Source organism: Dermacentor albipictus, chromosome 4 (assembly GCF_038994185.2).
Source record: "Dermacentor albipictus isolate Rhodes 1998 colony chromosome 4, USDA_Dalb.pri_finalv2, whole genome shotgun sequence".
NCBI lineage: Eukaryota > Metazoa > Arthropoda > Arachnida > Ixodida > Ixodidae > Dermacentor > Dermacentor albipictus.
The window spans coordinates 139,292,511-140,445,943 of NC_091824.1; the positions used below are offsets into that span (position 1 = coordinate 139,292,511).

General features: G+C 46.9%; 30 protein-coding genes and 2 pseudogenes across 55 annotated transcripts in view; 22 read left to right on the forward strand and 10 right to left on the reverse strand.

Annotated features, from left to right (window-relative positions):
- Nucleotides 1-3,673: 3,673 nt before the first annotated feature.
- LOC139059346 (methyl-CpG-binding domain protein 5-like) lies at nt 3,674-68,842 on the reverse strand. 4 transcript variants are annotated; one of them, XM_070537632.1, is made up of 10 exons: nt 68,441-68,842; nt 57,722-57,745; nt 54,345-54,613; nt 50,636-50,828; nt 48,365-48,711; nt 35,283-37,138; nt 17,620-19,213; nt 13,165-13,325; nt 12,190-12,302; nt 3,674-11,633 (listed from the first exon to the last, which is right to left on the reverse strand). In XM_070537632.1, the coding sequence occupies exons 3-10, from the start codon at nt 54,514-54,516 to the stop codon at nt 11,546-11,548; spliced, it is 4,524 nt and encodes a 1,507-aa protein (XP_070393733.1). In that variant the 5' UTR covers nt 54,517-54,613; nt 57,722-57,745; nt 68,441-68,842; the 3' UTR covers nt 3,674-11,545. The 4 variants fall into 4 exon arrangements, with proteins under 4 accessions (XP_070393733.1, XP_070393735.1, XP_070393732.1 ...); XM_070537634.1 differs by lacking the exon at nt 57,722-57,745 and having other exon boundaries at nt 13,165-13,322; XM_070537631.1 differs by lacking the exon at nt 57,722-57,745.
- A 9,471-nt stretch (nt 68,843-78,313) lies between these two features.
- Nucleotides 78,314-320,624, reverse strand: LOC139059348 (synaptic vesicle glycoprotein 2C-like). Of its 4 annotated transcripts, XM_070537636.1 has the most exons (16): nt 312,297-312,563; nt 304,927-305,053; nt 218,547-218,655; nt 138,258-138,353; nt 117,196-117,534; nt 116,244-116,391; nt 105,250-105,430; nt 103,018-103,169; nt 101,468-101,601; nt 96,622-96,705; nt 94,101-94,199; nt 92,792-92,880; nt 89,730-89,951; nt 85,684-85,967; nt 83,675-83,834; nt 78,314-83,068 (listed from the first exon to the last, which is right to left on the reverse strand). In XM_070537636.1, the coding sequence occupies exons 5-16, from the start codon at nt 117,355-117,357 to the stop codon at nt 82,888-82,890; spliced, it is 1,896 nt and encodes a 631-aa protein (XP_070393737.1). In that variant the 5' UTR covers nt 117,358-117,534; nt 138,258-138,353; nt 218,547-218,655; nt 304,927-305,053; nt 312,297-312,563; the 3' UTR covers nt 78,314-82,887. The 4 variants fall into 4 exon arrangements, with proteins under 4 accessions (XP_070393737.1, XP_070393738.1, XP_070393736.1 ...); XM_070537637.1 differs by lacking the exons at nt 304,927-305,053; nt 312,297-312,563 and adding an exon at nt 320,560-320,624; XM_070537635.1 differs by lacking the exon at nt 304,927-305,053.
- Nucleotides 320,625-353,281: 32,657 nt separating this feature from the next.
- On the reverse strand, nt 353,282-404,885 carry LOC139059349 (methanethiol oxidase-like). Its single transcript, XM_070537639.1, has 11 exons — nt 404,684-404,885; nt 393,477-393,643; nt 390,144-390,329; nt 384,189-384,306; nt 380,039-380,221; nt 378,087-378,268; nt 375,291-375,369; nt 370,292-370,413; nt 367,793-367,858; nt 361,548-361,693; nt 353,282-354,353 (listed from the first exon to the last, which is right to left on the reverse strand). Exons 1-11 carry the CDS (start codon nt 404,688-404,690, stop codon nt 354,191-354,193), a joined length of 1,419 nt encoding a protein of 472 aa, XP_070393740.1. The 5' UTR covers nt 404,691-404,885; the 3' UTR covers nt 353,282-354,190.
- Nucleotides 404,886-416,896: 12,011 nt separating this feature from the next.
- LOC139059352 (uncharacterized) lies at nt 416,897-499,642 on the forward strand. 5 transcript variants are annotated; one of them, XM_070537644.1, is made up of 4 exons: nt 428,716-428,767; nt 432,076-432,141; nt 432,751-432,932; nt 497,716-499,642. In XM_070537644.1, the coding sequence occupies exon 4, from the start codon at nt 497,743-497,745 to the stop codon at nt 499,363-499,365; it is 1,623 nt and encodes a 540-aa protein (XP_070393745.1). In that variant the 5' UTR covers nt 428,716-428,767; nt 432,076-432,141; nt 432,751-432,932; nt 497,716-497,742; the 3' UTR covers nt 499,366-499,642. The 5 variants fall into 5 exon arrangements, 4 of the variants coding, with proteins under 4 accessions (XP_070393746.1, XP_070393744.1, XP_070393745.1 ...); XM_070537645.1 differs by lacking the exons at nt 428,716-428,767; nt 432,076-432,141 and adding an exon at nt 416,897-416,990; XR_011514107.1 differs by lacking the exons at nt 432,076-432,141; nt 497,716-499,642 and adding an exon at nt 473,480-473,615 and having other exon boundaries at nt 428,682-428,767.
- LOC139059353 (methanethiol oxidase-like) lies at nt 421,568-844,713 on the reverse strand. Of its 3 annotated transcripts, none has more exons than XM_070537646.1 (11): nt 844,387-844,710; nt 473,488-473,693; nt 460,646-460,831; nt 459,137-459,254; nt 458,006-458,188; nt 448,053-448,234; nt 444,053-444,137; nt 442,509-442,630; nt 437,471-437,536; nt 422,480-422,625; nt 421,568-421,931 (listed from the first exon to the last, which is right to left on the reverse strand). In XM_070537646.1, exons 1-11 carry the CDS (start codon nt 844,418-844,420, stop codon nt 421,769-421,771), a joined length of 1,491 nt encoding a protein of 496 aa, XP_070393747.1. In that variant the 5' UTR covers nt 844,421-844,710; the 3' UTR covers nt 421,568-421,768. The 3 variants fall into 3 exon arrangements, with proteins under 3 accessions (XP_070393747.1, XP_070393748.1, XP_070393749.1); XM_070537647.1 differs by lacking the exon at nt 844,387-844,710 and adding an exon at nt 512,614-512,662; XM_070537648.1 differs by lacking the exon at nt 460,646-460,831 and having other exon boundaries at nt 844,387-844,713.
- Nucleotides 483,010-488,241, forward strand: LOC139059709 (uncharacterized). The gene is made up of 2 exons (XM_070538145.1): nt 483,010-483,386; nt 485,142-488,241. Exons 1-2 carry the CDS (start codon nt 483,036-483,038, stop codon nt 486,774-486,776), a joined length of 1,986 nt encoding a protein of 661 aa, XP_070394246.1. The 5' UTR covers nt 483,010-483,035; the 3' UTR covers nt 486,777-488,241.
- LOC139059710 (uncharacterized) lies at nt 525,563-529,694 on the forward strand. The gene is made up of 2 exons (XM_070538146.1): nt 525,563-525,602; nt 527,586-529,694. Exon 2 carries the CDS (start codon nt 527,721-527,723, stop codon nt 529,218-529,220), a length of 1,500 nt encoding a protein of 499 aa, XP_070394247.1. The 5' UTR covers nt 525,563-525,602; nt 527,586-527,720; the 3' UTR covers nt 529,221-529,694.
- Nucleotides 539,146-544,674, forward strand: LOC139059712 (uncharacterized). Its single transcript, XM_070538147.1, has 2 exons — nt 539,146-539,561; nt 541,537-544,674. The coding sequence occupies exons 1-2, from the start codon at nt 539,211-539,213 to the stop codon at nt 543,169-543,171; spliced, it is 1,986 nt and encodes a 661-aa protein (XP_070394248.1). The 5' UTR covers nt 539,146-539,210; the 3' UTR covers nt 543,172-544,674.
- On the forward strand, nt 549,130-554,169 carry LOC139059713 (uncharacterized). Its single transcript, XM_070538148.1, has 2 exons — nt 549,130-549,575; nt 552,265-554,169. Exons 1-2 carry the CDS (start codon nt 549,237-549,239, stop codon nt 553,912-553,914), a joined length of 1,989 nt encoding a protein of 662 aa, XP_070394249.1. The 5' UTR covers nt 549,130-549,236; the 3' UTR covers nt 553,915-554,169.
- LOC135914827 (uncharacterized) lies at nt 556,232-559,771 on the reverse strand (annotated as a pseudogene).
- On the forward strand, nt 562,791-566,889 carry LOC139059714 (uncharacterized). Its single transcript, XM_070538149.1, has 2 exons — nt 562,791-563,199; nt 565,148-566,889. The coding sequence occupies exons 1-2, from the start codon at nt 562,849-562,851 to the stop codon at nt 566,780-566,782; spliced, it is 1,986 nt and encodes a 661-aa protein (XP_070394250.1). The 5' UTR covers nt 562,791-562,848; the 3' UTR covers nt 566,783-566,889.
- On the forward strand, nt 577,961-585,470 carry LOC139059458 (uncharacterized). Its single transcript, XM_070537887.1, has 2 exons — nt 577,961-578,311; nt 583,779-585,470. The coding sequence occupies exons 1-2, from the start codon at nt 577,961-577,963 to the stop codon at nt 585,411-585,413; spliced, it is 1,986 nt and encodes a 661-aa protein (XP_070393988.1). The 3' UTR covers nt 585,414-585,470.
- Nucleotides 589,033-600,275, forward strand: LOC139059350 (uncharacterized). Its single transcript, XM_070537640.1, has 2 exons — nt 589,033-590,283; nt 598,038-600,275. The coding sequence occupies exons 1-2, from the start codon at nt 589,693-589,695 to the stop codon at nt 599,685-599,687; spliced, it is 2,241 nt and encodes a 746-aa protein (XP_070393741.1). The 5' UTR covers nt 589,033-589,692; the 3' UTR covers nt 599,688-600,275.
- LOC139059715 (uncharacterized) lies at nt 617,495-621,506 on the forward strand. The gene is made up of 2 exons (XM_070538151.1): nt 617,495-618,307; nt 620,986-621,506. Exons 1-2 carry the CDS (start codon nt 617,840-617,842, stop codon nt 621,433-621,435), a joined length of 918 nt encoding a protein of 305 aa, XP_070394252.1. The 5' UTR covers nt 617,495-617,839; the 3' UTR covers nt 621,436-621,506.
- On the forward strand, nt 644,150-649,074 carry LOC139059459 (uncharacterized). The gene is made up of 2 exons (XM_070537888.1): nt 644,150-644,500; nt 646,484-649,074. The coding sequence occupies exons 1-2, from the start codon at nt 644,150-644,152 to the stop codon at nt 648,116-648,118; spliced, it is 1,986 nt and encodes a 661-aa protein (XP_070393989.1). The 3' UTR covers nt 648,119-649,074.
- On the forward strand, nt 655,427-659,505 carry LOC139059716 (uncharacterized). The gene is made up of 2 exons (XM_070538152.1): nt 655,427-655,859; nt 658,553-659,505. The coding sequence occupies exons 1-2, from the start codon at nt 655,521-655,523 to the stop codon at nt 658,661-658,663; spliced, it is 450 nt and encodes a 149-aa protein (XP_070394253.1). The 5' UTR covers nt 655,427-655,520; the 3' UTR covers nt 658,664-659,505.
- Nucleotides 665,979-669,957, forward strand: LOC139059460 (uncharacterized). Its single transcript, XM_070537889.1, has 2 exons — nt 665,979-666,353; nt 668,332-669,957. Exons 1-2 carry the CDS (start codon nt 666,003-666,005, stop codon nt 669,955-669,957), a joined length of 1,977 nt encoding a protein of 658 aa, XP_070393990.1. The 5' UTR covers nt 665,979-666,002.
- LOC139059351 (uncharacterized) lies at nt 673,658-684,446 on the forward strand. Its single transcript, XM_070537641.1, has 2 exons — nt 673,658-674,811; nt 682,574-684,446. The coding sequence occupies exons 1-2, from the start codon at nt 674,221-674,223 to the stop codon at nt 684,221-684,223; spliced, it is 2,241 nt and encodes a 746-aa protein (XP_070393742.1). The 5' UTR covers nt 673,658-674,220; the 3' UTR covers nt 684,224-684,446.
- Nucleotides 689,752-694,019, forward strand: LOC139059461 (uncharacterized). The gene is made up of 3 exons (XM_070537890.1): nt 689,752-690,102; nt 692,072-693,377; nt 693,973-694,019. Exons 1-3 carry the CDS (start codon nt 689,752-689,754, stop codon nt 694,017-694,019), a joined length of 1,704 nt encoding a protein of 567 aa, XP_070393991.1.
- LOC139059717 (uncharacterized) lies at nt 707,968-711,510 on the forward strand. Its single transcript, XM_070538153.1, has 2 exons — nt 707,968-708,313; nt 710,990-711,510. The coding sequence occupies exons 1-2, from the start codon at nt 707,975-707,977 to the stop codon at nt 711,437-711,439; spliced, it is 789 nt and encodes a 262-aa protein (XP_070394254.1). The 5' UTR covers nt 707,968-707,974; the 3' UTR covers nt 711,440-711,510.
- Nucleotides 734,130-738,093, forward strand: LOC139059463 (uncharacterized). Its single transcript, XM_070537891.1, has 2 exons — nt 734,130-734,480; nt 736,459-738,093. The coding sequence occupies exons 1-2, from the start codon at nt 734,130-734,132 to the stop codon at nt 738,091-738,093; spliced, it is 1,986 nt and encodes a 661-aa protein (XP_070393992.1).
- On the forward strand, nt 745,412-749,161 carry LOC139059718 (uncharacterized). Its single transcript, XM_070538154.1, has 2 exons — nt 745,412-745,844; nt 748,536-749,161. Exons 1-2 carry the CDS (start codon nt 745,506-745,508, stop codon nt 748,644-748,646), a joined length of 450 nt encoding a protein of 149 aa, XP_070394255.1. The 5' UTR covers nt 745,412-745,505; the 3' UTR covers nt 748,647-749,161.
- On the forward strand, nt 749,994-774,382 carry LOC139059719 (uncharacterized). Of its 3 annotated transcripts, none has more exons than XM_070538157.1 (2): nt 749,994-750,028; nt 772,512-774,382. In XM_070538157.1, exon 2 carries the CDS (start codon nt 772,545-772,547, stop codon nt 774,159-774,161), a length of 1,617 nt encoding a protein of 538 aa, XP_070394258.1. In that variant the 5' UTR covers nt 749,994-750,028; nt 772,512-772,544; the 3' UTR covers nt 774,162-774,382. The 3 variants fall into 3 exon arrangements, with proteins under 3 accessions (XP_070394258.1, XP_070394257.1, XP_070394256.1); XM_070538156.1 differs by lacking the exon at nt 749,994-750,028 and adding an exon at nt 755,932-756,315; XM_070538155.1 differs by lacking the exon at nt 749,994-750,028 and adding an exon at nt 763,389-764,758.
- LOC139059720 (uncharacterized) lies at nt 806,237-810,606 on the forward strand. Its single transcript, XM_070538158.1, has 2 exons — nt 806,237-806,663; nt 808,865-810,606. Exons 1-2 carry the CDS (start codon nt 806,313-806,315, stop codon nt 810,497-810,499), a joined length of 1,986 nt encoding a protein of 661 aa, XP_070394259.1. The 5' UTR covers nt 806,237-806,312; the 3' UTR covers nt 810,500-810,606.
- A 3,027-nt stretch (nt 844,714-847,740) lies between the features above and the next one.
- LOC139059356 (FAST kinase domain-containing protein 4) lies at nt 847,741-875,345 on the reverse strand. Of its 2 annotated transcripts, none has more exons than XM_070537659.1 (11): nt 875,207-875,345; nt 870,260-870,401; nt 869,638-869,928; nt 864,983-865,285; nt 863,336-863,516; nt 861,008-861,286; nt 857,253-857,371; nt 854,851-854,971; nt 850,186-850,258; nt 849,956-850,070; nt 847,741-847,897 (listed from the first exon to the last, which is right to left on the reverse strand). In XM_070537659.1, the coding sequence occupies exons 2-11, from the start codon at nt 870,368-870,370 to the stop codon at nt 847,805-847,807; spliced, it is 1,686 nt and encodes a 561-aa protein (XP_070393760.1). In that variant the 5' UTR covers nt 870,371-870,401; nt 875,207-875,345; the 3' UTR covers nt 847,741-847,804. The 2 variants fall into 2 exon arrangements, with proteins under 2 accessions (XP_070393760.1, XP_070393759.1); XM_070537658.1 differs by having other exon boundaries at nt 854,851-854,974.
- On the reverse strand, nt 873,188-875,200 carry LOC139059357 (unconventional prefoldin RPB5 interactor-like). Its single transcript, XM_070537660.1, has one exon. It carries the CDS (start codon nt 874,675-874,677, stop codon nt 873,649-873,651), a length of 1,029 nt encoding a protein of 342 aa, XP_070393761.1. The 5' UTR covers nt 874,678-875,200; the 3' UTR covers nt 873,188-873,648.
- A 37-nt stretch (nt 875,346-875,382) lies between the features above and the next one.
- LOC139059360 (uncharacterized) lies at nt 875,383-884,229 on the forward strand. Of its 4 annotated transcripts, none has more exons than XR_011514108.1 (4): nt 875,425-875,513; nt 875,652-877,076; nt 877,618-881,020; nt 884,117-884,220. XR_011514108.1 is itself a non-coding variant. In XM_070537664.1 (4 exons), exons 3-4 carry the CDS (start codon nt 876,916-876,918, stop codon nt 878,120-878,122), a joined length of 666 nt encoding a protein of 221 aa, XP_070393765.1. In that variant the 5' UTR covers nt 875,425-875,513; nt 875,652-876,649; nt 876,781-876,915; the 3' UTR covers nt 878,123-884,096. The 4 variants fall into 4 exon arrangements, 2 of the variants coding, with proteins under 2 accessions (XP_070393764.1, XP_070393765.1); XM_070537664.1 differs by lacking the exon at nt 884,117-884,220 and having other exon boundaries at nt 875,652-876,649; nt 876,781-877,076; nt 877,618-884,096; XM_070537663.1 differs by lacking the exon at nt 884,117-884,220 and having other exon boundaries at nt 875,383-875,513; nt 876,305-877,076; nt 877,618-884,096.
- A 12,558-nt stretch (nt 884,230-896,787) lies between these two features.
- Nucleotides 896,788-919,593, forward strand: Naxe (NAD(P)HX epimerase). Its single transcript, XM_070537662.1, has 4 exons — nt 896,788-897,127; nt 907,089-907,305; nt 908,121-908,379; nt 909,858-919,593. The coding sequence occupies exons 1-4, from the start codon at nt 897,003-897,005 to the stop codon at nt 910,076-910,078; spliced, it is 822 nt and encodes a 273-aa protein (XP_070393763.1). The 5' UTR covers nt 896,788-897,002; the 3' UTR covers nt 910,079-919,593.
- Nucleotides 919,594-919,977: 384 nt separating this feature from the next.
- On the reverse strand, nt 919,978-1,027,962 carry LOC139059354 (condensin-2 complex subunit G2-like). Of its 3 annotated transcripts, XM_070537649.1 has the most exons (23): nt 1,027,687-1,027,962; nt 1,025,989-1,026,123; nt 1,015,072-1,015,168; nt 1,012,726-1,012,877; nt 1,002,642-1,002,806; nt 997,847-997,941; nt 995,604-995,676; nt 989,485-989,568; nt 982,824-982,916; nt 975,861-975,983; nt 975,231-975,326; nt 975,032-975,115; nt 972,554-972,703; nt 967,654-967,879; nt 964,563-964,792; nt 956,667-956,741; nt 952,589-952,681; nt 942,980-943,213; nt 938,828-939,010; nt 938,077-938,196; nt 934,752-934,880; nt 925,485-925,584; nt 919,978-920,637 (listed from the first exon to the last, which is right to left on the reverse strand). In XM_070537649.1, the coding sequence occupies exons 1-23, from the start codon at nt 1,027,738-1,027,740 to the stop codon at nt 920,390-920,392; spliced, it is 3,039 nt and encodes a 1,012-aa protein (XP_070393750.1). In that variant the 5' UTR covers nt 1,027,741-1,027,962; the 3' UTR covers nt 919,978-920,389. The 3 variants fall into 3 exon arrangements, with proteins under 3 accessions (XP_070393750.1, XP_070393751.1, XP_070393752.1); XM_070537650.1 differs by lacking the exon at nt 952,589-952,681 and having other exon boundaries at nt 1,027,687-1,027,961; XM_070537651.1 differs by lacking the exons at nt 952,589-952,681; nt 956,667-956,741 and having other exon boundaries at nt 1,027,687-1,027,961.
- Nucleotides 1,027,963-1,028,178: 216 nt separating this feature from the next.
- On the forward strand, nt 1,028,179-1,044,630 carry LOC139059358 (uncharacterized). Its single transcript, XM_070537661.1, has 7 exons — nt 1,028,179-1,028,366; nt 1,029,364-1,029,477; nt 1,032,232-1,032,428; nt 1,034,339-1,034,479; nt 1,040,583-1,040,744; nt 1,041,721-1,041,947; nt 1,044,419-1,044,630. Exons 1-7 carry the CDS (start codon nt 1,028,297-1,028,299, stop codon nt 1,044,501-1,044,503), a joined length of 996 nt encoding a protein of 331 aa, XP_070393762.1. The 5' UTR covers nt 1,028,179-1,028,296; the 3' UTR covers nt 1,044,504-1,044,630.
- LOC139059464 (uncharacterized) lies at nt 1,037,689-1,040,132 on the reverse strand (annotated as a pseudogene).
- Nucleotides 1,044,631-1,050,944: 6,314 nt separating the features above from the next.
- Nucleotides 1,050,945-1,153,433, reverse strand: part of mnb (minibrain) — a 121,010-nt gene continuing 18,521 nt past the window's right edge. The window contains exons 2-10 of one of the 6 annotated variants that reach the window (XM_070537655.1): nt 1,126,264-1,126,379; nt 1,059,628-1,059,842; nt 1,058,171-1,058,359; nt 1,057,079-1,057,244; nt 1,055,368-1,055,801; nt 1,053,951-1,054,091; nt 1,053,227-1,053,379; nt 1,052,307-1,052,517; nt 1,050,945-1,051,615 (exon numbers count right to left, since the gene is read on the reverse strand). In XM_070537655.1, the coding sequence (XP_070393756.1) occupies nt 1,051,287-1,051,615; nt 1,052,307-1,052,517; nt 1,053,227-1,053,379; nt 1,053,951-1,054,091; nt 1,055,368-1,055,801; nt 1,057,079-1,057,244; nt 1,058,171-1,058,359; nt 1,059,628-1,059,842; nt 1,126,264-1,126,357 (1,932 nt within the window). In that variant the 5' untranslated portion in view covers nt 1,126,358-1,126,379 and the 3' untranslated portion in view covers nt 1,050,945-1,051,286. Of the gene's footprint in view, nt 1,051,616-1,052,306; nt 1,052,518-1,053,226; nt 1,053,380-1,053,950; nt 1,054,092-1,055,367; nt 1,055,802-1,057,078; nt 1,057,245-1,058,170; nt 1,058,360-1,059,627; nt 1,059,843-1,065,608; nt 1,065,974-1,093,374; nt 1,093,466-1,126,263; nt 1,126,701-1,153,433 lie in introns of those variants that run through there. The other 5 variants (XM_070537653.1, XM_070537652.1, XM_070537656.1 and 2 more) reach the window with 5 other exon arrangements.

Sequence of the window (1,153,433 nt, forward strand, 5' to 3'; positions counted from 1 at the left end):
GCCCTTCCTTCCCGCTTCCTTCTCTTGCATGCACGAGATTGATCCGCGATCGCCGGCTCACCCTCACCCGCTTTCACTCGCACATACAGCACACGGTGACATTTTATCGCTTTTGGACTTCATACGGCGATGGCGACGCTGACTGCAGAAATACGCCTGGCGTGTCCATATAATTATTATCGCAATACAAAGAGAAATGGATTAGAAAATGTCTACTGAATGGGTCACTTTGCAACACCACTTCAAATTTTATAGAGGGAATGAGGGAAGGATGAGCACAGCACAACACACAGAAGAGTGCTACACATGAGAGTCACTTGGATGGGACTTGTTCCGGTTAGTTTATGAGGCCTATATCAACTTGAAGCTCAATCTCATGTGGAATGAGTAGTGAAGACGATGGAAGACCAAGCTGATGTTGCTCAGTAGCAGACTGCTGAAAGGCGGGCATTGCAAACTATTTCTAGCAGTTTCCACAATCCAGGCATGGAGGTCGAAGCTCTTATCCTTACCGATGCAGACAATCAGCCGCATTAACGTGCCTGATGAGGAACTTGAACAATGGGGATTTTGCACAAGGAGTTAAACCATGACCAGACAAATTGGTGGAAGGCGTAACCCCCAGGGCCACTAGTGATGACAAGATTCCACAAAACGACAGACACGTACTCATTTCTATTCGCAAGAGCCAACCGTCCTCTTTCAGTTGAAACCGCCATTGGATATACTGTACTTAGTTGAGACAGCTAACACACATAAAGGACAGCTTTCTTTGTGACCACATTCAGATATGCTAAGTTTGTAGTCTCCATATCTGAACAAATAGCTCCAGCGCGCATGTTTTAATGATGTAACAAGCTTACACTTACAAGCGAGAATGTTTAGCAGTCTTATTTTTGTGGTTGTAACATTTCGTAGAGGTTTCATGCTAACTGCAATATGGCAGGTAAATGTAACGCACAAATATAAAAGTGCGAGGTCGTGGTGAAACAGCCTCACCAGGCACGTACTCAGGATTCTTTTTTCAGGGGAGAGGGGCAACCCAAGGTAACTTTTTCTATGCAAATGAGGGAGGGGGGGTTACCTTTACTAGTACAAATGTGAAGAATTCCCAATATTTGCCACAAGGACGCATAAACACGAAAAAGAGAAGCAAAATAAAGTGTATTTCACAGGTACGCCTATGAGATACACCTCTCCTTTACTTGACAAACTAGGAAACACATCAAATGGACTGACGCAGGAAAGAAGCGCAGGAAGAACACTGCCAAGGACAAGTAAACAAGCGAAAGTGTAAAATAAAGATTCCTAGTAGCGTTTTCTTCAAATTAGTCCTGGAAGAATTACAGAGAAATATATATATATATATTTGCCATACAATCAAAGTTCTTTCGGATCCCTAACAATACGGGTCGTATTATTATTTGGGAAGTTTCATAACGATGCTTGGACGCCAGCCCGTACAACAACGTAGAGTGCAGGACGCTGCGGTTCTATAGGCGTACTGCGTACACCGCGTAAGGTTGGGAAAACACCCATAGAAGGAACACCTACATAAGTACAGCAGAGAAGTGGCTACGTCAGGCGGCTCGGCTGATAACTGTAGAAGCGTCATTCAAAACACACGGAATCATTCTCCACTTCCGCCGGCGTTTTCTCTACTTCCTTTTAAAATAAAAAGATGCTGATCCATAAACATTTTCACAAACAACGGTTAAATTCGTTAGTTTTCATTTTTCCTTCCTGTTGGGCTGTTGCCTCGGCTCTCACCCTTAGTAGATCACTTATGTTGAATTCCAATGGCGGAGTCGGAGCAGCCGACGTACTCCTTGCGACTCTTGTTTCCAGTTGCCAATTTTGCATGAGAAGTGCTGCACAATTAAGAAAAACCAAGACGAGGTAACGGGCGACAGTCATATTGGTTACGGGTTTAAGGGTTATATAGCAGGGTTTCACATGATTTTCTACCTTATATATATCTAACCCATATCAGGGGTATATAGTCCTGAGGATATGCCAGCGTCGCGGCGAACCATCACTCCAGGAAGTAATGAAGCAAACGGAAAACTTAAACGCAATTTTCTCCGTAACTCGTTCCACGTGCATACAGACCAGTTGACTACAGACTGAATGCCTTTCCCCCCTGGATCAGTCTAAACAAGGAAGGTTGAACTGACAAAGCAACAACGATGCGCGTGACCGTTGCTATAGATGGTGACAACTGGGCATCTCGAGTTAATGGCGCGGGCACCGAATCGATGAGATAACTGGCATTCACACCCCAGATCAGAACTACCGCCATCCAAGGGGAGTAAGAAATGCAGCAAAATTTTGACAACCAAATAGCTGCCAAGTTTCAAGATTGATTCGGCGGCGCTTTAGAAATGTGTGAGAGGAGTGGTGGCGTGGGCGGGGGGAGGGTGTGCCGCTTAACCTGAGGGGGGGGGGGGGGGCACGCCCCCCTCTTGCAGCTGGTACGTACCTAGCTGGCTCTCACAATGCAGTGTCTCCTTCACCACGTTCAATATAAGCTGCAACACAGCAACCGCGGTGATAGGTGCTCCAAGGCTCACGGCGGCGCCAACAGACGAGAAATTGGTTTAATAAATACCGTACCAGTCAACGTCCGATTTTCTGACTCCCTCGTGGCCGCGAAAACGTGCGAAAAAAAAAAGGCAGTCCGAAAAAAAAATGAGTGCATGCCTTTTACTGCCCCAAAGGGCTCAAATCGCCACAGGTATGTCCGGAAAAGCCCCGAAGGCCGGCCAGTACTTACTAGGCATATCGGTGATCGCAGTGTGACAGGAAACGGCGGGTGCATGCGTGTATGCTTCACCGCAATACTTTGTGTAAGCTTCAACGCGTAACACTGCTGTATTGAGGCGAAGCTGAATTTCGGAAACCGGCATTATGCAACGCTTTGTGCTTTCCAAGCTTCGAAGCCAATGGCGAGGATTACAAAGACGGAATCGGCGTCATTGCTGACAGCGGTGAATTCTTTCAATGAAAAAACACGCCCCGAACGGCAAGAAGCTTAATAGCGAACGTCGAAGTAGCTAGGCCTAGCGCTGCCGCGGTGGTAGCTACGGCTGCCAGCGGATCTGCGTGCGAGAGTTCCGGTTCGAGGCGGCAAAATAATCAAAATAGTGGCGGTGGTGGCTTTGATTAATGCCGTTTCGGACTTGCGGTCAGGGCAAATGTTCGGAAAATAGAACGACGAAGGGTTCTTGCGTCCAAAATTTCAGACGTTCTTATATACATCGACTCTATGAGGTACATGGTGGTGCCACGAAGCCGTCCGAATTATCGGGCGTCCAGAAAATCTGTCACTGACTGTAATTGGAATGGTGTTCTCCAGCCTTTTGCATGACGCCTCTGCCGAGCCTTCTTGAGGCTCCTTCAACCACAGAAATTGTGTTGTAGCTCATATTGAACGTGACTGTAGATCCATACAGGTTGAATGTGAAAAATATGACAAACCTAATAAAAAGATCACCCCATTTCACATTCCTAAGCACACGAGCTAATGTTGGCAATACAGATCTCAAGAGTTATGCTGCTGTAATCATTGCATAACCGTCAGGTGCCCTGTTTTGTATTGTAGTCACAGCACACAGTAGATACCTTTGACGAGGTTGACACCAGCCAGTGCATGCCAGTGAAGACGAGAATGTTTGCTTTCCATCTCTTTTTATTGTTGTACTGTGTAAAACAATATAGCATCTCACTTCCAACATTCCTGCCAGAGAAAGAAAAGAACAGAAAAAAAAGATTTGAAAAAAAAGTAACCTTTTCAAAACATGGTATGTGTGCACAGTGTGTGCGCACACAGCGGCATGTGCAGAGCTGGGAAGCCCTATTGTGCAGTTCAATTGCAGTCCATGTGTAAAATTCACAAACAAACAAGCATAAACAGCTGGTTACAAAAACAAAACCACATGCCAGGAGGCTCGACAACCAAGTTCCAACCGACCCATCCCTCAGTTAAAAAAATGCCTCAGAAAGGTCAAACATACGACTACGTACTCGCACATCTCCCAACAACATGCTTTCCTACAGGTTCTTCATCAGTCCTGATGTCAAGTTTTAGGAGTCAGTGAAGAAAGCCGCACAGAGGGTAACCACCTGTTTTGGTGAAGAGCAGAGATTGACTAAAACGAAGCACTGTCAGGACTTGGTTACAAATGGCAATTCATGGCACTCGGGACAGCACTGGTAAAGCAGATGTTAAAAAAGAAGTTATGATAAAAATAAAGCAAGATGACAGTAACTTCTCGCATTTCTGACTCTTGCAGCTTCTATGATCATCACTCAGTAAAACCTTGGTAACAAAACTAAGACACGCGCCTGTAAAAAAAAAAAAAAGAAACATCTCACTACCAGCTGCACTCAAACTTCATGAAAACATGAATGTACTTAGCTGAGTGAAGTGAGATTAGTTTGTTTCAAAGATTGTTTTGATAATTTTGTTTCAAAGATGTGGAATCTGAGCTGGCTCAAACTGGAGAGCCTGCCAATAGCGTAGTAACTGCATCATCATTTCAAGGTGTGAAATAATATGAAGTGGCATGACCCCACATGGAGATGAGCAGACAACAGGGTTGTCCACAGTCAGAGTTGTGTCAACTCATATTGCTTCTGTCTAATGTCCCATACCTACAAAAGATGTTATGGTTTACTCCTTGCCATCACAAACCAATGCTAAATTTTAGGGTAGAAATCATTTCAGGCCACCGGTGCATAGAATATTTACTGCTCTGCCTAAAGAGAGTGAATTCATTATTCAATAAAAGATAAAGCAGATATCACAATGTGAAAATTTCGCATCACTACCACGTTAAAGGCAAGACAAAGTCATTTTCAACAAACCTTTAGCAAGGCAGAAACCTTGTCAGAAATTGAGATTCAAGTTCTCTAAGCAGCTACTACAACAAATGCATTTCCAGCGCCTTTTTTTCACCGGTAGCAGCATGTAACACATTTTAGCAGAAATCACTGTACGTTCACTGCACAGCGTAAAATGGAAGCACCAACACCGAAAATGTGGATGTGGTGAAGAAGTGGTTGCCACTCAAGTGCAGCAACACTGAATGCCAGTGCAACATGTGCGCATTGGTGCTTGTGTCCAACATGTGATTTCCAAATAAGAAAGCCAATACTGAAAAGTGACAGCGAGTTATTTCTCTCTGATGTAGCTGCGAGACACGCAATTTAAAAAATTTGCCGCCAGTGGTGTTGTACAAGGCCTGCTCACTGTGCAGCATGCTGTGTGGCTAACAACTTTACAGCAAATCTAAGACGAAACCATTCATTCAAAACTGATCGCACCACTGGTGTGCTAAGAAGACTACCTTCGACACAGGTCATTTACTAGCAACACTCATTTTCAACAACATTTGCCTAAAGATAATTCGATCTTAATTAAGTACCAAACTTGCAAAATGATGAGCATCAGAGTATTTTTGCTTGAAGGGCAACTCCGGTGATTTTTCAATGTACACTAACCTTAGCATAACTTTGAATATATATTCTCTTTTGCACTCTGATTATCTGTGCCACACGATATGACTGCAAGTAATTTAGCTTTCCTGAAAATAGATTTTTAAAATTTGTTACATGTTCCCGACTCATGCCACGAATGTATGATTTTTTACCGCCACCATGTATTTGTGACATCAGAGTATAGTACATCACCAACTGGGCCAGAAACCATAAAGCTGACTCCTTTTTCTACAACATGACCACCGACAATCATCATTTTGACAGACGAGATAACTGGTGCTTCTTTTCATCATGCCGTAGCACTAAGCATGGAATTTGGGGCTCAACAGCTGCCTTGCACGGCGGTGACAGGTGAAAAGCAAATGGCGATTCCTCAAAGTTCATATCGTCGCTGAAATCGCTGCCGTCTTGTTGAAAATATCAGGAAAAGCTCCCCGTGTAATCAGAAGACATTGTCATCGTTACTTTTTTGGCATTAGCACCACCTGTATTGCATGCTTAGCCCACATTCTGTGTGGTTACATTACGGCAGCGTAGAATCTGATGTCATCGACTCGTCGAAGACGTCACATAAAGCAGCTACCCGTCTCGGTTACAGTACCTCGTTTATTGGTTATTTAAAATTATTCATGAGTTTTTAAGCAAACTGAACTACCCCACTGGTAACAGGACTGCCAATGCCATTTGAAAAGTGACAATATCCTACTATGGTTAAAGGAACACTAAAGGTTACTATTAAGTCAACGTGGACTGTTGAAATACCATCACAGAAACCTCGAAACGCTTGTTTCGTGCCAAGGAGAGACTTATTTTAAGAGAAAATGCGTTCTGAAGCGTCCGCGTACCTCCAGCGCAGTTCAAATCGCCCGCCCTCCGATCGAGGAGTACTGACATCATGGTCTCATAGTGACGTTGCGCCATCGGTGAGTAGAATGGCGTCCGCAGACGGCGCTATGGCTTTTCTGCGCAGAACGCAAACGCGCGCCCAGAAACAGAGCCAAGACAGAGCCGACAGCAGAGCGAAAGCGGGAGTATGGTGGCTAGCGGAAGGAGAAACGAATTACGTCCCACATTACGTCCCACGGCACACGGAGAGTCCGTTTTCGTTAAACTATAGGCTGCGGCGAGCTCGCAGCGTGTTCTGTGAGAAGTGACGAGCCTTTTCGCACTCGCAACAGGGCATAAAAAAGTGCGAATCGACGCAAAACTCGGCCTAGAAACGTGCTTCGCCACAGCCAGGGCTCAATACGACCCAAGCTGGCATGACCCAGATGTCGTTTCCCGCACCGCCACCAGGCGCCGCTACTATACCTCAAACTCCAGCGCAAGACACCCATAAGCTGGTACCTCATTCTATGACGCAAACTTCGACGCTCGTCGCAATGGACCCTGACACCAGAGATTGGCTCGCGATGGTGGGCTCAACTTCAGTGATTTGAGCACCGACGAGCGCGACCTGCTGCTGAGGGCTCGCACTGCCGGCGTCGTTGCGTACTACGACGGCGGTCTCAAGACCGGCTCTCCGGAGTGGGAAAGCAACGAGGGCTTCCCACGACATCACATGGACGTGGCATTCTCGCTGCTTGTTCCAAATGAAAGTTTCGCGAGCCAGCAGAACCCTCACAGCATGACGCAATAACGAAACTACTGAAACTCCAAAGCGGGCGCGGCGCAGAGTCGAGCGCGCAGAGTCGAGCGAAAACGAAACCTTTTGAACACCCATATTACTGAAGGGTAACGTCAAAATGTTATTTTTTCTTAGAATCGAATAGACGTAGACAAGTAACATTTTTTTCCGTCTTATGATCGAATGAAATGATATTTTTAATACGAGTAGTTGAGTACTGTATTAGTAACACAAATTATGAGGAGTCCTTTCGTCATCGGGCTAGCACCGGAATGTCGCTGGGGGGTCTCAAATCGTGTCATGCATTTACCTCAATTTCTTGGTTACTAAAGCTCTGTTCGCGATTATATTGACGCCTTAGACGTTCTAGAACATTGCTCAACCACTTTAACTTCAGTTTCTGGTAACCTTTAGTGTCCCTTTAAAAAGAAACGCCGGAGTTGCCCTTTAAGAGGCTGGTGTTATTAGATGAAAATTTACATTGTAATGCAAAAATGGCTAAACACTAAAGTGACCATACCTTTTGAAAATGGTGCCATGTGGGATAGCAGCGACAGTTTTTACTGTGTGTGGGGACCCTAGGCTCTTGAACACCTCGACGTTTGTGACGCGTCCTGGTGATCGAGTTCCCCACATGACACAAACGACAACAGGAGCCGGTGTCGTTATTTAGCTACAACATGATATGGTTCGAGTCTAGCACCCTCACATGTGTAGCCTTAATGTATTTCATTACTAAGATGTTATTTCAGTAACAAAATGAATTTGTCAGCATCAAAAACAAAGCTGTATATACTACTTTGGCATCCCAATGCCATCACCCTATTCGTAACATGAAGCTGAGCTCTTCAGCTCCTGATACTGAGCTTCACTTATCCTTGCAGTTCATATCAATAACGCCAGAGGTGAGGACTATACATCAATGCTGCGGTCACATATGCCTTATTTTGCTGGCTAAAAATAAACCACACTTTTATGCCTTCTTTTTTTTATGAGACGATGTGCCTTCTATTCAATATATTGGAGTGATGCAAAAGTGAACCATATATGAGACAACAAACGCTCAGTCAGCATATTACGTGCAAAAATTCAGTGCAAGATAAAAGTGGGAAATTTCATACATTTTCGGGAACCGTACGATTCAATTGGTTTTTCAGCTGTATTCACCTACTGTAAAGCTGGTATGAAAAGTTTATGGAGTGCGCATTTTCCAAAAGAAGGCTTTATTACCATGTAGTTTTTGCTTGCAGCTAATGAAAAAGCACATAACTCTGCTAGCTGTATGCGCAAGTCATGACCGCAGACCTAATTTCCACACTGTTTGTCCACACCTTGAAAACATTCAGCTTCTTCCAAGATATCATGCCCCATTAAAATCAGACACCAAATGAACCTCCATGAGAAATATATCTGACAAGGAACATTCCAATTTTCATTCAACAGCTAACAATGATTCAACGTCTGAGCCAAACATACAGATGTTCTACGCAGAAAAATGTCCAAATGTAAAAGCTATTTGCTACATGTTTACATACCAGGCTTGAACCCCTACATTGTGAGCAACTGCTGATTCAAAACAATTTCATTGCTCCCTCTTATATTGATCATGGCTGCAAGCCTCTAAAGTTCACTTGCCCTCAGCTACTTTTCTTTGCCCATGCAAATAAAATTACTTTTATCCCAAGCAGCCGGTAGTGTTTTACTTGAGAACATGCTGCAATTTAGGGAAATTTCAAGGGCAACGTAGAAATGCTGCCAACACCACATTTAAATATCCGCATAACGGCAGAGCTCAAGTACAACTTCTGGCTGCCCCTCTCTGTCACTTTCTTTGGCAAGCCTCCGTAACAAAAAAGAAACAGAAAGAAAGAACACAGGGAGAATCAACCATCTCAAGATTAGTATACGTCTACACAAAAAGCTAAACCAAAAAACAAGCAAAATCCATCACTGAGCATCACTCTGACCACCTTCAAACATCATTCAATCTCACAGCTGGAAAAATGTAAAATGTGAAAACAATTTTTAGGACTAACTGTCCTCAACAGGCAGGAAGTTTATGTGGGGGGGGGGAGGGGATTGAAACAGGGAAAGTGGGTGTCCTGCGATAAAAAAAAAAGCTTAAAAAGAATGACTGAACAAACGACGAACAGCAAACGTCAACAGCAACGCTGTCATATATAATATATATATAATATTTATAATATTTATATATTTATATGTATATATATATATATATATTTATATAGCATCTGTATAAAAAGATCTCCACTCTTCATAGTTTTCTCTAACTCCTTCTCTGTATTCAACCTATCATTCTCTCCAAATCTCTACTGTACAGATGTGTAGCAAGCTCAACCTGTTCTCTACAAGCTACATGTCGAAAGCAAAGGGATGTGGGATTGGAGGTGGGGGATGAACACAGAGTCTTCAATAATGTCTTGGGGAGAACCTACAGCTATGATCGGCTGATACTGATATGCACCAGCTACAAAATATTTTTCTTTTTACACCAGAATTCAAATGAAGTTGAAACACAGCAGCTTGCAACAATGACTAAAATGAAACAAGAAATCCAACTTTGATAAATGGAATAAATTAAGACAATATTAAGCAGGGGTGGCACTTAATAGAGTGGCGCTTATGCAGTTTAAACTCCCTACTACCCTACAACGTTGTTTAATAAAAATAAATAAATGGGAAAACATTTTTAAGTGTTCTTCACAGGCACATCACAAAAATTGAGAAAGACTTCGATGTTCAACAAGAGTACTGAAACAATTTGTCTGATGGCCTGGTAGATGTGCTCATAAGTCACCACAATAAAGAAGTTATGGTAGAACACTCCAACATCAAGAAGACATTTTGCTTGTTGATGCATCTACATAAAAGTTTGCACGAGAAATCCCCTTCATGCCTATGTGATGCCAGAGTAGACACCCTCGACCATCTTAGAGGAGTGACACTACGCACCCTTTCTTATGGTTTGACTCTTGTAGGAGGAATTACTACAGTCCCTGACAAATCTTTAAGACCTGCTCGATCATTCAGGCATCCCTGAGGCACCATACTTTTGCCACTGATCCAGTGCAAAAAGAGAGTGAAATTTTGAGTGCTGCTCGGTGTGGTGCTGAATTTTTTAGTCACAGTATGTGCGCATACAATGTCACAAGCATGCCAGCCGTGATCAAAGTTGTTGCCATTCAGGTTGCTGCCCGTACTTTCATTTTTGTTGGCGAGATTACTTGCCAGCTTTCCCAGTTAAAAACAGCTGCTGCAAAGAGATTTTCATCGATTCGGCAGCAAACAGTAACCTTGGTCATCGACTCTTGTGATGACCGAAGTTTATTATTATTATTTGCAACAAGCACAAGACTGAGCAAAATTCGTTAAATAAATATGCCACAATGCTTGTAATGTACAAACCAAGAAAATAATTTTACTGTCAAAATCCTGCGTTTTCTTACTGCCCCATTATAAGGACATTTTGGTAGACCCCTACGTGTCGGAAAAATCACTCGGCAACTGTATATGCTTTATCACATATGCCACATGGGCAACTCAATTGACTGAGAGCGCCTCAACTCATTTTTCCATAACTTACAGCCACAATGAGCGAGTGCCTGCCCGTGTTTCAATCAATATATGTAGATCAATATATATAAATATATGCAGACGTTCTGATGCCATGTCACCAGCCTCAAAGCACTGCAGTTCTTCTCCCAAGACATTAACGAATACTCCTTGAGGCAGACAACAAATGCAGTTAAGCAGGTGGGGGAACAATGAATGGCTCGGAGCTAAATAGCTAGAACAAGAGGCAATTATACTTCTGGGGAACGAAGCTGCACAAGTATGTCTGTGAACCATCACACTCTGCATGAACTTGAATGCCACAAGCACGAGCCAGAGAGCATGCTTCCTGCTTGGACAGTGGCACCAAACAGCACATTGCAATGCGCTATTGTAATAAGGGGCAAGAGTTTCAACATTCTAACATGGCCCCTCATTTTTTTTTTGTCCTTGCTGTCTTACTCTCTTTCTTAGTTCTAAGAGCATATGAATTTTGACATCTTGTTCTTATCTAGGCTATTGTGTCTCAGTATGCACAGTCCTCAAAACACACTGCCAAGCTCTGTCACCTTTTGTTTGTGGCCAGATGCTGGTTTGACGTTAATCAGTCCATAATGAGCATCAAACACATCAAGGGTAGAACAACTAGACCAAGTACAAAGGCGGCTCTTAGTGTTATTAGAATAATGAAAGAATCCTTACAATTAGGCAAGAGCAATGCCCATGTGGTGCCAGTGTACTATCACCAAGCATGACCTAGCATATGCTTGGGCACAGCAGCTCATTGTGAATGCAGTACATGAAAGGCGATGACAGCAGCAGTAAAAAGTGGAGGTGTGATGGTCAGGGAAGCACGGTGCCAGTCTGTCGGTCCAGTTCCATCATGGCTTCCTGAATGGCATTTTCCAGGTTGCCATTCAGCTTGCGACCCCTGGGCAAAAGGTGGCGAAAATGCTGTTTCATAATAAATCAAGAACTGTGAGGAAAAAAGAAGGAAAGACCCAGCAAGTTAGTAGAGTAAGCACTACAACTACAATGGCACATTGGAATGGTCACATAAGGTTACACAGAGGAAAAAGGAAAAGAAGAAGAAGAAAAAATATGTTAGTCTTTTCTTGTGGGAGGTACAGCCTTTAATAGTATGCTCTTCAACCATTCAATTGTCTGATATCATGACTTTTGTGTTTGATGTTTTTAAACACTTCTCGGCTAAAAATAGCTATCACACTGTTTGCATCTTCTGCCCTCGGGTATGCAACCACTATTCTTGTGTGCAGATCTACTGCAATTAGGAATGGCGGTGTTGTCTTATTTCTGTAGCCCTGTTCCTCTGCCGCTTCGTCGTCTTCCTTGCGTCCACACCTAACTTACATCTTCGGGGTGACTACCTACAACATACATTATGTTTTATTTTTTTTTACCAATATTTGTGGCAGCTGTAGGTTTGGATTAACCGAACATAGAAAGACTTTTCCACACATACGCACCTGCGGTGCTTCTTGCGGGCCCGGTGGTGAGCCTCAAGCCCCTCAGACAATGTCTTCAGCTTCTCTGGCTCCACTTGGGTGAAGGTGTGGTCACCAAACCATTGAACCCAGAGCTGTCCACACATACATGTTAGAGAAAAAATATGGCATGCAGAACATTACTGACCAGATGACAAGATGCTTGAACACACGATGACTGGTTCGGCCAGTGCAATATTACACAAGGATGACAGAAAATAAACAATAAGATTGATTCTTTCTTTTTTCAGTTTCTTTTCCTGGTATCATCGTGTAACCTTATGCTGACTGAACCAGTCAATATGCGTAACTGGCCCAGCAAAATACCGTGTTAACACAATAAATCCAACCAATGCATTATATTCCTCATTGGAGAGTTCTAACATACTAACATACTGACAGACAGCAACTACGATCTGGACCCACTGCTAGGCATTGCATTACATGGAACAGTGAAAGAAAAAGAAATGCATAAGCATGCATAAGACAGTGAACAATTTTAGTCAATATTGTTATGGCGAGATTCTTTTTGGGGCTTTTTCTTTTGACATTGTGTGAAGAAAGTCAGCTGCAACTACAATGATGGTCTTATGGTGAATTGCTATACATCTGTTCTAAAGCCACGACACACAATAAAGAATTGATAACAGCAAAGTTTATTCACTGTCCAAATAACTTTGATATTATAAATCAAAAAGGATGTCTTGGGCTGGAGACGCCAGGCTGAGACACCTTTTCTATGACTGCTGTTCACAGTTCTAATCTCCTTTTTCTTTTGAACCTCCGCCTCATTTTATTTGTTGCGATAAATGTTTGTTGCACAGTGCACTGAATTAAAAAAAAATGAAAGGGTGCTGCAAGAAAGCACAGAGAGCAACAACTTTAACACTTCATGAAAAAAAAAAAGAAAAACAGACACACATAGATGTCACGGTAAACAAAACACAAGTTGCCAACCTTGCCATCTTCGGAGATGATGTGGTGGCCCCGTACTTGGTCTGGTCGCACCAGTTTGCCCGGCCAAGAGGGAAAGCCCTTGCTCTGGCCCCACACCAAGTCCCCAATGTCAAATGTGCGTGGCTGTGGAGGCAGGGGAGGAGATTCTCGTTCGTCCTCTGCTTGTAAGGAGAAACCAGGCAGAGATTCCAGCAACAGAAATGCCAGGAAAGGGTGCAAGCAAGAAACATGCGAGGCTGCATGCTTTTCTACGCATCAGGGCAGTTACCTTTTCCCCAGTGAGCATTTGTTAAGCATGATGAAATGAGATTGCTGCAGTTAGATAACTTTGCAATGAATAATTCATAGTACTTGAACAGTTAGTAACAGAACACAGTACAAAGATCACATGAATACAGCACAAGCCCACATATAACAATACCATCTGGAGCTAACCTTTAGCTGCTATTTCTCAGCGCCCACAAAGCTTTGCAAGAAGTCTATGAGACAGCTATCCACTTATAATGACATGATGACCATCTCAATTTGGTTTTAGCAAATACAATTTGCCATAGCATGGCAGCGTCGACTAGCCCCTTGTCTCACCATTGACTGCCTTAGGCTTCATATTCGCAGACTGACTGAAGCATCTTCTACCAGCCAGAGGCTTGTCCTACGACCACATCGACAGCTTGACAACTTAGAGAGTCCCAATCGGGTCAAGACAACCGAAATACACCTAAATCACCAATTTAAGCCCATAAGTGCAGTGCACATCATTGTTGGGAATACGGTGTCTGTTCTGCACTATATTCATCTCTTTTATCGGTAATATCTAGGGAAAATCAAATTATAACAATCTTGTGCTGTAGCAAACACATTCTGTGCAACGCTGGTGTTTGTTGTATCCACTACATGTACGTGTATGTGGAGGACAACTCTTGAAGACCCAGGAAATACTAAGAAAGCTAATTCATTCTACTTATGTTAATTCAACCCTGATGAGATCAACAAAGGTGATCTAATTATCCGGTAGGTCGAATTAAACCCGATGAAGAAAAAATTCCGAGACACACTGGCCATACATCTGACGGTATTTAGCCAATACTGACACACTCTTGAATCAAACACGTGCCCACTTTCTATGTGTCTAACTAACGTTATAACTCTTTACCCTTTGGAAACATGTATTGGGCCCGTGCCGCTATGTGAAGACATTGGCTCTGGTCAAATGTTGGGAAGTGCCTGACATGCACACTTGTTTGCATTCTCCGGTTATTAGCGTTGGTTACACCATCTCTCGGCAGTGTTTTTCAACTACAAATTGTAGTTTTTGTTGTCTCCAGATGAGGGCAACCCTTTTTCAAACACACTTGAACGGATTTTCGCGAGCAACTGTGGTGCGTATTTCTGACCAGATAGCCACGTTTTCTGCCCGGCCATTTTATGGACTGAACTTGCGCAAGTTTAGTGAATCCAATGATGATTTTAGTGCCAAGGAGGACTATGCACCGCCTTCAGATGTCATCAAATATCGTCAGATGACAGCATGTCAGGATACACAGACTGTGACGACCCGGGAAGTAACGGTTCATGCAATGATCCCCTTCATGTGGTGTGAGTGGCTGGAGACTACACATTCAGTGTTGCCAACCTCCAAAGCCAGCTTTTCCCTAACTTGAGTCTAAAAATTCCCTACATTTCCTTAGATTTTTTGCTAGGTGCAGTTGTTCAGTTTGCCAATGTGTATTCTGCATACAAAAATATTCTGTTATGTAAATAGACTTCGAAGTTCATGTTTATTTCTAATCTCAATTTGAAATATTTAAATAAAATTTTATTGGACTAAAGCAGAAATTATGTTGCAGTGCAAGTTAGTTGAAGAACACAGCCTAGTCTTAAGTAATTCACCAGAGAATATGTCAACAAACTTATAGTTTTCTCAACATGCAAAACAAGACTTTCACAGAACCTTTTGGGGATTCTATTGAAGATGGACACTCGACCTCTCTTACAGAATGTAACAGTGCCAGTGCAGTGTGCCACTTCAAGAAACCAACTTAAAAGATGCGGGATAAATTTTGCTTCTTTGTCATGTACTAGTCTGCTGCTCAGTGCCAAAACCACCTTGTCGTTCTCGGCAGTATAGTATGTATCTGTCAGCTTACACCGATATTTGCCTTGCTGCTTTCTTCGGTGTTGCGGCATACGAAAGTTTCGCAGGTGACAAATCAAAATTTCTTTCAAAGTGCTCGGATATCCACAGCACAAGAGCAATAGTGCAAATCAGTGCTTTGGTAAACAGCCCAGGACATCCACACCCTGTAGTTTGCTTGGTGTGATGCGTTAACTAAACTGCAGTGCGATAAGTCATGCTTCGCATGGTAATGTGATGGTAGCTTGTGGTTACTGAAAACACGCCTTTACAGCAGTGGCTCCAGATATTGGTTGTTATGGGGTCGCAGCAGTGCTTCCCTCTTAGTTAATTGTTTCCCTAGATTTAGCCGAAATTCCCTATTTCATGAATAACACAAGAGTCCTAAATTCAGAGAAATTTTCCTAGAGTTGGCAGTACTGCGTACACATCTTTTCAAAGCGTCAAGAATATACCCTTCACAGTTACTAGTAATCCTGGCTCAAAAGTTGTTTTTTCCAATCTTCACGGTGAGCTTGGTTATTTTCAGTTGTCTTTTACCAATGAGCGTATAGAAGAACCATAAAGAAGTGAATCGGTGAGCGATAAAAAAAATCGCAAGAGTGGATTCAATGCAAGAACAGTTGCTTACCACACTGTGCTCAAGTACCGCTGACAGCCAAAGGTACCGAGACATCTTCCTCAAATAAATCCCCTAACATGTTTGTGTACCAGAGCATTTTCTTTCTGCATGGCACGCGAAATATGCAGAATGACTTTTGACTGGAAATACTGCAAATTGGGCAAAGGCTTTGACTGCAAAGGGCTAAACAAAGCAGAAATCCAAATGTGCACCTGATTTATTAGCAGGAAAATGGCCAAGGGTTTAATAATGTGATGTACAATGGCAGTGGTCAGTTCTCTAAAGTCAGCTTCGCTGCAAAACGTGATAGAGCATATGAATACCGTTAAAGTAGTTTCGGTTTTGTATCTGATTTCACTGCACTAGCAATTCTTGGCCCAACTTTTCTGACAAAAGGAAACAGAAGAAAAAAGAAAAAGCACGTGTTAGAATCGGGCAAATACTGTTATCAGACATTGTGAGCTATGGTTATTGCTTGAAACATTTCTGACAGCAGCCTGAAAAAGGGCGTTTTCTATGGGAGATAACGTGCTCAATGCATTCACTGCCCCAAAGCTCCACCGAGACAAACGCTACCACTTAAGGGGTCGCTATTAGTCAGGCAGGTGCATGCTGACTGCTCATGTTTGAATTATCTGGCAAAGACCAATTTTAAGATTGAAATAACGAAAGTTTGGGCTTGTAAAGATGCACGGGTGCTGGTCGGGATCTTCAGGCAGAATTGAATAATAAAAAAAAAATCGAACTAATCAGAGTTGAATTAACGGAAGTCTAGTGTATTACAACTGCATAATGTGAATCATAATGTGAATCAACAATGTGGATTACATCCATATTCGTCGACTAGGAAAATAGTTCATAAGCACAATGAGTTGAAAGAACATTTACTACAATCAGGTGTACCTGTCCAGGTAAACTAGTAGCTACAATAGAGGCTGACACCGCCGTGTTGCTACAACTAAAAATTACACAGATAACTAATTTTTGAAATAAATAAAGTTAGAGTTATATGCCTAATGGAGGAAGCTATGTCGGTGAGTAGAAGCGCTAGAGCTCGGGCTTGTTGGTAATACATTATAAGTATTCCAACAGCACACACACACACACAAAAGATGAAGATGAGAAACATGCAAACAAAGAACCATTAAACATGAAGTTCATTGAAACTCATATCTTGCGATGACATAATGACAAACTCACATGGGAGTCACTATAGAAGCAAGAGAGAGAGAGTTCATGCGGGTTCACAATGTGTTAGTCCGGAATCAGTGAGTGGTGTTGCGACATGGCTAGTCAAGGTACCTTAAAATGCATGTTAGTTCTTGAATACTTTGCAATATTTTTGAAGTATTCTTTTTTCTTATAGTTTCCCTTGCAAAACGATATACAGCAGGGAAAAATTATTGTGTGAAGTCAGCACTATGTTTCTCTCACCTACCTTCCCCCCCTTTTTTTTCGTTGTTAATGCAATCACAGCCCTCCATTCCACATGAAACATTACACTGTATGTGGAGATGGGCTGAATTCACCACATTACTAAAAGGGACGAGAAACCCCTTGTAATCTCCTTAAGTGACATTTTAAAACTGGTAAAACTGAAAACTACACAGCTGTCTAACTGTATGAAGAGGAATTTTGATTACTAGAGGCATTAAAAAAATGCACATTGTGCAGTCACCTACACCACTTGTCAACTCACCAGCCGAGTCATCTCTAAACTCATCCTGGGTAAGGAAAAGCAGTTCCCGCCTTCTACGCTTCGGGTCCTTCTTGGCCTTCTGCTTAGTAACACTGCTGACATCACTCTCTAATGACTCCACACAGGTCATGTTTGTCCGCTGCAACTCATGACTGGACTCCACTCCTGAATCCCCACTACTGCTCGTCCCCCCCATTGAAGGCTGTCCTTCCCCCACCAGGGTCTCTTCACCGGCACACTCATGCTGCCTCGGCTGCAGCTGGCTTGAGTCCACTGAAGCAGCACAGCCGGGGTCGTCACCTGTCCCTGTGCTGGACGATATGTGGCCTTCCTGTTCAGTTCCATAAGCAGCCCACTCAAAATGTGCCCGACTCACTTCATGGGTCGGTCCTGCTTGGATGGGAACGGTGGATGACACTGATGGGCTGCTTTCGCCTGCTTCCACAGAGAGGCTCTGCACCCCAACACTGTGCGCATGTGTACAGTCATTTTCTGAAGACACTGGCACATCCACATTTGCAAACGCTGGCACATCCATGTCCATGTGTGCTGGAAAGCCCAGACTGCCAGGCCTTCGCAACTGCTCATCTGCCTCATCTTCGCTGGCCGATAGATTGGCCTCGGCTGTTGTTGCTGTTGTAAATTCCACTTCGTCATTGAGGAACCCTGTCTTGCACTCCTCCGCTGACAGTTCTCTTTCAGCCTCAAAACACATTACTGGAGCATCAAGCTCTACATCTGAGCTATCTTCAGCATTTGTTGTACCACCATGCTGCATTACCATTGATTGTTGTGAAGGTTCTATGGGTGCCATAGCTGTAATGAGCTTGTGGTGGTCTGACGCCATCTGTCGTGGTGATGGTAGTGGTGGAGATGGCTGTGATGTTAGCCGTGAATCAACCTGTGGATGCAACTGTGATTGCAACTGGGGCTGTGTCTGCGGCTGTAAATGTGGCTGTAACTGTGGCTGAAGCTGGAGTTGAAAGTGCGACTGCACTTGAGGCTGTAGTTGGAACTGAGGCTGTAGCTGAGGCTGCGACTGCAGCTGAGGCTGTGGCTGCAGCTGAGGTTGTGGCTGCAGCTGAGGCTGTGGCTGTAGTTGAGGTTGCGGCTGTAGTTGACGCTGTGGCTGCAGCTGAAGTTGACGCTGCAGTTGAGGCTGTGGCTGCAGTTGAGGCTGTGGCTGCAATTGAGGCTGTGGCTGCCGTTGAGGCTGTGGCTGCAGTTGAGGCTGCAGCTGAGGCTGTGGCTGCAGCTGAGGTTGCAGATGCTGCTGGGTTTGTTGTATGGTTGGACATCGTTCCTGCAGCACAGTGATGGGCTGTGGCTGCGCTGTGACAACATTGTGCATGGGCATGCCCAGCAGACCCAGGGATGGCATCATGCCCATGACCAGCTGTGGGGGGCTCACAGAGGGCAGGGTTCCATAGTTGAGCAGGGGCGCCGACTGGACGACGGGGCCTTGCCCGGCCGGGAACACTGTCACTGTGGGCAGGCCTGCCTGTTGCAGACTTGACACTGTCAGGCTCAGCATATTCACTGGCCCCTGGCCCACTTCTGCCACTCCACACTTGGCTTTGGAAGTGCCATCATCCTGAAAGACGAGACATGAAATCACTAGTCAGTGTGTGAGTTACAACTTGTAGATCATGAAAAGCAAGCTAACATGCAAGGTACAGCAGCAACCACACATTATTTTGTAAGAAAGAAAGGTATTATTATATATATACAACCAAATGACAACTAGACAGTGCCTATAGCCTTGCATAACAAACATGTCATATGAACACAATTGTCTATTAAATACACTCTCTTCATGAATGCCAAGTGTACTTGCACATCAATCTCGGTGTGCTATATCTTCACAAGACCGAAAATGAATCACAAGGTATGTGTTACATCTGTGTAGAGTGTGGCAGAAAACAAACTGATGTGTTTGTTTACCATCCCTCAAGTGGTACATTGCTGTGTCGATCAAAGTGTTGACAAGTAAGTACAAGAAACAAGATTGCTGCCATGAGCGAAATAACCATAAGGAGAAAGTGTCTTTCCATGAACTATCACTGCAATTGAATCAATGCGATAATTATTCCCACCACATTACTCAGGATGGCACTTAATCTGAGTAGAACTCATTGAAAGTACTGTGGAAATGCGTTATCTGTACAAATTTAAATGCAAGCAAGCAGAACCCTGATCAAAACTCCAGTTATGCATAACTACACAAACTGTGGCTTGCAGTCACTCTGTTGCCAGTTTCTAAGCATGGTGAAGTTCCAAATGTATGTACTAGGGCTTGAATTAAGCCATGGCTACAAATCCAGGCAAACATAAAAACTCAACAATGCATTATGGCGGTTTCTGACTAGCTGATATCTGAATGTATGCTAACAGTACATGCCAGCAACATGGAAAGAGGTTTTAAAATCTGAAATACTATAAATTTCATGCCTATTGTCTGATCTCAGTTCTAAATTACTCCATTTCTGTCTAAGGCAAATAAATGCCATGTGTGGCACACAAAAAATTTTTAAAATAGAATGGCATTTTAAAGCATCTGCTGAGTGTGAGAGACAGCACGTGTGAAGAGCCAGAATGAGTACAAGCAAATCGCACAGTCCTAAAGGGGCTTGAAGCACTTTTTAAATTAATTACAGAATAACATCACTATTATGTCGCTTCACGAGTCTTTTGCTGTAAATATGTTTCAAATCCTTCAAGCGCAAGTGAAGTTAGACATGGTTATCAGACTGATGAGCAGCTATCTTTCTCGTTTCATTTCCAGTAGTGCGCTTTACACAGAGGAGACGGAAAAGGGACACAACGTAGCAATGACCCACTGGCCCCTCCCAAAAGTTGAACATCTTGGTGGTAAGATGGCTTGAGCAGCCGCAGTAGCTACGGTACACTTTAATTTCTCGGAGGCCATGCAAAACAGGCACAGCAACGTGCACCTATTGTGTGTACACAAGCAGTGCAAAGATGGAATAGTTCTGTTGTTTTGAGATTGCAGACATGTATAGTTTTCAGTTATTTACCTTAAATGGGCAATAACTGCATTACTAAGAATGTTCTCAGGGTCACGAAATCAGCGAATAGATGTGGGTCCAGCTGCTTGCAATGACGCTGCATGATGATATAGTGGAAGCAAGAGCAAGCGAATTCACTGCTTTTGATAAGAGACTGTAAATTCCTTGCTGAATGCAATGCAGTATTATTTGGTTCACAGGTTCACAGAAGCATCATTAACAGATTGCCAATATCTTCTTTTATTTTGTTCAAAATGTGTTTCAGGGCCACTTTAAGCCATTTGGTTGAACACAGCTGGTGCTCTTCATCATTTCCTTTCCTACATAATGTACTAGAGCACTTGAGATAGAAGCAAGAGTGTTTGTATTGTGAAATATAATGCATTAAACAGAGTTAGCCATCAAATGTATGTCAGTGTAGCTTTGTATCACCTCTTTCAACCATGTGCAGCTCACACTTTCACATTAAAAAAGCAGCTGCCAGGAAAGCCAGTAAACCTTGTGGAGGGCCATCTCCAAGTCACTTCTATGTATTTCAGTATTCAAACAATTTTCCTAAATGTTACCGTATATACTCGTGTAAGGGCCGCACTTTTTCTTCGAAAATTTTGCTAGGTGCGGCCCTTACACGAATCAGGCCGATTTAGTACAGGCAGTACAGGCCAAAGGTCTGTACTGTTTATGCAACAGTAGCAGAGTGCAAGAGTCACAAATGACATGCCAGAAATGTTTTTATTCGGATTCCATTTCGCTGTCCTCGTTCTCGGAGGAGCTCGCCTCGGCGTCCGCGTCTTCCCAGAGACGGTCATCTTCGGTGCCGTTCATGGAGTTCGAAATTCCCGTTACCTTGAAGCTTTTAGCAACTACTTCTACTGACATGGCACGCCACGCATTCAAAATCCATTCACACACCTGTTGGAGCGACGCCCGCTTCAGCCGTCCTGTAGGGGTCTTCTCGTGGACGCCTCCAGCCATCCATTCAGAGTAACATCGGCGAAATTCCACTTTGAATGGTCTGTTGACGCATACGTCGAGCGGCTGCAGCACACTCGTCAGGCCACCGGGAATGACGGCCAAGTCCGTACGAGTTGCGGCAACTCGGTTCTTGACGCGGTCGGTCAAGTGGCCCCTAAAGCTGTCCAAAACAAGGAGGGCTTTCCGTTGTAACAGCCCTCCAGGTCTGTTTGCCCAGACGGTCTTAATCCAGTCAACGACCAGTTCCTCGGACATCCAGCCCTTCTCTTGCGCACGTACGACGATTCCCTGAGGGAACTTCTCTTTTGGGAGAGTCTTCCTTTTAAATACGACGTACGGCGGAAGCCTCCTGCCGTCTGCCGTGATGCACAACATCACAGTGCACCTTTGGCGTTCTGCACCAGTCGTGCGCACAGACACACTTTTCGCACCTTTTAAATCCACTGTGGTGCTTTCCGGTGCATCGAACCACACAGGTGTCTGGTCCGCATTCCCAATTTGGGACAGGTCGTATTCATGCTCCCTCCTGAGAGCATTCACGAAGCGATGAAACTTAATGACGTGGTCTTCGTACTCGCGCGGCAGTTTTTGGCAAATCGTCGTTCGGCGCCGAATAGAAAGCTGGTTACGGTTCATAAACCGCGTAGCCCAGCCCCGACTTGCCTTGAATTGTGCCGGGGGTATTTCCATGTGGCGAGCGATGCTGAGGGCTTTGACGCGTATCATGTCAGTCGATACGGCGTAGCCGTCCCTTCGTGTGTCGACGACGTAGTTGACGAGCTCGCTTTCGAGTTGCGGGTACTTGCACTTTTTCCCGCGAAACGCCTTTCGGCTCCTGTTAGTAGCGGCGAGGGCATCTTTCTGATTCATCCAGTAACGCACGCGCTTCTCATCGACGTCGTACTTTCGTCCAGCTTCCCGCTTCCCGTGCTCCTCGGCATAGTCAATCACTTGCAGCTTAAATGCTGCAGTGAATGATCTCAGATGCCGGCCCATCGTCCGTCACGTGCGCTGGCTTCTGCAGGGTTCACTACAACCAACAAAGTGACACCGACGACACCGATCTGAAGTCGCGCTGCCAACGTATCGACACGATGCTAGGAACGATGCCAACAAAGAGGCCGCACAAGGCAAATATGGCGGCGCGCTGTCAACAGCGTGGTCGGCGCGTCGGCGGAAGTAGAATAAAAGCGGAAAAGCGTGCAGCGCCATCTGGCTGTAAATGAACTAACTACACTTTTCTGGCGGGACATTTTGAACTTTTGTTTTTTTTTTTTCGAAATATCCGCTTTCAAAGTTGGGGTGCGGCCCTTACACGAGGGCGGCCCTTACACGAGTATATACGGTATTTAAACCTTCACTGGTTTCCAAATAAAAAAAGAATGTTTTTTTTTCTTGTACCATTAAATAAACCACATGCAACTTTAATGCCACAGGCTATTACAATGCCCAATTCCTACTTTGCCAATGAAAGCTGCTGAAACAAGCTTCATTAAAGGTGAATTCTTTCCAGAGTTTCGAACAACTATGAAACAGGGGTAAACAGCAGAGCATGTCCAGGTGGGTGCGTAACCAATATGAAACATGCGCATCCAGTCAATTTCCAATGAAGAAATCCATAATGTGTTGCATGATACACGTTTTTGTATTTTCTGAGCATCAAGGAACTATGAAGTGTGCGGTTTGTGTAACATGGACTAGCCTTCATTTCAAGATATTTCGGAGCATACACGAGGAGTCAAGAACATGCCGCCATATAGAAAACCCTTTTCAAGGAAGCATTCTTGAGGTAAAGTGGTAAGATGATAGCACGGCGCCAACTCTAAATATCACTTAAGATTGAATTTCTCAACCAACAAAGTTTTGGTAAGCTTTCAAAATTACAGTCGCTTAATTGGCAGCACTATTGCAAAGTCAATTTTGCAATGAATAATTGACAGTGAAACAAATTTTTTTTTTCATTGCAGATAACAAACCAAGTGTAAAAAAAACTTATTTGGGCCAGCTTTCCATCAAGACCTAGCGTAAAATACAATAGAGCCTACTTTCCATCAGTCTGAACCATCACCCTGAAACATGAACACTGAGCACCCTTTCTTTTTTTGTTGAAAGGTGCGAGGAATTCCAAAATATGTCTTTCCCTGTAATGTCTATATGGATACACTGAAAATTGTGTCAACACTTTTCCAAGCCAGCCATCTCCAGCACGAGTGTTTATGTAAACTAATGTAGCAATCAAGGAGTGATGAACCTAGGACCCCACATCACGAGACCGATGCTTTTCTACGGCACCATGGAACCAGACGGAAAAGTTTGCTACTATACAGGTTCTGTATCGGCTGCTGTTACCCGTCAATACAGTGTTATGGCTACAGTGAAGGGCCCCCTCACTACAGTCACTTCCTGAACATTATGTACACCTCATGCACTGTAAGAATTAATGTTATGCGAAACACTTTGCAGGTAGCTATCCTATCCTCATTTGGGGTTCTGCAAAGTCTTACTAGATGGCACAAAATATCTGTGCAAGGCAGGGTGCCTCAATAGTACCGCTTCTTGGCATTAATGGTGGTGATACGTTTGCCATTGTGGTACACCCAAGGTACACCCACCGTATATCTGTGCCGTTGCAGAAATTGCAAGCAGTTGAAATTAGCTCTACTTGACCCTTGAATGTATGCCATGCTAGCTGAAATCCACTCACAGTTCACCTGCTTTTGCTCTGTCAAATTAGTCTAGGCTTCTTGAAAAATGGAAATTCATTGTTCCAGGCTGAAGTACTATCTCTGGCAGAACTATGACATCCCGATATCCCATAGCATTTGCCCAGATGTAGAAGTTTTATTCTAAAACCAGTTACATTAAGAGACACGTTGAGCCGTATCTGGGTCGCCATCGTTGTCGTCGCGGGGCTGCTCACAGGGTGTCACCACCTTGAATGGCAGGGCTGCTATCGAGGCGCTCTAGTGTAAGGCAAGCAATTGTGTGCAACGACAGCAAGATGATGGCGTCAAGAAAGTCTTGATGAGGATGGTATGATGGAAATAATAGCATAATGATGACAGTCCGATATTGATGACAATTGCACAATGACAATGCCATGTCGCCCCATTGGTTGTACTCTGACATCACTGATATCCTGGACTGATCCCAAAGGTAACGTACCGTGTAAACCAGACCCACCTAAAAGGTAGTGCTATGTCACATTCACACAGCATCTCATAGCACTAGCTGCCACGAAGGAAGGAAAGAAACTGGCATGCTCTTTCTACAAGAAGGTTGTTGCTATGTGACATGACGCATACACCAATCATCTGAAAATGTTAGCTGGCATGAGAAAAACAGTGGCAAGCTTCACTAGACCCATGCATCTATCTGTGGCTTAATGGACAGAGCATCAGGCTATTGCACTGTATTGCACTGGAGGGCTCTGGTTCAAATCCCGCCATAGGACAGCACACTTTCTTTATTTAAGGCCCAAAACAAAGCGAGACGGGAACCTATCATAAAGTGCCGAAGTGCCTGACAAGGGGCAAGGAATGTAATAAACACACTGAGATGAGAACATAGCTATACAGATGTCAGACAGCACGATTATGATACACTAGGCAATAAAAGGGCATGGAAGCCTGCTACGTACTCCACCAGGTAAAGTGCATACCACATGACAAGAGTATCCTAGTTGTCCAATGTGTGATACGAGACTTTCAGCTCGGGGACAGAAGCGTTGCACACAACACAAACACTTTGAGCATGCACTACACAGCTAGCAGTGCCTTTTGTCATGCCCATGCTGTAGATGTGAGTAGATGCAATGGAAATCGTTTGGCACTCCTTAGTGTAGGGTCTTGACATCGATAAGCCTGCATTGGTTGTGCTGATAATTCTCCAAGCTCTGCACTGTCCACATGAATAAAGGAACCATGGAGGGAATTTTATTTACTGCTTACTTTGCAGTTCTCTGATAGCAGGGCCTCCCTCCAGCTATACTACATCTAATTTTGTATCAGTAGCGTTGCATAACTATGCACAAACAGATTTGATGTCCTGAAAAGATAGTGCACAAAATTGCTCAGTACCTGTACAATTTTGAACATTCAGGTGTCCTATGAAATAGCTTGCACCCTAAACAGTACAGAATACAGTGTCTGTCAGATGTTACTAACCCACTGCACATGTGACTGAACCTAGCAACGTGTGAATTGGGACCCCTGAAAAGCAGGAGACAGATGATATGTATGGAAAGGTGGCTGCTAAGCCTATTTTAACATGGAAACTGAATGTGCTCGCTGGTTAGTCATTCGTTCGGTCACATGCGCTATTGTGCAGCGTGTCTCCAACTTTTGTCACTTCAAGGCCTCAAGAGGCTGAAAGGGGCAGCAGCTCTTGATCATTTGAACTCTGGAGTACGAGGCTTGCTACAGGAGCCTTGCCACAAGGCCCGAGAGCGGATCTCATCAATCAGCAAAGTGGCTTTGATACTTTTCGTAAAAACTGTGCTGTACAAAAACTTGGGCGCATGAGTGAACTTACAATAGACATGGGGACGTATTCAGCGATGATCACTTTGGTGATAGTATCGCCGTCAGGCATGCGCTAATTGGCTGGTCTAGCACTATGTCATGCGAAGGTGATAGTATCGCTGAAGTGATTGTCATAGAATACATCCCATGTACCATTTCACTCAATATGAATTGTGACGTGAGCATACACCTGCCAGTTCTATCGATAATAAAAAATGACAAATGCCTTTTTTTTTTTTTTTGTAAACAGGGTGCTACCAGTAATCGCAACAGTGTTGAGCATTATTGAGTGCTATAGTACATCTTTAGGAACACTGCTCTACTTTGTTTTGGCATTACATACGCCTTGAAATATACATTCTCTTGTACATGAAATGGTGTTCCAATTTTTCAAAGTTTCTTCAACATTCAGTCTTTTAAAAAGTGCATTAGGCTATGTCTTGTCCTTTATGCACTCAAATAAGATAATTTGTTGCAGAATATATTAGGAACCTTAATACATACGAACAATGAATGCAGTAACTTCAAGAGCAGCTTCTGCTGTGGTACCACTGGATTACCACAGTGGTAGTGAAGAATTTGTAAAGTTACCTATATCCTTGGCATTATGTAATGCAACATTTATGAAAAAATAAAATAAAATGAAGCCTTCTCAGAAGTTCCACAGCCAAGCAATAACTGAAATCAGAAGCCGAGGTATGTCTCGCAGGATAGAATGTAGTAATAAATTTAGCCTTGTTTTCCTAGCAAGTGTATCTATTGCATATTACCATTGTACAGTACCTTGCAACCAATACTTGACCATACTAACACAAATAAGGCATTCACTAATTTTATTTCTCCAACTACACGTTCCTCCTATATAGCAGTATGCAATTCTTGTTGGTTTTGTTCAGCTAAACAAACCTAACCAAGTAGCAAGACATACTCCAAAAATGAGAAAACAAGATTCGTTACTCTTGACATTTGGCCCAACTTTACATGCCTGCTTCTCCACCTGCTCATTATACAGGGTGTTCCAGCAACAGTTGTATCCAACTATTTATAATATAGGACTAGAACCAATACGGTAATCCTTGTTGCCGAAAATTCATAGCAGTGAAAGAACTCAGAAGTATTGCGACAATAGCACAATTTTCAATGCCTACCAAAGCTATGCATACTGACTGGAAAAAGAAAGCACAAAAAAAAAATTAAAAATAAAGAAAGAAACCAAAGGTACTTCATCTTGTGTCCCCATGTTTAAATCTGAGGAAGTGTCATTGACACACCCTCTGTTTGCCTCTAAACTATAGTAGCCAGGACAAAATTGTTGCTTATGCCTCGTATACACAATGAAATAAGATGATGCGATATGCTTTTTACATGATGGAGCATGCCAAGACATGCTACAGAGAAAAACATGTTGTGCACACACATTGTCCACCATGTCTTGAGCATGCATCAGGACAGAGAAAAAAATCCAAAATGCAGTGGTGACAATTTTATTTTAGCTTGGGACAACATGAGCAGCAAAAAAGCAGCAACTTCTAAAGTTCTCTTGCAGGGGTGACACCGTTTGATTTAGGCAGTAGGACATCATGAATGCTTTGCGCAACGTGCATGTCTTACAGCGCTCCTTTCAAGCAAAGAGCTGCATGCCATTATTACTAGAGGGAAACCTGGTGCTGCAATAACTGTGGGAATCGAAGGCAATACATGATTTTTTTACACACTGAAATGGCTTTGTTGGGAAAACACTGCGGCTTATTTGTTTCTTGATGCCCAAATGCATCATGCCCTCGGCCCAAACTATTAAATTGGAGCTGCTAACTGGTTTGTACAGACAGGTTAATCATTTTTTTCTTTCTTTAATGTAATCAAAGCAAGTGAACAAATTGAGCATAAGCCTAACAAAACGGCCACAAGAACACTCCACCAGACTCACTAACCAGAAAAATTTGCATACAACCCATGATTCGAGTGCTGGCTTTACCACCACATCCGACACTTCATGGAGGCACTAGCACCAGATTTGCCTCTGGTGATTTCAGAGTGAAACTCTATAAAACCTACAGAACTAACATACAGTGCTCACAATGAGGATCTAGGCCATGCAAGTGTAAAAATGTTGATACTTTGTAAATCAAACTTGTACAGCAGTTTTCGCAGCATGCGTTTGTACAGTTAAAGCAACTATAGCACAGCACAGAAAAATCTGTTCATGCAAAAGATAAATTTAACCTTATTGCAGTGCATTATACAATACAGTGTTATATATAAAATCAATTTATTAAAGGTACCGAGTTCTCCCAAGTTTTTGTAGTCCCAACTGCTGTGAATGCATTCTAGACTCAAGTTATTCAAAGTGGAGTGGTGAACGCATCCACTTAGTACAGAGAGGCAAATCTGCGCGAGACCACCCGGTGAAAAACATACAGTAACCTTTTCATTTTTTCTATCATGTTCTGGGCCAAAGAATTCTGTGAAAGTCACTTTGGCACATTATGGCAGCTCCTCGGGACAGACTATTTTCATGCAACGATAATTGACAAATGAGGCAACTGATCAGACATCAGCAGAGTTTTGCAACTGTCATGCCACTGCCACTGAGTGTGGCTTTGATTCAATATAAGTGTTGCAAGCTCCTGCACTGCTGGAGTGTACATACCATGCTACCATGACTCTTTTAGGGCCTCTCTGCATTTAACAAAATTCTAGTAAGTTAGTTTCCTGTACTTCGCTATAACAAATGGCTACTGTGTTATGGGCCACATTTTAAAAACAAGCTTTATACACTATGTAAAATAAAACATTTTATAAGCAACAGTACTCAAGCTTTAATGAACTGATAAAAGCCCCATGAGTAAGAAAAATAACAACAAAGGACCACAATTTAAATTTCTCTCTTTTTTTCTTGAATTTCAAGATATCTTCTGAAATGCCATGACTTTTCTGTTTATTTTTTTTAGTTGTCTATGAAGCCATGCTGGTACTGTACAAGTTACTTTGGCAGTGATACTGAGAAGCAACATTTTTGACAAGCAAATGGCTAATCATTGTAGGGCGACACTTCCACAAGTTTAGGGGCACTGCAATATCACAGAGACATGGCTCAAAGCATCATGTGTGTATTTGTGGTCACAGGTATAGAAGAGTACTATACAACCTTCTCGGATTAGAATCTACACCCTGTGTTATAGAGAAATCGCAAGGGATATGCCAAAACCCTGCCTTGGACAGCATTTTGTAGCAATGCGTTTTCCCAATGCTAACGCCTTTCTGCGCTTTTCACGATCCTGAGTGGTCAAAACAATGCTCCGATCCAGGCGGAGCATAGCTTTGGCCGCTCACAAACACGAAAAGCACCGAAAGGCCTTAGCATTTAGAAAAGGCATTACAACAATATAGCGGCCTTGTTCTTGCCTCATCATAAGCGCAAGCACCTTACTTTTTTCAACACGTCAAGCATTAAAGATGAAAAGCAGCTGATTACTGCACTACACGTAGGATGTTTGCCAAAAGGCCTCCAAAGTCAATCAAGGGCATGGAGTACTGGCAGAATGGTGAAGCCCAACAGTGCACCACACTTTTGTGCAAATGTGATTGTAAGCATTCTCCAAGCAACTCATTTTCATCAATGTCATTGACTGTCTCAGATTGCTATGTTTGACTGTCATATCAGGACATGGTGAAAATGCTTGCCTAAACATACATATACTAGTGTGTCTTATCCATGACCAAGTCAATGTGAAGTTTGAACAACATAGCAGGTTGAAATGGCAACTGGTGCCGAGTGAATGGTCTGACTAATAAGTAAATCAATTCCTGAGATATAAATTGTGCATAAACGATGGTTCTTTAATGCCTGCTACAATAAAAGCAAGAATTAATAAAGGCAGTTTATAGTGCCATGCTATACTACACATTGAATGTTAAATGTTTCTTGGAAAGTGCAACAAAACATGAAATATGGCAACAGCAGCAAACTCCAATGATATGCTGATGATACCCTGACCAGTTAGCGGATAAATGCAGTACACCATGTCAGTACTACTAGAAAATTATGTTAAGTCCAGTTCTAGTGCTCAGCTCTTTGGAATGTTGCAGTGATAATCAACTTTTGTCCAGGTCCGTATTACCTTTTCCATACTACAAAGTTGTGACATGCCACTACTTCTCTCATTTCCCTTTCTGGTATTGCCTTCTGTAAATGCATCACAAGTTAACATTCTCACTGCCTTGTGAAAGTATTATCCATTAGCTGTGCACATCACACACACCGAGTATGTATGACCACAAGGCACTATCCAGTCTAATGATCATGAAAATTAGTATTCTTAGATAGCCACTTGTGCTTGCAGCATGTGCGTCAAATGTTTTGCAAAAATCACTGTGTCGATAAGCAAGTTCTGAGAACTAGTTGCCAATAAGAAAGTTCACAGGACCGGCTGCGATTCTGGCTGAACTTGAGATGTTACATGAAGACAGCATTCAATAACTAAAAGAATGTGACAACACCACAATGCTGTTTTATGTAGAAATGCACAAACTTGATGCTAACAAGTATACAAGGCGATTCAGAAGTAACACAAAAAATGAAAATATTGTAACTGCTAAAGTATGGTCTGCAGCAAGATGAGAGTCTCATAAAAACACACTGAAGAACAACACTTATTTCCCTTTATTTTAAGAAAACTTTTATAGCCAAAGTATTTACACTTGTCACCATGCGGTGGCACAGCTGCGGCCAAGCTAATGTGCCACCTGCAAGTAATAAACAAAACCACTCTGACTACGGCTTTTCTAAAAACCTTTTTTTTGTGCATTTCTGTGGAAATTGCACCTTGCTATGGTCTGTACTCTTCAAATGTTAAATGTTTACTTTCTCTGTTACTTCTGGATCAGCCTGTATATGTGGATGCACTGTAAGGCTTCAATACTTCACACATTCTTTTATTCCAACAAATACTCTGCACTTGAGCAGCCTTCTTCGGAAATCCCCCCATTACACTAAACAGACAACGAATTCTAGCAATGATTGCTGGAATCAAAACACATGCCGAAATCACAGTACTAGCACTAATGTGCAGCTAAGATTTCAAACACAAAAACCAGAAAAGTAAGAAAACAGCATGGGAGGCACAGAGGATGCATGCTCAAAACATGTGGGACAAACGTTATAAACAGTGCTCACACTTGCACAACAAAAACAAATTTGTCTCAGTAAAGTTTCAAATTTGGGTATTGTAGGAAGCCCACAGAAAACAACTTCGAAAATCAGGCAGCGCACAACCCTTCATTAATCCTTACATCACTTTGAACCTCTTTCATTAGAATAAAGGAAAAGGAAGTACAGATACGACTGGTGGACAATACACAACACTAACCATGGCAAGCACATGTCAGTAACGGTAATGAAATGTACATGACCAAAGTGAAGTGCAATAGGTGTAAACTTGTTGTATATTTATATATATATATATATATATTAATGTACACATATACGTCAGTGCTTAATTAAGCTAAATAATTAATGGCCTTGAGCTTCACAAAATGATGCTGCATAATGCAACAGTGACAAGAAGTTTACTTGTCACAGAAAATTCAACATAGACGAACCACGAAAGGAAAGCCGGCCGCATTTTTCAAAGAATCCTCAAGCTCGGTGTTGTCAATAGTTTAATTTCCCATTTTTCAACCTACTTTGTACCACAGATATTACAATAAAAAACTTACTTTCGCTCTCGTTTTTAATCCGTGTTTGTATATATTTATTGCATATCTACTCACACTGCAGCAAAACATATTAGGACAGACATATCACCATGCTGCTATTGTAGCAGCTTTTACCTTCCACCCTTGCATTCTTGTTTCTCTTCTGCTAGATTTCATTATGTTCAGCGGGAATAATGCATTCTGTTAAAACAGTACTAAAAAAAAAAGGAAGAAAGCAAGGAAGAAGGAAAGAAGAAAGAAAGCTACTTTAATGTATGTGAACTAGGCTTATCAACAACAGTTAACCTATAAGCAATTCTAAACTGTAGCCACTTGCTCACAGGCTTAAAATGCCTACTACTCAACACTGTTGCTTTGCGCGGAGGCACTTTCTCTGATGGAACAAACGCAGTGAAGTGACAACATTGTTTATGAAACTATCAAAGCCATCAAAGCATCAAGCTTGGTTTAAATCCAATGTAGTACGCACTGCATCTGCAAAACCTTCTACACGACTGACCAGAACATTCTTCCTGAGCCATTTACCTGAATGTGGCCAGCAAGAAAGAACCACAATCCAGTTTAAATAAAATTTGAAAGTAAATCAAACCACTAGTGACATTCATAGTAGACATCAGTGCAAGCTAACACTCTGTACCATGTAATGCTACTATGTCGTCTCCATGACAACAGTGCAAAATAAATGGAGCTTACTATTTCCTCAGAACAAGCACTGACGGCCTGTTTTGAGCAATCTTGACTAAATGAAAAAGAAAAGAATAAAGAAGCTGCAAAACGCACACATCATCTGTCATGATTAGTATAAGTGTTTGTGGTACCTAACATTATCGGGAGTGTACATGCAATTTTCAGGACTGTGAGCATAGAGAGTAGCGCAGATATACCTTGTATAACTAAGAAAACAAAACAAAACCACTCAACATAGACTTTTCTCGTAAAAATGGTACTAGTGATAAAAGTAAATAAACAGACAGTGCACAGTTGTGCAGTTAAAAGCACACTGCAAGACTCACCCTTACGCTCAGTATGTTTTATTCCTGTAGCTAGTTGGCGCAAAGCATATTGCCTTTGAAGTTCACACAAACAATAACATGCCTAGCCTGGTTCTGGGTAGCATGCATTACTTTCAGCAACCGAGGAAGAATCTGGCTTGCCAGCATTATAATTAAAGGCCACTTCTCAGAGCATAGCACCATCAAATGGATCAAGAAAGCATCATTTTGACTTCTGATTAGGGCTGCTCAAACAGCTAAACTTTGTAATTGAATTGCATACAAATTGAATCAAATACAAATTGAATAGAACTCAATAGGAGGTTGGGCTAGGTTAGGGAATGTTCGAGAAAAATGACCTTCAAATACTGAATCAAGACCAAACATTTTCTCATTTCTAAACAAAGTAAATTAGGTTGCATGGAGTTTATATAGTAAACAAAAATGCTTACTCATTACTCAATACATGTAAAGCAGTTCACAACTGGCCTGAACAACTTGTAAATGAAAAATGGCTGAGAGGTGGTCATACCTGCTGAACAATGACAATAACGAAATGCAGGATCAGCACCGTCAGATGTAGAGTGTTGTATTCACTGAAGGAGCTAAGCGTTTTCTGCAACACTGCACATTAGCAGGGATGCAAATGTGTTGGGAAAAAGCTGGGAAGGCAAGGAATTTTGCCACTGTGCTTCTGACGGCTGACAAGCTGCTCAGCACGTGGCGAGATTGGCCAAATCAGCTGGTTTCCTTAACTAGCCACAACAAGCCTGCAGGCTACCTAAAGGCAATGCATCCCTAACAATTGACTGAAAATTACTGTGCAGAGCTTCACTGCTCCATATGTGCTTCAGAACTGGTACCTGTGCACAGAAACTGCAGCTTTCCTGCTGCAGCAGAGCAATCGCGAACAGTCACTACCTGCATCAGTCTTCCTCCCTGTAGACTCCTATAAACACTGTTATTCCTTATATTAGAGCACAAATGAGTACTCAAGAATTTTCAGTAGTAAATTTTTGAATTGTACGTAATTAAACAAACCGTAAAGACTATTTGATTTATATTTGAAATCTCGAGCATTCACAAGCCCCTACTTTGATATTTCATCAGGCAGCAAGAACTATTACGAAATTATAGCACTGATGTGAAGCTGCAATTCTAGGAGTTGGGGATGTTATGCTCTCTGATAGCAAGTTCTTACAGTGAATTAAAAAAATTTCTAAGGACACTTGTTTTACACATAATTATGACTCAGGCAACAAATTCGATGCCGTTAGCTCCTTTATTAGCACCTAAAAGAGCAGTGATTAACACTTCCATCATCGCAGTCCTATATATGTTTGTCCTGTGCTAAATACTAATCAGCACTTCATTCTCTTATTGCTATGTTTTAATATATATAAATATTTTTCTTTGCATCACTTCTGAACATGTGACTTGTGCAAGCCCCAAGAAGAAACCTCTGACAGCAACTTTACCTCTAAATTTCTTAGGTAGGAAGCGAGTGAGTACCAATGGAATCCGTTGTAAAAATCTGGGCTAACAAAAATTGGTGCTTTCTCCACATAACTTGAGAGCTACAGGTTTCGACAACAACAAATTGTGCAACCCTTTTTGTCCATTTTCCTCATGTAATGCCACAGATGGCCCGAGAAAGTCAATAAATATATTATTAAAGCAGGCTGTTTGAGAATACCCCAGCCATTTTACAGTGCACTTAGCTAACCATATGCAGCATCTACCAAAAGGCTTGGAACTGGAGATTACTTCAAATGAGGCGTGCAGTAGTGCTTGATGAGAGCAGCACATGCTTTAACTGCAGTAAAACGGCACATGTTACCATAGCTGCATAACCACGTAAGCTCTGACAATGCCAGAGATGCTGCTGTTTTGTTTCTTTTTCCGATTCACAAAGTATGACAATAGCTACCTACCATAGATTTCATATGGTGATCACGTTTGCAGGCATGCACCACTACGACGCTCATGCACATGGGTGCTCCTCACATTCCACTTCAATATGCACTAAGCACTACTTCTTAGCAAAGACAAGCCCTTTGAACAAAACACAGCTTCAACAGAAACCAATGAGTTGTGCAACAACAATAAAAACATGCTCTGCATTCTTCTTCAATGTCCAAAGTCGGTATTCGCTGCAGAAGAGAGTACACTAAGGGAAGAGCACATAAACACTGGCAAAAAAAAAAAAAAATGTGTGTCTATACAAGCTCTCTAAGGTGTACACTCATCCCATCCACACACACACACGTGCACCCACGCACACACACAAGACAAGCGCTCAGAATCCAATTCCCCCGGCACCACCACAACCAGAAAAAAGTCAGCTCGTGCGGTTAGCAGCAGCAGCAACCACTCCCCGCTCTCCTTCCTCAGCAAGCAGGTCCCCAGAGGGCCATGGCACTCACCCCATTGGCCAGGCCCAGACGACAGGAGGCACTGTCGCACACAGACTCAGTCACTGGAGCCGGTCCACAGGACATGCAAGGCGCACCAGCCAGAGCAGCACCGCCGCTGTGATGAACCGCACCGGTCTGCACCATGCCACTGACTGCATCCGTGGTGTAGAAGGACTGCTGCTGCGGTGGATGAGGGGTGGCCGACAAGGCATGCATGGTACCGGGTGTGAAATTGGCTGTCACCAACGTCCGAGACGCAGCCACCGTTGCATCGCGTGATCGCGCCTGTCCCGCTGAATCGACATAGGAGGACGGCTGCAGTGTGGCATGACCCAGCAGGGACGAACCAGGGGATGTGTCCGAACCCACGGGCGAGCCAAGAACCGGGATCGGTGAAGATGACAGGAATGTGCTGCCGGGACTGAACAGCCCTGCAGGGCCTCCGAACGTGGGCAGGGTGTCTAGCCGCAGGGTTGGAAGCTGCGGGATGAGCAGCGCATTCTGCACCGGGTTCAGTGGTAGAGGGTTGATGAGCTGCACCACTGTGGGCATCATCTGTGCCACAGAGGTTGTCACCGTCGTTACACTGGGAACCGACAGGGGAGGGTTTGAAGGTGGTAGCACGATGCTGGAGCTGGGGTTGCCGCTGAGCAGAACCTGTGGAGCTGACAGTGAGGACGTGCACAGGGTTGTGGAGGTCACCGGGCATTCTGCACAACTACGAGGCACTTCTGAAAACCTCTGCTGCTGGGGTGAAAAGTGACCGGGAGTGTGATGTGCTTGCCCCAGAATCCCCTGACCAAGCTGGGAGATGAAAGGCCCACTGGAGACAATCGTCGGTGAAGATTCCATGATCAAGGGTTGTGCGGAGAGGCCTCCAGTACCAGGAGGAAGAACTACGCTGCTCATGTGTTGAAGCACCTGGCTACCCTTCGCAGCCTCATTTGGTGAGTAGCTGCCCATTTTCTGGCTGTAGACCTGCTGCACCATGATGGTGCTCCTTCCCTGATTCATGACACCACCACTGGGCGCACTTGTGAAGACAAATGGAGCAGTTGTCATGGCAGTGCTGCAAGGAATCGATGCCATGGACAAGCCTCCGTTCAAGACTGGCAGCCTCCCAACCTGTGGCACCTGCATAGGAATTTCTTTTGATGAGGTCCTACAGGTGGTGAGCTGGCCAGTACTACCCATGTGCACAGTGTTACACTGGCCAATCGAAGGCCTGCCCATCGCATTTGGTGTGGAAGCAGGGGAAGAAGCATCATGGGTGGAGCAGCTATGCTGGCGAGCCCCGTGACATGTGTTCGTTGTTGAGTGACCAGTAGCTGCCACCATCTGGCCAACATCCACATTCGGACACACTGCACGGCTGGATATGATGGCACTCAGCTTCGGCATTCTAGTGCGGGGCAGTTTCTTCTGTCCTCTCGATCGACCAGAGGAGGAGGAATTGCCAGAAGGCTTGGTTGGGCAACAGGGGAAGTTTGCACACTGGTAATTTGTACCGGTACTTGTTTGCAGTGCCGAAGGGGCAGGTGAACAGATCGCCTGAGCAACTATTCTCCTCATCCCTCCGGACACTGGAGGGAAGCTGTTACTTCCCTGTGCATTTGTATTGCTGCACTGGATGGTTATAGCGTCCTGGCGAGGCTGGTAGTATCCAGTAGCCTGCCAGGGCATAGCACCGGTGATGGTGTTGCTGTTAGCGTAATGCACCGGGGTGTTGGTGTTTGCAGGAGCACCAGTGCTGACAGCCTGCTTCCGTAGGGCATTCTGGTCACGCTGTGCCAACAACTGAGACACCAGGACACCGTCAAAAGGGCCACGCTGTTTCGCACGAGAGCTCCGCTTGCGGACAGGTTCTGTGAAAGGCAGATGCATGGACACAATGAAGGTGATCTGATGTGTGTGGCCCAGAATGGATAGTTTTGGGCTACCTTTGCAAATTTCATGACTGCATTGAATTTCAAACCTAGAGTGAGATCGTGCAAGCACCTTTATAGGCCATCTTTATTATCAAATGAAAATGCACTAAAATCCAAGCAGTTTGAAATCTTTCAATTTGAATTGACAGTTTAATTGAACAGATTGTATAGTCCTGGCAGAGCCACACATACCATAAAAATCGAATTATAGGTCAACGCAGAATGTTCTTCAATGCAGTGAACTAGAACATATTTTATTCGATCGATAAGGTTATTCACCGTCAGAGACAGAAATCGCACGTTAACTGTAGGATTCTCGTCCAGGGATGGCTGCTAGTCATGCATGACATTACACATCACATTCACTGATGATGTCCAAGGTATTTTTTATTTTATTTTATTTTGATTAGCATGTGACCACAAACAGCTTGGTGCCTTTAGTGTGGTGCACTACAGTATAAATTGAATGGTGTATGCAGCAGCAAAAAGGCATAATAAGCACAATGCATGGAGCAAAACAAAGGGAAAGGCAAAGGCATTTAAATGGCACGGGCCCTATTCACAAACTATACATATGCACATCGACACATACAAATATAGAAAAGAGAGGTAAATGAAAGGACTGAGAAAATAATGGTAGAAAAAAGATGTATACATATATGTTGAACATGGCTCAACGCAGGTCTCAACCGTGTTACTCAACACAGGGATGAATGACAGGAAAGGGAGTTAACCAAAAGGCCCGATTTTTGTTATTCATATCATAAGAAGCCCACAAACAAAGACACCAAGGACAACACAGGTGAAATTACTTGTACTTACTAACTGAAATAACGAAATTATAAATTACCAGAATGGAAGGTGGATGAAAAAACAACTTGCCGCAAGGTGGGGAACGATCCCACGTCTTCGCGTTATGCGTGCGATGCTCTACCAATTAAGCCACTGCGGTGCTGTCTTTCCATCCACCTTCTGGGGTATTTATGTGCTACTACTAGAACTAACCCTGGGAGTGTTAGCCAGCGCCACCACTCCAAAACCTTGGCGGCGGATGTGGAACATCCTTTCTGCCGCAGGCGTCACGATTACGTGATCTTTTTGGGTGAAGGCAACTGGTCAATAAACCCGCAGATGCTACACATACGTGCTTTTCATCCACTTTAAATTCCATTCATTTATAATTTCTTTATTTCAATTAGTAAGTACAAGTAATTTTCCCTGTGTTGTCCTTGGTGTCTTTGTTGGCTTCTTGTGATATGATCAACGCAGGAATGAGACACATTGTTCATATCTACATTGCCCATGTCAAGGAGGTTGTACATGATTTGCCAGCAGTTCAATAGACTCCTAAAGAGGCTGTAGGATGTATAAAACGGGGAAGTCTTGTGAACGCGAATAGGGCAGACGGCAGTACCGTGCCAAGACAGAGCGGTTGATTTGCCGCTGCAGCTGCTTTTTGGTCAAGTGGAATAGACCGTTCGGGCATACTGAGACTTCAAACAGAAGTTGAATTCTCTGCCACTTGCAGTTTGTGCGAGTTTCGTGAGCCAGCAAAACCAATGCGGCACTATGTGATAACAAAACTACAGGAACACGAAAGCATGGGCAGTGCAGAATCGAGCGAAAACTAGACCTTTCGACCACCCGTGTCATTGTCAAGGGTAACTTCAATGAGTTCTTTGTTTCTAAAAATGAAACAGAACTGGACAAGTAGCCTCTTATTATTATAATACAAGTATGTTTTTGTTTTTGCAACAAGTGGTTGAGTAATAGCTACACAATTTAACTTAGGAGTGTTTTCTTCATCTGGCAAGTACTCTGTAATCTGTAATCACGTCCCTGCATTTACCTCAATTTCTTGATTATTAACGTTCTGTTCATGATAATATTGACGTCTTAGGAATTCTCGAGCACTAATCTATCAGTTTATCTTGACTTAATATTTGCCTTTAATGCCCCGTTAAGCCCAGCATCTTCAGAGCACCATTGGTAATGTCTTCAACTTGCCGTTTAAAGCTTAGTGGGTCATCCGTATACCTCCCCAGTTCGTGGATCACTGAAATTCCGGCAGTACTCAGGCCCTTTAGCATATATAAATGATAAAGTGGGCTGTGACAGCGACTGAATGATATGAAATGGGACTTTGACAGATTGCTTAGTAGCTTGTTACAGTGGACTTCCGTTAATTCAACTGCAGTTAATTCGACCTTGACCGAAGGTACCTGCTGGCACCTAGACATCTCTATGGGCCCAAACGTCCATTATTTCGGTCTCAACATTGGTCTTCGACGTATAATTTGAATGTGTCAGCTTCACCGCAAAACATTCGCAATACCAAGGCTGTAAAGGGGCCATTGTCACTGGACATGGTATGCGTTTCTTAATTATACATGTGAGCACGTACCTCCAGTAATAGCAAGGGCACCTAGACGCCTAATAAGCCTACTGGCAACCATTCAGGGATGTTTTCGACATTGCTATGGTGATTTGAGCACATGTTTCATCCACCAAGCATGTCTCGTATACGAGACTATTAACAGGGCCTAGTACGCGTTTCATAATTATAGTACAGAAGCGCACACGCAGTGCACCGAGAAGCGGAGAAAGAACATACGAGTTTTGGGAAAGCGAGCGAAAAGGAAGGCAATAAGATGGCAAAATTATGCAGATCCCACACACTGTGGGAATCGATGTAAGCAAGGCATTCCGTGCTGGATGCTTTGATTGACGATCATTAGCGGTGATGCTGACGGCTAAAGCTTAATTTCTTAAACGTTTAGTATAACACAAGAGTGGTGAGTTTATGTTACACGTTACCTTGCGGGCACCACTGCTGTTTGTCTGCGTACTACACAGAACATACAGGGAGCGATGTTTGCTTGAGGCGTTGTTGCGCGCCATATTTCCTAACCTCTGAGAGGGTCGAGCATAGTCATTGCCTCACATGGCACATCGCATTGTGGCAGAAGTATTAACAAGGTGTCCACCAAGTTGACATTTCCAAATTCCCCGAGTTTTCCAGGTTTTCCCTGAGTGCCTTTGCGAAATTCCCTGAGTCATGCAGAACTGTGTTTTATGTCAAGACGGGCTGAAACCATATTGCCCGATGCTGTCACTCTCTAGTAAGCATACAAAAAAATAAAAAAAATGACTTAGTCCAATTTGAATACTAATGAGTAGTGTTTATGTTATTCAAAAAGAGAATAGAACGGAGGGGTTAGTAAAATGCACAGCAAATAAAATGTATTAAAAAAAAATTGCAAATCGAGTTGGACATTCTCAAATATGAATAAAAAGGAGATGCATACAGAAGCAAATATTTCCGAATATGTGTTATTTCTATCAATTGATAGCAAGCTCAGTGGTATGAGGCACGAACTTTGTCGCAATTTAGATTCTCTCTCAACAGCTCGTAAGTCAACCTCAACTGTCCTGACGTACTCTCAGCCCGCACACGACACCTCAGTGTTGTGTTTCACTGCTTTAAAGAGTTTCTTTTGGTTTGGATGAGGGACACCTGCATCTCAGCATCAGCCAACACTTCGTTTCTTGAGCTCAAGCACCTTCAAAACGGCGGCAGCATGCTTCCTTTCCCGTTTATTCCTCAAATGGTAGGTCTTTTCTGTTCTTGTCCTCCTTTCGCCACTCATTTGTCCCACAGACCACTTGAAGTGTCTTTTTGGTCAGTTGCACAGTCCACGTCCGATTTTTCGAACTCCCTAGGGGCCGCGAAAACGTAAGAAAAATCGACCAGTTGGAAAAAATAAATGCATGTCATTTACTGCCCTTAAGGGCTCAAACCGCCACAGGCGCATTCGAAAACGCCCTGAAGGCCTGCCGGTACATGTATTAGGCATATCGGTGCTCGTACTGCGACAGGAAATACCGGATGCATGCGTTATAATTAAGCAATACATACTGTGTCCCATGGCAATTGCCCCTTCCCACGCTTGTTATGCTTCACTGCAGTACTTTTCCGTATGCATCACCTAGCAACACTTTTGTACGGAGGCGAAGCTGACTTTTGGGAACCGGCCCTATGCAACGCACCGCGCTTTCCAAGCTTCTAAGCCAATTGCGAGGACCACAAAGGCAGAGTCCGTGCCATTGCTGACAGCAGTGAATTCCTTCAATAAAACACGGCATCCAACGGCAAGAAGCTTCATAGCGAACGTCGAAGCAGCTAGGCCTAGCGCTGACGCAGCGGTGGCTACGGCTGCCAGCGGATCTGCGTGCGAGAGCGCCCGTTCGAGGCGGCAAGGTAATCAAAATGGCAGCGGTGGTGGCTTTGATTATTTTGTTTCGGACCTGCGGTCGCGGCAAAACCTCCGGAAAATCGGACGGCGAAGAGTTCTTATGTTTGAAATTTCAGACGTTCTGATACATTGACTCTACAGGGTACGTGGTGGTGCCTCGAAGCCGTCCAAATTATCGATAATCCGGAGAGCCGGTCGTTGACTGCGCACTGGGAACTCCTCCAGCCGATGACAGGGCGTCAAAGACGATTAATTATGATTCCCGTCTCTTACTCGAGCCAGCATTACCTCGACTTTTGACCCTTTCAATAAAATTAGCTAATTTTCCCTGATAGAAGCACAAATTCCCCGAGTTTTCCCTGAGTTTTTCCAGACTACTCAAAATCCCTGATAATACCGGATTTCCCGGTTTTCCCAGGTGGAAGACACCTTGATTAAACTTGAATTGGATTATGGGGCTGTATGTGCCAAAGCCACAACCGGATTATGAGGCACGCCATAGTGGTGGACTCCAGATTAATTTTGACATTATGACATTCTTTACAGGTCCCAAAATGTAAGTGCATGTGCGTTTTCTATTTCGTCGCCGTTGAAATGGGGCTGCCGCAATTGGGATCAAATCCACGGCCTCTAGCCATGCCATAGCCGCAACGCTAATGCGGCGGGCACAGTAGTGTTGATTTGACAGTCCAGTGCTTCTGTAGTGTCGCCTGGACCCTCAGTGCGCTATAATTCTTTCAGGCTCAATGACGTAAATATACAGCGCCACGAACAAGTCCAAAATGGCCGATGCCGTATATTTATGGAGCCTTCTGTACATTTAAAAAGTGCGCCAATTTCCTAACCTTTTCTTTTCTGTCATGCTGCCACTATGTGGGAATACAGGGAAATTTTTTTTTTCCCCTCCCTCTCTCGGTTTTCGTTACACGATTTTAGAGCCAGTTTGCTCCCATGCGTCTATATACTACCGCTCGCGCATTGGCATGCACGCAGGCGGGTGGCGGCTTGGGTTTTGTTCCGGGGGGGTTTCAGCTTCTTGTGCTTGCAAAACTGATGGCTACCTCATTGCTAACCGCTCAAACGGCGACCGCTTGTTCCTCGCTCGTTTAGTGCTCACAGGGGTGCGCATAGGAAGGATGCCTCCGTGCATGCGTTTCTGTTGCTTTCTTTTTCTGAGACTCGCAAAAACTAATTGCCTCTGGTTGGCGATAAGATGAAGATTAGCGGAAGTTCGTCACACATTTTGCTTTCTTGACGGGCACACAACCACAGTTTTCTTGAGTGCACGCACCTACGCAGTTCGATTACACTATGGATGTACATATTAGTGTAAGAGCAGAAACATTTGAGTCTTGCGAAATGTTCTCGTGTGCACACTTTCAAAGCCTTGAACTATGTGTACAAAAATGCATCAAATTTTTATTTCTTATAAGTTCCTTTTTTATTATTATTATTCATAAATGAAGAGTACATATATACCAATGCAAAATATTTTTTTCTCACTTTAGTCACAATAGCAAAATTACGGTAATTTTTTTTTTGAAATAAATCCCCTAAGAAGAATTGTAATCAGCAATAAAAAAATTGACTCTGGGCTGTCGCATATGGCAAAAAAAATCGACCCTCAGAGGGTTAATTAATGCGGCTCTGCTTCTGCATGACCTGTGTAGTTTGCCTGCTTGACATATTTGCACGGTGTTTATTTTTCAGAAATAGCAGCAATGTACTGTACTGTACCTTGAACTTAAGCTTATCCTGTTTCCCCACAACCGTGGTTGTATAGTAGTAGGGTTTGCTTGCTTCTCACGTCACCTCCTCGCCCCTCCTCCCCTTGTATGGGAACTGCCCCTTCTCCTCCCTCCTCTCTACTGTTCTATCAATGTCCCCACTATACTGGCACCATAGTAGAAAGGGAAGCCCACTTTAGTAAAAAGGAAGCGGTGCAGTTTCTGCAGTGCTTCTGAGGGGAGTCACGACCAAGAGGTTAATGTGGCGACCCCCAGAAGCTCCAGAGGACATTGTGCACATTCGACACGGTGCACAGTGCCAACCAGAACTGCCTCTGGTTAATCTCCCTGCCTTTCTATGCATCCTTCTCTCTCTTTCTCTCTAGACACCGTGGAGTGAAACCTAATTTCTAGGGTAGCCTTTCACCTCTGACTCGCTCCTGTAATGTGGTGACCACACCCCTCCCCCTCCAACACGGTGTGCTTGACAGCAGCCACAGCAGCAGCAGAAGCAGCAGTGGGAAAGTCGAAGGAAGACGAAAATAAAACTTCACTTTAAAAATGTAGGAAGTCGCGGGGATGCTCAAAGCCAAAAAAAGAGCTGAAGGGGGGGGGGGGGGGTCGAACTAAATCTTTGAAGGCCTGCCAGTAACCATATTAGGCACCTCAGGGCTCATCCTGTGACCAAAGAGGGCACAAGTGCGTGTGTTAATTAAGGAACATGTGCTATGCCCTGTAACTGCAGCACCAGTATCCACCTGGTGAGTTTCACCCCCCCCCCCCCCCCGTTCAATTTGGCCCGCCGCATAAATTCAACCAGTTTCATCAGTCTGTTTAAGATTGAATAAACGGATGTCGGCTGTATAGGACTAGGCATCAGGAAATGAACAGCATGCACTGGGCACCCAAGGTGCAACGCTGGTGGTCACTGCGGCTCACTAGCGGCGCTCTCGCCTGACTGCCGGCCACTCACTTGTTTTGAAGGTCTAGCTCGTGTTGATAACAGCGCCAGGTTTTCGCGCCCTGTTCGCAGACTGTGGTGGCCGATGAGACCTCCCTTCCGTGCCACTGATATGTCCTAGCGGGCAGTCGTTCTCACAGACGAAGTCTTCGAGTTCAGTATGAACAGCATGACAGCAGCAGAACGAAGTTTGCAGTGAAAGACAACCATTGCAACCACCAATGGTCGCGCAGTTTCCCTTTCTATTTGCGGAAACAAAATCGTGCAGTGCCACCATGCTCCTGTTCACTTTCGCATATTCTATCACATAATTTTTTTTACGCAGCACGAAAATGAAGCCGAGACCGGCTAATTTAGCACCCCGAGACAGCAGTAACACAAGTTCGCAGATTGTTTCCAAAGTTCGAGCCTCCGTGATGGGAAGAAAAATAACAGCACTTTCTTTGCTTGCTTTTTCTTTGTCCCATACTGGCCAGGTGACAGCAATAATTATGCAAAAGACCACGACATAGACGTGGGGTTAAATCGTTCACTTTTACTAAAAAAAAATTCCTGCAATTTTGAACTCTTGGAACCGTGCAACGGTTATTTTGTAAAAAATTTCTCGCTCTTGTAACAGACAAAACCAAGCCAAATGCGAAAGTCCAATGCATCGCTAGTTACCATAATGATGCATACCACAGAAATTGGGCCGTTTATATTTGTGCAATATGTTAAGCCCACAACACATGCATGCACTGCCTCTCCACAGCAATTGAGTAAGTGCAGCTTGAGCAGCGTTTTAGCATACTGTCAAGCGTACTCCGCTACATTGAATAAGTAAATTAACAATGCACTAAAAAATTAGGCTTTAACGGCGTTCTACATCGCCAATGAATAACCACTGCTAAATGCAGCAGCATGTAGCCCACAGGGAAATGATTCTTCTCTTTTCATTCCCGGGTGGAATTGCCACACTGGCTCAGTGATCCCTCATTTCTAAGGCGGCAAAGCAATGCACTATACCTCGGTGATAAAGTGCAGTCACCGACCGGTTATTCAGGGGAGCTTTGAGGAAATTTTTACACCTCACAGTGTGCTGTCCCTCTATGCCTGCACAACCACACGGCAATATGGCAACCAAGTTGACCGATTTGAGCGGGAAAACAGTGATATTTTAATACGTTGCCGGCACCACCTCAAAACCAAATATTCAGCAGAAACAATCTCACAATGAATGTTGATGAAATCAACAAAGCGCCGCCGCCGTAGGAACGAGTTACAAGGTGTGTACTGCAGCGGGACTCCTCTTTCGCACTTCCCTAAGAACACGTGCCGTCCAGTGGCGGCACTGAGAAGCCTGCGCACGGCCTCCGAAATGCATGGCATGCCGGTGCATGCAAATGCCAAGAAACGTATTGTGAAAATTATAAAGGTTGAGCATCACTCACACTTTCATGTGGAATGTATATCGGACCATGAAGCCTTTCGTGTAAAGGTAGCGTGGTGGCCTGTTCTAACCAATAACGAATGGCTGCAGTTTGCATGAGCCATATCCACATTTGCAGCGAGCAAAACTGAGACACAGACGCAAATTTTTCCGTCATAGTATGTACTGCCCTTCAGACACAATGCCTTGGTTGGCAGCATCTGCCAAAACCACACTGCCGATGCTGTGTGATAACACTGACCGCATGGCTATGTATTCGTGGTGATGCAGAGTGCATGTATGTTAATACATTGATGCACTCGTGCCATGTATTTTCACAACAAACTACATTTCAGCCTCGCTATAATGAAATTGGATATAACGAAACAATAGACATAACAAAGTAAATAAAATTCTCCTTGAGATACCCATAGAGATTGATGTATCTTAAACCTCATTTTAACAAAGTAAAAGTGTTTTGCCAATGGATATAACGAACTAGAATCATCTCCATAACCAACAGTGCTGGCTGTTGCGCACCAACCATACTGCATTCTGCCGGGTTCCACATTCATTCGGCACAGCAGTTCAAAATTCCCAAGTCAAATGTGCCGTCGAGCAACGCAGGTCTTTTTTCACTGCTGCACGTAGCCACACACAGGAAAGCCATGCACAGCACCACTTCTTTCTAACCTTATCGCACCTCTCCTTCAGTGTGCAAAGCTAGACGCACCCTCCGATACTGTATAGGAGGCCATGCGTAGCGATGCTGCGCCACATGTCGATGATGATGCTTGCATGTGATGTGCTGAAAATCAGTGCCTCCACTTCTCTCTCTCACTGCAGCGCGCTGCTCTGTGCTGATGCAGCTAGGCACGGCCACTGAGACAGCGTGAAACCAGCAAAAGCCAGCCAAGCTAACCCGGCGTGCTCACACAGCAGAGACAAGGTGTCACTAGAAAGCAGCAGACCATATAGTTTCACTTTCGAGGGCCGAATGCATCCACACATGCATCTGCATTTCCAGTGCTGTGACAAGCTCTGTCAGCCACATACTTCAACGGGTTTCATAAAAATAATATGGCCGAGCCAAGTGACAAGTGGAAGCGAAAGACCATCACATTGGAACATATAAGGACACCATCGTAACTGCTGTCGCATGAGGTGCTAAAAAGTCACGTGTTGCACACGCTGGAGAGTTGGTATTTACTGTTCTTTTATTGAATTTTCACCGCATATGCAGTGCGTAGCAGCTGAGTGGGCCGCGGAGCCATAGACTTTTTTGCATGCTTAAAGTAGTCCATATCATTGCTAATATACTGCAGTAAACAGCAATACTAGTCGGTATAATGAAGTAATGGATATACAGTCAACGACTGAACTTTCGGACGCCCAAATTTTCGGACATGCCTGATATTTCGGACGTCTACGCGGCACCGCCACGAGCCCCATAGAATCAATGTACAAGGACATCTGAAGTTTCGGACGCTCGAACCTCTCGCCGTCCAATTTTCCGGACTTTTTGACGCGACGGAAGGTCCTTTGGCTCCTTGCACAGCGCCCTTGCGCAGGAGATCGACTTGCAGCCGAAGCATATCACCGCTTTGAACCACAACTAGCTAAATCTAGCCGTCACACACCGATTTGGTCTGGCCACGCTGGCTCTGTTCATCGCCGCACTTCGTCTTCGTCGTCCTCGCCAATGGCATCGAAGCGCGTAAAGCAGTACCGTCAGTTAACAATGGAGAAGAAAGCCGCCATTATTACGCAAGTCGTGAGCGGCCGGCCATCGCAGGCCGACGTGAGCAAGGAGTTCAGCATGGAGCAAGGAGTCAGGTTGTGGGGGATTCAGAAGACTCCGATGTTTGAAATGAGGAGCCAATGCCTGTGCCGCCTACAAGCGCCGAGTTGACGCGAGCACTGCTGACTCTTTCATCGGTGTACAGTGCTGACATGACCCTTGCTCAGATCGAGGTGAATATGATCGCATGTAACCGGAACGCTGTCCAAACAACAATCAACAAGTTCTTCAAGCCACTGCAGCAATAAAACCGGCTGCCCGACGATGCACATGTACATAATAAACTGGCAGTCGGCTGCATACAGAGTTTTTGAATGCGTTTTTTTATAGCCACTTCACTGATGCTTTGGCAGGGTTTCGGAAAACTGGTACTTTGCCCTCTACCTCTAAATCCGAGAAAGAAGGAGAAAAAAAGTGCGTTTTCTTGCATGCATTCATTTTTTCGGACTGCCTGAATTTTCGGACGTTCTTATGTTCCCTAGAGGGTCCGAAAAATCGGTCGTTGACTGTACCGAAGTAATTTCGGCTTCCCCTTCAACTTTGTTATAACAAGGTTCAATGTACTAATGGGCAATCAAAATCTGCAGCAGACCCTTTGCTGGCCCGTTGGAGGCATATCACCTGCGTCTCTTTTTCAAACCTGATCAAAAATGCATGTTTTTTTATTTTTTCACTACAACCTGCATATGTGTTCACAACGAATATTTAATATAATGAACACATTTTCATGTCCAGTGCAACTTCCGCAATAATGATGTTTGACTTTATAGAATGTGCCAGAGAATGACAGTTTGACACATGCGTCCTGGTGCAGTACAAGCCTTTGCATAAGGTATCCAAGAGAATGTCACGGCTGTTCAACATAGACAATAATTTGACATGTCAGGGTTTTATACAAGCGAGATCGACTGCATGTGTCAGTACTCCTGTTAGTTCCACAGGACCACATGTTGAGAAACAATGCCCACGAAAGTAGAGTTCGGAAATTCTAAAAAAGTTGACTAAAGCACCTTTTCTCGCAGGCCTGGCCAATGGAGATGCCACCGTGGCTGTTGCCGTTTGCAAAGGGGGCCTGAACGTGGGCAAACTTGGGCAGGCAGCGCTGCTTGTGCTGGTGGTGCTGGTGGTGGTTGTGGTGGTGGTGAGGGCGGCAATCGCTGATGCAGCTCTGCCATGGAGAGGCACCCTGCAGCCGCTGCCGTTAGCAGTGGGTGACCAGGGCCGGGAGAGAACCGCTGCATCAAAGCTGAACGTTTTCTCAAGGCTGAGAGGGCAGTCCAGGCCACACTTGCACACGCCATCCGTCTGCAGGTACCTGGCCACCTCGTCCAGGCTCCGCAGCTGGTGGTTGCTTGGGCTGTTCGGGCAAGAAGACACCGGGCATGACATAAAGCAGTGACCCTTTCTTATGCTGAAGAAAAACTACGCCATGTTATCTATTCTGATGAAAACAGACATATTAAATAGTTTAAAAGGGTACTGACATGACACTTTCTTACTTTTCCTTTTTTTTTTCCGGAAGTTTAGAAGCTCACCCCTGCCTTTGCTCGTCTTCAACGTTTTTTGGCAGCCCCATTATATAACAGCTATTTCACCTCGCATGGCTGCTCTATAAGCAGCATGCATACACAGAAACTCTTGCTCTCTAACACGAACTCTGACATCTCTAAATGTCAGTTACGTTGAAATGTTTTCCTTCTGTGGTGTGAACATGTATTTCTAACCCCTTATCTCCAAAATTTCATGTGCCTGTCTCCAGATATCTTGAAATACGGACTGTGAAAATACCACCTCAAACCAACGCTTATGGGGCAGCTAACCTGCCCTTCTTCACTCGGAGCCGAGCACACCTCTGCACTTGGCGCCGCTCCGGGTAAATCTTGTGAGAGTTAAAGTCGGTGCGATCAGCACCCAATCGCGGTGTCCAAATCCCATTCTGCAATGGCTCCCTGAAACAAACACTGATCTTGCAGGCTATGCTCTTGCTGGCAGCATGCGCCAGAAGCAATTGCATAAGCTGAGAATACGTCATGGCCGTCATGTTTGGGCGGCGCCTACTTGCCTCATGAATGAGGAGAGAAAATGGCACGAGACTTCCACCAGATTTTGAAGTGCATTTGTGATTTTCGAAGCATGTTATCTATTACCGCGCTTACTCGGCTAATGATCACACTCGCGTAATGATTGCACCCCAGAATTTTGTCGTCAAAATTTGACTTTTTTTCCCCGTGTAACGATTGCACCCTGAACTTGTCGCAGCGATATGCCGTGTGCCAAGTCTAGCTAATGATGACCATGCTTACCATCTGTCGAATGCTACGCGAACGACTCTTGAAGACGTACCAAGCGGTCTGCACATACCCAACATGCTTAAGCAGATGCCTCATTTCATTCCTTTTATCACTTTGCGCACTTCCATGAGAAAAAAAGCTACAATCAAACTTGCCTCGGCTTTATTATTTGTAGGCTTCATAATGGTTTTGGTCAACAACAACAACACAAAGGGCGCCTTTCGGTTCTTCTCGTCTCCACTCGTAGGCACGCACCAAATCGCGAGCAGCAACGATAGTGGCCACGTTTACACTGATACGTTAGAAGTGTACCCTATTCATACACCGACGCTTGTAACACAGCGAAGATATTCGCCCACCCTTAGCGGAAACGTGTCGTATTAGGATGGCACTGCAAACAAATGCTGCAGTTTCCGCAGCATGCCCGCCATGTGTTTCTATGTCACTGGCACCTAAGCGCGCCCATCTCTGTTTCCATCCCCTCAAAGTGGACATTGCTACATTATTGTCGCAAACTTGCCAATATTAACGATATTATTCATTACTGATATGGAAGAAACTGCTTCAATGTGCGTAATGTACTCAGGAAGTGACAAAGGGCCTGAAATGGGGCATCTGCTTAAGAATCTGTTTGGTGTGTGCAGACCACTTGGTAAGCACCATCATCATCAGCTATACTTGGCACACGACACATCGCTGTAGCAAGTTTGGGGTGCGATCATAACGCAGAAAAAATTTTGCCGGCAAAATCTAGGGGTACGATCATTGTGCGAGTGCCACCATTATGCAAGTAAATACGGTAATCACTATTCGTTTTGACATCAATTTGAGTAAAGAAAAATTTATACTCGCACATGCCTAGATATTACATCTTTCCTGGCTTACTTGCAGTAAGAGTGGCTTCTTTCGTATTGCAAAAAGGGTAAATTAGCAATACAGCCCAACTTATCCATTTCTATATTGTCCCATTAAGGTTACTGCTATATTTACCTATAGTAGACAATTTTGCCTTCGACAAGACAGCGACGCCAGCCAGGGGGCACAAGTACAGCAGCGGGGATGTAACCAGGTTTCCCACTGCCCCGAGCACCTGCTTCCATTGTAGAAGCACTGCCGCCAAAATTTGCACCCGTTTCATCCTTGGAGCGCTGCAGCAGCACTGGTGCTGGATCACGTGTTGGGCCTGCAACAGCAAACAGTGAAAAGCTTGTCTCAGTTGAGGCCGCCATTTTGCAAAAGCAAAAGAGTGAATGCTATGCGGTGCAGTTGGCATCAAAAGGCTACAGACCATGGTTTCCACAAGAAAACATTGAATTTGCAAGCGCTTTATGACTGCAGCTAGTATAACCCTGCAAAACTATGTTGTTTGCAAGCTGTTAAATGCCTCTAGAACAAACAATACTGCTGGTCCTGGCGAAACTGTTATCTTTCATATGTGTGCAATGCTTCTACAATAAAGACTGCTTCAACAAGTTTGCCTAAACAATGAAGTAATTCGGGTAACTCCGAAAGCTGATTTGTGGCTCTACCACAAGCATACAATGCCTTGGATGGTCCGAACTCTGCCATAGTTGTGGTACCCATCGCCCCCACACTGGACAGAAACTCCAGTGGGTGGAGTGGCTAAGCATGGCGAAGGCACTAACAGCCTCAATGTAACAAGGTTGGCTGCAATCGCACATTCCATCAGATGAAGTATGTGCGCAGAAGAAAATTAGCAGCTCCTTTCACTAATAACCTCTCGAATTTATTCTAAATAAGGGTCTTGTTTTTCTGAATGTGCTTAGCCTGCTCTATTGAGAGTGGTACAGAGTGCTACCTTTACAATGAATTGACCTATCTGACGAGGAATTTTCGATGGCCTAAGCTCTTGACTATACAGGCATTTAACTGCACTAGTATAAGCTAAAAATTCTAATACTGTGGAACCCCATTGATATGTTCCTTGCTGTTGCATCTTCCAGGCTGCTATAGCGTTTTTATAATCCCAACCTGAAGACGATTGATTCCTATGTATTATGTTCCGATTTCATATGTTGCATTCTGTAATGTTCTTGCATCTTACTTGGCATTTGAATGTGGCAGTTATGTAAATTTAGCAATGCAGGGGCAAATTCGCTCTTGCATGTTGCTACAAAGGCGATAAATGTTATGCTGCAGAAATCCCGGCCACGGCGGCTGCATTTTGATGGGGGCGAAATGCGAAAACACCAGTGTACTTAGATTTAGGTGCACGTTGAAGAACCCTGGGTGGTTGAAATTTCTGGAGTCCTCCACTGCGGCGTGCCTCATAATCAGAAAGTAGTTTTGGCACGTAAAACCCCATAATTTAATTTTTATGCTGCAAAAAAAAAACACACACAAGAACAAATAAAGTTGCACAGACAGAGCGGTTGACAAAGCATCCAAAGAAGTGCACATCGATTAAAACCTACCAGGAACCAAGCACGCCGAGCCAAATCCGTCGTGAGTAGGGTCACATGCTGGGGGTACTTGAAGGAGAAAGAACAAAGGGGAAGGCTTCCCAGACCCTTGCCTTGAGAAGGCTGAATGTGTGATGTAATGCTCCTGCCAATCATCATCGCAGTCACATGGTTAAGCCTGTCAAGCCCTACTGGTAGCACCACTCCAAGAAGCATGTCTTAGTGTGGTTGTAGTTTCTGCTGGTTCCCCAAGGTGAGCTTGGCCACAATACAGTGGTGTTATGCACTGAAGCATACGTAAAGTATTGCGGTAAGTCATACATGACATGTGTGCATGGGTCGTCTCCTATCAGAGTACAAGCGCCGAGATGTCTGATAACTGTACTGGTAGCCATTCAGAGCTCTTTCTGATGTTGCTGTGGCAATTTATGGCCTTCCTCACTGTTACATTTATTTCCCTGGTCCCTTGAAAAACGTTCTAACAGGGCTCATCTGTACGAGTAAAAATATTCAGTTCTTTATCAGATCTCGTAGATCGGGAACTCTGCGTGCCGACTGTACCTAAGGTAGCCGGCTGACCACAACTCCTTTTCAAACAGACATATTGAAAATGGCAGGCATACACAAACAGGGACAAAAAAGAAAAACCTGAACAGGTGCTAAGCCTCAATTGTACTCTGGTATGTAAGAACAGGTCACATTACATTACACATGTGCAGATATGACCAGGAAGACACTGCCACACTCTTATTAGCAACAGAGAACAAGGAATAAATTCGCACAGGCCTGCTGGCAAGCACTTGGACAGAAATGTCAGCAACGGCAAGTCAAACAGAGAACATTCCACCTGTTTCAGTACTGTTGATTGTCGATATGCCTTGCATGCCTAAACCATTCCGTGGTGATGCTTTTGAGGATGTCAAAGACTGTTGAGACCATTTCGAATTGATTGCCACATTTAACGAGCAGGATGACCGTTGCAAGCTCAAGAATGTTTATTTGTCCCTCAAGAACTCCGCATGAGTGTGGTATGACAACCGCAAAACGTGAACAACATGAGAAAAGAAACACGAATGATTTAAATTACTTCCATTCACAACATGCCCACTGCAGAAATGCAAGTAATCCTCAATTCCAAATTTTTTTTTTTCCTTCGGAATATAATGACAACCGCAGACAGAGCATGCATATATACTGCAGAAACAAAAACTATTCTGTTTCAAGAGAGATATTACAAGCAACAAGACAAAAAAAAAAGTAATAATAATCTTGGCTCTGAGTAGTACACATAATCCTGTTCAATTTGGTCTTTTTCGAGCGGTGTCCTGTACTTACTATCAGAGCTTACCAGCGATATGTTGCAAAACTGCAATAGGCTAAAAACAGTTTTCGCTCACAGGTCAAGAAACTAACTCATTGATCTGTCACGTGCACATCACAGCCAATGCTGCCTGGTGACATTAAACCTTCCAATGCTTTGCTAATGTCTGCTCAGCACTTCATAGATGGTTGTCTCTAATGCGACTAACAGGCCAAGGATACTGAATTTTACTAAATGCTTCTTAAACCTGAATGTCAGGTGTACAGGATTCTTCCAGCTATACACTGCTGGATTGTGCGCCCTTATTTTGCCCAGAGGCAGCATTTCCTAGTGGATTTAGTGTAACCTTTTCAATACAGCAGGAATTGACGAAAATTGTACCAAGGTTTACAAAATTGTGGTGCACTGGCAGTCATGTTTCCAATGCAGAGGTTCAAGCGTAGAGAGAAAAAAACTACACATGATGTGACTGATGATGATGGTTGTGACCACTCCTTTTATAGCCACTAACAAACACTGCCAACTAATGTAGGAAACTGCAACTATAGAGAAGCTGACAGATATACTTATCATTGGCAAAGGAAGGGTTACTTGCCTGTTTGGTATAACATAAGTTCAAAATGCACATAATCTACAATGATACCACTGAAACAACATCAATTTCACTGTTACGGTGAATGCCATATTTCATCACAGAGGTGACAGATGACACCACTGTTCCGCGACAGCCAATCAACATTTTGGGTTGCAACTGCAAAAAATTGTGCACTTGGTATTCATTGTGGACAAAACAGGCAAGCAACACCCCCAAACATAATACTAAACTAAACCTACTGTGCGAATACCATTTCTGTCTGAACAAATCAGCAGTTTGGCCGAGAGAGTCAATTACACCTGAAGCTCCTATTTACAGAACGCTCGGTGCACTCTGCTAGGGGCATGCCAGTACACACACCTGTACTGGTGTTGCTGTGGCCAGCTGCTGCTGCATGACTATAGTGCTGCTGCTGCTGCTGCTGCTGTGGCCAGACGGCAGCGTTCTCCTCCGTGGCGCTGGGGGTTCCCTCCTCGAGGGGGCAGGGGGGCAGAGATGCCGCTCTCAACTGTGGGGGGCCGTCTGCCGCCATCGAGGGGGCCACTGGGCCATGCTGCCTGCTCGGGGCCTCGTTAGCCCCCACGAGCTCCCGTGCCCCGCAGGGCCATTACCCCCGGCCAACTCTCCCCCTGCACATGCCAGCACAAGGCAACACAAGTGAGCTCGCACACTCAATGATGAACATGGCTTACAGTCTGCCAACTTCCTTGCTATACTATGGATTCAACTTACTGTCTCCACAAGTCAAACTTTCTTTGAATTAATGCACTCACATTTAACTATCAAACAGTTAGTCATTTGGAGGCACCAGGCCTGCACAGAGGTCTAGACATGCTCCAACTTCGTTTCCTTCCTGTTTTCAGAACAGGTGTACAGCACTTCAGGTGTTCCGCTGCTGGCATGAGCACTGTGTGCACGCACATTGGTGCTCCTGCTTGAGCAGCTGTGTTCAAACAATAGACAGTAAACATCAGGCTAAATCTAATACTTTTGCTAGCCGCTGACAAATGTGTGCCAAGACTAACCATTGTCATGTAAGCAGACAATTGAAGAGCAAGAACTTGCAGAAATTAAACTGTGCAGAGCTATATGTCCTCCACAAAATTTCTAGTAATAGGTTTCATGCAGAGAGAACGCTTGGCATTAAACTGATACATTTGCAGCCCCACTGGCAAAATAACATTTACGTCGACACAGTTGCCTTGGATCGTTACCACGGAGACAATTATGATGTCTTCCAATCATTCCTGTGCCGTTAATGCCACTACTGCAGATGCTTTATACACAGACACTTTTACCACATTTTCCCCCTAAGCAGTGAAGGTCACACATAACTGGCAGAATTGATGCTATAGGCAGTGATTAAGACTATCAGTCAGTTCCCTGCTCCTTACATCAATTGCCATCCACATTGTGCCCATAGTTTAAAAATGCCTTACAGTGATGGTCATGAATCGCATAGGCTACCTTCCTTTACCCCTTCGGGCACCAATTATACCCAAAGAATATTTAGTTACTCCACATTTCTTGTATTTTCAGAATAATGAAAAGCGTACAGCTCCAAAACGAATTAATTTCACCAAGTTTAATCAGATTTACAGAAAGTGGACTTCATGCAAGAACTCAACATTAGATATGAGAACTTCCACTCTTTCACGTCTAGCATACTCGGAAGTAACTATCTAGTAATTTGAAAAGATGATGCCCGATGTAAAACATTGTGAAAAACAATGAAAGAAGTGAAGCCACCTCATGGTGGTGTAGCGACACCATGAGCAAACAACCTCTGGCCTTCTACCTTTCAACTCACTTTTACTAAAACACTCTAAAAATATCATTCAAACTTGTAGTGCAGCTTCACTCAAAAAAGGTCGTCAAGATTTATGCTATATGTTTTAAATACCCGTATTTCCATCAGTGTTGTCACTTTTGATGCAATGAATCGGCATGCACAACTGAGCACATGGTGCCTGAAAGTGTTATGTGCACAGTCATCATCACCACCATCAGCCTTCTTGTACACTGCAGGGTAGAGTTCTGTATGACCACTGCCTTGCAATGACCAAACTCATCCTAACAATGTAAATTTCCTAATCTTATCGTTCTACCACACTCAATTCCATATTATTTCACTTGGCACACACCATTACTCCAATAGACCACCAGTTACCACTTCTACCGCTTAAATGCCAAATGCAACAAAATTCTATTTGGGTAAAACTGGTTACAAGTTAGTAGCACTTAATATTGAAGAAATCTCGATGAAGCTGTGGGGATAATAATTGTCCAATTACTTTTATTAACAGCCTTTAAATAGGATATTAACAGATGATAGAGACATTCGGTGGTTAGCAGATATGATGCATTTTCTAGACCATGACTAGCAAAATTTTCACTTTGATGCAAGCACCACTCAATGTCGAAGTCCTACCCACTCACTGTGCTAACTCTCAACGTTTCGGGTACTGTGTGATTTCCAGCAAGCAGGAATGGTGATAAAAATGTATATTTTTGCACATTGTCTCATATTTTAAAAAGATTTACTGCATGAAGGCCTACTCTATACCGCCACTATATGAAACTAATCATTTTACAAGCCCAAAAATTTTGTTTATAACTATTTTGTAATCCACCGTTAAGCCTATCGATAACTTTCTGATCCTTACCTTCATTTGAAATTTATGTCACTGAAGGACACTGGACACTGAAGGCAAACGTATACCATCGGACTTCACTAAATGCACTCAGCAGAAAAATTTGGGTTTTGTTCCAACTTTCTGCTGCCAGAATAAGAATAGGGTGCATGTGTGCTAGCATAGCTGTTGGGCAGATGTGTACAACTTGCTAGGGCATGCTGAGCTGAGCTAAGTGGATTATAAATGCTGAGCTAAGTCTGTCCATGGCCTTGATGCCACAAGGTAAAACTGTCCAATGTCTTGATGATACAATCAAGTGGAGGACCAATTTCCAGAAGCGCTAGTTTCAATGCTAGTTCAGGGAGCAGAATTTACGCCATAAACATGATTAGTATCCAGTTAGACCAGCGGACTTCCCTATCACAACCAAGCCATCAGTGTACCTCTAAATGGCTTTCTCAGGGATACTGTGCCAGATAAATAACCTAGTTCCAAGAAAATGCTTAGGAAGATCTAGGTAGCATTAAATGCTAAAAAAATATGAACAGAATGATGGCACTTTTATCGTAAAATTATGTTAATCTGTTTAACAGCCTGAGCTCCGCCACGGCCAAATCGAGCGAATATTCTCGCACACAGATCCAGTGGCTAAGATGCGAGGTTAAGTTTAAAAGAAATTCTTCCCGAAAATTGTGTTGCACCTACTAAATGTACTTAAGCACTTAATACACAAATGGTGCTATATTGCAGATTTAGCATACTGCTGCATATGCAAGACATGCAGATGCAGCTTAACAACTATCATGTATGTACATGTAGAGATACGACTTTGTGTACTAAAACATTGTTCTGAATGTTGACTTCTGTTTATCAGATTTAGCATTCTAATACAGTTTATGAATGTGATGCAAAACATATCCATTATAAATGCTGCTTATAGATGCACAATAATTACTTCAGGCTTACAGCAGCTGCATATACTAGCATCATAGGCTATGGAGAAAGCCAAATACCAGATTATCTAGCCTTGTTGCAAGCTTGAGATAGGAGGAGGCCTAAATGATGGCTCAGAGTTTCAGAATGATGAAAGAGGAATCTCACCTTCTTTGCATTAAAGGAAAGCACCTGCAGATTGACAAAACAATGGCACAAAATATCAGAAGCAGCCAATGCAGCTGTTTTGATGTGTCGATATTACGCAGTGCACTGTAGATATTACTACATTTGTGGAAACATTTCTATGTCGATGCGTCCTTAAAACCTTCCACTTTTCATCTTTGCCACAACACAATGGCTCCCATAAATCTAGTGAACTAAAACATCCACAAAAATAAGGAATGGCGTTTTCAGTGCTCAGAGGCATTTTTATTTTATTAGGTTTGGATTTTCGGAGCAAACTGCAACAAAATTGTGTTTATAGCCAGTAACACCTTTGGGCACACCAACACCAATTTATTTTGTGAAATTAATTAAACATCACACTTTCAAGCAAAGCATTCAGTAAACTAGACAAATTTTTCCTACATTTATTCTGTCCGAAATAAATGTCATTATAGCATTTGTCAGAGCTTCTCGTATCTTAAAGCTAGCTTTCACTCCAGGCTGTTAGCTAAACTCTACTCCATTTTGTACATAGCAGGCAACGCTATGAAGGACAGATTTCTATCATTACCTGCATTCGTAATTAAAAAATAAGTTGGGAGCACATGTGAAAGATATGGGTTAGCATCATGCAATTCCATGTAACACTAAGCCTCACACTTTTATGTTGTAAAATATGCGTAATTATTACATGGATGGTGTAACAAGTCTGAACCCATTTACCACCGAATGAGCAAAGTGACATGTTTCCGTGGCCTAGAAGCTGCAGCAAACTGCTTGCACTCGCGATCAAACATAGTATGATGAATGCCCGAAGCACAAAGTTCAGGAAATAATAAAAAATATGTGGTGTGATGCGACTTTGCCCGGGATGAATTAACGATACTTTTCCTATGTAATACTTTTTCACATTTAGTCAGCGGTCCGAACAGCGCTCCACTCAGGTTATCACCAGGATCACCCGGTGCTGAATTGTGGGTGATAAGAAACGAAAAGAATCGAGCAAATGGAATCCATATATCATACCGTTCCTTATGCCCGCAAGTTGTAGTTGTAATACGTGAAGTACTTAAGCTGCTCAAGGTGTCAAAGATCAATAAAGAACTGCACTACAAAATGTGCAGAGCGAGGCTTTTATGACTGCACTGCCTGCATTGCTTCGGCAGTGTTGCATGCTATGAAATGGAGTACAGTGTAGGCACAGCCAATTTTTAAATCTGCACTTCATGTTATGTAAGTAAGCATGGCTCCTACATTGAAACAGCATGTGGGAGCCAAGTATGCCTTGTTTTGTATGATAACTGGTGATCAGTAGTGGAGTCAAAGTTGCCAAAGAGGTGCAGTTGCGGAAGATTCTGTCTGCTGCTAGTCCAGGCTAGAGTTGTGCAGTGTTCCCATTTTCCTATCTTGCTGTCCATAAGCATTCACTAATTATTGCGCCAGAGTAGCCAATTTCTGGAGAAAAAGAATTAAATTCTGGTGCTTTATGCGCCAGAACCAGGATCTGACTATGCGGCACACCGTAGTGGGGGACTCTGGATCGATTTTGACCACCTCGGATTCTTTAATGTGAACCCAATTCATGGTACACAGGCGCTTTTGTCTTTTGCCCCCATCAAAATGTTGCCACCACCACCGAAGGGATTAGACCCTACACCCTTGGGCATAGTAAATCAAAGCCATAGCCACTACGCCTCCATGGTGAGTGCCAATTTCTGTTCAGATGAGGTTGTGCCTTTTGTTGCTCAGTAAGCCTTGCTATTGTTTGTTGCACTTTGACAAGTAGAGCCTCATTGTCTCTCAATAGGTCTGCACTCAATCAGATTACTCTTATGGCAGTACAGGGATAAAGAGGCCTTCATCAAGCAGTGAAATTAAAATCAACTGATGATCTGTACTGAATGTTCGAACAATTATAGTTAAAGAGCCCAACAACTTATGTTTATGGTACCCACCTATCTTTTCTTTAGAGCAACTGGGAGTTTACTATCCAGACTGCCCAACCCTGTAACAATTGAATGAAAAAACATAGTGGAATGCTTTTTATAGGAATTTTTAAACCTGTCATCAGAATGGTGTTTATATAGTTCATGTAGAACCTCTCCATAAACACTTTTTCTAACCAGGTTAAGTACCACTAGCCCACCCTCCTCCTCCACATTCCTCTCCCGCTTATTGATAACTCTCAGCTCCTGAAGTCACTTGGAAAGTTAGTCATCTCAGCTTCTCGCTCCGAATGGAAGCGATGCCATAATTCCTAATATTGTCAAGATTGCTCTTTACTGCATAGTGGTGCAGAGGGCCGGCAAAGAGTGCTGGTTCATTATATGCAGGCAAAAAAAATGGGCAGATGTTTATAGATACTGCTTTGTGCGCTGCACCACCTGATACGGCTGTGTAGAGATGCAAATATGCAACAGCAAGTGGCAACTAAAGCTAAAATTTAAGAAGTGGAAATCTTAGAAGCAAAACTCATGAGCAAAGAATCAAGGAATAGCGGCACCTGCTGGATCGCTGATGCTACTTAGCAATAGCGGCAGCACCACTAGGATGGAGGAGGTTTAGCTCTATGCTGGAAACAGTGAAAAGCGAGCTTGATGGCAAATCTATACCAGCATGAGAGACAAGTCTACAACAAGGGTGACCCTGTCCATAATCAAAGCGACTGTCATCACACTCCTGCTTTTGGAAGCTGAGCGCATTGGTTAGCTAAGGTATGCCATGCTATGTAGCCAAAATTTGACAATGGAAAGATACGTATTGTATTTCACCATAAAATACCGCAAAATCACTCCACCTTGTGCAAGTACCCTTCCCCTTTTCCATGAATCTTGCATTTCTGTACACCACCAACTAAGTGCCCTAGCTTCTCCGCTGCTGGTCCAGAAAAAAATAGTGATATCAAAATACGAAATTCAGACATGCGACACTGACACCGTGTACGTTGGGTGCAACAGCCTTCACATTGCTGGCATCTACTGGAACAAGCCATCAGACTAGTTTTCAGACGACCTGAATGGCCTTCGTGCGAAACAGCAAAACACCGAAAGGAAACCTACTTAGGCTGTCCTGGAAGGACATGGTGGACTTTGCAGCTGCAGCATGGGCTGCAGTCCCAGAAGAAACCACAGGATACTCATTCAAGTAGTAGCAGTAGCAGGGTTCGTACACAATTTTTGGCTGAAAATTCAAGGACATTTCAAGGATTTCAAGGATGCAAAAAGGCAGAATTCAAGGAGTGTTAGCGTAATTTTATTTCCTCACATGACTTAGGAAAGGAGCCCTATTTTCGCATTAATTTCTCTTTCAAGAGCTGTTATCTCCGCTTCTTTTTCTTTGGCTGTTCGGCGGAAACTGTTGGCCTTGACAAGACAAGTCAGGTCATATTTTGCTTCGGCGTCTTCCGAAAAGCGCTCCGCTGACTCCTGCAAGCACTTAAGAGTTTTTTGGAGCTTTGTCTTCTTCTCCTGCATGCTCTGCAGCTCTAGCTCTAGTTATTTTATCTTCAAGGTTACCTGCTGTGCTACAGCTTGCTTCTTCTGTTCGTCCATGTATAACGCATACCTATGCCTGGCTTGGCGCACTGATGACTTCAGTTCTTTCGACAGCGGAACGTTAAGCAGCCCACCATGGGTTTTCACGGCCTCGCAGATGACTCGTTGTGAGATATACGAGAGCTCTGGCACATTTTCGACCGCGATTTGCTTGTTTACACTGAAACGTCTTTCTGCTGACGCCTGCCCATGGCTAAGCAAGAGAAGGACCTTCAGTACTTCCCATAACATCAAGAACGCCGGGTCATGCTTCAAAAGGCGCACGAAGAGAACGTCAAGGCGTTCCTGGTCTCTTTCATAGTTTTGCAGTTCATGCCGTTTTTCTTGGCAGAACTGAATGTACTGTGCACACACAATATCACTCTTGTGCTCAGAAAGAAGCTTGCTGTCAATTAAACAGTTAAGAAAACTTTCAGCTTTCCAAAGCACATTTCTGTCTTTGACATCTCTCTGGGGTCAAAACATGACAACCCTCGAACCAGAGGGTACCTAATAGGACTTCTCTCTATGATTTTCAGGATCATGTCACGCAATGAACTTCCGACACTCACCCCTAAATTCAAGAACACACTTGGTACTCGCTTTTCCGCTCTTTAAGGTCTTCTCAGCCACTCGTCCAACGTCCACCTTCTCAAGTGACGTGTAATTGGCAGTATCATGAACATCAATTCGCAGCAGTTTCGTGATGCTCGTGGCCTCTGTGAACACCGAGCGCTTCATGAACCTTGCAAGGAGGCTCCTCAAGACAGTTTCAAGCTCTTTCGCCAAAAAAAAAATGTCTTTGGAGAATCACTCTGAAAAACAGTCAAGAAAGGCTGCACAACCATTGCAACGTTTAGGGGAAAATTCAGTTTCGCAAGTGCAAGCTGGTCCTTTAGAAAATCACTGACGTTCTCATACGCTCTACATTTCGGCAAGGGTAGCCTATGGTCGCTCATTGCTTCGGGGTAGTGCCTCAAATGCTCCCATATAGCCAGGGCTCTCTCCAGTACTGGCACGTTCTCGACCCAACGGTGGGGTACGAAAGGAAGTGGAAAGAGCTTGCTCCTTGTTTCTTCAACAAAATCTTCACGGCGGGGCGGTGCATCATGGAAGAGTGAGAATAACCTCGACAGGAAGGTGTGAACTGGCCAGCTCGTCACATGCATTCCTGCTTTGTAAGCATTATGCACTGTGTGCAAGCGACATGAGCCAATATCCAAGCACTGAACTTGAAAGTCATTCTTCATGTGCTGCTGCAACTTGTTGAAAAGACTTCAGTTGACATTCGGGCCGTCCATCGAGAGCTGCACAATCCTGCTCAGGGGAAAGGACGCGAGTGTTTCCGCCAACTTCTGCATAACGTCGTCCACTGTGCTGTGACCCATGAATGTCGAAGTCAGGTATCTGGTTGTCACCTCACAGTTGTTCCACAATCTGACGTCAACATCAAGTCGTTTTCTTTGCAGGTATTCATCAAAAAGCACAACAAAATTGTCAGACTTCTCCATCATTTGTTGTACCTGCGAAGTGAAAAATGGGCGCAGACCGTGGCACGCGACATACGCGCTGTTACGTTTCGCCTACGACGCGCGGTATAGCCGGCGCGGATGCAACAGACGCCGGGGCTTCATTCAAAGCGGCGGACATTTTGGCCCGTTCCGCGCCGCCGCAACGCCTCCCCGCCAAGCGCGTCCAGGCATGTTTCAGTGCCACGTGTCTTCAAGTGTGCGTGTGTGTGTGTGTGCATGTTGGTGCCCACGCTTGTCAAAGCGCGGCAGCCGGGGAGAGGAGCTCCCCAAGTGTGAAGCGAGGAGGTCTGACCGGCGCCGGCCCGGCTGATGCGTCACTACACTCGTCTCAACATGTCTCTCAGCTTGTCCGTGCCCCGCCGTCACGTGGCCTCATCCCGTGACGTTCCTTCTTGCCCTCAACTCCGAGAGTATAAAAGCAGCTGCCCCCGGACGCCAGGAGAGAGGCTCCGAATTCTTCCGTCGAGAAGTGTGCTCTTCCATCTTTCCACTTCGGTCGACCTGACCGGCCGCTCTTTTGCAATGCTAGAATAAACAAGTTGTTCTGTTAGCAGTCGACTCATGCTTTGCCAGGACCTTCGGATGCTTCCAGTTGTGCCCCAGGCCACCAGGCCAACGCTACCCTTGGGGCTTGCGACCGATTTGCAACAACTCGTGCCAGCGGTGCGATATCAACAACGGGCGTCAGGGCTGTGATTACAATAGCGCATTTTTTTCTCACAGCAAGTGAAGCTTCTCGCGACCTCGCTATCCGGAAACATCTTTTGGAATATCTGGGAAATGGATCCACTGGAGCTGTAGAAGTAGTGTGACGACACAACTTTCATCGTCCACAAAATCTCGGCTTCGATCACGGAATCATGCTTTCTGCAGTATTCGTCGCAGCCCGAGAGGAAGTTGCCGTGGTTTCACGCTTACATGGAGCCGCGGACGTCAGATTTCCCACTTGCTTGAAACTTGCGACGGATGAGCAGCCCTCACCTGCTGCAGTTTTGGATCGGTGCTTCGCGCCTTTCTGGTGGCTTTCAAGGCAGATTTCCCCATCGTTGCAATGTCGACCGTCTTCTGACATATTGCGCACTTTGCTCGATAAGGATCGCTTGGTTCCGGTCTCACCCAGTGACCATAGTCCGTATGTTGCAGCCACGCAGGCTGAAACTTGCACTTCCCGCCTGGCATCTTGTCAAAGCAAACACACAACGCCAACGCAAACTTCACTGAAATGGCGCGCACGAGGCCAAGAGACGGTCCAACTATAGTGCATAAAAGAGCACTCACTAGTGCAGCGAGCGCGGGTGTCGCGGTAGCACCGAGAGTGATGCCTTCCGCCGCCGGCCGCTTGGTGCACTGCACTACGAGACTGTGCCGGACCATGCTGAGGCATGGGCGGACTTCAGGCGAGACACGACGCGAGCCTCCCCATTTGCCCGGCGATCTGCCTCTGTTATGTTCTTGTCTCCATCCGCGATACATTCCGGGTCTGCGGACGCGCTGGGTAATGAGAGGAGCCGTTTCATTCCAAGTCTCTGTCTGGGAAATCGCAGTTTCGCGGCCTGTTTAAGGTTTCTTTAGACAGACGAGCGCACACATAGACGCAACACACCCACTCACAAGAAGAAAAGACTGCAACGAAAGCGGCAGCAAGGCGCGAACTGAACTACGCATTGCAATCAATGCATCGCAAACGAACGCGAGCCGAACTCCCCACGGTTTAGCATGGTGCCGACAGGCATCGCCGTCTGGTGGCCCACGGTGGCAGGCATCACTGCCCGTGCCAACGTCGCCCGTTGCAGATGCTCGGTGAACGGTACACTAGAGTATATTCTAGGCACTATAACCGACCGAGCGATATGCCTCGCATTGGATTGGATTTGATTTCCGATCCATATTAGTAGTCAGACGACGCAGGGGCTGCGGGATTTAAAACCGAGACTTCTTGATGTTGCCCTTTAGTCAACACAGCTTGTTTTCATGGGCATTCGTAAGCGAAAGGGCCTTTAAAATCAGCGTGACTTGCGGAGGTACGTCGTTAATTTTCTCTATCGGAACAAATCCCACGGGATTTTCAAGGATTACAAGGAGCTCACGGGTATTCAAGTAGTTTCAAGGGCCCTTGAACTTATGCTGTCAATATCAAGGATATTCAAGGGTTTCAAGGGGCTGTGCGAACCCTGCAGTAGTAAGGATTATGGCATCAAGAACACGCTCGATGGGTATGAGGACGACAAGCTGCATGATCGGCTCGCCGACATCTGTGCTATGATCCCGAATAACTGCGTCGAGCTGAGGGATGAATGTACTGACCTTGTTTTTGTGTCGGATTTCAAGGAATTTTTCAACGGTTTTGACAGTGATAAAAAAACGATCACAAGGAAACAATGTTCAGAAATCAGTTCTGCTAAAACAGTACAGACTGGATTGCATAATTTTGGTGCCTTCCAATATATTTATCTGCCATCTGGAATATTAGTGTGGAATCGAGGAAGAGCCCCCTCATATTTTGGTTGTTATATTTTGAGTAGGGGGGGCAGAGGGCTTAGGGCATTTTACGGTAGTAGACATTGTCCCCTACTTGCTGTCATGGGCAATGAAATATCTAGGAAGTGCCATTTTTCCTCAACAAATCACAGGAATATTTAATCACAACAATAAACATGTAAAAATTCATAGCATTGTATCATCATGTGCCTTAACAAAGTTACAACATTGTGTCCTTGTAGATGCTAACGTTGATTTGCTATCACATTGATGCAGATAATCATGATGCCTTCTGTGCAAATTATGCAGATTATGTATTTAAGTGCTTCACATAACACAGATTCTAACAGTTCATGAGAGCTCCATAATTATTATTATTATTTTTACATATCCACTTATAGAAAGTGAGCTGTTATAAGGTACCCACAGAGAATTTACTGAATGAATGAATTCTGTGGTACTACGTGTCAAAACCACAATTAGATTATGAGGCATGCTGTAGTGGGGGACTCGGGATTAATTTTGACCACCAGGGGATTTTTAACAGAGTATTTAATATTCTCACGCAGAAGTAACTAGGACAGCTAATGATGACATCGAATAACTTTCTGAAGCAGTGGCAACAAAATGCAGTAGTACAGATATCAGTGATCATTATTTTATTCAGCACTTCGCAACCAAGCTACCAATAACAATGTAATGAAGTGGCTTTTGGAGTCCACAGCAAGTTGTGAGACGCAAGCAATGTTTACAGCAGTAACGCCACCACCAGCAGAGGTCTCAATGCATGCTACTGTTTATAACAGCGATCAGGCTTGTGAAAAGCCAGTTCCAAGGAACAGTGAAAAAGAGATAAAGCCTGGCTTCACAAAGACAGGAAAATTGATATACTTCCAACACAGACATTTTTAGCATTCAGATGGAACAAAGATAAAGTTACTCACTGCCCAAGTGAAGATGTTCTAACTAAATTATTACCCCACTCTAAATTGTAACTAGTTAAAGACTACCAGAAGCCAGCAAAATAACAGCCGCACAAATAGCATCCTTGTGCTACCAGTAGGATAATTGGGTGAGGAAGCTAATGCAGTGGGAATTAGAGGTGAAGTGCAACCTAAGAGCTGGTTAAGGGAAGGCAGAGAGAAAGATTATGCAAGGGTGAGAGCTGTAGCAAAAACATTATTACAATAACATCGGCTGTCTTCAGTACACACAAAAGAGTATGCACTGATTTTACAACTTAGTTTGTGCATCACTTATTCCGTGCCCTTGTTCTGCTGCTTTGCGGTCAGTGCAAGAATTATAGAAGTTCAGTGGCCAGCCCTCTGCCAAGCATTCTTTTTTTCCTTTTTTTGCTGTTATACACTTGGGTTCATTGTATAGGGGAATGCCTAATGAGCACTGAAGCAATTTATACTGCAGGAGCATTACCTAAAATATTACTACCCAGTAGTTCTCCCTTTGTAGCTTTAGCTTTGTGCAGAAACACAAATCAGGTGCCTTTATATTAGTCCCTGCTGCACATGTGGGGTAGGCAATAAACTACTTACATGCACAGTGTAAGTGGTTTGTTAAATGTGTAAATGGTTTATCACTTACATGCATTCTCATGGGTAACAGTAACATTGATTGGTTTATTGCGTTTGTGAGCACCATTCCAACATGCTCAAATACGAGAAAGATATTCAGAGATGTTCAAGTGCCTTAAATTCCCACAAATGTCTCACTGTCATATATTTCATGTCACGAGCACATAAGAGGCATTGAGCGCAATATTCTAGCACCCACACAAGAAGGAGAAATACAAGTTACCAACAAACACACATACTAAAAAAATTACGTGGTGTAATTGACACCTACAGTTATACCGGTGACACACGGCGCGCTTTTGATCGCTATCAAGCCCGATTAGGATCGAATTTCTCGGTCGTCATTGGCTCCTTTGCGCAAGCTGCGCGAAGGAGCCAATCGCAATAGGGAGTTTCGATCCGGATTGGGCTTGATCGCGATCAAAAGTGCGCCGTGTGACAGGTATTACGCACCGTCTGTATGGAACTGATTGGGCATGCATCTGCAACGCTCAAAGCAACAGATCGTAGGCTTCTAAAGAATAGGTGACCGCTATCTTCTGGCAAAACGCTTTCAGTTCTCTAAAAAACCCGCCTACCAGGAAGGTTAGCAAATTGTCGAAAAGGCAAAGTTGACGTCAGCCCGGCGCAAAGGCGGTGCGCGCAGTATACTCCCTTCGCAATTGTATTCGCGTCACCAAGGCTCCCAAACCAAACTTAAAATGCGATGTGCCAACACAGCTGTATGGCAGAAAAAAGAACGCACTTCCGCCGCTGACGGCCCTAACAATACAGTAAAAGAAAACGTAAGAAAAAAGAACGCGCACATATAAAACCTTAAGCACACAATAATTCAATGGCGGAAAATGTATGAGTGGATATTACGCACCGTCCAGTCGCCGCTGGTGCACCGAAAGTAAAAACAAAAACAAGGCAGCCCGCACGCACGCACGCGCAGCGCGACGAAACTAAAACCGCAGAAGCGAAAATGCGCTCAGTTCGGACAGCGTCGCGAGCACCACATGTCGGCATGAGTGTGCCCATCCAAGCGGCAAACCAGCTCCACGCTACCCGCGAATGAGTCAGGCAGCGGAGTGGTAATGTCAAACGGTCGCAGTTGGCAGCAGCCAAACAAGCACGCAACCCCCACCTCCCCTTCCTCTTCTCTCGATAAGGTTACTATGTGCTACCATCGTTCGCGTCGCGCGCACTACCAACATCACACACGGTCTCTAACACTCCGCGTTTATCGCCACCACAGCAATCAATAAACGGACCGAGAACAAGCTCGGCGCCGACAGTCCAGTCCGCGTTGATACTTCGATGCACTTAAGCGATTACGCGTTCGCACTCTTACATTAACGCCAAATCACTGTTTACGTTTTAGCGGACCCCCAAAACACAAAGCAGACACCCCGTGCAACGCGCTCAAGACGAAGCCTGGTGCTGTCACTGCAACTCGGCTCGACGAAATTTGAGAAGCAGGCCGCGGAGGTAATCTCCATTAATACGTAATATAGGCCTACTTATAAATGCTTCGCTTAAACAGCTTAAGCCTATTCATACGTAGACGTAGAAATGAAGCAAGGTTTCACTCGTGTCTCGTACCTCGGACATAGCTGGGCTTCTGGTCTCATCGGATTCACGTCGGAGTTCAGCCAAGGCGCCTGGATGAGCAGCGAATCGCGCACTTCACATGAAGGTGAAATTAATCGGTGTCAAATTAACACACAACACCTGGGCCTAAAGTGATACTACTACGAGGTCAAAATCTGCGGATCAAAAGCAAAAGCGCGATCGCCAAGCACAGCACGCAGAGGGCCAAACATAGCGTAGAAAATTCCTCTCGTTGGTGTCTGGACGACTTGTTTGACACTCGTCACAGATCCCACCGAACTGTCTTCACACGGGAAAACAAATGGATTAAACAGAATCTTGTTTGCTACTCTTTCGCGTACATCATATTCAACCGCAAAAACATGGCTCGTTTACCCACAATGCCCTGCGGTTTTACTCTCGAATGAAGGGTTGTTTTTGGTCTCCCATAATGCATTGCATTGTCGGCAGCCAACGCGGAGCTGCTGACGAGAGTAGGTAACTCGTGGCACCAACGCAACAGGCCGTGTAGGATCCTGAAGCATATTTTGCGAGCCCTTTCCAGTGCAGTAGTTGGGGACGGTGCAGTTGACGTTGCTTGTCGTCCTGTGCAGATCTACTTGAGGTCCGTGTAGCGCCCTCATACAAAGGTAAAATGCTGTCAGAGTTGTTTCATGGTTTGAATTGTTGAAAAATTGCCGAAACTTTTGTTGTCGATTAGCTAAACTTTGCGTCAATTTTGAGTTCAACTCGCCCTTTAAGGGAAAGATGATAAGGTCACCCACATTCGACGACCGACTGTTTTCAACGACTGCGGTTCCTTACGTTATACTTGTGTTTTGTCGTTCTTTACCTTCTTGGGTTTCCTTGCTTTTGCCCATCACTGGTCGATTTCTCTTGCAGAAAGCCATGGATCAGGTTATGGCATTCATCGACCCGTTCAAGCAACTGTCAAAGGACTCCATCAGGCTCATCAAGCGCTGCACGAAGCCGGACCGCAAAGGTAAATCGCGCCTTCTACAAACTTGGATCTACCCGGTAACTTCAGAATAATGTGGGGCACTGAAAATAAAATCGTCTTGTTGAATGTGTTTTGCAAAGAAGAAAATCCTAAATCCCCTGTAGCTGCAGCGAACAGTCATTGAGATATAACTATGACCCTCGTGTAGGACGTGGTAACATCCGTTACAGCTAACAGCTGGCATCAACATGACAATTCTCCACACTGTCGAGGCTCTTGCTCTAGATAAGCTGCACTTGTTCGATTGAGGTCCGGTTCCAGGAAGTCGCTGCGGTGGCCCAGTGGCCATGGCGTTTTGCTGCTGAGCACGAGGTAGCGGGTTTGTATCCCGACCATGGCCACCACATTATCCCAGAAATATGTATTAAATGAAGTAATTTTGCGTGTCTTAGCGTGTGTTTTGTTTGCATCGATTAACTTGCATTACATTTTTTTTCCACCGCAGAGTTCCAGAAAATCGCCATGGCTACTGCCATTGGCTTTGCCATCATGGGATTTATTGGATTTTTCGTCAAGCTAATACACATCCCCATCAACAACATCATCGTGTAAGTAACACATTACCGCAAGCATAGTTCGTTATTGATAAGCATGTAAAAACCAAAAAGTTTCCCTATGTCTGAACTATGCATGCTGTTCAATACTGAGGGCATGCTATGAACATCCATAGTGTTTCTGGCAGAAGTACTGATCACACAGCTATGGTGGCTAGAGGGGGAATTGTCAGCATAAGAGTGCTGGTGAGGCAACATTTGTTCAGGATGATGCAGCTGGCTCGCCTCTGCCACATGCCGGAATGCAGAAAGGGGTAACAATTCCCGAATTCTCACTCAAACTGCAGGATAATCATATCCAGATGAGTCTCCAGAGCCTAGCATGCAGAAGAACAATACACCCCAGGCAAGCAAGGTGCAGGTCATAGACACTTGTATGAACTGGGTGCAACTACGCTCGGTGCTCGCACATTGAGCCAGAGGGTGTCTGCTTAAGGCATTTCGGAGGCGACAAGTGCACCACCTATCCTCGTGAAAAAAATGGCACACCCTTGTACACAATGCAGCCTGATGCTGACACCTCCCTCTCTAGCCACCATAACACAGCTTTGCAGGAAATAAACTGAATATAGAGGGAAAATTGTTGCCGGACAAAACTACCAAAACTACCTCTGTAACGGGCTTAAGAGCAGTTGTGTAAAAGCAAAGCCTCATGTAGTAAAAGTGTTCTAGAATACTGGAAAGTATGCCTTGCATGGGTGGAGAGCGGACCTTTTCTTTAATAACTCTGCAAGGCGGCGCTGTCCGCAGCAGCTGTGCTCAAAATACTTCATTGGCATCTTTTGCGCATTACTTGAAGACGAAATAAATGTTTGGCTGCGAGACGTGGGTGTCCTCTTACAAGTTTATTCTGCGATGCGTACATTCACATGGTACTTCGTAGGTGAATCGTGCTGCACGGTGTTGTGTTATATGGAACTTGCGCTTCACATTCGAAGCAAGATACACATGGCACATGGGGAAATAGGGATTGTGTAGTGTGTTTATGAAACATTTTTATGTAACAATTAATATCAGTGCTTCATAATATGGAAATTGAGGAATAAGCTGGAGAAACAAAAATGTTCGTACACTTGTACGTGAAACTTGAGACAAAGCTCAAGCAGGACTGTCCGCAGTAGCAGAAAAAACACGAACGTGGGAATGTTGCCAAAATTAGCATTTAGACATTTACCTCGTATGCACAAATGTGTATAATGAATGAAGAAAGATGTGAGCAAAGATTATAGAACATGATCTAAACAGATCAGATGGTGCATTGCTATACCTCTTGTTAACTTTGTTGTTTGTTTCCTGCCAACCTCCTTATGATTTCTTCTCTCACTGTAATTGAGCTTCATCTGGCCCATTAAAACAAGTTGGTTATAGGTGTTCTCAGGTTAAAACACTACAAATGAACCTGACACTTGGCCTGTCACATGCAGCCATGTGGTGATGAAACTGGTGCAAGTAAACAGACATGCCAATTATGCCTTTCAAATTTATAAATGTTGTGATAATCTGCACTAAAGCACGGGGGAATCATATAGACCTGAAACTTGTATGACGGGTGAGAGGGAGAGACAGGAAATTTTCAAGGCCTTTGAAGCACATCCAGATAAAGTTACCTTCCTCACATACACACACAAAAAAAAAAAGAAAAACAAATGAAAGGGCGCATAAACCTTTCCATTAACGGGAGTGAGTTTTTTGTATTGTGCGTAGCTTGCATGTTTTAACACTTCTATGCTTTATAAAAAAATCTTCAAAGTCGGACATACTTATTGCATTGATCTTTCTTTTGATAAAAATGCTATGTAAATACTACAATCGCACTTAGCAGTTCTAAAGGTTATGTGATGGATAGCAATGGCCGCTATAGTCAAACTCCTGGGACTGCAGGAGCAGCAAGCCTATGGGAGAGCAGACATGATGTAGCACACCTGTTGCGAACAGCACCCTCTGGGATTGTCACCACCATGACTCTGACTGTCATCTTGGCTCCGTTCAGTTGCGTCGAAAATGGAGTACCTCCCGTTATTGTAGTACAGTTGACTCCCATTAATTCTAGTTGACCAGATTCCTCAGGCGCTAAAGTTGGAAGAGGGCGGGGGGTGCACCTGAGATGAAAACAATATTCAACATTTATTCCATGTTTCATTTACATGAATGGGAAGCTCTTTCCCAAGCTCTAGAGTTAATTTTCGCTTGCCTTTTGGCATTATTTCATGTGCTTTCAAGAACACATGTGGCAAGCAAAACAGCATGAAGACAGCTTGATCAGAGTGCTTTGGCTTGACTGCGGCTGGTTAGCCAGTGCGTTGAGAAGTCCACTCTAACTATGTGGAGAAAACTTGGGAGCCGTATGTGGTCCTCCGTGCAACCTTCAGAAAGAGCCATTCACTTGCCCTTGCATGATTGATCAGAACAGTGTTTTTGCTGACAAAAGCGCCGTTCTGATCGATTGCACGAAGACAGTCAAATGGTTCACTTTCAAAACTGTTATAAGACCGTACCATAGGTGCTGCTGCCTCACTTCAGGTGGTGTTTTGCTTTGCTGCCTGCCTCTCGAATCTCATTGGAGGCAGTGCCACAATGTCCAACAACACAAACAGCCAATTTGGCACCACAGGTAGGCAGGCATTTTGGGACCACCCAGAGTGCGGAGAGGTAAAAGAGGGACAAAACACCATTCCAAATGTAAGCTGTGGGACAGTGGAACCACTGCAGTAAAAAAGTGGAACGAGTCTCGCCTAAATAAGGGTGTCTGGTCGAATTAACAGACGGCGCCAAGGACTACTTTGGTAGAGTATTACAATAGCTATACATGTCATCATCAATTAGTAGCCCACAAGCCTCAACACTTGTCGGCACTGACAAAATCCTCAGAAGAGGCATTACTCAGGCAACAGTACAAGTTCTCGTCGTTGCAGGAGATGTTGCTGTTGTCACCTAGAGAAGCAGTCACACGCCGTCTGCTGAATTTTTTGCATTTGCAAGTTTTTAGTAAACCATGTGCGCATGAGGGGGTGTAGGTAAACATCATTCAGGGTGATCGTAGCCGCACGCTTTTGAATACAAACTAAATGAGTTTTTGTTCTGTGGCAATGTTGGGTCCTTGCTGGGAGCAAAAAAGATGAACTTACTGATGTCAAATTAATGAGAGTCGACTTTACACTATAGTAAAGGTAAATCTTATAATTATTGGATGTCAAGGTATATAGATTCACTGCCAGTTACTGCGATGATGATGAAGTGACACCTTTTCCTTTGAAGCGGGTGGTAGTGTCTGATTTGCATGACAATAAAAATAAATACAATTGACGTTTATTACAGTGCAATCTGTGATAGTTTGTATGCTGAGGAGGCCAACAGCATCATTTGTCTGTTCTTGACATTGCATATTTGTCTCAATGTAAATAAGGAAACTTAATGAATATATAATTTCTTGCTGTGTCTACAAAGTGAATTCGATCAGAATGAATTGGCTTGGTGTCAATTTTGTCTGGATTAATTATATTTAGAGAATCCGCCCATTTCATAATAGCAGCATTGCTAGGCTTTCAGCATGCTTTATTCACACTAAGGTCCGTATTTCGAGTGTCTGAAACAATTTTCATTGCTTTTTTTCAGGGGTTCCTAAGAAGTTGGAAGATCTGCACCTACCTCGACCCCTTGTATAAAAATGTCCCACAGTGCCCTTCTAATAAATGAGAACGCATTTTCCTTTTTAAATTGTATGAAAGCAGTGCTCTTACATTTGACGATGGTCGCCGCATGCTGATTGGGTAAGGATGCAAAAACTTAGAGACGTATATGTTTGGGATAGTTGGTGGTTCATTCTAAGTGTGTGTACAGCACAAGACTAAATGCAGACAGGCTGTGTTGTTTCTTCTCACGGTCTGTTGAGCCTTTCCCTCTTAAGCATATTCAGGATGCCAGAACACTTCTGTGCTACTGCCGTATTACTATTACCCAAGAAAGTGAAGGCTACTCGCTGTGGTGGCGCAGTGGCTACGGCATTGTAGGGCTAAATATGATGTTGCAAGTTTTATTCCCAGTTTCATTTTGATGGGAGTGAAACGCAAAAATTCTTCTGTGTTTAGGTTCAGGTGCACATTGAAGAACCCCAGGTGATCAAAATTAATCCAGAGCTCTGCACTACAGTGTCTTATAGTCTATGTGCTGCTTTTGGGTGTTAAACACCGTACTTTGGATTTTGATAGGAGACCAAACTTGGAATTCAAAATTTTGTGTTCAAACCGGAATGCCAATGGGATGGTGCAATCTACTAATTCTTGTTTACTCTCAAACACCCAATTAGCTCTGGACACTGCTAAAAGTTCATGACATAGGAAACTGGTGTGGGTATTCGAAGGCAGCATTGCAACTTGTCTTGTTTGTGCCCTTTCTATCTTGCTAATGTGCTGCTTACTATATAGCTGACTTGTTTAGTATTATAGAAGTTTACCAGTCTGACACTCCTTTAGTGTCCTCATTAAGAACCCATCAATTATCACCAATACATCGCAGTTTTTTGTTAATAATGGTAGCCTTATTGTGCATTCAGTGCAATACATTCTCTTAATATAGAAATGTGCAATAATTAAGTATTTGAACCTACAGTTGTACAATACAGAGCAGTTGTGAATTAACAGAGCTGAATGATGCCTGATGGGGCATTGAAGAGTAACACTAAATAAATGTGTTATGCATCAAATGGCCCTGACAACAGGTTATTGCACAAGGGGTGGGTTTTTAAATTTCACATGCGACATTTTCAAGGACTGTCGGGGAATGAGGCAGGCTGAAGTGGTACGTAACGTTGGCAGGAAGGCCATCACAGTCTTATGTCTACATGCTGAAGGTAGGTAGGTTACTTTAGGATGACTGATGTGCAATGTCGTGTGTCAGTTTGATGATGGAATTGTGCTCAGAAAGGTTGAACTTATGAAAGATGCATCATCATCAGCCTGGTTGTGCCCACTGCAGGGCAAAGGCCTCCCATACTTCTCCATCTACCCCGGTCATGTACTAATTGTGGCCATGTCGTCCCTGCAAACTTCTTAATCTCATCCGCCCACCTAACTTTCTGCCGCCCCGTGCTACGCTTCCCTTCCCTTGGAATCGAGTCCGTAACCCTTAATGACCATTGGTTATCTTGCCTCCTCATTACATGTCCTGCCCATGCCCATTTCTTTTTCTTGATTTCAACTAAGATGTGTTAACTCGCATTTGTTCCCTCACCCACTCTGCTCTTTTCTTATCCCTTAACGTTACACCCATCATTCTTCTTTCCATAGCCCGTTGTGTCATCCTCAATTTAAGTAGAAACATTTTCATTAGTCTTCCGGTTTCTGCCCCGTACGTGAGTACTGGTAAGACACAGCTGTTATACACTTTTCTCTTGAGGGATAATGGTAACCTGCTGTTCATGATCTGAGAATGCCTGCCAAACGCACCCCAGCCCATTCTTATTCTGATTATTTCAGTCTCATGATCCGGATCCGCGGTCACTACCTGTCCTAAGTAGATGTATTCCCTTATCACTTCCAGTCCCTCGCTACCTATCCTAAACTGCTGTTCTCTTCTTAGTCTGTTAAACATTACTTGTTTTCTGCAGATTAATTTTTAGACCCACCCTTCTGCTTTGCCTGTCCAGGTCAGTGAGCATGCATTGCAATTGATACCCTGAGTTGCTAAGCAAGGCAATATCATCAGCAAGTTACTAAGGTATTCTCCGTTGACTCTTATCCCCAATTCTTCCCAATGCAGGTATCTGAATACCTCCTGTAAGTACGCTGTGAATAGTACTATTGGAGAGATCATATGTCCCTGCCTGACGCCTTTCTTTATTGGGATTTTGTTGCTTTCTTTATGGAGGACTACGGTGGCTGTGGAGTTGCTATAAATATCTTTCACTGTTTTTACATACGGCACATCTACACCCCGATTCCGTAATAACTGCTGAGGTTTCAACTGAATCAAACGCTTTCTCGTAATCATCATAATGCATAGTCGGCCGAATTCCAGTGGCCTGCATAGGCTAGATGGGAAGGGTTCCACACTATGAACACATATGCTAATTTTTTCCTAGGTGGTGTCATATGCCAATATTTAAAGTTGAGCCAGTTGCAGGTTTCGTATAAAGTGGGCATTTACATGGTTGGATTGATTGGATTGTTGTCGTTGGTAACGTTACATGTGCGAGTGGTCCAGGTGAGATTGCATGATGACAGAAGTACTTGAGTGAAGTTACAGAGCTGCTTATTCTATATTTAACGTAAACTTCTTAAGCAATATATCAAAGCGTTCTCTTCATTAATTTTTATTGAAAAAGGTTATTACTAGAAAAAATTGAAGTCAAGCTTCCTCTGTGTTGTATAGATGGCCGTGGATGTTTTAATCTCTGTAGGCAATACTAAGACGCCACAACACAAATGCACCAACTTGCCTGTGCCAGGGGGCGATGGGTATGCACATATCGAGGGCTTCTGGCATTTGAGTTCGCAAGCCTCCCAGTTGGTTAAAATGTGTGGCGGCAAATCTTTTTCCAAGCTTGTCAAGTTACAGTGCAGTAGTCATAATCTGAACATACCACAACATAAAAGGTGCTTTTGTCCTTTTTTCGTTTGCTATGAATCGGGTACGTTTCGTATTTCTGTCAGCCTACGAGCGCACTTTATCATTTTCACATGGAAAGATTTTGCTGTGCGGTTGACTGAAGTTCCAGAGACCATAGCAATGCCCCTTTCTCACGTGTATAAAATCATGTACACAATGTGAAACGTTTAGTTTCAGTTTAGTCATCGGGTTCAGGCTCACAACAAAGGGCTTTAGACCTGGTATATGTATATTCGTCTGTTTGCGCAAACATCAGTTGTAAAATCCACAGGAGAGCGTACTCCCCATTATAGCAATGGCTGCTGAAATGTCATGCCAAAAGCCAGTTCCTTGCAGTTTAAATAGTGCATCTCTGTAGCATGTGCACAAAGCAGGTGATGAACTTGACTCGGTGAAAAAGTAGTATCTAGTGGTTTATAGCAAATATGAAGGGGGAAAGATTGAAAATGTTATGGGCATTGTGAATGCCTCATTTTTCAGAGTACACCTGAACTGTCGCACATGAAGTAACAGTGTAGGACATAGCTATATGTAAAAATGCAAGAAAGAAGCAAAATGAATACGACCAGATGTAAATTTAACTGTCATGGTGGGGGCAGTGAATTTTGGTCAATGTAATGATCCCTTATTAAGGAGGCAGAGTAATGCCTTGTGAAGAAACAGAGGCCATATTAATTAATACTACTCAGCTCGCAATTGGTAGACCGTGTTGATGAAAGGCAATAGGTTGGCTTGAGGAGGAGAAGGGTTGTAGGATGAAGGCAGTGACAACGATGCTGATGTGTGGCGTAGATGGGGACTCCTTCAATATGCGAGACTTGAAGTTGTCAACATAAATGGGTAAAATTGTCACTCACCTGATACCAGCACAAAGCTTGTCTTCCCTGCTGACGAGAACATCTTGTCGTCAAGGGTTGAAGACTGGTCCCCTTGTTAATAATGTTAGATCCAGCATAAAGCTTCTCCTGTTTGGCAACTCTTGGATCACTTCGTATAGATTTGAGCAATTCTGGCTCTTTTCATTTTCATAACTTATAGAAAAGTATTGGTATTTGGTTATTCTACAGATATCATCGTCATGAGCAGCCCATTTTATGTCCACTGCAGGATGAAGGCCTCTCCCTGCGAGGGAGAAGGTTTCTTCCCCCTGTCCTGTGCCAACTGATTCCAACTAGAGCCCGCAAACTTCCTAATTTCATCGCCCCACCTAGTCTTCTGCTGTCCTCGACTGCGCTTCTCTTCTCTTGGTAGCCATTCTGTAACCCTAATGGTCCAACAGATATTGTCAAGCTTTTTCTCCTGTTATTTAGGGCATGATTTCTTTGTTAAAGATAACTAGTCTACCTTTATAAAGTGGAGCTACTGTGTCGGCTTGCATAGCCTGAGGTACACTGTACAAGCAATTAAAAAAAAACACTGAATTACCGCTATGTTGATAGTTAGACAAAGCTAAGCTGGCTTTTTTGCTTTGGTGTAAGGAAGTGACCTTTTTCACCTTGTGCAGTAATGATTTGGAATTACAAAATGTAGATGTGAACCTTTTTGGGGGGTAGGGGGCAGATTTTTAGGTGGATCATGAGGCTGCAGTCATTGCAAAGATCTATGCAGTACATTGTGATGTACTGATGTTACAGAATATCCAAAGCCCAATTTATGTGCTGTAACAGGCAGCGGCAAGAGAAGAGTAAATGAGACAAACGCAGCGCATCTGTCCTAAATAATATGCAATCATTTCTTTTAATACACTAACCATGTACAGCAGGATATGTACGGATGTGCGTATACACACATGTGCAGCAAATGTCAAAGGTGTGCGTGATCCTTTGATTTCCTTTCTTTTTTCTGGTTCTTTGTTTCTGTGCAAAGACAATGTTGCAATTATGGAAACTATACGTTACAGCAACAGTCACAAAACATGGTACGGGAACCAACTAAGCACTACTCAACAACTTTGCACCACGAACCAGGACAGATGCAGAGGGACACCATTGGGGTAGCTTTTTTGTTTTTCTCTTTGGTAATTACATCAGAACCTTCACGAACAATGTGGCCAAAAATTCATGTTGGTGATGGGAAATGACATTAACATGCAATGCTCAGCCATGCCGAATGCTTTGCCTCCGGGCATCAACACCACGAACACCAAGCATAATCAACGCATGAAAATATACGTGTCTTATTTACATACCGGAGACAGAACATTTACGCACAAGACCGAGCTGTGAGAGCAAACACACGAGTCCTGTGGGGTTGAAATAGCATTGTATGCTATAGAGTGAGCAGTATTTTGGAGAGATTTTGTACAACACCCCAAAGCAGGAACATCTATTAAAGGCCAGGTAATGCTTGTTACTTAGTTTCTTCAATATATCTTACCATCTTCCCTTTAATGCATTAGAAGCTATGCTGGTTAGTGAGGAAAGGAATACTGGACCTACTAGAGAAGTGGCTTCCAAATCTCCTGTTTACTGGGCCTATTTGCTACTCGTGGCTTGGTTGTGCTGCATTCATCTACTTGATGCTATGAGAACTGTCTTTCGCTGCAGTAAAGTGGAATTCGAAACTCGACCGGTTGAGATGCTTTCACTAAAGTAGATGTCTTTTTTTCTGTCTTCAACATGACTTGCCAAGAGAAAGGTATTGCCTTCTGTGCACTTGATTAAGAATATTGTTGATGTGTTGAGCATGTGCGGCCATGAATGAGTGTCAAACATGAATAAAAATCATTGTTGCTCACTGCTGTAATAACTAGAGCTCGCTTCTTTGACGCAAGAAGAGCTTCGAAGGCTGCTTCACCGAGTGTTCAAAAAGCACAATACATTGTTCATGTAGCCTATGTGTTGCACTCTGTCAAGTTGCAGGGCTTGTAGGTCAAACATGATGATCGTCCTGCCCGTGCCGTTAACATAAGAATGTCAACTGCCCTACGCTTTGATTTCAGTGACCCCGCGGAGCTCAGCAGGTGGTTGGAGCAGATATCAGTTTTGCTAAGTTATTGGCATGGCCGCATCATTATGTGCCCCCCTCGAAGAGCGCAGTGTAGTCATACTTTCAGCAGCAGTGCGAAAAAGCAGAGACTCATGAGGCGCACATTGTCATATTAAAGGTATGCCTTATCAGCTGATGAGATGTCACCTAAAGATCTGTATGCCCGTGGTATACCTGCGACTTAAAACGCCACATGAGCATTAAATTCTGGGTATTTTTCTTTTTCCCAGATCACTATCTGCTGGCTCAGTGCCTATTTAGAACAGCCAACCATGAAAGTTAAATGTGACGTATGCTTGTAAATGCGTGGAAACAGACAACAGAAGGGAAGGAGGACAAAGGGTCGTTCGGCAGTATAGCAAGACTATTTGAAGCACAGTGTATCCGTATATGTTCAAACTGGGTAGGACAACAGTATGTCAACAACTTTGATATTCAACAGCGTTTGTAATAACATTACAGCTCATATTGCCATACTCAGACCTAGCGGTTGCTGTCGCAAACTTCGGTGACAGCTTGTACTGAGGAGAGGATTCTCACGGGTGGGACAACAGCTGGAGGATGAGTTCCATCAAGCAGTCCGCCCGTCAGGGTGTGTTCAGGGGGAACCGTTAGAAAACTTGGGTAGAAAGAAAGTTATGCTCGGATTTGCAGTTCCTATATAGCGTCACTCTTAAGGTAAACATTATCATTGTTGGCGATTCAATAGGTACCAAAGCATTTCAACTTATCTCAGCTGTAGATCTTAAGTAGTTGCAGAAGGATCGCCAACAGGACGAGTTAATTAAGGTGTAATAGGAAAAAAAGTGTGAACGAGACAACGGACATAAAAAAAAGGACGAAGGAAGCGCGTTTGTGTCATTATCCTTTCTTTATCTCTGTCACACTCGTACTCTTTTACGTTGAGACTAACTTATGTTGGAGAATGGTAGCCTTAATCCGTTAAAAAAAACAGTCACTAGAGTAGACGATACGAGGTATCCCCAGGTGCAAGAGGCTAAGCTTGAGACAGGGGTTAGACTTTGTTATATAACGGGGACACACAGCAATGTCATGCGTCTTCGCATTATCATGCATCTGATTCACTGACGCCAGCTGTGCCTTTACTCTATTGTCACGCTGCTGCGGAGCAGGGCGTAGGCAATTGAATTGAGAGCTTTCAGGGTAAGTTAATCGAAATAAGAAGTGCGTCAAGAGGTTCTCGACTAAGCTAAACGTGACTCACGCAGTCGTATACGTCGCTATGATATGTAACTTCCTTCAAAGATATGTTGTCTTATTCGACATCGTCGCATTTTCTGCAGGGTCTTGTGGCTACCCACTGAACGCATATTATTTGCCTAGCCATACTCCATCTCTTTCGCAAATATCTTAATTCAGCACTTTGTGACAATATGGGCAGCCCAATAGAATTAAAAATCTTAACACATCACGCGCACTTCTTTTTTTTTTTTGTCATGAAGATTGGCCCAAGTTCGTGCTATAACGCCTCTCGGATCTGTTACCAAGGTGACGTAAGTGTAGCATCTCTAAACAGCAAGACATGACACCTTTCTTAGTGCATCTCGAGTCGCGTTCATAACGAGCACTTCTCAAAGACAAATATCTCAACAAACATTCTGCTACTGCCACTTGTATCTACGGGAAGAGCAATGAGGGCATGCGTCAACACCTGCCTGTAGAATCTTGTCATCACCGGCGGACTTGTATTACACAAGCAAATGTTGCATTTATTGTGTCATTCGTTCCTAAGTTCGCTAAGTCGAGGCCGTAGATTTGCTTACAGACTGTGCAGCGGACGCGCTGGGATAGAGCTTCAGTCAACATCAATAAAGTGCAGCTTAGCGAACATCGCACAAGCGGACATCGCGCCATATTCAGCGCCATCATCGTTATCTGTTGTCGCGACCGCAGTTCCACCCGTGATCACAGCTTAGCGGCTGAGAACACCTTCTCTGTCATCAGCGTGAACGTGCGCATGATAAGATAGCAAGAATAGGCAGCCATTCAAGCGCCGTAATTCACACTCTTTCCGTATGAGTCCTTCGTGCGCTATGCGTAACGAAAAGGTGCCGCACAGCGCCGAACTCGATTCCTCTTAGAAAGTGTGAGAATTAGTGTACACAAGGCGGCCAGTGTACACTACATTCGCTCATTCAAGAAACAGCGTCGCTGGACTGTTCGCACACAAAACCCAAACTAAGCATGGGCCATTAAAAAAAAAAAGGAAAGGAAGGCTTCGGTTCTCTTAAACGCAAATCCGAGTGATTCCGCAAAGTCCGCTGTTCATAAACCTTCCTATTGTCACGAAAGACACATGATGCATAAGTGAGTGCTACGAAATTCAGAAACTGCTTTTAGCCATTGACTTTAATATAAGTTCTAGATGGACCAGTGCCGTGCGCTGACGTGATGCCATGCGCAGGTCCAAGTGCGTCCATTATTAGAAAGCATCCTGCGATCGTCACCTGTCATAGGGCGGTGCACCGGTTTAAGCTCAAAGAACAGCACCTTATATATTGTCTGGTTTCAGCCTAGAAGGCAAAGACACACGTAATGGGTAGCGCTGTCGCCACCGCAACGTGAAGAAAGCGGCTGCTAATCGTGCTCCAGCAGCGCTGAGACCAAACCCTCCACGTCTAGTTGACTGGCACTGCGCCTTACATTTTGTGCTGGAGAAAACCTACCGTCTCGGTTCAAGGATGTACCCGCCCGAGGATCACAGACTAAATCGCGCGAATCTGCGCTTCATCACAACACACTGCCGATCGCTGCGGTCTACGCAACCACGCAGCGTTGAGCATACATGCCGGACCGCTTCTTCAGCCATTCGTGCTATTCACCCGGACTTGCTGCAGACGGAGCTTCCGGTGTGGTCGGAAAATGTTCATTGCTGTTACCTTCTCTTGACGTCAGATAGGTATAGTCCGAGAGCAAACCGGAACGCGCAAATAAGGTCACAGAAGTGAGTAAATAAATAAATAAATAATAGTACGAAAGAAGGCTAACTGAATGTGCCTTTCTTCAACACGCTTTGTCACGGCCGGGGGCACTGTCCTTGCAAGAACCGCGTCACCTCAGGCTTCTCGGCTATGCCGCACGAACCTCCACTCCTGGTCAGATCGTAGGCCAGGTTCATGTGTCGATTGCACGGTCGTTAGTGGACGCTGCTTGGCTGCTGCATGACCTCGTCCTCTTGCACGAGCGGGGAGGAAGGCGCTGCAGGCATTTACTTTGACTTCTCATCGTCGTGGGCGGTGGCCCGGCACGGTCTCGAAGGTGCATCAGGGCGCTCACATGAGCACGTCCCTGGTCTCGGGCAAGCGCAACGATGCCAGACAACCGACTAGCAGCACTGCTGCTGTGGTCAGGATGGGCACTGAGCGGTTCATGCTGATGAAATAGCCGAAGGTCAGGCTGCCCAGGAGCGCCGCCAGGCGGCTGGCCGCACTCAGGAAGCCGTACGCCGTGCTTCTGCAAATGGGCAGCAGGACAGACACCAGTGTATTAGGAAGAGTGTATACCGCGAGATTTTTAGCGCACGCTCTTTATCCACATCCGACAAACAAGTCGAGAACCACCTTTGATTGAATCAAGACAGCTGGCAGCATTTTGTGTGGTGGCGGCCCTTGCGGTATGTGGAGCTCCCTGAGACTCGACGAAACTTTCCGACAATTGCAAGACTGTGTAGTATGACAAGACGTTGAAGGAGGGATATTCATTGTGTATAAAACAACATTAAGAAAACATGGGGCTAGCAAAAGGACGCCAAGTAACCGTCAGTGTGGTGGTAGGGGTGTGGGTGACGAACACGTGGAGGATGAGTGCAGTGAGCTAAAGGCGAACAAAAGCAGCAAACACTTCTATGAGAATTAGTTTACATTGCGCGTAAATGGTGGATAAGGGAAGTCCCTAAAGTAAATGCTCAGGACTGACACGATGCGTAACAAAATGTCAAACAAAATGCTGTATGATTCATTTCCCAAGCAGAAAGCAGCAAATATACTCGTTTGCTATGTAGGGAAGCGGACGTTTTCGCACGTCTAATGTTCAAGCGCTTCGAAAAGTGTGTATTTTTACCTGAGTGTGGCTGGATAGGATTCTGTGGTTGCGACGTCTACTGCGTTCCACGCAGAAATGGAAACGAAGTTGAAGATGGCTTGAAATGTGATCACAGAGGACCGCGCCATTGACAGCCACACAAGCAGAATGCTCGCACTTGAGAGAAAGAGAGAGATTCCTACAGAAGTAGAGAGGAGAACACAGAGAGAGTGAATTAGATGACAGGACTACAATTATTTTAACAAGGAAGAAGTGCACCAATAATTAAACAGACAGGCAAAAACTCGCTGTTGTTCAATTTAAAAAAAAAGAAAACAAGAGAAGAAGCTTTTCTCTGCTGCTTCAGAATGCAAAACTAACAGAAGAAATAGTTAACAGCTGGAGCATTTCTCTGAATTCATCTGTTATGTGTAATCATTGGACGCCCGTGCAGTGGCAAAAGGCACGGGTCTAAACATGACGAAATACGTGGTTCTTCGAGCCGCCAAGGTGTCATGAGACACATTTTTTCACATAGTTCTAACTGAAACGTTACTGTGGCTTTCTTTATTTGCGATAGCGTTATAGTCGAGGCATCGTTTCACTAGAACTAGAAATGACTCTTCTTTTTACAAAGCTGTAATCTTTCGCCCCACATTTCCATGCTAACGCACCCAAAAAGTGAACTGTATTGTAAACGAACCCGAAGCCAAAATAATAAGAGGAGAGGGGGGTGTGGGGGTACATGAGGCGCCTTGCATTGCCACGTGTGCCTGCGAATTATTTTAACTCTAAAAGTGGTGTTGATGCCGTCCGATAGCACACGAATGAAAAAAGAAGAAGAAAAAAAGAAAACCAAAGCCCGACTTGGATACTAGGCGCCAATGAGAATCTGTATGCCAGCTAGAACGAATGACATGCGCTTATCATGACGTGACCTTTTCTCTCAGTCTTTCACCTCACGCACGTGTGACGCGTATCCTTTTCCCGACACCAGTGGCGCTTAATATGTGAACCCTATGAATTGCTAGGTACTAAGCGTAGGAAGTTGTGGCAGGGAAACCTGTCACATGGCGAGCTTCAACACAGATGACGTTCATGCGTTACGACTTCTGTGGAGGGCTGCTGTGTCGCGGTCAAGTATATGGCCCGCTGGGCCTGTATAGAATACCAAATTATCCAAGAGGGGCTCAACATATTAAACTGCAAGGTCAGAAAACTTCAGAAAATGGGTGTTTTGTAAAGTATACTTCACCGTAAACACATTTGCCACAGGAGAAGCCGCACTACGGCGAAGTTCGTACACTTACGATTGTACAGTCTATCACCGATATCTCAAGGCCTGTCAGCTGTTGTCGGCAATGGCCAGCTGGCCTTTACTTTTCTTGCGACATGGTGTACAGTCAACCGCAAAAATTTACGGACCGCGGAATCAGAGAAAAAAAAAAAAGCCTAATATCTCCGCAGCCTCGGAACTAAGCCTGGTGTACGTATTTCCAGCCTGTACTAGCACATCAAACAACGTGGTGTTGCACATTTTTAATGGTTACGGTCACAAAATGCTCGGAAATTTTTGTGATCGAATGAGCGCATGTACATATTCCGTTCAGGAAGAGATCCATACTTTCTATCTAAAAACGTGTTTGCGATGCGCGACATTGTTTTTATTCCTGCTACAATGCACAAAGTGCTGCTGGTAAATGTTTCCCCAAAACACAAGATGTTTTCCATGCCATGTCAATGAAAATAAAAATAAGCACGGAAAGGGTTGGTGTAAGTTGTTTTGGACTTTGGCGCGTGCGTGCCACATGTATGTATGCATGCGTGTGCGTGCGTGCGCGACTACTTGCATGAGAATGATATTTATTTTGTGGTTTAAGTTGCACTGGCTAACTACTCGGACCACCAGGACGAACTTTCGAATTTAAAAAGACAATTATAACCTTCTGTTATTGATCCAAGCCAACCTATGCAGGCACTGTTTCAGATTATAATACAAAATTCAAGGTCGTGCGTTAAACGTTTAGAGAGGGCGTGGGATACCATACCTAAGGTGCGTACGCGACCGATCCTGTCGATGACGCATGAGGATATGATGTTTCCCGGAATGATGGCCAGCTGTGCGAACAGGTTCTCGACGAACACGTCCGACAGGCGGAAGTTGACGTCGAAGTCGATGGGGCAGCCCGTGCGCCGGTTAAGAAACGTGGTACTGTTGTGGAAGGCGCAGTCGCGGAACCGGAAGTCGTAGAAGTCCGTGTCCACGAAGCGCACGCGCCGGAAGTCGCACTGCTCGAAGAAGCTGCGGCTCGAACGCACGTCGCTAAACGTGCTGCGAGGATAAAAATAAGCAAAAATTAATCTTATAAAAACGCTTACTATTGTTCTACACGATGCTGACATTTAAATGTAGTATATTGACGTGTGCAGGCAATTTTTAGCATGATAGCTTATATCAACAGGGAAAGGCAGGGAAGTTAACCGGAAAAGTGCCCGCTTCTCTACCACACACGGGGAACAGGTAGGAGAGAAAGATTAGAGCGAAAGCAACAGGTGAATTTAATCTGGCGATCGAGGCCGGAAATTTCTCGACCTGGGCGTTTCTTGCACCGTCATTGGAATACGTCACCACACTTCTAGCAAACAATATTAGGAATGCAAGAAGTGAAGCTTCCTTGCGGGCTGTAAACGATCCTTTTTTGAAGCACAAGGTGTTGCAGACATGCATGCGTAAGGTAAAGGCAAGTGTTAATTGCGCATCTCTCGTGGTAACTTACTCTCAAAGGCCTCTCAATACGCAATCCACGTGTAATCTACCTTGAGACATGCGCAATCGTTTACATGTACAACAACTTTAACGAGTGTTTTCAGTAAAATTGTTGCCAGTTAGTGCCCTGTGTCTTTAGTGCGTTTCTTGCTGCGTTACTTCTTCCGTTACGCGATACATAGTCGATACTAATGACATGCCAGCAGGCCCAAGCGGCAACCTTAGTCAAAAGCCGAAGGCCTCTTAATTCTCAAGAAGAGCGTCTCCTTCATGACGGCACCTTGGGCACAATCGATCGCGCAAAGTGTTCGATGTCTCCTATCTCGTCGCATGAAGTACAGTTTAGAGAACTAGCACGCCTCGCCTAAAATAACCATGCTGCTGTACGGACAGGTCCTGTTCTTACCGATGCAGTAGCGAAGCTTCGTCTCGACTAAACCGCTTGGTTACGCAGGGTGCATTTGGCGGGACACAGTGTCCGACAGCGTGTGTGGATATCTGATTTCGTCACTCGATTAGTCGTTGTGGCATTGACTTATAAGAGGGATGCAATCGCGCTGCGTATGCAACAGCATCAGCTGCTTCATAGCTAAGTATATCGATTTCGGAGAGAACCCCTGAAACTTCAGCGTAAAGCCTTTGTTGCTGAGGTGCTTCAGGAGCACTAGCGGTTTTTGCGGGAACTTGCAGGACTCTAGACCGTGACTAAGTTGTTGCAACACAGGCTTCGAGTCCGTAAGGAGTCCGCAAACTAAAGATTGTAGCAATAGGCAAAGGTCTTGTCCTTATTCACTCAGTCTACTCTCAACTGTCCTTTACCAGCCACGGTGTTCTATAGTATATGGCGCTGCGTTGCTGGAGGTCACAGATTCAATCCCGGCTGCGGCAGCCGCATTTCGATGTGGACGAAGTGCAATAATGCACGTGTACTTATATTTAAGTGCACGTCAAAGGACCCCAGACGGCCAAAATTAAACCGGAGTCCCTCGGTACGGTGTGCCTTGTAATCATGTAGTCGTTCTGGCACGGAAAGCCCTGTAGTTAAGTTTTTAGTGCTCCTGTGCACTCCCATGCATGGCCACCGATGACTGCCGTTCAGGTATTGGCAGACGGTTACAGTGGAGTCACTAGCAATTTTCTTCACCTTTTATTTATTTATTTATATGACCAACCAATTGCTACTACTATATACACAGTTAAGGTTGGCATGTGATAAACGTGCCCGATAGCGATAAAGGAGCGGTGACAGGACGATCGGGAGGCGTCGACAACCGCAGATTCTCCGTTTGCTAGAAGAGGGAAGGAGAAGGCATGCGAGGGCACGAGCCTTTCGCCCGGGGTAATTCATAGTCGCGAACAATCGCTTAATGGCTGGCGTCTATGGGCTGTCGCGTCGGCTCTGACGGTATTGATGGCGGAAAAGGAAGGGAGACCCCGAAAGCAGCAAGAAAGAGCAAGGGATTTTATTGTTGGCGGCTCTCTGATGCGTGTAGCGGAATTATATCTGGCTCGCATGTTCGCCAGCAGCATTCCCAATAAATAAATTTGCATGCTCAAGCGTGTTTTATTCAATATATAACTGACCTCCCTACACCTCTAGAAAAGGGCGTTTTAGTGGACTAACACACCCTTACTAGAACTTGTTTTGTTGGAATTACACCTTTTCCCCCAACGGCCGCCAGAATAGCACGCTATGTTTACCTTCTTTACAGCGATACCTATTGTATCATAGAAGAATTGTTTCTTGGACTAGTTGGTCTTGAAGTGGTGTTGAGGAAAATTAGCACTATTATGCTCTCACTTCCCTAGTCCACCGGGTACGCTGTGCGGTGTGTACACATGAAGCAATAGGATGACATCCGTAGCCTTTGACTTTATGGCCTGCTCAAACAATGACTTGGTGCGAACAACTGGGAAAGACGGTCGTACGAGTTTTTACTTGCTTCAAAAGTTGAAGTGCCACAGCAGCCTGAAACTCTGAAAGGTTTATATTTCGCACGTATCCCCTTTTTGCACCCCTAAATAATGTAAGGGTGCAGTAAGGGGTAATCTGCTAACGAATACAACCATTATAAGAAATTGCTTGATAAATGAGGACGCAGTGAGGGTGTTTTGACATCCAACACAGCCACAAGGGCGCACATTTTTTTTTGTGTGTTGCCTGCAGATCGCGAAGGCTTTCTTACTATGCTCAAAAGAAGTGTGGCAATGCCCATTCAAGGCCCGTCTATGAAACACTTGTTACGCTGTAAACTACATGCTGCTTAGGATTGTTCAGGCGCATTGACAACGGGCTAGGACAAGCAAAGAGACACAGGCAAGCGCTTGTGTGTGTCCACTTACTTGTGCCGCGTTGTCAATGCGCTTCAACAATCTTATAGGGCATGCCTTACCAACAATTTAAGGTAGAACGTCCACGCTTATACAGTTGAACCCCGGTATCACGAAACCCAATTTTACGATTTTCTCGATCTTACGGAGAAAATAAATTTCCCGAAATGTTTCCCACACGGTTTGATGTATTTATCATGTCGATCATAAGAAGAAAAAATTCTCTCGATTTTACAAAGCCGGCCCGCAGAAAAAGGCGAAAGAACAACTAAAAATGCAGCAAGGAGATCTGAGCGCGCATGGCAAGATGAAACGAAACAGGTGTAGCCGCAGCCTGGAGTGAAGCAAAGCCAATCTATAATCGTCAGTTGCTTCAGGCATGTCGGTTTCGGAATGGTCCGCGAAAAAGCTATGTACCACGGCTATGCGAGCACCGAGCAGCAGGTCGAACGATCGGCTTCCAGTTCCTGGGAACAGCTCAACCGGTTCGACGCTATCCCGCCAGGCGTGGACTTTGCCAACTGCATGAGTGCTGACGACAGCGCAGCCATGGACGCAACAGAAAATTTGGATGACTAGGACCTTGAGAAGCTTGCTGACGACGCAGTGCATAACTGCCAGGCGAGGACGACACGGACGTAAACGCAGAGCGCGTGCCGACAGCTAGCGACGGCGTGGACGCCGTCGACTTCCTCGGGTGACATGCTGGGTCTCAAGAATAAAGGGGAACAAACTGCCATCATTCTCACGAGCTACGGGAGCTGCGGGACGCGCTCTTACTGAGTTTTGACGCTCTAAGTGAAAAACCGCAGGCAAGCCAAAATAACTGACTTTTTCGCTAGGAATAAATTGGTCGTTTAATGTCGGTATTCTCGCATTTTCCGACCGTGCGAAGGTTTGACCATTCCCCGTCGACTTCGGGAGATCGGGGATCAACTGTACAAGCTGCTGTTAGAAATCTACACGGACAATTCAGCGAGCGTGTTTATATTATACCTGTTTATGAAAGAGCAGTTCGTGAAGAGCACGTGGTTGAGCACGATGCCCGTGAAGCGGACATTGTGAAAGACGCATCCTTCGAAGTTGGTGTTGTCGAGCGAGTAGTTGAAGATGTAGTCGCGGATGAAGTGGTTCGCCTCGATGGTCGCCTCGGCGCTGTAGCTTTCCGACTGGAGCTTGCGCAGGTACTCCGGAAACCAGATGCCCACGCCGTAGAACCTGCGGTAGAAAAAAATTTTGGGGTTTTACGTGCCGAAACCACTTTCTGATTATGAGGCACGCTGTAGTGGAGGACTTCGGAAATTTCAACCACCTGGGGTTCTTTAACGTGCACCTAAATTTAAGTACACGGGTGTTTTCGCATTTCGCCCCCATCGAAATGCGGCCGCCGTAGCCGGGATTCGATCCCGTGACCTCGTGCTCAGCAGCCTAACACCATAGCCACTGAACCACCACGGCGGGTGACCTGCGGTAGAAAACAGGTGCGCCGCCATACCGATAAATACGTGCCACTCTCGACAAGACGTGCTGATGGGTAGGTTTGAATCATTATGCTGGAGAAGTTGAACAACGCAAACTGAGAGAGAGAGAGACAGAGACGGGCAAGACGGCAACAACATTAGCCCTTAATTATATGGCAACTTATTTATTTGGGGAAGAGGTTGAAGGAAAAAAACCATTAGTTGTCTGCATATGCGCGGGGAAAGCACCACAAGGGGTTAAAAATAAACTTAGCAGGCTCTTTACGAGAAGTACGGAACTCACTACGTAGATCTCTCGAGCAACCCATTCTCGCCCTTCCTCAAGTTGACAGGCATGGTCGTGTCACTCTCGCAACATGACGGGCAGATGAATAACGCGCCATTTCTGTCGTCTGTCCTGTCCGTGTGATTTCTTGCGCTCCTTTAATTCTTTAAGTGCACATATCATCCGAAGGCCTATCATCATCAAAACTAAGCGTGCTGTACGAGAAATGCCTTGCCACGGGTGTGCAATTCGGTAAAGTCGAATTCCGCCATGTAGTGCCAAGTTCGCCATCTTGCCAGCTCTGAGTGGCTCTGAGAAATGCTACGTCGCCCCCTGATTGGCTAAAAAAGTAGCGGTGGGCAAATATCCGAAGTTTCGAATTTGAATCTAATATTACACAATAACTACCTTTATTTGCATTCGCAAGAAAAAACTATTCAGTATTTTCGAATATTTGAATATAACCAAATATTTCGCAACAACCGACTGTCAAAGTATTGTTATTGTTATTTGTCTGCGAAACAAAGTATAGGGAGTATAGGGAATAAACAGGAGTGATAGAATGACCAATGTGTTTGACGCAAGGGAGAATTAAATACACAATGGAAGCTTTATTTTTGGTTTTGCGGTAGAAGACCACTTGTCAATCTGCGATTTTTGCTTGTAGTCAGTGTTTGTTTAGTGTTTTTGGCAGTTTAGTTAATTAGCAGATTTATCTATTACGCTGAAACCAGCCATCTTTTCCGTCTAACGAGTCACGTCTGTCTACGGCACACAAGTCCTTTAGCAGCATTTAAAAAAAAATTTTCCCTCCAGCTGATTTCTTTTTATTCGGGAACGAATTATTTAGCGTTTTCTGAGAGCGAGTGATGCATTAGGCATTAATTCTTTAAAGAAATCGTTCACAACCAGGCTTTAAAGACGTTGAGAGGCTATTCGTACAGTTGTTTTATTGAGAATTAGTTATCTTGTGTTTAAAACTGGTCCTTTGTCTTTGATAATTCGCTGTCTTTTTTGAACTAGTCAGTACAAACGTGATACCTAAATATACCGAAATAAGTATTCCCGCTGTAAATATACGCATCTGCATGTGACTGTTCGATATTCAACTCGGTACTTATTCGCGTTCTGTTTGTATTTGAAAAAAGTTTATATGCGCCCAGCTATACTAGCGCTCAGGATAGCAACCCAGGATATTTCCAATTACCGTTGTGCTACGTCAAAAGAACGAACCCTACCTATGCCCGTGCACCCCAAGTTACAAAAGCGCAGAAGCAGGAGGATATAATTTATTCGGGCAGCCAGAGCGTATTCGTACAAATACGAGCCGAGGGACCTTCGCAGGTGGCAGAAATTAATCTGCAGCCTACCTTTTCTTTGCTGCCAAGACGTAACATATGTAAGGACTCATTTGTAATTCGAGCTTCGAAATTCGTGCTTTGTATATTTATTTGTTCTGGCTTTCAATGTGGTTCTTTTTTTCTTGCAGAAGTAAATGTTCTGTGCCTGTCATCAAATATCACTCCACTTCCACTTCCCCCAATGCCCATTCGGCCAATGCTCCCGGGCTTCAATAACTTGCTGTCGGAATTCACCAATGCGTTCAATATTCGGAAGTTTTTGCTTTTATCTTCCTTCTTTAATCGTTCTCAATGTACTGAGGTTCCTTTGCATTCGTAATTCACGAGCTTGCAGTGCAGTCACGCTAAGAGTACCTTGATGTTCACCCGTAATATATATATATATATATATATATATATATATATATATATATATATATATATATATATATATATATATATATATATATATATATATATATATATATATATATATATATATATATATATTGAAACGAACCTATATCAAGCTATCGATGGACAGTATAGAAAAACTGGTGCTGCCGATGGGACAACGATGGCGTCGTCGGCGTCGCCAAAGGCAACGCTCAAATTTTGATTCTGCTTCTTCCTGGTACACCTTGTCACTAATTCCCCGCAACAATAATAATCGCCGTTACAATACTTGCCAGCGTACAGTGTTAGGACAAGATTATCGAAGATCTCCTTTTACCTCGTTTGTGGGCATGTCAATGTGAATGAGGCGCTCCAGCAGAAACTGCGAATGCGCAATGCTTTGTCTTGCATACAGACACAATAAGTAGCAAGTAGCGGAAAACAGAACGGGGCGCGTTGATCGGCGGATCTGCTAGCTTAGAATCAGGAACACTGAACAATCAGCGAGTGGTTGACTGTGACTTCGTGCGGGTTATCATGATTGGAAACAGCCGAAGATGTGCGTCAGGTACTCACCCAAACGACGTTGTGAGCCAGATAACAAGAAGAACCAGAGTGACCTTGGTGAATGGGGTGCAGATCATCTGAAAAAACGAACTCCAAAACTGCAAAAAAAAAAGAAAGGTAAGAGAAAATACGCCTTAGTGTTGTACTGATATTAGGCGGAATAACATCTCATGCCGTCGTTTCATAGTATGCTTCGCTAAAAGCACGAACTTTATTTAACATTTTTAACACAAGCAACAGCAACAGAAACAGGCACCCGCCTTTGCATGCGTTGGTCCAATGGGGACCAACACATGCAAATGCGAGTGCACACATATATATATATATATATATATATATATATATATATATATATATATATATATATATATATATATATATATATATATGTGAAGAGGGGGGAGGGCTGCCTGCATGCGCTCCGGAGTAGCTAATGCTTAAGCTTAGCTTAAGCTAGCTAAGATTTGCCGACATCGATGCATTGGCTTGCGCGCATTCAATAAATGTGTCAGTGTGGTATTTATGAAAGAAAATGTTTTAACTGAAACGAATGACCGAAACGGTGGGCTTCAGGCCAACCGGTTTCCCAAGTAGGTTTCGAGGATATTTTGGCGTTATCGCATAATCGATATAGGAGGAGGCTGTTTTTGGCTGCAGGCGCCGATCGATGTATTGCGGTTCTGTGGCATTTGAATCGAGCATAGCTGAACTCTTTTCCCGCTTTGTACACCACAATTTTATGGGGCAAATTCGATATATCTGAAATTTGCTGCAACCGAGTTATGGTGACATGCCGAGCTTGTTTTACCGGATCTTCACTGCACAGCTTTCATGTGTAAGCGAAAACACAACGTTACCGTTTGGCTTCACGTACGCCCGTGAGCAAAAGTATACGGACCAGGGATTGCTCGATACAAGCCGACCTTTTCCTCTGGCTGTGAATGCAACTTGAAATTGAGCACTGCAGTCCAAGCTTGGCACTGTGACCTTTCCAGTGTACTCGTCAATTTCAGTATGTGCATGTTAATTACAAAGAAATTTAGTTTTTTTTTCGGCGACCCTGTGGTCCTCATACTTTTGCTCACGGGTGTACAGATTGATTATAAGCATAGAACATTTACGAGAAATAAAACAGAAGAAATAGCTATCTATTAAATAAGGAATAACATGCATACAGCCATTGACACGAAACGAGGTGGGCGTAGCGTGCGAAAAATTTACTCAGTAACGAATATCAGTTTTTTGCGGTCAAATCTGCATCATTCGTGTGGCCCCAATCGGAAACTGTGAGTACAACAATAGTCCTGCAAGCGCTTACGCTTTCCAAGGAGAAACAGAGGTCGGACAGCATGGTTCTGTTGACAGCGGGGGGAATTCCGTGAAACGCCCTGCGGCCTGGCAGCTCCAGCTCGGAGAGCTGAAATGGCGACAACGAAGTATCGAAAAACCACTGTTAGTTTTGACGAACGCCATCTCGTACTTCTCCAAGACGCCGTGTGCTTTTTCCGCCCACATAAGAGCGCCACTTCCACGGCCTCAAAGTAAACCTGTGGAGGTTTGCCTGGAGGCACGCCTATGACACGAAATTCGAAATGAATGCGATGGAATGAAAATGATACACACAGGACATAAGACACTTGAGCCAGACATAACACTGCACATACATAGTTAAGGCATATTCTACAGACCAGTATCTCGCAGGAAAGTTGGACGTGCCCTCGTATACGTGTACGTGGCCTCTCAGCACTCAGGGGATACCGTCTAACCACTCTGCTTTTGCTTAACTGTAAGTATCACTCTTCTTCCCCTGAAGGTTACCGACGAACCTACCTTCAGCAAACTGGCCTGTTTGCTCCTGACAATTTTACGTTACTTCTTTCCGCGACATACACTAAAGCACATGATGTGCACCAATAAATCGCCTCTTACAATGTTCGTTCAGAGCGTTGACCCGTTCCGGCCCAAATTCTTGCAGGAATCATAATGATTTGCAACAAACATTCTACGCGCAGAAAAAACAAAGCTAATCTCAGAAATCTGATTGTCGGAGGCTTTCATTACAGAATTTGTCTTACATGGTGTCGCAGAAAGACATATTTCGCCCGGATATTTCGCAAATGGCCGTGCGCCTCATCACGCTGAGGTTTGGTCCCTGCATGGTGTCACTGGATCCTTCTGCCTACAGCATAATACTCGTCTTCAGTAGAGCAAAAAATGGTGTCCAAATAATTCGTAGCCGCACTTCCCATTATTATGATGGCGACAGAAGAGGCCTAAAGAACTATCCGCTGCTTCCAACCACCTGTGTTGCTGGCAGTACACGAGAAAATACTTCGATATGTTGCCAAGAGCTAGCTCCACTAGGAGTTTTCTTGTTGCTTCATTTATTTTTACATTTGCATGCATTTTGTCATTCCGAGGCACAGGAATGATACATTTTCCGCTTCCATGATGAAATAAGGGTTAAATATTGGACCTAATAATGTCTTATAAACTGTCAGCGGGGTCGCCTTGAGCAACTAGACCACTCTTAACTTGCCTGGGACTCAGGTAACTTTCGCCGAGTTGCTCCATCGCTCCAGAAGGCGACAATTAGACTTCCCGGAACCTGGGTACGTTTTGGCGCGTTGCCTGACCTGATTTTTAGATCCTTGAAAACACTACACATATGGAAATGTTCGCACGGTGGGAGAACCTTAATAGTTTTAATGAAAAACAGCTGTTAGTGTGTACTCGCCTTAGATATTGAAACAAGAAAAGGCGAAGTGCTTAAAAAATTATTGGCCATTACTACTAATGGATGAGTCACAGAAGGGTAGGCGTCACCACCGACTGCTGAAATTTAAACAAGCTGATTCTACAAGTGCATTCAAACACGCGGTACAGTCAATATAGTTGGTTTTTGATGTGTGAATATTAGTTCTAGCCTGAACCCTAGGCTAGTTTTCTGCTGAAATGTTACGCTATTTATTTCCCCTCTAATCATTTATCTGCCATTTCCCATATGTCACAGTTGATACTTTTTGTTTGGTGATATGACTTTTCTTTAGAATGTGTGGACATTCGCTTCTCCGTATAAGACAAGAATCCATAAACCTTGTCTTTGTGACCTTCAACACGTGGCCTTCAAACGGAAGAGCATGACTAACAGAATAGTAAATGCGCTTTTTGACTTGAGCTCATGATCCACTTTGAACTAAATCAATCAATCAATCAATCAATCAATCAATCAATCAATCAATCAATCAATCAATCAATCAATCAATCAATCAATCAATCAATCAATCAATCAATCAATCAACACGACATACATACATACATACATACATACATACATACATACATACATACATACATACATACATACATACATACATACATACATACATACATACATACATACATACATACATACATACATACATACATACATACTTACATACATACATACATACATACATACATACATACTTCAATTTCCGCATCCATCACATTTGGAGGGTGATGACAAAAAGCCATCTGTCAGGCTTGACATGGGCTGTACTCCCGAATATTGGCAAAGAGGGCGCGTGATACTACAATGCATGAGCAAAATAAACTGAGAAGTATACAGACGTTTGATATCTTCATTGGAAAGATCACATATCAAATAACAATTTCTGAAATAAGAGTCAGAAAGGGAACATACTAACAAGACATTGTGTAGGAAACGCTTACACATTGAAACAAGTTCATTGAGTACGCGTGTCATTATTGAATTGCACATCGTTTCTAGATGCAAAAAAATAATAATAAAGCGTTATATTTATTGGGAAACATATTATGAGTCTGTCACGTACCTGATATTCCACTCCGGGCTTGTTGCTGTGGTTCATTTTAAATATTTGCTGGTAAACACACATGGCCTCCACGTCACGACCCATCTGCGAAGCGGAAAAGTAAAGCTTAAAAGGACCCTGCATTCGCGTTAAGCGTTACCATTTCCAACAGGAACCAAGACACTTCAGTAAATGATTTGCGCGACTATATTGGCGATTTGAGCAATTAGTCGTGGAGTGCCTAAATATAGCGCAATGCCAAAAAACAGACAATCAATTGCTGAAAAACTAAATTGACATTCAAAAATTTCATCTTCGCATCTTTACAGAATCTGTCTGTTTGTCTCAAGCAAGTAAGGCTCTCTAACTATACAATGAGTCTTATGTTATTTTTTTTCTTGCCAACCTTATCCGTCCATCGGCATATCTCACGACTCGCTGACCATTACTATAAGATAAAGATAACGCAACATTACACTAAAGCTTCTACCCCGTCGTTTCTTCTGCAAACATTAAATAAGAAACAAAAAACGATCACGTTGCCGGCGGGGTCATTGGTATGCTAGATGACTCCGAGACTGATAAAAAAATGGGCCGATTTACCTGCCCACGACTCGCATTACAAGGATAGTTCCTCCGGAATTCATTTCTATGTTTGCCATTTTAGTATCGTAATATTACTTCTCCGTCCTCCCCTCAGGTAGTATATCACGAATTGAAGGTATATACGTAGGCCGAACTAAACGATTAAAAACAAAACGCGAGCTCACTTCTGCAGTTCCCAGACTTTCGAGGTGGAGTAAATCGGCGTCGGTTTTGAGTGGGTCCTCATAGAGACTTGCTGCGCTCTGTTATTAGGGACTCGGCAAACTCAAACTCTATTCAACGTGGCGGTCTAGTCATCGTAAAGCTTTTGGAGCCCTTCTCAAAATTTGAAAATCATCGTTTGCGAAACAGACATCGTTTTCAAATGACAGGGTTTCGTGAGGCCGTCTCCAAGTCGTTTGCGTTTAGGATCCAGAGATTCCAGACAGAAGAGAGCTCGTCTTATTTTTTTTTTTCAGCGGCGCAGACAAATCTTTCTGGAACTCAGCCAATGAAAGTTGATGAAATCCTTGCGGTGACTATAATACTCTGCCCCAGCTTATGTGTGGTACGCAAAAAGCACTCTCAGTGTTATATGCCGCTAACGCAGAAAAAAGTTTAGTGAGAGATTGAAAACAGCAGCAACGTTTTCTTCTATATCCTAGTAGAGGTATATTGTTCCTTTATAACGCAGCATGACCCATACACCAACCAATTTTCTGTCTCGCACAAAGAACAAGGTAAAAAATAAAACCCTTCTGCGCTCTTTTTCTTCATTTCGGTTAAAATTATGATTTGGCTCACATTCCCAAGAACCAATAATTTAGAAGCAGTGGGGGGCAACTTAAGTTTTCTCCTCGACTTTTTGAGTCGACTCGATATTTTTTTTAAGTCCTCGTTTGTGTTTCACGTAGATTTCGACATGAGAAGGCTCGCGCTAAAATACAGCCGTGTTATTGGTTTGACGAAAAGAGACAACGGTTGGCAGTGGGCACAATCGACACGAAGTAAAAAAAAAGTGTGTATGTGTGTTTAACCATTGGTGATGTATGATTTAAGTGCTCTTAAGCACACTAAGCAAAAAATGAGTCTCCGATAAAAGGAAATATGAGCAAGAACTAAGGTACAAGCAATTAACTATACGAGTTATTAGAGAACTTGGACGAGCAATTGTAGCGATGAAGCGAACTGCTGAACTGAACAGCTAAACAAGATTAGACTGGTCTTCACAATTACCTAATGTCAAACATGTTATTAGGTTTGACAAACATACGAGCGCTATAAAAAATATACTAGAGCTTACAGGCCCCACATCTCTTACACCCAATGCCCTATATTATATGCTTCTGCAGGATGTATATCGTATCCAATTAATATGCCTAACATCACGTTTGACAGCCGTCTTTACACTTACGAATGACTCGTTCTGTTCCGTTACAAATTTATTGCGAAAAGATAGAGTTATTCAGGTTGAAACTAACTCAACTACTTTATTAATATGTGTTCTATGTGCTACACCATTGTGGCATGTACTTTCGAATCTTTAACACCATTGGTAGAGGTGTCCTACATGTACTGACATGGATGGCAAATCCTCAACTCAGCTCAAGATCCGTCCACATTACAGAACCCTTAGTTAAATCGAGTTCATTGACGTAAAAGCGACTTAGGCCATGCTGCACCAGCCACAAGGTGTTAACAAATCAAATGTAAATGCAGCAAAGTTGCACTGCTTTACACTTTATGTAAAAGGCATGTTTATCTAAAGAGCTGAGCACGTCAGTATGTCCCACCTGTGCATCGTCTCCTGAAATTAAAGCGGGGTGCCAAGGTATGTGTAGGCTATATAATTTGAGCAAATGTTTTCGTCTCTGTGTTTCAATATGTGTACATGTGGTCAAAATGTGCTTCACTGTTAATGCTTCGTGGCACTTCTCGCATGCTGATTGTTCTTCCTTCATAAGTAAAAAAGAAATGTGTGTGAGGTGTGTGTGCCCAATCCGAAGTCGACATAAGATTGCCTCAATGAACCGTCCCGTGTGGTGACACTGCTTCCACTCTACGTCTGAAAATGTGAGTGTGAGCCCCTGATAGGAGATACCTTAAACATGGTGGCGCCTAACAAATACGGGAGATCAATTCGTTCCTGCTGGGTCCCAAGAAATGTTGGGATACCGAGTGATAAAGCAGCTGACAGATGTGCGTCGATGGCAGCCGTACAAGGGCATAACAAGCACAATACTTCCATATAAAGGTAGTATCCGCGCAATTAGGAGTGCCTTAACGTCAAAATGGCAACACGAATGGGACCATTGTGCATACAACAAGCTACATCTCACTAAACCCATACTTGGTGAGTGGAGGTCATGTTACTACCAGCAACGATTCTTTGAAGTAGTTTTATGCCGACTACGAATTGGGCACACACACCTCACGCACAACTATTTACTTACGAAGGAAGACGCAAGAACATGCGAGAAATGCCAAGAACCACTAACAGTTATGCATATATTACTGACATGCACACATATTGAAGTACACAGATGAAACGTTTTGCACAATTGATATAAATTACACATAACTTTACACCCTGCTTTAATTTTAGAAGATGATGCGATAAGTTCCATTACCTGAAGTGCGTAAATTTCTAGATGACACTGGCTTTCTACAGAAAATATAGATGAACACAGTATTTTTCTTTTTAAAGCAGATTTTAAAACACCTTGTGTATGGTGCAGCATAGCCTTAGCCGCTTTTGCGCCACTAAAGCACATTTAATTAACTAACTACTTCCACTCGTCAAGCACGGTTTTATAGTTAGATGTAGCTTGTTACTCGTGCAAGAGTCTCATTCGCGTTGCAATTTTGACCCCAATGCCTTCCATATCGCTCAGGGGCTATACTTAAATGGTTTTGTTGTATTCGTTATGTTTCTGTGTGCTGCCATGGATGGACATTCCTCTATCGTTTCGTTCCCTGGTATCTCTACATGGCTTGGGACCCGGCAGAAGCGGGTGGATTTCTCGAGTTTGTTAGAAACCAGCATGCTTAATATATCGCATAGCAGGGGTTCCCACTCGGATTTTAGATTTAGAGCTTTTAGTGCACTCAACGAATCAGTATACAGGGTGTCCCAGTTGACTTTAGCCCCAGATTAAGAATATGGGAATGCCACGTAGCTGGACAGAACCAAGGTAATGTTGTTTGCCGTCGCTTGAAAATACTCAAATTCTTTTTCTTTCATTCCGCCTAATTAGATAGTTAGTCTTAATTAGTGAATGAACTTCTCAAATATTTTAAATAAATTAGAAGTGTCAATGAAAAAATTGTAAAGCGACATCAAGAACTCCCGGTACAACTTTCTGTTGCTCAATACGTGCTACATAAAAATGTTTTTCCGAGCGTGAAAGAAGCCCGCAAATGCACGCAAAATTGCCACGCGACTGGCCACTGGAAGTACTTTGCATATATTCATGGACTTCGTTCACACTCGTTTATGTAGCACATATTGAGCAACAGAAAGCTGTGTCGGGACTTTTTCATGTTGCTCTACAATTTCTCATGATACTTTTCCTTCAAGTATATGACAAGCTGATTAATTAATTAGGACTAATTATGCAATTAGGTAAAATGAAAGAAAAAGGTAATCTCAGTATCTCCAAGTGACGGCAAACCGCATTACCTTGGTTATGTCCAGCTACGTGACATTTGCATATTTTAAAACTCTGGCTAAAGTTAGCTGGGACACCCTGTAGATGACTCCATTGCTGTGCTTATCAGCAATGTCTTTTTTTTCTACTACCGTCCATATGGCACAAAATTCAGCTGTGAAGACAGAAGCAAAATGAAGTAATTGAATACTTGATACCGAATTTTGCACCACGGCCACTACGCCTCCCCCCCCCCCCCCTCCAAATTCCTTCTTACATCCATCCGCGCAAAAATCTGTGTAATTCTTACATTTCTTCTGAAGAGTGCGGGACACTTGTATGATGTGCGCTTGTGCATGCGTGTTTCTTTTGTTTTTTGTATATGTGTCAATGTCCAATCGCATTACTGTCTATGTGCCAATTTAGCAACAGAGCACAAGTGCGCCACTTCACTCAGTCGTGAAAGAAGGCAAGTAAGAAGCGAGCCAACCAAGACAAAAGAAAGAAAACTGCGCGAGAAGCATGCAATATATAGAGCACCTGTAAAACAGCGAACAAACAGCAAGTAAGCAAGCAAGCAAGCCCACCAAAGGCGAGAGAGAGAGAGAGAGAGACAATTACGGCCGACCGACCTCTAGGAGGAAGCGCGGGCTCTCGGGCAGGAAGGCGAGTCCCAGCACGGACACGACGGCCGGGAACGAGCAGATCAGCAGAAAGACCCGCCAGCTGCTGAAGTGAAGCCTTCCCAGCCCGAGCAGGTTAGCCCCTGCAGCGGTGCGAGGGGATATAGACGTGTCTACGCGCGGGTCCATCGGCACGAACACGGGATACATTATGCAACGGGGGCAGGGCTGACGGCAAAGGAAGCCTGCGCGCGACGAGGGACACGAGCTGGGGAAATCAATGAAACGCGCGTGGCCTTCGTCGAGGTGGGAAACCGTCGGATAAGGTTTCCCGGTGTTTCCTTTCATAACGGGCTTATCTGATTAGGATAAGGTCAAGCAGGAGACGGGCTCGATCTTCTGAGACGGGCAAAGGCGGCTTTCAATGAAAGCGAGAAGACGGGTGTTGGTGAAGCTTCTGAAGGACACGCTGCAGCCGGCTGGTAGGTTCGGCATGTTACACTCATCGTACGCTCTTTGTTCTTACGCGATGTTTGATATACGCAATGATAACGATGGGGTTACCGACGAAGGTGCCGGACAGACGAAATGCATTATCGTCGCTGTACTCATTGTGTCATCGCAGTAAGCGCATTTTGTGTTACACGTGAAGGAAATGCCGACAGATGCCGAATATTAACTTGTTCGGTACTGCACCCGCCCCTGCAACCTACCAGTGTACTAAGATAGCAGTTTGTGGAAACGATAAACACAAATGATTTATATTGAATTCTTTATTTTAGAATTTTTTCAGGTTCTCCTGCATCTCCCTTTGCGCTATTCATCTATACAAATAATCTTGAAGAGAAAGGCTCGATCTCTGAAAGGTTGCGGGAAACTGGCTGATACCGACGAAACAGTCCTCAGAGCATACTAAGTCGGCACTCGTGCACGCCTATTTTGGCACACTGTATCCTCGTATTCGGTCATCATACCGCACACATTTGCGATTCGATTAGAAACCAAGCTGACGGGACTGCATCCATTTACACTCTTATAATGTCTGAAAGTTACACGAGTGTCAGTACGGTATGCAAAAAAATAAAATAAAGTAAGATCCCAGGCACGCTTTGGAATCCACGTGAAACGGCAAATAAATGCTATAGAACTAAGTGCCCCGCGCAGAATTCTTTATATTTTTCACTTTTGCAACGTCTAACCTCACACAATGTTTAGGTGTATGTACCCGACTGGCCACAACCTTATTATCATGTAATATTTATCTTCATGCACTGCAACTTTCACAAGCGATGCCGAAATGCGAACACCAATCTAAACGAACGCACACTGTGAGTCGTTGAAGCAGGAAGGTCACAATTTATCATGACCCGATGTCTGCGGAAAAACGATTAGAGGAGTTTTCCCGTCGTTTCCTTTTTAAGAAGGCTGGTTAACCTGATTATGATAGGGTAAAGGGGGAGACGAGCTTTTCTTGGACATGTAGCGGTTGCTTTCAATAGAGGCCAGAAGAATTATTATGGTGATGATTATGATGGAACGTAGCGGACGTGGCGATATACCTGTTCTGGGTATGAGTCCCCAGGCCATCACGGACGCGAAGACGCCACCGATGGCCCAGAAGAGAAGCAGCCAGCAGAGATTGCGGCCACGGTGTTTCTTCAGCAGGAACTCGGCGTAGTACGTAAACACGATGGGAATAGAACCACCCACGCTATGGCACAAAAAAGGAAATTAAGGGCAGCGGGGAAGGGGGTGGTAAAGACATAGTAGGAGACAAGAACAAAAGAAGTCAGTTCGATCGTGATCGATACCGCTGAAACATGATGACATACTTGTATGAATCAGCAAAATTGTCTATCAACTTCATGTTCACGGGGAATTTGGCTTTCTTTCGTGTTATTCATCATAACAATTTATCATTTAAGCACAATATCTTTCGTTTTAAGCCATTGCGCGTATAAAATAGCGCTGATCACCAAGATTAAGCACATATTACATTTTATATTGTAAGTTATTTGGGCCATTTATTCCAAAATCATACAAGGAAGTGAAAAGAATATTCGGCAGCATATTACATTCCTGTAACCCGTTAAGGCGAAAGCCTGCCGCACACGTGGTAATGCGTTAAGTTATAGGATCGGAGGGGCCAGACTTCACGCAATACATAACGAGCCGCAGTGTGGAGTAAACGTATGACGCTATAGGTCGACCTCGATCCCCAACGACACACGCGAGCACCTAATGCTCTACCTAAAGTCTCGTTCTTTCTTTCTTTCTTTCTTTCTTTCTTTCTTTCTTTCTTTCTTTCTTTCTTTCTTTCTTTCTTTCTTTCTTTCTTTCTTTCTTTCTTTCTTTCTTTCTTTCTTTCTTTCTTTCTTTCTTTCTTTCTTTCTTTCTTTCTTTCTTTTTCATTCGTTCCTTCTTTCGTCCTTTCTTTGTTTCGATTCTTCGTTCATATTCGGTCATTGCATCTTTGCTTGCTTACTGGGGTATATGGGCCATTCCTGATGGATGGATGGATGGATGCGAAACTTTAATAAGGTCCTGAGGTACGCGACTCAGCGCGCTGCGGGCCGCTCCCACGTTGGGACAGTCAGGCCTTGCCCGACCGCCGCATCGTGGGCCCTCTGGACAGCCCATAGTTGCGCCCCGGCATCGGGGCTCTTGATAGCGGAGAGCCACTTGTCCTCGTTGATTTGTTCTGTGCCTCGTAACGAGGGGCAACGCCAGAGCATATGATCTAGGCTAGCGATGTCATTGCAATGCCTGCAAGAACTAATGATATTTTTTACATCACTGGTTTTTTTCCATCACTGGACTAGACGCTGCTTTTTTCGGGTATGAGCCATTGCAACGAGCTACTTAAGGATTTCACCTTAATACGTGCCAGCCTCCTATATCTCCCATTCTTGCGTGTTTGTATACTTCAACTAAGCGTTCACGTTAATGCCTGTATATGTTATACGATCCGCTGTCTTCTGTAATGTCATACGACATCGATAAATAATAAACGAAGGAACGAACGAATGAGCGAACAGAGAGACAAACAAAGAAACAAATTAATAAATAAGCAAGCAAACAAACAAACAAACACTCTATAAACACAAATGGCTAAGCGAATTCTCATTATACAATCTGCTATTCTATACGCATAGCAGATCGGGTAACATTATTGAGTAGCACTGGGATAAAACAACCTACTGTTCTGAGCAGGTCTCCATTTTCCGTTGAGTTTCCGAGTCTCGTAACAAATATAGACCACAACTAGAACATCAGGAACGTCTCGTGTACAAACCACTTTCAAGGAACTTCAATTTTGGAGAGCCAATTCTTTCAAATTTTCCGTAGAGCTTAAACGGGCCGCGAACGATGTCAAAACACAACAGTGACACAGACACAACGCACACAAGCGTCGTGTGTAAGTTGTGTCTGCGTCGCTGTTGTGTCTTGTTGGTGTCGTTTGCGCTACGCTTATGCTTGTTAGCATGCATGACGTACGAACATGCCCAAAGAGCAACTATAGTCAACTTCTATGCATGCAATCACTGCGTCACATGTTTTCTCTTGAGGAACAAAATTGAAACAATATTTTCTCCGATCATATTGTAGAACCGAATGGCATCATCTTAGTTTTACACAGGAAAGGGGTCGGCAGGTTTTAAACAATTTAGTCGCGCCTGCAAAAATCCGGACGCCTCACCCTTGTAAGAACCCTTTTCAGTGACCATAGGGGCACAGCCCTAAACTGCATGGATCTTGTAATACGCTTTCTGAAGGGTACAGGGACTCACCCGATGCCCGAGCAAAGCCTGGTGACGGTGAAGAGTCCGTAGGTGGGCATAAAGGTGGTGATGACCGAGAACAACGCGTTGGTAAGCAGCGCTGATAGCAGCGTGCGCCGACGACCCATCTTGTCGGCCAGATTGCCCCACAGCAAGCCGCCGATCATCATGCCTATGAAGGAGACGCCTCCTGTAAAGGGAAGTCGATTTAATGCCTGGTTTCAGTTGATTGATTTTTAGTACTGATCGATCCATTTTATTTGTTGATCGATCGACTGTCTCACTCTGAAAGAGAGAAAGAAGAAGGGAAAGGCAGGGAGGCTAATCAGGCGCACGTCCGGTTTGCGTCCCTGCACTGGGGGAGGGGATAATGGGGTGTAAAGAGGGAGAGAGAAAGTCGGAGAGGGCGTACTAGTCAAAAGGCGCACGTGAAAGCGCTCGGGTGAAGGCGTACACGTGATATTGCACACCGACTCTATAGACGGCCACAGGGACCTGTCTGTCGACTATAGAAACTGCAGTAATGTTCTCATCGCTTTCTGCTCTAGCGATGCGCATGACCATTAATTAGTTAATTTTGGGACCTTACGTGCTATAGCTACGACCTCATTATGAAGCACGCCACAGTGGGAGATTCCGGATATGACCACCTGGAGTTCTTTAACGCGCACCAAATGCACTGTACACGGGCGCTCTTGCATTTCGACCCCATCGAGATGCGGCCGTCGTATAGCCGGTATTAGATCACGTGACTTCGTGCCTAGCAGCGCAACGCCGTAGCCGCTAAGCTAGGTGGGCGCGCACGGCCATGGCCCAAAGCCCTTCTCAAAACGGTCTCGAGTCCAGCCGCTTTAATCGCGTCCGGAGAGTGCGGCGCTGGGTGTCGTGGCGAGAACAATGGCACAGAAGGTAATCAAGAGTCTCTTCGATATCGCCAGCGTCGCACATTAGGCGCCTTTCCAATTCAAATGAAGAATGACTGAGCTTTTGCAAATGAAGCTCGGAGCCAAAGGCGACGCAACAATGGCGCATCAGAGTGGGAAATTCGCGATGGCAGTTGTAGCTCCGAGAAAGGATCCAGTGTGCGCGGGAGATCCACTGAGAAATGAGAAGACCATTAACCCTACGTCGTGGTTCGAGCCGGTAAATGAAGTCTCCTTGCAACGTTCGTTCTGCAAAGAGGCATGAGAAATGTTCGGGTTCCTTCATGATCGGGAAGCCTCTTCAGCGAAGTCATCAAGAGCAATGCCAATATATCGAGGCAGGCAGAGTAATATGGCATGCCCTTTACTGCGAGCTTGATGGTAGTTTTCTCTTTATTACACTCTTAACAGCCGCTCGTGAGTCCTGCGACGTGGGGTGAATTGTGAACTCTCAACGGCTGCCTAGAAGTTGCAAAGCATTATCTGCTTAATATGTCCATTTCAACTCCACCTTACCTCTTATAACAAAAGAAAGGAAATAAACTGTGGCGGGCTTCAGAGGCACCTTTACCTTCAAGCGTTCTGCCATAAAATGCACATAAACTGACAAAGAAAGCTTGCGCATAAATTGAAATTACATTATAGGCCAACTCGTGACCAACTACCCGATACATCAATGAAAGAAAAAAGCTAATTAGGCGCTCTCAGTACTCGGTAATTGTTGGATACGATAAATGTAATATCAATCAATTCATTCGATCCTCGACCAGTGGAAGCTTCGTGATATCTTCAGCCCCTTTAATGTATGCATAGAATTTTTCGTACTGGAGCGTCACTCTCAGGCAAGCAGTCAGGCAAAAAACGTTTATACAGATTTCAGGCTAGGCGATCTGATTAAAACGCCCTCAGCTTAAAAGAGGAGGTCGCGTCTTTTCGCAAACAGTGGCTGAACTTGCTTTTACGCCCATGCAGCTTCTGCCTTTAGTGCACTCTGCAACGTTATCAGTCCTTAGATGTTCGCACCACAAGCTTTTTCGTCGCGTCAGTACCTTTAATACACATAGCAGCCGCGGCTTACGAAGAGATGAAACCAATAATTAAGTCATGTTAGCGCTGGCGTCGCCGTCCATGCTCGCCTTTCATCTTGTTCAAATGTCCGCGAAATTAAAGGGAGCCATGAAACTTATTTCCGCTTGGTTGGTTCACCGAAACAGTGAGAGGTTGAGAGAAAGCAAGACACGTTGAAAGGAGGCCGTGGTGGAATCTTAGCGGTGCTAGACAATTTATTTCTTTTGTTACCGTGATACGTAGAATAAAGACAAAATATATATTCTTCCCAGCGGACCTTGTCGAAGGCACTGCGCACACAATGCTGACTTTTGTTCTGCGTGCCAGCTTGTTCACTCGTAAGGTGCCGCTATTTTTTCCGCCTAACTTGAGCTCCTCCGTTACGATACGTGCACTGCATGAACATGGTCAAGGGCTTCTTATGAACAAACTTAGCTGGGTAATGAAAGTTAAATTAGTAAACACGTGATATCTGCACACGGTTCCTTGATAAAGCAAAGCACACAGAGGACGAGCACGACGACGCCCGCAGCAACAGCGCGTACGAATGACTGCGCAGTCATAGTTTACGTAAAAACTACCGGGCAGCACTTTGCGAGAGAAAGGGGTTTAACTAAGGAGGACGCCACTCTTTTTCATACCGTGCGTCTATCACAACTTTTAAACTTCTTTTATGCGAAGCATATTACGAGGGCTCAACCCAGCTCCTCAGGCGCGGCGGTGACCATGAAATCACGTGACACCGTGACGTCACGACAGAGGAGAAGTGGCTTTGGCTCAACTCTTGCAAGACGGGCTGGGTGGGAATCGAACCAGGGTCTCCGGAGTGTGGGACGGAGACGCTACCACTGAGCCACGAGTACAACGCTTCAAAGCGGTACAAAAGCGCCTCTAGTGAATGCGGTGTTGCCTTAGAAACGCGCTGTTTCTAAGGCGTGCGTCTCTTGCTCAGGCGCACATTTCGTTGCCGTGCCGAACGCTGCTTTGCTCGACGCTCACCGCGTCCAATGCGGGACGCGTAGTCGCTGCCCTGTAGCCCATTGTCTTACACCCCTTGGCGGGTCGACGGGAACGCTGTCGCGTTCCACTCTTGAAGGCGAAGAAGTAATGCATGAGTTGTTTCTTCGTCTAGCCGAACCAAATATAGCCAAGCAACAGCAGTTCACCAGGCTAAACAGTGGTTCAACAACTAAAATAAAGGCTAGTATGCTTCGCATCCTGGGCTTAACCTTACCTAAGCCACAGCCATTTTTTTGAACGAAAACACGGCGGACCTAAGTATACCAACTGCTGTTTTAGGAATGAAAGAGTATTAGTATGGTACTATTACGCGGGAGTGCCTTTTATGCGAAGCATATTACGAGGGCTCAACCCAGCTCCTCAGGCGCGGCGGTGACCATGAAATCACGTGACACCGTGACGTCACGACAGAGGAGAAGTGGCTTTGGCTCAACTCTTGCAAGACGGGCTGGGTGGGAATCGAACCAGGGTCTCCGGAGTGTGGGACGGAGACGCTACCACTGAGCCACGAGTACAACGCTTCAAAGCGGTACAAAAGCGCCTCTAGTGAATGCGGTGTTGCCTTAGAAACGCGCTGTTTCTAAGGCGTGCGTCTCTTGCTCAGGCGCACATTTCGTTGCCGCGCCGAACGCTGCTTTGCTCGACGCTCACCGCGTCCAATGCGAGGCGCGTAGTCGCTGCCCTGTAGCCCATTGTCTTACACCCCTTGGCGGGTCGACGGGAACGCTGTCGCGTTCCACTCTTGAAGGCGAAGAAGTAATGCATGAGTTGTTTCTTCGTCTAGCCGAACCAAATATAGCCAAGCAACAGCAGTTCACCAGGCTAAACAGTGGTTCAACAACTAAAATAAAGGCTAGTATGCTTCGCATCCTGGGCTTAACCTTACCTAAGCCACAGCCATTTTTTTACTCAGTAGAATGCTTTCGTTTACTTGTGCGTGTAACTTCGCGAATGTTAGTGATTTTTTATGGCGTTCAGTGATTTTCGGCGTTTATTGACTGTGCTTTTAGCTTTGCTTGCCCTGCGAAGAGCAGTAGCTGACGCCGATAAAGGCGGCAACCCCTTCTTTAGGTTCACTAAAGAAATACTCTGCACCTATTATCGGTCCGTGACAACAACTAGAATTAGGGAAAACACACCTGATGACTGCGATACAAACGAGGACATACCTTTGGCGTGAAGCTAGTTCAGGTAAACCAAGACTCAGCTCTATCAATGATATGCTGGTGACAAAAGGTATATAGGATGAAGCCAGCTGCTAAATTCTCAGTTAAATTGAGTACATCTGTAATTTGACCTCTGACCGACTTTCCAAATTAAGCACTCATGCTTAAGTTTAGGCCTAGTTTAAACAATAAAGCTGAAGGTTTGCGGGGCAGTAGCACATGAATCGTTGCCATGATATGTCACATATTTTGAAAGAGAATAAAATTTTATGCAAATAAAAAGGTCTCTTTCTCTGATGATAATAAGTTAGAGAGGCTGCTGTACTATCCAATAGATAAACGTGTTTGAACAACCTTTCTCGAACAAAAAAATTCTAATTCACGTGAATGCTGCACGAAGCTACAAATGAAACAACAAAGGGTTCCCTCTGTTGCTTCGTCCTAGCATCGGGTGGATTATAAAATTTCCCTTTCATGAACTATCCTCCACCTCGCGGGCTTCCCGAGAAAGGACGAATTTTTATTCAACTGCGAAGCTTTCTATATGAGAAGCGCGTATGGGTTTCCTTTGTAGCTTCATGTTATAAGCCGGGTGGATGTCAGCGTTTCCATTTCGAGAAGCTTTTGTAGTGAGCCCCAATTAGCCTAATTTCTCTTCCTATTACCCACTTCCCCAAAATAGGCCTCCAGATACCATTTAAATATAACATTCTTTCCCTCTCTACTCAGATAAAGGATTTGCTAAATCAGTAGAAATTTTCCAATGTTATTTTGAAGTAAGTATTACAAGTAGGAGAAGTGTAGCGAAGCATCGTGCTAGAGGCAAAATCCCGGCATTTGATGCGTGACAATGTCGCAGCAGTAAATTTTGCTCAAAAAGGCTTCGTAAAGTAAAAAAAAGACAAAAATGTACCAGAAGAAGTAAAAAATACCATTGCACGCAGTGCTAGTAGTATAAAAGCAGTTGAACGAAACGAAAAAGGGAAAAGGAAGACCTACGCAAGAACAACCCATAAAGAACTTCAGGCCTTTTTCAGGCCTGAAGTTCTTTATGGGTTGTTCTTGCCTACGTCTCTCTTTTTTTTTCTTTTTCGTTTCGTTCAACTTCGGCCTGTACTCGTCCTTTAGCCTGTCTCACACAGCAGAAGCGTGCGATAAACTTTTTATTTGCATACTTAGAAAACATCGGTCAACTCGACGAACTTCCACTCTGTCACTCTCATGCACCTTTCACGCGGCGAATTCTGTCACCTCATTGTAGGACGGTGCATACATTGAAGGACTTTACCATTGCCCATGAGTGAGAAAAGTCAGTGCCCAATTATTATTTTTTAGCTTATTCCCTTTTTTGCGCCTCACTCCTTCTCTCTTTCTCTCCCCAAATCCCTTCCCCACGCAGAGTAGCATGTCAGCGATGTATATGCGCCGGCTAAAATCTCTGCCTTTCATTAGAGGGTTCTCTCTCTTTTTCTCCCTCAGGTCTGTACTCACATATGAGGCCGTACGTTAGACTGAGTGCCGGCGAATCGTGAGAGAGAGCGCACTGGGGAACGTACCCGATTTAGGGAAGAAAAATCTCGTGATTTTTAGCTCAGATTAGTGCAAACAGGTGAGTGATAACAGAAGGTGCACAGCTCCGTGGTGCCCTTCGTTGTGCCCGAAGTACCTTGTAAGAAAAAAAAAATGGAATAGATGATGCGAGGCAATTTTACGCAGGCGCGGACGCAGAGAGCGAAGCAGGCGCGTTATAAGCTCGAATGGAGCACATCGTCCATTTTTTTTTTTAGCTTTCGAGGAATTACGCTGAGCGCGCCAGGACAGGTGCGCGCATGAACGCTTCGTCAGCGCTTGAGCGGGTTTGCGAAATAGGGCAAGCACAAAAATAAAATTATCAGTGGAAAGTGAAACCGGTAGGCAGTGAACAGCAAAATCATTTAAGCCTTGGCGCACGTGTGGCCATAAATATGAAAGAAACAAGAAGGATAACCTTGGAGTTGTCGAGCTTACTTTTCAAGTAGGGCGTGCATTCAGATGTGCGCCTGCACGTTCCCTTACTCAGGGTTTTCGGGAAGCGTGCATGAGTGATAAAATCTTTCGTTTTCTTTTTTGTTAACGTATAATGTCAACGCGTGCCTTAATATTATTTCCTCTTGACTACCCATCGGCGCTGTCCCCCCCCCCCTCAACTACCTCCTTCATCTCCATATTCAATCACCTCACCCCCTTTTTCCTCTTTGTACCCAGGAGTCAGATGTTGAGTATTTGCTTTATCTTAGGAAGGCCGGCGGCATACAGGCGTCCACGCAATACAATATTTCGTCTTCCTTATACACTATACGCATGTTGTCATGGATCTGTCAACTTAATTTTTCCCGCTTTCCTTTATTTGTTTTCTTTCCCGCTCTCTTTCTGCAGGTTGTCTTTCGACGACACGCTTCCTGGTCGAAGAGGGCGACCCTTATCGTCAACAACCAATTTGCTCAGTGATTGCGAATGTTACTCAAAGAAACATTTAACGGAAGAAGTAAGTCAGTCTGGATCGCCACGTAACACATTTATTTTACCCTCTATCCATTGATTCAGAGTGAATATACTCCTTATTGGCGCTAGAAAGCGAAGGCCAAACTTGCAACGCGGTGATCTTGACATCCTTGTGACGTCACGTGGCACGTCTTCTCCCACAAAGCTCTTCCCCCCCTGGCCCCACCACTTTCCTCAATTCTTAAACAAGACGCGTGGTTGTCCAAAGAAGTGTGTTGGCGTGCCAGGTTGCGAATGTTTTCTGAAATCATAAAGAGAGACAGAAGAAAAGAAAAAAAGCGTGGAGGTTATTGCTTTGAACGGTGTAAGTTTTACTGCGAGTAAGGATGCATTAGCCAACGCTGTCCCTGCTTCGCACACCTTGAACGAAACTGCAACCATTTTGCCTGTACAATAAGCCACATCGCAGCACCCGATCCGTTTCCAACTAAGCAGTTCGTGTGCTGACTCTTCCGTGCAAACGACATGGTTAGCACAGAAAAAGAAGAGAGAGAGACAGAGAAAGAGAGATAATGATGAATAGCGAGCGGGTCTAGACTATACTGCTTTGACATTCTGAAAGTCTGTTGAGCGAGAGCGAACGCTCGGCCTAGCTCCATGGGAAAGCTCGAAACCTTTCCGGTGCCTCCGCCTACGACCAGTGCTGCAGCGCGAGAAGCCCTTGGCATGTCTGTTCGGCAGGGATTAGAAGAGCCACTGCATCCGGGACTCTCAGTTGAATCGCGGCGCAGTGAGCAGGAACTAAGAGAAAAAAAATTTAAAAAATAAGGGGGGGGGGAACGCAGCAATACGAGTCAATATAATATCGCCAGCGAAACGAAATCCGGAGAACAAGAATCATCGTCAGAAATGAAGCCGCATCGTGAAACAAGGTGGAATACGGGTAGAAATAAAAATGGGCAGGAAAAACATTCGGGTCGGATGAGTAGCTCGAGGACAGAGTGACACGAAGAACACAAAGAGAGTACGATATCCGATGCGCATCGAGCAGAAAATGAGATTGTTCCGAGCGTATCCTCATCGCCCATGTACACCGACCGAGCTAAAGCATGGATCTAGGAAGAGGGAGGACAAAGAAGCATGTGCAAAGGCAGAAGTTAGAGAGCGAGAGAGAAAGGAGCATGTGATGCACACGTAGTGGGATCCATGCGGACTAGAAAATGATCAAAGCAGTTGAGACCGGCAGAAGAAACAGAGCATCACCGGAGCAGCGTTCGAGACCATGAATCCGGAGTAGTGCGCGCGACTCGAACTCGGGAAATAAGAACAGAAAAAAAAGGGGGGGGGGGGAGCAACTAGGGCAGCGAATGCAGTCAGATCCACGGGATACAAGCAATAGCGGAGCAGCGGTTCAATCGGAGAAGGCGTTTCCGGTTGACTAGAAGGCCTGAGAGCGATGGCAGAGTCGGTCCTGTCCTTTGGTGCTGAAGGTAAGAAAAGAGTGAAGAGCTAATTCCAGCCTGTGCTGCTGCGTGCAGAGTGGCCAGCCGGCCGTCCGGTATAATTATGGCTCGCGTGACTCCCCCCGACGTCCTCCCCATTTCCACTCCTATTGCGCCAGAACCCTCCCAGGGGCTCATACTGGCGCAGCTGTAATCAGCGGTAAGGTCAACCTCGTCGTATCCATCAAGGAACTGCCGCAGAACGACGCATCATAGGAAAAGAAAAGTAACAAGCAAGCAAGAAAAGGTACGTTTGTACGTTTGTGTGCGAAAGTAGAGGCTTGGGGCGGGAAGTGAGGACGAGTAGTGGGGAAGGGGGGGGGGGGAAGACTTAGTTTTGAGCGGGAAATATGAAAGGACGGTCCGCTGATCACAGATATAAAACTGGCGATCGGCGGTGCGATCACGCGTAAATCACGCCTGCTCAGGCTGCAAAAGATGGCGCGCGCTTACGTGGGCCTCGCGTGCGCACTAACGAAGTGATACGAAGAGCAGGAAACACAGAAAAAATAAAGAAAATTCGAACGGAGGTGGATGCAGAAGTGTCCGTTCAAAGGAAAATTAGCAAAAGAAACTAAAGGTAACCGTATGAAAAGCGATAGTATAGATATAAAAGCAGTGAAGACGGATATCTCTCGTTTCGTCCTGGGCTGTTTTCAGACCCTGGCTGATCGTTTGGGAAGGCGAACTTGTGAGTAGAGGTCGTGAAAAAAGGGAACGAGAAGGAAAGAGGGGAGGCTTACGCCAGACGAGCTCTTAAGGCTTGTGTGTGGCTGGCAATGTTTCCTGGGCTCGGGCAGATTTATGTAACGGCAGGGCCCGGGTCCGAAGAGCTCTCCTTTGAGCTGTTGCTGATGCTGGTGCTTATTTTGCTTTCTTTTTTCTGGTGCTTAGAGAATTCGAAGCACCAGTAAAGACAGCAGCTCAGCTGATGTCTTTACGTTACAAAACAAAAGCAGAAAAGTCAGTGAAGAAAGTTCGCGTACAGGGACAGACTCCTTTCGGGTCTACACAAGAGGACAGGAACTTAGCGCCGAAATGGCTCATTGACTAGCAGGGTTAGTTAGCTGGCTTCGATTTAAGGATAAATTGAACAACGAAATAGTTTCTGGAAGCTTCGCCATTCGAAGCTCAAAGCTGACCGGTGTGTTACAAGCTTGCGATCCAAGCCAGAAAGAGAAAGGCGCGTGATAGAAGTACAAGTGACTTGCTCACTTCCAGAATTAGTCTTTCGTTTACATATCATGAGAAGCCAACGAACAAAGACACGAGTCCTTCATGTTTTTGTTTGTTGACGTCTCATGATATGACTAATAAAGATCGGCCCCCATGGTTAACTCGTTCTTCTCGTTCTTACATAACGAGGATCTCGAATCCGGCAACATTGATGCCTTCAGGTAGCATGTGCGGGTTTATTGACCAGTTGCCTTCACCCAGAAAGATCACGTACTCGCGACGCCTGCGGCAGAAAGGGTGTTCCACACCCGCCGGCAAGTTTTGTGGGTGGTGGTGCTGGTTAACAGTCCCAAGGTTAGTTCTAGTAGTAACACATAAATACCCAAGAAAGTGGATTTGGTAACCGCGCTGCGGTAGCTCAATTGGTTCACACGTAATGCGAAAACGCTGGTTCGTTCCCCACCTTCGGCAAGTTGTTTTTTCATCCACTTTCATAGGTATCAATTTATCATTTCTTTAATTCAATTAGTAATTACAAGTAATTTCCCCTATGTTTTCCTTCGTGCCTTTGTTTGTTTGCTTCTCATGATATGGTTAATAAAAATCGGGCCCCTGGGTTAACCCCCTTTCTTCTTGTTCTTTCATTTACATGACCGATATTCACCCTGCAGCGTGTGCTTTCTTATTATCTTTCTGACATCAGTAGTTGCTTTGCCACGTGGGAAGAACGAAGGAAACACGATTCAAGCGAAGTCGCAGTAGTGTTTCACCGGCAGTTCTGACGGCAAAAGTTTTTTATTCCTTTTTGGGACTTCTGATAATATTAAGCAAGCTGTCGTAAGCTGAATCATTTATCAGAGGTGCTAAGCACATCTAAACGATCGTGCAGAAAAATTGTGCAGATGTAGTCTTGAAAGGCTGCGACAGTTCATACACTGAGCGCCGTTCTTGTGCGGTCATATATGATGCCAGGTCATGCACGGGTAATTGGGAACAACGTTGCCCACGACGCTGCCCGAGCGAAGTACCAGCAGGGAGAGCCACTTGCGTCACACATCTCTCTCCGACAACAAATCCCCGAAGAGACCGAAATAAAACTACGCCCCCCGAAACCAGAACCAGGTCAAGAAAGAAGTTTCCCCATACGAGCAAACGGGAGATCGAATGATTACTCACGGAAAAATCGCTGCTACTGACAAATCATTAAACAAACATCACGAAACCGCATGGAGACTTCTACAAACAAGCAACTTTTCCTACACCACTACTCATGCACCGAATACACCTAGAAGTATGCTCATCACACTGTAAGACATGCAATGTACCACGTACAGACCTTCATCGCATTACATAGGCATGCCCATCAGCTCCAAATAATATCAGACACAGCATAAATAACAATGCTAAAATAAAAACCGCTGAGCAGTGGAAGGCTATACTGCTCAGTGAATGCCCAGAAGATCAGCTCCGGGTTGTCCGGCTGGCAGAGGACGCCACTACGGTTCAAGGCCTGGCCTGCGTCTGACAGTATACGAGGCTAGCCTACCGGCCCCTCTGTTCCTTTTTCGAATAAAGCAGGGGGCTTTTCAATAAAGATGTTTTATCTCCCTCTCTCTCTCCCTCTGTGATGCCACCAAAGTTGTCACGTAGTCATAGATGACGTTTACCGAGCCATCCTTTACGTGCGTCGTCCATGCAGAGCTCGCGTTCGGCCGACGGGAGCACGTATGCGATGACCATTATCTCGATGGAGTCCGCGGCCAGCGCCAGTCCACAGACCAAGAACACCAGCCATTGGAACAGGCCTTCACCAGCCTGTGAGTGAAGCAGGTGAACAATTTGATTTCTTCGTAATCTTTAGAGATTCTATTAAAATCATTGTGCCACCTATTCCTGTTAACATAAGCTGGACGCTAAAGAGTCTGTTCACATGGGAAGCTTATCAGTTCATAGATGTACTGAACGTAGTACATAATACAACAATTTTTTGAACACCCGAAAATACAGCAAGAACTAATAGTTAAATTCGAACTGGGAGTAAAGAGCACTCAGATTAAACAGTAGCTCACCGGCTATCACGTATACACGCGCTGCGACAATAACAACACACATAAATTACTAAAAAAAGTAACACTTGTATTCCCAGCAAAAAAAAAAAACTATATATATGGAAGCCTGCACATGCCTAAAAGCCACAGTGAAACAATGTTATCAGAAGCACAACTGACTGTAGTCCATCACAGACGGGGCCACTAGCAAGCGAAACCTCGGAGAGGTAATTCTGTACATATACATATATAGCGTGCATCGATGCACGCGCTACCTACAAGTGCTGTGGGGTGCCCCTCACCGGCTGCTGGGCAAACTACTGTCCGTGGAGTGGCTCAGCCCAAGATGTGGTGTGCGCGCTCGGTAAGCCCAACGGTCAGAGCTGGCCTGGCTTCGCTGGGAGGAAGATTCAACTTTGACTGTTTATGATCCCGCCGTCTTTATTTAGGGGTCACAGTCGTGTTCGGGAACCCGCAGTCCCCAAAACTGGCTCAAACGTGGGGCCTTCCTGCGCCTCGGGTACTAACTGGTTCTTCCAGCAGTCGGCGAGAGGTTCCCCACAGTGCTCACCTGCGCAATGGCATCCTCGTGGAACTGCGACAGGAGCGGTACGTCTGTGTCGACGTAGTCGGTCTCCCGGATGGCCGGTGTCGGCCTGGCGTCCTCGGTGTACGATCCGGGGTTCTCGCGGCCGACCAGGGACGCGGACTCGGAGTCCTCGTCCCTCTTCATGGCGGCCGCAACCAGCGCGACGGCTTAACCCCCGCAGGGACGGGACGCCGCTCCGGCCCCCTTCGACAGGGGCCAAGCGGCACGCCCGCGCGCTGTCCCTTCACGAGACCCTCCGAGGAGACCTCTGATCAGCTGATTGTTGAAGAACGGTTTCAAAGCAGGAATCCCTCATCGAACCTGTGGAACAAGCAGAGAAACAAATTTAGTGATCGTCATCACCATCACGATCACTTTTATCCCCGATTGATTTATAGAGCTAGATTTGTTTGGCACTCTGAATTTTTAAGACATCAGCTTTTCTGAGCTCGTTCCTCAATTCCACGCCATCATCGTCAGCGTCGCCATCCGCTGTGTCCGCGTTATAACCTCTTTAACCATTAGTACTATCACTTGAGTCATGTCTGTGTGCATAACACGACCAGCTCGTTAGGTAGCCGACAGTCATTGACTGTCGATAGTAATACGTTAGCACTGAATCAATATAGAGACAACGTATTGACACCGTCGAAACGAGTTATGTAAGATGCGCGTGCTGCAGTTAGACTACTCGCAGACAACTTTCTGTGGCAATGAAGAAAAAGCTACGGAGGCAAAGTGCGCGCATGTGAGAGCGCTTCTGAAAAGAGTCCCATGCTTTCATCCACGTTAGGTTAAGCTGGGGAAGAGAAAACATAAACACCTTATTAGCAACAGTTAAATAAGATAAAACACACGACTGAATGTAAATACTTATTTTGCGGCTTTCCCATCCGCGTCTAGGCAAACGCGAAACCGTCGCACGTGAAGCTGCGTCGATTCAGCGTCTGTTTCGAGCAAACAAAAGCACTCTAAACGCTGGCGGACTACCTGGCGCTATAACACTTGCGCAGAAGCTCAGGCCCCGTAGCTCTCCCTTCATTGACACAGGAAGGTGTCTACGAGTACACTCTTTCTCCCTTCCCTAAGAATACTCAGCGCCATCTAGCGTCGCCACCGCGAAGCCTGCGCATGGACTCCGAAATTCATGGCACACCGACGGGTGCGAACGCTGAGAAACGCGTCATGCGGTCAACCATTCTCCTCTCTCGCGCTTCTTTCTGTACATGCTGCGCCATTTAGTAGCGCTGCCGAGAAGTCCGCGCGCGGTCTCCGCGCGGACTTCTCCCCGAAGTTCACCGCGAGTATCTGTGAAGCACTAAAATGGACCGAAACCATGCTAATTTTTTTTCTGCACCACGATACTCTGCCGAGGTTATACATAGCAACCAGAGACGAGCGAAATGCGCCAATCTCAAAGGTAACGTGCTGTACACAAAAAAAAGATAAGGAAAAAAAAGAGGAAAAAAATTCGCAGAGCTGCTTTAAGCCGGGCGGGTAAGTCCTGACTTCGTACCGCAGATACGAAGTTGTGCTTAGGCGTCTCCTCACCGCCGCTGAGAAAGACCTTGTTCGCGCCGCGCCTTGTGTTTCACGACTCGGTGTTTGCTAACCGCCCGCTAGCGCTGAACCGTTCCCGTGTTAACGGACGCGCACCAGGCGCGCAAGGGTATAGCTAACTGCTTTTGTCAAGTTTTACTCACATGCAGCCTTTTCGTAGCCAACTGAGGCTTCGGCTATGGACGTAGACGACTTCCGCCTCGCTTGCTCGCGTGCATACAAGCGCACTTGCCCACGCGTGTGGACTCGACGACGCGCACGGAGTGTAAAGTCTGCGATTACAGTTCTGTTTACAATGCCCACACGCTTAAGTTACCTGTACACCGCTGGCATAACTACGCAAAAACGACACGGTCGAGAAAATAAAAGAAGAGAGAGAGAGAGAGAGAAAATGGAAAGAGGTAGGTGAATTGAAAGCGATGGCTTCGGTAAGCCCGGGTTGGCTTCGAAGCCTCAACGGTTCTCAACGGCCCGTCAAAAGAAAGTGCGCGGTGGCGTCAAAGCGGTTTGCTTGCGCAAATAAATGCACGCGCGTGGCACGATGGGCCACTCACGCGCCAGTCGTAAAAAGGCGGCGCTGTTATAGCATAACGCTGGACCATGACGATCGGCGCGGCCCCCTTTAGGCAAAAGAGGGAGGTGCCTTTCTTTTTTTTCGTAAGCACATAAAACACAACATCGCCTTTCCCCTCTTCCAGTTTTTTTTATAGCACTCGTACACAGGAGTCATAAAACGTGGTTCCTCCGACCAGCAGCAGCGGACGGGGAAGTGAAAACAAGAGAGCGGAATTGGGACGATAAGAGAACGTACAGAGAGAAATGTAAAAAGGAGAAAAGGGAAAAAAGGAGTAGGGGATAGATAGGGTATGGAAGGATGGAGGTGATAAGAAAACAGAATGCAGTGACGAATCAAAAGGCCACTGCAAAAAAAGAAAAAAAAACTCTTAAACAACCATCCTGTGCACGACTAGGGATAAACAGAGCGTTCTGTCCCTGCCAACGTTTCTATTTGCACTGCTGCTTTTCTTGCTCTCAAATGTGGTTATGTCTGCTGAACAAAAGGGCGCTCTTATTCGTTGTATCAAAGTTCCTATTTACATTATTGCTTTGCACTTTTACATTATATTATTTCTAGAAAGGCGGTGTGCTGGAAGAGCTCGTTTTCTATTCTTTTAACGGTATCCCTTTGTGGGTAACATTCACGCTTCCTTACAAAAGCTGCCTGTTTATTTCAAAGTGCGCAAGAGTATGTAGGACGTTCAAGTGTATATTGCTCGCATAAAGCGAGGCAAGGAGCAGCTGGTACCACATCATTGCGCCATCTTTTTTTTAATATTATATGAATAAAACAGGAACAAATCATATCTGGGGAAGAAATTGGGGAAATGAGAAGGGTTATGAAATTAAGGAGAATGGGAACGCTAAATAGGGGCGAGATGAGTGACAGTGACAGGAAATAGGAGAGACAAAGTTAGTTGAAGGGAAGATGAAGGAAGAAAGGGAAGTCAGAACATATGAGACGTAAAGGAAACAAATAATAAGTGAAGGAAAGGAAAGGTTAGAAAGATTGCGTGCAGAAAAGGCAGTGACGACAACGGGCCGCTGTTCTGTTGGCCGCTCACCAGGGCTGTGCATTTCCCGCACACTTCCGTCGAAGCTTGCGGCAATCGCAGAGACTGGTTGCTAGCAGGAAATATTAGGGGTCCTGCTAGATGCTTCCCAAAGAGCAATATTTGTAGTCTTAATCGAGCTTCTAGACCTTCCTCGTTACAACAAAAGCTTTTTTCGCTTGCTGCGTCGACGAAATTTCCTGTTTGGGATTGTGAAGATGCTACGAAAACGAGAGTTATACGCGGTGGTGTTCTCCTGCACAAATATGTATGAGTATCCGCCTAAGGCTGTAATAATAAAGGAGAAAAAGAAAAAGAAAAAGAAGAAATCTGGCAGAGTTCGATGTTGTCCACGTACGAATACTGAGTGTCCCTATTAACTCTCTCACAAGACAGGCAGGGATATTTACATAGAGAAATAGAGAAATAAATAGATTGAAAGCAAGAGTTTGAACTATTAAATAGGAATTTTAAAAAAAGAAACCCGAATTCATTCACAACGATCTGGAAGCAACGAAGAAAAAAGAAACATTTTGCGAAAGCTGCCTGAACTTTATTATCGAGAATACAAGCCCTTGTGAACACTGACAAAATTGTTAGACGCCAATTTCTTTGCACGAATAAACATGCTTGCTGCTTTTCTAATAATGCTCGCGCCAGAGTGAATATCTCTTTTCGTTTGATGGAAAATATCGGACTGAACCAAATGTGCCACAAACATTCATATTTGCCATTAACTAGAACAAAAAATGGGAATTTTTTACTTGGACATGAACGACGTTTATCTTTTAAGCAAGCACGATTTGAACTGAATTTTTTTCTACTTCGTGACGACTTAATGTATGCAGCAAATAACGCCAATGTGTCTGTCTTCGCTAGTGCTGTGTGTGGTGGTACACTTAAAATACATAGAAAATAGGTAGGAAAATATTCCGCTGCATCCAAGAAGGTGATAATTTACTCTCTCGCTTCTTGTTATTACGCGACATTTAGCCCACAAGTGCAGTTTAATAATTGAGTGAAACTTACCGCAACAATGTATTTGAGCTCCTGCCTGAATACCATTTATAAAAATATTTCTGGGCTACTGAGTTACCTACAACAGCATTTTAATATCAAGAGCATCTTCAAACTATATAACTCTAAATTGTGAGCATCATTTGAGTTACATGAAATTTCGTTGCAGTTTGATTAGTTGCCTTGCAACATATTGTAGTATATCAAAGAGGTGCGAGCAGGCAAGGGATACTTATTGGGATACTTATTTCTAGAATAAGCACTCCATGGTATCATTCTGTGTCTTTGAAACCTTTCTGGAGTCCATAGATATAACTATGGCCCCCGATAAATCTGAAATTATCAAAATTTTATAGCATACAAAATACGGTCAGTGTGCACCACAACCGGTCGTATTACCGTAAGGTTGTTACCCTTTCGAGTTTGAAATAGAAAATTGGTTTTGCTTCTCTCCGCAAGAAGATTCTTGTTGGCAATTTTTGTTTTCTTTCTCTGCTTTATAGCGTCACCATCATTCCGTGTGAGCGACGGCCTTCCCCCTCTCTCCCTGCTTGAGCCACAAGTAATTTTCCTCGATGAAAAAAATTGAATAACAATTTTCCGGGTCACTGCAGTAAGGTCTCATTACTTGTGCGTCAGTACCGGTTATAGAAGCAATTCGAACCACGCGCAGCAACCCAGCATTTCTTTTTTCTTTACATGTACACAAAAGCTTTATTGCCTAAGCCTAAACTGCTCACAGAAGGCATGCAACGCGCTTTCATGTGCCACTTATTCCTTGCAATCTTATTCGTTTTATCTTTCGTTGCCCACTGACATGCATATAACTAAGGAGATCCCATCCTCATAAAAACGAGCTCAGCGATCCCTTTATGCACGAACACAAGTTGTAGTTGGCGTATACTCCGAATGCAAATAACTCTCAACGCACGTGGCATTGACAACGTCGCTGTTATTCAAGAAGGCTACCTCTCGTAGCCATACGAGACACCGCCTAGCACACTTTATCTTGTTTCACTTTTACTTGCCTTCCCTTCATTCCTTTTTTTTCTGGCCGTGACGCAGGCAATTGCTGTGTCTCAGCGGCACTGGACGTCACTAGAGATCCGGGCACGGTCGCCTAAATAGACGAACTACGCAAGCCGGAGTTGCGTAAGCTGTCTGCTGCACGGTCGCGAAGAATCGATTGACCCGCGCTGCTTCTGCTCCGAGGGAAGCCGTTTTATTGAATCTCGCCTCGGCCCCGCGCTACGCAATTGTCGCGCTTAACGTGGGATTTCCCGTTTCTCCTACGCAAGGTTTGAGTACGGGCTAGTTGGTATTCCATGGTATAAATCGTCACTTACAGCGCATGCATAGACGGAGGACAAAAAAGGACGACGTAGACAAGCGCTGACGGCAGACGGCACGCAGACGCAGACGCAGACGGCACGCGAAGTTTCGTATACATACTACCAGAACACTCGTCAAAATTGTAGCTAAAATTGACAAAGTTATACATACAGATGAAAAACAAAAGAAAGGAAAGGTGGATATGCCTCGAAGAGCCGTAAAATGAAGTCATATAAGGGTGAGTGAGAGTAGACGCACAGGCCAGAACGTGTAGACAGACGAATAGAGGAAAAGAGCAACGATTCCTCGATTGCCTTGGGATGTGTAATCGCACCCACCGTGGTTGCTTCGTGGCTTCGGTGTGGCGCTGCTAAGCACAAGGTCGCAGGAACACCCGTGGTACTTAGATTTAGGTGCACGTCAAAGAACCCCAAGTGGTCAAAATCAATCGGGAGTCTCCCACTACGGCGTGCCTCATAATCATATCGTGGTGTTGGTACGTAAAAACTTCTAATTGAATTGATGTGCAATAGCGAGCAAAATTATACGAACCAGTGTTTCGGCGACAAAACCAATTTCGTTCACTGCTTACGCAGGTATCACGACATTTCGGACTGCCGTCCAAACTCGGCATTGCGAAATGGAAAGTGCGCAATGCGAAGTTTCAGTTTTTGTGCTTGAGTTACGAATAAATTAAGTTTTTCTGACGAGTATTTTTTTTTCGATGGATAGCCAAAATATAACAATTACACATGAGCGGAATGACGCAAATACAAGCGTGAACAGAAGTGTAACAGGTCCAAGCAAAAATCGATACGTCAATCGGAAACTCAGTATGGTTACGCAACTGAGAAGGAAGAAAAAGAACTGGAATTCGAAGATCAAAGTGATGAACCACGTATATAGCTGCGACTGATCCACGACTGCGACCAATGATGAAACTTCTCAAACAGAAGACGAGAAAACGTGACTTAAGATGTGGTGCAATATTCTACGTTTTCTTTACTACCATGCTATGACCTCTATATCCCTGGAGCTAGCAGTACAGAAACAGAAAGTGACGTAGCACAAGTCTTGATCATAATGGCTCTGCATACGGTTGTGAGTTACCTGCGGAGTGCGTGGGGCCGGAGGAATTTCTTTTTCGCCTGTTTTAATGCTGAATGCGGCAATAGTGACATCGTAAAGCACATTTGTATTTTGCTTATGTCACGGAGGGAAAAGTTTAGCACTGCCTGTGTAATCTCAACACAGTGGTCTGCCAAGAACGACACCTTAAAAATCGATTAAGAGACTTAGATGGGCTAGTTGGTTGCTGCCTCGACGGAACATGGTTATAACGGTGTGATTTAAGGACAGGACACAGAAAGAATGCACACGGGACAGTCGCCGACTTCAATTGAGCTTTACTGCGGAAAAATTACACGGATATCAGTTGCTGCGCAGAAACAATACAAACAATATTACCACAGTTCATTTTGTCAGCACAAAAGCACATCATCCTGTCTCACTTCCCTACTTAAAGTCCTGATCTGCGCAAGATTAAAGACGCATTTCGGACCACGCTATAACACATTCTACGCTCTTCACATCCGTGGACTTCGATACTTCTTGTGCAAATATATCTCTTGTTTTCTCGCTAAATTAAGTGACGCGCCGAATGCAACCTTCTTTTTTTTGATACAAAATGCATCAAACAATTCCCCTGTCTTTTCTAACCTTGAAACTTCCGAGCACACAGGTCGGTGACTGTCCTGTGTGCATTCTTTCTGTGTCCTGTCCTCAAATCGTGCCGTTATAACTATGCTCCATCAAACCTTTAAAAGCATGTCATCTGCATCTTTTATGTCGAAAAGGTCCTCGCAATATTTCTCCTTTGGCACTGGAATTGCGCTGCAGGGAATACTGAAGCAGAAATTATTGGCTGTTTTCTATGAAAACGGGTTTATAACCCGGTAATATACGAGATTATAAACACGGCTGCTATTTAGTAGTGCCGTAATGGAGAGGACTCCCGATGATGTGTGACTACCCGAAATTATTTAACGTGCACAGAAAGCACGGTTTATGGGGCTGCCCCCATCGGACGATACAATGCATTCACTCTTTTCTATTAACAGTGCAGATCGTTTACTAAATGTTTTTGGACGATACATTTTTTTTTCGACTGCTGCAGGGTGGCACGAGACACCTGATTTCATGACAAGTTTCTTCTTATGCGCTGTGCACAAAGGTGAATATACAGAAAACCTTAGTTATAACAAATTCATTGGGACAGGAAATGGTGTTTTTTTTTTTATAGGCAGTAGTTCAATAAGCGCAGATCCATTAAAAGAGCCAAAGTAGCGTGAGCCGTACGGCGACGGCGTGGTAGCTCGCAAATGTATATTGAAATAAAAGTCGCGCTCAGTAGAGAGCCGACACGCCAGTGGCGAAATTCTTCTGACGTCCATGAACAGCTATCTTGTGCGTTGGCTATCATGACGTAACAGCAGTTAGACCCGAGGAGCACTGCTTGTAGGCACGAAAGAAACCGCAAAACCTTATTGTTGATTCTGCACCGAGTGGCCTCCTGCAGATTTCCCGCTTAGCACGAAGTGCGAATAGACCGGTCGCCGCAGCGCTCCGAAGAATATTTTCTAAAACGCGTGCCCTACCGCGCGGACCACGAGAAACTTCGAATCACACGATAGTTCGAATAAAGCGATATTGCTATAACGCGGGCTGAGTGTATGTTAATAAATTAAGAAAAATAACGCCTCTTGTGTAACACACTGCAGGGGCCCTCGAGGAAATAAAACTAAAACACACTCTCCGTTCGGGTCTCTATGTTCAGTCGCTTCGTGCGTTCTTGCACTTAATGGCTAACTCGCTCGCATCGCGCAAATATACGGTCATCTCTCCAGTCCGCGCTGGAATATAAAGGCGCAGCAGTATCGCGAGCGGGTCGAGCTCTCCAACAGAGCCGCAATTGCTCGCACGAGCCGTGGAGCGCTCCCTAATTTCCCCACGAGGAATGGGAATGCACGTCATGCGCGCGCAGAATGCAGACGGTCATCCGCGTATAACATTAGTTTCGTTCGAACGAGGCGGCGGCGGGCGCGGGAAGGGGACGACCGTCTTTTTCGCTGCAGCTCCCTCGGCCGAACGGTGATACGGCCCGGCAGGAGAGCCCATCGGGCGCGCGATCGACGTCGTTTCTCGCTGGGCTCCCGTCTCTAATGGTTTCTGGCCAGAGTCGGGCGCGCCGCCGTTTACGTCGACGATAACGTCCAGCCCGAAGCAATCCAGCTAAGCCAGCGGCGGCAAAGCGTTGCGTAAGCTGAATGCGCCAGGACAGGACGACTCGGGCTGGAGGGGGGCGCGCTCGTCGCCGTATCGTGTATCGTGAAAGATCATGGCGTAAAAGACACCCAGAGATGATCTCAGAAAAAGAAAAAAGCTAGGCTGTTACATTTTAGAAGCAAAGTAAGCGAACCGAGAAAAACCGTGCGCATAATGACTATGCGCACGTAACCTCGGGATAAATCGAGCGTATCGAGCTAAACGTTAACATTGATTTCAATGGGCACTGCTGGTGAGCTTGCGTTCCGTTACAGCCTCGTGGAAGAGCTTGCCGTAAAGCGCTTTTGCGATAAAAATGTCTTGTCACTTCTTGTCCCCTCGGTTTTGCCATTGTTTCAGCTGAGAAACTGAACCATTGCAGCGGCAGTCCATGGGCCAAGTACGCGCTGTAACACGTGGGCCTGCGCGTCTCAGGCAACTAAGACACCTCTATCCTTCTTGCTAGACACTGCGTATCATTTCATTTCTTATTATTCCCTGCCGAAGTGGCATGTTAGGCGTGCCTATAGCTCTTCAGGATGCAACAAAGGTGTCCCTATGTATGTATATATACAAGGTGTCCCACTGCAGCTAAATTTAGCAAGAGTTTAAAAGTATGTAAATGCCACGTAGCTGGACAGAACAAAGGCAATGTTGCTTGCCGTCGCTTAGAGACACTCAACTCAAATTATCTTTGTTCATTCCATCTAACTAGATAATTAGACTTAATCAATTAACCAACTTCTCAGATATCATAATTAGATTAAAAGTGTCACTGAGAAAATTGTAGAGCGACACGAAAAATTCCGAAACAGCTTTCTGTTGCTCAATACGTGCTATATATATAAGCGTTCTTTCGAGCGTGAAAAAGGCCCACAAACACAGGCAAAATTGCCACGCGACTGGCCGCTCGAGGCACTTTGCGTGTATTCGCGGGCTTCTTTCAATCTCGGAAAAACACGTTATGTGGCTCGTATTGAGGAACAAAAGGCTGTATCGCGAGTTTTTCGCGTCGCTCTACAATTTTCTCAGTGACACTTTTAATCAAATTATGACATTTGAGAAGCTGGTTAATTAGTTAAGACGAATAGACGAATAGTCTAGTATCTCCAAGCGACGGCAGACAATATTACCTTTGTTCTGTCCAGATACATGGCATTCGCATATTTTTAAACTCTGGTTGAAATATATATATACATATATATATATATATATATATATATATATATATATATATATATATATATATATATATATATATATATATATATATATATATATATATATATATATATATATATGGACACCTTTATTGCGTGCTTCTACTTCGTCCTCATCAATTTGTGAGAGCTGCACAACAATACATCACGAATTAAAACGTTACTTCAGGGCGCACGGACATCCAATTTTACAAGATTGAAGAAAGAATATAAACTAAACATAATGACAAAGGCGATTCGCTGCAAACGAAGAAATAAAGGCAAGAAAAGAAGAGAAAGAAAATTAAGAAATGGTCAATCGTATTTCGCGTACACGTCCATACTTATAAAATATTAGTTTACTGTACTCAAAACTGTTCTTTCAAGGCGACTAACTGGCCATGGTCAAAATATTGTCCCAAGGCACAATGGACAATTTCCTAAACCCCAAAGATTAAAGTACATATGTTGCCTCTCCTTTCCAGAGGAGCGCTCAATACACGGCAACCCTCCCTGAGCGGCAACTTTCTGCAGCTGCTGGCAGGCGGTGAGACAAGTTTATGCTATAGCGCCGTCGTGGCAGCAGCCTGCATACCCACAAACAAACGCAACCTTACATTTATTTTTTCTTTAAATCTAGGCAATGCACTGTGCCAAGTTTTACACTGAACGACGCAGACTGAAAAACCCGATCTTTCTGCGAAATTTGGCCAACAACAGTACAGCGTTATAAGCGCAAAATCTTTTTTCAAACATTTCAAGCGATATATACACGTCTGTGTATTACTTGGAACTTACGCGTTAAAGACAACCAGAATGCTAGTTCGCTTCCCGAGGTCTACGGGCCTGAGAGAGCGACTGGGATAATGATGTCCGTTGCGTCAGAATTTTGTTCGCAGACATATCCTTCGCCATTCGTCTTTACACCTTCCTATATATAGCGAAGTTTGCCTTGACTGTTCCTCCCACCATGCGATTTTGGGCCGCTGTCTGGTTATGTGTGGCGCGGGTTATATTCCCGAACAGACAACTTAGGTGAGCGGCCATGTGACACCGGGTATGATCCCGGACAAACCACGTGGGAGACACTTATTATGTGAACATTACTTGGCCAATCCCCCAGAACGGCGGCAGGCTTTTGCGCACAAGTTAGAGAATGAAGACAAGGGACTCAAGGAACACAAGCGCACAATGGGTTAGTGTCACGTGATAGGTGTCCGAATCGAGTATACGTACGAGAGGCAAGAAGTGTAGTTGGCAACAGTGAAGTGAAAAAAGTCGGCAAACAGAAGCCGCTGAGAGAGGGAGAGAGGGAGAGCAAGGACAGGAAAGGCAGGGAGGTCAACCAGAAGAGTATCCGGTTAGCTACCCTACACTGGGGGTGGGGGAAAGGGGAATAGAAAGAAGAAGAAAGGGAGGAAGCCGCTGAGTGGGGAGCAAGAAGTGAACGGAACAAAAGCGGGACGAAGGCATGCACTGAGGGAGGGGCGTTGAGCTAGATAAAAGTGAAAATGAAAGAGAGGTACAGTCATTTCAACAAACATCAAAGATAGCTTCGCTTATCACCGATGCCGATTTTTTTTTTGAAATTCTCTTTTCGTTGTCCCCCTCCCCCCTCCTTATAGGGTAGCAATCTGGCCTTTACTATTACTATTTTTTTGTCAACCTCCTGTTTTTTTCATACGTTTGCATCTCTCTAAGTAAAGGTTTACGTTCTTTCAAGGACAACCAGTTTTTTTTTATGAGAGAAGCTTCTTTTATTTTCTGAGATGCCATCCACGTCAAAGTAAGGTGGTATCAAACTAGACGTCCCCTGTTTACCGACAGCAATCTGAGAGAAGCGCGTGTCATTCATGCGGCTAAGACGCCATCTATACCCAGAAATGAGCAGCATATCGTATATACGAGCCCACAGAGCCTTATTGCATACTCTACAAGGTTACACTTGCAGCCGCGAATCGGTCATTTTGGAAAGTCAGAGATGCGAAAGCGCATAGCCTTTTACGCACCTACGCGGCTAAAGAAAAAATGAAAAAAAAAATCAAACTAAAGTACCACTATAGCATCTTCTCCGAACTGCGAGATACTGCACAGTACTGTACGTGGCGCGTTTAATAACCGGCAACGTCGCTTCGGGGCGTGTTACCGCTAAACGCATAGAAAGAGCAAAAAAAGAAGGCGGCACCAAGTGTCAAAACTTGTTTCTCCTCGGCAGCCCGATCGCTTCCCGTTCGTTATTACTCGCGGTACATATCACACGCCGGCTGTTCCGCGAAAGGCGCTACTATCGATTGGGCGCGTCCCTGTCAGAGGAAGCGGTGCGCACTGTATGACCGGCCTTGACGACGCGCCCCACACGGGAATAGACGAATCGAGGGAGAGGGCGATGTAGAAAGTCGTGCAGGAGTAACAAAGAACGACAGGTGGCTTCGCTGAAATGTGGGAGGCCAATTAGAGCCCGTACCTTGAATTTTGCGCAATGTTAGCGGAAGCTACATGGACCTGCCGCGAGATCGCACCCGCCAACACGGAGACGTTCACAGGGGAAGTCAGCCCGAATATGCGCAGCTGCTCTGCGGGGGAGCGACTTACCACTTGAGCGGTCGTCACAAACTGCACACATTTCGAAATGGAGAAGCGTTGTTGATGCAGTCAGTTTAACCAGCGAAGTACAGTGGAAGGCACAGAGAATTGAAATCGGCCGGCGATGAATATATAGCGATGAATTGGGCTATGTTGATGTTCTCGTTCATCTTGTGACGGGTTGAGTGAGACTGCGTGATGATTTCATAACTTTATGATCTCGGTTTCTGACCTCGGTTTGAGTCATGGCGTCAGATCGCCAGTCGTTATTCAGAAGGACACCTCAATCTGCCCATAGTTCTTCCATAGAGGAGGCCGGACAGATACCAGAAGTACCAGCCGGCGCAGACCAACTCCTTGACGTTAGAAACATGTGAATACCTCGCCAAGAGCTAGCCTGACCACCTCTCGTCCCTGCGAAGACCGGAATGTCTTCGCGCCAATCGTAAATTTTTTAATGTGTGGGGGCTGCTGCGACCAACGAAGGAAGACACCATCGTCGGACATGCATCACCACCATCAGCTGTTTTTAAATGATGTCTCCTACCATGGTTGTTAGTATCTCGACGAATGTTACCACGTTGGTTTGTTGGTGTCAGGTACACGGACAGAAGGAGAAACAAATAGCGCCATGTGTGTCATTTGTGTGTTCGTTTGTACGTCTTCCTACTAACACCACTTGAGTACCTCACGTTGTTAGTAGCAATCTGCGTATTACAAAACAAACGACAATTTGGCGAGATGGAAGAAACCGATCAAAAGTCACCCTGCAAGATTACGAACCTCATGCCTATTCTCACTGGCCAAAGTAAAGCAAAAGCCCATATTCGTGTTTGAGCTAAAGCGTGAAGGCGAAGATAGGGAATATCATAGAATGAGTACTCCTTTCTACCACTGAGGGCAAAGAATGAACTGAGGCCTGTTTGCTAGTGCGATGGCTACCCTGAATGGTGGGGGGTTGGGGACGGGGGCGACACTACTAATGTTACTTTGGGAACAACAAAAGAAGAGGCAAAAAGAAAGTTTTAAATCATGTTGCAAACGCGATCCAGTTTTGATGACCACATCCGAATTCAATAGAAAGGCATTCTGTGCGTTATTCGGAACGTACATAATCTACACACATCACATCTATATGGAACGAAATGCACTTTAGCCATGCCCGACTATATCAGATTGGTCCTACCATTTGTATTGTTTCCACGTCACCGAGCTCTGTAAACAAGGCGGTGATAAGGAAACAATACGTCAATACGTCATATTCTGTTCCATTGCACGTGGTACAGTGCACAAAGTTCGCTATTCTGGCGCTCAATCACTCGAAAGACCGGCCTGTGTGAAAGCCTATCATGGGAACGCCCTTCTCATATATATATATATATATATATATATATATATATATATATATATATATATATATATATATATATATATATATATGCCAGTTCAGGGTAGCAAACCGGAAACTCATCTGGCTAACCTCCTTGACTTTCCTCTCTATCTCTATGTAATCTACACCCACAGTCGTATTATAATGCTACCTAACGGATCAGGATGGGTAACATGTCTAACATCACCTACAGATGAACAACGCTACTGCACAATTGCTGAATTATATCAAATAAGCTTTGTAAAGCCTTTTGGGTCGGGTCGCATTGACGAGGACGAAACGAGAAATAAACCATTCACTAATACAGCATGTGAATGTATGCCGCATCTCTAGCAAGCTGGTATTAGGGCCGATTTACGCTCGAGCCACCCATCGCCGCAAGCCGCACCGCACGCTTGCGCTCGCGCGAAATATTGCACGTATCCAGCACTTGTGAACAAATTACCATTTACACTGTGTGCACAGTGTATACCTTACAAATTGTAAACCGAAATTTGTGCACAAGTGCTTGATACGTGCAATCTTTCGCGCGACCGCACGCGTGCGGTGCGGCTTGCGGTGATGGGCGGCTCGAGCGTAAATCGGCCCTTAACCCTGTCGCATGCGGCGCCGAACTTGCCGTTGCGGGATGGCTCAGTATAGAAAGGAAGCATGGGCGGGAAGTTGTTTGCAGGTAGCAGTTTGCAGTTGCAGGTAAAGTTTACAGCTGCACAACCTTTTAATTATTCCTTCAAGGAAGGGCGTGCTCGACGAAGCGACTGGCAGAGGAGGGGGCCTGATCCATGCCGCGAGTACTCGAGCTGTTTTCTTACTATGCGGTTCTGGACACCTCGACTTCGTTAACAATGCGCGGGCGTCCAAGTAGCAGCTGGAAAACAACGCAACCCATAAGCACTGTAGGAACCATGCATTCGCGCGTTCTGTATAGTGCGGCTAAGTGAATGTTCACCCTCAGTTTCACGAAACGCGCAGCGCAGACACAAAGGAGCTCTCGACTCACGCGTGTAAATTGGGACAGACCCGGCGCAAAACTTCACCGTGTCGGAACCGAAGGAGAACGGGAGGGGAATGAAGGGTGGGCAACAGTAAGAGGGGGGGGGGGGTGGCGCAGTGAATATGGGTCGCTAATGAAGCGAGTGCAGACAGACGGGGCCACTTGCGCTCAAGGACTCTTGTGCGCGCCACGTGGAGGATGTGCCGGCTTGTCGAGACACGCTGCAGTGATCAGAGTTCGCGATTTCGCCTCGTGTTTATTTGTTCATTTTTTCTGGCTAACAACGCCACTTATCGATTACTCTTTCATCTTCTTGGAAGCGGCGAGCTGGTGCCGTCCTCTTCGCGGAGGACGCTGTTGCTAGTTGCTCGTGATTATTATCGTGAAAACTATAAGTAGAGCATGGCATACTGCCGGCGATCATCGTGCATAACAATATGGTATAATAGGCCCACTGATGCATTGAAGTGGTCCACAAAGGCGCAAGTGGCGTCCGTAGCGTGAAAGAATAAGAAAGTAGGATAAAAGAAAGAGCATGCGGTGATGCCAATGCGATGGACGGCAGTGTTCTTGCTTTGAATAGCGATGGCTCACTAGATATAGTTCCATAGGCGATTGCACTTTCTATGTCATACCAACTCTATGTCTACGCAAGACACAGAGGCCGTGCGCATTTGAATTCTACTTTTGCACCTATCGCTTTGGCTTTGTGTAAGTGCATGTGCGCGAGTAAAAGGTATTTGATGTGCAGCGATATTTATCGGTGTCCTTGCCTTTCCTCCATGTCCTCTTTGGATGATCGACTCTTAAATATGTAGCACAATATATTAACAACGTGCATCAGTTCAGTACCTCTTTGATGTTTGGCTCCCTCACATCCTTCCTTCATGCCTTTGCTGATGACTCCATCAAATAACTATTGAAATATCTCAAACAAACCCTTCACTAACAACCAATTAGTGAATGCTATGTCACATCGCAAGCAGTATGACATTCATTCATTCACCGCGTCTTTTCTCTCTCTCTCCATCTCTCTATTTCTCTTTTTCCTACCCCCTGCGCGAGGTAACCAACCAGACACTTTTCTGGTTAACATCTCTGCATTCTTTCTTCTTTCTCTCTCCTTTTCTCTTTGCTGATTGGTGAACGTTATCACCATACGATCTGCTCCATAGAAATTGGCCTTTACGGAGGTCGTCAAGGAGCACTGGCACAGCTCACATATGGCCACAGTGTAAATCCTAGGTGAAGACCTCGTTAGTAACGTTGTCACGGGGTCGTTAACGACACTGGAGTGAAGCATTCCTTCGTAGAGCGGGAAACACAGCCCAAGTGAAGCTGAAAATGCCAGCTCTGCTATACGCAGGCCTAGCTACTTCAGGTGAGGCGTTTGAAGTGACGTGTAGAGAACAAGGAAATAAACAAAGGAACAAAACAAAAAGCATTCCGTCACGCATTGTCATGTAGCCTATGGAATCTTCAAACTGGTACAGCGCCACATAGAAAGGAAGAAACAAGCCTCTTTCTTTATCTGACCGGCTCGGCTTGTTCCTTCCTTTTTATGTTGCGTCGTACCAGTTTGAGAATGTAATACCAACTCGCTCAATCCTCAACCCTATGGAATATTGTTGCGGTGGCGTTGCGAAGAAGGTCTGAAAGCCGCGAAGGTACATTTTACCTTCTCGCGCTCTGCCTCCACTCCCTGGTGTCGCGACAACAAGCGTACTCACAGGGGCGTCTTGCGACTCCACTCTTGCACCTATTTCGACATGAGCTAGCCAGGAGGCGGAGCCCCTTAAGGCTTTAGACGACAATATTTATTGGTGGAGATTATGCTTACTACGAGGGGCCATAGCTTCATTAGTGAAAAAGATAGATGTAGTCTGTACAATTCGCTAAAATCGTCCTTTCCCTCGCACTCTCACGCGAAAAAAAAATTTAAAACTATGTCGAGTGTCATCGTGTCATGGAGTTGACAATGTTTCATTAGGTTACAATATTTACTGAGAAAATGGACGTGCGATTGGGGGAAAAAAGGAATAAAACCATGCGTCTTTGTATAGAGTCGCTACAAATCTAAAATATGGCGGGAACCCTCAATAGAAACGGTGGTAATTTGCAACCATTAAGCGCTCGATGTGTCTGCCACGTTACATGACGTGCGTAAGTGGCTGTTTTGTCGCATTTAACTAAATTGTGAACAAGGCTGTCGTATGGGGAGCTGAAAACGTTCACATAACAAAATATTTTGTTGGGTGTTTCGTCCCCGTATTTTGTTATAAAATAGAGAGTACGTTGAAAGTAGTTTCTTGTTTACCGCAAAACTAATGACAGCAACACGCTACACCTTAGTGACGTCACTCTACCGCTTGTATTATGTATGCTGCATAGAACACGGTTCATCCTATATGCGTGCTTTAAAGTGGAGTGGAAAATCAGTGCTGCTACAGACAAAAAAAAAAAAGAGAGGACGAGAGCAGTATTGCAAAACGATCTCGCCCCTTTTGTGTTCGTCGAGTGGGCGGGACTTGACAAAAAAAAGTAGGACGAAATACACGTTAAGAATCGAAAGTGAAGAGCGAAGGAGGCCCTCGTGCGCAAGCAAGCGACAGCGACTCATTGATTATTTACCAGGCAGGCGCATGCATTATTCGCGTCCGGCTTTCAATACCAACTCTTATCAACAGCGATGCTGCTCTCGCATTTATTTCAGCGCACTTTTATACTTTGCATCAAGCGCGACCCGGAAGTTTCTTTCTTTCTTTCTTTCTTTCTTTCTTTCTTTCTTTCTTTCTTTCTTTCTTTCTTTCTTTCTTTCTTTCTTTCTTTCTTTCTTTCTTTCTTTCTTTCTTTCTTTCTTTCTTTCTTTCTTTCTTTCTTTCTTTCTTTCTTTCTTTTTCATTCTTTCTTTTCCTTTCTTTCTTTCGTTCTTTCTTTTTGTGGAAGAGGTGGGAGGCGTTGTCTTCCCCCTTTCGCATATTTTTAGCCGTAGAGCGAGCTGCTTCGAAATCAGCAGCGCTTCCCTATTGCATAGCACGAGACTGCGGGCCCTTTAACGCAGGTTCCCGCCCGCGGTCCCCGTAGTTCGGCTGTTCCTAAACACCAGCACGGGGCTGTTTATCATGATTGATGAGAGCTTCACGCGGTTAAAGGAGGAAGAACGAGGGGAAGACGGGCGGAGCATAGCGTAAGTGATTCGTGCGTAGCCTACTGGCCGCACAGCAGGGCCTACCTCTGAGGCGCTTCTATTAAAGGACCAATTTGCTCATAAGTTATTCTGCACGCTTGCTGGTTTCGAAAATTTCGGGCGAGATGGCCTTTCCCACCTTGCGAAATTTGCTCTTACGAAGTAAGAGAAGACGCAGACACACACCTGCGCAGTGATTTGGAGTTAGGTACATTATCAACTCCTACCCCTGTCCAACATGTTTTTCTTAAAGAAGGAATGAAGGAAAATATTGTCAGTCCATACAGAATAATAATTTAAAGGTCCATGACTCAAAGTTAAGCTTCACGTGGATTATTCCCAAGACTGGCACTCCTCACTATGCATCGAAACATTTGTGGTTATGAGGAATTTTGTAGAACAGAATATTAAAATATTACGAATGGAGCGCACGAGGTTTCAGGAAATGCAAAGACATGACACCTTGACCTCGTGCTTCTTGCCTTGCGTTCCCCCTTTGCGACACATTTCATAAGTAATGTCATATCTAAAAGCCCATCAGCCTGCTCGTTCTCGCATGTTAAGTTCAATCACAATGGGTGCTCGTCCACACAGAATCGAAGCTTTGAGAACTTTTACCGCCGAAGCATCTTGATAAGAACTTTCTCAGCTCCATCAAGCAGGCATGGTTAATGAAGGTTCTGACCACTCCACAACTTTTCCTTTGTTAGCCACAGTCGCATACCTTCCTAAATAACACTGTGCCTAAAGTTAACACAGGGCGCGGTGGCTGAGTGGTTATGTTGTTTTGCTGGCGAGCACGAAGTCGTGGGTTCAATTTTCGCCGGCGACTAAGTTATTATGGAGGTGGAATGTAAAAAAAAAAACAAGGTCAAATGCATTTTTAACGTATTCTCGGCGCGGAATCGCCGCGTCTACTTTTCGGCGTGCACAGCTACTTACACGTAATTGCAGCTTCAATAGGCAACAACGCGGAACGCCTTTCATTTACGATTACGTTGTAGGTACCGCGCAGAGTGGGAGAGATGCGCGGATGCCTCCACAGAACACGCATTGAATATGTCCCCCCGTGGTCACCATTTGAGACGTCGGCCCACTATTGTTTCCTACTGGCCCCATGTCGCAGAATATCCGGTGTCAGTGTCGGGGTCAACGGACCCCGATAACGCTATCGCGTTCCACTCTTAGAGGCAACTTTTTTTCTCCAAGTTTTTTCTCAACAACCTCATGGTGCAAGGTTACGAAGTGCTGCTCTCAAGGTCACGAGGGTACAAGCTTGAGCCTTGCTGAAACATCGATATTCCTCTGTAACAACGCTGACCAGTTGCCACTACACATTTCTCGGTCAGGCAGGCACATAAAAACATCTATCAATTGGGCAGGCAGTCGCCAGTAAACAAGTGCAATCACTGAAGTGGGCTTTTCCCCATATATATTCTTATAATGGAGAAGCCCGCTTACAAGGATGGTTTTGAAGCAGTTAAGAGGTTCTGACACACGCTGTCGCCCATATTCATGCGCGAAACTCCTTACGACTCCTCTCCTCTTACAGGTAATAGCTACAACAAAACAACCAAACAAAAAAAGTAACACGTGCTTTTGTTAGAAAACAAGTAAAAAAAAAAATGTGAGAGTGTCCATATTTTCGCACTGCTCGAAAAATGTAACTTCTCCAGAAACGTTACAAATCCAAGATCTTTTGAAGACGAGATGTGATGCAAATGCTTCCAATTTTTTTAATTAATGCGCATGGGTGTATAATTATTTCTGATTTTCTTCCTTTTTTGTGAAGTGATCATTCATCAAAAATTGCAGATAATCCTACTATGTACGAGCCATTTAGACTGCCTTGTGTTGTGAAGGCGGCGCTGCAAGTGTGATGTCATGAGGCAGGATAAACCACAGTGGCTCAGAAGCTGATGTGTTCTGTTGCTATGCACCAGACTGATGATTTGATACCTTCTTCGGTGACCACAACCGGGGTGGGGGGTGGGGGGGTGAATTGTAGCAACAGGCCGGTTTGGGGGCGGGGGGGTGTACTGCAGAAACGTATGTTTAGTCCGACACGCGTGCAAATTGAAGAACCATTGGTTGTAAGAGAAAGTAAACCGGTGTTCCCCTAATTCATTGTCTCTTCTAAGCCAGGTGTTGCTATAGGATATTCAAGCCGACTGATTAAGCAAAATACGTGAGTATGTGGCACTGCTGGTATGAACGCGTGATTTTTTGTGGCTAGAGCAGCTAAGACAAGGACCACACTCAAAGGTTACTGAAAATAGAATGTGCATGCATTTTTGCGGCTCCTTGTGTACGAACAAATTCACCATTAATTATCACGTTCGCTCTAAAACGACAAACTTGTTTTCTTCACAGAAGTGCCCTTGATTGTACCTCCGGGTACACGGCCTGTTCTCGTTGTTATTACCAGAGGGCGAAAAACAGCACTCCATCAACTGGCTACACGCGCGCGGTAACGTGTTCATAGATGCACTTAGTCATCACGCAAGCTTGGCCTTCCTTGCGAAGAGCATACCACCTAAGCTAAAAGCCAGATGAGGCGGCTTGCTTCGGTTCTAAAACAGCTTAAATCTCCATTACAGAGAAGGAAAATGATGTCTTATGGGACAGTATTTCTTCATTCACAGTGTCAGCGAGTTTACTCGAACGGTCCTTTCCCCAAGGCGCAAAAAAAAATATGTTCGTTAGTTCTTCAAAAAATGGTCTTACGCTTTCTGTCGACACACTTAATCTGAGTCGACGCAGTTTTTTTTTTTCATAGCGCAATTTTTCTTGCCTGGCATGCTGAAGTATTTGGGAAACAGTGAAAGAAAGAGCGTCGGCTACTCACGGGCTCGTCAGTTTTCCGGAACCATTATGCACCTTGTTCAGTATGCTAGCGTTCCACTTTGCTCCGAAAGCTGCTTCTGTCCAAGACAGGCTGTTCCTGCAAAATGTCAGACGGTTCAGCACGTCAGCCACACGCTTGCACGTTGCTTTTCATGCATCATCTCGTTTACGCTAATAAAAACTGGAATCGTAAATCACCACAAGAGACAAGAAAAAAAAATAAAGTAACTAAACAGTGCTAATGGCTTTCTTGTTCATCGTCTATCTCTGGGCGAGTACTCTCTGGGCGACGTGATCTCATAGATGCGTAAATGCTCCGAGATTCACACAGATATATTTCATCGAAGAATTGAACTCTTCAATACATTGATAACAATGCTACTTACATTCCATTAAAGTAATGGACAACAAACAAATAAAATGATTACAGTTTCGCCATAAATGCAAAGCAATGAATACGATAACGACGTGTTAGAATATTACACAAACTGTAAGACTCGTAGCTGTAGTGGCTAAGTGAAAACGAGCTGTTGTGCTAGGGTACCTTGGAATCCTGCTATTGGACAACTTCATTTATGTTTATTAGTAAAAGACAACGTCTTTCTTAGTGACTTTACCACCACGTTTCCGTATCGGGTACGTTTGAAACCAATTTTCTTAGCCGATCCCGAAGGAAGTGGCCAGCCGCGCCAATAAAATTACATCAATTTCAGTTTTGAAACCGTGTTATTGTTTCGCACTTTTAATATTCAAACCTGAGAAGATTTAAGATAAAAGGCATGCGCTGTCAGTGTTTTGTTTGATGACATTAATTTTGTTTATAGGCTGCCATTCTCAAATTCCCGAGGACAGAAAGAGAGAGAGAGAACAAGGATGGGAAAGGCAGGGAGGTCAACCAGAACAGCATCCGGTTTGCTACCATACACTGGGGGTGGGGAAAAGGGGAATAATTTGTCAAGAATTTAAGACGTGGTATGAGCAACTTTAGTGATAGAATGATCTGGCGACATAACCCGCATATACTGTATGTCATATAGCATGACATCATATAGCTCACATGCATCTAAATATATACGGAACTTCATGGCAGCGTAGACGGCGACGACGACCTCAATATTTTTCTGGAAGTGTCCATAGAATTGTTATCGCAATAAAAGGAATGCCTTTCTTCTCAAGTATTAGGTCATCACGGAGCTGAACACACTGATGCGATTTTTTCAAACACTGTCCTTTGTACATGTCGATAGCTGTCAATCATGTATGTTTATCTCTTTTCCTGCATGCACCCATATTATTTACCCTAGCGTTGCTCTACTTTCTTTCATCTAATACACCTTCTCGTTAACGTAGCAAGCCAGAGCCTTTTGTTTTATTGAGATGAAAATGAAAGAATTATACGTAGTCATTTTATAATGTCATATAAGGTGACTTACAACATTATATATAAGGTTATAAGCCACCATACTTATAAATGGAGTCACCCCCTTTGTCAACTCCTTTTCACATACTCGACAATGGTCAATCTTCAGCAATTCAAAGGCAGCCCTACAATCTGTACTATCAGCTCTGCATCGCGGGCCATTCGAACAGCTCGTATTCGATATTAGATGCCTACTCCATACATCACAGGAGAAAGGACACCACGTGACGTTTCAGTGGCTGCCAAGTCACTGCGGCGTCAGTGGAAATGAAGACGCCGATAATGCCGCTCGGGTAGCTCTTGAAGACGCACAAGAAGAGGCCATACCGCTTTCACGATCCGACGCAGCTAGCAGACTTCGAGTGCTTGCACATGAGATCACGCTACCTCTATGGTGCACACCAAACAGCCAGACCACCCAGAGCAACCGTCAATACCACCTGCCCTCTTTGATGCATCTCTATATGCCAACTGGACTGCGTCGAAGAGAGGCGACTCTGCTTTATCGCTTATGGCTGGGGGTGGCTTTCACTAAATCTTACTCCTTCCGCATTGGAATGGCCGACAACGATCTCTGTAATGCCTGTCTTTGCGAGGAGACGCTGGAACATGTGCTGTGCGACTGTCCTGAATATAATGTTCAGCGACAGTCCCTGGCATCTGTTCTAGCGCACCTTGACAGTAGACCATTGTCCCTCGACACGATTTTCACATGCCGCCGACAGAAGATATCGCAGGTGAAGGCGACAAAGGGACTACTTCGGTTTTTGAAAGAGACGGGATTGGACAAGCGGCTGTGAGAGTGACGTCGCGTACCATGCCAGATTGATGGACTCCAACGGACGATGTGTGTGTGCTGTGCTATGTGCTCTCTCTCCCTCTCCCCCTTCCCCATCTTTAATCTCCCCCATCCCTCTCCCATGTGTAGGGTACCGAACCGGTTAAGCCAAACTGGTTAACCTCCCTACCTTTCCTTCTCCACTTTTTCCTTCCTCCTCCTCCTCCTTTTCACATAGCGGAACAATAAAGAAATATGTAGAAAAATGAAAGGAAACCACGTCATAGGGCCAGAAATCGACAGCACACAGTCCTATACACCCATGAACACATAAATATAAAAGGCAAATGCCAATACACCCATGAACACAGGATATTGGCTATGGTCATTTAAAAGCTGCGTCGTATGCCTGTTGAGGCAGATCACCAGTATGAATACCTGCTAAAACAAATATGAAATACAGCTAGCAGTTTCTATTTAACTACTCGTCTATCATGATCGTTGCAAAACTGTAGCGAAGTTTGGCAAACTGTCATCGCTCCTTCTACATAGTTTGCTTTTGTAAAACCTTATTTCGACATTCCGATATTTTTAGACCAGCAAACTAGGTGCGTTGAATGAAGTATTGTGCGTAACTATTGAACTCGGCGAACTAGGTGCCTTGAAAGAACTGTTGGAATCAGTGAACTCAGTCTCTTGAATGAAGATTGATGCAGAACTATCGAACTAAATATGAGCCGCTATGAGCGATATCTTGATTACACTTTTCACTGCGCTTGCAACCTTTTTATTCCCTCTGCAGCCTTATGCTTCTGCAAATGAGTAAGAAAGGCGGATTTCTGTTAAGGGGTCATTTTGTGCTTGAGTGAGAATTTCACTTTTCACGCTGCGTTCACATAGGGTGCACGATGACTAAAAAAGCGAAGATAAGCACCCAACAATACGTAGTAAAAGTAATGAGATTTCGGCTCCCATGTGCGATCCTAGTTGTTAGTAAAGAAACAGAAAAACAAGCTATGTAAATGGAACAGCGTATTTAAGTACGCTTCAGTAAGCATGACGCAAGCAGCGAGCACACATCGTCGGAAATGCCCCGTCGTTTCTATTCAACTGCGCATTATGGTCTGCATACGCAGAGTATCATTAAACGTCGTTAAATTTATATCACGTCCGGTAGGCGCTTATCTTCGCCTCTTTGGAGAACATGCATTTTCCTGGTCAATCGATCGGGTTGCCGTCGAACTATAGATTTCATCAGCATGCATGAATCATAAAGGGCACGCTTTGCCGGAGTGCACTCTTCTCATCCGGGTCGAGACCAAATAAGCGCCAACTGAACGCAAACAGAATTCATTGTCTCGACAAAACAACTGCATTATCTGGTAAATCAGCACCGCGGAAACCAGCAATGTGGAGGAAGGTACACGACAGGAAAAATTTTCCTCCCCCCCCCACGGTAGCGCGAAGCTACACGGGGAGCCCCATAGGAATTTACGGCAAAGAAAGTTTCTCAGCTGAAGAAAAATTCGTCCTAGCCCGGGAAGCATTGTGTACATTATCCGCAAGCGAGCGGCGATCCAGGTGAGTATATTTAAGAAAAAAAAACAGCCAAAAAAGACGCATGCAAGAAACATACAAGAAGACAGGAAAGAAGCTTGTTTCCTGTCGTTTTGTATGTTTCCTGTGTGCGTCTGTTTTTTTTGCTTGTTTGTTCTTAAATACAAGAACCAAGTACCAAGCACCAAGTAGCCCAACAACGTGTTTTACCAGGCGAGCATCCCAGCTTCGATTGAACTGGTCAGCAACGTGTGGCTGAACTTAACGTGCTACTGCATTACCGCAATGAAGACTCGCGCGCATACAAGGGTGTTTGTCGTGCAAATGGAAACAGCCCCAGCGAACGACTTTTCATTACGGCGCAAGCAACCACTACGCGCATAAGATGGTCGAGGACGCCTGTCATAATAAACCATGCCTTCGGTTTCCACGATCACATGGGCATCGGTATCTTGCATGCGGACTTAGGGAAACACACAAACGAATATTTTGACAAAGATAAAAAAAAAGAAACGGGACAGGAAATATTTGTATTCCGATATTTGGTAGTACACGCAAAGAAGCAATCACGGCCTCAGATCTCACAAGATGGAAAAGGGCATCGCAGTTTCATGCGTGGATGACCTAATCGTGTTTGGCTGCGACGCGATAAGCATACCTTTGCGTGACTGGATACGGGGCTCGTTTAGGACGATATTGCCTCGTGTCACGCTATACGTCCGCGTTGGCGTCTCGTGACAGCCTTTCTCTCACCGTCGTCATAATGAGCACTGCGAAGCGAACCTGCAAAGTGGTAGCCCACGACTGCGAGCAATGCATGTGACCAGTGTTCGCTGTTATGCTTCTCCTTGGTTGTTCTTTCCCAATTTCAGAAACGTCTCTGAATGAACACAAACTAGTCCCAACTATGCGTCATATGCCATTACGCGGCTATCAAGAATACGTGTGCGTTAGTATTATATAGGGACTGCAATTGAGATGTTTACCGCAGAAGAGCTTCTTTGCATGGATCTTCTCCAACAACCTTCTGTGAAAACTTGTAACAAAGCCTGCGTCACCCCTAGTTCACATTCAATTTGTTGGGCAACTTTAGATTGGCAGACACCAAGTGCCACAAAGTGTGCTAAGCGTCGCGTTTAATGCATTTTCTTATGTAATCAAAATCACGCTTGCATGTTTCTTCGGGTCACTGCGCATTCAGGGACTAAATGGGTGTCAAACAATTAAACTGAAAATTAGCTATATAAGTTATACTATTCTAGTGTGGGTGAGAAAGAGTGAGCTTCACATATTGCGCAACCTAAGGCAATAAAACTAAGGGTGGTTTCATTGCCGAAGAAACGAGGAGAAAGGAACTAGAGATCACCGTGCAGAACGCTAGTCTCCGTCGCGTGTCAACATTTATGTTTGTTATTTAGCCCAGAATCTGACACCTACTAAGTTTCTAAGGTGATCTCTTGTTTAGCATTGCATATGCATTCAATTCTGCGCAGAAATAAAAGAGAACCTCAACGTGGCTTTGCTTGCAGCTGGCTTTACAACCCGAAAAACCTGGTCAGGTTCAGCAATCAATGCTTATGACGGCTTAGACAATGGAGCGGTCACGGTATAACACCACACAGAATCATATGACTAGGAAACAGGTAGGTGTTTTTTTTCCACCCCATCGAAGCATGTGCACCCCTTTAGCCAGAGTTCATCTTAAATTGCCTCCTTCGTAAGCCACCAGCAATTGCGAAAACATAATTTATTCATCCATTCCGCTCGAGATCGACACATACCCTGCGCAGATGTGCAACTGCAATATATATATTTTTGTCGCACTCGTGAAAACACATTGTTTACCTCGAGGCACCAAACAACAACGTAGTAACGTGCTTACGAAGTGTTGACCACACGGAAAATCTTAAAGCCCTTGACTACTGTGTGTTTTGATGGCATGTAAGCTGATATTTTGGGCCCAAGCCACGTGCTGATGTTAACTCAATTTGGCGGCCCATTTACTGGTTGCCACAGAAATCAGCAGTTTGCGGCAAAGGCGTCCGCCTGTGCACCACAATGACAAAGAACTTTAGTTGATCTAAGCTCTCCAGGCAACAAAGGCCTCTCGCCACGTCAGCGCAAACATACTCGCTTAACCTGTACTAAGGACGACGCGGCAGGAACGAGTAATTAGGTTGGCGATGCAAGCGCCGCTTCTGTACTGCTCACGCGCACAGGAAGCTGCGTTATAAAGGCCGTGGAAAGAGGCAGGAAGAGAGAAGCAGGGATAAACGTAAGGACAGAGTTAACCATATGGCGACTCCTGTTGACAACCTTGTACGTTCTGGTGAAAGAGACAAAGGGGTACCAAAGAGGAGGAAAAAGAAAGGACACATAGGCAGTGGTGGCAATGCTGACAAAACCAGTTTCGACGATTAAACCGATCGTCAAAATGAATGGTTGGACGGAGGCCCGTAACCAGTGCATATATCATCGCTGTTTGATAAGCGGTTACTTTTGCGTGCGCTTGACTGTTGCAGTCTGCGTATCCTAGCTGTGGTACACACTTGGGTATGCGTACGCAATTGCAATCACGCTCACAGAATAGCGCCACAAATGTCTAGTCGGTTCAGAGGACTGTGAAGCACTGTATTTTGAGTCCCGTTTCCGACGGACATGCGCACGCCCGTGTTCACGTGCACAGCGCAGATACGCACTCTAAACACGTCTGCTAGCTCAAACACTCACAGGGTGGCATTTTCACTCGAGAGCAAGCGGGGCGAAGTAAACGGCGCGCAGAGAGTCGACAGGGCCACCGAAAACGTTGCCTACGTCCCACTGACAGGTCGAACCCAAATAGGTCCCAAACGAATCAGAGGTCAGCCTAAATCAGAACATCACATTCAAATAACAAATATCAAGCATTTTACGGCCGTGTGCAGAGCGCCGAACGCGGGCTTCAATATGGCGGCGACGTTAATTAAAACACGCGCCGGTGTTTCCTTCACCTTTAGCATCGCGTGTATAGAGGGAAAGGAGCTGGACTTCCTTTCAGACACGATGACAATATCGCAGAGCCGGGTGGAACTCCGAAATTGCAATTACCTGTCGCAATATAGCGCAGATGTCCTTGAGATTAAATAAGCGATTTCATAACCAAACCAAACGCGCAGGACGGTTGTGACCCTTCGGCGCGATATGAACCAAAAATTAATTACATTGGATGAGCGCTCAGTATGGAAAATGGCTGGATGTTTATTATAATGAAATAAAAAGAGAAATGGAATTGGGTGAAACTAATGCAGAAAAATAGAACTCAAGTGTGTTCACGTGACAAATTCATTCGCATGGTGTTTATTACGCGAAATTTTTGAGATAAGAAGGCCGGTGCAGCGGTCGTGATGTACTATTCTACACGCGACCTACTTCGGGAATTGTCCATGTGGAAACATGTTTGTTTAAAAAGGGATAAGACGAAACCTCAGCGACGGTGTTAAGAGATATTTTCTGCAGTCTACGAGGAGTCGAATGTAGGTATGCTAGTTGGTTGCCTCACTTCCACATATGCAGTTACCTGATATTGGAGTGTCCGGCATTCCTTGAGCAGCGAACGTCGCCACGGAGCGACTATCGTCTTGGTCTACGGTGTGCGGCCCTTAATGAATGCTTGCGTCGGAGAGGTGCGTCTCGATGTGACCAGGCTGATCGTATCCTCCTTACTTTCGTAGACAAGACTGACTTGGCAAACCCTCTGTAGCGTACGTTCTTTTCTTTCTTTTTTGGAAATAACGGTACTTCCGACGTTTTTTTTTATTTTTACCATTCTTCTGTAACAAGTGCGATCGACGGTAATACGCTTTTTGTGTTTACTGCAGTACTCAGACCTTTGCCATTGTCTTGCTTATGTGTCTGTGATTTGTTATGTTGTTCTTCCTTGCCTCTTTCCTCCCTTCTTCCTATCTTCTATATTTCTCTTTCTTGTATACCTCCTACTTGAGGAGTAGACCTACGTCGTGCCACATCCGGTGACAGTTGCCAGCTTGCTCAATGCTTTGTTTTCCTTTGTTAATTGCATATAGTAGCAGTAGCAGTAGTAGTAGCAGTTGTTATTGTTGTTGTTGTTGTTGTTGTTGTTGTTGTTGTTGTCATTGTCATCGTCGTTGTTGTTGTTGTCTGTCGCTGAACAGACTTGCATGCCGATGCCGAGCAAAGACAAATAGTAAATATTCAAGCTATTGCAGCGCCAGTGCAAGCCTCAAAACGCGCGTCTTAAACTAGGCATTTACAGAGCTATTTATGTAATTTTCAATCTTTGTTGTATCGTGGTGGTGAGCAAAAATGTCTTAATCACAATAGATTTCCTCAACATCAGTTAAAAGTGCTTTCTCCGCAGATCTAAAGCTTCCTAATAGTAGCACCTCCTTTCTGAGCATTACTTTCAGTTATTCAATATTCGTAAGCCGCTTAGTTGCCTAATTACGAGCAGTAAAGCAGTCATGCTTGTAGAGCTTAGCGTGACTGATACTGTATCAATGCCGGTCGATATCACCGTCGGCGAATGGATCATCGTTGTTCTAAAAGCGGCTCTATACTGTTTGCAAAATCGTGCAAGATCTCTAGCGCACACTTTAGCCATGCATGCCTTTGTTCATTCTTGTGCAACAGAAAGTTAACTTTTATCCCGGAAGCGGCAAAAAATATATATAATAAAAACAATGATGAATGAGTTTCGCAAAGTCGTGCTCAAAACTTCAACTTTTGTTCCACGTGCAAGAAGAAAAAGGACAGGAAAATAATTAAGAGCAAGTTGTAAAGTTCGTAGGCGCTTAAACGCCCATCGTTTTCGCATGCTCGAAGAGTTTCGGTTACCACGTTTTCCGCAGAGAATGAATACCACAGACTCGCGCACGCGTCTTATTCGCGGCGCAGAGCCACTGATGCCTGTGAAACCGGTCAACCTGAAAATACGCGGTTTCGAAGCTGCGGTTTTTCATACGCCTCACTGAGTTCAGGTCCATGGCGCAACTCCAGACCGCAGGACGCCAAACATCCAAGCGCTATCTATCTATCTATCTATCTATCTATCTATCTATCTATCTATCTATCTATCTATCTATCTATCTATCTATCTATCTATCTATCTATCTATCTATCTATCTATCTATCTATCTATCTATCTATCTATCTATCTATCTATCTATCTATCTATCTATCTATCTATCTATCTATCTATCTATCTATCTATCTATCTATCTATCTATCTATCTATCTATCTATCTATCTATCTATCTATCTATCTATCTATCTATCTATCTATCTATCTATCTATCTATCTATCTATCTATCTATCTATCTATCTATCTATCTATCTATCTATCTATCTATCTATCTATCTATCTATCTATCTATCTATCTATCTATCTATCTATCTATCTATCTATCTATCTATCTATCTATCTATCTATCTATCTATCTATCCGTCCGTCCGTCCGTCCGTCCGTCCGTCCGTCCGTCCGTCCGTCCGTCCGTCCATGCGTCCATCGAGGTCGTGGGATTTGATCTTGCGACCTCGTGCTTAGAAGTGCAGCACTAAAGCCGCTAATAAACCACAGCGGGTAAGTACACAGAGTCATCCTAGGGAAACCGCTGTGGCATCACAGAGTAATCACCACGCAGTAGATGCAGGTCATAGTCGGTGTACACTGCGCGTGTACTGGAGGGCCGTCACTGTTGTGTAGCTCCAGAGTGTACGAGTGATTGGGTGTGTGGCTACACGCGTCTTTCAGTTAAGGCACGTGGTCTGCGACAGGTAGGCAGAGAAGCCACAAAAGGTCGATAAAGGTTGGAGGCTAACTTGGGTGAATTATAGGTCCACTTCATTTGTTTGCTAGGCGTGTCCGTGGATGACGTCGCATGCGCTTCCGCAAGGCACCTGTTGCGCAATGCCTAGGCAGTCCTCAATGATGACACATAAGTGGTTATCGCTTTCCGTTGTTGGTGTCGTTTATCAGATCCTTGAAAGATAGAGGACTGAAGTGCCAGCTATTCGACTATTTAAGGACACACTCCAGTGACTAAGGGACATATGAATAATAATTACAAAAGAAGAAAGAAACAAAGCATTTTATCACCCGCTGTTTTCTATGCGCTACACAAAGAACACCATCGTTTTACTTTACCGTTTAATTTCTGTTGCGCTGGTCCGTCAAGCCTCTTTCCTGAAGCCTTTTGCGTGTCCTGTAAGACTCCGATATGTGTAAACTGCGAGGACTATTAGTCGTCAATAATAATAATAATAATAATAATAATAATAATCCGACTGTTCTATGTCCACCGCAGGACGGAGGCCTCTCCCTGCGATCTCCAACTAACCCTGTCCTGCACCAACCGATTCCAACTGGCGCCCGCGAATTTCCTAATTTCATTGCTACACCTAGTCTTTTGTCGTCCTCGATTGCGTTTTCCTTCTCTTGGAACCCATTCTGTAACCCTAATGGTCCAACGGTTATCTATCCGGCGCATTACATGACCTGCCCAGCTCCATTTATTCCTCTTGATATAAATTAGGATATCGTCTATACCCGTTTGCTCTCTGATCCAAACCGCTCTCTTTGTCTCTTAACGTTATGCCTAGCAATCTTCGTTTCATTGCTCTTTGCGCGGTCCTTAACTTGTTCTCAAGCTTCTTTGTCAGTCTCCAAGTCTCTGCCCCATATGTCAGCATGATAAAATGCACTGATTGTACACCCACCTTTTCAATGATAATGGTAAGCTTCCAGTCAGGAGCTGGCAATGTCTGCCGCATGCGATCCAACCAATTTTTATTCTGTGAATTTCCTTCTCATGATCAGGGTTCCCTGTGATTAATTGACCTAGGTAAACGTACTCCTTCACAGACTCTAGAGGCCTGCTGGCGATCTTGAACTCTTGTTCCTTTGTCCGGCTATTTATCATTATCTTTGTCTTCTGCATATTAATGAAATCGAGGGTTCGACGGAAGCCCGTCTGGTCGGGATGAAGCATTGAAGAAGTAAAACCAAGGACACCGACCAACATAGAAGTGCATATTAATCTTCAACCCCACTCTTGCACTCTCTCTGTTAAGGTCATCAATCATATGTTGTAACTAGTCTGCAAATTGTTGCTGAATAGAACAATGTCATCGGCAAACCGAAGGTTGCTGAGATATTCGCCGTCGATATTTACTCCTAAGCCTTCCCAGTTTAATAGCTTGAATAATTCTTCTAAGCATGCAGTGAATAACATTGGAGAGGTTGTGCCTCCCTGTCTGACCCCCTTTTTTATGGGTATCTTCCTGCTTTTCTTATGTAGAATTAAGGTAGCTGTAGAACCTCTGTAGATATTCTCCAAGGTATTTACGTAAGCGTTCTGTATTACTTGATTATGTAATGCCTCTATGACTGCTATTATCTCTACTGAATCAAATGCCTTTTCGTTATCTATGAAAGCCACATAGAGAGGCTTATTGTGCTCTGCGTATTTCTCGACAACCTGATTGATGACATGGATGTGATCCAGTGTAGAGTATCCCTTCCTGAAGCCAGCCTGTTCCCTTGGTTGACTAAAGTCCAGCGTCGCCCTTATTCTATTGGAGAACTCGGCATATACATAGCAACTCTTGCTTTTTATTTGCACCGGTTCGTGACAGCTTACATGAAACCTCTCGCGTGTCAGTTATCTAACCAAAATAAAAAACAAACATAAAGGAAACGAAAGGTTGGATGAGATGCAAAGGTGAGCAGTGACATATTATAGTAAATAGTCGTCTTTCGCTGAGTACGTGCTAGGTGGCGCCACAAGCGCCACCTAGCACGTACTCGCGTACACCTAGCAAGCGCAGAGGCCTCATAAAGTGGCGTATTACCTGCGCCTCGCAAGCGCAGGTTCACCAACGTGCTCTTAAAACGGCCACCAATGAGCAAGAACGCGAACAAAGTCAGCGGCACCATGTGCAAAGAGAGACCCAAACTTGCCACTTTAAGTCCATTCAGTCGTACTTTCATGCGAAGAACATGTAGTTTATCGTATCGAGTCCACGCTTGGTTGAGAAGAAACTGTAACAGCGCTTCTTGCTCCGCTGTCGCCTGCTAAACTCATTTTGCCGCGACGGTCCTGTTTTCTTTGATGGTAAAGGCGCCTGTAGGGGAAACACCTTACAGAAGGGAGGACCGGACGTTAATTAAATCTCACTCCAGCAAGAGCTGAAACCAGCAAGAAAGCAACACAACCAGGTGACCAAAAAGTACGAGCACGAGCACGAGCGCTAATTAGCCTGAACTGTCCTAGACGTATTGTTCCGAAGGAGCGATGCGTGGAGTGTCCTCGAGTGCTTTCAGTCCGACGATGTCCCGGGGGCTTCGGCTCTCCGCATAGTTCTCGCATAATTTTTCAAATTTTTCTTATTATTTACTGCGTTTATTACTAAATTGTCACTTTAAAACACGCCCGATATACCGATAAGAATTTTGAGAGCATAAAGCGTCCTCCTTCACGCTGTGACCACATTTTGAAGAACTTCATTACCAAAAAAAAAAAAAAAGACGTTACACATTCGTGCTTCAGCATCTGTATGGCGTTGTCTTTCTAGCAAAGGATCCTTTGTGATGTATCTTTCATACACACTGTTCTTTTATTATAGGATTTCATCGTTAGTGATAGTCAAATAAGCTTAGATAGATAGATAGATAGATAGATAGATAGATAGATAGATAGATAGATAGATAGATAGATAGATAGATAGATAGATAGATAGATAGATAGATAGATAGATAGATAGATAGATAGATAGATAGATAGATAGATAGATAGATAGATAGATAGATAGATAGATAGATAGATAGATAGATAGATAGATAGATAGATAGATAGATGAACAATGACCTTTCTTGGTGTTATAGCACAGATGGCGCATTGCCATTGTATCTCATTGCTGCAGTGAATTAGGCATGTTCTGAAGTGTGCAAAACGAAATGCGCACCTTCGACCTTCATAATAACTTTTCTATGTGCAAGTTGGCCTATACTTGAAGCCGTAGCATCGAAAAAAAAAGCGAAAAGTAAGATTCTGATTAGAAGAAAAGCAACTGTAGTGCAAGCGAACTTTTGGAGGCTTTTCATATCGGGAGGAAAGGCACGGATTACGTCGGCGACCCTTCTGTATGTCTATTTAAAGGCGGGATTTGATTTTCTTTTGTTCTTCCTTTGCCATGTTGAAGCTGTACGCACGCACCTTATTTTGTATGTTTCCTTTTGGTATTTTTTTGTCACCTACGGGACTCTAATAAATCATTTGACCTCCATGTATTTTTTTCTTTCTTGTGTGCATTACCTTCCCGAAAAGCGAACCATATTATTTCGCCGAAAAACTAGCCGTAAAGCTGCTCGAAAACCTCTCCAACGAATTTTCGTGACCAGGTTGTATGTGGAAGCAAGTTCGACTTAGGAGGTGGAGAGAAAGAAAGTAAAACTTTATTTGGAGAATAAGCGTGAGAGAGTTCTTTCTTCGCCCAAGGCGGGCGGTTCCCTTAGTCAGAGGTGAACAGGTAGTTTCCTTAATGAGGCTAGAAAAAAAAGGCATCTACGTGCGTCGTACTGCTATTGAAAAAGTCAATTTCATTAAAAAATTGCAACGACTTTAGACGTGCTCACGTTAAAAAAAAACTCAATTGTGGTGTTTTATGAGCCAAAAGTACAACCCAGTTATGAGGCACGCAGTATATGGGGGCTTTCCAATAATTTTGACCACCTGGGGTTCTTGAATGTGCACGATGTGTGCCCGGTACACGAGCACTCTTGCATCGGGCGCCCATCCTAATGCGACCGCCACGTGTATGTTATTCTGACATTTTATGTCTATAGGACGTTCTATTTATAACATATGAGCTTATAAGACCATGTATATTTTAACAAAGCACTGCAGCGAGCGTTGGTCGCTAAAGTATTGATGCAGTCATGCAGATCACGTTTTTTATTGATCAGAAAATCGTTGAAGTCAGCGCATTATAAGAAAAACGTGCGCTGAAACGTGGTTATGTGAAAACAAAAATTGTCTCGGGCCATAAACCTGTGAAAACGCGATCTCGGCAGTCTTCGTTTGATTGCCATTTTTATAAAACTAAAACGTATTACTTCAAGTGACTTTCGTCTGATCTCTGGTTGTTCTCAACTCTGCTAGTTCAATATATCCTTCCACCAAGCTTTTGCTAAAGATTGAGGCTTTTGTTTAACTTGTGTAATATAATAAATGTATGTTCCGTAGTTGTCTGGGCTCCGCTCCTATTTGATCTAAAAAAAACATTGACATAAACGAAGTGCAGCTGAACCTTTCTTTCACCGAGGACGTTAACATCAGACATCTACGAGCGGTCGTTGATTCGGCGACGCGACGCAGTAACGATTCAATTTCAGCACCAGTTTAATTCTTTATTAAGTCTCTATCAGCGTTAGCTATACCGTTCGGAGGTCATCCAGATGATACTGGCAGCCTTCAACACCAAGATCGCATTTACTTGCACTGTTTTCTTTTTGATGAAGTTTTCAATAAAGGCCACGCTTTAAACCACTCTGTAACCCAGCTTCAAACTGTTAGACGACTGAACAAGAAGGCACACTGAAGCGAAATGGCAGCAATGCATTACATCGGTAGCAAAGCTACGCAGCGAAAGTGTCACTTCAAACCGTCTGCTGCCAACAGGATATGCCGAGTAGAACACAATATACAGGAGGGAAAAATAGAGAAGTCATAGCCAAAGAAAACGTCAAAAGAATTTGTAGGTGCGCAGTAGCGATGTGGGTAAGGAGCGGATTATAGCGAGACCTTTCGACAGTTCTGCGAGGAACAAATGGCCGGCCAGGATACATAAAGAAAAAAGAAGTTTAATCCACCTAGCCGCTGTTGGATGCCTACGCACACTTGCCGATTAACTAACAACTCCGTTCCCTTTTTCCCCTTCACGCATGCACATCAAGTTAACAAAAAATGTTTGCTATAAGAGAACCTTTCAGTATTACAACTATCCGTCAGTGCATTCACCCAGTCGCTAATGATAGAAGCCGAAATAGACAGTTCATTAATAGTCCACCGCAAATGAACTCTTGGCCAGCTTAGAGGGTAGCGAATCCCCACGTTTACCCAACTAACAAAACAAGGAGGGATAAGAAAGACAACATCAACTTCTAAGTGGGTATACCTAAAGGCACCTGCGCCACTCCAGCGTATGCAATGCACCTTGCCCTAAAGACTTCTTCACATTTTCACGACATTCTGCTTTTAGTATGCCAGGTAACAGGACTATGCGCTTACGGCAAGCTGTACTCGTAAAATTGCGCGATGAATGTAGGGTTTCATGTACGCGGTTTCACTTTCGTGAGAAGCTCGGTGGGTGAACCGTTTTCCCTGTATGGATGCGTAAGGTTCACCGTTGGCATTTTGGCGCCACTGACACAGCTTCACCACTGACAGATGAAGCGATTTCTAACGCAACAAAAAAGTCGAGAAAAAGTAGGCCAGAATAAGACGCACGAGACGAAATAACGACTTCGCACTTCACGCATAGGTCCGCCGTGACGAAAAACGCGTGTTCGTAAGGGACGACATTTATCAAGATCCGCACGCGTACTTTGCGTCATTTTCAACGGCGCTCTCAACGCGACAGACCAGTGTTGTAACAGACTCGACTGTCATCTAATTAAGATCCTGCAGTTTATGGAGCCTACATTCAAGCAAGAAGGCTCCACACTACAGTCTTCTGCACGCTGTAATCGCCGTGTCAGTCACCAGAAATAAAGAGAGAAAAGCTATTGGCTTGCAAAAATAGTATTACTTGCAAATGAGCAAGGTAGCAAGGTAGGGCTAGTTGGGTACATGGTTCCATTGCCATATTACAGCGCGACAGACGGAACAGAAAAGTAGAGCACAAGATGAGGGCTGACTTCCAGCTGAAATGACAGCGCGATGCCTCAGGGCAATCATATAACCGTAGCGGTCGCGATCGATCAGCGAGCGGCCGTGAGATGATCATAAGTACTTCTTAAGCTAGTGATGTCGCTAGCTGTACTGTTTTATAATGCTAGCAAACTAACGAGCAAAAAATATAATTATGGGCGTAATATGTCGCATCGCACGCCAGTCATAGTTCTTATTCCTGCTTAGTTTCCCAGTGTGACAGACCGACTAGACCGAGTTACTACCTTTTTTTATTCGCGTCAATTAAGCAGTTATAAGTTCGTTTAAACCGCATGAGCTTGAGATCTGTGCATAGTACTGACAACATTGTTAGGCCAAACGGCTAAAATGCGGCTTGGACGGCCTGGCTAGATGGGCGGGGCGCTTCTCGTCCTGTGCTTCTCTTACGGGTTGGTCCCATAAGAGAAGCACAGAATGAGCGCGAACACTGCATCAATACGCTTCGCACAACCCCGTTGTATAGTTTCCTTAAGAGACAGTGTTCATTGCCTCATTAAACCCTGCTCACCATCATCAGATAGTGTTGAAAAAGTTATTTACAAATGAAACCTTCCCGCATGTCGCCTGGATAAGGTTTCTCTAATCCCCCAAAGCCGTGCAAATGATTTGCGTGAGCAAATAAGCCTCTGGTTTGCTGAAGCCACTTTTACCACCGCAGCGCCACACACATTCGTCGAGACAATGCATAGGCAGAGAAACGGCATGCCGTTAATCACAGCTTACCATGTAGCCTGAAAAGACGAAAAAAAATGGGGGGGGGGGTGCAGGTGGAGGGGCGGGGAGTGCTTTTCACTGCATGTGTAAACGGTTCAGAGATGAGTGATAATTAAAATAAAATTAAAATTAAAATTCAAACAGCGAAGGAACGATAGAAATCTCAACCCACGTGTATTTCCGCTTGAGGAAAAGAGAAATGTGACATTTCCGACTGCCGGCAACCTTGAGTCGACGCTCAATACGACGGGCAGCGTATAATGAAGAAAGCCGTAAGCGATAAGTCATGTTTCCCTGGAGGGTGATATCGGAGCGGCCTGGTGATCGATTTCGATTTCGTGGGCAACGGCGGCGACGGGGCGAGTGCTGCCAGGGGAAAAAAAAAAGAATATTGTCTCGCCATTCCTGCCCTGCGGAAGTGGGTGCCCCGCGAAGCTGCTGCAAAACCACCACTACAACTGCTGCGGTGGGTATGCAGTGCTTTTACTGATGGTTAGGATGCTTTTTTTGAGCTTGTTGTTTATTGAAACATATGCTATTCAGTATGTTGTATGGGTGATGCATGCATACGTTGCTCGCTTCACATTGATGAGCTCTTGTAGCCTCTACCTTACGGTGGTATGAGCAATCGCATTTATTTTGCTTACTTACGCGGGTACGAGCCATTGCTGATGATGATAATTTGTGTCCATGGACGGAATGAAAAATGCCGTTCACCGAGAGGCTAACAGCTTCGCTGTAAAAGAAAAAAAAACAGAAAACAAAATAAAAAACAGCAGCGGTTAGCCACGAGAAAGCGAAGGTAAGAGCCAGGGGGTGAAACGCACCGTTCAGCTCATCCATATATTTGCCACCCCTCCCCTCACCCAACGTAGCCACACGTGCGAGGCACAAATTGAGTGCTATACAGGGGCTTCACACTACGAATACCAAAAAGAACTTTGACACTCGTGTTAGCATGGAAGCTCTGAATGACGCAGTGGGGCCTTGTATGAATATTTCTGAAGATAATTGACCTATGAATGCATACTGTATGGCAACGAGTAGTCTATCAGCCTCTAGCTTAAGCAGTAAAGTGTTTTCAAAACCATGCAGGAATCAGAAACAACAAATAAGCTGTTGCAAACTGCATCGTGATTGTCCTCAAGGGGCTTCACTGAGTAGTTTTTATGAACTATACTTTATAAAGGTAGTGTGGAATATATAATCAGTCAGCAAACCAGCCAAAAGCAAAACTTTTTGGTTTTATTCATTCGCAAAACAAATGCTGTGACAAAAACCAAATAACAAATAAAAGTGTGTGCTTTCTTAAGAGCTTGACATGCATTTTTTCTGCCTCTGCATGCGACAGCGAACATAGAAATAGCGGCACACATCACAGATGGTCGGCATACACTTATGGCTGTGTGTAAGCCGGCAACTAAGAACAGAATACATGCCTGAACGGTTGGGATACATAAACAATAGACATCCATGGTTTATTTCTTGGTGTAAACATTAAAGGCTAATACACCGATGAGTCCGTTTCATGCAAGTAAAGATATTACAGGCGATTTATAATATCGGTATTCCTCGTTTCGATCTTACCTGACGTATCCCCATATTTATTTGGAGTCCCGGTTCTGCATTAGTTTTCCCACCCCGTCCAGTTTGGCTGCCGTTTCTTCTTCGTCTTGTTGAAGGTCAAAACATCTTTGGTGACGTTTTCTTCTCACGCATGTCGACAGGCTCTCTCATTCACTCTCGTACAATTGCAGTCTTCATTTCCTTTTTGCCAATGTAGACCCCTTCGCATGACGTAGAGACGCCCTTTTTTCTTGAAGCAATATTTCGAAATCGCTGCAGCAAGCTCCTAACATCGCTCGAACGCCGCCAGCAAGATTTCGATGCTAGCGCCCCCTTCGAAGAATAATAGAAGCTTGATCACACGAATAGCGAGCGATATCGCACCACTGTGCTTCGCCTACATTTGCCTTTCAGCGCATGGATTTTCGAAGGCAAAGCGCGTCTCTTCAAGGCATAACTTCATTTGCACTTTCTTCCTGCATTTAAGTTGCGTGGATGTGACGGTTGCTTTTTAACATTTTATATCAGAGTACTGTCGTTAGACAAAAAGTAAGCGGTGATGCATAAAGGCAAAAGTTTCTTTATGGTCACCTATAGCTACGGCAACCGCAAACAAAATGTATTTACAGTAACAACCGGTCAGATGGTACTTAATAAGAATACTGGTAACAAAGCCCCTATCAGAGTGCTAGCACTGTAACGAGAACCGTGAGACAACATATATATTACGAAAATACGGGCCCCAACCCTACTAAGAAGCCTCTATTTTCTATGAGACTAACAGAGAAGTACAAAAAAAAATATTCAGGACAATATAGTTTCAAGTGCCGACGTAGACAACCAGCGTGAATGTCAGTTACTATTCCTGGATGCGGAAGGCGTTCATTTCCTCAATGCAAATACAAAATCCACTAGCGGTCCACCGAGTACTCCAGAGCTATCTGTAGTACCCGATTTCTTCTCCTTTGACATCGATGTGCAGATGAATGTGTCCGTACTCCCGAACTGGGCCTCTGCGGTATGCCCAAACATTCTCTCTCTCTCTCTTTCTCTTATTGTTTTTTTTTAATACTTTCTTTTCGCTACGCTATATATCTCATCCCTTCTGATTAAGCCGCGCATACGCAAACAAATGCAGCGGACCGACTCATCGGCAGGCTCTGTGCGTGCGGCATTGAGATAAGCCTCCGGAATGAGAATTTATCGAACTTCCGCGCACTCTGCGCACAGCGCTCATATTAAGGCATGCACACCGGACCCGTGGCCCGTGGTGGAGGCACTGAACACGGCAACCGTTTTCGTACGTCTCTGCCTCGTCTTTCGAGCCGTCGATCTGCAGCCTCGTGCTCCGTCGCATAATGATGCTTGTGAATTGCGCTGCTCGTTTCCTCTCTGTTGCTATTTCCGTCTTTTCCTCTTTTCTACATTCCTGTTTCCGTTCGTCCTTCAAGCTCCATCAAAGAAACTATCTATGCCGGGTCAAACAAATTAATTTTGTGGACACCGACCGACCACCTGGTTGCGTCTTTGCGGAGCCAGAGGACACGTTGTTTGAATTTCAAACGAAGGGAGCGTCAAGCGTTGGCTCTCTCCTCTTTCATCGGAGACGAAACTCGGCAGTACGGGGAAAGAGAGTTCGGTGATGGTGGAAAGGGGAAATGGGAGAGAATGCAAAAACCCCTGCAGTCGCTGTTCAGGTTCTATCCTTGAGCGCTGTCGCACGTCTAAGCAACTCGGTGCTTGATACTGCATGCGATTCCTTGCCACTGGTTAATTATGCGGGAGGCGCTTCTGTGTTTGGGAAAAGGCGTGGGTCATGCGTGCGGAACAAGCCATTGTGCCTGCACAATTCGCGTAGTCAGGGTCGATACGTCCCATGCAAGCATGTTGGACGCAACACCTTTAATGCAGCTCGTGCATTTGCAGGAGTTAGATGGCGCGGCTTGTTGGAATAACCACGTTGATGTATGTATGTATGTATGTATGTATGTATGTATGTATGTATGTATGTATGTATGTATGTATGTATGTATGTATGTATGTATGTATGTATGTATGTATGTATGTATGTATGTATGTATGTATGTATGTATGTATGTATGTATGTATGTATGTATGTATGTATGTATGTATGTATGTATGTATGTATGTATGTATGTATGTATGTATGTATGTATGTATGTATGTATGTATGTATGTATGTATGTATGTATGTATGTATGTATGTATGTATGTATGTATGTATGTATGTATGTATGTATGTATGTATGTATGTATGTATGTATGTATGTATGTATGTATGTATGTATGTATGTATGTATGTATGTATGTATGTATGTATGTATGTATGTATGTATGTATGTATGCATGCATGCATGCATGCATGCATGCATGCATGTATGTATGTATGTATGTATGTATGTATGTATGTATGTATGTATGTATGTATGTATGTATGTATGTATGTATGTATGTATGTATGTATGTATGTATGTATGTATGTATGTATGTATGTATGTATGTATGCATGCATGCATGTATGTATGTATGTATGTATGTATGTATGTATGTATGTATGTATGTATGATGGTCTCATTTTAGCGCTACGGCTAAAATGAGACCATCAATTTCTCCGTGATTGAAAGAGTTAATAAATCATAACTTGAGAAATTTGCCACGGTACGCGCACAGGAGTCAGTTCTGAGCCCTGTAGGCAACAAAATTTCGCGTCGTATAATAGGTGCACGCTGTAGTGATTGCCTGCAAAAGTATATGCTAGGACAGAACACCAGAGCGCTATGGTGTTCAGCCACGCCTCTTTGTCTCTGTTTCTAGCGCTTTCAGATTTAGCAACGTGTTTGCTCCATTCACTGGAAGGGCGCAAACTTCCATCAGAGCACAAGTCCACTTGGCCGCTAGGCCGTGTTTTCCTTGCGCCTCAGTACCGTTAATCTCGCTCGGAGTGTTCGCTCAACTGTCGTAAATTTCGTGTTAAGTTATATACCTGCGTGTCACCGAACGAACCAGTCCTTTACCACACGCCAGGAAACAGCTGGGACTTCGCACACCAGGCGCACGAGTAACGAGGAATGTCTATAGTGCCTCGTGTACATTAGCGCTTCCGGGAGGCGCCTAGTACGGTTCCACTTCCTAATTTAGAGTTCTTTATTAGCCGCGAGAACCGCGTGGCCATCCACTTGTTCACGTGCCGTCAGCCTTTCTACATTTGGCGAGGCATTGCGTAGCACCGAAGGTAAAAGGAAAGAAGGGACTATGCCGGGAACGTATCCCGGAGAAGTCCCCAAACTCGCTCAAAATGAATTACCTCACCGTCTAGACGTCCCATATAATACGAGCCCGACGCCCGTCCTGGCGCGCTCAAATGCGCACGTCCAGCGCAGCTGGCGCCGGCGTCCTCGCAAGACCCCCCCAGAATCCTCATAAGCGCGAGGCAAGGTCTGTCTCTCACGAAGTTGCTGGCGTGTCTTGACGGGGCCCAGCGTCAGCGGGCTGGCGTGCTCTAGTTGGGCGACGGGAACCCGTCGACGTCGACCGGTGGCGCCCCTTTATGAAGGCGAAACACCACCGCGTCTTGTTCAAGCACGCATAACCGATTAGGTGTCTCCGGCACGGACGGGTTATGCGAAGTGTGCTGTCCATGAACGCGCGCACGTTGCAGCGAACTACAACGTACGCAGCTATCGCTGTGATGTGGCTGTGCGGAGCGGAACCCCTATGCTTAAGCGCTGTTCTGTGCAGTGCAATGCAAAAGGCTCGTTCACATCGGCGATTGACAGAGGTCGCGCGCCTGACCGCGTGTGGCGACCGAGAAGCCGCTCAAGATCACCGATGTTCACAGATTTTGTCGTGAGCGGAAGGCAAAAATGCTCGTGTACTTATAGTAGGATACAACTTTAAAAAAAAAATCAGCAGTTGGCAACCAAGGCACACGGACCGCACGACACTGTGTTACTCCGCTAGCCAATCACAGAAGCAAACGAAGTCATCGTCATGCAAAGTTTTCAATATGGCTTCGCACGGAGCGTCTGTTGTCCTTGAAGAGTCTTTTCATAGGCGGAAGCGACGAGATGTGCAACAGACATGGACAGATTGTATGGGGCCTGAGCATTGCACTCTTCAAAAGTCCACGGTATACAGTTCATTTCACTGCTGAGTCCGTTTTACTTATGAAACTTCAATGTCAGCTGAAGTGAAACTGGACAGTAAACAGTTGCAGCGAAGCAAGCTTTTTATTTCAGTTCAATAAAAAATTAGGTTTTCACCTTCCCATTATAATAGACGAGCGAAAACGTATATAATTACGCGATTATAATATTATTTTTGTGATTACCGCCTTATTTATGTAACAGGGAAAGCTTGAAGTATGAACTATTTGCAGCCTCGCGGAGGAACAGTGGCTGGCAGTTATGAGGGCGTGGGCGGGGCTTCACTGCAGACTTAAGTTGTATCCGATTATAGTTTAATGAAAGCTAAGGAGCCTTACGTGCCAAAAAAGGAATCCGAAGCCCTCAATTACGGTGTCTCTCATAGCCCCAGTGACAACCTGAAACGTTAAATTCAAATAAAAAAAAGTCAAAATATATGTCGTAATGTTAAAAACGCAAGAAAAACAACGTCACTGGGCGCTGTGCTCAATTCATGATGGTTCGCAAAACTTTAGGCGTGGCCCTTGTGCTCATGCTGGGTCACTTTTCTCGATAGCTGTCGGCCAGATCCCGCTAAATACTTCGGTTTTCGTTGGATTATGCTCGGTACTGACCCCTGGAGGGTGATCATCTGGGATAACCAAGCACTCAGGGCTCAACCTCTACCACAGAAAAGTCAATGTTTTTTAGCCTTGAATGACAAAGTTGGGGTATCCGAGGTTGGGGTTGCAGGGCGAAAACAATAGCAAATGAAGGTCGAAACAAGACAGGGTGCGTTCAAGATAATAAAACCAACACTCCCAAATTTCCACCATTTTCAAGATAATGGTGCCACGGAGTCAGCGGCAAGACATGTCCCCTAGATATACCTTTTGTTTCTTCCTTTAACAACTACTCTTCTCATTTCATGGCTGTACTCGGGAACGTAGATTTTTGCGGTTTTCCTGTAGCCTGACTGAGTAATCCGTCACCTATATCCACTCTTTGTGCTACTTTAGCTATTTCCAGAAGTTTGCCGTGGATCACTCATTTCAGCACCAAACTCGACATAAAGCTGGGCTAGACCTTCGTAATCCACCGCCACCCTATTATGAAAGCGTGGGTCCCGGAATTAAATAGGCCCGGGAATAATGCATAAAAGTAGACAGGCGGAATGTAATAACGCCGCCCTAATTGCGCTCGCAGTCTTCGAAATTGCGGACGTTGGTCCTGGTTGGATGCGCTTCCCTCAGCGCACAGAACTCGCACATCGCGTCCTTTCTGGCACTGAGGAAATGACCTTCCCGAGAATATCACGCGTTCGCGAGGACTCAGGTGGAGTCTAACGAGCAGTGGTGCGACGGAAAAAATGACCCTGTCCTGTGGAGTATTCACAGTGTTCTGCATGTTGCCTCAGAAGTTGGAGACAACTATACTTTTAACTATGGTGGAACGGGCTGATAAAATAACTTAACCGCAGAGATAGATAGATAGATAGATAGATAGATAGATAGATAGATAGATAGATAGATAGATAGATAGATAGATAGATAGATAGATAGATAGATAGATAGATAGATAGATAGATAGATAGATAGATAGATAGATAGTGGTAAACTGACAAAGGAAACGCTGGGAGGTTAACTCGGCAGGGCCCGGTTCGCTACCCTGTACTGGAGTCAAGGAAAGATGAGAAGAAACTGAGAACAAAAGTTCGCAGCATGCATGCACAAGTACGCTGAAGCTTACAGCAGGAAATAAATTTTACCGAGGTTCCAAGTTCTATCACGTTCCGTACGGTTGCTTTAATTTTCTTTTTTACGCAACAGAAGGTAACTATAGGCGTGAGAAAATCGCAGGCGCTTCCTTATTGTGGTCGCTAGTGCGCTGTAAAAAATGAATGAATGAATTATTAACTAATGAACCATTGATTGTGTGTTCCAATAGTACGGCAGTGGAGTCGCTTCTCGTGCGAGGCCCCTAGCTAGCTGGTGCAGCATCTTAACAGTGATGGCCTGCCTATCAGTAAAGGTAATTTTGCCTCGAGCACTAATCTAATAACTCAATCAATGTTTATCTTGCGAGCAAATTTCTGCTTAGCCACCCTCACACTGTGCTCCATCTATTTATGAATGTACGTTATTCCTTTCTACGTGTCTTTTTCTGTTTCTGCGGCTGTGGTGTCCCAGTGCGCGAGTGTTGTGCTAGGAATGTGGCACTCAAGATAACCTTGCAAATTGCGTGCAGGAAACTTATATTTCATGAATATTAATGTTGCGTGAACATTTATATTTTTGTACGCCAACTGTGTTTACGCGTATGTCCTTTGTTATTTTTTCTTATTGTTTTTGTTATAAACATTATGAGTACAACTATCGTGATAGAGAAGAGGACTAACTACATATACATATATACGCCACATGCAGGTAGCAACCTCTCGTTAAATAGAATTACTTCTACTACTTCTTCTTCTTCTACTACTACTACTACTACTACTACTACTACTACTACTACTACTACTACTACTACTACTACTACTACTACTACTACTACTACTACTACTACTACTACTACTACTACTACTAATAATAATAATAATAATAATAATAATAATAATAAATCGACAACGTTTACGGAGCCGCCACTTCTGTTGGTTCTTTGTAGGCAAGCGGCTTCATTTCATGGGTCCTTAATCAGTGGCAGTACGAACTTCTGGCTGGCCTAACGACCACGACGAGTGACATCACCATGCGGCGACATCGTGTGCTGTACATGCCGGGGTTGCATACAGTGAACGAGTCGTTAAATTGTGCAACCGCTTAGCGCTCCCTAATGCCCAGTCGTTAGGAAGCATTATATAAACGCTACCAAAAAAAAAAGAACGAGAATGATTCTGATTCTGATTCTGAGAAGAGAGGGCGAGAGAGGGAAGACGGTGAGGCCTTCATAGTTTGTCTTTCGTCCGAGCACGGAATGCCCCATCTATCAAGCACACACGCACGGAGGCCCCATTTTACTCTGCACCCTTTTATCGCTAGGCCGCACTAAAGGAACTGAGCATTTTTATTTATTTACGGTATTTTCGCTGTACCTTCTCCTGGCTAGAGGAAACGTCGGTTAGCGTGGGCCGGGCTCGATCGACCCGCCATCTTGCGGGCATAATGGAATGCCCCGGCCTTTATTAAAGACAGGGGCGCCGTATATATGCGAAGAATTCGGGTGGGCGTGCGGGCGTTCATCAATGCCACGTGGACTGCTGCTCGCCGGGGACACCCGGCAGAAGGAGCCCGTCTGTCTTCATCGCCGTTAGGTGAAGGCATCGGCCATCGATCGCGCCTGCTCCGCACCCCTAACGATGGCCCGTTTCAGGGCGCCGGTGGGGGTGGCCCGCTGCGCCGCCGTATGACTTCGACCGAGCGTAACGGCGTCGTCTTGCGATTAGCTCGGCAGCTCGTTTGTTTTGCCGCTCGGCGCCGTGCGGCTGTGGAGGGCGGCGAAAGCGAGCCAGACAAGCGGCACAGTGGTGGAGTAACGCAGTAACGGAAAAAAAAACTAAAGAACACTGGGGGCTCAGATTCATTACGCGGGGTCTTCAAATTGGCCCAGGGCAGTTACAGTTGCCTAGCGACAAATATTTCGGGGTGTACGAAAACGCAATAAGAAACGGCAGGAGTCAAACGTGGGGTCACATTATGTAAAGAGACACAGAAAATTAGCTCTGACCGTAAGGCAGAGGTAAAGATCTGCAGCATAAAAAAAAGTTAGTAAATTGACGGAGAGTCAGTGAGCTGCGGCCAATTAAGCGTTGTCCGGATTCGTGATGACCTTTCTTTTTGAAACCCGAGGCCAGACGGCCTTTCTGCGTCGGCTGAATTTTAATTGGCACCACCGATCCGAAAGCCGACTCCGTTCTGAGATTTTTTTTTAGCTTCGAGATTTATGAGGTTAATGCACTAAGATTTATTTAATGCACGTCGGTCTTTAGGAGACGGAACCTCGCGTTTAGAGCGCTCATTCTATTAAGGCGTAATCTATCCGAGGAAATTAATCGTATGGTTTGTGCCTGCAGCCGCTATTCTTTTTTGTGGACAGTCTCGGAAAGCCCTATGTCTGCTTGTCTAAATGGGCTTGTGCTGAAGGATGTTCTTAGATTTTGTGTTGTGTGTAACGACAGCTCCTCTGGCTTTGCCTGAGGTATACTAGGTCTACGGAATACTTTGTGAATGGCTTTATGTAGTTCATGCGTGCGTGTTCGTTTGAGGAAGAGAGAGAGCGAAACAGAGACAGAGAGAAACACGACTGTCGTGCAATAATTATCACTTCTTCGTGATAGTGAGGTCTCGAAATTTATGAGCAGAAACTTAAACTTAAAAAAAGAAACTTAAAAAAAACTATACACTATGGTGTTTCACGTGCCAATACCACGATATGATCATGACGCACGCCGCAGCAAGGGACTCCGGATTAATTTTCACCACCTAGGGTTCTTTAACGTGCGTATAATACATCGTGCACGGGTGCATTTGCATCGCGTCCCGATCGAAATGCAACCGCCGTGGCCGGGATTTCATTCCACGGCCTCTGGCTTAGCAGCGCAACACCAGCACGACTGCGCCACTGCGGCGAGTGAGAAAAACCTTCAAGCTAATACAATGTTGATATGAGCACGGCAACGAACTCATTTCAGGGCAAAGCCCTCTGCCCTCTCTGTTTTGCACTTCCTTTCAGTCGCTGGCCGCAACAACGTCGGTGCGTGTCCACATCACGTGGGCGACATCGATTATCGATTGTTTATGTATTCCGCTTCCTGAGAGAGGGAGAAAAAAAGAGAAGGAGCGTTGCCACTGTGTACAGCAGAGCCCCGAAAAAAAAAAGCAACACGCTGTTTCTTCACAAAAGCAGAAGTATGTGATTTAGTCACCAACATTGATTTGTTCTTCATCACAGCCATTGTATAAGCAGAGTCGAGTACCGACAGCGTTGTTCGATCATGGCTGTGGTGGTTCTCATGACCTTGAAAGCATATGCGACAATGCGGGTTTCAAAGGGGCGGTGCAACTGGCCGTTAAATGATGAAGCAGAAGTACAGTGGTGCACTACAGAAGGTGTGAAGTCAGGCCAATCATTGTAACGAGTTGACGTCACCGAGAGTCTAGGAAAGACGGCGTGGTGCGCGAATTTTCTTTCATCAGGTGGGTTGACGCCGCCGATAAAGATTACGAAAGCGCAAGAGATCGGTGTGAAAAAAAATTATGAATGAATTCTGTGGTCCAATCTACTCACCGAGCAGAAATAAAGCCATGGGAGGCATACAGGCTTAGTACGCGAGCTTTTAGCAAGCACATGAAGCGAAGAATACGAGACTTAGCTTAAAGAAGCAGAACGCACCAGAGATATATGATTGCGTCGGGATTTTGTTAAAGGTGACAGAGCATACTTGGAACATCTTGTGGAACAGATCGCAGCAAGCCACATTGATTGTAATTGTCGGCGCCTATGTGAAAAGTGGAGGCCGAATGCCCAAACAAATATTTTGTTTTTCGTTTTACTTTCACATTTTTTTTTATAATTGACTGCGGTATACTTACGAAAAGCAATAAATCTTCGGGCTGTGCTCGAGCTAGTAATAGACGCCAATGAGATACGTCGTGCGGCCACGCCACCGAAGCTGGTCGGCGCTTACACCGAAAATGCATCGGAAAAATTTGTGCCTTGCGGTCAGAGCTTATACGAACGCTCTTTCCTGTCGTTTCACCTGTCTTTGTAGGTGGCTGCGGGAACTCGAAGCGTAAATATTTGAAGCGGCAATTTTCCTCGGCTCTCTCGCGTAATTCCATGGTCGTTCGCGGTTCGTTCGTCTTCTGATACGCATCTCACAGCACAGATCAACATGCACGCAACGAAACAATAAACGTTACCCGCAGATATTCTGACTGCAACAAATGTACTCCATCAAGCGCGCAATTGTTATATATATAAACGAGAAGAGAGGGGTGTTAACCCTCTCTTCTCGAGAGAGGGGTCCCGGCCTTTATTAGTCATATCATAGGAAGCCAACAAACACTGACACCAAGGACAACATAGGAGAAATTACTTGTGCGTAATAAATCAAATAAAGAAACGACAAATTAATGGAAATTAAAGTGGATGAAAAAACAACTTACCGCAGGTGGGAACCGAACTCACAACCTTCGCATTTCGCGTGCGATGCTCTACCAATTGAGCTACCGCGGCGCTGTTTTCCCCATCCACTTTAGTGGGTATTTTATGTGTCCTAGTAGAACCGTGGGAGCGTTAGCCAGCGCTACCACTCACATACCTTGGCGGCGGACGTGGAACGTCCTTGCTGCCGCAGGCGTCACGATAACGTGATCTTTTTGGGTGAAGGCAACTGGTCAATAAACCCACACATGCTACCTGAAGGCATCAATGTTGCCGGATTCGAGACCATCGTTATGTAATAAACGAGAAGAGAGGGGGTTAACCCAGGGTACCGGTTTTTATTAGTCATATCATAGGAAGCCAACAAACACTGACACCAAGGACAACATAGGGGAAATTACTTGTGCTTAACAACAATCCGGGGGTAATACTAGGGCACATAAAATACCCAAGAAAGTGGATGGGGAAACAGAGCCGCGGTAGCTCAATTGGTAGAGCATCGCACGCGAAATGCGAAGGTTGTGGGTTCGGTTCCCACCTGCGGCAAGTTCTTTCTTCATCCAATTTAATTTCGGTTCATTTATCGTTTCTTTATTTCATTTATTACGCACAAGTAATTTCCCCTATGTTGTCCTTGGTGTCAGTGTTTGTTGGCTTCCTATGATATACATATACATATATATATATATATATATATATATATATATATATATATATATATATATATTGTGAGCATTATTCATACGCTTCATATTCTCACCTGTACATACTCATCATCACCGTTTTGGGGCCTGGTGGTGGGGCTCTGTCTCGGGAGAATAAAGAAGAGACTGGCTGCCTAAACCTCGTCTCACAAGTGGTGGAGTGTGCTGTCCGGCCCCTTCGCCCTCTCGCTCCCGGTCTCTCTCCAGCTTCACCTACGCTACATCCCTGGAGCTCCGCTCGGGTCGCCGCCTCTACCAACTGCACTCGACCATGTCGAAAGACCAGCAGACCAGTACCACGACATCCACCTTGCCGACTCCTGCGGGAACCCCTTCTTGGACAGTCACCACCCCTCAGAAGGATCCACCGGTATTTGCTGGGCTTGCAGGTGACGACGTTGAAGACTGGTTGGAGCTCTACGAGCGCGTGAGTGACTTTAACCACTGGAACGAATCAGCAAAACTTGCTCACGTCGCCTTCTACCTAACCGGAGTTGCGAAAACATGGTTTTACAATCATGAGCTCGATTTGGTCAACTGGAGCATCTTTAAACACCAGCTACGCCAGATTTTCGCGAACTCGTCTGTCCGCTCCGATATCGCTAAGAAGAAGCTTGCTGAGCGTGTACAGCACTCAGGCGAGTCCTACACTTCGTACATAGAGGACGTCCTCGCCCTCTGCCGCCGCGTGAACACCTCGATGGCAGAGAGTGACCGTGTACGCCACCTGCTCAAGGGTATTGGGACTGCGGCATTCAATGCTCTTGTCGTGCTGAATCCCACTACCGTCGCCGACATCATCAGTACGTGTCAGCGTCTCGATGACCTTCATATGCTCCGCTTACACCCTGACACATCTGATTTCAAGGCGTCCAACGACAGCGAGCTACGTGCTTTGATTCGCTCCATCATCCGCGAAGAACTGCACGCCGAAGCTTCGTCAAACCCTCCTGAGGTCCATCTGACGCCTCCTGGTGGCGGCCTACGCCATATTGTGAGGGAAGAGCTAGCTGCCGTGACCTGCCCGCAAATCACGCGCCCGCAACCTATCCATACGCCAACGTACGCTCAGGTTGCCTCTATAGCGCCACCCCCCCAGCAGCCACCACAACAAGCACCTACACCGCACATGTCCCTGAATCCTATCACTGCAAGACCATCGCCTGTTCCGTCTTATAACGCATGGAGCCCACCTCGACCGGTTTGTTACTACTGCGGCATCCGTGGCCACATTTCCAGGTTTTGCCGACGCCGTCAGCAAGATGAAAGACGTGGCTATGACGGCTTTGAAAGGGATCAGTTTTCTGGCCCTGTACCACGACGTTGGCGTTCTGACTACGCTTATTATCCACCACGTTCCCCATCTCCACAGGACTTCAACCCTGCCAGTTCATCGCGTTTCCCACGTCGTCGCTCTCCATCACCGATGCGGCGCTCTTCTTCCCCTCTACGACCGGCTACTTCGTCCTCCGATCACCGCCCGGAAAACTAAATGGTGCAGCTTCAGGAGGGAAAGCTGCATCTTTTCGACAACGTGAAACGCCTCCGGAGCGCCCGTCAAATGTACTTTTGGTGTTTGTTGAAGGTGTCCGAATCGAAGCCTTGGTTGACACAGGTGCATCGCTGTCCGTTATTAGTGCTGACTTGTGTTCTCGATTGCGAAAAGTGAAGACACCGTATAATGGACCTCCCCTTCGTTGTGCTAATGCAGTTCTTGTTCAGCCCTCCAGTGTTTGCACTGCGCGCGTTTTCATTGATGGCATCCTCCACCACATTCAGTTCGTCGTGCTGTCTTCGTGCACTTACGCGATGATTTTGGGATGGGACTTCCTGTCCTCCGCCTCAGCCTTAATCTCTTGCCGTCAGCGAACTATTCATATGACAGACACTGACTCTTCGTCCTCTGTCAATGATCACAGCCTGCGTTTTGTCACGTCTACCGACTGTTTCATTCCCGCGGGCACTGAGCATATTCTGACGCTGACTTCCGACACTATTATTAATGGTGATGTGTTCCTTGCACCGAGTGGTTACTGCATTTCTGGTGGGCTTAGCCTTTCTCCTAGCCTAGTACGGTTTCAGGACGGTAGAGCCTCAGTCGCTGTTCATAACCCTACTTCTTCGCCAGTTGTGCTCTCCCAGGGCTCTACTGTGACATGCTTTACTGACACCGAACCTCTTTCGCTGGTACCGCTTCACACCGAATCACCACCTTTGTCTACCACAACTGATTACCACACTGCTGCCGCTGCTTTAACGGCCGCGATAAATCCTGATTTGACCACTGCGCAGCAAGAAGACCTTCTGGCACTCCTGCACAAACACAGAGCCTTATTTGACGTCCACTCCAAGCTCCTGGGGCGCACTTCCGTCGCAGTACATCGCATCGAAACCGAAGGCAGTTCGGTTGTACGCCGCCGCCCGTATCGCGTGTCTTCCGCAGAACGGAAAATCATTGCGGATAACGTTGATGACATGCTCCAAAAAGACATCATTCGGCCATCCTCCAGTTCTTGGTCGTCTCCTGTCGTGCTGGTTCGCAAGAAAGACGGCTCCGTACGATTCTGCGTCGATTATCGAGCCCTTAATAAGATCACGCGCAAAGACGTATATCCGATGCCAAGAATTGACGATGCCATTGACTCCCTCCAGGGTGCAGAATATTTCTCTAGTTTAGACCTCCGATCCGGATACTGGCAAATCCCCATGCACGAAGCGGACAAGGACAAGACAGCCTTTGCAACGCCAGACGGACTTTACGAGTTCAACGTAATGCCATTCGGTTTATGTAATGCCCCTGCAACATTTGAACGCATGATCGATACAGTTTTACGTGGCCTTAAGTGGAAGACCTGTCTGTGCTATTTAGATGACATCGTTATTTTTTCTACAACTTTTAGTCAGCACCTTCAACGCTTGGACGAAGTTTTCACTTGCATTTCCAACGCTGGACTTCAACTCAACACAAAGAAATGCCATTTTGCCAGAAAGAACATCAAAGTATTGGGCCATCTTATCAGCAAAGATGGCGTTCGACCAGATCCCGAAAAGGTTGCTGCCGTGCATCGCTTCCCTCGCCCTGAAAATCAAAAGCAATTAAGAAGTTTCTTAGGCCTGGCATCCTACTTCCGCCGCTTCATCAGTCATTTTGCAGCCATGGCGTCGCCGCTACACAAGTTGCTTACGTCGGGCACTGCTTTCCCTTGGACAGATGAATGCGAACTTTCTTTCCAAGCCCTCAAGCAGGCATTAACCAGCGACCCTGTCCTCTGTCACTTCGATGAGAACGCACCAACTTGCTTGCACACCGACGCTAGTGGCCATGGGATCGGTGCTGTACTTTTACAGCGTGATACCACCTCGCGAGAGAGAGTTGTTGCCTATGCCAGTCGCGCACTAACACCTGCCGAAATGAATTACTCCATCACAGAACAGGAATGTCTCGCAGTAGTTTGGGCAATCCAAAAATTTCGACCATATCTTTACGGACGCCATTTCATGGTCATAACCGACCACCACGCCTTATGCTGGTTGTCGTCAATCAAAAATTTGTCCGGACGACTTGGTCGCTGGGTGGTACGCTTACAAGAGTACGACTTTGACGTTGTCTACAAGTCTGGGAAAAAGCATCAAGATGCCGACGCTCTCTCTCGCTGCCCGCTGCCATTATTAGCTTCGAGTACTTCTCTCCATTGCTCGCCCCTTGATGATGAGACTAAGTCGTCACTCCCGTTATTACCGTTACTACCTCTCTCGGTTACTGACACGTTATCTTCCAATCGCCTCACTCACCTCGCCTCGTGTCAACGTTCTGACCCCTACTGCGACAGCATCATCCAACGCCTGTGCGGAACTACATATGCACCAAATGCCAGATTACGTCGACAACTGCGACTTTTTAAGCTTGACAACGATGTGCTGTACCGCTACATATACAACGCCGACGGACACAGCTGGGTACCTATTCTTCCACGCTCGATGCGCACGCAAGTCCTTGAAGCCTTGCACGACGACCCATCTGCTGGCCATTTGGGATTCCACAAAACATACCACCGCGTTAGGAGCCGTTTCTTTTGGCCAGGCATGTCTACCTTTGTGGCCAAGTACGTCGCTTCTTGCGTTCAGTGTCAACGGCGGAAACGACCGACTTCGCCTCCTGCTGGGCTTTTACAGCCCATCCCATGTCCCGAGACACCGTTTGCTATCGTTGGGATAGACCTAGTCGGCCCTCTGCCCATAACGCCAGCGGGTCATCGATGGGTCGTGACAGCTGTTGACCAGCTCACACGTTACGTAGAGACCGCTCCTCTACGCTCTAGTTCAGCCTCCGACGTCGCCACCTTCTTTCTAGATGCCATTGTGCTGCGCCATGGTGCCCCTCGTGTACTGTTAAGCGACCGCGGCAAGACTTTCATGTCAACAATGCTCGCAGAAGTACTCGGAGCTTGTGGCACAATTCATAAGACGACATCCGCATATCACCCACAAACAAATGGCTTAACCGAGCGATTTCATCGCACACTAATAGATATGATATCCATGTATATCGGGCCAAACCACGACAATTGGGACAAACTTTTACCTTTCGTGACTTTTGCTCACAACACCGCTATACAACGAACTACGGGATACTCACCTTTCTACCTAGTTTTCGGCCGTTCACCGACATTCACCATCGACGCCGCTTTCTTCAATGCTCCAACTAACACCTCAGACAGTACACCCGAACAGTTCGTTTCGAGACTGGAGGAATGCCGTCAACGTGCTCGCTTCAACACAGAAGTCAGCCAGCAAGATCGCAAGCAACGTTACGACATCTCTCGTCGCGACGTCTCCTTTCGTCCCGGAGAGGAAGTGCTTCTTTGGACGCCCATTCGTGCACCCGGTTTGTGCGAGAAGTTTGAATCCCGCTTTCTTGGACCCTATATTATTAACGAACAAACATCCCCCGTGAACTATCGCGTTACTCCCGTAGACGTTTCTTCCGACCATCGTTGTCGCGGTTCGGAGATCGTTCACGTTTCGCGCCTAAAACGATTCGTTCGGCGTTCCCCTCCTGGCTAAGTCGCGGCCTGGCTGGCCGCTTGCGCGTGCGGGGAAATTAGTGTGAGCATTATTCATACGCTTCATATTCTCACCTGTACATACTCATCATCACCGTTTTGGGGCCTGGTGGTGGGGCTCTGTCTCGGGAGAATAAAGAAGAGACTGGCTGCCTAAACCTCGTCTCACAATATATATATATATATATATATATATATATATATATATATATATATATATATATATATATATATATATATATATATATATATATATATATATATATGTAACAGCTTCAGCGTACTTTCGAAATTTGTTAGACAAGACAAGACACATAAAGCCGGAGTCGCGCTTTGTCGAGACGACAAGCTAGCACGTTTGAGCCCCTGCAATCTGCCCCTACTTGTCTGAGGGCATTAGAACACGTATAGAGGTGTTTACGTTCGCAACTACACGTGGTGACGTCTTCACGCGCTCCACACCGTTCAGCGACGTTCCGTGCGCGTGGGAGCAGCCCGCGCACGTTTGTCATCGTGTAGCTGCTGGTGTGCGGCGGCAACCCACTCCCAGGAGAGGCGTGTGGGCGAGCGCGACAGGCAACGCATGCTTGTCACGGCATGCTCGGAAATACGCGTCCATATGGGTCCCGCGTATGTCCTCGCATTACCAATGTTGCTAGCCATGTTGCTCTTTTGTGTTCCCTTGACGCGCTCTGGCAGTTTAACTTCAATATCGCAGCCTCCTTCCCTCTACAATGCTTCATAACGAAACCCTGAGGGTATCAGCTATAAATATGGTTTCCGCTTTATTATTCTTCCGCGTTACACTGTTGAGCATGCACTGGCTGTAGTTGGCCAAGGGAATGCATGGATATTAATGATTTTCTATTTTTTTGCGATTGTGTATTTGGGCGTGGTTAGCAAATAACGAAAGAGAACGTTAGTTTTCTAATGTGCAGGTGTATGCAATAAAGAAGCCACAGGATACATTTCAAGGACTTTCGCAACACTCCTACGCAAAGCCAATAGGTTTTCTGAAAAGGGAGGACATTCTTTTTTCCTTTCGTGAAATTACGTCTTCCTAGCGGATTTACGCGATATTTATTTGTCATAGTCCATGCCCCTGCACATCCAATTGGCCGTCTATCGCTCAGCTAGCCTATTGGTTAATCCGTGTGATGATGAGACCACTCTGAAAAAGCCTGGGCCCCAACTTCAATTCGAGCAATAGCTGTTATGCACCCACTTCTCTCGTCGTTGTGATAAACGCCACTGGCACCGGCGGACACCGGTGTCAGCGACAGCGCTATAGCTAATCTCTTCTAGCAGCACACCGACAGGTCCAAATAGAAACTTTAATCATAAAGTGCTTTGGGAAAAGCTTACAGAGAAAAATCTGCGCAATTCCCCGAGTGTATTCAAACTTCGCTTCTACAGTCTAGCCGTCAGAAGTTTTACCTCTCAGCCACCGCAGGGAAGAATACTGCGCCAAGAAAGCGTGGTCACGCCGGTAGTTGCTATTAATAGCTGATGCCACTCTATGCAGCTACCTTGCAAACCAGCAACGAGGTGAAAGAACTTAGACGAAACCCGTGGTAAAATGCGAAAGGGAAGATAAGGAAGCAAGAGAAGAAATACCCGTGTCTCTCCACCGGGAAGCATCATTTCCGCAATGAATAGTCTAATGCATCAAGTCTGCATTACGTCACAGAACTTACGAGCAGATGACATCTGACATCAGGGAACTGCACCACCATGCTCTGGAAAGAGGACACCACATTATATTTCAGTGGATTCCTGCTCACTGTGGCACCGGATGCTGTTCTGGTTGACCTCCCTGCCTTTCCTACCCTTGTTTTTTCTCTCTCTCTCTCTTGTTCTTGTTCTCCACATGAGATTGCTCCGCATGCACAAGCCAACTCAAACCAACATCGCACAAAAATGTGCAAGACGTAGGGCGCATAACATCGCGCTTCTCCCGTGGCTACAACATAAAAGGTTAGTGAACCCGGTGCACTGTGATTGGCTGGCACCGCGCTCTGCATTTGATCTCTAAACGAGGCCCGAGCTGAAATATTTCAAATGAAGCCTTTTAAGAATTTTGAGAAGGAAGACGTAGAGAAGGATAAGAAATAGACAGTGAAGTCGCGTCTATCCACTTTTCCAGCAGCGACACCTCCATACACGAAGACAACACGGGCTAAAGCAGTCGCCGCATTGAAGATATTTTTGTTCTGGAAAGGCAAGCTGATCACGCACATTTGCGAATGCTTAATCCAATAGACAGCAGACGAAGCAGTGCAGGACTTTCTGAGCATAATACAGCGCTGGTAATCACGTCATAGATTTGCATTACAGAAACCAATTGGCTTTTCTTTGGAGCTTTGTGCTGCGACATGGTTGACGACAATTCCTTTCCGTTTGATGAAACAAATACCGTCTTACCGATTTCCCCAAAACTGATCTGCTGAACCGGCTCTCTTCGCATTCTATTTATGTTGTTTTTGAGTGTATACCCTGCGCCACAATAAACGAAGGTACGGGAAACCCCGCTTCTTGGCACATCGAATAATATAGTTGTGGGCTTTAACACCCCAAAACAGTTCAGTGGGTTATGAGGGACGCCGTAATGGAGGACTCCGTATTGAACCTTTCAGTGTCGGTTTGTTTTTGGTTGTGAAGAAATGAAATAATGACACATATAATCCCAAATTCTCTCTTGGTGGTGTGCTATAGCACACCACCAAGGAATGCGAGTATACTCGCATTCCTGTCTGACAAAAAGAATGTCAGAAGGCTATCACGGTGGCATAGAAACGTGGATACCCACCGGTATGTCAGGGACGCTAAAAGGATTCAACCGTCTCGGTTTTTTTAACGCGCACACAAAGGACGGTACATGAGCACGTTCTTTTTTCCACCCATTCCTCCTCCATGCGAATGTGGGCGCCGCTACCGTGAATCGAACCTGCAACCTGGCGTTCGGTAACGGAATTTCATGGAGACAGATCCCTCACACCGGGTGGCTGGCATATCTGATGTTCCAGTTTCGAGGAAGCTAAACATGCCGACAGCAACGGCACCGGGAACCGAGCGTCGGATTCCATTTCCGTGGCAGCGCTTTCCTACGAATCAAAACATTGACTTTGCGCCTCTCTGGAAAAAGAAAGAAAAAAAAACGAAGGAGAGGAAAAAAGGAAACAAGATTTACGCGTCATGAGCTCATGTTTATTTTTATACCGTCGTTTTATTACGACTCTTCTCTCTCGGCGGACCAATCCCTAGTCCAAAAATGACGTGTGGGCAAACAAACTTTAAGAGCTTGCAAGGTTTGCTTCATCAAACGGATGTCTTTGTCTTGTTTTTATCACTCGCTGTACTGCCGTTGCTTTTCTTTCTTGTCTCTTACAGACAAGAAATCACTCCAACATCAATCCTCCAACTTCATCACTCCAACAATCAATAGATAAAACATTGGACATTCACTTAAAAGAGTGAAAAATGCTTCCATACTCTTCTCGTGGTTGTAATTCTTCGGGTGGGCCCTCCTTTTCTAATTGTTAGCAGTTATTCGTGATATGTAGGTCTGATAATTTTCGTATGATATATACAATGTGTAAACAACCTTATTCGCTGATGACATCTCCTTAAATAGGTATGTCAAAAAATAAACGAAAGAAGAATACGTGTCTGAAAGAACGTTTTCTCGCGAGGTTTCGATATCACAGTTTTAATGCAGGACACCCGCAATCCCTGGAATGTGCAGTAGAAAAGCGAATCGCAAGCAAATATTCGCAGGAAGCACCGGGAAACTGCGTTCTGCGAACACCAAACGTACGCTTGCCTTTGTATTGAACGTTGCAGGCTTTGCGGTCCTCGCGTAGCTATGTGTGGCGACAACATGGTGACGTGTATATATATATATATATATGTATATATACTAATAAAGTCGTAACGCCAGATCTTACATACTTAAATTCATGTCATACTTCAAGCATGAACAAACAATTACCATGGTGTTCTCGCTGTTTCTTTAGATAAGTTGTATATTTTAATGGCGCCACTGCTTTCCCACAAGTTATTTGACTTCCGTTTTCTAGATGACGCCACAGAATTTAGCGTGAGTCGTGCATGGGCGATCTCGAATGCTCCACCGAAAGCATATACACGTAGCGCAGAGATGCTAAAGCAATGTCAAGCATGTCTCTGTAAACGGCCGAAAGGGGCTACTAAAGAAAGTTACTTATCATTACGTAACACGCGGTAATGGCGATGGAGGGTGGACAGACGGTAATCGTAGAATCATATAGAAACACGTGCGTGCAATGCAAGGCAGAAGAGTGAAACGTAGAGAGGCCAAGTGATGATAACAAGCAAAGTAGAGATACGAGCGCGTTCGTTGCGGCAGTGGCGACAGAACATTGCAGATGACAAGAAATTGGGAGATTATACTTTACACTATCGACATGCCCGCAGGAAAGGAAAGGCGACAACTTGAAGAACATGTGAAACAAGGTATTCACGTACTCGTCTTGACTATAGCAGCGCTTTCACTTCTTCGACGTTGTATTGAATTCCATAGATGCTCTCGTCTCACGCGTCGGACAACAAGAAAGTAACAGCCGATGTAACGGCTGACGTATGGGATAACATTCACTTTCCAATATCAGCGTGTCGCGAAAAGGGCAGCTCGTCTGCTCTGCGTGCTTGTTTGCTTGGTGCTCGCGTCGATGTTGTATTCCTACTCTCCCGTTTCAGAAACGGATACGAAAGAACATCGAAGAGAGAGACACGAACACACTCTCCTTCACGTCGACAGTTCTTTTGAGTTTACCTGAAATATATAGAGAAAACTGCACTACTTCGCCAAGTATTCAGTGCTTCTATCCATTTCTGAGTATATTTGTCCCCTTTCGCTTTCAAAAACATTGCCGAAACTCAAATAACGTATTGTGGGCCTGCCGCAGAGTCTCTATATTTGAAGACACATTCCCGCGAAACATGTACGGAAGCAACCTCGAAATGGATTGGAGCAGCTTTCTGTTGATATTCCTCGAAATACCGAGACTGAAGTGCAACCGTTCCACGAACGCGTATCTTTTTCCCAGGAACAGTGCATTCGCGCATATTCGCTTTGTTTTTTTTTTATCTTTTGAGTAATTTGACAAAGGGATCCACAAAATGCGACTAGAGATACATCAAGTTCAAATACATTTCCCGGTGCCACAAATGCAATGCGAAACGAGGGGAACAAATGCGTCATAAAGATATCCCTTATAGAGAAAAACAAAAACGGAATTCGCACGCCACATATCTTTACTATATCCGGTAATCTCATACGGTCCACGCGATCGCATACAATGCATGTTTAATCAAACAAATCAGTAGGCACACGGGATTCTTTTTATAGAAATATATATAACCGCATCAGATATTTGCAGCGACAATGGAGCGCTTCACGCTTTTCATGGTTCGTTGTTTTGCTTTTACCACAGTACAGCACGCGTAACATTCGCTAAGCAGATTATAATGAGCGCACGCCGCTCTTCTTATTTCGGCTAAAACGACGAATCACAGTCGCACAGTGAACGACGCTGTCCCGAAATTTGCCTCAGCAGCGACGTGGATAAAGCAATTGGAATTCCGAACTGCTGCGTCTTCTTGTTGAACGCCGGTGGGCGCAGAACGAGTTTCCTGCCGTTTTTGCGTGGCAACAACTCAATCTCCTCTTCATCAGACTGCGTATTCAAAATCGCCCCCTGCCTGTCTCACTCTGCGATTGTGTAGGGAAGTTTCGTTCTATTCTTGGTGTCGGGAAAACTGTACTCCCACTTCGCGTAACGAAAAAGAATAATAAAAGAAAACGAAAATCAAGGAGGAAAGGAAAACGCGAATCACGGCAGGCAAAAAAAAAAAAGAGAAAACTTTCGTAGCAGCCTCTACGTGCACTCTTGTGCGCGGGCGCTGTATAGATGCAGCTTTGGTTTTCGTGCGGTTTGCAGGGTCGATGGTTGGCGAATGCTCGGAACATCGCATTCTCCCCACAGACAGCCTTGGCGCCATTTTTTTTTCTTTTCTGTTCACAAGCACAAGGCTATAATACACGACGCGTGGCATAGTTTAGGTGTTTGCGTCATTCATTTCAGCCCAACCCAACCCCGTTTCCATAAAATGGTAGTAGTTATCCAATACTTTGGCTCGCGGTACCTTTGTGCCGGAAGATGTAGATATTGCCATCGTATAGTCACATCAGTAATCGGAGGCGAGAGCGATATTTTATATACTTTAACGTTTTCGCTTAAATAGTCATGTACAGCTTACGCTTTAGAAGAAATTAACATTGATTTTGCTGTGAACATAACCAAGTGAAAAAAAATGACGGTGATAAAGGCTGTCTTAAATACACAACGTAAAATATATGCCCCATAAAGACAGGAATTTGTTGTACAGTCTGTCATTCGGACGGCGAAAATAAATGCGATTTTTCATACCTAAAGTCACTTCTCTGGTAAGCCTGATGGCTTTTTCTTACGAACGGCAGGATTATCATATTTACTACTGTCGTTACGACAGGAATATTTATCGTCACATCTAGGCGACAGGCTTACGATAAAATTTTAACGCATTCGTTTTTTAAACATTATCTCTAGTCTCTTCCTTTAACGCGGAACCTTTAAGCTTTACTGAGTAAATTGAATTTAATGTTGTGCGATTAATTCTCAACTTCTACTCCACGGTTCATCTTTCACATACCGTGTTCAGCGTCCTCGCGCCTTCCACAAACTCCAACGCGGCATCAGGCGCTCATACTCTCCTACTCGCTGATGACTACCATTAACACTTCCAGCGCCGGCGCGTTCGCCCCTACGCAAAACGTTGTAACTCAGTAGTCAGCGCGAGAGAGATTTAGCGGTAGCGCAGACAGCTGCCAGCCCATCCCGTGGCCCCCTTTTTCTGCGTCCCGGATGTCTGGCGTTCTTAATTCGCTCCGTGCCTTGACTGCTAATTAAGTGGCACACAATGCGGCCCGTGTTTGCTGCCGCGTCCCTCTGATTCCCATACCGGCTCAGCTAAGTAATGCTAATCATCCCTTCTAAACGGTGCCGAGGTGACGCTGTACGCCAACAAACCCGGTCTTCGTCCTCCCCGTCACCACCCCCTCTTCCTGCATCATCTTCCTGTACGAAGGTGAAGAAGAACAGAAAAATGCTTTCGCGTTGCTTTTTTCTTGTCCTGGAACATGCGAAGGTTACAGGCTCGCGCAAGCGCTGAGGGGTTGAGCAACGTTATAACATTGCGTAAGCGTCGAATATAAGAAGGCGTAAATACACTCACAGCGATATACTTTTGTGCGCAGCGGGAAGGCAATTACGTAGCAGGCGCTGTGCCATAAGCGCTGCACCGCAGGCTCACATTTCCCCAAAGAAGAGGCGATGACGACGTGTCCCGTTTCTCGTTTATCTTGCTGCTTTCCACGTGACGTACTCGTTTTAAATTTCGCTTATTCAATAACGGCTGTGTTCACAAACAGGCTACGCGGTAAGGCGCTTCAGCAGCTGCGTCTCTTTTGTAGCATTTTTTTTCAGCCTCGCTTCAGGAATTCGGCTCGGCTCAAGCGGGTGGCAAAGCCGTTGAACAGGAGCGCGCTGTCGGAATGCGAGCGCGGAAATTTGAAACGTTAAAGCTCGAGTAAAGGCAGCAGGCAGGCTTAATTACGGAGGAACCCGGAAGCCTGAGTATATCGTTCTTGCGGAGCTATTTCCTGTGACCGAGAAAAGGCAGTTGCGTTAGTAAGACCTTGCTAAAAGTTACTATCAGTCGTCCCTGGTACATGCGTATACTGTCATTTTGTGAGCAGTTTTTTTGGAACCATGCCGTTTACATGGCTTTGCATGCTGCCCTTTGTAGAGCGAGAGACAATTTTGAATCAGGGCTGGAAAAGTTTTCGTGGCCATATACGCCTATCGTGCTACTGCATATGAGATTGAAGATGCATGAAATGACCCTCTGTCCACCCACCCCCACACCACCACACTCACACACACTCACACACACACACATACACACGCGCGCGCATGCAAGTTAACAAGCATCTACAGCGTCTAGTTCAATATCGGCAAAAGGGCTGAACGACCGCCATAACGGTACTGCTGTCGTGAATGACTGATTTTGCGCATGTGCACCCTTTACTGAAGAGAAAGAACGCGAAAAAAGTGGTAGAATGGAAGCTGAGCTCACAGAATTCGGCATAAAAGAAATTAAGAAATTAATTAGGCATACTATGTGGCCATCGCTGAAACGAGTCAAAAACACCCATTGCATAGCTGTTTATCAGTCGTAACCAGGTGTAGTGACGTGTACTGGCTCAGGGTGTCCAACGCTTGGTAGCCTGTTAATGGCGTCTAAGCGCAAGGAGTGTATGATAGCAATGTCCCTATGATGTACACAAGTAAACACAAGCAAGCAAGTAAACTGGTTTAAGCGGGCGATCATGATCCCGAAGATACGATCACGTGCAAAGTGACTCGTGAGGTCAGTCATTTGCGTGCGCCCCTTTTATTTTAGAACATGGTTCCTGTGTTCGCGCGGTGAACATGCATATCACTATATAGATTATCGTTGTGGGAAATGCCGTGTAATAGGGCCGCGTAAAGAGTCATGTGTAGGAATATGCGGACTGCTCACTAGGTCTCTGCTTAGTCACGCCCTGCTGATACGCGATTCGCATGACAAGAGTGCAGCTATTCATGAAGAGAGCAGCTACATCATTGCCAGTCTGCAAACAAAGGTGTTTGCTTCAATGCCAAAGGGAAGACCATGTATCCAAAAAGTCTGACCTAAGTCAAGTGAATCATCAGTGAATGAGTCAAGTGAAAAACAGCACATAATGCTTGAAGGCGTGTGCGTGACCCCATTTCTTCTTTTCCCTTCTTCACATCGCTCTTCCACCAAGACTTCCCCGAAGAGATGCGACCAGTTTGTGTAAGGATCGCCTCCCCTATTCTCTAAAGCGAAAGCTTTACTGGCCGCGAACTTGCGATTTCGCCGTGGCCGTGCTTCGAGGAGGCACATGACGTCAAACCGCGTTCCTCGTCACATCGCCTTCCTCGTCGTTGCGTTCGCCTCCGCTAGCTTCGCCAGCAGGGTCGCATGCCTGATAACATGTCGGAGGATGGAAAAGGAGAGCTCGCGTGCGCCGCAACCACACTTGAGGTGGCCGTATGGACGGTGACAATTCTGATAAGCAGAAGGAGGATAAGCAGGAGGAGGCCTGGAATCAACATCGGAACGAGATGAAGAGGAAACGAATCGCCCAGGAAACAGACGAACAGCGCGCCGAACGACTGGCTAAACGCCGCAACAACCAGACTAACCTGGACTTGCAATCAATATTAACCAAGGCTAACCATGCTATGCCTTAGCTTTCGTTACGTATATCCTGGCATAGCCGAGCTAAGCCACTGCCAATTTTTCAATGCCAGCGCAATCACTCGCTCCCCGATGGGAGCCGTTGGTGTGGCTTAGTTCAGTGAGTTGCCGCGATACGAAGCTACCAAGATGGTACGGCTAAGGCCCCTTTAGGCACGGCTGCTTGCGTCATATGCGCTGCCGTTCCGGTGGAAAAGCGCTAGACGCTCCGACCCTGCATCTGTGAAGTTATCGCTTGCTTGCGCGAGCATGCACGTGGGGCTGCCGAAACGGCATGCAAAATAAAGAACAATGAAAAGCAAATTGATATAAAACAGCGTGTTAGCAGCCGAATGAGCGCGTGGTTTGTCTGCTTCTGAGGGTAAATTCTTGTTTTCATTCAGAACGGACCTTTCATAAAGAACATTTTCACAAGAATCGGTCAAAAGACACCGAACTCTTTCTGAGTGCGAACGCAGCCAATGCAAACAGTATCTCTAGCCTCCCCAGCGTTGCACCTGATGTATGAAACGGGGTATCGTCTGTCGGGCTTCCTCCTACTTCCGTTCGTGAGGAGCTGCCCAGATTGTACTCTCCCCCGTTACCGTAAAGCCCGTGCGAACGCTAGTTGATGGAGGATAGTAGAAAGGATGATAGGAGAGGTTGGTGAACGGTCGCATCGGCCGCATCTGGCTAGAATTGAAAGAAATAGAGCAGGCGCTAATGTAGGCTATGGTTGGGCGTCGCGTTTACCAATGCCTACGCGTTCGGTATAGGATTGGCCGACACGGCAGAATGTCGCGATTGTGGCGACGAGGAAACATTTCCTCATGTTCTGTGCCAGTGCTCGCAGTACAGTGTGCCGAGACAATCGCTTTCCGTCGTGCTCAACCAGTTGGGCGACCAGCCTCTGTCGGAAAAAAGAACTTTGGAACATCGATGTGACTTCACATTGCATCAGAAGGTCGCACAAGCGCTACTGCGCTCCTTAATATCGATTGGCCTGTGTGAACGCCTGTAATCTGTTACCTGGCCCTCTTCTTAGTTTCCCTCCCTCCCTCCCTCCCTCCCTCCCTCCCTCCCTCCCTTTATCCTCTTTCCAACCTTTATATCGCCCACCTTAGTGAAGGGCACCAAAACGGAAACTCGCCTCTAGTTAACCTTCTTGCCTTTCCTCGCTCTCTCTCGCTCTATTCATATTTCTTCATTTCCCCGAAGTGTGACGTATCAAACTTGTCGTGGGCCTGGTTGGCGTCTCTGCGCTTTCTTCTGCCCGATTCCTTTGCTTTTCTTGCAAGTAACAGCCGAATGCCCAAGTATCTTCCGCAACTATGTCGTTGCACAATCTATTTATCTGGTGGCACCAAGAAGGTTTTAATGTTTTTTTAGGCCTCCTTGAGTGGCACAGTAGTAGGATTTAAGAAAGAAGTACGTGAAATTAAGCGTAAGCTTAGCTACAGTGATGTAGGCAACGTTTATTTATTTATTTCACAAGTTAGCAAAACAACCAAACAACCAAAATGGCGTAGACATTGAAGTATAATCTAACTCAATTAAAGAGAGAGAGAGAAGACTGGGTAAATTATCGGCACAGATACACCTGTGAGGAAGGAAAAACTGCATGTCTTGATCTGATTCATATTAACATAAGAAGCATACACAAAAATTTGGATCTAGTAGAGCTTTATTTGGAGCCATAGAAAGACTCCTTAGATGTGGTTATCCTGACTGAAGTGAATGTAGATGAAACCAATGCTAAGTTATATCAAATAAAAAATTTTGAACAATTGTCGGTATGCCATCACGACAGAAAAGGAGGAGGTGTTATAATATACGTTAGAAACAATTTACTATGCGAAATAGTGACCATAACTATCAAAGAAGCAGAGATACTGCTGTTATCAGTCGAATATGCCCATGTATCATTCATAATCAGCGCGATCTACAGGCCACCAGACAGAAATATAAGCGCATTTTTGGGTGAATTTTAGCATCTCTTAACGACACTAGAGAAAAAAGATAACATAATTCTGGTAGGTGACCTCAACATAGATACCTCTTCTACTACTAAAAATTATATCAGTTACTATTTGACTGTAATTTCAAGTTCTGGCCTAGAAAATAACATCACAGGACTTACCCGAGAATAATTTTGGGGAACAAACGACGTCATGCATTGACCACACACTAACGCGTGCTTCTAGCATGCAACCTGTAACAAGTATTGTAAAATAAAAGGTTGCTGACCATTATTTCATTGCTCTCACAATGTTCAGTGAAGACTTAACCAACTCACGTGGAGAAACTGAACAAGAATTCCATATCTTCGATAATCAGGACATTGATAGATTAATTAAGGAATACCATTGGGATACCTTATTAACACTAAATAATTTACAAGCATACGAGAAGCTAACCGGCACATTTGAATCAGTTTATGATAAAATCCGAATGACAATTACTATAAAAAAAGGAAAATCGAAAAACCATGGATAACAAATCAACTCAAACAGTTAAGTTACATCAAAGAAAAGCTGTGGCGCCGAAGTAGGGCTAATCAATCCGACGTACGCTTAAGAGAAGAATTTAGGCAAGCATGAAATAAGCTAACAGCTTCGCTAAGGCTAACAAGGAATAAATACTATAGTAAGAAGCTAAATGAGTGTACATTTAATTTGAGAAAATCGTGTAACATTGTAAACTCGCTAACAGGCAGACAAACGAAACGCAAGATAGGCGAAAGCATAAGAAATAGTTGCCCCAGAAGACAAATGGATGAAATAACAAACGAATTTAATACCTTCTTTGCAGATACTGTTAAGAAACTTCAGTGAAATTCCCTTAGGGCTGCATATGACATAACAATCCAATCAAACGTCAACTCTGCATATTTGAGCGAGGTAACTGATCTCAATGTTTGGTATATAATAAGGTCATTTTTCATTACTGAGAATGCCAGGATAAGATGGGGATTCGATTTCATGAGATATTCTTCAACTTTGCTTGTTTGAAGAGTGTGCTGCTATATATTTACTGAGAGGTATTTAGGACGGGTCAGATTTCCAACGCAATGGAAATAGCTTTAGTTAGGCCAATTTACAAAAACGGTAAAAGGCAATAGTGCGATAACTATAGACCTGTAGCAATCTTGTCCGCATTATCGTGTGTTCTAGAAAAGCTTATGCACAAGAAAATGGTTTCCTTTTGCGAAAAGTTTCTTCTATTGTCTAATTCACGGTATGGGTTTCGTTGCAAGAGAAGCACAATCACACTACTAGAAGACTTTGCAGATGTAGTTAATAGTAAAATAGATAAAAATAAGATAGTAATTGGGCTTTTTTTTAGACCTGAAGAAAGCGTTCGACATATTAGATCATGAAATACTCCTAGGAAAATTAGCTCAAATAGGAATCCGCGGGCCTTTCATAGAGGTTTCTGAAGACTACTTCAAAAATCGATATCAGGTCGTTCGAATTTAATATATAGACAGCGAGTTAATATACATAAAGCATGGAGTGCCACAAGGATCCGTACTAGGCCCACTGATTTTTAATTTGTATGTGAACGATTTACCCCATCTAGCGCTGCACTCAAGGTTATACCGATTTACTGATGATACGGCTTCAATATTACCCCAAGAAAATTTTAATGAATGCATTACTTTGTTACAGGGAGATATACACAAAATAAACGCAGGGTTTTCCAACAACCACATATTTGTGAACAAAAAAAAACAATTAATCTGCTTTCACCGCCCGTAGAAAAAAGTGCAGCTAACTGAACATCTATACTTGCACAGTGAATGCTGTATTGGGTGCTCTTGCCAAAGTATGCAGTACGCCACAAACATAAAGTACCTTAATGTTATTTTCGATGAATATTTCTCATTCGTCCGTCGCATACATTATGTAGCTAAAGGACTCCGAGCAGTATGGGTAGTCATGCACAAAATCGGATCAGTATGTTACGTTTGGTTTAGAAAACGCACATATAAGGCTCTAGGTGAAACCGTATTACGGTATGGCATATATATATATATATATATATATATATATATATATATATATATATATATATATATATATATATATATATATCCGCGTGTGTTTTAAGGCCCAACCACACGCGGTGAATCGTGCGCGCCTGGCTGCGCGTCACGCGTCTGCGAGGCCGTACGCGTCTGTCCTACGCGTTGTCAGGATTGGGGGCTCAATCCCATCGTCCGTGGTCCTTTGCCAAGATTGGAGTACGGCATGAATTCGAAGGTAGCTGGCCCATGCCGTCGTCCAACTTATTTACGCTGAGATCGTTGATGAAGTGAAGAACTGCTTCTCATCGAGAACGAGGAAAAAGGGTTTATTTACAGAAATTAAATCAGTCTAACATGACTGCTTGAGAAAAAGAGTAACAGTCCAACATGACTGCATGAGAGAAGTGACTCAGTCTAACATGACTGCTCAAGAGAAGTCCTCAGCATTCGCACAACCACAGTTTTTATACACTCGATCCGCCGGTCATACGACGCGGCGACTGTTCGTTTACTCATCACCAACTCGCCGCTGCACTGCAGATCAGTTTACGTACACAAAGGCAACCGCGCTCTGTACACAGAGGCAACCGCGCGGGGTGCCGTTCCGGGAACTATCGGAGCCGATCGAGGGTCGCTCGTTGTTCTGCGCCACTCCGAAGCGTGAGAAGCACAAAAATACGTAGTTCCCGCGGCAGCTTGTCCATGCGCGTCAAATCAGCTCCGCGTTGGGGAACTCCGGAATCATTGTTCACGCACCCCGAACTAGTTCCGTCACAATGTCGATGGGGCGGGTGGAAGGCGGCGGATTCCAGCGCAAAGGCCGCTTCTTTGAACGCCTCCCAGCTGCAGCGACGGAGAGGGAGAGGTGCGCGTCGTGTCGCCCTGTCGTAACTGTGTGGCAATCTTGTTTCGCAGCTCGCCGTTCTTGACAGCGTCTAGAGAGGGCAGACGCGCAGGAAACGCGCGCGTCAAGGAGGTCTTGATCTTGGGCGTCATTTTGAGCGTACTTTGAGCGTACGCGACGGAAGTGGCAGCTTGTGCACCGACGTCACGTGGGCCGCATGTACACTTCCGGCGGTTCGGAAAGGTTGTTGAAGTTGCAGAATCGTGTGGAGACGCCGGGAGTCGCCGCTGGTTTCGTGTCGATAGATCACAGAGGCTATGGAGACGATCAACAACGAAGCGCTGATCGCCTGCGTTGAGGCTCGACCTGCGCTTTGGTAGCAGGCGAAACACAAGCGCCACTAGAACAAGCACTTGACGAGGTGGTCGTGGATCGTCATACCCAACGCTGCCGAACAGGCGAGTGCTCGGAATTTTATACGGGCGTCATAGCGGAGCAGTTTCAATCGCGATCGAGCCCGATCGGGGTCGGATTTGATGATCACGATTGCCTGTACCGCGCAATATGCGTAGAACTGATCGTGATCGAGAAATTTGATCACGCTCGATCGCCATCGAAAGCCTAGCTGTGTGGCACTGGTATAAGCTGCCTCTCTCATCAGCAGACTCGCAGATGTCGAAAACGCGTTTCATCTGTGCAGATGACGTTATCACAGTGCTGCAGAAGTGATGGAAGTCCCTGGGGAATAAATTTCGGCGCCTGGGAAGACGTTGTCAGAAAGGAAAGAGCCGCGCCGTGCCAGTCGACGTTCACAACGACGTCATCTGGCTGTTTTTCGACCAGATGATGTTTCTGCGCTACACAATGGAGTGTAGACCGTAAGTGATCTTGAAATTTCCATCTTAGCCGGCGTGTTAAAAATGAAACACGGGATTTTAGTGCTTTCCCTTTACCACGTTGACCGGCGATGCCGTATGTTTGTATTATAGCTGGCAATGCACCGCACTTATGGGAATCGACTCAAAATAGTGCTCACACAAGCAAGTCGACGCACAGTATGCATTATATTCAGCTTTGTCTAATTGGCGATAAAATATTTGTGCTGCATCGCCACTCCGATTATCGCATATTTCGTTAAATGTGATCCGGTAAGGGGACATACAAGCAGTACAAGAATAGCTTTGTATATTTATTTATTTAGGTACCCACAAAGCCAGTTTGGCTTTGCAGTGGGGAGCAGAGAAAGCAGAAAAACAGGTACAAAATAACCAGTAACATAGCACTTAAAAACCTAACAATAAAGCATAAGACAGAAGTACAGAGAATATCACATACAAATTAGCAGGATGAATAAAAAGAAAAGGGCTTGCGTGATGCACACACAAAAAGAAAACACAAAACATGCAAGTAGTTTTTTTTTATTCTGTGCACTGATCCTAGAAGGCAGCGTGCAAGTCAATGGCCAGTATTTAACTGAGTATTGAATGTTGCTATATTCACGTGTACCTTGGGCACTTCAATGCACAGTTTTAATTTTGCATTTTGTTGCTTGCCAGCAGTGTGCAAATCGGTGCATCATCACAGACCCTCAAATATTACCTAGCTTGCTTAGGGATTCATTCAGTGTCATCATGCTGTAGGAATAAATGTGCCATAGTATTGACAACATTGTCAGCTGTGTAATTGATAATTCTTTTTGTGTTTGCTCAGCAGTGTCCTTGCTTATTATCAGCCTGTGGTTATTCTGCAGATCTCAGGTGCTGTGGTTATTGGTTTAAGCGAAGCTTTCACGATGTTTGTGGAGAACGCTGTTCCTGCTTAGCAAAATTTCCGAGGAAGGACTAGATGATCCAGTTTAACACATTCGCACTGTGCAAAAAATGATTATTGAAATTTTACATGCCAAAACCACGATCTAGTTACATTATTTTAATTGGTATTTGCATTACATCCAGTACTGGTCACTCGTGCAACACAGTAGCCAGTAGTCAGCTGGGATGACAATGGTTCAATGTCTACATTAATATCCGTATGAGGCGAGCTATTTGGCAAGACAGTAGGAGCAGCGGTAGGGAAGTCCAGAGAAGAGGCAAAAAAAGCTTGGCTGTAAGAAACCTTCTGGAAGGGTTTGCTCGCTAAGGTCAGCTTTGCTGGGCCAAAACACCCTTTACAAGGCAGATGGCAAGAAGACAAACATTATTAGACGTAATTTCCTAAATACAAACAACAAATGCACTGACTACTACGTACACAGCTTCACACTGTTTAGACGTACATTCAGTTAAGAAAAAGTTTAGAATGAGATGAAGTTTACAAACAAGTGAAAGGAAAACAAAGTTACAAGCCAAGAACGTTTCAAGTAGAAAAACTAGAACAGGAGAGAGCCTTATGCTAAAGCAAGACCTAACAGTACTACTACTCTATGTTTAGAAAGTGCAAGCATAGGTCTTTCAACATGAAATTTATTAAGTGGTTTTACTGAGTAAATGTAGTGGAATGCTTCCTGCTAATTATTTCAAAACTGAAAACATTCCAAATATCATGCACTGTTTTGAGTAGAAGTAATCACTAGGCTTTAGGCATGCAGATCTCGTAAGAACTGCTTAAATGCATCACAAGCAAAAACAGAAAAAGATACAAAAGCTACACTTACGCGCATGCAGAAACTGTTCATTCTGGTTGTGTAGGCAAGCCACTTTTGTCCCTACAAAACTGATTCAGAGCTTCAGTGTACTCTAATAAAATCACACACTAAAACAAATGTGGACAGATTTGAGCCTTCATATATTTTTTCATCCAGAGTGGCACATTATTTACACATTGACAGTATGTGCAAACCACACATTTTGACAGTATGTGCAAACCTTATTACGCTCACATGCAGGATGTCCGCCAACCTTCCACCAGTGCCCCCATCGAGTGAGGAGGGAAGTGCTGCAGACATCTTAACAAAAAATGTGCCAGTTTTCCGATCTGGCAACACTTGAAGTGCCATCACCGTCAAGTGAAGAGTCACAAGCGACAACATCGACTCTGTCTTCGGCGTCGCATGAGTCTGTAGAGTCTCAGGACATTTTGGAATCTCTTGAATCACCGATGTTTCAAGAAGTTCTGGTTCCTGAGGATTCTGAGGCACACCACAGCAGTCCGCAGTCAGAAGCATCGCTGGCTTCAGCAGGCAGTCGTAGGCTAGATACGTTAGGAAGCATTGCTTCTGAAGCAAAGTCAAGGGGGAGGAAAAGGAAAAATAAAGATTAGAGTCAGTTAATATTGGAGGAATTAGGCAATGTTTCAAGTGCAATCAAAAGATGCAAACCGCAGGACGACCTTGAACTTTTGCCGTCTCTCTGCTCAAACACGTTAGAGAGGTCAGTGAGGATACGCATCTCGACTTGAAAATTAAATTGATGCAAGTAGGAGAGTAATTCAAAGATTAATGTTTTTTAATGTATACTTTTTGTATAATAAAGCCAAGAGACAACGAAACAAAAGGAAATCATTGATGAATTTAATTGCTTTATATCGAAATGGAAAAATAAGAAGGAAAATGAAAGTATATGAAAAGGTAGCTTCCCACTAATGGGAGACGAACCCACAACCTTTGAATTATGCTTGCACTGCTTTACCAGTAGAGCTGCAGCAATGGCTATCCCTCTGCGAACTTTCTTGGGCCTGTATGTGGATGTACTAGATCTCACCCCGGTAGTGTTAGCCAGTGCTACTCGTGCAAGAACACTCCAAGAGCCTAATCTAGTACACATAAACATTCTATGAAATTGATGGTGGAATAGCCTCCAGCTCAATTGGTTTTGGTTTTAGCTTCCACCAGTGGCAAGTTATATTTTCTCCACTTTCATTTCCCTTCTCCTTGTGATGTTGACATTACAAATAAGATGACAGTTATTTTCCTTTATGCTTTATATACGTTTCCTTGTCTGTTGTTGTCATGTCAAAGCCCCTCAGCTCTTCTTTTTTGTTCATTTTACATTGTGTTGTATCCATATTTTTGTGCGGTATTCAAGAATTTCATAAAGTTGATATCTGTGGGCCTGGTTGGCTGGCCATTGATGCTGTAGAGATGTGTGAACATGTTTTAGCAACACACCTACGATAAAAAAGCACCGACTTGCAACTAAAGGTTTGTTGTTGCAAGACAGACGTTTATCGCTTTCATCTGTGTTTACTCATTCAGCCTGTCTTGCAGCAATGAACCTTTTTGAGTTCACCACCTGTGCATGTAGAGTTTGTGCATGTATGTAGAGATGCCTGTACATGCCTGTAGATAAAAAGAAATGTAATGAACCTTCAACCAGACCCCATTGAAAATTTCGGTTATATGCTGCAAGTTGTAAAGCCTGTCCAGGCGTTCTAGCAGCGCAAGCATTTTTCAAATTGTTTTATTATTATTAGAAGAGGTAGCAGAAAGGGAAAATTCTTGCCACCACATAGCCAGGAGGCGAGGTTCACTGCCAACATAGACAACCTCTACCTCTCCCACAACTATCATCCACAAGCCACATTCCTTGCATTTTTTTTCTTTGTGTTCTGTGGCTCAGTTCCAGAGTTGGTTTTGCATGTTCTGCATTGGATGTTTGGCCAAAGTCTTTGTACGTAATCAGTGACACTGAAGGCAGTGTGTAAATGAGACACTTATACGTATGACCCTGCTTCTCTGGCAGGAAGCAGGGCTACCTGACGGGAGCCGTGAACAACATGTGAGCTTTAAAAAATTTCTTAAGCTGAAAAAAATGTGAGAGTTATGCGGCTGTCATGCTGTTCTGCAGTTAATACTTTGCAGGCACGATTGCCACTATATGACTTACACACCACTGCAGAGTCTAGCCGCCTCAATCCCCACACAGTAAGTCAAGGCAACATCTTTTATGTCTTACCGGGATGCCAAGTAGCTTGAATGCAAGTTGAAAAAAAAATTAGTACGCATGTCTTGATTGTTTGAATACTAATTATGATGACATTATTTTTCTTGACAATGATCTACATGGCTGTAGGGGCCCTTTTCGGGTGACATACGATCAAAATTCATTTGTGTAGGTTAGCTACCACCTTTGTTTGATACTACATGTGCAAGCATACCTCAGTGCATGTTTTACAGGTTACGCAAGGTCAAAAGCACTGAGGTAGCTTTTGTGCGATGCCAGTCGATGGCAGTTTTTTTTAGAGTTAGCCGTAACTGTTACACTGGTGATGCAGTAAGTGGAAACTTTCAGTCTCTGTGATCATGCGATCATTTTTTTCTTGTATTTCTTTTCACGCGCATTGTCAGTACCATCATTACTATTCATCATTACTATTTCTCGTTTTGTATCAGCATTTCGTGTCCCATTTTTTTATTTGTTTATGAGTTAATAAATGGTTTGTTGTGTATAATTCTGTATTCTGTGGAAAGAGAGAAATAAAGATGATTATTAATATATGATTATTATTATGTATTAGTATTTTTTATGCACGCTCATTGTCAGTCGTTTCCTTCTTTCTTTTGTTTTGCTTCAATGTTTTGTGACTCCTTCCTGATTTGGCTTCCAAAAGGCGGTGGGCAGTAATATGTAAATAAAATAAAATAAATGATACATTAAATGACAAAGAAACGGTGTTATGTATTCCTCCAATCGCACATTATTACTCTAGGGGCAACTGTCCTTTACCAACCTCAATGCTACAGCAAGTCATTCTCCAGGCTCCAGGGGTTTCCCGAATGTGGTGCTGCCGTGTGAGGTCCTCTGCTAAAAAGCTCAATAGCTTGTCCAAGAGCTGCGGCGCCTTGCGAAAGAACTTGTAGAAAAATCCGTGGTCATCCTGACGTATCCGTTGCATCTGTAAAAAATGGTGCATTATTGCCTGGCAGCAAGACCATGCCCTGCCCACATACACGCGCAGGTATCAGGAGCTGTACACTTTTCACTGACACACACGTACAGCCACTAGCCATCATTAATTTTACCCCCTGCTTTGTTTATGTGCTTGAATACAAACAGTGGTGCGGCAAAACAGGAGAGCCAGTCAACAATATATTAAAATGGTGAGGCCACTGCCAAGAAACTTCGAAATTAGTCTCACAGAATTTTAACCTGCCCCCCAGGTCACAATTTAATTACATAACACTTCATATTCTACAGTCATACTTCTGAGAGACAGAAAATATAGGAAATCGCATCTCGTCCACAAGCTTCATATAAGACAACCAACACGTGTAAAAATGTGTTCTTGAATCTATGTGCTATACTAATGGCACAAATATAATTAGCAGTCCTAAGCTTTTTGTAGGGGTGTGCTAATACCGAAAAGTAGATTTAGAATCGAATCAAATGAAGCTAGAAGAAATAATCTGGATATCAAATAAAATATCGAATAGCAGAAAATGTGTTACAAAACTTTACCCTTACAAATTTTGTGCAAGAAAAGAGGGTGCTACACAAGCTCTGTGTAAACAGTATGGTCTACTGTTAATAATGAAGGGAGCTCCAAATTAGTATTACAGATTGTCTGTTAAATAGAATCAAGCGCTTCTTCCCCTGTGAAACTGAACAGTTAATGACCGTATGTCGTAAGGCATACACGGGTTAGACAGACGGCGGTTGAAACGTCGTGAGGTGTCGTCACCACGTATCCAATATACTATCTGTATGCTTCCGGCGGCTAATCAGCCCGATCTTCGCCTATGCTTTCGCGCTTTCCGAACTACACCCTGCTCTTGTCGTTCCCCCTGTTCGCGTACGTCACGTTATCGTTTCGATCGGTGCTGTCAACCTGGACGAACCTTGCACCGACGACGCGATGCTGTTCTGCGAATTCGGCGTTCGCGCGTTGCGAGTACGATCCCCGCATTACTACTTTAACCCTTTCACTTATGCGCGCACTTAAAAACGCTGATAAGTAATTGCTGTCCTAACGAAGATAAGTCCCCATGTCCAAACACTGGCTCCTAGTTCTACCACTGTAGATCATCGAAAGGAAAGAAGTTACTCACAGCCGTAAAGTCCTTCTTCTTTACGCAGTTGAAAGACTGGCCGGACCCACCAACGTCGCCGCAGAGGCCGCAGACGCTTTCTGCGCTCCCCCCGCCTTTGCAAGAGCAGCAGCAGCAAAAGCTTCTTTCTCATGTGGTGTACAGTACATTGCGGGGAGAGAACGCTGATGCCGGCGAAGCAAGCGGCTAAGCAAGAGCTCGGCAGCAACGTCGGGCGTGGTCGCGCGCAGATGTCAGCTGCTGTTGTGAGCAAGCACACGCTATCGCGCGTGATGTTGATAATTCACGTAGCTTTTCTTGCCATAAGGATGTATATATAGGGACAGCGTGATTTATCAAATTAAAAACAATGTACTAGCTCTAACATTGAAAGGTAAATAAAAATGGCTAGCCATAATGAAATTAAAGATAAACTTTTCTCAACGCCAAAGACGACCGTTTCCGCCATCGCTGGGCCACTGGTCTGTCAGCCCTGTGCTACGCGCAGCGAAGCGCCCACGTGTGCGCGTATCGTGTGGCTGGACGCCCTTCCCTTCATCACCCGCGTACGCGCACGCAGACGCGTACGCTTACGTGTACGCGTAGCGAGACGCGTATCCCGGGCTGCGTGTGGTTGGGCCCTTACGAGGCTCCGCTGCAAATGGAAGTTGTCAAAAGTAACGCAACAGTAACGTTTCAGTAACGTTTCAGTAACGTTGTGAGCAGCAGTCGCTGGGAATCATTGCGTTTATACCGCGATATTTTGGTAAAAAATGACCAATCGGCAAAGCCACAAAGCCACAAAGCCGTTTGAACTGAAAACTCGCGGATGCTGCGGAACTAAAATAACTTTCTTGCTAAATAGCCTTCTCTTTTTTCATTTACGTGGTGTCGCATGCTACTGACATGTTCTATTTTTGTTTTTCTAATAAAATAAAAAGTGGTTTAGTTTTCTTTCTTCCATCTTTCCGCAAGCACTGGGTTGCGCGGGAACAATTCATCGCATGGCATTAGAGTGAAAGAGATGCCATCTAGGTGAATGAAAAACGAGAGATAGAGAGAGAGAGAGAAAATGGTCTGCTGATTGAGAAAGCGGACTTCTTGCACTGCTACATAATGAAATTTACACAAGGTCGTAAAACTCTCCACAATACGTGCAAATTGGTGCGCTTAGAGGCTATAGCGCGGAGAAGAGCGCGTCCATTTTGGCTGCAACCACCATAAGAGTTTTCAGCGAAAATTACTGGAGCAAACTATGGCGCTACGATTGTTTAGCTACGACGACAATGGCGATTAGTAAGTCGGTCTGTTTCATCTTCGTGCTCGTGCCCTCACACAAGCTCGCGCGATCGCTTATTATGCGGTTCATCTTCCTAAATTTCCTAGCACTCACATATAGCTTTACAAGCACTGCACATATATGCACAGTCGTTGGGAATCATTGCGTTTATACCGCAATATTTTGCTAAATATGACCAATCGGCAAAGCCACGAAGCCGTTTGAGGGAGGGAAGAGAAAAGTAGAAGGCAGGGAGGTTAACCAGAATAACGTCCGGTTGGCTACCCTACACCGGGGGAATGGGCAAGGGGAAAGCAAAGATCACAGGGAGAGAGAGGAGGGAAGGAAAGAAGGAAATTGCGGCGAGTTTGCTGACGCGTGTGGTCTTACAGAAATTGCATTAAAAGTCACAGATGGTCGCACAAACCCGTCGTCCTTAAGAAACACAAAAGCGCCTTCACCGCTTTATGGGCCGACGGGCGATAGGGGCGGTGTTCCAGCAGCACTTGCACAGAAAGTGGTCGATTGTCCAGTTTTTGGAGAGCTTTGACAAGTTCTTGTTTCTCTGGGGCATATCTAAGCCGTTTGAGGAGCCAGAAGAGTGAAGGAAGCCGAGGCAAATACCGTGCACTCCGACTGCTCACGTTCCGCGACTGAACCGCCGTTCTTACAGCTCTCGCGTATGTGCGCCGTATAGCAGCACAGTTCCCTCCAGTCACTTCTGTAAGAAACTGGATGGCTTCGCGTGCAGTTACATGCAGTGTCTGTGGCTGCAGGGGCTATCAGCGGTCACGAAAGACGCCGCGATTGCTACAACGCGAAGAGGCAACTGCGCAACGACACAACACAACACGCGCGGCCACAGCGCGTCCTTTTTCGGACGCGACAAGAACTTCGGCAAAAAAAAAATAATAAGAAAGGAAGAGTCGGGAAAGCGCCCGAGCATCTCCTCCCATCTAGGAGGCATGCACGCTGCAAGAGCTCGAGGCAGCGAGAGTTCTGGCACTCCCGCTCGGCCAGATTGTATTAGCATAATCGCTGCAGACGCACGCTCGTCCGCGCGCTCCTGCGCTTCGCGATAAGCTCTCAGCGCCGGGAGATCGCGCGTGCTCGCGCCGCCGAATTCTCGCTTTCATGCTCGGCCACGGACGGTCGGTCCTGATTCCGCGGGTTCCCAAGGACGTACTGGTGCGAGCTGTGAGTGCACGAACTGTAGTGCCTGCTGACTGCACTCCGGCGCCCGCCTGCGGGCGCCTGGGATAAACAAACAACCAAACCTAACCTGACACCCCGAACGCTGACGCCGCGAAAACGTTGGGAGCCCTTGGCGAAACGAATTGCGCAGAACCGTCTGCAGCGCTAGTTTTATATGTGGCAAAGAGGCTCCTTGTACGGAGTTGGGGAGAAATAATTATCTGCCTAGGATTTCAGCGTGGCGTTTGCGCAGAGTGTTAACTGCGCGTTTTAAATCGCTTTACCGGCACTGTAAAACGCAAATAGTCGTCCGCGCATATATATTAAATAGCGGGATTAGAGGAGCAAGATCGTTCGTCAGGGTGATTCCAATAATTTCCATATCCAACAAGAGAGATAGTGAAAATTTTCAACGGTTTAAGTGGGAGCAACGAAATTATATTTTAGACGGCAACACAAGCTAAAATAGCCACATTACTCACTCGACAATAGAAGCATCAACAGAGGTCATGACGTCCATTGCCAGCACAAACGAGAAAATTACAGTAGTTAAAGCAATGCTATAGCACCGGGCCGAGGTAGTACGTATACGTACTTACACATACTCTGCTCTTTTCTCCGCATTCATTTATTGGTACTCATCAAATCTATCTTATTTGCACTTCCATGATTTACTACGTTGTCAGAAATATATACAATTCAAGATGTTCTGCGCGTTCTGCTTGCCCCCCTGCTGACAGCCTTCTTACAGGGCGTTTTAGGGAGAGTCAAGCCACTTGACAGGGACATTTCAGCTAAATGTCGCAGTTGTTAAGCTCGCGTGATGCCTGCGGTTAAAATGATGTTCCACATCATTCGGTGTGGCCGTGAGTGGCGCTGGCTACCAGGGATGTACTTTTCTACGCATGCGCAAATTCCCGCGAAAGTGGAAGGGCCTCCGCGGTAGCGTAAATGGTAAAGCAGCGCCCGCGTTATGCGGAATATGTGGCAATAAAATTATTATTGTTGTTAGTGTTGCTATTGTTATAGTTGCTATTGTTATCATTGCTATTGTTGTTATTGTTATTGTTGCTATCGTTGTTGTCGTAGTCATCGTTGTCGTCATCGTTGTCGTTGTTGGGAGATGTCGCCTTTAATTTGCGCCGACTACTCCTTTTCACGTAAGGATTAAAAAAACGATTAAATCGTTAGAAAAATAGTGAAATCATAACACTAATTCCGGTAACATATATATAAGTACACTAATGTCTATTATTATTATTATTATTATTATTATTATTATTATTATTATTATTATTATTATTATTATTATTATTATTATTCAATGTTGGCTTCTCCCGGCAGCAAGTTGCCCTTTTTCCACTTTATATTTCTATTAATATTAATATGAACTGAAAGGAGATATTTGCGCATTATTGGTGCTGGCTACTCCTTTTTTCTGGGCAACCAAAGAAAAGCTCAAAGAAAGTGATATGCACTGGAGATAGTCACATAGTATTCACGCTTGCAGAGTTCTGCCCAGAGTAGAACGTAAAAAGGGCACTAAAGGATATACACAATTCCGTAGACGAATGAAAGCGTACAAAAGGGTATGAAACCACGCACACAAGGTCACTTCATATCTTCACAGCGAGACACATACACATAAAAACAAATAACGCCATGAAGTACGCACATACAACCTACTATGCAGCCTCTGGTATTCTAAGAAAATGTAATAATAGGGTCAACTACGATGAATTTAGTAAAGACCTAGTATATTTGCTTAAGTTCCCTTTAGCTTATTATATATAAGTTTCAATTAAACATAACTTCCTCTGCGCTTTCTCTGCCTTCAATGTTTATTTTCTTCATATGCTTGTGTCCCCTTGCATCTGTCTGTTCAAATAACAGCCTAGGGTCCACGTTGCACCTGTGGTCTTCAGCGCTTCAGCGCTTTGAAAACTGCGAAAAAAATGTGTACAAATTAATTCATACACAGGTTCTAAGGAAGGCTGGGGCGCAAAAAGCTGCAGCTATCGTTCAAATGATGTTTCTTTTATCATTATTTTTATTTCTCTATACACGCCCGCACGCACACACAGCTAGACCTTGGTTTTCTGATTGCCAACAATGGTTTGTCTCCTTTGTGCAGTGACACAGCACACGATGATTTACTACACTGTACAGGAAGACTATGAGGAGGAGCCTCGGAGAAATAACATGCAAAAAAATGTCTGTGGCTTAGGCAAGGTTAAGCCCAGGATGCGAAGCATACTAGCCTTTATTTTAGTTGTTGAACCACTGTTTAGCTTGGTGAACTGCTGTTGCTTGGCTATATTTGGTTCGGCTAGACGAAGAAACAACTCATGCGTTACTCTGCTTCGCCTTGGACGCCCCGCATTGGACGCGGTGAGCGTCGAGCAACGCAGCGTTCGGCTCGGCAACGAAATGTGCGCCTGAGCAAGCGACGCACGCCTGAGCCTTAGAAACAGCTCGTTTCTAAGGCAACACCGCATTCACTAGAGGCGCTTTTGTACCGCTTTGAAGCATCGTACTCGTGGCTCAGTGGTAGCGTCTCCATCTCACACTCCTGAGACCCTGGTTCGATTCCCACCCAGCCCATCTTGCAAGAGTTGAGCCAAAGCCACTTCTCCTCTGTCGTGACGTCACGGTGTCACGTGGTATTCAAGGCGACACCGCCGCGCCTGAGGAGCTGGGTTGAGCTCTCGTAATATGCTTCGCATAAAAAAAGAAATGGTAAGAGATATGAGCAGTGCAAGAACCAGCGGTGAACTGAAACACGTGGCCTGACAATAGGGCATGGTCGCATGATAGACGAAACGTTCGCGAGTAACCATTAAAAGATGAACCAAGATCATGATACACGCGAACCAACGTCATTATTTCGCCTTATTTAATTACACTTCCTTCATGTAATGTAATACAGAAAGTGTGTTCTGCGGGAGCATCCAGTGACACGTCGGAAGTCCACAACGACGCTGGCGAGCATTTCCGGACTGACAAATTGACAAACGCAACGTTCCACCCAAGAACGCTGCGGTCAGCTGGCGTTCTTGGGTGACCGGGACGGGTTTGGACACCGGAGACGCGCAGTCATTCAATCAGCAGCGTTGTTTGGAGAAAACATGGTTAAATACATCTTGACCGCACACTGGCGGCGCCAGGGGTCAGAATGAAAGCATCGATCGGGCATTTGTCGTTAAGTGCACACGTATAACAGTGCCACTTGTGAAGAAAAATAATTAAACGCGCTAGTTACGCAAGAATACACGCCCGCCAAGACCACCTCTAATTTTTGGGCGTTGCATTCAGGGACAAATGAGCAGTGCGGTCAGTTTGAGTTTGTAGGTTTAGGTTAGAGTGGATGGGAACCCAGTCAGGCTGCTGCTCTACAGCGGTTATTCTTGCCACCCATCATGCTGTATACCAAACTTGTAATAAACTTGTTTCCCTCAAATATGGAAGAGAGTGTGGTAACAAATAGACGGAAAAGCGAAGCACTGTAATTGGACCTCTTGATGTATTCTTTCTCACGGCATAAACGTAATGGCCGCTGGCAACTCGAAGCAACTGGCAGGAGACCTGGCACAGTCGGGGTGACAAAAAATTATTAGGCTTAACACCATTGAACTGCACAGCGGGTAATGAGGGACATCGCAGTGGAAGGCCATCGATTAATTTTGACCAGCCGAGGTTCTTTCATGTGCACCCAAAGCACGGTATGCGCGGTTCTTGCATTCCGCCTCCATATGAATGCGGCCACCGCGGCTGGGTATCGAACCCTCCGACCTCGCGCTATGCGCCGCAATGCCACAGCTACGGCAAGGTAACTGCACCTGGTAGCGAAGCTGCCATAGAAGCCCATACGGTTCAAACATGGCGACTCATCGGCGATTCGTGAGGCCTATAGCCAACGCCTCCTAGATAGCACAAAAGCTGTGCACTTCGTTCTATGGCGTCATGCTACCTTGCCCGACTGCCATAGTATGTGATGGGGATGCTCCCGAGCAAGGTGTGGTGATTTTGACGTCACCGCTTTCATCCCGTCGGGCTTTGCAATGGAAATTTTGGTCAGAGTAGCATGACGTCATCAAGCTGAGCGCACAGGCCAGCTGTCTAGGAGGCGATGGCTTAGCGCCATCTATGTGACGAGGGAACACTTCAAAAAATAATGAGGCACCATTTCCGTTAAAAACAAAGTGGCGTCATTTTTGTTGTCAAAGGCGCGAAGTTTGTTTTGGTGCCCTGGCAGTGTAGCTGTATTTTCATATGACTGGTAATTCGACTCAACTGGCGTTTCGGGCTTTTAGCGCGAAAAGCGATGCAGCAAAACGCTAGCCGTACGGGTGTTAAATGCTGTCGTAGGACGTCTAAACCGCGCACATGCACAGAGTATAATTTCTTCGCAGGCTGGGGAAAGCTATGGGTGTTGAGTGCTGGTCCCATCGTTAGACTGCAGGCCCGTCGGACAGAACAGCCAAGCGAAGGCAGATAAAGTAAACAGTTATCTAGTGGCCGTAACTTACTACTTCTCACTGAACACGTTGAACAATGACGAAACACCTTGCAAACACCACGCAACCAGAATTCAGACAAACGTTGGCAATCAAAACAACACAAGGTGTGAGGGGGTGTACAGTAGCAGGCGAACTTTACGAGCTTGCCTTCCTGCCCGCTTCAATAGCTACGTTCTATTGCAATCGATAGAGCTGTGAACACGCCCCCACCCCTTCTTCAGCGGGAACTCAAATATAGATGTTTATTGTTAACGGTAAAGTAAAAAATGATTGTGTTTTCTGTCCTTGCCATACAAATATAACAATGATTACGAGTTTTATTTTCGTCGAAATAGATCAACCAGTGTCTTGTTCTACATTAAAAAAACAGTTCTTTTCTTAATATTTCTTTTCTCCTCGCATAGTTGCGCTTCAATCGCTACTCTTATAACAGCCCTTGCTGTTGTCGGTGATAATTGGTTCTAGCACGCTTTTCGCCTGAAGCTTCGCGACTCATTGACCTTGGCCACTGAGTCACTGTGGTGGGTACTCGGAGTGACAATGTCACTTGGTTTCAAAGCCAGCCGTGAAATTACTGAACCCTCCTAGCAATATATATATATATATATATATATATATTGTGAGCATTATTCATACGCTTCATATTCTCACCTGTACATACTCATCATCACCGTTTTGGGGCCTGGTGGTGGGGCTCTGTCTCGGGAGAATAAAGAAGAGACTGGCTGCCTAAACCTCGTCTCACAAGTGGTGGAGTGTGCTGTCTGGTCCCTTCGCCCTCTCGCTCCCGGTCTCTCTCCAGGTTCACCTACGCTACATCCCTGGAGCTCCGCTCGGGTCGCCGCCTCTACCTCCTGCACTCGACCATGTCGCAAGACCAGCAGACCAGTACCTCGACATCCACCTTGCCGACTCCTGCGGGAACCCCTTCTTGGACAGTCACCACCCCTCAGAAGGATCCACCGGTATTTGCTGGGCTTCCAGGTGACGACGTTGAAGACTGGTTGGAGCTATACGAGCGCGTGAGTGACTTCAACCACTGGAACGAATCAGCAAAACTTGCTCACGTCACCTTCTACCTAACCGGAGTTGCGAAAACATGGTTTTACAATCATGAGCTCGATTTGGTCAACTGGAGCATCTTTAAACACCAGCTACGCCAGATTTTCGCGAACTCGTCTGTCCGCTCCGATATCGCTAAGAAGAAGCTTGCTGAGCGTGTACAGCACTCAGGCGAGTCCTACACTTCGTACATAGAGGATGTCCTCGCCCTCTGCCGCCGCGTGAACACCTCGATGGCAGAGAGTGACCGTGTACGCCACCTGCTCAAGGGTATTGGGACTGCGGCATTCAATGCTCTTGTAGTGCTGAATCCCACTACCGTCGCCGACATCATCAGTACGTGTCAGCGTCTCGATGACCTTCATATGCTCCGCTTGCACCCTGACACATCTGATTTCAAGGCGTCCAACGACAGCGAGCTACGTGCTTTGATTCGCTCCATCATCCGTGAGGAACTGCACGCCCAAGCTTCGTCCAACCCTCCTGAGGTCCATCTGACGCCTCCTGGTGGCGGCCTACGCCATATCGTGAGGGAAGAGCTAGCTGCAGTGACCTGCCCGCAAATCACGAGCCCGCACCCTATCCATACGCCAACGTACGCTCAGGTTGCCTCTATAGCGCCACCCCCCCAGCAGCCACCACAACACGCACCTGCACCGCACATGTCCCTGAATCCTCTCACTGCAAGACCATCGCCTGTTCCGCCTTATAACACATGGAGCCCACCTCGACCGGTTTGTTACTACTGCGGCATCCGTGGCCACATTTCCAGGTTTTGCCGACGCCGTCAGCAAGATGAAAGACGTGGCTATGACGGCTTTGAAAGGGATCAGTTTTCTGGCCCTGTACCACGACGTCGGCGTACTGACTACGTTTATTATCCACCACGTTCCCCATCTCCACAGGACTTCAACACTGCCAGTTCATCGCGTTTCCCGCGTCGTCGCTCTCCATCACCGCTGCGGCGCTCTTCTTCCCCTCTACGACCGGCTACTTCGTCCTCCGATCACCGCCCGGAAAACTAAATGGTGCAGCTTCAGGAGGGGAAGCTGCATCTTTTGGACAACGTGAAATGCCTCCGGAGCGCCCGTCCAATGTACTTTTGGTGTTTGTTGAAGGTGTCCGAATCGAAGCCTTGGTTGACACAGGTGCATCGCTTTCCGTTATTAGTGCTGACTTGTGTTCTCGATTGCGAAAAGTGAAGACACCGTATAATGGCCCTCCCCTTCGTTGTGCTAATGCAGTTCTTGTTCAGCCCTCCAGTGTTTGCACTGCGCGCGTTTTCATTGATGGCATCCTCCACCACATTCAGTTCGTCGTGCTGTCTTCGTGCACTTCCGCGATGATTTTGGGATGGGACTTCCTGTCCTCCGCCTCAGCTTTAATCTCTTGCCGTCAGCGAACTATTCATATGACAGACACTGAATCTTCGTCCTCTGTCAATGATCACAGCCTGCGTTTTGTCACGTCTACCGACTGTTTCATTCCCGCGGGCACTGAGCATATTCTGACGCTGACTTCCGACACTATTATTAATGGTGATGTGTTCCTTGCACCGAGTGGTTACTGCATTTCTGGTGGGCTTAGCCTTACTCCTAGCCTAGTACGGTTTCAGGACGGTAGAGCCTCAGTCGCTGTTCATAACCCTACTTCTTCGCCAGTTGTGCTCTCCCAGGGCTCTACTGTGACATGCTTTACTGACACCGAACCTCTTTCGCTGGTACCGCTTCACACCGAATCACCACCTTTGTCTACCACAACTGATTATCACACTGCTGCCGCTGCTTTAACGGCCGCGATAAATCCCGATTTGACCACTGCGCAGAAAGAAGACCTTCTGGCACTCCTGCACAAACACAGAGCCTTATTTGACGTCCACTCCAAGCTTCTGGGGCGCACTTCCGTCGCAGTACATCGCATCGAAACCGAAGGCAGTTCGGTTGTACGCCGCCGCCCGTATCGCGTGTCTTCCGCAGAACGGAAAATCATTGCGGATAACGTTGATGACATGCTCAAAAGAGACATCATTCGGCCATCCTCCAGTTCTTGGTCGTCTCCTGTCGTGCTGGTTCGCAAGAAAGACGGCTCCGTACGATTCTGCGTCGATTATCGAGCCCTTAATAAGATCACGCGCAAAGACGTATATCCGATGCCAAGAATTGACGATGCCATTGACTCCCTCCAGGGTGCAGAATATTTCTCTAGTCTAGACCTCCGATCCGGATACTGGCAAATCCCCATGCACGAAGCGGACAAGGACAAGACAGCCTTTGCAACGCCAAACGGACTTTACGAGTTTAACGTCATGCCATTCGGTTTATGTAATGCCCCTGCAACATTTGAACGCATGATCGACACAGTTTTACGTGGCCTTAAGTGGAAGACCTGTCTGTGCTATTTAGATGACATCGTTATCTTTTCTACAACTTTTAGTCAGCACCTTGAGCGCTTGGACGAAGTTTTCACTTGCATTTCCAACGCTGGACTCCAACTCAACACAACGAAATGCCATTTTGCCAGAAAGCACATCAAAGTATTGGGCCATCTTATCAGCAAAGATGGCATTCGACCGGATCCCGAAAAGGTTGCTGCCGTGCATCGCTTCCCTCGCCCTGAAAATCAAAAGCAATTACGAAGTTTCTTAGGCCTGGCATCCTACTTCCGCCGCTTCATCAGTCATTTTGCAGCCATGGCGTCGCCGCTACACAAGTTGCTCACGTCGGGCTCTGCTTTCCCTTGGACAGATGAATGCGAACTTTCTTTCCAAGCCCTCAAGCAGGCATTAACCAGCGACCCTGTCCTCTGTCACTTCGATGACAACGCACCGACTTCCTTGCACACCGACGCTAGTGGCCATGGGATCGGTGCTGTACTTTTACAGCGTGATACCACCTCACGAGAGAGAGTTGTTGCCTATGCCAGTCGCGCACTAACACCTGCCGAAACGAATTACTCGATCACAGAACAGGAATGTCTCGCAGTAGTTTGGGCGGTCCAAAAATTTCGACCATATCTTTACGGACGCCATTTCACGGTCATAACCGACCACCACGCCTTATGCTGGTTGTCGTCAATCAAAAATTTGTCCGGACGACTTGGTCGCTGGGTGATACGATTACAAGAGTACGACTTTGACGTTGTCTACAAGTCTGGGAAAAAGCATCAAGATGCCGACGCTCTCTCTCGCTGCCCGCTGCCATTATTAGCTTCGAGTACACCTCTCCATTGCTCGCCAATTGATGATGAGACTAAGTCGTCACTCCCGTTATTACCTCTCATGGTTACTGACACGTTATCTTCCAATCACCTCACTCACCTCGCCTCGTGTCAACGTTCTGACCCCTACTGCGACAGCATCATCCAACGCCTGTGCGGAACTACATCTGCACCAAATGCCAGATTACGTCGACAACTGCGACTATTTAAGCTTGACAACGATGTGCTGTACCGCTACATATACAACTCCGACGGACACAGCTGGGTACCTATTCTTCCACGCTCGATGCGCACACAAGTGCTTGAAGCCTTGCACGACGACCCATCTGCTGGCCATTTGGGATTCCACAAAACATACCACCGCGTTAGGAGCCGTTTCTTTTGGCCAGGCATGTCTACCTTTGTGGCCAAGTACGTCGCTTCTTGCGTTCAGTGCCAACGGCGGAAACGACCGACTTCGCCTCCTGCTGGGCTTTTACAGCCCATCCCATGTCCCGAGACACCGTTTGCCACCGTTGGGATAGACCTAGTCGGCCCTCTGCCCATAACGCCAGCGGGTCATCGATGGGTCGTGACAGCTGTTGACCAGCTCACACGTTACGCAGAGACCGCTCCTCTACGCTCTAGTTCAGCCTCCGACATCGCCACCTTCTTTCTAGATGCCATTGTGCTGCGCCATGGTGCCCCTCGTGTACTGTTAAGCGACCGCGGCAAGACTTTCATGTCAGCAATGCTCGCAGAAGTACTCGGAGCTTGTGGCACACTTCATAAGACGACATCCGCATATCACCCACAAACAAATGGCTTAACCGAGCGATTTCATCGCACACTGATAGACATGATATCGATGTATATCGGGCCAAACCACGATAATTGGGACAAACTTTTACCTTTCGTGACTTTTGCTCACAACACCGCTATCCAACGAACTACGGGATACTCACCTTTCTACCTAGTTTTCGGCCGTTCACCGACATTCACCATCGACGCCGCTTTCTTCAATGCTCCACCTAACACCTCAGACAGTACGCCCGAACAGTTCGTTTCGAGACTTGAGGAATGCCGTCAACGTGCTCGTTTCAACACAGAAGTCAGCCAGCAAGATCGCAAGCAACGTTACGACATCTCTCGTCGCGACGTCTCCTTTCGTCCCGGAGAAGAAGTGCTTCTTTGGACGCCCATTCGTGCACCCGGTTTGTGCGAGAAGTTTGAATCCCGCTTTCTTGGACCCTATATTATTAACGAACAAACATCCCCCGTGAACTATCGCGTTACTCCCGTAGACGTTTCTGCCGACCATCGTTGTCGTGGTTCGGAGATCGTTCACGTTTCGCGCCTAAAACGATTCGTTCGGCGTTCCCCTCCTGGCTAAGTCGCGGCCTGGCTGGCCGCTTGCGCGTGCGGGGCAATTAGTGTGAGCATTATTCATACGCTTCATATTCTCACCTGTACATACTCATCATCACCGTTTTGGGGCCTGGTGGTGGGGCTCTGTCTCGGGAGAATAAAGAAGAGACTGGCTGCCTAAACCTCGTCTCACAAGATATATATATATATATATATATATATATATATATATATATATATATATATACAGAGAGAGAGAGAGAATGGTATGTAGATAATGGTAGAATTGGTAATGGTAATGGTAATTTGGTAGAAAGAAGGCGAAAAGCCATTAGCGCATTGGTCGCTAGACTGAACTGCAGCCTGTTGCTGCTCACTAGGCCATTTGCGGAGATCCAACAAAAAGTCACAGCTTCACCCGATAGGCGAAGCATCGATTGCGATATTAAATTATTAGACAGCTATAAGAAATAATGATGGTAGTTGTTTTATCGGCCATATAAATTTGAGCACATCTCACTCGATGACCGGGGAAACTCGCTGTCAAGAACGCCGAAGCGAGGAAGTGCGGCAGCAGCAGCGAGCGAACTGACCTTCGTGCTGCCGCTCGATTCGAAGCGAACTAAGCGGCGAAGGCACAGCACACTAAGCGATCAGCACTCGGCGTACTTTGTCACCATTGCAGATCGCTTTGAGATATGGCCCACTAAGCCGCGCCATACGCAGCCGCCGCCGGAGCAGAACGAAGCGCACGATGGAAGACGGCGCGCATCCCCTCCGCCTTCCCCCCTTGCGCGCGCGAGACCGAGCCACCATTGTCGGATCACCCTTGTACGCTTTCACTCGCACATACAGCACACTGCGCGCGGCCACGTTGTTTACGCCCTTGGATTTTACACGGATCACCACAGCAACGCCGACGATGACGACGACGATGGCGGAAATACGCATGGGGTGTCCATATATTTGCCATTGCAATAAATAGATCGGACTGCATGCAATACTTTGCTGTTACATGGCGTAACGGATATTCGAAAACAAGGAAAATAAGACAAAGATAAGCTCACAGGGCAGCTGCGAGTGTGCAGCGCGAATGTTCAAGCGTTAGGCTGCAGGTCTGGGCTAAGGCGTTCTCGCTCCCTATCTCGAAGTCGCCGAATCGTTTGGCGATTTGTAAATCACGTTTATTCCTGACATTTTCGCGTAAAGGGTGCTTTATAGCTTTCTCGCTTAAACTACTACGCTGCTCTTAGGTGCTCACGCGTTCACCGGCTTTCTAATCATACACTGACACCGCCTAAAGCGCTATGATGAAAACGGTGGGACAATAGGATGGCGATTCTGAAATGATAAAGATGATATAACGAAGACAGCGCCACGGCATGTTGAAGACAATGGGATGATAACGGGTGTATGCCGACGAGTGTATGATGATGATGGCTGGACGACGATGGTATGACGAGCATCGGATGACGAAGCTGGAGTGACAGTGTATCATGACGATGCAATGGCAACGATGACGTGACAACGCCGGCATAATACAGGTTCAATGACGACAGCATGAATATTTTTCAATGACGAAAAAGGAATGACGGTGACAGAATTACAAAAGTGGTATGACGACGATGGCAGGACGACGATGGCACATATCCACTGGCATGACGACAAACACAGTGGCACATACACAGCGGCACGTAGACTTAAATCAGAACCTACGGACTTCCCCCCCCACCCCCCCCCACCCTTCCTAGCTAGAAAGCGTGGCTTCGAAGGTAATCTCCGCTTGTCCGCCTGGCGAGGAACAATGTAATAAAAGCCCGTTGTGCAGCCTGGACCTTTTCAAAAGACATTCTATCAAGACCTTCGGCATGAAGAGCGCCAGCATTTGGTGTAAGAACTACGCAGACGTTCCTCGTGTCGGACCACCGTGCATAATGCAGGGCGGAGAGCAAAAGAGAGAGAGAGAGAGAGAGAGAGAGAGAGGAAATGATCAATGAAAGGTAGGGAGGTTAACCAGGACTGAGCCCGGTTGGCTACCCTACACTGAGGAAAAGGAAATGGGGACGGAAAGACGGAGACTAAAGTGTAGAAACATGCAAGTGGCGTAATGCGTACCCATATGTCCACGGTAAACGCAAGTTTGCACGTTCTTTAGTGCTCTATTTGAGCAATATTTCAGACTGCACAACGTTTTTCTTCTTGCAGATGAACCGCATACATAGTGATTCATGCTAGACGTTTCTGTGGCGACGCTATATCCATGTACTTCAGCGGTACGCCAGCAAAGGCCTCGTGCTACCTATTTCCGCTTCTATGATTGCACGGTGAGCGACGCACGAGTCGCTGCAATTTTGAGATTAACCCGGCGGACCGTGTCTTAAACTGCCGCAAAGAGCGGGGTTCTCGTTTTGCCGCATGCCGCAAGTACCGATTCTCCCTCGAATGACGCTCAATAACGCGAATTCTCGTCATTCCTTCAGCTTTCGTTGGAGGCCCAGGTTTCGAGCTATCATACTCATTCGGTGAAGCAAGCCACCACAGTATGCGTTACAATTTTTTTTCTTTTTTTTTACACAAGTTCGTACCATCTGCATTGCCTCTTTTTCTTCCTTTCTTCTTCCTTTTTTCTTCCTTTTTTTGGTAACCTTGATTAAAATGTTTTAGATAAGCGCAAGCAAGGGTTCTCTCGGCTACCACATTGCGCATCCCGGCAAAAAAAAAAGAAAGAAAGAAAGAAAGGGACGTAGAACTCGGTACTTCTGCATAGAAGCTGCAGAAGCTCGACGCTACCGAAATGGTGCGGTGCTGCCGTTCTATTCGTGATGACAACAACAACCAAAAAAAGCAATACGCCAAACTGGCATGAACTTCCTGCAAAGAAGAACGAGACTAGCTCTTGAGTATGTGTTTGAAAGCTTCCTTCCTGGTCGAGAATTTCGCTCAAAAGAAGGAGTAGCATGGAGAAAGGAATGCCGTGGCAATTCATTCATGTGCGGTCCTCTCGTTTTCTTTAATCTTTCTTTCGTTTACGCGCCACGGCACCATGTTGTTGTTATTTAGAAACATCTTTTTCTGTTTACTCTCCTTTCAGCCTATGGCAATAACTGGTTCTGTCCAGCGCCGCACGTATATTTTAAGCCAGGGAAGGGACATTAACGATTGTCGTTGCAACAGCACGCATTGACAGCACAAGCTTAGCTGTACGCGTTGCTTACGCCGCGCATGAATAACGTCGCGGTTCAGTTTAAACGGAGCAACCAAGAGCCCTGTAACCGCTAGCTTCTTGCCCATAGTGGGTAAGAATCCGTAGTGTGTAAGGCATTTTTTTTAAAAGAAGGAAAAGCAGGGAGGCAAAAATAAAATGGTGGTATGCACACTGGGCGCAGGTTGCTGTCGCAGTGAACCAGTTCAGAGCCGAAGGAATGACTAAAGTCTGCTGTCAATTATTGATTGTCATGGAAATACTAAGAAAGAGAAAGAAGTTAACGTCAATCACAAAGCAAATGTCACAATGCGGCCTAGCGCGAGCTGACCGTTATACTGCTAGCGCTTTCATGCGCAGTTATCCCTTTCGACGTTATCACTCGATTGATATAGGCGCAGCGTTAGAAATTACCTCTCATTCTATTGCGAATGAATGGACATCAGAGTAGTCACAAAATGTAATCCGGGCTCCTCCACCGCAACAGCGATTTTCATTGCCCTGGTGCTAGGTTGGGGCAGAAAACTCGACGAGTTATATAAACTCCATCCGGCAATCATTACCGAGGAAAGCGTGTGAGAAAGATGACAAGAGGTAACAAAAAAAAACAAGAAAAAAAAGGAAACCATTCGCGTCACGCGGCGTCATCATTTCTCCCTCATCTCCTCATCAACCTTCAATCGCGTCGGGAACAACATCACGCTTATTGTGCTCCGGAGTCGCCTTCTCGCTGCCCAGCTCTTACAATCGACCTGCTTGTTATTTCGGGCTGCAAGTTGTTCTGCTATTTCTGAAGTGGATCGATTTTTTTCTACGTCAAAGGCGAGTTCGGTCTCACGCAGAGCAAGAGAAACCCCAACATCGCCGCCCCACCTGAACGCTTTGGATCAAGTCAAACGGCCGGAGGAAAGGGAAGGGCGTGTGCAGACGGTAAGAAGGCGAGTGAGAGAGGAGCTCCGGTCTGCCATTTCTTTTGTTTCCCTTTCGTCTTGCGTCACATTTGTTCCCAGTGGAAGGGAACGCGCGCCTCGACGCCCGATCGAGACTCGACGCAGCGAACGCCGGGCCGGAAACTCGACTAAATTGGTTTCTCCCGCGCGTTTTTTGTCACTGACCGCGAAGCCGTCGCCAACCGCGCACCCGCCGGCAGCCTTTGCGTCTCCTCGGCGCTTTTGTTACCTTCTCTTTTCGTCGCTGTTGCACGCCCCGTTTGAAATCCGATACTGTGTCGTTGAAATTGAATGAGTGAGATTCCTTTGCTCGACGGCAGGGGGCCAGGTTCTTTTCTCTATGTGGGCGCATGCAGGGCGCATGCTCATTGTCGCCGCCATGTGACCTCTGTGTTTGACGCGGTTACACGGACGGGTCGAGTGCGCTCCCACTTGTCATGTTGTCGCTCGCTGGAATGTTGCTCGTTCGTTTCTTGATCGCCGGGTGACGTGTGGCGGCGCTGAATAACCCAGTGCACTTTCGGTGCTTGTGGAAAAAAATTTCAGCGTGGTGATGATTGCTGAAAGCACGCACGCACGCACTCACTCACTCACTCACTCACTCACTCACTCACTCACTCACTCACTCACTCACTCACTCACTCACTCACTCACTCACTCACTCACTCACTCACTCACTCACTCACTCACTCACTCACTCACTCACTCACTCACACACACACACACACACTCACTCACTCACACACTCACACACTCACACACTCACTCACACACTCACACACTCACACACTCACACACTCACACACTCACACGCTCACACACACACACACACACGCTCACACACACACACACACACGCTCACACACACACACACACACACACACACACACACACACACACACACACACTCACTCACTCACTCACTCACACACACACACACACACACACACACACACACACACACACACACACACACACACACACACACACACACACACACACACTCACTCACTCACTCACTCACTCACTCACTCACTCACTCACTCACTCACTCACTCACTCACTCACTCACTCACTCACTCACTCGCTCACTCACTCACTCACTCACTCATGCACCAGAGTCATATACAGACGTTCGGTTGTTTCTTCTCCGTTCACGGCTTTGAACTATAATCTTTGGTAGAACGACAGAAAGCTGAGTTAGTTGGTAAGGATCCATTATGCAAAAAAGGGGTGAGGCGTGCAGACAGGACACAAGAGTAGAGAAGTGGACAACAGGAAAGCCGACTATCGACTGAAGGGAGCACTGAGGCGAAAAAAGAAAGAAGACACAAAACTCATCTGCGCAAGCTCAGGAATGTGTCACCACGTGTCAGATACCATTCCTGAGCTTGCGCAGCTGAGTTTTGTGTCTTCTTTCTTTTTTCGCCTCAGTGCTCCCTTCAGTCGATAGTCGGCGTTCGCGTTGTCCACTTCTCTACTCTTGTGTCCTGTCTGCACGTCTCACCCCTTTTTTGCATAGTGAATCTTTGGTAGGCCACTCTGAACACGATCTCCAGCTGGTTCACTTTCGATAACACTGCTCGTCATACCAGAGTGCCAGCTCACCCACGTCAGAGGCAGCCGCGTCTCCACCACCCCAAGTGCAAACAGCAACATCCACGCATTTTCGCGCAGCCACGCTCTCCAGCTCGTGCATAAATTCGCCGAGGGCGGATTACCGTGGGCCGTGCAAGCTTCGTGCTACGGTTGCCACAACAAAAAGGCTTTCTCCGCCGCGTGTCCTCCTGCATGTCTCTATTGAATTAGGAAACAAAGGCCCGACAGACAATCCTTACCGCTGACTGCACTCGAATGGCGAAGCAAACGCATCCGACGATCTGCGAGCAACCGTGCTGGAATTGAACGAAACTTAAATGGAGCAATGAGATCAATACTAGACCGCGAAAAAGAACGACAATTGCAAAACCAAGCGAGGCGAAGGCACCCTTCCCCGTAGCGGCTTCCGCGCCATTTAAAGACCCGGAGAGCCTCACGTTGAAAGCGTTTAGAAACTTCTACATATCTATTTACTCAAGATGATTTCAGGCCTAAAGTTTAACAAAAATATATGGCTACAATTTGGCACGCCAGCTTGTATTAAAGCGTGTAGAACGGATATATAGTGCTCTCTGCATTCGAATTCTTAAGTTCTATAAACAACGACACCGAAATAGATTTAGAGCAAACGAATCGCAAAAAACAACAACAAGAAACGTTTCGATTTATTTTCAGTGAAGTGCGCTATATTGGACTCAATGCTGCCGCTTTTTGTAAGCGCAGTGTTATCGATGTTCGTACGCACGAGTAAATTTTTATTTTATTGATGTCTTTCGACAAGTTCTTTTTACTTTCGTTCTTTCTTTTAGGAATATACCGGTTCTTTCTTTCTTAAGTTTTAAGGTCTTTCTTTCGTTTCTTTCTTTAAAATTTTTCAAGATTACCTGTGGCAAAGAGCACAGTTCTAGTTCATAAGCTGGTCTACTCGAAGAGGCTGAGATTGCTTGCAAGAAAAATTTGAAATATATAATCGACTAATTAACAAAAATCACTCGTGTTTCTAACTAATCATCGTACGGCCCGTAGTGCAAATTACAAATGATAGCCGTGAAGTTTCGTGGAGCTTCGAACGAATTCTTAGGATGACACCAGCTTCGCTATATTAATTCCCGAATTTTGCGGATAAATGCATAAAACGACATTGTTGTGAAGAATATATATATATATATATATATATATATATATATATATATATATATATATATATATATATATATATATATATATATATATATATATATATATATATATCCATTATCCATAAATTCGAACTTCAATAATTCGAATTTATGGATAATTCGAACTGTACGATTTGGTCCGGCCAAGCTCCACAGAAGTCTATGTATAAAAAAGTCCGTTAATTCGAACGCGAGAAGGTTCCCTCACGGATAATTCGAACTACGCTCGCCTGGCACACGGCCAGAGAAATGCGCCTATTGCCTACATACAAGGCTGTATTGCCTCCTAAACGGAGAGAACGGCGAGAGAAGGCAAAATCGGAAAAAAATCTAACAGACGCGGGGTCAGCCAGAAGGCAGCGGCGGCTGCCGCCTCTCCGTTCTACGTAACCTCCGATACTTCTTGCCCGTTGCGAATCTCGGAGGCTTTGCAAATCATGTGCAGCTGCTAATTTTGTGCGGAGATGGCACGGCAAGCGCCAAAACACAGCGAATCAAGTATGTCGCAGCTGCGCTTGCAATCAAGAACCAACGAATCAGGGCCTTCGCCACCTTCACATGTTCGGCGTCTTTGTCTCGGCAGCCTTCATCGGTTGTGTACCTCTGTTTTCAGCTTAGGAGGTATCGGCCATCGCGATTCATTGTGATGGTGTTATGCCTCGGCTAACGTTCGTTTCGGTGGACATCGGTGGTGTGGCACAGTCGGACCCAGAGCTTCGACTTGAAGATGGCGTGTGGCCGCGGCACACGCCATCACTTTCTGACACACCAAATTTCTGACATTCCCTACTGCTTCCAAATCGCAGTGTACTGTTGCTTTCCTTCACTTTCGTTAGTTCGAACTTTCGTTAATTCGAACTGAAGCGGCTTCCCCTTGCGGTTCGAATTAACGAGCTTTTACTGTATATTGTTACGGGGTTTAGAAAAGACGCTTGACAATATATTTACACTATATCTACAACGGGCAGAAGACGGGCATACAAGATGGAGCCGGTGCGCACGACTACGGGCGATCGTCGTCTTCATCAGTCCTCTCCTCATCGTTTTCTCCTGCAGCCCCTCGTAGTCTGACTCCCGGCGGCGAAGACGCTATCCCGGCGCTTGGTAGGTTTGAGTGATATCGCTTCAGTCGAGCGACGTGAACGATATCAGAGGAGGATCGCGGTGTGGATGCATTGAGAGGCAGTAACTCGTAGGTCCCGTCTGCCACTTGACGCAAGACACGGTATGGGCCTGAGTAGGGTGAAATCAGCTTCTCACAATAACCAACTCGCCGTGCTGGTTCCCAAAGAAGTACGATGTCCCCAGGGTTAAAGGGGGCAGAGTGGTGGCGAGTGCTTGGTCAGGTACAATGACATCACCAAGCACTACCAGCTGGGCAGGAGGTTACTGCCCTCCCCCCTCACCCCAAACTGAAACTTCGCCAGGCAGTCGTCTGGCGACAACTGCAGATACAAACCTTCCCCACTCGGCTGCGATTTCGGCACATTTTCCCCGCGCAATACCCGAGTGCTCATTGCAAATTATGTCAGGAAACTAAAGCGATGCTCTCACACATGTTGAGTGTGGTGTTACATCAGCTACAACGGCAGTAGCTCCGGAGGCTCTTGCGTCGAAGTGGGCCGCCAGTCTGCGCAGCTCCAACTTCAAGACGCAAGAGTGGGCTGTCCAGCAGGCCCGAGAGGCGGCGACGAGGCAAGGCCTCGAAGTCCCCTCATGGGAGACCTGAGCCAGGGTCGTCCAACTTTGCCGAATTTAAAATAAAGTTGTTTCCATCCATATGCGTCGTTGCTTTTCTTGAAGAATGGTCAGACGCAGGCGGGCAGTTTCACGCTCCTCGGTCGCTCTAGATATGGCATCTCGGACCTGTTTACGCTCGAGCCGCCCATCGCCGCAAGCCGTACCGCACGCGCGCGGCCACGTGAAAGATGGCACGTATCAAACACTTGTGCACAAATTTCGGTTTACAATGTGTAAGGTGTACCCTGTGTACACAATGTAAACGGTAATTTGTGCACAAGTGCTGTATATGTGCAATTTTTCGCGCAACCGCAAGCGTACGGTGCGGCTTGCGACGATGGGCGGCTCGAGCGTAAACAGGCCCTTAAGCCCCGTTGACAAAGAGTGAGGACGCCAGAAAAGCCACGCTAGACCGTACGTGTAACGAGTGACGGGCGTTATATACGAGATGCCGCTGAAATGTAGGAAGTCATACGCGGGAGAAATGGGGAGATGTGTCAATGACAGGGCCCGGGAGCATGAATCATCTACAATTAACAAAGGTAATGCACATTTACCTGCGCATTGGGTGGTTCACTTGGCAGGTAGATGCCAGCAACTACTGCGTAAGATTAAGATAATTGGCAGGGGTGGTGATACGTTAGCAGGAGAACTTTTGGCAGGCATATTACATAAAAGAGAGAGGCACGAGTTGGACTAGTGATACGTCTGTTTTTCTGTTTGACAACGAGATGCAGCCGTTAAAAACGTCACTGTAATCGCTCTAGGAACCACTGATGTACGCATGCGCATTCGTTGATTCTCCCTGCTCTGCTGTAAGAATAAAATCAGTTAAAGTTCAGCGCACGACCTCTTGTTTCTTACTTGCCCTCACGCGCACTGAGAGCTCCAACATGCGTGGCCCCATTGTATTACAAAGCCATCGCGGCTGTCGCCATGGGCAGCCAAGACACCAACTCGGGGAAGTCATGTGGACGATAACGACTCTTTATTTCATTGAACAAGGTGTGTAACAAATGAGAAATATTTCTTATGTTACAATTCCTGCACGCTTAATCTCGTTTCAGTTAGGTGAAAACCTTTTGCAAAACCTTTTCTACTGACTTGTTTGGAATGGCGATTAACATAACATCATTAAATAAAAGCAACGGCGGTACGTATACATTCTCTCTTTTATTTTTTTAAAAGAAACGTCACATAACAATAAATATCTGAAACGATGTCACAGTGAAATAGCCACTGCTATCAGGAACGGTGTTCCGCGATATTTGCACCTAATTTCTTGAACATCATTCTTCAACGCACCGTTAACTGGAATCATGCTTAAGTATGGGTAAAAGTACCATGTTTAGGTACCAATCATGCTTGTGTATTAAGCTCGGACAGGCGGAACACTGTTACGGGAAACACAGGCTATTTAATTGTTTTGTTATCTGGATTTAAAGAGTAAGAGATTCAATTATACAAAAAGGCATTCGACGTACGCTTTGCGATATTATGTGGGATGCGGTTCAACTTAAGCGATAAGTATTTGAAAACATTTTGCCAGCTTGTCGAACCTCAAGTGAAAGACACTAAGAGTGTAGTTACTGTATATCTGTGCGTATACACACGTAAGAACAAAAAGAAAATGCTCGTACATTGCAAAACGCCTCCTTTTCCACGCGTCTCGCTGCACGAGCATATGAAGCCCAGCAAGCAAAAGAGAGAACAACATCGGCATGCTTTCGTGGTCCCATAAGCGTACAACACGCCCTGGGGAACACATAACGCGCATACGTAGTAACAACGCACAACGCCCTCCACTAAAGGAGTTAAGCGTGACGGGGAGGGAACAATGACACAAAGAAACGCTTACGCGCGTAGCACCTCCGTTCGGAAGCAGCCTCTCAGCGCCAGCACTCAGCCGTGGCCCAGTCCGGCTCTGCTTCCATCTCGCAGCAAGACCAGGGCCCTTAACTAGATGTGGGCAGCTAAGCACTTGGCGTGCGGCTCTGGCAGAAACTTCGTTACGGGGTCTTTGACTCTTTCTTTCTTTTTTTCTGTACGGTGTAGATGCTTGGCTGGGCGGTTGGAACGGCTGGCCGGCAAGTCTGCGCTAACGGGCAACGCTCAGCAGCATTAGGGGGAGGGGGGGGGGGGGACTTCGTACTTCGTCTTACATTTCTTTCGTGTTTGTTTCTAGGTTCCTGCTCCCCTCTCGAACCGTTCGTTGTTGCAGAGAAGAAAAGTTGCTCGGCCCTCAAAACGGGGTGACCACAATTACAGGAGGCCGGGGACACCGTGGAAGAGGCCGGAGAGAACGATGTTTAGAGATTTGCTTCATGCTCTCAGGCTCTCAGTTGAGAGCGCCCGGCAGGAGTGGTCATCATTGAGAGCTAGGAAACGCTGTCTTTCATATTTTGTACTTTTTTTTTCAGGGCGGCGTCAACGTTCTGTTGTCACCTTTATTTATAGGGCTTACGGGACAGTAGCAATCTTCACGGGGTCGCAAAAAGGTTTAAAGACGAGACAAACGCGTAAGCCATCGCCATCGGCGCAGGTTGGCTGACGTGATTGCTCCAATATATCCGATGAACTTTGTTGGGTGACTCATTTATTTGAGCTGTTTTCGACGTTCGTTCAGCCTTGCGCGCTTGTAAGTGTAATCTTACCCCTAACGACGTACATGTATGGCACAAGTAAGCGCTAAAGAAGTTCAGAACATCGTCGAATCATGATGTATATTGCACTGGGCCTCGTCGACAGTACCAATGGTTAGGCTGATGAAACTGGAGAGAGAGAGAGAGAGCGAGAGAGAGAGAGAGAGAGAGAGAGAGAGAGAGCATAGAATTTATTGATAGGAAAGAGAGAGAGGTCGACCTGGGCTAGTGCCCTCTAGTCTGCTACTCTGCACTGGGGAAGAAGGAAGGGGAGTGAAAGTACTGGGATGGATGATGATGATAAGAGAAGTGGTGAGTGCTTATGTAGAAGAGACAGTTGTCTTGCTAGAGCCGCTCGTTGAGCTTGGTGTCCTGCAGAAACTTCAACAACACTTTAGTTGCAAGCATTGAAGTCGCAGTGTCAGGCAATGGGCCGAGGATAGCTTCCTCCGATAGTGGTTGCCTGCCAACGCTGGCTACGATACTTTCTGACGTCCTTCGCTCCAGCATATATGCTGGGCAATCGCACAGTATGTGTTCCAGTGTTTCAGGCATCTGGTAGTGTTTACAATCAGGGCTGTTCGATTGGCCGATGAGGTGCGCGTAGCGACGGGTGAAAGCAACGCCGAGCCGAATCCTGTGTAGCAATGACGTTTTGCTCCATGTAAGCTTCGGGGGCAAACAGAATTTACCGTCTGGGCCGATCACATGTAGGCGTCTGTGAATGTTGTCATCGTGGGCTCTGTATGCCTTTGTAAGGTGCTGCATGAGTGCCTTGATGATGGAGTTGGTGTCAGGTCACGAGTAGGCAATCCGTACTTCATCAGAGGAAAAGAAGGCCGATCTTGCCTCACTGTCAGCGAGTTCATTGCCAATCACACCACAATGACTAGGCACCCATTGAAAGGTGATCACGTGGCCACTTAACTGGGCACTGTGATGAAGTTCGGCGACAGCCATTACAAAAGCATACGGCAGGTACACATGCGATTGAAATGTAGCAGTTCTTCTAGGATTTGGATAGACAGAAAGTAAACAGCACATGCAAAAAAACACTTACTGTTCGCCGATTATAAGCTGAAAGAATCGCTGTGTTGCTCTGGCAGTAGATTGCGTAGCAAACTTGAGTAGCTGGGATTCACGGTGTGGTGCTGCATTCAGCTCTTGACCTACAAAAATTGAGCAAGGAGAACGTAAATTTGAGCATGTCTTCAGGAACATTCACTGCGCATGTCCTCAGTTTGCTTAAACATGCGTTCAGTTTTCGTTTGTACAACGGTTATCCCCCTCCTCCACCTCTTTATTTTTTGCGTAGGGGTCGTTCGCGCTGGATAATTTTGTGAAATGGTTCTCATCTCTTAGATTTAAAACCACAACGATTTCGTCCATATGTTTCTAGCAAATGGAAGCTCATGTCTTATGTCCCTTGGCAAAAACAACTGATCGTTCCAAGCTGTTTCACTGCTCTAAAGTACTGTATAGCTGATCCAATGAAGCAATTTAAAAAATTTGAACTGAGGATTTTTGGGCTCTTGTCGCAGCATCCTGTAATGTGTGTGCTCTCGAAGACAGCTACGACATAAACTTCGACGCACGAGGTTAAATCACATCAATTCACTGTAAGACAAAGAATTTCGCAACCCTCGCTTGGCCTTGGTAGGGAAACAGCCCAGTAATGCTCTGATGCCCACTGCACTAACACACAATTGAAGCCAATGAGTGAAATATAAATTCAATTGTGTGCAGCCCCACTTCCGTCGTTGTGTATCCACAAATAGGTCGAAGGCTCGAGCCATAGTTGTGACCTACTGGAGTCCCTTTATAGGTGCGCACTTGCCAACTGTACCGGAGTTTTCGTAAAATTTATTAATGCGGGTTTTTTAAGACTTTATAAATGTTGCATCACGTTGTCTTTCTTTTTTTTTGAATATACATTCAGTTCGCGAAGATGCTTAAAGGTGCTAAAGGATGCAGAGGTGCAAGATTGAAAAAAAAATGCACACAAAAAGCAAATTGCGACGGCACCTGAGCCACCCCGTTGTGGCTGCGCAAGACACCATACACGAGAGGGCTATCTCTGCATATCGAGCAAGCTTATTCAGACAAGTCGCTGAAAAGAAATCTGTGTTGCTTTTGTCTCTGCTGCTTCTAGTTTGCTATTGCTTTTCTGCTGCGTCGAAAGGTATATAATCGCAAATCAAGTGTGTACGTATTTCACAAAATGTTTGCACTATGGACAAACTTTTAAAATGTGTACATTACCTCTGTCTCATCTTTTTCAATATCCGCGTTTTTTTTTTACATATACTCAGTTTCACAGGATGGCAGATATGCAAGTTCGACACGACGTCCGTGAATTACACGTCGATTCGTTATTGCGTGAGGTGTCGGGGAGGCGCAGTGCTTTCTTTTTTTTTTCTTTCTCCACACTTATGTCGAGGCAAAATCTTGGAGGAAACGTGAGAAGCAACGCGGGACGGGGCTTCCAGAATGTGCCGCTTGACGTTGCGCAAGAAAATGTCAGGGCGCCAGAAGGAGACGCTCTCTTACGCATTCCTCGCGCTTCGTTTACGTTATTTTTGTAGGGGCGACTTGAACAACGCTGAAGAAAAAAACCGTGAAGAAGAAAGAGATTTGCGTGTCTCTATCCTTTTACTGCCCTTACTTTCACGTCGTTCATGGTGCGCGTCGAAGAAAAAAAATATACAGCAAACGTACACACCAACTTGCGCAAGAAGTAGTTCTCGTGTGCATTCCTTTTCGACTGTTTATATTTAATCAGCGGGGCTAAAGATAACTTGTGCACTAGGTTGCGAAATGTTAATGGAAAGGTTCCTAATCTTTGAAGAAAAAGAAAAGCGAAAGCACAGCGACAGAATGTATAGAACGAATGCCGCTGTCGTCCAAGCCACGTCGCCATCTCAGAGAAGCTGTCCTTGCAGAACGATAAAAGCCAAGTCGTGGCAAGTACAATTTATTGTAACCATCTTTGCGCAAAAAATGTTTCACTCACTTGGGCTACTTGATGAGCACTAACGTTTCTTTCTCTTGGGAGAAAATGAACGTTTCTCTTTTAAATTATATTTTTGCGCAATAGTTATATTCGGCAAACAAAAAAAAAATATTTGTAATAGTCATGCGGGCTGCGAATTTCTACTGAAACTCTTGTATCGCTCAAGAAGGTACATTTCGTAATGTGTCGTTTCGCCATAGCAGAGTCCTCCTGGCCGTAGGTGAGATGTGACTCATAGTGAGCACGAGGATTCAGCATCATTCTCGTCCATTCAATGGAAGCCTAATAGCTTCGCGTGGGCAAACATGCTTTCTAAATCTTTCTTTCACATATGTGAACTCGTAAAGCTTCATCGACCAAAACGGCAGTAGACAACTTGTATGTTGTGACGCGAAACAGACTTCTTACGACTTCTTTTTCTTTTTGTCTGATCCACCACCATCCTGAAGTGCCTCCTTGAACAAACTCTCTGTTCAGTATACTCCTCAGGCGGCCAAAGGCCCGACCACTCCAGTGCACGCACGAGGTACGAACTTCTTTCGCTGGTCACTAAAGCCAGGATGAACAAAAGGCACGTGCACTACTACTGGCAGCGTCCGAAGAGACTCAAGTAGCGGTACTTTCTTCTCGGAGAACGCGTCGTCCTTAGAGCCTCAGCTCTCAAAAGACCCGCGTCCAGCCATAACGCCCCATACAGACGCACGCACACACACACACACGCACGATTGGCCCGCAGCATCGTTTCAACGAAAACTTTCAAGTTGGTCACGGAGAAGTGGAACGACGACAACGATGCTGGCGCGCGAGGCTCTGGCCCGTTAAGAAAGTCGGCCAAGTTCACGCCGTCCTTTTGTGGCCGCACACAGGACGCACTCCAGAGCGAATTAAATACTCGAATAATAATACTAAAGAAAAGAACTGGGACGGCGTCGTGCGTCCTACACCGGAGAGGTCAAGGACGGCACCAGGCCGCCGACAACGAAGACGACGAAGATGGCGCGTCCACCTTCCCTGTTTACGTGTCCTACAGCAGCATCGTTTGGGAGCGGGAAAAGTCATCGGGCTAAGTGAAAAGGAGCTCCCCAACCGCGTCCTTCTGCCCGGTGATTGGCTGCTTCTGTAAAGGGAGCTCGAAGGGAGGAAAAGTGTCCGCTGCCGGCAAAGAAAGGTGCGCAGTTAATGAACTCCGCTTTCTCTCTCCCTCTATCTCTCTCTCCCTTCCTCTCTCCCTGGCTCTGTTAGAAAGGAGCGCCATGAAAGCTACACAAAGACACATAAAGGCGTCAGCGAGTACGAAGGGGCAAGAAAGACGGACATTTGCGGCGCTTGCTGTGGCGATACGCTGCGCCCTGGAATTTTATTTTGCGTACTTTTGCGTCCCACCTATCATCCAGAAAGCTTAAAAGAAGTCAGCTCGTTCTACACGAATAAGACCAAGCGCATGTTGTCCGGGGAGCGTGATGCCACACCGCTGGTAATTTTTTAGCCCCTGGCATCCGATCAGTAAGTTAAATGTAATAGGCTAAATTTAAATTGTTGATTTAATTGTTAAGATGCTGAATTGAGGAGTTGTAGAAAATCGAAAGAGACCTCTCAAGAGATGTTTCTAGCAATGGATGCTTACACCGTGTGTTTATTTCTTCTGGCGAGGAGAGAAAGCCCGTGAGGTACGAAAAATAATATGCGGCTACGCGCCAGCGCTCGTTAAAGCGCCCGTGGGATAACATCGTCATCACGCGATCTCAGTGGGAAAGCAAGGTGTTGAGCATAATATTGTGTCAGCAATTCAGCTGTCATGTCACTGCTTCAACGCTGTTGCTATTGCTGTAACATTACCATTTCGCCCATAATGTGAAGCAGTGATGTGACTCTTGGTGTAATAACGCCGTAAGTCTTGCACCGTCTTGTCTGGCATCGGGTGCTCGCAACGCCTTTACTGTTACCTGTGCTCTTCTTTTCTTTCTCTTCTTTTTTCCTGTTACTGTTGGTCCTTTTCTCACTCTTTGTCGTCTTTGCAACCCCTAAATCCCCCACCCCAGTGCAGGTATAGCAAACCGGAATCACACCCCCTTCTTAATCTCCCTGCCTTTCCTCTCTCTCTCCCTCTCTGGTATCGGATGGAGCACCCATACGCTTTGTATTGTGCGTAAACGTAATATAGAAGTTAGATACTGCACTGCATTGTGTTGTATAGATGCACAAGTAGCAATCTCCTACGGAAAATAAATCTTCATTCTTTGCGGATGTGGCGCACCCCAATGGCGAAGGGGAGAAAGTTAAAGAGAAATTTAAAGATGTTGAGCAGAAATGACGACTGCGGCTGTGCCTTTACAATACTCCTTCTTCGGAAGGCAAAAAAAAATGGCCATGACGCTGCAGACCGCATCACGAACACTCCTGCGGTAGTCCTATATCAAGCTCGGAATTCTCCTTGAAGCTTATAAGGAACGGATCTTTGTCCCGAAAAAGAAAGATGGCACAAATTTTCGAAAATATATTTTCTTTTTTTTGCCCGTCTACAAGCTTCCTGAAATTACAGCTACATGCTGGTTTCTTTCAAAACAATAATAGGCTCCATTTTAAGCTTGAAATATGGCACATAGAGAAAGGCCCAATCAGCGAAATAGTGTTTGCGCACCCCTGTGAAATGGATTTCGCAGAGAGCTAGACAAACGAGTGGAACTCTGCACTCAAGCACACTTATACAGGAAAAAGAACCTCGCAAGGGAAGAGTATCTCATGCTCAATTTTACTGAAACCCATAACGTCCCAAAACAAGTATAAAAAATAAGCCTGCGGCTGGAGACACTACATAAGAAATAAGGAGGCCAAGATTTGCTTAGGAAAGTTTTTTTATAGAATCGTTCTAGAGATTGGGGCCAGTAAATCTTTCCGCATGCCTGTTTATATGAGGCGCCTCGGGGCAGCGTTTTCCGAAAGAAGCTTGCCGTTGCCTGAGCGCCTTGAACGAATGAACCAGCGATTGTGCGATTCCAAAACGGTTTGAAAACAATAAAAGAAGAGAGAGAAATCTGGAGTTTTATGCGATAAAACCGCGTCATTACAAGGCATGTCGTTGTGGGGGTCTCCCCGCTTAAACTCTGACCACTTGGAGTTCTTCATCGTGCACCCAATGCACGGTGCACGGGCGTTTTTGCATTTTGCTTCCATCGAAATGCGACCGCATCGGCCAGCATTCGATTCCGGCCGTGGCGGATGGGAAGGGTTTACTATTTCTTTCTTGGATCGCTATATGTTAACCAATGAATACCCTCCAGATGCCGCTGTCACCAAGGCAGCGCTATATTTATCATCGCTGCTAGCCTTTGGTCTCGTGACATTACAACTTTTTATTCTTCTAGCGGTAGTACGTTTGTCGCGTCTTCTACGTCACTTCGCCTCCGTGACGGAGGATGGTTTTGGCTAAATGAATAAAGAGATGTTTGAAAGCAGTGCTATTTTGGGCACAGGCTTTTGAGTTTTTCGTTGTCATGGGCTCACACAATGTTGTCGAAGGAGTTTTTTTTATTGTACTTCTTGATGACGGAACTTCGCACAAAGAGGCAAGAAAGATGGAAAGCTGCAATTTATAAAAAAAATCATACTGACGGAAAATACAAGCTGCGCGTGGGTGTTTTGTGCAGTCCGCTTGTTTACTCTATAGCGCGTCTCCGTGTGCATGGGCAAGAGAATGCTTTGCCTCGATGTTTTTTCTCTTTCTTTCACTATGACGCAAGCTCCAAGGAAACGTAAACATACCATAGTAATGTGCGCTATATTTAAAGGTGTTGAACTGAAATGACTACCGTGGCTGTACCATTACAATGCGTAATTTAAATGCTCAAACTTGCTATCGAATAATCTTTAATATTCACTTTAGGGCCGAGTGCATTTTGTTGTGTTGTAGAAGGGATTCGACCGAACAAATTTTTTTGTGGCAACGTGCATTCTGCTTGGCGATTTTTTTCGGCGTTTAAAGAAAGTCCGCCCATTATGAAATAAAATCACGTGATTACGCTCATGCGCTATCGTGTTGCAGAGCTCAGCGCAGTGACATGGCAGTCACAACCCCCTCTATACAACGTAACGAAACTCAGTTGGCTCTAAAACGAATATATAAAAATTGCGTAATTGATCTTAGTTAATTAAATATTTAGGCGGTATATAAACATACTCTAAGGAGCGTCACATGACCGCAAACCATATGCCATTGTTTTCATTCAGCTGCAGTTCAGCATTTTTTCTAACTCCTTGGTTCAAGTTAGGTGAAACACCCTGTATATAAAGACAACGTGGCCGCGACATCAGCACGTTAAAAATGAAGCATAATGTAGAGGAGGCAAAACACATAATGCCACTCATTGGTGGTGCATACAGATTATAGCGTTCACAAAAAAGAAAACGAAGGGCGCTCATGGCAAGCCTCTGTTTATCATGGCATGTTCACGGTCCAAGTACTTCGTTCAAATGTCAGAAGACCTTTCTCAAAGAGGTTCAAACGGTCACGCAGACGAACCCGCTGTACTCTTCATTGAAGCGTCGCGGTTATAACAGAATATACAATGTGGGAATATTATTGTTTTAATGCGACACCAAGAAGTGTAGGCGTGTAGGCTACGTCCAAGCGTAAACGATGGATGGGCGTTTCGACAGTGCCGTCAATCTTTTGGTTTCTGTACGGGACTGACGACTTTGCCTGTTCGTAGAACCCCGCGCTCTTCCAAATATTGTGCCACAGTGTGCGATAAAAGAACACCTTATCAACGCGGTCTACGTAGTTAAAATGACAAGCTTGGTAGCGCTGGTGATAAGGAATGCGCTTGAATGCGTGCATGTTCGGTTGGTCATTGCGCATGCGACTATAATACGGCTGGAGTCATTTTCACACGACTATGCGAGGACAGTCTAGGTGTCTCGCGCTGCGCGGTGGATGTTTGTTGCCTTTTTCAATAGCAACAAATGGAGCGTGATTGTCTTAAATTTGCCAAGTGCGCAGTTTCAGAATGACGCATCCGTCTTATCAGTAGACCTTATATAGCCACATTAACGCGATAATTAACACAGATACCACAAAAATTAACACACATCAGCGAATAAGACAGATTACTAAACGAAGCAACTATAAGAAAACGGAATCTGAATTGTAGGGCATTATGGCACGGCTAAGTAGCGCTCATCTTATGCTGCACGCAGCTGTATAGCACTGTATATGCATGGGCGTGAAAAATGACGACATACTAAGTGATCAACTCTATAATGGCAGAAAGTGAAAAACTCCCCTTGAGTGTCATATTCCGGAAACGTATAAAAAAAGGATGATGCCAAGAAATCCTGCCACGGAGGTGACGTCAGTGAGTGGGCACAGAACTAGATATTATTTGACCGAGCTGTCATTGTTTATTTGAGCTGGTCGTGAGGGAGATTGTACAATCATCATTTTCAATATTTCTTACTGTTGTGCTAGGCATTGTTGTGTAAGATACCAACAAGTAACGGCCTGTGTTGTGTTTCTTTGGTGGTTTTCTTTCTAAAAGCGAAAACAATCCGCAATGAAACAGAAAATTTTGCAGCTGGGAAGAAGTTTTAAAACGAGAAGAAAAGAAACACGATCAATTAGGAATGGCGAGCAGACTGACGATTAGGCTAAAAGCAAAATGAAATTCTTTCACCGCGCCGCCGATCACTAAAGGTTAGAAAGATGAAAGAAAGGAAATTTGAGCATCCGAGTGAGGAAGGTTAGCGCGGTAAAGGGCGGGTTAGATGGGAGTGTCTGGGGTGGAGGGGGGGGAGGCAAATAAGGAAGAAACCAGCGCTGGCAAAACGCAGTGGTTGGTAGTTTAGACAAAAGCAAGATGAAAACAGGGGAAAAATATATTCTAGAGCTGATATACGCGAAGAGTCGTGAAACAAAGAAGAAAGTAGTCAGAGAGGAAAACTTTCATAGATGTTCAAGTTCACCATTAAGGCACCGCAGGAGAGACGAATTTATTAAAGTGGACGAATTCAAGGCCGAGACAGTTTCGTACAACTTGAGAGCGGGAGAAACGCAAGGAAAGAGCAACGACGGGGAAATATAGAAAAAAAGGGCTGAAATGACCCGAACAAGTAGTGATGCTACGAGAGAGAGAGAGAGAGAGAGAGAGAGAGAGAGAGAGAGAGAGAGGGGGGGGGGAAGTAACGTGAGCTTTCAGCACCGAAAACACGGTCATGGTTTATCCAGAGAAAGAGGGGAGAGATCGGCGGCGCGATGAGCTCGTTCTTTAGAAAGAACGAGGGGCACGCAATAGCCTTTCCCTCGTCCCTGGCACCAATTCGGGACGGGAGAGCATAAAGGGAGAAACGCCTTTCAGCAGCCGCATGTACGACGGGGCAGCCGCCTGCCGTCGGAGCACGTCCCACGCGGCTTGTGGCTCGAGGAGGCCTGGCTAGTGCCCGCCTATGCATTTCCTTTCCTTGTTTTCTTTTTTTTTTGTTCCCTAGATATGTCGCTTTCTTTTTATTAATACACGGGCGAGAGAAATGAGCTTGGAAAGCCATAAAAGAGATGTGTGTCGTCCTGACTTTCTCCGGCGCAAATAACAAGTATAAGAGAGATTGAGAGAGTGAAAGATAGAGAGAGGAAGACAGCGAGGGATATCATGAGATAAACACAGAAAAATAGAGATAGATTGCGAGGAAGAGATTGTGAAAGAGAAATTGAGAGAGATATGGCAAGGAGAAATGGTGTGAAAGATTGAGGGAAATAAATGAGAGAGAGCGTAAGAGAAATTGCGCTACAAAAATTGAGAGAGAGGTTCAAAGGGAGAGAATCCATTCACTTCTGCGAAGCGCAGTGGTCTGCCGAGGGAGAGAAAGAAGAGAGAGAGAGAGAAAGCAAGGACAGGAAAGGCAGGGAGGTCAACCAGAAGAGTATCCGGTTTGCTACCCTACACTGGGGGTGGGGGAAAGGGGAATATAAAGAAGAAGAGAAAGAAAAACTTTAATGTGTGAACAGCCTAGAAATCGGCTGGAGGAGGTTTGTGTGTAGCCTGCTACTCTACGCAAGATAAACGAAGAAGGGAAAGGAAAAGTAAGGAAAGGGAGTGCAAATGACGATGATGTTGTGCAGTGAACTATGTACAGTATGAAGCGCAAATATGCTCTGCACATAGCACGTTGCAATGCGCAGGCGCCTGTCATGAAAAGGCGCCTGTCAGAAATGACTTTTTTTTTATTAGCATGGTTAGTATATGTCTTAATGGGGTTAGTCGTAACTGCTCCTTCGTATATGTACGTTTCAGGTGCTCTACTTTGCGAACTTAAGTATCCGATAACGTGCATAATTTCTGTTCCGAAACGATATGCATTAAATGAAACAGTAAATTCTATGTTATCGCTTAGTTTTTCAGCCTCCTAATTGCCTTCTACGAGAAACTAGAGATTTAGTTCTCTGAGTATTGGAAGTGTGCTTCTAGACGGGAGTAGTCGCAGCAATGGCTTCGTACACCTTTTCGGATGTGCTGCTCGGTGATGTTTAGAATTCAGTAAATATGTAACTGTCCGGTGTGAGCTAGAACTTAGGTTTCACATAATGCGTATAGGGTTGTTAAATCTTCGGAAGATGAAAGAGACGAGAGAGATCTTGAGGAAGCAAGCAAAAACGGGAAAAAAGGCGACATGCGTGTCATGTGTTAAATGTAGGTAAAAACAACATAGCCAGCAAGCTGTGTCTCTATTTTTCCTGGAAGCATCAAGCTTGCTTTTGCTTATTGCGGCACCGCTTTGTACAGTGGTTTTGTTCTTCGGTTTTATTGAATTCATTATTTTAACTAATTTCATGAAGTCTGCGCTATTTTTTCAGTTGCATATTTTTTCCAGCTTTTCCAAATTTGCATCATGTTTTCAATTCATTTACTTGCTTTTACTTTTGTACTATTCGTTTCCCCTAGCTTTGCTGTTAATATTTGTTGCTCATGTATTCTTCTTATATTATGCTGCAATCTATACTTCATATGTATAGTATTAAGCGGCCCCCCTGACAGTCTCATACTCTGGGACCACCGAATATATTAACGTCACTAATGTTATCATGTGTGCGAAAAAAGAAAAAGAAAAGCGAATAGCCTTAAATTTTAACGTGAAGCCGTGGGATGCTACAACTTGTTAGATACATACGCAATAATTCGATGGTCTGAAAGAAAACAAAAACCAGCAAACTGCGCGTCTGCTTGTCACTGTGCGGTCTCTGTAATTGTGCTTGCACGTATTTGCCGAGCATGACTGCCTTGCTAAAAGTTCGAGTGAGCGACTGAATTGTCTAACCAGCTTGTTCACAAAAATTGAGGTTAGGTAAACTCATGTTATAAGCGCCGAGGGCCAGAACGTCGAGTGGCTCTCAAGAGAGTATATACCTCACAGTGCCATCGAGACGATGTAGTGTGTCCCTGGGGCGAACATCTGTGCAGGCAAAAGATCGTCTCTGAAGGGTGCTCCATGTTGGCCGAAAGCGAACTCATTCGAGAGCAGAAATCTCTAGGTTTTACCTCAGGCACGTACTTTAGGCGGGCGGACCTGTTTTACCAGCAATTCAGAATTTCAAAAAAATGCACGCTAAGCAGCCGAATGCATTCAACATTGTCGATAACGGTTGTTAAAGTGCGCGGGGCACTATAGAGACCTTATAGGCAATATACTGACTCGTTTTATCCGGTATAGATATTTTGTACCAACAACACCTACACACGGTCAGGGGACAATTGTTAATTAAAAACCGTAACTCTGTAGAGAACGAAGTCACATTCAATGAACTTCCTTTTATTGTTCTTCACATAGCATTGGCAGAAGGGTGAGGAAAAAGCCACAGAGATACGGCTTGAGAAACCCTCGGTCCCAAAGGCCAATGTGTGCAACTTACGACCTTACGCGCAAGTTGGCCACGAGTGTTTATGGGACGTAGGATTTTAGGATAAACCTTAACTATCGGGGCACATCCGCACCAGGCCTCGGATACGAAGTTTCAGTCTGTAGTGCTCTTCGTGCCAACCAAATACACAGCGGTTCGTCGAATCGGAAGCGTCATGTCTTAACAGAGCACGAATTCACATTTGCCGTGCAACCCCGCGTCTCGCAAATTTTTGCGGCTGACTCTTTTGCATAGGTTCTCAGGCTTTTCTCTAGGCAGCGTAGCGAACATACGTAGACGCAAAACAGCAACCACGTGAAACTTATTCCCGGCGCAATTTAATCTAGGCGCGGTGTCTCTGGGCGTCAACGCGACTTCTTGTCTGTCTTAATCCATTATCGCGGCTGAAATCAGTAGTTGAGCGCGTTCATCCATAACCCTATAGGGAACACGTATCGACCGCGTTTGCAGCGCGGCTATCGCGTCGAACGAACCTGGCGCGCCGACGGCGAGCTGCGCTGCGCAGATAATACGTGGAGCATATATTCCATGTGCTCGCCACTTGAGGTCACTGACAGAGAAATATTAAATAAAGAAAGGAAACACATATGCTCTACATCCAATAATTACTATAATATATATATATTCTATATAATATATTATATATATTATATATATTCTATATATTAATAATATCTATATCCAATAATTTAAAGCCGCCGCGATAGCTTAGTGGCTGTGTCGTAGCGCTGACGAGCTCGAGGTATCGGGCTCGACTCTACAGCCGCGGCGGCCGCATTTCTAACGTGGGTGAACTGCAAAAATGCACTTTGATTTGGGCGCATGTTAAGAACTCCGGGTCGTCAGAAATCCTCCTGAGCCCCTTACTACGGTGTGCCTTATAATCACGTCGTGGTTACGGCACTTAAAACTCCAGAACATAATTATTTCTTGAATAACATACTCTTATATAAACATATCGCCATTCCATGTAAAAATCAGTATGTTCCATTATATCACATGGGAGGCCCTTTGACAAAAAAAGAAGAATGTGTACTTATAACCCCCATATCCAATATACAAACTTATGGGGACATCATGGTTACAGCCACAGTTGCATAGAGGGATCGAGCGAATGCAAGCGATGGTGAGTGAATTCAGATGTGTGCCACTTCTCCAATGTCAAAGAGTGCGCTAGCTTGCCTAAGTGTTGGGCTGCGTCGGTCCGCGATAAAGGTATTTAAACAAGGGTTGCTCCTTCGTGTGCTTTTCTAGCAGCTTCGTCAGCGAGGTCGTTGCCGGAGATACCGCAATGACCAGGCAGCCACTGAAACACGACGTCGTGTCCTTTCGCGATCATGTGATGGTGCATTTCTCGTATCTCCGACACGAGTTGTTCACATGACCCGCGACGAAGAGATGCCAGAAGACATTGTAAGGCCGCCTTCGAATCGCAGAATATAGTCTTCCGCGAAATGAGTAAACAGTGCTGTGCCGCTTACGTTTGGGAGTCGCATACACAAATGCTTATGCATTTCTGATTGAAATGGCTGATAGCGCCGAGTGCAATGCCTGCGGTGTCGAGGAAACCATAGAACACCTACTGTGCTACTGCCCATCTTATGAAAATGAAAGGCAAGACCTCTGCACTGCTCTCAATCAGCTAGATGGAAAGCCGTTCACCTTGAAGAAGATCTTGGGATCATGGCCTCGCATATCACAGCTACAAAAGGCCACAAAAGCGCTGCTGCGATATTTGAAAGCGACCGGATTGAGTCAGCGCCTGTGATCCGGACTGAGTGACCGACTGATATCTCCAATGGACTTTCTCTTCTTTTCATCTTTCCGTCCCCATTTCCCTTTCCCCAGTGTAGGGTAGCCAACCAGGCTCAGTCCTGGTTAACCTCCCTACCTTTAATTTATCATTCTCTCTCTCTCTCTATGGGGACATCATATAATGCCCTGTATATTTCCGCCTATCAGAATCGGAATATTATTATTACCTGTTCAATAAGTTGGCAGGTACTTAGTATACAGAAGGAGCTCCCATATATAGTCAAAGAAAGTGTGGAGACGTCCTGTACAAAAACAATTATACTAGAAAGCAAGTCAAAGCAACAGTAGCAGAGCAATATTATGTCGTACGCAGAAATGCAAACACCTAACAGAACAAAAATCAACATTTATTACAAGTAAAAAGCTTTTTGCACCTCTCACTGCGGGAAGGTGAAAGGCCACAATAGCAAAAAATGCAGCCATGAATGAATGAACAAACAAACTATTTATTTCAAAACTGAATTTGTTATTTATTTATTTGCCACCCTTTTCCCTAAGTAGGGAAATGGTGAGAAATAAGGAATAGCTCGTTTTACTAGCAATATTCCAAGAGCACTACCTCAAAACAATATATATATATATATATATATATATATATATATATATATATATATATATATATATATATATATATATATATTCTTGGTGCTGTTACGGTTTCTTTAGCTCATGAGTAGTCGCCTTTATTTATTTTAAAGATTAAATGCTCAACGTATGCTCCCCATACCGTAGTCACTGAAGCCGGAAACCTTCAGCCTCAGGCAAGAGATGCCTTTATAGAACTGTGCACTTTTCTCTTACCGCTAATGCTCCTCAGAACAAAGACATGAATGTTATGGCACACAAATAAGTGCGGCTATACGGGAAGAGCCCCGTGTCGGAATACAAAGCCCTTTGTTTGCCCTTAGAGCGGAATTGTAATGTTCCTGGGGAAGACTGAATTCCATACAGACTTTTAGCCGACTACGATGTCCTCTGGTATTTTCGTTCCACGCAGCGAAAGAGCACGCTCCCGTATTATTTAGGTAATGCTCCCGTTGCCCTCTATATGGTTCGTGACAACAAAGAACGTACCGCTTCCACGTAAGTTTCGACAACCTAAAGGCAAACAAGGATCGGCGTCAGACCTGTGACATATAGAGTAGAAGAATGAGCTCCTTTGAAATATCTGTCTTTCTTTAAAACTCTGAGTGCCCACGGAAAGCCTGATGCAAGAGCTTTCTACACGTATATGTCGCAGGGGAAAAATATGCAGCTACTTAAGTAAGGCGGCTTCCTCTAGAAACACCGCCAGCCTCCAGTTCTCATGACTTGCATTTTGGAACCAAGAACACTCGCCCGCCCTTAAGACGACAGAGGATTTGGCGCAGTTCGTCAAATTCAAGGCCTTGCGCAAAAACTTGTGGCAGGAAGGTATAGCGCAGAACATTTACTCGCGCAAGGCGCGCATAAGGCACTCCTTCACATCGCATCGCCCTTTTATGACTTTTCTTTTTTCTTGATGTTCAAGCGAAGCTTTAAAGCTTTCTGACTTCCTTAATTTTCTTGACATTTAGGCCAGCCAATTCACGGGCGATTCTGAATGTGCTGCTGGGCATGCGCTCATTAGGAGCAATAAAGTTGTGACCTTTTTTTGCGGATAAACACTACATGAGAGCTCGCACGCTCCATAACATCAAAGCAAACCCAGCTGCACCCATTGTCCTAATTTTTATAGGATTTAATTCGAACAGTTTGACGGAAGCTTCGCGTCTCAGAGAGTCCATACATGTGCGCTAGGTCTCCATGATTTGTTTCACTCCTTCGTCTCTTTCTTTTGCATGACGAGCAAAACTACTGCCTGTATTCCCAAAGCAGCTCTCATTAAATGTGAAACCTAGCGTATAACCAAATGCAAACACTCAGGTTGCAGGTAAGGGGGACGCCCGCGCCTTTGCGCCGGTGCTGAAGAGACAGTTAAAATTAAATTATGGGGTTTTACGTGCCAAAACCACTTTCTGATTATGAGGCACGCCGTAGTGGAGGACTCCGGAAATTTTGACCACCTGGGGTTCTTTAACGTGCACCTAAATCTAAGCACACGGGTGTTTTCGCATTTCGCCCCCATCGAAATGCGGCCGCCGTGGCCGGGATTCGATCCCGCGACCTCGTGCTCATCAGCCCAACACCATAGCCACTGAGCAACCACGGCGGGTGAAGAGACAGTTGTTCACTGAAGTGGTTGCTATCCAGAACGGAACCACTATTGTTTTCTGCTGTCTCTCTCCGAGTCGACATTGAAATGATTCACTTCTTTACAAATCGTTTGTTAAACCTCAGGTCACCGCGCCCCTATTATTGCTGCGATCGACAACGCCTGGAGTGAAAGGTCACAACGATAGGCGAAGTCGAAGATCGAGATTCGCCCCGAATTCAGACCCCCGGCTGCTTATTTATTGCGATGGAAATCGTATGGACACTCCAGGTGTATTTCTACCGTCGGCGTCGGCGTCGCCGTGATGTTTTGTATAATGTCCAAGGGCTAAAACATCGTCGCCGTGCGCCGTAAGCTGTATGTGCGAGTGAAGGCGTGCGAGGGTGAGCCGATGATGGCGGCTCAATCCCAAGCGCACAAGGGAGGAATGCGGGGAGGAAGCGCGCTGCCTTCCGTAGGACGCAAGGCGCCGAGAGAGTGGGAGGAAGTGGGGGAGGGCCGCTCTACTCTGGCGGCTACGCGGGCCCCGCATCTTGGAGAGGGAGAGAGAGAAACAACTTTATTGAGCCGAGCTCGACATCTTCTTAGACGCCGTCGATGGAAGTGGTTCCCTCTTCACGGGACCCATATGCTTCCCTAGCCGCCTGGCCCCTGGAGATCAGGACGAGCTGGTCTTCCAGGGCGGTGCTGGTTAGCAAGGTCTCCCATCGCTCGGTAAGGGTGGATGAGGCATGGGGTAGGGTAGTGGGGCAGTTAAGAGGTGGGGGGATCGCCTTGATGAAATTGCATACTCCAATGACGTGTTGGAGCGTGCCTAAATGAGTTTTCTTGGAAGCGGTCTGCGATGGGGACAGTGCGCCCAGGGCTGATAGCTTCGTGTCCGCAGTGTTCTTGCCGCTTAGTTCGCCTTGAAGCGAGAGGCAGCGCGAAGGTCAATTCGCTCACTGCTGCTGCCGCACTTCCTCCCTCTAGAGTTTTTGACAGCGAGTTTCCGTGGTCATCGAGTGAGAAGTGTTCATGTTTGCTTGTGCGCGCGTGATACCATGCTTGTTAACTTATATAGCGAATGTTTGTACAAGTTTATACGGCCAAATATCTACTATCGTTACTAAGTATAGATGTCTACCAATTTGCTATCGCAATCGATCTTCGCCTTCGGGCGAAACTGCGACTTTCTTTTACTTCTATAGACGCTTTGTGTCTCTTCTTGCGTGCAACCAACTGCGCAGAAATCCACTATGAGTCGACGAAATTTTTCATTTTGTTTTCTTAAGTTGACACGAGGGAGCAATAACTTTTTTCTATGCGTTTTACTTATTGTCAATAAGATCGGGACAAAATGATTATTTCAGTAGATAATTACCGTCCTCTAGCTTGAGACGCAGGGATAAACAAAAAGCTTCGTTAGTGAGGATAGAAGGAAACGTTACAAATATATATCGGGAAATAAAACAGTAATCGGACGCGATGTTGTGCATCTCCCTTCGCCTTTCGCCTCTTTGTCGCAGTGCAAATACGACAAGCTTTAGTAACGTGTTGTGAAATAAAGGTTGCTATTTGCGCATCTATCCCTCTTCGTGTGTAATGCGGAGCAATGTGTATCGCGACGCATACGATAAGCGCCTGCGAGATCAGAGGGGCTCGTACGAGTGCTCCGCTTTCAAGCGCACCTTTTTCTCGAGCGGCGACGTGCAAAAGAACAAATTCGTTCGCAGAGGCCGCGGTATAACGGTCTATTCACGAAACAAAGATATGACAAAAGGCAAGAATACGCAAGGAGAAAACAGAGGAAGCACCCCAAAAAAAAAAAGAAAGAAACGTAACAGGGCTCGTATAAGCCGAAAGTGCGCCCTCTACGCCCGCGCGAAGGTCAAATGTGACCTGCGCGCCCGCGCAGGTCGTTTAGCCCTGGCGGCGAAGCGAACAGAAAGTTTAACCGTGGATCACGCTGGCGCGCCAAGAACAAACGAGGCCTCTTAGGAAACGCGGAGATGGCGCGGCGGCGAGGGTTTTGCGGCGGGTGATATTTATATAGGAAGCAAGAGTGCCGCTCACCTTATACGCAGCGCACGAAATAAAAAAAATAAAATAGAAATAAAACATCGCCATGCGAAGCATGGTGTAGGGTTGTACGTTACGACGCGTGAACGACGACCACAAAGTAGCTGTAAGGCTCGAGAACGCCACCGAGGCTAACGACAACAAACCGCGTGCGGCGCCTACACACACGCCTGCATTGCAGCCAGATTGTCTAGCCTGGTTGGTAAACCCAAATTTCTTTCTTTCTTTCTTTCTTTCTTTCTTTCTTTCTTTCTTTCTTTCTTTCTTTCTTTCTTTCTTTCTTTCTTTCTTTCTTTCTTTCTTTCTTTCTTTCTTTCTTTCTTTCTTTCTTTCTTTCTTTCTTTTGATTTCGCCGGCTTGTCGTACGAGCACGCAGGCGGCCACCGCGGGCCCGTTCTCTCGACGGGGAATAATTGCGTCCCAGCGGGAAAGCGAGGCCGGCGGCGTTGCGCTGTTCCCCTAATCTCAGCGCCGTCGAGCGTCGGCAGCGATGAACGCTATTAGGAAGCGAGTAGGAACAAAGCAGGAACAAAGCAGGAACAAAACGGCGCACGCGAGCAAATGGGAAGAGGCCGAGTTTAACGGTGAGAGGGAACACCGCGGAGTGGCCAGGGCACTCATGAACTCAGTTTGCGCTATAGCCTCAGAAAAGAGAAAGAGAGAAAAAAAAATGTACGAAGCAATAGATATGTTTGCGTGTTAGCTTTTACGCGCGCTGTTGTGGCCGGGTTTACGCAGGGAGGAGAAGCGCGATTTGTTTTCTTCTCTCGCCCAAGTGTTAACATCGCCGTGGTTTCTATGGAAATTAAAATAAAATCAGGAGGCATAGGCCACTTGAGGTTTTGTCGAGTAATCGTTGTCACTGAGAGGTGAGAGAAAGACTAAGAAAGATAACGCAAATAACGAAAATTCGAGTACACCTATACACTTCCTTTGACTTGTGAATGCGAAAGAATTAAGGTCCACTTGAACCCCGCTGAGCGCTCCTTCGAGTTATGAACTCCTCGCGGGCAAGCGAGCGCGTTGAGTTGCTTTGCACGTTTTAACGCGACAGCGTTAAGGAACCGTGTCGAAGATATACGGCATCCAGCGTCAGACGTCACTTCGACAAAAAAAAAAAATTCGAACCAGCCATATCTATAGGCCATCCATGTGACCCAAGGAATTAACTGAATTCATGGAATTTCTCAAGATAAAATACGTGGAAGAATCGCAAACTACGACATGCACACCACATACAGACATGATAGCTCTCGGACTGTAATTTGACTATACGAGAAAGCATAATTCTGTCACGCGAAAACTCGAAGAAACCCCTTTTCCAGCGCTTCTACAATTCACAGACCGCCCGCGGCGTCCTCCATTTGCGCACGCCGGTGCGTGGGTGCCTCAGTGGCCACGGAGCAGCGCGCCCGATTCCTTGCAACACCTCCAGGTGGCGCTCGCCTCCGCCGCATTGCGGCCCACGGAAGAGGCCACGTTTCTACCACAATGCTCACCTTCGTGCATAGCGTTCGCGGCCAGCGTTTCTCGGTAAACGTTACGGTTACATACGCACCAGTTGCCGGGAGGCGTGAGAAGCAGTCAGAGATTTTTGAATGCTATCGCATTCCACTATCAAAGGCGAAGCTTAAGCCTCCCCGAGAGAGAGAGAGAGAGAGAGAGAGAGAGAATGAAGAGGAAAGGCAGGGAGGTTAACCAGATATGAGTCTCCGGTTTGCTACCCTACACTGGGGATGGGGGATAGGGGTTAGAAAGATGACAGAGAGGAAAAGACAAAAAAAAAACGAACGCGCACGCATGGAGACACACACACAAAAGGCGTTCCAGTTAAAGTCGTTCACACAGGCCGGTAGATCGCAAGAAGCGCAAAAGCGCTTGCACGGCCTTCTTCTGTGACGGTAGGTCCTTTCGATGTTGCAGAATTCTTTTTTCGGACAGCGGTTGGTCGTCCAGTTGGTCAAGTTCGTGGCTAAGGCATGCCCTCTGTGGACTGTACTGCGGGCAGGTGCACAAAATATGGCCAATTGATTCTTCATGGCCGCAGTGGTCACAGGTTGGGGTGTCGGTCATCCCTATGCGGAAGGCATAGGCTTTAGTAAAGGCCACGCCCAACCAAAGTCGATATAAAAGCGTAGCGTCTCTACGGCGAAGCGGTGATGGCGCTCGAAGACTTAATGTTCGATCAAGTGAGTACAGTCGCGGATTTCTTAAATGTGGCTCATTCCATTGCGACGCGGTGCACTGCCGAGCAAGTAGGCGGAGCTTCCGTGCCGCGTCAGTTCTCGAAAGAGGAATTGGGACGTGGCGCTCCTCAGTATGGGCTGAGCGGGCATCGTGATCCGCCCGTTCATTGCCGATACTCCCGCAGTGACTTGGAAGCCACTGAAAGGTTATTTCGTGGCCTGCATCACTTATATGGTGTAATGCCTCTGTAATATGGAAAATTAGTTGTTCGTGTGGTCCGCGTCGTAAAGGTGGCAGTAGAGCCTGCAGTGCCGCCTTCGAATCGCAGAACATTGTCCATTTGTGTGGCGGTTCATCACCAATGTGATGAAGAGCAGTAAAGAGCGCTGCGAGCTCTGCTGCCGTCGATGTTGTCGCGTGGGCCGTTTTAAATTTGATTGTTGTAGCTTTCGCTGGTATGACGACTGCCGCCGCGGAGCTGCTTGGAAGGACAGATCCATCAGTGTAAATATGCGTAGAGTCACGGTAATTCTCGTACAAATATAGTAGCGTGAGCTGTCTAAGGGCTGGTGATGACAGATCAGCTTTTTTCGAGATACCAGGTATTGCGAGGTTGATTTTTGGCTGAGCGAGGCACCATGGAGGGATCGAAGGTCTCGCAGCCGGAGTGAAACAAGCTGGCAATGATTCATCATATGCAGTTATCGTTTGGCTGAAAGATGTGTGTGGCCTGTCCGCTGGTAGAGAGGCTAAATGGTGATGAGGAGTCCTGGCTAGATGCCTTATACGTATAGAAGCCTCCTCGAAATTTTGATTTGGCCTTACCGAGGTGACAGTGTACTATTCAATTCTTTATTTGCAGACATAACTGTACTGACACTATAACACACTATAGCTGTACTATAACTAAACAAACAAATAGAAAAAACAACATTGGAGCGCACGCACACAGATGGACGTAAAAAAAGCATTTTATCATTTAGTAAATCTGGATAAGATTGCATCCTTCGTGCGCTTCCTGCTTGATTCCTACGTTGTTTTCAATTATTTTTATTTCAATCTGCAATAGCTGAGGCAAACCTCTCTGCATTTATGTACATAAACTAAATTACCATTTTTCTGCAATTCAAGCCACCGAAGAAGGCTCCTCAAGAGGCAAAAAGAGAAATGAAGAAGACAATCTTAAGCCACTTCGGTTCACTGTAGTCTCCACCTCATCAACCTTGTGTGATTAAATGAATGAATAGAATTTATTGATAGGAAAGACAGAGAGGTCGACCTCTCTGTCTCTCTCTGATGCCGCCCTCCTATATCGCATTCGCACTGGGTCAGCGCGAACTCAAGCTTAGCGTTGCAAGACAGAACTTAGTCCATCGTCGCTGTGTGCATTGTCAAGCTCTTGGTCAATTGAATAATACGTACTAATGTGTCCCGAGTTTGAGGAAGAACGTAAGATTTTAATGCAGAAATGAACGCACAAGACGGCACTGCACTGACATGAAAGCGATATTTTGTTCTCGCAAGAACACTGGCTATTTAGGAGGGAAGTGCTTCGGCTTCTCTTAAAGTTCTTCCGGGATACAAGGGTTGTAAAGTGTGTGGTGAATAGTATGGGTCACCGTGGTTAGGAAAACGCGCAACGTACTTGGTTCCGTGTCAACTTGCTTTTGACACCTGCTGTTGTTATTTGTAGGGCGAAGTGTTTCAGGCCGTATCGTGGTTAATAAGCGACCTTCAAGCGGAGAAATTGCAAGCAACTTTTGCAAAGCTAGGTGCGCCTGCAGCAAGCAACACTCCTCCTCCTCCTCCTCCTCCTCCTCCTCCTCCTCCTCCTCCTCCTCCTCCTTTAACTCTTTGACTTCCCTCGCCCCTCTTTAGCGCGGAGCGTGTGCCTTGTTGCAAAGCCAGATGACATTGTAGGTTTGTTTTTTGCATGTTAGTTACGTGTGGCTTCACATAACTTTTCAGTTAGTGTGACTTGTACTTTGCCATTTTCTTTTTTTCTTGTCAGCCCACGTTTCCTCGCGCTGTTCACCATCAAAGTCATAAATACGTACCAACCCGCCCAACTTCCTGTGCTTTTAAAGATACACTATGCAAACTGAGCAATATACAGACAGAAATTGGTCTTTGTTGAAAATCAGATTGCTTTGCCCGCGTGTATTTGCCTACATCTCCTTCACATTAATTTTAATCGACCGCTAAAAAATATGGAACGCTTTCAGTATATAGAGTTTCACTCCAGAGTTTCTCGGAAAAGAGAGAGGTCCTAGAAGGAGACGAGGTGGTCAGAAAATACGCGACGGGCCACTGAGGGGTTAAAGGACCCTTAAACCACCTTCGCCATTTAGAACACATCAAAAAACAAAACGCGTGACGTGTACATAACACAGTGACGTTCACGTTTGGCGAAAAGTGAAGCGCTATGCGCTGCGGTGAACATAATAATAAAAAAAGAAGAAACAAGTCCATATGCCTCATTGTGCTTTTCTAGGCACTTCTTTCCACGTCGTGACGCCAGCAAGGTCAGGCGCATGACGCAATCAGACTGGTGCACCGCAGCCACTGTAAAATTAACTTGTGGCTCAGAATAGTTTAGGAGCCTTTAACGTAGCGGCACGGAAATAAGGATACAACAGACTGTCACTGCACTCACCAATCGCTATTTTCTCCTTTTGAAGTCGTATTCTAATTGGCACACAAAGACAATCAATGTCCAATGCACTGCGGTGACTAGACAATCGTCAACTAAGCCGTAGAGACGCTGCTGAGACAACGTCCCCTCCGATCATTGGCCCAAATGGCAGTGAAAGCAGTTTTGTGCTTTTTGAATAAGACGAACTTCTTTGAACGCGTGGAGTTGTCCGCGCATGCGCATTCTCTAACCATTTTCCTCTCTCTTTCTTCTTTAGATTCCTCTTTTTCCTTCCCCCAGCGCAGGCTAGCTAACCAGACGCTTCTCTAGTTAACATCCTTGCCTTCTTTCTTGCGTTTCCTCCTCTCTTTCCTTTATAGAACGCTTTGCTTTCTCTCGTTGATTCGTTCTACGCCGTGCTTCACTAAAAGCTTTGTCGTCACTAATATGCGCAGAAATTTTGTGTTCATTTCAGGCAAAAAAAACTAAGTTCGCCTTTGCTTTCTTCCCAAAGGATCGCACAGCAAGCCAACGTCCTTATATTCCTTACCTGGAGGTTACCTTTCATCTCGTGGTATTGCACTATACTAATTAAAGAACGGCTGTAGTGTGGCTTAAACAAAGCGGCCGACTTTCATTTGAATTTAATCCGTGCTTTCTTATGTGCCCTGACTTAATGTAACTATGTGACCCGAGTTTGCGTTTACTTTAGTGCACCTATTTGCCTGTACTCTGTTTTCTGTGTTTCTGAGTTAACTTTCAGTTTCAGTGTAGAATTAGTGTACTTATGTGCAGGACTTTGTGCTTTTATGATTTGGAGTTGACTTTCAGGTTTAGTGTGGACTTTCAGCTTTTGTGTTGTTGCGACGCTGGGTTATGTCGAACCCGGCTCCTTATGGTAACATTGCAGACGTATCGGGTTGAAGAAATCAGAAGCTCGGAAAAGTTGGGAAAAACGAAAACCAACAGGTTTACTGGCACTAGTACAAAAACTCGCTTACATCGTCCAATAGGTAAAACAGTAAAAGGTCAAGTGTTTAGCAACGAGAGCCTGGATGAGCCTCGTTTCCACGGCCCAGAGCGGCTTTCTTTTTCAGCACACTGTCATTATAACATCACTGTTTCAATCCCCGCTCCTGGCGATAGCCAATCACACGCAAGTCACAACCCACCAGGACGACAGCCAATCATGAAGCGCAAACAACACTGTCCCTGACAGAACACCGGATCGGCGACACCACAAAGTTCCAATGGGCGCAAAGGCGGAGGGAGGGTCTGGCCGTGGAAATGGGAGAGGATACTTTTTACTACGAACAGGTTTACTCCGCTGCTTCTCTGTATGGGGCAGGCACCAATTCGTGGCGGCTTTCTTACACGGACGTCCATGAGCCCTTCACGTCGTCTCTGCCTACACTGAACGGCAGCTCTTTCTTCCCTTTGTGGCACTTCTTCCCTGACGAAGGGAGCTTATTATGGGTATATTAGTAGCGCCCAGCATCGCGTAAGAACTGTCTTCATCTAACTCTTGCGCGTGACAAACAGCATGTTGTCTGCGGCAGTCATAACAGCGTACTAATATATAGAAGTACGCTGGACTAGACTTTGTGCTTTATGATTTGCAGTTGAGTTTTAGTTTTAATGCGTTTATAGTTATTTATTATTTTAGAAAATCTCAATGCGAATAGGAGCAGCCGGTGCCAACAAAAGGCGCCAACATCTCCTAAGTACAACAACAACAACATAATAATAATAAGAAGAAGTAGAAAAAGAAGAGAAATAATAATAATAATAATAATAATAATAATAATAATAATAATAATAATAATAATAATAATAATAATAATAATAATAATAAGAAGAGGAAGAAGAAGAAGAAGAAGAAGAAGAAGAAGAAGAAGAAGAGGAAGAAGAAGAAGAAGAAGAAGAGGAAGCAACAACGCTTGCGATAATCCTTCAGGCAGCGCCCGGGATAGAATAACACCAGTTCGCCTGAGTATCCGGTTTCTATTACCGCCGCCACCGTCTCCTTCGTAGCAATGTTATTGCAGACCGCATTGAATACACTCGCTCTCGAGAAGCTATGCGCTATGTTATGCAAAGCCAACATAACAGGCGAATAAAGCCTCTCTAATGTCTTTCTTATCAGAGCGGCTGCTGGAGCGGCACGCCTGAAATGAGGAGATATCGAGTTCCTGGGAATTCGAACAAAACAATAGCAAACTGTAAGAAACGTTGTCGCGGCACTGACTGCACGACCATAATAATCGGTGGAGCCACATCGACATATTCACGTTACGAGGGGAGGGAAAAGCTTATCTGATGCACTGCGGTGTGCCCGGTTAATTGGCGAGAAAGTATCACGGGATCTAATTTACCGCAGTCCAATAACCATAGGCTTTATCTCTGAGGAAGCCTCCGGGAACGCTAATTTTTTCGCGCCTTTCCTGCGCAGGGTTGAGTATGATTAAGGGTAAGTTAGTACCTTGTTCGAGATAGGATAATGAGAGTTATTAAGGCTGCTCTGCCCTAACGGAATTGGAGCTCGAAAGCACTTGTCTACGAAAGATGTAGGTGCGCGTGATTCAAACTTGCACATTTAAAGAAAAAATCGGTTTTCCTCGGCATACTCAACCAAGACAGTCTGACTTTCGACAAACTGAAACAACCAGCAGCTTGTTTCTATATTTTTTACATGGCTTTCACACACAGGCCATGGTGTTACTACATGATACATAAAGCACTTCGCCCTTTTTATTCCTGCAGAACCACGAAATAAGGGGAATAAAAGAAAATACGATAATAAACCCAGGTACCAGCCGCAACCGAAAAGAAGCAATTCGTGGAAGAATGGTGGGTTTTCTAGATTTGCGAAGGGCGTTGTTTTTTCATTGCATACGTTGCACAAAAAATCGAAAGAAAGTGATCGAAAACGGAATAGATTATGAAGTTCAGGTCAGGTACAGCGGAGAATCGATACGTCAGGGGGACGAGACACTGCTTATGCTTTGTAAGGCGTGAAACCAGCTCGAAGCATTGACGAAAAGCGGTGAAGAATTGCTCCTAAATCATTGTACGCACATCACCTGCTGCTAAGAAACAACGGTAATAGCATTTCGTCTGCTCGTATTGTATCCGACGGGGGACGCAGAGACAATACAGGTTTCCATTGTACGCCACTAAGTGGAAAGCCATTTGATGGACCATTTGTTGGACCATTTGTTCGAGTGTTTTGCACTTGCTGTATGCACTGCGCAAGTCTTTTATTCAGGCATTTGAGCATCGATGCGCTCGACACCTTACTGTGCACGGCATGGCGCTTCGGCTAGGATAATGGACACACAGGAGAAAGCTGCTGCGGCTCTTCTTATAGTACTTTACGTGCTCTAGACTTCGCTTGGGATTTGTAACGCTTAGCGGACCTAGACTTAACGTTTAGGCGGCGCGGCGTCATGCGGTGCGGGTGTTTCACAAACTACAGGCTTGCATCTTGTTCCACTGTCCTCGCTGTGTGCGTCGTCTTGTTCGACCATCTCGAACTAAGTTTCTGAATTGCGACGAGTTGAACGATATTCCTATAGCTGTTGCGTTTCTTAAGCTTTCCTCAAAGGTGGCTTTGGGACGGACCGATTGCGTGTAAGTCTTGTTACGAGGCTAGATACGCCTACAGCCATCCTCCTCCTCGTCTAAGGGTGTAAGCAAAATTATCACGATTACAAAAAAAAAGAAACAAGAACACGCCTAAACTTTGAAAAGTGGGTCAAGAGGCAGAATAAAATCGCCAGTCACTCAAAAAATAAATATAAGATAGACGAGAAAAGACAGAAAGTCCTAACCATTCCTCTAATTCGCAAGGCTGACCACGCGGCATGAAACATGCGTATGTGTTCCGGCGCTTCTATACGTCGCAACTGGTATCTGCTGCGCAAGAAAAGCGTAAACCAAAAGCTCCAAGGAAAATTACCTCAACGAGAACGAAACGAACAGAGCCCTGACGTTTCACAAAATGATCCCGCTGATAAGAGGTGGGAAACATAACTTAGCGTCGATGCATACATCTTCATTACTGCGCCTGAGAGACGCATTTTACATATCAGAAAAAGAAAACGCTGGAATCATTTGAGATCGCCCCCAAGGAGGAACAGTGCGAATGATATCGGTAGCTAAAATACAAATAAAAATGTGATTGAAACAATAAAAACAAAGTCAATACAGCTCCACTGACATGTTCTTCACACGACCGCAAGGAGTATGCGTATTAGCTTGCGGAAAAGTACTAAGATGAGCGTCCCGCTGAACATCATAGTAGACAACACCAAACCCCAACTGTATTTATTTATCGTCTATTTGAATGAAACTTTTCCTCAGAGCCTATATTAATTGCTGGGGCAGCTGGTGTCATGGATTAGAACGCGTGGCGCGATCGATGGCGGTGAAATCAAATCTTTATTGGACATTGTGGGCACCCCTGTCAACAATATGGGAATCTCGCACGAACCAAGCTTCCTCAACGCAATATTCATAAAAACGTAAGGGCAGATAAGGTATTAGGAAGTGCCGCTTTGTTAAGCTCCATATAAGCAGAGCTTTCCACACCATACATGGTATCGCACTTAATCTCAACGTTCCGATGAAATCAGTGTGCGCTTACAAACTACGGAATCATATATAGGCACGCTGATATACATCCCCCTTCGACTCCGTTTCTCTTTTTTATCTCCCTTAACCCTTCCCCCTGCGCAGGGTAGCCAACCAGAATTACCTCTGGTTAACCTCCCTGCCTTTCTCTGCATTATCTTCTCTCTCTCTCTACACTCGAGAAATCTTTAAAATCCCCTAGACGTAGCGGAACACCTACAACCTACAGTGAAAAACTCAAGGCAGTAAATTATCTTATTAAGATATTGGAAAACGCGAACGGCGCCTGGATAAGGTAATTAGGTCAATTAATTCAAATATTTCACAGTAAAACTTTACTTCCATCTTTTTTTTATGTTAGTGAGGTTCTGGCAGTTCTCGTCGACATAAAGCTATTCCATAGACACCGGGCCGTTATCCCCCAGGTAAATTGTTTTTTTTTTGTGCTTTTTAAACCTTTGTCTAGTTCAGCGGTCAGGTTAGTTTTCTGCCAGGTTTAGTCACATTTTCTGCCTAATATGTGACTAAATACTGCCTTTCTGAAGAACCCGCTACCTGTATATTAAAATAATAAAAAAGAAGAAACATTAATATGTGAGCTTTGGTTGTGTACTGCTACTGTCGTGAGAAAACCATTAGTAAATGGGCTGCCCGTAGATTCAATGGGCAGCTTAGCAAGCCTCCCGTCGCGATTCAGGATTTCGTGCTCTAAATGGAGGCATCAATATCGATGCTTTGTGCACTTACGTTGCGAAAACGCGCCCTTTGGTCAGAATTAATGAATTCTTATCCTCCACAAAACGTGGCACGCTTTCACGGTTCCACTCTTAAGCCCCTCACAATGCTCGAAATCCGTTTTCCAATGCCTACTTAAACGCTGGATTGAGCAATAAAGTGTGCCATGTCGTATATATGTGTTTCCTTCTAAAGAAAAAAAGCAAAGACAAACAATTCGTACCGTACGCAGAGTTAGCGGAAAGAGAAATGAAACCGTCTAAACGCATACAAGTTTGAATTCAGGCGCCATCGCATCATGAGAAGTGTCTAGCTTTTCCCGCGGCAAAACAACCTTGCTATGCCGCTTGTGGCTGGGAGTGGCGTTCACGAACGCATACTTCTATCGTTTGGGAATGGCCGAGAACCCGATGTGCGACTCCTGTGGGTGCGAGGAGACCATCGAGCACCTATTGTGTACCTGCCCTCGCTACGATGTCCAACGCCTCTCACTGCGGGCAACTTTACACCGACTGGACTCGAGACCTTTCACCGGGTCAAAGATACTCGGACCGTGGCCACACACGTCACTGGCTCGAAAAGCGATTCGTGCTCTAGCGCAGTACTTGAAGTGCACCGGTTTAAGAGATCGTTTATAGTGTCCTTCTGTATGGTGTCCGTCCTACACGCAATCAGTGCTTACTCTCTCCCTTTCTTCCCTCTTTCTATTCCGCTTTCCCCCACCCCCAGTGTAGGGTAGCAAACCGGATGCTGTTCTGGTTGACCTCCCTGCCTTTCCCATTCTTGTTTTCTCTCTCTCAGCCAAGGTACTATAGACATCCCTTGGATTCACTCCATAGAATCTAGCGCGAGCATGGATTTGACTTTAAACACGCACAAAAAAAAAGAAAAAGAAGAAAAAAGTAAAAAGATAAACAGAAATCGCTCCTTGCTATTCACATCTAGTGTGTGTCAAACAAGACATCTAGAGAAACTGGGCCTGCGCGTGCTCATTTAGTGTGACGATGATTTTAGATTTTTTTCGCCTTGGGCGCATCTCATTCAGGCACTTACGTATATTTACATCTGTTGCGTTTTAGGCATTTGCATCAAAAGAGAAAATTCGCGCATATCGTGGAATAGATATATAAGACCGAACCCACACCCATGAGCACGCACACAGGCAGGCGTCATACGCCCACCACGAACGCACACATTCCACTGAAAGAGCCGGCAGTCAGTTCTCCGCAGGGCCTGCGTGTTACTTTTGACGCCTACGACCAAAGCACAAGGGGGACGCGCAGCAATTTAATCGCGAATGTTGCGGTGCCGGAACGACAAAATAAGCACCTGCAGACGGGTGTCGAAAAGATGGAAATCTCTCCGAAACGACGTCGCGAATTCGCGAGAAAGAGGAGGGAGAGAGAAATAAAGAAGGGGAAGATGATGAAGCGAAGGGAGCTTGAGGAGAAGCGAACGGAAAGCAACGATTTTCGCTGTCGAGCTACCGAGCGTCGAGTACTCGGAGAAGCGAGGCGACGAACCGGCGATACCGCGGCCTTCACCATTTGCATGCGAAAATGGAAGGGGGAGGTGCTTTCTACGTCCTGACTGTGGTACACATGTAACGTTGCCCCCGACTTGGCGACAGGCTCCCGAGACGACGCGAGGAGACATCGCTCCGGTCTCTACAAGTTTCGCAACGGAATTGAGTTCCTGACATCCCCGCTATGCATCCCGCCGCGTCGATTGGTCGTTTAGGTGCGAGTATGTATACATTCATACACACAATCTTATTGTTTTGATTTTCCCGGTAATGCGGCAAAATCAAAGCTACAAGCGCGAGTTGTAGTTTTGTGAACGATATTAAAGGCTGGAGAGTGAGTGCGAATTCATTGTTACGAACTTGTCCACACACTGGAGCCAATAGAAAGAAATAGAACTGATGAGCGCAAATATATACATTTGCGTGACCATTCACTAGTTGACGTCACCTTGAAAACATAGACCACCAAAGAGTCGGCGGCTATCGTACAATAACATAATGTAAAACCAAGAGAAACAGAGAGAGAGAGAAAGAGAGAGAGAGAGAGAGAGAGACTTACGGAACAGCAGGGAGGTCGAGCTAAGGTTCTCTAAATCCTACCATTCTGCATCCAGATAAATGGAAGGGGAAAGAAAGAAGTACTAGGAAATAAGTAGAATAGACCCAACAATAAAGGAATCTGTATGTTCCTTTTTTTTATATAGAAAATATCTATACGAAATTCTGGAGGAAGTTATTCATAGACTTTTCCAACGAGAGCTCCCTAGTCGTCGACGTAATGCCCTCATGGACTGTCATGCCCCCTATCGAAAGCGCTGCAGGCAGAAGTGCAAGTTGCGCAGGCTTTGTACTCCTGGCCAGCAGTTTAGAGAGGAGGTACTCCCTCCTACCCGATAGAAAGATCTTATATGCTGCACGGCAAGCCCTCACGGCGCATAGAAAGCACCATGGTAGGCACATACAGCAGTCACCGCCTTCTAAGGCTAAGTAGATTTCCCTGAGTCGTCTAGCACACACTCCCACAGTCCTGTATAATTAGAGTTGAGGATTGGGCGAGTTGGTATTGCAGTCTAAAACTGGTACAGCGCAACATAGAAATGAATAAGCAGGCCGAGCCGGCCAAATAAAAGAACAGAGCGCTGCGAACAGAGTTCTGGCCGGCTCGGCCTGTTTCTTCCTTTCTATGTTGCGCTGTACCAGTTTTAGCCTGTATCAATATTTCTCTCTCTCTCGCTCTCTCTCTCTCTCTCTCTCTCTCTATCTCGCTGACGTTGCACGTCTTGACCTATTAGCAGCAACCTCACCTGCTTTCGGGTTCCCTGACGCACCGCACGCGTTTCAGTTTCAGAAGAACCTGACCAGCCTTGACCTTCGCCGTGATCAACTGGGAAAAGAATACCAAGCGTAAGGAATGGGCCTCGGTGTATCGCTGCGACGCAACGCGTCTGCGAGATATGTTGCGCAATGGCGCACGGCTCACACAATCAGCCCTAGATCCCAATCGGTGAGAAAGGCGCTTTGAGTCCTATCGCCCCGGAAACAGACGCATAAGTGACGGCTGCGGTTGTCTCGAGCGCGTTCGAGTGCGCCCTCGAAACCGAAATCCTCCCTCTCGGCTGCATATCAGTCAGTACGGGTTGCGCCGTCACTAGCGGCAAGTAACTGGCATGGTGACCAAGACCGCGGGCTTAAGGTGAAGTCAGCAAGTTTCTTTAACGACACAGGGAAGCTGAATAAGGGCCGTACGTGGTACGGAACATGCACCTTGTCCTAATATGCAGAGGGTCGTTTTTTTTTTTTAGGGCAACTTTAACGTACAAAACAACACCTGGTTTTTGAGAGACGCCATATAGTCTAGGACTCTTTGCAGATTGGTTTTAATAAAGTGGGATCTTTTTAACCGCCAGTTAAATGTAAAACCGCGCAGAACCTAACGTATAATTTTTGACACTGTGAGCTTTTTTGGCTTACAATGCTCATTTAAACGCTGAAAACTTATCGCAAGAGCGATATCACCATCTTTAACAAGCTTTAGTCAAGATTCAGCGGCGCTATAACGTAAACCTGTTCTGAACTTTTCTATTCCGATTCTGCAATCAACCCTCCAAGATTGGTCAAAATATCTTCGCCCCCCCCCCCCCCCCATCAGTCTGTCACGCGGCAGCACAAAAACCGCGATAGCTCCGGATCTGATGTGACGTGTACACAATGATTATGCGTGATTAGACCGAGTAAAATTAAGATATTTGTTGCTGATTCGACACCTTCTCGTCATTAGCCTGCTGTTATTGGTCATAGTGCGACGTCACAAAACCGCGAAAACTCACCGCGTCAATGTGCCATGTACGCGTGAAAGATGTATTATTATGCCGAAGAAAACTGACTTTTTTTTCTGAATAGTCGTCGACTGTCCTTTTCTGAAAGGAATAGAAGATGGTTGCCCGCCGATCGCTCAGGCACTGGCTGCACGCACCTGCCGGAGAGCATAAGTTTATTTGCGTGAAATAAGACTTTTCGCGTGGTAGTATACCGTTATCAAGCCCTAAAAACTTTAAAATTTAATTATGGTGTTTTACGCTCCAAAACCACCATTTGATTATGAAGCACGCCGCAGTGGAAAACTCCGGAAATTTGGACCACCTGGGGTTTTTTAACATGCACCTAAATATAAGTACACGGGTGTTTTCGCATTTCGGCCCCATCGAAATGTGGCCGCCGTGGCCGGGACTCGATCCCGCAACCTCGTGCTTAGTGGCCCAACGCTATAGCAGCCAAGCGACCACGGCGGGTTATCGAGCCTTATCGCCACGTGTGCGACATCGCTATGCCAAATTTTCTTTGTTGAGGACCCGTTTTAGTGGCATTCTTAGCCTTCCGGTGGACGCCGCCGCGATTTTCGACCAACCATCACAATCTGAGTAAGGGGAAGAGGACCCATCGTATACGCCGTCACCACCCTTTTCATCCGGTTATCTATTTTCACTGCTCTGGCTTGGCCCCATCATAACCATCTCCACTTGAGCGCCCTCCTGACCTCTTGTCAGCCAATTAAATAAGAAAAACCACCCGATGTAGGCAAGGTAATTCATTGTAAGGAAATAAAAGTGACCTACTATAAAGGAGGATAGCGTTTGATTGGAATGATCAGACAATGCTGCGGGTCACCGCCCGATGCTAGCGTCGGCGGTCACGTAAATTTGACGTCACGCGATTGGAATAGTTTTATGCTATAGGGCCCCAGTTGTAGATAGCTAACCAAATCGATCACTAATGGCGCAGTTCACTGAGCGAACAGGAGCACTCTAAAGCGTCCCCAAAGGGCTCTCTCAAGAGCAGCTGCGTTTCAATGGGTGAAGAAGTGCTGGAGCACTGCGATCCAATGGCGAAACAGGGGTAGTTTGTCGACGCCGAGTGCAGCCGAGAGCAGTTCGAGCTGCTCCCGCGCGAAAAGGGGAGTGCGAAGAAAGTCACGTGACGTAAACGCGTCATATCCTATTATTTTGCTCTTGTTTCCATAGTTTTGGTTCAGCGTGCGACAGCAACGGTGGCTGAAAAGCAAAGTTCGCGTGATTATCATCGCGGATTTGGCGTCACGAGATACATATTCCCGCCTGTTCTTGGAGCGCATTGAACGTTTAAATGGAGGAGGAGCAAGCAATCGCACTATCACTGCACTACTGGACTGCTCCTCTCTGCTCTTTGCCTCCGCTGCTATTCTGCCATGGAATGCGGCATTAATTTCACCACTAATAACAGTTTATGGCGTTTTTTGACAGGAATGTACTTCGCATGTTCTAATTTTCCTCGATGTGGAATGGTGTTTGGGCTTTACGGTGTTAAGTGCACAGGTATGGTTACATTACATCTTAACCATAGAACCGCCTGAACGCCCTGAAACCGAATCACGGATTCCGGACTCAGGGTATAAGGTGGCGGACGCTGAACCAATGAGGAAGGTCTGATATGGGAAAGCACCGAATATATGTTTACGCAATCATTATTAAAAATAAACGTGCAGGACACATCCCTGACGTCCGCGTAAGTAACTGAAGCTGTCTCGGTATTGGAGAACGGTGCACTGAAACACAACGCATGGTTTACGCAATCTTACTAATTTATACTTCACTAACCAATGCTATCGGCGTTCTCAATATAATCGTCTTTTACGGACGTTCGTGGTAGCATGCATAAGTAATCGAGAATCTCCTGTGGCCGCTGGTTCTGGTGCTTACATGCAAAAGAAAAAAAAAGCCTTAATGTTGTAGCTGCACACGGAGAAAAGCCAGCGCTCATCCTCTAGTCTTTTCACCACGTGCCCATGTCCTCTCTCTCTCTCTCTGTGTGTGCAGCTATAACATAAAGTATTCTTTCTTTTCTTGCCTACAAGCATGACAGTGACTGTGCATGCTCGATTATTTATTCATGCTAGCATACGTCCATGAAAGCCGAGTATGTCGGGGAAACCTGTAGTATAAGTTAGTAACACCTATGGAGCTGATGCCAAAGCCGTAAATAACTTAGTCCAGAAGGGAACACATCGGAAGCTAACCTTGACGTACGTGCATGTATTGCGTATTAATTCGCCTGTGGATATTAATTTTTTTTCTCCGTCAAATTAAAGGGGGTTTCCCTCAGTGCTCGTCCTGTCATTTCTTCCCCTCGCGTCCATGTTTTTCCTCGCGTTGTGCAGCTAGAATATGATGTCGTACAAGCTCGCCCAAGCTTCCACGGGTTTACGCGTTTTCACATTAGTGCGCACCTGCCCAATCAATAGCCCGGATTTATTATAGATACCTAATAAAGCTTCGCTTTAGAAGTATACGCACTGAATCAGTTATTTATATCTAATACGCTGTTCTCTTGTTGAAGGGCGACCTTCCTCGAACCTTGGGCTTAAAGAACAAAAAAATGTGCTCTCGAATGTTGCCACCTTTCGTTTTTAAAGTAGACGTGCTGCGCGGGGTATTCAGAAATTAGACATTTTCCCTGTGGCTCGTTGAATTTTTAATATGTGCCCGTGTGAGTCTCTGTCGACAAGATGAAGTAAGGTAAGACGAGATGAAGCGCACTCATGTTCGAGATATGTCAAGTCAGCTTGATACATTTACAGTGAACGTAGTTCAGCACATTTTTCTTTTTTTTTACATCTTTCCTTGCATTTATACAAAATGAGCGCTATCACCTTAATCTAATTAACTTCTTTTGTTTCAGGTTGCGAGCCGAAAGAACGGGGAATTAACAAAAGACAGGTGACGGGGTATAAACAAAGCACAGAACTTGCAATATTGCACTGTAATCTACTCAATCTAACCCGTCCTGGACTCAACGTTCTAAACTAGAACTGACCAATGTTCAAGGTTTCATAGTCCTTAATAAGAGATAGGACCTCGCTTTATTGGCAAGCAATCTCTTCGTGTCCTTCATCAAAATTAAAGGACAAAATCGGTCAACACATCCGTCCTTGCCCTCAGACTCACTGAACCCACTACGAAACTCTGACAAAAAGACGAGAGAAAACGAAAGATTGAGAGCGACCGGTCTGACAAGTGCACCCAATATTTCACCTCCGCGAGTATTTTCACTCTCTGCGCCCAATTTATTTGGACAGCCCTATTCTTTTGGAGGGCTTCCACGCGACCTCGCATGTTTTCCTTTAATTTTTTGTATTGTCTCGCTCGAGCCCGTCTCATATAACTCAAGTTCTCCCCTCGCCTCTTTTCCCGCGAACTTGCTATTTTCAAACGTCCATCCAGAGGAGCGGACAACACGAGTACTGACGCTTCACCCTCCGTCTACACCTCAACTCCATTCCCGCAGGGCACAGATATGAGGAGCGATGGAGAGAAGGGGAAGGCGACGGCGTCAACCGAGCGAGAGCGAACGCAGGGACACAGAAGAAGAATAAGAGGGGAGGAGGGGTGGTGGGGGAGAGGGACGATGTTGATGGAGATGGAAGCGAGCGGGGCCACAAAAGAACACGAACAGCGATCGGGCCAGCTCACAGAGAGCAAAGCGCGTAAAGGGCCGTGTAAGTGAGTTTCCGCGCCCCGCGCCTTGTGTTCGGTCGTATTTATGGCGTCTCGCAGCCGGGGGCCCGGATTGATCAGGCAGCGCGCTGTGGCATGATCACACCGGCAAACGGGCAAGCGGCTGCGGACCGGCTGAAGGAACCAACCGAATCGATTCCCGAAGGGGAACCGTCGCAGTGACGCTCGAGGCAGAAGCATCAATGACGCCGAAGGCGCGGCCATCCCCAGCTAGCTTTGCCGAGGGGAGCGAGTGCGAGGCAGTATACGTTCGACTGAGGGATGGCTGGTTGAAAGGGGTTCCAGGTCTTCTTTTCCTTTCCATCCTTTCCTTTCCATCCTTTCCTTTCTCTCCCAACTTCTCCCCAAAACCCCTCTTTCCTCGTCGCTCTCTCGGTTTCCGTCGGCCAACTAACGTCCCTCCCCCTCACCGGTTCGCTGCGACTCGGTTCAGATAGCACCTGCTTCCAGCTGACCCGGTTCCTGAACGCCCTTGCGTTTCGCTTCTACGTCTTCCCCGCTGGATGCGCGATAATGGAAGAAGCGCCGAAGACGTAAAGACGGAACGACGCCCCTAGCTCGCCGCCCTTCCCTTGCGCTTCGACATAGCGGCGCGTTATGAAACGTCTCTTTGTTCTATTACTGTTACTATTTTTCTGCGCGCAGGAACAACAAGGAATGAACAGTGGATTTGCGAACAATGCCGTTGGCTTCGGCCTAAAAGGGGTCTCTTACAACTCTCCTGACGCTCCGTGATGAGTACAGCGCCAGCGAATCATGATTGAGAAAGGAACAATGTTACCAAACGCGAACTTCCGCCTTGTTTGTTGATTCTCGCAGCGGCACCTCAAATGTCAATGTTTTCGCACCTTGTTGAAAAGGAAGGAACCATGCGAATCAATGTACAAAAACGAAGCAATCAGCGAGGAAATGAGACCGCCCGATGGGGCCATCAGAGTATCTCATAATGAATGTGTCTCCGTGCTGGGGTTACAAGGTTCAATATTTTTGTTATACCGTTGTCTATTGAGGAAGGGTAATAACGTCGTTGTCTTGGTAAACACAGTATTAGGCTCCTGCGCGCTGTCATATCGTTCTGACCTTCTATTAAGGTGGCCAACGTCATGCTTCAGTCTTCCGAAAGTGCAGTGTAAGCAGTATATTCACATTGCGCGAAAGTTTCTTTTCTCAGATGATCGCATAACGGTCACCGGTGATACATATGTGCAGTGTAGCACTTTTGTTGTGCCATTGACTTGCGTTATCCGCTCAGCTGCTAAAAGCTAAGGCGTTTTGTTCGCGACCGTATGTACTATAGTGTCCTTTTTTTTTAAAATATACTTGAACTTTGTTATTGAAGTTACTTCAGTATAATAGCTGCAATATTAATTTTGTTTGATTAACGTTGCCCGACCCGAAAACACATGAAAAGAACGTGCGTTACCCTAATGCGAAATTGCCTGCGGTGGAGTGTGTTGTCCTGCAGGAGACAGCACTTACAAACTGAGCATGCCGCCTTAATGCTGAAGTTACTGCCTCTGGCCTTAGCTTGTACTATGTTCTTTCCGTGCAACGTGTATATTTGTTTTGAGCTTGCCAAAATGCACCCGGCAGTGACGCATGTACGTGAGTACACTTGCCTGCAATAATTATTGGGCGTGGACAGCTTAAAAACAAGTATATCCGATCGCATAACATACATCGTGCCCGCGCTCTCAAAACCATTAGCGCACTTGCGACGTACGCAAACCCCACGAATGTGTTTCTCCTCGTGCGTGAAAAATATTGTCACGCGTTTATTGTTTTGCTGACTGCCGGTGACCGTTTTTTCCCATGATAACTGCTATCAAGTCATCGCTCGGCGCAAAACGCGCCTACTGTACCTGAAATTTCTTTTAGGTTGTCTTCCTTTAGGTTGTTGCCGATTCTGTCACAAAATGTGCTTGTTTAATCCCGTCGGCCGACGGGAATACTACAGTAGGTACGGTATCGAATGTTCGCGAACACCTAGGATGTAGTATACTGCGACACACGTATAAGCAGCGAGCGAACTTGATCCGTCAGTGCAGATTCTACGACCGACAACTGTGCTCGTCGCTATCGTTGTCTCTTCGAGCGCATCGTCTCTCTGGGCACAGGTTCGTGCAGTTTACCCAACTCACAGCCTTCGCAGTGTTCTTCACCGTTCCTACAAGGCGACAATACAACAAGGCATCCGCCAATCAATGACCGAAGAGCTGCAAGGACAGCAGACTGTGGGGGGTAGCAGTGCGCCAGTCAAAGTGAAGCTTTATAAACGCTGAGGAATTTTACGCAACTGCTTACAGCCACTTGTGCCACTTCGATTTGTTTGTACACGTTATGAACTCGTGACCTCCGGCTTGTCCTAATTTTTCTCAGGGTGAAGATGGTGGCGAGGCAACGTCATTACCCCATTGAATAAAAAAAAGGAAGCAGGTAACGCGCAGCGTCTTTCGATTAACAGTTTAAACAGGGCACTGTTCGTGCAAGCATCATGAAAAATTAAGCGCGCTCGCTGCAGAATTGAGGTCGCCATTAACGTACGTCGCAGCAACTGCTCCTTGATGGCGTCCGGCGCACATTAAACCCCGGGGCTTCGCAAGACTCTTAAACGCCCGCGAACTTTGCGCTGCAGTAAGGCTGCGCACGTCCCACGGGAGCTCCTGAAACGAACATTTCGTCCACGCGGAATTACTGCGTGGGAGTTTTGGTGCGAAAAGAATTTCTGCTCCCATTTGCGACATCGGAACCGGCGGCCACTGCACCCTTACCAGCCGGACAAAGGCAGTAAAGATTTTTCGCGTCATTAAGTGTGCCGAGCTGATGAACGCGCATACCCCAAAGGCTGTAAAAAGTTACTGTGCACCGGACGAAGTATGGACAGTAAACATTTTTTTGTTTTACATCATTAAGTGTGCCGAGCTGATGAACACGCATACCTTTAAGGCTGTAAAAAAAAACTGCTGCGCACGATAGCGAACTCAAATTACAGTTGCACTGAGTGAAACCGCACTTGAATACTGCACTTTATTTCCGAACAACTGATGCGGGGCGAAATTTCAGGCATGATAGTTTGGCAGCGATAGCTGTTAAAATTTATTTTGCGCAACTTTTGTGTCATCTTCCCCACCTGTCACCACGATTATTTGTCACATTAAAATTCTACCGTAAGGAAAATCTAAACTGTTGCCATCAAGGATTAGTCATATCTCACCCTTCAACTCCTTCAGTCATGAATTGCTATGGGACGTCCGTAAATGTATCAAAATGATATATTATTTATTACAAGGTGGTGCAGATTCTATTCTAAGCAATTCAAGGTGATATATCTATAGTTTTTGCTTGTTCTAGTGGGTGTTCGTAATTACAAAGTAGTAAAACCTTGATTTATTGCGTTGCGATTCATGTAAATTTTTCTCACAATATGAATTGCATCACCGTCTGAAAGCAGATGCACAAGTATTAGCTGCTGCCATTATGAGAAAGAAAAAGAAACAGCAACATTGTTCTTTCAATTATTGGCAAAACGTGAACCATCGAACATCCCGTCAAACACTGTATATCGGTTTTAATAAATTGCTCGCATGGAGCAATATTCTGAAGAATAAATTGAAATGGAGCCACGTTGAGTAAGCAAAGGGCTCAAATTACCGACATCTTAAGGTCCATATTTTATTTTCCTTGGCCCACATGACGTGTATCTGCTTCCTTCCCCGTAACCTTATGCGGGCATGGGAAGTATCTGTTCGGAGGCTTCGGACAGTAGTGGCCCTTACATCGTCCGTTCTTGGAGATCGACAAAATTCTACCGAGGAACGTACCCCAAGTGCTCAGATGCTCGACACCTCCTTTGGCTGGTGCCCTGAAACGCGGGCTACAAACTATGACAAGAGATCTGAAGAAAGGCCAGACTGAAGATAGACTGAAGATATGTGCTACCTGAAAGCAACACCCGTTAGGTGATGGGCGATAAGCTTGAGGAGACATTGCTGCAGTTCGAGCACAATGCAGATCTAAAAAAAAAATTATTTCATTTTCTTTTATTTACGTGTTCCTTGCGGCAAATCCTTCCAAAAAGACGTGTTCACGATTGTTTACACCGTGACTGAACGGATGATGGGCAAGGGTAGTCGCCGTGATGAAGAAACAAGCACCCTTAAAGGTGTAAATATTTTGACGGAGAATCCCACGCAGCGCGGAAACGTTCACGCCCATAGAGAGAGAGATAGAGAGAGAGAGAGGTAGAGAGAAAGGCAAAGGAAAGACAGGGAGGTTAACCAGAGATTATCTCCGGTTGGCTACCCTGTACTGGGGGAGCACGCCCATTATGCAGCCCAGAACAGTTCGGGACTGCCTCTATCATGAAGAGGCACGAATAGGAATCTTTAGAGCGACGGCCTAACTACAGTACAACCTACTATTGGTTGAAAAGCAAGGCAATGTTGTTACAAAGCAACAGATTTGAATAAACTTGCTGCATTTAAGTAAAGGTGCCCATAAAGAGAAACGAACTTCAAGCTATTGTAAATTTGAAAAACCGTCATTCACGTGGAGGTTGCAAAGCCACAACATTCGTTTATAAGACATCTCTCCAGAAACCTACCCACGCGACTTGATTAGCTTTTCTGCATGCACTTTTTTTTTTACCTATATCCTATTGAAGAGTGTAAGTGAGCAAGCCGAACCAGATATGATAACACCTGTCTACTCTTTTATTTCGCTATGAGAGGGGGAGGCAGGGGAGGAGGCGGCAAAGTGAAGTGACGTTGCAAGTTCCCTTTATACCTACTTGCGGTAGGTATCAAAATACACATAACACGAAAGCCAAGCTCGTGTCTACAGCGTCTGTCTTCTAGGCCAACCAGTTTTTGTTGCTTACAAACTACGTTGAAATGTCGGAAAGCAGGTTACTGAAAAGCCAGCTGTGCCACCAACAATGTTGTTCGCCCTAAACTCGTTTTAGCACTAGGTTGTCACGCGGAACACGCGGGGTTCTGTGCCACAAATGAAATCAAAACTTGGAGAGGAAAGAACGGCTCGTGCGCGCGACTACCCATGATACTGTCAAATCCAGACAGCACGTGTTTGATGCGGGGCAAAATGTACCGCGTGGTAGGCGCTAAGCGAAAAATAACTTGAGAACAAGGAGAAAACGCCCGCCGTGGTACAGAAATAAAACAGCAAGAGGCTGCTCGCGGGCAAAAAAACAAACTCAAGCAATCTGTGCTCGGCAGGCCATGACAAACGAATCGACATGGTTTGGCAAGAGCAAACAACTCTGCGCGCTGTGGGACGTCGCATCGCGGAGAGGTAAAAGGAGCGAACGAAAGAGCCGGTACAGCGAACACATGCTTCGATTGGGGCACAGCCCCGGGCGAGGCACTGCGACTGACTGCCTGGGCGAGTGAGTGCGCCGCGGCTGCGTTCAGAAAGACAAGGGCCTCGGCGCGCGGTGGTCGGTAAGAGGCCGACAGGTTTGGCAATGCTTGCGCGGTGTCTGACACGCGCTTTGTGAAATGAACGAATATGGCAGCCAAACAATGGCGTTCCTGCGATAGTGTAGTTGTCTCTTTGTGTGTCGAAAAGCGGATTCGGATCGACCAGTTTTCCAACAGCGACAGCTGTTCATGACACTATGTGCAGCATTTCTGTCTTTCTCTTCCACTCTCTTCCTCTTGGTTTTAATGCGATTAACATTTTTTGGGAACTTTGCCGAGTATGCAGTCGGTCGGTCGGTCGGTTGGCTTCTAACCTTTGAAGGAAAAAAAACCAGTCACAAAACACAAAGGACAAGAGGAGAGGTTCACACCACAACGACTAGATTATCAAATGGGCTTTCTTAGAAACGGCATAGTCCCAGCAATGGCAGCAGAGCATCCGCAACCACAGCATCGCTAATCACAGAGCATGAAAAGTGAAGATATCGCATCTACCGCGACCGACCTAGAAATGCAAATTCTTTTTCAAGTAAGCGCACCGAGGTTGTGCTAATGCAGTCGTGACCTAATCAACTGATGTAGTTCGCTTCCAGGATTTCTCGCTCCTCTTTGCCCTTGCCTCTACCAAAAATCGTTACATTGCTGAACAAAGGGTAACGGCCACATTCATTCATATGGCGAGGCAAGTTTGCACCGTTATCTGACCGCACGGTGGAGTGGTGCTCACGCAGGTGGTCATAAATACATCGACCGGTTTGGCCTATGTAAAATCTTTCGTATGTGAGAGGGAATTTATGCACAACCCCTGTGACACATGCCGTAAAACGGTTTTCATGCTGCGTTGTGCAAACGTGGTTCCTTGCCCTGCCTCGAGAAATGCGCGAGCACAGACCCGAAAGCTTGCAAGGGGCAGAAAACACAACACTTACTCCCTGCTTGGCGGTAACCTCTTTGATGTTGTGGCTCACTTTATGCACATATGGCATGACTTCGAGTTTCCTACGTTCAGTTGCCCCAACATCTGCCAGCTTCGTACGATCCTTCTTTAGCCTCTGAACCAGCGATTCAGCCACCGCTTTCAAAAGGGGCTGAGGGAACCCTGTGGCTTCCAAACATTGGAATTGTGCGTCAAAGCTATATTTAATAGCATGGTGGCAGCTTCCTTCGAGTGCATTGCGGAAACAACTCATTGCAACCGCTCTTTTTACAATCTTCGAATGTGCAGACCCAAATGGTAAAAAAGCTTTCTTGCCTCTTGCACCGACACAACAACGTCAATTAGCGAGATATCTTCGAGACTAACAGCGAAGCGAAAAAGAAGACACATGAGGGTGATGATGATAGGGATAAATAAAAGTGAACTTAAGACAACAAGAGTCATAAGTATAGTCCACTTTTCCAGTACTATTGAGATAGCGAATTATTGTAGTGCAAGTCGTTTGAATACCCGCCAAACCGCGGTTTTTCGTGCTGTTTTTCGTAAACCCTCCTTTGCACACGTATATGATGCGTAAACCCTTCGGAGGCGTGTCTTTTCAACCGGTATTCAGTTTATGTGAGAAAATGTGGTGTGCCAAAATTTCTAGCAGTCAAGCCATACAGAATAATAATACGGTGAGAAAGTTGCTGCTGACGTCCACCAATCAGGGCGCAATAACACCTTGCATGAGTCCGTTCGCCGCGTAGCCATCCGTGAACGTCGTTCAGTGCTGCCAAACCTAGGGATATTTTCCTATATCTAGGGATTTGAAGTATAGTTTATGAAATACCTTTTACGTCTAGCGAAAGTTTGTGAAGGAAGGAAAAGCGTTTGTACTGCAAGAATTTGCACTGCAACACCCCTGTTGCTTTAGCGCTGCGACGTCATTACCTAAATTTATAAATAAGGAACTTATAAAAAATTTGAACCATGTTTTCGCAGTCTATGTGCGTAAGAAACAAGTTTATCTCTACGGAAAATATATTGTCAACGTTTGTCAACGTTTGTCAACGTTTCCGGGGCGTGCAGCGACCATTCATGTGCATTGGTCGATTGCCCTAGAAATGACTGTGTTTGGCGCACACCTTCAGCTCTTCTTTTTCAACTCGGCTATGTCACATACACTACTTTGAAAGGTGCGTCAGAGCGACCATGGCCGGTACTTTGATTTATTGACCTGGCACAAGTGGCATGACGGAACATAGTTCTCTACATCTCTCTTCATATTTTTCCACGTGAGCCTCTGTAGAAGCTTATTATAGGTTCGCCAGAAACCATCACGACCACCAGAGTCGGGAGTGTCATGGTACATGTGGAGCACTTTGGGAACGAGAATCTCCGGCCCCACGAACATTTCATTGGCAAACTGAAACGTTCGCATCCTTCCCATAGTTTCGTCACGTTTAACAATTCATGTGTAACTTCAACCTCCACTCTACATAACGCATCTCCATTCATCAACCCGCTGCCTGCTCGGTGGACAACCTCAAGATCATACTGCTGCAGTTCGTTTATCCAGTGCGCCAGCTTTCCTCTTGCCTCCCACTAACTGAGGAGGATAGGTAAGAGACTGATTGTCCGTATACAGCTTGAATTTTCTGCCATCTGCGTACGATCTAAGGTATCGCACTGCCATGAGGACGGCAAGTACCTCTTTCTCCGTCATAGTGTAGCTGAGCCGTGAAGAGTTACAGGTGTAGGAATAGTACCTTACTATTTCTAGAAGTTAATAACGTAGGTTCACTTTTGCAGCTTATTTCTATATTCAAATGAGAAGACTTCAGACACTATGTCTCCTATTTTAACATTATTTGGTAGCGCGACCTGCAGTGACTGAACCTACTGTGCGTGGCCTGTACTGTGTGTTCTGCTTTGTTCTTTGAGATTTGCTCTCTTGCTCTTTCTTTCCTCTTCCTTCCCATCCTTCCTATCTTCCTTTACTATGTTCCTATCTCCTCCTTTCTGGAGAGTAGTACGACGTTGCACCCCTTCCGGTGGCAGGTGCAAGCCTGCTGCTCACTTTCCCTTTCCTGTCAAGCGCATGTATCTTCTGAAAGTAAATAATTCTCACGTTATTTTGACGGAAAGTGTCACTGAACTTTCTTATGCCTTTTCGTTTGCTTCGATGCTGACTTCAAATCTCCTTCAACGCAAGTAATTTTTGCTGTTGCCCGCAGAGACGTCGTTACATCGGCAAAGCAGATTACTGGGCGAAATAACGCTGGCGCGTACACCCAGAGCATACCTCACGTCTTCCATGTTCTGCTGACTGCGCTCCTTGCTGATTCGACAAAGAAGCGATTCATGGAGCTAGATAGGATTTGACTTCGTTTCGAAGACAGCCCTGGTATCTTTACTCGCCTTTGTTATACAGCGATGAGTATCTTCGCCGTGTTATACACGGCAATGAGAAAGAATCACCAAATCGGCTTATACCTCGCCACAGCCTTTTTTTGTCTCGCGTAATATTGATTGCTCTCTTTACCAGCCGCGAAATTGTATTGGGCACTGTAATCCCGCTACTTCCTATATAGCAATTCGTGGAGTGTTACTGAGTCGTGGACTCCGTGCTAGCATCTTGACGGTGGGCGGAGAGTCGTAGGAAAATCCGGCCATGTGTCCGTTGCCTCAATTGCGTGCAGCCTACCGGAAAGCTGACGCTGCGCTCCCGTGCCTGTCAGCGCTGACGGCAGGCATTGTGAGCCGTGAAAGGCGCATAGCGTACCTCTAGCTATTTGCACATTCTTCTCGAATCACCCGCATCCTGTTTTGTTTGTTTGTTTGTTTGTTTTTTGTTTTAGTGGTCCGGTATAATCAGATTTCGGAACACGAAGAAGTCATCGCAATAGGAGGGTATGATTGCGGGGCAACTCTGTCTCCCGTCTCGTAGCGCGCACGTTCACATACAGTGCAAGCTCGCCGAGTGCAATTAAAATCTACACTCACGAAACTCGATCCACGGGCTACGGAAAGCCGGCGCCAGAAAAGTAGACACCTGCATAGCGCGCGTGCTGACTCGGGATGTAAGGGAAAATGAGGCTTCGGGGAAACGGGGAAAGGAATTGAGGTCCGCGTCGACGGGCTTTATGGCACTGCGTATCGGACGGATGCGCAGGGCGGCCGTCACGGGCGGTAGAGAACGTGAGGGCGTCGCAGCAGGAGGAAGGCATAGGAGAGTCCGCGGTTACGATTCCAATTTCCGCCACCCGCCGGCACATTACCACGGAATGCGAGTCTGAGAACGCAAGTAAAAATCAGGAAACACAAAGGCACGATGTAGAGAGAGAGAGAGCTAAGCGAGATTGTGAAGTAGAGAGTTGTGCGCCAGCTGCGGGGGAAGCGAAAGGTGATAAAGGAATTCCTCTATGCCGTGTCAAGACGCAAGAGGTTGGGTGCTTGCAGGGCCTCGTGTCTCACTTCGTGACGAACGCTTTCTATATCCATTTTCTCTGGCACTCATCTCCTTCAGTATTCGCACAGGGGTGCGGCTGATGTCATAAGATCGCAACTTTTCTTTCTTCTGTTTCGAATTTATTTATTTATTTATTTATTTATTTATTAAAAAGACATCGAAGACCCTAAGGAATTACAGGAAGGAGTGGCGAGAAACATTATGCAGAACAAAAATTTAAAGAAAAACACACAACAGTGAGCAGTAGGCATGGTGTGCGGCAGTCTTAAAATGCTTGCTGTCAGCGATGGCGACGACGTATTTCGATAGTGGTGTATTCGACCCCGTAAATGGCCCGACAGAAAAGTCCTGGCTCCTACAATTACTTTTATCTTCATAATTACGCCTACGCATCACATAAAACGTCTTCAGGGCATCTGCAACGTTTTTTTTTTCAGCAATCTGACTTTTAGTTTATTTGCTCCACCCTTCTTTGCGCGTACTTTTCTTTGTACATGTTTATTACTGACTATAATACTCGCGGCAGCGTCGAGGCATCTCGAATGGCTGCAATCGTTTTCACTGGGTTTTACTGCGGTAGCCACTTATAACATACTAAACTCGGTGGTCCGCACTCGAAATGCCAGTCTGTCGGTTTGTTTGTCGCCGAAGATGTTCTTGCCATCAAAATACCATAAAAATTATTGCCTCTCAAGGCTTCAAATTTATGACTTTGCGCTTGCCAGAGAGAGAGAGAGAGTTCTATGAAAACTGGAGATGCTTCCTTGGCAGCGCGCCTGGTGTGCTTCTCCGGTTGAACGCGACAATAAATGAAATGATGCACAGAGGACACACGATAGAGACATAATGAGTGAGTGGGCACGGAGGAGCAGCCAAAATGCGCTCGCCGCTCAATGTCTCCTTCTTCTATGTGCAGATTTTCTTCTTTGGCGGATTGCTAGGCTCGGTACCACAAGCTGCTGATTACCAGTTATCGTCAGCACGAGTGCTTCCATCTTCGACATCAGCCGAGCAGTGTGGGTTCTGCTGTCGTCATCGCCATGAGACCTGCCATGCCTCCCTCTTCAACACGTCACACGCAACGTCACAACGGTGCCACTACTTAAAGGACTGGCACGGCCTAGCCGCCTTCAGTGGGCACGGAGGAGCAGCCAAAATGCGCTCGCCGCTCAATGTCTCCTTCTTCTATGTGCAGATTTTCTTCTTTGGCGGATTGCTAGGCTCGGTACCACAAGCTGCTGATTACCAGATATCGTCAGCACGAGTGCTTCCATCTTCGACATCAGCCGAGCAGTGTGGGTTCTGCTGTCGTCATCGCCATGAGACCTGCCACGCCTCCCTCTTCAGCACGTCACACGCAACGTCACAACGGTGCCACTACTTAAAGGACTGGCACGGCCTAGCCGCCTTCAGTGGGCACGGAGGAGCAGCCAAAATGCGCTCGCCGCTCAATGTCTCCTTCTTCTATGTGCAGGTTAGTGGCAGTCCGTCACTGCATTGCAAGCGTTCAAATAACGTCTTTTTGCTGCTCCTGCCGTGCCCGAGTGTGTTATATACCACTTTTTGTGATTGTGTGCACGTTTCTAAACTGCTCGTTCTCTGCGGGGATGTAGAGATGAATCCTGGGCCTGATGATGTAACTAGCCCAGTCCTTGCTGCCATTGCTGCTTTATCCGCTTTAGCTGAGTCCCGTCATGAAGACGTGATGCGTTCCTTTTCGGAACTTAAAGCAACCCAAGAAGCCCTCACTCACAAAGTGTCGGACCTGTCAAGCAGATTGCTAACCCTTGAAACAGTTGTGGAAACACTTCAATCTTCCACGCCTCCCACGGACATATCCAAAATAGTTACTACTGCCATTAGTACCGAAAACTCTGAATTAAAATCAAGGCTTGACGACTTAGAGGATCGATCCCGGAGGGACAACCTTTTGTTCTATGGGGTTGTTGATAACGCTTCGGAAACATGGGCACAAACTGAAATCCTCGTGCGCGATCTTATTAAAAACCATCTAAAATTAGAAATATCTGATGAAGCGATTGCTAGGGCACATCGTCTTGGCTCTTTTGTGGTCGGCAAGACTCGCCCCATAATTATCAAGTTTTCATCATTCAAAACAAGAGAAAAGATCCTGTCACTGAAAGGCCTACTAAAGGCCACAAAAATATCGGTGGGAGAAGATTTCTGCAGGGCTACACGCCAATCTCGAAAGAAACTAATTGAATTCGGAAAAGCTAGCGGGCAATCGTTTTCTTTGCGGACAAATAAATTAGTCATGAACAAGAAAACCTATGTATATTCTTCTGTCACCGATACTATCTGCGAACTCCATTCTTCCGATTTCGCCACTGAAGTAAATAACGATGCCACAGGTCCTATAAATCCTTCCTCTCAGTCTGCATAGCTATCGTCGAGTCGACCTTGTCAAAATAGCGTGTCTGTTCTTTTCACTAATGTGCGTAGCGTTTCCAACAAGCGAACAGCTTTATCTTCAACTATCGATTCTTGCTCCGCTGACGTCATTGTCCTTACTGAAACTTGGCTTTCCGCGAAAATAAAGAACAGTAAAATATTCGACTGCGAAAGTGCTTATAACATCTATAGGTGTGACCGCGATATCCGGTCAGGAGGGGGCGTTTTGATTGCCATCAAAGACAACCTAAATTCATCTGTTATTGACATTACATCACCCCTAGAATTAGTCTGTGTGCGCGTGAGCATTTCAGACCGTCCCTTTATATTCTGTGCATGTTATAGACCACCAACTTCGTCCTCTACATTTTCTGCAGATTTCCATGATGTCCTTAACAAACTGATTGTTAGGTTTCCCAACTCTCCGTTATTCATTTTGGGGGACTTTAATTTTCCAGGTATAATATGGGAGACTGACTGTGTTAATTTTAAACGTACTTCAGCCGAGTCCATTGCATTCTTAAATTTGTGCTTTGACTTCAACTTAACACAGCTGGTCCACAAACCAACCCGAGTCACTCCAACATCTTCTAACACACTTGACCTAGTGCTGTCTACTACCCCCGACCTAGTTTCCTCCTTAACTTATCTTCCTGGGATAAGTGATCATTCATTGCTGCAGTTTGATTTAAAAACACGCTTTTCTTACACAAAGAAGGTCAAGACAATTCGCGATTATTCCAAAGCTGATATTCCCGCAATTACGCAAGAAATGGAGCATTTTATGGATGCAGTGATGCCCGATTTCGACCAACGAACACTTGAAGAAAACTGGTCCCTTTATAAATGCAAACTGTTATTCCTAATTCGAAAATATGTTCCACAACGAAAAGTACACTGTAATCCCCAGTCGCCTTGGTTTACGGCCGCCTTGCGCCGTCTTCGGAACAAGAAAAAACGGTTATTTCGTTCCGCAAAAAACTCTAACAACCCGATTCGTTGGTCCGAATATCACCGCATCAACAATGAATATTGTAGCGCCATTTCCCAAGCTAAGCAAACCTTTTTCAACATTACATTACCATCATACTTACATGTCAACCCACGTAAATTCTGGAATGTTGTTCGTGGTAATACACCAGCCGCAATACAATTGTCCCAGTCTAATACCCCTGTTCAAAGTGATCAGTGTTGCACAATTTTTAACAATATCTTTGCTTCCTTTTTTCATGACGCTGCACCTATGCTTTTGCCACCTTCTACGACAGTTTATGATACCCCAATGGATTCAATTCTTATAGACTGGGTGGGCATTAGAAAACTAATCGGTAATTTGAAAATATCTTCTTCGGCGGGTTCAGATGAAATTAATTCAAAAATACTAAAGTGTACTGAACTGTATTCATCAATTATTCTTTCTAGGGTATTCCAACAATCATTACACTGCTCATCACTACCAAGCGACTGGAAGGTGGGGAAGGTGGTTCCTGTTCACAAATCAGGTAACACACATTGTCCCGAAAACTACCGTCCCATATCACTAACCAGCATTCCCTGTAAGATTCTGGAGCACATAATATATTCCCACATAGTTGATTTTCTTGAGACGAACTCTTTTTTTAACAACAGTCAGCATGGCTTTAGGAAATCCTTCTCCTGCGAAACGCAACTAGCTTGCTTTACTAACGACCTCTTTTCTAACACCGACTTAGGATTTGACACCGATTGCATCTTTATCGATTTTGCTAAAGCCTTCGATACCGTATCCCATAACCTACTAATCTATAAACTTAGCCTTCTTAACATTGACCCGCTAGTACTGGACTGGATTAAAAACTTTCTTGCTGATAGAACACAATATGTAATCGCTAACAATTCGTCGTCTGCGCCCCTCGCGGTAACGTCAGGCGTGCCGCAAGGGCCGGTTCTCGGTCCTCTACTTTTTCTAATCTATATTAATGATCTTGCTTCCTGTGTGAAATTTTCAACTATTAGACTTTTTGCTGATGACTGCGTTATATATAATAAAATTACTAACCTCAATGATTATCGTAAACTCCAAGACGACATTAATAACGTTCTGTTATGGTGTAACAAGTGGTCTATGAAGCTTAACCTAAGCAAATGTAAATGCATGCGGGTATCACAGCGTACTAATACTACTAATCTGCATACATATTTCTTGAATAATAGCCCTCTCTCAGTTGTCTCGTCGTACAAATACCTTGGACTAAACATCACCAGCAACCTTTCCTGGCACATGCATGTGGACATTATATGCAGCAATGCCAATCGCATGTTGGGCTATTTGTGCCGAAACTTCTCATCCGCACCATCGTCACTGAAACTAACTCTGTACAAAACATTAGTTCGCTCCAAACTAGAATACGCATGCGCCATTTGGGACCCAGCTAACATTACACTCATAAACAGCATAGAAGCCATTCAAAATCGTGCAGCACGTTTCATCTTATCAAACTACTCCCGACATGCTAGCGTTACCTCAATGAAGATAACACTTAACTTGCCAGAACTTTCTTTCCGTCGTAGATGCTTCCGCCTTTCGCTATTCCATAAAATATACCACCACAACCCTTTGTTGAAAGAACAGCTCATCACCCAACCGTCATACATATCATCTCGCTCTGACCATAGTTTCAAAGTTGGTGTGCCGTCTTCACGTACTAAACTTTGCAGTAGTGCATTCATCCCTAGCACAAGCAAAGATTGGAACCACCTTCCCGCCACCGTTGCAGCCATCCTGGATACCGACACCTTCAAAACCAGCATTCATGAAACGCCACATTGAATCTGTCTTTGTATATTGCACAAATGTTTTGTTATGTTCACCCACTCCTTTCTGTAATGCCTTCGGGCCCTGAAAGTATCTTAAATAAAAATAAAATAAAATAAAAATACACACAAAACAGACATGAAGAATCATAGTATCTCGTGGATAAATTGATTCAAGAGCTGTAATCATCGTGCTGTAGGGACGGAAAAGCATCTCTTTTGTGCACTTTCACTCATTTATGTTCCTGTGTGAGTACCTGAGTGCCTTTCTACTTTATTCTGCGTTCTCCTTTACTCGGGTGCCGAACGTCCCAAATGTTCGAGCTTTTAGATGGTCTTCAGTGTTTGACAGCGCTTTTCGTGCTTTTAGCTTTGCTTGTCCTGTGCTTAAGAGTGGCCGGCGCCAATAAACGCGCCAACCTCTCATTTATATTTATATCAATGTAAAGTTTAAAAAGTGACAGTGTGGCGTGCAGCTCCATGCAGGAGCGGCAGAGGCAATAAACAGCGCCACTTTTCTAGTGCTTCGGGAAGGACTCGAGCCTGGAGTGGCAAGCATTCGAATTCTCTGTGTGACAGGGAAAAGGCACATTTCGTTACGTTGGCAGCCAAAGTTCTCTAGTGATAATAATAATCTTGAAACATTTGTCAAAGAGAATATCAGTGAATGAACAGTCCACATGAAGTAAAGTAATACGATGTCAACATTGTATAGCAACCGGTGGCGTTGTGCAAACGCGCCTATCGGAGGAAGCGTGGGTTCCCATCTTCAGAGAGAGAGAGGGGGGGGAAGGAAGGGAAGTTAACCAGAGGCCAATTTCCGGTTTGCTACCCTGCACTGGGGTGAGGGATATAGGGGTTCTAACGACGAGAAAGAGCGAGAGGAGAAAGAAAAGTAACAAGAAAAAGAAAAGAGAACAGGTAACAGAAAAGACTTGCAGGCACATCATGGGGCGGATCAGTATCGTCCATGCTGACTGTTTACAATGCATTAATACGACGAAAAATTGCATATTCCGCGCCCATCTTACACGGACTTTCCCGCACGTCAGAAGAGAGACTTCAAAGACATTTAGCTAGAGGACTACGCCTATGCCTAGGAGTTCCACGAGTTACTTCGAGTTCTCTTGTAATAGCTGAGGCTCGCCAATCACCAGTTCCAGTTATGCGAACTACAGAAACATGCCGGCATTATTTACGTCTTCAAACCCAGCATAAAAACCACCCATTGGCTCTAGACATAATGAAACGAGATACAAGTTATGTTCATATAGAAATTCAAAAAAATCTTCACATATTGCCAGGAAATGAATTTTGGAACTCAGACATTGAATATCCTCCATGGCTGCTTACAGCTCCAAGAATCGAATTGTCAGTAGAAGGGATATTCAGCAAAGGAGACAAGTTCATTGAAGCTGCTCAACAACTAGCACTATACCAGATATATATGCGGTATTCAGAATACACACACGTCCATGCAGAAGGCTCCAGTACAACAACCTCTTCAACTTCATTCATTATACCGCACCTCAACAAACAAGAATCATTTAAGTTATCTGGTGTGACTTCGTCCACAACGGCTGAACTGTTCGCAATCCTATGTGCGGTAAAATTTATATTGTCAGTAACAGAAGCGCAAAAATGGGTAATTTTAAGCGATTCACAGGCGGCTCTAACATCACTCTGCAGCACAAAGGGGAAAACATTCAGCGACGGTATAATATACGAAACACCTAAAAACCTCACAAAGGCAAGCGAAGCGAAACATACAATAGCATTCCAGTGGATACCAGGGTATCGCAACATTCCTGGCAACACAGCAGCCGATGAAGCAGCACGACAAGCGCACCTGAAAGATGATACCGCTCCGCTCCCAATATCAAAGAATGAATTACGCTGCATTATAAGGACAACGTCTTTCAACATGTCTAGAAACACTTGGTTTGACCAGAATTCTAAGAGCTCTGACTTATATCATATTGATCCATTTATAGAATTCAAATTTTCATTGTCATTAGATAGAACTATGGAAACGCTTATTTATCGATTAAGGCTAGGCACTGCCTACACAAAGCATTTCTTACACAGAATTGGCCGAGCAGAAACCCCCGAATGTGATTGTGGATTTGTAGATGAAGATATATATCACCTCCTTCTAGATTGCCCACATCACGACACACCAAGATGCCGACTTAAATCAGCGCTAAGTAAATTAGACCGCAGACCTTTCAGTTTAAGGAAACTTTTGGGCCCTTGGCCAACAACGGCCTTGCAGAAGAGCGCTTTAAAAGCACTAAAGATTTTTCTTGAAGACAGCGGCATCGTTGGACGTTATTAGTGCTTTCATTGTTCTGTTCATTTCAATGTCACTCTATATATGCATCTGTTTGGGAATTATGTTGACTGTTCTCTTGTGACTGTATGGGCTAATATATTTACACGATGTATATACCATCCGCTGACTAGACAATGTGTTATTACGCGACAGTATCGTTTGTACTTTTGAGACTTTCGACTTCATAGGTGTGGAGACATTTGCCATGTATATTGTATGTACCCGCTGACCCACTGACTAGAAAATGTGTTATTAGGCGACAGTATCGTTTGTACTTTTGAGACTTTCGACTACATAAGTGTGGAGACATTTGCCATGTATATTGTATGTACCATGTGTTCCTTACGTCATAGTCTTACTGTGCGTTGTAAGTCCTGGTGCTTGTGCGAAAAGGTTATTTGATATGTAACCGTGAACCCTGAATGATGTATGACGGAACCACCCAAAAGATAAGGAGTAGCCGGCGCCTTAAATTGCGCGCCAACGTCTCCTTATATCACATCAATAAAACAAAAGGCGTTCCAATCATAGGCGCTCACAAAGGCCAGTCAATTCCCATTTTCTATTGCCTGCATCTCTCAAAAGCAGAGCGTCTCGTAACTTCTTTTTTTTTTCGTTTTCTCTTGGTTTCTTTCTCTCCTTTACTGAGAAGTGAAAATTGGCTGTAGAGCAAGTTAGCTCAATGTTATCCTTTGACCACCGTAGCAGGATACTAAACAAAACTTAGCTAAGAACCTCGAGGCAAAAGCATATCATGGTTGTTTATAAGCCCGACGATATAACTTATTCCAAGATATTTTCGTATATGGAGCTAATATATGGAGATTTATTTAAACCTGTGCCGGTGCTCGTTAAGATAAAAGATAGGAACAAAGGATAAGCTAATGTCGCTAACCACGTCCTTGCCTAAATCATGCTCATTTAACTAACGAGCACCGTGTGCGAACTGCACGTACATAGCTGGCTAATAATTATCAAATGGGCTAGAGAAAGCGCATAAGAAGTGAACATTGCTTTATAACTCCGCGCTTAACGTTATCTAGCAAAACACCCTTGCGTATGTGCGTGTGTGCGTGCGTGTGTGCGTGCGTGCGTGTGTGTGTGCGCGCGTTAATAATGTCAGCACGTAGAACAGCGCACATCAACGGGTTGCATTGAAAAAATTAGGTAGACGCGTCGACGCCACTTTTTTATTCTCTAACTATAGCAAGAGCGAGGGAATAATAAGGTACATAGAACAAAGGCCAATGGTACCGCAAGCTGCAACAGACAGGGAAGGGTTGTGGGGAGGCGGCTTTGTGACACAGAATACCAAGATATTCTCTAGTTTTTGGAGAAGCGAACAATGTACGCATATCCCCAGCCCTTGTACTCCCTCGCTGTCTGGATAAAAGCTGCGATTCCTCGCTGCATTTGTTTCTATCTTTCACGCTATAGCTATATGGGGCCTCGAAAACGCATTAGTACTGAAGCGTACACAAAAGGTCCAGGAATTTGTCTGTAGGTTTCGCTTGCTTTTTTTTTCTTTCTTTGGATGCTTTTTGAAAAAAAAATGAAACAACAGAACGAGCTCTATTGTCGAAGCAGCTGTCGCGCTTTCTGAAAACAAAATATTTAAAAAGGAGAGAGCGATGCTTTTATTAAAGGTGGCGTACTAAAGTGAGCCCGGTACTTTCTTTTTTTAAACCTAAATTCTCGGTCTAGATTGCATTTGCGTACATTCTGTACGGTATTTATATTTCAATTTTCCTGCTTGTAGTGGAAGAAGTGCAGCTGGCCCGTCTGCTCAACTTCGAAGGTTGTGCTAATCTCTTCTCCCCTTGGACAGAATCAGTGCCTGGTGTTTAATACAATTTCTTACCTGCATGACAAACAAGAAAAAAAAACATGGTGTTTTTTTATATTCTGTATTTTTGCCGCTTTTGTGGTTAGCAGTGCTCAGATAAATAGGAAGTGCATATGGGGTGGGGGAAGGTTGGGAGGGAAGGGAAGATGAGGAATGCCTGTGAAATTAGGTTAGATTTTGTTCGTTGTCTTTTGGGGAACATAGTTCTTTTGACAGCTGTGCAAATGAATCACTCAGTAAACAAAATTGAGACATTCGTTTACGCGAATTCACCTTCAGCGTTCTTCGCGAAATTGCTTTAGTATCTCCATGTTCGACCGATATCCTGTAGAAAGAACATTCAAATTAGCCCGTCATCTACATATTCCAACAAACACCGGCAAATTGCTACGAATTTCCTGGTATGGGCGCAACGCGTGCATTCTTTTCATCTTACTGGCTAATCCTTTTCATCCGCACCATTGGTAGTGCTCCGACTTTGCTTGTGATGTGCTTTTTCGTGCTTTCCTCTTCTCCCTTTTCTATTCCCTTTGTCCCCATGTTTTCCAAACCGGCGGGAGTGGTGTTTCCCAGTGGTTATGCGGCTCCTTTTTCTAAATGATGTTCACACTTACTCAAGAAAAAGAAAGGATATGTAAGATAAAATTATTTTTTAGTACTTGTTCTGGTTGACCTTTCAAACATTTATTAAGCAAATATGAAGCCAGAGATATTATGTCAATGCATCAGGTTTCTTGGGAAGAGGAAAGGAAAATGGTTACGGTGCATTATGGGAAGGAAAGTAGAGCACTTCTATGTACGATACTGAAAGAAATGAACCGCTCTAAAGGGAGCGCACAATATTCGGTATATTTTGTTCATTTACCATTTGCTGGAAAATATTTTACCTTTTTTAATCGACCGATGTGAAGGTGACTGCGAAAGCCACAAGCAATCCATTGCATCCGCATGCATCCTTGAGCACGTACCCTTCACGGCGTGGCAAGATGCAACGTAGGCAAACCATTCGGAATATTACGTTTGATTTAGTGAGGGCAGTGCCTATGTACGCAAAGAAAAAAAAACTACGCTTCGCGATATCTATTGTCAGTGTTGCTCGGTAGCAGCAAGACGATGAGCAAAACGAGAACAAGGCGAAAGCAGGCGCCAATGTTTCTACAAGTGGACTTGTCTACTTCAAGGCGACGTATGCTTTCCTCGCCATGGTATGTATAGGAAAGCATACGTCGCCTTGAAGAAGACAAGTCCACTTGTCGAAACGTTGGCTCCTGCTTTCACCTTCTTCTCGTTTTGCTCATCGTCTTGAATTTCCATCTTCCGTGCTCCCCGTGTTTTCCCTCGGTAGCAGCAAGTAGTTTGCGCCCTTTTATCAAGACAAGCTGTTTCTGCGTTACGCTTTCCCATTTCTGTGACCTGTGAGAGCAGTTGCGATCTCTTCTATCCTGTCATTTCCTCGTGTCGTTTCACGTATTTTACACCTTAACAAGGATGAACCTAGCCGAGTAACGAACAGGGGTAAGTTACGCGCAATACTTGTTTCGAAGGAATATAAATTAAGGTATATGGTTTAGCAGCGCGAACCTGCACAGCGAGTTACGATGGAGGCTGCAGTGGAGGGCTCCGAGGTAACTTTAACTACCTGCGTTTTTTTTTCTTCTTCATTAGGCCTTTATGGAAATGAGACCGTCCCGGCCGGCAATTGAGATCACGACCTCGTGGTCAGTAGATCAACGCCATAGCCACAAAGCCACCACGGCGGGCACGATAAGAGAGTCACGATAACAGAGAATGGCAAATAAAGGAGCGAAAAAACGTCTTCAAATAACAAAGGGCGCAAGCAGTGCCCGAGAGAAAAATGCGAAGGTCGCTTTGAGTAATGGACTCCATTCTCATTAAATGACACGAAGTTTAAGATAAAGGTGCCTGATTCCTGCTCAGAAATACCCAAAAAGTGGCGTACGAGGCCTGCAAAGGTAAAAATGACTCAAATTGAGATAAGTGGCGACGCCACTTTTTTAAATTTATCGTAATGCCTTCCCTTGACGTCAAGGGTATTGAAAGTGCCTGCTTGGGGTCGGTTAACTGTTTGTCAACGACGTAACATCACCTTGCATCCAAAAGCGAGCACACACTAAACTTGGCGAGCCTAGGAAATTTTTCTGAGCAGTCAAGCGGTCGAAGTGGAGAAAATGTGTGCAGTGAAATTTGTTACTTCACGCTGATGTCATCGGCGCACCCATTTGGACCCCAAATTCTATAAAGGAAAGGCTGACGTTACGCGCACTGTTTCGAACACTTTTAGGGTAATGATCAGGCCACAAGAGTAACTGGTACTGCATCTTAGCGCAGCTATTGCGAAAGAAAGTGTGGCATTCATTGTCTAGCCGCTATGTAAACCTTATCCACAAAGTAAATGTGATTGTAATATTTAAGCAGACGCTTACTAGTATAAATTGATTTAATGTCATTCTTCAACATGCGCTTAAGCAAAGAGTCATCCTACGTCGACATCCTTGTTGATTTTTTTATTGAATAATCTTGTATACGTTGAATGGCAATCCTGAGAAATAGTGTCAGTTGGAGTTTCAAAAGAGAAATGTCACCCAGGAAACACACTGGTCATGGTAAGTGTGCATCACGGCATTGCAATACTGCTACGAAAAAAAAGCAGTCTCCAGAGAGTAACGTTTACAGCATTGCGCGCCGAGCGGCATGTGCTGCAACTGTCGTAAACCAATAGTTATGTACAGCGAGGTGAGGATAAATCCAAAAGACTCGTGTTATACAATGTGTGTTAAATACAGCGAGGTCTACAACAGACTAGACCCATTTTTGCTTTCGCGGAACAAAACGCAATGTGCCATCGGAGCTCTACTCCCATCGCGGCACGTTTTTCACCACCATGAAGTTGACTGCGTCCTTCTCACTGCACGACGAAAACAAGCGTGACTTTCAACTCAAGATGAAGCTTTCAATTTATTTCACTGCACTTAAACTTTGTGAGAAAAATGACAGAGGGAGAGGAAAGAATGTTAACCAGATTAGAGTGTCATATTTGCTTCCCTGCATGGGCGTAAGACAAGAAGGAGATGGGTGGGGGGGGGGGGAATGTTGAAAGAGAGGAAACAAAGAAAGCTTAAATTCTCGCTGTTTCTGACACTTTAGAGTGGATTCTTTTATATATACGCCATGAATATTAGGGCCGGATAATTAAAAAATAATAGTGAAGTTTCTGCAAGTATACTGTAAAATAAAGTTTCTGCTACTGATTCCTCTTAAATTATGCATATTGCAAACATACGGTAGATAAGTTGAACTTATAAGTACATGTACATACCATGGAGGGTTTTTGAATAGAAATTTCGTACTCTCGAAGGTGAGCAACAGTTTTCGGCTTCCAGTTTCACACAAACTACAAACTGACATTAGGATTGTGTCCACTGTAAATAATGGACGAACTTTTTACGTGCGAAAGGCATACTTTAGCCATGGGAGCGCGCCATTTCTTGTGGGTTTAAGATTAAAGTTAACCACTTGGGATACATTAACGTATGCCTGAAGCTCGGTAATAGTACATATAGGCACACTGTGGATAAAACACTGGAAGCATTGTTGAATGCATTAGGCAGCGACAAATGTTTCTAGCTCATTCAGCCACAATAGGCACGTTTCACTGCATTTCGACTACGTATCACATCGGCGATTATTTTACGTGACGCGAAGAAATAAAAAAATAAAAGTAAAAGACGAGGCAGGACATTGTATTGTGAATATCTTTTTTGCGCCGTTCAATCATAAAGCCGAGATGTCCGGCGGCATTTAGGAAAACATGGTAAATGGCAGCGCGGCGACGGTTGTCCCTACTTCGCGCCGTTTTCAGGAAGACTTCTATGTGGACCTAATACACGACCAGCGCGATAACATCACAACAGTTGAAACTATCCGAAAAAGAAAGAAAAAGGAATGAGATTGCGACGCTCCTGCAGTTTCAGTTTGCCTACCTACGCTCGACATCCGCGCAAACAACAGCCACTCGTGCTTTAAATAGATCGCAAGCAAACATTTAGAAAGGAAAAATAAGCCGCGCTCCTAGCACTCGGTCTTTCCCCCCGGCCCGTCAGCACACAGAAGAAGCCCACTTTGAAGGGGCACCCGCATCAAGCCACACTCTAAACATATGTTTCTCTTGGGTCGCGTGCGCTGCAGAACGCCTCCGTCCACGGGAGCGAGGTCACCTCCGGCGCATGAACGAAGGCTCGTAGCCGATCCCGCTAATCTTTTTCAAATTTTGTAAATAAAGGTTGTACTCTCTCTCTCTCTCCATCTCTCTCTCTCTCTCTCTCTCTTGGGTCAGGCACCTGGATATTCAGGGGGCCGCAATGTAGTATCGACTAACAGCACGTCGTCGCGTAGAAAAGTGCCCTATGATTGCGTTCGGCTGTGAGCTCCTATAGGCGGGAGTGTTATTCCCGCGCTCAAGAAGAAGGCCTGTCAAAGCGCGAGAGATACGATATGGGACGAACCCGTCAGAACAGAGAATATAAGGCCGCGAGGACAACGCCACAGAGAAGAAAAAGAGAACAACAGACAAACAAATAACAGTAAGGGCAACGATCCAAATGCCACGAGCAAAAAGAAAATCTTTTTGCTCGTGGCATTTGGTATTGAGAAACGCGATGAGACGTGATAGTCTCTTTGATCAAGGACAAGCCGCGCAGCTCCTCAGGGGCTTAGCGCTCGGGGCTATTGGCACGTCGGCATCGGGAATCCATCGCGTCACACGTCGAAAAGAAGGCTCCAGAAATAGCATCCGCGGATCCTCCATGCACGTTCATACACACCGCTTCGTGTGCGTGGCAGCGGCACATATACGTAGCATATAAGAAAACACATATGTGATGGAGTCGATGAAGCAGTGCGGAGTTTTCCTAATGCATTTTTCTGTGATAATGGTTGCGAAACAAGAAGTGTCACAGTGCCGTTCTCAGGATAAACAAAGAGCAGCGTCCGCGGACAGGAGAAAAGAAAGCAGTGGGGAAACCAGGCCAGCTGACATCCTCTGATCAAAGGTTGCCGCTGACGCCATGCTCTGATCCTTCACATCGTCTTTGTTACCTGAGCCTTCTTGAAGACGCGGTTTTCTTCATTCCTTTCTGTGTTCCCCATACGAGTTCCTTTTTCCTTGATACCACGCGTTCGTTCGTATTATTGATTGAACTTCTTGTTTGGCGCTGTTCAGATCAAACACTCTTGTCCTAGATCTGTTGTTAACCCGGCTTGTGTCATTCACAGATGAAATCCTTTTACATGTGACTAGCGGTTCTTCCTCAGCATGAGGGTATTGAACTTTGAATTCATTGTAGAAGATTACTCCCGCATCTAATCATTCCAAAACAGTAACAAGAGCGGTGATAACGGAAATAATTAATTCTGCGATGTTCACTGCGTATGAAGACGCCAGGTAATTTGCGCCGAAACGTTTACATGCTTGTTTAAAGTGTCATCAAGAAAACCGGGTTTATTGGCTTTTAGCGTTCACTTAATTTACTTGCGGGCAATTGCTGTCTTCAGGAGTTTGTGCGGCGGATGACTCCCACAAAGCTATCGCGTTCCCAAATATTGAAAGCAAGTTCTCCAAGATGTAGAGCAAGAAAAGTTCATGTCATCACCAGATACGTCCAACTTCAATCTAACTCATCACTCAGTGAATTCTGCCGGTGTAAATGATATGTCAAGTGGTTAGAAAAACTCAAAGAACGTCTAACGTTGAACTTCTAAGCCAAAATTGAGCGGTGCTTCTCCCGCATTTCTTGCTGTTTCCAGTGGGTCATTCTTTGACGGAATGCCCTTGCTTAAAGCCAAATTTTTGTTGCTTTTTTTTCTGTGCGAATCATTAAGCACTTGGGTGCGAACGAAGCACGGCCAGAACTCGCGGGGCAGTGTAATGGGAGCGTGGGAGTGACCTTCAAGACATGGCAGATTACTTCAGTGACGGCCGGTGCACACCCCACTTCAATACACGTTGCCCTCGAGCGCAGCAACGTCCCTGTCTACGTTAATCTAAGTGGAAGCGTGACCTTTACTTTGGGATTAAGTTTCCTAATTCCCTGCATACACGTGTTGCTCCTCTCTAAGGGCTTCATCTCCTCTTGACGCCCTCGAATTCCAACCAGTGCTCTATAGGGTGACATCTGAAGCTTGTGTAACAGCTCCATTTTCTTGTTTTACAATCTCACTTTCTTAGTATTTTCCATTTCTTATTCTTTTTCAAAACTTCAACTAGTTTTATGTTTTTCCCCCCTCTCGTGCCGCGAACTTTTTCAGCAGCCATTACACGGACCCCTCGTAAAATTTGCTTTGCCGCATAAAGACTAAAATTGAGAGAAAGCCCGCTTTCAAGTGCATATGAGAAAAGCGATTCGGCGGGAATGCAAAAGAGGAAAAAAAAAATGAAATGCGAGACACGGTGAAATGCCGGATGCTATTTCTTAAAGCGGCTTAAGTAGTGCAATGTTTCCTTACTGGCTGAAGGCAGAAAGAGTGAAACTGCAGACAAGAAGTAAGTATCGGCGCGAGATGCAGTGTTCGTTCATTCGCCAGGGAAAATAGACCTAGATTTTAATGCCGTTTCGCGATGCTTCATTCTCCACTATAGGCAATGTTCATTCATTACGCCTAGAAATATGTTCCGCTCTTGTGCCTAGAATTATTCATTCCACAGAACATGGAAGCTGCCGCAGACATAACTCATTTAAATGTAGGAGTTCGCGAAGACATAGAACTGCAATTTCCTGAGCTAAAGCGAACGCAGGGCCTTCGTTTCTTTTCATCACTTTATAATTATTTGTTGTGGATTACAAACGCAAAGTTGGTTCTATTCGCAAGACCTACGATTGAATATTGAGGTAATACTGTTCTTTTTAGCGCTGCCTTCATGTAGCTAGGGCGATTTTCAATTCAAAATGGGTTGCATGCTGAATAAATGAGAAGTTCTCGCGGCTTCCTCAACTACGCGAAGAATGTGGAGCAGATTTTCTCGGATGTTTCTTTTGCACTTGTTGACTCAACTAGCCGAAATTTTGTTCACACAGTCAGGTAGCGTGAGCCTGTTCACACGGCCGTGTTCGCATGTGAGAACCTTTCTTGCGAGAGATTTTCAATTTCTTGTTAACGTACATTGCAGGAAGGTAATGGTGATGCCGACATGGAGATAAATATTTTATAGGCGCAGATACTTAGGGCTTCTAAAGCTTCCTGTAGAAACAGACAGATAAAAGTTGTACATACAGCTTGAGAGGCAATATAGCGTGAAGTAGTGTTACTAAACTGTGTGAGGTCTTCGTGTTTCACAGGAGTACCGACCACCACGGGTTCGAATCTAGCGAGTCACAGGGCCGCGTCAGTCGTCGCCTCTAGCACCGCTGCGCGCGAGCTCAGGCCGAAAGGCGCTACTGAGCGACGCACGCAAGAACACAGTATTGCCCTGAGTTGACGGAAACCATTTATTGGCCGGCTGCAACCGACACTCCACAAATGCCCGGCCCCGGGGCCACCGGGAACCAAAGGAGCATTGCACCAAGAGCGAAAATACAGCCAGGAGCGCCTGTAGCACGTCTCTGCGAGAACACAGGCTCAAGCTGGGACACACCGCTAGAAAAATTGCGGCGCATATGCTAGTTGTTCTCGCGATAACCAATGGGCCAACTCGCGAGAGCTCGGTCAATCTCCTTCGGCTTGGGCCTCCGATGAGTGCGGCTCGGCATAGTACGACCTTGCGCGAGCACTAGGCACCCATTCTTCGGCTTCTGAAAAGTCTGAAAAGGATCAACACAAGGTACGCGCTCTCGCAAGCTTGGCGCAAGCTGGTTCTCTCGCCTTGCGTCTCTAGCGGGCCTGCTACTGCCTATGTACGCACAAGAAATAGTCTGTGTTTCTGCACACGTGACAATAGTAACTAGGCAACCACGGGAACGTATATCAGTGCAGCCCTCTAGTAGGGCTTGCTTGGTTGCTTGCTTTCCTGCTTACTAAGGCTTGGGAAAACTGAAGGGGATGGTGCCGAGCGGCATATTTCGTGCCAGAGATACCTGAACTGCCTCACTCCAGGTAGACGCCTGAATTATCCAAAGCCCACTAGCTCAGGTCAACCTCTGCGCCTTTTTTCGAATAAAATCTCCTTGTCTCTCTTTAAAACAAAATGCCGTTTAGCAAGGCAATGAATTTCTTCCAGTGAATGGACAATGAATTTGCTTTCCAAATGCAGTTATCGCGGCGCTGCTTACCGACTACAGCCTCTACCACTGCCAAGTTGTTTGCGATAGCGCGTGCGTAGGCCTCATTTAGAGGATGCTAGAACGACATCATCACGGCATATTGAACGCATCAGTGCACTCCACAGCTTCCAGAGTGCTCAACGTAACGTCGTTCTTACTACGCGTGTGTGCGTGTGTGCGTGCGCGTGCGTGTGCGTAAGCGCAAGCATGTGCGTAAGCGTGTGCGTAAGCGTGTGCGTAGGCGTGTGCGTAAGCGTGTGCGTGTCTGTGTGTACGCTGCTTCTTTGGGAAATGATGACTTCGAAACGCGAGCACGCGTCGTGACAAATGGAACGCGCAACACTTCTCGGCGTGCCTTCGCCGAGCCTGGATCGAGCGTGGGCGATGCTGCTGCCTCGTGGCATGATGCACGACAGGGCGTGCGATATCGTTTCTTTTTTTTTTTCTTGTACGCACGCGTGTCCATTTCTACGTGCGTGTGTGTTTTTATTGTACGTTCGAGAGCGTGTTCGTATGCGCGCACGCGCCACACGTGTGTGGTGTAGGAGGAGAGGTCGGAAAGATATTCGGCTAGCGCAGTGATAGACGTCGGTAGGCAATATCGTAGAGTGGTTTTCAACCTGTTTGTCTGTCAGCTGCAATAGTCTTGCGAGATGAAATAAAAGCAACCTTGCGTGATTAGGATTGAAGAACTGAACTGAAAAAAGATGACTAAGGAAGACAGACAATAGGACGTCGCTGTTCCTCAATCTTGCATTTCTTCTGTTCGGTTGTTCGAAACTCGTCTTAGCTATGAACCAAGCGGCTTAGTTAAATACTGTTCATGCGTGATTGTTTGCTTTTTCATGACATTACATCTGAGCACTCGCTTCTTCTAATAGCGCGTCTACTTGCCGTTGTGTTGTTTCTCCTGATAAAAAGCGAGAAAATTACCAAAAATTAAAATCTAGGGTTTCACGTGCCAAAACCACGATTTAATTATAATGCACACTGTACTGGGAGACTTCGAAATAATTAACCACTTGGGGCTACTCAACGTGCACCCAATGAGCGGGTGTTTTTTGCATTTCTCCCTCATCGAAACGTGGCTGCCACTGCCGGGATTTCACCCCACACCCTCGTGCTTAGCAGCGCACCGCCAAGAGAGAGAGAGAATGAAGAGGAAAGGCAGGGAGGTTAACCAGATATGAGTCTCCGGTTTGCTACCCTACACTGGGGATGGGGGATAGGGGTTAGAAAGATGACAGAGAGGAAAAGCCATTGCACCACTACAGTGGGTGCGAATGTGACAAAGTCAATTTAAGTAGCAGAGCATGACACAGCAATCACAGCCAATATCAACAAGCAAATGGAAAAAAATAGCTGTAGAACTCCTGTGTGCCTCGAGAATTCGCTATATGTAGTTAAGATCCAGCTTTTGCCTCAAAGTCTTTTTTTTTTTCACCGCTTACGTCAATGTTTCGTCACGCAAACCCGGTTTTAGTGACGAGTTCGCTGAACTTGGTTGTTGTTTGGCTATCGAAGCATCCAAACACCAGCGGAAGATTTAAAGTAGATGGAGAGAAAACAAGAATATATAGTTCAGCTTGCGCCAGAGTTAACCCGCACAATTCGCCGTCGAGAAAACCGCGTATAAGCCAACTCTGACGGTGCAGTTTCCTATCGCGATTGTTCGACATGGAATAACAAAGTGTGAACGTCGCTGAAAAAAAAATACTGTTTGAAAATGGATGACTACTTGATAAATATGGGATATATTTCTCGCGCGGCCATGCATGACACCTACAGTTTTCGCGCAAAAAGAACGGTGTGCTCAGGACCTGACATTGAGGGGTGTTTCTTTACATGTCAGCTCGCGGGAGTTTTGAAATAGCGTCTGTCGGTCCAGAAGCTGAACGTGTCACGTATACGAAACTAAGAAGATGAAAAGGGTCCTCCTGCCGCAGCTCTGAATCCGCAACAACACGCAGCAGACCTAGAGCGTTGAAGTCGGAAAGAAATTCGTGCAGTTCATTTACCCGTAGGATGTAGAAAAGAAAAACAAAAGAAGAGCTAAACGTGACCCAAGCAGCCTGAGAAAACTTGCGAACATTGCCGTCTAGAAGTTTAGGAGTAACAGTTTAGGAGTATAGGAATATCAGTAACGTATATGAGTAAAACGCGCGCAGCTGCCTCTTTTGGTAAAGTACGGATGCAGCGTCGATGAAGTGTGAGGTTAGGTTTTGTCACCTTAACACAGGTTGGATCAGATTAGGTTGAGCGAGGTTGGGTCAAGTTTGAGAAAAGTACGTTTCGAAAGTATGAGAGAGACAGGAAAGATGTCCGTGGTGACACTACTTGCATGCTTGCGAGTTGTGTTTTCGTGTGTGGTGTTTGCTGTTATTCGAAACCTTGGTCTTCCTTATATTTTAATGCGTTTGGCATCTTTTGGGGTAGATTTAGGCGCACGTTAAACAATCCCAGGTGGTCGAAATTTCCAGAGTCCTCCACTACGGCGTGCATCATAATCAGGAAGTGGTTTTGGCACGTAAAACCCCATAATTTAATTTTAATCTTTTGGGAGCTATAACCACGATTTCTTGTGGCTGTGTCACCATTTTGCTGAACCGATCCTGAAGATAGTGCAATCTAGCACAGCGGCCACTTGAACTGTGCGGTACCGAACGGTGGTGCATAGGTAAGGGGAGCGTTCTCGCATTCTTCTCGGGTGACACCTAGCCCTTTGAGACGCCGTCCTTGAGACGCTGCACCTCTCGTCGAAGACGCAGATGCTACCGTTTGAAGCACTAGGTCTCTGGTGGCAGGTTCTTTACGGGGTTCCGAATTGGCTCGCGCGTACGGTGATAAGCCCAGTGCCACCCATAACAGAAAGTGCATCATCGTGCCACAAATAGCCATCTTCCAATGCATGGCGAACGCACTCTTGGATTGCAACCATGGCTGATTCTTTATACATTTCATTTTCTGAGCAGCGTATACTTGAGATGTCGAAGCGAAGCTTTCTTTGCCTCTTGTCCCGACTTTCGGGGCACTGCTGCTGTGGTCTTGCTCGTTCGCGCCGCTGGGCTTCTTGCAACACCACCCGCTCGCCTCCGCGCATCTCGGCCAGTGCTGCCGCGGCAGCGTTTCACAGTTTGTGCGTATGGCACGCGTTGTGCTTGCGTTCTTATGCGACAAAAATTGCAGGTGCTGGGCTGGGGAGGAAGTGTGCTGGGCTGTGATAGTGTGAACATTACAATCGCTCATAGCCATAAGAGAGCGCTTGAAGCTGGCGTCCAAACAGCGTGCGCGACATGTATGCAGAAAAAGCAATGATAATGCTGAGCCCTCTCAGAGATTATGAACAACGACGCACAACGACGCTTCAAGCAAGCACGTCTCTGTGTGTGTTCTGTGGACTACGCAGACAAATAGCAGTTGTGCACGCAAGGTAACGTGTAACATCGGCCCACCACTCTCGTATTGGACTAAACGCTGAAGAAATTAAACATCCGCCTCCAACGTTACCGCTAATTATCGTCAATCAGAGCAAGCAGCATACAAAGCTTCGCTTACATCGATGCCCACACTGCGTGGGATCCACAGATTTATTGCGATAGCTGGCCCTGAAGAAGCCCGCCTTCGCAATTTCTCCCTTTAATTAAAGAAGCACGGGAAAGGAATGACAGAAACCTTAACCAGACGTACATACGGTTTTCTACCATACGCTGAGGGAAGGGAAGGAAGCAACAAAATTGACATTGCGAGTAGGCGTGAAGTTAGTTGCTTGATAGCCCTCCATTATAAGATGAGTTGCCTCGAAAGCCGCCTGCGACCGATAAGTCAATTCTATTGGCACGCTGTTGCAACCGTTGTGATAAGTTGGCTACCATAAACCTCCCCAACTTTCAACGTCGCCCACAGTTCGAACAATCAATATTATAAGCATTATTAATTGAAAAGATGTAAGCACTTGTCGTACTTGCTTGTCCTCCGGCTATTGTTGGACATGCTCCCTAATTATGATCTCAAACACTTCCTGGGCGTTTCGTGCAACTGTGAAGAGTCAATCTAACATGTGTTGTGCTTTTGTACTGATTAGGGAGTCAAGTACGACATCGTTCGACTGGTCTAGAGACCACTTCCAGAGGCAAACTTTCCTAGGTCATGGCCTCATGCATCTCAGACTCAAAAGGCAACGCGAGAATTATTACTTCTGCAATCGACTGTCCTCAGTGAGTGATTGCAGGCGTGACGGGCAGCACCACGTGGGCATAATCATTCCAATCACGCAATACTTTCTACGCTCTGCACTATTTACCTAGAAAATTAGCAAATCTGTAAAGGCCTTGCAAAGTATGTGTGTATGAGTTATCAATAGACTGTTTGAAGACACCGCAACAATATGTACCAGAGAGCTATAAATTACTCTTTCAGAACGAACGTCATACACGTGTAAATGAATTTAGGAAAGAAAGAACTGCCTCGAAACCAAATATAAGGCTTACCTGCTCCCTTTTTAAAATTACTTTCTTAGCATTGACATTGACATTGACTTTTTTTAGTAGGATAGGTCACTGAACCTAACACGTAACCGAAATCGCAAAGGAAAGCTATAGAATTGCTCTCGTTTGAAGAACTTGATAATGGTTGGCATGGCCCGGCGGAGCGTTTTAAGCCCTCCACTTAACTTCGAAACAAGCCGCGCGTAACAGATAAGGCTTTCTTTTCTTCTTTATTATTCCCTCGTGGTGTGCCCAACAACATATGGCGCATAGCGACAGCAAATAGGCATGACCTGTATAATAAATTAATTATGCCGGCGAAAACTCACCTTGGCGAATCCCTGCTTAAACGAAAGCAAAGAAAAAAAGAAGAAGAGAGAAATGCAGAGACTGGAAGCACACTTCTCGCAGCTAACGCGAGCGTGCGAAGGATCAAGTACGCCCGCAGAGACTCCGGTTGCAAAAACGAGAAAAACCATGACCGCACTCGTTTCCGCTCGCCGAAGACAGAGGCACGCGAAGGAGAGACTATTCAAACGGCAAACACGAGATGAAAGGAGATTTAATTTGCTGCCTCTTAAAGGCGAAGGAGCGGATACGGAGTGCCTCTGTATAAACAGCTCGGGAAAATTAGCCGCTGAACTTTGCGGGTCACGCTCTCGCGCAAGCACAAAACAATAATGTGACGGCCGGGACCGTACGTCCTGCGGAATACTCGTTTCTAAGGAGATATTTTGGCCGCCTTAAAGGACTTAAGTTTCGCGTAAGTTTGCATACGAAGGAAAATAACAACTACCTTAATTACCAGGGCACAACAAAATGAAGATTATGGTTGATTTGCTTGTGTAATTGGTTATCTATCGATTGAATAAATGATTATGTAAACGATTGATTGAATAAATTATGTAAGCGATTGATTGATTGATTGATTGATTGATTGATTGATTGATTGATTGATTTTAACCTCCTAGACCAACACTAACTGGGAGGAACGTCTTGGCGTAGAAATCGAGACCAATTTTGACTGCCTTGAGTTATTTACTGTGCAATTAAGTGAGCGTTATTGTACTTCCCGCCTACAGAAATGTGGCCTCCGCAGCCGGCAACGGAACCAGTGACTTCGAGCTCACCAGTAGAAGGGCGTAGTCGCTAAGCCACTACGTTCGTTGGCTAGGATGCGTTTCTCTCAATTGCTTGCCAGCTAAATACCTCCGTTGCAGCTTTATTCATTGTTACACTTATATATCGTGGGATTGTGTTCACCGACGGATGTGAACGAGTTACCGTAATTATTCACAAGGTGGACAAATGCGGTATCGATAGACGCGAAAGAGCATAGACAAACGCGTACCCAAATTTATTAAACATTTCAGAGAGCGGAGGTCAATCACGATATTTGGCGTCTTATATTTGTCGACCTCACACGAAGGTCGAAGCGAGAGGCGAGTACAATCAGCTGTGCGTTTCCGCGCACTTTTTAGCGACATATGCTAAGCCAACGCCTGCTGAAACTCGCTTTGCAAATCAGTATTTCGTATTGATTCGGATAAAAGACGAAGTTATACACTTTGAGAAATAGGCAAATTATGAAGTGTTAATGACAATATGTGTGATTATTGTCGGGTTGATTATAAGGGCAGCTATGAATTCACATCTAAACTTGTACATGCAAACAACGCCGTCAATACTTTCATATCGCAATCACTTTTTTTTTCTTTTTAACTCTCTTTTCGAATTAAGTCTGGGGTCAAACTTCTGTCTAGAGTGCTCGTAGTGGATTATGCTTTTTTAGTGTTAGTAAATAACCTAACGCATTGCTCGTGCCTGTCAGGAGCGGGGCATACTCCCTTCTTATGCCGCGTGTAAAAAGAAAGGAAGACTCTTAAAGCTTATCGGTACTACAGGCTCACAAGGACCCTTAAAAACCAAGAAGCAATACTGAAAGCCAAGCTCATGTAGCGCCGCCGATCACCGCGTATTATTTCAATGTCAGTCGCTAAAATGTAATCCGTATTTAAGTTATAAGTTGCAGGCTCAATACCAAAAAAACGGCTTAAGAAAAAAATTACTCATAACGTCTTAAGGCAAGAGATTAACCGTCCTAGCATGATGAAGTTCTGGCGGAATTTCCTAATGACTTGCCGCTCGTGAGGATTGCTTGTGCCACTTGCCCATATTTCGTACGTAATCTTTTCCTCTAACAGCCAACGTGGGGAGCGACTTTTTTTGTTTCCAATGTGTAATCTGGCTATACGCCGAGCACTCGGTTCGTGAACGTTTTGTCGATGTGAGCGAGGCTTTTATCCCTTGAGTACGGCGGTGAGTGTCTACCCATTCATTTCTTCTTGTTTTCCTTGCAGGCCACATCGACATCTGTGGAGGGAACAGTTCCTATTGTTCCCTGACACGCGTCAATTTGACTAGACGCCGATACAATGCAATCGAACGTCACAAGTAATTCCATTGTTCGCTGGGTCTGCAGAACGGCGAAGGACGCTGACGTCGCGGAGTACGATAACATCTGGATGTAGCACGCCCGCAATCGCCCCCACACCCTTGTCCCACGTTTTAGAAGGTGAGCGCATACGAACAAATCACGTGTACTGAGTGTTTGATACCGAAGTGCCAATCACACAAGAGGCGCACTTTCAATACAGCACGTTAACGCAAAATTAGGTATCGTGAAGTCGTAAGCACTCCCACCTCTTTTGACAACCGTATATAAGAAGAAAAAAGTACACGGCGGGTTGTAAAAACTATTATGTTCAATGGACCTTACGTAGTTCTAGTGCTCAAAAAATGGGGAAAAGGCTGTCCTTAGACAGAGTGTCAACATAGTAGCAAAGTAACAATTGGGGCTTGTCGTCAAAGCGGCGGATGAGGACAACAAAAACGTACGTACTTAACAGACACAGCTTCTGTAAATAATACGTTTCCCGCATTCGCGTTATTAAATGTCACTTTAGAATAGTCTATATACTTCTATATTATGCCCTTCCCACCTTCTCCTGTCTTATCTTCCCTTAAGGATCTGTTTCTTGGCCAATCCCCCGTAGTGGGTAAGCGACATGGTTTAAGCTGCTAGCAAGCACAGACAAAAAATTGACGAGGCATCGTCACGGGACAATACTGAAGTCTTACCATAAAAATAAAAATTTGAAATTTAGAAAAAAGCACCCAAGCCCGTATTCAGAAAACGCTCTTATGCTTGTATTTGTTCTTAGGAGCAGCAAATTAAAGGCAATGCTGATTGTGGCCATATTAAAAAAAATGGCTGTGGCTTAGGTAAGGTTAAGCCCAGGATGCGAAGCATACTAGCGTTTATTTTAGTTGTTGAACCACTGTTTAGCCTGGTGAACTGCTGTTGATTGGCTATATTTGGTTCGGCTAGACGAAGAAACAACTCATGCATTACTGCTTCGCCTTCAAGAGTGGAACGCGACAGCGTTCCCGTCGACCCGCCAAGGGGTGTAAGACAATGGGCTACAGGGCAGCGACTACGCGCCCCGCATTGGACGCGGTGAGCGTCGAGCAAAGCAGCGTTCGGCGCGGCAACGAAATGTGCGCCTGAGCAAGAGACGCACGCCTTAGAAACAGCTCGTTTCTAAGGCAACACCGCATTCACTAGAGGCGCTTTTGTACCGCTTTGAAGCATCGTACTCGTGGCTCAGTGGTAGCGTCTCCGTCCCACACTCCGGAGACCCTGGTTCGATTCCCACCCAGCCCGTCTTGCAAGAGTTGAGCCAAAGCCACTTCTCCTCTGTCGTGACGTCACGGTGTCACGTGGTTTCATGGCGACACCGCCGCGCCTGAGGAGCTGGGTCGAGCTCTCGTAATATGCTTCGCATAAAAAATCAGCTAATGCGGCAGGCCAATACCAAAGAACAGTTACGTGCGAGAAGCTTCGTAAGTTCGGCGACTGTTTGTTAACGGTCGTTTCTAGTCACTCCACATGGCTGCACTGTTTTCCTCGCCTCCTCCTCTGCTAACCTGCATGGATATGATATAACGCAGAGCTAATCGTGCTGACGCTCTGATGCCATAGTAATGCCGTTGAAACGGCGACAGTTTCCGGATGACGAGGCCGAGAACTAAAGGCCTCATATGTGGTGAGCAGAAATTGGGCGGCATGGCCTGGAGGAAACTTCGGCCAGCGATACTCAAACCTATACCACGAACCGAACAACGTACGGCGTGCTGTCCCCAGGGTTCAGTGAGCGATGTGTGCATTAGCTGAATGAAAGCAGGGTGAAAACGTCAGAGGAGGTTGCCTGGCGATTGAAGACTGCATGACGTCATGCTCCCTCGTATTTCTTTTTCTTTCCTCTATGCGAGCAAGCAAGCGCTTGCGTCTGTAACACTCTTGTTCGTCCTCTTCCTCGACTTGTGGGCTGTTGTCGTCAAAGTAATACGATGCTTTCAACATGGCGACTGTGGGCTTATACCACGTCGCGCAATCACCACATCACAATAAGCAGCGGTATTTTATAATGATCCATTTCAATTTTAATGCTTCGAACAGGGCGCGGCAGTTTTGATGTTATTGGAATCGACCTCTTGCAGCAGCGAATGGTCGAGAAAGGAGAAGGCAACATGAAGGGAATCGTTTCAAAACGCCACCGCTAAATCGAAAGCCACGTTTGCAGCGCAAGGACTTCGCGGCAAGAAGAGTGGTCAGAAACGTTGTTGCCACATTAGATAGCAGTATTTGCGCAATTGCAAGAGATAAAACTGCGCGCTTTAGGCAACTGGCAATTAAATTTCTGCGTCAATCACTGGAAACAGTCCTTCTATCATCTATTTAGAAACACCCTCTTTAATACACTGTGCGGTAGCCAGATGAAGGTAAACGGGAAGGCTATATGTGAAATGGACCGAAACAGCAGAAGGAAGCCACAAAAGGAATGGCACTACTGAGACAGATTGTTCAGCAGAATTTCGATACAGAATGGGTACACTTACGGGACGGATTTAATACTGTCCTCTCAGAATGTTCAAAGAGCCAGTATCTTGAACCATTTTGTTACTGCTGCCCTCTTGTATGCGCTTAAGTATACTTACGCGCACCAAATTGCGTTGGCAATAGTATTTAATGCACGTTAGAGAAACCAGATGGTAAAAATTTATCCGGAGGCCTCCACTACCGCGTACCTTGTAACCCACTGTGATGTTTTGGAAAGTTAAGCAGCATAAGTTAAGTTCTACGTCTATAAACCCCAATCTACAAAATACGTCGTAGAAGGTGACTTAGGAATAATTTTTGACCATCTGAGGTTCTGATCTGAAGGAATTCTTCAAGTTCGGCACATCATCACAAATGGCGCCCACTCTAACGTAGGCGCCACGCTAGGGTATCGCACACACACACACAGCACGCTAGGGAACCAGGCAAGCACCATCATAATGGCGCACAGGATTTGCCCTTGGCCGGTTCCTCGTGTTCCTGCACCTACGTCCACATACGCTGTTGGTCGTTTTCCTATCCCCGACTCTATACTGAGTATTGCTCCCAAATTTTATTCCCTTTATCTCTCTCCATCTCTCTCTCTCTCTCTCTCTCTCTTCATTCTTGTAGTCGTTCTTCCTGTTTTCTTTTTTTAAGCTGCCTGTTTTACGGGTTCAGCGAGCAAAGTGAGAGCGACGTTCGGCACTACACTCGTATATTCGCGGCACGAGACACACAAGCTATCGATTTCTCTTTTTCTGGCTTTCGACATGTCTGTCCTCTAACACTGCGCCAGGCATTATAGAGCACGTGAGAGAAAGGGGGAAATGCGATTCGTTCTTTAAGGTACATTTGACACTCTCTATTACGCTTTTTTTCCCCTCTATAATATATTCTGCAATTTCGTTGTGTATTTACCCTCTCGAAGTGCTTTATTGGCCTTTATTTTTCTTTCTATTTCTGTAGATCTCGCCTGTAGTGCTCCGCCGCCACCGGAGAAAATGCCGTCTAGAATGGATATCGCTGACTTCGGCAACAATTGACAGCGATCCCGGCAGGCAGTGGGCAAAAAAAAAAATTAAAGACAGGAAAGAAATATTGCTCCTTCTGGTTGCAACGAGAAACGAATTCGTTTTGGGCTATACCGTATTTATATATATTTTTTGCTCAGTATTCACCCGCGTGCTTTCGTGCGGACTTCTAGAGACGCATTTGGCGCGGTCTCCAACGCACGCAGAGTGTCAGGTTCTCGAACGGATTGCCAGCTCAGGCTGCCGTTAGAGCATATCACGTGGCTTGAGAAGAACGGGTTTACTTTCTATGCTGCAACCGGCCCCTTTATGCTTCCCCCTTCAGACTCTCCGCCCCCCCCCCTCTTCCTCTGTCCCGCTCCGCTTTCATCTGTATAAGGGGAATAGAAGAACAACGCGAAAGCGAGGTGACAGGGGTGCGGCCACGACGGCTGGAATGAATTCGGGTGGTTTGTCACTAACGCCGAATGCACTCGCACTTGTTGTTTTACCCTAGATGCTGGAATACAAAAAAAATGAATAATTTTTCAAGACAATTTTGCTTATGCTTGGTGTTTCCGCTAGTATGAAAAGCCTCTTGTCTGAAGCCACTTGCGTGTCATACGTGCCTCCGAGACGTCTACTCACGTTCAATTTTATTTGCCATAGAAAGCGATGCTTAATGTTTTTTTATGATGAAGCTATGCCTAATGTATTTTTTTTTGTTTAGCTCCACAGTATATCGGTGACATCGCTGTTGCTTCAGTCACACCCTCTCCATGTACTCTAAAGGAAGTTTCCTTTCAGCTTTGAGCTATGGGACTATTTTTGTATGGTCCACTCCGTATGTAACACATTTTGCAAACAATAAGCACTGTGATTGATTGATTGATCGATTGATTGATTGCTTGATTGATTGATTGATTGATTGATTGATTGATTGATTGATTGATTGATTGATTGATTGATTGATTGGGCTGCTTTATTTTTTTCCGAAGCCTTTTGTATGCCGTATGTTTAACTCGAAAAAGAAGAAAGCAAGGTGGAATAAGACTCGGAGATATCCACTGTAATATCTGAGGTCATAACGCTTATTCGTGGAATATGTGTTAGATTGCTCCAGATCTCGAAAGGAAATAGAGTTACCCTAAATGATCCCACAGCTACGGGAGCAATATTCAGTAACTCTAGAAGGAAAAAAAAGCTTTGCCGAGGTGAGTAGTGCCCGCACATTGCTAGCGTAACTTCGACAACGTTCACCTGAAGCGCTGGTAGATGAGCAAGAGCGTACTTCAGGAGACCCCATGCGGAAAAAATACCCGAACATTTCTTTGGACGAGTTTAATCGGCCGCGCAGTTATGCGAAGCGCTCTTAGTTTATTTTTATTTTTTTCAGAAATACAAGTGCAAGAATGAGAAGGTTGTTTACGGAGGTTACTACTGTCGGATTTCGTATTTTATCGCAAGAATATTTCCTTAGCTTTATTAGAAATACGCGCGGAAGTACACACTTCTCTGAGCGGTAAGTTTAGTTTAACAACTTCAAGCTAGACGACACCTCCATTTGGTGCGAATTACATATACCCTTCTCAACAAGACTTAAAACAATATAAACACGAACGGCACCGTCTACGACAGTTAATGTGATGCTAAAAAAGAGAATTTCAGAGACCCACGCAATCTGTCTACACAAAAGAAAACATGAAAAGCTTTGGAGCCACACTAGTAATGCCCATCATGACGTGTACCGCAAATACGGGTCATTGCGTGAGACGCATACATAGCTATACATGTGGATACAGACAACTTATGTAGACACAACGCTTGATATTTCCGGTCTTCACAAAATCTTTAAGAGTATACGTGTTTTCTTTAGTTACTTTCTTCCAAAGTGATTTAATCTATCGTATATCATGCTTAAGCGCAAGAACAACCCATCCGAAGAATAAGGGAAAAGTCGTTTGAAGAGCGCCGCGAACTTTACTGTAACTTTACGTTGCCAAGAAATTCGAAAGTTCGGAATAAAACTTTATTGTAATAGCAATTATACGGACACTCCAAGCGAATTTTTTCCGTCGGCGTGGCATATATATTTCGTATATATTTTGGCATATGTATGAATCAGCCGCATAGCGAACTAGCCATGGACGTGGTTGATAATTGTGGAGGCTGTTCGACGCGGCGTCACTTTAATTCCGGCTGCAGAGTTCTACTTTAGTCTTTAGATTTGTCCTGTTGCAGTGTTCTACTTTGGTCTTTAGATTTGTCCTGTTGCTCTCCTTTCCTTTTTCCTTTTTCCTCCCCTCCTTCCTATCTTCCATTTCTGTGTTGCTGTCGCCTCCCTTCAGAAGAGTAGGCAGGCTGTTGTGCCATTACCACAAGCCCGGATTCCGAATCTGCAAGATGCAGAATTTATCCTGCGAGCGCCCAAATTCTCCCTTGAAAAGGCAAGATGCTGAGCCGTCAGGCAGCGGTGTCCTGCGGGAGAAGCCTCGGCGAGCAGCGTGTTCGGACGTGTCAGCGTGTGCCAGACAGCCCGGCGCCGCACCTCCCTTTGCATGGAGGTCACCGCGCGCGCGAACTTTGAACCGGGTGGCCAGCGCGTTCGCTGGTTGGACCTCTCGGACGACCGCCGAGTGGTGACTTTGTATTGGGCCGTTTGCGTGACAATGGTTCCTCGGGGATTATAAAAGAAGCGACGCGCCACCTGAAAAACAGGATCCGCCGACCCACCGGGAGACAGTGTCGCTCCCGACTGGGGTGAGATGTGTCACGCGTTTTCGCCGGACGTCGCCGTGCGGGAACAGTCGCGTTTGTGTGAGCTCTCGGCCCCAGTGCCGATCCGATCTTGTCCTGTACAATGACCTGTATATAATGTATAAAATCCCTTTCGTTATTCTCATCGACGCCTGGCTCGGAGTCTTCGCTACCAACGCTCCGTCACGAAACGGGTGACGAGCGCTACGGGACCACAAAGTCGTAATCGTGGTGCAGCGGTGCAAAGTCGTAACAAGGCGTTGTGCCCCTTCCGGTGGCAGTTGCCAGCCTGCTCCTCGCTTTCTCTTTCCTGTTACCTGTGTATATGTGTGCAAAACAAATAATAATAATAATAATAATAATAATAATAATAATAATAATAATAATAATAATAATAATAATAATAATAATAATAATAATAATAATGTTGCACCACATGACACTCAGTTTATGCGGGTTCTATGGTCACACCACTCTATCATTAAAATTGCTCATACCAGGTTTCACATTTATGGCCGAATTATACCTCAGAATTTCTAGAATGGTGGCCCCACAAACAAACGTCATGAAACAAAACACCGATAGCGCATGCCTGTTATCTTAAATCTTCTCAGACTTAAACATTTAAAGTGCGAAACAATAACAGAGTTCAAGCCTGAAAATGATGTTACTTTATTGGCGGGGCTGTGCCCTGCCTCCGGGATTGCCCCAGGAAAGAGGTTTGAAATATACTCGATACAAAAAAGTGGAGTTAAAGTCGCTGAGAAAAGCGTTGGCGTTAAGTAATAAACATTGATAAAATTGTCCGATGGCAGGATTCAAGCAGCGGACCCCTAGCACAACAGCTAGTTTTTACTTAGTCGGCTTACGTTTACTTCAGTTCATATGGCCACTACAGCTACGAGTCTTAAACTTCGTGTAATATTCCAACATGTTGCTATATCCCATTAATTGCTTCGCCTTTATGGCGAAACTGTGATTTTTTTTTAGCGTTTCATTTTTCATTTTATTTGCCGTTCGTCATCGGCTCGACCGAAAGCGCGCCAACCATGTCGCCGGGATCGGAGAATACGGGAAAGACGGTTGATAACAGAGTAACGCGTAGAACTCGACGAAAATAACCCTACGAACCTTGCTTTCTTTATCACTTTCTTTCTTCGGTCGTCTACTTTTATTTTCCTTTTTTTTCCTTATCAGTTCACTCTGCAGTTGAGCCACTTCACTGCATTGCATCATTGAGCCCATCATCACTGTGGGTGAAGCGTCAACATTTGGACAAGCTGGCACACTGGTGCTCGCAGCGAATACAATCGCCTTTCGTTTACATTTCAGACCAGGCGTATCGCGCGCGCGCGCACACACACACACACACACACACACACACACACACACACACACACACACACACACACACACACACACACACACACACACACACACACACACACACACATATATATATATATATATATATATCTGTGTTATGCAGAAATATGGTAGCTTGGCTGGCGCGTCACTGCCATATCGCGGTAGTGGAACAGCATTCATTTCGCCCCCAGACCTCCCTGCTACTCCTTGCTACACCTTACTCTTGCTACTCCTTGCTACACCTTACTCCTTGCTCCACCTACTCCTTGCTACACCTACTCCTACTCCTACACCTACTCCTACCTACCTACACCTACTCCTTGCTACACCTTACACCTTGCTACTCCTTGCTACACCTTACCTACCTACACTACTCCTACCTACACCTACTCCTTGCTACACCTTACACCTTGCTACTCCTTGCTACACCTTACTCTTTCCTTATCGGAATGGCCAACAGCCCACTGTGTGACTTCTGCGGGTGCAACGAAACGATCGAGCATCTTCTTTGTCAGTGCTCTCGTTTTAACCCACAAAGAACTGTCCTCTCAGCCACCTTAGACAAACTGGACAAGCGCCCTATGACAGAAGACAAGATCCTTGGAACCTGGCCTACGCGAACATCAGCGCGATCCGCTATGAAGGGAAAGACACGGGACTTTCTGACAAATTGTGACAGTACACTGTGTGGCGCAGGACTGTACGGTGACACTGCGTAAGACTAGGAATGCCTTTGCGGGTTGCGTGACAGTGCCCACAGAAATAGTTCGTGTGTACGTGCGTGTGTGTGCTTAGGTTTTTTTTTCCTTTTTTTTATCCTTCTTTCTTTCTCACCTATTGCATCCCCTTTCCCTTCCCCCAGAACAGGGTAGCCAACCGGAGATAATCTCTGGTTAACCTCCCTGTCTTTCTTTTGCCTTTCTCTCTCTCTCTCTCTTTGCTACACCTAACCGCCTGGAAAGCAGCCGTACAGATCTCGTCTTATGCATTCAGCGACGGTGTGTACCTGCAGCCGCTTTAATTGGAAATGCATGAGCTTCACTGCTATAGCTTGCTTACACTGATTGCTTCCAACTGTCGCATCACTCGCTCTAGTTCGCGTAATCTAAGAACAGGAAATTACATCCGTAGACACACATTTGGTTAGCTAGGGCGCGTCGCCTCGGTGTGTGTGCGCGACTGATACTGTAAAGATCTTGCACCGACAGTCGAGCAGCGTGAAAGTGGCTCCCAGAGCGTACACTCTTGTGAAAAAGAAAATATGGAGAGGCAGGGTTATTAAATAACTTTTGGTATCGTTGTTTTTAGCTAGCAACACAAGCTTTCTTTCAATATTCCAGTTACTGTTTGCATATTGAACTAAACGGCTAATATTTCGAGTGGCAAACGCAAAAGCATGATTGCGATGTCGTAGACGGGCGTGGTACTGCTCATACATGGGCTGCCTAAGCAATTGCTGGTGTTACAGTGATGAAAAAAAAAAATTCGCATTACCAGCCCAACTTGTTGAAAGTTTCGTCGACCATTTCCTAAACGTAAATAATAAGGCCTGTTGCCGCTGTGGCATTGACGCGTTTGACGCTCCTTGTGAAGCAGGGGCGTTTCCGAAACAAAGATCCATCCGCTTGGTTTTCTTCCTCCTCCTCGACCAAGAGCGTTTCTCTCCCGTTAAAAGCATCCACTTGCAGTTACATCACTGTCGATACGCGACGCCATGTGACCTCTACCACGGGCACTCGTCTCAAGAACGAGCTCCAACCGGGGCGCGAGGGTGCGATAGAGACGGTCGATGGGGAGAATCATTTTGCCGGCACGCGATGCGAAGATAATCTTTCTCGCCACTTTGAGCGGAAGGACGCCCGTTGCGCAAACGGGGCTGACGGTGCTCTCGCTAGATAGCTTCTCGCTTTCCATTCAGCGAGTTGCTTCATTAGAGAGAGAGAGGGGGGGGGAAGAAGGAAGGGCAGAGGGCTTAACAAGACTGAGTCCTGTTTGCTACCCTACACGTGGGGAGGGTAATTGAGAGAGAGAGCATGAGTCTATGCTGCACTTTCACATGCACTAAGTTAGGCGGCTGTAGCCAGGTGCCCCGAGCGGCGACGAGATCCGCCTGGAGCGTCTCCTGCAGCATTTCCCGCTCGGCAAGAGTCCTCCTCGGCGTCTACGCTATCGACAAGAAAGCGCGGCAACCACGGGCGGCCCTCCCCGTGGCTTGTAAGAGCAACTGAGTGAACCTAATCTTCTGATGGCTGGCGCTCATTAAATTGCTGCGTAAACAAGAACCTGCTTTTCTTGCGTGTGGTCGTCGTTGCTTCCGTTTTCGTATGTGTTCGAACGCACGGCGAGAAAATCGGAGAACACGTAATTTGCGCTCGCGCTTAATTATATTTTTTTTCTCTTCTTCTGATCCAGCCGTTTCCTTGCCTGCGCGGAGGCCAGCGGGAAGCGGCGCACGTACGACAGCAAATTATGTTCTTGAGCAGCTCTCGGCTCTTTTCTCCTGTAATGAGGTCGTACCACGCTCGTTGTGGGACCATCAATTATGCATTTCTGGCGCAGGTCTAAAGCTTTTCTTTTAGTCGTTTTCTGGTTTTGGAAAAAAAATATTCTCGCATTTTCGTAGACGTCCGGCCCAGTATTGATTTTAAGAAACTCGAATTCTGGACGACACTTATGGTTAGAGAGAAAGAGAAACGCTGCTTTTAATGAAAGCAGTAGTCGTGTACTTAGCCAGAGACATTTCGTGCTACGTGCACTGAACGCGCTGCCCGATAGAGCGACGCACTCGGCAACAAAGACAAGCAATCAATTTCTAAGCGAGTTACAAACTCACAGGGTGGACCGTCGCGCTGCAATTAAAAAACATTTGTTAACGTCGATTAATATCTCGCTCAATTTATTATGCCTTCAACAGACTATGTGTAGCCACTAAACATTACACATGTTGTACTCGGGAAAGGAACGCCAGATCTCCTTTGTTGTCTGCGCAGGTGATGTCCTTCATCAACCAGGGTCCTTTATTTGTTAGTATTATACATTCCTTGTGATGCATACTTGTAACCAACCACACGGCGAGTTTCAGCGCACCAACGCTGTCACTTAAGTACACTGTGTCGATGTGCTAATGTGTTTCTTTAGCTGCATTTTTACAGACTCGTCAACGTGCAGGGCTTTTCATATGCTTGTCATATGCCAGCATGACGGGATGTCTGCCCACTCTAGATGCAGGCATGTAGGTTCATGAACACAAAAATACGAGCATGAAACAATACTATAAGACGAGACGACAGAAGAAGCACTGTCGTCCTCCCCTATTCCTGCCGTTTTCATCATTTTCCTCTCTCTCTCTCTCAATCGTTATTTTTTTTTTTATTGTGATCAAGATTTGAGGTAACGTATAACGTAGGGTTTGTATTATATGTACGCCGTGAGACTAGCTCCTCTTTTAACATTAGTGAATATGTATACCAAGTCTCCTAACCTCTTGCTAAGTCGCAACTGGTCATACCGCATTCAGTGGTTCAATTTAAGGATGCTGTTCATAGTTCTCTATTGTCACCTTTCCTGTTCTTGTTTGTTTTGATTGCATTTTTCCACTCCTCCCTGTAACGCCTGACCGGCCCTGAGAGTAATAAATGAAGTGAAACAAAATGCATGTACACGGTGTACACCGTATAAGCACACAACATGTGCGTGTCCGTGGATATATGTGACCGTATACGTGTTGTCATCACTGCAGCATAGGTCATATTTTTCAACCAACCCCTGGAGCTGCATGGCAGGCCGTGCACTAGGCAAACATCTCGAGCTGTTTATTAACGTAAACATCTCTCTCTCTCTCACTCTCTCTCTCACTGGCTATATGTTTGCTTAAGCTATCGTCAGTCTATCCGAAACACAAACAGAAGAATTCAAACTGGAGCACAGAAGATGCAAAGCTTTCAACCACAAACCTGCATGAGAAGAACACTGTGCCGCACATGACCTTCGAGATAATATGGGTATTCCCTATACTTCAAGCATTAACATTGAAGACTCGCTTATATATAAAGCCCTATTTTTGAGCTTCCTGCGGTACAGCTTACTATGTACTAGGAAATACCTGCACTACAGATATCCGCAGGCGTGGAAGTCTAAGTCCAAGCCCAAGCACTGAGAATTTGTCTTCGTCACCCAAAAGCTACGTCATCAATTGTGAGCGTGGCCATTGCAAGAGACGCTCCTTTGACAGTCCTACACTACTACAGATGTCCTGAGAGCACACATCCGACACCTGACTCGGATACGCTCATACCATCTTGCTTGCTTGCCAGCGAAGAGGCCACATTCAGCCTTTGCCAAAAGCATTGAAAGGCGTCACCAATGCTTGGCAGCACAATTCACGCCTGCTACAGTATTATCAGCCCCATTGTGGTGTCTGCACCGGCCGCAGGTAACACTGACAATTCCAGGCATCAAAACGAAAGTTGGAGCGCCATTGCACGCTTTGAAGCAAGCAACTTTGGAACACATTTACAACGTCCACAGATTCCGACAACATGGCTACACAGATGGTACAGTAAAACTCAACAACTCTGCTGCTGCGGCCATCATCCCGGCAAAATCTGCAGAAATCAAGTTAAAGACTTTATGTGTTAGCACCTCGACGGGTGCAGAACTTGCGGCACACCGTGCTGCACGTGATTTCATTAAGCAGGAACTAATGCAACAATGGACAGTTTATAGTGATTCCAAGGCAGCCCTTCAGTGCATGCAAAGCCTAATGCGTTGCGGACCCAGTGAACAACTGGCCTGAGAAATTCGACAGATATATAATCGCAGCCATGACAAGAGACAAAGCATAATCTTTCAATGGCTTCCAGGACATTATAACATCTGTGGGAATGACCACGCCGACTGTAGGGGTTGAGGGACGGACTCCGGGATGAAAACCAACTTGGGAGGTTTATTTTACATTATATACAGAGAGGTGAGAGACAAGTAACAGTTGTACAGTCATTACGGGCCGGCAGCAACTCGGACGCTGCGGCCCGCGGCAAGAAGTTCGAGAGAGGTCAATCAAGGGAATCAGGGAATGCTCTGGTCTCTCTGGAATGCTTCTTTTAAACCGTTCGAGCACTGGAAGTCGCGTCATGTTTGGCCAATGGGAGAGTCCGCTCAGATGACGCCATTTTCAGCCAATGGTTGGCGCCCGTATCGTGTTGTCACACCCGGCGGCTCTCTGCGGTCTTGCCTCGCAGACTTGCAATGCGCTTCTTCCAAGGCGGAGAATGGGGGGGGGGGTGCTCATGCTCCATTGTCCTAGGACCCACCGGCTCCCGGTGCTACGGCCGCGCAGCGGTAGCAAATGTCTTCTTCAAAGGCGAAGAGGGGTGACGATTGGGCTCTATTGTCCGAGGGCCCCTTCTAATCCCGGCGGCGTACGAACTTGTTTGCAAGTGTCCTGCCTCAGGAATGAGGCACCCCTGCTTCTGCATTCCTCAATTAGCTGTGCTGCGATTCGAAGTGGTTTGGGGAACTCGAAGTAGCCTCAGGAAACGGCACCATATCTAACACGACGAAGCCGCCTGATCTGTGCATGAAAGTGGTCAATGTGTCTGGGTTCCGCTTTCGCGAACAGACGCTGCAGCTGGGCTACGACTTTTGTCCAGTGAACGCACTTTGCCCTGTGGGAGTCGAACGTTTTCACCATGTGTCATTTGCGTTCGTTGTCTTTTTTCGTTCGTTCTTTTTTTTTTGTTTTGCACAGTTATTCGCTCGGGAAGTTAGAAAACGACTAGCATGGAACGCCATTTCGTATTTGTGTTCCAGCTCTGCAGCTAAATATGCAAGCGAAATACATATTTCTCACCTCATATACCGTGTATGAATGAGCTGATCTGAAAATTAACACAAAACAAAAGAAAACAAGAAAAAGAAAGCTTAGTCTGCGCGTTGCCGCAAAGTCTGCTGAAAACAACAGCGGCATGCGGAGGACGCCGGGAGTCTCAATTTGGATTGAATGAATGAGCTTAAACTATTGTAAACCACTCAGCAAACAAGCAGGATCAGCCTAAACACTCAAGCCGTTATGTTCAAAACTGAACGAGGTTATGCTTTTCGTTATGTAAAAGAAGTCGAGGTATTGGTGATGCGGAAAACTTCATTCGGTCTTGTCAGCATTTCAATATCGGAAGGAAGACTCTGCTTGACAACTTGCAGATACGCGAGTGTGCAAGAGAACATCTTTTCTGAAAGAACTTGGACAGCGCAAGCAATTTGAACTCACGGACCCGTGGCAATGTATTTCCAAACAGCTGAATAGACGGAGAGGTGGAGCAATCGCTGTTGAGACTGCCAGGCTAACCCCGCCTGTAGCAAACAGCTTGCACGGCAGGCAAAATATAAATAGCGCGAAAAGAAAGAAAAAGCGCACACAGAGGTGCAGAGGAAAAGACAAGGCAAGCTCTGCAAGACAAGTCCTTTTCTCTGCCCCTTTGTCTCCGTCTTATTGGAGCTGCTTCCCCCGTTTCATCCATGAATTTGTACCAGCTTGCTCAACCTTCACTGCTTTTTGAAAACTTTAACGAACTTGCTCACCAAGCAGAATGAGAGAGACGAAAGAAAGGCCGGAATCTCGATCAGAACAGAAAATCTGCTTTGAATGTTTTTATCCTGCTCCACGGAACGGGGGATGTATAAAGACAAGAAAGAAGCAAATAGCTGTACCGTGCATGCACACACACACGATCACAGCCATCGACACACGTTAGCACTAGTCAACACTCCCTTGAGCGCTAAATAATAACACTTGTTCGTGTAAGATACGTTTGCAAGAGCACTAAGTTTCCTCACGGTTGCGTGAATGAGACAGGTGCTTGCGGAGCTCTCTGTACAGGCCTATAAATTCCGTGCGCCGTTGGCGAAGAATTCGATGTAGAACGCGATCGATACCGCTGCCCACTAGAGTATATAGACCGTTTTTTCGTAGGCGCCGCCATATTGTGAGCGCAGTGGCGCCGCCTATGAGCAGCGCCATACTGGCTTGGGTGAAAGCGGCCTTTTGCATGGCAGGTATACGCTCGGCGGCAGGTTCTGGTGTTTGTTTTCGCCGTCGTGCGGCCTGTTTAGTATGACGTGCGTCTTCTACATGGTAAACGGTTCTGTGAGACGTGCTGAAGTGGGTTAAGGCGTCATGGCCGGAATTTCTGCTGGCGTTGAGGTGGACGGAACACGCAGCGCGATGTGTGTGCGCCTATTCGAGTCTACAATCAGCCTCGGAGATGAATTGTGTATTTCTGAATGTTCCAGTCACTAATGTGACCTTATTGCAGCATTATCCTCTATTTCTAAGCTGCGGTTTAGGAGCCATGAAAAATACGCGACGATCGCAACAGCGTGAGCGTAGGTACCGTTCTGCTACGATAGGAGCTGTGATGTTGTACTTTGACAAGCGTTCAAACTGTTCGCTGCAGGTTACATTGCGTGACTACTTGGTTCGATGGATGAGGTTTGCGCCCCTGAATAAAATAGCTTTGGCAAGTGATAGCAGCATACCTTACAGTCTGAACTACGCTTGTCCAGCAAAGGGACTGTTTACGAACTGCGCGAGCGTCCTAAGCAGTGGTAGGTGCTGGATTACATACATCTTTGTTCTATATACCGAATGGTCTAAGCATACCGCATCAGCGGTATATATTTATAAACGTTGTGCGGCGTGACTATGCGAGGCCCTGTTGCGGCGTTAGCCCGTTTTCTCTTGCTTTTTTTAGAAAGAGGATGATAACCGAATTTCTTTTTCGGTTGTGTTCGTTCCGTTCTCTACAACGCACTCACACGGATTACGGAAATTTTGTCCTCAAAAATAGGCATCGCGTTCTTTTTATGCAATCCCTCATATATCATGGCTGTATGCAGGCCAAAAAGGCAATGCCGAAGCGCACAGCTTACATATGTACCGTGCTGGATCACCAACCGCAGTGATCGCTGTGTTGAGCAGCGTCATCGGCCTCATGCAGGAAGGCTAGCGTAGACATATTGTAGTTTCAAGCCTACCAGACTTGAAATGCGCGAGAACGATGCCGGTGCATCACAAATATTTGATTGCGCCTGCCGCTTAGATGTTTCGTGGTTGCTTTAGGTTGGCCGTGCACGAGCATGAGCTCTTGTGCTTTATGTTTTACTCCCTACGCCAAGCGGTCAGATATTGAGCAGATTTACCATTTCATGCTGCTAATACAGAGACACCGATTTTCTTTGCTGAATTAAAACCGATATAAGCAAAATAGTTCACAACACATACACACACCGCGACTGATAATGCGCGTACACCGCGGCTGATAAAACGCGTCACATTTTCGCGCCCCCAAAAGATATTTCCGCCTATTTTAGTTACCGATGCACCGAAAGGCTTCCCTGACGACCTTATATGAACGGGCAGGGCGTAAATTTCACAGAGTACGATTTAAAACATCAAGAAATCGTTCCGCAGCACGCGACAGCAATACTTTCAAGCAGCGCCGCGCCGGATCGCCCAAGCCAGAGAGGAGGAAAGGCTCTCCGCGCGCCCTATCCTCCTCGCCCGATGAAACGGTCTATATAGACTGTCCGCTATCGATTGTTATATTCCCTGTTCTGGCATTGTTTAGCTTGCGCTTTGTCGTATGCTTGTATACTCACCGTAAAACTTCAACTGTGTTCGCGTGGTGTACAACCTTTATATCAGCATGTGGACACAATTCTTCAGGGATCTACAATGGTATGAAATGCTGCATTTCTCAAAAGAATATTTTTTTTGCTGGTGTTTGTCTTTTGTGAAAGTATCTGTCCTGCATAGCACTCAGCCAAACATCAAGTGATGAGGTTTAACGCCCTAGTGTGTCTCCGTAGCTACGAAAAACGCTTTTGGGTGTAGCGGGGCGTGGTATGTATTGTTTCATTGCGTTCACTTAGCGTTGTTCTACAGTGCTCCTAAATCTAAGCCCACGAGCGTGTTTGCATTCAGTTTCCATCGAAAAAGCGACAGCCATGGCCGATAAACAAGCACGTGATTCCGCACTCATACGCTGAACTCCACAGTTAGGAATGTACTCCAACGGATCTGCTATAACACTTTCTGACAATATCTGAGTTACTTGCGCTGCGCAGGTTAGCAGAAAACAACATAGATGGAAGACCGAACGAGACTCAAACCTCTAGGTGCGCAGTTCGCTTCGTCTTTTATTTCGTCTTTCCTGCGTCTTATTTTATAGCAGGGTGCAGTGTAGCGTGACTTACTCAGATGTGGAAGACCTATTCTCTCTATGAGCCATACTAACTGGCTGAAGAGTCTGGCAGTACCTAAGGAGCCACGAAGCGAGGGCAAATTCCAGAAAAACCGCCGCCGTGATATAGCTCCTGCCCGCGCATCTCGCAAACCCACACGTTACACTAGGTAACAAGACGTGTAAGCAGCAGGCCGCGCTCACATTCTTATGCAGCACTGAACACGCTTCGAGGCTTAGGATTACGCTGCTTGAAACAGACGGAAAAGGTAGACCCACCCTGGACATTCGGGGATATAAGATGCAACATAAATGTACTACGACTACAGTAAAATAGCTGCATTCCAGCTGCACAAGCCAAGTCACTATAGTTCTGGATCATTCGAGCACGACTTACCCGAATCACCTCCAAGTATACACAGATAGCTCTGTCAAAGTAGACGAATATCGCTGCGCAGCTGCATTCTATGTTCCCTTTCTGAGATATGCGTGGTCTGGCCGTCTGGACTGTGTAGGTTCGTCGCCTGTTGTGGAAAACAACCAAATAGAGGCTGCTCTGCGCAAACTCTACAGCGGCCTACCGTACATCAAGTTCTCACGCAAATCACTAGCCCTCGTGCAAGAGCTCGCCAACAAAGGTTTCAAGGCAAAGTTTCAGTGGTTTCCTTCCCACATCAGCATTGCTGGCAACGAAAAAGCATATGCTCTTGCATACTCAGCGCACCATCATTCTCCCGAAGTCAAGGGCCCAAAGAACAATCAAGTTAAGTAAGCTGACATTCAACATCACTTTGGGTAACTTTAGGTTCCACCACATATGTGCCATGCGCAACTAAGATTTCGCCGAGAAGAAACATCACTTCTACATCAACTAAGGACAGGATCTGCTAATAAACCAGCATGGTTATGTAAGATGGGGCGCATTAATTCTCCGAACTACGACATGCGATGAGACAGGAGAGACTGAACCATTCCTTTGGTCGTGCTCTAAATTCTGAAATGAAATGGACACTCTCCTGGAAAAAAATCTGCCACAGAAGGACCTTTCGCACACGTTCCTGTAACACCTTGTGTTCCCCGAAGGACCAGTTATAACGCGCAGAGAAACTTCATGTCTTCTTACTGCATTCTTAAGAGAGGCTGGCTTGATGGACATGTGGTGAAACACCACAGTGATATTATAAGAGACCCTCGGGCGGAGCAGTTGCCTGTCTTGATTGTCAGGCTAAACCCGAATGTTGCTAAACCATTCACCCTCACCATCACCATCATTGAAGTTTTTTTTTTTCAATGCCCGTAACAAGGAACAAAAAAAAAAAGCTGAGCTATCTGACGCGGCTTTGGGGTTAGAAGCGACCTTACCGCGCGCGATTCACTTCTCGGCTCTTTTCGTTGCTCGCTCTGTCGCGTTCTGTAAACGAAAAAAAAAAGGTCTCGCTGTGTGCAGCGGTAAACAGGGTGTCTCGCTCTTCGCGCCACGGTTTCGTGGCCTGCCGAGCTGTGGGTCATCAATCTTGACCGCACGGTTGAGACGGGACCCGGGCGGTTGATAGCCGTGATCGATGGACGTCTGCCCAGCATCGAAATTCCATCATCGCGAAGCCGTACTATTTCCTTGCGCTCCCGCGCTCGTTACCCGAGACGCGGTTATTGCACATGAATACGCCCGTACTGGATTCTGAAAATAGGAAAAATTATGCACGTACTCCAAAGAAACCTATGTGGCATATTGTTTCTTCCCTCAACCATCTACTGAAGATGACCAAGAAAATGATGTTAGCCAAAGGGAGGGGCCGTACCTGTCGAAGCAGTGTACACACACGCTGCGCGAATATGCGAAATGTTGCGTCGAACAGTCTCTCCTATACGATTAGTTAAAAGTAAATTGCCGAATTAAATTACCACACTGTTCGATCAAAATCTGGAACTTCTCGAAACTGCCCAGTGGGTTTATGATGGATGCCGTTGTAGAGGGCTCAGTGTTAGCTTTCAACCACCTGGGGTTTTCTACATGCACTCAAGGCATGGTACACAAGCGTTTTTGCATTCAGCCTTCGTCGGACCGAAGCCGTAACCTCGCGAGGAGCAACGCTGCTCCATAGCAAGTGAGCCACCGCGGTGGTTATATACACGTTTAGTGTTCGATTACAGAATTGCATATCAACACTGCCAAATGTTCGCGTGCGCCCAATCAATCAATCAATCAATCAATCAATCAATCAATCAATCAATCAATCAATCAATCAATCAATCAATCAATCAATCAATCAATCAATCAATCAATCAATCAATCAATCAATCTTTAGTTGCAGCAGAGATATTTCGAAGAAAGCCAGGCGAAAAGCTGCGCTAGCAGCTCAAGGGATCCGGGCAGTGGCCGCGAAATGACCGCCACACTTATACAGATTACAGTAATACAAGAAAACATTGCATTATACACAAACACTATAAAACACGTACACGCGCACTAACGAAAAAGTTCGAAGTTAGAAATTACAGATGTGTTGCTAAGCTCTTTGAGACACCGAAGAAAGGCCTTTGAAAATTCAAGTATTAAGATCCAAATGTCTTTCATCAGAATATTTGTTCTATATTACTAACGGAATATATCATACATTCTTCTCGCTGTCACGTGGTAAAGATCAACTGTCACCGCCTTATGATGGCTAAACATTCATTTACGGTCATCTCAATGCTAAGAGAAAGAGAGAGAGAGAGTACGACAATCGACGATTGAACACGTGATGATGCAAGCGAGCAGCAGCAAAGCGAGTTTCCGAAGAATTCTCTGAGCATCGGGTTAGGTTTTGCAACGCCTAAAATGCAAGGAAGAAAATGTACGAGTGTAGAGAGGACAAAGTTGGCTTCGCACGCAGATAACTGGATTTTCACCGCCCGCTGGAGCATATATACGCCGATCATCTAAAACTCATTCCCGCACAATTTTTCTATGCGTTCTTTCACAGCATGCCGGTCTTTTCTCGGCTCGAAGTGTCAATCGCTTTGTCATCAAATCTGTACTGTTCCGTACTTTGTACGAGTGTCTGGAAGTTTACCACTCGTCTTCGGGACGTCATTAGCTTCTTCGAACAAGTTGTATACGCTACAAGCCTGTGCCATCCCGTTCGGCGCGTTCTGCTTCTGAGCGTGGAAACAACGCTGTTGCTGACGGGCACGCTGTCTGCATCTGTGTACGTGAATGGGCACTGAAAGGAGGCACAGACAGAAGCAAATGGTGCTCTTGTTCTGGACATTTGAATTCCGCAATATTTCGGCATTTGCCGTGCGTTGCGGTTTGGACGAATTCGACTGGGCGTTTACAAAACGGATAGTATATTACAACGTTCAGAACAGGATTCCGCGAGTGTTATAGAGTTCCCTACAAAAGCACTAGAAAAAGCTGTGGTAATAATTGTCTACGAAAGCTGGAAATGTATGCCAGATGAGCCAGCACAGAAATAACGGGTACTACATGAGTTTTTCCAGACTTCGTACTTATGGCTTAAAACGGCTTTGTGAGCCTGTATCTACAATCATATTCAACAACATAGCGCTTTATAAAGGCAACAATTCGCAATGACTGTGCATGTGCGCAGACATATTTTTTTTATTTCACCCTCAGGGCCATGCTGGCATTACAGAGGGGACTGGACAGAAGCAAAACTAAAGTAGACAATGTGAAAAATGGAGGTAAGTGAATGCTTGCTCCGATGCATACAATGCTAGCTAAGAAAAAAACAGTAAATTTAATAATAAATACGAATTTGAAACCATCGGTGTTCATACAATGCCAACTAAAACTTTGCTAAAATGATTGTTGTCAGTAATAGATACAATTCCATTGGGAAGATCGTTCCATTCTTTAGAAATGCGAGGAACAAAAGAGCATAGAACGGAGGCTGTTCTGCTTAAGAGGATGGTTACTTTGCGGGGATGATAGGTGCAACGCGATATGTAATTTGGCCAATGGAGGAAGATATTGTGCAAGGTGGAATGATAATATAAGTTGTGGAACAGTTAGAGTCGACAAATCTTTCGTCGCGGAGTCAACGATGGGAAATTCAAATTAGTTTTCATTGCTGTCATGCTTGCTCCTCCGCTAAAGTTCGAGAAAATGAAACGAACTTTTCCTTGCTTGTGTTCAGAAAACTATGATTACCTGGTAATTTAGAAAGTTATGGCGTGATAATTGAAGTGACAAGAACATAGGCACAAGCACGGTGATTAGACAAATTCGTGCGCTACCCTTAATTGGCGTACCAGCTGAACAATCGACAGTGCCAGAGAGCCGTCTAGTAATTTTCGCAGGACACACTGCATCGTCTTACCCTTGTGCGTCTACTTGGGATACCACATTAGGAGAGGCGTCGTGCGCCAGCTTTCAGTATACGTACAAATGTATCTCACTGTTGCGAAGATGAGGCCCACATTCAACTTTTTGCTAAGTTAACGCGCAAGTGGGAGACGTTGAAACGCTGTCGGGACAGGGCATACTTCCTGAGCGAAACATATCGGGCATCCGTATGGCTACGACTTTCATATCCGCTTCCCGCGACCTTATCGTATTGTCCGGGTGGCTTACCGCTTCCCGACAGTCACGGTCTCACTGGCCCGTGAAGCCGGGTCACAAGCGTGCGCGTCTGCGTCGCGATGATTGACGGTCCCGCGAGAGCCATTTCGTCGGACCGTCCCCGAGAGGCGAGTGATAATCGCGAAGCCAAGCACCGGACGCGAGTCACCGGCCAGGCTATTACAAACGCAGCCGACCAAGCGACGCCTGCTTCGAGGCAGCGACAATGCAGCGGCAAGCTCGACAGACGTACAACAATCGCCCGCAAAAACACCGAGCAAGCCAACCTTCCTGACTTCTCCCACTGGGCTGAATAGATAAATAAACAAAAAGATTAGAGACCTCTCAGAAATCCAGAGAACCGGCAAAGTATAGTAGCAGCAAAAGGTAACCAGGGTTTGCGATTTGTGCCTACTGTGTGCTTTTGCCGCAATTACTGCCAGCTACATCGAAGCGTGAAAGAAAGAAAGAAAGAAAGAAAGAAAGAAAGAAAGAAAGAAAGAAAGAAAGAAAGAAAGAAAGAAAGAAAGAAAGAAAGAAAGAAAGGAAGAAACCACGTTGACCGAAGTACAAGTTTCATGCCTTTTGCTATTACTCTCGCAGTGGCCTGCGTTAGCAAGAGCATCGCAGTGAAGTAACAACGCACAGCCTGCGTTCCGTTGTTGGATGTCTGCATACATCCAGTCCTCTTCTTGGCGAGACGACACGGTAAAGTAAGCGCAGCGTATGCAGACCAATGTGAGGCGTGCTTCCCACTCAGTACTCTTTGGGGTATTGTGGTATAAGCTGTGCCTGTGAGGTTTGCTAACGCGCGGATGTCTATAGGGAGTACAAGAAAGATGCATTACGGTGTTATTGCGCAAACGCATAAAGTAGCCGCTCAACACAATCTGGAGCGAAAGCACGATGCACTCGGTCTTTCTTTTGGGCTAGTCTATATATAGGCCGGCGTTCGATGGGCTCATCCAAACCTCTCCTACATAAATACTTGGTGGACCAGTTGGTACTTATAAATTTAAACCATATCCAGCCAAACTAACACGAAAAAACGTGCGCAGCTTGCACTAGTGGTGCAAGGCTGGAGTCAACAGCGGAACTTGTGACACTTAGCTTTTGCGTGGCTTGCCTAAGTTGTGTGCAGGTTTTCCGAGGTTATGCTAGGTTTTGCTAAGTTGTTGGTAGGCTTGGCTAAGTCGTGTCTAGGTTTTGTGAGGTTATGCTAGGTTTTGCTAAGTTGTTGTCTGGGCGTGCTTGATGCTGGAAGTTTTCGAGCAGTCGCAGGCCGGGATCGCTTTCTCGGCGACGTCGAGCGTACAGGCGCTGACTTTCGGGTTCCTTGGACTGAAGCTCGAGATCCTCGACTCGGCGTCGGCTTTTCCCAGCCGCAGCTTCGGCGCGGTGTTCCGGATCAGTCCGGTGGCGACGCACCACTTCTCGCTTGGCAGTACGGCGCCCTTCCTGGTAAGTCGCTTCTTCGGGCGTCCGGACTTTCTTCGGTCTTCCCATGGCAGCAGCACGTACGCACGGAGTAGAGGAGGCGAGAGGTGTGTCGCACCCGCGGCTGTTTCGAGCTTTTACTCGCCTGTGACGTCACGGCTCCGTCCTACGCGCGAGGGGTGTGAGTAGGTTACGTGGCTCGGTGCTCTCGCAGGTGTTGCTAGGCAACGCAAGGCGGCACACAGCTGAGCTCAGTTTTCTGGTAACACTCCACGGCGGAACTAAAAGCTTAAAGAGCTTCGCTGTTAAAAAGTGTTGTCGGTTGAGTTGTTGCTGTTCTGACCTTTGTCTTTGTCATTTTCCTTTTGCTAAATTCTAATCAACTTGTAACTTTCAAGAGTTTGACTTTGCATCCCTTGAAGTCGGCCACGCTATGGCACGCCGTTTGACTTCTTTCGCCACACTTACGCTCATAAGACTCATAATGCGTATTCTCCTCTTACGTTTACGGCTCCAAGCCACGACTCGGCAAGGATGGACGCTGTACTGCGCTTTAGTGGGGAGAGTCTATTTTACCACGACGGTAAGATATGATAATACGTGTAAGGCAGCGCGCGAGCGCATGATCTAGCATGCTTAGTTTGGAACACATTTTCCCCCTGCACATCACTTACAGCCGGGAGGCAGGGGCTGATCTATACACGGCAAACAAAAAAATTATGAAAGCGTACATTTCTTTCGGCCAAGGCGCTAGCCACGTCACACAATGCACAATGTATGATGGTAGATATCAGTGACACGCATTACGCCATAGATGTCTCGATTTAAACGCTTGGAAATTCATGTAAAGGCGACGGAGCGTTAAAGATATCGCATAGCGCGCACGTACGCAATACTGAACGTAGGAACGACAAAAGATTATCTTTCAGCAACTGGCCTCGCCTTGCTCTTGTGAGCCGTGTTCGTCCCTCTCGAAATGTGCAAGGTTGCTTTACTGATTTTACTGTTTTACCTAATTGGTTACTTTCACAACATATTTAGTCAAAATTCGCGCATTAAGACCACCGTAAATCCATGCGTCGACCATTCTCCAACTATGGATAGTTCTACGAAACCAAGCAGATGAGTTCTAATTGGTCATCCAACAAGTGTTGCTTGATTCGTCACTCTGAAAATACCTGCAGTTTGCTGCAATAAGTTTTCTTTGACTCGAGACCACCTTGCGAGCGGATCTTCTCCACAGCTAATTTCCTGGTAGCCGGCTTGATGTACGTCAGCGTCACCATAAATCTTCCCAATCCTGCTGACGAACTAACGAGCAAGCACCATAGCGCAGCGTGGCATCAACTCTATCAACTACAAAGACATATCTGGAGCAAGTACACTTCGGTGCTCCTAAACTGGCGTGGGCACGATGGATGTGCACAGTATGTATGTGACTGCAGGAAAAGTAGCTCAGTGAATCATGGCAAATATCTCAGGAACACGCCCTGTCCTCAAATCAGGGTAGGATGTTTTCTTTCTTTTTTCTTTTTCAGAACATGATTGTCTAAAATGAGTGGCGTACTACATCCGCACAAGTGCCAAACCTGCGATCGTGCAAGTAAGCCGCCGCCTAACACCACTGACATCGCCGTTACGCCTTTTACGACGCGTCCACGCTTGCGTTTTCAAAAGCCTAGATTAAAACATTATGTTAAGAACGGCGAACGCGAGGAAGATTGCTAGCGGAAGAACTTGCCGGTAGAAATCAGGCTTACCTTTCGTGTGCGACGCAACGTAAGCGCTGAATACGCTTCCGAAGAATGGCGCGGATTCATTTGCGGCGCATTCCACGTTAGCTGATGTCCAAAACGGCCTAACGCACAAGACTTGTTCGACGCGGCACGTTTAACGTTCCTTAGCACGCGTCGACCGCATGTCAGACGTGCGACTGATGGCAAAACGATTTCGGAAACAAAGGCGTAAGGCGGCAGCCGCAAAGTGCCGGCGCTCTCAGTCGGTACGAGATGACGCCAACATTGTACGTACTTACATACGTTCCGGCATGAAATGCTATCTAGAGTCGCTTGACGAGGAACGATCTACGTGACGCTTGGCGGCATCAGATAACATGCTTCGAGCCAGCCGGTGCAGAAAATACAAACCCTGTCACCGCTGGTAGCCCAACTCATGATTTCCGCACGACAAATGCGGTGTCCTACAAAGTGAGCGACACTTTTTTTTGTTTTCTCTCCTACTTTCAATTCCTTCTTCCACGGCTATAGATAATCACGTTATGACGAAAGCCAACCACGAGGTATAATTACACCTGGACTGTTTGAAAGAAGGGGTACATTTCTTCTCAGCCTTGCTTAGCTTCGTTGCCTCCAGGCATCGTGTAGTTGACTAAACTTATCGGTCCTTTTGGTCGTTCTGATTATTCTAGTTTATTAATTACTCGTGGGCGCGAACCGCAGGGATTAACGTTTTTAGCAGTTGAGAGGGGTTTATCCATACATATATTTCCCGACCGAACGTATTTTCGGATGATCAAATCTGATCGCATGTGAAAACGTTTTGTAAGCGCCGGAGTAAGTCTTTGCACCACTTTTGAGACCTGTATCGATTCAATATCACAAGCAACTCTTTCAGTTCACGTTAAGTCAGGTTCGAAACATATGATCATTATATAACTATTGCTGAGCTGCAGCATTTATTTAAGAGTTCACACGTGTGTGTGTGTGTGTGTGTGTGTGTGTGTGTGTGTGTGTGTGTGTGTGTGTGTGTTCTACATTTATCACAATATTCCAATAAGATAAAGTTGTTAATTTGCAATTAAATTATCAATACAATAATTATAGAAGAAAGAAAAAAATATTCCAGTGACTGAGGGGTGCAGAAAAAAATAAAACAAAAGAAACAAATGGATAATAGCAGTAAGGAAATATAGTAGAATAGAGCATTGCTTAACTCCTGCACAGTCTGGTGAGTAACACATGGAAACTGGCACTACTGCACAGCGAGCTTAAAAGGGAGGTTTCGAAACTGAGCTAACGCAGTGTGAACTGTAGTCTTACGGATTGGTCGTGCCGAACCACGAAGCGACCAGCGGCGGTCTCTTAAGCGGAGCCTAGACGAAAATGTCCGGCCATTCAGAAGCAAGTCCGCCGCGCCGCTTCCTGAAGGGGCGAGGGTATGTGTAGGGAGCACCCGTCCACTAATGACACGCCGTTGCTAAGCAGCCGTGAACGCACCGGTAGCGTCCCCACCCCACCTCTTCGGAAAAGGCCGCATCCGTCGACCCCGGAGCCGTGACCTAGGCACGCAGCGTGCCTGGTTGCTCCCTTTGCTGCCACAAAGCGTGTGAGAGTGAAAAGGGCGTGGTACACGAATAGTACTTTTAGCAGTGGTGACAGCCTTGAAGTAAGCACCGCTTTATCGCTATGACAAAAAATATTTATGCTCAATGTGTGTGCTCCTTCAATGTGAAGGGAGACAGACACAAAAAATGAGAGAGAGAGAGAGAGAGACTGAGTCACAGCTGTTTACGGCAAAGGACAACTAATAACGCTATACAGTGCTAAACTCGCTTGTGCAGGTTTGTCGCCTTCAAGAATTGGCACAACGCCCATTTAGTTGCCCTCCGTTACTTTGGCTCGTGAGGTCGGTATGGTAGCTAGCGCAGTCGCGAGCAGTTTTCTTGGCCTGCACACTTTATCGAGGGCAGTCACATGAAACGTGTCCGAGCGTCTCCTCGTGACCACAGCGATCACAAAAGCTGTGTCAAAGTCACAAATGAGACTATAGGTGTGGGCCATGGCTTGGAGAGCCGCAAATATGGGGAAGGAGCAGAGATACTAGGAGACACTTCTTTTATTAAATAGAAAAAGGGGACAGACGTTGCCGCACGTAGATAGATAGATAGATAGATAGATAGATAGATAGATAGATAGATAGATAGATAGATAGATAGATAGATAGATAGATAGATAGATAGATAGATAGATAGATAGATAGATAGATAGATAGATAGATAGATAGATAGATAGATAGATAGATAGATAGATAGATAGATAGATAGATAGATAGATAGATAGATAGATAATTTATTTATTTATTCATTTATTTGTTTAGCTGGGGAATCAGGTGGAAGGCTGGAATAGAATAATATAATAGAAAAGAATAAAAGCATGAATATAGATAATTACACTCACGAAGGAATTGTATAACTACTACAGGAACCAGAGCGAAAGTATACCCGCCTCACAGCATCCAATATGTGCGCATGGCGTGCAGTTCTACCCAGGTGCGCTAACATGACAGAGAGCTCTCAAGGCGATCGGTGTGATCGTTAGGGAACGCTTCCCAACGCGTCATTGCACGACGTTTGTCTAACCAAATGAGAGGGACGTTCATCTGGCGTTCATCTTCGCTCCACTCCATTTTTAATCAGCGTTAACCCGTCACAGGAACTAAATTGCGATGTTTACCGTTCCGGAACTGCACTGTGAGTAATGGGGGAAGCCACTGTGGAAGGCTCCGGGTTAATTTTGACCCCCAGGTTCTTCGACGTGCGCCTAAGTCGATGACCAAAACGTCGGTGACCAGAAACACGTCTCTCCGTGAGCACCCGCTGTGGGAAAACAGGAGAGCGGATAAATCACAGCGGCATTTTGAAGTTGCGTAGCGCTATTATCACAAAAAGTGTGTTCGTGAATTGAACGTGGTGGATTGTACGCTTACTCACGTAAGACTATAGGTACAAGGGGGTTCTATCTGCCACGGTGCTGTGAGTGACGGTGCGCTGCTGAGCCCTAACTCTCGGGTTCGACTCCCGACAACCGCGGCCGAATTTTCATGACGTTGGAATGCAAGATTGCTCGTGTACTGTGCATTTGGTGCGCGTTAAAGAAATCCCAGGGGGTCAAAAGTAATCCCGATCACTCCACTACGATGTCCCTAGTAACCCACTCTGCAGTTGCGGGACGCAGATGCCCCACAATTTTTTTTCATAAGTCGTTCTCTGTGTCCTCACTTGCAGTTTCAGGAGGCTTCGCCCGTGGCTCATCGACAGCACTGCGTGGTTCGAAGCTTAGCAAGAAAATTGGCAGGAGCGAACCGAGCTCGCAGCTAAAGGAAGTATCAAATAAGACGCCCCTCGTGCTCCACGGGTCGTCACGCAAAACCATAGTATCGTTATTAAACAGTTGTCGCAGCATGTTAGTCCCCACGCCATATCGCCGTCGCGTCGCAACACGTCTCGGCTAATACCGGTCGTCTTCACTCACTATGCAACAGCATACAGACAACGCCGCAATTTTTCGTGGAACACCTCGCAACCCACCGTGGTGGCTTAGGGGCTATGGCGTTTCCCTGCTAAGCGCGAGGTCGCGGGATCAAATCCCGGCCACGGCGGCAGCTTTTCGATGGGGGCGGAATGCAAAAACGCTCGTGTGCCACGCATTGTATGCACGTTGAAGATCCCCAGGGGGTCTAATTTTCCGGAGTACCTGTCCATGGCAGCCGTCATATTTATGTCGGGGTTAGCGCACGAATTTTTTTTAACATTATGCCTGCGTGCAGACTAATGCATCGTCTCTGTCGAAGGCCGTGCTTAGCGAGTTTTCGTAAATGAGAAAGACACTCGCTTTTAAGGCATGCTCGTGCTATAGAAGATCAAAGCGCGTTTCACGATTACGTGCTTGTTTTGCATCGAGGACGCAAGAGAAAACTATACGTGCACGTGAAAATTGTGATTTCTTTTGCAGAATCTTCCACATAGCAAGTCTGCGCGCTCTTAGCGGTGATATCCGGCTGGAACAGCGAGAGCACATATTTTTGTGGGCAATACAAGTAAACATCACTTTCTGCATACAGGGAGCGCCAACCATCCTATAAGGAACGTCATATTGCAAACTCGGAAGCTGGAGAACATCCCTGCCTTTCCGTCTATCCCTTCCTCCTCCACATCGGAAGCCGTTTTTGACGTAGGAAATTTTTTTATTAACGTCTGCTGCCGGGCGAGTTGGTACATGGATTTTAGAAACGGTTTTAGGCGCAAAATATAGGACACGGAGAACAGAATAAATGCACCTGTTCGTTGTCTTTTATTTTGTTTTCCGTGTCCTACTTTTTGTGCCTTCAACCGTTTCTAAAAGACGTAGGAGATGTTTACATGACGCGCTTGCGAATCAAGTAGCCGGGTAAACCTAAGAAGTTGAAACGAAGCCACGGCAAATGTGCTCTCAGTGTTTGTCGCTCGGCCGGGAATAGAAAGAGCGCCTCCAGTTCTAGAGATGTGTGCACATGTCCCTGGGGTCACCGTCTCTGCATCTAAGGTAACAGGAGGAAACATGCTTTGTTCATCCCAAATGTTGGAATTCGATGACGGGCTCGATGTTTTTCTGCGTGAGAATTTCGCGCGTTCATATTCAGTGTTTGTCCGTTCTAAAGTGTCATCACTGCCCCGATGATTAATTTACCAACGACTGTGGGGGCTGTCTTGAAAAAGGTTGAAAAATTCGCTGTCGTCTGCGGAAACGGGAAATGATGCACTCGGGAGTCAGTCGAGGCAGCAAGACGTGCTTCTGCCTAGCATTTATTCCTAGAAAGCAAGATTTAGGATGCGACGTTTATTAGTAAAGTGGGCAACTTCGCATCTGGTAAATTCAATGGCGTATTCCACATATACCACTGCAACTTAGAGTCAAGGTCCCTTTATAACTGAACGCCATCATTTTAGCCATTAATTTCACGGTGGAGACAGCAATCATCAGCACAACGCGCTGACAACTCGGCAAGCGTATAAAATCATGTACTTTTTCTTAATGTAGGATACTTAGAAGATGCTGGCACCTTTAGGCAGCGCTGGCTACTCGTTATCACATAGAACAAATATCTAGTAAAATTAAATAATAAGCCGACACCGAACAAATCAAAGGTAACAAGAACAAAGGATCAGACAGTTCAGGTGCCGTAAATGCACTGAAAAAAGTTCGCCACAGAAATCATATAAAACATACTGGAACATAAATCCAGCTTACATAAATGCAGAAAAGACGACTCATAAAACGGGTCTCATAAAACACACTAGAACGTAAATTGAGACCACATAGATGCTCCAAGTAGAGAAAATACGCAGTCGGGTCGCAGGAATGCACAATAATTCGGCACAGAAAGGAATACAAGCTGTAATCAATTATTTTTGACAATATTACTCTGTTCTTTAATTTTCTTGGCACTTCGCGCAATGTCGATGGGTGAAAATGCATCTGTGCTGGACGATTTCTGGTTTTTTCCTTCCTGTAATTATTTTTCTTGTTTCAATGGAACAGTATAAACAAGTTCGAACTAAAGCTTCAGTGGGTAGTTTGCAGTCGTGTGTAGTCTCGGTCTGTTTGTTTTTCACCCTGTTATTGATGTTATTGGGACAGGGTCATGCCAAGGTTATAACTTGATATAAGTAAAGTACTACTAAAGCACTTCGCTATTGATCTTAATACTTGAGGGGTGTGTCAACAATATTTTCATTTTCGAGCACCAGTGCTACTTCTAGCGCTTGAAAGTCAAAATATTTGTTTTCTAATTACTGATTTCATTTTTACATCCGTAAACCTGCAATTCTTTGTCTCTGTCCTACTCAACCATACTTACCGTATACAGTGACGCCATAATCAGCTTCATTTTTACTTCATGTCATTATTCATCTTCAATCTTTTGAGACAGCAGCTTAGATGCTGTATTCTTTGTAGTTCAGAGAGTGCTTGCACTAAGATCTGCATTCTGACGAGCTCACGGCAAAGTGAATATGCAAATGAGTGAAACTGTCTTTAAGTTCCGTATTCAACGATGCGATCCCTTAAGCCTCCGCCAATACGCCTTCGGTTCCACGCAGACCATATTTCATTTGGTGTGTAAAGGTGACCACGTTCTTATAACAAGTGCAACAGAAGTTCTAACTAAGAATCCTAACAAATGCCGAGTCATTATGTCCGAAACGGAACATGCCGCTTTTTAGTTATGCTACACATAACTGCTAAATGTAGTTATGCTACATTTAGTAGTTTCCTGAAAGGAAGCTGTGACTCTCATCTGATTTATGATTTGATCGTAATGATTGCGTATTCCATTGAGCACCCAGCAAACTTCCAAGACTGCCAATTTTTACATACTGTGGTCTTCGTGCACACCACATTGGTACACTGACTCCAAACAGCGCCTGGTATTATGCCACGTGGCAAGCCAAGCGAATAATAATTAAGAAAATACTAAAGCCCGCTTCCCATCACATACTTCAAGCATGTGTAGGAAACGAACGTGCGTTCCCAAATAAAGCAAGTGTTATTCCCGTCACACGGTGACCTTGAAATAGGCAAACGGAGTTGGAGTGTTTAGTTGCATCGACGAACACTGCATCTGATGTCATCGCAACGTCCGCAAACACGCCCATGCTTTGCGTCAACTGTCGTAACTATCGCTGTCTGACGGTTGTTTTCACGGGATAACTAAGTGCACGGCCAGACGCGATATCAGAACTGTCAGTTAACGCGAGCACACCGCTTATATTTTGTTAACTGCACGACGCTGACAGAAGGAAGACTATTAGCGCTTTACGCAGAAGAACGTCCTTTCCTGCAAACCGTTCTTTCGTGCATCGCATGCAAAAGAAACGTCCGGCCTCAGCAGTTCCTTTGGCCGAAGGTTTGGAAAACATTCATTTATCTACAACAGCATACTGTTGAAATCGTTGCAATTACCGGCTAGCTGTCCAACCTTACTTGACGTGCACTTCATGCCCATTTATCACACCTAAGCAAGAGCACAGACTTCATTAGCAACACGTGCCATTAGACTAACGGCGCTCGATGTTTTCTTCTCTCAGGCTAATGGAAGCATCATAATCAAGACACGCTACGCGCTAACGAAATTTTTACACTCGTTGGGGCTAATCTTGTCCTCAAACAATAGTCGTAGTGAATCTTGCGTGCGCTTCTTTTGTTTAGCGCTGCGCGCCTAATACTTTCCCGACAGGAACACTATGTCACGCCGATACGCGTGAAAAGTTGGTGACTTGGAAGTGCTGATAGCGCTGCGTTAAGTAAAGGAAGTGCATTAAGATAGATTGCGATTATTCTTCGGGAACAGAATAAGCTACAAAGGCGGCATATTTTGTTTATATCTATATAACCTGATCTGCCAAAGTGCATATATATTTTAAGCTTTTTGCATAGACGAGCGGCTTAGCTAACCACTCTTTTCTCTCGCGCGGAAGAAACACGGAAATTTTCTCACGCGCGCGATTCCAATTTTCATGTAATAAATCAGCGCACAATGTTACAACCCGACATTCATGGTTACTTCATTGAACAGCGCACGTAGCAGACATGATAGTGATTGCTCAATAAAGAAAAAATCCCCTGAGCGTGGTGTTTGCAGTAAAAGTGACGTGCGGTCGAAAGGTGTTTCGGTGGTCCCGTCGCAGTAAGTCTCGCCAAAATGACTGGCGTCGACGTAACAGATTAGCACAGTGATTAGCAGTAAGATTGAAGACCACGTGATCAGCGAGAGGCAAAAAAAAATATTTTTTCAGCCCAGATCCACAACGTGAAATTGTTTCAACACATTGCGCCGACCGAACACCACGCTCGTATAAGCTGCATAACTTGATTTCAGCCGGCATACCCAGTTGCGATATTTATTTTTTTTTCTCGTGGTTGCATTGGTCTCCAAACTTTTGCTCGCGACTGGATGTTCAAACTCGTCCACGCGTAGAAAAGAACACAAAGAAAACCGTGCACGACATTGGGGATATTTCCTTCTTGTCATTATTTCCAACCGTATTTCGATCGCGACGCGTCAGACAACTGTAGAGAGTATTAGGGCGGTAGTATCACAACACGCGCGCTCGTAGGGCAACCGTGTTTCGATCGCTGCGACAGTGCGTGGCGAGGCAACTACTACGCAGAGTTACTACGGCCGGGCGCTTCCGGCGTCTACAGCGCTCCACGGCACGCGCCGAGCGCACGCGCCAGAGTGACTCACCTGCTCGTCCCGGGAGGAGACGGGTCGAATGGGACGTGCGGCGAACCCACTACGCCATATTGCGAGCGCACGACTGAAACGCTGCTGCCGACGTCGGCGCGATCTTGGGGCGCGTGGCCGCCGCTCGCGGCGCTGTCGGCGTGGGGCCCCGGGCTCTCCAGATGGCGCCCCGCGTCGAAAGCACGAGGCGGCGGGGCTCGGCCCTGAACAAGGGAACCCCGGGGTCCGGACCAGCAAAAAGTATTGATTGGGCCTTCCCACCCCCGATGCTGCTGCATCGGTGCCGGAGATGGGGGAGGACTGGGCGGCACAGGACCAAGGTGTACTGCGTCGCCGCTGGGACGGGCGAGCTGGCACGAGGAGCGCGCACAAAAGTAAAAGAAAAATGAAATTGAAGGGGACTTCTAGGTCAGCCGCCAGAGCACGAAGACCAGAGGTGTCGACCACGCTCAAGAAAGTGTCAGAACCCTGGAGGCAATAAAAATTGTCTATTCTTCTGAAGTGTGCACTTAACTCGCCAGTTGATGCAAACACGTATCTTGTGTAGCGCGGGGCCCGTCTGCTTCGTGGAGGTCACGGCCATCCGACACCGTGTAGCTTGTCTGCAGCTGCCACTGGCTATTTCTGGTGAATGTCAGTGTTAGGCAACTGAATATGCTTGCGCTTGCTCTGAGACTTGACGTAAGTACTTTTCCAAGCATTTCGCAAATGTAATTCTTAATAGCTGAAGACCTGGCAAGCGCGTTAGTACGAAGCCCAGCAGAAGGTCCAATACAACATGTATCGATTCTGCGGTAGCAGATTTTTGATATCTTGTCAAACATGAATGCTTCTTGTTGATTCCATTCGTGAATCGCTCATTGCCATTCGTGAATCGCTTAGTTTCAACAAATTTCTTTTGAAATTTCGCCCATATCGTAACACTGCATTATTGGTCTTGATGTCATGCGCCGAAGAAAAATCATCGTGACATTGGCTTCAGTCGACCATCTCATGGTTCAAGATCAGGTTTTCACTTACTCATCTTTAAGGTATATTAGCTATATCATTATGTGGTAAGAGATGTTGGAGTTTCAGGTGAGTACGCGATGCAAGTTTGAAGAACGAAGAATATGCGTAGACTTTATAGAAAATGTTAGCGATCGGTAACAATGTATCCCAGATGTGCCTAATAGGGGCGCCACGCCGATAGTCACGAAATACCGAAAGCAACTTTACGAAGAAGAAAATAGACCAATCAGAAGAGGGTGGTGTGAAAAATACGACCTAACAACGATAAAAACGCAATACCGTCATGCTCGTCTGGAAGTTGATCGCATTATTTTGGCGGAAGTACTACATGTATCTGGGCTTCAGGCAATTAAGAAGAGATTTTTGTTAAAGTGTAACTAGAGGGTTAATTCTTCACGTATTTCAAGGAGCTTGACAGCGACAGTGACAATGAGAATATTGAAGCGTTCGTCTGAAAGAATAAAGCGATGTCTACGATACGAATGTTTCATAAACATGATGCCTTTTAGCGCAAAAAACTCGAAAAAAGAGAAAACAGAGAGATGCAAAAGGAAAGGGAAGATGAGCGCTTCACCAACTTCACCAACTCACCCAAGAGAAAGTCATCCTCAAGTTTAATAAAAAATTTCAGCCCGTTGAACTGTGGTCGGTACGCTTCACCGCTTCATGTGCTTTCAATATGCCCAGGAGCATGAACATATTTTTTTCACATACAGTCTCACTTTCGGAGTCAACATTTGTAAAAAAAATAATTCCGAACTCAATCGTTAACGAATAAAGAAGTTTCAAATGAGCCGTCGTTGAGAGAGTTCAGCTCAGTGCAAATACAGCTGTAAGAGCAACGCCCACGTTGCCATGCAAAGCTTTCATAGCAATGCTGCATAAGAGGGAAGGCTAGCACCCGCTCGGAAATATAGCCCGAAGCTACAAAGGAAACACACATTGGTTTTTCAGAAAGAAAGCTCCACATTTGAATAAGAATGCATCCTGCTCGGTGCATTGAATCCACCATGACGGGATTAGAACGAATTAGGCGACGACTCTAAGTACAAGAACAATTATTACGCAAATTACGCAGTTAGGTGGAAATCAGCAAGTTGGGGAAGAGGCCATGAATAGGGAAGTTGGCACCCAGCCAAACGTATCACTCAGCTACAAAGGAGACAACCTGTTTATTTGCATTTTGTGCTAATTTCGCATGCGAAAGCCTGCATGCTCGAAACTTGGCGATGTTAAGAAACCCGCATGGCGCAAAATTATGGATCTTCTTTAAATCAGGCTTCTCCACAACAACATGCTCAATGAGGTGAAACAAACTTGCACTCCTTCGCTCCAATTTACAAGTCCACTTATTCGAATTAAACGTATGTATCCCAGATTGCCAACGTCAGCGATCACCATCAAGGGACAGGTAACAGTAAAATTTAAAATACAAATGAACTAATCTTCGATCGGCCCCGGGCTTTCTTCATTCAGAGGCAAGCGCTCAACCGTTAGCTGCGAGAATGCGTTGCGCACGGGCTTGTACAAGCTAACGCAACGTGGCTCAGCATTTGGAGTGTCTGCCTCATGCCGAGTGCTGATGACTGCAGCATCCTTTATCCAGGTAAAAAAATGGTGCGTGTCGAAGACAGCAGAGGCGGCGCGAACAGATGGCGTAGAGCTGATGCCGTCGTAACGGCTTTTCCTAGTGCACAGGATATTATCACGCATATCAATGCTGATGCGAAGGGTCATCAATGTTGCCTTCAAAGCATAAGTTTACTGTTCAAGCTTAGCACAGCTTATTAAAACGTGTTCTACGGTCTCTCGTGAACGGTTACACGTGTAACAAGGCATAGCTGAACGACGTATACGATACAAAAAGCTACTTGTATACGTAACTTCTAACCTGATATGATGAACGAGAGAGTCTATGTCATGATCATCACCAGCATATATCGGAAACTGTAGATGGGGTCAACTTTATGTCCAAGACTGTCAATAGAATTGGCGGCAAATCGCTAAACTTGTGTTATCGAGTTGAAAAATTGATTTGTTTTAGTTTTAGCACCAGCTGCCGTGAATTGAGTTAGTGTGGTTGGAGCGGAATCATGTGCCTCTCTAGCCATTTTGTCGACTTCGGTGTTTCCTGCTGTACCGACATGTCCAAGAATCCACTGCATCTTCCTTTGGTCGCTTGACTACGCAGCTGCAGACATTTCAAGACAAAGGTGATAAATCATCATTGCGTTTGGATCACGCAGGCAAAAGCACCACGCGAATTGAACAGCCGACTTTGAGTCTGTGAGGGTAAGTCACACCGCAGGTTTCTCCTGCGCTTGAATAAATTCAGCAGTCAATAGTACCGCATTGACGTCTCCTACAGTTGATGATGTCCCATGTGAACGACGACAACTTAGACGTATTCCGTGTGACGGTGGAGTGTGTTGCCGGCCCTGAGCGCCGGTAATGTGTTGTGAAAGGGTTAGTTACGTTGACGTCATTGTGGCGTACGTCATAGTGAGCGCGCGTTTGATATCGCTCAGACAGACGCGGCTGTAAGACCCGTGAAGACTGAACATTGGGAATATGATCATTCCTGATCACTGATATGAAACGAACAATGCGCTGTACATATATAACATAAAATAAGGCATTCCAAAATTTCGTGCTTACGAAGCCTAAGACGAACTGGCAAAGTATCTTGTTGGGAATAAGTACTTCTGAATATGCATTATGCGAATGAAGTATACTTAGAATTTAATTCGGAATAATGCTCAACATCCAGAATCTCGCAGCTTAAGGTGCTGAGCACTGCTGCGAGCTGATCGACAATCAAAAACATCTCAATAAGTCGTTTGCCACCTGAAAATTATGAATATAATATCCGAACAACCAGCATAAAGTTTAACCGCACGTCATCATGGTTTAAAGTGACGAACTTTTTGTCACATTCGAGCTGAAAAAGTATACGAAGGCAGTTTGCCTGCTGGAATTTTTGTATAACTTTTGCAGGCTGCATGCTGGACGCATTTGAGAAATCTTAATGCTTGGCTGCAAAAAAGGCGATACCGGGTAGAGGTGGTGTTTGCGGAATTGGACCAGCTCAGGCCTTCTGATCGAATGTGCCTATATGGAAGAGCTCTCAATTGTGCCTCACCTTAAGCTGGTGTCCCGGGTTAACGTGCGCCGTGCTAATTAATCTTGGGGCTCGAACTACACCCAGTGGCGTGACCCGAGAAAACCGACGACGCCAAAATGCCAAAAAAGCAGCCACAGTAAGGGCACGTAATGTACGACTCTCGGTGGAAGGTGGCCATAATTTTTCAAAGAGAAAACTTCTTTTCTTTTTTTTTCTAATTTCCAGATGTTCTTTGACCAAAAGAAGCATGGTATTTTGAGACTTTTTAGTCAATGCATTCAGACCATGTGTTTTAGAATAACCGATGTGGTTGCTCACTAGATGGCCGAATGGTAGAAAATGTAGCTAGAGCCAGGCTGTCGCCGAATCATCAAAAACGCCAGTTGATAATTACCCTAATGGCATTAAACTTCAGGCATTTGTACCACAACAAATCTTGCTGACTCACCTGTAGTTGACAACTACGTAATGCCAGGCATTCATGGATTTTTAGAGAATGGTTGTAGGAGTAACTTAACTGTTGTGCAGCGAACGATCGTGTAGAGGTTATATGCTGGAGTGTTTACATTTCTAATAATTCAGAGAAGATATTTCTGATTGCAACATATACGGCTGAAAGCAAACTCAAACCCAGCGGCGCATACCTAATCGCCCCTGCGGCACATAATTTTAGACTACACTATCACCGGGATCGGCTCACCAAAACTGTGAGATGTCTCGCCCGCCTATAAAAAAAGTGGCTAGACTTGCAGAAGAATGCGTTGCGTGATAATATTAATCGTACTGCAAGTGCGAGTGCTCAATTTCTTGAAAGGTTTGTTAGACGAATCTTGTAAAATATTGCCACGGTGCCTTTTAGGTCGGTTGAATGAAGAAGCTGGAGGCGCGCGCGTGATATCTGCCACGGCCCGCTTCGTACTTTGTGCTGTATGACTTGTAGTTTTCGGTGAACTTCTGGTACTCGAGATGATATTATTTTCTTGTGTTTGTATGTGTGCGTGTTCATTCAGTTTGTTATCGTTTCAGTGTGGCTTCGCGCAATGCATCTTAATCCATTCCTTTCTTCTTTGACGTTATTTTGTATTATTTCACGTCACCAAAAGGTGCCGGCACTAATCAAAGGCACTGTCATCTTCTAGAAATCGAGTAAAGACCAACTTCATTCATTTCAGGACTATGGAATGCTATAACGCAACACTGCAGCCCTACTGCCGTACTTGGCTGATGAGTAAATTGATTGATTGATTGATTGATTGATTGATTGATTGATTGATTGATTGATTGATTGATTGATTGATTGATTGAGTGAGTGAGTGAGTGAGTGAGTGAGTGAGTGAGTGAGTGAGTGAGTGAGTGAGTGAGTGAGTGAGATATTTGCAATGGAAAGAAAAAAAATGTTTTGAACAGTCAGCAACAACCTCTGTCCCTGTGTGGAAGGGTGCGAGTGGCATGACGTGGTAACGAGAAAAATGGAATTCAGGTTAAGTGAGAATTCACCTAACAGGAAGAAGCTGCGAAAGAAGCCATGAAGTTGGAGCTCGGTAGATGATGCAAAATATTCCTCACCATTTTCTGACTCTATACTTATCTTGAAGTTTCCAGTTCTCTTCGCTCTTGACTACCTGAGCTTCTGATGTTGCAGCTTATCTCATATCATTTGTTTTATTTACTAATACATGGATAGGAGCAACAGTCACTATTATAGTGTGTCTAAATCTCCTTCTGTTATCTTCGCATCAGAAGAGAAGCAGAGAGAAAGACGTCCGCAGAGCCTGTAGCGGCCACTCTTCCATCCACGAATCCGCTTCCCCCGTTACAAGTTTCCACATAATTAGTTTCGCAAGCTCTAGATCCCTTGAAACTCGCAAAGCGCTCCTCAACGGTCAGTGACGCGACAACGTGCAACAAGCCAGTGGGACCTACTGTTACAGCTTTTATAACAACGTTGCAGCGCTTTCTTTTTTCGCGGCAAATGCTGGCGCGAGTTCGCCAATCGCCCTTCCATATTTCCTTCTTATTTACTGCCGCAACGACGTCGCCTCAGGAAAAACATGGACAGTGTGTGCCACCCTGAGCGACCGGTCCGTGTAGGGTCGTGGCGCCGTTGCCTACACAATGACCTGATAATGCGTCCCCCACCCTTGTCTTCGATTTGCCGACAGTAGTCGTCACACATTGCAGAAGCGAGAGAGGAACTCGATAGATCCGCACGGCTCGCGCGACACCCACGCTACGAGAGCCGATAATGCTTGCGGCGCGTTTACTTAGCAAGCCTGGAGCAGGCACGCTACTACGACGCCGCGATGACACGAAATAACAAGATATTCGTGCTACCTGCCCGTGTATTGTGCTTCGTTTCGACATCCTGTTGTAGTAGGATACGTATGGAGTGTGCACAATACGGGTACTGCGAAAGCTCGCTGCGGAACCGGGAAAACTAGCGTTGCTTGTACGCACATTGTATGACATCATATATCCACATTCTTTTCTGCGCGGTTGCTTTCCTGCGACTTGCAACACAGCTTCATTGGTTTTATGTGCCCTTTCTTAGAATGCGAACTGCTTGTTTGCGTGAGCGTATTGGGTTCTCTAAGTGAGTTGCAGATCTATCTATCTGATTACTTCCCTAAGGGATTTGGAGAGATCTAACTGATAAGACGCGTTGGCTTGTTGATGATGCGGTCATATTTTAGTGCATATTTTCCTGTGACAAGCAGTAGTAGTCAAGGTTTCGTGGCCCTAACGTTATGTTTGTTTCTCATTCGTTTCAATAAAAAGACAAGAAATAGATATATAATGGGGAAAATGCATCTCCCAGGAGTAGAATGGCCACCCGAAGTCGCAGCATTCAAGTAGTGCCATAACTTATCTAGCTATATCGTGTCTGCGAACGATCTTTGGGTCGCTTACCACAGCACAGAATGAAACGATCATTTGCAAGAGGAAAAAAAAGAAGCAAACGCAGAATCCCAATTAAAACGGATCATGAAATTTGCATGAATCACATAAAATGGCTCAGAAAATATAGATTTACGAACGCGTCTTGCTTGGCGTAATAAATTAATGTATTGACGAAAGAGACCTTCACCGGGGTAAAATATTCTTCCTTAACCTAGAGAAGATCATGGTTCAAGGCCACGGTGTAACAAAGGGGCTCTTTAGAAAACGCGGTTGAGAAAAAAGACCTGCAATGATAAAAATACGCAAGAAAGGAAGCAGGTAACAAGAGCACAGACTGCCAGCTAAAATATATTCTTTACTGTTACAAAGTAAACATTAGGTTGAAAGTTGCCACTAATTTCGTCGACCAGTCCGCTTTTGTTTATCTGCTTTTTGCGGGATTTCCCCCTTAGAATCTCACTTAATACACAATGTGGACTGACGTCTAGCGTTGGAAGTTTGCGTTTACGAGAATGTTATTGTGGTCTGCTGTTGATACGGCTGCGCACTTTTTATTGAATAAAGCTCGCAAGATTGTTGTGCCCCTTACAGGGTGCCGTCTTCATCTCTGCTACAACCAGCAATGAAAGAAACAATCAGCAAAGAGTAATGTCATGGCGGCAATGAAAAAAAAAACAGTTAAGAATTAGTTCATGAGAACGGTTCACAAACACTCTCTATGAAAAAAAAAATGAGTCTCGACACAAGTTCAGCTATGGGACGCGCTCCTGCGAAGTCCCGTCTTTGAGGACCAAATCCTGGCCGTCCAGCGCGCCCGCGATCGGGCCGGCAGGCTAGATATGTCAGTCCCGTCGTGGGATTAGCCGGGTGCGCGTTTCATCGCGCTTTACTGGAACAAATAAATGTTTATTCATTCACTCACTCACAAGCTCAGCTATGCGACCCTGAGAGAAAAATGAGGCAGAATGCACCGAGACAGCTTGACCCGACAAACAGCGTCGTCCACCCAACACTCGTCACAGTAGTAACACCATGCACCAAATGAACACGCATGAAAGCATCCATGAAATTATGGGTTTTGTGTAGTTGCTACAAGCGGAGAAAACATAGACACGCACGCTTGAATGTATGTTAAAGAAAAAAAAGGAATAAATTATCGCGTTTTATGTCATGATATGTCGGTACCCTAAAACAATATAGCTGGACCCCGAAGGATTCATTGCTGTCTCCCGGTTGAGCGTTATGTGCAAGCACGGTTCGAACTTGAGCGGTATACAAAAAGCAGCTAAATTGTGCTACACTGCTGCATTCATTACTCAGGGTAACGGAAATAAATGAATGAAGGCATGAAGGGCAAATGAATGCTGACAAGGGATGGTGAAGCCACGTACGACAAAAGGTGTGTTACACGTCGCTCCGAATCGGGAATTCTTAGCGAAAATTGAGCAAGCGGAGTTGTTCTACTGTTGCATTCTTCGATTATGGCCTATAGCTGACTGTTGCATCTACTACAGTGACTGTCACCGCACAGCACTTTACCACTTTACCACTTTACCTCCCCCTCCCCTCTCTCCCCAGCGTAGGGTAGCCAACCGGATTTTTTTTTCTCTGGTTAACCTCCCTGCCTTTCCCCTTCCCTCTCTATCTCGCTCTCTACTACAGTGACGTTGAGGGGGCGTCCGTTCGAATCGCGACCAGGACAATGACAGCGCAGGTGTTCCATTCTCACTCGGTATAGCGACGAGCGTGGCGCGTAGCTCACAGTCGTCTTTCTTTGGGAAGGAATGACAGTGACGTTTGTTTGTTTGTTTGTTTGTTTGTTTGTTTGTTTGTTTGTTTGTTTGCTTGTTTGTTTGCTTGCTTGCTTGTTTGTTTGTTTGTTTGTGCGCGCGTGCGTGCGTGCGAGCGTGCGTGCGTGCGTGCACGCAAAAGATACAGCCTTCTACATAATGCAATGCGTTTACTCACGCTCACATTTGCAAGCCTCAAGTGCGACTCCAACTTTACGCGGGAAACTTAAAACTGCTTGTTTTCCGCCACAGTACAAATCTCGTTTCCTTTTATTTTTGTCAAGAAAAGAAACAAATTTGAAGTGTATTGCGTCGAGAAAATATGAATAGTAAGCAACGCTTGAGCGATGCAACCATGCTTATTGGTCTGCGCAATGCCATGCTTTTACGATTAGAGGCTCTGAGAGTGCGCAAAAAAAAAAAGACATGTATTCGCTGCAAGGGTTTGGGAATGCGCAGCGATTAATTCTAGCTACTGCTCACTTTGCAGTTTTGTATCCTACCTGCAGCCTTCGTGCGGTGTTTGTTTTGTCTTGTTGGCTTGAAGCAGAGATGGTAGACAGCGCTGTAAAGCTTCTCAGAGGGCGAAACGGCGGTATGAGAAATGTAAACGAGTAGGCGGCAGCAGCCTAGATACAAACATCCCCATTCAAGCGTCGGTTAAGCCTAACGCGGTGAGGTTAGGCCTTGTAGCAAATGCATTCTCAGTAAGCCAGCCAGTTTGAGAAAACTGTCACCTGCGCAGTGAACAGTGTGTGTCAGTTAAGGATGTACTACGCAGCCCGCCTACGCGCGATGTTTGTTTTGCTTGCTTTATTCGCAGTCGCTTTGAAAAAGTTGCCGCCCACGTTTTCCTTCGTTGGCCTTCCAGGGTGATTTTGACAGGCTCCCCTGTTTACATTGAAGCTAAAGGTCTAGTGCTCATATTTTCTAACCCCCATAACAGTGCTTGACAATGGTGCTGTTTTAAGCTTTTATTCTTTCCTCGCAGGTGTTTTCAGGCATGTCTGTTGCGGCGAATTTTACGATGGAAATTTCTGTACTCCAAGCATTGCTGAGGCGCTTCAAATTGAAACGGGCGCCTTACTGTATGGCGCAGATGTGCTGGTGCATTTTGACAGCTGGGAAAACGTAAACGAATCTGCGGTGAGGACTAGTAAGGGGTGGCTGGAGGTTTGTTTGAAAGCCAAAAGGAAGGGAAAACAAGCAAACAGGGTTAAATTTATGTTTTGTATCATATAACTTAATGTAGAAAGAAAGAGAGAACACAGGAATGGCAGGTAGTTTAACCAGACGCATGTCCGGTTTGCTACACTTCACTGGGGGAGAGAGGATAGGGGAATTAAATTAGGAGAAAAAAAAGTGGAGAGACAGCGTTAGTTGCAGGTGCACGTTACGCTGAGCAGGAAGTGTATAAACAAAAACAAAAATGTTAGGCTCGTGCCAACCGTTTGTGGCTGACATGTATCTGTGTATGTATCAGACGTGTGTAGCTAAGGTCTGATTTTGTTACATGTGTCTTAATTATGTAGATATGCGCAGATACGTCAGCCGTCTGCGAAACTGAACTTAGGTGCGCGTTTTCAGACTGTTTAGCGCACTTTCGCTTGTTTATGAAAGTATGTGGCTCCCTGAGAGTCATTGTACTCTCTTCCATGCCTTTCTTTACTCGTGCACCGAACTTCGCAAATGTTAGTGCTATATGTACGTCTCCAGTTCGATCACTATTTTTGTGTTTTAGTTAGCTTTAGTGAGGCTTACATACACACACACACACATACACACACACACACATACACACACACACATACACACGCACATATACCTATATATGCAGCTACTCTGATACGTGCACGTAATGCCGTCCGAAACTGGACGTCCGGTCAACCGAGCAACTTACTAATGAGCAAGGCTTGATCTAATTATTTGGCAAAACCAGTACAATGACAGCAATGACACGAGAACAGAACGCCGTTGGAGTGCTGGGATTATTGAAGAACATAACTGCGAAACTATGTATACTATAGCACCAAGCTAAAAGGACAGAGATATGCTGCGAGTGATTAAATAATAAATTGCTTTCACCAAAACACAGAGCTAATTCGAGTATAGGCTGCCTAAGAGCGATGCATTCGTATTGAATGACTACAAAATTTTCGGCACACGTTATCTGCCCCACGCACTCGCTCGGGAAGTGGTGCGTTTACGCTACAACCGCGGCCCTCCCGCAGCGACATGTTCATTCGGAATGATTCGGAATCATTTGGAATGTTCCTCACTTGCACCAACCCCTCTCTCCCTCGAAACTCCGATAAGCGCTGTTATCCCTTACGTTTGAACACACACGATTACTTGACAATTTCGAATACTGAGTTCTCGAATCGAACATTAATGTTTCAAATTAGGATGCCTAAAGTATCTCCGTCGTTATCACTTTTGTTTTAACCCTCTTCAACGTTGCATACGATATATGTCACGCTGAACCTGATACCCTAAAATTCTCAATTTCTGCGTTACACACTGGAAACTTAACGCAAAGCCTTCAGTACTATATCCTCGACACGCTGTATCGTTAAGGGTCGGGCGGCGAAACAATTACTAAATATTTGATTACTAATTAACGCGTTAGAGTTAAGCGCCCCGTGTCGCAGAAGATGCGGTGTCGGTGTCGGCGGAGTTGTCCATGAGAGAAAATTTCCGTATATTTTTAGGTATATGTATATGCCACGCCTTGCTATATAGCATGCGGTATATGCGGGTTATATTGCCACATCATTCTATTGCTAAAGTTGCTCATACTTTGTCTTACATTCTTGACAAAGTTATTTCTCGGAATTTTGAGAATAACAGCGCACAAACAACTATCATGAAACAAAGCACCGAAAGTACATGCTTTTTGTAGTAAAGCTTCTCAGACTTAATTATTAAAAGTGCGAAACAATAACAGAAACCTGAAAACGACGCAATTTTTTTGACGAGGCTGTGCACTACCTCCGGGATCTGCCCACGCAAGAGGGCGTGTTTCTTCCAGAAAGCTCGCCTACGTGCACAGTGTTCGCCACCAGCGTTTCCCGGGAAACGTTACGATTACATAAGCCGAAGTTGCCGGGAGGCACGAGAAGCAGTTAGGAATATTTGAATGCTACCGCGTTCTACTCTTAAAGGCGATGCGCACCTGTCCACAAAATGTTAGTCATATTCTCACTAAAAAAACGTTTTTTTGTTCAAATGTACTTTTTGTGGCTACAAATAACTACAGGGTCACCGCCTAAAATGAGAAATGACAAAGATATTCCTGTCCTTCCCCCCTCACACCAGCTCAGGGGAAAAAATCCCGCAAAAGATCATCAACAAGATTTTATATAATGCGAAGAGGGAGGAAACAGCAGATGACGGCCGGTAAGAATTCTGCCATGGTGTTTTCTTCTAGAGCAAGCAGCATTACCTGGTTACTCAGCAACATATTCGACAACGCAATCGCTCCTGGTTCTTTCTTTCTTTCTTTCTTTCTTTCTTTCTTTCTTTCTTTCTTTCTTTCTTTCTTTCTTTCTTTCTTTCTTTCTTTCTTTCTTTCTTTCTTCGCGTTTTTGGTACACCCATCAAATAATCTTTCTTTCTTTTTGCCTGAATTTTCCGACCTTTTTTCTTTCAGGCGCCCTTCTCCAAACGTATTACCTGCGCGCTTCTCAATATCAAAGTATTATCTGCGCTCCGACTGCGGTTTGTGCCCCTGCATTCGGTTAAACAGCAATCTGCTTTCATATGGGAAGATGGCAAGTTGGTGTTCGTAGGAGCACATGGAAATCACCAAATTTTTCGTGGGAGAGAACTTTTGCGAATAAAGTATCGGCGTGCACTGCAACTGCCGAGTGTCCATATAACAGTTAATGGCATTTATTCTCATTTCCATTAAACGACAAGCTTCTAAAATCCATTATCGAACTTCGCCGCCTCTTGAATAATGGTCGCGTCTTGTAACAGGAAGGGAATTTTTGGTTTTTGTTTTTTAGATTCCGCTGCATTTTCTACTTTGCGCGCATTGTTCTCTTGCTGCCGATGTTTAGTTTTCGCAAGTGCATCGATTTACCCAGAGTTTTCGATGAGTCCACTTCACGCTTCTTAAACAAATGTACCGCACTCTGTAGAGAGAGGCACAGTGGTTTGCAAATCGCGATTGCAGTGGGAGCAGTGAACTTTGTTACAGCCTCGGCACACAGCAAGAAATCCACAAGTGCATTGCGCTGTACGGCAGAACAGAGCTTGTGACATAACTTGGCTTTATGTGGAAACCACGAAGAAACGAGGGTTCCTGCAGCAGCTTCAGTCAACGATATGGTGCACTGATTGTACGTAATATTATAATACTTTAAGTTCCGTATTACTAATAATGCTCTTGAATAACAATAAAGGCATCGAGAAAGCCCTCACTACAGCATCTTGCCTTTCGCAACATTCGTCAGGCTCAGTTCAGTGACAGAAAATAACTTCTCAGAAAACCGGGGCGGTGGCCTTCCCAAAAGACCCCCAGAGTCTCTAAAGCGTTTAATTCGATTCGGTACACCCGTTTCACAGTCTCAAAGTGCGTCTCAAGACACCTGCATCATTCGTGGCTGAGCACACCAAACGCCGGTGAAAAGGACTGGCCTTTTCCCACGGCTGTAGTTATACAGCGCGTCTTTGAAATCAGAAGTCGTTGCCCTCTAGATTCAGCCTCGCTCACGCTGTGCGGACGCCGCCTTTGCTCCGGCTAAAGGCGTTTCAAAACGAAACCCTGCACCCTGTGATCGAATTCCACGTCTGGTTAGGTTCCGTCCAACGCAAGATGAAAAAAAAAAGAAACGCAGGGGACCGCTAGTTCGTATCGACTGCACTCGCCTGATCGACCGCGTCGTTGGGCGCGAGGCAACGAAATATTGAACCCTCCCTGCCATTTCCGCCCCCTTTTCCTCCCCGTTTCGCTCTGTGCTGCGCCTTGTGGCGTCTCGAGTGTCCTAGGTGAAGCCAAACGTACAGGATGGGAACGGAGAAGCCACCCTTACGGCGGAGTCAACGAGCTGCAGACGCAAATGCGACCTGTGTTTGGTCCCGGCACGCCTGCTTACTCCATTTTCCTTTTTCCTCGTGTTCTTCCTTTTCTTCTTCCTATATGGTCACGCTGGAAGCTCCCGGTGCTAGGCGACTTTCTTTTGTCGGCTATGGTTAGGAATAGTTAGAAATACTCTTTGCAAATTAGCTTTCCTTACGTCTCGAGACGGCTGACAACGCTGTGTATGATGGCTTTGGTTAAAAAAGAGGCCATGAAGCAAATTATAAACAGAGAGCGGCGAAGATGAAAGCGAGAGAGAGAAGAAACAGTCTCAAGTAAGAAATTCGGGCAGCGCTTATCTGCGAAGCGAGCGAATAGCCGAAACGCGTCATGTATGACGAGTATACAGTTTCAGCCGGGCACCTCTCTAGCGCTCGTGATTGATGATGACTTATTGGCATCCCCTTTGAAATGGGGCAATGACACACAGTCTCTAAGTATGCTTGAGTTAATCAGGTATACTATACGTGTTTCTTATTCTAGCATTTTGTATACATCTCCTTAATCTTTTTCCCCTTCCTCAGAACTTATCCTTCTACCTTCTATATATCACCTATTCCTGGAACAAATCCGCTCATATTTTTCCCCACCAATATTCTAAATGTATTTTGCTTATCTCGACAGCTAACTCATTGATGCTTCCATCCACTTTGAATTCAAGCGCTTCTGGTAGGTCTATGTTGTTTTTCATCCGTGTTCCCGAGTCTTTCTTCAAAACTAATTTTGCTCTGTGCTTTCGTGACGTCAAAAGAGGCCCAACCCATGTCAGTCTGCACTGCTTCATTTGTGGTCTTACCGTGGACTCCCAAAGTACCGATCTTTGGTTGACTTCCAACCCCGACAAAATATCCGATTTTAAGCACAAAAGGGCATTTGCGAACATTAGCGTTGCCAACGTTATAGTCCTTTCCAGATTCCATGCTACGCCTCATACTTCAGCCATTGTCAGCATATTTCTCTGCGTTGCATCGCAGAGGTCCGTTCAAACCGATATTTTTTCAGTGCAAAGAACGAAGACAAACAAAACGCCAAGACTCCTCCACAAAGCAATCTGGCGGTCTCATGCTTCGAACTTTCGAATTAGTTGGTGTCCTTCGAAGCGTTTGGAGCTCACGTAGTGGCCGAGCACCAGGCTAGATGCGCACGTGTGCCTATTTTGCCAGTAGTTAACCGGCATTAGCACTCGTCAGCCTCGACCATTTCGCCAAAGCTGTGGCGGTGGGTACAAGGACCGCCCAGCGACCTTCGCAAAGCTATGTAGGGCCCCCTTCCGGGAAGAGAACCCACACAAACACCCGAGCGCCAGGTCGTGGTACGTCTCTGTCTATTAGCAAAAAATCCGGTGGGTTTTCGATGGCACCAGGATTTGAACCCAGTGCCTCCCGCATACGAGGCTGACGCTCTACTATTTCACCAGCGCTACTTTTGAAAAAGGAGCCTGCCGGTGCCGTGCCGCCAACTTCTTAATAAGTAGGTGCCCTTCCAAGCGTCTGGCACTTCCGTATAGTTGCCGGTCACCTGGCCGAAAGTGCACTTTTACCTATTCTTGCGATAGGTTTACGGCGACAGCCCTCGCCTACCTGAAGCATAGGTGGCGGACGTTCTACCATTTCTACCTATTTCTTTGAATAGCTTAGGCCGACGGCCAAGCCGCAACGTTACTAAAGAAAATAGTTTTTTTTAATACCTAGCTGTGAACGTTTCTTTCATGATCCCTTCTTCGGGTTGAGAGAACACTTAATTTGACTATATATCAGTGAGGCGTTGACTCGCAGGATCCAGTGAAATAGTTCACGAAATAGAAACACGTAGGGAAAAAAATAACGGCTTCACTGACGTTTCGGCTGCGGGACCGTTCGGAATATCAGTAAAGTCGTGGAATTTTACAATATCGTGTAATTTTTACTTGTAATCTTGTATCTTGTAATCTTCTAATCTTGTAAAAAAAAGAAAACCTCATTAAGTAAATAAATAAACAATGACGTTCGCTTTTCTTTTATTTTTTAACAAGACATGTAAAAATGCAATAGGCATCGCTGGCATAATATTTCTTTAAAATATTAGTGCAAAATATCAGGTCTAGAAAAAATTTAGCACTTTACAGTCTTGTTTAATTTGTCATTAAGGTGTGCCCATTAACTGCCGGTGACAAAGTAAGTCATCCTCCCAACGATCGCCCTCTAGTGCCGACGGCAAGTTAACTCCTCGTGAACTTCCTCCAATTGTCGCACCTTTGTATATGCGAAGCCTCTCGTAATTTTGACAAACAAGCTATAGACAAATGACTCTTGCTCTTTTTTTTCAGCAAGACCAGTAAAAATGCAGTAAGCATTCTTGGTAACATATTTTTTAGAAAAGATTGGCACAAGATATTGATGTCCAAAAAATTCCGCACTTCTAAAGGTTGTATCGAATTTCATTACGGTAGTTAAGGGTTTAATGGCTGAAATTAGTTGAACGTATGAAAAGAACTGGGACTTTCTAGGACTTTACAGAACTGTCAGGAATTGAAGTGAGTGGGTTTCAACTTTTTCTTTTTTTTTCACTTGTGACACTCACTTAAGAAATAGCGAACGCGAGGCTGAGTGAGTGTAAGAGCAATGAAAAAATGAAAAGAGGAAGTGCGAGAAAGTTCTGTACAATGTTAAGAACGACGCAGCTCTGCAACTGCAAATGTATCGAGCAGCGAGACAGGTATTTCGCAATCATAATTCTACGAACGAGGTTACAAGACACGTGCCGTGCCAACAGTCTGAAGAATTACAAATGCGCCCATTAAGCTAACATTTATTCCTTTCATCGTCGTTCGACCGTTTTGCAAGAAAGCGCGAGCATCTTCTTGCAAGCGCTCCAACTTGAAAAAAAATAAAGTTGTACTGAAACTGGTACTGCCATCTCCAACCTGGGAGTCCCTTTGCCTGGAAGAATTATGTATTCGGGAACTAAGAGCGTGAGAACGCTTAGGTACTTTTCTTTCACGTCGTTCTGTACGAGGATTTTGTACGGCCTTGTCGGTCACGTGATAACATTCGTATTTGAATAAGCCAATAAAGAGGTGCTGCATAACGACACGGGCCGGCACCGACTGAGAAATGCAGGAACGACGTAAACTAGAGTGGGAACAAATTGTTTCGTACTAAATGCATTACAGTATGCACGGCCAGCAAAATAGAATGTACGTGTTTTTAAGAGTTTATCCAAGGTAGCATTCTGTAAATTTCGCTGTGGAAGCGTTACTCAGAATTAAGAGAGAACAGATGGCAACGAAGCTGCGAATATGTGCTTGCATTTTGCCAGTGTTTGCTACTTCTTGCGCAAACTTTGAGCTGGAGGGCGGAGTCTTGCGAGACCACGACTTAGTCGCAGTCTCACCTCATTTGCAGAAAGTGTACTCACCGGCTCCAATTCTACAACAGCAATTTGTACGCAAACTCAACAATAAACAAACAAAATCTAATTATTTATCGATCATTGTGTGTGATTATCGCTAAGCTTCTGATCTCTGCGAATATCATGTTTCATGGCCAGCAAAAATTATTTTCTCCAGGTTCCCTGGCTTATTATCATTATTGTTCTTTTTTTTTCGGAGCTGTCACCTGTGAAATGTTTCCTATTATGCATTGATCCCATGTAGTGAAACAGATCGCACAACGACCTATGGCACTATTGCCACACAATGGTATGTGGGAGGGGGGTAAGGAAAGAAAGAAAAAATGAAAAGCAAATCACTTCAAAAATGGCTTCTCTGTCATGCAGATCATTGCAGGATGGGGCCTACTTTTTGAGAGGGGTGATTCGGGAATGTAAATGTTTGGTCCTCTTGCTCTGCAAGCCATTGCACTCCCAAAAGAGATGCTGGACGGTTGGGCTCAACCCAAAGCCTCATTTACTCCAGACAACCTGCGTCGCTGTTGTAGACGTTTCTTCCTATTCTGCCACCTCTACATATATGCATGATATGCTCGTTGTAACGCCAGAGTCTCCAGTGCCCTGTCCTTGAGTGAACGGGACGATCGGCCTTTTACCGAAGCGAACGTCCTGGAAGCCTGGCCTCGCATGTCGCTAGCCAAGAGAGCCACGGGAGTTCTTCCACACAGCCTGACGGCGATAGACTTCACTGCCTGACTATGATACACCTTACTTAGTGCGAGTGAATGAGCTAGACTCCTCTAGTCTCTCTCTCTCATTCACTCCCCCATCCTCTCTCCACGTGTAGGGTAGCAAACTAGGCAAAATCTAGTTAACCAGCGTGTCTTTCCTTCTTCCCTATCTCTAAACACCGCGCCTGCTCTCTCTCACTCTCTCTCCTGCCTTTACTCCAGTATGACCCCGCGTGCCAGGTATAACTTCTAGACCATCTTTCACCCATAATAGACATTGCATGTTTTTCTGCTTCTCTCACGTGTTTACTTTTCTTTTTATTCTGTTCCTGCCTGTTTTTTGTTTATGTTTCTGTTGTGTTCTTACCGGCGCACTCTATTCTTTGTCGTTGCTCTGCTTTAACCTCTGTGGCCTGTCATCTGTATGATTCTTTTCTCTTTACTTCCCTTCTTCCTATCTTGAACTTCTGTTTCTATCCCCTCCTTTCTAAAGAGATAGTAGGCATTGTGCCCCTCTTAGTATAGGTTGTCCACCTGGTCTCTCCGTATTTCCCTCTTTTTCGATTGTGTAAGTGTGTTTTTAGAAACTCTGGAATTTCTTGATTGTAATGCTGCCGGCTAACGCTTCCTTAGCGACACTACATATTCAACTTCAGGCTTATTGGCAATAAGACAGACTGTGTGAACGATAACAATCCTGGCGCAAAGTGATGTGCAAACGGCTATTGTGCAAACGGCGCGAAACACAGTGCCGATCACGTATACCTGACCAGCGTACTCTTTTCGGGTGCCGTGCTTTCATCACAACGATGAAATAGAGAATTCAGATGCAGACTCACGCAGGTGTAGGAAAAAGCCCGTCTAAACATTCTTGCTCTCTCTCATCGGCTCCATATTTATGTGTAAAATAATTTTATGTGTAAAATAATTGAGAAACATCAAGAAACGTGTCAGTGTTGAACGGCGCAAAAGAACATGGAGTTTCGAGAACTCCTCTCAAGGCTCCCAAAAACTGTGACCTTGGGAAGTCTAACATTCACGTTGCCGTCTGCGCTAGCCTGACCGGCCAGCACAGAGCTCTATACTATTTTACGATTGCGTGCCCGCACAAACAGAGCGAGTGTTTTTTTGTGGAACAGGCGTCCCGTAAACCTTTAGTATCAGTGTCAGTTTCAGTATCAGTTCAGTATCAGTATCAGTTTTTCTGCTTTAGGTTCTTTATCACGTTAGTCTACGGAACTAAATCATAAGTCCTTACTGCGACAGCATTCAGAATGCTTTGCCTATCTCGTTTACAGATTTGTGTGACAACACAAAAATACTGCGGCATGAGCGGAAAGTTAGTCGCCACGTACGGCAACAAATGCGGATTCAAGTCGGTGAGACTGAGTACCAAACAGGAGCATTTCTGAGCCACAACCTGTTGAAACAGAGCGCCCAGAAAAGGTCCCGTGCATTACTTTGTCCTTCTTTTCTTGCGATACGATGTTATATTGGGTATTCGCACTGGTTCGTGAATCCTTTTTTCCGAAGCCTCCTGAATGTCATACGTCCCTTCGAGATCTCTAATCACGCAACATTTTACATGCGATTTCATGTTATGCGCAGTGTTTTTATTCGCAGTTTTAGGCGTAGCGGTTCGCGTTATCTTGCCTTAAGCCATTTGTGTGTCACATGATAAGTCACGCAAAAGTGAAGGTGGAGACAGATCCCAGTGTGCTCGCGGGAATCACGGACGCAACAGCCGCCGTTCTCCGAGTGCATGCTAGATGGCGTCACAATAGCAAAGTGCAGCAAACTCTGGGGCCTTCTCCAAGAAACGTAGTACCTGCGTCTTGTTACCGCAATTTCATTACAGTGCACCTGAAGTGGCGATCAGTGAGCCAGAGCATGTACGTACGCCATGTGCCGAATAGAGATCTGAACTCGCCATTGCAGGTCCCTCCAGTTGCACTCTTATGCCAATATGACTGATTCTTATCTTCTTCTTTCTTTCTGTGTTCGTCACATCTTCCCATTCAGCAAGCTGCCCTAAGTCAATGAATAAGTGAACGCAAGCACCATCTGGGCGTCAGTAGAAAGGGGGTCACGTAACGCACAGAAGAAAACCACGTCGTGAGACTTCCTATAGATAAACTCGATCGCGAAGACATTCGATGCATTGTCTTGTACGCGAGCAAAAGACGTTGACTAGTTTTCGTCGAAACACGATCCTACCGCTCGCATTCGCTGCCTACGCCGCTAATTTTTCTTCGGGAAGGACGGCACGGAAATGACTCGCGGAGCTTTCGGCTGGAGGGGATGTTGCTGTAGGTACAAGGGCCACGGCCCCCGGAAGGCAGAGGAAGACAAAGAAGAGACGTTGAGGCGCTCCTCGTTATTCATGTCACGTTCTCGGATCGAGAGCGCCCAGCGCTTGCTCGCTTTTTTTTCCCGATCTCCTCCTAGCCTCGCGCGTGTCCCGAAGGCACGTCGTCTACTCCCACTACCGGTGCCTCGTACGGGAGAAGGAGCGATCCGTCGGCGACAACCGTTCGTCACCGAGCGCACATCGGCCGTCAAGATTCCGGAGCATTCCTGGCACGTCCCGGTTGTACTCCTCCCTCCCCTCTGCGCTCACCTCCGAGCAGATCCTTCGCTCTCGTTTGGGCGGCCGGGGTGGATCGCGATCGAGTTATGTGCGCGCCACCGTACTCGTGGCAGCGCCAAATGCACGCTGGAACCGTAGTGACCCCGTCACGTCGTTTGTGCTCGCCGTCGGCGTGAGCGCGATCATCGCTTTTCCGTTTGACTTGCAAGTGGGCGTCCACCGAGATGTCATGCAATCGCGAGAAGTTGTTGCTCGCTGGGCGAAGCATGCACTGCCCCGAGCGACTGTCGAGTCGCAAGAGCGCTGAAGGCGTTTTGTTTGCTGAATGTCGAATCCGCGGGACAGTTTTAGGCTTGCGTTGTAACGGCCGAGCTTGGACCGGGTGGCTTGAGCAGACCGCGTTACAAAGGACCGGCGGCAGTGCATGAACAAGCTTGTCCACTGCGTGAAACGTCAAAGAACCGCAACACTTATTATCGTTCGCGTGCATCGCCGACAGAAGAGACACATCAGGACTTCAGAGAAGAAACAAAATACCCATCTTGCAGAGACACACTCAAATACTAATTTATCAGGTGTGTTTCTTAGTTTGAATATTAATGCATATTTCTGTTTGAGAACTAGATACTGCAAGTACTTCCTAACAACATTCGCGGGTCGCTGTCTGCGCCGCTGTAGCATTTTGCGTATGACAGCCATCGTCATCACGCCATCCTGAACCGAATAAGAAATAAGAGTGAAGAAAAAGAGTGAAAAAACGGATACACCTCGGCCGGTTTCGCGCGTGGGGGCCGTCATATTACACAATGGCAGTGTGAAAAGCAGCGCTGCTGGGTCATTGTATATAGGATGCGGGCTTAAAAGGAGCAACGTGTTACGAGGCAGCCGCTGCGGTATGCGTTGCGGTGCACGAGAGACGCATAAGCCAGCACCAAGTTGAAATAAGTTAAGCGAAGCCGGCAGCACGAAGGGACAGGTAAGACCTGAAACACGAAGTAGCAAAAAACGGTAGTTCTCTATGGCTGTAGCAGGCAGCGCGGTTAGATATCCACGCAACTAGGGGTAAGAAAGTAAAGTGAGAGGGGAACGCTAATGTAACTGGCAGGGCCCACGTGCCTTGTATAAGGGCAGCCAAATTACTCCATTTTCTCGCGGGCTCTTGGAAGTCAAATATGTATAGACCAGATCTGAGCAAGATACAGCCCGCGGGCGGCGTGTGGCCCTCCAACTGAATGAATCCGGCTCGCCTAGCCTACCCGCTGCCCCGCAACTTATCCACGCCCTGCGATAAAATAGCGTATTCCACGATTTCATATCCGGAGCGTAACGGACTCGATCGTGCCTGTACCACTAACACAAGAAAAAAACGCAGTTTCTTGCCATTGGTAGAGAGAAGGCGAGAAAAAGAGAAAGGCAGGATAGCGACGTAATGAAATGCAAATTTCCGGCCTGCTACCTTTTACGGAGGCGTGCCAGATGGAGGGCCGCATACGACCCGCGGGCTGTATCTTGCCTCCATTTGCCTTATGATGTGCTTGACTTTCTTCAGTAGATACGCCTTGCCCCGTACAATGGGCCGTTTGTAAATTGAAGTTGATCTCATTCTCGATCTTTCTCCAGAACAGCCCTGCTTCATGTGACCCATGAAAAAAAAGATATTTACCTACCCCTGCTATGGAGCATATAGACCTAACGATCATGTTCTTTACACCAAATGCACACAGAGCAATAGTGTACAAAAAACACTTTCTTATAAGTAGAAAATTTAGCGTAGATATTCATGGACTGAGGCTGCAGAAACGCTATATCTCTACTAAACGTACGTAGTGACGTCGATGTAACTATGGTGTTTATATTAAATGGATCTCACCAGTAACAACGTTTGGTAAGTAATTGTGATGAGCTAAAGTAGCTTAAATCAATTTGGATTCGAAATGGATCCGACTGAAGATACGCAAACAAATGAAACTCTAATCAGACTCGATTCACAGCCAGCAACTCTATTGTCGCTTCTCTATCAATCTAGACGTTTCCCTGAGCTGAGGCCATTCACGCTTTTAAGTACGTGACGAGGAAACTGCAAGCATCCTGTTCGGTCTAGGTGTCTCGCTTCAAACGGTACCGAATTACTTGTTCAGCGTAAACCCCACTACCGAGATGCAAGACAGTTTACTGGTGCAGCCTGACTCGCAGTAAAATAGCAAACTACAGTTTTCATTTCACGGCGAGCAGGAGCTTACGCGACATTCGAATTCTTTGAAGCACTATAACGTATGGTAAGTGACATTGACGAGGACCAACATGGCGGCAATAAATAACGTTTCGATGTATCAAACAAAAAAGGAGGAAATAAGAAAGTCACTCCGGAATTTCTCGTTCTGCACTCGGCTAAGACACATGAAAAAGCACTGCACCATTATTCGTACAGTTGTACTGAGAACAAAGTGTAAAGAAAATGGAGATTCGATGGAAGATTAAAAATGACTGCAGAGTATCCTGCACCCAAAAAAAGTACAAGAAAGCCGGGAGACTGATAACCAGTGGCAGAAAAAAAAACACGTGAGGCAAAATAGACACTCGACTGTGGAAGCGGACGAAAGGTACACTTCATGATAGCAAAGTGAAAGGGAAAGAAAGGGAGGTTTCACAGGGAACCGAGGAATGCTGAAAGTCAAAGCAGATCGTCCACGGGGAATTCTTCGTCTGAGATCAATGAAAGGAAAAGAGGCACGGAGGCAAAATAGAGGCGATGAACACCGGCGGCGGAGCCGAAAGGGAGGGCACAAGAAGTGAGCGAGAGATAGAGTGAGAGAGTGAGCGAGCGAGCGAGTCAGGCGAGCGAGAGAAAGGCCGGCGAAGCACCATTACGCGCCTTATCAGGAGAATGTTCAATGGCGCGAGCACGGTACAGCGGGTTCTGCGTCTATCATTTGGCGCGCCTCGTTGGACCCGTTTTATTGCGTTCGAGCGCCGCGTGTGTAGGAGCGCCGCTGCGCACAGGATTGTTCGGAGGAGGAAGGACGACATTGCCGGGAATGGTTTTTTCTTGCGATGTTTACATAGAAGTCCCCAGATAGCGGCTGATGTTCATTCTAGCGGCAGTGCGTTATAAGGAGGTTCCCTTCGTCAAGGAAGGCATGAAAAGGCTGAAAGAAGGCGCAGTCCAGCTCACTGTTCAGATTAGCACGCTGTAGTTTCCCAATTCAAACTCATTGATTGAGGAAGGACGGCGCATCACCGTCCGCTGTGGTCCTGTGTGTATGGAACTGCGCTGCTTATTACGCGGTCACGCGTTCGATACCCGAAGGTGGAGACCGCACTTAGATGGGAGCGAAATGCGAGAGACGCTCGTGTTCTTAGATTTCAGTGCAGGTTGAAGAACCTCAGGTGGGGAAGCTAATCCAGAGCGCTCGACTACGGCGCCTCTCATACACAGCCCCATTGTCCCTCCCTTTAGGACACTAATGCACACGAAGCTATCTATAAACAATAAACAATAAACGCGTTAAATCTGTTGTCGAATGCTTGCGTACCAGAGGGGTAATTCCCTAATGCAGAGTACAGATTTAATTCATAGACTACAATAGAGTTTTCCCTGTGTTTTGTGTATTCCATTGTCTCCGCTTCGACAAATAACGTCAGCCTCTCCGGTGTGCCTGAAGCAAACCGGACGATCGGCCTTATACCGAAGCCAAGGTCCTGGCGTCGCCATTCATAGGCCCAGAAAGTCACACGCGCACTTCGGCAGTATCCGAAGGAAGCCGACCTGAGGGCCCGACTGTAGATATGCTGAGCCTCTATCTATCCCTCTTCCCGCTTACCTAAGGCTAAAAGGTGCTTAGCTAACCGCCACTTCTGAAGTGGCCATCAGCCATGTCCCGCCTAAAATATGCCGCTTATCGTTGATTCGCCGAGGATCAACAATGTTGGGCTCAATATCTCCATTGAAAGAAGACCATCCGAGCGGGGCGTGAACCAAGAAAGGCACCGCTTTAATTTGTGTTCAGGTTCAAGATGCATTGATCTTGCTGCGGTTCAGTCCCGGTGCAGAAAACAAAGAACTAAAATTGCGCGAACCGGTTGCACGTCGGCTCTTCGTTTTGTTGTCACGCGACGAAGTGCACACACAAGTTGTCATCAGCAAGGATCGGAGATGAGCTCTCCGAAGGTCGGAGACAGGACTGCATCTTGTGTTGTTTCAAGCATGGCGATTTAATGTTTTAGAGAGACTTATACGTTTTCCTCTACCTGCAACCAGTCGAATTGCGTGGTTTCATGTATGTTAAATTTAGTACATACACGTATAAACGAGCGCGACTAAGACAACATAGCCAGTGTGAGCGATGCGGTAGTATTATGTGGCGAAGCATATGTTTGCGTACAGTTTCTGTCGAAAAGGCGCATGAGGCCGACAGTGGCAACACTCCAACCTGTTCGCAACAAACATCTTTAAGAGAACGTACGGAGTCACTATAAGCACTGCTGGGAAATGCTTGCAAATCCAAGCGCTGTGTGGCCGGAAATGCACATTCTCCGGAGCGCACAAGTTCAATTAGTCAGTGTTTGACGCTTGATTGGTGCGAGAACCTACGCCACCGGGATGTGTAAAGACACGGCATGGTACAGGCGTTCCGTGGTGTTTCTCCCGACTGCCGGTTCATTCTCTCTCCTTTTTTTTTTGCTTAGTTTGTTCTGGACGATCTATTCCCACCGCCGCTGATTAAAAACAGTTTATCCACGCCAGCGTACGTGGCACCCGTAGCGAGCCTCGAATTGTGTTTTGGATTATGGCTGCATTCAAAGAACGCAGGAGTGTTCACTTTCATTTAGTTCTCTGGTGCGACTGGGTGACCCGAAAGCGCGTTCAACAGTGAAATTGTTCGTGGGCGAACTGTTGTTTAAATAAGCGGGATAGTGCGCAATCAATAAGGGAGCGCGCCGAGCGACATTGTGCTTCGACTTGAACATTTCGCCAATTGTATAGGCGCTCAGAATGCAGAGTCTCTATGCAGAACTAAACAATTCTTGTTGTATATTGCTGCCCTTATCCCCTTTCTCTTTTATTTCCGGTGAAAGACGAAATGGCAAAATGTTATAGAAGCAAGTCATCGGTTTACGAAGATAACAGAGAAAAAGGTTGTAAGGACGCAAGGACAGCACAAATACAATGAAGCGATGTGAATACAAAAAAGAACCTGCTCATCACAAGGGAGTTCTGCCTGGCCACGACAATTCATCCACGCGTGTGAGAACTTAAATTGCTTAATTGCTTTTTTTTCCCTGGAACACGAAGATAACAAGAATTCACTCAGACGAACATACGAATAAGTGCAGCAACGCTATTAAAAGCTTTCGTGCAAGACAGTTTTCACCTTGTTCTAATCATCCCTTGGTTTTATTTATTTATTATTTTCGTGGAACTTGAAAACTACTGTCCTCTGTTGTGTCCACCTCGATGATACCTTATGCTGGAGGAAAATAAGGGATGGGTAAGATCAGCGCTGGCCTGTGTAATTTATTTGTTTATTTATTTGTTTATTTGTTTGTTTATTTATGTATTTATGTATTCATTCATTCATTCATTCATTCATTCATTCATTCATTCATTCATTTATTTATTTATTTATTTTGCCTTTTTCCTCTGAAACGGTGCCTTCGAACTGCAAGAGAATTAAAATAACGTTCAATTATAATCTATCCCCCTCATTGCATACCACCTGCAGGGCAGCGAGTAGTGAAAGGGTCTATTCGGCTAAGCCCTGAAATTCGCAAGTTCGCCGACGAATATACTATCTCCTCCTCTTCGTAATTCAAGGACCCTGGCTTCCTACGACTCGCGAAACGTTTATGTTTGTAAGTGTCGCACAGAATACGAGCAGTACCGGTGGCAGCCATGCTGCTAAAACCATTCGACCATCATGACCACATCGCGCGCTGAGAAATGTTTCATACTGAAGAACGTGCATAACGAGGCATCTGGCAGCAAACTCGAAAGCACAAAAATCGTGCCGAAGCCATCGACGATGGTTGCCAATGTAATCGAATAACCGAACGCCTCTACGAAGTCATTCCCGTTGTTAAATTATTAAAGGGATGATGCTCTTGGAGGCATATATTTGTTTGCCAATGGTTATATATACGTAGCGTTTGTTGTTTTATTGCGCAATTCCGTAGAGAAGACCGGTTAGCCCAGCAAATGCGTAGTGGTGGTACAAGTGGCTACACATACAGGCCAATTCGTCATCTCTGTTGTCTTCAGCGGCGCGAGCGCCGGTGTGGAAGGCGACTGTCTCCTCCTCTCCTGAAGCTGCCACGGAATGAGAGGGCGGCTGGAGAAGAGGAAGCTGTCCTCTCCAGGCATTCCATCACAGCACCTAAGCCTTCAGACGCATTGAAGAGAGCGCCAATAGTAGGACGGTTCGGGAACTAACGCGCCACTCAACTCAGTTGAGCGAGAGGACGTATCCTTTGCATCGGCGCCTTTCTATTGGTGGTGACCATATTACCATTATTAACCAACCACCGATCACACCGAAAACGGGCGAAAGAGCCAAAGAAAATTATGCGTTCTAAAACACAAAAAAATTAAAGGAAAACACAGAATTCCAAGCGATGAAAAGCTGGAACAAAAATTACAATCCGTCGTTGAGCCTCAAATCTAATAATTTATACGGAAGAAATCATAACGGAAATCATCACTTTAATAAAACACCATTGGTGTGTACATAGCTAATGTATTAAGTGTATACCAGGTCTTTTTTCAGCTGCACCAAACTTTTAAAGTTGCTTGTGACAGACAGCATAATTCTAAACCTTGAGCTAAATTAATTGATGAGGCCGCCATTACTTCTGCGAGAAATCGAAGTGTTTAATTGAAGAATCACGATAATTACAGTAAGTGACTTTTTTTAACTAATTGCTGCACGTCAAATATGTCACTTCACGAATTGTATCCGGCAAGTTCGCAAGCCGAATTCACTTCGAACGAATTCACGGGACAATATATATACACCAGTTTTCTGTGCAAGTGCAAGCACAATGCATTTTTACCGCAAGTTTGACGACGCATATCCCGAAACCGGTGCCATTCTCCGAATTCGTTCTAAGTCGATATGCCATGCGAAATCAACGGCTACTATTCGTAGATCGTAATACACGCCGTAAAGTAATTAGCAAGAATATAATTTCAATTACGTTAATTATTCAATTCGACATTTCAATTTCTCGTAGATGCAATGGCCGCTACATCGAGTAATTAAGCTGAAGGGTTAGAATTGTGCTATTTACCACAGGCAACTTTTAAAATTTTGGTGCAGCTAAAAAACAACACCGCTTGGAGCAACTGAACGGATTTAGTAGTTTCAATATTTATGCGATTTCTAAATAAATGCAACATTGGCGTCTCTCATGTCTTTAAATGACAGTATTATTTTTCAAGGATTTATTGCGTTGCCTTAAATAATTAACTGAAGGGCTATAGGTCAACTTTTTTTTGTATTGCTATGTGCCAAGTGAACCAGCCTTATTAAGACCAATAAATTTTCCTCCATATACACGGCAACACAATAATATCCGTAAGGTCGCTTATAGTGCATTTTCCATCGGACGTTTGGTGAGGGGCTTTCTATGCTCCAAGTAGAAGTTGTAAATTACCGCTTCCTTCTATCTGATCATAATTTTGTCGACGGCTATCGAGTCGTAACAGCGCCAAACATTCAAAGAGGCCAGTCGGAGCCAGATTGAGTATGTTAATTTACAGACACCCAGGGGAAGCTATTGATGAGAACTGCTGGCATTGGATAGCTTTGTGCTAGGGCATTCGTTCGGCCTTAACCTTAATTATGCTGTGGCAAGAATAACGATGCTTGTACCAATGGGATTTCGTGCAGATTTTTGTATCCCGGGAACTTTCGTGACACACCTTATCATACCAGCCTCTGAACAGCTGACAAGGCGGTTCACCGCGGCCCATCCGTCAGCTGGAGGTGTTCAAGTGACTGTTTTATATTTCATTCTTAACTATAAGATCGAGCGTCATCACAAGCGAATAAAAGTGACAGAAGGCCATCTTTATCAACACCGTGCGCACTACTGTACCAATAGCTATTGCTTGTCGTTTGCAGCAGTTGCCACTCTAGAAGAACGTCTCTTGATTCACTGTCACTGCCACCTGGCAGGCCCAATGTAATTGTCATAAGTTCCCGACATTTCTAAGTGCCAATTTATCTCAAATTAAAGTGCGAGGAAGGTTTTCCCTCGTGATTTACCCATTTATACTGAATACAGTACGTGCTTAGCATTTGTGCGAGCGTGGCTTCGGCAAGTGAAACTTCGGCTGTGCAAACACTCAATTTCAGCTCCTTGAACAAACGCAAGCCACCATTGATTATCTCCAGCTAGCGTAGTTCTCAGACGAGAATCCCATTTCTTTTCCTTTCTTCCCCTTTATCTTCGCGCAGATTGTTCCCGCTCCCCAAACCGGAAGGCCCAACCTTGGGTCTTCGTAATGAGAGAGGGAGCGCACAGGCACGAAATGCTGAGTAGACAGACGATGGCTTCTCCAAGCTTTCCAACGGAACGTCTCTCTCTCCTTGGCAAACACGTACGCCGACAAAGAGGACCAAGAAAGAAAAGAAGAGGAGCCGCTCTCCACGCTTTAGCATTGTGCAAGCGCTCGCACAAAGGCATCATCGTGTCCCCCGAAGCGTGACACCAAATCTTCTTAATGGACGGCGTATGCTTACACAGGTCTCGCAAGCCCACATACGCGCAGGGATGCCTTAGGAACCCGCCAATGCCACGTCCTACTACCATCCTTTTTTTTTTCTTTGCGTATCGTGCGTTTCGAGTCTTTTTCTCTTTCCTTCCGTTGTTTTTGCTAAGAAACACGGAGAAGAAAAAAAAAAGCATCTTGTATACGGCTTTCCGGTTCCAGGAAACGCCGCGGACGTGTACGCTGTAACTGGAACGTGCTGCCATGCTCTACTTCCTCGTTTACCCTGCATCTCCTGCTATAAATTTTTGGCTAGCATTATTAGTTAATTCTGGAGTCCTTGCGGAAAAAAAAGGAAAAAAAATTAGAAAACGGCGCATTTTACCGAAATTCGCTGCGCCCTAACGGAAGAACTAAGCTATCACGGGAAACAAGCACACGTCCTCAGCATTTATAAAGCTTGTTCCTCCTCATAGCTTTCTTTATCTCTTAGGATTTTAACATTAAGGAAGGTGCGCAAACCGGATTCCAGAGTGCCTTATTTGCTGCTTCCTTACAAAACGACTGCATTTACAAGAAACGCCGCAGCTGGTGGGACGGTGGGTGGGCGTGCGAGTGAGTGAGTGAGTGAGTGAGTGAGTGAGTGAGTGAGTGAGTGAGTGAGTGAGTGAGTGAGTGAGTGAGTGAGTGAGTGAGTGAGTGAGTGAGTGAGTGAGTGAGTGAGTGAGTGAGTGAGTGAGTGAGTGAGTGAGTGAGTGAGTGAGTGAGTGAGTGAGTGAGTGAGTGAGTGAGTGTGAGTGTGATAGGCAGAGAATCATATAGCCACTGACCTACCGCGATGGGTGAGGTGGAACATCGTCTTGCTCAAGTGATATAGCTGAAAAGCAAAATTCCATTCTTTGTCACAAGTGACAGCGTTAGCATCTTCGACTTCCTATATAAAAAAGAACAATACACGCTACGTAGCTAAACACAGCAGACGGCAGTTTGCATATTTAGCCGCATTCGTTTAACTATACAAGAAGATTTAGCCAGGCTGACATCTTCACCATATCCTTAACGGTTGTGTCGTGCCACCTATAGCTGGCTTTTCGTTCGGTCATAAATCATAAATATTTTAAACGTTAGATTTACTGCAAGATTTCAGACCCAGCAATATGAATAAACCATTGAAGTTTTTTTTTTTTTATTGTTAATCTGCACATTTCTCAACTCTGCCTCACTAGCTCAGGATCGGGCGTACTACAGCGTCACTGGTATACCGTTTGCCGAATATTCAGAATAGTCATTTATTTATACATGGAACATGCCGAAGTTGAGCTTTATTAATTGAGGAAAATCAAAGAGATTAACGTTAGTTCTTAACGCTAACACACCGATAACTATAAAAGGCCTTTACGATACATATATATATTTTCAAGACATCGCAACACAAAAAGAAATACTTGAACTAGGCAATTCCGAAAGTCGCATCTTTCCCTAATTGAAAACACTTTTGTTACAACGAAGTATCAGAACAGTTTTTTTTTTCTTTTCTTCTGATCGTCTGCGTCTCCAATTCGAATCTTTGTCGAACATACTAAAGAACTTAACGGAAAACGGCGAATTACCCGCTTCGAAGAGTTCCAGTAGAGCCACGCCCCTCTTGAACAAGTCCTGCTGCTGCGACAAGCACCCCACCGTCATGGAAATCGATACACCGATGCCGTGCAATTCCTTAAACTCTGAAGTTGTACTAAACACCACTTGCGCAACTTATTCCGGGGCGATTTCACGTTACGGTGTTAGCCGTTACATTGTCAGCGTGCTTACTTGCACTGGAGGTTTACATGGCAGAGAAATGAAGTCGATGGCGTGATAAGACCACAAGAAAAGTCTGATTAATAAAGAAGCAGTCCCTCAAAACTTATTTCGACTGTGTCGCTCGCTTTATGCCGTATCAAAACACCAAAGCAAAAGACTAATGCCACCTTGCATGTTTGCGGATGCCAATAATGCGTACATATATCTTTGAAAATGTATAGGCAAAACGACGTCTAATCATTTCAAAGTACGTGCTTGCGTTGTTTATTTTATTACGCATTACCTCACACAAGCTCGTTTACTAGCATTCTAGGGGGGGGGGGGCGCAAAAGTAATGAGAATGACCTTTTATTTGGCATTATTCTAAACATTTTAAACTGTCACCCTGAGAGTACAATCTCTTGGGCACAATGTAATTGTCCCAGTGCTTTACTCGTTTTTTAATACTTCTCCCTTGTCTGACGAGAACTTATCTGAATAGTCACGGTTTCTCGGGTACTGCTACGGAGCTTGCTGCACTTCGCAGCACTTCGCATGATTCGTGAAGATCTAACACGAAGATTGAACATACTTACCCATTTCAAGTCAGCGCAGCAATTTCTGCTATCTGCTTTATAGAGGTGGGGGACTACAAGGAAATAAGATAGCTGTATCACCAACTAGCGGAGAAAGGACATGACGTCACCTTTCAGTGGCTCTCAGGCCACGGTGGCATCGTAGACAATACGAACATGCAATGAAGCTAGTAGGAGGGTTCCCGAAGACGCCGTGAAGGAACCCATCCCGCTATCAAAGACCGATGTAGCAACAAAGCTCCGCATACCCGTGCGTGATGCCACACGATTTATGTAGAACAGGCCAGGTTTCCGGCATACACTTCTGCACCGCCTGAACCCATCCCTCCCACTACGCATTCCATCTGGATATATCTCGAACCAATACCAAGTGTTCTCTGCCGACTCTCTGCCGGGCTGAGCACCCTGCCTTGGAGTTCATCTGCAGCGGGTGCAAAGCACAGGCAAGTCGAGAATGCACGCGCGCCCTAGCCTCGGAGGACACGTAATCTCAAGTTTCGGAGAATCGTTGAAGATAGAGGCAGCATGAACCGTTCTCTTTTGCGCTGTTGATCTCACTAGCTTTGTGACAGCGTGTATTCACAGTCATCGAGTGCGATCTGTTCATGTTCGCCTGTGCGCGCGTGACATCATGCTTACTAATTAGCGAGCGAATGTTCACCGCAGTTTGTACGACCAATAAACTAAGACCCTTACTTCGTGTAGTTTCCCAATAATTTGCCATAGCCATCAATGTTTCACCCTTCTAGCGAAACTGCGAGAACGGAGCAACGCAGAGAGGGAAGTAGACGCAGCGATGTTGAGTGCGCCGAGTACTGTCACATTCCACATTGCGAGCGGCCATTCTTCCGCGACGCTAAATACAGATGTTTTAGTAGTTCGCGCGTTTAAAGCTTATGTTTCCTTTAAAAGGAAGCTATTGGTGTACAATAAACAAACAATAGTGTTTTCCTTTCGGCGAGGTGCCGCTAACCTGTACGTGAAGTTCCTTGTCTTTTATTGAACGGAAGTAAATAAGCAACATGAGAATCAATCGTAACAGTTTAATTCTCCGGGCACGCACAACAATACCTGCAATAAGCAGAACTCCAAAGAAACTCACTCAAAAAGAATTCAATGCTACCCTGCCGGAGAAGTCCGGAAATTGAACCTAATGCACAAGTATGTAGTACAGTATATAGTACCTCACCAACTGAACCACCTGGTAACAACCGTGTATGCAGAAAACCATGTCTAAACGGCAACGTCAATTTGTTTATTGGCACCTTTAAATAAAAATTTGCAAATTCGGCTTCAACAGATAAGAGATTTCATAGGAGAGTACTAATGGCTTGCGTGAACGTTTGTGAATAACGAAACCGTCGCAAGCGACGCAATGTACAACATGCTCAAATTTTGGAGAACACGGTACTCCAGAGCTCATTTTAACAGCCATAATAAACCTTCAAAAGATGCAAGTTAGCTTTCTCGCAACGCACACTCACAAAAATTTTGACGGCTCTGACACTGTTCAAGACGCTGAATTTCCGGCAAGAACGTGCTTACAATTGCACTTCCAAACGATATCCCATAGCACAAGAACACTAGCAATACACCGGATGCCCCATAATGAAAGTACTGGTCGTCACATCAGAGTTGCGCATTGCGAGAAAGCCAGCTTTTCACTTTTCGAAAGGTCCGACAGAATTGCTGCTTTACTAAAAGGGATCTGCGTTGCGAGTCATATCAGTGGTTGTTTTAGCCACGATGTAGAACAAATGTCCAGGAAGTATCGGAATGTATATAAACGAGTTATTTCTTGAAACAACTACTTTTGTATGTAACTGTCCACGCTAAGCAATGCCGCCGGTGGCTTCAATCGAAACAAACGGATCGAAGTCGCGCGGGCGAAAGGACTGGATCGAAGGGTTCGGCCGCTTGCCAGCGTCATCCGCATCCTCAGAGCCAGATGTCCGAGGTGGAGTCTCCGCCCGGGAAGCGCATCTCGTGGGCCAACACGGGTCCTTCGGGCTCTTCGCCAAAATCGACCAGGAACTCGCGGTCGATGCAGAGGCCTCCATTTTTGTTGTCCACGTCCACGCGTAGCATCATGGCTCCCTTCCTGCGCACCGTTGCAGAAAAGCAGGCTTGACCCGAGTACGAGCATCCCGAGTTAGTAAACCCGACAATGCTCAACGTATCATTTCTCGCTACACTTTTATATACCGAAATTATGCAGATTTTTTTTTTTATACGCCGGGGCTGGTTTTCCCATTTAATGACTGGTTCGCCGAACTATTCTCAAGTATTTACCACATTTTTTCTTGGAAACCGTTTCGTTATTTTCGGTATAAATGCACTCTGACAATTGAGGAAGGTGAATAAGTTGCTTTAATATTCCTTAGTGGGAAACTAGGCTTCACGGCGTTAAAAAGGCCAGCTGTGAAGGCACAACTGTTACGGCTCTTGCTCAGTGGCACAGCTCGTCGTCTACACTCTGCAAATGGCGGAACAGTATCTTCCCAAGCGTCAGCATTCGGCAGCTTCTTTTTTTCGCGAAGTCGACAAAAAAAAGAACAGCGTGTTTGGGAGCTCTTCGTTGATTAATGAACGAAATCAACGCATTTCAGCTCCGCCGCTACAGGCGGCAGACCGGAACGTTGACAGTTAGGCACGGTCTTGTGCGAATTGGAAATACTACCAAATAGCTGTGATGCCTGGAATAAATCAGTCGATGGTTTAGAAGCGAGAAAGCAAGAAGAAAGCCTAAAAAGCAGCCTTTCTTCAGTAAGCCAACGCAGAAATAAATTGAGTTTTAGATCGCGGGAAATTATCACAAGTATTCGCGCGTGCACTTTATTAAATCTATTTGAGGATAGGTTGGTGCCTATGTGTGGCGCCGGCTACTCTTCTCTTACCTGATAGTTATAGTCGTAAAGTTAACAATCACCAAACTGGACAAAAAAAAAGGACATGAACGAACATTCACGCACTAAGTCTCAGTATTGCAATATAACTGTTCGCGCAACAGAAGAGTTCACGTGGCATAGACACTAAAGCCGCAATGTTCACACGCAACACATGAATTTGCACAGCTTAAATTTTCACAAGATCAAGATGTTCAAATAGATGTTGAGCACTTGAATGCCGCACTCTAAATGCAATACACATGCTGCATGAACGCGAAGACAGAATTAACATGTAATTAATGGTGCTTGTTAACAATGCGAGCGATAACTATTGTACGACTTATTTTTGTGATATTTTTGATTCATCAAAAAATTGTACTAAGGCGCGAGCAGCAATGGTTCGACGTTTTTCTGCTGGCCATGGACCTAAAATTTTTCCCAAGGATAGCGGCCGTCTAACCAAGTCGTGCAGTTTTTTCTAGAGGTTCTTGCGGGGAGCGTTGTTATTTTTAGAGGAAGAAGAAGTTGTTCTATGTTTTCTTCAGCCTCTTCACATGATCCTGTAGCACTTGGTTTTTTCCTATCCTATATAGGAAGCTTTTAGTATAGGCAGTGCCTAATCGAAGCCTATGAACTATGTGCACTTCTCGCTGTTTGTGTCTGAATAGCACTAGCTACATTCAGCACAGGCATTCGCTTAAGAAGCGATCGAGACGTTGCATTAATGTTGCAATAACGTAAGGAATTCAAACATGTTTAGGAAACCTACAATTGAAGCAGGTTGCTTGATGTTTCTGTAGCACTGAGACTAATGTGGAAGATTATTGTCTCGTTGGCAAAAGACTTGTCTTACTCCAGTTGATTTCATGCGAGTCTTCTGCTTTACGAATAAAATCGTGTTTGGAAGGAAAGGGCGCCGAGCAGAGTGGGGAGGGGGATGCAACTGTCTGAATGACCGTGATGTAAGGAAAAAAAGAAACGCGAGCGCTTCCGTAGAAGCACGTTGTACTAAAAACTCGGAACAGACACGCCACTTTGAGAAAGCCAGGAGAGGCGCGAACATCCAGTGTCAAATGAACGGGCGAAGTATTCATCCCGCAGAAAGCCCTCGGGGCTTGGTGAGCGGACGGACCACTAGCCGACGAATTCTCTCGCCCCGTTTGACTGGGCGTCGTTTGCTGCACGCATTGAATTACCTTACGGGACGGCGGGTTTCACGCAAAGCTCGGCCGATCGGGCTCACTTCAAACGACCGCGGAGTGAAGCCGTAGTTCTTAGCAACAAATATGACGGCCCGAAGGTATGTATAAGCAAACACAGTACGAGGCCACCCCTCCGGGATATCAGCGCCTCGTATGGATAGCAACCATATACTCTCAGGGGCCTTGTGCTGCGGGCTGGCACTACTCACGCTGTTTACACGGCCTTGCGATAAGGATGCAGTTGTAGAAACCGGTGTCGGAATGCTGGTAATATCTGGATACTGAGACTCGCTTAGGTAATGCGCAGGGAAAGAGGAACGTGAAGCAAGAAATGAAGCAAACTGGAGGCAGAGAAAACGCTGTTGCTGGTTGCACAAACAAAAAAACGCAAAGAAAGAACAGGAAATGAAAGCGAGAAATGAAAGACGGATAAACATGAAGGAAAGGAAACAGGCGGACAGGCGAAACAAGACGGATTTAAAAGTTAATCGAAAGCGCCAAATAGTTGGAATAATGTTAGCTATTCACAAGCAACTGCAGGACTTCAATAAAGTTTTACCATACCATTCACAAGAAAAATGAACTCTCCACAAATCCAGCGAATGTCGTGCCATTTCTAGCGACTTTTAGAACAAAGTACACTAGCTGCTTCGGTGCTAAAGCTCCATTTGCTCATGAGTTTCCACAAACTATGCGTTTGCGGAAACTATACCCAAACGCAAAATATATGTTTGTAACACACGTGGCATACTTATGAGTGCAGATATTCATAATAGCGTCGAGGTACGTCGACCACCCAACTGCCGAAACAGTATACTGGCCTGATCACCACCTAATGCGTGAGTCGCGCGATTTAGAAAGGGATCAAGATCGGAACCGGTCGCTCTCAATTGTGGAGACACCGCAACAAGACTATTTACGATGCTGGTGACCTTAAAAAATGAGGGAACCTAGGACCTCAATTTTGTTATGGTTACAGCTATGAAGCAAACCGACAATGTAGCCTATAGGAAAGCTTATAGCGGAGGTTACTCGTCTTTAATTGAAATGCACAAATAACGAACAGACCACTTCCACTTGCTTGCTGCTAATCGCACCCACTGTAAGCGACTCCTGCGATTGAATGGAAGCATGTTCCACGTCTGCACCGAGGGCCATTATCAGCGCTGTGCAATACTCCCACAGTCATAGATATATGACACACGTACACAAATATCCAAACATTTTGACAAGGGGTCTACCACCGCGGTAGCTGAATGTGGTAAAGCGGTGCACGTGCAATGCGAAAGATTCGGATTCGGCGTCCACAAGAACGAAGTTGCCTTTTCGTGCACTTTTATTTATCTTTTTCCTCAAGTACATTCCTATAAAAAATAGCAGGAAATGTTCTGCGTTTTTCCGGTCCTTATCGTCCTTTCCTCGATATGGTTGTGACGATGCTTGTTGGCAGCTTTTCACACTCGATGCTTTTCACGGGACCACAGTCCGCGCTCTTATAGCAAAAGGTTCTCTGATCGATGTCGAATCTAACGGTGCACAAAGAATAAAGGCACTTGGCTAAGCGACACTTGCCAAATAACCTTTCTTAGAAGTTTTTGGTGTTGGTTTCTTATGAAAAGGGATTCATTCACGAAACGAAACCTATTCGTAGTTCCTTAGCGAGACTTCGGCTTTATTTGATCCGAGTAAAAGGTCATAATGCAAGAGCTATAACGCCATCACGAACTTCCAGAGGCTTCAGCGAAACTATACCGCCGCCGGCGCAAAACGCAGAGCCCTTCTCCCACTCAGTAGGAAATAAGCGAACGCAGAAACAAAAAATCATAAGTTTCCGCTTCAACTTTCCACAGTAAGAGCTGTGCGTAGGCGCACGGACTCGAACGAGGAGCGTAGAGCTTCAGTGTCGTGAGCGGTGGGACAGTGAGTAAGAGCCCGGATTAGTTGTCGCTGAAAGACCTCCTTTGCGCCGAAGTTCCTGGTCGCGAAAGGATTTTTCTAAGCAACCATCTTTCGCGACGCTGAAAGGCGTAGTAGCCCCTATGCGAGAGGAATTGCAAAGCACAGTCATTTCTCCGCGGCGATTCAGACTTGCATACCGCGAGCCGAAAGGTAGACAAAATCCGAAGCAAAGTCTGTACTTCCGCAAAGCCACTCTATAAAGTTTGTTCCAGTAGACTGCGGATGTGCAGGACATCAGTAAAGGTAGCAGTAAAAGAGAAAAGACGTGGGCAGTGGCTTGATAGTTGGCCGAGCTGCACAAAGCGAGTGGGAAGAAGGGTTGAGAGAAGAACCTATGTGAGTAGGCTATTCTCAACGTTCATGCGTCCCAGTATGTAGTTAAGAAGAGAAAACTTCGGGTACATTTGCGCTAGTGTTGCGGAATTCTTGAAAGAGCATCTGCTCTCAGTATAGTGCGCCTTTAGGTGAATAGTTTCGCGCAAGATGAAGTTGGGTGGTTGAGGTTCTTAGAGGGCCTCCTATTACATTCCTGGGCCATTCGGCAGCATAAATTAGGAAGCGAAAGTTTGAACATGCAAGAATGTTGATTACAGGCTGACTACATCACATATTTATTTTAGCGCGGAAGAAGTAACTTTCTTTCGCAGCTGTCCTGTCTTATCTTCGCCCTTGTTTCTACGAATTCTGCCAAACGTATTTTTGGCGAGTGGCTATCTTGGGGGCGTTAGCGATACCCACAAGCCATAAACGGCAACTGGGACGAACGCATATATTCGTCAATTCTGAGCTGCATTTAAGCTGCACGTTGCGCGGTTGTTACATCCGCATGGAAGCCCATTTAGGCGGGATGGCGTCGCGGTAATCCCGCGACGGCAAGTGATGCATCGCAACTGCTACATGTGGTTATATTTTTGCTTTATCCGTAAGCAAAACTCGCCAGTTTCAACCGGCGGTAGGTTGCCACCGCAGGGTTTCACTTACATACGCAATGGGCAACGTCGGAAATTTGAGAAACGCGGTGCGGTGCATGGCAATCTCTCCTTTCCGCAAATAGTTCGGCGCGCAATATGATAAATCGCGGGGACAAGTACGTGCCTAGAGATAAAAATGGCTTTGTATCTTGAGCTATGCACCTTTTCTGGGCCTATACGCCAGATTTGAGCACTTATTGGAATGCATCATGTAACCGCACAAAAACAAGGGACAAAGAAGAAACATACAAGACAGGCACGCCTGTCTTGTATGTTCCTTCTTTGTCCCTTGTTTTTGTGCCGTTACATGATGCATTCCAATAACGACCACCAACTAGCCCGCTTATCCCTGTTAAATTGAGCACTCAGCAAGCGTATTGGGCTAATTGACGTAAGTGCCTTTCGAGGGCGACCGATGTGACCAGTTTTATTTTTTTGACTTAATAGCAGTTTATGCTATTAAGTTATGCAATCACTTATGCACCTCCATGCACTTATTTCTGTGGCAAATGTTTGGCGACCCATTTTCCACCATGCTGCAGTCCGCTGAATTTCCAGCACAGGTAATTAAAGACGAGACCCCGTTATACCTGCCAACGCGACATGTCGTGACACAGCCAACGCAAGGCCAAATATAAGGCAAATTCAAAACATCACTTGGCCGCCAGAAGCAGAGATTAAGGCTGCGTTCTTTATTGGGCAATAAGTGCAGAAAACGGAGGATCACGGCGTGGGCTATGCATTTGTATACTGCAGCAGCAGCAAGCGCTGCAGTGGTTCCGGAACTCGCCGTTTCAAGATTAACCGAGAAAAGCATGTTTGATTCCTCGTCACCTCATTGCGAGAACGTTCTGCCACTCATTAGCTACGCTTCAGGAGGATAGCGTCAACTTTATAAACCCAAGGGGTTTTCAAACGTGTCCACATGCTTTCAATGTGATTCCTAAGCCAAGTTTAAGGGACAATGAAGAAACAAATTTCTTCTGCATCAGTAAATTACCGTTCTAAAACACCAAAAACACCACTGTTACCCCGATAAGGCTCTTGGTAAGCCATAAAAAGCGCAAGAACGAAAGCGACGCCTCCTTGAAGTTCCCACAGCTGGTCGCTGTGACGTCACGAATTTCGATAGCATATTCTTGGGCCTACTTAAATATATAGCGGTACAGACTGACTACATTGTGTTCTAAAGGAACTGAATACTAAACATGGCAAGTTTCGGGAACGTTTACTGAGCCAACGTGGCCCAAATGCGAAAAAAATAAATACTTTGGAATCCCTGACGTCACACCGACATTCCGGCTTCGGGGTTGCCGCGCGAAATTCAAATACTGATACTTCGACCTTGATTTTCCCATCTAATAATCACTATTATTTTTAGACGACTTCCTGCGAGATTCTCAATGTTTTATTAGTCTAAACTGATTTACTGTTTCGCTTTAGCGTCCCTTTAAGGATGATTTCACGCGAAATCAGCAATTAGCATGTGGTCAGTTTTACGAGACTCAAAATTTCCGCGGGGGCTCCAGTCCACAGAGAGGCTGCAGCTACGGTAACGTACAAAGTGACTTTAAAACTTTCTGCTATATATATATGCATACACAGGCGCCGTATGAAGCTTTAGAAACAGGAAAATCGCGACAATGCCTTACTGTCCTTGCATCAGGTTCGGCGCACATTTTGCTGCTCAGAACTAAGCTTCATAGAATCGACACATTGGTGCAGAGTGAGCACTATTCAGTACCTCCCGCAAGCTTATGTTAGAAGGCTTTATGACTGCAACGCGTAAAAAGTATTTAGGCTAATTTATGCATCAAAGGAGCCCTACTGAAAACTCGAAGCTGCTCAAGCCTTTCAGGAGACTTCATTGCAGCTCAAAGTTGCAAGCAAGGAAATATGTGCAATTTTTTCCAAAGGATTTTTACAGTTAGACCGACGTGTAACAGTACATTTACAATTCAATCAGTCGCAAGCATGTCTGCTGGAGAGGCCCAGGAAAACCTACCTATTATGATGCATCAAGAAAATCCAAGAGCAGGGTAAGAATTTTCAACTTAGACACGCAATACCTTATAAGCCCTCCTTTAACCCACAGGCAGTAGTCATTTTTCTACAGAAACTTCATTCGTCTTATGTCTGCGCGCAGCTCGAGCCACATATGTATAACAGGTGCAAGCAATACTAAAAGCGATGCAGCGATTTTACAACAAAATAACCTCATTTTCTCCGCAATAAAGCCACAGAAAAAAACGCCGCGATACGTAGCCAGTCTTACTCGTATAGCTCCGGGTAGAACTGCTTGTCCCAGGCGCTGTACAGTGACGTTGTGGCGTACAGCCTCTTGCCGTCCAAGCTGAGTTGCAACATCTGGGCGGCACCTCGAACAGCCTTGCCCTTGATCACGCACCGCTCGGGCTGTTCCTGTCACGGGATAACAGGCAGGAAATGCGTGTTGGATCCAGAACGCTTGTTCGCCGCGGCCAATCGTGAGACTCAAACCAAGGACAGGAAAACAGTTTCAGTACCGTTCAAGGACATCACAATGTCAAGGGCGGTATACCCAGTCGATCACTTCCAGGGATACGACTGCTTTCACGAGATCTCGCATGGGTCGGCCCAGGACACGCGTCGGCGTCTACGGGCAACGATGTTCCTGGTACTGTGCCTAGGCTGCTGCATGCTAAGGCATTGTGCGAGAGACGCTCTCGGCCGCAGATGTTGACACGTTCACTGGCGATCGAGTCATGCGAAATCTCGCGACACTGATCGTGTCTTCGAAATTGATCAACTGGGAATATAAACGACCCCAGGCCTCCCCACGAAAATTCCACACTGGTCCTCAGAAGATGGACACTAAAGTAGAAAGCACGCCGTATCTCGTGCCATGTTGCTGCTAGATATAGATCACAGTGAGGACAATGCATACCGATTGAACCCTCACGGCTCAAGAATTAGGCACGCGGCTGACACTCGCGCAGTCGTTTTCGTATGATGCTAAGGCTTAGTAATCGCCGCGAGCGCACATTTAAAGCTACGCAAATACCACTTTTACGAAGCAGCGAACCAGAGATGGAGACATTGACATCAAATTTAGCACCAGCAAACTAGGACAGAAGGGAGGCGACACCACACTGCGCTAGCCTCAACTTTATTTTCGGGAAACAAGTACCTATTTCACCCATGCACAGCGGCGCCACATCCAAATTTTAACCATTCAGAAAAGCCGTCTCCTTATCTAACAAGTCGACCGAAGGGGCGCTAACAAGGCATGTTAGCGCCCCTTCGCTAGTCGAGCTTCGATCACAGGTCCGTCTGAAATTGACCGCATGCTCTTTCTTGTGTACGTGAAAACACCACACGACTTGGAAGGAATGATCGTAATAATTTGTACATACGCTATCGAAACGCTGATGGACGAAGGCAACCCACGTAGGAAAAAAATAAAGTTGCACTTGATATTAGCTGAACACAATTATCAAAATAATGCGCACACATGAGCATCTACGATTGTTTGAGACATCGTTAAATTGGTTAAACGTCCGATCGGAAAATGGGACAGCCTGACAGAAGCTTGCGTCTTGACTGCTGCTGTCCTTTAAAAATTATGATACAAAGTTGACCAAAACGCAAATATTGCGGTATTTTATTGAGGAAGTTCTCGGAGTACTGGAAGCTAGCTTCGAAGATACTTCCCGTCGAAGTTTCATTTTCCAGACTCCTACTTCTGCCAAAATTGGTCAAACCTGACAAGTAGTTCCAGTTCAGTCGTCATTTCAGACGGCGCATGACGTTGCTAATATGAGAATTCCAACAGAAATGTTCGATCGACGCGTTTCACAACGCGTTGTGAAACGCGTCGATAGAACCGATTTATATAAGTACGGCAACGAAAAGTTTATGAGATCTCAATCCAGGCTACACGATCGCTTTAGACCGGCCTGCAAACAGCACAAACTCGCCCCCTACGTTGGTGCCTCCCATGCCTTCAGCCAAATGAAAGAACGGCCCTACATACCACTCTTTACAGGACGCGATAACCATAGCACTTGTTTCCTCTGTTCCGGTATAACGCATTGACACGGTCCTGTCACTGACAGGGCAATTACACGGAGCAGTGCAAGAGCCCTGGTCTGCGAGACCCCGAACACTGGGCGGGACTCGTCAACACGTGTCCAGCAAACCGACAAGAACATGAGCGCCGAAACCAGTGCGCTCTTACCTCTCCACCCCTGGTTCCCTCCACCAGATCTTTTTTCGCATAGCCCTGCCTTTCGTTTCTATCTTGCCATGCTTCCACCAATTGCACACTGGCCGTGAAAGCGTTCTTACCCATCTTGAGTTTTTCGCAGAAGGGTGCCGCAGCGTGGCTCCGTATCGCCCAACGGCGTTCTGGAATATCTGCATTCTTTTCCTCGACATTTGTTAATCGCTTAATTTATTTTTATGTTCGCGTGGCAGCTGGTCTCCGGCAGCCTATTTTTTTTTCGACTCGCATGAGTCTTATTGAAGGAATGAAACTACACGTTGCACAGACTCAGTGGACTGCAATGAAATCACTTAGTCAATCGATGGGTATCAGCGTCTCAGAAACGCTTGCTCGTTATCGCAGAGAATAGGCGTGTTCACACGTGTGCGTCCTGCTCTGCTTATCATTTCAGCTTCAATGAACTCTCGAGTACCCACCCTGCCTTTGCTTCTTCCTATGACAACACATTTATCAGTGAACGGCTTCCACGTTTTTTTTTTTAAACGCAGGAAATGTGATAAGCTAGTGTTGCCCCTCACTCGTATCTGATATCGCGAGCATGTTGCTTAAGGCGTTCGTTTAAGCTTCTGCCGCTCCGACCGATATAGTGGTTCCCGCATGATAAGAAAATCTGGTACACGACACCATCACAAGTGACGTAATGCTTCTGATGTGTCCATGCATCCTCGCACTTTGCTGTTGTCAGCCTTTCTTATCTTGCACAATGTGGCAAGTTTCTTCAGGGCCGAGAATACGATGGTTGCATGTCCATCTGCGATGTCCATCTTACCAGGCGTTGCAGGCAAAACATAGTGGCAATATCATTCGAGTGGTACTAAATAGGAAGTAACCGGTATCTGCGACATTTTAGCCGAATGCGGTGCAGAAGTGCCCGATCGCGCCTGTTAAGGCCGCACGGCATTCGAAATTCGCAGATGGGATCGTAAGTGTAATTACGTCCCTGCACCGAGTTGGTCCGGAGTTCAATCCGCAGCAAACCCACTTGCGCTATGCCAACTACGTCTATTCATTTCATCATGGCGTATAGCTGTTATGTCGCGTACAGTTCGGAGGCTTTTTTTCTATGTTGTTATCGGCCAAAGGTATTCTTTTTTTTTTCTCATTGCGATAAAGACTAGCCCTTAAGTCATAATTTTTGGTGCGTATATGTGTATTATGTGTGTGCTGTGAGGCCTGTGTTGCGTATGAATTGAAGCAGTGTTTTGTGGAATCTTGTCATGCATCATGTATTCTTGCGTATGTGGACAATGCACGTTTCCCGGGTTTTACAACAAACGTTTCTGCTGCGGGGAAGAATTGTGCGATACACGGTTTGCAATGTTCTTGAACTTAGGAGTGACTTCTCTGTTAACACCGAAACATCAAAATGGCTTGTGTTGCAGCCGATCTGGATATTTGGCATTTAGTGTAAAGTAGAATTTATGGAAAGGTAAACAGGTAGAGCAGAGTTCGTGTGCCTTAATCTGCCACTATAGGCACTGGAGAAAATATTAAGTAAAAAAGAAAGGGATGGAGAGACATGAGAATACCGACGCGATGTTGGTCGTGAACAGCGGGAACATATTTAATGTCTTGAAGCTATAGCCATGTGGCCGTAAAAATTTTACAACCTGTACTAATATTTAGGGTGGCAAAAAGGACCCGGAAATGAAGTCTTAGAATGGCCTGGCGTCAGTTTCTCAGAGAAAGGGCTCAGTCCGTTGCTGCTTTATTGTATGTCGGTCAGATAAAATATGTGCAATAGGATACCTGGCACATTGCGCGGGTTGCAATCAGCGTTCTTCTCACAGCTGATAAAGCGTTACATTTAGAGTTACGTGCATTAGGTTAACGTAATTTATGAAACGCACTCTAATATTCACATGTCATTTAGGCTTCGACGCCTATTCGAAATCAGTGGGGCTCACGCAGTATCATCAAGTCTAATTGGCTCTGAGGAACTTGTGACAACAAGCAGTCCTACGGAATAAAACATGCCTGTAAGTGATTTAAAATTGAATTCGCGGAAATTAACACGATGAAAGTCAGAAACTAACAGTGATACACGCATCGATTCAGCTTAGATAGACCTAACTAACTCGCAATTATGGGTCAGTATAAGTGAGTTCCGAGTGACTCACCAGCGAGGTTGGGGAACTATACAAGGCTCCAATTAGCCAAGTTCGAGTTATAAGTCATGCGCGCTGGTACGTGGCTGTCGCTTCCCAGCTGCACCGAGAAATTCATCGCTTTATCTCAGTAGTGTACATACACTATTTTCCTGAAGCCTATATGAAAACACTTCTAATATCGATACTTGGACGGCCGCTCACCCACTGGATGAACGACTTCTATTAGAGGGGCCTACAACGCTCCCGCAAATTGATCTGCCCATAATGAAGCGGCCACAAACGTCCCCCGGATATTTGCTGCACGATGCATCGACCCAATAAGCCGTCGCGGTGTTTTTTTCAGCGCGCTAAGAGGCTGAGAAGTTTACGACGGGGCGCTCGGTAAACTTGCTCGGCCATTCGTTGTTGAGCCCGATTTTGTTGCTAAGCTTCGCCAGGAATAATTGGAAAGCACGAACAGTGGCACTACTCAAGCCGCTATGTTAAAGCTGTTGTCATTCTGGTGTTTTAGTACGATTCCGAACAACGTACTGCATGGAAAGGAAGCATGTTCTTCAAAGCGGTGAAGTACCTATTGCCTCAATACGAGGACTGATGGCTGTTGCTGGAGAAGTTCCTGGAAGGAATTGCATCTTCGGCAATTAAGGAACGGAATTGATACACATTCTAGGTTCTAGTATTTTGTGTCAGCTGCGCATAAAATGCATCAGTTAACGAGTCAATGAAGCGCTGTTCCACTTGGTATAGCATTAGCTCTTATCATGGCACTGATAGGGAAATGTGCAATCGCCCACAGAAGTTCAAAGGAGATATGTTCCAAAGCAAGTATGAATTTCTGATCTATTACCGCGTGCCGCTTCTAATTCAAAGTGTATACTGCGCGAGTCGCAAAAGGAGCTAGACTCAATGCGAGGTTGTGCGCTCAGGAAATGGAAACTTCTGTAATTATTTCGAACGCCTGATTCCGCAACGTACGACGTCACCTTCGAATAGCTACCGGCACGCGTGAGACATCACATTCAATTCGACCGCGACGAACTATGCTGATCATCGTCGACAACGAATCCTTCCTGCAACGACAAACGTTTTAATAAACAGAATAGCTCATTAAAGAATACCATGCTTAACGTATTGTGTTGTTTGTTGCAACGTTAAGGTCACGGCGTGCGTCATTTCCCGGCTCAGATCAGCACTCACGAAGGTAGCAGGTATGCCGAATGGTTTAACTTGCTTACGAAACATTTCCTGGTGCAAGCTAGAACTTGAAACAGGGGAGCAGCAAAAAAGAGGAAGAGATGAGCCAGAGCGACAGATGGCTTTGCTCCTTTATCATGTTTCATGTTTGACTTCACAACAGGAACAATACATTTAGTAAGCCTAAGCTCCAACTTTTTTTTTCCCACTTACAGCACCACCAATGGCTTGACACTTTCAACGCGAAGCCATTCTAAGCGGAAAGCGGTATCTCACGGAGAACACGCGCAAAGGTAACGCGATGAATCGGAGAGAGCGAGCGGTCAACCTAGCAGGTACACTCTTAAGCAAATGTGCACCCTTTGTGGTGTATATTTGCCACAGCGATAATTATCTGTCTTGCTTGTGTTTCCTTCCTTGAAAACGCTGCGCTGGCTAATTTCTCGTAGAGAATGCTCTGTCATGCTGATAACGGGCATGCCGTTCGTGACTGGGAAGTACCGGGCTCGCCGCGTTAACGAAAGGAAATGCGGACAAGAGAGGTGAGGATTATTTTCGTGGCAAAAGGGTGTAACGTTGCTTAAGAGTAGTATGGGAAGAGCATACACAAACTAGCATGGGTCTTGGCGACAGGCGAGCTCACGTGACAGCACGCCAGGCGACGCAATGATTAAATTCGGCACGTGTGCGCTGGGGCCTTTTGCTTACGGTCACGGCTGTACTACACGTGTACTCTAGCTCTGAATGCTGTCATGCAGTTATGGCAATTATGTTCACTAATCATGCTTGCTCTCCACCCAATATCACAGTTGACCTTTCCCAGATACATTTATCAATTTCCTTCAGACCATTATATACTGGGCACGATATTGATCAGGAACTTGAACGCTAGGTCTTGCCACCCTTGCTATCAATGCAAAATAATTACTCAGTGAATACCGGACTTACTTTGAGTTCCTCGTCGTGAAGTACAGTCACTGGACCGCCTCTGTAGATAGATCCACCGGCGAAAACCTGGGCAAGAACGGTGACTATCAGACTTACGAAGTTATTCAAGCTTGCTCATTGTACATCCCTCTCCAATTATACGGTCCTGGGTTAGGTACAATGTGCCACACATACGCAGCTAATTTTCTTTTATCCACCCAAGAAAAAGTACGCGACAACGAAATGAATCCCTCGTTTTTCAAAATATGGCTTCGATGCAAGTACAATAAGTACATCAGGACTTCAAGAAAAAGATAACACTAAAAAAACTGAATATAAACTACATTTACAAACTAGATTTCTGTTTTGCTCATGCGAAATTAAGTGATGGAGGAAAATAAGTTGCTTTGGATTAGTGCCCCGCTCTAAGTACAGTGGGAATCACTTGTCATAGTGGTCAAACAAACGAGTTCGCCGCCATATCTTGGAGAAAAAAAAGCACAGGCCGTCATCGCAATGAGACCAAGCATGCTAGTTGATAGATTTTATAGGACAAACATTTACAGCCCTGCAACTACCGCCATGCAGCAGCTGCGGACGCTGGCGCAGTCCGCAGCCGGTCACTCGAACACTCTGGACAAGTGCGATTTCGACTGTACAAGCACGCAAGTCGTGAGCAAGAACGGAGATCAATGGTACCGCAAAATAAACTTTCTTCGCACCTTGGTCATGCCGGCTGTGATCAAACGGTGCATTCTACGCGCGTTTTTCAATAATATTTCCGCAAACGCAGTGCATTGGAACCATTCCACATTTCGTTAGTGAACTATACTACACTAAATATTTTACAGCAATAGCTTTAGCAATACCCACGTTGCAGTTCGTATATTTCTCGTAGTTTAAGGCCAACTTGGGAGAAAACTATATGTAACTAGTTGACCTATAAATAAAATTTACCTCCAATGGTCGGTTTCAGCAAAACCCTGGTCCCCAGCATAGCTCTAACCACTAGATCACGGACGCATTTTGCCGATTACGACGTCTCAATCCATTTCACGCGAGTGCACTTTCCGAAGTGCATGCAATTTCTATACGTTAAATGTTTCTGCTACGTTCATGGGAGAGCAACGGAAAGAAAGGAACAGAGGTTAACTAAGGGTGTGCTGGGTTGGCTACCGACGCCTGGGAAGGGGGAAAGGGGAATAGGCAAGGAAAGAGAAGTAATAGTCGTTGTGGACACATTCGCAGAGGAACATTTGCTGCCGCAAGCGTTCGTAGTCCCGTAGCCTTCAAGTGCGGAAGCGCTTTTGTGGCCTTTTGCATGACGTAATGCACAAGCCATTGTCCCACGATTTTTTCCTCCGAGAGCGCTCTATTATCTAACACGCTGGCTCTACCTTGTAGAGCACATCGTTGTTTGTCAAAGGACATGCAGTGACACCACTGCTCTAGAGTCATCCCACCCGCACAAGTTGCACGCCGCACAGTTGGCCATGCCTATTAGGAATGAATAGGCATCTGTAAATGCGAAGCCCAACCACATGCGATACTAAAGGCCTTTCGCGACGGGAGAGTCTGCTGCGTTAATGAGTTCGCAAGCTCATTACGGCGTCCATTCACCCACCTTTACACTTCTGTAAAAACATTGCTTCTTGCCACTACAAACGCAACCACACTGTGATTCAGTGTGTAGACCGAAATCTACATCTGTGGTTCCAGCGCATCGCCTACATCAGACCTAAATTAAGGCAAAGCAATGCGCTAGAACATCGCACTGACATTATAAACCAAGATAACATGCATTTAAAAGCACCATTTATTACTTTGAAGCAATTATAAAGTTTTGCTGGTTTTTTCCGCATTTGTTTTCTCTAGTACGTCACCTAAAATTTTGTACATACTGCTATATTGGGGTGCACAGATTTTTCTATTATGCTAAGCTTACTTTTTTTCGTATGCTCATCTTATGCGGTAATTGTGCAATGGCACAGCTTACAGACATCAGTTCTGCGGAAATCCGCAACGTTGAAGCCGCGCGAAAAAAAAAAAATGTCCGCCCGAGAAGGCGTTGGTCCAGGGTTCGATTGCATTAGCTGCACGAATTTTTCCTTTGTCTATAGTACGAGGCTTTCAACTGCGCAACAACTGAAGTCCAGTACGTCCAAAATACTGTGGCCCGAAACTATGCGAGAAAAGCATGTACATAATTGGGATTCCACCTCAGGTGCCCCGGAATACCTACCGAAGGTGATCCCACGGAATGACAAGCCAACATTTCTGAACACCGCCGCTTTTAGAGGCACAATTTGGCGTGTAGTTATAGCACAACATGGATGTTTTCGACATTTATTGTCGCATTTGCCAGAAGTTCGCAATGTTTCTGCTTTGTGAGTAAAGCTCTACATGCAAGCCTGTGTATCGACTTCTAAAAATGCTTGGTTGTCACGCTTGGTTTTTGAGCACTAGAAATCTGGATTGAGTGCTGAAGAAATGTGCTGAAGAAATGTGGGTAGTCCTCACCTGACCAACAAGCTTCGGGTGGCGGGTGTCCGTGATGTCATATTGGCGGATGTCCCCGTGAATCCAGCAGACGATGTAGAGGTAGCGGTCATCCAGGGATATGAGTATGTCCGTTATTACCGCTGCAAACACCAAAACAGAAGCAGTTAACAGATACGCCACTTCCAGATGACTTGGCCACTCCGAGCTCTTGTTTCGGATGGCCGATTAGGTTTTAGCCCAAGTTCAAGAATAATGCTCTAATATTTTGCTCTCTAGAAAAAAAGAAACTGCAGCGGCTTATTTCACTAAAGTAAGAAAACGTGAGAGGGGACCGTTCATGTTTTAAAATAATTCGCACTAAATATGAACGGCCTAAATGATTAGCGCGCTGCTTTGCGCCATTCTCTTGTTCTTACGCGTACACGCGGTGCGCCGGCCAGAAAGCTCGCAGCTTCTGGCCTGCAGTTTAGAGTGCAGTAAATAGTTCGAAGCCATAAGTGGCAGTTCTGCCTTTGGTATTGTTAAATCACTGCAACTACAGAAAGATGCATCAGGTGTGAATTTGGACGAAGTGCACAAAACCACAAAGCGCAAAAACCAGAGTGGTCAGGTTGTTCCAGACACAGCGCCAAACCTTTCATTTTGTCTGCTTCATCGGTTCATAGTTCTAAACGTCAAAATTTTGCACCCTCCTGCTTTCGCTTGTTGAAACGAAAGGCCGTTATTTCACTTTACTTTAAAAGACTTAACTCAGTTTCAGCCACTGACGCAGCACTCCGCCAGAAATATGTAATAGGTGAGCCAAGCGCGCTGCGAAACTCCCGTTTGTCGGGATCAGCACGAAGCAGCTGCTCTGTCTACCGGGATGATTAAAAATCGCTCCGCACCCTAGTCCAGCGATGACGGCCCAATTTGACAATTTGCATATCAAGGCACTCGCTTCCGGCTCGTGCTATCGGTTCTAGCTCTAGCTTCTCTGCGATCGTCGGCAGCCTCTTAGCATATCGTGGAAATAGGCACCAGCGCCCTTTCATCCTATACGCTTGCAAAGATCTGCGTTACATTAGCACCTATCCCGAAAAAGAATATAAATACCGTCTGCCGCAGTTGATTGTAGTCCCATTGTTGCTCACCTCGCTAGATCCGACTGGCCAGTACCGATTCCCAGATCCGAATTGGTTGATGTTACTTTATAGAAAGTATTGATGTACAAGTTAAGACTATTCCTTCCCAACGTGTTAGTTCACAGATGCATTGATCCGTTGCATCCCTGTATAAAATAAACTTTAAGGATAGTGTCAACGGTAGCATCCCATTGCGCATGACTACGACCCACATGACTAAAAATAAAAGTGGCCATCGGATGTGCACGACAGCGGGAACTTCACTATCCTATATTTTAAAAAAATATCCCTTACATTTCACCTAGTCGATGTTTTCCCAGTGCATTAGACGTGGCAATAGAATAGACAGCTGTCGGCGGCGAATGCGCTAGTAAAATAAATTATGCAGCACCTATTCGCCCAACCTTGGTGAATGTCACCTAATATTGAAAAATGTCGAGTGGGTTTGAATTATGACAGACGTGAATTTCCCCTGAAACGCACATTCTGGAGATATCGCAGGACTGGAACAGTCTTCCAAAATCAACGACCCTGACTTATTAATTTCTAGTTTATTCTTTAGCAAACACTTTCTTATCATGAATCCAACAAATTCTGTAATCAGTTAGATTTGTTGCTCCATCGATTAAATTATAATGCCTCAAAGCAACACAGGATCTATGCGGACAAACTTTCACCACGTGAATTTTTTTTTTTAATTGTCCACCCAATGTTCCATACACGCACATTTTCGCATCGGGTCCCTATCGGCATGCGGCCCCTGCTGCTGGGAATCGAACACAGCCGCTCTGAGTCATCGCGGCGGGTATCATACTTTTTGCAGTGACGACAGTTGCTGGCCGCTGGAATCTGTACAAACAAACTTAAAGATCTGAAACACTCAGTCACGCTTGTAACAAATGACTGCGGTAGGCTCTGATAAGCACATCGTTATATCTTTCGGAAGTGAGCTTGACATTTAAATTTACGCATTCGACCCCAACATTCGGTTTATCAACGCAATTTTCTGGCATAATTTTGTGTGTACACCACAATGACGACAATGATGTAGCTCCTATACCTAAGTTGTCTTGCCTACAGCACGCAATGCGAGAGTCAGCAGATCTTACATTAAAAAACACCCCTTCACGACACATTTCTGCTCAGCCAATCAATCTGCTCCCTTACAACGGGTCATTTCGTCAAATGTATGGTTCTTAAAGGCCACTCGAAGCCTCTTCGGTTCGTGATACGTGGGGATGGAACCTTCGCTCAAAGAGAGCTGAATGTACTGAAGAAAATACGCAGAAGAGCTCAACTGCGGGAACAAATATCTGCTTCGGGAAGCAGTACGCTCAATGCGTTGTCAGCAGACGTGAGGCATGTCGATGCTTCGATGAACTACACTATGTTCAGATTGTTCAGAGAAAGCCCGGTGCGAGTTCCGAAAGCAAAAAAAAATGATCGCACGAACTTCGCCAACGAAAGCACGGAGGAGTGAGAAAACAGGAGGCTCGTTACTTCATCGCCAAAGTTACTGTCGTGCTCTGCACTGGAGCATGAGGGAGGGAAAGATGAAGACAGTAACACAAACGCAGCAGCAGAAAGACACCGAGGGTAAACAAAGGCCCGGCTTCAACTATAGAGACTGGATAATGAAGAGCCTCGTCTAGGGCCAGTATTACCTGGTGTATTTTCTTTTATATCTCTGGAGCCTTGTGAGTGCGGTTTACGCTCGCGTTTCTCATAAAGAGGACTATTAGGAGCTCCCTCGGCATCGTTATGGCGAGAGCACGCTTTCCTAAAAGTTCCCTCGGCACCTGTGTTTAATTAGGCGGTCGCAAAAAGGCACTAACGTATGTGCCTCCACATTAAAGCAAGAAATGATGGCATCTAGCCACAGCACCAGCTTCCGTTTCCATTAGCCGTCGAAAATCAGGATAAACATACGAAGGTTGCAGAATTCTGCACACTTGCGACAACACTCAGTGGTAGCCGAGTAATGAGTTTTCATTCTACGTTCCAAGGGAAAACGAACTGCATTAAAGCTTCCTCTGGAGAAAAGCTCAACCACAAAAATAATGTTAGTCCTGTGAAAGGTTTGGCATGCCACTGAAGGCAGAGGTGGAAATATGTACAAGGCACACGTAACGGATGCATTCGCGCACACGAGAGCGCAAACGACCGAAAACGTTGCTTGGCAAATTGCCCCTGGCTATAGGAGCTTCTCCAAGCGCATTCATTGCAAACAGTACGCAGAATGCACTTACCCATGGACCAAAGTATTACAGCTAGCTCAGTTCGCTGCGGGAATAATCGGAAACCTTATAGACCGGAAGTCGCTACAAAAGACGTGGTCAAACAAGGCCGGAACCTTGCACATTCCGTAAGTTGAGATAACCAACCCCGCATTCAACCGACGTACGCCTCCACGTTAAGCGAAAAAAAAAAGCGATGAGAAGTGTATCGACTCTCAGTTAGCGCCAGAAGCAAAGCATAAAGCCCGCACGAGAAGCCCCAAGCTAGACATTTCAGTGGAGCTTGAAGTATAGGCTGAAACACGACGCGACTGTAGAGAGCTTCCGTGTCACAGTAACCCGACTTGCAAGATGTTAACTAGAGAGGCTTCGTACCCACACGTGCGCAAGCTGCATAGGCCTGCGTAGTAAGGATCCCTGATGTCAGTGAGCACCGCGTTGATCTTTTCTACACCTTGAAATACTCGCCAACGCGACATTCCTTTACCTGCGGTTCTGCGCTATTCAGCAACACTGGGTAATGCAGCAAACTGAACCCGCACGGGTGTTGACGCAAACACCGCTGTTAACTCGAGCGCGAAACCGCGCGTGCATGCATAGTTCATTTGAGGCGAAACTTTTAAAAAGGCGTTATGAAGCAGATTCACAAACGACTGGCCCTGCACGCAGAGCACACAGAGCCCACGCGCTTTACTGTGGAGCGCGTACGTTTGAAGTGAATCAGCAAGTTTCTTTTACTTTGACTTCATCGTTAGCATTGTCTTACGTCAACCGAGCTGAAAGAATTCGAAGGCTAGGCAACTGCAGTGTAGACAATGTCTTGCAGCGGCACCATCTAGATGAAATGAGGGTTTGATCCACAGATGACCGAGGTCATACTTCGAAACAGTACATGCCCTCCTCGAACGGAGACGCTGACAAGAGGCTACGCTGGACGCGTCCATATTCTCTCGCACTTTGCAATGGGAACGCCGACGTCCTAAAGTAACGTGAGGAAGAGAAAAAGCAAGGAAAGGAAAGGTAGGGAGCTCAATCAGACGAGCGTCAGGTTTGCTACCCTAGACTGGGGGGGGGGGTAGTGGTGGCGTAAGGGAAAGGGGAACTGGAAGAGGAAAAGCGAGCGCGGAGTTCACGTAGGGGGACGCATCATAAGAGGTATCTCAGGCTGATACACCTGCACGAATCACTTCTTGTGCAAGTGACAAATGTGGCCACCGTCTGGGTCTCAGACTAAAAGATCGCGAGTCCAGTCGGTTTAAAGCTTTCCGGAGACAAAGGCGTTTGAAGTCGCAGAGCGGACAGATACAAGGCACGATAGGTTCTCGATGGTTTCCTTGCACCTACAGGAGTCGTGTGTCGGACTGTCCGCCATTCCAATATGATAAGAGTAAGCGTACGGCTTTTTTGGAGTTTTAAGGCCCTGCTTTATATAAGCAACTTAGAGACAACCTAATGTGGTCCTTCACATCATTTCGGTAATCTCCGCCCAAGCTAACCGCTTTAGCCAGAATCTAACCAGAAGATGCGTAAGGGCGTGCTGTTTTATATGCAATACATTTATGAATCTTGAACAGTTACTCTTTTCTTGTTTGAATTTTATGGGGAAGGACGCGCGCAACCAGCGAAAAAGAAGATTTGTAACGAATGAGGTTTTACCTGGCATGTCTTCTAGAACCCACCCCTTCACCTTCTTCGTTGGGATCGTGATGACTTTTTCAACACTCCAGGAACCTTGCTGCAAAATGAGATAGGAACAGTAGAGTATTTTTTACTTGAAATAGATATCAAAGTAGGCCAGAAATGTTGTAGACAGGCGCATCCACTATGTTATCAGCACAATAAGCTGTAAACCTGCTCATCCTTGTCAGGTAAAAGGTGGAAGTAACTTGAAGAAAAAATACACAGCACTTGCCCGTATTCGCCAAAAGGATGATTCAGTTAACGCACATTTTCGTTACAAACGTCAACGAGCTATGAAACACGAACATAAAATAACGAAGCAGTGTGCACTACGAGTGGTAAACTACTGAAAAACTGCAACCAATTACTCATAGAGAAGTTAAAAATATTACTGTATTGCGCGCGAGTTTCTTCTAAATGTACTCCTAATCATAAACCATTGCTTAATGTGTCGCAGGCGCAGAAGGCAAATCAATCATTGTTGCCCTCTCTGAAGTAGACTGGACTTCCGAAGCGTTTGTAGGCAATGCGCAGTCCCACGTTCCCATACAGCTAGTGTCCTTTCTCCGTCCATCTCCCTTCACCCGGCGTAGGTTAACACACGTGTCGTGCTGCCAACGCTGCTTTTCTTTTTGCATTCTTTTTAGTGCCATTAAACCAAGTGCCTTGCAGCTGCGACCAGGATTACCAGAGGTGGAAGAATTGGGCCCACGTTTACATTAAAATATTCTTGCCTCAGAACTGTTCGTAAGAGCCAATCGTCGTAGTGCAGATTACTAACTGAGGCAGCCGGGCAATGGTGTCAAGCTCATACGAACGAAAGAGCTTTGCGACTTCAGGCCCTGGTTTTGTTATGACCTGAAGTTAGACTTGCGACTTGCCTATGTCACAATCGACCGTCACGAAGATAGGGCGCCAGATCGTAGTACATAATTTCTGTATCGTATTACTGTTGCAAAGACGAGTTATTCTAACCTTTATCAGAAATGCATTTTCCGGCTAGGTGATCTGTGATTAGCACTGTCAGTAAACATGTTTGTACAAACGAACTGCGGGGCTGGTAGCCTACAAAAAGAAAAGCATGCGCTGCGTTCCTACCTTGTTAAGACGTTATGATCGCGCTTTATTCCACCGGTACAATCTCACTAAACGTTCTGTACGTCTACTTCAAGAAAGAGTGCTGGCACGTCATCAGTCAGAAAAGACATAATGATCCGCGTAGTCAGCTCATACGTTCGCGCTATAATCAAAGCTGCATTCACAGCAACAGGTTACTGCCTCTGCCACGCGCCTTATCGTAATCACTAATGATCCGCGCTTAGAATACGTAAGGAGAAAGTGACATGCTTAAATTATAGATGCCGGATGAATGGGCTCTTCGGCGATTAATTGTTAAGCATGGAATCCGAGGGCAAGATAACCCTACACAGAAAACATGCGTGCATGCACTCATGTTACCGTAGACATGTTTGATAGAAAAAGCTTTGTGTTCCTGCCTCACTACATCAATTTTGCTTTTGTCGACTTCATTAAATATTGCACATAAGAGGATGAGCGCCAAGAAAAACACTCATTGACGTATATTCCAGTGCATGAAAACAAAAAGTGTTCACAATGTGACCAAATGCAAAATTATTCGTAGCTCTTTCTCTGAGTGTGTGCGTGCGTGCGTGCGTGCGTGCGGGGGACTTGCTGCGAGGCTTCCATAGAGTTGAACAAAATTATAAAACTTGTTAGTTTCAACACTTTAGATCGACCTCTGCAGAAAGCGCGCGAACCCTAGTCGTGTCCTAGTAGGTACGCTAGGAGTCCATGAAATTTTTTCATGTATGATGACTTCACCCATTGTGAAAAAAAAAAATGGCGTGTTTCGACGAGTGTGATTCGACGTCAGTTCCAGCTAAAGCACACTTCTGCTTTTACTAATACACGGTGGCGACAACCACAGTGGGTGCCAACTCAGGCGTCCCTGCTTTAGTGCTCGCGCTTCGTAGATTTTGCGGCACAGCTGGCTGGGGGTCGGTTACCAAATTTGAAGGTCACACCAGAAAATGCCATCATGACGACACGGTGAATTTTCTTGCAGTAGGTGGAGAGGCGAGGAGATTAACTTGACGGGCGTCCGATTTTCTACCCTTCACAAGGGAAAGGGAGATAATCGATGCAAATGAAGGGGAGAAGCATTAACAGTCGTAACATGCAAGGTCGCCCATCACGTGTGCAGGCGGTAAGTGACGTCCATGTTACATGCCGCAGATACTGAAGCCTATAAAGAGACCCACAGTTTTGCATGCACGTATAGTACGGCTGGTGGGTATACTCTCAACACAACTGCGGCCATCGCCTACCAGCCTATACACCAACCCAACCAAAAGGATTAGGGTTGTTAACTAGAAGTAGGTTGCTACATTGGTCTGGTACACCGCAGTGGAGGAGGGATTGGACTGACTGACCGCCCCGGAAGCTCTGAGCAGCGGTTTGAGTAACAATTTATGCACTTTACTAGGACTTTATACGCCAAGTTAGTGTTTCTGAATGGTGCGTTTGCTGCTAAAGTTACACGAAAAAAAAAATGTAAAAACACAAGGTAGCTGTTTTCTTTAATGTTTCTACCTTTCCGTCTTTCACAATTTGCGACCCAAGCATTCCTCGGCGTTTTAATCATTGTCGTCCCGCTGCGGCAAGCTAGAAGGTTAAAGCTCACTTGTGCGCCAGTGTGCAACGGCTTTATGGCTGCATTGCACCCGCATACAGGAACCACCAAATCTATACCTGGTCCTTGAAGAACCTCCAGACAGTGCTTCCCAGAGCGCAGCCGACGTAGCCCTCGCTGGCGTCCGGATTATGCAGGAATCGCACTTCCAGGGGCATCAATCCTTCAGGGCCCAGGTCTAGGCTCTTCTGAAGAACCACTCCCGGCCACTCCCAGACGTCAATGTGAGTACCATACTTTCCTGAGAACAAACGATGCAGCAATAACGTGTCAACTCAATGTTCAGTAGAGTAGAACGAGACATAAGGCAGATCTGTTGACTGGAAGTATACTGGACCGCACATACTAATTAGATATTTCCTGGAAGAGCGAGTGACCCTGCCGTAGGCAATTTCCTACGGGTTCTGTCACGCGATAATGTGGCAAACAAGATAGCCTTGAGGTTACTGAATTGATTTCTTAAATTTTGCATCAGCCCTGTAATCTTACTTTGTGCAGGAATGCATTCCATGGGGTAAAAATAAAGTAAGAACGATCGCCTGTCCGGACTGCTAACTTTGGAGAGCGGCGCTGAGAACGGCGCCTACAAGAGCAACCCTGCAGTTACTTAAACTATAAAACTTGCCCGCTCCTAGGGCAGAAATGTTAGACGTATCTACGGCAAGCGCTTCTACGTCCACGATTTTCTATATAGCGGGAAAAAACAGACTCCACGTCGTACACGGCATGCTGCTTTCCCATCAGTCATAATGCGAGGGCGGAGATGCTCGTCAGGGAAATATGGCGCCGGTATTGCAGTCACGCGCACCATTGCAAGTGATAAACAAGCTGAGCCATGCGCACGACCAACGTTTGAACATTTCGAGGCTGGGCAACGCAATAGTTCCCCGTGCTCGCACGCAGAAGGACAAGGCGATTAGAACAATCCGTTTACTCCCTGGTCAGATTGGTAGGACGCAGGCTCTAACGTACGAGGGCATAAAATTGCCGCAAGCCACTTCCGTGGAGATCGTACTAACCTTAACTTAACCAGCCATATCCTTCCTTTTACCGAAAATGACTTGGCCTGATCATTCCCTAGCGGGGGGGGGGGGGGGGACGCGTCAGACGCTGCATTGGCTGCCTGCTCCCATATAGAAGCGACGTGCTACGCCACTTAGAGCAACGTACACGTACAGCACGCCAACGCATCCCCTGCCCAGCACGTCGAAATACACGAGCACAAAGATGACGTTGAGCTATTTTTAAGGCTTCCTGTCATAGCTGGGGATCATTCTTTATTATTATTATTCTGCCCTTTATTCTTTTCATACGCTTATTCCCTTCCAAGCATGACGACCATTAGATAACACCCTAACTAACCACGTAAGCTTAACTTTTTTTTTTCCGGAGCAAGCACGCAGGCCAATTGGCTGTGAACGCAGATTTATTGACAGTGCGGTCTTTGAAAGAAGCAACCGCGTAATCAGTGAAGGTGCAAGAAAACCCGTCTCTGAGCTGGTTCCGCATAGCTGCACTATGCGGTCAGTCAACCAAGTTCTCGGGGGGAACGAAGGCTCAAGTGACGCTCGTCCTCATGCTCAATAACAAACTTAAGTACACGCCGCTACTACAGGGAAGCAAGATGCGAAAGGCAGGCAGGTTAACCGGAAGACAAGCATCCAGTTTAACACCTTACACAGCAGGGGAAATGCGAGACAAATATGGAAGGTAAAGAGGAGAAGCACATGTACAAACACTACGTGCGACCTAGGTTGTAAGCGGCTGTCGCTTATTCTGTAATGGGCGCGTCATTTTAGCTCATTGTTGTGGTGGCGTCAACACGTACTCAGTAAGAACGACAGACAAGAAATACATTGACTAACTTTATTCCCAGTAAAAAAGAAAGCGAAAACAACTCAGCCTGAAATGCGCGCCTGAGAAGTCCGATCAAAAGGTTTCTTACAAAGCACACGTTTTGGAAGTTGAAAGAGTAAAACAACTCAACATTTTGGATGCAAGCCGTACTCACCATCTTCCACGTCTTTCATGTCAAAGCCCTTCTTGAAGGCAGACGGGGCTCCCCACTGACTGCTAATCATTACGTTGTGCCGAGGCTGGTACCAGTAGTCGTAGCCGAAGGCCGCACATTTGCACGGCGTCGAGCACACATTGCGAAGTGTCAGCGTAGTGCCGTCAAGCACGAAGAAGCAGCCTGTAAAGGTTAGCGTTCGAGAAGATGTGAGTAACGAAACGAGGCGGCAACGTGGAGAGTTGGTTAAGATTCACGATGAAAAACTGCGCAGCTGTCAGCTACACGTGCACAGAGGTGACGAAGCACTGACATAAACACAGAATGATTAATGTGCAAGCATAAAATATTCGAGGCCAGCAAGGCAACGTGCAAGCCGGTAAGGACGTTGAGGTTCGCAAGAATAACTACGCAAATAAGGTTGACTGAAGTGCAATGGAAAGAACAAAAGTTCAGCACGCATACCTTATCGAAATATGCACATTTATATACCGGGCGGAAGCCAACATTCAGGTACCAAAGTGACAGCGACGAGGATAAATGAGCAGAGAAACTAAAATATCAGCCGAGAGATGTTCATAAATGTCGCTTGTCTGGCTCTTTCCAGCTTTTCTTGCTCCACTCTTATTGCACTTTTAGAGTGATATGCGTATGCTTGGGAAGTGCAGCTTTCGCCTTCCCAAAGACAGGCGCGCATCGTGGCTTTTCCAGCTATTTTTCACGCTGCGCAAAGTTTTGTACGACGTATCTGGCGCTTTGACCTGATTACGTCTCCCGTCCTTTCGTGGCCCGTTGGTGACTGAGAAAGGGGGTGCATTTTTTTATACTTTGAAGAATCTTTAACCACCTGTGGAGGATAGCGTGAGGTGGATTACTGGAAGCGACGGACATTACTCACGAGAAAGTAAAATGCGTAATAAACGAAGAAAAATCGCTAATTAGCTTAATCTCTTTACGGCACGTATTGCTGTTTACGAATATTAGCTGGCGAGTTTGCAAAGCACACCTACTTGAAACAACGTCTAAGGATCCCACGCGTTTCAATATATGAGCCGTGAAACTTGCGGTAGAAATCCACTACTGTTGTACTTTTGTTTTCTTTAAGAAACAAGTTTTACGCACTGAAACACGTAAATAACTGGAGCGCCCATGTACTTCGTCACAGACATTGGGAATTGATCTCAAAACTGGTGTCATCCCGAAAATTCGTTCCAAGGGCTTACGTCTCACGAACTCACCGGCTACAATTCTTAAATAGCAATCTGTGTGGTAATGTAACTAGAAAGGCAACTAGTGAGTGTGTTTATTAGTTGATAATGCATTTCGATTTCTCGTGCAAGTGAAGTGCACCTCTGAGTAATCTAGCTCGATGACTAGAATTACGATATCTACCACAGGTGAATTAAAAATTATGCACAGCCGCAGAAAAGAAACAACCTGGTGTATGGCGCATCCGTGTTCCTACTACAGCACCTTCAAGTCAAACTAAGCTTATAACGCCCGAATCATGCCATTCTTGGCGCGGCCTAACAATAGCCCATAACGAAAGGGGTACGATTCCTCAGTGCTCCAAGGTTAACACGCAGCTCTTGCTACTCCTGGCCACAAAACTGGTAAAGAAGAAATGCGTGCGAGCATGTCAGCATCTAGCTCAAATCAAATTCAGCGCGCCTAGTATTAAGTCGTTGGCAAAAACAAAGCCTAGCCAAAGTCGATGCGGGGCCTCGCACGTCATGTGGTGCGCAAACAGTCTTACTTCTGTGTTAAAGAGGAGGTCCTTTCATTGATGTAAGCGAGTATAGCCTAAGAACACTTACCGGCACTTGCTGTGCCCGAGCGCTGCCTCAGGCAGAGGTGAAACTCAAAATTTTCCGAGCATTCCGCTCAGCGCGTTATCATTCAGACGCGCCCGCCGCATGAGACAGGCAAACAAGAGGCGCAAAGCTATGCCTAAGGGCATGCTTTCGAATTAAAAAAAAAGCAAAAACAAAAGAGGCGCAAATCGAGGTTAAAGGATGGAAGCCGGCAGCTTGCGAACCAGTGAACGCGCGATGTCGTGCCAGCCAGACCACCACCCTGATGCAACGCCTTAAATCGTCCCTGCTCAGCATCAGCACACAGGCAAAGTCCATGCCAATTAAAAAATACGTCTCCATTACACCTTGTGAAAGCGGACGTACAGCGAAGCTGGTGCGGATGTTAGACCGCGTTACGGAAGAACCACCACGTGTGCGGAAGTGCAGCATGCATCCTCATTCTTCCAGGCCGTCCGCCAAGCGCAAGTGCCTTATTGAACTAAAGTAATGTTTAAAAGTCAATTGCGTCAGAAAATGTGCAAAGTAGGACTTGCACACAGGCTGCAGATATGGTAGCTGCAGATTGTTATTCGAATATACGAGAAAATAATTATGTTACGCGGGAACGCGAGCACAAACCCCTTATATACAGCTGCCTTTTTTTTTTGTAGAGTCCGCGAGACGTCTGTCTTGAATACACAGTGCTCTGCGATTCCAACGTGATGTGGGGCCGCATGGCGGTCAGCACTTTGTTGCGCCCCCGTTGGTCGAGCGCTGGGTGACCAAATGCAATCACAATGCGCGACGCAGGTTCTCGCCTCTATATTAGACCACAGTGAATCGGTTCACCCTAGCGTCCACCAATGGCACAAAAAGAGCCAGCCAGTACGCGCTCCGAGTATCGCGCTTGCATCGTTGTGCACTGTACGATGTCCTATATGCAACAACGTCGCCCGCACTACGTGTGGAGCACCGGGACACTGGATGGCCGCACCCAGACAGCCCAGCTGTGTAGCGAGTGCAGAACACGGCGAGTAGCAGTGTTCTGCATCATTCCGATTTCTAAGGAAGGAAAAAGTGGAGTAGGAAAGGCAGGGAGGTTAACCAGTTTAGCTTAACCGATTTACTACCCTACGCAAGGGAGCGGGATGGGGGGATGAAAGATGGGGAAGGGTGAGAGAGAGCACATAGCACAGCACACACATCGTCAGTTAGTGTCCATCCCTCTTGCGTGGTACGCGATATCACTGTCACAGCCGCTTGTTCAATCCGGTCTATCAAAACCCGAAGTAGCCGATTTCTAAGGTTACACACAATGACTACTACTCGGCTAGTCCAACCCTGTACAGCCATGCCGGAGCATTCGCTGACTCGATGCAAGGAGGGGCGGGGGGGGGGGGGGACGTGATAGATTCAGTCTTTGTGGTCGCCAGATATTGTAATCTGTGGTTACCACATCGGCAGCCCTGCCTGGCTAAAGGACCAAGGCGGCCGGAGGCCTCCCTGATGCAGTTTAGGTTCAGGGTGCGCTGCATGGAACATTAATCATTTGACATATAATCTTGGAAATAAGTCATAGAATAATCTTTCCATGGAACTATATCCAAGATGTGCTGCAAGTCGTGGCCACACACAGCAATGTTGCCCAATGCCTGTGCTGCCGCAACGTAAAAAGCAGTCGTTCTCTATAAGGAAACTTACCTTGCAATACCCCATTTCATTTTCTTGTGTTACTTTTCCCGCAGAAACGCACTGACCAAATACCTTCATGAAGACATTGAAAGAATGGCGTTTCATTGGCGTCGTACAATATATCCGAAGCGGTTTGCATGTCTGATGTGTTGCTGCTAACGACGCGTGCTACGTGCACTCCCAAAAAGCCATGGCTTGTTATATACGTAACGTCCTGAAATTCTGCGTAAAACAGCAATTACATGGTCTTTGTGTGCGGGTGCGAGCGCACATATCTGAAGGGGGCTGATATTCGACATCAACCCAGCACAGACGCGGCGTAGATTACGTACCTCTTGGACCATGCGGCTCAAATGTACTGCACTGTACAGGTGTTGTCAACAACGTTAAGCGTTATCTAAGCGCGCGCGCGAGAGAGAGAGAGAGAGAGAGAGAGAGAGAGAAAGAGAGAGAGGGGGGGCAGGGAGGTTAACCAGAGGGGAAGATCCGGTTTGCTACCCTACGCTGGAGAAAGAGGGGAGGGGGAGGTAAAGTGATAACAAAGTAGAGATAAAGAAATGAGCATAGACACACAACCACAATCGGTCACTGTCACCGCATACTGTCACCATATGGCACAGTAACACTTGCAGCACTAGTCTTCTAAGCGAGGTTGCGCTTACCTTTGGCGCTGCCGTCAGGATTGCCCATGGTGCTGACCATGACGTTGCCATCGGCAAGGCAGTGAGGCGTGTGAGGCGTAGCTAGGCCAAGAGCGTGCATCTCTTCAGGTTCCACAACCTGAGAACGAACTTTCGCTCTAGAAGGCTCGTCGCAGCTGGCAACATCTGGCAAGCTTTCCGCAACCGAGCGTGCAAGTAACTATAAAGCCTCGAATGTGCTGCAGGAATAAAGTAATGTGGCAGACAAGCTTGGAAAGAGGAGCATGGGACAACACTTTGTAATACCGCAGTAGGCGTCGTCATAGAAAAACGTACTTCGTTTTCTTGCGGTTAATTATGGCGTATGCGCTCGGTGAATCGGTGTAGTTGCCTGAACTATGAATAGATACGAACAGAATAAAGCGTACTGGCCTCCCGCCTTTCGCCTCGCTTACAAACCACGATATACCAGCGAACTTTTTCCTGTTACTTTAGCGTGGGTTCATCTTTTCCCTTAACCATCTTATGAATGGACATTCAAATAGTTCCACACTACCTAGAGAAGCAATGTCGCTCGTTTGAAAGCATGTAAGCATGATTTACCCAGATAACCCAAGAATCACACAAAGATGAATCCGTCAAAGCGCCAAACTCTTACACTATACAGTTACTGGCTTCTCTTGAGCGGTAAGGCTACTAGCATTATAGGGAGTAGACGAAAGCTTCAAGCGGAGTTCAATCTTTTTAGCACTAAAGGAAGGTGCTGTCTCGGCACCAGCTCCGTGTCCGACGCATTTGCGGATGATTGAGCAAAATTCACTCTGCTCATGAAAACACGCTTGTAGGTAATGGAAGAGCTAAATGAATTGCGCTTGGAGACACACACGCATTGACCTCACAGCCGCAGCACCCCGGCAGGTCTTCGACCGCTCAAATTAAAGTCCCTTGATAATTTGAAAGTACCGCCACTCTTTGAACTCTGCCGCCGCCGCGCGACCTCCTCGCCTCCTCCTCGCCCCTTGCGCGTCCCCCCCACGGCAACCAGTTTTGCCCCCGTTTTCCTGCACGACGATTGGTCTCCCTGCCGTTGCCCTTGGAAACGCGCGGATCTTGAGTTTTGCTTGTGTTTTTCTTTTTCGTTCGCGCCATTTTCCTCCTCAGCACGGCTTGCTCGGCGCTTTAGCTCGGCGTAGCGAACGTTGAAAGCTGTGTTTCCTGCTGTATAAGCTAGCGCTATGCCTTGCTGTTGCGCATATAACTGCAACAAGAAGCCTGAGCATGGTTATGCCGTTTTTGTGATACCGCAAGGAAAGCGTGACGGCTTGCGCAAGAAGCAGTGGCTGCATAACATCGGCCGAAAGAACTTTGTTCCGACAAAGAACAGCGTTGTTTGACAGGTGAGGCGTCTCTCATTGCTCGTAGCAAATCATATCGTAATGCATCTAGTAATTCTTCCGGCCTGCTCACCAGCGTTTTTGTTGCGGCAATTTGTACGTTGCATAAAAATGCGGTTGCCCTCAGTAACGTATTATTATAAATGTATGAAGACGTTTTACTCATCCTGCCTGAGTGACTAACTCTTCTCTAATTGTTCTAGCTACATTTCACTGAAGACCAATTTGAGCCGCGCATATTACAAAGACTCGGGAAAAAAAAAAGCTGAAGCTGAAAAAAGTTTGCTTTCGCTGACTTTCATTGCCATTAATTTATCATTTGTTTAATTCAATCGGTAAGCACTAGTAATTTCCCCTATGTTGTCCTTCGCGTCTTTGTTGGCTTCTCATGATATCTTACCACTGCTGTGTTCTCTTGAGCGTCTCTTTCTCATAATTCTACACTAGCATTGATTCTGATGTTGAATATTATATTCAGTACTATTATTATTGTTGTCGAATATTCTATTTTATGTTCTCGGTTACGTGTACCTTGTCAACCAACGTTAGTGCGTGTACATAAAAATAAAACATTCTGCTGACAATGCTGTTTGATTTTCGTTGCTATAAATGTTTTGTCATGCTTAATTCAAATCAAATTTAAATATGCTACTACATAATGTAACAAAATTTCATTGTGAACTATTACAATACGTTATCCAAAGGCGTTTCTCTTGCCTAAAGATATAGAATGTCTTCTCCTATAGATATACCGAGTATTTCTTAACGCTTCCTTGACGGAGACCCCTAAAGAATATTCATTAGATGCCCTCCCTCGGCTTCTACTACTGTAGTCAATGAGCGGTTGCCGGCACCGCTTTTTCACACTGAAATTCCGCAATCGTCCTATTCAGTTTACAGACCACAGCAAAAAAGCTATAACTTTCACATTGTGAAGACAAAGGCATGAACAGTCGATGCACTCGCGACTAATTAAGGCATGCTGAATATATTAACTGCGGTGCACATACGCGCACAGGCAAGAAAAAAGGGTGCCAGGTGTTCTTATTTATCGCCCAAGAGAAGCGAGCGTGAAAGCCTTCTAAAGCCTACTGCGGTAAGACATCCTTCATCCAACTTAATCGGCCTTAATCCCCTCTAATGTACCTTAATCCCTCCTAATTCACCCTAATCCACCTTCATCCACCTTAATCCAGCCTAGTCCTTTATACACCTTTATATTTACTAATGCACCTTCATTCACCATCATTCACCCTAATCCACTTTCATCGACTTTAACCCTCCTTAATACACCCGAATTAATCTTAATCCAATCACTAATCAATCATAACTTTGCTAATCAATAATCATGTCTTATACACGGGTGCACATGCTTTGGTTCGCTTCCCGCCTTCTTTCGGTCACGCGATATTTTCTGTAGGTGACAACACGACCTTGAAACAGAGGTCTAAGACTTTTGCTTAATATGCCGCACACAAAGGGATGTGTCACAAGCAATACTAGATCAGACGCACAAAGTAAAGCATCTCATCATGCGGCAGAAAAACTGTCTGGAGTTTAAACTCGCCTCAAAAGCTCCCTTTACATCGGTATACACCGTTCATACGGCTTTAGGAAAAAACCAACCCCGTCATAAATGTTGCCTCTAGCATTATCGATGCTGTTATTAACATTTCTCAAAATTTTCAACCCCACTGGGGCGCGCAACTGGCCCAAAATAACACGCCTCCATAGAATCCTGCGGCCCGTCCGCGGGAGCCAGGGAGGAATAGCGTGCCGTGCGCAGCCGGCGGGCGAGGAGAATCGAGGAGGAAAGCGCCGTGAGGAGGAGAGTGTCGCTACTTTCAAACATCAAGGGGCTTTAGCTCAAATGAAGCAGCAGCGCCGCGAAGCGGCCCAGTCGACAGTCTCGTGGATGATCTGTGCTATCGGAAAAGCGATCGAGACCGAAGAGAGCTATAGCAGCGTGCAAGGCGCAGCCATTCGAGAAACTAGGCCACCCGGTGCAAACCATGCTGCTGAAGCCATTCAATGATTCGGGCTCACTGGCAGAAGCACTTGAAAAGATTTATGGACAGCTCAGTAATAAAGATATACCTTCCCTCCCGAAACGATTTCTCCGACACACGCACAAGACGGCCTTTGCAGAAGGCAGCAAATCCTACGGAGAGGAAAAGGTACCGTGCATTGATCGCGCCCAGAAAGCTGTACTTGATCAGTGTGGCTCCGCGCGAAGCTTGGCTTTGCGAGCTGTTTCGCGATTCATTGTAGCAGCCATGAATTGAGAGCCCAATGTTAAAGGGACCCTGAAACGCTTTTGACGATTTTCTACAAACGTACTGAGTCGTTAGAGTAGGTCCTTCTGATCATTAATTGACACATCTAAGTTATCTGCGTAAAGCGTGTAATTTATTATAAGGTTTTAAAAAATGCACATCGCTGCCGATCGCAGCGCACTGCTCGGCGGAATTTTAAGCCGCCCCTACCCATATGACCGAAATCACCCATATGACGTCAGTGGGGCGAGCTATCCGATTGGCTGAACAGGGCGCGTGATCGATAATTTTTCCAACTTTATGGTAAACAAATGATCTTTGTAATAGTTGGAATGTTAGTTAATTTGTTTTTATGAAAAGAAAGTAACACAAACAGAATGCACAAGAACAATTTTTCAGTACACTTAAGCACTTCCGACACACAGCAAGTGTCGTCTGCTTGTGTTAAAACGTACTCCATTTTGACGAGAGCTCCGCGGTCAGAGTTGGTCTCAGTCTTTTCGCGAGCACTATGATTCGACTTTGTTGCCTTGTGGACTGCAAACGTAGCGACTGGTAATGTGTCAAGCTGCGACATCGTGTCCCTCTGCAAGGCAGCGTACGAGCGAACTGGCTGCTGCGCATCGGACTGCCGCTATCCGATCGGCGCCAGGATTTGCGCGTTTGTGGCCGCCACTTTACACCGAAAGATTACTAACGCAATAGCGTTTCGCGAGTCCCGTATTAGGGCAAACGTAAGCGCAAGGGGACAGGGTCTGGCCGCTTGACTGTGCCGTAACGGGATGAGCAGAGATGAGCAGAAGGGCAAATGGGAATGGTCTGCATGGTGCAGCCACCTGGAGGCATAGAGCTCAACAATACACAATAGCAGCAACGAAGCGTATTCTTCTTTGCTGCTGGTGCGTATTTTTCGCAGGAGTGTAATCATCAACACGTTGTTTTTATAAATGTTTAAAATTTTTTACACTTGGTTAGAGCAATATTAGTGCTTTGTTTGGCTGGTGAAGCGCTGCGTCAACAAGTGTCTGGACCGTGCAGACCGATCAGACGTCTACGCCAAAGTTCCTTCATCAGCTTGAGTTTATGCCTCCAGTCATTTGCCGAAATGACCAGCTTGCCTGTGGTTAACGGAATACCAGACACGTTCGGCGCTACGACAGAATACTCGCAACGCACGCTGCTTCGATAGCTCTCGCTTGGGGTCGACAGCCAAGCGGCTAGCGGAGAGGTTTCGCGCGGGCGGGCTCCAAAACAACCGGAAGTGGACGATGTGACGTCGCATCGTGACGCAGGACCAGTGAAGGCGGAGCTTAGCCCCGCTCGCTCGGCGAACGAGTTGAGGAGGAAAAGCATGGCTGGGGAGGAGGGTAACTTCTAATCGCTTGTAGCTCCATTAATACGCAACGCTTCACTTAAATTGCGGTGCGAATGTTCTACTTAAGCTGTACCCTACGCGTCTACAAAATTTGTCCGAACCGTTTCAGGGGCCCTTTAAGGATTCTGAAAAGGCGGAAAGTTCCACAACAAAAAGCAGGTTTATCACGCAAACACGCAATTTTCGCATAATTTTCCCAAACAACAACTGCTTTCTCTAACCAACTGCTTAGCTTGCGATAACACAACTGTTAGCCAAGGCAGTCGCAAAGCGTTACTCACCAACAGCTGTACTAAAGACTCCATTGCGGGAGGCACGAACGGCGCCTCTAGCTCTGCCTGTACCCCAGGCAGAGCACACGCTCACACGAAACCCGCTTTCAACCAGCGGGCGTCAGTAACCGGTGCAAGCATGTTTACAAGTGTTGCGCTTCTGAGCGATAGATGTGTTGACGAAATAAAATTCTAGCGGTTCTTTCCCGAAACCGAAAGGTACTTAAAACGCATGCCTGATGAGCCTCCTATGAGCGATGGATAGCTTGATTGTTCAATCGATCGATCGCGTGATTGAATTTGGCATCGCAAAGCAGCATTTTGGCTACTAGACGCCATACTACAGAAGTCTGAATATTGGTAGCCTGAGCTGGAGTTCCTTAAAGAGCTCTTCAATCAAAGTACACGAACGCTTTAGCTAGAATCGATGGTCGTACACAGGCAGAGCGCTGACAGTGCTTTGTCTTCTGTGTGCTCCTTGTGTCCCGCCTGGTAGCGCTGCTTTCATTTAGTCATGAACGGTTTAGCATTTCGCCCCCCCCCCCCCCTCATGAAACGAGGCCGTAGTGACCAGGAAACGAATCCACGACCTTAAGCCCACCATCACAATGCGATATTTCACCACCGCGGCGGGTGGGTGAGCCACACGCTGTACACACCTTGAGCAGAGTGGGCTTCCTGATGTTGTGGCTGAGGTCCACGACGTAGACGCGATCGCTGTTCAGGCACGGCAGGATGAGCCGGTTGCGCCGCTTGTTGGGCTTGCCGTAGCAGCTGCTGCACGTGTTCCAGTTCATGTGGTGCAGCTCGTCTCCCTTGTTCGGCATCGACAGCCGGTAAGTCACCTGCGCACGCGACGTGAAGGCGAGGTTCTGCTTGAGCACTTCGCGATGAACTTTATGGAAGCCCACGACCAACGATAATCAGGAGCCGTGCCGCGTACGACTACTAATGACCGTGATATATCAAAGGTCAATTACGCACACGAGGTGTGCGTTCTTCGGTGTGTGCATTGTTACATTCATTAGGATCAGCTTCAATATACATCCATTTATTGTTTTGTAGACAGTTTTCATGGTTTTACGTGCCAGAACTGCGATCTCCGGAGGAACGCCGAAGAATGAATTTAGACCAGCTGGATTTTAACGTACGCCCAAAGCACGTGAAATAAGCGTTTTATTAATTTTTTTTCTATGCATCCACATTGATATGTGGTCGCCGTGGCTGGGAGTCGAAAAACATATGTGGTTTTACATGCCAAAACTACGACCTAACTCGAGGTGCGCCGTCGTGGGGGACTCCGAAAATTTCGACCACCTGGGGTTTCATAACATGCACCTAAATCTATGTACACGGGTGTTTTCGTATTTCGCTCCGATCGAAATGCGGCCGCCATGGGCGGCATTGGATCCCGCGATCTCCATCGTGCGTAGCAGCACAGCACCATATAGCCACTAAGCAACCACGACGGGTGGCTGGGAGCCGAACCCGCAAGCCAGTGTTCAACAGCTCTACGCCGTACCACTGCGCCCATGCGGCGCGTATAAACATGATCATACCAGTAGTCCCAAACAGTGATGAGAGTTGGTAGAAATGCGACTTTAATAGGCTATCATCGTAATAATAACGCCACACCGATCACTTGACGTACACAGAACAGTGGCGAAGTAAAAATTGGGGCACGTTCATCAAGTACTAATATAAAGCTGCATATCTGCGGAATCTAATTTGCGCAGAGCTTACACTCGCGCTTTTTTGCTTAGCAAAACGGGAACTTCATTTACATGCACACGCAAAACGCCTCGAAGCCAGGAGCACGAACCAACCGCCGACAAATTGCGCCCGTGCGGCGAATTAGCCGAGGTCCGTGTAGGCAGGGCCATGCATGCGGAAAAGCCCGAGGAAGATGCCGTATGGCCAGCCGACTCGCCTTCCTAGTAAGTTGTGCGCACGCTTGCTGAAATCTCCAGATTCAATTAGATTAATTTCTCTCTGCTCTCTCTCTCTCTCTCTCTCTCTCTCTCTCTCAAGAGTGTGGAAAGCCGGAAGCCATTCTGAAGAGAAAACTGATGGCTCAGTTTAGGAAATGACTACACGCGCTCGGTGGCCTGCGTTTAACCAGGGCCCGCCCACAACTTTCCTGGAACCTCCTTTTGCCGGTTAAAAGCTACAGCCCGCGTCGTCTAGTCAAGTGTGATGTGCAGAAAGGAATAGCCAATTGCTTAAAACGAAAACAACTCCGCGATATTTGACATATGTGCTTCTTGCCATTCCTGTATCATGGCTCTTGTTTAGTGTAGAAATGTATGCCATGGGAGATATCGCTTGTGTGACGGCGCGCTTGTCGGTGAGTGAGAATTAAATGTTCGCCATGTTTTTGGCCCAAGGCGAGCTATTTCTAGCTTAAGTACGGAGAAGTGGCGTCCGCGGGAACGCACTTAAGGTGGGAGGAAGTCTTACAGCAACTCAAACGTCACTTTTTAACTTGTTAGAACGTACGAAAAATCCAGATTTCTGGAATCATATTCCGACATGCACAGGACTTGCACTAACGGTCCCTATAGAAACCTCTGTCCGTTCATGCATCGACCAAGAGCGCTGTGAAAGCTTTTACGTTGATGAGCAGTGTCAGTGAATGCCCGGGTCAAAGATCATCCCTTAGAAAAAAAAGTCGTCAGTCACTAAGTAAAAGCTAGTAACTACTGGTCACAAGGTTAACGAACATTCCAGTAAGGGCAATTAGTATCGGCGCCGATAGTTTTATTTGCTACTCAACAGTTAGATTGCTTCTGTTCGAAAGGTATAAATATGTATGCGGAAAAAACTCAAGAAAGACAAAGACCGCATTGCCACCCAATTTAGTGGTATTTATAAAATCATAAAGTAATTGCAGGTAAGTGTCACGATGTCACGATGGCATGATGTAAGAGAATAAAAATTTTACAACTAAAGCTTCGAGATGGCTGGCGTTTGCATCACGTCACAAAGCAACTTATGAAAGAGAGAGTGCCAGTTTTTTTCTTGTGGCAGTATAGCGCTTGGAACCAATATCGGGCATTACACAGCATTCGGAATGGACAGCCATTTATACTGGTGGCGTCGACTCAGGTCGTTACGCTTTGTCACCGTACGACAATAAATCTGTAATGCCCTCGCAACACACGCACACATTATATATTATGTTGTGCCTTCTGCTAACATATTGCGGAACCTCATCCAAAGCTATAGATGCAGAATACTTTGCACCTTTGATGTTTGAGGTTTATTGATTTCTTTCTGTACATGAACATAAATCGAAGCAAAAGCAAAAGGCTATACAGCCTGACAGAGGCTTTTGCTCCGAGATACAGTTCAGCAAGCAGGCATAAGCAGACATAAGAATCATTGAACAATCTAAATTGTCTCTAGTTATAAAAAAACAAGAAAATATAACAGAGTAAAGAAAACAAGCAGATCGACATGCATTTATTGTAACAAGCAGCAAAAAAGAAAAAGAAAGTGTGTGCTAAGAAATAAAACACAGTGTACATTGAGTAAGATAAAAAAATCAATACACATGGAGGTTGTAATCAACACTTAAACAGTAATTAAACATATTCAATGCAATTTTTAAGAAGAATTTGTTTAGACCTATTTTTGGAAATTAGTTTATTTAGGTCTAAAATGTTGCGAAGTTTATTAAGCAGACTATGTATTTGATGCGGAATATCCTGCCGACCATAGGCAGTTCTAATTTTTGGTGTTCTTATACTTTGTGACCGGAGGCAATATTGAACACATCTAGAAGAACTGTACGTGGGGTATAGCTAACTGTCGGAGCCCTATCCGACAGTCTAACCCCTATCCCCCATCCCTAGTGCAGGGTAGCAAACCGGAGACTCGTATCTGGTTAACGTCCCTGCCTTTCCTCTTCATTCTCTCTCTCCCTCTCTCCGACAATTCGTGGAATGCGCTTAATTTTTTTACAATACGCGAAGCGGGATCCAACTTACCTTGCAAAAGTCGGGCGAGTGGTGGTCGACGCACACGACCGCCAGGTAGTCTGGTTTCTCCTTGGAGGGCACGATACAAGGCACGTAGACAATCTTCTCACGATGCCCCTTGGTAGCGGCCTCCAGAGGAGTGGCGTAGCCCACAGGGCACTCATCGTCGCAGCAGCCTGCATTTGTGTCCAACTCGTTAGTCGGCACTGGTGTCGAAATTCTGGCTTTCGACAGTTAACGATATTGAAGCTCAGGGGGCGGGAAAACAAGGCGAACCATTTGGCCACACGCTAGGAAAAGCGAGATGAGTGTCCAATACGAAAAAAAACGTGCTGAAGGTCAGCTACAAACATCGTCCTAACCAGCACTAGCTGACTATTTGCTTCTTGCATGATTTTAATATTCACTGTGTACAAAGGTTAGAATTCTAGGTGCAGCAGATGTGGGCCTACTTTTTAAGTGATACGGCAGCTCAAACATGAATTCCTCGACTTTCGTTGGTCCTTTCTTTCGCGCCTTTGACCACCCCACATTTTTTATAAATATTTAGAGACTTATTTTATAACTTGTGGCACAGCTGGATCTTTGGTACGCTATTTCAGAAGTTTTAGTTCACTTAGCATAACTTACGCGCACTCTGAAAGTGATCAATTCCTCGATTTAAGGGTTATGTCAATGTATGCTCCTAACTTAAGTGCTTGTTTCAAACGCACTCGTGCTATTCTTTGCCGAATTCACCGCCAGCCTTAAGTATGTCTTCAAAGCATACCCGAAACCTTAGAGAAATAATTTGCAAGAATTAGCTTCATAGGTTAACAACGAAAAAGTATGAACACAACTCATTCTTGTCTATCATACAGGTCGCACGTTACCCCTGTTAACCACGTAACATTTGATCCGTTAATTTTCAACGACGAGCGCAATAAGAGCTGCGATGCAGCGATGAAAGTTTATTGAACCGGTATATTACATAGCAGCTGCAGCCTTCCTACGGCATATTATTTTAGCTGAACCATATCTACGGCAATCAACCAAACATGTTTAGTGCTCACCAGTGTTCCGGCATTCATGGTCGAACAGTTATTTTTACCATTTCGATTTTGCGCAAAAATGTGTGTGCCCTCTTTAAGTTGGCAAAAAGTGCATTCAAGTAGCTAACATTGATTTCATGTAGTCAATAACTTATTCTTGAATTTTAATATGTCGAAAACGTTCGCAGCATTTGTTGTCGGATGTTTCTCATTTACATGAGGAAATGAGCACATGCAAATGAGCTCTTAGCGTTGATGAGTAACGTAGTGGGCTCGACAAAGAGTTAGCCGCACAGAAGCCACCCTCCAACACAAAAAGAACTGGATTGGTCTATACACTCCTGCATGGATGTTTAGGATTGGCCGTGCTCCATCTGGTACCATCTGCGATGAACTCGGCGATATAATAGTTTCTCATCCTGCAAGCGCTCATGTTTGGTAGAAAACATGCTGCTGGATTGCATGAGAAAACATGGTTTCCTCGAAAACGTGCGCAGTTATCTTCCCAGAATTACGGCACACAGTTCTCAAGAGGGTGTCAGAATGCGGGTCACATTTCTGCGAGAGGTTGGACTGATCGACTTGCGACATATCCAACGCGGAAAGATGCTCAGGCGGAGAAATTGCCGCGAAGTACGATAGGCTAACTCTACCTGTAGCATCAGCACCGCGTGGCACAATGTGGCCATAAACGTTCATGAACATATAGTTCTGAAGTATCTTCACACGCGAGAGGTTCGTTTTATCTGACGGCTACGAAGTTCTGCAGAACACGTCGGCGAAATCTAGGCCTGGCGCAGTGCAACGAGCCGAGGACAGAATAGAGCTATTTTCTCAATAGCTGTATTTAATACGCCTCGTAAATTCTCCGCTCTTTTACACTCCCATGCCAATGAGCCGTCAGCCCAAGTAAACCTTTAATCACCATAAAGCCCTCGCGAGACGACGTTCTCCTTTGAGGCTACAGGTGGCAGTACGAGGGGAGATCAAGCCAATAAACAGCCCGCCATCAACACGTTTATCCCATAACTCTTCACTATAGGAATGTTGGCGCAGCATGTCACGCTGCCCAAAGCAAACAATTGTCCTGAATTTCTGTCTGGTGCGCAAGTTGCAAAAAAACATAATAATAATAATAAGCGCGATGAAACAAGACAATACGCTGCGCTATCTAGCTGCTGACTGCGAAAGCACGATGCACGTGCTACAGCGCTGGACAATGGGCCCCCTTGCATGAAAACCGTCGTGATAACCAGCGTGGTTCACGTCTCTGACGTCGTGGTCGGGCTTAGTCTGCAACATATTGTTTACCACTTTTGGTCCGAGGCTCGTGCTTGCTGCGCAGCCCAGGCCACCCGTCACTCAGGCTTTGCCAAGATGCGCAGTTCCTCACGAGCACGTGGAACATATTTTTCTCTTACCCCTCAGAGTGGCAAACCAGACGCAATCCAGTTCAGCCTTGCTATCTTTCAGTTAACTTCAAAGCCGCTTTCTCTCTCTCTCTCTCTCTCTCTCTCTCTCTCTCTCTCTCTCTCTCTCTCTCTCTCTCTCTCTCTCTCTCTCTCTCATGTTACTGCGACACGCGCGCTGCTGATTTCAACGAAGAGAAGCGGAACATTAACTCAGCTCGACTGGTAAACAACACTTGCGGAATAGAAACAAGTTTACCCAATCTATTCTCATCAGTGTTTGTTCGCCTCAAAGAACAATGCAGAGGAAGGCACAGGCTTGATAAGCCTTTAAGAAAAATTGAAGGAAGGTTGCAACGTCGCAGTACACCGAAATGTGCTGCGACGTATATTATAAATTCCTACATCGTTTGTGCGAAACTAGATTACTAGTATGCAAGCAGTAAATTACATCCTAGAAAATGCGGAGGCCCATCCTATAGCGAGTCTTCCAGAACTTTTTTTCTGTTCAACAAGGGCCGAAACACGCGCGAATACTTTTGACTTTCATTACTTCAAGCTAGTACTGCGCCTGAGATTTCACCGCGAGATTCGTAGAGGGCTACTTCGGACTCCATTCTGCCTTTAGTAATCAGTGATTTTTTGAGAATGAAAATTCCTGCAGTCATGAAAATGTACCGCGCCAATGGGATTTAGCGTCACTCTTCAGATTCGTGAAATCTACCGCCACGCGTAGGCGGTGTAAAGGTCTTGCTGCGTTATTAATGGTATGTCGATTTCACGCCGCTTTGTATCCACGCTTTACATGGTTCAATTAGACTTTTCTATGAGCGGAAACGGCATCTATGTGAATCTTTTTTGGGGGGACTACCGCTGACCTCATGGATGAAGCAAAGATGTGGTGTATAGTGCGGAAATGATTGAAAACCAAGTTGGTAAACAGGCTATATGTTTTGAGCCGCCAGAATATATGCCGACAATTAAAATCGCTGTTAGCGCCAGTCAAGTTCTTGGCCGCGCTTAGTATGGTATTTAAAAAGGCATTTGTGCAGACATGTCTCGTGCAAAATATGCTACGCGGAAAATCGTTTCACACCACTGCTGCAAGGTGGCACTGCCGATTAGAAAAGGCTTTGTTCGCTGTACAGTAGTCACCTAGTATATTAGAGCATATGGAACACATTTTAGTGTTGCGCACAGTGGGGCATACTAAAAAAAGAAAAGCTTAGTCATCCAACAATCCGTCATAGCATAACGCATGCTGAATTCACGTTATCATGGGACATTATATATAATAAGGCGTTAACGGGATTTTACGGCATTGAGGGATGGTACTGCGTCATGTTAAAAACAGGCGGAGGCACCACTCTCAAGCTACGTGGGACCCCGGCTCCAACTAACTCCTGCTTCGCCATTCAACCTATTCAGTGCTCGGATAGTCGAGCAAGACGCGCCAAGCAGCGTTCCATGCGCCTCACGTGACCAGATTAACAAATGCAAACTAAGCAGTTGGCGTGCCGCCAACTCATCAGCCTTGTTCTGTCCCGTCATCCATCAGACAGTTCTCAGTGAAGCTCTCCATAAATAGCAAGCGGGCAAGCTCTCCATAAATTAGGCAATACATAATTTCAGCGAAGAGCAGTTCATCGCACGCTACTTACTAAAATAATGGATAATGTATTGTGCTTTGCATTTCCATGAGGCAAACGTTTCAGTGGAATCACTTGAAAAGTCCCTAGAGATATCGAAGGAAGTTCTTGCATCAGGCTTGGTTCTTGCGTTCGCTGTAGTTCGCTCTCTGCGATGCGACTCGTAATGAGCTCGAAAACAAAAGGTCGGCTACAAGTATCCCTATTCCGCTTCTCTCCTATTAATTCTCCCGTGCCGTACTTGCTTGGTTTCCTTTAGTGGTACATCACTCGTGCTCGCTGTCATCACGATTTTTGGTAGACCACACAGTCCCTCTAGGGAAACTCGCGACGTCACTGCAATAATTGAGTTCAGGGTGGCCCATAGCAGGCCGGGCTTTTAGTGATACTTTGCACATATACCACTGTGCCACTAGCGTTGTTTGTGCCTCTAAGCATTTTCCTCCCGAGTAGTGGCTATTGTAGCGAAGTTCAGGTCAGCGTGTTTTCTTTAATACCTACGTCTCCTTTAGTGTCACATCTTAGGGCGCTACATTGTCAAGGACCAGCTTATATTGATCTAATATTTGCATGTGCATTGATCCCGTAACAACAAAAATGAAGGTTTCGATCTTTTCGTTACGGGCTTTTAAATTTATATCGGTGGTGTTTTACTGGCTTCTCTCCAGCCATAGAAACACGTGCTCTTTAAGTGCTACATTTTGTTTCTTTGATCGAATTACAGTCCACGTAAACAGCGGCTCACTGTTAAAGGGAACATTTGAGTGTGCCGCATGTCCTGGTTTTTCGTTCTGTCAAGAGTACAATCGCCTAGATTTGCAGAAGAAAACTTGCGGTTGATATCTCTGACTCATGATGTGCGCGAAATCGCCGTGGAGCGATCATCAAGGACCGTTGAGAGTTCACGGCGACCCGTCGTGGTTGTTTAGTGACTATGGTGTTGGGCTGCTGGGCGGGATAGAATCCCAACCACGGCGTCCACATTTCGATGGCGGCGAAATGCGAAACATGCATGTTTTAGATCTAGGTGCCCGTTAATGAACACCAGGTGGCCCACATTCCGGAGTCCCCCTCAATGGCGTGCCTCAATTGGATCGTGGTTTTGTCACGTAAAATCCACAATTTTATGAGAGTTCACGGCGCCGCGCGAGCTTTGTGCACAATGAAGACAACGACGACGCACTGCGTGATTGTGGCACGAGCGTGCCGAGAGTTGCAATGAAAGAAAATGTAAACAAAGATATTCAATTTCAGAAGTCTACGGGTCAGTAGAGAGAAGAAAATAAGAATTGAAGGTACAAGCCATCCAACACGATCCGAACGATTTGAATTGTAAGATCATAACGTAAGGGTTAGTTATATTTCTACAAAATCAATTAGATTGATGGCATTTCTGCTTTAGTTTATTCCTCTATTCTACGAAAATCATGCTAGAATCAATTCCATTATGTCTACTCACAAATTTTGTTTACATTTGTAGTTGATGTTTCTTATTGTTATACTGAACTACCCTGTTCTCGGCCAATCCCCCAGAACGGATATCTGCCGCTAACATCTAAGCTCTACATCTCGATACAAGTCGGCGGGCAGAGTGGATTGCGCCATTTCACTGTGGGACAATGGTCGGCGGGGGTGACCGGAGGAAGACGGCTTGGGGTGCGGAGGTTTACGCTATACAGGGCCAGAACGACCCCAGCGTACAAGGCCTCCATTCAGCCGCGTCGAAGCTTCCCCGGTGGCCAAAGGTCTATACGGAGCACGACGAAAGCAGGGGCCGTTCGAGGAAGGCTGGTGGGGTGCAGAGCTTGACAGGCTCCTGGACCCGGGCTCGCAGAGGCTTCCACCCAGAGCATCACGTCTCCCCGACGATCTGTAGTCTTCTACCATGGGAAGATGCGGGCGGCGTTTCGACAACCGGACAGCTGCACGACTTGGCCGTTTACGAGCGTCGCCGCTCTACCTTCGTCATCCAGACCTCTTACAGCAGGAACTTTAAACCAGCGAACTTTCGTAATTTCGTGGAGCACAACCACTACTGTATACATTTACCATTCTTTTCCACTGTGTTGAGCTTTGAAGAGCTGTGTGTTGCTCCTCGCGCTGTCTGATGCGTGCACAGTGTTGCACTTGGACTTTTTTATAACATCAGTCAACTGACGTTGAGGCTCAGTGAATTAATGCCATGTCTCTCCTCGCTAGTGTAATTTTTGTTGAATATAAACTGTTCTGTGTCAATTTTCAGCTGGATTGGATCATTGCTGGCACCGAAGCAACACCTTCGCCTATTAGAAAGGGAAAAAATTTCGCTTAACGTGGAAATAATTGCTATTGCATTAATAACACGAACCAATTCGTTCCAGGCTCTTTCGGACACGCTTGCGCCTCATCGTATTGCCGTTCTAAGAGTTCCGGCAACGCTTCGTGAGACAGCGCATATCTCGTGCACGAGACAGCGCTCGAATCCCTCGCCCAATGAGAAGACATGGCGTGTTTCCTGATCACCAGGGCGCAAGGGAAGTGTGTTCTGGCAGAAGACTCATTCGTCGGTCACAAAGGCTCTAACCGACTCCTTGCTAATCGTATAGAAGCGCATAACCTTTAGTTTCCGGGCACTGAGCTCACTCACAATAAACCAGTTTTACGTCGTTAAATAGTGCCACAATATCACCACTATTTCATTGAACGGCATCGTTTGTGTAGAATGCAAACATCCCACTTAGGTTGGAATGCTTCCAATAAATCAATGTTAAAAATCATGGCTAGTGGAATTTTGTTCGTGCTAAGCTCTCCACAGCTGCTGAACCGCAATATATCTGCAGCTTCCGTGGATAACAGCGCCAAAAGCTCCCTCTGGTAATTTTTATAAGAAAAACGCAAGCCAAGAGCACAAGAGGTGAAAGTTATTCTGGTCGGTATCTAGAGGCAGCGAAGAGTTAGGTTGCGCCGGCAGGCGCTCTGGAGAACATCGGAATAATTAGAACCGACTGCAACATGCCGAAATTTAGCGACTGTAGTAATCAATGCTCCGGTGTCCCTAGAGCTGCGGCTCGCCGGCGCACCCACGTCGATAGCCCAAACAAACTACGTGTGGCGGCCACGGGTTCCTGTCGGGGCTCATCTTTTCGCCGTAATACCCGGCTATTATGATCGCCCTTCCTTTGAACGCGCTTCGCTTAACGAGCCGTTGATGACCCTTGTGCAATGCCACGTGCTTTCGCTGCGGGAAAAAAAAAATTTGCAGGCGCAGACAGTGCGCACCAATGCATGTCGGCGTGCATGGAAGACGAGGCTATTTGGAAACCAGACTTGCGCCATCAATCTACTATGAAATCGGTAATTCTAACTGTCTCTGCATGCTAGTTACGGTTGATAATCAGTTCGTATAGTCAGCTCCGCATAGGAGCAAATCATGTCCCCAGCCTGCCTGTTTAGAAACAGCTTATATCTGAAAAAAAAAGGAAGTGTCAATGTACTAATTGAGCGCAGTACGGTGACAGGTAAAGAGCATACAAAAAAAGGATAATATCTGAACCTAACCCAACCAGTTTTGCAGCGTAAAGAATACCAAAGCTGTCTAGCGGTGTTCCTCCCGCAACAGGAAACCCATCACGTTGCCTAGATTACAGTACATAAATTCAAAAAACGCATTTTACTACATCGGACTTTTCTGGAAATTGACGCTCTAGCCAACTGTGCCACGACATCATGTTTCTTTCTTTAAATTGCATTAGCGATTGTATAGACAATACCGGCAGGTTCTCGCCATCGCCGCGATATTACGTGTAAGGCCCAAGTGCGATAATATCATGCGTAGGTGAGCCGCAAAGTATGGCGGCTTGATGTCCGCCCAATGTTGGAGGTCACGAGACAAAGCGCGCGCTTTAGGGGAGGATAGCGCGCGGGCAGTGGCTGCGCATGGCTGTCCGCGCGCCTTATCTTGGTAGGATTGTGGTGAAAACTTCTTTTAACAATCCAATACTGGCATTCGGGCCTACGTGGGTCTCGCATCTCTTATCAGTGAATACATGATATAGGAGGGGTGAATTAATGTACAGGCCATGAACACAAGCCCGGAGGCCATCCGGGTAAGTAAATAATATTAGTCTTCGAGGAAGGTGCCTTCTTCGAATGTCTTCTGTGGAAGTGCACTTCCAAAGGAGATGTGCCGCAGCGACCGCTCCTTTGCTGTTGCACTTTGGCCAGGATAGCCTTCCATCTTTTTCCTCGGAGTCTTGGAGGCGCTGTCGCCAACGTTCCACAATGTGCTGCGTGAGTGCGACGCAATGTCGAAGGGGCCGTAAAATCACTTCAGTTTTTGGCAGGCGGCCGGTGAGATGGCGGTGACGGAGGACGATAGAATTGGGGAATATGCTTCTCGTCCCCGCGCTACTTGAAGGGACAATGTGGCATCATTTGTCATCGCTCTAGCTTGTCACATCAGTATTGAGTCATTTTTTTAACGTAAACTCTGCTTTTTGAGAGTTCAGCGAGCGTGTGCATGCTTGGAGGTAATATGCGGGGCGGACGCAAAGGTTAAGCGCGGCCGGTGGCTGTAGACATGCGTGCTGTTTGCACGTGCCCATAATGTTTGAGGTCGCGTAACATGAACTTTCGGAGACGCGATGAAGCGAGAGGTAGCAGAAAGCGTTCGCTTCCTGTTCCCGGCGCTCTTCAACAGGCCAGTGTTACGACAGCGAGTGCTCAGTGCCATTTGGTGAAACCTGATCATGTTTGACTGAGGGTGCGTGACGCGAGGTTCAATTAGTAAGGGTACGTTTACTGGAAGGTATATCCGGCAATTAAAACTACGAACCATACTTTGTGATAGTGTGATCGCTATTCATGATTTGGGCAAAACTGCCATTTTTTTTATTTTACGGGAAACGAAACGCTACGCTTACTACCACTAAGTCGCGAAAACTACCCGGAGTCGACGAAAATATCCAGTTAGAAGGTCGATTTTGCACCGCATATACACAACGCACATGTGACAGCTTCACGAAGCAATAAACCTTGCCTACAACGGGCTCTGCACGTCGGGGACACATCGTGGTGTGCCTAAAAGCCCGATCTCCTCTAGAACAGTGAAATATAGCAAGCTGCTGACGTTCTTAAGCAATAGACTCCCAATCGTGCATCCGGTTCATCTGCTTTCTTATTGACCCTTGCTAGATGTACTCCCCAGAGCACCGCGCCTCTGCAGTCAAATATTGACCCACTGTCTCACCACGTGAATATAGGCTACGCCTGGTTGACCATGACGCAAAATGGTTCTTGCAAGCTGGTTTGCGCAGGAACAGCTGTCCTGAATGTAACGCAGGAACGTTCAAGATGGACGAACACACAGCGAAGCCAAAGAAGCACATCATATTTACTGCAACCCAAATGGAGCGCAATGTATAACATAATCACTAAGCAGAAGTTTAAGCAGCTGAAGCACTAGTACGAAAAGCAGGAATAGCTGAATGGGCACCCGTTGTGGTTCGTGGAAAAGGGAAACTAGTATATTAAAACTCCGTACTCTACGGGATTATCTCGTCCGCCGACAACCATATTGCATGTATTTCTATTAACGCTACGCGCCCGGTAGTAATTTAGTTCGTGAACGGCATGCGCGTATCAGCGTGACAGTCCTGGACCTTGACAGGAAAGTAGCGAGTGCACTAAAGTGTTGAGGAAATTAAACGCACGCAACACAGGGTACGTTGATATTGAACAAGACAAGCCCCAAAGAGAATGGATATTTTTGAAGTGCAGTGTAGGCCACATCGCAATGCGTCGCGTTCTATCAAGGTCAACAGTCCCTGCAGTGTAGCTGTAGCTACTTCCATCACCGCGCCACGGTGCACGAGCGAGTCGTGTATATCAGGTAACGACGGCCATTCTAAACGGAGGCCGCCGCGTTCCCTTTCAGCAGCTGCGCTAAGCAAACACTCAAGCAAACACGCTAAGGAAACAAGCGCTCGCGTTGCAGTCGTACAAAGGAATATAGTCGGAGACGAAAGCTGAAGACATGCAAGGAAGCAAAGCGAGCTATCATTATGCGGCACGGTGAAATTATTGTACACGGGAGGAGGCTCGTACAGATTTGATATTCGGAGGGGGCGGTCATACGATGTCGAAAGAATGTCACGAATCAGTGGTAGGTGACGCTCCATGCCGGTTATCCTTGGAGTCCTTAACTACTTGTCAATTTAAGGCAGTCGAAGCTAACAAGGCTCTAAAAGTTTCAGTGCATCCGTTGCTAAAACATCCAGAAGAACTCCGCACCTGACAGAATATCATCCCGTGCACCCTACTCTGTAGATAGTATATACGTTCCGCGGAAGCGCACCGAAGAGAAAGCGGCTCGTTGGAGGATGCTGCCAAAGCAGCAACCGACGCAACCACCCCATTATGTGCGTTAACCATGAAAAGACCAGATGAAGAAATAGAAACATTGATCACATGTTCCCGTTCCAGGGCTACTTGTAGCTTCGAATCGCAAACCTCGATGTGGACAAAACACGCAAACTGCCATGCACGGGCTCTACCAGGAAACCTTTACTCAGCCGCGGCTGTAAGGAAAATGCGTTCGCTTAAGGGAATACGCCCTCAATGTCTGTGCAGCCATGCCGCTTAAGCAGCAAGACTTTCGCTTCCAACCCTCGTTCTAAGCATTTCAGTTAACTGGAGCCCTCAGGTGTTCAAGGAACAGCACTCTAACGCAGCAGTTCTTTCTCTAACGGTGCAGGCGACTGGGTTCCACACCGCGAGTGAATTCGTACTGTTTAATTTATTAACTGAAGAACTAAAGCGCGAGAAATTTCGCAACGGGTTCCTGGAGACCACGGCAAGAGCATTTCCCAGAACGCGCGCACGCCGAATAGCCGCACTGCTCACGGCAGAAAAGGGGCGTGGCTCCTACATCTTGTTCGTAAGCGCCTACCCCACCATGCACGACACAGTGACACGCTAGCACGAAGGAAAGCACGAAGAGCACGAAGACGACGTCGGGTTTCGCAGTCTACGTATATATATTACCTCTCGAAGTTTAATTGCGCTAGTCGTTGCCCAGCAGTTTAGAAAGCAGCAGGTTTTGCCATCGCAAAGAAAAGAACAACAGTAGTTCGGAAACCCCCTCTCACCTGCCATAATGCTCCCGTGCCAGGTGCTGTTGAAGTCTTCAAGTGGCAGCGTCCGAATGCCTCACACACGCCTGTCGAGTCTAACGGGAGCGCGCAGGAATAAATATTGCCTGCAGCACGCTTTCTATGGGCGTCAGCGTTTGCCACAAGAGCGCGGCAAAATTCAGCTGCGGCGCCGCTACTTTGATTGCGCCCAGCCACGTGGCTTGGCCGTTGCCCTTTCTCGCTTGCGCGAGTACGAAGGTCGGGCGGAAAGGGAGATAAAAGAGCGAGATGTGGCCCGGCAGCTGCACTCGCAGTCCTGCCGTGTCCGCTTCGCGGTACGGTGAAGAGAGCCGCACTCACGTTCCGTTATTTCCGTGCAGTAGGCCTCCAACAACGCCTTCGAGAGAGCAGAATGTGATTGAGCGTAGCAAAACTTCTCAAGCATGATCTGCACTTACGGGAGCGCGAGAGGCTTCTCATCTTTCTACGCGACACGAGGAAAAATCTCGCGGGGCCTTAAACTCGGCCATGCCATAGACCATACGGTTCCTATTCCTGCCCGGGTATTTCATCCTATGAGGCAGTACTTTGAATATTAAGCGTTTGTATTTTCTGACAGCAAACGGGCCACAGTCACCGACAGAACTCGCCCAAAAAGCAGCTGTTGTTTCGTACGAGTACGTGCTCACCCGTCACACTTAACCCGAACATTCCTTATGAAAAACAAAACTGTGTCATTGCACCGGAAAAGGATAATAAAACTTGTTTCAAAGCTCGAAGATAGCGTTAGCGAAGTAGCTTTTTGCTCCTCCTGTGGGTGGTGTTGGATGTTTCAGATTGGCCTGTCTCGCCTGATGCTAGCTTAATGCGTCTTTCCTTCAAAGCATCCCATGTTTTCTCTTTAGTGTTTGACGGTGGCTGTACTACCCAACCAATACGCTGCCCAGAATTGCATAGAAAGCGTGCAGTAAAATTGCGTAGCGACGATACTGCGTTGCCACATTCCTTCGCAGACAGGAAAGGGGAATTATGTTCGCCGCCGCTCTCCTCGCCAGTCGAGCGGCTTGGCGGCCGCTCTGGGACGTCTGTAGGAGAGGGAGCGACCGGCATTGTGCTGTGGTCGTGGCGTCGCCTCTTTCCTTCCTGATCACGCTTCTCAAGTGAACGAGATTGGCTTCACGACGACACAGCTTCGACTTCGGTGGCTGGGAGGTTAAAGGCGCGCGTCTATCTCTCTGAGCGTGTGCGGGTGTTAGGTTTGTGTAACATCCAAGATACCTGCAGTCAAACCTGGTTAACAAAACCCCTTAAAGTGAATTACGCTCTATATCGAACGTGCAAAACTTACTTGGCGTTATTCAGCGCAAAAGCAATTCCTTTAGACCAGAGTGTCGCACCGAAACAAATAGCGGTTCGGTTCGAATTCGGGTTCAGCGCGCTCCGATTTCGTCCCGTTTCGGTTCGGGTTTGGAGAGATAAAAATTTATAACGGTTCGTGAACCGGTATCCAACACTGAACCTGTTCGCGTACCGGTCCGGCACAGTAGACGTTATCCTGCCCTATGGCGACATGCTGCACAGTGCTGTTGACTTCTCCGCAAGGCGCACGCACATGCTTTGTCAGGAGCCGGGAGGAACTGACTCCCTGGCACATGGGAGACAGAAATTGATGGTTTTATGTGAATGTCAATGAACTTTAGTACTGTACAGCTATAGCAGCCGTACATACAAAGACGGTCATCTTTGGTAGTGTCGCAACAGTGCACGGTACGTTGTGCGGTGCCTCGACGCCTCCTCCCTCTTTTCCGCGTTTGCTTTCCTTCTAACTTACATTGATTACAGTTGACAAAAGAGAGAAAAGGCAAAAATTTATCGGGGTGTTTGAATGGCAAAATCTTCAAATCAAGTTGAATGCGAGTAGTCGAGGAAAATGGCCGTCCAATACCGAATAGATTATTAAGTATTTTACGAGAGTGGCTTGTTGGGCTAGTTGGTACATGGTTGTTCCAGGAGAATGCCAGCAAACTTGAAAGCAGAAAAAATCGAGAAGCAGACATAGACAAAGAGACACCAGCCACATTACTGTCTCTTTGTCTATGTCTACCTCTCGATTTTTTCTACTTTCAAGTTTGCTGCAATTCTCCTAGTATAAGTATTTTATATTTCTAAAAAAAAAGTAAAACGAGATTTTCGAAAAGCCGAAAGATTCGTTTACGTTATTTGATACATGTATACCATAAAACACCACATCACAGTATTGGACAAGCGACTGTAGCCTGAATAGATGTTTAGAGTGCTGCAAGTGCTACTGTGCAGGGCGGTGACAGTATGCGGCGACAGTGACCCACTGTGATTGTATGTCTGTGCTTCTTTCTTTCTTTATCTTTACTTTGTTATCACTTTGCCTCCCCCTCTCTCCCCAGAGTAGGGTAGCAAACCGGATCTTCCCCTCTGGTTAACCTCCCTGCCTTTCCCCTTTCCTCTGTCTCTCTCTCTATCACATCTGGTGCATGACGTCATTGAAAGTAATGAAAACAAGAAACAGGACATCCCAAATGCATGCACGTAGAAGAGTGTAGTGCTCATTGAAAAAGCAAAGAGTAATTCTACAGTGTCGCGCATCTTGTTGGAGTACTCCAAAGATAATGCGATTGAGGAAATAATACATTTGTTTGCCTATATCGAAACAGCGGATTCGTATGCCGCCTAAGACGAGACATGCTTACTGAACGGCTACTAACTATTGTGTATGTGACCTCCTCCGGCTGTTTCGTAAGGAACACGATCGTCTGCACAACAACTGCGACCATGCTAAACAAGAGTCATCGAGGAGACTCTCCGTTCTCATAATTCTTTCTCGCGTGCAGAGTGCAGGAACTGCTGTTGTCCCTTATAGTATTTAAACGAAACGAGTACAGTGAAAGCTCGTTAATTCGAACTTCAATAATTCGAATTTATGTATAATTCGAACTGTACGATTTGGTCCGGCCAAGCTCCACAGAAGTCTATGTATAAAAAAGTCCGTTAATTCGAACGCGAGAAGGTTCCCTCACGGATAATTCGAACTACGCTCGCCTGGCACACGGCCAGAGAAACGCGCCTACTGCCTACACGCAAGGCTGTATTGCCTCCGAAACGGAGAGAATGGCGAGAGAAGGCAAAATCGGAAAAAAATCTAACCGGCGTGGGGTCAACCAGAATGCAGCGGCGGCTGCCGCCTCTCCGTTCTACGTAACCTCCGAGACGTCTTGCCCGTTGCGAATCTCGGAGGCTTTGCAAATCTTGTACACCTGCTAATGTTGTGTGCAGATGGCACGGCAAGCGCCAAAACACAGCTAATCAAGTACGTCGCAGCTGCGCTTGCAATCAAGAGCCAACGAATCAGGGCCTTCGCCACCTTCACATGTTCAGCATCTTTGTCTCGGCAGTCTTCATCGGTTGTGCACCACTGTTTTCAGCTTAGGAGGTATCGGCCGTCGTGATTCATTGTGATGGTGTTAAGCCTCGGCTAACGTTCGTTTCGGTGGACATCGGTGGTGTGGCACAGTCGGACCCAGAGCTTCGACTTGAAGGTGGCGTGTGCCCGTGGCACACGCCATCACTTTCTGACACGCCAAATTTCTGACACGCCCTCCTGCTTCCAAATCGCAGTGTACTGTTGCCCTCCTTCACTTTCGTTAGTTCGAACTTTCGTTAATTCGAACTGAAGCGGCTTTCCCTTGCGGTTCGAATTAACGAGCTTTTACTGTATTTGACAACTTCGAGTAGTGAATTCTCGAATCGGGTACGAATAGTAGAGCGAAGACTACTCCATCCGTATTCAAAATTTCGAACATTCGAACATTCGCACGCGTCAAGTAGCATATACTAGTCTTCCAAAACCTATAAGTGCACAGAGCTCTAAAAACAGATTCTCACGGTCACAACTTAATTATCCTGGTTTTCTGGTTTTTTTTTTTTTTGTAACTGGGCACTGCAATTTAGCGATATAACATTGCAGACTTAAAAAAAAACAATGTCGTGAACACAGCGAAAAATAAAAGACATTATTAAGTCTAATATACTAGTACAACACATGCTCAGAGATTAGAAGTGACAGCCTTGTAGCAAAATGATGCAAACTAGACTCAGACAACAAATCACCCTATTTTCTTTGCATCAAAATGAATACAAATCAACTATACAAATGAGCATATAGTTAGGATGCAGTGCACAGCTGAAAGTACCTCGCAGAAGGATCAAATTTGTCGCAAAGAATAAAAGTAAAGAAAGAAGCACCATAGGAATAATTGCTTTGACTCCTTTTTGCAAATATCTTGCTTGCGGCACGCTCGCCAAGTTTGCCTCGCTGGGCGAATTAGGGTGCGGCTTAATTTCGCGTAAAGGAAAGCCTTAAGTAGCACGACGCCTAAGTTGACTACGATAGAAGAAAGCACTAATGAATATTTGGCTTCCCTCGCCGTTCTAGAAGGTAACGCTGGACACTGAGCAGTTCGAAGGACAGGATGCTTCGCAGATGCAAAATGGGTACCCATCACGATACAAATGGCGGCGTAGATACGCACCGCGACTGCAGTGCACAGCCCTGAAATCGAAGTGAAAGCAACGGCCCCGATCAGTCAGCACGCGCGCGGTGGAGAAACAATAGAAGGGAAAGGAGGACTGACCGAGTGCTGAGCAGAAGCGAATTGTCCACATGATGCACATTGTGCCCCGAAATTGATTTGTTGAAATCGAAGAGCCTTGCATTCCGCTTGGGGGAGTCAAACGTGAGTCGAACCGTGGCACGCAACAAAAGCAAATTTCCTGTGCCGTCTATAGCTGATGTCACTGTGCACTGAGAAGAGGACGACATTCATTAGCGACCGCAAGTGTTATTGTTACAAGCATCTGAGCTGACCGAACTAGATAGACCCTCCTATTCTCCATTATTGAGATCACCGTCTTTACTTTATTTATTTAATTATTTTTGCTCTCTGTGCCCTGGCATGTGTGTCTTACGCTTTGTCTAGCAACAGTAGCGAGCTGGACCTGACGGCTGAAGTGAGAACTTCGACAGAAACGGCGATTCTGCGATGCCCCTGAAACAACTTTTCGACCACAGAACACATCTGGCATGGCCGAGTTCGGAAGTGCAAGCGTCTCTGATGAGTGTCGCCGTATGGTTGGTTATCAGCACATACATGTCGTCTATCCCCATTCTATAGCGCATAACGCAACTCGTGAGTCGCAGCGACATTCTCGTGGGGTGCGCCGATTGAAAAGTAATCATTTCGAACAATGGCTTGCGTATTGAGCACGCGTTTTCATTCTATATGCTGGAACCATCTCGTGTCGAGCCGGTAACCGTTATCATTGTTTTCGGTTCAGGTTCAGTTCGGGTTCAGACGCGTTCTAAATATATCGGTTCGGGTTCGGCTTCAGGTTCGGTTAGAATTAAGTCTGGTTCGGGTACAATTTTTCGGTTCGGGTTCAGGTTTGGTTGGACGACCTACCTCAAACGAACTCTACACTGCATATGTCGAACTCCGAGCGAAAACAACCTGTGCAATTTAACTAACCGAAACGGCTGTTTTCTTTTTCTTTTTTCCGAACGTTTTAGCTCGTAACCAGAGAAGGTGCGATACGACGCATAGCACGAGAGAGAGCCAAAGGTCGCGCTGTGCTGTGCTGCTGCGTTTCTTATACGTGCTGCTACGTATAATGTAACGTATATTCTGCATGCACTGCTGCAAGAATCAGTATAGTCATGGGGTGTTAGCGCTGTCTTGGGCAGATTTGTTTTGTCGCGTATAATGAATGCATCGTAAATGTTCATAAAAGTTCGTTACAGCCGGGTTAGGATACATCGAATTACTTCATATATCGAAATATTTTAGTGCCCTAACCATTTATTTATAAATGGTCGATTGTGTAGATGTGTTTAGAAGAATATTTCCTTTTTTTTTCCGCTCCGCTCTTGCTCAGCCGCACGGGCGCAGCAGCGGAAGTATCGGATTTATTTGAGGATTTTGTGTGCGCGTGTGGGGTAAAAAGTTGCGGTCGCTCAACGCGCCACCTAGGGGAAAAGTTGTGACTACAGAAAAAAGAAATGTGTGTGTGAAATGTTTAGCGGTTTTCTGCGAGAAATTATCTTTTATTTTTTTCTCTTATTCCTTGTGTGCTTCGGAGCATCACTTACCTATACATGGCAATACAATACAATATATATACAATACAATACAATATATATATATTACAATATATATATATATACAATATACAATACAATACAATATATATATATATATATATATATATATATATATATATATATATATATATATATATATATATATATATATATATATATATATATATATATATATATATATATATATATACAATATATATATACGGAAGACGAAGAAGTGGCTCTTGTGTGGAACCCCGTTTTCTACTGCTCTCATTTTGCGAGTATTTTTGCGTATTTTCGGGAGGCGCCGCTTCCGAGACCTTCGGCGATGGAAGCGGAGTCAGCTAGACGTCCGGAGGAGACCGACGGCACAGCGTCGAGCGCTCCGAGGAAGCGCAATCACCTGATGAGCGACACAGGCAGCGAGGACACTTTGCTGTACTACTCTGCTTCCGAAGAAGATCTGTCGGATGACGGCGACTACCTGACCGTTGTGAGGCAAAAAGGAAAAAGGAGAATCGTCACTGCCTCCTCGTCTTCAACAAGGACGACGGCGGCAGCAAAGGCCCATGACGCGGCTCATACCATCCTCTTCCTACCCGAGACGCCCACCGACAACCTGAATCGGCTAAACAGGCAAGCCGTATCTGTAACACTAGAGGCTCTTGTTCCAAATGAGATCACGGATATGAGAATTAACACCCGTAAGAACATTCTCGCGGTTGACGTAAAGAACAGAGCAACATTGGATATCTTGAATACAGTGAAAATGCTGGGCAAGATAAATGTTCGCACCATAATACCACAGGACAGCAATACTATATCAGGTGTGATTTATGATGTCGACGAGTCAATCGACGACAACGATCTGCCTATTTTGGTCAAGCCCGCCACAGCAGATGTGCCTATTATTGAAATCCGTCGCCTAGGAGATTCACGCTGTGTGAGGATAACTTTCAAGGGAGGTAGCTTGCCGTCCCACGTGAAAGTTGGATTTTTTCGTCATCAAGTGCGACCGTTCGTTCCAAGACCACTTCAATGTCGCAATTGTTTGAAGATCGGGCATGCCAGCGGCATATGCAAAAATGCGACCGTGTGCGCAAGATGCTCTGAGCAGCACAGCGCAGATGCTTGCCGTGCGACTCACTTCAAATGTGCCAATTGCTCTGGTCCCCATGAAGCGTCGTCGAAAGACTGCCCGAGACACAAGACAGAGCGGAAAGTCCTAAAACAAATGGTGAGAGACAACTCAACTCACAGAGAGGCCGCCGCCAAAGTACGACGGCGTAGTGTCCACCGTCGCCGTAGACGATCTTCGTCTAGAAATACTGATACCGTCGCAAGACAGACGATACTTCCTGAGGCTGGTGCTCCCAAGGCGCTCACCCACACTACCAACACGGTGTCTGATGACGCAGTGAATACCTCTACTGCAAACGACTGGCCTGCACTTCCGACATTAAGTCCTCCAGCCCAGCAAAGGTCGACGGTGGACTACCGACGAACCAATGAGGGCTCCGATCACGTGCGCAGTCAAGACAAACAAGTTATCGCCTTAATAAAATCTCTAATGAAAGTCATTCGCGTGTTGATAAACGACATGCAGACGCCATCTGCTCGAGGTGCACTACAAGTGCTGGACGGCCTGGATCCGGTTCTTGCGAGCCTCGAGTAGCAAGCACAATGGCTCTACCGCGTCAGCCGTTCTTCAGACAAGTCAAGGAAGCATCTATTATGCAATGGAATGCCCGCGGCCTGAAATCTCGGAGTGATTTTCGCCAGTACGTTTTCACCAATCGATTCCCCATCGTTGTCATCTGTGAACCGAAGCTACAGAAACCCGTCCGGATCTCAGGCTACGAACCTCATGTGTCATCGACTTCTACTGACATTAGCAAAGTGACCATCTACATACGGTGTGAACTGACTTATGTTGTTCATCCAGTGCGGCCACATGACACTAATCAGTATGTGTGTTTGACCGTGAAAAAACAAAAACTTGCGTTTACTTTAGTGGGCGCTTACCTTTCTCCATCAAGTCGTTTCGATATGCAGAGACTGAGTGACATTATAGATACGACACCTGGTCCATGGATTGTTGTTGGGGACTTCAACGCGCATCATTCACTTTGGGGAAGCAACAAGATCAATTCCAAAGGAAGAAACCTCGTGTCCTTTGCTTGCGACCATGAACTTTGTTGTCTAAATGATGGCAGTCCCACGTTTCTGCGCGGACAGACATACAGTAGTTGTTTAGACTTAGCGTTTGTTTCGCGGTGCCTCACTCGCTGCGTCCATTGGTTCGCAGATATAGAAACGCACGGCAGCGACCACATTCCTACCTACCTGAAGATAAAAGGCCTCACCAAATCCGTTCCATCAAATTTTATACGAACAATAGATTGGCCCGTGTTTAAATCACTTATGGAAGACGCATGCCACGAAGGCATTTCATCCACACTAGAATTTGAGATCGCCAAGGCTATGCAGGATGCCATGCGCTCATATCGGCCATTAGAGAAATACACAGATTTTGATTCGGAAATACAGAGCCTCCGTGCAATCCGCCGGCGAGCGGAGCGACGGTACAGGCGGACTAAATCATTATACGACCTTAGAGAGGCCAGACGCATTCAAAAGAAAATTCGGCGTCGCCTTGCTGCACTGCAAAATCAACGCTGGAAATCGTTTTGTGAGTCTCTCGACCCGCGTAAACCTCTGTCGGTTGTCTGGAGAACAATCCGTGGACTTCGCAGTGCTCCTCAACAGCGTCGTCCATTTAAGTCTTTAGCCCTACATCAAGGACGCCGAGAAGTCGAGGTAGCCGAAGATTACTGCGCAAGGATCGCGGGTCCGGCGTTCACGCACTCACCTTGCGCACCTATTCCCATAGTGCCCCCTTGCTCCCGAGATCCTCGTATGGACGCTGCTTTCTCCATCGAAGAACTTGAGGCCGCACTTGCTGGGTGCCGGCGATCTTCGTCACCAGGACACGACGGCATCACATACTCTGCACTTGCAAACCTTGGTCAGGAGGCCAGAGATGCCCTTCTTGGCCTATACAACTCATCATGGCGTGACGGCCTGGTCCCTACAACGTGGAAATCCAGTCGGCTTGTTCCTCTCCTCAAGGCTGGCAAATCCCCGTTGGAATTGTCATCTTACCGTCCAATAGCACTGGCCAGCTGTGTCGGCAAGGTAATGGAGAGAATGATCCTTACACGGTTAGAATGGTACCTGGAATTTTACAACGTCTATCCATAGGTAATGGCTGGTTTTCGACGTGGCCGCTCGTCAATAGATAGCGTTATCGACCTGGTAACATACGTACAACACCAGAAACACCTGAAACGCATCACTGCGGCCTTATTCCTTGATGTTAAAGGTGCGTACGACAATGTAGATCATCATGCAATTCTGGACGCCTTAGAAGCTGTAGGGATTGGTGGACGCACCTTTTGCTGGATATGCAACTATTTGAATGGAAGATCTTTCTTTATTTTGACTGAAGATGGACCAACGCCATCTAGCTATACCAGTCGTGGTGTACCGCAAGGCGGAGTACTCAGCCCTACCCTTTTCAACCTGGTGCTCGTTGGTCTCGCTGATTCGTTACCGCGAACCGTACAACTCTCCGTATATGCAGACGACATTTGCATATGGGCTTCAGGCGTGACACGTGTACAAGTTCGCGCACGACTTCAGAAAGCCTCAACAGTTGTGTCAAGATACCTAAGAAGACAAGGCCTGGAGCTTTCCGCTGAGAAATGTGCACTGGTTGCTTTTACTCGCAAATCGATGGCCCCGTATGCTTTGCGGATTAATGACCAAATTATACAATATAGACGAACGCACCGCTTTCTTGGCGTCATCATTGATAGAGACTTGTCTTGGAGCCCTCACATCTCGTACATGGCAAAGCGTTTGGCCGCCATTGTGGACCTTCTTGCGTTTCTCGGCGGCAAGTCCTGGGGCGCAACAGTACCATCAATGTTGCAACTATATAAAGCACTGTTTTTGGGCTTCCTGCGGTACAGCTTACCTGTAATAGGAAATACTTGCACCACGAATATTCGCAAACTACAGAGCGTGCAAGCCCAAGCACTCAGGACTTGTCTCGGTCTTCCCAAAACTACGTCATCGATTGCGACAGTGGCCATAGCCAGAGACGCTCCTTTGACAGTATACATTGATACAGATGTCCTGAGAGCGCACATCCGACACCTGACTCGGATTCCCTCACACCATCTTGCTTGCTTGCCAGCAAAGAGGCCACTTTCAACCTTTGCTAAAACTATTCAAAGACATCAATCGTACTTGCCATCAGGATTTACGCCCGCTGCACGATTGTCAGATCCATTGTGGTGTCTGCACCGGCCGCAAGTTGAACTGACAATTCCAGGAATCAGAAAGAAAGCTGGAGCGCCATTGCAAGCTTTGAAACAAGGAACTTTGGAGCACATTCACAACGTGCACAGATTCCGGCAACATGTATACACGGACGGTTCAGTAAAACTCAACAGCTCTGCTGCTGCAGTCATATTCCCAGCACAATCTGAGGAAATCAAATTAAGAACTTCATGTGTGACCACATCGACGGGTGCAGAACTCGCGGCGCTCCGTGCTGCACTTGATTTCATTAAGCAGAAGCCACCGCAACAATGGACAGTCTTTAGTGACTCCAAGGCAGCCCTTCAGTGCATACGAAGCCCAATGCGCCACGGACCCAATGAACAACTGGCCTCAGAAATTCGGCACATATATCACCAAAGCTATGACAAGGGACACAACATAATCTTTCAGTGGCTTCCAGGACATTGTAACATCAGCGGGAATGACCACGCCGACGAAGCCGCCCGTTCTGCACATGAAAGTGGTCAACGAGTCTTCATTCCGCTTTCGCGAACAGACGCTGCGGCTCAGCTGCGATTGATGTCCCGTGAGTGTACTTTGCCCCTGTGGGACTCGAATGTTTTCACAATGTGTCGGTTGCGTTCGTTGTCTCCGGACATACGGATGCACCTCCCGCCTGGATTACCCCGACGTGACCAGACTATGCTCTACCGTCTGTGGCTAGGCGTTGCCTTTACAAACGCCTATGCTTTCCTCATAGGAATGGCCAACAGCCCCACGTGCGACACATGTAACATCGACGAGACGCTCGCACACATTATCTGTGTCTGCCCGCGATACAGTGCTGAGAGACAAGTGATGTGCAGAGTGCTGGACCAGTTGGACAATCGTCCAATTTCAGAACTAAAAGCTTTAGGCCAATGCTCCGAAAGAACATCCGCGTTGAAGGCCCTACTCGCGCTAGTAAGGTTCTTGCGGTCCACGGGGCTTCACGACAGACTCTAAGAATGCCGCCCCCTACCGCTCTGTAGTGTACGCGCTTTGTTCGTGCTTGTCTCCCTTTCTTTCTATCTCCCCCTTCTACTCTGTTTCTCTTTTTATCCCTCTTAACCCTTCCCCCTGCGCAGGGTAGCCAACCGGAACTACCTCTGGTTAACCTCCCTGCCTTTCTCTACATTATTTTCTCTCTCTCTCTCTATACATGGCGGCTGCGACATTTTCCGGGACACGCTTCCACATGTAGGGTACTCGAAGCGACGCGTTGCCACTACCTCGAGAAGAACAGCCAAATTTCATTTTATCTTGAAGTACTTGCGCGGCTTGCAGCTTGATTTCATCATGACTGCTAGGCCTCTATAATATAGCTTAGAGTTTAGGAGAATCTCCAACCAAAAAAAAAAAAATATGGATTTATTGGAGACTCTCCTATACACTTCGTTAATTATCCCAACTAGGCAAGTGATGCCAAAGAGCTTAGGTTGCGTCATCGAGAGTTGACTGATTCGTGGGTTTTAAAGTCCCAAATCGACAATGGGGCTATGAGAGACACCGTATGTGTAGTAGAGGACTCCGGATTAATTGGGACTACCTGGCCAGGTTCTTTGAGCTGCACGTAAATCGAAGTACACGAGCGTCTTTTTTTTTTTCATTTCGCTTTCATCAAAATCGCTTTGGGCGGGAATCGAACTCGGGACCTCGTGCTTGGCAGCAGAACCCAGCAGCCACTGCGCCATTGCGACGTGTTCTCTGGAGTTTGTTGACCTACTTCCGACCAAACTCCCAACCATGGAGGAAGTAAACAAACTTTCTCTTCTTTCCTGCTTTCACACTCCCAACAACCAAGGAGCAGAAAATATGCTTTTTTTTTCTTCTTTTTTCTTTTCTTCTCGCGCCGCGCAGCGCGCCGCTGGCTGAGCTTGCGAGTGAAACTGCAAGGCTCGCTCGCAAGTTCATGGCTCAACGTATTGCGCATGCGCTGTCACGCCCCCGTACGCAGACTGAGCGGAGCAGACGCGAAAAAAAAAAAAGAGGCTCACCCGGCAATGTCTAATACCTTAAATTTTCGTAAGTTTCTCTCTACTACGGCAACTTGATGCATTCGGAGGGGACAGTTAGAATGACCGAAATCACCACTACCGCGTCTCAAACACGAAATGCAATACTAAACCGGAGTCTCTCATTACGACGTGCCTCATAAATAGATTGGTTTTCTTTTTTGGCACGTAACACCCCAGAATACAACTCTATTCTATTTATATTTTAGAATCTGTAGTCAACGCAGTGCATTGCAAAGCCTTCATTCCTTGTGAACCAACGTACGCAGGTATCCAAAAAATGTGTGTGTGTGTGTGTTTTTTATTGATATGATATAAGGAGATGTTGGCGCACAATTTAATGTGTTCCTTGCTTAAACATGCATTTACATTCGCTGTAGGGCTTCTCTTTTGTCCATGTCTGCGTGTCTTCATTTTAGTTTTTTCCGTTTTCTGAATCTGCCATTCTAGCTTGCTCGGTTGGTTTTATGTAAATATGCTTTTTCACCAATGCTTTCTACTCTGCATTGCCAACTTCTAGAATCACATTTTCTATGAGGCATCAGAATAAATAAATAAATAAATAAATAAGTGAATAAATAAATAAGCCTTCTTTTACGATGAAAACAGCCAAACGTTCGTTGAGTTGTGTACCAACCGTGAACTCCTGTCACAGGGAGCGACCGAATCAGCATGGGGGTTGTCGTAACCGATAGAACGCGTCAGACAGCTGCCTTTCAGCTACAGCCACATGGGCGCAGTCAATCGAACGTTCATTACTCCTTATGCGAAATAATAGATTACATTTCGAGGCAAGCGAGGTCACATATCGACCACGCGTGTTATAGCAGCAGTTCAAGCACTGGGCCGGGCCCGTTTTATTAGTTATTCACATCGTTTGTCCGATTGGCCCCGATGAACCTGCAGACATCTAACCGGAATGTTTGGAATATTTACGTTCAGTGGAACCGGAATATGGAACCGGCCTTTGGAATATTTACGTTCAGTGCAGAGTTCTCCCTGTCAGCAAATGCCTAACCCTATTTTTTATGGACATGTGCGAGCAGGCATTGCTTTCGACGAAGGAAACTAGAATATATCAGTGGTCACGCGGCAAAGCCCTGCTATGCTCACCTAAGGATGACCTCGTTCACTGCAGACTAAGCTTACAAATCAAGCAATAAAGACAAGCTGTCGAGCTTGCTGCTTAGTGCGATTGTAATAGTTAAGAGATCAGAGCTCGGGCGAGCAATTTTCGAGAACATCGCGTTCCAATAAAAAAAAAGTAATCTGTTTACTTTCTTTAATAATTGATGTTATTTCTTCAGGACAAACTTATTCATCTAGTAAAATTGATATTTAGAAACTTCGCTCGGCAGTGCCCGCTGTAAGCGTTCCATGCTCAATCGTTCTTCCACACGTAGTTATTTATCGATGATAAAGCTAAGAACACGAATGTCACAAAATGAAAAGCAGCGCAGTGAGTAAAACAAGACAAAACAAAGCAAAGAACTGCTGTTTCTTGCCGGAACACCACAATCCCTTACCCAAGCTATCGCACTCTAAAGTTCTAAACAAGCACCGAAGTGCATAGCGACGTTTGCAACGAGCTAAACCTTTCAGGAAAAGTGGGAAATGGTAGCGCGTAATTTCACAGCACTCAGCTTAGGGTGCCCAGATTAACAAGATGCGACCTGCCTAGCATACTGCTCCGGCATGCTGTGCCTCTTAGAGCTTCGCCTCTTTGTACCTCAGTTCGCAAATTGCAGCGAAAAAACGTAGCCATTTTTGTAAATACGACTTTGGCTCAGACGTTGGTGACAGACAAATCGTTATGGCACTAACAAGTGCCGCACCGGACAAGCTGTCCTAGCCTAACGTTTTCGTATTACCGTTAGCGTACTGCCATGGTACTGGAGCCGCAGTGGAGACAGCAACGCTATTGTCGACATTTTTGTAACCTTAGGCTCGGCAAAGATTTGCACGAAACTCTTACTGCAATGAGCGACTCGGTTGAAATTTGCCTCCGACCACCAACTCAGCATCACTAACGACGACAGTCGGGCGCACTTACGCGGTTTGTGTTACAATAGCTGCTTAAATTCGGATTTTGTGCCACACTGCCTTGACCAACGCTCGCGTCCGATTGTTTCCTGATGCTAAGACTAAGCAGCAACGGCCACATTACGACCTACTTGAGGATCATCGTGTTTGACAGCTGTTCTTTTTCTACATTCTGCCCAGTAAATTAGTCAACGCTTAAGATAAAGCAAAAGGAAAGCAGGCCAGGAAAAGAGACAGGAGTGAAAAGTGATATAGGCAGGGACGTTAACCAGGCTGAGCCCGCTTGGCTGCCCTGCATTCGGAAGTTCGGGGAAAAGGCACCGAAAGATAAGGAAAGAAGTTCACGATGTGCACGCATACACACGCACTGAAGTGTTGGTCGTCATGTTTGTCGCAAGCTGTTATATAGACTGGCGTATCTCAAGAAAGGCCACAGACCTTTTGTGGCTTTTTACGGCGCGGACAGTCCCAAGACCTTCTCCTGTCATCGCATTTTTCTATAGCTGTCCGCAGGGCAAGCCTCTAACCTTATTTATGAGGAGATGATTTAGTTTATTATATGCCACATGTGATACAATTGTTCGGAATTCTAATTCTAATTCGGAATTAATAGGTGTTAACAGAAGAAACGCCTACTCGCAGGCGACACAGTAAGGTTTCTTCACGTCGAGTTAGACCGTGTAAAAGCTGTAAATTTATATTGGGGAATAAATGCGGGTAGGTGCCGGTAGGGGAACTCTGCTTCTTTCCGTGCCGGGAAGTTCTCGCCTGCATTCTTGAGGACATGCTCCCAGATGTGGTGGAAGCGTGAACGCACTCCCATGCATACACAACCAAATATATATATATATTATGGGGTTTTACGTGCCAAAACCACTTTCTGATTATGAGGCACGCCGTAGTGGGGGACTCCGGAAATTCCGACCACCTGGGGTTCTTTAACGTGCACCTAAATCTAAGTACACGGGTGTTTTCGCATTTCGCCCCCATCGAAATGCGGCCGCCGTGGCCGGGATTCGATCCCGCGACCTCGTGATCAGCAGCCTAACACCATAGCCACTGAGCAACCACGGCGGGTAAACAACCAAATGTACTAAGTACACAACCTCGATCTGTCATAAAGGTTACAATCATCGTCAAATCGCTCAGTATGTGACACAACATCGCTTCGCTGCGTGGACAGTGCGACGGAGTAACTTGCACTAATACATGCAGCTATCGAATAAAAAATTTTATTGCGTACTTTTTGTATCGCTCTAGCTTTGTTCTTCTCGGGGTTTCCCTCTTTTTAATGCACGTCGTAGCGAATGAGTAATCGGCGTCTCTGCGAGGCCCCAAGATCTCCTTACAAACATGGCGTACCCCTCCTATAGGAGGGGTACGCCATGCGTACATATATGTGCCATGGCGTACATATAGCGCACATATATGTGCGCTCAGTGCGGAGGTGAAGTGAAACCAGAGCACAATCTCTGCAACTATTTTAGACTGTGCGAACAGCGCCAGAATCTCCGGCTTACTTTGAGCTGACTGGACCATAACCCAAATGCTGAAGTCCTGAAGACTGACGCCGCAAATCACACGAGGGCTTCTTGGGTATCTGAAGGCAACTGACTTAGATGTCCACCTATTGACACGGTACTTCTTGACTAGTGCGTGCGACTAGTGACAAATTTGAACTCCTCTCGCTTGTCCTTTACTCTTTATTCTACCTCGTCACCTACTCCTGCCGGCGAAATGTCAAAGAAGTGATGCTCATGAGGGTATTTCCGCTATACCGTTTCTTTTTGAGGAGAACATTCGTGCAACCGAACGTTTCCGGCACACTGCTGTTAAGAAGAGTGTCACAAGGTGCATTCAGCAGCGGAACCATTTCCTTCCAAATCTGCAGGGTAGCAGTGATTATGCCTTCGGTTCTATCCACTTCACCGCTGTGCTCAAGGTCAAACGTAACGTGCAATGCAGGGCAGAAGACAGCCATGTTGTGGTCCGCGACTGCGGATCTGCAGATGCGTTTGGCGGTATATGTTTGGCGCACCTGCCGTACGGGTCAAAGTTATAATCGTCGACCTCTCTGTGTTGTGAAGAAGGAATCTAAGGAAAGATTCGAGTTTGTGATTCGGCAGGTGGCGTAGCAAAACTTGCGGCAAAATCAGTGTATCTGTAAGTATAATGAGTGCTATTCCACATTCCGCTCGATCTCAAATAAAGGCGTGCCAATATCGCGCCAATTCTGGACTACTCACACGCTCAGATCATTTCATATGATAGAACTCCAGAGTGAAAATACTTCTTTATTTTTTGCTGCCCTAAACGCGCAGTCATATGGTGATATTTTTTCAGCGGAAACCAAGTTTCTGAAAGCGCCTACATTCGGCGTGTTCTTTATATCTGCATTTCTGTTGTAAGGGGGAAATGGCGAAACCCTATCTATAATGTCTTCACAAGGGCCGGATACTGTGTACGCATAGCCTGTCACGTCCATATGTCGGACGTTGAATCGCCCCCAGGCAACCGTATCTCGTGGCCCAGCGACGGTCCGTCGGGCTCGTCGGCGAAGTCTACCAGGAAGCTTTGGTCGATGGTCAGGCCTCCCTTGACTGTGTCCGCATGCATGCGTATTACCATGCCGCCTTCCCTGCGCGAAGAAGGCGAATGCTTAAGTCAGACAAACTCAAATTCATTTCCCGGTGGCACAAACTCGGGGTAGTGGTGAATCTAAACATAATTTCTCGCGTGACACTCAAGCATCGTGAAGTGGTTGTCAAACTTATCATACGTTCGACTGGCCGCACTTTCAAGCGCCGCTCTCGTCCTTCCAACTGGGAGCGCGAACGAGATCAGACAGAATTCTCGTTATCTGTCTCCTCCGATTGCTTTGAGAGCAACTGAATGTTAACCTTGGGTATTCTGTGGCTCCGATGTCGAGAGGCCTCAGCATCGCCGCAAACCGAGGCGGAGTGCAATAGGAACCAGTAACTTTTGTCCTTGCCCCTCACCCCCCCCTCCACCCACTTCTATACTGAATTGCGAGTCAAAGACAACTTAAGCTAAAATTACATTAAATATATATGCGCTCTGAATCCACATATTGTAAAGAGAAAGAACAGGCACCAGATACAAAAGCAAGGAAGATTAATGTTTCAGCTCTAAACGGTGGCGCTTAGAGCACCGCCGTTTACTTACTCCCACATCTCGGGGTAGAACTGTTTGTCCCACGGCCCGTAAAGGGTCGTGCTGGCGTACAAACGCTTGCCGTCCAAGCTCAGTTGCAGCATCTGAGCGGCTCCCCGCACAGGCTTGCCCTGTATCGTGCACCGGGCGGGCTGGCCCTGCGCCAATATGAGAGGCAAAAAAGAATTGGAGGACGCTTAAGCTTCGCCTTTAAGAGTGGAATGCGATAGCATTCGGAGATCCCTGACTGCATCTCATGCTTCCGGGCAACTGCAGCGTATGTAACCGTAATGCTTACAGAGAAACGCTATCGGCAAAATCTACGGACGAAGGCGAGCATTCTGGTAGAAATGCGGCCTCTAGCGTGAGCCAATCGTTATTGTTTCGCACTTTCGATATTTCAGTCTCAGAAAATTTAACATAAAAGGCGCGCGCTGTCGGTGTTTTGTTTCATAATATTTGTTTGTTGGCTGTCATTCTCACAATACCGAGGAATAACTTTTTAAAGAATGAAAGACAATGTATGAGCAACTTTGGTGATAAGAGAGTGGTTGGGTACGCGTGGTTCGGACGCCGACGCCGGATTTTGTACGACGCGGGGCCCTTAACGCTCTCGCGTCAAAACTCTATTACAGGGAGAGTAAAGGTCTACTTATTGTTGCTGTCGAAGCGACTAAACGTTGAACGCATAGCGATAGTTGTAGTGATGGTGCTCGAGATGGCGAGAGAGGCTCATTATGTGGGCAACGGCGTGGTAACATCTTTTTCAAAACAAATGGCGATGTTGTTCGAGAAGGACGACGCCGGGTATTGAAGGAATCAAGAGTAACGGAGGTTTTGGGGTCGGCCGATACAACGTCGAGCACAATTTAATCACTGAAGGCATGGAAAGAGAATTGTACGCTGTCTTATCAGCTGTATCTCAAGCTAGCGTTATATATATATATATATATATATATATATATATATATATATATATATATATATATATATATATATATATATATATATATATATATATATATATATATATGCAGCCATTAACACGAGAGCCATCAGCCATTACCATGGCGTATGCGTAGTTTCAAAAAAACATACCTAGGCGCCATTGAAGGGTGACAGTTCTCACTCTTATTTTTGCTTCGCGCAGACAACGCAGCTTCATTTGTTGCCCCGTCGTTTGTGCCTGCCGTCATCGCTGGTGCAGGCGCCTGTGTCGACCGCTCTGTTCCACCGCGACGCGCCGTCGAAATGCTGCTTCGCGCACGCGCCGAGGGCTGGCCGCTCGATTAATTGGGAGTCACCGGAGGCGACGACACTAATGGAAGCACTGCCCTCACTGCAGGACTGAGAGTGCCGGGCGAGAAGAAAATGGCGCCGGCCAAACTCGCGCATAAGCGCGGAGTGGGCAGTGGCACCTCGGGGAGCCATCGGTGACGTGCGCTTCGTCGAGCAAGACGATGACTACGAGGACGCGCCGCTCGGCGCCACAACTCGGAGCTCTGTATAGCTTCGGGTGAACTCGGACGCCTTAGTCCCTATGGTCGCAAAATGTGCGCTTCGGGAGTAATCGTTTTGAGATGGCACGACCGCTATGATGCCGGCCTCTATATGGCCCGACGCATTCCGATAACCATGCATGCAGGGCGAACGAGGTCTCTTGTGGCCGAGGGTTGCGTTAAAGAAAGAAAAAAGGAAGAACTGCCAGAATTGTGTGCAAGTGTTTGTGCTTAGTGTCAATTACAGCGAACGAGATAGACCAAAAAGGAAGTTCGTTGAATCAGCGAAATTTGCACACACACAACAACTTTTAACCCTGACGATGCCCAGACACAACCCCACATCAAGAAAAATAAGACCAACATGCTTATCTTCATTTCTGACCACGGAAGCGCATTCATGCAAAAAAAATATGCAAAATTAAATGAGTAATAAATTTACCATTGTAATTCATTTAGTCATTCGTTTGCTCAACTACTTGCCATTAAACCTCTGTCCAGCGCATCAAAAACGCTACTGGGGGCTTAGCACTAAATTTGCCGCGTTCTAATAAGAATTTTTACGTATAAAATGCGCATTAAGAAAAATCATACCATGGATGTACTGGGGCTAGGCAGGAAGAAGAGAAGAGTGACGTTAACTGTAGGCGCAGCTATATAACCTTGCAGAGGCATGCCGACAACTGCTCCACCGAGCATCTCCTTTCAACGTGGGTTGGCAAAACCTGCCACAATGTTATATGTGGCGTGAACAAGTCAGGAATCGCCTGATGTTGCCAAGAGAAATCAGTAAGGGAAGGAGCACTGAAGTAGACCAGACGAAGCATAAGTAGGACGCCTCCACTCCACCAAATCCGCTTGGTAACAACTGAGCCCTACAACTATATCGAGTCACTAGTGACGTTTAGCAACTGCAATGCCAAGCGTCAGCACTTGCTGAGCATATTGCCGCCACTAAAAAACTTCAGGTGGAAACAGAAAATCTCTTTTAGGAAAAATGTTGCATCCCTGCGCGAAGGCTAAGTCGTCCATATTAGGGCACGCATGCAGCCGCTCTGTTATCTGAATTGAATTTTGAATGAATTTATTTTCATAAATATACAAGTTTATGGAGGATATAAGGGAAAAAGCGAGTATATACACCCTTGCGATTAAATTGGAGCAATCTTGAGAGTATGGTCACAGAAACGAGCAGCGCAGCTGCGGAACGCCTCGAGAACGCTGATGCAATTCCTCAAACGACTGCCTGTGACACAGTGCTGGTAATTTGCATACGTCGGTGATTCAGTGCACAACGAGTCCCGACTTTGTCGTTCTCTTAGTCCATTTCCTACGCTTTTCCATTTCGCAGTGCTGGGTAGGCAACCGGGATAAGTCCTATAGTTAACCTCCGTGTCTACCATTTAGCCCCCAGCATTTTTTTTTCTCTCTCTCTCTCTCTGTATCTCTCTCTCTCTCTCTCTCTCTCTCTCTCTCTCTTTGAGAGATCTAACTATCTATGTTTTACATCGGTGCGAGCGTGACATAATGAACATTTTTGGTGATGTGGCCAGTCGCATTTTTTTTTTCCGCCAAGCTGTAGCTTGCGCTGACAGCGTGAGAATACGATGATGTATAGGGCGGCTTCTGGTTGGCTGAGCACCACGGTCCTGCCGCATGCGCGGTTGTTCATATTTTAATGCAATTAACATTCTTGAAACACTTCGCCCACTTTCCGGTCGGCGTGTTCGTGTCTGTTTAACCAATGCCTAACCGTTTTGCCCGACCCCCTCGTTAAAAAAAAGGTCCTTAGTGTTTCGGTGAGGGCGAAATCAAACCAGCATCACACGGGCACGTGTTCCTTAAGCATAACAACCCAACGCTTTAGCGCAATGCGCCGCGAATACCCACCTGCAAGAACGGATGGCTTAATTGTATCAGCCTTTCTAACCTATATTCACTTTCTGTGAGCGCACTGCACACGTGCACGTTCGATTGACAAAATTTAGCACGCCGGCTCTTCTGGCTCACAACGAATAAGGTTTACACCTGGTATGGACGCCTGTATAATCGCGCCGTACAGTTCATTCGAAGTCAGATATACGCTGAGCCCTAATTATACAGCGCCAACGGGACATAACTGGCTCCGGTTCGGAGGCCGCAGTTGTAAAGTTTTCTTTATAGCACCCGAAGGTGTATACGCGTTGTCTGTTTTGGTGCATGTGACTCATATGCGCGTACTAATGCGATTACCGTAGCCTATACTTCCCCTACTACCGATTCGAAATTAAAGTTGCTTTTAGCAACACAGTTTGTCGCTGCATTGCCTCAATGCTAATCGCATTAACGTCGACAGTCATCCCGAGATGGGTTCTGCGAGTTGGGCGAAAAAGCGTGACTAAAGTCGAAACGTTCTTGCGAAAGAGAACTCTCGCGATCAAAAATAACTTACAGCGCGAAAGACAAGGACAGCGATAGACGACATACACAGCGCTGAATGTCGTCTATCGCTGTCCTTGTCTTTCGCGCTGTACGTTATTTTTGTTCATGAGTTACCAACTAGCCCAAGCAACCACCCTAGAACTCTCGCGCTTGCGAGCCACCACGGTTTGTTGCGCAAGTCGGACGCATACATCCTCGCATGCCTCGCACAACCACCGGCATGCGTTGGCGGATAACACAAACGACTGTCAAATGACGACGGCAAAACAGGGCGGGCTCTTAGCTGCAACGCTTCCTCTCCGTCGTTTCGCGTAGCGTTCTCTTCGGAAAGATGGCGGTTTCTTTTTTTTCCGCATTTATTGCTCGATATTCACGTGCAAAACGTGCGCGGCAGCGGCGGTTTCTGCCAAGGAAAGCTTTTTCGCAACAGTGGTAGCCGCGTCGACGAGCAGCAATGCGTTGGTTTCAAACAGTAGCGGGCCGATTAAGCTTGCGTATCTAGGAAAGCGCGCGCGCGGGAAGGACTCGCGGTCGTTAGAGGACCACTGCCTAGCGGAACTCGCTGCTTTCGGTGGGGAAAAGTTTGCGGGAGGAAGGGTCGACCGCACGAGAACTATATCTGTCCATCGTGTTTCCTTCCTCCGAGCTCGTGTGGCTTTGTTACTCATTTATTTATTTCGCGCACAATAAGATTGATGCGTCTGCCGCAAGAGTTTGAATGCGGGCAGGCCACAAGCGGGGGAAAACAAATGGCCGGAATTTACATCTGCGGATGCAGTGGAGTGAGACGCGTTCAATGGGGCGAGGAGACCTCGGAGGGGGGGGGGGGGGGTTGAGTTAAGCGCATGTAGCTTAGTGTATGGCGTAACTCTAATCGACGCTCCCCCCCCCCCCCCCCCCGCCCTAAACCCCCACCCCGCCTCTCTCCTCTGCTCCTAGCCATCACTGTTTCATTTCACGTGCACAGTAAGCAGCTGCCGAAGCAGTTGCGCCTGTTATAATGCGCTAATCACGCACGGCGGGACCCTCGCACGACTTGCTCGGAGTCTGGCGCATAAACGACGTAGGCGGAGCGCACGGGAACTCGCGACATGAAGCTGGCTCGTGTCGCTGCCTTTTCTATAGCTCAGCCAGCGTTTCTTTATGAATTTACGCGCTACGCGCTGTCAGAATGCCTGTACCTTTTGTACCCTTTGCCTCTTAGATAGACTCGGTTGACAAAGTATTCAATTGATTTCATGGCCTTTTAAGTTTCAGGACACTTTTTCGTGCATAGTGAAATGTGAAGTGCACACTGAAATTACGTCTTATCTCCGAATTTCGACATATGCACTGCGTTCGCTATTGCGGCAATGCATGAGAAGTTGGAGTGTCACGTACTCGCGTGTCACGTGTCACGTGTCACGCGCGGGAAGGCTCGCATCTCTTCAACAACGTAAGTACTGAAAAAAAGAACACGCTGTGGACCACGAAAATTGAAGCTAGGTTGGGATCAAATATTAATAAATACCGTGTTCTATTTTTATATTTTTTCATATGCACAAGTGTTCTCACATATTTCTTTTACAACCCAAGGAATGTCTTATTCCGAGAAGGCCTCATTTTTTAATTGAAACGCGCTTGTCAACAACGTTTTATTTAGTTTTAGAATCACTTCTCCTGCATCTATTTTTCGGCCTTGCATGTAATAAATTTTTTGGTGGCCAGGATTTACCGAGGGTGAAAGCCTCAAAAATGGTCAATTAAGCATTGCTCGCACGAGTTCTGCCCCCTGTAAGCACAGCCCTGCGAAGTATGACCACATGGTCTTTGTTCAGTCCTAAGAAGTCGGTTTGCAAAAACGTGTGCCCTCTCATGACAAGTACCTGTAAACGGTAGAAATTACCTGCATTTCGCTGTTGTTGGAATTACTGTCACGGCTGCTCTTTAGGGCGCGATCGGTTAAGAAGCTGGTTTGTTATTTCTTATTAATACGAATTTACTTTCTCAATGCGGCCCATATAACGAATTCGAATGTGCAGGCTAAACTCCCTGCATGCAACAGGCCACAATCACTGTGTTGCACTTAGAGCCTCTTCAATGTTCAATAAATAAAACTACGTACGTAATGCGGAACTACGCGGCGCCACCGATGCTATTTAGCGAACGTCGCCACAGCTTCAGTTCGGAGCCGTTTCCGTATGCGCCAAGTCATGCTGCAGTAGGGCCAGATGTTCGGCCTTTTGAACGCAATTGTGCACAGGCCGTAAATATATTACAGCTGTTACGCATTCACCCTTCTTCACCTGCTTCATGTTTTACTGTTATGGACGTCAGACAGTAAACATGCGTTGAACGCAACTAATTATCGGTCCCAAAGCGAATCGTGCAAATGTGAAAGGTACGTAAAGACAACAGCACGTTTCTTTTTCTGCTTTTTTTTAACATAGCGATAGCGATCCATTGGTTTCATTATTCACACAAGGGCCAGCTGCGTTCTTTTATCGCTGTTAAAAAAGTGGAGCGTCCTGTCGCCTGAAGATAGCCTATGCAGAGAAGGGATTCTCTTTCCGGCATTTCTAGATTAGTCCAGCCTTCATATGACGCGTACGCTATTTTCCGTAAGTTTTCTTTTCTAAGTTTTCTCTTTTTTTGTTTTTTTTTTTGCGATACACTGTTGGTTCTCCATGCTTCGCCGCTATAGAGAGCAAGCGGTAGCCAGGAGGCATTGTGGTAGTTTGAGTATGAAAGTAAATATGCTGCCACCGACTGATAGAGAGAGAGAGAGAAGGGGGGGGGGGGGGAGTCATGACATTGGCATGACACTTTGAGTGATATCAGACGCGCGTCTGTGTCAGCGCTTGCCTGAGACAGATGCGTGCAGCCTATGCACCCATGGCCATAGCCGTGGGTGCATAGGCCTAAGCACTGCGCTCCAAAATTAGTTCCTTATTAAGGCAGTATGTGCCATACCGTAAGGTGCCAGTAGCTCGGCCCAGAGAAAAATTTTACTGCAGTACGCATGGAGGCATTTCACATAACACGCGTCCATGTGCCCGGCAATCAAAACTGGAAGTGAAACCGAAAAGGGACCACCAGCCACGGCTTTCCTGAATGCAACATCACGACTGCCACTAAAGTGCAAACCAATCACACCGAGAACCAGTGGCCAGAAGAGCATCCGCCGTGGTAGTTTAGTGTCTATGGCGTAGCGCTACTGAGCTCGAGGTCATAGGTTCCATCCCGGCCGTGGCGGTCGCATTCCGATGGGGTGAAATGCAAAAAAAAAAAGAGACGCATCGTAGACTTATATTTAAACAACCGCTAAGGAACCCCAGGTGGTCAAAAATAATCCGGAGTCCCCCGCTACGGCGTGCCTCATAATCAAATCGTGGTCTGGGCACTCGAAACCGCCAGATTTAATTAATTTTCTAGGAGCAACGTCCCAGTATAAACAAGGCGTTAACTCACCGGCACGCATGACGTAAACCTTTCGTTGCTTCTGAAAATAACAGCGCAGTCAATTAGCACTGTCACGCGATTCCGGTATAGCCTCGATCCCGCGGCAAACACTTGGTAAAATACTCATACAATTACCTCGTTCCACCTTTCTTCCGCCTTTTATTGCAATAGCAATTATATGGACACTCCAGCTGCACTTCTGCCGTCGGCGTCACCATGATGTTCCATATAAAATTCAAGGGCCATAACACAGTGCGCGAGGGGAATCGACGATCGTGGCTCAATCTCACCCGCGCGAAGGGGAGGAAAGCGGGGAGGAAGCGCACAGTCTTCCGTCGCACGCGAGGCATCCGACGTTGCGAGGCACTGGGGGGTCGGCGCTCTAACCGGGCTGCAATACGGCAAGCAAGCACAGCCACCATGTACGCACCCACACGAGGTTTACGCGAAAGCCTAATTTCGCCCCTACGGATGGGCGGTGTTTCACCATCGCGTCGGCGCGAGCAGTGATTCATTTTCCAGGTTCTCACGCTTAGGGCCTAATTCCGTCTTCGCTGTCCCCGCCTACACTCGCCCTGCCGAAAGAAGCGATGCAATGTGGCAACCCACCCGTAGCGAGAGCACGTTTCTCTCGTTCTGCGTTAGCTGTAATCTGGGTAAGCAGCAGTCGGCTCCTCTCCGAGCATAAGCTGCAACCTCGTCGACACCCGACACGAGCCCGTCTCTCTGGAGGCCAGCAGTGCCTGCCAGCACTGCGGAGGGAGCTCACGCTGGCAAGCATGACGGCACTCTCTGCCTGCTTCTACCGTCGGCTGGGGAGACGGTGCACAAGAAATTGCTTCCTCGGCCAACTCACTCAGCACCCCTCTGGAGACGTGGCCTCTATCCACTCCGCGGTGCTCTTTTTTCTTCTTCTGCTTCTTCTTTCTAGTCTGTCTCGCCTTTCCATTCCCGATCTCATTGAAACAGTCCCAGGGCTTTCGCTTGGTCTGCTCACTGTTGTGTTTTTCTCCTCTCGCGCTTCGTCCTTGTCTGCGGTGGCAGGGGCAGTTGGGTTACTTGCACTAGCACGTCTGGTCTCTTCGCCGTTTCGCCGGGTTCTCGTGTCAGTACACTGCGTGCTCAAAGTTCTGAACCTCTAAGCATTCACGCAGCATGCCTGCCTGTAGGAGCTCCGATGGTGACGGGAGGACAGAAAAACGCACAACGACAAATAGAGAAACGCGCACGCGCATTCATGCCACACGCACTCGCGTCGTCTGAGCTTCATTTGTGAGAGTTGCGCGCTCACGGTATGTCTGCTGATACGAAGTTTTTGCCCGGTTCCTGGCTGCAGCTGTGCGTTCTCCGTTCACGTGCAATCACTGCCTCCGGGTTACTTTCCGGATGCCCTCCAGGCCACTCTCAAGGTATAGATTAAAGCAAAACAAAAAGATGTATGACGGTTCGATATATGATGGAGATACATGAACGGCGGACACTAGATGCCTCTTGAGCCTTTTCAGTGCACCTCGTTGTATATCTCTAGTATATGAACATAACATAAGGGTTTTGCTCAAATGTGCGTGGGCGCTCATGTAGATCCTTTGACAGAACAAACGAAGCAACCGCTGCACATCATTGCAGTTGGCCCTGACAAATCTGATCGGCGTTCTGTTGCATCCCTACTCAGGAGAGAGAAGCGAACGCTCTTCCCCAGATGGCGCAACTTGTGAGTTTCAATCGCCTGATGCGATTCAGGCAGCGACCCACCAACAGTCGTTGAATGTTGTTGCCTTTAATGCATGGCACGTACCCACGATACCGTACCCACGAGGAAGGATTGGCCAACGTCCGCTACGAAAACATAACGGTATTCCTTCTTTCCCGCTAGCTTAATGGTTTGCATAGCTAGATTTAGCTAATATTGATTGAAATAGTAAAAATATTTAAGTACGCTCATGCCAATTTTCGATGAAGTCACTGGAGTACAAAAAAACTGGAAATCAAATGTCAATAATGAGGTTCATAATGAGGAAAACAGTGTTACCATGTATGCCTCCCTGTAGAAATGAAGCAGCTTATGCACATTAACCAACGGAGTTTACAGCAATAGATGGAGTTCACATCAAGTACTGGAAGAGGAAGACCAATGCGCGATAGAGGTTGTTTTACAGTCACGCTCACAATAATTTGCTTCTTTTTATAAAAACTATGTTTTCTTAGGTATACGTCTCACGGAAAGTTGTAATTTTATCCTTCACATAGACTCAACCAAAGCTGGCTTCGAAAGCAGAGTTTGACGCCACACACCGTGTCTGTATGGGCGTTTTGGTAGGTACACAGAGCGTGATTTGTTTGTTCTCTTTTCCTCCCTACTCATAGCTCTTACACAAAAGGGCAATTGGTCAGTAATCAGGTGGATCAAGCTAATGGATGGATGGAATGAAGAATCTTATTGACAGTCCTGAGATATGCGATTATCGCATATCTCGAATAGCTCCCATGGCTCCATCGCATAGCTTCCACCTTGGGATGGGCAGGCCGAGCCTCGTCGCCACATCGTGGGCTCTCTGGACGGCCCAGATTTGGATGGCCAGATAGATTAAATTTCCCTTGCAAACTGCGAGAAAGGATAAATTCGAAGTTGCAGATGCAAGGAAATGAATCACGTAGCATGACTTTAAAATAATCCACGAAGGAACAAAAGAAAAGGAGTAAAAAGCAAATAACTATAATAGGACAATGTCGTTTATTTGTCGTCCTTCTCAGCGAAACGCGGGGGCGGTCGCCGCTGTGGCGACAGTCCCTTCGGGGCCGATGCATGAAGCAAGTGCATCGGATCAGTTCGCATTTTTTCGGGATCCAAACGAACGATAACTAATGGTCTAGTTTATTAATCTACAACTAGGATATTTCCGTTTTCTTGCTTCATGGCAACAGGGCAAAGAAGAAGCCTGCGGAAGCACGGAGAAGAACCAGATCCAGGGAAGCCGAAGCAGCAAAGCAAGTCAGCCCGCCGAACTTAGTTTCGACGGCGAGGCAGATGTGCCTGCGGCCTCTCTGGCAACGCTTCCGGGAATGCGCCTGTTTTCGATCAAAGTGGATGGGGCCTGTACCATTCGGTAATTAGTTGCACGCTCTCGATTTAATCTTCCGTAAAACTGTTTTCACCTGAGAGCTCCGGTGCTTTGCCGCTCTCTCGAAAAGGGCGGAACAGGAGCAGACGCACGGTGGCGGCTTCGACGTTGCCATGGCAGCGTCGCGAAGCCGCTGGAGACCAGCGTCATCCGCTCTAGTTGCTGCTTTTCCTGCTACTCTCGTCGCCGCTTGCATACAACCCGCGAAGTTAGCAGTTTGTTTACGCTGCCGAGTCACTGATTCCTCCCACGCCTACCTCGTCCTCTTTCTTTTCTTTACCATTCTCTTTCTTTTTATGCGAAGCATATTACGAGGGCTCAACCCAGCTCCTCAGGCGCGGCGGTGACCATGAAATCACGTGACACCGTGACGTCACGACAGAGGAGAAGTGGCTTTGGCTCAACCCTTGCAAGACGGGCTGGGTGGGAATCGAACCAGGGTCTCCGGAGTGTGGGACGGAGACGCTACCACTGAGCCACGAGTACAACGCTTCAAAGCGGTACAAAAGCGCCTCTAGTGAATGCGGTGTTGCCTTAGAAACGCGCTGTTTCTAAGGCGTGCGTCTCTTGCTCAGGCGCACATTTCGTTGCCGCGCCGAACGCTGCTTTGCTCGACGCTCACCGCGTCCAATGCGGGGCGCGTAGTCGCTGCCCTGTAGCCCATTGTCTTACACCCCTTGGCGGGTCGACGGGAACGCTGTCGCGTTCCACTCTTGAAGGCGAAGAAGTAATGCATGAGTTGTTTCTTCGTCTAGCCGAACCAAATATAGCCAAGCAACAGCAGTTCACCAGGCTAAACAGTGGTTCAACAACTAAAATAAAGGCTAGTATGCTTCGCATCCTGGGCTTAACCTTACCTAAGCCACAGCCATTTTTTTTTTATCGCAGCTCGCAGAAGTACGTTTATACGACGAAATACACTTCCGGTACTGTTGCCGGCCGCGTCGTGTTTCCTACATTTCGCATAAACAGTCCGTATTGACCGGAAAATTGAATATTGATCTCAGTTCGTTCGTGCCTGCTAGTGCCTACGCTTCCTGAATACTCGCCATCGCGCTTCGGACGAAGGCCGCCTATATTCTGCCTTGCTGCGGTTTTGACAGCGCTGTAACTTTGCTTTTCTGTCTTCTTGCTGTCGTACTCTGTAGCTCGCACGAGGAACCAATCGGTGCGTTCCCTTTCCCCCCTCCCCCCACTCTTCAACATCTTGTTTTCAGAGACAGTACCGCCCGCGCATTTAACAGCCACCGAAAATTACTTGCAAATCGCCAACCTTAATCATAGCATGCATTTTATCCGACAGTGTTTTTTTTGTGTGTGTGGAGCTATCGATTTTATGAACTCTTTTATTTAGATTTTATTTTTTGAGGGGAGTGCCAGCTGATAGGTCTCAATGGCGGCGCTCATCTTGCTTCCAGAACAACGACACTTCTTTAATGCGTTAGCATTAAGAAAGACAAAGAGGGGAAAGAATGCATGCGTGTGAAGTGTGGGATACCGGTCCGTGTTAGAGGTAGGGTAGTGGTGAGCAAGCTGCCAAGCTTAAAAGAGCGTTGGCGGGCTAGAAACCAGTCGGAGCTTGGAAGCAGGGAGAGGGAACAGCGTAGCAGTGCATTTGTGCTCGAGAGAGAGAAATGGTAGCGGCGCTGAAGCGGCCGTGACCTCATTCTGCTCCGATCCCCCATGGCACCACCGTCAGTTGCACTTCGCTCCTCGAATAGGCAGCACGTGTGGCGAGTGAGGTCCTGAGCGTTTTGCAGTGTAGTGAACGCGGTTCAAATCCGGGACTTCGCTGAGGTGGGGCGTAATGCTAACGCATTTCTCTCGCATTTAGTACGAGCGAACGCTGGTGAACGTATATGCCTCCTTTTGTATCTTGGTAACAGCGAGCACTTGTACGCTAACGAAGCAAAGCAAAAAAAGAAAAAGACCTCCCCGGTAACTGCATACCGAATTTTTTTTCTTCTTCTTTGCAAGAGGGCTCTGGTTACTGAGTCATAATATCAGGACGTGAACTCGATCCTATGTGTGACGTCATCGAGTAGGCTGCTCGTGCCGCCTCTAGTTCAGCGTTGCGAGTGCGTTGCCATAGCAGCTTCGCCGAACCATGCCGCGTGTAAGAAGACACCGCCGTTGATGACAGCGTACATGGAAGTCATCGTCTTTGCACGACACACGCGTGCCCAGTTCGAAGTAGTGGTATCCTGCTTCGCACTTTTTCTCAGAAGAGGAACTCGACTCTTGCTCTGTAGTGAACGCGTTTGAAAGGCCGAGAACCTAAACGGCTCCAGGGTCTGTTGAAAGGAACGCTTAGGTCTTAGTATTCCCTCTGGCACTTTTTCATGTAGTTATCATTTTCTCTTCACGAAAGGGGATACTTTTCAATGCATGTAAATCAAAGGCGTCCTTTTCAATGATAACCATTAAACGCACTACCACGTAATTAGGAGTTCGCGTCCAAAATAGGTGAACGTGGCCTTTGTGTCGCTTCGGGGAAAACAGGCGTTCCTCTGTGATGGATTACGTTACGTGCCGTGCGGTGCAGTGTTAAGAAGAACACCAATTTTCTATTTTTCTAGCACTCACAGCTTCAGACAGGCAAGCATGCTATTCACACGCGTACTCGTTTATCGGGTGACTGCGTTTCGTCGTCTAACAAACGTTATCGCTCAGCGCAGGACGCGCCTGCATGTATCGGAAGTTTCTCGAATGTTATCGACGGTTCTATCCGCTGTCTGTTGTCATTGAACCTTGTGTAATATGATTGCTTGTATGCGCGACGCGAATTGTGTAGAACTTTCTGGAAGACACGGGTACACCCACGATTATTCTGGAACCTTCGATGAGCGACGTACAAAAGCCGACGCGCTTGAACCGCAGGTCAGATTTCGATTATCACTGACTGTGCTCGCCGCTATCGCTGTGCTTTGACTATAAGTGGCTTTGTGGGCACAAGTTCGCCCAGAAAAATTAGTTTCATCATTCACAGTTTGCCGATGTATTAATCGCCGTCACTACCACGTGACACTATATTTTAACGCATAGATATTATCCTAACGCGTCCTATCAGCCTTTTTTTTTGTTTTTTTCCTCTCGATATAGCATTTACTTTATACCGGCTTTATTCCCAACTATACGTTCACTTTAAAAGTTAACCATACCATACATCGCAACAACTGCACGTCAAAATAACGAGAAACTTGACAGCCTGTAGAGTTTCCGGGCTCCAGAACTTATTCTGTAGTTTGCTGCGCCTGATATCAGAAAAATGTACGTTAATCAAGAGAAATACGTTAAGGAGACGTCGTCATTGTCCGCCTCTGAACAGATTCGAAAATTTCGCGTAATAGATTCTATATATGATCACGGTGTCATAGCCGTAGCGAAATCGTATTACTATCCCCATCCCGGCCACCTGCCAACTCATGAGCATGCTAGCTAATCCAAGAAGCGCATGCATCTGGCAGTGGTTTATTTATTTATTTATTTATTTATTTATTTATTTATTTATTTATTTATTTATTTATTTATCATACCCTCGAGGTACGGTTGTACATTGCAGAGGGGAGGGGCAAAGTGCGCGGATGTGCTAAGTTGGCAGATGGTTGGGATAGTAATGGTAATACATTTAGTTTCGAAAGAAATTGTATCAAAACTTCAATGCATTATCCTTTGTTGAGTTTATATTGAAACTGTCTCTAACGTTTACAGGAACTCAACGGCAACCCACCAGCATTTTATTAAATGTCGGCACATTAAAATAAATAAATAAAGTAAGCATCAAATTGAATAGAGGACTATGAAAGTGACAAGAGTTGTGCAGCCCTTGTGAAAGTATACACTAAAATTTTGGGGTTTCTAAAGAATGTTCTGGGTAGGCTGTGGAAATTCAGTAGAAAGTCTTTAAAATGAGGTTTGCATGGGAGCACAAATCGTGCCACCTTATTCATCTACGTTTTTTTCTTTTTGCTCGATTTCTTTTTATATACGTGAGGATGTACAAGGTGATTCACCAGTTCACTTTTAGCACACTTTGGTGAGGGCTAGCACGTTTCAAAGGCTCATTAACGGCTCATTGGCGGAGAACTGAAATGTGCGTTAAAATCGTCTACACAAAATGAATTTCTTGGATCCTTGAGCGGGGCCAGCTGTTTATCTTGTCACCGTGTACAAATATAAACAACGAATGAATCAAATAATTCCGCGTAAAAAAAAAATCAAGCGGCACTTAGTTATCCCTAAGCGGATGAACGCGCAAGCATTGCGACCACTGTGCAATGCTTAGACGTTATGTCACAAGGCAAAATCGCTAGTTCGACTGCCACCAAGTGACGTGGGTTCGAGTGTCTTAATTATCTCTGCCCTAATTCACTGTGCCTCAACTTCGCCTTAATTAACACCAAAGGTTGTGGGTTCGACGTCTGCAGAGGTAACTGTGACGTCCCGAGGCTGCCGTAACGAATGCTTGGAAACATCACGGACGCGATGCCTTCGGCAGAATTCAAACGCCTTGGAATACACACCTTCAGCTCTTCGTCGTGGAGCACCTTGACAGGTCCGCTCCTGTAAATGGAGCCTCCCGTGAAGACCTGCACAGTTGCGTCGAATTTGTTACACGAGCGGGCCGGCGAAGTTATATGACTGACTTAATTAAGTGACGAAGCCTGGGAGTCATCAGTACAAAACGCCAAGAAAGAGTTGGCATACTATGTGACGGCAACATGACACGCAGGAAGATGTGCGTAACAATGAGCTCAGAAATTATGCAAGTTACGTTTCATTGTGATTTTCAAATCAATGGCGAGCATTAAATACTTAAAGTATGGGAAGATACACTTTTTTCTTGTTACAATCACCACGTCGTTGTCGGGAACAATGAAGATTATTTTCCTGGGATAAGCTAGCTTTTAGAACTTGTCGTATTGTTTAGGGCCACTGTATTTTACTCTTCTAATGTAATAATTTAGCCTCCGTACTGCTTATACGTAAACCGTTCTTAAATGCTGTTACCTGCCGTATTTGAGCACATAGGCTCCGTTTCATACGGCTTTAAGACGCCGATAATGGCAACACTCAGCGGCAGGACCTGAAATCACTTAACAAACGTGCGTGCGTGCGTGCCTGCGTGCGTTTCAACGTTGCCTCGGCCCTGTCAACATCAGGAGCGCCCTCTTCTATGTGCGCTTGCACGCAGTGCTCTCGACTCTCCCAAAGAAAACTAGGAGAAACGTTAAGCCTGTGCATACACCACGCTTCAGCAGCCGATGCCCGGCCTAAAATGCGATGGCGCTCTCTCCCGCGTTCTCCTGGCTTCTAAAGGATGAAAAATTTCCAGCTAAAGCGAGCGAAATTTTTCTCCCCGGAGTATCGTTCGCGTCTTCTTGAGTTTAACAAACGACGTCGCTTGGGGCCGGCGAGTAGCTGCAGCCGGAGCGCCGTGTATAACGGGGCCAGTGCACCTCGAGAAGCAAAGTACACCTTAACGACACTGCGTTTCCGCGCATGCACCCTCGTGGGAAAGTTTACTCGCGTTTAATGATAACTAACGATGCAAGAGTGCCGTCGACATCAGAACAAATAGCTCGAATGCCCGCGGGGGGGGGGGGGGGGGGGGGGGAGTTCCCGGCTTTCTCGTGCTGCTGCTTGCTCAATACTTGCGGTCCCTTCGAGTCGGGGCCAAGAGTCAACGGACACGCCCGTGGAGGCAGCCAGGGGTGCGTCTTCCCGTTAGTGTACCCGGCATCGTCGAGCTAAGTCTTCCGAGAACAGTCGAAAACGCGCGTCGCGGTGTAAATCTTCGCTTTAAAATAGCTTGGTAACCAATAGCGAATTTAGCGTCAGTGGAAAAAACTGTTTGCTTTTAGTGGCGTACTTCGAATTTCAGGGTGTCTACCAAGATGACATTTCCAAATTCCCTGAGTTTTCCAGGTTTTCCCTGAGCACCTTTGCGAAATTCCCTGAATGAGCCAGATCTTTGTTTTATGTCAAGACAGGCTGACACCACGTTGCCCGATGCTGTCACTCTCTAGTAAGCATGCTGAAACAAAAAAATGACTTAATCCAGTTTGAATAGTAGGGAGTAATATATATTTTATTTAAAAAGAAAACAGAAGGAAGGTGTTAGTAAAATGCACTGCGAAAGAAATGGTAAAGCCCATTCCAAATTGAGTCGAACATTTTCAAATACGGATGAAAAGGAGATGCATACATAAGTAAATATTTTTTTAATATCAGCTATTTCTATCAACTGATAGCAAGCTCATCTGTATGAGGTCCTGAACTTTGTCACAACTAAGGTTCTCTCTCAGCAGCTGGGAAGTCAACCTCAACTGTCCTGATATACTCTCAGCCCGTACACAACATCTCAGTGTTGGGTTTCACTGCGTAAACAATTTATTTTGGTTTGGATGAGGGACACCTGTGTCTCAGCATCAGCCATCACTTAGTTTTTTTAGCTCAAGCTCCTTCAAAAAGGTGGCGGCACCCTTCCTTTCCCGTTAATTCCTCAGTGCATCGGTCCTTTCTGTTCTCATCCTCCTTCTACCACGCTTTCACCACATGGATCATCTGAAGCATCCTCTTGGTCAGTTGTACAGTCAACATTTGATCTCTTGGACTTCCAAGGGGCCGCAAAAAAAAAAGTTGAAAAAACGGGCAGTCTGAAAAAAATTAATGCATGTCTTTAACTGCGTTCAAGGGCTAAAATTACCACAGGCACGTCTCAAAAAGCTCTGAAGGCCTGCCAGTACGCTTTTAAGGCATATCAGGGCTTGTACTGTGACAGAAGACGACGTGCACGCATGTGTAATTAAGTAATGTATACTGTGTCCCGCGACAATTGCCCCCTTCCCACGCTTGTTATGCTTCACCGCCTAACACTACTGTACCGAGGCGAAGCTAACTTTCGCAGACTGGCATTACGCAACGCGCTGTGCTCTGCGAGCTTCAAAGCCAATCGCTAGGATTACAAAGGCGGAGTCGGTGCCATTGGCGATAGCGGCGAATTCTTTCAATGAAAAACACGGCACCGCACGGCAAGGAGCTTAATAGCGAACATAGAAGCAGCTAGGTCTGACGGTGCCGCGGTGGTGGTTACGGATTTGCGGATTTGCCTGCGAGAGTGCCGGTTCGAGGCGGCGAGATAATCAAAATAGCGGCGGTGACGGCTTTGATTAATGCCATTTCAGACCTGCAGTCGGGGCAATATACATTGACTATATGGAGTACGTGGTGGTGCCGCAAAACCGTGCAAATTATCGGGCATGTCCGAAAAATCGGGCGTCTAGAAAATCGGTCGTTAACTACTCTGGCAATACATCGTGCCGATGACACGGCGTCAATGACGATTCGTTGCGATTCCTCTGTTACTGGAGCCAGCATTAACACGACTTTCGTTCCCTTTCAATAAAGTTACAGCTAATTTTCCCTGATGGAAGCACAAATTCCCTGAGTTTTCCCTGAGTTTTTCCAGACTGTTCAAATTCCCTGAGAATTCCCGGTTTTCCCGGTTTTCCCGGTTGGTAGACACCCTGAATTTCCGACCCTTGCTAAAGTTCGTTTGCTCAGCGTGCAATGCGTGTACGGGCGGCATTAGCCGAGCTTCTGGATAAAGCTCGCAAAGTGTTGTACACTGCTGCCGATGTCACAAGGTTCTAGCGAGGTCTCGCCTTCATCACCAACAGTAAAGATATTAGCCCCAAAAGCACGATCACAGCAAGGAAGGACACAAAGACAGGACGGGCGCTAGTCCTGTCCGTGTGTCCTTCCTTTTCTATGATACTGTCTTTTTAGCGCTTATATCTTTAATGTTCGGCATGCATCAACTAGCGTAACATCGAGCACTGCTAATGCTGTCGCCGAACTTGTTCCGTCTCCTGTCACCAGCAAACGATGGTAAGTGAAAAAAATAAAAAAAATAACATGCGCCTTTGGTTACCCACCCTTTAATCGAACCCAAGACCTGTCTTTTAAGAGTGGCGCAAAGTTTATTTGCCATCAGGTTCGTGGGACTACGCCAGGGCATCACCTCCTTTGTAAATAACATGTGCAAGTCTAATGCCATACGCGTCTAATGGCAAACTCTCTGTTAATGCTTCATCGGAATAAAACGCAACTCGGTGCACCACGGAGGCTTTTACGTGCGGCGAACACGGCAATATTTAATCCAACCTGTAGCGCAGTTTTAAGAAGCGCATTAGGCGAAGAAAAAAACGAAATTTGACACCACTGTTGATCCGTGAACTGTAGCCATCAAATGTACTTGAGAAAATGTCAACCCAATTATGCTAGCCTCGATCGCTGTGCTGTTTCAGTGTGTCACGTTAATGTGTACATTTTTGCATTTGTTGTGCCGTACCTGAGCCAATTAAAACAGCCCTAAATTTATTCAGGGTAGTGCATGCCAGTTTCACAGTTACACGTGGGCCTTGCAGCATGAGTTTGATGTACACTTGAGCCGGTTAGCGTGGCTATGCTTAGCGTGTCTCCGGTTTTACAGACAGATATCGAACACTGGTTGCCGACCGACACTGGACAAATCCACCACTGAACGATCCCATAACAGCTAACGATGTCGAATGGAAGAGAGTAAAAAAAGTGCATGTATTCGCACACACAGCGAAGCGCGTAATGACGAGTAGATTTCGCCCAGCAATGAAATTTGATATTTACCATGCCAAAGTCGCGCCTGTACTGTACTGTGAGACTAATAATAATCTTTCGGGCGTTTCTTAACCTCCGTTCAAATATAACTAACTCGTCATGGCTCACATTTCTGTATTTCACACCGGTTGATATATGGCATCTGTTAGTTTACCAGTCCATGCTTTCCCCCTGTCATCGAGCTGACCATGCACAGCACTCTACGCTTTCCGCTCTTTTCTTTCTCTCCTACATTTTTTTTCACTTACTTCGTCTGAAATCGAGGTTGAGGAGGTTTCACCATTGAGCGATTCAGCTACCGTGCTTTTTATCTCGCGATAATCATACTTCCTCATCCTGCTTCCCGCAATCGTGTCACTTTGGCCCACATCAGTGTCTGAAACTTTCCGTATCTTACTGTGGGCTGTTGGACGTCGGGTGTTGTCGATAGTGTCGGAGGGCGCACGAATAGGTGACCTGAATTCTGTGGCATCAAATTGCGTTCACATTTTTTTTTTTGGCACTGAGAAGCCGCGTGATGTTTAAAACAACACCGTAAGCACCATTTAACGCATTGAGACAACTGGACGATCGGCCAGTGTCAAGGAAGGTGCTACTCCAACACCGTCCCCATTGCTCGTGAGCCCACATGTCAGTGAAGGCCCTTTTGTACTTGAGGGCGACTGGCTTGCGTGAACGCCTGTGATTGAGTTGCACCGTCTGCGCACGTGCACGAATTCCTTTCCATCCCCTCTTTCTCTCTCATTTTTCTATACCACCTTTCCTTTGCCCCAGCGCAGGGGAGCTAACCAGACGCTTTTCTGCATTTCCTGCCTTCTCCCTTTCATTTTTTTCCTTCTTAAAACACGAGGACCAGTAAACTCGTGACATCGCTGAAGAGCGGCATCTTCGATTGCCCACCTGTCCCACCAACTTCGGATGGCTGGTGTCGGTGATGTCGTACTGGCGCACGTCGCCGTGGACCCAGCAGGCGACGTAGAGGAACCGGTCGTCCAGAGATATCAGTATGTCCGTGATGATCGCTGAAGAAGGCGTGCGTGAAAAGAGGTCGAATTGAGATCTCGGCACATGCACGACGAGCAGCGTACACACAACCGCACGCAAACAATGCTTGTGAATTAACGGTGCAGTGCAGTCGTGAGCTGAGCGGTGCAGAAACAAACGTTGCACGTGATTGCACGTTGCATATGATAACAATTAATGCAATTGCATGCAGTGCATTTAGTTTCATAACATCTACAGTTAAATGCTTCAAACAAGCTTCCCTTCGCGCAGAATCAAACGTGTGCGTTACATTACATATATCTTGGGTGTCCCAACTATCATGCACAAATATTTTAAAAATATGCAACTGCCACGTATAGCTGGACTGAACCAAGATAGTTATGCTTGCCGTCGCTTGGAGAAACTCGAATTACTTTTTGCATTCCGCCTAATGACATAATTAGGCTTAACTAATTAATAAAACATTCGCATCAATATCATTTCTAAAATATTATAATTATATGAAAAGTGTCACTGAGAACAGTGTACAGCAACGTGAAGAACTCCCGATACAGCTTTATGTTGCTCAATACGTGTCACATAAAAGTGCTTTTCCGAGCGTGAAAGATGCCAGAGAACGCACGCAAAGCACCTGGAGCGGACAGTCGCACGGCAATATTGCGTGTATTGGCGGGCTCTTTCACGCTCCGAAAAACACTTTCATGCAGCACGTATTGAGCAACAGAAAGCTGTACCGGAAGTTTTTCATGTCGCCCTACAATTTCCTCATAGACACTTTTAGTATAATTATAATATTTGAGAGGTTGATTAATTACTTATGACAAATTATGTAATTAGGCGGAATGCAAGCACAATCTGAGTATCTCCAAGCGACGACAAACAACACTACCTTGGTTCTGTGCAGCTACCTGGCATTTACATATATTTAAATTTTGGTGAATGATAGTTGGCACACTTTGTATGGCGATGCGCTAGCGCGGGCTTCTTTATACTTTATATCTAAAGACCTGCGTATAAAGACGCATCACTTCGGTGGCGAAGTCAAGTAGTTATATTTTCTTTACTATTCGCTGCCCTAGCGTTCAAGCCACGTGGTCCCAATGACTACATACTTTTGCATTTTTAATTAAAGCCACGTGACGATCTCCGTTACGTCCATGCAACGTAACATCGCCGTAGACCTCGTTAATGCGTCGGCTCCGCAAATGCATGGGCATGGTAACATCTACAGGCTATACATCAAGATTAGTTGTCGCAGTTGCAAATGTGCGTACACTTGAAATCATTCAATTTCACGCACACGTCCTGTCTATGAACAGAGCCGTTTCTCAACCTTTCTTGCAAATATTTACAGACCCTTCTGGCAAATATTGGAAGCAAAACAAAAGTCTATATAACAGTAGTAAAAAGAAGGAAAGAAATAAAAGACGTTTACATACCTGGCATCACGTCCATGGCCCAGCCTTTCACTTTCTTGGCGGGAACCGAGATAACTTTCTCGGCTGCCCAGCTCTCGTCCTTCGCCTGCGATTCGGTGGAAAGTGAGAGCGTCAGAGACTACGGCAAAAGGGGGCTTAGCCACCTAAGTCCGAGCTCGTAACGAACAAAAAGCGAGAACTTTGTTACAGCGCTGTAGTTCTTATCGCAAAGAACACCAATCAAGGTAAATTAAATCAAATTGTGAGATTTAGCATCCCGAAGCTGCATATTCCCAGCGGTTTATGAGGGTCGCAGGAATGAAGGACTTCGGGTGGATTTTACCACCTGGGATTCTTTCCCGTTGTACAAAACCACGGCATACGAGCGTTTCTTTTCTTCTTTTTCGCCTTTTTTTTTGTTGCCGTTGCTGCGTGAATCGAACGCATGACCTCGGAGTAATACAGTACTATGTCATAGCCACTTGTCTACAACGGCCTGTGCATAATAATAAACGGTATTTTTGATCAATAATGTTCCAAGCAACACTGAAACACATGCCAAAAGTAACGCAAGCCGCAGACAAGGGCTCATGATTAATTTCGAGCACTTTAGCGTGCACCTAAATCAAAGTATGCACGGGCGTTTGTTCTCTGTTTTCTTTGTCTCCATTCCGCCTCCATAAGTATGCTGCCGTCGTAGTCGGGACTCGATGCCGCGACCTCACGAGCAACGTCTCTGCATAGCCCCTGCGACACCGTGCATATGGTCGAGAAACCAGCATTCGTCACGATATACCGTCTAATACATTTATACACAGTAGCATAAAGACGGGACACCATGGAAAATACAAGGACAAATCAGAGTCCTTTATTCCTGTAATTTGTGATAGTTTTGTTCTTCGCGAACGAGCTATTGGCTACCTTCCAACCATTCTCGCGCAACGTTGCGAGGTACTTGGTCTTTTACGGCGGGAGCTGCTACGTTTTCATTCCAGGGTGTTCTGTCCGTGCGGCGTGGGAAGTTCGAAGTGAAGCGAGGTTTGGAATGTTTAAACACTCACTACAAAACAACAATAGAAAATACCGCGATGTGCATTGTTGCGGCTCGAGAAAATGGAAATGTGCTGCTGCTGGTAAAAAATCAGAAAGGCTGCCTGGGTAAGAGCTTAAAGTCACGATCAGCTCCTATCGTCTGGCCTGCTGCCGCGATTTCTTCACATGCCGAGTCTGAGTTAATATATTCTAACGGGACTTTTAAGCGAGAAAAGTCGTGATTTCATGCGTCATGTGTATGTCATCAAACCAAACATGTCGCCGTCTCCGGCACAGTAAACGATGTTCTGCACGTATTGTTTCCAACGAGGGCGAACTTTTCAAGAGAGTCATGCGTAGCATCCATTCACGAGCACAAATTACAGTCATCTTCCCTGTAGTTCTCTGCAAAGTAGCATGTAGCCGAATATACGACGGCTAACCAATTGGCTTTTCAATAAAGACCTCTCTCTGTCTCTCTAATCTTTTTAGGTTGCCACAAAATGCGAGGGGGTTCACCTGCGAAGTCAGAGCTTGTAGAGTGTGTAAACGCGCGAATATGAAAGCTTTCGTTCGGCGCGCGTTCAAGCTTCTTATTCTTTCCTTTTTCTTAACGACTCCACGAATTCCGCTCAGAAATAGCAAATAGCATGAGACTAATTCAGCATCTTCTTACCTTACATACAAGTATTAATCATTGCAATTAAAGTGTTTTTTTTCCTTTAGAAAAAGAACAGTTCGGGTAATAAATAAGAAACAATCGCGCAGTACCCTCAGCGAGCTCCAGGCAATGTGCTTTCTAAAATTGAAAACGACACCTGCGAGTAAACGGTAAAAACTAGCAGTCTGAAACTCCACAGGGACAGAGCGAACCATTCAGATTGGATTGGACAAACTTTAATAAAGGTCCTGCAGGACCCATGTCAGCGCGCAGTGGGCGTCTCCCACGCAGGGACCGACAGGGAGTACCTGGCGGCCGCTGCGCGAGCCTGCTAAACGGCCCATTGCTGATTTTGTAGGAGCGCGGGCTTCGTATGGTCTTCTCCCACTTGTCGCAGGTAGAGTCGGGCGGAGCGTTTCTGCACTCCCAGAGCACGTGTGCGAGTGTCGCCGTGACCCCGCACGAGGGGCACGCATCGTCGGGGTAGACGTCCGGGTAGATTATGTGTAAGGTGGCCGGGTTTGGATAGGTATCTGTCTGTAATAAGCGTAGCGTTAGCGCTTGCGGCCTGTTTAGTTTGGGGTTCGGGGGCGGAAAGAGGCGTCGTCCCAAGTAAAAGTGTTTGGTGATTTCGTTGCACGTTACTGCACGTTAGCATTCAGATGTTCAGGGTGGTTTAATGTGTCGCTAGAGCAATTGTGCACTATACTTGGAAGAGGTGCGAGCAGGTCGTGGTAGCACGTCAGGGCTCGAGGCGCAGGGGCGTGAGGTGTCATGACGTCATGAGGGCCTAAGTGTTGTTTAAAACCAGACGCTCTCCTTGGTATGTGCTTATACTAATGGTTTCAACACTCGGTTAGCATTTCTTTTTACAAAAGTTTGTCAACCGCAAACGCCACAGCGACGTAATCTTGCTTTCCTGCTACATTTACTCTTCGTTATATGTTGCATAGAAAGTCGCAAAATTGTTGCTTGAAAAGAACTTTTCTTTGAATAACTTATCAAGCATACATTTGGTGAATGGGGCCAGCTTAATTAGGAAAACCTCTATTATAATTATCCGAATCATAAACATTTAATAAGTCCAGCATCGTATCCCTAGGAGTAATAATGTGCGGCTGGCGGTTCTCGTTTTTCTATAAAGCTTGTATAGTAGCGCCTGATGGTGGCATTCTTTTAACATTAATGTGCATTCATATACATGGTCAAAGCGCACCCCTCTGGTAATACATCAGATTCTACGCTACCAAAAATAGATATGCGTGCTGGCGATTGCCTATCAGAAACATTTCATTTTACTTCGCGTTTTGTGAAATATACCTTCATGAGGTAGGCTGCGACTGCTTTTGCACCGTTCGCTTGATGCAGATCTGACAAAGTAAAATAAATGCACACGAAAGCACCAAGAACTACGTTGTCGATCTGATTCAGCGCGATTCAACGGGTGTTGCAGAGTTGAGCTAAACTGACGCACGCTGAGCGATTCGGTCCTCAGATGTTGGCATTGATGTCTTTGAGATGCACCGGCACGAATGAAGCCTTCCTTTCGAAGATCGCGAGCTGCTTCGAGAGAGAACGTGTCACGTCTTTTGCAAAGCATTTTACGTTGCACTTCTTTCGGCATGGTCAGCTTTTGTGCGCAATGATATTTAATGGAATTCCTAAATATAATTAAATTCGGAACTCTCGCTTTCAACTAAGCGCGTCCTCCAGCAGCAACGTACCTCCTTTAACAATGGCAAACTGCAAGTGTTCCAAGCAACAATTGCTGTACCGGACCCGCTTTCCAAAAGGGAATGTTCTGTCATAACGGTGGAAACATCGCATGACTCCGTGAATAAAAAGTAAATTTTGTTACAGCAACAAATATTTCCTTAACGGAACATAACGTGCTCTCTTCGTGTAAAAAAAAAGAAAAATGAAAGAATACAAGAAGATTAGGGCTTGCATTAACAAAAAGCTTCTTATGCTGGAACGCTTCGTATAAGAGCAGCTGCCGACCGGTCGTCGGATTGTACATATTAGTGGCGAAGGCGACCGGCCAATGGCAATTAGAACCAGTTTATACGAACGAAAATCTTCCTGAATTGGGCCCCACTTTACCGCAGCCAGAACAATCCCTGTCGTTGTGAAAGTAATGCAAAGGTACACTTAGCAGCGTCCATACCTCCTATCCCACACTCTTGCCCTATATTCCCTTCCTCAGGCGACGATCTCAATGTGCGGGGACTTAAGTTACTCACTCCGGGTAATGAAAACACATCCGCGGTTACTTTACGCTCTGCGAGGTACCTAAATGTCTGCACAACGTAAGCGAGCTACACTCGCCTCTGTCTTGAAGAATCGGAACACGGTGCCCCCCAAGGCGCAGCCAACGTAACCTTCCGAGGCGTCGGGGTTGTGGAGGAACCGTACTTCTAGCGGCATGGTACCTTCGGGACCGAGGTCGATTGTCTGCAGTTTGCGGCGGTACGTCCAATCCCACACCACTAGGCTGCTGCCGTAAAGACCTGGATGAACACAACGAAATGCAAGTTGACCGAACATCCTTTGAACGAACTTCCTCCGTGAACAAACCGCTAAGTCCCCTCACCGATGGTAACCCAAGGTATTTGCGTTTCACTCGAATAAACGTTTAAGCATAAAGATGAGATCTATACAGTGAAAATACTAGTAATTAATGCAGGTGTTTCACGGAATCATGTCGGAACTCAACGAAGCGTTGTACAGTGTGACTCACCTTTGTCTAGAGTGGTCGAGCGATCTACAGCAAACTGTGTGACCACCCGCGCGCAGCAGCTACCAAGCTGTAGCTGCTGGCTTTCAGACTAGTTTATATTCTATAGCGCATGTACCTAGCACGCGCGATGATCAAGCGTGGTCTTATGTATATTGCGTCGGCCTGCTTTTTTTTTTTCTCCCAAAATGTGACTACCAAATCAACCAACTGAGCACTCCAGACAATTGGTGCTTCACACAGCACACTCCCAGGTAAATTTCAACCGCAATAAATATTTGAAGCAAGAAGTCGCAAGTGATCTCTCGCGAAATGTCCTTTCAAAAAAATCGCAATTCGGCTTAGTCCCGAAGCAGGTGCTCTTGCAAAACACGTGCGCAGGGCACAGAGGTGAAATGCCTTCCTTATGCATGCATGCTCACGCACACGCTACATCCATACAACGTACGCATGCCAACTACTGGTTCCGAAATTTTCCCTCATATCTCGAGCAACGCAATCCTCGCGTTCCCTTCTTGTGCTGTCAGAGGGTAGCTTGCGAACTTAGCCACGCCTGAGAAAGCAGCCTTTGGGGGAGGTAAAAGTGAAACCTGGCAAGCGCTGGCGATGTGGAAATATCGCTCATCGACAGCGGAACAATGGAACTGTGTTGTAACATCACTGCCTTCTTAAAAGCGTTGAGGCTACAGACTGCACCCTTCGTAAGTGCTTTCCACGCCGAAAAAAAATTTTTCACGCAGGGATCACGTAAGATTGTGATGTTATACTGGGTGAACGTCTGTGATACAGTGCTGGTAAATCTCATTACCTCGGCTACATCAACAGTGGACTCTCTCTTCTACTCTTAGTCTTTTCCTCCCCTTTCCCGCCTTGCAGGATGAACAATCGGGCTGTTGTCCTGGTTAACCTCCCTGCCTTTTATTTATCCGTCTCTGTCTCTCGCTCACTCAAAAAAAATTGCTATATATATATATATATATATATATATATATATATATATATATATATATATATATATATATATATATATATATATATATATATATATATATATATATATATATATATATATATATATATATACAGTGAAGTAGACGCGCGTATGAAGCGGTTTATTAACGTTTCGGCCGGGGTCCGGCCTTCATCAGAAACCTTCTGATGATGAACCTTCTGATGAAGGCCTGATGAAGGTTCTGATGATGAACAGCAGAACCTTCTGCCTTCTGATGAAGGCCGGACCCCGGCCGAATTAATAAACCGCTTCATACGCGCGTCTACTTCACTGTGAATATTTACCCGGACCCAGAACTGCTTTTTTTCTGGTATATATATATATATATATATATATATATATATATATATATATATATATATATATATATATATATATATATACAAGAGCGTGGCACTTTTGCCAGCGATTCTTTTCACAAAAACTTTTGTCGCGCTTAGCGTTTTGCTGCATTTTCGGAGGACACTTATTTGAAAGAAAAGTTTTTTAACTCATCACAAATGCATGCCTCTTTTATATAGGGTGCGCCGTGCCACGTGAAGCACAACGCGGTCTGCGCGCGTACTTCTTCTTTATTCGTTTTTTTTTCTTGAAACTGTCTTTCAGCAACATTTCGTAGCTATGAGACGCATAAGTGAAATCGCTTATATAATGCACCAGCAGCCTGTTGATGACAGATCTTTTGAAAAGAACTCGGTCACCGCAAGTTCAGCACTTACCTGTAAAGCACTCTTGCGATATGATGTCACGGTAAATGATTGAGAGCATACTTAGAATGAGTCAAGGCACCCAGAAACTGCCCAGTCGCAGTCACTTCGACACACAACAACACGACGTAACGACATTAGGAAATAGGGGGAGGGCAGGCCTTGCTCAAAAAAAGAAGAAAACGAAACTATCATGTTTAGAACTCCATAACTCAGCAACGAATACGATATCACAATTCCGTACACTGTACCTAACAATACATCTACACTGGACAAACCGTTTTCGCTGAACTGAAATGACAAAAAGTTTCAGTGCGACGCTCTGAAACAAAAAGGACAAATTGCCTCCGGTGTGAACAGACCCCAGCGAAGGCAGTGAAAATGGAACCATGCCTACCCTTGTTCACTCTTACTTATACAGTTTTCTTTTCTCTTTATTGAAAACAGTTAATTTTCCCTGTGCTTTCCTTGGCATCAATTCGTCTTGGATTGAGTTGTCTCGCATAACATAGCCATTTAGCATCAAGTAACTACGACTGAACATTAAATTCGGCGTTTTTATTGAGAACAGTGGTATGCAGTTTGAAGGATTCTCAAAGAAAGTGTCGTACAATGTTCCCGAGGGAACGATTGCACCGGTAAGATGCTGACTGCTGTTCTTCCTTAAGTCATGCGCATCTTCCTTGAAGCAAATTACCTTTAAAAAAGGGGTAATATGCTCATTTCAACTCTAATTAACTTCTCTGCCTTAAATTTTTTATAGTTATACGATCGTTACCACAGCTACTTCTCTGCACTAAAGAAAGAAAAAAAAAGAAATTTAGCATGCCTGTTGATGGCACCATGACACCTGCTACAATAGCCATGCGCATAAACAGATTTACGAATCAAATCTGTTCGGCTAATTACCACAGCAAATATACCTTCATTCATGCATTCTGTTGACTTGTATAACATATAAGTCTCGTAATACGATAAGCCTATTTTAGCCTGCTGATTCAACAAGCTCCACCTCAAAAATGTGTTAGGAAAAGAAAGAAAGAAAGAAAGAAAGAAAGAAAGAAAGAAAGAAAGAAAGAAAGAAAGAAAGAAAGAAAGAAAGAAAGAAAGAAAGAAAGAAAGAAAGAAAGAAAGAAAGAAAGAAAGAAAGAAAGAAAGAAAACCAATCGCTCGGCCGTGTGTGTCTTTCTTCTGTGTGCCCCGTCAAAATTCTGCGCAATCCAACATCTAGTGTGCTATACCAACACGCCCAGTCCTCAAACTTACAGTAAAAAGACATTTTTCGCTATCACTTATGTGAATTATTTGCAGTGAACCACTGCACATTCCCGCTGTATAGGGTGTCCTAGCTAACGTTAGCCAAGGTGCTAACAAAAAAGAAAAAGAAAGGAAGAAAAGAAAGAAAGACCTACAGTGCTCGGTGATCAGACCTGTGACAACCGGACACCAAAAGTATCTTGCATCGTGTTTTTTAAATCGTTTTTTTTTTCGTTGAACAGCTTGGATAATGTTAGCTGGGACACACGGTATAAAAAGACCTCTGTATGCACGATTCAATCGAGCTAACTTTCGCTTGAGCGGGCACTATCTCGAGGCCCCTTCGAGTTTGTTCAAGCGAAATTTCACTCAACTGAGCTTTACGCTATTATTTATATGTGAGACCTCTGCACTAAGCTTTGTATTTCCTAAAATATAGGCATTATTATTATATTTTACCAACATATTTTCAGTCCTTGCTTACTTGCATGCACTAACACTAACATACTTAGGTGAGCAGGAAAGGCAGCTTTATACCAACCAGCAATTAAATATCAGGTACTACTAACATCATCAGCCTAATAGGTAATCGTATATAGTGCTATAACTCGTAGCTTCGTTTTTTTTTACCCGTCGTGGTTGCTTAGTGGCTGTGGTGTTGGTCTACTAATCACGAGGTCACGGGATCGAATCCCGGCCACGGCGGCCACATTTCGACGGGGGCGAAATGCGAAAACACCCGTGTACTTAGATTTAGGTGCGTGTTAAAGAACCGCGGGTGGTCTAAACTTCCTGAGTCCCCCACTAAGGCGTGCCTCGTAATGAGATCGTGGTTCTGGCACGTAAAACCCCATAATTTTCTGTTACTTGTTAATCCCGTCACTGGTGTTCGCACAGCAGTACAGCACATCACTTAGCCTTCATAGCCCTCCACTGCGCATTCAAGCACAATCGACGATTGCCTCGAGGTACGTGAACCAATCTCGTTACTGCAGCGTCGTAAAGCAACAGCAGCACTGCTTTTCAGTTCCCAGATTAGGTTCGCCCGACTGCTGCTCCGGGCAGGCCAAGTCGGCCCAACTGCCAGCGCTCGCACGAGGCCGATCGTTTAGGCGCTGCAACAGCAAATTTTAGTGACACTTCCCGTGGAAGCGCCGCTTTCGCAATCTGAATCTCGCATACCCTGCAGCTTGCAATGCGCACGAATAAACAAGCACTCCAGCACGAAGCCGGCGCACTGGAATGAGAACAGAGTGCGGATCCGGAAAGAGGCGTGGACGGATTTCACCACCACCAACGGGCCGCTTAGTTCGCGCCCCATCGCCTAATGGAGACGGGCCGCCGCAGACACTGGGCTTAGGTCTCTCATCTCCTCTTCTCCTTCTCCTTCTCCTTCTCCTCTTCTCTTCTCCTTTTTCTCCTCTTCTTCTTCTTTCTCCTTTTATTCCCTTTACCCCTTTCCCCAGCACAGGGTAGCCAGCCGGTACTTACACTGGCTAACCTCCCTGTCTTTCCTCCTCTTTGTCTCTCTCTCTCTCATCTAGTGCAAGAAACTTTACTGACGCTCTGTTGTGTAGACTGCAAAAAGAAAAAGTCAGCTCTGGCAGGCAGTGATTCTCCGTTTTCCCCCAAGGTCCTCTGCAACTGCGCTGGCACGAATTCGCTTCGTTGGGGCGTGAGGAGGAAAGTGAATTAGACGAAGAGACTTCAACAAAGGAGAGCCTATGTGCTCGCGCACGGCCAGACACCGGGATACGACGTCCCGCGACACCTGGCGGCATCAACACCTCAAAACCTGATGCGGAAGCTGCGAGGCTTCTTTGCCAAGCGAAGTGCTTATGGCTGTACTGGAGAAGCTGCGGGCCCGTTTAATTTCTTTCGCTTGTTTTTTTTTAACAAAGGGGAGAAGATAAATCGAAAAAGGAGGAGGGGAGACGGGAATAGAGGTGAGAGGAGTCGCAGTCGTGATTTATGGCCATTTTCCCGGAGTGCTCCCCTGGGTCCAACGAAGGCTTGCCTGCGAATGGGGTACGCGTCGACGAGGTAGTTACGCGCAGTACTGCCTACGCCGAACACGTTAGGGAACGCGCCTATCTATGGAGGTGACGTGTAATTGCACCGACCAACTGACGCCCTGAGTAGCTCCCAGCAGGACGCGTACAGGGCGTGTTCTCAGCACTCCCGTACATATTGTATGGTGCTGCTGAGTTGTTTTCAGCTTACGCACATCTTTCTTTCTGCCCGAAGAAGATTGTGTGTTTGCCATCACATAACACCCTGCTGAAATGTCCTGCAGGAGTAGGACGTTGGCAGGATACCAGGCACGCTGAAAGCGTCAGCCAATGATATCGCTGTCGATGTTCTTTTGAAAGAGGAAGACTTCCCTACACATCCGTTAGAAGCAGTCATGAAACAACACACGCTGCTGTCTAGGGCAACATAACCATCAAAGGAAACTGCAAATGCAAAAATTTGCGTGGATGTCCATATCAGCCGGACACCGTGTAGAATCGAGAAAGGTGGATCGGTAACAACCGACGTCTCCTAAAAGCCCACTCTGACGCGGCGGAGAAATGTTTAGGCTGAACCGATCCACCCGGCAATTCCTAAATCCGAAGCAGGTATGGCAGCCTGGGCCACAGGTCTCAGCGATGGCTATGGCTATCGATATCGTTACTGCTCGTTTCGCATTGCATCTAGTACAAGGTGTAGTTCCCAAGCAAAGGAGGAATGTGCAGTGAAAAGTGAGTTTCTGGAGAACGGAAACCTTAAAATAAAGGTAAATTCTCTAGCGGCATGCATGGGGGCCCGTCTGGTTTTCTCTCGATCTGGTTTGACCCACTGACGAAGACGGTGAGTCTCTTGCACGATGGTCATGTACTACGCGATGTTCTGGGACAATACGGCTCGCTGCTGCTTCTGCATATTTCACCCTAGACGCAGGCTTCAATCTAACTAAACTTTATGCACAGATACCTTGATTGCTGACCCTCTGTAAAGTTCTTCAAATTCGGCTATGTGCGCGTGTATCGCGGTTTTCTCGTGCGTTTTTTGTGTACATATCTGCGCACATTATGTAAACTTGCTCTTCATTACTTTTTTTAATATTGTATCCAAACAGAGGACAAGTAGCGTGCCACTCACGGAAAGATCAACGTTTCGAGTTATTTACTGCATATTTTTTGACTGTGCACAAGTAAGGCAACACGCTCGCGGTAGCATCGACGTCAATGTCAATTGCCTTGTTTCGATGTTTCATTTTCTCCGGTACGCGACTCTCCCCTTCCACAGCGTTACGTGCTCAAGGTCGGCCATCTTTATTAGAGCAACTTAACTAAAATTTTCGCGATTCCGCCCGGAAGTCCGCGCTTGTTGTGCGCTGAAGTACATCTGTTACACACGATACAGTAAAGTAAACCAAAGGCACAAAGATTCGTCTAAATGCACGGGATGTAACGGCGTAGCAAACGTCGCGGCTACCGCGCACCGTCAAGGTTGCAGCCCACTTGCGTCATGCACGTATTTAAGAAGCGCGAGTTAAGAGGCTGTCTGCTTCATTCGCACCCTTTTTTCACGCGCTCACTTCCTGCCGGGAAATAAATGGCGCTCTCTAGTCGCTGCCAGGAAATCGCGTACGTCGCACAGTTTGCCGTGTAACACAAGGGTCGTAGGAATCGCGCCTCGCTGCTCGCTGTGACAGCACGACGACTGTGTGTCTTCGCAGACGGTCGGGCCGCGTGTTTCATTCATTGCGCTGGCGTGATTCATCTTGCGTAGCCTCTCGACTTGCAGGCCACTTGGGTCGAGGGCCGTGGAGTGCGGAAAAGAGGGCGCTGCCGAAATGTAGGACGGTACAACTGCACGCTGCTTTTCTTGACGTATACGGGTGTACCATCCTCGCGAAATGAATAGTGGAGGGATATCGAGATTTAGATATTTATGCACACATCTTCGTTCGCGTGTGGTGGCACGTTTTCACGCCTTGATTCGATGACTCCGTACGCGGGCTGTTTCCCAAATGCGAAGTTACAGAAACTTCGTTTCGTCGTTGTGTAGCAATTATAGGTTTTAATCTTATTATATGTGTGCAGCGCTCACGAAAAACATGGGGAACACACGCTGAGTTTTCGATCCTATAATGTTTTCTGCCTTAAGTTTTGCGACGCTCACTGTCACGCGAGATTTCAGACTGTGAACGTTTGCTCATAAGCCATCTGAAGTATATTTATGCTACGTTTACTCATGCGATAGTGTTTAACTCTCAAATGATCCCCTAATTATTGTTAATCTTGCTTTAATTTTCTCTGTGTGGGTTTATTATCGGCTGTGTTAAAAGACACATAGTTGAGTAAGGCAGAATATGAGGTGGTGGGATGAAATTAGGAAATTAGCAAGTATACAAATGGAGTAAGCTGATTCAGGACAAGGATACCTGAGAGCTATGAGAGAGAGGGCCTTCGACCTGCACGAAACTATGATTATTATTGTTGTTATTTCTTATTTCTGTTGTTGTTATTGGGATGGTGGTGGCATGATGATCATGATGGGGATGTGATGATGATTAAAAACCAGCTGCTTAGTTGCAGCTTTTTTTTTTCGCTTTTGTAACGTAATAAAGAAAAACTGCAAACAAAGCGCTAAGGGTTCTCCGTGGCACAGCGAGGGGCTTACACGGTAATTATTTGTTGAAGGCGTTCAGTCAGAAGTTTTATGAGTGACAGTATAACCCCATGGCTTGCAGAGAATGCCGCAGCATCCTTGTCTTAAGACGTGCTGCGTCATTTCCCCATGCTGCGCACTGCGATGCGCACTTAACCCCAACGCCAATATAATAAACAGCCTCTGTGCGTTCGGGCGAGGGGCAGGTTGGCGACAACGGCCTGAGATGACGGACAGCTGTTATGTTTGTGAGCGACGGCGTTGCGCTCATTATTTGTTTCGTCGTGCAAGTTTTAATACACAGTTCCTCTTTGTGTTAATGTAACTTCGATCTCACAAATGCATTACGTAGCTCGATACTCCCATATCAAACCACGAAAGACTCCAGGGCTAAGTCTACAAGTAAAGGCACACAACGCTGGGCCTTATTTCCATCCCAGCAGCGTGACCGCTCTGCGCCCAGCACCGTGACCAGTATCCCATCTCGGTGATGTTCCCATTGCCGTCCTAGCCTCTCTCCTTCCTGGCGAGGGGGACGATGCTCTTCCAAAAAGCATTAGTGAAATTTAAGAAAGTGGCCTCTAAACGCACAGCTGGCACGGACTCGATGGCTGGGTCACTGCGCCAGTCAGGTATGCCGTACGAATTATTCTAACGGCATTGTGAGAAGAGAAAGAAAGCAAGGAGATGAACAGAAAGGAGGTCAATCAGACGAGCGTTCGCTCTGCTACCCTACATAGACACTTGGAATAAGAAAAAAGTGAAATAAAAAAATAAAAGTGGGAGAGAGTGAACTTTGCGTTCATGCAAGACAATGCCCAGGACTATATGTAAGAGGTGCTACTGAGGTCGCTGCACCTCAAAAGAGCAGCGCACAAATAGCCTTTGGCGCCAGTGGCAGATGCGGCCACGGTCTAACAACTTTCGCTCCGGATAATTCCATTGAGTCTAGCCGGTTTAAAGCGCCTTTAGATGCGCCTGACGTAGCATTAAGATAAGATTCACGGCAAACGCTTGATGGTTATTTAAGAACCGCAAAAGTCCCACGCTCGCTTAAAGTCCATACAAACACGGCAAGAATAAGCGTTCGTAAATAGGTACTGACCTGCTTTGTTAACTTGCCAGGACAAGAGTGCATGCAATATTCAATATTATCAACGCAGGCCAGTGACGGTAACCGGAGCTCACACCACCTCGCGCCAGTGTAGGCCAGTGTCTAATAGGGCTACCCTCCTCTTTTAACAGACGGTACGTTAAATAAATGTCTACAGTTTTCTAAATGCATTTACGTCGCCACTACAACTTACAGACGACTCCTCAATCTTTCAAGCGCTCGGCTGAAATTCGGCTTCGCGGAGATAGTGCTGAGGGGAAATTCTCGATGATCGACGCTATCGATATGGAAGTTGACGATACGCGCAACTGCAACAAAAATTAGCATATAGACGAGTTGCAAGAAAGTCCAGACAGCTTGCCCGGTTGTGAAATCGGCACAAGATGGCATGGCGACCTAGTTTTGCAAATGGGTTCGTCGCACTCCACGCGTGCACTTTGATGGGAGGCGCATGCTCGCACGAAGCTGTTTTCACACAAATGTCGAAAGAAACAAACAAGGACAAGTGACGCACGCTGCGACAAGCGACTGCGGTCCACTCCTCTTGCAGTTTAAGATTTTTCAAAGCGACTTACTCTTACTTGAATTTTGCGATATGCTTGCGCCCTATAGCGCGTTCGAATATGACAGTCACCTTTTACTACTTCCGGCTGCACATTGAAATACCTGCAACATTAATGCGAGTAATTTAATTTAATGTAGTGTAGTCAGTAATTCAACAACGTGCGCATAACGTATATGAAAAGAATATGAACAGCATTCTAGCTCTCGTTTTACTGCAGCCGGACAACCCACCTTGTTCAACGTCCGCCATGTTGAATCCCTTGCGGAAGGCCGATGGGGCCCCCCACTGGCTGCTGACCATAACGTTGTGCCGGGGCTGGTACCAGAAGTCGTAGCCGAAGTCGGAGACGTCAAGCTGTGGCTGCCACGTGCCGCGAACGTTGAATGTGCGCTCCTCCAGCAGAAGAAAGCTTCCTGCGAGATGTAAGGACTTGGGATGCAAGGGTGGCAGACGAGAAAAAAATCGGTGTACTGTATTACTTGCTAGGACGCACCGTTTGCGTTCACTATTATCATGCAATAATGAATCACGCATGTCTTTTTGAAGCAGCGCTACTCTCTTTCGCTCTGCCGAACAGTGCGCGGTCGTCTTGTCAATGCAGTGCGCATCCATGTTACATTGCGAGTGCTTGAGATCTGATGGTGTCTGAGACTGTGCATCACCGGCAAGCGCGTACAAACTCAATCGCTCAGGCCAGTCGTACTGCTTAGCTTACTCGTGTTTTACGCACCAAAAATATGTTTGAACGAAAACATTAAGGAAGTGTTGACATATAACGCATGTCCTCTGTTCGGTGCTTTAAGTCATGAATCATTATGACGAGTTCAGGTCAAGTCTGGACGCTATGCTATGTTTTTTTTCTCATCTTTCGCAAACGCCGTCTCAGCTGATTCATGACACTTCACGCCAAACGCAATGCCTGGTTTACGCGACGCACCGGAACAAAGGGCTACGCGACGTACCGGAACAAAGGGCTCCGGAAGCATTTACCCCGTGCGGACATCTCAACACGGGAACGCTTTCGATTACTCGGAAATATACCAGAACGAAGGCATATAAAGCGTAATAAACAAAGCCACAAGAACGTCTGAATCCACAAGCACGAAGATAAGACAGATCCACGTACTTCCCGTCATTCGCATGATGGCTGAACGACGGCAGCGCTAGGGTTCCCTGTCGTGATTATTGTAGTAAACTCCATGCTTCTTTTTTTTTCTTCGTACACGTGGCGGGCAACCAAACCGCAACCTTCTACTTATCAGCGGAACGTCACTGTCGGTTGTCAACTGCCACAGGTGTTGCTAGCTAGCCAACAAAACGCGCCGTGCGAAGGGTGAAAAAGCACGAGTATGGCGTCGCACCTTTGGCGTTCTCGTTCTCGTCGCCCATGGTGCTGATCATGACCTCGCCGCTGGTCAGGCAGTGGGGCGTGTGCGGCGCCGACAGCCCTTCCCGGTGCAGCTCGTCACCCTCGATTACCTGTCGCGAAAAAAAAACATCGTTGGGCTCTTGTACTAGCGCATCATGCTACAGGTCGTGAAAGTTACCGACGGAGGCAAAGCCTGAGCGAAAGTAAACAGCACGGTGCGACAGCGTTTGCCTCTCAATTCGTAACGGTTGAAGGCCCTACTCGCGCTATTAAGGTTCTTGCGGTCTACGGGGCTTCACGACAGACTCTAAGAATGCCGCCCCCTACCGCTCTGTAGTGTACGCGCTTTGTTCGTGCTTGCCTCCCTTTCTTTCTATCTCCCCCTTCCACTCTGTTTCTCTTTTTATCCCTCTTAACCCTTCCCCCTGTGCAAGGTAGCCAACCGGAACTACCTCTGGTTAACCTCCCTGCCTTTCTCTGCATTATTTTCTCTCTCTCTCCACTGCGTACCCGCTGCGGTAGCTCAATGACTACGGCTTGGGGCTGCATGAGCACGATGTCATGGATTCGATTCCAATAGAAGCGGAATGCAGAAGAGAGAGAGAGAGAGAGAGCGAGAAAAGGCGCTCGTGCATCGTGCATTTGTGCACGTTAAGTAACCCCAGGTGGTCAAAATTAATCCAGAATTAATCCGAGGCTCGTCACCATGTGCCCTGTAATGCTGGGCAATCGTGCGAGAGCAATTATTTATTCCCATGCAGGTCGCACGCAAACAAAATTGTGCATCCTCATCGTCCCTTTGCGCTCCAAGAGTGGTTGAAATGGCGTGGCCGTTCGTGTACCGGACATTTCCCATGGGAGAGCCTCAAGCCCGACCTATAGCACGCCCTCGCGTGACCCGAAACAGTTGTCCAACATGGGTGAAGCGCGGCTCACGCGGCTGTTTTACTAGAGTGCTCGAGCGCTCAAGTATAGGAGGTGGCCACACTGTTCTTTTTGCTAGCCGAACCGCCAACCTGCGTGGCTTCAGTTTATTGTTCCCCGTTACAATATCCCCGGCGCTTAAAATTCCATGCACTGTTATACGTTGTACGGTGCCTGAGGTCGATACCAACTGCGGCGCTTAGGGCTTCCTATGAACACACGGGATGGTGCAGTGCTTGTTGACAAGACTTTGTTCTCTTTTATCGGGCCTTGAATTTGTTTACCCCATAGGCTCAAAACAGACATCCCCGCGGGAAATAAGTGACGACGTCGTTTTACAATGCCCCTTTGCACGCGGCATCCGGGAACCCTAATTACAGGAACCCTAATTACAGCAGGCTTGAACCTGAAAGTTCGAGTAAACCATAAAAAAAAGAAACGAAATGAAAAAGAAAAAGGACGTCGAAACCAGGTGTCGTTGTTCTGTCATTAGCCCGAAAAGAGATCGCTCGTTTGGTTTATTCATTTCAGCGCCTTGCGAAACGCAAGCTACGCGGGCTCGGGCACGTGCGCTTACCTTGTACAGGGTCGGCGCCCTGGGATTGTGCGCCAAGTCGATCACGTAGACGCGGTCGCTGTCGAGGCAGGGAAGCACCAGCTTGTCGCGTCGCTTGCTCGGGTTGCCGTAGCAGCTGCTGCACGTGTTCCAGTTCATGTGGTGCAGGCTGTCACCGCAGTACGGCATCTCCAGCCGGTGGACCACCTGCTTACACACGTCGCGCGTTGTTGTGGCGGGAAACGAGTATCAGGTGACACTCGAAGCCGGCTGTTCCCTGTATACCCCTTCGATGAGGCCTAAGTTAGGACCCTAAATCGTGCTTGCGAGAACGCGCAACAAGTTCTTACTCCTCTACGCACGACTGTCACAATGGTGGCGTCTATACCGGTACAATGAACACAATGAAATACATGCGCGCCACAGATTACATCGGTGCTTGAAATTTCCTACAGTACGAAACAATTGAATATAAGATAAAGCAAGATATGAAAACACACCTCGTCATTTACATTGGCGGAAAACAGCAGCGAGAAAACAGCTGCATTTGAAAATAGAGAGACAATGAAAAAAATAAATATAAAAAATTTTTGCTGTACGGAATGTGCAAGAGAAAAAAATAAAAGAGTATGGCGCCATTTAGAATCTCACCTGACATTGTACAGGGGTGAAAGCGTTGAGGAGCCTTATAGCGTTTATGTCTGTGGTCTCTTGGTCAGCGAAAACAAAATTCGTGCAATACTTCTGAGAAGTTATCTTCATTAACTATATCAGCTACTGACAATCGGCAGACTCCACTCGAGAATTGCCAAGTAAATGAAAGAAACACGGAGCAGGGTCCGGATATACAAACTGTTGGTGAACTTTGTTAGAACTGTCAAAACGAGGAAGAGCTGCAACTCCTGCTCTTATTTTCTTTCAACTGCAGAGGTAGAGTTGTGCTTTCCGTCTGGCTTCTAGTGATGCAAGGCCATGGCTGTATTTAATTTTAAGTACATATTGAATAAGAATAGTCCTATACAATGAGTGTAGTGACATTATATTGTAGTGATTCTAATCTCTTCACAAGGTACGTGTGTTGAGCGCACCAAAACACGGGCGCATATTGTAGTTCTTATCGCGCAACATACTTGCAAACAAAGCAGATGGCGAACGCACTAACAAGAACAGAAGAACGGCGGAGTTTTCTTTTTTTTTTCAAGCTCATGAGAGTTACCCGTTGTTTCAGCCACGTGTGTCTGCGGGATAGCTACTCTTCTCGCTTCGATAAGGAAAGCCAGACTCTCCAGTGTGCCTTGAATAGGTTGAATGATAGGCCATTTACAGACACAAAGGCTTTTGGAGCCTGGCCTCACAGCTTATCAGCCCAGAAAGCCACTCGAGCTCTGTTACCGTACCTGAAGGTGACAGATTTGAGTGCCCGATTTCAGATACGCCACAGCTGGCTTAGGGCATGTGAAAGTGCAATCAAGACTCATGTATTCTCTCTTTCTCTCTTTCTTTCACTCCTCCATCCCCCTCCCTATCTTTCCTACCCCTTCAATTCTCTCTCTCTGTAGGTTTACTATGCCTATTGTTATACTATACCGCCATTGTTAATATTCTCAATAAACCGCACACCTCGCAAGCCCAGAAGCTAAAATGCAACTAGTGAGCTCTAGTTAAAATCTTTCTTTCCAAGGAAAAAGAAATCTGAGGTAAACGACGCAGGTTTTTAGGATATTTAAAGTAAATGCCTTCGTCGCTTTCACAGAAACACTCTCAGGGGCTTTAATTTAGTAGGCACGTGACGTTCGTGCAAAATTACTTGCGCCCAGACGGCCCATAGAATATGACAAGGCCTTGCAACGCAAGAACCAATGACACCTTTAAAAATAAAAGCATTCGCGCGCTCACTCACTTTTAAATAATATGTCAAAAACGACGTCCTTTACTGTGCATTAAGCCGATTAAATGCGCCAGCTGGCCTACACCTGCGCTTTCTGAAAGTGCCTCAACTGCGCCGCTGTTCCTTAGGCCTTGCCGAGTTAGACCGGGATATTACGGGATAGCATTCATTTTTATCCTTCTGGATGGCATGTCCCGCTTCGCAGGCCCCGTCAGTCGGGTTGTTTTGCTCGTTGTTTTCATTCAAACATGGTTGTGGTCATGCTGATTGCGCAGTCACTAAAATAATCTCGAATTGCGCGTTCTTTCTTTTTTTGTGTGTGAAAGTAGCTTCCCCTCAGCACTGCCTACTCTGCGGTAGTGAATGCTTTACAGGGAAAAACAACATGTGGAAAGGTGAAAAAGAAAAAAAAATCGCGCGGCTCATTGCACCGTGAGGGCATGGTTTCAAGCAATAACAACAATAAGAACAAATCAAGAGAACTTGTGCAAGTCCAGGGTGTTATGGCAGTGGGCAGACATTGCCGGAACATTCGTCAAACGCTGGAAACCTCTTTTTGCATGAAAATGCTTAAGACTGGCCAAAGTATATCTCGCCGCCTTTCTATATACGTACGTGCAGTCGACGCTCACGTACATGACAAACTGCTCTCTGAACAAACACTATGCTTTGGTCTGTGCGCACGTTTCATATATTATAAAATATGCAGTAATGCCGCATTTATTTTACTCATTCATTCATTCATTCATTCCTTCATTCATCCTGATATTCGAAACACTAATAGCAAACAAGTCGCCAACGCCTCAGAGGAGTTCAGCGTTGTTTGTGCGGGTGGCTGCATGTAAGGGTCACGCGGGGTGGTCAAAAGAGACGCGTGGTTCGACAACAAAACGGCGGCACAAAGTTATAGCCATAGGGGGTGGTGGAGCCATGGTTTACGAAGAGCGCGTAAGTGAGTTGACTGTGAGTTGCGGCTTCCGCCAGTCGGTTCGCAGAAGCAGTGCCGTGACCTTGAAGTCAACCCCTCGCCGCTAAACCGCCTATGCCGAGACATTCTGCAAACGGGCCAGAAGCCCCAACGGGGCGTGGAAGCCTTTTCTTCGTGGAAGTGTGTCTTGCGAGGTTGTGAGACAAGAGACTCGTTGCACTGCAAAGGGCTTGTGGCAACGGCCTTGAAGCATTCTAACTCCGGATAGTGTCACCCTGGAGCCCCGTTGTGTGCACACTGCGCGCACCGTAGTGTGATTGGACGAACGATGGGGAGAGGAGGGTGTTTGGGGACAATCTTAGGTTGGAAGGGGATTCGGTGGAGATTTGGCTGAACGAAAGAAGACCAAAATTGTAACATGGTTGTAACTTTTGACTCGTAGTCTGATGTCTGTGTAAATTGTTTCCATTCTATCGCTTGCCTATTCTATCTTAATAAACAGTTAACTTCTTGCAATCAGCGTCACAGCCTTGCCTATTGTAATGTGACTTCGCGACATCCCCAATGACTTCAAGTTTCCCTCACCGACATCGAGGCGAACATCAACTGTCTCCAAGATAAATAAATTGTTGTATAGGTGAAAGCATGGTGTGACGTGAAATAAATCCTTATAGCTATTAAGCAGCTTGGTATACCACGCGCTGAGTATTCGTTCGCATAAAATAAAGTAATAAAAGACCGCACAAGAAAAGAAATATAGCCACTTCTGCGTATTTTGCGGGGGCGCACAAAAAAAAAAAGCGATCTTCTAACATACACGGAGCAGTCACTATCAACAAAGAAAAGAAAAAAATATATCTAGCAGGTTCCATATAGCTGTGCGATAGCATCAAAGCCAAACACACACCATCAAAAAGATTCCTGTCTCAAATGACAAAAAAGGAACGACAATTCGCAACCTACTTTCGCTAGAGAGTAAGGAATTCAAGAAATGGCGGGATCATTAGTGCAGTGATTTGGACACAACAATCATGATTTCGTGCACAGAAGATGGCAACACAAAAGCGACTCAACAAAGAAACTGGAGCGCTTCATTCGACAGCTGGCCTGTGTGAACGACTACAGCCTTCAGCGTGATTTCCGTTTCGCGCCTGTGCTGCGCTCACCCCGATGGTAGACTTTCTCTTTTCCTTAGCACTTTATCCTCCCCTCTTTTTTTTCCTTAGTCCAGGATAGTAAACCAAATATTCTCATCTAGTTTACTTCCTTGCCTTTCCCTTTATTCCTCTTTTTTTCCTCGTCAGGAAGGTGGTAAACTACTGTATAACCTACTGTCGGTGCCATGTAACCCAAACCATTTTTTCTCTTTTCTTTTGAAATTACATTATCTTTAACCAACATTTGTTGAATGTGGAACTGCTTCTACCAAAAAGAAAAAAAATGTTTACATGCAGCACTTAATTGATTGGCACTTCTCTCAATATGTTCCGCAAATTGATGAATGTTAGGGAAGTTCATGATTTCTCAGCCGACACACTTGTAGCCTGAAATGAGTAAAAAGAGTTCCCGCGTCAATAATCGGCCTTTCCCCCCAAGAGCGCATCACGTCATTCCAGCTGCCTGACAGGCAAATATTCTGCAAGTTTATTTTTCAAGAGTGTAAGTGCTAACAGGATCACCGGAGATCTGCCCAGCCTGCTCTACCTGAAGGCACCAAGAATTACAGGTTCTCACTGTTTCGAATGAAACTTACTGCGGTCCTGCATTCAACTCGATACGCGGCTCGCAAAGCTGCGCTACAATTCTCAACCACGGGACACGACTTTCCTCTGTATCGCGCCCGTACTCTGCGTATGACGTGATACGTTGTGGTGTGCCTTCCTCTTTCTTTTCTTTTTCCACTCCTTCCTGTTCCTTTTTCCTTTTTTTTTCTCTCTTCTCGAGTGGGTGGGCGCGGTGCCTGTTGCAGGAAACAATCACTAGGCCGCTTCTCTTTCTCTCTATGTAGCGCTTGCACATGTTTAACACGAATAATAGACAAGTTAGGGTACACACAATAACATCACGCATCACCTAACACCGCTGCTCTTACACGGGAAAAAAATTCGATCTAGACAACAGAAGCTTATGGCAGGACGATAAGCGTACTTGCTCCTCCTATCTCTCCGTCCCGGTTACATGTACGAACGGCGCCTTTCGTCTGTTTACGTTTGCTTGTCTCGGTGAAAGTAAATCAACACTGCCATAACGATAGGCATGTGGCTACGCTATCAAACTCGCTGAGAGTAAAAAGAAACGATATAGCTTCGGAAATCGATTTGGCCTGCGCGACAGCTCGCGGTAGAGTGATGAACGATCGCTTATGTGTGTGCACGTGATGCTTTCGTGTGGCTTCTCTTTCTCGCCTTGCTTACCTCCACATCACCTTTGCATAGTGAATGAAAAATAGAACTTCACATTCCGCATCGGAGCACTTTCCGGCTTTCTACAAGCAAAACAGACCATTTCCCTCAGTCTTCTCGCTTGAAAAAGGTTTAGTAGTGCTCTGTAAAATGTCTGTACTTTTTTGTGAGCTCCGCAAGCCTTGAAGAAAATTTATATAATAATAAAAAAAAACATGACCACATCCGTGTAACCAATATACTTAATTTCACAGGTAGTGCATTAACTTGCATTAATTACAATATCTGGTGCTTCGCGAAAGATAGCCTCAGCTGCTTTTTCTCGAGAAAACCCGACCTCATTAATTCACAGTGAAGAGTAACCAAACCACGCTGTTCAGTTTTTGTCACCTATGCATTTTCGGCGCCACTTTACCTGGATAGCTTTTGATGCATCACCGACAGCGGCAGCTTAGTGGATATGGCGTTCTGCTGCTGGGCATAAGGTCACCGTTACCATTATAGGCGGTGGTGACTACAATCTGGTGGAAGGACCCAGTTCAAAAAAAGAAAAAGCGAGAGAGAGGGGCAGGAGGAATGTGACTAAAGATAAGTAAAATTTGGCTCGTAAGCTTAAACTAGTGGCGAATACACGTTTTTTATAGTCGTCACGACGGAAGTAACTCTTACAGTAACACGGCGGTAATCTCACGACAAAAATCGTTGACGATAAATGATTACCGGTATTGGTGTAAAGACGGGAGGTCAGAACGTATACTGCGGAAACCTGTCACCTATATTTGCCAAAACCTGACGAAAATTTCAGGATGAAACATTTGTTTTTATTCTCTTGCGCTTTCGGACTGAACAATAGGCAAAAAAGGGCAGTTGTACCTAGATTTCAATGCAAGCGAAAACATAATAAGCAAGGAGACCGAAGTGCTATCGAAATCAATCAGCCAGTCATCCACTATGACACAATCTTCATAACCCGGCCATTTCATTGGAATGATAAAACTCCCGCATAACTTTCAGTTCTTGCCTTTAATTTGTTCTTTTTAGCGCCAATCAACTTTCACCGATCAGAGTTTGTTGTCCCCCTGGAACCAGGAACCGAAACCGGGAAAGGTCGAAAGAGACAGAGAGACGCGCCGGGTCAAAAATGCTCGAAGCCATTCAAACTTCCTCACAACGCTGACATGACAAGCGTGCACTCCGCGATCTCAGAAAGACCGCGGAAAAGCTCGCCGGAAAGCCTCATTTGCCTACAAAAGCAACAACAGCAGCCGAAAGTGCGGCGGTGCGACGTGAACCCCGGACCCGAGCCGATAAGCCCCGAGCGTTCGGTGAAAGCCCAGAAGCAAACAGAAGCGGGAAGCTGCGCGGAAGCCAAACACCGAACGCGAGAGTCGGCATTCTCCGTGCGCTTCACTTATTTACGAACTGATCTTCGACGAAATAACAAACAAAAGATCCACCGCCACCTCGCATCACCGTGGAAATGCTCGCAACGAGCGCTTCTCCCAAGAGCAAAGCATTAGTTCGGGCTCGTTGGCAGTTCATACTTACTGGTGTTTTAGCGCAGAATCTACAAAGAAGCAGACGGAGAGTTCAGTTCGTGTCTCTGTCCGCTTCTTTGCAGATTCGGTGCTAAAACGCTAACAACTCTCCCCAGAGATTCCGTTTGCGGCAAAAGACGTTTTCACGTTTCCTTGTCTAATGTCAGTTATAACAAGAGAAAGCGTAATTACGTCCGTTTTCTCATCATTCATCATTCCTCCCATCTATTTTTTTGTGCAGAGTACAGAGCAAACTATAGTTCAGACCAACCTCTCGTCCGTTCTGTAAATATGCATGTCCACCACGTTGCGGCACGGCTAAAACGGCAGCTGCTTGTAAAAAGGCAAGAGATGCCGTTATATCGAGACTGTGCTGTTTACTTCAGGCCAAGGACGCAAAACAAAGTCATCAGATAGTGGTCTGCTACACTGATGTGTGCGATCGAAGAGGCCAGCTTCTGTCGGTGTCTCGCGTGCACGTCAAACAGTCAAACAAACACAAAACATGAGTGCAAGTAGCACTTGACCGTGCGAGCTTCTCGACCTCGCGCAAGTAAATGGGCACAAGATAACCTTCAATAGATACCTGCACACTCTAGCCTTGTCAGGAATGGGCCGGAAGACGGCTGTGTGCGTGTGCGTGTGTGTGTGTGTGTGTGTGTGTGTGTGTGTGTGTGTGTGTGTGTGTGTGTGAGTGAGTGAGTGAGTGAGTGAGTGAGTGAGTGAGTGAGTGAGTGAGTGAGTGAGTGAGTGAGTGAGTGAGTGAGTGAGTGAGTGAGTGAGTGAGTGAGTGAGTGAGTGAGTGAGTGAGTGAGTGAGTGAGTGAGTGAGTGAGTGAGTGAGTGAGTGAGTGAGTGAGTGAGTGAGTGAGTGAGTGAGTGAGTGAGTGAGTGTGCGTGTGCGTGTGCGTGTGCGTGCGTGTGCGTGTGCGTGTGTGTGTGTGCGTGTGTGTCGAAATGATTTCGTCTCGTAACATCAGATGGATTATTAAAATTATTGCGTTAATATTTAAGAAATTATAATGGTATTCCAGAAAAGAGCACATACACGACTGCTGATACCTTCTTAAGCTAATTGTTATACCTCTATTTTACGTAGAAGTGTTGCAAATAATTACTTGAACCGCATATTCTTTTTACTACTTTCATGTTATTGTTTGTTAGCTGTAACAATATAGAATGTTCGGCTACTGAAGAGCCAGCTATATCCCAAAACTGCAGCTACACACCACACACATATTACAAAACGACACCCTACACTGGAGAAAAGTATAAGTAGAAAAAGAAAAGGAAATAATTCAGGCTTTCACAATCGCATGGAGTTAAGTTCCTTAAATAGACTTTATAAATGTACCAAGAAGTTGACATGAACTGTAAATCTGAACATGCACATTGCAGAGTCAGCGCATGAGCTGTGACAAGCACAAGTACTCTGCTCATGATTAAATGCATCACTTCAATGCAAAGCGCATAAAAAGTCAGTGACGGGAAAGCAATATCACAATAATAAAATGAAGTAAAGTAAAGGAAAGCACACCAAAGATACAAAATTTCAGTGGTACGACAAAGCCTTTATGCCATTATTGCGAGGCATAATTTACGTCACCCGAAAAGCACTATTCACAAGGAACTAATCAGACAAAGAAATCATGCAAGGCTTTCACAGTCTCACTTTGTTTATAGGGACAGGACCAGGGAACGAGCAATCTTTTTACAGCTGAGGGACGCCTATCATACGTCATATGGGGGTCCGTACTTGATTTCTTTAGTGTCCTCGGCGACATAAACAAGGCAGCCTGTTCATATGTGGCGAAAATAAGGGATACGTTATGAGTTGTATTTAGGCAGAATATACAAGTGCTCTGCGGCGTTACGAGCGGCGTGACATTGGGCACGCTGCCCAGGCGTAACTACAAGTGCCATTATAATAAAGGTTCGCGAAATAAGTCATGCCACTATAGGCGAATATGTGTGCGACGATAAATGTCTGTGGATAAAATACAGCTCTTGCAAAAAAGGAAATTCTCTTTAAGCAAGTTTGGGGAAGTGTCCCGCGGCCGTTATCAGCGCTACGTTTCCCGATGTCCCGCGATAACTCTGCGTTACAAAAAAAAAAAAAAACCTTATATTCGGTAGACATGGGGTTTATCTGAACTGCAATCTGACTCAATATGTTAAAGTTTCTGGCTCAGTTAGGAGCGTTACAAATAATTATGGAACCTTGCTTTTTCCGTGGAAGGCTACAGCGCGAAAACCGACGGAGGCAAAGGAGGCACACAAAGTACACAGACACTTTGTGTGCCTCCTTTGTCTCCATCGGTTCTCACGCTGTAGCCTTCCACTGCGTTCAACCAACAAGCCCAACTAGTTACTCAGCTCGTTTTTCCGGTTTATTTTTTATGATTATATTTGGTGAATGTCAATTCGAAGTAACAGGTGATGTGCAGGCAAAATTCCAAAGTGGAGTGGATTGATTGCTGACTTTGAAATCAATTACGTATGCAAGGGCTCCAGAGCGCTACGAATGTGCCTTACGCGGAGCGTACAACTTATCTAATTGCCTTGGAAGAACAACGAATGCCACCGAGATCACAATTAGCGAAATTAGGGGACTGCTACGGCAAATCTCTGTGCGAAGTTAAATGCGTGTGCATCAGCTGCAGCCTTTACCAAACAATTCTTAATCAAGTGTTCGAAAGTTTCTCACAGACGTTTTCAGCAATGCTTGCCAATCTCCCGGGACGCGTTATACCAGGTTTATCATTAGCATAAATTAGAAGCGTTGTAGGTAACTACTGAACCCTCTTTTTTTATGCATTATACGAGGCTGGTAGCAGGTTGTTTTCCGGTGTCCTCGGTGAAGTAAACAAGGTACATTGTTTGTATTTCTGTAAAATTACGAGCATATTAGGGATTATGTGTTGGCAAAGTTCGAAGACTGTATACTCGTTTCAGCCTTTGCAGCAAATTACGGAGGCAAGCAATCTGCAGCGCTTTAAGTATGTTTTACAGCAACGCAGAATTTATTCCACCCACCCTGGGACAATTGTGTTCCCAACCAAGATCACATTTTTCGAAAAGTGGGAACTGGAGATGACTCTATAGCCACTGTCCTTCACTGTAAAACTACACTGTAAAACGTGTGTAGAGGAATTCTAATACCTACCTTCGTAAAAAAAAATTAAGTGCTAACAATTAAGTGCTCGAAGGCTTTGTATGCGGTCAAGGTTTCAAACAGATCGGTCATATAGGGGCAACGTTTTAAAGTATATGGTTTCTTTACAGGCAAATGAAATTATTATTGCAACTGCTCGAAAGAAGCAGCTTCGCTGGAAATTGGGTTGTGATTCTGCAAGGTCGCACAAGGCTGCTGTTCTTTTTTCTTTTGTCCCTCTAGAGTTACGTTCAATGAGCACGTTTCTCTCGCCAAAGACTGCCACGTGAAGCCAAAAAAAATGAAGAAAAAGAAAAACGGTGACCGTTATTCCTTAAAGCAATAGTGAAACATTGGTGTTTTCTGCATGGCGTCTCTGTAACTGACGGTATTTCTCTAGGCGTCTTTCTTTCCGGCATGAAGCCAGGAATTATTACTCTGTTCCCACAGATAAACGTACTTTTTCAAACATCTGACGTATTTCACTTCCTTCGCTGTTGCTTCCTAGAAAAAGCGATCCGTAAAAAAAAAAAAAAAGCTCGTAGCCGATACATACTGCGCCTTCCCTCGCCAACAGATAAATCTTCTCGTCGCCACGACGAACGCCTCTTGACGCGTCTTTCGAAGCGAACACATCTCTTATTGCGGCGAGAAGCGACCACCACCGTTCGTTCGCAGGAGGCGCAAACAACTGCATTACTCACGCCAAAGGCAAACGGAGATATCCGAAAAGGCTTGACGTGTCTCAATTTTTGTTTCGCCTCGCAGAAACCCGCTTACATAAAGAATGTGCTTACGGCAGCACCACGCGCGGGAGCAAAAAGTAAATGCACGAAAAAAAGAAATGAAGGCATCGTATAGAGTGGGCAGCCAAGGACACCGCCTCGAGACAACAGAAAGAGAAGCGAGAATTCGAAGCTTTCGAAACAGAACGCACGTACACGTTGAACAGCCGACTCACGTTGATCCAATTTTCGCTCGGTTCAATATCATTTCTAACGTTATGGAATCCGGCGGCGCTGACGTCACTAAACCGCCGGCTTGCGTTTTTTGAAATTCTAACCTCTCGCCGTTTTCGTCTCGCATTGCCCCAATCGCTTATACCCAGTGTCCTCTGCGACGTTTTCGCGACAGTGTCTTGAATTTTCTGAAATGCTGAAATGTGTAACTACACTTCGAACAATTATCAGAAGTTGTGTGAGAAACGATAACGCTGTTTGTCCACGCGTACCAATTCCTCAGCTTCCGAAGAAATTGGGACGAAGACGCAACGAAATTAAATACATGCAATAAATTTTTGCGAGTCGAAACTAGAAAGCTTGAATGTATTTGGTAGTAAAATAATTCACTTAAGTGGACTTAGCTGTTGAAGAGAAGAAATTCTAATTTTATGAGTAAGCAGACTTCTTTTTTTAACAGCGTGAAGACGAACCATACGATGCCGCAAGGAGCAGGCACATTCCACCGTAGCAGTGGTTCCCCGTGTTTAGTTGGCGCGTGGCAAGTGCCATGTTCCACGTTGCCACGCAACGCATGTCATAATTTGCTCAAGTTGATGGTTCGGACATCTATAAAATCGCTGGAAGTTTACGCCATTCCACGCCCATCTCGTCCTTCATCTATTTCTATGCTGCGCTGCTTCTTTTGTTCAGCTGTCTATAAGAATCACAAATTCATCAAACACATGCACTACACATATGCAGGGTATGCACATATAAGAATATGCGAATGCCACATAGCAAGGCGGAGCCAAGGCAATGTTGCTTGCCATCGCTTGGAGATATTCAGAATATCTTTCGCATTCCAACTATCCATAATTAATCCTAATTAATAAACTTCTCAGATGTTATAGTTAGGTGAAAAGTGTCAATGAGAAAATTGTAGAGAGACATGAAAAACTCCCGATACACCTTTCTGTTGCTCAATACATTCTACATAAATTTGTTTTCCCAATCTTGAAAGAAGCCCGCGAATACATGCAAAATTGTCGCGCGACTGGCCGCTTGAGGCACTCAAGAGGGACGCACTGAATTAGCGACACCTCTGCTTATCGTTTGGGAATGATTACAACGAATACGCCAAATAAAACAACGCACGTTGTTTTAATTTGGCGCCTTCATTGTAATCACGCATAACCAACTCACCCACCAGCACGTGCCCAGTTTGGGAATGACTGATAGCCCGATGTGCGACTCCGGTAGCTGCGAGAGAACGATCGAGCAGCTATTGTGTACCTGCTCTCGCTACGATGTCCAACGTCTCTCTCTGCGGGCTGGACTGACCGGACTCGAGACCGTTCACCGAGTCAAAGATACTCGGACCGTGGCCACACCCGTGACTAGGTCGAAAAGCGATTCGTGCACTAGTGCAATACTTGAAGTGCACCGGCTTAAGAGACCATTCATAGTGTTTCTCTGTATAGAGTCCCTCCCACACGCACTCGGTGCTTACTCTCTCCTTTTTTTCTCTTTCTATCCCCTTTTCCCCACCCTCAGTGTAGGGTAATAAACCGGATGCTCTTCTGGTTGACCTCCCTGCCTTTCCTATTCTTGTTCTCTCTCTCTCTCTCTCTCTCTCTCTCTCTCTCTCTATTTTACTCTCACTCTCTCGCTCTCTCTGCTTATCTTTGGGAGGGGTCCAGCTACAGCTGCATGACACGTTTCTGTAATTTCTTAAGTGACCATCGCAAGCATGCGCACTTGTATTCTTTGAACACCGAACTCAGAATAAACAGTTGAAGTTTAGCGCCCACTATGCTCCTGTTTTCTCCCTCCCTCTAAAGTTTTTTGTTTCCGCTATCGCACTATTATGCATTCCTAAGTCCGTATAGGCTTTCTTCGCAGCTTCGCGAGCTTCGTGCTATTCTCGGGCGGATAAGTTCTACGGCTACTGTTGCTACTACAGAGTGGCTATACCCCATTCAGAATAGCCACTTATTGCCTGCAGGGTCCCACCTTGCAGTAGTCGGGGGAGTCCTGATCCACGCACACGGTGGCCAAGTAGTCGGGCCTGTCCTTCTGCGGCACCGAGCATGGTAGCCAGAGCATCTTCTCGTGTCCACCCTCGGTCATGGCCTCGAGTGGGGTGCGATAGCCGACCGAGTCCGGGCACCGCTCCACTCCCACGCGGTTGGCGCCGCGGTTGGCGGTGCTAGCGCACCCTGCATGTAGGGGCCAAAAGTGACATCGAACGGGACAAAGGAGAGAGTCACGACAATCTAGCCTCGAAATCAAAGTGGACGAACGCAGAATCAGTCATTTATATTACGAAGAAGGAGAAAAAAAGGCGCGCACTAACAAACGAAGCGCTGGATGAAGTCAGCGAGGTGTCTTTTTACTTTTCTGGACCCATTATTAGCGCTGTTTTCGTTCTAGAGGACTATGTTGTACAGGTGGGGACAAAGGCAATTGGAAAATAGTGGCCCGCGGGGCCTCGAGCACCTGAAGACCTGGGAGGACTGGGAGACCCTGCTGCGCTCTGGAGACCCGGTCGTGCAGACTATGGCTACTGATCGGGCGGCCAGCGTCATGGAGCGAAGCAACATAAACGCTTGAGTGCAGTGGGGTCGTGCTGGGGCCCAAGAGCCTGCGTGCTCCAAACTCCTCAGTCTTACCATAAAGTTTTTATGATGATGATGATGGCTGAGGCCAAACTGCTATCCCGCTGCTCTCTAGAAATTCAGTCACGCATGCGCGCAAGCCGACCCAGGTAGTCAGTTCACACCTTTTGAACGGTTTCTTTACCCGTGGATCGGACCTCGGAGTGTCATTTCCAGGCCCCCTTGAGACTCGCCTGTGTCGCGGGGGCGTGTCGAGGGTGTCCTAAGTGAAGAAGCAGCTATGCTATCAGCGCCATCGCGCTATAGTAGCTGTTCAGCCACGGTATGTGCGAAAGACGCTGTACAACCACAGGCAAAGAAACACATCGGCAAGTGGGAACTGGCTATTGGCTTCGGCCTCGTGCATGTGTGATCCAATGCCTTGCTTGCCCCGGGGCTGCTAGAAGGCACTGGGATGCAGTTCTGCCTAGGATGCCTACATAGGCTTGCATTCAAGGGGCACTAAATATCAATGTCAGAATAAAGTTTATGAGAAAACAAAGCTTTCTGGACATCATATAACGATATTAAGGCGAAAAGCACGTGGCGATGCCCCGTTGAAGCTTTCTTGTGACCTCATGACTTTTCGTAGCGTCTGCTTCGGGCTATAGTTATTCGCGTTAAAGAGCAAGTGAGAACTACAGCTAACAAGCTTTGACAACCTTGAGAAACAAGCAAGAGTACTCTGATAATCTGACACCACAGCGGCGTACCTGCGCTATGATTTGGGCACAAAATTCGAGAACAAAAACTGATGCCTTTAGCTTTTTTCCCTTTTTTCTCCGAATGATTCAGACTAGAACGATAACCTGATCAGGATAACTTGATTCATTGCTTCTATGAACTGTTCCTTTGAAACTTATTCTCCGGGCGCAGAATGTCCTGTCCCATCAACAATAAAAAAGGCGCTTTAAAATTTGCTATTACTTAAAATTAAATTTTGCTATTAAATAGTCCATACTGTGCAGTTTCTACTTATTTTATCGAGTAGTGGTCCGTAGGTAATGCAACCGCCTTTACAATTTAAAATACAAATATTTTTTACAACTACCATCGCGCACTGGCAGGTCAATGGAAGAGACACGATAGAGTATATCAAATAAAGAATAATTTTTTTACTAACTTTAAGGTCGTTAAAATCGCCCGTAGCATGAGAACAAACATACTTATTGAGCGAGATTGCTCGAAAAGGCGGACGCTGCACACCAAATTAAAATGCATATTCGAAAATGAACATTACAGTAATAATCTTTTAACACGTTACGTTACGACACATACTGCAGTTTACAATATTAAATTCAGTCAGGTCTCAAGGCACTACCATTTGAAACTAATTTTCAAACTAGTACCAGTTTTGAGATAGCCACCGTCAAGCTTGCGGTAAACATGCAGTTTTCCCACTTGCTTCTTCTTTTTTTTTTTTGCAAGACACTTTTTGATGCATTGAAGCACAAAAATAACTGGAACACCAATACAAGTATTTCGGCGCACATATTGGAAATTCATATCTCAACAGTGCTGACATCCTCAGCATTCATTCCAAGTGGATATACATGGAGGCGCACCGACTGCAATTAGTAAATCAAAATATGTGTCATAAAGCAATTAGTTTAGAAGTGTCTTAGTGAAACTTTGATGCTTAGTCTATTATGGATTTTGAATTATTGCGCAAATAATGTCCGCGTCTAACAATAATCTAACTGAAGCAGTAGAATTGCGCTACATGTCACGAGCGATTTTTTTTTAATTATGTCATCTCTTTAAAAAGCACCACATATATAAAGCAGAAGCAATAATTATGCCCGAGAGATGTTTGACAAGGTAAGAGAAAAATGAAGTTAGTACAGTCACTTCTTTGACGGACCGCCTGGTCATGCACACATATGCAGGCTTCAGCGTCTTCATACTGTTCGTGTCAAAAGTCTCAGTACACACAAAAACGTCCTCGTGTTTGTCCTTTTCTGTTTCGGTCAGACGTTTCACGTGTGAGAAAAACTGCTCCGTCACATAAAAGTAAGTTAATCGCATAGGTAGAACGTTCATTTGTGCGTATGTTAGATAGATGGCTATCATTAAGCTTCACTACCGAGTCCCGTCGAGACGATCCAAATTCAAACACGGAACTAAGCAATCACATGTAGACATGCGTTCTCTGCGTTCTCTTCAAGATGTAAAAAGGAAAAAAATTATGGGGTTTTACGTGCTAAAACCACTTTCTGATTATGAGGCACGCCGTAGTGGAGGACTCCGGAAATTTCGACCACCTGGGGTTCTTTAACGTGCTCCTAAATCTAAGCACACGGGTGTTTTCGCCCCCATCGAAATGCGGCCGCCGAGGCCGGGCTTCGATCCCGCGACCTCGTGCTCAGCAGCCCAACACCATAGCCACTGAGCAACCACGGCGGGTAAGATGTAAAGAGGAAAGACAGACGGCCTTCTTTTCGAAATTACTTCCACCTTCTTCATTGCGCAAATCTCAAGCGCTCGCGCAAGCGCACGTAAGCGCACTAGTCTGGGTCTAGTCTGCTTTTCTCCGTCTACAGACCGACTTCAAAAAGCACGCACTTCTAAAACGATCCCCTCTCGTGACTCGCTCAGGTAAACTAGAGAGAGCAAGTATTGCCAGCTGAAAGTGAGAAAGGTCCATACAGCTCAGAAAAGCAAGTTCCTTTAGTTCGAGAAGCCGATTCGAGAACGAGGTCGCGAGATTTGTCTTAACTTACCTTTATTTTTTCTCTCTGTTTCTACTCCGCGGATATGTCGTCTCTGGTAGCATTGACTGGGATTTTAGACGGCCACTCAGACAGAGCGCCCAAGTGCTATTTTCCCGCTCGTGCAAAGATAAGACGGTTCCCGAAGGACGTGACGCGTCCTTCACGTAACTCTGGAGTTTTCTCCGTTTTCTCTCTTTTCTTTCTTTTTCCTTTCTTTCTTATATTTCCCTATTTTATAGAAACTCCTCAGGCACGTTCGAAAGCTTCCTCGAGCAATCTAGTATTTTGTACTTAAGAGGAAGCTTTAGCTCGGGTGCTCCTATCTAAATACGTGTAAAAGGAGAATTCGTTTTTCTCGGCAACCACTGCACCAAATTTGACGAAGGTTTGTTGCAGTTAAAAGAAAAACTTAAAATCTAGTGACTGTTGGTTTTGAAATTTCGAGTTAGGTTGTAAATTTTTTATAAAAACATGGCAAAAATCGCAAATTTTCAGAAAACGAAACTATCAAGCTTACAACTCCGTAACTCAGTAAGAAAAAACGATATCGCAATTCTGTGAATTGTACCTGATAGCACGTCTAAAGCGGACAAAATTGGTGTGTTACACATGAATCTCAAAAAATGGAGTAATGTGTAATTACAACTTTTGCAGAACCCTTGTAAACAACGTAACAAATTCACGTAAAATGTAAACTGACATATCAAATTTGTCCGCTTTCAATGATCTAATGGATGCCGTTTACAGAATCGCGATATTTGTTCTTGATGTAGAGCTGTTAGTTTGTAAACTTTATGCTTCTATTTTTTTCATACGTCTCAATTTTTGAAAATGCTTTTAACAAAATTCAAGCCCTAAATCAAAATTCCGCTTCCAACGGCCACTAGAATTTAACTTTCTCTCTCAAATACAACAAATTTCACTAAAATCTGTTCAGGGGTTATCTCAGAAAAAACGTTTTTGCGTTTTTACATGTATTTGAATAGGCCGCGTCGGAGTTGGGCCCGAGCTAAAGCTTCCTCTTAACGCGAACTTGTATGTGCGGCGGTGCGTACTGCCTCTTATGCGGGCAACCAAGAGAGTAGCAGGTTCCATTATTATTATTATTATTATTATTATTATTATTATTATTATTATTATTATTATTATTATTATTATTATTATTATTATTATTATTATTATTATTATTATTATTATTATTATTATTATTATTATTATTATTATTTGGTACTTAGATTCGATATCATTTGCGTGAGTGGGCGCTCGGAAATTCTTGTACTTGTAGATGCATGCGTGACAGTTCCTGCCGCTTCTTCGCAAATCCAGAGGGGATGAGGGGCAAAAAAATTACTAAATACAAGTACAGGAAAACTCTTCTTGCTTGATTGTTTGTTTGCTTGCTTGCTTGTTTGTTTGATCTTGTTTTGTCCTCAAAAACTTGGTGGCATGGTCTCGTCACGTAATCTGTCCATTTTTTGCCAGATGTAAGAAGACCTTGAGGGATTATATCGGCACGAGACGTATGCTGGCCTCAAGCGGAGAACAGACCAGACCAAATGTGATGAAGCCGGTATAAAATAAGCACAAACTGCCGAAACGCCTGGTACACCGTCCCCGGTTATATTACAGCGTCTGCTTTTACTAGCCTCTATGCCCTTATCTGTCTTATCGATCTTCTAGAACTTTAATGTGAAATGCGAACGTGTGCCCCTCGCAGCATGGTTGCGAGAAGTAGACGTTCCGTTCTCTTCCATCGCCATTGGAAGGAGTGAGTTTTGATAATAAGGCCAGGCACGTAAAAATTGTTGCTGAACTCAGGCACCCTTTCCTTCATACCAAACACATAAGGTAAATGGTGTCGCGAGCCTTCCAACGTTTATCGGTTCGTACGAAACAATTCACTTTCTACATCAAACAGTGTCACTTTCTTTGTTCGTAGTATGACTACGTGCTACAGGCTCAACGTTTCACACACCGCACAAATTTAATCACATCACCGACCTCCTGATCAGCCATTATGATTCCAGTGTCGTGAGCTTTAACGTGGCTCTATACACATTTCTCATTGACATATATCTACTTTCCATGTTAGCGCAATTCCATTTTTCCCAATTTAGTGCACAACGCATTGCGCAATCCTTGGCGCCATTTGGCACTGGATGGCCTCGTGTAATGAAAACTTGTGAATCGACATCATTGTTTTAAAAGGTGTACAGCGCAACTTTATTTAAGCGTTCAATGACGAAGAACCCCCCACGCGACCGCTCATCGCCACGAAATAAGCACAAAGTACTTACAGTATTGCTCCGAGGGCACACTTTCACGTGATTTCAGTGGTAATTAAGACCTTGACCAAACGTCGATTTCGTCAAATTTTTAATGCATTGAAAAAAAATGAAAGAAAGTCTCTTGTCAGTCATTTAAGGCGATCTTAGGGAATGCGGATAACAAACAGTTGAATTTAAGACTAACACATGGAAGAAGAAATAAAACTGCGCTACGCGTAAATTCAAGACTATTTTCGTATATATGCAGTTCAGAAAAAAAAAGTTTTTGTTACAGAAGTAAACACCACCAAAACCTATATGGAAAAGGAAATTTCGTGCTACACTGAAGCAGGTGATTAAAAAAAATGTAAAGATTACGCCGACTTGGCGAACAAGTCTGAGCCGTTTCGAACACAGATGTGAGAATTATTCAGAGGTAAATGCACGGTCAACACGTGAAAACTTTCACTAACCTAAAGGCAGCCAAATATTTGGGAAAAGAAGCCAAGACCCTCATTGCGTAAGGCAGGGAATGCAAGTAAGCTAAAAGAAAAGTAGCGTGCTATGCTGCAACTAGGCAGCGGATAAATAACCGAAGTTTCGCATTACTCGGACATTTCGTGAGCGTAGTCGGATGCAGGCATATCTGGTGGAGATCTCTAGCTCGCCAAATCGACGTACACGTTACAAGCAAAACAGACGCTTTAGCTCGGGCTCTTGCGCTGTGGTCATTACGACCCCTCTATACGTAGAGAAGGTGCACCGCATACCAGAGAAATAGAAAGGAGAAAATTCACCTCCCATCAGCGATCGCGTCCACCCAGTACGGCCGATAGCGAAGGGGAGTCCTGAGAAGGTCGCTGCCGATGATTATATGGCCGGAGGATGCGGCCTGTGCCTGGCCGCCGTATGGAGACATCTGAACCCGGTCGGCTGTGCAAATCGGCGCACCTTCTTCCAGTCTGTTTGCCTTCGCGTGCCTTATACGGGCGACGAACGACGTACGCAAGCGTTACCGCCAGAGACACGTTCGATTGGCCCTTTTTTGCCGGGGCTCTTCGAGCGAGCAACGCCCACTTAAGCTGGGAGACTGTTAGACGTCGCTCTCGTAGCGCCTTATTGGTAGACCACGCGCAGAGAACGAAGCTTTACATGTGATGCTAAATTCAGTGCGTGCGTACGTACGTGCGTACGTGCGTGCATGCGTGGACGCGTATGGTGTGGATTTCCATGTGTCTGAGTGATAGGGTTTGCGTGTGTGTGTGTTTGTGTGTGTGTGTGTTTGTAAAAGGAGGGTAATTGCCATCCGGAATAGCCCCTGCACGCCCTCGCGTGTAATTACCGGCGTGATTCAATGTCTTTAGGGAGGCGGACATGTGACATAGTCTAGACGAAATACCAAATATTAAAAAGATAGGATAAAGAAAGAATGAGCGCGCTGCGACGAAGTGAGAGTGTCGCGACCGACTGCGAATCGAAGGAGGTTCAACGGAACAGCCGTGATTCGTCGAAGATCCTGCCTTCAGTTCAAGTACCGAATCAGATCGATGGCGATCGTGAATACGCCTTCTCCATAGTATCACCGAAGGGTTGGGCTCGAGCCATTAGCTTCGCAGAAGCATTAGTTTCGCAGCGGGTGCGTTTCAGCCAATCAATGCGTGCTTCCCACTTCTTCGCCGTTCGTACCTTCGGTACCCATCCTGAAAGTGCCTGCGCGGTCTCGCCTTCATAAAGACGTCGCGTAAACGAAAACACAAACTCAACAAGCGGCGACCCTCGCTCCCCTATACCCCACGTTCAGGTTTCTAGGACGCCGTCGCTCAAGCAAACCCTCGAAGAGAGAGGATCACTGGTAACTACTGGGCGCTATACGTTAGTGTTTGTCGGGTCAGGGTATCGGGATATTTATAACCGAGCGCTGTAGAACGCGCAGAACTAACCCTTCTGGCACGACACGTGGCGCGGTCCCTTCTCTTGTCACCCGGCGAAGCACAAACGGGAACACGGCAAGTACGGAGCACATTGTGGTGAAGGCAGGGTTAACGCATGCTACACAGCGTACCTGTGCGATGTGACCTGTAGATAAACGTACGTCGCCCATTCTACGGCGGTCCCGTGTGCTTTGCAAATCCTGTCGGGATTTTTAAGCACGTTTACACACGAGAGCCAGGATAGTGTAACGGTTATATTCCAATCCTTTTTTTTCTAGCGCTTCTACGGTGGTTTGAACTCCGCTTTGCCAGCATTGTCATAACGATCCGCCAGTCGTAGGCGCAGGTTGATAACAAATTCATAGAACCTAGCTAAAGGAATCGTTACGCTCACAGGCGCCGGTAAATCGCGATGACGACATGCATTACAAGAGCCAAGGCGGCCAGCGAATTAAAATTATGCAGATCCAACTCGCATGTTGGAACCCGTGTGAAGCGAAGCCTTCACGAAGCCGTTAACAAAATGCTACAAGTCTGGCCATTTCATTCGCTCGTCTTTGGCGTAAAGGAACCTGGCACGTACGTGTGCTTTCGCTCACCCGTGCTATATACACGCAATGTGACAGGTATAGGTTTACATTTCCTCGTTTCTTCTCATTTATTTTGAATGCAGCGTCCGGTTCTTCTGCCGATCGTCCGTTGTGCGGCATGGGCCATTGGATGAAAATCGCGCCACTGCCATGATCAACATGCGGATGCGCTTCGTGCTTGATTCCCCGGTGTTCGGTATGTGCAATAGTATAGAAATCATATAACCATCAACGCGCAGCGATCGTCTCAGAGAGCTGGAGGGTGGCACGAAATGTATATACCGCTCGATCAGTCACTCGTCACGGGCATGTGGCATAGTATGGAAATCATCATCGCAGTGAACACATGGACACGTTCCTTGGCTGATCCTTCACTGTGGGTATGTGTGTCACAGTATGGGAAACCACAAACATCAACACGGGGCGATCATCTCAAGGAGAGAGAGCTCGCATTGTAACAATATGTGAACCGCCCACTTCACGGCAAATACCCCGTTGTCGGTGTGTGCCAGTATGGAAATCTTTATCATAAACAACACGTGGCGAGCTAGTTGATGTTAGCACGAAAGAAGTATGCGTGAGAAGTATGCGTGAGAAGTATACGCGAGTTTGTTGGCCTAATCATGAAAGAAAGAAAAAAAAAGGCGCTCGTGGCCTAATTGTAAGAGTATGGGACTGCAGCGATGGCTGGCCGAGCATCGAGACATGGCCCCAAAGGCGTTCTTTTTTTAACTGAGGTTGAATCTACTCGCCGAAAATCCGATGGACCCGACCGTATTCATGGGTATGCACTGAACTGCATCCCGGCTATTATTATTTATCGCGACAATAGGATGTCGTGGGCATCCTGAAGCGGCAGGCCTAAGCGACGAAGCCATTTGTTAGTAGTTTTGTCCTTTCGGCGTAGTTGGTGCGATGCCACAGCATATGCAGTGGGTCGCTTTACCGAGCTATTCAGCACAGTCTGAGGCGACAGGGCGGGGAGATTCTGAACTTCAATTTATTCAACTTCAAGCAACCCTGTATGATTTATCGTCTTTTGCTTCCATAACAATTTATGAACTCTTATTTATTTATATATTTATTTTATATATATCGCCGCTTCTCGGTTGAAGTTGAAGTTTATTCATATGCAAAACATAGGTATATAAATGTAATATACACACTAGGGTCCAAAATTAATTATACTGAAAACGGGACCCTCGAAAACTGATCACTCCTATTTGTGGTTATGCGCCATAGCCTGAAAATCATCATAATCATCATCATCATTAACAACAACATCGTCATCATCAACAACATCGTAAATTTTTCTGTCAAACGAGCCGCAAGAAGAAGCGACCACGAGCTGCTCTCGCGAATAGCGCCACGAGCGATTCTCTCGCAAGGACGGCGCCGAGGGATGACCGACACCGACCCTGGACCAGCGCTGCGGACACAGGCCCACGCTGAACACCCACGCGGCGGCTACAAGACGCTATTCGGTCCCGTTCCGCCGCACTTCGTGTGCTGGGCGGCGATCCTGGCCACCGCGCTAGGCCTAACCGTGTGGGCGCTGCGCCACGCGCTCCACCGCGAAACGGACGAGCCACCTCCGCTGCCGTCGACGCCGGGTTTCTGCTGCGAGAAGCTCGTCGTCGAGATGTACCGGCGCGCCAACCGCACCGTGGACGCATGCAACAACTTCCTGGACCACGCCTGCTATCACCGAGATGGGCTCGCTGAAGCCAACGCTGAGCTATTCCATGCGGAGGTATGCGTGCGCTGCATAATATTAGAGAAGGTCAGCCGGCACAATAGGTCGAAAAAAAGAAAGTTGCAGTTTCGAAGCACTGATTACGAGGATAGTAGTTTTATTGGCCGTTAGACTTGTAAACGTTCGCTTACTAACTAAATTAACAAAGATTGAATATGTAAGCGTGACCGACCGAGGACCGCGAACGAAACGTCGAAAGCACAGCGCATACGAAGCTACCGGCACTACGCGCACTCTGCAAACATCGCAGATCGTTTTGAAGATGAGGCCCTTGCAGACGCGCACTTTGGCCACGTCGCAGATTGCTTTCAAGACACACGAGCGCCGGCAAGGCGTCCCTACGACGTCCGTCAAAGGCGTCTACTACGGCGTCCGCCATTCGCGTGCCCAACGCCGTAGTAGACGCCGCGGCTGTCTTCGCTCTGTACGAAACGGCGGGCGAGGAGGACATCGAGGCACCCTAGCAGTCGCCCGAGACGCTTCCGGCCGGCGTTTCTTGCTCCCGCACGCGAGATTGAACCGCGTTTGCCGGGTCACCATCGAACACTTTCGCTCGCACATACAGCATACGGAGCACGGCGGTGGTCTTATCGCCCTTGGACTTTATACGGAACATCAACGGCGGCGGCCGCGGTGGCAGAAATGCGCCTGGGGTGTCCATTTAATTTCTATCGCAAGAAAATGTGCCCGAAATGTGAAAGTGCCCGAAGTTCACCGAAATTATCAAGGCATGCGCGCGTAGTTTCTTGACACTGAGGCCACAAAGTTCGAGAAAATCGGGACAAGTAATGCAAGCAGCGTGGCATTATTTAGTATATTTTGGCAGCGACTCAAGCACCAAAGCAAGAATCCAAACTACTCCGTGCATTGGGGATTCGTCGAGGCCTCCGCGTGCCGACGGTTCACGCCGATCTTGTATACGTACACCCCGCGGCACGCTCCGGGTTCGGTGGCCCGAACCATCGGAACGCCCTGGATCCGGCTGTGGTTCCAGCACTGGTTCCCCGCTGCCCCTGTGCAGATACTGCGCCACCCGCTTTACTGTAAACATTAGCTGCTCTCCAGAGGCTTGCGTGTGCCGGTATTTTTATTTTCACATGCCAAATGATCTAATAGGATCAAATCACACTAGGTAAAAAGCACATCGGTTAGACCTAGGGGCACTTAGAAACAAGCTGATCGGTACTTGCCCAGCCCTTCTTGGCGGCCGGCAGAGTAACTGCACCGTAATAATAGTGCCTTGCCTGTGTGCGCGACCGACGTTTGCCGGAGAAATATAAAATATGACGTCTCTATAAAATACATTCACATCGCATATTTCGGACGCGTATTCACGTGTCTGAGATACCTTTTACGTGTGTCTAACGCTTCGCTGCTCTCAGGGTGTTGATAGATGCGCTATGACTTTGTTGCTATGCGATAATGTTTGGAAATAACAAACTGCTGTCGCTTTAAACAAAGGCAGTCCAATATACGTTATGGCTCCACGGAAGACTCTTTCGCATGGCACTCCACCGTGTATCTTTCTCCCGAAAGGAGTAATTTTGCGGCTTTCATTTCGGCTGCTTAACCATGCTGGAAAGTGAAATGCGTCCACAGGGTTCAGTTCCGAATTCTCCTTGTGTTGCAACTAAGGCTGTACTAATTTCCTGATAACTGTGCAACTCCAATGTCATATGACAAGCGCTTCTACCCGAATTCGCTTAAGATTGCTCCGCAGCGACTCAGTGATAGCATTCGCTCTGCTTGCAGGTCTTGTATCCGACACTGCAGGGAACCTTACGAACGCCTGCAAGCGACGTCCTACACGCTTACTACCTCAGCTGCTTATTTGTTCTCGTAAAGGGACTGTCACCCACAAAGGAAGCCGTCAACGATGTCGCCGACATGTTCTCCAGATGGAGTGGCAGAAACGATTTTCCAGTAGTCGACACCGCCGGTATACTGGAGATCAAGTACGCAATATCACTCACTTTCCGCCTAAAAGTGAACCTTAAGACTAACAAAAGGCCCTTCAACGCGGTAGTCTCCCAAACGCCTCATTTTGGACAGTTTGGGAACATCGGGTGGAAACCGACTAGCACCCTCATCGACCACTCGATATCGGTCGTCAGCCAGCGCCTTGGAGTTAACGTGACGCGCAAAAGCTTCTCGGATTTACGACTCCGGCTGTACCACGCGAGCCTGGTGACCGATAAAAGAGAACCGTTACATGGCGGGTTTGACGTGCTCGGCCAGCTATTCCCGAGAGCATCACTCGATGAGTGGCGGCTTCACATCAACGACGTCTGCTCGTACCGCTGCAGCGACACCATGATGGTCACGGTAAATCACGCGAGTGTCATCCGGACGGTCTTCGACATACTCGGCTCACCATATTTCCACGCGACATCACTAGCCTTCCTTATCGCCGGAACCGCGGCTGCCCTTTTCAAAACAGGGTTCCTGTTAGACAGCACAGCGGAAAAAGGCACCACACTATGGACCGAGTTCTGTGACACCGACACCAGTCACCTCTTCGAATTGTGGGACCTGGTATCAGTGCACCAGTTCACGAACCAAGAGAGAGACGACACACTGCGCTCCCTCTACGACTCCATCTCCGCGGCAGTCATCGCGGACGCCACCGACATATTCGCGAGTCCCGAAGACGCCAAGGAGGCGCATGCCTTGATCTCGCGGCTGCGGCTGCTCTTGCCCACGCAGCTGTCGCACTGGTACCAGATTTTCCTGCCGAACCTGACGGAAGACTATTGCGCCAACGTCATCGCCGTCCGAGCTTTTCAGCGGAAGACGCTGCTGCACGCCGACGCCCGCGGTCTCGGTGTTCTGAGTTGGACGCGCTTAAGGGGCTTCGATGCGTACGCCTTACTACTGGAGGACGCTATCGTGTTATCGCCCTTCCTGTACGCAGATATCAGGGCCGAAGCCCGCCGCGAAACGTACATCACTGCGGCGCTGGTGGGTGTCCAGCTGGCCTCTACTCTCTGGCAGGCCATCTTCGAGAACCCAGGCAGGAGCAAGGCGGTGTCGAAAGTGCTTAACGGTCACGTGGACTGTATACAGGGTCAAGTCGGCCGCGAGGATCCCACCGAGCTTCCCTACCCGGCGCTGTCGCTGCGCTCAACGGTGCGCGCCGTGGCGGGCGCCGGGTGGCACAGGGCGGTCCGAATGTGGAGCTTGTTGTACATTTCGCCCAGCCAATTCTTCTACATGCTATTCTACGTGCGATACGTGTGCTTCAGGCACGAGGAGCTCAAGCAGCTGTCCCGCAGCACGAACTTTATGCGGCGCTTGCCCGACTTCTGCGCAGCGTTTCACTGCCAGACGCTGCCGCGGGTGGCGAATTGCATACACGATGTGAGGGTCGCACCTGTCGCCGTCTGATGGCGGCATTTGTCGCCTTCGTCCACCATACACTTGCGCAGTTTGTCAGTTAGTACAGGCTACCATACTGACTTCACACACAATAGAATATTCCGGACTCCGCTAAAGTTATCAGGTCATCTTGTCTTTTCCGCTCTGCTCTGCCAATGTTTTCAGAACAACGCTACTCAATATAGTTACGAAGCATCATCGCAACCTTTCCTGCGAGACGTTCTCCCTGAAGTACTCGCAGTCTCATAGAGTACGCGTCATGATTGGCGAACGCTGTCAAGGTTCTCCAAATGCTGCGAAAGCTCAATTGACGGACTATACCTTATCAGATTAAATGCGAGCCAACCACTGGAAAAGTACACGCGTGCAAGCGTTGTAGCGTTAATCCCGTTTCAGTTCTTCGCAGGAGCATATCGGAAGAGCATACGTTATTATATGATTATATTACATGATGAACGCATTCTAGAGCGCGTTCTCCACTCCGGCTTACTGCTAAATGTGCGACCAGTATCCCTGAGGCGTCTTCATCTAGAACTATTGATCGGCAACACACCTGCGTGTCGCAATAAATCGGCTGGGTTCAGAAATTCCTCTGGCGCTGAACTCCTTACAGCACGGCAGCAGCAGGCTCTCGTAAGATTGACCACCATCTTTTGAAGAAGTGCACATGGCATCGGCTTCACCCTCTGTGGTGTCGTTTGTTGTCGATCGCAAAATGAATGAGCAGACGCTGCCATGCTGTTTGCGTGAGGCGCAACACCTAGCAAAAAATGCCAAGCGCGAATATTACGCGAAAGTGCTGTGGCGCTACGACGCGAGCACTACCGCACACTTAATGGATTAAATTGAACTAATGAGACCGGAGAAGATGTCACGCGCCTTAGAAGCGCGAAAAACATTTTACCTTATGCTTGTGCTCGCTGCAAAACTGCACAGGGCCTGGCATTGAAAGTCTTGCCCGCATTTGCACGAAATCGGCCTTGATAAGCACGTTCAGATGCTAGCAATTCTGGATTCCCTGTTTTATTTGGACAGCGAAGCTGTCTATGGCTATGATCTGGAAAAAAAACTTGCGCCCGAGATGTTGACAAAAAAATCATGCTGGCAGATCATGGTGATAGTGTATAAAGGGTCCAAGATCAATGGCACATATTCCTGTGGGATCGGGGACCTATAACACGCCCTTGAACTATCCTTGTCACACGTGGGACACAATGAGGTCCCAGGCAAAAGGGTAAGAACAGATGTTGATAAAAAAATTCATGACCCCAACCATGATCACGCGCTAGTGCCACTCCTCGCGCGTTCGTTGTCGTCGTCTTCCACAGCTGGCTCCGTTTCCGCTCATCAGTCCAGCGTTAAACTTCACTTCTGTTTTGTCGTCGTATAGTGCAGGTCGCGCTTACGGGGGGATGAGCCATTCACTGTGTTACGTAACGGACACATTTAATATCAGAGGTGATACGCGAATATGTGTGCGTGGCTATGTTGCTATGATGGCCAATGATTAGGACAATAAATACCTTCGTACCTTTGTTCAATATTTTAGGTCACCTGTGTTTCATGCGCTAAACAGCTCCGCAGGTCTTCAATCTTCACATAGTGGAAGTGCTCGGAATTATTTCATCTATCTCTTTTGTCTTCTTCTTAATGTGTAAGCATTCTTAGGATACTTCTCTCACTTTCCGGAGAGTAACTTTATACCTATTTATGTCTCCAATTGTTTTTCCGCCTAGTTGGGTGACCGGGTAGTCCATCGTCGAATCGATAGCGCATCGGGCTGCTGGGCTGAGGGAACAGGAATGGAGGACAACCGTCGGACGGACAAACTTCGACCCCTGAGTATGTGACAACGTGCACGCATGTAAGCCTCTTCAACGAGCCTTTTCACGCCGACATGGGTGACTGTAGATGCGGAATGTGGTAGGCACCGCTGTTCGAAGAAACTCTCTGGCACCTGTAACGTGCGCGACGCTTGTCTGATAAAAATCGAGGCAAATACACGATGGTAGGAACAAGAGGCCGCCAAGGGCTTATTGGCACGCTCTTAAATGGTCAAGCGCACGCGTGATATCAGTGCTGCCTTGATAAGGTAGCGCAGACAGCGCATGCCCGATACATCGCCCAGTGGCCTTTCTCTTCTTTGATTCTTTCCTCGCCTTTTCCCCTTCCCTGGTGTAGGGTAGCCAACCGGGCTCAGTCCTGGGCTCAGTCTTTATCGGCACAGGAATCGTGCCGATGAGTTAAAATTGCAAGTGAGGACTGAAAGGCGTATAGTGAATAAAGTTCCACATGCAGTTTCAGATCTTAGAGCGATTGCTTATCGCACAGCACTCGATAGCGAGATGCTCGTGATTCTCATACGATGTTCGAGCTCATGACGGCCAGTTCCAACTAATCAAGGAACTATGCAGAAACCGTCACAAACCTCAGCAACCCAATCCAGGTTGCCTGAACGACATTTATTCACGAAATAGAGGACTTCTTGGCAACACAAATCAAAAAGAAATTGCACATAACAAACTAAAAGTCATTAATAGAAAATAGGTTTGTAGGAAGGTTCTCAAGGCACAATTCAGAGCACTCGAGATACTTTCAGCACCTTCATTCGCTCCCGCGTTTAGTCCCGTTTCACGTTCTGAGATTCGACGGAGAAATGGAGCCTTGTGAGGACATAGAACTTTATGATTCTACTCGTTAGTGCAATTCCGTGTGCAGGGCAGCCAACGAGGTTCAACTTGGTAAGCTGGAGAAGAGATACCATATCCATAAAGCTGTCGCTTCTTACTTGCTTCGCACTGAAGCAGTGGGTGAGGGTTTTCCAGTGATGTCACCTGAGCATTCAGCTGATCTGACGGATATAAAAGTCCTCCTCTCTCAACAGCAGTGGCGAGGGCTGCTTTCTTGGACAGGTGCGACGGAGAATTTGCGTACATTGTTGGCACTGCGTCGCTTGTAAGCACGGGCTGATCACGGGGATAAAAGTTAATGGAGAATACCTAAGTAACTTGCGATTCGCTGATGATATTGCCTTGCTTAGTAACTCAGGGGACCAACTGCAATGCATGCTCACTGACCTGGAGAGGCAAAGCAGAAGAGTGGGTCTAAAGATTAATCTGCAGAAAACTAAAGTAATGTTTAACAGTCTCGGAAGAGAACAGCAGTTTACAATAGGCAGCGAGGCACTGGAAGTCGTAAGGGAATACATCTACTTAGGGCAGGTAGTGACTGCGGATCCGGATCATGAGACAGAAAGAATCAGAAGAATAAGAATGGGCTGGGGTGCGTTTGGCAGGCATTCTCAGATCATGAACAGCAGGTTGCCATTATCCCTCAAGAGAAAAGTGTATAATAGCTGTGTCTTACCAGTACTCACCTACGGGGCAGAAACCTGGAGGCTTACGAAAAGGGTTCTACTCAAATTGAGGACGACGCAACGAGCTATGGAAAGAAGAATGATAGGTGTAACGTTAAAGGATAAGAAAAGAGCAGATTGGGTGAGGGAACAAACGCGAATTAATGACATCTTAGTTGAAATCAAGAAAAAGAAATGGGCATGGGCAGGACATGTAATGAGGAGGGAAGATAACCGATGGTCATTAAGGGTTACGGACTGGATTCCAAAGGAAGGGAAGCGTAGCAGGGGACGCCAGAAAGTTAGGTGGGCGGATGAGATTAAGAAATTTGCAGGGACGGCATGGCCACAATTAGTACATGACCGGGGTTGTTGGAGAAATATGGGAGAGGCCTTTGCCCTGCAGTGGGCGTACCCAGGCTTATGATGATGATGATGATGATGATGATGATGATGATGATGATGATGATGATGGTGGTGGTGGTGGTGGTGGTGGTGGTGGTGGTGGTGGTGGTGGTGGTGGTGGTGGTGGTGGTGGTGGTGGTGGTGGTGGTGGTGGTGGTGGTGGTGGTGCTGGTGGTGGTGATCACGGGGAATCGACTGTTCCACCATTGACCACGTCCGTGAAGTGCCGCACAATGTATTCTTCGTGAAAGTGAAGCTCACAGGGGACTGACTTCTCGTCGAGAAATTCGTCAGCCCGGGGAACAGCCCGCCGCCACGTTTCAAAACGTTCGGCGTCCTTTGGCACAGAAAACAAAGTCACACGTTTCCCGTCTTCCTTGAGGATACGTAACCGGATGTGCAGATTGGTACAAATGAGTGCGTTTACTTCGCTTTCTTTACGCGATGATTCATTTGGTTGAAACAGGGCGCGGAAGTAAAGCCTACATGCTAACGAGCAATCTGTCACCGCAAAGGAAACACCGCGAAAATTACATGCGCGCAACGTCGAACCGAGAAGACGCCAATCACACGTACTCATGCCCAGATAGCGAGGGAGAGAGGCGAAGGGGCCAGGAGAGACATCGCAATGCTGACCGCAGCGCCACCACGGCCACTGTGGCGGCGGCATGAATCGAAGGAGCGTGCTTTTGCCGCAAAAATGCGGGCGTTGGCGCCACCTCTGCTTCTAGCCACAGTATCTCCACTTCGCCCGCGATCCTCCTCCGGATAGCCATCTTGGTTTAGCGCGCGCGCCACTTATAGGTCGCAGGCATCGCGAACAATGTCAGTTTCTTTTTTTTTCAGCTGCTTGTGAGTGGCCAAGAATTTGGTCCGTAATGAGCAAGCGCGAGAAAACTTACCTTCCTAATAAAGTCGGGATACTATACACCGAGTACAAGAAACGAGCCGAAACAAATCTCCTCCAGGATGATGAGATTAACTCTTTCTGTGCGGTAATGTTTAGTTGGACGTGGAAGTGATGGTTGTTAAATGCGTATGTATAAAAGTCGCACTTGCTGTTTCAATAAACCCACGGCTGGAAATAGCGCAACGTCCTTCGTGTTAATGTTGCCTAATTTTCGCGCCAAATAAAACAAGTTTCATAAAAATAAGAAAAGCTACCGCGCAGACTTGCAAAGGCAGTTCAGGGAAACATTCCTGCATAGTGCTTATAAACACGGCTACATTAGATCTCCTTCAATATGTTTTTAAGTATGCTGGGAGACACTTGCCTACACGAGATTCCGTTATTAGCTTTGAACGTGCGCAACTGTGAACGATGTGCAAATGTTTATCATTTGTAAACGTACATAATTATTATTTACAAACCGTGAATGGTGTGCAAAATCATAATTGTCATGTTAGGTCATCAGCCATCACTTTCAACGCGCGCGGAGTTGTAATCTATCCATCTCTCCGTCCGCCCGGTCCCGCTTTGTCCTGTCCAATCCCATCCATCCATCCATCCATCCATCCATCCATCCATCCATCCATCCATCCGTCCGTCCGTCCGTCCGTCCATCCATCCGTCCGTCCATCCATCCATCGCCTTAATCTCTCTTTTTTTTCCTTTTTCTTAACTGGTTTTGCCCACTTCGTCTGACTCCCAGACTAGTTAATTTCTTTTAACAATACTTACTTATTAATGGTGTGCGAATATTCGAAAAGTTCGAATATTATGTTTTTAATATTCGTATTCTATTCGAAAATATATCTTCGAAAATGTGCGAATATCCGGTTGTATACGAATATCCGATTCAAATCAAACATAATGGTGGCTGTGCGGGAGCAGCCACGGTCCATAGGATTTGTTTCTATCTATTCTAAGGATATTTGGGCGATCTCATGCTGAATTTTGTGATAATTTCGTGCTGTTAGCGAAATTTCGCCTGTAAAGCGCACTTAGCCATTGGAGGGCTAACGTTGCGGAAAAGCAGGTTTCCCAGTAGCAAGGAGCACGGGTTTGCGAACATCAAGGGTGCACTTCTTTCTTTCTTTCTTTCTTTATTTCTTTCTTTCTTTCTTTCTTTCTTTCTTTCTTTCTTTCTTTCTTTCTTTCTTTCTTTCTTTCTTTCTTTCTTTCTTTCATTGTCGCTGTCAACTCTGATCTTATTGCTTGACAGCAAGTGTGGCGACTGACGCCTTGCTGAGGGTCAAGCCCCTCCGAGTTTACGGGCATTTGACGCGTTATAATAAGGAACAGGCTGGCGAGGACAGCTAGTGGGAATTACCAAGTATCCTAAGTTAACATGAGCCAAATACACAATGCTTTAGTATACCAGCGTACTAGGGCAGGTTTTTTAACGTTGAAAATGGCAATTGCAATGTTCCAACCTAACAAATTAACACAACATACTAATGAATGCATGTGCGTATGATTATTCGATATTCAATTCGATATTCAAAGCAGAGTATTCGTATTCGATTATTTTTTTATTCGCATTCGCAAATTTTGGTTTTCACAACTTCATGTTACATATGCAGTTAACCTTCTGTGAATGAAAACCGTTAAGAGGCCACGAAATAAATGGGTGATCTTGTTTTTTTGGGAGCGCTGTAGCTGATTTGCGACACATTATTTGAAGTCATCATCGCCGTCGTGGGCACAGCTCAGCACGCCCAGCCAGGTGCGATTTCATTTTGAACAAAAGAAGACTCAAACACAAATCTGACTTTCGCTTTCTTTTGTTTTAACTCTAATGCAAATCTCAGTTCTATTTCGTTTATCACGTAGCCCTGATTTCTCTTTCTTTTATTTACCTCGTCCCTTTCCAGCTTTGAATCACTTCTCTCTTTCCTTATAGTAGACTGACTGTTAAACAACACGGACTTCCCCGTCCCATTTCGCACCCGCAGACTAGCAGGCTAGAATAATGTACCCCAGGCCGACTTCTTTGCACTCCATATCGTTAAAGTAGCTTTTTTCTTTCTTTCTCAACACGTTCTTCCTCATAGTCCTATATGCTTAAGTCAACATTAAATAAATAATCATATTATCAAGAATTTCTAGCTTCAATTGTTTTATTATTACTCCTACTATTACCCTGCATCTTATTTCTCTACCAACCGCTTCTTGGCCAATCAATCCCTGGTAGCAAATGTGTGCCATTGTCTGGGGTCATTTTCATCTACAACAACAACAACAACAACAACAACAACAACAACAACAACAACAACAACAACAACACCAAGACGAGCCAGTGACCACGAGCCCGTCTCGCGATTCGTGGCCCGAGCGTTCCAATCCTGGAGCGGGGCACAACAATGGCCGACGCCGTTCGCGAGACGGCAGCGGCGACCGACCGGCGACCACCTCTCGGCTGCGGCACGGCGTCCTTCGGCCCCGTCCCCCTGGACTACGTGTGCTTATCGGCGCTGCTGGGCACCGCGGTCGGCGTGACCGTGTGGGTGCTGCGACACACGCGCGACCTCGGCTCGGGCGACGCGTCTCTGCCGCCGGACGCTTTCTGCTGCGGCCAGCTCGTGTTCGAGCTGTCCCTGCGCGCCAACCGCACCGTTGACCCGTGCAGCAACTTCCTGGACTACACCTGCTATGACCGAGACGCACTCGAAGGCGCCAAGCAAGAGCAGCTCCTCACACAGGTAACGCCGCGGGCCTCCCAAAGAAAAAGAAATCAATACACGTAGATACAACGCAACGTTGGAATCTGAATGACGCGAAACTTGTTTGATTTAGCAAGGTAGCATCAGCGGCGGACGAGACGACCTCGTCGCCTGTTGCTATTAGCTGTCTGCATCGCGAGGACAATGTCGATGTATGACGCGCCTTGACGGGAGGAAATTAAGAAAATTAAGAAGAAAATAAATGTGTGCCGAGCCCGTTGAAATCGCTGTGCCTTGTGCTGGAGCTACAGTCTCCCGCAAGCAGCGCATTCTTTCAGACCAACTGTCTCCAAACTCCATGATGCGAAATAAAATGAATAAATGAATTAGAGGTGTACCCATAGGGAAGCACGACACGTACCTAAATTACGTTTGAGACTTTACGTTCCTCAAGTCACAGTGTCACGTCCATTCTGGAGGATTGGCCAAGAATGGGTGCATGTTCAGTCACACATTCCCATTGCCGAAGTTGTCCGTTCAGGCACATAGTCAGTGGCACATACGCAGTGACCCAAACAATCTACTCAGCCAGACCATACAGCGGCAGGTTGTCTACTCGGGCACATGCATACCCAGTGCCCCAAGTTGCTTATTTGTATGCACGAATGTAGCAAAGCCAAAGAAAGGTTTGCTTAATAAAAATATGAACAAAGGAAATCGCAGTTCTGCACATTGTGAGAAACGGCGATAGCGATCATTTGCTTACTTAAAGAGACGCGCAGCTGTCAATCCGCAGTTTCAAACAATTACTACAGGGTACCCTGGCGCTAGTGTCCGTGGGAGCTGCAAGGGAAGTGGTTGAGCCAGAATATGCTTGATGGGCAGTACGTCGGTTCGTCTGAACTTTGTCTTTCTGGCTACAAACGCCCCTTCTGGGCTTTCAAACACCTTTCAATCACTTTAATATGATTTTCATATCAATATCGCTTTCAATAGCTGCTCATTTTCTTGGTTGACTGAAGTTAAGTGTTACTCTGATGGCTCTAAAGATTACTTTCGTACATATTTTGAACGCTGCCGTAAGCAAGCTACTAGACCTATAATTATTCGATTCTGTAACCTCTCCATTCTCGGGAATTATTATTCTAGCATTCTTCCAAGTTTCTTTACTCAAAACACACCAAATATGAATTATTGTCAACATAATATCAGTCGATAAGAATGAAGACGCCATACATAGATGTACGAATTCGAGAGGATCGGTGCGCGTTTGATTTCACATGAGAAACGCTTCCGTGTATCATTTAATGCTCGAGTTGCAAAGCACGCATAAGCAAAGCGGTTTTAAGTATATGGCGAAGAGCAAAGGCGAGAGCGGCTAAATGCGAGAGTAAATGCGAGAGTAAAGGCGAGAGTAAATAAAGCTTTTGATCGTGTCAGTCACTCCTACTTATTTTCTCTTCTGGAGCATGGCAATGTTTGCTCCGTTGTGCATAAAGACCTTAGGCTTTGCTACACATGTTGTACTACTCGTTTAGTTATTAATGGCCATTTCTCCGAACCCGTTTCTATTTACTCATCCGTAAAACAAGGATGCCCGATGTCGCCACTGCTATTCGCCCTTTACCTGGAACCGCTATGCTTAAGCGTAATTCAGTCGAGTTACATCCTTGGCTTCAATATACTGGGTAATGATGTAAAAGTCTTAGCTTATGCAGATGATCTAGCGCTCTTCTGCAAGGATAAGACCAGTGTTCAAAAGGTAGCATCGACAATAAAGGAATTCGGCAGCGTATCAGGAGCACCAATGAACTCCTCGAAAAGTTTAGGCTTGTGGTTTGGCTCACGGTGCCATACACCAGAGCAGTTTGCAGGCGTTAAGTGGACTGATGTCACGCCAAAGTATCTTGGCGTGCGGCTAGACGCATATAAATTAAGCGCACACTATTGGAAAGAACGGGTTTCGGCTCTGCAAAGTTACGCCCAGACATTCGCTCCACACCGACTTTCCATTTTGAAAAAGGCCGAAGCCTGCAATAAGTTCTTGGCAACAAAAATTTACTATGTATTGCAAGGTTTTGATTGTGCCAGGCTGTACATCCAACGCTTTCACCAAACATTTGCTACCTTCGTATGGTCTTCAACTTTTGAGCCCATGAGGCGAGACAATATTTTTAGGCCTGTTAGTGAAGATGGGCTAGGCTTAGTACATATTTATGTGCGGCAAATAGTGTCTCATTACTTCTTTTATCGCGATACTTTACATCCCATAATTCAGTAATTCATGCAAATCGCACCTGTTAATGCGTTAACTGATTTAGTTGTTTCTTCAAATCTTTCTTCGCGTTTATGCTTGTGGGGAGTTCATGCAAGAAGCTTATTTGGCGGTTCGTTTCCTGACAGTTCGGATTTCCACTGAATACTTGTACTCCGTGTCGCGTAAAGCGTTATACAAAGATTTACTGTGGATGCTATTTCCGCCTCCATTTTACCCATCACTATACATTGAATGGCCAGGCCACGATGTACTAAACCGAATTCGCAAAATGTATTTATCCCCTTGCTGCAAAACATTCTTGTATAAACTTCATAGTGAAAATCCCGGTAAAACATGGCTACAAAAGAAGGGTATCTTTGTCTCTTCTGTTAACTGTCGATTTTGTGATATGCCAGAGACAATTGAACATTCTTTTTTTAGCTGCACCGACGCCATTCTATTTTGCGATGTCCTGAACCACGGCCGATCCTTTGATGAAACAGGATATTGAGGCAGGTTAAGCATCGAAACGCAGGTGCGGCAGTATAAAAGCGACTCGGCATTTTGTGTACGCTGCGCGGGGAGAGTCTAACATTGAGTGTACTGGCAACCATAAGCGAGTGCGAAAAGAAATCAGCCCGCGAATTCCTAGGGTGATTTGAACTGAGGCAATACGCGACGTATACGTGTAGCGAGCTCAAACGGGGCACCCAAGACGACAGAGAAGGAAAATTTCTCTGTCGCTTAGCGCGTCCCGTTTGAGCTACACATCGCCTCAGTTAAGTTCGTAATCTCATCGGAACAGGAAGGAACTTAGGTGCTATTGACCAGCAAAATCTGGCAGTCTATCAATGACTTGCACGTTTAATTTGTATCGCTCGCATCGGGCACGCGCACGCAGACCATGGCTCTTCACAATGCAACTTTTAAATTTCACGCAATATTCTCACGAAGATGCAAAATGCTGCTTTGCATGTAGTTCAACAGACAGTGCACGAACTTCGAACTATTCACAATTTATAGACAATGCTGTTTTTGCCGAAACACTCCACGACACGGACGAAAACAGCGGAGCGCATGGGGAGTAACTGTTGTCGTTCGTCCTCCCGTTGCACTCTTTCCGACCAGGGACTAAACACTTACTCTCCAAAATTTGCACACGACACGCACATTCATGCAGCTACTATCTTGATGGACGAAAGCGCCCTTTCTAGGACTAATAAACTGCCCAGTTACTCCAGTTTTCCCTGGGATTTTTATTAGAGTGTATACCAGTCCGCTTGCGATCCGCAGCGACTCAGCGATTGCATTTTCTCCGCTTGCAGGTCGTGCATCCGACTCTACAAGGTATTATGCAAATGCCGGCAAGCGATGTGCTACGTGTCTACTACCTCAGCTGCCTAAAGGTTTTTTTGAAGGGAGCGTCGAACACTGAGGGAGCCGTCAACGCTGTCGCCGACATGTTCTTTAGCTGGGACGGCGGAGCCGAGCTTCGAGTAGTCGACATCGCCGGTATATTAGAGATCAAGTTCGGAGTGTCGCTCGCTTTCACCCTCCTACTCGACCTTAAAGCCGATGGGTGCGCCTGCGTGGCCGAGCTTCACCGAGGGAGTGAAATCGCGGGGGAATTTTGGAACGCCGAAGACGAAGAAACGCGTGCCTCCGTCGAGCGTTCGCTTCTGACCCTCGGCGAACGCTTCGGAGTAAAACTGACGCGCAGAGATATTGTAGAGTTCCAACTGCTGCTGTCTCAGGCGAACCAGAACAACGATGAGACAGAGCCGCTGACCGGTGGATTCGACGTGCTCGGCCAGCTCTTCCCGAGAGCATCGCTCGATAAGTGGCGGCTTCACGTGGACGACGTCTGCTCATGCCGCTGCAGCGACAACATGGCCGTCACGGTCAACGACGCGAGTGTCATCCGGACACTCTTCGACATACTGGAGTCACCGCGCTTTCACGCACATTCAGCAACGCACCTCATCGTCGAAACCGCGGTTGCCCTGTTCGAAAGAGAGTTCCTGGTGGACAGCGTCCCGGGCAGAGGCACCGCGCTATGGACTGATTTCTGCGACTCCTCCACCGGTGGTCTCTTCGAGCTGTGGGAGCTGGTGTTCCAGCAGCAGCTCACCAACAAGGAAAAGGACAACGCACTCCGCTCCCTCTACGACTACATCTCCGGAGCGGTCATCGCGGACGCCACCGACATATTCGCGAGTCCTGAAGACGCCAAGGAAGCAAGCGCCTTGATCTCACGACTGCGGTTGCTCTTGCCCACGCAAGCGTCGCACTGGTACCAGATTTTCCTGCCGAACCTGACGGAAGACTATTGCGCAAACGTCATCGCCATCGGAGCGTTCCGGCGAAAGATCGCCCTACATGACTTCGACCACGTTGTCCGCTGGATGTGGTTGTCGCACACGGTAGACGACATGCAAGCGAACCGTCGGGGCGACCTCATCGCAGTCTCGCCCGCCGTGTACGCAAATATGAGGTTCGAAGCTCTCCAAGAAACCTATGTCAACGCGGCTCTTGTGGGCGTCCAGATTGCCAGTATCCTATGGCAGGCCCTGTTCAGGCACCGCGGTTGGAGCGACGCGGTTTCTCAACAGCTCGACCGACACGCTCACTGCATCGGCGATCACGTGGAACACGAGGACCCCACCTATGTCCAGTACCCGCTGCTGTCGCTGCGGTCGACACTGCGTGCAGTGGCGGGCGCAGGATGGCACCGGCCGGTCAAAATGTGGGGCTTCTGGAAGCTGTCGCCCAGCCAGCTCTTCTACATGCTGTTCTACAGGCAGTACGTGTGTATCAACAGTGTCCACGACAAGCTTTACGAGGAGCGGGCCCGGAGCACACATTTAATGCGGCGGGTGCTGGACTTCTGCAAAGCGTTTCAGTGTCATCCACTGCCGATAGATGCCGCGGCAGGGTGCATGCACGACCGGCCGATCTCAATCCTGCCCGCGTGACGATGTGTAAGCTCACCCCGCAATATGGGACACGGCGCTGTATGGACAGTCGCAGGTACCCTATACTCGCGTCAATTGAACGCTTCGGTACCAATTCATTCTTTGCGGCTTGAGCATATGGTTCAGGTGGAAATACAAGACTTGAAAAAAAGTGCTAGACCAAAACGAGGAAGTTATAATGTAGGTCACTGCTTGAGGCAAATGACATCGCGATTATTGAGCTTTCCCCGCACATTTCCTATGAGACTGGAGAGGATCTGAAACCGTATGCGATTACAAGTCCGTAATCTATATATATATCTTTAAAAAAAAATATATATATATATATATATATATATATGTATGTATAAAATATGCCACATATATACCGCAGGTAACCACGACTCTTTGGCTACGTGAAAAGCGAAGACCTGCATCGACCCAGCTTCAAATGCGCACAGATTTTCTCTTTATTGCTTTTAATTGCTTTTTTCATTCGCGATAACCACTGGCTATGCTTAAAGTAAACTGGAGCGAACAAGATCGACTCGGTACGTAGACAGGCTAGAGATTTATTAGCTTAGCTAATTGCGTGGCACAACTTATCACCGACTTCTTTTCTGAGTCCATCATGTTTCCTCGGGGGCACGCCGGAAGTCTTCTTTCGCGCACAGTTTAGTGCACGAAACTTTACGTGCAGATATCTCGTGTTTGTAAACGAAAGCACTATCACGTCTCAAGTGCGCATGGACAGAACTCGCCTCCAGCTCTTTATTCTGAAGCCTTTTGAACTGGCGACATCGATTCCCTACTTAGGCAGTGCGCTTTCACAAAGAGTACGACTAGCAAAATGCACCACAACCACCGGACAAAAAAAGTAAGCAATGGTAGTGCACGGGAACGATAGGCAAATTATTGTGGATGATGCCAATAACCCCTCATCTTGGCGCAGACGTTCAGTACGAGATTAGAAGATCGGTTACGTTCTTGACTACTACTTTCGGCAGTTGAGGCTGGATCCCCCATTGACAACTGCATGGTTATGTATATTGGATTTACTTTCCCTTTTCATTTTTTTTTGTACCTTCCTGCCTACGGTATAAGACGCCCTATATGTTGGCCGGGAATGCAGAGGCGGCTGCAGTATGGTCGCACAAACATGCCACTACTCCTTCCGTCCTGCCTCTGTCGTATGATCTGCAGTGTTTTTAAAATTTTGTATGAATAGCGTTTAATGATTTGTTTTAGGCTTTTCTGATTTTTATTCGTGCATAACTAGTGGTACCTTGCAATGCGATGTCTGCAAGGGAGCGCAGAACACCAATTTAATATATCATAGATGTGGGCTGACAGCACATTTACTTGTCAATTTTGTTTGTTTGTTTTCACCTGCTTCACGCAGCAGCACGTATTGAATAGAGCACTCGCAAGGCACAGTGGCAATGTGCAGCTTAACCGTGTTTTAGCTTACCGAAGTACTGCACGTTTACTGCATCAGGTCGGTTAAGTCTTGCACGGGAATTGCAAGAGTGGGCTGGTTTTACGCAAGACTGTGCTCTTAAGTGTATAAAAGAATTACATATTGCTGTACATACTTGGCGTGACTGTAAAGCAATACGATATTATAGTAAAATGCCCCATTTTGAGAGCTTGTTTACGATTGTTGTATACACACCGATAAATCTAAAGACGAAACATTTCTTTGCCGACAGCGACGGCAAGAATTCGCTTGCAGTGTCTATACAATTTCTATCGCAGTATAATATGAAACACGTGCTCCAGATCTCTCATGTTCGATATAATGCATGGGAACATAAGGGCGATGGGTTACAGTGGCCTCATTGTGCGTGCATAGCAAACATAGCAAACAATGCATATACGAAATGATTCGGCACCTACACCTTGTGGGGACCCCTTTTGGGACCCCTGTCTCCTGTTCACGTGCGACTTGGGCCATTCGGCCGCGCGATCGCTGGGGACACGCAGTTCCAAGACTTATTTTGGATAGCGTACATTCCCCGCGGCCGCGGGCGCCGGCGCGACGCGGAGCCTGCTGCTTGCGCGCGCGGCTCACGTTACGCCGTGCGCCGCGCGTAAGAACAGTGCCTGAGGAGCGGGCGCCTCTCGCCCTCTCTTCGGCTTCTCTCTCCTTCAGCATCGGAGGTGCGCGGGCGCTTTCGCCCGGACAGATTGACTTTCGGTGCTCTTGGCTGTCGGACGTGCGGACCCTCTTGGTCCCGCGCCCCTCTGAGCAAGGCGGCCCCCTTTGGTGTGGCGAACCTGCTCGGAAGAGCCAGCGTGGCGGAGCAGACTTCCCGGGGGCTTTCACCCGTAGTCTGCGGCTGCCACCCCAGTGCCGTATTCCTGTATTGTACTCGCATATTGTACATAGCAGGGAATAAACCCCCATTCGTTGGTGCCACGGCTGGAGTCGTCTCTACGCCTTGCCGGTGAGTCAGCGAACCCGCCGCGGCGCCCCTTTGCGTGCGCTGCGGAGTGGGGACGAGCTACGTGTCTCCTTAGACCTTAGCTAGCCGGGTCCGGGCACGTTAGCCCGAAGCCCCACAACCTTGAAACACTGGACACATTCCAATCCCTTTTCAATACCATGTGGGCGGCGGGGTATATTCCACCGTCCTGGAAAGAAGCTATAGTCATCGCTGTTCTTAAACAAGGGAAAGCCCCAGCAGCTACAGGCCAAAAGCGCTTGCAAGCTGTCTGTGCAAATTTTTCGAAGAAATGCTCATTCATTATTAAAATGATAATGATTATTATGACAAAATGCTTATTCAGCTTCCTAAATAGTGAGTGAGTGAGTGACGAAACTTTGTTCTGAACGCCTGCAGAACGGTTAGCCTTCCCCTGTTAGGGAGGCGTTACCGTGACGCGGCCATGACGTCTTCGCAGCGTGTGGCGCCTCTACTTCGGCCGCGGCCGCACTATTCCCTTTGGTCGACCGCGCCTGCGCCTCTTTTGGGGTGGCAGCCTCCCTCGGGTTTCGCTTCGGTCGTTGCCTTTCGAGGGCCGCTGAGATCTGCTGGACCGCCTGGGTTTGGACATCTTGGTCATAGCATATCGTTGCGGCCTCGAGCCGCGGCGGGATCGTTGTTATTGTTGCAGCTTCATGCGGATTCTTAACACAGTCCCAAAGGATGTGAGCTGCAGTGGCTCTTTCCTTTCGGCACACACAACACAGATCACTTTCCTAAACACTTGGACACACGTGCCTCATCAGCACCGGGGTGAATAACGACCCCGTTTGAAGTTGTCGGTATAAAACCGCCTCCTTACGGGTCAAGCCCGGATGAGGTGGCGGCATAGTCCTTCGCTCTAGTCGGTACCATTTCACAATTTCATTGTAGGAAGTCATTTTGTCCTTGGTTTCCCACCACCACGACGGGTCGGCTGCAGTAGCAGCGGCACGGCTGGTTAGTCCTCGCGCCGCCGCGTTCGCCGTTTCGTTGTGGTTAGCGTTGCCGCAATCCGACACATCACTGCCCATGTGGGCCGGAAACCACTTTATCACCACACACCGACTTTCAGTCGCGAGATCGACCACACGCAACACACGCGCGGCTTCACCACACACCCTTGCTCTGGCGTAATTTTTCACTGCCGTCCTAGAATCACAGAGCACAGTCGTGCACTCGGGGTCGGCGATGGCCAAAGCAATGGCCACCTCCTCGGCTTGATGCGCCCCTCGAGTCCGCATACTCGCCGCTGTTCTAGCTGCACCGGTCGATGCCTCGACGACTGCAGCGGCGAATGCCTTTCTGTCATGTGGATACTCTGCCGCGTCCACAAACATGGCACCCCTGTCTTTGGCATGGAGATCGATGAGCGCCTCGGCCCTCGCCGCCCGCCGCTCTTTGTGGAACTCAGGGTTCATATTTCTTGGTACCGGACATAAACGTAGCCGTCTACTAATTGCGTCCGGTACAGGCTCCTCTGTATTTTCGGGTCCCATTTCCTTTGGTCCCAGGCGTAGGTCACGCAGCACTTGTCTGCCCGTTCTTGCTTCTGATAGCCGCGCGAGCTGAGCGGTCCTCTGCGCCTCGGCGATTTCCTCCAGGGTGTTATGCACTCCCAAGGCCAGGAACTTGTCGGTGCTTGTGCAGTCGAGAAGTCCGAGTGCAGCCTTGTACGCTTTGCGTATGAGCGCATTGATCTTATTGCGTTCGCACTGCCTCCAGTTGTGGAAAGCAGCAACGTATCTAATGTGGCTTATAGCGAAGGATTCCACTAGCCGGGTGAGGCTTTCTTCCTTCATGCCTGCTGTTCTGTGCGACACCCTCTTTATGAGGCGGATGGCCGTGGTGACTTTGGCCGCCAGACGGTTGACCGTCTCGCCGTTGACTCGTTTGCGCTCAATCAGCATCCCCAGCACTCGGATCTTCTCGACAGCCGGGATCATGTGACCACCGCTCGTATTGATCTTTATTGTGTCTTGCTCTCTCGCGGGCTCGTTGCCTTTCGTCTTCCTAGCTGTCCTTTTCGGAGGAACCACCAACAGCTCAGACTTGCTTGGGGAGCAGACGAGCCCAGACCCGTCCAGCTGCTCCTCGATAGCGTCAACCGCCTCTTGCAATGTATTCTCGATGTGTCCGTCGCTTCCTCCTGGGACCCAGAGCGTTATGTCGTCGGCGTAGATGGTGTGTCGGACCCGCGCGACTCGTGAGAGGCGCTCGGCCACCCCTATCATTACAAGGTTGAAAAGCAATGGCGAGATGACTGAGCCCTGGGGGGTCCCGACACTGCCGAGCTTCTTCTTTTGGAGCCGCAGGTCACCGGCGATGATTTCAGTAGTCCGCTCCGTCAAAAAATCCTTGATGTACGCATAAGTTCTCTTGCCCATGTTTAGCCGTGACACCTGGGCCAGAATCGCAGAGTGTCTTACTTTGTCAAAAGCGCTCTGCAGGTCCAAACCCAAGATGGCTCGCTTGTCTTTCGTGTTGGTAGTGTAATCGAGGATGTCATTTTTCAGTTGTATCATGGCGTCCTGAGTTCCGAGCTTGTTTCGGAACCCGATGATGGTGTTTGGGTAGAGCCCCGAATCTTCCAGGTACCTCTGCCACCTGTTCATGAGTACATGCTCCAACGCTTTGCCCACACAGTACGTAAGCGATATCGGCCGGAGGTTCTCAATGTTGGGTGGCTTGCCCGGCTTGGGGATCAAGATGGTCTTGGCTACTTTCCACTGCCGAGGTAATGATCCGCCTCGCCAGCAAGTGTTGAAGTATGCCGTGAGGTTCTCTATCGCCGCTTCGTTAAGATTTTTCAGCGCTCTGTTCGTAACGCGGTCGGGACCAGCGGCGGAGTAGCTGTTGAGATCGTGCAGGGCAACCCGTACTTCCCATACTTCAATGTCTCGATCTAGCCGCTCGTTTGCTTCGCCTAGGTAGTCCGGGTGCGTGCCTGTGGGAGTGACCGGGAGGTACTTGTCGTCGAGGCGTTTCTTCACTTCGTCTTCCCCGTGCTCGGTCACGGCCCTGTGGATGATCTTGGCCATGTTGTGGTGCTGGTGAGACTTGGTCGTGGTCGCATCCAAAAGATGCCTCAGCATACTCCACGTCTTGCCGCAGTGCATCTGGCCGTCCGCTGCGTTACAAACCTCATTCCATTGCTGTGTGCATAGCACTCGGCTGTGGGACTCGATCTCGCGGTTGAGTTCGGCGACCTTCTTGCGTAGCTTTCTGTTTGTCCTCTGCGTCTTCCACCTTGACAGGATGGACTGCTTGGCTTCGATGAGGTGGGCGAGGCGGCTGTCGACCCTGTGGACACGCTCGTCCGTCTCGACTTCCTTGGTGGCCTTTTCTACCTTGTTTAAAATCTCGGTGGACCACTTCTCAATGTCCGTAATTTCGGTTTGCTCCTCGGGTAACAATCCTCGAAACACGTCCCAGTCAGTAAATCTATGTTTCCGAAGGCTTCTGCCAACTTCGTCGGTACCACCGAGCGGGACAGCGACCTCCACAATGTAATGGTCACTTCCCAATTCGTGGCCCGTGTTGCGCCATTCGAAGTCCGCCATACCACCGCCATTACTCCTGACGAAAGTCAGATCGGGCGTTGTGTCTCGGGTGATCGAGTTGCCGATTCAAGTAAGGTATGCTGGGTCGGTAATTAGATTTAGTCCCAAGTCGGTAGCATCTTGCATTAGGTCCCTGCCCTTTGCCAATGTTTTGGGGTAACCCCAGGCTCAAGCCTGGCGCGTTGAAGTCCCTGCAGATTACCAGCCTGTTGTCGGGCCACGCGACGTTGCACGCTTTGTGTAACAGTGCCTTGAATTTCTGCTTTCCGTGTGAAGGGCTACTGTACACGTTTACCAGAAAAGAGCTTTCCTTCTGCTTTTTCCCGGTAACCACCTCTACCATGGTGTGCTCGATTGGGCTTTTGCTCAATAACTCGTGCTCGACGTACGTGATGCCTTTTCTCACCAAGGTGCAAACTCCCCTGCCGCTACTGCCGGCCGCGGTCCGGAAGCTTGGTGGGCTGGCGTGGGACCGGTAACCTGAGAGCTTTACTTCCTCAATGAGGGTCTCTTGCAACATGATATCTGGCTTTCTTGATACTTGTTCTATGTGTTGCTGAAGTGCAGCCTTTTTCCCAGCAAAACCGTTGCAATTCCAATGCCAGACCAGGAGGCCTTTCACTGCTGTTGTGGTTGCGATGGTTGATGTCCTATCCATGTTTGCTGAAAGTTAGCCATTTGCGTTGCCAAATTCTGTACTGTCGTCGTTAATTGCTGGCACGTCTGTTCAATTGCTATGAAACGGTCGGTAATTGTCTTGGTGAATGTCGTGCGAATATACTCTTCAAAATGGGTGAGCCTATCTTAAAGAGCGGAGACTCAGCGATAGGGTAGACCTAGAGCTAGAGAAAGCGTACCACACGACATGACGATTTGGGATCCTCCGCGATCTTTCCGCCATGAGTGTCCGTGGGAACATGTTAAACGCAATTGAAAGCTACCTGTCTAACCGCACTTCTCTCGTAAAATTTGGTAACCCTTTATCTAAATAATTCACCCAAGAAACTGGTGTTCCGCAACGGGGCGTACTTGGCTGCACACTATTTATTGTAAAAATGAACAGCCTGCATACAGTCGTTCCACGCGCAATGTCTTATTCCGTTTATGTTGAAGATATACAAGTAAGTTTCAAATCATGCAATATTGCTATTTGCGAACAAGTACAGCTTGGTATAAACAAATTATTTAAATGAGCGGATGAGAACGGCTTCAAAATAAACACCCAAAAAGGTACCTGCGTGCTATTCTCAAACAAGAGACGGGTAGCACCACTGCATAGTATTAGCATCAAAGGGACACCAACTCTCTGTGAGCAGCCAACATAAAGTCCTGGGAATCACTTTAGACTCAAAGCTCACATTTATTCCCCATATTCAAAACCTGAAAATAAAATGTCTGAAAACAATGAACTTTTTAAAGCTGCTGTCACACGCTACATGGGGTAGTGATCGAAAGTGCCTTCTGAACTTATACAACAGTCTTTTCCGCTCCCGCCTGTATATTTTTGTAATCCCCTAAGTCCGCGAAAGACATAACAAGGGGGGGGGGGGGGAGGGGGGTATACAATTCACACATGATATGCCAGCACAATAAAAACAGCTGGAGACAACAATCAAGCACGGAGCAATACTTTATAATTCTGCAACACCAAGTGCGTTAAAAATTCTACAAGCTAGGCCTCGGAGAAGATAACCTCGTGAGATTGGTACATGCGTCCGTAATGTGTCGGTTCACTTACGTCGCGGCCATGCACAACTGGCAAAGATCGGAGCGAATAACCTCAATGCAGCGAGATTTCCACCTCCCCATATACACTCCCACGGAACGCTTACTTCAACTTGGCATGCATAACACACTAGAGGAAATAGCGGAAGCACAGGAGGGGGCCCAGTTCGTCAGGCTATCTACCACACAAGCTGGAAGACACATCTTCCACGAGCTGGGCGTTCCCCTCCCCCCCCCCCCCCCAGAGTAATCAAAACAAAGTTCCGCAGCATCCCTCGAGAGCAGCGGGACCGCATCACTGTCGGCCGATCCCACGAAACGTCCATCCTGAACACAACGTGGGAAGACGTCTCCTCCTCCTCTCGTGGAGGAGGAGGCGGAGGAGGAGGAGGAGGAGGAGGAACTTTATTATTGCAGAAACCATTGCGCGGTTTATTCCTGGGTGGTTCCATCTGACAGGGCTCCACTGGCGATCGCGGCTCGCCGGGCTGGTCAAGGGTCGCCAGTTGGCTTCCCAGGTCCAGTTCGGAGAGTCTCGCCTCAAAGACCACGTAGTGAGTGTGTGTGTTGTGACTCGTGGTGAAATTACGACGCCCGGACGGTCGGTACATTCGTGTGTTATGTGCGCGAGTGTCGCTGTGTGGTTGCTACACCAGGGATACGTCCGGGACGTATAACTGTCTGGGGAGATTGCGTGTACACGAGACAAGTGTGGGTATGTGTTAGTTTGCAGGCGGCGCCAGTCCCTTGCCTGGAGTTTATTGAGAGCTTTGTGTGGGGAAGCGTATTGCGTTCTTCCGAGACGTTGGTCCTGTAGTATTTGTTGACCTGTCGTTAATAACTCGTGGGTCGCTCGTCCGTCTGTCGGGGGTTGAAGAACGGTGTGGTCTCCTGGAAAACGCTCGTGAACGGGCTTCGAACAGTTTCGTAGACGCAGAGCGCTACGCCGACGGACAGGCCTTCGCTGTAGTTAGCACAAATCATGAAAGATAAATAACGAAGCAATCTCGATTCGGACGACGTCCTCTGAAATCGCAGTGCAGGCTGCAATAGCGATGGCCTCATGTGACGACAAGAGGACATCAATCTACAGTGACTCGATATGCGCTGTTAGGGCGTTTGTCGAAGGAACCAGATCCGAGCTGGCCCTAGGGACATTAGAAATCAAAGAGATCAAGCCACACACATTGATCTGGTTTCCAGCACACATGGGACAGATCGAGGGTGCCCCGCCCAACCTCAACGAGTTAGCACACGGAGCTGCGCGAGGGATCATCGACCGCGTAGCTACCGGGCAGCGTGACGCCGGGGGTACTGACAATCGGGACTCTCCTTCCTCGTACATCGAAATTACTAAGCACTTTTACTTGGCTCGGAGGATCTACCCCCTCCCACATTGCAAACTCCATAGACCTCAGGCTTTGACACTAAGGCTTCTACAGACGGGGGCATACCCAAACCCCCTACTTCTTCACAAGATGTACCCCGAAATTCAGACGACAAATGCATGTGCACTATGCAATGACTTAGCGAACTTACCTCACATGCTCTGGCGATGTCCCGCGTTAGGCGGCGATGAAAGCAACACTTCTTCATGCTGGGATGCTGCCCTAAACAGCCCCAACCTCGAAGAACAGTTATGGGCTGTCCAACGGGCCCGCGACACGGCGGAGAGGCTCGGCCTCTCTGTCCCGACGTGGGAGCGGTCCGCTGCGCGCTGGGGCGCGCCCTAAAGGACCCTAATAAAGTTTTTCATCAATCCATCCATCCGTCCACCCTCTGGGCATCCGTCTCGCTACCAGTACCTTCAAGACAAGTCCAATCCAGACCCTCTACGTAAACACAAATCGGTGGTCACTGCATCTGCAGCGCGCATATAGCAGTTCTACGTATGTTCTGCTCGTATGTTACTCGCCGAAAATCCGACCGACCTAACTGTATTCACGGGTATGCACTTAACTGCATCGCGGTTATTCATATTTATCGCGAGAATAGGATATCGTGGGCATCCTCAAGCGGCAGGCCTAAGGGACGAAGCCGTTTGTTCGTAGTTTTGTCCTTTCGGCGTACTTGGAGCGATACCACAGCACATACGGTGGGTCGCCTTTAACGAGCCATTCAACACAGTACGAGGCGACCGGGCGGGAAGATTCTGAGCTTCATTACGTTCATCTTCGAGCAACCCTGCATGACTTGTCCTCTTTTTCTTCCATTACCATTTATGAACTCTTATCTATTTCTATATATATATATATATATATATATATATATATATATATATATATATATATATATATATATATATATATATATATATATATATATGTGTATGTATGTATATATATATATATATATATATATATATATATATATATATATATATATATATCGCCGCTTCTCGGTTCACTCCCTATTTATCGGTATGCTCAATAGCCTGACAATCATCATCATCATTATTACTGACATCGTAAATTTTTCTGTCAAGCGAGCCGCAAGAAGAAGCGACCACGAGCTGCTCTCGCGAATAGCGCCACGAGCGATTCTCTCGCAAGGACGGCGCCGAGGGATGACCGACACCGACCCTGGACCAGCGCTGCGGACGCAGGCCCACGCTGAACACCCACGCGGCGGCTACAAGACGCTATTCGGCCCCGTTCCGCCGGAGTTCGTGTGCTGGGCGGCGATCCTGGCCACCGCGCTAGGCCTAACCGTGTGGGCGCTGCGCCACGCGCTCCACCGCGAAACGGACGAGCCACCTCCGCTGCCGTCGACGCCGGGTTTCTGCTGCGAGAAGCTCGTCGTCGAGATGTACCGGCGCGCCAACCGCACCGTGAACGCATGCAACAATTTCCTGGACCACGCCTGCTATCACCCAGATGGACTCGCTGAAGCCAACACTGAGCTATTCCATGCGGAGGTATGCGAGCGCTGCATAACATTAGAGAAAGTCAGCCGGCACAATAGCTCGAAAGAAAAAGAGTTGCAGTTTGGAAGAACCGATTGCGAGCATAGGAGTTGTCCTGGCCGTTAGACTTGTAAACATTCGCTTACTCACTAAATTAACAAAGATTGAATATGTAAGCGTGAGCGACCGAGGACGCAGGAAGCAACAGGCACAGCGCTGTCTTTGTGTGTCTGCTTCTTTCTACGTCCTCGTTCAGTCGCTCTTGCACACTCTATCGTGGATTCAGACCAACTAGCCCGTCAACGTGTTTTAACTAAATTAGCAAGCGCGGTGTCACGCGCACGCAGTTAAACATGAACAGATCTCCCTTGATGAGCACGGAAACTCGGTGTCGAAATGCTGGACTGAGGAATCACGGAAGCAGCAAACGAATTGACCTTCGAGCAGCTCCCGCTTCAACGCGAACGAAACGTCGAAAGCACAGCGCATACGAAGCTACCGGCACTACGCGCACTCTGCAAACATCGCAGATCGTTTTGAAGATGAGGCCCTTGTGGGCGCGCACTTTGGCCACGTCGCAGATTGCTTTCAAGACACATGAAGGCCGGCAAGGCGTCCCTATATACGACGTCCGTCAAAGGCGTCTACTACGGCGTCCGCCATTCGCGTGCCCAACGCCGTAGTAGACGCCGCGGCTGTCTTCGCTCTGTACGAAACAGCGGGCGAGGAGGACATCGAGGCACCCTAGCAGTCGCCCGAGACGCTTCTGGCCGGCGTTTCTTGCTCCCGCACGCGAGATTGAACCGCGTTTGCCGGGTCACCATCGAAGATTTTCGCTCGCACATACAGCATACGGAGCAGGGCGGTGGTTTTATCGCTCATGGACTTTATACGGAACATCACGGCGGCGGCGGCGGCAGAAATGCGCCTGGAGTGTCCATATAAATTCTATCGCAAGAAGATGTGGCCGGCAGTTCACAGAAATTATCTAGGCATGCGCGCGTAGTTTCTTGCAACTGAGGCCGCGAAGTTCGTGAAAATCGGCACAAGTAAATTCAAACATCGTGGCATTATTTAGTATACATTGGCAGCATTGGCCTCCGCGTGCCGACGGTTTACGCCGATCTTGTATACGTACACCCCGCGGCACACTCCGGGTTCGGTGGCCCGAACCATCGGAACACCCTGGATCCGGCTGTGGTTCCAGCACTGGCTCCCGCTGCCCCTGTGCAGATACTGCGCCGCCCGCTTTACTGTAACATCAGGTGCTTTCCAGAGGCTTCCGTGGGCAGGTATTTTTATTTTCACATGCCAAATGATCTAATAGGATCAAATCACACTTGGTAAAAAGCAGGTCGGTTAGACCTAGGGGCATTTAGAAATAAGCTGGTCGGTACCAGCCCAGCCCTCCTTGGCGGCCGGCGGAATAACTGCGTCTTAATAAAAGTGCCTTGCCTGTCTGCGTGACCGACATTTGGCGGAGAAAAATAAAATATGACATCTTTATCAAATCCATTTACATCGCATATTTCGGACGCGTATTCACGTGTCTGAGACACCTTTTACGTGTGTCTAACGCTTCGCTGCTCTCAGGGTGTTGATAGATGCGCTATGACTTTGTTGCTATGCGATAATGTTTGGAAATAACAAACTGCTGTCGCTTTAAACAAAGGCAGTCCAATATACGTTATGGCTCCACGGAAGACTCTTTCGCATGGCACTCCACCGTGTATCATTGTCCAAAAAGGAGTACTTTTCCTGCTTTCATTTCGGCTGCTTAACAATGCTGGAAAGCATCTATAGTGTTATTCGTAGTGAAATGCGTCCTCAAGGTACATTTTCGAATTCTGCTTGTGTTGCAACTATAAGGCTGCACAAATTTCGTACTAACTGTGCAACTCCAATGTCACATGACGAACGCTTCCACCAGCATTTGCTTAAGATTGTTTCGCAGCGACTCAGCGATAGCATTCGCTCTGCTTGCAGGTCTTGTATCCAACACTGCAGGGAACCTTACGAACGCCTGCAAGCGACGTCCTACACGCTTACTACCTCAGCTGCTTATTTGTACTCGTAAAGGGACTGTCACCCACAAAGGAAGCCGTCAACGATGTCGCCGACATGTTCTCCAGGTGGAGTGGTGGAACCGATTTTCCAGTAGTCGACACCGCCGGTATACTGGAGATCAAGTACGGAATATCGCTCACTTTCCGCCTAAAAGTGAACCTTAAGACTAACAAAGGGCCCTTCAACACGACAGTCTACCAAACGCCTGAATATGGAAAGTTTGGGAACATCCGGTGGAAACCGACTAGCACCCTCATCGACCACTCGATATCGGTCGTCAGCCAGCGCTTTGGAGTTAACGTGACGAGCAAAAGCTTCTCAGATTTACGACTCCGGCTGTACCACGCGAGCGTGGGGACTGATAAAACAGAACCGTTACATGGCGGGTTTGACGTACTCGGCCAGCTATTCCCGAGAGCATCACTCGATGAGTGGCGGCTTCACATCAACGACGTCTGCTCGTACCGCTGCAGCGACACCATGATGGTCACGGTAAATCACGCGAGTGTCATCCGGACGGTATTCGACGTACTCGACTCACCATATTTCCATGCGACATCACTAGCCTTCCTCATCACCGGAACCACGGCTGCCCTTTTCGAAACAGGGTTCCTGTTAGACAGCACAGCGGAAAAAGGCACCGCGCTATGGACCGAGTTCTGTGACACCGACACCAGTCACCTCTTCGAATTGTGGGACCTGGTATCAGTGCACCAGTTCACGAACCAAGAGAGAGACGACACACTCCGCTCCCTCTACGACTCCATCTCCGCGGCAGTCATCGCGGACGCCACCGACATATTCGCGAGTCCCGAAGACGCCAAGGAGGCGCATGCCTTGATCTCGCGGCTGCGGTTGCTCTTGCCCACGCAGCTGTCGCACTGGTACCAGATTTTCCTGCCGAACCTGACGGAAGACTATTGCGCCAACGTCATCGCCGTCCGAGCTTTTCAGCGCAAGACGCTGCTGCACGCCGACGCCCGCGGTCTCGGTGTTCAGAGTTGGACTCGCTTAAGGGGCTTGGATGCGTACGCCTTACTCCTGGAGGACGCCATCGTGGTATCACCCATCCTGTACGCAGATATCAGGGTCGAAGCCCGCCGCGAAACATACATCACTGCGGCGCTGGTGGGTGTCCAGCTGGCGTCTACTCTCTGGCAGGCCATCTTCGAGCACCCAGGCTGGAGCAAGGCGGTTTTGCAAGTGCTTAACGGTCACATGGACTGTATACAGGGTCAAGTCGGCCGCGAGGATCCCACCGAGTTACCGTACCCGGCGCTGTCGCTGCGCTCAACGGTGCGCGCCGTGGCGGGAGCCGGGTGGCACAGGGCGGTCAGAATGTGGAGCTTGTTGTACATTTCGCCGAGCCAATTCTTCTACATGCTATTCTACGTGCGATACGTGTGCTTCAGGCACGAGCAGCTCAAGCAGCTGTCCCGCAGCACGAACTTTATGCGGCGCTTGCCCGACTTCTGCGCAGCGTTTCAATGCCAGATGCTGCCGCGGGTGGCGAATTGCATACACGATGTGAGGGTCGCGCCTGTTGCCGTCTGATGGCGGCATTTGTCGCCTTCGTCCACCATACACTTGCGCAGTTCGTCAGTTAGTACGGGCTACCGTACTGACTTCACACACAATAGAATATTCACCTCACTTCTTTATTGTTTGTTTCACGGGTTCTCTCCATGTAGGGGGCAGAGGTAAAGGCAATATGCCTGACAGAACCTCTGCGCCCCTACAGTTAGAGGCAGCATGACATGTCATTCACAAGCATATTTGCTAAACAAATCTTTAACACACGGCACACAGCAACGAAAAATTCAATTATTCAGAATACTTGTCAACAAAGGATTACTTTTGCTTCAACGTGATAGATTTCGAGAAACCAGAAGATACATAAGCAATAAGTAATATATAACAATAAAATTGGCTTACATCAGAAATCAACAAAGAAAAGAAAACCATAGAAACACTGGCCCGAAAATAAATAGCATATACAGTAAATAGATCAGCACATAGAAACATTTCAGAAAAAAAAACGAAGGTTTAGATTGATGCACAATGTAAATGCCGAAACAATGGCAAATATTATTTACAAGTGCTGACCAGGTTAACGTTTTCTCTTCCTCGGTAGCGCTCTGAGTAAGCTGCTGGGTTCGTGTCCCCGAAACACTTAACGCGCACCTTCTCCAGGAGTTCCGAGTCTGGTCCCTCGAACTGGTGGGTGAGCCGGTAAATGGTTTTGTTTTCTGCCTTGGTCGGATCTATGAGAGCCTTGAGGTTATGCCACGTCCTCGCTGTGTTCAAAGTTCCGTTGAGGGAGTCGCTGAATTGCTGCCAATTTTGCCTTGCCAATTGCGCCGCGTACTTCTCTGCTTTCGCTGTGACTTCTGCGATCTTTATCTTTAGCTTCCTGTTGTATTTTTGTTTCTTCCACTTCTTGGTGAGCCCGCGTTTAGCTTCCCACAGCTTGAGCAGTCTGGCGTCTACCTCGGGCGTCTGCGTCGTTCGCGCGATTTGTTTGGTGTACTTGCGCTGTTTTTCATTGAGCATCTTTCCCACTCTTCTATCGATTAGATCTCGTCCTTGGCGAGATTCTTATCGCATGCCTCTCGAAAAGCGCTACAGTCCGTAATTTTTGCCGATCCCAGCTGACGCCTTAGCCTGTCAGAAGTTACTGGCGCCTTGAGTATGTAGTGGTCACTACCCAGGTTCTCTCACGCGAGAAGAGGTCTACGCAGAGATTCGAAACACAACCAGAAACACGGCCGCGGGTGCAGACAAAATCAATAACGCACTAACCCGCAAACTCAGCTAAGAGTTAGTCGCAGAATTAACCGACTTTCTCAACAAACACTGGGAAGCTGAGACCGTCCCCGAGGAGTGGGAGCATGCGGAGGTAGTCGTGATCCCTAACCCGGGCAAGAAACTGCAAATTGAGAACCTCAGCGCGATCTCGCTCACATCGTGCCTGGCAAAACTGTACGAACGAGTGGTGACGCTGAGACTACAACAGTACATGGAGGACAACGAACTGTATCGCCACAACATGTTCGGCTTCAGAGCAAAATTATCGACCCAAGACGTACTGCTTCAAATCAAAGAAGAAGTACTCGGGAACGTCCCCAGGAGCGGGGAGAATATAATAATGGCATTGGATATCAAACGGGCTTTTGACAATGTAAGCCACGAGGCTATCCCCACGGGCATGAACGACCTGAACTGCGGGAGGAGAGTCTACGGCCACGTCAAAACCTTCCTTTCAAACAGAACAGCAACGACTGGCATGGGAGAGCTACGATCAGAGAAGTTCCTTGCTCAAAACAATGGGACGCCTCAAGGGTCGGTCATCTCCCCCCCCCCCCCCCGCTTTTCAACATAGCCATGATTGGCTTGGCAAGACAGTTAAAAGAATTCGACGACATAAACAATGCCATGTATGCCAACGACATCACCATCTGGGTTAACACAGGCTCGCTCAGAGAGAAACAAGAGAAGTTAAAAGAGGCAGCCACCTGTGTAGAGGAGTACGTCAGAGCAAGAGGGCTAGCCTGCTCCACTGAGAAGTGCAAGCTCCTGAGAGTTTGGAGAGGAAAGCAAAACCGCACAGTCCCCACCAGCGACGAGTTAAAGCTCAAAGTCTACCTCAAGGGGAAGCCGATACCGGAAACGACGCTCATCAGAATCCTGGGGATGTGGATACAGTCAAACCAACGCTGCACCCACACCCTCCCCCTACTCAAGGCATCCACCCTACAAGTGGCCCACATGATCACGCGCATCTCACACAGACGCCACGGAATGCAATCGAAGGAGCGCGCTTTTGTCGCGAACATGCGGGCGTTGGCGCCACCTCAACTTCTAGCCACCGTACCTCCGCTTCGCCCGCGATCCTCCTCTGGACCGCCGTCTTGGTTTACCGCGCACGCCACCTATAGATCGCAGGCATCGCGAATAATGTCAGTTCTTTCTTTTTTTCAGCCTCTTGTGAGCAGCCAAGAATTTGCTCCATGATGAGAAAGCCGGAGAAAACTTACTTTCCTAAGAAAGTCGGGATACTATACACCGATTACAAGATAGGAACAGTATACCAAATTCCTCCGGTTTCCAAATGAGTATACGTAAGGCAAATGGACCGTTGTTATAATGAAACGCACGTGAACAACACTTGATTATGAACAATCGATCCGCTGGGCATCCGACCGACCACTGTAAGAGGTGCCAGTGACACTGCCTCTCAAGCTAACAAAGTCCTGAGAAAATCGCACGATAAACTGGAGAGGAAAATACATCTATACTAGAAGCGTAACTTATCAATCACGCAGGGGACACATGCGTCAAAGTAGCTTTAGTTGTCCTCCAGGATGAGGGGATTATACCTTTCTGTGCGGTAATGTTTAGTTGGAGGTGGAAGTGATGGTTGTGAAATGCGTACGTATAAAAGTCGCACTAGCTGTTTCAATAAGCCCACGGCTGGAAGTAGCGCAACGTCATTCGTGTTCATGGTGCGTCATTTTCGCGGTAAATAAAGAAGTTTCTATAAAATAAAAAAGCAACGGCGCAGAGTTGCAGAGGAAGTTCAGGGAAACATTCCAGCATAGCGCTTATAAAAATGGCTACATTAGATCTCCTTCAAGACGTTTTTACATATCCTGGGAGACACTTTCCTAAACGAGATTCCGTGATTAGCTTTCAATATGCCCGACTGTGGACGATGTGCAAACGTTTATCATTTGTGAACGCTCACAATTATGATTTACACACCGCGATGGTGTGCAAAATCATAATTGTCATGTTAGGTGATCATGCCATCCCATTCAACAACCGGGGAGTTGCAATCCATCCATCTGTCCGTCCGTCCGGTCCCTTTTCGTCAGGTCCAATCCCATCCATCCATCCATTCATGGCCTTATTCTTTCTTTTTTCCATTTTTTCAACTGTATTTGCCCAGTTCGTCTGAGTTCTGACTAGTTAATTTATATCAACAATACTTACTTGTTAACGATGTGTGAATGTTCGAAAAGTTCGAATATTATATTTTTAATATTCGTATTCTATTCGAAAAATATATCTTCGAAAATGGTCGAATACTGGGTTGGATACGAATATCCGAATCTAATCGAGTATAGTGCTGGCTGTGCAGGAACAAACATGGTTCATAGCATTTGTTTTTATCTATTCTAAAGATTTTTGGCGCTTTTGTGCTGAACTTTGTGATAATTCCGCGCTGCTGGCGAAATTTCGCCTGTAAAGCGCGCTTAGCCATTAAACGGCTCCCTTTGCGGAAAAGCAGGTTTCCCAGTAGCAAGGGGCACGGGTTTGCTGACACCCAGGGTGTACTTTTCTTTCTTTCTTTCTTTCTTTCTTTCTTTCTTTCTTTCTTTCTTTCTTTCTTTCTTTCTTTCTTTCTTTCTTTCCTCCTTTCTTTCTTTCTTTGTTTCTTTCTTTTTTTTCAGTGTAACTTTCAACTCTGAGCTTATTGCTTGACAGCAAGTGTGGCGACTGACTACTTGCTCAGGGTCAAGCACCTCCGAGCTTACGGGCATTTGATGCGGTATAATAAGGAACAGGCTGGCGAGGACAGCTAGTGGGAATTACTAAGTTTGCTAAGTTAACATGAGCCAAATACACAATGGTTTAGTATAACAGCGTACTAGTGTAGTTTCTTTAACGCTGATAATGTAATTGCAATGTTCCAACATAACAATTTAACACAACTTGCTAATAAATGCATGCGCATACGATTATTCGCTATTCGATTCGGTATTCAAAGAAGAGTATTCGTATTCGATTCCCATTCGATTCGTATTCGAAACTTTTGATATTCGCAACTCCCTATTACATATGCAGTCATCCTTCCGTGTATTAAAACCGTTGAAGAGGCCACGAAATAAATGGGTGACTTTGCTTTTCTGGGAGCGATCCAGCTCATTTGCGAGACAATCCTTGAAGTCATCATCATCATCACCATCGTGGGCGCAACTTAGCAGGCCTAGTCACGTGCGACTTCATTTTCAACAAAAGAAGAGTGCAACACAAATTTGAGTTTTGCTTTCATTTTTTTTTTGAAGCTCTAATGCAAATCTCAGTTCTATTTCCTGCTCGTGTGGGGTACCACATCACATACGAATCTAGAAAAGATACATATACTTCAGAAAAAATTTTTGCGAATACTATTTAACCTGCCTTACAATGCCCACACATCAGACTTATTTCAGATAGCAAATGTAATACCCGTTTTTAACCTTTATAATTACAAGTTAAGTCAAGCTTTCAAACGGGAGGTAAAAGAGAATTTAAAGTTTCTTCACGAATTATCTAATCTCACCATGAACACACATTCTTACATTACAAGGTGTACGGAACAGTGGAAGGTGGTCACTCCGCGTGCCAATTATTCTACACAAAAAATATCATACACACTACCAACACTTTTAAATTTGTTTCTGCAATCAGGTCTTGACATTTATAAAACTGGTGTACGAACTTTACGTGAACATTTTGTCATTCAATCTTTCCTAAATAATTGAAGAGCGTTTTTCAGATAAGTTGTGTTTATTGCGTTTATATTTGTGCATATTTCACATATAGTCAATTGTTATGTATATATATGCCTCCTGTGCAATCGCTGTTTGCCTTGTAAAGGAGGCTGCGGGCTCTAGTCAAGTCGCTTGCCCAAAGCGACTTTTACCCGCAGTCTCCTCCATCACTGATGGAAAATAAAGAAGATATTATTATTATTATTATTTCGTTTATCACGTAGCCCTGGTTTCTCTTTCGTTTCTTTACCTCGCCCCTTTCCAGCTTTGAATAGCTTCTCTCTTTCCTTATAGTAGACAGACTGTTAGACAACACGGTCTTCCCTGTTTCCTTTCGCCCGCGCTGACAGATTTTTTTTCATTCTTCCGCTCACCACGCCCACCACGCTCACCACGCTCATAAACGCTCACCAGCGTTTATGTTGCGGTTGTCCTCAGTATGCTTAATATTCCCCTCATACGTCGCGAACTGTTCTTATTCACTCGGAAGTGCAGCCTTATAGATTGTGCTTTGCACCCTGAAAAAATTAGTGGCAAGTATACCCGTGTTATTGCAGGTGATGAGCGTTAGCTAGTCAACATTGAGTTTTTTTGAAGTTTTAAGGCGAAAGCCTTGAGATCTCTGTTTCAAGTCGCCTTGTAAACTGGAGGTATCACGTGACCCAAGGAAGGCCAAAGGTGACCCAAATCACGTCCGCGCCTGCATAAGAGAATGATTGCCCAAGTTAATTAATGAATCATTAGTGATTGACATAAAATGGATTAGGGAGGATTAATGATTAGCGTGTATTAAAGAAGATTAAGGTGTATTAGAGTGCCTTAAGAAGGATTAAGATGCATGAATAAGGATTAAGATGGGTGGAGGAGGATTAAGGCCGATTAATGTGGATTAAGGTGAATAATGGTTGCTAAAGGAGAATTAAGACGGATTAAGGTGGATTAGGGACCATAGAGCTGGATTAGGTTTGATAGAGGTGGATTAGGGTGTATTAAGGTAGATTGGGACTATTAAGCAGGATTAGGGTGGATTATGGAGGATTAAGACGGATTTTAATGGATCGCGGTTGATAAAGGAGGATTAAGAACGTATATGGTAGGTAAGGTGCATTAGGGGCGATGTAGATTGATTAGGTTGTATTAAGGTGGATTGGGAGTATTAAGCTGGATTAAGGTGGATGAAGGAGCATTAAGGTGAATTAGGGTGGACTAAGGTGAATAAGGGTTCATTGAGTATTAAGCCCGATTAGTCTACCATAATCCCCCTAATGCACATTAATCCACCGAACCCACATTCATCGACCTTAATCCTCCTTCATTCACTTTAATCCACCATAATCCACGAGGGTCCGCCTTAATGAACCCTAATCCAACGTCATCGACCTTAATCTGCTCTAACTCTCCTTATTGCACTTTAATCCTCCTTAACCAACGCTACTACTTCCTCATCCACTTTAATCCACCCTAATCCGCTATAATCGTCCTTAATTTACCTTAATCCATATTCATCTACTTTAGTCCACCCTTATCCCCCTTCATTCACTTTAATTCACTTGAGCCCACCATAATCCTCCTTATTGCACCTTAATCCTTCTAATCCATCCTCATCCTTCTTCATGCACTTTAATTCACCCTAATCCACTATAATCGTCCTTAATGCACCTCAACACATCTTCATCCACCCTAACCCACCTTCATCGAACTTAATCCAACCTTGTCCTCCTTTATGGACCGTAATCCACTTTCATCAACTTTAATCCACCTTAACCCTCCTTAATACACCCGAATTCATCTTAATCCAATCCTAATCAATCATTACTTTGCTAATCATTAATCATCTCCTATGCGCGGCTGCACATGCTTTGGTTCGCTTCCCGCCTTCCTTCAGTCCCGTGATATTTTCTGTAGCCCACAACGGGACCTTGATACAGAGGTCTAAGGCTTTCGCTTAATAAGCCACACACAAAGGGATGTGTCACAAGCAATACTATATCAGACGCACGAAATAAAGCATCTCATCATGCGGCAGAAAAATTGTCTGGAGTATAGAACTTGCCTCAAAAGCTCCTTTTACATTGGTATACTCCGTTCACACGGCTTTAGGAAAAAACCAACCTCGTCATAAATGTTGCCTCTAGCATTATCGATGCTGCTGTTAGCATTTCTCAAAATTTTCAACCCCACTGGGGCGCGCAACTGGCCCAAAATAACACGCCTCCATAGAATCCTGCGGCCCGTCCGCGGTAGCCAAGGAGGAATAGCGTGCCGTGCGCAGTCGGCGGGCGAGGAGAATCGAGGAGGAAAGCGCCGTGAGGAGGAGAGTGTCACTACTTTCAAACATCAAGGGGCTTTACATACACGACCGGTCGATCTCAATCCTGCCCGCGTGACGACGTGTAATCTCAGCCCATAATATAGGACACGGCGCTGTATGGACAGTCGCAGGTACCCTATACTCGCGTCATTCGAACGCTTCGATGCCAGTTCATTGTTTGCGGCTTGAGCATGTGGTTCAGGTGGAAATACAAAACTTGAAAGAAAGTGCTAGGCCATGGCGAGGAAGTGATAATTTATGTCATTTCTTGAGGCAAATGATATAACGATTATTGATTTTTCCCTGCACTTTTCCTATGACATGGGAGGGGACCTGAAACCGTATGCCATGACAAGCCCTTAAATTTTTATACATGTATATAAAATGTTCCACATGCCGCACGTCACCAAAACTTTTTGGCGGCGTGAAAAGCGAAGACCTGCATCGAACCAGCAGCAATGCGCACAGACTTTCTTGTCATTGTTTTTAATTTCAGTTGTCGCCAGCCCAAATTCGCGATAACCACTAGATATGCTTAAACCGAATTGGAGCGAAAAAGATCGACTGGGTACGTAGAGAGGCTAGAGATTTATGAGCCTAGCTAATTGCGTGGCACACCTTATCACAGATTTCCTTTTCCGAGTAAATCATGTTTCCTCGGGGGCACGTCGGAAGTCTTCTTTCACGCACAGTTTAGTGCACTAAACTTTACGTGCAAATATCTCGTGTTTGAAAACGAGAGCACTATCACCTCTCAAGTGCGCATGCGCATGGACAGAACTCGCCTGCAGCTCTTTATTCTGAAGCCTTTTGAACTGGCGACATAAATTCACTGCTTAGGCAGTGTGCTTTCACAAAGAGTACGACCAGCAAAAGGCACCATAACCACCGGAAACAAAAGTAGGCCATGGTAGTGCCCGGGAACGGTAGGCAAATTATTGTGGATGAGGCCAGTAACCCCTCATCTTGGCACAGACTTTCAATATGAGATTAGAAGATCGGTTAAGTTCTTGACTACTACTATCGGCAGTTGAGGCTGGATGTCCTTTGACAATTGTATGCTTATGTATATTTGATTTCCTTTTCTTTTCTTTTCGTTTTCATTTTTTATACCCTTCTGCCTACGGTGTCAGATGCTTTATATTTTGGCCGGGAATGCAGAGGCGGCTCCAGTATGGTCGAACAAACATGTCACTACTCCTTCCGTGCTGCCTCTGACGTAAGATCTGCAGCATTCTCAAAATTTTGTATAAATAGCGTATAATGATTTGTTTTAGGCTTTTCGGATTTTTATTCATGCATAACAAGTACCGTGCAATGCGATATCTGCAAGACAGCACAAAATACCAATTTAATATATCATAAGAGTGGGCTGACAGCACATTTCCTTGTCAATTTGGTTTGTGTGTTTTCAACTGCTTCACGTAGCCGCACGTGTGAAAAAATCATTCGCAAGGCATAGGGTCACTGTACAGCTTAACCGTGTTTTAGCTTACCGAAGTACTGCGCGTTTAGTGCATCAGGTCGGCTAAGTCTTGCACGGGAATTGCAAGACTGGGCTGGTTTTACGCAAGACTGTGCTCTTAAGTGTACAACAGATTACCATAATGCTGTACATACACGCACGCCTGTCAACCAATACGACGTTATAGTAAAATGCCCCACTTTTAGAGCCTGCTTACCATTGTTGTATATACACCGACAACTCTAAAGACGAAACATTTTTTTGCCGACAGCGACGGCGAAAATTCGCTTGCAATGTCCACATAATTTCTATCGCAATAAAAATGAAACACGTGCTCCATATTTCTCATATTCGATATAATACATGGGAACATAGGGGTGATGGGTTACAGTGGCCTCATTGTGCGTGCATAGCAAACATAGCAAACAATGCATATACGAAATGATTCGGCACCTACACCCTGAAACACTGGACAAACTCCAATCCCTTTTCAATACCATGTGGGCGGCGGGGTAATTTCCACCGTCCTGGAAAGAAGCTATAGTCATCCCCGTTCTTAAACAAGGGAAAGACCCGGCCTTAGCCAGCAGCTAGAGGCCAATAGCACTAGCAAGCTGTCTGTTTTTGAAAAAATTCTTATTCATCATTAAAATGATAAAAAATATTATTATGAAAAAACGCGTATTCGGCTTCCTAAATAGTAATAGCAAAATAGACCCCCTTCAGTGTGGTTCCCGAGAGGGATGGTCGGCAATAGACCACCTTGTGCGCATTGAGGCAAACATTAGAGATGCATTCATTCATAAGCAGTTTTCACTTTCAGTATCTCTAGGCCTAGAGAAAGCGTACGACACGACGTGGCGATTCGGAATCCTCCGTGATCTTTCCGCGATGGGTGTCCGCGGGAACATGCTAAACACAATTGAAAGCTATCTGTCTATACCGCACTTTTCGCGTAAAAGTTGGTAACGCAATATCTAAATCTTTCACCCAAGAAATTGGTGTTCGGCAAGGGGGCGTACTTAGTTGCACACTATTTATTGTAAACATGAACAGCCTGCATAAAGTCGTTCCACGCGCAATGTCTTATTTCGTTCTTGTTGACGATGTTCAAGTAAGTTTCAAAGTGTGTGGTGAGGCTGTGCGCGTTTTGTGCTCGGCTGACATGCAACGACAGAATCGGTGTGTTAGAATCAAGTGGTTCCCGGCGCACGCGGGCAACGATGCGTCCGAGAAGCACGATAACCACAACGAGACGGCAAACGCAGTGGCGCGAGCGCTAACCAACCGCGCCGCTGCAACCGACCGTCCAACCTGGTGTAGTGCCAAGGACCGCATGACGACGTTCAACGAACTTACCCAGTTCCACCGCCTGGCTCGAAGGACTTTCCCACCCCCGCACCCGGGGCTGAGCCGAGCGGAGGCGGTGCGGTTCAGACAATTGCAAACTGGTTCTTTACCCACCCCAGTATTAATGAATCATCTATACCCTAAATTATATGTGAGTGATGTGTGCCGCGTGTGCCAGCGGGAGAGGGCCACCCTGACGCACATCCTATGGGATTGCACCAAGTTCCCCAATGAGGCTTCGACAAGTACAACGATTCCTCCGCGACTCGCGGCTGCGGCGGAATGCTACGACCACGAAAGCCAAACCTGGGCCGTCCAGCAGGTCTCGGCGGCTCTTGAAAGACAAAGGCCGAGCGAAACCGACGGAACGTTGCCCCACAGGGCGACCAACCGCGGGAGTGACACGCGCTGGAGTTGAATAGAGACCACCCGCTGAGAAGACGTCAGGGCCCGCGTCACGGCGCCATTTAGTCATGGTGTCGTTCTGCAGGCGACTACATGAAGTGTTCTCTCTCTCTCTCTCTCTCTCTCTCTCTCTCTCTCTCTCTCTCTCTCTCTCTCTCAAATCATGCAATACTGATTTCTGCGAATGACAAGTGTAGCTTGGTATAAACAAATTATCTAAATGAGCGGATGAGAACGGCTTCAAAACACACACAAATAAGTACCTGCGTACTCTTCTCAAGCACAAGAGGAGTAGCACCACTGCATAGTATTACAATCAAGGGAGACACACTCTCTGTGAGCAGCCAACATAAATTCCAGGGAATCACTTTAGACTCACAGCTCACATTTATTCCCCATATTGAAAATCTGAAAATAAAATGTCTCAAAACAACGAAGCTTCTCAAGCTTCTGTCAGAAACTACATGACGTAGTGACCGAAAGTGCCTTCTGAACTCATATGACAGTCACGTCCGATTCCGCCTTAATTTTTTTAATACCCTTAATGTCCCGAAAGACATTACATAGGGGGGAATACAATTCGCACATGATATGCCAACACAATAAAAGCAGCTGGAGAAAACAATCTAGCACGAAGCAATAATTTATAATTCTGCAACGCCAAGTGCGCTAAAGATTCTAGACCCCGTCCACCATCTGGGCATCCGTCTCTCGACCGGTGCTTTCAGGACAAGTCCAATCCAGAGCCTCTACGTAGAGTCCAATCAGTGGTCACTTCATCTGCAGCGGTCATATAGCAGTTTTACATATGTCCTGCTCGTATGTTACTCGCCAAAAATCCGACCGACCTGACCGTATTCACGCGTATGCACTGAACTGCATCGCGGTTATTAATATTTATTGCGAGAATAGGATCTCGTGGGCACCCTGAAGCGGCAGGCCTAAGCGACGAAGCCGTTTGTTAGTAGTTTTGTCCTTTCGGCGTATTTGGAGCGATCCAACAGCCCATGCGGTGGGTCGCCTTTGACGAGCCATTCGGCACAGTTTGAGGCGACAGAGCGGGAAGATTCTGAGCTTCATTTCGTTCAACTTCGAGCAACAATGCCAGATTTATCCTCCTGTTCTTCCATAGCTATTTATGAACCCTTATTTATTTATATATTTATTATAAATATATCCCCGCTTCTCGGTTCACTCCCTATTTGTGGGTATGCGGCACAGCCTGAAAATCATCATCATCCTCATTAACAACAACATCATCATTAACAACATCGTAAATTTTACTGTCAACCGAGCCGCAAGAAGAAGCGACCACGAGCTGCTCTCGCGAATAGCGCCACGAGCGATTCTCTCGCAAGGACGGCGCCGAGGGATGACCGACACCGACCCTGGACCAGTGCCACGCCTGCTATCACCCAGATGGACTCGCTGAAGCCAACACTGAGCTATTCCATGCGGAGGTATGCGAGCGCTGCATAATGTTAAACAAAGTCGGCCGGCAGAGTACCTCGAAAGAAAAACAGTTGCAGTTTCGAAGCACCTACTATGAGGATAGTAGTTTTATTGGCCGTTAGACTTGTAAACATTCGCTTACTAACTGAATTAACAAATATTGAATATGTAAGCGTGACCGACTGAGGATGCAGGAAGAAACCGACACAGCGCTGTCTTTGTGTGTCTGCTTCTTTCTACGTCCTCGTTCAGTAGCGCTTGCACACTCTATTGTGGATTCAGACCAACTAGCCCATTAACGTGTTTTAACTAAATTAACAAGCGTGGTGTCACGCGCACGCAGTTAAACATGAACACATCTCCCTCGATGAGCGCTGAAACTCGCTGTCGAAATGCTGGACTGAGGAATCACGGAAGCAGCAAACGCCTTGACCTTCGAGCAGCTCTCGCTTCAACGCGCATACGAGCTACCTACCAGCGCATACGAGCTACCGGCACTACGCGCACTCTGCAAACATCGCAGATCGTTTTTAAGATGAGGGCCTTGCGGGCGCGCACTTTCGCCACGTCGCAGATTGCTTTCAAGACACACGAGCGCCGGCAAGGCGTCCCTACGACGTCCGTCAAAGGCGTCTACTACGGCGTCCGCCATTCGCGTGCCCAACTCCGTAGCAGACGCCGCGGCTGCCTTCGCTCTGTACGAAACAGCGGGCGAGGAGGACATCGAGGCACCCTAGCAGTCGCCCGAGACGCTTCCGGCCGGCGTTTCTTGCTCCCGCACGCGAGATTGAACCGCGTTCGCCGGGTCACCATCGAACACTTTCGCTCGCACATACAGCATACGACGCACGGCGACGGTTTTAGAGCCCATGTACTTTATACGGAACATCACGGCGGCGGCGGCGGCAGAAATGCGCCTGCAGTGTCCATATAATTTCTATCGCAAGAAAATGTGCCCGGCAGTTCACAGAGATTCTCTAGGCATGCGCGCGTAGATTCTTGCAATTGAGGCCGCGAAGTTCGTAAAAATCGGCACAATTAAATGCAAACAACGTGGCATTATTTAGTATACTTTGGCAGCGACTCAGGCACCAAAGCAAGAATCCAAACAAGTCCGTGCGTTGGGGATTCGTCGAGGCCTCCGCGCGCCGACGGTGTACGCCGATCTTGAATGCGTACACCCAGCGGCACGCTCCGGGTTCGGTGGCCCGAACCATCGGAACGCCCTGGATCCGGCTGTGGTACTGCGCCGCCCACTTTATTGTAACATTAGGTGCTCTCCAGAGGCTTGCGTGTGCCGGTATTTTTATTTTCACATGCCAAATAATCTAATAGGATCAAATCACACTAGGTAAAAAGCACATCGGTTAGACCTAGGGGCACTTAGAAACAAGCTGATCGGTGCCTCCCAGCCCTTCTTGGAGGCCCGCAGAATAACTGCACCGTAACAAAAGTGCCTTGCCTGTCTGCGTGACCGACATTTGGCGGAGAAAAATAAAATATGACATCTTTATCAAATCCATTCACATCGCATATTCCGGACGCGTATTCACGTGTCTGAGATACCTTTTACGTGTGTCTAACGCTTCGCTGCTCTCAGGGTGTTGATAGATGCACTATGACTTTGTTGCTATGCGATAATGTTTGGAAATAACAAGCTGCTGTCGCTTTAAACAAAGGCAGTCCAATATACGTTATGGTTCCACGGAAGACTCTCTCGCATGACACTCCACCGTGTATCGTTCTCCCGAAAGTAGTACTTCTGCTGCTTTCATTTTGGCTGCTTAACAATGCTGGAAAGCATTTATGGTGTTATTCGAAGTGAAATGCGTCCACAGGGTACAGTTCCGAATTCTCCTTGTGTTGCAACTAAGGCTGTACAAATTTCGTACTAACTGTGCAAGTCCAATGTCATATGACAAACGCTTCTACCCGCATTTGCTTAAGATTGTTCCGCAGCGACTCAGCGATAGCATTCGCTCTGCTTGCAGGTCTTGTATCCGACACTGCAGGGAACCTTACGAACGCCTGCAAGCGACGTCCTACACGCTTACTACCTCAGCTGCTTATTTGTTCTCGTAAAGGGACTGTCACCCACAAAGGAAGCCGTCAACGATGTCGCCGACATGTTCTCCAGGTGGAGTGGCGGAACCGATTTTCCAGTAGTCGACACCGCCGGTATACTGGAGATCAAGTACGGAATATCGCTCACTTTCCGCCTAAAAGTGAACCTTAAGACTAACAAAAGGCCCTTCAACGCGGTAGTTGACCAAACGCCTCATTTTGGACAGTTTGGGAACATCCGGTGGAAACCGACTCGCACCCTCATCGACCACTCGATATCGGTCGTCAGCCAGCGTCTTGGAGTAAACGTGACGCGCAAAAGCTTCTCGGATTTACGACTCCGGCTGTACCACGCGAGCCTGGTGACCGATAAAAGAGAACCGTTACATGGCGGGTTTGACGTTCTCGGCCAGCTATTCCCGAGAGCATCACTCGATGAGTGGCGGCTTCACATGAACGACGTCTGCTCGTACCACTGCAGCGACACCATGATGGTCACGGTAAATCACGCGAGTGTCATCCGGACGGTCTTCGACGTACTCGACTCACCATATTTCCATGCGACATCACTAGCCTTCCTCATCGCCGGAACCACGAATGCCCTTTTCGAAACAGGGTTCCTGTCAGACAGCACAGCGGAAAAAGGCACCGCGCTATGGACCGAGTTCTGTGACACCGACACCAGTCACCTCTTCGAATTGTGGGACCTGGTATCAGTGCACCAGTTCACGAACCAAGAGAGAGACGACACACTCCGCTCCCTCTACGACTCCATCTCCGCGGCAGTCATCGCGGACGCCACCGACATATTCGCGAGTCCCGAAGACGCCAAGGAGGCGCATGCCTTGATCTCGCGGCTGCGGTTGCTCTTGCCCGCGCAGCTGTCGCACTGGTACCAGATTTTCCTGCCGAACCTTACGGAAGACTATTACGCCAACGTCATCGCCGTCCGAGCTTTTCAGCGGAAGACGCTGCTGCACGCCGACGCCCGCGGTCTCGGTGTTCTGAGTTGGACGCGCTTAAGGGGCTTGGATGCGTACGCCTTACTCCTGGAGGACGCTATCGTGTTATCGCCCTTCCTGTACGCAGATATCAGGGCCGAAGCCCGCCGCGAAACGTACATCACTGCGGCGCTGGTGGGTGTCCAGCTGGCCTCTACTCTCTGGCAGGCCATCTTCGAGCACCCAGGCTGGAGCAAGGCGGTTTTGAATGTGCTTAACTGTCACTTTGACTGTATAGTGGGGCAAGTTTTCCACGAGTATCCCACCGGGCTGGCCTACCCGGCGCTGGCGCTGCGCTCAACGGTGCGCGCCGTGGCGGGAGCCGGGTGGCACAGGGCGGTCAGAATGTGGAGCTTGTTGTACATTTCGCCCAGCCAATTCTTCTACATGCTATTCTACGTGCGATACGTGTGCTTCAGGCACGAGCAGCTCAAGCAGCTGTCCCGCAGCACGAACTTTATGCGGCGCTTGCCCGACTTCTGCGCAGCGTTTCAATGCCAGACGCTGCCGCAGCCGCCGAATTGCATACACGATGTGAGGGTCGCGCCTGTCGCCGTCTGATGGCGGCATTTGTCGCCTTCGTCCAGCATACACATGCGCAGTTCGTCAGTTAGTACGGGCTACCGTACTGACTTCACACACAATAGAATATTCACTTCACTTCTTTATTGTTTGTTTCACGGATTCTCTCCATGTAGGGGGCAGAGGTAAAGGCAATATGCATGACAGAGCCTCTGCGGCCCTACAGTTCAAGGCAGCATGACATGTCATTCACAAGTATATTTGCTAAACATATCTTTAACACACGGCACACAGCAACGAAAAATTCGATTATTCATAATACATGTCAACAAAGCATTACTTTTGCTTCAACGTGACAGATATCGAGAAACCAGAAGATACATAAGCAATAAGTATTATATAACAATAAAATTGGCTTACATCAGAAGTCAACAAAGAAAAGAAGACCATAGAAACACTGGCCCGAAAATAAATAGCATATACAGTAAATAGATCAGTACATAGAAACATTTCAGAAAAAACGAAGGTTTAGATTGATGCACAATGTAAATGCCGAAACAATGGCAAATATTATTTACAAGTGCTGACCAGGTTAACGTTTTCTCTTCTTCGGTAGTGCTCTGCGTAAGCTGCTGGGTTTGTGTCCCCGAAGCACTTAACGGGTACATTCTCCAGGAGTTCCGAGTCTGGTCCCTCGAACTGGTGGATGAACCGGTAAATGGTTCTGTTGTTTTCTGCCTTGGTCGGATCTATGAGAGCCTTGAGGTTATGCCACGTCCTCACTGTGTTCAAAGTTCCGTTGAGGGAGTCGCTCAATTGCTGCCAATTTTGCCTAGCCAATTGCGCCGCGTACTCCTCTGCTTTCGCTGCGACTTCTGCGATCTTTATCTTTAGCTTCCTGTTGTATTTTTGTTTCTTCCACTTCTTGGTGAGCCCGCGTTTAGCTTCCCACAGCTTGAGCAGTCTGGCGTCTACCTCGGGCGTCTGCGTCGTACGCGCGATTTGTTTGGTGTACTTGCGCTGTTTTTCATTGAGCATCTTTCCCCACTCTTCTATCGATTGGATCTCGTCCTTGGCGAGATTCTTATCGCATGCCTCTCGAAAAGCGCTACAGTCCGTAATTTTTGTCGATACCAGCTGACACCTTAGCCTGTCCGATGTAACTGGCGCCTTGAGTATGTAGTGGTCACTACCCAGGTTCTCTCACGCGAGAAGAGGTCTACGCAGCGATTCGAAACACAACCAGAAACACGGCCGCGGGTGCAGACAAGATCAATAACGCACTCATCCGCAAACTCAGCTAAGCGTTAGTCGCACAATTAACCGACTTTCTCAACAAACACTGGGAAGCATGCAGAGGTATTCATGATCCCTAACCCGGGCAAGAAACTGCAAATTGAGAACCTCAGACCGATCTCGCTCACATCGTGCCTGGCAACATTGTACGAACCAGTGGTGACTCTGAGACTACAACAGTACATGGAGGACAACGAACTGTATCCCCACAACATGTTCGTCTTCAGAGCAAAATTATCGACCCAAGACGTACTGCTTCAAATCAAAGAAGTACTCGGGAACATCCCCAGGAGCGGGGAGAATATAATAATGGCATTGGATATCAAGGGGGCTTTTGACAATGTAACGCACGAGGCTATCCTCACAGGCATGAACGACCTGAACTGCGGGAGGAGAGTCTACGGCTACGTCAAAGCCTTCCTTTCAAACAGAACCGCAACGATTGGCCTGAGAAGTTCCTTACTCAAAAAAAAGGGACACCTCAAGGGTCGGTCATCTCCCCCCCCCCCCCCCCCGCTTTTCAACATAGCCATGATTGGCTTCGCAAAACAGTTGAAAGAAATCGACGGCATACACAATGCCATGTATGCCAACGACATCACCATTTGGGTTAACACAGGCTCGCTCAGAGAGAAAGAAGAGAAGTTACAAAAGGCAGCTATCTGTGTAGAGGACTACGTCAGAGCAAGAGGGCTAGCCTGCTCCACTGAGAAGTCCAAGCTACTGAGAGTTTAGAGAGGAAAGCAAAACCGCACAGTCTCCACCAGCAACGAGTTAAAGCTCAAAGTCTACCTCGAGGGGAAGCCGATACTGGAAAAGACGCTCTTCAGAATCCTGGGGATGTGGATACAGTCAAACCAACGCTACACCCACACCCTCGCCCTACTCAAGGCATCCACCCTACAAGTGGCCCACATGATCACGCGCATCTCACACAGACGCCATGGCATGCAAGAGGAGGACACACTCAAGCTGGTCAGAAGCCTGGTCGACAGCCGAGTGGCATACAGCCTCCCATACTACAATCCCATCAAGACTGAGGTACAACAGGCGGACGCGATCCTACACAAAGCCTACAAAACCGCACTCCACCTTCCCCATAACACCTCAACCGAAAAGCTCCTAGCCCTAGGACTACACAACACCTTCGAGGAATTGAAAGAGGCGCAACTAGTCTCCCAACAGCGCAGACTACAGCAGACCCCATCTGGCAAGGAGCTCCTGAAGAAACTATGCTGCGCCGATCATTTTCAAGAGATACAGAGGACCGAAACAATTCCGGACGAGTATCCCAACATCTTCAAGAAGCACTCATACCCCGGAACATGGATCCCAACCTACACAAAGCACGCAGAGAGGCGAGGGCTGAATACCTACAAAAGACACTAGCACCCCAAGAAACGACGGTATATGTGGACGCAGACACATACGCCAGAGCAGCCGGACAGAGCAAGAGCAACGCGGTAGCAACGGTGATTGATTCGAACCTACGCGACATCACCAGCGCATCACTACAAGGCTGTACGATAGTCGAGGCTGAAGAAGCGGCCGTCGCTCAAGCGGCAGCGCAGGGATATCGGTCTAAACGGTCTCTAACAATCCTTACAGACTCACAAAGCCCGTGCCGCAACTACCTACTCGGCAGAATAGGGCACGGAGCGCTCTGCATACTCCGTTCCGGAGACCACATAACACAACGACAAACAAAAGAAGAACCAATTAGGCATACGATAGCATGGACGCCGGGACACGTGGGAGTGGCAGGGAACCAAGAGGCGGACAGGATAGCTCGAGGGTACGCTTAATTACCGAGCATCCAACGTAGGCGACCTCGAGGAGACCGAACATGTACCCCACGACTATTCGGCGATACTAAATTACTACAGGGGCTGCAGAAAGCGGTATCCACCACCGCACAACTCCCTTAGCAGAGGGGACTCTGTCGCGTAGAGGCAGCTACAAACGGGCTCGTACCCGAACCTTAACCTACTCAACAAAATTTATCCCACACAATACAATGACAAATGCCCCTGGTACCCCGAAACACCCACGCTGTATCACATAACGTGGGCATGCCAGAAGATAGACGTGGCCCCCCTTTATACCAAACCCGAGTGCGGAGCAATGGGAGGGAGTGCTCTCCAGCGATCGCTAGGTCGACCAAGAAGGTCTGATTCGGCAGGAACAACTGGCACCAGTATCCAGTGCAGCCCTGGACTAAGGGCAACCGACCGTTGTGCTAGAAGATGGACGAAGCCATCTGAAGACCGCAGAAGACCAGCGAATCTAGAGCTAATAAATTTTTCACTCACTCACTCACTCACTCACTCACACACCCCTGTGGGCTCGGGGGCCTGTAACACGCCCGTGAACTATCCTTGTCACACGTGGGACCCAAAGAGGTTCCAGGCACAAGGGTAAGAACAGATGTTTTTTAAAAAAAAAACTTTTGTACGTCTTTTTCAAAACAGACTCTTAAAAAATTCTTCACGCCAACCACGCACACGCGCTAGTGCCACTGCTCGCGCGTTCGTCGTCATCGTTTCCCACAGTGGCTCCGTTGCCGCTCATCTTTCTAGCGTAGAATTTCACTACTATGTTGTCGTCCTAACATGCAGATCGCGCTTACGGGGGTATGAGCCATTTATTGTCTTACGTAAGGCATACATTTAATAGCAAAGGTGAAACGCGAATATGTGTGCGTGCCTATGTCGCTGTGATGACAACAGATTAGGACATTAAATATATTCGTACCTTTGTACAATATTCTAGGTCGCTTCTGTTTCGTGCGCTAAACAGCTCCGCAGGTCTTCCATCTTCACATAGCGGAAGGGCTCAGAATTTTTTCCATCTATCTCTTTTGTCTTCATCTTAATGTGCAAGCATTCTTAGGATACTTCTCTGACTTTCCGCAGAATAACTTTATACCTATTTATGTCTCCAATTGTTTTTCCGCCTAGTTGGGTGACCGGGTAGTCCATCGTCGAATGGATAGCGAATCGCGCTGCTGTGCTGAGGGAACAGGAATCGAGGACAACCGTCCGACGGACCAACTTAGATCACTGAGTATGTGGCAATGTGCACGTATGTAAGGCTCTTAATTCAACGAACCTTTTTCACGTCGACATGGGTCAGAGTAGATGCGGAAAATGGTAGGTACCGCTGTTCGAAGAAACTCTCTGACGCCCACTGGACTTTCTCTTCTTCTTTTAATCTTTCCCTCGCCTTTTTCCCCCAGTGTAGGGTAGCCAACCGGGCTCAGTCCTGGGCTCTGTCCTTATCGCCGACAAGATAAAACTGCAAGTGAGGACTTAAAGGCCTATAGTAAATAAAGTTCTGCATGCAGTTTCAGCTCTTAGAACGATTGATTATCGCACCGCACTCGATAGAGAGAAACAAGCGCCGATAAGTCAAAAGCGCACGTGAGGACTTAATCGCAAATAGTGAATAAAGTCCTACATGCAGTTTCAGCTCTTAGAGCGATTGATTATCGCACGGCAGTCCATAGGGAGATGTTCGTGATTCTCATACGATCTCCGAGCTCACGACGGCCAGCTCCAACTAATGAAGGAACACAACAGAAACAGTCATTAACCTCAGCAACCACATCCAGATTGCCAAAACGACATTTATTGCACATTGTACTCACGAAATAGAGGAGTTCTTCTCAACACCAATCACAAATAAATTGCACATAACTGAAACTAAAAGTCATTGATAAAAAAAAAGGTTTGTAGAAAGGTTCTCAAGGCACAATGCAGAGCACTCCAGATAGTTTCAACATCTTCATTCGCTCCCGCGTTTCGTCCCGTTTCACGTTCAGAGACCTTACGCAGAAATGGAGCCTTGTGAGGACATACAACTTTATGATTCTATTCGTCAGTCCTTTCTGTGTTCAGGGAAGCCAACGAGGTTAACTTGGTAAGCTGGAGAAAAGATACCAGATCCATAAAGTTGTCGCTTCTTACTTGCTTCACACTGAAGCAGCGGGTGAGTGTTTTCCAGTGATTTCACCAGTGCATTCAGCTCATCTGACGGATATAAAAGTCCTCCCCTGTCAACAGAAGTGGTGAGGGCTGCTTTCTTGGGGAGGTGCGACGGAGCATTTGGTTAAATTCTTGGCACTGTGACGCTTGTAAGCACGAGCTGATCACGGCGAATCGACTGTTTCGGCGTTGACCACGTGCGTGAACTGCCGCACAATGTATTGTTCGTGGAAGTGAAGCTCACAGAGGGCTTATTTCTCGTCGAGAAATTCGTCAGCCCAGGGGAACCCCCGCCGCCACGTTTCAAAACGCGCGCCGTCCTTTGGCACAGAAAACAAAGTGACAGGCTTCCCATCTTGCTTGACGATCGATACTTAACCGGACGTGCAGTTTGGCACAAAGCATTGCGTTTGCTTCGCTTGCTTTACGCGAGGATCCATTTGGCTGGAACAGGGAACGGAACTCAAGCTTACAAGCAAACGCGCAATCTGTCACCGCAAAGAAAACACAGCTAAAATTACATGCGCGCAACATCGAACCGAGAAGACGACACTCACACGTACTCATGCACAGATAGCGAGGGAAAGAGGCAGAGGGGCAAGAAGAGACATCGCAATGCTGACCGCAGCGCCACTACGGCCACTGTGGTGGCGGAATGAATCGAAGGAGCGCGCTTTTGTCGCGAACATGCGGGCGTTGGCGCCACCTCAACTTCTAGCCACCGTACATCCGCTTCGCCCGCGATCCTCCTCCGGACAGCCATCTTGGTTTACCGCGCACGCCTCCTATAGGTCGCAGGCATCGCGAATAATGTCAGTTCTTTTTTTTTTCAGCCTCTTGTGAGTAGCCAAGAATTTGCTCCATGATGAGCAAGCCGGAGAAAACTTACTTTCCTAAGAAAGTCGGGATACTATACAGCGAGTACAAGATAGGAACAGTATACCAAATTCCTCCGGTTTCCAAATGAGTATACGTAAGGCAAATGGACTGTTGTTATAAAGAAACGCACGTGAACAAAACTTGATTACGAACAATCGATCCGCTGGGCATCCGGCCTACCACTTTAAGAGGTGCCAGTGACACTGCCTCTCAAGCTAACAAAGACCTGAGAAAATCGCACGATAAACAGAAAAGGAAAATACATGTATACTAGAAGCATAACTTATCAATCACGCAGGGGACACATGCGTCAAAGTAGCTTCAGTAGTCCTCCAGGATTAGGGGATTAACTCTTTCTGTGCGGTAATGTTTAGTTGGAGGTGGAAGTGATGGTTGTGAAATGCGTACGTATAAAAGTCGCGCTAGCTGATTCAATAAGCCCACGGCTGGTAGTAGCGCAACGTCATTCGTGTTCAAGGTGCGTCATTTTCGCGGTAAATAAAACAAGTTTCATAAAAATAAAAAACGCTACCGCGCAGAGTTGCAGAAGAAGTTCAGGGAAACATTCCAGCATAGTGCTTATAAAAATGGCTACATTAGATCTCCTTCAAGACGTTTTTACATATCCTGGGAGACACTTGCCTAAACGATATTCCGTTATTGGCTTTGAACGTGCCCGACTGTGGACGATGTGCAAACGCTTATCATTTGTGAACGTTCACAATTATTATTTACACACCGTGAATGGTGTGCAAAATCATAATTGTCATATTAGGTGATCAGCCATCACTTTTAACGCACGGGGAGTTGTAATCCATGCATCTGTGCGTCCGTCCGGTCCCATTTTGTCCTGTCCAATCCCATCCAAACATCCATCCATCCATCGCCTTAATTTTTCTTTTTTCCGTTTTCTTAACTGTATCTGCCCACTTCGCCTGACTCCCAGACTAGTTAATTTCTTTCAACAATACTTACTTATTAGTGGCGTGCTAATATTCGAAAAGTTCCAATATTATATTTTTAGTATTCGTATTCTATTCGAAAATATATCTTCGAAATGTGCGAACATCCGGTTGTATACAAATATCCGAAATAAATCGAATATAATGGTGGCTGTGTGGGAGCAAGCACGGTTCATAGCATTTGTTTCTAGCTATTCTAAGGATATTTGGGCGATCTCATGGTCTCATGATCTCGTGCAGCCTCTACTACCCGGGTCAGTACTCTAGCCAGTGTAAGCTATGTAAAGCCAGGGCTAATCTTAATCACATTCTGTGGGAATGCCCACAGGCTCCCTCTGAGGGAAGAATAACGCCTTTAGAACAATGGGAGACGTTATTACTCAGCTCCGATCCGGAGATTCAACTGAAGACCGTCCAACTGGCCGAAATCGCCGCTAGGGTCCAAGGACTCCTGGCCGTCGTCTAGGTGGGTAGACTTAAAGCCTTCCCTACATCTGTTGGACAAATAAAGTTTTACAATCCAATGTGTGTTTTCAACTGCTTCACGTAGCAGCACGTGTGAAAAAATCATTCGCAAAGCATAGGGGCACTGTACAGCTTAACCATGTTTTAGCTTACCGAAGTACTGCACTTTTACTGCATCAGGTCGGCTAAGTCTTGCACAAGAATTGCAAGACTGGGCTAGTATTACGCAAGACTGTGCTCTTAAGTGTACAACAGATTAGCATAATGCTGTACATACACGCACGCCTGTCAACCAATACGACGTTATAGTAAAATGCCCCACTTTTAGAGCCTGCTAACCATTGTTGTATATACACCGACAACTCTAAAGACGAAACATTTTTTTGCCAACAGCGACGGCAAAAATTCGCTTGCAATGTCCACATAATTTCCATCGCAATAAACATGAAACACGTGCTCCATATTTCTCATATTCGATATAATACATGGGAACATAGGGGTGATGGGTTACAGTGGCCTCATTGTGCGTGCATAGCAAACATAGCAAACAATGCATATACGAAATGATTCGGCACCCACACCCTGAAACACTGGACATTCCAATCCCTTTTCAATACCATGTGGGCGGCGGGGTATATTCCACCGTCCTGGAAAGAAGCTATAGTCATCCCCGTTCTTAAACAAGGGAAAGACCTGGCCTAAGCCAGCAGCTAGAGGCCAATAGCGCTAGCAAGCTGTCTGTTCTTGAAAAAATTCTTATTCACCATTAAAATGATAAAAAATATTATTATGAAAAAACGCGTATTCGGCTTCCTAAATAGTAATAGCAAAATAGACCCCCTTCAGTGCGGTTCCCGAGAGGGAAGGTCGGCAATAGACCACCTTGTGCGCATTGAGGCAAACATTAGAGATGCATTCATTCATAAGCAGTTTTTTCCTTTCAGTATTTCTAGACCTAGAGAGAGCGTACGACACGACGTGGCGATGCGGAATCCTCCGCGATCTTTCCGCGATGGGTGTCCGCGGGAACATGATAAACACAATTGAAAGCTATCTGTCTATACCGCACTTTTCGCGTAAACGTTGGTAACGCTTTATCTAAATCTTTCACCCAAGAAATTGGTGTTCGGCAAGGGGGCGCACTTAGTTGCACACTATTTATTGTAAACATGAACAGCCTTCATACAGTCCTTCCACGCGCAATGTCTTGTTTCGTTCTTGTTGACGATGTTCAAGTAAGTTTCAAATCATGCAATACTGATTTCTGCGAATGACAAGTGTAGCTTCGGATAAAGAAATTATCTAAATGCGTGGAAAAGAACGGCTTCAAAACACACACAAAAGAGTACCTGCGTACTGTTCTCAAGCACGAAAGGGGTAGCACCACTGCATAGTATTACAATCAAGGGAGACACACTCTCTGTGAGCAGCCAACATAAATTCCAGGGAATCACTTTAGACTCACAGCTCACATTTATTCCCCATATTGAAAATCTGAAAATAAAATGTCTCAAAACAATGAACCTTCTCAAGCTTCTGTCAGAAACTACATGAGGTAGTGACCGAAAGTGCCTTCTGAACTCATATGACAGTCATGTCCGATTCCGCCTTACTTTTTTTAATACCCTTAATGTCCCGAAAGACACTACATAGGGGGGGGATACAATATACACATGATATGCGAACACAATAAAAGCAGCTGCAGACAACAATCTAGCACGAAGCAATAATTTATAATTCTGCAACGCCAAGTGCGTTAAAAATTCTAAACCCCGTCCACCATCTGGGCATCCGTCTCTCGACCGGTGCCTTTAGGACAAGTCCAATCCAGAGCCTCTAGGTAGAGTCAAATCAGTGGTCACTTCATCTGCAGCGGTCATATAGCAGTTTTACATATGTTCTGCTCGTATGTTACTCGCCGAAAATCCGACCGACCTGACCGTATTCACGCGTATGCACTGAACTGCATCGCGGTTATTAATATTTATTGCGAGAATAGGATCTCGTGGGCACCCTGAAGCGGCAGGCCTAAGCGACGAAGCCGTTTGTTAGTAGTTTTGTCCTTTCGGCGTATTTGGAGCGATCCAACAGCCCATGCGGTGGGTCGCCTTTGACGAGCCATTCGGCACAGATTGACGCGACAGGGCAGGAAGATTCTGAGCTTCATTTCGTTCAACTTCGAGCAACAATGCCAGATTTATCCTCCTGTTCTTCCATAGCTATTTATGAACTCTTATTAATTTATATATTTATTATAAATATATCGCCGCTTCTCGGTTCACTCCCTATTTGTGGGTATGCGGCACAGCCTGAAAATCATCATCATCATCATTAACAAGATCGTAAATTTTACTGTCAACCGAGCCGCAAGAAGAAGCGACCACGAGCTGCTCTCGCGAATAGCGCCACGAGCGATTCTCTCGCAAGGACGGCGCCGAGGGATGACCGACACCGACCCTGGACCAGCGCTGCGGACGCAGGCCCACGCTGAGCAGCCACGCGGCGGCTACAAGACGCTATTCGGCCCCGTTCCGCCGCAGTTCGTATGCTGGGCGGCGATCCTGGCCACCGCGCTAGGCCTAACCGTGTGGGCGCTGCGCCACGCGCTCCACCGCGAAACGGACGAGCCACCTCCGCTGCCGTCGACGCCGGGTTTCTGCTGCGAGAAGCTCGTCGTCGAGATGTACCGGCGCGCCAACCGCACCGTGGACGCATGCAACAACTTCCTGGACCACGCCTGCTATCACCGAGATGGGCTCGCTGAAGCCAACGCTGAGCTATTCCATGCGGAGGTATGCGAGCGCTGCATAATATTAAAGTCGGCCGGCAGAGTGGCTCGAAAGAAAAAGAGTTGCAGTTTCGAAGCACCGATTACGAGGATAGTAGTTTTATTGGCCGTTAGACTTGTAAACATTCGCTTACTAACTAAATTAACAAAGATTGAATATGTAAGCGTGACCGACCGAGGACGCAGGAAGAAACAGACACAGCGCTGTCTTTGTGTGTCTGCTTCTTTCTACGTCCTCGTTCAGTAGCGCTTGCACACTCTATTGTGGATTCAGACCAACTAGCCCGTCAACGCGTTTTAACTAAATTAGCAAGCGCGGTGTCACGCGCACGCAGTTAAACATGAACACATCTCGCTCGATGAGCGCGGAAACTCGCTGTCGAAATGCTGGACTGAGGAATCACGGCAGCAGCAAACGCCTTCACCTTCGAGCAGCTCCCGCTTCAACGCGAACGAAACGTCGAAAGCACAGCGCATACGAAGCTACCGGCACTACGCGCACTCTGCAAACATCGCAGATCGTTTTTAAGATGAGGCCCTTGCGGGCGCGTACTTTGGCCACGTCGCAGATTGCTTTCAAGACACACGAGGGCCGGCAAGGCGTCCCTACGACGTCCATCAAAGGCGTCTACTACGGCGTCCGCCATTCGCGTGCCCAACTCCGTAGCAGACGCCGCGGCTGTCTTCGCTCTGTACGAAACGGCGGGCGAGGAGGACATCGAGGCACCCTAGCAGTCGCCCGAGACGCTTCTGGCCGGCGTTTCTTGCTCCCGCACGCGAGATTGAACCGCGTTTGCCGGGTCACCATCGAAGATTTTCGCTCGCACATACAGCATACGGAGCAGGGCGGTGGTCTTATCGCCCTTGGACTTTATACGCAACATCACGGCGGCGGCCGCGGCGGCAGAAATGCGCCTGGGGTGTCCATATAATTTCTATCGCAAGAAAATGTGCCCGGCAGTTCACAGAGATTCTCTAGGCATGCGCGCGTAGATTCTTGCAATTGAGGCCGCGAAGTTCGTAAAAATCGGCACAATTAAATGCAAACAACGTGGTATTATTTAGTATACTTTGGCAGCGACTCAGGCACCAAAGCAAGAATCCAAACTACTCCGTGCATTGGGGATTCGTCGAGGCCTCCGCGCGCCGACGGTGTACGCCGATCTTGAATGCGTACACCCAGCGGCACGCTCCGGGTTCGGTGGCCCGAACCATCGGAACGCCCTGGATCCGGCTGTGGTACTGCGCCGCCCACTTTATTGTAACATTAGGTGCTCTCCAGAGGCTTGCGTGTGCCGGTATTTTTATTTTCACATGCCAAATAATCTAATAGGATCAAATCACACTAGGTAAAAAGCACATCGGTTAGACCTAGGGGCACTTAGAAACAAGCTGATCGGTGCCTCCCAGCCCTTCTTAGAGGCCAGCAGAATAACTGTATCGTAACAAAAGTGCCTTGCCTGTGTGCACGACGACGTTTGGCGGAGAAGCATAAAATATGACGTCTTTATAAAACACATTCACATCGCATATTTCGGACAGGTATTCACGTGTCTGAGATAACTTTTACGTGTGTCTAACGCTTCGCTGCTCTCAGGGTGTTGATAGATGCACTATGACTTTGTTGCTATGCGATAATGTTTGGAAATAACAAACTGCTGTCGCTTGAAACAAAGGCAGTCCAATATACGTTATGGCTCCACGGAAGATTCTCTCGCATGACACTCCACCGTGTATCGTTCTCCCGAAAGGAGTACTTTTGCTGCTTTCATTTCGGCTGCTTAACAATCATTTATAGTGTTATTCGAAGTGAAATGCGTCCACAGGGTACAGTTCCGAATTCTCCTTGTGTTGCAACTAAGGCTGTACAAATTTCGTACTAACTGTGCAACTACAATGTCATATGACAAACGCTTCTACTCGCATTTGCTTAAGATTGTTCCGCAGCGACTCAGCGATAGCATTCGCTCTGCTTGCAGGTCTTGTATCCGACACTACAGGGAACCTTACGAACGCCTGCAAGCGACGTCCTACACGCTTACTACCTCAGCTGCTTATTTGTTCTCGTAAAGCGACTGTCACCCACAAAGGAAGCCGTCAACGATGTCGCCGACATGTTCTACAGGTGGAGTGGCACAAACGATTTTCCAGTAGTCGATACCGCCGGTATACTGGAGATCATGTACGGAATATCGCTCACTTTCCGCCTAAAAGTGAACCTTAAGACTAACATAGGGCCCTTCAACACGATAGTCTCCCAAACGCCTGAATATGGAAAGTTTGGGAACATCCGGTGGAAACCGACTAGCACCCTCATCGACCACTCAATATCGGTCGTCAGCCAGCGCCTTGGACTTAACGTGACGCGCAAAAGCTTCTCGGATTTACGACTCCGGCTGTACCACGCGAGCCTGGTGACCGATAAAAGAGAACCGTTACATGGCGGGTTTGACGTGCTCGGCCAGCTATTCCCGAGAGCATCACTCGATGAGTGGCGGCTTCACATGAACGACGTCTGCTCGTACCGCTGCAGCGACACCATGATAGTCACGGTAAATCACGCGAGTGTCATCCGGACGGTCTTCGACATACTCGACTCACCATATTTCCATGCGACATCACTAGCCTTCCTCATCGCCGGAACCACGGCTGCCCTTTTCGAAAAAGGGTTCCTGTTAGACAGCACAGCGGAAAAAGGCACCGCGCTATGGACCGAGTTCTGTGACACCGACACCAGTTACCTCTTCGAATTGTGGGACCTGGTATCAGTGCACCAGTTCACGAACCAAGAGAGAGACGACACACTCCGCTCCCTCTACGACTCCATCTCCGCGGCAGTCATCGCGGACGCCACCGACATATTCGCGAGTCCCGAAGACGCCAAGGAGGCGCATGCCTTGATCTCGCGGCTGCGGTTGCTCTTGCCCGCGCAGCTGTCGCACTGGTACCAGATTTTCCTGCCGAACCTGACGGAAGACTATTGCGCCAACGTCATCGCCGTCCGAGCTTTTCAGCGCAAGACGCTGCTGCACGCCGACGCCCGCGGTCTCGGTGTTCTGAGTTGGACGCGCTTAAGGGGCTTCGATGCGTACGCCTTACTACTGGAGGACGCTATCGTGTTATCGCCCTTCCTGTACGCAGATATCAGGGTCGAAGCCCGCCGCGAAACATACATCACTGCGGCGCTGGTGGGTGTCCAGCTGGCGTCTACTCTCTGGCACGCCATCTTCGAGCACCCAGGCTGGAGCAAGGTGGTGTCGAAAGTGCTTAACGGTCACATGGACTGTATACAGGGTCAAGTCGGCCGCGAGGATCCCACCGAGCTTCCCTACCCGGCGCTGTCGCTGCGCTCGACGGTGCGCGCCGTGGCGGGCGCCGGGTGGCACAGGGCGGTCCGAATGTGGAGCTTGTTGTACATTTCGCCCAGCCAATTCTTCTACATGCTATTCTACGTGCGATACGTGTGCTTCAGGCACGAGGAGCTCAAGCAGCTGTCCCGGAGCACGAACTTTATGCGGCGCTTGCCCGACTTCTGCGCAGCGTTTCAATGCCAGACGCTGCCGCGGGTGGCGAATTGCATACACGATCTGAGGGTCGCGCCTGTCGCCGTCTGATGGCGGCATTTGTTGCCTTCGTCCACCATACACATGCACAGTTCGTCAGTTAGTACAGGCTACCATACCGACTTCACACACAATAGAATATTCCGGACTCCACTGAAGTTATCGGGTCATCTTGTATTTTCAGCTCTGCTCTGCCAATGTTTTCAGAAAAACGCTACTCAATATAGTTCCGAAGCATCATCGCAACCTTTCCTGCGAGACGTTCTCCCTGAAGTACTCGCAGTATCATAGAGAGTACGCGTCATGATTGGCGAACGCTGTCAACGTTCTCCAAATGCTGCGAAAGCTCAATTGACGGACTAGACCTTATCAGATTAAATCCGAGCTAACCACTGGAAAAGTACACGCGTACAAGCGTTGTAGTGTTAATCCCGTTTCAGTTTTTCACTGGAGCATATCGGAAGAGCATACGTCATTATATGATTATATTACATGATGAACGCATTCTAGAACGCGTTGTCCACTCCAGCTTACTGCTAAATGTGCGACCAGTATCCCTGAGGCGTCTTCATCTAAAACTATTGACCGGCAACATACCTGCGTGTCGCAATAAATCGGCTGGGTTCAGCAATTCCTCTGGCGCTGAACTGCTTACAGCACGGCAGCAGCAGGCTCTCGTAAGATTGACTGCCATCTTTTGAAGAAGGCACATGGCATCGGCTTCACCCTCTGCGGTGTCGTCTGTTGTCGATCGCAAAATGAATGAGCAGACGCTGCGATGCTGTTTGCGTGAGGCGCAACATCTAGCAAAAAATGCCAAGCGCGAATATTACGCGAAAGTGCTGTGGCGCTACGACGCGAGCACTACCGCACACTTAGTGGGTTAAATTGAACTAATGAGACCGGAGAAGCGCCTTAGAAGCGCGAAAAACATTTTACCTTATGCTTGTGCTCGCTGCAAAACTGCATAGGGCCTGGTATTAAGAGTCTTGCCCGCATTTGCACGAAATCGGCCTTGATAAGCACGTTCAGATGCTAGCAATTCTGGATTCCCTGTTTTATTTGGACAGCGAAGCTGTCTATGGCTATGATCTGCAAAAAAACTTGCGTCCGAGATGTTGACAAAAAAATCATGATGCCAGATCATGGTGATATTGCAGAAAGGGTCCAAGATCAATGGCACATATTCCTGTGGGCTCGGGGACCTATAACACGCCCTTGAACTATCCTTGTCACACGTGGGACACAAAGAGGTCCCAGGCAAAAGGGTAAGAACATATGTTGTTGAAAAAATTCATGACCCCAACCATTATCACGTGCTGTGCCACTGCTCGCGCGTTCGTTGTCGTCGTCTTCCACAGCTGGCTCCGTTTCCGCTCATCATTAGAGCGGTGAATTTCACTTCTATTTTGTCGTCGTATAGTGCAGGTCGCGCTTACGGGGGGATGAGCCATTCACTGTGTTACGTAACGGACACATTTAATAGCAGAGGTTATACGCGAACATGTGTGCGTGGCTATGTTGCTATGATGACCAGTGATTAGGACAATAAATACCTTCATACCTTTGTTCAATATTCTAGGTCACTTCTGTTTCGTGCGCTAAACAGCTCCGCAGGTCTTCAATCTTCACATAGTGGAAATGCTCGGAATTATTTTATCTATCTCTTTTGTCTTCTTCTTAATGTGTAAGCATTCTTAGGATACTTCTCTCACTTTCCGGAGAGTAACTTTATACCTATTTATGTCTCCAATTGTTTTTCCGCCTAGTTGGGTGACCGGGTAGTCCGTCGTCAAATCGATAGCGCATCGGGCTGCTGGGCTGAGGGAACAGGAATGGAGGACAACCGTCGGACGGACCAACATCGATCCCTGAGTATGTGGCAATGTGCACATATGTAAGCCTATTCAACGAGCCTTTTCACGCCGACACGGTCACTGTAGATGCGGAAAATGGTAGGCACCGGTGAAACTCTATGATGCCTGTAACGTGCGCAACGTGGGCCTGGTAAAGATCGAGGCAAGTACACGATGGTAGGAACAAGAGGCCGCCAAGGGCTTATCGGCACGCTCTTAAATGGTCAAGCGCACGCGTGATATCAGTGCTGTCCTGATAAGGTAGCGCAGACAGCGCATGCCCGATACATCGCCCAGTGGCCTTTCTCTTCTTTGATTCTTTCCTCGCCTTTTCCCTTTCCCTGGTGTAGGGTTGCCAACCGGGCTCAGTCCTGGGCTCAGTCTTTATCGGCACGGGAATCGTGCCGACGAGTTAAAGTTGCAAGTGAGGACTGAAAGGCGTATAGTGAATAAAGTTCCACATGCAGTTTCAGCTCTTAGAGCGATTGATTATCGCACCGCACTCGATAGCGAGATGCTCGTGATTCTCATACGATGTTCGAGCTCATGACGGCAAGCTTCAACTAATGAAGGAACACCGCAGAAACCGTCACAAACCTCAGCAACCAAATCCAGGTTGCCAGAACGACATTTATTCACGAAATAGAGGACTTCTTGGCAACACAAATCAAAAAGGAATTGCACGTAACAAACTAAAAGTCATTAATAGAAAATAGGTTTGTAGGAAGGTTCTCAAGGCACAATTCAGAGCACTCGAGATACTTTCAGCACCTTCATTCGCTCCCGCGTTTCGTCCCGTTTCACGTTCTGAGATTCGACGCAGAAATGGAGCCTTGTGAGGACATAGAACTTTATGATTCTATTCGTTAGTGCTTTTCCGTGTTCAGGGTAGCCAACGAGGCTCAACTTGCCAAGCTGAAGAAATCATACCAGATCCATAAAGCTGTCGCTTCTTACTTGTTTCACACGGAAGCAGTGGGTGAGTGTTTTCCAGTGATGTCACCAGTGCATTCAGCTCATCTGACGGATATAAAAGTCCTCCCCTGTGAACAGCAGTGGCGAGGGTTGCTTTCTTAGAGAGGTGCGACGGAGCATTTGGGTAAATTGTGCGCACTGTGTGCCTTGTAAGCATGGGCTGATCACGGGGAATCGACTCTTCCGCCGTTGACCACGTCCGTGAAGTGGCACACAATGTATTGTTCGTGGAAGTGAAGCTCACAGGGGGCTGACTTCTCGTCGAGAAATTCGTCAACCCAAGGGACAGCCCGCGGCCACGTTTCAAAACGTTCGGCGTCCTTTGGCACAGAAAACAAAGTCACACGTTTCCCGTCTTCCTTGACGATACGTAACGGGACGTGCAGTTCGGTACAAATCAGTGCGTTTACTTCGCTTTCTTTACGCGATGATTCATTTGGCTGAAACAGGGCACGGAAGTAAAGCCTACATGCTAACGAGCAATCTGTCACCGCAAAGGAAACACCGTGAAAATTACATGCGCGCAACGTCGAACCGAGAAGACGACAATCACACGTACTCATGCCCAAATAGCGAGGGTAAGAGGCGAAGGGGCCAGGAGAGACATCGCAATGCTGACCGCAGCGCCACCACGGCCACTGTGGCGGCGGCATGAATCGAAGGAGCGCGCTTTTGCCCCAAAATTACGGGCGTTGGCGCCACCTCTACTTCTAGCCACCATACCTCCGCATCGCCCGCGATCCTCCTCCGGATTGCCATCTTGGTTTACCGCGCGCGCCACTTATAGGTCGCAGGCATCGCGAATAATGTCAGTTTTTTTTTTCAGCCGCTTGTGAGTGGCCAAGAATTTGGTCCTTAATGAGCAAGCGCGAGAAAACTTACCTTCCTAAGAAAGTCGGGATACTATACACCGAGTACAAGAATCGAGCCGAAACGAATCTCCTCCAGGATGAGGAGATTAACTCTTTTCTGTGCGGTAATGTTTAGTTCGACGTGGAAGTGATGGTTGTGAAATGCGTATGTATAAAAGTCGCACTTGCTGTTTCAATAAACCAACGGCTGGAAGTAGCGCAACGTCCTTCGTGTTCATGTAGCATAATTTTCGCTCCAAATAAATCAAGTTTCATAAAGATAAGAAAAGCTACCGCGCAGTCTTGCAGGGGCAGTTCAGGGAAACATTCCTGCATAGTGCTTATAAACATGGCTATATTAAATCTCTTTCAAGATGTTTTTAAGCATCCGGGGAGACACTTGCCTACACGAGATTCCGTTATTAGCTTTGAACGTGCGCAACTGTGGACGATGTGCAAAGGTTTATCATTTGTAAACGTTCATAATTATTATTTACACACCGTGAATGGTGTGCAAAATCATAATTGTCATGTTAGCTCATCAGCCATCACTTTCAACGCGCGCAGAGTTGTAATCCATCCATCTCTCCGTCCGTCCGTCCGGTCCCGCTTTGTCCTGTCCAATCCCATCCATCCATCCATCCATCCATCCATCGCCTTAATCTTTCTTTTTTTCCTTTTTCTTTACTGGTTTTGCCCACTTCGTCTGACTCCCAGACTAGTTAATTTCTTTCAACAATACTTACTTATTAATGGTGTGCGAATATTCGAAAAGTTCGAATATTATGTTTTAATATTCGTGTTCTATACGAAAATATAACTTCGAAAATGTGCGAATATCCGGTTGTATACGAATATCCGAATCAAATCAAATATAATGGTGGCTGTGCGGGAGCAGCCACGGTTCATATGATTTGTTTCTATCTATTCTCTATTCTAAGGATATTTGGGCGATATCATGCTGAATTTTGTGATAATATCGTGCTGTTAGCGAAATTTCGCCTGTAAAGCGCACTTAGCCATTGGATGGCTAACTTTGCGGAAAAGCAGGTTTCCCAGTAGCAATTCATGGGTTTACGAAAATCAAGTTTGCACTTCTTTCTTTCTTCCTTTCTTTCTTTCTTTCTTTCTTTCTTTCTTTCTTTCTTTCTTTCTTTCTTTCTTTCTTTCTTTCTTTCTTTCTTTCTTTCTTTTTTCCTTTTTTCCTTCTTTTCCTTTCTTTCTTTCTTTCTTTCTTTCTTTTTTTCAGTGTCACTTTCAACTCTGACCTTATTGCTTGACAGCAAGTGTGGCGACTGACTACTTGCTCAGGGTCAAGCACCTCCGAGCTTACGGGCATTTGATGCGGTATAATAAGCAACAGGCTGGCGAGGACAGCTATTGGGAATTACCAAGTATCCTAAGTTAACATGAGCCAAATACACAATGTTTTAGTATACCAGTGGACTAGTGCCGTTTCTTTAACGTTGATTATGGTAATTGCAATGTTCCAACCCAACAAATTAACACAACTTATTAATAGATGCATGTGCGTATGATTATTGGATATTCGATTCGATATTCAAAGCAGAGTATTCGTATTCGATTATTATTTTATTCATATTCGCAAATTTTGATATTCGCAACTCCGTGTTACATATGCAGTTAACCTTCTGTGAATTAAAACCGTTAAGAGGCCACGAAATAAATGGGTGATCTTGCTTTTCTGGGAGCGATGTAGCTGATTTGCGACACATTATTTGAAGTCATCATCGCCGTCGTGGGCACAGCTCAGCACGCCCAGCCAGGTGCGATTTCATTTTGAACAAAAGAAGACTCAAACACAAATTTGACTTTTGCTTTCTTTTGTTTTAACTCTAATGCAAATCTCAGTTCTATTTCGTTTATCACGTAGCCCTGGCTTCTCTTTCTTTTCTTTACCTCGTCCCTTTCCACCTTTGAATCGCTTCTCTCTTTCCTTATAGTAGACTGACTGTTAAACAACACGGTCATCCCTATTTCGTTTCGCCCGCGCAGAGTAGCAGGCTAAAACAGTGTACTTCAGGCCGATTTGTCTGCATTCCATATCATTAATGTTGTTTTTCTTTTCTTTCTCAACACGTTCTACTTCATTGTCGTATATTCTATTCATTGTCATATATAGCCAATAATAAATACATACCGATATCATCAATCATTTGTCGCTTTAATAGATTTATTATTACTCTTACTATTAAAGTTTCGCATCCATCCATGCATACTCTTACTATGACCCTGCATCTTATTTCTCGACCATCCGCTTCTCGGCCAATCAATCCCTAGTAGTAAATGTCTGCCATTGTCTGGGGTCATTTTCGTCAACAACAACAACAACAACACCAAGACGAGCAAGTGACCACGAGCCCGTCTCGCGATTCGTGGCCCGAGCGTTCCAATCCTGGAGCGGGGCACAACAATGGCCGACGCCGTTCGCGAGACGGCAGCGGCGACCGACCGGCGACCACCTCTCGGCTGCGTCACGGCGTCCTTCGGCCCCGTCCCCCTGGACTACGTGTGCTTATCGGCGCTGCTGGGCACCGCGGTCGGCGTGACCGTGTGGGTGCTGCGACACACGCGCGACCTCGGCTCGGGCGACGCGTCTCCGCCGCCGGAGGCTTTCTGCTGCAACCAGCTCGTGTTCGAGTTGTCCCTGCGCGCCAACCGCACCGTTGACCCTTGCAGCAACTTCCTGGACTACACCTGCTATTACCGAGACGCACTCGAAGGCGCCAAGCAAGAGCAGCTCCTCACACAGGTAACGCCGCGTGCCTCCAAAAGAAAAAGAAATCAATACACGTAGATACAACGCAACGTTGGAGTCTGAATGACGCGAAACTTGTTTGATTTAGCAAGGTAGCATCAGCGGCGGACGAGACGACCTCGTCGCCTGTTGCTATTAGCTGTCTGCGTCGCGAGGACAATGTCAATGTGTGACGCGCCGTGACGGGAGGAAATTGAAAAGAAAATTAAGAAGAAAAAAATGTGTGCCGAGCCGGTTGAAATCGCTGTGCCTTGTGCTGGAGCTACAGTCCCCCCAAGCATCGCATTCTTTCAGACCAACTGTCTCCAAACTGCATGATGCGAAATAGAATGAATAAATGAATTAGAGGTGTACCATAGAGAAGCACGACACGTATCTAAATTACGTTTGAGGCTTTACGTTCCTTGAGTCACAGTGGCACATCCATTCTGGAGGATTAACCAAGAATGGGTGCATGTTCAGTTGCACATTCCCATTGCCGAAGTTGTCCGTTCGGGCATATAGTCAGTGGCACATACTCAGTGACCCAAATAATCTACTAAGCCAGACACCATACAGCGGCAGGTTGTCTACTCAGGCACATGCATACCCAGTGCCCCTAGTTGGTTATTTGTAATCACGAATGTAGCAAAGCCAAGGCGAAGAGACAAAGAAAGGTTTGCTTAATAAGAATATGAACAAAGGAAATCGCAGTTCTGCACATAGTGAGAAACGGTGATAGCGATCATTTGCTCGCTTAAAGAGACGCGCAGCTGTCAATCCGCATTTTCAAACAATTACTACAGGGTACCCTGCGCTAGTGTCCATGGTAGCTGCAAGGGAAGTGGTTGAGCCAGAATATGATTGATGGACAGTACGTCGGTTCTTCTGAACTTTGTCTTTCTGGCTACAAACGCCACTTCTGGGCATTCAAACACCTTTCAATCCCTTTAATATCCCTTTCATATCAATATCGCTTTCAGTTGCTCATTTCAGCTGCTCATTTTCTTGGATGACTGAAGTTGTGTTACTCTGGTGGCTCTAAAGATTACTTTCGTACATATTTTGGACGCTGCCGTAAGCAAGCTACTAGACCTATAATTATTAGATCCTGTAACCTCTCCATTCTCGTGAATTATTATTCTAGCATTCTTACAAGTTTCTTTACTCAAAAGACACCAAATATGAATTAATGTAACATAATATCAGTCGATAAGAATGATGACGCCATACATAGATGTACAAATTCGAGAGGATCGGTGCGCGTTCGATTTCACATGAGAAACGCTTCTGTGTATCCTTTAATGCTCGAGTTCAAAGCACCCTTAAGCAAAGCGGTTCTAAGTAAATGGCGAAGAGTAAAGGCGAGAGCGGCTAAATGCGAGAGTAAAGGCGAGAGTAAATAAAGCTTTTGATCGTGTAAGTCACTCCTACTAATTTATCTTCTGGAGCATGCCAATGTTGGCTCCGTTGTGCTTGAAGACCTTAGGCTTTGCTACACATGTTGTACTACTCGTTTAGTGATTAATGGCCATCTCTCCGAACCCATTTCTATTTTCTCATCCGTTAATTAAGGATGCCCGATGTGCCCACTGCTATTCGCCCTTTACCTGGAACCGCTATGCTTAAGCGTAATTCAGTCGAGTTACATCCTTGGCTTCAATATACTGGGTAATGATGTAAAAGTCTTAGCTTATGCAGATGATCTATCGTTCTTCTGCACGGATAACACCAGTGTTGAAAAGGTAGTATCGACAATAAAGGAATTTGGCAGCGTATCAGGAGCACCAATGAACTCCTCGAAAAGTTCAGCTGCACCGACGCCATCCTATTTTGGGATGTCCTGAACCACAGCCGATGCGTTGATGAAACAGGATATTCAGACAGGTTAAGCATCGAAACGCAGGTGCGGCAGTATAAAAGCGACTCGCCCTTTGTGTACGCTGTGCGGGGAGAGTCTAACGCTGAGTGTACTGGCAACCATAAGCGAGCGCGAAAAGAAATCTGCCCGAGAATTCCTAGGGTGATTTGAACTGAGGCACTACGCGACGTATACGTGTAGCGAGCTCAAACGGGGCACCCAAGACGACAGAGAAGGACAATTTCTCTGTCGCTTAGCGTGTCCCGTTTGAGCTACACATCGCTTCAGTTAAGTTCGTAATCTCATCGTAACGGAAGAAACTTAGGTACTATCGACCAGCAAAATCTGGCAGTCTATCAATGACTTGCACGTTTAATGTGTATCGCTCGCATCGGGCGCGCGAACGAGGAGCATGGCTCTTCACATTCCAGCTTTTAAATTTCATTCAATATTCTCACGAAGATGCATAATGCTGCTTTGCATGTGCACGAACGAACACGAACAGACAGTGCACTAACTTCGAACTATTCACAATTTATAGACAATAATGTTTTTGCCGAAACACTCCACGACACGGACGAAAACAGCGGAGCGCATGGGGAGTAACTGTTGTCGTTCGTCCTCCCGTTGCACTCTTTCCGACCGGGGACAAAACACTTACTCTCCGAAATTTGCACACGACACGCACATTCATGCAGCTACTCCCTTGAGGGACGAAAGCGCCCTTTTTAGGACTAATAAACTGCCCAGTTACTCCTGTTTTCCCTGAGATTTTTATTAGAGTGTATACCAGTCCACTTGCGATCCGCAGCGACTCAGCGATTGCATTTTCTCCGCTTGCAGGTGGTGCATCCGACTCTACAAGGTATTCTGCAAATGCCGGCAAGCGATGTGCTACGTGTCTACTACCTCAGCTGCCTAAAGGTTTTTTCGAAGGGAACGTCGAACACTGAGGGAGCCGTCAACGCTGTCGCCGACATGTTCTCTAGCTGGGACGGCGGAGCCGAGTTTCGAGTAGTCGACATCGCCGGTATATTAGAGATCAAGTTCGGAGTGTCGCTCGCTTTTACCCTCCTACTCGACCTTAAAGCCGATGGGTGCGCCTGCGTGGCCGAGCTTCACCGAGGGAGTGAAATCGCGGGGGACTTTTGGAACGCAGAAGACGAAGAAACGCGTGCCGCCGTCGAGCGTTCGCTTCTGTCGCTCGGCGAACGCTTCGGAGTTAAACTGACGCGCAGAGATATTGTAGAGTTCCAACTGCTGCTGTCTCAGGCGAACCAGAAACACGATGAGACGGAGCCGCTGACCGGTGGATTCGACGTGCTCGGCCAGCTCTTCCCGAGAGCATCGCTCGATAAGTGGCGGCTTCACGTGGACGACGTCTGCTCATGCCGCTGCAGCGACAACATGGCCGTCACGGTCAACGACGCGAGTGCCATCCGGACACTCTTCGACATACTGGAAGCACCGCGCTTTCACGCACATTCAGCAACGCACCTCATCGTCGAAACCGCGGTTGCCCTGTTCGAAAGAGAGTTCCTGTTGGACAGCGTCCCGGGAAGAGCCACCGCGCTATGGACCGATTTCTGCGACTCGTTCACCGGTGGTCTCTTCGAGCTGTGGGAGCTGGTGTTCCAGCAGCAGCTCACCAACAAGGAAAAGGACGACGCACTCCGCTCTCTCTACGACTCCATCTCCGGAGCGGTCATCGCGGACGCCACCGACATATTCGCGAGTCCTGAAGACGCCAAGGAAGCAAGCGCCTTGATCTCACGACTGCGGTTGCTCTTGCCCACGCAGGCGTCGCACTGGTACAAGATTTTCCTGCCGAACCTGACGGAAGACTATTGCGCAAACGTCATCGCCATCGGAGCGTTCCGGCGAAAGATCGCCCTACATGACTTCGACCACGTTGTCGGCTGGATGTGGTTGTCGCACACGGTAGACGACATGCAAGCGAAGCGTCGGGGCGACCTCATCGCAGTCTCGCCCGCCATGTATGCAAATATGAGGTTCGAAGCTCTGCAAGAAACCTATGTCAACGCGGCTCTTGTGGGCGTCCAGATTGCCAGTATCCTATGGCAGGCCCTGTTCAGGCACCGCGGTTGGAGCAACGCGGTTTCTCAACAGCTCGATCGACACGCTCAATGCATCGGCGATCACGTGGAACACGAGGACCCCACCTATGTCCAGTACCCGCTGCTGTCGCTGCGGTCGACACTGCGTGCAGTGGCGGGCGCAGGATGGCACCGGCCGGTCAAAATGTGGGGCTTGTGGAAGCTGTCGCCGAGCCAGCTCTTCTACATGCTGTTCTATAGGCAGTACGTGTGTATCAACAGTATCCACGACAAGCTTTACGAGGAGCGGGCCCGGAGCACACATTTAATGCGGCGTGTGCTGGACTTCTGCAAAGCGTTTCAGTGTCATCCACTGCCGATAGATGCCGCGGCAGGGTGCATGCACGACCGGTCGATCTCAATCCTGCCCGCGTGACGACGTGTAAGCTCAGCCCGCAACATAGGACACGGCGCTGTATGGACATTCGCAGGTACCCTATACTCGCGTCATTTGAACGCTTCGGTACCAGTTCATTGTTTGCGGCTGGAGCATATGGTTCAGGTGGAAATACAAGACTTGAAAAAAAGTGCTAGACCAAAACGAGGAAGTTATAATGTAGGTCACTGCTTGAGGCAAATGACATCGCGATTATTGAGCTTTCCCTGCACATTTCCTATGAGACTGGAGAGGATGGAGAGTATCTATATATATATATATATATATATATATATATATATATATATATATATATATATATATATATATATATATATATATATATATATATAAAATATGCCACATATATACCGCATGTAACCAAAACTCTTTGGCTACGTGAAAAGCGAAGACCTGCATCGACCCAGCGGCAATGCGCACAGATTTTCTCTTTATTGATTTAATTGCTTTTTTAATTCGCGATAACCACTGGATATGCTTAAAGCAAACTGGAGCGAACAAGATCGACTCGGTACGTAGACAGGCTAGAGATTTATTAGCTTAGCTAATTGCGTGGCACAACTTATCACCGACTTCTTTTCTGAGTCCATCATGTTTCCTCGGGGGCGCGCCGGAAGTCTTCTTTCGCGCACAGTTTAGTGCACGAAACTTTACGTGCAAATATCTCGTGTTTGTAAATGACAGCACTATCACGTCTCAAGTGCGCATGGACAGAACTCGCCTCCAGCTCTTTATTCTGAAGCCTTTTGAACTGGCGACATCGATTCCCTACTTAGGCAGTGTGCTTTCACAAAGAGTACGACTAGCAAAATGCACCACAACCACCGGACAAAAAAAGTAAGCAATGGTAGTGCTCGGGAACGATAGGCAAATTATTGTGGATGATGCCAATAACCCCTCATCTTGGCGCAGACGTTCAGTACGAGATTAGAAGATCGGTTACGTTCTTGACTACTACTTTTGGCAGTTGAGGCTGGATGTCCCTTGACAACTGTATGGTTATGTATATTGGATTTACTTTCCCTTTTCACTTTTTTTTGTACCTTCCTGCCTACGGTATAAGACGCCCTATATGCTGGCCGGGAATGCAGAGGCGGCTGCAGTATGGTCGCACAAGCATGCCACTACTCCTTCCGTCCTGCCTCTGTCGTATGATCTGCAGTGTTTTCAAAATTTTGTATGAATAGCGCTTAATGATTTGTTTTAGGCTTTTCGGATTTTTATTCGTGCATAACTAGTAGTACCTTGCAATGCGATGTCTGCAAGCGAGCGCAGAACACCAATTTAATATATCATAGATGTGGGCTGACAGCACATTTACTTGTCAATTTTGTTCGTTTGTTTTCACCTGCTTCACGCAGCAGCACCTACTGAATAGAGCACTCGCAAGGCACAGTGGCACTGTGCAGCTTAACCGTGTTTTAGCTTACCGAAGTACTGCACGTTTACTGCATCAGATCGGTTAAGTCTTGCACGGGAATTGCAAGAGCGGGCTGGTTTTACGCAAGACTGTGCTCTTAAGTGTATAAAAGAATTACATATTGCTGTACATACTTGGCGTGACTGTAAAGCAATACGATATTATAGTAAAATGCCCCATTTTTAGAGCTTGTTTACGATTGTTGTATACACACCGATAAATCTAAAGACGAAACATTTCTTTGCCGACAGCGACGGCAAGAATTCGCTTGCAGTGTCTATACAATTTCTATCGCAGTATAATATGAAACACGTGCTCCAGATCTCTCATGTTCGATATAATGCATGGGAACACAAGGGCGATGGGTTACAGTGGCCTCATTGTGCGTGCATAGCAAACATAGCAAACAATGCATATACGAAATGATTCGGCACCTACACCCTGACACACTGGACACATTCCAATCCCTTTTCAATACCATGTGGGCGGCGGGGTATATTCCACCGTCCTGGAAAGAAGCTTTAGTCATCGCTGTTCTTAAACAAGGGAAAGCCCCAGCAGCTACAGGCCAAAAGCGCTTGCAAGCTGTCTGTGCAAATTTTTCGAAGAAATGCTCATTCATTATTAAAATGATAATGATTATTATGAAAAAATGCTTATTCAGCTTCCTAAATAGTGAGTGAGTGACGAAACTTTGTTCTGAACGCCTGCAGAACGGTTAGCCTTCCCCTGTTAGGGAGGCGTTACCGTGACGCGGCCATGACGTCTTCGCAGCGTGTGGCGCCTCTACTTCGGCCGCGGCCGCACTATTACCTTTGGTCGACCGCGCCTGCCCCTCTTTTGGGGTGGCAGCCTCCCTCCGGTTTCACTCGGTCGTTGCCTTTCGAGGGCCGCCGAGATCTGCTGGACGGCCTGTGTTTGGACATCTTGGTCATAGCATATCGTTGCGGCCTCGAGCCGCGGCGGGATCGTTGTTATTGTTGCAGCTTCATGCGGATTTTTAGCACAGTCCCAAAGGATGTGAGCTGCAGTGGCTCTTTCCTTTCGGCACACACAACGCAGATCACTTTCATAAACACTTGGACACACGTGCCTCATCAGCACCGGGGTGAATAACGACCCCGTTTGAAGTTGTCGGTATAAAACCACCTCCTTACGGGTCAAGCCCGGATGAGGTGGCGGCATAGTCCTTCACTCTAGTCGGTACCATTTCACAATTTCATTGTAGGAAGTCATTTTCTCCTTGGTTCCCCACAACCACGACGGGTCGGCTGTAGTAGCAGCGGCACTGTTGGTTAGTCCTCGCGCCGCCGCGTTCGCCATCTCGTTGTGCTGAGCGTTGCCGCGATCCGACACATCACTGCCCATGTGGGCCGGAAACCACTTTATCACCACACACCGACTTTCACTCGCGAGATCGACCACACGCAACACAAGCGCGGCTTCATCACACACCCTTGCTCTGGCGTAATTTTTCACTGCCGTCCTAGAATCACAGAGCACAGTCGTGCACTCGGGGTCGGCGATGGCCAAAGCAATGGCCACCTCCTCGGCTTGATGCGCCCCTCGAGTCCGCATACTCGCCGCTGTTCTAGTTGCACCGGTCGATGCCCCGACGACTGCAGCGGCGAATGCCTTTCTGTCATGTGGATACTCTGCCGCGTCCACAAACATGGCACCCCTGTCTTTGGCATGGAGATCGATGAGCGCCTTGGCCCTCGCCGCCCGCCGCTCTTTGTGGAACTCAGGGTTCATATTTCTTGGTACCGGACATACCCGTAGCCGTCTACTAATTGCGTCCGGTACAGGCACCTCTGTATTTTCGAGTCCAATTCCCTTTGGTCCCAGGCCTAGGTCACGCAGCACTTGTCTGCCCGTTGTTGCTTCTGATAGCCGCGCGAGCTGAGCGGTCCTCTGCGCCTCGGCGATTTCCTCCAGGGTGTTATGCACTCCCAAGGCCAGGAACTTGTCGGTGCTTGTGCAGTCGAGAAGTCCGAGTGCAGCCTTGTACGCTTTGCGTATGAGCGCATTGATCTTATTGCGTTCGCACTGCCTCCAGTTGTGGAAAGCAGCAACGTATCTAATGTGGCTTATAGCGAAGGATTCCACTAGCCGGGTGAGGCTTTCTTCCTTCATGCCTGCTGTTCTGTGCGACACCCTCTTAATGAGGCGGATGGCCGTGGTGACTTTGGCCGCCAGACGGTTGACCGTCTCGCCATTGACTCGTTTGCGCTCAATCAGCATCCCCAGCACTCGGATCTTCTCTACAGCCGGGATCATGTGACCACCGCTCGTCTTGATCTTTATTGTGTCTTGCTCTCTCGCAGGCTCGTTGCCTTTCGTCTTCCTAGCTGTCCTTTTCGGAGGAACCACCAACAGCTCAGACTTGCTTGGGGAGCAGACGAGCCCAGACCCGTCCAGCTGCTCCTCGATAGCGTCAACCGCCTCTTGCAATGTATTCTCGATGTGTCCGTCGCTTCCTCCTGGGACCGAGAGCGTTATGTCGTCGGCATAGATGGTGTGTCGGACCCGCGCGACTCGTGAGAGGCGCTCGGCCACCCCTATCATTACAAGGTTGAAAAGCAATGGCGAGATGACTGAGCCCTGGGGGGTCCCGACACTGCCGAGCTTCTTCTTTTGGAGCCGCAGGTCACCGGCGATGATTTCAGTAGTCCGCTCCGTCAAAAAATCCTTGATGTACGCATAAGTTCTCTTGTCCATGTTTAGCCGTGACACCTGGGCCAGAATCGCAGAGTGTCTTACTTTGTCAAAAGCGCTCTGCAGGTCCAAACCCAAGATGGCTCGCTTGTCTTTCGTGTTGGTAGTGTCATCGAGGATGTAATTTTTCAGTTGTATCATGGCGTCCTGAGTTCCGAGCTTGTTTTGGAACCCGATGATGGTGTTTGGGTAGAGCCCCGAATCTTCCAGGTACCTCTGCCACCTGTTCATGAGTACATGCTCCAACGCTTTGCCCACACAGGACGTAAGCGAGATCGGCCGGAGGTTCTCAATGTTGGGTGGCTTGCCCGGCTTTGGAATCAAGATGGTCTTGGCTGCTTTCCACAGCCGAGGTAATGATCCGGCTCGCCAGCAAGTGTTGAAGTATGCCGTGAGGTTCTCTATCGCCGCTTCGTTAAGATTTTTCAGCGCTCTGTTCGTAACGCGGTCGGGACCAGCGGCGGAGTTGCTGTTGAGATCGTGCAGGGCAACCCGTACTTCCCATACTTCAATGTCTCGATCTAGCCACTCGTTTGCTTCGCCTAGGTAGTCCGGGTGCGTGTCTGTGGGAGTGACCGGGAGGTACTTGTCGTCGAGGCGTTTCTTCACTTCGCCTTCCCCGTGCTCGTTCAGCGCCCTGTGGATGATCTTGGCCAAGTTGTGGTGCTGGTGAGACTTGGTCGTGGTCGCATCCAAAAGATGCCTCACCATACTCCACGTCTTGCCGCAGTGCATCTGGCCGTCCGCTGCGTTACAAACGTCATTCCATTGCTGTGTGCATAGCACTCGGCTGTGGGACTCGATCTCGCGGTTGAGTTCGGCGACCTTCTTGCGTAGCTTTCTGTTTGTCCTCTGCGTCTTCCACCTTGACAGGATGGACTGCTTGGCTTCGATGATGTGGGCGAGGCGGCTGTAGACCCTGCGGACACGCTCGTCCGTCTCGACTTACTTGGTGGCCTTTTCTACCTTGTTTACAATCTCGGTGGACCACTTCTCAATGTCCGTTATTTCGGTTTGCTTCTCGGGTAACAATCCTCGAAACACGTCCCAGTCAGTAAATCTATGTTTCCGAAGGCTTCTGCCAACTTCGTCGGTACCACCGAGCGGGACAGCGACCTCCACAATGTAATGGTCACTTCCCAATTCGTGGCCCGTGTTGCGCCATTCAAAGTCCGCCATACCACCGCCATTACTCCTGACGAAAGTGAGATCGGGCGTTGTGTCTCGGGTGATCGAGTTGCCGATTCTTGTAAGGTATGCTGGGTCGGTAATTAGATTTAGTCCCAAGTCGGTAGCATCTTGCATTAGGTCCCTGCCCTTTGCCAATGTTTTGGGGTAACCCCAGGCTTGATTCGGCGCGTTGAAGTCCCTGCAGATTACCAGCCTGTTGTCGGGCCACGCGACGTTGCACGCTTTGTGTAACAGTGCCTTGAATTTCTGCTTTCCGTGTGAAGGGCTACTGTACACGTTTACCAGAAAAGAGCTTTCCTTCTGCTTTTTCCCGGTAACCACCTCTACCATGGTGTGCTCGATTGGGCTTTTGCTCAATAACTCGTGCTCAACGTACGTGATGCCTTTTCTCACCAAGGTGCAAACTCCCCTGCCGCTACTGCCGGCCGCGGTCCGGAAGCTTGGTAGGCTGGCGTGGGACCGGTAACCTGAGAGCTTTACTTCCTCAATGAGGGTCTCTTGCAACATGATAATATCTGGCTTTCTTGATACTTGTTCTAAGTGTTGCTGAAGTGCAGCCTTTTTCCCAGCAAAACCGTTGCAATTCCAATGCAAGACCAGGAGGCCTTTCACTGCTGTTGTGGTTGCGGTGGTTGATGTCCTATCCATGTTTGCTGAAAGTTAGCCATTTGCGTTGCCAAATTCTGTACTGTCGTCGTTAATTGCTGGCACGTCTGTTCAATTGCTATGAAACGGTCGGTAATTGTCTTGGTGAATGTCGTGCGAATATACTCTTCAAAATGGGTGAGCCTATCTTAAAGAGCGGAGACTCAGCGATAGGGTAGACAACCTAAATAGTCACAACAAAATAGACCCCCTTCAATGCCGTTTCCGAGAGGGAAGATCGACAATAGACCACCTTGTGCGCATTGAGGCAAACATTAGAGATGCATTCATTCATAAGCAGTTTTTCCTTTCAGTATTTCTAGACCTAGAGAAAGCGTACCACACGACATGACGATTTGGGATCCTCCGCGATCTTTCCGCCATGAGTGTCCGTGGGAACTTGTTAAACGCAATTGAAAGCTACCTGTCTAACCGCACTTCTCTCGTAAAATTTGGTAACCCTTTATCTAAATAATTCACCCAAGAAACTGGTGTTCCGCAAGGGGGCGCACTTGGCTGCACACTATTTATTGTAAAAATGAACAGCCTGCATACAGTCGTTCCACGCGCAATGTCTTATTCCGTTTATGTTGACGATGTACAAGTAAGTTTCAAATCATGCAATATTGCTATTTGCGAACAAGTACAGCTTGGTATAAACAAATTATCTAAATGAGCGGATGAGAACGGCTTCAAAATAAACACCCAAAAAGGTACCTGCGTGCTATTCTGAAACAAGAGACGGGTAGCACCACTGCATAGTATTAGCATCAAAGGGACACCAACTCTCTGTGAGCAGCCAACATAAAGTCCTGGGAATCACTTTAGACTAAAAGCTCACATTTATTCCCCATATTGAAAACCTGAAAATAAAATGTCTGAAAACAATGAACTTTTTAAAGCTGCTGTCACACGCTACATGGGGTAGTGATCGAAAGTGCCTTCTGAACTTATACAACAGTCTTTTCCGCTCCCGCCTTGTTATTTTTGTAATCCCCTAAGTCCCCGAAAGACATAACAAGGGGGGGGGAGGGGGGTATACAATTCACACATGATATGCCAGCACAATAAAAACAGCTGCAGACAACAATCAAGCACGGAACAATACTTTATAATTCTGCAACACCAAGTGCGTTAAAAATTCTACAAGCAAGGCCTCGGAGAAGATAACCTCGTGAGATTGGTACATGCGTCCGTAATGTGTCGGTTCACTTACGTCGCGGCCATGCACAACTGGCAAAGATCGGAGCGGATAAGCTCAATGCAGCGAGCTTTCCACCTCCCCATATACACTCCCACGGAACGCTTACTTCAACTTGGCATGCATAACACACTAGAGGAAATAGCGGAAGCACAGGAGTGGGCCCAGTTCGTCAGGCTATCTACCACACAAGCTGGAAGACACATCTTACATGAGCTGGGCGTTCCCCCCCAGAGTAATCAAAACAAAGTTCCGCAGCATCCCTCGAGAGCAGCGGGACCGCACCACTGTCGGCCGATCCCACGAAACGTCCATCCAGAACACAACGTGGGAAGACGTCTCCTCCTCCTCTCGTGGAGGAGGAGGAGGAGGAGGAGCTTTATTATTGCAGAAACCATTGCGCGGTTTATTCCTGGGTGGTTCCCTCTGACAGGGCTCCACTGGCGATCGCGGCTCGCCGGGCCTGGTCAAGGGTCGCCAGTTGGCTTCCCAGGTCCAGTTCGGAGAGTCTCGCCTCAAAGACCACGTAGTGAGTGTGTGTGTTGTGACTCGTGGTGAAATTACGACGCCTGGACGGTCGGTACATTCGTGTGTTATGTGCGCGAGTGTCGCTGTGTGGTTGCTACACCAGGGATACGTCCGGGACGTATAACTGTCTGGGGAGATTGTGTGTAGACGAGACAAGTGTGGGTATGTGTTGGGTAGCTTTGAGTGGGGAAGAGTATTGCGTTCTTCCGAGACGTTGGTCCTGTAGTATTTGTTGACCTGCCGTTAATAACTCGTGGGTCGCTCGTGGGTCTGTCGGGGGTTGAAGAACGGTGTGGTCTCCTGGAAAACGCTCGTGAACGGGCTTCGAACAGTTTCGTAGACGCAGCGCGCTACGCCGACGGACAGGCCTTCGCTGTAGTTAGCGTAAACCATGAAAGGTAAATAGCGAAGCAATCTCGATTCGGATGACGTCCTCTGAAATCGCAGAGCAGGCTGCAATAGCGATGGCCTTATGTGACGACAAGAGGACATCACTCTACAGTGACTCGATATCAGCTGTTGGGGCGTTTGTCAAAGGAACCAAATCCGAGCTGGCCCTAGGGATATTAGAAAGCAAAGAGATCAAGCCACACACATTTATCTGGTTTCCAGTCCACATGGGACATATCGAGGGTGCCCCGCCCAACATCAATGAGTCGGCACACGGAGCTGCGCGAGGGATCGTCGACCGCATAGCTACCGGGCAGCGTGACGCCGGGGGTACTGACAATCGGGACTCTCCTTCCCCGTACACTGAAATTACTAAGAACTTTTACATGGCTCGGAGGATCTACCCCCTCCCACATTGCAAACTCCATAGACCTCAGGCTTTGACACTAAGGCTTCTACAAACGGGGGCATACCCAAACCATTCAACACAGTACGAGCCATTCAACACAGTACGAGGCGACCGGGCGGGAAGATTCTGAGCTTCATTACGTTCATCTTCGAGCAACCCTGCACGACTTAACCTCTTTTTCTTCCATAGCTACTTATGAACTCTTATTTATTTATATATTTATTATAAATATATCGCCGCCTCTTGGTTCACTCCCTATTTGTGGGTATGCGGCAAAGCCTGAAAATCATCATCATCCTCATTAACAACATCGTACATTTTACTGTCAACCGAGCCGCAAGAAGAAGCGACCACGAGCTGCCCTCGCAAATAGCGCCACGAGCGATTCTCTCGCAAGGACGGCGCCGAGGGATGACCGACACCGACCCTGGACCAGCGCTGCGGACGCAGGCCCACGCTGAACACCCGCGCGGCGGCTACAAGACGCTATTCGGCCCCGTTCCGCCGGAGTTCGTGTGCTGGGCGGCGATCCTGGCCACCGCGCTAGGCCTAACCTTGTGGGCGCTGCGCCACGCGCTCCAGCGCGAAACGGACGAGCCATCTCCACTGCCGTCGACGCCGGGCTTCTGCTGCGAGAAACTCGTCGTCGAGATGTACCGGGGCGCCAACCGCACCGTGGACGCATGCAACAACTTCCTGGACCACGCCTGCTATCACCCAGATGGACTCGCTGAAGCCAACACTGAGCTATTCCATGCGGAGGTATGCGTGCGCTGCATAATATTAGAGAACGTCAGCCGGCAGAGTAGCTCGAAAGAAAAACAGTTGCAGTTTCGAAGCACCGATTGCGAGGATAGTAGTTTTCCTGGCCGTTAGGCTTGTAGACATTCGCTTACTAACTAAATTAACAAAGATTGAATGTGTAAGCGTGACCGACCGAGGACGCAGGAAGAAACAGACACAGCGCTGTATTTGTGTGTCTGCTGCTTTCTACGTCCTTGTTCAGTCGCGCTTGCACACTCAGACCAACTAGCCCGTCAACGTGTTTTAACTAAATTAGTAAGCGCATTGTCACGCGCGCGCAGTTAAACATGAACACATCTCCCTCGATGAGCGCGGAAATTCGCTGTCGAAATGCTGGATTGAGGAATCACGGCAGCAGCAAACGAATTGACCTTCGAGCAGCTCTCGCTTCAACGCGAACGAAACGTCGAAAGCACAGTGCGTACGAAGCTACCGGCACTACGCGCACTCTGCAAACATCGCAGATCGTTTTTAAGATGAGGGCCTTGCGGGCGCGCACTTTGTCCACGTCGCAGATTGCTTTCAAGACACACGAGCGCCGGCAAGGCGTCCCTACGGCGTCCGCCATTCGCGTGCCCAACTCCGTAGTAGACGCCGCGGCTGCCTTCGCTCTGTACGAAACAGCGGGCGAGGAGGACATCGAGGCACCCTAGCAGTCGCCCGAGACGCTTCCGGCCGGCGTTTCTTGCTCCCGCACGCGAGATTGAATCGCGTTCGCCGGGTCACCATCGAAGACTTCCACTCGGACATACAGCATACGGAGCAGGGCGACGGTTTTAGAGCTCATGGACTTTATGCCGAACATCACGGCGGTGGCGATGCCAGAAATGCACCTGGAGTGTCCATATAATTTCTATCGCAAGAAAATGTGGCCGGCAGTTCACAGAAATTATCTATTCATGCGCGGGTAGTTTCTTGCAACTGAGCGCGCAGTTCGTGAAAATCGGCACAAGTAAATGCAAACAGCGTGGCATTATTTGGTATACTTTGGCAGCGACTCAGGCACCAAAGCAAGAATCCAAACACGTCCGTGCGTTGGGGATTCGTCGAGGCCTCCGCGTGCCGACGGTGTACGACGATCTTCAATGCGTACACCCCGCGGCACGCTCCGGGCTCGGTAGCCCGAACCATCGGAACGCCCTGGATCCGGCTGTGGTACTGCGCCGCCCACTTTATTGTATATCAGGTGCTCTCCGGAGGCTTGCGTGTGCCGATATTTTTATTTTCACATGCCAAATGATCTAATAGGATCAAATCACACTAGGTAAAAAGCACATCGGTTAGACCTAGGGGCACTTATAAACAAGCTGGTCGGTACCTACCCAGCTCTTCTTGGCGGCCGGCAGAGTAACTGCAACGTAATAAAAGTGCCTTGCCTTTGTGCACGACCGACGCTTTCCGGAGAAATATAACGTATGACGTCTTTATAAAATACATTCACATCGCATATTTAGGACGCCTATTCACGTCTCTGAGATACCTTTTACGTGTGTCTAACGCTTCGCTGCTCTCAGGGTGTTGATGGATGCGCTATGACTTTGTAGCAGCAATGCGATAATGTTTCGAAATAACAAACTGCTGTCGCTTGAAGCAAAGGCAGTGCAATATACTTTGAGGTTCCACGGAAGGCTCTTTAGCATGGCAGTCCACCATGTATCATTGTCCAAAAAGTACTTTTGCTGTTTCATTTCGGCTGCTTAACAATGCTGGAAAGCATTTATACTGTTATTCGTAGTGAAATGCGTCCTCAGGGTACAGTTTCGAATTCTGCTTGTGTTGCAATTATAACGCTATACAAATTTCGTACTAACTGTGGAACGCCGATGTCACATGACGGACGCTTCCACCAGCATTTGCTTAAGATTGTTCCGCAGCGACTCAGCGATAGCATTCGCTCTGCTTGCAGGTCTTGTATCCGACACTGCAGGGAACCTTACGAACGCCTGGAAGCGACGTCCTACACGCTTACTACCTCAGCTGCTTATTTGTTCTCGTAAAGGGACTGTCACCCACAAAGAAAGCCGTCAACGATGTCGCCGACATGTTCTCCAGATGGAGTGGCACAAACGATTTTCGAGTAGTCGACACCGCCGGTATACTGGAGATCAAGTACGGAATATCACTCACTTTCCGCCTAAAAGTGAACCTTAAGACTAACAAAGGGCTCTTCAACGCGATAGTCTACCAAACGCCTCATTTTGGACAGTTTGTGAACATCCGGTGGAAACCGACTAGCACCCTCATCGACCACTCAATATCGGTCGTCAGCCAGCGCCTTGGAGTTAACGTGACGCGCAAAAGCTTCTCGGATTTACGACTCCGGCTGTACCACGCGAGCCTGGTGACCGATAAAACAGAACCATTACATGGCGGGTTTGACGTGCTCGGCCAGCTATTCCCGAGAGCATCACTCGATGAGTGGCGGCTTCACATGAACGACGTCTGCTCGTACCGCTGCAGCGACACCATGATGGTCACGGTAAATCACGCGAGTGTCATCCGGACGGTCTTCGACTTACTCGACTCACCATATTTCCATGCGACATCACTAGCCTTCCTCATCGCCGGAACCACGGCTGCCCTTTTCGAAACAGGGTTCCTGTTAGACAGCACAGCGGAAAAAGGCACAGCGCTATGGACCGAGTTCTGTGACACCGACACCAGTCACCTCTTCGAATTGTGGGACCTGGTATCAGTGCACCAGTTCACGAACCAAGAGAGAGACGACGCACTCCGCTCCCTCTACGACTCCATCTCCGCGGCAGTCATCGCGGACGCTACCGACATATTCGCGAGCCCCGAAGACGCCAAGGAGGCGCATGCCTTGATCTCACGACTGCGGTTGCTCTTGCCCGCGCAGCTGTCGCACTGGTACCAGATCTTCCTGCCGAACCTGACGGAGGACTATTGCGCCAACGTCATCGCCGTCCGAGCTTTTCAGCGGAAGACGCTGCTGCACGCCGACGCCCGCGGTCTCAGTGATCTGAGTTGGACTCGCTTAAGGGACTTGGATGCGTACGCATTACTCCTGGAGGACGCCATCGTGGTATCACCCATCCTGTACGCAGATATCAGGGCCGAACCCCACCGCGAGACATACATCACTGCGGCGCTGGTGGGTGTCCAGCTGGCCTCTACTCTCTGGCAGGCCATCTTCGAGCACCCAGGCTGGAGCAAGGCGGTTTTGGAAGTGCTTAACGGTCACATGGACTGTATAGTGGGTCAAGTCGGCCGCGAGGATCCCACCGAGTTACCTTACCCGGTGGTGTCGCTGCGCTCAACGGTGCGCGCCGTGGCGGGCGCCGGGTGGCACAGGGTAGTCAGAATGTGGAGCTTGTGGTACATTTCGCCCAGCCAATTCTTCTACATGCTATTCTACGTGCGATACGTGTGCTTCAGGCACGAGCAGCTCAAGCAGCTGTCACGCAGCACGAACTTTATGCGGCGCTTGCCCGACTTCTGCGCAGCGTTTCAATGCCAGACGCTGCCGCGGGTGGCGAATTGCATACACGATGTGAGGGTCGCGCCTGTCGCCGTCTGATGGCGGCATTTGTCGCCTTCGTCCAGCATACACATGCGCAGTTAGTCATTTAGTGCGGGCTACCGCACTGACTTCACACACAATAGAATATTCACTTCACTTCTTTATTGTTTGTTTCACGGATTCTCTCCATGTAGGGGGCAGAGGTAAAGGCAATATGCCTGACAGAACCTCTGCGCCCCTACAGTTCAAGGCAGCATGACATGTCATTCACAAGCATATTTGCTAAACAAATCTTTACCACACGGCACACAGCAACAAAAATTGCAATTATTCAGAATACATGTCAACAAAGGATTACTTTTGCTTCAATGTGACAGATTTCGAGAAACCAGAAGATACATAAGCAATAAGTATTATATAACAATAAAATTGGCTTACATCAGAAATCAACAAAGAAAAGAAAACCATAGAAACACTGGCCCGAAAATAAATAGCATATACAGTAAATAGGTCAGCACATAGAAACATTTCAGAAAAAAAACGAAGGTTTAGATTGATGCACAATGTAAATGCCGAAACAATGGCAAATATTATTTACAAGTGCTGACCAGGTTAACGTTTTCTCTTCCTCGGTAGCGCTCTGAGTAAGCTGCTGGGTTCGTGTCCCCGAAGCACTTAACGCGTACCTTCTCCAGGAGTTCGAGTCTGGTCCCTCGAACTGGTGGGTGAGCCGGTAAATGGTTTTGTTTTCTGCCTTGGTCGGATCTATGAGAGCCTTGAGGTTATGCCACGTCCTCGCTGTGTTCAAAGTTCCGTTGAGGGAGTCACTGAATTGCTGCCAATTTTGCCTTGCCAATTGCGCCGCGTACTTCTCTGCTTTCGCTGTGACTTCTGCGATCTTTATCTTTAGCTTCCTGTTGTATTTTTGTTTCTTCCACTTCTTGGTGAGCCCGCGTTTAGCTTCCCACAGCTTGAGCAGTCTGGCGTCTACGTCGGGCGTCTGCGTCGTTCCCGCGATTTCTCTGGTGTACTTGCGCTGTTTTTCATTGAGCATCTTTCCCCACTCTTCTATCGATTAGATCTCGTCCTTGGCGAGATTCTTATCGCATGCCTCTCGAAAAGCGCTACAGTCCGTAATTTTTGCCGATCCCAGCTGACGCCTTAGCCTGTCAGAAGTTACTGGCGCCTTGAGTATGTAGTGGTCACTACCCAGGTTCTCTCACGCGAGAAGAGGTCTACGCAGAGATTCGAAACACAACCAGAAACACGGCCGCGGGTGCAGACAAAATCAATAACGCACTAACCCGCAAACTCAGCTAAGAGTTAGTCGCAGAATTAACCGACTTTCTCAACAAACACTGGGAAGCTGAGACCGTCCCCGAGGAGTGGGAGCATGCGGAGGTAGTCGTGATCCCTAACCCGGGCAAGAAACTGCAAATTGAGAACCTCAGCCCGATCTCGCTCACATCGTGCCTGGCAAAACTGCACGAACGAGTGGTGACGCTGAGACTACAACAGTACATGGAGGACAACGAACTGTATCGCCACAACATGTTCGGCTTCAGAACAAAATTATCGACCCAAGACGCACTGCTTCAAATCAAAGAAGAAGTACTCGGGAGCGTCCCCGGGAGCGGGGAGAATATAATAATGGCATTGGATATCAAGCGGGCTTTTCACAATGTAAGCCACGAGGCTATCCTCACGGGCATGAACGACCTGAACTGCGGGAGGAGAGTCTACGGCCACGTCAAAACCTTCCTTTCAAACAGAACAGCAACGACTGGCATGGGAGAGCTACGATCAGAGAAGTTCCTTACTCAAAACAAAGGGACGCCTCAAGGGTCGGTCATCTCCCCCCCCCCCCCCCGCTTTTCAACATAGCCATGATTGGCTTGGCAAAACAGCTGTCAATCCGCATTTTCAAACAATTACTACAGGGTACCCTGCGCTAGTGTCCGTGGGAGCTGCAAGGGAAGTGGTTGAGCCAGAATATGATTGATGGACAGTACGTCGGTTCGTCTGAACTTTCTCTTTCTGTCTACAAACGCCCCTTCTGGGCTTTCAAACACCTTTTAATCCCTTTAATATCCCTTTCATATCAATATCGCTTTCAATAGCTGCTCATTTTCTTGGTTGACTGAAGTTAAGTGTTACTCTGATGGCTCTAAAGATTACTTTCTTACATATTTTGAGCGCTGCCGTAAGCAAGCTACTATACCTATAATTATTCGATTCTGTAACCTCTCCATTCTCGCGAATTATTATTCTAGCATTCTTCCAAGTTTCTTCACTCAAATGACACCAAAAATGAATTAATGTCAACATAATATCAGTCGATAAAAGTGAAGACGCCATACATAGATGTACAAATTCGAGAGGATCGGTGCGCGTTCGACTTCACATGAGAAACGCTTCTGTGTATCCTTTAATGCTCGAGTTGCAAAGCACGCTTAAGCAAAGCGGTTCTAAGTATATGGCGAAGAGTAAAGGCGAGAGCGGCTAAATGCGAGAGTAAAGGCGAGAGTAAATAAAGCTTTTGATCATGTCAGTCACTCCTACTTATTTTCTCTTCTGGAGCATGCCAATGTTGGCTCCGTTGTGCTTAAAGACCTTAGGCTTTGCTACACATGTTGTACTACTCGTTTAGTGATTAATGGCCATCTCTCCGAACCCATTTCTATTTGCTCATCCGTTAATTAAGGATGCCCGATGTCCCCACTGCTATTCGCCCTTTACCTGGAACCGCTATGCTTAAGCGTAATTCAGTCGAGTTACATCCTTGGCTTCAACATACTGGGTAATGATGTAAAAGTCTTAGCTTATGCAGATGATCTATCGTTCTTCTGCACGGATAACACCAGTGTTGAAAAGGTACTATCGACAATAAAGGAATTCGGCAGCGTATCAGGAGCACCAATGAAATCCTCGAAAACTTTAGCTGCACCGACGCCATCCTATTTTGGGATGTCCTGAACCACAGCCGATCCGTTGAAGAAACAGGATATTCAGACAGGTTAAGCATCGAAACGCAGGTGCGGCAGTATAAAAGCGACTCACCCTTTGTGTACGCTCTGCGGGGAGAGTCTAACGCTGAGTGTAATGGCAACCATAAGCGAGCGCGAAAAGAAATCGGCCCGAGAATTCCTAGGGTGATTTGAACTGAGGCACTACGCGACGTATACGTGTAGCGAGCTCAAACGGGGCACCCAAGACAACAGAGAAGGACAATTTCTCTGTGGCTTAGCGTGTCCCGTTTGAGCTACACATCGCTTCAGTTAAGTTCGTAATTTCATCGGAACGGAAGGAACTTAGGTACTATCGACCAGCAAAATCTGCCATTCTATCAATGACTTGCACGTTTAATGTGTATCGCTCGCATCGGGCACGCGCACAAAGAGCATGGCTCTTCACATTCCAGCTTTTAAATTTCACGCAATATTTTCACGAAGATGCAAATTGCTGCTTTGCATGTAGTTCAACAGACAGTGCACCAACTTCGAACTATTCACAATTTAAAGACAATGCTGCTTTTGCCGAAACACTCCACGACACGGACGAAAACAGCGGAGCGCATGGGGAGTAACTGTTGTCGTTCGTCCTCCCGTTGCACACTTTCCGACCAGGGACCAAACACTTACTCTCCGAAATTTGCACACGACAAGCAAATTCATGCAGCTACTCCCTTGAGGGACGAAAGCACCCTTTTTAGGACTAATAAACTGCCCAGTTACTCCTGTTTTCCCTGGGATTTTTCTTAGAGTGTATACCAGTCCACTTGCGATCAGCAGCCACTCAGCGATTGCATTTTCTCCGCTTGCAGGTCGTGCATCCTACAAGGTATTCTGCAAATGCCGGCAAGCGATGTGCTACGTGTCTACTACATCAGCTGCCTAAAGGTTTTTTTCGAAGGGAGCGTCGAACACTGAGGGAGCCCTCAACGCTGTCCTTTAGCTGGGACGGCGGAGCCGAGCTTCGAGTAGTCGACATCGCCGGTATATTAGAGATCAAGTTCGGAGTGTCGCTCGCTTTTACCCTAATACTCGACCTTAAAGCCGATGGGTGCGCCTGCATGGACGAGCTTCACCGAGGGAATGAAATCGCGGGGGAATTTTGGAACGCCGAAGACGAAGAAACGCGCGCCTCCGTCGAGCGTTCGCTTCTGACCCTCGGCGAACGCTTCGGAGTTAAACTGACGCGCAGAGATATTGTAGAGTTCCAACTGCTGCTGTCTCAGGCGAACCAGAACAAACGATGAGACGGAGCCGCTGACCGGTGGATTCGACGTGCTCGGCCAGCTCTTCCCGAGGGCATCGCTCGATAAGTGCCGGCTTCACGTGGACGACGTCTGCTCATGCCGCTGCAGCGACAACATGGCCGTCACGGTCAACGACGCGAGTGCCATCCGGACGCTTTTCGACATCCTCGAGTCCCCGCGCTTTCACGCACATTCATCCACGCACATTCATCAACGCACCTCATCGTCGAAACCGCGGTTGCCCTGTTCGAAAGAGAGTTCCTGTCGGACAGCGTCCCGGGCAGAGGCACCGCGCTATGGACCGATTTCTGCGACTCCTCCACCGGTGGTCTCTTCGAGCTGTGGGAGCTGGTGTTCCAGCAGCAGCTCACCAACAAGGAAAAGGACGACGCACTCCGCTCCCTCTACGACTCCATCTCCGGAGCGGTCATCGCGGACGCCACCGACGTATTCGCGAGTCCTGAAGACGCCAAGCAAGCAAGCGCCCTGATCTCACGACTGCGGTTGCTCTTGCCCACGCAGGCGTTCCACTGGCACCAGATATTCCTGCCGATCCTGACGGAAGACAATTCGCCAACGTCATCGCCATCGGAGCGTTCCGGCGAAAGACCACCCTACATGACTTCGACCACGTTGTCGGCTGGATGTGGTTGTCGCACACGGTAGACGACATGCAAGCGAACCGTCGGGGCGACCTCATCGCAGTCTCGCCCGCCATGTACGCAAATATGAGGTTCGAAGCTCTCCAAGAAACCTATGTCATCGCGGCTCTTGTGGGCGTCCAGATTGCCAGTATCCTATGGCAGGCCCCGTTCATGCACCGCGGTTGGAGCAACGCGGTTTCTCAACAGCTCGAGCGACAAGCTCACTGCAACGGCGATCACGTGGAAGACGAGGACCCCACCTATGTCCAGCACCCGCTGCTGTCGCTGCGGTCGACACTGCGTGCAGTGGCGGGCGCAGGATGGCACCGGCCATGGCACCGGCCGGTCAAAATGTGGGGCTTCTCGAAGCTGTCACCCAGCCAGCTCTTCTACATGCTGTTCTATAGGCAGTACGTGTGTATCAACAGTGTCCACGACAAGCTTTACGAGGAGCGGGCCCGGAGCACACATTTCATGCGGCATGTGCTGGACTTCTGCAAAGCGTTTCAGTGTCATCCACTGCCGATAGATGCCGCGGCAGGCTGCATACACGACCGGTCGATCTCAATCCTGCCCGTGTGACGACGTGTAAGCTCAGCCCATAATACAGGACACGGCGCTGTATGGACATTCGCAGGTGCCCTATACTCGCGTCATTTGAACGCTTTGGTGCCAGTTCATTGTTTGCGGCTTGAGCATATGGTTCAGGTGGAAATACAAAACTTGAAAAAAAGTGCTAGACCATGGCGAGGAAGTTATAATGTAGGTCACTGCTTGAGGCAAATGACATCGCAATAATTGATCTTTCCCTGCACATTTCCTATGACACTGGAGAGGAACTGAAACCGTATGCGATTACAAGTGCGTAATTTTTATAGATATATATACATATATATGTAAAAGATGCCACATATATACCGCACGCAACCAAAACTCTTTGGCTACGTGAAAAGCGAAGACCTGCATCGAACCAGCAGCAATGCGCACAGATTTTTTCTTTATGATTTGTAATTGATTTTTTAATTCGCGATAACCGCTGCATATGCTTAAAGCAAACTGGAGCGAACAAGATCGACTCGGTGCGTAGACAGGCTAGAGATTTATTAGCCTAGCTAATTGCGTGGCACACCTTATCATAAATTTCCTTTTCCGAGTAAATCATGCTTCCGCGGGGGCACGTCGGAAGTTTTCTTTCGCGCAGTTTAGTGCACGAAACTTTACGTGCAGATATCTCGTGTTTGTAAACGAGAGCACTATCACGTCTCAAGTGCGCATGCGCATGGACAGAACTCGCCTGCAGCTCTTTATTCTGAAGCCTTTTGAACTGGCGACATCAATTCCCTGCTTAGACAGTGAGCTTTCACAAAGGGTACGACCAGCAAAAGGCACCATAACCACCGGAAACAAAAGTAGGCAATGGTAGTGCCCGGGAACAGTAGGAAAATTATTTTGGATGGGGCCAGTAACCCCTTATCTTGGCACAGATGTTCAATATGCGATTAGAAGATCGGTTAAGTTCTTGACTACTACTTTCTGCTGTTGAGGCTGGATGTCCCTTGACAGTTGTATGCATATGTATATTGGATTTACTTTTCTTTTTCATTTTTTTTACCTTCCTGCCTACGGTATAAGATGCTCTATATGTTGGTCGGGAATGCAGAGGCGGCTCCAGTATGGTCGTACAAACATGCACTACTCCTTACGTCCTGCCTCTGTCGTAAGATCTGCAGTGTTCTCAATTTTTTTTATGAATAGCGTTTAATGATTTGTTTTAGGCTTTTCGGATTTTTATTCGTGCATAACTAGTAGTACTGTGCAATGCGATATCTGCAAGCGAGCACAGAATACCAATTTAATATATCATAGATGTGGGCTGACAGCACATTTACTTGTCAATTTTGTTCGTTTGTTTTCACCTGCTTCACGTAGCAGCACGTATTGAATAGAGCACTCGCAAGGCACAGTGGCACTGTGCAGCTTAACCGTGTTTTAGCTTACCGAAGTACTGCACGTTTACTGCATCAGGTCGGTGAAGTCTTGCACGGGAATAGCAAGACTGGGCTGGCTTTACGCAAGACTGTGCTCTTAAGTGTACAACAGAATTACATAATGCTGTACATACTTGGCGCGACTGTAAAGCAATACGATATTATAGTAAAATGCCCCATTTTTAGAGCTTATTTACGGTTGTTGTATACACACCGATAAATCTAAGGACGAAACATTTCTTTGCCGACAGCGACGGCAAGAATTCGCTTGCAGTGTCTATACAATTTTTATCGCAATATAAAATGAAACACGTGCTCCAGATCTCTCATGTTCGATATAATGCATGGGAACATATGGGTGATGGGTTAAAGTGGCCTCATTGTGCGTGCGTAGCAAACATAGCAAACAATGCATATACGAAATGATTCGGCACCTACAGCCTGAAACACTGGACAAACTGCCATGTGGGTAGCGGGGTATATTCCACCATCCTGGAAAGAAGCTATAGTCATCCCCGTTCTTAAACAGGGGAAAGCCCCAGCAGCTACAGGCCAATAGCGCTTGCAAGCTGTCTGTGCAAATTTTTTGAAAAAATGCTCATTCATTTATAAAATGATAAAAATGATTATGGAAAAACGCTTATTCAGCTTCCTAAAAGGTATCAAAAAAGACCCCCTTCAGTGCGGTTTCCGAGAGGCAAGGTCGACAATAGACCACCTTGTGCGCATTGAGGCAAACATTAGAGACGCATTCATTCATAAGCAGTTTTTACTTTCAGTATTTCTAGACCTAGAGAAAGCGTATGACACGACATGGCGATTTGGGATCCTCCGCGATCTTTCCGCCATGAGCGTCCGTGGGAACATGTTAAACGCAATTGAAAGCAACATGTCTAACCACACTTCTCGCGTAGAATTTGGTAACTCTTTATCTAAATAATTCACCCAAGAAACTGGTGTTCAGCAAGGGGGCGTACTTAGTTGCACACTATTTATTGTAAAAATCAACAGCCCGGATACAGTCGTTCCCCGCGCAATGTCTTATTTCGTTTATGTTGACGATGTGCAAGTAAGTTTCAAATCATGCAATATTGCTATTTGCGAACAAGTACAGCTTTGTATAAGCAAATTATCTAAATGAGCGGATGGGAACGGCTTCAAAATAAGCACCCAAAAAGGTACCTGCGTACACTCCTCAAACAAGAGAGGGGTAGCACCACTGCATAGTATTACAATCAAGGGAGACCAACTCTCTGTGAGTAGCCAACATAAATTCCTGGGAATCACTTTAAACTCAAAGCTCACATTTATTCCCCGTATTGAAAATCTGAAAATAAAATGACTGAAAACAATGAACTTTTTAAAGCTGCTGTCACACGCTACATGGGGTAGTAATCGAAAGTGCCTTCCGAACTTATACAAGAGTCTTTTCCGCTCCTGCCTTGATATTTTTTAATACCCTAAAGTCCCCGAAAGACATCACATAGGGGGGGATACAATTTACACATTATATGCCAGCACAATAAAAACAGCTGGAGACAACAATCAAGCACGGAGCAATACTTTATAATTCTGCAACACCAAGTGCCTTAAATATTCTACAAGAAAGGCCTCGGAGAAGATAACCTCGTGAGATTGGTACATGCGTTCGTAATGTGTCAGTTCACTTACGTCGCGGCCATGCACAACTGGCAAAGATCGGAGCGTGATAAGCTCAATGCATTAATCAGGAAGGCAATCAAGCGAGCTTCCGACCTCCACATATACACTCCCACGGAACGCTTACTTCAACTTGGCATGCATAACACGCTAGAGGAAATAGCGGAAGCACAGGAGTGGGCCCAGTTCGTCAGGCTATCTACCACACAAGCTGGAAGACACATCTTACAGGAGCTGGGCGTCCCCCCCCCCCCCAGAGTAATCAAAACAAAGTTCCGCAGCATCCCTCGAGAGCAGCGGGACCGCATCACTGTCGGTCGATCCCACGAAACGTCCATGCAGAACACAACGTGGGAAGACGTCGGGCGCGTGCGAAGGCTCTCCTGGAGGAGGAGGAGGAGGCGGAGGAGGAAGAGGAGGAGGAGGAGGAAGAGGAGGAGGAGGAGGAGGAGGAGGAGGAGGAGGAGGAGGAGGAGGAGGAGGAGGAGGAGGAGGAGGAACTTCATTATTGCAGAAACCATTGCGCGGTTTATTCCTGGGTGGTTTCCTCTGACAGGGCTCCACTGGTGATCGCGACTCGCCGGGCCTAGTCAAGGGTCGCCATTTGGCTTCCCAGATCCACTTCGGAGAGTCTCGCCTCGAAGACCACGTTGTGACTCGTGGTGAAATTGCGACGTCCGGATGGTCGGTACATTCGTGTGTTATGTGCGTGAGTGTCGCTGTGTGGTTGCTACACCAGGGATACGTCCGAGACGTATCCCTGGTGTAGCACCACACAGCGATACCACACCTGCTGTGGTGGTATCCCTCGGGAGATCGCGTGTAGGCGAGACAAGTGTGGGTATGTGTTGGTTTGCAGGCGGCGCCAGTCCCTTGCCTGGAGTTTATTGAGAGCTTTGTGTGGGGGAGCGTATTGCGTTCTTCCGAGACGTTGGTCCTGTAGTATTTGTTGACCTGTCGTTAATAACTCGTGGGTCACTCGTCGGTCTGTCGGGGGTTGAAGAACGGTGTGGTCTCCTGGAAAACGCTCGTGAACGGGCTTCGAACAGTTTCGTAGACGCAGCGCGCTACGCCGACGGACAGGCCTTCGCTGTAGTTACCACAAATCATGAAAGGTAAATAACGAAGCAATCTCGATTCGGACGACATCCTCTGAAAGCGCAGAGCAGGCTGCAATAGCGATGGCCTTATGTGACGACAAGAGGACATCAATCTACAGTGACTCGATATCAGCTGTTAGGGCGTTTGTCAAAGGAACCAGATCCGAGCTGGCCCTAGGGATATTAGAAAGCAAAGAGATCAAGCCACACACATTGATCTGGTTTCCAGTCCACATGGGACATATCGAGGGTGCCCCGCCCAACATCAATGAGTCGGCACACGGAGCTGCGCGAGGGATCATCGACCGCGTAGCTACCGGGCAGCGTGACGCCGGGGGTACTGACAATCGGGACTCTCCTTCCTCGTACACCGAAATTACTAAGCACTTTTACTTGGCTCGGAGGATCTGCCCCCTCCCACATTGCAAACTCCATAGACCTCAGGCTTTGACACTAAGGCTTCTACAGACGGGGGCATACCCAAACCCCCTACTTCTTCACAAGATGTACCCCGAAATTCAGACGACAAATGCATGTGCACTATGCAATGACTTAGCGAACTTACCTCACATGCTCTGGCGATGTCACGCGTTAGCCGGCGATGAAAGCAACACTTCTTCACATTGGGATGCTGTCCTAAACTGCCCCAATCTCGAAGAACAGCTATGGGCTGTCCAACGGGCCCGCGACACGGCGGAGAGGCTCGGCCTTACTGTCCCGACGTGGGAGCGGTCCGCTGCGCGCTGGGGCACGCCCTAAAGGATCCTGATAAAGTTTTTCATCAATCTATCCATCCGTCCACCCTCTGGGCATCCGTCTCGCGACCAGTACCTTCAAGACAAGTCCAATTCAGACCCTCTACGTAAACTCAAATCAGTGGTCACTGCATCTGCAGTGCGCATATTGCAGTTCTAGGCATGTTCTGCTCATATGTTACTGGCCGAAAATCCGACCGACCTAACTGTATTCACGGGTACGCACTGAACTGCATCGCGGTTATTAATATTTATCGCGAGAATAGGATCTCGTGGGCATCCTCAAGCGGCAGGCCTAAGGGACGAAGCCGTTTGTTAGTAGGTTTGTCCTTTCGGCGTATTTGGAGCGATACCACAGCACATGCGCTGGGTCGGCTTTAACGAGCCATTCAACACAGTATGAGGCGACCGGGCGGGAAGATTCTGAGCTTCATTACGTTCATCTCCGAGCAACCCTGCATGACTTGTCCTCTTTTTCCTCCATAGCTATTTATGAACTCTTATCTAATTATATATTTATTACATATTATATATATATATATATATATATATATATATATATATATATATATATATATATATATATATGTGTGTGTGTGTGTGTGTGTGTGTGTGTGTGTGTGTGTGTGTGTGTGTCGCCGCTTCTCGGTTCACTCCCTGTTGGTCGGTATGCGGCTCAGCCTGAAAATCATCATCATCCTCATTAACAACAACATCATCATTAACAACATCGTAAATTTTTCTGTCAACCGAGCCGCAAGAAGAGGCGACCACGAGCTGCTCTCGCGAATAGCGCCACGAGCGATTCTCTCGCAAGGACGGCGCCGAGGGATGACCGACACCGACCCTCGACCAGCGCTCCGGACGCAGGCCCACGCTGAACACCCACGCGGCGGCTACAAGACGCTATTCGGCCCCGTTCCGCCGGAGTTCGTATGCTGGGCGGCGATCCTGGCCACCGCGCTAGGCCTAACCGTGTGGGCGCTGCGCCACGCGCTCCACCGCGAAACGGACGAGCCACCTCCGCTGCCGTCGACGCCGGGTTTCTGCTGCGAGAAGCTCGTCGTCGAGATGTACCGGCGCGCCAACCGCACCGTGGACGCATGCAACAACTTCCTGGACCACGCCTGCTATCACCGAGATGGACTCGCTGAAGCCAACGCTGAGCTATACCATGCGGAGGTATGCGAGCGCGGCCCAATATTGGAGAAAGTCAGCCGGCACAATAGCTCGAAAGAAAAAGAGTTGCAGTTTCGAAGAACCGACTGCGGGCATAGTAGTTGTCCTGGCCGTTAGACTTGTAAACATTCGCTTACTAACTAAATTAACAAAGATTGAATATGTAAGCGTGACCAACCGAGGACGCAGGAAGAAACAGACACAGCGCTGTCTTTGTGTGTCTGCTTCTTTCTACGTCCTTGTTCAGTCGCGCTTGCACACCCTTACAAAAATCGGTTTGACCTTTCAGTCACTCATGAGTCACCTATCAGTCAGCCCTGTCACCTATCTGTAGACTCGACCTTTCTGTAGACTAAGTCCGCAGAATGTCTGCAGACACCGTGCGGACTGCAAGTAGACTTGTCTGTAATATGCGTGCCCAGTGAGTGTGTGTGTAATTATGTATATGTATCTATATATACATACATATTCTGAACCATGACATATTTTATAATTACGGTTGAATAGTTTTGACCTTTCAGTCACCCATGAGTCACCCACCAGTCACCTCCACGTAGACCTAGTCTGCAGAATGTCTGCAGACACCGTGCGGACTGCAAGTAGACTTGTCTGTAATATGCATGCCCACCGAGCGTGTGTGTGTGTGTAGATGTATATCTATATATAAACGCATGTATATACATATTCTGAACCATGACGCATTTTATAATTACGGTTCAATAGGTCTGACCTTTCAGTCACCCTTGAGTCACCCACCAGTCACCTCCACGTAGACCTAGTCTGCAGAATGTCTGCAGACAACGTGCGGACTGCAAGTAGACTTGTCTGTAATATGCATGCCCAGCGAGTGTGTGTGTGTGTGTAGATGTATATCTATATATAAACGCATATATATACATATTCTAAACCATGACACATTTTATAATTACGGTTCAATAGGTCTGACCTTTCAGTCACCCATGAGTCACCCACCAGTCACCTCCATGTAGAGCTAGTCTACAGATTGTCTGCGTATTGTCTGCAGACACTGTGTGGACGGCAAGTAAGTAGACTTGTATGTAATATGCATGCCAAATATATATATATATATATATATATATATATATATATATATATATATATATATATATATTCTACATGACACATTTTATAAATAATAGTTAAATCGGCTTCACCTTTCAGCCACCCACGAATCACACACACACACACACGTGTGCGCATCCTGAACCATGACACATTTTATCATTGCGCTCTGTTTTGCCATTTTAACATTTTGAAAACTTTGTCACTGATTGCTACAAGAACAGTCTGATAATGGCAGTTATATAAATCAATTATTTAATACTAATTGAAATAAGGTAATTAATAATTATAAAATAATAAAAATAAAATAATACATTAAAATAGATAATTAATAATTAATAAGGTAATAAGGTAATACTGGCGTGTTACAAAACGTACATTAAATGCAGCAGTTATACTATGGCTCGAACCGCAGCCTGAATTTAAGGACATATCTACCGCGCGACGCCGACACCATCCATCCGACCACCGACTGCGTGGTTGCTTTCGGCGCCGGCCCCCAGGAGGCGCTGGCCGCGAGCACCGGTAAAATTACGGGTGAGTATATTTTCCCGTCTGCACCTGGTCACCGACAAGTCACGGCATGCACGCGTGCACGCCATGTGCACGCCGCAGTGACGGCGACCGATGAGGTAGTGAACATGCCGTGCCGAGAGGAATTGTGGCGATTTTTGTGTGTATTAATGATCCAAAACCCCTGTGACTGCATAACGTAGCTCTCAGTGTTTTCCGTGTGGTGTGCCGATGCCAATTATCGTAGTTATGACCCGGTCGCGCTTTCTTTGTTACCGGCTCATGAAAAGCCGATGGTACTCTCGCTGCGCTCGCATTCCATCACAGTGCGCGAAAGAATTTTTTGAAAGTTGTGCTATCACGTGCTGTAGTTCATCTGCAATTCTACGCTGTTGACGCTGGAGGCACCGTGCACCGACTGTCTTTCCTGCGGTACCTGTGCGATGCGGCAGCAGCTGTCACGGAGACTCGTTTACCGAGCACGCCTAGAAAGGCAAGTCCGGCGCGTGCGCGCATTTTTGTAGTCTGTGAAGTGGGCATTTCTGTACGAGTAACAAGGTGATTAGTAACGTGACAAAAATGATCGTGCTTTTCGAATGTTCGTTCTTGTCGCAGGGCGCATTTAGCGAAGTTTGATGAAAAATGCCCTAAAACGTGATGTTGCCAAAATCTATCGACTATTTGCTTTCTGCTGTGAAGTTTCCTTGCGCCGGAGACTGCTTGATTTGAATAGGCGCGAAAATTCAAGCAGGGAAAGTTACTATTTCTGTACGTAATTTTTCAGCGAGAAATCGTATAGCCATTTCTAGAGGTACGTCGATTTGTCGTCTTCACAGCTAACGGCTGCGCGAGATGGCACCCGATTGCTGTGTACGACGCATGGCCAGATTTTAGCTTGTATGCAAGTTCTTTTATTTATATAGTGTCTTCAGACAGACTGTATTTCTTGCGTTGGGTGTCATGTGTTTTCGTGTATTTGTAAATGGTTCCGAGATTTCAACAACAGTATCTATCTTTAATGGAAAAAATTGTTTTCTCACCTGAAAAAGAGGGAGTCTGTTCTTTTTCAATGCATCGTCCTTTTTATGGCAGGGCTTTGTTGCACCGCATAAATAAATTAGGTTTTCGAACGCTTATATCATGTGTTAACGAGTTTTCTGGTTGTGCAATTCGCATTTGACTTGGTACAGACGTGCGTTTGTGTGAAGTTTTTTATAGTTGATTCATGTTTGCTCCAGTTCCATTTACATGTTAACTGCCTGTGATGTAATAATCGGGTATTTGTGCAACCATGCAGCTTCATGTAGCTGTTTGTACGAGACTTTTCACAAGTTTACAGTTTCAGCAGGGTTAACTTTACAGTAAACTGAACATTTCTTCTTGTTTAGGGATGTCACGATTTTGTGAGCCAGAGGAATCTACATCACTTGGGAGCCTGCGGCACTTCTGCAGGCTGAACAGCGCGTCAAAGCATCTGATTTGCATGCTGCGACAAGGTGTGTGCAAGGCGGTCACTGCCACTCACATGAGATGTCGGTACTCACTACTTCATTCCTTGGAAGCGATATTCTTGGTCCCAACCAAGCAGCCCGGAAGAAATCGGAGACAAATAAAATGTGCAAAGAATACTATTGCGTCTGTTATTTTATTGCATGCATGCATGCCAGTTCCCCATAGTGGGGCTACAGAAATTCTATCTAATGTCTGCCTAAATGCTGTAATCCTGTGACCACAATCTCGACAGACTTTCTGCAGAAATGCTGTATCCTGCAGCTACACAGATTGAGCAGACTTTCTGCAGAAAGGGTGTACCAATTGGGCGCTGGGAGGTGACAGGGGGTGACAGAAAGTCTGTGACCTGTCTTCAGATATTCTGCATCCCGGGTGACTCGGGGTATGCAGAATTTCTGCAGAAAGGGTGTACCAATTGGGTGCTGGGAGGTGACAGGGGGTGACAGAAAGTCTGTCACCTGTCTTCAGATATTCTGCATCCCGGGTGACTCGGGGTATGCAGAATTTCTGCAGAAAGGGTGTACCAATTGGGCGCTGGGAGGTGACAGGGGGTGACAGAAAGTCTGTCACCTGTCTTCAGATATTCTGCATCCCGGGTGACTCGGGGTATGCAGAATTTCTGCAGCAAGTCTGCAATGATTTTTGTAAGGGCACTCAGACCAACTAGGCCGTCAACGTGTTTTAACTAAATTAGCAAGCGCAGTGTCAAGCGCACGCAGTTAAACATGAACACATCTCCCTCGATGAGCGCGGAAACTCGCTGTCGAAATGCTGGATTGAGCAATCACGGCACCAGCAAACGAATTGACCTTCCAGCAGCTCTCGCTTCAACGCGAACGAAACGTGGAAAGCACAGCGCATACGAAGCTACCGGCACTACGCGCACTCTGCAAACATCGCAGATCGTTTTTAAGATGAGGGCCTTGCGGGCGCGCACTTTCGCCACGTCGCAGATTGCTTTCAAGACACACGAGCGCCGGCAAGGCGTCCCTACGGCGTCCGCCATTCGCGTGCCCAACTCCGTAGTAGACGCCGCGGCTGCCTTCGCTCTGTACGAAACAGCGGGCGAGGAGGACATCGAGGCACCCTAGCAGTCGCCCGAGACGCTTCCGGCCGGCGTTTCTTGCTCCCGCACGCGAGATTGAACCGCGTTTGCTGAGTCACCATCGAAGACTTTCGCTCGCACATACAGCATTATCGCTCATGGACTTTATACGGAACATCACGGGTGCGGCGACGGCAGAAATGCGCCTGGAGTGTCCATATAAATTCTATCCCAAGAAGATGTGGCCGGCAGTTCACAGAAATTATCTAGGCATGCGCGCGTAGTTTCTTGCAACTGCGGCCGCGAAGTTCGTGAAAATCGGCACAACTAAATGCAAGCATAGTGGCATTGTTTAGTATACATTGGCAGCGACTCAGGCACCAAAGCAAGAATCCAAACTACTCCGTGCATTGGGGATTCATCGAGGCCTCCGCGTGCTTACGGTGTACGTCGATCTTCTATACGTACACCCAGCGGCACGCTCCGGGTTCGGTGGCCCGAACCATCGGAACGCCCTGGATCCGGCTGTGGTTCCAGCACTGGTTCCCCGCTGCCCCTATGCATATACTGCGCCGCCCGCTTTACTGTAACATCAGGTGCTTTCCAGAGGCTTCCGTGGGCAGGTATTTTTATTTTCACATGCCAAATGATCTAATAGGATCAAATCAAACTAGGTAAAAAGCAGGTCGGTTAGACCTAGGGGAATTTAGAAATAAGCTGGTCGGTACCAGCCCAGCCCTCCTTGGCGGCCAGCAGAATAACTGCGCCTTAATAAAAGTGCCTTGCCTGTCTGCGTGACCGACATTTGGCGGAGAAAAATAAAATATGACATCTTTATCAAATCAATTCACATCGCATATTTCAGACGCGTATTCACGTGTCTCAGAAACCTTTTACGTGTGTCTAACGCTTCGCTGCTCTCAGGGTGTTGATGGATGCGCTGTGACTTTGTAGCAATGCGATAATGTTTCGAAATAACAAACTGCTGTCGCTTCAAGCAAAGGCAGTGCAATATACGTTGTGGCTCCACGGAAGGCTCTTTAGCATGGCAGTCCACCGTGTATCATTGTCCAAAAAGTAGTACTTTTCCTGCTTTCATTTCGGCTGCTTAACAATGCTGGAAAGCATCTATAGTGTTATTCGTAGTGAAATGCATCCTCAAGGTACAGTTTCGAATTCTGCTTGTGTTGCAACTATAAGGCTGCACAAATTTCGTACTAACTGTGCAACTCCAACGTCACATGACGAATGCTTCCACCAGCATTTGCTTAAGATTGTTCCGCAGCGACTCAGCGATAGCATTCGCTCTGCTTGCAGGTCTTGTATCCGACACTGCAGGGAACCTTACGAACGCCTGCAAGCGACGTCCTACACGCTTACTACCTCAGCTGCTTATTTGTTCTCGTAAAGGGACTGTCACCCACAAAGGAAGCCGTCAACGATGTCGCCGACATGTTCTCCAGATGGAGTGGCACAAACGATTTTCCAGTAGTCGACACCGCCGGTATACTGGAGATCAAGTACAGAATATCACTCACTTTCCGCCTAAAAGTGAACCTTAAGACTAACAAAGGGCCCTTCAACACGATAGTCTCCCAAACGTCTGAATATGGAAAGTTTGGGAACATCCGGTGGAAACCGACTAGCACCCTCATCGACCACTCAATATCGGTCGTCAGCCAGCGCCTTGGAGTTAACGTGACGCGCAAAAGCTTCTCGGATTTACGACTCCGGCTGTACCACGCGAGCCTGGTGACCGATAAAACAGAACCATTACATGGCGGGTTTGACGTGCTCGGCCAGCTATTCCCGAGAGCATCACTCGATGAGTGGCGGCTTCACATGAACGACGTCTGCTCGTACCGCTGCAGCGACACCATGATGGTCACGGTAAATCACGCGAGTGTCATCCGGACGGTCTTCGACGTACTCGACTCACCATATTTCCATGCGACATCACTAGCCTTCCTCATCGCCGGAACCACGGCTGCCCTTTTCAAAAAAGGGTTCCTGTTAGACAGCACAGCGGAAAAAGGCACCGCGCTATGGACCGAGTTCTGTGACACCGACACCAGTCACCTCTTCGAATTGTGGGACCTGGTATCAGTGCACCAGTTCACGAACCAAGAGAGAGACGACACACTCCGCTCCCTCTACGACTCCATCTCCGCGGCAGTCATCGCGGACGCTACCGACATATTCGCAAGTCCCGAAGACGCCAAGGAGGCGCATGCCTTGATCTCGCGGCTGCGGTTGCTCTTGCCCACGCAGCTGTCGCACTGGTACCAGATTTTCCTGCCGAACCTCACGGAAGACTATTGCGCCAACGTCATCGCCGTCCGAGCGTTTCAGCGCAAGACGCTGCTGCACGCCGACGCCCGCGGTCTCGGTGTTCTGAGTTGGACGCGCTTAAGGGGCTTGGATGCGTACGCCTTACTCCTGGAGGACGCTATCGTGTTATCGCCCTTCCTGTACGCAGATATCAGGGTCGAAGCCCGCCGCGAAACATACATCACTGCGGCGCTGGTGGGTGTCCAGCTGGCGTCTACTCTCTGGCAGGCCATCTTCGAGCACCCAGGCTGGAGCAAGGCGGTGTCGAAAGTGCTTAACGGTCACGTGGACTGTATACAGGGTCAAGTCGGCCGCGAGGATCCCACCGAGCTTTCCTACCCGGCGCTGTCGCTGCGCTCGACGGTGCGCGCCGTGGCGGGCGCCGGGTGGCACAGGGCGGTCCGAATGTGGAGCTTGTTGTACATTTCGCCCAGCCAATTATTCTACATGCTATTCTACGTGCGATACGTGTGCTTCAGGCACGAGGAGCTCAAGCACCTGTCCCGGAGCACCAACTTTATGCGGCGCTTGCCCGACTTCTGCGCAGCGTTTCAATGCCAGACGCTGCCGCGGGTGGCGAATTGCATACACGATCTGAGGGTCGCGCCTGTCGCCGTCTGATGGCGGCATTTGTCGCCTTCGTCCAGCATAAAATCCAGTTTCATAAACATAAGAAAAGCTACCGCGCAGACATGCAAAGGCAGTTCAGGGAAACATTCCTGCATAGTGCTTATAAACACGGCTACATTAGATCTCCTTCAATATGTTTTTAAGTATGCTGGGAGACACTTGCCTACACGAGATTCCGTTATTAGCTTTGAACGGGCGCAACTGTGAACGATGTGCAAATGTTTATCATTTGTAAACATTCATAATTATTATTTACACACCGTGAATGGTGTGCAAAATCATAATTGTCATGTTAGCTCATCAGCCATCACTTTCAACGCGCGCGGATTTCTCATCCATCCATCTCTCCGCCCGCCCGGTCCCGCTTTGTCCTGTCCAATTCCATCCATCCATCCATGCATCCATCCATCCATCCATCCATCCATCCATCGCCTTAATCTCTCTTTTTTCCTTTTTCTTAACTGGTTTTGCCCACTTCGTCTGACTCCAAGACTAGTTAATTTCTTTTAACAACACTTACTAATTAATGGTGTGTGAATATGCGAAAAGTTCGAATATTATGTTTTTAATATTCGTATTCTATTCGAAAATATATCTTCGAAAATGTGCGAATATCCGGTTGTATACGAATATCCGATTCAAATCAAACATAATGGTGGCTGTGCGGAAGCAGCCACGGTCCATACGATTTGTTTCTATCTATTCTAAGGATATTTGGGCGATCTCATGCTGAATTTTGTGATAATTTCGTGCTGTTAGCGAAATTTCGCCTCTAAAGCGCACTTAGCCATTGGAGGGCTAACGTTGCGGAAAAGCAGGTTTCCCAGTAGCAAGGGGCACGGGTTTGCGAACATCAAGGGTGCACTTCTTTCTTTCTTTCTTTCTTTCTTTCTTTCTTTCTTTCTTTCTTTCTTTCTTTCTTTCTTTCTTTCTTTCTTTCTTTCTTTCTTTCTTTCTTACTTTCTTTCTTTCTTTCTTTCTTTCTTTCTTTCCTTCTTTCCTTCTTTCTTTCTTTCTTTCATTCATTGTCGCTATCAACTCTGATCTTATTGCTTGACAGCAAATGTGGCGACTGACGCCTTGCTGAGGGTCAAGCCCCTCCGAGTTTACGGGCATTTGACGCGTTATAATAAGGAACAGGCTGGCGAGCACAACTAGTGGGAATTACTAAGTATCCTAAGTTAACATGAGCCAAATACACAATGTTTTAGTATACCAGCGCACTAGTGCAGTTTCTTTAACGCTGATAATGTAATTGCAATGTTCCAACCTAACAAATTAACACAACATACTAATGAATGCATGTGCGTATGATTATTCGATATTCAATTCGATATTCAAAGCAGAGTATTCGTATTCGATTACTTTTTTATTCGCATTCGCAAATTTTGATTTTCACAACTCCGTGTTACATATGCAGTTAACCTTCTGTGAATGAAAACCGTTAAGAGGCCACGAAATAAATGGGTGATCTTGTTTTTCTGGGAGCGCTGTAGCTGATTTGCGACACAATACTTGAAGTCATCATCGCCGTCGTGGGCAAAGCTCAGCACGCCCAGCCAGGTGCGATTTCATTTTGAACAAAAGAAGACTCAAACACAAATTTGACTTTTGCTTTCTTTTGTTTTAACTCTAATGCAAATCTCAGTTCTATTTCGTTTATCACGTAGCCCTGGTTTCTCTTTCTTTTCTTTACCTCGTCCCTTTCCAGCTTTGAATCGCTTCTCTCTTTCCTTATAGTAGCTAGACTGACTGTTAAACAACACGGACTTCCCCGTCCCATTTCGCACCCGCAGAGTAGGTGGCGAGAAGAATGTACCCCAGGCCGACTTCTCTGCACTCCATATCATTAAAGTTGTTTTTCTTTTCTTTCTCAACACGTTCTACTTCATAGTCCTATATGCTTAAGTCAAATTTAAATACGTAATCATATTGTCACAAGCTGTCATGAACCACGCCTGCCGCGCAAACAACCAGATGAAAGAAAGAAGAGAACGACGTGAGCCAAGCTGCCGCGAGACCGCTCTTCAACAACCGCGCCTATCAACCAGATTCATCTGGTTCTGCATTAAAACACCTCGCGTGTAACATTTGGTTGAGCTGTCCCACGACCTACAACGGAGCCACCAGCACAAGAGCTACGCCGAAGCCGTCGCGCTCAGTCATGGCCACAGAGCAAAATACCCTCACCAGCAGTGCCTCGGCGAGCCCAGTCCCTATCCAGCACTACCGAGAGCCACGCACGTTCTCGGCGAAGGCAGAGGAAGATGTGGATGAGTGGCTAACCCATTACGAAAGGGTAAGCCAATACAATAACTGGAACGCTGCCAGTCAGCTTAGGAACGTTGTTTTCTTCTTTGCCGGCATGGCGTTGGTATGGTACGACAACCACGCGGACATGCTAACTACTTGGACACGCTTCGTTGAGGAAATCAAAAAGTGTTTCGGTGACTCGGACGCAAAGAGGAAACGTGCGGAACTCACATTAGCCCAGAGAGCTCAGGTACCCGGCGAGACTTGCACTACCTACATCGAAGAAATTTTGAAGCTGTGCCGCACCGTCAACCCTCAAATGACAGAGGAAGATAAAGTGGGGCACGTGGTAAAAGGAATAGCGGAAGACGTGTACAATTTCCTCATTGGTAAAGAGAACTTGCACACTGTATCAGAACTGATACGGCACTGCCGTACGTTCGAGGCGCTGAAGACTCGACGAATTACACCAAAGTTTGGACGGCTGGCCAATGTAACGACTGTAGCAAGTGTTGACACGAGTCCTCTGCTCCCAGACCTTTCGTCCGCCATCCGCCAGATAGTCCGCGAGGAGCTCCAGCGACATGACGAACAGGCACGTTATGCGGCGCCTCGTTGCAGCTCCTCCGTTTTCCGAGACACTTTTCGGGAACCCCCTTCGGCTACTTGGAACCACTCGGTGAACGTCGCGGATCTTATCGGCTCCAGAGACGAACCGCATTGCATTCCGACCGAACCACCACGCAATGATTCGCCCCCTCAACGTTTTGATCCACGCCCACGCAACTTTCGTCCACGAAGACTCGCCGCTACCTACGACTTTCAAGGGGAAGAGCCTCGTTACCCTCAACCGATGTCTTCGGCAGATTACTTCAATCCGCATTCTGAAGTTCGCCCTTCGCCAGTGTGTTACTGCTGCGGCATGCCTGGCCATATAGCTAGGTACTGTAGCCGACGCCGAGCAGCAAACTACGGATCGTCAGCGCCGACTACGCGGTCTAGCGGTCGTACACTGCGCACTCAGTGGCCAGGAGACTCCTCTTCAGGAAGCCACTTTCGAGAGGACCGATGCACCGCCCAGGAGACCTAATTGGAGCAGAAAGAACCCGGAACCGCTACCGCTCCCCTGCCTCCGACCGTACTCTGACGCCAACACCAGCCTTCCGAGCCTCCCGATCACCATCCCCTCGGCCGCGATTCACGTCACCATCGCCTCGGCGCCGTTTCGTGTCGCCCCCGCTGGGAAACTAGCCAGCGCGGCCGATGGAGGTGAGGTCGCTGGAAAATATGTGCTGCCGACTCAACTGCCTCCAACTATTTTCATGCTAAAGAATAAGGTTCATGTACTGATTGATGGGGTCTCCACAATGGCTTTAGTCGACACGGGAGCAACCGTCTCGGTCATGAGTGTGGGGTTTAAAGGCCTTCTGGGACGCAAGGTTATGTTTCGTTGGGACCAGTGCACAAGTTTCCGTGGAGTCAGTGGTGAAGCATTATACCCGGTTGGTGTGTGTAACGTGGATGCGTCTTTGGGTGGGAAAGTTTTTAATGCAGAGTTTACTGTTCTTCCTCGCTCCTCGCATGACGTGATTCTGGGGATTGACTTTTTGCAGTTGTGTGGTGCGAATGTTGATTGCCGGACGGGAGAACTCAGTGTCGACACCAGTGTTTCACCTGTGCTCTTTGAAGGTGAAGCTTGCCCGGAGAGTGTGCTGTGCGTGTCTGAGGATAAAGTTGTGCCCGCCTTATCCGCGATGCGTGTTGCCGTCGCCTGTTCATCTCCGACTCCTATCTCGTTCGATGCTGCAGTGGAACCTGTACATCGGAACTGCCTCAAGAAAAACGTATTAGTTCCGCACTGCGTGGTCTCAGTGACCAATGGATGCGCGGGGCTGTGGGCGCTAAACTGTTCCACTGAAGCGGCAGTGCTACCTCAAGGCCTAAAGATCTAAGGCCTAAACTCCCCGATGAAGGAGCAACCAGTGTCTCGAGCTCCGGGAGCTCGAAGATACTTTCCATGATTGATAAGTCACTCAGCAATAATGAGCGTCAAGTTTTGATGGCCCTGCTTACGAAACATACCTCGGTATTCGACTTTGCGCAGCACAATAGACCGCCATCAATTCCTGCGTCCAGAACTCATCACCGCATCAACACAGGAGCCGCCCAGCCAATCCGACAAAAACCCTATCGTGTATCCCCATCAGAACGCAAGATAATCAGTGATCAGGTCCAAGAAATGCTATGCAAAGGCGTCATTCGAGAATCATCTAGTCCTTGGGCAGCCCCCGTAATATTGGTGAAGAAGAAAGACGGTACGTGGCGGTTCTGTGTTGATTACCGTCGCCTAAACGCCGTTACTAAGAAAGATGTATATCCGCTCCCCAGAATTGATGACGCCATCGACTGTCTCTTTGCGGCATCTTACTTTCCCTCAATCGATTTACGGTCAGGTTACTGGCAAATTCCTTTCTGCTGCGGCCAGCTCGTGTTCGAGCTGTCCCTGCGCGCCAAACGCACCGTTGACCCGTGCAGCAACTTCCTGGACTACACCTGCTATGACCGAGACCCACTCGAAGGCGCCAAGCAAGAGCAGCTCCTCACACAGGTAACGCCGCGTGCCTCCGAAAGAAAAAGAAATCAATACACGTAGATCCAACGCAACGTTGGAATCTGAATGAGGCGAAACTTGTTTGATTTAGCAAGGTAGCATCAGCGGCGGACGAGACGACCTCGTCGCCTGTTGCTATTAGCTGTCTGCGTCGCGAGGACAATGTCAATGTGTGACGCGCCGTGACGGGAGGAAATAGAGAGGAAAATTAAGAAAAAAAAATTTGTGCCGAGCCCGTTGAAATCGCTGTTCCATGTGCTGGAGCTTCAGTCCCCCCCAAGCATCGCATTCTTTCAGACCAACTGTCTCCAAACTCCATGATGCGAAATAAAATGACTAAATGAATTAGAGGTGCACCCATAGAGAAGCACGACACGTATCTAAATTAAGTTTGAAGCTTTACGTTCCTTGAGTCACAGTGGCACATCCATTCTGGAGGATTCGCCAAGAATGGGTTCATGTCCAGTTGCACATTCCCATTGCCCGAAGTTTTCCGTTCAGGCACATAGTCGGTGGCACATAGGCAGTGACCCAAATAATCTACTAAGCCAGACACCATACAGCGGCAGGTTGTCTATTCGGGCACATGCATACCCAGTGCCCCAAGTTGCTTATTTGTATGCAAGAATGTAGCAAAGCCAAAGAAAGGTTTGCTTAATAAAAATATGAACAAAGGAAATCGCAGTTCTGCACATTGTGAGAAACGGCGATAGCGATCATTTGCTTTTAGAGAGACGCGCAGCTGTTAATCCGCATTTTCAAACAATTACTACAGGGTACCCTGGCGGTAGTGTCCGTGGGAGCTGCAAGGGAATGGTTGAGCCAGAATATGATTGATGGGCAGTACGTAGGTTCATCTGAACTTTGTCTTTCTGGCTACAAACGCCCCTTCTGGGCTTTCAAACACCTTTCAATCACTTTAATATCGCTTTCAATAGCTGCTCATTTTCTTGGTTGACTGATGTTAAGTGTTACTCTGATGGCTCTAAAGATTACTTTCGTACATATTTTGAACGCTGCCGTAAGCAAGCTACTAGACCTATAATTATTCCATTCTGTAACCTCTCCATTCTCGCGAATTATTATTCGAGCATTCTTCCAAGTTTCTTTACTCAAAAGACGCCAAATATGAATTAATGTCAACATAATATCAGTCGATAAGAATGAAGACGCCATACATAGATGTACGAATTGGAGAGGATCGGTGCGCGTTCGATTTCACATGAGAAACGCTTCTGTGTATCATTTAATGCTCGAGTTGCAAAGCACGCATAAGCAAAGCGGTTTTAAGTATATGTCGAAGAGTAAAGGCGACAGCGGCTAAATGCGAGAGTAAATGCGAGAGTAAAGGCAAGAGTAAATAAAGCTTTTCATCGTGTCAGTCACTCCTACTTATTTTCTCTTCTGGAGCATGCCAATGGTGGCTCCGTTGTGCTTAAAGACCTTAGCCTTTGCTACACATGTTGTACTACTCGTTTAGTTATTAATGGCCATTTCTCCGAACCCGTTTCTATTTACTCATCCGTAAAACAAGGATGCTTGATGTCCCCACAGCTATTCGCCATTTACCTGGAACCGCTATGCTTAAGCGTAATTCAGTCGACTTACATCCTTGGCTTCAATATACTGGGTAATGATGTAAAAGTCTTAGCTTATGCAGATGATCAAGCGCTCTTCTGCAAGGATAAGACCAGTGTTGAAAAGGTAGCATCGACAATAAAGGAATTTGGCAGCGTACCACGAGCCCCAATGAACTCCTCGAAAGGTTTAGGCTTGTGGTTTGGCTCATGGTGCTATACACCAGAACAGTTTGCAGGCGTTAAGTGGACTGATGTCTCGCCAAAGTATCTTGGCGTGCGGCTAGACGCATATAAATTAAGCGCTGTTGTGCCATTACCACAAGCCCGGATTCCGAATCTGCAAGATGCGGAATCTATCCTGCGAGCGCCCTAATTCTCTCTTCACAAGTCAAGATGCTGAGCCGTCAGGCAGCGGTGTCCTGCTGCGGGAGAAGCCTCGGCGAGCCGCATGTTTGGACGTGTCAGCGTGTGCCAGACAGCCCGGCGCCGCACCTCCCTTTGCCTGGAGGTCACCGCGCGCGCGAACTTTGAACCGGGTGGCCAGCGCGGTCGCTGGTTGGACCCCTCGGACGACCGTCGTGTGCTGACTTTGTATTGGGCCGTTTGAGTGACAATGGTTCCTCGGGGATTATAAAAGCAGCGACACGCGCCTGAAAAACAGGATCCGCCGACCCACCGGGAGAGAGTGTCGCTCCCGACTGGGGTGAGATGTGTCACGCGTTTTCGCCGGACGCCGTCGTGCGGGAACAGTCGCGTTTGTGTGAGCTCTCGGCCCCCGTGCCGATCCGATCTTGTCCTGTACAATGAGCTGTATATAATGTATAAAATCCCTTTCGTTATTCTCATCGACGCCTGGCTCGGAGTCTTCGCTACCAACGCTCTGTCACGAAACGGGTGACGAGCGCTACGGGACCACAAAGTCGTAATAGTGGTGCAGCGGTGCAAGTTCGTAACACTGGTGGCACCGGTTGGGTGTCGTAACACTGGATGGCAGCTACGGGATTGACCGGCATCAGCTACCTCGGCGCGGTGAGTGCCTGAAGTTTACCTCAAACACCAGACTTTCTCTGACACAGGTTATAGTAGCTCAGGGATTGACTTGGTGTTGCATTGTGTTTAACCTTGTGTGTTTCAAGCCTAGTAAGAGTGTTTTGAAAACCAGGGGATGCTGAGAGGGTAAACCGGGCAGTGTGTGAAATACTTGCATATGTCTTACTAGTAGTGTTATAGTAGCGTACGGCAGGTATATTCAAAAAGGGTTAACAGCAGGAGGACAGTGTGAACGATGGAGAAGTACAAGGTGAAGGAACTTCTCGAAATTTGTGAGGAGTTGGGCATTGAGTTGGGCTCAACCAAAAGAACGAATGCGATCCTTGAGGTCATGAGGACTGGGGACGTAACGGCTGAGGAAGCCGCAGAGGCCTGGGCGGATATCAATGAACGTCGGGAAAGGGAGGAGAAGGAACGTTGCGAGCAGGAAAGGAAGGAAAATGAACGTCGGGAAAGGGAGGAGAAGGAACGTTGCGAGCAGGAAAGGAGAGAACAGAAACGTCGCGAAGAGGAGAGGGAGCGACGTGAGCATGAGCTTAAAATGAAAGAGTTGGAGACCCGAAATAACTCGCTGGCGCCTAGTCTCACTTCTAATGTTCCAAGAATACGCGATCAACTTCCACCCTTTGTCGTCGGAGAGGATATGGCCAAATACCTCGTGAAATTTGAGCACGTGTGCGAACGGAATAGCATTGAGCGATCCCTTTGGGCACAGAATCTGTTAGCCTTGCTTCCTGGGGAGGCATCAGACGTAATAACTTGCTTATCGAAAGAGGCGTTTGAGAGCTACAGTGATGTGAAGGAAGCGCTACTGCGGAAGTACAAATTGTCGCCCGAAGCTTTCCGGCAGAGGTTCCGGTATGCAAAAAAGGGCAAGGAGTCGAATGTTGACTTCGCGTTTCGTCTAAAAGCCGACCTGGTGGAATGGCTGAAGGGCGAAGAGGTTTACGACGACCGTGACAAAATCGTCGAATGCATCGCGTTGGAGCAGTTCTACCGTTGCATTGATGAGGATGTCATGCTCTGGCTGCAAGATAGGCTAAAGGAGGTTAAGCTAAACAAGGCAGCAGAGTTAGCGGAAGAGTATTACACCCGCCGCAGCTTGCACAGCAAGGCAGTGCGCATAGAAAAAGCAGATAGAAGAGATGGGTTTTACGGGAAGCCCGACGAACGGAAGGAAATCACGCGTCGCGAGTTTCGGGAAGACGAGTCCCTTCCCAAAGAAACTGTAAGGGATGGACAGAATGCATCTCAGAATGATGACGATGGTCCGAAACAGCGAAACGAAATGACGCGTTCTTTTGAAAAACGGAAACCGTTAACCTGCTACAATTGCAAAAAGCAAGGGCACATTGCTGCAAGCTGCCCAGAGAGAATTGCTTTTGCAACGATACAGGAAACTCGCAAAAACATACGTCTATTGGAGCCCTATGTGCAGGAAATTAAGGTAAACGGCAAGAAGTGCCGAGCACTGCGGGACTCTGCAGCAACTATGGACGTTGTTCACCCGTCTTTCGTCTCCTCGAGTGATTTTACGGGAGAGTGCGTTAGGATACGGCAAGTGGCCGAGAAGGAGAGTGTCTGTTTACCGATCTCAACGGTTATCATTGAAGGAGAGTTTGGGAAACTTAACACCGAAGCCGCTGTGTCAACCGCCCTCCCGGAGCAATTTTCCTACCTCTTCTCAAATAGCTCGGAGCAGCTGCTGAGGGATCACGGCAAATCATTCTTTGCCGACGTGGCGTACATGGCCCCCACGCGATCCAAAGCGCGCCCGCTGTCGAGGGAACTTGACTTAGCGTCGGTGAGCGAACAGCGGTGCGGTACAGGGACCGATCAGGGTAACTTGAGTGGCGAGCAGTCACGGGAGAGGCAGAGCTCGGAGGCTGGCCTAGGCGAGCGGGTCCTGGAGGTGAGTGGGAGTGACGCGTGCAGTGCTAGCCGCGATATAGACGCGACGCCGCAATTAGGCGACGCGGGCTCCACACTCGCTCCGGTTTCCGCCAGCTGGCAGGAGCAGGCTGCAGTTGAAAGGGAAACTCGGATTCGCGAGCAACAGGAAGATTGTTCACTAGCCGATCTGAGGAAGAGTGTCAAACGGGGGGTGAAAAAAAAGGGGGTTTCATTTGGCAAGGAATCTGGCTTATTGTACCGCCGCTACACGGATAAGCAGGGTCGCAAATATAAGCAGCTTCGGATTCCGCGAAAATATCGCCGGGAAAAATGAATGACCTCATTTGCTTCCTCAGTAGTATGTTTTCGGTCCAAGTGATTTCAAGGGGACCATTCCATTTGTAATTATTATTGCTGATTAATAATTGTTTCTTGTCTATTTTGTTGTGTTGTTAATTTGAAAACTGGTTGTTTGAGCCTTGTGTACTAGATCGTACACCTGCCTCTTGTTGCAGCGGGAGCAAAAAGAGGGATAGCAATTTAGTTAGGTTGATTTGAATTATGGCCTTGTCTGGTGTTTGACGGGAGACAGAGGGCACTTGTTCGTGTTGGGTGTTGCCTTTTGCCGGTCGGTTTTGCAAGCTGCAGAACGACCAAGCGGGACCAGTGGCGAGAAGCAAGGTCTTAGGAACGACCCGAGCGGAGCTGGTCAAGGTGCCTTGGCGACGATGCGGTGAGCAGAGCTCCTGTCCTGGCGAGTTGGACCTGGGCACGTGAAGTTACCTGGCGTCCCGACACTGGACGTGAACTTGGACGAGCCTGACGAACGTGCGCGCCCGGCATCCGAGCCACGTGGAGGCAGCTCGTCTTCCCGGCGCCTTATCTGAGGGCGGGGATGCTGTTGTGCCATTACCACAAGCCCGGATTCCGAATCTGCAAGATGCGGAATCTATCCTGCGAGCGCCCTAATTCTCTCTTCACAAGTCAAGATGCTGAGCCGTCAGGCAGCGGTGTCCTGTTGCGGGAGAAGCCTCGGCGAGCCGCATGTTTGGACGTGTCAGCGTGTGCCAGACAGCCCGGCGCCGCACCTCCCTTTGCCTGGAGGTCACCGCGCGCGCGAACTTTGAACCGGGTGGCCAACGCGGTCGCTGGTTGGACCCCTCGGACGACCGTCGTGTGCTGACTTTGTATTGGGCCGTTTGAGTGACAATGGTTCCTCGGGGATTATAAAAGCAGCGACACGCGCCTGAAAAACAGGATCCGCCGACCCACCGGGAGAGAGTGTCGCTCCCGACTGGGGTGAGATGTGTCACGCGTTTTCGCCGGACGCCGTCGTGCGGGAACAGTCGCGTTTGTGTGAGCTCTCGGCCCCAGTGCCGATCCGATCTTGTCCTGTACAATGACCTGTATATAATGTATAAAATCCCTTTCGTTATTCTCATCGACGCCTGGCTCGGAGTCTTCGCTACCAACGCTCTGTCACGAAACGGGTGACGAGCGCTACGGGACCACAAAGTCGTAATAGTGGTGCAGCGGTGCAAGTTCGTAACACTGGTGGCACCGGTTGGGTGTCGTAACAGCGCACACTATTGGAAAGAACGGGTTTCGGTTCTGCAAAGTTACGCCCAGACATTCGCTCCACACCGACTCTCCATTTTTGAAAAGGCCGAAGCCTGCAATAAGTTCTTGGCAACAAAAATTTACTATGTATTGCAAGGTTTTGATTGTGCCAGGCTGTACATCCAACGCTTTCACCAAATATTTGCTACCTTCGCATGGTCTTCAACTTTTGAGCCCATGAGGCGAGACAATATTTTTAGGCCTGTTAGTAAAGATGGGCTGGGCTTAGTACATCTTTATGTGCGGCAAATAGTGTCTCGTTTCTTCTTTTTTCGCGATACTTTACATCCCATAATTCAGTAATTCATGGAAATTGCACTTGTTAATGCGTTACCTGATTTAGTTGTTTCTTCAAATCTTTCTTCGCGTTTATGCTTGTGGGGAGTTCATGCAAGAAGTTTAATTGGCGGTTCGTTTCCTGACAGTTCGGTTTTCCACTGAATACTTGTTCTCTGTGTCGCGCAAAGCGTTATACAAAGATTTACTGTCCATGCTATCTCCGCCTCCATTTTACCCATCACTATACAGTAAATGGCCAGGCCACGATATATTAAAGCGAGTTCGCAAACTGTATTAACCCCTTGCTGCAAAACATTCTTTTATAAACTTCATATAGTGAAAATCCCGCTAAAACATGGCTACAGAAGAAGGGTATCTTTGTCTCTTAATTATGTTAACTCTCCATTTTGTGATGTGCCAGAGACAATTGAACACTGTTTCTTTAGCTGCACCGACGCCATCCTATTTTGGGATGTCCTGAACCACGGCCGATCCGTTGATGAAACAGGATATTGAGGCAGGTTAAGCATCGGAACGCAGGTGCGGCAGTATAAAAGCGACTCGGCATTTTGTGTACGCTGCGCGGGGAGAGTCTAACGTTGAGTGTACTGGCAACCATAAGCGAGTGCGAAAAGAAATCGGCCCGAGAATTCCTAGGCTGATTTGAACTGAGGCACTACGCGACGTATACGTGTAGCGAGCTCAAACAGGGCACCCAAGACGACAGAGAAGGACAATTTCTCTGTCGATTAGCGTGCCCCGTTTCAGCAACACATCGCTTCAGTTAAGTTCGTAATCTCATCGGAACGGAAGGAACTTAGGTACTATCGACCAGCAAAATCTGCCATTCTATCAATGACTTGCACGTTTAATGTGTATCGCTCGCATCGGGCACGCGCACAAAGAGCATGGCTCTTCACATTCCAGCTTTTAAATTTCACGCAATATTTTCACGAAGATGCAAATTGCTGCTTTGCATGTAGTTCAACAGACAGTGCACCAACTTCGAACTATTCACAATTTAAAGACAATGCTGCTTTTGCCGAAACACTCCACGACACGGACGAAAACAGCGGAGCGCATGGGGAGTAACTGTTGTCGTTCGTCCTTCCGTTGCACACTTTCCGACCAGGGACTAAACACTTACTCTCCGAAATTTGCACACGACAAGCACATTCATGCAGCTACTCCCTTGAGGGACGAAAGCGCCCTTTCCAGGACTAATAAACTGCCCAGTTACTCCTGTTTTCCCTGAGATTTTTATTAGAGTGTATACCAGTCCGCTTGCGATCCGCAGCGACTCAGCGATTGTATTTTCTCCGCTTGCAGGTGGTGCATCCGACTCTACAAGGTATTCTGCAAATGCCGGCAAGCGATGTGCTACGTGTCTACTACCTCAGCTGCCTAAAGGTTTTTTCGAAGGGAACGTCGAACACTGAGGGAGCCGTCAACGCTGTCGCCGACATGTTCTCTAGCTGGGACGGCGGAGCCGAGTTTCGAGTAGTCGACATCGCCGGTATATTAGAGATCAAGTTCGGAGTGTCGCTCGCTTTCACCCTCCTACTCGACCTTAAAGCCGATGGGTGCGCCTGCATGGCCGAGCTTCACCGAGGGAGTGAAATCGCGGGGGAATTTCGGAACGCCGAAGACGAAGAAACGCGCGCCTCCGTCGAGCGTTCGCTTCTGACCCTCGGCGAACGCTTCGGAGTTAAACTGACGCGCAGAGATATTGTAGAGTTCCAACTGTTGCTGTCTCAGGCGAACCAGGACAACGATGAGACGGAGCCGCTGACCGGTGGATGCGACGTGCTCGGCCAGCTCTTCCCGAGAGCATCGCTCGATAAGTGGCGGCTTCACGTGGACGACGTCTGCTCATGCCGCTGCAGCGACAACATGGCCGTCACGGTCAACGACGCGAGTGCCATCCGGACGCTCTTCGACATCCTCGAGTCCCCGCGCTTTCACGCACATTCATCAACGCACCTCATCGTCGAAACCGCGGTTGCCCTGTTCGAAAGAGAGTTCCTGTTGGACAGCGTCCCGGGCAGAGGCACCGCGCTATGGACTGATTTCTGCGACTCCTCCACCGGTGGTCTCTTCGAGCTGTGGGAGCTGGTGTTCCAGCAGCAGCTCACCAACAAGGAAAAGGACGACGCACTCCGCTCCCTCTACGACTCCATCTCCGGAGCGGTCATCGCGGACGCCACTGACGTATTCGCGAGTCCTGAAGACGCCAAGCAAGCAAGCGCCCTGATCTCACGACTGCGGTTGCTCTTGCCCACGCAGGCGTCCCACTGGTACCAAATATTCCTGCCGAACCTGACGGAAGACTATTGCGCCAACGTCATCGCCATCGGAGCGTTCCGGCGAAAGACCACCCTACATGACTTCAACCAGGTTGTCGGCTGGATGTGGTTGTCGCACACGGTAGACGACATGCAAGCGAACCGTCGCGGCGACCTCATCGCAGTCTCGCCCGCCATGTACGCAAATATGAGGTTCGAAGCTCTCCAAGAAACCTATGTCAACGCGGCTCTTGTGGGCGTCCAGATTGCCAGTATCCTATGGCAGGCCCTGTTCAGGCACCGCGGTTGGAGCAACGCGGTTTCTCAACAGCTCGAGCGACACGCTCACTGCATCGGCGATCACGTGGAAGACGAGGACCCCACCTATGTCCAGCACCCGCTGCTGTCGCTGCGGTCGACACTGCGTGCAGTAGCGGGCGCAGGATGGCACCGGCCGGTCAAAATGTGGGGCTTCTGGAAGCTGTCGCCCAGCCAGCTCTTCTACATGCTGTTCTATAGGCAGTACGTGTGTATCAACAGTGTCCACGACAAGCTTTACGAGGAGCGGGCACGGAGCACACGTTTCATGCGGCGTGTGCTGGACTTCTGCAAAGCGTTTCAGTGTGTTCCACTGCCGATAGATGCCGCGGCAGGGTGCATACACGACCGGTCGATCTCAATCCTGCCCGCGTGACGACATGTAAGCTCAGCCTGTAATACAGGACACGGCGCTGTATGGACATTCGCAGGTGCCCAATACTCGCGTCATTTGAACGCTTCGATGCCAGTTCATTCTTTGCGGTCTGAGCATATGGCTCAGGTGGAAAAGCGAGACTTGAAAGGAAGTGCTAGGCCATGCCGAGGAACTGATAATTTATGTCATTTCTTGAGGCAAATGATATAACGATTATTGATTTTTCCCTGCACTTTTCCTATGACATGGGAGGGGAACTGAAACCGTATGCCATGACAAGCGCTTAATATTTTATGCATGTATATAAGATATGCCACATGCCACACGTCACCAAAACTTTTTGGCGGCGTGAACAGCGAAGACCTGCATCGAACCAGCAGCAATGCGCACAGATTTTCTTGTCAATGTTTTTAATTTTAGTTGTCGCCAGCCCAAATTCGCGATAACCGCTAGATATGCTTAAACCGAATTGGAGCGAAAAAGATCGACTGGGTACGTAGAGAGGCTAGAGATTTATTAGCCTATCCAATTGCGTGGCACACCTTATCACAGATTTCCTGTTCCGAGTAAATCATCTTTCCTTGGGAACACGTGGGAAGTCTTCTTTCGCGCACAGTTTAGTGCACGAAACTTTACGTGCAGATATCTCGTGTTTGTAAACGAGAGCGCTATCACGTCTCAAGTGCGCATGCGCATGGACAGAACTCGCCTGCAGCTCTTTATTCTGAAGCCTTTTGAACTGGTGACGTCAATTAACTACTTAAGCAGTGTGCTTTCACAAAGAGTAAGACCACCAAAAGGCAACATAACCACTGGAAACAAAAGTAGGCAATGTTAGTGCCCGGGAACGGTAGGCAAATTATTGTGGATGAGGCCAGTAACCCCTCATCTAGGCACAGACGTTCAATACGAGATTAGAAGATCGGTTAAGCTCTTGACTACTACTTTCGACAGTTGAGGCTGGATGTGCTTTGACCATTGTATGCTTACTTATATTTGATTTCCTTTGCTTTTCTTTTTCATTTTTTTGTTCCTTCCTGCCTACAGTATCAGATGCTTTATATTTTGGTCGCGAATGCACAGGCGGCTGCAGTATGGTTGTACCAACATGCACTACTCCTTACGTCCTGCCTCTGTCGTAAGATCTGCAGTGTTCTCAATTTTTTTTATGAATAGCGTTTAATGATTTGTTTTAGGCTTTTCGGATTTTTATTCGTGCAGAACTAGTAGTACTGTGCAATGCGATGTCTGCACGCGAGCACAGAATACGAATTTAATATATCATAGATGTGGGCTGACATTTTCTTGTCAATTTTGTTCGTTTGTTTTCACATCCTTCACGTAGCAGCATGTATTGAAAAAAATATTCGCAAGGCATAGTGGCACTGTGCGGCTTAACCGTGTTTTAGCTTACCTAAATACTGCACGTTTACTGCATCAGGTCGGTTAAGTCTTGCACGGGAATTGCAAGACTGGGCTGGTTTCACGCAAGACTATGCTCTTAAGTGTACAACAGAATTACATGATGCTGTACATACTTGGCGCGACTGTAAAGCAATACGATATTATAGTAAAATGCTAATTTTAAGAGCTTGTTTACGATTGTTGTATATACACCAATAAATCAAAAGACGAAACATTTCTTTGCCGACAGCGACGGCAAGAATTCCCTTGCAGTGTCTATACAATTTTTATCGCAATATAAAATGATACACGTGCTCCAGATCTCTCATGTTCGATATAATGCACGGGAACATATGGGTGATGGGTTACAGTGGCCTCATTGTGCGTGCATAGCAAACATAGCAAACAATGCATATACGAAATGATTCGGCACCTACAGCCTGAAACACTGGACAAACTCCAATCCCTTTTCAATACCATGTGGGTGGCGGGGTATATTCCACCATCCTGGAAAGAAGCTATAGTCATCCCCGTTTTTAAACAAGGGAAAGCCCCAGCAGCTACAGGCCAATAGCGCTTGCAAGCTCTCTGTGCAAATTTTTCGAAGAAATGCTCATTCATTATTAAAATGATAATGATTATTATGAAAAAATGCTTATTCAGCTTCCTAAACAGTCACAACAAAATAGACCCCCTTCAATGCGGTTTCCGAGAGGGAAGGTCGACAATAGACCACCTTGTGCGCATTGAGGCAAACATTAGAGATGCATTCCTTCATAAGCAGTTTTTCCTTTCAGTATTTCTAGACCTAGAGAAAGCGTACCACACGACATGACGATTTGGGATCCACCGCGATCGTTCCGCCATGAGCGTCCGTGGGAACATGTTAAACGCCATTGAAAGCTACCTGTCTAACCGCACTTCTCTCGTAAAATTTGGTAACCCTTTATCTAAATAATTCACCCAAGAAACTGGTGTTCCGCAAGGGGGCGTACTTGGCTACACGCTATTTATTGTAAAAATGAACAGCCTGCATACAGTCGTTCCACGCGCAATGTCTTATTCCGTTTATGTTGACGATGTACAAGTAAGTTTCAAATCATGCAATATTGCTATTTGCGAACAAGTACAGCTTGGTACAAACAAATTATCTCAATGAGCGGATGAGAACGGCTTCAAAATAAACACCCAAAAAGGTACCTGCGTATTATTCTCAAACAAGAGACCGGTAGCACCACTGCATAGTATTACAATCAAAGGGAGACCAACTCTCTGTGAGCAGCAAACATAAAGTCCTGGGAATCACTTTAGACTCAAAGCTCACATTTATTCCCCATATTGAAAATCTGAAAATAAAATGTCTGAAAACAATGAACTTTTTAAAGCTGCTGTCACACGCTACATGGGGTAGTGATCGAAAGTGCCCTCTGAACATATGCAACAGTCTTTTCCGCTCCCGCCTTGATATTTTTGTAATACCCTAAGTCCCCGAAAGACATTACATAATGGGGGGGGGGGGGGGGAGGGGGGATACAATTCACACATGATATGCCAGCACAATAAAAACAGCTGGAGACAACAATCAAGCACGGAGCAATACTTTATAATTCTACAACACCAAGTGGATTAAAAATTCTACAAGCAAGGCCTCGGAGAAGATAACCTCGTGAGATTGGTACATGCGTTCGTAATGTGTCGGTTTACTTACGTCGCGGCCATGCACAACTGGCAAAAAGATCGGAGCGGATAAGCTCAATGCAGCGAGCTCTCGACCTCCCCATATACACTCCCACGGAACGCTTAATTCAACTTGGCATGCATAACACACTAGAGGAAATAGCGGAAGCACAGGAGGGGGCCCAGTTCGTCAGGCTATCTACCACACAAGCTGGAAGACACATCTTACAGGAGCTGGGCATCCCCCCCCCCCCCCCAGAGTAATCAAAACAAAGTTCCGCAGCATCCCTCGAGAGCAGCGGGACCGCATCACTGTCGGCCGATCCCACGAAACGTCCATCCAGAACACAACGTGGGAAGAAGTCTCCTCCTCCTCCTCCTCTGAGGAGGAGGAGGAGGAGGAGGAACTTTATTATTGCAGAAACCATTTCGCGGTTTATTCCTGGGTGGTTCCCTCTGACAGGGCTCCACTGGCGATCGCGACTCGCCGGGCCTGGTCAAGGGTCGCCAGTTGGCTTCCCAGGTCCAGTTCGGAGAGTCTCGCCTCGAAGACCACGTAGTGAGTGTGTGTGTTGTGACTCGTGGTGAAATTGCGACGCCCGGACGGTCAGTACATTCGTGTGTTATGTGCGCGAGTGTCGCTGTGTGGTTGCTACACCAAGGATACGTCCGGCACGTATAACTGTCTGGGGAGATTGCGTGTAGACGAGACAAGTGTGGGTATGTGTTAGTTTGCAGGCGGCGCCAGTCCCTTGCCTGGAGTTTATTGACAGCTTTGTGTGGGGAAGCGTATTGCGTTCTTCCGAGACATTGGTCCTGTAGTATTTGTTGACCTGTCGTTAATAACTCGTGGGTCGCTCGTCGGTCTGTCGGGGGTTGAAGAACGGTGTGGTCTCTTGGAAAACGCTCGTGAACGGGCTTCGAACAGTTTCGCAGACGCAGCGCGCTACGCCGACGGACACGCCTTCGCTGTAGTTAGCGTAAATCATGAAAGGTAAATAACGAAGCAATCTCGATTCGGACGACGTCCTCTGAAATCGCAGAGCAGGCTGCAATAGCGATGGCCTTATGTGACGACAAGAGGACATCAATCTACAGTGACTCGATATCAGCTGTTCGGGCATTTGTCAAAGGAACCAGATCCGAGCTGGCCCTAGGGATATTAGAAAGCAAAGAGATCAAGCCACACACATTGATCCGGTTTCCAGTCCACATGGGACAGATCGAGGGTGCCCCACCCAACATCAATGAGTCGGCACACGGAGCTGCGCGAGGGATCATCGACCGCGTAGCTACCGGGCAGCGTGACGCCGGGCGTACTGACAATCGGGACTCTCCTTCCTCGTACACCGAAATTACTAAGCACTTTTACTTGGCTCGGAGGATCTACTCCCTCCCACATTGCAAACTCCATAGACCTCAGGCTTTGACACTAAGGCTTCTACAGACGGGGGCATACCCAAACCCCCTACTTCTTCACAAGATGTACCCCGAAATTCAGACGACAAATGCATGTGCACTATGCAATGACTTAGCGAACTTACCTCACATGCTCTGGCGATGTCCCGCGTTAGGCGGCGATGAAAGCAACACTTCTTCATGCTGGGATGCTGCCCTAAACAGCCCCAACCTCGAAGAACAGTTATGGGCTGTCCAACGGGCCCGCGACACGGCGGAGAGGCTCGGCCTCTCTGTCCCGACGTGGGAGCGGTCCGCTGCGCGCTGGGGCGCGCCCTAAAGGACCCTAATAAAGTTTTTCATCAATCCATCCATCCGTCCACCCTCTGGGCATCCGTCTCGCTACCAGTACCTTCAAGACAAGTCCAATCCAGACCCTCTACGTAGAGTCAAATCAGTGGTCACTGCATCTGCAGCGCGCATATAGCAGTTCTACGTATGTTCTGCTCATATGTTACTCGCCGAAAATCCGACCGACCTAACTGTATTCACGGGTACGCACTGAACTGCATCGCGGTTATTAATATTTATCGCGAGAATCGGATCTCGTGGGCATCATGAAGCGGCAGGCCTAAGCGACGAAGCCGTTTGTTAGTAGTTTTGTCCTTTCGGCGAATTTGGAGCGATCCCACAGCACATGCGGTGGGTCGCCTTTAACGAGCCATTCAACACATTATGAGGCGACCGGGCGGGAAGATTCCGAGCTTCATTACGGTCATGTTCGAGCAACCCTGCATGACTTGTCCTCTTTTTCTTCCATTACGATTTATGAACTCTTATCTATTTCTATATATATATATATATATATAGCCGCTTCTCGGTTCACTCCCTATTTATCGGTATGCTCAATAGCCTGAAAATCATCATCATCATCATTACCAACATCGTAACTTTTTCTGTCAAGCGAGCCGCAAGAAGAAGCGACCACGAGCTGCTCTCGCTAATAGCGCCACGAGCGATTCTCTCGCAAGGACGGCGCCGAGGGATGACCGACACCGACCCTGGACCAGCGCTCCGGACGCAGGCCCACGCTGAACACCCACGCGGCGGCTACAAGACGCTATTCGGCCCCGTTCCGCCGCAGTTCGTATGCTGGGCGGCGATCCTGGCCACCGCGCTAGGCCTAACCTTGTGGGCGCTGCGCCACGCGCTTCACGGCGAATCGGACGAGCCACCTCCGCTGCCGTCGACGCCGGGTTTCTGCTGCGAGAAGCTCGCCGTCGAGATGTACCGGCGCACCAACCGCACCGTGGACGCATGCAACAACTCCCTGGACCACGCCTGCTATCACCCAGATGGACTCGCTGAAGCCAACACTGAGCTATTCCATGCGGAGGTATGCGAGCGCTGCATAACATTAGAGAAAGTCAGCCGGCACAATATCTCGAAAGAAAAAGAGTTCCAGTTTCGAAGAACCGATTGCGAGCATAGGAGTTGTCCTGGCCGTTAGACTTGTAAACATTCGCTTACTCACTTAATTAACAAAGATTGAATATGTAAGCGTGAGCGACCGAGGACGCAGGAAGAAACAGACACAGCGCTGTATTTGTGTGTCTGCTTCTTTCTACGTCCTTGTTCAGTCGCGCTTGCACACTAGGACCAACTAACCCGTGTACGTGTTTTAACTAAATTAGCAAGCGCGGTGTCACGCGCACGCAGTTAAACATGAACACATCTCCCTTGATGAGCATGGAAACTCGGTGTCGAAATGCTGGCCTGAGGAATCACGGAAGCAGCAAACGAATTGACCTTCGAGCAGCTCCCGCTTCAACGCGAACGAAACGTCGAAAGCACAGCGCATACGAAGCTACCGGCACTACGCGCACTCTGCAAACATCGCAGATCGTTTTGAAGATGAGGCCCTTGCGGGCGCGCACTTTGGCCACGTCGCAGATTGCTTTCAAGACACACGAGGGCCGGCAAGGCGTCCCTACGACGCTTGCTAAAGGCGTCTACTACGGCGTCCGCCATTCGCGTGCCCAACGCCGTAGTAGACGCCGCGGCTGTCTTCGCTCTGTACGAAACGGCGGGCGAGGAGGACATCGAGGCACCCTAGCAGTCGCCCGAGACGCTTCGTGCCGGCGTTTCCTGCTCCCGCACGCGAGATTGAACCGCGTTTGCCGGGTCACCATCGAAGACTTTCGCTCGCACATACAGCATACGGAGCAGGGCGGCGGTTTTATCGCCCTTGGACTTTATACGGAACATCACGGCGTTGGGGACGCCAGAAATGCGCCTGGAGTGTCCATATAATGTCTATCGCAAGAAAATGTGGCCCGCAGTTCACAGAAATTATCTAGGCATGCGCGCGTAGTTTCGTGCAACTGAGGCCGCGAAGTTCGTGAAAATCGGCACAAGTAAATGCAAACATCGTGGCATTATTTAGTATAGATTGGCAGCATTGGCCTCCGCGTGCCGACGGTTCACGCCGATCTTGAATGCGTACACCCCGCGGCACGCTCCGGGTTCGGTGGCCCGAACCATCGGAACGCCCTGGATCCGGCTGTGGTTCCAGCACTGGTTCCCCGCTGCCCCTGTGCAGATACTGCGCCGCCCGCTTTACTGTAACATCAGATGCTTTCCAGAGACTTCCGTGGGCAGGTATTTTTATTTTCACATGCCAAATGATCTAATAGGATCAAATCAAACTAGGTAAAAAGCAGGTCGGTTAGACCTAGGGGCATTTAGAAATAAGCTGGTCGGTACCAGCCCAGCCCTCCTTGGCGGCCGGCAGAATAACTGCGCCTTAATAAAAGTGCCTTGCCTGTCTGCGTGACCGACATTTGGCGGAGAAAAATAAAATATGACATCTTTATCAAATCCATTCACATCGCATATTTCGGACGCGTATTCACGTGTCTGAGATACCTTTTACGTGTGTCTAACGCTTCGCTGCTCTCAGGGTGTTGATAGATGCACTATGACTTTGTTGCTATGCGATAATGTTTGGAAATAACAAACTGCTGTCGCTTGAAACAAAGGCAGTGCAATATACGTTGTAGCTCCACGGAAGACTCTTTAGCATGGCAGTGCACCGTGTATCATTGTCCAAAAATGAGTACTTTTCCTGCTTTCATTTCGGCTGCTTAACAATGCTGAAAAGCATCTATAGTGTTATTCGTAGTGAAATGCGTCCTCAAGGTACAGTTCCGAATTCTCCTTGTGTTGCAACTAAGGCTGTATAAATTTCGTACTAACTGTGCAACTCCAATGTCATATGACAAACGCTTCTACCCGCATTTGCTTAAGATTGTTCCGCAGCGACTCAGCGATAGCATTCGCTCTGCTTGCAGGTCTTGTATCCGACACTGCAGGGAACCTTACGAACGCCTGCAAGCGACGTCCTACACGCTTACTACCTCAGCTGCTTATTTGTTCTCGTAAAGGGACTGTCACCCACAAAGGAAGCCGTCAACGATGTCGCCGACATGTTCTCCAGGTGGAGTGGCGGAACCGATTTTCCAGTAGTCGACACCGCCGGTATACTGGAGATCAAGTACGGAATATCGCTGACTTTCGACCTAAAAGTGAACCTTAAGACTAACAAAGGGCCCTTCAACACGATAGTCTCCCAAACGCCTGAATATGGAAAGTTTGGGAACATCCGGTGGAAACCGACTAGCACCCTCATCGACCACTCAATATCGGTCGTCAGCCAGCGCCTTGGACTTAACGTGACGCGCAAAAGCTTCTCGGATTTACGACTCCGGCTGTACCACGCGAGCCTGGTGACCGATAAAAGAGAACCGTTACATGGCGGGTTTGACGTGCTCGGCCAGCTATTCCCGAGAGCATCACTCGATGAGTGGCGGCTTCACATGAACGACGTCTGCTCGTACCGCTGCAGCGACACCATGATAGTCACGGTAAATCACGCGAGTGTCATCCGGACGGTCTTCGACATACTCGACTCACCATATTTCCACGCGACATCACTAGCCTTCCTAATCGCCGGAACCACGGCTGCCCTTTTCGAAAAAGGGTTCCTGTTAGACAGCACAGCGGAAAAAGGCACCGCGCTATGGACCGAGTTCTGTGACACCGACACCAGTCACCTCTTCGAATTGTGGGACCTGGTATCAGTGCACCAGTTCACGAATCAAGACAGAGACGACACACTCCGCTCCCTCTACGACTCCATCTCCGCGGCAGTCATCGCGGACGCCACCGACATATTCGCGAGTCCCGAAGACGCCAAGGAGGCGCATGCCTTGATCTCGCGGCTGCGGCTGCTCTTGCCCACGCAGCTGTCGCACTGGTACCAGATTTTCCTGCCGAACCTGACGGAAGACTATTGCGCCAACGTCATCGCCGTCCGAGCTTTTCAGCGCAAGACGCTGCTGCACGCCGACGCCCGCGGTCTCGGTGTTCTGAGTTGGACGCGCTTAAGGGGCTTCGATGCGTACGCCTTACTACTGGAGGACGCCATCGTGTTATCACCCTTCCTGTACGCAGATATCAGGGCCGAAGCCCGCCGCGAGACATACATCACTGCGGCGCTGGTGGGTGTCCAGCTGGCGTCTACTCTCTGGCAGGCCATCTTCGAGCACCCAGGCTGGAGCAAGGCGGTGTCGAAAGTGCTTAACGGTCACGTGGACTGTATACAGGGTCAAGTCGGCCGCGAGGATCCCACCGAGCTTCCCTACCCGGCGCTGTCGCTGCGCTCAACGGTGCGCGCCGTGGCGGGCGCCGGGTGGCACAGGGCGGTCCGAATGTGGAGCTTGTTGTACATTTCGCCCAGCCAATTCTTCTACATGCTATTCTACGTGCGATACGTGTGCTTCAGGCACGAGCAGCTCAAGCAGCTGTCACGCAGCACGAACTTTATGCGGCGCTTGCCCGACTTCTGCGCAGCGTTTCAATGCCAGACGCTGCCGCGGGTGGCGAATTGCATACACGATGTGAGGGTCGCGCCTGTCGCCGTCTGATGGCGGCATTTGTCGCCTTCGTCCACCATACACTTGCGCAGTTTGTCAGTTAGTACAGGCTACCATACTGACTTCACACACAATAGAATATTCCGGACTCCGCTAAAGTTATCAGGTCATCTAGTCTTTTCCGCTCTGCTCTGCCAATGTTTTCAGAACAACGCTACTCAATATAGTTACGAAGCATCATCGCAACCTTTCCTGCGAGACGTTCTCCCTGAAGTACTCGCAGTCTCATAGAGTACGCGTCATGATTGGCGAACGCTGTCAAGGTTCTCCAAATGCTGCGAAAGCTCAATTGACGGACTATACCTTATCAGATTAAATGCGAGCCAACCACTGGAAAAGTACACGCGTGCAAGCGTTGTAGCGTTAATCCCGTTTCAGTTCTTCACTGGAGCATATCGGAAAAGCATACGTCATTTTATGATTATATTACATGATGAACGCATTCTAGAACGCGTTCTCCACTCCAGCTTACTGCTAAATGTGCGACCAGTATCCCTGAGGCATCTTCATCTAGAACTATTGACCGGCAACATACCTGCGTGTCGCAATAAATCGGCTGGGTTCAGCAATTCCTCTGGCGCTGAACTACTTACAGCACGGCAGCAGCAGGCTCTCCTAAGATTGACCGCCATCTTTTGAAGAAGGGCACATGGCATCGGCTTCACCCTCTGCGGTGTCGTCTGTTGTCGATCGCGAAATGAATGAGCAGACGCTGCGATGCTGTTTGCGTGAGGCGCAACACCTAGCGAAAAATGCCAAGCGCGAATATTACGCGAAAGTGCTGTGGCGCTACGACGCGAGCACTACCGCACACTTAATGGGTTAAATTGAACTAATGAGACCGGAGAAGATGTCACGCGCCTTAGAAGCGCGATAAACATTTTACCTTATGCTTGTGCTCGCTGCAAAACTGCATAGGGCCTGGTATTAAAAGTCTTGCGCACATTTGCACGAAATCGGCCTTGATAAGCACGTTCAGATGCTAGCAATTCTGGATTCCCTGTTTTATTTGGACAGCGAAGCTGTCTATGGCTATCATCTGCAAAAAAACTTGCGTCCGAGATGTTGACAAAAAAAATGGCTGTGGCTTAGGTAAGGTTAAGCCCAGGATGCGAAGCATACTAGCCTTTATTTTAGTTGTTGAACCACTGTTTAGCCTGGTGAACTGCTGTTGCTTGGCTATATTTGGTTCGGCTAGACGAAGAAACAACTCATGCATTACTTCTTCGCCTTCAAGAGTGGAACGCGACAGCGTTCCCGTCGACCCGCCAAGGGGTGTAAGACAATGGGCTACAGGGCAGCGACTACGCGCCCCGCATTGGACGCGGTGAGCGTCGAGCAAAGCAGCGTTCGGCGCGGCAACGAAATGTGCGCGTGAGCAAGAGACGCACGCCTTAGAAACAGCTCGTTTCTAAGGCAACACCGCATTCACTAGAGGCGCTTTTGTACCGCTTTGAAGCGTTGTACTCGTGGCTCAGTGGTAGCGTCTCCGTCCCACACTCCGGAGACCCTGGTTCGATTCCCACCCAGCCCGTCTTGCAAGAGTTGAGCCAAAGCCACTTCTCCTCTGTCGTGACGTCACGGTGTCACGTGATTTCATGGTCACCGCCGCGCCTGAGGAGCTGGGTTGAGCCCTCGTAATATGCTTCGCATAAAAAATCATGTTGGCAGATCATGGTGATATTGCAGAAAGGGTCCAAGATCAATGGCACATATTCCTGTGGGCTCGGGGACCTATAACACGCCCTTGAACTATCCTTGTCACACGTGGGACACAAAGAGGTCCCAGGCAAAAGGGTAAGAACATATGTGGTTGAAAAAATTCATGACCCCAACCACGATCACACGCTAGTGCCACTGCTCGTGCGTTCGTTGTCGTCGTCTTCCACAGCTGGCTCCGTTTCCGCTCATGATTCCAGCGTTCAATTTCACTTCTATTTTGTCGTCGTAACGTGCAGGTCGCGCTTACGGGGTCATGAGCCATTCATTCTGTTACGTAACGGACACATTTAATAGCAGAGGTGATACCCGAATATGTGTGCGTGGCTATGTCGCTATGATGACCAATGATTAGGACAATAAATACCTTCGTACCTTTCTTCAATATTCTAGGTCACTTCTGTTTCGTGCGCTAAACAGCTCCGCACGTCTTCAATGTTCACATAGTGGAAGTGTTCGGAATTTTTTAATCTATCTGTTTTGTCTTCTTCTTAATGTGTAAGCATTCTTAGGATACTTCTCTCACCTTTCGGAGAGTAACTTTATACATATTTATGTCTCCAATTGTTTTTCCGCCTAGTTGGGTGACCGGGTAGTCCGTCGTCAAATCGATAGCGCATCGGGCTGCTGGGCTGAGGGAACAGGAATGGAGGACAACCGTCGGACGGACCAACTTCGATCCCTGAGTATGTGGCAATGTGCACGTATGTAAGCCTCCAATGAGCCTTTTCACGCCGACACGGTCACGGTCACGGACACGGTCAGATGCGGAAAATGGTAGGCACCGCTGTTCGAAGAAACTCTATGACGCCTGTAACGTGCGCGACGTGTGTCTGGTATAGATCGAGGCAAGTACACGATGGTAGGAACAAGAGGCCGCCAAGGGCTTATTGGCACGCTCTTAAATGGTCAAGCGCACGCGTGATATCAGTGCTGTCCTGATAAGGTAGCGAAGACAGTGCATGCCCGATACATCGCTCAGTGGCCTTTCTCTTCTTTGATTCTTTCCTCGCCTTTTCCCTTTCCCTGGTGTAGGGTAGCCAACCGGGCTCAGTCCTGGGCTCAGTCTTTATCGGCACGGGAATCGTGCCGATGAGTTAAAATTGCAAGTGAGGACTGAAAGGCGTATAGTGAATAAAGTTCCACATGCAGTTTCAGATCTTAGAGCGATTGCTTATCGCACAGCACTCGATAGCGAGATGCTCGTGATTCTCATACGATGTTCGAGCTCATGACGGCCAGCTTCAACTAATGAAGGAACTAAGCAGAAACCGTCAGGAACCGCAACAACCAAATCCAGGTTGCCAGAACGACATTTATTCACGAAATAGAGGATTTCTTGGCAACACAAATATAAAAGAAATTGCACATAACAAACTAAAAGTCATTAATAGAAAATAGGTTTGTAGGAAGGTTCTCAAGGCACAATTCAGAGCACTCGAGATACTTTCAGCATCTTCATTCGCTCCCGCGTTTCGTCCCGTTTCACGTTCTCAGATTCGACGCAGAAATGGAGCCTTGTGAGGACATAGAACTTTATGATTCTACGCGTTAGTGCTTTTCCGTGCGCAGGGCAGCCAACGAGGTTCAATTTGGTAAGCTGGAGAAGAATACCAAGCTAGTAAGAAGCTGTCGCTTCTTACTAGCTTCACACTGAAGCAGTGGGTGAGGGTTTTCCAGTGATGTCACCAGTGCATTCAGCTCATCTGACGGATATAAAAGTCCTCCTCTCTCAACAGCAGTGGCGAGGGCTGCTTTCTTGGAGAGGTGCGACGGAGAATTTGCGTACATTGTTGGCACTATGTTGCTTGTAAGCATGGGCTGATCACGGGGAATCGACTGTTCCGCCGTTGACCACGTCCGTGAAGTGGCACACAATGTATTCTTCGTGAAAGTGAAGCTCACAGGGGGCTGCCTTCTCGTCGAGAAATTCGTCAGCCCGGGGGACAGCCCACCGCCACGTTTCACAACGTTCGGCGTCCTTTGGCACAGAAAACAAAGTGACAGGTTTCCCATCTTCCTTGACAATACGTAACCGGATGTGCAGATTGGTACAAAGGAGTGCGTTTACTTCCCTTTCTTTAAGCGATGATTCATTTGGCTGAAACAGGGCGCGGAAGTAAAGCCTACATGCTAACGAGCAATCTGTCACCGCAAAGGAAACACCGCGAAAATTACATGCGAGCAACGTCGAACCGAGAAGACGGCAATCACACGTACTCATGCCCAGATAGCGAGGGAGAGAGGCGAAGGGGCCAGGAGAGACATCGCAATGCTGACCGCAGCGCCACCACGGCTACTGTGGTGGCGGCATGAATCGAAGGTGCGCGCTTTTGCTACAAAAATGCGGGCGTTGGCGCCACCTCTACTTCTAGCCACCCTATCTCTGCTTCGCCCGCGATCCTCCTCCGGACAGTCATCTTGGTTAACCACGCGCACCACCTAGAGGTCGCAGGCATCGCGAATAATGCAGGTTTTTTTTTTTTCAGCCGCTTGTGAGTGGCCAAGAATTTGCTCCATAATAATCAAGCGGGAGAAAACTTACTTTCCCAAGAAAGTCGGGATACTATACACCGAGTACAAGAAACGAGCCGAAACAAATCTCCTCCAGGATGATGAGATTAACTCTTTCTGTGCGGTAATGTTTAGTTGGACGTGGAAGTGATGGTTGTTAAATGCGTATGTATAAAAGTCGCACTTGCTGTTTCAATAAACCCACGGCTGGAAGTAGCGACACGTCCTTCGTGCTCATGTTGCCTAATTTTCACACCAAATAAAACAAGTTTCATAAAAATAAGAAAAGCTACCGCGCAGACTTGCAAAGGCAGTTCAGGGAAACATTCCTGCATAGTGCTTATAAACATTGCTATATTAGATCTCCTTCAAGATGTTTTTATGTATCCTGGGAGACACTTGCCTACACGACATTCTGTTATTAGCTTTGAACGTCCGCAACCGTGGACGATGTGCAAAGGTTTATCATTTGTAAACGTTCATGATTATTATTTAACACACCGTGAATTGTGTGAAAAATCATAATTGTCATGTTAGCTCATCAGCCATCACTTTCAACGCGCGCGGAGTTGTAATCCATCCATCTCTCCGTCCATCTGGTCCCGCTTTGTCCTGTCCAATCCCATCCATCCGTCCGTCCGTCCGTCCGTCCGTCCGTCCGTCCGTCCGTCCGTCCGTCCGTCCGTCCGTCCGTCCGTCCGTCCGTCCATCCATCCATCCATCCATCCATCCATCCATCCATCCATCCATCCATCCATCCATCCATCCATCCATCCATCGCCTTCATCTTTTTTTTTTTCCTTTTTCTAAACTGGTTTTGCCCACTTCGTCTGACTCCCAGACTAGTTCATTTCTTTCAACAACACTTACTTATTAATGGTGTGCGAATATTCGAAAAGTTCGAATATTATGTTTTTAATATTCGTATTCTATCCGAAAATATATCTTCGAAATGTGCGAATATCCGGTTGTATACGAATATCCGAATCGAATCAAATATAATGGTGGCTGTGCGGGAGCAGCCATGGTTCATAGGATTTGTTTCTATCTATTCTAAGGATATTTCGGCGATCTCATGCTGAATTTTGTGATAATTTCGTGCTGTTAGCGAAATTTCGCCTCTAAAGCGCATTTAGCCATTGGAAGGCTAACTTTGCCGAAAAGCAGGTTTCCCTGTAGCAAGGGGCATGGGTTTGCGAACATCAAGGGTGCACTTCTTTCTTTCTTTCTTTCTTTCTTTCTTTCTTTCTTTCTTTCTTTCTTTCTTTCTTTCTTTCTTTCTTTCTTTCTTTCTTTCTTTCTTTCTTTCTTTCTTTCTTTCTTTCTTTCTTTCTTCCTTTCTTTCTTTCTCTCTTTCTTTCTTTCTTTCTTCCTTTCTCTTTTTCTTTGTCGCCGTCAACTCTGAGCTTATTGCTTGACAGCAAGTGTGGCGACTGACGACTTGCTCAGGGTCAAGCACCTCCGAGCGTACGGGCATTTGATGCGGTATAATAAGCAACAGGCTGGCGAGGACAGCTAGTGGGAATTACTAAGTATCCTAAGTTAACATGAGCCAAATACACAATGGTATAGTATACCAGCGTACTAGTGCAGTTTTTTTAACGTTGATGATGGTAATTGCAATGTTCCAAGCCAACAAATTAACACAACTTATTAATAGATGCATGTGCGTATCATTTTTTTTTATCAAGTCGGTGGTAACTCCGTTAGGAAGGATACCAGTAAACTATCGCAGGAGACGAAAGATCTCATCAAGAAACGCCAGTGTATGAAAGCTTCCAACCCTACAGCTAGAATAGAACTGGCAGAACTTTCGAAGTTAATCAACAAGCGTAAGACAGCTGACATAAGGAAGTATAATATGGAAAGAATTGAACATGCTCTCAGGAACGGAGGGAGCCTAAAAACAGTGAAGAAGAAACTAGGAATTGGCAAGAATCAGATGTATGCGTTAAGAGACAAAGCCGGCAATATCATTACTAATATGGATGAGATAGTACAAGTGGCTGAGGAGTTCAATAGAGATTTATACAGTACCAGTGCCACCCACGACAATAATGAAAGAGAAAATAGTCTAGAGGAATTCGAAATCCCACAGGTAAGGCCGGAAGAAGTAAAGAAAGCCTTGGGAGATATGCAAAGGGGGAGGCAGCTGGGGAGGATCAGGTAACAGCAGATTTGTTGAAGGATGGTGGGCAGATTGTTCTACAGAAACTGGCCACCCTGTATACGCAATGCCTCATAACGTCGAGCGTACCGGAATCTTGGAAAAACGCTAACATATTCCTAAACCATAAGAAAGGGGACGCCAAAGACTTGAAAAATTATAGACCGATCAGCTTACTGTCCGTTGCCTACAAACTATTTACTAAGGTAATCGCAAATAGAATCAGGAACACCTTAGACTTCTGTCAAGCAAAGGACCAGGCAGGATTCCGTAAAGGCTACTCAACAATAGATCATATTCACACTATCAATCAGGTGATAGAGAAATGTGCGGAATACAACCAACCCTTATATATAGCTTTCATTGATTACGAGAAAGCATTTGATTCTGTCGAAACCTCAGCAGTCATGGAGGCATTACGGAATCAGGGTGTAGACGAGCCATATGTAAAAATACTAAAAAATATCTATAGCGGCTGCACAGCCACCGTAGTCCTCCATAAAAAAAGCAACAAAATCCCAATAAAGAAAGGCGTCAGGCAGGGAGATACGATCTCTCCAATGCTATTCACAGCGTGTTTACAGGAGGTATTCAGAGACCTGGATTGGGAAGAAATGGGGAAAAAAGTTAATGGAGAATACCTTAGTAACTTGCGATTCGCTGATGATATTGCCTTGCTTAGTAACTCAGGGGACCAACTGCAATGCATGCTCACTGACCTGGAGAGGCAAAGCAGAAGAGTGGGTCTAAAAATTAATCTGCAGAAAACTAAAGTAATGTTTAACAGTCTCGGAGGAGAACAGCAGTTTACAATAGGTAGCGAGGCACTGGAAGTCGTAAGAGAATACATCTACTTAGGGCAGGTAGTGACTGCGGATCCGGATCATGAGACAGAAATAATCAGAAGAATAAGAATGGGCTGGGGTGCGTTTGGCAGGCATTTTCAGATCATGAACAGCAGGTTGCCATAATCCCTCAAGAGAAAAGTGTATAATAGCTGTGTCTTACCAGTACTCACCTACGGGGCAGAAACCTGGAGGCTTACGAAAAGGGTTCTACTCAAATTGAGGACGACGCAAAGAGCTATGGAAAGAAGAATGATAGGTGTAATGTTAAGGGATACGAAAAGAGCAGATTGGGTGAGGGAACAAACGCGAGTTAATGACATCTTAGTTGAATTCAAGAAAAAGAAATGGGCATGGGCAGGACATGTAATGAGGAGGGAAGATAACCGATGGTCATTAAGGGTTACGGACTGGATTCCAAGGGAAGGGAAGCGTAGCAGGGGACGGCAGAAAGTTAGGTGGGCGGATGAGATTAAGAATTTTGCAGGGACGGCATGGCCCCAATTAGTACATGACCGGGGTTGTTGGGGAATTATGGGAGAGGCCTTTGCCGTGCAGTGGGCGTAACCAGGCTGATGATGATTATTATTATTATTATTATTATTATTATTATTATTATTATTATTATTATTATTATTATTATTATTATTATTATTATTATTATTATTATTATTATTATTATTATTATTATTATTATTCGACATTCGATTCGATATCCAAAGCGGAGTATTCGTATTCGATTATTATTTTATTCGTATTCGCAAATTTTGTTATTCGCAACTCCGAGTTACATATGCAGTTAACCTCCTGTGACCTAAGCCGTTAAGAGGCCACGAAATAAATGGGTGATCTTGCTTTTCTGGGAGCGATGTAGCTGATTTGCGACACATTCGTTGAAGTAATCTTCATCATCACCGTCGTGGGCACAGCTCAGCACGCCCAGCCAGGTGCGATCTCATTTTGAACAAAAGAAGACTCAAACACAAATTTCACTTTTGCTTTCTTTTCTTTTAACTTTAATGCAAATCTCAGTTCTATTTCGTTTATCATCTAGCCCTCGTTTCTGTTTCTTTTCTTTGCCTCGTCCCTTTCCAACTTTGAATCGCTTCTCTCTTTCCTTATAGTAGACTGACTGTTAAACAACACGGTCTTCCCGGTTGCGTTTCGCCCGCGCAGAGTAGCAGGCTAAAACAGTGTACCTCAGGCCGATTTGTCTGCATTCCATATCATTAAAGTTGTTTTTCTTTTCTTTCTCAACACGTTCTACTTCATTGTCCTATATTCTATTCATTGAGCTATATAGCCAATAATAAATACATACCGATATCATCAATCATTTGTCGCTTTAATAGATTTATTATTACTCTTCCTATAACCCTGCATCTTATTTCTCGACCATCCGCTTCTTGAGCAATCAATGCCTGGTAGCAAATGTGTGCCATTGTCTGGGGTCATTTTCGTCGACAACAACAACAACAACACCAAGACGAGCAAGTGACCACGAGCCCGTCTCGCGGTTCGTGGCCCCCGAGCGTTCCAATCCTGGAGCGGGGCACAACAATGGCCGACGCCGTTCGCGAGCCGGCAGCGGCGACCGAACGGCGACCACCTCTCGGCTGCGGCACGGCGTCCTTCGGCCCCGTCCCCCTGGACTACGTGTGCTTATCGGCGCTGCTGGGCACCGCGGTTGGCGTGACCGTGTGGGCGCTGCGACACATGCGCGACCTCGGCTCGGACGACGCGTCTCCGCCGTCGGAGGCTTTCTGCTGCGGCCAGCTCGTGTTCGAGTTGTCCCTGCGCGCCAACCGCACCGTTGACCCGTGCAGCAACTTCCTGGACTACACCTGCTATTACCGAGACACACTCGAAGGCGCCAAGCAAGAGCAGCTCCTCACACAGGTAACGCCGCGTGCCTCCCAAAGAAAAAGAAATCAATACACGTAGATACAACGCCACGTTGGAATCTGAACGACGCGAAAGTTGTTTGATTTAGCAAGGTAGCATCAGCGGCGGACGAGACGACCTCGTCGCCTGTTGCTATTAGCTGTCTGCGTCGCGAGGACAATGTCAATGTGTGACGCGCCGCGACAGGAGGAAATTGAGAAGAAAATTAAGAAGAAAAAAATGTGTGCCGAACCCGTTGCAATCGCTGTTCCTTGTGCTGGAGCTACAGTCCCCCCCCCCCCTCAAGCATCGCATTCTTTCAGACCAACTGTCTCCAAACTGCATGATGCGAAATAGAATGAATAAATGAATTAGAGGTGTACCATAGAGAAGCACGACACGTATCTAAATTACGTTTGAGGCTTTACGTTGCTTGAGTCACAGTGGCACATCCATTCTGGAGGATTAGCCAAGAATGGGTGCATGTTCAGTTGCACATTCCCATTGCCGAAGTTGTCCGTTCGGGCATATAGTCAGTGGCACATACTCAGTGACCCAAATAATCTACTAAGCCGGACACCATACAGCGGCAGGTTGTCTACACGGGCACATGCATACCCAGTGCCACTAGTTGGTTATTTGTATGCACGAATGTAGCAAAGCCAAGGGGAAGAGGCAAAGAAAGGTTTGCTTAATAAGAATATGAACAAAGGAAATCGCAGTTCTGCACATAGTGAGAAACGGTGATAGCGATCATTTGCTCACTTAAAGAGACGCGCAGCTGTCAATCCGCATTTTCAAACAATTACTACAGGGTGCCCTGCACTAGTGTCCGTGAGAGCTGCAAGGGAAGTGGTTGAGCCAGAATATGATTGATGGACAGTACGTCGGTTCTTCTGAACTTTGTCTTTCTGGCTACAAACGCCCCTTCTGGGCATTCAAACACCTTTCAATCCCTTTATATCCCTTTCATATCAATATCGCTTTCAATAGCTGCTCATTTTCTTGGATGACTGAAGTTGTGTTACTCTTATGGCTCTAAAGATTACTTTCGTACATATTTTGGGCGCTGCCGTAAGCAAGCTACTAGACCTATAATTATTCGATTCTGTAACCTCTCCATTCTCGTGAATTATTATTCTAGCATTGTTCCAAGTTTCTTTACTCAAAAGACAACAAATATGAATTAATGTAACATAATATCAGTCGATAAGAATGAAGACGCCATACATAGATGTACAAATTCGAGAGGATCGGTGCGCGTTCGATTTCACATGAGAAACGCTTCAGTGTATCCTTTAATGCTCGAGTTGCAAAGCATCCTTAAGCAAAGCGGTTCTAAGTAAATGGCGAAGAGTAAAGGCGAGAGCGGCTAAATGCGAGAGTAAAGGCGAGAGTAAATAAAGCTTTTGATCGTGTCAGTCACTCCTACTTATTTTCTCTTCTGGAGCATGCCAATGTTGGCTCCGTTGTGCTTAAAGACCTTAGGCTTTGCTACACATGTTGTACTACTCGTTTAGTGATTAATGGCCATCTCTCCGAACCCATTTCTATTTGCTCATCCGTTAATTAAGGATGCCCGATGTCCCCACTGCTATTCGCCCTTTACCTGGAACCGCTATGCTTAAGCGTAATTCAGTCGAGTTACATCCTTGGCTTCAATATACTGGGTAATGATGTAAAAGTCTTAGCTTATGCAGATGATCTATCGTTCTTCTGCACGGATAACACCAGTGTTGAAAAGGTACTATCGACAATAAAGGAATTCGGCAGCGTATCAGGAGCACCAATGAAATCCTCGAAAACTTTAGCTGCACCGACGCCATCCTATTTTGGGATGTCCTGAACCACAGCCGATCCGTTGATGAAACAGGATATTCAGACAGGTTAAGCATCGAAACGCAGGTCCGGCAGTATAAAAGCGACTCACCCTTTGTGTACGCTGTGCGGGGAGAGTCTAACGCTGAGTGTAATGGCAACCATAAGCGAGCGCGAAAAGAAATCGGCCCGAGAATTCCTAGGGTGATTTGAACTGAGGCACTACGCGACGTATACGTGTAGCGAGCTCAAACGGGGCACCCAAGACAACAGAGAAGGACAATTTCTCTGTGGCTTAGCGTGTCCCGTTTGAGCTACACATCGCTTCAGTTAAGTTCGTAATTTCATCGGAACGGAAGGAACTTAGGTACTATTGACAAGCAAAATCTGCCAGTCTATCAATGACTTGCACGTTTAATGTGCATCGATCGCATCGGGCGCGCGAACGAGGAGCATGGCTCTTCACATTCCAGCTTTTAAATTTCACGCAATATTTTCACGAAGATGCAAATTGCTGCTTTGCATGTAGTTCAACAGACAGTGCACCAACTTCGAACTATTCACAATTTAAAGACAATGCTGCTTTTGCCGAAACACTCCACGACACGGACGAAAACAGCGGAGCGCATGGGGAGCAACTGTTGTCGTTCGTCCTCCCGTTGCACTCTTTCCGACCAGGGACTAAAAACTTACTCTCCGAAATTTGCACACGACACGCACCTTCATGCAGCTACTCCCTTGAGGGACGAAAGCACCCTTTTTAGGACTAATAAACTGCCCAGTTACTCCTGTTTTCCCTGGGATTTTTCTTAGAGTGTATACCAGTCCACTTGCGATCAGCAGCCACTCAGCGATTGCATTTTCTCCGCTTGCAGGTCGTGCATCCGACTCTACAAGGTATTCTGCAAATGCCGGCAAGCGATGTGCTACGTGTCTACTACATCAGCTGCCTAAAGGTTTTTTCGAAGGGAGCGTCGAACACTGAGGGAGCCGTCAACGCTGTCGCCGACATGTTCTTTAGCTGGGACGGCGGAGCCGAGCTTCGAGTATTCGACATCGCCGGTATATTAGAGATCAAGTTCGGAGTGTCGCTCGCTTTTACCCTCCTACTCGACCTTAAAGCCGATGGGTGCGCCTGCATGGCCGAGCTTCACCGAGGGAGTGAAATCGCGGGGGAATTTCGGAACGCCGAAGACGAAGAAACGCGCGCCTCCGTCGAGCGTTCGCTTCTGACCCTCGGCGAACGCTTCGGAGTTAAACTGACGCGCAGAGATATTGTAGAGTTCCAACTGCTGCTGTCTCAGGCGAACCAGAACCAACGATGAGACGGAGCCGCTGACCGGTGGATTCGACGTGGTCGGCCAGCTCTTCCCGAGGGCATCGCTCGATAAGTGGCGCCTTCACGTGGACGACGTCTGCTCATGCCGCTGCAGCGACAACATGGCCGTCACGGTCAACGACGCGAGTGCCATCCGGACGCTTTTCGACATCCTCGAGTCCCCGCGCTTTCACGCACATTCATCAACGCACCTCATCGTCGGAACCGCGGTTGCCCTGTTCGAAAGAGAGTTCCTGTCGGACAGCGTCCCGGGCAGAGGCACCGCGCTATGGACCGATTTCTGCGACTCCTCCACCGGTGGTCACTTCGAGCTGTGGGAGCTGGTGTTCCAGCAGCAGCTCACCAACAAGGAAAAGGACGACGCACTCCGCAGCCTCTACGACTCCATCTCCGGAGCGGTCATCGCGGACGCCACCGACGTATTCGCGAGTCCTGAAGACGCCAAGCAAGCAAGCGCCCTGATCTCACGACTGCGGTTGCTCTTGCCCACGCAGGCGTTCCACTGGCACCAGATATTCCTGCCGAACCTGACGGAAGACAATTGCGCCAACGTCATCGCCATCGGAGCGTTCCGGCGAAAGACCACCCTACATGACTTCCACCACGTTGTCGGCTGGATGTGGTTGTCGCACACGGTAGACGACATGCAAGCGAACCGTCGGGGCGACCTCATCGCAGTCTCGCCCGCCATGTACGCAAATATGAGGTTCGAAGCTCTCCAAGAAACCTATGTCAACGCGGCTCTTGTGGGCGTCCAGATTGCCAGTATCCTATGGCAGGCCCTGTTCAGGCACCGCGGTTGGAGCGACGCGGTTTCTAAACAGCTCGAGCGGCACGCTCACTGCATCGGCGATCACGTGGAAGACGAGGACCCCACCTATGTCCAGCACCCGCTGCTGTCGCTGCGGTCGACACTGCGTGCAGTGGCGGGCGCAGGATGGCACCGGCCGGTCAAAATGTGGGGCTTCTGGAAGCTGTCGCCCAGCCAGCTCTTCTACATGCTGTTCTATAGGCAGTACGTGTGTATCAACAGTGTCCACGACAAGCTTTACGAGGAGCGGGCCCGCAGCACACATTTCATGAGGCGTGTGCTGGACTTCTGCAAAGCATTTCAGTGTCATCCACTGCCGATAGATGCCGCGGCAGGGTGCATACACGACCGGCCGATCTCAATCCTGCCCGCGTGACGACGTGTAAGCTCACCCCGCAATACAGGACACGTCGCTGTATGGACAGTCGCAGGTGCTCTATACTCGCTGTCATTCGAACGCTTCGATGCCAGTTCATTGTTTGCGGCTTGAGCATATGGTTCAGGTGGAAATACAAAACTTGAAAAAAAGTGCTAGGCCATGGCGAGGAAGTGATAATTTATGTCATTTCTTGAGGCAAATGATATAACGATTATTGATTTTTCCCTGCACTTTTCCTATGACATGGGAGGCGAACTGAAACCGTATGCCATGACAAGCCCTTAAATTTTTTGTACATGTATATATGACATGCCACATGCCGCACGTCACCAAAACTTTTTGGCGGCGTGAAAAGCGAAGACCTGCATCGAAACAGCAGCAATGCGCACCAATCTTCCTGTTATTGTTTTGAATTTCAGTTGTCGCCAGCCCAAATTCGCGATAACCGCTAGATATGCTTAATCCGAATTGGAGTGAAAAAGATCGACTCGGTGCGTAGACAGGCTAGAGATTTATTAGCCTAGCTAATTGCGCGGCACACCTTATCACAGATTTCCTTTTTCTAAGTTAATCATGTTTCCTCGGGGGCACGCCGGAAGTCTTCTTTCGCGCACAGTTTATTGCACGAAACTTTACGTGCAAATATCTCGTGTTTGTAAACGAGAGCGCTATCACGTCTCAAGTGCACATGCGCTTGGACAGAACTCGCCTGCAGATCTTTATTCTGAAGCCTTTTGAACTGGTGACGTCAATAACCTACTTAGGCAGTGTGCTTTCACAAAGAGTACGACCAGCAAAATGCACCATAACCACCAGAAACAAAAGTAGGCAATGGTAGTGCCCGGGAACGGTAGGCAAATTATTGTGGATGTGGCCAGTAACCCCTCATCTTGGCACAAACATTCAATATGAGATTAGAAGATCGGTTAAGTTCTTGACTACTACTTTCGGCAGTTGAGGCTGGATGTGCTTTGGCCATTGTATGCTTACTTATATTTGATTTCCTTTTCTTTTCTTTTACATTTTTTTCTGTACCTTCCTGCCTACAGTATCGGATGCTTTATATTTTGGTCGCGAATGCACAGGCGGCTGCAGTATGGTTGTACCAACATGCACTACTTCTTTCGTCCTGCCTCTGTCGTAAGATCTGTAGTGTTCTCAATTTTTTTTATGAATAGCGTTTAATGATTGTTTTAGGCTTTTCGGATTTTTATTCATGCATAACAAGTAGTACCGTGCAATGCGATGTCTGCAAGCGAGCACAGAAAACGAGTTTAATATATCATAGATGTGGGCTGATATTTTCTTGTCAATTTCGTTCGTTTGTTTTCACATGCTTCACGTAGCAGCATGTATTGAAAAAAATATTCGCAAGGCATAGTGGCACTGTGCGGCTTAACCGTGTTTTAGCTTACCGAAATACTGCACGTTTACTGCATCAGGTCGGTTAAGTCTTGCACGGGAATTGCAAGACTGGGCTGGTTTTACGCAAGACTATGCTCTTAAGTGTACAACAGAATTACATGATGCTATACCTACTTGGCGCGACTGTAAAGCAATACGATATTATAGTAAAATGCCCAATTTTTAGAGCTTGTATACGATTGTTGTATATACACCGATAAATCTAAAGACGAAACATTTCTTTGCCGACAGCGACGGCAAGAATTCGCTTGCAGTGTCTATACAATTTTTATCGCAATATAAAATGAAACACGTGCTCCAGATCTCTCATGTTCGATATAATGCATGGGAACATATGGGCGATGGGTTACAGTGGCCTCATTGTGCGTGCATAGCAAACATAGCAAACAATGCATATACGAAATGATTCGGCACCTACACCCTGAAACACTGGACAAACTCCAATCCCTTTTCAATACCATGAGGGCGGCGGGGTATATTCCACCATCCTGGAAAGAAGCTATAGTCATCCCCGTTTTTAAACAAGGGAAAGCCCCAGCAGCTACAGGCCAATAGCGCTTGCAAGCTGTCTGTGCAAATTTTTCGAAGAAATGCTCATTCATTATTAAAATGATAATGATTATTATGAAAAAATGCTTATTCAGCTTCCTAAAAAGTAGCAACAAAATAGACCCCATTCAATGCGGTTTCCGCGGGAGGGTAAGTCGACAATAGACCACCTTGTGCGCATTGAGGCAAACATTAGAGATGCATTCATTCATATGCAGTTTTTCCTTTCAGTATTTCTAGACCTATAGAAAGCGTACCACACGACATGACGATTTGAGATCCTCCGCGATCTTTCCGCCATGAGCGTCCGTGGGAACATGTTAAACGCAATTGAAAGCTACCTGTCTAACCGCACTTCTCTCGTAAAATTTGGTAACCCTTTATCTAAATAATTCACCAAAGAAACTGGTGTTCCGCAAGGGGGCGTACTTGGCTGCACACTAGTTATTGTAAAAATGAACAGCCTGCATACAGTCGTTCCACGCGCAATGTCTTATTCCGTTTATGTTGACGATGTACAAGTAAGTTTCAAATCATGCAATATTGCTATTTGCGAACAAGTACAGCTTGGTATAAACAAATTATCTAAATGAGCGGATAAGAACGGCTTCAATATAAACACCCAAAAAGGTACCTGCGTACTATTCTCAAACAAGAGACGGGTAGCACCACTGCATAGTATTACGATCAAAGGGAGACCAAGTCTCTGTGAGCAGCCAACATAAAGTCCTGGGAATCACTTTAGACTCAAAGCTCACATTTATGCCCCATATTGAAAATCTGAAAATAGAATGTCTGAAAACAATGAACTCTGTAAAGTTGCTGTCACACGCTACATGGGGTAGTGATCGAAAGTGCCTTCTGAACTTATACAACAGTCTTTTCCGCTCCCGCCTTGATATTTTTGTAATACCCTAAGTCCCCGAAAGACATTACATAGGGGGGATACAATTCACACATGATATGCCAGCACAATAAAAACAGCTGGAGACAACAATCAAGCACGGAGCAATACTTTATAATTCTGCAACACGAAGTGCGTTACTAAATTCTACAAGCAAGGCCTCGGAGAAGATAACCTCGTGAGATTGGTACATGCGTTCGTAATGTGTCGGTTCACTTACGTCGCGGCCATGCACAGCTGGCAAAGATCGGAGCGGATAAGCTCAATGCAGCGAGCTCTCGACCTCCCCATATACACTCCCACGGAACGCTTCCTTCAACTTGGCATGCATAACACACTAGAGGAAATAGCGGAAGCACAGGAGTGGGCCCAGTTCGTCAGGCTATCTACCACACAAGCTGGAAGACACATCTTACAGGAGCTGGGCGTTCCGCCCCAGAGTAATCAAAACAAAGTGCCGCAGCATCCCTCGACAGCAGCGAGACCGCATCACTGTCGGCCGATCCCACGAAACGTCCATCCAGAACACAACTTGGGAAGACGTCGGGCGCGTGCGAAAGCTCTCCTGGAGGAGGAGGAGGAGGAGGAGGAGGAGGAGGAGGAGGAGGAGGAGGAGGAGGAGGAGGAGGAGGAGGAGGAGGAACTTTATTATTGCAGAAACCATTGCGCGGTTTATTCCTGGGTGGTTCCCTCTGACAGGGCTCCACTGGCGATCGCGGCTGGCCGGGCCTGGTCAAGGGTCGCCAGTTGGCTTCCCAGGTCCAGTTCGGAGAGTCTCGCCTCGAAGACCACGCAGTGAGTGTGTGCGTTGTGACTTGTGGTGAAATTGCGACGCCCGGACGGTCGGTACATTCGTGTGTTATGTGCGCGAGTGTCGCTGTGTGGTTGCTACACCAGGGATACGTCCGGGACGTATAACTGTATGGGGAGATTGCGTGTAGACGAGACAAGTGTGGGTATGTGTTAGTTTGCAGGTGGCGCCAGTCCCTTGCCTGGAGTTTATTGAGAGCTTTGTGTGGGGAAGCGTATTGCGTTCTTCCGAGACGTTGGTCCTGTAGTACTTTTTGACCTTTCGTTAATCACTCGTGGGTCGCTCGTCGGTCTGTCGGGGGTTGATGAACGGTGTGGTCTCCTGGAAAACGCTCGTGAACGGGCTTCGAACAGTTTCGTAGACGCAGCGCGCTACGCCGACGGACAGGCCTTCGCTGTAGTTAGCGTAAATCGTGAAAGGTAAATAACGAAGCAATCTCGATTCGGACGACGTCCTCTGAAATCGCAGAGCAGGCTGCAATAGCGATGGCCTTATGTGACGACAAGAGGACATCAACCTACAGTGACTCGATATCAGCTGTTAGGGCGTTTGTCAAAGGAACCAGATCCGCGCTGGCCCTAGGGATATTAGAAAGCAAAGAGATCAAGCCACACACATTGATCTGGTTTCCAGCCCGCATGGGACATATCGAGGGTGCCCCGCCCAACATCAATGAGTCGGCACACGGAGCTGCGCGAGGGATCATCGACCGCATGGCTACCGGGCAGCGTGACGCCGGGGGTACTGACAATCGGGACTCTCCTTCCTCGTACACCGAAATTACTAAGCACTTTTACTTGGCTCGGAGGATCTACTCCCTCCCACATTGCAAACTCCATAGACCTCAGGCTTTGACACTAAGGCTTCTACAGACGGGGGCATACCCAAACCCCCTACTTCTTCACAAGATGTACCCCGAAATTCAGACGACAAATGCATGTGCACTATGCAATGACTTAGCGAAATTACCTCACATGCACTGGCAATGTCTCGCGTTAGGCGGCGATGAAAGCAACACTTCTTCATGCTGGGACGCTGTCCTAAACAGCCTCAACCTCGAAAAACAGTTATGGGCTGTCCAACGGGCCCGCGACAAGGCGGAGAGGCTCGGCCTCTCTGTCCCGACGTGGGAGCGGTCCGCTGCCCGCTGGGGCGCGCCCTAAAGGACCTTAAAAAATTTTTCCATCAATCCATCCATCCGTCCACCATCTGGGCATGCGTCTCGCGACCAGTACCTTCAAGACAAGTCCAATCCAGACCCTCTACGTAAACTCAAATCAGTTGTCACTGCATCTGCAGCTCGCATATAGCAGTTCTACGTATGTTCTCCTCATATGTTACTCGCCGAAAATCCGACCGACATAACTGTATTCACGGGTACGGACTTAACTGCATCACGGTTATTAATATTTATTGCGAGAATAGGATCTCGTGGGCATCATGAAGCGGCAGGCCTAAGCGACGAAGCCGTTTGTTAGTAGTTTTGTCCTTTCGGCGTATTTGGAGCGATCCCACAGCACATGCGGTGGGTCGCCTTTAACGAGCCATTCAACACATTATGAGGCGACCGGGCCGGAAGATTCCGAGCTTCATTACGGTCACGTTTGAGCAACCCTGCATGACTTGTCCTCTTTTTCTTCCGTATCGATTTATGAACTCTTATCTATTTCTATATATATATATATATATATATATATATATATATATATATATATATATATATATATATATCGCCGCTTCTCGGTTCACTCCCTATATGTCGGTATGCTCCATAGCCCGAAAATCATCATCATCATCAACAACATCGTAAATTTGACTGTCAACCGAGCCGCAAGAAGAAGCGACCACGAGCTGCTCTCGCGAATAGCGCCACGAGCGATTCTCTCGCAAGGACGGCGCCGAGGGATGACCGACACCGACCGTGGACCAGCGCTCCGGACGCAGGCCCACGCTGAACACCCACGCGGCGGCTACAAGACGCTATTCGGACCCGTTCCGCCGGAGTTCGTGTGCTGGGCGGCGATCCTGGCCACCGCGCTAGGCCTAACCGTGTGGGCGCTGCGCCACGCGCTCCACCGCGAAACGGACGAGCCGCCTCCGCTGCCGTCGACGCCGGGTTTCTGCTGCGAGAAGCTCGTCGTCGAGATGTACCGGCGCGCCAACCGCACCGTGGACGCATGCAACAACTTCCTGGACCACGCCTGCTATCACCCAGATGGACTCGCTGAAGCCAACACTGAGCTATTCCATGCGGAGGTATGAGAGCGCTGCATAACATTAGAGAAAGTCAGCCGGCACAATAGCTCGAAAGAAAAAGAGTTGCAGTTTCGAAGAACCGATTGCGGGCATAGTAGTTGTCCTGGCCGTTAGACTTGTAAACATGTAAGCGTGACCGCTCGAGGACGCAGGAGGTAACCGACACGCCGCTGTCTTTGTGTATCTGCTTCTTTCTACGTCCTCGTTCAGTCGCTCTTGCACACTCTATTGTGGATTCAGACCAACTAGCCCGTCAACGTGTTTTAACTAAATTAGGAAGCGCGGCGTCACGCGCACGCAGTTAAACATGAACACATCTCACTCGATGAGCGCGGAAAGTCGCTGTCGAAATGCTGGACTGAGGAATAACGGCAGCAGCAAACGCCTTGACCTTCGAGCAGCTCCCGCTTCAACGCGAACGAAACGCCGAAAGCACAGCGCATACGAAGCTACCGGCACTACGCGCACTCTGCAAACATCGCAGATCGTTTTTAAGATGAGGCCCTTGCGGGCGCGCACTTTGGCCACGTCGCAGGTTGCTTTCAAGACACACGAGGGCCGGAAAGGCGTCCCTACGACGTCCGTCAAAGGCGTCTACTACGGCGTCCGCCATTCGCGTGCCCGACTCCGTAGTAGACGCCGCGGCTGTCTTCGCTCTGTACGAAACAGCGGGCGAGGAGGACATCGAGGCACCCTAGCAGTCGCCCGAGACGCTTCTGGCCGGCGTTTTTTGCTCCCGCACGCGAGATTGAACCGCGTTTGCTGAGTCACCATCGAAGACTTTCGCTCGCACATACAGCATACGGAGCAGGGCGGTGGTTTTATCGCTCATGGACTTTATACGGAACATCACGGCGGCGGCGACGGCAGAAATGCGCCTGGAGTGTCCATACAAATTCTATCGCAAGAAGATGTGGCCGGGCAGTTCACCGAAATTATCTAGGCATGCGCGCGTAGTTTCTTGCAACTGAGGCCGCGAAGTTCGTGAAAATCGGCACAAGTAAATGCAAACAGCGTGGTATTATTTAGTATACTTTGGCAGCATTGGCCTCCGCGTGCCGACGGTTTACGCCGATCTTGTATACGTACACCCCGCGGCACACTCCGGGTTCGGTGGCCCGAACCATCGGAACACCCTGGATCCGGCTGTGGTTCCAGCACTGGCTCCCGCTGCCCCTGTGCAGATACTGCGCCACCCGCTTTACTGTAACATCAGGTGCTTTCCAGAGGCTTCCGTGGGCAGGTATTTTTATTTTCACATGCCAAATGATCTAATAGGATCAAATCACACTAGGTAAAAAGCAGGTCGGTTAGACCTAGGGGCATTTAGAAATAAGCTGGTCGGTACCAGCCCAGCCCTCCTTGGCGGCCGGCGGAATAACTGCGCCTTAATAAAAGTGCCTTGCCTGTCTGCGTGACCGACATTTGGCGGAGAAAAATAAAATATGACATCTTTATCAAATCCATTCACATCGCATATTTCGGACGCGTATTCACGTGTCTGAGATACCTTTTACGTGTGTCTAACGCTTCGCTGCTCTCAGGGTGTTGATAGATGCGCTATGACTTTGTTGCTATGCGATAATGTTTCGAAATAACAAACTGCTGTCGCTTTAAACAAAGGCAGTGCAATATACGTTGTAGCTCCACGAAAGGCTCTTTAGCATGGCAGTGCACCGTTTATCATTGTCCAAAAAGGAGTACTTTTCCTGCTTTCATTTCGGCTGCTTAACAATGCTGGAAAGCATCTATAGTGTTATTCGTAGTGAAATGCGTCCTCAAGGTACAGTTTCGAATTCTGCTTGTGTTGCAACTATAAGGCTGCACAAATTTCGTAATAACTGTGCAACTCCAATGTCACGTGACGAACGCTTCCACCAGCATTTGCTTAAGATTGTTCCGCAGCGACTCAGCGATAGCATTCGCTCTGCTTGCAGGTCTTGTATCCGACACTGCAGGGAACCTTAAGAACGCCTGCAAGCGACGTCCTACACGCTTACTACCTCAGCTGCTTATTTGTTCTCGTAAAGGGACTGTCACCCACAAAGGAAGCCGTCAACGATGTCGCCGGCATGTTCTCCAGGTGGAGTGGTGGAACCGATTTTCCAGTAGTCGACACCGCCGGTATACTGGAGATCAAGTACGGAATATCGCTCACATTCCGCCTAAAAGTGAACCTTAAGACCAACAAAAGGCCCTTCAACGCGGTAGTCTCCCAAACGCCTGAATATGGAAAGTTTGGGAACATCCGGTGGAAACCGACTAGTACCCTCATCGACCACTCGATATCGGTCGTCAGCCAGCGCTTTGGAGTTAACGTGACGCGCAAAAGCTTCTCAGATTTACGACTCCGGCTGTACCACGCGAGCGTGGGGACTGATAAAACAGAACCGTTACATGGCGGGTTTGACGTACTCGGCCAGCTATTCCCGAGAGCATCACTCGATGAGTGGCGGCTTCACATCAACGACGTCTGCTCGTACCGCTGCAGCGACACCATGATGGTCACGGTAAATCACGCGAGTGTCATCCGGACGGTATTCGACGTACTCGACTCACCATATTTCCATGCGACATCACTAGCCTTCCTCATCGCCGGAACCACGGCTGCCCTTTTCGAAACAGGGTTCCTGTTAGACAGCACAGCGGAAAAAGGCACCGCGCTATGGACCGAGTTCTGTGACACCGACACCAGTCACCTCTTCGAATTGTGGGACCTGGTATCAGTGCACCAGTTCACGAACCAAGAGAGAGACGACACACTCCGCTCCCTCTACGACTCCATCTCCGCGGCAGTCATCGCGGACGCCACCGACATATTCGCTAGTCCCGAAGACGCCAAGGAGGCGAGTGCCTTGATCTCGCGACTGCGGTTGCTCTTGCCCACGCAGCTGTCGCACTGGTACCAGATTTTCCTGCCGAACCTGACGGAAGACTATTGCGCCAACGTCATCGCCGTCCGAGCTTTTCAGCGGAAGACGCTGCTGCACGCCGACGCCCGCGGTCTCGGTGTTCAGAGTTGGACTCGCTTAAGGGGCTTGGATGCGTACGCCTTACTCCTGGAGGACGCTATCGTGGTATCGCCCATCCTGTACGCAGATATCAGGGTCGAAGCCCGCCGCGAGACATACATCACTGCGGCGCTGGTGGGTGTCCAGCTGGCGTCTACTCTCTGGCAGGCCATCTTCGAGCACCCAGGCTGGAGCAAGGCGGTTTTGGAAGTGCTTAACGGTCACGTGGACTGTATACAGGGTCAAGTCGGCCGCGAGGATCCCACCGAGTTACCTTACCCGGTGCTGTCACTGCGCTCGACGGTACGCGCCGTGGCGGGAGCCGGGTGGCACAGGGTGGTCAGAATGTGGAGCTTGTGGTACATTTCGACCAGCCAATTCTTCTACATGCTATTCTACGTGCGATACGTGTGCTTCAGGCACGAGCAGCTCAAGCAGCTGTCCCGCAGCACGAACTTTATGCGGCGCTTGCCCGACTTCTGCGCAGCGTTTCAATGCCAGACGCTGCCGCGGGTGGCGAATTGCATACACGATGTGAGGGTCGCGCCTGTTGCCGTCTGATGGCGGCATTTGTCGCCTTCGTCCACCATACACTTGCGCAGTTCGTCAGTTAGTACGGGCTACCGTACTGACTTCACACACAATAGAATATTCACCTCACTTCTTTATTGTTTGTTTCACGGGTTCTCTCCATGTAGGGGGCAGAGGTAAAGGCAATATGCCTGACAGAACCTCTGCGCCCCTACAGTTTAAGGCAGCATGACATGTCATTCACAAGCATATTTGCTAAACAAATCTTTAACACACGGCACACAGCAACGAAAAATTCAATTATTCAGAATACTTGTCAACAAAGGATTACTTTTGCTTCAACGTGATAGATTTCGAGAAACCAGAAGATACATAAGCAATAAGTAATATATAACAATAAAATTGGCTTACATCAGAAATCAACAAAGAAAAGAAAACCATAGAAACACTGGCCCGAAAATAAATAGCATATACAGTAAATAGATCAGCACATAGAAACATTTCAGAAAAAAAACGAAGGTTTAGATTGATGCACAATGTAAATGCCGAAACAATGGCAAATATTATTTACAAGTGCTGACCAGGTTAACGTTTTCTCTTCCTCGGTAGCGCTCTGAGTAAGCTGCTGGGTTCGTGTCCCCGAAGCACTTAACGCGTACCTTCTCCAGGAGTTCCGAGTCTGGTCCCTCGAACTGGTGGGTGAGCCGATAAATGGTTTTGTTTTCTGCCTTGGTCGGATCTATGAGAGCCTTGAGGTTATGCCACGTCCTCGCTGTGTTCAAAGTTCCGTTGAGGGAGTCGCTGAATTGCTGCAAATTTTGCCTTGCCAATTGCGCCGCGTACTTCTCTGCTTTCGCTGTGACTTCTGCGATCTTTATCTTTAGCTTCCTGTTGTATTTTTGTTTCTTCCACTTCTTGGTGAGCCCGCGTTTAGCTTCCCACAGCTTGAGCAGTCTGGCGTCTACCTCGGGCGTCTGCGTCGTTCCCGCGATTTCTCTGGTGTACTTGCGCTGTTTTTCATTGAGCATCTTTCCCCACTCTTCTATCGATTAGATCTCGTCCTTGGCGAGATTCTTATCGCATGCCTCTCGAAAAGCGCTACAGTCCGTAATTTTTTCCGATCCCAGCTGACGCCTTAGCCTGTCAGAAGTTACTGGCGCCTTGAGTATGTAGTGGTCACTACCCAGGTTCTCTCACGCGAGAAGAGGTCTACGCAGAGATTCGAAACACAACCAGAAACACGGCCGCGGGTGCAGACAAAATCAATAACGCACTAACCCGCAAACTCAGCTAAGAGTTAGTCGCAGAATTAACCGACTTTCTCAACAAACACTGGGAAGCTGAGACCGTCCCCGAGGAGTGGGAGCATGCGGAGGTAGTCGTGATCCCTAACCCGGGCAAGAAACTGCAAATTGAGAACCTCAGCCCGATCTCGCTCACATCGTGCCTGGCAAAACTGTACGAACGAGTGGTGACGCTGAGACTACAACAGTACATGGAGGACAACGAACTGTATCGCCACAACATGTTCGGCTTCAGAGCAAAATTATCGACCCAAGACGTACTGCTTCAAATCAAAGAAGTACTCGGGAACGTCCCCAGGAGCGGGGAGAATATAATAATGGCATTGGATATCAAACGGGCTTTTGACAATGTAAGCCACGAGGCTATCCCCACGGGCATGAACGACCTGAACTGCGGGAGGAGAGTCTACGGCCACGTCAAAACCTTCCTTTCAAACAGAACAGCAACGACTGGCATGGGAGAGCTACGATCAGAGAAGTTCCTTACTCAAAACAATGGGACGCCTCAAGGGTCGGTCATCTCCCCCCCCCCCCCCGCTTTTCAACATAGCCATGATTGGCTTGGCAAAACAGTTAAAAGAATTCGACGGCATAAACAATGCCATGTATGCCAACGACATCACCATCTGGGTTAACACAGGCTCGCTCAGAGAGAAACAAGAGAAGTTAAAAGAGGCAGCCACCTGTGTAGAGGAGTACGTCAGAGCAAGAGGGCTTGCCTGCTCCACTGAGAAGTGCAAGCTCCTGAGAGTTTGGAGAGGAAAGCAAAACCGCACAGTCCCCACCAGCGACGAGTTAAAGCTCAAAGTCTACCTCAAGGGGAAGCCGATACCCGAAAAGACGCTCATCAGAATCCTGGGGATGTGGATACAGTCAAACGAACGCTGCACCCACACCCTCCCCCTACTCAAGGCATCCACCCTACAAGTGGCCCACATGATCACGCGCATCTCACACAGACGCCACGGAATGCAATCGAAGGAGCGCGCTTTTGTCGCGAACATGCGGGCGTTGGCGCCACCTCAACTTCTAGCCACCGTACCTCCGCTTCGCCCGCGATCCTCCTCCGGACAGCCATCTTGGTTTACCGCGCGCGCCACCTATAGGTCGCAGGCATCGCGAATAATGTCAGTTCTTTCTTTTTTTCAGCCTCTTGTGAGCAGCCAAGAATTTGCTCCATGATGAGAAAGCCGGAGAAAACTTACTTTCCTAAGAAAGTCGGGATACTATACACCGATTACAAGATAGGAACAGTATACCAAATTCCTCCGGTTTCCAAATGAGTATACGTAAGGCAAATGGACCGTTGTTATAATGAAACGCACGTGAACACAACTTGATTATGAACAATCGATCCGCTGGGCATTCGACCGACCACTGTAAGAGGTGCCAGTGACACTGCCTCTCAAGCTAACAAAGTCCTGAGAAAATCGCACGATAAACTGGAGAGGAAAATACATCTATACTAGAAGCGTAACTTATCAATCACGCAGGGGACACATGCGTCAAAGTAGCTTTAGTTGTCCTCCAGGATGAGGGGATTATACCTTTCTGTGCGGTAATGTTTAGTTGGAGGTGGAAGTGATGGTTGTGAAATGCGTACGTATAAAAGTCGCACTAGCTGTTTCAATAAGCCCACGGCTGGAAGTAGCGCAACGTCATTCGTGTTCATGGTGCGTCATTTTCGCGGCAAATAAAAAAGTTTCTATAAAATAAAAAAGCAACGGCGCAGAGTTGCAGAGGAAGTTCAGGGAAACATTCCAGCATAGCGCTTATAAAAATGGCTACATTAGATCTCCTTCAAGACGTTTTTACATATCCTGGGAGACACTTTCCTAAACGAGATTCCGTGATTAGCTTTCAATATGCCCGACTGTGGACGATGTGCAAACGTTTATCATTTGTGAACGCTCACAATTATGATTTACACACCGCGATGGTGTGCAAAATCATAATTGTCATGTTAGGTGATCATGCCATCCCATTCAACAACCGGGGAGTTGCAATCCATCCATCTGTCCGTCCGTCCGGTCCCTTTTCGTCAGGTCCAATCCCATCCATCCATCCATTCATGGCCTTATTCTTTCTTTTTTCCATTTTTTTAACTGTATTTGCCCAGTTCGTCTGAGTTCTGACTAGTTAATTTATATCAACAATACTTACTTGTTAACGATGTGTGAATGTTCGAAAAGTTCGAATATTATATTTTTAATATTCGTATTCTATTCGAAAAATATATCTTCGAAGATGGTCGAATACTGGGTTGGATACGAATATCCGAATCTAATCGAGTATAGTGCTGGCTGTGCGGGAACAAACATGGTTCATAGCATTTGTTTTTATCTATTCTAAAGATTTTTGGCGCTTTTGTGCTGAACTTTGTGATAATTCCGCGCTGCTGGCGAAATTTCGCCTGTAAAGCGCGCTTAGCCATTAAACGGCGGCCTTTGCGGAAAAGCAGGTTTCCCAGTAGCAAGGGGCACGGGTTTGCTGACACCCAGGGTGCACTTTTCTTTCTTTCTTTCTTTCTTTCTTTCTTTCTTTCTTTCTTTCTTTCTTTCTTTCTTTCTTTCTTTCTTTCTTTCTTTCTTTCTTTCTTTCTTTCTTTCTTTCTTTCTTTCTTTCTTTGTTTCTTTCTTTGTTTCTTTCTTTTTTTTTCAGTGTAACTTTCAACTCTGAGCTTATTGCTTGACAGCAAGTGTGGCGACTGACTACTTGCTCCATCTATCCATCCATCCATCCATCCATCCATCCGTCCGTCCGTCCGTCCGTCCATCCGTCCGTCCATCCATCCATCCATCCATCCATCCATCCATCCATCCATCCATCCATCCATCCATCCATCCATCCATCCATCCATCCATCCATCGCCCTAATGTCTCTTTTTTCCTTTTTCTTAACTGGTTTTGCCCACTTCGTCTGACACCCAGACTAGTTAATTTCTTTTAACAATACTTACTTATTAATGGTGTGCGAATATTCGAAAAGTTCGAATATTATGTTTTTAATATTCGTATTCTATTCGAAAATACATCTTCGAAAATGTGCGAATATCCGGTTGTATACGAATATCCGATTACAATCAAACATAATGGTGGCTGTGCGGGAGCAGCCACGGTCCATAGGATTTGTTTCTATCTATTCTAAGGATATTTGGGCGATCTCATGCTGAATTTTGTGATAATTTCGTGCTGTTAGCGAAATTTCGCCTGTAAAGCGCACTTAGCCATTGGAGGGCTAACGTTGCGGAAAAGCAGGTTTCCCAGTAGCAAGGGGCACGTGTTTGCGAACATCAAGGGTGCACTTCTTTCTTTCTTTCTTTCTTTCTTTCTTTCTTTCTTTCTTTCTTTCTTTCTTTCTTTCTTTCTTTCTTTCTTTCTTTCTTTCTTTCTTTCTTTCTTTCTTTCTTTCTTTCTTTCATTGTCGCTGTAAACTCTGATCTTATTGCTTGACAGCAAGTGTGGCGACTGACGCCTTGCTGAGGGTCAAGCCCCTCCGAGTTTACGGGCATTTGACGCGTTATAATAAGGAACAGGCTGGCGAGGACAGCTAGTGGGAATTACTAAGTTTCCTAAGTTAACATGAGCCAAATACACAATGGTTTAGTATAACAGCGTACTAGTGTAGTTTCTTTAACGCTGATAATGTAATTGCAATGTTCCAACATAACAATTTAACACAACTTGCTAATAAATGCATGCGCATACGATTATTCGCTATTCGATTCGATATTCAAAGAAGAGTATTCGTATTCGATTCCCATTCGATTCGTATTCGAAACTTTTGATATTCGCAACTCCCTATTACATATGCAGTCATCCTTCCGTGTATTAAAACCGTTGAAGAGGCCACGAAATAAATGGGTGACTTTGCTTTTCTGGGAGCGATCCAGCTCATTTGCGAGACAATCCTTGAAGTCATCATCATCATCACCATCGTGGGCGCAACTTAGCAGGCCTAGTCACGTGCGACTTCATTTTGAACAAAAGAAGAGTGCAACACAAATTTGACTTTTGCTTTCCTTCTTTTTTTTGAAGCTCTAATGCAAATCTCAGTTCTATTTCGTTTATCACGTAGCCCTGGTTTCTCTTTCGTTTCTTTACCTCGCCCCTTTCCAGCTTTGAATAGCTTCTCTCTTTCCTTATAGTAGACAGACTGTTAGACAACACGGTCTTCCCTGTTTCCTTTCGCCCGCGCTGACAGATTTTTTTTCATTCTTCCGCTCACCACGCCCACCACGCTCACCACGCTCATAAACGCTCACCAGCGTTTATGTTGCGGTTGTCCTCAGTATGCTTAATATTCCCCTCATACGTCGCGAACTGTTCTTATTCACTCGGAAGTGTAGCCTTATAGATTGTGTTTGGCACCCTGAAAAAATTAGTGGCAAGTATACCCGTGTTATTGCAGGTGATGAGCGTTAGCTAGTCAACATTGAGTTTTTTTGAAGTTTTAAGGCGAAAGCCTTGAGATCTCTGTTTCAAGTCGCCTTGTAAACTGGAGGTATCACGTGACCCAAGGAAGGCCAGAGGTGACCCAAATCATGTCCGCGCCTGCATAAGAGAATGATTGCCCAAGTTAATTAATGAATCATTAGTGATTGACATAAAATGGATTAATGATTAGCGTGTATTAAAGAAGATTAAGGTTATTAGAGTGCCTTAAGAAGGATTAAGATGCATGAATAAGGATTAAGATGGGTGGAGGAGGATTAAGGCCGATTAATGTGGATTAAGGTGAATAATGGTTGCTAAAGGAGCATTAAGACCTATTAAGGTGGATTAGGGACCATAGAGCTGGATTAGGTTTGATAGAGGTGGATTAGGGTGTATTAAGGTAGATTGGGACTATTAAGCAGGATTAGGGTGGATTATGGAGGATTAAGACGGATTTTAATGGATCGCGGTTGATAAAGGAGGATTAAGAACGTATATGGTAGGTAAGGTGCATTAGGGGCGATGTAGATTGATTAGGTTGTATTAAGGTGGATTGGGAGTATTAAGCTGGATTAAGGTGGATGAAGGAGCATTAAGGTGAATTAGGGTGGACTAAGGTGAATAAGGGTTCATTGAGTATTAAGCCCGATTAGTCTACCATAATCCACCTAATGCACATTAATCCACCGAATCCACATTCATCGACCTTAATCCTCCTTCATTCACTTTAATCCACCATAATCCACGAGGGTCCGCCTTAATGAGCCCTAATCCAACGTCATCGACCTTAATCTGCTCTAACTCTCCTTATTGCACTTTAATCCTCCTTAACCAACGCTACTACTTCCTCATCCACTTTAATCCACCCTAATCCGCTATAATCGTCCTTAATTTACCTTAATCCACATTCATCTACTTTAGTCCACCCTTATCCCCCTTCATTCACTTTAATTCACTTTAGCCCACCATAATCCTCCTTATTGCACCTTAATCCTTCTAATCCATCCTCATCCTTCTTCATGCACTTTAATTCACCCTAATCCACTATAATCGTCCTTAATGCACCTCAACACATCTTCATCCACCCTAACCCACCTTCATCGAACTTAATCCAACCTTGTCCTCCTTTATGCACCGTAATCCACTTTCATCAACTTTAATCCACCTTAACCCTCCTTAATACACCCGAATTCATCTTAATCCCATCCTAATCAATCATTACTTTGCTAATCATTAATCATCTCCTATGCGCGGCTGCACATGCTTTGGTTCGCTTCCCGCCTTCCTTCAGTCCCGTGATATTTTCTGTAGCCCACAACGGGACCTTGATACAGAGGTCTAAGGCTTTCGCTTAATAAGCCACACACAAAGGGATGTGTCACAAGCAATACTATATCAGACGCACGAAATAAAGCATCTCATCATGCGGCAGAAAAATTGTCTGGAGTATAGAACTCGCCTCAAAAGCTCCTTTTACATCGGTATACTCCGTTCATACGGCTTTAGGAAAAAACCAACCTCGTCATAAATGTTGCCTCTAGCATTATCGATGCTGCTGTTAGCATTTCTCAAAATTTTCAACCCCACTGGGGCGCGCAACTGGCCCAAAATAACACGCCTCCATAGAATCCTGCGGCCCGTCCGCGGTAGCCAAGGAGGAATAGCGTGCCGTGCGCAGTCGGCGGGCGAGGAGAATCGAGGAGGAAAGCGCCGTGAGGAGGAGAGTGTCGCTACTTTCAAACATCAAGGGGCTTTACATACACGACCGGTCGATCTCAATCCTGCCCGCGTGACGACGTGTAATCTCAGCCCATAATATAGGACACGGCGCTGTATGGACAGTCGCAGGTACCCTATACTCGCGTCATTCGAACGCTTCGATGCCAGTTCATTGTTTGCGGCTTGAGCATATGGTTCAGGTGGAAATACAAAACTTGAAAGAAAGTGCTAGGCCATGGCGAGGAAGTGATAATTTATGTCATTTCTTGAGGCAAATGATACAACGATTATTGATTTTTCCCTGCACTTTTCCTATGACATGGGAGGGGAACTGAAACCGTATGCCATGACAAGCCCTTAAATTTTTGATACATGTATATAAGATATGCCACATGCCGCACGTCACCAAAACTTTTTGGCGGCGTGAAAAGCGAAGACCTGCATCGAACCAGCAGCAATGCGCACAGACTTTCTTGTCATTGTTTTTAATTTCAGTTGTCGCCAGCCCAAATTCGCGATAACCACTAGATATGCTTAAACCGAATTGGAGCGAAAAAGATCGACTGGGTACGTAGAGAGGCTAGAGATTTATTAGCCTAGCTAATTGCGTGGCACACCTTATCACAGATTTCCTTTTCCGAGTAAATCATGTTTCCTCGGGGGCACGTCGGAAGTCTTCTTTGACGCACAGTTTAGTGCACTAAACTTTACGTGCAAATATCTCGTGTTTGAAAACGAGAGCACTATCACCTCTCAAGTGCGCATGCGCATGGACAGAACTCGCCTGCAGCTCTTTATTCTGAAGCCTTTTGAACTGGCGACATAAATTCACTACTTAGGCAGTGTGCTTTCACAAAGAGTACGACCAGCAAAAGGCACCATAACCACCGGAAACAAAAGTAGGCCATGGTAGTGCCCGGGAACGGTAGGCAAATTATTGTGGATGAGGCCAGTAACCCCTCATCTTGGCACAGACTTTCAATATGAGATTAGAAGATCGGTTAAGTTCTTGACTACTATTATCGGCAGTTGAGGCTGGATGTCCTTTGACAATTGTATGCTTATGTATATTTGATTTACTTTTCTTTTCTTTTTGTTTTCATTTTTTTATACCCTTCTGCCTACGGTGTCAGATGCTCTATATTTTGGCCGGGAATGCAGAGGCGGCTCCAGTATGGTCGAACAAACATGTCACTACTCCTTCCGTGCTGCCTCTGCCGTAAGATCTGCAGCGTTCTCAAAATTTTGTATAAATAGCGTATAATGATTTGTTTTAGGCTTTTCGGATTTTTATTCGTGCATAACAAGTACCGTGCAATGCGATATCTGCAAGACAGCACAAAATACCAATTTAATATATCATAAGAGTGGGCTGACAGCACATTTCCTTGTCAATTTGGTTTGTGTGTTTTCAACTGCTTCACGTAGCCGCACGTGTGAAAAAATCATTCGCAAGGCATAGGGTCACTGTAAAGCTTAACCGTGTTTTAGCTTACCGAAGTACTGCGCGTTTAGTGCATCAGGTCGGCTAAGTCTTGCACGGGAATTGCAAGACTGGGCTGGTTTTACGCAAGACTGTGCTCTTAAGTGTACAACAGATTACCATAATGCTGTACATACACGCACGCCTGTCAACCAATACGACGTTATAGTAAAATGCCCCACTTTTAGAGCCTGCTTACCATTGTTGTATATACACCGACAACTCTAAAGACGAAACATTTTTTTGCCGACAGCGACGGCGAAAATTCGCTTGCAATGTCCACATAATTTCTATCGCAATAAAAATGAAACACGTGCTCCATATTTCTCATATTCGATATAATACATGGGAACATAGGGGTGATGGGTTACAGTGGCCTCATTGTGCGTGCATAGCAAACATAGCAAACAATGCATATACGAAATGATTCGGCACCTACACCCTGAAACACTGGACAAACTCCAATCCCTTTTCAATACCATGTGGGCGGCGGGGTAATTTCCACCGTCCTGGAAAGAAGCTATAGTCATCCCCGTTCTTAAACAAGGGAAAGACCCGGCCTTAGCCAGCAGCTAGAGGCCAATAGCGCTAGCAAGCTGTCTGTTTTTGAAAAAATTCTTATTCATCATTAAAATTATAAAAAATATTATTATGAAAAAACGCGTATTCGGCTTCCTAAATAGTAATAGCAAAATAGACCCCCTTCAGTGTGGTTCCCGAGAGGGATGGTCGGCAATAGACCACCTTGTGCGCATTGAGGCAAACATTAGAGATGCATTCATTCATAAGCAGTTTTCACTTTCAGTATCTCTAGGCCTAGAGAAAGCGTACGACACGACGTGGCGATTCGGAATCCTCCGTGATCTTTCCGCGATGGGTGTCCGCGGGAACATGCTAAACACAATTGAAAGCTATCTGTCTATACCGCACTTTTCGCGTAAAAGTTGGTAACGCTTTATCTAAATCTTTCACCCAAGAAATTGGTGTTCGGCAAGGGGGCGTACTTAGTTGCACACTATTTATTGTAAACATGAACAGCCTGCATAAAGTCGTTCCACGCGCAATGTCTTATTTCGTTCTTGTTGACGATGTTCAAGTAAGTTTCAAAGTGTGTGGTGAGGCTGTGCGCGTTTTGTGCTCGGCTGACCTGCAACGACAGAATCGGTGTGTTAGAATCAAGTGGTTCCCGGCGCACGCGGGCAACGATGCGTCCGAGAAGCACGATAACCACAACGAGACGGCACACGCAGTGGCGCGAGCGCTAACCAACCGCGCCGCTGCAACCGACCGTCCAACCTGGTGTAGTGCCAAGGACCGCATGACGACGTTCAACGAACTTACCCAGTTCCACCGCCTGGCTCGAAGGACTTTCCCACCCCCGCACCCGGGGCTGAGCCGAGCGGAGGCGGTGCGGTTCAGACAATTGCAAACTGGTTCTTTACCCACCCCAGTATTAATGAATCATCTATACCCTAAATTATATGTGAGTGATGTGTGCCGCGTGTGCCAGCGGGAGAGGGCCACCCTGACGCACATCCTATGGAATTGCACCAAGTTCCCCAATGAGGCTTCGACAAGTACAACGATTCCTCCGCGACTCGCGGCTGCGGCGGAATGCTACGACCACGAAAGCCAAACCTGGGCCGTCCAGCAGGTCTCGGCGGCTCTTGAAAGACAAAGGCCGAGCGAAACCGACGGAACGTTGCCCCACAGGGCGACCAACCGCGGGAGTGACACGCGCTGGAGTTGAGTAGAGACCACCCGCTGAGAAGACGTCAGGGCCCGCGTCACGGCGCCATTTAGTCATGGTGTCGTTCTGCAGGCGACTACATGAAGTTGTCTCTCTCTCTCTCTCTCTCTCTCTCTCAAATCATGCAATACTGATTTCTGCGAATGACAAGTGTAGCTTGGTATAAACAAATTATCTAAATGAGCGGATGAGAACAGCTTCAAAACACACACAAAAGAGTACCTGCGTACTCTTCTCAAGCACGAGAGGAGTAGCACCACTGCATAGTATTACAATCAAGGGAGACACACTCTCTGTGAGCAGCCAACATAAATTCCAGAGAATCACTTTAGACTCACAGCTCACATTTATTCCCCATATTGAAAATCTGAAAATAAAATGTCTCAAAACAACGAACCTTCTCAAGCTTCTGTCAGAAACTACATGACGTAGTGACCGAAAGTGCCTTCTCAACTCATATGACAGTCACGTCCGATTCCGCCTTAATTTTTTTAATACCCTTAATGTCCCGAAAGACATTACATAGGGGGGAATACAATTCACACATGATATGCCAACACAATAAAAGCAGCTGGAGACAACAATCTAGCACGAAGCAATAATTTATAATTCTGCAACGCCAAGTGCGTTAAAAATTCTAGACCCTGTCCACCATCTGGGCATCCGTCTCTCGACCGGTGCCTTCAGGACAAGTCCAATCCAGAGCCTCTACATAGAGTCCAATCAATGGTCACTTCATCTGCAGCGGTCATATAGCAGTTTTACATATGTTCTGCTCGTATGTTACTCGCCGAAAATCCGACCGGCCTGACCGTATTCACGCGTATGCACTGAACTGCATCGCGGTTATTAATATTTATTGCGAGAATAGTATCTCGTGGGCACCCTGAAGCGGCACGCCTAAGCGACGAAGCCGTTTGCTAGTAGTTTTGTCCTTTCGGCGTATTTGGAGCGATCCAACAGCCCATGCGGTGGGTCGCCTTTGACGAGCCATTCGGCACAGTTTGAGGCGACAGAGCGGGAAGATTCTGAGCTTCATTTCGTTCAACTTCGAGCAACAATGCCAGATTTATCCTCCTGTTCTTCCATAGCTATTTATGAACTCTTATTTATTTATATATTTATTATAAATATATCCCCGCTTCTCGGTTCACTCCCTATTTGTGGGTATGCGGCACAGCCTGAAAATCATCATCATCCTCATTAACAACAACATCATCATTAACAACATCGTAAATTTTACTGTCAACCGAGCCGCAAGAAGAAGCGACCACGAGCTGCTCTCGCGAATACCGCCACGAGCGATTCTCTCGCAAGGACGGCGCCGAGGGATGACCGACACCGACCCTGGACCAGCGCTCCGGACGCAGGCCCACGCTGAACACCCACGCGGCGGCTACAAGACGCTATTCGGCCCCGTTCCGCCGCAGTTCGTGTGCTGGGCGGCGATCCTGGCCACCGCGCTAGGCCTAACCTTGTGGGCGCTGCGCCACGCGCTCCACCGCGAAACGGACGAGCCACCTCCGCTGCCGTCGACGCCGGGTTTCTGCTGCGAGAAGCTCGTCGTCGAGATGTACCGGCGCGCCAACCGCACCGTGGACGCATGCAACAACTTCCTGGACCACGCCTGCTATCACCGAGATGGGCTCGCTGAAGCCAACGCTGAGCTATTCCATGCGGAGGTATGCGTGCGCTGCATAATATTAGAGAAGGTCAGCCGGCACAATAGGTCGAAAAAAAGAAAGTTGCAGTTTCGAAGCACTGATTACGAGGATAGTAGTTTTATTGGCCGTTAGACTTGTAAACATTCGCTTACTAACTGAATTAACAAAGATTGAATATGTAAGCGTGACCGACCGAGGATGCAGGAAAAAACAGACACAGCGCTGTCTTTGTGTGTCTGCTTCTTTCTACGTCCTCGTTCAGTAGCGCTTGCACACTCTATTGTGGATTCAGACCAACTAGCCCGTCAACGCGTTTTAACTAAATTAGCAAGCGCGGTGTCACGCGCACGCAGTTAAACATGAACACATCTCGCTCGATGAGCGCGGAAACTCGCTGTCGAAATGCTGGACTGAGGAATCACGGCAGCAGCAAACGCCTTGACCTTCGAGCAGCTCCCGCTTCAACGCGAACGAAACGTCTAAAGCACAGCGCATACGAAGCTACCGGCACTACGCGCACTCTGCAAACATCGCAGATCGTTTTTAAGATGAGGCCCTTGCGGGCGCGCACTTTGGCCACGTCGCAGATTGCTTTCAAGACACATGAAGGCCGGCAAGGCGTCCCTATATACGACGTCCGTCAAAGGCGTCTACTACGGCGTCCGCCATTCGCGTGCCCGACTCCGTAGCAGACGCCGCGGCTGTCTTCGCTCTGTACGGAGCTGCGGGCGAGGAGGACATCGAGGCACCCTAGCAGTCGCCCGAGACGCTTCTGGCCGGCGTTTCTTGCTCCCGCACGCGAGATTGAACCGCGTTTGCCGGGTCACCATCGAAGACTTCCACTCGCACATACAGCATGCGGAGCACGGCTATGGTCTTATCGCCCTTGGACTTTATACGCAACATCACGGCGGCGGCCGCGGCGGCAGAAATGCGCCTGGGGTGTCCATTTAATTTCTATCGCAAGAAAATGTGCCCGGCAGTTCACAGAGATTCTCTAGGCATGCGCGCGTAGATTCTTGCAATTGAGGCCGCGAAGTTCGTAAAAATCGGCACAACTAAATGCAAGCAGCGTGGCATTATTTAGTATATTTTGGCAGCGACTCAGGCACCAAAGCAAGAATCCAAACTACTCCGTGCATTGGGGATTCGTCGAGGCCTCCGCGCGCCGACGGTGTACGCCGATCTTGAATGCGTACACCCAGCGGCACGCTCCGGGTTCGGTGGCCCGAACCATCGGAACGCCCTGGATCCGGCTGTGGTACTGCGCCGCCCACTTTATTGTAACATTAGGTGCTCTCCAGAGGCTTGCGTGTGCCGGTATTTTTATTTTCACATGCCAAATGATCTAATAGGATCAAATCACACTAGGTAAAAAGCACATCGGTTAGACCTAGGGGCACTTAGAAACAAGCTGATCGGTGCCTCCCAGCCCTTCTTAGAGGCCAGCAGAATAACTGTATCGTAACAAAAGTGCCTTGCCTGTGTGCACGACGACGTTTGGCGGAGAAGCATAAAATATGACGTCTTTATAAAACACATTCACATCGCATATTTCGGACAGGTATTCACGTGTCTGAGATACCTTTTACGTGTGTCTAACGCTTCGCTGCTCTCAGGGTGTTGATAGATGCACTATGACTTTGTTGCTATGCGATAATGTTTGGAAATAACAAACTGCTGTCGCTTGAAACAAAGGCAGTCCAATATACGTTATGGCTTCACGGAAGACTCTCTCGCATGACACTCCACCGTGTATCGTTCTCCCGAAAGGAGTACTTTTGCTGCTTTCATTTCGGCTGCTTAACAATCATTTATAGTGTTATTCGAAGTGAAATGCGGCCACAGGGTACAGTTCCGAATTCTCCTTGTGTTGCAACTAAGGCTGTACAAATTTCGTACTAACTGTGCAACTACAATGTCATATGACAAACGCTTCTACTCGCATTTGCTTAAGATTGTTCCGCAGCGACTCAGCGATAGCATTCGCTCTGCTCGCAGGTGTTGTATCCGACACTACAGGGAACCTTACGAACGCCTGCAAGCGACGTCCTACACGCTTACTACCTCAGCTGCTTATTTGTTCTCGTAAAGCGACTGTCACCCACAAAGGAAGCCGTCAACGATGTCGCCGACATGTTCTACAGGTGGAGTGGCACAAACGATTTTCCAGTAGTCGACACCGCCGGTATACTGGAGATCAAGTACGGAATATCGCTGACTTTCGACCTAAAAGTGAACCTTAAGACTAACAAAGGGCCCTTCAACACGATAGTCTCCCAAACGCCTGAATATGGAAAGTTTGGGAACATCCGGTGGAAACCGACTAGCACCCTCATCGACCACTCAATATCGGTCGTCAGCCAGCGCCTTGGACTTAACGTGACGCGCAAAAGCTTCTCGGATTTACGACTCCGGCTGTACCACGCGAGCCTGGTGACCGATAAAAGAGAACCGTTACATGGCGGGTTTGACGTGCTCGGCCAGCTATTCCCGAGAGCATCACTCGATGAGTGGCGGCTTCACATGAACGACGTCTGCTCGTACCGCTGCAGCGACACCATGATAGTCACGGTAAATCACGCGAGTGTCATCCGGACGGTCTTCGACATACTCGACTCACCATATTTCCATGCGACATCACTAGCCTTCCTCATCGCCGGAACCACGGCTGCCCTTTTCCGAAAAGGGTTTCTGTTAGACAGCACAGCGGAAAAAGGCACCGCGCTATGGACCGAGTTCTGTGACACCGACACCAGTTACCTCTTTGAATTGTGGGACCTGGTATCAGTGCACCAGTTCACGAACCAAGAGAGAGACGACACACTGCGCTCCCTCTACGACTCCATCTCCGCGGCAGTCATCGCGGACGCCACCGACATATTCGCGAGTCCCGAAGACGCCAAGGAGGCGCATGCCTTGATCTCGCGGCTGCGGTTGCTCTTGCCCACGCAGCTGTCGCACTGGTACCAGATTTTCCTGCCGAACCTGACGGAAGACTATTGCGCCAACGTCATCGCCGTCCGAGCTTTTCAGCGCAAGACGCTGCTGCACGCCGACGCCCGCGGTCTCGGTGTTCTGAGTTGGACGCGCTTAAGGGGCTTCGATGCGTACGCCTTACTACTGGAGGACGCTATCGTGTTATCGCCCTTCCTGTACGCAGATATCAGGGTCGAAGCCCGCCGCGAAACATACATCACTGCGGCGCTGGTGGGTGTCCAGCTGGCGTCTACTCTCTGGCACGCCATCTTCGAGCACCCAGGCTGGAGCAAGGTGGTGTCGAAAGTGCTTAACGGTCACATGGACTGTATACAGGGTCAAGTCGGCCGCGAGGATCCCACCGAGTTACCGTACCCGGCGCTGTCGCTGCGCTCGACGGTGCGCGCCGTGGCGGGCGCCGGGTGGCACAGGGTAGTCAGAATGTGGAGCTTGTTGTACATTTCGCCCAGCCAATTCTTCTACATGCTATTCTACGTGCGATACGTGTGCTTCAGGCACGAGGAGCTCAAGCAGCTGTCCCGGAGCACCAACTTTATGCGGCGCTTGCCCGACTTCTGCGCAGCGTTTCAATGCCAGACGCTGCCGCGGGTGGCGAATTGCATACACGATGTGAGGGTCGCGCCTGTCGCCGTCTGATGGCGGCATTTGTCGCCTTCGTCCACCATACACATGCACAGTTCGTCAGTTAGTACAGGCTACCATACCGACTTCACACACAATAGAATATTCCGGACTACACTGAAGTTATCGGGTCATCTTGTATTTTCAGCTCTGCTCTGCCAATGTTTTCAGAAAAACGCTACTCAATATAGTTCCGAAGCATCATCGCAACCTTTCCTGCGAGACGTTCTCCCTGAAGGACTCGCAGTCTCATAGAGAGTACGCGTCATGATTGGCGAACGCTGTCAAGGTTCTAAAAATGCTGCGAAAGCTCAATTGACGGACTAGACCTTATCAGATTAAATCCGAGTCAACCACTGGAAAAGTACACGCGTACAAGCGTTGTAGCGTTAATCCCGTTTCAGTTCTTCACTGGAGCATATCGGAAGAGCATACGTCATTATATGACTATATTACATGATGAACGCATTCTAGAACGCGTTGTCCACTCCAGCTTACTGCTAAATGTGCGACCAGTATCCCTGAGGCGTCTTCATCTAGAACTATTGACCGGCAACATACCTGCGTGTCGCAATAAATCGGCTGGCTTCAGCAATTCCTCTGGCGCATGAACTCCTTACAGCACGGCAGCAGCAGGCTCTCGTAAGATTGACTGCCATCTTTTGAAGAAGGGCACATGGCATCGGCTTCACCCTCTGCGGTGTCGTCTGTTGTCGATCGCAAAATGAATGAGCAGACGCTGCGATGCTGTTTGCGTGAGGCGCAACACCTAGCAAAAAATGCCAAGCGCGAATATTACGCGAAAGTGCTGTGGCGCTACGACGCGAGCACTACCGCACACTTAATGGGTTAAATTGAACTAATGAGACCGGAGAAGATGTCACGCGCCTTAGAAGCGCGAAAAACATTTTACCTTATGCTTGTGCTCACTGCAAAACTGCATAGGGCCTGGTATTAAAAGTCTTGCGCGCATTTGCACGAAATCGGCCTTGATAAGCAAGTGCTAGCAATGCTAGCACTTGCAATGCTAGCAATTCTGGATTCCCTGTTTTATTTGGACAGCGAAGCTGTCTATGGCTATGATCTGCAAAAAAACTTGCGTCCGAGATGTTGACAAAAATATCATGTTGGCAGATCATGGTGATATTGCAGAAAGGGTCCAAGATCAATGGCACATATTCCTGTGGGCTCGGGGACCTATAACACGCCTTTGAACTATCCTTGTCACACGTGGGACACAATGAGGTCCCAGGCAAAAGGGTAAGAACATATGTTGATGAAAAAATTCATGATCTCAGCACCTTGGGACCATTGAGGGTGCCTTGATCAACCCCAACGAGGAGGCGCACTCGGCTGCACGAGGTTTCACTGACCGTGCGCTGGGCAACGCGTCCTCTCCTGGGCGACCCGAGCCTCTCTGCTCGTACAACGAAATCTGCAAATACAATTATCTGTCAAGAAGAGTCCTACCTTCGCCGAACTCCTCGCTGTGCAGGGACCAGGCAGTCACTCTCAGACTACTGCAAACAAGCACTTACCCGAGCCCCGCAGCGCTACACACAATGTACCCCGACCGGTTCCCAAGCCCGGATTGCCCTCTGTGTGGTGACTATGCGGACTTCGAACATGTCCTGTGGGGCTGCGCCTCTGCCGGTCCTCCTTTCACTCAAGAGGTAATGAAGAAGCTGATTAGGGCCCAGGATCAGACCTCTCAAACCCTGGCAGTCCAGAGGGCTCGCGACAGGGCCGTAGGTTCCACCTGATGGTCCCCGAGTGGGCCTAGCCAGGTGGCGTGGCGTTTGCTTAAGTCTCTAGTGGACAAAATAAAGTTGTTTCACTCACTCACTCACTCACCTCAACCACGATCACGCGCTAGTGCCACTGCTCGCGCGTTCGTTGTCGTCGTCTGCCACAGCTGGCTCCTTTTCCACTCATCATTCCAGCGTTGAATTTCACTTCTATTTTGTCGTCGTAATCTGCAGGTCGCGCTTAGGGGGGCATGAGCCATTCATTGTGTTACGTTACGTAGACATTTAATAGCAGAGGTGATACGCGAATATGTGTGCGTGGCTATGTCGCTATGGTGAGCAATGATTAGGACAATAAATACCTTCGTACCTTTGTTCAATATTCTAGGTCACTTCTGTTTCGTGCGCTAAACAGCTCCGCAGGTCTTCAATCTTCACATAGTGGAAGTGCTCGGAATTTTTTTATCTATCTCTTTTCTCTTCTTCTTAATGTGTAAGCATCCTTAGGATACTTCTTTCACTTTCCGGAGAGTAACTTTATACCTATTTATGCCTCCAATCTGGAGACATAAATTAATCTGGAGAAAACTAAAGTAATGTTCAACAGTCTCGGAAGACAACAGCAATTTACAATAGGCAGCGAGGCACTGGAAGTCGTAAGGGAATACATCTACTTAGGGCAGGTAGTGACTGCGGATCCGGATCATGAGAGGGAAATAATCAGAAGAATAAGAATGGGCTGGGGTGCGTTTGGCAGGCATTCTCAGATCATGAACAGCAGGTTGCCATTATCCCTCAAGAGAAAAGTGTATAATAGCTGTGTCTTACCAGTACTCACCTACGGGGCAGAAACCTGGAGGCTTACGAAAAGGGTTCTACTCAAATTGAGGACGACGCAACGAGCTATGGAAAGAAGAATGATAGGTGTAACGTTAAGGGATAAGAAAAGAGCAGATTGGGTGAGGGAACAAACGCGAGTTAATGACATCTTAGTTGAAATCAAGAAAAAGAAATGGGCATGGGCAGGACATGTAATGAGGAGGGAAGATAACCGATGGTCATTAAGGGTTACGGACTGGATTCCAAGGGAAAGGAAGCGTAGCAGGGGGCGGCAGAAAGTTAGGTGGGCGGATGAGATTAAGAAGTTTGCAGGGACGGCATGGCCACAATTAGTACATGACCGGGTTTGTTGGAGAAATATGCGACAGGCCTTTGCCCTGCAGTGGGCGTGACCAGGCTGATGATGATGATGATTATGATGCCTCCAATTGTTTTTCCGCCTAGTTGGGTGACCGGGTAGTCCATCGTCGAATCGATAGCGCATCGGGCTGCTGGGCTGAGGGAACAGGTATGGAGGACAACCGTCGGACGGACCAACTTCGATCCCTGAGTATGTGGCAATGTGCACGTATGTAAGCCTCTTCAATGAGCCTTTTCACGCCGACACGGTCACTGTAGATGCGGAAAATGGTAGGCACCGCTGTTCGAAGAAACTCTATGACGCCTGTAACGTGCGCGACGTGTGTCTGGTAAAGATCGAGGCAAGTACACGATGGTAGGAGCAAGAGGCCGCCAAGGGCTTATTGGCACGCTCTTAAATGGTCAAGCGCACGCGTGATATCAGTGCTGTCCTGATAAGGTAGCGCAGACAGCGCATGCCCGATACATCACCCAGTGGCCTTTCTCTTCTTTGATTCTTTCCTCGCCTTTTCCCCTTCCCTGGTGTAGATTTGCCAACCGGGCTCAGTCCTCGGCTCAGTCTTTATCGGCACGGGAATCGTGCCAACGAGTTAAAATTGCAAGTGAGGACTGAAAGGCGTATAGTGAATAAAGTTCCACACGCAGTTTCAGCTCTTAGAGCGATTGATTATCGCACCGCAGTCGATAGCGAGATGCTCGTGATTCTCATACGATGTTCGAGCTCATGACGGCCAGTTCCAACTAATGAAGGAACACAGCAGAAACCGTCACAAACCTCAGCAACCAAATCCAGGTTGCCAGAACGACATTTATTCACGAAGTAGAGGACTTCTTGGGAACACAAATCAAAAAGAAATTGCACATAACTGAAACTAAAAGTCATTAATAGAAAACAGGTTTGTAGAAAGGTTCTCAAGGCACAATTCAGAGCACTCGAGATACTTTCAGCACCTTCATTCGCTCCCGCATTTCGTCCCGTTTCACGTTCTCAGATTCGACGCAGAAATGGAGCCTTGTGAGGACATAGAACTTTATGATTCTATTCGTTAGTGTTTTTCTGTGTTCAGGGCAGCCAACGAGGTTCAACTTGGTAAGCTGGAGAAGAGATACCAGATCCATAAAGCTGTCGCTTCTTACTTGTTTCACACGGAAGCAGTGGGTGAGTGTTTTCCAGTGATGTCACCAGTGCATTCAGCTCATCTGACGGATATAAAAGTCCTCCCCTGTGAACAGCAGTGGCGAGGGTTGCTTTCTTGGAGAGGTGCGACGGAGCATTTGGGTAAATTGTGCGCACTGTGTGCCTTGTAAGCATGGGCTGATCACGGGGAATCGACTCTTCCGCCGTTGACCACGTCCGTGAAGTGGCACACAATGTATTGTTCGTGGAAGTGAAGCTCACAGGGGGCTGACTTCTCGTCCAGAAATTCGTCAGCCCAAGGGACAGCCCGCCGCCACGTTTCAAAACGTTCGGCGTCCTTTGGCACAGAAAACAAAGTGACACGTTTCCCGTCTTCCTTGACGATACGTAACCGGACGTGCAGTTTGGTACAAAGCAGTGCGTTTACTTCGCTTTCTTTGCGCGATGCTTCATTTGGCTGAAACAGGGCACGGAAGTAAAGCCTACATGCTAACGAGCAATCTCTCACCGCAAACGAAACACCGTGAAAATTACATGCGCGTAAAGTCGAACCGAGAAGACGACAAACACACGTACTCATGCCCAAATAGCGAGGGTAAGAGGCGAAGGGGCCAGGAGAGACATCGCAATGCTGACCGCAGCGCCACCACGGCCACTGTGGCGGCGGCATGAATCGAAGGAGCGCGCTTTTGCCGCAAAAATACGGGCGTTGGCGCCACCTCTACTTCTAGCCACCATACCTCCGCATCGCCCGCGATCCTCCTCCGGACAGCCATCTTGGTTTACCGCGCGCGCCACCTATAGGTCGCAGGCATCGCGAATAATGCCAATTTTTTTTTTTTCAGCCGCTTGTGAGTGGCCAAGAATTTGCTCCATAATTAGCAAGCGGGAGAAAACTTACTTTCCTAAGAAAGTCGGTATACTATACACCGAGTACAAGAAACGAACCGAAACGAATCTCCTTCAGGATGAGGAGATTAAATCTTTTTGTGCGGTAATGTTTAGTTGGACGTGGAAGTGATTGTTGTGAAATGCGTATGTACAAAAATCGCACTTACTGTTTCAATAAACCCACGGCTGGAGGTAGCGCAACGTCCTTCGTGTTCATGTTGCCCAATTATCGCGCCAAATAAAACAAGTTTCATAAAAATAAGAAATTTGCCGCGCAGACTTGCAAAGGCAGTTCAGGGAAACATTCATGCATAGTGCTTATAATTATGGCTACATTAGATCTCCTTCAAGATGTTTTTAAGTATCCTGGGAGACAATTACCTACGCGACATTCCGTTATTAGCTTTGAACATGCGCAACTGTGGATTATGTGCAAATGTTTATCATTTGTAAATGTTCATAATTATTATTTGCACACCATGAATGGTGTGCAAAATCATATTTGTCATGTTAGGCCATCAGCCATCACTTTCAACGCGTGGGGAGTTGTAATCCCTCCATGTGTCCGTCCGTGCGGTCCCGCTTTGTCCTGTCCAATCCCATCCGTCCGTCCGTCCGTCCGTCCGTCCATCCGTCCGTCCATCCATCCATCTATCCATCCATCCATCCATCCGTCCGTCCGTCCATCCGTCCGTCCATCCGTCCGTCCATCCATCCATCCATCCATCCATCCATCCATCCATCCATCCATCCATCGCCCTAATCTCTCTTTTTTCCTTTTTCTTAACTGGTTTTGCCCACTTCGTCTGACTCCAAGACTAGTTAATTTCTTTTAACAATACTTACTTATTAATGGTGTGCGAATATTCGAAAAGTTCGAATATTATATTTTTAATATTCGTATTCTATTCGAAAATACATCTTCGAAAATGTGCGAATATCCGGTTGTATACGAATATCCGATTACAATCAAACATAATGGTGGCTGTGCGGGAGCAGCCACGGTCCATAGGATTTGTTTCTATCTATTCTAAGGATATTTGGGCGATCTCATGCTGAATTTTGTGATAATTTCGTGCTGTTAGCAAAATTTCGCCTGTAAAGCGCACTTAGCCATTGGAGGGCTAACGTTGCGGAAAAGCAGGTTTCCCAGTAGCAAGGGGCACGTGTTTGCGAACATCAAGGGTGCACTTCTTTCTTTCTTTCTTTCTTTCTTTCTTTCTTTCTTTCTTTCTTTCTTTCTTTCTTTCTTTCTTTCTTTCTTTCTTTCTTTCTTTCTTTCTTTCTTTCATTGTCGCTGTAAACTCTGATCTTATTGCTTGACAGCAAGTGTGGCGACTGACGCCTTGCTGAGGGTCAAGCCCCTCCGAGTTTACGGGCATTTGACGCGTTATAATAAGGAACAGGCTGGCGAGGACAGTTAGTGGGAATTACCAAGTATCCTAAGTTAACATGAGCCAAATACACAATGCTTTAGTATACCAGCGTACTAGGGCAGGTTTTTTAACGTTGAAAATGGCAATTGCAATGTTCCAACCTAACAAATTAACACAACATACTAATGAATGCATGTGCGTATGATTATTCGATATTAAATTCGATGTTCAAAGCAGAATATTCGTATTCGATTATTTTTTTATTCGCATTCGCAAATTTTGATTTTCACAACTCCATGTTACATATGCAGTTAACCTTCTGTGAATTAAAACCGTTAAGGGGCCACGAAATAAATGGGTGATCTTGTTTTTCTGGGAGCGCTGTAGCTGATTTGCGACACATTACATGAAGTCATCATCGCCGTCCTGGGCACAGCTCAGCATGCCCAGCCAGGTGCGATTTCATTTTGAACAAAAGAAGACTCAAACACAAATTTGACTTTTGCTTTCTTTTGTTTTAACTCTAATGCAAATCTCAGTTCTATTTCGTTTATCACGTAGCCCTGGTTTCTCTTTCTTTTCTTTACCTCGTCCCTTTCCAGCTTTGAATCGCTTCTCTCTTTCCTTATAGTAGCTAGACTGACTGTTAAACAACACGGACTTCCCCGTCCCATTTCGCACCCGCAGAGTAGGTGGCGAGAAGAATGTACCCCAGGCCGACTTCCCTGCACTCCATATCATTAAAGTTGTTTTTCTTTTCTTTCTCAACAAGTTCTACTTCACAGTCCTATATTCTTAAGTCAACATTAAATAAATAATCATATTATCAAGAATTCCTAGCTTTATTTGTTTTATTATTATTCCTACTATTACCCTGCATCTTATTTCTCTACCATCCGCTTCTTGAGCAATCAATGCCTGGTAGCAAATGTGTGCCATTGCCTGGGGTCATTTTCGTCAACAACAACAACAACAACAACAACAACACCAAGACGAGCAAGTGACCACGAGCCCGTCTCGCGATTCGTAGCCCGAGCGTTCCAATCCTGGAGCGGGGCACAACAATGGCCGACGCCGTTTGCGAGCCGGCAGCGGCGACCGACCGGCGACCACCTCTCGGCTGCGGCACGGTGTCCTTCGGCCCCGTCCACCTGGACTACGTGTGCTTATCGGCGCTGCTGGGCACCGCGGTCGGCGTGACCGTGTGGGTGCTGCGACACACGCGCGACCTCGGCTCGGGCGACGCGTCTCTGCCGCCGGAGGCTTTCTGCTGCGGCCAGCTCGTGTTCGAGTTGTCCCTGCGCGCCAACCGCACCGTTGACCCGTGCAGCAACTTCCTGGACTACACCTGCTATTACCGAGACGCACTCGAAGGCGCCAAGCAAGAGCAGCTCCTCACACAGGTAAAGCCGCGTGCCTCCCAAAGAAAAAGAAATCAATACCCGTAGATACAACGCAACGTTGGAGTCTGAATAACGCGAAACTTGTTTGATTTAGCAAGGTAGCATCAGCGGCGGACGAGACGACCTCGTCGCCTGTTGCTATTAGCTGTCTGCGTCGCGAGGACAATGTCAATGTGTGACGCGCCGTGACGGGAGGAAATTGAGAAGAAAATTAAGAAGAAAAAAAATGTGTGCCGAGCCCGTTGCAATCGCTGTTCCTTGTGCTGGAGCTACAGTCCCCCCCCCCCCCCCCCAAGCATCGCATTCTTTCAGACCAACTGTCTCCAAACTGCATGATGCGAAATAGAATGAATAAACGAATTATAGGTGTACCATAGAGAAGCACGACACGTATCTAAATTACGTTTGAGGCTTTACGTTCCTTGAGTCACAGTGGCACATCCATTCTGGAGGATTAGCCAAGAATGGGTGCATGTTCAGTTGCACATTCCCATTGCCGATGTTGTCCGTTCGGGCATATAGTGAGTGGCACATACTCAGTGACCCAAATAATCTACTAAGCCAGACACCATACAGCGGCAGGTTGTCTACACGGGCACATGCATACCCAGTGCCACTAGTTGGTTATTTGTATGCACGAATGTAGCAAAGCCAAGGGGAAGAGGCAAAGAAAGGTTTGCTTAATAAGAATATGAACAAAGGAAATCGCAGTTCTGCACATAGTGAGAAACGGTGATAGCGATCATTTGCTCACTTAAAGAGACGCGCAGCTGTCAATCCGCATTTTCAAACAATTACTACAGGGTGCCCTGCACTAGTGTCCGTGAGAGCTGCAAGGGAAGTGGTTGAGCCAGAATATGATTGATGGACAGTACGTCGGTTCTTCTGAACTTTGTCTTTCTGGCTACAAACGCCCCTTCTGGGCATTCAAACACCTTTCAATCCATTTAATATCCCTTTCATATCAATATCGCTTTCAATAGCTGCTCATTTTCTTGGATGACTGAAGTTGTGTTACTCTTATGGCTCTAAAGATTACTTTCGTACATATTTTGGGCGCTGCCGTAAGCAAGCTACTAGACCTATAATTATTCGATTCTGTAACCTCTCCATTCTCGTGAATTATTATTCTAGCATTGTTCCAAGTTTCTTTACTCAAAAGACAACAAATATGAATTAATGTAACATAATATCAGTCGATAAGAATGAAGACGCCATACATAGATGTACAAATTCGAGAGGATCGGTGCGCGTTCGACTTCACATGAGAAACGCTTCTGTGTATCCTTTAATGCTCGAGTTGCAAAGCACGCTTAAGCAAAGCGGTTCTAAGTATATGGCGAAGAGTAAAGGCGAGAGCGGCTAAATGCGAGAGTAAAGGCGAGAGTAAATAAAGCTTTTGATCATGTCAGTCACTCCTACTTATTTTCTCTTCTGGAGCATGCCAATGTTGGCTCCGTTGTGCTTAAAGACCTTAGGCTTTGCTACACATGTTGTACTACTCGTTTAGTGATTAATGGCCATCTCTCCGAACCCATTTCTATTTGCTCATCCGTTAATTAAGGATGCCCGATGTCCCCACTGCTATTCGCCCTTTACCTGGAACCGCTATGCTTAAGCGTAATTCAGTCGAGTTACATCCTTGGCTTCAATATACTGGGTAATGATGTAAAAGTCTTAGCTTATGCAGATGATCTATCGTTCTTCTGCACGGATAACACCAGTGTTGAAAAGGTACTATCGACAATAAAGGAATTCGGCAGCGTATCAGGAGCACCAATGAAATCCTCGAAAACTTTAGCTGCACCGACGCCATCCTATTTTGGGATGTCCTGAACCACAGCCGATCCGTTGAAGAAACAGGATATTCAGACAGGTTAAGCATCGAAACGCAGGTGCGGCAGTATAAAAGCGACTCACCCTTTGTGTACGCTCTGCGGGGAGAGTCTAACGCTGAGTGTAATGGCAACCATAAGCGAGCGCGAAAAGAAATCGGCCCGAGAATTCCTAGGGTGATTTGAACTGAGGCACTACGAGACGTATACGTGTAGCGAGCTCAAACGGGGCACCCAAGACAACACAACGGGGCACCCAAGGACAATTTCTCTGTGGCTTAGCGTGTCCCGTTTGAGCTACACATCGCTTCAGTTAAGTTCGTAATTTCATCGGAACGGAAGGAACTTAGGTACTATTGACAAGCAAAATCTGCCAGTCTATCAATGACTTGCACGTTTAATGTGCATCGATCGCATCGGGCGCGCGAACGAGGAGCATGGCTCTTCACATTCCAGCTTTTAAATTTCACGCAATATTTTCACGAAGATGCAAATTGCTGCTTTGCATGTAGTTCAACAGACAGTGCACCAACTTCGAACTATTCACAATTTAAAGACAATGCTGCTTTTGCCGAAACACTCCACGACACGGACGAAAACAGCGGAGCGCATGGGGAGTAACTGTTGTCGTTCGTCCTCCCGTTGCACACTTTCCGACCAGGGACCAAACACTTACTCTCCGAAATTTGCACACGACAAGCACATTCATGCAGCTACTCCCTTGAGGGACGAAAGCACCCTTTTTAGGACTAATAAACTGCCCAGTTACTCCTGTTTTCCCTGGGATTTTTCTTAGAGTGTATACCAGTCCACTTGCGATCAGCAGCCACTCAGCGATTGCATTTTCTCCGCTTGCAGGTCGTGCATCCGACTCTACAAGGTATTCTGCAAATGCTGGCAAGCGATGTGCTACGTGTCTACTACATCAGCTGCCTAAAGGTTTTTTTCGAAGGGAGCGTCGAACACTGAGGGAGCCCTCAACGCTGTCGCCGACATGTTCTTTAGCTGGGACGGCGGAGCCGAGCTTCGAGTAGTCGACATCGCCGGTATATTAGAGATCAAGTTCGGAGTGTCGCTCGCTTTTACCCTCCTACTCGACCTTAAAGCCGATGGGTGCGCCTGCATGGACGAGCTTCACCGAGGGAATGAAATCGCGGGGGAATTTTGGAACGCCGAAGACGAAGAAACGCGCGCCTCCGTCGAGCGTTCGCTTCTGACCCTCGGCGCACGCTTCGGAGTTAAACTGACGCGCAGAGATATTGTAGAGTTCCAACTGCTGCTGTCTCAGGCGAACCAGAACAAACGATGAGACGGAGCCGCTGACCGGTGGATTCGACGTGCTCGGCCAGCTCTTCCCGAGGGCATCGCTCGATAAGTGCCGGCTTCACGTGGACGACGTCTGCTCATGCCGCTGCAGCGACAACATGGCCGTCACGGTCAACGACGCGAGTGCCATCCGGACGCTTTTCGACATCCTCGAGTCCCCGCGCTTTCACGCACATTCATCCACGCACATTCATCAACGCACCTCATCGTCGAAACCGCGGTTGCCCTGTTCGAAAGAGAGTTCCTGTCGGACAGCGTCCCGGGCAGAGGCACCGCGCTATGGACCGATTTCTGCGACTCCTCCACCGGTGGTCTCTTCGAGCTGTGGGAGCTGGTGTTCCAGCAGCAGCTCACCAACAAGGAAAAGGACGACGCACTCCGCTCCCTCTACGACTCCATCTCCGGAGCGGTCATCGCGGACGCCACCGACGTATTCGCGAGTCCTGAAGACGCCAAGCAAGCAAGCGCCCTGATCTCACGACTGCGGTTGCTCTTGCCCACGCAGGCGTTCCACTGGCACCAGATATTCCTGCCGATCCTGACGGAAGACAATTCGCCAACGTCATCGCCATCGGAGCGTTCCGGCGAAAGACCACCCTACATGACTTCGACCACGTTGTCGGCTGGATGTGGTTGTCCCACACGGTAGACGACATGCAAGCGAACCGTCGGGGCGACCTCATCGCAGTCTCGCCCGCCATGTACGCAAATATGAGGTTCGAAGCTCTCCAAGAAACCTATGTCATCGCGGCTCTTGTGGGCGTCCAGATTGCCAGTATCCTATGGCAGGCCCTGTTCATGCACCGCGGTTGGAGCAACGCGGTTTCTCAACAGCTCGAGCGACAAGCTCACTGCAACGGCGATCACGTGGAAGACGAGGACCCCACCTATGTCCAGCACCCGCTGCTGTCGCTGCGGTCGACACTGCGTGCAGTGGCGGGCGCAGGATGGCACCGGCCGGTCAAAATGTGGGGCTTCTCGAAGCTGTCACCCAGTCAGCTCTTCTACATGCTGTTCTATAGGCAGTACGTGTTTATCAACAGTGTCCACGACAAGCTTTACGAGGAGCGGGCCCGGAGCACACATTTCATGCGGCATGTGCTGGACTTCTGCAAAGCGTTTCAGTGTCATCCACTGCCGATAGATGCCGCGGCAGGCTGCATACACGACCGGTCGATCTCAATCCTGCCCGTGTGACGACGTGTAAGCTCAGCCCATAATACAGGACACGGCGCTGTATGGACATTCGCAGGTGCCCTATACTCGCGTCATTTGAACGCTTTGGTGCCAGTTCATTGTTTGCGGCTTGAGCATATGGTTCAGGTGGAAATACAAAACTTGAAAAAAAGTGCTAGACCATGGCGAGGAAGTTATAATGTAGGTCACTGCTTGAGGCAAATGACATCGCAATAATTGATCTTTCCCTGCACATTTCCTATGACACTGGAGAGGAACTGAAACCGTATGCGATTACAAGTGCGTAATTTTTATAGATATATATACATATATATGTAAAAGATGCCACATATATACCGCACGCAACCAAAACTCTTTGGCTACGTGAAAAGCGAAGACCTGCATCGAACCAGCAGCAATGCGCACAGATTTTTTCTTTATGATTTGTAATTGATTTTTTAATTCGCGATAACCGCTGCATATGCTTAAAGCAAACTGGAGCGAACAAGATCGACTCGGTGCGTAGACAGGCTAGAGATTTATTAGCCTAGCTAATTGCGTGGCACACCTTATCATAAATTTCCTTTTCCGAGTAAATCATGCTTCCGCGGGGGCACGTCGGAAGTTTTCTTTCGCGCAGTTTAGTGCACGAAACTTTACGTGCAGATATCTCGTGTTTGTAAACGAGAGCACTATCACGTCTCAAGTGCGCATGCGCATGGACAGAACTCGCCTGCAGCTCTTTATTCTGAAGCCTTTTCAACTGGCGACATCAATTCCCTGCTTAGACAGTGAGCTTTCACAAAGGGTACGACCAGCAAAAGGCACCATAACCACCGGAAACAAAAGTAGGCAATGGTAGTGCCCGGGAACAGTAGAAAAATTATTTTGGATGGGGCCAGTAACCCCTTATCTTGGCACAGATGTTCAATATGCGATTAGAAGATCGGTTAAGTTCTTGACTACTACTTTCTGCTGTTGAGGCTGGATGTCCCTTGACAGTTGTATGCATATGTATATTGGATTTACTTTTCTTTTTCATTTTTTTTACCTTCCTGCCTACGGTATAAGATGCTCTATATGTTGGTCGGGAATGCAGAGGCGGCTCCAGTATGGACGTACAAACATGCACTACTCCTTACGTCCTGCCTCTGTCGTAAGATCTGCAGTGTTCTCAATTTTTTTTATGAATAGCGTTTAATGATTTGTTTTAGGCTTTTCGGATTTTTATTCGTGCATAACTAGTAGTACTGTGCAATGCGATATCTGCAAGCGAGCACAGAATACCAATTTAATATATCATAGATGTGGGCTGACAGCACATTTACTTGTCAATTTTGTTCGTTTGTTTTCACCTGCTTCACGTAGCAGCACGTATTGAATAGAGCACTCGCAAGGCACAGTGGCACTGTGCAGCTTAACCGTGTTTTAGCTTACCGAAGTACTGCACGTTTACTGCATCAGGTCGGTGAAGTCTTGCACGGGAATTGCAAGACTGGGCTGGCTTTACGCAAGACTGTGCTCTTAAGTGTACAACAGAATTACATAATGCTGTACATACTTGGCGCGACTGTAAAGCAATACGATATTATAGTAAAATGCCCCATTTTTAGAGCTTATTTACGGTTGTTGTATACACACCGATAAATCTAAGGACGAAACATTTCTTTGCCGACAGCGACGGCAAGAATTCGCTTGCAGTGTCTATACAATTTTTATCGCAATATAAAATGAAACACGTGCTCCAGATCTCTCATGTTCGATATAATGCATGGGAACATATGGGTGATGGGTTAAAGTGGCCTCATTGTGCGTGCGTAGCAAACATAGCAAACAATGCATATACGAAATGATTCGGCACCTACAGCCTGAAACACTGGACAAACTGCCATGTGGGTAGCGGGGTATATTCCACCATCCTGGAAAGAAGCTATAGTCATCCCCGTTCTTAAACAGGGGAAAGCCCCAGCAGCTACAGGCCAATAGCGCTTGCAAGCTGTCTGTGCAAATTTTTTGAAAAAATGCTCATTCATTTATAAAATGATAAAAATGATTATGGAAAAACGCTTATTCAGCTTCCTAAAAGGTATCAAAAAAGACCCCCTTCAGTGCGGTTTCCGAGAGGCAAGGTCGACAATAGACCACCTTGTGCGCATTGAGGCAAACATTAGAGACGCATTCATTCATAAGCAGTTTTTACTTTCAGTATTTCTAGACCTAGAGAAAGCGTATGACACGACATGGCGATTTGGGATCCTCCGCGATCTTTCCGCCATGAGCGTCCGTGGGAACATGTTAAACGCAATTGAAAGCAACATGTCTAACCACACTTCTCGCGTAGAATTTGGTAACTCTTTATCTAAATAATTCACCCAAGAAACTGGTGTTCAGCAAGGGGGCGTACTTAGTTGCACACTATTTATTGTAAAAATCAACAGCCCGGATACAGTCGTTCCCCGCGCAATGTCTTATTTCGTTTATGTTGACGATGTGCAAGTAAGTTTCAAATCATGCAATATTGCTATTTGCGAACAAGTACAGCTTTGTATAAGCAAATTATCTAAATGAGCGGATGGGAACGGCTTCAAAATAAGCACCCAAAAAGGTACCTGCGTACACTCCTCAAACAAGAGAGGGGTAGCACCACTGCATAGTATTACAATCAAGGGAGACCAACTCTCTGTGAGTAGCCAACATAAATTCCTGGGAATCACTTTAAACTCAAAGCTCACATTTATTCCCCGTATTGAAAATCTGAAAATAAAATGACTGAAAACAATGAACTTTTTAAAGCTGCTGTCACACGCTACATGGGGTAGTAATCGAAAGTGCCTTCCGAACTTATACAAGAGTCTTTTCCGCTCCTGCCTTGATATTTTTTAATACCCTAAAGTCCCCGAAAGACATCACATAGGGGGGGATACAATTTACACATTATATGCCAGCACAATAAAAACAGCTGGAGACAACAATCAAGCACGGAGCAATACTTTATAATTCTGCAACACCAAGTGCCTTAAATATTCTACAAGAAAGGCCTCGGAGAAGATAACCTCGTGAGATTGGTACATGCGTTCGTAATGTGTCAGTTCACTTACGTCGCGGCCATGCACAACTGGCAAAGATCGGAGCGTGATAAGCTCAATGCATTAATCAGGAAGGCAATCAAGCGAGCTTCCGACCTCCACATATACACTCCCACGGAACGCTTACTTCAACTTGGCATGCATAACACGCTAGAGGAAATAGCGGAAGCACAGGAGTGGGCCCAGTTCGTCAGGCTATCTACCACACAAGCTGGAAGACACATCTTACAGGAGCTGGGCGTCCCCCCCCCCCCCCAGAGTAATCAAAACAAAGTTCCGCAGCATCCCTCGAGAGCAGCGGGACCGCATCACTGTCGGTCGATCCCACGAAACGTCCATGCAGAACACAACGTGGGAAGACGTCGGGCGCGTGCGAAGGCTCTCCTGGAGGAGGAGGAGGAGGCGGAGGAGGAAGAGGAGGAGGAGGAGGAGTAGGAGGAGGAGGAGGAGGAGTAGGAGGAGGAGGAGGAGGAGGAGGAACTTCATTATTGCAGAAACCATTGCGCGGTTTATTCCTGGGTGGTTTCCTCTGACAGGGCTCCACTGGTGATCGCGACTCGCCGGGCCTAGTCAAGGGTCGCCATTTGGCTTCCCAGATCCACTTCGGAGAGTCTCGCCTCGAAGACCACGTTGTGACTCGTGGTGAAATTGCGACGCCCGGATGGTCGGTACATTCGTGTGTTATGTGCGTGAGTGTCGCTGTGTGGTTGCTACACCAGGGATACGTCCGAGACGTATCCCTGGTGTAGCACCACACAGCGATACCACACCTGCTGTGGTGGTATCCCTCGGGAGATCGCGTGTAGGCGAGACAAGTGTGGGTATGTGTTGGTTTGCAGGCGGCGCCAGTCCCTTGCCTGGAGTTTTTTGAGAGCTTTGTGTGGGGGAGCGTATTGCGTTCTTCCGAGACGTTGGTCCTGTAGTATTTGTTGACCTGTCGTTAATAACTCGTGGGTCACTCGTCGGTCTGTCGGGGGTTGAAGAACGGTGTGGTCTCCTGGAAAACGCTCGTGAACGGGCTTCGAACAGTTTCGTAGACGCAGCGCGCTACGCCGACGGACAGGCCTTCGCTGTAGTTACCACAAATCATGAAAGGTAAATAACGAAGCAATCTCGATTCGGACGACATCCTCTGAAAGCGCAGAGCAGGCTGCAATAGCGATGGCCTTATGTGACGACAAGAGGACATCAATCTACAGTGACTCGATATCAGCTGTTAGGGCGTTTGTCAAAGGAACCAGATCCGAGCTGGCCCTAGGGATATTAGAAAGCAAAGAGATCAAGCCACACACATTGATCTGGTTTCCAGTCCACATGGGACATATCGAGGGTGCCCCGCCCAACATCAATGAGTCGGCACACGGAGCTGCGCGAGGGATCATCGACCGCATGGCTACCGGGCAGCGTGACGCCGGGGGTACTGACAATCGGGACTCTCCTTCCTCGTACACCGAAATTACTAAGCACTTTTACTTGGCTCGGAGGATCTGCCCCCTCCCACATTGCAAACTCCATAGACCTCAGGCTTTGACACTAAGGCTTCTACAGACGGGGGCATACCCAAACCCCCTACTTCTTCACAAGATGTACCCCGAAATTCAGACGACAAATGCATGTGCACTATGCAATGACTTAGCGAACTTACCTCACATGCTCTGGCGATGTCACGCGTTAGCCGGCGATGAAAGCAACACTTCTTCACATTGGGATGCTGTCCTAAACTGCCCCAATCTCGAAGAACAGCTATGGGCTGTCCAACGGGCCCGCGACACGGCGGAGAGGCTCGGCCTTACTGTCCCGACGTGGGAGCGGTCCGCTGCGCGCTGGGGCACGCCCTAAAGGATCCTGATAAAGTTTTTCATCAATCTATCCATCCGTCCACCCTCTGGGCATCCGTCTCGCGACCAGTACCTTCAAGACAAGTCCAATTCAGACCCTCTACGTAAACTCAAATCAGTGGTCACTGCATCTGCAGTGCGCATATTGCAGTTCTAGGCATGTTCTGCTCATATGTTACTGGCCGAAAATCCGACCGACCTAACTGTATTCACGGGTACGCACTGAACTGCATCGCGGTTATTAATATTTATCGCGAGAATAGGATCTCGTGGGCATCCTCAAGCGGCAGGCCTAAGGGACGAAGCCGTTTGTTAGTAGGTTTGTCCTTTCGGCGTATTTGGAGCGATACCACAGCACATGCGCTGGGTCGGCTTTAACGAGCCATTCAACACAGTATGAGGCGACCGGGCGGGAAGATTCTGAGCTTCATTACGTTCATCTCCGAGCAACCCTGCATGACTTGTCCTCTTTTTCCTCCATAGCTATTTATGAACTCTTATCTAATTATATATTTATTACATATTATATATATATATATATATATATATATATATATATATATATATATATATATATATATATATATATATATATATATATATGTGTGTGTGTGTGTGTGTGTGTGTGTGTGTGTGTGTGTGTGTGTGTGTGTGTGTGTGTGTGTGTGTGTGTGTGTGTGTGTGTGTCGCCGCTTCTCGGTTCACTCCCTGTTGGTCGGTATGCGGCTCAGCCTGAAAATCATCATCATCCTCATTAACAACAACATCATCATTAACAACATCGTAAATTTTTCTGTCAACCGAGCCGCAAGAAGAGGCGACCACGAGCTGCTCTCGCGAATAGCGCCACGAGCGATTCTCTCGCAAGGACGGCGCCGAGGGATGACCGACACCGACCCTGGACCAGCGCTCCGGACGCAGGCCCACGCTGAACACCCACGCGGCGGCTACAAGACGCTATTCGGCCCCGTTCCGCCGGAGTTCGTATGCTGGGCGGCGATCCTGGCCACCGCGCTAGGCCTAACCGTGTGGGCGCTGCGCCACGCGCTCCACCGCGAAACGGACGAGCCACCTCCGCTGCCGTCGACGCCGGGTTTCTGCTACGAGAAGCTCGTCGTCGAGATGTACCGGCGCGCCAACCGCACCGTGGACGCATGCAACAACTTCCTGGACCACGCCTGCTATCACCGAGATGGACTCGCTGAAGCCAACGCTGAGCTATACCATGCGGAGGTATGCGAGCGCGGCCCAATATTGGAGAAAGTCAGCCGGCACAATAGCTCGAAAGAAAAAGAGTTGCAGTTTCGAAGAACCGACTGCGGGCATAGTAGTTGTCCTGGCCGTTAGACTTGTAAACATTCGCTTACTAACTAAATTAACAAAGATTGAATATGTAAGCGTGAGCGACCGAGGACGCAGGAAGAAACAGGCACAGCGCTGTCTTTGTGTGTCTGCTTCTTTCTACGTCCTCGTTCAGTCGCTCTTGCACACTCTATCGTGGATCCAGACCAACTAGCCCGTCAACGTGTTTTAACTAAATTAGCAAGCGCAGTGTCAAGCGCACGCAGTTAAACATGAACACATCTCCCTCGATGAGCGCGGAAACTCGCTGTCGAAATGCTGGATTGAGCAATCACGGCACCAGCAAACGAATTGACCTTCCAGCAGCTCTCGCTTCAACGCGAACGAAACGTGGAAAGCACAGCGCATACGAAGCTACCGGCACTACGCGCACTCTGCAAACATCGCAGATCGTTTTTAAGATGAGGGCCTTGCGGGCGCGCACTTTCGCCACGTCGCAGATTGCTTTCAAGACACACGAGCGCCGGCAAGGCGTCCCTACGGCGTCCGCCATTCGCGTGCCCAACTCCGTAGTAGACGCCGCGGCTGTCTTCGGTCTGTACGAAACGGCGGGCGAGGAGGACATCGAGGCACCCTAGCAGTCGCCCGAGACGCTTCCGGCCGGCGTTTCTTGCTCCCGCACGCGAGATTGAACCGCGTTTGCTGAGTCACCATCGAAGACTTTCGCTCGCACATACAGCATTATCGCTCATGGACTTTATACGGAACATCACGGGTGCGGCGACGGCAGAAATGCGCCTGGAGTGTCCATATAAATTCTATCCCAAGAAGATGTGGCCGGCAGTTCACAGAAATTATCTAGGCATGCGCGCGTAGTTTCTTGCAACTGCGGCCGCGAAGTTCGTGAAAATCGGCACAACTAAATGCAAGCATAGTGGCATTGTTTAGTATACATTGGCAGCGACTCAGGCACCAAAGCAAGAATCCAAACTACTCCGTGCATTGGGGATTCATCGAGGCCTCCGCGTGCTTACGGTGTACGTCGATCTTCTATACGTACACCCAGCGGCACGCTCCGGGTTCGGTGGCCCGAACCATCGGAACGCCCTGGATCCGGCTGTGGTTCCAGCACTGGTTCCCCGCTGCCCCTATGCATATACTGCGCCGCCCGCTTTACTGTAACATCAGGTGCTTTCCAGAGGCTTCCGTGGGCAGGTATTTTTATTTTCACATGCCAAATGATCTAATAGGATCAAATCAAACTAGGTAAAAAGCAGGTCGGTTAGACCTAGGGGAATTTAGAAATAAGCTGGTCGGTACCAGCCCAGCCCTCCTTGGCGGCCAGCAGAATAACTGCGCCTTAATAAAAGTGCCTTGCCTGTCTGCGTGACCGACATTTGGCGGAGAAAAATAAAATATGACATCTTTATCAAATCAATTCACATCGCATATTTCAGACGCGTATTCACGTGTCTCAGATACCTTTTACGTGTGTCTAACGCTTCGCTGCTCTCAGGGTGTTGATGGATGCGCTGTGACTTTGTAGCAATGCGATAATGTTTCGAAATAACAAACTGCTGTCGCTTCAAGCAAAGGCAGTGCAATATACGTTGTGGCTCCACGGAAGGCTCTTTAGCATGGCAGTCCACCGTGTATCATTGTCCAAAAAGTAGTACTTTTCCTGCTTTCATTTCGGCTGCTTAACAATGCTGGAAAGCATCTATAGTGTTATTCGTAGTGAAATGCGTCCTCAAGGTACAGTTTCGAATTCTGCTTGTGTTGCAACTATAAGGCTGCACAAATTTCGTACTAACTGTGCAACTCCAACGTCACATGACGAATGCTTCCACCAGCATTTGCTTAAGATTGTTCCGCAGCGACTCAGCGATAGCATTCGCTCTGCTTGCAGGTCTTGTATCCGACACTGCAGGGAACCTTACGAACGCCTGCAAGCGACGTCCTACACGCTTACTACCTCAGCTGCTTATTTGTTCTCGTAAAGGGACTGTCACCCACAAAGGAAGCCGTCAACGATGTCGCCGACATGTTCTCCAGATGGAGTGGCACAAACGATTTTCCAGTAGTCGACACCGCCGGTATACTGGAGATCAAGTACAGAATATCACTCACTTTCCGCCTAAAAGTGAACCTTAAGACTAACAAAGGGCCCTTCAACACGATAGTCTCCCAAACGTCTGAATATGGAAAGTTTGGGAACATCCGGTGGAAACCGACTAGCACCCTCATCGACCACTCAATATCGGTCGTCAGCCAGCGCCTTGGAGTTAACGTGACGCGCAAAAGCTTCTCGGATTTACGACTCCGGCTGTACCACGCGAGCCTGGTGACCGATAAAACAGAACCATTACATGGCGGGTTTGACGTGCTCGGCCAGCTATTCCCGAGAGCATCACTCGATGAGTGGCGGCTTCACATGAACGACGTCTGCTCGTACCGCTGCAGCGACACCGTGATGGTCACGGTAAATCACGCGAGTGTCATCCGGACGGTCTTCGACGTACTCGACTCACCATATTTCCATGCGACATCACTAGCCTTCCTCATCGCCGGAACCACGGCTGCCCTTTTCGAAAAAGGGTTCCTGTTAGACAGCACAGCGGAAAAAGGCACAGCGCTATGGACCGAGTTCTGTGACACCGACACCAGTCACCTCTTCGAATTGTGGGACCTGGTATCAGTGCACCAGTTCACGAACCAAGAGAGAGACGACACACTCCGCTCCCTCTACGACTCCATCTCCGCGGCAGTCGCTACCGACATATTCGCGAGTCCCGAAGACGCCAAGGAGGCGCATGCCTTGATCTCGCGGCTGCGGTTGCTCTTGCCCACGCAGCTGTCGCACTGGTACCAGATTTTCCTGCCGAACCTCACGGAAGACTATTGCGCCAACGTCATCGCCGTCCGAGCTTTTCAGCGCAAGACGCTGCTGCACGCCGACGCCCGCGGTCTCGGTGTTCTGAGTTGGACGCGCTTAAGGGGCTTGGATGCGTACGCCTTACTCCTGGAGGACGCTATCGTGTTATCGCCCTTCCTGTACGCAGATATCAGGGTCGAAGCCCGCCGCGAAACATACATCACTGCGGCGCTAGTGGGTGTCCAGCTGGCGTCTACTCTCTGGCAGGCCATCTTCGACCACCCAGGCTGGAGCAAGGCGGTGTCGAAAGTGCTTAACGGTCACGTGGACTGTATACAGGGTCAAGTCGGCCGCGAGGATCCCACCGAGCTTTCCTACCCGGCGCTGTCGCTGCGCTCGACGGTGCGCGCCGTGGCGGGCGCCGGGTGGCACAGGGCGGTCCGAATGTGGAGCTTGTTGTACATTTCGCCCAGCCAATTATTCTACATGCTATTCTACGTGCGATACGTGTGCTTCAGGCACGAGGAGCTCAAGCACCTGTCCCGGAGCACCAACTTTATGCGGCGCTTGCCCGACTTCTGCGCAGCGTTTCAATGCCAGACGCTGCCGCGGGTGGCGAATTGCATACACGATCTGAGGGTCGCGCCTGTCGCCCTCTGATGGCGGCATTTGTCGCCTTCGTCCAGCATAAAATCCAGTTTCATAAACATAAGAAAAGCTACCGCGCAGACATGCAAAGGCAGTTCAGGGAAACATTCCTGCATAGTGCTTATAAACACGGCTACATTAGATCTCCTTCAATATGTTTTTAAGTATGCTGGGAGACACTTGCCTACACGAGATTCCGTTATTAGCTTTGAACGGGCGCAACTGTGAACGATGTGCAAATGTTTATCATTTGTAAACATTCATAATTATTATTTACACACCGTGAATGGTGTGCAAAATCATAATTGTCATGTTAGGTCATCAGCCATCACTTTCAACGCGCGCGGATTTCTCATCCATCCATCTCTCCGCCCGCCCGGTCCCGCTTTGTCCTGTCCAATTCCATCCATCCATCCATCCATCCATCCATCCATCCATCCATCCATCCATCGCCTTAATCTCTCTTTTTTCCTTTTTCTTAACTGGTTTTGCCCACTTCGTCTGACTCCAAGACTAGTTAATTTCTTTTAACAACACTTACTAATTAATGGTGTGTGAATATGCGAAAAGTTCGAATATTATGTTTTTAATATTCGTATTCTATTCGAAAATATATCTTCGAAAATGTGCGAATATCCGGTTGTATACGAATATCCGATTCAAATCAAACATAATGGTCGCTGTGCGGAAGCAGCCACGGTCCATACGATTTGTTTCTATCTATTCTAAGGATATTTGGGCGATCTCATGCTGAATTTTGTGATAATTTCGTGCTGTTAGCGAAATTTCGCCTCTAAAGCGCACTTAGCCATTGGAGGGCTAACGTTGCGGAAAAGCAGGTTTCCCAGTAGCAAGGGGCACGGGTTTGCGAACATCAAGGGTGCACTTCTTTCTTTCTTTCTTTCTTTCTTTCTTTCTTTCTTTCTTTCTTTCTTTCTTTCTTTCTTTCTTTCTTTCTTTCTTTCTTTCTTTCTTTCTTTCTTTCTTTCTTTCTTTCCTTCTTTCCTTCTTTCTTTCTTTCTTTCATTCATTGTCGCTATCAACTCTGATCTTATTGCTTGACAGCAAATGTGGCGACTGACGCCTTGCTGAGGGTCAAGCCCCTCCGAGTTTACGGGCATTTGACGCGTTATAATAAGGAACAGGCTGGCGAGCACAACTAGTGGGAATTACTAAGTATCCTAAGTTAACATGAGCCAAATACACAATGTTTTAGTATACCAGCGTACTAGTGCAGTTTCTTTAACGCTGATAATGTAATTGCAATGTTCCAACCTAACAAATTAACACAACATACTAATGAATGCATGTGCGTATGATTATTCGATATTCAATTCGATATTCAAAGCAGAGTATTCGTATTCGATTACTTTTATATTCGCATTCACAAATTTTGATTTTCACAACTCCGTGTTACATATGCAGTTAACCTTCTGTGAATGAAAACCGTTAAGAGGCCACGAAATAAATGGGTGATCTTGTTTTTCTGGGAGCGCTGTAGCTGATTTGCGACACAATACTTGAAGTCATCATCGCCGTCGTGGGCAAAGCTCAGCACGCCCAGCCAGGTGCGATTTCATTTTGAACAAAAGAAGACTCAAACACAAATTTGACTTTTGCTTTCTTTTGTTTTAACTCTAATGCAAATCTCAGTTCTATTTCGTTTATCACGTAGCCCTGGTTTCTCTTTCTTTTCTTTACCTCGTCCCTTTCCAGCTTTGAATCGCTTCTCTCTTTCCTTATAGTAGCTAGACTGACTGTTCAACAACACGGACTTCCCCGTCCCATTTCGCACCCGCAGAGTAGGTGGCGAGAAGAATGTACCCCAGGCCGACTTCTCTGCACTCCATATCATTAAAGTTGTTTTTCTTTTCTTTCTCAACACGTTCTACTTCATAGTCCTATATGCTTAAGTCAAATTTAAATACGTAATCATATTGTCACAAGCTGTCATGAACCACGCCTGCCGCGCAAACAACCAGATGAAAGAAAGAAGAGAACGACGTGAGCCAAGCTGCCGCGAGACCGCTCTTCAACAACCGCGCCTATCAACCAGATTCATCTGGTTCTGCATTAAAACACCTCGCGTGTAACATTTGGTTGAGCTGTCCCACGACCTACAACGGAGCCACCAGCACAAGAGCTACGCCGAAGCCGTCGCGCTCAGTCATGGCCACAGAGCAAAATACCCTCACCAGCAGTGCCTCGGCGAGCCCAGTCCCTATCCAGCACTACCGAGAGCCACGCACGTTCTCGGCGAAGGCAGAGGAAGATGTGGATGAGTGGCTAACCCATTACGAAAGGGTAAGCCAATACAATAACTGGAACGCTGCCAGTCAGCTTAGGAACGTTGTTTTCTTCTTTGCCGGCATGGCGTTGGTATGGTACGACAACCACGCGGACATGCTAACTACTTGGACACGCTTCGTTGAGGAAATCAAAAAGTGTTTCGGTGACTCGGACGCAAAGAGGAAACGTGCGGAACTCACATTAGCCCAGAGAGCTCAGGTACCCGGCGAGACTTGCACTACCTACATCGAAGAAATTTTGAAGCTGTGCCGCACCGTCAACCCTCAAATGACAGAGGAAGATAAAGTGGGGCACGTGGTAAAAGGAATAGCGGAAGACGTGTACAATTTCCTCATTGGTAAAGAGAACTTGCACACTGTATCAGAACTGATACGGCACTGCCGTACGTTCGAGGCGCTGAAGACTCGACGAATTACACCAAAGTTTGGACGGCTGGCCAATGTAACGACTGTAGCAAGTGTTGACACGAGTCCTCTGCTCCCAGACCTTTCGTCCGCCATCCGCCAGATAGTCCGCGAGGAGCTCCAGCGACATGACGAACAGGCACGTTATGCGGCGCCTCGTTGCAGCTCCTCCGTTTTCCGAGACACTTTTCGGGAACCCCCTTCGGCTACTTGGAACCACTCGGTGAACGTCGCGGATCTTAACGGCTCCAGAGACGAACCGCATTGCATTCCGACCGAACCACCACGCAATGATTCGCCCCCTCAACGTTTTGATCCACGCCCACGCAACTTTCGTCCACGAAGACTCGCCGCTACCTACGACTTTCAAGGGGAAGAGCCTCGTTACCCTCAACCGATGTCTTCGGCAGATTACTTCAATCCGCATTCTGAAGTTCGCCCTTCGCCAGTGTGTTACTGCTGCGGCATGCCTGGCCATATAGCTAGGTACTGTAGCCGACGCCGAGCAGCAAACTACGGATCGTCAGCGCCGACTACGCGGTCTAGCGGTCGTACACTGCGCACTCAGTGGCCAGGAGACTCCTCTTCAGGAAGCCACTTTCGAGAGGACCGATGCACCGCCCAGGAGACCTAATTGGAGCAGAAAGAACCCGGAACCGCTACCGCTCCCCTGCCTCCGACCGTACTCTGACGCCAACACCAGCCTTCCGAGCCTCCCGATCACCATCCCCTCGGCCGCGATTCACGTCACCATCGCCTCGGCGCCGTTTCGTGTCGCCCCCGCTGGGAAACTAGCCAGCGCGGCCGATGGAGGTGAGGTCGCTGGAAAATATGTGCTGCCGACTCAACTGCCTCCAACTATTTTCATGCTAAAGAATAAGGTTCATGTACTGATTGATGGGGTCTCCACAATGGCTTTAGTCGACACGGGAGCAACTGTCTCGGTCATGAGTGTGGGGTTTAAAGGCCTTCTGGGACGCAAGGTTATGTTTCGTTGGGACCAGTGCACAAGATTCCGTGGAGTCAGTGGTGAAGCATTATACCCGGTTGGTGTGTGTAACGTGGATGTGTCTTTGGGTGGGAAAGTTTTTAATGCAGAGTTTACTGTTCTTCCTCGCTCCTCGCATGACGTGATTCTGGGGATTGACTTTTTGCAGTTGTGTGGTGCGAATGTTGATTGCCGGACGGGAGAACTCAGTGTCGACACCAGTGTTTCACCTGTGCTCTTTGAAGGTGAAGCTTGCCCGGAGAGTGTGCTGTGCGTGTCTGAGGATAAAGTTGTGCCCGCCTTATCCGCGATGCGTGTTGCCGTCGCCTGTTCATCTCCGACTCCTATCTCGTTCGATGCTGCAGTGGAACCTGTACATCGGAACTGCCTCAAGAAAAACGTATTAGTTCCGCACTGCGTGGTCTCAGTGACCAATGGATGCGCGGGGCTGTGGGCGCTAAACTGTTCCACTGAAGCGGCAGTGCTACCTCAAGGCCTAAAGATCTAAGGCCTAAACTCCCCGATGAAGGAGCAACCAGTGTCTCGAGCTCCGGGAGCTCGAAGATACTTTCCATGATTGATAAGTCACTCAGCAATAATGAGCGTCAAGTTTTGATGGCCCTGCTTACGAAACATACCTCGGTATTCGACTTTGCGCAGCACAATAGACCGCCATCAATTCCTGCGTCCAGAACTCATCACCGCATCAACACAGGAGCCGCCCAGCCAATCCGACAAAAACCCTATCGTGTATCCCCATCAGAACGCAAGATAATCAGTGATCAGGTCCAAGAAATGCTATGCAAAGGCGTCATTCGAGAATCATCTAGTCCTTGGGCAGCCCCCGTAATATTGGTGAAGAAGAAAGACGGTACGTGGCGGTTCTGTGTTGATTACCGTCGCCTAAACGCCGTTACTAAGAAAGATGTATATCCGCTCCCCAGAATTGATGACGCCATCGACTGTCTCTTTGCGGCATCTTACTTTCCCTCAATCGATTTACGGTCAGGTTACTGGCAAATTCCTTTCTGCTGCGGCCAGCTCGTGTTCGAGCTGTCCCTGCGCGCCAAACGCACCGTTGACCCGTGCAGCAACTTCCTGGACTACACCTGCTATGACCGAGACCCACTCGAAGGCGCCAAGCAAGAGCAGCTCCTCACACAGGTACACAGGTAACGCCGCGTGCCTCCGAAAGAAAAAGAAATCAATACACGTAGATACAACGCAACGTTGGAATCTGAATGAGGCGAAACTTGTTTGATTTAGCAAGGTAGCATCAGCGGCGGACGAGACGACCTCGTCGCCTGTTGCTATTAGCTGTCTGCGTCGCGAGGACAATGTCAATGTGTGACGCGCCGTGACGGGAGGAAATAGAGAGGAAAATTAAGAAAAAAAAATTTGTGCCGAGCCCGTTGAAATCGCTGTTCCATGTGCTGGAGCTTCAGTCCCCCCCAAGCATCGCATTCTTTCAGACCAACTGTCTCCAAACTCCATGATGCGAAATAAAATGACTAAATGAATTAGAGGTGCACCCATAGAGAAGCACGACACGTATCTAAATTAAGTTTGAAGCTTTACGTTCCTTGAGTCACAGTGGCACATCCATTCTGGAGGATTCGCCAAGAATGGGTTCATGTCCAGTTGCACATTCCCATTGCCCGAAGTTTTCCGTTCAGGCACATAGTCGGTGGCACATAGGCAGTGACCCAAATAATCTACTAAGCCAGACACCATACAGCGGCAGGTTGTCTATTCGGGCACATGCATACCCAGTGCCCCAAGTTGCTTATTTGTATGCAAGAATGTAGCAAAGCCAAAGAAAGGTTTGCTTAATAAAAATATGAACAAAGGAAATCGCAGTTCTGCACATTGTGAGAAACGGCGATAGCGATCATTTGCTTTTAGAGAGACGCGCAGCTGTTAATCCGCATTTTCAAACAATTACTACAGGGTACCCTGGCGGTAGTGTCCGTGGGAGCTGCAAGGGAATGGTTGAGCCAGAATATGATTGATGGGCAGTACGTAGGTTCATCTGAACTTTGTCTTTCTGGCTACAAACGCCCCTTCTGGGCTTTCAAACACCTTTCAATCACTTTAATATCGCTTTCAATAGCTGCTCATTTTCTTGGTTGACTGATGTTAAGTGTTACTCTGATGGCTCTAAAGATTACTTTCGTACATATTTTGAACGCTGCCGTAAGCAAGCTACTAGACCTATAATTATTCCATTCTGTAACCTCTCCATTCTCGCGAATTATTATTCGAGCATTCTTCCAAGTTTCTTTACTCAAAAGACGCCAAATATGAATTAATGTCAACATAATATCAGTCGATAAGAATGAAGACGCCATACATAGATGTACGAATTGGAGAGGATCGGTACGCGTTCGATTTCACATGAGAAACGCTTCTGTGTATCATTTAATGCTCGAGTTGCAAAGCACGCATAAGCAAAGCGGTTTTAAGTATATGTCGAAGAGTAAAGGCGACAGCGGCTAAATGCGAGAGTAAATGCGAGAGTAAAGGCAAGAGTAAATAAAGCTTTTGATCGTGTCAGTCACTCCTACTTATTTTCTCTTCTGGAGCATGCCAATGGTGGCTCCGTTGTGCTTAAAGACCTTAGCCTTTGCTACACATGTTGTACTACTCGTTTAGTTATTAATGGCCATTTCTCCGAACCCGTTTCTATTTACTCATCCGTAAAACAAGGATGCTTGATGTCCCCACAGCTATTCGCCATTTACCTGGAACCGCTATGCTTAAGCGTAATTCAGTCGACTTACATCCTTGGCTTCAATATACTGGGTAATGATGTAAAAGTCTTAGCTGATGCAGATGATCAAGCGCTCTTCTGCAAGGATAAGACCAGTGTTGAAAAGGTAGCATCGACAATAAAGGAATTTGGCAGCGTACCACGAGCCCCAATGAACTCCTCGAAAGGTTTAGGCTTGTGGTTTGGCTCATGGTGCTATACACCAGAACAGTTTGCAGGCGTTAAGTGGACTGATGTCTCGCCAAAGTATCTTGGCGTGCGGCTAGACGCATATAAATTAAGCGCTGTTGTGCCATTACCACAAGCCCGGATTCCGAATCTGCAAGATGCGGAATCTATCCTGCGAGCGCCCTAATTCTCTCTTCACAAGTCAAGATGCTGAGCCGTCAGGCAGCGGTGTCCTGCTGCGGGAGAAGCCTCGGCGAGCCGCATGTTTGGACGTGTCAGCGTGTGCCAGACAGCCCGGCGCCGCACCTCCCTTTGCCTGGAGGTCACCGCGCGCGCGAACTTTGAACCGGGTGGCCAGCGCGGTCGCTGGTTGGACCCCTCGGACGACCGTCGTGTGCTGACTTTGTATTGGGCCGTTTGAGTGACAATGGTTCCTCGGGGATTATAAAAGCAGCGACACGCGCCTGAAAAACAGGATCCGCCGACCCACCGGGAGAGAGTGTCGCTCCCGACTGGGGTGAGATGTGTCACGCGTTTTCGCCGGACGCCGTCGTGCGGGAACAGTCGCGTTTGTGTGAGCTCTCGGCCCCCGTGCCGATCCGATCTTGTCCTGTACAATGACCTGTATATAATGTATAAAATCCCTTTCGTTATTCTCATCGACGCCTGGCTCGGAGTCTTCGCTACCAACGCTCTGTCACGAAACGGGTGACGAGCGCTACGGGACCACAAAGTCGTAATAGTGGTGCAGCGGTGCAAGTTCGTAACACTGGTGGCACCGGTTGGGTGTCGTAACACTGGATGGCAGCTACGGGATTGACCGGCATCAGCTACCTCGGCGCGGTGAGTGCCTGAAGTTTACCTCAAACACCAGACTTTCTCTGACACAGGTTATAGTAGCTCAGGGATTGACTTGGTGTTGCATTGTGTTTAACCTTGTGTGTTTCAAGCCTAGTAAGAGTGTTTTGAAAACCAGGGGATGCTGAGAGGGTAAACCGGGCAGTGTGTGAAATACTTGCATATGTCTTACTAGTAGTGTTATAGTAGCGTACGGCAGGTATATTCAAAAAGGGTAAACAGCAGGAGGACAGTGTGAACGATGGAGAAGTACAAGGTGAAGGAACTTCTCGAAATTTGTGAGGAGTTGGGCATTGAGTTGGGCTCAACCAAAAGAACGAATGCGATCCTTGAGGTCATGAGGACTGGGGACGTAACGGCTGAGGAAGCCGCAGAGGCCTGGGCGGATATCAATGAACGTCGGGAAAGGGAGGAGAAGGAACGTTGCGAGCAGGAAAGGAAGGAAAATGAACGTCGGGAAAGGGAGGAGAAGGAACGTTGCGAGCAGGAAAGGAGAGAACAGAAACGTCGCGAAGAGGAGAGGGAGCGACGTGAGCATGAGCTTAAAATGAAAGAGTTGGAGACCCGAAATAACTCGCTGGCGCCTAGTCTCACTTCTAATGTTCCAAGAATACGCGATCAACTTCCACCCTTTGTCGTCGGAGAGGATATGGCCAAATACCTCGTGAAATTTGAGCACGTGTGCGAACGGAATAGCATTGAGCGATCCCTTTGGGCACAGAATCTGTTAGCCTTGCTTCCTGGGGAGGCATCAGACGTAATAACTTGCTTATCGAAAGAGGCGTTTGAGAGCTACAGTGATGTGAAGGAAGCGCTACTGCGGAAGTACAAATTGTCGCCCGAAGCTTTCCGGCAGAGGTTCCGGTATGCAAAAAAGGGCAAGGAGTCGAATGTTGACTTCGCGTTTCGTCTAAAAGCCGACCTGGTGGAATGGCTGAAGGGCGAAGAGGTTTACGACGACCGTGACAAAATCGTCGAATGCATCGCGTTGGAGCAGTTCTACCGTTGCATTGATGAGGATGTCATGCTCTGGCTGCAAGATAGGCTAAAGGAGGTTAAGCTAAACAAGGCAGCAGAGTTAGCGGAAGAGTATTACACCCGCCGCAGCTTGCACAGCAAGGCAGTGCGCATAGAAAAAGCAGATAGAAGAGATGGGTTTTACGGGAAGCCCGACGAACGGAAGGAAATCACGCGTCGCGAGTTTCGGGAAGACGAGTCCCTTCCCAAAGAAACTGTAAGGGATGGACAGAATGCATCTCAGAATGATGACGATGGTCCGAAACAGCGAAACGAAATGACGCGTTCTTTTGAAAAACGGAAACCGTTAACCTGCTACAATTGCAAAAAGCAAGGGCACATTGCTGCAAGCTGCCCAGAGAGAATTGCTTTTGCAACGATACAGGAAACTCGCAAAAACATACGTCTATTGGAGCCCTATGTGCAGGAAATTAAGGTAAACGGCAAGAAGTGCCGAGCACTGCGGGACTCTGCAGCAACTATGGACGTTGTTCACCCGTCTTTCGTCTCCTCGAGTGATTTTACGGGAGAGTGCGTTAGGATACGGCAAGTGGCCGAGAAGGAGAGTGTCTGTTTACCGATCTCAACGGTTATCATTGAAGGAGAGTTTGGGAAACTTAACACCGAAGCCGCTGTGTCAACCGCCCTCCCGGAGCAATTTTCCTACCTCTTCTCAAATAGCTCGGAGCAGCTGCTGAGGGATCACGGCAAATCATTCTTTGCCGACGTGGCGTACATGGCCCCCACGCGATCCAAAGCGCGCCCGCTGTCGAGGGAACTTGACTTAGCGTCGGTGAGCGAACAGCGGTGCGGTACAGGGACCGATCAGGGTAACTTGAGTGGCGAGCAGTCACGGGAGAGGCAGAGCTCGGAGGCTGGCCTAGGCGAGCGGGTCCTGGAGGTGAGTGGGAGTGACGCGTGCAGTGCTAGCCGCGATATAGACGCGACGCCGCAATTAGGCGACGCGGGCTCCACACTCGCTCCGGTTTCCGCCAGCTGGCAGGAGCAGGCTGCAGTTGAAAGGGAAACTCGGATTCGCGAGCAACAGGAAGATTGTTCACTAGCCGATCTGAGGAAGAGTGTCAAACGGGGGGTGAAAAAAAAGGGGGTTTCATTTGGCAAGGAATCTGGCTTATTGTACCGCCGCTACACGGATAAGCAGGGTCGCAAATATAAGCAGCTTCGGATTCCGCGAAAATATCGCCGGGAAAAATGAATGACCTCATTTGCTTCCTCAGTAGTATGTTTTCGGTCCAAGTGATTTCAAGGGGACCATTCCATTTGTAATTATTATTGCTGATAATTAATTGTTTCTTGTCTATTTTGTTGTGTTGTTAATTTGAAAACTGGTTGTTTGAGCCTTGTGTACTAGATCGTACACCTGCCTCTTGTTGCAGCGGGAGCAAAAAGAGGGATAGCAATTTAGTTAGGTTGATTTGAATTATGGCCTTGTCTGGTGTTTGACGGGAGACAGAGGGCACTTGTTCGTGTTGGGTGTTGCCTTTTGCCGGTCGGTTTTGCAAGCTGCAGAACGACCAAGCGGGACCAGTGGCGAGAAGCAAGGTCTTAGGAACGACCCGAGCGGAGCTGGTCAAGGTGCCTTGGCGACGATGCGGTGAGCAGAGCTCCTGTCCTGGCGAGTTGGACCTGGGCACGTGAAGTTACCTGGCGTCCCGACACTGGACGTGAACTTGGACGAGCCTGACGAACGTGCGCGCCCGGCATCCGAGCCACGTGGAGGCAGCTCGTCTTCCCGGCGCCTTATCTGAGGGCGGGGATGCTGTTGTGCCATTACCACAAGCCCGGATTCCGAATCTGCAAGATGCGGAATCTATCCTGCGAGCGCCCTAATTCTCTCTTCACAAGTCAAGATGCTGAGCCGTCAGGCAGCGGTGTCCTGTTGCGGGAGAAGCCTCGGCGAGCCGCATGTTTGGACGTGTCAGCGTGTGCCAGACAGCCCGGCGCCGCACCTCCCTTTGCCTGGAGGTCACCGCGCGCGCGAACTTTGAACCGGGTGGCCAACGCGGTCGCTGGTTGGACCCCTCGGACGACCGTCGTGTGCTGACTTTGTATTGGGCCGTTTGAGTGACAATGGTTCCTCGGGGATTATAAAAGCAGCGACACGCGCCTGAAAAACAGGATCCGCCGACCCACCGGGAGAGAGTGTCGCTCCCGACTGGGGTGAGATGTGTCACGCGTTTTCGCCGGACGCCGTCGTGCGGGAACAGTCGCGTTTGTGTGAGCTCTCGGCCCCAGTGCCGATCCGATCTTGTCCTGTACAATGACCTGTATATAATGTATAAAATCCCTTTCGTTATTCTCATCGACGCCTGGCTCGGAGTCTTCGCTACCAACGCTCTGTCACGAAACGGGTGACGAGCGCTACGGGACCACAAAGTCGTAATAGTGGTGCAGCGGTGCAAGTTCGTAACACTGGTGGCACCGGTTGGGTGTCGTAACAGCGCACACTATTGGAAAGAACGGGTTTCGGTTCTGCAAAGTTACGCCCAGACATTCGCTCCACACCGACTCTCCATTTTTGAAAAGGCCGAAGCCTGCAATAAGTTCTTGGCAACAAAAATTTACTATGTATTGCAAGGTTTCGATTGTGCCAGGCTGTACATCCAACGCTTTCACCAAATATTTGCTACCTTCGCATGGTCTTCAACTTTTGAGCCCATGAGGCGAGACAATATTTTTAGGCCTGTTAGTAAAGATGGGCTGGGCTTAGTACATCTTTATGTGCGGCAAATAGTGTCTCGTTTCTTCTTTTTTCGCGATACTTTACATCCCATAATTCAGTAATTCATGGAAATTGCACTTGTTAATGCGTTACCTGATTTAGTTGTTTCTTCAAATCTTTCTTCGCGTTTATGCTTGTGGGGAGTTCATGCAAGAAGTTTAATTGGCGGTTCGTTTCCTGACAGTTCGGTTTTCCACTGAATACTTGTTCTCTGTGTCGCGCAAAGCGTTATACAAAGATTTACTGTCCATGCTATCTCCGCCTCCATTTTACCCATCACTATACAGTAAATGGCCAGGCCACGATATATTAAAGCGAGTTCGCAAACTGTATTAACCCCTTGCTGCAAAACATTCTTTTATAAACTTCATATAGTGAAAATCCCGCTAAAACATGGCTACAGAAGAAGGGTATCTTTGTCTCTTAATTATGTTAACTCTCCATTTTGTGATGTGCCAGAGACAATTGAACACTGTTTCTTTAGCTGCACCGACGCCATCCTATTTTGGGATGTCCTGAACCACGGCCGATCCGTTGATGAAACAGGATATTGAGGCAGGTTAAGCATCGGAACGCAGGTGCGGCAGTATAAAAGCGACTCGGCATTTTGTGTACGCTGCGCGGGGAGAGTCTAACGTTGAGTGTACTGGCAACCATAAGCGAGTGCGAAAAGAAATCGGCCCGAGAATTCCTAGGCTGATTTGAACTGAGGCACTACGCGACGTATACGTGTAGCGAGCTCAAACAGGGCACCCAAGACGACAGAGAAGGACAATTTCTCTGTCGATTAGCGTGCCCCGTTTCAGCAACACATCGCTTCAGTTAAGTTCGTAATCTCATCGGAACGGAAGGAACTTAGGTACTATCGACCAGCAAAATCTGCCATTCTATCAATGACTTGCACGTTTAATGTGTATCGCTCGCATCGGGCACGCGCACAAAGAGCATGGCTCTTCACATTCCAGCTTTTAAATTTCACGCAATATTTTCACGAAGATGCAAATTGCTGCTTTGCATGTAGTTCAACAGACAGTGCACCAACTTCGAACTATTCACAATTTAAAGACAATGCTGCTTTTGCCGAAACACTCCACGACACGGACGAAAACAGCGGAGCGCATGGGGAGTAACTGTTGTCGTTCGTCCTTCCGTTGCACACTTTCCGACCAGGGACTAAACACTTACTCTCCGAAATTTGCACACGACAAGCACATTCATGCAGCTACTCCCTTGAGGGACGAAAGCGCCCTTTCCAGGACTAATAAACTGCCCAGTTACTCCTGTTTTCCCTGAGATTTTTATTAGAGTGTATACCAGTCCGCTTGCGATCCGCAGCGACTCAGCGATTGTATTTTCTCCGCTTGCAGGTGGTGCATCCGACTCTACAAGGTATTCTGCAAATGCCGGCAAGCGATGTGCTACGTGTCTACTACCTCAGCTGCCTAAAGGTTTTTTCGAAGGGAACGTCGAACACTGAGGGAGCCGTCAACGCTGTCGCCGACATGTTCTCTAGCTGGGACGGCGGAGCCGAGTTTCGAGTAGTCGACATCGCCGGTATATTAGAGATCAAGTTCGGAGTGTCGCTCGCTTTCACCCTCCTACTCGACCTTAAAGCCGATGGGTGCGCCTGCATGGCCGAGCTTCACCGAGGGAGTGAAATCGCGGGGGAATTTCGGAACGCCGAAGACGAAGAAACGCGCGCCTCCGTCGAGCGTTCGCTTCTGACCCTCGGCGAACGCTTCGGAGTTAAACTGACGCGCAGAGATATTGTAGAGTTCCAACTGTTGCTGTCTCAGGCGAACCAGGACAACGATGAGACGGAGCCGCTGACCGGTGGATGCGACGTGCTCGGCCAGCTCTTCCCGAGAGCATCGCTCGATAAGTGGCGGCTTCACGTGGACGACGTCTGCTCATGCCGCTGCAGCGACAACATGGCCGTCACGGTCAACGACGCGAGTGCCATCCGGACGCTCTTCGACATCCTCGAGTCCCCGCGCTTTCACGCACATTCATCAACGCACCTCATCGTCGAAACCGCGGTTGCCCTGTTCGAAAGAGAGTTCCTGTTGGACAGCGTCCCGGGCAGAGGCACCGCGCTATGGACTGATTTCTGCGACTCCTCCACCGGTGGTCTCTTCGAGCTGTGGGAGCTGGTGTTCCAGCAGCAGCTCACCAACAAGGAAAAGGACGACGCACTCCGCTCCCTCTACGACTCCATCTCCGGAGCGGTCATCGCGGACGCCACTGACGTATTCGCGAGTCCTGAAGACGCCAAGCAAGCAAGCGCTCTGATCTCACGACTGCGGTTGCTCTTGCCCACGCAGGCGTCCCACTGGTACCAAATATTCCTGCCGAACCTGACGGAAGACTATTGCGCCAACGTCATCGCCATCGGAGCGTTCCGGCGAAAGACCACCCTACATGACTTCAACCAGGTTGTCGGCTGGATGTGGTTGTCGCACACGGTAGACGACATGCAAGCGAACCGTCGCGGCGACCTCATCGCAGTCTCGCCCGCCATGTACGCAAATATGAGGTTCGAAGCTCTCCAAGAAACCTATGTCAACGCGGCTCTTGTGGGCGTCCAGATTGCCAGTATCCTATGGCAGGCCCTGTTCAGGCACCGCGGTTGGAGCAACGCGGTTTCTCAACAGCTCGAGCGACACGCTCACTGCATCGGCGATCACGTGGAAGACGAGGACCCCACCTATGTCCAGCACCCGCTGCTGTCGCTGCGGTCGACACTGCGTGCAGTAGCGGGCGCAGGATGGCACCGGCCGGTCAAAATGTGGGGCTTCTGGAAGCTGTCGCCCAGCCAGCTCTTCTACATGCTGTTCTATAGGCAGTACGTGTGTATCAACAGTGTCCACGACAAGCTTTACGAGGAGCGGGCACGGAGCACACGTTTCATGCGGCGTGTGCTGGACTTCTGCAAAGCGTTTCAGTGTGTTCCACTGCCGATAGATGCCGCGGCAGGGTGCATACACGACCGGTCGATCTCAATCCTGCCCGCGTGACGACATGTAAGCTCAGCCTGTAATACAGGACACGGCGCTGTATGGACATTCGCAGGTGCCCAATACTCGCGTCATTTGAACGCTTCGATGCCAGTTCATTCTTTGCGGTCTGAGCATATGGCTCAGGTGGAAAAGCGAGACTTGAAAGGAAGTGCTAGGCCATGCCGAGGAACTGATAATTTATGTCATTTCTTGAGGCAAATGATATAACGATTATTGATTTTTCCCTGCACTTTTCCTATGACATGGGAGGGGAACTGAAACCGTATGCCATGACAAGCGCTTAATATTTTATGCATGTATATAAGATATGCCACATGCCGCACGTCACCAAAACTTTTTGGCGGCGTGAACAGCGAAGACCTGCATCGAACCAGCAGCAATGCGCACAGATTTTCTTGTCAATGTTTTTAATTTTAGTTGTCGCCAGCCCAAATTCGCGATAACCGCTAGATATGCTTAAACCGAATTGGAGCGAAAAAGATCGACTGGGTAAGTAGAGAGGCTAGAGATTTATTAGCCTATCCAATTGCGTGGCACACCTTATCACAGATTTCCTGTTCCGAGTAAATCATCTTTCCTTGGGAACACGTGGGAAGTCTTCTTTCGCGCACAGTTTAGTGCACGAAACTTTACGTGCAGATATCTCGTGTTTGTAAACGAGAGCGCTATCACGTCTCAAGTGCGCATGCGCATGGACAGAACTCGCCTGCAGCTCTTTATTCTGAAGCCTTTTGAACTGGTGACGTCAATTAACTACTTAAGCAGTGTGCTTTCACAAAGAGTAAGACCACCAAAAGGCAACATAACCACTGGAAACAAAAGTAGGCAATGTTAGTGCCCGGGAACGGTAGGCAAATTATTGTGGATGAGGCCAGTAACCCCTCATCTAGGCACAGACGTTCAATACGAGATTAGAAGGTCGGTTAAGCTCTTGACTACTACTTTCGACAGTTGAGGCTGGATGTGCTTTGACCATTGTATGCTTACTTATATTTGATTTCCTTTGCTTTTCTTTTTCATTTTTTTTTTCCTTCCTGCCTACAGTATCAGATGCTTTATATTTTGGTCGCGAATGCACAGGCGGCTGCAGTATGGTTGTACCAACATGCACTACTCCTTACGTCCTGCCTCTGTCGTAAGATCTGCAGTGTTCTCAATTTTTTTTATGAATAGCGTTTAATGATTTGTTTTAGGCTTTTCGGATTTTTATTCGTGCAGAACTAGTAGTACTGTGCAATGCGATGTCTGCACGCGAGCACAGAATACGAATTTAATATATCATAGATGTGGGCTGACATTTTCTTGTCAATTTTGTTCGTTTGTTTTCACATGCTTCACGTAGCAGCATGTATTGAAAAAAATATTCGCAAGGCATAGTGGCACTGTGCGGCTTAACCGTGTTTTAGCTTACCTAAATACTGCACGTTTACTGCATCAGGTCGGTTAAGTCTTGCACGGGAATTGCAAGACTGGGCTGGTTTCACGCAAGACTATGCTCTTAAGTGTACAACAGAATTACATGATGCTGTACATACTTGGCGCGACTGTAAAGCAATACGATATTATAGTAAAATGCTAATTTTAAGAGCTTGTTTACGATTGTTGTATATACACCAATAAATCAAAAGACGAAACATTTCTTTGCCGACAGCGACGGCAAGAATTCCCTTGCAGTGTCTATACAATTTTTATCGCAATATAAAATGATACACGTGCTCCAGATCTCTCATGTTCGATATAATGCACGGGAACATATGGGTGATGGGTTACAGTGGCCTCATTGTGCGTGCATAGCAAACATAGCAAACAATGCATATACGAAATGATTCGGCACCTACAGCCTAAAACACTGGACAAACTCCAATCCCTTTTCAATAGCATGTGGGTGGCGGGGTATATTCCACCATCCTGGAAAGAAGCTATAGTCATCCCCGTTTTTAAACAAGGGAAAGCCCCAGCAGCTACAGGCCAATAGCGCTTGCAAGCTCTCTGTGCAAATTTTTCGAAGAAATGCTCATTCATTATTAAAATGATAATGATTATTATGAAAAAATGCTTATTCAGCTTCCTAAACAGTCACAACAAAATAGACCCCCTTCAATGCGGTTTCCGAGAGGGAAGGTCGACAATAGACCACCTTGTGCGCATTGAGGCAAACATTAGAGATGCATTCCTTCATAAGCAGTTTTTCCTTTCAGTATTTCTAGACCTAGAGAAAGCGTACCACACGACATGACGATTTGGGATCCACCGCGATCGTTCCGCCATGAGCGTCCGTGGGAACATGTTAAACGCCATTGAAAGCTACCTGTCTAACCGCACTTCTCTCGTAAAATTTGGTAACCCTTTATCTAAATAATTCACCCAAGAAACTGGTGTTCCGCAAGGGGGCGTACTTGGCTACACACTATTTATTGTAAAAATGAACAGCCTGCATACAGTCGTTCCACGCGCAATGTCTTATTCCGTTTATGTTGACGATGTACAAGTAAGTTTCAAATCATGCAATATTGCTATTTGCGAACAAGTACAGCTTGGTACAAACAAATTATCTCAATGAGCGGATGAGAACGGCTTCAAAATAAACACCCAAAAAGGTACCTGCGTATTATTCTCAAACAAGAGACCGGTAGCACCACTGCATAGTATTACAATCAAAGGGAGACCAACTCTCTGTGAGCAGCAAACATAAAGTCCTGGGAATCACTTTAGACTCAAAGCTCACATTTATTCCCCATATTGAAAATCTGAAAATAAAATGTCTGAAAACAATGAACTTTTTAAAGCTGCTGTCACACGCTACATGGGGTAGTGATCGAAAGTGCCCTCTGAACATATGCAACAGTCTTTTCCGCTCCCGCCTTGATATTTTTGTAATACCCTAAGTCCCCGAAAGACATTACATAAAGGGGGGGGGGGGGAGGGGGGATACAATTCACACATGATATGCCAGCACAATAAAAACAGCTGGAGACAACAATCAAGCACGGAGCAATACTTTATAATTCTACAACACCAAGTGGATTAAAAATTCTACAAGCAAGGCCTCGGAGAAGATAACCTCGTGAGATTGGTACATGCGTTCGTAATGTGTCGGTTTACTTACGTCGCGGCCATGCACAACTGGCAAAAAGATCGGAGCGGATAAGCTCAATGCAGCGAGCTCTCGACCTCCCCATATACACTCCCACGGAACGCTTAATTCAACTTGGCATGCATAACACACTAGAGGAAATAGCGGAAGCACAGGAGGGGGCCCAGTTCGTCAGGCTATCTACCACACAAGCTGGAAGACACATCTTACAGGAGCTGGGCATTCCCCCCCCCCCCCCCAGAGTAATCAAAACAAAGTTCCGCAGCATCCCTCGAGAGCAGCGGGACCGCATCACTGTCGGCCGATCCCACGAAACGTCCATCCAGAACACAACGTGGGAAGACGTCTCCTCCTCCTCCTCCTCTGAGGAGGAGGAGGAGGAGGAGGAACTTTATTATTGCAGAAACCATTTCGCGGTTTATTCCTGGGTGGTTCCCTCTAACAGGGCTCCACTGGCGATCGCGACTCGCCGGGCCTGGTCAAGGGTCGCCAGTTGGCTTCCCAGGTCCAGTTCGGAGAGTCTCGCCTCGAAGACCACGTAGTGAGTGTGTGTGTTGTGACTCGTGGTGAAATTGCGACGCCCGGACGGTCAGTACATTCGTGTGTTATGTGCGCGAGTGTCGCTGTGTGGTTGCTACACCAAGGATACGTCCGGCACGTATAACTGTCTGGGGAGATTGCGTGTAGACGAGACAAGTGTGGGTATGTGTTAGTTTGCAGGCGGCGCCAGTCCCTTGCCTGGAGTTTATTGACAGCTTTGTGTGGGGAAGCGTATTGCGTTCTTCCGAGACATTGGTCCTGTAGTATTTGTTGACCTGTCGTTAATAACTCGTGGGTCGCTCGTCGGTCTGTCGGGGGTTGAAGAACGGTGTGGTCTCTTGGAAAACGCTCGTGAACGGGCTTCGAACAGTTTCGCAGACGCAGCGCGCTACGCCGACGGACACGCCTTCGCTGTAGTTAGCGTAAATCATGAAAGGTAAATAACGAAGCAATCTCGATTCGGACGACGTCCTCTGAAATCGCAGAGCAGGCTGCAATAGCGATGGCCTTATGTGACGACAAGAGGACATCAATCTACAGTGACTCGATATCAGCTGTTCGGGCATTTGTCAAAGGAACCAGATCCGAGCTGGCCCTAGGGATATTAGAAAGCAAAGAGATCAAGCCACACACATTGATCTGGTTTCCAGTCCACATGGGACAGATCGAGGGTGCCCCACCCAACATCAATGAGTCGGCACACGGAGCTGCGCGAGGGATCGTTGACCACATGGCTACTGGGCAGCGTGACGCCGGGCGTACTGACAATCGGGACTCTCCTTCCTCGTACACCGAAATTACTAAGCACTTTTACTTGGCTCGGAGGATCTACTCCCTCCCACATTGCAAACTCCATAGACCTCAGGCTTTGACACTAAGGCTTCTACAGACGGGGGCATACCCAAACCCCCTACTTCTTCACAAGATGTACCCCGAAATTCAGACGACAAATGCATGTGCACTATGCAATGACTTAGCGAACTTACCTCACATGCTCTGGCGATGTCCCGCGTTAGGCGGCGATGAAAGCAACACTTCTTCATGCTGGGATGCTGCCCTAAACAGCCCCAACCTCGAAGAACAGTTATGGGCTGTCCAACGGGCCCGCGACACGGCGGAGAGGCTCGGCCTCTCTGTCCCGACGTGGGAGCGGTCCGCTGCGCGCTGGGGCGCGCCCTAAAGGACCCTAATAAAGTTTTTCATCAATCCATCCATCCGTCCACCCTCTGGGCATCCGTCTCGCTACCAGTACCTTCAAGACAAGTCCAATCCAGACCCTCTACGTAGAGTCAAATCAGTGGTCACTGCATCTGCAGCGCGCATATAGCAGTTCTACGTATGTTCTGCTCATATGTTACTCGCCGAAAATCCGACCGACCTAACTGTATTCACGGGTACGCACTGAACTGCATCGCGGTTATTAATATTTATCGCGAGAATCGGATCTCGTGGGCATCATGAAGCGGCAGGCCTAAGCGACGAAGCCGTTTGTTAGTAGTTTTGTCCTTTCGGCGAATTTGGAGCGATCCCACAGCACATGCGGTGGGTCGCCTTTAACGAGCCATTCAACACATTATGAGGCGACCGGGCGGGAAGATTCCGAGCTTCATTACGGTCATGTTCGAGCAACCCTGCATGACTTGTCCTCTTTTTCTTCCATTACGATTTATGAACTCTTATCTATTTCTATATATATATATATATATATATATATAGCCGCTTCTCGGTTCACTCCCTATTTATCGGTATGCTCAATAGCCTGAAAATCATCATCATCATCATTACCAACATCGTAACTTTTTCTGTCAAGCGAGCCGCAAGAAGAAGCGACCACGAGCTGCTCTCGCTAATAGCGCCACGAGCGATTCTCTCGCAAGGACGGCGCCGAGGGATGACCGACACCGACCCTGGACCAGCGCTCCGGACGCAGGCCCACGCTGAACACCCACGCGGCGGCTACAAGACGCTATTCGGCCCCGTTCCGCCGCAGTTCGTATGCTGGGCGGTGATCCTGGCCACCGCGCTAGGCCTAACTTTGTGGGCGCTGCGCCACGCGCTTCACGGTGAATCGGACGAGCCACCTCCGCTGCCGTCGACGCCGGGTTTCTGCTGCGAGAAGCTCGTCGTCGAGATGTACCGGCGCACCAACCGCACCGTGGACGCATGCAACAACTCCCTGGACCACGCCTGCTATCACCCAGATGGACTCGCTGAAGCCAACACTGAGCTATTCCATGCGGAGGTATGCGAGCGCTGCATAACATTAGAGAAAGTCAGCCGGCACAATATCTCGAAAGAAAAAGAGTTCCAGTTTCGAAGAACCGATTGCGAGCATAGGAGTTGTCCTGGCCGTTAGACTTGTAAACATTCGCTTACTCACTTAATTAACAAAGATTGAATATGTAAGCGTGAGCGACCGAGGACGCAGGAAGAAACAGGCACAGCGCTGTCTTTGTGTGTCTGCTTCTTTCTACGTCCTCGTTCAGTCGCTCTTGCACACTCTATCGTGGATCCAGACCAACTAGCCCGTCAACGTGTTTTAACTAAATTAGCAAGCGCGGTGTCACGCGCACGCAGTTAAACATGAACACATCTCCCTTGATGAGCATGGAAACTCGGTGTCGAAATGCTGGCCTGAGGAATCACGGAAGCAGCAAACGAATTGACCTTCGAGCAGCTCCCGCTTCAACGCGAACGAAACGTCGAAAGCACAGCGCATACGAAGCTACCGGCACTACGCGCACTCTGCAAACATCGCAGATCGTTTTGAAGATGAGGCCCTTGCGGGCGCGCACTTTGGCCACGTCGCAGATTGCTTTCAAGACACACGAGGGCCGGCAAGGCGTCCCTACGACGCTTGTGAAAGGCGTCTACTACGGCGTCCGCCATTCGCGTGCCCAACGCCGTAGTAGACGCCGCGGCTGTCTTCGCTCTGTACGAAACGGCGGGCGAGGAGGACATCGAGGCACCCTAGCAGTCGCCCGAGACGCTTCGTGCCGGCGTTTCCTGCTCCCGCACGCGAGATTGAACCGCGTTTGCCGGGTCACCATCGAAGACTTTCGCTCGCACATACAGCATACGGAGCAGGGCGGCGGTTTTATCGCCCTTGGACTTTATACGGAACATCACGGCGTTGGGGACGCCAGAAATGCGCCTGGAGTGTCCATATAATGTCTATCGCAAGAAAATGTGGCCCGCAGTTCACAGAAATTATCTAGGCATGCGCGCGTAGTTTCTTGCAACTGAGGCCGCGAAGTTCGTGAAAATCGGCACAAGTAAATGCAAACATCGTGGCATTATTTAGTATAGATTGGCAGCATTGGCCTCCGCGTGCCGACGGTTCACGCCGATCTTGAATGCGTACACCCCGCGGCACGCTCCGGGTTCGGTGGCCCGAACCATCGGAACGCCCTGGATCCGGCTGTGGTTCCAGCACTGGTTCCCCGCTGCCCCTGTGCAGATACTGCGCCGCCCGCTTTACTGTAACATCAGATGCTTTCCAGAGACTTCCGTGGGCAGGTATTTTTATTTTCACATGCAAAATGATCTAATAGGATCAAATCAAACTAGGTAAAAAGCAGGTCGGTTAGACCTAGGGGCATTTAGAAATAAGCTGGTCGGTACCAGCCCAGCCCTCCTTGGCGGCCGGCAGAATAACTGCGCCTTAATAAAAGTGCCTTGCCTGTCTGCGTGACCGACATTTGGCGGAGAAAAATAAAATATGACATCTTTATCAAATCCATTCACATCGCATATTTCGGACGCGTATTCACGTGTCTGAGATACCTTTTACGTGTGTCTAACGCTTCGCTGCTCTCAGGGTGTTGATAGATGCACTATGACTTTGTTGCTATGCGATAATGTTTGGAAATAACAAACTGCTGTCGCTTGAAACAAAGGCAGTGCAATATACGTTGTAGCTCCACGGAAGGCTCTTTAGCATGGCAGTGCACCGTGTATCATTGTCCAAAAATGAGTACTTTTCCTGCTTTCATTTCGGCTGCTTAACAATGCTGAAAAGCATCTATAGTGTTATTCGTAGTGAAATGCGTCCTCAAGGTACAGTTCCGAATTCTCCTTGTGTTGCAACTAAGGCTGTACAAATTTCGTACTAACTGTGCAACTCCAATGTCATATGACAAACGCTTCTACCCGCATTTGCTTAAGATTGTTCCGCAGCGACTCAGCGATAGCATTCGCTCTGCTTGCAGGTCTTGTATCCGACACTGCAGGGAACCTTACGAACGCCTGCAAGCGACGTCCTACACGCTTACTACCTCAGCTGCTTATTTGTTCTCGTAAAGGGACTGTCACCCACAAAGGAAGCCGTCAACGATGTCGCCGACATGTTCTCCAGGTGGAGTGGCGGAACCGATTTTCCAGTAGTCGACACCGCCGGTATACTGGAGATCAAGTACGGAATATCGCTCACTTTCCGCCTAAAAGTGAACCTTAAGACTAACAAAGGGCCCTTCAACACGATAGTCTCCCAAACGCCTGAATATGGAAAGTTTGGGAACATCCGGTGGAAACCGACTAGCACCCTCATCGACCACTCAATATCGGTCGTCAGCCAGCGCCTTGGAGTTAACGTGACGCGCAAAAGCTTCTCGGATTTACGACTCCGGCTGTACCACGCGAGCCTGGTGACCGATAAAAGAGAACCGTTACATGGCGGGTTTGACGTGCTCGGCCAGCTATTCCCGAGAGCATCACTCGATGAGTGGCGGCTTCACATGAACGACGTCTGCTCGTACCGCTGCAGCGACACCATGACAGTCACGGTAAATCACGCGAGTGTCATCCGGACGGTCTTCGACATACTCGACTCACCATATTTCCACGCGACATCACTAGCCTTCCTCATCGCCGGAACCACGGCTGCCCTTTTCGAAAAAGGGTTCCTGTTAGACAGCACAGCGGAAAAAGGCACCGCGCTATGGACCGAGTTCTGTGACACCGACACCAGTCACCTCTTCGAATTGTGGGACCTGGTATCAGTGCACCAGTTCACGAACCAAGAGAGAGACGACACACTCCGCTCCCTCTACGACTCCATCTCCGCGGCAGTCATCGCGGACGCCACCGACATATTCGCGAGTCCCGAAGACGCCAAGGAGGCGAGTGCCTTGATCTCGCGACTGCGGTTGCTCTTGCCCACGCAGCTGTCGCACTGGTACCAGATTTTCCTGCCGAACCTGACGGAAGACTATTGCGCCAACGTCATCGCCGTCCGAGCTTTTCAGCGCAAGACGCTGCTGCACGCCGACGCCCGCGGTCTCGGTGTTCTGAGTTGGACGCGCTTAAGGGGCTTGGCTGCGTACGCCTTACTCCTGGAGGACGCCATCGTGTTATCACCCTTCCTGTACGCAGATATCAGGGCCGAAGCCCGCCGCGAGACATACATCACTGCGGCGCTGGTGGGTGTCCAGCTGGCGTCTACTCTCTGGCAGGCCATCTTCGAGCACCCAGGCTGGAGCAAGGCGGTGTCGAAAGTGCTTAACGGTCACGTGGACTGTATACAGGGTCAAGTCGGCCGCGAGAGAGAGAGAGAAAACTTTTATTTTTACGCCAGCGTCCGGCGCTCAACCCTGGTCGGTCAGCTACCAGTCCTCACCCAACACGTCTCTGACGTGCCGGATAAGCACCGGCAGGAGAATGTGAGTTGCATGGGGTGGTGGAGTGAGCCAGTCCGTCCATGACCGTGGCTTGATGTTAGTGGGAATGATGGAGAGGGCTGACTGCAGTTTGGGTTGAGTGTGAGGGCAATGCCATAGGCAATGCTCTAGGGACGGATATTCCATGCAGTTCGGGCATTTCGGTGGCCCAGGTAGGCCTTGAATATAGTGACGGAAAAGAGGAGTCACTATTGAGTTTGTTTGAAGTCTTCGGAGAATAGCGCTGTCCTCTCGCGAGAGGTTAGCAGGGGGAGTAATAAAGGTGTCGGCATTCGCGCGAAGTTGCTTTAAAAGTGATGTGCGCTCCTTGTGCAAAGTCTTTCTGTGTTCCCTTGGGTTAAATTCGGATGGCCATAGGCACGGGGGACCCGGAAAACTAACTACGCGGGTGAGCTCATGAGCTCGGGAGTTCCCCCCCATGCCTTGGTGCCCAGGTATCCACTGCAAGGTAACACAGAGCAAAGGGTGTGCATCCAAGTGACATTGAAGTAGGCTGTGTATATGCTCAGGTAGCAAGTTGTCGCGAAACATGCGGCATGCATCTTGGCTATCGGTGCGAATTAAGATGCGTTGGGTAGGATGATGAGGCCGGGTGACTGCTTCGAGAATAGCAAGAGCCTCTGCGTCGGATGGGTCGGGGACTCCTATGTGTGCGTTAACATGCTCGTAGTCAGGGCCGACTACTGCAGTTAGACATCTACCCTCCGAGTGACTAGCGTCCGTATAATAATACGTAGTGTCTGGAAGTGGGTTTTCCCTATTTATTCGTTTGACTAACTGGGAGCGGCGAGCTTCGTGTTTGTGTGGCTGCATATGTTGTGGTATGGGTAGGACCGTGAATCTGGGTAGTGAGTCCCATGGTGGTGAATACAGCGGTGGAAAAGGCGGTAGGGCACCTGTCTGGTATCCCTGATGTTCGAGCAGTTTGCGCCCTTGTGGGGATGTTTGAAGCCTTTGAATTTGCGCTTGTCTGCAAATTGTAATGCGTTCATCAAGCGTGTTGAAAAGCCCAGTGGCGGCCACAAGGTCGTTGGCGGCGAATCGGGGTACTCCTAATGCTAATCTCGTATATTTGCGGAGCGCCGTTTCTAATTTGGAGTGCTGGGTCTTAGTGAGAGATTGATATGGAAGTTGGTAGAGCACACGGGAGTAGACAAGCGCTTCAATAATCCTTCGAAGTTCTTGCTCCTTTAGTCCTCTGTGTTTACGTGTTACTCTAGATAACATGTGGTATATCTGGTTTAGTTGTCGGATCGTTTTTTCCAACCATACTTCAGCTCTACCGTCATCCTGAAGGATGAAGCCCAGTATTTTGATGTTAGATCGGCGCGGTATTTCATTGTGTTCGATATGGAGACTGATGCTTTGGCGCTGCTCTTCGGCGCGGCGGCCTATTTGATTAGTTACTACTATGTACTCAGATTTTGTTGGAGAACACTTAAGCCCAATACCGTTAACGTATTCGTGAATGGTATCTAAGCCTGACTGGATGGTGTGCTCCTGTTCACCTAGGGACCCCTTGCAACACCATATAGTAATATCGTCTGCATAAATATTGTGTTCGAGTAGTGCGATGGAAGAGAGCCGGGCAGGCAGATCGAGCAAAGCAATATTGAAGAGGGTGGGTGATAGGATTGAGCCTTGAGGGACTCCTACACTCAGAGGGTATGGCGCTGACAGCTCTCCATTGATTTGAATTTGTATAGAGCGACCGGTAAGAAAATCTTTAATATAATAGTAGAGGCGGGCGCCGGTTCGTAAGGTCAAGAGGTTCTTGAGGATAGCGGAGTGTTTCACGTGGTCGAACGCCTTGTGTATATCTACACCTGCGATTACTCTGGTTTGTACGAGACTGTGATTTTGATACACATCTTCCGAGATACGAAGCATGGTATCCTGAGTGCTAACATGTGATCTAAAGCCTGTCATTGTGTAAGGAAAAGCACTGCTGTTTTCTAAGTGCCAGTTTAGCCGGTTAAGGGCCATGCGTTCCATCAGTTTGCTTACACACGACGTTAAAGATATAGGACGTAGGTTTGTAATACAGTTGGCCGGTTTGCCGGGTTTCGGGATTGGTATTATTATTGCCGTTTTCCATTCCTCTGGAAGGATTCCGGATTCCCAAATATTGTTGATGTATTCTAAAAGTTGTTCTAACTGAGAAGAGGGTAAGTTACGAAGTGTACTATAAGTAATCCCATCTTTGCCAGGCGTTGTGTTTCGTTTCAGCGAAGATAGAGCCGTGTGTAGCTCAGCTAAAGTAAACAGGCTGTTTATGCCTGTTGTACTCTCTTCCAGTGACTCAGTTGGGTAATCCGGAAGTTGTTCTGCATTTTGGTCCAAGGGATAGAACGTCTGACGAATTTCATCAGTTATTTCTTCGCGTGTCTGGCCAGAGCTCATCATTATCTTGTCCATGGTGTGTCGTGGTTTTCCTTGGCCCAAAAGTGATCTTAAGATATTCCACACTCTCGCAGTATGTAGGCGGCCGTTGAGCTTGTCACATGTTTCTAACCAGTTCTCGGTGCAAAGTTTTTGCGCGTATTCTTGTGCTTCTAGTGTAATTTGCTCAATAAGTTTGCGAAGGCTATGATTCTGTTTATGTTTCTTCCAGTTCTGCACTATCCTGTGTCTTTTATCCCATAAGTTAAGCAGATGAGAGTCTATGTGTGGGTTTTCAGCAGTACGCGCAATCATTTTGGTGTATTTTTTCCTCGTCTCGCTAATATACTTCACCCATGAATGTAGGTCCGGCTGTTCGTCGGCCCTGTCTAGGTCTGATCGGAATCGGTGCCAGTCAGTAAGTTGTGTTCTAGAATCTGCGTTAGCAAGGCGAGCCTTAGAGCGAGGAATACTTAGAGTAACTTCAATGATGTAATGGTCACTTCCAAGACTTTCGTGAAGATTCGCCCAAGTTACATTCCCTATTCCGCGGTGCCAGCTTAAATCGGGGTTAGAGTCACGTTCGACGCTGTTTCCTTGGCGCGTGGGCTCGGTTGTGTCATTGAGAAACGTATACTTGTTATCTTGCATTTTCCTTTCGAGGCGCTGCCCTGCTTTAGTTGTGCGCTGGTAGCCCCATGATATGTTATGTGTATTGAAATCCCCAGCTATAATGATGTCTTTGTCCTTATGTAGCTTTGTGTACGTGTCCAACCATTTCAGAGAAGGACAGTCGAGCCTTGGGACCCAGTATGTATTGATAATTAGAACGTCACGGCTGCCGAAGCGGCACTGGACAGTAACGTGCTCCTGAATCGAATTGTTTATAGAATCAGTATCGATTTGTATAGCTGGAATATGTTTGGCCACGTATGTTACAGTGGTAATGGGAACAGTCACACCCTGTGGAGCTCTTTTGTCTCGCTTAGTAATACTTCCTTGGGTAAAGTGTTCATAGCCCGGTAATGATATAAGTCCGCAAGCTTCTTGAATTAAAATGATATCTGGTTTCTGCGCTTCTCGGCAGATGAATTGTTGTAAGAGAGCCTTCTTCCTTCGAAGGCTCCTGCAATTCCATTGCCATATTACTAAAGGTCGATTAGTGCCTGCCATATTACAGATTTGCCGAGCCGGAGGGCTCATCGACCTTGGACTGCGTGGATGTCTGTGCACGCGCGAATATTTGCGCGTTGGCTACTAGCTGTTGAACGACGACATCAGTGCGTGCAATTTCTTGTTTTAGATATTGCATTTCAGCCTGTACCGTGCGAATTACTGCAACTTCATTCGCGAGGCTGTCTAGTTTAGCTGTTAAAAGCTGGACTGCTCTTTCAAGGCGCTGCATGCTTGTTTGGTCCGGCATGTGCGATGGTGTTGTAGATGGCGTCATAGGGCGCTGAAGAGCTTGAGAGTACGAGTAATGAAGGACTGGAGTCCGTAAAATAGAACGGGTTGACTGTGAAGTGTTAGGTGAGGATTGTGAGGAATTAGTAGGGAGGTTAGGACGGACTGGCTCACCGTTATCAGAGGCTGGCTGGCTCTTGTCATTTCTGGGACGTTTTGGCTCCGGAGTGGTAGATCGCTTGGCGGCCTTAGACGGCGGGCTTCCATTTGGAGATTTTTGTGTGGTGGTTTGGTTGGCACTGCAACTTCGGCTGCGGTTGCGGCCGCGACTGTGGCTGCGACTGCGGTTGCGGCTGCGGCCGCGACTGCGACTCCGGCTGCGACTGCGGCTCCGGCTGCGACTCGTCTGGCCAAGCACGGAGAACCGGTTGGAAGTAGCGATGGGGGTGTCTGGGGTTTTGTCACTTATAGTGACTCTTGTGTCCTGTTGACGGGGACGGTGTGTCCCCGGTGGCAATGCAGGGAAATCTGATGTATACTGGAAGGGCTTCGTGTTGCGTATCCGTCGGTGACGGTGCTTGGATGCCCGCGAACGCGCCGCGCGGTCCGCTTCTTTTCTTGCTGGGCAGTCTTTCAAAGTCGGCGAATGTTCACCGCCGCAATTATGGCAGTAGGGGAAGCACTCATGGGGAGGTATGCTTTGCGCACTGGGAAATGTTCTACTGCATTGATGGCACATGCAATACGTTGAACGATTTGGGCATACGTCGGTGGCGTGACCGAGCGTGAAGCAGTGCGAGCACAGCGAACTTCTGTGTCGAAATGGGTAGAGGCGCTGGACAACGCGATTAATAAGAGCAAATCTGGGTAAACGTGGGCCTTCCACCGTCACCATCACGGTGTTGGACGTGCCTATTCGGCGGATTGTCAGGAGCTTCGCTTGTTCCACTTCCACAATACTCTGCAGCTCTCCGTCGGAGACCGAGGTGGGTATTCCATGTATGACGCCGCGTGCGTTCATAGGATCAGCGGCCACGTAGGTGTTTGTCTCGTAAGCTGCATCGTTGATAGTGATGCTCTTGAGTTCCGCGAGCTTGTCGGCAGCAGATCGACGATAGGTGTCAACGGCCACCAGGTTTTGTATAGTGCGGATTTTGAAGTACGTGTCGCTGCGTTCCACTGTGTTGAGTCCTGCCGCCGAGCGGATAGCGTTGCCGAGGGTACCGACATCGATTGCAGCAAGGTTCAGGCATGCTGTGAATTTAACGATCACAGTGGTGGCTTGTGGCTGACGCGGCGTTGTCCCTACGGTGCGCCAGTGGCCGAGTGTCGAAGCGGACGCCGCTGCTTGGTCGATTTCCATGCTTCAGAAGCCCACGAACGCGCGTGGCGTCGGTGGTGTCGAGGTGGCGTCCAGCCAAGGACTAGGCTTAGTGGCCGGCGGCCGGCTAAGCCGGCCAAGTTCTTCCATTAATTGCGGAGAAACGTTGAAAAGTTCGTCTCACCGGAAGGTGGGTACCTTGAGACGTCTTCCTAGCACAAGTGTGGAGTCCTATCGAAGAAGGTTCCGTTGATAGGGTGAAAACTTCGAGGAGCAGATGTGGATCCGTGCTGACTCGGCGAGCGCCACCGCGCGTCCACCGGCCGCGAGGATCCCACCGAGCTTCCCTACCCGGCGCTGTCGCTGCGCTCAACGGTGCGCGCCGTGGCGGGCGCCGGGTGGCACAGGGCGGTCCGAATGTGGAGCTTGTTGTACATTTCGCCCAGCCAATTCTTCTACATGCTATTCTACGTGCGATACGTGTGCTTCAGGCACGAGCAGCTCAAGCAGCTGTCACGCAGCACGAACTTTATGCGGCGCTTGCCCGACTTCTGCGCAGCGTTTCAATGCCAGACGCTGCCGCGGGTGGCGAATTGCATACACGATGTGAGGGTCGCGCCTGTCGCCGTCTGATGGCGGCATTTGTCGCCTTCGTCCACCATACACTTGCGCAGTTTGTCAGTTAGTACAGGCTACCATACTGACTTCACACACAATAGAATATTCCGGACTCCGCTAAAGTTATCAGGTCATCTAGTCTTTTCCGCTCTGCTCTGCCAATGTTTTCAGAACAACGCTACTCAATATAGTTACGAAGCATCATCGCAACCTTTCCTGCGAGACGTTCTCCCTGAAGTACTCGCAGTCTCATAGAGTACGCGTCATGATTGGCGAACGCTGTCAAGGTTCTCCAAATGCTGCGAAAGCTCAATTGACGGACTATACCTTATCAGATTAAATGCGAGCCAACCACTGGAAAAGTACACGCGTGCAAGCGTTGTAGCGTTAATCCCGTTTCAGTTCTTCACTGGAGCATATCGGAAAAGCATACGTCATTTTATGATTATATTACATGATGAACGCATTCTAGAACGCGTTCTCCACTCCAGCTTACTGCTAAATGTGCGACCAGTATCCCTGAGGCGTCTTCATCTAGAACTATTGACCGGCAACATACCTGCGTGTCGCAATAAATCGGCTGGGTTCAGCAATTCCTCTGGCGCTGAACTACTTACAGCACGGCAGCAGCAGGCTCTCCTAAGATTGACCGCCATCTTTTGAAGAAGGGCACATGGCATCGGCTTCACCCTCTGCGGTGTCGTCTGTTGTCGATCGCGAAATGAATGAGCAGACGCTGCGATGCTGTTTGCGTGAGGCGCAACACCTAGCGAAAAATGCCAAGCGCGAATATTACGCGAAAGTGCTGTGGCGCTACGACGCGAGCACTACCGCACACTTAATGGGTTAAATTGAACTAATGAGACCGGAGAAGATGTCACGCGCCTTAGAAGCGCGATAAACATTTTACCTTATGCTTGTGCTCGCTGCAAAACTGCATAGGGCCTGGTATTAAAAGTCTTGCGCACATTTGCACGAAATCGGCCTTGATAAGCACGTTCAGATGCTAGCAATTCTGGATTCCCTGTTTTATTTGGACAGCGAAGCTGTCTATGGCTATGATCTGCAAAAAAACTTGCGTCCGAGATGTTGACAAAAAAAATGGCTGTGGCTTAGGTAAGGTTAAGCCCAGGATGCGAAGCATACTAGCCTTTATTTTAGTTGTTGAACCACTGTTTAGCCTGGTGAACTGCTGTTGCTTGGCTATATTTGGTTCGGCTAGACGAAGAAACAACTCATGCATTACTTCTTCGCCTTCAAGAGTGGAACGCGACAGCGTTCCCGTCGACCCGCCAAGGGGTGTAAGACAATGGGCTACAGGGCAGCGACTACGCGCCCCGCATTGGACGCGGTGAGCGTCGAGCAAAGCAGCGTTCGGCGCGGCAACGAAATGTGCGCGCGAGCAAGAGACGCACGCCTTAGAAACAGCTCGTTTCTAAGGCAACACCGCATTCACTAGAGGCGCTTTTGTACCGCTTTGAAGCGTTGTACTCGTGGCTCAGTGGTAGCGTCTCCGTCCCACACTCCGGAGACCCTGGTTCGATTCCCACCCAGCCCGTCTTGCAAGAGTTGAGCCAAAGCCACTTGCCTCTGTCGTGACGTCACGGTGTCACGTGATTTCATGGTCACCGCCGCGCCTGAGGAGCTGGGTTGAGCCCTCGTAATATGCTTCGCATAAAAAATCATGTTGGCAGATCATGGTGATATTGCAGAAAGGGTCCAAGATCAATGGCACATATTCCTGTGGGCTCGGGGACCTATAACACGCCCTTGAACTATCCTTGTCACACGTGGGACACAAAGAGGTCCCAGGCAAAAGGGTAAGAACATATGTGGTTGAAAAAATTCATGACCCCAACCACGATCACACGCTAGTGCCACTGCTCGTGCGTTCGTTGTCGTCGTCTTCCACAGCTGGCTCCGTTTCCGCTCATGATTCCAGCGTTCAATTTCACTTCTATTTTGTCGTCGTAACGTGCAGGTCGCGCTTACGGGGTCATGAGCCATTCATTCTGTTACGTAACGGACACATTTAATAGCAGAGGTGATACCCGAATATGTGTGCGTGGCTATGTCGCTATGATGACCAATGATTAGGACAATAAATACCTTCGTACCTTTCTTCAATATTCTAGGTCACTTCTGTTTCGTGCGCTAAACAGCTCCGCACGTCTTCAATGTTCACATAGTGGAAGTGTTCGGAATTTTTTAATCTATCTGTTTTGTCTTCTTCTTAATGTGTAAGCATTCTTAGGATACTTCTCTCACCTTCCGGAGAGTAACTTTATACATATTTATGTCTCCAATTGTTTTTCCGCCTAGTTGGGTGACCGGGTAGTCCGTCGTCAAATCGATAGCGCATCGGGCTGCTGGGCTGAGGGAACAGGAATGGAGGACAACCGTCGGACGGACCAACTTCGATCCCTGAGTATGTGGCAATGTGCACGTATGTAAGCCTCCAATGAGCCTTTTCACGCCGACACGGTCACTGTAGATGCGGAAAATGGTAGGCACCGCTGTTCGAAGAAACTCTATGACGCCTGTAACGTGCGCGACGTGTGTCTGGTATAGATCGAGGCAAGTACACGATGGTAGGAACAAGAGGCCGCCAAGGGCTTATTGGCACGCTCTTAAATGGTCAAGCGCACGCGTGATATCAGTGCTGTCCTGATAAGGTAGCGAAGACAGTGCATGCCCGATACATCGCTCAGTGGCCTTTCTCTTCTTTGATTCTTTCCTCGCCTTTTCCCTTTCCCTGGTGTAGGGTAGCCAACCGGGCTCAGTCCTGGGCTCAGTCTTTATCGGCACGGGAATCGTGCCGATGAGTTAAAATTGCAAGTGAGGACTGAAAGGCGTATAGTGAATAAAGTTCCACATGCAGTTTCAGATCTTAGAGCGATTGCTTATCGCACAGCACTCGATAGCGAGATGCTCGTGATTCTCATACGATGTTCGAGCTCATGACGGCCAGCTTCAACTAATGAAGGAACTAAGCAGAAACCGTCAGGAACCGCAACAACCAAATCCAGGTTGCCAGAACGACATTTATTCACGAAATAGAGGACTTCTTGGCAACACAAATATAAAAGAAATTGCACATAACAAACTAAAAGTCATTAATAGAAAATAGGTTTGTAGGAAGGTTCTCAAGGCACAATTCAGAGCACTCGAGATACTTTCAGCATCTTCATTCGCTCCCGCGTTTCGTCCCGTTTCACGTTCTCAGATTCGACGCAGAAATGGAGCCTTGTGAGGACATAGAACTTTATGATTCTACGCGTTAGTGCTTTTCCGTGCGCAGGGCAGCCAACGAGGTTCAATTTGGTAAGCTGGAGAAGAATACCAAGCTAGTAAGAAGCTGTCGCTTCTTACTAGCTTCACACTGAAGCAGTGGGTGAGGGTTTTCCAGTGATGTCACCAGTGCATTCAGCTCATCTGACGGATATAAAAGTCCTCCTCTCTCAACAGCAGTGGCGAGGGCTGCTTTCTTGGAGAGGTGCGACGGAGAATTTGCGTACATTGTTGGCACTATGTTGCTTGTAAGCATGGGCTGATCACGGGGAATCGACTGTTCCGCCGTTGACCACGTCCGTGAAGTGGCACACAATGTATTCTTCGTGAAAGTGAAGCTCACAGGGGGCTGCCTTCTCGTCGAGAAATTCGTCAGCCCGGGGGACAGCCCACCGCCACGTTTCACAACGTTCGGCGTCCTTTGGCACAGAAAACAAAGTGACAGGTTTCCCATCTTCCTTGACAATACGTAACCGGATGTGCAGATTGGTACAAAGGAGTGCGTTTACTTCCCTTTCTTGAAGCGATGATTCATTTGGCTGAAACAGGGCGCGGAAGTAAAGCCTACATGCTAACGAGCAATCTGTCACCGCAAAGGAAACACCGCGAAAATTACATGCGAGCAACGTCGAACCGAGAAGACGGCAATCACACGTACTCATGCCCAGATAGCGAGGGAGAGAGGCGAAGGGGCCAGGAGAGACATCGCAATGCTGACCGCAGCGCCACCACGGCTACTGTGGTGGCGGCATGAATCGAAGGTGCGCGCTTTTGCTACAAAAATGCGGGCGTTGGCGCCACCTCTACTTCTAGCCACCCTATCTCTGCTTCGCCCGCGATCCTCCTCCGGACAGTCATCTTGGTTAACCACGCGCACCACCTAGAGGTCGCAGGCATCGCGAATAATGCAGGTTTTTTTTTTTCAGCCGCTTGTGAGTGGCCAAGAATTTGCTCCATAATAATCAAGCGGGAGAAAACTTACTTTCCCAAGAAAGTCGGGATACTATACACCGAGTACAAGAAACGAGCCGAAACAAATCTCCTCCAGGATGATGAGATTAACTCTTTCTGTGCGGTAATGTTTAGTTGGACGTGGAAGTGATGGTTGTTAAATGCGTATGTATAAAAGTCGCACTTGCTGTTTCAATAAACCCACGGCTGGAAGTAGCGACACGTCCTTCGTGCTCATGTTGCCTAATTTTCACACCAAATAAAACAAGTTTCATAAAAATAAGAAAAGCTACCGCGCAGACTTGCAAAGGCAGTTCAGGGAAACATTCCTGCATAGTGCTTATAAACATTGCTATATTAGATCTCCTTCAAGATGTTTTTATGTATCCTGGGAGACACTTGCCTACACGACATTCTGTTATTAGCTTTGAACGTCCGCAACCGTGGACGATGTGCAAAGGTTTATCATTTGTAAACGTTCATGATTATTATTTAACACACCGTGAATGGTGTGAAAAATCATAATTGTCATGTTAGCTCATCAGCCATCACTTTCAACGCGCGCGGAGTTGTAATCCATCCATCTCTCCGTCCATCTGGTCCCGCTTTGTCCTGTCCAATCCCATCCATCCGTCCGTCCGTCCGTCCGTCCGTCCGTCCGTCCGTCCGTCCATCCATCCATCCATCCATCCATCCATCCATCCATCCATCCATCCATCCGTCCATCCATCCATCCATCCATCGCCTTCATCTTTTTTTTTTCCTTTTTCTAAACTGGTTTTGCCCACTTCGTCTGACTCCCAGACTAGTTCATTTCTTTCAACAACACTTACTTATTAATGGTGTGCGAATATTCGAAAAGTTCGAATATTATGTTTTTAATATTCGTATTCTATCCGAAAATATATCTTCGAAATGTGCGAATATCCGGTTGTATACGAATATCCGAATCGAATCAAATATAATGGTGGCTGTGCGGGAGCAGCCATGGTTCATAGGATTTGTTTCTATCTATTCTAAGGATATTTCGGCGATCTCATGCTGAATTTTGTGATAATTTCGTGCTGTTAGCGAAATTTCGCCTCTAAAGCGCATTTAGCCATTGGAAGGCTAACTTTGCCGAAAAGCAGGTTTCCCTGTAGCAAGGGGCATGGGTTTGCGAACATCAAGGGTGCACTTCTTTCTTTCTTTCTTTCTTTCTTTCTTTCTTTCTTTCTTTCTTTCTTTCTTTCTTTCTTTCTCTCTTTCTTTCTTTCTTTCTTCCTTTCTCTTTTTCTTTGTCGCCGTCAACTCTGAGCTTATTGCTTGACAGCAAGTGTGGCGACTGACGACTTGCTCAGGGTCAAGCACCTCCGAGCGTACGGGCATTTGATGCGGTATAATAAGCAACAGGCTGGCGAGGACAGCTAGTGGGAATTACTAAGTATCCTAAGTTAACATGAGCCAAATACACAATGGTATAGTATACCAGCGTACTAGTGCAGTTTTTTTAACGTTGATGATGGTAATTGCAATGTTCCAAGCCAACAAATTAACACAACTTATTAATAGATGCATGTGCGTATCATTTTTTTTTATCAAGTCGGTGGTAACTCCGTTAGGAAGGATACCAGTAAACTATCGCAGGAGACGAAAGATCTCATCAAGAAACGCCAGTGTATGAAAGCTTCCAACCCTACAGCTAGAATAGAACTGGCAGAACTTTCGAAGTTAATCAACAAGCGTAAGACAGCTGACATAAGGAAGTATAATATGGAAAGAATTGAACATGCTCTCAGGAACGGAGGGAGCCTAAAAACAGTGAAGAAGAAACTAGGAATTGGCAAGAATCAGATGTATGCGTTAAGAGACAAAGCCGGCAATATCATTACTAATATGGATGAGATAGTACAAGTGGCTGAGGAGTTCAATAGAGATTTATACAGTACCAGTGCCACCCACGACAATAATGAAAGAGAAAATAGTCTAGAGGAATTCGAAATCCCACAGGTAAGGCCGGAAGAAGTAAAGAAAGCCTTGGGAGATATGCAAAGGGGGAGGCAGCTGGGGAGGATCAGGTAACAGCAGATTTGTTGAAGGATGGTGGGCAGATTGTTCTACAGAAACTGGCCACCCTGTATACGCAATGCCTCATAACGTCGAGCGTACCGGAATCTTGGAAAAACGCTAACATATTCCTAAACCATAAGAAAGGGGACGCCAAAGACTTGAAAAATTATAGACCGATCAGCTTACTGTCCGTTGCCTACAAACTATTTACTAAGGTAATCGCAAATAGAATCAGGAACACCTTAGACTTCTGTCAAGCAAAGGACCAGGCAGGATTCCGTAAAGGCTACTCAACAATAGATCATATTCACACTATCAATCAGGTGATAGAGAAATGTGCGGAATACAACCAACCCTTATATATAGCTTTCATTGATTACGAGAAAGCATTTGATTCTGTCGAAACCTCAGCAGTCATGGAGGCATTACGGAATCAGGGTGTAGGCGAGCCATATGTAAAAATAATAAAAAATATCTATAGCGGCTGCACAGCCACCGTAGTCCTCCATAAAAAAAGCAACAAAATCCCAATAAAGAAAGGCATCAGGCAGGGAGATACGATCTCTCCAATGCTATTCACAGCGTGTTTACAGGAGGTATTCAGAGACCTGGATTGGGAAGAAATGGGGAAAAAAGTTAATGGAGAATACCTTAGTAACTTGCGATTCGCTGATGATATTGCCTTGCTTAGTAACTCAGGGGACCAACTGCAATGCATGCTCACTGACCTGGAGAGGCAAAGCAGAAGAGTGGGTCTAAAAATTAATCTGCAGAAAACTAAAGTAATGTTTAACAGTCTCGGAGGAGAACAGCAGTTTACAATAGGTAGCGAGGCACTGGAAGTCGTAAGAGAATACATCTACTTAGGGCAGGTAGTGACTGCGGATCCGGATCATGAGACAGAAATAATCAGAAGAATAAGAATGGGCTGGGGTGCGTTTGGCAGGCATTTTCAGATCATGAACAGCAGGTTGCCATAATCCCTCAAGAGAAAAGTGTATAATAGCTGTGTCTTACCAGTACTCACCTACGGGGCAGAAACCTGGAGGCTTACGAAAAGGGTTCTACTCAAATTGAGGACGACGCAAAGAGCTATGGAAAGAAGAATGATAGGTGTAATGTTAAGGGATACGAAAAGAGCAGATTGGGTGAGGGAACAAACGCGAGTTAATGACATCTTAGTTGAATTCAAGAAAAAGAAATGGGCATGGGCAGGACATGTAATGAGGAGGGAAGATAACCGATGGTCATTAAGGGTTACGGACTGGATTCCAAGGGAAGGGAAGCGTAGCAGGGGACGGCAGAAAGTTAGGTGGGCGGATGAGATTAAGAATTTTGCAGGGACGGCATGGCCCCAATTAGTACATGACCGGGGTTGTTGGGGAATTATGGGAGAGGCCTTTGCCGTGCAGTGGGCGTAACCAGGCTGATGATGATTATTATTATTATTATTATTATTATTATTATTATTATTATTATTATTATTATTATTATTATTATTATTATTATTATTATTATTATTATTATTATTATTATTATTATTATTATTATTATTATTCGATATTCGATTCGATATCCAAAGCGGAGTATTCGTATTCGATTATTATTTTATTCGTATTCGCAAATTTTGATATTCGCAACTCCGAGTTACATATGCAGTTAACCTCCTGTGACCTAAGCCGTTAAGAGGCCACGAAATAAATGGGTGATCTTGCTTTTCTGGGAGCGATGTAGCTGATTTGCGACACATTCGTTGAAGTAATCTTCATCATCACCGTCGTGGGCACAGCTCAGCACGCCCAGCCAGGTGCGATCTCATTTTGAACAAAAGAAGACTCAAACACAAATTTGACTTTTGCTTTCTTTTCTTTTAACTTTAATGCAAATCTCAGTTCTATTTCGTTTATCATCTAGCCCTCGTTTCTGTTTCTTTTCTTTGCCTCGTCCCTTTCCAACTTTGAATCGCTTCTCTCTTTCCTTATAGTAGACTGACTGTTAAACAACACGGTCTTCCCGGTTGCGTTTCGCCCGCGCAGAGTAGCAGGCTAAAACAGTGTACCTCAGGCCGATTTGTCTGCATTCCATATCATTAAAGTTGTTTTTCTTTTCTTTCTCAACACGTTCTACTTCATTGTCCTATATTCTATTCATTGAGCTATATAGCCAATAATAAATACATACCGATATCATCAATCATTTGTCGCTTTAATAGATTTATTATTACTCTTCCTATAACCCTGCATCTTATTTCTCGACCATCCGCTTCTTGAGCAATCAATGCCTGGTAGCAAATGTGTGCCATTGTCTGGGGTCATTTTCGTCGACAACAACAACAACAACACCAAGACGAGCAAGTAACCACGAGCCCGTCTCGCGGTTCGTGGCCCCCGAGCGTTCCAATCCTGGAGCGGGGCACAACAATGGCCGACGCCGTTCGCGAGACGGCAGCGGCGACCGACCGGCGACCACCTCTCGGCTGCGTCACGGCGTCCTTCGGCCCCGTCCCCCTGGACTACGTGTGCTTATCGGCGCTGCTGGGCACCGCGGTCGGCGTGACCGTGTGGGTGCTGCGACACATGCGCGACCTCGGCTCGGACGACGCGTCTCCGCCGTCGGAGGCTTTCTGCTGCGGCCAGCTCGTGTTCGAGTTGTCCCTGCGCGCCAACCGCACCGTTGACCCGTGCAGCAACTTCCTGGACTACACCTGCTATTACCGAGACACACTCGAAGGCGCCAAGCAAGAGCAGCTCCTCACACAGGTAACGCCGCGTGCCTCCCAAAGAAAAAGAAATCAATACACGTAGATACAACGCCACGTTAGAATCTGAACGACGCGAAAGTTGTTTGATTTAGCAAGGTAGCATCAGCGGCGGACGAGACGACCTCGTCGCCTGTTGCTATTAGCTGTCTGCGTCGCGAGGACAATGTCAATATGTGACGCGCCGCGACAGGAGGAAATTGAGAAGAAAATTAAGAAGAAAAAAATGTGTGCCGAACCCGTTGCAATCGCTGTTCCTTGTGCTGGAGCTACAGTCCCCCCCCCCTCAAGCATCGCATTCTTTCAGACCAACTGTCTCCAAACTGCATGATGCGAAATAGAATGAATAAATGAATTAGAGGTGTACCATAGAGAAGCACGACACGTATCTAAATTACGTTTGAGGCTTTACGTTGCTTGAGTCACAGTGGCACATCCATTCTGGAGGATTAGCCAAGAATGGGTGCATGTTCAGTTGCACATTCCCATTGCCGAAGTTGTCCGTTCGGGCATATAGTCAGTGGCACATACTCAGTGACCCAAATAATCTACTAAGCCGGACACCATACAGCGGCAGGTTGTCTACACGGGCACATGCATACCCAGTGCCACTAGTTGGTTATTTGTATGCACGAATGTAGCAAAGCCAAGGGGAAGAGGCAAAGAAAGGTTTGCTTAATAAGAATATGAACAAAGGAAATCGCAGTTCTGCACATAGTGAGAAACGGTGATAGCGATCATTTGCTCACTTAAAGAGACGCGCAGCTGTCAATCCGCATTTTCAAACAATTACTACAGGGTGCCCTGCACTAGTGTCCGTGAGAGCTGCAAGGGAAGTGGTTGAGCCAGAATATGATTGATGGACAGTACGTCGGTTCTTCTGAACTTTGTCTTTCTGGCTACAAACGCCCCTTCTGGGCATTCAAACACCTTTCAATCCCTTTATATCCCTTTCATATCAATATCGCTTTCAATAGCTGCTCATTTTCTTGGATGACTGAAGTTGTGTTACTCTTATGGCTCTAAAGATTACTTTCGTACATATTTTGGGCGCTGCCGTAAGCAAGCTACTAGACCTATAATTATTCGATTCTGTAACCTCTCCATTCTCGTGAATTATTATTCTAGCATTGTTCCAAGTTTCTTTACTCAAAAGACAACAAATATGAATTAATGTAACATAATATCAGTCGATAAGAATGAAGACGCCATACATAGATGTACAAATTCGAGAGGATCGGTGCGCGTTCGATTTCACATGAGAAACGCTTCAGTGTATCCTTTAATGCTCGAGTTGCAAAGCATCCTTAAGCAAAGCGGTTCTAAGTAAATGGCGAAGAGTAAAGGCGAGAGCGGCTAAATGCGAGAGTAAAGGCGAGAGTAAATAAAGCTTTTGATCGTGTCAGTCACTCCTACTTATTTTCTCTTCTGGAGCATGCCAATGTTGGCTCCGTTGTGCTTAAAGACCTTAGGCTTTGCTACACATGTTGTACTACTCGTTTAGTGATTAATGGCCATCTCTCCGAACCCATTTCTATTTGCTCATCCGTTAATTAAGGATGCCCGATGTCCCCACTGCTATTCGCCCTTTACCTGGAACCGCTATGCTTAAACGTAATTCAGTCGAGTTACATCCTTGGCTTCAATATACTGGGTAATGATGTAAAAGTCTTAGCTTATGCAGATGATCTATCGTTCTTCTGCACGGATAACACCAGTGTTGAAAAGGTACTATCGACAATAAAGGAATTCGGCAGCGTATCAGGAGCACCAATGAAATCCTCGAAAACTTTAGCTGCACCGACGCCATCCTATTTTGGGATGTCCTGAACCACAGCCGATCCGTTGATGAAACAGGATATTCAGACAGGTTAAGCATCGAAACGCAGGTCCGGCAGTATAAAAGCGACTCACCCTTTGTGTACGCTGTGCGGGGAGAGTCTAACGCTGAGTGTAATGGCAACCATAAGCGAGCGCGAAAAGAAATCGGCCCGAGAATTCCTAGGGTGATTTGAACTGAGGCACTACGCGACGTATACGTGTAGCGAGCTCAAACGGGGCACCCAAGACAACAGAGAAGGACAATTTCTCTGTGGCTTAGCGTGTCCCGTTTGAGCTACACATCGCTTCAGTTAAGTTCGTAATTTCATCGGAACGGAAGGAACTTAGGTACTATTGACAAGCAAAATCTGCCAGTCTATCAATGACTTGCACGTTTAATGTGCATCGATCGCATCGGGCGCGCGAACGAGGAGCATGGCTCTTCACATTCCAGCTTTTAAATTTCACGCAATATTTTCACGAAGATGCAAATTGCTGCTTTGCATGTAGTTCAACAGACAGTGCACCAACTTCGAACTATTCACAATTTAAAGACAATGCTGCTTTTGCCGAAACACTCCACGACACGGACGAAAACAGCGGAGCGCATGGGGAGCAACTGTTGTCGTTCGTCCTCCCGTTGCACTCTTTCCGACCAGGGACTAAAAACTTACTCTCCGAAATTTGCACACGACACGCACCTTCATGCAGCTACTCCCTTGAGGGACGAAAGCACCCTTTTTAGGACTAATAAACTGCCCAGTTACTCCTGTTTTCCCTGGGATTTTTCTTAGAGTGTATACCAGTCCACTTGCGATCAGCAGCCACTCAGCGATTGCATTTTCTCCGCTTGCAGGTCGTGCATCCGACTCTACAAGGTATTCTGCAAATGCCGGCAAGCGATGTGCTACGTGTCTACTACATCAGCTGCCTAAAGGTTTTTTCGAAGGGAGCGTCGAACACTGAGGGAGCCGTCAACGCTGTCGCCGACATGTTCTTTAGCTGGGACGGCGGAGCCGAGCTTCGAGTATTCGACATCGCCGGTATATTAGAGATCAAGTTCGGAGTGTCGCTCGCTTTTACCCTCCTACTCGACCTTAAAGCCGATGGGTGCGCCTGCATGGCCGAGCTTCACCGAGGGAGTGAAATCGCGGGGGAATTTCGGAACGCCGAAGACGAAGAAACGCGCGCCTCCGTCGAGCGTTCGCTTCTGACCCTCGGCGAACGCTTCGGAGTTAAACTGACACGCAGAGATATTGTAGAGTTCCAACTGCTGCTGTCTCAGGCGAACCAGAACCAACGATGAGACGGAGCCGCTGACCGGTGGATTCGACGTGGTCGGCCAGCTCTTCCCGAGGGCATCGCTCGATAAGTGGCGCCTTCACGTGGACGACGTCTGCTCATGCCGCTGCAGCGACAACATGGCCGTCACGGTCAACGACGCGAGTGCCATCCGGACGCTTTTCGACATCCTCGAGTCCCCGCGCTTTCACGCACATTCATCAACGCACCTCATCGTCGGAACCGCGGTTGCCCTGTTCGAAAGAGAGTTCCTGTCGGACAGCGTCCCGGGCAGAGGCACCGCGCTATGGACCGATTTCTGCGACTCCTCCACCGGTGGTCACTTCGAGCTGTGGGAGCTGGTGTTCCAGCAGCAGCTCACCAACAAGGAAAAGGACGACGCACTCCGCAGCCTCTACGACTCCATCTCCGGAGCGGTCATCGCGGACGCCACCGACGTATTCGCGAGTCCTGAAGACGCCAAGCAAGCAAGCGCCCTGATCTCACGACTGCGGTTGCTCTTGCCCACGCAGGCGTTCCACTGGCACCAGATATTCCTGCCGAACCTGACGGAAGACAATTGCGCCAACGTCATCGCCATCGGAGCGTTCCGGCGAAAGACCACCCTACATGACTTCCACCACGTTGTCGGCTGGATGTGGTTGTCGCACACGGTAGACGACATGCAAGCGAACCGTCGGGGCGACCTCATCGCAGTCTCGCCCGCCATGTACGCAAATATGAGGTTCGAAGCTCTCCAAGAAACCTATGTCAACGCGGCTCTTGTGGGCGTCCAGATTGCCAGTATCCTATGGCAGGCCCTGTTCAGGCACCGCGGTTGGAGCGACGCGGTTTCTAAACAGCTCGAGCGGCACGCTCACTGCATCGGCGATCACGTGGAAGACGAGGACCCCACCTATGTCCAGCACCCGCTGCTGTCGCTGCGGTCGACACTGCGTGCAGTGGCGGGCGCAGGATGGCACCGGCCGGTCAAAATGTGGGGCTTCTGGAAGCTGTCGCCCAGCCAGCTCTTCTACATGCTGTTCTATAGGCAGTACGTGTGTATCAACAGTGTCCACGACAAGCTTTACGAGGAGCGGGCCCGCAGCACACATTTCATGAGGCGTGTGCTGGACTTCTGCAAAGCATTTCAGTGTCATCCACTGCCGATAGATGCCGCGGCAGGGTGCATACACGACCGGCCGATCTCAATCCTGCCCGCGTGACGACGTGTAAGCTCACCCCGCAATACAGGACACGTCGCTGTATGGACAGTCGCAGGTGCTCTATACTCGCTGTCATTCGAACGCTTCGATGCCAGTTCATTGTTTGCGGCTTGAGCATATGGTTCAGGTGGAAATACAAAACTTGAAAAAAAGTGCTAGGCCATGGCGAGGAAGTGATAATTTATGTCATTTCTTGAGGCAAATGATATAACGATTATTGATTTTTCCCTGCACTTTTCCTATGACATGGGAGGCGAACTGAAACCGTATGCCATGACAAGCCCTTAAATTTTTTGTACATGTATATATGACATGCCACATGCCGCACGTCACCAAAACTTTTTGGCGGCGTGAAAAGCGAAGACCTGCATCGAAACAGCAGCAATGCGCACCAATCTTCCTGTTATTGTTTTGAATTTCAGTTGTCGCCAGCCCAAATTCGCGATAACCGCTAGATATGCTTAATCCGAATTGGAGTGAAAAAGATCGACTCGGTGCGTAGACAGGCTAGAGATTTATTAGCCTAGCTAATTGCGCGGCACACCTTATCACAGATTTCCTTTTTCTAAGTTAATCATGTTTCCTCGGGGGCACGCCGGAAGTCTTCTTTCGCGCACAGTTTATTGCACGAAACTTTACGTGCAAATATCTCGTGTTTGTAAACGAGAGCGCTATCACGTCTCAAGTGCACATGCGCTTGGACAGAACTCGCCTGCAGATCTTTATTCTGAAGCCTTTTGAACTGGTGACGTCAATAACCTACTTAGGCAGTGTGCTTTCACAAAGAGTACGACCAGCAAAATGCACCATAACCACCAGAAACAAAAGTAGGCAATGGTAGTGCCCGGGAACGGTAGGCAAATTATTGTGGATGTGGCCAGTAACCCCTCATCTTGGCACAAACATTCAATATGAGATTAGAAGATCGGTTAAGTTCTTGACTACTACTTTCGGCAGTTGAGGCTGGATGTGCTTTGGCCATTGTATGCTTACTTATATTTGATTTCCTTTTCTTTTCTTTTACATTTTTTTCTGTACCTTCCTGCCTACAGTATCGGATGCTTTATATTTTGGTCGCGAATGCACAGGCGGCTGCAGTATGGTTGTACCAACATGCACTACTTCTTTCGTCCTGCCTCTGTCGTAAGATCTGTAGTGTTCTCAATTTTTTTTATGAATAGCGTTTAATGATTGTTGTAGGCTTTTCGGATTTTTATTCATGCATAACAAGTAGTACCGTGCAATGCGATGTCTGCAAGCGAGCACAGAAAACGAGTTTAATATATCATAGATGTGGGCTGATATTTTCTTGTCAATTTCGTTCGTTTGTTTTCACATGCTTCACGTAGCAGCATGTATTGAAAAAAATATTCGCAAGGCATAGTGGCACTGTGCGGCTTAACCGTGTTTTAGCTTACCGAAATACTGCACGTTTACTGCATCAGGTCGGTTAAGTCTTGCACGGGAATTGCAAGACTGGGCTGGTTTTACGCAAGACTATGCTCTTAAGTGTACAACAGAATTACATGATGCTATACCTACTTGGCGCGACTGTAAAGCAATACGATATTATAGTAAAATGCCCCATTTTTAGAGCTTATTTACGGTTGTTGTATACACACCGATAAATCTAAGGACGAAACATTTCTTTGCCGACAGCGACGGCAAGAATTCGCTTGCAGTGTCTATACAATTTTTATCGCAATATAAAATGAAACACGTGCTCCAGATCTCTCATGTTCGATATAATGCATGGGAACATATGCGCGATGGGTTACAGTGGCCTCATTGTGCGTGCATAGCAAACATAGCAAACAATGCATATACGAAATGATTCGGCACCTACACCCTGAAACACTGGACAAACTCCAATCCCTTTTCAATACCATGAGGGCGGCGGGGTATATTCCACCATCCTGGAAAGAAGCTATAGTCATCCCCGTTTTTAAACAAGGGAAAGCCCCAGCAGCTACAGGCCAATAGCGCTTGCAAGCTGTCTGTGCAAATTTTTCGAAGAAATGCTCATTCATTATTAAAATGATAATGATTATTATGAAAAAATGCTTATTCAGCTTCCTAAAAAGTAGCAACAAAATAGACCCCATTCAATGCGGTTTCCGCGGGAGGGTAAGTCGACAATAGACCACCTTGTGCGCATTGAGGCAAACATTAGAGATGCATTCATTCATATGCAGTTTTTCCTTTCAGTATTTCTAGACCTATAGAAAGCGTACCACACGACATGACGATTTGAGATCCTCCGCGATCTTTCCGCCATGAGCGTCCGTGGGAACATGTTAAACGCAATTGAAAGCTACCTGTCTAACCGCACTTCTCTCGTAAAATTTGGTAACCCTTTATCTAAATAATTCACCAAAGAAACTGGTGTTCCGCAAGGGGGCGTACTTGGCTGCACACTAGTTATTGTAAAAATGAACAGCCTGCATACAGTCGTTCCACGCGCAATGTCTTATTCCGTTTATGTTGACGATGTACAAGTAAGTTTCAAATCATGCAATATTGCTATTTGCGAACAAGTACAGCTTGGTATAAACAAATTATCTAAATGAGCGGATAAGAACGGCTTCAATATAAACACCCAAAAAGGTACCTGCGTACTATTCTCAAACAAGAGACGGGTAGCACCACTGCATAGTATTACGATCAAAGGGAGACGAAGTCTCTGTGAGCAGCCAACATAAAGTCCTGGGAATCACTTTAGACTCAAAGCTCACATTTATGCCCCATATTGAAAATCTGAAAATAGAATGTCTGAAAACAATGAACTCTGTAAAGTTGCTGTCACACGCTACATGGGGTAGTGATCGAAAGTGCCTTCTGAACTTATACAACAGTCTTTTCCGCTCCCGCCTTGATATTTTTGTAATACCCTAAGTCCCCGAAAGACATTACATAGGGGGGATACAATTCACACATCATATGCCAGCACAATAAAAACAGCTGGAGACAACAATCAAGCACGGAGCAATACTTTATAATTCTGCAACACGAAGTGCGTTACTAAATTCTACAAGCAAGGCCTCGGAGAAGATAACCTCGTGAGATTGGTACATGCGTTCGTAATGTGTCGGTTCACTTACGTCGCGGCCATGCACAGCTGGCAAAAATCGGAGCGGATAAGCTCAATGCAGCGAGCTCTCGACCTCCCCATATACACTCCCACGGAACGCTTCCTTCAACTTGGCATGCATAACACACTAGAGGAAATAGCGGAAGCACAGGAGTGGGCCCAGTTCGTCAGGCTATCTACCACACAAGCTGGAAGACACATCTTACAGGAGCTGGGCGTTCCGCCCCAGAGTAATCAAAACAAAGTGCCGCAGCATCCCTCGACAGCAGCGAGACCGCATCACTGTCGGCCGATCCCACGAAACGTCCATCCAGAACACAACTTGGGAAGACGTCGGGCGCGTGCGAAAGCTCTCCTGGAGGAGGAGGAGGAGGAGGAGGAGGAGGAGGAGGAGGAGGAGGAGGAGGAGGAGGAACTTTATTATTGCAGAAACCATCGCGCGGTTTATTCCTGGGTGGTTCCCTCTGACAGGGCTCCACTGGCGATCGCGGCTGGCCGGGCCTGGTCAAGGGTCGCCAGTTGGCTTCCCAGGTCGAGTTCGGAGAGTCTCGCCTCGAAGACCACGCAGTGAGTGTGTGCGTTGTGACTTGTGGTGAAATTGCGACGCCCGGACGGTCGGTACATTCGTGTGTTATGTGCGCGAGTGTCGCTGTGTGGTTGCTACACCAGGGATACGTCCGGGACGTATAACTGTATGGGGAGATTGCGTGTAGACGAGACAAGTGTGGGTATGTGTTAGTTTGCAGGTGGCGCCAGTCCCTTGCCTGGAGTTTATTGAGAGCTTTGTGTGGGGAAGCGTATTGCGTTCTTCCGAGACGTTGGTCCTGTAGTACTTTTTGACCTTTCGTTAATCACTCGTGGGTCGCTCGTCGGTCTGTCGGGGGTTGATGAACGGTGTGGTCTCCTGGAAAACGCTCGTGAACGGGCTTCGAACAGTTTCGTAGACGCAGCGCGCTACGCCGACGGACAGGCCTTCGCTGTAGTTAGCGTAAATCGTGAAAGGTAAATAACGAAGCAATCTCGATTCGGACGACGTCCTCTGAAATCGCAGAGCAGGCTGCAATAGCGATGGCCTTATGTGACGACAAGAGGACATCAACCTACAGTGACTCGATATCAGCTGTTAGGGCGTTTGTCAAAGGAACCAGATCCGCGCTGGCCCTAGGGATATTAGAAAGCAAAGAGATCAAGCCACACACATTGATCTGGTTTCCAGCCCGCATGGGACATATCGAGGGTGCCCCGCCCAACATCAATGAGTCGGCACACGGAGCTGCGCGAGGGATCATCGACCGCGTAGCTACCGGGCAGCGTGACGCCGGGGGTACTGACAATCGGGACTCTCCTTCCTCGTACACCGAAATTACTAAGCACTTTTACTTGGCTCGGAGGATCTACTCCCTCCCACATTGCAAACTCCATAGACCTCAGGCTTTGACACTAAGGCTTCTACAGACGGGGGCATACCCAAACCCCCTACTTCTTCACAAGATGTACCCCGAAATTCAGACGACAAATGCATGTGCACTATGCAATGACTTAGCGAAATTACCTCACATGCACTGGCAATGTCCCGCGTTAGGCGGCGATGAAAGCAACACTTCTTCATGCTGGGACGCTGTCCTAAACAGCCTCAACCTCGAAAAACAGTTATGGGCTGTCCAACGGGCCCGCGACAAGGCGGAGAGGCTCGGCCTCTCTGTCCCGACGTGGGAGCGGTCCGCTGCCCGCTGGGGCGCGCCCTAAAGGACCTTAAAAAATTTTTCCATCAATCCATCCATCCGTCCACCATCTGGGCATGCGTCTCGCGACCAGTACCTTCAAGACAAGTCCAATCCAGACCCTCTACGTAAACTCAAATCAGTTGTCACTGCATCTGCAGCTCGCATATAGCAGTTCTACGTATGTTCTCCTCATATGTTACTCGCCGAAAATCCGACCGACATAACTGTATTCACGGGTACGGACTTAACTGCATCACGGTTATTAATATTTATTGCGAGAATAGGATCTCGTGGGCATCATGAAGCGGCAGGCCTAAGCGACGAAGCCGTTTGTTAGTAGTTTTGTCCTTTCGGCGTATTTGGAGCGATCCCACAGCACATGCGGTGCGTCGCCTTTAACGAGCCATTCAACACATTATGAGGCGACCGGGCCGGAAGATTCCGAGCTTCATTACGGTCACGTTTGAGCAACCCTGCATGACTTGTCCTCTTTTTCTTCCGTATCGATTTATGAACTCTTATCTATTTCTATATATATATATATATATATATATATATATATATATATATATATATATATATATATATATTTATATATATATATATATATATATATATATATATATATATATATATATATATCGCCGCTTCTCGGTTCACTCCCTATATGTCGGTATGCTCCATAGCCCGAAAATCATCATCATCATCAACAACATCGTAAATTTGACTGTCAACCGAGCCGCAAGAAGAAGCGACCACGAGCTGCTCTCGCGAATAGCGCCACGAGCGATTCTCTCGCAAGGACGGCGCCGAGGGATGACCGACACCGACCGTGGACCAGCGCTCCGGACGCAGGCCCACGCTGAACACCCACGCGGCGGCTACAAGACGCTATTCGGCCCCGTTCCGCCGGAGTTCGTGTGCTGGGCGGCGATCCTGGCCACCGCGCTAGGCCTAACCTTGTGGGCGCTGCGCCACGCGCTCCACCGCGAAACGGACGAGCCACTTCCGCTGCCGTCGACGCCGGGTTTCTGCTGCGAGAAGCTCGTCGTCGAGATGTACCGGCGCGCCAACCGCACCGTGGACGCATGCAACAACTTCCTGGACCACGCCTGCTATCACCCAGATGGACTCGCTGAAGCCAACACTGAGCTATTCCATGCGGAGGTATGAGAGCGCTGCATAACATTAGAGAAAGTCAGCCGGCACAATAGCTCGAAAGAAAAAGAGTTGCAGTTTCGAAGAACCGATTGCGGGCATAGTAGTTGTCCTGGCCGTTAGACTTGTAAACATGTAAGCGTGACCGATCGAGGACGCAGGAGGTAACCGACACGCCGCTGTCTTTGTGTATCTGCTTCTTTCTACGTCCTCGTTCAGTCGCTCTTGCACACTCTATTGTGGATTCAGACCAACTAGCCCGTCAACGTGTTTTAACTAAATTAGGAAGCGCGGCGTCACGCGCACGCAGTTAAACATGAACACATCTCACTCGATGAGCGCGGAAAGTCGCTGTCGAAATGCTGGACTGAGGAATAACGGCAGCAGCAAACGCCTTGACCTTCGAGCAGCTCCCGCTTCAACGCGAACGAAACGCCGAAAGCACAGCGCATACGAAGCTACCGGCACTACGCGCACTCTGCAAACATCGCAGATCGTTTTTAAGATGAGGCCCTTGCGGGCGCGCACTTTGGCCACGTCGCAGGTTGCTTTCAAGACACACGAGGGCCGGAAAGGCGTCCCTACGACGTCCGTCAAAGGCGTCTACTACGGCGTCCGCCATTCGCGTGCCCGACTCCGTAGTAGACGCCGCGGCTGTCTTCGCTCTGTACGAAACAGCGGGCGAGGAGGACATCGAGGCACCCTAGCAGTCGCCCGAGACGCTTCTGGCCGGCGTTTTTTGCTCCCGCACGCGAGATTGAACCGCGTTTGCTGAGTCACCATCGAAGACTTTCGCTCGCACATACAGCATACGGAGCAGGGCGGTGGTTTTATCGCTCATGGACTTTATACGGAACATCACGGCGGCGGCGACGGCAGAAATGCGCCTGGAGTGTCCATATAAATTCTATCGCAAGAAGATGTGGCCGGCAGTTCACCGAAATTATCTAGGCATGCGCGCGTAGTTTCTTGCAACTGAGGCCGCGAAGTTCGTGAAAATCGGCACAAGTAAATGCAAACAGCGTGGTATTATTTAGTATACTTTGGCAGCATTGGCCTCCGCGTGCCGACGGTTTACGCCGATCTTGTATACGTACACCCCGCGGCACACTCCGGGTTCGGTGGCCCGAACCATCGGAACACCCTGGATCCGGCTGTGGTTCCAGCACTGGCTCCCGCTGCCCCTGTGCAGATACTGCGCGACCCGCTTTACTGTAACATCAGGTGCTTTCCAGAGGCTTCCGTGGGCAGGTATTTTTATTTTCACATGCCAAATGATCTAATAGGATCAAATCACACTAGGTAAAAAGCAGGTCGGTTAGACCTAGGGGCATTTAGAAATAAGCTGGTCGGTACCAGCCCCGCCCTCCTTGGCGGCCGGCGGAATAACTGCGCCTTAATAAAAGTGCCTTGCCTGTCTGCGTGACCGACATTTGGCGGAGAAAAATAAAATATGACATCTTTATCAAATCCATTCACATCGCATATTTCGGACGCGTATTCACGTGTCTGAGATACCTTTTACGTGTGTCTAACGCTTCGCTGCTCTCAGGGTGTTGATAGATGCGCTATGACTTTGTTGCTATGCGATAATGTTTCGAAATAACAAACTGCTGTCGCTTTAAACAAAGGCAGTGCAATATACGTTGTAGCTCCACGAAAGGCTCTTTAGCATGGCAGTGCACCGTTTATTATTGTCCAAAAAGGAGTACTTTTCCTGCTTTCATTTCGGCTGCTTAACAATGCTGGAAAGCATCTATAGTGTTATTCGTAGTGAAATGCGTCCTCAAGGTACAGTTTCGAATTCTGCTTGTGTTGCAACTATAAGGCTGCACAAATTTCGTAATAACTGTGCAACTCCAATGTCACGTGACGAACGCTTCCACCAGCATTTGCTTAAGATTGTTCCGCAGCGACTCAGCGATAGCATTCGCTCTGCTTGCAGGTCTTGTATCCGACACTGCAGGGAACCTTAAGAACGCCTGCAAGCGACGTCCTACACGCTTACTACCTCAGCTGCTTATTTGTTCTCGTAAAGGGACTGTCACCCACAAAGGAAGCCGTCAACGATGTCGCCGGCATGTTCTCCAGGTGGAGTGGTGGAACCGATTTTCCAGTAGTCGACACCGCCGGTATACTGGAGATCAAGTACGGAATATCGCTCACATTCCGCCTAAAAGTGAACCTTAAGACCAACAAAAGGCCCTTCAACGCGGTAGTCTCCCAAACGCCTGAATATGGAAAGTTTGGGAACATCCGGTGGAAACCGACTAGTACCCTCATCGACCACTCGATATCGGTCGTCAGCCAGCGCTTTGGAGTTAACGTGACGCGCAAAAGCTTCTCAGATTTACGACTCCGGCTGTACCACGCGAGCGTGGGGACTGATAAAACAGAACCGTTACATGGCGGGTTTGACGTACTCGGCCAGCTATTCCCGAGAGCATCACTCGATGAGTGGCGGCTTCACATCAACGATGTCTGCTCGTACCGCTGCAGCGACACCATGATGGTCACGGTAAATCACGCGAGTGTCATCCGGACGGTATTCGACGTACTCGACTCACCATATTTCCATGCGACATCACTAGCCTTCCTCATCGCCGGAACCACGGCTGCCCTTTTCGAAACAGGGTTCCTGTTAGACAGCACAGCGGAAAAAGGCACCGCGCTATGGACCGAGTTCTGTGACACCGACACCAGTCACCTCTTCGAATTGTGGGACCTGGTATCAGTGCACCAGTTCACGAACCAAGAGAGAGACGACACACTCCGCTCCCTCTACGACTCCATCTCCGCGGCAGTCATCGCGGACGCCACCGACATATTCGCTAGTCCCGAAGACGCCAAGGAGGCGAGTGCCTTGATCTCGCGACTGCGGTTGCTCTTGCCCACGCAGCTGTCGCACTGGTACCAGATTTTCCTGCCGAACCTGACGGAAGACTATTGCGCCAACGTCATCGCCGTCCGAGCTTTTCAGCGGAAGACGCTGCTGCACGCCGACGCCCGCGGTCTCGGTGTTCAGAGTTGGACTCGCTTAAGGGGCTTCGATGCGTACGCCTTACTCCTGGAGGACGCTATCGTGTTATCGCCCTTCCTGTACGCAGATATCAGGGCCGAAGCCCGCCGCGAAACATACATCACTGCGGCGCTGGTGGGTGTCCAGCTGGCGTCTACTCTCTGGCAGGCCATCTTCGAGCACCCAGGCTGGAGCAAGGCGGTTTTGGAAGTGCTTAACGGTCACGTGGACTGTATACAGGGTCAAGTCGGCCGCGAGGATCCCACCGAGTTACCTTACCCGGTGCTGTCACTGCGCTCGACGGTACGCGCCGTGGCGGGAGCCGGGTGGCACAGGGTGGTCAGAATGTGGAGCTTGTGGTACATTTCGACTAGCCAATTCTTCTACATGCTATTCTACGTGCGATACGTGTGCTTCAGGCACGAGCAGCTCAAGCAGCTGTCCCGCAGCACGAACTTTATGCGGCGCTTGCCCGACTTCTGCGCAGCGTTTCAATGCCAGACGCTGCCGCGGGTTGCGAATTGCATACACGATGTGAGGGTCGCGCCTGTTGCCGTCTGATGGCGGCATTTGTCGCCTTCGTCCACCATACACTTGCGCAGTTCGTCAGTTAGTACGGGCTACCGTACTGACTTCACACACAATAGAATATTCACCTCACTTCTTTATTGTTTGTTTCACGGGTTCTCTCCATGTAGGGGGCAGAGGTAAAGGCAATATGCCTGACAGAACCTCTGCGCCCCTACAGTTTAAGGCAGCATGACATGTCATTCACAAGCATATTTGCTAAACAAATCTTTAACACACGGCACACAGCAACGAAAAATTCAATTATTCAGAATACTTGTCAACAAAGGATTACTTTTGCTTCAACGTGATAGATTTCGAGAAACCAGAAGATACATAAGCAATAAGTAATATATAACAATAAAATTGGCTTACATCAGAAATCAACAAAGAAAAGAAAACCATAGAAACACTGGCCCGAAAATAAATAGCATATACAGTAAATAGATCAGCACATAGAAACATTTCAGAAAAAAAACGAAGGTTTAGATTGATGCACAATGTAAATGCCGAAACAATGGCAAATATTATTTACAAGTGCTGACCAGGTTAACGTTTTCTCTTCCTCGGTAGCGCTCTGAGTAAGCTGCTGGGTTCGTGTCCCCGAAGCACTTAACGCGTACCTTCTCCAGGAGTTCCGAGTCTGGTCCCTCGAACTGGTGGGTGAGCCGATAAATGGTTTTGTTTTCTGCCTTGGTCGGATCTATGAGAGCCTTGAGGTTATGCCACGTCCTCGCTGTGTTCAAAGTTCCGTTGAGGGAGTCGCTGAATTGCTGCAAATTTTGCCTTGCCAATTGCGCCGCGTACTTCTCTGCTTTCGCTGTGACTTCTGCGATCTTTATCTTTAGCTTCCTGTTGTATTTTTGTTTCTTCCACTTCTTGGTGAGCCCGCGTTTAGCTTCCCACAGCTTGAGCAGTCTGGCGTCTACCTCGGGCGTCTGCGTCGTTCCCGCGATTTCTCTGGTGTACTTGCGCTGTTTTTCATTGAGCATCTTTCCCCACTCTTCTATCGATTAGATCTCGTCCTTGGCGAGATTCTTATCGCATGCCTCTCGAAAAGCGCTACAGTCCGTAATTTTTTCCGATCCCAGCTGACGCCTTAGCCTGTCAGAAGTTACTGGCGCCTTGAGTATGTAGTGGTCACTACCCAGGTTCTCTCACGCGAGAAGAGGTCTACGCAGAGATTCGAAACACAACCAGAAACACGGCCGCGGGTGCAGACAAAATCAATAACGCACTAACCCGCAAACTCAGCTAAGAGTTAGTCGCAGAATTAACCGACTTTCTCAACAAACACTGGGAAGCTGAGACCGTCCCCGAGGAGTGGGAGCATGCGGAGGTAGTCGTGATCCCTAACCCGGGCAAGAAACTGCAAATTGAGAACCTCAGCCCGATCTCGCTCACATCGTGCCTGGCAAAACTGCACGAACGAGTGGTGACGCTGAGACTACAACAGTACATGGAGGACAACGAACTGTATCGCCACAACATGTTCGGCTTCAGAGCAAAATTATCGACCCAAGACGTACTGCTTCGAATCAAAGAAGTACTCGGGAACGTCCCCAGGAGCGGGGAGAATATAATAATGGCATTGGATATCAAACGGGCTTTTGACAATGTGAGCCACGAGGCTATCCCCACGGGCATGAACGACCTGAACTGCGGGAGGAGAGTCTACGGCCACGTCAAAACCTTCCTTTCAAACAGAACAGCAACGACTGGCATGGGAGAGCTACGATCAGAGAAGTTCCTTACTCAAAACAATGGGACGCCTCAAGGGTCGGTCATCTCCCCCCCCCCCCCCCCCCGCTTTTCAACATAGCCATGATTGGCTTGGCAAAACAGTTAAAAGAATTCGACGGCATAAACAATGCCATGTATGCCAACGACATCACCATCTGGGTTAACACAGGCTCGCTCAGAGAGAAACAAGAGAAGTTAAAAGAGGCAGCCACCTGTGTAGAGGAGTACGTCAGAGCAAGAGGGCTTGCCTGCTCCACTGAGAAGTGCAAGCTCCTGAGAGTTTGGAGAGGAAAGCAAAACCGCACAGTCCCCACCAGCGACGAGTTAAAGCTCAAAGTCTACCTCAAGGGGAAGCCGATACCCGAAAAGACGCTCATCAGAATCCTGGGGATGTGGATGCAGTCAAACGAACGCTGCACCCACACCCTCCCCCTACTCAAGGCATCCACCCTACAAGTGGCCCACATGATCACGCGCATCTCACACAGACGCCACGGAATGCAATCGAAGGAGCGCGCTTTTGTCGCGAACATGCGGGCGTTGGCGCCACCTCAACTTCTAGCCACCGTACCTCCGCTTCGCCCGCGATCCTCCTCCGGACAGCCATCTTGGTTTACCGCGCGCGCCACCTATAGGTCGCAGGCATCGCGAATAATGTCAGTTCTTTCTTTTTTTCAGCCTCTTGTGAGCAGCCAAGAATTTGCTCCATGATGAGAAAGCCGGAGAAAACTTACTTTCCTAAGAAAGTCGGGATACTATACACCGATTACAAGATAGGAACAGTATACCAAATTCCTCCGGTTTCCAAATGAGTATACGTAAGGCAAATGGACCGTTGTTATAATGAAACGCACGTGAACACAACTTGATTATGAACAATCGATCCGCTGGGCATTCGACCGACCACTGTAAGAGGTGCCAGTGACACTGCCTCTCAAGCTAACAAAGTCCTGAGAAAATCGCACGATAAACTGGAGAGGAAAATACATCTATACTAGAAGCGTAACTTATCAATCACGCAGGGGACACATGCGTCAAAGTAGCTTTAGTTGTCCTCCAGGATGAGGGGATTATACCTTTCTGTGCGGTAATGTTTAGTTGGAGGTGGAAGTGATGGTTGTGAAATGCGTACGTATAAAAGTCGCACTAGCTGTTTCAATAAGCCCACGGCTGGAAGTAGCGCAACGTCATTCGTGTTCATGGTGCGTCATTTTCGCGGCAAATAAAAAAGTTTCTATAAAATAAAAAAGCAACGGCGCAGAGTTGCAGAGGAAGTTCAGGGAAACATTCCAGCATAGCGCTTATAAAAATGGCTACATTAGATCTCCTTCAAGACGTTTTTACATATCCTGGGAGACACTTTCCTAAACGAGATTCCGTGATTAGCTTTCAATATGCCCGACTGTGGACGATGTGCAAACGTTTATCATTTGTGAACGCTCACAATTATGATTTACACACCGCGATGGTGTGCAAAATCATAATTGTCATGTTAGGTGATCATGCCATCCCATTCAACAACCGGGGAGTTGCAATCCATCCATCTGTCCGTCCGTCCGGTCCCTTTTCGTCAGGTCCAATCCCATCCATCCATCCATTCATGGCCTTATTCTTTCTTTTTTCCATTTTTTTAACTGTATTTGCCCAGTTCGTCTGAGTTCTGACTAGTTAATTTATATCAACAATACTTACTTGTTAACGATGTGTGAATGTTCGAAAAGTTCGAATATTATATTTTTAATATTCGTATTCTATTCGAAAAATATATCTTCGAAGATGGTCGAATACTGGGTTGGATACGAATATCCGAATCTAATCGAGTATAGTGCTGGCTGTGCGGGAACAAACATGGTTCATAGCATTTGTTTTTATCTATTCTAAAGATTTTTGGCGCTTTTGTGCTGAACTTTGTGATAATTCCGCGCTGCTGGCGAAATTTCGCCTGTAAAGCGCGCTTAGCCATTAAACGGCCGCCTTTGCGGAAAAGCAGGTTTCCCAGTAGCAAGGGGCACGGGTTTGCTGACACCCAGGGTGCACTTTTCTTTCTTTCTTTCTTTCTTTCTTTCTTTCTTTCTTTCTTTCTTTCTTTCTTTCTTTCTTTCTTTCTTTCTTTCTTTCTTTCTTTCTTTCTTTGTTTCTTTCTTTTTTTTCAGTGTAACTTTCAACTCTGAGCTTATTGCTTGACAGCAAGTGTGGCGACTGACTACTTGCTCCATCTATCCATCCATCCATCCATCCATCCGTCCGTCCGTCCATCCGTCCGTCCATCCATCCATCCATCCATCCATCCATCCATCCATCCATCCATCCATCCATCCATCCATCCATCCATCCATCCATCCATCCATCGCCCTAATGTCTCTTTTTTCCTTTTTCTTAACTGGTTTTGCCCACTTCGTCTGACACCCAGACTAGTTAATTTCTTTTAACAATACTTACTTATTAATGGTGTGCGAATATTCGAAAAGTTCGAATATTATGTTTTTAATATTCGTATTCTATTCGAAAATACATCTTCGAAAATGTGCGAATATCCGGTTGTATACGAATATCCGATTACAATCAAACATAATGGTGGCTGTGCGGGAGCAGCCACGGTCCATAGGATTTGTTTCTATCTATTCTAAGGATATTTGGGCGATCTCATGCTGAATTTTGTGATAATTTCGTGCTGTTAGCGAAATTTCGCCTGTAAAGCGCACTTAGCCATTGGAGGGCTAACGTTGCGGAAAAGCAGGTTTCCCAGTAGCAAGGGGCACGTGTTTGCGAACATCAAGGGTGCACTTCTTTCTTTCTTTCTTTCTTTCTTTCTTTCTTTCTTTCTTTCTTCCTTTCTTTCTTCCTTTCTTTCTTTCTTTCTTTCTTTCTTTCTTTCTTTCTTTCTTTCATTGTCGCTGTAAACTCTGATCTTATTGCTTGACAGCAAGTGTGGCGACTGACGCCTTGCTGAGGGTCAAGCCCCTCCGAGTTTACGGGCATTTGACGCGTTATAATAAGGAACAGGCTGGCGAGGACAGCTAGTGGGAATTACTAAGTTTCCTAAGTTAACATGAGCCAAATACACAATGGTTTAGTATAACAGCGTACTAGTGTAGTTTCTTTAACGCTGATAATGTAATTGCAATGTTCCAACATAACAATTTAACACAACTTGCTAATAAATGCATGCGCATACGATTATTCGCTATTCGATTCGATATTCAAAGAAGAGTATTCGTATTCGATTCCCATTCGATTCGTATTCGAAACTTTTGATATTCGCAACTCCCTATTACATATGCAGTCATCCTTCCGTGTATTAAAACCGTTGAAGAGGCCACGAAATAAAAGGGTGACTTTGCTTTTCTGGGAGCGATCCAGCTCATTTGCGAGACAATCCTTGAAGTCATCATCATCATCACCATCGTGGGCGCAACTTAGCAGGCCTAGTCACGTGCGACTTCATTTTGAACAAAAGAAGAGTGCAACACAAATTTGACTTTTGCTTTCCTTCTTTTTTTTGAAGCTCTAATGCAAATCTCAGTTCTATTTCGTTTATCACGTAGCCCTGGTTTCTCTTTCGTTTCTTTACCTCGCCCCTTTCCAGCTTTGAATAGCTTCTCTCTTTCCTTATAGTAGACAGACTGTTAGACAACACGGTCTTCCCTGTTTCCTTTCGCCCGCGCTGACAGATTTTTTTTCATTCTTCCGCTCACCACGCCCACCACGCTCACCACGCTCATAAACGCTCACCAGCGTTTATGTTGCGGTTGTCCTCAGTATGCTTAATATTCCCCTCATACGTCGCGAACTGTTCTTATTCACTCGGAAGTGTAGCCTTATAGATTGTGTTTGGCACCCTGAAAAAATTAGTGGCAAGTATACCCGTGTTATTGCAGGTGATGAGCGTTAGCTAGTCAACATTGAGTTTTTTTGAAGTTTTAAGGCGAAAGCCTTGAGATCTCTGTTTCAAGTCGCCTTGTAAACTGGAGGTATCACGTGACCCAAGGAAGGCCAGAGGTGACCCAAATCATGTCCGCGCCTGCATAAGAGAATGATTGCCCAAGTTAATTAATGAATCATTAGTGATTGACATAAAATGGATTAATGATTAGCGTGTATTAAAGAAGATTAAGGTGTATTAGAGTGCCTTAAGAAGGATTAAGATGCATGAATAAGGATTAAGATGGGTGGAGGAGGATTAAGGCCGATTAATGTGGATTAAGGTGAATAATGGTTGCTAAAGGAGCATTAAGACCTATTAAGGTGGATTAGGGACCATAGAGCTGGATTAGGTTTGATAGAGGTGGATTAGGGTGTATTAAGGTAGATTGGGACTATTAAGCAGGATTAGGGTGGATTATGGAGGATTAAGACGGATTTTAATGGATCGCGGTTGATAAAGGAGGATTAAGAACGTATATGGTAGGTAAGGTGCATTAGGGGCGATGTAGATTGATTAGGTTGTATTAAGGTGGATTGGGAGTATTAAGCTGGATTAAGGTGGATGAAGGAGCATTAAGGTGAATTAGGGTGGACTAAGGTGAATAAGGGTTCATTGAGTATTAAGCCCGATTAGTCTACCATAATCCACCTAATGCACATTAATCCACCGAATCCACATTCATCGACCTTAATCCTCCTTCATTCACTTTAATCCACCATAATCCACGAGGGTCCGCCTTAATGAGCCCTAATCCAACGTCATCGACCTTAATCTGCTCTAACTCTCCTTATTGCACTTTAATCCTCCTTAACCAACGCTACTACTTCCTCATCCACTTTAATCCACCCTAATCCGCTATAATCGTCCTTAATTTACCTTAATCCACATTCATCTACTTTAGTCCACCCTTATCCCCCTTCATTCACTTTAATTCACTTTAGCCCACCATAATCCTCCTTATTGCACCTTAATCCTTCTAATCCATCCTCATCCTTCTTCATGCACTTTAATTCACCCTAATCCACTATAATCGTCCTTAATGCACCTCAACACATCTTCATCCACCCTAACCCACCTTCATCGAACTTAATCCAACCTTGTCCTCCTTTATGCACCGTAATCCACTTTCATCAACTTTAATCCACCTTAACCCTCCTTAATACACCCGAATTCATCTTAATCCCATCCTAATCAATCATTACTTTGCTAATCATTAATCATCTCCTATGCGCGGCTGCACATGCTTTGGTTCGCTTCCCGCCTTCCTTCAGTCCCGTGATATTTTCTGTAGCCCACAACGGGACCTTGATACAGAGGTCTAAGGCTTTCGCTTAATAAGCCACACACAAAGGGATGTGTCACAAGCAATACTATATCAGACGCACGAAATAAAGCATCTCATCATGCGGCAGAAAAATTGTCTGGAGTATAGAACTCGCCTCAAAAGCTCCTTTTACATCGGTATACTCCGTTCATACGGCTTTAGGAAAAAACCAACCTCGTCATAAATGTTGCCTCTAGCATTATCGATGCTGCTGTTAGCATTTCTCAAAATTTTCAACCCCACTGGGGCGCGCAACTGGCCCAAAATAACACGCCTCCATAGAATCCTGCGGCCCGTCCGCGGTAGCCAAGGAGGAATAGCGTGCCGTGCGCAGTCGGCGGGCGAGGAGAATCGAGGAGGAAAGCGCCGTGAGGAGGAGAGTGTCGCTACTTTCAAACATCAAGGGGCTTTACATACACGACCGGTCGATCTCAATCCTGCCCGCGTGACGACGTGTAATCTCAGCCCATAATATAGGACACGGCGCTGTATGGACAGTCGCAGGTACCCTATACTCGCGTCATTCGAACGCTTCGATGCCAGTTCATTGTTTGCGGCTTGAGCATATGGTTCAGGTGGAAATACAAAACTTGAAAGAAAGTGCTAGGCCATGGCGAGGAAGTGATAATTTATGTCATTTCTTGAGGCAAATGATACAACGATTATTGATTTTTCCCTGCACTTTTCCTATGACATGGGAGGGGAACTGAAACCGTATGCCATGACAAGCCCTTAAATTTTTGATACATGTATATAAGATATGCCACATGCCGCACGTCACCAAAACTTTTTGGCGGCGTGAAAAGCGAAGACCTGCATCGAACCAGCAGCAATGCGCACAGACTTTCTTGTCATTGTTTTTAATTTCAGTTGTCGCCAGCCCAAATTCGCGATAACCACTAGATATGCTTAAACCGAATTGGAGCGAAAAAGATCGACTGGGTACGTAGAGAGGCTAGAGATTTATTAGCCTAGCTAATTGCGTGGCACACCTTATCACAGATTTCCTTTTCCGAGTAAATCATGTTTCCTCGGGGGCACGTCGGAAGTCTTCTTTGACGCACAGTTTAGTGCACTAAACTTTACGTGCAAATATCTCGTGTTTGAAAACGAGAGCACTATCACCTCTCAAGTGCGCATGCGCATGGACAGAACTCGCCTGCAGCTCTTTATTCTGAAGCCTTTTGAACTGGCGACATAAATTCACTACTTAGGCAGTGTGCTTTCACAAAGAGTACGACCAGCAAAAGGCACCATAACCACCGGAAACAAAAGTAGGCCATGGTAGTGCCCGGGAACGGTAGGCAAATTATTGTGGATGAGGCCAGTAACCCCTCATCTTGGCACAGACTTTCAATATGAGATTAGAAGATCGGTTAAGTTCTTGACTACTATTATCGGCAGTTGAGGCTGGATGTCCTTTGACAATTGTATGCTTATGTATATTTGATTTACTTTTCTTTTCTTTTTGTTTTCATTTTTTTATACCCTTCTGCCTACGGTGTCAGATGCTCTATATTTTGGCCGGGAATGCAGAGGCGGCTCCAGTATGGTCGAACAAACATGTCACTACTCCTTCCGTGCTGCCTCTGCCGTAAGATCTGCAGCGTTCTCAAAATTTTGTATAAATAGCGTATAATGATTTGTTTTAGGCTTTTCGGATTTTTATTCGTGCATAACAAGTACCGTGCAATGCGATATCTGCAAGACAGCACAAAATACCAATTTAATATATCATAAGAGTGGGCTGACAGCACATTTCCTTGTCAATTTGGTTTGTGTGTTTTCAACTGCTTCACGTAGCCGCACGTGTGAAAAAATCATTCGCAAGGCATAGGGTCACTGTACAGCTTAACCGTGTTTTAGCTTACCGAAGTACTGCGCGTTTAGTGCATCAGGTCGGCTAAGTCTTGCACGGGAATTGCAAGACTGGGCTGGTTTTACGCAAGACTGTGCTCTTAAGTGTACAACAGATTACCATAATGCTGTACATACACGCACGCCTGTCAACCAATACGACGTTATAGTAAAATGCCCCACTTTTAGAGCCTGCTTACCATTGTTGTATATACACCGACAACTCTAAAGACGAAACATTTTTTTGCCGACAGCGACGGCGAAAATTCGCTTGCAATGTCCACATAATTTCTATCGCAATAAAAATGAAACACGTGCTCCATATTTCTCATATTCGATATAATACATGGGAACATAGGGGTGATGGGTTACAGTGGCCTCATTGTGCGTGCATAGCAAACATAGCAAACAATGCATATACGAAATGATTCGGCACCTACACCCTGAAACACTGGACAAACTCCAATCCCTTTTCAATACCATGTGGGCGGCGGGGTAATTTCCACCGTCCTGGAAAGAAGCTATAGTCATCCCCGTTCTTAAACAAGGGAAAGACCCGGCCTTAGCCAGCAGCTAGAGGCCAATAGCGCTAGCAAGCTGTCTGTTTTTGAAAAAATTCTTATTCATCATTAAAATGATAAAAAATATTATTATGAAAAAACGCGTATTCGGCTTCCTAAATAGTAATAGCAAAATAGACCCCCTTCAGTGTGGTTCCCGAGAGGGATGGTCGGCAATAGACCACCTTGTGCGCATTGAGGCAAACATTAGAGATGCATTCATTCATAAGCAGTTTTCACTTTCAGTATCTCTAGGCCTAGAGAAAGCGTACGACACGACGTGGCGATTCGGAATCCTCCGTGATCTTTCCGCGATGGGTGTCCGCGGGAACATGCTAAACACAATTGAAAGCTATCTGTCTATACCGCACTTTTCGCGTAAAAGTTGGTAACGCTTTATCTAAATCTTTCACCCAAGAAATTGGTGTTCGGCAAGGGGGCGTACTTAGTTGCACACTATTTATTGTAAACATGAACAGCCTGCATAAAGTCGTTCCACGCGCAATGTCTTATTTCGTTCTTGTTGACGATGTTCAAGTAAGTTTCAAAGTGTGTGGTGAGGCTGTGCGCGTTTTGTGCTCGGCTGACCTGCAACGACAGAATCGGTGTGTTAGAATCAAGTGGTTCCCGGCGCACGCGGGCAACGATGCGTCCGAGAAGCACGATAACCACAACGAGACGGCACACGCAGTGGCGCGAGCGCTAACCAACCGCGCCGCTGCAACCGACCGTCCAACCTGGTGTAGTGCCAAGGACCGCATGACGACGTTCAACGAACTTACCCAGTTCCACCGCCTGGCTCGAAGGACTTTCCCACCCCCGCACCCGGGGGCTGAGCCGAGCGGAGGCGGTGCGGTTCAGACAATTGCAAACTGGTTCTTTACCCACCCCAGTATTAATGAATCATCTATACCCTAAATTATATGTGAGTGATGTGTGCCGCGTGTGCCAGCGGGAGAGGGCCACCCTGACGCACATCCTATGGGATTGCACCAAGTTCCCCAATGAGGCTTCGACAAGTACAACGATTCCTCCGCGACTCGCGGCTGCGGCGGAATGCTACGACCACGAAAGCCAAACCTGGGCCGTCCAGCAGGTCTCGGCGGCTCTTGAAAGACAAAGGCCGAGCGAAACCGACGGAACGTTGCCCCACAGGGCGACCAACCGCGGGAGTGACACGCGCTGGAGTTGAGTAGAGACCACCGGCTGAGAAGACGTCAGGGCCCGCGTCACGGCGCCATTTAGTCATGGTGTCGTTCTGCAGGCGACTACATGAAGTTGTCTCTCTCTCTCTCTCTCTCTCTCTCAAATCATGCAATACTGATTTCTGCGAATGACAAGTGTAGCTTGGTATAAACAAATTATCTAAATGAGCGGATGAGAACAGCTTCAAAACACACACAAAAGAGTACCTGCGTACTCTTCTCAAGCACGAGAGGAGTAGCACCACTGCATAGTATTACAATCAAGGGAGACACACTCTCTGTGAGCAGCCAACATAAATTCCAGAGAATCACTTTAGACTCACAGCTCACATTTATTCCCCATATTGAAAATCTGAAAATAAAATGTCTCAAAACAACGAACCTTCTCAAGCTTCTGTCAGAAACTACATGACGTAGTGACCGAAAGTGCCTTCTCAACTCATATGACAGTCACGTCCGATTCCGCCTTAATTTTTTTAATACCCTTAATGTCCCGAAAGACATTACATAGGGGGGAATACAATTCACACATGATATGCCAACACAATAAAAGCAGCTGGAGACAACAATCTAGCACGAAGCAATAATTTATAATTCTGCAACGCCAAGTGCGTTAAAAATTCTAGACCCTGTCCACCATCTGGGCATCCGTCTCTCGACCGGTGCCTTCAGGACAAGTCCAATCCAGAGCCTCTACATAGAGTCCAATCAATGGTCACTTCATCTGCAGCGGTCATATAGCAGTTTTACATATGTTCTGCTCGTATGTTACTCGCCGAAAATCCGACCGGCCTGACCGTATTCACGCGTATGCACTGAACTGCATCGCGGTTATTAATATTTATTGCGAGAATAGTATCTCGTGGGCACCCTGAAGCGGCACGCCTAAGCGACGAAGCCGTTTGCTAGTAGTTTTGTCCTTTCGGCGTATTTGGAGCGATCCAACAGCCCATGCGGTGGGTCGCCTTTGACGAGCCATTCGGCACAGTTTGAGGCGACAGAGCGGGAAGATTCTGAGCTTCATTTCGTTCAACTTCGAGCAACAATGCCAGATTTATCCTGCTGTTCTTCCATAGCTATTTATGAACTCTTATTTATTTATATATTTATTATAAATATATCCCCGCTTCTCGGTTCACTCCCTATTTGTGGGTATGCGGCACAGCCTGAAAATCATCATCATCCTCATTAACAACAACATCATCATTAACAACATCGTAAATTTTACTGTCAACCGAGCCGCAAGAAGAAGCGACCACGAGCTGCTCTCGCGAATACCGCCACGAGCGATTCTCTCGCAAGGACGGCGCCGAGGGATGACCGACACCGACCCTGGACCAGCGCTCCGGACGCAGGCCCACGCTGAACACCCACGCGGCGGCTACAAGACGCTATTCGGCCCCGTTCCGCCGGAGTTCGTGTGCTGGGCGGCGATCCTGGCCACCGCGCTAGGCCTAACCTTGTGGGCGCTGCGCCACGCGCTCCACCGCGAAACGGACGAGCCGCCTCCGCTGCCGTCGACGCCGGGTTTCTGCTGCGAGAAGCTCGTCGTCGAGATGTACCGGCGCGCCAACCGCACCGTGGACGCATGCAACAACTTCCTGGACCACGCCTGCTATCACCGAGATGGACTCGCTGAAGCCAACACTGAGCTATTCCATGCGGAGGTATGCGTGCGCTGCATAATATTAAACAAAGTCGGCCGGCAGAGTAGCTCGAAAGAAAAACAGTTGCAGTTTCGAAGCACCTATTACGAGGATAGTAGTTTTATTGGCCGTTAGACTTGTAAACATTCGCTTACTAACTGAATTAACAAAGATTGAATATGTAAGCGTGACCGACCGAGGATGCAGGAAAAAACAGACACAGCGCTGTCTTTGTGTGTCTGCTTCTTTCTACGTCCTCGTTCAGTAGCGCTTGCACACTCTATTGTGGATTCAGACCAACTAGCCCGTCAACGCGTTTTAACTAAATTAGCAAGCGCGGTGTCACGCGCACGCAGTTAAACATGAACACATCTCGCTCGATGAGCGCGGAAACTCGCTGTCGAAATGCTGGACTGAGGAATCACGGCAGCAGCAAACGCCTTGACCTTCGAGCAGCTCCCGCTTCAACGCGAACGAAACGTCTAAAGCACAGCGCATACGAAGCTACCGGCACTACGCGCACTCTGCAAACATCGCAGATCGTTTTTAAGATGAGGCCCTTGCGGGCGCGCACTTTGGCCACGTCGCAGATTGCTTTCAAGACACACGAGCGCCGGCAAGGCGTCCCTACGGCGCCGTCAAAGGCGTCTACTACGGCGTCCGCCATTCGCGTGCCCGACTCCGTAGCAGACGCCGCGGCTGTCTTCGCTCTGTACGGAGCTGCGGGCGAGGAGGACATCGAGGCACCCTAGCAGTCGCCCGAGACGCTTCTGGCCGGCGTTTCTTGCTCCCGCACGCGAGATTGAACCGCGTTTGCCGGGTCACCATCGAAGACTTCCACTCGCACATACAGCATGCGGAGCACGGCTATGGTCTTATCGCCCTTGGACTTTATACGCAACATCACGGCGGCGGCCGCGGCGGCAGAAATGCGCCTGGGGTGTCCATTTAATTTCTATCGCAAGAAAATGTGCCCGGCAGTTCACAGAGATTCTCTAGGCATGCGCGCGTAGATTCTTGCAATTGAGGCCGCGAAGTTCGTAAAAATCGGCACAACTAAATGCAAGCAGCGTGGCATTATTTAGTATATTTTAGCAGCGACTCAGGCACCAAAGCAAGAATCCAAACTACTCCGTGCATTGGGGATTCGTCGAGGCCTCCGCGCGCCGACGGTGTACGCCGATCTTGAATGCGTACACCCAGCGGCACGCTCCGGGTTCGGTGGCCCGAACCATCGGAACGCCCTGGATCCGGCTGTGGTACTGCGCCGCCCACTTTATTGTAACATTAGGTGCTCTCCAGAGGCTTGCGTGTGCCGGTATTTTTATTTTCACATGCCAAATGATCTAATAGGATCAAATCACACTAGGTAAAAAGCACATCGGTTAGACCTAGGGGCACTTAGAAACAAGCTGATCGGTGCCTCCCAGCCCTTCTTAGAGGCCAGCAGAATAACTGTATCGTAACAAAAGTGCCTTGCCTGTGTGCACGACGACGTTTGGCGGAGAAGCATAAAATATGACGTCTTTATAAAACACATTCACATCGCATATTTCGGACAGGTATTCACGTGTCTGAGATACCTTTTACGTGTGTCTAACGCTTCGCTGCTCTCAGGGTGTTGATAGATGCACTATGACTTTGTTGCTATGCGATAATGTTTGGAAATAACAAACTGCTGTCGCTTGAAACAAAGGCAGTCCAATATACGTTATGGCTTCACGGAAGACTCTCTCGCATGACACTCCACCGTGTATCGTTCTCCCGAAAGGAGTACTTTTGCTGCTTTCATTTCGGCTGCTTAACAATCATTTATAGTGTTATTCGAAGTGAAATGCGGCCACAGGGTACAGTTCCGAATTCTCCTTGTGTTGCAACTAAGGCTGTACAAATTTCGTACTAACTGTGCAACTACAATGTCATATGACAAACGCTTCTACTCGCATTTGCTTAAGATTGTTCCGCAGCGACTCAGCGATAGCATTCGCTCTGCTTGCAGGTGTTGTATCCGACACTACAGGGAACCTTACGAACGCCTGCAAGCGACGTCCTACACGCTTACTACCTCAGCTGCTTATTTGTTCTCGTAAAGCGACTGTCACCCACAAAGGAAGCCGTCAACGATGTCGCCGACATGTTCTACAGGTGGAGTGGCACAAACGATTTTCCAGTAGTCGACACCGCCGGTATACTGGAGATCAAGTACGGAATATCGCTGACTTTCGACCTAAAAGTGAACCTTAAGACTAACAAAGGGCCCTTCAACACGATAGTCTCCCAAACGCCTGAATATGGAAAGTTTGGGAACATCCGGTGGAAACCGACTAGCACCCTCATCGACCACTCAATATCGGTCGTCAGCCAGCGCCTTGGACTTAACGTGACGCGCAAAAGCTTCTCGGATTTACGACTCCGGCTGTACCACGCGAGCCTGGTGACCGATAAAAGAGAACCGTTACATGGCGGGTTTGACGTGCTCGGCCAGCTATTCCCGAGAGCATCACTCGATGAGTGGCGGCTTCACATGAACGACGTCTGCTCGTACCGCTGCAGCGACACCATGATAGTCACGGTAAATCACGCGAGTGTCATCCGGACGGTCTTCGACATACTCGACTCACCATATTTCCATGCGACATCACTAGCCTTCCTCATCGCCGGAACCACGGCTGCCCTTTTCCGAAAAGGGTTTCTGTTAGACAGCACAGCGGAAAAAGGCACCGCGCTATGGACCGAGTTCTGTGACACCGACACCAGTTACCTCTTTGAATTGTGGGACCTGGTATCAGTGCACCAGTTCACGAACCAAGAGAGAGACGACACACTGCGCTCCCTCTACGACTCCATCTCCGCGGCAGTCATCGCGGACGCCACCGACATATTCGCGAGTCCCGAAGACGCCAAGGAGGCGCATGCCTTGATCTCGCGGCTGCGGTTGCTCTTGCCCACGCAGCTGTCGCACTGGTACCAGATTTTCCTGCCGAACCTGACGGAAGACTATTGCGCCAACGTCATCGCCGTCCGAGCTTTTCAGCGCAAGACGCTGCTGCACGCCGACGCCCGCGGTCTCGGTGTTCTGAGTTGGACGCGCTTAAGGGGCTTGGATGCGTACGCCTTACTACTGGAGGACGCTATCGTGTTATCGCCCTTCCTGTACGCAGATATCAGGGTCGAAGCCCGCCGCGAAACATACATCACTGCGGCGCTGGTGGGTGTCCAGCTGGCGTCTACTCTCTGGCACGCCATCTTCGAGCACCCAGGCTGGAGCAAGGTGGTGTCGAAAGTGCTTAACGGTCACATGGACTGTATACAGGGTCAAGTCGGCCGCGAGGATCCCACCGAGTTACCGTACCCGGCGCTGTCGCTGCGCTCGACGGCGCGCGCCGTGGCGGGCGCCGGGTGGCACAGGGTAGTCAGAATGTGGAGCTTGTTGTACATTTCGCCCAGCCAATTCTTCTACATGCTATTCTACGTGCGATACGTGTGCTTCAGGCACGAGGAGCTCAAGCAGCTGTCCCGGAGCACCAACTTTATGCGGCGCTTGCCCGACTTCTGCGCAGCGTTTCAATGCCAGACGCTGCCGCGGGTGGCGAATTGCATACACGATGTGAGGGTCGCGCCTGTCGCCGTCTGATGGCGGCATTTGTCGCCTTCGTCCACCATACACATGCACAGTTCGTCAGTTAGTACAGGCTACCATACCGACTTCACACACAATAGAATATTCCGGACTACACTGAAGTTATCGGGTCATCTTGTATTTTCAGCTCTGCTCTGCCAATGTTTTCAGAAAAACGCTACTCAATATAGTTCCGAAGCATCATCGCAACCTTTCCTGCGAGACGTTCTCCCTGAAGGACTCGCAGTCTCATAGAGAGTACGCGTCATGATTGGCGAACGCTGTCAAGGTTCTAAAAATGCTGCGAAAGCTCAATTGACGGACTAGACCTTATCAGATTAAATCCGAGTCAACCACTGGAAAAGTACACGCGTACAAGCGTTGTAGCGTTAATCCCGTTTCAGTTCTTCACTGGAGCATATCGGAAGAGCATACGTCATTATATGACTATATTACATGATGAACGCATTCTAGAACGCGTTGTCCACTCCAGCTTACTGCTAAATGTGCGACCAGTATCCCTGAGGCGTCTTCATCTAGAACTATTGACCGGCAACATACCTGCGTGTCGCAATAAATCGGCTGGCTTCAGCAATTCCTCTGGCGCATGAACTCCTTACAGCACGGCAGCAGCAGGCTCTCGTAAGATTGACTGCCATCTTTTGAAGAAGGGCACATGGCATCGGCTTCACCCTCTGCGGTGTCGTCTGTTGTCGATCGCAAAATGAATGAGCAGACGCTGCGATGCTGTTTGCGTGAGGCGCAACACCTAGCAAAAAATGCCAAGCGCGAATATTACGCGAAAGTGCTGTGGCGCTACGACGCGAGCACTACCGCACACTTAATGGGTTAAATTGAACTAATGAGACCGGAGAAGATGTCACGCGCCTTAGAAGCGCGAAAAACATTTTACCTTATGCTTGTGCTCACTGCAAAACTGCATAGGGCCTGGTATTAAAAGTCTTGCGCGCATTTGCACGAAATCGGCCTTGATAAGCAAGTGCTAGCAATGCTAGCACTTGCAATGCTAGCAATTCTGGATTCCCTGTTTTATTTGGACAGCGAAGCTGTCTATGGCTATGATCTGCAAAAAAACTTGCGTCCGAGATGTTGACAAAAATATCATGTTGGCAGATCATGGTGATATTGCAGAAAGGGTCCAAGATCAATGGCACATATTCCTGTGGGCTCGGGGACCTATAACACGCCTTTGAACTATCCTTGTCACACGTGGGACACAATGAGGTCCCAGGCAAAAGGGTAAGAACATATGTTGATGAAAAAATTCATGATCTCAGCACCTTGGGACCATTGAGGGTGCCTTGATCAACCCCAACGAGGAGGCGCACTCGGCTGCACGAGGTTTCACTGACCGTGCGCTGGGCAACGCGTCCTCTCCTGGGCGACCCGAGCCTCTCTGCTCGTACAACGAAATCTGCAAATACAATTATCTGTCAAGAAGAGTCCTACCTTCGCCGAACTCCTCGCTGTGCAGGGCCCAGGCAGTCACTCTCAGACTACTGCAAACAAGCACTTACCCGAGCCCCGCAGCGCTACACACAATGTACCCCGACCGGTTCCCAAGCCCGGATTGCCCTCTGTGTGGTGACTATGCGGACTTCGAACATGTCCTGTGGGGCTGCGCCTCTGCCGGTCCTCCTTTCACTCAAGAGGTAATGAAGAAGCTGATTAGGGCCCAGGATCAGATCTCTCAAACCCTGGCAGTCCAGAGGGCTCGCGACAGGGCCGTAGGTTCCACCTGATGGTCCCCGAGTGGGCCTAGCCAGGTGGCGTGGCGTTTGCTTAAGTCTCTAGTGGACAAAATAAAGTTGTTTCACTCACTCACTCACTCACCTCAACCACGATCACGCGCTAGTGCCACTGCTCGCGCGTTCGTTGTCGTCGTCTGCCACAGCTGGCTCCTTTTCCACTCATCATTCCAGCGTTGAATTTCACTTCTATTTTGTCGTCGTAATCTGCAGGTCGCGCTTAGGGGGGCATGAGCCATTCATTGTGTTACGTTACGTAGACATTTAATAGCAGAGGTGATACGCGAATATGTGTGCGTGGCTATGTCGCTATGGTGAGCAATGATTAGGACAATAAATACCTTCGTACCTTTGTTCAATATTCTAGGTCACTTCTGTTTCGTGCGCTAAACAGCTCCGCAGGTCTTCAATCTTCACATAGTGGAAGTGCTCGGAATTTTTTTATCTATCTCTTTTCTCTTCTTCTTAATGTGTAAGCATCCTTAGGATACTTCTTTCACTTTCCGGAGAGTAACTTTATACCTATTTATGCCTCCAATCTGGAGACATAAATTAATCTGGAGAAAACTAAAGTAATGTTCAACAGTCTCGGAAGACAACAGCAATTTACAATAGGCAGCGAGGCACTGGAAGTCGTAAGGGAATACATCTACTTAGGGCAGGTAGTGACTGCGGATCCGGATCATGAGAGGGAAATAATCAGAAGAATAAGAATGGGCTGGGGTGCGTTTGGCAGGCATTCTCAGATCATGAACAGCAGGTTGCCATTATCCCTCAAGAGAAAAGTGTATAATAGCTGTGTCTTACCAGTACTCACCTACGGGGCAGAAACCTGGAGGCTTACGAAAAGGGTTCTACTCAAATTGAGGACGACGCAACGAGCTATGGAAAGAAGAATGATAGGTGTAACGTTAAGGGATAAGAAAAGAGCAGATTGGGTGAGGGAACAAACGCGAGTTAATGACATCTTAGTTGAAATCAAGAAAAAGAAATGGGCATGGGCAGGACATGTAATGAGGAGGGAAGATAACCGATGGTCATTAAGGGTTACGGACTGGATTCCAAGGGAAAGGAAGCGTAGCAGGGGGCGGCAGAAAGTTAGGTGGGCGGATGAGATTAAGAAGTTTGCAGGGACGGCATGGCCACAATTAGTACATGACCGGGTTTGTTGGAGAAATATGCGAGAGGCCTTTGCCCTGCAGTGGGCGTGACCAGGCTGATGATGATGATGATTATGATGCCTCCAATTGTTTTTCCGCCTAGTTGGGTGACCGGGTAGTCCATCGTCGAATCGATAGCGCATCGGGCTGCTGGGCTGAGGGAACAGGTATGGAGGACAACCGTCGGACGGACCAACTTCGATCCCTGAGTATGTGGCAATGTGCACGTATGTAAGCCTCTTCAATGAGCCTTTTCACGCCGACACGGTCACTGTAGATGCGGAAAATGGTAGGCACCGCTGTTCGAAGAAACTCTATGACGCCTGTAACGTGCGCGACGTGTGTCTGGTAAAGATCGAGGCAAGTACACGATGGTAGGAGCAAGAGGCCGCCAAGGGCTTATTGGCACGCTCTTAAATGGTCAAGCGCACGCGTGATATCAGTGCTGTCCTGATAAGGTAGCGCAGACAGCGCATGCCCGATACATCGCCCAGTGGCCTTTCTCTTCTTTGATTCTTTCCTCGCCTTTTCCCCTTCCCTGGTGTAGATTTGCCAACCGGGCTCAGTCCTCGGCTCAGTCTTTATCGGCACGGGAATCGTGCCAACGAGTTAAAATTGCAAGTGAGGACTGAAAGGCGTATAGTGAATAAAGTTCCACACGCAGTTTCAGCTCTTAGAGCGATTGATTATCGCACCGCAGTCGATAGCGAGATGCTCGTGATTCTCATACGATGTTCGAGCTCATGACGGCATGTTCCAACTAATGAAGGAACACAGCAGAAACCGTCACAAACCTCAGCAACCAAATCCAGGTTGCCAGAACGACATTTATTCACGAAGTAGAGGACTTCTTGGGAACACAAATCAAAAAGAAATTGCACATAACTGAAACTAAAAGTCATTAATAGAAAACAGGTTTGTAGAAAGGTTCTCAAGGCACAATTCAGAGCACTCGAGATACTTTCAGCACCTTCATTCGCTCCCGCGTTTCGTCCCGTTTCACGTTCTCAGATTCGACGCAGAAATGGAGCCTTGTGAGGACATAGAACTTTATGATTCTATTCGTTAGTGCTTTTCTGTGTTCAGGGCAGCCAACGAGGTTCAACTTGGTAAGCTGGAGAAGAGATACCAGATCCATAAAGCTGTCGCTTCTTACTTGTTTCACACGGAAGCAGTGGGTGAATGTTTTCCAGTGATGTCACCAGTGCATTCAGCTCATCTGACGGATATAAAAGTCCTCCCCTGTGAACAGCAGTGGCGAGGGTTGCTTTCTTGGAGAGGTGCGACGGAGCATTTGGGTAAATTGTGCGCACTGTGTGCCTTGTAAGCATGGGCTGATCACGGGGAATCGACTCTTCCGCCGTTGACCACGTCCGTGAAGTGGCACACAATGTATTGTTCGTGGAAGTGAAGCTCACAGGGGGCTGACTTCTCGTCCAGAAATTCGTCAGCCCAAGGGACAGCCCGCCGCCACGTTTCAAAACGTTCGGCGTCCTTTGGCACAGAAAACAAAGTGACACGTTTCCCGTCTTCCTTGACGATACGTAACCGGACGTGCAGTTTGGTACAAAGCAGTGCGTTTACTTCGCTTTCTTTGCGCGATGCTTCATTTGGCTGAAACAGGGCACGGAAGTAAAGCCTACATGCTAACGAGCAATCTCTCACCGCAAACGAAACACCGTGAAAATTACATGCGCGTAAAGTCGAACCGAGAAGACGACAAACACACGTACTCATGCCCAAATAGCGAGGGTAAGAGGCGAAGGGGCCAGGAGAGACATCGCAATGCTGACCGCAGCGCCACCACGGCCACTGTGGCGGCGGCATGAATCGAAGGAGCGCGCTTTTGCCGCAAAAATACGGGCGTTGGCGCCACCTCTACTTCTAGCCACCATACCTCCGCATCGCCCGCGATCCTCCTCCGGACAGCCATCTTGGTTTACCGCGCGCGCCACCTATAGGTCGCAGGCATCGCGAATAATGCCAATTTTTTTTTTCAGCCGCTTGTGAGTGGCCAAGAATTTGCTCCATAATTAGCAAGCGGGAGAAAACTTACTTTCCTAAGAAAGTCGGTATACTATACACCGAGTACAAGAAACGAACCGAAACGAATCTCCTTCAGGATGAGGAGATTAAATCTTTTTGTGCGGTAATGTTTAGTTGGACGTGGAAGTGATTGTTGTGAAATGCGTATGTACAAAAATCGCACTTACTGTTTCAATAAACCCACGGCTGGAGGTAGCGCAACGTCCTTCGTGTTCATGTTGCCCAATTATCGCGCCAAATAAAACAAGTTTCATAAAAATAAGAAATTTGCCGCGCAGACTTGCAAAGGCAGTTCAGGGAAACATTCATGCATAGTGCTTATAATTATGGCTACATTAGATCTCCTTCAAGATGTTTTTAAGTATCCTGGGAGACAATTACCTACGCGACATTCCGTTATTAGCTTTGAACATGCGCAACTGTGGATTATGTGCAAATGTTTATCATTTGTAAATGTTCATAATTATTATTTGCACACCATGAATGGTGTGCAAAATCATATTTGTCATGTTAGGCCATCAGCCATCACTTTCAACGCGTGGGGAGTTGTAATCCCTCCATGTGTCCGTCCGTGCGGTCCCGCTTTGTCCTGTCCAATCCCATCCGTCCGTCCGTCCGTCCGTCCGTCCATCCGTCCGTCCATCCATCCATCTATCCATCCATCCATCCATCCATCCGTCCGTCCGTCCATCCGTCCGTCCATCCATCCATCCATCCATCCATCCATCCATCCATCCATCCATCGCCCTAATCTCTCTTTTTTCCTTTTTCTTAACTGGTTTTGCCCACTTCGTCTGACTCCCAGACTAGTTAATTTCTTTTAACAATACTTACTTATTAATGGTGTGCGAATATTCGAAAAGTTCGAATATTATATTTTTAATATTCGTATTCTATTCGAAAATACATCTTCGAAAATGTGCGAATATCCGGTTGTATACGAATATCCGATTACAATCAAACATAATGGTGGCTGTGCGGGAGCAGCCACGGTCCATAGGATTTGTTTCTATCTATTCTAAGGATATTTGGGCGATCTCATGCTGAATTTTGTGATAATTTCGTGCTGTTAGCAAAATTTCGCCTGTAAAGCGCACTTAGCCATTGGAGGGCTAACGTTGCGGAAAAGCAGGTTTCCCAGTAGCAAGGGGCACGTGTTTGCGAACATCAAGGGTGCACTTCTTTCTTTCTTTCTTTCTTTCTTTCTTTCTTTCTTTCTTTCTTTCTTTCTTTCTTTCTTTCTTTCTTTCTTTCTTTCTTTCTTTCTTTCTTTCTTTCTTTCTTTCTTTCTTTCTTTCTTTCATTGTCGCTGTAAACTCTGATCTTATTGCTTGACAGCAAGTGTGGCGACTGACGCCTTGCTGAGGGTCAAGCCCCTCCGAGTTTACGGGCATTTGACGCGTTATAATAAGGAACAGGCTGGCGAGGACAGTTAGTGGGAATTACCAAGTATCCTAAGTTAACATGAGCCAAATACACAATGCTTTAGTATACCAGCGTACTAGGGCAGGTTTTTTAACGTTGAAAATGGCAATTGCAATGTTCCAACCTAACAAATTAACACAACATACTAATGAATGCATGTGCGTATGATTATTCGATATTAAATTCGATGTTCAAAGCAGAATATTCGTATTCGATTATTTTTTTATTCGCATTCGCAAATTTTGATTTTCACAACTCCATGTTACATATGAAGTTAACCTTCTGTGAATTAAAACCGTTAAGGGGCCACGAAATAAATGGGTGATCTTGTTTTTCTGGGAGCGCTGTAGCTGATTTGCGACACATTACATGAAGTCATCATCGCCGTCCTGGGCACAGCTCAGCATGCCCAGCCAGGTGCGATTTCATTTTGAACAAAAGAAGACTCAAACACAAATTTGACTTTTGCTTTCTTTTGTTTTAACTCTAATGCAAATCTCAGTTCTATTTCGTTTATCACGTAGCCCTGGTTTCTCTTTCTTTTCTTTACCTCGTCCCTTTCCAGCTTTGAATCGCTTCTCTCTTTCCTTATAGTAGCTAGACTGACTGTTAAACAACACGGACTTCCCCGTCCCATTTCGCACCCGCAGAGTAGGTGGCGAGAAGAATGTACCCCAGGCCGACTTCCCTGCACTCCATATCATTAAAGTTGTTTTTCTTTTCTTTCTCAACAAGTTCTACTTCACAGTCCTATATTCTTAAGTCAACATTAAATAAATAATCATATTATCAAGAATTCCTAGCTTTATTTGTTTTATTATTATTCCTACTATTACCCTGCATCTTATTTCTCTACCATCCGCTTCTTGAGCAATCAATGCCTGGTAGCAAATGTGTGCCATTGCCTGGGGTCATTTTCGTCAACAACAACAACAACAACAACAACAACACCAAGACGAGCAAGTGACCACGAGCCCGTCTCGCGATTCGTAGCCCGAGCGTTCCAATCCTGGAGCGGGGCACAACAATGGCCGACGCCGTTTGCGAGCCGGCAGCGGCGACCGACCGGCGACCACCTCTCGGCTGCGGCACGGTGTCCTTCGGCCCCGTCCACCTGGACTACGTGTGCTTATCGGCGCTGCTGGGCACCGCGGTCGGCGTGACCGTGTGGGTGCTGCGACACACGCGCGACCTCGGCTCGTGCGACGCGTCTCCGCCGTCGGAGGCTTTCTGCTGCGGCCAGCTCGTGTTCGAGTTGTCCCTGCGCGCCAACCGCACCGTTGACCCGTGCAGCAACTTCCTGGACTACACCTGCTATTACCGAGACGCACTCGAAGGCGCCAAGCAAGAGCAGCTCCTCACACAGGTAAAGCCGCGTGCCTCCCAAAGAAAAAGAAATCAATACCCGTAGATACAACGCAACGTTGGAGTCTGAATAACGCGAAACTTGTTTGATTTAGCAAGGTAGCATCAGCGGCGGACGAGACGACCTCGTCGCCTGTTGCTATTAGCTGTCTGCGTCGCGAGGACAATGTCAATGTGTGACGCGCCGTGACGGGAGGAAATTGAGAAGAAAATTAAGAAGAAAAAAAATGTGTGCCGAGCCCGTTGCAATCGCTGTTCCTTGTGCTGGAGCTACAGTCCCCCCCCCCCCCCCAAGCATCGCATTCTTTCAGACCAACTGTCTCCAAACTGCATGATGCGAAATAGAATGAATAAACGAATTATAGGTGTACCATAGAGAAGCACGACACGTATCTAAATTACGTTTGAGGCTTTACGTTCCTTGAGTCACAGTGGCACATCCATTCTGGAGGATTAGCCAAGAATGGGTGCATGTTCAGTTGCACATTCCCATTGCCGATGTTGTCCGTTCGGGCATATAGTGAGTGGCACATACTCAGTGACCCAAATAATCTACTAAGCCAGACACCATACAGCGGCAGGTTGTCTACACGGGCACATGCATACCCAGTGCCACTAGTTGGTTATTTGTATGCACGAATGTAGCAAAGCCAAGGGGAAGAGGCAAAGAAAGGTTTGCTTAATAAGAATATGAACAAAGGAAATCGCAGTTCTGCACATAGTGAGAAACGGTGATAGCGATCATTTGCTCACTTAAAGAGACGCGCAGCTGTCAATCCGCATTTTCAAACAATTACTACAGGGTGCCCTGCACTAGTGTCCGTGAGAGCTGCAAGGGAAGTGGTTGAGCCAGAATATGATTGATGGACAGTACGTCGGTTCTTCTGAACTTTGTCTTTCTGGCTACAAACGCCCCTTCTGGGCATTCAAACACCTTTCAATCCATTTAATATCCCTTTCATATCAATATCGCTTTCAATAGCTGCTCATTTTCTTGGATGACTGAAGTTGTGTTACTCTTATGGCTCTAAAGATTACTTTCGTACATATTTTGGGCGCTGCCGTAAGCAAGCTACTAGACCTATAATTATTCGATTCTGTAACCTCTCCATTCTCGTGAATTATTATTCTAGCATTGTTCCAAGTTTCTTTACTCAAAAGACAACAAATATGAATTAATGTAACATAATATCAGTCGATAAGAATGAAGACGCCATACATAGATGTACAAATTCGAGAGGATCGGTGCGCGTTCGACTTCACATGAGAAACGCTTCTGTGTATCCTTTAATGCTCGAGTTGCAAAGCACGCTTAAGCAAAGCGGTTCTAAGTATATGGCGAAGAGTAAAGGCGAGAGCGGCTAAATGCGAGAGTAAAGGCGAGAGTAAATAAAGCTTTTGATCATGTCAGTCACTCCTACTTATTTTCTCTTCTGGAGCATGCCAATGTTGGCTCCGTTGTGCTTAAAGACCTTAGGCTTTGCTACACATGTTGTACTACTCGTTTAGTGATTAATGGCCATCTCTCCGAACCCATTTCTATTTGCTCATCCGTTAATTAAGGATGCCCGATGTCCCCACTGCTATTCGCCCTTTACCTGGAACCGCTATGCTTAAGCGTAATTCAGTCGAGTTACATCCTTGGCTTCAATATACTGGGTAATGATGTAAAAGTCTTAGCTTATGCAGATGATCTATCGTTCTTCTGCACGGATAACACCAGTGTTGAAAAGGTACTATCGACAATAAAGGAATTCGGCAGCGTATCAGGAGCACCAATGAAATCCTCGAAAACTTTAGCTGCACCGACGCCATCCTATTTTGGGATGTCCTGAACCACAGCCGATCCGTTGAAGAAACAGGATATTCAGACAGGTTAAGCATCGAAACGCAGGTGCGGCAGTATAAAAGCGACTCACCCTTTGTGTACGCTCTGCGGGGAGAGTCTAACGCTGAGTGTAATGGCAACCATAAGCGAGCGCGAAAAGAAATCGGCCCGAGAATTCCTAGGGTGATTTGAACTGAGGCACTACGAGACGTATACGTGTAGCGAGCTCAAACGGGGCACCCAAGACAACACAACGGGGCACCCAAGGACAATTTCTCTGTGGCTTAGCGTGTCCCGTTTGAGCTACACATCGCTTCAGTTAAGTTCGTAATTTCATCGGAACGGAAGGAACTTAGGTACTATTGACAAGCAAAATCTGCCAGTCTATCAATGACTTGCACGTTTAATGTGCATCGATCGCATCGGGCGCGCGAACGAGGAGCATGGCTCTTCACATTCCAGCTTTTAAATTTCACGCAATATTTTCACGAAGATGCAAATTGCTGCTTTGCATGTAGTTCAACAGACAGTGCACCAACTTCGAACTATTCACAATTTAAAGACAATGCTGCTTTTGCCGAAACACTCCACGACACGGACGAAAACAGCGGAGCGCATGGGGAGTAACTGTTGTCGTTCGTCCTCCCGTTGCACACTTTCCGACCAGGGACTAAACACTTACTCTCCGAAATTTGCACACGACAAGCACATTCATGCAGCTACTCCCTTGAGGGACGAAAGCGCCCTTTCTAGGACTAATAAACTGCCCAGTTACTCCTGTTTTCCCTGAGATTTTTATTAGAGTGTATACCAGTCCGCTTGCGATCCGCAGCGACTCAGCGATTGTATTTTCTCCGCTTGCAGGTGGTGCATCCGACTCTACAAGGTATTCTGCAAATGCTGGCAAGCGATGTGCTACGTGTCTACTACATCAGCTGCCTAAAGGTTTTTTTCGAAGGGAGCGTCGAACACTGAGGGAGCCCTCAACGCTGTCGCCGACATGTTCTTTAGCTGGGACGGCGGAGCCGAGCTTCGAGTAGTCGACATCGCCGGTATATTAGAGATCAAGTTCGGAGTGTCGCTCGCTTTTACCCTCCTACTCGACCTTAAAGCCGATGGGTGCGCCTGCATGGACGAGCTTCACCGAGGGAATGAAATCGCGGGGGAATTTTGGAACGCCGAAGACGAAGAAACGCGCGCCTCCGTCGAGCGTTCGCTTCTGACCCTCGGCGCACGCTTCGGAGTTAAACTGACGCGCAGAGATATTGTAGAGTTCCAACTGCTGCTGTCTCAGGCGAACCAGAACAAACGATGAGACGGAGCCGCTGACCGGTGGATTCGACGTGCTCGGCCAGCTCTTCCCGAGGGCATCGCTCGATAAGTGCCGGCTTCACGTGGACGACGTCTGCTCATGCCGCTGCAGCGACAACATGGCCGTCACGGTCAACGACGCGAGTGCCATCCGGACGCTTTTCGACATCCTCGAGTCCCCGCGCTTTCACGCACATTCATCCACGCACATTCATCAACGCACCTCATCGTCGAAACCGCGCTTGCCCTGTTCGAAAGAGAGTTCCTGTCGGACAGCGTCCCGGGCAGAGGCACCGCGCTATGGACCGATTTCTGCAACTCCTCCACCGGTGGTCTCTTCGAGCTGTGGGAGCTGGTGTTCCAGCAGCAGCTCACCAACAAGGAAAAGGACGACGCACTCCGCTCCCTCTACGACTCCATCTCCGGAGCGGTCATCGCGGACGCCACCGACGTATTCGCGAGTCCTGAAGACGCCAAGCAAGCAAGCGCCCTGATCTCACGACTGCGGTTGCTCTTGCCCACGCAGGCGTTCCACTGGCACCAGATATTCCTGCCGATCCTGACGGAAGACAATTCGCCAACGTCATCGCCATCGGAGCGTTCCGGCGAAAGACCACCCTACATGACTTCGACCACGTTGTCGGCTGGATGTGGTTGTCCCACACGGTAGACGACATGCAAGCGAACCGTCGGGGCGACCTCATCGCAGTCTCGCCCGCCATGTACGCAAATATGAGGTTCGAAGCTCTCCAAGAAACCTATGTCATCGCGGCTCTTGTGGGCGTCCAGATTGCCAGTATCCTATGGCAGGCCCTGTTCATGCACCGCGGTTGGAGCAACGCGGTTTCTCAACAGCTCGAGCGACAAGCTCACTGCAACGGCGATCACGTGGAAGACGAGGACCCCACCTATGTCCAGCACCCGCTGCTGTCGCTGCGGTCGACACTGCGTGCAGTGGCGGGCGCAGGATGGCACCGGCCGGTCAAAATGTGGGGCTTCTCGAAGCTGTCACCCAGTCAGCTCTTCTACATGCTGTTCTATAGGCAGTACGTGTTTATCAACAGTGTCCACGACAAGCTTTACGAGGAGCGGGCCCGGAGCACACATTTCATACGGCATGTGCTGGACTTCTGCAAAGCGTTTCAGTGTCATCCACTGCCGATAGATGCCGCGGCAGGCTGCATACACGACCGGTCGATCTCAATCCTGCCCGTGTGACGACGTGTAAGCTCAGCCCATAATACAGGACACGGCGCTGTATGGACATTCGCAGGTGCCCTATACTCGCGTCATTTGAACGCTTTGGTGCCAGTTCATTGTTTGCGGCTTGAGCATATGGTTCAGGTGGAAATACAAAACTTGAAAAAAAGTGCTAGACCATGGCGAGGAAGTTATAATGTAGGTCACTGCTTGAGGCAAATGACATCGCAATAATTGATCTTTCCCTGCACATTTCCTATGACACTGGAGAGGAACTGAAACCGTATGCGATTACAAGTGCGTAATTTTTATAGATATATATACATATATATGTAAAAGATGCCACATATATACCGCACGCAACCAAAACTCTTTGGCTACGTGAAAAGCGAAGACCTGCATCGAACCAGCAGCAATGCGCACAGATTTTTTCTTTATGATTTGTAATTGATTTTTTAATTCGCGATAACCGCTGCATATGCTTAAAGCAAACTGGAGCGAACAAGATCGACTCGGTGCGTAGACAGGCTAGAGATTTATTAGCCTAGCTAATTGCGTGGCACACCTTATCATAAATTTCCTTTTCCGAGTAAATCATGCTTCCGCGGGGGCACGTCGGAAGTTTTCTTTCGCGCAGTTTAGTGCACGAAACTTTACGTGCAGATATCTCGTGTTTGTAAACGAGAGCACTATCACGTCTCAAGTGCGCATGCGCATGGACAGAACTCGCCTGCAGCTCTTTATTCTGAAGCCTTTTCAACTGGCGACATCAATTCCCTGCTTAGACAGTGAGCTTTCACAAAGGGTACGACCAGCAAAAGGCACCATAACCACCGGAAACAAAAGTAGGCAATGGTAGTGCCCGGGAACAGTAGAAAAATTATTTTGGATGGGGCCAGTAACCCCTTATCTTGGCACAGATGTTCAATATGCGATTAGAAGATCGGTTAAGTTCTTGACTACTACTTTCTGCTGTTGAGGCTGGATGTCCCTTGACAGTTGTATGCATATGTATATTGGATTTACTTTTCTTTTTCATTTTTTTTACCTTCCTGCCTACGGTATAAGATGCTCTATATGTTGGTCGGGAATGCAGAGGCGTATCCAGTATGGTCGTACAAACATGCACTACTCCTTACGTCCTGCCTCTGTCGTAAGATCTGCAGTGTTCTCAATTTTTTTTATGAATAGCGTTTAATGATTTGTTTTAGGCTTTTCGGATTTTTATTCGTGCATAACTAGTAGTACTGTGCAATGCGATATCTGCAAGCGAGCACAGAATACCAATTTAATATATCATAGATGTGGGCTGACAGCACATTTACTTGTCAATTTTGTTCGTTTGTTTTCACCTGCTTCACGTAGCAGCACGTATTGAATAGAGCACTCGCAAGGCACAGTGGCACTGTGCAGCTTAACCGTGTTTTAGCTTACCGAAGTACTGCACGTTTACTGCATCAGGTCGGTGAAGTCTTGCACGGGAATTGCAAGACTGGGCTGGCTTTACGCAAGACTGTGCTCTTAAGTGTACAACAGAATTACATAATGCTGTACATACTTGGCGCGACTGTAAAGCAATACGATATTATAGTAAAATGCCCCATTTTTAGAGCTTATTTACGGTTGTTGTATACACACCGATAAATCTAAGGACGAAACATTTCTTTGCCGACAGCGACGGCAAGAATTCGCTTGCAGTGTCTATACAATTTTTATCGCAATATAAAATGAAACACGTGCTCCAGATCTCTCATGTTCGATATAATGCATGGGAACATATGGGTGATGGGTTAAAGTGGCCTCATTGTGCGTGCGTAGCAAACATAGCAAACAATGCATATACGAAATGATTCGGCACCTACAGCCTGAAACACTGGACAAACTGCCATGTGGGTAGCGGGGTATATTCCACCATCCTGGAAAGAAGCTATAGTCATCCCCGTTCTTAAACAGGGGAAAGCCCCAGCAGCTACAGGCCAATAGCGCTTGCAAGCTGTCTGTGCAAATTTTTTGAAAAAATGCTCATTCATTTATAAAATGATAAAAATGATTATGGAAAAACGCTTATTCAGCTTCCTAAAAGGTATCAAAAAAGACCCCCTTCAGTGCGGTTTCCGAGAGGCAAGGTCGACAATAGACCACCTTGTGCGCATTGAGGCAAACATTAGAGACGCATTCATTCATAAGCAGTTTTTACTTTCAGTATTTCTAGACCTAGAGAAAGCGTATGACACGACATGGCGATTTGGGATCCTCCGCGATCTTTCCGCCATGAGCGTCCGTGGGAACATGTTAAACGCAATTGAAAGCAACATGTCTAACCACACTTCTCGCGTAGAATTTGGTAACTCTTTATCTAAATAATTCACCCAAGAAACTGGTGTTCAGCAAGGGGGCGTACTTAGTTGCACACTATTTATTGTAAAAATCAACAGCCCGGATACAGTCGTTCCCCGCGCAATGTCTTATTTCGTTTATGTTGACGATGTGCAAGTAAGTTTCAAATCATGCAATATTGCTATTTGCGAACAAGTACAGCTTTGTATAAGCAAATTATCTAAATGAGCGGATGGGAACGGCTTCAAAATAAGCACCCAAAAAGGTACCTGCGTACACTCCTCAAACAAGAGAGGGGTAGCACCACTGCATAGTATTACAATCAAGGGAGACCAACTCTCTGTGAGTAGCCAACATAAATTCCTGGGAATCACTTTAAACTCAAAGCTCACATTTATTCCCCGTATTGAAAATCTGAAAATAAAATGACTGAAAACAATGAACTTTTTAAAGCTGCTGTCACACGCTACATGGGGTAGTAATCGAAAGTGCCTTCCGAACTTATACAAGAGTCTTTTCCGCTCCTGCCTTGATATTTTTTAATACCCTAAAGTCCCCGAAAGACATCACATAGGGGGGGATACAATTTACACATTATATGCCAGCACAATAAAAACAGCTGGAGACAACAATCAAGCACGGAGCAATACTTTATAATTCTGCAACACCAAGTGCCTTAAATATTCTACAAGAAAGGCCTCGGAGAAGATAACCTCGTGAGATTGGTACATGCGTTCGTAATGTGTCAGTTCACTTACGTCGCGGCCATGCACAACTGGCAAAGATCGGAGCGTGATAAGCTCAATGCATTAATCAGGAAGGCAATCAAGCGAGCTTCCGACCTCCACATATACACTCCCACGGAACGCTTACTTCAACTTGGCATGCATAACACGCTAGAGGAAATAGCGGAAGCACAGGAGTGGGCCCAGTTCGTCAGGCTATCTACCACACAAGCTGGAAGACACATCTTACAGGAGCTGGGCGTCCCCCCCCCCCCCCCCCCAGAGTAATCAAAACAAAGTTCCGCAGCATCCCTCGAGAGCAGCGGGACCGCATCACTGTCGGTCGATCCCACGAAACGTCCATGCAGAACACAACGTGGGAAGACGTCGGGCGCGTGCGAAGGCTCTCCTGGAGGAGGAGGAGGAGGAGGAGGAACTTCATTATTGCAGAAACCATTGCGCGGTTTATTCCTGGGTGGTTTCCTCTGACAGGGCTCCACTGGTGATCGCGACTCGCCGGGCCTAGTCAAGGGTCGCCATTTGGCTTCCCAGATCCACTTCGGAGAGTCTCGCCTCGAAGACCACGTTGTGACTCGTGGTGAAATTGCGACGCCCGGATGGTCGGTACATTCGTGTGTTATGTGCGTGAGTGTCGCTGTGTGGTTGCTACACCAGGGATACGTCCGAGACGTATCCCTGGTGTAGCACCACACAGCGATACCACACCTGCTGTGGTGGTATCCCTCGGGAGATCGCGTGTAGGCGAGACAAGTGTGGGTATGTGTTGGTTTGCAGGCGGCGCCAGTCCCTTGCCTGGAGTTTATTGAGAGCTTTGTGTGGGGGAGCGTATTGCGTTCTTCCGAGACGTTGGTCCTGTAGTATTTGTTGACCTGTCGTTAATAACTCGTGGGTCACTCGTCGGTCTGTCGGGGGTTGAAGAACGGTGTGGTCTCCTGGAAAACGCTCGTGAACGGGCTTCGAACAGTTTCGTAGACGCAGCGCGCTACGCCGACGGACAGGCCTTCGCTGTAGTTACCACAAATCATGAAAGGTAAATAACGAAGCAATCTCGATTCGGACGACATCCTCTGAAAGCGCAGAGCAGGCTGCAATAGCGATGGCCTTATGTGACGACAAGAGGACATCAATCTACAGTGACTCGATATCAGCTGTTAGGGCGTTTGTCAAAGGAACCAGATCCGAGCTGGCCCTAGGGATATTAGAAAGCAAAGAGATCAAGCCACACACATTGATCTGGTTTCCAGTCCACATGGGACATATCGAGGGTGCCCCGCCCAACATCAATGAGTCGGCACACGGAGCTGCGCGAGGGATCATCGACCGCGTAGCTACCGGGCAGCGTGACGCCGGGGGTACTGACAATCGGGACTCTCCTTCCTCGTACACCGAAATTACTAAGCACTTTTACTTGGCTCGGAGGATCTGCCCCCTCCCACATTGCAAACTCCATAGACCTCAGGCTTTGACACTAAGGCTTCTACAGACGGGGGCATACCCAAACCCCCTACTTCTTCACAAGATGTACCCCGAAATTCAGACGACAAATGCATGTGCACTATGCAATGACTTAGCGAACTTACCTCACATGCTCTGGCGATGTCACGCGTTAGCCGGCGATGAAAGCAACACTTCTTCACATTGGGATGCTGTCCTAAACTGCCCCAATCTCGAAGAACAGCTATGGGCTGTCCAACGGGCCCGCGACACGGCGGAGAGGCTCGGCCTTACTGTCCCGACGTGGGAGCGGTCCGCTGCGCGCTGGGGCACGCCCTAAAGGATCCTGATAAAGTTTTTCATCAATCTATCCATCCGTCCACCCTCTGGGCATCCGTCTCGCGACCAGTACCTTCAAGACAAGTCCAATTCAGACCCTCTACGTAAACTCAAATCAGTGGTCACTGCATCTGCAGTGCGCATATTGCAGTTCTAGGCATGTTCTGCTCATATGTTACTGGCCGAAAATCCGACCGACCTAACTGTATTCACGGGTACGCACTGAACTGCATCGCGGTTATTAATATTTATCGCGAGAATAGGATCTCGTGGGCATCCTCAAGCGGCAGGCCTAAGGGACGAAGCCGTTTGTTAGTAGGTTTGTCCTTTCGGCGTATTTGGAGCGATACCACAGCACATGCGCTGGGTCGGCTTTAACGAGCCATTCAACACAGTATGAGGCGACCGGGCGGGAAGATTCTGAGCTTCATTACGTTCATCTCCGAGCAACCCTGCATGACTTGTCCTCTTTTTCCTCCATAGCTATTTATGAACTCTTATCTAATTATATATTTATTACATATTATATATATATATATATATATATATATATATATATATATATATATATATATATATATATATATATATATATATATATATATATATATATATATATATATATATATATATATATATATATATATGTGTGTGTGTGTGTGTGTGTGTGTGTGTGTGTGTGTGTGTGTGTGTGTGTGTGTGTGTGTGTGTGTGTGTGTGTGTGTGTGTGTCGCCGCTTCTCGGTTCACTCCCTGTTGGTCGGTATGCGGCTCAGCCTGAAAATCATCATCATCCTCATTAACAACAACATCATCATTAACAACATCGTAAATTTTTCTGTCAACCGAGCCGCAAGAAGAGGCGACCACGAGCTGCTCTCGCGAATAGCGCCACGAGCGATTCTCTCGCAAGGACGGCGCCGAGGGATGACCGACACCGACCCTGGACCAGCGCTCCGGACGCAGGCCCACGCTGAACACCCACGCGGCGGCTACAAGACGCTATTCGGCCCCGTTCCGCCGGAGTTCGTGTGCTGGGCGGCGATCCTGGCCACCGCGCTAGGCCTAACCGTGTGGGCGCTGCGCCACGCGCTCCACCGCGAAACGGACGAGCCACCTCCGCTGCCGTCGACGCCGGGTTTCTGCTGCGAGAAGCTCGTCGTCGAGATGTACCGGCGCGCCAACCGCACCGTGGACGCATGCAACAACTTCCTGGACCACGCCTGCTATCACCGAGATGGACTCGCTGAAGCCAACGCTGAGCTATACCATGCGGAGGTATGCGAGCGCGGCCCAATATTGGAGAAAGTCAGCCGGCACAATTGCTCGAAAGAAAAAGAGTTGCAGTTTCGAAGAACCGACTGCGGGCATAGTAGTTGTCCTGGCCGTTAGACTTGTAAACATTCGCTTACTAACTAAATTAACAAAGATTGAATATGTAAGCGTGACCAACCGAGGACGCAGGAAGAAACAGACACAGCGCTGTCTTTGTGTGTCTGCTTCTTTCTACGTCCTTGTTCAGTCGCGCTTGCACACTCAGACCAACTAGGCCGTCAACGTGTTTTAACTAAATTAGCAAGCGCAGTGTCAAGCGCACGCAGTTAAACATGAACACATCTCCCTCGATGAGCGCGGAAACTCGCTGTCGAAATGCTGGATTGAGCAATCACGGCACCAGCAAACGAATTGACCTTCCAGCAGCTCTCGCTTCAACGCGAACGAAACGTGGAAAGCACAGCGCATACGAAGCTACCGGCACTACGCGCACTCTGCAAACATCGCAGATCGTTTTTAAGATGAGGGCCTTGCGGGCGCGCACTTTCGCCACGTCGCAGATTGCTTTCAAGACACACGAGCGCCGGCAAGGCGTCCCTACGGCGTCCGCCATTCGCGTGCCCAACTCCGTAGTAGACGCCGCGGCTGTCTTCGGTCTGTACGAAACGGCGGGCGAGGAGGACATCGAGGCACCCTAGCAGTCGCCCGAGACGCTTCCGGCCGGCGTTTCTTGCTCCCGCACGCGAGATTGAACCGCGTTTGCTGAGTCACCATCGAAGACTTTCGCTCGCACATACAGCATTATCGCTCATGGACTTTATACGGAACATCACGGGTGCGGCGACGGCAGAAATGCGCCTGGAGTGTCCATATAAATTCTATCCCAAGAAGATGTGGCCGGCAGTTCACAGAAATTATCTAGGCATGCGCGCGTAGTTTCTTGCAACTGCGGCCGCGAAGTTCGTGAAAATCGGCACAACTAAATGCAAGCATAGTGGCATTGTTTAGTATACATTGGCAGCGACTCAGGCACCAAAGCAAGAATCCAAACTACTCCGTGCATTGGGGATTCATCGAGGCCTCCGCGTGCTTACGGTGTACGTCGATCTTCTATACGTACACCCAGCGGCACGCTCCGGGTTCGGTGGCCCGAACCATCGGAACGCCCTGGATCCGGCTGTGGTTCCAGCACTGGTTCCCCGCTGCCCCTATGCATATACTGCGCCGCCCGCTTTACTGTAACATCAGGTGCTTTCCAGAGGCTTCCGTGGGCAGGTATTTTTATTTTCACATGCCAAATGATCTAATAGGATCAAATCAAACTAGGTAAAAAGCAGGTCGGTTAGACCTAGGGGAATTTAGAAATAAGCTGGTCGGTACCAGCCCAGCCCTCCTTGGCGGCCAGCAGAATAACTGCGCCTTAATAAAAGTGCCTTGCCTGTCTGCGTGACCGACATTTGGCGGAGAAAAATAAAATATGACATCTTTATCAAATCAATTCACATCGCATATTTCAGACGCGTATTCACGTGTCTCAGATACCTTTTACGTGTGTCTAACGCTTCGCTGCTCTCAGGGTGTTGATGGATGCGCTGTGACTTTGTAGCAATGCGATAATGTTTCGAAATAACAAACTGCTGTCGCTTCAAGCAAAGGCAGTGCAATATACGTTGTGGCTCCACGGAAGGCTCTTTAGCATGGCAGTCCACCGTGTATCATTGTCCAAAAAGTAGTACTTTTCCTGCTTTCATTTCGGCTGCTTAACAATGCTGGAAAGCATCTATAGTGTTATTCGTAGTGAAATGCGTCCTCAAGGTACAGTTTCGAATTCTGCTTGTGTTGCAACTATAAGGCTGCACAAATTTCGTACTAACTGTGCAACTCCAACGTCACATGACGAATGCTTCCACCAGCATTTGCTTAAGATTGTTCCGCAGCGACTCAGCGATAGCATTCGCTCTGCTTGCAGGTCTTGTATCCGACACTGCAGGGAACCTTACGAACGCCTGCAAGCGACGTCCTACACGCTTACTACCTCAGCTGCTTATTTGTTCTCGTAAAGGGACTGTCACCCACAAAGGAAGCCGTCAACGATGTCGCCGACATGTTCTCCAGATGGAGTGGCACAAACGATTTTCCAGTAGTCGACACCGCCGGTATACTGGAGATCAAGTACAGAATATCACTCACTTTCCGCCTAAAAGTGAACCTTAAGACTAACAAAGGGCCCTTCAACACGATAGTCTCCCAAACGTCTGAATATGGAAAGTTTGGGAACATCCGGTGGAAACCGACTAGCACCCTCATCGACCACTCAATATCGGTCGTCAGCCAGCGCCTTGGAGTTAACGTGACGCGCAAAAGCTTCTCGGATTTACGACTCCGGCTGTACCACGCGAGCCTGGTGACCGATAAAACAGAACCATTACATGGCGGGTTTGACGTGCTCGGCCAGCTATTCCCGAGAGCATCACTCGATGAGTGGCGGCTTCACATGAACGACGTCTGCTCGTACCGCTGCAGCGACACCGTGATGGTCACGGTAAATCACGCGAGTGTCATCCGGACGGTCTTCGACGTACTCGACTCACCATATTTCCATGCGACATCACTAGCCTTCCTCATCGCCGGAACCACGGCTGCCCTTTTCGAAAAAGGGTTCCTGTTAGACAGCACAGCGGAAAAAGGCACAGCGCTATGGACCGAGTTCTGTGACACCGACACCAGTCACCTCTTCGAATTGTGGGACCTGGTATCAGTGCACCAGTTCACGAACCAATAGAGAGACGACACACTCCGCTCCCTCTACGACTCCATCTCCGCGGCAGTCATCGCGGACGCTACCGACATATTCGCGAGTCCCGAAGACGCCAAGGAGGCGCATGCCTTGATCTCGCGGCTGCGGTTGCTCTTGCCCACGCAGCTGTCGCACTGGTACCAGATTTTCCTGCCGAACCTCACGGAAGACTATTGCGCCAACGTCATCGCCGTCCGAGCTTTTCAGCGCAAGACGCTGCTGCACGCCGACGCCCGCGGTCTCGGTGTTCTGAGTTGGACGCGCTTAAGGGGCTTGGATGCGTACGCCTTACTCCTGGAGGACGCTATCGTGTTATCGCCCTTCCTGTACGCAGATATCAGGGTCGAAGCCCGCCGCGAAACATACATCACTGCGGCGCTAGTGGGTGTCCAGCTGGCGTCTACTCTCTGGCAGGCCATCTTCGACCACCCAGGCTGGAGCAAGGCGGTGTCGAAAGTGCTTAACGGTCACGTGGACTGTATACAGGGTCAAGTCGGCCGCGAGGATCCCACCGAGCTTTCCTACCCGGCGCTGTCGCTGCGCTCGACGGTGCGCGCCGTGGCGGGCGCCGGGTGGCACAGGGCGGTCCGAATGTGGAGCTTGTTGTACATTTCGCCCAGCCAATTATTCTACATGCTATTCTACGTGCGATACGTGTGCTTCAGGCACGAGGAGCTCAAGCACCTGTCCCGGAGCACCAACTTTATGCGGCGCTTGCCCGACTTCTGCGCAGCGTTTCAATGCCAGACGCTGCCGCGGGTGGCGAATTGCATACACGATCTGAGGGTCGCGCCTGTCGCCCTCTGATGGCGGCATTTGTCGCCTTCGTCCAGCATAAAATCCAGTTTCATAAACATAAGAAAAGCTACCGCGCAGACATGCAAAGGCAGTTCAGGGAAACATTCCTGCATAGTGCTTATAAACACGGCTACATTAGATCTCCTTCAATATGTTTTTAAGTATGCTGGGAGACACTTGCCTACACGAGATTCCGTTATTAGCTTTGAACGGGCGCAACTGTGAACGATGTGCAAATGTTTATCATTTGTAAACATTCATAATTATTATTTACACACCGTGAATGGTGTGCAAAATCATAATTGTCATGTTAGCTCATCAGCCATCACTTTCAACGCGCGCGGATTTCTCATCCATCCATCTCTCCGCCCGCCCGGTCCCGCTTTGTCCTGTCCAATTCCATCCATCCATCCATGCATCCATCCATCCATCCATCCATCCATCCATCGCCTTAATCTCTCTTTTTTCCTTTTTCTTAACTGGTTTTGCCCACTTCGTCTGACTCCAAGACTAGTTAATTTCTTTTAACAACACTTACTAATTAATGGTGTGTGAATATGCGAAAAGTTCGAATATTATGTTTTTAATATTCGTATTCTATTCGAAAATATATCTTCGAAAATGTGCGAATATCCGGTTGTATACGAATATCCGATTCAAATCAAACATAATGGTGGCTGTGCGGAAGCAGCCACGGTCCATACGATTTGTTTCTATCTATTCTAAGGATATTTGGGCGATCTCATGCTGAATTTTGTGATAATTTCGTGCTGTTAGCGAAATTTCGCCTCTAAAGCGCACTTAGCCATTGGAGGGCTAACGTTGCGGAAAAGCAGGTTTCCCAGTAGCAAGGGGCACGGGTTTGCGAACATCAAGGGTGCACTTCTTTCTTTCTTTCTTTCTTTCTTTCTTTCTTTCTTTCTTTCTTTCTTTCTTTCTTTCTTTCTTTCTTACTTTCTTTCTTTCTTTCTTTCTTTCTTTCCTTCTTTCCTTCTTTCTTTCTTTCTTTCATTCATTGTCGCTATCAACTCTGATCTTATTGCTTGACAGCAAATGTGGCGACTGACGCCTTGCTGAGGGTCAAGCCCCTCCGAGTTTACGGGCATTTGACGCGTTATAATAAGGAACAGGCTGGCGAGCACAACTAGTGGGAATTACTAAGTATCCTAAGTTAACATGAGCCAAATACACAATGTTTTAGTATACCAGCGCACTAGTGCAGTTTCTTTAACGCTGATAATGTAATTGCAATGTTCCAACCTAACAAATTAACACAACATACTAATGAATGCATGTGCGTATGATTATTCGATATTCAATTCGATATTCAAAGCAGAGTATTCGTATTCGATTACTTTTTTATTCGCATTCGCAAATTTTGATTTTCACAACTCCGTGTTACATATGCAGTTAACCTTCTGTGAATGAAAACCGTTAAGAGGCCACGAAATAAATGGGTGATCTTGTTTTTCTGGGAGCGCTGTAGCTGATTTGCGACACAATACTTGAAGTCATCATCGCCGTCGTGGGCAAAGCTCAGCACGCCCAGCCAGGTGCGATTTCATTTTGAACAAAAGAAGACTCAAACACAAATTTGACTTTTGCTTTCTTTTGTTTTAACTCTAATGCAAATCTCAGTTCTATTTCGTTTATCACGTAGCCCTGGTTTCTCTTTCTTTTCTTTACCTCGTCCCTTTCCAGCTTTGAATCGCTTCTCTCTTTCCTTATAGTAGCTAGACTGACTGTTAAACAACACGGACTTCCCCGTCCCATTTCGCACCCGCAGAGTAGGTGGCGAGAAGAATGTACCCCAGGCCGACTTCTCTGCACTCCATATCATTAAAGTTGTTTTTCTTTTCTTTCTCAACACGTTCTACTTCATAGTCCTATATGCTTAAGTCAAATTTAAATACGTAATCATATTGTCACAAGCTGTCATGAACCACGCCTGCCGCGCAAACAACCAGATGAAAGAAAGAAGAGAACGACGTGAGCCAAGCTGCCGCGAGACCGCTCTTCAACAACCGCGCCTATCAACCAGATTCATCTGGTTCTGCATTAAAACACCTCGCGTGTAACATTTGGTTGAGCTGTCCCACGACCTACAACGGAGCCACCAGCACAAGAGCTACGCCGAAGCCGTCGCGCTCAGTCATGGCCACAGAGCAAAATACCCTCACCAGCAGTGCCTCGGCGAGCCCAGTCCCTATCCAGCACTACCGAGAGCCACGCACGTTCTCGGCGAAGGCAGAGGAAGATGTGGATGAGTGGCTAACCCATTACGAAAGGGTAAGCCAATACAATAACTGGAACGCTGCCAGTCAGCTTAGGAACGTTGTTTTCTTCTTTGCCGGCATGGCGTTGGTATGGTACGACAACCACGCGGACATGCTAACTACTTGGACACGCTTCGTTGAGGAAATCAAAAAGTGTTTCGGTGACTCGGACGCAAAGAGGAAACGTGCGGAACTCACATTAGCCCAGAGAGCTCAGGTACCCGGCGAGACTTGCACTACCTACATCGAAGAAATTTTGAAGCTGTGCCGCACCGTCAACCCTCAAATGACAGAGGAAGATAAAGTGGGGCACGTGGTAAAAGGAATAGCGGAAGACGTGTACAATTTCCTCATTGGTAAAGAGAACTTGCACACTGTATCAGAACTGATACGGCACTGCCGTACGTTCGAGGCGCTGAAGACTCGACGAATTACACCAAAGTTTGGACGGCTGGCCAATGTAACGACTGTAGCAAGTGTTGACACGAGTCCTCTGCTCCCAGACCTTTCGTCCGCCATCCGCCAGATAGTCCGCGAGGAGCTCCAGCGACATGACGAACAGGCACGTTATGCGGCGCCTCGTTGCAGCTCCTCCGTTTTCCGAGACACTTTTCGGGAACCCCCTTCGGCTACTTGGAACCACTCGGTGAACGTCGCGGATCTTATCGGCTCCAGAGACGAACCGCATTGCATTCCGACCGAACCACCACGCAATGATTCGCCCCCTCAACGTTTTGATCCACGCCCACGCAACTTTCGTCCACGAAGACTCGCCGCTACCTACGACTTTCAAGGGGAAGAGCCTCGTTACCCTCAACCGATGTCTTCGGCAGATTACTTCAATCCGCATTCTGAAGTTCGCCCTTCGCCAGTGTGTTACTGCTGCGGCATGCCTGGCCATATAGCTAGGTACTGTAGCCGACGCCGAGCAGCAAACTACGGATCGTCAGCGCCGACTACGCGGTCTAGCGGTCGTACACTGCGCACTCAGTGGCCAGGAGACTCCTCTTCAGGAAGCCACTTTCGAGAGGACCGATGCACCGCCCAGGAGACCTAATTGGAGCAGAAAGAACCCGGAACCGCTACCGCTCCCCTGCCTCCGACCGTACTCTGACTCCAACACCAGCCTTCCGAGCCTCCCGATCACCATCCCCTCGGCCGCGATTCACGTCACCATCGCCTCGGCGCCGTTTCGTGTCGCCCCCGCTGGGAAACTAGCCAGCGCGGCCGATGGAGGTGAGGTCGCTGGAAAATATGTGCTGCCGACTCAACTGCCTCCAACTATTTTCATGCTAAAGAATAAGGTTCATGTACTGATTGATGGGGTCTCCACAATGGCTTTAGTCGACACGGGAGCAACTGTCTCGGTCATGAGTGTGGGGTTTAAAGGCCTTCTGGGACGCAAGGTTATGTTTCGTTGGGACCAGTGCACAAGTTTCCGTGGAGTCAGTGGTGAAGCATTATACCCGGTTGGTGTGTGTAACGTGGATGCGTCTTTGGGTGGGAAAGTTTTTAATGCAGAGTTTACTGTTCTTCCTCGCTCCTCGCATGACGTGATTCTGGGGATTGACTTTTTGCAGTTGTGTGGTGCGAATGTTGATTGCCGGACGGGAGAACTCAGTGTCGACACCAGTGTTTCACCTGTGCTCTTTGAAGGTGAAGCTTGCCCGGAGAGTGTGCTGTGCGTGTCTGAGGATAAAGTTGTGCCCGCCTTATCCGCGATGCGTGTTGCCGTCGCCTGTTCATCTCCGACTCCTATCTCGTTCGATGCTGCAGTGGAACCTGTACATCGGAACTGCCTCAAGAAAAACGTATTAGTTCCGCACTGCGTGGTCTCAGTGACCAATGGATGCGCGGGGCTGTGGGCGCTAAACTGTTCCACTGAAGCGGCAGTGCTACCTCAAGGCCTAAAGATCTAAGGCCTAAACTCCCCGATGAAGGAGCAACCAGTGTCTCGAGCTCCGGGAGCTCGAAGATACTTTCCATGATTGATAAGTCACTCAGCAATAATGAGCGTCAAGTTTTGATGGCCCTGCTTACGAAACATACCTCGGTATTCGACTTTGCGCAGCACAATAGACCGCCATCAATTCCTGCGTCCAGAACTCATCACCGCATCAACACAGGAGCCGCCCAGCCAATCCGACAAAAACCCTATCGTGTATCCCCATCAGAACGCAAGATAATCAGTGATCAGGTCCAAGAAATGCTATGCAAAGGCGTCATTCGAGAATCATCTAGTCCTTGGGCAGCCCCCGTAATATTGGTGAAGAAGAAAGACGGTACGTGGCGGTTCTGTGTTGATTACCGTCGCCTAAACGCCGTTACTAAGAAAGATGTATATCCGCTCCCCAGAATTGATGACGCCATCGACTGTCTCTTTGCGGCATCTTACTTTCCCTCAATCGATTTACGGTCAGGTTACTGGCAAATTCCTTTCTGCTGCGGCCAGCTCGTGTTCGAGCTGTCCCTGCGCGCCAAACGCACCGTTGACCCGTGCAGCAACTTCCTGGACTACACCTGCTATGACCGAGACCCACTCGAAGGCGCCAAGCAAGAGCAGCTCCTCACACAGGTAACGCCGCGTGCCTCCGAAAGAAAAAGAAATCAATACACGTAGATCCAACGCAACGTTGGAATCTGAATGAGGCGAAACTTGTTTGATTTAGCAAGGTAGCATCAGCGGCGGACGAGACGACCTCGTCGCCTGTTGCTATTAGCTGTCTGCGTCGCGAGGACAATGTCAATGTGTGACGCGCCGTGACGGGAGGAAATAGAGAGGAAAATTAAGAAAAAAAATTTGTGCCGAGCCCGTTGAAATCGCTGTTCCATGTGCTGGAGCTTCAGTCCCCCCCAAGCATCGCATTCTTTCAGACCAACTGTCTCCAAACTCCATGATGCGAAATAAAATGACTAAATGAATTAGAGGTGCACCCATAGAGAAGCACGACACGTATCTAAATTAAGTTTGAAGCTTTACGTTCCTTGAGTCACAGTGGCACATCCATTCTGGAGGATTCGCCAAGAATGGGTTCATGTCCAGTTGCACATTCCCATTGCCCGAAGTTGTCCGTTCAGGCACATAGTCGGTGGCACATAGGCAGTGACCCAAATAATCTACTAAGCCAGACACCATACAGCGGCAGGTTGTCTATTCGGGCACATGCATACCCAGTGCCCCAAGTTGCTTATTTGTATGCAAGAATGTAGCAAAGCCAAAGAAAGGTTTGCTTAATAAAAATATGAACAAAGGAAATCGCAGTTCTGCACATTGTGAGAAACGGCGATAGCGATCATTTGCTTTTAGAGAGACGCGCAGCTGTTAATCCGCATTTTCAAACAATTACTACAGGGTACCCTGGCGGTAGTGTCCGTGGGAGCTGCAAGGGAATGGTTGAGCCAGAATATGATTGATGGGCAGTACGTAGGTTCATCTGAACTTTGTCTTTCTGGCTACAAACGCCCCTTCTGGGCTTTCAAACACCTTTCAATCACTTTAATATCGCTTTCAATAGCTGCTCATTTTCTTGGTTGACTGATGTTAAGTGTTACTCTGATGGCTCTAAAGATTACTTTCGTACATATTTTGAACGCTGCCGTAAGCAAGCTACTAGACCTATAATTATTCCATTCTGTAACCTCTCCATTCTCGCGAATTATTATTCGAGCATTCTTCCAAGTTTCTTTACTCAAAAGACGCCAAATATGAATTAATGTCAACATAATATCAGTCGATAAGAATGAAGACGCCATACATAGATGTACGAATTGGAGAGGATCGGTGCGCGTTCGATTTCACATGAGAAACGCTTCTGTGTATCATTTAATGCTCGAGTTGCAAAGCACGCATAAGCAAAGCGGTTTTAAGTATATGTCGAAGAGTAAAGGCGACAGCGGCTAAATGCGAGAGTAAATGCGAGAGTAAAGGCAAGAGTAAATAAAGCTTTTGATCGTGTCAGTCACTCCTACTTATTTTCTCTTCTGGAGCATGCCAATGGTGGCTCCGTTGTGCTTAAAGACCTTAGCCTTTGCTACACATGTTGTACTACTCGTTTAGTTATTAATGGCCATTTCTCCGAACCCGTTTCTATTTACTCATCCGTAAAACAAGGATGCTTGATGTCCCCACAGCTATTCGCCATTTACCTGGAACCGCTATGCTTAAGCGTAATTCAGTCGACTTACATCCTTGGCTTCAATATACTGGGTAATGATGTAAAAGTCTTAGCTTATGCAGATGATCAAGCGCTCTTCTGCAAGGATAAGACCAGTGTTGAAAAGGTAGCATCGACAATAAAGGAATTTGGCAGCGTACCAGGAGCCCCAATGAACTCCTCGAAAGGTTTAGGCTTGTGGTTTGGCTCATGGTGCTATACACCAGAACAGTTTGCAGGCGTTAAGTGGACTGATGTCTCGCCAAAGTATCTTGGCGTGCGGCTAGACGCACATAAATTAAGCGCTGTTGTGCCATTACCACAAGCCCGGATTCCGAATCTGCAAGATGCGGAATCTATCCTGCGAGCGCCCTAATTCTCTCTTCACAAGTCAAGATGCTGAACCGTCAGGCAGCGGTGTCCTGCTGCGGGAGAAGCCTCGGCGAGCCGCATGTTTGGACGTGTCAGCGTGTGCCAGACAGCCCGGCGCCGCACCTCCCTTTGCCTGGAGGTCACCGCGCGCGCGAACTTTGAACCGGGTGGCCAGCGCGGTCGCTGGTTGGACCCCTCGGACGACCGTCGTGTGCTGACTTTGTATTGGGCCGTTTGAGTGACAATGGTTCCTCGGGGATTATAAAAGCAGCGACACGCGCCTGAAAAACAGGATCCGCCGACCCACCGGGAGAGAGTGTCGCTCCCGACTGGGGTGAGATGTGTCACGCGTTTTCGCCGGACGCCGTCGTGCGGGAACAGTCGCGTTTGTGTGAGCTCTCGGCCCCAGTGCCGATCCGATCTTGTCCTGTACAATGACCTGTATATAATGTATAAAATCCCTTTCGTTATTCTCATCGACGCCTGGCTCGGAGTCTTCGCTACCAACGCTCTGTCACGAAACGGGTGACGAGCGCTACGGGACCACAAAGTCGTAATAGTGGTGCAGCGGTGCAAGTTCGTAACACTGGTGGCACCGGTTGGGTGTCGTAACACTGGATGGCAGCTACGGGATTGACCGGCATCAGCTACCTCGGCGCGGTGAGTGCCTGAAGTTTACCTCAAACACCAGACTTTCTCTGACACAGGTTATAGTAGCTCAGGGATTGACTTGGTGTTGCATTGTGTTTAACCTTGTGTGTTTCAAGCCTAGTAAGAGTGTTTTGAAAACCAGGGGATGCTGAGAGGGTAAACCGGGCAGTGTGTGAAATACTTGCATATGTCTTACTAGTAGTGTTATAGTAGCGTACGGCAGGTATATTCAAAAAGGGTAAACAGCAGGAGGACAGTGTGAACGATGGAGAAGTACAAGGTGAAGGAACTTCTCGAAATTTGTGAGGAGTTGGGCATTGAGTTGGGCTCAACCAAAAGAACGAATGCGATCCTTGAGGTCATGAGGACTGGGGACGTAACGGCTGAGGAAGCCGCAGAGGCCTGGGCGGATATCAATGAACGTCGGGAAAGGGAGGAGAAGGAACGTTGCGAGCAGGAAAGGAAGGAAAATGAACGTCGGGAAAGGGAGGAGAAGGAACGTTGCGAGCAGGAAAGGAGAGAACAGAAACGTCGCGAAGAGGAGAGGGAGCGACGTGAGCATGAGCTTAAAATGAAAGAGTTGGAGACCCGAAATAACTCGCTGGCGCCTAGTCTCACTTCTAATGTTCCAAGAATACGCGATCAACTTCCACCCTTTGTCGTCGGAGAGGATATGGCCAAATACCTCGTGAAATTTGAGCACGTGTGCGAACGGAATAGCATTGAGCGATCCCTTTGGGCACAGAATCTGTTAGCCTTGCTTCCTGGGGAGGCATCAGACGTAATAACTTGCTTATCGAAAGAGGCGTTTGAGAGCTACAGTGATGTGAAGGAAGCGCTACTGCGGAAGTACAAATTGTCGCCCGAAGCTTTCCGGCAGAGGTTCCGGTATGCAAAAAAGGGCAAGGAGTCGAATGTTGACTTCGCGTTTCGTCTAAAAGCCGACCTGGTGGAATGGCTGAAGGGCGAAGAGGTTTACGACGACCGTGACAAAATCGTTGAATGCATCGCGTTGGAGCAGTTCTACCGTTGCATTGATGAGGATGTCAGGCTCTGGCTGCAAGATAGGCTAAAGGAGGTTAAGCTAAACAAGGCAGCAGAGTTAGCGGAAGAGTATTACACCCGCCGCAGCTTGCACAGCAAGGCAGTGCGCATAGAAAAAGCAGATAGAAGAGATGGGTTTTACGGGAAGCCCGACGAACGGAAGGAAATCACGCGTCGCGAGTTTCGGGAAGACGAGTCCCTTCCCAAAGAAACTGTAAGGGATGGACAGAATGCATCTCAGAATGATGACGATGGTCCGAAACAGCGAAACGAAATGACGCGTTCTTTTGAAAAACGGAAACCGTTAACCTGCTACAATTGCAAAAAGCAAGGGCACATTGCTGCAAGCTGCCCAGAGAGAATTGCTTTTGCAACGATACAGGAAACTCGCAAAAACATACGTCTATTGGAGCCCTATGTGCAGGAAATTAAGGTAAACGGCAAGAAGTGCCGAGCACTGCGGGACTCTGCAGCAACTATGGACGTTGTTCACCCGTCTTTCGTCTCCTCGAGTGATTTTACGGGAGAGTGCGTTAGGATACGGCAAGTGGCCGAGAAGGAGAGTGTCTGTTTACCGATCGCAACGGTTATCATTGAAGGAGAGTTTGGGAAACTTAACACCGAAGCCGCTCTGTCAACCGCCCTCCCGGAGCAATTTTCCTACCTCTTCTCAAATAGCTCGGAGCAGCTGCTGAGGGATCACGGCAAATCATTCTTTGCCGACGTGGCGTACATGGCCCCCACGCGATCCAAAGCACGCCCGCTGTCGATGGAACTTGACTTAGCGTCGGTGAGCGAACAGCGGTGCGGTACAGGGACCGATCAGGGTAACTTGAGTGGCGAGCAGTCACGGGAGAGGCAGAGCTCGGAGGCTGGCCTAGGCGAGCGGGTCCTGGAGGTGAGTGGGAGTGACGCGTGCAGTGCTAGCCGCGATATAGACGCGACGCCGCAATTAGGCGACGCGGGCTCCACACTCGCTCCGGTTTCCGCCAGCTGGCAGGAGCAGGCTGCAGTTGAAAGGGAAACTCGGATTCGCGAGCAACAGGAAGATTGTTCACTAGCCGATCTGAGGAAGAGTGTCAAACGGGGGGTGAAAAAAAAGGGGGTTTCATTTGGCAAGGAATCTGGCTTATTGTACCGCCGCTACACGGATAAGCAGGGTCGCAAATATAAGCAGCTTCGGATTCCGCGAAAATATCGCCGGGAAAAATGAATGACCTCATTTGCTTCCTCAGTAGTATGTTTTCGGTCCAAGTGATTTCAAGGGGACCATTCCATTTGTAATTATTATTGCTGATTAATAATTGTTTCTTGTCTATTTTGTTGTGTTGTTAATTTGAAAACTTGTTGTTTGAGCCTTGTGTACTAGATCGTACACCTGCCTCTTGTTGCAGCGGGAGCAAAAAGAGGGATAGCAATTTAGTTAGGTTGATTTGAATTATGGCCTTGTCTGGTGTTTGACGGGAGACAGAGGGCACTTGTTCGTGTTGGGTGTTGCCTTTTGCCGGTCGGTTTTGCAAGCTGCAGAACGACCAAGCGGGACCAGTGGCGAGAAGCAAGGTCTTAGGAACGACCCGAGCGGAGCTGGTCAAGGTGCCTTGGCGACGATGCGGTGAGCAGAGCTCCTGTCCTGGCGAGTTGGACCTGGGCACGTGAAGTTACCTGGCGTCCCGACACTGGACGTGAACTTGGACGAGCCTGACGAACGTGCGCGCCCGGCATCCGAGCCACGTGGAGGCAGCTCGTCTTCCCGGCGCCTTATCTGAGGGCGGGGATGCTGTTGTGCCATTACCACAAGCCCGGATTCCGAATCTGCAAGATGCGGAATCTATCCTGCGAGCGCCCTAATTCTCTCTTCACAAGTCAAGATGCTGAGCCGTCAGGCAGCGGTGTCCTGTTGCGGGAGAAGCCTCGGCGAGCCGCATGTTTGGACGTGTCAGCGTGTGCCAGACAGCCCGGCGCCGCACCTCCCTTTGCCTGGAGGTCACCGCGCGCGCGAACTTTGAACCGGGTGGCCAACGCGGTCGCTGGTTGGACCCCTCGGACGACCGTCGTGTGCTGACTTTGTATTGGGCCGTTTGAGTGACAATGGTTCCTCGGGGATTATAAAAGCAGCGACACGCGCCTGAAAAACAGGATCCGCCGACCCACCGGGAGAGAGTGTCGCTCCCGACTGGGGTGAGATGTGTCACGCGTTTTCGCCGGACGCCGTCGTGCGGGAACAGTCGCGTTTGTGTGAGCTCTCGGCCCCAGTGCCGATCCGATCTTGTCCTGTACAATGACCTGTATATAATGTATAAAATCCCTTTCGTTATTCTCATCGACGCCTGGCTCGGAGTCTTCGCTACCAACGCTCTGTCACGAAACGGGTGACGAGCGCTACGGGACCACAAAGTCGTAATAGTGGTGCAGCGGTGCAAGTTCGTAACACTGGTGGCACCGGTTGGGTGTCGTAACAGCGCACACTATTGGAAAGAACGGGTTTCGGTTCTGCAAAGTTACGCCCAGACATTCGCTCCACACCGACTCTCCATTTTTGAAAAGGCCGAAGCCTGCAATAAGTTCTTGGCAACAAAAATTTACTATGTATTGCAAGGTTTTGATTGTGCCAGGCTGTACATCCAACGCTTTCACCAAATATTTGCTACCTTCGCATGGTCTTCAACTTTTGAGCCCATGAGGCGAGACAATATTTTTAGGCCTGTTAGTAAAGATGGGCTGGGCTTAGTACATCTTTATGTGCGGCAAATAGTGTCTCGTTTCTTCTTTTTTCGCGATACTTTACATCCCATAATTCAGTAATTCATGGAAATTGCACTTGTTAATGCGTTACCTGATTTAGTTGTTTCTTCAAATCTTTCTTCGCGTTTATGCTTGTGGGGAGTTCATGCAAGAAGTTTAATTGGCGGTTCGTTTCCTGACAGTTCGGTTTTCCACTGAATACTTGTTCTCTGTGTCGCGCAAAGCGTTATACAAAGATTTACTGTCCATGCTATCTCCGCCTCCATTTTACCCATCACTATACAGTAAATGGCCAGGCCACGATATATTAAAGCGAGTTCGCAAACTGTATTAACCCCTTGCTGCAAAACATTCTTTTATAAACTTCATATAGTGAAAATCCCGCTAAAACATGGCTACAGAAGAAGGGTATCTTTGTCTCTTAATTATGTTAACTCTCCATTTTGTGATGTGCCAGAGACAATTGAACACTGTTTCTTTAGCTGCACCGACGCCATCCTATTTTGGGATGTCCTGAACCACGGCCGATCCGTTGATGAAACAGGATATTGAGGCAGGTTAAGCATCGGAACGCAGGTGCGGCAGTATAAAAGCGACTCGGCATTTTGTGTACGCTGCGCGGGGAGAGTCTAACGTTGAGTGTACTGGCAACCATAAGCGAGTGCGAAAAGAAATCGACCCGAGAATTCCTAGGCTGATTTGAACTGAGGCACTACGCGACGTATACGTGTAGCGAGCTCAAACAGGGCACCCAAGACGACAGAGAAGGACAATTTCTCTGTCGATTAGCGTGCCCCGTTTCAGCAACACATCGCTTCAGTTAAGTTCGTAATCTCATCGGAACGGAAGGAACTTAGGTACTATCGACCAGCAAAATCTGCCATTCTATCAATGACTTGCACGTTTAATGTGTATCGCTCGCATCGGGCACGCGCACAAAGAGCATGGCTCTTCACATTCCAGCTTTTAAATTTCACGCAATATTTTCACGAAGATGCAAATTGCTGCTTTGCATGTAGTTCAACAGACAGTGCACCAACTTCGAACTATTCACAATTTAAAGACAATGCTGCTTTTGCCGAAACACTCCACGACACGGACGAAAACAGCGGAGCGCATGGGGAGTAACTGTTGTCGTTCGTCCTCCCGTTGCACACTTTCCGACCAGGGACTAAACACTTACTCTCCGAAATTTGCACACGACAAGCACATTCATGCAGCTACTCCCTTGAGGGACGAAAGCGCCCTTTCTAGGACTAATAAACTGCCCAGTTACTCCTGTTTTCCCTGAGATTTTTATTAGAGTGTATACCAGTCCGCTTGCGATCCGCAGCGACTCAGCGATTGTATTTTCTCCGCTTGCAGGTGGTGCATCCGACTCTACAAGGTATTCTGCAAATGCCGGCAAGCGATGTGCTACGTGTCTACTACATCAGCTGCCTAAAGGTTTTTTCGAAGGGAACGTCGAACACTGAGGGAGCCGTCAACGCTGTCGCCGACATGTTCTCTAGCTGGGACGGCGGAGCCGAGCTTCGAGTAGTCGACATCGCCGGTATATTAGAGATCAAGTTCGGAGTGTCGCTCGCTTTTACCCTCCTACTCGACCTTAAAGCCGATGGGTGCGCCTGCGTGGCGGAGCTTCACCGAGGGAGTGAAATCGCGGGGGACTTTTGGAACGCCGAAGACGAAGAAACGCGCGCCTCCGTCGAGCGTTCGCTTCTGACCCTCGGCGAACGCTTCGGAGTTAAACTGACGCGCAGAGATATTGTAGAGTTCCAACTGCTGCTGTCTCAGGCGAACCAGAAACACGATGAGACGGAGCCGCTGACCGGTGGATTCGACGTGCTCGGCCAGCTCTTCCCGAGAGCATCGCTCGATAAGTGGCGGCTTCACGTGGACGACGTCTGCTCATGCCGCTGCAGCGACAACATGGCCGTCACGGTCAACGACGCGAGTGCCATCCGGACGCTCTTCGACATACTCGAGTCCCCGCGCTTTCACGCACATTCGGCAACGCACCTCATCGTCGGAACCGCGGTTGCCCTGTTCGAAAGAGAGTTCCTGTTGGACAGCGTCCCGGGAAGAGGCACCGCGCTATGGACCGATTTCTGCGACTCGTCCTCCGGTGGTCTCTTCGAGCTGTGGGAGCTGGTGTTCCAGCAGCAGCTCACCAACAAGGAAAAGGACAACGCACTCCGCTCCCTCTACGACTCCATCTCCGGAGCGGTCATCGCGGACGCCACCGACATATTCGCGAGTCCTGAAGACGCCAAGGAAGCAAGCGCCTTGATCTCACGACTGCGGTTGCTCTTGCCCACGCAGGCGTCGCACTGGTACCAGATTTTCCTGCCGAACCTGACGGAAGACTATTGCGCAAACGTCATCGCCATCGGAGCGTTCCGGCGAAAGATCGCCCTACATGACTTCGACCACGTTGTCCGCTGGATGTGGTTGTCGCACACGGTAGACGACATGCAAGCGAACCGTCGGGGCGACCTCATCGCAGTCTCGCCCGCCGTGTACGCAAATATGAGGTTCGAAGCTCTCCAAGAAACCTATGTCAACGCGGCTCTTGTGGGCGTCCAGATTGCCAGTATCCTATGGCAGGCCCTGTTCAGGCACCGCGGTTGGAGCGACGCGGTTTCTCAACAGCTCGACCGACACGCTCACTGCCTCGGCGATCACGTGGAACACGAGGACCCCACCTATGTCCAGTACCCGCTGCTGTCGCTGCGGTCGACACTGCGTGCAGTGGCGGGCGCAGGATGGCACCGGCCGGTCAAAATGTGGGGCTTCTGGAAGCTGTCGCCCAGCCAGCTCTTCTACATGCTGTTCTACAGGCAGTACGTGTGTATCAACAGTGTCCACGACAAGCTTTACGAGGAGCGGGCCCGGAGCACACATTTAATGCGGCGGGTGCTGGACTTCTGCAAAGCGTTTCAGTGTCATCCACTGCCGATAGATGCCGCGGCAGGGTGCATGCACGACCGGCCGATCTCAATCCTGCCCGCGTGACGATGTGTAAGCTCACCCCGCAATATGGGACACGGCGCTGTATGGACAGTCGCAGGTACCCTATACTCGCGTCAATTGAACGCTTCGGTACCAATTCATTCTTTGCGGCTTGAGCATATGGTTCAGGTGGAAATACAAGACTTGAAAAAAAGTGCTAGACCAAACCGAGGAAGTTATAATGTAGGTCACTGCTTGAGGCAAATGACATCGCGATTATTGAGCTTTCCCTGCACATTTCCTATGAGACTGGAGAGGATGGAGAGTATCTATAATATATATATATATATATATATATATATATATAAAATATGCCACATATATACCGCAGGTAACCACGACTCTTTGGCTACGTGAAAAGCGAAGACCTGCATCGACCCAGCTTCAAATGCGCACAGATTTTCTCTTTATTGCTTTTAATTGCTTTTTTCATTCGCGATAACCACTGGCTATGCTTAAAGTAAACTGGAGCGAACAAGATCGACTCGGTACGTAGACAGGCTAGAGATTTATTAGCTTAGCTAATTGCGTGGCACAACTTATCACCGACTTCTTTTCTGAGTCCATCATGTTTCCTCGGGGGCACGCCGAAAGTCTTCTTTCGCGCACAGTTTAGTGCACGAAACTTTACGTGCAGATATCTCGTGTTTGTAAACGAAAGCACTATCACGTCTCAAGTGCGCATGGACAGAACTCGCCTCCAGCTCTTTATTCTGAAGCCTTTTGAACTGGCGACATCGATTCCCTACTGTAGGGGTTTGGAGGACGGACTCCGGGATGAAAAACCCAAAACTTGGGAGGGATTTATTCTACATTATGTACAAGGAGGGGTGAGCGACAAGTATCAGACGTAGAGTCATTACGGGCCAGCAGCAACTCGGACGCTGCGGCCCGCGGCAAGAAGTTCGAGAGAGGTGAATCAGGGAAACAGGGAATGTCCCAGCATCCTCAGGTCTCTCTGGAAGGCTTCTTATAAGCCCTTCGAGCACTGCAAGTCACGTCATGTTTGACCAATGGGAGAGTCCACTCCGATGACGCCACTTGCAGCCAATGGTAGGCGCCCGTGTCGTGGTGTCACACCTGGCGGCTTGCTGCGGTCTTGCCTCGCAGACTGGCAATGGACTTTGAACAAGGAGAAGGGGAGGGCTGCACCTGCTTCATTGTCGGATGCCCACCTGCTAATCCCGGCGGCGCACGAACTTGTTGGCACGTAAACTTGTTGCCTTAAACTTGTTTGCTCGGCCGCTTCTCTGGAATGCGCTTTCCTGCTTCTGCATTCCTCAATTAGCTGTGCTGCAATCCGATGTGGTCTGGGGAACTCGAAGTAATCGCAGGAACCAGCTCCATATCTAACAGCTCGTCCTCGCCCCGGTTGTTCTGAATGGCCGGTGAAATCAATTCGCTGGCCATGAGGAACGCTGATAGAAGCTGCAGGGTACTGGGGTCGAGCCACGTTTGACGAACTTCGGGATCCTTGGCCCTGGAGAACAGACGTCAAACAAACAAAACAACACAGCGCTGCCCCACGTGTAAGCGCAGGCTCTTCGCCCCTGACTCGCCAGGCTATTACTGCGTCAAAATGAACCCTGATCTTTTAGTTCCCCAATTTTGACAACAGTTCCAACCACCCTTCCAAACAGCTATCCATTTCTCCTCGATTGCCGACAAGACCAGAGTACTATTGTTGTTGCAAAACAAAGGGTCGTTGACGATGCAAACAACAAATGAAAACAGCCGAACATAACTTAAGTGGCCTAACTACACGAACAGCATGTTTCCAATCTATCGCAGTGGCGTACTTATCGCACGTAATGGTGCCACTGAACAATCTGGTCAACCTCACAAGTACGTAATCACAAGCGCACAAGCCTTGTGGTCACTAAACAAAACGCGTACTTGCGTTGTAGGCAAACTTTTCACTTACGCTTACTCACGTTTCTTCCCTGAAAGTCCTACAGGACACGTGACGTAAACGAACAATTAAACTCGCGGGACTTACACACTCCGCAGAACTCTTAAAATGATGCGTCTTCTACTAACTCTTTCCACGCACGTTCACTAAAGAAGTCAGAATACGGCTGCCCTCCACACACACTAGCAACCCAGTCATAAAGTCTGCTTCCTTCCGTCCACACAGGACACGCGCTAATGGAACTAAGAACGCTTCTCCGTGCAAATCATGCACTTACTGAAAATCTACGCGCTTAACCTTACAAAATTCAAAAACGCTTAAAAAGAAAGAAGGTTAAGTAACACACGCGCTTTACGATAGGCCTCTCAACGATAACCTTGACCTTCAGGTTACTCACACACACAAAAAAAAAGCCTATCTACTTATTAATGAGCATCTCGCGAGACTACATGTTTACATAAAAACGCGTCTTTCAAATCTCGAGCTTCTCGAACGAAAACGTAAACAATGCTCAAACCTTACATATTGAAAGAAATTCCAGTCTCAATTCGCGAAAAACTTTCCGATGCTCAAAAATAAAACAAAACACTTCATTTCTACGGAAGGGCTCCTGGCCTCCCTTTCCAAACGCTTACGTCTGACTCATACTTTGAGTCGTACGCGGGGTGGACGTAGTCTGAAAGCTACTCTGGCTGCCGAGAGACAACAAAAGGACTGACTAACTATCAGCTCCCCCAAGACGTTACGCTCTCCTGCCAATTTGCGTCCTCGCGCCCCGCTTTCAACACGAACTGGATTGACCGCGTCGCTACTCCCCACCTGGTCTCGTCCTGCCACCTTGCGTTTCTTCGAACTGCACGCTGAGCTATAAAAAGAACTACGGAACGACGAGGAGCTTAACTGCCCCGTGCCCTTTGTCCGCGTCCGCGCAGAACATTCTTCGCGGTCCCCCTTTGACCGGTGGCTCGACCATTTTGGATGCGTCAACATCGTCCTAGACGACCGCACCTTCTTCCTCGCGCCCTGCCCTTTTGGGTTTCTCGCCATCTTTGGCGGCGCTACATTAGTTACCGACTTTCGGTCTTTACCGCGCTTCTTTTTACGGCGCTTTCTCTTTGCACTCGCTTTCATGTCGCCCTCTCGTGCCTCGTGCTGGCCGGTACACATTTCGTCGGCCCGGATCGGTCTCTTACCCGCACAGTCTGATTGATTTTCCTTTAAATCAACATTCTCTCTGCCTCGACTGGCGGACAGCTCAACCGACTCTGGCACAATGCAGCAGGCTTTACTCGAGTAAGACAACTCGCACTCTTGCGAACTGCCCTCTACTACATTGCCCAGCTCACGCTGTGCATCGGCACACAGCCCGTCGGTATCGATCGCTGTCTCACGCGCACAGTCCGAATGATTAACAACTGAATCATCCCTATCTAGGCTATCTAGACTGGCGGAGAGCCGCACCGATCCCTGAACAATGCAGTTGTATTCTCTTGAGCTACGCAGCTCACAATCCTGAGAATTACCCTCAACTGCACCGCTCAGCTCACACTTCACTCCTGCACGCAGATCTGGCTCTACATGGGTGCTCGCTTCTGTCGGGTCTGAAGTACCCTTTTCTTCGCTAGCAACTTCGCTAACATCACCAGCGACGCACACACGCGGTAACTGTGCCAATTTGTTCGCAGCTGGCCTAGCTGTCTCTACAGTCATCTGTTGGCACAGCACCTCGTCGCTCTCCTTGCCGCCTTTAACGGCCTCTGTTGCCACTAAGGCATCGTTAGCAGCTAGCTTTTTCCCTTCACCTATCAATCTGCAGCCAATCTCACAGGCACTACTCTTTTCGTCGGCTTCTGGCGAAAGTCTAGACACTTCCTCATTCTTTCGCTCTGTACTTCCTACAGAATTCTCAGACAGCCGTTGTCTCTGTGCCAATAACTGATCACAATCCTGTATCTCTTTGATCAGTGCTGCCTTCTCTCTCTCATACTTTTCCTCTCGCTCACGTTCGCGTTCATTCTCACGTCCGTGACGCTCACACCTAAGAGTAAGTTCTTGAAGCTCATGCTTCCGTTCCTTCTCGCGTTCTTCACGCTGACGCTTACTCCTAAGCTCACGACGCTCTCGCAAACGTACACGACGTACACGCTCCCGTGGCTCCTGTATCACTTCCCAAGCAAGCTCAATGCTTTTATCATCATTGCCACTCTCATTAATCGCCTTTATGATAGCTGGCGTCTTCATCCGTTCGTCCGCCTCAACTCCCAAATCGTCGCACACCAACAACAAGTCTAACCTCGTCAACCTTCTAAGATCCATGGCAGCTGCCCCGACAGGTGGTTAAAACTGTTTTCCTTAATTAATTTGTGCAAACACACAATGCAACAAACTCCCGATTCCCAGAACTATCAAAATTGAACACACAACCTTTGAGTCTGGCGAATCATAAGGAAAAAAACCACGCGCTCACTTACGGTTGCAGCACCCTGCCATCCGGTTCGTTCGTCCGCTGTTGCCGGTTCCTTCCGGACTCCCTGGGTCGAAGGCTCGCTCCTTCTTCGCTGCTCCCAGTTTCTTCGGACCTCTTTCAACGAAGGCTCACTCTTCTTCGCTCTTCCCGGTTCCTTAGAGTCTCTCTTGACGATGGTTGATTCGTAGCGCTGCCACCAGCTGATGTATTCGGAGGCGATCCTACCGCTGCCAACCAGATGTAGGGGTTGGGAGGACGGACTCCGGGATGAAAAACCCAAAACTTGGGAGGGATTTATTCTACATTATGTACAAGGAGGGGTGAGCGACAAGTATCAGACGTAGAGTCATTACGGGCCAGCAGCAACTCGGACGCTGCGGCCCGCGGCAAGAAGTTCGAGAGAGGTGAATCAGGGAAACAGGGAATGTCCCAGCATCCTCAGGTCTCTCTGGAAGGCTTCTTATAAGCCCTTCGAGCACTGCAAGTCACGTCATGTTTGACCAATGGGAGAGTCCACTCCGATGACGCCACTTGCAGCCAATGGTAGGCGCCCGTGTCGTGGTGTCACACCTGGCGGCTTGCTGCGGTCTTGCCTCGCAGACTGGCAATGGACTTTGAACAAGGAGAAGGGGAGGGCTGCACCTGCTTCATTGTCGGATGCCCACCTGCTAATCCCGGCGGCGCACGAACTTGTTGGCACGTAAACTTGTTGCCTTAAACTTGTTTGCTCGGCCGCTTCTCTGGAATGCGCTTTCCTGCTTCTGCATTCCTCAATTAGCTGTGCTGCAATCCGATGTGGTCTGGGGAACTCGAAGTAATCGCAGGAACCAGCTCCATATCTAACACTACTTAGGCAGTGTGCTTTCACAAAGAGTACGACTAGCAAAATGCACCACAACCACCGGACAAAAAAAGTAAGCAATGGTAGTGCACGGGAACGATAGGCAAATTATTGTGGATGATGCCAATAACCCCTCATCTTGGCGCAGACGTTCAGTACGAGATTAGAAGATCGGTTACGTTCTTGACTACTACTTTCGGCAGTTGAGGCTGGATCCCCCATTGACAACTGCATGGTTATGTATATTGGATTTACTTTCCCTTTTCATTTTTTTTTTGTACCTTCCTGCCTACGGTATAAGACGCCCTATATGTTGGCCGGGAATGCAGAGGCGGCTGCAGTATGGTCGCACAAACATGCCACTACTCCTTCCGTCCTGCCTCTGTCGTATGATCTGCAGTGTTTTCAAAATTTTGTATGAATAGCGTTTAATGATTTGTTTTAGGCTTTTCTGATTTTTATTCGTGCATAACTAGTGGTACCTTGCAATGCGATGTCTGCAAGGGAGCGCAGAACACCAATTTAATATATCATAGATGTGGGCTGACAGCACATTTACTTGTCAATTTTGTTTGTTTGTGTTCACCTGCTTCACGCAGCAGCACGTATTGAATAGAGCACTCGCAAGGCACAGTGGCAATGTGCAGCTTAACCGTGTTTTAGCTTACCGAAGTACTGCACGTTTACTGCATCAGGTCGGTTAAGTATTGCACGGGAATTGCAAGAGTGGGCTGGTTTTACGCAAGACTGTGCTCTTAAGTGTATAAAAGAATTACATATTGCTGTACATACTTGGCGTGACTGTAAAGCAATACGATATTATAGTAAAATACCCCATTTTTAGAGCTTGTTTACGATTGTTGTATACACACCGATAAATCTAAAGACGAAACATTTCTTTGCCGACAGCGACGGCAAGAATTCGCTTGCAGTGTCTATACAATTTCTATCGCAGTATAATATGAAACACGTGCTCCAGATCTCTCATGTTCGATATAATGCATGGGAACATAAGGGCGATGGGTTACAGTGGCCTCATTGTGCGTGCATAGCAAACATAGCAAACAATGCATATACGAAATGATTCGGCACCTACACCTTGTGGGGACCCCTTTTGGGACCCCTGTCTCCTGTTCACGTGCGACTTGGGCCATTCGGCCGCGCGATCGCTGGGGACACGCAGTTCCAAGACTTATTTTGGATAGCGTACATTCCCCGCGGCCGCGGGCGCCGGCGCGACGCGGAGCCTGCTGCTTGCGCGCGCGGCTCACGTTACGCCGTGCGCCGCGCGTAAGAACAGTGCCTGAGGAGCGGGCGCCTCTCGCCCTCTCTTCGGCTTCTCTCTCCTTCAGCATCGGAGGTGCGCGGGCGCTTTCGCCCGGACAGATTGACTTTCGGTGCTCTTGGCTGTCGGACGTGCGGACCCTCTTGGTCCCGCGCCCCTCTGAGCAAGGCGGCCCCCTTTGGTGTGGCGAACCTGCTCGGAAGAGCCAGCGTGGCGGAGCAGACTTCCCGGGGGCTTTCACCCGTAGTCTGCGGCTGCCACCCCAGTGCCGTATTCCTGTATTGTACTCGCATATTGTACATAGCAGGGAATAAACCCCCATTCGTTGGTGCCACGGCTGGAGTCGTCTCTACGCCTTGCCGGTGAGTCAGCGAACCCGCCGCGGCGCCCCTTTGCGTGCGCTGCGGAGTGGGGACGAGCTACGTGTCTCCTTAGACCTTAGCTAGCCGGGTCCGGGCACGTTAGCCCGAAGCCCCACAACCTTGAAACACTGGACACATTCCAATCCCTTTCCAATACCATGTGGGCGGCGGGGTATATTCCACCGTCCTGGAAAGAAGCTATAGTCATCGCTGTTCTTAAACAAGGGAAAGCCCCAGCAGCTACAGGCCAAAAGCGCTTGCAAGCTGTCTGTGCAAATTTTTCGAAGAAATGCTCATTCATTATTAAAATGATAATGATTATTATGACAAAATGCTTATTCAGCTTCCTAAATAGTGAGTGAGTGAGTGACGAAACTTTGTTCTGAACGCCTGCAGAACGGTTAGCCTTCCCCTGTTAGGGAGGCGTTACCGTGACGCGGCCATGACGTCTTCGCAGCGTGTGGCGCCTCTACTTCGGCCGCGGCCGCACTATTCCCTTTGGTCGACCGCGCCTGCCCCTCTTTTGGGGTGGCAGCCTCCCTCGGGTTTCGCTTCGGTCGTTGCCTTTCGAGGGCCGCCGAGATCTGCTGGACGGCCTGGGTTTGGACATCTTGGTCATAGCATATCGTTGCGGCCTCGAGCCGCGGCGGGATCGTTGTTATTGTTCCAGCTTCATGCGGATTCTTAACACAGTCCCAAAGGATGTGAGCTGCAGTGGCTCTTTCCTTTCGGCACACACAACACAGATCACTTTCCTAAACACTAGGACACACGTGCCTCATCAGCACCGGGGTGAATAACGACCCCGTTTGAAGTTGTCGGTATAAAACCGCCTCCTTACGGGTCAAGCCCGGATGAGGTGGCGGCATAGTCCTTCGCTCTAGTCGGTACCATTTCACAATTTCATTGTAGGAAGTCATTTTGTCCTTGGTTTCCCACCACCACGACGGGTCGGCTGTAGTAGCAGCGGCACGGCTGGTTAGTCCTCGCGCCGCCGCGTTCGCCGTTTCGTTGTGGTTAGCGTTGCCGCGATCCGACACATCACTGCCCATGTGGGCCGGAAACCACTTTATCACCACACACCGACTTTCAGTCGCGAGATCGACCACACGCAACACACGCGCGGCTTCACCACACACCCTTGCTCTGGCGTAATTTTTCACTGCCGTCCTAGAATCACAGAGCACAGTCGTGCACTCGGGGTCGGCGATGGCCAAAGCAATGGCCACCTCCTCGGCTTGATGCGCCCCTCGAGTCCGCATACTCGCCGCTGTTCTAGCTGCACCGGTCGATGCCTCGACGACTGCAGCGGCGAATGCCTTTCTGTCATGTGGATACTCTGCCGCGTCCACAAACATGGCACCCCTGTCTTTGGCATGGAGATCGATGAGCGCCTCGGCCCTCGCCGCCCGCCGCTCTTTGTGGAACTCAGGGTTCATATTTCTTGGTACCGGACATACCCGTAGCCGTCTACTAATTGCATCCGGTACAGGCACCTCTGTATTTTCGGGTCCCATTTCCTTTGGTCCCAGGCGTAGGTCACGCAGCACTTGTCTGCCCGTTCTTGCTTCTGATAGCCGCGCGAGCTGAGCGGTCCTCTGCGCCTCGGCGATTTCCTCCAGGGTGTTATGCACTCCCAAGGCCAGGAACTTGTCGGTGCTTGTGCAGTCGAGAAGTCCGAGTGCAGCCTTGTACGCTTTACGTATGAGCGCATTGATCTTATTGCGTTCGCACTGCCTCCAGTTGTGGAAAGCAGCAACGTATCTAATGTGGCTTATAGCGAAGGATTCCACTAGCCGGGTGAGGCTTTCTTCCTTCATGCCTGCTGTTCTGTGCGACACCCTCTTAATGAGGCGGATGGCCGTGGTGACTTTGGCCGCCAGACGGTTGACCGTCTCGCCGTTGACTCGTTTGCGCTCAATCAGCATCCCCAGCACTCGGATCTTCTCGACAGCCGGGATCATGTGACCACCGCTCGTCTTGATCTTTATTGTGTCTTGCTCTCTCGCAGGCTCGTTGCCTTTCGTCTTCCTAGCTGTCCTTTTCGGAGGAACCACCAACAGCTCAGACTTGCTTGGGGAGCAGACGAGCCCAGACCCGTCCAGCTGCTCCTCGATAGCGTCAACCGCCTCTTGCAATGTATTCTCGATGTGTCCGTCGCTTCCTCCTGGGACCCAGAGCGTTATGTCGTCGGCATAGATGGTGTGTCGGACCCGCGCGACTCGTGAGAGGCGCTCGGCCACCCCTATCATTAAGGGGTTGAAAAGCAATGGCGAGATGACTGAGCCCTGGGGGGTCCCGACACTGCCGAGCTTCTTCTTTTGGAGCCGCAGGTCACCGGCGATGATTTCAGTAGTCCGCTCCGTCAAAAAATCCTTGATGTACGCATAAGTTCTCTTGCCCATGTTTAGCCGTGACACCTGGGCCAGAATCGCAGAGTGTCTTACTTTGTCAAAAGCGCTCTGCAGGTCCAAACCCAAGATGGCTCGCTTGTCTTTCGTGTTGGTAGTGTCATCGAGGATGTCATTTTTCAGTTGTATCATGGCGTCCTGAGTTCCGAGCTTGTTTCGGAACCCGATGATGGTGTTTGGGTAGAGCCCCGAATCTTCCAGGTACCTCTGCCACCTGTTCATGAGTACATGCTCCAACGCTTTGCCCACACAGTACGTAAGCGATATCGGCCGGAGGTTCTCAATGTTGGGTGGCTTGCCCGGCTTGGGGATCAAGATGGTCTTGGCTGCTTTCCACTGCCGAGGTAATGATCCGGCTCGCCAGCAAGTGTTGAAGTATGCCGTGAGGTTCTCTATCGCCGCTTCGTTAAGATTTTTCAGCGCTCTGTTCGTAACGCGGTCGGGACCAGCGGCGGAGTAGCTGTTGAGATCGTGCAGGGCAACCCGTACTTCCCATACTTCAATGTCTCGATCTAGCCGCTCGTTTGCTTCGCCTAGGTAGTCCGGGTGCGTGTCTGTGGGAGTGACCGGGAGGTACTTGTCGTCGAGGCGTTTCTTCACTTCGTCTTCCCCGTGCTCGGTCAGCGCCCTGTGGATGATCTTGGCCATGTTGTGGTGCTGGTGAGACTTGGTCGTGGTCGCATCCAAAAGATGCCTCAGCATACTCCACGTCTTGCCGCAGTGCATCTGGCCGTCCGCTGCGTTACAAACCTCATTCCATTGCTGTGTGCATAGCACTCGGCTGTGGGACTCGATCTCGCGGTTGAGTTCGGCGACCTTCTTGCGTAGCTTTCTGTTTGTCCTCTGCGTCTTCCACCTTGACAGAATGGACTGCTTGGCTTCGATGAGGTGGGCGAGGCGGCTGTCGACCCTGTGGACACGCTCGTCCGTCTCGACTTCCTTGGTGGCCTTTTCTACCTTGTTTACAATCTCGGTGGACCACTTCTCAATGTCCGTAATTTCGGTTTGCTCCTCGGGTAACAATCCTCGAAACACGTCCCAGTCAGTAAATCTATGTTTCCGAAGGCTTCTGCCAACTTCGTCGGTACCACCGAGCGGGACAGCGACCTCCACAATGTAATGGTCACTTCCCAATTCGTGGCCCGTGTTGCGCCATTCGAAGTCCGCCATACCACCGCCATTACTCCTGACGAAAGTCAGATCGGGCGTTGTGTCTCGGGTGATCGAGTTGCCGATTCAAGTAAGGTATGCTGGGTCGGTAATTAGATTTAGTCCCAAGTCGGTAGCATCTTGCATTAGGTCCCTGCCCTTTGCCAATGTTTTTGGGTAACCCCAGGCTTGATTCGGCGCGTTGAAGTCCCTGCAGATTACCAGCCTGTTGTCGGGCCACGCGACGTTGCACGCTTTGTGTAACAGTGCCTTGAATTTCTGCTTTCCGTGTGAAGGGCTACTGTACACGTTTACCAGAAAAGAGCTTTCCTTCTGCTTTTTCCCGGTAACCACCTCTACCATGGTGTGCTCGATTGGGCTTTTGCTCAATAACTCGTGCTCGACGTACGTGATGCCTTTTCTCACCAAGGTGCAAACTCCCCTGCCGCTACTGCCGGCCGCGGTCCGGAAGCTTGGTGGGCTGGCGTGGGACCGGTAACCTGAGAGCTTTACTTCCTCAATGAGGGTCTCTTGCAACATGATATCTGGCTTTCTTGATACTTGTTCTATGTGTTGCTGAAGTGCAGCCTTTTTCCCAGCAAAACCGTTGCAATTCCAATGCCAGACCAGGAGGCCTTTCACTGCTGTTGTGGTTGCGGTGGTTGATGTCCTATCCATGTTTGCTGAAAGTTAGCCATCTGCGTTGCCAAATTCTGTACTGTCGTCGTTAATTGCTGGCACGTCTGTTCAATTGCTATGAAACGGTCGGTAATTGTCTTGGTGAATGTCGTGCGAATATACTCTTCAAAATGGGTGAGCCTATCTTAAAGAGCGGAGACTCAGCGATAGGGTAGACCTAGAGATAGAGAAAGCGTACCACACGACATGACGATTTGGGATCCTCCGCGATCTTTCCGCCATGAGTGTCCGTGGGAACATGTTCAACGCAATTGAAAGCTACCTGTCTAACCGCACTTCTCTCGTAAAATTTGGTAACCCTTTATCTAAATAATTCACCCAAGAAACTGGTGTTCCGCAAGGGGGCGTACTTGGCTGCACACTATTTATTGTAAAAATGAACAGCCTGCATACAGTCGTTCCACGCGCAATGTCTTATTCCGTTTATGTTGAAGATATACAAGTAAGTTTCAAATCATGCAATATTGCTATTTGCGAACAAGTACAGCTTGGTATAAACAAATTATTTAAATGAGCGGATGAGAACGGCTTCAAAATAAACACCCAAAAAGGTACCTGCGTGCTATTCTCAAACAAGAGACGGGTAGCACCACTGCATAGTATTAGCATCAAAGGGACACCAACTCTCTGTGAGCAGCCAACATAAAGTCCTGGGAATCACTTTAGACTCAAAGCTCACATTTATTCCCCATATTCAAAACCTGAAAATAAAATGTCTGAAAAATATGAACTTTTTAAAGCTGCTGTCACACGCTACATGGGGTAGTGATCGAAAGTGCCTTCTGAACTTATACAACAGTCTTTTCCGCTCCCGCATTTATATTTTTGTAATCCCCTAAGTCCGCGAAAGACATAACAAGGGGGGGGGGGGAGGGGGGTATACAATTCACACATGATATGCCAGCACAATAAAAACAGCTGGAGACAACAATCAAGCACGGAGCAATACTTTATAATTCTGCAACACCAAGTGCGTTAAAAATTCTACAAGCAAGGCCTCGGAGAAGATAACCTCGTGAGATTGGTACATGCGTCCGTAATGTGTCGGTTCACTTACGTCGCGGCCATGCACAACTGGCAAAAAGATCGGAGCGGATAAGCTCAATGCAGCGAGCTCTCGACCTCCACATATACACTCCCACGGAACGCTTACTTCAACTTGGCATGCATAACACACTAGAGGAAATAGCGGAAGCACAGGAGTGGGCTCAGTTCGTAAGGCTATCTACCACACAAGCTGGAAGACACATCTTACAGGAGCTGGGCGTTCCGCCACAGAGTAATCAAAACAAAGTTCCGCAGCATCCCTCGAGAGCAGTGGGACCGCATCACTGTCGGCCGATCCCACGATACGTCCATCCAGAACACAACGTGGGAAGACGTCTCCTCCTCCTCCTCTCCTGGAGGAGGAGGAGGAGGAGCTTTATTATTGCAGAAACCATTGCGCGGTTTATTCCTGGGTGGTTCCCTCTGAGAGGGCTCCACTGGCGATCGCGGATCGCCATGCCTCGTCAAGGGTCGCAAGTTGGCTTCCCAGGTCCAGTTCGGAGAGTCTCGCCTCGAAGACCACGTAGTGAGTGTGTGTGTTGTGACTCGTGGTGAAATTGCGACGCCCGGACGGTCGGTACATTCGTGTGTTATGTGCGCGAGTGTCGCTGTGTGGTTGCTACACCAGGGATACGTCCGGCACGTATAACTGTCTGGGGAGATTGCGTGTAGACGAGACAAGTGTGGGTATGTGTTAGTTTGCAGGCGGCGCCAGTCCCTTGCCTGGAGTTTATTGAGAGCTTTGTGTGGGGAAGCGTATTGCGTTCTTCCGAGACGTTGGTCCTGTAGTATTTGTTGACCTGTCGTTAATAACTCGTGGGTCGCTCGTCGGTCTGTCGGGGGTTGAAGAACGGTGTGGTCTCTTGGAATACGCTCGTGAACGGGCTTCGAACAGTTTCGCAGACGCAGCGCGCTACGCCGACGGACACGCCTTCGCTGTAGTTAGCGTAAATCATGAAAGGCAAATAACGAAGCAATCTCGATTCGGACGACGTCCTCTGAAATCGCAGAGCAGGCTGCAATAGCGATGGCCTTATGTGACGACAAGACGACATCAATCTACAGTGACTCGATATCAGCTGTTCGGGCATTTGTCAAAGGAACCAGATCCGAGCTGGCCCTAGGGATATTAGAAAGCAAAGAGATCAAGCCACACACATTGATCTGGTTTCCAGTCCACATGGGACAGATCGAGGGTGCCCCGCCCAGCATCAATGAGTCGGCACACGGAGCTGCGCGAGGGATCGTTGACCGCATGGCTACCGGGCAGCGTGACGCCGGGGGTACTGACAATCGGGACTCTCCTTCCTCGTACACCGAAATTACTAAGCACTTTTACTTGGCTCGGAGGATCTACTCCCTCCCACATTGCAAACTCCATAGACCTCAGGCTTTGACACTAAGGCTTCTACAGACGGGGGCATACCCAAACCCCCTACTTCTTCACAAGATGTACCCCGAAATTCAGACGACAAATGCATGTGCACTATGCAATGACTTAGCGAACTTACCTCACATGCTCTGGCGATGTCCCGCGTTAGGCGGCGATGAAAGCAACACTTCTTCATGCTGGGATGCTGCCCTAAACAGCCCCAACCTCGAAGAACAATTATGGGCTGTCCAACGGGCCCGCGACACGGCGGAGAGGCTCGGTCTCTCTGTCTCGACGTGGGAGCGGTCCGCTGCGCGCTGGGGCGCGCCCTAAAGGACCCTAATAAAGTTTTTCATCAATCCATCCATCCGTCCACCATCTGGGCATCCGTCTCGCGAACAGTACCTTCAAGACAAGTCCAATCCAGACCCTCTACGTCAACTCAAATCGGTGGTCACTGCATCTGCAGCGCGCATATTGCAGTTCTAGGCATGTTCTGCTCATATGTTACTCGCCGAAAATCCGACCGACCTAACTGTATTCACGGGTACGCACTGAACTGCATCGCGGTTATTAATATTTATCGCGAGAATCGGATCTCGTGGGCATCATGAAGCGGCAGGCCTAAGCGACGAAGCCGTTTGTTAGTAGTTTTGTCCTTTCGGCGAATTTGGAGCGATCCCACAGCACATGCGGTGGGTCGCCTTTAACGAGCCATTCAACACATTATGAGGCGACCGGGCGGGAAGATTCCGAGCTTCATTACGGTCATGTTCGAGCAACCCTGCATGACTTGTCCTCTTTTTCTTCCATTACGATTTATGAACTCTTATCTATTTCTATATATATATATATATATATATATATATATCGCCGCTTCTCGGTTCACTCCCTATTTATCGGTATGCTCAATAGCCTGAAAATCATCATCATCATCATTACCAACATCGTAAATTTTTCTGTCAAGCGAGCCGGACTCTGTCCGCTCCCGCCGCCGTGTTTCTGGAACTCCCTCATACGCAACCTGAGTGACGAAGCGATAGACCAGCTCGTCAAGTACCTAAACACGCTGTGGCAAGAAGGGAAAGTCCCGGCGGAGTGGAAGCACGCCGTCGTCGTAATGATCCCCAAGCCCGGAAAGAAAATCCAGATTGAGAACCGGAGGCCCATCTCGCTGACGTCGTGCCTAGGAAAACTCTACGAGAAAATCGTCACCAAGCGCATCCAGCGGCACCTAGAAAACGGAAGATACTATCCAAACTCGATGTTTGGGTTCAGGGCCAACCTCTCGACGCAAGACGTTCTGCTGCAGCTCGAGAAGGAAGTCCTGACTACAATGCCGAGAAAGGGCGAAAACGTCGTCATGGCCCTCGACGTCAAAGGGGCCTTTGACAACGTCAGCCACGAGGCCATCATGGAAGGCCTCAACAATACAAACTGCGGCAGGAAGACCCACGACTACGTCAGGAACTTCCTCTCGGGCAGAACGGCGACGGTCGGCCTGGGCGAGCTGAGGAGCGGTATCTTTGCAACGCCTAGCAGAGGTACGCCCCAAGGTTCGGTAATCTCGCCCGTACTGTTTAACGTGGCGATGCTGGGCCTAGCGAAGAGACTCGAAAAGATCCAGGGAATCCGGCACGCGATGTATGCGGACGACATCACGGTCTGGACCACCTGCGGAACCTTGGAAGAAAAGCGAGCGGCGCTGCAAGATGCGGCCAAGTGCGTTGAAGACTACATGAAGGAGAGGGACCTCAGGTGCTCCACCGAAAAGTCCGAACTGCTAAGAGTCGGCAGACATCCCACCAAGGCGAGAATGGAGGTCAGCCTCGAAGGACAACTTATACCCGAACGCAACATGATACGCGTCCTCGGCATGTGGCTGCAAGGCAGCAGAAAGTGCAACCACACCATCGGCCTCCTCAAGAAGTCGACTGAGAACGTGAGTAGAATGATAAACAGGGTCTCCCAGAAGAGGCACGGCATGAGAGAAGACGACACTCTCAAGCTCGTCAACAGCCTGATCGTCAGCAGAGTCATGTACTCGCTACCCTACCAAGTGAGGACTAAAACGACCAACGAAGAGATCGAAGTCGTCCTGAGGAAAGCCTACAAGACGGCGCTGCACCTGCCGAGAAACACCTCCAACGAAAAGCTGATGCAACTAGGGGTGAGCAACACCTTCGTCGAAATGGCGGAAGCACAGCGGAAGGCGCAAATGAAAAGACTAACGGGGACCTACACGGGGCGAAACCTGATCGGTAGGCTGGGCTTCGAAATAGGAGACGTCGACCGGTACGAGGACGTACCGGCGGGAATTAGGAAAACCTTTAACGTAAAGCCTATACCGAAGAACATGGATCCCAGGCTCCACGAAGGCAGAAGGAAAGCTAGGGCCGAATACATAGAAAAGACAGTGGCTAGAGAAGAGAACACTCTCTTCACGGACGCGAGCATAACTGTAATAGGAAGCGAGGCAAAGGCCATCGCGGTAGTAATGAACAAGGAGGAAAAGCTTGTCTCGTGCGTCTCGGCCGAGATATGGAGCGTAGCTGAAGCCGAGGAAATCGCCGTGGCGCTGGCGGCAATGCAAGGCTATAGGGGGAATAAATCTCTAAATATTCTCACAGACTCGAAAGAGACCTGTCGCAACTATATGAGGGGCAGAATATGCAAAACTGCCCTTAGGATCCTCAGAGGGAGTAACCCCTCGGAGGAGGCGGACATCAAACACAGTCTGATCTGGATACCTGGGCACGAGGGCATAAGGGGTAACGAGGCGGCGGACGGTCTAGCTCGAGCTAATAGATTCCGAGCTGGGCAGCAGCAGGAGTACCGCGCTAGTTACGCCGGGATCCTCAGTGACAGTTATTCGGAATTACTGCAACACTACAGGGGGACTAGATTCAAGTACCCACCGCCCCATAAAGCGCTGACGAAGGAGGAAGCAACGGGCTGGCGTAGGCTCCAGACAAACACCTTCCCCAACCTTTTCATATTAAACAAGATGTTCCCAACGCAGTATAGGGACACCTGCCCCTGGTGCGGGACTACGCCCACACTCTATCGCATAACTTGGGAGTGTGAACGAAACGACGCATTCCGCGATCATAAACCCCCGAGTGCGGAGCATTGGGAGAGCCGGCTCGTCAGCTGCGAGCTCGCCGTCCAAAGAAGGATGGTGGAGCACGCTAGGGACGCGGCCAAACTCAGTGGAGCCCTGGACTGAGGGACCACCCGTGCTGAAGAGGCTTCCCTTCGACGATAAGACAGCGTGACGAAGAGATGACCTCGATCCGCGAGAATTCCATTTTATGCTTCAATAAATGTTTCTCTCTCTCTCTCTCTGTCAAGCGAGCCGCAAGAAGAAGCGACCACGAGCTGCTCTCGCGAATAGCGCCACGAGCGATTCTCTCGCAAGGACGGCGCCGAGGGATGACCGACACCGACCCTGGACCAGCGCTCCGGACGCAGGCCCACGCTGAACACCCACGCGGCGGCTACAAGACGCTATTCGGCCCCGTTCCGCCGGAGTTCGTATGCTGGGCGGCGATCCTGGCCACCGCGCTAGGCCTAACCGTGTGGGCGCTGCGCCACGCGCTCCACCGCGAAACGGACGAGCCACCTCCGCTGCCGTCGACGCCGGGTTTCTGCTGCAAGAAGCTCGTCGTCGAGATGTACCGGCGCGCCAACCGCACCGTGGACGCATGCAACAACTTCCTGGACCACGCCTGCTATCACCGAGATGGGCTCGCTGAAGCCAACGCTGAGATATTCCATGCGGAGGTATGCGAGCGCTGCATAACATTAGAGAAAGTCAGCCGGCACAATAGTTCGAAAGAAAAAGAGTTGCAGTTTGGAAGAACCGATTGCGAGCATAGGAGTTGTCCTGGCCGTTAGACTTGTAAACATTCGCTTACTCACTAAATTAACAAAGATTGAATATGTAAGCGTGAGCGACCGAGGACGCAGGAAGGAACAGGCACAGCGCTGTCTTTGTGTGTCTGCTGCTTTCTACGTCCTTGTTCAGTCGCGCTTCCACACTCAGACCAACTAGCCCGTCAACGTGTTTTAACTAAATTAGCAAGCGCATTGTCACGCGCGCGCAGTTAAACATGAACAGATCTCCCTTGATGAGCACGGAAACTCGGTGTCGAAATGCTGGACTGAGGAATCACGGAAGCAGCAAACGAATTGACCTTCGAGCAGCTCCCGCTTCAACGCTAACGAAACGTCGAAAGCACAGCGCATACGAAGCTACCGGCACTACGCGCACTCTGCAAGCATCGCAGATCGTTTTTAAGATGATGCCCTTGCGGGCGCGCACTTTCGCCACGTCGCAGATTGCTTTCAAGACACACGAGGGCCGGCAAGGCGTCCCTACGACGTCCGTCAAAGGCGTCTACTACGGCGTCCGCCATTCGCGTGCCCAACGCCGTAGTAGACGCCGCGGCTTTCTTCGCTCTGTACGAAACGGCGGGCGAGGAGGACATCGAGGCACCCTAGCAGTCGCCCGAGACGCTTCTGGGCGGCGTTTCTTGCTCCCGCACGCGAGATTGAACCGCGTTTGCCGGGTCACCATCGAAGATTTTCGCTCGCACATAGAGCATACCGAGCAGGGCGGTGGTTTTATCGCCCATGGACTTTATACGGAACATCACGGCGGCGGCGGCGGCAGAAATGCGCCTGGAGTGTCCATACAAATTCTATCGCAAGAAGATGTGGCCGGCAGTTCACAGAAATTATCTAGGCATGCGCGCGTAGTTTCTTGCAACTGAGGCCGCGAAGTTCGTGAAAATCGGCACAAGTAAATGCAAACAGCGTGGTATTATTTAGTATACTTTGGCAGCATTGGCCTCCGCGTGCCGACGGTTCACGCCGATCTTGTATACGTACACCCCGCGGCACGCTCCGGGTTCGGTGGCCCGAACCATCGGAACGCCCTGGATCCGGCTGTGGTTCCAGCACTGGTTCCCCGCTGCCCCTGTGCAGATACTGCGCCGCCCGCTTTACTGTAACATCAGGTGCTTTCCAGAGGCTTCCGTGGGCAGGTATTTTTATTTTCACATGCCAAATGATCTAATAGGTTCAAATCACACTAGGTAAAAAGCAGGTCGGTTAGACCTAGGGGCATTTAGAAATAAGCTGGTCGGTACCAGCCCAGCCCTCCTTGGCGGCCGGCGGAATAACTGCGCCTTAATAAAAGTGCCTTGCCTGTCTGCGTGACCGACATTTGGCGGAGAAAAATAAAATATGACATCTTTATCAAATCCATTCACATCGCATATTTCGGACGCGTATTCACGTGTCTGAGATGCCTTTTACGTGTGTCTAACGCTTCGCTGCTCTCAGGGTGTTGATAGATGCACTATGACTTTGTTGATATGCGATAATGTTTCGAAATAACAAACTGCTGTCGCTTGAAGCAAAGGCAGTGCAATATACGTTGTAGCTCCACGAAAGGCTCTTTAGCATGGCAGTGCACCGTGTATCATTGTCCAAAAAGGAGTACTTTTCCTGCTTTCATTTCGGCTGCTTAACAATGCTGGAAAGCATCTATAGTGTTATTCGTAGTGAAATGCGTCCTCAAGGTACAGTTTCGAATTCTGCTTGTGTTGCAACTATAAGGCTGCACAAATTTCGTACTAACTGTGCAACTTCAATGTCACATGACGAACGCTTCCACCAGCATTTGCTTAAGATTGTTCCGCAGCGACTCAGCGATAGCATTCGCTCTGCTTGCAGGTCTTGTATCCGACACTGCAGGGAACCTTACGAACGCCTGCAAGCGACGTCCTACACGCTTACTACCTCAGCTGCTTATTTGTTCTCGTAAAGGGACTGTCACCCACAAAGGAAGCCGTCAACGATGTTGCCGACATGTTCTCCAGGTGGAGTGGTGGAACCGATTTTCCAGTAGTCGACACCGCCGGTATACTGGAGATCAAGTACGGAATATCGCTCACATTCCACCTAAAAGTCAACCTTAAGACTAACAAAAGGCCCTTCAACGCGGTAGTCTCCCAAACGCCTGAATATGGAAAGTTTGGGAACATCCGGTGGAAACCGACTAGCACCCTCATCGACCACTCGATATTGGTCGTCAGCCAGCGCTTTGGAGTTAACGTGACGCGCAAAAGCTTCTCAGATTTACGACTCCGGCTGTACCACGCGAGCGTGGGGACTGATAAAAGAGAACCGTTACATGGCGGGTTTGACGTACTCGGCCAGCTATTCCCGAGAGCATCACTCGATGAGTGGCGGCTTCACATCAACGACGTCTGCTCGTACCGCTGCAGCGACACCATGATGGTCACGGTAAATCACGCGAGTGTCATCCGAACGGTATTCGACGTACTCGACTCACCATATTTCCATGCGACATCACTAGCCTTCCTCATCGCCGGAACCACGGCTGCCCTTTTCGAAACGGGGTTCCTGTTAGACAGCACAGCGGAAAAAGGCACCGCGCTATGGACCGAGTTCTGTGACACCGACACCAGTCACCTCTTCGAATTGTGGGACCTGGTATCAGTGCACCAGTTCACGAACCAAGAGAGAGACGACACACTCCGCTCCCTCTACGACTCCATCTCCGCGGCAGTCATCGCGGACGCCACCGACATATTCGCGAGTCCCGAAGACGCCAAGGAGGCGAGTGCCTTGATCTCGCGACTGCGGCTGCTCTTGCCCACGCAGCCATAGAGAAAGTATGACGCAGCTGTCGCACTGGTACCAGATTTTCCTGCCGAACCTTACGGAAGACTATTACGCCAACGTCATCGCCGTCCGAGCTTTTCAGCGGAAGACGCTGCTGCACGCCGACGCCCGCGGTCTCGGTGTTCTGAGTTGGACGCGCTTAAGGGGCTTCGATGCGTACGCCTTACTCCTGGAGGACGCTATCGTGTTATCGCCCTTCCTGTACGCAGATATCAGGGTCGAAGCCCGCCGCGAGACATACATCACTGCGGCGCTGGTGGGTGTCCAGCTGGCGTCTACTCTCTGGCAGGCCATCTTCGAGCACCCAGGCTGGAGCAAGGCGGTTTTGCAAGTGCTTAACGGTCACATGGACTGTATACAGGGTCAAGTCGGCCGCGAGGATCCCACCGAGTTACCGTACACGGCGCTGGCGCTGCGCTCAACGGTGCGCGCCGTGGCGGGAGCCGGGTGGCACAGGGCGGTCAGAATGTGGAGCTTGTTGTACATTTCGCCCAGCCAATTCTTCTACATGCTATTCTACGTGCGATACGTGTGCTTCAGGCACGAGCAGCTCAAGCAGCTGTCCCGCAGCACGAACTTTATGCGGCGCTTGCCCGACTTCTGCGCAGCGTTTCAATGCCAGACGCTGCCGCGGGTGGCGAATTGCATACACGATGTGAGGGTCGCGCCTGTTGCCGTCTGATGGCGGCATTTGTCGCCTTCGTCCACCATACACTTGCGCAGTTCGTCAGTTAGTACGGGCTACCGCACTGACTTCACACACAATAGAATATTCACCTCACTTCTTTATTGTTTGTTTCACGGGTTCTCTCCATGTAGGGGGCAGAGGTAAAGGCAATATGCCTGACAGAACCTCTGCGCCCCTACAGTTAGAGGCAGCATGACATGTCATTCACAAGCATATTTGCTAAACAAATCTTTAACACACGGCACACAGCAACGAAAAATTCAATTATTCAGAATACTTGTCAACAAAGGATTACTTTTGCTTCAACGTGATAGATTTCGAGAAACCAGAAGATACATAAGCAATAAGTAATATATAACAATAAAATTGGCTTACATCAGAAATCAACAAAGAAAAGAAAACCATAGAAACACTGACCCGAAAATAAATAGCATATACAGTAAATAGATCAGCACATAGAAACATTTCAGAAAAAAAAACGAAGGTTTAGATTGATGCACAATGTAAATGCCGAAACAATGGCAAATATTATTTACAAGTGCTGACCAGGTTAACGTTTTCTCTTCCTCGGTAGCGCTCTGAGTAAGCTGCTGGGTTCGTGTCCCCGAAGCACTTAACGCGTACCTTCTCCAGGAGTTCCGAGTCTGGTCCCTCGAACTGGTGGGTGAACCGGTAAATGATTTTGTTGCTTTCTGCCTTGGTCGGATCTATGAGAGCCTTGAGGTTATGCCACGTCCTCGCTGTGTTCAAAGTTCCGTTGAGGGAGTCGCTGAATTGCTGCCAATTTTGCCTTGCCAATTGCGCCGCGTACTTCTCTGCTTTCGCTGTGACTTCTGCGATCTTTATCTTTAGCTTCCTGTTGTATTTTTGTTTCTTCCACTTCTTGGTGAGCCCGCGTTTAGCTTCCCACAGCTTGAGCAGTCTGGCGTCTACCTCGGGCGTCTGCGTCGTTCCCGCGATTTCTCTGGTGTACTTGCGCTGTTTTTCATTGAGCATCTTTCCCCACTCTTCTATCGATTAGATCTCGTCCTTGGCGAGATTCTTATCGCATGCCTCTCGAAAAGCGCTACAGTCCGTAATTTTTGCCGATCCCAGCTGACGCCTTAGCCTGTTAGAAGTTACTGGCGCCTTGAGTATGTAGTGGTCACTACCCAGGTTCTCTCACGCGAGAAGAGGTCTACGCAGAGATTCGAAACACAACCAGAAACACGGCCGCGGGTGCAGACAAAATCAATAACGCACTAACCCGCAAACTCAGCTAAGAGTTAGTCGCAGAATTAACCGACTTTCTCAACAAACACTGGGAAGCTGAGACCGTCCCCGAGGAGTGGGAGCATGCGGAGGTAGTCGTGATCCCTAACCCGGGCAAGAAACTGCAAATTGAGAACCTCAGCCCGATCTCGCTCACATCGTGCCTGGCAAAACTGTACGAACGTGTGGCGACGCTGAGACTACAACAGTACATGGAGGACAACGAACTGTATCGCCACAACATGTTCGGCTTCAGAGCAAAATTATCGACCCAAGACGTACTGCTTCAAATCAAAGAAGAAGTACTCGGGAACGTCCCCAGGAGCGGGGAGAATATAATAATGGCATTGGATATCAAACGGGCTTTTGACAATGTAAGCCACGAGGCTATCCCCGCGGGCATGAACGACCTGAACTGCGGGAGGAGAGTCTACGGCCACGTCAAAACCTTCCTTTCAAACAGAACAGCAACGACTGGCATGGGAGAGCTACGATCAGAGAAGTTCCTTACTCAAAACAATGGGACGCCTCAAGGGTCGGTCATCTCCCCCCCCCCCCCCCCCCGCTTTTCAACATAGCCATGATTGGCTTGGCAAAACAGTTAAAAGAATTCGACGGCATAAACAATGCCATGTATGCCAACGACATCACCATCTGGGTTAACACAGGCTCGCTCAGAGAGAAACAAGAGAAGTTAAAAGAGGCAGCCACCTCTGTACGTCAGAGCAAGAGGGCTAGCCTGCTCCACTGAGAAGTACAAGCTCCTGAGAGTTTGGAGAGGAAAGCAAAACCGCACAGTCCCCACCAGCGACGAGTTAAAGCTCAAAGTCTACCTCAAGGGGAAGCCGATACCGGAAACGACGCTCATCAGAATCCTGGGGATGTGGATACAGTCAAACCAACGCTGCACCCACACCCTCCCCCTACTCAAGGCATCCACCCTACAAGTGGCCCACTTGATCACGCGCATCTCACACAGACGCCACGGAATGCAATCGAAGGAGCGCGCTTTTGTCGCGAACATGCGGGCGTTGGCGCCACCTCAACTTCTAGCCACCGTACCTCCGCTTCGCCCGCGATCCTCCTCCGGACAGCCATCTTGGTTTACCGCGCGCGCCACCTATAGGTCGCAGGCATCGCGAATAATGTCAGTTCTTTCTTTTTTTCAGCCTCTTGTGAGCAGCCAAGAATTTGCTCCGTGATGAGAAAGCCGGAGAAAACTTACTTTCCTAAGAAAGTCGGGATACTATACACCGATTACAAGATAGGAACAGTATACCAAATTCTTCCGGTTTCCAAATGAGTATACGTAAGGCAAATAGACCGTTGTTATAATGAAACGCACGTGAAGACAACTTGATTATGAACAATCGATCCGCTGGGCATCCGACCGACCACTGTAAGAGGTGCCAGTGACACTGCCTCTCAAGCTAACAAAGTCCTGAGAAAATCGCACGATAAACTGGAGAGGAAAATACATCTATACTAGAAGCGTAACTTATCAATCACGCAGGGGACACATGCGTCAAAGTAGCTTTAGTTGTCCTCCAGGATGAGGGGATTATACCTTTCCGTGCGGTAATGTTTAGTTGGAGGTGGAAGTGATGGTTGTGAAATGCGTACGTATAAAAGTCGCACTAGCTGTTTCAATAAGCCCACGGCTGGAAGTAGCGCAACGTCATTCGTGTTCATGGTGCGTCATTTCCGCGGTAAATAAAAAAGTTTCTATAAAATAAAAAAGCAACGGCGCAGAGTTGCAGAGGAAGTTCAGGGAAACATTCCAGCATAGCGCTTATAAAAATGGCTACATTAGATCTCCTTCAAGACGTTTTCACATATCCTGGGAGACACTTTCCTAAACGAGATTCCGTGATTAGCTTTCAATATGCCCGACTGTGGACGATGTGCAAACGTTTATCATTTGCGAACGCTCACAATTATGATTTACACACCGCGACGGTGTGCAAAATCACAATTGTCATGTTAGGTGATCATGCCATCCCATTCAACAACCGGGGAGTTGCAATCCATCCATCTGTCCGTCCGTCCGGTCCCTTTTCGTCAGGTCCAATCCCATCCATCCATCCATTCATGGCCTTATTCTTTCTTTTTTCCATTTTTTTAACTGTATTTGCCCAGTTCGTCTGAGTTCTGATTAGTTAATTTATATCAACAATACTTACTTGTTAACGATGTGTGAATGTTCGAAAAGTTCGAATATTATATTTTTAATATTCGTATTCTATTCGAAAAATATATCTTCGAAAATGGTCGAATACTGGGTTGGATACGAATATCCGAATCTAATCGAGTATAGTGCTGGCTGTGCGGGAACAAACATGGTTCATAGCATTTGTTTTTATCTATTCTAAAGATTTTTGGCGCTTTTGTGCTGAACTTTGTGATAATTCCGCGCTGCTGGCGAAATTTCGTCTGTAAAGCGCGCTTAGCCATTAAACGGCCGCCTTTGCGGAAAAGCAGGTTTCCCAGTAGCAAGGGGCACGGGTTTGCTGACACTCAGGGTGCACTTTTCTTTCTTTCTTTCTTTTTTTGTTTCTTTCTTTCTTTCTTTTTTTTCAGTGTAACTTTCAACTCTGAGCTTATTGCTTGACAGCAAGTGTGGCGACTGACTACTTGCTCAGGGTCAAGCACCTCCGAGCTTACGGGCATTTGATGCGGTATAATAAGGAACAGGCTGGCGAGGACAGCTAGTGGGAATTACTAAGTTTCCTAAGTTAACATGAGCCAAATACACAATGGTTTAGTATAACAGCGTACTAGTGTAGTTTCTTTAACGCTGATAATGTAATTGCAATGTTCCAACATAACAATTTAACACAACTTGCTAATAAATGCATGCGCATACGATTATTCGCTATTCGATTCGATATTCAAAGAAGAGTATTCGTATTCGATTCCCATTCGATTCGTATTCGAAACTTTTGATATTCGCAACTCCCTATTACATATGCAGTCATCCTTCCGTGTATTAAAACCGTTGAAGAGGCCACGAAATAAATGGGTGACTTTGCTTTTCTGGGAGCGATCCAGCTCATTTGCGAGACAATCCTTGAAGTCATCATCATCATCACCAACGTGGGCGCAACTTAGCAGGCCTAGTCACGTGCGACTTCATTTTGAACAAAAGAAGAGTGCAACACAAATTTGACTTTTGCTTTCCTTCTTTTTTTTTTTTGAAGCTCTAATGCAAATCTCAGTTCTATTTCGTTTATCACGTAGCCCTGGTTTCTCTTTCGTTTCTTTACCTCGCCCCTTTCCAGCTTTGAATAGCTTCTCTCTTTCCTTATAGTAGACAGACTGTTAGACAACACGGTCTTCCCTGTTTCCTTTCGCCCGCGCTGACAGATTTTTTTTCATTCTTCCGCTCACCACGCCCACCACGCTCACCACGCTCATAAACGCTCACCAGCAGTTTATGTTGCGGTTGTCCTCAGTATGCTTAATATTCCCCTCATACGTCGCGAACTGTTCTTATTCACTCGGAAGTGCAGCCTTATAGATTGTGCTTTGCACCCTGAAAAAATTAGTGGCAAGTATACCCGTGTTATTGCAGGTGATGAGCGTTAGCTAGTCAACATTGAGTTTTTTTGAAGTTTTAAGGCGAAAGCCTTGAGATCTCTGTTTCAAGTCGCCTTGTAAACTGGAGGTATCACGTGACCCAAAAAAGGCCAGAGGTGACCCAAATCATGTCCGCGCCTGCATAAGAGAATGATTGCCCAAGTTAATTAATGAATCATTAGTGATTGACATAAAATGGATTAGGGAGGATTAATGATTAGCGTGTATTAAAGAAGATTAAGGTGTATTAGAGTGCCTTAAGAAGGATTAAGATGCATGAATAAGGATTAAGATGGGTGGAGGAGGATTAAGGCCGACTAATGTGGATTAAGGTGAATAATGGTTGCTAAAGGAGAATTAAGACCGATTAAGGTGGATTAGGGACCATAGAGCTGGATTAGGTTTGATAGAGGTGGATTAGGGTGTATTAAGGTAGATTGGGACTATTAAGCAGGATTAGGGTGGATTATGGAGGATTAAGACGGATTTTAATGGATCGCGGTTGATAAAGGAGGATTAAGAACGTATATGGTAGGTAAGGTGCATTAGGGGCGATGTAGATTGATTAGGTTGTATTAAGGTGGATTGGGAGTATTAAGCTGGATTAAGGTGGATGAAGGAGCATTAAGGTGAATTAAGGTGGACTAAGGTGAATAAGGGTTCATTGAGTATTAAGCCCGATTAGTCTACCATAATCCCCCTAATGCACATTAATCCACCGAACCCACATTCATCGACCTTAATCCTCCTTCATTCACTTTAATCCACCATAATCCACGAGGGTCCGCCTTAATGAACCCTAATCCAACGTCATCGACCTTAATCTGCTCTAACTCTCCTTATTGCACTTTAATCCTCCTTAACCAACGCTACTACTTCCTCATCCACTTTAATCCACCCTAATCCGCTATAATCGTCCTTCATTTACCTTAATCCACATTCATATACTTTAGTCCACCCTTATCCCCCTTCATTCACTTTAATTCACTTTAGCCCACCATAATCCTCCTTATTGCACCTTAATCCTTCTAATCCATCCTCATCCTTCTTCATGCACTTTAATTCACCCTAATCCACTATAATCGTCCTTAATGCACCTCAACACATCTTCATCCACCCTAACCCACCTTCATCGAACTTAATCCAACCTTGTCCTCCTTTATGCACCGTAATCCACTTTCATCAACTTTAATCCACCTTAACCCTCCTTAATACACCCGAATTCATCTTAATCCAATCCTAATCAATCATTACTTTGCTAATCATTAATCATCTCCTATGCGCGGCTGCACATGCTTTGGTTCGCTTCCCGCCTTCCTTCAGTCCCGTGATATTTTCTGTAGCCCACAACGGGACCTTGATACAGAGGTCTAAGGCTTTCGCTTAATAAGCCACACACAAAGGGATGTGTCACAAGCAATACTATATCAGACGCACGAAATAAAGCATCTCATCATGCGGCAGAAAAATTGTCTGGAGTATTGAACTCGCCTCAAAAGCTCCTTTTACATCGGTATACTCCGTTCACACGGCTTTAGGAAAAAACCAACCTCGTCATAAATGTTGCCTCTAGCATTATCGATGCTGCTGTTAGCATTTCTCAAAATTTTCAACCCCACTGGGGCGCGCAACTGGCCCAAAATGACACGCCTCCATAGAATCCTGCGGCCCGTCCGCGGTAGCCAAGGAGGAATAGCGTGCCGTGCGCAGTCGGCGGGCGAGGAGAATCGAGGAGGAAAGCGCCGTGAGGAGGAGAGTGTCGCTACTTTCAAACATCAAGGGGCTTTACATACACGACCGGTCGATCTCAATCCTGCCCGCGTGACGACGTGTAATCTCAGCCCATAATATAGGACACGGCGCTGTATGGAGATTCGCAGGTACCCTATACTCGCGTCATTCGAACGCTTCGATGCCAGTTCATTGTTTGCGGCTTGAGCATATGGTTCAGGTGGAAATACAAAACTTGAAAAAAAGTGCTAGGCCATGGCGAGGAAGTGATAATTTATGTCATTTCTTGAGGCAAATGATATAACGATTATTGATTTTTCCCTGCACTTTTCCTATGACATGGGAGGGGAACTGAAACCGTATGCCATGGCGAGCCCTTAAATGTTTTATACATGTATATAAGATATGCCACATGCCGCACGTCACCAAAACTTTTTGGCGGCGTGAAAAGCGAAGACCTGCATCGAACCAGCAGCAATGCGCACAGACTTTCTTGTCATTGTTTTTAATTTCAGTTGTCGCCAGCCCAAATTCGCGATAACCACTAGATATGCTTAAACCGAATTGGAGCGAAAAAGATCGACTGGGTACGTAGAGAGGCTAGAGATTTATTAGCCTAGCTAATTGCGTGGCACACCTTATCACAGATTTCCTTTTCCGAGTAAATCATATTTCCTCGGGGGCACGTCGGAAGTCTTCTTTCACGCACAGTTTAGTGCACTAAACTTTACGTGCAAATATCTCGTGTTTGAAAACGAGAGCACTTTCACCTCTCAAGTGCGCATGCGCATGGACAGAACTCGCCTGCAGCTCTTTATTCTGAAGCCTTTTGAACTGGCGACATAAATTCACTGCTTAGGCAGTGTGCTTTCACAAAGAGTACGACCAGCAAAAGGCACCATAACCACCGGAAACAAAAGTAGGCCATGGTAGTGCCCGGGAACGGTAGGCAAATTATTGTGGATGAGGCCAGTAACCCCTCATCTTGGCACAGACTTTCAATATGAGATTAGAAGATCGGTTAAGTTCTTGACTACTACTATCGGCAGTTGAGGCTGGATGTCCTTTGACAATTGTATGCTTATGTATATTTGATTTCCTTTTCTTTTCTTTTCGTTTTCATTTTTTTATACCCTTCTGCCTACGGTGTCAGATGCTCTATATTTTGGCCGGGAATGCAGAGGCGGCTCCAGTATGGTCGAACAAACATGTCACTACTCCTTCCGTGCTGCCTCTGCCGTAAGATCTGCAGCATTCTCAAAATTTTGTATAAATAGCGTATAATGATTTGTTTTAGGCTTTTCGGATTTTTATTCATGCATAACAAGTACCGTGCAATGCGATATCTGCAAGACAGCACAAAATACCAATTTAATATATCATAAGAGTGGGCTGACAGCACATTTCCTTGTTAATTTGGTTTGTGTGTTTTCAACTGCTTCACGTAGCCGCACGTGTGAAAAAATCATTCGCAAGGCATAGGGTCACTGTACAGCTTAACCGTGTTTTAGCTTACCGAAGTACTGCGCGTTTAGTGCATCAGGTCGGCTAAGTCTTGCACGGGAATTGCAAGACTGGGCTGGTTTTACGCAAGACTGTGCTCTTAAGTGTACAACAGATTACCATAATGCTGTACATACACGCACGCCTGTCAACCAATACGACGTTATAGTAAAATGCCCCACTTTTAGAGCCTGCTTACCATTGTTGTATATACACCGACAACTCTAAAGACGAAACATTTTTTTGCCGACAGCGACGGCGAAAATTCGCTTGCAATGTCCACATAATTTCTATCGCAATAAAAATGAAACACGTGCTCCATATTTCTCATATTCGATATAATACATGGGAACATAGGGGTGATGGGTTACAGTGGCCTCATTGTGCGTGCATAGCAAACATAGCAAACAATGCATATACGAAATGATTCGGCACCTACACCCTGAAACACTGGACAAACTCCAATCCCTTTTCAATACCATGTGGGCGGCGGGGTAATTTCCACCGTCCTGGAAAGAAGCTATAGTCATCCCCGTTCTTAAACAAGGGAAAGACCCGGCCTTAGCCAGCAGCTAGAGGCCAATAGCGCTAGCAAGCTGTCTGTTTTTGAAAAAATTCTTATTCATCATTAAAATGATAAAAAATATTATTATGAAAAAACGCGTATTCGGCTTCCTAAATAGTAATAGCAAAATAGACCCCCTTCAGTGTGGTTCCCGAGAGGGATGGTCGGCAATAGACCACCTGTTGCGCATTGAGGCAAACATTAGAGATGCATTCATTCATAAGCAGTTTTCACTTTCAGTATCTCTAGGCCTAGAGAAAGCGTACGACACGACGTGGCGATTCGGAATCCTCCGTGATCTTTCCGCGATGGGTGTCCGCGGGAACAATTGCTAAACACAATTGAAAGCTATCTGTCTATACCGCACTTTTCGCGTAAAAGTTGGTAACGCTATATCTAAATCTTTCACCCAAGAAATTGGTGTTCGGCAAGGGGGCGTACTTAGTTGCACACTATTTATTGTAAACATGAACAGCCTGCATAAAGTCGTACCACGCGCAATGTCTTATTTCGTTCTTGTTGACGATGTTCAAGTAAGTTTCAAAGTGTGTGGTGAGGCTGTGCGCGTTTTGTGCTCGGCTGACCTGCAACGACAGAATCGGTGTGTTAGAATCAAGTGGTTCCCGGCGCACGCGGGCAACGATGCGTCCGAGAAGCACGATAACCACAACGAGACGGCACACGCAGTGGCGCGAGCGCTAACCAACCGCGCCGCTGCAACCGACCGTCCAACCTGGTGTAGTGCCAAGGACCGCATGACGACGTTCAACGAACTTACCCAGTTCCACCGCCTGGCTCGAAGGACTTTCCCACCCCCGCACCCGGGGCTGAGCCGAGCGGAGGCGGTGCGGTTCAGACAATTGCAAACTGGTTCTTTACCCACCCCAGTATTAATGAATCATCTATACCCTAAATTATATGTGAGTGATGAGTGCCGCGTGTGCCAGCGGGAGAGGGCCACCCTGACGCACATCCTATGGGATTGCACCAAGTTCCCCAATGAGGCTTCGACAAGTACAACGATTCCTCCGCGACTCGCGGCTGCGGCGGAATGCTACGACCACGAAAGCCAAACCTGGGCCGTCCAGCAGGTCTCGGCGGCTCTTGAAAGACAAAGGCCGAGCGAAACCGACGGAACGTTGCCCCACAGGGCGACCAACCGCGGGAGTGACACGCGCTGGAGTTGAATAGAGACCACCCGCTGAGAAGACGTCAGGGCCCGCGTCACGGCGCCATTTAGTCATGGTGTCGTTCTGCAGGCGACTACATGAAGTTCTCTCTCTCTCTCTCTCTCTCTCTCTCTCTCTCTCTCTCTCTCTCTCTCTCTCTCTCTCTCTCTCTCTCTCTCTCTCTCTCTCAAATCATGCAATACTGATTTCTGCGAATGACAAGTGTAGCTTGGTATAAACAAATTATCTAAATGAGCGGATGAGAACGGCTTCAAAACACACACAAAAGAGTACCTGCGTACTCTTCTCAAGCACGAGAGGAGTAGCACCACTGCATAGTATTACAATCAAGGGAGACACACTCTCTGTGAGCAGCCAACATAAATTCCAGAGAATCACTTTAGACTCACAGCTCACATTTATTCCCCATATTGAAAATCTGAAAATAAAATGTCTCAAAACAACGAACCTTCTCAAGCTTCTGTCAGAAACTACATGACGTAGTGACCGAAAGTGCCTTCTGAACTCATATGACAGTCACGTCCGATTCCGCCTTAATTTTTTTAATACCCTTAATGTCCCGAAAGACATTACATAGGGGGGAATACAATTCGCACATGATATGCCAACACAATAAAAGCAGCTGGAGAAAACAATCTAGCACGAAGCAATAATTTATAATTCTGCAACGCCAAGTGCGTTAAAAATTCTAGACCCTGTCCACCATCTGGGCATCCGTCTCTCGACCGGTGCCTTCAGGACAAGTCCAATCCAGAGCCTCTACGTAGAGTCCAATCAATGGTCACTTCATCTGCAGCGGTCATATAGCAGTTTTACATATGTTCTGCTCGTATGTTACTCGCCGAAAATCCGACCGGCCTGACCGTATTCACGCGTATGCACTGAACTGCATCGCGGTTATTAATATTTATTGCGAGAATAGTATCTCGTGGGCACCCTGAAGCGGCACGCCTAAGCGACGAAGCCGTTTGCTAGTAGTTTTGTCCTTTCGGCGTATTTGGAGCGATCCAACAGCCCATGCGGTGGGTCGCCTTTGACGAGCCATTCGGCACAGTTTGAGGCGACAGAGCGGGAAGATTCTGAGCTTCATTTCGTTCAACTTCGAGCAACAATGCCAGATTTATCCTCCTGTTCTTCCATAGCTATTTATGAACTCTTATTTATTTATATATTTATTATAAATATATCCCCGCTTCTCGGTTCACTCCCTATTTGTGGGTATGCGGCACAGCCTGAAAATCATCATCATCCTCATTAACAACAACATCATCATTAACAACATCGTAAATTTTACTGTCAACCGAGCCGCAAGAAGAAGCGACCACGAGCTGCTCTCGCGAATAGCGCCACGAGCGATTCTCTCGCAAGGACGGCGCCGAGGGATGACCGACACCGACCCTGGACCAGCGCTCCGGACGCAGGCCCACGCTGAGCAGCCACGCGGCGGCTACAAGACGCTATTCGGCCCCGTTCCGCCGCAGTTCGTATGCTGGGCGGTGATCCTGGCCACCGCGCTAGGCCTAACCTTGTGGGCGCTGCGCCACGCGCTTCACGGTGAATCGGACGAGCCACCTCCGCTGCCGTCGACGCCGGGTTTCTGCTGCGAGAAGCTCGTCGTCGAGATGTACCGGCGCGCCAACCGCACCGTGGACGCATGCAACAACTTCCTGGACCACGCCTGCTATCACCGAGATGGGCTCGCTGAAGCCAACGCTGAGCTATTCCATGCGGAGGTATGCGAGCGCTGCATAATATTAAAGTCGGCCGGCAGAGTGGCTCGAAAGAAAAAGAGTTGCAGTTTCGAAGCACCGATTACGAGGATAGTAGTTTTCCTGGCCGTTAGACTTGTAAACATTCGCTTACTAAATTAACAAAGATTGAATATGTAAGCGTGACCGACCGAGGACGCAGGAAGAAACAGACACAGCGCTGTCTTTGTGTGTCTGCTTCTTTCTACGTCCTCGTTCAATAATAATAATAATAATATTTGGGGTTTTACGTGCCAAAACCACTTTCTGATTATGAGGCACGCCGTAGTGGAGGACTCCGGAAATTTTGACCACCTGGGGTTCTTTAACGTGCACCTAAATCTAAGCACACGGGTGTTTTCGCATTTCGCCCCCATCGAAATGCGGCCGCCGTGACCGGGATTCGATCCCGCGACCTCGTGCTCAGCAGCCCAACACCATAGCCACTGAGCACACTCTATTGTGGATTCAGACCAACTAGCCCGTCAACGTGTTTTAACTAAATTAACAAGCGTGGTGCCACGCGGCCGAAGGTAAACATGAACACATCTCCCTCGATGAGCGCAGAAACTCGCTGTCGAAATGCTGGATTGAGGAATCACGGCAGCAGCAAACGCCTTGACCTTCGAGCAGCTCTCCGTTCAACGCGAACGAAACGTCGAAAGCACAGCGCATACGAAGCTACCGGCACTACGCGCACTCTGCAAACATCGCAGATCGTTTTGAAGATGAGGCCCTTGCGGGCGCGTACTTTGGCCACGTCGCAGATTGCTTTCAAGACACACGAGGGCCGGCAAGGCGTCCCTACGACGTCCATCAAAGGCGTCTACTACGGCGTCCGCCATTCGCGTGCCCAACTCCGTAGCAGACGCCGCGGCTGTCTTCGCTCTGTACGAAACGGCGGGCGAGGAGGACATCGAGGCACCCTAGCAGTCGCCCGAGACGCTTCCGGCCGGCGTTTCTTGCTCCCGCACGCGAGATTGAACCGCGTTTGCTGGGTCACCATCGAAGACTTTCACTCGCACATACAGCATACGGAGCAGGGCGACGGTTTTAGAGCCCATGGACTTTATGCGGAACATCACGGCGGCGGCCGCGGTGGCAGAAATGCGCCTGGGGTGTCCATTTAATTTCTATCGCAAGAAAATGTGCCCGGCAGTTCACAGAGATTCTCTAGGCATGCGCGCGTAGATTCTTGCAATTGAGGCCGCGAAGTTCGTAAAAATCGGCACAACTAAATGCAAACAGCGTGGTATTATTTAGTATACTTTGGCAGCGACTCAGGCACCAAAGCAAGAATCCAAACTACTCCGTGCATTGGGGATTCGTCGAGGCCTCCGCGCGCCGACGGTGTACGCCGATCTTGAATGCGTACACCCAGCGGCACGCTCCGGGTTCGGTGGCCCGAACCATCGGAACGCCCTGGATCCGGCTGTGGTACTGCTCCGCCCACTTTATTGTAACATTAGGTGCTCTCCAGAGGCTTGCGTGTGCCGGTATTTTTATTTTCACATGCCAAATGATATAATAGGATCAAATCACACTAGGTAAAAAGCAGATCGGTTAGACCTAGGGGCACTTAGAAACAAGCTGATCGGTGCCTCCCAGCCCTTCTTAGAGGCCAGCAGAATAACTGTACCGTAACAAAAGTGCCTTGCCTGTGTGCACGACGACGTTTGGCAGAGAAGCATAAAATATGACGTCTTTATAAAACACATTCACATCGCATATTTCGGACAGGTATTCACGTGTCTGAGATACCTTTTACGTGTGTCTAACGCTTCGCTGCTCTCAGGGTGTTGATAGATGCACTATGACTTTGTTGCTATGCGATAATGTTTGGAAATAACAAACTGCTGTCGCTTGAAACAAAGGTAGTCCAATATACGTTATGGCTCCACGGAAGACTCTCTCGCATGACACTCCACCGTGTATTGTTCTCCCGAAAGGAGTACTTTTGCTGCTTTCATTTCGGCTGCTTAACAATGCTGGAAAGCATTTATAGTGTTAATCGAAGTGAAATGCGTCCACAGGGTACAGTTCCGAATTCTCCTTGTGTTGCAACTAAGGCTGTAGAAATTTCGTACTAATTGTGCAACTCCAATGTCATCTGACAAACGCTTCTACTCGCATTTGCTTAAGATTGTTCCGCAGCGACTCAGCGATAGCATTCGCTCTGCTTGCAGGTCTTGTATCCGACTCTACAGGGAACCTTACGAACGCCTGCAAGCGAGGTCCTACACGCTTACTACCTCAGCTGCTTATTTGTTCTCGTAAAGGGACTGTCACCCACAAAGGAAGCCGTCAACGATGTCGCCGACATGTTCTCCAGGTGGAGTGGCGGAACCGATTTTCCAGTAGTCGACACCGCCGGTATACTGGAGATCAAGTACGGAATATCGCTCACTTTCCGCCTAAAAGTGAACCTTAAGACTAACAAAAGGCCCTTCAACGCGGTAGTCAACCAAACGCCTCATTTGAGAAGCTTTGGGAACATCCGGTGGAAACCGACTAGCACCCTCATCGACCACTCGATATCGGTCGTCAGCCAGCGCCTTGGAGTTAACGTGACGCCCAAAAGCTACTCGGATTTACAACTCCGGCTGTTATACGCGAGCCTGGAGACCGACAAAACAGAACCGTTACATGGCGGGTTTGACGTGCTCGGCCAGCTATTCCCGAGAGCATCACTCGATGAGTGGCGGCTTCACATGAACGACGTCTGCTCGTACCGCTGCAGCGACACCATGATGGTCACGGTAAATCACGCGAGTGTCATCCGGACAATCTTCGACATACTCGACTCACCATATTTCCATGCGACATCAGTAGCCTTCCTCATCGCCGGAACTACGAATGCCCTTTTCGAATCAGGCTTCCTGTTGGACAGCACAGCGGAAAAAGGCACCACACTGTGGACCGAGTTCTGTGACACCGACACCAGACACCTCTTCGAATTGTGGGACCTGGTATCAGTGCACCAGTTCACGAATCAAGACAGAGACGACACACTCCGCTCCCTCTACGACTCCATCTCCGCGGCAGTCATCGCGGACGCCACCGACATATTCGCGAGTCCCGAAGACGCCAAGGAGGCGCATGCCTTGATCTCGCGACTGCGGTTGCTCTTGCCCACGCAGCTGTCGCACTGGTACCAGATTTTCCTGCCGAACCTGACGGAAGACTATTGCGCCAACGTCATCGCCGTCCGAGCTTTTCAGCGCAAGACGCTGCTGCACGCCGACGCCCGCGGTCTCGGTAATCTGAGTTGGATGCGCCTAAGGGGCTTGGCTGCGTACGCCTTACTCCTGGAGGACGCCATCGTGGTATCACCCATCCTGTACGCAGATATCAGGGCCGAAGCCCGCCGCGAAGCATACATCACTGCGGCGCTGGTGGGTGTCCAGCTGGCCTCTACTCTCTGGCAGGCCATCTTCGAGCACCCACGCTGGAGCAAGGCGGTTTTGGAAGTGCTTAACGGTCACAAGGACTGTATACGGGGTCAAGTCGGCCGCGAGGATCCCACCGAGTTACCTTACCCGGCGCTGTCGCTGCGCTCAACGGTGCGCGCCGTGGCGGGCGCCGGGTGGCACAGGGTAGTCAGAATGTGGAGCTTGTGGTACATTTCGCCCAGCCAATTCTTCTACATGCTATTCTACGTGCGATACGTGTGCTTCAGGCACGAGCAGCTCAAGCAGCTGTCCCTCAGCACGAACTTTATGCGGCGCTTGCCCGACTTCTGCGCAGCGTTTCAATGCCAGACGCTGCCGCGGCCGCCGAATTGCATACACGATCTGACGGTCGCGCCTGTCGCCGTCTGATGGCGGCATTTGTCGCCTTCGTCCAGCATACACATGCGCAGTTAGTCATTTAGTGCGGGCTACCGCACTGACTTCACACACAATAGAATATTCACTTCACTTCTTTATTGTTTGTTTCACGGATTCTCTCCGTGTAGGGGGCAGAGGTAAAGGCAAAATGCCTGACAGAGCCTCTGCGCCCCTACAGTTCAAGGCAGCACGACATATCATTCACATACATATTTGCTAAACATATCTTTAACACACAGCACAGGGCAACGAAAAATTCAATTATTCAGAATACTTGTCAACAAAGCATTACTTTTGCTTCAACGTGACAGATTTCGAAAAAGCAGAAGATACGTAAGCAATAAGTATTATATAACAATAAAATTGGCTTACATCAGAAGTCAACAAAGAAAAGAAAACCATAGAAACACTGCCCCGAAAATAAGTGGCATATACAGTAAATAGATCAGTACATAGAAACATTTCATTAAAGCACGAAGGTTTAGACTGGTGCACAATGTAAATGCCGAGAAAGAGAGAGAATAAACATTTTTATTGGGTGAATGCAGCCCTGGAGAAGATTCCTCATTCCAGAATGCCGTGAGCTCGGGCCGCGTCCTGGGCCCTCGCAATCAGCCGTTGCTGATCCTCGAGGTCGGAGCTGGCCAAGGCTCTCTCCCAAAGCTCGTTAGTGGGGTAAGGGTTCGGAGGATTTAATGGTGCCGCTCTGCAACCCCCTACTATGTGCCTGACGAACTCGGGCTCTGCGCAGAAGCGGCATTGCGGAGAGAATGGTGTAGGGTCTATTAGGTGATTTTTGGTTGGGTGGGGGAATGTATTAACCTGTAGAGCTCGGAGGAATAGCTCCTGCTCTCTGGGTAGTGACTTGTGTGGGGGTGCATATGTTCTGCGGGTTAGCTTGTAGTGTTGTGTGATGTCTTGGTAAGAGACTAGAGAGTGCATGCGCTCGGGTTCAGATTCCTCGGCGTCGGCTCGGTGGGTCAGATCTCGAGCCACGTGGTTGGCGACCTCGTTGCCAGGAATGCCTTGATGAGCTCGCGCCCAGATGATCATGACTGATCTCGTTGGCGGCTTTTGATTGATGATCCGGAGCGTAGTGCTATGAATTCTGCCGCTAACAAAGTTGCGGCACGCCTGTTGGGAGTCGGTCACTGTGACTTCAACCTCTGTTTGGGAGAGCGCGAGGGCTGGCTATGGCCGCTTCCTCGGCTTGGAAGGGATTGTTTCGTGTGAGCGAAATGCTGCTCCGACGTTCTGTGTTGACGACTACGGTGGCTGTTGTGGCTGCGCGTCTGGAGTAAGAAGCCGCATCCGTGTAGCCTGTAGAGTTTACGTTAAAGTCCCGTATCGCTTGTGTATGACCAGGGCGCGGGCCTCCCTTCGCTCTGCGTGGTGCACTGGGTGCATATTGCGAGGTAGAGGACGTACGGTGATGTTTCTCCGGATGGCATGGGATAAGCTCACAGTCTGAGGCGGCGGATGGCTCAGAGGGGCAGAGAGCCACAGGCGTAAGAGAATGGACCTCCCTGCTTCCGTAACCGCCAGCCTTGTTCGCTGACTGGATAAATGCGCCTCGATCAGCTCCTCGGCCGTGTTGTGCACACCTAGTCGAAGTAGGCGTTCTGTGGACGTACTGATTGGCAGGCCCATCGCCTGCTTATATGCCTTTCTGATCATTGCGTTGATTTTCTTGAGTCCCGTCTCGTCTCGTCCCGTCCCGTCTTGAGTCCCGTCCCGTCTCGTCCGTGTGGAATAGCGTAAGTTATTCGAGACACGACGAAGGCTTGGACAAGCCGAAGCGTGTCCACCTCCCCGTGCCTCTTGTCTTGGTTGTTGTTCACCGGATCATGTGCGTAACTTGGGCTGTTGTATTCTTAAGCTTTTGAATTAATATTGTATTTGTGCGATCCGACTGGAAAATCATTCCCAATATCATTACGCTCTGAGACGGAACGATGGTGTGTCCCTCCAGTTGTATGTTGATAGTTGGCTAGTCGGATGTGTGCTTCTTTCGCGGTGAGACCAGGAGTAGCTCCTACTTTTGGGGGGCGCAGCTGAGCCCGCATGACTTAGCATAGTCGCTCACCACGTCTGCAGCTTCCTGCAAGCGGTTCTCCATTTCCCCGATGGACCCTGTGGACGACCAGATGGTAATGTCGTCGGCATATAGGCCATGCCGGATCCCTGGCATGTTATCGAGGAGCGGCCGTAGGCCTATTAGGGAGATACTGAAAAGGAGAGGGGATAATACTGCGCCCTGTGGTGTGCCGCGCCCGCCCAGTAGGAAGGAGTTTGTGGCTTTGTCCCCGACCTTTAGGATGGCTTTTCTATCTGACAGGAAATCACTGATATAGGAGTACGTCCTGGCCCCACAGCCCAGAGCGTTTAGCCTCTGTAAGATTGCTGTGTGCTTGTCGTCATCGAACGCCCCTTCAAGATCTAAGCCGAGGATAGCCGTGGGGGAGTTGCCTGTCGCTGGTACAATCACCTCCTCTTTCAGCTGAAGTAGGATGTCTTGAGTTGAGAGGTGTGGACGGAATCCTATTATCGTTGTTGGAAGTTTCCCCGATTCCTCCAGGAATGGTTGTAACCGGTTGAGAACGACGTGCTCTAGGAGCTTTCCTGCACACGAAGTGAGGGAGATCGGTCGTAGGTTCTCAATGGCTGGTGGCTTGCCTGGCTTCGGTATCAGACGAACCTCGGCTATTTTCCAGACCTCGGGAAGGTTTCCTTTCCTCCATACTTCGTTAAGATGAGCGGTAAGCTCTAGTAGCGAGGGGCTGTCAAGATTTACAAGTGCCTTATTGGTAATTTGGTCCATTCCCGGGGCTGTGTGGCGTCTCAAGCCCATTATTGCCGCTGGTACCTAATGTTGATGAATGTCCTCCTCTAGGAGCTCGTTAGGGGTGCCCGTGTAGGGTGGCAGAGGCTCCGATGGCTGTACGGGGAAGTACTGGGCTTTGAGAGTCAAAGGGAGGTCCGCCTCGTTTCCAGGAAATCGGTGAATTACTCGGGCCATATTGTGGTGGGATTCCCTTTTGCTGCTGGCCGGGTTGATTAAATACCTCAATAACTTCCACGTCTTGGAAGTACTCAGTCTTCCTGTCAAGCTGTCGCCGAGAGATAGCCAATTCTCTCAGCATAGCGTGGTAGCGTATTCCGCAGCCTCTTGTATGAGTAGGGCTATTCGCCTCTTCAGCTTGCGATTTAATCTTTGCCTTTTCCAACGCTTCAGCAGGTTACGCCGAGCTTCCCACATGTGGAGCAAGCGAGCGTCGATGCTTGGAGTGGTGGTGGATGTTTCAAGCACTTTGGTGTGCGCCTTCACATCCTTGTGAAGCTCAGTGATCCAGTCCTTAATTGACTGAAGCTGTTGGCTCTGTTCGTTCGCAGCTCTTTCTTCTCTTATCTCCCGCAGCTTGGTCCAATCCGTAAGGCGAGCCGTGCCTATCCTGGCTTTGTATTCGAGCCCATGGAGAGTGGTGGCTAGCAGTGCGTGGTCACTGCCTAGGTACTCCTCCAGATTGGTCCAGCAAGCTTGGGGGATACTTCTGGTGAGGGTTAAGCCGGGGTTCGTGTCTCTTTGAACACTTGTGCAGAGCCTCGTGCAATTCCTTGGATCGTTGATGAGTGTGAGATCCATGTCCTCAATAACTTTGTGAAGCATGTTTACCCTGGGGTTGGTGTACGTATAACCCCAAAGGGGGTGGGCTGCATTGAAGTCGCCCACAATTAGAAGCGGATGGTCGCCTGCTGCGTGCATGGCTTGCTCAAAAACCAGTTTGAGGAGCGATGGCGCGTTTTTCGGCACAGATAGCGATGGAAAGAGGCGGAGGGGCAAGAAGAGACATCGCAATGCTGACCGCAGCGCCACTACGACCACTGTGGCGGAAAATGAATCGAAGGAGCGCGCTATTGTCGCGAACATGCGGGCGTTGGCGCCACCTCAACTTCTAGCCACCGTACCTCCGCTTCGCCCGCGATCCTCCTCCGGACAGCCATCTTGGTTTACCGCGCGCGCCACCTATAAGTCGCAGGCATCGCGAATAATGTCAGTTCTTTTTTTTTCAGCCTCTTGCGAGTAGCCAAGAATTTGCTCCATGATAAGCAAGCCGGAGAAAACTTACTTTCCTAAGAAAGTCGGGATACTATACACCGATTACAAGATAGGAACAGTATACCAAATTCCTCCGGTTTCCAAATAAGTATACGTAAGGCAAATGGACCGTTGTTATAATGAAACGCACGTGAACACAACTTGATTATGAACAATCGATCCGCTGGGCATCCGACCGACCACTGTAAGAGGTGCCAGTGACACTGCCTCTCAAGCTAACAAAGTCCTGAGAAAATCGCACGAATGACTGGAGAGGAAAACACATGTATACAAGAAGCGTAACTTATCAATCACGCAGGGGACACATGCGTCAAAGTAGCTTCAGTAGTCCTCCAGGATGAGGGGATTATCCATTTCTGTGCGGTAATGTTTAGCTGGAGGTGGAAGTGATGGTTGTGAAATGCGTACTTAGAAAAGTCGCACTTGCTATTTCGATACACCCACGGTTGCAAATAGCGCAACGTCCTTCGTGTTCATGTTGCGTCATGTTCGCGCTAAATAAAACAAGTTTCATAAAAATAAAGAAAGCTACCGCGCACAGTTGGTAGAGGAAGTTCAGGGAAACATTAAAGCATAGTTCTTATAAAAATGGCTACATTAGATCTCCTTCAAGACGTTTTTACATATCCTGGGAGACACTTTCCTAAACGAGATTCCGTTATTGGCTTTGAACGTGCCTGACTGTGGACGATGTGCAAACGCTTATCATTTGTGAACGTTCATAATTATTATTTACACACCGTAAATGGTGTGCAAAATCATATTTGTCACATTAGGTGATCAGCCATCACTTTTAACGCGCGGGGAGTTCTGTGCGTCCGTCCAGTCCAATTTTGTCCTGTCCTATCCTATCCAAACATCAATCCATCCATCGCCTTGATTTTTCTTTTTTCCGTTTTCTTAACTGTATTTGCCCCCTTGGCCCGACTCCCAGACTAGTTAATTTCTTTCAACAATACTTACTTATTAGTGGTGTGCGAATATTCGAAAAGTTCGACAACATGGTCGTCACGGTCAACGACGCGAGTGCCATCCGAACGCTCTTCGACATACTCGAGTCCCCGCGCTTTCACGCACATTCAGCAACGCACCTCACCGTCGAAACCGCGGTTGCCCTGTTCGAAAGAGAGTTCCTGTTGGACAACATCCCCGGAAGAGGCACCGCGCTAAGGATTGCTTTCTGCGACTGGTCCACCGGTGGTCTCTTCGAGCTTCGGGAGCTGGTGTTGTAGCAGCAGCTCACCAACAAGAAAAAGGACGACGCACTCCGCTCCCTCTACAACTCCATCTCCGCAGCGGTCATCGCGGACGCCACCGACGTATTCGCGAGTCCTGAAGACGCCAAGCAAGCAAGCGCCTTGATCTCGCGACTGCGGTTGCTCTTGCCCACGCAGGTGTCGCAGTGGTACCAGATTTTCCTGCCGAACCTGACGGAAGACTATTGCGCAAACGTCATCGCCATCGGAGCGTTCCGGCGAAAGACCGCCCTACATGACTTCTGCAAAGCGTTTCAGTGCCATCTACTGCCGATAGATGCCGCGCCAGGGTGCATACACGACCGGTCGATCTCAATCCTGCTCGCGTGACGACGTGTAAGCTCACCCCGCAATATTGGCGGCGAGGAGTTACGGAGTCGCCCTCTATCGGAAGCGCCTCACTGGCGTAGTATGAGGGATCACGTGGCGCGCTCCTCATAGGTTTTGCTGTCAGCGCTCACTGAAAACACCACGCGCGAGGTCTCCCGGACATTTCTGTAAGTACTTTCGAAACGAGAGAAGTTTCTTACTGTCTAAATTATAATCTTGGGCAAACTGAAAGCACACAATCGTTTACAGCCGCTATCTCTTTACCGAATACGTACAGTGAACGCCACTGCGCGCGATTGCCGCGATGGAGTCTCCCGAACCGGCTTCTTGCGTGAAAGGTAGGTAAACGCTGAGAGCAAACTATGTGAAATATGTTCTTATAGTGTTTGTATAACTAAATGGAGCGTAATAGACTGAAGCCTCAATGCAGCGATCGCGCAGATTCACAGCGACCGACTGCGCGTCTGCATGCTTGTCCGCGCACTGTTTCGCCTTCTGCGCGCGCGCGTTTTCGCACCGTGCCATGAGCTTAAGGCCGCAGAATATGAGCATTTGACAGTATACAAGCAACCATTGTTGCGTGGGCGCTATCACAGCTGTTCAAAAATAATTTCATTGTAGAGAATTCGACGCCTACGGGTCTGTGATGTGCCGTCGCGACGATTTATTCTTTTTTTCTTCTAAATTCTTTGACCTTTCAATACTATTTCTCGAGTTGCGTCGCACTGTATGTTTATCGGCGTTTTCAGCGTGCAATTTCCCGCTGCTCCTTTTTTGTAATCCAGTGCATTAATTCATAACACAAACATGACCATATGCCATGCTTTCTTTAAATGTGCTTCTTACCGCTGCCTTTCCACTCCACTGAACTTGCCAGTATCTATAGTATCGACAAGTTCATAGTGTCACGTGGTAGTGACGGCGAAGAAAGAAGCAGTACGGTGGAATACAAAACTAGCTTTTATTGGGCGAACCTGTGCCCACAAAACAGGCTACACTTATAGCACAACGAAAGCGGCGAACACAGTCGGCGATCGTCGAAAATCTGATCAGCGGGTCAAGCGCGTCGGCTTTTATAGATCAGTCGTCGAATGTTCCAGATTAACTGATGGGACCCGCGTGTTTTCCACAAAGTTCTACACCATTCGTGTCACGCGATGAAATCTGATAACACAAGGTTCGGCGACAACAGACACGCGGATAGAAGCGTCGATAACTTTCCAGAAACGTCGGATACATGCAGGCGCGTCCCTCGCTGTGCGATTACAGTTGTTAAGCGGCGAAACGTGGTTGCCCGATAAAGATAAGTACACGTGTCAATAGACTAAACCGTCATGACATTAGTCGGGCAGCGGACTCGGGCGAGCGTCTCAGTGCGCGTTTCCAGAACATCGCAGACCGGGCGCCGTAGCAGAAATCTTCCTTGCGTCTGTGCTTGCTGCATACCCGAGTTGTAGCCGATGACTGTTTGCCGGTTTTATGTTTCGCGAGCCAAGCTTCACGCAGCTTCTTGTCCTGCGGCTACGTGCGAAAAGGCTGACACCGGCCTCCGTTACGTGCGTCCGGCCCTGCGGCACCGAGCAGTAGCCTACCATATTGCGCGTCTTCAAAGGCGCGCAATATGGTAGCCACTGCCACCGCACTGGTAGCCACTGGTAGCCTTCAAAGGCAGCCACTACCTATTGTAGTGCTTTCAATAGTTGTAAATGAGACACTCGAAGCGTGAAAATTTCGCCACTAAATGAAAACCGCAGCGTACGAGGGAATTTAAACTCGTTTTCAGCTCGCTTCGGCGCGCCCGAAGCAGCCGACGCGGCCGCTATGTCCACGTGATCCCTCCTAGCACGTCACGCCGACGGTGGCGCCAGCTTTTCCAGTGGTGGAGCTCGAGGCCAATAGGACACGGCGCTGTATGGACAGTCGCAGGTACCCTATACCCGCGTCATTTGAACGCTTCGATGCCGGTTCATTCTTTGCGGCTTGAGCATATGGTTCAGGTGGAAAAACAAGACTTGAAAGGAAGTGCTAGACCATGGCGAGGAAGTTATAATTTATGTCATTGATTGAGGCAAATGATATAACGATTATTGATTTTTCCATGCACTTTTCCTATGACATGGGAGGGGAACTGAAACCGTATGTCATGACAAGCCCTTAAGTTTTTTATACATGTATGTAAAGTATGCCACATACCGCACGTCACCAAAACTGTTTGGCGGCGTGAAAAGCGAAGACCCTGCAGCGAACCAGCAGCAATGCGCACAGATTATCTTGTTATTGTTTTTCATTGCTGTTGTCACTAGCCGCCGGATATGCTTAAAGTAAACTGGAGCGAACAAGATCGACTCGGTACGTAGACAGGCTAGAGATTTATTAGCCTAGCTAATTGCATGGCACAGCTTATCACAGATTTCCTTTTCCGAGTAAATCATGTTTCCTCGGGCGCGCGCCCGAAGTCTTCATTCACGCACAGTTTAGTGCACGAAACTTTACGTGCAGATATCTCGTGTTTGTAAACGAAAGCACTATCACATCTCAAGTGCGCATGCGCATGGACAGAACTCGCCTGCAGCTCTTTATTCTGAAGCCTTTTGAACTGGTGACATCAATTCTCTACTTAGGCAGTGTGCTTTCCCAAAGAGTAGGACTAGCGAAATGCACCCTAACCACCGGAAGCAAAAGCAGGCAATGGCAGTGCCCGGGAACGATGGGCAAATTATTGTGGATCATGCCAATAACCCCTCATCTTGGCGCAGACGTTCAGTGTGAGATTAGAAGATCGGTTAAGTTCTTCACTACCCTGGTGAAGAGGAGCATGCAACCCTAGTGAGCGGTCTATCAGAGCTTCGCGTGACCAGTACCAGGTGATTCTGCTCGGTTCTGCGCAGTAGTAGTGACCGAGTAGGTTCTTCTCTAGATAGCTTTGTATATATATATTTCGCATGTTTTCGTGCTATGTCTTTACGAAAATTGCGCAGAATCTTAACGGAATCGGTGTCGATAAAGACAATGTTGGCTCATTATTTGCGAACAACCCCCTTTGTATGGTTTTCTTGCATATTGAAGCAAGGAATCACAGAGGATCTGCCGTTTTCCTTTCGGCAGTTCAGGCTGGATGTTGTTTGACAATTGTATGCTTATGCATAGTTTATTTCCTTTTCTTTCCTTATTTTGTTTTCTTGTTCTTTGTACCTTCTTGCCTACGGTTTGCGATGCTCTATATTTTGGTCGCGAATGCAGAGGCCGTTCCAGTATGGTTGTACAAACATGCCACTACTGCTTCCGTCCTGCCGTTTACAAGAATAGCGTATAATGATTTGTTTTAGGCTTTTCGGATTTTTATTTGTGCATAACAAGTACCGTGCAATGCGATATCTGCAAGACAGCACAAAATACCAATTTAATATATCATAAGAGTGGGCTGACAACACATTTCCTTGTCAGTTTGGTTTGTGTGTTTTCACCTGCTTCACGCAGCAGCACGTATTGAAAAAAGCATTCGCAAGGCATAGGGGCACTGTGCGGCTTAACCGTGTTTTAGCTTACCGAAGTATCAATCAATCAATCAATCAATCAATCAATCAATCAATCAATCAATCATTTTATTTCCTTAAAGAAGGAGGAGTACAGGACTAAAAGCTTGGACAGCTTGACGAGGTCCCGACCCCTTGTAAGTTGGCATAACAGCAAGATGACAGCCAGTCATACACAAGAAATGAGAAAAAACAAAAAAAAGCATCACAATGTAACGGGTAATACAGAGTGAAACAAGACGGCAAGAAATAATCAACACTCATAAATAACAGTGGAAAACAAAATTGGGAGAATAAGAAGGCAATATATCTAGTCTTGCAAATAAATAAGTTGACAAAAACGTTTAATGCGAGAGTTTCGGTTTCTGGAGGGATCAAAATTTTGTCGGTCTAATAGGTTTAAAAGCGAAGGTAGTGTATGAGATAAAGATTGCTCATCATAGGAGGTTCTTGGGGTAGGTACGAACCACATTTCTTTATGTCGGGTCTGTCGAATATTTGTATTTTCCCGAAGTTTTGCCAGATGAATTGTATCATCAATGCCAAATTTTACGAAATCTTTGTAGCACAACATCAACCTATAATTGTGAAAACAAAATACAGGAAGAATTTCATATCTAGAAAAAAGTGGTTTTGTGGAGTGCGTATAATGGACATCAGCTATGTAACGCACAACTCTTTTTTGTAGCAAATGTAGTTTGTGCAAGTTTGTTACACCAGTTGTACCCCACACCATGACACAGTACTGCATGACAGATACCACCAGAGCATTGTACAGCATAATTTTTACCTTGGTCGGGAGTAAGCGACGCAGACGAGCAATAACACCAATGGCAGATGACAATTTAGATTGGAGATGATCAACATGCTCATTCCAGGTTAGGTGCTTTGTAAAACGCACCCCAAGGATATTAACGGAATCCACTGTCTCTAACTGCTCACTGCCCAGACACAAATTCATATTAGTTGTCAACAGCTTTCCTCTAGGCGCGTACAAGATAACTTTTGTTTTCTTATGGTTGATTTTTAAGCAGTTTTAAGCAGTTTAAGTACTGCACGTTTACTGCATCAGGTCGGCTAAGTCTTGCACGGGAATTGCAAGACTGGGCTGGTTTTACGCAAGACTGTGCTCTTAAGTGTACAACAGATTAGCATAATGCTGTACATACTTGCACGCCTGTCAACCAATACGACGTTATAGTAAAATGCCCCACTTTTAGAGCCTGCTTACCATTGTTGTATATACACCGACAACTCTAAAGACGAAACATTTTTTTTGCCGACAGCGACGGCAAAAATTCGCTTGCAGTGTCCACATAATTTCCATCGCAATAAAAATGAAACACGTGCTCCATATTTCTCACATTCGATATAATGCATGGGAACATACGGGCGATGGGTTAAAGTGGCCTCATTGTGCGTGCGTAGCAAACACAGCAAACAATGAAAGACACTTATGCGTTAAAACTCAAGTATTCTGCTAGGGCTTTAACGTGAAATATTTAGCCTCGATGTGAACCGAAATGCAACTTGTATCAGCCTAGATGTGTCCTTCCTTCTAGAGACAATTTTTTTCCTCGCTCTCACTAATGCAGTTTTCGCTTTATTTATCACTTTTTATTTATTTTCAATACCCTAAAGGCCCCAAGAGGCATTACATAGGGGGGGGATACAATTCACACATGATATTGTAATAAAAATGACTGAAGGCAACAAGCACAGATTTTGGTAGAAGAAACACTTTGTAAAAAAAAGATGAAGAAAAGAGGGAAAAAAAACGAAAAGTAATTTGGGCGAGAGTACATGGTACAATTCATATTTCCTGTACATGGCACTTTTCAACAAAGCACAAGTGGCAGGTGGGTGCGGATAAATGGACATTTAGAAAATACATATATGTAACACAGGCCAGTCAAGAAGTGGCAGCTGAACATTTTATAAGTTTAAAAATGTGCGCAGTGCTGATTGGAAGGCAGACGGGTCAGTGATTGTTACAATATCTTGAGGTAGGGCATTCCATTCGTTCACTGATAACACCAAAGGGGAATTTTGGAATTTTTTGGTCCTAGCAAATATGGGAGACACTTTGCATACATGGTCATGTATCTCCTAATGAAATTTTCTTGAAAACGAGATATTCTTGCTGAATAACTCGCTGTTCTTATTGAGTATCGCGAAGATGCGACGAGGTGCGTGCGCTCCGAATAGTGCATATACCTTTGATTGTACCACTTGTCCTTGGCTGTTTTGTTTTTGTGTTCGTGCTTGTCCAGCCCTTTCCGCTATGTTGCTCCAGCTAGAATGCATGTTGTGCATATGGGATGAAAATATGAGGAACCGTTGGCAACACATTTAGACGTATAAGATATTGTTAGCCGCTTCACAAGTGCTTCCCATCACATATATTTCAACATCTGCGTTGGATACGCGGTTTTCTTTTTTTTATTATAGACAAGCATACATGCCCTCTAAAAAACGTGTGTGCACCTTCTGGAGCGAATTTTGACCCCAAACAAAAAAAGAGATCGTCTCATTTGCTCACGTTTTGTTCCTTGAAAACTCGGTGCTCGCTACTTTCCTGTCAAGAATGCTACGTCACGCCGATAACGCGCATCCCAGTGGCGAGTCGTAAGGTATAGACACATTTACACTTTATTTTTCACTTTTTAGGGTGTAAATTGTTTTACAGTGCATAGGACAACATATGCCCGAAAGCGTGAAAACCTTCCGCAGAGGTGTAGCTTCATTGTTCTGCCGTTTCACACAAAATAGTTTCCGATCGCACTTTCAAGTTCGCAGCGAACTTCACACGCCATCATGTTTCAAACTTCGATTTTTTTCTCAATCCTCTCCTCTCGTACGAACTCTCCGCGTTCCCTGTGCAACGTGAGAGTTCCGCAGCTGTTCAGAGGATGGATTGCAAGACCACCAAGTTGTTGCATAAGGCTTCGTGCGGCAGCCCAACCTATACGGTCCCAGCAGCGACTCTGGTATTCAGCGCTCGCCTTTGAATACTGAGTGCCCGCGTTGCCGCCAAGGAATATTTATTGCTGCTTTTCGATACACAGCCAATGCGTCAAAGCTTTCGCGTGAGGACCTGTCAGCAAAGTATACGCAGGTCCCGAAATTGACCACGGTGACTCCATAAGCGCAACCACAGGCTTTGGAGACCTCCACTGAAGATAAGACATATAAACATAACGGTAAAACAAAAATGTGCGGCATCCAGGTTTGATTGAGCGATGCTTTCTTTTTTTTTTCCCTGACAGCTTCTCATTGTGCGCGGCATGCGTGAACGCTTCGCAGCCACACCACGTGACTGGCGAGAGCGGCGCCACGCTTCACTTGCGCAAGGTCGAGCTGTTGGAGCGCTGTGCACATCGGCGTTGCATGGGAGTGGGTCCGCGGGCGCCCCAGTTGTTGCGCTTCGGGCCTGTCGTGCACAGTGCGGGGCCCCTTCGCGTGAAGAGGGCGCGGGCCGATCGATCGGGCATGCCCGATGCGAATGATTGATGCGCGTGGGGGGGGGGGGGGGGGGGGGCGGAATGGTGCGGAAAAAATGAGGAAATTCGTTAGAAACGCGAATCACAAGCGCGCGGCATTGATTTACGAGCGGCGGCAGCCAAACCGCATCAGGAGACCGGAGACACACCGTGGAAACCTAATTTCCTACGGCAGTCACCGACTCTTGGGAAACATGCTCTGGCGCAACCATGAAACTTTATTTTCCGTATTCTTTTCAATATTTTCTTGGGGGGGAGGGAGGGGGGTTTGGCCACAACTCAAGTTCCAGTGACATCCGTTCCAGTCCCGCTCGATGATTGATTGATTGATTGATTGATTGATTGATTGATTGATTGATTGATTGATTGATTGATTGATTGATTGATTGATTGATTGATTGATTGATTGACGGATGACGGACGGAGCTTAACGGACTACAGCGGCATTTACATTAATGCCATGTGTGGCGCGTCGCATCGCATTTCTAACGCATCGCGTAAACGGCGGCAATGCGCTACGAAGGCGAATCGCATTAGTGCAGCAGGAGACGGTAGCTCTAGACGGGTTAAGTCATCTCACGCGGTGCATGTATGTGAAAACTAGAAAACAGAGGTGGAAGAAACAATTTGATCGTGTATGGCCTAAATTAACAAGACGGGGATACGAACGATAGTCTCTTGAGTGTGATCAAAAAAGATGTTTTCAAGGAAAGGCTTGGACTTACTGTTGATAATGTAGAAAGATGTCACAGGCTAGGAAGGAAAAAAGAAAAAGCACGCCCCGTGATCCTAAGATTCTTGGACTATCGCGATAAAAGTTCAGCGCTGAAAGAGTGCAAAAAGCTTAAAGGGACAACGCTTTCTATAACAGAGGACTTTTCTTTGAAAGTTCTGGAGATAAGAAAAAAAATTATGGCAAAGTTCAAAAGAAGAGCGTGATCAGGGATCCAAAGTTAAACTAGTTTTTGATAAATGCAGCATAGATGGTGAAACGTTTGTGTGGGATGTGGAAAAGGACAAGCGCTGTAAGCTAAAAAGAAGGAGCAAATGATACGCTAACACTTGCCAATCACCATTCTCCATCTTAAACCTTAACTGCCGCAGCGTTGTCAACAAAGTAGAACAACTTGAAGGCATCCTTTGCTCGCTTGACCCCGATATTGCCGTATTGACGGAAACCTGGTTAAATGAAGATATATATGATAGCGAATTTGTCCCGATAAACTACAGAATAATGCGAAAAGACCGCGATAGAAGAGGAAGGGGCGTAGCCATTCTTTTTAAACATTCCCTTCAAATTTTATGAATGCCGGACACCTAGGGAGTAGAAAGCGTTTTCTGCAACTTTTGTACAGCGTCAAATACATTCTTGGTGCCGTATACAGGCCCCCTAACTCGCATGTTGCAAACTTGGAATGCTCAAGAGAATCTATGTACACCCATATAGAACAAGCAAATAAACTAATCTTAACCGGCGATTTTAACTTGCCAAATGTCGACTGGAGCACATTCACGTCCCGCTCCACCACAAATATTGACAGTGAAATGATTGCTATTGCTTTTAATTTTGACTTATTACAGGTAGTTAAGGATTTCACTAGAACCCACAAAGATTCAAATGCAGTTCTCGATCTATTTTTTGTAAGTGGAAATATACAACATGATGTCTCGTGTATGGTCACAGACGGCATTTCAGATCATCAAGCAGTGGTATTGTCGTTGCAATGTGCCCCTCGCAGTAAAAATGAGAAGATTCAATATTACCCGAATTTTTCTCGTGCAGATGACGCGTCTGTAAGTGATACACTAGCATTTCATCTGGACGACATTAAAAATGACACAGCTAGCATGAATGATCTGTGGTTTTTATTTAAAGGAATTATATTCAACTGTGTGCAACAGTTTGTTCCAAAAATTGCGAGGAAAGCTACGCGTCGGAATCCCTGGATTTCCCGGAAGACGTTGCGCCATCAACGCAGGCTTGAACGGCTTAAAAAGTCCGCAAAATTGAAAACTAGTTCCAATTCCGAAAGGGTCATTGAGGAAGCATCAAATAAATTCAGACAAATGATCATAAATGACAAAGGGAACTACTTTAATGTACAGCTTCCTAGTTTCATGAAAACGTCTCCAGTGAGATTCTGGAGAACGATGAGTCATTCTTCTTCCCTATCCGATATGTCTATAATAGGCGGTAAGAGCTAGTGCACACGATGAGCAGGTTGTATGTTCTGCTTTTAACAATCATTTCAGTAGTGTATTCCCAAGGGATGACGGTTGTCTGCCTTGTTTTTACATGGATTCGCCTCCCATTCCCGATATTGTTATTTCTGATAATGGTATACGTCAGTTACTGTTAAAAATTGATGAAAAAAATCCCCCGGTCCAGATGGCATACCAGATGCTTTCTTAAAACGTTACGCCGAGTGGTGTGCGAAATACTTGGAAATTTTGTTTAGTTAATCGCTTCAGGATGGCATGCTTCGGATGACTGGAGAACAGCAATAATCAAACCCTTACACAAATCGGGAAACAAGAATTGCACAAAAAAATTCGACCAATTTCTCTGACTTCGACAACATGTAAAATTTTCGAACACATAACCTATAGGCATGTAATCGGTTTTCTTAACGAGCATTGCGTATTAACAAACGCTCGACGTGTATTTCGGCAGGAATTTTCACAACCACTCAGTTAATAAAAGTAATTCACGATTATGCCAAAAAAATAGATAGAAAACAAACCGACGCTATATTCATGGATTTCAGTAAAGCATTCAACAAAGTAGCCCACAGCAAATTACTTAGAAACGATAAGCTATTAAAATGGATGCAGGCCTGCGTACTTAACCAATTGTTTCCAATTCGTTAGAATAAACCAGACTTCCTCCAACACATTACCTGTTGCCTCTGGCGTTCCGCAGGGATCCGCGCTGGGTCCTCTTTTATTCTTGCTTTATATAAATGACATTGGCAATAATCTATCTGTAAAAGTTAAACTTTACGCGGATGACTGTATACTATATGACGAAATTGACTCACCCCAAGTTCAAATCAGGCTAAATAGTGACTTTGGCGAAATAGTTGCATGGTGCCATCAATGGAAAATGGCTATTAGCTATGAAAAACCCGTCTTTATGAGAATAACACTAAGGAAAAAGCCCCTTCTCTTCCACTATTTTGCCCAGAATACTTATATCTCCAAAGTATGTCACTATAAATATCTCGGTATACACATTTCCCACAATCTTTCCTGGTCAAAACATACTGACACTGTAATGGCTAATTGTCTTCGCAAATTGTTCACCCTCAGACGGTCGCTAAAATTCTCCACACCAGCTGTCCGCCTCCTGGCATATAATACAATAGTTCGTCCTACTTTAGAATATGCAATAATCATTTGGGACCCCTACACAAAAACAAATATTGAAAAATTAGAAAGAATTCAAAAGAAAGCTGTCCGATTTATCTACAATTCTTGCGGTCGAACTTCTATGACAGATCTCCTTAAACAGAGTGACTTCTCTTCGATTACAGAACAAAATCGTGTTTGCTGATTAAAATTCTTTTTAGCTAATGAATGGCCACTACGTAACTGGTTATGCTACTCGTCACAAACACTCCCTAGCAGTAACCCCGTTAACACCGCACAACAACTGCTTCAAGTACTCTTATTTAACAAGAACAATGGTTGATTGGAATAAACTTCCTGATGAAGTCGTTACACAAAATTCTTTATCCCGTTTGCAGGCGCACCTGCATTCATGACTCAACCACACATAGTTTATTTGCTCCTTTCTTCATGCATTTTGTCCTTTTGCCATCTTGAATTCAAGCGTCGGCATGATTGCTTGAACTGTATGTTTGTATGAATGTACTTGTATGTTCCCACCCTGCTAAGATCTCGTAAAAGATGGCAGTATCTATAAATAAAATAAACAAATAAAAATCGAAATGTCAGCGCTGGCGTATCTCGATCTGGAGAAGAGCAGGAAAAGGAGACGGCCGTGTGCTCTACTGCGCTCATCGGCGAAACGCAAATGACCGGAAACAGGCTGGCGGCTTGTCACGGACGAAGCTGGAGCGCGTGCGGCACGTGCAAACGCTGTCGTGCACAAGGGCCTGGTGCGCAGAGAAATGCGACAGTCATGCAAACGCGGCATACACGCAGACGTAGACGCGGGTTCGAGCCGTGGCAGTGGCGGCCGCGTTCAAATGGGGGTGGAATGCAAAAAAAAACGCCTGTGTATCGTGCTTTGGGTCCACGTTACGGAATTAATCCCAGGTGTACGAAATTGACTAAACAGCTGTAAAGCTTCCTTTCTTTTTCTGCAGATGATCTATCTATCTATCTATCTATCTATCTATCTATCTATCTATCTATCTATCTATCTATCTATCTATCTATCTATCTATCTATCTATCTATCTATCTATCTATATCTATCTATCTATCTATATCTATCTATCTATCTATCTATCTATCTATCTATCTATCTCTCTCTCTCTCTCTCTATCTATCTATCTATCTATCTATCTATCTATCTATCTATCTATCTATCTATCTATCTATCTATCTATCTATCTATCTGTAATTCCGCGTTTTTCTACAAAAGTTTCAATTTATAAAATCGACTGCTTCAACACAACATAATATTTACCTAATTTTTGACGTTTTGTAGGCCGAAATTTATTCAGATATGCAAATGCGGACTTTTGTTTGTAGTTTTGGCGGCTTCCACAGAATGTAATCCAAACGTTGGTGGCATGGTGGTGAACCATGTAAAAAACGTGTTCTTATTATTGTGTTCGTTTTTCCTTGCGAAGGAACACTTACACTTAGAAAAATAACTCAACACTTACACACACTGGGCCCTCCTAGGACAACCCACAGGCCATGAATATCGCAGGCCATCGTTGCATTCCCGGTCGGCGGTTCTTTCTTCCAAAAAAAGCGTAGTCAACGGTTGCACCAGCCGACTGTTGTCTCCGAAATAACCCAGAATAATATAATGCAGTCGATATAAGGCTTTTAGTATTGCTGTAACTGAGAGCCCTCTACATTAGATTAAAATCAGCGACCGCTTCAAAAGGTCATTTCCTTTCGCCGTGTCCGCCTAAATTTCAAACAACGGCGCATTACTGGAATGCAGGAGAACGAAAATACGTCACCGTGTATTATGCATTCCGCGCGTTTCTCTCGAGAACAGAGTGCATTCACACGTGCAGCCGACTTACCCGTGCGTGCGCTTGGAAAACATTTGGAAACGCTTGGAAAACGTATACCGCCAAACGGTCACGTACGCAAATAAACACAAGGTTCGTCATCGACTCGCTTCCGCCGCTAGCTTCTCGGTTGGCGCCTTCTTCTTCGATAAGAGATACTCCAAACAAGTCGCATTCAAACTTCCATTAATGTTATTGTTGCGCCGAAGCTAGGCCGCTACCCACTGCGTCTACGTGCCAGTACAGACCCTTCATAACAAAAGGACGCATGAAGCCTCTGTAGAGATTCCCTAGAGGAAACGCGCTCTCGATCGTCAATACAAAGTCAACGTAATGTCAAAGGAATGTGAGAAGGCATTATACCGTATAGGGGGGAGATAAGTATACGATTCGTTTTTTTGTTGTTCTGTTAGCAGCCAAGCGTACCAGACAAAGAGGGAATCCGTGTACGTGAGGTGCGCCTCTAATATTCCACCTGCTTCGCAGTTCTGGCGTTTTTCCGCAGAGTGCGGAAAACGGCCGTGGAAGTGCCGTCGCACAATACGCAATCTGCGGTAAGCAATGGTCCCCACATACTTGGGAGACTTATCGCTATACGCTTCTCGGAAGGAACACTAGATAAAGGAAAGAGGTAGGGAAAAGGAGCTCGGTTTGTCGAGCGTTGCTATATAAAAAAAAAAATATTACAGCAGCCGGGAAAGAGAGCGAGTGGAAAGCTGCGGTACTACAGGCACGTCTGCACCGTTATTAGAAAAAATGAGCGCTCAGCGGCTTCAGTTTAGGTCTCGCTCTACTGAATCGGCGAGAGTCGACGGGAAGACGAAAAGAGACGTGCAGGCGGGGGAGGAAAGGAAAAGAAAGGAAGGAGCAAACGCAGAGACAACGAGCAAGCAGCGAGTGCATATATCATCGGGAGAAACGGCGCCAGCTCCGATTTTTTTTTTTTTTAACCGCTCTTGGAAACCGAAAAGAAGTAAATTTTGCGAGCGAGCGGCTTTTCTTTCGATCGATTGCAATGACGCCGCTCAAGTTCGCCGGTTTCTCTTTTTTTTCTCTCTCTCTCTTTCTCATTCTGCGCGCCGGAAAGGATATGCCGCGAAGACGAGGGAGCGTATGTACCCAGGGGGGGGGGGGGGGGGGGAAAGGAGAACGGAAGACAAAGACGATTGCAGTGTTATAGGAAAGAAAGAAACAGAAGCAATATGCTAGATCGATAGGCAGAAGTGCGATCAGTGGAGGACACGTCGAAAGTCACCCAGGTGTGTTAACTCTCTCAAGGACACGGGGACGGGTGAAGCGCGATCGCTCAAGGATGCGTTCGTGACCGCCTATTTAGCGTGAATGCGACAGCGCGTGAACCGAACGAACGCTGAGGAAATTCGCAAGGCGCAGGCAAGTTCAAACTAGTTTTCCACGGAATTAAAATGAAATGAAATCGTGCAGTTTATCGTGCCGAAAACCACACGGTGCAATTACGAGGGACGCCGTATAGCGAAGGGCTTCGAATTAATTTGGGGATGCAATCGCCACGGCAGGGAATCGAACCCGCCACCTTGCGCTCGGCAGCGCAACGCCACAGGCACTTAGCCACCGCGGCGAGCGGAAAGAAAAAATTTGCAGATGGAATAATAATAATAATAATAATAATAATAATAATAATAATAATAATAATAATAATAATAATAATAATAATAATAATAATAATATTTATTGCCACACAATATACAAAACAACACAAGCAGGCAGGTCTAAGCCTTAGTTGGCTTGTAGGACCGAGTACAGATAATACAGATAATAATAATAATAATAATAATAATAATAATAATAATAATAATAATAATAATAATAATAATAATAATAATAATAATAATAATCCTTCCCCGGCGATTGAACCCGGTACCACTGCCTGCGCGGTGCGGCCGCTTTGCACGAAATGAGCAATCGTAGAAAGCCACAAAGCTGGCAGCGCCAAGTGAGTCGATAAATCGCAGCGCTGGAAGACTGATCACGCAAATGAGTTCAGCGGAAATCCCCAAGCGGCGTGTGCATGGGAACGCTCACGATAGCGAAAGTCGGCGTCCGCCACCTGAGTTTATACATGGCACACGTTTATACACAGTCCCCCAAATCGAATTATCCGAGTTACCGGTTAGTTCGACTTCGCGCTGCCAACCTGATGTAGCTTCCTTGTAGCTCAATTGCCAGAGCGACAGCCCCGAAAGCCGCCGACGATGCCAGATTCGGTCACCGGGGAAGGGCGAATTCGTAAAGCTTTCTTTTTCCTTAAAGCACATATTCCTGTGCCTACCCGGCCGTGACGAAAGTCCTTGAAACATGAGGACGTGTCAGCGGATGAAACGATATACCTCTTCAGAGCCCGTCGAAAATCACCAAAACACATGCACAAGTAATGATAACATTATTCCTTAAGCTTTCGTCTCATTTATAATTCCTTTTTTAAAAAGTAACGATGGCACTTCTTGAACAGGAAGGACACAAACTTACTAAAATGGTACACCCGCCTTGAACTGCACGTCGCACACATTGTTTCGGTTAAAAGCATGGTTCAAGGGCAAGACATACAGGCAGGGTTGCCAATTTTTCTTACAAAAGTTCCACTCAAGTTAAGTTCGGAATAGCTAAATGATTTTGTGAATCTGCTAAAATTGTGCCAAGATAAATTCAGCTCGAAACAATCTTCACGATAGCGGAGCCGTAAGTTCTACTATGGCGTGACACTTGTTCAACAGAGGACAAGTACTTATCGATCACTGTTTAAAAAAAAAAAAATCGAGAAGTGAAAGTTAGTCTAAGTCGACAAAGAAAGCGCTGAAAGTTATTTAAAAGATACGTCAACCAATAAACAGAGTCCCTGAAGGATGCAGGTCACCGAGGCGCGCACGAAAACGCGCAGCCCTTCGAGTAAGCGCCCGAGTAGCTTCAAGTGCTCGGTGTTTGTGGATCTTCTTCGAATTCGATATATACGAAGACGACGGTCGCAGAAGTAGGTCAATCGGCCGATCGACAGGATCGGGTGCGCTTGTATTCGACACTCTATACAACAAGAATGCGTCAGGTCACAATATACCAGGCGCTCGTTTTTTTATGCGTAACACTTTCTTTTAAAAGAAACGATCATATCTAGGCCAGCGCTGTATTTTCGGGTAAGCTGGCTACATGGACAGCCGGACATTAGTATAGCAAGGAAAACTTATACGATAAATTTAATCGCTTAGTAGGTGCTAATTAACTTTCTAATTATTCACTTTAGGGCACGTTGTAAGTGCCAAATTGAAGCCGACGAGTAGTTCGTTTGTGTCAGCTTAGCACGAATCCTAAGATTGATAAGCATCACTCTTGAGATGTCCGTCACCAATATCTGCTAAGAAATGCACCCGTGTAAGGTCGTCCCGAACTGTTAGAGACTCGCTCTTGGCTGAATAGTTAACTGAAATGCCAATTTATATCACAGCACATTTTAAGGTTGCATGTCGCGAAACTGGCGCTAGTTATGATTTCTGCTAAGCAAAAACGACTTCACTACTACTCGGCTTCAGTTTCGCAGTTACAATGTGTGGCCTAAAGTGAACAATTAAAAACATGTAATTCGCGAAATCGTAGTTTAAATTTTTCTTGGTGCCAATGGCCGTCTAGCCATAAACTAGACAGGGTTTTTTTGTTTTTTTTTTTTTAAGGCTGCCTATGGCAGACAGCATAATTCGAACCTTTGATCTAAATTACCCGATAAGGTGGCCACACTTTGAAAATTAATATCTGGGAACTGGTGCTGTTCAGAGAATGCGCTCCAAGCGGATACACCGTGCGAACTCAGCGGCTATAATTCGTATATAGAAATATGTGGCGTAAAATAATTAATTAAAAATGTTTATTATCGTAGTTAGGTTAATTATTCAACTGAACATTTTGAGTTCTCGTAGCAGTAATGGCCGCCTTGTCGAGTAATATAGACAAAGGGTTAGAATTTTGCTATCTGCCATAGAGAATCTTTAGAAAAATTTGGTGCAGCTAAAAAAAGACCACCCTGTAAATGCAAGAACGGCAGGTGCCTATAGGTATGACAGTTCCTTTTAAAAGAAAGTGTACCACATAAAATTAAATGAAGAGACAAAAAGAAGACTTACAGGCATTTCTCATTGAAAATTTCGCCATGTCCGGATGAACACCCTCAAAGTTATCTCCTTTCTTTATTTTTCATCTCGCTAGCCCAGCACGCGGCGCGTTTCATTCGCTTCGCGCAACCGCAACTCCTCTGCGACTGCGCGCGCAATAACTGCCACTAGCGTTGCAACACCGCTGATTCCGAGCTCTTCGGTTTGGGAGAACGAGAAGGGACACCGCGCTGGCCACCATATAATGCAAAGGCAACAACGGGGGGACCAAAACGCGTCGAGCCAGAACGATCGCTTGTTTGTATAACAAACACGACGTCGCGGGACAAGTGACAGTGCGGTTCATCTATACATATTACCCGGGCAGATGAACGGCCGCGCGGTAGGATACACTATACAGCTTCCATGCGAGGCTGATATATAATGAGAACTAACGGTAGCGCCGCGCAAGAGCATGGCCGCTCTCGGTGAGGAGGTGACCGGTTCTTTTGGCTGCTTCGCTGACGTATATGTGTGGAGAAGTACGCGTGGGAAGCGTTCGCTAATTAAGAACAACCCGACTATTTGTCGCGACGGTCCTCTACTAGGATACCGCGCATATAGAGGAATGTCGACGTCCTTTGCATCGGTATGTCAACCTCTATTCCACGCTTTCCCGTCGTGTGCTAAGGGGCCCGGGCGTTGCTGCTTCACTTGACAGATGTATCCAGTACACAACTTGATTAAGAAGCCTGCCTTAAAAGGTTGTGTTATTTTGGGGGGTGAGATGGTGGCGCAAACGACGATGGAAGTGACTGCCGAGCTTAGTGCAATAAAATAAGCATGCATAGCACGCGGTGCACCAGCTCACCAGCCCGGTACAGTGCAGCGAAGGGCTTCTGTCAACCAATCAGCAGCGAAAGCCGCGGCTTCATGTTTCAGAGAAGGGGCGAGGGTTCGTTCACTGTGTTCTGCTAATGATCCTACCGCGAAACTTACACTCTGTCAGCGTGGCACGGACAGTGGATGAGCACTTTTTCTTGTGGTTCTCATTTCTGGTTGTCCTGCACGACGTATACCTTTCGCTGGGCTGCAAGGAGTTGATGCGATGGGCACATAGTGTATTAATAACGTGAGTTCTTTCTTTCTTTCTTTCTTTCTTTCTTTCTTTCTTTCTTTCTTTCTTTCTTTCTTTCTTTCTTTCTTTCTTTCTTTCTTTCTTTCTTTCTTTCTTTCTTTCTTTCTTTCTTTCTTTCTTTCTTTCTTTCTTTCTTTCTTTCTTTCCTCGACCACCGTCTCTCATGCAGCCACGTGAAATGCATTTCCGAAGCATTTTCAGCCTGGAATCGCCGCATTGCCGGTTTCTCGAGCCCGGATAATGCACGCCCTGCGAGAAACACGTGGTTCTCAATTACTCCATTCCTACGTGCCAATCGAACTCGCCCCAGCTTCCGTATTCACTTTGGACGCGCCACTGCCCGGGGAAAAAAAAGCTAATGTCGTCGTCATGCGGATCATGCTGCGTGTGGTTGAAAGAAGATGCTGCAGCGCTCAGCTGCACCGGACATCCCGTACACGACAGATATTTGGGTTCAATTAGGTAGCGCATATTGGGTACAATACGCGTGTTCTTCTGGCATTAAGCGGCCTCCATATTCGAGGAGTTGCCAGCACTCAGGTTCATGCGTCTGACGCGATTCGCTGTGCTTCTATAACGGGACACCTTTGCAGAGACAACTAACAGCCCGAGCCTGCAAGCAGCTTTGTTCAAAAGAGCAATCTAAGTGCCCCGAGTACCATTCTTCTATACACTATACCCGACGACAACTTTCTGTGGCAGCACAGCCAAAGCTACGCTAGAGTATTGTAGTGCACTCCAGCTACGCCCACTGTTAGATATGGAGCTGTTTCCTGCGATTACTTCGAGTTCCCCAAACCACTTCGAAACGCAGCACAGCTAATTGAGGAATGCAGAAGCAGGAAAGCACATTCCAGAGGAGCGCCCAGGCAAACAAGTTGAAGGCCACAAGACAGGTGCAAACCAAGACGGCGGTAATGCGCCGTGACAGCCAGACATGCCGGGAAGGCCCAAGCGTACCTCTTCATCGCCTTTGAAGAAGACAATTGCTACCGCTGAGGGGCCGAGCCACCGGGAGCAGGTGGGCCCTTGTGCAATGGAGCATGAGCGCCCCCCCTCCTTCTCCACCTTAGAAGTGGATTGCCAGTCTGCGAGGCAAGATCGCAGGGGGATCAAGTGATCAAGAGAGGAGGACCAGGCGCCGACTCTCTTCGCCGGGTATGACACCATCGCACGGGCGCCTACCATTGGCTGAAAGTGGCGTCATCGGAGCGGACTCTCCCATTGGTCGAACATGACGCGACTTCCAGTGCTCGAAGGGATATAAGAAGCGTTCCAGAGAGACCAGAATGTTCCCTGATTCCCTGATTCACCTCTCTCGAACTTCTTGCCGCGGGCCGCAGCGTCCGAGTTGCTGCCGGCCCGTAATGACTGTACGACTGTTACTTGTCTCACGTACCTCCCTGTATATAATGTAGAATAAACCCTCCCAAGTTTGGTTTTCATCCCGAAGTCCGTCCCTCAACCCCTACACCACGCGCTCGCACTTGCGGTGCATCTACTCTTGTCTTACTACGCCAAGTAGTGCTATGGTCCCTAGAATATTGGCATACTAGTGCCGACGTTTTTCTGGCGGTTTCCGGAACCAGAAAAACGAGACGTGGATAACTGAAATACAGAAAACTAGGAACAGCAAGAAACGGAAATCCTTTTCCCAAGCGAGCATTTTTGTTTGTTATGAAGTAAATCCACAACAAAATATTATAATAGTGAGTAGTACGGTTCGTTTTACAGTACGTAGCTTCCAGTTGCTTACATTGGCGAACTATATGCAGATGCGCAGCAAATGAATGCGTGCTTCGGCTCCGCAGCTTTAGCTGCGCTGCCACAAAAAAAATTCGACATTCCCCTCGGGAAGCTCCCCAGCGCACCACTGCATGCTCCAACTCCAGAGCCATATTTGGTCGCAGAATCGCCCGACACTCTTCGGGTGGCATTGCATAAACATTCCGTACTGCATTCATTTTAAGCGTCATATACAGCGCGAGTTCTCTCGCAAAAATCTCGCCCGGGAGACGTTCGGCGATTCGTCGTTTCGGCCGCGCTCGCGCGGCTCCACGGTGTGACCTTGTGGAGGCCGGCCGCGCACACTTTCCCGCAGACCCAACCAAATCGCTGTCGGGGCACAGAAAAAGAAACGAATGACATCGAATAACATTGCGAGAAAGCAGAAGAAGAAAATAACACCGCTTCGTGGGCAAGCAGCGAAAGCTCGGTCGATCGATGCACGGGCAGGCAGTGCACGTTTGACAAGGCAAGTCACGTCGCCTGCCAGCTCGGCAGAAAAGAAGCGCGTATACTGTACTCGCACGCACTGGCACCGCCCCTTCCGCGAGAAACCCAACGCGCACGCACATGGGGGGCGCCCGCACAATCAGCGGCGTGCCACGAATGTAGCAACGTCACACGCTGCGTGTTTCGCCAGGCGAGACCGCGCGGCTCCTGCTTTTGCTTTGCGCGCGTACCGCATTTATCCGAATCCAATCCGCCTCATTAACCACACAAAGCCCAACATTTCTTTGTCTTTACTGCACTGATTTTGATGCCTCGCAATGCAGATTTAAGTGCGTGAAATTTAACGCGAGGCACATGGTGGCGACATGCTGGATCGAAGTCTCGATCAGTAGTGATTGAAGTCATTATACCTATAATGAATTGGTCAATTACTATACTAATTAATTTCCTTCCAAAAGCTCTGCTTCTTTTTAAATTTGCGATTCATGACCAGAAACAGTTAAAGGTTATTATGTGGAATGGTTTATGAGCTTTGCGTGCAGTACTAACCGTCGCGGTTGCTCAGTGGCTACGGCGATGTGCTGCTAAGCACGAGGTCGCGAGTTGATACCGGCCGCGGCGGCCGCATGTCGTTGCGGGCGAAAAAAAAAAAAGAAAAACGCTCGTGTGCTGAAATTTAGGTGCACGTAACGAATCCCAGGTGGCCAAAATTTATACGAAGTCCCCCACTAGCTACGGTGTGCCTCACAATCACGTCGTGGTTCTGGCACGTAATATCCCGGGATCTTTTTTTCTTTCTTTTCGTTTTTAAGGAGCACTCATACACAAATTTTCGGAGATGTTGAAGCTTTCCCAGACCCTCATCACACGCAAAATAGTAACACTTAAGTATGAAGGTTGGGAGACAGTTAAGATATTTCAATTTGATGCTAAAGTTCGCCTCGAAATGCCACCCTGGCGACATCGACATTATCGTGACGTCATGACACAGAACAAAATTTGCTGGCGTCGCGTAAAATGGCTAAACGTAATGACGTGCCAACATGGCGACGACATGCTAGACGACAATGTGACAACATTTGTCAGACAAGATGTCACGAGTATTTGACAAGTACAGTCAACAGTGAGACAACACACCTGCCACAGTCGTTATGAAAGTCGTTTCTCAAGAAAGGAAGCGTAAATCTCGCATTTGCTGCTACGGACATTAGCGCACTACTCTTATACAGCTACGCGCCCTGATGGGTAAGGCGTTAATTTCTCGTTGTCGCATTTTATTCCGTTTCCTACTGGGCGATTTATCTGCGTTTCATTTTTTCTACCTTTCTTTCCTTGCCATCGTCGTAAAAGCACCGCAAGCGCAGCTATGGAAGTTGCATAATTGGGTTTTATGGCTTCACACGTCGCCGGCGCAGTCACGGAGACGGCATATAAGTGCGACCGTTAACTGGCTTACGACAATGAAAGAAGGAAAGAAAAGTGTCCTCGGACATAAGCTGCCTACAAGAAAGAAAAAAGAAAGCACGAACATTTCACATTATAGAAAAACTGTTTATTCAGGTATTGGCACTGCCTAGCTGGCTTCCCACACGCAATCACCCGGCTTCTTTTCTTTGCCGTTTGCAAACTTTCACCGCGCATCGTCATATTTCGCAAGGAATGCGATAACAAGTGCTTAGTACGCGGAAGCGGTCGTGTTGCTAGAAAAGAAAAAGCATTCCGGCTTGCGACGGCTACAGGAACGGCTCGAACTATAGTTTGTTACAGTGCAGTTTCACGCACCGCCAGGCAACAAATGACGACTCGAGTTGAGCTAGGTGCAGTTTGCTGCCCGCGCTTTACCCTCGAGTGCAAGCCAACCTAAGGGTTTGTATTGCCCATTTTGGAGGGGAAAGGTGTTGCTCTGCCGATAAGCATGGGCTCCAGGCATCGATTACCGACGGCGGCAGAGACCGCATTTGGATGAGGGCAAAATGAAAAAAAAAAGAATTCGGCAGAATACATCTCACGATGAATGTCGACGTTAGTGCGATCAGCATTGAAGCAATATTGTCTGAATATTTGTGACGCACATTCGACTCCGTCGAGCACCGGAGAAATCTAAATTAATTTGTTTTTTCATTGAATTGAGCAGCACATACCCAGTGATCCAAGTTTGTGTCAAAGCGGTTCATTGAAGAGCTGCATATATCCACTTACCCTTATCTAGCGACAGAAGTCAACGTAAAAAACGTTCAATGAAGAGCGGCGCTACCCACTTGCATATAGCTAGCGGCGCATATTGACAACAAAGAGGTTAATTGAAGTTTGGCACATACTGTTGTGCCATTATCACAAGCCCGGATTCCAAATCTGCAAGATGCAGAATTTATCCTGCGAGCGCCCTAATTCTCCCTTGACAAGTAAAGATGCTGAGCCGTCAGGCAGCGGTGTCCTGCGGAGAAGCATCGGCGAGCAACATGTTCGAACGTGTCACCAAGTGCCAGACAACCCGGCGCCGCACCTCCTTTTGCCTGGAGGTCACCGCGCGCGCGAACTTTGAACCGGGTGGCCAGCGCGGTCGCTGGTTGGACCTCTCGGACGACCGTCGAGTGCTGGCTTTGTATTGGGCCGTTTGAGTGACAATGGTTTCTCGGGGATTATAAGGCCGCGACGAGCCGCCTGAAAAACCGGATCCGCCGACCCACCGGGAGCAGAGTGCCGCTCTCGACTGGAGTGAGATGTGTCACGCGTTTTCGCCGGACGTCGCCGTGCGGGAACAGGCGCGTTTGCTGTGAGCTCTCGGCCCCAGTGCCGATCCGATATTGTCCTGTATAATGACCTGTATATAATGTATAAAATCCCTTTTGTTATTCTCACCGACGCCTGACTCGGAGTCTTCGCTACCAACGCTCTGTCACGAAACGGGTGACGAGCGCTACGGGACCACCTCAAAGTCGTCATAGTGGTGCAGCGGTACAAAGTCGTAACAATACCTAGCTTCACACACCCAGTGACACAAGTTGGGATGAGAGAGGTTCACTGAAGAGCCGCACATAAGCACTGGCACACACCCAGCAACACAAGTTGGCCTGAAACGAGTTGACTGATATCATTGAAATGTGCACATATACGCAGTGGCACATGCTCAGTTAGCCAACTTGACCTCAAAGAGGTTCACTGAAGAGCGGCACATACCTCGTGGTACATACCCAGATGCCCAAGTTGGCGTCAGGTCCATTTAAGACCAAGTGGCCAGTGGCGTAGCTAGGGGATGGCACACCGGCCACGTGCCCCTTTCACCGACAATGCTGTATTAGTATGAAGCCCTCCAAGTGTAAAACTGTGTCTTACCAGTACTCATGTACGGGGCAGAAACATGGAGGCTTACGAAAAGGGTTCTACTCAAATCGAGGACGACGCAACGAGCTATGAAAAGAAGAATGATGGATGTAACGTTAAGGAATAAGAAGAGAGCAGATTGGGTGAGGGGAACAAGCGCGAGTTAATGACATCTTATCTGAAATCAAGAAAAAGAAATGGGCATGGGCAGGGCATGTAATGAGGAGGGAAGATAACCGGTGGTCATTAAGGGTTACGGACTGGATTCCAAGTGAAGGGAAGCGTAGCAGGGGGCGGCAGAAAGTTAGGTGGGCAGATGAGATTAAGAAGTTTGCTGGGACAACATGGCCACAATTAGAACATGACCGGGGTAGCTGGAGATGTATGGGAGAGGCCTTTGCCCTGCAGTGGGCGTAACCAAGATGACGACGATGATGATGATGATCATCATCATCATTATCAGGCCCCTTCTCCACCCGGGGAATGAAGCGGAGCCCAGTCGTTTACTCGGTGCGTTGAAGTCCATCAATCATTTCTTTCTTAAGATGGGTATCTAGTTATATGCGAATAAATACGGTAGACACTGCCTTCCGGCCACTTTATCTTTTTCGTGCCTTCCTTCTATACTATACTTAATCTTCGTCCACGCCCATGCCAGCACGTCGACGTCGCGCAGTTGCTGATATAGCGGGGCAAGGGGAGACATTTTATGCGAGCGCTTGATCCACGCAACAGCACGTCCACGTGCAGTCGTGCTGTGAAAAAGGGCACGAAAGCGCTGTGATGAAATCGTTCCATGCAGAGAACCACGTGCGAGTCCCTCCCCGAAGCCGAGCTGTAATCGCGCAAACCATCGACGGTGCACAACGGCGCGCTCGCATAATTAACCGCACGATCCCCAAACTACCGCAACCCAACATCAGCGGTTCACTACTGGTTGCGCGTTTCGTTCCGCGAAAGCCAGAGATCGGAACGTAGCAGAATGGATGTATAGCGCAGGGAAGTACGGAATGGGTCACGCAGCTTCATTACTATATGCTATACTGTTTTCTCTCTCTCTATCTCTCTCTTACTCGAGCGTGCTTCGGTAATCGAATCAAACAACAGCGGCGCGTTATGTCGTTGTAGTCGTTGCCTCAGAACATGGCTCGTACCGACTAGGGGAATTGGCAACACTGGAGGCAATGAAAGGTGCACCCAACAAAACACAAAGAGAGCTTTTTAAAAACGCAAACGATCGAAGAAGCAAAACATGAGGCAACTTACTACGCGTTATTATGCTTTGGCTTTTCTTGCTTTTTTTTTCTTTTCTCGCTCTCTCTTTCTTCTGACTGAAGAGCAGCCGGCGTTACGCAACCGATACGCAGTATTGTTACGACAAAAAAAAATCGGGCGTCGGAAAAGAAATGGTGGAAGTAGTGAAGCCCAGCGACTTCGAGCAGGTATATTCCTACAGCCAATGATATTGAAGGCTGCCGCTCTCAAAACAGAAAACATGTTATCTGCTGGTCAAGAAGATGTCACATGTTGTATAGCGGGTTCAAGAAAACTAGAAAATGAGCTATACAAGTGTACGTATTTCGTTTGTATGCATTTAAACAAATATAGTAATAAAATATGACATTTACAGTATACGCGAAGTCATTGCCTCACTCGGGTTAGTTACTGAAAAGCTCTACACGCAAAGCTAAGAAGCATGCTCAAAAGCTTCGCGGGCTGTATCAATATAGTCCACTTGTTCTCAGAACTCATCTTTATTTCGTAGTGGAGTAGCAAACGTTCACTTCGTAGACATTTGGTGGTATCCTTTAATATTTCCAAATAACTTAATCACCTAAATGAAAGCTACGTCTTTAACAGTTGCAAGAATGTATTACTTTTAAACACCAATTTAATAAATGTCGGTTAGACATTTCTTTGATGAAAGCACGTCATCGTTTTACCGGCATTGAAACATGAAAAATCTGTGTTAAAAAAAAGGAAACGGCGGTAGATTTGTGTGTGTTGATCGACTGGTCAATCTTTAACAGCAGCAATGGAGACGCAGACACACGGAACAAGTAGACTTTCGCGCTTCGTTTTTTTTCCGCGTCATCTTTAAACTTATTACTCGGTGTCCGTGTCAGTGCCATAAGCAGCGCGCTTTAACACACAGCGCCTGGGCTTTTAAAGCGGTCTTAGTAGAGGGCGCCGGAAAAAATTCTGACCGCATGATTTTCTTCGAGAAGTCAGAGTAAGCGAACACTTATAGTCACCTTACAACGGCTACTCGCCTTTACGTTCTATTACGATGCATCTGAGCACAGTCGGCCACACTTCTGTCAGAAGCGCCGTACCGGTGAGCTGCACTGCAACGAAATACACAACTGTGCGTTGCTGATCGCTTTTGGAGACAATGCTTGTCATCAGCAGAAGCCACAAAAAAGCCCGGTTAATACATTTCAGCCAGGTGTATGACTTGAAAATAGTAGATGTTGTGTTATTACTATTTATTTGCTTTGCAATCCAGCGCTCCAATATGTGGCCTACCGTACAAATTACAGTAAGCAGTTTGCATCGACATCATCGTGGCCGCCGTGTCGGGGTACTAGAACGTCGAGCAGCTGCGCAAGCAATAAACGTAATGAGAGCAATGCGACAGTAATAATCCTGTAAAAAACTGTCCCCGTCAGAGAGCAAAACAATGTACGCGTGATGTGTGGTGCACCCACGTCATGCGTGACCGCCATATTTGGGCACCAGCTTTGTGAGAAGCTGCGTCCGTGACGTCCCGTGGAAACTAGCTATTTATAGCATTTTCGCATTCCGCCTAACGCGGCTGGGAATCGAACCTCCAACCTTTTGCTTAACACCAAAGCGCCTTAGGCGCTAAGCCACCAGCGGCGGGTACCAGCGGTGAGTATCTCAAGGTATACTATGCATGATGGCAAGGACAGTGGTCAAAATACATTTCAAATCGCGTTAAACGTGAAGATATGTACCACGTGTCGCCCGAAAGGCTAAGCATCGATTGCGATAGCAAATTAGCAGACAGCCGTGCCAAATAAGGATAGTACTCTTATCGGCGGTTATCAACATTTAAACGCTCTCTTGCTAACAAAATTAACAACCATGGTGCTAGAAGGCACATCAAACATGAGCACATTACACTCGATGAACACAGACACTGGCTGTCAAAACGCTGGCATGAGGAAGCGCGGCAGCCGGATAGAAAGCCGCCCTCTCTCTCTCTTCTCCCTCCGGTGCCTCGCAACGTTGGGTGCATGGTTGGGTGCCTCGCGCGCGGCGGAAGATGGCGCGCCTTCTCCCCGCTTTCCTACCTGCCGCGCGGCTTTCGCACACTTTCACTCGCACATACACATACACCGTAGGGCGTGCGGCGACGGTGTTATCGCCCTTGGACTTCATACTGAACATCACGTCGACGTCGACGACAGAAATGCGCCTGGAGTAATAAAACAAGACACAAGATACAATTATAAGAACTACAGTGCTCCGACGTCACAGGTCTGACAACTGATCACCGTGGGCCATAGAATCGTATCTTGTACCATGTTATCTTCTAATCTTTTTTTTTCCTTGAACAGCTTGGCTGCGGTTAGGCGGGGCACCTTACATACATTGCACGCATAATTCAGACGTCACATAACGGCTGTCGAGGACTGGCAGGTTATCCTATAGCCGTACCTAGACCAGCTTGCGCTCGTGAAGGTTTCCCACGCGCTAAGTCATCATCCAGTAAAATTTTCCGGTGCATTTAGAAGTGAACCGCTTGGACAATACTAAAACTTGAAATTTATCGTCCTTGAAAGCCTTCCTGATAACGCTTCTGCAAGGCAGCGGTTTACTCTATTTCGTTATGCATTCCAGACAAAACGAAAGAAAACGAAAATGCAGCATTTTTGCCTGCTAGTAACAGCGCAATATGTAGACAAGAGACGAGACAAGAAGACACCACAAGCGCTGACTTTCAACAACGTTTATTTCAACACCATACATGATGTGCGATCACGTGACACCATACAACACCATATATGTATGTGTTTTCAACCACATACATGATGTGCGATCACGTGACTGCAACACGTGTGGGCAATGGTTATAAGAAGCCGTGTTTTTTTTCGAATAAACGTTGTTGAAAGTCAGCGCTTGTGGTGTCTTCTTGTCTCGTCTCTTGTGTATACATTTTGCGCTGTTACTAGCAGGATGGAAAACCAACAAGCCCAAGCTGCTATTCTAGCATTTTTGCGCGTGCGGTCACACCCACAATTGTTTCCGCGTGCTTGTGACGAGGTGGGTGCAACCGTCTTTTGCCTTCATATGAACACACTTCGAGCAACCTTTTTTTTTTGTGGGTGTGTGTGCTGTCGAAGCTTGATTCTTTACGCTGAAACCTGCCTTCGCATATATAGGCTATTTACTCGTGGAAACTTTCTGCGGTAATCAAGGGAAACCTACGGAGGCGAAGCGCACGCGTGCCAAGCTACCGAAGATAGTCCCACTGTCTCATTCGCGTGTTTCAGTTGGGGCACAGGAAAAATAAAATGTTGCACATAGCATATTTAGCGCCAGCAAACGAGGACGGAAGGGAGACGACAACACAACCTTCCGTCCTTGTTTGCTGGCGCTAAATATGCTTTCAATTTACCAACGCGCCCAACAAATGGCAATGTTGCACATATTACGGCACTTACATTAAACCAGGAAATAAGACACACCACTCAGCGTGATACTCATTTTTTCTCTCTTTCTTCACTCTTCTGCGCTTTGACAAATGCGAAATGTCGCAAGTAGACAGCCTGACTTAAAAAAAAAAGAAAAAGCTACTTCAAAGTTTGCCGGCATACTTGGCGTTGTAACACAAGCGCAGAAGCACTGCCCCTGGTAGCTTTCCGTTCATTACCACACGTAAATTTCCCGCGAATTCGGACAGACTCGCCCCCTGCTCAAGAAATATACACGTTTCATTGCGATCCGTTGTCCGCTGCACACAATCGCTGATTACGTTGCCTCGCGCGTCCAGGTTAAAAATAAGTGCAGCAGCTGCGCACTTGCTCTTGCAACGCTTGTGTCCGACTCGGCCGAAGTTCTAAACCGTCGCTGCCAACTCACCGCGGTTCCGGCCTTGGATATAGTTTCGATTCATCGATGTAGCCGTCTTGATGTCGATGGATCATTCAATCAAACGGAAATCAAAACTAGCAAAAGGAACAGAACAGAAACGGGACGAGGGCACAGCTGCAGGAACAGGCAACCTTCTTGGCGCCGCACGGAAACCGACTGCCGTCTTCTGTAAGCTAGCACAGCGTTCAGTCGGGCGAAACGGATTCCCGCGGCGCCTCTCCGCATTCGTCATCTGTCAGTGGCTGAACTTCGTCTAGACTGCCACGCTTACCGCGCCGAGCGTCGTTCGACCTTTCTCCGTCTACACTTAGCGTCGTCGTCACTAGCGAAAAAAAAAAGTGGTAACAATGCTAACTAAAACTTGCACGTAGGAATTGTGCAGTTGTCATCCGTCTAGTGTGCACCTAGCTTTCCAGTTACAGAGGAAAAGTTTTTTTCGAATTACGCAATTAGTTCGCCCGCTCGAGTCCACTAACGCCAGAAGCCAAGGCTCCGCCAGCCACTACATAGCCTGCTACTTGCATCCTTAACTCACGTGCTCGGGAGCATCGATCACCGCAGTGAAGTGTGCACTCGCTCCGCTACCACCAAATGTTTCCGTGACTCACCTTCTGCTTGCCTCGAACGGTTGTTCACGTACTTTGTCGGGAGCAGATTCACCGCGCTATTTGCGGATACTGCAAATTTCCCGCTTTACAACGTCCTCTATAAACTTTCTCTTATTTTTCCCCCCTTCTCGCGAATAGTCGCTAAACTGACAGAGCATAATTATAAGTCCGCTCTTGAAGCAACTACTCATTATTTGTATTTCCATCTTTATCATATTGTTGCTTAATCATGACATCCCGGCGTGCACCTAACCCACTTGCAATACTTTCTTTTTACTTTGAAGACAAATAATAAACGTGAAGAATAACGTGCATGCAAATGGAAAGCTTTACATTTCCGAATGACATACAGGTGAAACTAACAAAAATAAGTTTGTGCCACATTGCCAGGATTGAAAAGTACGATAACAATGGGCGGCGCGGAAATGCCGGCGTTTATTGCCGTAGGATGCAGATCCCTTGAAGAATCGCAGTGTACACTGCACGCAACTGTACCTCGCTCGAGCATCATTATTAAAAGGCGTCGAATATCGTTACTGAAGAACGTCATATGTCGAGCACTCAGCGACAGCTGTGCATAAACTGCATTAATGTCCGAGTTTCAGCAGGAGGCGTGCTAAAAAAACTAAAGGATAGAACAGCCAGACACAGCGCAGAAAGTAAGCCTGTCCAATGACCCTAACCTGGTTTAGCCTAATTTATTGTTTACTAGCAACAGCAGACGTTTGAATACACAAATACACGCGTGCACGCACACACACACATAACACCCGCGCACGCGGGCTGTGCCATGCGTATCGCCAGAAATATCACGTGGATTAGTGAAGCGGTCTTCGCCCCAGAAGGTCTAGTACTGCGGAGAAGGCAGCTTTAACGAACTCTAACGAGAACACTAAAGAGAAGCACCAAATCAAACTGATAAAGCTCTTTCTTTTTTTTTTTTCAAAGTCTATTTTCGTTTATTTCGTGGTAAACCATTGATTATTCGAAAGGAAAATGAATGTCATGCTAGAACCAGCTCTGGTACGCCAGTGTGACATAGCAAACATAGGAAGATTTCTTTATTTATTTATTTTTATGTGTTTTTTATTTTATTTTATTTTTTAATTTTTTTGCCCACGAGAGGGTGGTAGTGGCACAGTGAAACTTCGTTCATAATTGTGTTACGCTGAGTTTTAACACCGAAAATATGAACGGCTACGGCTAGGAAAGACAAAGCGCAAACTACTATCAACTCTTTAATCCTATCAGTGAGAGTGTCTATATACATAGAGATATGAATTAAACACAAGTAGCAAGATAATTACATGATAAAACGTGATAGGTTAAAGTAACGAATTTATCGTCACTCGTTGAACCCTGCAAGCTCTGTCTGTTCTTTTGGTAAGCATGATGGAGGGAATGCTCACGCACTTATCTTTTTCTTGCTACTATCATCACCCATATATATATATGTACATATATATATATATATATATATATATATATATATATATATATATATATATATATATATATATATATATATATATGTTCACTGGCAGGATTAAAGAGCTCATAGTAGTTTCTACTTTATCCTTCCTAGTCGTAATCATTCATATTTTTAGGTTTGAACTCGGCACAACACAAACATAAATGTACACTAACTAGCCCCGTTCATTGCTCGACTAAACAGTGAAACTTATTGAAACGTGTCCAAGTTCAGTCTCTGGCTCTTTGAGAATGCAATGTAGTCACTCTTTAGTGCTAAAGAAATAACTAGGCCCTAGATGACACCATCAAAATACATGTCGCTGTGACAGGCTGGCGCAGGAACTTCAACGTGGCATCACCACCCATCCTTTCCCTTTTGCATTTTTTATGCACGGCTTCTAAGAATGGGCAGCATGCACTTCAGCATGCCATCACATCTCGGAGGCCATGTTTTATAACTCATAAAGCCTCCTCTCGTGTAAGAGTGTGGCCGTGGTACTAGCAATGGTCACTCCTCAGGCCTACCTTTATTGTATGTGATGCTGCCTGTACGCACAACGGCTCAAATGATTATTTTTTTTCTTTCATGTCCCTTTAAAACGATATGTGAGAAAGGCCAGCGAGTTCACAAGCATTATTGTTTTTATCGGGTGACTTGCCTTATATATCCCGACTCGACACATTACTTTCATTCATTTTCAAGGTGCATATGGATTCTTCTGGGTGATGTCAAAGAATAGCCACTCATGGTATGCAATTATTGTTTTCCTGAGCTCTTTTAATGCTGTTGTAATTCAGGTGCACAGAAAGTAGTGACACAGCTAAATGCTACAAAGGAAACCCATACGGGTTCCTCAAAAGAAAAGCTTCGCAGTTGAAGAAAAATTCGTACTCGTCCGGGACTCGAACACGAGACCACTGCCTTTCCGGGGCAGCTGCTCTACCATCTGAGCTAACCAGGCAACTAGCAGACGGCTTTGTAGCACTTAGCTACGTTCGGGTGGATGTCTCATTTTGGTGCAAGGAGGTGTCTCAATGGATGCCTCACCTTTGTTTCCCTATATTCCAATGTGCTCAAGACTACTATATGCGAACTTCTTTTACTCCACTTAGCTAACTCTGCTCAAGGTTTTCCAAACCTGGGACGTTTCTTCTTGCAGGATTTTTCTTATATTTATTACTATTATGTGAAAAGGAGTAACTGTAACCATTAGAGGGTGCCTAAGTCTCATTTTTATTTTCATTAAAATAAAAACAAACGTTTATGACTGTTTGTACTCTAGCATTTATTTCAAACAGCAGCAGGAAAATATGTACACTAATCCTTAAGATCTAGCAACACACTGGAGTAATTTCTCGTGGAGGTACCTGACTCTTTGCAGGACAGGTTTTTTTTCATCATACTCCGTGTAGGGAACCTAGAAATACAATAACACAAAAAAGTTTCATAGTGTAGTAATGCTAACTAATGCATGAATACACATCTGCAATGCTTACTTGTGTTTAAAAGAAACATCAAGTTTCTACCTTGAAAGATATATAAACCTCACGTTTTCATCTAAAGAAATCAAATATGCAAAACCTTCATTAAGAAGCTGAAAATCAAATGGCCCACTTATGGCCCACCTGGGGGCTGTTTGCAGTACTTACTGTTTGCAGTAAGCTCCCACTTACTGCAAACAGTTAATGAATCAAATTAACTTTCATGTGGTGGCACTTGGCAAGATATGCACAGGCCTCCTAGCGTATAGTGCTCACAGAATAAAATGGATTGATTTAGGGCCAACTAATGCCGCAACATGACATTCCACTCTCAAGTAATTACACTTATTTATCTACTTAAAATCTCCCTGTTGCGCTTCATTCCATGAGTACAGCACACAACTATGTGACGGCAAGAAATGAATGTCTACTAGATATTTTAGCTCATACTCATAACTAATCATTATCACTTCAAAGAAATGTAAGCACACCAATGGCTTAAGGCAGTTATACATATAACTTGCTTCGCCAGTAACCAAGAAGCAAATGGACAAACAACAAGCCGTGTAAAATGGCTGTTAATCTGCTGTGTCGTTCCTACGCACTCTCACACACACTCATTACTCCATCACAATCTATTGCACTAATGGTTAAAAGGCCTACATAAAATAAATGCTGATAATGCAATACTGCAGTGCCGTAAACATTCCTAAACCACTCGCCTGTGCAGTTCCCACAAATTACAATAACTGGAGCTAAACCTGTTCTAGCCACTGCAGTGTCTTACAAACTTTGCTACAAAGTTTAAAGAAACTGGGCCCTCTTTAAAGCTGCGACTAGTTTTACTGGTATGAGATGTATTTGTCTGTACAGCTACTGCTGAGAAATCACAAGCGCTTTGGTAAATAACTACTTGGAAGTGGGTTTTCCTAAACAAAGATTTCATTATGTATAATTATTAATTATACAGACTTCACTATTATGAAGCAAATGTATTGAAGCAATCTTTTCATTAAAAGCATTGTTACGATTGATTTCCAGGTTTTCTTCATACATTTGGCCAGGTAGCCTCAAATTCGCAGCCTCAATAATAAAACAAAATTGCGCAACCAATGGTGTGCTTAGAACATGGCTTGCCCAGGGCAAGAGCACAATGCTCTACTTGATAAGCCACAGACACATGCATGGCTCGACAGGGCAAATACCTCACCACTTCTTCTCTCAAGCAACCTAGTGCTTGGCCCATACATTGCATTGCATAGCAACAATTCACTTCTAAAAGTCAGAGCCTGCCAGTTTCCTTCATCCTTCATAGCAGCTAGACCTTTGAGAGATGCTATGTGACATTGCCCGGCCACTGGGATCAACTCAGTACAGCGCAGACGCAACACCCAGTAGGTGTTAAGGCTACTTCGACAGTGCATTGTGCATCCGAGTGTTTCCTCGTCATTTCTAGGCTGATATATCATGCTTTGTAAACCATGCAGAGCTGGGCACACCTGCCATAGCAGCCTCCATGCCATGGCCACTAGGACAGTTGTAGGCAGGTGCTCTCAGAGCAATGTCAAGCATTATCTTCCTCATTCTCTGCTAAACACAGCAGATGATGTGCACAGTTCAGCACCATGTGTACTTGTGGGGGCGCTCCCTCACTCTTATTGCACAGATGTGTTGTGTATTCTACTTGAAATGGAGCTACATGTTCTACTAAAAATGGCATTGGGTATATTTATGTCACAATCATGCTGTGTGAGACTAGATGCTTAGAAAGTATGCATCAGTCTGCTTCTTGTAGCCCCTTTGCGAGTTCCAACAGCATAAGTGAAATACACACAAACTGAAACTTCAAAACATTTAATCATATGCATTGTGCAGCTAATGCTTCACATTAACCTAGGTTCTTGCAATGTGTGAGAATTGTGCGATAATTTATTTTTAGGGCAAATAACGAGCAGCTGTGTTTGAATGTACAGTTCAAAAGCATCCGTGCCTACCTGCAGCACCTTGTAGCCGAGATGTTTCAGTAGCCGCATTCGAAGAGCATTGACGCCAGTTGGCACTTGGCTGTGCAATGTAAAGTCCTTGTAGTCAAGCACCACCAATGCAATTCTACAGGAAAGAAGAAAACAGGGACAAATTCTACAACAGCAATAAAAAACAAGCACGCCAGTCACAATGACATAGGTCATAGAAAAAGTCCTGAAGTGCCAGCTAATGAACAAACCTATGGTGATCTGGCTGAGGCTTTGAGTCGAGCAGAACAGGCTGTGCATTTTTGTCCACGATCATTTCTCCATCTGTCAAAAAAGAACAACACAAAGAAGGAAAAAAATTGATAATAATAACATTGTTATCTAAAATGCAGATATTATACCCACGTATGTACATTATTTAACAGCTTTATTTGAACTACTTACACGGATATTTGAACTCACAGTGTCCATGCATTTTTTTTTTCCACAAACAAACATTGCAAAATGTTGACAGTCACTTTAGCATACGCTTAAGAGGATGAAGGCATTCGTTGTGCTGCGTGACATTTTGATTCGAACACTTGTTACTTCCTATTACTTGTTTTCTCCCACCAAAGGTGGTGGGTTCCATTGCCTTCATTAGCTCTACCTTAATTAACTTACCCTTATTAATACCAATGGTCATGGTTTCGACTCCCACCACAGGGTAAGGGTTCGACTCCCACCATAGACCTTAATTAACTACCTTAAATAACTGTACATTCATTAACTTCTTAAATAACACTAAAGGTTATTGTCAAATGTCAAATTATTGTTAAATGTCAACTTGAATCCAACTTGGAGATATGGCCTGTTCGTCCATACCTCCAAGTTGCGTCGTAGGTTCAAGTGCCTTAATTAACTTCGCTTTAACACCAAAGTTCGTGGGTTCGACTCCCGCAAAAGGCATGGTCATGGCACGGCATGGTATGACTGTCGACCTTCACAATATCAATTGGAATCCAACTTGGAGATATGGCCAGTTCACCTATATCTCCAAGATGGTTCACTTGAGTTTTGGTGCCATAACGCCAGACCACGGATTTTTTGGCCCATGAGCCGTCCAAGGTTTTTGCCTTAAAATGTGGTTTGTAGAGTACTCGGCGATCCAAACATGATGATTGGCGAACTTGGTGACTGGCACTTTTTGCAGCACCAGTTGGCACTGAGGACATCAAGCTGACGAGGTGTGGTACACAATAAAAGTGGAGGCCGATGTGATGCACTGTGACTGCATTTGGGCCCCATGCAATCACCCAGTGCTCACCAGTGGCGTAAAAAGCACCAATCACCACGCAGGCCAACTAGTGCATTTGAATCACTGAACACCATGCTTTATATGGATTTTCATAACCATGCCCTTTTGCCACTTAACTGCTAATAATCTTCATGGTTAACAAACAACAACTTCGCTTTTATATGGTGCTATGATAAGGTAAAGATAAGCGAGAAAAGTGGCTTGGCATCTGGTTCAGCTAGCGAGCTGCTGCTATTAAAAAAGTGAGTGCAAGCCATGCTGCCCCACTGCCTTTTCCCTGGTATTTTCAAAGTCGACATTTGAAGATATCTAGAGTTTGGCGCAAGAACTTTTCAAAATAAGAGGTGAAAAACACATAGGCTGACACCACAGACGGAAAAAAAATGTAGACTTGACTGGTATTTCGAGACATCAGAGTTCGAGTAGACGAGGCTTTATTGAATATATGACACAGGGGTAGCAAATTCACAACGTGTGTCGGAAAATGCTCAAACGTAAAATGAGGCGCTGGTGGAAAGTTCCGTCCGTCTAGCTTCAGCCATCGCTACACGATATCAATATTATTGCCATAGTCAGCGACATCAGAGTCATGGATGTATCTATAGCACAGAAAACCCCTGCCACCACTGTCGATGCCTGGATGCAGAAGCAAACCACATTCGGAGCTTGACGACTCAATCAACTAAAGCCATGCTTTCGTGACTAGTAGCATCCACTTTCTAAATCTCTGCCGAATGAGTGGAGTCTGTATGGCCAGCCAAAGAGGGAACTCACCAGAATGTCAAAACAAAATGGATCAGCACGACCCATTACTGGCACTTAGAGCACTCAAACTCGTGTAGAAGACAGACTCGTCCTTGGCACTCTTTGTAAAAAAAATTGTAACCGGTCAAGGCTCGTGCACAGTACTTAAAGAGTTAAATAATATAGGCAGCTACATCCTCTTGGCAAAAAGAATCCTCCATATGAAAGCACGCCACAGCCCTTGCAATTCGGCCAATCACAGCACACAAAAAGCAGTATCCCCAAGTGACAGTTCAGAAACACAGTCCCGGCATTGTGCTTGAGCACAGTGCCTACACGATAAATTATTTTTGCCTACCCAAGAATAAGACAGCATGGCAACTCACGAATGCAATAGCAAATACACTGCTCTATAAAGCAAAAAATAATTTCCAGGGACATGCCAGCCAATCACACCGACACAGTGGAGGCAAACTTCTTTCAAAATGTATCAGCACCCCTTGGCAGCCATGTTGAGGAGTATCGAGGTACAGAAGGAAGGTGCAGTGTAGTTTTGTGGATGGAGCTTGTACTGAATTTTGAGGTTGTTGGGGTACTCGGGCTATGGGACTTGTGATCGTATGTCAACTAAATTCAACTAATACCATAAATAACACAGTTGAAACTCAATGTAATAAATACAGTTGAACCTCAATATAATGAAATATCAGATATAACAAACTAAACGAAAAAATTGTCTCACCGCTATAACAGTGTAACAGATATGTTTATAACGAACATTGGATACAGTGAAGTTATTTTTGTGCCAGCTGCGACTTTGTTATCACGAGGTTTGACTGCACGAAATATATAACAAATTATTGCACATGACGAAGTAAATATATATTTAACCAAAATTTACATAAATTTTCGGTTGGCCATACTTTATTTCAATGAGCTTTGCATGATACAATGAAAATGAAAATTCCAAGACAATATTGGTTACAGCGAAGTAAATATTTGTTCACTCACAGCTCAAAATATGTATTCTGATAGCCAAAAATGTCAACTACTCTGCAAAAGTACCTTATTATGGCACATGTTGTATGTGCATGCAGTGTGTACTACAAATAGGGGTGCAGTTCCAGCGGACACTGCAGCAAGCTTAGAGTGGCAGAAAAAAATGCTGATGTTACGGCGATGCAGCCATCGCGTTATCCTGCAACTCCAGCTGTTTCACCTGTGCCCATTGGCTGCGACAAGCTCACAGGTCGAGCCGCTGCCACCTGGTCGACAGGCATTCATTCTTGCATTGTTTTCGTCATTCTCTCAGGGTTTTTTTGTTTTGTTTTTTTGCCACCACACGGTTTCTGCCATGCTGCATATCTTTTAGTACGGTGGACAGTGCAGGCAGGATGCTCGTCACTTCCTCTCAACAGTGCCATCTGCACAACGCATGTGCATTCATATTTTCTCTGGAAACTCGAAAAGTTGAGTAAACCCTGGTGAAAGAACTAGTGTTTTGCAGTGTGTAGCAAAACTTGATACAGCAGCGTGAAATGCCTGTCCAAGCTCCATGCAGCTGCGGTAGGGTCTCTGATGGAACCCGCATTTGCCTGGCATGTAAGGACGTTCATTCAGGTGAGAGACAGTGGCGCCACCAACATTTCTGTAAAGAACGCCTCAGCGTGGAGCTCGTGTAGGGTTTACTCCCCCTATCTAGAACCCTCCAGTGTATGTGCATTTTGGCGAGTGGCTTGGCTTGGCTGGCATACAGCTGGCAAGCCAAAACACTGATCCCATGGAATCACACCAGTCGCACGTTTGCATACTGACAACAGTACAAAGCACATGCTACTTGTAATTTAGCGCTGCTCGCATGCCATGTATCGGCACAGCAAGACCATCAAATTCGACAGGAGACCCTTTGCCAGCCTCTCATAGACATCATGTATGCTTCATTAATTTTCCATAAATGCAATTGTGATTTTTTCACTCATATCAGAATTTATGCCTATAATGAACACAGATATACTTGTGTTAGACATCACCTCATTAAAAGAGCTACGATATGGTTGTCCAACCGTTCTCAGTTTAATTTTGTAACTGATAGTAGAGGGCGCAATATGGTTATGCACACAAAGAAACTGAGCACTCAGCCCACAATTTAACTGGAAATTTTAATTTGTAATCGCTGCCTCTCTCAACCTCTCCTACCAACAGCAACAGCCATTTTGGCAAGGCTGTGTGACATCAGGAACTGACAGGCCACTTCTTTGTCGTCTGCTTTTAAACAGTTCGAGACCACACTGGCCATCTCTCTCCAGACGCTCTAGCACTCAATGGCTTAGAAACGGCATCACCGCTGAATTGTGCCTGCAATTCCTTCACCAGCGCGATTAAAAGCAGCAGTAAACCACCAAGTTGCATTGAAATGCACATACAAAAACAAAACGATGCATGGTGGCCATGACATATTTCCAGCTCCTGCAATCACTTCCGGTGTTTTAAGTATGCAAAAGCATGGCCTTCAAGACCGGCTTCCGTTACCCGAGGGAGCTGTTTTCAGAAGTGCATTTTGTCACCGTTTAGTGCCGCCAAGCTGCTTTACGATTCAACTGTAACATTGAAAAATTCGAGTGCAAATTCCCTACTGCACCGAATGCACTCAAATTTGGCCAGCTTGCTGGGGAATGTGTACGGTTTAATGTTCAATGCATAACTACAGCTCAAAAGTTTGGTGTCATGTCCCCTTTAAACAAGGTTAAACTGAATCAGGCTTCCGCATCATGAATAAAAGGTGGGATGAAGAGTGTATGCATAAATTTGGGCACTCACAGAACCCAAAAGAGTCAATCATGAGATGCAGTATGGAACATCCTAACAAAGCACTTGCCTGCAGTAAGTCCATAAGGTAGGCTTGGGCTCTGTGATAAGTACCTCCCCAGAGGGGCAAGCTGCGTCAGTGCTTCCCTGACTGAACGCTGCAGTGCTCCTGCTTCTGGCACCTTGTGGTTCTGCTGCATAAATGGTTTTTGAACATACACGTCTTTCAAAATTACGCTGCCATTTAGGATTACACTTAAACAGCATGCTCATGTGTACAGTCGAACCAACTTATAACAATATTCAAGTGCCATGAAAATTCAACTGTTATAACCTATAATTGTTATAACCGGGTTGCATGAAAAAATCGAAATAAGGCGATGGCAGAGCTGATGTGAGAACACTATAATGGTGGAGAGGCTACTGCCCCTCCCCACCACTTTTCTCCATCCAGCTGCTGATTGTGTTCCCTCGTTTAACTGCTTCCTGGGTGCTCCGATTGTGTGTAGCAAGCCGCTGTTGTCGGCTTGCTACTGCTACAATAGCACTGCTATAACAACTGCAAAGAGGGGTCACAGGTGGCAAGCGATATGCAAGCAACGCCGACTCATTGCTTTGGTGGGCCCAAAAGGGGCCTTTTAAATATTGTGAGAAAGCTGCCGCAGCAGCCTGTCAGTTTGAGAAATCAAGAAGAAACGCTGAGGCGAGATCGCCACAAGCATCTCGCCATATACTTCTCACTGGCTTGCACGAGAAAACCCTATGTCCGTCAGCCTTGAATGCTTTACGTGAAGCTTGTTGACATCCTTTTCCAAAGCATCCAGGTGCGCCACGTAGTTCAGCGGAAAGTTCCTCGTGAAAACGAAGCCCCGGAGGGACTGAATCATCCGCAGGCCTCCTGTATGGACAACGTTGACGCAGCCTGCCCAACGGCGTCATCGCTGCTGTCATCGTCGCTATCAGATGCAAGCATGTTTGCGACCTCATTGGTTAGACGCACTTATACCTGTGTCACACGTACACATCTGATCGCAATCTGCACCGATCCGGATCGAAATTCTCAACTGCAATTGGCTCTCTCACGCATTTTGTGCAAAGCAGCTAATCACGACCGAGAAATTCGATCCGGATCAGGCTTGATTGCAATCAAAAGTGCGTCTTGTGACACCTGTATTAGGCTTTCTTTTCACCGGCAACGTCGTGCATTGCCGATGATCAGTGGGTGGATCAGCCATCTTCCATTTCAGCGGCAAGTCAAATGAGGCTGAGAAACCACATGGCCAGGAATGATTTAGACACAACCAACAAAGACGAATGCGAGCGATAAAGCTATTTGCAGAACTGCGCTGAATGAGGAGCCAGCGAGCAACATGCGAGCAACCTGCGAGCAGCGCAGCTGGCGCGGTCGATTCGTCTTTTAGACGGTGAGGCAGCTTAGAGCTATGGCCGCAGCCCATTAGTGTTCGGAAGGGTGGATGGGTGAAAGAAGTGAGGCGCCCAGAGATGGCTGGAAAATAAGTGTGTGGCGGCTGTTGAAGCAGCAGCCCATCAAGCAACGGCTCAAATTTCTCGGTTTATTGTTTTCTTTTCAATAATTTCACATTTCACTACCTTTTGGCTCAAACACCCAGCAGCCAGGCTTTGTCGTTATAACCGATAATGCAGCATTGGAGCATTGTAGTAAGCGGATTATTTCACCATGGAAAACATACAAAGGTTGACGGTGCAGCAGCTTCTCATTGTTAAAACCGATATATTGTTAAAACCAGTATCGATATATTGTTAAAACCAGTATCGCTATAAGTGGGTTCGACTGTATCACACTTTCAAAGGAAGCAGATGCTATTTTAATACTGAGGATACTACAGTACATATTTTTCCAATCACATGACCCAGACCAGATGGAATCTGAATGGAATTCTATTGCTAAAAGCTTCCATTTGCTTTTTGTAACCAAGCAGTCTGAAACCACATGAATTTCACAAAGCAAAATGGTGCCATTAAGCTAACACACTTAAGAAATCAAGTGCACCATAAACAAATCAAGTCAGTCAAATTTTGGGTTTTAACCTTCCAAAGCAAGACAGGAATTGTGAGAGACACTGTAGTGGAGGGGTCTCTGGACTAATAATTTCGGCTACCTGGGGTTCTTCAACATGCAGCTAAACCTAAGCACACAAGAGCTAATGCATTCCTCCCCTATTGGAGTATGGCCACTGCAGAGAGGAATCAAACCTGTGACCTCATACTTAAAAGCAGGATGCCATGCCTATTGTTTCACTATGGCAGGCGGCTGCACCATTATGAGGTACATGAGTCTAAAGCAGCAAATGAGGCATCTCTACAGTAATGTTGTTGCTAAAATTCCTATACGAGTAGTCTGGGGACATGCTGCTGGATGGCATAGCCAGAACAAAGGAGTTGATTACATAGCTAACCGTGAATGCCGCATCGGATACGCTGGAATCTCACCTCAACAATGGATTCAACCATTTCTTTTGGAAAAGAAGGACCGTCAGGAAATTCCAAGTCGTTCACTGCAATTATGTTCAGCAGCTTTTGTCGTGAGGGCACAGCAAGAGACGAGTCCTCTGGTAAGAAAATAAACAATAAAATGCAAGGGCCAATTAATGCTAGAAACGGGCAAGTGACATAAGTTGAGCAAGGGACATTGCAGCTAAACTGAAATAATAATTTTTAAAATGTGCACCACTACAACACAAAAATTAGAAACAGCACCAGTAATGCAGTCAGTCCATACCTTAAAGAAGAAGCGAAATCCACGAAGCCAAAGAAAGCAATAAGGAATAGAACACTTTATAATGAGTGGCATCTCCTATATTTTTTGTTTGATGGTAGAAAAAGTGAAAAAAAAAAAGAAACGGTCCACCACCAGTGGATTAAAGCTGCAAGTTCTGTAACTTGCACATTGCTTTATCAATTTTGTACAGATCTGGCCCCCTTCCCATTTAGTTTCATAGCCTGTCCACTGTCTACAGTACAATTGGCTCCTTGTGAGAAAAACCTGGTGGGACCTCACCTCAAATATCTGTCTGTTTTGTAAGACGTTAAAGCTTGAATGACATGAGCTGGAACTACAGTTAAACCTCGATATAGCAAAACATCAATACAACAAAATTCTTGATATAAAGAAGTATTTCACTTTTTGTAACTACTTGTCCATAGAACACTTTCAACTTTGAGCCTCAATACAGGGTGTTTCACTTAACTTGAGCCAAACCTTAAAGATATGCAAATGCTACGTAACTGGGCAGAAACAATGTAATGTTGTTTGCCGTCGCTTGGAGATACTCAAATGTTTTCTGCATTCTGCCTAATTAGATAATTAGTCTTAATTAATTAATCAGCATATCAATGACTATAATCAGATGAAAAGTGCATATGAGAAAATCCCAAAACAGCTTTCTGTCACTCAATACCTGTTACATACAAGGGGGGACCAAAAATAGCTGGAATCGTACTCCTGCGCATTGTGTACTTGTAGTATGAGGTCTTGCTGCTACGGCGCTTTAGGAGGACCTCTTGTGAGTCAGTATGCCATGTGGCATCAACCAACAATGACGCTTTTTGTTTTTATGGCAGTTTTGCTTGTGTGTCTGTAGTCTACTCGTGATGAGAAGAAATGGCAGGTTCTCACAAACAATGTGCGGCTGTGAAGTTTTGCTTTTTACTCAGCAAGAACACAGTAGAAACTGTTGTGATGATGCAAACAGGCAAAGAACATGGTCTCAGTAAAACGCAAGTGTACGTATGGTTTTCTCGGTTTAAAAGGGGGAAATTACAATTGAAAATCAGCCCCGTTGCAGTCGTCCTTCAAGTGCGCGAACTGAGGAAAACATTGCCAAAATCTATGATCTCATCAAGGAAGATCGACACAGAACAAATAACCAACTCGAAGACTTATCCAGGTTATCCTGGAGCTCCGTTCAGCACATTTTGCACAACGATTTGGAAATGCGATGAGTTGCTGCTAAGTTTGTGTCCAGATTTTTCACCAAAGAGCAAAGGGATCGTCGCATGGAAGCCTGTCGTGCAATAGAGGACGCAGTCACAGATTATCCAGAGTTTTTAACAAAAATTATCACAGGCGACGAGTCATGATGCTATGGGTACGACCCCGAAAGTAAACAACAGACAAGTCAATGGAAATCACCTGGCTTACCTTATCCAAAAAAAAGCTTGTCAAGTTAAAACGAATTTGAAGATGATGCTGATCTGCCTTTTGACTTTAAAGGAACCGTACACTCAGTATTCGACCCTTAAAACCAAACTGTCAAGCAACTAGTTGGAGGTGTTGAAACGGCTGCGCAGAATTGTGGCTCGAAAACATCCGGCCTTGTGAAATTCCGGTGAGTGGTTCCTGCATCATGACAATGCTCCTGCAAACACGGCTCTCAGTGTTCTTGTTCATAGAACAGCATGAATATAGAACCTCAATATCACGAAGTGTGTTTATGCACGACTTCGGTATAACAAAATTTCGCTGCCGCCGCGAAGAAATACCGAGACAATAAAGAGAAACTTTCGCAGGCACTGATGGTCAAATGGTTGAATTACAAGAGTCTGCTTGAGAACGCATCTCTTAAATCGTGTGACCAAGAGAAACTACCGAAGCAGAGCAGCAGCATGTTCCATATAAGTTTCAAGTGCGACAAGATCCTATCACGCCGCACGCACTATATGCTTTGGCTGCGAGTGAAAGCGCGTGAGAGTGAGCCATTCAGCATGAGCAAAGGGAAGGGGGATGAGGGTAGAGAGCTCGTGGCTACGCAAACAAGTGCGCTCGAGGGGTTCATGAGTAGAGGCAGGTTCATGTGCATCTCCTTTAATAGCGCAGCCATGGATGAGTGCATGCGCTGATAACATGTCCTGCTTTAGAGGTAATATGCTGCGTTTGCAAAGAGTGGGCGTGCTGAGATTTCATGGCATAATGTGCATTGTTTTTCCAATTTAGTGCTTGAGGATGCGTGACCTCACATTCTGGAGACTCGCTGAAGCAGGAGGCAGACGAAGCATTCAGCCCCAGCAGTGGGCCCAATTCACGATAGCCTCGTCCCACTGGGGGCAGCACTATCAGCCACGAATGTGGAGTGGACATGAAAGTGTGCCGTGCTTCGCTTAATTCGTACCGCGGTTGTGAAGATATCGTTGACACAGCATAAAAGCATATATTTCATCGTCAACTCTCGAATTCAACAATGATTTTTTTTTTCATTCAAGTTTGCTTTTTTGGATTGCTTGCGGCCCCTTCTATGTAAAAACAACATCATTTGGAGACTGCACTATTTGCATAAAAGGCTGAATTTCAATACAACAAATATTTGATATAACAAGGCAAATTGCTGATTTTACCAACTTTGTTATATCAAGGTTTAACTGTAGTCGCTTTAGTAGGCTGATGCCAGGGAGCATTTCGCATTATGCTGTTAATCAGCCACACCCTTAATATTGAAAATTCCATATAGCAAAAAAGACTTGGCTTTCCAGAGTGTCTCATGGAAGCCATGGTCCTGATATAAGGTAATTATTACTGCTTACTTCTCAGACAAGCAGAGCATATTCTTCACGACCCACTGTGGGTCACGAAGAATGTGTGCTTTTATTTTGTGCCATGAGGAATGTGTACCATTTGTCTGACAGCAAGCAATAACAACTGTATGAAAGAACCATGGCCCTTTTGGGTCATGAAGAATGTGTACTACTTGTCTGACAGCAAGCAATAACCACTTCTGTACGGAAGAACCATGGACCTCTTGGAGACACTACAGAGCCACGACCTAGGAAGCTGTTCAAAGCTGTGCTACTTGCAGTGCCTTGCCGTGGTTTTATAAGCTTGAACAGTGCCTAATTATTAAGCGGAATGCCATTACATCTGTTCCAGATGTGCTTGGACACTGCAAGCATGCCCCACCATGACGCAGAGTCGTTTCTACATTTAATTTTGGGTTTACACACCCCAGCAGATTCATGTCACGTTCCGCACTGCTGGCACTGTAGAAGATGTTGAACAACTTGTGTTGAACAACACTTTGAACTTTGAAAATAAACTGTTTCCTGAGATCAAACTGTTTCTATCTTTGCAAGTAAAGGACCCCCCATTTTTTTAGGTTCGTCAATCCCACAACTGCTATTTTAGCAGTTCACTTTGAATTTGCTTTGAACTACAAAATTCATATTTGCACGAACCTACAAACAGCACCCCTTACCCAGAAGAGGAGTGTAAAAATGGTACTGCAGAACAGAATCAAGGTGTGTCTGCTGAGCTTTGCCAAGCGATGCTAGTGACCAGACAATGTCAAGCCAGACAGCTGGCATGGTGGTGAATTGGCCTTCCGAGAGTTCCTCAAGTAGCACAGAAAAAAGCTGGTCTGAACACTCGGGCATGTACTGCAGCCGTGCCAGGGAAAGCAAACAGGCGGTGAAGTCAGCTGGACGGCAGGAGGCACGGTGAGTCACTATCCAGCTGGAGCATGACTCTAGGAGCTCTGCAAAGATCACAGCAACAAAACCATATTGCAAGAGAAGTAGACATCAAAGCAGTGTAAGTGGAGAACAGGTGACAAGTTGTACATGTGATATCTCCTTAACACCATGAAACAAAGGATTGGTATCCACCTGTAGGCTACGGCTGAACATCACCGGAAGCTACAGTTGAAGATCATTACAGATAGCACAAATATACTGAATTCATGGGTACAACAAACTATTGCTGAACTTTTACAAGATTCACATGCATTAACTTGATTAAGACTGTTTACCACCTATTCAAGAGCCAAAGAGTAGTTGGTGCCATATTTGTGTGCCGACACCTCCTTATATTGTGTAATAGTAATAAAAAATGACTGTTTAAAACAAACCCGCATGAGCGCGCTGCGGATTATACCGAACTCTTCAGTGCCAGAACACCCTCCCTCTGTACACACAAGTCGGGCTTCTTTTCAGCACACAGGCCATCGGTGGTGGCATGAGCGGCGCTCTCTTGCAAGCATGCATAAAATTTTCAATCTAACATGCCAAGTGCACCCATTCCAGGCATAGTGCCATAAAGTTGAAGGCATGCTTATCATCAGGATGTAGCCTCCATGATGAAGCAGAGCCCAATCTTGGAAGCCATTTTCAGCGCTCCATAACTTCTGCTGGTTTCGTGCGGTGATGTCGGCATACAGTGAAAGCTCGTTAATTCGAACTTTAATAATTAGAATTTATGGATAATTCTAACTGTACGATTTGGTCTGGCCAAGCTCCACAGAAGTGTATGTATAAAAAAGTCCGTTAATTCGAACGCGAGAAGGTTCCCTCACGGATAATTCGAACTACGCTCGCTTGGCACACGGCCAGAGAAACGCGCCTACTGCCTACACACAAGGCTGTATTGCCTCCGAAACGGAGAGAACGGCGAGAGAAGGCAAAATCGGGAAAAAATCTAACCGACGCGGGGTAAGCCAGAAGGCAGCGGCGGCTGCCGCCTCTCCGCTCTACGTAACCTCCGAGACTTCATGCCCGTTGCGAATCTCGGAGGCTTTGCAAATCTTGTACAGCTGCTAATGTTGAGCGGAGATGGCACGGCAAGCGCCATCTCCGAAACACAGCGAATCAAGTACGTCGCAGCTGCGCTTGCAATTAAGAACCAACGAATCGGGGCCTTCGCCACCTTCACATGTTCAGCGTCTTTGTCTCGGCAGTCTTCATCGGTTGTGTACGTCTGTTTTCAGCTTAGGAGGTATCGGCCGTCGCGATTCATTGTGATGGTGTTAAGCCTCGGCTAATGTTCGTTTCGGTGGACATCGGTAGTGTGGCACAGTCGGACCCAGAGCTTCGACTTCAAGATGGCGTGTGCCCGCGGCACACGCCATCACTTTCTGACACGCCAAATTGCTGACATGCCCTACTGCTTCCAAATCGCAGTGTAGTGTTGCTCTCCTTCACTTTCGTTAGTTCGAACTTTCGTTAATTCGAACTGAAGCGGCTTCCCCTTGTGGTTCGAATTAACGAGCTTTTACTGTAGTTGCACGTGGGTCAGCATTCAGCACGACAGAAAACGCTACCATTGAGCAGTGAAGAGCATTGACACGTGCAAAAAAGACACACTGGTCTTAACTTCTTGCCATTATTTTGCATAATGAATTTTAACAATGCCGGTCTATTTGGCGATATCCCATTGTTCATTGCAGTAAGGTGTAACTGTACAAGGAAAATCCGTATAGATTGCTCAGACAGAAGGCTTCACAAATCTTAAGGTTACAATGCTTCTTACTAGGCACATTGGATCAGTATCAGCCATAGTGGCTCAATGGTCATGGCATTTTGCTGCTGAGCAAAGTCCTGGGTTTAATTCCCATCCGTGGCAGAACCACAATTCGATAGGGGCAAAATGCAATGACATTCCGATATCATGCTTTGGATGCACATTAAAGACCCCCGGGTGGCTGAAATTATTCCGGAGGCCTCCACTACAGCATCCTTCATGGCCCACTATGTAGCTTCGGTATGTCCAATTTAATTGGTGAAGATAAAGCTGAAGGTTGACAGCTTACCAGTGTGCCTCCAAGACAACTGGCCCACACCTGTGAAGCACGCAGAAACCAGAGAAACCTTGCTGTCATCAGCTAGCTGCTCCACAAAAGCTCCAGACAGCTGCTGGAGCACTGATGGCTCGGGGAAGCTCAGGGAATGCAATGCATGAAAGAGGCTGACGATTTCTTTCATGGAAGCATCCTGCAGCCAACATGCAGAAGGGCACGAGATTAGACCAGAGTAGAAGGGCAAGTTTCTTGATCAATTTTTAAATTATGTACACTCGCCCACAAAATACTGCAGGGTATGCAAACGCACGACCGCATTCCGTGAATTGCCAGTGCAGCTGCAGCGGCTGCACATCAAAGCAAACCTGCGCAGCTGCAGTAATTCCTGGAGACATGGGCTTCATGTTATCTAGAGTTACTGTATATTCTTCCAGAAATGCAGACAAGACCTCACCAAGAGGAGCTAAAGCTGCTACCAGAAATCGGGTGGTTTGCGGTGACTGAGCAAAAAGTCCACCGCTGGCCTCAACGTTATCGTTGAGGCCACCTCATAACTGGCATGAGGATGCTCTCGCGCAACACACGCCACAAGGAATAACTGACTGCATCTCATGCCAACAAAGTGTTAAAAACACACTAAACAGAAACAATAACACCATTTAGATTGATAAAGGATCCTTTCAAAACTCTATTTTTTGTTAATTTCTCAGTAAGACGCTGATTACTCAGATAAAAAAATAACAGCCAATTTCAATTCTTACTAATTTCACAGTGAAATGTCAACGGCAGTATGTCAGTGTAACGTCACTCATATCAAAGCATTTTCCCATATTTGGGCCATTATGGCAAAATATAAATTCTTGAAAGTTGCCGAGTTTTATCTTTGGCTCACTTAAAGTACAATGTAGTTCATCTTTACTTTTAAATATTTACCTAGGCTCAACTATATGGCGCCAAATCCATGATGTAAAAGTGAGCCTGGTGTGGAAAGTATCACCACCTGTCTTTTGTTTTTGCATGTTTTCTAGCTTATCCAAGCTCCTCTCATGGTAAGAGTGGTTATTTAATGGAATTGGCATTCTTACGATCCTTTACTCACTTTCTCGTATCTATCTAAGTCCGTGGCAGTATCTAACCATTTCACTTTCATGTCAACTTGGGTCAATCATATAGCAGTGGGTATGTGCACCTGGGTACGTGCCATTGGATATGTGCTAATCTTAAATGAACTTCTATGATGCCAACTTGGGTCACTGGATTGGGCCTCTGGGTATATGCTGCTTTTCTATGACAAAATCATTAAAAAGTTCTCCAGCGCAGGGAGGAGCCCACGTCAAATCTATCCAGACACCCTTGTTTGACTACATATTCAGACACGCACAAAGCACAACAATCTCACAGTAGTGCTGTGAGATGGCACCGTGCAACCAGAGAGAAGTGCAAGAAAGGAGCCCGGCTCCAGTACACGCCTTGTAAATGGCATGTTTCAGCAGTGGCAATACATTGTCGCTGCACTGCTTCAATGCTAATTGTATTAACATCGAGAATAATCCAGAAATGGTTTCTGCCAGATCTCTTTTTATATTATAGAAGGGTAAGTTACCAATGCAGCCAAACTTATTCTTTTCTTTAGTGTCCCTTTAGACTCTTTAGACTCACCTCTGTCCCCTTGGACAGGTAGAAAGCGGCAGCCTGGAGCAGGGGTGTCGGCCTCAACTTCAGCCGTGCAAGAGTGCGCACGAGCAGGCGCACGTCCGAGCGTGGCAGGGAGCCCACCAGCTGCAGGGCCCGGTCTTGCACCTCAAGCACAAACCTCCGCTTATGCTCGGCGGCACCCATGTGCTCCACTGTCTCCAGAAGCCACACAATGTCTCTCATCGACTCAGCCTCGGAAAGTCGCTCTCGTACGACTGTTCGCAGTTGATCTACCACTCGTTGCTCCAGTTCGCTACCTTTCTGTGTCTGTAAGCATGAGGCAAAGCTCGAGCCACTGAGCCGCAGTTCTCAAAATACATTTATGCAAACACAATGCAAGATTCACGTGTAACAGCATTTGTTGCACTCATTACATCAGCCTCTTGATCATGAAATAATGGCAAGATTGTCAAAAGAAACCCATGAGATGTTTTATAAAATCTATTAAGGATCCACAAGAATGCACTTCGGCAGTACCAAGTGCATCAATGTACTCTTGACAGCACTCAGTATTGTAAAGGTGAATGTCTCTTGGGAAGTAGAGAAGAAGTCCTGAAATTCTTGACTAATTTCTGGCCTAAAGGTGCACCTCGAGCAACAGCAACACCACTAATACAATGTATAATTTTTTCGCCATGCACCAGGAACTGCTACTGGGCACTTGAGGCCCATCTTTTTCATCAAGCCACAATATTCACAAGTGGCAGTGACAGTATAAGCAGGAATGATGTATATATAATGCATGAACTGCTTACAGATATTCATTTTACCCTTTCATTTCTCTGAGCTGTTGACAGTGGTAGTTTAACTCTTTCCTTACCAGGCCCAAAGAAATTGACCAATTTGATCGACAGTTTTTTGACACATTGTTAAACATTACCTTTGAAATTTTTCCATGAGTAATGCCACGTGCCGTATAAAGTAATGACTGAACTTTACCTGTAAGTCAGGTTTGACAATTTTCAGCACATTGATGAGTCTGGAAAAAATTTGGAGGATGCTCAAGCTTTGCCTTTAAGAGTGGAACACAATAGCATTCAAAGATCCCTGACTGCTTCTCATGCTTCCCGGCAATTGCAGCGTACGTAACTGTAATGTTTACCGAGAAACGCTCGCGGCGAACACTATCCACAAAGGCAGGCTTTCTGGTAGAAATGCGGCCTCTTGCGTGGGCCGCGATGCGACGGAGGCAAGTGCCATCTGGAAGTGTTTCAAGAAAGCGGGTGCACCACTACGTGGACTCCCAGATATTCACGCGCCAGCCCGCGCAAATGGCGGACACCATTGACAGTCTATGAAATGTAGAAATGTTGGAAGAGGGGTTTGTTTGAGTTTTCGTGTAACAGAATGATGTTTTCTCGTATATTCAAATTACAATCCGAGAGCTATCATGTCCGTAGGTTGTGTGTAAGCCATACTTTACGATTTTTCTACGTATTTTAGCTTGAAAAATGCAATTAGTTCAGTAAGTTCCTTGTTCCATATGGAGGGCCTGGGTATGGGTGGTTCGAAAATCTTTTTGCCGAAGCAACGTCCGACACTGACACTGGATTTTCTTTGACAAGGGACGCTTATCGCTATCGCATTAAAATAAATTTTTGAAAGACGGTATTGTTGAAACTAGCCTCCATTACTCCTTGCACTTCTCCAATCAAACAGTGCAAAATTTGTGGTTTGGTCGACTCGGTAAAATAATTCTTAAATGACAGGAGCAGTGGACCAGGGAAAACAGGGGGAAGGCGGGATGGACATTCAAGACGATGAGCAAAACGAGAACAAGGTGAAAGCAGGAGCCAACGTTTCAACAAGTCGACTTGTCTTATGCGACAAGTGGACATATGCTTTCCTCGCGATAGTGTATATAGGTGGGGTTCTTCTAAAGCGGAGAGGGCGTAAGGCAGGTGGGTGCAGCAGCAAAGGAGCAGTGAAGAAGCAGAAACTTCACTTCGGCTGTCATTTTCTGATCCATTGTATAGGCTTTTTTTTAACGGTGTGTCAAACAACAACAGATGCTCATGAGTGCATGTTATTTTGATAATTGTGTTTGACTAGTATCAAGTTAAATATTTTTACTCCCGTGGATTGCTCTTATCCATCAGCGTTTCTATATCATATGTACGAATTATTACAAGAAATGGTCCTCTCAGTGTGGAGTTTTCACTCCCACAAGAGCTCACAGTAAATTTCAGACCAACCTTTGGCACAAGCTTGACCAACAGTCTAATCACTTACTTTTTGAACATCGCCTGTGCAAACGCCCTTCTTATTACAGTACAATACTGTGCAACACTGAACACTGTACATTACTGTGCAGTATTGTAGAAGTATTGCACAAGGCATGTGAGGGTTTCTGCGCCAGTTCAAGGCACACTACTAGACCAGTTTGCTTGCACAGAAAAACTGATAGAACACAATAATGAAGTATTAGGAGGTTTTGGATGCTCCCCAGCCGACAATCATTGGTTCAAGAGCCTAAATAATGAAGTAGAAAAGGAACCAGGTGCTGACAATCATTGGTTCAAGAGCCTAAATAATGTAGTAGAAGAGGAACCGTGTGCTTGCTGCAATGAGTAAATTACTTACATTAAAAATAGCAAATTATTACTTTCATTCACGCTTCTTGAGGTGTTTCTTTGAAGTTTCACATCGGAATTTTCAAAACTATCTGAGCAATTATTTCTCCTTTACTTCCATAAGAAACACCAATGATCGGGATACAATCTTATGTATGTTGCAGGTAATATGTCTTGAAATAGAGCGTTAATACATCAGAGCACTATAAATGAAGAAATTATAACTGCAGTAGTGTTTTAGTTCATTGTAAAATTGCAATAATTTATCCTCAGCATTATATTCATGGTCACATCACACACAGGCAGATAACACCGTGAATGGGTTTTGCACATGGCACAAGAAATGTTTACGCACTTTCATTATTGATTAGAAGTTTCTGGAATTAATTTATGTCGGTGACAGTTGCGATGTGTGATGGCAACTCAGTTATGGTGCGCATATGAACGATCTGGCATAAGTTAGTGTGCGACACATGAAGCGTTAGATTTTAAAAGGGTGATCAAGGCGGGGAAAGATGGCAGAGGGTGGCCTAAAGAAGTCCTCGCGAAGTGATGCATGATGGTAGAGCTTACGAAGAAGTGATAAGCGAGCGATTTCATGGCGACATGATAACCCATGTAGTTCAGCACGATTCTTCAATGGAGTGACAATGAAGTGAGTAATCCGAAAAAATTAAACGTACAGCATGGTTATGCAGGGCTTCGATGTTTTTAATAGTGTAGTCTTGATCGGGATCCCAAATGGCGGAGGCATGTTCTATTTTAGGACGAATTAAAGTGATGTAAGCCAGTTTATGTAAGTGTGATGGGATGTATTTCAGGTTACGTTTAAGAAACCCAAGTAAGCGATTTGCTGAACCAAGGGTGACATTAATATGGTAATGCCAGGACAGGTCAGACTGAAAGTTAACTCTAAGATATTTGTACGTGGTCGTAAGTTCCACTGAAGTATTATTTAGCAAGTAAGATGTTGGAATGCGAGAAGCTTTTTTAGTGAAAGACATCAACTTTGTTTTTGAAGGATTTAGTGTCATTAGCCACGTGGTGCACCACGAAGTTAAGGAGTCAAGGTCAGATTGCAGAGATTGACAGTCAGCTTCAGAAGAGATGTTGCGGTAAATAACACAATCGTCAGCGAATAGCCTAATTTTAGATTTGATGGAGGAGGAGGGTAAGTCATTTATATAAATTAGGAAAAGCGATGGACCAAGCACACTTCCTTGAGGAACACCGGCTGAGACTGGGACGAAAGGAGAGTCAAAGATATTGACCGACGTGAACTGTTGTCTATTAGAGAGGAAGGCTTGCACCCATGCCAGAACAAGTTGGTGAATATTAAGTTGTGTAAGTTTTAGTAAGAGCCGGTGGTGAGGAACTCGATCAAACGCTTTTGAGAAGTCAAGGAATATGGCGTCAATTTGGATGCCGGCATCCAATGATGAGTGTATATCCGGAGTAAATCCTGCAAGTTGTGTTTCGCATGAGAAGTCCTTGTGAAAACCATGCTGGTATTTGCAGATATGTCTGAAGACACCCGGAAATTGTTGATATCCTCGCCTTCCTCGACTACACCCGGCTGGGGGGGGGGGGGGCTGACAGAAGACCTATGGGCCCCAGGTGCCAGACGACGTAGCTACGCCACTGGCAGGCATACTCCAGGAACACACGATAAGGCCTAATGACAGGTTTTGACACCAGCTGAATGGCTTCAAAACAAGTTTAGACAGATAGTGACAACCATCCCGAGGTTCTGTACTGTTATAAATTAAAATACTTCAGCTAAATCATCTCATTTCAAAAGCTAATAAACTTTTTCAGTGATAACATAGGCAAGGCTGTCAGGATATAAAGTTCAATAAACATATAACTGGTGTTTACGCTGCTACACAAATGTGGGATACACTTTAAAGACTCATTTTTGGCAGACGAGTCCTCCATGAACTAGCATGAATGGAAGGACCAACCACAAAGGTAATTTTCAGCTTAGTGTGCAAGGTACCACCCTAATGCATGTTTACGTTTCCTCCCTATCCCATTTCAGCTCACCTGATATTTGACATGCAGGCCAAGGACGATGCAGAGGTTTGCAAGATCCATGCGTCGCGACCGCCAGAGTATGCTGTGAGCAAAGCACTCCATCAGACGTGGATCTTGTTGAGGTGAAGTAAGTAACTTGCGCAATGCCATGATCATAGCACTGTTCGGTATGCCTACTTCTGTGCCCTCCACAACTTTTTTGCACACAGTCTCAAAGTTCACTGTCGTCTGCGCAGGCATTGGCTCAGACACCCTGGCACTCACAGGGAACTGCACATCCTCCTTGGGGCCCATAGCATCCTGCATCAAGCACAAGGTCCGAGTCAACCATTCTTGGAGGCAACATGGCCTGTTGATCAGTCTTGAGGGCCATGTACAGGCCAAACCTGTACATCATAATGCCTCTGTGGCAACACTTTGATCACCTGGTGATTAATCAGTGATGCAACACCACTCTCCCAATTCAAACTCCTGGTCAACAATCATTGTTTTCAAGCATTTGCAGATATTGGTGTCGAGTGCCAATGTCAACATTTCAAGTAAAGAGAAAAGCACATGATCAACTGTTACCGTAGGTATCACATCAACATATATCAACAAACTTAACAACGCTCAAGTAAGTTAAGCATACCACTTGGACATGCTGGGTGCCAAGAGCTGCATGGCATCGTGTCGTTGCAAGGCTAAGTCGTGTAGCTGCCATCCATGACAACCTTAATGTCACCCTCGCTGCTGGGAGCATGGCTTTGGCGTCCTAGATGAGCCTCATTTGCCTGCCACAGAACAAATGAAAAGAATCACTCCTCGCTATGACCATAGCAAGCACACACAACAAGGCTGGTCATGCCAGCATTTGCAGTTACTAAAAATGCAGTTAATGCTTGTTACTGTTCAAGCTGTCTCACTTGATGAGTCGAGCACCAAAAGCACTTCAAAATGGGAGCAGGGTCTCTTGTAACTGTCAGATGCACTGCGCTGCAGTTCACTTATGCCATTAACTGATTGTAATAATGGACTTCCGCAAAACTGCATATTAAATGTCTGTGTAATCATTCCAGATACGTGATCACAAGTCAGATTTTCTTACTTTTTCATAATGGCTATAGACAGATTACTGCAGTCAGTACAAGCATTAAATGTGAACAAGTCAACACAAGTCTGGCAGTTTGGGTGAGTTGGTACATCTTGACTGAAAAATGAGGACAAAAAGAAGAGGTGAAGTAACATATAGCAATATATGTGTCTTTGTTTCTTTCTTTATCCTCATTTTTTGTGCACTACATACATAAAGTCAAAACAAGGTAGAATGTGTCCACCCATTTGTATGTTTGCAATACCCCTCAAAATTTGTGCGAGTGGAACTAAAGTGCATTTCTGATATACAACCAGCTACAAAGAATGCACATAATGCTCTCACATAAACATTTCCATTTTCCAGTCCTTGCACAGAACTTGCATATTATTTCTCTGCAAAACACTTTCCCCACCTGGCAAGAGCCAGAAGCACTCGACCTAACTGATCCAAATACAGAGCACACAGCACTCCTCTGGCTGCATTGAGGCATGTGTAAGACAAGAATTTTGTTTTACTTTGATAGCAGGTAAAACTTGAAACTTTGGTCTGCAGAGTCTCTTCACCTTTTCTATCATGATGTCATCATGAGGCTATCTCCTCATTCTTTGTATGAACCACACCATATAATGAAAAATAAAGCTTCAACCACCATTAGCACTGGGAATCAAATTTGCACAGCTTGGAGTCAGGTGAAATAAGCTATGGCACAACATTTCCATTTGAGAATTTATGCAGGATTTTGTGCACAATGCAGGCTCTAAGAGTGGTGTTGCCTATGAATTTTTCAGAGCACAGTAAGCAATACAGCTGTGGATGAAAATAAAATTTTGCACATCATACATAAGTTATTTTTTAGAAGACAGTATTAATTTTAGACACTATTATTTGAGCAGCAAGCAAGCAACCAAGATGATGGTGTCAGGTGTGATTGCCTGCTTCTGTGCAGCAAAAGAGTTCAGAGCCAGCATAATTGCTAAAATTAGTAGTTCTTTTTGTTTTTTTATGCAAAGGTGTTAAATGGCCCATTGAGCGAAAAAGGCAGTGGTGTCTACAGCAATGAAATGGCACCTGAATGCTCATTGGCTGCGACTCCAGATCAGTATGACGTTGGCAAGCCAGTATGACGCTAGCTTGCGCTTGCTGGCTCGGGCGGCATATATCTCTATGAAGTCTAGAGCATCTACATCATCAGTGTCCGCAACCTCGGCAGTAGTGAAGCGTGACAGTCCATGGCAGTACACCACAGACGAAGTAAGGGAGTGGAACAATGCAGCAAAGCAAGTGAAGAGGCAGGCATTAACATCCACCATAATCGTCAACTCTCCCAATACACGTCGGGCATAAGGAGCATTAACGCAAACATTACTCACAGCACAAAGTTCGGACTGCTCAGCGACATTCAGTTGGACATTAACGCTTCTACATTCACGACTCCTAAAAAGTGCTTAGGTTTTCTCATATTTGTTTTATTTCTTTAAACAGGTCATCATGCGGCATATGACCGAAGCTAAATGGTTCCCATCATGTAGAATGTAGCAGTGGATCAGTTGCTTGAGTTCAGAAGCAAGGGCATTAAAGTGGAGTTTATCCATTCCACGAACATACTGTGCTCCATGACCTTATACAAATGAAAGCCCTCCAATGACCTAAAACAGCTAAAGGAAGGAAGTCGAATAGCCAGGAGGGCCATGTGGTCTGTACATGGCCAATGGGCTGCATGCTTGAGAGCTCTACACTAGATGGTGCTATCCTCGAAAGGCATGTTCCAAAACCACTCCGTGTCAATTAAGAAGCCAGAACAGCTATTCGCAACATGTGCCCCAAAACCCTTCAGAAGTTACGCTTACAAGATCTGGGGCTCGCACAAGTTTCTTCTGTCCCCATACATATGTCACTAACACACATTTCTTTATCTCCACTTTGTTATCACTTTACCTCCCCCTCCCCTCTTTCCCCAGTGTAGGGTAGCAAACCGGAACTTCCCCTCTGGTTAACCTCCCTGCCTTTCCCCTTTCCTCTATCTCTCTCTCTACCAAACAGACTTTCTGCCCCATGTTTACAGCAAAATAAATTGGTCACCAAGATGTGCGTTACACTGGACTAAGCGCAGAAGCACACAACAGCTTGCTAAGCTCCAAATCGCTAAGAACTTGTCCATCCTCCGCCAACATTTTGTGCATTTTTACAGCACACATCCTGCCACCTTGGCTATCTGCAGAAGCACCAATTACATGGTTATACCTGCTATGCTTCCACCCAAAATAAACTGCTGCATAGTAATTCTCCCAAACAATAATATTGAAAATAATGTCCCCACATTGAGCGTAGTAACAATTACAAGTGCAATCTACAGCCACAAAACTATTTTTTGGCAGCTTGAGTGGATGCTGTCTGGCAGCTTTTCACTGGCATTGTGGAAATGCCTTCGAAGGAGACACAGAATTACATCGTAAGCCATGCTGCAGATTAATAGGAAACAACGCATTTCTTATACAAAATGATTTATGATATCAGTTACAAAACAATGGCACTATTTGAACATTGCAGTCAAAACACAATAACATATTGGTGTTATATTCCATGCTGTCCATGTGGTCCACACAACCGTAATGAATTCAGAACAAGAGAAAACTGCGGTTCTGGTACAGCAAGGCAAATCACACGGTCCTATGCTGACAGATGCTTTTTGAACATCAGTGTTCATGTCCAACCAATAGAAGATGTTGAAATATACTGACTCTGCTAACATATTACATGCACTTTGTGTGTATGGTAACATGTCTTTCTCATCAGTTCACACGGTATTTGGGCACCTCATAGTGACAGCTGTAAGTGCTGCAGAAAGTATTTCGAGGTCACAAAAGAAATTGCATTGTTCACTGTCGCACAAATATTCAGTGTCGTTTACTGTAGCATAACACAAGCGACAGTTCAGTGCTTCGAGTCTACGGCTTTGTTACCCTCCTTGACCTAAACAACGAACTTGGCTTATTGAGTGGCGCTGGTAATTCTACGTCAGTAACATCAAAGTCGATTGTTGTCGACGAAGGTGCAATAGTGCGGTGCTCCACAACATTTCCCGTGAATGCGTCATCAAACTTCAACTTCAGCCTTTCTCTCTGCGCTGGTACAACAGGAGATGATACTGACGCCTTAGGCAGCGTCGGCGGCTTCACGTCCAAAGAATTTTTCAGTATAGACTTTGCCACGCTGGCTTCCGATCCACCAAACATGCGCAAGATGTCGCCCGGACTCAGCAATGCGCCCGAACTGCAACTGGCCGTGGTTGCTGAGCAGGTGTCGCTTGACGAGTAAGAGAAGCTGATGTGGCCGCTGCTCTCGTCTTGCCAGCGAACTTTGCGCGAGACTTCCTCGTGCGACATCTCGGGTGCGATGTCTGCGCGGGCTTCCTCCTGCTCTTCTTGCAACTCGAGGCGATCGAGTAGTTTCCAGACATCTGTGTCGGACTGATGCTCCTGCTCTGCGGCAGCCTTCTTGGACGTGTGATGGTCACGCACGCTCTTGCGGTGTCTCTCTCGCCAGGTGCTCTCCTCAGCCGGGTCGTACGGCTCCCGAATATCCACGTAGCCGCTCTCGCGGTGCAACTCGTCCGTGTACTTCATCCAGTTGGTGCGCTGCTCCCGCTCGGCTTTCAATCCCTCCTGCATCTTTCTGCATTGCTCGGCGCGTCGCTCGGCGATGCCCAGCGCCTGGCTCGCAGACCGCTCGGCGAACCAGTTGTCCCCCAGGAGCACGAGTACCTCGTTCGTGTGGATGATCCGTCCCGGCATGAAGGCGAGGGAGTTGAGAGGCACCATCACCTCATGGCTCACACGGTCGGGCAGCGTGCGCAGCCGCTCACTGAGGGCTTCGTAGTCGCGCTCGAACTGCGCCCAGCGCTCGAGCTTCGCGTCGCAGGATCGCAGGCCCTTCAGCTGCGACTGGCGAAGTTTTTCCATCTGTTCGGACTCCATTTGAGAAGCGCTTTTGTGACAGCGATGTCCCAATCTGAAAAGAGCGGAAGGAAGTCCACCTTCGGCCACTGCCCGATGCGCTCTGTCCACTTGCCGATTCTGATCGCTCAATCGCCGAGAGCGGAAGGCATCATCACGATGAACACAGCAACAACACGGCAGCAGAGAAACCGTCACACAACTTGATGCTCAATAAAACCGCTAGTAAACTTGCGGAAACGACAACGTAAAGCACCTCTAACACTCACTGCTGAAGTTAAATATTTTGTAATAGTACGAAATCTTCTCGAATTCTCGAAAAAAATAATAATCAAGAGGAACAGAGTGTTTAGAAATCGCATGTATCCCACTGCCGGGCGCTCTTGGGACGTGTGGGGGTTGAGCGCACACAGTCGCAAGGTAGCGAACACTCATTCGTACGCAACGTCCAAAATAAAGAGCGGCCCATAACTTAGAATGTAATAACAGTTTAGGCTTCTGTAAGGTTCTCTCAATAAGGACTGTCATGTTCGCATTATAACGAACTCACCTCAATTCGGGACGAAAATGAAGCTCATATTGGCATACTTTTCCGCTACAGATTTGTCTCGATTGCTTTTCGTCGCTTGGTTGGCTTCGTCGTAATCACAAGAGAAAGAAAGTGTCTGCGTTCACCCGGTGAACGCAGCGCAAGCGTTAGGTTCACCCAAACGTCACGTCCGGGACGTCACATCAGGTCTTTGTTTTTTTCACGTCCGTGATGTCACATCCGGCCTTTTTGGCGGCATAATATGGCATATGGCAGGTTCGGAGTGCACGAAGCGGTGGATCGCTTATTTTTCGGGCTTTTGCTTCTCGTAAGTATACTTCGTCTTTGCGTTTGATGTGCATCTACTACGCGTAGCTAATCTTTCGACTGCATGATGCCATATATAGGTGTTCTGTGATGATACTTTATAGCCAGGTTCCTCACGAGCTTTTGTGATACATTGCAGGGACCGCCACACCGGCCAGCCAGTGCTACAGTGTCCTAATGCAGAGAACGTATATTACACGGAACTGCGCTCCTTCAGAGTTATTTAGAGTCTTTGTCAGAAGCACGTAACAGTAACATTACTTGGTTACGGTGCTGCTACATGGCAGAATATTTGAATGGCAGATGTCCCGAGTGCGGCATGTAAGTACGTACGTACGCGCGCTTGTTTAGCCTAAATAAGAGTTTCTATTGTTCCCCAATGGAAATGCACATTCCTGATGCACGGTTCAGATCTGCCGGCTAAGGGCGGTAGTGAATAAAGTCACCAAATTGCGGCCTCGTTGCGGTCTCGCATTGCGGCCTCATTGCACGGTCGGGAAAAATTGCTTTAGAACCAAAATTTCGCTGCGCTGTCAGTAGCCATTCACTGATAAGCTTTCTCCGCAGCGTAATGCTCAGTGCAGGTGTGATGGGGGTTATGTGTGCGGTCGGTATGTGACCGATATTCCTGAACGCAGTGTCATTCAGCGATGTGCACAGCTGTGGCTGATTGTCGAATGTGGGCTGTGACAGGAGTGATGGGGACCATGCTCCTGCCTCGACCAAGGTTGCAGCGATTTCAGAGCTGCAGGGAGCGCCCAGGCAGAACCTAATCTCGGCCCTATGCTGCAGCTCCAGCTTCTTGAGACGGGCACGTGGTAGTGCCACGAGTGGGAGGACGTACCGCAGGCGTGAGGTGGCTACTGCATGGTACAGCCGCAGAGCCCACCTAGTGGTGCAGCTCTGTCCTCGGGCAACAAGCTGGGAGACAGCCTTGTGGACCCGGAGGACCTGGACATGCAGGGTCTTGACAGCAGGCAGCCAGGTCAGCCGGTGATGAACGTGTAGTCCCGGGTACGTCACTGCCGGGCTTCAAGGTTGCCTTCCAGTTGCAGCTGTGCAGCGGGCGGTTGCTCTTGGGTGGAGCAGCATGGCCTCCGTCTTCCTTGCCGAGATGGCAAGGCCAATGCAGCTCAGGTAAGCAGCGGCGGTGTCGAGGGCTCTTTGCAGAGCCGAGCGCGCACTGCTGTGGCTGTGTGGTGGATTTCGCACACATAGGGCGATGTGGTCCGCGTTGATGGAGGTATTCACGTGGTTGTGGGGGTCAGTCTGCAGGACAGCAGGCAGTCGGGCCAGGTTGAACAGGAAAGGGCTCACCACTGATCCTTGTGGGACGCCCTCTACCAAATAGGTCCAGGGCCTGCTGAACGACTGGATAGGGCAGGCCGTCAAAGGCCCCCTTCATGCCGATAAGCACCAGGAGCACGGCCTCACCGCAGGCCTTGGCCTCTTCCAGCGTGGAGACCACGTCCACGATGGAGTCCGCACTGCATCAGCTCCGCCGGAAGCCTATCTGCTCATCGGCCAGAAAGCAATGGCCTCCATCAGCTTGCAAGCAGCAGAGGTGAGTGAGACTGGCCGATAGGAGCTCACGTTTTTCAGCCGGCCTTCAGGATGGGGGCCACGTAGGCTGTGCGCCATGACTCCGGCACCTGCCCTGACTGCCAGATGTTTAAGCAGTCAAGCAGGTGCAGCTGCTCGCTGGCGGCCAGGTTGCGAAGCATTTGGGTCCCTGGTGCACTGGGCTCCTGGTGCACTGCGATGCTTGGAGCTCGTGCAGCGTCAGCGGGTCCTGGTAGATAGCCATAACCTGGCTCGATGGCCACCCTGGGTGGTGAGAGAGAAGGGAAGACGGAAAGGCAGGGAGGTTAACCAGGCTGAGTCTAGTTTGCTACCCTACACGTGGGGAGGGGAATGGGGAGTGAAAGAGGAAGAGAGAGAACTTAAGTGTAGGATGTCTATAGTCGGGCACTCAAGTCTGTTGCCCTCAGGTAGTGAAAAAGCGCTCGGACTGCTTTCTGGGCCAATGAACTGTGAGGCCAGGCTCCCAAGACTGGATGACAGGCCATTTACAGAAGCGAAGACCCTGTGTGGTGGTTGTGCAGGCAGCTAGGCAGGCTGACGGAAGGCTGCCCTACCTTCAGGATGGCTGCAGTGCGTGGTTCAGCCAGCGCAAACTGGTTGGCGAGGAGCTCCGCAAGGGCCTCTTCGCTGATGCTCAGCGTGATGGCCACGGCGAGGACAGGTTGTAGGCTTCCTCTCCTGCTGGTGAGGGATTTGAGCAGTCTCCAAGCCAGGGGTCCCCTGGACCTGCCCTCGATGGCAGAGGCTCCTCCTGCGCCGGGCTTGGCGTCTGCAGCGGGCATCTGCACGTCTGTACTCGGTCCAATGCTCTGCCTTGCCCGTCCGGATTGCTCCACGCTCCATACGGCGCCTGGAGGCACGAATGTTGAGCAGGTGGAGGTCCGGAGCGGGGGTATCTGGTTGGGTAGAGCACTGAACGGTGGCAGCCTGAGCACAATCCACGATGGAGCTCAGGAAGTCACGGCCATCTTCCAACTTGCTGCAGTGCTTCCGGAACAGGGACCAGTCTGTGACGTAAGTTCTTGACCTAGGCCTTCTCCCAGACCTGGGGCTGATCACAATAGGGAAGTGGTCAGACCCCCATTTGTCCGAACTTGTGGCCCAGGAGTAGGAGCACTGCTCAGTGTTGAGGGAGAGGTCAATGGCTGTGCGAGCTCTGCGGTAGACGTAGGTGGGCTCCCTGGTGTTCCAAGGTCAGCAGGCCAGCTCAGCTGATGGCATCTGTGAGGCCTTTGCCTCAGCGGGTGCAGCTGCGGCTTCCCCAATCCGTGTGGTGTGCGTTGAAGTCACTGCACAGGACTGCATGCCCACCAAGGCGAACAGCCAGCTGGATGAGGCTGGAGGGATCCCACGGCTTTCCTGGACGGATGCAGATGCTCACCACAGCCACAGCCGTGTCCTGGCTGCCAAGGCGTACCACAACAGCGCATGACTCCAAGGGGCCACCGGCGATGTCAGCAACAGGTAGAACAGCACGCGCCAGGGTGCTGCGGACATAGATTGCCGTGCGTGGCTTTCCTGGCTTATGGACTCCATCTAGGCAGGGTGCCGCAGTGCAACTGCATGTGGCATAGGTGGTGGCACCCGTGTAGTCGGGAAGCCGTAGGTTCTCGGCCACGGCATATGTCTCCAGCAGTGCGAGTACCGTATAGTGCGGAATATAGGTTGAGGTTTTTTCCCAAAAATATTACTAAAAGTTCACCCCTTGACTTACATACCGGCCCTTGGCACAGCATGAATAGTCTGGCAGCATGTAGGAGCGCAGACCTTTCGGCATCCACATTGTTATCGCCCCCTTGGTGACCGACGCGGCCCAACTCGCAGGCGCTGCGCGGTTCTTTATTCTGACGAAGTTCTTTATTCTATGGCGCAGTGCACCCGGAGCTCAAAGACAGGGTGGCGGATTTTGTCCGCGAGCATCGTGCCAGATCTTTGCCAGTCACAGCAGAACTCATCTGCATCAAAGCTATTGAGATCGCCCGAGAATCCGGACTGCCCAAGGAACAATTCAAGGGCTCCATTTATTGGGTTCGTCGCTTCATGCAACGCAAGGGATTCGCACTTCGACAGCGCAAATCAATCTGGCAGAAGCAGCCAGAGGCATACGAGGACAAGTTGGTCGAATTCCAGCGCTATGTTATCTGTCTCCGGCAGCAGCATGGCTACATGTTGGTACAGATCGGCAACGCTGATGAAATGCCGGTGTGGTTCGACATGCCGTCGCTCACCACAGTGTGCGAACGCGGCACAAAAGAAGTCGAGCTTCTTTCTACGGGGAACGAGCATTCACGGTGATGCTCGCGTGTACTGCAGATGGCAGAAAGCTGCCCCCATACATAATATTCAAGAGGAAGACGCTGCCGAAAGAGGCTTTCCCACGGGATGTCGTTCGCGTGAATGAAAAGGGCTATATGGACGAGGCCCTCATGCTCAATTGGATTAAGACCGTCTGGAATCGGCAACCAGGGGCACTCTTGCGGTTTCCGAGCATGCTCGTCTTGGATGCCTTTCGCGGGCACTTGACCGCAGGATTGAAGCTGGCACTCCGCGACGGGAGGACGGAACTCGCCGTCATTCCGGGAGGCATGACGTCAACACTTCAGCCACTGGACGTCGTGCTCAACAAGCCTGTTAAAGACCGTGTCCGTGAACAATATAATCAGTGGATGGCCGGCGACAACCTGATGACCCCAACCGGCCAGCTGCGCAGGCCGCCTCTCGTCACTGTGGCCACATGGGTGTCGCAGGTTGTGCTCGCTGCCCGACGATATGGTGGTGTGGGCATTCAAGAAGTGTTGCATAAGCAAGAAGTGTTGCAAAATTTTTTGCATAAGCCAGGAACGCACACAGGAGTCCAAAGAACTTTGTCACCAGGAGAAAAAGTTACAGCACAGTGGGTCGAGTCGTAACGAAACTTGCGAGCGTCCTGGGAGACGTCTGTGTTAAGCGGGGCGAGGCGTCTGCACTCTGCGAGGCAAGACACAAACTGTTCCAAGAAAGGAACTGATGGGGGTACAGGAGTCGAAAGGAATGATACATCAAGAATGAAACTTGGTGAACAGCCATAGATGAAGAAAAAACGTTAAATCCAGTGGTACGTTGCGTAGCCATGTTATAGGCGAATGTCATGAACGACAGGATTGCATCCCCGTTCGTGTGGCCAGGGTAGATGTACAGTCGCATGCAGTATGACTTGCAACACTCTTGTTCGTTGTTGAAGGGGCTCCACGGCTGCGCAGCAGCTCTGACATTCGAAATAGCAGTTTAATAGACACCACTAATTGAAGCTGTGTTTCGGTCTGGAACTTACCATGTGTCTGCACAGCCGCACAGCCTTGGAACCCCTTCGACCACGGGTACCGGTGTTGCAATTCATATTGCACGTGACTGTACATCGCAATCATCAAGCTGTTGGTCTGCGGATGGTAACTGGAAGTCGTCTTGCGAATTGTGTTAGAGGTGCACAGAACTTCGGTAAGGATAGAAGAGAGGAAGACTGCTGCAGTCACTGAGGAGAACGCGCAGAGCGCTGCGGTGTAAGATAATGTTGTGTAGAAAGAAATCGGCGACTTCAGCAGCAGTCCAGGATGGTAGAGATGCTGTCTCCGCATAGCGTGTTGGATGGTCTATGGCCGTTGCAATCCAACGATTTCCATGTGAGGTCATGGGAAGAGGACCGTACAAGTCTATTCCAACTACTTCAAAAGGCGAAGCGGGACAAGGCAGAGGTTGTAAAGAGCCAGAAGGAGCTGTTGGGTTTGCTTTGACAATGAACGCAGGGTGCAACATACTTTGCAACGGCTGAAGATGGGCCAGGCCAGGAGCAGCAACTTCATATTCTGTTGCAAGTCTTGTGGTAGCCTAGAGGACCAGTCGTCGCATGATCGTGAAAGGCTTCAAGCACCTCACATTGCAGAGAACATGGTATGACCGGGACCCATTTGTTGCCATCGATGTGATAAATGTTGCGATGTAAAACCCCATTGTGCAGCTTGAATTGATTAAGTTGTCGGCGAAGTCAGGCGTTTGGAGGTGACGAAGAATCTTCCATGCGTTGGAGAATAGTTCAGCAGTGTGGGTCGATGCGTTAGTGGGACACAAGGACAGATGGGCTGTTGTGTCTTAGCCATTCGAGGGCTACAATGGGTAAAGCCGATGAAGAGGACTCAGGACGTACACAATCACGGAGAGGTTATGGTGAATCGTCATGATTCGGCAGAGGGTAGCAAGAGAGAGCATTGGTGTCTTGATGCTTCTTTGCAGCCCTGTAGGTGACATTGAAATCGTACTCCTGTAGGTGAAGCACACAGCAACCCAGGTGACCTGATAAATTCTTTAGCGATGAAAGCCAGCACAGTGTGTTATGGTCGGTAACGACTGTGAAATGGCGGCCATGAAGACATGGGTGAAATTTTTGCACAGCCCAACAGCAAAGCACTCCTGCTTGGTTATGGTGTAGTAATTTTCTGCACTGGTTAGTGCACGACTAGCCTAAGCAATTACTCGTTCGCGGAATGTGTTGTCGCATTGTAGTAGAATGGCACCGAGACTGACTGCTAGCGTCGGTGTGAAAGATGGTGGGCGCGGTTGGATCAAAGTGGCGCAGTACTGGGTCTGACGTCAGGGCATGTTGCAAAAGCAGGAAAGCATGTTCACATTCGTCGGACGAAACAAAGGGTGCATTACTGGGGAGGAGTTGATGGAGCGGGGACGTAAGTGTAGCGAAGTTGCATATGAAGTGCCGGAAGAAGCAAGTCCAAGAAAACTGTGCATGTCTTTTTGACGCAGTGGACACAAAATTCGAGGATGGCAGTAAGCTTCTCGGGGTCCGGACGAATACCTTCTTTGCAGACTATGTGCCCCAGAACTTTGATGGCCTTGCTGGCCAAACTGCATTTGTGTGTGTGTGTGTGTGTGTGTGTGTGTGTGTGTGTGTGTGTGTGTGTGTGTGTGTGTGTGTGTGTGTGTGTGTGTGTGTGTGTGTGTGTGTGCGCGTGCGTGCGTGCGCGTGCGTGTGTTGAGCTGCAAACCAGCATTTGCAAGACAGGCAAGGACTTCATCAAGATGTTGCAAATGTTGTGAGAACATGGTTGAAAACACAATGTCGTCGAGATAGCACAGACAGGTTTTCCATTTCAAGCCACACAAGACTTATCGATCATGCGTTCGAATGTGGCAGGCACATTGCAGAGTCCAAAAGGCATCGCACTGAACTCGTAGAGCCCATCAGGGGTAGCAAATGTCGTTTTTGCTTTGTCGGATTTGGACATCGGTATTTGCCAGTAGCCTGGTCTAAAGTCAAGGCTAGAAAAATACTCAGCACCGTGGAGTGAATCTAGTGCATCATCCATCCGTGACACGGGGTGAACATCTTTGCGCACGATTTTGTTCAGCGCACGGTAACAGACGCAAGAACACACTGAGCTGTCTTCGTGACAATTGCAACGACATGAGTGTCAACAGCTCAAGTGACAGTTGATCCACGAGGCAACAGTTGGGGTTCGATTTGGTTTATTGCAGTAAGCAATGCAGACCCCTCAGAGAAGCGAATAAGGCCAGGGGTAATCAGAATTGCTCGAGATAGGGTATGGTCATAGGGTAGAATGAATACGCCGCCATCCACAATGTTACAGGAGTTGACACCTATAATCTTTTCTCTAGTTGGCCAAAGAACGTAATCGGAAGAGGTGACAAGACGAATGCATTCTTTGTGGTTAGGAAGAGAATTGCCAGTGGCATCATCCAGTTGTGTGAGGCGCTGACGACAAGAGATAGAAGCAAACGCCAAAGATAAGAAGTCCCACCCCAAGATGAGTTCATGGGTCACTCACGAAATACCGCAAAAACAATGTGGTGAAGAATTTAGTCTATGGACACACGAACAGGACATGGTGCAATTGGACGAATAATAACCTTGGCCGCTGCACAAAGAGAAAGGCCGGAGTAAGGCAATTCTTGTGTTTTATAGAGTCCCAAACAGTCACATGGCAATAATTGCCAAGCGTCTTGTAACATGGAGCCACCTCAGAATTGCGCCAAACAAAGATGATGGATGCAGCCAGTCTTGCCAGATAACTACATTTTGACTATTCTGTATTGTTTGCATTTTTTGTGTAAAAGGAATTGTCGCAGAGAGATTTATCTTCAGTGGCCTTCAGTTGACGTCATCTGCTACAACTAGCACATAAGTTAACTCCATAGCACCACTAGGATGGAGACATTGTGTCGTGGGGTGCTTCCTTAAAAGTGGACAAGAAGATCCTAAAGGAAAAGTGTGAGATGGTCACAGTAATAACCAAGGCATTTGGCATGGGAATGACCCAGCTATGAAAGTATTATCAGATGTGGACAAGCATATAATACTAAATGGTGCCTTGCACGAGTCCCAAGTGTCAAATGTAATGAGTATTGTGCATTGAAAGGGCCAAAAATGTTTTGTACATGCAAGGGAACACTATGGGCATTTTATAACAGTTGCTTAGATGTACTACATTAACAGGAACCAAACGAACTCCCTTAGACATAAGCATGCAGCAAATTCAAGGACTAGATGAAGCTTCAAAGAAGTAACTGCATTTCATGTAGGATAGGTGTGAATGACCTTTGTGCACGAGATCAGTGACAAAAACACTAAATGAATGCAGTACAGTGTCTGTATCATATCTTGTGCAGACCAAACTAGCCTGGAGTTTCAGCGTTCCTTGTCAGTTCATTTAAATAGGCACTACATTGTTCAAAGTGCAATATTGTTCTACAAAACATAATATGCAAGATGTAGCATGCTAACCCTCGTGGCTCAACAACTACTGAACCGAAACCTGAATGAGCAGTGAAGCTTCCTTGTAATTTTCATCGTAACCATACTTTCGCTCTTGAAAGTGAACCTCTTTAGTGAATTTGCTTGTGTATTAATTTTTCTTTAGGCAAGTATTTTTTATACATGTTAATGTCTCAATCCTGCTTTTTATTTCCGGGGCTAAAACAAAATGCCTCCTATTTCACTTTGATCTTTTGACCTAGGAAGCCATCATCTGGTGCTGTGTACAGCAAGCACATGCTTCGGGCAAGGAGGGAGCCAGCACCATATCTACATCAGCAAGAACCTCGGTGCTCAAAATAAACATTTTCTGTGCAAATACCTGTCTTTTTATACTTCCAGCATGAATTAATAAGTTTCTTTTGCCTTCACATGCAGGAAGGTTTATAGGAATAAATAGTGACTGTTGAATGCCCAGGAAAAGCCTTGAAGCCATTATACTTGTACAGTGATAAAGTACATGTGTACTTGAACTTAATAGTACAGAAACGAAAAGCAAAGTAATAGGCAAAATGCTCGGGGCAGCAGTCGTATAAATGGTAGATGAACACAGCTAATTGTGCTGTCCAGTTTCATTCAGTTTGACCAAATGTTGCAAGATTTGCCTTCAATATGAATCATTCAGTTTAGCCAGCTAAAGTCGAACTCGTACAAACTTTGGAATGTCTGCTGGGAATTTTAGCATAAATGGTATGTGTGCATCCTTCAGCAGCACCACAAGCCCAGTAAGGTTTTTGCGTTACTGTCCCCCCTCCCTTGGGGTTATTGCAGTGTCTACTTCAAGTGCTTGAGGGTATAATGGAAAATGACTCCATTCTCCAATGAGAAGGCTATATAAATATGCAGGACAAGAGCTTGTAGGCCTGGTTATAAGCATGAATTAGATATGTATAGACCAAAGGCAATATGAATACAATATGTTAAATTGCATCCATATGTGGGAACTGCCCACATCAAAGGAAAGAAAGTGCAATACTTGCAACCTACCAACATAAACATCAGTCTAGGGAAGGATTCTGTAAGGATCCACTAAGTGGACTGTTTCAGCACACACTGATTAGGTAGAGCTATAAGCTGGTAGAGCAAGTGGCAATCATCACCATGGGCTCTCGTGCTCTATTCATTCAGCGTGTACTGGAATGGACAGTCCACTTAGTCAACACTTACAGACTAGCCCCCTAGGGCTGTGGAAGCACGCAGTATATTAAGCTTAAGTCTGGAGTGCTACCTTCTGCTTATGTGGCAAGTCCTCCTGTTTACCTGTTCCTTTCAACTGAGAGCTGAGCACTGCCTAGGTTAAGTCAGAAAAAGCAACCAGCGTCCATAGAATTCAAACTATTACTATTTGCCCTATATAAGGGGACAGTGAAGCCTAAAATGACACTTGACTTGGGCCATATTTTTCGCGATATGCCCGAGAATATTGGGATTTCCCATCAATATAACCCTTCCTACATCACATAGTGAACAACCTGAAAACTTAACACTGTTGCGCAGAGCGATGAAGGGTCAGGATTTGAGCGAGAAAACAACACATGACACCTGAGCGCAAACTATGAACTGGTTTATTTTTCTGCAAGTGAAGCGTACATAAAGCCTACACGCATGCACAGGAGTCCTCTTCCCGGTCTACCTACACCCTCTATTGTCAGTGATTATGCTAATCTCTTTATTGCTGAGTGAAATAGACGGCGGGCTGACACATGAGCCCTGTGGGTCCACCTTGAGGTTGTATGCTTCCACGACTTGTCTTTTCCTTTGGTTCCTACTTTTCAGCAGAATCATTGCCTTGTGATAATCACCAGTTGATAGTTTGTGCTCAGGTGTCTATTGTTTTCTCGCTCAAGTCCTGTCCCTTCGTCACTCCGCACAACAGTGTTAAGTATGTTGAACCAACTAGCACACTGCACAATTTTCCTGATCTTGAAAACAATTGTAAACTAAAGTCCGTGAGAAACAAAGTGTTCTGTCATGACATACAGATTTATGCATGATCACTTGGCTATATAAAAATACAATTTTAGCCAATGTTAACAAAGAGCTTCACTTCTGGAGTTCACTTAAATAATGTCTGTGATGCATTGTGACAGTACGAGGTCCTGGAGATCGTACTGTGGAGATATGTCAACATTGAGCCTATTCCTGTTTAATGTATGGATAGATGCCTTCACGAAGAGTTGGAGAAACTGCACAATACAATGTTTTATATCACATGTAATAATTATGGTGTGATAAAGTGTACACGCTGAGCTTAATGTTTTAGAAAAGCTCAAGAAAAGGCTCCAGAATAGGTATGATGGATAGGCAACCTTTTATTTGGCTCTCTTCATAGTGAAATCTAGACGCATCACCTCAGCCACACTTAGTAAAATCTGTGGGCTCGTACTGCCCATGCCTTTACTGCACAAGTTGCCTTGGTGCTCCCAGTCTTGACAGGTAACACTTAAGCACACTCTCATGCACGTGTTTGTTCCAAAGCTACAGCTGCTAACTAAAGTAACTCCCACATGCGATTCTGTAACTCTAGACCTAACTGCAAAAACGCATGCAGTACTACGAGTTTGGCATGGAGTCCACATGACATGTGCACAACTTCAAATTTCGTATAGGCAACAGATAACTGGTAACCTGTTAGAGTAACAAAATGGATGCCAAGGAAAATTCACCCAAAGCCTTAGGCAGGAAAATGAGGTGTTGTGATGAGATAAATAGCAATCACATTTGATCGACTGACTAAAAGCTGGCAGGGGTATTGCATTTGACATGATTGAAATGAGCTGCAGCATGGCATGGTAACTGTGGCAGCCTTTACAATGCCGTGCACTCTGAATTACACTTATGTGCATCCATATGCTGCAGCGACCAACTGTTTTTATTCAAGAAAGCCAGGTTTGTGGTTCAGCACACATCATACGCTGGCAAACTCACTGATGAGTCAACTCCCTGAGATCATCCCATGAGTCTGAGTGAGCCCAGCTGAGCAGTATTTTGGCGAGTTTGAGCCCGAGTGAGCTCGGCTGAGTAGTATATTCTTATGAGTTCAAGTGAGCAGCTAATTATAATTTTGGCGAGTCTAAATAGTGAGTTCCGATTATTTTGCCAACATATATATGGTCCGTGTACTTTCGAAATTCAGCTACGACACTTGCGCATAGGTTGGAAATTAAGCTTCTCGCCAAGTGACTACTGCATAAATGATCATAGAGCTAGCGAAGAACGATACGCCTTAATGATGCAGCGTGCCGCGCGGGATCCATGTGTGCAGCGTGCCAGTGGATGGGTGCGTGTTTGGGAAATTAGGGGGTTTCGACCCATCCACAGATAATTTACATAATACCTTTCTCCATAGTGTATTATTGCGATAGCAATTTTTGGACACCCTAAGCGAATTTTCGCCATCGCCCTGATGTTTGGTTTAAAGTCCAAATGTGACAAAAATTATAGTGCTCCGTTGCATCCCTTATGCTGGGGTTAATTGCGAATGAAAGGGTGCGATTGTGAGCCGAGAAGGATGGCAGCTTTATGCGCGCTGTCCACGTCCCGTGATCAAGTGCGCGCTAGGGTCAGAGAGCGCGCGACGTCTCTTGCCCGGCCGTGCCCGTGCATGTGGCTGTCCGCGCGCAGCAGAGTGCATATACACGGCCCGCGCGTGCCACATTTTTTAAAAGTAATTTGCGGCCGGTGTAAAGGCGGCAAGCCGACGTGGCTGCAGCTGGTTTCACGAGTGTCAATTGGAAGTAGCGATATCTAAGTTTCGGGCGAAACTTAGAGAACAGTGACTTCCTTAGAGGGGCCAAAATTTTGGGGCGCATGAGCGGCACGTATAGTAGAATGCAATGTTCCATTGTAAAAAAAAAAAAATTGATGTAACAAAATAGAGTGCTGAGTGTTACGTCTTTGTTACATCAAGGTTCAACAAAAATTAAGCGCTGGAAATCAGCGCTGGACGCACATGCAACTCCTTACTCCACACTGAAAACATTTGGGAAAACATTTTTTTAAAATACTTTGTACATTTGTATAAATACCTGCGGATATTCCTCTGGTTTAGCCTAATTATGTGCTGCCTACTTAACTTACTGACGCAGCATACGTATCATTGCGAAATTTATAATTTTTTGCTTTTAGAAAAAGCATCGAGTTATTGAATTTTGCGAACAGAAAAAAAATTGCAACTTCCAATATAGCGCGCTTCCTAGGCTATTAAATAGCTACAATGTTCAAGGAACGTACTGTTTCCATGAGTGGTTTACTCATGCAGTAAGATGTACTGCTCCTATACACCTTGTAATAAAAAGCATATGCATCGACACATAGCAGCTGATATTCTTGCTTATTTTCTCATCACAGAGGTAGATGGGGCACATGAACCAATATGCTCACACAAATCAACGTGACCAACTACTGCGGAGACATGGCAACGAATTCTTTGTTTACCTTGTACACCACAAGTGCGAGGTTTGCGCATTAACTTGACTTCATGAAACCCTATTTATACTACAGGCTTTACGGCAATGCTTGCATGCAGTGCGGTGAAGCGCTCGACGAAACTGCACATATTATATGATTTGTTTGATATTAACTCGAGATGCAAACGTTTGTGCAGGCAGGCAAGCAATGTTTCCATTCACGCAGCGCACCAAAATAGCGAGGTGTATGCATTGATCTGGTTTCATGACATCGTACTTTTGCCACTAGCTTTACGGCAGTGCTTGTGTATAGTGCTGCGAAGCACGCCGGAACTGCACGTTATTATACGGTGTGCTTGAAATCCACTCGAGATGCAAACGTTTGTGCAGGCAGGAAACGAATGATTTAATCCACGTAGCACAACACGAGAGCGCGCTCTATGCAGTCCTTTGATTGAATAAAACTCTATTTCTGCCACAGGCTTCACAGCAATGCTTGTGTAGAGGGCTGTGAAGCTCGACGCAGCTGTAACAACATCCCACAGTACACCCGATTTTTACCGAGTTTGTTTTAAAGGGCCCCTCACAGGCTACATAACAAATTTTGGTTATACACTGAAAGTTGTTACGTGCCCTCTAAGAAGTGTTCTACCGCAAGCATTTTTCAAATTGGTTCATTAACAGCATATAGAGAATGATTGAAGTGCCGCGAACGCATGATTTCAGGAGGCGAGCGTCGCCGCCTATATAAATACTCTCTCGACATTCCCCGTTTCGCCTGTGTAAGCAAATTTCCTTCACTGCGTTCTCCCATACCGGAGCCGAGGGGTCGCGGCGGGTATACCCTGCCGTCTTCTTTTTTTCACCGTCACTGGCACACTTCCGGTGACGGTGTCGCGCGAGCTGTTGCGCTTGTCTCGTTTCCTGTAGCGGACGATAGTGCGCGCTCTACACGAGAACACGTGATTAGCGGTATAAGTCAGTGCCCCAGCACTGAGGCAAACGCGAGAGGATAAAAGAGCATTCATGATCGCAATGCTGGAACACATGTAGACAATGACGTATAGTTTCGTTCTCTGCGCGTGTGCAAACGTCGGGAAAAGGAGACGAAACGGAAATTCATCTCTCTTGCTACAGTGCGAAGTAAAACAAAAGCACCCAGACATTCGGGTTGTATTTTTCATTATTTCTCTAAACTTTAATTAGTTCACTGCAGCAACAGATTCAACAAATAACTGATGCTGCCTTGAATCTAAGTCACGTGTCACTCTGAGTGCCACACAGCACAGCCTGTGCTCCTATGCAGCAGCAAAGTTACGGGCATTCATCTGCTTGCTGCTGCGATAACATTATGACACTTTAACTCAGAGGTACGATTTTTGTTGTGTGAGATTATAGATAGCCAGTAGACTACTTGTCTGATGTTAAATGCTATGACCCACTGGCAATCCACGATGCACTCAACGAAAACGTTTTTATGCTGTGTGTGGCGTGACTCACCAGTGACCCACACGCAAGAATTCTTGCTCTTGTGTTGCCATCTGAGGTTTGAAATTGCAACTAATATATATTTTTATTGCATTGGACATGGGGTGGCATGTTTGTTTCGGAGAGTGGAGTGGCGGCGCATTTCTCAGTTGGGTTTCTTGCAAACGTTCGCAGCAGTCTTTGAAATACATGCCATTGGAATAAGTACCTGCATTTTTCTTGCTACTCCCAAACTTTTCAGCGTGTCTAATAGATAGATCCTCATGCCCCTTACGGATGAAAAAAAAAAGCACAATGCAGAGGAAACAAATAAACTTAGTTTTGGGCCAGAAGAATGCACCAGCAACTTCGCGATCACCAGCGGATGAGTCAAGTGCTTCAGTGTCAGATGTTCAGCAGTGGACAGTGAAATCAGTGACAAAGATAGTGTTTACGAACCATCACAGACCTCAGCCAGCATGTCAAATGGAGAGTCAGACCTGACTGATGATTCTGAGGTGAATGATTCAGGATACAATGCTCTCATTTCTCTCAGCCCATCTCTAGAGAAATGGACACCGGCAACAACCACTTCGCCTAGTGTGACACCACACGTACTCTAGGCCGCCCACTATCATTCAGTTGCCATCTAGCCGTTATGCCCCATCTTTATGTTCACTGTTTATTACGGATGACATTTGGCAAATGATGGTCAATGAAACAAACAGGTTCACACAAGTGTTGAAGTCAACTACTCCTAAATCTAAATCACACTTGAAAAATTGGACGGAAACCAATGCCAAAGAAATTAAAGCATTTATTCGAATACTGATTTGTATTGGTCTCCTCCGTCTTCCTACTCCCAAATCTAAATCAAAGTTGAAAAATTGGATGGAAACCAATCTCCAACAAACGGAATCATTTGTTGGAATACCAATTTGTATTAATCTCGTCCATCTTCCTATCCGAGTCACTACTGGGCAAAAAGTAACCTGTATGGTGTTGAACTCATTCATCAAAATATGAGCCGTGACCGCCTTATCCCTACTTTTGAGGTTCCGGCATTTTGCGGACAATTAACTGGTTGCAGAGTTGCAGGATCATGTCTTTAAGATCCATCCTCTGGTAGAGAAATTGAACCAAAATTTTTGCCACTGTGCTTGAGCCAGGAAAGGAGGTTGTGATAGATGAAACAATAGTGCCATGGTGTGGCAGACTTTCGTTCTTACAGAGTCAGGCTGTTCAAGGCATGTACCAAAGACGGTTACAGGCTAAAGGTTGATGTATATGCCGGAAAGTGTGACTGAACAATTGGCATCGGACATGCCGAAGATGTATGCTTGAAACTCCTGCAAAATTACAAGGAAGTTGTGTGCCCGCTGTCCGTAGACAACTTCTACATGAGCTTGCCGCTCACTTTTCGCCTTCTAAAGGAAGACACTTTCATTCGTGGCACAGTTCGCTCAGTGAGGAAAGGGCTGCCAAAAGATCTCACTGAAGTAAAGGTTGCAAATGGCAGTGTTACCGAACTTCAGTCCAAAAATGGAGTGAAGGCACTGAAGTGGATGGACAAGAGGCCTGTTCTGATACTCACATCTGTCGCCAAATATGAAGCAACTTTGGTGGACAGTGGGAAGAAAACAAGGGACGGTGCACCAATCATGAAACATCAGGCCGGTCTCGATTACAATGCAGCAAAAAAGGGCGTCGACTATAGTGACCAAATGACGTTATACCACAACTGCCTTAGAAAAGGACTCAAGTGGTACAGAAAGGTAGCTGTTGAGTTGCTTGTTGGATGTGTCATCATAAATGCGTAGAACATTCGTGGCATGCTTGAAGGAAACTCTACGCCAATTATAAAATTTCAAGATGAACTGGCTCATTCACTGTTCGGCCCTCGTCAAGACAACATCGAAGAAACTCGTGGGAGAAGTGTCCACATGCTAAGAAAAACTGGCACATCGGCACACGACACTCAGTGGCTCTGCACTGGCTGCTATGCGGCCAACAGTACCAGCAGTAGCCCAAACACTATGGAGAGAGTGAGAAAAGTGACCACTTTCTGTGAATAACGCCCCGGCAAGCCATTCATCTGTTTGTTGTGCTTTAATTCTAAGCACAAGTAACCTGAGAAGCAAGCTAGCTTCAACTGTAAAATGAGTAGGATGAAAACTTCAAGACATGGCTAATGTTCATACTAAATTTTAGCCTTTCTCTAACTAATAAATATTTCTAACACAGGAACTGACTTCTTGTCTTTTTTAATGGCAAGCACTTTGTAGTTCAACATAGGTTTCTAGCATCTTGAATCCATTGAGGGGCTACAGAATGTATTAAAGAAAGCTAAAAATGCATAATGTTGTGCTGAATGTGATCAAGACACATGTACAAGAAACTATAGTCATTAGTTCGATGAGGACAGTAATGTGCTTTAGCAAGTTAGAACTTTGTTACCAACTTGCCCACATTCACATCTTAACAGATTTAACAATGTTTCCACTACGTGGAGAACCTTGATCTACAGTGCTTTTATCATACTGAAGAAGGTTGGTGTTCCTATTATAACACGTGTACTTAAGAAGCTCAATCTCTCAGGATTTCATGTTGTTTTACTTGACATAAGCTTACGAGGCTTACAGATTACGTGCTCGTATCTCAACGTAAACACTTACTTCCTTTTCAATGATTTTCATTTCTGTAAAAGTACAGTAAATTTCGTCAGACGAGAAGTGCAAATGTGTTTTTTATTCTTTCATACTTGGTGCTTGCTATTATACAACTTACTTATATCAACTTGCTTGTTTAGAAAACTCATAAAAAACACTCCCCCCACCTTCTTCTTTCTTCTTTTACTTTCCATTGACTCTGACTTTCATTATGCTAATAAACTTCAGAAGAGCTTGCTCTCAGGCTAGTTTGTACACACTGCTAAGAATGAAAAAATGGAGAGAAAACGGGACAAGAAAGAAAGGCCTACAGAATGCTGATTTGCGCGCGGCAATCTATATCAAGGACGGGGTGCTGGACCAGGGAAGCTAAGAAGCCGCCACAACAAACTATGGGAGCTAGGTGAATGGCTTCGATGTCCACACAGAAACATAAATATAGGAATGTTATAGAATTCTGTGTCATTCAACAACCCCGTGAATGTTGAAAAGTGGGACAGTGATCAGCTGCAAAGAGTTTCAGAGAGCTCCAGGGAGTGGGGAGGATGATACAGTAAGGGGGCTAGGGTGGTGACACGCATTAAGGGCATCAAGAATGAAGTGAAAAATTATGGAACACAGGGGGATTGTCTCATCACTGCTCGATCGCTCAACACCAGATAGCTGTGGCCAGTTGCCTTAGCTGAGATTCACCTACCCTGTCATAGCATGTGCTGTGCTTGCTGCTTTGCAGTCTTTAGAATAGGCAGGTGTCAGGGAAGCATGCCCATAATGCCTGCAATTAAGTAATAGGCGACTTGCAAAATAGTGCCCGCTCTCTTCCATACACAGCCATGGCTGAACCACTCACTAGCAAATCTGGTAAGAAAATAACGCTGACCTTCACTGTTACTTGGGCTGCAACAAGTCTGGGCTGCAAACAAGAAGACACAAGACAGAGCGCTGTCATGTTTTTAGCACAGTTCACTTTCCTAAGTAATGTACCAACAAGGTCATAATATACATTATATAAATACATCAATTTGTAAACAAAATGTTATTTTTAATATAGTCATTTTTAAAAACAGCACAAGGATGATAGCATAATTTTAGGTGTAGTCTTAGCAATGAAAAACTTTTGTCAGAAGTTAAGCAAAGTTTTGGCAACGTAAAAATGTGCATCCTCATTGCTAAAGCATTCCTGTCCGGGGAATGCTAGGAGTTTGTCTTGGTGTGATGTAAAACCCTCCACACATTTATATAGTGCTAGAGAGAGAGGTGATGGGGGAGTGGTAGTGGCCAGTGGAGAATCCTTCCCTGAAATGAATTTCTGGCTACGTCACTGAATGTCTGCAATGCCTTGTAATAGCAATAGGTCTTGGATGGAAACACTATAGATGATACCAGTGAACCTATTGAGCCTATTCCTGTTTAGTGAGGTGATGTATGTTTTCCCAAAGAATTATAGAAACTGTACAATGGAATGTTTTGTACCACCTGTAATAATCATGCTGTAAGAAAACAGAAAGGCTGAGCTTAGATGTTGTAGGAAATCTCTTAAGAGGCTCAAGGATCGGTAAAGATGACTAACTTCTGTATTCTCCACTCAACCCTCCACCTAGATTCAAATGCACAGCAGCCCCACTCCTTGACACAGGCGGTTGCTTAGCTTTAATTAAACTTCATGTCAATTACTGTGAAACACAGCGTCGTCTTCAGTCAAGGGGTGGCACTGCGCTCATCTCAGTGGAATGAAGCTTCCAGTCATAGATGGTTTCAGAATACAGGGTAAGTGACCTCACATTTTACTCTCTTCGTTGTGAAATCTAGACACCAAAGCCTCGGTTTGAACAAGTAGTGCTTTAAGCGCTCTCTCATGCATATGTTTGCTTTAAGGCAGAGTCAGCTTACTATTTCCTGCTTCTGCCACATGCAAATGACACAAAAATATCTCAATAAAATGATTGTGATTTAAGTGGTACACACTCTCTGCAATGTGATTAAATGTTTGTAATAAAAGACGCACTACTCATGTGCTGGTCAGCATCTGCAGCATTATGTTCACCAAGATAGCTTTTTTGTCTCAATATATTCAATATTGTTGCAAATTTAAGAGGTTTTGCAGCTAACATGTATCTGTCAACTTGTGTCTCGAGAACATACAGCTTTAGTTGAGAGGAGCGCTATATTGCATGAGACAAGGGAGCATTTTTAGACTGCTTGTTTTATTTATGTGTGAAAAACAATTGTGAAGGTTTTAATAGCAAAGTAATACAGTAGGTGTTGGCAACGCGAACAAGCCATGCAAAGTGTATGCATTAGAAATGAACTATCCAGATGAGGACCCCCCACCCCACTGATATATGTCAATGCTATAATATCAAATGCTGTGACATTTAACACATATGGTGACTAAAAAAAAAGGATAACTAAAGCAAGAGCAGCATTAATAAAACAATATCAACTGCAAAATTTATACAATTTTTCTCAAAACTTTTACCTTCGCATAAACTGTGGCATCACACACTGTGGGCACTTTTGCTAACAACCTTCACATTTCACTAGTGCTAATTCTAGCTTCCCTTTAGCTTCTAGCTTGATTCTAGCTTCCAGCTCAACTGCAATGTTTTGAACATCAGGGCATGTGCAAGTGAATATTAGTTTGTGATGGCCATGTGGATCTGTTTCTCTGCCTGAATAATAGGGAGAGGAGGGCAATATAATTGCCTTGAGAACTATTAAGCAGAAGCAGCATGGTGGATGAGGAGCAGTGGCCGGAATAAAACATTTCAGGAGTTCAATGTAGTAAGGATACAGGAGTCATATGATTAACTTCGCAAGAATATGAGGCCATTATAACACTAAGGGAAACAGACTGGCCCATCACACTGAATTTTCAAATATCCTAACTGGTCTAGAACACCTTGCACAGCTGCTGTAATTAGGAAAAAAAAAAATGTAGCATTGTCTTAAAAAGACAGCTTTTTTGTTTGTTTACTCTGCTATGCCACTGTACACATTATTACTATTACTTTTTTTTCTTTTGGAACAGAAAGTCACCATATGCCTGGAGGTTTTAGATCACCTTCTTGGTGTGCTCCCAATATATGAACAGTTCGAAAACATTAACATTGTTGCTTGGTTTATTGCCCAAGTAGAGCGGCACGTAACGACTGACTACGGAACCAGGCGTGTGAATATGCACACCCTGTATCCAATCAACCCCTATATCAATCAATTTTGTACAATTAGACCTCCATATATTGAACTTTAATGTAACAAACCGTTTTACTTTGGAGAACTTATTTGGTGTGCATATAGAAATCTTCAATTTATTGAATTCTGTTTATCTGCAATTTCAATTTACGGAAACTATAAATTCTTCTAAAATTTAAATGAGGATATGTGTTGCATTTGAACTGTAAATTCTATGGACGTACAAGCGCTTTCCGGGAGTAAAGCTTCACGATTTCCTTCCAAAGTTTATTCGACTTAAGGACAAAATTCTGCAGCAAAGTTATAAACGACCACAGGTGACAAGCAGCTGAATGCGAGGTATCTGGTACAGACCCACGGGGGAAAACTTAAAAACCACAATAGCACAGATTCAGGCGAGTATGTAAACAGGCGAACTAAGCAGGGAACAAAAACAACACAGCACTGCTTTCATAGGTCCCGAATGATCAGAGTTTCGTCAGAGTTGGTGCAAGCACGCATCCGCAGATAAAACGGGCTCCCACCGTGCATTGACCAATACTTCGAGAGCTGACGCCTACACAATAACCGGGGTAGGTTACAGCACTTGTTTCTGCTCTGATCGTATAGTGTTCGAATGATGTCGCGACAACGCAAGTACTTGCAATAGGGGCGACGACCTTCCATAACTCCAGAACATCACAAAAGACCGTTTGCACATGTACTAACCAGCCAAACAAACTAACCACGGCAGCGAAGACCACTTAAATCGAACATACAACGCAGAAACACCTCGTAAAGGTTTCACCATAGAGAAAGGTTACACCTTGTTGCACAGACGCTCACAAGAAATTCAAGAAATGTCCAAAGCGCACTACCGCCGCCTTTTAAAAATCCAACGGGAGCCAAGCCAAATCAGTAATAAGTTGGCTATTTGGGTGAACGCAACGTACCCGTTGCGTTCACCGGGTACGCCCAACGCCGGCCCAAGAGAAAAGACGCAGGCGTGTAAAAAAACGCTCAAATAAATATGTATATTTTTTTTTCATTTCAGCATGTTCTAAGTAAAGAACTATTAGTAATTTTGAACTATCGCACATAACGCTTTGTATTATCACACATGCTTTCAGCCACGACCGGTTTTATTAAAAAGCCGGTCGTGCTTTCAGCAAAGGGTAATGTCGCTGCAATCGCTCGGTTTGCTGCCGGAATTTTTTCTCATTTGGGCGTGCGTGTTTAGTTAAAACTAATGGTTAAACGTGTTTAATACTTGTGCGTCCGTAAATTTTAGCCACCAGCTAAAGTGATAGTCCGAGATAGTCATTGAGTTGACTGTCCAATCTGGAAACGGCAAGGCAGCAAGCTGCTAAATGTGCATGAGCATCTTCAAAACAGTGCAGCTTGTAGCCTCTTTCCAACTCGGGAAACATTCCTGCCGGTTTGCTGTAAGCTCGAACGTCGCTCGAAAGATGAGCACGAAAGTGAAGTTTCTAAGGTAAATAGGTCTAATATGTTTTGATTTGTTGATGAACTTGGCATGCGATAAATGACAGCTCGAAAAATTGTGCCCAAGCACTGCACGCACAAGTTTGTTTTTACGAGCAATTTTACCTAGACAATCGCAGGGGCCGTTAACGCAAACTAGCCGCTGTCAGTGAACTATTTTTGTAACCTTTTGCGTATTGTGATGTGTAAGTTACAACTCGACGTTGTTTACCTCGTCTTTGTCATTTGAAAAGTGTACGCGCGTTGGGATAGTTGGTGATAATGTGGCGCTATATAGAAGCCACTGCACACGTATTTGCATATTCTCTTCAGTCATGACACCACGCATAAGGTATGTTGTAAATGCAGCAGGATTATTTGTGCGTGCAGATGCATAGCAGATGAAAAAAAATTCAGTGTAGTAGATACGCGTTGCAATATTTTGCTTTTTTTTAGTCATGCTTCAGTGCATGACTGATGTGCACTAAAAATATTTGTCGTCCTACAAGTGAGCCTTGGCAAGTTAGCGTGTGTCCTTTCTTACTTTGTATTCATGTAAAACCTGTAATGCAGCTAGTAAAATATGCTGACAGGCTAGTTGGTTTGACATATGCTTACATGGCGCGCACGAACACCGTCACGATCAAGCATGAGAACACAGGACAAACGCTGCAAGTAGCGCAAGTAGTACAGTAAAGCAAATTCTTAGGGCTTGCACCCCCCCCCCCCCCATCCTACTACACGCCCACTAGAAGTTTTATTGTAGCGCTGACGTTGCTCACATGTAAGCGTGAAAGCAGTGAAGCTAATGCTCATATATGTGTGTATATATGTATGTATAATGTGCACATGTACACGTACGAACGCCGATATAAGTGCATACTCAGTCGCTATCGAGGCAGCGAGGCTTTAGTAATGACAGTGCTTCTGCCACAGATCATGTAAAGGTCTGTTTACTAGAATTGTATGTTGATAGGACTGCTTATGGCGATACTTTTTTTTTTATTTTTAATACTTTTCTTTTTTTGAGGAGGCACTGGCATAGCATACGTAGCCGAGTTGTTCCCACCACACTTCGGTTGTCCCAAAGTTCAGCTTTGCGGTATATTTTTGCTACAGATATGTATCCGACCTTGTCAGAACATACTGGCACAAACCACGCTGTAACACAAACGAAATTGAGGCATATGAGAACGTGCATGCCTTGCATCTGTCGACAGGCTTGTGACCATGTGTCAATGAAAGGCAAGCAAAGTGGAGACTGCACACACTCCTCTTCCGCGCCAATCCAATCTTAATCTGAAATTCTCAGAGGTACATTGTTTGAAAAGGTGCACTCAGCTGATTGACTGGTGTTTGAAGCAATAAAATTGCTTTTTGCGATTGCCTTAGCACTTTCCGTCCAGTCCCTATAGGTGAAATATTTGTGTGTCAGGACTGCGAAATGATAAAGGAAACTGTGTCGCAGCAGGTGCTTACGCCGTCGTTACTAAGGGAGCCTATACAGTAACCCTAGTCGTCACGTTAGGTAACGTTATTAGTGTTCCACGACCAATGACAGCACACTCTGTTGCTGGCGTCACTCACCTGCCGTCACCGGCTGTGGTGGCGTCGCAGAGCCTCTGCAGATGGCGGACGCAGACTAAAACAGTACAGCAAGTAATAACGGCCTCCGCGACTCGAACGAGCGACCTCGTGTTCAGCAGCAAAATGCTGAGTCACCGCGGCGGGTAGCGTTTGTGGTCATCTCGAAGTGTCCCGTGAACAACAGCGTGATACAGTGGGCTACGGGCTGCGCTTGGGCGCTATGGACGTCTATATATATTTTTTAATTTACTGTAATTTCTGTTTATCGCGCTTTATAGCACAGAGTGAAGGACCACAAAAAAAAAAGGACTAGACGACACACACAGCGCAATCATGATCATCGAAACTCAATGATCATAGACCAACAAGTCCAAATTTTCATGATCTTGTAATTTCCGATATTGTGTCTATAAGGTTATGGTCGCATCTTTTGCTTCAAGGTGTAATAAATGAAGTGAAATTTGATGTAGAATGTTGCCAGCAGTGCAACAAATATTTAGTCGCGTATGAACCCCATCCACCCATACCCGCATTTGGCAGAAGTACACTGGCCACCACCAAGCCATAAGAGCGGACTCGTGCTACCAGTACAAGGAAGGCTCCTGTGTGTTTTGTGGGGAATACAGAAAATTGTGTGCTGCGTTTGTTTGAGTACATCCATTGTATGCAGATCCGCCGTGGTTGCATAGTGGCTTTGGCGTTGGGTTGCGAAAGCCCGAGGGCGCAGGATCTAATCCCAGCCGCGGTGGCCGCATTTCGATGGGAGTGAAATGCAAAAACACTCGTGCACCCTGCATTGGGTGCAGGTTAAATAACCACACGTGGTCAAAATTAATCCGGAGACCACCACTACGGTGTGCCTCATAATCATATCCTGGTTTTGGCACGTAAGATCCCAAAATTTAATTGTCTGCAGTGGTGACGGTTCGCTGCCACCCTGGGCTGTGAGAACCCATTTCGAGGGCGAGAATTATTCATTTAATAGAGCGAATAGCGTTCTTAAAGCATTAGGCTATTCGCTTGCATTGACAAACACCGTTGATGATTTCTGCACAACTGTTTTTTTTTTTTGTATGCTGTCGCCGTTTCTCATCTTTAAGGCAATATATTTTAGAAATACTGTTTAGAGAACATGGATTTGTCATTTTCTTTAAATTTGCGATATTCTATCTGGGAGATTCCTCTCTGACACTGTCAAATGGCATGCTTGCTCAGCTGTTGAATTTCTATTTGTTTCAAAGTGATATTCTTCCTATATTCTTAGTACATCATGTTGTCGCTCTCTGCTTTGATCTGTCGCTTAAAAAATTCACCGACCATTACGATATTCCCCAATGCGAAATTTGAGCGCAGCTCTATACCTGTTGCCATTTCACCATATGTTGAGGCATCACTGAATGGCAGAGCCGCGACTTCAACCGTAATGTTACTGCGGGAAGCATTACCGGGAAACGCTTGCGGCGAACGCTATGCGCGAAGGCGAGCTTTCTGTTTTTTTTCTTTCCCCCGCACGGCCGGTGTCGCTGTTGCTTAAAGCCCCTTAAACTTCGTAAAGTAGAGGCACGCTTTGAAGAATGCCGCCACCTCGCGCGCTCTGGCGGAGGCCGACGCCGTGTGGCTATTGGCCTAATAGCATCACGTGGGCCCTCGCGCCATGCATCAGTGCCATTTTTGCTCGAGAAGCGTCTACGGAGTGGCGAGGAGCGCATGTTGGCGCCGTTGCTACGCTCGAGCAGTATAGGCGGCGCCACGGTCGAGAAGGGAGCGTGAAAGAGAGGAGAAACGAAGAGTGAAGGCGGAAGTGGAGAGTGTCGCTACTTTACGAAGTTCAAGGGGCCTTACGGATGCGCGAATGTGAGCACCATCTAGTGGTGCTCCAAGGTTGCTTCCTCCGCTTTCCTCCTGATGTTTCCGCTGCACCCTCCTCCTCCGCTTTCAACCTCTCGCCGTCTTTCATTCGCGGCTGCGCTCCGCATTTGCTTTTTCATCGTTCGGTGTGCCCGTTCGCCCGGTTACGCAGAGGGAGGACGAGGCACGCCGACGCTCAACGCATGAAAAGGCGCCTAATAGCTGCGCACTAAGTGTACGTTGTAAAATATATTTCATGTAGCAAAACGCAAACCTATGTAGTAAGAACTAAACTTCTTTTATAATTCCGTCATGCTTGGCCGATTAATCTCGCAGTGGGCGTGCGCCATCACTAAAGGGAAACCAAAGCAAACTTAGACACTGAAAAAAATTATGTGATATGTATTAGTAAATTACCCTTTTATAATGTCAGAAGCCAGTCTTACCTTGAGAGAAGGATTGATAAGTCAGAAAAGGCGGAAGAACGAAATGCGGGTGGCGACTCCACCTTGAAGTTCCCGCGCCAGTTCGCCGTGACGTCATGGGTATCGACGACGTCTGCGTGCTAGGGCCTAGTTTATTTTGTATTGGTAAAGATGAACTGCATTGTTTTCTAAAAGAAAAAAAAAAGACGGAACTTATCTAAACATAAGGACGGGCCCGCACTCGTTACGACACCAAAGCTTTGAATACACTGTACTTTGAAGGACTGACATGCTACATAAAGGCGCCTTTCCGAGCGTGAAAGAAGCCCGCGAATACATGCAAAATTGCCGCGCGACTGGCCGCTCGAGGCGCTTTGCGTGTATTCGCGGGCTTATTTCACCTTCGGAAAAACACTTTTATGTAGCACGTTTTGATCAAAAAGATGGTACATTGGGCATGTTGGTAATCCATACTGAAAGCTATTCACAGCGCGAAACGACGCGGACGACCGTGTATCTTTTCTGTGTCGTTCGTGTCGTTTTCAGCACGTATTGAGCAGAAGAAATCTGTGCCGGAAATTTTGTCATGTTGCTCTACAATTTTCTAATTGAAACTTTTCATCTAATTATAATATTTGAGAAGTTGATTAATCGATTAATACTAATTATGTAATAAGGCGAAATGCAAATAATAATAATAATAATAATCTGAGTATTACCAAGTGACGGCAAACAACATTACCTTAGTTCTGTCCAGCTATGTGGCATTCACATATTTTTTAACTCTGGCTAAAGTTAGCTGGGACACCCTGTATACTGTATATGTAATGAAATCGCGTTGAGGAGTTTCGCCCTAGCTCAACAGAAACGTGCCCATCTTCCTGAAGAAGTGTTGACAGAAAATGTTTGCCTCGTATTTATTTCTTTATTGGCTAGCTGTCGACCTGCAGTAATTCCGCTGCGGAGCCTCAACAGTCAAAGAAAACGACAAATAATTCTTCGTGGCGCTCTTGAGGAACTGAAGCTTCGTGCCGTAATTATGGGAGTCGACAGCTATAGCTTTAAAGAAAAAAAAAAGGGGGGGGGGGGACACGAAATGCGAGAAAACCGAATTTCAGTGCATCAAGAGCTGATTCGAGATAACAGGTTTTTGTACATTCTTCCCAGCCTTCTAGAACCTTTATCTACCCTTCTTCTGGTGAGTGCGAACGTAGCCCCGCAAGCCGCTCTTCTCAATAGATCTCTCTCCCTCTCTTCCTTTCCTGCAGCGCGCGAGTGTTGCTAAACTACGCGTCACCGGCACCCGCAGTATAGTATTGCCGTAGTAAACATAAAATCGTTGGCCGTGGTCTCCGTTAAGAAGTCATGCACGGAACTTGGAGCCATGCATGGCTGGCCTCTTCATGCCCACGCTTGTGCGGAGGCGGTCCTTTGTGACACCGCTCGGTTATTGTGGAGCGAAAATTGCTGGGTACACAAACACGCAGCGCCAAGGAACCACTAATAAATAACGAACCCCTTGTAGAATACCCCTGGCCTTTTGGAAGTACCGAATGGAAGGAGCGAAACAGTCTGGAGCCGGCTAGTTCGAGCGAAAGGCCACGCTTGTGTGGTGTGTGCGCGCGTAATGGAATCGCCCGCGCCCTGTGCGCCATGCATCGCAAATAATTTCTGCAAAGGAAGAGATACCGGGCCGAGTGGCTCGCCAAATGCTTCAGTGATTTTTTTTTTTTTTTACTCCGGAGTAATCGGGAGCCAGCAGGGCTCGGATGCGACAAAAAAACTTTGTAATCACTCGCTCACTCATCTCCAAGTCTCGCGCGCACAAGTGTATGTGTGCGTGCGTGCGTGCGTGCGTGCGTGCGTGCGTGTGTGTGTGTGTGTGTGTGTGTGTGTGTGTGTGTGTGTGTGTGTGTGTGTGTGTGTGTGTGTGTGTGTGTGTGTGTGTGTGTGTGTGGACGCGTAAACACACTTCGAAAGCTATGTGACTCTTACGCCGGGCTCACTTACAATAATTTACGACGCCCACGCGACCGCTGTGTCGAGCCGGCTTATCGTCGCTCCGGTCGACGCGCGCGGTGTATTATACGCTGTACCCTGCCCTCTCCCTCACGCGCACGCGAAAACACTGCCTCCGCATCCGAGCCGTTATAGAGAAGACTAGCTCCTTTTTATGGCCTTCGCGGTCTCGTCGATTTCGTCCGTTGTCCCCGCCGTTGTCGCATAGGTGGCGCGGCGGCAGTGGCGTAGCAACAGGGGGGGCCGGGGGGCCGTGGGCCCCGGGTGCACGGGGCCAGTAGGGGGGAGGGGGGGGGTGTCATATACGTCTGAAGACACCCGAAAATTGTCGATATCCCCGCCTTCCTCGACTACACCCAAGGGGGGGGGGGGGGGTGACAGGAGAGTTAAGGGCCCCGGGTGCCAGACGACCTAGCTACGCCACTGCGCGGCGGCCCTCAGATCCGACACCCCATCCTCCCGCCGCTGCCGACATCCAAGAGAGATAGAGAGAGAGAAACCAGGAGAGTCTGCAGAGGGTTCCTTCCTTCCCCACGTATATATTTAGGATCCTGGCGTGATCCCGCGATCCCTCCTCAGTTTTCTTGCCGCTTGCCTTTGGCCCCTATATATTCGCCTCCTTCTACTTGCTGCTCCTTGGGTCAAGCGCCGCCGGGACGGCACCGCGCGTTTGCCCGCAGTGCAGCTGGGCCGGTCGGGAAAGCGCATGCAGCGGCGCACCTTCGGCCGCGGAAACGTCGCGGAAAATGCGCTCCGGCGCTCCACTCGGTGGTTCATTTTCGGGTCTTAACGATCGTTCTAGGGGCGTGCTCCGCACCGCATGCCAATTTCGATTTATTTTTAGCGGCACGTTTTTGAAAGTGAAATCCAGTCTTCCACGATGTCCATCTCCTCCTCGGCACACAATCCGTCTTCTCGGCCTCTCTTTTTGTATGAGGGTGTATATATGGTGCCATGTGGCGTTTTAAATATTTAGAGGAAAAGGCAGTTAAATTCTCCTGCTGCCCTGGCGGCTTTCTTGGTATCTCGTGCGTAACTAACCTACCGCGAATTTATAACCTAACGTAAGATATATTTCCGCTTCCTTAAATTCGGATCACGGTGTGTGATCGAAAGATCTTGGAAGCACGAAGAAAAAGAAAAGTATATTGGTGGCTGCAAACCAAGCCCCTAGCATATGCTTCAGATTCCCTGGGGACCGTTCTCTCGCGTCTGCCGCTGGCACAGTTACCAGAAGCGCTTTAGTCCCGCCGACAGAGACGCAAGCTTCTGCCGCAAGGCGGCGCGACGTTTCCGTTTTCCCTTGAGGGAGAGGTTTCTGCGACGTCCAGTTTCCGCGGGGAGAAAAAGGGGTGAATTCGGTGCCGATATTCCGGCTGGCGCCGCACCATCGTTTTTCTGCGGACCACCAGAACGGTGGCGGCCGCGCGCGCGATCGATTGCCAAGCGCCGGGTGCGCGCAGGTTGAACCAGCCGCCGACGCTTCGTGGCGCCACTCGGGCGCACGCAGACGGCAGGGGCGCCGTGGTGCGACGGATCGTTGTGACAGTTGCTGCACGACCTGCGCTTTGTGAAACGAAGATGCTGTGACCGTCTCTCTCTCTCTCTTCTTCTTCTTTTTTTTTTGCGCTGGCGTAGGGAAACGCTGAGCAGTTTGAACCGACGGCACCTGGCGGCCGGGCACAGCTTATACCGCGGTTGATGTTTCGAATTTCCAGCACCTTCATTTTCAATTGGGGGCTGCTTCAAAGTAAAAAATTAACGTGCGCAGCTTTTTCATCTCCACTGCAGCTATGGAAATTTAAGTGCAGCCCCCGAGGGTCCGTGCTGACTGTGCGGCCCTCTCATAACGTTAGGATCTCATTCGACGGTTAGCGTGGCTCGGGGCTTCGCCCCTTCGAACCGGGCGAGTTTTATGTTTAGTTTACTTAATTTTCGTCACACGTGGGGAGCGCTTGCTTTGCGGTACTGTTTCTGAATTCGTGTGAGCCATGTATACGTCGTGAAAAAAATTCACCTGGAAGACGGGGTGCCACAAGAGTGCCGTTGCCGTTACATCCGCAACCATTGGCAGAAAATAGTCTGCGAAACTGTAGTGCCCAGAGATCTCAGCGCCCTATTCACCCTCAAACCTCCGCAGTAGTCGCTCTACTGAATGTTGAAACAACAGCGGCGACGGGGGCTCGTTAAAAATAAAGGTTTCGTCTCTCCACAGCGCTTGTTCACCTAATTAACTTTGCGAGGCGCTCGCTTAACTTTCGTGCTCGCGGTTGTCGCCGCAGTTTCTCCCTCGCGACTCCCTTTCGACGGTCACGTTCTCTAACCCTTCGTTTCTCTTTTCGGCGTTGCTCTCGAAGATTAATGAGCGTACGTGAACTCCTCGCCACGAGCACTGCTCCGCCGAGGTTTCGCAAGGGAAGCACGCGCAGAAAAGCGGGACCTTTATTTCCCCCTCCTCCTCTCTCTTTTCCTCAGCCTCTCCCCCCCGTTTCCCGTCCTTCCCGAGAAACATCGCCTCCTGGCAGTTTTCTCAGCAGTTGTGCCAGCGGTCGTGCTCGGTTTTACGAGCCGCCCACTGTTTCGCGTCCCACCTTTTACCTTCCTGCATCGTAGAGAAGCCTGAGAGCATCCTTTCTTTTCCCCCCCGATATCTCTCCCTTTCTGCCTAATTTCAACACCACGCTCAGCTGCTCCTCCTCCCAAGGCGAGACGACGACGAAAAGGAGTCGCAGAAAACGAAGACGATAGATCGACGGTTCCTGCGCGTCCGGCTCCCTCGCCCCAACGTTGAAAGGACGCAGGCTGCTGGATGAAGGGAGAATGAAGCGTCCGGCGTGTGGGCGACGTTGTTGGCCGGGAGACGCGGTAGTGGCCGCTCGAATCGCGCCGCCGTGTGACCGTGAGCAAGGCGCGCGGTGCAGGCGACTGTGAGCGCGCGTGCGTGGGTGTGGCGTGGCGGACGACGACCGAGGGTGCGTGCGTGGGAAGAACAGTCTCGCTGTTTGCGGCGCCGCCAGTTTAGCGATACCTCCCGTCCAACGGCCACGGTTTAAACCGCGTGTCCTGTTCTTGGCTCGCTGTGTTTATACCGGCGACCATGGAGAAAAGCGAGAAGAAGCCGATGCGCTTCTCGTTCCGGCGCCGTCCCAAGAGCGTCAGCGTGGACCGATCCGAGCCGCACATCGTCGCCGACGCCAACATTGTCCAGTACTTGGAGAAGATGCACTACATCAGGTAGAGAGCTCGCGGGCTGTGGTTGTTGCGCCGCGCCCGGACACTGCCTTCTGCGGTAGCGCGCGCGGCGTTCTCGCGTTTTAACTGGGAAGGGTAGCACCTGTCGATTAAGCGATCGTAGCTGATTTTCTTTCGGCTAGTCGCCACGCAATGCCTCTTCGCTTCTCTCAAAACTGACGAGTGCGCCTTTGCGTTCGGCATCGCTGCAGCAATACCCGTGATGCGGGGAAGCACGCTTTAGCGGGGCATTTTGCTGTGCTCGGCTGTTTCGTAGTCTTCGTCATCGCCTTCTGCTTTGCCCTGCGACGCCAGTGTGGTTTTCATGTGCCATAACCATCACTCTTGCTAAAAATGATTAAACAAACTTTATATGGAGTATCGCAGTAATCGCAACGTTAACGTATGCCGCTTTAGTATCGCCTGTGCATGTTTGGGGCACAAGTTAACAGCTGTTTACTCGCACATTTTCATTCATTGTCTAAACACATATAACCATTTGCGTTGACGGTCCCGATTCTATAGAAACACAATAAATCAGTTATCCCCTCTAGTGCTTGTGTATGTTGAAGTACTGCAGTGATGTGGCTATTTCAAGCTTTTCCTAAAGCTACGGCTTTCTCATACGCACACATGTACAGTATAACGTGGCTGATGCGCCGCGTTCCACTAACACCAACGGCACATTTTGTACACGCGCGTAATACGCTTTCCCGGCTGCTATGTCTGCACTCTCGGAGGAGTTCTACTGTATCTGGTTTTTCATGAAACGATGCCCCGTGATTCACAAGTGGTTCATATTGTGGCGCATCCGAGCATGTTCTCTGATACATGTGTACGTACATATATATTCATGTGCAGCCAAGAGGAGGCCATCAAGATCGACCAAGAGCTCTTCTCGGAGTATGCATACAGTTTGGACCAGCTCATGGAGCTGGCGGGCCTCAGTGTAGCCACTGCAGTCGCAAAGTCCTACCCTAAGGCGACTATGACCAAAGGCGCCACCGTGCTTGTCTGCTGTGGACCTGGCAACAACGGTGGTGATGGGCTCGTTTGTGCCAGGCACCTCAAGCTTTTTGTGAGCTTCCTCTCTCTCGTTTTTTTTTTTTTTCTGCTTCGTATGGATAGTAACACTTCTCTTTGCCACAGTGACCTCGAAAAAAATCTTGGTTTAGTTCTGATAAGCCGCAGTGTTTTGTGGCCAAAAATGAACGCTTGATTTCCAGTTGCCATAGACGCATCCTGATAGGCAACATACAAAAATGCACACAAAGTAAGATTCCAGTGAATGTTAAAGGTACCATGTGGCCAGATTTAATGTAGAACCTCGATTGTGGCCTCTCTCATAAGCTAACTGTAGATTTACTGTGTCATAAGGAGCCACTGATTCAAATCATTTCAGAGTTCTTCACTCCATGGTGCCTCACAGAAACCATGTGCAGCTCTGAAGCATTAAAATGCATTTATGGATTAGTTGTTCGACCAATTGGTTAATCGCTCAATTAAAGCAGCTGATGTTAAATGGAAGATCAAAGTTATGTGGCTCATTTAGGATGGCAGTGTCTAATGTTGCTATACTATTGCCTCCCAGCCTGGTGGCAGGGATACTATGGTATGCCAAGGAAACCGAAATTTGTCAGTAACATTCTTGATGTGTGCCTTGACTTTTATGATATGCTTATGTCAGACAACATTCTACGAAGTTCACTAGTCAAGTAAAACAGTGATGAAGTTGCTGCATGTGAAACCACCTAGGTACCATACAATTCACAATAACCACAAAAATGGTAGTATGCAAATGTGGGCACATAAAATGAACGTGGCTTATTCTGAACCTTGGTAAAGGTTTTGCATCAACTACCCTCTTCTTTCTTTCATTCTTGATTTATGCAGGGTTATGAACCATCAGTGTTCTACCCAAAGCAGTCCAACAAGCCTCTGTTCCAGAGCCTGACCAAGCAGTGCCAGGAGATGGAGGTGCCATTCCTGTCCTTCCTTCCAGACTCGCAGCTCATTGCAGACTCCTACAATGTAGTTGTGGATGCCCTGTTTGGGTTTAGCTTCAAGCCTCCTGTGCGGCCAGAGTTTGCAGATGTGCTTGAGAAGATCAAGAAAGTGAAGATCCCAGTGGTCAGCGTTGATATTCCCTCAGGTGAGCATCAGTTCTCTTGGACACATGTGCACTGTTTTGAGCTATAAATGATTTAGCAGTCAACACTACATGTGCTTCTATGAAAGTCATCCTTAATCAGTTTAGTATGTGACACTGTGCCACACCTCCCAGCTTTACTGGTGGTCAATATATCATAATAAAGTGCCAGAAATGCAGGCACTTCAGCCCACATTGCCTATTTAGGTAACACAACAAATGCAGTGGTGCGCATACTATATCAGTCAATCAGTAAATCAATTTCTGTGATATGTATACAGAGTACACCTCGATTGCGCTCATATTCTGTGCCGGTAGCACAATTCTATTCTCTTTTGGTATCCATCACAAAATAAAACTTAATAAAGGCGATGTGCCTCCCTCGCAGTGGTTCATGATAGCGATAAGCAGACGTAGCGGCAGCACGCCCATCTAAATGCTATGTTCGTTTATGCGCAGAATGCTTGGTAGCAGTGCAATCACAGCACGCAAGTGGGCATGTCACATGGTGTTTTTTTTTTATTATTTCTCAGGCACCCGTAATAAGCTGAAAAGCACTAACACTAGATAGAAAGACAGGAACTGTTTATTTTAGACAGAAACGTTTTGCAAACCGCTCTTCGACTTTCTAATTGCAATTTTTTCCCTAGCTTCGTTGCTTCAGAAGTTGGTTAATTAATATTGACTAATTATCTAATTAATAAAAAAAATAGCATGACACACTACATACAAAAGTGAGCAACATGCAATTGGTCGCTTTGTCTTAGACTACATCGACACATTGTTAAACTCTGGCTAAAGTTTGCTGATACACCCTGCATAGTCATGCACAGTTGTCCAATGGTTGGTGTCTACGAGCTGTAGTGCACTGGTTTACGCTGTCATGGGCAGGACGTTATAGAGGGGGGCCTTGAAAGCACCAGGTGAGATTGAGCGATCCATTATGCTCGATTGTGGGCTACTTGTTGCATGCTGCAGAATAATATTTGTGGGAAGGTTCACGGCAGCGTTATCTACAGATTGCGAACATTTTATTACTGTGTTCAAAGAGTGCTGGAGTGTCCCCTTTAAGAAACACTGAATTTGCCTGTGTATTCGCAGTAAGCACCGTTGTGTAAATCATACTGCGACAGAGTGAATGACAATTAATCGTTGAGAGTTTGCAAAAAGATCTGTCGGATTGTGTTCCCGATTTAAACATTGCACACCCTATCTGGAACATAACCAGCAATAAAATAAAAAGGAGAAGAAAAGATCAAACAAACAAGGACAGTAATAAGATTTACAGGCAATCCTCACTATAACAAACTTGCATCAATCACACAAATACCTCTGTTATATCCAATATTCACAATTCATAATAACTATATATTCTTTACATGGTGATATAGGTAAGAACCGTTTAAGATTCACTTCATTGTAGTATTCAGTATAGCCATGATTCATTATGTTAATAATTGACTGTATTCTCTTGAATATAGGCTGGGACGTGGAGAATGGAGGCGACACAGAGGCCCTGCAGCCAGAGTGCTTGGTGTCCTTGACAGCACCAAAACTGTGCAGCCGCAACTTCAAAGGCCGATGGCACTGGCTAGGAGGCCGCTTCGTGCCACCCGCACTGGCCGCAAAGTATGAGCTCAACCTGCCACCATACCCAGGCACCGAGTGTTGCCTCCTCCTCACACCGCCAGCCTCCTCGTGAGGCCTCTGCCACTCACTGAAACAGCAATTGGGCAACCCTTGCTCCATCTATTATTATTATTTCTTCTCTTTGAGCTCAGAAGTTTTAAGAGCTGAACATTGCATAATGGTTCCTTGCAGTAACCACTTCCTCATTCAGCTGTAACACTTGTATTGAACCCTTGGAATTAACTGACCATGCATGCAATTTCTGTCATAACATTCATCAGTGTGGTTCGATGCATGTTGTACATGTGAGAATGGTTTGTGTCTGACCTGGTTGGTTGCACAGCGTAAGATGACTTTGGCAGAAAACATAGATAAGGACAACGAGAGAGGAAATGTGCTATGCTGAGGTGACTACCAGATGAACATCTGTACAGTGCATTGAAACATAACACAGCAGAACACACTGAGAGCACAAAGCTTGTCAAGCCCATAACTATGTCATGCATCAATGCGTGCAGTAAATGGTTTGTTGCGAGTCGCTGGAGTGTCCTCTTGTCCTGGTCCATGTTTTCAGCTGAAATCATTTAGTTATGCTTTACACTTAGCTATGCTCATTTCAAGCCATGTAGTGGGTCCACTATTGCATTCTCAGTGCCAGAGTGCTGTAGAAAGTTATAAGAACTCTCACTGTCATGCTCAAAGGCTTTAGGGCACCAGGAGTGCTACAGAGGGCTTTCCACATGACTGAGAAATGGCTTTTGTGACGTGACTGCTTAAGTGTGCATTTTTTACTCTGCAAGCAAAGTCATGCTTGAGTAGTTGTTTGATATTGTAGGCAAGCAAAACACAAGCACAGTGTACATTTGCAGCCAAGTAGCATCAGGCAACTGTTCTTCCTTGCTGATGATCACTTTTTGCAGACTTCCTGTATTAAGTGTGCATGTTGTTGCCTATACTGACTGTGCAAAGTTTAGAAAAGGCTATTTACTGTCAACATTGCACTGTCTTACTGTTTCAACCTTTGGTGCCATTGAGCTCTGAGCAATGGCCATTTTGAGAAAGATTCGCTGCGTCAAGTTGTACCTGGGCAGTTTCATTTATCAACAAGTAGAGATGTGTGTCTGTTTGTAACCAAGTAAGGAGGTAGCCGATCCAAGTTGTTGAATTTGGAGCAGCAGAGTCTTTGTTGTCCGCATGTAAATGAGAAAAGTTGTTGAAATAATTGTTTTGCCTTACTAAAGAAAGCTTGTGCGCAGCTGATGCAGTTTTAGCAGTGAGCTTATTCACTGTGTCAAATGAGCCCAGCTGCACTCTGCGTAAGACCAGCAGAGTTTCAACAGTTACACACCTGTACCGCAAGTCATTTGGCAATGTTGATGAGAGCTGGTATGTACTTGTGTGCTACTATGTGCAAGAAAGAGCAGGTAGGGTAGACTAAACATTAGCGCTGTATAATCCTTCCCATTGAAAGGGCCACCTAGAAAGGTCCATCATTGAACGATTAAATCTCATGTAAATGATTGAGTTTCACGCATTCTTCAGCTTCTCTGAACTTTGCTGTCTTAGTCATGTGTTTGGTGCCAGTGAACAAGACTCTCTGTACTGAAGTCCTTTCATAGAGTTAGGCGTAAGCTAGCACGAGAAAAAAAAAAAAAAAAAAGAAGAAGGAGAGAGAACTTTGAAGGCATGTTATATGAGCTATTCAATGTAATGAGCAATTTTTTTCGGATGTTTCTGAGCCAAAATGTACAGTTTTCACCAAGAGTTTCACAGCCACTGCTACGAATGACAAGAACTGCCACTGGGCTCTACAACAGGTTTCTAATTTGCATGCCCAGTGCTCTGTAGCTCAAAAGTGGGGAGTGCTGTCGAGGTCAATGTCTGTGGCTTCAGAGGGAAAAAAGTTATGCAGAGGTTATTGTACACAGCCCAGTCTTGCCCCTTCTTGTGTGCAGTACCAAAAAACTAGCAACAGTGACTATACAGTCAGCCTTGTAAGTTTATGGGGCATGGGTTTTAAGAAAAAGCTCAAGATGTGCCAAGTTTGGGCATGCGGTGTCCTAAATGAATGGGAAACTGCATTGTTGGCACATACTACTGCAAACCCCAATATTCAGTGCCAGGCTGTGTGCACAGGATTTGTGTAAATCCAGCTTTCTCACGGGTACTGTGCTCTGTAAGCCTCTTCAGCCAACAGTATTCAATGAGGGTTACAGTTGGGACATGTGATCAAGCTCTTGGGACACTGCACTTAAAAGTTGTGGAAGACAATGGCTTCCTAAGCTTTACAGCAATCATCACACAATATGGTCTTTAGTGCAATATCTGGAGTCAGTGCCAGTCATGCCTTGGTTGACTTAAGAACCTTTGAAGATGACTGTACATTGGTTTATCTTATACCCAAGGCAAACTACTCTGCAATCATGTTACTGTTTGTGCCAGTGGCAAGCTGTAATTTTGCTCAGCCTGAAGCCAAGCATATAAATAACTTACAGGCTGGCCACAGAGGCATGGCACTGGTGTAATGATTGTATTGTGTGTATCCTTTTCTGCATGTTTGTTACAAAAATTATTTGAAAGTTCAAAGCAGTTGCTGCACTCTGAATAGGCACTTGTTGTACACAATGTTTGTAAAGGTGAGATGTGGGAAGGCATTTAAAATTTCCTGCTCTTCTAAAAAGTTGTTTTTCATTGTGTTTCACACGTGCCACAATATGAACTTTGCCTTGACCTCTCCCATGTTTGTTTGTGATGTGATGCATGTTGATCACTTTGCATAAATTGTAAATGCTTTCTGTGTTGCCCAATATGCAGATAAGCAAGCTGTGGTGCCTAAGTTGGTAGACATCAGACCCGATATGCTAAGTGGTGTAACCCAAAAGACTAATCAGTGCTTACATTAAGCCACGGTGAGAGCTTCGCTACTCGAGGCACGTCAGGTGGTTGCAGCCCAATTTAGAATGCCAAATATTACTATCGCATATGTGCCTCATTTTGATGCAAGGCCCATAGCACATGCATGTGCATGCACATGGAACTTCAGTCTGTATACTTGTGGGTGAGCACTTTTTTTTTTCATTAATTTTATTCACACCTTTTTATGGAAAGTGTCATGTATATTCTCAGTGGACAGTTGGTGTGGTCAATGCACTTGTCTTGGTAACCATTGCCAAATTTCGACAACCAGGCAGGCTGCCATGCTCAAGCACAAATGTATGAAGCCTGTGCTTAGCACACAGATCTTAATGTACAACTTTTATCGAAAGTTTCACAGCCACTTTATGAGCATAAAGGTTTGTTGCCGTGTTCTGTTGCTGTACTCCTGTGGCACATCAGAAGCTTGGGAGAGCGATAAGCAGTTTGTGGAGTGTTAATGACGATCCTGCACAAGCCCCAATGTACAGCCCAGTCAAGAGTCTAGTCAGGCGCAGCGTCCTTGAAACTTTTGACAAAGGCTGTGCAATGCCTAGCTTTTGCAGACAAGCGTGCACACTGTAATTACTGTCACCAGGACACTTGTCCTTACCTTTGTGCTGAGAAAAATGAAGAGTATTTTCTCACTGTGGACTGCTTGGTGTATACTGTAGCTATTTCCATAGTAGGTGTACAGGCTTTGTATGTGCACAATCCATTTTTTTGCTCTAAAACGTAGGCCAAATGGCTGTGTGAAACTTCCAAAAGTAGAGTATGCTCATCAGCACAGATCTGCAGTAAGTATAGATTCTAGAAGTGTGGTTTTTGAATTTGCCATTTACAGAGTGTGTGTCACGTAAGTCAGATTTTATTGCAATTGACACATTTTGTAAAGCCTGCAGTTATTAGGTTGCATTTTTTTTATCTACTTAAAATAAGTATAGAAATTAAGCATTGTTGTGATTTACTGCATTTCTATGTCTTTTAGGATACTAGTCTGAGCAGGACATATAACTTCGCACTTACATTTGATGCATGAATACAGCTTAACAGGCTCAATGCTGTAAAAGGTTTCATATGCCTGCAGCATAGTTGTATGCAGCACTACTGAAATAGGAAGCCATATGTGCTCAACTCTGATATGGCAATGCTTAGCGTCATTCTAAAGGAATTGCATGAGCTCTCGGTGCCCTAGGCACAGTTATAAGGTCACATGCTATTATTGGCTTGTCATTTTCATGCTTTAGTGAGTGCTCTTCTAGGTAATGTCCTCATCACTCTAATAGCAATTCAAGTGCGCAATGTATAACACAGTGAAAATGGGATTACTTCAAAGGCTGCTTAAAATGCATGGAGCACAAGGTCTGGGTAATTGCTAGAATTCTGAACAGGTTTAGACACATGAAAATATTCTTTAACATGTAGCTTATGCCATGTAGAAACTTGTGCAAATAAATAAATAGATAAATAAATAAATAAACATTGTTTATGCTAATAAATTACTTGGAGCTACACGAGCCTTCTGTGCTAAGATTTGATGTGGCAGTATTTTAACTACGGCTTAAAACATTGCTGTAGAAATGCCACATTCTAAAGTGAAGAAAGCAGGGCGTAAGTGCCTTGAGCTAGGCATGTCCATATAGAAAATTCTAGGCTGTTACGAGTGCTGGCTATATTTATGCGTGCTACAAATGAAGTGATAAGTTCCATTTCCGTTTATATGTGGACACTTGCTGAAGCTATATGGTCAACACACTATTGTGCAAACACGCAGGGAGGCAGAACTATTTGGAAAAGTTTGCTATGCAAAGCAGTGCTAATACAAACATGCATCAGCTGTCTCGCAGAAGGACAGCTTAGTCTTACAGCTCAAAAATGCAATAGCATAGGTGCTGTATTCAGTAGAAATGTATAGCAATCTTGAGAAAAAGAAAAGTCTTTGCTGCTGTGCCTTTATTGTAGCACTGTAAGAGTGGCATCACTTGCTGTGTGGAGTAGTGATGAGCTTACCATTGCAGCCGACAGCCAGGAAACCTCGAGCAACAACAGCAGTTTTCATATTTTCCAAGCGTTCTTGAGCACAGTGCATGTTTTAGTATGCAGCTGAGCACTCTGTTGCTTACCTAAGCCAAGTAGGAGAAGCAAACATGCCTACGCTAGTAGGGCCAAGATAGAATTTTGTCATTTCGATTGCACACAATAAGTATGCAGTGTTGACTTGGAAGAGCTTCAAAATTTTAAAACCCGATGCTTGCTGCTTGTATGTCTGGTTAAATTATCATTGATGTCATAACTGGAGGTCTGTGTGTATAGATTATAATCCCATTTGAATCAGCCACTGACAATGCCCATACCTAGGCCTACTCTTAACACTTTTCCTTGTGTTTATCACTGGGTGGTTAGCACAAAAGCCATGCACAGAATTAACACTTTTACAATCTGTAGTGTGCAGTAATGCATCTGGCACTTGTAGTTAAGTGGCCGAGTCAAAATTAAAACATGCTGTTATCTGTACTAGAGTTGGTCTATTTCGCAAGCACTCCCCTGAGCAAAAGTACACAGATCAGGGATCCTGCAATAAAGCCAATTTTCTTCTCTGTCTATGAATGCGACTTGAAATTCATGACTGCAGTCCAGCTTGGCATTGCAAACATCCCAGTGCACTCGTAAATTTTAGTTTGTGCATCCAAATTACGAAGAAATTCAAATTCAATGTTTTCAGGAGAATCTGCGGTCCATATACTTTTACTCACAGGTGTACAATGAACAGGTGGTGGCATACAACAAACACAAGGAACATGCAGGCGTAATGTCTGAATGCGTGGCTTTCTTGTGTTTATCAGGCTGGATCCAACATTTTTCAGATTTTGTTGTCTTCAAGTGTAGTTATCGGAAGAGTTCAACTGGTGTCAGAATCTGGCAGTAAGAAATTAACAAACAGCTGTGCATGGTCAGTGCTCTCTAAAATTTGGTCTTCAATAGGCCTGCAGTAGATGCAATATCTATAAAGCACACTCATCACGGGAGCGCCTTTCTTAAGTGCCAGTTCCTGTGCAAATCATGGCACCTTAACATTCTTTGAGCCAGTTTCAACTAGATTCAGTTTCCTTTTCAAATATGAAAATTTTTCTCAAAGATGATTTTTGCAGTGCAGGCCAGGACAGATGTACATTGTAACAGATTTACATACTTGCTGCTGTGCAGTAAGGATATCCAGTGCAAACAAACTGCAGGCATGGGTAGACAGTACAAACAAAACTGCCAGACTTGTACAAACAAATGATGGTAACTTGGCAATCACTCATGCCAACCTGGGCTTAAACTTTAAGTAGCACCCACATGAACTTGGCTGGACATTCAAACTAAAACTTCGAAGTTTGAATGAATCGACTAATTACTACTACTTAGTCCGCCTATGATTACAAGCAACTAATGATACAGTGAATGTGTTAAATGTTGCCAGGATGTGCATGTCACTGTCCACTTATACCACGAAGTTGTACCAGTTCCATTGTTTTGAAGCAAGGATACACAGACTTGACAGTGCTAGTATCAATATAGGAAGTAGCCACCATTTTGCCAAACACCTGTTGCAACTTCTCTCCCGCATGGTCTGCATGCGTGTCTGCGATTGCTGGATATGTTTTTCTCCACACTTCTCAGCTTGTAATGTGTCCTTAATGATGTGTCATTGGTAGCTGCACTTTTAATATTTTTACATGTCTGCTACCTTGACTGACTTCTCCATCTCTATGCCAAACTTCTTTGACACCTCATGTAACCCTCAGCCAAATAGAAGTGTTAGCACTGCTCAATGTATGGCACCGAAAAAAAAAAAGAAAAACCTTGGGCAGAATTATAATTGGAGATTGCAATTGGAGATTGCAATTGCAATTGGAGATGACTGACGTTTTTATTATTTTTACACTTCCTTCCATTATGCTTACATGTGCGGCAAAAAGGAAGAATAAAAGCTCTCAGATTGGCACTTTTCATGTATGTGCTTGTAGGCATAATTTTGCAACATTGTTGCTTGCCAGTGTTCAAGCAGTTCTGGTGGTATTAGCATCATGTCGCGGATATACATAAACATATACATACGTGCTGGATTGGCCACCTGCAGCCTACTTTGGGTGGCAAAAGACCGCAGAACAGGCATTCCGCAGTACACTACACACAGCATTTCTCCGTCAAACACAAGGCGCTATGCTGGAGCATTGTCACGTGAACGCAGTATCCGAAGGAAAGCACTTTGCAGGACATACAATTCTTCACGACACGCTGGCCACAGCATATCTGACGGCATAATCGTATGTGCAGGGGAAACGAATACATATATCATACTCGTCCCATTGCATGGTGAGGCTGCAGACTGCCTGCCAAGTGCGTTCTATGTCCAAATGCCACAGCACCAACATGATGAGCAAAACGAGAACAAGGTGAAAACAGGAGCCAACGTTTTGACAAGCAGACTTTTATTCAAGGCCTTGAGGAAGACGAGTCCACTTGTCGAAGCGTTGGCTCCTGCTTTCACCTTCTCGTTTTGCTCATCGTCTTGAATTTCCATCTCCTGACTTCCCCCTCTTTTCACAGCACCAACATGTCGCACAGCATTAACCAGTATAACTGAATTATAAGTGCCCCATTAGCATATCTCAGCAGATCTACCCAAGAGCTATCGCTGCTCAACTTGGCTTTGACAATCATCCCCAGATGGCTTCTGCTCAATTTCTTTCCTGAATTTATGCTTGTGGTTTTATAAAACAATGGTTTCACGTATAATGCCACAAGTCGCAAGATATAATGTGCAGTAAGCTACAGAATATTTTGTGCGGCATTTGTTGAAGTGAACATTCGCAGGTGTGAGCAAGCAATCTTTTTTAGAGAAGTAAAATTTGTGCATGTCATGAGTTTGTGGAAGGTGTGAAGCGTGGCAGTGAAGTGGAAAGACTGCTTTTCCTCCTTTTACCTATTTGGACTTAAATTGCTGGTCTCTACTAAAACAACCCTTTAGCTTCTTACTGATGGGTTGCCTCTGTTTTATTCAAAAGGCCTCCGCATGTTTTAATGTTACTGTGGGGAACAAAAAAACTGCTGTGCTCTGCTAATATTGTACCTTCTTTAGCGTAAGGTTGTGTTCACGCATGAAAGGATTCCTAATTCTGCACAGTCCTCTCGTTCAAGCGAGTGCTGCAGACTCATTTTCAAGTTTCCTCAGAGCTGGTAACAAGGGCATTATCTAAGGTCTCTTTCCTGGTGGGAGTAGGAGCCTCACTGCAAGATTCTATGTAGTATGTAGTGCTCTTCTCCTCAGGATCATTACTTCCATAGCGAAGCACTCATGATGGAAACTTAGCTGTAAATTTGACATCTTTATGTGCTTAAGTTCATTAAAATGCCAGCCAGACTGAATTTTTTTTTCACTGTTTATAGCATCATCATTTCACATGTTTGTCGGACTTTTCCTGCTCCACACGTAGATAAGGTAGGCGATAGTTTTGGTTAAGGTTACGTTTAATTAGAGTTCACAAAAAGGTGTTCCATTTAACACAAGTTTGTTAACACTGACTTTGGGCAGCCATACAGAGCTGATGGTACGATTGTACAATTTATGCGGCACTTACGTTTATCCAGCATTTCTGTCAGAGTTTCGTTGATACGGAGTTCACTGTACTTAACGTGATGTCTACATTCAATGCTGCAAATAACGCACACTTGTTTTATAAAGACCCAAAGTCATTTATTTACAGATAGAAACTCTTTAGCTTGTCTATACAATAGTAGTCCACACAGCACTGTAATTACAATATTTACTCGATTGTAACAAGTTTTTTTCTTGCTTTATGTTGACACTCGCGTTACATTTGAATAACAGCAACATTGGCCAGTTTAGAAAAAACATTCTAAATCCCGCATTGAGCACTACGTTAGCAACCTGTAGATCTGGATCCAATCCACAGGCAAGTTAACTGGAGTCAAAACTTGTTCTGTGTTCAATCCAACTACATTTTCACTGTGCTGCAGTACCCTGTGCCTTTCACACTGATTCTGCAAATTCGCAACATTATGGCGGCGCAGCAATTTCAGTGTGACTCCAGCTTCGAGAGATTAGCAATTTTGATGGCCAAGGAGCAGGAAAACTCAGCTGCAGATTGGCGGCTCAACGCTAACGAGTCCACAATTCGCGAATGGCAGGGCCAGCAGGAGGCCGATCGGAAGGGCTCTGCGGACCTCATCGTGGCCTGGTTCGACACCCCACCACCCCCACATGACATGGTTGTGCATATTTTTTTTTAAGTGCTCAATCTCAAACAAGCTTGACGGCACGAAAGACTACTTTATTCTCGAGTGATCACTTTCAGAGACAGTATTAATTTCGAGAGACTTGGCTCATCTTGGCACCAAACTCCTCGAAGCATAGGACTGACAGCGCGTCTTGGCACTGTGCTAACGTAGCGAGCTTGGCAGAGCACCGGAAACTGTTGCGAACGCGTTTGGTGCCAAGTCACGCAAAATTTTGCGAATGTGGAACTATTTCTGAAAGCGACTGCTCAATACTGCCCAAGGAAACCTTTGCCTCCTCCTCAGACAGCAACAATGATAAGTGAAGGGGGACTGGCTTCCTTGAATAATGAAACCATTTCTTTTTCCAACATCTCGCGTTACACAAACACAAACACACACAAAAAAAAAAAGTCGCTCGAAAGTCGTCCCTCATTACATCCGAGTAAATATGGTCGGTTTGTAAATAAAGATTCAGCAATAAAATTACAGTACATGTGTAAACCTCTGATTAAAGTGGCTTAAATTAAAATTCAAAACTGCTGCATTTACAATGTGAAACATTACAATGCAAACCTACCAATTCACCAACTTGGAGTTGCCATACCTAGCTGGCAAGGTCATGCACAAAACTTGGCATGTCCAAATCCCAAACGATACACAATGCAGCCCTACATTTCCACCTCACGAGACTTAGCAAGGCACGACTAAAGATATTGAAAGTAGTAGTACTTCCCAATATTGCCTTTCCACTATCTACATTTTGTCGAACAATGCTACCTACATTTACTGCGCTTCTAGTGCACTAGAAGAAACGAAAACACAGAAGACACCAGATGAACACAAATGTTAGGTTCCAACTTTTATACAGAGTATGTAAAAGTCAGTGCTTATGTTTGCCTCAAGTTTTCTGTGTCCATGTTCTTTCTTGCGCACTAGAAGTTAAGTACTGGAATATACTAACTGGCCCAGTCTTGCAAGGGATGCAATTTGATGTAAATTGTATATAAATGTAAAAGCGGAAATTAAAAAAAAAAGAAAATCTAAAAACATTTCCTGCAACTAAGTGTTCAGTCTAAAAATATACTCGTTTCGAATATACAGGTGTTTATGGATATATACAGGTGCAAGAAAGTGCAGATTTAAAAGAATAAAAAATGATGCAAAAGAAGTTTGGCAATGTGGCGGGTTATTTGGAGCCCTCGCCATCTGACGCAACCATTGATTCAGCACTAGTGGTTGCGTTTGTTTCAGAAATGCCCTTCGAACTCCTTTGAGACCGACGGCTGGAATTTTTCTTGCAATGTTCTTCGCAGTCAAACTTTTCCAAGAGGGCAGTAATGGTGGACATCTGCTGCTCGTTTTCCACGAAGATCCTCATGAACTTCTTCATGACTGGAGGTATCAGTGCAATGTCCTCCTTGACAGAGTCCACTTCTGTATTAAAAAAACAGAGGCAGTGCCTTGTTTCACAAATTAGCGTTGACAACTGGTCAACAGCAGTGAAAAGCCTGTAAAATAAGGTCTGCAAGTTTCTAAAGGAGTACCGTGCATATAACTTTTTTTTTTTTACCCCAAGCAATGAGTAATCACATTGCGAGGTCTTACTGCTCCAGTGAAATACGGAAGTCGTTCTTTAAAAGGGAATGTGTGAAGTTTTTGGGTGAACAAGTGCCATGTGCATGATTGTAATCAATATCTGCTAAACATTGTGATGCTGTATTGCAGTGTCAAAATTGCAGCAGCTGTAATCTTGAAAAGCTTTTAATAAAGAGGTTATTGTAACAAAGTTGCTTTGTTTGAATAAAGATTTGCTGCACACTAGACTTCTTCGGAATACAGCTGTTTGAGAAACAATCCATCAAAGGTCATTTGAAAATTTTCCTAAATTAGACGAAACTGATACATTACTAATATAATGAATTATTAAACTATACAATAAACCAAATCTTAAATTTCTTTGTTTCATTGCAGGAGAATACTTCAGAGAAATAAAGAATGCAGGATCTCGCAAGGTATCATCTACAGCAGAACAAATGTTTCTTTCTATTTGCAACTTTACGTATATACAGTCGACGTCCATTACTTCGACTGTGACAGGAGCAACAAAATTGATTGAATTATCCGGTGGGTCGAATTAAACAGGGTGCAGAAAAAAGAATTGAAAGCACATTACTAATTTGTTGAGCAACATTTCCCCAAGTAATGAGCTCCCGAATAAAATGTGCGCCAGCTTTCAATGTGTACAAAGTAAAAAAAATAATAATAGCATAGAAATGACAAAGCTCCTAAACAAAGTAGAAATTAAGGCGCGCCAGACTTTTTTGCGAGGAAAATGTGCAAGGGTATAGTATGTGTTACACAATGGTGGCCGTTTTTCTGAAGTCCGCTTCACTGCACGATAGTTAACTTTAGCTTTGCCGCAATACAGCCATGTATGCGGCAAAGCATACAAATGCCATGAAAGCGGTTTCCGATCAAATTTTCTTTGAAAAAAAGAAAAGGCACATTACAATCAGGTAAATATCGTACTCTGACATTGTGCGGTACCGTTAGTGCTTGGAAATCTTCCTAGGGCAGGCTAGAAATAGGCATTTTTGATGGGCAATGACTTATATTGAATGCATTCATTGTCCCCTACGCTATGCCGAGACGGACACTGCCAGTAAAGGGGTCGCTATTGGGTCACCATGGAGGTCAGGTACGTGCACGCCAACTGGCCAAGTTCAAGTTATCTGGCCAAGGCTAATCTTAGGGTCAAAATAACCAACGTTTGGGCCTATAGAAATGCGTGGGTGCTGACTGGGACCGTCAGTTAGGATGAAATCAACCTAAAAATCAAATTAATCCGAGCCGAATTAACGAAAGCCTACTGTTATTGGAAGCAAAAAATGAAATGCAGTCGCCAATGAATTCCGGTGCCAGATTTTGAGCCCGTGCAATTATTCAGACTTCACGCCACAACGCCACCTGGTCCTAGAACCAATTATAATGGCAAGAGAAATTTTGAACAGCGCACAGTGTGCCACCCAATTGCAAAGCTGCAAACATGGTGGTTATGAACCAAGCTGCCAGCATGTCAGCTCGGCACCAAACAACGGTTGCCGACACACGACAAAGTGGTGCTGGTCAGACCTAGCCAGTACCGCTACAATGAAAATTTGCTAACAGCTGTCATTAATAGTAGCGAACTGGGCGTGGTAGTACTGGTTCACCCTTAGAAAGGCTCTTAAATGAGGGACGGGACAACACACGAGGCAGACGGGACACATGAACCAACTACAAGTGAATTCAGTTGTCTGCACCTGTGTCCCTTGTCTTTAAGCAGCTGTTTAAAGACCGCCGCCAATATGTTTGCAGCTGCACATCAGCGATAGAACAAGATCACACATGTAGGCTAGACTGACAACTGCAACAGAGTTTAGGTCTACATGTGGCCTCCTCCGTGTCGGAGGAGCTTGAAATGGCGCATTGTGGACATGCATGTGCCTTTTTGGCAGCTGCCCACAAGATTGTCGTTCATTGCTTCAACAATAAGGTCCTCTTCCCGAGTTAAAGCCGAATACCTGTTCTGTAGCTTGATCCGAAATTCCTCCATTTTCCCTCTTACCGCTAACTCATTGATCAGCTTCTTATGTACCAGTTTCTTCCGTTCCCTCCTCAAGTCTAGGCTAATTCGAGTTACCATCCTATGGTCACTGCAGCACACCTTGCTGAGCACGTCCGCATCTTGTATGATACCAGGGTTAGCACAGAGTATGAAGTCTATTTCGTTTCTAGTCTCACCAGTCGGGCTCCTCCACATCCACTTTCGGCCATCCTGCTTGAGGAAGGAGGTATTCATTATCCGCAAATTATTCCATTCTGCAAACTCTACTAATAACTCTCCCCTTCTATTCCTATAACCTATGCCATATTCCCCCACTGACTTGTCTACAGCCTGCTTCTTGCCTACCTTGGCATTGAAGTCGCCTATCAGTATTGTGTATTTTGTTTTGACTTTACCCATCGCCGATTCCACGTCTTCATAGAAGCTTTCAACTTCCTGGTCATCTTACTGGATGTAGGGGCGTAGACCTGTACGACCTTCAATTTGTACCTCTTATTAAGTTTCATAACAAGACCTGCCACCCTCTTGTTACTGCTACAGAATTCCTCTATGTTACCAGCTATATCCTTATTAATCAAGAATCCGACTCCTAGTTCTCGTCTCTCCGCTAAGCCCCAGTAGCACAGGACGTGCCCGCTTTTTAGCACTGTATATGCTTCATTTGTCCTCCTAACCTCACTGAGCCCAATTGTATCCCATTTAATGCTTGCTAATTCCTCCTATAGCACTGCTAGACTTGCCTCACTAGATAAAATTCTAGCGTTAAACGTTGCCAGGTTCACGTTCCTGGTTCAGATTTGCTGGTTCAGATTTGCTGGTACCAGAATACAACACGAAGTGTGAACCAGCCTTCTCACGCAAGACAGGCTGGGGAGTATTGTGGTGAAGCTGCCATGATGGCCGGCTACGGCTCTCGACCCCACACATTTTTTTTTTGTTTACATGTGATCTAACAGTCAGAAAACATGTCATATGATCACAGTTTATGGATTTACTGAACATTGGTGCTGAAAGATGGTGTCTTCCGGGAATGTATGAACAGGTAAAAAGTAAGCATAACTCAAATGGATAATATTTTGTGTTCTCAATTAGAAATGTTGGCGCCAGAAAATTATACTTAATGGAACTGTACAAATGAGGTTGTACTTTAAATACTTAAAACAAGGCAAGAAATTTTATATTTTTCAACTGTCACTATGGCATGCTTTTTATTCATTTACTAAACTCCCATTAGCTTGCAGAGATTTATTCTAGTTTCAAAGTTGTACAAGGCACTAACGCAAGTGTTCACATACACCCAGCAGTTCTCTAGAAGAAGGTACCAAAGTGTCTTAATATCGCGTTTCAAGAAAAATTCAAATAAAGCCATGTCTTGATTTATCAAAATATCCCAGGGTTAGTCTTTTTCGTGGTCAACATTACTATAGCTTTTCAATCTGTCTCTGCAATCCTTCCTTTACGGTTTTGCTTGGGCTTTCAGATTGAAGTCGCTTTCTTTACCTATCACAAGTCCATGATTAGAATGCACATGGAGACATACAGAGGTACCGAAGTGAGTGACAACTAGGTGCTTTAGCTTGTTCACACTGTAGCGATTGCCATAGAACTTGGTGATGAGAACGCAAAGGCCAACATGAAAACAACTTTAAAAGGCACAAAACACCTTATTTGCACGATTGTACTGCGCCCCCAATAGTAACGCACAGTTACATTACTGCAAACATATCTAAAAAACATAATAACTTAGTGCCGATTCTACTGCGCACAACAAGTACCGAAACCAGAGTCGATGCATACCGTGTCAAAACAATTTTATGGAACATACAAAGGCACACAGACACGCACACAGCTGAACCTTAGCAGCTAGTCGCTATCGGAGTCTGACGACACCTCAGTTTTGCTGTCTACCGAGCACAGAAAGTCATCTGCAGTTTCATCTACTTCATTAGGAATGCTGCATGTACAGCAAACTGGGAAATGGCAAGTACAAGTTAAGGCAGAAAAAAAAAAGTATGTTCGAAAGTACCGCAGTTAGCTACCTTACATAGAGATTTAAAAAAAATTAAGAATCAGTTTCGTTTTTGACGTTGTGTAGAACCAGTTATGACTTCAACATGCACGCAAATTTGAACTCGCTTTTTAGCCAAAAAATATGCGTTAGAATCGTGTAAATACACTAGGTCCTTGGCAGAGGAGAGATAAATGCATGCTACCATAAACAGACAAAAGAGGAGCACACGAGCTAAAGAAAGCTCCATAATGGCTGAGGATGTACTACATAGAAGAAGAAAGTCTCAATACCAAAACCACGACTTGTATTAGACACAAGGTATTATGGGATTAAGATTTCATATGAAATCAAGACTTGACGATGGGGCATCCAGAATTTCTGATCGATGCAACAACTAAAATGAATTAAGTATTTCGGAAGTTGCACATACCCAACTGTTATTCGTTTCCGAAATCTAAAGACATGCAGTATCACATTATGGACCAAACTAAGTCTCGCCCCACTTTAAACATTTGCACTTTCTCGAAGTGACTCTCTGCCATCCCTATACTTAGGGACAAGGATGGCAAAGCTGAAACCATAGCTCAAGCGGTTCAGCTAAAGAAATATGGCAAATTGGTCTTGCACTTTTATGTTCTCTACCAGAACAGGCAGCAAACTCACCTATTTCCTTGCACAGTGCCAAGAAGCATAGGACCTTCTCGGCAAATTGAAATGTGGCCCATTTCGCCATGAATACAGACCGAGCCACCTTTAGGAAAATCTAAGAAAAAAAAAAGCACAGAGTTATTATAAATGGTGCATTCTTCTTCCCGCATTAGGCCAAGTGCCTTTCCTAATAAGACCAACAATGATCTAATTGTACAAGCAATATGCACTCGATTTCACATAGGGGTGTGCAATAGTAGCTTGACACCAAATTGAATATAAATCAAATCTGAAACAATTAAACTTCGATATAGTGAACTGCAATATAACTTAGTTCTTCAGATAACGAAGTATTTAACTTTTCACTTCTTGTCCATAGAACACCATGTATTTAGAAGCTCAATATAATGAAGTGTTTATACACAATTTCAATGTAACAAAATTTTACTGCCACTGAGAAAGAATACCGAAACAATAAATGGTAACTTCCGCAGATGAAGATGGCCAAATGGCTGAATTGCAAATGTAGAATGTACCTCCCGAGTGCGCTGCGCAACCAAAAGGAGCCGCCGAAGCGGAGCAAGCTTCATATTCCATGCAAAGTCTAAGTGCAGTAAGGTTCTACTGCGCCCCACATGCTGTCTGCTCTGGGTGCGAGGGTGAGCCAAAAAGGACGGCGGCTTGATGAGTGCAGTCTTCCCACGGTCTTCCAGCGTAAGCAAGGGAAATGGGGCAGGTGAAAGCTTGCAGTAACGTGATCAAGAGAGGGCGAGGGCACAGGGCAGGTTGTTGTGCATCTCCGTTTCTAGTGCTGTCTTGGTTTTGCATGGCTGTCAGTGTGGCTGAGCGCATATGCTGCCCGCGTACCTTGTTTTAGAAATAATCTGCCACATGTGCAAACAGTGGGCATGCCAAGAATATGTGGCATCATGTTTATTACTGCAGGTGTAATCTTTAGTTCTGGAGACAGACGAAGCATGCTCAGAGACTCTGATGAAGCATATGCTTCCCGCTGGCTGCACTTTTCATGATGCTGTTGTCCCAATGTGACACGCCATTAGCCATGGCTGTAGAGTGGACATGAGAGCTGGGCTGGCTTCACTTTGTACTGCCGATGAGAAGATATCATAGGCTCGGCTGAAACCAGATCTTTCACCTGACTCTCGAATTCAACAAAATGCATTCTTTTCCCATTCAAATTTGCATTTGCCTATTGCCAGATAACACGACAAACTTTCCATTCCCTTCGGTGTAAGGAAAATCCATCAGTGACTGTACATGTATAAAGGTTGAATTTCAATGTAATAAATTTGTATATAACGAAACAAATGCCCAATTTTACCAACTTCGTTATATCAATGTATAACTTTAGCTTTTCAATAGTTCTCACGATTAGCATCAACAATTTCCACCTCCTGGTATTCACAAAATTAGAAAGATTCCGTCATTAAACCGCACATTATAAGGCATACTTCATTAAAAGCACAAAGGAAGCATTAGAAACAATTTACTAAGTAGTTTGCTCACAAACATGGGGCTCCTCGGAGCATACACAGTCATGCATCATCATAAAGTTTAGAGAGACAGCCTTGTTGGGGAATTAATATCTGTACATCTTCGCTATCAAATCAGAAATGCATGACGTCTGTGGCGACAGTCGAATGGGTCAATGGCTTCCACATTACACAGGCATTTTCCTTGAAGCAATGTCACAAGATAAGAAAGTGGGTGCCTTGTGTAATGTCAACAGCAGCAAAAGGTAGCACAACAGCTTTTCGTTTAAGGAGCAGGCCCCAGATGGAGAAAACAGTGCGACTGTGTCGGACAAGCTGCTGCAGCACACGGGCGGAAGCGCTCAGGCATTGGGGCGAATATTCGTACCGTACTTCACAAGCAGTTTACAGGGAATGGTCAGAACGTTGGATAAGGTCACATTGACCATCGGTGATAGTTTAACTTCAGCACATGCGCAATGAATCAGCGTTCTGGTGTGAAAGAAAGTCCCAACTGAGAATAGCGTCATAAGAGCACGAAGAAATGACAATAAAACTCAATGGTATACAGGACATCCTCAACGACTACACGCGCCATGTACACTGCGAGAGGGTGAACATGCCGAGCGCCTACTGTGCAAAGTGAGAACCCCGAAAGTGGCGTAATTTTCTGAATTGAGTGACGGTTTTGCATCCATAACAGAGATGGCAGCTCCAGTGTCCACAAGAGCAAACGCGTGTGCACCTTCAACAGAAACTTCTATAACATTTGACGGGTGATGGTGAAGACTTTTGTAGTTTTGATGGCACTGCAGTCCTTGCCTCGTGACTGTGACAATCAGTTTTCCTCTTCTTGAGCCACAGAACGAGGTCGCATCGGCGATCGTGAGCGGCGACACGGAGAAGGTGAATGGCGGGTGATGGCCATCGGTCGAACAGCTGACGGGACCAAAGAGCTACAAAAAGCTACAAAATGACTTTGGCACCTCTGTATCATGGGACGTTATGGGTAATGCAGCACCAGTTGACTGAGGGCGTCGACAAAAGCGGGCGGCGTGACTGGTACAGCCACAGGCAAAGTATATTGGCAGATTGTCATACGTACGCCACAAGTGTGCAATTGCAGGTCCAGTCCAGATCACAGGACACGGTGGACGTAGCGTTCGGTGAAACAACGGGACGGCGACTTGTTGTCGGGGTAATTGAGAGGCGGAGCTGCAGCTGTAGTCGATGGTCGGGGTCGGTTGACTTCAGCATAACTGAGAGGCGCCATTGTAGGGACGTGTTGGTGGTGCAGAGGCAAGGACCCAGCAATTTCTTGTTCAATCATGAGGCGGAGTGCGAGCCCAAAATCTGGAGCAGGCTGTTGAATATGCTGCGACTGAGCAAAGTACTTACTTCTTTCCAACACTTACTCTGTTACAGCCTTGACCACCGACATAGGAATCTTGTAGCAAACTGCTTATTTTCGTTTTCAGTACATTAGGTGTGGTTGTCTCACTGCTATACATGTCATTCTTTATGTAAGCCCACAAGAAGAAGTCCAGCTGTCATTTCTGGTGATCCTGCTGGCCAGGGTACAAGCCTATGCTGGCCTATCCACTGTCGAGAAAAAACTTCAAGCCATGCTCGAGATTTACCACCATGCATGGGAGCACTATCGTGTTGGAACCACATGTGCCAAAGGTGCACATGTGGAACATCGTAACAGATGTTCACAGTGCCTCTGAGGATGTCATTAGCGTGGCATCAAAAAAGATGTGTCCGATGATGTCACCATCGAAAATACGGTGCTATATATTAAATGACTATTGGTATTGGTTTCTATGAGTGCCAGCCAGTGAAGACTAACTTGCATGTTTCCGGAGAAATTTGCTTCGTCCGTCCACAGCAAGCGGGTCAGAAAGTCCGGTTCTTGTTCATATTTCGAGACAATCCAACTGACAACGGCAAGTCTTTAGGAAATCTTCGTCTTCAAGCTTTCAATGTAGATGTAGATCGTACAGGTGCATCTTGCCTTCGTTCAAAATTCTGCAGACCGATGACTTCGAGGTCCCAGCCTCCGCAATGGCGTCACGCACACTGCCATGCGAGTTGCGCAACAAAAAATGCCAAAACATTGTTCCAGCTTCTTGCCTACAGCCCCAATCCTGCGTCTCTTTATGAAGCTACCCGTCTTGCACAGAAATTCATAGTTTCACAGTATTGTTAGCGGACTGGGGCGCCCTTCACAATGCCATATCTGGTATACCTTGGCTGTCTTCCTCTTGTCTCCACGCGCTGCCCCCAGAGCCAGAATCATTTTTGCCTTTTGGTCACTTGTGAAGGGAATGACAGTTCTCTTAAAAAGCATGTCACTGGCATGGTACCGTTATGATGCCCTGTTAAAATCTATGCATCAAAAGGCCAGGCAAAATCATTTGCAGAGTCAACAACACCATGCGCTGGTAACTCTGCCAAAACGCATTAAAGGGACATGCACCAGAGCAAAGTGCATGTTTCTGTTGCATTCCAGGCACTCTACAAAAGGAGAGGAGTGCGCTAAATGATAGTCATAAGTGCACCATAAGTGTTTCCCTACTTTTGGCAATTCAGCAGACAACTGTTGTTGACAACTGCAATGCGCTGCACGAGACGCTGCATGTGCTTTTGGGGCTCGAGTGGCCAAAGACGCGCATTGTTTTTGCAGCTTCGGGCAAGCTTACATTTGCAATCCTCAAATTCCACCTAGGTCAGCAGCTTCTTTGGATGGGGTGCTTTGGCAGGAAGTCTTAATGTGACCCCTCTGTGAAAATTGGTGCAGCACGAGATGCCGACGTGCACTGAGAGCGAAATATGATGCTCACTTTACACCACCTCAGCAAGGAACGGTAGTGCAGTTGGGCTATCGGCTAATAAAAGTGGGCATTATGCTTCCAATAGCACTATGCAACACACACAGTGAAAGAGACAGGTAAAGATGCTTATCACATAGCTGTGAATGTGATATGCAACGACGTGCAAGGAGATGCGCTGGCACTGGAAGAGGAAGCCGAGTGTGTGCCAACATTTTCATGTGACACGGGCGAGTACTGTGGGGAAGCTGCCGTGGCGGGTGCTAACCGCTCTCCAATGTGCATGTCTCATGCCTTTTCTTGTTCAGATGGAGTCTACCAGCCATGAAATGTATTGTATGATTGCAGTTTCACAATGTACTTAACATTGGTGCCAAAAGATAATTCTGGAAACCAGTGATAAAGAAGCATAAATGTATAGGGTCATTTTTTATGTTCTTGATCATGAATGTTGGCACAAAAAATTGTACAAAACAGGATTATATCAACAAGCAGTGATGGAAGCGGTCAAGGAAGTTTTGGAGCAGCTCGGGGAGCAGCAGATTTCGCACTTTGGAGCAAGTTTGAAGCATGAATTGTCCATTTCATAGCAGTAAATATGCATCGTGGAGCAGCGCTCAATATGAGTGAAAGACAGGCAGATCAACTTTGCAGAACACTATTAGGTTGCCCTGCAGAGGTGAGCAAAATACATGACAGGGTCACCCACCTGACTGTAACACAAAGCAACAAAGCAGTTTCTCACCATTAGGTTGCATACCGGATATGCCAACTAAATATGGCCAAGAAAAATAACTGAGGGCTTTCTGTGAACCGTGCCCACTCCATGTTGATAGGCTTTTGTAAATGCTAGTTGAGACATTATTTTCATTGTGAACAAGCAATTAACGTTGAAGCTTAACCAGCTAACATTTATAACCTTACTTATTCAATAAGGTGCCAATGCAAAGGTTGTGGAATACATCGAGAATTGACAGATAACAGTGCACGTAGCAACCTAGGTCTTCTGTGGTCTTTTTTTTTTTCCCAACCAAAAGAAAAGGCAAGAAAAAGAACTAAGAAATAATGACCAACCCTTTCCCTAAAGCGTGTCTTGTGTGCACCTGACCTTCGTCAAGGTTAAGTAACTGTGCCGGATTGCTTTGAGCTCCTGCTCCCTCAGCTCAGGATCTTTTCGTTGCCGTCAGATTGCCTGGGCTTGGGCAGCTCCAATGGCTGGATCGGCGCGCCCACGGCGAGCCCTTTCACGAGCGAGTTCTTGCTGCCGCTTGACGAAGGCTGCCTGTTCCTCGGGGGAATGCACAATGTGTGGCCGTCCCATCTGTTTTCCGAGACTAAACTGAATGGAAACGAAGCTGGCGCAGCGTTTCCTTTCTCTCCCCGGCAGAAGCGAACCGGCTCCGACTCGTTGCACGTGTGGTGAGCCTACGCAGCTGGAATCCTCGCTAATGACTCTTGCTTCGGTGCTGGCGCAGCTGTCAACTCATCAAACTGCCCTTTCCTGCAGCTGCTCTGCTCTGGGAGCAACTGTGATTTTTTTTTCGTGACCACGATAATGTTACTGAAACTTTTAAATACAAGGTTCACTTGAAAAAGCTTTCAAAATAAATAATTAATGTGACAACATGCACCTGCAGCAGTAATAGAAGACATCTGAGACGTAAATGTAGTCATCTAGTACATTGTGTTTATTACAAACGTGTAAACCAGGAATGCGGTCTTGCAACGGTTCGAAAAGCGAACTTTTACCAAATCGCGCAAACCTCTTGTCTGATAAGGACCGAAGATGCATGCCAAAAACTGTCAACGCATTGAGCAAAAAGCGAGGGTGCTCGTTCCGAGTGCCCCTATCTGATGAGCTTTGCATAAAGGCTGATGCAATCTTTAGTGCCAGAGGCGTTATGATGGTGAGTGTTTTTTTTTTAATTATTCGTATTATTTATTTCATGGACTTTCTTTTTCGTTAAAAAAAAATAAAGGTCTTCATGTACCCTAGGCTGCTTTAAATGCTGTCATCATTCCTTTCTCAATGTCATTCATAACTATTTTATTGACATCTCATTGAATTATCTAAAATTTTAAATTTATCAAATCGACATACTGCTGCGCAATGAACGAGAAATATTCACCGTGGCCACCATAAACAAGACCTATCAAGGTACAGTAAGTGCCGTTTGCATAGTACCCTCTGGCAATTTTTAGTACTTGGTGACCTTCAGTTAAAATAGCAGAATACTGCAGAATAAATGTCAATAAATGTGAATTTTCTGTTCATTGCTACTTTTCTTTGTTCTTGTTCAGGCTTACCACGTATTTTGTTGTATAATCTCCCATCACTCAATGCTACGACCGGAGCCTGTGATGTACCTTTAAATAAATAAATTAGAGACATACTAGTCATAGCATGTTGGCCAGTATTTCACATCGCTTGCTGAGAAATAAACTCCCAAGATATTTATGAAAACAATAAAGGGATAACAATGTTCACTGGCTTTCTGATCTGCATTGCCTAACAACATTAATAAGCTCGATTATTCGGGCCTACTTGTGGTTACGCCACAGGCGCCATAAAGCAAATGTCAAACAGCAACGGACATGTTATGCGCCAAACAATGCTTTACTAAAATTTTCTGACTATCTGCACAAGTCGCACTGTGAACATCATTGCCGCAAACACAATTTCGGAGGTCCAGATTTTCTCCTAACATGTAATTATGACCACTGTTTGGCCGCTGAGGTTGAATAAATACAAAACTATATCTTTGGCTTGCCTTCTGCGGCGGCAAAAGCCTGATCTTGTGTGGTGCAGCCGTGCAGAAAATAGTGTACCCCGGGTGCAAATTTGAGTGACGATTGCGGCTGCCATTGGATATTTGTGACCAAGTTTTATGAAAGGAAACAAGCCATTTGTCAGCGTGTCACACTATCATCCCGGTAGCTGGACGAAATGCATGTACAAAACATGTAGAATGTGGCATTCGCCCATTAATCGACGCAGATGTACCAATAGGGCACAAAATCGAATGCTAAAATGTATAACGAAACAGATGAGCTACATAACGAGCAGAATGCACACGCCCTCAATCAATCAGCGCAGCTTTCCTTCCCGACTGCCCCATGAAATGAGCGCCAGTTCAAATCATCTTTAGCTAGCCCATGATTACGCAGAACTGTAACACTTATATAAAACAAAACATAAAGCACAAAATGGTTTTCATTTTCTTGCAGCCTAGTCACAATTATGTTACCAAACACACCCACATCCCAAAGACGACGCTGAAATTGATTGCTTAGGCTTGGACTGCAGGGCTAGGCACAAGCAACGCATGTCCATGGCTGTGTGGTTGCCACTGAACACGCACATCCTATTAAATTTCATAACTTCATTTGAAATTAAGATTTTCAGCACAGGTTGGTGCAGCTCGACGCTTTGGCACGTGACGGCGCAATTGCCACAGCACTTCCATGCTGAACAAGGTTCTACCGTACAGCAACTACACAATTCAGGGGCCGAATTGAATAGAGACTGTTCAATTCAACGACTGAATGAAATAAGGCTTCATTATTCTAAAGCTTCGAATACTTGCACATCCCTAGTTTGATAATACAGTAGAACTTTGTTCATACGTTGTGGAAAAAAAAAAGACGAGAAAAACATACTAACTGTTAAAACGTATGATCTGAAGTAACTAAAAAAATTCGACACACTCAACTATTGTTGACGTCTACGTAATGTGAAACATTGCGCAGATCATCGTGGCAAAAGGAAATCGGGCTGGTGGGTGGCGCCGGATGCTGCCGAAGCGATACGTGATGCCCACACCGTGCCTCCTGAAGCAGGGAATGGCAGCGCGTTTGGATTATCGCCTACTAAAAGCGTGCAGTAAGGTACCAATGGCACTAGGCACCACGTGCTCTAAAAGAGATAGGTAAAGATGCTGATCGCAACTAGTTTGGCGGCGACAGCTGTGAATGCGGCGTGCGACAACCCCAGCAGAGATTTGCTGGTACTGAAATAAGAAGCTGTGCGTGCAGTCGTTTTCACGTGAGATAGATGGCTATATACTGTTCTGGATTGCGTGCACCTTGTGCCTTTTCTTCTTCACATAGGATCTAGCGGCCGGAAAACATATACGATCGCAGCCTGCAGCAGGAACAGCGGCACGCTTTGGTATAGCCTATTGAAAGTATGCGCTATCCTTTCGACGGCACCACGCGCGCTGTGAAACAGATACGCAAAGATGCTTATCACAACAGAATTGACGGCGATAGCTGTGAATGCCGCGTGCAATGACCCCGGAGAAGATTTCCCGATACCGAAATTAGAAACAGAGTGCGTGCTGGGCAGCTATATGCTGTTCTCGATCACATGCACATCACGTATTTTCTTCTTTCCATGGGATCTAGTGGCTGGAAAACATGTCATACCATCACAGTTTGCCAACGTACTGACCGATGGTGCCAAAAAATCTCGTTTTCTGGGAACGTATCAACCAGTAAAAAATGAGCATAACTCTATTGGGTCATTCTTTCTGTTCTTGGTTGCGAACGTTGGAGCCTGGAAAACGTACGTAACGGGAACGTACCAACGATGTCCTATTGCATACAGCAGCCGTGATGTGAAGTGATCTCCTTTTGGTGATGCCTCGACTTTTATGCAACTAATTATCCAGGTAACTTAATTTTGCAAATGGCATTGCTTTGCTCAAAGTCTCTACATGCTCGGGGCATTATCAGCTAAGGTGCTGTTTAAACAGCCCCACATTTTCCTGCTGTGTTTGGCCAGCAATAAAAGAATAAGACAGTTACCAGCCTTACACATTTACTAAGGTTGCTATGATAGTAAATACTGCTCATTTGTAATTATTTTTTGACAAAGGGAAACTTGGTTGCAATTTGCATTTTATGCCTCATGACAGCTGTTGCTATAAAAAAAAAAATATCGCCAAGCTTACCTTGATTACCTGGACAGACAACTCGCGCCGTCTTCCAGTTTGTCCCGACACCTTTGGCAACAGGCGCTCCTGTATCCACTCCATCTGCCGCTCAAATGTTGATATTGCCGTGAACTCCTCTTTTGTCACCTGGGTGCAGTCATAGTCGTGTAAACCAAATAAAATTCTTCCACAACATTTCGTTAAAAAAGGTATTTCTGCAAATAACTCATGTAGTATTACTACTTTACTGTATGAAATTATCTTTTTTTTTTTGTCTTGCAATTTGACAGTTTACAGTGCATGTTTAACATTTCTATCAGTACCACAATGCCTGTGCCAACACTGCCCTGATGTAGGATGCATATGCTAACTAGCAGTCTATGAAAAAAAATTCTTTAATAGCTAGAAGGTCAATGCACTGATGAACAACATGCAGCTCAAGAAATAAATTAGCTACAGTAATACACAGGGAATTATGTGGCCATTCTTTAGATGTCTGCAGGGAGAAAGTGTCCAAAATGGGGATATTTAGGGCCAGGAGAATCCCTCGGCATACAACATCAATGGCCAAATGCTACGTATATTCAATGATGGTGTACGAGGTTTAATGGCGCAAGAGCCAGATATGGCCGCCATACACATGGCGATGGGTTTTCAATGAATTGTTTATGAAATGGAAAAATGCACTTTGAATGGTGGATGTGGCATGGTTGTAGATAGGACTAAAGTCAGTTGCTGTGAACTGCATAAAATATATAAGTATTAAAGCAATCACAATGACCAGAGATGGGAACTATGATACTAAATGTTCTGTTAAACAGGGATGACATAATAGAGTGTGTAGGAGAACATAGCACTGATGCCTCAACAGGGCCATTGAATGCTAAGGTCTGGAGACATGGGCTATACTAGATGTAACAAATGCAGCAGTAGCCACTGGTAAGAGGCCATACTACGTAACATTTGGTCTGATAATGTGCAATGTAAGAGTGTCATTGAAAAAATTTAAAACTTATATGGTATCAAATAACGGGTTCGTGCCAAGAAACTGTGCTGGATTTAATGGGATATTCTGTTAATATGCCAAAAGCAAGTACTTTTTCCTCTTGCATTCTGTTTCCCAACACTCTACAAGGATGTCAATGACCGTCAGTCTTTCACATCTACCACATGTAAGAGGTTCATCACCAGTTGGCAAGCTGTGTGTACCATATGTGTGCCCTTATTCTTAGTCTACAAAACAGGACATCGGTTTCTCTTGATTTTATTATTGATGGGAAGGTGCTTAACTGTGGCCTAATTAAATGAAGTTTATTCAAGGTTTAAGCATCTCACAAGCATTGCCAATTTTTTCCAAAGGAAAGGTTTCAAATCTATGGCGGGGTCAACTATGGAAGAGTTGAAATCTTTTGTTGCTGTGGATGTCACGATTTCATCAGTGAGCACATTCAGGAGCACAATCGGGAGCTCAAGCATCCTTTCCTTCTTTATATCACTATCTGTCTTCTGATATCACAATCTCACTATCTCAATAGTTGGTTGTGGCGCTGGCGCCACAACCAACTATCGTGCGACATTCAGGAAAAAAAAAATCATGCAGGAACGCCCCTTGGAATTAGATGTACTATGCGTAAGAAGCGTAAGCATTGTCCCACTTGCTCATCGCCACGCAGCCCAGTGTCATTACCAATGTTATGAAACTTGATTAGGCCAGTACTAACGACAGCTCAGTGACAATATGAACTGGTGCCGACTACGGCGCAAGGAGCGTCGACGCAAGCAAAGTACTGCAGGTGGACGTGTCACGTGTGCTGACGAACTTCTAATCATTATAAGCCGTTATCGCTCTTTCGTGCCTTATCCATCCGCGTCAAACCATTATTGAACCGTGAACATACTTGGGCGGTGGCTTGTTATGGCACTGCTGCGCGTGCCGTTTGCTCGTTGGATAACCACACAAATGCTTACGCACTTAAAATTAAAACTCACCCACACCGCCTAAACTAATCAAGTTTTTGGCAATTGGAAAGTTGCAAAACGTCCCCAAGGTTTGTTTTAGTTTTTCCATGCTTTTTTTACATTCTTTATTCCACCATGGGATACGACAGTCCGTTAGTTTGATGGATGCATTTTGTGGCAGCCTCAATTATAAAGGCTGCTATATATGCCACAGCATCGTCTATATTTAAAGAGGCAATATAATCCCAGATTACATATGTTAGCTCTATATTCAATAAAGGAGTCCTATGTACACATGAAACAGACAGACAACAGCTAGAAATGCCACGAGCAGAGGTGGGAATGTCCCAAGTCACAGTGTAGCAATTTTTGGAACAGACATATTCTGATTTTGGAGCATTATGGAGCAGACAAATTTTTATTTAGAGTGTTAATATAATTAAGTGGGGAGTCAGTAACAAAAGCCTTGCATTCTGTGGAATTAAAAAAGGTGTTGAACAGCAGCTTAAAGGCATTTTTAATACTATTTTTGTATTAAGTGCTGCTGAAATGACTTGAGGCGTTTTCCAACACAAGTTATGAGGCAGACAGGGCGAGTGAACACAACAGTGCTTAATTCAAAGACATTTTTAAGTAATATGACAGTGCAATCTAGCTCAAATCCAGATTCTGCATGCAACTGAGTTTGCTTTCCTGCTCATTAGAAGCACTTGACGTCTGGAGTTCATGTTGAGCGACTTGGTGTAAGCACCCTAAATAAGCTAAATGGCGAGATATTCCTCCTTTTTTTTGGTCTCTCCTTATCCGAGTCCCCTTGCCACTTGCCCTTTCAGTTTGCATTTTTGACCGTGGCGATTGTGTTGCGCAGCAATACAGTCGACGTGATATCGGGATTCGCAAGCACCACAACTACGAGGTTGCGCACTACGATGAAGAGTACCTGCAATGACTCTGCTCCAACAAAAATGAGGCACACATAGGCCCCAGAACTCTTTGCCTGCCCTCACTCACCAGCTCAGGTGGCGAAACAAAAGAATGCCGCTACCTTTAGTTTTATTCACAGGGCTTAACGAGGTGTGGATGTTTGCGCCAAATGGCAGCCAGGATACGAAAGTTACTTTACATACGGTCCGAGACCAATCACAATGCTCTGCACTATGTCGGAAATCTTTCACAGATGCCTGCCAAAGCCACGGCTGTTCTGGCACAGCGTAGCACAACTTCGGTTGCTTTCGGTGCAATCTGGTGTAGCAATTTTCCCAAGTATCAAAATTGTGTAATTAGTGCAGTACTGCCCCACCTCTGCACGACTTACAACTTGCAAACAAGATCCGTGTGTGGATTTCAAAATTGCAAGCACTTTTCCCATATCAGGATTACATACGGGATGCTTCTGGCCTTGAAGGAGGTATGTGAGGAGGAGGAACAAGTCAAAGGCCATCATCATCTCGTCTTGAGCTACCATTCTGCCGTTGGAGATGGAGAGCAAGTCTTTCAAAGAGTCCTAGAAAAGCAAAACCACACGTGAGGTGTAAACATGATGTGCTATGAAGTGTATACAAAGGGCTATCTCGTAAAAACAGAGCAAACTGCAATGTGGCTTTACTCTCTATAATAAGTTATACTTCATGCTTGCACTGGTTCTTAACCAGTGCAAGAAAACGTTACAAAGGCAGGTTTACAGCAAGAACAGCACAAGCAGAAGAATATGAAACACTAATGGCATGAATGAATATTAAATTATACAATATTAATGCTTGACAGAAGGCCAACACCTAATTTGCAAAAAAAAGATGAAAAATAAAGAAAGGAAAAGAAACAGTTAACAAAAGCAAAGGAAGCTTGAATGTTATACGCATTAAGCTACTTCCGCAACTTTCAACAGAATGCCCGATAGACATAACTGGTTTTTGTGGCAGCATTCAATAATCAGCAGCAAATGTATTGAACGTAAGTTCCAAGCTGTATAAGCAATAGATTCTACTTTGAATTGTAATATGTAAATGAAGTTGTAGATGGCTTTTCGAGACAAGCAAGGTGGCACAGAATAGCAGATGATGGTCCGGAACACCTACATAGAACACAGCACAACCATGAAAAGCAAGCAAGAGCGAATAGAAGGCAGAGGCACTCACAGCAATGCGCAAGAGTACATTCCAGGTGTCGAACAGAGGCACAGTGTGATGCTTGAGCAACATCATTTGCAGGTGAGGAGATTCCAACAGTTGCCGGAGCACCTGCAATCCCAGCTCAGGATTACAAGGCCGCCGTTCGACGCAGAAGCGCACTCGACGTTGCTTGACTGGTGTCTGCTTGTTCTGCAACATAGGTTAAAGAGGAGTTACTAACTTTACTGCAAACTGAAGTATGGCGGCAATCTTTCCGGCTAAGTAATTAGTGCCTGCCCTCGAAAATTCGCATCTTATCCTTTAACCGGAAAGTAGCTATAAATCATGATCAGCCTATTATGTCCACTGCAGTACAAAGGCCTCCCCCAGCAATCTTGAATTGCCCCTGTCTTGTGCTAGCTGAATCCAACTTGTGCCTGAAAATTCCCTAATTGCATCACCCCACCCAATTTCTTGCTGGCCTCTCCAATTGAATGTGGTAGGATAATAGCCGAGGAATCCCAAGTAGTACTAAATTGACACACTTCTAATGCACACCCAAATTTTGCAGGGAAAAAGAAGAATGTGAATATAACAAATGCCAAACTTGCAAAAGAAAAACATAGCACATCCACCCACTTTCGGAGTCAGAAAAAACGAGACGCGCAGAATTTACCCTCACAGAAGGCAAACCCTTTTAAATAAGCTTTCATAATGAAAGTGACGTGTCATCGCCATTCGCGCTTCATTGGCCACAGATACCAAGCGCAGAGGGACGGCACTTTCAAGCAAGCACTTTTAAAAATACTGCCATCACTACTTTAAGAGATTTTACGTGACTCCGCATCAGAATTGTGTAAGCATGCGACTGAGGGCGTTCCTGGCACTGCATGCCGATAAAAAGCTTGGCACAACGCTAGAAACACGAAACACTGGCAGTCATATACATAGTTATTGTTTTGTATCTGACTAATGCGCAGGCAATTTTCGAACTCACTCTCTCGGAAAAGAGGTGTACATTAGATTTGTGTAAATACTGTGATGTCCATTAAGCGAGTCTCTTAACAAGCACCATAAGTTTTTCAAACAACAGATGTTCTTGCATTCTGTACCTATCATAGTGTGGCCTGTGACCCATTGTTCAAAAATGCCTTTTCTCCGTTGTTCTCTAGACATCCAAGAATCTGCTAATCTCCAAAGAGGCGTTCAGATTAGGAGAAAAGCTTAATGTGGCAAAGGGCCGTTTCTCCTAAATACTGAGGCTGGCCAAAAAAACTGTAACCCTGTGACCCATCACCTCCTACCCAAATCTCGGAAATGAGTGTGGCTGTGCAAGTGGTCTCGCTTAAAATCCCCTCCGACTCCTAAATAAAGTCAGCTGACAGAAACCATTGTAACTGGCGGTGCTCAAGAAACAGAACTGGTTGGGAACTTGGCCATGACAGAGGAAGGTTGCCAGATCGAATCAAATATTCCGGTTCTGTTTTTGCTTGCCTTCCTCACGTCTGCTTGATTAGTCAACCAAACTTTCTAAACATCACATTTCAGGTTAATTAGTAGCCATCGATATTTGGAGCAGATAGCAAATTGGCATTTTGTTATCAATGCATGCGTCATGTTTTGCACTTGCGTGCAAATGTTCTGCCTAAGAAGATGTCATTCTGTTTTTGCTCACTGGCTTTCGATATCACCGTTTGTAAATATTTTTTGTTTTATACCAATTACAGGCTTGTGGATTGTGCCAAAAGTAAGGAGATGGCAGATCCCATACATTCGTGGGAATTTTATAAGTGAAGCTTTTGGTGTTCACTGAAACGTTTTCACTTCTATTGGGGGCGAGCTCCACCACTGAAAAAGCTAGCGTCACCGTCAGTGTGACGTGGCATGAGGGATCACGTGGACACAACGGCCGCGTCGGCTGCTTCAGAAGTGCCGAAGCGAGCTGAAAACGAAAGTTTAAAGTCCCACCTGCACCGCGGTTCTGATAAAGTGACGAGGCTTTACCGCCTTGTGTGTGCTTGACAACATTTGAAAGCACAATAATAGGTAGGGGCTGCCTTTGGAGGCGTGCAGCATGGTAGGCTACTGCTCAGTGCAGCAGTGCCGGACGTAGGCAACGGAGGCCGGTGTCAGCCTTATTCACACGTAGCCGTAGGGCTTGGAGTTGCGTGAAGCTTGGCTGGTGAAACTTAGAATCGGCAGACAGCCATCAGCTTCAACTCGGGTATGCAGCAAGCACAGACGCGAGGAACATTTCTGCTATTGCGCCGGGACTGCGTAATGTTTGGCGAGTAGGAGGAAACGCGCACTGAGACGCTCGCCTGCGCCCGCTGCCCAGCTAATGTCATGACGGTTTGGTCTATCAACTGGATGCTAGATACTGGCAAGTCCACTGGAACGGAAAGGGAGCGGTAAGACGCACATTAAAAAAAGGCACGGCATATGGTCATGTTTGTGTTATGAACTATTGCACTGGATTACGAAAAAGAAGCCGAGGGAAATCACACGCTGAGAAGACCGATAAACATACAGTGCGACGCAACTTGAGAAATAATATTGAAAAGTCAAAGAATTTAGAAGACAAAAGAAGATCAGATTGTCGCGACGGCACATCACAGTCGCTGTAGCTAGGCGTTGACGTCTCTATAATGGAATTATTTTTGAACAGTTCTGATAGTACATTAGCAACCATTGTTGCATGGACGCTGTCAAATGCTCATATGCTGAGGCCCAAAGCTCATGGCATGGTGCGAAAACGCACTCACAGCGAAAGCAAAACATTGTGCGTGGACATGCATGCAGATGCGCAGTTGGTTGCTGCGAACCCGTGCGATCGCTGGATTGAGGCTTCATTCTGTTATGCCCCATTTGGTTATACAGACAGCCCACTGTAAGAACATATTTCACATAGTTTACTCTCAGCGTTTGGCTACCTTTCATGCAAGAAGCCGGTTCGGGAGACTGTCACGGCAACCGCGCGCAGTGGCATTCACTGTACGTATCCGGTAAAGAGGTAGTGTCTAAACGATTCCGTGCTTTCAGTTTGCCCAAGATTATTATATCGACAGTCAAAAACTTCCCTCGTTTTGAGAGTACCTACATAAATGTCCAGGAGGACTGTCGCGTGGTGTTTTTATTGAGCACCGTAAGCGAAACCTACGAGGATCGCGCCGCACAATTCCTCATACTACGCAAGGGAGGCACTTCCGACAGATGGCGACTCCGTAACTCCTCGCTGCCAATATAGCTCATCATTCCTTACTCAGTGCAGCTCTGGTCCCATTTTGTTTCCTGTACTACATTCTCCGCACTCGGCTGGTATTGATGGCAACTTCACTTCTCTGTAGCAAACTTTACTTCCTGCCTCTTGTTCTGCTTTCCTATTTGGGCGCCTGCCCAGTGGCACATATAACCTTTTTCTGAAGGATTAAACAAGATAATTCACATATCCAGAGCACATACTCACTGGCCCAAGCTGTATTATCGACAAAGAAGCAGAATCCAGCACCCACAATGTGGGGGCGAAGATGCAAAAAAGCTTCACTAAAAAAAAAAAAAAAAACCAGTTGACAGAATTAGTGAATCAGAGTAAGACTGGACTCCTATTCCAGGTACAGACTATTTCTCAATTAGAGAAAACTTCAAGAAAGAGCACGGCAACTGCCATTCCCCAATACAGCAGAACCCTGTTGATACGTTTTTCAAGGGCGTGCTGAAAAAAAGCGTAACAGCTGGGAAAATGAAACAGTGAGGGAGGCCCCAAATCAGCATAGCAATGTCAGAAACAGCTAAGAATAGCTGCCAGTAGTTCGTAGACGTCTCGATGATTCTAATGCGACCACAGATGGCACATACACATGTGTATAATTAGAGAACATGCACTGTGTTCTGCAACAGTGGCATGACTGCAGTGTAAATGCAACAATGATAGGAGAGAGCATTACGTCATGCTGCCGGCCTTCCCCTATGGCTCCCCTTATTTAAGAAGAAAGTAAGGTGCGGGAACATTACAGAATGGCAACATATCCAACGGGAACATAATACATAGGAATCAATGGGCTTTAAGTCTGGACTGCGAAAACGCGACAGTGAGGAACACATCAACACAGTTCCAATGTAACCGAAATGGAACCGGCTGCTGGCTTGGACTACTCAGTCGATCCGGCTCGCAACACTTACCTGCAGCTCTTCGACAGATTCCACCACCAGTCCCAAGACATCAGCTGCTCGGTGCATGTTGCACAGAAACAGTACACATTGCTTGGCTTCCTCGGACAGAGTCAAATGTGCACCAGTATTGGTCCCAGTCACGAAGTTGCGAAGCATTGAGAAGCAGCGCAGGGACAGATTGCTGGCTTCATCACGAGGCAGTAGAGAGGCAGCACTCAGCACTGAAATCTGCAAGCTGAGAGACTGCAGAGAAAAGCAAAAGGTCATGTTACATTGTACTTACAGCCATATTTTAGCTGCATAATAAAACAAGATAAACAGCTGCTGCATTTAAGGTAACATTTTAATGGAGACTGCCAAAAGTACAAGATTAACCTTGCTGCGTGTACTTGTGATTTGTGTGTTGCTTGCCTTTCTACACATGACAGTGGACTGCACATTTGTCAATCATCTCACGGCTGAAGTCAAATTAGTGTACATGTATCCTTGTACATTCTAAAGAAATCACTAATGCTCATGCAGATCTAAGAATGCACCACACTGTCCATGTTACCTGTGCAAAAACCCTATTTACAGAGATACCTCACTGTTGAATTTGCTACATTTATCACCAAGTTTTAGATACAAAAAGCACCTTGTGCACAAGAGCGATAGCCTGATAACAATGATAGCTCGGTAAGGCAATACCAACAAGAGAAAGAGAGAGAAATAAACTTTATTGCTAGACCAGGCTTCTTGAGCCCAAAGGCGGGTGGCCTCCTCAGTCCACATAGCCATGGCTTGCTACCGCTGGCCAAGCCCTGTTCACAAACCGTAGCTGGTTGTCAGGGTCTTGCGTCACCACCAGAGCCTCAAACTGGTCTTCCAATTCTTCCTCTGAATCCGCTTCTTCCTGCATGTTATCGCCTGGTGGTGATAACGGTGGTACATCTCGGTTATTCCTGCCCCCCAGCACCATATGGCGTAAGGTGTTGGGCGTGTCCGGCGCGCAGAACTTGCAGTCTCGCCCATAGCTGCCCGGATACATGGCGTGCAGCAGTGTTCCATGCGGGTAGGTTTGAGCTTGGAGTCTTCTCCGCGTTACCGTTTGTTCCCAACTCATCGTCTTATGCGCGGGCAGGCAGCGACGCCTCTGCTTCCTGTAGTGCGCGAAGATATCAGAGTACTTCTTGGATATCCGTTCATCATCCTCATCACAATCGTTGGTCCGTGTTCTCTGCGTGACGGAGATGGCTCGGCATGTATGATCCAGAGCCGTGGCGAGCGCCGCCTGGTTTCCCGCGAGAGACTCGTGTCCCGGCATCTAGAGGATTTGTGCTGCTTCTATCTTGTTGTTGTTCAAGACCTGAAGTGCTGCCTTTCCGATCCTTCCTTTCACATACCCTCTGCATGCTTCTTGCGAGTCTCACCACGGTAACCAGGGTCTTCTTGCACGTTGCGATGGCCAGGGCTATGCCCAGCTCTTCCACTGTGCTCGCATCCTTGGCACGTATGGATGTAGCTGTAAGTTGTTCGCCCTTCTTGTTGACCATGCCGACTGCGAATCGGTCGTTTGTTCTGTACACAGCTGTGTCTGTGTACCTTAAATTTTTTTCTTTGCTGTTGGTGCGTTCAAGTATGTACTTGAGCGCTTGTATTCTTGCCTGCCTCCTTTTCTTGTCATACTCGGGATGCATGTTTCTGGGAATGGTACTTATGTGTAGCTTGTCTCTGACCTTGTGTGGGATACGCTCTGGTAGGTGCCTCTCATCCTCGACTTGGTAGCCCAGATCTGGGAGCAGGGGTCTTTCAGTCTGTCAGCTTTAGCCTCTCCAATTAGTTGAAGTTGTGTGTTTCCACGAGCTCATCTCACGTGTTGTGGAGTCCCATTTTGAGTAGCTTTGCTGTGGACGTGGAGGGGGGACAGGCCCAACGCAATTTTTTAGGATTTTCTGATGACGGCATTTACTTTGTCTCGTTGACTGTTCTTCATGTCAACGTCTGAGGTCCCGTCCTTGTCACAATACTTGTGAGCAGTGCTTGTATAATTCTCGTGCAGTCTTCTTCCTTGAGTTAAGTCCGTGACTTTTGCTCGTCACTCTTTTGATAAGATGGGTTATTTGTTGCACTGTTCTCTGAATTTTTTCCAACTCTCCTCCCCCGGCCCCATCCTTTTGAATCAGGACTACGAGAATGCGGAGCATCGTAACCTGCAGAATCATGGTGCCTCCCATCTTTACTTCCGGGTATGGTATCTGCTGCAGTTGTCGGCCTCTTGTGCGCTTTCTTAACACCAACAGCTCCAACTCTTCTGGTACACCCGTCAGTCCACATGCTTCCAGGTACTTTTCCATTGTGTCAACTGCTTCTTGCAGAGAGTCTTGCTCTCTACTTGTCGCACCTCCCGTAATCCAGATGGTGAGGTCGTCATCATATACTGCATGACCAATCCATTTTATTTGCTTCAGTTGTTTGGGTAGCGAGCTCATCGCTAGATTGAATAGCATCAAAGAAATGACGGAGCCTTGTGCCATTCCCTTTCGCGGTATGTCCAATTTCTCAAAGCGTAAGTTGCCTATCCTTAGGGTGGCTGTCCATTCTCTCAGAAAAGCTTTGATGTAATTGTATATATATTCCCCGCAGTTATATACATTGAGGTGCAGCAGTATGGCTTCGTGTGACACGTTGTCGAAAGCCCCTCTCATATCAAGTCCGAGGATGGCTCTTTTGCTGTGCGTGTCCAATTTGTCGATTACTTTTTCCTCGACCTGCAGTAACACGTCTTGCGTGGACAGGTGAGCTCTAAATCCGAACATGGTGTTTGGGATGTGTCCGTTGTCTTCGAGATGTTCGATCATGAAGTTGTGCACCATGCGCTCGTAGAGTTTTCCAGCACACAAGGTGAGGGATATAGTTCGAAGGTTCTGCATGCTGATTGGCTTGTTGAGTTTAGGTATCATGGTTACCTCGCCATGTTTCCATTCTGGGGGTAATTTATCGTGTTCCCAGCACTCAATGTATTTTAAGAGTGCATCTACAGAGGGTCCGTCAAGGTTCTGGAATGTCTTGTTTATTCTGTCGTACCCCGGCGCCTTGTTGCGGGCGAGCTTGATCAAGGCCCTCTCGATTTCTGGTTCTGTGAAGAGCCGATCCAGTTCTATATTGCCACGTGCGTTTATTTTGGCTTGTAGCGACGCGAGCTATGCGCATCGCTGCAATGCGACCAGTGTTGCTGCGACGCAAGTGGCGTTGCTTGACTCGTTTCGATCATGGACGCGAAACGTATACATATGGGACCACCGCTTGCGGTGGCTCAGCCCGACGAACGCCCTAGATGCGCTTGCTGCTTTCGCCGTCACCACGTTGTTCGTTTGATTTAGGGCACAAGTTCGCCCATTAAACTCTCTTTAAGTATACCACCGACGCAGTGTCCCTTTCTGTCTGCCTGCGTGCCAGGCAGCTCACTGTCAGCTACGTGACAACATTTGGGTTGCCTCGATACTCGTCAAAGTGCGAACCTACAGTTATGTTCCGCTCCGTACCGAGGAACTTTTCTTTCACTTCTTTGATAATGTCTCCCTCTTTCTCCGGGTGGTTGTGTATGAGTCTCTGCACTTTCTGTTTTGCGGCGTTCTTGTTCTCCTTCTTTGATAGGAGAGTCTTGTGTACCACCCAAGTGTGGTTGCTGCTTAAGGTCCCTCGAAGCTTGTTACATGTTTCGTGCCAGTTCATTTTTTCAAGTTGTTCAGAGTACTCCTGCGTTTCTTTGATCAGCTTGGAGATTCGAATTTTGAGTTTTAGGTTGCACTTGTTACGCTGCCAGCGTTTCGAGAGTCCCCTCCGCGCCTTCCACAGGTGGAGTAAGTGGGGGTACACCCCGGGGGTGTCTTGCGACAGTTGGATTGTCCTCATATGCCTCTCAGCTCTTTCCACGACTCTTCTGATCCATATTTCTATGTCGTCCATCGTCCTATTAATGGTGCTCTCGTCTTTGCGAAAAGCCTGCCAGTCCGTGATCTTGGCTTTTCCTATCTTCATCGTCGCTTTGTGGTGCGGGGATGATCGTTTGCATTATATAATGGTCGCTACCCAGATTCTCGTCCATGCAGCTCCACTCACACTGAGTCCGTGTACGAATATGAGGTCAGGGCTGATGTTCCTAGGTACACTGTTGCCGATGTGCGTGGGTGTCTGCGGGTCGTTGAGTAATGTGAGGAAGTGTTGTTGGGCTACGTTGTGCACATATTTTTTTTTTGAGGCCGCATAACCCCAGGCCACGTGGGGAGCATTAAAATTACCAACGACTATCAGCCCGTTACCCTTGCTCAGCTTCTTCACTTCTCGCACTAGCTTGTCCAGATCTTTTAGGTGGTTCTTTGGCGGGCTGTACGCGTTTGACACAAAAGAGGCTTTGCTGCCGTTTTTTCTTGGGTACGATTTCGACGAGGTTGTGTTCAATGCGGTGTTGGATGTCGTGTCAATGAGCGTTGATGGCTTTCTTGGTCAGGATTGCTGTCCTCGTCTTACCGTCGGTGACGTGAGTGAGGTAACCACTGACCTTGAAGTCTTCAGCTTCAGTTTCTTGTAAGGCTACAATATCTGGGTCAAACTGCGTGATGATTTGTACAAGGTTTCTCCTCTTACTTCGGGTAGAATGACAGCTACATTGCCAAATTTTGAGCCGTGGGTGTTGCTTGTAGTCATCTTTCTCTTTAGTTAGCCTTACCATCTTGTTCACTTGGGTCTGCACGATCTTGGCTTCTCTCGCAGGGTACTTAGGCTTCTTGGGGGTATTATCTCTTTCTTCTAGCATGTGGATGCATTGACTGAAACTTTCTCCCGATTGTGTCATTTTGGTCTGTAGTGCCTGAATCTGGTTCTCCATTTCGCTCTTGAGAGATTGGAACCCAGTCTGCATCATCTGTGTAACCGTGGTTTGCATAACCTGTGTTACCATGGACATTGTGGTTTCCATCATGACGGTCACGTTGGCGTTGATGCGGTCTTCAAGTGTCTTGAGGTCATTGTGGGTTATCACCGCTTGGTTCGACAGTGTTGCTGGCTCTGGTAGTGTTGGTGATGATGGTGACAGTGGGGATGAAGGCGGTGGTAGTGGTGTTTGCGATTGCTGGATCTGTTCTCTCTGTAGTTGTTCTATTTCTCACATGACGTATTCGAGCCGTTTTTCTGTGCTGACTTCCTTCTCTTGTGTCTTCTTTTGCTGTTCTAGCTCTCGCTTCAATTCATCGTTCTGTCTTCGGAGAATCATTATCATGTCTTCGTACCTTGAGTATCTTGTGGTTTGAACACCATTATTTTCCACCGACGTATGATTGTGCCCTGTGACGACGTTGGCCCAGCGTACCTTGCACTGGGTGTTGTATTCCATGCCCGTTGCCGTTATCTAGGGGGCACTCTGTTCTCTTTCCCTCGATCTTGATCCCGACTTGGATCTGGATATTTTTGTTTGTTCCGTCTCATTCGGCAACTGTTGCGATGGCAACATGGTCATCATCTGCTTGTTGTCGTTGGTAGTTACTACGCTGGCCTGGTACCAGAAGCTTCTCTGTCTTGATCTTGACCGCTCCCCGACTCTCAACAGTGGCAGGGCCCATTACAGCTTTTTTTGACAGTCTCTACTCGCCGTTTCATGGGGCATTCCACACAGCTTACATTTCGGCTCGCATTGGTGGTTGTTTGGATCAGCGTTGCGTTCTCCGCAGTTATCACACAGTTTGTCGTTTGGATTAGGGCAGACGTCTTGCCTGTGTCCTATCTCCATGCAAGATCTGCAGTACTGGACTGACTTTCTGTAGGGTCTACAGCGGGGTCTCAGTAGGGTGTCTACTTTCCACGAGCACTCGCGCAACACAATAAATGAAGCAATGTACGTTGCCTGACGGATTTGGAGCCTGGTGGTGCATCTCCCAATCGGCTTCAAGAGATGACCACCTGCTGTCCGAAGGCTAGGTCCATGCCCATGGTGTCGCGACTTTTCTTAGTTCAGCAGCTAGTTCAGCACTCATAACAGAACAATTGGCACCAGTGTTCACAAGGGCAGTGACCAGGTAGTTGTCGACTTGAATGGGGATGTCTGTAGAAACACTTTTGCAGAGGACAGCATGCGGCGGTGAAAGGGAATCGTGGGCGCTCGGCTTGCGTATTGGGGGAGGAGGATGTTTTATAGATAGTCAACAGCGGCCCCACCCCTGGAGGCCACTGCTCCTCGTTTCCCCGACGTGGGGTATGAGACCTAATGGATCAGCCCCCAACACTATGAGCGAAAGGCAAGTGCTGGCCAGGTGACGTAAAGTGTCGAGGAGATGGAGAGCGGGAGTGGCGCCGTGGAATAGTCGAGGAGTGCTGGCTCGCCAAGCACTCGACAACAGCTTGGGGATGCTCACCATTACGAGGTTGACGTGTGTCTGGGCGAAACCCAGGAAGGCCCATCTGGCGGTATGTGCACTCGCGGTACAGGTGACCTGCTTCACCACATTGGTAGCAGACTGGCAGAATGTCTGGAGTGCGCCAAACACTGGATTTCCACACGTTTAGACGTGGGCCTGCGGAAGGCAGAGGGCTCGAAAAGTACTGAGGGCTCAAGGATTGCTGTGTCGTCTGCTGCGTGGGAGGACGGGACGGATAGCGGACTGCAGGCATAGGAGTGCTTAAGACTGGTGTACATAAGGAGAGGGGCTGTGATTGGCAGTGCGACCAGCAGTTATACCAGCTGCCAGACCTTTTCGCAAACCACATCACTTAAAGCAGTCACGTGGGATTGATGAGACGTTACGTGAACTTGTTGCAGCTCCTCGCGTACAATACTGCACACAAGCTCCCATAGGGTTGTCAAATCAGGAGGGGCCATGGACAACAAGAGATGTGAAGTTCCCTGGGCACTCGTACTGCGGCGACCGCTGCCGTAGCATTTGCTCCATCGTCGTCTCGCCACGGAGGACTTCGGCTATGGTACCTGGTGCGTTGTGCACTAGACCTGCTAACAACCGCTCGTTCATGCCCCGCATCAACATGCATACTTTTTCTTCTGTCGTTCCGGGATCAGCGTGCCGGAACAGCCACAACATATCCTTAACGAACATGGTGACTCATTTGGTCTTTGATTTCTGGAAGTGAGAGCACGTTCTGCTGGCTCCTTCTGGTCTGAACTGCCGTAGTTAGGTATTGTGCAGCTGGCTACTAAATTCTTGCCAGGTCGCCAAACTAGCTTCATGGTTTTCACACCAGATGCGTGCCGAATCCTTAAGGGTGAAGTAGACATAACAGAGCTTCCGATAGTAGTCTCATTCATTGACGCTGGTAACTCGATTGTAGTGGTCTAGCCAGTCCTCAACATCCTCGAACGCATCACCGTGAAATGACCTTGGGGTTCGCGGCGTGTTGAAAATACATGGAGCAGGCGGAGTGGTGGTCTCTCCAGTCTGGCTACTTGTTGAACTGGTTGTCATGGTTGTACACTTTACCGAGAGCAAGTCCACTTCTGGTGGTAGTCCTAGTTGTTGCAAGCTGCGTCGAAGATCAGCTTCAAAGGTGTCGCAATCTAAGTTGAGAGCTTCCTGTTGGTCACAGTGCATGGAACAGCTTACCCAGCACCTCCACCAGTCACGTTACCATGTATATGACAAAAGCTATTGAGTTTAATCTAATGGAAGCAGACAGGTCCCATCCAACACTTTCACTGAGGGTGCGTCTTCGTAAGCCTCAGCTTTTGCAGAAGCGGCAAACCCACTACACAGCCAACTGTTATGCTCGTGGCAATATTTTGTTTGAGCTTACAGTGGCCGGCATCTGGCAGCAAAGTGCAACTTACAGCCACTTCATTTTACATTTATCTTTAAAACCTAGAACTTTTCACCAGAAAAATTTCCCTGCATAATTATCATGCCCCCCAACTTCAGATCAATTTTATACGAAAAAAAGAAAAAAAAAGTGCGAGCGCTGTGCAAGTAAATATGGTACGACCTTCTTCCAAAGAAACGAAGCCACAAAATATTGAAAGTTTCGAAGTCCTGGCTGTCGTGTTGCTCTCGGACTCCTAATACTAGAAAACTCAGGTGTGCAGGGGTGAGAGTTCCCCTCCTGCTCCAAAGCTTTCAAGTGGATGCCAACTGAACGTGCTGGAGCCAAGTGTTGCGATTCCGTTAAAAGGCTTCATTTATTTTGGCAAAGGCTGTACAGGTAGTTGATTTTACAAATGAAGGAGAAAAACCGAGTGAAATGGACACACTTAGGGGCACTGAGGCCATCGTACAAGTGAAGTGGAGGCATTCATGTGCATAGCTGTTATTCATGGGTCTGGCTTAACAGGGTGAAACCACAGAGTCGTAGCAAAAAAGGAGTGCACAAATCGAACTGAATTAAAGCAGCAAATTTCCGATACGCCCAAAATATCACCCAAGTTTCGCATTTTGATTGGCTAAAAATGGCTGCTTCTATACCCAACTAATTTCAAGGGAAATCTCAAGAAAGAGTATTAGGGAAAATGTTACGAGTGCAGAATGAAATTGTGTTTCAAACAACAGTGCGAAAAGAAATAGAAGCATAACCTTATACAGACCAGAAGACAAAGCAGGCAGACAGACATGCATATCCCTTTAATGCCACATGACCATTTCCCTCAAGCAAAGGAAACCAAATGAACAACTAGTAGAGCACTAAGCATATTGCAATGTGCTCGCTAAGCCATTCAGCACTACTATACCATGTTCACACCATTAGTCAGAAGTGCAGATTAGAATAGAAAGCACCCTGGCTCCTACATTCAAAAGAATGCAAGAATGACAGACGTAAACACAAACACAACAAGCAACCTTTATCACACAGGGGGAAAAAAAATGACACCGGCTTTATGTGGTTGTGTCTAAAAAAAAATTTGAGCCCCTTATTTTTCCTCTGTGTTCGTTGCATATTGATGGTCTTGACTGGCAGCCTTGTTGCTTTCAAGTAGCATACAAGGGTTAACTGGCCAGTTTGCCTGTTCCTAAAGTCCCATACTACGAGACACCTGCAGTTAAAAGGTATTTACGTCATACTTTGGCCGTTTTGGCTCTAAAAATGTTGAAACTTCCGAAATTCAGTTTTCGGCTCTTTTAGAACACAAGGTCACCGATCTTCACCAATAAAACAATAACCAGACCCGAGCAAATGCCATCAAAATTCATGAAATGGTGGGCTGGTGCTAAAAATTGAAGATGGCGTCACCAAGCGTTTTCCATTGTTGTGTTTTTTCTGGCTTTTCAAGTTTCTTCTCACTCCAAGAGTAACACTATTAATGTATCATTGACTTATGCAGCTCAAAGCTTCTTGAGAATTGAGACTTGAGAATTGCGCCTGAGCATGCCACCATGTATTCATCTCTTTCTATTTCCTACATCCTATGCGCTTCCATTGCTTTTCGTGCATCAGTAGAAACATTCCAAAAGCCAATGTTGTTGCATCGAAAGTGCTTGCCAAGCCAAGGAGACACTGCCAATGTGCTGTTACATGCAAAGCAGTTGAATGTGCAGACTACATTTGTGTTGGGCATGGCCAGTTATGGCATCACATGTGCCGGCCAAACCAAGCAGGAAACTTCTTGTGCGTCACTTCTTGTGAAGAGGAGTTACAGTCAGCCATACTCACGCCATGCTCAGTATTGGTGACATTCATGGCATTGCTCTGTGTCAAGGACGATTGTCGCTCACTGGTGATGGATGTTTTCCGTGATAATGCCTTCTGTTAGAATGAATAGTTAGAGGTTCAAGATGTAGTTCACAAGTTTGCCTAGTGCCAACATCACGGCCTTAAAGTATGCACCACTGTACACGATTTTCCTGAGTAAATTTCATTGCATTCAACTTTTTGCTCATCACGACTCAATCAAGCAGATGAGTTGTGATATGTATTTCACATCCATAATAATTAACTTTAAAAGAATTCAATCTACATAATTCATACTACTGATGTCCAAAACTAAAATAACATTTTCTTTACAAATGAAGAGTGCAACAGTCAGGGCTGGGCAAACACTTTGCAATTTGCTACCTAATTATTGTACCTGATACGATACTTTCCATACACATCTTAATATACTTTGATACATTCGTAAATTTCATATTATAGATATATATTATGTAGTAGCAAATGCGTGCGCACAAGAATCTTTGGAAATCTCTAAACTCCGACCAACCTTATCTCATTTGGATGGCGTGTCTGTTAGCATCTCAATTTGTCTTTCTTGCAGAAAGTATAATATTTTCATTGCGAAACAATTTATCGAAGTTGCTTTAGCTGCTTAACATGAAAGCTCTTTATGTGTTGTGCTGTCAGTGGTTTTTGCTTGTCGCTTTTGTAGTTGGTGGGAGTCGCTGCTCTGCTTGCTGACCAGCTAGGGGGTCGCCATCTAACTACGAGAACATCAATAAAAAGCCTCTGCATGATGATGCAAATACCGCTGTGGAGTTTGACCTTGCCGAGTTTTTCCACCTGCCCTCACTGGAGGGCTTTGGCGGATAGAAAAGAATGACTAGCCGAGAAAACGTACGATCTGAAATAACTAAAAAATTCGACTGATTCAACGATTGTTGACATCTACGTAATGAGAAGCGTCGCACGGATCGTTGCGGCATGAGACGCCGACGCATGTCGAACTGGTGGTGTTCTGGTGGCCCAAGATGAGTTTTGTTAATTTCCTATTGCGTGGTGCATAAGAGGGTGGCGAGAAACCAAAACGACATCGAACTGGTGGGCAATTCCAGATGCCACTGAAGTGAAACGTGATGGCCACATCGGGCGGCCTGCAGCAGGGGATGGCAGCATGTTTGGTTATTGCCAAACAGTACGTGACCAATGGCACTACGTGACCTGCACTACGAGCAGTACGTGACCAATGGCACTATACGCCACACGCTGTAAAACAGATAGGTGAAGATGCTTATCACAATGAGTTTGGCGGCAATAGCTGTGAATGAGGCATGCAATGGCCCGGGCGGAGATTTGCTGGTACCGGAATAAGAAAATGTGCATGCCGTCGTCGTGAACTGAAATGGGTGGCTATATACTGTTCTCGATTGCACGAGCCTCGTGCCTTTTCTTCTTAACATGAGATCTAGCAACTGGAAAGTGCACACGATTGCAGTCTGCAGCAGGGAACGGCAGCGTGTTTTGGTTATCGCCTATTAAAAACATGTGCTACGCTTCTGACGGCACCACGCACTGTGAAACAGATAGACGAAGATATTTATTACAATAGGATTGGTGGTGATAGCTGTGAATGCCGCATGCGACAACCCTAGAGAAGATTTCCTGGGTCCGAAATGAGAAACCAAGTGCGCACCGGTGTTTTCACTTGACACGGGCAGGCAAGTATTGCGGTGATGCTGCCACGGCAGGCAGCCATATACCATTCTCGATCGCACGTGCCTCACGCATTTTCTTGTTCACATGGGATCTAGTGGTCAGAAAATGTATTTACACGATCACAGTTTGGCGACGTACTGAACTTTGGTGCTGAAAAATCGTGTTTTTCGTGAACATATGAACAGGTAAAAAATTTAGCGCAACTCTATTGGGTCATTTTCTGTGTTCTCAATTGCGAACGTTGGTGCCGGGAAAACATACGTAATGGGAACGTATCAACAAGGTTCTACTGTGCGTGTTATGCGTACAAAACATATAGTGGTTTTCAGAGCAAGTCTCTTCATTTATATGCTCTTGAGCCAACACATTGCCTTTGAGTGCGCGCTCTCTTGCCGATTGTGACACTGAAATCAGCGTAACGAATTCAACTTAACAAAAACTCTCAATGTATGGAGTCTATGTGCCTGACCAATCATTGCTACAGAATCGTCTAATGAAATTCCTGTGCTCTATTAAGAAAATTTTTTTTAAATGTGTGGGAACTGCTGCCGTGATCTGCAACATCGAGGCTAGTGCTATAAGGAAAGAGGACAAGAAGCATGCGAGCGATGGCATGAGACATAGCTGGATGCTGCTGCCAAAGACTTAGGCCAGCTGACTGGACCCAATGTGGGGCCACAAACATTCAAGTGAAATTTTACTCATGCCACAATATATTTTAGAGCATGCATATCAGATGACCTATTTCTACTTTGGATTGCATTTTTTATTTAATTTTATGTTACAGATCCAGAATTTGTCACAAAGTGTCTTCTTAAACATAGAGAGAGAAAGAAAGGGAGAAAAAAATCTGGCTGACCAGAGCATCATCATATTGCTGCAGGGCCACAAACATTGCAGGAAACTGATGGTGCTCGCCTATACATTCCAGCCTCAATTTCCCAAATCCCAGATTTAAGAAAAGCTATTTTGTTCAATTAGGATGTTTTCACAACCATCTGTCAAAGAAACTTAATATTGCAGCCTGCATTTAGTGAAGCCACAAGGAACATGCAGTTCATCAGCATCAGAAAGAAGTCAAATAGAAGTGAGGACAGTGCCACATCATGCAATTTGCAAGTTGGGAACACTGTCTCCACAATGGTTGCATAGTGCGCAATGAAAGGGACAACACCAACACTGACCGTTAAATGAAAGGTCGCAGAGTAGCAGAAACATTAAGAAAATATGTGTAAGGAAGGCAATGCCGAAAGGCGAGTCATAAACGCGTGTCAACCTACGGTAGGTATCAATGAAAGCATGACAATCCACTCTTTTCCCCAGCAACTCGGCACATGTGCCCAATCACAGCCAAGAATTGTGAAAGACATTGCCCAATCTAGAAGGCCACGTCCTGGCAACCACAATCTCAAGTAGTAGATTCGGAATGGGCACAAGCACTCCAGTGCCACGAATGACCATGAAGGATACCACACTGCAGTTCGACATCGGCAAAATGCCAACAATGCGGGCCGCATATGTCAACTACCATGTTTCAAATGGGAAGCAGTATGCGCTTCTTCCAGACAACAAGCCGGAACCATGTAGCAGCTGCCCTGCCATGATGCAAGCAAATGGATGGAATATCTAAAACGCAACTCTGGAGAGACACTGCACATTAGAGTTTGCATGCTTTCCTACTGGTTAGTGTTGCAACAGCTGCGTGTGTCGTCAATGGTTGGGTCCTCATGCCAGTACACAATGAGCAAATTCCCGCCCCGATGTACGTACCAGTGACACAGCTAGGTGGTCTAAATATAAGGGGGGGGGGGGGGGATAAGAAGTACTGAAATCCAAGATGCACCAGTACATCAAGATGTGACAATGCTTGCCGCGCAAAATGCAAGAAAGGAAAGATGCCATTCTCTTCTCCACTAACATTCTTTTGTCGAATGAATTGAAATGTTTGCAGCTGCTTTTCCATTCTAAAGTGATTCAGTTTCCCTTTAACTTTGGCCTGTACATAGTTTAATAAACTGTACACTATTTACAGATATCTTTGTTCTACATCTTGTGTTTGTTTCTGCATGCACTTCTCACTTGTTTGTCATGCACTTCTTGCACACACTATTGCAATAATTTATTGACCACACATGCACTGGCAGAATTAGTTGTGCACACAGAAAAGCAAGAAACCAATTCAGCAGAGAAGCAAGTGATCTGGCCTCTTTTCAATACCAAAGTACAGTTCAACTGCTTCAAAGGACAAAGACGACACTGCCACATTGTGTTATAGGATTTAAACTAAGTTTTCAAGCACTGTACGATTGAATCTACCAGTGAAATGTCAATAGAATTGCAAAGTCGCAGAGCAAGAACTTACATCAGTAGTCTGGAACAAGTCGTTCACAGTCTTCTTCATCACAGACACGAGAAACTTCCAATGTGGCTTCAGCTCCTTCAGAAATTGAACAAAAAGTTGAACACAATGATTATTGACCATTCCTTTAGAGGAATTCAGTGGTTGAAATGAATGGTGCCAGAAAAGTATGATAGCATAAGGGGAAAGAAGCAAAACAGTGCTGTTTCATACATAGAAGGCTATGCTACAAAGGCTAGAGAGATTTTTCTCACACCTCAATTTCACAGCCAAAAACTAGTCCTGTTCCCCCATATTAAAAAAATAAAAAAGGATGTAGGTATGCATTGAGTAATCCAATGTAACAGAGTCTCATAGTTTTATGTTGCAAAATGAAACGTATTTATTATGAGCAAAGTGTTGCACATCTGATCCTATTTAGTGTCATTGGAGTGGCATGTTTCGGTGACAAGCAACCACAACACACTGCTTGTGCTCGCACTCAAAACATGTCTGACACTGGAACCACAAACGTAAACTTCAGTAGAATCCCATGCACACATTTGTCACTGTTGTGTATACTTGGCTGCTAAGTAATGTTTACGTGGTCGTGACCTAAATCCCATTGACTCCCATGTAATCTGTACCCACTTCATACGCAATTTAACCATTCTGCGAGATTCCTGCATCTTAAGTTGCATTTGAATGCGACGGTCACATAGATTTAGCGGTGCAGAGGGGAATTTCCTCTGATACATTGCTACGAAGACAATAAATGTATGTTGTAACAAGTGACTGAAGTTGCACAAGCCAGAAACTGCGCGAGCCTAGATGGAGGAAACGTGCACAGTGCAACCGGCAAAGCACCTCAAGTGTGCATAGGTTAAAGGGACACTAAAGGCAAATCTCGGGCCGCTCGACCGGCCCGAGACCCACGTTCTTCTTGTGGCTTCGGCCAGCTTACGTTTATGTTCCTTAGATTCGGCCTAGGTCAGCAGCTGAAGGTGGGGCGTATTGGCAGGAAATCTTTAGTTACCTACTCGGCAAGAATCACTATGGCACGAAAAGTCAAATTACGTTGAGCTGGAGTTAGTTTTTATTATTGTGCAGTGTTTCAAGACAGTTGGAGGAAAACAAAACAAAACTGAGATGGTGAGCGACACTGGAATACGATACCGACCCTGGAATATGATACCGCCAGAGCAAAACAGCCTGCAGCAGGGAACGACGTTGTGTTCAGGTTATCGCATACTACACCGATAGGCTAATAATGGCGCTGTGCGACACGTGCTGTGAAACCGATAGGTGAAGATGGTTATTGCAATAGGGTTGTCAGCGATAGCTGTGAATGTGATGACAGACAACCCGCGAGATTTGCTAGTACCAGAAAGAGAAACGGAGTGTGTGCTGGCATTTTCACATCACACGGGTGAGCAAGTACTGTGAGGAAGCTGCCGTGGCAGGTTCCTAGTGTACTATTGCGCATGCCTCGTGGCTTTTCTTGTCTACACGGAATCTAAGAGCCGTAAAAAGTACCACACATTCACATGTGGGCGATGTACTGAATGTTGGTACCAAATGATCACATGTGGAAAATCATAAAACGGGGTCATATCAACGAGGTACTGCTGTACATGGCTCCCTAACGGAAGCCATACACAGCATCTACATCTGTCATGTCACGCATCGCTACTGCTTAAATACTGCATGCGGTATGCCCTTTATATGAGCTTTGCAAGCCAGCAAAAAAATCGCAGCACTGTGCGATACAAAAACTACGAAAACATAACAGCACAAGTGGCGCGGGGTCAAACGAAAACTTAATCTTTTGATGATCTGCCACATTGCTGTCAAGGGTAAGGTCAAAGAGTTCTTTTTATGAATTGAACAGAAGTGAACAAGTAACATTTTCTGCCATCTAGTAATGCAATGCAATGATCTTCTGAATATCAGTATTAGAGTACTAGTGACAATAATAGGCAGTTACAATTTTATCAGACTAGTACTAGAATGTCCTGCTAGAGCCTCAGTGTCCTACATTTACTGCAACTTGAAATGGTTTGAAAGACTACATCAAGGAGGCAGCAACCTTTCCTGCCACAAGTAAATCTGTGTTCTCAAAGTCTTAAAACACGCATCTCAATGAGCACATAAAAGAGCAATGCATAATAAAGCCCTCAATAAAATTTGGTTGTCAAGCCACTAGAAGTATAACTGTATATATCTTGCATCTGTAGTGCCTTCTTTTTCCTATTCTGAAGTTTCAGAAAGCACATAACGCTACAGCGCCAACCTAACACACTTAACAAACCAGGTCCAAACAGTCAAAACCTGTTCTTTTAACGTTTATGATGCAGTCACTTTCTCGTCAGGGCTTCGACACCACACCGCGACACAAACATCATCCCAGCCACTGGCCTAGCGCGCTATCGCCACTTCGAGCAAAAAAACAAAGGCAGAGAGCATTGCGTTGCACTGTCACACTGCAGGTTATAGCAATTACGCTTCGAGCAAAACCAAAACTGCCAAAAAATACTTGTAGACTAGTTTGCCAGTCAACAGAATGCAAATCCGAAGCCTGTACTTCCCATCATTCCCATGATGGTTGAACGATCGGAGCGCCAGATTTCCTTCTAGTTATACCAATATGAAACTCTATGGAGTGAACAGACCACCAATCTTGGAATTTGTCCAGGACGCAACACCTGGCACAAATCGCCAAGCGTGAATGTTTGCTGGTTATTGTGACCTACTAGGAATGCACATTGCCACAGGGTCACAAGTTTGAATTTCAGTGGCAGTGGCGGGCAAAATTTTTCTGTGCTCATGTTTATCAAGCTCCCCAACACACCTTTTATTGATATTCATAAGCAATATGAAATGTGTCGAAATAACGAGATCGTTGAGTATTGTGTGCACTGATGACATCTCGGAGGCCTTGTTTTGGGATCCACTTTATATTCGGTGACCACCAGGTGCCCATGTTGTATTAAGACTCCATTTAAGTCATTAAACAAAAATAGACAATGACCTGCAGCTTTGCCAAGATTGCTTTTAAACAGTACATAATGGTCGATGTCCGTTAATTCGACCCAGAATGGATGACGAAATTAGACGAATTAAAGAAGTAGGAAAAACAAAAACACACCGCTGATTTATTTGGCAATATTCAGACCAATTCCAACTTGCACCCAAATCGAACACGCAGTTACTTTTTATGTATTCAAAGAAGAAAAATAACGTAAAAATGACATTCGAGATCTGAAAGAAAGTAGAAATTGATTGTGTTGTAGCTTCGACAGGGCGGCCGGACGGAGGACCTATGGCACGAGGCCTAAACAACCGGGGCACGAAGCGGCGTAATAAAGAGCCGGACTGCTCGGGGACTAGAATTATTTATTTAAGCGAGGGGAAGCACAGCAGGCAACTTACAGTGTTTGGCGCTAAGTGGTGCCCTGAGGTAAACGACCCAAAACCGAAACCGGAAGCCAACACAGGATACCACATCACCTCTTCCTTGAGAGGAAAATGCGCTACTCGCTCTCCTCGCAACAAAAGCAAGTCATGAGTTACAGAAGAATACATGTTAGCACTGTAACACGAGTGTTTGGTGATGACACCTTTATACAATAGAAAATAACATCTTTGGCTTCCCCATGTTAAGAGAAACACACAACATGAAAACTGAAAATGAACACGAAAACTGAAAATATTGCACTACAGATCTGAAGAGTTTCAGTACCCGTCTTGGGAAGACGACGAGATGCACACTTGGACACACAGATCACACATGAAAAAGAGTTCACAGAGTACAAAAGTAGACAGTGCAAACATCTGTGTGCCCCCTGGGACAGCATTGATGGGTGGCTCATTTGCCCCGAGCCTGACTCGAGACAGCTCTGTGGCTGTCATGGATTGGAGATTGTGCGTATAAAGCACTTTACACTCCCAAGAAGTTGGGATAGTCCCTCCGTAAGGATGCTAAAGACCTAAGTAATGTTCAAAAACTCTTTGGCATGAAAGACAAATTCATACAGCGGCTATTACCGCAGTGAAAATGTGTATACTACATGCTTATGCTGCAAGAAATGTAACATACAAGAAATGTATGGTATCCCTTCTACGGGGATGCTAAGAAATCGAGGAAAGTGTTCCTAGCACAAGGACCCACTGATAAATTTGCAGTATAGCAGTAAGTACAGTGTGCACATTGCACCCTTTATGCTGCCAGAAATCCCCCCCATTTGAAAGATACTACTATGCACTATTTACCCAACAAACATGTAAGGAAAGACTTTTGGCGTTATGAGTCGAATTCGCATGAGAGGGTAGAAACCTCTGTAGATAGTAACTCAAGGCAGAAAGCTACTTGGAAACATAATCCTTAAACCGTACTGGAGGTTGTCTATGACGTGTAGACCTACGGAGGACTGGTTCAGGTTGTAGAGGAGGAGTAGCAGAAGTGCTACTCGTACAGGGACTGGAAGGTGTGTCAGTGTCCCGAGTGTTTTCAGGAGCAATGCCTTGGGGTGGAGTGTCGTACGTGTGTAGCTTTGATGGGGCGGCCGGATGGAGGACCTATGGCACGAGGCCTAAACGGCCGGGGCATGCAGCGCCGCAATCAAGAGCTGGACTGCTCAAGTCGAGGACCAGGCCAAGAATGATTTATTTCAGCGAGGGGAAACGCAGCAGGCAACTTACAGCGTTTGGCACTGAGTGGCGCCCTGACGTAAACGACCCAAAACTGAAACCGGAAGACAACACAGGATACCACAGATTACACACTTTAATTAACATTTAGCAAAAAAAAAAAAGCATCCATCCAATTCCGTCAAAGAATGGGGGAAGAAAAAAAAACCAGCGAACTTTACCTTCACAGAATAGAAATTTCCTTGGTATCCATCATCATTACTCTTTGACAGCACTTTATGGCTGCCAGAAGAACTAAATCTTGTCCTCCGTATGGGTCCAAAGCATGTTAAATATTTTGCACTTATCAAAATTATAGACCGATCAGCTTACTGTCCGTTGCCTACAAACTATTTACTAAGGTAACTGCAAATAGAATCAGGAACACCTTAGACTTCTGTCAACCAAAGGACCAGGCAGGATTCCGTAAAGGCTACTCAACAATAGACCATATTCACACTATCAATCAAGTGATAGACAAATGTGCAGAATATAACCAACCCTTATATATAGCTTTCATTGATTACGAGAAAGCGTTTGATTCAGTCGAAACCTCAGCAGTCATGGAGGCATTACGGAATCAGGGTGTAGATGAGCCATATGTAATAATACTGGAAGATATCTATAGCGGTTCCACAGCCACCGTAGCCCTCCATAAAGCAAGCGACAAAATCCCAATAAAGAAAGGCGTCAGGCAGGGAGATACGATATCTCCAATGCTATTCACAGCGTGTTTACAGGAGGTATTCAGAGACCTGAATTGGGAAGAATTGGGGATAAAAGTTAATGGAGAATACCTTAGTAACTTGCGATTCGCTGATGATATTGCCTTGCTTAGTAACTCAGGGGACCAATTGCAATGCATGCTCACTGACCTGGAGAGGCAAAGCAGAAGAGTGGGTCTAAAAATTAATCTGCAGAAAACTAAAGTAATGCTTAACAGTCTCGGGAGAGAACAGCAATTTACAATAGGCAGCGAGGCACTGGAAGTCGTAAGGGAATACATCTACTTAGGGCAGGTAGTGACGGCGGATCCGGATCATGAGACGGAAATAATCAGAAGAATAAGAATGGGCTGGGGTGCGTTTGGCAGGCATTCTCAAATCATGAACAGCAGGTTGCCATTATCCCTCAAGAGAAAAGTATATAATAGCTGTGTCTTACCAGTACTCACCTACGGGGCAGAAACCTGGAGGCTTACGAAAAGGGTTCTACTCAAATTGAGGACGACACAACGAGCTATGGAAAGAAGAATGATAGGTGTAACGTTAAGGGATAAGAAAAGAGCAGATTGGGTGAGGGAACAAACGCGAGTTAATGACATCTTAGTTGAAATCAAGAAAAAGAAATGGGCATGGGCAGGACATGTAATGAGGAGGGAAGATAACCGATGGTCATTAAGGGTTACAGACTGGATCCCAAGGGAAGGGAAGCGTAGCAGGGGGCGGCAAAAAGTTAGGTGGGCGGATGAGATTAAGAAGTTTGCAGGCACGGCATGGCCACAATTAGTGCATGACCGGGGTTGTTGGAGAAGCATGGGAGAGGCCTTTGCCCTGCAGTGGGCGCAACCAGGCTGATGATGATGAAAATCCATAAAACCGGTGGGTCACCCCTAGACCGTGGTGGTCTAGACTAACCAGTTTGCTAGTCCATCCCCGAAGTACGCAATATTCAAAAATGCCAAGTACACGCAACACAACATGTTGCTGCTAGCTTAACATTAAAATAACATCGTTTCAATGGCATTTGCAATTATTTATTTAACAATACTATCGGCTTCCTTCTGGAAGCCTAGGCAGGAGAGGTACAAACATCACTCACACAGAAAGCGGCATGTTGTAAACACACTACGTGCAAACTCGTTCTTTAGCTGTCCATGGCCAGTATTAATGGCGACGTAGCTGGCTGGGCTGGCTCTAACAGCAGGCTGTTGCAAACGCAGTTTTTGGTTTCATATAAGATTGCACCACCCAAGCAAGTTCAGGAAGAACTCTCATGGAAAGAAGTCCACATTTGAAGCAGAAAAATACTGTAATAATTCACTGTGGGCTATGACTTTCACTTTAACATCTTCCTGAAGCAAGCCAAAAATAAGCACTTTTGACAGCAGATGACACGTGTTCGATGCATTCCCTGTACGTGAAGCACAGCCAAGATGGACGCTGTCGCTATTGGAGTCACCCCTGTGGTCACTATTTGGATCCAGCGTGTGCAGTGGAGCAGCCAAGTTCAATTTATCTGGCAAAGACTCATTTCGAAATAACGAAAAGTTGGACCCACAGAAATGTACGAACGCTAACCAAAACATTTACTCAGGACCAAATTGAACAAAAATCGAATAACTGGAGTCGAATTAACTCAAGTCTACTGTGCTACTCACCAACTACCAATTTAGGCAAAGTGAAAATGCATCGTACAGAAGAAACTCGTTCATATGATCCTGTTACGTACAATTTATAATGTTTGCCATGAAGAACACAGAAAATGGACCAATATAGATAGGGATCTTTTTTACCGTTTCATATGCTCCTGGAAAACGCTATCTTCCAGCACCAACGTGGTTTAGCACATCACCAAACTGATCATATGACACATTTTCTGGCCACTAGATCCCACATAAACATGAAAAAGTGCAAGGCATGTGCAATTGAGAACAGTAACCGGCTGCTGCAGCAGCTTCCCCACAATACTTGCCCACCTATCTCAAGTAAAAACTTCAGTGTTCTCTCAATTTCTTATTCCGGTACCAGAAAATCTCCTCTTGGGTTGTTGCACACCCCATTAGCCACTGCGACCAGCCCTATTGCGATAAACATTTTCACCTATCTGTTACTGACTGGGCCTGTCGAAACTTCCCGCCAAAATGTGCTGCTCAAAGAAGATGCCGAGCCAAGCCAAATTCGAGGAGCACAAATGTAAGCTTGCCGAAGCCACAAAAACGACATTGCGCATCTAGGGTTGCTCAGGCCCAACCAGCTTGGGGCAGGTCGATGTCCCGTGCTGCAACAACTTGCACAACGATTCACATTACATAGATGTCAACTACGGTTGAGGCAATCTTTAGCGACTTCGGATCATACGTTTTCCCAGTTGTACATTTTTTTTCAAACGTTTTTCCTAAAACACATGAATGAAGTTCCATTGTAGATGGCTTTTAGCTGTAACTCAAGTACTTTCCTTCAAGGGAAAAAAGGAAAACAAAGAAGGTCATAGCAAGCGAGGTATACTCACATCAGATGTGAGCTCCTTCCGCATAGACAAACTGCTGTAGGTAACTGCCAGTGTCTCAACAAGTATGTGGACGGACTTCAGTTCCATAGGCTTTTGGTCCTTGTACACTTCCATGTCATTCACCTGATTGTCAGCAAATTCATCTGGTAGGAGGTTCTCCTTCGCACCTGTCTTTTTGAGCACTGCTGAATTTCGCAAAAGCACTTTGCAGACGAGGACCAAGAACTCAACTGAAATTGACCACAACAAGAAAAGAAAAATATTATGCAAGCTCAGTTTTATTCGGCTGCTGTTCCAAATTTGTCACTTAGGACCATCACGCAGCTTCAAATTACGCCAAATCAATCCTCGATGCCTGCGCCGAGAGCAGTGAGGAGGCAGGGACACGCCAGACAATGAATGTTGCAAAAAAAGCCGTCATCACCTGGCCATCGACGTGCAGTAAACCTTTGTTTTAGTTGCCAAGGGATGAAAATTTGGTGCATGAATTGACTGTACGTTTGTCTATGGCAACAGCTTGACAATGGTAAACATACCAGGTTGCATGCAGGTACATGTGCATGCGTAAATGCATTGACAAGTTTTCTTCGCCACTCAAGAATAAAGTCTGGTGAACTGTCATTAGCAATTATTCCAACATTTAGGAGGTCCCTGCAGAGTTATCAGCCAGCTACTGTAGCCGATTCAAGGTGCCGAGATTGTACTATCTGTCAAAATGAAAGTTTTATCGATCTGCATAGCCTTGAAGACAAACACATCCATGCACATCTTGTGTATGACAAGACAAAACTACTGGAATAAGAATTTATCTGAGTGGATGGGCACATCTAACAAGTAAAGAAATGCATGTGTTATGGATAATTAGTTTTCAATGCTTCAGCCAGTAAACTGTTGCTGATAACATTAACAAAATACAACAAACAAACAGCTTACCTTGCACCATTAACTATTTCGTTACCACTAAAAAGGTGTTCAAGGTGTTTAAAAGGTGTAGTTCAAGGTGTAGTAGTCATAATACATACTGCAATACATAAAATTATAGCATAATCTCTGTGTTTTGAATGGATGTATACTAATAATTGCCCAGACAATTTAAGAATTCCTATGTGAAACTTCATAGGCACCTCAAGGAACACGAGAGTGTCACGTGGTAGCAACGGTGAAGAAAGCAGCAAAACTGTGTGACGAAAGTGGCGTTTTATGAGGCATACCTGTGCCCTCATAAACAAGCTACACTCAAGGTGCAACGACAACGGCAAACACAGTCTGCGATCGTTTAAAATCTCATCTCCCGGTCAAGCATGTCGGCCTTTATACACGAGTCATCAAAGGTTCCAGAGAAATCGGTGGTGCCCGCGTGTCTTCCAGAAAGTTCTACACAATTTGCGACACACATGCAATTAGATTACACAAGCTTTGGCGACAACAGAACCAACAATAACATTCGAGAAACTTCCGATACATGCAGGCGCATCCCATGCTAAGCAATAACTCTGTTGTTGGAAAGCGCTCACCTGTAAAGTATGAACAAGCCCACGTGTCAAGAGTAATATTTTGCTAATTTTAGTACAAGTGCTGAGAGTAAAATAAAAAGTGAAATGCAGTCTATGCTCGTTACAACGGACGCGGCTACAACAGACTTTGGGATGTAACGGACAATATTTCAACTTTAATTTGTGCTACCTACTTTATTATAGCAACTAAGTTTGCTTTTAATAGACCGTGCTACAATGGATAATCGGCTACAGCAGACGAAATTAGCAATTTTATTGAAAATCGGCTGTACAAAACAAACTTTTGTGTTGACAATGGCTGGCAACCGAATTGTGAGGGGCAGCTGACAATTGCGGCTGCTCTCTTACGTGTGAAGGAGAAAGGCGGGGCGGAAGCACACAGTCTTCTTTTGCGAACGAGACACGGGGGGTAGGTGAGGGAGAGGGGGTTGTACCTCAGGTTCTATCTTGAAAATTATCTGCGATGTGGACTAAGTGCACCCAGCGCCGGTAGCTACATATGTGCTGTGCTTTCAACATTTAGTTATTTGCAACCTAACCCAGACTACAATTCAGTGCTTTTACATTCAGAAATTTGATTCTAGCCATGTGCTCTAAATTACAGTTTTTAAAATTTTTGTTCTTGTGATGCGCACCTCTCAAACCCTGCAGCCTGCCTGCAATATTGTATCTGTCTGTTACGACAAACCAAGTTAAACTGAATTTTCGAATATGAGGAACTATCTGAATATTTGGTTGGTTTCCAACAGATCAAATTAAAGAACAAAAATTTACCCAAACCACAAATTCATTAAGCTGAACTCTTGCAGCAGCCACTGATGCTTGTTAGGTGTACTAGGCTCAGCGGGAGGCCCAGTTGGGTGGACTTTGAAAAAGAGACTTGGCTGACTACCCAAGAAGCTAATGGAATTTCTGTGGACATAGAAAGCTACTACAGTGTTGACAATGATACGGAAACCTACGGAGCTGACACCATAGAAAAGGTAGTTGAGGAGATCCTCAACATGCCTCTACAGGCTTCAGGTGACACAAGAACCAGCTTCTCATAGGACACAGCTGATAATGCACCAAATAGTTTGAAGCATTGGCTATTGTTTTTTTTTTTTGTGTGTGTGTCTCCAGCACTAGAATGTGACAGCACTGGAGAGTAATAATTCCAACAGCGTAGGCAGGAGTGCATAAAGCAACACATTGCATGTAAATCCAAGAAATGTCTTTATGCCTGCCTTTATGTTTTAATACCATTTCATTTATTATATTGCGTCATGAATATTTGGGTGCACCAGGACTAGCAGATTTAGAGTTCTGTGGATCACTTCCATCAAAACAGAAGCATTGTTCACGGTCGCTTTCAATTCCTCAGGAGCGTCTACTGTACTTCAGTCGCAAGCATATAGAAAAAAAGAAACATGACCTTCCAGGGAAATTAAAAAAAAATTGTTTGCATTTGGTTTGACATTTCACCTTTTACATAACTAATCCCCACTTAAAGTTCCCCCTTAAAATCAATTAGAGTTGAAATTTTACTATAGGCAGAGCCCTAAAAAAAGAGAAACAAAGTGGAAATTGTCACGTACCAATGGCTTTCAAAGGTGCGATGTGCGTCAGTTGAGAGTAGAATACGTAGAATGCTGTTGGATTGAGAGAGTACAGGAGCAAGCAGCGGTCCAGGTTCTGCCTACGGTCGGCAGCATCTGGGTTGAAATAGCTGTTCCGCAGCAATGTGGCCACTTTTAGGGATAGTCGCGGCTTGCCTGTGGCCATCAGCGTCAGCAGGACCTTGGGGTCAGCCTCTTCCCAGAACTAAAGGTGGCAGCAAATGAAATGAATGGTAGTACTGAAATTTCCGTTCTCATGGGAGACCAATTGACCACATTGGGTGCATACATGCTAATCTGGTAATACCTTGAAGCACTGACAGTTAACGGCAATGAACCTGCTGCTGACTTGAGCTCTAATACAGCCAACGACCGATTTTTCGAACTCCCTAGGGGGTCATGAGAATGTCCGAAAAAATTAATGCATGCCTTTTACTGTCCCCAAGGGCTCGAATTGCCACAGGCACGTCTGAAATAGCTTTAAAGGCCTGCCAGTACAGTTTTTAGGCATATCGGTGCTCGTACTGCAACAGGAGACTGCGTATACATGCATGTATAATTAAAGAATACAACAAATACTGTGTCCCGTCACCACCGCCTCTTCCCAATTTTAAATGCTTCGCTGCAATACATCGCGTATGCTTCACCGCATAACACTTCTGTATTGAGGCAAAGCTCACTTTTGGATACGGGCATTGAGAAACAGGGTGCGATTTCCAAGCTTTGAAGTCATTGGTGAGGGTTATGAAGGCAGAGTTCAGCGTCATTGCTGACAGCGGTGAATTTAAAAAAAAGAAGGAAAAAATGAGAACACGGCATGGAAAACCAAGAAGCCTGGTAGCAAACGTCGAAGTAGCTAGGCCTAACATTGATGCGGTGGTGGCTACAGCTGCCAGTGGTTCTGCGCATGAGAGCGCCAGTTCGAGGATGCGAGAATGGTAGCAGAGTGGCTTTGATAAATGCCATTTTGAACATGCGATCACGGCAAAAAGTCTGAAAAATCTGACGCCAAAGAGTTTTTGCGTCCGAAATTTTCGACGTTCTTATACATTGACTATGGGGTACGTGGTGATGATGAGAAGCCGTCCAAATTATCAGGCATGCCAAAAAATTGACCGATGACTTCAGTGGGTGATCGCCGAAAAGACGTATCAGAGACAATGAGTGCATGCGATGAGAATCTTGGATGAAAGCCCATTAAAAAGAAAAAGAAAGGGAAAGGGGCGGGGAGGGCAGAAACCACCGACGATGATTGTCAATGAGAGTGGATAGCCAAATGCTTCTAGAAAGCTATTTGCAAAGATACACTTAACAGCATATATTTGTTGCAGCGAGAATATTTGTGGTGCTATATTGTTTCATTACGCAATCTTATAGAGAACAGAGCTATTAACCAGCAAATCTGTAGTGGTAGCATAGGTGGACAGCGCATGCTTGCCACTTGGTGATGAATATGCCTCCATGACTCAGTTGTGGGGGAGCTTACATCCTTTATACCTTTGTATTGGTGCGTGAAAGTAACCTCTGACCATCGACCACGAAAACGGGTGAAGGAGCAAAGGAACGCTATTCGCTTCATGAAAGGCCAAACAATCTAACGGACGATAAAAATTTGAAGAATAAGGAATGAACCCATTTAAGAAAAGTGCATAATAGCTGTGTCTTACCAATACTCACCTACGGGGCAGAAACCTGGAGGCTTACAAAAAGGGTTCTACTCAAATTGAGGACGACGCAACGAGCTATGGAAAGAAGAATGATAGGTGTAACGTTAAGGGATAAGAAAAGAGCAGATTGGGTGAGGGAACAAACGCGAGTTAATGACATCTTAGTTGAAATCAAGAAAAAGAAATGGACATGGGCAGGACATGTAATGAGGAGGGAAGATAACCGATGGTCATTAAGGGTTACGGACTGGATCCCACGGGAAGGGAAGCGTAGCAGGGGACGGCAGAAAATTAGGTGGGCGGATGAGATTAAGAAATTTGCAGGGACGGCATGGCCACAATTAGTACATGACTGGGGTTGTTGGAGAAATATGGGAGAGGCCTTTGCCCTGCAGTGGGCGTAACTAGGCTGATGATGATGAAGAGCTGTTTACTTCAATGCAGCTTACAATGTGCTAACTTAGGGAGAACCGAAAAACTGCTAAATAGTCTGCCTGCGAGAGGGTTGAACTGGCAGCCGGCAGTGTGAGGAAAAAAGAAAAACATCTGTTGGCGGATAACCAGCTAGATGGCAACCCTACAATCTGTAAACTCAACTCAGCTAACAGGTTTTCCTGTGCCATAACAGCCGAAGTATACAATAAATGCTTTTAAGTACTTGATGTCATGCTGACATATTGGCACTGATGTTTCAGAGCAGAATACAAGATTGATTAGCTGTAGAAAAAAAATTAATGAAAGCTTCAAAACCTTTTCTCACCAACTGAATGGAAAGAGTTTTGAAAAGAAAAGAAACTATGTCTAAGTTGATTAGTGTTTAATGTACTTTTAGCATGTTTGGATGATTCTATTCAATTTCTTTGGTTTTGTAACCATAGAATGTAACTTGCTAGGTGGTTTGAGTGCTAAGCTGTTAAGTTCAGGTGGGCGGTCTGGACACCTATTGACCACACACAATGTACTTCATTTCATATCCATCCGTTAGTGTTGCCAGAGTGCTCTCGGATTAACTGTGACATGAACAAATTCATATAATTCAAACTAAATAATTCAAACTAGAAAACTTGGTGTTATAGCCTGTTTAAAAGGACACTAAAGAGAAAAATGAATTAAGGTGTATTAGCAATTAAGCAAATATTATCAAATAGTACTAGCAAGTTGCTCTTCAACAATATTTAAAAAGCTGCTCTTAAAGGGACACTAAAGGCTAGAACAAAGCCGACGTAGACTGTTTAAAAACCATTCCACAAACCTCGCAAGACTTGTCTCGGGCCAAGAAAAGACTTAGTTTACGAGAAAATTGCATCTGAAGGGTCCGAATACCTTTATCGCATTTCAAATCTCCCGCCACCGAACTAGGGGGGTGGCGACGTTGCATACGCCATCGCCACCCTTTGCTGCCATCAGTGAGTAAAACGGCGCATGACAGGCGGTGGTACCGAGCCAAGACAGAGCGGCAGATTTGCCGCTGCAGCTCCTTTTTGGTCAAGTGAAGTAGATCGTTCGAGCATCCCGTGTCATCACATGGAAGTTGAATTCTCTACTACCAATAGTTTCTACGAGTTATGCGTGCCAGCGAAATCAGCGCAACGCTATGCGATAACGAAACTACTGAAACGCAAAAGCGTGGGCGGCGCAGAGTCGAGCGAAAACAAAACCCTTTGACTGCCCGCGTCGTTGTCAGGGCTATTTCAATGAGTACCTTTGTTCTAAAAGTGAAATAGAACTGGACAAGTAGCATTTTATTTTATCTTATAATACAATACAAGGATGTTTTGTGAAACGAGTGGTTGCGTACTAGTGACAGAATTTGACTGAGGAGTGCTTTCGTCAACGGGCAAGTACTTGAATGTCCTGGGGGAGTCTCTAATCATGTCCTGCATTTACCTCAACTTTTCGACTATTGAGGCTCTGTCCACGACAATATTGACACCTTAGAGACCCTCAAGCACTAATCTACGACTTTAGCTTGAGTTAATGTTTGCCTTTAGTGTCCCTTTATTATGAAAGAAGGTCTGATAAGGTCAAGAAAGCTATAAAAGATGTGGGCCACTGCCGCCTTCTACGTACCAGCTCGGTGCGATGCCAGACTGAGACTGCACCTGCTTGGATTTTTTTTTTCTAATATCACTAAAGATGAACTACAGAGTGTTAAAAAAAAGCACAATATTGCACCTGGAAAGTTTACATTTACTGTGCAACAACAACCCAAAGATGCAAAAATACTACTGACACAACAGCACTACAATTATGAGGTGAAATTCCCAAAATTGGAAGTTTTGGCAATTTTGTACAACACAATTACCACAAGTTTAGGGAAGCTTAAAAAAATATTTTTCAGGTTGCACTGATTTAGTGTTCTTTAGTGTCCCTTTAATGGTGCTGGCAACGAAATGACCTTTGTGAGCAGTGTTTAAACTGCGGACAGAGAGAGCCAGACTACCAGAGTAGTGAGCAATGGCAGCACAAGTGCAGTTCAGCAGATGCCAATGTAAATTTTATCCCAGCGTGAACCTCGTTCATAAGATTTCAGGGGTTTCATTCTTTGTACCTTTAAACAATTAAAGCTACAATGAACAGCAATGAAGATGACAACAATAGGAAATGACAATGGCTTCAAATAAAATTCCAAAGAACTTCGAAGACCTGAAATGCAGGAACAACTATTATTTAGCAAGGTTACAAAAAAAAAAGAAAAGCTACGGTTCAAATACATTATTGCTACACACTGACTGATGGGACAGAGAAGGTAAGAAAACTGCACAGAAATCATCAGAGATGACTCAATCTTCAATAGCTTGAGCAACTATAAGCGATCACACACACATTGTGCAGGACGACACAAGAAGCTAGGGAAATTACATTACAGTTAAGTGGTGCTGCAGCAAGCACAGCTGACATTAACACATGCCGTGCGAAATGGACACACAAGCAGCTGGGAAAATTGCGCTGAATCCAAGAGGCACCGATGCAACTCTAATTGACACCGCTGCTGCTCTGTGTCTCTTCCTCCTTACATCACATATGTGCTCTCAGGTTCACGATGCACTTGCCCTTTCCTTCTTGGTACCTTTGCCTTCTTTACGCAGTCTCTCTCGACTCTTTTTTTGTATACTATTCAGTTAGACGGACCATAAAATTACGTGGAAGAGAAAGCTATCGCTTAAAAAGAAAAACAAACGAAACAAGAAAAAATAATGAAGATACTGTGCCTTGAATCCTGGTATAGCACGAGCTGCTGACAGGAGGGAAACGTAGGACACCTGAACAGCGTAAGCGTCGTAGAGGCTGTCTTTCCTCCTGGGAATGAGGGCCTTGAGCAGGTTGTGTGTCATTGGATTGCTGACCATGAAAGCAAGCCCCTGCAAGAGAAGGGCTGCGTTCGAACATCACATTTCTAAAGAACAAGGTTCAAGACCTCATCGCCAACCTGTAAAGGTACGTCCACACTAGCAACAAAAACGCGTGCGACACGGCGCACGCGGCAAGTGCCCGCGCAGCAGACACGGGCGGGGAAGTGGAAGCCCACAGTCGCGTTTTGTGGCACGTGGCAACAGCGCGTGGAGAGCTGCGTTGTCTCATTCCATTCTATACTTCTCGTGACAATGCGCTCTCCGTTCTGCCGATTTCGCGTTCCATCGGAAGTGTCTGCGTTTCTTTACGCCGCTGCCGGCCACGCTTAGGCACGTCGGATACGAATAAGGAGCTACTGGTGATTGTGAACATTATAATACTTATTTGTTCTATATGCTTGTGCAACACCGACGCGCCAGAAATCGGACGAGAAAGTTTTGGGTGCGCCCTATATGGCGGTACAGGGACACTGAGGGACAGGCGCACACTCTGCTTCCCCGCCTGCGCGCGAGAGATGAAAGATACTTTAGAGAGTTTCACCAACTGCTCACCTGTCATGCCAAACTGCTGTCCAATAATGTGCCAGCGGTTGGCGCGCAGCTCCTTGTCCTTAAAATCGACATTCGATTTGTCATAGAGGCACGCATATCCGCAAACGGTTTCCAAAAACACTTCCATTGCGAGGCAGCTTCTTTGTCGACGTCTCGGTGGCAGTGTGGGAAGGCTTAACAAAAACAGCCCCCTTGACTGGAAATGGCCTGAGATTTTATGGCGTGCGTGACACTGTTCAATCTCGTAGCCCATAGATGATTCTTGGCTTGTGCGGCAGGTGGCGCCACAACAGCGCGGCTTGCTTTTTATTGGTGCACGTTTTGCGGCTGCCACGAAAAGATGGGTCTCGTATCCATTTGCGCGTTTGCCGCGCGTTGCTGCCGCTTTTCGTGAAACTTGGCGCGCACAACAGCGCCGCACGCGGCATGTCGCGCGCGTTTTTGTCGCTAGTGTAAGCAAGAGTTATACGAGGCCTACTATGGCAACTGATTAAAAATTGTATTGTGGGATTTACCAATCTAAAACAGCACATTGGGTTATAAGGGACACCATGGCGGAAGGCTCTGGATTAATTATGATCATGTGGGGTACTTTAAATATGCTAGTGTACTTAGTTTTCAGTGCATGTTACATTCTGCTCACATTGAAATGCTGCTGCTGCAGCACTCAGGGATAAAATCTGATCTCATGTTCAGCAGCAGAGTGCCACAGCCACCAAGTTGGTATTGCCTGTGCTAACTGTAGCTGCACTGCCCTGCCAGTGGTCAACATTAGCCCGAACATGAGCACAAGTGTGCTCATATCCATTGCAGTCTATCAGAAGCATTGTCTGTTGGAGAGTTGCCGAAAACATGCATGAGCATGTAAACAATATAACAGTTTGTATGTGCACTTCCACATGGTAGAGCAAAAGAAAGCTCAGAAGTCTAGTTTTGGGAGCTCTTGTGAATTCTCAGAAGGGGTTCCTACTATAGACTAACCACAGTTTAAAAATGAAATTTTGGATTTATCAAAGTGATTTAAGTTACGTGACACATTCATAGAACTGTTTAAAACCTCGAAGCAGAAACGAGAACTCAATGTTTTGCCGAGTTTAACGAAGTTATGTGAAAAGGTAAACAAATCAAAGAAAACCTGTCGAGTTTAAGGTAAACACCATGGTTAAACAAACTGCTTTAACAAGCTTTCTGGACTACAGGAATAGCAAGAATGAAGTGAAATTACCTCTGCCTACAATTTTTTTTGACGGCAGCACCCACTTTTATCAAATAATTTCATCTCCCAACAATGCTTCCATAAAGGCCAAGCATTCTTTTATGAACGTTTATGCATTACTTTCAGTATGTAAGACCTACATGGAAGCAGAGAGTGAAAATTTGCTGGGCCTAATGTGTTCTGCTTATGTGCAAGTGGTACACAGCACAAAAACGCAGGTGACAACAGCACACACCCAAGAGTTTGTTCAAGCTGAATCTGATGGGGTATATAAAAGTGACAACTGATAATTAAGGTTGAATCACAACGTAGTACATTAGATGAGGGGCAATTCCTAAATGCTGGTGCCAGCGTAACAAAGTCTTCGAGCAGGCTTAGGCATTGCAACAGCTCTTGTATGTACGTGTTTACAGTTATGGAACAAGCAGAAAACAACAAGTAAAAGCGGAACCTGAAGAACTGATTGCGTGCCCTTTCAATATATATTCGAGCTTTTATTCTACCTATAAGACCCTTCCAAGCTGAATCAAATCAAAAAAGCAGTCTTCAATATTGGAGGCTTATCTTACCTGGTTAACCCGAATTCGAGATTCAGTGGAGTTCTTGTCTTGTGCATTCTTCTCAATCAAGACCTTGGCAAGAGACTTTCGTTGCTGTTACAAAGAGAAGTGTTACCAAGAATACATTGCAGCAGCTGTAGTAAACAATGCTTCAAGAGAAAATAAATAATAAAGAATGTATTTTAAGCATTGGTGGAGCTTCACTTACATAAGCAGGAAATAGCTCATAATATTCAGTCATGACTTTGAGCACTCCTCTGACAGCCAGCGCTCGGATGTCTGGATGCACATCTGACAGAAGGCTCTAGGGAAAGAAAGTCTAAACTGAAACCAAACAGGCATGATGTGAACGAAGGCTTGTCCATGCAAAAAGTGAAGTAAGCTGGGTAGCAGACTGCATCTTCAAGGACACTCGCCACACATCAAGTGTACTTGGACAAACTACATGGCACTTACAGTTTACACAAACGGCAACTGTTGAATACAACATGCCAGTGAACATCACTTTGGCGAGATAACAGCAGCAAAAAAAAAAGTACATAGAAAATGTGTAGACTGAAGTACCAGAAATTGAACCAAGATGCAAAACATACAACAAATTTGTCTCAAAGACATGCGAAGGTGCCCATATCTAAGCCCACACAGTCGAACGTTGATATAATGAACGCCATGGATATAACAAACTATCCAATGTAACAAAGTAATTAAAGTCTCTTGGTGATATCAGCATGTAACAAATTTTGGATATAACGAACATATGTTCATTTCAAATGTGGGTTTGTTGTAATGAGGTTGGACCATCAGCAAATTCACTCCACGAAAACAGTGACACACTCACGTGCATCACTTCAAACTGTGCTGTCAACTCCTCCTGCTGAAGTGCAACTTGAGTGTTCTCCAGAAGAGGGAATGCGTCAAAAAAGATTCTGGATGCAGAGTGGCGAACCTTGAAGTGCCGTGCCTGGTTTGAGAGAAACGAGGCAACAGTATGCAGACCACAATTTCAATTATGTTTTCTTTGATCAAATATACTACACACAAACACACCAACTATGATATCGCAAAGAAAACTTGCGATGCTAATGCTGAATTATGGATAATGCAGAGTAAACATATCATTAGCAGTTAGATAGCCAAGCACCGCTAGTGCCATCAGAAGTGCCAATTTTACACAAACAAATGTAGACACACTTGTAAAGACAACAATCAAGAACTGGTTTACACAATGCACATTTCGCACCACACTGCAATGATACCAATGCAAAATAAGGTTTCGTGTGATCACCTATTAAAAGATTGAGCAAGTTCTGGGCATGTCCATATGAAAGGGGCAGGCAGCCGTGAATTTTAGCAATGAGAGCCCAAACATCAGCACTTCTTTAAGAGAGCCTGCCCAATTACAGCTGAACCTCAATATTACAGTCGAACCCAGGTATGCTGAACCTGACGGGGATCACCAAAAAGTTCAATATATAGGCAACCTGATATATAAAATAAAGATTTTATACAAAATTTTTCGAGGGGATTTCACAGCTGTTCGATGTGCACAATGTTTTGTTATATGCGAGTTCAACATATCCGGGCTCAACTGTGGTCTAATAAAGCAAAATCTGAAATGTTTCTTGACGACATCAACATGCAACGAATATACGTTTATGGTGAATATCAGATATAAGTAGGGATGTGCGAATACCCGAACCAAATTTAGTAGTCATTAGAATAATTTGATTTGTGAATCAAATATTCGATATTGGCAAGCACAGGGACAATGTGCGAGGTAATCCATGACGACCGGCACAAAGATTCTCAGGATCGCTGACCGCGTGTGTGTCTCAGCATGATGAGCTTATTCTGATCGGCTGTGGAAAAAGGCAGTGATGGTGCTACTCTTTGCAAAGCCACTGAGAAAAGGATCCTTTGCTTAATGGAAGGCAAGTAAGTTCTGAACACCAGCTATCCCATTTGTTTCTCTATCTCCACATTTCTTCGACGGGCCGCTCTGCAGTGCAGGTGTCTGTGTGCATTGCAAATATTTGGTGTAGAGGCCCGTGCAGTGCCGCATGTCGTGTGCTACAGAGCCTCTCGTGCTTTATGCCACTGAAGTGAGCGTTTCACTTTGTTTTTACAGAGAACCCGTTTCTGCGTTTTCGGGCCTCCCTGGCTAATGCAGTAGCGAACTGCCACTTCAAGTGCTCCCAGACACTGAACAAATGCGGGGATCGCACACACGGCACCCGAACACTGCAATTTGCAGAATGGTGCCACGTCGGCTGGGTTCACTTGTGTCAGTACAAGGTTCGTCCATGTCTCCAGGACCAATCAAAATTAATTCTGATGTTTTACATGCCAAAACTACGATATGATTACGAGGCACACCATAGTGGGGCACTCTGGATTAATTTTGACCACTTGGTGATCTTTAATGTGCAGACGGGAGTTTTTGCGTTTTGCACCAAGAATGCCCCCACCGCAGCCAGGATTCAATCCCATGTCCTCAGGCTTAGCAGTGCAACACTGAAGGCACAATGCCACAATGACCTATAGAAATGCTAACACGATCAACGCAGACGGAAGGAAATGGCAACAAAAGCAGTGCATATTTCGTAAAGTGTGAAGATCAGGCCAATTACCTGCCGATAGACAAGCAGATTGTGTTGGATACGCAGCAATGAACTTCACGCTGCTTTTTAACAACCGTCCATCAAACCTGGACGCATTATCTTGGGATTGATCACTGATGAATTAGCCACACAAACATATTAGCGGCAAGCATTTTGCGACGGCTTGCGGCTTGTCACATCGGCCAGCAGTGAATTTTTGTAAAGCTGTAATCAGTGCTGGCATACTAATTTGGCATCCTCTCTAATAAAAGTAGACAGTACTGTACATTTTGAGTTCCATGTACCTAAGTTACCGGTAGCTTGCTACGTTCGTGTTATGCAATGCTAGGAGACTCCCGAGCACATGCAGTGCCGTATTTTCTTAGCCAAAATTTGTAAACATTAAATTTAGAAAAATGTTCTTGTATGCAATATGCAGCTTTTTTTCCTGAGGCGATATTAGATTCAAGATCTGCTATTCAGTAGGGAAGCGCGAATATTTGAAAATTTCGAATATTGTTGCGGGTAAAAAATTTATGCATTTACAATATATACAGTTACAAGGGTAACACCAGTGACCCATCTTAGAGACACTTCAATCTCCTCTTCACCTGCCAACGTCATTTTGTCCACAGCGGCACAAACTTGTACATGACAATATTATTGAATGTTATATATTTAATATCCATCTTCGAATATTCAATAGGATACGAATATTTGAAACAAATCAAATATACTGCGGGCTGTGCAGGAGCAAGCACATCTAAGAAATTCAGGAGAGCACGTTGTTGGGCGAGTCGGTCGTACATACTTAAAGAAGGGAATTGCGCTAAAAAAGACACGGACGAGTAAGAACATGACGGGGCGCAATTTGCGTCCGTCCATGTCCTTACTCATCCGTGTCTTTTTTAGCGCAATTCCCTTCTTTAAGTACATCTAAGAAAGTTTGTCCGATGCGCTGAATTCTGCTATAATTTCGTGCTGGTGAAATTTCGTCTGTAAATATGCTTAGCCACTGGACATTTAAGCTTTGCAGAAAGGCCAGCCTCTCAGTAGCAAGGAGAATGGGTTTGCGAACAGCGAGGCTGCACCTTTTGCACATTCCAACTCCAATCCCAAGCTTACTGCTTGACTGCAAATGCGATGATGACTGGTACAGGGTCAAATGCCTCCGAGATTACTGGAACATGATGCAGTATAGTAAGGCACAGGTTGGTGAAAACAGACAACTAGCGGAAATTACTTAATTGCTTAAAGCTATGTTCCAACATGTTAAAATAAACCAACTTGCTAACAAATGCATATGCAGATCATTACTTAATATTCGATTCAACATTATTTGCTAGGTATGAGTATTCTATTCCTATTCGAAAATTCAGATTTTTGCACACCCTTACTATTTGGTATTCGTACACCCCTACCTAGATATAAGTTATAACGAAGGTATATTTGTACCAGATACAACTGTTGTAATGACATACAAGTGTATATGTACCGTCAGCCCAAGATTTAGCAGTGGTACGTGGAAGGGGTGGCAAGGAATGGCTCACAGGCTTCACAGGCACATGACTGATTGCACCCAATGCATGTGGCGTTCTTAAAGCAACCACTGGTCATGCCTCAGTGAAGAGGCTATGTAATGCAAAGGCAAGGAGTACAGGTACCAGACTAACTTCATTTGGCTCTAAAGTACCGGGCTAGGAATTGCATTATAAAGAAGTCTGAAATATTTCATTGCTGAAAGTGTCCGCAGACCTTAAGGCGCCCTGAACAACTTTTTATCAAAGCGGAGAAAGCATTTGAAGTTAGAAGAGGCAATTTAAGAAATACTTTGCTGCTAAAAGTACTTCAATGTGTTCAGCAGAAGCAGAGTTATTGGCAGTCAAACACTCCCTTCGTGGTGCTTCCACTCATTCAATGCCTTGCAGTGCAAGGGCTACAGCGGAGTGGGGTATTGCCTACAACGCCCCACTACAGATGTTCATGTAGATGCCAGTACTTATGATTTTGGCACCTACAATATGCAGAATGCAAGCCAGAGGCGGTTGTCCTCAGCAAGCCGCAGTGCGTTCAGCTACCAGACTTATCACGGCACTCCGCAGTGGCCGCGGTATTTACATTACATAGCAGAATGTAGCTACATGCAACTGCAGTGTTTGCTTTGTGCACGACAGGGCTAGAGGGCGCACTCTCTCATATGCTCCTGTCAGGCTGTGCTATATGGCGACATATAGAGACATATGGCTGGCTATGCCTTTTCTACAAGCCTCACAAGTACAATAGTTTCTGTCAGCTGAGCAACACCAGCTAGATTAAAGTGCTGAAGGAAATCCTTGCTTGCTTGCATTTGTTTGCTTGTGTGTGTGTGTGTGTTTGTTCGTTTGTGTATGTTCACATTTCCTGCAACACTGTGAAGGCATAATTGCAGGGGGGATACAAACATACAACTTTCAAAGATAGTCACACAGCATGCAGCATGGGCTCAACCTCTGGGTTAAAAAAAAAGAAAAGGATCGTACAATGTGAAATCACATCAGTCAATGTAAGGAATTAAGAAAAGCAAAATATGAAGAGCGGGTAACAGTAACTAACTGCATTAAGTACATCAGATTTCTGACAATGGTGCTCGAAACTTTACCGCGGAATGGCATTCTATAACAGAGTGAGGCAGCTTGTTCCACTCACTGATGGCATGTGGAAAAAAAGAGCGTATGAAGACATCAGTACGACACTTCGTTTCAAGGATCTTCCATTTGTAGTCGCATCTTCTCGATACAAAGTGTGGTGGGAGCAAATATATTGTAGTGTTAATGACTGTTTTATTGAAGTAAATCCGGTAGAGATGTTCTAGCTTAAGTCATAAACAGTGCTTTTCCAGCAAGTCCCAGTTCAACTCTTCCTTGATGCAGCTACTATGGACATTAGAACAATATTTGTTTACGACAAATCGTGCTGCACGATTCTTAATATGCTCCAGCATAGCAGAATGGGTTCCGACTTGAGGGTCCCAGACTGTGCAGGCGTACTCCATAATAGGTCTGATGTTTGTGAAATACAAAATTTCCTTAACCTTCTGAGGAGCATCTCAGAAATTCCTCTTAAAGAAGTTCAACAATCTTGCTGCCTTTGACGATACATATTCAGTGTGTTTTTTCCAAGTCAGGTCAGCAGAAAAATAAATCTCAAGATATTTATAATCGGTTATCTTATTTAAAGGTTGGTTGTTTAAAAGGTAGTCAGACAAAATTGGAGCGCGACTGCGCATGAAAGAAACACAGTAACGTTTCACAGTATTATTACAGAGGCACAGCACACTGTGCGATTTGAGATAATGGATGTTCCAGCCCATGCAGCGCTATGCAGACACAACACTAGTGTACTTTGACACTTGATTACAACAACAGTGCCGATCCCAGTTATATAAGATTTCAGATTGATCAGGAAATACTCAATACATAAAATAGCTGCTCCGAGACTGAAAACTGCCAACTGCCTCAATGGTGAAAAGCCACCTACTGATAAAGCAAATCAACTCGGCATAAATCGGTGAGTTGCAGAATATAAAAGCAAATCGTCATCGACGCTTTGTAGCCTTGTGCTACTGCGTCAGGAAAATGCTAATTTTGCCTTCAACCTATGGATTAAACTTTCAATGATGGAACTGCACGCAGTGCGTGCGAGTTTAGTTGCACTGCACTGTTGAATGGACACTCAAGTCTTCATAGCATAAGCTGTTCACTACATTTACTTTGCATCATGGGCACGTCTAAGACATTGGTACAGAGGCACATAATGGAGTGAATCAAATGGTCCCACGGCTACCACCAGACCTAGGGGAAACTAAGCCCTGTAGATATGGTAGTGACAACAATAACTTCTCTAATGAAGTGATTTGCATTATTTGGTTCCATTGAACTGCAACGCATGCGGATTGGATGGTCGCCCAGAGTGCGAAGTGCCTCAGAAGCAACTCTCGTGTGAAAGGCAATGAAGATTACAAATGAAGCGGCAGTGCATATGAGGATGAGCAACCATGCCTTCACCACGCTCAATGCCAAAGAGGGATGCTCCAGCAAATTTCGTAGACCTACCAACCAACACGTAAAGAAGGCACCAATATCAGAGGTCAAGGAAAACACCCATTTAAAGGGACACTAAAGTGAAAAGTGATTTCTTCTGCATCAGTAAATCGCCGTTCTACAACACCAAAAACACCACTCTTACAACGATAAGACGTTTGGTAAGCCAGAAAAAGCGCAAGAACGAAATGCGGGTGGCGACGCCTACTTGAGTTCCCGCACCTGGGGGCTGCGACGTCTTGGATTTTGATGGCATCTTCTAGGGCCTACTAATTATATATAGCGGTACAGATTGACTACATTGTGTTCTAAAGGAACCAAATATTAAACATGCCAAGTTTCGGGAACCTTTATTCAGGCAACGCGGCTCAAATGCGAAAACAAACTTTGGAATCTCCGACGTCACGCTGACGTACCGGCGCTGGGGTTTCGGCGCGAAATTCAAATACTGATACTTGGACCTTCATTTTCTCATCTAATATTCAAACTACTTTCTTGAAATGACTGCCTGCAGGTTTCTCAAACAATGCTTTATTAGTCTAAACTGATTTATTGTTTCCCTTCAGTGTCCCTTTAACAATTAACCACATAATAATGTGCCCCAACACAACAATTATGGCTTGCACACCAGCCCTTCCCCAAGAATTCTTTTTGTGAGAAAATACCTGTGGCATCCTCCATGTTGCTGCTTTGATTGCAATTCTAGGAACCGAGCTTGGCAAAATATATTAACACATGTGAACAGAAGATAAGGTGCGGTAAAGCACCTTACCTTGATCTCCAACACAGTGCAGAGAGAAAGTGTGCCTTAGGGAGAAGCATGATGTCTTGTTTGACGCATCAAATGCAATGGCTGACGGAGTTGGCCTATGACTATGACTACAGCACTCCGATGCACGAGGCATTCAAGCAGGTACCTCCACTGTCCGATATACGTGAGCGAAACTCTCATGAAAACATCCGATCTAGTATTAAACAGGCCCAGCTGTAAAACACCAGTTACTGCAATAAATGCAGTGCAACAAAACTTTTGAACAGTGCAACCGTCTACATGATGTGACAAATGTACACGTAGCAATACACTCGGCTTTCGCTCACATTCGGCAGAAAGAAAATGCTCACCTGGAGGCCTCGCCAAAGGATAGGGTAGTAGGCATGGCACAACATAATGGAAAAGGGTCTATGCTTTCTCTCAACATGCAGAACTTTCAGAAACTGAAATGAAAGAAGAGGAACATGAGCAATAAAGTCTTATACAATGTGCACAAACACACACAGTAGAAGCTGAGGACATTTTCCTATTATGTGAAGCTATTACAGCTTCACATTCAACATGTACAGCTGGCATGAGCACTTTCCACAGAGCCATGGTTAAACCGGCAATTATAACCGCTTCAGTGCTATCAAACTCATTGGGCACAGAGCCCCAAAGAGCATTATAACAGAATAGCCTGGCAGTAGGTGATTATGTGGAAACATAAAAAAAAGAAACCTCCTCTGAAAGGCAAGGCCATTCCAAAGTAATGCAAGGGAAGGTGATAATGGTACTGAAGTATGTCAGATGAATAAAGTACAGTTAAACCTCAATATAATGAACTTCAGTATCACAATATTTGCAATATAGCAAAGTATTTAACTTTTCATAACCTCTTGTCCACAGAACACCATGTATTTAGAACCTCAATATAACGAAGTGCGTTTGCGGCGGAAGTGAAATTTCGTTATATTTAAATTGGATACAAAGGAATGTCTAGACAATAAATGGGAACTTCTGCGAACGCAGATGCTCAAATTATTGAATTACAAGCAGCTGCTTGCAAACGCACCTTCCAAATCGCGCACCTCGTGGCCCCGAAGTGGAGCCGCATCATGTTCGGTATAAAGTCGAGGTGCGATAAGATTTTAAGATTTTATCGCACCTGGACTGCGAACATGTGCACATGCGAACATGTGCACATGCGAACATGTGCGAGGATAAGACAAGCAAGATAGTGGCTTCAGGAGTACTGCCTTCCCACGCGTGCAAAGGCAAAGAGGAGGAGTGGAGCAAGTTCGCGGTAACACAATCAAGCGCGCACGAGGGACGAGGAGGTAAGTTGGCATGCTCACGATTTCTGGCGCGCGTCTTGGCCATGACCTCTATCTTGAAGGCCAGAAGATCACGGAAGGCAATAAGGCTAGGATTCTGGGTTTTTGGATCCAGAGACCCCTGAAAGCCTCCCACACCATCCACACCCTAAGGTCTGCCACTAACCAGATCTCGCGGATTATAAAACGAATTACAAGAAGCTGCAAGGGCATGCGAGAAGAGGAGACGCTTCGCCTCGTCCAGGCTCTGGTGATCAGCAGAATAACGTATAGCATGCTGTATCACTATCACTCGCTAAACAAACGTGGCCAAGAACAAATCGATGCCATCGTCAGAGGCGCGTACAAAACGGCCCTGGGTCTCCCTGTCACCAGCTCAAATGAGAAGTTAGCGGCCCACGGGATCCACAACAACTTCGCTGAGCTGTCAGACGCGGTTATGGCTTCGCAAAAGGCCAGACTACAGAACACGGCGGCGGGCAGAGCCATCCTCCACCGAACCGGAACAGCAACGGAGCTCCGTGCCCTCGATGGGCAACGATTACTCCCGCCTGAGGTCAGAGGCAAGATCAAGGCGAACCCGATACTGAAGCACATGAGTCATGAACTACTTGAAGGACGACGCAAGGCTCGCGTCGACAGACAGCGCCAACAATTCAAGGGTGACCCGTATGTAACGTACGTGGACGTGGCGGCGTACCCTGTAGGGGGCCTCTTCGCAGTAGCCACCGTGAACGGGAGAGACAACTCCTTGACCCTCGCGGCCTCCGTAAAGGCAGAGACCCCAGCTGCGGCTGAGACCATAGCCGCAGCGCTGGTAATAAAGCAAGAAGACAGGGTAGGCAGGGCAGTCCATGTCGTTACCGACTCGCAACAAGCCTGCCGTAACTTTGCCAACGGATGAACACCGCTGCTGGCGGCTCAGATTCTAGGCCCGAGGCTGCAAGAATACCATGAAATCAGGTGGACGCCGGGCCATGCGGGTCTGGAGGGGAACGAAAGGGCGAAAGCCCTAGCTCGAGCGCTAATCAACCGAGCGGGGCAAGACCAATCTTCTTATCAATCCCTACCCTTTACCTTCATGCCCCTGCCGTCCAATTACTGCAACCAACTTGAGATCCAGCTACACAACCGCAGGATTTATCCTCCGCCTCACAGAAAGCTCAGCACTGAAGATGCCGTAGCTCTCCGACTTATTCAGACCAACACATTTCCAAACCTACACAGATACAGTAAAATGCTCCCACATACATATCGCGGCATCTGTCCCTGGTGCAACGACACACGCCCTACACTCTTTCACGTCTCGTGGGGGTGCGGGGGCAAACCAACTCTTAAAGATGCCTAGCACGTCATTTGAGCGGTGGGAGGTACAGATGACTGGCGATACCCTGGCGGGACAAGAAGCTCTCGTCCAGCAAGTACGTCGAGCAACCATGGCCAGTGGAGTCCTGGAATGAGGACACCACCCACTCGACATCAAGAACGACCACCTCGATGGTCCGAATAAATGTTTTCTCTCTCTCTCTCTAGGCCGTGACTGCGCATGACTGAGTGCAGCTGAGCGCATATACAGCCACACACCCTGCTTTAGAGGTAATCTGCTACGTGTGGAAAGACCGGGCGTGCCATCATGTAGGCAGGCTTCCTGCGCGTTTAGTATTGGTGCATAATCTCAATTTTCGCTGACTCGTTGGAACGAGAGGCCGCTGCCTCGCTGCCCCATGGCCCCGCTGCCGGCACTTTTCACAATAGCATCATCCCAGTGCGGGCAGTGCTATCAGCCACGGGGGCGAAGTGCACGCGAAAGCACGGCTGGCTTGTTAGCTTATTCCTACTGCCAAAGTGATGATATTGTCGAAGTGGCAAAAAACCGTATCATTAGTCGATGACTCCCAAATTCATGAAAATGAATTCTTCTCATTCAAACTTGCTTTCTTCGATTTACCGATGATTCAGGAAATTCTGCGGCCCCTTTCCGGGCAAGAAAAATCAATCGGTGACTGTACTTAATTGCAGAAAAGGTCAAATTTCAATACAACAAAATTTCGATATAACGAAACAAAGTGCCGATTTTACCTACTTCGTTATTTGAGGTTTAATCGTATTTGCAAGTTGGAAGTGAAAGTTGAGCAAGCTTGTGGAATTCATGTTACTGAAAGGCAGTAACATGAACTTCCTGGGCGACCATGTTTGCACACCTGTCTTTCAGCAACTTGAATCTGGAGGTCCGATTCCAACATGAAGACCTTCCGCGCACATGTACACTTGTAAGCCTAGACTGCAGAATAGTCAGCTCGCAAAACTCTGTATACTAGAAATCATAAACTGCTTATGCACACAAAAGTACGGTGTGGTTTCCTTTAAAAAACAAAAACAAAAAAAACTGATGGATAATGACTACAGGGAATTGTACAAAAATCGGGTCGAACTGAAAAAAAAAAAAAGAAACATCCAGTCCCTGCTTAGAAAGCAAGAATGGCAAAAAGCTTTGTTTTGCCCTCTACCATGCATTTATCTGCCAATGTGCACCAATTTAATAACAGTACCACCAAAAACAGCGTTATCAGAAGGCTTCAAGACTACTTTTGAACCAAAGTACTTGAGAGATGAATGATTAAACGAACGATTGAGGACCTTAACAGAGAAAGTGTAAGAGAAGGGTTGAAGATAATGTCCAACAGCAAAGGATAATCCAAATGGCAAGGGAACAAGAGTTCAAGATCACCAGTCAGCCTCTATAGTCCATGAAGGAGTATGTTTATCTAGGTTAATTACTCACAGTGGACTCCGATCATGAGAAGAAAATTTACAGAAAAATAAAAATTGGTTGGAGTGTATATGGCAGGCAATGCCAGACCATGACTGGGAGCTTACCACTATCACTGAAAAGAAAGGTGTACAATCAATGCATTCTGCCAGTGCTAACATACGATATGGAGCAGAAACTTGGAGGTTGACCAAGTAGCTCGAGAACAAGTTGAGGACCACGCAAAGGGCAACGGAACAAAAAATGCTAGGTGTAGTGCTAAGAGACAAGAGAACGGTGTGGATCGGAGAGCAAACAGGGATAGCCGATATTCCAATTAAAATTGAGAGGCAAAAATGGAGCTGGGCAGGCCATGTAATGCGCATGATGGATAACCGGAGGACCATTAGAGTTATAGAATGAGTGCCAAGAGAAGGGAAGCGCGGTCGAGGACGGCAGGAAACTAGGTGGGGTCAAGAAATGAGGAAATTTGCAGGCGCAAGTTGGAACAGGTAGGTGCAGGACAGGGGTAATTGGAGATTGCAGGGAGAGGCCTTCGTCCTGCAGTGGACATAAGATATGCTGATGATGATTACTTGGGCTGGCGGTTCATGCCCTAAACACGAGGTGCGGGCTCTAACAGGAGAAGGACACCACCTAACTGCGTCGTACACTACTCTTCAGAACAGTATGAAAAATAGAGCCACCAGTAAGTACTACACTTGGAGACACTAACCATTTCATGCATACAGTGACTCCACAACAGTGAATGAAACAAAACCAGTCCAGTGAATTAGCACAGAAATCATGCCCAGTCAGGCTAACAGGCTGACTTTGTTTTGAGGTTACCTTATTTACTCGATTCTAATGCAATCTCGATTGTAACGTGCACCTGTTGGCCGTGACCTAAAGAGAGGAAAAGTCCTTTACAGTACCGCGCACCTCATTCCTTCGTACAGAAATACAACTTTCTCTCATTTCGAAAAAGCAAAGATTTACTCCCAATGCAGTAAAGCTGCGATCAAAAAAAAAAAAAAAACGCAGTTTCGCTCGAAAGGCGAACTATCGATTATGATAGCAAATTAGTAGACAGCTATACAACAAGTAAAGATAGTAGTTTTATTGGCCGTATAAACTTATAAACATTCGCTTACTAGCTAAGTTAACAAGCGTAGTGTCACGTGCACACAAGCAAACATGACTACGTGTCACTAAACGACCGCGGAAAATCAAAACGCTGGAGCGAGGAAGTGTTGTAGCAGGACCTTTGTGCAGCCTCTTGCTTCAATGCGAACTAAGCGATCAGAACACAGCGCGGTGCGCCTAGATGCGTACATTCTTTTCTCCGTCGCAAATCACCTTCAAGATAGGGGCCGCACGGCCATGGCGTACGTAGCCGCCGCCGGTGTAGAGCATCCCTCCTGTTTGCGCCAGTCCCGCACGCAAGTTTCGGGAGCTCTGAACGCCCATGATGCGGCCCGATTTCCGCCCACCTCAGCACATGCGATTGCTTTCCTTTTAATTGCGACTTCATGATGAACTCGGCATGTCTTTGCAGTCGGCACTGCCATGCTGATAGAGCAAACGCGGAAAACGAGAAGACGGACTGTGCACTAACCTAAGTCGAAGGACACATACTGCAGCACATGGAGGAAGCTATAGCATATAGACTCGAAGCGTGTACGAGGCGGGCATTTTGAAATGCCGATGGCAATAATGGTAACGCAGATTACGGTCGTACTCGATCCTAACGCGCACACAATTTTTGGACCAGTTTTGTCAAAAAAGAAGTGTGCGTTAGATTCTAGTAAATACGGTAAACTTCAACGGTCGGCAAAATTAGCAACCTGCTTGGTTAGACCAAAATTTAATCTTTTGTGTAAATAAGTACAGTAACGATGAATCTTGCACAGGCCGGGGGGGGGGGGGGGGGGGGGGGCTGCAAAATTCAGGTTTATCGGGCAACTGGAAAAAGCAAGATTGTACGAGAAAAAAAATAATAAAAAAAAACACATTTTGTTGAATTTTAGTCAGCGACGAAAGATACGGATTCATGATGTGTCGAGACCTTCACATTGGCACTGCGAAGCAAGCCCAGACATGCTTTCGTGTCTACATTGCCTCCACAGCTGATAGTTTTGCCCACAGGGGAACAGCGCTCTCATGAAAAGCACCTGCAGTGGGGAGCAAATGTTTTGTCCTTCTCTTGCTTTAACGAGTCTCCGAAACTTAAGTTTATTGAACCTCGAGTACTAAATGCGCAAGAAGACAGTGCACATGATGCCACATCGTTTCAGAACGCCCACTCTTACCGCTCATGACAGATTACCTCTAAAACAGGATGCACAACCCAGGGCGATAGCCACGCGCAGCCACAGCTGCGCTAGAAAAGGAGACTCGTTTCAGCGTGCCCCTAACTCCCTCACTCCATCCTACGCCCCCCTGCCTCCCACATACTTGATCACGTTACCGCATGCTCTCCCCACTCCCCTTGCTTGCACGGGAAGACAGCTCTCATCAAACCAGCGTCGTTCTCAGCTCACTCTCGTATGCTTTCATTTGCATCTGAAGCATAAAGCGTGCGACAGAATCTTATCGAACTTGAAATTTATGCGGAACATCTTCGGTGGTTGCTCTTGGTGGTGCAGCGGAACATTTGAGAAGTGCTTGCGCAAGCAGCCGCTTGTAATTAAACTATTTGACCATCTTCCATTTAGTGTCTCGGTATTCCTTTGCGGCAGCAGTGAAACTTTGTTATATTGAAATTGTGCATGTACACGCTTCATTATATCAAGACTCAACTGTACCATAACCGCTGTGTCATGTTTCCCTATGCTACCATGTTTTCTGTAAAGAAGATATTGTGGCGTGAGAGCAGAGACGAAGAACTGCACAAGGAAATCGGGTAACAACAGTGCTTGGCCAATCAGCATTTCCCCTACTCACCTTAAACAAGTTCTCATGGTGGCCTTCGACAAGATCCCCATTCACTGCCCAATGCATGATCTCTTGCATATTTTCTTTAAGAACCTGCAATGTTAAACAGCAACATGGTGAAGAGCTGTAACCAACAATAAGGCAAAGGCGCTACCCAGCATTACCCATGCAACAACATACAATGTGTGCTGTGAAGGTGGATTCAAAGGAACCATTAAATCAATGCTAAAAAGAACAATATGTGCAGCCAGAATGGTAGGTTACACCAATACCACACATAATATGCTCCCATGAATTTTACACTCAGCCTTGGAAACAACCTATTTTAGAGCCTTATAACGTAAAACTATTCCAATATGTTATTCCAATCTCCTGACGTCCGATTAGCGTAACTGCCGATGCAAGCGCCGGGCGGTAACCCGCAGGGTTGTCTCAACAGACCAATCAAACGCTCTCCTCGTTTACACGAGGTCACTTTTGTTTGCTTGAAGAACGAATAACATTGCCTACACTGAGCGGCTTGTCTTATCTAATTGGCTCACAAGAGGCGAGGAGCACGCTCAAGTGGAAAGGGATTCGATAGGGCCGAGCCACTGCACTGAAAATCGTTGAAAATTGGCACTGAAAATTGGTCCGCTTTCCCTTACTTAGCTTACGGTGGCTCATCAACAATTGCGGCAGCATGCAATGGAAGCTTAAGAATGATGCTAAAGCGGATCCTCAGCAAAGAAGAGTTAGCAGAACGAGGTCCTAAACATGTAGAAAGGGCTTGAAAACGTAACACGGCCACGTAAAAAAGTTTTATTACAGGCAAATAAACCCATGCTCTCCGGCAGGTGCGATTAGCCAGTGCCCGAGTGATTGGCAGCAGCCATCTTTTATTCTTTTCGGAAAGGGGCAGCCTGCAGCTATTCAGAATAAAATTCAGTTTTGTTTGGCATATTAATGCATCTTTAATGCATACGCGTCAATTTGATGTGGCGAGTTTTTTCGGTTCTGTGGCGTCGTGCGACAGGCAGGTGAAGTGGGTGCACCCCGAAAACTTTTGACCAATAGCCGAGGGCTAATGTCGAAAAGGCATCAAGTCAGAAATAACCATTTCTCTTTTGTTCGGTGAAATCATGCATAATCAGTGTACACGTCATATCGGATGGAGAGTTATCGAAGTTTTCGTGACGTCACGTGAAAGACAGGTGAAGTGTGGGTGGTCCAAAAAAGTTTTTCACCAATCGCGGAGGGCTGATTGCAGAATCGGAATAGAAAAGTGTGGAATAGTTTTATGTTATGGCACCCCTAATCACCTGTTACATCCACTGAGTAGGTAACATTGAACATGCAGCCACAAAACAGAGACGTACACATAGGATGACTTCCGAGACTGGCATCTGGCAATTGGTTAAAGTTCATCATCCTTGCTACCTTCTTGTAGACAAGGAACAGTCACGTGAAGCTTGGCCTCCAAAATTGGAAGTTCATGTACAGTCCCAGAGTGTATATTGCACACGGCCTCTCTCCTTTGTCTGCCATGTGGCAGCCAAAGACTAGCCAAATGACTAGCCAACAGTTTTCCCAAAAGACTCGGAGGCCAACAGACAAATGTCACACACAGTGCAACCTTTAAGCAAATGACACGGTATTCTAGAAGCATGGTATGGCACTTCCAAAACACCGAATAGTTCATTTTTACTAAGGGCAGATGTTTATTGCACTAAAGAATTATGTGAAAGTTACGGATGGGGGCGACAACACCTTTGAATTTTTTAGAAGTAGCCCCCGTGAGGGGGTAACAAGGTGCTGCTCTGAGGTGTTCAGCCAAGGTCAATTACAGAGCTTCATTGGAGAGTAGCATGTACAGTAATCCCTCGTTATAACGAAATCGCTTTATCGCTTTACTCGAAATATTGCTTTATTCGAAACTTATTCTAGTCTTGACCCAAACACATGCATTTTAGGCCACATTACATGGAGCACAGAAATACCTTGACCCGCTTAAAGCGAAACGGCGAGCAAAAGCGTTTGCCGCCGCCAAGCGGCAGCGACCCTTTTGCGCATCCAGTGTCAAATTGATACTGCCAACAAATTAGTCTCATGCAGGCACAGAACAGACCACAAAAGTACCAAAACCGCAAGCGATGACCGTCTAGTAACGGGTACCAAGCGAATGCTGAGTGCTTCCAGCTGTTTACTGTGGAGTGAATGGAAGCTGTCAAATTCCATGGCACGGTGCGCCTGAACTGTTCATCTCAGTCGCAGTCGCGTAGGTGGTGTCCCTTGATATAGAATCCACACGAAAATAATGTTTTCCAGGCGCGTTGAGATGCCAGAAAACTGTGGTGTCTTGGATGCCAAAAAGTGGCCAAAAAACCGCGGCAGACTTCTACTGCAGCATTCCATGGGGTGCGCTCGATGAGCGCACCCCATGCCTCTTTACCTCTGTAAAGAGCACTTCTGGCACTGAAGTGCGCCGAAAACCACAAAAGAAGTGTCCCTCCGATTATAAGTGCCATGTTCGATGTGAGGAGCCATGTTAAATCGGGAAGACGACTTTGGGAAAGGCGGTCCAGAAATTTGCTCACCACTCGCAATAATCGGCCTGCATTGCAATAAAACACCACCCCAACTTCGTTGCACTTTTGACAGTGCAAACTGACCGATAACTTGCCGAAAACAAGAAAAATCCGAGCATCGCCAGTGGTGAGTCAGGCTGTCAACATTGCGTATCAAGGCAAGCTGGCATTTCCCCGGCAATTTTCTCATGCGAGTCATGCTCGATTCCCACCATCAGACTTTAGAGAAATGGTCTAAATGCTTGGGAAGGTCACTGAACTTTGTTCCTGGACATTTATCAATGGCCCACACGTGATGGTGCACGAACATCCACACTTGAACCGTAGAATTCGCACAGTGTCGTCGACAATGGTGCGCCAAAAAACTCATTTCGCGAACTTCACAGCTGCACACCTCGGTAAAAAATTACCCAGTCATCATGAGAAGCCCATACTACAAAACCACTCAGTTTTCCAATTGCACCGAGTACCCACAATGAGTGGCTAATCATTTTTTGAGCACAACAAACAACCTCAGACTCCAGCCACGGCATTTGTGGTGCTTTCCAGCGCGATACTCTCGTAGTCTTCTGTGACCTCTGGAAGCGGCCCCACTGCCTTCCCCTCTGCATTCACTCTCCAGTTTGCAAACCGTTTGGACGCCAGTCACTCCTCTCACTTCCCTTCTCCTCGCAACCAGTTTCGGCATCGCTGCTCCTCCAAATCTGCCCTTCTCCGGCCTGCCCTCCTGAGCACAATCTTCCACCGACGGGTGCCCTTCCTTGGTTCCTGCTTCTTAGTCTCCACAACTCCAATCTCCTTTCTTCTGTTACACGTGAAGCCAATGCAAAGTCCACTATTGACACCGTCACCATCACCAGCGCGCACCGAAGAGGAAAGAGAGATGCCCGGACAACATCTTAAAGCTCCTGCCTTCTGCGTTGCCCGCCGTGTTAAGTCACTTCGGCGCTGACAGCATGTGCGTTTGGATCTGTGCTGCAGGCCATGCGATTGTGTGTTATTCGGAGTGCTTTGTTAAACGTGCCTCACATGTGCTTTTGTGGTCTACAGTGATACATGGCTCCACCAGTCTCCGGACAAAAGTGTGACTTTTGAGCAGAGAGTTATGCTGATAAAGAAGTAGAAAAAGGCGCCCGGCAAGAAAGTGACATTGCGAAGGAATTCAGCATACCACTGTCTACTTTATCAACTGTATTGAAAAATGAGGAAGCTGTGCTAAATGGCTTTCAAAAGAGCTTGTCGGTGAAGAGAAAGAGGAATCGCGATTCGAAATACCCCGGAGTGGAAGGTGCACTTCTACGGTGGCTGAAGAACACCAAGAGTGCGAATCTCCCCAAACATGGACCTGCACTTACTGCAAAAGCCAAAGCCTCTAACCCTCCAAATGGGCCATAAAATGGATGGCTTCAAGGTTCAAGGCTGGCCATGGCTGGCTTCAAGGTTCAAGAAACGACACGCTATGACCTCAAAGTCGTTCGTTGGCGAAGCGCAACCGTGAACCATGACACTTTAGATGTATGGTGCCAACATCGGCTCCAATCGCTACTTGAAAAGTATGAAGACAAAGACATCTACAGCGTAGGTGAGGCTGCATTTTTCTACAGGATGCTACCAAATGGCATGTTCACTACCACTGGCAGATCCTCATCCGGAGGAAAACAGAGCAAGGAGCTTATCACGATGCTGCGTGGTGCCAATGCAACAAGCAAAGACAAGCTTCCCTTGTTGATACTGGGGAAGGCAGAGAAGCCACGGAGCTCCCGAAATGCAACTATTCCCAAAGAAATGAGCAAAACGAGAACAAGGTGAAAGCAGGAGTCAACATTTCGACAAGTAGACTTTTTTTCAAGGCGACATATGCTTTCCTCACCACAGTATATATAGGTGGAGTTCCTCTAAAAAGGAGAGGGGTAAAGTGGGTGGGTGCGGCCTTACGTCTTATGTCCTCTCCCCTTTAGAATCCCACCTATACGTACTGTGGCAAGGAAAGCATACATATGTCGCCTTGAAGAAGACACGTCCACTTGTCAAAACGTTGGCTCCTGCTTTTACTTTGCTCTCGTTTTGCTCATCGTCTTGAACTTCCATCTCCCGCCTTCCCAGTGTTTTCCCCAGGAATACATCTACAGAAGTAACAAGTGAGTATGGATGACTGCTGCTACTTTTGAAGACTATGTGCGCTTTCTGGATAGACGGTTCGACGCAAAGTATTGGCAAGTGCTTTTCATAATTGACAATTGTCCAAGCCACACGAAGACCGACAACCTCAAGGCAATCGCTGTGGAATTTTCGCCTGCTAACACAACCGCGGTAGTGCAATCGATGGATCAGGGCATCATTGAGATCACCTGAAAGCTGTACTGCAAGGCTCTTTTGCAGCGCATGACGCCAGGAAGAGGTACAAGACTGATTTTCTTGGTGCGATCCATTTGTTGAACTTTTCATGGAAAGAACTCACACCTTCGAAGGCTGCCAACTGCTTTGCGCACACCGGCTTTTCCTACGCCACTGTCAGCGACGCCGATGATGACCAGCCTGACAGTGACAGGACTTGCATCAATCTGTACAAGGCTGTTCATAAAATTGATGGCCAAGAAGTAGAAGGCGACTAGTAGAAGTAGAAGACATTTGTGTTGGCTGACGCTGCTGCTCCCATGGTCGACCCAGCGACGGATGCGGAGATACTAACTGACACTGTTGGTGGCCTCGACGAAGACGAAAAGTCGGCGGACGAAGAGCCACGTGAAGTGCCAACTATGGAGCAGATACGGGAATACCTACGCTTGCTGCGAAATAAGGTTGAATGCATGGGCGGCAACCATGGCTTCGTGCAATGGTTGGTCAAATTAGAGCATAACTTGAAACAGGCAAAGCTCACTGCCTTTTTTGCACCTGAATAAAGTTTTGTTTCACTGAATATTGACTTCCTCACAGTTGTGGCACAATTAAAGCTCAACTGCTTTAGCTTTTCTCGAGTGGTCGCTTATATCGAATTACTGCTCATAACAATCTTTCTTCGCCGTGCTCCTGGCTTCGTTATAACAAGGGATTACTGTACGTACACATTTCTCATGATCTAAGTTAATCCAATGGTTGGCTTTGAACATTGTTACCTCACCAAAGCAGCCCAATGCAATACACATTCGACCAGTGACTACACAGTGACCCAGGAAGGCAGGAAAATGGTTGAATCAGAACATACATACAAACATCGATAGTTGGCCTCTGGAAAGTGCATGACGTAGCTTAAGAATGATAATACACTAAAATAATGAAAGAAGTGAACCCGCTGCATACGACATACTCGCACTAAACAAGAATACTGAACAGTCTACCTTCCCACTCTGTTTACTAAAACATCTTGCGCATTTTATTGACCCTTCCAGTAAAAGTCCATTGAGAAGTATTTGAACAATTATGCGACACATTTTAAATATCATTACTTTCATCATTGCTTCTGATGCCCAATCTTGGCATAAACTGTGTACACAATGCCTTACAAGGTTAATCTGACACCAGGAAGCAATAATGCAAAGCAAAGTATAAAGTATGCTATCTCACCGTAGCCTGCGGTGTGTCAGCCACTGCTTTCCACGCAGAGATATAGGCTCGGGCCAACACTTGTATCTGAGAGCTGGAACAGATTGGTGCATAGATACAGCGAGTGTCCCAGAACACACAAATAGTCATCATCATCAGCCTTTTTTACGTCTCAATCTCTGCGGCTAAGCTGACTTCAGGAGAACGAACCGCCATGGTGCAACGCATATCCTAGGCCACTTTTCATAAAAATTAAAAATTGGGTGCACTTTGGATTTTTGGTTTGTTTATGAACTTGGACACATCGAAAGCATGTGCATGTTCCATTCGGTCAAATACTGCCAAATGAAGCAGCAGTGCATTTTGATGCTGTTTCTGCATTTTGTCTAATCCAATTAATTTTGTAGGTCCCGTCAGGGTCAAATTAACGGAAACCAACAGTATCGGCTACAGCAGAAAAAAAAGCATGTAACTGGATCATCATCATCAGCCTATTTTCATGTAAACTGTATGACGAGGCCTCTCCCTACAACCTCCAAGTACCCATTTTGTGCTAGCCGATTCCAGTTTGCGCCTGCAAATTTTGTAATTCGCAATTGCGAGACTCGTTTCGACCCCACCACAACAAACATGTACAATACCCTCTGGGGCTCCCTGGGCGTCACCATATTAGCCTCTTCACAGCTGCAATTATCCGTGACTTCCCTCAAAAGCATTGAAGAAACTGTAGCGCTTCCCCTTCTACTAACGTGCGAGTCCAAAGGGGGCATAGATACAACTGTAGAGAGGAGGGCGGAGAATAGGCAGTTCCCGTACAAGAGGGGGGAGGTGACGTGAGAAGGCCAGGAAACCCTACTACTATAGAAAAGCGGTTGCGGGGAAACTGGATAAGCTTAAGTTCCAGGTACGGTACAGTACATTCCTGCTATTTCTGAAAAATAAACACCATGCAAATATGTCAAGCAGACAAATTATGCAGGGCATGCAGAAGCAGAGTCGCATTAATTAAAGCGCAATGCAAGGTCCACGCTACACTACGGAAGTGGTCGACCGTCAAATCAACATTTTTGTGCCCGCCGCAGTAGCTTTGTGGCTATGGTATTGCTAGCGTCGCGCATTTGATCCCGATGCAGCAGCTGCATTTCGGCGGAGGCAAAATATAAAACGCATGAGCACTTAGATTTTGGGACATGTTAACGAACATCACGGTGTCAAAATTGATCCGGAGTCTGTCACTACGGCATGCCTCATAATCCAATTGTGGTTTTGGCATGTAGAGCCCCAATGCAATCTGTTCTGTGAGACAATGACATGCTCAAACCCTCTCAGAGGTTACGAAATATGGCGCACAACACCTCAAGCAAACACTTCTCCCTGTGTGTTCTGTGTACTATTCAAACAGCAGTGGTGCACGTAAGGTAACGTTTAACATCAAATCACCACTCTCGTGCTAGACTAAATGTTGAAGAAATTAAGCTTTCACCGTCAACATCACCGCTAATTATCATAAATCAAAGCAACTAGCATAGAAAGCTTCGCTTACATCAATTCGTACACTATGTGGGACCTGCATAATCTTCCTGCTTAATGTCAATTACAATATATCCCTGTTTGCTCTCCGATCCCCACGATCACTCTTCCTGTCTTAACGTTATGATTAACCTTGTTCATTCCAGCACTTTCTGTACAGTCCTTAATTTGTTGAGCTTCTTTGTTAACTTCAAAGTTTCTGGAACATAAGTTAGCACCAGCAGAATGCAATGAATGTACACCTTTCTTTTTAATGATTCTGGTAAGCTCCCAGTCAGGATCTGGCAATTCCTGCTGTATGCACTCCAACTCATTTTTGTTCTGTAAATTTCTTTCACATGATCAAGGTCTCCTGTATATAAATGACCTAGATAAACATGCTTCTTTACAGACACTACAGGCTGACGGGCTATTCTGAATCCTTGTTCCCTTGCCAGGCTATAGAAAATTATCATTGTGTTCTGCATAATAATCTTCAACCACACTCTTACACTTTCTCAGTTAAGGTCCTCAATCATTGGATGTAATTCATCTCCAGTCGTGCTGAACAGGACAATGTCATCTGTAAACCGAAGGTTACCGAGATATTCACCGTTGATCCTCACTCCTAAGCCTTCCCAGTCTAATAGACAGAATACATTAAGCATGCAGTGAATAGCAGTGGAGAGACTGCACCTCCTTGCATGTGACTGAGTAATCATTGCTATTTCAAATATACAGCATTCCTCACAAACCTTGTCATGTTTGGCAATTCACTATCCACTGCCTTGTATATGCCGTTAGCAAGGTCCTTGTGCAGTGTCAGCAGAAAGGAGATGAACTTCCTTCCCTGGAAGAATGAAGAGGGTGGGGGAGCACATAAGTTCAACAACTCCAATCAACAAAGAAAAATGGCACAGTCAGATGTGGTTCTCGATTAAATGTTAATGACACAAAACCGCAGCATCTCTACTTTTGAAAATATGGCAGAACAGGAGAGAGAGAGAGCATAACCTCAGCTGCAAAAAGTGGGTTCGAAAAAACTTTGTTTCTAGCTGCCTTCTGGTAGAGATGGTTGAACTGATTTCAGACCTGGCACTCTGCTTTTTTCAGAATTGAACTATTTGAGGAAAGACCTGCATCTTCACACTTCTGTCAGGTACTGACTACAGGGTTCGTACAGCTCCCAGAGTAAAAGTTTCAATGATATTCATGAACTTTCAAAACCCTATCAAAGCGTTTTTAAGGGTGCAGAGCGACATCCCATAAAGCAATCTTTAACTAATGTTTCCAAAACACTATAGCAAAACATACATATAACGAAGTCTGTAAAATTGGCAAAGTACTTCGTTATATCAATTTCGTTACTGAAATTGAACCTTCTATGCAAATGAGTACAGTCGCTGACATAATTTTCTTGCACTGGAGAGGCACCGTAAGGCATAAAAGAAAAATAAAATTCACTAAGGAAAAAAAATCAGTTGAATTTGAGAGTCCACGATAAAAGGTACAGTTTCATTCAACATTGGCAATATCGCAGCAGCGACAGTATGAAACGAAGCCTGCGAAGCTTTGGTGTCCACTCCACTACCGCAACTGATAGCATCACCCACATTAGGACCCAACGACGATTACCTCCAAGATAAGGCATGAGGGCCACATGAAAAAGCAAGCCACCACACCTGTTATTGCGTCACGTGCCCGATAAAGTGCGATTTTTCCTCACCATCAGCATCGCATGCCTTTCTCCCTTCCACTCTTCCGGAACAAGTCAGACAGCATTGACAGGGAATGGGAGAGAGGTGCGAGAGGGTACAAGTGCAATCAAAGGCAAGTAGCAAAAGTGTGTGGCATGCAAGCAGGTTCAGCGGCTAGCATTTCTTTCTTTATCTTACTGTGCCATTGTTTCGAAAGTGGGGAGCTGGCTAGGTCCATGCTGGTTCGCCACAGAAAGGTGGTGCAAAATTGATCATAGACTGCATTATAGTGCAGGCCACTACGTAACCGTAACGTAACGTACTACCTACGTAACATAACCGCTTTTAGCGCGGGACCGGTTATAGCATGGGTTTTTTTGACCACCAATATATCTCTCGTAGAACTCAATGTATAGGCGGACCGTTTACTGCGTAGGCACGTGAAGCAGAATACCGGTTATAGTGCGGTTCCTTTAAGCGCTCGACCATGAAATTGGCGTGCAGAGCACAGCCTTTTCTTGGAGGCATTGAGCATGATCCGCATGACCGCACGATTGCTGGGCGCGCACACGCAGAGAAGGGGGAGCGTGGGCACACATGTGGAGATCAGGGGTGAAAACCCTTTAGAGGAAGGAAGGCTAGTGTTTTCGTCACTATAGCAGCGTCCAAACAGGGTGTGTGCAGCGCAGAGTGCGGGGTAGAAGTGATAGCGGCGACAGTGCACACTTTTTTTTTTTTCAGTCTCTTTGTTGCAACTGGTGTGTGCACATCGTGATCTTGTCGTGTCATAGTTCTCCTCTGTGCACGTGTGTTGTGTGGTTTTTGTCGCCATGGCGTCAGCGGCGTCTTCAAGCGGTGTGAGAAAGAGGCATGCCTTGTCGCTGGAGATTGGATCATAAGGGACATAGAAAGTCGGCTGAAGAGGGCATCTGTGGCAGCCAAATACGGCGTTTCCAACACAATCGTGTCGACCACATACAAGAACGACAAATTGTGGCAGCAACTGCAGCAAGATTAGTCTTCCCTGTTACTGAACAGAATACATACGTCGAATTACGAAGGCGTGGACGCAGCGCTCTTCAGATTTTTTGGATTGAATAACTTTAACGAGAGGTCCTGCGAGCTACGGGACGCAAGGTCCCATAGAGCGGGCTACTCCCACGTTGGGACCGGGAGTTGTAACTCCCTGGCCGCATCGTGGGCTCGCTGGACGGCCCAGAGCTGCTCCGCCAGGTCTGTGCTGCGTAAGGCTTCTTGTAGCCTGGCGGAGTCTTGATACTTGTTTGCGTGGGTCCGACCACACGGCCAAAGCAAGTGATGTACGCCAAGTGTGCTATGGCAATTTTCGCAATATGATGTTTTGTATAGGTCAGTCATGTAGTGGTGAGCTCATGGTTCCGTGAAGTTAGGGCTCAGAGCATACCAGTGAGTGGCCCCATGCTCCAACAAAAAGCCAAGTTCCTAGGTGCGCTTTTATGCCACAATGACTTCAACCCACTTAATGGATGGATCCAGCAATTCAAGGATAGCCATGGAATCAGCTGCAAAGTGGTGTGCGGTGAAAGCAGTGAAGTCAACGACGAGTCCATCGAAGTCTGGCTTCGCTTAAATTTGGAAACCACGCTGTCCACGTATACAGACAGAGACATATACAATGCCGACGAAGCTGGCGTATTTTATAACCTTGTGCCCATCTGCACTCTTGCGCTAAGAGGCGAAGCCTGCTCGGGCCACAAGACCTCAAAAGAGCACATAACTGTGTTGTTCTGCGCTAACATGGATGGAAGCAACAAGTGCCGCCTGTTTGTCATAGGAAAATCAGCGAGGCCATGTTGCTTTAAAAAGTGAGAGTGCCAACCAGTGACATACAAATCCAACAAAAAAGGCGTAGATGTCGCAAGACATTTTCACAAGCTGGCTTTACAAGTTCGATGAAGACATGGTGGCAGAGAAGCGACAGGTCGTGCTCATTTTCGACAATTGCACAGCCCACAACAATAACTGCGGTTAACACAACAGTTGACTGCAGTCAAGTTAAAGTTTCTGCCTGCCAACATGACTGCAAAATGTCCGCCGCTCGACCAGGGTGTCATTGCAGCCGTAAAGGCACTTTACAAAAAACGCATCTGCGAAAGAGTTTTGCTGAGCATGCAGCAGCAGCAGCCTCTTTAAGTGAATTTAAGGGGCGCGTTTGATATGGTTGTCGTTTCGTGGTAGCAGGTAAAAGCCACTACAATAAGCAAGTGCTTCAACAAAGCAGGCTTCGTGCGCAATGCAGAGGCTCTTGACGCTGATGAGCCGAGCGACAATGTTGCCGATGAGACTGTCAACACCGACGACGTGTGGTCCGGCCTCGTTGAAAGCAAGATTGTTTCCGCCACAGACACCTTCCAAGCATATGTCGATGCCGGTGAGTTGGAGCTTCCTGCCTGCAAGCAAGCAAGCAAGCACAGATGATGCGACCGTCGCAGCGGTGCACGGTAGCACGGAGCTTGCAACCGAAGACGAGTCGGACAACGATGTCGACACGACGCCAGACCCAGATGTCCCGTGCAAAGATGCTTCGGAATACGTCAGCAAAGTGAAGATGTACTGCGTGAAGAGCTGTTTGAGTGAGAAAGCGCTTCAGTGCTTAAGTTTTGTAGAGGACAAAATTGTTTGAAGCGCTGTTAAAAAAAAATTTCCACACTGAAATAACAGCATTCTTCCGCTGATGCCGCACTTGTCAGGAGAACTTGGTTTCTGTGCTGTGCTGCGATTGCGCTGCATGTTTGAGCGAGTGAAATATGTAGTAAGTTGTTGTTGAAAGGTGGGTGGTCTGTTTGGCACAGGCAAAAGCAGAAAAAAGGCATGCTTTGGTTATAACGTGGTACCACTTATAGCGCAGATTTTTACAATTCCCTGACTTACGTTAAAAGTGGTCTACACCATACCGATAAACTCAAGGGGTTTCAAGGAAACAAAGGAATACAGTAAGGGGCCTCAGGGTTGCTTGGCATGAGACACCCTAAATGAACCTATTAGTGATGTTCTTGTGTTGAGGGGATACCCACCTTCCCAGCATTAAATTTCCACGAGACTAGCCAAACACTGTGTAACAGGCACGAAAAGATTTGACTGGCATGTGTACTGTGTTAGATCTGTTGCACAACCAAAGTAGAAGTGGTGCCCAGGGGCTGCCCAAGAGATCCCTGCCAAATCTCCAAAGAAATTGAAGGACAAGCTACCAACAGCTAAAATTTTAAGAAAATTGAAAATTTAGATGGGTTCAAACAATCCGTGCACATGTTACTGCTAAAGGACTATGGACAAAAAGAGATGTCATGTGCCACTGCCAAAAGGATGCATCTGCAAAGGCTTTGTTTGTACTAATACTTCCCCAGCTGTGATGATGCCTTTGTAGTTATTGAGCAAAGAGCACCTGCAGGAGAAGTTTCATGTGACCACAGCACATGACAAAGGTAGGATGTCATCACATATCACACTTCCTAGGCAGTGAAAACCGAATCCTCTGCATGCGAGTACACCAAACAACCATTGCTGCAGTTGCCTTACGCAGTGCGATATAAAGCCTTCATTTTATATGAGGATTTCTCTAATGCATACTGTCGTCTTTCTATCTTTAGCCAATCCACCTATAATTTTCTACTGATAGACCAGTAATGGCTGAATAGGATATCAGCAAGCTGCAGCTCTTGACTTGCCTGTGCCTCCAAAACATGTTTCTTCCCTCCAAACTTCCTTGCTCCTGCAGACATGTTGTTCACTGTACTACGAGCAAATCCTACAAGTGACTCCTTACTATTTCTGCCCATTGGTGCTCGAAGCAAGTAAAGTTAAGAAAGCACAGCACCTTGACAATGCAGAGGTAGTTTGGCGAGACGGCACAAGGAGCCAGCTGATCATAAAGGGTTTTGCATTCATCAGGATCCAGCTCAACAGCATTTAGACCGTCTTCATCCTTGCCCAGGCCACATTTCATCAGGAAGACAGACGTTACGAGCTTCTCCAATTTTGACTGAAACACATACGGCACAGATTAGCAGCAAGAACATTGCACTGCAAATGACAACACTTTTGGCTAAACAAATAAAGTCATTCCTTAGCAGTACAAGTCACCAAACAGCCTGGTGCAGGCAAAACGGAACTCATCACAATGAGCTTTACTCAACGGCAGTCCTTTTCGGCACAGCAGAAGTTGCAAATTATCAGTCACTTATGAGGTAAGGAACAAGGCCACTGGTTGAAAATACAACATGGACGTACTGTGCATCCATGAACTCCTTACAAAGATTTCAAGATTGTTACATGCAGTTATTTCCTTCAGTTATATGTGCAGATCTTTGTTTCTTTTCAAGTTGTTATAATTGAGGGTGCGAGTTACAAGCAGAAAATTGTGGTATGTTCAATTATTTCCGTGGCATTATGGTAGAGACCAACTTCTCTAACATTGCCACCTCTTGGGAAGCATGCTAGATGCAGCGAGATTTGGGTGTGAGGAGTGTATACCAAATTCTTACGTTGTCACTATAGGCTGTATCTTTTGGTAAAGGTTATTGAAAGAGCAAAACCTATAGCCTCATAATATCCATACTGACAGTACATCCCCCGAGCAGGTACACTTTATCAGGAAAAGTTGATTCTATTTAAAAGTTGAAAAATGATTTTGTGTGCGAGCCGAAATTTAAACCAAACTTGAAAATTCACAGAAGTGAGAACAGTCGAAATGCTTGGAAAATGACTGACATCCCTTAGGTGTGCTTGCCATATCTTGTCTCCAATGTGAGTTTTCATGAAGCATGTACTACAGAAATGAAAGACCAAACATCACCTTTGGCCACTGCAAGATACATCTAATGTGCGCAGTATGTAATAGTACTATCTGTGGACCATTTGCAGTGTCAGCCAATCTCTGTATTTTTTAAGAAAAAAGAAAAGAAGAAGAATGTCTTAAGAATGAGCAATCACTTGGGATAATAGGGACACACAAATACACAATGCAGATGTAGTACAGTCGAACCATGAAGTAACAAACACAAGTACATATTGTTACGCGAAGGACGAACAACTATTTACAGGTTATATTTACAATAGCGGTTGCTGCACTGACCGATTAGATTCACAGCGCGAGCCCAGTTCGCTCTTCCTCCTCTTTTATCGAGTGATGGTGCCCATGCGCCTCGTTCAAACAATCAAATACCACACGCGTGTAGCAATATAATGAATTATTGCAAATAATGAAGTAAATCTAAAAAGCTTTTCGCTGATTATTAGCCTATTTTTATGTACACTGCAGGACGAAGGCCTCCCCTAGCGATCTCCAATTATGCCTGTCTTGAACTGATTGCAAGTTATGGCTGCAATATTCCCAATTTCATCACGCCACCTAATGTTCTGCTGTCCTATGCACTTTTCTCTTGGCACACATTCTGCAACTAATAGACCAATCATTACGGGCCCTCCGCATTATCCGCCCTGCCAAGCTTCATTTTTTCCTCTTAATGTCAACTAGAATATCGGCTAACCTCTTTTCCTCTCTAATCCACGCTGCTGACATTCAGTCTCTTAACATTACGCCTATAATTTTTCGTTCCATCCCTTATGTAATCCTTAATTTCTCAAGCTTCTTTGTTAACCTTCAAGTTTATGCCCCATATGTTAGTACCAGTATAATGCACCAAATGTACACTTATTTTCAAGGGTAGCCATAAACTGCTGATCAAGATTTGGCAATGCCTGCTGTATGCACTCAAACCCATTTTTTTATTCTTCACTAAATTTCCTTCTCGTGACCAGGGTACCCTGTGAATAATTCACCTAGATAGACACACTTTCACAGATTCTAGAGGCTGACTGCCAGTCACAAGTTTTATGTTCTCTTACCAGGATATAGAACATTACCTTTGTCCTCTGCATATTAATCTCGAACTCTACTCTTACGCCTTCTTAGCTACGGTCCTCAATCATTTGTTGCAATTCATTCCCAGTGTTGAATACGACGATGCAACCTACTGTACTGTAGATTAGATATTTGTCGTTGATCTTGACACCTAATCCTTCTCAGTCTAAATCTCGAATACTACACATGCAGAGAATAGCACTGGAGAGATTGTGTCTCCTTGACTGACCCCTTTCTTGATAGGCCGGTTACTATTTTTCTTGTAGAGAACAAAGGTAGCTGTGGAATCTATACATATTTCCCAATATATTCACGTATGTCTCTTGTACTCCTTGATAATGCAATGCTTCTGACTGCTGATACCTCTATTGAATCAAACGCCTTTTCATAATAATGATGATGTATAAGGTTTTTTGGCATAATGGCCAGTGATGGCCAAAGAGCGCCAAGAAATGGTGTGGGAGAGTCGATAATGCTGTGAGTGATGACCGAGATGTATCGAGGCTGTATAGGGGTTAAAATATTCCCTTTAATGTACGAAAAATATACTAGTTTAAAAATAATGTCAAGGACAAGTGATGTGAGCGATGACCATAAAATATCTTCTAAACGAAAAAAAAAATGTTGATTGCACTAGCACTACCACCTCACTAAGAGCCTTGGACACAAGGGCCTGGACGGACGTGCTCTACTAAACACTAAGCTCGCAGCAAAACCCTTTAGATAGAGGGAGGGCTACGAGTCTCTCAGGCTAACAACATGCAGCACAACATCCTTCATAAACTTAAGCACTGCCTTGGTTTCGAATAGAGGTTCTGGGCCAAGAAACAGTGTCGGATGTAAAGGGATACATTGTATGCTAAAGGAGAATCCCGTCCTCCCCCTTTTTCTGCTTCTCGGCACTCCAGCACGACGTGAAGTACAGTCAGCCTTTCGCCACATCTGCCACAGAGGGGAAGCTCAGCGCCAGTTAATCGGTATGAATGTGTAGCATATGTATGCCCTTTTCTGAGGCAGCAAAAGAGAGCTGCAGATCGTCCTGACTTTGTCGATGATGGCCAGTTCCCTAGAACCGGTTTAATTAGATGAAGCTTATTCAATGTTTGCTCATACCACATGTGTTGCCAAAAGCTCCCGAGATTTTTGTGAAAGAATGGCTTCAAGTCTGTGGCAGGAACGGATGTGGCCGGATTTCTAGGTTTTGTTACTATTGAAGTTGCCATTCCACCTGCAAACTCATTACCCTCTATATACCTGCGCCCAGGCACCTAACATATTGCTACACGCGCGTGATATTTGATTGTTTGAAAGAGGAGCGTGGGCGCTATCACTCAAGAAAAGAGGAGCAAGAACGAATTGGGCTCGCGCTGTGAATCTAACCGGTCAGTGCTGCAACCGCTGTTGTAAATATAACCTGTAAATAGTTGCTCGTCTTACTAACTCGTCCTTCACGGAGCATTGTGGTGGAGGGTGCCGTTCCCCATACTCGCCCCGGAGCTCCGCAGCGGCTGCACCGTCCCGCTTTCCACTATCGCTCCCGGTGACGACACCTTGTCTCCTACTCCTGTGACCCCGACAACAATGTACGTTACGCTTGTGAATCCCCGCGATCCTGGCATATTATCCGGCCAAGATAATGTCGACGTTGAGGACTGGCTCAACCTGTATGAGCGTGTTAGCTAAAACAACCGCTGGGACCCTACCATTATGCTAGCCAATGTCCTATTCTACTTGGGCGGAACTCCTCATGTCTGGTTCCGGACACATGAGGATGAGATCTCTAGCTGGGACGCTTTCAAGGAGAAGCTTGTCAACCTCTTTGGAAATCCGACCGGCTGGCAGCTGGCTGCTAGAAAAGAGCTTGCTACCCGAGTTCAGTCTTCTACTGAATCATATGTCTCGTACATACAAGAGGTGCTCACTCTTTGCCGGAAAGTCGACGACAAAATGGCCGAGGTTGACAAAGTTGGCCACATACTTAAAGGGATCGCGGACGACGCCTTCAATTTGTTGGTTTTCAACAATGTGTCCACCATCGATGTCATTGTCAAGGAATGCCACCACTTTGAGCTCACCAAAAGCCACCGCGTCATTTCACAATTCTTTCAACTCCCCAACATGGCTGCGACGTCGTCTTTCGTTGAACTTACCGCTTCACCACCTTTAAATGAGCATGTCATACGTATTGTTCGCCGCAAACTCGAGGCAGTCCTGCGCCGTTCCATTCACGCCCACTTGAACCCACCATTGAACAACCAGCCCCAGCAATCTCCCTCATTCACGTAGTTGTACAGCAAGAATTTGTAAACCTAGGTTTTCCTGCTGCCTGCTCCGTCTCCCGACCTGACGCACGACCAGTGACAACTGCTCCACCTCACGGCGATCTGTATTTCCCTCCCAGATACCGCAACCCTGCCGAGTAGTGAACTCTGGGCGACACGGCCATTTGCTTCCGTTGACTCCGCATTGGCCACGTCGCTCGCCATTGCAGCGCCTCCTAGACGTCACCGTATTCGAGCTCCTTTTCCCTGTCTCCTCGCCCATATGCCGAGCCACACCATTACTTGCCTCGCTGTCTGCCTCCTACTTCTGACGTATCTGTCGATGTCAGTCGTCCTGCTTACTCGCCGTCACCTCAGCGCCATCAGTCCCTGTCGCTTCACGCCGCTATTTGTCGCCGACCAATTATGGACCACCCTGGACGGAAAACTAGGCCATGCAGCTCTTGGAGGCAGTGCGGCATCACATTCGTCCTGTCCAAATCTGCCATTGACGCTCCTCACCAACATGAACCTAATTGAAGTAGACGTAGATGGTGTTCCGTTGACGGCATTAATTGATACTCAAGTGGCATTAATTGACACTCAATTGAGCTCAAGTGTCCACAATGAGCACTAACCTATGTCGTCGCCTCAAAAAAGTTTTTACGCTTGCCACAACTCGAGGCATACGCGTCACCAATGGCGCCACTGTTGCCGTCAGGGGTATGTGCACTGCTCGCATAGGAATTGCTGGCCGCCAAGTTCCAGTCCTGTTCACTGTGCTGGCCAGTTGCCCTCATGACCCAATCTTCGGGCTCGACTTTCTGACGACGCATTTTGCCCTTATTGACTGTTCCACCGGTACGCTGTGCCTCGAGCTTCCTCTTCTTTCAGACGTTTGCCCCGAAAAACTGAACACCATCTACACTAATGCGTTTGTCCGCTTACCTCCAAAAGCCCATACCTTCTTCAAATTGGTCTCATCGGCAACCGTGCCTGATGGCGATTATGTCGTCGCACCTATTCGCGATGTCCTCCTGGTGCGCGACATCTCTGTGCCACACCATCGTAACCCTTGCCACTAATCGGATGTGTCTCCCCGTTATCAATTTTGGCTTGACAAAGCAAGTGTTACCTGAAGGCATAGCGGTGGCCATGCTGAGGTCAGTGACAGAAGACCACGTCACTGCTTTTGCAGCCGACGCGTCTCCAGATCCTCCCGATTACCCACAGAATGGCTTGAACCTCAACGACCCATTACGTCCCATGGTTGCTCCAGACCTCACACTTCAATGAGCAGCCGCCCTATATTGCCTTTTGCTTTCCTACCGCGACATATTTGATACTGACAATCGACCATTTGGTCAGGCGTCCCTTGTTCAGCATCGGAAACACTGGTGATGCTGTTCCCATTCACTGCCGACCATATCGCGTGTCCACGGCAGAGTGGGAAGTTATTCAGCAGGAAGTAAACAAGGTGCTTGCCAGAGGCACTGTTGAGCCCTCGTCGAATCCTTGGGCGTCGCCGATCGTGCTCATCAAAAAGAAAGATGGTACGTAGCGTTTCTGCGTTGATTACCGCCACCTAAACTGAATTACTAAAGAGGACATTTACCCTTGTGGGGATGCGCGACACTCCCGCATCCCCTGATATGCTGTTTTCCCGCACGGCTCGCGTGGCCTGGCGCCCGCGGCGGTCGGAGTGGTACAAGCGCGGTGCGAGAGATGGCGCGAGTGTCGCGCCGCGGGCCGCGGCGGGCTTACTTGGGCGCCGGGAGACAAGGCGCTTCCTCTTTCCCGGCAGGTCGGCGAACAGCGTGGACATTCCGCGCGCGCGCGGGGACCCATGCTTCTGCGAGACCGTCTCGCGTGGCCGCCTTTGAACGCGCCACCGTTCGCGTGACTGTACACGCGAAGGACCAGGCGTTGGGATCCAGAGTGGGGCGAACATATTTGCTCACTATGCGGTCGCAGTAAGTCGGACTTCTAGATTTGTCGCGCGCCCATCGACATGTTTTGTGGATAGCAACTCGGCTAGCAGGCATTGATCTATGAAAAGTGCAATAAATGCCCTAGTGATTGTTTGCACTACTGAGTTGTCGTTCCTTTGTCCCAAGAGTACGGGAGGAGAATCCCACATCTGAGAATCCCACACCCTTTACCACGAATCGAGGACGCTCTTGATTGTCTTCACGGTGCCAAATACTTTTCGTCCATCAACCTTCAATCTGGTTATTGACAGATTTCCGTCGCTGAGCAAGACCAAGAAAAGACCACTTTCGTCACTCCAGATGGCCTTTACCAATTCAGGGTTATGCCGTTCGGTTTATGCAATGCCCCCACCACATTCGAACGGATGATCGACTCTCTGGTTCAAGGTGTTCAAATGGTCAACTTGCCTTTGTTACCTCGACGACATCCTTGTGTTTGCTCCTACATTTGAGATGCACCTTGAGTGCATCGCAGCTATCCTTGACGTCTTCCGCAAGGTTGGGCTTCAATTAAACTCATCGAAGTGTCACTCCCGGTGCCCACAGATTACACTGCTAGGCCATCTAGTCGATGCTTCCGGAGTACAAACCGACCCGGAGAAGGTTCGTGCAGTAATGGCTTTTCCTGTACCTCAATCTGTCAAAGAAGTCCGGAGTTTTGTGGGGCTCTGTTCTTATTTCCGACGGTTCGTGAAATATTTCACAGCAATCGCTCGACCCCTCCCTGAACTTCTGAAAAAGACATGCCTTTTATGTGGGGTTCCCCTCAGGCTGCCGCATTTTCATGCCTTATCGCGATTCTCACCAATCCACCGGTATTGGCCCACTTTGACCCGTCTGCACCTACAGAAGTCCGAACCGATGCCAGTGGTTACGAGATCGGCGCCGTCTTATCGCAACGCCAACACGGGCACGACCGTGTTATAGCCTAGACTAGCCGGCTCCCGACAACTGCAGACCGCAACTATTCGATTACCGAGCGCGAATGTCTTGCTCTCGTCTGGGCTGTTTTAAAGTTCTGCCCATAGTTATATGGCAAGCCCTTCTCAGTAATCACAGGCCATCATGCGCTCTGTTGGCTTTCGTCGCTCAAGGATCGTACTAGCCGGCTCGGTCGTTGGGCCCTCTGACTACAGGAATATCCCTACGCACCGAGTTTCAAGTCGGGACGCCAACATCAGGACGCAGATTGCCTCTTTCGCTACCCAGTTGAAGAGGAGACCTCTACATCCGATACTGACACCGACGCCTGTGTTCTCCGTTTTTCCACTGCTCCATGTAGCCGATGAGCAGTGCCGTGACCCGTCCTTGCATATCATCGCTGACTGCCTGGAATCGTCACTTGCCGACAGTTCCCTTCGCTTATTCACACTTCAAGACGACGTGCTCTATCGCCACAACGTTCACCCCGAAGGCCCAGCATTACTTTTTGTGATCCCTAAACACCTTAGCTTGGCTGTTCTCCACGAACTTCACGACCTCCCCACTGCCAGTCACCTGGGTGTGTCACGTACCTAGGACCGGATCCGCCTGACGCTTCTTTTGGCCAGGGCCTGCTCGCGCCGTTCGAAGATATGTAGCTGTGTGAGAAATGCCAGTGATGCAAGACACCATCGACGCTCCCTGCTGGGTACCTTCAACTACTCGACATTCCCGCGGAACCATTCTTTCGGGTCGGTTTGGACTTACTTGGCCCTTTTCCTCTTTCTACCCCTGGGAACAGGTGGATCGCTGTGGCCTGGGATTATGCCAAGGGCTATGCTATCACCCGAACGCTTCCTACAAGCTGTGCCATAGATGTTGCTGATTTTCTTCTATGTGACGTGATTTTATTACATAGAGCTCCGCGACAACTTCTCCCAGACCGTGGCCGGACATTCCTATCAAAAGTTATCGCGGACATCCTGCAGTCCTGTGCCACGAAGCACAAGCTATCCACGTCATACCATCCAAAGACAAATGGCCTCACGGAGCGTCTCAATTGCACTTTCACAGACATGCTCGCGAAATATGTCTCTTCAGACCACACTGAATGGCACTTCGCTCTACCGTTTGTCACATTTGCTTATAATTCCTCACGCCATGGCACAGCCGGTTATTCCCCATTTTTCCTTCTGTTCAGTCTACAACCAGCACTGCCCCTTGACACAACCCTCCCTGTTCACGCAGCACCGACCAGTGAATATGCACTTCACGCCATCGCCCACTGTGCCCACGCAAGGGAAATTGCCCGTGACCGCCTTCTGAAATCCGAAGAGAGTCAAAGGCGTTTGTACAACCGGCGACACCAAGACGTGCACTTCCCGCCTGGTTCTTTGGTGCTTCTAAGGTCTTCGTCGCGTCAGGTCGGCCTGTCAAAAAACTGCTGTCTCGCTGCACAGGCCCATATGGAGTGTTTCGTGCCGCGACTCCCGTCACCTACGAGATCGCCCCCGACGCCCCATCTGCTTCCCAGTCCAGCAATATTGTGCACGTTACACGATTGAAACAGTATCACCCTCCCAGTGATGACATTTAGATGCTCCAGGACGTCGCTTCTACAGCCGGGGGATTATGCTACATGCGTGTGATATTTGATTGTTTGAATGAGGTGCGTGGGCACCATCCGAGAAAAGAGGAGGAAGAATGAACTGGGATCGCACTGTGAATCTAACCGGTCAGCGCTGCAACTGCTGTTGTAAATATAACCTGTAAATAGTTGCTCATCTTACTGACTCTTCCTTCGCGTAAGCAATATTACAACCTGTAGGTTGGATGCATACATTTTGCAGAGCAATGAATACAGGTCATTGATTATGGAATTCTTGTGTTTTCGTAGTGATTGTAAGGTTTTGATGACGCTTAAGGAGTCTAAATATAATGGCCTTTGGGAGATTTGCTTTCTTAATGTGTTTAGTGGCCGACAGTAAGGCATAAGCCTCTGCCGTGAAGATGCTTGTTTCAGGGTGTAAAACATCAGATTCCGAGAAAGATCCATTAGATCCATCCATTAGCCTAGTTAACAGACTGGAAACATTTTCTTGCCAAGTTCAAAATGTGGACACACAAAGTTTCCAGTGGACGTTATGTACTACAGATCCAGAGATTCTTAGCACCTTCTGCTGTGTCGCAGGTCTAACCGACGCATTAGTCCATTGCTCCGCAGCCACTGGGGACTTAGGGCCAGGGGTTAATTGCAAGTCATGAGAGATAGTGGCCAAATACTGCACCAGGCAAGCCAATTCCCATTCTGGCAAGCATGTCTTGGTAAAGCCCAGTGGACTTCCCTAAATTGGTTTCACCTGGGCTAGTGTAGCCCCACTGGCTCTCTGAAAAAAAATTTTATTTTCAGTTTCAGGAGCCACTCTAAGTTTGAAAATATAGAGGCCTGAACAAGAATACGAACTTAGGACTGAGCATAGAAGCTCGATGCACTACCTCTACACCATGCCTCCACTCATCACGAATGCCAGCGTGCAATAGATATTGGATTTAATGAAGGTATTTTTATATCAGACGCTGCATTATAACGAGGCTTGAGTGTACAGCCAGGGTTCAAGTTTATGGGAGGTGGATTCCGAGAAAAAATATTTCTGAAGTATAGCCACGCAGCCCTGATTTAATTTGTGCTATGTGTTCACAACCAGCATAGGGTGATGCTGTTTTAATGGCTGCAAGCTAAAACTAGGCCAATATTTGGTTTCAGGAAGCCTGCATCCTGTAAACTTGCAAACCCTGCCCATACATCCACCACTGTATGTCAAATTTCTTCTGCGAGAGTCGAAACACATAGATATTGAGGAGTACCTTGGAGTGTTTCCTCAGGGACAGTTGCACAGATCTTATGAATGTGTTCAACCACAGGTCCTTCCAGCCTTCAAGTTTCTTGGTGCACCACGTAACGCAGAAGGCGTGGATGGAGTCGAGCAGCTCTCCATCTTCCAGCAGGGGCATGACGCCTGAGCCACAAAAAAAAATGCCATCCCAAGGGTTGGTGAACCACAGTGAACACATCAACAACAACATTGGAAAGGTACAATCTGCTGCAAGGATATTTTTTACACACCAACAAGCAAGTACACAACAAACAACCCCTTCTGGTACTAATGGCAACACGCTGCGATTGAAAGTAAAAGCAGACTCATTATATTTGCCACTTGGCACCCCAGACATGGTGGGGACAAGGCTAACATACCTCATACAGGATTTGTACCTTTGCTGAGCAGACCAAACATTGCAAACAGACCACATTTTTGCAATTCTTCAGTTTTACACACACACACACACGCACACACACACACACACACACACACACACACACACACATATATTGGTGTTGGGCTGCTGAGCACGAGGTCGCGGGATCGAATCCCGGCCACGGCGGCAGCATTTCGATGGGGGCGAAATGCGAAAACACCCGTGTACTTAGATAACCCCATGTGGTCTAAATTTCCGGAGTCCTCCACTACGGCGTGCCTCATAATCAGAAAGTGGTTTTGGCACATAAAACCCCATAATTTAATTAAATATATATTTATATATGAGTGAAAGTTTTACGATCATGTGAGGGTCTCAAATGTAGATGGAAAAATGATACATGCTGCCTTATCCCTTTCGCTTGTTTATAACACATAGTGAATATGCTTATAGCATGCAAAGCCAAATGCTCCTACGTTCCTGTTAACCATAATCAAGATTAGTACATATAAGTTTTCTGATGACCTTGTTTTCCTTACTATGCATGAAATTGGTGGAAATCTTATTCCTTGCAATTGCAAAGGTATTTACAGGGGAAGAGTTATTCACGTTACCAAAAAAATAATAAATGAAGAGGAACAGGTTACCACCAGAAATAAAACTGGCTATTAATTTCAGTTGTGCCCAACACAATAAGATGCAGCATTGGTAGTTACAGATTCAGCAAAGGATAGGCATGCACACACATTCTCACCATGGAAGCCAGCGGACATGCTGCTAAAATACAGACATAGCTTATGAGAAATCATTACCACTACTGACCACTGTTGTCCAGGTGAAACAAACAAGTGTTAAAGCAGTTATTCGTACGACATTTGGGCAGACAAGCTGGACAACATAAAAGCGATGTTTCAGATAGTGTTCATAATATTTTAATTTTTAAAGATGATTGGAAGCATCAAGAAACGCTATCAAAACTGTACCTTTCCGATATCAAAACTGGAAAAAAGATTCTGTTACCGCTCACTAGAAATGGAAACAGGAGCCGAAACATTGAGAACCAGTGCAGCTCTCCAGCGTAATCTCCAGAATTAAGCAACGCCTGCAGTGCGCTGAACATCTTGGAGGCCATGATCTGGGATTGATGCTGATGTCAGGTGCATATACGATCTGCTTAGGTATTACTTAAATGAAGTTAATAAGAATGAGGCAACTGCCAGTGTTGGCAAGATTGTTTCAACAGCGTAGAACTAGTACTTAACTATAACCAATTTAGCCAAAGTGAAATTTTGCTACAGTTGAAATTATAGTTAAAAAAATACTGAAAGCTATTCGTTTTTGCCAGTAACAACAAAAAAGAAGCTAGCCTATTCTAAAAAAAAAGAAAAAGAAACATGCCAGAAGTTTCCTTAGCTTCTGCGGCCAGAGCTATCTACCGTTGCAACAGCTGAAAAAATAATTAACAGCACAGGGCGACAGGCTGAGACTATTCATTGGTAGCTTTTCTTCATCATCAGCACTTCCTCCAAGACAAATGTGCATATTTTGGTATAGCTGTGGTTTACAAATTCTAGAGACTGACTAGCAAAAGAACAAAGGACACTACCACAATAGGAACTGTAAGACATCTTTTCACTATTCAACCCTTACTGAGAGAAGACAGCCATTAAGAATTAATTGGTAAAGAAAATTGTTTTCGTTACCACTATTTACTACTGGCAGGACGCCTCTTGAGAATAGTGAAACACTAGTACAGTCAAACCCAGATATATCAAACCATCATAAAAAGAATTATTCTATACATCGACAGCAGTAAAATCCCCTTGAAAATTTTTGTATTAACCTTTTATTTTATACGCCGAATTACCTATACATGATACATGATTTGTCATCCCCTTCAGATTCAATATATCCAGTTTCGACTTTATACTAGTCGCGACTTACGGGCAGTCTTACCATTTAGAAAATGGGCAGCATTTGTGATAGCGTTGCACAATGTGTCTGCCTTCATAGCTGCATGACAGAGTGCCAACAGTGGAAGACATTCCTCCTCCTGCAAAGAGAAGTCGGAAAGATTAGCATATACATGTTGTTCTCCTTCAGGACTCTGCCGCTGTTGGGGCATCCAGACCCCAAAGCAAAAATACCACAAACAGCAGCACAACCTAGGCTCTGCCAGGTGTTGTCAGGTGTTCCAAGGTCACAAATGACAGCCTACCAATATCTTTAATAGTAATGTATATTCTGGCAATACTGAAAGTTGGAGGAAAATAATGTTCCTTTGTTTTCCAACTTTTTCTCCAAGTTGAATACAGGCAATTAAACCACAAATCAGAGGTTTAATAATACAGGTGGAAAGAATGGAGTGTTGATTAGACCAAACTTGGGTGGATAAAATTATAATCAGCTGTCCAACTCCCAAGTTTCTTGCATCAAAAATGCACCAAATTTCCCCATATTTACATTGCCTACTTTTTTTCTTTAATGCAATGTTTTCACTTAATACATATACTGTAGGGTTCATCCATTACATTCAATGAAAACATTGAGTAAGAAAATGTGAGCATTTGTTATAGCACATTCGGCCCCACGAAATACTCTCAACACTCATGACAGCAAAAAAAAATTTAAAGCTGCAAAATGGTACGCACAAGCGCCCAAAGCCTGCAGTTGCTGTTAGAACAAGCACACATGCCTGGCTCGCTACTGCAGAAAGGAGTAAAGCAAATCATGAGATTTATACAGTAAAATCTTGTTACTATGAACACTACATTAACGAACTTAAATCTAAATATATTTTTTAATCCCTGCCAAAATGCCTGTATTTTCAATGTAAAAAAACTTTCAGTACTACGAATTTCAGATTACCAAATATTTCAGAACAACGTACGTAATTTAATCCCGTAATCACCAAGATTCTTTGTTATTGCGAAGTTCCATTGAAGTTTTGATAACGAATCCCTGAGCCTTACACCCACCATCAACATCCGCAGCAGCAGCCATGAGCTGGGGAAACCGTTTTAACCGGTACAGCGCTAGCAGCATCAGCATCAGTGCGAGTGTCGCGTATGGTCATGTTCAAGGAAGGAAAAAGTGGAGAAGGAAAGGCAGGGAGGTTAACCAGTTTAGCTTAACCCGGTTTGCTACCCTACACATGGGAGCGGTATACTCCGGTATCTCAGGCCCCCACTTTCATGTTCAAACTCGACCACTACATCGTAGGCCTAGCGTCACCACGTTGATAGTGATTGGCAGGAGCTGCAAAATCATCAGTGCTGCGATTGTGTTGTGGCGTTCGTTTTGCTGACAATGAGTTCTCCTGGCCCCCATGTTAAAAAGAAGCAATGCCAGTTTTCGCTCAAAGAAAAAGCGGACATTTTGACCCAGCTGAATGCTGGAAGAAAGACCTGGGCAGGGAGCGTGACATTCCCCCGTCAACAATGGCAACCATGCTCAAGGATCGGGAAAAGATCATGAAATTGCATAGAGAGTCACAGCTGCCTCCCTCAAGAAAATGCTTGTGGCTTGGCAAATACAAGAACGTCGACGACAATGTCCTCACGTGGTTTAAGGATGCCAGACAAAATGATGTGCCCTTGTCAGGCCCGATTATTGAAGAGAAGGCGCTACAGTTCACGGCCGCCATGGACATCTCCGGTTTCGATACAAGTGCCGGATGGCTTTACTACTTCCAGCAAAGGAATGACATTTCGTGGCAGGATGCTTGTGGTGAAGAAAAGGCAGCAGATCCCGAGAGTGCAATTTCCAGGTGGAATGAGCGCTTTCAAGAGAGCATCGAGTCTTTCTCTCCAGACGACGTTTCCAACGGTGATGAAACAGCGTTCTTTTGTCAGTTTTTGCCTGATAAAACAATTAATTTCAAAGGTGACAGGTGCAAGGGCGGAAAGAAATCGCGTCTCCGCGTATCGGTTCTGTTCTGCAGCAACTCCACAGGCACAGAAAAACTGAAGCCGCTAGTTGTTGGCAAGTCTGCTAAGTCGCACTGCTTGAAAAACATCTTGTTGCCTTGCGACTACCGAGCCAACAAAAAAGCGTGGGTGACGGAGAATTGTTCACTCAGTGGCTGCTGCAGCTCGGCGACACAATGAAGAAGACAAAATTCTCATTGTTGACAATTAAGGAATTAAGGTTAAGCTTCACTGCAATACTTTGTGTATGCTTCACTGCATGACAATGCTGTAGTAAGATGAAGCTGACTTTTGGGAACCGGTATGGTGCAGCGCGCCGTGCTTTCAGAGCTTCGAAGCCAATTGCGAGGATTAAAAAGGCGGAGTCGGTGCAATTGCCTACAGTGGCAGATTCTTTCAATGAAAAATATGGCACCAAACAGCAAGAAGCTTAATAGCAAACGTCGAAGCAGCTAGGCCTAGAGTTGCCGCGATCGTGGCTACGCCTGCCAGTGGATTAGCGTGCGAGAGCGCTGGTTCGAGGTGGCGAGATAATGAAAATGGCCGCGGTGGTGGCTTTGAGTGATGTCATTTTGGCCCTACGATCAAGGCAAAAAGTCTGGAAAACGAGATGGCCGAAGGGTTCTTGCATCTGAAATCTCAGACATTCTTATACATCAACTCTACTGGGTACGTGGTGGTGCAGCGAAGCCGTTCGAATTATCGGGCATGTCCAAAAAATCGGGGCGTCGGGAAATTCTGTCGTTGACTGTACACTGGCAACTCCTCCAGCCGACGACACAGCAAAGACGATTCGTTATAATTCCTCTCTGTTACTCAAATCAGCATTAGTGAGACTTTCGTTCCCTTTCAACAAAATTACAGCCGATTTTCCCTGATAGAAGCGAGTTTTCCACGAGTATTTCCAGACTATGCAAGATCCCCGAGGATTCCTGGTTGGTAGACACCCCGAATTAATACCTTTCTGTTTGTTTGCATTACTGTGTTGCCGTTCCTTCGTCCCAAGAGCACATACGAGTCCCCACAACGTGCACCTACATCTAAACACATTTTTGCATAGTGATCAGAAGGTGGCCACCACTCCCAGGCATCAAACCTTTGAACTTGTGATTGGCAGCAAAACGCCAAAGCAATGGAGCTTCCTAGGCAAGTGCAACTTGGCAAGACATGTACAATTTGCACTTTGGAATCACAGAATTAATAATCCAAGTCTAAATGGGTGGGTCACACAGTGCATAGCACAAAAAAAGCAAACGACAGTAACAAGATGGGTGCAAGGGAAGGTAAATGCATACTAGTGTCAGATAATTAGATGGAGCGACTATACGAGATTTTTTAAAGCACACGGTGGATTTGGTTCCCGAAGTGCAGAAATGATTGGCCATCTGTGGAAAAACCCTGTGCAGTGAAGTTAAAGACAGGCTTATGATGGTGAGCAAGATAGACAGCCACACTGCTATACCATTTCGTGTGCCAAATCATGACCTACCGATAACGCTGCATTTAGTCCAGTGTGCAGAGCGCAACTCACAGAAACATCCCGATTTGCTATTCTGGGAGCCAAGTTGAAAATAAGAACTGCAAATAAAAATGTAATGTGCATGGGACTTCACAGAGTGGAAGTACACAGAAGCACCAAGACCACTACTGCTATGTAGCACTCGGCACTCACTAAAGATTGCACATGTAGCATGTAACTTAAACTGGGCTTAACCAGGTTATTAACCTGCACAGTGGGTTATGAAGGACACTAGTGAGGGACTCTACCCTATTGTTGCCTCCTGGTGTATATTGTGGATCCAAAGTACACCTGCACAGTGGGTTATGAAGGACACTAGTGAGGGACTCTAGATTATTGTTGCCTCCTGGTGTATATCGTGGATCCAAAGTAAAGCACAACAGTTTTTTTTTCTTTGCACTCTGCACACATACCAACATGCAGCATCCAGGATCGAATCCACAACCTCGTGTTTAGAATTGTAATGCCATAGCCACAGAGCTACCATGGCAGGTGTGGCACGAAATTCTGGCTCACTGTGTTATGATCTGGTTTACTTCGAAAAGCTTGCCACTGTGTCAGTAGCACTCACGTCCCATTAAGACTGCAGTGTGCACTACTCTGTGCAAGAACATTTCACACAGATGCTTGAGCAGTGCCTCCAGTAGAAAGAACTGCTGTCCAACTCCAGCACTCGTGGGCAATTGGCCAGTCACAGTGTTTATAATGTTTACCAAATTTTGTCGTGATTGCTGCTCTCTCCCACAATTAGAAATAGTGCAGTGGGGTTCGAAGCTCAAGGCACAATATTTGCACCCGAATGAGTTGTTGACATTGCGGTGTCGCCGATGCAGCTGGTGGGAAGGCCTAACGACTGAACAAAGGATGCCGACAGCAGGCACGTACCCAGAATTTTTTTTCGGGGGGGGGCCCACCACCTTCATCATCATAATCATCATCATCATCAGCCTGTTTTATGTCCACTGCAGGACGAACGCCTCTCCCTGCGATCTCCAATTACCCCTGTCCTGCGCCAACCGATTCCAACTAGCGCCCGCGAATTCCCTAATTTCATCGCTCCACCTAGTGTTTTGTCGTCCCCGATTGCATTTCCCTTCTCTTGGTACCCATTCTGTAACCCTAATGGTCCAACGGTTATCTAACCGGCGCATTACATGACCTGCCCAGCTACATTTTTTTCTCTTGATGTCAATGAGAATATCGTCTATACCCGTTCGCTCTGTGATCCAAACCACTCTCTTTCTCTCTTAGCGTTGTAGGGGTTGAGGGACGAACGTCGGGATGGAAACCACAACTTGGGAGGGTTTATTTACATATTATATACAAGGAGGTGAGCGACAAGTAACATTCGTACAGTCATTACGGGCCGGCAGCAACTCGGACGCTGCGGCCCGCGGCAAGAAGTTCGAGAGAGGTGAATCAGGGAATCAGGGAATGCTCCAGAATGCTCAGGTCTCTCTGGAAGGCTTCTTATAAACCCTTCGAGCACTGTAAGTCACGTCATGTTTGACCAATGGGAGAGTCCGCTCCGATGACGCCACTTTCAGCCAATGGTAGGCGCCCGTGTCGCGGTGTCACACCTGGCGGCTCTCTGCGGTCTTGCCTCGCAGACTGGCAATGCACTTCTAACGAGGAGAAGGGGAGGGTGCTCATGCTCCATTGTCCGAGGCCCACCTGCTAATCCCGGCGGCGCACGAACTTGTTGGCACGTGAACTTGTTGCCTTAAACTTGTTTGCTCGGCCGCTCCTCTGGAATGTGCTTTCCTGCTTCGGCATTCCTCAATTAGCTGTGCTGCGACTCGGAAGTGGTTTGGGGAACTCGAAGTAATCGCAGGAAACAGCTCCATATCTAACAGCGTTATGCCTAGCAATCTTCGTTCGATCGCTCTTTGCGCGGTCCTTAACTTGCTCTCAAGTCTCTGCCCCATGTGTCAGCACTGGCAAAATGCACTGATTACTTACCTTACTTTTCAATAATAATGGTAAGCTTCCAGTCAGGAGCTGGCAATGTCTGCCATATGCGATCCAACCTATTTTTATTCTTCTGTGAATTTCCTTCCTATGATCAGGGTTCCCTGTGATTAATTGACCTAGGTAAACATACTCCTTCACAGTCTCTAGTGGCCGACTGGCGATCCTGATCTCTTGTTCCATTGCCCGGCTATTTATCACAGTTTTCATCTTCTGCATATTAATACTCAACCCCACTCTTACACTCTCTGTGTTAAGGTCTCCAATCATTTGTTGTAACTCGTCTGCATTGTTGTTGAATAGAACAATGTCATTGGCAAACCGAAGGTTGCCGAGATATTTGCCGTCGATCTTTACTCCTAAGCCTTTCCAGTTTAATAGCTTGAATTCTTCTATGCACACAGTGAATAACTTTGGAGAAATTGTGCCTCCCTGTCTGACCCCTTTCTCTATAAGTATCTCCCTGCTTTTCTTGTGTAGAATAAGGTAGCTGTAGAACCTCTGTAGATATTTTTACGCGAAGGACGAGTCAGTAAGACGAGAAACTATTTACAGATTATATTTACAACAACGGTTGCAGCGCTGACCGGTTAGATTCACAGCGCGAGCCCAGTTCGTTCTTCCTCCTCTTTTCTGGAGTTATGGCGCCTACGCGCCTCGTTCAAACAAACAAATACCACACGCATGTAGCAATATTTTCCAAGCTTTTTACGTAAGCGTTCTCTACTCCTTGATTACGTAGTGCCTCTACGATTGCTGGTATCTCTACTGAATCAAATGCCTTTTCGTAATCTATATAAGCCACATAGCGAGGCTTATTGTACTCTGCAGATTTCGCGATAACCTGATTGATGACATGGATGCGATCCAGTGTAAAGTATCTCTTCCTGAAGCCAGCCTGTTCCCTTGGTTGACAAAATCCAGTGTTGCCCTTATTCTATTGGAGTATATTTTGGTAAATATTTTATATAATACTGGGAGCAAGCTAATGGTCCCATAATTTTTCAATTCTTTAACGTCTCCTTTTTTGTGGATTAGTATAATATCTGCATTCTTCCAGTTTTCTGGGACCCTTGCAGTCGATAGACACTTCGTATAAAGAGCCGCCAGTTTTCCAAGCATTATGTCTCCTCCAACTTTGATTAAATCGATTGTTATTCCACCTTCCCCTCCCGCTCTTCATCGTTTCATGTCTTGCAGGGCCTTTCTGACCTCATCGCTAGTTATAGGAGAAGGGCAGCGGATTGGGCGAGTTGGTGTTGCATGGTAACAATAAAAATTCAAACAGCGCATAAACGACGGGACCAGAATGAGGAGGAGACAAACACGGCGCTGAACTTACAACTGATTTATTTGAAGTAGGAAATCGAACATTTATACGTACAAAACTGGGCAACGCATGCGCCCGGTCAATACATCAATGATCACATACAAACTCCGCTCAGCGAACATTCGCACGCGTTGTACCTGCCCAGTAATCTACCCTTTAAGCAGCAATGCCATTTCTTTCACCGACAAGATTAAAGATGTTTTGCTAACGCAGTTTCTGTATCCTGTTCATTAATGTTTCTAAGTGAGCTATCGTGACTCCTCTGGGTACTGTATACAGGTCAGCTTAGAATTTTTCCGCTGCTTTTACTATATCTTCGAGATTGCTGATGATAATATCCTTCTTATCTTTTAGTGCATACATCACGGTTTGTCCTATGCCAGGTTTCTTTTTTACTGATTTCAGGCTGCGTTCATTTTTTACGGCTTCTTCAGTGTTTCTCATGTTATAGTGTCAAATATCAGTTATTTTCGCATTGCTGATCAGTTTTGACAGCTCCGCGAATTGCGTAACGCTGTGCGGCCGCCAGTCCCATACAACCGCGTAGAGCGCAGGACTCTGCGATTCTATACGTACTGTGCTCACCGCGAAAGGTTAGAAAAACACCCACATAAGCACAGCAGAGAAGTGGCTACGTGAGGCGGTTCAAAACAAGTAATTGTTCTCCCCTTTCGGCGGCGTTTTTTCTACTTCCTTTTTAAATAAAAAGATCTTGATCCATAAGTATTCTCATGAAGAACGGTTAACTTATTTATTATTCGCTTTTGCTTGCAGTTTGGTTGTTGCCTTGGCTCTCTCCCTTAGTAGATCGCTTAATTTCTCAACTCCTTGCGATTTTTGTTTCCAGTTGCCAATTTTGCACGAAAAGTGCTATACAATTAGGGAAAAACAGACAAGGTAACGGGCGACAGTCATCTTACTTATGGGTTTAAGGGTTATTGCAGGGTTTCATGATGGACGCTTTCACATTATTTTATTTCCCACCTTATCTAACCCATATAAAGTGTATATGATTCCGGGCATCTTCCAGCGTCGCGGCAAGCCGTAACTCAAGGAAATAATGAAGCAAAGGGATAAGTTAAACGCAATTGGCGTTTTCTCCGGCCGCAACTCGTACCATGAGAGTACAGACCAGCCGAGTAACAGCCGCATCCCTCTCCTGGTCCAAGGACCAGCCTAAACAAAGAAAGTTGAACTAACAAAAGCAACAGCTATGCGCGGGACGGTTGAATAGATGGTGACAATTGAACGCATCTCGAGTTAATCGCGCGGGTGCGGAATCTATGAGAAAACTGTCCTTCACATTACAAGAGATGCCGATAACTACCGCCATCTAAAAGGGGTGAAAAAGGGAGCATAATGCTGACCGATGAACAGCTGCCAAGTCTCAACATTGATCTGGCAGCGCTTTAGGAATGTGTGAGGAGTGGTGGCATGGGCGGAGAGGGGGGGGGGGGGTATGCCACTTAATTTCGGGGGGGGGGGGGCCGGGCCCCCCCCCCCTGGGTACGTGCCTGGCCGACAGTCAGGTGACATGAAGGTAAGCAGACACAGCAAGACAACGGGGAAGAATAATTAAATATGACAATGAATTATATACATTAACACAACGTCACAGGGTGTTACAGTGGTTGGTTGCTAGAAGACGGAAGTCGGAGACAGAGACGTATGTCAGAGCGGCCCTCCTGACTCTCCGTACCAGCTCCGCACCTGGCGCCGACCAGGTAACCAAATCTATGCTTCATAATCTGGATGATCAATCCATCACACAGATTACGGACTACTTCAACCAGTGTTGGAGGGAGGGCACCCTCCCCCAGTCCTGGCATCATGCGAAGATCATTTTCATACCTAAACCCAACAAACCACTTACACTCCAAAACCTTCGCCCGATCTCGCTAACCTCATGCCTCGGAAAGCTTTTCGAGCATGTGGTATTATCGAGACTCACACAACACATGGCGGAAAACGACCTTTACCCTCACAGCATGGTGGGCTTCCGCCCCCATTTATCCGCGCAGGATGCCATGCTACAACTTACACACGACATTTTCCACCCGCTTATCCCAGGTCACACAAAGGCAGTCTTGGCTTTGGACCTCTTCAAAGCCTTTGATCGCGTAGAACACCATGCGATCATGACTGCCCTCTCGCCACTGAATGTAGGTGCACGTACGTACACCTACATTCAAGCATTCCTGACCGACCGCACGGCTCAGATACACTTTGGTCCACTCACCTCCCTCTCTTTTACTTTACGGAGTGTTGGCACCCCGCAAGGGTCCGTTCTGTCCGCCTTTTTATTTAATATCACCCTAATCCCCCTGGCCCGACAATTGGCAATCATACCCCATCTCAAACAAACCCTCTATGCCGATGACATCACGCTGTGTACTACCCACAGTAGTGACGGCGGCATAGAGGACACTCTCCAGTCTGCAGCCACTCTGACCCAAAATTATGCTGCCAGTATCTGTCTTTTTTGCTCCCCAGAAAAATCAGAACTACTACTCATCAGACCTCGTAATCGCTGCTCCCCATGCTCCCCCATCACGATCGAGCTGGACGGACGCCCAGTGCCGGAGGTTGAAACCCTCCGCATACTGGGACTCCATATCCAGAGTGATGGTAAAAACACCACCACCCTGAAGAAACTCAAGCAGATTGCAGGTGCGATTTCACACCTCATTCGCCGGGTTTCAGCCCACCACAGAGGCATGAAGGAGCGCGACCTATGTCACCTCATCCATGCCTTCGTACTCAGCCGTGTGCTTTACACAACCCTATATTTACACTTATCCTGACACGATACTAATGCCCTAGATGCCTTAATACGCAAGGAGTACGAAGTAGCACTAAAACTACCCATTAATACTCCCACAGACCGACTACTCAGCCTGGGCCTCCACAACACTATTGGGGAACTTGTAGAAGCCCACCGACAGGCGCAATACATTCGCCTGACACGAACATCTACTGGGCAGCACATCCTGGACTCCCTCGGGATCCGGATACCGGCCAACGACCCTACACTACTCGCCACCCCACGCCACATCCACTGGGAGCTGCTGAATAGGCCGCTCCCGAGGAACATGCACCCACAACACCACGAGGCGCGCCGCCGAGCTCAAGCTAAGGCGCTCTATCGTTATTACGGCCCCGAACCGGACGCCGTATGGGTGGACGCCGCATGCATGGGACAGCAAGTGGTTGCCGCCATGGTGGACTCCTCCCTCTCCCCACTCATCACACTACCCCTCCCCCACACACTTCCCCAGAAGCTGCAGAGGAAGCTGCAATTGCCATTGCCATCACTCATACGGAAGCCCGGTACATAATAACAGATTCAAAAACAGCTATACTAAATTTTGCACGAGGCCGAGTCCATGTTCCTGCTTTTTTGCATACCGGACTCGCCCGTCGCACCTCCAACCCGCCATGTGGAGCTGATATGGGTGCCTGCGCACTCCGGGAATCCCGGAAACGAGGCTGCCAATCTTTTAGCCCGAGGTTCTATTAACCGGGCTCAGGTGGCCTCCGATCCGGGATTCACGAAGGAGCGCATGCACTCTTTCAGCGACCTCACGCAGGCTTATAGAGCAGCACGTCAGATCTATCCCCCGCCTCACCCATCCCTAGACAACAGACATGTGACACTTTGGAGGCGACTCCAGACCCACACACTCCCCTCCTCTGTCACCCTATCATATTACCATCCCTCTTTCCCCACCCCTGTCTGCGCCCTCTGTCTCGAACCGTTCGCATCCGCAATCCACATCCTCTCGCTTTGCCTAGCGGACCCTCCCCCGCGGGGCCTGGAGCACCTGACATTGTGGGAGGACTGGAAGTCCGTGCTCCGCTCCGAGGACTCGGCAACACGGACCATCGCGACCAGCCGGGCTGCCAGTGTTATGGACCTACGGAACATAAACACTTGAGTGGAGTACGGTCGTGCGGGGGCCCAGGGGCCCACGTGGCCTGAACACCTCTGTTTAAAGAAAGTCTTTAACAATAACAACAACTGCCATAGCAAGATCAATGCTGGTGAAAGACCAATGACAACAGTCATCAATGAGAAATGATGCTCGATTGTTTTTTTGCACACAAAGCAGGCTTAAGCTTACCAATCTTTCTTCAGACACAACCTGTAGAACAGTGGTCTTGAGTTGGTCGAACACAGCCTTCCAAAGTGGCCCCAGTTCCGTAGAAGGCAGTTCCTGAATCTTTTGCTGAAGCTCTGCTTTTGCAGCAGCATTTTTCTGAAGAGAAAAAGTGTAATGTGTACCTCCAATTTAAAAATGAGAACTTGCAACAGAATTCACAGAAGAGGAACAAAAAAAAAGGAAGAAAATTAAAATAGACATATAGGAAACTCTTGCATGCTTGAAAAGGATACACACTTAACAGGCACTTTGAATCATGCCAGAGTCTACAAAAATTTAGTGCCACAACAGGGTAGTTCTAAAGCATGCTCGACCTTGATCCTGCTGTTCATCTCAACTGCAGTCAAAAGTATGCTTGAAAAGTTCCATGCCACAGCAACTTGCTGCATGTGAAGTAAATGTTATGCACAGAAAACTTTGGAAACAGTTCTAGGGCTGATTATGTTTGCTGTGCCACCATGGTACCCTTTCAAAATAAAATGGCAAACAAAGACTCATTACAGAAACTGTATGGACCAGGATACAAGCAATGATGCTGTGTAAAGCCTTTGCGAACAGAAAACAGGCTATGCAAGACTAAATGCAGTGACGGCATATGGAGAAAAAAAATGTGCATGCGTGCTCAGTGTGTCTGCTGATAACCATAACTGGGCATTGTCAAGAGTTCTAAAATGCTATGGCTTCTGATGGTATGTTTAAAGTGGAAGCAATTCATACAGACTCAAGCACAAGATATCGCCCTATGAACACACTGCTTTTATTGTCCGTAAACTGCACGCAGCATATGTAAGAAACGTGTATAGTAATGCACTTATGCTAAATCGTAAAGGCGAGACAGGCGATCAGGGGCTGCACTTTCGCGCGCCAAGGGGCGGCCGTGCGTAGGCGCCGACGTGCACGTTTCAGAATAGCCACTTGTCGTGTTTAGCAGTTCATGAAAACGAAAAATTAAAAAAAAACGAAAAAATAGCTTGATCGTTTTCATCAGTTTCGGTTGAAGAATAGTGGCATAGCCAGGATTTTTTTTTTTTTTTCGGGCGGGGGCTTGCCCGGGGGAATGGGACACAAGTAAATTTTTGCATGTCATTGATCTAGTACACACATTTGGGGGGGCACGTACACGGTATGTTCCCCCTCTCGCTACGCACACGCTCAGACGCGCAAGCAACAGAGCGCCGAATACGTATCGCAAGAAACGAAACCATGAAAACACTTATCAGACGGCCATTAGCTCGCACACAATTTAAAAGCTCAAGAACTGAAACAAACACCTTAACCAAACAACTAAGATAACGCGTCGTGGTCACAAACACTGCTTACGAACTGAACGCAGTAGAGTGAGGAGCCACCAGAAAACAGATGGCAAAACAGACGGCCGTGTGCAACAAGCGCTAACGGCCATGCCACCGCGGAAAACGCCTTCAGTGGTAGTAGCAAGCTGAACGCAGAAGTTGCTTCCTGTCGCAATAACTGTAAAGCTAGTCTGAAACGAACCACGGTGCGTTGGCGCAGCAGCACTTCCCCGAGTTGCATCCGCAAGACGCTTTGGACTACTACAGCTTAACCTAAATATCGGTATTTACAAGTGTACATACAACGTTATTCTAGCTGTCGCTGCTTTTAAGTATCACGTAAAGTGCACACAAAAGAGTGACTTACGGAAGATGCAAGGGGCAGTAGCTTTTCCAAGGTCGCAGCAACTCCAGACTCCATCAGACACGATTTGAAATTGCGACTCTTCGCAAGGCTTTCTCAGGGAAAGATCTGCTAACTATACCATTCCACGCAGCTTAAACGTTTCGGTTTAACGCAGCAACCTAAATACTGACGCCTATACATTGAACAGTGAGCACAGTTTCACAAGTACATTCAAAACGAAGACGCTACCGTTGGCGCCGGCGCCAAACTGCAAGTGCGCCACCAATTCTCATCGTTTATACTAGATTGACCACAGTCGCTTGCGTACTATAGATAGAATCACTTTAGTAATAACTAGGGCTAACAATTGTAACTGTTGAATGGTAATGGTATGCAGCGCCGCCGTTGTATATTCAGCGTCACATATGTCGGTTACGATTGGACAAAATTTCAAGTGCTTGTGCTCACCGAACCAATCAGCAACTTCTGATGATGTGGGGTCTCTTTCGCGCGATTTTCATCAAACCAAATGGCGTCTTTTGCTAGTTGACGAGTTGCGTGCCGCGTAAGCAGTCGCGTTTTGCGCGCCTTTTTTTTATCCCGCCGATCGGCGTCAACCTGAGGCGTCAACATGAACCGCGGCGGAAACGCTGGGCACACTGTGACTACGCGGTCTGCTTTGAGAGAAATCACCAGAAGTGGTAAGCTGTAGAACATGTGAATTCTTTTTTTCACCCCCTAGCAGCTTTGCGACTTGGTTAGGGGTGGGGGTCATGTTAGCGCTGTCCAAGGGCACATAACGTCGTAGAGTGTTTGGTTGAAGTGCTTCGAATACTGGAAGCAAGCATATTCTCAGGCGATCGTCGCTTTATTTCAAGAATGAAATCTACAGCATCGTTTATTGCATCTTGGGTATTTTTGTATTTCCAGCGTAAACTGAAGTTGCGGACTTGGCGCCAGACTAATCGAGCCATATGCACACCACGGCCTCATTCGTGATGCAAACACACTGCTGTTTCTGTCGCGGGGCACGCGTTTGCAAGTTTATTTGTATTTTTCCTTCAATTTATGTCTAAAGGCGGGATCTCATAGGGCGCGAAAAGTATAGGCCTATATGTGACTGCTGATCGTTTTCGGCTTGTAAACCTGGTAGATGGCCGGTTCATTTGCTTTTTTTACACACCTGATCGAGCTTACGTAGCTATCATTTCATGGAACAATGTAAAGAAATAAACAATAGGGTACCGAACGACGACGCTGCACGTAAGATGCGTACTCATTCGCAATAGATTGTGCTTTATTGTCACATCCGTTACTGTTACGTACAATAAATTAATCGCGCATGCTTTTGAAGAAAAAACACTTGGGCGCGTTCTTTTCGCGAGAAATGCGCTTTTCGGTTTTTGTTTGTGGTTTTTCTGGCAAGACAGGGTGAACTGTTAATATCGCTGAAAATGCTTTTTCACGCTAGTTAAAGCCACTGTACCTCACCATAAAAGCCATAATTTCTGAAAAGGCTTTGTAATGTACTGTAGCCAAGCACAGCAACTGTTATACAAAGCAAAAATAAGCAGACATTTGTAATGATGGCTACTGTAAAACATGACACGATCTTTACCAACATCATTATAGAGTTTAGCTCTGAAGTTCATGATGGAAAAACAAGGAAATTAATTCTCATTTTAAATTTCATTGCAGCTTATGGTTCACCGCCTTCAGTTGCCAACATGGCATACATTGGTTCTCCCTCTCCATCTACATCACCTGATGAAGAAGTTGTCCGCAGGCGTGGAAGGCGGGTCATACCACCAGGTATATCACTCAGTTCACTATGCTAGTATCCTTTCTGCATGCATATAGTGATACACAGTGATGACATGCAGCCACATGGTGTGCAGGGCAAAAGTACTGATTCTTCTTGTCAGGAATGCCAATGGCCTTGGTTTCGTTTGTTGTCATAATGTGTGGTCCCAATGAACACACCATTGACTGAGTAGATGTTACAAATATGCGCACTTGTTTGCTAGATCAAGATGTAAAAAGTCTAAGACGTGTTTCCGTATTTCCATGTTCACCGTTTTGTGTGGACTTGGTTTGGTGCAGGCGGAGCTATATGGAGTTGTAGGGCTACAGTTTGCATAGTAATCACCCAGTGACGTCCTATGGACATTCTGTGGACATCCAATGCCATGACATAGATGCATCGTCCATATGGAATCCTCACCAGATTGGCACTATACCATGTGCCTTACCTCCTACCACTTTCACATATATTGCTGTGCACAGGCCATCCACTAAATGTTGTACATCCACATGTATGTACTGTCAACTTCCTGTAATTTTTTCCTCACACGGCTGAGACTAGAACAGCCTTCTCAACCACATTTCTGCCATCACATTTATCTTCCTCCGTGGGCAAAATAACAAGTGGTTTTTAAATAATGTTCTAGACAACCTCTAATTAAGTTTCTTGTATTCTCACCTCTTATGTAATACTCCGCAAGGGGTTCCTGAGGGAAAAAATTTGAAGGCCATTCCGCTCTGTGAAAGTGGATGATCAGCAGAGCTATAAACATCGTAACAAGAAATGTTCACAGTCACCAATAGGCTGTTTTCAAACCACAGTTGGTCACACACACAACGACTGAAGCCCAACGTTTTGTCCATGAAGCCTCGACAGAATTGCGCATCCACACCACTGTCAGCATCAGCCTTGCGAGCTTGGTACCTCTGTCATTGCACCACATTAATTGCCTTGCGATCTGTGGGGCTTTGCGCTTGAGCCAGCCGCTTATGGGCAGTCTCCTCGGTATGCTCCTCGCTAGTTCATGCCGCGCGGCACTCACACTCACTCACATCTGCGGTCCCAAAGTTGTGCCCTGTGAGCAGCTTGTTCTTTGGCAGTACACACGACACGATACCTCCCCATACCAGCGCACTCAACATACTAACTTCCCACTGGGTTCTTTACACAAGCGCAGAAATGCAGCAGATGGCTTGTTAGCAACCACCTGTCAAACCAAATGATCGATGCACGTTACAGCCATTAGTGCTTCCTCGGTGCAGACAAACCGAGCAGCTGGCTGAATCAGGAGCTGCAGTAGCCGTCAAAACCACACTACATTCATGTTTCGCGACATCTCGAATGTTGCCAATCACTATCAAATCGTTCTCGAACCATTCTGTCGCCACCGCACAACTGAATACGAAATGTCTGTCCAGAAAGTCTTTCTGAAATTTCGCATACACACCCTTGTGCTTGTCCACTTTACTGGCGTGGTACTTTCATCGCTTTGTGGCACCTGTCTTCCTGTCAAGACTGCTGCTTATGGGCAGCCTCTCAGGCACAGTCTTCGCTACTAATCGCAGCCTGTTTCCTAGCTTTCCTCTTGCTAAGCCAGGTGTCAACACATGCCTTACTGGTTTGCTCTGCCTCCTCATAGAGGGCACAGGAATTTTAAGGCACGAACATTGAAAAATGTATGGAAGGCTAGACATATATAGCTCCACTGTAATAAAATGAACTCCTTGGGATGTGTTGAATACGTCCTGGGGACATCCCTCACATGACTGTTCGGCCACACTTTTTCTGTCCTGCGTGCATCCCTTGCATGTCTGTGAAGGACATTATGTGGACCTGCTGCAGACATTTTACAAACATATTCCAGGGCCTTTTGCACAGTGTTTGCCATGATGTCCATTACGGTCACAGCACACACTGTGCGACAAATGCAATGGGCAGAGCGCCCACACATCAAGAACAGATACGTTGTGTGCGCATGCACACGTGCGAAAGTGCAGCATACTTCTCATTCTTCTAGGCCTTCTGCCAAGCGCAAGTGCCTTATTGAACTAATTGAAGTTTTCAAGTAAATTTCATCAGAAAATGTGTAAAGTATATATGACATACACATGAGCTGCAGACATGATAGTTTCAGATTGTAATTCGAACATGCCAGAAAACGTAATTTTGTTACGAGGAAATTCAGACTAAGCCTCAGTTAGAGGACAAATATTCATATGTATGTCAAAAAAGGTTCATGTGGGATTTGGGACATTTTTGTTAAGGTATCCACAACAGGTCCATGTGCAGCCACTGATCCTTGGAACGTCCGTGGTAGAATATCCTAAACTGAATGCACAGTGGTTATACAGTTTGTATCCAAAACGGTGCTTGAACATTGGAACATGATTTGGATGTCCTAGGGACAAACTGTTGCACTGGGAAGCTATAAAATAATAGCAAATTGCATTCTACAGCAATCGCACACGAAATATTGTTCCGTTATATTTATATTTTACTGGCTTGTCTTTCAATCTTTGCAGTAGTCTCTTGTATATTGTAGTTGCAATGCAGTTAAATTTCATGGACAATAGGACCACTGCTGCTCATAAAGTTCTAATAGTTTATTTTTCTGGTGCAGTGAAGAACACAGACAACAAACATGGCAGAGCAGTGTTTCTTGTGAATCCAACCATGAATCTAAACCCACTTGTCCATTTCTATGCTCTTCATGAATCTGAATGCTTACGCTTCCATATTTTCTCATCTATATCTTTCTGTAGGGAACCAGTTTGCACTGACACCCCCACGCACACCAACAAAGCGTCAGCAGTCTCCAAAAAGCAGCTCCAGCTTGGAACACCCTCAGACACCAAGCAAGGCACAGCTCATGATGAGTCCAGTGCGAAGCTCTCCCAGAAAGCGTTTGCTCCTTCCTGCCGATATATCAGATGCAGTCAATGCATCGCCCAGCAAGAAGGTAAAGTTTCTCTCCCCTTTTCAGCATTCTCTTACCTTGAACTGAGCCCTGCTGTGATAGCCCATATTTATTGTTCGTCTAGTAACTGTTATCAAAAACATTTTATTTATAGTGAATGGTTATGACCACCTCTCTTGGTGGTGACTGTTTTGGTAGGAAGGGAAGAGACCGAGATGTCTCCCAGAGGCACTCCAGGAGAGTCCAGGACTCTTTCTGTTCTCCTGTGTAGATTGGTGGGTCTCAAACTCGTATCGGACATGAAGTCACATGATGATTGCCCCCCACATGGCATCTCGCGCTATGGTCTTCTTTAGGGAAACTGGGAGAGCTGCCTGAGACATGCCAAATTAAGGGAAATTTATGAATAGTGCCCAAAGTCACACAGGCCATATGTTGAGTTCGTCTTTGTAGATGATATTCTGAAATTCAAGGCTAACCCCTACAAACTTTATACCACATAAGAAGCTTAGTTTCAAACAGTATACATATTTACAGCATCCTATGTGCGAAATCTTATGTTTAAAATATGAGCAGATGCACCGCAAGATGCTTGCAACAATAGATGCCAATACTGCAACTGAAAAAAATTAAATGTCACCATTGCCGCTTTCTGAAAATGACGCAGAGCCCAAAACATTGAGAACCAGTGTGACGGTAGCAATGGTGCTGAAAATCTCAGTTCATGGCCTGGGATATGCATCAAAATATCTGCTAACCACCATATGCCCAATTTTTATAGCATGCTATTTCAAGGATGGTAACAAAGAAAAAGTTAGTTACCACCCCTGCAGCTTCTCCAAAATTACTTTGATGGTATATACTATTCAATTATAACTAATTCAGCCAAAGTTAATTTCTGTTGCAGTTGGCCTTTACGCAGTGGAAACTTCATTTTTTTGCATTGATGGACCAGTGTGGTTCAATAAATGTATAAAAAATCTTATTTCATAGTATTCAGCCATGTGCCCACGATAGCTGGCTGTTACCATGTCAAGGTATACAGCGCAATGACTGTGAATCATAAATGTGATCCAAAGATAACCTATGGCATTTTAAGCTGTTTGCAAACTTGGTCATTATTGCTGGTATACTAGCTTATTTAGTAAGCACGGTGGCACTATGACTAGTGGGATCGTAGTATTTAGTAATTATTGTCATAAGAGTCCCTTGAGTGATGTATTTTCCATGACAGCAGCTGCTTCTTCAAGGTCATATATGCATACTGCAAACTCATAAAATAGTTTTCATTTCATACAAACAAAATAGTTATTTCAATGTTTTATAACTACTTATCAGGCCATTCCATTTTTCATCTAATAATGTGGCAATCAAAATGCATATGGCAGTAAAGTCTGTAACCACTCTGTGGGACTTGCTGAACATCATTGATTTATATTTCTAAGCAGATTGCTGCACTTTGTTACATGTCCTTATTTAAAAAATAGAGAGAAAAGTAAAGTAGAAGTCTTGGTTTGAAAGAAAAGCTGATACAATTAGCTTTTGCGGGGATTATCCGCTATCCTCTCCGCATATTAAGCTTCAGAAATGGAATCTGTTATAGCTTGAGGTTCAGCGCAAGGGATCACGTAGGACAACAGAAGGGGACGAAGATATGGCGTTTACCTGTTTAGCTGCTGCATTGCAGCCCATGCCTTATATATTGCCATCCCCTTCTGTTGTCCTACGTGCTCTCTTGCGATTAACCTCAAGTTAGTGCAGTAGCAACTAGCCCACCAGTCTGTCATTTTGAACTCTGTTATAGCTGTACTGTGCTGAATACCGTTTGCATTCTATCATTTGATTTGTGTTGTAGAAGCACATGAGCACAAGGCTGTGTGCCTGCACCTAAAACCACAGAGAAAGTAATGTGTTTAATATGTGCTCAACCAAACTGTTTGTTTTCATCACAGCTGGTATCACCTGTGAAGCGCTTGAGGCTTCAGTCACGTGAAGCTGAAGCAGAAACTGAGGTTGCCTTGACCGCCTTAACCAAGGCTCAGCTGGTGACCTTACTGAAGGACACTATGGGCCGCAATGCAGCAGCTAAACAGGCAAGTCCTTATTCCTTGTTTTGTTGGTATAAATGACCACAAACTCCTAACGTCTTTAGCATGGTGCATGGCATGAAAATAACATAGCAGAGAGTGGCCAGTGCAAAGACAGCTAGAGAACTCGGAAGATGAAAACATGTCGAAATTCAGTACTGTGGACTGTGTCAGTATACAGTGATCAGATGACCTGTGATTACCATGATGAAATGATAAAAACCAGGGTGAGTGCATCATCAAAAAAATCACTGCAGCATGGGAGAACGTCAGAAATTTGTGAAACACTGCACAGAGACATAAATATCAGAGCAATGCAAGATGTCAAAGCAAATGTCAAAGGCAATGCAATGGTGTTTTTATTACGAGTGGGTGGGTACTAGTGCCAGAACTATAATGAGGGGTGCCTATGTCATCGCTCTGTCCCAGGCGAGTCTCAAATCGTGACCTGGATTTACCTCGATTTATTGACTACTCAGGCTTTGTTTTCGATAATATTGATGCCTTAGATATTCTCGAGCATTAATCTATCACTTTAGCTTGACTGTTTGCCTTTAGTGTTCCTTTAAGAGGGACCCCCCGCGTCTTTGGGACCGATAATCGGCCTGAAAGCTGAATTTTCAATTTTTAATTTCCATGTTCCTGACGCGTTTACGCACTTACCTCCAAAACTTGGTTATAAACTACCGCATATTTCTTGCGTTATGACCTACTGATGCGAGCCCGTAAGCATTGCCCTTTAAATTGGGGACAAATCGTGCCTGATTAACTATGCATTCTGCCAGCGCCATTTTGGTATCACTCGAACGCTCATGCTTCTGGCTTTTTATGCGAAGCATATTACGAGAGCTCAACCCAGCTCCTCAGGCGCGGCGGTGTCGCCTTCAATACCACGTGACACCGTGACGTCACGACAGAAAAGAAACGGGGCTCCAACTCGCGCCGTCGCTCGCGGCGTCGCCCCCCGCATCGAACGCGGTGAGCGTCGAGCAGTGCAGCGTTCGGCACGACAACGAAATGTGTGCCTGAGCAAGCGCCCCACGCCTGAGCCGACACCGACGACACCGGCTTTTCTGCGACACGAGCTCCTTAACGCTGTCGCGTTAAAATAAAGGCTAGTATGCTTCGCATCCTGGGCTTAACCTTAGCTAAGCCACAGCCATTTTTTATTTATCAGTCGGCAACATTGCCGGCTCTGCGGTCCTGAAACAACAACAGCAAAAGAAATGAGTTGTGCATGCTACTGTTGGCCAGTTTGAGCACGTGACCAAGATAGAGAGTAGCGATTGGCTCCAAGGACCACGAGCGCTCGAACGACAACAGCTGCCATGTTATCTTTGTCTGAATGCGACACTGCATATACAGGAGGTCCAACAAAATTTCGATCTGTGAATAGTTATGGACGAAAATGTGCAAGAGTGCAAGAAACTTCCGAAAGCAATTCCGTCGATGCAGTCAGCACAGGATATCCGGCAGCTCGCCGCTGAAGTACCGTCGCCGAACATCGACGCCTCAACTGCTGCTCTGCTGGATCATGTACCTCCACACGCCTATTCCACTCGCTTAAGAAATGACATGGCTGTCATAACTGAAGATGAAGTGGATAAGATAAGAGCACACGAGTAAGCTATGTCCGACAAGATTGCATCTACACTGGCCACGAGGCGAAAAGATGCGGCGTTTTGTTGAAGATCCAACTGCCAATAGTGCAGCAGCCTCGGTCGCAGAGCCAGCTGCTCCATACGTTGTCGTTAAACTTGCATTAATGAACAATATCCCTAGCGTTCTCTCGTGCAATACTTGCAGTTATTGTACAAAGCTAGTGCAGAGCAATCTGGATTACGATCTCACAACAAAACTGATTGTGGTTTGCGAGATCTTCGGTGCAGTTGCGTCGGAATGGAGCTTGCTCTATGTCACAGTACAGTGTGATTTGGAAGCAGTAGGGCATGTCAGAAATTTGACGTGTCGGAAAGTGATGGTGTGTGCCGCGGGCACGGGCCATCTCCAAGTCGAAGCTCTGGTACCGACTGTGCCACACCACCGATGTCCACCGAAATGAACGTTAGCTGAAGCTTAACACCATCACAAAGAATCACGACGGCCGATACCTCCTAAGCTCAAACAGACGTGCCCAAACGATGAAGACTGCCGACACAAAGACGCTGAACATGTGAAGGTGGCGAAGGCCCCGATTCGTCGGTTCTTGATTGCAAGCGCAGCTACAACGCACTCGATTCGCTGTGCATTGGTGCTTGCCACGCCATCTGCCGCACAACATTAGCAGCTGCACAAGGTTTGCAATGCCTCCGAGATTCGCAACGGGCAAGAAGTCTCGGAGGTTACATAGAACGAAAAGGTGGCAGCCGCCGCTGCATTCTGGCCGACCCCGCGCTGTTTAGATTTTTTTCGATTTTGCCTTCTCTCGCCGTGTGCCAGGCGGCACGTAGTTTGAATTTTCCATGGCGGAGCCTTCTCGCGTTCGAAATAACAGGCTTTTTAGCCTGTTATTTGGTCCGGCCAAGCTGTTTAGCCAGCTTGGCCGGACCAAATCGTACAGTTCGAATTATCCATAAATTTGAATTATTGAAGTTCTAATTAACGAGCTTTCACTGCATCAGATGTGAAACGTTTTTCGCTGTTTTCTCAAAAACGCAATTTTGGTGATGCCATATTGCAGCTGCATTATCTCTGCTTCTACTTGGGCGCCTGAAGCTTTTTTTCTTTTTTTCCCAGAAAAGCAAAGCTGTGTAGAGTGCAAATTTACGAAATAACGTCGTATTCATTAGACAATTTTAAGAGAAAAGTTCTTTTTTTTTTTTTCAGTTCGATGGATTTCTCTCACTGAAACTTGCAATGTTCTCATTTTATATAAAATTGGGTTGAAACGCCATTCTTGCTAATCTGCGCTCTTTCTTAGTTCCGCATCATTTTTGTATGTCAATCTTTATTATGCTATATATAGTTTGGTAAATAGCTCACCTCCAAGCAAATTATGCAATACGGCTAAATCTTTTCAATTTCTGAAAATTTATTTATTCTGCAAGGAAACTGGATGTAAATTTAGAACTAGCGCATTAAAATACATGAACTCAGCAAGTTCCATTAAAAGCGATCAAGAATTGAAAAAAAAATGTTTTCACAAGCACAGGGGATCCCATTCCATTGATTCCAGCAGGCACGTTGGACCTGCCATGATTTTTTAATGAAATGAATGCCTGAATTTTTATAGCCTCTGTAAGTCCACCTTGTAATACATCCTTTACTCAATTTGTTTTTGTGTGTGTGTTTTTTTTTTAACTATACACTTGAATTTCACATGCCTACTAACTTCACCACATTAAAAGTAAGGCAAGCCAAAACAGAGCTATGGTTAAAGCCCACAACTTTGACATTCTGCAAATCCAGGTAGAGGATTCTGCAAAATTCCGTGGCAACACTGAATAGACAAGGTACATGTAACAGTTTACTTATTAAGAAATTTCAATGTCCAAACCTGCTTGCAATATTTAAAACTGAAGGGATCTGTTGTGGCTGAAGTTCAGATGATGCTTTCTACTCCCTTCACTAACAGAATGGCGCTTGTGGGACACAATGTCACCGTAGTGACTCAATTATCTTTCTGCGTCGACAGAGTTGATCGGTATTGATGGATATTTGAGGACAGTGGAAGAGAGTGTTGCAGTGAGTTGTGCCATCCCTTCCTAGAAAGCCAGAACATCAAAATTTATACCTGGATTTTATTGTTTCGAAAGAAATGGTGCAAAGTCCCTGTAACTAGATTTGAATTCTTGAGGAGACTTCAAGTACACTTGCCATTCAACAGCTAGAGCTGGTGATTCTTTTTCCAGCCCAGGCACACCTGCAGATTCTGGCTTATTCTCTGAGACACAACCAACTTGCAGAGGATCCAAGCATGTCACACTAATGAAGAACTTCCAAGTGTCAGATCTCTCCAAATATACTAGTGCTTTGCTTGTCGCTTTACTCATTGCAGCCTTTATTTTGTTTGCAATCCAATGGGCCTCAATGTGTGCAATGTCTTTTTTTCTTCAGTCGTGTTTCGAAATCTTCCTCTGCAACTCCTCCCAAATAATGCACACTTTATGATAAGCTACATGCTGGCCTTCTGCTGCTTTCAGCAGGCTTCAAACTTTTTTACCAAGTACTGCAATGCATTGCCTGCTGTACTTAAGCACAGTTGAGTGTTCATTCAAAAGTTTCGGAAGAGAATCAACACTTGCTGTTACTCCATACTTTTCATGCACTTGACTTAGCCAAGAAAGATGGTACTCAAAGTATGCAGAATGCTGCTCAACAGCTTCAATCCACGAATTTCACCTACCTTTGACAGGTGCTAGAGGTGTTTTGGCACACTTAACCCCGCATTTTTCTCATTGAGATTTGTAAAAATTGAAGGCGAGTACGATAGCCTATGGTACTCGCCTTCGATTCATGCTGTGACCCCCCTTTACATCATGTATGTTTTGAGCACAAAATGCTTTTAGCTCTAGTCAGTTACATTTAAGCGACTTTGCGCTAAAAGCCAGAGCTGTTATCCGGGCACTCATACAAGACCATGCAGGCAACCTGTGAGAACAAAACGAGATCATCCGGGCAACCAGTCAAAACTTAAGAAAGTGCGGTCTCTGGCTCCCCCACCCTTTGTACAGGACCACATTACATACGCTAGTTACTGCTCAAACAAGTTACAAAACATACTGCTTCAGAGTTTTTCTTAATATTTGTTTACAATATCACTCAAGCTGAAACTGCTAGTACGCTTAAGTTTTATTTCTCATTTCCAATATCTACATTTAAAAGGTGCAGGGCACCATACACTTCATTGTCATCTTTTTGGTGCTGAGACAGGATTGCTTGTGCTCTTTTGAACGCCAGCGGTCTGTGAGTTCTGCGGCGTGGGTCTTGCGTCGTCTCGAGAGATGGTGCCACGCAGCTTCAGGCGCTTTTCTTCTTTTAGCTGGGCAGTGCGCTCTGTCTCCCTGGTGTCATTCGCTGCCTGTCGTGCCACCTTCAGCTGGTTGAGCACTTCAACCACTGCATAGTATGGTATGGTGCAGTGTGGTGGGGAATGGCATTGCGAACATGCACTACACCCATTTTAAGATTGTAGCTAGTATCATCTCCAACCAATCTGCTTTGCCGGTTGCCATTTCATGCTTACATCTACTCTCGATTATGGGACCCAGCAATATTATGGGGTCTTGTGTTTGAGTAAACCTGACTTTGACAGCTCCCACCCTTTTTCTCATGCAACTAGCTGCGGAACTGCGTAGATGTGTGTGCAGCCCATTCAGGATAGCCATCTCGCTTTTGGAGTCGGGCAAGGGGATCGTGCAAAGCTATATCGGCATGCCTCACAACGTGACAGAGGGGAACACAACTCCGCCCCTTGCATATCCCAAGTACAGGTGCCTATGGGGTGAATTTTTCAGCTTGGTGCCTGCTGTCTCACCTGGCCCCCAAAAGCCAATTTAAAAAACGCTTGGCATAGTTTAGCACAATTCACATTACAGATGTAACCTCTGCATGCTTTTCTGTTCCTGACAACGGCTGTTCTTTATGGAGAGTGCTGGTTGCGTGATCTCTTTTGGAATGCCAATACTTGTGAAGCTTAGTAACCTGCCAGGGTTGCCATGGCTTGGGAGAGAAGAGTGGTTGAGAGTTCATAAGGCTTCTAGACCTTCTAGAGTTCAGCGTAAAATTAAAAAATAAATCGTCACCACAAGCAAGCATAAAACAACACGTTCTGAGGCTGACTTTGTCACGCCAGCGTCAGCACTAGGATCGGCCATTTGTCGTCATGTATAAGTGTGGAAAATGAAACGGAACATTCTAAAATATGGGTCCTGACTCTCACAGCAGAAATCTTGTGTGGAAGTCATCCTTGACTTAATGGACCTGGGTTGCCTTTGAGATTGTTGTACGAGACAAGTATACCCAAGGGCCATGTTGCATTGTGTCTTTCCTGTTCATTTTAGCGGCTGCTCAATGGTGTTTTAATGACAGCTACCTTTCATTAATTCTTTCATCATGAAGCCTCTTCCTAGTCATGCCAACCATTTGTCTTAATTTGTCGGGCTACCAGATCATTCAGGAGCTGCTGCCCAAGCCCGACCTTGCTCACTCGATGCAGAAGCTAGAGAAGCTGCTGCACCAAATCTACAGAGCCTTCCCTCAAAAACACTGGGGCAACAGTCGCGACGCATTCTGCTTTCGTCGTGTACAGATCCCTATCGAGATTTTCAAGGTGAGAACAGTGCAAGCGAGCCATTTTATGAGCCACTGCCATAATTTTGCAATCGCTATGAATTCTTACATTCGGCACAATCTAGCATTAATCAATTTTTGACATGCTGTCGAATTTGTTACTAGCCAGCCTGCCAGTTTTCTGCACATGTGCCTATTGAATAAAAGATAAAATTTTTCATCTTCAAGCCAAATCTGTCACTTATGGAAGCAATTGCTCAGCCTTTGACAAGCCAGAGGAATGCTAACAGAAAGAAAGTAGTATAGTGCCTATACTTGATGTCAAACTGAGAATTTAGTAAAATCTCCGAGCACAAACCTGGTCAGCATTTGGCCTCTGTGCTCCACCGGGACATCGTGGAAATTAGCAAACATAACTGGCTGGTATATCTACACAATTTATCCTCAAGTTGGACAGTAATGTATATTTTACAGTGCATCCTTAGCATGTCACAAGCTACAGTGCTTGGTACAGTGATGTCACTAAAGCAGAGGTAGTAGTGCAGTCGAACCTCGTATTCTGTTTCTGTCTAAACGCATACACCTATATTGAGGTGAGGGGGTATTGCGGTTGGGTCTGCGGGAAAAAAATGCAATAATGCAAGCCCAATGCCTCTAGCAGATCAGCATCCAGAATACACCATTTCAAGTTCTCTGCCAAATTCCATATCTTGAGCTGCAACTGAACAGATATTCACTACACTAACTGATACTGTCTGAAGTCTTACATTTTCAGTTTTGTTAAAGATAACTCGTAAACTCGTAAAGATAAAGCATGACTAACCAAAATTTACATATATGCTTTCTTATATTCGTGTTTGTTACATCACAGTTCGACTGCATATACTTGCTTGAGGGGCTTAGATACGAAGCTTTACCAATGCTGTTGTTGTGGAATGGGTGTTGGGGTCAACAAAGAACTTTGCAGCCAGTATGGTCAGAGAACTTCACATGGGGGAGATTTGCCCATCTCGCAGCGCAAGTGCCTACAACGTGGCCAGCAGTTGTGCCAGGCCGAGCAGTGGAGCTCCCTGCTGCAGTATGCGCAGCAGGCGTGGAACTTTGTGCGCAAGATGCCCGAGTGGCAGGACAGCAGTCACAACAAGGCCAAGCTGCTCTGCTTGCGAACCCTCGCCACGCACTGCTCAACTGCCCTCAAAAAGATGTCCCTGGACCAGCGGCAGCTGCAGACACTCATTTCCAGGTGCACCTTCCTGGCCCTCGCCTGCGTGCAATACCTTTACCGTGTTTGCATGTTAATAGAGAGGTTTAGCTTGTCCGGTATTCGGGTAAACGCGGCGAATGGGGCGTTGGAGCTGAGGCGTGAACGGGAGCGGCCTGCATGGTGCAGCCACCTGGGGGCGCAGAGCTCAAACAGACCAAAAACAGCTGATATTGCCTTAATCAAATGTATTCTACTTTGCTGCTAGTGTAAATTTTCGGCGCTGGCGTAATCGTGTTGCTGCCCAAAAATTTACACCGACAGCAAAATAAAATACACTTGCTTACTGGAACATTAGCTGATTTTGGTCTGAGCTCTGCGCCACCAGATGGCTGCACCATGCAGGCAGCTCTCGTTTACGCCTCCGCTCCAACGCCCCATCCGCCTGCGCTTACCCGAATACCGGACAAGCTAAACATCTCTAATAATGCAAGACCGGCACCTCCGCTCCCTCAGAAAAGGGAGGAACATTATGTAATTATGGTATTGCACTTACAACATGAAATGATGCATAAAAGTGGATGCTTGCAGTGCGCTTTGTTCACCGTTACTGCAAACTGCTGTCGCAAAATGTAGTGAAAGGATGAGTGCGTGCACCCTTTGCTAATTTTCACCGTTGATGTATTTGTCACTGTCGGCAAGAACTGCGTCGTGCTCCATGGCCAAGCCGTATTCAATTGCGCATTTGAACAAGGCTATGGACGCGGTGGTGATTGTGGTGGTGCCTAGTGTAGTTTAGCTCACTGCACTTTAGAGTGGCGGAAAAACAATATTTTTTATTAACTGTGTTACGTTCGTGTTGCAAACCCAATTAAATATTGAGGCATATTCATAGGCCGAAAGTATTTAAAAACAAAAACGCATTATATTTCTGCAACTACAGTAATGCAGCTGCAATTATATGGACACTATAGTTTCCACTGCATGCAAAGTGTTGGATCGCGAGATCTGCTATGGGGGTGAGCGGCTATAATGCTGTTGCCTTGATGCCAATTTTCCCAAGTGTACCCAGTGTTGGCAGTCACGTGATCTGCTTCAGTTTTGTAAGTGCAATGTCTTAAAAAACTTCTGTGTGCTGTAAAGCCTCGTTAAACCGTACCCGCTTAAACAGTAGTTTCGTTTTAAAAGTAGTAAAGTCAAATCCCCGACTCAGCGGCCATCGAACATAATGTGTTTTGTATCCGCATAAATCGTACCAGCTTATTGCGTACGTATCGGTTAACATGTAGTGTTTCCACTTTTCATCGCGCAAACAATATTGGGCGGCCCGGCAGAACAACAAGCATCAGAGATCAGAACAACGGCCTCCAAGCACCCTGTGCATTTGCGCATAAAACCACATCAACATCATTTTGGCGCCGTGCCAGAAAGCATTGTAGCGTCTTGCAAACAAAGACTTGCATCATGGCGAAGCTCGGATAGAAAAGACGCCGGGAACTCTACATCTTTCATGCTATCAAATGTGACATGAAGAAGTTGGCGCTGGCACGCAACAGGGATCTACTGTTAACTACGGTTTGTGGCATTTGGAATGCCCGACAGTGGCAGAAGCTGCTCGCTACGTCAGCCTCATGAATGGAATTGTCGCGACGAGAACAGCACCCCGCAATGAAACAGGTGCCCCGCGACTTCTGCAGCACTACCGACCACGTACATGGAGGACATGCAACGTCAACGAGGAATCTGCCATGCGAGTGTTTGCAGAGAAGAGGGGGCTTACTGAAAGGCTGGCTCACAGCTTTAGCAAATTTGACGCCACGGCATCAAACGAAAATAACACTTGTCCTACGAAGTGAAATACTCTTTTTTTTCACTTTCATCTCACTATAATTTGTTTTTGACAGGTAAGAGGGCGATCTCATGTTGTTTCAGTTAAGCAGTACTACCGTTTAGCACGTACTTTTTCCGAGCTCCGACCAACTACGGTTTAACGAGGTTTCACTGTAATTTATGAAGAACGCAATAGTTAGGAGCTCAAAATCAATTTTGTCCACCTGAGGTTCTTTCAACATGCATGGCACAACAGAGGGTTTTTTTTTTTCCCCCTTACTTACCCCAGTGGAATGTGGCCTCCACAGCTGGGATCAGTGTTGCCGTTGGTGGCTACCTTTTGGCAGCATGGGGTGCTTAAAATTCAAGGTTGGCTCCCTCAGCCTCCCTGGTTACTTTTTACTTATACTTTGGTGCATTTCATTGCCAATTGTCTGCGTGCTTATGAAAGCCTACATAGATTTTTATATTGTGATCTTGGGCTTTTGCCTATCGCCACCTCTCTTCTATCAAAAATGGCCCCATGGCGGCCTTTTTGCTCGTATTTACTGTCAGCACGCAAATCCAAGGTAGTCAAAATTAATCTGGAGTCCTACCACTACAGTGTTGCAGTGTTGCAATTTTGTTGCAGTTGGCCTTTAATGCTGCAGTGGCAATAAACAAGATATCTCTTACATGCACAGGTTGAAAGAGATGAAAGACGACAGCCCCTGCATCACTTCCCCCCTGAAATTGGCTGAAGCACAGCTCGAGCAGTGTCGCCAGTAAGGTCAAGGAAAGATTGCAAACAACACAACTCGTTTTGCTGGTTTTAACTTTTATTGTCATCAATATCATTGTTTCTCTCTCTTTTACTTATATACACAATAAAAATCATGGGCCTTTTTTTTGGTCACTTTCTGTCTCCCGCAGTCGTTCACTTTTGAAAGTGTGTGAGCTTGCCGTCATATGCGCGCGACCAAGGACGCGCGCGCCCCCTTCCCCTCTTAATAAAGAAAGGGAAAAAAAGACATATATGCTGTTCTCATCAAAATTTTTTTTCCTTCGCAAACTTTTTTTTTTTTGCTTTAGAAAATCAACCCCTGTCCCATTTGCTTTTTAAAAAAAAATGGTTGCCAAGAAGCAATGCTAGACTAGATTCTCCCATACACGAAAAAATACAGGAGCCAAAATATATCGGAGCAAAAGCACAAAACACTTGAGAAAACATTCGCATGAAACAATGGTCGCAGGAAGAAAAAAAAATCGCGTTCTTAAAAAAAAAAAAACAGTTTTCAGGACAGAGAAAAGCTGCTTGGTTGTGGTTGGATTGCGCACATTGCATCAAGAGAAAAAAGTAGACTGCTACACTGCTTTCTACACTTGCAAATGCTAAAAAACTTTCTTTGTGGACAAACAAGTTCAGCTTTTTTTTTCTTTTTTTTAGAGAGACACACAAGAACTTGCACAAACCTTTCTATGCTGCCTTGTCACCGGAAACAAGTGAGGGAACACAAATAAACAGTCTCTGAGAGCGTGACAAGTAGTGGAAAGGAAAAAAAGAACTGCAAGCTTATGGTGATAACATGTGCCAGCGCGTGTATCCACATAATGTATGTGTATGTGTGAAGGGGCAACATTGCAGTATTGCAGGAAAGGCCGTGATTCCGGGGGAGCTCATGGTTATACAGCAAAAAAGTTATCCCTCGCCACTGACCGCTCTGGCAGTGGGAGGATGTGACGTGGCAGTGTAGCATCACAAGCTGATGCAGATTTTTTTTTTTTTTAGAGAAAAAAATGAGGAGGTGTGATGTTTTATTCCTCCCCCGGGGAACCACAGCTTCCTTCTCCACACAAGAGAAAAAAAGAAAACATGTCCCAACCAATGAACACACTAGGCACACTAGTGAAACAGATGACAATTGTGAAAGCTAAACTGTAAAGACAACTTGCAAGACAAAAAAAATTATTTTTTTTGTCTATGGGCTGTGTTCCTATTCAGTGACTCAATTGCTTCGTGCTTTCAAAGCAAACTTCTTTCATTCCTTTGGACACCTTACGGCTGTTTTAGAAATGGCCGCAACTTAACTGACTGCAGAGATGGCAAGTACAATTCGTATGAAATGTGCTGTCCATGAGGCATCAGTCATAGTTGACGCACAATATCTGCATGAAATGGGCCTCCACACTTATCTAATTTCATCCCAACATTATTCCAGGTGGCAACTCCAGGCAATTAAAAAGAAAAGTGACTTGCCCAGCTGACATGAGCACTGAAAGTATGTCCAAACAGGCATGAAAGCTTTCCTGCACTTTCAAGGCAGCTGCCAGAAAAGAATTAGCAAACGCACAGTACAAGAGTGAGAAATGCTTTTTTTTTTCTTTAACACAATTATAAGCGATTCTGAAATAAGTTAGGTTGCATACACCTCACACACATAGAAAACCTCTCTCTGCACTATTTTTTAGCCAGTAGTCTCTAATCTTGCATCACATTTTAGATCAGCTAGGAGTTTATACAGCTGTGGTGGTATAGCAGCCAGTAACGCGCCTCCGTGGAAGCCCCGAAGCATTCGTATGACTAAGCCATCGGTGAGGAAGTGTAAGCAGTGTCGGTGACAAATCGTCGCTAATAACAGCCAACGAAAAAACCCTGAGCACTTCTGAAGCGTGGGAAAACTCCCATATGCAGCTTCGTTGATATACAAGTTGCTCGGATTGGCACACATTTCTGGAGGACTTTCCTTTAATGAAAAGATTTTTGTCAGCTTGTGTCTAACTGCCTACATACTACTATGTGTAAAAGGCTATTGAGAGGGCTGAAGAGAAAAAAAGATTTTGCTTTACTCTAAATTTTTCGGGTGGAGTAAAATGTGAATGTAAGGCAGCCAGTAATGTTTAGTACCTTGCCCGAGATAACACATTATGAATGTGAACCTTCTAGAACCTGAGCGTACTTCTGCAGCTATTGCAGCCTCCAACCCCTTTTTTTCCCTGGCTAATGAAAATGTGCAAAAGCTGGCGTTTAAAGCAAAATGAAAGTGTCTGATTTGTCAATTTAGTGGCATGGGGGTAATGCAACTGTTACAGAAACACTAACGAGGAAATTCATGCGCTGTATTAGTAAAACACCCCTCTGCAAAAGAGAGAGAGAGAGAAGTGAAAAGAAAAACGTGCTCTTACCCCCAGAAGAGGCTTGGTAAGCCAGAAAAAAAACTCAAAGGAAACGGGCAGGCAACATCACCTTGAGGTTCCCTCACCAGCTCGCTCTAATGTCATAGATTTTCACAGCGATTTGTAAGGTATAGCTAATTTTTTTTTTTTTCCAGTAAAGATGTGCTACACTGCATTCTAAAGGAACCAAAGACTGAATTAAAAGGTTTCAAGAACTTTTACTCGACCACAAGAGTCAAATTTCGTAAAAACAAACTCAAATCTCTGGCATCACACTGACATATCAGTCCAAAATATTTAAAAAATTGGACTTTTACCTTCACTTTCTATTCCAATCCAACCCATTACCGTAAAATTAACAAAAGTAGAGTATTGAACTAATACTTTATCAGTGTAAACCATTTTACCATTTCGCTTAAGTGGCCCTTTAAGCCTGGCCTAGTTATCCTGTATAAGAGGATAATGTAGTCCTGTACACGGGTTCTGGAAACAGAAATAAACAGACCAGCAGTCGTACTAGGTGGTCTGCCAGGCAGATCGAGGACAGACACCATCTCTTACCATGTTGCAGGCGACTGTCCTCAACATTCAGCGACAGAGCTGAGCGACGTGTATGGATAACCAGCGTGCAGTGCCACAAAGAATTGGAACACAGCCCAGAACACCGTCCTTCCACTCCAAGGACTTAGAAAAAAGAAAGAGAGAGAGGCGAAGAAAAACAGAAGCAGTTGATTCTTCACACTCTTCACCAAACGACACACAATCCCCCGGGTGGCATCTGCAATGCATGTTGTCTTGTGTCGGTATGCAGCTATATATCAATGGCACTATTTACACTGCATGAAATCAACAGGTAGGACAGAGAAGTCAGTCAGCAAACGATCGAGCATGTGTGAGAGAGAAGAATCGAATAGCAGAGGCTGCACCACTACTCGCCTCTTGGAGATGCGAGACAAAAGGCCGGAGTGCAAAGATTCGGCACACAGAAGGGGATTGTCCACTCTGCTGCAGCCAAAGAAGATCCTTGCACTCCCCTTCCTCCTCGTTGCACAAAACTGTTGCATTACTTCACAGAAGAAAAAAAAATAAGAACAGTTACGGCCCCTCGAAGTGCCACCTGGGTCATCTCAAATCCCACACAGAGGTGCCAAACTGGCTTCTCAATGGAGCAGTAAGTGTGTGGTTTTCAGAGAAATTACTCAATGCCGAAGCCTCGCACGAGCACCTCAATTCTCGCTAATGGCTTTGCCCATCAAAGCGGTGTTTACACACAGACTCAATAGGCCTGGTCTCTTAACTGTGGCCCGCCACTGATCAAGAATGTCATCTACATTTCACATCTGCAAGATTACAATATTGCATGCCTTTATCACCTCAGATACTTATTCTGAAGACATGTACTTATTTTATTTCCTTTCTTATGTTACTCGAATGGCTACCTTTTACTTAAGGGCCTTTTCCTTTGTCCCATTTCCTGCAGAGTAGCACGCAGGTGGTCATATTATGGCAGTGCCATCACTTAACATTCATGCATAACTACCTACAGCTGTGCAACAAGTCGACAAATCGGAGGTACAACTCTTTACCCACAACACGTGTCAAGTCACAGCTGGACCAGAACAGATCGTTCTGAAACATGCTGTCCATGACGTGTTTCTGGCTCTTCAAATCACTTTTACTGCATTCAGCCAGCAAACGCACAGCCTTCGAGATTGGTTTCTGTTATCAGCAGGGAGCCATCGCAAAGGCGTTGATTTGGATATCACTTATGGTTGTCAGGTGCCAACAAGCAGTTATTCATGGGCCCTCTTAATTCTACTTACTTTCCGCAGGTAGAGAGTCACGTTTTCAAGCTCATCATTCCTAAGGATACTGTTAACAACAGTGCACAGGTATGGTGTGGTATAATTTTTTTCTTAGGTTCCTCATCATTCTAGTGCAACCAATTTCCTTCTGCAGTGAGAACTCTATGGGAAACAGCACGCTTGTGCTCGTGGTCGTTCTAGCATCTTGAATCGGTACTAGCTCCACATGCGACCTCCACATGCGAAGTGGGTAGTCACACCTGTGCCCCCCAAACCAGTACCCCCTGAAGTGAAAAGGATGACAAATGACTTCACTCAATGTGTTTCACTAAAAGCCAAACTAAATGTCCTAAGGAAACAAGCATTGCCAATGGGAAGGTCAGTTTCTTTTTCTTTTCTACACCGTTTGACCCAGATTGCACATCGCAGTTGTCCAGACCTACTTAATGTAGTTGTGGGGGGTCTTTTCTTTTCTCTAAAGAAACAGTAAATTGCACTTGAAAAGGCACAGTGCAAACAAAGAATCCCAACTCGAGCCTCAACACTGAAGAAGTGATTTTCAATTTCTCTCTGGCTTTTCGTAAGTAGTAAGGAACAAGCCTACACAGTTCTACCAGAAAAGGATGGAAAGAGAAACACGACGGGAAGAGGCAAAAATTGGAAACAATAAGAGCAAAATAAATATCCCGGCATTTTTTTTTTCTTTCGAACACGTGCTCTGCCACCTGCTTCCATGCACTACACACATTATCTTTTATCCCAGTTTGGTGGCCAATTTCACGGGAAGAGGGAGAAGGGTAGCGCATAGCATATTTATATATTTATATATTGTATGTATAATATTTATAGCTATGTACAGTAAGATACAGCATATCTCAACCATGGCGCGCCCTCTCAGTGTTGCGCAAGTGATGTACAGGTAGTATAAATTATTTTTTTTTTCTCCAGTCTCGGCACGAGCAACCAATCGGGGCCCCTTTCCCGCTACTTCTCACCGTGACTACCTTCTAGCGTCTTTATTTTCCTTCGAGATGCCCAACGATGAGAAGAGGGTGTTGGGGCACACCCCAGCTATGTACAGGTGACAATGCACATTCAACACCCCTCCCCCTTTCCAGCTAGCTATGTACATTGCCACACTCCCCACCAGCCCCACAAACTCCTAATGGGGGCTACGACACTAGTGCTCCCACCTCTCTACACTCCCATCTGGTTGCAGAGGCCGCAGACGACACTCAACGAGAGGAATGCCCTCTTCTCAACAGCCTACAACACAGCAACCATGTCCGCACCCCCCCCAGCCTCGCTGCTGTGTTGAGAGGAAATGTTGTAGGGTTGTCTAGTGAAGGTTTCCCTTTCCTACAGTGGCCCAAGAGTGCGCGTGCTCGCTGGTGGACCCGCCTATTTCCTTGCAACTGCAAAACGCCACAAGGATCGCTCGCCACTGAATATTCAGATGTCATATGTTGGCAATGTGACCTCATCAGATTAAAGAGAGATGAAACGAAGTGCCTCAAATTTAGTTCTTGTAAGAAGGTTTAAAAAAAAGAAAGAAAGAAAGCAGATAAACGTATCTCGTCTCCAGTGTTCCATGGAGCTACATTTTCCTTTGCCATAATTCTGCGGCCTTGTATTCGTTTCAACATACGTCTCTCGTAAGAGATGTCAGGAATAAAATGGTTGACAAAATTTCGTCCTCGTATTAAGTGGAAACAATGCCACACGTCACAGGTAAAAACTGCGCAAGAACACTAACAGTGCCATGAGAGATAGTTACCATGCTCCGCAGGCACCAAGAAGCATTGCAAAATTGCAGCTGTACGCTGCTAAAGCCTATTTGGGTGACCTAGACAGAAATTTCAAAGAACACCCTCTTGGCTTCCGAACACACAACAAAAAGGTTTCCGGTCAAGCCTGTCATGAGGGTCCAACACAGGTGCTCTAAACGCAATATCATTAGTTGGTGTGTGTACGCTAGGCATGTCATCTTCTTTAGCGGCCACATCACAAAATGAGCTTGGTGAACTTTGTACCAACACCACGACAAATGCTGCTGTGGACTAGGGGCCATGAATTTACCAAATCTGAAAACAGTTACAGCCAGGACCCTATTTAATGCTGAGCTTGCACCTTTTTGAGAAAATAGCTCCCTGATTGCAGACTGGCTAGTATCTGTTGCAATCAAACTGTGGCAACAATTTACAGGGCAACATACTGTTCCAAGAAAAAGAAGAGAAGGACAGCAAGCACATTGTGCACTAAATTTCTGCTACCCATGTTTTTCTTCTCAAGCCTGTACACACTGTGAAAAATAACCTCAGATCCAATCTGGTACACACATGCGCATGAGCTGAAGTTGTGCATAGCATTGCTCACTCGCTGTGTTAGTACAAAGGAAGCCACTGTCCACTACAGCCCGCCATCCAAACCCAGGCTGCCAAAGAAGATCACATGCTCGGGGCGCCCCAGCGTCATCGCACGCACTAAACAATGCCCATGTCCATCTGATGTTCTCAGAAGCAGCAGCCCCCATCCGGGCAATAGTAGCAGCACTGGGGGAGTGTGGCCTCCTCTCTCCTATGCGGGGGACACATCAATGAGAGACGACAGGTGCCGAGTCGACACAGATGCCCAACATGGGCGAGTCCTCGCCGTCAGGTGCCCGTGCGTATGGGGCCCCGTAACCGTGGTGATAGCCCAGAGTGTCCATGGGGCTGAGGCGCTGCTGCTGCGGTGGCTGTGGTTGTGGCTGCAGTTGGGGCTCGGCCACCAGTCGGGCCGTGCCGCGACTGCACCGAGCCTCTGAAGATGAGGAGCCAACCACCGCTGCTGCTGCTTTGGAAGGGGCCATCATGCAGTGCAACGATGAGTGCAGCAGTGACGCAGGGTCTGGCCGGGTTCGGCTGCCCGATGAGGAGGCTGCTGCAAGAAGTGCACAGACAGACACACCCTTAGTGATCCAATGGCACGCATGTGCGACACCCTGTTCCCCTCCTATGGGGGCTAGGAAGCAATCAACAGGGATTGCACAAGAGATGTCTCTCTGGAGCCAACATTGGCAAAGCATTGGCTCCAAGACATTTCTTATTCACCTATCTTCTTTTCATGGGCTATGCAAAGCTTTCAAGAACAGAGAGGTTCCCACAAGGAATAGGTAGCATTACGTAATTTTCAGGGCTATTAGAAATGGCAGTCTATACATGCTGAACCACTGCTCTTCGACAAAAAATAGAATGCATATCGCACTATAGTATACAACATAGCTATGCAACTTCTCAAGTGAATATAATTACCAAGAGCCTGTTTAGGTTTAACAGCAGACTGCATCGATTTCTTGCAGTACATATTCAAATGCGGTATAAAGGTTATAAACAGGGATAAGGTGACTCAGAAAGGCTGGGCAACATTTCGACAGGAACGTCCCTCGTCAAAGCGAGTTTTTGCAGTATGGTCAAACACAAGTTGTAGCCACAATTAATTTTTAACAGCAGGTCGGATTCTGAAGAGATTATAATAGGCGCAAGCACGAATAAGCCTTTCCATCTGCTCAAAAAAGTTTGCCACGAAAAAGACGAAGATATGAGAGAGATGCACTGCAGTTGATCCCACTCACAGGAGCTGGCGCCCGAGGATGCTGATGAGGAGGATGTGGAGGAAGTTCCATTGTTGAGGGCCACCTGCGGGGGTGCCATCAGCATGAGACACGACGCAGATGTTGACGCGCTCCCTTCAAGGGCGGCTGGTGACGTTGATGTATTGGTGCCTTCGTCCGCAGTACGCCGAAAGAATGAGTGCTGCAGTGCATGATGTGGTGTGATGCGCCCCTGAAAAAAATGCAAGTGGATACCTTAGCGCTGACTGAAATGCACTAGTGCCACCATAAATTCTACCAAACCTCTTCCTACACGGCTGACATGCAAGGAGTCTCCAGCAAGTGTGCTCAAGAATTACACCCAAAAATACTATATAGAATAGAACATTTGGCACAACACAGCACTTATGAACCTCTGTGGCTGGCCACGTCAACTTTGAATCAATTCATGTCCCAAAACAAGTCTCAGGCTATAAGGGATGCTGGAGTGGGATATTCTGAGTTAATTTGAAGAACCTGAGGTTCTTTAACCTCATCTGAACCTAAGTACACAGACGTTGATGCATTCTGCACCCATCAGAATACGGCAGCAGTACCCAACAGCTGAAGTTACAACCTTGTGACTCAATGGTAGAATGCTATAGCCCCTGAGCTACCACAGTGATGACTGGCCACATTGCACCACACCATTAATGCACAAGGAGACAAAACGTTACACGAGTCATGTGACACTGCTGTTCACAGAGTCCAGCTGGACAGTGGTCTGACACCATGGTTTTAACAATGACATTGGCTACTATATTATGACGATAAGAAGTGCCCCCCGCCCCCTATCCCACAAAAAGAACGATTTGAGAGGCACAGAACAGTGGAAAGCGTCTTTCTTTCCGTGTCCTCGTTGACCGTATTGTATCACGCCGCCTTTACCCTCGTTAGCTTACCTTAGGGTCATAGTCGAGCATGCGAAGCACCAGGTCACGGAACTTGAGGTAGTCAGCAACAGAGTGACCTGGCTCAGCCAACCGCCGGCCACCAGGACCTCCCGTCTCCACACCAAGCACCTCGTGCAATCGCCGCGTACCGGGGGCACGGTACTATTTAGGGGGGAAAAAAGTTTCACAACAGGAGGAAACAGATCAGAACAGGGCAGGGCTTTGCACAATTTAAAGTGGCCGTACAGAATTCCTCAAAATTAACCCTAGAGCTTTCCTTTACTCTGTTTAGCTGAATGTGTAAGAATGGCACAAATAAAGCTTATGTGATATTACCCCTTCACAAAAGCCTTTACTACATATGATGGCCAATAATTAGGTAATGCGGTGAAGGTGGTGGTAGTCATTAAAGGTGATAGAAGAAATAGTAAAATGCACCTTAAATGGACACTAATCCTTTCAATCTATGATGTCACACTGATGTTCCAGCATTGATCTTGGACGTGAAATTCAAGAAAGAAAGTTCTACCCTCCACTTTTACTTTTAATAGCAAGCTTTTTACCATAACATTAACGAAAATGAAGTTTTGAAAGAATCTAATCTGATTTAGTGTCCTTTCTAATGTAATAAAGGGCTCTTCCCTGAAAAGTGTGCACAAACTTAGCCAGTAGTTCGATGTTTCAAAAAGAAAAATGTAGGAGCGAAATTTAAAAAGTGGGACCACTAGTGTACCTTCTTGCCATCCTTGGTCTTCTTGAGCACGAAGCTGCCATCGGGAAGCTTCTCAAAGTACTTGCGTGCCTTGTGGGCCTTGTCCAACAGCGACTTAGGGGGAAGCCCAAGCACCTCCACTATTTTGTTCATCTGGTCCACCTGCACAAATGGTGATGGCAAGGGGTGCACTAAGTTGGAAGTACTTACCAAAACAAGGCCAGGCACTAGCCCCATCTACAGAACAGGCATACTTGCTTCAGAAATGCAGCAGAAAACAGTTGAGCCATGTTGTTATGAGGTTGCACCCAACACAAAAATAGCTTCATTATAGCCTGTATTAATTTTAAGCATATATTCCTTACAAGCTGACATTGGCAACGATTGTGCATTTACTTTGATATATCTGGTGATTCTTTACACTCATGTTTGTTATACAGTGTAGACTTAATTTATGATGCCGACTAATGCATGAAGCATGTTGGCTAGCCACTATTACAAGTTCTCTGACAGAGCTGGAGAGATGAACTGATATTCATGCAGATGCTCTTTGACTGAGCTAGATTTCTTGTACAGTTTGCATCAAATGTTACTGGACAGTGGAATCTGTGCTTTCAAAGTTCTAGCCTGTAATAATATGTCCAGATGACTACGGGTAGTATGCTTTTACTGGCAATGTTTCAGTGACGTTTCGTACAGTGCAGAGAAATTTTTCTTGTGTGTGAAAATTGTCAATTTCTGACACTTTTTCCTGCAGATGCCTGAGAAAAGCCCATGCGATTCTCTTGCACACTTTCCCGCAGCGATGTATCTTTTTCTGAGTAATGATGTCTTGATGGCCTGTTAGGTGAGCTGCAGTGTGTGTGCATACACATGCAAGAACACCCAATACCCAAAAATACATTGCGTGCAATAGTGTTTTGTAAGAGCATACACCCATAGCACCAACTAGGACCGTATTTGGAAATTGGACAGCAAATTAGGGAAACAGGCGACACAGGCACTGCCCTAATCTTTTATTTGGTTTTTGCGCTGTTCATCATATTATGTCATCATACCAACAAGCAGTGGCGTAGCAATAGGGGGGGCCAGGGGGCCGAGGGCCCCGGGTGCAAGGGGCCTGTGGAGGGGGGGGGGGGGTGTCATATACGTCTGAAGACACCCCTCTTTCCGCCGGCTACACACGGGGAGGGGGTGACAGAAGACCTATGGGCCCCGGGCGCCAGACGACGTAGCTACGCCACTGCCAACAAGGATGGCAAAAACAAAAACCATTTTGCAAGAAAAACTTACATTTTACTAGCTCGCATAGGTGTGCCTCCTAAGAGTTCACTAATCTATAAACAACTGAGCACGCGATCTGGAACCTACATGCATAGTTGCGAAGACAAGATGAATCAGCGCGCTATCAAGGGGGAGAGATCTCAAGACAACTGACCTCATTGGCCCCACTGAAGAGCGGCTCGCCCGTGTGCATTTCTACCAGGATGCAGCCTAGACTCCACATGTCAATGGCCATGTCGTACGGTATACCGAGCAGGACCTCGGGTGACCGGTAGAACCGACTCTGGATGTACTGGTAGATGCGCTGCCCGAGCTGGCACGAGCTGCCAAAGTCCACTATTTTGATGGCGCTCCGTTTGGGGTTGCACAACAAAATGTTCTCAGGCTTGAGGTCACAGTGGATGATGCTCAGGTCTGGACTGGACAAAAACACCAGTGCTGTGCACATCTGCTGGGCGAACTTGCGGGTCAAGTTCAGTGACACACCGCTAAAGTTGGTGTTGCGCAGAAGGTCGTACAGGTTGTACGAGAGCAGCTCAAACACCAGGCAGAGATGGTTGCGCCACATGAAGTGTCCCTTTAACTTCACTGCGATCCCGAACGACAACCGGGCACCAGAGGGCAGGCGAGTAGGGGGAGAGTGAAAAAAATAAACATACACATACATTTAATCTCTCGCACAACACGTGTGGGCTAGGTTGTTCAATTGTATGCAAGCACTCACGTGTTCAATTCATGCAGCTAAATGTTTTTTCCATTTCAAGTATTCTTCTTCAAATGAACAAAAAGTTTGGAAGGCAGCATTCGCTTTTGCATTGAAAGCCAAGGCTACAGCACATCATCATAATGACACAGCTTTCTATAGGCTTATTAAGTTTGCTTTGTGCAAAAATGAAACCAAAGGGGTGTCCTGAATGCTTTTTAAACATATGAGAAACCACATTCAAGATGGGGGCCAACAGATGGAAAAACACACTGTGGGTTAAAACTTGGATGAACAGGTGTAAGGTGCCTTGGACAGGCTGGCCATATGTGTATATCCTTGCCTCTCACACCCAACATATACAGAATTATTTTTTACAGAAAGCTGCAGGAAGCCAGAACATAGAGCTATATTTCAACTTCATAAGGGCAAAGCAAAATGGTAAAATTGTGGTGTAAATAGCCAATAGAATGAACCAAGAACATTTGGAAGTACCTTGGGCATTCGCATAGGTTACAGGCTATCTCCTCCAACCAGACTGAAGAAACAACATTTTGCACTTACAAGGGAGTTTTGCACTGTGCATTTCTACAAAACTTTACAAAAAGAAAGAAAAGAGAAAAGGACAGCTGATTACTTGGGATCCATGACAGATATCCACAGAGTTGGTACTAAGGTAGCAACTTGGTTTGGTTTGATTACACAAGATACAAGTATGTTATATGAATGAAACTATATACTATATACAAGCACTATAGAAACTATACGTAAACTATTAAGTATAATTGATGTTATATGAATAATAATATGTAGCTTTGCATCCCCAACAGCCATTTCTCATGATATATATAAGCAGCAACAGAGAATTGTGCTGATATGAGCTCCTACCCTAAATGTAAGGCTCAACAGATAAAGGACATTCAGGGGCCAAAAACCGCTACATGTTTGAAAACATGAACACCTACCACGAGGCACTGATGTGATTAAATGATGTCCTAAGCTGAGAAGAAAGTTACCATTCACATATTGGATAATGCCAGACTACACAACTAGGTGCAGAGTTACTACTCAACAATGATGAGGCGACTTTAGGTTCGTGCTCATAAACCACCACTACCACTGTGACGCATGACAAAAAGCAACAGGCCAAAAAGAAACCCACCTATTTTGTCCTTGCCCAGATGACAGCAGGTGCCGTTGCTCTCATGGTTATTCATCATCTCTAACAGTTTCACCTCTATTTGAGCTTGGTTTAGGAACGGCTTCTTGTTCTTGATGATTTTGATGGCCACAAAACACTGTTCCTCTCGGTCATATGCCTTCACCACCTGCAAAGTGATCATTATCTTGAACTCTGTGATCGAAGGAACGTACTTAAGCTAGAGACCACAGCCTGTTCAACAAACCATTTAAACTTTGACACCCCATGCATTGTGTTCTTGCCGATACAACTTTGCATGCCAGCTTTATGCATGTCCTACATGTAAAAAAACAAGGCAGTGCTTGGATGGCATATATGTGCGCATACTGTAGGCAGTTCAGCAAAACTTAGATAAAATGAAAACACTAACTACTTGTATCTATGTGCCACAAATAATTCCGAAGTTTCTTAGGGATGGAATCGAAAATGCTGTCGGCCTTACTTGAGCCATGGGCCAACATTTGCCACTTGACTAAATGTATATAGCCATATTCTATACTTCACTAGAGACATGAAATGGTTGAGCCAGTGGTAACTAGAATTTTTTTGTTTATTAATACAAGATTTTTACAGAACATTGCACAAAAAGACTCTTGAGCCAATAGCCAAAGCTAGTGGATGCTCAATTCTTCCACACAATAGTCCACACTTTTGTGCTCCTATTTTCTGGCAAACAAAAGCAAAGGAAAACAAAAATCAAAGCACGAAATAAATTTGAAAGCCTTTCATATTGCAATTTTTCTACCATTTTCTACCATAAAAAACTGCAAATAAAAGATACATGTTAACATGTGGGCTACATTCGCAGTGCATTAGTGCACTGCTTTATCCATGACTCTACGTACCTTATAAATATCTAATAAAGATAGTTAAAATCCTGCCCTCATTATGTCTCCTCTCTTTTGAAAGTGCTGTTAATTACAGGCCACTTAAGGCAGTCTACTATCAACATGAATATCATATGCCAACATCCACGATGTTCACTGTCTGTGCTTTATTGTAAAGCTTAAGGACAAAAAAAGAAATAAGGCATAAGTGTAGCTGACTACTCACCTGACCAAAGGAGCCCTTGCCAATGAGGGAATCTATCTCGTAGCGGTCCAAGAATCGCTCCCCATTGCGGATAATGTAGTCATGGTTATCATCATCGAAGCCCTCATTATACAGCTTGCGCTCTTTCTTGTGGCTTTGGTCATCTCCCTGGGTTTGCTGTGCACGCCGCTTCTTCTTGGCATAGTAGACCTGTGTCCATACAAGAACAAACAACCAAAAAGAAGCATACTTTAGAATACAAGGCAAACTGGACAGTCTCCAGAAAGATAGCCAGCTGTGCATGAAGTACTAAAGAGCAACTCTCATTAAAAAAAGAAGTACTCCTTGCTGCTGCATGGCTACATTACACAACACACTAGTAAGACTTGAGCCTCAGCTAGTTGCAACAAGCTAGCAACAAGCGTTTTTCTCTCAGGTACTATTTTTCTTGTATGTGGGCTTAATGCTGCATTCTTATTGCTACAATAATGGTAGTTAGTAAAAACAAAAGTAATGCTTCGGCTATTTCTAATAGTACAGAATGTTCATAATGTGTAAAACACCAAAATTTTTATTATGTCCCTTTCTTTAGCAAGATTCATACGTAATTACTAATGATGAGCGAGTGGACAGATAGAAACTAATAGTAAGCTAGAAGTCTTTGTACAAGATGGCTCTGATCTCTATATCTATAGCTGCAGGGTTTAGTACCATCAGCAGCATACAGAATGTGCAGAAATCACACACAATGCTTTCAAAAAAAGGAAGTTATCATGGTGCATACATAAAGCAAAAATATGCATGCTGTAGCTTAGAGGGCAACTGGAAATGCGCTGTCAGGTGTACTATATTTTTTACGACCATGCAGTTGATGACCGGTGTGCCACTACAAAAATGCAACGCTGCTGTCCGTGATTGTGACACTAACTGAAAGCAGTTGGTAAAAAAAGTTTGAAATCAAAAGGTCGAGGCTAGAGCATTTTATTTGGCAATTGTGCTCCAACATTATTTGTGATCTTTTGATCATTCCAGGTGGGGAAAAAAAAACTGGGGGTGTACAAAGAGTAATATTTAAGACGAAATTGAGCGTGAATCGAACAGTGCCAGATGCACCAGAGTGCTAAAGTTTAGACTACTAATGGTCCAGACCACTACTATAGCGCCACACTGTTTGAGTCTGACTCCCTGGGTGACGTAGTTCGCCCTACTATGCAAGTTGTCACATTCTATGCCTATACTATGCCTGTGGGGGGTGAAATTTATCATACCTTTACAACAATTTTATGCTTGACTGCGCACAGTTGATGTTCCGAAATATTCAAAACTATTTGAAAAATATTCATATTTACAAATAGTGACAATATGATTCAAAGACTGAATTGAATAAGACATTACTTGATTTGTTATTTGAAAATTTCGAGTATTCACAAACCCATAAGAAGAATGACCAAAGGAGACCAAAAGGCTGGGGGACCTACCTCGTTGATGTGCTTGTAAGTTTTGATGAGGTCAACGCTCAGCTTTCGCAAGGGTGCCTGGCTGGGGTCCCTGAACTTGAAGGGCAGGTGCTGCGGGTCCGTGGCCATGGCTGCCAGCAGGTCCTGCGTCACGAGCCGGCCGTACGTGGCATTGCCTCCTTTTGCACCGGCACCTGCGCCAGTCACCATTCCCCCTTGCTGCTGCTGCTGCTCGCCTGCAAAAACACCACAAGCAAAGTTCCTTTATAGTAGTGGACAGCCATTGTAAGCAAGACAACATGGTGTACGTCCCAGTGTGAATGCAAAGTCTGTGCTGATTAGCAGGCTGGGACCTACAAAATGTTGTTGATGCCCCCTGCATGTGCGACCCACAATATCATAGCTTCAATTTAGCAACAGCACGAACAAGGTGTCAACACGAAAAAAAAAAGATGTACAAGAAGAAGAGAAAGAGGGAAGAATTCTGGAATTAGTTCTTACAAGCAAATTTTATCCTCTGGATTTTTTTTCTACGTAATTCATGATGCAGTAATCATTTCACTTGGAATAGTGTGAAGCGATTTCGACATAGCATATAAAACAGGAGACCTTCTTTAAGATATGAAGCATAACATTCATGGCTCTGCAACACTGAGGAAATAAAGAAAACAATTACAAAACATGGATCACATTACTGCGAAAAACACCAACTAGGACATTCAAAGCAGAAAAAACTTATCTGTTGTATGCCACTCACTCAATTTTATTAAATTTTTATTACAGACATTGTTGAAAATAGTTAAATTAAAAAAAATTAAAATTGAAGCACAGAGCTTTTTTTCCTGCACTGCACCAGTATGCCTGGAAGCTTTGCAACTGCACCAGAAGTGGTTATCACAAATACATAAACCCATAAATCCGTGGTACATTTAAGAACGGTCTGTAGGTAAGTCTTGTAAACTTTATACAGCACATTCCACAGTTAAATAGAATACCAAACAAGCACTAAAGTCAATGTAAAACAAAAAACATTTCTTCTACTTTATCAGAAATAAGTGGCTGATATAATCAATCTGACATACATAAGCATGTTAAAAGATTCGTCAATGGGCCTTGATGCCACATCTGAGCAGTTATTGATGACCAAATACTAACTGCCTACTTCCAGTTAACAGTGGACCATACTGTACAAATTACTGCAGTTTACAGAACTGTGTTGTTTCTTATTCCTGAAGTAATGAGTTGCAAACATCATGCCTCACTTTTTTTTCTCTCGTGAATTTCCCAAATTTCAGTAATAATTTCGTGGAATAAAACTTGGTGGCCTGAATATAGGATCTCCATGCAACAGTCGCTAAAATTAAGCTTTTACATTCAACAATCATAATTAAATTCAGTGCATGGACACCAGAAGGGGGAGGGGGACTACTCTCTCTTTTGCATACTATAAGTGGAAATCCGAACATAAACAAATCCAAAACTACTCCAATGTGTTGTCCGCCTTGCAGGTTCACCTGCATTTGAAACCGTGGCTTGATTCAGATTATAAAACACACTTGGGACTAGTCCATGCTTAGAAACTGGTTACAGGGTGATTACAGGTTGTATTTCTATGTAATTATACATATCAGGCATCCTGATCAAGTATTTCCCGTTCGTGTTTCAATTTATGCTGGTGAACTTAGGAACACCTAGGTAATGCCTCCTCTTATGCTGACTGATCTGCAGTAGCAGGCCCCTTTGACAACAATCCACCAATGGTACCACTCATTTTTTTCTGTAGCTTCTGCAACCCTGCTACCCTTTTGGTCTTATCGATGATAATTTGTTAACAATGTACTAACATCATAGACTAGCAGTATACTTCACAAGACACGCATTCTGAAGGAATCTGCAGATGATTGTGCAACTAGGGTTAGGTTGAACACTTGCCATTATGAAACACACAAGTTATGTTAGCATTCCTTAACAACAGTGTTAATAAATTAGCATGTCATTATACCGGAAAGTAGGTGTAACATATTTCTTAAATTATTGCGAAGGCTATTTTTTTTTCTTCCAAGCTTTGATCGGTCGCAAAATGAAAACCACAGTGAAAATCAAAACTGTTTTATTTGGAACATTTAAACACACTTTCCAGCTACTTCTCTACATAGTCGCTGCTCCGATTGTCAAACTCCTGTCCTAGCCAGCGTTTCATGCGAGCAAAGAGATGGTAACCAGAGGGAGCCAAGTCCGGGCTGTATAGTAGGTGATCGAACAGTTCCCGTCGAAAATGCTGCAGGAGCTTCTTTGTTGCAGCTACACTGTTGCGGCCTTGCATTGCCATGAAGAAGGACAATGCCTGATGACAAAGTTCCTCTTTGCTTGTTCTGAATTGCCTTTCGTAGAGGTTCCAAGAGCCTCACTGTACGAGGTTGCAGTGATGGTCGTGCCACGTTCTATGAATTCCACCGAGAGAACATCATTGCTGTCCCAGAACACAGCAGCCATACACTTTCTGCTGGAGAGGATTCACTTGAACTTCTTTCCTTTCAGGGGATCAGAATGCATCCACTGTTTGGATTGCTCTTTTGTTTCTTCAGTTTCGAAGCATACCCATGTCTTGTCCCCTGTGGAGACTTTCTTAAAAATAAAGGTTTCTCATAACGGTAGCGCTAGAGAAACATTAGGGCTGCGCCCATTTGCTGAGTTTTGTGACGGTAGGTCAGCATCTTGGGAACCCACCTCGCACACAGTTTGCGGTACTGGAGTCTCTCACTCACTCTCAGTGAGCTGACCATGAAATTTCTAGCAACGAATCACTTAAAATAAAATGTGAACCGACAATTTTCTCGAATCACCTGATCCCCTCGCTGAACAAGATCACAGATTAAAACTCGCTTCCTTCCCTGCCCACCTCCATCATGAACATCTGCGCCTCCTGCTTGAAAGTTCCTGCACCATTGCCACACTTTGCTGTCACTCATGAAAGTTGTAGCGTACAGATTATTAATTTGTAGATTAATTTCAATTGCATTGCACCTCTCAGAATGCAGAAATCAAACGATAGCGCACACTTCACACTTGGTGGCAGACTCTTTTGTTCGTGGCATGTTTACGCGCTCACTGCACTCAGAATTGACAACTGCGACCTCACGCGATCGACGGGCATATTAGAGACACTGTGCAACACATGTGCACAGAGCGGCATCAGATTTTCACTGTGGTTATCCTCTCACGATTGATCGGACCTTGAGAAAATTAATAATAATAAACCTCGTAGTTTAAAGTTAGTGATTATTGTCAAGATGAATATAGCAGACCAGTTGGAAACTTGTTTTGTAATGCTGAATTTTGTCTATCATATATGGCTTATGGTTCCTATTTTGCATAGCCCCCCATTTTTTTTTTGGTAATCATTTCTAATCTCAACTATTTACAATTATGAGACTTGGACAGTCAAATCAGTAGAACATTTTCACCTACGTTTCTATAGGCGACCCCGTGCTCATTCTTCACTCTCTCTTTTCAGAGCTAAGCGTCTCCACTCGTAAAAAGCTTGTGGATTTACTGAACACTATGCGCGCCCTTGTGTGCTTTTATCTTCATCAACCAACGAGAGCGCAGATTACCACCTTAATTATGCGTCACTAAGACACGCCCTCGGCAACCATTAGCGACAGCTGAAACACGCTCCTAATTACGCTTAGCGGGCGAAAACGGTCGACCTTAGCGGCAATTTTCTACGGTTGTTTCTGACAAGCAAGCAGCGCGCCTCAGCGGAACTGCGACACCGTGAGGAAAAGCTGGAAAGGGCCGAGATGCGGAGGCTTATTACCGAGCACCGCCTAATTTTAAAGCGCGCCGACCAGACGAGCCAACTAGACGACGGCCCGACAGGAGAAAGAGGGAGAGGGGGAGGTCAAGAAAGAAGAGGGAGTAGGGAGGGGCTACCGACACACTACTAAAGGGCAAACAAAAGAGTTGTGGAATTAGAAAAGGGGGAGGAGGAAGGGATAGGCTCTGCCGCCGGAGTTTCGTCGCCGGCCATCAAAGTTCACCGCTCGCCAGCTGGCATCGCTGTAGTACATCGCGGCGGCCCCACACAGTTCATGGTGGGAAGAGGGAACACTTCCGCTTAGCGCACTGCGTTGCTTGATTTTTTTTTTCTTTTTTGCCTCTGCAGACGTCGGCGGGTCGGTGCGAACGCCAACCCTTGCGGCGCCACAAGACGCCGAATACAGCAGCAGACACGCAAACGGAAAACAGCTGTTACCAACCGCGCCGCAGACGCATCGAGAGTGGCCGCAAGTGCTAGACATGCAAAGAGACGCTGGAGACGCCGCGAACATGCGCCACAAACGAACAGTGCGCGAACGCGGTAGCCTCTCCAGTGAAGCAGCTCGCCGGGTGATATCCGACGGGGTGCTCAAAGCCTCCCGCTTCCGCGCAACGCCCAAAGTCGGCCCGGCCTAGCTTTCATCCATGACCCAGCTCGCACTGACTAGGCGAGCGTCGCGCTCCTCTTAGCTATGGTGGCTACCATATCTTAGCTAAAGCCCCTTATCCACGTTTCCGCCGACCAGGTGCGCGGCGAGTCACGTGGTGAGGCCGCGGCTAGCGCACGCGCCGGAGCTCGGCACGGCGAGTCACGTGATGCGTTGCCAAGGCTACGGCGCAGCTGAGGTCAAATGAAGGTCAAGTTCGCGGCGACGGCGAAACTCTGCTCGACGAGGTTAGTAAGGCTTTCACTTTAGAATTCCTCAATGCAGCTCAACAGCAACACGGGAGTTGAAGCGGCGCACGGCAGCATCGTGAATTATGTCACGCAGTGCGTTCGCGGTGCCATTTTTCAGCTGCCCGTTAGTGGTTCACGGTCGATACAGTACGGCAGAAACGGCGACACATTGAAGAAAGCGACAGATTCAGCACTCATCAGCTGAAGCATTCCAAAAAAAAAGCACAACCAGGAGATACTTTCGGAAGGAAAGAGGAACCAGTGTCTGCGAATCCGCAAAGCAAGATCGATTGAACAGTTTCCTTTATTGGTATAACTGGGATTCCGGTTTATTTTCATTCTTCCCATCCCCGCGACGGGTCACGGACGGTATTCGATACGTCCCGCACCGATCCTCGGCTCACAGGTGTTCAATCGCCACAGTCGAGGTTCAACAGGGACGGCAGTCAGTTTACGTGCGCAACCTCAAAGGGGTGAGGCCGTGAAGAATGAAGCTGCAGGAGGGAAACCACGTAAGGGCGTCGCACAGAGAAACCGTGGCAAGATCGCCAAGTCCAGGATGAACCGCTTGTTGAAATGACGAGGAAGACCGATGCTCATACGGGAAGAAGCATCGGTCGCAACTTTTTGAAGACGAAGACAGCGCCGATCCCGCGGTCACTGAGTCCGCCCTGTCTCGTCACTCGCCATATCCTCCCGAGACCCCGTAGCTTGCACATTATATCGCATATTGTATTCAACCTTTTTCAATATTAACTCCGTAACGATTACATAAGTTATTCACTCGCATACAAAGACAGATGCATGCTGATCCGTATACATAAAGCTGTTTTAGTCACATTTATTGCCGTCACACTTCCAAAAAAAAACAGACTAATCGTATCTACATGGTGTTGTGTCGTCACAGACGACGAAGAGTAACTGTGAAGCGAGTTTCGAATGCCACGAAACGTCACGAAAACTCCGGATGCAACACCAACGTGGCAATCCACCAAAAATGTTCCATAACAAAACCGGTTTTCACCGTACGAGGAGACAGCATACACGTCGCCCGTGCACATGGGAATGATGCTTTCAGCACCTAACCGTGGTATTTAGGCCCAAACAAACATACATACAAACAAAACTTAAGCTTCTCACGCTCGTAACATACCAGTCGGTAATAGCAACTTCTTTCGAAAAGCGATCACGTCCTTAAGCTGTGTTTCGGATCTCGCGAATACATATATACATATCGTGGCCGCTACACAGTGGGCTATATAAACGGGCCTCAGGGTCGCACCTAGGATCAGGCGGCCAGTCGACGCGACGATGTCACGGACGCCCTCGGCGACCCCGTCGGCCAGCGTGGACAAGCAGAGAGTCTCGCTGTCCTGGCGCCGCATGGCCACGCATGGGCCCAGGCGGACCAGTGCGCGCTGCTGCTGATGGCACTGGCTCGCTCAACAGCGCTCGCCGTGGTGCGCTCAGGTCCGTCCGCCACGGGCCCATCGCGGCGGCGGCGCGACCGCGGACGGCGACTCTCGCGCCTGCCCCGTTTTCGCCCTGCGCAGTCGGAGGCCCAGGCGGACGCACGCGCTCTCGACGGCGGCGGCGTTTCCCTTTCCTTCCGGAGGGAGGGTAAACGACTCGACACGGCAGTAATGGTATTGCTTTCTTTTTTTATACACATATATATTTAGAAACAATGGATCTTGCCCACTGCGGGGAACTGAACAAGAAGAAGCAAGTTTTACAAGCGTTTTCTCGGAAACTCGTTCTCCAGCCTCGATGCCTTGCTGCAACAGTTTTCACATCGGCGTACATCTGCGAGTATAGTTTCTTTTTCGTTCCCTTGCGATTATTATCATAAGCAATTTAGAACTCGCAATACTGGAGTACATGCGTGAGTGATTTAAAAAGAAAATGCAGAAGCGACAGCAGGCAAACTCGAGCACGGCCGGCAACCGCAGCGACGTCAGAGGCTACCAGACTCAATTGAATTCCATCGAGAAGACGCACCGTACTCTCGCAGGAGCCTTCTTTTTCACCGGCGAAAGGCGGTATACAAGCAAAGTAGGGAAAACGACGCAACCGCACAGCCGATTTCGAACCATGTGTGGCCGAACCACGTGTTGGTAATGGGTGATGTCCACGACCCCCGCTATCGCGCTTTGAACAGCTATGCATGCTGAGAAAGCCGTTGAGCGGCGCGCGAAGCAAACAAAAAGTCCATCTCCCTAGACCTGGGAGTTCTTTCCTATTAAAAATACTCTTCGAAACGACACTACGGAGGGCGACATTAAGTGACGTACCGCCATCACCAATGTTTCAGTATTTCCTCGTAACAATTCCGATTATTCGCCTCTCTCAGGGAAGTGTGTCGCTTCGCTTAAGAACGAAAACAGGCCCGTCGCATACGTTGGCAGCTGCGCGATTGACGTAAGCGAGGAGACGTGCCACACTTGACAGACTTGACAGACTTGACTTGACTTGACGCGAGAGAGAGTAACAGTCGCAAGGAACACTATAAAGAGCAACTCTAAATCATTTGGACCTGCAACAGTATTATTCCAAAGTTGCATTTTCATTCACTCCAAAGCACAACTTGTAATTTCTGAATTTATCGTGACATATCAGTCAGACATATCACGGATTTCAGTGTTACTTTCTCACATTTGGGCCATTTCGGCACATGAAAAGTACTCTAGATTTGACAAGCCAGACTTGTTGGTTCCCTCGGAATAGAATGCAGCCCTCCTTTATCGGTGAACAAATAGATGGGCGCGAGCAGACTCTTTCGAAATCCATGACGTCACTGCGAGAGGGTGGAGGAACTTCAGGCCGGTGCCTCAATCCGCCGTTTCGCTTTTGCGTTTTTTTCTGAGCTACCAAGCCTCGTCCTCCTCTTACATGGGTGTTGCCGTTCTCCTATTGTACTAAAATAACTATTTAGCAACGCAAGATAACTTCATGTTCCATCTCTAGTTCGAGCTACCGCCTGATCCCACTACTGCAGAGCGCGGCATATTTCGGCCTGCTGCGTTTCCGGCCCCGTACGATTCGACCCACCGTAAGCAACCTGGCCACCGCCGGGTTACCCTGGGGTCACCATGCCGACACCCAGCTTGGCGCGGATACCCCAAACAACATGTCACAGCATGTGGCAGGACTCTCAGCCTCAACCCGTCCTCTAGTGCAAGCCTCCAAGTGGCTGGATTACAGGGGCACGCCACAACCCCCGGCTCCATCTCTAGTGTCTCTTCAAAAAGGACTGTGCCGTCGAGTATACAAGCAGATGCAGAAGTTCGCCGGCATGCGCCCCACCCGCCAGGATAAAAAGATTTCTGTTCTACTTGCCGTTCACTCAACTCATTCAGCCCAGTTACGTACTTCTAAATTCGTACCTCTAATACCTCTCCGATTGTGGCACTGAATTTAGCTCATTAAATCACATGCTCTGGCAGTGCCATGTGTTACAGGATTTTAACCAAGAAGAAGACTGGACGAAGGCCATCACAGACCCGAAACAAGGCGCCCAGCTCCTGGCTGTCCAGAGGGCCCGTGAACGAGCGGGGAGGCATGGCCTCTCTGTTCCGACATGGGACTAGCCAGCGGCTCGGTAGGCCCCCGCTTAGCTCCTCAGGACCCCAATAAAGTCGTTCACCACCACCACCCCTCTGAAGTCCGGCCGGGCTCCTGGCCAATATCCTCAAGGGTATACGTGTCACTGCCTTCGGGAAATCATCGCCATATGAACACTGTGTGGCCCTAAAGCATCCATGTACCTGAAGGCAGCGCCACTGTCACGAGCAGAGGTGTCGAGGTGGAAGAGGATGAATCGCGCGCTAGCTGATCCGGAGTAAAGAGGGAAACGAAACAACCGCACGAGCGTGGCGCCGAGAAACATTCAACAGGTGGGAAGGCTGACGTGGGCTGGGAGACTTGGCGCGACGCCGTTATGGGCACATGTACCATGGACCAGAAAACTCTATGCCATGCACACTTTAAGCACATCGACATCAGTAGCGAGGATATGGCGTGCCTCCACTCTGAAGGGCTTAGGCGACAACGCCAACGGGCGAAAGCGACTACATCGAACGCTCGTGCTCGAATCGAGCGTCTACCTGGACCAGCGGCACGGTCTAGCTCAAATCTGGACCACTACACCGAGCTCCGACATGTCACGTGCCACACCGACTCAGAGGTCAGTACCCTCTTATATCACCTGTAGAACGATTGTAGTAGCAACGCACAGTACTTGCTCGCGAGTCCCTATCATGACGTCCTATGTCACGCAGGAGCTTTAGGTCGTGCCACGTTCACAAAAGCGCGATGTAAAAGCTGCAATATACGGCAAGTTGGGAGAGTCGATTTCCGTTCGCAACGAATGAGCGCCTTTTCGCGCCGTTTAAATTAGTTATTGGTGGTAAAATCTGCTAGCTTCTCCCATTACATTTGGCCTGTCGCGCGACGAGAATCGCGACAATGACCCCTGGCGGCGCGTGACCTTGCGTCACACCGATGTGACCGCGCGTTTTGTCCACACACATTCGGGAAAGCGCGTCAGCGCCTGGAGTAACCCACGGGCGAGCGAGAAGGCGAAGTGAAGGGGGGGGAGGGCTCGGTAAGTGCCTCACGTCCAGCCGAACCCGGGCGCGTTCGACGCCCCCGCATTGCGCCACGCTCGCAGCTGCGGCAGACAGCGGCGGCCCGGCGGCGGCGGCGGCGGCGCGACGAGAGGAGGAGATGGGGAGGAGGCGTGCCTCGCGGCAGGACATCGATCGCCGGCCCGTCTGGGAACACCGCGCGCGCGCCCCGGGCTCACCTCTTCCCCAGAGCTCTCCCTTTCACCGTCACCGCGTCCTCGTAATATGCTTGGGTTCGCGCGCGCAACCCGCAGGTGACAGATCGACTGATTGTTTCATTGGTTTAACGACGCACAAATGCGCCCGCGATATGACGTCACAATGGAAGGAGTCCACATTCTGAGCTCCGTGGGGTGCTGTATAGGGCGCGCCGAAATGTCGCGGCTGCGCTCGCGAGCATGTTCACCCTCGCCAATTGGACCGCGGACTTGACAAAGCCGCCAGACCAAGCTGCGGGAGCGCGGCCACTGGAGCGGCTGCGGACCCCGCAAGGGCAAACGATCTGGGAGCAAACTATTGCAAACACCTTCGCTTTTCTCGTTCACATAATGGCGTTTTACATCGTGCTGTGAACGTCGGGCAAGTCTCAGTGTTCCAAACCTGTCCCGCCATGCCATTCAGATCTCAGATGTGGAATGTACGTCGGCCCAGGGAGAAGCGGCAGTGCGGCGCACAACTATATAGTTAACTATAGGAGCGCGCCTATTTAGAGCCCAGAAAACAAAAAAAAATGTGGTTTTACGTGCCAAAACCTCGATATGATAATGAGGCACGCCGTGGGGGACTCCGGAAATCTGGACCACCTATGGTTCTTTAACGTGCACCTAAATCTACGCACACGGGTGTTTTCGCATTTCACCGCCATCGAAATGCGGCCGCTGTGGCCGGGATTCGATCCCGCGACCTCGTGCTTAGCAGCGCAACATCATAGCCACTAAGCAACCACGGCGGGTGAGCCCAGAAGACGCGGGCGTAACAGCGCCGTATGCTTCACTGTTCTGGTTCTTCTGGGCTCAATATACCTGCGCTCCGCTTTCTAACGCTGTTTTCGAAGGTCCGCTGCATGCAAGGGCTGGTAGCGGACATGGTTCTCTGCATACATTTGCTACATGCTCGCCTGAAGAATGAGGTTGTGCAAGTGGGGTGGGCTCAAACCGAAAGTGTCTCAAACGGGGCAGAAAGAAAAAACGCTGGTTAGGCGCGATGTTGATTTATAGGCTACACATTCTCGCCTGGCTATACGGCCGTTTCCTGCAGCTTGTTCCTACTCACCGGCCGTGGTTCATACCATAGCCCCACGAAACGCTGCATTCTTTTCTCTCGCCACTCGCTTGCGCCTCAGGTATCGCCCACATTATGTGCGCCTTCCGCAGCCTGCTCTACGAGTAAACGTTATCAGCAGACAACGAAGGGTCTCCTGAAATGAGATCGCCAAGCGTGAGAACAGCGAAGAGAAAGCAGAGCGTCCTTGGAATATCTGCGAGGGCAAAACGTTCCTGCGCTCAACTTGAAGGAGGAAAAAAAAAAAATTCGTCAGCCCTTCCACTCTGGAGCAGCGAAACTGTGGGGTGTTTTACCTCAATCGACGCATCCCTCTCTCTCTCTCTCTCTCTCTCTCTCTCTCTCTATATATATATATATATATATATATATATATATATATATATATATATATATATATATATATATATATATATATATATATATATATTATTAAAGGTCACAGACAACGAATAAATCTTTTGAGTGTGGAGTGATTTATTCTTTTCTGAAGTATAGTGACGTGGGCAAGTACCACCGCATGGCAGACGGGAATGCCGCAATATTTACAATTTCACCGTAAACTACGTAATTGTGAAAAGTAGATGAAACTCGGCGTAATGTTAGAGTAGTCTCATGCGGCTAATTGTAATCTGTTTCGGCATCGTTTCGATAAAACAAAAGTTACAGCCGTTTTCTGCAACCGTATACTCCCTCCGTAGACGGTCACGCATATGGACAGCAGACGGGAATTCTGTAACACTTACAAATTCACTGGACTAACCAATTATGACGAGTAAATGAAACTCGGCGTAATGATAGAGTCGTCTTAGCGGCCGATTTCGGTATGATTGCGTTTTTTTCTAAGATGTCTGCATTAGACCGAGAGCTCCATGGCATTCGCGAGAAACTGGAAACGATCCACTTCGACGATACTATTGCCTTGGCAATAGTATCGCCGAAGTGGATCGTTTCAGAATGAACACTTTTTGCGTGTCGACGCGACGCCTATAGACGGACGGACATGGACCACGTGCAACCGGAGAGTATAAGCTATACACAGCTTCGCTGTATAGAAAGACTGAGAGACAGGGAGGAAAATGGCTGTCCGGATTTATTCCGCTACCGCCGTTGCATACAAACAGGCGGGACACGACTGCTATGTATCGAACGAACACGAAGATGACAACTTATTCGGTCTAGCACTGCCTAGACTTCGCCTTGGCAAAATATCGAAGCGTGCTCTGCCACTCGGCACTCACATGCCAACGCGACAGTTGAGAGAAGAAAAAAAAAAAGTACCCGGATGCGGAGTCTCGATGACCTCGCTGTTTTCGCGAGGGACATCACTGTATAGCGCCGGGAGGCAGAAAAGAACCGCTGACAAGAAGAGCTCGTAACACGGAAAAGGGCATAAGAACAATGCGACGCCACGACCGGGCATGGGTCAAGCATGTGCGTGTCACCCAGTACCATACGCGGCCAATGCATCAAGATCGTGCCTCCGGCGTCGTTTCTTGGAGACCACTACGCTGACACCGTGATTGACGAGAGAGGCGCAAAAGGACACCGCGATCGGCCACGGTGCACGTTATATATATATATATATATATATATATATATATATATATATATATATATATATCCATCTAAGGTATCTATCTATATATCTAAGGTGTATATATATACATATATATATACACCTTAGATAGCGACATAGAAAAAAAAAGAGGAGGAAGGGGCAAGCAAGAAAGAGAGAAAACAAAAAACAGTCAGCAGAAGTACCTCTATATACCTACTAAGGCGGGCGCGCACATCTGCGACGACGGTAAGTGGTTTGAACGGCGTTTCCTTTCAATGAAGCAACGCTGCGCAATCCGAGAAAGCGCCGATCAGGGAAGCGAAAAAAAAAGAATATAAAAATGAAAAGGATGATCGGAACCACGAGAGGACGAGTCGCGTGTTACGGTATCTTAATCGCACCAAAATGCAAAGTTTCTGGGTCGTATTTTCTTTATCCTCTTTGATTTCAGTAGCCTAATACCATGGTACGCGCGGGTGAACAGGACAATTCAATCGCCCCCCCCCCTCTCTCTCTCTCTCTCTCTCTCACCCCTCCATATACATAACCTACTTTGTTCTTCAACGCAAGCAAACAAAGCTTGCTGCACGAGAAGCTCTCTGTTCGCAGGTCAGGGGCTGAGTTCAAGAAGCTTTTCGTTCTGAGTTTTACTTGCCATTATCTGCGGCGGCCTTCGCTATGCACAGTAATATACGTTCAAGATCACGACTTGCTGGCCAAATCTGCTGTCACCAATATGTTCTAACGTGCAAGAACTTATTTCTGTGAATATATATGGTCCCGTCATACCCGTAACCCGAAACGTTGCCAGTCCGCAAGCTGCGGCGCCTCGGTGAAACAGAAGAGAGTGCGTGTTTGTATGCGTATGTTGAGGGAAACAAGAGAAGGGGGGGGGGGGGGGGGGGAGCGCATGAAACAAGGGGTCGGTCACTCATTATTTTTAACACAGCGGCAACGAGAGGACGCAGGAAGCGAGACGCGAAAGAAACGCAAGGCGAACTAGGTTTCCGTCGGGAGGGCCGGCACGTAAGGCCTAATTTTAACTACTCGGTCGGCAAGCGGGCACAGATGCGGCGGCGGCGGTTAACTATATATACATATATATATCAAACGTTATACGGCACACAACAGCGGCGTGAAGTCAAATAAATTGCGGGGACGAACGTCCCTAATTGCACATCGCACGTGGGATGGTGTAGTCGAGGGCTCCGAGTCCATTTTGACTATATGCATGGGGTTCTTTAATGCCCAAAGCAGCGGTACACGAGTGTTTTTTTTTTTTGCATTCCGCCTCCATCGGAATGCGGTCGGAATCGAACCCGCGACATCGTGCTCAACAGCGCAACGCCAAAGCCACTGCGGCGGGTCCGGGCGTGAAGCCCAAAGAACGCCGTAAAGCCCTGTCGGTAAAAAAAGAAAAAAAATCACTGAAGTACGTAGGGCTAATTTATTGTGCAAACATTATAGGTTTCATCGTACTGAAGTTCGCATGCGATCCATATGGTAATGGCCGCGGCAGAATTTAGGGTCGTTCCCCGGCACTGGCTCATACCAATGTTTCTCAAAGGTTAATGTATGGTTAGGCATGCATCAGGTATAGCTACACCAAGCGTACAATGCCTCGTACACCACAGTTAGCTCGCCGTATACACACACACACATCCTTGTGGATCATTGTCGCTATATACACGTTTTGAGTATTTCTTGCTGTCATTATTTATACGTCGCCAGCCGACTATGCATGCCGTGCACTGCATGCAAAATCAGCGTACTGGGTAATAAATCACAGAGTATACCACCGCGTTCTTGTAAATTCTTGTAAGCTCACACGTCAATAAAATATTAGACAAAAGAGACAGAAAAATAATTTGGATCTCCAGATACAGATAGATAGATAAATGTGAGTTTAATATTCGAAGCAACAAGACCAAATACCATCACTGGTACAAAGGCATATAGTTACATTTAATGGGAGATTCCACATTAGGAAAGGCAGCGAATGCCGCTGAGAAAAGGGTGCATCTTCCCAGCATTACAATTACGCTGTTCGCAAACTTGTACTGAAGTCTCGTAAGTGCAATGCGGTGTTGTGGTGTGAACCTCTCCTCTTGTCCTTTGTGACTGGTTTTTTCCTTCAACTTTGTAAGTACAAGTACAGATACCGACAAAAATGGAATGACAAAGAAAGAATAACGTCGATGTGATGACGGTTCTTGAATGATGCAGATGGTACGACGACTGCGTGACATGCACGCACGACAGCTGTATGACGACGATGACAAAACACCGCGGGCGGCATCATCACGAGTGAATGACGACAGCCCGACCGATTACGTCGCACTTAGCACGTTAGCTAAATTACGTATGTCGTGCACTGTGAAGAAGCATGGAGCGAAGCGATAGAAACAAAGAAGCAATATTCCGAATGCTCTTGCTGAGGTAACACAAACGATTGCTGTTGTGAAGTGTGAATCAACGTGAAAAGGAGTGCCTCCTTTGCGTTTGACATCTTCATTTGCCCCCCTGACATCTCACTTCCCCCACCCCCCCATCACTGTAATTAATTAACACTGAAGTTCCCACACTGGGCATCATTCACCGTACAAACGCGACACTTGGCTTGTGTAAGCAAGAGGTGTTCGAACTAGTACATCTGCAGTAACGGTTGCTGGAGTACTTTTTCGTTCCCGGGACCATGCCATGCGTGCACCGTATTCATTTTATTTGTTTTTATTTTTTACACACTGTAGCCCCCTTAGGGTTATGGCATGCGGCTATCACACTGGCTAGACGCTATAGCGGCGCCATGTATACGACGAGACCAGGGATATGCGACGCACGCTGCTGTGTTCGACGGAGGACGGCCAAATTCAGGCGGGGAAGGAGGCTTATTGTTGCACGAAGAGGCCACGAGAAAGCCCCGCGTTTGAGACCATCGGCCTACGCCACCGCGGGATCCTTCTACTGCAGATGCTGCATGAACCGCACCGGGGCGGCATGGCTAACCGATTCGCTGAAAGCGGGTTTCCTCAAGTTTCGATCGGGGGGCGTAAATTTGCACCTCTGATTTGTCCGCGATTCCGCAAAGGACCTGAGGCCTCGCGTGAGCCGATCAGATTTGTCATTTTGTTGGAGTAAACGCGGCGTTCTGTGTGGAACGTTGCGCACGTATATGAGCTGCGGCGCAAGTCATGAACCGACTGCAATCTTCGCAAACTTCGCTGCCTCCTTATCGTTCACGCCTCCACCGCAATTGTCGGTTTCCATGGCTCAAACCAATTGCTGTCGTTTTGTGCAAGTGTCAGACTCACCAATATCCGCAACGTGCCAGAGGCCATACATCATGAGCGTTGCGATTACTCTTCTCACAAAACGCCATTAAGGGTTGCGTTAGGCATTCGGGAGGACCCGTGTCGAGCGGAAGCCATGAACAGTGGTAGAACAAGGAATGCCTTTTGGGCCAACGTTTCGACAAGGAGACTCGTCTTCATCGGACAACGTTCCGTCTCAGCCTGCGGAGAAGTGGCCGCTTGAGCGTTAGGGGCAACGAAAGCAATTTTTTTTTTTCTGTAGGCAGATTTCGGAGCGAACATGTCGGTGTTAACTGAGCTTGTGTTTTCGGGCGTGTCGTGTTATCTCTAGCTCTGGATCTAAAGTTGCGTGCCAGGCAAGATCCCTCCTTTTCCATTCGAAGTATTTCTGCTTCTGAATAACCGCCGTAAAATCATCGAGCACGCATCCAAGTCAGTGACAAACGCCGCTAGTAGTCATTGTATACGGCACTGGAAGGTGTCGCGCGGAAACAGGGCATCAGTTAAGCTGCCGAAGCAGCAAGCACCCCTTTCCGCCGAAGCGCTCAATGACGAATACTCATTTGCGTTAGCGCTGCTTTCGTACATCGATGAGGATCAAGCACTCAGGAAGCAAACGACGAAATTGCTCCTAGTCGTGATTTGAGCGTACATTCACAGTCACTCGAAATCTACCAGCAAATAAACATAGGCGACGCGATGACGGTAGCGCTTTTACGTGCAAACCTTTTTCGGGTGGCCGATGTGTATGGGAAGCTGAGCATTCAACAGAATGAACCAGCCTGTATTCGATACCCTAAGCGCGATAAAGAACGGACAGAGATATTCTTGAGGGGGGGGGGGTGAAAGGTTGGGGGATGCACAGAGCAGTGAGAGACCGCTGAGGACGCCTTCAAAGAACGGACACCGCGAGCGAGCGCCGAGTCGGGGAAACGAGAGAGGAGGAATATGTTTTGAACAGGAAATAAGCGACCTTGACATCCAGCGCGAGCCGCGCACGCGCCAACGCCGTTCGCGGAAACAGCTTTTTCACGCTGTACCACTGTCTGGAAGCTCACAGAGGCGTCGCGTGTTATTGAGTGCGCAAGCTGTGCCTAGAGTTCCAGTGCGATTATATATATATATATATATTAAAGAAAGACAACTGCAATACAGCAGCGTAACGGGGCGCGTAGCAGAAAACCGCGCCTCGCAGAGAATAGAGCGCAGCTTGGCAAGCGTCAGCAATCGACGGCGACACGTCACGCTCGGGGCGGCCACCGCCGTCCCGAGCTCCTTCCCCCATCCGGCACTTCCGCCGATCGCAGCGCGCGCGATCTCGTCTCGCGCTGGCAACGGCACACCAACCAGGCAGCAAGTGCACAGCAACGCGGCACGGCGACCGCGCCGAGGAGGGGGGGGGGGGGGGAATCGACTCTTTCAGCCCGGAGCGAGTGGCAGCAGAGCGCCCATGCCGCCGAGTCGTCGCGGATAGCAACAGCGGCAGGGCATACGCCTCCGCTCTCGGCTTCGTAGTCGTCGTCGCTGCTGCTCGCCGGGGCAGGCGCGCGCGGAATGCCGTCCGGCGGCCTTGCGGGGCCACCGACCTCCCCTCCGTGGAGCTTGGCGGAGGCACCTCGGGGAAGAACGGCGCCGCCGACTGTTGCGCGTCGCCACTTTCCGCGCGGTAGCGACGCCGCCGCGCAACCACCTAGGGGGGGGGGGGGGGGGGGGGCTTTCGAAGATGCGCAGGATGCATGCAACACTTGCATCTTCCACCGCGCGGTTGCACCGGTGTGTGCCGGCCTCCTCGCGACGACTATTTCTGGCAGGCCGCGACTGCGCACCGTCCCGGCGCCTTCAATGAACTCGCTCTGGGGGCGCGAGCCGCCGCCGCCGGCGACGTGCGCGCGCCGCTGTAGTGACACGTCAGACGTGCGGCCTGTGTGGAATGCGGGGCAGCAACAAGAGCGAGCGCAGTGCACGTTTCCTCCCGAAGGCGGCAGGAGACGGTTGCGGTGGCGTTGCGAGTAGGATCGCCGCTATCACCCTCCGTCAGATGCGCGAGGAGCTATTAAAGAAAGACTTCGGCGTGGGCAGTTTAGGTTTTTTTACTGGCGCGTCCGCCAACGCCAGTCCGATTCGGACACAAGGCTCCCCCCTACTCTCCCTTCTGCGTCCAGGACGCTCACTGCGGCTGCTGCGTGGCTCCAACCTTTCGTTGCTCACTGACCAGTACAGCGTGGTCGAGAGGTCCTGTGTGGAGATGTTACTGCGCTGTATAGATCGCCAACCTTTCAACCTCCGCGAACCAAGAATCCATCTCTCTTTGAAAAATGAACTCGCCTCGCCGGAATCCGTGGCGGCGAATTAGTGAACATTCCGACTATTTCTTTCTCGCAACAAGTCAAAATGCGACCTAAAGCACTGCAAGGCAGCAAACCGCATCTTACACAAGTCTCGACACATTCGGCAACCATATTCGTGACCGAAATCCACAGGTTTTTCAGCATATATGTGGATTTCAGGCTAACTAGAATAACGCATGTTCAAAAAAACTGCGTCCTGGTAAAGTGTACAACTCTGGCGACATTGGTGACACGGTAAATCATGGTCGAACGACAAACCTTTCGCAAGCTGACGCTGAGACAAGTACGCAGGCATTGACACCTAAAAAAACACTATGCGCGAACTACACGCTGCAAACAGCCGCGAAAACTAAGGTAACCTCGCGGCGCGAGTTTATAGTTTAGGCGCCCTTACCAGCTATGCGTGGCGATATCCCTGCGAATGAAAACGAACCAGATGCATCACGGTTCCTGCCGTTGGCGAGCCATTCCCCTGGACAATAAATACTTGAACGGAGAGACGTAAATGTTGTCAGGATTGGGGGCTCAATCCCATCGTCCGTGGTCCTTTGCCAAGATTGGAGTACGGCATGAATTCGAAGGTAGCTGGCCCATGCCGTCGTCCAACTTATTTACGCTGAGATCGTTGATGAAGTGAGGAACTGCTTCTCATCGAGAACGAGGAAAAAGGGTTTATTTACAGAAATTAAATCAGTCTAACATGACTGCTTGAGAAAAGTAGTATCAGTCCAACATGACTGCATGAGAGAAGTGACTCAGTCTAACATGACTGCTCAAGAGAAGTGTCCTCAGCATTCGCACAACCACAGTTTTTATACACTCGATCCGCCGGTCCTACGACGCGGCGACTGTTCGTTTCCTCATCACCAACTCGCCGCTGCTCTGCAGAACAGTTTACGTACACAAAGGCAACCGCGCTCTGATGCCCGACGACGGCGTTGGCGGGTGCCGTTCCGGGAACTATCGTTGCCGATCGAGGGTCGCTCGTTGTTCCGTGCCACTCCGAACCGTGAGAAGCACAAAAATACGTCGTTCCCGCGGCAGCTTGTCCATGCGTGTCAAATCAGCTCCGCGTTGGGGAACTCCGGAATCATTGTTCACGCACCGAACTAGTTCCGTCACAATGTCGAAGGGGCTGGAGGAAGGCGGCGGATTCCAGCGCAAAGGTCGCTTCTTTGAACGCCTCCCAGCTGCAGCCACGGAGAGGGAGAGGTGCGCGTCGTGTCGCCCTGTCGTAACTGTGTGGCAATCTTGTTTCGCAGCACGCCATTCTTGACAATGTTCGAGGGCGACAGCGAGCCTTTGCAAGTGGCGCGGTGGGCGTCGTGCATGCTCAAACTCGAGTCACGTTGGTCGGATGCATCAGTTTTTCAAAAATGGCCGCAATTCGCGCCACTAGCACTATATATAATACATCGCGCTAAATACGTCCATAAACAAGGCGACAGCGACGGAGACGCGCATTCCGTACAACGCGCACCCATGTGTGCAACATGCTCGAACACTGCAATCGATTATACAACCTGCTTCCGCGGACCTTCGCGTAAGCGCACTTTCACAATGCGCATGCGTGATGCGATGTTTGCTCTACAAGTACGCGTTCGGCAAGTGACCTCGCGGACGGCGCTGGCGGTTGGCTGGAGTGCTCTGTTCTGCAGTTCACACCTAACAACCACGACTGCGCACGCGATATTCCACTACAACAAATTAAAAAGAGTAAGCATAGCCGTCAAGTGACGTGCGATGCAGCTGGCGAAAGAGGACAGCGAACGCACCGACGCCGCCCGCATTCTATCGACCAGGAAACGGGGAAATCCGGCCCAGAAATTCCCGGTCCTTCCTGGAGTCACCCAGAGACATACCAAGAGCGCGCAGAGTGTGGGAGGGAGGGGGGCGGCCCCTGGTATATATATACTCTAGCGCCACTGGACTTCCCCTGTATATACTTGTGTCTCCAACCATCGCACTCGCGTTTGTGTTTACTGGGCTCCAAAAGTTTATGGGTCGCAGTTATTTGCCGAAAAAGGCTGGATTACCGCGAAACTTTTCGCACGCAACTTGGAATTCGATTGCGCAGTCTGTAGCAATATGCGCCACCAACGCATAGTCGCAAAACCGAGAAAGATATGTGACCCGACTGCGGTAAATCACGGCGCACTCAGCCGTCGCCTATTCCCTTCGCGCGCTCAATTTTGATCCCGCTCCTGCCGCCTATCACGCCAACTATCAGGGTCAACGCGTACGCCACAAGCTAGTGGTGGAGCCTTGGCAGAAAGCTGGAAGGGAACAATGTGTTGGGGACAGAAAGGAAACAGAATCGTTGCACAGTGGAATTTTCATGCTACACGGATTCGAAGGTACAGAAAACATCCGTATCGCCCATAACTCGTAAGAACTGAAATCGGAACTGGAAGAAGGAAAATGGCGAAACGAAAACTCCCGAGTTCGAAAGAAAATCACGCAGTCCCTACGTATCATTTCCGGTACTTTTCCGCAACAGTTTATAGAGTGTGTAACGCCCGGGTTCAGTTCAGTATATATGTAGAACAGCGGGGCGCCCAAATCCGGATGAAACTAACACCGCGCAGGCGCATCAAGCACGGGCATTCGCTACACTTCTTTTTTTTTTTAAGTGCTTGCTCCTGAGGCGACAGTAAAGAGAAAGAAAAAAAAAGTGTACCACCCGCTTCCTCCGACGTCAAAGGCAGCGTTCATTGCGGCGACAGCCGAGCCGAGCACACACAGTTAGGTTAGCGGGCGGGACCCTCTTCTCGCCCACCCAGTTAACTGGACGGCAGCGAAGAGCAAAATAACGTTAGCCCCCCACAATCTCAGTAGCTGGAGCGATTTGAGAACCGAGAAGACAGCCCGACAAATCCGTTTGTTGACTGCTTCCACCGTTTGCTGACTGCCAAGCGAACCACAGAGAGAGAGAGAGAGAGGGAGGGAGGGTGCCCTAAGGCAGTGCAAGAACAGCGACTGCAACGGAAGCGGGTAGGGCGGGATCGACGATGCTCGCCTCGGTACACCCCTTTGAAGATGCGCCGTTTGTTCGAGAGAGAAGAAATGAATAATAATAATAATAATAATAATAATAATAATAATAATAATAATAATAATAATAACGACGACGACGACGACGACGACGATGATGATGATGATGATGATGATGATGATGATGATGATGATGATGAACGAAAAGTCGGCATGGCAAGTTCAGGCGCTTCGGAAGCGCGGACAAGCAATGCAGGTCGACAGGCGGGAGCAGCGCGGCAAGAACCCTTCCTTTCTGCCTTGAGCCATGAAATTCCACGAATGCAATCGTTCCCCGTTCCGCCACGAGCTCGAAGAATGCGGCTGCCCGCGGCAGTCGCAAGAGCGCGGCACGCAGGAGCGAGTTGCCTCCGCGCCTCCAGAACCGCCTCCGGGCATCCCCACCCAGGCATGCTGCGGTGGAACGACGGGCAGAGCTGGCACAACTTCTGTTGTCCCATCTCCCTCTTCTCAACCCCCGACAGTTTTTCCAGCCATGCCGCTCTGTGGCCCAGAGCGGTTCTATACACCCGCTAAGCGTGTGAGGTCGCACGTTGGATCTTGAGCAGCGGAGGCAGCATTCCAACGACAGCGAAATTTATAAAAGTCATCGTGTTTATACTTATTCGTAGCTCTAAGTTCGTGTTGGGCCTAGGCGGTCGAAATTATTCCAGCTCCAGTACGGCTCCTCCTAAAACAGCCAAACTGTGGCTTTCGACAAGCAAGATCTTGGCCGTACAATAATGCGCGGCAGTGATCGCTTCGGCCGGAATCTAAGCGAAATCGCGGACGATGAACAAAGAATACTGCGACTGCTGGTTACAATTACGGTCGCCCCAAATACCAACGGCCCCGTTGTCTTCGAAAACCAAACAAGATAACACCACTGGGCGGAGCAGTCACAGGATAAACAGATATAATGCAACAGCGCCAGGGAGGACAAACTTCCCTTATATAACGTACGAACGAACCGTTCTTTCAACCAACTCGTGAAACGTGGCGCTGTACTGGCGGTAAGAAACCGGGCAAATTTCCTCGCATTTCTGCATCTCGCTCTACTCAGCGTCTGTGATCCGGACTGAGTAACCGACTGATATCCCCAGTGGACTTTCTCTTCTACTCTTTCCGTCCCCCTTTCCCTTTCCCCAGTGTAGGGTAGCCAATCGGGCTCAGTCAACGCTCAGTCCTGGTTAACCTCCCTACCTTTCATTAATCATTCTCTCTCTCTCTCTCTCTCTCTCTCCATGCGGCACTGCACAAGCAGCCTGCAGCGCGTTTAACCTTCGTTAACCACGAAGCGTCGATCACTTACATTGCTGCAAAAATGGTCGAGCACTTGTAAATCAAATCCGTAGCAGCAGAGGACATACAGGGCAAGCAAGACCTGCATACTGCGCGAGCAGCGACCGACACTGCCACAGAAGAGACAAAAAGTGATAAGTGCCACAGGCCGAACTCGCTAAAGCAATTGACAGAAGCGCGAGACAACCACATCCGGGAACCCGACGGGCAGTTATTCTGGGATTTTACGAGCCAAAACCTTCGCCGCAGGCAACAGCTTCGTTTTGATGACACGACGCGAGCGGGTAGAGTTAGAAGACGGGCTCCCAGTCCGACCCAACCGCGTTTACATGCATCTGCCAAACGGGCTGGACGGGTTGACCCTTGCAGTCGGGTTGACCGAACTCAGACTCGACGCTCACTCGGCCACAACCACTGTATAGCTATACTTACACGAACTCGACGAACAGTTTTCGGCCCGACAAGCCGACTCGACCCAAACTTTATCGGGTTGAGCACGTAGCGAGTGAAAGTTACTGGGAAATATGGAAGGAAATCAGAAAATATGAATCAGATGATATCAGCAACTCCATTGAGGGGGGAAAAGCAGAAACGAAACGACAAAACGATGCATACCAGACCGTTTTCTGTCGCCCGCGGTTGGCGTATATCAGCTCGGATCATCGCCGAGTGTTCAACAAGAATCGACTGCACGGTTTAACTCCCCCTGGCGTGCACTGACGCCGGTCGCCCTGTTCTAACTTTCCGTAGACCGGCCAAACGAGCCATTCCGTCGAGACTGAGCAAGCACACACGCACGCGCGCACGCCAGCCTCACTCGAAACAAGCCCGTTCCCGCCCCCGCACAAGACCACACGCGCGCTCTTGTACCCTCGTGGTGCCGAGAGCGTCGGTGATCGTGGCTTTTTGGCCAACGACGCCCGGGCACGCCACTGGGCACACGGTGTGCTCAGAGTCGTTAGCGTGCGCGGCCGGACATGCTGCCGTCGCTATCATCACAGGGACGCTGCGCGCTCAGCCGAGCCCCAGTTCAGTGTTCACAGTGAACTTCGATCCGTCCAGCGCACGCCAACTGAACAAGCCGCGTCCAGAGTGGGACGAATGAGCCCGCAAAGCGGCAGCACTGTTACCGTGTTCTGGTTATGGTCTTCAAGGACTTTATAGGGCACGGTGGACTAGGGATTTCACGCAGTATAGTAGCAGTATAGTATAGCAGCACCATAAAACATTATCCGCCCAAATTAGTTTGGTTGTGCACAGCCACCCACCCGTAGCCAACAGACGGAATACGCTTACAACTCAGGCTTATAGTACTTGCCTACTTTCTGAGCAATGTTTCAATTCAGACCTTCGTAGGCACGGTGTTTTTTCCTTGACCAAGCAGGACATTTTTTGAGTACGGGATCCCGCTGCTTGCTTCCAGATCGTGTCTACTACAGCGGGTATACTACAGTATGCTAGACAACTCTTGTTAGGCTTTCCAGGCTTGATTATTGTTGTAATCCATCCATCCATCCATCCATCCATCCATCCACACATAGTCATCTCTGTCGTGTCTTTTTTTCCTTTGTTTCATCGCCACTCTCCGGCCTTCTGTATATGTACCACCTATTGCGTATGCCGTCGAGCGTCCTCTACAGTGCAGGTTATTTCGTCACACTACAAGGAGACTTGCGCAGCGCGCTGATACGAGACAGCACAGACAGCGTCATGTAAGACGACGAAGAGACACTGAAGACAGCCCTGCCAACGTGCATTCCACGGCTTCTTTCGCGCAGCTGTGCATGCCTTGGCCTCGACACGTCTCTCGCCACTCCGCATTGCGCAACGCCCCAGCACCGCAACGTGCTCCGGTATAGCTTATTCGGCACTGTTTTCCGGTGCTGCAGTCTCTCTAACGTTCAACGGAATTAAGACGGCTCAGCCAAAGCGATCAAACCGAGCGACGGAATGAAGCGGTGAAGGGAGACAATGCAATAGAAATAGTAAATGTATAGACCTTGGCGTATACTCGTCATTAGAACTTGGAAGAACACCCCGGTCGTATAGCTAATAAAGGTTTGCAACAGCGCACCCAAGACAGGACAACAGAAGGAATAAAACGACGACACAGCGCCGTGTCATCGTTTTATTCCTTCTGTTGTCCTTGTCTTGAGTGCGCTGTTGCAAACCTTACCATAAATCCCAACCAACTGGCCCAACTTGCTGTTCTGACGTAGCTAATAAGGAGCTGAAATTTGGTGAAAAAATACTAGAAAAATGTTTGACTGTTCAAGATGCTGACTGCGTACTAAAGATTCGTAGGCTCTGCTCTGTATAGAAACGCTGTCAACAGGCACTGTGCCTATCATACTCACCGCTAGGATGAACTGCGACACAAAGGCTTATGCGGTGTGCTCATGAAATATTCATGTAGAGGCGGTCAGGAAGTGTAAGATGTGGCGCGTCTGTCGTTTATATGCAGGTGTTACAAAAACTGGCAGCGCGACGAGCAACGGTCCGAGAATGCATGGTCCTGTACAATGTGAACCGTTTGTGTTCGAGACGGCGGTACATAACTTATTTTTTTAATGTGGATGGAGAGAAGCAGTATTTAGAGTACTACGAAAACCTAGTGAAGGTGAACAAGAAAGACGTTCTTCTGTAGCTTCCTTTCCGTACAACACTAAAAACGCTACGTCAACCACCCACCAATTTTTTTTTTTTAACTCCGCGGTTCCAGACTCGGGAACAGAGGCGCTCGGCGCAAGCATTCCCTAGTGTTCCTGTATATGCTAGCATATATACAGGAACATTAGCAATCCCGCGAGATGCGATCGCTCAATTCGTCTTCGAGCGCGGCCTCCACAGGCGGCCGCGATGGATGCCGTTCTGGGAAACGCGCGCCCGGGACGGACCGACGGCCGGTAATGACCCCGAAGGAAGGGGGGGGGGGGGGGGGGCTGAAGAAGCCCGGTCAGCGGGTCGCTCCTTCGGCGGTGCAAGCCGGAGGCGCATGCCGCACCACCACTGCATGCAGCGACTCTCCTCCCTCGTTCGGATTGTGCAATGCGCGCGCACGTATACTAGGCAAAATATCGCACGCTCCTCGCGGCCCACGGCATCGTGCACGGGACCGTGGGAACGGGAGAGCTGCTATGGGCCGCGCTGACCTCTTAAAGGGCCCCTGAAACGGTTCGGACAAATTTTGTAGACGCGTAGGGTACAGCTTAAGTAGAACATTCGCACCACAATTTAAGTGAAGCGTTACGTATTAATGGAGCTACAAGCGATTAAAAGTTACCCTCCTCCCCAGCCATGCTTTTCCTCCTCAACTCGTTCGCCGAGCGAGCGGGGCTAAGCTCCGCCTTTACTGGTCCTGCGTCACAATGTGACGTCACATCGTCCACTTCCGGTTGTTTGGAGCCCGCCCACGCCCGCGCGAAACCTCTCCGCTAGCTGCTTGGCCGTCGACCCCAAGCGAGAGCTATCGAAGCAGCGTGCGTTGCGAGCATTCTGCCATAGCTCCGAACGTGTCTGGTATTCCGGTAACCACAGGCAAGCTGGTCATTTCGGCGAATGACTGGAGGCATAAACTGAAGCTGATGAAGGAACTTTGGCGTAGACGTACGTGAGCGGCCGGATCGGTCTGCACGGTCCAGACACTTGTTGGCGCAGCGCTTAACCGGCCAAACAAAGCGCTAATATTGCTCTAACCAAGTGTTAAACATTTTAAACATTGATAAAAACAACGTGTTGATGATTACACTCCTGCGAGAAATACGCACCAGCCGCAAATAATACGCTTCGTTGCTGCTACTGCGTATGGTTGAGCTCCATGCCACCAGGTGGCTGCACCGTGCAGGCATTCACATTTTCCCTTCTGCTCATCTCATGGCTCATTACGGCACAGTCAAGCGGCCAGACCCTGTCCCCTTGCGCTTGCGTTTGCCCTAATACCGGACTCGCGAAACGCCATTGCGTTAGTAATCTTCCGGTGTAAAGTGACGGCCACAAACGCGGGAGTCCTGGCGCCGATCGGATAGCGGCAGCCCGATGCGCAGCAGCCAGTTCGCTCGTACGCTGCCTTGCAGAGGGACACGATGTCGCAGCTTGACATATAGCCAGTCGCTACGTTTGCAGTCCACAAGGCAACAAAGTCGAATCATAGTGCTCGCGAAAAGACTGAGACCGACTCTGACCGCAGAGCTCTTGTCAAAATGTAGTACGTTTTAACACAAGCAGACGACACTTGCTCTGTGCCGGAAGTGCTCAAGTGTACTGAAAAATTGTTCTTGTGCATTCGCTTTATGTTACTTTCTTTTCATAAAAACAAATTAACTAACATTCCAACTATTACGAAGATCATTTGTTTACCATAAGGTTGGAAAAATTATCGATCACGCGCCCTGATCAGCCAATCAGATAGCTCGCCCCACTGACGTAATATGGGTGATTTCGGTCATATGGGTAGGGGCGGCTTAAAATTCCGCCGAGCAGTGCGCTGCGATCGGCAGCGATGTGCATTTTTAAAGCCTTATAATAAATTACACGCTTTACGCAGAGCACTTAGATGTGTCAATTAATGATCAGAAGGACCTACTCTAACGACTCAGTACGTTTGTAGAAAATCGTCAAAAGCGTTTCAGGGTCCCTTTAACACCGCGCGCAGAGGAACCTCGGCAGTGTAGCCGCTGCTCCTCGCGAGGCGCCCAAAACACGGCAGACGTGTCCGGCAGACCCGCAGCGGTGTTGGTGGGGTCGCGGGATGCGTTTCCGGTCGCCCCCGCGGCCGCGTACCGGCGGGGGGGCAGAATGCAAAAGTGCTCGCCCATTTGAATTCGGTGCGGCGCAAATTAAACTAGAAACCACTAAAGACAAGGCGAGGCTCGGCTGTTATTGGCAAATTACCTCACTGCAACAGCAAAGACTCTTACCTTGAGAGCAGGCTTGACAAGCCAGAAAAAAAAAAGGGGGGGGGGTGGCAACACCCACTTCAAGTTGCCGCAGTAGCTTGTCGTGACGTCATGGATTTTAACGTCATCTGCGCGTAATTAGTTGTTTTTCTTCTATCGGAAAAATACACTACATCATGTCCTAAATGGGACAGACTAAGCTGAACGACCTTCCAAACACATTTAAGGGGTGACAACAGCCCAAATACACAGACAGAGAGAGAACCCTCATATCCATGACGTCGCACTGACGTATCTGCACCGGGGTTCTCGCGCGACACGCAAAAAAAAAAATGAAGTAATAACGAATATTAAATTTAAATGTTTTACTTCTAATAAACGACCCATTACCGTGCAGGTAACGAAAATTGAATTTTGAAAGAACACTTTAAAATTATGAACTGGATTCTCTTTAGCGTCCCTAAAAGCAACACGCGGTGCTCCGTACAAGGTGGTGAAATCTTGTTAGAAGCACCTAAACGAAACTTGTTGGACGCGGTCCCATGGTATATGCAGCAAGCGTACCAACGCACCGCGCAACGTGTCCGGAGTGCTGCTGCGAGCGAACAGCAGAGGCCGCGGCAAACCATACGCCGACCGCTGACGTGTCGTTTCGGTTCAGCCGGCCGAAGACATGGTTCCCGCATCTCGCATGGGCCCGCGCGCGCTGGATGCCGTGCGCTGCCCGCGGTCAGCCTTGCTCCCAGCGTCGGCCGAGCAACCATCCACAGCTGAGGGAACATCCTCCACAGTGGCCCCGTGGTCACGGCGAGCCCCGCGAGCGACCACCACGCATGCGGTATAGCGCGTTCGACTCCCGGCGTAGCTTCTGGGCCGCCGAGCACGAAGAGGCAAATGCCACCATAACAATGAGCAGAGAGAGCAAAACTATCGACCCGTGAGGTTAGTCAGGCTGCACAGTGTCCTAGATTTCTGATCCCGCAACTGTTCAGCACATATGCATTCACTTCCGTGGCGTGGCTATAAGGTGGGAGTACCGGGCGGCGAGGCGCCGTTTGTGTCGATGTTTACGGTGCATGCGCAGTGAAAGACACTGCGTCTTGCGATGAATGTATACACCTGTGCCAACCAAACATACGCGTTCATCGGCCATCCATAAGCGTATTATTTTCGCTGTTTTCGCTCCCCTTCTCCTCCTTCGAACGGGAGTTTGAGAGCCCGGTGGAGGCAAGCCCCGACCGCCCAGTCCAGAGCCGCAGTGCGCTGCCAGAACCGAGTGGGGCGGGCGCGCAAAGGCGCAGCACCAACGGCTGGAAGCGGCGCCGAAAGCGCTACCAGGGGTCTGCGCCCGGCGCTTAAGCCGCAAGAGCTCGGCCACTGAAACAGAGAGGGAGAGAGCCCAAGCCCAGAGCGAGGGCGTGGAATAGGGAGAGAGAGGGAGCCCAGACGGCGGCGGGCGGGCGGCAGCACAAATGGGTCACGCTGTCGGGAACCCGGAGGCGGCAGCGGCGGCAGCAAAGGCGAGACCGCTGCGAGAAGGCACTCTGTGAGAGAGAGAAAGAAAGAAAACGACGGCGCGCTCGGGCGACGCGACGCGACCGACGCCGAGCTCGAACCGCGGCTGCCGTTCCGGGGCCGCGCGGCTCGACAACGCTCGGGACTAACCTCCTTTCTTCGACGGGCCCGCAAGCGGAAACGGGCCCGAGGGCTCGCCGACCATGATGCGTTTGCGCTGGAATGCCTCCGTACACGCCCCAGCAGGCCACCTAAGGACTGGCCAGGCGGAAACAGCGACGCAACTGTTGCCTTAAAAACGTCTCTCGGGCTCTTCAAGTGTACCTCTCTGGGTGTTTTATCCCCCTCGACGGCTATTTTCATCTCCCTCGCCACTTCTCCACTCGCCACGCTGGGCAGGCTCTTCTAGAGTCACCAGGGGATGTTCCGTTTAGTTCGAGGCGTGCTATACGTGTCCTACTCCCGTAATTGAGATGGCAAGCTAGCCGCGGCATGTGAACAGAGTGGGCTGGGCATTCACTGCCGGACGCCAAGGCTGACCACGATCAGCACAAGAAAATTCCAGGCAGAGCATTAGTGAATGAAAAAAATTGCCTCACTGATAATGGCCACAGCTCGGAGCAAGCTGCTGGAGAGTATTCGACACACGACAGGCTTAAAAAGCTGGCATGCTAGGCAGAAACCGTGAAGCGTATATTTAAAAAGTGCAGGGTACTTTAAGTTCGCTCTAACGTTCTTTTTTTGTTTTCCTCTTCTTCCGTTCTTGCTATATCATATATATCAGCGGGAGCAGCCAGCATGCTATAGAGCGCTTCCGCCGCGCCCTGTTCGCAAATCTTTCTAAGAAGCATTAATTCTTGCTTTCTCCTTCACATAAACCTTCCTTCCTTCACTATCTTTTGCCGTTTTGAATAAACGGCAAGAAAAGGTAACCGAGTTACGACCCATCGTTGGAGCACTTGAACTGCATGCAGAAGTCGAAGACAATGCATACACTGCAGCATCCGCAGTGACAAAACAAAGTATTCCCAGCCACATAAAAATTTCAAATCCGCAATTCAACGCCATCAAGTAAATACTAGCCATCCGGCGTCATATATGAAACGAATACTTATCATGCTGATTTCGAGAATATCTGGGGCGGAACGGACGATGTGAGTGAATGAGTACTATATTTTTCGCTGTCTCTCGTTACCCCTCCCATCGCATTTTTTTTACCTCGACAGACGAGCGTGCACTTCGCAAGCTTCAAGCTGACCAGCTAAACGAACTTCTTATTCAGTAGTACTAAATATAGACCATCGCAAGCCAAATTACAGCAGCCTTGACAAAGAAAAGACACCAACGCATGCAAAATACGTGTAACATTATTTGTGGTGTTCTTCGTTTGCATAGCTCACGTCCTGTCTGTTCGCACAGAGCGGTTGGAGGATTTACGGCGACACCTTATAACAAACTGGCTATATAAGCATACCAGCAGGCTTACAGAAGTATTGAGTGAGTTACAACAGTTTAATCACCAGTCTTAAAGTTTCGACTTGAATTACTGGCAGCAATAGACTAACAAAAAAGTATACCAGCAGAAAGTACTTACATGTACGGAAGGGAAGATGAAACACCACTGGTCGTATTCCCTCCTGTCCATGTCAATAATTTCTGCTGGAAAACTTTCTTGCTATGTTCAACCAACACGCTTTTCTGGCAAACAATATAGTAGCAAGAGACCGTGCGCGTGACGTCACACCCGCAAAGGTTTACAAAGCTGTGACGACAGCAGGCTGCTCTCTTGCGCACGTGCGAGCGTGCTACGTCACACTATGACGTCACGTCGGCGGTCTCGCTGTCCTAACCAATACGATTGGCAGTCATCGAAGTTCATGTGCATTCCAGCTGTTTCTCCATGCACCCGTTATGAGAGGTAGCTGCCCTTAGAAACATGAAAACAGAGTGTATAATACCTCCTGCAGGCATATAACTAGCGTTCTTGCATATCAACAAAGGCGAGAGAAAGTAGGTAAGAACTCGTATGTGCCCGGCAACCCGCAACGCTGTCTCTCAAGGTCACCGAAGAACGAGATCATATTACGCTTCACGGAATCGACAGTGCGACCAGCGCTAGGACATTCGTTGTTTTTCTTTTTTTTTTCAGAGTGAGCCATATCCCAAAATCGAAAATAAGCAAAAACTGCTTGCATTCAAAACCACACTTTCATACCCATCGTTCGGACACGCAGGTATATCAAAATCCGTCAATTTAAGCTACAAGACTATGTTACAAAATCTCAATTGCCAAGTGAAGCCGCGACAATTAGCGGCTTCACTGTGCAATTTTGGCGTTTTTCTTCAATTCGCTACCCATAAATTTGGCTCACTTTGAAAAAACAAAGAAAAACTCCTCACATGTGAATTTACACTCGGGGAACCCTCGCAGCGCTCCTTGTATGTTCGGGTGTCTAGTCCTCTGACGCTGCTTTTTATGTGCACCTACGTCGGCAAGCCATTATACCGTTTTAACCGCGAAGTTGTCCTCACTTGTCTCGGTGACAAAAGCACCAAATCTTGTCCAAGACAAACGTACGTACGACTGCCGCTGCAATAAACGGAAAAAAAAGAAAAAAAGGGGGAAGAGACGAAAGACAGAACAAAATACCGGCGATGAGATTCACCCCCGAGCAAAACGGCTGCACCTGTACAATGGCGGTTCACAAGCACACGCGTCTTAGCGCTTGCCTCGGCCCCCTCCTCCTCCTCCTCTCTTCCTTAACTATAGTGAACTGACGTCAACGCCGGCGCGCCAGCCTTTTCTGCCTTTCGACGACGTCCGCGTGACGCAGTTGCATGCTGGCCGTGACGCAACCGAGCCGCACGCGCACCTGCTGCCGAGACGAATGCGAACGATGCACAGAAAGGAAACCGCGCGCATTATCGTGTGAGGCGCACGCGCCGTGCATTGTCGAACGCAAAGAGAACGGACAATAAAGCTGCTAATCATGAGGCGTCACAAAAGCAAAATTTTGCACCTTATTCGCCATCAAAAGGCAAATTTTGTCCAATTTGCATGGGGCGTAAAAAAACAATGCGCACGGCGTATCTGGCTGCGACCTCCTTTATACTGTGCGACAGCTTATTTGCGTACGGAATTCCGTTGGGCTTCCTCCTTATACAGGCTCAAGGAAGGGGCCGTCACTTGTTGCGCGATGTTCCCGAATGAGCTCGCGGTAGGGCGTGCGTGGCGCAACTACGAGAAGCGTCAATGGATTGTGGCTAAATTTGGGGAATGCGAATATTCTAAATTTGAAATATGGATCGAATACTCCCCGCTCTTCGATTCATATTCGATACGAGAATGCACTACAGCAAATCTTGTTGCTCGGCTAGTTGGTTCAATTACTTAAAAACAAAGGTTACGGCGCTAAGCAGACGAGGACGAAGTGAGACACAAACGACACATACGGGCGCCAACTTTCCACTGTTCACTCACTAGAACCCACGCAATTTTATACAAGAAACCTAAGTGAAAACAAATCACAGTAGAGATAAACAGGGGTGCTAACAGTTAACACTGCTCGCAGGCTATAGTGGTCTGTGCTGAAATATCATGGCAAGTACTTACGAGCACGCGTGCATTAGGCGTAATCCGAGAATCCAACCAAATCTGGCAGCTGCACGTTCTAATGTCAGCGGCGATAACAGGCTATAATTCATGAACGACATTTCTTTGTCGCTTAATGCTAGTGACGGCGCGCTAACGCACTTATATCCTGCTCTTTTTGTGAAGAAAGACTACACTTTGATCTTAGCCAAAAGGCCGAGAAGCGATGAAGAAAGACTCGATTATTTCCCTTTCAGTGCGGTTTCTTGCTTTCCTAAGAAAGGCCGTTTTGTCGAGGAGTGAGCGGCACACAGTCACAGCGCTTGCAGTGGTCTGCCAAGTGGTCGCCGATGCTGCTGCTGATCGCCAACCGGCGCTCTCACGCTCGATCGTTGAATCATCGTCCCGTTTGTCCAATATACACCGTGCGACACTTTAGGGGAATATTGTAAACGACCTCGCTAACACAATCGGTGTAGCATGTGAGGTGCTCCTTAAGCATGTAGCCGGCAGCTTATTCGCCATTAAAAGGCAAACTTTGGCCAATCAGCATGGGGCGGAAAAAACAATGCGCACATCGTACCTGGCTGCGACCTTCTTTATATTGTGGGACAGCTAATTTACGTACGGATTTACGTGCATGTTCATTTTTTTCTTTTGATTTGCACACTTTTTTTTCTGTGTTTTACTTCTGCAAGAGGCATTCGCACACACCCGTAATAACGGAGGGAGGAAATCGAGCGTCTTCCAATTGGTTATTCTGATCAGTAAAACCTGTAACAAGATTGTGCTCGCACGAGTTCATTCGTGACGAATTGAGGCATGCGTTAGCTATTCTCCTTTTGATCAGTTTAGAATGTGCGCTGTCAAATGGTTAAGGCTTTCTTGGTTTACACAGAGCACAGGTACCTTCGTGAAACTCAGTTTAAGGTCCAAAAATTGAAGTGAGTTATCCTGTGGTAATCCCCAGGTGTAATCTAGTCCGCCAGATTCTGTCAAGAATGTGTTAGTTAATTCTGCCACAACAATGTCAAGGCTAGTCTCAGTTACATTTAAAAGCACCACGTAGCCATCCACATATCCATAAATCCTAAATACATCAAAATTCCAGCAGAACTTTTTGTTGGGCTAGTTGGTGCATATTACTGAAGTACTATAGCGCCAAACAGACGACACAAGAAGAAGAGACACGGACGAGCGCTCGTCACGTCCGTGTCTCTTCTTCTTGTGTCGTCTGTTTGGCGCTATAGTACTTCAGTGCATCAAAATTGCCGATGCTTGCAAAGACGCGCTTGTCAACAGATGAAAGATTTATGTCGCATAAAACTGGGGCAACAGAAGAATCGATGTATATACCGTCTCTTTGAACATAATAAGAACCATTAGAACACACGATGGCGGACTGTAAATAGAAATATAAAACCTTTAACAACTGTTCAGAACTCATGTCAGCATTGTTGTGGAAGTTTACCTGATGCTTTAACAGTTTCACGAACTTCGTTAAACAGGCCACGCTGGGATACGGAATGAAACAGATCTTGCACGCCAATTGAAGACCCAGTTGAGGTGGTAGCCAACTTGCCTTCCGTCAAATCTTGCACCAGATCTGTCGAACTGCGCGCCAAGAATAGGTCCTGTACGTCCAGCTTGCTAAGCATGCGTTGCAGATAACTGCTCACCTCGTCTTGCCAAGTACCTTTCTCGGATACTATCACTCTAAGCGGGCGCTCAGGCTTACGTGTCTTAGCCGTGAAGAATACTTCTAGGCTATACCTATCCGACTTAGTAACTGCCTTTTCGTAGGTGCCCCAAATTGCCGTCTTTTATCAAACGGAGAGCCAAAGGCTTTTGCTTCTTAGGTAGGGCGTGCGACGGTTTAAAATTCTTCTGAATCGCCTCGAGGGCTTTCGCATCGAACATACCTTGAGGCATAAACAAAAACCACTCCCCTTGTCTGCTTCGATAATGGCAAGTCCTTCTTTTTTCAAGCGTTTCACAATCTTCTTAAATGGAGTTTTTTTTTCCGTGGCGTATCGCTTACTGTGCGTATTAGGCAGTCGACTCCTTCAGCAATGGCTCGTTCCTTGTCTTGCTCGCACGCATGGCTCGAAACACTTCGGACCATGGCTAGAACTTATGTCCGGCTTGAGGCAGGCTGGTAACTGCACTTTGGACCGTATTCCGAAATCTGTTGAACGTCACTCGAAATGGACGCACTTCCGAGGTTGGTTACGGAAGACATCTTTGCAGCTGCCCGGCGTCGCGGCGAAAGACCGATTCGAGTTATTTTCCATAGGAATTGCGTGCTTTGCGCTGCCAACTTTTGAAATTCTTTCAGGCTTCCCCTGTTACCGTCTCCTGTAACAAGGACCCTCAGCCAGTCCTGGTACAAGCGGACCAGACGCCACACTTCCGACTTCAGCACCTTGCAAATCCGTCGAGCGTGGGGCGTGGCCCCATGAAGGCTCCTGAATTCCAGAGAAGTTGAACTTCCTGCGGCACCACCTTCCGCCTGATGCTGTTTGCCGGTCAAGGCTGCTCTCTTACTGCGTATCTCTCGCACTGCTTATCTCTACTGTGATCAGTTTTCACTTATGTTTATTGCGTTAAATTGCGTGGGTTCTGGTGAATTAACAGTTGCAAGTTGGCGCCCATATGTGTCGTTTGTGTCTCGCTTCGTCGTCGCCTGCTTAGCGCCACAACCTTTGTTTTTGAGAATACACTATTCGAAATTGCCAAATGTTCGTTTCGCTTCAACTATGAGGGACGAGAGCACTCGTACGAAGACCCGAGAACTGTTCCGAACCAATTTCTCTGCGGACAAGTCGTGGTATTGCGCGGAGGTACCGGTTCCCGAGCGAGCGAACGGGAGAAAGAACTGTTGCTCTACAGTTTCCAGTCATTCAATAATGCCTAGCTTTAGCGCAGCCTGCATACGGATTTGCATATTGTCTCGATTTTCACAAAACGCGCAGCATGCGGTGGCCGTGACGTATTATTATTATTATTATTATTATTATTATTATTATTATTATTATTATTATTATTAATGTCATTATCGTGGTCGGCAGATAACTGCCCTTACAAAATTTTTATAGAAAGTCTATAGACTGCCTATAGACTTTCTATAAAAAAAATTGTAAGGGTGAAAGCGGTCGTTTCTCATTTAAAAGCTCCCAAGTTGACCATGTCTGCCAGCTGCGAACGGTATTACATGCATGTGCCGAATAATGTAAACAAGCTTTCTTTCTTTTCTTTTTCCGCCTGTTTTCACGAGGTGAGACTCCACACAAATTGTATAGTTCACTGTGTTTATAAATGATAAAGCATTCGATATTTGGTTCGGAAAAATCACTGTTCAAGCACAGATATATGTCAAAATACGAATGGTGTGTGCCTAGGGCAGCAATGAAAAATATATTGCGCCCAATTACATACTCGGATAGCGAAGGAGAACCGGTCGTTCAGAAAATGCATCCGCTGTATTTATTTCTTTACTTTTTTTTTGCAGCGAATGTCAGCTGTAACGCTAAATAGCAGAGTAACGCTCTAACACTACACGAATGATGCTAGCAACATCGATCTTACACACTACTTAGACGCGAACTAGACAGAATACTTGTTTATAGCTTCTTCTGTACTCTACGTTCAATTCTGCTGCCCTGCTTGAGGCAGGAGAGTTCCTTTACAGCGACCAAATATTCAATCGTGATAACCAGCTCAAATGTCGAACAATGCCTGCCGATTGCAGTTCGCAGATCCGGGTATGCGTGACACTGCGGGGCCGAATTCACAATGCTTCTCGTTCCTAAGTACTATTAGCAACTGCCTGGCCGCTTTCGCTAATAATGTGTCCAGCATCGGGATTGGCTGGAATTTTCTCTTAAAAATCCTAGCGTAAATGCCTTTTTGTGAATACGGGCCCCGATGATAAAAAGCAATCATAAACACAAAATAACACTTCGAAAGGAATGCTAAAAAAAAAGTTTACTCAGCTCGAACGATGAACAGGCCCTTACGATGTCACAGCAATATCAAGCAGCCTACTTTTACCGAGAGCGCAGATTTGCTATATGCCACAAAGAGGCCATAAATGAACATTCCACCACGCTACCAAGTGATTTCCGCACTCGATCCCGCTGGCGTCACAGTTAGAGCTCGGCACATAACACGTGATGCTTTTATTGTTTTTTTGGTTCCTGGATGCCGCAATCAATAACGTGCATTCTTGCGGCTGAAAGCGACGTGCTTCAGAGCGTACGTCCGGGGGCGTACACGAGAAATCCATCCATCACAACGGCCCAAATGGCAGCAAACGGAACTACCCGTATACACTGTATCGGCGTAGCTCTGTCCCACGCTTACGAACCGTTGGAGTGCAGACACAAGTGCACCGCGTCCTCGCCGCAATTGAACCGCAAAGCTCAAGCGCTGGCACGTGGGCGTGTACAGAGGAAAGCGGGCGCGAAACGTTAAAACGCATAAAAAGAAACTTCTCTACAGCGCACAGCTTCATCACAGCAACACGAACGAGAAACCTGGTGCTAATGTCGGCGTGAGTCTAATTAGATTACACATACGGCCCCTAAATCAAAGCAATGATTACGTACAGTACACTACGTTGGCTAAACTTCGTGCTTCCCACTTCGAACAACAACTTGCGGTTTCTTTCGCGTGGCTTTTTGAACTTGCTCTGCCGTCGGCACCTCGTAGTGTGGTAGTAACTATAGTCTCACCTAAATGACCTGACCTCATTTTTCTGCAGCGATAAATATGAAGACCAGAAGCAACTGTTAATAATATCAAGAAATGCTACACATATGCCGATTTCTACTGGCGAAATACCATCAGACACAATGAAACGCGCCCCCCAAGGGTTTCCAACGATTTATTAGCAGAGTCAGGAATGAGCGCCGTCCTTTTCCTTCCTTTTTTTTTTCTGCCTTGTATGTGCTGTAGCGCTGCTACGAAGAATACATCACAAAGTAGCCCAAAAGTAAACATTAGGAAGTCCAACGATCTATTTTTCGCTAAAATGACCAAATGGATTTTTATGAACATAAAATGCGCGTGCCTACCTGCGGTTGAGAGGCCAGCACGCTATAAAAGTGAACCACAGATTATAAGGTTTTGTCCCAATAAAGCCGCGTAACTTCGAAGATGGTATACACGTACTGCACAAGAGTATCGACCTATACCGCACAATTCCAACCGTGCATGATCAACTGTCTGGAGCGCGGCCCAATTCCTCTCATTCGCCTTGTACAACGCATATCATATATGTGGCCCGATGACGCAAAGTATGCGACTGTCGTATACATTCACGCTTCGTTCATCGCATAGCACGCCCGTGAAGTTCCCGTGGTGCGCAACAATACTGGACGCCGATCGCTTAACTCGTATAGGCTCCACGTCGCAAAGCATATATATCACACCGGCAATGAGAGACGCGCCGAGGTGGAAGGATTACCTTTTGCCACATCGGTTCTTCAACGTGGGCCCAAGGCACGGTGCATAAGCTTTTTTTTTTTTTCCTGCACTTCAGTCCTGTCGGGATGGGGCCGCCGCAAACGGGAATCGAACTCCACCTTCAGCAGCACAACCACAGAGCAACGGCTGCGTGTGTTCGCAGGAGCTGCGGTTACAGTGAACTAGGAAGAGTTCACCGTAATGAGGTGTCGGACGGCGTGCCTGGTGAACAATTTGGGGTGTTCACAAGGTGAATAAAATGTGTTGCCCCTTTTCTGCGAGACGGAACTTTCAAGTTGAATCGTCAATTGCCATGAGCGCCTAGCAATTTATTTGTCTGTGTATATTGTGGTTGCTGGTCGAAGTGACGCGGCTTCGGGTAATCAATTGATTAGGACTCGCGCTCACATTTGTTATCCTGGTTAGGTCAGACGTCAGCGACAGCGAGTGCCCCGCATGTGCATTTGTTGTCGTGTTCTTTCTCTGGACCAACATTTTTTTTTTATTGCAAAGTTTGGTTTTCGAGAACACCGAAATAGCTCATTTACTAGCAACGTGCACGTAAAATGTGGCTAATTAAGTTAAGATCCGCAACTTGTTTCTTACATCGTACCACCCGTGGGTCTGTTCTTGCATACTTCTGTGGATGAATGGAGAGAGAGAGAGAGAGAGAGAGAGATCACTTTATTGCGTAAAGCACAGGGTGCAGTAGTGTAAAGACCGTCAATCGATGCGGCAGAAGGGTGCATTTCACACACTTTGTGCTTGCTTCTCGAGCGATGACATAAGTGTGCGACTCGGTCGGCTCTAGAGGGTGCGTTACACCTTCTCTTTCTCTCTATGTAAATTGCCGCATGTGAAAATGTGGTAGCCCAGTTCGCGGCAAAGGTAACATACTAAGAATTGTTACTCGCGGGCTATTACTCATAAGGGAGGCTGTCGCCAGTGCTTCCAAGAAGACGGATGGTCACTCCAAGCTTATATATATATATATATATATATATATATATATATATATATATATATATATATATATATATATATATATATATATATATATATATATATATATATATGGGTAACTCCTGCGCGATCGTAAACATTATAGCCTACGCGTCCCGTTGGCACGTCATGGCGGCTTCTCAGTACTTGTGTAGCAGTGCAGAAGCACGTCCGTATTGCCGGCGTCGAAGTGCTTGGCAGCTTGGCACATGGCGGCGATTGTGTAAATGCATGCGTCATCGGGACAGCCGGCGAAAGCGGGAATCGTCACCGCCTAAATTTTGAGGGAAAATTCAGGAAGCTTTTGGTTCGTAAGTGCTGTATATACCGTTGGCCGACCGCCATGGCTAATAATATATGTCCGACATCCCGACTGGCTATATCAGATGCTCTTGTGAAGAGTTCACCGTATGGGAATGGCCGAGAGCCCGATGTGCGACTCCTGTGGGTGCGAGGAAACCATCGAGCACCTATTCTGTACCTGCCCTCGCTACGATGTCCAACGCCTCTCTCTGCGGGCAACTAACTTTACACCGACTGGACTCGAGACCGTTCACCGAGTCAAAGATACTCGGACCGTGGCCACACCTGTCATTGGCTCGAAAAGCGATTCGTGCACTAGTGCAGTACTTGAAGTGCACCGGTTTAAGAGACCGTTTATAGTGTCCTTGTGTATCGTGCCCCTCCTACACGTCCTCAGTGCTTACTCTCTCCCTTTCTTCGTCTTTCTATTGCCCTTTCTCCCACCCCCAGTGTAGGGTAGCAAACCGGATGCTGTTCTGGTTTACCTCCCTGCCTTTCCTGTCCTTGTTTTCTCTCTCTTCTTCACGTGGAAGAATATATGGAATAGTCGGACCGCATATGGAACCGTTTCAATACGGAGACCAACGTCTTCAAGACGACAACGCCTCCTAAACGAAAACAGGCGGCACTTCTCGGTCAGGACCTCAAGCTACTGTCTGAATAGAGGAGAGGCCAAGAGTAAGAGGGCGCGATATTCTCGGTCCGTCGCCCTTGGGGATGTACCATTTTTAGTCGACATTGACTGGATATTTGTTAGATGAGGCGCGGACAGGATGCTTGTCACTCTACCTGTCACGTCTGTGCACATGTGAAAGTATCCCCAAAAGTGATCGGCCAACAGTACGGCCTCCACAGGTGTTTACGTGCGTACTGGAGCACTATTGGCGCGACTTCTTAAAACCTTATCGCGTGCGACTGATGTGACCTGCAGACAGATAAAATGTGCAATCGCTAATACTTTTCTTTTCGGTATAGGCTGAAGATGCCCTCGCGCATCTTATCCGTCATCGTCAAGAGACACATTTTCGCCAACACAAATCGAATCAATCAATTAAGTGTCCTGCGAACCAAATCTTATGTTTCTTCTTTCCAAATAAAAGGAAATGAAAAAAATCAAGTTCATCCTACACACAGATGAAGACATAACACCGTATGGGAAATCTGCATGCGTTCGCGGCTTTATTTAGGCGTGCAGTTATATAGCGCGACCGCCTCTCGTCGTCAGCTATCCGTGCCAGAAAGGCCTTGAGCGGAGATTCTGCGCGACGTCATGCTTTACATTGTGGGGACTGCGCAGCCCATTTCGTTGCAGCGCCATAGCACAGCACGTTTTGGGCATAGGAACCGAGCGCGGCGAGCTCGCTTTTGAACTTCGCGCGCGCGGTCCACCGCTTTCCCCCTCTCTCATTCCTCCGAGGGCGCCGAACGGCACTTGTTGCCGTCCGCCCCCGAACGGTCCAGGGGCTCACCCGATTGGTCTGTTTGGGCGGGAACCCGCGTTCCCTCTCTCCTGGCGACTCAAGTCGACCGAGGAGCGGCAACGCGGGGAGAAGCTCTCGGACAGCGAAACGGTGCGTACTGACTTCCCATTCTCCCGGTCATCCCTTTGGTTGGCCGGTCTCGCCGAAGGTCCTCGACCCGAGGCGGTTGCGTACCTATTCGCTGCTCCTGTTCTGAAGGCTACGCCAAAGAGACGCGGCTCACTTGACGTGCGCGGTCGTACTGCGCCGAGTCGCCCTCGGAGGCTACCCCGAGCTGAAAGAACGTTGCCCTGGTAGCACGGTCGTTGGGAGCCATCCTCCCGTATAGCGGCGTGCTACCGCGTTTTGAGATAGCTGAGTGTCACCCCTTGACTTGCGGGAGCTTCGGCTCATGAGCCCCGCGCCGGAACGGGTGTGTACAGATATCCTGAACGCCAAGGTGGTCGTACAATAAACGCCTTCCTTGTACTCTGGGCCTTCTCCTTGCGGCGCTCTGTTTCGCTCCCATAGGAGACCGAACGAGCGTCCGCTGCGGGCACACGCTACACACGCGGCTGAGCTGATCGTCCCCCTGAGGGGCTCGGATCCTCGGACCTGCGCGGTGGTCTAGGTGACTCCCGGCGGAGCACCACTATATAGGTGGAGACCACAAAGTGGCGCCCAACGTGGGGCCAAGGGCTCATTAAGCCTTTGGCCGCTTGATAGCCGAGCCAGAACGCTTTAACGATCAAGCTCGCCGCGCTCGGTTCCTATGCCCAAAACGTGCTGTGCTATGGCGCTGCAACGAAATGGGCTACGCAGTCCCCACAACATATAGGCGTCCCCGTGACAAAACGTCATGCTCGACACGCGCACGCGTCCCCGTTCTTTCCCCCTTAATTGGCGGCGACAGATTGCACCGGCGGGACGCAACGTTCAACGGATCTCGGAACGACTTCAGCTGAGCGGAGATTATTTTACGATGCACCGGCGCGGGCGGGCAACTCCGCTTCTCCCGCGGAGGACAGACATGACACCACGTGTGCCTCCTTTTTTAATGTTTTACGGCCGCGTGCTACCCCGTGACGTCACGCGCGACCGAGACGATTGTCAAAGGGCCCGGCTGTTTAGTGGGGGCAAATATATGCGCGCTCCGCGTGCAGATATGGCGGAGAAAGCCAAAGCGCTTCGCGGAAACTTTTGCAAGGCATATATAGAGGCGCTCAGGTGACGAACACGCTTTTTTTTTCTACTTTAACATGGACATTCCGAAGGAGCGGTGCGAGGAGCTGCCAAGCGTGTGAAGGCGAAACGGCTGTGAAACCTTGGAGGCCGAAGCAGAGACCATTCGAGCGAATCTGCATGCGTACACGTTTAAGATAGAATTCCGACGCCGGGGATGCTGCGTAAGCTGTTCCGCCTTGATAGGGCGCTCCTTCCAACCGAGACCCGGACGGCGTATTGCCTTGCGAGTTGCAATGCGCCTCTTGAAGCCACTGCCTGCGGCCTTCCTGTCTCGCAAGCCAGCCGGCGTGTGCAGGCGATTTTACGGAAGCGCCGCTGTGCCACCATTAACCCGTTAACGTTATAGGTTTCTATCTACATGTAACAACCGAATTTCGCGGCACTGCAGTCGATTTGTAGGATGGAAATATTTGCATGAACGAGTTTCGCGTGTCACGACCTGTGCTATTAGACGCCACTGCGCACGCAACTGCGAAATTGCTCGTGCAACGGTCTAAAAATGGCGGCGACGCCCACGAAACAATGCCCAGGGCGGTTCCGAGCTTTCTGGACAGACTCAAATATAAGCGGTGCGTTGCGTTCCTAAGCAGCCCAACGTAAGCGGGAAAGTTCGATCCGAGCGCTCCGTCTGAAATCTGACTCGTTCTGCATCACAGCTACAACCATGTTACTTAAGATGTCCACGCACGTTGGTGAATTAAAATCGCCGAGCCATGATGAAGGATAGCAGGCGATGGTGGCACTCTGTCACGATCTGTACTCTTTGCGTTTCGTTTCGCGGTGAGCGCTTGAGTGACATATCTACACCGGGAAAAATTCAGGAAAATGACGCGGAGCCAGAATATAAATCTGGAAGGCAAGAACATACAAGAAATTAATCAATTTTCAAACGAAAGAGGGCGAGTGAAACGAAGCCCCGGATGTTGAAATGCAAGTTTATCATTCGCGGCGACGAAGCGATTAACAGCGGGACGCGCAGCAAGGAACCTGCCTTCCGTCAGCCCTGGCGAAACGTCTCCTTAAAGAAACGTTGGCTTCAGCTTTAGACATCCCAATTATACACCACAGTCGTTCATTTCAAGACTCCGGATCGTTTTTGTTGGACAGCCTATGCGCTATATATGGATGACTGATCGCGATGCAAAAATAAATCCGAAATAATTTCGCAACACAACAATCTATAAAACAAGACAATGTAGGAGCTGTTTATAAATTGCTTGTGTCGTCGGAAGCAATTATACATACACATATAGACGCGGCTGTTAGCCCGGTTTGCGTGTGAACGAACAAGAAAGCGGTGGGCGGATGGGATTAAGAAGTTTGCAGGGACGACATGGCCACAATTAGTACATGACCGGGGTAGTTGGAGAAGTATGGGAGAGGCCTTTGCCCTGCAGTGGGCTTAACCAGCCTGCTGCTGCTGCTGCTGCTGCTGCTGCTGCTGCTGATGATGATGATGATGATGATGATGATAGTCTCGCCGCTGCTCCGCGTGCATGCCCGGACACGCCTGGTATGCCGCTCGAAGCAATTATACTAACGCAGGGCCAGTCATTCACTGCCGCTGCAAGTTGCTGTTTTACGCGCAGCTAGTATGTGTAACGTTAACTAGGTCTACTAATGGTCAACCGTGGCCGAACAAGGGAACGCCTCGGCCTGCAGAAGCCAACGTCGTCACAAGGGCACCTGCCTTCGTCAGGGCGGCCTACAACTGATTTCCTCGGCATCAGCGCATATTGCCAACTAATTACGATTTCCGTCTTCCTCAGTGCAGACACAAGTGCACCGCACCCTCATTCTTGGATTTCGTAAAGAGGCACTTAAAGGGCCACTCACCAGGCCCCATAGCAAATTTTGGTTATACGCTGGAAGCTGTTACATGTCCTCTACGGAGCGTTCTGCGGCAAACGTTTTTTCAAATCGGCTCATTGATAGCCAAGATGGAAATATTTCACCCATGATTCTGGCGAGCTTCACCGCAAACATAGACGCTCTCTCCACTTGCCCTGTCTAGCCTCCGCAAGCGAAATTCCTTCCCTGCGTTCTCCAATACCGGACCTCGAGGATCGCGTGACGCAAACGTCCCCAGATCCCGCGTCTTTCTTTCTTTTTCCTCGCTTTCTTGCGGCGCGGCGCACGTCCGTTGACGGCGTCGCGTGGGAGCTGTTGCGAGTGCCTCGTTTCGCGCAGCGCACGATTTTGTGCACTGTGCACGAGGACACCTGACTAGCGGTATAAGTCTGTGCTACACGAAGAATTATGTGGTTTTACGTGCCAAAACCACTTTGTGATTATGAGGCACGCCGTAGTGGAGGAAGCCGGAAATTTCGACCACCTGGGGTTCTTTAACGTGCACCTAAATCTAAGTACACGGGTGTTTTCGTATTTCGCCTCCACCGAAATGCGGCCGCCGTGGCCGGGATTCGATCCCGCGTCCTCGTGCTCAGCAGCCCTGAGCACGAGGACGCGAGGACGCCACTGAGCAACCACGGCGGGTTGTGCTACACGAATACTGAGGCCAACGTTAGTAACGTTACTGAGGCCAACGTTAGTAACGTTGTACTGAGGCAGACACAAGCGGATCACACAGCATGATCCCGCGCTGGAACACGGTAGAAAATGACATGTTTCGGTGTGCGCGCGCGCGAGTGCACGACGTGGGGAACGAGCAGACGAAACGGAATTACATTTATCTCGCAGCGGTGCGAAGTAAAACAAAAATATAACAATTACATTTATATATATATTGAAGCATTTTCAAACACTGTCAACAACAAAGAACGAAGTGTCGTCTTTCAAGGCGTCTGTGAGTGAGCCCAGTGGACGCGTGCTGCCGCGCACATGGAAGCGCGTCTTTGTGGATGCAAACCGCCATTCTTCGCGAAGCGCCGCAGACGCGCAGACGCGAGCTTGCGCGCGTCCGCAAGCGTACGTGTGGTCTGGGCTTTGCAGACCCGACCGTTATCGCGCATTGTATGCTCTGCGCGTGGCAGCTCAAAATGGCCAGACCTGGTCTGGAATTTCGCAACTATAGACGCCGGCCAGCGACACATTTGTGGCCAGCGACACAGAGTCCTTGTGAACTCTGCCTCTCGCTTATTTGTTTGTTTGCTTGCTTGCTTGCTTGCTTGCTTGCTTGCTTGCTTGCTTGCTCGCTCGTGTTATGACCGTCGCGGCCATCGCAAGCCTCGCACAGCTCAAATGTCTCGCACAGCGTCAACAAACATCACGCGCTCGCTGGTCCTCGATCGCATCGACAGCTGCGCTGCACGAAACGGCCCGTGCGTGGCATAATGACATCCATGCGCGTCCTCCCTCTACACGCAAACATTTTATCCGCGTCCTTCTGCGAAAACGGGCAAGGGCGAGCGGAAAGAAGAATGTATAGCTCGCCAGTGCATGCGTGGACGTATCCGCGACAAGCATGCAGATAGCTCGGGAGATTACGCGGGGCCTTCCACGCTTCGGTCCGAGCGCCTCGCGCGCCGATGCATCCACCTGTCGCGCCGCGTCGTCCTGTGCCGTTCGTAATCCGCGGTGACGCCGTGCGCGCGTGCGTGGCGGCACAAATAAACGTTGCCGCGGGGGGTAAGGACGCCTTGGCGGCGGGAACAATACCTCTGTCGACATTTTACACGTTTTCACACATGCCAGCAATTCAGGGAACTCAACAGACGCGTCCACACACACACACACACACACAAAAAGAGACTTGGACAGATGTCGCGTATTCTGGGAATCGGTGCTATGCAAAGCACTTTGCATGTATGCAGCTGGCTTATCCACCTTTGTGTCGAGATCTCGCAAAGCATTAACGGGGCCAGAAACGCGTCTGCGTAAATCGAGTGGTTTGTGACACGAGCGCGCACGTGTGCGCGAGGACAAAAGCAAGACGACGATGATGGCGATGACGATCGCATTAAGGCAACACGATTGCTACGTCCGTTCGACGCGAATTTATGCAACATGTCGATTGTTGGGTTCTGCACGCATGGATACTGAACGGGAGTAAGCGAAGTATACCAGCTGCTTCTATAGATAGAGAACGGGTGTAAGCGAGGTATATATACCAGCGGCTTCTCGATAGCACGCCTGCATGTGCACTCTGCTTTATGGCATCGTGTTATACTTGCACAGACATTTCCATTGCCAAGTCCGGCGTGACGAAATCAGTGACGTCAGAAATCACCGCGGCTTACTTCGGAGCGTAGATTCTAGGGCAATGGGGAGAGGTAGCATGACGCCACGGATCGAAGTGCGCCGACCTCGTGTTATCTGTAGGATGCGCTGGGTATACGCGGATTGCCACTTCATCTGCAACTGAGCAATGTACAGTCGTACGTGTGCATTTCTACGTCTTGCAGCACACGTTAAAGCGACAATGACACTTGTACTCCGGCGAAACGCCAAAAACGCGATCAGCTTGAGCCGATCGTGAACGCGGTACACAGTCACACAGCTTCCACGCAGCGTCGGCCGCAACGAGGAAAGTAATGGGCAATGCCGGGATATGCCGAAAACGGTGCAAAATCTAACACAACGCCTCAAAGCGCGAGCTGTAATTACGAGGAAAGAACACGAGAAACTGGCACGTTTCGCATATACTCCGCAATGTCTCGACGAGCTAGTCGGCTCTGGCACGAGAAAAGAGTATGCGTGTGCGATCGTGGCCAAGTGCTCGGAGCACTGCAGGCTACGGTGCTTTAAGGCAGATAGGTTAGATTCCACTGTCGGTCGTGCATTTAATGTTATTGGAAGTAGGAAACGCTCGAGGCTAGACAGGAATCTACTTACCTACCGATACCTACCGCATAGTACTTGGAATGAGGCGAACAGTGTTTTACATTAAAAATTCTTAAGCTAAAACTGCTGCTCTACCCGCCGTGGTTGCTCAGTGGCTATGGTGTTGGGCTGCTGAGCACGAGGTCGCGGGATCGAATCCCGGCCACGGCGGCCGCATTTCGATGGGGGCGAAATGCGAAAACACCCGTGTGCTTAGATTTAGGTGCACGTTAAAGAACCCCAGGTGGTCAAAATTTCCGGAGTCCTCCACTACGGCGTGCCTCATAATCAGAAAGTGGTTTTGGCACGTAAAACCCCAAACATTATTATTATTAAAACTGCTGCTCTTAAGAGGCGATGCCATTCAATCCTGACGTAAGACATTAGCTTTAAGGCAGTCGGTCGACCAACGACAAACAGCACTTTCAGACGAAATGCTTTGTGAATTCGGAAAGAGGCCCGTATTCGCAAAACGTTCTTGCGCCAAAGGACTGGCCGTACAGAGATGCAAACCAATCACAAGTGTTTGGACACTTACGAACGAAAAAGCTGCGATGGCGGCGCGGTCAGTGGCAAGCGGTACTTGTGACGTGACGGCCAAGTGACACTCGCAAGGGACTAAAAAACGTTCCGACATTTCAAGGAGAGGCGACCAACGACTTAGACCGCGCGGCATTCTGAAAAAGACTGCATGGGAGCGACAAGCAACTTGAATTAACGCGAACTCTGAAGGCGTCGTTATATGCGTGGCGAAAAACCTACGGGCATTGAAAAGATTTCAGGCGTGTATCGAGGAAGAAGGTTTCATACAACGTGTCTTTTTAGCTGCATCAAATTATTTTGCTATTAACTGTGGCCGATAACACAATTTTATAAGTTGATCGATGAGGCCGCCCTCATTTCTAACAGAAATCAAAATACCAAATCGAATAATTAACGTAATTACATAATTGAAATTTTAATTAATTACATTACGGCACATACTTCTATGTACTATTTGTAGCAGGTGAGTTCGCAAGGCGTATCCACTTGGAATGAAATCTCGGGCCCACACCAGTTCCGAGATTAGAATTTTCAAATTATCTGACCAAATGCATTGGCGTTCCAGTTACTTTTGGGCTACAATGCATAACACAGTGCTTTCATAAGTACGCGAAACGGCAGTTCGTTTTTACCGCAGGTTTGACGGTGCATATCTCTAAAGCGATGCCATCCTTATAATTCGTTCCAAGTCGATGTGCTTTGCAAGCTCAATATCTACAATTCGTGGGTTTAAATACGTGCCGTAATGTAAATAATTAAAAAGTTCATTCGCGTAATTGTATTAATTATTCAATGCAGCATATTGATTTCTTGTAGCAGTAATGGCCGCCTCATCGAGTCAAATAGCTCAAGGGTTACAACTGCGCTAGCTGCCACAGAATGTTTATATATATATATATATATATATATATATATATATATATATATATATATATATAGCTCAAGGGTTACAACTGCGCTAGCTGCCACAGAATGTTTATATATATATATATATATATATATATATATATATATATATATATATATATATATATATATATATATATATATATATATAAACATTCTGTGGCAGCTAGCGCAGTTGTAACCCTTGAGCTATTTGACTCGATGAGGCGGCCATTACTGCTACAAGAAATCAATATGCTGCACATATATATATATATATATATATATATATATATATATGTATATATATATATATATATATATATATATATATATATATATATATATATATATATATATAATTAGGTGCATACAAGAAATAGCACCCCATATAGACGCCTTCTCTTATATAGCCGGGCTCGCACAAGAATTATTCGCCCGGAACCGGTGCGACGGCTTAAGAGAAAGCTCTGGCTAGGGGGCCCCTGCCTAAATACATGGGAAAGGAGAAATCGTTCTTCTCTGCAACCAGTGCACCAAATTTGATTAGGTTTGTTGAATTGTTTAAAAGAAGGAATTCAAATCTAGTGACTGTAGATAGCGACCTTTCGATTTACGCCGTCAATTGTTCAATAAAGATTGTTGAAAATTGCGAATTCTCAGAAAACGAGCTATCAAGTTTATACGAATGCTCTGTAACTCAGCAATGAAAAAAAAAATATATCACAATTCTGTAAATTGCATCTAACAGTACATCTAAAGCATATAAAATTGATGCGTTATACACGGTTCTCAAAGAGATCATTAATATGTGAGTAGGACTTTTGCAGAACCCTTGTAAACAATGTTAAAAAATGAGGCAAGATATAAATTGATACACAACATTTGCCCGCTTAGGGTGCTCTAACAGATGCACTTTCCAGAACTGCGATATCTGTTCTTGGTGAATAACTACAAATTTGTAAACATCGTGCTTTACCTTTTTTTTTTGCATACACTCTAATTTTTGAATAATTCATTTAAATCTTTCATCGCTTATAAATCGAAATTCCCCTTGCAGCAGTTAACGGAATTTAACTTCCTCTCCTGATCAAACGCAACAAATTTCATTAAAATCGGCCAAGTAGTTATTTCACCCAAGCGTTTCTGCGTTTTACGTGTATTTTAACAAGTTGCATCGGAGTAGGGACCGAGCTAAAGCTTCCATTTAATGCGCATGGCTCGAATCTGGAAGCGCGCAGCTTTAATTAACCTTGAATTAAGGCCGCGCCATATATGGATGTCTCAAGATTCATGATCGATATGAAGCCTGATATTTCGTGCTACCTTGGTTACGAGCTTTCATTGCCATATTCGATGAACAGAAGCCATTTCGCTCGGCGTCACAATTCTTTAAAGCCTAACAGTGTGTTCCTTTAAGCGAATTTTTATCTTGTACTTCATTCACAGAGCTGTTTTGGACTATGGTATACCTCTCATGGGGCGTCAGCACTGGGTGATTCACACCACGACGTGTGATTCAGACAGAGCGGCAGAGATGGAGGTCACGTGGGGATTACACGCCAACTCTCCGCTTCGGCGCGGCCGACTAAGATTGAGGAGCAGCAGCGGGACCTTCGGTGGCAAGTTTCCAAGTAACAGTCCTACACACTGGCACACAGAAAATTATTATTGACATCTAGACGAATAACCTATCGATTTAACTCGGTTTAATGTTCTGGCTTAGTGGTCAATTTAAGGCCATATAATAGCGCTACAGACGAATGTGGCGCCCTTGCCTGTCGGGCAATATAAAAATCCTTATACGCATGCGCGTTCGCTGACGTCCTGCGGTAATTATCGCTTCGTTTTCTTTACATATAAGGCGTCCCAGCTAACGTTAGCGAAGCTATGTCAAGGAAGAAAAAAAATGATTTAGAAAACATGGTGCAAGATACGATTTTAAGACTTACGGTGTTCGGTCACCAGACCCATATATGACGACCGAACACCATATGTATTATATATTTGTATCATGCATCGTGTTTTTCAAAACGGTATTTTCGTTGAACAGCTTGGCCTACGTTAGATGGGACAAACGCGGTACGACACGCCTCCCACTGTAACACACTCGCGAGGAACGTCACGCGCATGCGCACACCACTGCCAAACCACGCTGCAATTACGCTCACCGTGCATCGGCAATTAACGTTGCGAGACGCCGCTCCTTCGGACTCTTCAGAGCGCGGATGCCAGTTCAGAGTTGTTGCGTACGACAAACCCGGCGCCTTCGTTAAAGAGAAAGATGCATGCATGCTGCGCCCGACAGACGATCTATTCGTATGCATGAAGCGAACATTGATTGTTTTATGCGAAGCATATTACGAGGGCTCAACCCAGCTCCTCAGGCGCGGCGGTGACCATGAAATCACGTGACACCGTGACGTCACGACAGAGGAGAAGTGGCTTTGGCTCAACTCTTGCAAGACGGGCTGGGTGGGAATCGAACCAGGGTCTCCGGAGTGTGGGACGGAGACGCTACCACTGAGCCACGAGTACAACGCTTCAAAGCGGTACAAAAGCGCCTCTAGTGAATGCGGTGTTGCCTTAGAAACGCGCTGTTTCTAAGGCGTGCGTCTCTTGCTCAGGCGCACATTTCGTTGCCGCGCCGAACGCTGCTTTGCTCGACGCTCACCGCGTCCAATGCGGGGCGCGTAGTCGCTGCCCTGTAGCCCATTGTCTTACACCCCTTGGCGGGTCGACGGGAACGCTGTCGCGTTCCACTCTTGAAGGCGAAGAAGTAATGCATGAGTTGTTTCTTCGTCTAGCCGAACCAAATATAGCCAAGCAACAGCAGTTCACCAGGCTAAACAGTGGTTCAACAACTAAAATAAAGGCTAGTATGCTTCGCATCCTGGGCTTAACCTTACCTAAGCCACAGCCATTTTTTAAGGACAGGGCAATAAAAAATAAACGGAAAGAAATAAAGAAACGAAAAAACGTAGCGCAGCTTATAAAAATATAGCCCAGCTTAGAGCAGATGATGTTCTACAGCGACGTCAGTGTTTCGAGGGCATCTACCCGACTTCTAGGTCACCTACAACGTCACTAGACGTCCTGACACAGGAAAGAAGCCGCGACCGATCTGACACTCAAAGTAACTACGTCAACGTCTGCCACTGCGAGAAAGTTAGTCGCGAAAGCAGCCGGTGCGATGGCATTGGACTCTGACGTTCAGATGTATACGAACCTGCGCCACTTTAAAGCTATATCGCAATCGTCAAGAAATTGTGCTTTCGGCCAGATACTTTAAAATCATCTGACACGCGCGCGTTACTTTCTTTGTTCATTATATTCGCGTCTCTCAAAGCCAAGGATGCGCGAATAGCGAACTTCCGAATTTTCGAAAATTCTTCCAACAAAATTCAGGCCATAAATCGAAAAACCGCTTCCAACAGTTACTAGAATTTCCCTTTCTCTCTCAAATGCAACAAATTTCATTGAAATAGCTCCAGAGGTTATCTCATAAAAGCGCTTCTGCGTTTCACATGTATTTGAATAGGCCGCGTCGGAGTTGGGCCCGAGCTAATTAAAGCTCCTTCTTAAGTGACTTAAGCCTGCTCCACCAAGCAAGTTATTATGTTTTATGCGTATACCATGCCGGCGGGGTAGAAATCCTACCGTACCTTTGCTCCAGTGTTCTGATTACTCGGGCGCAGTTGATGCTTTGAAATATTCGAAAAATACTAGAAAAATATTCGAATTTACGAATGGCGATTAATCGATTCGATGACCGAATTGAAAATGACATATGTGTCAGTCACGTACGTGCTTGCGTGATTGGGGCACCTCGTATATTCTTAGTCTCATTCATTCGTCGCGACTTCGACTCTCGGTCACGCGGCCGCATTTTGACTGTGGCGAAATGGAAGAGAGAGAGAAAGAAACGTTTATTGTACGAAACAGTGTCCCGAGCGAGGACGGGTATCACCCTAAGGTGGGAAGGCTCCTTAGTCCAGGAACCCTCTGGCTTCGACTGCCCTCTTGGCCCTGGCGACGAGTTGTCGTTGGTCTTCCAGGTCCCCGAGGGTTAGCTTGGCCTCCCACGTTTCGAATAGGTCGTTTGCTTCTATTGCTCGTTTTGCGTGCGTCTCTGGTTGCATTTCGCTGCCTTCCTGCCACGGGCATTCCAGGAGCAAGTGTGCCAGAGTGTCGGGTACGTTGCAGAGTGGGCAGAGGTATCCGTAGAGCGTCGGGTAGAGGCGATGCATTATCATTCCGTGAGTGTACGTACTACTTTGCAGGCGTCTGAGGATCAGACTTTCTTCTCTGCCGAGTATAGGGTGCGGTGGAGGGTACACTCGACGCTCGAGCCTGTAATGTTGCAATATGGCCGAATAGTAGGTGGGTACGGCCTCCGTCTCTTCTGTCGTGGGTCCGAGAGCGCGTGGGAAAAAAAAAATGCTCGAGTGCATAATATTTGGGTTAAGTACGACGGTCAAAATTTTTCCTCGAGGCCTTCGACTATAGGCGCCTTTACCCACTCTGCAGTTGCAGTATACGTTAAACCGCATAATTTAATTTAATTTATCAATCATCACACACCTCTGAGGAGATATGGCACAATCGTGCGTCCCACAGGGTGAGCCGAAGTCAGCCAGCCCGCTTCGTGCTTTCGTGTGCTGCCTACTAATATATCCTATAGCTTCTTGAGCCGCATTCAGCGCATGACGTAGTTCAGCACACGACTTGTATTAGGCCGCGGCGCGCCCATGCACGGGACGTTTCTTCGTGGCTATACCGAATCGCGCTGCACGTATAGTAGACACGCCAGTTGAAGGAGCACGCCTTTCGTACGTGTTAGCCTGCACTCAAAGGCACAATGCAATGAAATCTAAACTTGGATCCTGTAATTTCTTTTTTTTTTCTTCGGGGTCCGCATATTCACAAAAAAGCTCTCACGCTAGAATTACCGTAGGAGGAAATTCCAACCAATCCTGACGTGTGGACACATTATTAACGAAGACAATCGGCAAAGAGCACTTGTGAACGAAAAGAATTGCGAATTTGATCGGCCCCCAATTGTATTTACAGATGTACCATATGCGCTGCTGCACAACCGGTGATTCTACAAATTTTGCATGATCCCCCCCCCCTCTCTCTCTCTCTCCCTGTCTCTTACCCGTGCGATCTCTCAATATGGCGTAACTACCATCAAACTTTTCTAAGGTGAGACAACGATAGCTGGTGAGCGAGGAAAAGAAACACCGCCCAAGGACTCCGTACAAATGGCTAACCAGCGAAGCTGAAACGCGTGGCGCCGCTGTTTATCACTGGGTTAATCCCGAGGGCTCATTAAACGATGGCTTGGTAGGCTGCCGGATCATCGGTACGCAGTTGCTGCTTGCGTTCGGCTGCATGAACCTGTTCGTGTGCCCTGCATCGAGAGCTGCTTGTTCCTAAGGGGCACGTATGACGCGTGGCCTGCCCATTTCGGAGCCGGAGAGAAACTGCAGCGCGCGCGCTCGGCTGCGACGGAGAGCAACGATGTCACTACTGGCGCAGCTAATCCAACACCACCTATATAAGACAAGGCATTTTCGCTCCAATCTATGACGTCATGTTACCCGGCCTGACTGCCATAAAATCTAATGCGGATTCTCCGGAGTGGGCAACAGTGGTTTTGACGTCACCGCTTTTTTTTTTTTCCGGCAGCCTTATCAATGAAAATTTCGGGCCAGGTAGGGCGACGGCATGAAGCGGAGTAAACAGGCCTTGAGCTATCTGGGCGCACTGGCTAATCGCGCGTCTCTCCTTCTTTCTTTCTTCGCGCATGCGCATGGCGTTGCGCCGGAAGAGTTTTCGGTGTACAGGCGACCGACAGACGGACGGAGGGACGGACTAATCGGCTAGCCATATACACTGTAAAAAAAGTCAACCTTTCAAGAAACGCTGAGAATGATACAAGGCGAAAAGGAGGCGAGCTTGGATCCAACACGCGTGTTTCAAAGCCCGCAGCATCCACTTACCCACATGAATCGCCGACCGTGCAAAAGGGTCAATATGCATGCGCAGACGAGGAGGACTTCTATAAGGAGAGGCAAATCACCGCGAGGATCGGAAACCGAACAGGCGCGCCGAGCGCCAGCTGTTTTATTGCTTTTCCCGCGTTTCACTCTAAGCACGCAATGCCACCAGCAATGATGGCACATACTGTGCACACGCAAGGCCACCCAAATAAGCGAATCCGAAGCGAGATAAAGAATGTGGAGAGGAGAAGGGATGGGTGGGGGGTAGGAGGGCAGACTATACGGCAATGGGGAGGCTTTGAGTCACCTGCATGTGCGCTTGATATAGCACAGGTGCCGCGCGCTCCGACCGCAGTCTGCACTGATGCTGCGGGCGGGAGCGTATATAGCACTACACGTATCGCTCGGCTCGCGCGCCCGAACACGGTCGCACGCACGACAGGGGCCGCATCGTGGGCACAACAGATACCGTATTCCCTCGAATCCAGGCCGGCCTCGATTCTTGGCAGACCCCACCCCCTTTTTCGGAAGGTCGAAAAATAAAATGAGAAATTTTCTTCGAATGCGAGCCGACTATGTATACAGCAAACGACAGCAGCCACAAAAAATAAAAGAAAAATAAAAGCGACACATATTGTCTCGCTTTCTTAACCGTCACCGCCACGTCCATGGCGGTGACGGTTAAGAGCACGTGCTCGGTTGCTCGATCAGCATTTTGCCGAAAGTTAACTGTAAAAAGGAAAAAAAGGAAAAAGAAAGCAGAAGGAACGAAAAAGACCCGGAAAGAAAAACCGCTGACTGTGCCCACGCTGCACATATTCAATATTGTCAAACGGGCGTACAGTTACACTGAGCTGTAGTAGAACGTACTTTATGTACTACCACGTGGCTGCAGCAGCGGATAGTAATGGCTACATTATGTCTTTTGGTGCTGGCGTTAGCGGTGAGCCATATCTTGCAGTTCCGACGGTTAATTGCTAGCGAAATCCTCGAATCTAAGCCGACCTGGCAGTTTCGTAACTCATGCTTAAAACTGTCGGCCTAGGTGAGAATAAATTCGGTATATGACGCAGTCGGTGGCTAAAATTGAGGCCGCGCGGCGAACGCGCGTATATATGGCGGCCAAGCGAAGCACGCCGTCAAGCTTAAGTTGCCGAAGTATATACCAACAGCCATTAATCAACCAGTCGTGCTTTCGTTTGCCCACTTATACATGCATCGCCGCGGGGAAGGGGAAACAGAGTTGCGATATACGCAAGCTCGACAAACTGCCGGACAGGAAAACGCCCTAATTACTGTAGATGTGAACCGTGCCCTCCTGCTTACTTTTACTTTTCTTTCTTTCTTTTCGACCTTACACGAGGGAATGCATGTATGACTCGTGGGTTAGGGTAACAACCGTGATGCGGGTTGAGATTAGCGCATGATACAGAAAAAAAGGCGGCGGGTGGCGCGGGAAGATACTTTGCGTGCAATTTGCGTCAAACACACACACACACACACACACACACACGGCTTCATTTTTCCGTAGTACTGGAGCATCAATGCACTTTAGCCACATTGTTTGAAGACGTATTTGTTGATATCAGTGTCATAAATACAAGATTTTCTTGCTTCCCCTGTCTCTAATTTCTTAACGGATATGATTGCATATTGCATATATTGTTCGCCTTCAACTTCCGAATTCGGCGAAGAGTTGCTTAAATAATTATAGTGAAACTCTGATATGGGAGCTTTGAAATCTACACGGCCGCTCGCGCTGTCAACAGGTGCGGCCGACCTTGAAGACGTCCTGAATTGGAGCCAACGCTGATCAGCACACCTAGGCACAATCGTTCACTGTTTCGATGTGAACTGCTGATGACAAGCAGTGCAGTGCAACGCATCACACGCTTTTCACCTCGTTCTTCTACCGTTGAAGTGATTATTATGCTGGATAATATCGAAGTAATAAGAATAGGAAACAGAAGCGCGAACTTCGCTTCAGTTGAAGTCTTCTCAACAAATGGAGGCGCACAGAAAGGGGGGAAAAAAGGTAAAGGAGAAAGAAGCCCACCGTTAAAGGGTCCCTCACCAGGTCTGGCCATTTTCAGCTGACAGGCGCAGTACATACAATGCGCGCTAACGATCGTGTCTGCTAATTATTGCATCTCTACGCGCCGCGAAAAGAGCTCGTAGTCACACGTGACTTCGAGAATTATTCAAGGCAACATCAGTCATTTGTTTGATATGTAACTTCAATAGAGGAATTAAAGTTTAGAGAAATAATAAAACATACAAACCGGATGTCTGCGTGTTTTTGTTTTACTTCGTACCGTAGCAAGAGAGATGCAGTGTCGTTTCGTCTGCTTGTCCCCACGTAGTGCAGACGCACGCGCGGAGAACGAAACTATCTCATTTTCTACAGCGTTCCAGCGCCGCCATCATGCTCTTTCACACTCTCACGCCTGTCTCCATAGCTCGTGATTGTGGCACTGATCATGTGTTCTCGTTCAGAGTGTGCAAATATCGTCCGCTGCGCGAAACGAAGACAAACGAAACAGCTCGTGCGCGAGACCGTCACCGGAAGTGCGTCACTCAGCAAAAACGAAAATAAAGGGAAAGAAGGCGGGGCATGTGACGTATTCGTCATGCGATCCTCCGGCTCCGGTACGGGAGAACGAAGGGAAGGAATTGCACTTCCGGAGGCTACACGGGGCGAGTGGAAAGAGTGTCCACGACGCTTTTGGTGACGCTCGCCTCCCGAAATCATAGGTTCGCGCCTTGTCAACTATTTATCTCCCTGCTATAAATGAACTAATTTGAAGAACCGTTGCGGTAGAACACTCCTTAGAGCGCACGTGACAATTTCCAGCGTATAACCAATATTTGCTATGCGGCCTTGTCCTTCGAAAAGGGTTACACGATGAAAAGTGTGCTCGCGCAGCTAAGAACCAATAGGCAAACAATAAAAGAAACTAACGAGAACGTACAGGGCGTTCCAGCAAGCACGGACGCGAGCACAAGTAAAAGGAACGGACAAGACAACGTTGGTTGTCCGTCCGTTGTCCTGTCTGTTCCTTTTACTTGTGCTCGCGTCCGTACTTGCTGGAAGACCCTACACGTTCACCATGCACCAACTGGCCCAGCAAAGCACACCACTAAGCAACTAAGGAAAACGCCCTCGCGCGCACAGTCGGAGGAACCGACAGGGCGAAAACGCTGGGCCACGAAGGGTTCGCCAGATTGGGACGCCCTAACCGGCCGGAATCGTTTCTACGGGGTGAGCCAGCTAAGCAGGCCAAGCGGTTGGTTTATCCCGAAGCGCGCAGATCCACCCGTCGACGTACGTGCGTGGTCCCCGCTCGCGTACTGCAGCTAAGTACGCTGCAAGCGCACGCAAGACAAACGGCGCCTACTCGGAAGACGTGTCGCGCGCCGCGTAGCGGAGCGTCTATAAGTAAGTGGTCGGTCACTGTCGCACGCTCCCCGTTTAAACGCAGCGGGAACGTCGGGCGCCTCTTCCGAGCCATCGCTCGCGCCGAGACGCAAACGTCGCTCGCGTCAGACACACAAGAAAAGCAGGATCACCACAAAAGGACGGCGACGCGAGCACAGTTGCTGAAGGTCCTTAAAGACGCCCGCGGTCGCATGTGTACCGTCGGTGACAGTGAATTAGGAAACGGCCGCTGTTCTGACGAACCAGAAGCTCGGAGGCAGGGAAAAAGAAAAGCGAGGGGCGGAAGGGAGATGAGGAGAGAGGACGCCGTGCTTTTTTTTTTCGTTTCTTTTTGTCTCTCTGCCTCCCCCTCCCTCTGCCTTTTAAACGCCAAAAGACGCACTCCCTGCGGCGCCTGACGCCAGACAGCGACGTCGTCAACGCAGGCGTGTCCATATACCGCCGGCGCGGCACTAGGCACCCGTTAGTTCATTTTACTTTTTGGCGTATTGTCTTACTGTTTTTTTTGTTTTCCGAGCAACTTTTGCGTGCTGCTCTTTGTGATGCCCCGGTCTCGTTTCTCATTTTCTTTTTACCGCAATTGTGACGAGAGAGAGGGAGAGAGGAACAATGAGCTTCCGCGGATTTGCGGCAACGTTTCTTTGCGTAGTCGCTTTCGATTACAGAACTTTCTGTAAGCTGGCAACAAAAGCACGCGCTTCACCGGCGATTAAATGCAAGCGTTATAAAGCCAGCCTTCGTATCTGCCTCAACAAAAGTGTTCAGCTTAAGTTGTCTTTTTTTGCTTTATTTACTTTTCGTAAGCAGGCGGCACAGTCTTGCCGTGTACAATAAATATCTCTGTTATACGCGTCAAGAGTGTCGCGTTCTCATTAAACGCTTTCTTTATTGTCGCGCTCTTTTTTTTTTTTTTTCAAGCGCCGAAAGAGAACCGAAACTAACGAGCCTTGTTAGTGTAGGAGGGAAAGCAAGACGACACTGACACAGCACTAATTTTTTTTAAAAAAAAGAAGAAAAATGCGAGTGAGTGAGCGAGAGAGTAAGTTCAGGAAGCGCGCAACACAGCAAGGCGCGCCTAACGTAACCGTTTAGCAGTGACCCAGTGACCCCGGGAGATCGAGGAGCTAAAAACCATAAATAAAGAACGAAAATGGAAGGAGCCACTTATGGGGGAAACCCATACTAAGGGTTCTGTGCTGAAAGCGAAGACACGCCGGGGACCTTGCAAAGCATTTTATAGCAGAGTTAGGAGGCACCTCTTGTTCGCTATCCGACAAAAGGCCACCGACGGCTTACTGGCTGACGCAGACCTCGGTCGAGCACTCCCGAATATGTTCTCGAGACAGTGCACACTTTTGCCTACGACCCGCGTAGAGTTCAAAGCTTCGAACGCATTCACACTCCGTGTAGCGGCTGCCTATACGTAGGATGTCCCAGCTAACGTTAGCCGTGCTGTTCAACGAAACAAATGACTTAAAAGAGACGGCGCAAGGTCAGGGATGGAAGCGGCCAAGGAAGTTTTGGAGCAGCTCTGAGAGCAACAAATTTGGCTCTTTGGAGCAGATATGGAGCAGTAATTAAGTGTTGTAGTGCAGCTTGGTAAACGTCAACATTGGTGAAATACAGGCATATGAAGAAAACGTGTTCGTTATTTGGATTTGCAGAACACTATTAGGTTGCGGCAGATCAGCTCTGCGGAAGCCCGCAAAGGCGAGCAAAATTTATCACAGCGAAATATTGTCATCCACATGACTGTAGCATAAAGCTACAAAGGAAGATACAAGTTTCTCAGAAACCAACATTAAATCGCATACCGGATGTGCCAACTAAATGTGGCCAAGAAAAAATAACTTGAGCTTTCCCTAAACAGCGCTTATTCAATGCTGACAGGTCTCTTTTAGTACCAGTCGTCATTGTGAACAAGCTAATAATATTCAATTTTAATGAACTAACAGTTATTACTTAACTGGTTCAATGAGGTGACAATGCAAATGTAGAATACGCCGAAAAATGACCGATAAGAGCGTATATAGCAACCTAGGTCTTGTGTGCTACTTCCCTTCCCCCATAAAGAAGCCTGCGATCTCTTTTTTTTTTTTTTTTTTCAATGTCCACGTGCCAAGGTTTCCCCGCGCCAGTAATATAAGTAATCTCACATGTGAGCGTCGTCTTCAGTGCGTTGTGTATCCTCCATGACACCCGAATAACATAATCGCTCTTCAAGCTTGTTTTTATTGCCTATGCGTTTAGTTACCAACAGGTAAAATATATTTTTTAATTTAAATACTATGCTGTTAGATGCCAAAAGCTGGACATCCATGTACGTGGAAGCAGTAACTATATTCTAACGTCTGCTACGGCAAAAATTGCATAATTGCCTAGACGAAGAGATGAAGATGGAACTACGTGCAGTACACTGCCATGTTGCTGCTGCATCGTAAATCTTCACCCAATCTCAAGGAATTCAAAGCACACTTCAAGGTTGCTTTCCGCCATCCATGAAAACACAGAAGTCTAGCTCGATTTGGTGTCAGATTTATCGAAAACAGATGACAAGAATATGAGTAAACCACTTTAAGTTATGCACGCAACGGACATCAAATCCAGAATAACTGTTTCGAGTAATCGCTTGCAAGTGAATTATGGGGGGGATTAAGGCATGTGCGATATACTGTACAAAGGGTCTTAGGAGGGCATATTACGAACGTGCAAACCTGGATCACGTCCTTGAAACGGTTCCGCTTTCCGAACCGTTACAAGATCTGGCTACTTCACATTCGACAGGGATCGAATGTGAAGGATCGAATAGCTGCTGAAGCGACGAGAAAAAGAGCACGGCCGCTCGTTCCCAGTGTCCCTATATTGACTAAATATGAAGGTGTACATAATTGGCTTGCGTTCTGCTGTAGCAAGAGCCTGGTTTTGTGTGGTGTGGTCTGGCAGAAAACAGTGTAGCAAACATGAGTGACACCCGCCGTGGTTGCTCAGTGGCTATGGTGTTAGGATGCTGAGCACGAGGTCGTGGGATCGAATCCCGGCCACGGCGGCCGCATTTCGATGGGGGCGAAATGCGAAAACACCCATGTACTTAGGTTTAGGTTCACGTTAAAGAACCCCAGGTGGTCAAAATTTCCGGAGTCCCTCACTACGGCGTGCCTCATAATCAGAAAGTGGTTTTGGCACGTAAAACCCCATATATTATTATTAAATATGAGTGACGATGCGGTTGCCATTGAATATTTGTGACCAAGAAGTTTCATGAAAGCAAGCAGGTCGTTTTTCGGCGTGCCGCACTATATCATCCCGGTAACCGGACGTGGCGTACGTGCGAAATAGATGTACGTCATACGCACGGCGCTCGCCCATTAATCGATGCAGACGTACCAATATAGGGCGCAAAATCTAATGTTAAAATATACAACGGAACTGATGAGCTATACACGCTGAGAAGACTGTATACGACCTCATTCGTTCAGTGCGGCTTTCCTTCACGAATTCCCCGTGAAACGAGCGCAAGTTCAAATCATCTTTAGCTGGTCCGCGTATACGCACGCGCGTGACCACCTTTATAAAACATTCGTAATGCATTGTGTAGCACAAAACCGCTGACCATTTCTTGTGGCCTATAATTACAATTATACCAGCAGACACGCCCACACTCTATAATGACCCTGACGCTGAAGCAGATGGCTTATAGACTTGGAATGCAAGGCTAATTAAGCGCTATAGCCACAGAGTTTCTCACTATAACACCTAGAGGGAAATCTGACTCCACCATCTATGGGAGTTTCTTAAGGGGGCACCGTGCCGTCATGGGAATGACGGTATATGTGTCTGCAAGGCTCGTGTTGGCTGGTGTTGTTGGAGGCTTCGTCTAAAACGTGGATATGGCTACACAAATAACGCGTTCGCAAGGAATAATCTTTATAAAATGTTTCCATTCAGGCATATTACACCTTTACTCACCTACAATGCATGACCAAGCGTAGAAAAGCAAGAACAGACGACCAACTGTTTCAAAGCGAGCGCGAACCTTGTCGTCTGTCCTCCAACTTTAGCGGCCCGCTGATAATTTTTACGTAACATATAGTCGTACACTCAATAAAAAGTTCTCATAGTTAAACAAAACGTGTTTTCGCGTAATAATAAAGCTAAAACAGCTTTTTACGATCTGTTTTAGCAGAAAATGAATCATTGTGACAGACGCAACGGTACTTGCCAAGCGCGTCTTCAAGGTGTCCTGTCTCTCCAAGAACGATGCCAATCCGAAGTCATAATATACCGGCATTCCCATGCATACCACAGCGCCGCAGCGCCAGATTTCCCTCTAGGTAATGTAGTGAGAAACTCTATGGCTATAGCCAACGCGCGTGTGGTTGCCACTGAACGCGTACGTCCTGCTAAATTTGGAAACTTCATTCGAAATTAGCGTTTCGGCAGCTCGATGGTATGGCGCAAAATGGCGCAGAATTATAAAGCCTATACGGTGTTAAGTCGCCTGTGGCTTGACAACCGGACACTACACGTCTTAAGATCGTATCTGGCACCATGTTAATATATATATATATATCTTTATATTCATTTGCTTTGAACAGCTCGCACTTACACCTCGCACGCGCTGCCCGCCGCTTATCGTTTCGTAGTATAAATTAACCCTCAAGTGGCGCCGCACACGAGACCGGCATGCGCTAATCGGCGATTTAGCGTCAATGAGCAGATAACACGAGCGTGCCGCTTCGCTTGCTGGCTGGATGTATGACCGAGATTTCCACTGAACAGAGGAAGTCGCGCATCGTATAGCACTGCATGTTTGTGCGCATCTGAAAGTGCCACAGCAAGCAAGAGTTTGAAACAGTTCCGCCAGTGTTACCTAATGTCCAGCAGATGTCGATTTTTTTCTTTTTTCTCTCACTGAAGCTCTATAGTTGGTGGGTCATCCTCGATATACTTGCAGTGCAAGGCGCAAACATGGAATGGCCCGCGTTGTCTCTTGTTTAACCCAATGCTTGGCCTTGCGCTGCAAGTACATTCAAGCAGTTTTGTTTATTTTTTATTTTTCTCAAACGCGCCATCGGACCTCGTTCTCCTTAGGTTTCAAGGCACATCGCATATATACACGAAATGCCGAACCTATATACTGCTAACACAAAGTGTTGAATACACCTCTATTGCCACGAAGTATTTATGGTATAGGCGGCGTCCACATCCACGGCCCAGCGACGGCTGCCTCTTAATCACAGAAACAGATCTCAAACACCGTGCTTTTTTTCCAGGCCGCAAGCGCCGAAAGCGCTTTCCGAGCCGAAAACACAGTCTTGACCGCCACGTTATGTCGTCACTTACTGTTCAGGTATTCAGGAAAACAGCAGCGGCGCACGCAGCAAATTGACTTTGAACCACAGCAGCATATCCAAGATGAGCCCGTTTTGAATCAGCCACGCAATGCAGTGCTACAATAGTTTGGATCCATAATTGCCGAAAGACGGGCATCTCAACACGAACTCAGGTAGCGCGCACCCGCCTTGTTTGCTCACGGTGGCTGCTAATGGCTGAGTGGCACTGCCAAATATAGCAGCGCAACGCCGGCCACGTGCTTAACCACGCGGGTTTGCGCGCGATCAAATCCTAGCCGGGGCGGCCGCATTTACACGCATGGGGGGGGGGGGGGCGAAATGCAAAAACGACCGTGTACCGTGCATAACGCATGCCTTTCGGTCATATGCATTATATATATATATGAACTAGAAGAAAGGAGGTTAACCGAGGGGCCCGATTTTTATTAACCATATCATAAGAAGCCAACAAACAAAGACACCAAGGACAGCACAGAGGAAATTACTTGTACTTACCAATTGCAATAAAGAAATTGTAAATTAATGGACCCATTAATTTACAATTTCTTTATTGCAATTTGTAAGTACAAATAATTTCCCCTCTGTTGTCCTTTGTGTCTTTGTTGGCTTCTTATGATATATATACGCACATATATTAACTTGCTCAACTTTCAGTCGGAGTTTGGAAGCGCGAAAGCTTACCTTGCCTCTCGTAGCCGCGGCAGCGTCCATTTTCCCGACTGATTTGGAAGCCACTTCGAAGCCTGCTCCGAAAAGCGTCGTTATCCTTTTCAGTCCCCGCTGCCTTAGCAGAGTCACTGGTTTCAGCGTGCATAGTTCGTTGTAAAAACGAAGTATATTTTTTGCAAATTGCAATGAGCCGCATTTAGAGGCTCTACTTGTTCCACTGTGGGCGAGTTGGCGCTCCCGGTCCAGCCAAAGTGACACCGGTCGCATTCAGAAATGGCCTCCCCCAACAAAAAGCGAGAGTCTTCCACCGCGCCGTGAGCAATCCCTTATTTCTTAATTAACAGACTGCCTCGCAGCAACGCTTTTTATGTAGCCTTTTCACAAATCAGTAGGTCAGACGCGTGTAACTCAAATGCTGAAGCTAGGGTGCAATTAGCAGCTCAGGAGACGTTAACTTTGATGTCCCCGATCGGTATCCGTGGTCATAATAACTATACTTGATAGCTTACAACGAAATAACGGACTGACTAAGATGCTCACTGCAGGAAAGGAATGTCGATCAGTTGGATCCGAAAGAATAGGCAAACTTCTGTCGACAATGCCAACGGCTACGACAATGCCGAGATTGATAGCGAAGACCGCGGTGACGTCGCCGAGGTCGACACACAAGAGCGGCGGCCAGCAGCAAGTGCGCGTTGCAAGTGGAGCCTACGTATTTTCGTTTACAATGGTTTCTATGGGAAATTAGTTCGTAGGAGCTCGGCTGGTCAATGTTACAAGCTTTCGAGCTGAAAATGAGCTTCATCTTTGTTGCTATCAGGTTTTCAAGTTTCACCAGTGATGATAAATTCCACTGCCCAGTGATGACATCACATGCAACACGTGTTCCCAGACTACGTGAAGCTTGAGTCGCATAGAAAATGTGGAAATCCTGATTGCGATGGCAAATCTTGGGTGAAGTGCCTCAAGTGTTCGAGTGTTTCCTTGTTTGCAGAACCGCAACTGCTTTGGTGAGCTTCATATACCCGCCGAGTCCCACAGGACCGGACAACCATATTTGAGCACATTGCTACATTGTTTGCACGCAGTTTTTATTTTGCGGTCTTGTTGTACGCTTAGCTGTCAAATAAACAAGTTTAAAGCAAATCGTTCGGAAAGTTTAAACATGGAACGGAAGAGATCAAGCGACTCACTTTAAGTTAGCAAGCCAAGCGGAATGAATGTCCGACATCTGAATTATACGTTGGCTCTACTGATGTTATACAACGCCTGGGGCAGTATTGTTGCCTTTTCAGTTTTTATAATCGGGAACCGCCCTTGAGCCGTCAAAAAAAAAATTGTTCGAACAGAAGGCGCCATTTCACGTTAAATACTCGATTCCAAAACATCAAATCAGCGTTCATCTGAACACAGAGGAGTAAACGCGACTTCGTGTAAATAGAGCATTGTCCTTGGGGGATTCTCTTGGCGTCTTGTATATTTGAGCATCAATGCGACGGACACGACGACGTGTAGAAAGGTTAATGCCGTTCGACAAAATAACGCCACGCACAGTTCTGCACTCTTCGCCTCGCCTCTCTCGATTCGGCGAGGGTGGTAAGGTTCGGTGGGACTTGACAATTAAAGTGTTCAGTAATGATTCTTTATTTTCCATCTGTTTATCGTACGTGCATCAGTACACGCACAACACATTCACCTTAACAACTTTATCGAGCATTGATTTTACCTGCGCCGATCGAGGTCTCGACCAACTAGCCAGTAAGAACTTCTGCCGTTCAATTTTTCCTATGCATGGCGGAATCCTCCATAAGACCATGTTCGATCACTGACAATGTCAGAGGAGCATAACCTAGTGAGCAGCGCGTGAGTCACTGGGAAAACCCAGCACAGCCATAGACAAATCGAAACAACCACCACCGATTCAACAGCCGCGCACAAAATGGAACAGATGCGACCAAACGGAGGACTAAGTCCATATTATTCCGCAGGCATCTGGCGGCAACAGTTTCCTCGGACAAACTAGAACGCATCCGAAAACCTCGGCATCGGGTTAAATAAAACAGGTGCAAGAGGTTGACGACAGGCTGGACTCCAAATGTCACTGTGTCGTAAGCCGGGAGAATCCGCGGTTACCACGATCGCGGTTGCCACATACCCTGCTGAAAGCGGTTGGTGCCGATAACTGGCCCTTTAGCTGCGACCCACATGCAGCCCGACTAAGTCTCACGCGTGCGACGAGTCTCTTGGCTGCACCGGCCGAATTCAAGGGCTCACCGGGGTGTTTTCCGGGTACACGCGCGACGCAGCCGAGCCAGCTCCGGACGGGAGACAGGGGCGTGGGCCAGGGAGCAGAGCCCCGAAGCGGCCGCCCTTTGCACAAGCGCGCTTTCGCCGTTGGCCAAGGCCGTCTCGGCGCCGATAAAGCCCGGCGGCGCGGCGGCGCTCGCCCCGAGGTCGGCTCGCTCGTAAAATAGGCGGGGGGAGCCGCCGCCCGGTAGCAGCAGCAGCGGCGGCACCCTCCACCCCCGCGACATTGTTGCGAGTGCCGGCTCCCCTTATCTGGGAGCCAGGCCGTTGCACAAGAGCAGCGCGCGGCGCCGACGGCTGGCGCAAATCGGAGCATCCCCTCCGCCCCACCCCGTCCAGCGGACACGCGCAACTGCTGGCTGCCTGTTGGAGAATGAACTAAAATGGAATAAACAACGGGGCAGGGTTTCGCAGGCAACAGACGGGCCCGCCGTTCCACACGCGTGACGCCTGTACGGCTTCTCAGCACCGCGCATGTCCCTCGCGTCTCCGCGGCTTGATAGGTACGGGCACTTGAAGTGTCTGTTCGCTTGAGTTTGTGCACGGCACGCAAGCAGGCATGCCAGACGCCGGCACGACGACTGCGCGCACAACCGAGGAAGAAGCCCTTTCGCACGCGGAGGGAGGTGGGTCCAGAAGACCCATGCAAGAGTTGGCTTTGCCAAGGGTCGTTGAACATGCTGCCGACGCATGAATGAGTGCCGCCGTCACGGCCTCGGTGACCACGATCGCGCAACAGCATGGCACCAGACGGGCATGTTCGGCCGGCGGAATGAGGCAAACGCCCACGCAGGTGGCGCCGCCGCTCGGCAGAGCACGCAAGCTAAGCGAGCGGCGGCGGCGACGACGCCCGACGAGCCATGCAAACAGAGAGGAAGGGAGGGAGTGCGCTCAGACTGGGGGAGGAGGATTGGGTGGGGGAGAGTCGCCGCCGCGCGAAGGAGGGAGGAAAAGACTGGGCTCGCGGCGGCCGTGTGCAATCTGGCGGCGGCCTAGGGTACTCACGCTTGACGCGGATGCTGTCCAGGTGGAAGAGCTGGCTGGCCTTGTTCCAGTCGGACTGCTTGGCGAGCAGGACGGGGTCGTCCGGCGTGTCCATCCCCGCTGCCGCTGCGCCGTCACTGCGGGCCACCACCATGGATACAACGGGGCACCATTCAGCCCGGGCCAACAACACTTGGGGCACACACCACACGCACACACACTCGCGCGCGGGAGCACCACCGCTGCAGCACACAAGCACACACGGCGCCGAGACAGAAGAGGCGCAGCTCGTTGCCCAGTGAGTAGTAGCGTAGTAATCCAAAAGACGGTTCACCGAAGGGCACAGCAGCGCGCTCGTTTTCACGGAACCATCCCCATCGTGGACGCCTCAATCCACCGCCGCCAGCGCTGTCCTTTCGGAGGAAACCAACATAAAGTTTCGCCACTCGCAAAAAGCTCCCCTCCTCGCGCCGCGTCTCCCCTCGTTTGCTGCTCTTCCTTCCCCTCTTCCCTCCCTCTCCCCGTCGGCGCTGGCTCTTTTCTGCGCTTGACGCCGGCGAAGGAAAGCGCGCACGCCGCCGCCGAGGGAGAACGCACAGGCCACAGGCGCGCACAGCAACAGCGGCGGCCCCTGGCGTCGTCTGCGATAGCGACGCCCCATTGGCCGCCACAGTGCCGGGCCGACCAATTGCGGCGCAGCAGACACGGCGACCCAGCCGACGACTGCGGCTGGCGTCGGGCCTGGCGAGGCGAGCGACCGCTGTCGGACCAGCAGGAACTCGGGGTCGTACGCGACAGGAATCGGCGGAAACGTAACTATTAGGGCATCCATTCCCCCACAAACAGAAAAAAAAAGGAAAAAATGCCCTCATCTGCCTGCTACTGTTCGCTGGCGTCTATACTGGTCCGCGCCGTCGCGGAAAAAACCTCTCACCAGGCCAGCCACGCGCGGCGGCACGAGCAAAACAACAACAAAGCGGTCTTCGCCGCACAACACGGTCCGCGCTCGTCGAAGGCGCTCCGCTGTCGGCGCCCATCCAGCTCGCCTCGCACGACCTAGAAACAGCAGCGGTCGCCTAGCCGCGCCGCGAGTTTTTGAATGAACGCTCGAGCGCTGCAGCGGATGCAGAGAAGTGTCGGGCCGCGCCTACGCTCGTGGTAAGTACGTACGCGCGCACGCACGCTTCCTCCAAGGACGGCGGCGCGTCCCCCCCCCCCCCCCACCGCGACCACCACTCCAAGACGGCAGGCAGGAAGCCCGCTGCAGCGAGAGCGCAGCATCCGCCATCTGACAAGTGACAGATAAAGAAAAGCGGCCAGCAACGCCTGGTCCCCGCTAACCCCGCTTTGCCAGCTGTGAATGAAGTCGGCGACAGGCAGCCTTCACCCCCTTTCCCCCTTTTTTACGTCGGACCCGGTTGAACGAACGCGCACCCCGCCTCGAGACAGCTGCCGACGCGCACTCGATCGGGCCGTGCTGTACTTGCTTCACTCACTTCTCTTTCGCCGATGCTATGCCCGTATAGGAAAGGACAGGCGATCACGCAGGCGTGTTTTGAACATCCTGCAACGGGAAATTCACAAGTGCCGCAGGCAAGCGAGCGGAATATTCTGGGGCCTATCGACTAAACTGTTCAGCCATAGGACCGAAGCTTGAAAGCCACGACCCAACTGTGTACTCGGCAAAAGAAGCGCACCGCAAATCCGTAAAGTCAATCTCTTCCGTTTTGGAGGCATAGAGGCAACATACAATTTTGGCGGATATGTGAAAAATTGTTACGTTAATTGTTATTGTCGGCGATTATGCACAGAACGCCCACCCCCTCCACATAATTTGGTTTTCTTTCTTTTATTTTTTCTATCCAACCAGAAACTCCATATTTTCTGCGAATTAAAACACTTCTTGCAGACGTGTTTGAAGAAGAACTGAAGAACAATAACGTCAACATCACCGTCATCTCGAGAATAATAAATCTAACCACTTATTCAACATAAGATTGAAGCTGTATAGGAAAAGCACGCGTTTACAAAAATCCATGTTTATTACAGAAGGCCGATGCTATATGTCATCGACAAGGAGGCCAGAATAACAGAATCCAATCGACAAGAAAGGAACGGCGACCAGAGAGATCTCGCGAAATGTGCGCAAGGTTGAAGGACGGCAGGGTGAAAAAGCCGGCAGATATTCCATCACGCCCTCTGGGAATCGATGTCATGCGAAGCAGTGTGCGGGGAGACTACCAAGATAGCGAAACTCGACCGTGAGAACACCAAGACGTATACGCGACTGTTTCACGACCTACATGACACGCATGTCATGATATTCATGTCATGACCTATCATTTCCGTTCGTCATACACTTTTGTCAAACTATGCCAATTTTACTGCATACCAAATTAACGAAACGACGATGCATGAGAGAAGCAAGACGTAGGCCAGCGGCTATAGATGGATATACTGTCAAAGTGGGAAATGTTAATTCGCCAAGAAATGCTTCGCATTTAATAAGTTTAAGAATCGGACACCCGACAAAATTTTGTGCACATGGACGGCGTTAAAACGCAACAGGCTCAGCACAACTTGAACGTCGTATACGCTCGCATTGCAAGAAACGCTCCTGTTCTCGCGCCCGTTTCTTCGGACCTCCTCCAAGCGCGAAGTCCACCACCGCGTTGGCGTTTGAACCCTACGAAGAGGCCAGCTTGCGGAAGTTCTACGTCTGATATAGCTAGTCCTGCATGAACATTCGAGGAAAGCACGGTGACAGTATTTACGGCGGTTATAGAGACGGCTTAATAGCACGGAGTAGCGGGGAAAGGTCACATGGTCTGCTTTAAAAAATTGAAAGCACGTAAATCACCGCGGCGGACGAGCGCAGTATATCGAAGTGAAGGCTTCTGGGTCGCAGTAGACTCCTCGTGCATTGACGTTAAAGTACGCGTATACCGGAGCCAATAGCAGACGTCTCTTTGTGGGGGCTACGCTCACGTTATAACCAAACCTCACAACGGAAAAGTCATTTCCGCAGACGACAACGAGGAAGGACACTAAATCAGGGAATAAAGACGGTCAAATAATAATATTAAAAAGAGTGATTATAAGGCACATTATAGTGTGCACACAAGTGAATGTACACGTGTTGATACGCGCGTTCCAACTAACAGTGACCGCGTGCCACTTCGTATAGGTTCTGAGGAGAGTGCCTTGACATAAACTACATACTTTTTTTTTTTTTGTCGTCAAATTCAGCCTTTCCGAACCTCACATAGCAAATAGGAAAAGAAAAAAAGAAACGTAGACACGAGACAATGACGACGGCCTGTACAGGCAGTCCTTACGTATATAGTACAAGCGGAATTTTACAGTATACAACGACTCAAACAAAGCAAGGTGAACACGTGTCGATACCGAACCTCTGCACGCAACTTCGTCGAGGGGAACACTAAGTTGGCCTCATTGTTCAGAGTTCCCGCTCGCTCAACGAGAAAAAAAAAATAAGAAAGAAAGAACACTGCGCTAGTTCTGGATAATAACAAGCGCGAACGTATAACGTCAAGTGCTTAAAAATAAAGCTTTTATCTATCGAGGCTCTACTTTTGTAGTATAAATTGTATACTTGCGAGCAGCTTCCAAGAGGAACACCTGCGCTGCATGAACACTCAATTGCAACGATACAAAATCTAGCCACCGATCTCTCCTCGTCGCCGATGTACGGACGAAAAATAAAGCGGATTCCTGCTGCAAATCGCGCAAAGTTGCCCCGTACGCCTACGCGCTCGAATGGGATAAAGCAAATGGAGGGAATACCTATATACATCAAATGGATAATGCGAAGACCAAAGTGTACATATACGATATACAGGGACACGGCGTTGGCGATGTACGGCGACATGTTTGTAAATTTATAGGAAATCGATGCGTATGAAGACTATAGGATAGCACGTGTGAAATCGAACGCATAACATCAGAATGAAGCACATGCCCAGAGAGAAAAGTGTGGCGCGCTCGCGTTTACAAACAACCGACGGCCTGATCGTTCGACCTTTCGTCTCTCTCAGTTCGAGGAGGATATAGATTTATGGCGCACGTCAGTCTGAGCGCACGCGGCGTTGGCGAAACGTCGATGGATCTAAGTAGTGGCCAAAGGTCGAACAAAACGCTGCTTGCGACAGCACGCAGCCGTGTTTACGGACAGTCAACCCTTTATATATATATATGAGCGTCGCGTTCGTACACGAGCAACAAATAAACGAAACAAAAAGAAAAACGCGTGTATTCTTGCACAAGAAAACGCGCTGCGAGCAAACATAGCGTGCAAACTAGTGTACCGATATACCTGTAGTGCATATATATATATATATAACGAGGGCGTATATATATATATATATATATATATATATATATATATATATATATATATATATATATATATATCCACACATTATGTACATACATAGCGACACACACACACGCAGCGACAGAAGGCACACGAACGGCGCTGGCAACGACGCGTGTCTGGCGCTGTTCAAGATGCAGCCCGTGGCCTCCGAGATCTAAAGCGTAATGTGTAACGCCGCAAGGTCGTTTGAAGTCACAAGCTCGGAGATTAGAGAAATTCATGTGCTATACCCGTAATTCCCATGCTATATAAGCTGAGCTATCCCAGCGCCAGAATTCCCTTATATATAGTAACCTTTGCGGAAAAATATGAGCCCGCCAAGTGCACATCCCTTCACCCGCAGTATTTCAGACGTTGGAGAGGGGACATGCAAACGCGGCAGCGAAGTCGCAAGCAACACCTCACTGTACATATAATATGTCAATCTCTTCATGTGCTCTGTTTCCACCCTCACCGCCGAGTGCCGTTGACGTGTCAGCGCATATATACAGCTACAAGTCGGGTACAGCTCAAGAAGGCAGGAGAGGCCCCACCCAGATGACTGATGCGCGGCAGCCGATTTCCTCCGCTGATACGGCTCGGTCCACGGTTCGAAGCTCGGGCTAGCCATGTTCTCCGTCGGCGGGGTCACCGGCCCCCCGGCACATGACGTGTCTATTGGTGGAGTCGCATGTGCATGCGCCTTTTGAGGGCCAAAATGCCGCTGCCTTCTAAAGCTGTGCCCGACTGCGGACAGTTACAGTGCGTTCAGCAGCAAATTCCTTACTTTCCATTCCTTCATTTTACGTAAAAGAAAAAATAAATAAATAAAAGACTCATTACTACTACTGTAGATACAGCTACCTGGCTACGCTATTATTTCAACGACGACAGGTTCGCCCAGTACACCCGTTCGGATATACCCCAAAGCCGCTCTCAATGCCGACCTTCAATCTATAGTATACACGCATCGTTTACTCACAAATTCGCGAGAACCGTCATGGCGCGTGCGGTGCGGGCCGCAAGGACATCGCGTTGCCTCGTCACTACATCGAAACGCTCCCCCTGCGGCCTCCTCTGCTGATCAGATAACGAGGGCGTATATACACATCGGGTATATCCCCCTCCACAGGGCAGTTCTCCTTCCAACCGTAACGTAGCGTAACGTAACGTATACGAAGCGAAGCCACACTCCACGGACGAGGGGGTGGAGGCTTCGACCACACGGACGTGACCTGGCATTTCGTTTGCGGTCAATTGCATGGAAGGAAACAGCTCCGAGCGAACCACGCTCACAGCTCGGCCATGCGGCTCGTTCGCACACGTTCACGACCCTTTGAGCGAACAGAGCAGCGGATCCAAGTGCGTCGCGTCCCGCTGCCCGATATGCGGCAATTTCGTCGACGCATATACTTCGCATACGTGCACGCAAACTCTCATTCTAAATGAACACCACATACTTATTGGCCGTGCTGCTGCACTTGACGGAACGGGAATATATGGGACGAGGGTCTCAGTGGTCGTGACGATTTGTAATGGCATCTTCTTTGAAACGGGGGCGGCGAAAATTGGTCGCCTATGGCCTGCTTGAGCGAATCAAGTTTCACACCTATTGCAGTTTAGCATTTTGCCCATCTCTACTTTATATTCTTTTTTATCTGCATTAAATCCTCCATCTCCATATTTTACAGTTACCTATGTCTGTACAACGACTCTGGCTTCATCGTTATCTCCCCTCCTTTATTTTTATTTTTTTGTTCCCTCCAGCAATATTCTAAACCTCTCACTTACTTCGACCGCTGGTCAGTCAGCGCTCTCATCAGCTTCGAACCCCAGCGCTTACTGAAGGTGGGCGTTGCCCACGGTCTTGGCTGGCCGAATCTCTCGGCTTTCCATCACAATGTGCCGAGTAGTCTTCTGCTACAGCAGGCACATGCCTATTGCCGTTACAGATATTTACTCCTGCATGTTTTCTTTTGTTTCGTTTTTTCTCCTCAGGCAACCAGTATATGCCGCTTACAGTCAACATGCATCTACAGCTAAACAACTCGGCGACCACCACCCCCTCCCTCCCACTCCTCCAACCGTTTAAACCTACGTTGAAAAGGCAGTCCAATAGTGCCAACCGATCGCAGCCCTATTTTTACGTGCCACGGGCGATGCGAAACGGGCACCTGACCATGGCCTGCCGCAACGTTGCACGGTTATTCTGTTCGGCGAGGAGACGGGTTACACACAGAAGCTGTCGATCGGACACACCTCGCCACTGGTTCGCCGCCCCGTTTGGGGCGTTGAAAAGTGGGCCTTTCCAAACAGAAGGAGGAGACAGGCTGCAGACTTGCATAGCCGGCTCGCTACACGGCGAACTCGCTCGGCGAGCAGCCTCGTCGGCGGCGGCGCTCTGGCCCATGCGCGCGGCGGGCGACCGTAGCCGGCCCGACGACCCCCGCCTGTCCGTCCGTCCATCATCCGTGCGTGAATGAGCAAGCAACAGCAACAGCCGACAGGCAACGTATGCGCCTAAAAAAAGACAGCACGCGCCGCAGCGGCGGCAGAGCGCAGCGGCGCTTCACAAAGGCACCGACAAAGAGGGCCCGTGCCGTCAGTCAGGGGCGCCCACGCACACCCCGCACCCCACGTGGCCTAGAGCGCGGCGCTCTGCAGCCGTGTGGAGAAGTATCGGGCTTGCGACGACGGGTCACAATGAAAGGGAAAAAAAAAGAAAAAGAAAAAGTAAGAACGCTGGACTTCGCCATACGGATATCCGTATATAGTTATAGGTAGACGAGAGTTTTCGCTCGCCTTGTAACTGGGGGTTCTAGCTGCTTCTCATTTAATAATATAGACAAGCAAGCCCCGCCTGTCCTGCCATTCGGGTGTAACCATGTCATATGCCGTTTAACGGCAGTAAGTGATAAAATTAGTGCGCTAATGGCTTTGCTATCTGAGATCAGAAGAATGTACTAAATTTGTCAGATATTCATCAGTGCCACAGTGCTAACATCCCTTAACTGGCGCAATATATCCAAATCACGACACCATTTATTGCTATTTGCTCTCTCTTTTGTTGACCCCGTGTGATCGGGTGGACTCGGATTCATCACTTTTCGGCCACTCTAAGCCACAAGGACTCGCGGCTATAACAGGTGTAATGTACATTGTCGCGCTCTCTTTTATAACATGACTGGATGTTCGAGCTTGCCACTCCAGCTGCCTTCCTCTCGTTTTACAATTTAGTGCTCGGCCCCGCGCACACGTGCCCTCTCCTCGCATCAGGCCCTCCGCGGCCTCCCCCGCGCCGCCGTTCAAATGCTCGCGGTGCGCGCCGGGTAGCAGTGAAAAAAAAAAATCGGAACGTCCATTCGGTGGCGCCATCAAGCGGCGGCGCCTACGTCAAAGCAACGTCACGCGCGCGTCACAAAAGACGCCATTGGCCGCGCTCCTGTTGCTACGGGACGCGGCGGCCCGGGCGCGGCCTATCGCTGCCGTCGAAGCGGCAGCGCGGGCCAATGAGCGCCAGTCGCCAAGATTCACAGACCCCTCCACTTCTTCACGTCGAGAGGAGCCTCGGCGGCCCAACAACAGCGGCTCCCACAAACGCGGTCGTCGTCTGCTGCCGCCGGCGCGCGCGACCTACCTACTGCAGATCGGCCCTTACCAACACGCGTGCATTATGGCCGGCTACTGCCACATCACCCCTCCAGGGGCCCTCTACAAGTCGCAATTGCGTAAGAAGCGCGTGAACACGACTTGGAGTAAAAAAAAATAAAAAATGGGGGGGGGGGGGGGGGGTGAATCTCGGCTCTCGAGCCAGTTGCCACCCGGACACAACAGGCGGCAGCGGGTCACTCCCCTCTCACCCATCTCATTCCCCCCCTCGCCCCTCCACATTCCCGATATTGAGCCTGCGTCCGCTCTTGCTCTGCCCGGCGCGTCTCCGGTGAAACGATACCACTCATTCCGAGGGAAAAAGAACATTTTTCCACAAGGACGCCCCACCGTGAACTTCGGTTCTTGCGAAACGCGCGGACCTCGTTGGCGCTCGCACACGCGTTTTCTCGGCAAGACGCGCTGGCCGCCACTGCGAGGCGAACAGCCTTGACACGGGTCACCAAACACTGACCACGCGCTGGTCATGACCCTCCCTGCCAACCCATGCGGGCATTTTCCAGCCAACTTTCCAGACGTCAACACCGATGGACGCGGAGATATGGGTGCGCCTCGCCAGTTTGCAAAAAAGAAAACGTGCGCGCGTACTCTCCGTTCTTTTTCCCCCTTTTTATTCTTTTATTATTTTCTTTCTTGCGTGCACTGTGAACTAATTCTCTTGTTTGCAATATCTGGCACAACGGTCACGTCAAATAACGAATTCGCAGCAAGCATATATAGTTTACACTGGAGAACCCACGCTAGGATAATTCGTAATTACGGTAAATTCATACAAATCTCGAAATATCTGTTAGCGCGCTAAGTTTCTAACACATTCTATGTTGCTCAATAATAAACCATGCTTTTCGGGACAAAGCGCTACTCACTCATATTATATGTTGTCTCTGGCAGAGCTCACCTTACCACTTCACCGTGACACGTCGCCCAGCACGTTCGCCTCGCAATAGCGATGGCTATTCAACCACCTTTGTCAGACTAACAGAAAGTAAACACGAGACGACAAAGGCTACGCAGAGACAGTACACGGGAAGCGTTGTAGTACAGCCTGCAGGTATTAACGACGTCTCATCAGCGGGCACAAAGACAGACCTTCTTGCGCGTGGTACGTAAGCGCAACATGGCGCCCAGCGGGTGAGAGACACTAATCGATCTTATAGTACACTTGACCTTGAATTAACTGTTCATAAACAAGTTCATTCCGACCCTGTAGCATTTAGAATTTACAACTTGAGAACGTGACACTTTTGTTGCTCATCGTAATAGATAGCGGCATTGTTGACAACTTACACAGATATGCCATCGCAGTGGGTCTGAATAAGTTACCGCTTTTTTTTCCCCTATAGCCCATATGATGTCGACTGTCTGAACATTTCAGCAAAAGTTGCGAAAACGTACTTACAGTTATGTATGCAAACTAAGTGGAGCGACAACAAGACACGAATAGAGAGAAGCTCCATTCGGGTCTTGTTTGCTATATATATGGGTTCGCATTCAGCATTATACTTTGAAGATAGGAGAAGTTTTCCAGCGTTGCAACTGCGATATCCATGTGAAATCCGTTCACACCGCGAATGTTTCCTGCATCCCGCACCCCATGCACTGGAAGTCACAACTTGGATCGCTCAATATGATCAACGAAAGTTTAAGAGCTCGCAAGTTGATGTATTATGTTCGACTCAAGTTTCGTAAAACTTGGCGCATACGTTCCTAAAACCGTAGAACGAGCGCCCAAATTTGCGGACTTTACGCAAAATGCGGGATAGGTGAGAGGTATGCTGGCAATGACATCGGGAGACAAGAAAGGACCACAGAAGCAGAAAGCAGAAACACAAGAGCGACTCGATGAGGAAAGCCGATCATTGACGACGAGATCAGATACCCGATTCATCGGGATCACATGAAGAAACTGGAGGATTTTCTATAAGACCACCTGATATAGCCCGTATGCATACATAAATGACAGACTGGCACTACCAGTCTCGCATATAGCGATATATCAGCATTGTATCAGCAGCACAGCAACGAGCTTTCAAGATCGTGCACATTTATCGATCGTCGTACTATATATATACCGTTTCGGGTCACTCCCCTTTCACCCAAATTCGGTGCGAACCAAACTGCTGCAAATAACGTTGCGTGCTATATACGGCGGATGTTGACATGTTGCTTCTGACCAAGGAACGAGAGCTCCACGAGTATATATATATATTCAAAGAACCACCAAGCTATAAGCTGCTGAAACATACAGTTATACGGATTGGCTTACGTGAAATTAACTGTTCGTTCGCTCCCCGCAATGGCTAATTCTCAATTCGAGGAACACAAGGGCAATAGGTCAAATGATAACATGTATAGGCCTCGAGCTCTGGTTACGCGGCGCCACTGTACCGGTACATGCAGCGCCACATGCGCCCATCCTCGGAGATTTCAGGTTGGGGGCACTACTGTTTACGGCCGCGCCGCGCACTGCGCTATGGGTGGAGATGGCGTTGACGAGGGATCGGCGTGTGTTGTTTTGCGGCTTTCTAAAGATAGAAAATATCGATGGCTACTTCAAGAAGAGCTGCTTACGCATGGGTGCGAGGTTGTACTATAGCAGGCACGTTTACGCAGTAAGAGAAGAATCGGTGAACGCAAGAGGCCCGTCGTACATCGTCGGCAAATGTGTCGCCCAGATGAAAAGCGTGGACTACGATGTGCGTCTTGAGGTGAACCAATCCTTTCTTCAAAAAAGAAATAAATAAATAAGTGCCTCAATATCGCTAACCGCTTCATTTTTTTTTCTTTTTTAGTTGTCAGAAAATTGCAGAAATATTTTGCACGCAAGCTGTACATGCAAAGCTGGCTGCTGAGCCTGGTGCAAGCACGCCGCGGCCATGGCGATATTCGTAAATGAATACGAATATACATCCTGCACGGATGTTCCATGCGCATGGAAGAAACCATCATCGCGTCCCAACGTCGATGTCAAAAAATCAATCAAGGAAGTCTTTTCCCGTACGGGAAGTTCGTTTTTTACTTTTTTTGTGTGTGTGATGCGACTTTGCCGCTGATTGACGCAATCAATTTTGCAAGTCGACCTTCGCGAAAACCAATTCTGCAGATGGTGAACCCTGCAGCTCTTTTCTCGCAGTTTGCAGGTGTAAATTGTGCCATTAAGGAGCTTGAGGAGCGCAGGGACATGATCCAGGTGCCGTCGACGGCACATCTAGCAAACGACAGCTTCGACCGAGAGTTGCTAAAAAAAAAAACTAGATAAGGAGGGCAGCATACACAGTGCGCTAAGGGTCACTTCGACCTCTCCTTTTATTCTGAAAAGTGAAAACATGGTCTGAAAGATGTCTATCCCAGAAAAAGATTTCTACAAACAATTCGTCGTTGCTTCGTCGTTGAATGTTGCTTCTCTCGTTTCCCACGAAGTGAGCACTGCATATTCGCGTTTCATTCCTTTTCGGTTGCCACAGCTCTCCCTCTGAGCTGTTAGAAAGCAAGAAGATAACGTGTCTGAATACATAAGGCGCACAGACTGGCATTATAAAGGCAAAAGGCGCAGCCCATCAGAAACAGGTCAAAAGAACACAGACGACACACACATTTGGCGCTTTGGTGTGTGTTGTCTGTGTTCTTTTGTTCTGTTTTTGATGCGCAACTACTTTGCCTCCATCATGATATACCAAGAAGCCCAATGTGCAACATTATACTGGCATTAATCGATAGTAAGACATGTTTACCTTGCTCGGCGGACAGCTGCGATCCACCTCTGTCTTCTTTCAGTCTCATACGATTTCCAAGGAAAATGGTAGAATTTGATCAGCGGCAATTTTCCAGCAGTGTTCCTGTAGCTGTTGTGACAGCCATAAACGCAGCAATGCGGCGAATTGCCTTTCCTGGACCCGGTTTTCACAACCACGCCACGAGGCGCCATGCTCCCCTACGTTGTCAACGCGTCCACTTCGCATTCACCCCCAACCTATAATCGCCATCACCCGCGACAGAGGGCGCTACGTGCGCGGCTTGAAGCTGCAGTGCACGAGGCCTATACCCAACTCAACTCAAAGGAGCATCTATACGTAAACCGCCAAATTTCGTAACAAGCGTTAATTGAACATTCCAATTACCCGCCGTGGTTGCTCAGTGGCTATGCCGAGCACGAGGTCGCAAAATCGAATCCCGGACACGGCGGCCGCATTTCGATGGGGGCGAAATGCGAAAACACCCGTGCACTTAGATTTAGGCGCACGTTAAAGAACCCCAGGTGGTCGAAATTTCCGGAGTCCTCCACAACGGCGTGACTCATAATCAGAAAGTGGTTTTGGCACGTAAAACTCCATAATTTTTTTTTGTTGTTAACAATCCAATTCGACCGCGGTTCTCGCACGAGAGAAAGAGAGGGAGAGGGGAGAATGAAAACGAAGGTTCCTGAAGCTACCACTCTGAAGACGCCCTCTTCCCTACAAAGGCGCTTCCTCCCCCCCACAAGGCATCCCGCAGGCCGCACCCCTAGAGAGCCTGAGAGGTGACTCACCTCTTTTTCTGCCTGACTGAGGCCCCGGCATCAATGAGCGTCCACACACGTGCAAGCGAAGCGCAGGACACGCAGCCGCCGGCAGCAGCGCAGTGTCTGTTTACGCAAGGCGAAGCGTATACACATACGGGATATACGCGACGACTGCATCGTAGCATGCGCGTAGTAACTGTACGGCCGCACGAAGAGAAAAAAGAAAGAAAGAATGAAAGAAGCAAAGAAAACGGGCAAAATCAGCAACGCGACACATGCGTGAAGCCCACACTGCCATCCGCACATCCCGCACGTGCACATTCTATATGCCGCGCGCGCGAGTAATAGCACGCAGGTGCGGCGATTCACAAAGGGAGTACGGAGGGGTGGGCGGGGCCGGGAAGGGTGGTTAGGCGCACGTGTATACGACGACCGCAGCGCGCAAGTTCGCTCGCTTGTCAAAGAAGCGACCGGAAACCAGGGCGCCGATCGGCGCAGCAGCGCATTGCTCTGCTGTCTGGCGCACGGTGTTGGAGGAAGGCCAGTCTGGGGTGCGCAGAATATGCATGCACCTCTGCGCGCACCCACATGCGCATTCGCACAGTGAGGAAGAAACGGGACACACCCGATGTGGAAACGGCCGCAGCACCGTGCGATGCGCGTATACACCACTCGCGTATACGGCTTGTGAATGAAGAGGCGGCGCCATCGTCGACGACGACGCGTACGTCCGTGCTCGCGTGTGTGACGCAATCTGTCACATGTGTACTACGCGGCATATGTATACTGACTTTACGCACAACAGCAGCCAGGCCGAGGGAGTAGCGCGCACGCTGCATCAGCACGCAGCCACGCTGTCACGCTTATTGCACCAGTTGCGTACACACACGCTTCGGGTCGCATTCGTTGACTATGTAAATAAGCCAGCCTCCACACCCTGCCTGTAGTTTCCCTTCTTTAGCCATCCCCCTCTTTCTTTCGTTCTCTCTCTCTCACGCGCGCGCGTGCGCAAAAAGCCTCAACATGCCATGAGAAATGCAAAGCAACGCTGCCCGATGAACATTCCATGGCCGGAGAACCAAGCGCCACATCCGCGGTCTAAAATGGCAGCATATTCATGTGATGCAATGAAGTTTTGCTTCAGGCTAGTTGGTTGCTGTTTCTTTTTTTTTATTTTTTTTTGAGCTAATGCCCTGCTGATACTTATTCAAGTGGTTTCACGAATACTGCGCGGAACGCGAGTTTGAATAGACATATATGCATGCGCGGCAAGTTTTCACACGACAGATGTTGCCTCGGTTAACCAGTTTCAAACTTTGTTATTGGTTTCTTAAGGCCGTTGTAGCATCACCGGATCGTCAGTTGTATCTCTTCGCATTCGTTCCTTTTCACTTCGGTTTAGACAGTTTAAATGAGAAGGCATGCTAGGAACCCCATTGCGAAATCTTACGGCACACTATAGTGCGCCTCCTTTTCCGTCTGCGGGCGCTGCAAGCTTTCGCAATTGCAGCAGCTTTGCCTTCGGTACGAAGTGTTAACGCAAAGAGCTTCGCGCTCACGAAATGGAGCCAAGTGCCCAGGCTTCACTCGGGACTGGCAAAAACAGTCGCTCTACCACAGCGGCACAGTCACTGCTCGTGCTCCGCCATGCTATAATACGAGTTCGAAATTTTCGTGTCCCTCCTGTCAAACTCTAGAAAACGATTAAACGAACACGTCTGATTGATTAGGTCGATTAGAGGTGGACATCGATGAAGATTAATCGTTCATCGATATTACCAGCCCTAGAAGTAATGAGGGAGAGATAGAGAGGTCAAACGGGCGGAGCCCAGTTGGGAGCTACCCTACACTAGGTAAGAGAGAAAATTAAAAAGAGAGAGAGAGAGAGAAGAAAGACGAAAGTCTACGCGGAACACACACACGCGCTCGAGCGTCCGTCGTGACGTCAGTCGCGGACGACGCATGACACAGTAGCACTTTCGTTGTTCTGTGTGTGGCAGAAGCACGAGGCCATAGTCCCACAAACGCCTCTTTAGAAAGGCTGTCATATAATTTCGCCAAAGCGTTTTGACGAGCAAGTATGTGATGAAGTTCAATAAAATAATAAATATAAAACTGGTGTATAATTAAGGTTTCTTCGTGTCAGGCAGGCTGCGTTGCGTTATGATTTTCATATTAGGAACCAATAAGCGCTCGAAAGGCAACGCATATTCGCACGCGACACATAACAAGGTTTCTTCACGTGTAGAGTAAGAACGAGTAAAAATTGTTCCTTGTGTGCATGGTTCCGTTGCGTGTATAGGCAAACACATATGTAGCCAGTGAAATTCCGTGAGTTAGCGAGAACCGGCCGGGGAAGTAGTCACGAGCTATGCTATATACGGCAGGCATTTGGGACTTTTAGCGGCGAAGAGGCAAGACCTCGACGTCCCATCGTGGGAGGTCTAGGCCCAGCCGACTGAACTGCTGGTGCTCATTAAAGCTTACTCTCTCTCTCTTTCTACGTTTTTCACAACAGTCATCTTTTATTTGGACATCTCGGAAGCTGTTGTTGGTTTCAGGTAAGCATTTTACATGCGACACGCATGTATACCTGCTCCGTCCCTCGTCCTGGGCAAGCAGACGCGCACGCACAACAGGTGACACGAGCTCGTATTTCGGACACGTTAACAAGAGGGTATACAGCGAACTAGAACAAGCGTTTGCATAAACATTCCAGTTCGACGTATACAAGGCGCAGCTCCCATCATGCGCCGCATATATGTAAATGGCCGCGCGAGATAGCGAACACACAGCCCGATTCGCGTAAACGGGGCGGGGCCTGCGGGCTTCGTCGCAAGGAGACGAGCTCACACAGCTACCGACGTGGCAGTGTGCTGCGCACAGGTTACCCGTAGTTTGGCTGACATTACACTTTTGTCGGCCACGGACTCAAATATTTGTTTTCTTCACAGCGACATCGTTTCGCTCACGCCATTTCTGTCGCCTGGGGTCTGGCCCACTCCCAGCGAAGTTCTAGCTGGTTAACGTCACGAGGGGCTATACACCGCGGAGATCTCCTGCACACAAAAAAGAAAGAAAGAAAGAAAGAAAGAAAGAAAGAAAGAAAGAAAGAAAGAAAGAAAGAAAGAAAGAAAGAAAGAAGAAAGAAAGAAACAAAGAAACAAGGAAACAAAGAAACAAACAAAAGAAAGAAACTCCCACCCCATCCTGTTCACGTTGGTGCTGCAGCAAAGAGCGAGAAGGCACTGCCGCCGTCGCCACCGCATACAGCACGCCACTGCATTCTGCACGCACGCGGGCGTGCATACAGGAGAAAAGTGACTCTCTTCTGCCGACCACGGCAGCACGCACATATAGGCCAGCAACCGTCGCGACGATATTGCCCATCGGCGGAGGAGGTCGGCAAGGGGCAATTCCAAGCGATTCAAGCCCTCGGCGGCTTCTGCCGACCGTTTCTCCCTCAGGCGCCCTTCCCCTTTCTCCGGGTCCGGACCCGTCGCTCGATAGACGGAGGAGCGAGGTGGCGGCGGGACCACGGGTCTCGCGCGGATAGCGGGAGAGGGTTTCGCGCCGCCGCCGCCTCCTCCTTCCTCTTGCCTCCTCCGGCTCCGGCCGACGACGGCGAAAGAGGTCTCGTCAACGCGCGTTCCCTCCCTCACCTTTCGTCATGCCGACGCGGGGACCCGACCACGGGCCAGACGGAGCAAGTAAGAGTTGCTGCGACCCGGCAATTTCTAGGGCCACCACCTCACGGTACCACACACTCCCTCTCTCTCTCTTTCCCAGAGTATACTGACCGTCCACATACTTTTCATCCCCTCCCCCCCCCTCTCTTAACAGACCACCAACTGGCTCGCTCGTTCGCACGCTGGCACCGCGATCAAATCACCCTGTCCTTACCAGCGAGCAGTTTATAGACCGTGCGTGTGCCCGCATAGCAACCACTCTTCCTGGCACTGCGCGAGCTGATGACTTCAGTAATGCCTCCGCTTGTCACCCGGGCCCTCCTGAACGCTAATACGACGGCGGGGAGGGGGGTTTCGTTAAGCAACGCTAATACGAATATCGAAAGTAACATCACTGGTGTGGCATATACGGGCTAGAGGCGATTCTGGCGATAACTGATTGTCGCTGCGTAAGCATTTCCTGTACGCAGGGAACGCGAGTCAGTAGATGCATGCATATGGCTCTACGCGGAGAAAAAAAAAAAAACTGAAGGGGCCCCGAACCACTTCTCATCGAAGTAGGAAAATGCATGTGAAGTTAAAACAGACTATTTCTGAAATACTTTGCAGCACAAAGTACTTCAATGCGTTCAGCAGAAGCGGGTTAGCAATCGAACAGTGCTTCCGCTCCTTCTTCAATGCCTTGCACTGCGAAGCTCACGGCGGAGCAGGCCGTGCCCACAACGTTCCGCCTGCAGAACATCGTAGCGCGCATTTGAAATTTGATTTGAGATGTTCACGTAGGTGCCACTATACTTCCGATTTTGGCGCCTATACGACGCGACAAACGTTAGGCCAAACGCGGTTGTTCTCAGTGAGCCGCAGTGAGCTCAGCCAGCCACAGCCAGCGGACTTGTCGCGACACCCCGCGGCAGCAACTGATATGTATTCTGGAAGATCGTTACTTCTATTCTCTTAAATTCAATTCCTTTAGTTTAGGCTGCATGCCTCGTACACAACGGCGCTATCCCCTGTGCAACAATAACGCACCCCATAACCAATGTCAAGTGTTCAACTAAATAAACATTCCTGCTCACGGCGCTGAAGCCAAGAAACGAGCGCACACTGTAATTAATCAAAACACACAGGAAATAAGGGTTCTCGCTTTCCCGACAAGTTTCGCTGGTCTTGGAAAAGATCGAGCAATGTCCACTATATATCGAACAAACAATCTTTACAAGCAGAGAGTATACATATGGCGAAGGGGGCGACATAACAGATCTGCCTGGTGGTATAGCATGCAGGCGACCTAAAGCGTCTTCGACGGGCCGTAGTCCGCAGTTACGTTACATACGAGGCTTCAGGTAATACGGCACTATAGAGCACGCACTCATAACGTTCCAACTTACTTCAATAAATACCAGTAACTTTTGTAGAAAAACGAAATACAAGTTAAAGAGACTGCCAAAACGGATCTTTTTGTTAAGGCGTATTTGTTTTTTTTTTTTTGTTTACCGGCGTGCTTGTGTTTGTGCACGCGCAATCCCTTTGCACCATGGCAATCTGATTGGTGTATGCTTATGTAGTATCGTTACGGTAATTTTGCTGACACGCGCATTGCTGTTTCTGTATTTCACTACGCTCAATATAAATTATTTTCATGGACACTGTATGAATTTTAACATTTTTTAAAAATTTTTATGCTATACTCGAGTTCGTTGCTTAATATTTCTCTGTTAATGTACCGTGCATGGTTTTGCTGCATGCCAGGCTCTGCCGCTCAAGCCATCAATGCCTTGGCGTGCTTGAATAAATGCACTGGCAATAAATTATTGTTATTATTATTATTATTATTATTATTATTATTATTATTATTATTATTATTATTATTATTATTATTGCCTCGTCTAGAGAATTTGGAAATAGCACCTCGATTATGTAGTGCGATAGCCGTTTAAATACGTACAAAAGCTCTATCTATGACTGCCTGCGATCTCGAATGACAGTATTTCTTTTTTTCTCCATTGGTCTCGTCTGACATCACTTGGTATACCTGAAGACAGGCCTCGCCGTCGCCATTGGCCAGTTCGATCGTTGTCGCACTGCTGCATCTCTGTGGTGCAATACTGTATAATCGAGACGGGGCCCGCAAGGTACACAAGCGTATTTGGTCGGTGTTACGCCGGCAGAAAAGTGAACAAGCAATGGGCGTTGTCGCCAAACACATTCATTCATTCATTCATTCATTCATTCATTCATTCATTCATTCATTCATTCATTCATTTGTAAGTTGGCTACCGTGCCAAGCGTCGAACAGTTAGCCTGACAATAACGCCACTCAAAAAGTATTTGCTTAGGATAGCTTGCTCGTGCAACCGGGCGCTAAGAACCGCTAGGGGAATGGATGTATATATATATGTATACCTAGCCCGAAACCGGCGGACGAAGATGAACCGGCGGCCGCACGCAAATACCGTGACCTCCCGCGCCCGAAGCGCCATCGAATCGCGTGCCAGAGGGGCCCGCGGTGGCAAATAGCGCATACATTTCGCGGGCCGAGACGCATTCTCCACATCGACGAATGTGTGCCGCAAGCAATCCACCGCACGAGCAGGTGTGAATGAAAAAAAAAAGATAATAATAATAATAATAATAATAATAATAATAATAATAATAATAATAATAATAATAATAATACAGTGTGAGAGGGGGGGGGCAGTAAAAGAGGGGGGGGTCTTTACGACCGCGCGGTACCGCGTTTTCTATAAATGTGGGGCAACAACGATCTGTGCGTTTGCGTTTACATATTACTGCAGCTCGCGATGTTCGTCGGACGGGGGGCGAACAAGCGCGCGGCTCGCGTGCTAGCGGCAGCGGTCACGCCACCTATACGCGTATACGCATGCACGAGACGCGCGTGCGGCTACTCGTCCGGCCGTACAGATGGCATGCACCGTTATAGTAGTTGTTATAGTAAAGAGGGCCACGCCTTAGGCGCGCATACGTAGCACGCACACCTCGCGCTGTGTATACAGTGGCTAGGCGAGCTTTGGTTTGTGTATGGGACGCGCACGGCATATACGCGTGTTGTCCCCGATTTATATAGATAGCTCTCTGGCGCGGGGCACGTCGAATTACACGATGAGCGAAGGACGCGTGCGTGCTCGCCGTTCGTTTGATAACAGGGGGCTTCGGGATAGTTCTTCGCGTTATAACACGAAAGGGTCACGTATTACGCGGACACAATCGCAGTGGGCCGGAGGCTCACGTCGGAGTCATGCGATCGACGACGGCGCCCGAAGGCAAGGTGCGACGAATGCCGGGATTTTTCGTTTTACGACGGTGTATGCACAGCCACAGGCACGTACCCAGGATTTTTTTTCAGGGGGGGCCCACCACCTCCAACATCATCATCATCATCATGTTTTATGTCCATTGCAGGACGAAGGCCCCTCCCTGCGATCTCCATTTACCCCTGTCCTGCGCCAACCGATTCCAACTAGCGCCCGTGAATTTCCTGATTTCATTGCTCCACTTAGTGTTTTGTCGTCCTCGATTGCGCTTTCCTTCTCCGGCGCATTGCATGACCTGCCCAGCTACATTTTTCACTCTTGATGTCAATTAGAATATCGCCTATACCCGTTCGCTCTCTGATAAAAACCACTCTCTTTCTCTCTCTTAACGTTATGTCTAGCAATCTTCGTTCGATCGCTCTTTGCGCGGTCCTTAACTTGTTCTCAAGTCTCTGCCCCATACGTCAGCACTGGCAAAATGCACTGATTGCACACCTTACTTTTCAATAATAATGGTAAGCTTCCAGTCAGGAGCTGGCAATGTCTGCCGTATGCGATCCAAACTATTTTTATTCTTCTGTGAATTTCCTTCTCATGATCAGGGTTCCCTGTGATTAATTGACCTAGGTAAACGTACTCCTTCACAGTCTCTAGTGGCCGACTGGCGATCCTGATCTCTTGTTCCTTTGCCCGGCTATTTATCATTATCGTCATCTTCTGCATATTAATATTCAACCCCACTCTTACACTCTCTCTGTTAAGGTCTCCAATCATTTGTTGTAACTCGTCTGCATTGTTGTTGAATGGAACAACGTCATCGGCAAACCGAAGGTTGCTGAGATATTTGCCGTCGATCTTTACTCCTAAACCTTCCCAGTTTAACAGCTTGAATTCTTCTAAGCACGCAGTGAATAGCTTTGGAGAAATTGTGTCTTCCTATCTGACCCCTTTCTCTATAGGTACGTCCCTGCTTTTCTTATGTAGAATTAAGGTAGCTGTAGAACCTCTGTAGATATTCTTACGTGAAGGACGAGTCAGTAAGACGAGAAACTATATACAGATTATATTTACAACAGCGGTTGCAGCGCTGACCGGTTAGATTCACAGCGCGAGCCCAGTTCGTTCTTCCTCCTCTTTTCTGGAGTTCTTTTCTAGGCGCCCACGCACCTCATTCATACAAACAAATACCACACGCACGTAGCAATATTTTTCAAGCTTTTTACGTAAGCGTTTTGTAGTCCTTGATTACGTAGTGCTTCTATGTCTACTGGTATCTCTACTGAATCAAATGCATTTTCGTAATCTATATAAGCCACATACAGAGGCTTATTGTACTCTGCAGATTTCGCAATAACCTGATTGATGACATGGATGTGATCCATTGTAATGTATCTCTTCCTAAAGCCAGCCTGTTCCCTTGGTTGACAAAATCCAGTGTTGCCCTTATTCTATTGGAGATTATTTCGGTAAATATTTTATATAATACTTGGAGCAAGCTAATAGTCCTATAATTTTTCAATTCTTTGACGTCTCCTTTTTTGTGAATTAGTATAATGTCTGCATTCTTCCAGTTTTCTGGGACCCTTGCAGTCGATAGACACTTCGTATAAAGAGCCGCCAGTTTTCCAAGCATTATGTCTCCTCCATCTTTGATTAAATCGACTGTTATCAGTGGCGTAGCAACAGGGGGGACAGGGGGGCCGTGGGCCCCGGGTGCAAGGGGCCAATGGGGGGGGGGGTGAGGGGGGCGGGTGTCATATACGTCTGAAGACACCCCTCTTACTGCCGGCTACACCCTGGGGGAGGTGGGGGGGAGGTGACAGAAGACTTACGGGCCCCGGGTGCCAGACGACCTAGCAGGGACCACTGACTGTTATTCCACCTTGTCCTCCTGCTCTTCATCGTTTCATGTCTTGCAGGGCCCTTCTGACCTCATCGCTAGTTATAGGAGAGTTTCTGTATCCTGTTCATTACTGTTTCTAAGTAAGGTATCGTGACTCCTCCGGGTACTGTATACAGGTCAGCTTAGAATTTTTCCGCTGCTTTTACTATATCTTCGAGATTGCTTATGATATTATCCTTCTTATATTTTAGTGAATACATCATGGTTTGTCCTATGCCAGGCTTCCTATTTACTGATGTCAAGCTGCGTTCATTTTTTTACGGCTTCTTCAGTCTTTCTCATGTTATAGTTTCGAATATCAGTTATTTTCGCCTTGTGGATCAGTTTTGACAGTTCCGCGAATTGCGTAACGCTGTGCGGCCGCCAGTCCCATACAACTGCGTAGAGCGCAGGACTCTGCAATTCTGGACGTACTGCGCTCACCGCGAAAGGTTAGAAAAACACCCACATAAGCACAGCAGAGAAGTGGCTACGTGAGGCGGTTCGACCGATAACTGTAGAAGCGTCATTCAAAACAAGTAATTGCTCTCCACTTCCGGCCGCGTTTTCTCTACTTACTTTTTAAATAAAAAGATGTTGATCCATAAATATTCTCATAAACAACGGTTAACTTTTTTATTAATCGCTTTTTCTTGCAGTTTAGTTGTTGCCTTGGCTCTCTCCCTTAGTAGATCGCTTAATTTCTCAACTCCTTGCGATTTTTGTTTCCAGTTGCCAATTTTGCACGAAAAGTGCTATACAATTAGGGAAAAACAGACAAGGTAACGGGCGACAGTCATCTTTCTTATGGGTTTGAGGGTTATTGCAGGGTTTCATGATGGACGCTCTTTCACATTATTTTATTTCCCACCTTATCTAACCCATATCACGTGTATATGGTTCCGGGCATCTGCCAGCGCCGCGGCGAGCCCTAATTCAAGGAAATAATGAAGCAAAGGCAAAAGTTAAACGCACTTGGCGTTTTCTCCAGCAGCAACTCGTTCCATGAGAGTACAGGCCAGCTGAGTAACAGTCGCATCCCTCTCCTGGTCCCAGGATCAGCATAAACAAAGAAGGTTGAACTAACAAAAGTAACGGCTATGCGCGTGATGGTTGAATAGATGGTGACAACTGAACGCATCACGAGTTAATCGCGTGGGTGCGGAATCTATGAGAAAACTTTCCTTCACATTACAAGAGATGCCGATAACTACCGCCACCTAAAAGGAGTGAAAAAGGCAGCATAATGCTGACCGATGAACAGCTGCCAAGTCTCAACATTGATCTGGCGGCGCTTCAGGAATGTGTGAGGAGTGGTGGCGTGGGTGGGGAGGGGGGGGGGGGGGTATGCCACATGATTTCGGGGGGGGGGGGGCGGGCCCCCCCGGGCCCCCCCCCTGGGTACGTGCCTGCACAGCCATATATATATAGACATACACACGAGGAACGCTTTGTTGCGTACTTTCGGCTTTAGGTGTGGTTAGGTGGGCCAGCTCCGAGTCGCACGAAATCGCAGCACGGTGATTGAAGCCGCGACTTATAACACAAATCGTCGCGCGCACCTTTCGTGAAACGCGCCTCTCAAGAAATAGTAAATTTCGTGGCGACGACAAAGTCGGAACCGAGTCATCCGGTGTCAGCGAACGCCAATGTCTTGGGCAGGGAGTTTGCACAGCGTCTGCAAAGACAAGTGCCCTTTCGGAAACTTCGCGCCTCCTGCTCTAGGTGTCGCTTGTGTTTTCGATAAGCTCCTATACACTCAACTTCGACTTTCCTCTCTGCATAAACTCTGGATTGCTTTATACGTGCGCTGTCACTGAATTTTTGTAACCGTATATACACTTCCGGGAATCCTCGCATTCGTAGACGTTGACTCAATGCGTCCCATAAAATGCCTCGAAGGCCTCGATGACCTCGTGGTGGCAATATGTATTTCCCCTGAGCACCAGAGCGACCATTTCCACCTGTTACTTTCTCGGCTCCGGGAATACAGCCTTCTCCTAAACCCGCAAGGTGTGTCGCAAAGCTGTCCACGACATTGCAGGTCCTCGAACACCACGTAACTGTCGAAGGAATCCGACCGTTGAAAAGGAATGCTCAAGCCTTGCGCGAGTTCTTTCTATTGTGAGGTCACTTCGAAAGCTCCGTGAGTTCTTCGGGCCGTTCAACATCCACGCACCGCCGTTTTCTTCCCAACATCGTCCGAATTATTGTACCACTGACGAAGCTTCTCAAGATCACTAAAGCTCCGTCGGCTCCACTGCCCTGGACGTCCGACGCCGAAGAGCCCTTCGCAAGCTGCCAAAAACGCATTGGCAGCAGCAACCCTGCTGGTGCAGCCTCTATATATGTTGCACCAATGCGTGCTGTCACCGATGCATCAAGTGCAGCTGTCTACGCAGTTTTACAAGACTTCCAGCGCTATGGTGCCCACTCGAGTGTTTCTCACAGACGCTGAAGACATGCAGAAACGCGCTACGTTGGGTCGCGCGCTGCTTGCGGTATACTTGTACTTTCGACATTTCCGACATCTGCTGGAAGGAAGCCGCTTTCACGTACTCGCGGATCACAAGCCCTTGACGTTCGCTTTTCGCCGTAATCACGACACTTATACCGCACGAGAGATGCGCACGGCACCTCAATTTCATCTCCGAGTTCACCGTGGACATACGATACATTGAGTACCTAGTCAACGCACCCGCAGATGTCTTCCCCCGTGTCGACGTAATATGCACGGCCACGCGGGACTTCGAAGAAATTGCCACGGCGCAACGTCGGACACGTCGAGCTTCGGGACCTCCGGTCCCCCACTACGTCATCAGCACTGTCAGACGTGTCCCTTTTATTTTCCTCAGGCACTATCACTTGCGACGTGTCAAGGGGTCGAACACGCCCATTCGTTTCACTCCGACTCCGCCATCAAGTATATTTGACAAGCTACGCGGCGCAATTCATCCCGCGATAGGTCGAGTCCAATATAGTTCGCGCTTTGTGCGGCCGAGCGTGAACTCTGACGTGCGCCGCCGGGCTCGCGAATGCCTTCGCGCACCGCGTCAACTCTCCAACCCGACACGACAAGCGAAGTCGCCGATTGACTCCTTTCGTCCACCTGACGCCCGTTTCGATCACATATTCACATCGACATATCGTTGGCCCGCGTTGACACCATGCCGAGGTGCTCGCTTCATACTCGCTTGTGTAGACCGTTATACTCGCTGGCCTGATGCATTTGCTCTCACTGACATAACGGCATATAGTGGCGTCCGCGTTTGTCAGTGGCTGCAGATCTCGCGCTTCGGATGCCCCGGCGTGGTTACGACCAATCGCGGCCGACAGTTCGATTGAGATCTCTTCCGCGAGCTCACGTGCCTGCTTGGCGTCCGGCACATCCGTATACTACCGCGTATACCGGCCATCGGCAAATGGAATATTGGTTGCACGCCTTCACCACAAACTTATTAAAGCCGCCTTGATGTCCCGTCAGGAGCTCGCTCTTCTTGGGCATGAAAACATTCCTCTCGTTCTGCTAAGCGTGTGCTGCTCCTATTTCGAGGAAGACCGCGGCTGCACAGGTGCGGAGCTGGTCTATACGCCACAACGCTGCGGTTGCCCGGCGAATTTTTCGCCCCAGCCACTGTTGCCACGCCCCATCCATGCATACAGCCGTATTTATCATGCAGTCCCGCTTCGTGTTTTCACGCGCTTGCGTCCTTGCCCTAGTAGATTTAGATTCTCTAGTAATGTTTTCTAATTATATATATATATACACGCAAAGTGCCTCGAGCGGCCAGTCGCGCGACAATTTTGCGTGCATTCGCGGGCTTCTTTCACGCTCGGAAAAAAAAAAAAACACTTTTATGTAGCACGTATTGAGCAACATAAAGCTGTATCGGCAGTTTTTCACGTCGCTCGACAATTTTCTCATGAACACGTTTCATCTAATTATAATATTAGAGAAGTTGATTAATTAGTATGTATAATTATCCAATTATGAAGAATGAAAAAAAAATAGTATCTCCAAGCAACGGCAAACAATATTACCTTGGTTCTGTGTCCAGCCACGTGACATCCGCATATTTTAAAACTCAGGCTGAGGTTAGCTGGGACACCCTGTACGTTGCGCGCTCCGGCGCGTGTGCATCGTGCTGCGAGCTGCGAGGTCTAAAAAACAATGATAATAATATAATAATAAAAATAATTATTCAGCTCCTGCTATCGGTCCGAATGGTTCTCAGGCCTTTCGCTCGCTGACTCACACATTGTTGTAGTGGACCTAACTTTGGTCTCTACAAGCGTTATTATTCCTTGACGTCATCATGAGAAATAAATCGCTGTCATCGGGCGACATTTCTCGAAAAAAATCATCGCCTCACACCCGAGAATAGGTCTGAACAATGGGCGGGGCCATCATACATTTTCTTAGAACACGCTTTCGGGTAGGAGATGTACTTTTCAATTGCAAATCGATTTTACTGAGTTGAACAGATGACGCGAACCCTTGAATAACAGTCGAAGGCTTGAATGCGCCCAAATTCGATCGTCAGATGGTCGCGTGCTTGCTTATTAATGATAAATAACGTTGCTTACGGTCCTCGACGTAAGGACCATGGCTACGACAAATATGGATACTTCGACAATTAGTCATCGCCTGTTAAACCCGCTGAACGAATGGAGCTTTAAGGCGGCTTTACCTACACACGCCCTCTTGTTGCGGTGAAGCCAGCATTGACGAACGTGTATTATAGAGTGAAGTGCGCGCACCAAAAGCTTAGCGGTATGTGGGACAGAAATATATTCGAAGAACTGGCACAATGCCTCAACTGCATTCCAGCCGGTTACCTTGAATACTGCAAGTCGGGACCAATGTCAACGGGCACTGCAGAAAAAATGCTATATACTGAGCACGTCGCGTGAACCGAAAGTCGAAACTAGCGGTGTTCGAAAAGTAAATAACTTCCGAATGGAATCGAATTCATTCGGAAAAAAAAAATAATTATAAGCTAGGTACGCATGTCGAGTCGATTACCCAACATTTTCTCATTTCTAAACAAAATGAAACACACTTTGTGCGAGGTACGCTTGCCTAACCAAAAAAAAAAAAAAAAGAACCAGAGGGCGGGGGTGGGGGGGATTATTTACGCTATTTGATACATGCAAGGAACGTCGTTCACAACCGGACGTCCTGTTAGTCAAATGAGGAGCATGTGACTGAAAAACAGCTGCCTTCAGTTATGTGATGCTCTTTGACAGAAAACAGTAATGAAACTGTTAGGAAACAACACGTGACCAGGTGCACGTAGACTGCTGTGTTCGTGAAAGGAGATAACTTACAGCACAGCACCTTGTTTTAGCAAGGCGCAAACATGCTGGGAGCTCCCAAATAATGCAACAAATTGATTTGCCTATATTAAATTAGCAGGCTGCCTAGAAGCGAAAGATTCCTAATGAACGATAGGAACGACCGCGGCTCTCCTGCAGCAAAATCATTGGGAAAGAATTCCACTTGCATTGGTTTTTCTCTCTCTACCGAGACTCCAATAACTGTCGTTACCGAAGAGAAACGCATATCTGAGAATTTCGGACAGCGAATCCCCGAATTAAGTAGCAATGACTATTCGATTCGTAATCGTGATTTCAAATATTCGCGCCACTCCTATGGACAAACATTTCCAGTAAAAGTGTGTGGCACACAACATCGAAAACCGAAGCAGCGTACGCCGCTGCTCAATTGGATTTGCGCAGCTGCTCACTTCCACAGGCTAGACTCCAGCATACACCTTTCCGAGTTGACGCGGCGTCGCGC

What these genes read in the sequence shown, in the direction of transcription:
- LOC139059348 (XM_070537637.1), bottom strand. Translation starts at nt 117,357, where the DNA reads ATGAAGAGGGACGAGGACTCCGAGTCCGCGTCCCTGGTCGGCCGCGAG. An exon ending in TGGCTCACAACGTCGTTTGG is followed by an intron (nt 89,952 to 92,791) that starts GTGAGTACCTGA and finishes TTTCTACCGCAG; the next exon opens with GTTCTACGGCGTGGGCATCT. An exon ending in AACTGCTCTTTCATAAACAG is followed by an intron (nt 85,968 to 89,729) that starts GTATAATATAAA and finishes TTATCCTCGCAG; the next exon opens with CACGTTTAGCGACGTGCGTT.
- LOC139059718 (XM_070538154.1), top strand. Translation starts at nt 745,506, where the DNA reads ATGGCCGACGCCGTTTGCGAGCCGGCAGCGGCGACCGACCGGCGACCA. An exon ending in AAGAGCAGCTCCTCACACAG is followed by an intron (nt 745,845 to 748,535) that starts GTAAAGCCGCGT and finishes CTCCGCTTGCAG; the next exon opens with GTGGTGCATCCGACTCTACA.
- LOC139059354 (XM_070537649.1), bottom strand. Translation starts at nt 1,027,740, where the DNA reads ATGGAGTCTGGAGTTGCTGCGACCTTGGAAAAGCTACTGCCCCTTGCA. An exon ending in TTGTGTCTGAAGAAAGATTG is followed by an intron (nt 1,015,169 to 1,025,988) that starts GTAAGCTTAAGC and finishes TTCTCTTTGCAG; the next exon opens with GAGGAGGAATGTCTTCCACT. An exon ending in ATGAGCTATTTCCTGCTTAT is followed by an intron (nt 975,116 to 975,230) that starts GTAAGTGAAGCT and finishes TCTTTGTAACAG; the next exon opens with CAACGAAAGTCTCTTGCCAA.
- LOC139059719 (XM_070538155.1), top strand. Translation starts at nt 764,168, where the DNA reads ATGATTGATAAGTCACTCAGCAATAATGAGCGTCAAGTTTTGATGGCC. An exon ending in AAGAGCAGCTCCTCACACAG is followed by an intron (nt 764,759 to 772,511) that starts GTAACGCCGCGT and finishes CTCCGCTTGCAG; the next exon opens with GTGGTGCATCCGACTCTACA.
- LOC139059357 (XM_070537660.1), bottom strand. Translation starts at nt 874,677, where the DNA reads ATGGAGTCCGAACAGATGGAAAAACTTCGCCAGTCGCAGCTGAAGGGC.
- LOC139059350 (XM_070537640.1), top strand. Translation starts at nt 589,693, where the DNA reads ATGATTGATAAGTCACTCAGCAATAATGAGCGTCAAGTTTTGATGGCC. An exon ending in AAGAGCAGCTCCTCACACAG is followed by an intron (nt 590,284 to 598,037) that starts GTAACGCCGCGT and finishes CTCCGCTTGCAG; the next exon opens with GTGGTGCATCCGACTCTACA.
- LOC139059349 (XM_070537639.1), bottom strand. An exon ending in GGAGGTTCTTCAAGGACCAG is followed by an intron (nt 375,370 to 378,086) that starts GTATAGATTTGG and finishes CTCATTTTGCAG; the next exon opens with CAAGGTTCCTGGAGTGTTGA. An exon ending in ACCCGAAGCTTGTTGGTCAG is followed by an intron (nt 367,859 to 370,291) that starts GTGAGGACTACC and finishes GTTCTTGCCCAG; the next exon opens with GTTTTCGCCGGTGGATCTAT.
- LOC139059358 (XM_070537661.1), top strand. Translation starts at nt 1,028,297, where the DNA reads ATGAACCGCGGCGGAAACGCTGGGCACACTGTGACTACGCGGTCTGCT. An exon ending in GAGAGAAATCACCAGAAGTG is followed by an intron (nt 1,028,367 to 1,029,363) that starts GTAAGCTGTAGA and finishes ATTTCATTGCAG; the next exon opens with CTTATGGTTCACCGCCTTCA. An exon ending in AAGGCGGGTCATACCACCAG is followed by an intron (nt 1,029,478 to 1,032,231) that starts GTATATCACTCA and finishes ATCTTTCTGTAG; the next exon opens with GGAACCAGTTTGCACTGACA.
- LOC139059710 (XM_070538146.1), top strand. Translation starts at nt 527,721, where the DNA reads ATGTTCTCCAGGTGGAGTGGCGGAACCGATTTTCCAGTAGTCGACACC.
- LOC139059461 (XM_070537890.1), top strand. Translation starts at nt 689,752, where the DNA reads ATGACCGACACCGACCCTGGACCAGCGCTCCGGACGCAGGCCCACGCT. An exon ending in CTGAGCTATTCCATGCGGAG is followed by an intron (nt 690,103 to 692,071) that starts GTATGCGAGCGC and finishes CTCTGCTTGCAG; the next exon opens with GTCTTGTATCCGACACTGCA. An exon ending in GCTTAACGGTCACGTGGACT is followed by an intron (nt 693,378 to 693,972) that starts GTATACAGGGTC and finishes CTTGGTGCCCAG; the next exon opens with GTATCCACTGCAAGGTAACA.
- LOC139059360 (XM_070537663.1), top strand. Translation starts at nt 876,916, where the DNA reads ATGCCGATAAGCACCAGGAGCACGGCCTCACCGCAGGCCTTGGCCTCT. An exon ending in TCAGCTTGCAAGCAGCAGAG is followed by an intron (nt 877,077 to 877,617) that starts GTGAGTGAGACT and finishes GTGGTTGTGCAG; the next exon opens with GCAGCTAGGCAGGCTGACGG.
- LOC139059356 (XM_070537658.1), bottom strand. Translation starts at nt 870,370, where the DNA reads ATGCTCCCAGCAGCGAGGGTGACATTAAGGTTGTCATGGATGGCAGCT. An exon ending in CCTCAGCCAGATCACCATAG is followed by an intron (nt 850,071 to 850,185) that starts GTTTGTTCATTA and finishes TCTTTCCTGTAG; the next exon opens with AATTGCATTGGTGGTGCTTG. An exon ending in TCGGCTACAAGGTGCTGCAG is followed by an intron (nt 847,898 to 849,955) that starts GTAGGCACGGAT and finishes TTGTATTTCTAG; the next exon opens with GTTCCCTACACGGAGTATGA.
- LOC139059717 (XM_070538153.1), top strand. Translation starts at nt 707,975, where the DNA reads ATGGCCGACGCCGTTCGCGAGACGGCAGCGGCGACCGACCGGCGACCA. An exon ending in AAGAGCAGCTCCTCACACAG is followed by an intron (nt 708,314 to 710,989) that starts GTAACGCCGCGT and finishes CTCCGCTTGCAG; the next exon opens with GTCGTGCATCCGACTCTACA.
- LOC139059459 (XM_070537888.1), top strand. Translation starts at nt 644,150, where the DNA reads ATGACCGACACCGACCCTGGACCAGCGCTCCGGACGCAGGCCCACGCT. An exon ending in CTGAGCTATTCCATGCGGAG is followed by an intron (nt 644,501 to 646,483) that starts GTATGCGTGCGC and finishes CTCTGCTCGCAG; the next exon opens with GTGTTGTATCCGACACTACA.
- LOC139059715 (XM_070538151.1), top strand. Translation starts at nt 617,840, where the DNA reads ATGTGTGCCATTGTCTGGGGTCATTTTCGTCGACAACAACAACAACAA. An exon ending in AAGAGCAGCTCCTCACACAG is followed by an intron (nt 618,308 to 620,985) that starts GTAACGCCGCGT and finishes CTCCGCTTGCAG; the next exon opens with GTCGTGCATCCGACTCTACA.
- LOC139059458 (XM_070537887.1), top strand. Translation starts at nt 577,961, where the DNA reads ATGACCGACACCGACCCTCGACCAGCGCTCCGGACGCAGGCCCACGCT. An exon ending in CTGAGCTATACCATGCGGAG is followed by an intron (nt 578,312 to 583,778) that starts GTATGCGAGCGC and finishes CTCTGCTTGCAG; the next exon opens with GTCTTGTATCCGACACTGCA.
- LOC139059352 (XM_070537642.1), top strand. Translation starts at nt 493,834, where the DNA reads ATGGCCGACGCCGTTCGCGAGACGGCAGCGGCGACCGACCGGCGACCA. An exon ending in AAGAGCAGCTCCTCACACAG is followed by an intron (nt 494,173 to 497,715) that starts GTAACGCCGCGG and finishes CTCCGCTTGCAG; the next exon opens with GTCGTGCATCCGACTCTACA.
- LOC139059351 (XM_070537641.1), top strand. Translation starts at nt 674,221, where the DNA reads ATGATTGATAAGTCACTCAGCAATAATGAGCGTCAAGTTTTGATGGCC. An exon ending in AAGAGCAGCTCCTCACACAG is followed by an intron (nt 674,812 to 682,573) that starts GTACACAGGTAA and finishes CTCCGCTTGCAG; the next exon opens with GTGGTGCATCCGACTCTACA.
- LOC139059353 (XM_070537646.1), bottom strand. Translation starts at nt 844,420, where the DNA reads ATGAATCGAAACTATATCCAAGGCCGGAACCGCG. An exon ending in TATCCAAGGCCGGAACCGCG is followed by an intron (nt 473,694 to 844,386) that starts GTGAGTTGGCAG and finishes CCCTACATGCAG; the next exon opens with GGTGCGCTAGCACCGCCAAC. An exon ending in GGCCATGGACGTGATGCCAG is followed by an intron (nt 442,631 to 444,052) that starts GTATGTAAACGT and finishes CGCCTTCTTCAG; the next exon opens with CGATCATCACGGACATACTG.
- Naxe (XM_070537662.1), top strand. Translation starts at nt 897,003, where the DNA reads ATGTGCATGAGCATCTTCAAAACAGTGCAGCTTGTAGCCTCTTTCCAA. An exon ending in CCAGGCACCTCAAGCTTTTT is followed by an intron (nt 907,306 to 908,120) that starts GTGAGCTTCCTC and finishes TGATTTATGCAG; the next exon opens with GGTTATGAACCATCAGTGTT. An exon ending in CAGCGTTGATATTCCCTCAG is followed by an intron (nt 908,380 to 909,857) that starts GTGAGCATCAGT and finishes TCTTGAATATAG; the next exon opens with GCTGGGACGTGGAGAATGGA.
- LOC139059463 (XM_070537891.1), top strand. Translation starts at nt 734,130, where the DNA reads ATGACCGACACCGACCCTGGACCAGCGCTCCGGACGCAGGCCCACGCT. An exon ending in CTGAGCTATTCCATGCGGAG is followed by an intron (nt 734,481 to 736,458) that starts GTATGCGTGCGC and finishes CTCTGCTTGCAG; the next exon opens with GTGTTGTATCCGACACTACA.
- LOC139059346 (XM_070537631.1), bottom strand. Translation starts at nt 54,516, where the DNA reads ATGGCGGCAGACGGCCCCCCACAGTTGAGAGCGGCATCTCTGCCCCCC. An exon ending in GGCCAGGCCTGCGAGAAAAG is followed by an intron (nt 37,139 to 48,364) that starts GTGCTTTAGTCA and finishes TGCCTTTCACAG; the next exon opens with AACCTGTCCGCAAGCGGAGC. An exon ending in GTTTAGAGATGACTCGGCTG is followed by an intron (nt 13,326 to 17,619) that starts GTGAGTTGACAA and finishes TCTCCTTACAAG; the next exon opens with CAGAGGACGAACGAGAATCT.
- LOC139059720 (XM_070538158.1), top strand. Translation starts at nt 806,313, where the DNA reads ATGACCGACACCGACCCTGGACCAGCGCTCCGGACGCAGGCCCACGCT. An exon ending in CTGAGCTATTCCATGCGGAG is followed by an intron (nt 806,664 to 808,864) that starts GTATGCGAGCGC and finishes CTCTGCTTGCAG; the next exon opens with GTCTTGTATCCGACTCTACA.
- LOC139059714 (XM_070538149.1), top strand. Translation starts at nt 562,849, where the DNA reads ATGACCGACACCGACCCTGGACCAGCGCTGCGGACGCAGGCCCACGCT. An exon ending in CTGAGCTATTCCATGCGGAG is followed by an intron (nt 563,200 to 565,147) that starts GTATGCGTGCGC and finishes CTCTGCTTGCAG; the next exon opens with GTCTTGTATCCGACACTGCA.
- LOC139059713 (XM_070538148.1), top strand. Translation starts at nt 549,237, where the DNA reads ATGGCCGACGCCGTTCGCGAGACGGCAGCGGCGACCGACCGGCGACCA. An exon ending in AAGAGCAGCTCCTCACACAG is followed by an intron (nt 549,576 to 552,264) that starts GTAACGCCGCGT and finishes CTCCGCTTGCAG; the next exon opens with GTGGTGCATCCGACTCTACA.
- LOC139059709 (XM_070538145.1), top strand. Translation starts at nt 483,036, where the DNA reads ATGACCGACACCGACCCTGGACCAGCGCTGCGGACACAGGCCCACGCT. An exon ending in CTGAGCTATTCCATGCGGAG is followed by an intron (nt 483,387 to 485,141) that starts GTATGCGTGCGC and finishes CTCTGCTTGCAG; the next exon opens with GTCTTGTATCCGACACTGCA.
- LOC139059716 (XM_070538152.1), top strand. Translation starts at nt 655,521, where the DNA reads ATGGCCGACGCCGTTTGCGAGCCGGCAGCGGCGACCGACCGGCGACCA. An exon ending in AAGAGCAGCTCCTCACACAG is followed by an intron (nt 655,860 to 658,552) that starts GTAAAGCCGCGT and finishes CTCCGCTTGCAG; the next exon opens with GTCGTGCATCCGACTCTACA.
- LOC139059460 (XM_070537889.1), top strand. Translation starts at nt 666,003, where the DNA reads ATGACCGACACCGACCCTGGACCAGCGCTCCGGACGCAGGCCCACGCT. An exon ending in CTGAGCTATACCATGCGGAG is followed by an intron (nt 666,354 to 668,331) that starts GTATGCGAGCGC and finishes CTCTGCTTGCAG; the next exon opens with GTCTTGTATCCGACACTGCA.
- LOC139059712 (XM_070538147.1), top strand. Translation starts at nt 539,211, where the DNA reads ATGACCGACACCGACCCTGGACCAGCGCTGCGGACGCAGGCCCACGCT. An exon ending in CTGAGCTATTCCATGCGGAG is followed by an intron (nt 539,562 to 541,536) that starts GTATGCGAGCGC and finishes CTCTGCTTGCAG; the next exon opens with GTCTTGTATCCGACACTACA.